This window comes from Pleurodeles waltl, chromosome 4_2 (genome assembly GCF_031143425.1).
Source record: "Pleurodeles waltl isolate 20211129_DDA chromosome 4_2, aPleWal1.hap1.20221129, whole genome shotgun sequence".
NCBI lineage: Eukaryota > Metazoa > Chordata > Amphibia > Caudata > Salamandridae > Pleurodeles > Pleurodeles waltl.
The window spans coordinates 809,041,077-810,194,509 of NC_090443.1; the positions used below are offsets into that span (position 1 = coordinate 809,041,077).

A 1,153,433-nucleotide genomic window follows, 5' to 3' on the forward strand; every position below is an offset into this window, starting at 1 on the left:
GATAAGCCTAACTGCTCGCCCACACTACCACAAAAAAAGAGCATTAAGTGGTCTGCTTTTTACCTCTGGATTCCAAGGTGGGGTTGCTTGGACTCTCTGCACATTGCACATCTTTTTCGTACACTATATAGAAAGCCAGCCTCCTACATCGTCTCACTCACCCAAATAGCCACTCATACACCCACTCACTCAGCTATACAGCTACTCACCCATCCTATCACTCACCCATACAGCCACTCACGTACCCTAACTCTCACCCATACAGCAACTCATACACCCATTCACTCACCCATACAGCTACTCACGGACCCTATAACTCACCCATACAACCACTCATGCAGTCACTCACCCATACACCCACTCATGCACTCACTGACTCACCCATATAGCTACTCATGCACCCTCTCATTCACTCATACAGCCACTCATGCACTCACTCACTCACTCATAAACCCACTCATACACTCAGTAACTAACCCATATGGCCACTCATGCACCCACTTACTCAGCAATACAGTTACTCATGCATCCACTAACTGACCCATTGAGACACTCACTCACCCATACAGCCACTGACAGACTCATTTACCCATACACCAACATATGCAGCCACGCATGCACCCTCTCAGTACGCCATACAGCCACTCATGCACCCAGTCACTCACCCATACTGCTACTTATGCACCCTATCACTCACCCATACATGCAGTCCCTCACCCGTACTGCTACTCACACACTGCCTTACTGACCCATACAGTCATGCACCCAGTCACTCACCAAAACAGCCAGTAATGCACCACATGACTCACCCATACACCCACTCATGAACTCACTCACCTGTAAGGCCACTCATGTACCCACTTACTCACCAATACAGTTACTCATGCATTTACTGACCCATACAGACACTCACTCACTGATACAGCCACTGACACACTCACTCACCCATACACCCACATATGCACCCACTCACTCAGCCGTACAACTCATGCACCCTCTCAGTCACCCATTCAGCCACTCATGCACCCAGCCACTCACCCATACAGTTACTCACGCACCCTATCACCCGTACAACCAGTCATGCATGCAGTCCCTCACCCCTACTGCTACTCACACACTGACTTACTCACCCATACAGAGAGTAATGCACCATATTACTCACCCATACAACCACTCATACACCCACTTACTCACCCATACAGCTACTTACACACACTATCACTCACCCATACATTCAGTCATGCACTCACTCACCCATACATCCACTCATGCACTTACTGACTCACCCATACAACCAGTGATGCACTCTCTCAATCACCCATACACCCACTCATGCACCCACTCACTCATCCGTATGGGCATTCATGCACCCACTTACCCACTGATACAGCTACTCATGCATCCGCTCACTCGCCCATGCAGCCACTCACACACTCATTCACATATACAGGCACTGATGCTCTCACTCACACACCCATGCATGCACCCCCAGTCACTCACCCATACAACCGTTCATGTACTCCCTTAGTCACCCATACAGCCACTCATGCATCCAATCACTCGCCCATACAGCTACTCACACACCCTATCAGTCACCCATACAGCCACTCATGCACCAGTTCACTCACCAATGCAACCACTCACACATTCACTCACACATTCCCTCACCCATACACTCACTCGTGTACCCTCTCACTCACCCATACGACCACTCATGAACCCTGTCACACACCAGTACAGCCACTCATGCACACCTCACACACCAATAAAGCCACTCATGCACCCCATCACTTACCTATACAAGCAGCCATGCACCCACTCTCTCACCCATCCAGCTACTCACACACCCAATCACTCACTGATATGGCTACTCATGCACCCATTCACTCACCCATACAGTCACTCATGCACTCACTCAACCATACAACCACTCATGCACCCAGTCACTCACACTAACCACTCACACACCCTCTCACTCACTCATAGAGCCACTCACACACCCACTCAGTCACCCATCCAACCACTCACGCATCAGCTCACTCACTGACACAGGCACTCATGCACCCACTCACTCACCCATATAGCCACTTATGCAACCCCTCACTCACCCATACAGCCTGATCATTGTATTGTATTGTATTGTAATCGTATTTATATAGCGCTTACTACCCCTGACGAGGCGTCGAAGCGCTTTTCGATGAGTAGCACGCTACTCCGGAACCCAACAAGAATTAGTGATAGATTAGTATAGTTTAATAATGAGTACAGTTTTTAGTATTATTATGAGTTAATTTGAGCCGCGGATATGAGAGTTTGTTAGTTAGATTGACTGGAGTAATGGAGGGGTGGAGGATGAAAAAAAATCCAGAAGTGTTAATTGGGAGTATATCCTTCATTTACTCAACCCAAAGGCTTGGGATGAATAAAGGGGGGCGGAGGGGGAAGAGTATGTGGAAGGGTTAGGGAGATCATAGTAGCAGGGTGAGATGAATGCAGGAGAATTTAGTAGGGTTGTGTGGGAGGTCACAGAGGTAGAGTGAGGTTTGGTGAGTTAGATGTGGAGGTGGAGGGAAGAGCTTAGGCAGATATTTAGGAGATGAAAGTGGTAGAAGGGATGAGTCAGAGTGAGAATGGAGGATAGTTTGATAGAGACATGATATAAGAGTGATGAGTAGATAAGTGTGATAGGATGAGAGCAGGAATTCATAGATATCTAGTATAACAACCCAAAAACCAGGAGCCATGCAATGATCCACGAACATGCCAAGCACAGAAACAACATATACACATACATACACACATATATATATATATATATACACACACACACACACACACACACATACAATACATAATTAGAATCATGGGTAACAAATACTTAGTCAGACAGTTTTAAAGAGTGTGTTTGTATTTTATTGTTATGACAGTAGCAATACATATTTTCCAAAGAAACTATAAATAAATAGAAATATACATATAATCTGAAAAAAATATTTATCCACATAGACATATGCAGTTCATAGTTGTTTGAAAAAGGTGGTTATGAAGGAAAGAGCCAACTCTTGAGTAGTTTTCTGAAGACAAGAAAGTTATCTGTGGCTCTTATAGTTGGGGTAATGAATTCCATAGTTTGGCTGCTTGGACGGAGAAGGATGTACCACCTATAGTCTTTTTCTTGTATGGTGGTGTTCTAAGGCGGGGTGCCAGTCTTGAGCGGAGGGTTCTTTGTTGGATGTATTTGGTAATTTTCTTTCTGATAAAAAGCGGTCCTGTTCCATGTATAGCTTTGTGGGTGATACAAAGCAGCTTGAAAGTGCATCGTCTGTCAACGGGTAACCAGTGTAGTGCTCTCAAGGCAGGGGAGATGTGGGCTTGCGGCTTTATATGTAGTAGTAGCCTGGCTGTGGAATTCTGGATACGTTGTAGTTTTTTCATAACAGATAGAGATGATCCATGGTAGAGGCTATTGGCATAATCCAGTTTGGATAGTACAAGCGAGATAGTAGCTTGCACCTTGTGTGGAAATCCGAGGTGGGGGAAGATGCGTCGTAAAGTCTTTAAGGTGATGAAGCTTGTGTGTGCTAATTTGTCTACTTGGGCATTCATAGTTAGCTTGGAATCCAGGTTTTTCACTTCCTTGGATAATTGAGGAGGTGGTCCGAGATCGTCAGGCCAGACGCACAGAGGGTCATAATTTTTCCAGTCACCACATATGAGTATTTCTGTTTTGGAGGTATTTAGTTTGAGATGGCTCCAGGTCATCCACTGATCAACGGCTCTGAGGCAACTGAAGATTTGTGAGTTTTCAATGTTTTTGGGGTCTTCTAATTTAAGTAGTATTTGTGTGTCATCTGCATAGTTGTAGCATGTGAGATGGAAATCATTGATCAGTTCTGGTACAGATATCATGTAGATGTTGAAAAGCAAAGGTGAGATGATTGACCCTTGGGGGACCCCTGCTTTTGTGAGGTAGGGTTTGGACGAGAAGGGGGGGCGAGTGGATGATATTCGCTCTTTGGCGACACTCACCTATACAGCCACGCATGCACTTAGTCACCTATACATCTGCTCATGCACTCACTAACTCACCCATGCATTCACTCATATACCCTCTTACTCACCGATACAGGCATGCACACACACACACACACTCACTCAATCACCTTTTCATACACCCACTCACTCATCCATATAGCTACTCATGCACCCAGTTACTCACCCATACAGCCACTCATGCAGACTCCCTCACCCATACAACCACTAACATATCCTCTGTCACCTATACACCCACTCATGCACCCACTCACTCTCTCATACAACCACTCATGCACCCTCTTACTCACCCCATTCATACACCCACTCACTCGCCTATACAGCTACTCATGCACCCTGTCACTCACCTATATAGTCAGTCATACCTCTAGTGTAGGAGGCTGGCTCTCTATATAGTGTACAAAAATGACATGCACTGTGCAGAGAGTCCTAGTAACTCCACTTTGGTATCCAGAGGTAAATAGCAGACCACCTAATGCTCTGTTTTTGTGGTAGTGTGGGCGAGCATTCCTGTGGGAAGGGGTCACTTCCCTAACCCTGACTGGCTATTTTCCTCCCATCCAAGACAGAGGAAAATGAAATCGAGTGGTCACCCCCGCCACACCTGGCCTGGTGGTGCAGGCTGGGGATGGCCACTCCTCCTATCCTTGCCAGTTTTCCCACCTAAACTGGAGGCAAACCATTGGGTGGCCATCTGCTGCTAGCAGCAGAGGCAGGGGTCAGATTTCAAAGGTGATAAAGCCTTTGAAGTTGACTGCTGGTGCACGGTGTCTGCCTGGGGAAGGTGGAGTAACACCTCCACACAGGAAAGGCTTTGTGTTCTGGTTCCTGAGAGCAAAAGGCTCTCACCCCAGGAGTCCAGAATGGTGTCTGGTGGTGGCAGGCTGGGTAGAAACAGTCAGCAACCATATCAGGGCTGTTTTAGCAGGGGACACTTCCAAGGTGCCCTCTGGGTACATTTTATAATAAATCCAACACTGGCAGAGTTGTAGTCAGAGAGGTTATCATGTAGCTAGGGAACTCGTAATGACCAGTGTCCAGTACATGTATTTGCCATGGCTTCCCTGTACCCTTACTATGTCCTATGGTTTTGCAAAGACACAGTAGGGACATATTTGCTCTTGCATACATATACCCTGTCATGCATTACAGTGCACCCTGTCTTAGGGCTGCAAGGGGTGACAAAGGGGTTAATTACCTATAGTGCAGTGTTAGCATGCATGGCACTCTTGGTGAGTGCCATGTTGAGTTTGCAACTTTTCCATACACTTTGTCATGCACTTGCAATGGCATGAGGCTGGTGTGGGGCCTCTGAGAGTTGCACAATTGGTGCTGCGGCTCTGTGGGAGGTGGCCCTTTAGTACCCAGGCCCTAGGTACCAGGGGTACCATTTACTAGGGACATACAAAGATGGCTGAAGTGCCAAACATAGAACAGTTTTGGGAAAAGAGATCTGGTCCTGGGGACCTATTTAGCAGGGGCCCAGAGAACTTACAGTTTGAAACCACATAATTTTCCAGGCAACAACCAGGGGGCTGTCATGTCAAAAGAAGCCCTTTCTCACAATTGCAAACTATAACATCTGATTTATTTTTCTTCATCTCCTGGATAGACCACACTCCATGATTCTCCCTTTTAAATACCCTAAATGTACAAATATCATACGTTTATAGCACCACTCACGCAGCTACTTATACAGCCATACAGGCACTCAAATACACACTGAGCAACTTATACAACCAGTCACACACCCACTCTTAAATGTTTCAGGGATGTTATAGCTAGGAAATAACATTTTAAAAAGTCTTAGAAATTCACGTTATAGTTAGTGTAGGAAGCTGGCTCTGTATATATTATCTCAGTGGTTCCCAAGTGATTTCTGTGGAACCCCACTTTAACACTAATGAAACCCTGGGACCCCCATTGAATCATCATGGGAATCCGGGGACCCCCGCCTGAATCATTACTGGAAGCTGGGGACCTAATTTGTCAATATTTGTTAATATTTTTGAATTTTCTAGGCTCTCGCGGACCCCCTGAGAAGGTTTCGTGGACACCCAGGGGCCCCCGGACCAGGTTGATAATGGCAAAATTAGATAATACTAATGCTCTATTTTATGGTAGTGTGGTCGAGCAGTAGGCTTATCAGAGGGTAGTGTTAAGCATTTGTTGTACACACACAGGCAATAAATGAGTAACACACACTCAAAGACTTAACTCCAGGCCAATAGTTTTTATATAGAAAAATATATTTTCTTAATTTATTTTAGAACCACAAGATTCAAAATTTGAAGTAAGTACATGAAATGCAAGGTACTTCACACAGGTAAGTATAGAACTTTGATTTACAACAATAGTACACACAGTTTTGTTTAAAATGGCAATAAGCTATTTTAAAAGTGGACACAGTGCAGAAATCAACAGTTCCTGGGGGAGGTAAGTTTGGTTAGGTTTCTCAGGTAAGTAAAGCACTTACATAGTCAGTCTCCTGGGCATAGGCAGCCCATTATTGTGGATTCAAAGCAAACCCAAAGTTACAGCACCAGCAACACAGGGCCGGTCAGGTGCAGAGGTCAAAGGAGGGCCCAAAACACATAGGTGCCTATGGAGAACAGGGGTGCTCCGGTTCCAGTCTGCTAGCAGGTGAGTACCTGCTTCCTCGGGGAGTAGACCAGGGGGCTTTGGTAGAGCACTGGGGGAGACACAAACAGGCACACAAAACACACCCTTAGTGGCACAGGGGCGGCCGGGTGCAGTGTGCAAAGTAGGCATCGAGTTTGCTATAGAAAGCAATGGAGGGACCCGGGGGGTCACTTAGGTGATGCAGGGGCTTCTCGGGCCATCCACCGACTAGGCTAGGATGAGGGTTGCCTCCTGGTCACTCCTGTACTGGTAGGTGGTTCCTCTCAGTCCTGAGGGCAGCAGGTGCAGTGCTTGGTCCAGGCATCGGGTTCCTTGTTACCAGGCAGTCGCGGTCAGGGGGAGCCTCTGGATCCTCTCTGCAGGCGTCATCGTATGGGTGCCGGGGGGTCGACTCAGGGTACCCACGTCGTCGTAGTCACCTGGGAGTCCTCTCTGCGATGTTACTTCTCCTGAACTCGAGCCGGGGGCGTCGGGTGCAGAGTGAGAAGTCTCACGCTTCCGGCGGAAAGAGAGATTTCTTTAAAAGTTGTTTCTTTGTTGCAAAGTTGTTGCAGGTTTTGAGCACTGTTCTTGGGAGTTTCTTGGTCCTTCGGGTTTAGGGCAGTGCCCGAGTCCTCAGAGGTCTCTGGTCCCTGTCAAATGTGTCTCTGTGCAGGTTCTTTGAGTCTGGAGACAGGCCAGTAGGGCTGGGGCCAAGTCAGCTGTTGTCTCCGTAGTCTCTGCGGGGCTTTCAGGTCAGCAGTCCTTCTTCTTGTTGTAGGTTGCAGGAATCTGATTTCCTGGGTTCAGGGTCGCCTCTAAATACTCAATTTAGGGGTGTGTTTAGGTCTGGGGGGCAGTAGCCAATGGCTACTGTCCTTGAGGGTGGCTACACCCTCCTTGTGTTACCTCCCTGAGGGGAGGGGGGCACATCCCTATTCCTATTGGGAGAATCCTCCAAAACCAAGATGGAGGATTTCTAAAGGCAGGGGTCACCTCAGCTCAGGGCACCTTAGGGGCTATCCTGACTGGTAGTTGGCTCCTCCTTGTTTTTCTCATTATCTCCTCTGGACTTGCTGCCAAAAGTGGGGGCTCTGTCCTGGGGGCGGGCATCTCCACTAGCTGGAGTGCCCTGGGGAATTGTAACACGAAGCCTGAGCCTTTGAGGCTCACTGCTAGATGTTACAGTTCCTGCAGGGGGAGGTGTTAAGCATCTACACCCAGTGCAGGCTTTGTTTCTGGCCTCAGACAGCACAAAAGCTCTCACCCCATGGGGTCAGAAACTCGTCTCAGTGGCAGGCTGGCACAGACCAGTCAGTCCTGCACTGAAGGATTGGGTAAAATACAGGGGGCATCTCTAAGATGCCCTCTGTATCCATTTTTTAATAAATCCAGCACTGGCATCAGTGTGGGTTTATTATTCTGAGAAGTTTGATACAAAACTTACCAATATTCAGTGTAGCCATTATGGAGCTGTGGAGTTCGTTCTGACAAACTCCCAGACCATATACTTAATATGACCACACTGTACTTACAATGTCTCAGAATAGACTTAGACACTGTATGGGAATATTGCTCATGCAGCTAGCCCCTGACCTGTGGTATAGTGCACCCTGCCTTAGGGCTGTAAGGCCTGCTAGAGGGGTGACTTACCTATGCTGCAGGCAGTATTTTGTGTGCATGGCTTCCTGAGGGGGATGCCATGTCGACTTTGCCTTTTTCTCCCCACCAACACACACAATCTGCAATGGCAGTGTACATGTGCTGGGCGAGGGGTCCCTTAGGGTGGCACAACACATGCTGCAACCCTTAGGGACCTCCTTCCCGGGCCACAGGGCCCTTGGTACCACTGGTAACTTTTACAAGGGACTTATCTGTGTGTCAGGGATGTGCCAATTGTGGAACAATGGTAAATTTTTAAGTGAAAGAACACTGGTGCTGGGGCCTGGTTAGCAGGGTCCCAACACACTTCGCAGTCAAGTCAGCATTAATATCAGGCAAAAAGTGGGGGGTAACTGCAACAGGGAGCCATTTCGCTACAGTTAGGAAATAGAATTTTCAGGAAAACCTTAGAAATTCACAAACAAAATCAAAGGTTGTAGGGGGGTTATATTAGGAAATAGAATAAAACTTACAAATTCACCGAAAAAACAAAGGTTACAGGAAAGTTATAGTTAGGCTCGTATGTCACTCGTCCAAAACAAGTGAAATTAAGCACTTATAGTTACCTGAACTAAATATAATTTCCACCCCCGTAATGCACTGCTTATGTCCTCACTCATTACATCACTCATGACATGGTCAGTGACATCACTCATGACATCACCGTTGACATTTCAAATGCCATCACTAATGACATCACGGATGACACCATCCACAGAACTACTTACACCCCACTGGGACCCCCATACAATCTCACACACCCACTCACACACCCACACAACCACTCACATACCCATTCTCAGACTCATACTAACACACCCACTTACTCATTCTTGCAGATAGGCACATATCCATTCTGTAACTCATACAACCACTCACACAACCGGTCATTCACCCATAAGCAACTCACTCATCTATTCACAGACCTATACAGCTACTCACACACCCAGTTACAGACCCATACTGCCATTCACACACCCACACATACAACTGCTCACGTACCCGCTTACAGACCCACACAGCCACAGACACACTCATACAACCACTTACACACACACGGACACACACACTCAGCCACACAGTCATCGACACAGCAACTCACTCACACATACAGCAACTGAGACACTCACTCATCTATACAGACACTGACTCACCCAGTCACCTACTGATACAGTCACTTACACATTCACTCACTCACTCATACAAGCACTCACATACCCGCTCACTCACCCATACAGCCACTCACACACCTACTCAGTCATCCAGGCAGCAACTCACATACCTACTCACTCATTGATACATCTACTCACATATCCACTCACTATCCCATGCAGTCACTGACACAAGCACTCACTTACGTATACAGCCACTCATACACTCAGACGCTCACCCATACACTCACTGATTCACCCACTCACTCACCGATACATTCACTTACACACCCAGACACTCACCTATAAAAGCACTGACACAAACACTCACTCACCTGTACAGCCACTCAGATACCCACTCGCACAACCAATACAGCCACTCACATAATCACTCACTCATCTATACAGCCACTTATACCCACTCAGACATCCATACAACTACTTACACTAAATAGATGATGTCATCAGTGATGTCATTTGAGATGTCACTGACCATGTGATGTGAGCCTAACTATAATGTTCCTCTAACTTTGTTTTTTTTTCAGTGAATATATATATAGATATAGATATATATATATATAAAATATTCACTTAAAAAATCAAAGGCACAATCCATTGCTACTGCGCCAGCATGGTGAGCGAGAGAGGCGATTTCGCAGGCGAGTGGCAAAGCCACTGTCAGGCTGCAGACACCACAGGTTTTCAAGTGCTGATCTAGCAAAACGTAAGATATATCTTTTAGATCACCATTGTGACACTATTTCAGGTCATGTTTACGATCTGCAGTAAGGCTGGACAAATGCACAACTTGTGTCTGTAAGCTACACTATGTACAACAAAGCAATGGGTCATCCTAGCGCATGCAGTAAAATAAACCGTGATGTGAAATAACAATGCCTGTCTGCCTCGTGAAGTGACATCTCCTGCTTCTTTTGTCGTAGTTGTACTCTTGCTCTAGGCAAGACTGCTGGTTTAAGGATGGCAGTACTTATGTTTGTAGGCGACTATGCCAATCCTACAACAAACCGCAACTGTCACCCCAACCCTTCCGGCTCACAAGCAGCACCTCACCTAAACCCCAAGTGATTAAAGGTGATTTGTGGCAGCCATTACGCATGGACTCAAAAGTGTGACATCTTGGGGAGCATTGTGGTTAAACGGAGATTACCTCTTTCTCACATTAACAATATGTCTCAATCACATACAGGCAATGGAGAAGATGCAGTAAAGTTTCAATAATATTTATTTCATCAAAACTGCAATCTGCAATAATTTTTATGGGCTGCAATGATTAGGATGATGAACAATGCAAGGAACATAATTGTAAAGACAAGAGTCATTAACACAAAGACCCTCACCATCTTGCAATATCACTCGATATCATGAAGTGTGCTATATGTCCTAATACCCTAGTCTGTAGGCCTAACCTCTAACCCAGAAGAGAGCTAGGTATGTTAAACCTCAATCTGCCAATGCCATGCCCATGAGAAGAGCCCCCAACCCTTGTTACCTTGGAATGAGGTCTCTAACTCAGACTCCGCAGAAACACGAAGACTGGGTTAGTGTCAAGGTGACGTGCCACAGCGATATCAGCGATGACATCAGGTCGGAATCCCTTTGCCTATCTGATAAAGTGAGGAGTATATATACAGATCTGCCAGGACCCCTGACGTGGGTTAGTTCCCAAAAAATAGATAACAAGACGTGCTTGGGACGGAGATTAGTATAAACAATTCCCTCGAAAGAAGGAAAGTACCTAACGCGGATACCTTCAGTTTGTTTGTATTTGTCACTTGATCTTGACGGCTTAGCACAGTGGCATTGATAAGGAAAACCAAAACATGGGCCAAAGTCAAAACATGGCAGCCATCTTAAAATAAATAATTAAATAAATGCGCTAAAACAGAGCAGGCTAAGTAGGGTAAAAGTCGCTAGGTGACGAGGGCACGAGTCTGCAAGCCAACGTCTAAGCTTACTCCTGTATCCCTATTAAAACAAACTAGGATTCACCACACTTTCTCAGCAGTGCAATACAATGTGCGTGATCTCAATCCAGCATTTGCATTAATTCCAAACTGTAGTCACAATATAATTAAATTCCTATTAACATTTAAATTTTCTCGCTTGTATATACAAAATTAATAATTTAAAAGTGGCCTGTTTTCCTTTTACAATGTTACAGAGGACCAAATTATTGTCCTCATTATTTGAATACATCACGAGACACATGCGTCTATTTGAGGATCTTTTTTGCAGTTATTTGGGGCCACAGACAGGGCCCTGAGCAGGCTTCTGTACAGGATTTAAGTACTTAATCATGAAATTGAATGTGTAGAGGATGCAAGTTTTTGGCACCTGATCCCTGAGGTTCCACCCGAATTCACTCATTTGCGAACTCAGCTTACCTGTTTAATAATCAAAGCTCATATCTCCCCATATCAGCTTTGACGATATCCCGACACTCCTGTCGCTGCTGTAATGAAATTTGTGAGCTAGCCCCTTGTCCCACAAGGTGCATCCCCCCCAACCAAAATTTATAACACGGCCAGACACAGCCCTACCCACGTTTCACATGTATTAGTCCAGGTGGACATGCATGCACACATAAGCGCTAACATCGTACTAATGGCGAATCATCGGCTGGCCCATTTTCTGCAAGGATTCTCAACTGGCTGACTGTTATCCTTGGTCAGTGCCTGCAATAGATGCCTTCCAGTTCACTCTAGTTATAATTAAAATCTAGTTACATTAGGAAAAGCGTTTTTGAGTTTGCTTTATCTTTGGTGCTGTTTGATGAATCTTCATGAAATTTTCCAAAACAGTGTCAAGTTGGGTCTAGTTGTATATGGAAAGTATCAGGGTGATCCGCGAAGTGGGGGGGCGAGAAAAAGGTGGGGGTTAAAAAAATAGTGAGATTCCCCTGTTAATTCCCATAGAGGCATTTGGCAGAAAGGTAGCTCTTGGTCCAGAAAGCTTGCTTTTTCTTTTTTGGTGTAAACTCATTCAGTAGTTTTAGAGAAATTAAAGAAAATCCAAATGTGTTTATCTAGGTGCTGGAATACTTTGCAGATTCTCCTGATCTTATGTAGAGATCTGATTGACTGCCAACTCTTCAACTAGGAAGTGTTGGCAGCCATTTTGGAACTCAGTAAAACTTTTCACCATGACAAAACTGGTCCCTGTATCCAACTTTCACTTTATCTTTGTTGGCGTTACTATTTGACTTTGACTCAGTCTAGTGCAACCACGCCAATTCCCGCTCCCGCCTCCTAGTTTCCTCTCCTCCCCCCACCTACTTAATGATGGCCACTGTGCAGCCGCACAACAAACGTGCTGAAGATGCACCTAAGGCAAGCCCGTCTGTGCCCGTCTGTGACCCGAATGCGACCAGTGCCAGGACCCCTGAAATGCACCCTCCTCACCGTTCGCTCCCTCCATAAACATGCCACCAAAATCTGGGACCTCCTTGACAGCACCACCCCGGACGTTGCTTTCCTCTCTGAGACCTGGACCAACATCACCTTAGGCCCGGACATCGCCATCCCCCAGGGATACGAGAGCTCCCAGAAAGACCAGCCTGGGGAGGGGGAAATCACCATCATCCACAGGTTTAACCTCCACCTGAACACACACTCCGAAGACTCCGAAGAATCCACAAGCCTGATGGAACACTTCCACTTCAATTTACACACCAGCCCGACATCCACCATCAGGGGAACCCTCATCTACCGACCCCTGGACTTCGTACAGCATTCGCTGACTCCATCACAGACTGCATCTCCGCACAAGCCATCCCAGCCACCAAATACATCCTGCTGGGAGACCTCAACTTCCACCTTGAAAATCTACAAGACCCCAACACCGCATCCCTCCTAGATAACCTCCACAACATAGGACTCCAACAGATCGTGACAGAGCCAACACACTCAGCAGGACACACCCTTGATCCCTTCTTCACTACAGGAACCTCTGCTACCTTCAGCCACAACACTGGAACTCCCATGGACAGATCACGATGCATCCACATCACCTTCAACACACCCACCGTCATCAGACCCCAACTCCAACCATTGCATAGAAATTGGACAAGAATAACCGATGAGCAGCTCTCCGCCACCATTGACATCACCGCCCCCACCATCGCACACAATGATGACCCAAACACTGCAGCACGCACCTTCCACAAATGGATCGCCGACCGTGCCAACACCATAGCCCCATCAAAAAGAACAACAGCACGCACGCAAAGAGAGGCAGCTGGTTCACTCCCGAACTCCGGGAATCTAGACACACTTGTTGCCACCTTGAGAAAATCTGGAGAAACACCAAATCTCAGATGCCCACAGCAACTTCAAAGCCACCTCCACCTCACACCACCAACTCATCAGAAACACCAGAAAGAAAGCTATACAAGACAGACAAGCACACAACAGCAAGGAACTCTTCAGCATCATCAGGAGTTCAAGAATCCCAACAGTGAAACAACAGACATCCCACCCTCACAGTACCTCTGTGACAGACTCAACACCTACTTCCACCACAAAATCAAGACCATCACTGACAGTTTCAGCAAGGACAACCTACGCGCAGAACCCCCTCTACCAAACCCTGACACCAACAAACCAACAATCTCCACCTGGACTGCCCTCACCACCAAATATATGCTGAAAACAATGAAGTCCATACACACCAGGGCCCCCACGGGCCCATGCCCCCATCACATCTTCAACAAAGCTGCAGACACCATCGCCGCCAAGCTCTGCCTCACCATCAACCGCTCACTGGCTGCCGCAACCTTCCCCGACAACTGGAAACACGTCTAGATCAACCCCCTCCTCAAGAAACCCTCGGCAGACCCCACCGACCACAAAAACTTCAGGCCCATCCCCCTACTTCCATTTCCTGTGAAAGTCATTGAAAAAGCAGTCAACAGCCAACTCGCCACGTTTATAGAAGACCACAACATCCTCAACATCTCCCAATTTGGATTCAGGACAAACCACACCACCAAAACAGCCCTCCTGGCCGCAACAGATGACATCTGCTCCCTACTAGACAAGGGAGAGACTGCGGCACTCATCCTACTAGCCCTCTCGGCAGCAGAGTGCCCCAGGGATCCTCCCTCAGCCCCACGCTGTTCAACGTCTACATGGCCCTGCTAGCCACCCTTGTCACAAGCTACAGAATAAACATCATCTCCTATGCCGACGACACCCAACTCATCCTCTCCCTCTCCAACGAACCCAACAAGGCCAGACACAACTTCCACAAAGGCATGGAAGCAGTCGCCAACTAGATGAGAAACAGCTGGCTTCAACTCAACACAAACAAGACAGAAGTACTCATCATGGGCCCTCAACGCAACGTATGGAATGACTCCTGGTGGCCACCCACCTTTGGAAACCCACCCACCCCCACCAGAAAAGCCAACAACCTCGGAATCATCCTGGACCCCGACCTCAGCATGAACCATCAAATCAACTCAGTCACCTCCACCTGCTTCTGCACCCTCCGCCTCCTATGCTAGTTCTTCAAGTGGATCCCACTCAAACATAGAAAGATCGTCACACACGCCCTCATCACCAGCTGACTGGACTACGGCAACACACTCTACGCCGGAATCAACAAAAAACTCACCCACAAATTGCAAAACATCCAGAACACTGCCGCCAGACTGGTCCCCGACCTACCTGGACACTGCCACATCTCGCAACACCTACATACACTGCACTGGCTCCCCATAGAGAAAAGAATCACTTTCAAGATCCTCTCCCATGCACACAAAGCCCTCCACAACACCGGACCAGCCTACCTGAACCAGCAACTCAACTTCTGCGTGCCCCACAGGGCCCTACGCTTGGCCTAGCTCTCTCTTACAGAAGTACCCCACATCAGGAAAACCAGAACAGGAGGACGCTCCTTCTCCTACCTTGCAGCCACCGTCTCGAACACTCTACCTATCCACATCAGACAAACCACCTCCCTCCTCAGCTTCACAAAGAAACTGAAGACATGGCTTTTTTAAAACACTTCACTGGAATACGCTACACTGCCCCCAAGCGCCTCAAGACCCTAATGGGTGAGTAGCTGTGCTTCACAAGCACTAATTGATTGATTGATTGATTGAATGGGGTCACAGGGTGCTGGTGTTGGTGTGCACCAGCAAACCTCCTCTCAATCTCCTGCCTGGATTGTTCCTCTCATCACAAGCAATAGTGGAATGGAATGATAGTCAAATTATACATTTAAAAAACAGAAAACACTCTTCTGCCAATGGTTTTCTTATTGTTACAAATGGACTGCACTTAAAAATAACATATGGGTTTAAGGGACCTGCTGCAGAGCTCTTAGGGGGTCTGGCCTAATACCAGTAAGATAACTCTGGTGGTCAGTGAACTTGCTGGGGAGACCTGTATTGACTTTTGCCACAATTATGACTCCTCATAAATTGTGTAGTGGGTTAATGTAACTGTTGCAGGGCATAGAGTGTAACAGTCAGAGGCAGACTACAACTTTTCTAAATGTAAACAGCTCAGCTGGTCTGCTTCTGTTGCAGAAATCCTGGTGTGATCTCTGGTCACAGATTACAATCCTTGAAATAGGGTTTAGTACATTATAAACTGCCACAACATGGAGCTGTATGCAAACTGCAACGTTTAAAACCTTACTCTTTTTTCCAAAATCTTTTGTTACTCTATGTTTTCTAAAAGGGTTTCTTTGGATAGCAGAAAATAATTATTAGTAACTGCCACCTACATGGTTATTAGTGTAATTACTCATGTAAACAGATGCATCTGACATTTCTAGTGTTAGTAAATAAAAGCTTAGAAAATTAACCCCTTCTGTGCCCAGGACGTAATGGTTACGTCCTGAGGCACAGTTCTGCTGTGCCCAGGACGTAACCATTACGTCCTGTGCACAGAGCCCAGAGGGAGCGCTAGCGCTCCCTCTGTGGGGTTCCCCCCCACCCCCCCAAGTCAGGGATGGAAGGGGAAGCCCTTCCCCTCCCACCCCCGACCCTCCCAACCCCCCCTGTGACGTCAGCGCGCGAGCGCGCGCTGATTAGTCACAGGGTCTCCCCCATCGCGCTGGAAGCAGAGCTTCCAGCGTGATTGAAAGAGAAATGCTTTTGCATTTCTTTTTCAATCCCATGGGGGAGGCCCCCGAGAGGCTTCAAAGGGAAGGAAATGTATTTCCTTCCCTTTGAAGTCTCTCACAGGTTTTAAAAGCCGGATAGCTTGCAATCCGGCTTTTGAAACCCCACTAGACACCAGGGATTTTTTTTTTTTTCAATGAAATTGGCAAAAGGGAGTGACCCCTTGGGCAAGGGTCGCTCCCAGGGGGGCCATTTTTTCAGGAAGGCCTTTTCTGCCCCCAGGGGGGGCAGAAACCTCTAGGCACCAGGGACCTTTTTTTTTTTTTTAGGTGGGGAGCGACCCCTTAGGCAAGGGTCGCTCCCCTAGGGGGCAAATTATATTTAGGCCATTTCTGCCCCCCTTGGGGGCAGATTGGCCTATTTTGATGAGGCCAATCTGCCCCCAAGGGGGGCAGAAACCATTAGACACCAGGGAATTTTGTTTTTGCGTGCGAATTTCACGCAACGGGAGCGACCCCTTGGGCAAGGGTCGCTCCCAGGGGGGGCATTTTTTTGGGAAGGCCTTTTCTGCCCCCAGGGGGGGCAGAAACCTCTAGGCACCAGGGAGTTTTTTTTTTTGTTTGTGATGTTCTCTTTTTTTTTAGGTGGGGAGCGATCCCTTAGGCAAGGCCATTTCTGCAGAAACCTCTTGTTGCCGGGGCAAATTTATTTATTTATTTATTTTTTTGTTTGTTTGTTTTTTTAGAGATGGGGAGCGACCCATCAGACAAGGGTCGCTCCCGGGGGGCAAACTGTATTTAGAGCATTTCTGCCCCCCTCGGGGGCAGAAGTGGTCGATTTTAGGTCAATCTGCCCCCAAGGGGGCAGAAACCACTAGGCACCGGGGATTTGTTTTTTGGCGCCAATGTCACGCAGGGGGAGCGACCCCGTAGGCAAGGGTCGCTCCTGGGCAGGGGGGGTTTGGTGGGGTGGGGGTCAAATTTATTTTAGGGCATTTCCCCCCCCCCCTGGGGCCGGCTGAGCTAGAGGTCAAAATCCACAGGTAGGCACTTTGCAAAAAACACCTCTGTTTTCTGTGAAAAAATATGTTGTGTCCACGTTGTGTTTTGGGCCATTTCCTTTCGTGGGCGCTAGGCCTACCCACACAAGTGAGGTACCATTTTTATGGAGAGACTTAGGGGAACGCTGGGTGGAAGGAAATTTGTGGCTCCTCTCAGATTCCAGAACTTTCTGTCACCGAAATGAGAGGAAAAAGTGTTTTTGGGCCAAATTTTTATGTTTGCAAAGGATTCTGGGTAACAGAACCTGGTCAGAGCCCTACAAATCACCCCATCTTGGATTCCCCTAGGTCTCTAGTTTTAAAAAATGGGCTGGTTTGCTAGGTTTCCCTAGGGGCCGGCTGAGCTAGAGGCCAAAATCCACAGGTAAGCACTGTTTTCTATGAAAAAAATTGATGTGTCCACGTTGTGTTTTGGGCCGTTTCCTGTCGCGAGCGCTAGGCCTACCCACACAAGTGAGGTATCATTTTTATCGGGAGACGTGGGGGAACGCTGGGTGGAAGGAAATTTGTGGCTCCTCTCAGATTCCAGAACTTTCTGCCACAGAAATGTGAGGAACATGTGTTTTTTTAGCCAAATTTTGAGGTTTGCAAAGGATTCTGGGTAACAGAACCTGGTCCGAGCCACACAAGTCACCCCATCTTGGATTCCCCTAGGTCTCTAGTTTTCAGAAATGCACAGGTTTGGTAGGTTTCCATAGGTGGCGGCTGAGCTACAGGCCAAAATCTACAGGTAGGCACTTTGCAAAAAACACCTCTGTTTTCCTTCAAAAATTTGGCTGTGTCCACGTTGCGCTTTGGGGCGTTTCCTGTCGTGGGCGCTAGGCCTACCCACACAAGTGAGGTATCATTTTTATCGGGAGACGTGGGGCAACGCTGGGTGGAAGGAAATTTGTGGCTCCTCTCAGATTCCAGAACTTTCTGCCACAGAAATGTGAGGAACATGTGTTTTTTTAGCCAAATTTTGAGGTTTGCAAAGGATTCTGGGTAACAGAACCTGGTCGGAGCCACACAAGTCACCCCATCTTGGATTCCCCTAGGTCTCTAGTTTTCAGAAATGCACAGGTTTGGTAGGTTTCCCTAGGTGGCGGCTGAGCTACAGGCCAAAATCTACAGGTAGGCACTTTGCAAAAAACACCTCTGTTTTCCTTCAAAAATTTGGCTGTGTCCACGTTGCGCTTTGGGGCGTTTCCTGTCGCGGGCGCTAGGCCTACCCACACAAGTGAGGTATCATTTTTATCGGGAGACGTGGGGGAACGCTGGGTGGAAGGAATTTTGTGGCTCCTCTCAGATTCCAGAACTTTCTGCTACAGAAATGTGAGGAACATGTGTTTTTTTAGCCAAATTTTGAGGTTTGCAAAGGATTCTGGGTAACAGAACCTGGTCCGAGCCACACAAGTCACCCCATCTTGGATTCCCCTAGGTCTCTAGTTTTCAGAAATGCACAGGTTTGGTAGGTTTCCCTAGGTGGCGGCTGAGCTACAGGCCAAAATCTACAGGTAGGCACTTTGCAAAAAACACCTCTGTTTTCCTTCAAAAATGTGGCTGTGTCCACGTTGCGCTTTGGGGCGTTTCCTGTCGCGGGCGCTAGGCCTACCCACACAAGTGAGGTATCATTTTTATCGGGAGACGTGGGGGAACGCTGGGTGGAAAGAAATTTGTGGCTCCTCTCAGATTCCAGATCTTTCTGCCACAGAAATGTGAGGAACATGTGGTTTTTTAGCCAAATTTTGAGGTTTGCAAAGGATTCTGGGTAACAGAACCTGGTCCGAGCCACACAAGTCACCCCATCTTGGATTCCCCTAGGTCTCTAGTTTTCAGAAATGCACAGGTTTGGTAGGTTTCCCTAGGTGGCGGCTGAGCTACAGGCCAAAATCTACAGGTAGGCACTTTGCAAAAAACACCTCTGTTTTCCTTCAAAAATTTGGCTGTGTGCACGTTGCGCTTTGGGGCGTTTCCTGTCGCGGGCGCTAGGCCTACCCACACAAGTGAGGTATCATTTTTATCGGGAGACGTGGGGGAACGCTGGGTGGAAGGAATTTTGTGGCTCCTCTCAGATTCCAGAACTTTCTGCCACAGAAATGTGAGGAACATGCGTTTTTTTTAGCCAAATTTTGAGGTTTGCAAAGGATTCTGGGTAACAGAACCTGGTCCGAGCCACACAAGTCACCCCATCTTGGATTCCCCTAGGTCTCTAGTTTTCAGAAATGCACAGGTTTGGTAGGTTTCCCTAGGTGGCGGCTGAGCTACAGGCCAAAATCTACAGGTAGGCACTTTGCAAAAAACACCTCTGTTTTCCTTCAAAACTTTGGCTGTGTCCACGTTGCGCTTTGGGGCCTTTCCTGTCGCTGGCGCTAGGCCTACCCACACAAGTGAGGTATCATTTTTATCGGGAGACGTGGGGGAACGCTGGGTGGAAGGACATTTGTGGCTCCTCTCAGATTCCAGAACTTTCTGCCACAGAAATGTGAGGAACATGTGGTTTTTTAGCCAAATTTTGAGGTTTGCAAAGGATTCTGGGTAACAGAACCTGGTCCGAGCCACACAAGTCACCCCATCTTGGATTCCCCTAGGTCTCTAGTTTTCAGAAATGCACAGGTTTGGTAGGTTTCCCTAGGTGGCGGCTGAGCTACAGGCCAAAATCTACAGGTAGGCACTTTGCAAAAAACACCTCTGTTTTCCTTCAAAAATGTGGCTGTGTGCACGTTGCGCTTTGGGGCGTTTCCTGTCGCGGGCGCTAGGCCTACCCACACAAGTGAGGTAGCATTTTTATCGGGAGACGTGGGGGAACGCCGGGTGGAAGGAAATTTGTGGCTCCTCTCAGATTCCAGAACTTTCTGCCACAGAAATGTGAGGAACATGTGTTTTTCTAGCCACATTTTGAGTTTTGCAAAGGATTCTGGGTAACAGAACCTGGTCCGAGCCACACAAGTCACCCCATCTTGGATTCCCCTAGGTCTCTAGTTTTCAGAAATGCACAGGTTTGGTAGGTTTCCCTAGGTGGCGGCTGAGCTAGAGGCCAAAATCTACAGGTAGTCACTTTGCTAAAAACAGCTCTTTTTTCTGTGATGTGTCCACGTTGTGTTTTGGGGCATATCCTGTTGCGGGCGCTAGGCCTACCCACACAAGTGAGGTATCATTTTTATCGGGAGACTTGGGGGAACATAGAATAGCAAAACAAGTGTTATTGCCCCTTGTTTTTCTTTACATTTTTCCCTTCCAAATGTAAGACAGTGTGTAAAAAAGACGTCTATTTGAGAAATGCCCTGTAATTCACATGCTAGTATGGGCACCCCGGAATTCAGAGATGTGCAAATAACCACTGCTTCTCAACACCTTATCTTGTGCCCATTTTGGAAATACAAAGGTTTTCTTGATAGCTATTTTTTAGTCTTTATATTTCAGCAAATGAATTGCTGTATACCCGGCATAGAATGAAAATCCACTGCAGGGTGCAGGTCATTTATTGGCTCTGGGTACCTAGAGTTCTTGATGAACCTACAAGCCCTATATGTCCCCGCAAACAGAAGAGTCCAGCAGACGTAACGGTATATTGCTTTCAAATATCCGACATTGCAGGAAAAAGTTACAGAGTAAAACGTAGAGAAAAATTGATGTTTTTTTCACCTCAATTTCAATATTTTTCTTTTTCAGTTGTTATTTTCTGTAGGAAACCCTTGTAGGATCTTCACAAATTACCCCTTGCTGAATTCTGAATTTTGTCTACTTTTCAGAAATGTTGCGGTTTCTGGGATCCAGCGTTGATTTCATGCCCATTTCTGTCACTGACTGGAAGGAGGCTGAAAGCACAAAAAATCGTAAAAATGGGGTATGTCCCAGTCAAATGCCAAAATTGTGTTGAAAAATTGGGTTTTCTGATTCAAGTCTGCCTGTTCCTGAAAGCTGGGAAGCTGGTGATTTTAGCACTGCAAACCCTTTGTTGATACACTTTTCAGGGGAAAAACCACAAGCCTTCTTCTGCAGCCCATTTTTCCCATTTTTTAAAAAAAAAAGAAATTTTCACTGTTTTTTGGCTAATTTCTTGGCCTCCTTCTGGGGAACCCACAAAGTCTGGGTACCTCTAGAATCCCTAGGATGTTGGAAAAAAAGGACACAAATTTGGCATGGGTAGCTCATGTGAACAAAAAGTTATGAGGGCCTAAGCGCGAACTGCTCCATATAGCCAAAAAAAGGCTCGGCACAGGAGGGGGAAAAGGCCTGGCAGCGAAGGGGTTAAAAACATAACTGCATCGAAATCATAGTTTATAACTTGAGCACTTGCAAAGTGTCAAGCTTGTTGTTTTTGTTTCCTGGCATCAAGATGTTAGGCTTCAGCTAGCTGCTAGCAAGGAAAAGACTTAAGTAGAAAGAGTGCTAATGGCTCTTTAAGGAGGCATATTTGTGATAGACCCAAATAGAAGTGATATTGAGAGGCCTCCCATGTGCTGCGGGTTGATTTACTCTGTAAAATGCACAATTTTCGCCATCGTTATTTTCAAAACAATTCTTCAGGAGAGACACCTTTGCCTAAGCCAACTTTCTCTGATAGGGCTCATTTGCAACACTCACTTGCTACGTGCAATAGAAGGGCTGATCAAATAAAATTTGCCAAGGCAGTTTTTGGTTCCGAGTCCAGGCTGGGCACCCAGGGAAAACTACCAAACCCAGATATTTCTGAAAACTAGACACCTAAAAGAGTGTAAGGTGCTGTGACTTGCAGACTTTCCAACTCACATGGAGCCACTGTGTGTCACACGATATCGGCTACCATCACACAGTCGACAAGTGAGGAGTCAATATCACATGGGGTACTGACAATTTAGCCAGAAAACCCTACAAAGGGCAGATTTCCAGCTCACTGTTTGAAAGTTATGCACAGCTGAAATCCATTACAGGGTGTGAAACCTCCCCAGGATATAGGACTCTCAGAATCTTTGTTTTTTGGTGTTGGTGGGGTGATAAATTTAAAGTGCCTCTGGCTGTGCTCGGCACTAACAGCACTAAGCCTTGATCCTTTCAGCCTTTCCCCCGCCCCCCAACAGTGATTTTTTTTTACGTTGGCAGGCCTGGACTTGCATGGATTTCAAGGGTTTTTTTTTACAGAGAAGACCTTGCAAACCACAAATTTTGGCTAAAACGCACTCTGTGGGACACGCATCTAAGGACAGGTTTCAGGGTATCAACTTTCATCAACCAGGCCAGCTTGAATCTGGTGGCATAGCAAGCACGGGACCCTCGTCTGGGCATACCCTTCACACTTAGGGCAACAAATGCAAAAAGAACAGATGATGGATGGAATGCAGAACAAATCAAGCATTCACCCCCCAGTCACAGATCTGGGTTTAATCCATCAGTTTTTTTTTGCTTGCCATGCCATTCTAGTTTGGACCCAGCCATATGCAAATCAGTCTTGACCTAGCTTCCCATGGGAACAAACTTTGGCTAAAACACACATTGTCCTCACATTTCTGTGAGAGGAACTTCTGGAATCTGCAGTAATAAACAAATGTCCTACCAGTATTCTCACGTGCCCCCTGGTAAAAATTATGCACCACTTGTATGGGTAGGCATAGTGCCGGCGACAGGAAAGTCCCCAAAAGGCAACATGGACAGTTCAATCTGACCCTTTCTTTTGTAATGTAGGTGACTGTGGTATTTGGGCCCTGGCTCAGCTGGAACCAAGGAACATCTACCAAACCCAGATATTTCTGGAAACTAGACACATGGGAGAGTTGTGGGTGGTGTGGCTTGCATGGATCCCATGAGGTTAATTTTGTCCTTAGCAAAGAATCCCCTGTAAACATCAAACCTTGGCTGAAAACACACATGTTCCTCACATTTCTATTCTGAAAAGTTATGGATTCTGAGGAGTTCCACATATTTCCTACCACCCACCATTTCCACAAGTATCCCAATAAATATGGCAACCCCACTTGTGTGTGTAGGAAAGGGTTCAAACAGCAACATGAACAGATCATATTTTTCCACTCAAATCAACCTTTTTTGCAATGTGGGTAGCTGTGCAATGTCAAGCCTAGCTCCACCAGCACCTAGGAAAACCTAATAAATCCAAACATTTCTGAAAACTAGACCTCTGGGGTACTCCAGGGTGCTATTCTTTGTGTGAACTCCACAAGCTTTTCTTACCCACAGTACTCTGCAAACCTCATACTTTGTCTAAAATCACACATTTTCCTTGCATTTCTGTGACATAAACTTCCAGAATCTGCAGGGACTCACAAAATTCCTACCACCGAGCACTCCCCCACTTGTCCTGTTAAAACCGCTACCCTTCTTGTATGGCTTTTGCTAGTGCCTGTGACAGAAACAAATCAAACTAGGGACAGCAGGAGTCTAATGTGGACATGCTTTGCATTTTCCACATTTAGTGATACTGGTAGGTGGCTGGAGCCAACTCTCACTCCTTCTTTTGTTAGGATAGCTGTGTACCAACATATTCCCTAGTTGTTTGTACTTGTGAAATGTTATATAGCAGGGTGTATTGTAAGTTCCTTGCCAATTAAAATATCTGCTGTTAGACTTTTCCACTGTTTAGAAACTATTCTTCTGATCATGCTTGACTGCCTACTGAATGTTGTTATGAATTTCACACCACAGGAGTCTTTTTTTTCTTTTCCTTTAGGGCTACTGGGTAATAGTTTTGTTCTACTCTTTAATTTAACTTTCTGTTCTGCTAGTAGGAGAGCCTTAGTAGTGTTACCCCTACATTTGGGATTAGCATGCGCTCATTTTTCAGACAGCATGTTGATATGCCATAGTTTGTTTACTAGGTTGAATACATCTTGTTATATGGAATAAAAATTAAACAATAATTTACTGATGAATGCAATGTGAATGCTTTATTGTACAACACCATTTTGAATTACCACGAGGCTTGTGCTAGTCTGTTTTTCATGTCCAGACATTAGCCACTTTATTTTCTAGAGGGGAATGCATAAATATGTTGCTGTTGTCAAAGGCATTAGCTTTGGTTAAATAAACATACATAGAGAGCTTCGAGTGCCTGCATTCTTTCTTTACTAAAAGCAACTTTGGATGTCACATATAGGGCTTATATCTTGTGCACTGGCACCAGAGGTGGATGTACCATTGTTTGTAGGTAATGTATTGCACTGGTGCCAAAATCCAGGAAATCCAGGCTGAGGAGCCAGTAATAATGTTCACAAACCGAAAAAGTAATCCAAGGCACTCCTCATGGTATTTGAGGATGTCAATTTGGTCATTTGAAAACGACAGGTCAAATAATTTCTTTTGTTTTGTCATCTTGGGGGAGTTTGCGAACTGTAATCCGGGTTTGTGAACTGTTAGGAACTGTTAGGGACATCTGGGCGCTCCTTGCAGGTTTAGCAAACCTAGATCCTGGTCCATGCTTGCTTGCAATATTGTTAACACAAAGCAGACATCATGTTGTAGTGGCAACTGCAACAAACGATACTCTGTTGTGACCAACCAAACAAACCCTTTTGGGACTGTGGACCCAAAATGGAAAACTCAAGCAAAGAGCTTTCTTATACAATGAGGGGATGTTTATGTTTTAAATGTAGGTCTGCAGACAGTCTATGAACTCAGGAAGAACATTGCTGTCTGTGGACTAGCCTTCCAGAAATGTATACCTTTTAATTTTTTCATGCCCACCTGTCACATTTTTGTAATGCTAATTTAGCAAAAACTGCTAAATAGATTTACACTTGTACAAGCCACGGCACTTCCATGAGTGAGATCCTAGTTTCAAGTCAAGTTTTATGTGGCATCATTTTGTATTTTTTCTGTAGCAGAGAGCAAAGATTTCTATGGGAATGAAAATAGAAAATGCTGCTTTTTTGAACCCCTCAATTAAGTCCTCTTCCCCAGTGGATTTACATGAGACTCAACATATCAAAAAATAGCTCATCGTGATGTCTGTCAAGTGTTGTGCCACCAAAGTTATTAAACACATTTTCACGCCCCCCACACACACTTTTCACTTTGCACCCTTGATCGATCTGAACAAAATGTGCCATATCCAAAGAAGCCTAACCAAATTCCCTTTTTGCCAGATTTCACGAGAATTTATCAAGTGATGTCACACTTTTTAACAAAGGAACACTTTTTGGATCTACCAATTTTTATTTGTCTTCCCTTAGGAAACCTACATAAATTTACACATGGAAAGAGTAAACTAACCTTGTTTACCATCTGCCAAGTTTTGTGCAGATTTATCAAACAGCGCTAAAATAGTCAGCAAATAAGAAAAAAATCAAATGTGAAGATATCTTAAACTTTTTATTCCTTTCAAGAACACTCACACATTTTAGCACTAATTTCTCTAGATCTACTGACTGGATTTACACCAAACAAAGCAAATGTCATGGGGATGACATCTGGATGGATTCTTAAGACTGAATTCAGTTCTGGACGGTCTGATCTTCACTAACTTGGTCTCCTTGAGGTAAGGGTGACCTCTTTCAGAAGACATGATGCTGCCGACAGGTGTATGTCAAGCAGGTAGTGCCTTCAGGTAGGAGACCCAAGGAGGAAATAGCCATGAAGGCAAAATACCTGTTGTTCATGGAGACAGGCCTCTGGATGCTTGAAACACAGTGATGAGGAATCCAACAGCGCCTGCAATGGAGAAGAACCGAACCCAGAGCTTGGCATACTGCAGAAGGAGAACTGGCAGTTAAGAAAAGGGGTACAGGAATCCAGAGGCTACACGGGGGGAACAAGGAATGATGAAACTAGCACAAATTATGGAGAAACAAAAAACAAGGATAAGAGCCAGGAGCGAGGAACATGACAAAATCAATTCAAGTGGATTTTCACCGTTTATAGGGTAAAAGCAGGATGTTACATCAAAATTCCATTCCTCCATCCGGATTGGGAGAAAGGACATAGGAATGAATTATGAATGGTGGCCATCCTCGAACAGGTCTAAGTCCAAGAATGCCTTGTGACAGCAAGAAGATCAATGATGCCAAGTTTGCTCTACTTACACTAAAGAAGCTGTTACATTTTGGTTGCATTATTTGCAGTTGCTGTGTGTTCAAAGACAGAAGTCAAATATCTGGCAAACTGTTTTGAAAACATGGTGCTTATTCTTCTAACATGGAGACTGGTCTTTTCTATAACTGCAAGGAGAGGAACATTTGTAATGTGAACCAAGTGGTACTCTTGATTATGTACAGGGAGAAATGAATGGCTGTAGGATGCCAAATGTTCCTTAATACACAAAAATGTAAACAGTTGCAAATTAACTATACACATGTATCAAAATACATCAACAGTAAGAACATTGCAAAAAGGCATTTTTTGGTAATCTTGAAACGTGATGAAACAAAGATTTTAATAGGATCAAAACAAATCTAACACTATACTTGTGTGATGTTTGGCTGATGCACCAAAGCTATTTCCACATGTTATTATTTGTGCATCATATTCGTTTAGTAGTAAAACTGTAGATCTGATGCTAATTTATTGACCATTTGAAGTAGCCATATCAAAGGAAAATGTACTCTTTGTAAATGGCAGTACGTTGCCATACCATGCTTTAGCCGTATATTTGGGTTCCGAAATGCACCACTGGATGCATCCTGCTCTCCTGCTGAATATGCGTGGCTTAATGCGCTACACTTGTCATGTGTAATCCCTTTTTCACTACTCCTGAGACTTCAGTGATGTATCATTGATGGTCGTTCTTCCACTCTTAAAATTGTTCCAGCACCAGTGCTCATAAGTGCAACAGAGTATTATAGTCACCTTCTGGGATAGTGATATTGGAAAGCATGCTCTATTGATCAATTAAAGGACCACTGACTAAAACTTCGAAAGAAATATCCATTGGTACACCTATGCATATACATGTTACAACAAATCTCTTTCGTAAACTCATTTTACTTTCTCACTTAAATACAGAAACCAGTACTAGAATAAATATTTAGGAAACCTTCTATTTACCTCACACCACATAGAATAGACGCCTAGTTTGCATGTTTCCAACATGGTTTGTATTTTCAAATGAATGCCAGTAAGAAAATGAAAACGAACAAAGTGTGTTTTTCAACATTTTAATACAAACTTAAAACAAGAATAAATCACTTTTAAAGTATTTCCAAGCTATCAAAAATATCCCTAAATCAGTGGTTGAAGTGGGCAGGATCGGAGGGGCACGGCATGCCCATACTTTTATGATTTATGAAACACCATTCCCCTACTTTTTGTAAAAAGACAACTATCCTTTGACAGTTAATTCCAACAGTTTAAATGTCTCAGCTGAAGACTCATTCAGTGAGTCTCCTGTACGGTGAAACCGAAGTTAGGAAGACAGCTAAACAAGCCTTCCTGCCAGGGTGTCTGCTTGCCTGAAAGAAATGCAAATGTGCGCACAGCATTAATCTGCAAATGTAAAGGATCCTTTGAAGCCAGTACTGGCTTCAATTGACCTAATCACTCGAAGTTTTGTGATGACAAAGATTTATTCTTTTAGAGTGATAATGCAAAGAATTAACAACTGGACTGTGAAGTGCTTGCTTTTAATTGTAATTGGATTTATATGATGCTTTCTTCAACTGGAGGTGTTAAAGGGACAGTAATGTGAACAAATTGCATTATGTACACTCTGGGTATTACTAAAATCTATGTTTTGAAAGAACCATTTTATGTTAAACATTTTGTGGCAGTCTATTTTATACAGTATGTAATGTACTATAGTTCAATTCCCAATGAGTAACAACTTTTTTTAATTTATGTTTCATTTAAGCTGCATGTTATTTAATACTTAGATACCTGATGGTGAAAGACCAGAAAAACGTACAGAATATTTTATTTTTGAGCCACACCATTGACACTGCACCCACGCTCACTTACCAGTTGTGGCTGGTAACTCTGCAAAGTGGCGGGGTGGGGGAAAGCAAAACAAAAATACAAATATATACTTACCTAGTTGCTGCGTTGTTGCCACGTTGCCGCACTCCAGGCACAGGCTCCCAGCCTGCCCTGAGCCAATCATGACGCTGCTCAGAGCAGCATTATGATTGGCTGCAGTGCCATGGCTGGGTGCTCCAACACAGACTGGGGGCCTAGGCCGGCTCTCTCCAACTCGGCTACACAGTGCTAGGTTGAAGAGAGCCCTTGTGCGCATGTGTGTTAGGTCGACCCAAGATGGCCGGCCAAACATACATGCGCACTGAGAGGAGTGCTTTGTGCACTCCCCTCACTGCTCGTCACCCACAAAACCCACCCTGCTGCTGCTGGAGGGGTGGGGGAGAACGCTCCTCTGCCCTAACGGAGGAGCCGACCCTGTCACTTACCCTGCCCCACTGCATACAGCATCACAGTTCCCATACTTTTTTAATGCACTTCAACCTCTGCCCTAAATGATTATTATTATAGCAAACTGTGGCAGACTTGACATGCTAAAATGAATACAATAGTTTTTTACACAAATTCTTATTGAACTAATAACTCCTGCGCACACCAGAATCCCAAAAATAAACAAATGTCCGGTATTTCTTCTTTCCAAAAGTTGTCCACACACATTTTCAACAGTATAAACAATCGAACGATGGTACTGACTGTTCTGAAAGAAAAGACAGCCGAGAAATTCCTCTAGTGCAGTAATAATATACTTATGTTAACGACATAAGTCAACAAAACGTTAAATGTGGTAGTTTGTCAACAAGCTCTTCTAAACGCAGTTCACAACAAACCAACACAAAACATAACAAACGAGCGGACAAGCGTACCAGGCACCACTGTTCTGTGCATTTCTTTTAGCCTTATCGCGTCCCATTTAGGGTAGAAACTTGGGGTGCTATTTTCTAAGTTTACACTTAATTCATGGACGAAATCAAGGAGATACTGAACCTAACCCCATTTGGCATCAAAGACAGAATATTCACAATGGCTAACCCACGTAAACCCAGGCACGCCTCGGCTATACAATGATAACAACAACAATGGGAGCTGACAAGTTACAATTGACATGAAGCGTTCCTCTTACACTGCCGTCCCGTCTGCAGCAAAGAAACACTGATAATGAACTCTTTCTTATCTACCCTCCGCGGATGAAACCGGTCGTACCCGCCTTTTGAAAAAGCAAGCGATCCCGTCGACTACAAGAGATATTTAAACATTACAAGGAAAAAATACGCGTTTTAAAAGTCACTCATACACGTTAAAACACTACAATCATCCATTTCTTGTGACAATGTAATATTTCTGTATACAGCCAAGATATACTGTGTAATATTGTTAACATTTTGTAATTCAGAAAAACACAGAATATTTTCGAAATCATGAATTCCGCTGAAAACTTATAAAGACATTGGTAAATGTAACTTCGGCTGGGTATATTTTATTGCATCCCAGCGTATTCGACTATAAAGTATCCCGCTGTCCTTTCAGACATGGCCGATACACAGAATTGGGAGTCGAAGCTGCCAAGTTTGAGCTGCGTGGCACCCTCCCTCTGCCCTCCCAGGGCAAGCACTGCGCACGCGCGGCACTCATTACATTCCCGAGGCCATGGCGGAAGTTCGCAGACGTCAGCATGAGCTTGTTAAAGGTGAAGACGCCGCCAAATCCTCAGCATACAGGGATGAGGGTTTGGGGATGGCGGCCGAAACGGTGACCTTATTTCTGAAGCTCTTTGCAGCCGTTTTTTACGGCATTAGTTCTTTCCTGATCGTTATGGTGAACAAGAGCGTGCTGACCAGCTACAGGTGAGTCTCGAGCCAGGGATGTTGCACAACAGTAGGAGTGCAGTCAGCGCTGCACTTTGAGCTCCTATTGGGAAAGTTGAGCGCCTGCAGCGGTAGAGAATAAAGTGATGCTTGCCTGGAAGCATGCCAGTCTGCAACCCGAGCATCTCACCGCCGACAGGACTAACCCATTCCTAGCGCTAGGGATACTGTGACTGACTAGCTCTGGGAGCTTTTGGACCCCAGCTGGCGACGTGCGACGCCCATGAAATTACTCTGGGGAATAGCGTTCTTTCAGCTCACTTATTCTTCACCAGCTCTGCTGCGTGCATTAGAGTTATGTGCATGGATCTTGCAATCACTAAAACAATATTTTATTGTTGGCAGGTTTCTGCATTTTAATTACCACTGTACCCCGGCCAGCGGGAGTTTACAACGTGAAGTTTATTAGTGTTGTAGACACTTTTACAAAAGTGCTCTGTATGCCTCTGCTCTGTGCAGAAGTTTCCATAAATACACATTTTCAATAGAATATATAAATCGGTCGTACTTTTTTCATCTGCGTTAAGCTGACTTAATGAAACATTTTAAACCCACTGGAGCCTGAATTTTTCTGAGAATCACTCATGGTTTCTATGAGCATTCTGAGACTTTTAGGATTAAACCTCTAACCTCCCTTTGTTGTCTACTCGAGAATCTCGTAACCCACTAATGGAAATGCGCTTTCATTCTTCAAATCATCTTTTCATCTGTTTAATTTAGGAACGCACCAGATGTATTTGGCAATGATGTAGCAAATATATCTTGAAAACTATGGATGCTTCCACTTATTGCACGGAACTTTGGATGTCTGGGTTCTCTTTCACTTTATCTTTGTTTTTGAAGTTACCTAAATTGTTTAGCACATATAAACAAATGGTTAACTTACTTAACATTATCTCGGAATAGTTGCAGGCATAGTAAGCAGTCTCTTTATTTCTGTGTATTTTTGAATGTGAAATTTCAGTAGTTTTTCGACACAGTGACTTCTCTGGAGGTGATTTTGTTTCCTTCTTTTTATGGTGATCAGAGCTGTGTGGTGGGGCCACCAACAACTGGCAATCATGGAGATTGTATATTAAATATATTTATACACAAATAAAATCACGTAGTCATTTTAACTAGACCAGGAATTAAAAATTACTGATGTGTATATAGAAGGAGTAGTCGTCTTCAGATTCTCAGTTCCTTCACATCGACTCGGTCACTTCACAGCATTTTCTTCTCCAGTCTCTCGATCTGAAACTTAGCTCCTTTTTCTCAAGGTGTCTTTCTCAGTCTTCCATCTGCATATCTCACACCAGATCTAGCTCCTCTTGATCACTCTCTTCTGCAAATAAGTCCTTGCAGCTACTCCCCCTTGCTTCCCCCACACACAACTCACCCACTAACTTGTAAGTACTCTTTAAAAAAAAAAAAAAAAAAAAAAAAAATGCTGTGTCTTTATTTCAGCAGCTGCACCAATTATTCACGACCTTTCACTTAGAATCACATTTACAATTGGCACCCATGACCATTGTGCCATGCCTTTTGCAGAGGCGCCAAGAATTGGATCAGCATTTATTCTGTTACCCTTTATGACCCACAGACGTGCACTGTGAGAAGTGCACACTGAGACCTAGTACAAACATTTAGAGATGACTCTTTTCACAGTACACACTAAACATGAAAAAAAAAATTGCATGGAAAAAAATACAGAAAGTCACCCTGGAAAAATTAAACACTCTTATGGAAATTATTGAGAAAATAAAATGTATAATGCAGAGAGGAAGAACTTCGCTCTATCCAGGTTGAGAGGGCAGAGTAAGTCTTTTTGCCTGCTGAAGCTGTTGCCCAGTTGTGCTGCACATGGGGGTGAGAGGCAGGGCAATTACAGATAAGGCACTGGCCCCTCCCCTAGCACAGCCAACAGACTCAGTCATTATTTATAAAGAACTATGTCAGAGGCTGCTTTTAGGTCTAATAATATGAGCACAGCCTTATGCCCCGCATCTAGAGTTTCTTTAATTAGCTCTGTAACCTCAGGTAGGGAAGTCTCAGTACTAAAATTGGACCTGAAGCCCGACTGGCTGGGATGTACGAGGTTGGTAATCTCTTGATAGTTTGAAAGTCGCTGATTGAAGAATTTCGGCAGGAGCATAGACAGCCCAGGCAGCAGAGAGATGGGCCACTAATAAGCCGGCGAGATGGAGTCTGCTAGTGGCTTTTTTAACAAAGGGAGAATTTTTGCCTGTTTCCAGGTTGATGAAACAACGTCGCTGGAAAGAGGCATTCAGCAGTTCGTTAACCGTAGGGTTGGGAGCTTGAGCTCCTAGGGCTTGAGGCCAAGAATGGCCAACTTAGTGTACTCCACAGAAATGGGACCAAGAGAAAGTAGAGAGCCTCTTATTAATATAGTTGCTCCAGTAAAGATATTCGGGCTTGGGTCATGGAGCACTGTTATGTTCAGATTAGCTTGATTGTCCTGAATTTTGTTATAAAAGGAGGAGGACAGTTGTTGGCACTATTCAGCCGAAGGCTTCTTCCTTCCAACATCGCCCTTTGGTGAGACAACATTTTTCACTATTTTAAAAATGTCTATAGGCTTGTTGCCTGCTTCATCTGTCCTACCTTCTTATTAGCATTTTTTTTTTTTTACAATTTTGACCGAGGCCGGGTATTTCTTGAGGGTAGACCTATAAATGGCTTTAAGCTCCTTTTTACAGTCGTTTGCGCCATTTCTTTCAGCGTTTTAAAAAAATTTTTTTTTTTTTTTTTTCTTCTTCCCTCCCTCCTTAGCATTTCCGTGAACCAGGGTTACTAAGTAAAATGAACTTGCTCATAATGTAAATCATAATGTTGCTATTCCAATGCTGGGTATGTTTTTTGGAACTGAGTGAGGTTCCCAAAGTATGTCCAGGAGAGCCGGCCCATGCCCGAAGTGCAGGTAACCACTGATTGAAAATACTCTATTTGGATGCACTGTGTGATAGTAAATCCTTTATTGATACTCCCAAAAAAATCCAGAACATATATGGCTTCCTGTTTTAGAATATGTGGCGTGTCTACTACGTAAAAGCACTGAGCCCATTAATTCTAGACCCCTGAAGAGAACGACGTGGCTGTATAGTGTATGAAACAGTCTAATGCGTGATGTGTTTAGATAACTAAACATGTCTAGAATTCACAAAATGCAGCTCATAATCTTGCTTTATTCTCCTTTCTACAGATTTCCTTCCTCACTATGTGTTGGACTAGGCCAGGTAAGCTTTTGAATGGAAGTTTTTTTTTCCCCCCTTTTTAGGTCGAGCGCTCTGGCTTGTTATTATAATCTATCTGTGGGATTTTACCCACGCCCATCACTTTCACTCATTCAGGAGCTTGCCTTTCAAAAGTCCTTTGTTATCATTGGTAAATGCTTTATGTTTGTCCCTCCTTGGGGCAGTTTTCTTACGGCCTTGGTATTTGACCCTGTTACGTGGTAATTATATGTTTGACTGCAAGCAAACTTCTTTTTCCTTTTGTCTCTCCTTCGCGCTCATGGCAGCAGTGGCGCTTTGAATGGACTTGCTTATGTCAACTGTTATACTTTTCATTTTCAAGTTAAGCGGCAATAAAAGTCCAGTTAAAAATTTACAACGCTAATGGCTCTAACTTGAGCAACTGCGAGACTCCTTGCGTTGCAAATTCTTGTTTTACCTTGTTAACCAACTGTAGCGTGGTAAATCAGTGCAATATCCTATTTGTCTCTCTCTGTAGATGGTGGCTACTGTGGTTGTGCTCTGGGTGTCAAAGATGCTCCGTTTAATACACTTTCCAGACCTTGATAGGAGTATACCTAAGAAGGTAAATCTGTGATTTATGGTATTTGAAGTCATAGTTTCACAATTAGGTGCATGCTAATAACATGATAGGTTCATGTTGGATTAATTCCACCTTTTACACGCTTAATGGTTCTGTTTCAAAGTTGCACAGTATTATGAGTAAATAGTTGTATCCTTCAACTGCTTAGAATCAGGAAACAACTTTTTCTTTCAGCACTCTATTGGAGTGCATGTGTTTCTTCTGTGTCTCTCCCTTCTTTGCTTCTCCCCTCTCCCCTTCATGACATCTTCTCACACGCACACATGATTCAAGCACATCGGAAATCTCATGGAAATCTGTCACATGTTTGTTGCAAAAATAGCATTGCAATAGTAAAATATTCCAACTTCCAACAAACCAGCGCTGTTGTATCAGTTGGACCATGTAATGCTAAATTCTTTACAATTCCACTGTTTTTTTATACACTTTTTCACAATGAAAGAGCAGAGAACATGACATGATTAATAATAACTCTAAATAGGTACCTGTGAGCAGGTGCTGGGCTCTTGTGGGAATAATATGAGAAGACCTTGTGGGGGAAATGCAACAAGCTATGACAAAAGGCTGTCTTCACTCATTTTGCAGTTCTCACTTTGTTGTGCCAACTTTAGGGCAAGGCTATGCTGGTTTGAACAGTTGGACTGAATGTGCAGTGTACAGCATTGAATAACAAGATGGCAATGCATGTAAAATACATATAAATGTGCAATAATATAAAGGCTCTGGTGTGCTTTTAGCTATAAAAACACATAATGGTTATTACAAAAATGTATCCAAAATTACATCTTCAATTATTAGAAAACACATTTAGTGATGGCCACCCATGCCTCTTCATTCATTGTCATGCTGTGGTAGCTATCTTGGAATTACTGTGTATCATTGTAGAGAACCACTGACCAAGCTGGAATCATGGCATTTCAAGTGTGAAAATGCTTTGCCGATGTTTGAGTAGAGGATGTGCATTCAGTGCCTTGAGACTCTGTGGGTGATTAGCTGCGCTTTACAAATCCATGATTGATTGACACCAACAAGGGCAAACTAGTAGCAATGTTATGTTAAAATATGTACTATACAGGGGACTATTTAAAGTTGGTTAATAAGAGAGATACTGCCCTTAAAACGCCTTGTTGTCTTTATGGTGTCAATGAGATCTGTTGTCAGTGCAGACGGCACTTTGATTAAGTGGATCAATCTATTGATATCTTGTACTTCCATTTCCGTGGACGGCCTTTGGTTAAGTATAGATCAGGAGCAGTATCACTAAGCCTAACAAAGAAGATACATCTTCTGGGTGATTTGAAGTTGTATGTTGAGGAAAAGCCTTCAGAATATTTTTGACCTGGATAAAATGAATCAACAGAAAATTGGCAGGGAAACCCAGTTTATCTAGTTCATGGTAGTCTTAAACTTGGCATAAAGAGAGATGTACGAGTGAGCTCGTTACATCTTAAGTTACACATTTTAGTAAGGTAATGAACTTATCAGCATCTGAGTGAAGCACAGTCTAAGGAACAGTAGGAGTCAGAAGTTTGATTGCATACATTGGTGACCATATTTGTATGATTAATGGCTCAAACAATTAATTGAATATCTATTTGCCATGTTTTAGCAAACATTGCTTCCAAAAAATTCCAAACCACAAAACAGCACAGCTTTCTGATCTCATGAAAATTACAGGGAACTGCTTTTATATAAAACTACTCCAAAATAAGTTAGTGTTTGCTAAGGTGATATATGAACACCTTGAGTTTACATCATTTAAAAAATGCTGGATGGAACTTTGGCCCAGATTTATACTTTTTGACACAAAACTGCATTTGCGCAGTTTTGCGTCAAAGCATAGCGCAGGCTTTCGCCATTCCAGGATGCCAGCCGGGCGCCAGATTTATGAAATGGTGCAATCTGGTGCAAAGGGTGGGCTAACGCCATATAAAATGACGTTAGCCTGGTGGGAGTGGTGGTATGGGAGAATGGTGTTTTGCACCAAAAAAATGACTTTAGGCTGATTAGAGTTAAAAAAAAAAAAAAAAAATGACGACTCTAACCAGCCTAGTGTCATTTCTTGACACAAAACCATCCATACGACATGACTCCTGTCTTAAAGACAAGAGTCATGCTCACCACCCCAATGGCCAGCATAGGGGACCCGGGACATGGCCATTGCACTCAGTGCCATGTAGGGGGGGTGATTTGAGGGCCTCAAATGGCACTTTAAAAAAAAAAAAAAAAAAAAAAATGTAAATACTTACCTGGGATGGGGTCCCCCATCCATTGGTGTCCCTCTGGTGTGGGTGGGGGGTGTTCCTGGGGTTTGGTGAGGGCACCTGTGTTCTCTTTCCATGATGTTTGAGCATGGAAATGGGTCCACAGGTCCCCTAATACCTGCCCAGACCCAGGCGTTAAATCATGGCACTAAGCAGGGTTAGTGCCATTATTTAGGCCCGCCTCCCTCCTGTGCTCCAGGTTTGCACAGGAGAATAAATAAGGTGCTAGGGCCTTAGTCATTTTTTGGATGGGAACACCTACTTTGCATAACATTGACGTAAGGTGTGTTCACACATCCCAAAAATGACTAACTCCAATATTTTGACTTTAGACTCGTCTAGCGTCAAAATAGGAGTATAAAGTTAAGTTTGCGCAGAATTAGTGTTAAAAAAAAAAAAAGACTCCAATTCAGCGCAACCAGAGTATAAATTTGGGCCTTAGTGTAATGAGAATCTAAGAAGTGCGCTAGTCTTTAGGACGGCCTCAGGCTGTCTTGGGATACATTGTTCTTACACTATTGACTCAGTTTAGTTCGGACACTAACATAGATGCTGTACAGTGTACGTTAAGCACTCGAAGTGCAGATGTTGAGTAATGGAAATCTTTTATGTCATAATGTGACGTTTTCGAAAGTTAGTATGTGGTACATGTCGCCCTCTCTATATATTGCTCTCCATTTATAATTGCAGGTTTTTCCACTACCTCTGCTGTATTTTGGGAACCAAATCACAGGACTGTTTAGCACAAAAAAACTAAAGTATGTTCACTTCGATTTTCGTTTTCATCTGAATGGGTACATTGTTTGTAAAGCTGTTTGAACGGGAGGCAGTGGCCACGGTAGCCCCTGGTGAATATTGTTTTTGGCTCGGTAGGGATCTGAGAAATATCATTGCATTTCAGTGTCTAAGGGAAACTTTCTATTCGTCTGAAAGGGAATTTAAATAATTTGAGAATTTGTGCCACATATCCCTGTTAATTTGCACACAATCTTGACTTTTTTTTCAGAAGCCATGAAAAGAGACTTCGGTGTTGTCTGATTTCTGGGATATAGGTTATTTTTGTGGAGGGTTGTCCTCGAACTCGCCAGGAGTTTGGAAACCATAACCGTTTGGACCCCTACGGATTTAGGGCTTGGAATAACATTTAATTTGATATGCCAAAAATATAATCAAAGAAGCGTGTATCAGTCTGGCAGAACTGCCGCTTTCAGGAAACGCTACTAAACTCGCACAAAACATAACTAGTGGCTTGGCTTGTTTACAAAGATTTTTCAGGTGCGATACACACATAACAAAACTATGGAAATCTGCCATGCAATAATGTAGCATTAAGGCGGTTGATGTCATGTTTGAGGAAAGTTTATAGTTTCCGGATCAAAAAGCATGTTTCTTTTATAGCTATCTACCCCCATGTTATGATTACGCCTAGCTTTTCAGTTTATCGCAGTCAGTTGCGAACAGTGGAAAGATGCCTGCAGTTAGACACTAACAAATGCACTCTCAAAAACTTTACCTTCATAACCCCTTAAATGAAATCTGTCGCACTGCTCATTTTATCACTCAGCCTGGAAGAGTCGGGAACGTTTGACAGTTAAACTAGACAATGCCCAAGTTGTGCATGGGCCTACTAAACTATTTTTTTAAGTTATTTATGCTTCATGTACGCATGTTGTGGCTAACAGTATGTGCATGTTGCTGTAGAGCATTGTGGTGGCATCATACTGCGATACCACTGGCGACGTGGTAAAGCACTTGGGTGACTTGCATCTATTTTAACTCATTTTTGCAGGTTTAGGAATCCCCCAAATATTAGTACCCTATTATTATTATTTATTTTTATTTTTTATTTCACTGCTCACTTCATTAACACCTAAAGTGGGGTCAATTCTCTCATCTAAATCAAAATGAACATGTATGTTGGACATGTGCAATGTTGCAAAAGTGCTAGCCATACACTCGTCAGCTGCACATAATACAGACATTAAGATCTTTTCCAGGCTTAAGTGTGTATGTAGACGCAGCCCTGGCTTTTTTTTATTTTTTTTATTATTTATTTTTTTACTGCATAGAGCTCTAGCACTCTATTGGAAGAATTGCATCGACGTTCACTTGCTGAGGATTTATTTGCCACTCCATGGTGATTTATTTTCTAACATCATGGCATGCCTTCCCATAGAGCAGTGCGTTAGTTCTGTTAGGCCCTTTTCTCCAGATCCTAGGGCAGTCTGCAGCTACTGGAATATTTTTAGTGAGTAACTGTTGTTCATAAGTGGGTGTCCTAGGATCTTTGGTGCATTGGGCCAGTGGTTTTGATGTTATTCTTGTATGGGTTTGGAAGCTTCAAAGTGGTTTGTGGACAGAGTTAAGGCTTCCTCTATGATGGGACGAAGGTGTAGTGTTGAATTGCATTTAATACAAGAAGCAAAATTATGATTCAGCCTCTATTACATCTTTAATAGTTATATATGAAAGTGAAGTGTAGAATATTAAACATGCAGGTTGACCCATAAAACCAGAAACTTTTTTTTAAGGCTGTTTATGAGGAGGCTCTTCAATATAAACAGTATTGCAGTTTATAGACAATAGATTGTAATTCCAGGACATTCTGCTGGTCTAAGGTCTCTATATCATGAAAATGTTCATAACCAGTTTAGGTGGCAGATAAAATATTAGAAATTACCCCATGTGCTTCGATATGTCTGGTGTTTGTCCAAGTTTTTCATCTGCCCCGGTTGCACCAGGGGGGAGAACTCGGTGAGTTCAAGTAGCTGAGTACTGAATTGGGCGGGCCAGAATGCACACCCGAGGGTGAGAATGTTTGCCGTCTACCCATGAGCGTCTTCCATACCAATGGGTTATTTAGTGCACGTTGGCAAAACTGGGTGCACACATTCTTGCTATATAAATAAGTATTAGAAAATGCGTTGCTTGTCTACTTCATTGTGTCTTTGAGCATTAAAATGCTACTTTCAACTTACTTGCTGCCAATTTTACAATAGTTAATTTTTACAACTTAATGAACAAAGTGTATCTTTGTATTGCCTGTCGTTATTTTTCTAACTTTGTCAATTATCTTGCAGCCTGCCAATGTTTACAGTCCTCAGACGGTTTTCTATTCTGTTTACAATGTTTGCAGAATTATATTTACTCAAGTAAGCAATGTTTTCCTCTTTGCTTCTTTCAAGTCTGATGCGGAATATGTGAGGTGCATTCAAATCGTTTCACACCTGATGTTACTCTGTCTGAACCGTACACAGTTTCCAAGTAGTTATTCAGACCCTAAGATGTTGGGTGGGATATTTAATTCCCCTTTTGGAAGTGTCATCTTCCCACCCTTACTCCATTTAACAGGAGCTATCGCAATATTTTCAACCGTACAAAAGTCCAGCCTTAAAGAGTGAAATGCATGTTCTGAGCGCGTTCCTATTTCAAGGTCAAGAAAGTGGTTTATGCCAGGTACACTAGAACTATTTACATCATGTTGATTCATCTTCTTACACAGTATGAATGCCTTTTGTATTCTTGATTTTACCAAGGGTACAGGGCTGAGCAATATGGGGGTAATTATGCAAGATCTTGCTAGTGGTTGTAGATACGTTGATAAATACTTACCCACGATACAATTGCTAAACGTTGGTGAATTTCCGCCCCTAATAGAACCAAAAACGGTACCTCCTTTTTACATTGGTAAATCGCTTTGAAGGGACTCCAGTTTATTTTCTTTGCATCTGTAACCTTTTATTGAGCTGCTAATGTATCATTGTTTTGTGCAAAAAGTTTAGTAAGGAGATAAACTATGCGATTATGTGGTAGTGCCTACCCAGTATAAATGCCTATTACTTCTTATAACACTTAACAGACATCTTTTTGTCTGTTTCTGCGTAATACAAAGTTTAACAGACAAGGAAATGGGCACAGTTGGATTAAGTTGTTTGCCCAGAACAAGCCGGGTCTACACTCCTAGCTTTCTGCTTCCACAGCTAACAAGTTAGCAACTAAATCACCTGAGTGCTATACCTAGGGATACAAAACATTCCCCTAATAATTCCAGTTGAAACGGAAGCATTACAAACCCTAGTCTCTCAACATCATTTTGTAGTATTTCTTGCTCCCTGGCTTGCTCTCCACAGCATCTTGCAACACTTGCTTCACCCCTAACGATAGACAAATGGTTTAGATGAGTTAACACTGCTTTCGAATACATTTCAGCCTGAGGTAGGGATGTTCACATGGTAACATGCCTTTTCTGATTACAGAAAAAAGTTTTCTCGTGGAATCCAGATGACAGTGTTTGCAATGATACTTGGTGCATTCATAGCTGCCAGGTAAGGGTTGCAGTTTATTACGAGGTGCTCTTTATGATTGTCCCTGTGGCGTAACCTCTCAGACAATGATAGTAAATGAAACCTCAGTACAAGGGGTTGTGACCCAACAGCACACATTAAGAGCCAAGTATGTGGTGCGAGCCTTGAATCGCCACGGATTCAGAACTGCAGTCCTCCTAAAGTAAGAATGTTAATCTGTGTCATCACCTTGAAACAAAGGCCTAAACCAATGTGTTACTTATCTTTTTTCGTTTTAAGGTTAGTGCTGTCTTTTTGATTGTAGGGTTGATCTTTGTGCAGGCTAAAACCCAACCAAAATCGAAACGAATTGGAAGAAGATGCATTTACCTAGGTTTTGGGAATACTATTGTTTTCTTAGCTGCTACCTTGCATCATAGTTTTGTTTTCCCAAGATTTTGCTGTTAGTGAACTTTTGTGACCTTTTTCTTCTACCTTTTGCTGTGCTGCAGTAGTATATGGAACATAAGATAACAGCGCTGCCCAGACGAGAGGTAAACACTACGCAGCAATAAATTGGAGGCCCATTTAAACTACTCAAAAAGTGAATATCACGGGACACGCCGAGGATCGGTAGGATCTCCGATGAGCGGGCCGCAGGGCCTTGGCCCCGATTTGACAACCGAACAGAAGTCCTACATGGAGAACGGAGCTGCTCCTTAAACCATGGCCATTCCGGAACACGAGAGGGAATAGCGGATGAAGGAAGAAGGCACAGGGGCGCCTCAACTGGAAGAAGGGAGTAGCCCAGAGCTCGAGCTGTCTTCCCCCACCATCGGGAACTGGCTTCCCCAGCGGTGCCTAAGATTTCTGGGACAGCAGGTTAATGAAAAGCGGCAAAGATGAGGAACCCCGGAGGTCCCCCAATTCTCTCTCGGAACGAGACCACTGGATAAACAGATCAGAGGTGAATCACCCGGGGGCTCTTGATGACCAGGAGGAATTGATAGTAGTGGTGCGTCAGAAGATGGGTAAGACTGGTTGGAAAAAGGACGCAGAACAGAAAAAAGGGACATCCGCGGAGGCAATGGTAGGCCCGCGGGGAACCAAGAATACCCTTCCTGACGAAAAGAACAGAGACCCCACCCTTCAAGATATGCTACAGGCCATAACTGCTTCCCGCGAAGCCCTGGAGGGGAAAATCGACACCCTGGCCTCAGACTTCACAGTACTCAGGGATGACCACAGACGCCTGGCCGAGAGGGTAGCCACAACTGACCAACAGATTAAAGAACTCTTGCCAGAGGTTAAGGACACAACCAAGGTAACGCAACAGATGGAAAAGCGAATCCGAGATCTGGAACTGCGAACCAAGGGCGCATAAAACAGGTCACGGTGAAATAATATCCAAGTGATCGGTCTGCCTGAATGCATTGAAAAGACTGATCTGGTGGAGTTCCTTGAAAACTGGCTTAAAAAGGAAGTGGCAGGTGACGGACTCTCCTTCTTTTTTTTTTTTTTTTTTTTTTTTTTGCGATTGAAAGAGCACATAGGGTGCGAGCACGCCTCCCACCGCCGGGGGCTCCCCCAAGACCGATAGTGGCTCGGCTGCTGCATTTCAGGGACAGGGACAATTTGTTGAACCAAAGCAGGAAAAATGGAGATCACATGCTGGACAATCGCACGATTCTTATCTTTCCCGACTTTTCTCGGGAGGTACAGAAACAAAGAGCCACTTTCCAAGAAGCAAAGACTACGCCAATCGGGGTTTCAATATGGGATGTTGTACCCCGCAAAACTAAGAGTGGTGACTAAAGAGGGCACACAGTTTTTTACCAATGCAGAAGACGTGTGGCAATGGATTGACAAACAGGCACCTTCTGAGAGAGAACATCAGGCAAGAGGACTGCTCACAAGACAGCGAAGGGGAAGTAGGCATATCAGGAACCATGAATTGGGGAGTCCTTCCCACACAGAGATGCAAAAAGAATGGCAAAAAGCTATGGAAGCAGCGGCATCCCTAAGCAGCTGAGATCCTGGCCCTCATATAAGGATTAGTGAGGACCTAGAGCAGTCCAGCTCTGACCAGGAATCAGAAATGTCACATACATCAAACGGGTCTGGTCCGTAGGTGACCCCAGGGACATCAGACTGCAGCATCTGACAGCCGCAATTCTGGGCTCACACGGAATATCTGGAATGAATAAGGGTGACGGTCGCAACTGGTACGGCAATGATCGGTGCCCCTGCAGAGATGACCGGCTTGGGCAGCACAGGATCACGCCAATCAGAAGGAGGCTGGGCCCACAAACCCCCATGAGTCCTGCAGTCCGGGAGTGGGGATTGGCTTTATGGCACACTCCTTACAAGAACTAGGAGTTCCCCCAGTTTTGATAAACTAGTTGAACTAATTACTAGGTTTGGATGAGAGACGTTCACACTTTTGTCCTGGGGAAGGGAAGTTGTGAAGTTATTCGTTGGGGTCAATTTATTGGGCTAAGTGAGTCACAGGAAGCAACAACAGTGGAGCTGGATCAGCAACGTGGGTTAACAGGGAATTTACTTATAGAAGGTGGTGCAGTATGGAGCACGACAATAGTAGTGAGTGACGCACTGATATGGCTAAGTTAGACTCATATAAATTCCTCTTGTGGAATATAAGGAGCAGACATACGATGGTCAAGAGGTATAAGGTTTTCTCTTACTTACACAGGAGGGGGATTTAGATTGCAGTGCTCCAGGAAACACACTTAACACAAGCAGAGGAGAAAGCTACACAGAAACGATGGAGAGGCCAAATATACTACACAACTTACTCTGCATTCACCAGGGGAACCTTGATCTGGATAAGGGCTGGAGTCCTATTCCAAGTGTTGGATAGTTTTACGGATCCGGACGGGCGTTTTGTAGCAATTCGAGGGCGATTAGAGGGCAGAGAATTAGCACTGATTAACGTCTATGCACCAAACTCAGAAATCAAGGTGAATTCCTCACACGTGTGTCAGGTTTACTAGCTATATACCTACAGTGTCCCCTGATACTGGAGGGGGACTTTAACTGCGTAGCGGACACTGCCATGGATCGCTCGCACCCCCGCTACATGACTCTGTTAGTTAGGGTGGTGCAGCAGTTTTCGGCCCGGCAGGCAAATTGGGGATTAGTGGATGGTTGGTGCCGAATGAACCCCTGATGTTAGGGACTATTTGTATTTCTCCAATTTACATGAGCTGCTTGTCAGGCTGGAACTGTTCTTTTGCACGCCAGATGTTTTTCCTCATAGTATGAGCTAAGTATTCCTCATTATAACTATCTCAGATCATAACCCCATCTTGCTCTTTCTAAGGTGGGGCCTTCCCCCTTCTCGCATTCCCACCTGGAGACTGAAACCAGAGTCATTAGAAGACGTGCACTTTCAGGGGGAGTTGAAACAACACATTACTCAATTCTTTACAGATAATGAGGCCACGTCCAGTAGCCCCCTGATTAAATGGGATGCATTTAAGGTGGTGATTAGGGGGAGATGCATAGCTTGAGCGGTGGGGGTCCGCAGGACACTTCTTAGGGACACTGAGATGGCAGAGGGCAAACTGAGAGAGGCAGAAAAAGGTAGGCCGGAAAATTCAAATTTACAACACACCGTGCTGGAGCTTAGGGCAACAGTAGCAGAATGTGTAGAATGTCTTCGTTGCTTCTATTATAAGAACTACATTACAAGGACGCATGGGGAAAGGGATAAGGTGGGCCGGATGCTGTCTTGGGTGGTATCCCAGACTCAGAGGCTTGATTATACTGGACATGTCAACAGAACAAGGAGACCATATATATATATATATGTACAGGAAAAAATTAACTCGCACTTCATGACCTACTACGAACGACTATATAAAAGTAACCTCCGATATGACAGGGACTACAAGGAGAGTTATTTAACCCAATTACAACTCAGGACATTAACACCCGAGTTAGCGGGGCAGCTGGGAGAAGCTATCACCCAGCCTGAACTCAAGGGGGCCATCAAGGATCTAGCTAGGGGGGAAGACACCGGGGACGGACTGTTTCCCTGTTGAGTTTTATGCAATGTACATAGACATACTGGCCCCTAAATTGGAGGCTCTTTATGGGTTCGCCAAAGAGTGTTGAATATTGTCGGCTTTGGCACGGGAAGCGATTGTAGTACCCCTGCTAAAGCCTGGTAAAAATCCTATGGAGACTGGTGCATACAGACCAAAAGCCATGTTGAACCTAGACTATAAGATCCTCAGTAAGACCCTGGCCACGAGACTCCTTCCACACATGCCAACGCTAATACACCCGGATCAAGCGGGGTTTGTCCCTGGCCGAAACAGCGGGATATTTGCAGCTTGTTAGCAGTCATGAGGGATCAAAATTTAGATGGTACAGTACCCGGGGTACTCGCAGTAGACATAGAAGAAGCCTTTGACAGTCTAGAGTGGGATTTCCTCTATGCGGTAATGTCCAGGTTGAGGTTGGGTCCTGAATACATTGCATGGGTGAGACTGTCCTACAGCTAGAGTGCGTACTGGGCAGACAATATCGAGAAGCTATGCAGTGGAACGTGGTACTAGGCAGGGATGCCCTTTGTCGCCGCTGCTCTTTGCATTGTCGTTGGAGCCATTGGCGGACACAGCACGCGGCGGAGGAAGGGGTCCAGGAGTAAGGGCAGGAGGCAAGAGACATCAGATTGCCTTATATGCTGATGATTTACCGATTATTATTGTTTTCTGGAGGATATACACTGAGACCTACCCAGGGCACAACTGATGCTTTCTCGGTTAAGTAGGCACTCTGGACTGGGAGTGAACTGGGATAAAACCAGGCTGTTCCCTCTGAGACCCTCGATAGCGCCCCCGTTGGGGCTACGAATGGTTAAGTGAGAGCCAAGCTGCCTTTCCCCTTTGGGAGTTAAGGTCTACCACGACCCACAAGATATCTTAGAGGGCAATGTTGTGGGTTCCCCGAGATCCATCAGATCTAGTAGGGCTTTTTGCAAACATTGCCACTGTCAGTAGCAGGTAGAGTAGCGATTCTTAAAATGATAGTCTTACCAAGATTTTAAATACCATTTTACAGTACTGCCGATATGGCTACCTAGAGCTATATTTAAAGAATTGGAATCATAGGTCATTGTATTTCTGTGGGGTAATGGATGGAAGAGAGTGGCTCTGACCAACTCCAGGGTCAATCCACAGATGGAGGGTTAGCAGTTCAGTGGTTTGCGCAATGGATCGCATGCAGAATGGACCCAGGGGCAAAGGTGAAACCTTTCACCCCTCCAGGAAATCGGTTACACGAGGTGTTGCTGGGGTGCCCTGGTGGGGGTGCGAGGGACTCACCAGAATTCAAAATTTTGATCCAATGCTGGAAAAGCTATCTGCGCAAAATTAAGATAAAGACACCCTACTCTCCGGAGCTCCCTCTGATGTTTTTGCGAGCCTTACCACATCGGAGTGACTGGGACAGACTCCAGACTTGGGTAGATGCCGGCATACAGACATTGGGAACACTGTTTACAGAAGGGATACTGATACCCTTTGAGACCCTCAGTGGAATTTGGCTTACCAAGGGGACATTTTCTGCTATATGGCTCCCTCACAGCCAGCATTCGACAGCATTGGCAGAAAGGACTGGGAGAACCTCCAGCGCAACCAACCTGTACATATCTAGTGACTTCCATCAGCAAATATAAAGCAGTGTCAAATTTATATAGCAGGATTCGGGCTGATAAGACCCTCCCCTTGTCCCAACTTAAATTAACCTGGGAGAGAGACATAGGCATTGAAATTGCTGATAGGGACTGGGAGCGCCTTTTAGAGGGGGTCCCCAAAATGACTCGGAATGCTAGACTTAAACTTATTAACGTCTATGTACTGCATCTGGCATATCTTACCCCTGGTCGGATCAACAGATATTTCGGGACGGAGGGAGGGGGCTGCTCGAGATGCGGGCTGTTGGGTGTGGGATTTAAGCATATGTTTTGGGACTGCCCTCAGCTAAAGACATATTGGGAAGCGGTGAATCTGACCGTGGCTAGAGCTATAGGTAAAGAGATTCCCTGTACAATGGGTCACTGCTTGCTGGGATGGTTTCCTCATTCATCCAAGAACAAAGTAACTAGCAGGTTCCAGGACTTGACCTATGCCTTGGCTAAGAGGGAAATTGCGATGACCTGAAAGAACCCGACAGGACTGAGGGTATCCCAATGGGTAAGAGAAGTGACTAAATGGGCTAGATGTGAGAGGAATATTCTTCATAGGGAGACCATGAGAGGAATGAGGCCACCGGAAGTAGCGCAAGGCTGGGGATACAGTGTTAGATACTTTTGGAGAAGAGCCAGGCAGAACCCGCCCCCCCGACTGAATGATCGCCAGACAGACTAGATGGACCCAGTTAAGACCCACCTACAGACGGTCCACCATATGATTAGGGATCAATGAGGGATACACCACCACATACTGAGAGAGAATGGGGTCATTCCCTTCCCCGGTGCACCAAGTTCCACTGGCACCATAGCAATATATTAAAGGACTCACCGGGGGGGGGGGGAGGTGAAGTTGGGGTGGATGAAGGGAGTGTGATGGGAGGGTGATGGGGGGGGAGTTATAAGGGTGTCGGCTATCCAAGGAATCTGGATTGTATGGATCGGGTAGAATACATGCACTGAATTACATGATTACTATCTATTGTACTGTAATATGACTACATGTTAAAAGGATGACTGAAACTGCTAAAAAATATGTTTTAAAAAAACTCTCTGAAGATTAAAAAAAAAATCAAGCATGATTAAGACTAAGTACTCCAGTTTTTATAAAATTAAATTTTAATGTGTCTGGATCAAAAGCTGATCCCAATGCTTGCTTTCAGATTTGTACTATAGTAATTGATAGATTTATTGTATTTCTTTTGTGCTCACTACAGCAGGGTGGATGGGGGCTGGTAAAAGGGTTAAACTGGCTGATGCACATAAACTAATGAAATATAAATTGCTGGTTTCTTTCTACTAGTGGTATGTAAGCTAATACCTGCCATCATTCATTGTTGCAGTATCGCATTAGGGGATTCCCCTCTACCAAGTCCTTATGGGTGGGGTTAACATTTAAGTTACTCTTAACCTACTTGAAATGCGACTTAACATGTCTTGGGTCCTGTGTCAACACAACTTTTCAGTTTTAAGGGTGATTTGGTAGCTTTGGTGTATTCTCCTTTCTAAAGTGAATGCCTGATAGGTTCGGCGTGCCGTAAAAAAGAGAGATGTGTTGAAAGCAATCAAAGTGGACCACTTCTTGTAATTCGTGTATCCATCTCTTTCCACACCAGAGTGAATAACCTCCAATGGTAGGGTAGCATGTAAATCTCCTGAGATGTCATGAATACGTTCTTAGCATGTAGTGTATTGAACCCTGTTGAGGGGAAATGCAATGATCCTGTAATCTAGCAGAACAGTGATTCCCCTGCTGTGGAGATTCATTTGGGCGCTCTGCCTCTCTGAGCCAATAGGCGTGCAGCAGAAAAAAAGAATGTATCCAAAGAAGAGGCAAGTGATTTAATATGGGAAAACCTATTCAGTTCCAATCACTGAAAAGCTTGAAAGTTTGCTCTTTTTGATACTTCTTCTAAGGAAGCGGTGTCTGTTAGATGCGGTTTACTGTTGATTGGCAATTGTAGAACAGGAATGCAAAGTGCTCTGAGGGTTTCGTTTTTCACTGTAGGATTGTGCACTTAGAACTTCAGTCAGAATGCTCTGCAGAATCAACCTCATAAATTTGACAAATTTTGTTTTTTTCACAATTGTACTTTTATGGATTTTATTGGGTGGCTAATTTGGAAAGTTGCAGACAGACCTTGGCCTAGGAGAAGTCTGATGTAGTTCTCATGTTTTCATGTACTTCATTCTTTCACTAAACTAATGGCTCCTTAAATAACCTCTCTTCAGGCTTGAAGTGGAATGAAAGAAGACTCTACTCTTCCCTTGTTTTAGGCTAAATTAGTTGTCCACTGCATGGCCATTGTACCCATTTGGCTTAAGTCGGATAGTTCTGATTGAAGGTAAATCTTTATACTTCACTTTAACCTCTAACCTGATTTCCAGTACCCCGTTTGTTAGAAAAACTCTTTATAATCACTGGAGAGGTTGTTTTCTTTCACTTGTTGGAAAATTTGGGATTTGGCTGTTTTGTGTGACTGATGGCAGGATGGTTCCTTACCCTTTCTTGCCCGGGTAGGCTCATGTACCTGGTTCATTTAAAATCTTTGAAATAATGTAATTAGTGTCTTTCTTTCAAATTTTTTTCTTTTTACAGCAGTTTGCATTATTGGGTCTCTCAGATGTGCCTGTTGAACTGTTTATTTATGTTGTTTTGTGAACCACTTTGCCTCTTGCCCGGATAATCTTTGCCTCTTGTGTGGATAGTCTTTGCCTCTTGCAGGGATAATCTTTGAGTCCAGCAAGGCATATATTACTAATTTACAGAGTATTATAGAGCACACAAAAAAAGAAAGTTAAAATGTCCACAGCAAGGCCAGTCAAAATAAAAATGTATCCTGAAATCCAAACTAGCATTGTCAAACTAAACCTGAAAATAGATTCCACTGTTTATAATGCCTCATTGCAACATCATGTAACTAGTGTGGGTAAGACTGAGACCAGGATGGGTAGTGGTTTGATCAGAATTTGTCTTTTTCCAAATAAGGAGTCCCTGACTGTTTTGGTAGGTATGGAGAATGTCTTAATCAAAACCGGCACAGTCTAATAATGGTATCTTGCCCCAGTTGAAAGACTATGGTTTGAGAGAAGAAAGATCTAACTGTAGGGTTTTTATTCACTTTTTTTCCTTTGTGTTTTAGATTTAGACAAAGTAATGTGGACATTTTCATCCCACTGGTCTCAGTAGCTAAGTAGAGGCAGAATGAGTTGATAGAGCTAATGGTTTTTCTTAACTCCATAATTTACTTGGAAACAGTGGGATTGCTTCTGCCCCGTTCTTGGTAATAATGTCTATAATTAGGGCCGATGGAGGGTTAGTTACTACTTTTCCCATATTAATATCACCTTTTAATTAACAGTTCTATCCAAATATAAGCAGTATTTAATATATTATACTTTTTTATTATGGCCTAAATGTGAGATCTGGAGTTGTCTTTTTCAGATGTAATTATGTGTTTTTTTCTTTTTCTTTCTCTCTTTCTCTCATATCTTATTTTTCTTTTTGAGTCTATACAATAATATTTTACACAGCACGCTATGACATGGTTACTACGTGGTGGAAAACTTTCAGTTTAAAGATTATTTAGGCCTAGGAATTAACAAGTGAATCTCTTATTGGTGGTGGAGAGAGGATCTGTGCACATGCTACCCAACCCAGTTGGTTCTAGGTTAATAACGTTTGTGTTAGATTGGATCTGTAAATAAAGGTGCTCATCTAAGCTGTCCAACTATTCAAAGTACATTGCAGGTTAGATTTCCCACATATTCTCAAATATATTTGATTGGCAAACATTTAGTCTAGACTTCTGAAATTAGGGATATAATTATGTTGGCTGTCTTGCCAGTTAGAGCTGTAATTAAATTGCAGGTTTCCATACTAGACCATAATCTTGTATCTGGACTTTATCTGATCAAATATAGTAAGCATGTGCAAATGGAGAGAGGATGGGAGACCAGGCTAGCCGTTTTCCCCCTATCCAGCTCCTCACAATGCTGTAATTTCTAATCTGTCTAACCTTCCCTTTCATATGTTATTGTTTCATAACTATCATACCTGTCACCATTGTTTAATGGTGTAACAAAGTCAATTTCATTAGGGGTTATGAAGAAGTTTTTAGTCTTTTTAATTTTCTTTTACTACAGGGCATGTCTCATAGTTACAGTCCTTATGACATTTGACTCTGTCCCTTTGTCTATTTTTCTAATTAATGGTGAGCAGGTAACATGATGACTCAAACCAGAGTCTACTCCACATGTAGATTTAGATCTAACAAATTGAACTATGGCACAAAAAAAAAAATGTTTTGGTCTCTTCACTGAGGCTTTGAAAAAACTTCCCACATAACTATCTTTGCTCCTTTACGTACAAGAGTTTATGAACCTAAGGTATTCTGATAGCCCAGGTTTTTTTATGGTAATGCAGCCTTTCAGTGTAATTCTTATGCCATCTATTGTGTGTCACGTTTTGTGTATAACCTCAAACATTCTGCAGACCCACCAGGTCAGCCTCGTAGCTTCAAACCTCCCATTCTTAAGTTATTAGTCTGGGACTTAACTACTGTCCTCCAAACCCTTCTTTGCATAAGGAGGAAGGTGATATTTGGGTTCCACCCCACTAATGTGGTCACATTTCCAATACCTTCACTATACCCCGAGATGGCATGAGACCAGACACACCATAGTTTCTGCTGAGTGATTCATGGAGGGATGCATTGTCTGAACCCAATTCATATTTTAGTCTGAGTGTACACTATCCAGGTGAATCCCTAATGTAGTGAGGAAACAAAGTTGTCATCTCTCTTAAAATTAGAGCCTTACCCACTTAGTGTCTTATGGCTTGCAACATCAGCTAAACTTTAAGAGGAATGGAGTGGATCGAGCATCCCATTTCTCTAAAAGATCACCCATCATATCATATTTAAGATCATGTGTTCCAACTCGCTGCTTCCTCAGCTCTTCGGTGTTCTGAATTGGCCAACAGACACCCTCTTCCAAGGGTGTCTTCATCACCAGTGACCCAAAGGGAAATTAAGTAGGTCTGTGCTCAGCCCATGGAGGGATGTCTTTCAAGGTGGTACCTCGGGGGCCATTTAAGGCTGAAATGTATTTATTTTCCCATGGTGGTGATCTGCCCAACTCTGCAGTTCAGCTCTAACTAGTTTAGACTCTCATAAAACGCACTTGTATAGGCTCCTTGAGACTGGCCAGTTATTATGAATGACCACACTTCTATTCTTCAGCAGATCAGTGACCTCACGTTGCCAGTGAGTGTGATGGTTGCAGGTTCATGCTTATTCTGATCAGTTGTTCCTTTTTGTTAGTCTTTCATAAGCCCACAGTAGCCGTGGGGGAAATCTAGTGGTCACCAAAACGAATCTTCACAAGATAAGCCCGCATTATGTTGTGCTTACAGAGTGATGAGTCTATCATTGGTCCATTTGTAGAATAAACGCCACTAGTTCATATAAATAAGCACTTCGCCTTCTTTCATTGCACTGTAGACTACAGGGGGGGAAGGCTTTAGATCATGAATTATACCGCTGATCAGTGATATGGAGTTAGCTGCTTCACCCTTACAAATTTAGGAATTGGTCAGAGAGCTTTATGGAGCAGCCTTCACCCTTACAGATGAAGGCTGCCATGTGGTAGCAGTGCTGCCGCCAGGACTATGTCCTTTCTATGCTCTCTAATCGCCCCACACATTCTCTGCTGCTTGGCAGGTTTGCTGTTTGGTGTGTTGCTGTTGTACTGCAACAAGTTGGATCATAAACAGATGACAGTTCGGGTGCTGTCTTGGACAGCTGAAATACTGTAATGCTCTTCCCTCATGCAGGCTTGGGATCCAGGCCTACGAAGAGGGAGTGTTTCCATGAGGATTGCAGTAACTAAATGGTAATACAATGGCTGCACGATATGCTTAAGTGCTTCCTCTCGATCGAACAGCAAGGTAGAACCATCACTAGACACATACCTGACTTCTAAGATTTCCACTTCAGGAGCTAGAGCTATTGGTCAGATATAAGTAAGTGGGAGAGGGCTTAACTGAAAGGGGGGGGTCTATATTTGTAGTGAACTCAGTGGGCTAGTGTTTGTGTTACTTTCCAAGTTGGTGTGCTGGTTGAACAACCATGCTTCAGGTGAAGGGGTTTCAGCAAACGTTATGATGTTGCAGTTTTGTTTCTGGTAAAATGAAAATTAATTTGTTAGAGTAAAGGTAATCATTTTGTGAGGAAACTGGGCTGATTGCATTGTGACCTAGGTACTGCTAAACAGTCCCAGGGCCTGTGCTCTGATTTGAAAATGGTGTATGCAAATTAGACCGAATTATAACGGTCATGGACAACCTAATTATAAGTCCCTAGTATATGGTAGGGCATGTATGTTTAGGGACCTCAGTATAGTTTGTGCACCCATAGGTGCACTGCTGTAGTGTCCAGTGTCATTTTAAAGGCTGCCTGGCTGGCTCGTTTTAAGTCAAATTAAAGCCCAAAGTCGACTTTATAATTAAAAGTACTTCCAAAGTCCTAAACAACCTTATTTTTACGTATGTCACCCCCAAGGTCTGCCCTAAGTGCCCCAAGGGTTGGGTGCAGTGTAAATATAAGCAGGGACGTTATAAAAGATGTTTTATAAGCCCTGGTGAGGGGAAAACAGCCAAAGTGGTTTTTCCCCATTATAGTGAATTGGCTCCACAGGCTAACATGGGGAGACTTTATTTAAAGGGTCTCATTTCCCCTAAAAAAGAGCTAAATCCATCAAGTCTGGTATCAAATTAAGTTATAATGCATCCAACAACTTACCCAAGGTTAGATTTATTATAACTATTACAAAGAAAGAGCTTTAGAACTCTTTCTGAATGTTACCAAAATCAGCCCTGTAGTGCCATTTCCTGATTGGTCATCCTCTGGCAGCCTGAGCCAAGCTGCCTTCATGAGGTGTGAATTGGCCTGGCTGAAACAAAGGAAGCATCCTGTGGGAGGAGAGCTGCTGCAGCAGATGGTAGAGCAGGATTGGGGGTGGGGGGGTATAGGACGGTGTGTGCATGTGGGGGGGTGGGTAGTGGGCAAACTAGTTTTCAAAGGAGGGAAAGTCACCTGGGTCAGAAACTGGACCTCTCCCCATTTCCTATTTCCCCATTCAGATGGGAGCCCCAATAATTAGATTAGGAGAGGGATTGAAGGGTGTGTGCTAGGAGAAGTTTGACCACACCAGTTTGTGGGCTCAGCCAGATGTAACCTCCAAGGAGTGAATTTCTCCATGTTGGATTTTTAAAGAATGTTGTGTTCTGGGATTGATTTGTGCCACACTTTCTAGGAAGCGGTCACCCCAGAGGGTGGCACCCTGCACACTATTGGCCAGTGGTGCCCCCTCCTTACCAAACTAGGAGCAAGGATAAATATGGCAGAGCTGCCCAGCTATTCAGATCCCGCCTGGATGTAGGTACTGGAGAAAATTACTTACCTGCTGAATCCCTGGTCTGCACTTGAAGAACAACACTCACAAGGGCTGCTCCAGATGCATAATTTGGGTTTTGCCACGAAAAGGACTTTGCCCTGCTTTTGCAACTTCAGGAGTGGACTCCCTGTAAGCTGCAGCTACAAAGGAGCTGACCAGAGGCCCCTGCAAGGAGAGTCCAGTGAGAAGAGTCCAGCTGACCAGTGTCCAGTGACTGTTTTGAGGATTCTGCATTCTGGGAATTGTAGTCCCAACTCCAAAGGGGGAAATCAGAGCTTCTGGAACCTTAGATCTAGTTTCCGGACACTTGAAGGACCCAAAAAGGACCTTCGGAAAAAGATCCGGAAGTTTGGAGCAACAGTTGTAAAAGGCTCCATAAATTGCAAAGTTGCATTGTAGGTGCCCAAGAGGCAATCCAGAGCCTCTGAACCTTTGGCTGGTGCTGTGCACCACTTTCCTGAATTGAGAAACACTTCTGAAAGTAAGTGGTACATGGTAAGTGGCCTGAACTCTGGACTTTGTCCCTGCCCTGTGCGACCTTTTTTAACCTTTTTAAGTACTGTGTGCTTCGAAGCGCTAGTTTTACTTTTAAACTCTGGCTCCCTACATTGGATTTTTGTCATTTTGGTCTTGTTTTAAAGATACAAATATTTCCTATTTTTATTAATTGGTGTTGGATGTTTTTATTGTGTGGTGTTTTACGTATTTACTGTTTTTTGTTGACATTAAGTGCTTTACACACCTGTCTCCTAAATTAAGCTTAACTGCTCGTGGGCCAAGCTACTGAAGGTTGAGCAAGGATTAATTTACTGAGACCTTGACTGGACCTAGTGGGGGATTGCGGCCTATTGCTGAGTGTAGGTTCCTACCTGCTGTTTCCAATAACCCACCTTCCAACACATTTTAACAACGTTTTTTTTGTGGTGAACCTTTTTAATGGTCTAATGCACAGCAAGCTGTGTACACAGGGTTAGTTTTTGGGTGATCCCTATATGCAGCTTCCAAGTAAAATAAATACATTCATTAAAATCCTGGCCACCTAGTCACAAACTGCAATTTATTGTACTATAGAAGTATTAGACAAAGCTACATGTGGAGACTGCCTCTCTTGTCTTTTAAGGTCTCGCCTGCGTCGGTGCATGCACTGATTACACATGCACTCTTGCTTGCAAGACTATTCACAAAAAGAGGCTTGCAGATCGCCCATTGCTTACCATTCGTTGGCTTCTTTGTAAGTCTACTTTGTTGCCCCCTAATTAGCATGCGCAGGCTAAGCTTCACTTCATTTCTCTCTTCTTGTGGAGCATGGACCAAGCAAAGTTTCATTCAACTTGATCACTGTCTGTCCGTTGTTTGTGCTGTGAATTAAGTATTAGTCTCCACCACTTGTTTTTCCATCCCTCCATTGTGTGTGTTGCATCCCCACGCACATGCACCCACCCTCTGTGTGGCCTCCCATCGTCCTATCCTGTCAGGAATTTTAAAATAGCACTATGACTGTTCCAGTGGTGGTCGTGAGCGCTTTGTATAAAAATTTTTTTTTTTTAAAGTGTCATGTACCGCAAGCTGCTGTGCAACATGGCTGAATGTTAAAAAATAAAACTGTGACTCAGCATTGCATGTATTAGCGCTTTTTAAAATCATTTTAAGACATATTACACAGCAACTGCTGTATAGCATGGCTGAAATGTAAAGGAAAAAAAAAAAAGCAATGATGCGCCAGCATTGACCGCACCATAGCTCTCTTCCTTTCTTTACTTTCAGGCATGTTTCACAGCGGCTGCATTGTTGAGTACTATACCTAAAAAACATTGCCAGAGCCAATAGATCTCACATAGGCAAGATCTATTGCCTTTCCTAGGTTTCCTTCTGTGTGGAGATTTCCACACATTTGGTTATACATTTCAGTAGTAAATGTGGGAGGACAAGGGTGAGTGGGTGCAGAATGGAGCATACTTCTAAATGGGGGAGGTTTAGTTGCTGACATACTAATACAAACACACTCACAGGCTAATACAAACACCCACCCACAAAAGAGTAAGACCACTGGTATTCGGCACTACACTTCCAAGGTGACTAACACCCTAAGGGTGTCAAAACAGGTGTAAATGTATCCCAGCCCGTCCACTTAGTAAGTCAAACACCAGACAATGGGTACTCTTATATACTGCAACACACTCCCATGGAAAAAGTAGAGGAGAGGAAGTAAAATAACACCTCATAGGAGCTGTTAAAATCAATTGTCCAAGCTGTCACACTTTAACGTTCTCGTTTGTAAATAGGTGTTTTGGTACTAGCATTGGTGGAATTGGCATGGACAACGGGTGGTGCACGCTGCAGTTGCCTCTTGAGATGAGCCCTGGCACTTAATAATAATATATTTTTTTAAATAAATTAAGTACTTGGGTCGTGACATGCAAGTCCACACCTATGTGAACATAATCCCAGCAAAATTGTGCAAGGGTGGAAATAAATCATTGACTTACGTAGAACTGCAATTAATAATGGAATGTGGAAAAATTATGCAGCACTCGCACTCAGTTTAAATAATGCAAATAAATTGCATTTAACTTGTTTTCATACGTAATTAAGTTCCACATATTCTTATCAAGGGGAGAGTGTCTTACCTAGCCTGATCCCAAAACTCTGCCTACCGCTTTTCTCCTTCCTAAGTCAAACTTTTGTCTCTTGCTATCACAGCAGATACCCTCCACCTCTGAAATAGGAACTCAGGCTTTCAGTGGACTTGGCGGTCCTATTGACGATTTTTTGCTGCTGGATGTTTTGTGCTAGTTCTGAAATGAGTTGGTTCATCCAAAGCATATCCCTTTTAATGCCTACATCGCTTAACCTAATTCAGACAACACACCAGTTTTGTTGCAGAACACTGGATCAGGATCCATTCATGGACAAAGAGACCCAAAACGAATCCACCTTCAAAGGGGCCTAGTCTATAGTGAGATTTCATTCTCTTCTCAGCTGTGTATCTTAAGTTACTCGGAATTACCGCATTGTTATTCTTGGCACTCTGCCTTCACTCTTGACATTCAAACCAGTCACCCGGCGTTCTACTCCTCCATGCTCAGTCGTTCTCACCAGTCATTCATAAAAGCCCAAACATTTATTTCAGTCACTCTTAACCTCCTTTTAATCTAAAACGCTCACTTTATGTTGTATTCCTGTATGTTCAACACCCCATTTACTCTTAACTGAAATCACCTGTAGTCCTGCAAATCTGAGGTGTTGCACTTTTCAGAAAGGACGAATTTTAGATGCTAATAAGAGTGCAAGAATTGCTGCATTTTCGATTTAGTCATTCATACCTTGTCTCTCTTTTTATGTGCTGGATTGAAAATGATGTTTAAATGTACATTCAGCAGAAAGACTGGTACCAATAATGGCCCAAGACACCTTGTCAACACACTGACCGCATTTTAGAATTGTGACAACCTCCGTGTCTATGTAGCCAAGGTAGGTGATTGCCCGCTAATTTGATTAATGTAGCCAGTTATCATGGGTCACCTGTGCTGAAATTCGTGAAGCCACATTCCGCCAGATGTCTTTTCCTTTTCTGGAGATGCTCATCCGACGACCGCCTCGAGAGTGGTTTGGTATTTTCTTTGGAATGTAGCACGTGCTAAGGCATGTTACAGTATTCTAGTTAGCCACTCTCCAGATGGAGTTTGTTCTCACTTTAGACCCTGAAAAGTCATGCTAACCAAATTCTGTAGGTATGAACTGTTTGAAACTTTCCAGTCCATTCATCCCACTGACTATCACAACTTGTCAAAATCCTTTCGGCTCTGTTGCAATTTAATTGTTACCCCCTTCCATTGCCCTATGTAGCTTTGCATTGACTAAATGTGTTTTTTTTTTTTTTGTTGGTTTTTTTAAACTTTTACTTCTATTTTACCAAAGTCTCTGTAGGAAGTTGGCTCTGTATGTGCTATTTCAAAGTAAGGAATAGCATGCACAGAGTCCAAGGGTTCCCCTTAGAGGTAAAATAGTGGTAAAAATAGATAATACTAATTCTCTATTTTGTGGTAGTGTGGTCGAGCAGTAGGCTTATCCAAGGAGTAGTGTTAAGCACTTGCTGCACATACACATAGACAATAAATGAGGTACACACACTCAGAGACAAATCCAGCCAATAGGTTTTGTTATAGAAAAATATCTTTTCTTAGTTTATTTTAAGAACCACAGGTTCAAATTTAACATGTAATATCTTGTTTGAAAGGTATTGCAGGTAAGTACGTTAGGAACTTTGAATCATTTCAATTGCATGTATACTTTTCAAGTTATTGCCAAATAGCTATTTCAAAAGTGGACACTTAGTGCAATTTTCACAGTTCCTGGGGGAGGTAAGTTTTTGTTAGTTTTACCAGGTAAGTAAGACACTTACAGGGTTCAGTTCTTGGTCCAAGGTAGCCCACCGTTGGGGGTTCAGAGCAACCCCAAAGTTACCACACCAGCAGCTCAGGGCCGGTCAGGTGCAGAGTTCAAAGTGGTGCCCAAAACGCATAGGCTAGAATGGAGAGAAGGGGGTGCCCCGGTTCCGGTCTGCTTGCAGGTAAGTACCCGCGTCTTCGGAGGGCAGACCAGGGGGGTTTTGTAGGGCACCGGGGGGGACACAAGCCCACACAGAAATTTCACCCTCAGCAGCGCGGGGGCGGCCGGGTGCAGTGTAGAAACAAGCGTCGGGTTCGCAATGTTAGTCAATGAGAGATCAAGGGATCTCTTCAGCGCTGCAGGCAGACAAGGGGGGGGGTTCCTCGGGGAAACCTCCACTTGGGCAAGGGAGAGGGACTCCTGGGGGTCACTTCTGCAGTGAAAGTTCGGTCCTTCAGGTCCTGGGGGCTGCGGGTGCAGGGTCTTTTCCAGGCGTCGGGACTTAGGTCTCAGAGAGTCGCGGTCAGGGGGAGCCTCGGGATTCCCTCTGCAGGCGGCGCTGTGGGGGCTCAGGGGGGACAGGTTTTGGTACTCACAGTCGTAGAGTAGTCCGGGGGTCCTCCCTGAGGTGTTGGTTCTCCACCAGCCGAGTCGGGGTCGCCGGGTGCAGTGTTGCAAGTCTCACGCCTCTTGCGGGGAGATTGCAGGGTCTTTAAAGCTGCTCCTTGAAACAAAGTTGCAGTCTTTTTGGAGCAGGTCCGCTGTCCTCGGGAGTTTCTTGTCTTTTTCGAAGCAGGGCAGTCCTCAGAGGAGTCAGAGGTCGCTGGTCCCTTGGAAGGCGTCGCTGGAGCAGAGTTCTTTGGAAGGCAGGAGACAGGCCGGTGAGTTTCTGGAGCCAAGGCAGTTGGTGTCTTCTGGTCTTCCTCTGCAGGGGTTTTCAGCTAGGCAGTCCTTCTTCTTGTAGTTGCAGGAATCTAATTTTCTAGGGTTCAGGGTAGCCCTTAAATACTAAATTTAAGGGCGTGTTTAGGTCTGGGGGGTTAGTAGCCAATGGCTACTAGCCCTGAGAGTGGGTACACCCTCTTTGTGCCTCCTCCCAAGGGGAGGGGGTCACAATCCTAACCCTATTGGGGGAATCCTCCATCTGCAAGATGGAGGATTTCTAAAAGTTAGTCACCTCAGCTCAGGACACCTTAGGGGCTGTCCTGACTGGCCAGTGACTCCTCCTTGTTGCTTTCTTTGTTCCCTCCAGCCTTGCCGCCAAAAGTGGGGGCCGTGGCCGGAGGGGGCAGGCAACTCCACTAAGCTGGAGTGCCCTGCTGGGCTGTGACAAAGGGGTGAGCCTTTGAGGCTCACCGCCAGGTGTTACAGCTCCTGCCTGGGGGAGGTGTTAGCATCTCCACCCAGTGCAGGCTTTGTTACTGGCCTCAGAGTGACAAAGGCACTCTCCCCATGGGGCCAGCAACATGTCTCTAGTGTGGCAGGCTGCTGGAACTAGTCAGCCTACACAGACAGTCGGTTAAGTTTCAGGGGGCACCTCTAAGGTGCCCTCTGGGGTGTATTTTGCAATAAAATGTACACTGGCATCAGTGTGCATTTATTGTGCTGAGAAGTTTGATACCAAACTTCCCAGTTTGCAGTGTAGCCATTATGGTGCTGTGGAGTTCGTGTTTGACACACTCCCAGACCATATACTCTTATGGCTACCCTGCACTTACAATGTCTAAGGTTTTGTTTAGACACTGTAGGGGTACCATGCTCATGCACTGGTACCCTCACCTATGGTATAGTGCACCCTGCCTTAGGGCTGTAAGGCCTGCTAGAGGGGTGTCTTACCTATACTGCATAGGCAGTGAGAGGCTGGCATGGCACCCTGAGGGGAGTGCCATGTCGACTTACTCATTTTGTTCTCACTAGCACACACAAGCTGGTAAGCAGTGTGTCTGTGCTGAGTGAGGGGTCTCTAGGGTGGCATAATACATGCTGCAGCCCTTAGAGACCTTCCTTGGCATCAGGGCCCTTGGTACTAGAAGTACCAGTTACAAGGGACTTATCTGGATGCCAGGGTCTGCCAATTGTGGATACAAAAGTACAGGTTAGGGAAAGAACACTGGTGCTGGGGCCTGGTTAGCAGGCCTCAGCACACTTTCAATTGTAAACATAGCATCAGCAAAGGCAAAAAGTTAGGGGGCAACCATGCCAAGGAGGCATTTCCTTACACAACCCCCCCCCCCCCCCCAAACGAAAGAGGATGAGACTAACCTTTCCCAAGAGAGTCTTCATTTTCTAAGTGGAAGAACCTGGAAAGGCCATCTGCATTGGCATGGGCAGTCCCAGGTATGTGTTCCACTATAAAGTCCATTCCCTGTAGGGAGATGGACCACCTCAACAGTTTAGGATTTTCACCTTTCATTTGCATCAGCCATTTGAGAGGTCTGTGGTCAGTTTAAACTAGGAAGTGAGTCCCAAAGAGGTATGGTCTCAGCTTCTTCAGGGACCAAACCACAGCAAAGGCCTCCCTCTCAATGGCACTCCAACGCTGCTCCCTGGGGAGTAACCTCCTGCTAATGAAAGCAACAGGCTGGTCAAGGCCATCATCATTTGTTTGGGACAAAACTGCCCCTATCCCATGTTCAGAGGCATCTGTCTGCACAATGAACTGCTTAGAATAATCTGGAGCTTTTAGAACTGGTGCTGAGCACATTGCCTGTTTCAGGGTGTCAAAGGCCTGTTGGCATTCCACAGTCCAGTTCACTTTCTTGGGCATTTTCTTGGAGGTGAGTTCAGTGAGGGCTGTCACAATGGATCCATATCCCTTCACAAACCTCCTGTAATACCCAGTCAAGCCAAGGAATGCCCTGACTTGAGTCTGGGTTTTTGGAGCTACCCAGTCCAGAATAGTCTGGATCTTGGGTTGGAGTGGCTGAACTTGGCCTCCACCTACAAGGTGGCCCAAGTAAACCACAGTTCCCTGCCCTATCTGGCATTTGGATGCCTTGATAGAGAGGCCTGCAGATTGCAGAGCCTTCAAAACCTTCTTCAGGTGGACCAGGTGATCCTGCCAGGTGGAGCTAAAGACAGCAATATCATCAAGATAAGCTGTGCTAAAGGACTCCAAGCCAGCAAGGACTTGATTCACCAACCTTTGGAAGGTGGCAGGGGCATTCTTTAAACCAAAGGGCATAACAGTAAACTGATAGTGCCCATCAGGTGTGGAGAATGCTGTTTTCTCTTTTGCTCCAGGTGCCATTTTTATTTGCCAGTACCCTGCTGTCAAGTCAAAGGTACTTAAGAATTTGGCAGCACCTAAATTATCTATGAGCTCATCAGCTCTAGGAATTGGATGAGCATCTGTCTTGGTGACAGAATTGAGCCCTCTGTAGTCCACACAAAACCTCATCTCTTTCTTTCCATCTTTGGTGTGAGGTTTGGGGACTAAGACCACTGGGCTAGCCCAGGGGCTGTCAGAGCGCTCAATTACTCCCAATTCTAGCATCTTGTGGACTTCCACCTTAATGCTTTCCTTAACATGGTCAGACTGCCTAAAAAATTTTTTTTTGACAGGCATGCTGTCTCCTGTGTCCACATCATGGGTACACAGGTGTGTCTGACCAGGGGTTAGGGAGAAGAGTTCAGGAAACTGTTGTAGGACTCTCCTACAATCAGCTTGCTGTTGGCCAGAGAGGGTGTCTGAGTAGATCAAGATGGTAAAGATACCAATGAGGGCCTTGGCTACTGCAGGGGCAGTAGTCGACCTAAGGGGAATAGCTTCAGGATACCTAGTAGCATGATCCACTACTACTAGGATGTACATATTTCCTGAGGCTGTGGGAGGTTCCAGTGGACCAACTATGTCCACACCCACTCTTTCAAAGGGGACCCCCACCACTGGAAGTGGAATGAGGGGGGCCTTTGGGTGCCCACCTGTCTTACCACTGGATTGACAGGTGGGGCAGGAGAGGCAAAACTCCTTAACCTTCTGGGACATATTGGGCCAGTAGAAGTGGTTGACTAACCTCTCCCACGTCTTGGTTTGTCCCAAATGCCCAGCAAGGGGAATATCATGGGCTAAGGTCAGAATAAACTCTCTGAACGACTGAGGCACTACCACTCTCCTAGTGGCACCAGGTTTGGGGTCTCTGGCCTCAGTGTACAGGAGTCCATCTTCCCAATAGACCCTATGTGTTCCATTTTTCTTGCCCTTGGACTCTTCAGCAGCTTGCTGCCTAAGGCCTTCAAGAGAGGGACAGGTTTCTTGTCCCTTAGACAGCTCCTCCCTTGAGGGTCCCCCTGGGCCTAAGAGCTCAACCTGATAAGGTTCAAGCTCCAAAGGCTCAGTTCCCTCAGAGGGCAGAACTTCTTCCTGGGAAGAGAGGTTCTCTTTTTCTGACTGTGTTGCAGTTGGTTTCCCAACTGACTTTCCTTTTCTCTTGGTAGGCTGGGCCATTTTTCCAGACTCCAGCTCTACTTTTTCACCCTGTGCCTTGCATTGTGCTCTTGTTTTTACACACACCAGTTCAGGGATACCCAGCATGGCTGCATGGGTTTTTAGTTCTACCTCAGCCCATGCTGAGGACTCCAGGTCATTTCCAAGCAGACAGTCTACTGGGATGTTTGAGGAGACCACCACCTGTTTCAGGCCATTGACCCCTCCCCATTCTAAAGTTACCATTGCCATGGGATGTGCTTTAGTTTGATTGTCAGCGTTGGTGACTGTATAGGTTTTTCCAGTCAGGTATTGGCCAGGGGAAACCAGTTTCTCTGTCACCATGGTGACACTGGCACCTGTATCCCTCAGGCCCTCTACACTTGTCCCATTAATAAAGAGCTGCTGCCTGTATTTTTGCATGTTAGGAGGCCAGGCAGCTAGTGTGGCTAAATCCACCCCACCCTCAGAGACTAGAGTAGCTTCAGTGTGGACCCTGATTTGCTCTGGGCACACTGTTGATCCCACTTGGAGACTAGCCATTCCAGTGTTACCTGGATTGGAGTTTGGAGTGGAACCTTTCTTGGGACAGGCCTTGTCTCCAGTTTGGTGTCCAGACTGACTACAGTTTCGACACCAGGCCTTTTTGGGATCAAAGTTTTTACCCTTGTACCCAGGATTGTTTTGTGAAGAGGCTCTGGGCCCACCCTCCTGTGCAGGTTTTTGGGGGCCTGTAGAAGACTCTTTACTATTTTTATTTTTGGCTGTCTCACCACCTTTCCCCTGGGGAGGTTTTGTGACCCCTTTCTTTTGGTCACCCCCTGTGGAAGTTTTGGACACCCTAGTCTTGACCCAATGGTCCGCCTTCTTTCCCAATTCTTGGGGAGAAATTGGTCCTAGGTCTACCAGATGCTGATGCAGTTTGTCATTGAAACAATTACTTAACAGGTGTTCTTTCACAAATAAATTGTACAGCCCATCATAATTACTTACACCACTGCCTTGAATCCAACCATCTAGTGTTTTTACTGAGTAGTCTACAAAGTCAACCCAGGTCTGGCTCGAGGATTTTTGAGCCCCCCTGAATCTAATCCTATACTCCTCAGTGGAGAATCCAAAGCCCTCAATCAGGGTACCCTTCATGAGGTCATAAGATTCTGCATCTTTTCCAGAGAGTGTGAGGAGTCTATCCCTACACTTTCCTGTGAACATTTCCCAAAGGAGAGCACCCCAGTGAGATCTGTTCACTTTTCTGGTTACACAAGCCCTCTCAAAAGCTGTGAACCATTTGGTGATGTCATCACCATCTTCATATTTAGTTACAATCCCTTTAGGGATTTTCAACATGTCAGGAGAATCTCTGACCCTATTTATGTTGCTGCCACCATTGATGGGTCCTAGGCCCATCTCTCGTCTTTCCCTCTCTATGGCTAGGATCTGTCTTTCCAAAGCCAATCTTTTGGCCATCCTGGCTAACTGGATGTCCTCTTCACTGGAGTTTTCCTCAGTGATTTCAGAGTTGTTGGTCCCTCCTGTGAGGGAACCAGCATCTCTGACTATTATTTGTGGAGTCAGGGCTTGAGAAGCCCTGCTCTCCCTAAGTAGGACTGGAGGGGGGGAATTTCCCTCCAAGTCACCATCTTCATCCTCTGAGTTGCCATCCTCAGAGGGGTTGGCCTTTTCAAACTCTGCCAAAAGCTCCTGGAGCTGTACTTTGGTAGGTTTGGGGCCCATTGCTATTTTCTTTAGTTTACAGAGGGACCTTAGCTCTCTCATCTGTAGATGGAGGTAAGGTGTGGTGTCGAGTTCCACCACAGTCACATCTGTGCTAGACATTATGCTTCTAAAAGTTGGAATACTTTTTAAGAAACTAAAACTAGTTCTAGAATCTAATTCAAACTTTTACAAACTTTTAAACTCTAAAAAGAAATGCTAAACAGGATCTAACACAAGGCCCTAGCAGGTCTTTTAAGAATTTAGAAAACTTTTCAAATTGCAAAAATCAATTTCTAATGACCATTTTGGAATTTGTCGTGTGATCAGGTATTGGCTGAGTAGTCCAGCAAATGCAAAGTCTTGTACCCCACCGCTGATCCACCAATGTAGGAAGTTGGCTCTGTATGTGCTATTTCAAAGTAAGGAATAGCATGCACAGAGTCCAAGGGTTCCCCTTAGAGGTAAAATAGTGGTAAAAATAGATAATACTAATGCTCTATTTTGTGGTAGTGTGGTCGAGCAGTAGGCTTATCCAAGGAGTAGTGTTAAGCACTTGCTGCACATACACATAGACAATAAATGAGGTACACACACTCAGAGACAAATCCAGCCAATAGGTTTTGTTATAGAAAAATATCTTTTCTTAGTTTATTTTAAGAACCACAGGTTCAAATTTAACATGTAATATCTTGTTTGAAAGGTATTGCAGGTAAGTACATTAGGAACTTTGAATCATTTCAATTGCATGTATACTTTTCAAGTTATTGCCAAATAGCTATTTCAAAAGTGGACACTTAGTGCAATTTTCACAGTTCCTGGGGGAGGTAAGTTTTTGTTAGTTTTACCAGGTAAGTAAGACACTTACAGGGTTCAGTTCTTGGTCCAAGGTAGCCCACCGTTGGGGGTTCAGAGCAACCCCAAAGTTACCACACCAGCAGCTCAGGGCCGGTCAGGTGCAGAGTTCAAAGTGGTGCCCAAAACGCATAGGCTAGAATGGAGAGAAGGGGGTGCCCCGGTTCCAGTCTGCTTGCCGGTAAGTACCCGCGTCTTCGGAGGGCAGACCAGGGGGGTTTTGTAGGGCACCGGGGGGGACACAAGCCCACACAGAAATTTCACCCTCAGCGGCGTGGGGGCGGCCGGGTGCAGTGTAGAAACAAGCGTCGGGTTCGCAATGTTAGTCAATGAGAGATCAAGGGATCTCTTCAGCGCTGCAGGCAGACAAGGGGGGGGTTCCTCGGGGAAACCTCCACTTGGGCAAGGGAGAGGGACTCCTGGGGGTCACTTCTGCAGTGAAAGTTCGGTCCTTCAGGTCCTGGGGGCTGCGGGTGCAGGGTCTTTTCCAGGCGTCGGGACTTAGGTCTCAGAGAGTCGCGGTCAGGGGGAGCCTCGGGATTCCCTCTGCAGGCGGCGCTGTGGGGGCTCAGGGGGGACAGGTTTTGGTACTCACAGTCGTAGAGTAGTCCGGGGGTCCTCCCTGAGGTGTTGGTTCTCCACCAGCCGAGTCGGGGTCGCCGGGTGCAGTGTTGCAAGTCTCACGCCTCTTGCGGGGAGATTGCAGGGTCTTTAAAGCTGCTCCTTGAAACAAAGTTGCAGTCTTTTTGGAGCAGGTCCGCTGTCCTCGGGAGTTTCTTGTCTTTTTCGAAGCAGGGCAGTCCTCAGAGGAGTCAGAGGTCGCTGGTCCCTTGGAAGGCGTCGCTGGAGCAGAGTTCTTTGGAAGGCAGGAGACAGGCCGGTGAGTTTCTGGAGCCAAGGCAGTTGGTGTCTTCTGGTCTTCCTCTGCAGGGGTTTTCAGCTAGGCAGTCCTTCTTCTTGTAGTTGCAGGAATCTAATTTTCTAGGGTTCAGGGTAGCCCTTAAATACTAAATTTAAGGGCGTGTTTAGGTCTGGGGGGTTAGTAGCCAATTGCTACTAGCCCTGAGAGTGGGTACACCCTCTTTGTGCCTCCTCCCAAGGGGAGGGGGTCACAATCCTAACCCTATTGGGGGAATCCTCCATCTGCAAGATGGAGGATTTCTAAAAGTTAGAGTCACCTCAGCTCAGGACACCTTAGGGGCTGTCCTGACTGGCCAGTGACTCCTCCTTGTTGCTTTCTTTGTTCCCTCCAGCCTTGCCGCCAAAAGTGGGGGCCGTGGCCGGAGGGGGCAGGCAACTCCACTAAGCTGGAGTGCCCTGCTGGGCTGTGACAAAGGGGTGAGCCTTTGAGGCTCACCGCCAGGTGTTACAGCTCCTGCCTGGGGGAGGTGTTAGCATCTCCACCCAGTGCAGGCTTTGTTACTGGCCTCAGAGTGACAAAGGCACTCTCCCCATGGGGCCAGCAACATGTCTCTAGTGTGGCAGGCTGCTGGAACTAGTCAGCCTACACAGACAGTCGGTTAAGTTTCAGGGGGCACCTCTAAGGTGCCCTCTGGGGTGTATTTTGCAATAAAATGTACACTGGCATCAGTGTGCATTTATTGTGCTGAGAAGTTTGATACCAAACTTCCCAGTTTTCAGTGTAGCCATTATGGTGCTGTGGAGTTCGTGTTTGACAGACTCCCAGACCATATACTCTTATGGCTACCCTGCACTTACAATGTCTAAGGTTTTGTTTAGGCACTGTAGGGGTACCATGCTCATGCACTGGTACCCTCACCTATGGTATAGTGCACCCTGCCTTAGGGCTGTAAGGCCTGCTAGAGGGGTGTCTTACCTATACTGCATAGGCAGTGAGAGGCTGGCATGGCACCCTGAGGGGAGTGCCATGTCGACTTACTCATTTTGTTCTCACTAGCACACACAAGCTGGTAAGCAGTGTGTCTGTGCTGAGTGAGGGGTCTCTAGGGTGGCATAATACATGCTGCAGCCCTTAGAGACCTTCCTTGGCATCAGGGCCCTTGGTACTAGAAGTACCAGTTACAAGGGACTTATCTGGATGCCAGGGTCTGCCAATTGTGGATACAAAAGTACAGGTTAGGGAAAGAACACTGGTGCTGGGGCCTGGTTAGCAGGCCTCAGCACACTTTCAATTGTAAACATAGCATCAGCAAAGGCAAAAAGTCAGGGGGCAACCATGCCAAGGAGGCATTTCCTTACAGTCTCTCAACACGAGATAGCAGGGTAGGGCAACTTTGATACCTTAGCAACATACCCCAATGAAACCCATCTCATGTATACACAAATAATGGCATAAAATCAACTGTACAGTGGAACCACAATACCCTGAAACTGCCTAATTGTATCACCAATAGAACTGTGCCTTGCTCACGTTTTGACAATCCTCCATCATAGTAAGTGTCCCAGAACATTGATGAAGTGTCGTAAGCAGCAAGAGCCTGTGTAAAAGGAGCGCAAGTTTGGGTGAGTGGGTGTGGGGTGGTGGGGGGGTAACCTAAGGAGGGTGGAAAATGTGGGTACACTAAAGAGTTTGGGAAGGTGCAAGGGGTATGTGCCTAGTTGGGATAAGAAACCTGGGTGATAATCTGCAGAGTATCCAGAGGGTCTGGATACTTCTTAGTAATACCCCCTTGAGCCCTAGAACTCGCCTCCTTTTCGTGGGCTATTGAACATTCCACCAGCAACCGAAGTCTAAGTCCACTTGGGATATTGTCTTAAATGTAGGAAAGCAAGGCAAATACCAACAGGGCACTAACTTTAGATTCCCTCTGCTGCAGCACCTCAGATTTGTTCAGGGGCTCTCAGTGATTTCTTCTATTGCCCCACCAGCTACACGAGTTGTTCAGGGTATCCCACCATGTCTTCGAGACACATGTTTGTCACTTTCACAATGTGGTTTACACGGTCGTAATCCTGAACCTGCTGCTCTAGGTACTGTTTATGCTTGCAATTTCTAACATCAAGTGGTTTGTTGTCCTGACTCCTACATTTGAGCTTTGCTCCGCATGTGAAAGAAGCTAAGTAGAATATCAGTGTAGGGTTACCCCATGCATATAGTCAAGTCGACCTTCATTGGTTTACAGGGCTTAAATTGATAATCCCAAATGCCTTCTTTGTGGTAGAGTAGGTGAGCAGTTCAGACTTATCAGTGGTTAGTATTAAGCATGAACACATGGAGTCATCATATATAACTTTATTTCGGCTATAAGCCATAAAAGTAAACAATACAAGACATAACATGATTAAGAAGCATAGCACTTTAAAAATTTTAAGAATGTATAGACAACGTTATTTTTAAACATTTTCTGTTTTTACGAAATCTCAAAGACATATAAAAGTATTAGGTTGTTAAAATTTAACTTCAATTAATTAAAATTTTATCAAACTAATTAAATATAATCTCAAATCAGGACATTAGAAGCACATGATTATCAGAATTCTAGTTCGTGTCACCTGTGTATTTTACAAGAACCTTGCCGCTGAGTGACTAATTTTAACATTTGTCTCTGTTATCCGAGATAAAAGAAGAAAATTGCATAATTTACTTTTTTTTTATTTTTTTATTTTATTTTTAAGAACCCTAAATAAATAATGAGGTCATATATTTATAAAACATACAAATCGTCATTATTCTTTAAACTAAAATCCAGACCGTTTAGGTTTTAGGTTCATCCGGTTAAAAACTGATGTATTAAGTGAATATGGTCTAGAACCAATGTATTAAAATTACACATTTATAATAGTTCTTTTGTTCTTAGTAACCATGCACTTCGCAGATATCCCACCACAGAAAAAACTATTTTATCATTTGTATCAGTTGTTAGGAGTCGTAATGCCGTATTCCATTCCCTTATCCCAATAGCCCTACATAGTGGAGCAATCCACTTTTTCCTAGGTACCAAATATCTAGGGCAGAAAAACATAAAGTGCGCGAGTGACTCTTTTGTCTTTTGACAATGATGGCAGTATATTGAATTGCAGTCCTCCGGTCTCCATTGCGCTGTAAATGACTTAAGCGGAAGAGTCCCTAGTCTAAATTTAATAAATAGTGTTTTGGTATATGGAGGATTTACATTATCCATATAGGCCTCGAACTTGGGACTACATTTATGGTCTAAGAACTGCAAAGTCAGACTACCATGATTTTTTAACCAAATTTGGGTCAGAATGCTCTCCCAGTAACACCTTTGTTCGATGGCATCTGTCGCTGTAGATACACATGGTATGCATGAGCTCGCCATCTGGTGTTGGGTCGGAGTGTTACAAGTTGTTTTTCTTCGAAGAAGTGTTTTCGAGTCACGGGACCGAGTGACTCCACCTTCTGTGCTCATTGCGCATGGGCGTCGACTCCATCTTCGATTGTTTTCTTTCCGCCATCGGGTTCGGACGTGTTCCTGTCGCTCCGAGTTTCGGAACGGAAAGATAGCTGAAGACGGAAGATTTTCGACGGTATCGTTGCGATCCGGTTAGAGATAGACACATACGACGACGCGTTCAACATCGAAGCGCCTCGGTGCCCTTCGGGGTAGATTTCGGCACCCCGTCGGGGCCTAGTCGGCCCGACCGCGTGGAGGACAACGCCGATGGATCGGACCCCGTTTCGATTCTGCCCCGAATGCCACAACAAATATCCTTATACGGACCTACACTCGGTCTGTAATCTGTGCCTGTCACCCGAGCACAGCGAAGAATCCTGTGAGGCCTGTCGGGCGTTCCGGTCCCGAAAAACTCTGCGCGACCGTCGAGCGAGAAGACTCCAGATGGCGTCCACGCCAAAAGAGCGTCCACAGTTCGAGACAGAAGAGGAACAGGAGGAATCCTTTTCCATCCAGGACTCAGACTCCGACGAGCTACACTCTACAAGAACTGTGAGTAAGACGTCGAGATCAAACCTTAAAAAAGGAAAGAAGGCCCAGGGGACGCCACTGCCAACCGGCCATGGCTCCACCCAAATTCTCGGTGACCAACAATCGGCACCGAAAAAGGCCCATTCAGTGTCGAGATCGTCCGACTTCGGTCGAGACACCGGCACGCAGCCTCCTCGGGACCGAGAGAGTGCTAAACAGAAGCATCGACACCGAGAGTTCGGTGTCGACACGGATCGACGCCGAGACAGTGGCGCCGAAGACCATAGAGGCCAGGAATTTTCGGCACAGAAAAAGAGGAAGGTTACCTCGGAGCCGAAAAAACAATCGACTGGGTTTTCGGAGCCGAAAAAAGCGACATCAGACCCTGTTTCTGGCTCCTACACTGAAGAGCATTCTATGTCTTCTCAAATGAAGAAACATAGATTTGAACAAGAACTGCAATCCACTGACGTGGATCACACGCAAAAGCGTATCTTTATTCAGCAGGGGACTGGGAAGATCAGTACCCTTCCACCTGTCAAACGAAAGAGAACGCTTCAGTTTACTCCTCAGCAACAAACAGCACAAAAGGTAACACCTCCTCCCTCGCCTCCACCTGTAACTCCGGCTTCGCCAACTTACACCCCGTCACATTCGCCAGCTCACACCGCCATGAGCCACGATGACCAAGATCAGGATGCGTGGGACTTGTATGACGCACCAGTGTCTGATAACAGCCCAGACACATACCCAACTAGGCCATCACCACCGGAAGACAGCACAGCCTACTCACAAGTGGTGGCTAGAGCAGCATTATTCCATAATGTGGAACTACACTCGGAACAAGTAGAGGATGATTTTTTATTTAACACCCTCTCCTCAACCCACAGCTCCTACCAAAGCCTGCCGATGCTCCCAGGCATGCTACGCCATGCAAAGGACATTTTCAAGGAGCCAGTTAAAAGTAGGGCAGTGACGCCTAGGGTGGACAAAAAGTATAAGGCGCCTCCTACGGACCCTGTATTCATCACCTCTCAGCTGCCACCAGACTCTGTGGTGGTAGGGGCTGCCAGAAAACGGGCAAACTCACACACTTCTGGGGATGCACCTCCCCCAGATAAAGAAAGTAGGAAGTTCGATGCAGCCGGGAAGAGGGTTGCTGTCCAAGCAGCAAACCAGTGGCGCATCGCAAATTCACAAGCGCTGCTAGCGCGATACGACAGAGCCCACTGGGATGAGATGCAGCATCTCATTGAACATCTCCCAAAAGATCTGCAAAAAAGAGCAAAACAGGTTGTTGAGGAGGGTCAAAACATTTCCAACAATCAAATACGCTCCTCCATGGATGCAGCAGACACGGCCGCAAGAACCATTAATACGTCGGTTACCATCCGTAGGCACGCATGGCTCAGAACGTCTGGATTCAAGCCAGAAATTCAGCAGGCAGTGCTTAACATGCCAGTAAACGAGAAACTTCTGTTCGGTCCGGAGGTCGACACAGCCATAGAAAAGCTCAAGAAGGACACTGACACTGCCAAGGCCATGGGCGCACTCTACTCCCCGCAGAGCAGAGGATCTTATAACACCTTCCGCAAAACACCTTTTAGAGGAGGGTTTCGGGGTCAGGCCACACAAGCTAGCACCTCACAGTCCGCACCGCCCACCTACCAGGGACAGTACAGGGGAGGTTTTCGGGGCCAGTATAGAGGGGGGCAATTTCCTAGAAATAGAGGAAGATTTCAAAGCCCCAAAACCACTACCAACAAGCAGTGACTCACACGTCACTCACCCCTCCCACACAACACCAGTGGGGGGGAGGATACATCAATATTACGAAGCATGGGACAAAATAACTACAGACACATGGGTCCTAGCAATTATCCAACATGGTTATTGCATAGAATTCATGCAATTCCCTCCAGACATACCACCAAAATCACAAAATTTATCAAAATACCATTCACAGCTTCTAGAGATAGAAGTTCAAGCACTACTGCAAAAAAAAATGCAATAGAATTAGTACCAAGCACACAAATAAACACAGGAGTTTATTCACTGTACTTCTTGATACCAAAAAAGGACGAAACACTGAGACCAATTCTAGACCTCAGGGTAGTAAACACATTCATCAAATCAGACCACTTTCACATGGTCACACTACAAGAAGTGTTACCATTGCTCAGAAAACACGACTACATGACAACCCTAGACCTCAAGGACGCATATTTCCATATACCAATACATCAATCACACAGGAAATATCTAAGGTTTGTATTCAAAGGAATACATTACCAATTCAAAGTATTGCCTTTTGGTTTAACAACCGCTCCAAGAGTATTCACAAAATGCCTAGCAGTAGTCGCTGCACACATCAGAAGGCAGCAAATACATGTGTTCCCGTATCTAGACGACTGGCTAATCAAAACCAGTTCGCTCACACAATGCTCAAACCACACAAATCAAGTCATACAAACCCTCTACAATCTAGGGTTCACCGTCAACTTTGCAAAATCAAACATTCTGCCAAGCAAAGTACAGCAATATCTAGGAGCCATAATAGACACGACAAAAGGAGTAGCAACGCCAACTCCACAAAGGATCCACAATTTCAACAGGGTCATTCAACACATGTCTCCAAACCAAACAATACAAGCAAGAACAATACTACAGCTCCTAGGCATGATGTCCTCATGCATAGCCATTGTCCCAAACGCAAGACTGCACATGAGGCCCTTACAACAGTGCCTAGCCTCACAGTGGTCTCAAGCACAGGGTCACCTTCTAGATCTGGTGTTGCTAGACCGCCAAACTTACCTATCGCTTCTATGGTGGAACAGTATAAATTTAAACAGAGGGCGGCCTTTCCAAGACCCAGTGCCACAGTACGTAATAACAACAGATGCTTCCATGACAGGGTGGGGAGCACATCTCAATCAACACAACATAAGAGGACAATGGAACATACATCAAACAAAACTGCATATAAATCATCTAGAATTATTAGCAGTTTTTCAAGCACTAAAAGCTTTCCAACCAATCATAACCCACAAATACATCCTTGTCAAAACAGACAACATGACAACGATGTATTATCTAAACAAACAAGGAGGAACACATTCAACGCAGTTAAGCTTGTTAGCTCAAAAAATATGGAAGTGGGCAATCCACCATCAAATTGGTCTAATAGCACAGTTTATTCCGGGGATCCAGAATCAGCTGGCAGACAATCTCTCTCGAGATCACCAGCAAGTCCACGAATGGGAAATCCACCCACAAATTCTGAACACCTACTTCACACTCTGGGGAACACCACAAATAGACTTATTTGCAACAAAAGAGAACGCAAAATGCCAAAACTTCGCGTCCAGATACCCACACAAGCAATCCCAAGGCAATGCCCTATGGATGAACTGGTCAGGAATATTTGCTTACGCTTTTCCTCCTCTCCCTCTCCTTCCTTACCTAGTAAACAAATTGAGTCAAAACAAACTCAAACTCATTTTAATAGCACCAACGTGGGCAAGACAACCCTGGTACACAACACTGCTAGATCTGTCTGTAGTACCACACATCAAACTGCCCAACAAACCAGATCTGTTAACGCAACACAACCAACAGATCAGACACCCGGACCCAGCATCGCTGAATCTAGCAATCTGGCTCCTGAAATCCTAGAATTCGGACACTTACAACTTAGCCAAGAGTGTATGGAAGTCATAAAGCAGGCCAGAAGGCCATCCACTAGACACTGCTACGCAAGTAAGTGGAAAAGATTTGTTTGGTACTGCCATCATAATCAGATACAACCACTAGAGGCAACTCCAAAACATATAGTAAATTACTTGCTCCATTTACAAAAAGCAAAGCTAGCCTTCTCTTCTATTAAAATACACCTTGCAGCAATATCTGCATACCTGCAAACTACATATTCAACTTCCTTGTATAGGATACCAGTTATCAAAGCATTCATAGAAGGGCTTAAAAGAATTATACCACCAAGAACACCACCTGTTCCTTCATGGAACCTAAACGTGGTTCTAACAAGACTCATGGGCCCACCTTTCGAACCCATGCACTCTTGCGGAATACAATTCCTCACCTGGAAAGTTGCCTTTCTCATCGCCATTACATCTCTAAGAAGAGTAAGTGAAATTCAAGCGTTCACAACACAAGAACCTTTTATACAAATACATCAAAATAAGGTCGTCCTACGACCTAATCCAAAATTTTTACCAAAAGTTATTTCTCCATTCCATCTAAATCAAACGGTAGAACTACCAGTATTCTTCCCACAGCCAGATTCTGTGGCTGAAAGAGCACTACATACATTAGATGTCAAAAGAGCATTAATGTACTACATTGACAGAACGAAGAACATCAGAAAAACTAAACAGCTATTTATTGCATTCCAAAAACCTCATGCAGGTAACCCAATATCAAAACAAGGTATAGCCAGATGGATAGTTAAATGCATCCAAATCTGCTACCTTAAAGCAAAAAGACAACTGCCCATTACTCCCAGGGCACATTCAACAAGGAAAAAAGGTGCTTCAATGGCCTTTTTAGGAAACATCCCAATGCAAGAAATTTGTAAGGCAGCCACTTGGTCTACGCCTCACACATTCACCAAACACTACTGTATAGATGTGCTATCCGCACAACAAGCTACAGTAGGTCAAGCTGTATTAAGAACTCTATTTCAGACAACTTCTACTCCTACAGGCTAAACCACCGCTTATGGGGAACTAACTGCTTACTAGTCTATGCATACCATGTGTATCTACAGCGACAGATGCCATCGAACTGAAAATGTCACTTACCCAGTGTACATCTGTTCGTGGCATCAGTCGCTGAGATTCACATGGACCCACCCACCTCCCCGGAAGCCTGTAGCAGTTCAGAAGTTACCTTCAATTTTGTACATTTGTATATATATTACTTAATCCTTTAATAGGTACATACTTACATTTTTCATTGCGCGGGCACTATTACTATAGTACAACTCCTACCTCACCCTCTGCGGGGAAAACAATCGAAGATGGAGTCGACGCCCATGCGCAATGAGCACAGAAGGTGGAGTCACTCGGTCCCGTGACTCGAAAACACTTCTTCGAAGAAAAACAACTTGTAACACTCCGACCCAACACCAGATGGCGAGCTCATGCATACCATGTGAATCTCAGCGACTGATGCCACGAACAGATGTACACTGGGTAAGTGACATTTTCATTACACGTTCCTTTGTTCCCTTTGCCAAATTGTGGGGAGCACTCCACACCTCCTCCATTTTAAGGAATTTACACATATCTCTGATGTATCTGAACCAAGGGATCTTTAATACGCTGTCATTTGCAAGAAATTCATCTAGTGCTTTATGGAGAATGGACCGGTCCTCTGAGGACCAAAGATTAGTCCAATACATTAGGGGTCTTAATGCAATTTCATTGTGTATTTCATTTAGGGCTAAATCAAATCTTAGTGGAGTGAGAGGGGTGCTCATCGGCAACTTTAGGAAATTTCGAATAAACCGGTTTTCTACAGTGGTCAGACACCTAGAGTTGGTATGACCCCAAAGCTCGGCACCATAAATTGAGGCCGCTACTGCCACTGATTTGTAAACGGTGATGGCAGGTGTTATCTCCCCTTCACAAGTATTAGCTATTTTCTTAGCTATCACTATAGACCTTTGCCTAAGTGTTGTCAGACTCTTCTTAATCTGTGCCGACCAACGTTGGTCGTCACTTAACCTAATCCCCAAATAATCAAATTGTCTGACTCTCTCCACTGGTTGGCCTGCTATCATCATTTTCCCCCTAAATAGTTTGTGTGGGTTATAGGCCATAAACTTAGATTTTGTTGAATTAATTTCAAGTCCTCTGTTAGAGCAAAAATTATAAAAAGTGTCCAATTCATTTTGCAAGCCCATAGGTGTTCTTGAAATTAGTAAGGTGTCATCGGCGAACATTAAAATAGGGACTGGGGTTCCAGCTAATCTAGGGGCATCATGATTACAGTGTAGCAATTGGTCCACAGCACCGTTTATGTAGAGGTTAAATAGTGTTGGTGCCAAGATGCAGCCCTGCCTAACCCCTCTATTGACGGGTATGGCTTCCGTTAGGTCGCCACTATCTGACCAACGTACATGAGCGTAAGTCCCTTCATGGAGATATCTAATCAGTCTTAGTAGTTCGCTATTGGGTTGATAACTCTCCATAACTTCCCATAATGTATCCCGAGGTACCATGTCAAAAGCAGCTTTTAAGTCGATAAAAGCTACATACAGTTGACTTTTGTTGAATGACAGGTATTTCCAGCAGAGGAGGTTAAACCTAAATACCTGGTCTATTGTACTCACTCCTCTTCTGAAGCCTCCCTGGGATTCTGAGAGAATTTGGGCATCATCTATCCATGTCTGTAATCTGTTCAGCACTTGCTTAGCGAAGATTTTTTGGCTAACATCAATAAGACTGATAGGTCTATAGTTGTTAGGTTGTTCCCTTGGCCCTTTCTTATAAATAGGGACTATAACTGCTCCTTGCCATGTAGTAGGGAGTCCTCCCCCCCTCAGTATTTCGTTACTAAGTGCGTTTAGATACAATGACCACGTTGTCAGACGAGAAAGATATAAATCTCCTGGGATACCATCAAGACCAGGGGCCTTTCCCTTGCGTGTGGATTGGAGAGCCTCTGTTGTTTCTTTTATGGAGAATAAGTCCAGGTCAAATTTGGGTGGTGTTGTACTCCCCCACGTTAGGGTATTGCCAACAGGATCATTAGGTTTTAGTAGGGGTGTAATAGTGCTATTGGTATGTGGTTTTCTGTATATATTTGAAAAGTGCGTCATCCAAATTTCTGGCTGGATGACAGGGTAACTTTCCATTTCTTGAGGGCTACTCTTATCTGACACTAGTTTCCAGAATAGGTTAAGATCTTTCTCCTGGAGCGCCACAACCATCTTGTTCCAATTCCTATTCGCCCATTCTTTTTTTGCATTTTTAAGTACATCTTTGTATACAGTCCTGCTCTTCCTTATCTCTCTTAAATTCCCTTCCTTAAGTGCTCCCAGTAAGTGTATCTTAGCTTGACGGCAGGAGTTGGAGAACCACCTAGAGGTTTTAATCACAGTCTCTGTCCGCCTCCTTACCGTCTGAAAGTGTGGTTTTAGTCGGATGGCCAAGATATTATGAAGATAGACCAAATCAACCAATTTGATATTTGTATGTTTCAGGGGGGAAAGTGTTGTTGCAACTGTTCTATAGATCGCTAGCTGGAAATTTACATCACTTTCAACCCGATCCCATTTCACATTTTTACGGTCATTGGTCCTAATGAGGGCACTATTTGAAGTCCACGTTGATAGTGTCTTGGAACTAAATAAGATAGTGGAAAAGGAGGTACTTAAGGCTAGATGGTCACTATCAATGCGCGGGAGAACTATCATGTCAGTTAGGGATTTCCAGAGGGCGTCATTTACTAAGACATAATCCAGGTGGCTAGTATATACACCTCTCCTATATGTAGGTGACGCCGGATTGTCTGATCTGGTATTCCCATTTACTATTCTTAATCCCTTTATTTTTTATTAGGTCTTCCAGTAGGTCTAAGGCTCCTCCTTCTTTCTTAGATGTAATTTGCACCGGCCCTGATCTATCCCATGAGTCTGTGAACTGGGATCCCTCTTGCTGATTGCCATCTCCGCGGTTCAATTGCATATTGAAGTCGCCCGCAACCATTATACCCCGCCCAATAGGTAAGCAGTTAAGAAATTCTACTATTGAACTCATCTGGATGGTCTGGGTCCTTTGGGTGCCAGGTCTAATATATAAATTTACAATTATTATGTTAACAAGACCTTTAACAGTACTAATTTCAACTGCAACGGCTAATAAATCCCTCAAAGGGGATACTATCTCTTTAACTTTTGGGAACAAGTCGTGTTTTAACCAAATTATCAGGCCGCCTGAAGCCCTACCTGATGGTGATGGTAATGCAGCCTTCTGGAAGGTCCAATAGCCTTCTCTATTTACTACAGATGGCGCCCAGGTCTCCTGTAATAAAATGATGTGGTGTTGATCTATAAGTCTGCACCAGTCAGGATTAGCTATTTTCTGAGTCAGGCCTGCCACATTCCAGGATAGAATCTTAATCGGTGGGTCATGGTCATGCCCATTTTCTGGTAGATTTTCCCTAGTCTCATGTGTACAAAATATTTCTTGCTAGGACTTTCCCTTTAGCGAGCCACTACAATAAGTTTTAGGCTCTGCTCCCAGGATATTAGGTAAGTCATTTTTTGTAGTATAAGAGTCGGGATTGGGTATGCCATTGCTTCCAACTTCAACGGCAGGAACTTCAACGGCAGAGACCTCGCGTCAATCTATGTCTGAAGTATGGGTTTGCTTTCGATCCCTTCTCTGCGGGCAAGAATATTGGGCCATGATAGTACTATTTATCTCTTGTGGAGACCGGTTTGTCAATGATTGCGAAAGTTTGTGAACAAGTGTCATTTGGGAGGAGGTGCCCGGTCTCATTCTTTCCTCAAGTGCCAAAAGGCCCTTAACTAGATTCTGACTGGTCAATTTTATCCCTATGAGATCTGATGTTAAACCTATTTTTATAAGTCTCTGTGCAATGACTATATCGTCCCTTATAATGGATCTACACTTCTTTGTCCTTCTTATCCAATGTATAACTTTATTTTTAAGGGAATCCCCTTGCTCAAATTGATCTTTACTTAGCTTCGGGACGTTTGTTATGTAAATATCATAGACGTTATGTCTAGTCTGGCATTGGAGGTTATTTCCCAAGGGGCATTTGGAGCTTGTATCTAGGTGTCTTTCTCTGTGCACCTTCCAATTATTCCCTGTGTCCAAGGGTGGATTGTAGTTATTACGAACACACGCTGCAGGAGGTGCGCTATTGCCCTCCTGAGTAGTCTGTGTTACCATTTCGACCCTTTGACGCCTACGCCTCTGTGGGATGGGTGTTTCCGGTATTTCAACTGACTTTGGTAAGGAATTAAGGTCTAATTTTTGTGGTATCTTCCTTATATCCCCAATTACTGCAGATATGCCGTCCAGCTTCTCATATATCATATGAGTAAAAGATGTAAGATACTCTCTAAGGCTTAAAATTTCATCTCTTATCTGTACTAGCTGGAAGACAGCTAGATGTTCATCTTGAGTGGCTATGACTGGGACTGGTTTCTCAATTTCCCTTGAGATGGTTCTCTCTAATTCAGCTGGCGATGGTAGGACAAGGGGTAAGAAACGGTTATTGCAGTTTGGCAGGGGGGATACACCATCTTGCTGGTTAGGCAAATTTAAGTTGGGGCTCTCTGTTGGATTCTTTAAAATTTCTAACTTCCTAAGTTCTGTGCTGGTGCCTTGGGGTATAGATATCTGCGAATCTCTGTGTACAGGAGCGAAGAAAGATTTTATGACATTAGAGGAGGAAGAAGCATCTTTCCTACGAGATTTTGAGGGTTTCGTGGCTAGCAAACTCTCCACTTCCTCTATAAGATCGTCAATTTGGGTGAGCGTACAATTTTCGGCCGCGTGTCGAGGTGCTCTTTTTGCCCTTCCCTGCTCAGTAGGATTACTGGTAGCTTTCCTTTTCCCCATCTTGGTAAGCTATTTGCCTCAAAGACGTTTATAACTAGTGCGCGAAGGGGGAGTTATGAATACCTTGGGTAATAAATTCCAGAAGCCGATAGGCCCTAATTGGGAGGTAGTGCGATATGGGTAAGATTGTTTGTACTTAAATAGACCCAGGCGCACTGCTTTTAAGGGGCATCACATTTGAGCCTACCTCGTTCAAATTATTAGGGGGGTGGCCCTGCCCTGGCTCTTCCTGGCAATGACGGGCAAGGACGGGCCCGCCCTTGGCCCGGGCGCCGCCCGCGCGCGTCCCGCGCAGCGGGAGCGCGACAATGTTTTTAAAGGGCTCCTTGCCCTGACGTGTGGCGGCTGGCCCCTCCTCCTGCTCACAATTGCGCTACCCGCGGCAGCGGGAGCGCGACAATGTTTTTAAAGGGCTCCTTGCCCTGACGTGTGGCGGCTGGCCCCTCCTCCTGCTCACAATTGCGCTACCCGCGGCAGCGGGAGCGCGACAATGTTTTTAAAGGGCTCCTTGCCCTGACGTGTGGCGGCTGGCCCCTCCTCCTGCTCACAATTGCGCTACACATGGAGTCAATAAATGAGAGGCACTCAAAGAATCTCGAGACAAATTTAGAAAATGAATTTCGATTTTTATATTGATTTAAACACCAGGAGCTACTGAATTTGGGAAGTACTTTTTGAGTTATTGGTTTTCAGAAACAAAGAAAATACGGCTGTCAGATTTGAGGCATGAGCCTCAAACACGGTAATGTTATCCTATGGGGAAAATATACACTGAATATGGTCACTTGCAAAATTTTTACAGATGTGCTCTTCTGAACTTAAAGTAAATATGGACCAAAGTCTTTAGAACTACCACCAGTTTCGGGTTACCTGCCCTGGTGTGTCCGTATGCAGAGGTGCTGGTTGGAAGGGTAGTCTCGAACGCTACCACTGAAGTCAATGGAGAAACCTGTAAACAGAAAAATGCTGCAAGTGGGGACTTGGGGACAAGCCCTTTGAAACCCAAAGGGGGGCTCTGTCCTTTAGGGTCTCTGGAGCAAGGGATCACAGTCTGTAGGATCAGACTTGGGCTTTGGGGCTCAGGTGCAGAGGTGTTTTATCCAGCGGGTCGCCTGTGTTGGAGGCTTTCACTTTTTAGGTCGACCTGGAGACAAAACGGAACACAAGGGCCACTCTCGATGTTTGCCTCAGTGATGCTGATGTCTCACATCAGTAGGTCTGTCTTGGTGGTGTTGGTGTTCGGCTGGACACCTAACCAGCCTTGGTGCTTGAATCTGGCAGTGGTATGTCGGGTATTGGTGCAGCGAGGTTACGGGCAGGCTGGGTGTCTTGAGGACTGGATGGGTTATCGGGGCTGCACCCCTAGACACTCTGGATCCTCTTCCTGGGGAGTTGTTCACTCTGTGGACCTGATGGTCCGCAAACTGAGGAACCGGGCAGTTGCAGCTGGTGCCTGCAGATGAAGGGAAGTGGCTCCTCCACTCCAAGGGAGTGCTGGCTGGTTGGTTAAGTGCTGGTAGGCCTCCAGAACTGTGGGAGGATGCACAGCTGCAGGATGGGTGAGGGCTTTGCAATTGTCAGGACAGGAGCAAGTAGGCAGGGTTTGTTGCCAAAGTCCCTAGCTAGTCTACAGTTCTTGCACTTCTTCTTATAGTCAGACAAATCTGTTTTCCTGGTGTCTGGGGACCACCTAAATATCAACTTTAGGGGAGCATAGGGTTGTAGCCAATGGGCTACATACCCCTGGGGTGTCTACACACTCTATATGACCACTTCCTATAGAGAATGGGTATAGCTCTGTTCCAGAGTTCCTAGTTCAGCCAAAAACAAGATGGTGGAACCCTTCTTTCGTAGGGCACATCAGGCAGCCCACCTTAGGGGTGTGACTAGCCTGGTAGTGCAACCAGCGCTTAATTTACCCCGGTGCTTAGCCCTGGCACTTAATCACAATTGCAAAAAAGATTGGCTACATTCAACCCTAAAGTGTGTTAATCAAACATAGATAAGCCTAAAATTACTTTTTATGACCTGCTATAACCTGCATATTATAAAATACAAACTTAAGTTTTAAAATGGTAATTTTAAGGTGCTGATTCGTTACAATTGTGAAAATGTTGTGCGGTCAGTCAATTAAAATTAACTCCGTATATTAGACTAGAGTTGTTGGTGAATTTTTTGGCACAGTGGCTCCCTACTCTCAGATTCTGGTCTTAGATCTGTGTTGGTGATAACTTTGCATGTGCCTGTGCAATGTGTTGCCAAGCGTGTGCTGGCAAGAGACTAGTCAATAAGTCTTTGGATTTAGATTGGGACCAGGATCACCTTCCCTTACTGTTAGGGCGCATTTTGGAGGAGATTATTTACTGTGGTGATACATTTTACTCCTCGGCACACCAGTGATATTGATGTGCCGGCAGCCAGGTAATAACAGCTTTCCTACAAGTCTGTATGTTCAACTCCAAGAAGGCTGGTTTAATTAGTAACTTCCTGTGATTCAAGTTTGTAGCCGCCTAAGCAACAGTTTGGCTTTGTCTTCTCGCCTTCCATGATGGGAGAAGGTCCTTGAAGTCTAAGAAGCCAAATCGGAAGAGCATGAATCGCTGTTTTGTGGTTTGATGGAAGTACTTGGCAATGTATGTTTGAGGGTTCACGCTGGTATAAGAGTTCAGCACAGCCCATGCATGCCGCCACTTTGCAAGGATGTTCCTAAATATAATGAATGACTGCTTGTTTGAGAGGTTGCCAGCCTGATAAATGTGGCACTTCCCATCTTGCTGACCCACATCTTGTAGCTTACGTTCTGTCGGAGCTTTCTCAAGGTAGGCCGTCCACGAGTTGGTTTTTTTTTTTTTGCTTCATTTGGGCTTTTTATTCGAGCCACCATAAACTGTTCAAGGTTCCACTTACAGCTGCACAAAGTTGCCAACACCGTTTCACAAGAAGTTTAATCGCTGGACTTTTTGGTGTTGGAGGCTGAATTCCAAACCTACCAGTGCAGGGGAAGCTGCTTTGGGGAGGCAAAAAACTGCTTTGTATACCTTTTTGTTTCAAGCTGATTCAAAGTGGCAATTTCCTTGCCATGCCATAGTTCGAGACCGTTTGTCAGAAGATAGGAATTGAGCCGCCATCACTTATAATAAATGACTATGGGCCATATGTACGAACACTCTTTCCCATAGACACAGAATGGGTCAAAACCTTTGCTACATCTGGCCCTATATGATGAACCTTTCTTTTTCAGAAGCTTGAAGGCAAATGTTAAAGACTGAGCTTTCACAAGTAGAGATGTGTGGTGGTTGGCAAACAACAGTTGTTGGCCCACAATGACTCGCAGATATTTATATGAATGGGAGACTTGAACTTCTGGCCTTAAATAAACCACTGGTGTGCCTTGTATTTGAAGTCCATTAGCTGCACTACCTTTGTTTTCTGCAAGTTCAGCTCTAATCCTTGCTGCTCTATATAATTTGTGAGGGCATTGATTAGTCTTTGTAGGCCGATTGGAGTTTGACTTATTATGACTGTCGTCCGCAAATTTCAGGCACCCTCTTCATATTTTTTTTTTTTTTTTTTTTTTTTTTTTTTTTTTTTGCAGTGGTCCATATAACTTTATCGGTTGTTTCCAACCATAAAGTGCATAGATAAAACATAACAATCCTCATTTTTCCTACCATAAAGTGAATACATTTAAACCTAAACACCTTAAAAGTCTTGATTGCGAAAAGAGGCACTTATTCTAAACGCTGCCACTTATTTATGATACTCCACCACCTGGTGCTCTGTCTATTATTGAGCAGAGCCCATCAACAAAAGTGTTCAATATACTTTAAAAATTTTAAACCAGCTGTTCATGCTAACAGTTTGATATGACATGGAATTCTCCGATATGGCACACATATGTGTTATGGTTAGTATTTGGCAATGCTGGCAGTCAGTGGGTAACCACGGTGTCCTTATAAGAAGTGCCTCGGGCCCTTGCACTTACATTTTTTTACAAATCAAGCACTGAGTGCAACAGGCCTACTTGCATAGCTAATTTTCCACCTGCTGTGGTGCCAAATGAGCCTCAGGAAAGGGGGTGGCATGTCCCCGGTCTGTGGGAAGCCAGGTAGCATATCAAAAGCAGCAGTGTCTTTGGCCTTGGTATGCAGGTTCACTAGCCGTCCTGCTGGCGGAGGTGTGAAAACCTTCCTCTGGAGCAAGCATTGTTTCTGGCCTCAGAGTGGGGACTCTCACTTCTGGGGGAGTCAGAAACTCACCTATGTTGGCAAGCTATTCAATACCAGTCAGCCAGCACACTAGAGGACTGGTAGATTTTCAAGGGCCTCCTCTAAGGTGGCTTCTGGTTGCTTGTCACAATACATCTGGTACTGGCATCAGTATGTATTTATTGAAATTAGGTGTTTGATACCAAACACCATTATTTTCCATGCAGCCATCATGTAGCTGGGAAACTCATGGTGACCAATGCCAAGTACACGTCCTTAAGATGGCTGCACAGTTACTTGTAATATCCACTAAATGAACTAGACGTCACAGGAGCTTATCTGCTCGTGCAGATCTGTCCTCACATAAAATATAATGCACCTTGCCTTAGGGCTTCAAGGCCTGAGGTGATCACCTTTGACCAGTTTTCTTTAAAGGCCCCTCCATAGATTGCCTGTATTTTATTAAAAATATTTTTTTGTGTTTATGTATGAGCAATTGTTGGTGGTCCAGAGGACATGTCTCTCAGAGTTTGTTTAATCTCCTGGCTTTGCTCAGTCTCCAGTCTTTGTGCCCATTCCCTGCAGTCACATCAACACCTCAGATATTTAATTTCACCACTACAAGTTCTATGTCTTTAAGTATTTACTTCTTGGCATATTCACTGAGCCCCTACCACTGATGGAGCCTTAGACAAATCTGCTCACAAAGCAAACCATCTTTCCTCAAGTGCATCTTGCCATACTGGTGCTCGGCTGATGCATATTAACTTCATGCTTCTTCTGGCCTCCTAGCGTCTCACTGTCATATGGTTTGGCGAGACTGTATAAAGGCTACAACTCCTCCACGTTAGTCCACCTGTGCCTTCTCAAGTTCCACAAAGTTCCCTGCCTCGCTCCTGTCACCCTTCACTTTCTGCAGCACTTGGGTAGAAGGTGATCACTCTAGTTAGCAGCAGAACAGAAACTGAACACAAGAGCTTTGTAAAGAAATGCAAAGGGGATGCATGAGCATTCTCTGATTTTAATAAATACCACTAAACTAATTCTTCTCTCCCTCCCCATGTTGTAATTTAATGTTGTACCGAAATATAGTTTTGGAAATGCTCTTTCACAAACGACCGCAACCTAATGCAGTTGATGCAGTCCATTGTAAGAAGGTCCACCGGACACCAAGCAGAACAAGCTATTTATTTACTCAGATGTAAAAGGCAATATTACCTCCTCATCGTCCTTCCTCGTCCCCTTCCGAACGCATGCGGTGAAGTGCCCTCTTCGCTTTATGGGTCGCTTATATCCTTTTTACTTCTTTTTCTCAGGTTCACACTTTGAACCCTTTAATTTCTAACCTTGTGGGTAAGCCTTCTTTACTTTCTGAGGAAGTGGCTTTGTCTGATCCTGTTGATAAGAAGGTCAAGGCTGCTCTCAAAAGATCTCACGCTGGTCTTAATCTATGGGGTCTATACTTCTTAGTCCCTTGTTAAGGATTTACAGTCCCTTCCCTCTGCTATTCAGAAGGGTGAAGATATCTCTGATTTGCTGACCTGTATGGAAGTTCAAGCTAAGTTTCTTTCAGATATTGCTTTTGGCTCTCTTAAGGCTTCTGCTATGGCCATTGCTGGTTCTGCTCCTGCTCGCCGTCATCTCCATCTCCAGGACTGGAGGGTTGATTCCTCCCAGAAGAATTGTTAATTGCGCATGCCCTTTGGTGGTTCTAAACTCTTTGGGGATGAACTGGAGGAGGTCCTTAGGAAATTCTTAAAGTGTCAAACATGTTGAGCCTTTCCGTCCAAGACCTAAGGTTTGGCATGGCGGCAGGAGGGAGGGGGGGGGGGGATCAGTTTCGGAAACACCAGCCCAATTCCCTGTCTCTCTGCTTCCGGTTCCAGCGTAGGGGTCCTTCTTCAGGGGGGTGCCGCTCGTCAGCCTTGTGGTAGGGATGGTTAGAAGCCTCCTTCCTGACTCGGCCGGCCCCTCCGTTTCTCCCGTCTGGGGGCGCCAGGCTATGTTCTTTCCGGTTTGGGCTGCCTCCATCCCAGATGCCTGGGTTCTTCAGGTGGCTTCATAGGGTGCTTTCCTGGACATTTCTCCATAGTTTCTGGATCCTCACTTCCTTCAGACGGCTTGGCCTCTTGATCTGGTGAAGCAATCAACTCTTGCCAACAGTATCTCCTCCTTGGTCCTGAAATGTGCCCTTTGGCTGGTTCCTCCACGGGAGAGGGAGTATGGATGCTATTCCCGTGTCTTCATGGTCACGAAAGTCATGGGGGGCTTTCATCTGATCATCGACCTGAGGTTTCTGAACCGCTTTGTCCTGACATTGCATTTCCATATCTCCACTTAGCGTCATGTGATTCCCTTGGTCTCTCCAGGGAACTTAATGACCAAGATCGATCTTCAGGACGCCTATCTACATGTTCCGATGGCCCCCGCCTCTCAGGAGTTTCTGAGGTTTACAGTGGGCTCCCAACATTGGCAATTCCAGGTGCTCCCTTTTGGACTCGATTCCTCCCCACCTCTGGCAATTCCAGGTGCTCCCTTTTGGACTCAATTCCTCCTCACCCCCGAATTTCACCAAGGTTCTAACCCCAGGGATGGGTCTTCTGCATTCTGAGGGTGTTCTGGTCCACCCGTACTAGACAACCTTCTGATCCATGCACCCTCTCTGAACCAATCTCTGACATGTCCTCCACTGTCTCCCTGTTGGGGGATTTCAGTTTCCTGGTACATCCCTCCAAGTCTCCTCTGAGTCTCTCTCAGCTTCTGGAGAATATTGGTGCCTTTTTCGATGACCAGGCTGGGATGGTGTCTTTCCTGCTTCGAGGTGTGCCCAACTCAGTCATTTTCTTCTGTGCCTCCTACAGGTTCAGTCTACTTCTGCGAGAGAGTGGCTGTGTCTTCAAGGTCTGATGGTAAATTGGGCTTGTTTCCTGAGTTTCTCCCCCTTCCTTACCATTGTCTTGCTTGTCCAAGTTGTTGGATGTTTTGGTGCTACCTCTTTTTTTCTTCTATTATTTCCAGGCGGCGACTTTGGATGTTGTCCGGTGGGCTCACCTTCATTTGGGCCCGGTGGTTCACCATATCGTGTTTCATTGGACTCCGGTCGGCGGCAACTTGGAGGCTCTCATTCCTGTTTCAGCTCCTATTCGTCAGATCTCCTTTGGTGGTTCAATCTTCTGTCCCTAGCCGTGGTTTTCCTCTTCGGTCTCTGACACCTCTGGTCCTCACGACTGATGCCTGGGCTGGGGGGCGGTATTGGGAGTCCTCACTGCCCAGGGTGTCTGGTCTCTGGTGGAGGCTTCGATTTCCTCCAATTGGAGGGTGCTTCAAGGGGACTGGTATGCCTTCCAGTTCTTTGCTGCTCCTGGTTGGGGTCACTTGGTGGTGTTCAGGGTGGACATCTGAGTGGCTATGTCATACATCAATCATCAGTTCGGCTCCCTCAATATCCTTGCTCGCCACATCGTATCCTGGGCGGAGTCCCATCTCCTTGGGTTACAGGGAGTTCACATTTGGGGTGTCCTGAATCGTCAGGCGGATCTCCTGAGTCTGGTGTTCCCGTCCTCCCTAGAGTTCGTCCTGGCTCCTTCGGTGTTTTCCCAGATTTGCAGTCTGTGCGGTGTCCCTGTAGTGGATCTCTTTGCTACCCCCCTTGAATGCCAAGTTTCCCCTCTACTTCACCCCAGTGCACCCTCTCTCCGGGTGCACTGGAGACCGATGCCTGTCCAGCCCGTGGCCTCTGGGTCTTCTCATCAGGTCCTGAACTCACCCCTCACGACCGCAGCACCAACCTGCTGCCTTCTGCCTCTGCCCCACGACCACGCTGCCGTCTGCGTGTTCGAGGCCCTCCTCCACCCGCAGGCATCCTCCTGCGCCTCATCCCTGGTGGCTAGTGGGCTCACTTGACCCGAGTGCCGCTTCCGCCGTCCCGTAAGTTTGTTTTTCAGCTTTTTTCCGCTTTTCTGCGCCTCGCCGCCGGCGCTTTTTGCCCCATTGTGCCCCCCTGATTGCTGTCTCCCCGATCGTATTTAGTCCCAGTATTGTGTCCATATTGTGTTTTTTCCTGCATTTGTGACTGTTTTTGCCCGATTTCTGTGCCTTTCGCCCCTTGTGCGCTCCTCGACCCCAGCCGCTGCTTCCCTGCGGCCCCGCCCCCCTCGCGCCCCCATTTGCCGCTCCCTCCCGCCTCCCAGCTGCTCCTCCCTCCCCCCTCCCCCCTCCCTTCTTAATGACTGGCGCTGCGCGTAGCCAGTGAGCGAATTCGGACCTGGTTCAGGTCCTGAACTCGCCCCTCACGACCGCAGCACCAACCTGCTGCCTTCTGCCTCTGCCCCACGACCACGCTGCCGTCTGTGTGTTCGAGGCCCTCCTCCACCCGCAGGCATCCTCCTGCGCCTCATCCCTGGTGGCTAGTGGGCTCACTTGACCCGAGTGCCGCTTCCGCCGTCCCGTAAGTTTGTTTTTCAGCTTTTTTCCGCTTTTCTGCGCCTCGCCGCCGGCGCTTTTTGCCCCATTGTGCCCCCCTGATTGCTGTCTCCCCGATCGTATTTAGTCCCAGTATTGTGTCCATATTGTGTTTTTTCCTGCATTTGTGACTGTTTTTGCCCGATTTCTGTGCCTTTCGCCCCTTGTGCGCTCCTCGACCCCAGCCGCTGCTTCCCTGCGGCCCCGCCCCCCTCGCGCCCCCATTTGCCGCTCCCTCCCGCCTCCCAGCTGCTCCTCCCTACCCCCTCCCTTCTTAATGGCTGGCGCTGCGCGTCCGCGCAGCGGGCGCGCCAGAGGCAAGCCCGTCTGCGCCCGTCCGCGCCTGTACCGCGCCCAGCGCCACCCCCCCTGGTCCTCGCGCCTCCCGCGCCCACTTCTCGGCCGAAGAGCTCCGCGCCCTCAACCCCGGGCCCTCCACTGAATGCTTCCGGGCATCCCCGAAGCTCCTCAAGACCTGGCTCTTCGACCGCTAAACAGCCTCTCCACCCCCCACCCCCCACCTCAGCGCCTCGAAACCCTAACGGGTACATAGCGCGCTTTATAAATACTATGATTGATTGATTGATTGATCTACGCCTTTCCCCCAGTTTTCCCTGATCCAGCGGTTCCTGTCTTGCCTGCTCCAGGAGGTGGTGGAAGTAGTTATGGTTCTCCCCCTTTGGCCACGGAGACCTTGGTCCTCTCTTCTCTGTCTCCTGGTGGTGAGGCTGGAGTGGTGTCTTCCTCTGACCTCTTCCCCTCTGTCAATCCTGCTTCTCCCTCTGCAGACTCTGGCGTGTTTGCATCTCACGGTCTGGAGGTTGCGAGGGAGGGCCTTATGAAGCCGGGGCTCTCTTTGCAGGTTTCCCAGTCACTCCAGTCTTCTCAACACGGTTCCACTAAAAAGGATTACACGCATCATTGTGGTTCTTTTGATGCTTGGTGCAGGACTCGCCCTTTGTCTCCTGTTTCAGCCCCTTCCTCTTCGATGTTTGTTTCTTCAGGAGAGTTTTGATAAGGGTCTCTCTGTCGCTACTCTGAAACTCCAGTGGTGCTCTATCAAAACTTTTTGCGCTCCATGGGATGATTTGTCCACTTTTTCTAGCGTAGCCTCTATATTGTTCCGGGGTTTCGGCCTTCTACGTCCTCCCCCTCAGAACACTTTTCCCTCCTGGGACCTTCCTGTGGTGCTTTCACACCTGAAGAACCCTCTGTATGAGCCATTGGCATTTGTTTCCCTTAAGTTCCTGACTTTTAAGTGTTTTTTTTCTGGTGGCCATTACTACTGCCAGGTGTTTGGGGGTGCTTAATAACTTGGTTTGTCGCCCTCCATTCCTACGTATTTTTGAGGACCGGGTCAAACTTTCCTTGGATCATAAGTTCCTCCCTAAGGTGACCAGGATATTGTTCTCCCTCAGGCGGCTTTGGACTCTGACCCTTCCATGTCCCTTCTGGATGTTGTCCATGCTTTGAAAATCTCTCCAGGTCTTCTGATTTTCATCTTTCTGACCACCTTTTTGTCAGTTTTGGGCCTGTACGGAAGGGCGGCCTCCCTTCTTCTTCCACCTTGTCCTGTTGGATTATGTCTGTTATCTTTTCTGCTTACCAGGCCCAGGGCAGAGAGGTCCGGGTGGGGTCAAGGCTCATTCCACTCGTGGAATGGCCACTTCCTGGGCTGAATGGTCTGGTATTTCACTCCGGAATATTTGCGATGCTGCCTCCTGGTCTTCTCTTTCCACTTTCATTACCCATTACAGATTGCACGTTGTTCAGGGTTCTGAATTGTCTTTTGGCTCGAAGGTTTTGGTCACGGCTGCTTCCTCCTCCTGAGTTGGCTCCTTGTTGTTGGACTCTTCAGGTATCTTGCATGTAGCCCATGGTGTTTCTCTGTTTTTTTGTATGCTGCATTAAATTTTGCACTGCACTAATTGTGTTTTCTTTTGATTCTTTCGTTTGGCTGCTGAAAGTGGCTTGGGCATTCCTCCATACGTTCAGAAGGGGACGAGGAAGGACAATGAGGAGGTAGTGCTCGGATTACTTACCGATAATCTTCATTACTTAGATTCTTCCTTCCTCGCCTCCCTCCGTATGTCCGTCCCTCCCTCCCTCCTTTCTTTCTTTCTTCCCTCCCTCTCCCTGTTCTTTCATCAGCCGTTCTGGTGGTGCTTGGTGATATACAGGTAGTTCCGGGCAAGAGTAGGGGGTATATGCACATGTCCTTCTTCCCTTTCATAGAAATGAAAGAAGTAGCTTTGAAAAGGTGACATGAGGAGTGAAGAGGACACTTCACTCCATGCGTTCGGAAGGGGTCGAGGAAGGAAGAATCGGAGTAATGAAGATTACTGGTAAGTAATCCGAGTATTATGCCATTCCCCTCCATTACAATTCATTTCAAATATTTTTCATTTTGCACATGTAAATTTCTGCTTCCTTTTGGAGGTGTTACTGTGCAACGAATTATGTGTTGCAAAACTCACGTTGAGGCTGTTCTAGCGGTCTTCTGTAGTATTTGCATTGGCTCTTTTGGGTTGAGGTCCTGATGATGGATCCTGCCAACACTTGTCTTCGAGAGAGAAATATGGCCAAACTTGTATGTGACTGCTTTAATGAATGCAAAAGTGGGACAGTTGTAGGGATGCAGCGTGCAAGAGTAACAAGCATACGCTAGACTGACCAATCGGCGTCTTTCGGATTTCCTATACAAAAATTTCACTAGAATGAAACTTCATTTGAAGCCAAGGGGTGTGTTTTTTTTTTTTTTTTTTTTTTATGTGTAATAGGTAGGCTAGTACCGCAGACATAATCGTACATGGGCGATGCTCATGGGTCTTCTTTGCTGGGATCTGAACTAGCTTTGGTTAAGGCTTACAGGCCTTTTAGGGATGTGAATAATACATTGGCATTCCATTTAACCCATTACTTAATTTGAGCACGATGGATGCCGGTGAGCCCCATCAGCCCTCTTTTTTTTTTTTTTTTTTTTTTTTTTTTTGGTGGCGGGGACTGACACACATTTTTTTAATTATCCGACTATGTCCCAGAGCAGGAAGAAGAAAGGCAGAAAAGCGAGAAAGGAAGAGAAAGATTGAATGGGGGAGAGTGTGTGTGTGTGTGTCTGTCTGTCAAAAATAAACCCGCAATAGGATATGAATGTGCGGGGATTATCTGGTTGTGGATAAAAGAGGCATGAGGTGTTAAGTAGGTAATAGCCGTGGTGTCCGGCAACCCCTGACACGATAGTGTCATTGGCGGGTTTGTAAAACAAATTTGGTCCCTGGTATTTACGCATTTACAAATTAAGTTCTACCCTTTATTGTTTGATTAAATATAAACTCTAAAACAAAACTAGAGGCAAAATGTTTCCGTTGCTAATCTACTGGCCTTGTGCATTCTCTCGGTTGATCGCAGCTCGCAGCCACGGTCTAGGAATGCCACCATGTGGTATTTATAAAGCGCACACTGTGGCAGGCACGTGCACTTCTGGGCGCTGCCTGAAGGCCTGCAGTCTATTACTGGAGCACAGCTGCTGAAGGGCATGTTGCAAGTCCCGCAGGAAGTGTTCCTCCCAGCTCAAACTAATTTTTCGTCCCCTGCCTTCTCCCTTGGCCACCCCTATTTCTGTTGTGAGTATACTCTGCCATCTGCAGTAGCAAATATTTCCAAATCTCTTAAGTTCAGTGGAACATAAAGTGGATTGTGAACTTCCTTGTGAAGGAGACCTATTTCGGACCTCACACAATAATCCTTTTTTTAAGATGTAAAGGCTTGTTTTTGTTGATTAGCTAATAATTCCTGTGCACATTATTCTGCCTTGAACATTTATCTAGAGAAATGCGTCATTCTGTGAATGGTGTTAGAATAGATCTCAAAGCCGCAGCTGACAAAATTCTGCGATATATTATCACTGACCAAAAACCTACAAGTACTTTACAAATTATTTTCTGTAAAAATGACTGAGACCGTGTAGCACGTACAGCCCGATAATATATTTTCCGGCTATGTTTGGTTTGCTTTCATGTAGACATATTTTAGATCACTAAGGCTAGCTTCTAAATATGTTTCTAAATCATGTTTATAATTTCAATTTCAGTACTGACTTGGCATTTGACCTAGAGGGATATGTTTTTATCCTGGTTAATGATGTCTTGACAGCTGCAAATGGTGCATATGTGAAACAGAAGCTCGATTCTAAGGTAGGTGGTGCTCCTTAAATCTTAGTTTTTTTATTGAGTCTGGATCAGTTGCAGCTTCTTAGAGCAATGTTTGGTGGTTATGATTTACTTTCAAATATGTCATTTTCTGTATCCTGCTTTTGTCCATGTGTTGGCGATTGGGAGTATTGTTTAAACTTACAAAAATGCTGTAGGTTTTAGTTATGAGGCAAATATAATTTTGTGGGAATTCTGGTTTAAACCATAGCACTTATTTCTTTGGGAATTCTGTACATAAAATGTTTTAAAATTTACAAAGAGATTAATGTATGTGAGTCAGCAACTCTTCAATTTATTTTTCCAGTTATCGATGTGGGATATGGTACACGCTGTGCTCTGTGTATGACTGTAGTACAGAATTTAAACGGGACAAACTCCTGTATTGGTGTCCTCTAGTCGGGGGTACACAGCTTTAGAAGATGTCGGCTATTCCGTCTGAGCCGCACTTGCTCCTTGCATATTTGGCAAGATTCAACCTTTCCATCCAGGGCTATTTGCAAACAAATCAGGAGTTATTACTCTTTCATTGGCTTGAACTGAGGTGTGACTGTTTTTTCTGGTGGGAGTAGAGTTGTTTTACTCAGTTGCTAGCTTTCTAAAAATGAGTAAGAGTCCTTCATTAACGTGTGGAGGATGCTGGTACACTATAGCTGCAGTCTAAAGCAGCCACAAAATCCTCTGCATCAGGAATGTTGCAATCCTCTGAATGGCAGTGAATGCGGGGATCATAGCCCGCAGGGAAAATTCGGTCGCCATCCCAACTCATAAAATAGGTTTCGTAGTGTGTGTGTGTGTGTGTGTGTGGTGTGTGTTTTTTTTATATTTTTTATTTTTTTATTATTATTATTATTATATAGTGTCTTGTGGTCGCAAAGCCTGGCTCACCGGCTTTGGGAAGGCAAACCACTTTAGTGCTTGAGGCTGTTGGTGCTTTATCTAGGTAAGCGCACTGCAGAATAAAATATTCAACAGCCAATAGAGGCAGTATTGAGTAATGAAGGAAAAGCCTAGTAGTAGGTGAACAATGAAATATCAGTCCAACATAATACCACTATTGAGAGATGTCTACTCAGATGCTTCTTTAATGTTTATATAAAGTCGTTTTCTTACTTGGACTGTACTTGGTCCCCTCTCCAACAAACATGTGGGATTTTGAGAGTTAGTTGGTTAGTTGACCGAGGTTGTTTGGCTGTTCACCTGCTTCCACATGGTGCCGCTGTAGGAGGTAAGTAGTCTGCAGTACTATTAGTCCTGCACCGTCTGTCAACATTGGTTTGTACTGTAAGTTATGTCAAATGTCTATTGCAAGTTCTGGGAGTTTTTCGTTGTTATCTTTGCATTTGGTAGCCTAAAGTTAAGTTTTAAGTGAAATAACTGTTCTTTAATGTAACTTTTTATTGTAGGAACTGGGAAAATACGGCCTGTTGTACTACAATGCCCTTTTTATGATTCTTCCGACGATGTTCATAGCCTATTACACTGGAGATGTGGAAAAGGTAGGAAGGCACTTGAAGTGGAGGCTGTGAGCTGTATTTGAAAACACATTTGTACATTGTTTCATGTGAGATATATATTGGTATTCATGGGACGGGCACTGCGTGTTTGTGTTGTGTTTACAAGAGTTAAAAAATCCACATTTGTAGTTTTCACACAAATTACTCTTTGTTGCTGTCCATATTTTAAACTTTGGCTGCTATGAGCAATCTCTGCTCAAGTTGATGTCTTGCTTTCCATTATCGATGGTCATTCTTCCTTTCACCTTGCACGCACCCCCAGCGTAGCGTGGAAAAAATAAAAATATTTCTCTCAAACTCATTTAATTGGATGGTTAAGGCTCAATAACTGAGTTAGTTGAAGTTGTTTAACATCTTTTCCTCATGAATCAAAAAGCTTGAGACATGTTCTGCTTCCACAAAGCATGAAGCAAAATAAACGTGTACACCAGAAAACATGAATTTACTAAGTCCGATAGCTCCAGAAATTGTGTAATTTGCTGCATGTGCAAGGAACCCTTGCGTGTACTTGTTAAATGCTCATGAATGGTGTAGGAAGTTGGCTCTGTATGTGCTATTTCAAAGTAAGGAATAGCATGCACAGAGTCCAAGGGTTCCCCTTAGAGGTAAGATAGTGGCAAAAAAGAGATAATACTAATGCTCTATTTTGTGGTAGTGTGGTCGAGCAGTAGGCTTATCCAAGGAGTAGTGTTAAGCATTTGTTGTACATACACAAGACAATAAATGAGGTACACACACTCAGAGACAAATCCAGCCAATAGGTTTTTATATAGAAAAATATCTTTTCTTAGTTTATTTTAAGAACCACAGGTTCAATTTCTACATGTAATATCTCATTCGAAAGGTATTGCAGGTAAGTACTTTAGGAACTTCAAATCATCAAAATTGCATGTATACTTTTCAAGTTATTGACAAATAGCTGTTTTAAAAGTGGACACTTAGTGCAATTTTCACAGTTCCTGGGGGAGGTAAGTTTTTGTTAGTTTTACCAGGTAAGTAGGACACTTACAGGGTTCAGTTCTTGGTCCAAGGTAGCCCACCGTTGGGGGTTCAGAGCAACCCCAAAGTCACCACACCAGCAGCTCAGGGCCGGTCAGGTGCAGAGTTCCAAGTGGTGCCCAAAACACATAGGCTAGAATGGAGAGAAGGGGGTGCCCCGGTTCCGGTCTGCTTGCAGGTAAGTACCCGCGTCTTCGGAGGGCAGACCAGGGGGGTTTTGTAGGGCACCGGGGGGGACACAAGTCCACACAGAAATTTCACCCTCAGCGGCGCGGGGGCGGCCGGGTGCAGTGTAGAAACAAGCGTCGGGTTCGCAATGTTAGTCTATGAGAGATCTCGGGATCTCTTCAGCGCTGCAGGCAGGCAAGGGGGGGATTCCTCGGGGAAACCTCCACTTGGGCAAGGGAGAGGGACTCCTGGGGGTCACTTCTCCGGTGAAAGTCCGGTCCTTCAGGTCCTGGGGGCTGCGGGTGCAGGGTCTCTCCCAGGCGTCGGGACTTTAGGTTCAAAGAGTCGCGGTCAGGGGAAGCCTCGGGATTCCCTCTGCAGGCGGCGCTGTGGGGGCTCAGGGGGGACAGGTTTTGGTACTCACAGTATCAGAGTAGTCCTGGGGTCCCTCCTGAGGTGTTGGATCGCCACCAGCCGAGTCGGGGTCGCCGGGTGCAGTGTTGCAAGTCTCACGCTTCTTGCGGGGAGCTTGCAGGGTTCTTTATAGCTGCTGGAAACAAAGTTGCAGCTTTTCTTGGAGCAGGTCCGCTGTCCTCGGGAGTTTCTTGTCTTTTCGAAGCAGGGGCAGTCCTCAGAGGATGTCGAGGTCGCTGGTCCCTTTGGAAGGCGTCGCTGGAGCAGGATCTTTGGAAGGCAGGAGACAGGCCGGTGAGTTTCTGGAGCCAAGGCAGTTGTCGTCTTCTGGTCTTCCTCTGCAGGGGTTTTCAGCTAGGCAGTCCTTCTTCTTGTAGTTGCAGGAATCTAATTTTCTAGGGTTCAGGGTAGCCCTTAAATACTAAATTTAAGGGCGTGTTTAGGTCTGGGGGGTTAGTAGCCAATGGCTACTAGCCCTGAGGGTGGGTACACCCTCTTTGTGCCTCCTCCCAAGGGGAGGGGGTCACAATCCTAACCCTATTGGGGGAATCCTCCATCTGCAAGATGGAGGATTTCTAAAAGTTAGAGTCACTTCAGCTCAGGACACCTTAGGGGCTGTCCTGACTGGCCAGTGACTCCTCCTTGTTTTTCTCATTATTTTCTCCGGCCTTGCCGCCAAAAGTGGGGCCTGGCCGGAGGGGGCGGGCAACTCCACTAGCTGGAGTGTCCTGCTGGGTTGGCACAAAGGAGGTGAGCCTTTGAGGCTCACCGCCAGGTGTGACAATTCCTGCCTGGGGGAGGTGTTAGCATCTCCACCCAGTGCAGGCTTTGTTACTGGCCTCAGAGTGACAAAGGCACTCTCCCCATGGGGCCAGCAACATGTCTCGGTTTGTGGCAGGCTGCTAAAACTAGTCAGCCTACACAGACAGTCGGTTAAGTTTCAGGGGGCACCTCTAAGGTGCCCTCTGTGGTGTATTTTACAATAAAATGTACACTGGCATCAGTGTGCATTTATTGTGCTGAGAAGTTTGATACCAAACTTCCCAGTTTTCAGTGTAGCCATTATGGTGCTGTGGAGTTCGTGTTTGACAAACTCCCAGACCATATACTCTTATGGCTACCCTGCACTTACAATGTCTAAGGTTTTGTTTAGACACTGTAGGGGTACCATGCTCATGCACTGGTACCCTCACCTATGGTATAGTGCACCCTGCCTTAGGGCTGTAAGGCCTGCTAGAGGGGTGTCTGACCTATACTTGCATAGGCAGTGAGAGGCTGGCATGGCACCCTGAGGGGAGTGCCATGTCGACTTACTCGTTTTGTTCTCACTAGCACACACAAGCTGGCAAGCAGTGTGTCTGTGCTGAGTGAGAGGTCTCCAGGGTGGCATAAGACATGCTGCAGCCCTTAGAGACCTTCCTTGGCATCAGGGCCCTTGGTACTAGAAGTACCAGTTACAAGGGACTTATCTGGATGCCAGGGTCTGCCAATTGTGGATACAAAAGTACAGGTTAGGGAAAGAACACTGGTGCTGGGGCCTGGTTAGCAGGCCTCAGCACACTTTCAATTGTAAACATAGCATCAGCAAAGGCAAAAAGTCAGGGGGCAACCATGCCAAGGAGGCATTTCCTTACACAACCCCCCCCCAAACGAAAGAGGATGAGACTAACCTTTCCCAAGAGAGTCTTCATTTTCTAAGTGGAAGAACCTGGAAAGGCCATCTGCATTGGCATGGGCAGTCCCAGGTCTGTGTTCCACTATAAAGTCCATTCCCTGTAGGGAGATGGACCACCTCAACAGTTTAGGATTTTCACCTTTCATTTGCATCAGCCATTTGAGAGGTCTGTGGTCAGTTTGAACTAGGAAGTGAGTCCCAAAGAGGTATGGTCTCAGCTTCTTCAGGGACCAAACCACAGCAAAGGCCTCCCTCTCAATGGCACTCCAACGCTGCTCCCTGGGGAGTAACCTCCTGCTAATGAAAGCAACAGGCTGGTCAAGGCCATCATCATTTGTTTGGGACAAAACTGCCCCTATCCCATGTTCAGAGGCATCAGTCTGCACAATGAACTGCTTAGAATAATCTGGAGCTTTTAGAACTGGTGCTGAGCACATTGCCTGTTTCAGGGTGTCAAAGGCCTGTTGGCACTCCACAGTCCAGTTTACTTTCTTGGGCATTTTCTTGGAGGTGAGTTCAGTGAGGGCTGTCACAATGGATCCATATCCCTTCACAAACCTCCTGTAATACCCAGTCAAGCCAAGGAATGCCCTGACTTGAGTCTGGGTTTTTGGAGCTACCCAGTCCAGAATAGTCTGGATCTTGGGTTGGAGTGGCTGAACTTGGCCTCCACCTACAAGGTGTCCCAGGTAAACCACAGTTCCCTGCCCTATCTGGCATTTGGATGCCTTGATAGAGAGGCCTGCAGATTGCAGAGCCTTCAAAACCTTCCTCAGGTGGACCAGGTGATCCTGCCAGGTGGAGCTAAAGACAGCAATATCATCAAGATAAGCTGTGCTAAAGGACTCCAAGCCAGCAAGGACTTGATTCACCAACCTTTGGAAGGTGGCAGGGGCATTCTTTAAACCAAAGGGCATAACAGTAAACTGATAATGCCCATCAGGTGTGGAGAATGCTGTCTTTTCTTTTGCTCCAGGTGCCATTTTTATTTGCCAGTACCCTGCTGTCAAGTCAAAGGTACTTAGAAATTTGGCAGCACCTAATTTATCAATGAGCTCATCAGCTCTTGGAATTGGATGGGCATCTGTCTTGGTGACAGAATTGAGCCCTCTGTAGTCCACACAAAACCTCATCTCTTTCTTTCCATCTTTGGTGTGAGGTTTGGGGACTAAGACCACTGGGCTAGCCCAGGGGCTGTCAGAGCGCTCAATTACTCCCAATTCCAGCATCTTGTGGACTTCCACCTTGATGCTTTCCTTAACATGGTCAGACTGTCTAAAGATTTTGTTCTTGACAGGCATGCTGTCTCCTGTGTCCACATCATGGGTACACAGGTGTGTCTGACCAGGGGTTAAGGAGAAGAGTTCAGGAAACTGTTGTAGGACTCTCCTACAATCAGCTTGCTGTTGGCCAGAGAGGGTGTCTGAGTAGATCACTCCATCTACTGTACCATCTTTTGGGTCTGATGACAGAAGATCAGGGAGAGGTTCACTCTCTGCCTCCTGATCCTCATCTGTTACCATCAACAGATTGACATCAGCCCTGTCGTGGAAGAGCTTAAGGCGGTTTACATGGATCACCCTCTTGGGGCTCCTGCTTGTGCCCAGGTCCACCAAGTAGGTGACCTGACTCTTCCTCTCTAGTACTGGGTAAGGGCCACTCCATTTGTCCTGGAGTGCCCTGGGAGCCACAGGCTCCAGAACCCAGACTTTCTGCCCTGGTTGGAACTCAACCAGTGCAGCCTTTTGGTCATACCAAAACTTCTGGAGCTGTTGGCTGGCCTCAAGGTTTTTGGTTGCCTTTTCCATGTACTCTGCCATTCTAGAGCGAAGGCCAAGTACATAGTCCACTATGTCTTGTTTTGGCTCATGGAGAGGTCTCTCCCAGCCTTCTTTAACAAGAGCAAGTGGTCCCCTTACAGGATGACCAAACAGAAGTTCAAAGGGTGAGAATCCTACTCCCTTCTGTGGCACCTGTCTGTAAGCGAAAAGCAGACATGGCAAGAGGACATCCCATCTCCTTTTGAGCTTTTCTGGGAGCCCCATGATCATGCCTTTTAATGTCTTGTTGAATCTCTCAACCAAGCCATTAGTTTGTGGATGGTATGGTGTAGTGAATTTATAAGTCACTCTACACTCATTCCACATGTGCTTTAGGTATGCTGACATGAAGTTGGTACCTCTGTCAGACACCACCTCCTTAGGGAAACCCACTCTGGTAAAGATACCAATGAGGGCCTTGGCTACTGCAGGGGCAGTAGTCGACCTAAGGGGAATAGCTTCAGGATATCTGGTAGCATGATCCACTACTACCAGGATATACATATTTCCTGAGGCTGTGGGAGGTTCCAGTGGACCAACTATGTCCACACCCACTCTTTCAAAGGGAACCCCCACCACTGGAAGTGGAATGAGGGGGGCCTTTGGATGCCCACCTGTCTTACCACTGGCTTGACAGGTGGGGCAGGAGAGGCAAAACTCCTTAACCATGTTGGACATATTGGGCCAGTAGAAGTGGTTGACTAACCTCTCCCACGTCTTGGTTTGTCCCAAATGTCCAGCAAGGGGAATGTCATGGGCCAATGTTAGGATGAACTTCCTGAACAGCTGAGGCACTACCACTCTCCTAGTGGCACCAGGTTTGGGGTCTCTGGCCTCAGTGTACAGGAGTCCATCTTCCCAATAGACCCTATGTGTTCCATTTTTCTTGCCTTTGGACTCTTCAGCAGCTTGCTGCCTAAGGCCTTCAAGAGAGGGACAGGTTTCTTGTCCCTTACACAGCTCCTCCCTTGAGGGTCCCCCTGGGCCTAAGAGCTCAACCTGATAAGGTTCCAGCTCCAAAGGCTCAGTTCCCTCAGAGGGCAGAACTTCTTCCTGAGAAGAGAGGTTCCCTTTCTTTTGCTGTGTTGCAGTTGGTTTCCCAACTGACTTTCCTGTTCTCTTGGTAGGCTGGGCCATTCTTCCAGACTCCAGCTCTACTTGTTCACCCTGTGCCTTGCACTGTGCTCTTGTTTTCACACACACCAGTTCAGGGATACCCAGCATTGCTGCATGGGTTTTTAGTTCTACCTCAGCCCATGCTGAGGACTCCAGGTCATTTCCAAGCAGACAGTCCACTGGGATATTTGAGGAGACCACCACCTGCTTCAGGCCATTGACCCCTCCCCATTCTAAAGTAACCATTGCCATGGGATGTACTTTTCTCTGATTGTCAGCGTTGGTGAATGTGTAAGTTTTTCCAGTCAGGTATTGGCCAGGGGAAACCAGTTTCTCTGTCACCATGGTGACACTGGCACCTGTATCCCTCAGGCCCTCTATTCTAGTCCCATTAATTAAGAGTTGCTGTCTGTATTTTTGCATGTTAGGCGGCCAGACAGCTAGTGTGGCTAAATCCACCCCACCCTCAGAAACTAGAGTAGCTTCAGTGTGGACCCTGATTTGCTCTGGGCACACTGTTGATCCCACTTGGAGACTAGCCATACCAGTGTTACCTGGATGGGAGTTTGGAGTGGAACCTTTCTTGGGACAGGCCTTGTCTCCAGTTTGGTGTCCATGCTGTTTACAGCTATGACACCAGGCCTTTTTGGGATCAAAGTTTTTACCCTTGTACCCATTGTTTTGTGAAGAGGCTCTGGGCCCACCCTCCTGTGCAGGTTTTTGGGGGCCTGTAGAAGACTCTTTACTATTTTTAGTTTTGGTTGTCTCATCACCCTTCCCCTGGGGAGTCTTTGTGACCCCTTTCTTTTGGTCACCCCCTGTTGAAGTCTTGGACACCCTTGTCTTGACCCAATGGTCCGCCTTCTTTCCCAATTCTTGGGGAGAAATTGGTCCTAGGTCTACCAGATGCTGATGCAGTTTATCATTGAAACAATTACTTAACAGGTGTTCTTTCACAAATAAATTGTACAGCCCATCATAATTACTTACACCACTGCCTTGAATCCAACCGTCTAGTGTTTTCACTGAGTAGTCAACAAAGTCAACCCAGGTCTGGCTCGAGGATTTTTGAGCCCCCCTGAACCTAATCCTGTACTCCTCAGTGGAGAATCCAAAGCCCTCAATCAGGGTACCCTTCATGAGGTCATAAGATTCTGCATCTTGTCCAGAGAGTGTGAGGAGTCTATCCCTACACTTTCCTGTGAACATTTCCCAAAGGAGAGCACCCCAGTGAGATCTGTTCACTTTTCTGGTTACACAAGCCCTCTCAAAAGCTGTGAACCATTTGGTGATGTCATCACCATCTTCATATTTAGTTACAATCCCTTTAGGGATTTTCAACATGTCAGGAGAATCTCTGACCCTATTTATGTTGCTGCCACCATTGATGGGTCCTAGGCCCATCTCTTGTCTTTCCCTCTCTATGGCTAGGATCTGTCTTTCCAAAGCCAATCTTTTGGCCATCCTGGCTAACTGGATGTCCTCTTCACTGGGGCTATCCTCAGTGATTTCAGAGGTGTTGGTCTCTCCTGTGAGGGAACCAGCATCTCTGACTATTATTTTTGGAGTCAGGGTTTGAGGGACCCTGTTCTCCCTAGATAGGATTGGTAGGGGGGAATTGTCCTCCAAGTCACTATCCTCTTCCTCTGAGTTGCCACCCTCAGAGGGGTTGGCCTTTTCAAACTCTGCCAAAAGCTCCTGGAGCTGTATTTTGGTAGGTTTGGGGCCCATTGTTATTTTCTTTATTTTACAGAGTGACCTTAGCTCCCTCATCTTAAGATGGAGGTAAGGTGTGGTGTCGAGTTCCACCACAGTCACATCTGTGCTAGACATTTTGCTTCTAAAAGTTGGAATACTTTTTAAGAATCTACAACTGGTTCTAGAATCTAATTCAAACTTTTACAAACTTTTAAACTCTAAAAGAAATGCTAAACAGGATCTAACACAAGGCCCTAGCAGGTCTTTTAAGAATTTAGAAAAACTTTTCAAATTGCAAAAATCAATTTCTAATGACAATTTTGGAATTTGTCGTGTGATCAGGTATTGGCTGAGTAGTCCAGCAAATGCAAAGTCTTGTACCCCACCGCTGATCCACCAATGTAGGAAGTTGGCTCTGTATGTGCTATTTCAAAGTAAGGAATAGCATGCACAGAGTCCAAGGGTTCCCCTTAGAGGTAAGATAGTGGCAAAAAAGAGATAATACTAATGCTCTATTTTGTGGTAGTGTGGTCGAGCAGTAGGCTTATCCAAGGAGTAGTGTTAAGCATTTGTTGTACATACACAAGACAATAAATGAGGTACACACACTCAGAGACAAATCCAGCCAATAGGTTTTTATATAGAAAAATATCTTTTCTTAGTTTATTTTAAGAACCACAGGTTCAATTTCTACATGTAATATCTCATTCGAAAGGTATTGCAGGTAAGTACTTTAGGAACTTCAAATCATCAAAATTGCATGTATACTTTTCAAGTTATTGACAAATAGCTGTTTTAAAAGTGGACACTTAGTGCAATTTTCACAGTTCCTGGGGGAGGTAAGTTTTTGTTAGTTTTACCAGGTAAGTAGGACACTTACAGGGTTCAGTTCTTGGTCCAAGGTAGCCCACCGTTGGGGGTTCAGAGCAACCCCAAAGTCACCACACCAGCAGCTCAGGGCCGGTCAGGTGCAGAGTTCCAAGTGGTGCCCAAAACACATAGGCTAGAATGGAGAGAAGGGGGTGCCCCGGTTCCGGTCTGCTTGCAGGTAAGTACCCGCGTCTTCGGAGGGCAGACCAGGGGGGTTTTGTAGGGCACCGGGGGGGACACAAGTCCACACAGAAATTTCACCCTCAGCGGCGCGGGGGCGGCCGGGTGCAGTGTAGAAACAAGCGTCGGGTTCGCAATGTTAGTCTATGAGAGATCTCGGGATCTCTTCAGCGCTGCAGGCAGGCAAGGGGGGGATTCCTCGGGGAAACCTCCACTTGGGCAAGGGAGAGGGACTCCTGGGGGTCACTTCTCCGGTGAAAGTCCGGTCCTTCAGGTCCTGGGGGCTGCGGGTGCAGGGTCTCTCCCAGGCGTCGGGACTTTAGGTTCAAAGAGTCGCGGTCAGGGGAAGCCTCGGGATTCCCTCTGCAGGCGGCGCTGTGGGGGCTCAGGGGGGACAGGTTTTGGTACTCACAGTATCAGAGTAGTCCTGGGGTCCCTCCTGAGGTGTTGGATCGCCACCAGCCGAGTCGGGGTCGCCGGGTGCAGTGTTGCAAGTCTCACGCTTCTTGCGGGGAGCTTGCAGGGTTCTTTATAGCTGCTGGAAACAAAGTTGCAGCTTTTCTTGGAGCAGGTCCGCTGTCCTCGGGAGTTTCTTGTCTTTTCGAAGCAGGGGCAGTCCTCAGAGGATGTCGAGGTCGCTGGTCCCTTTGGAAGGCGTCGCTGGAGCAGGATCTTTGGAAGGCAGGAGACAGGCCGGTGAGTTTCTGGAGCCAAGGCAGTTGTCGTCTTCTGGTCTTCCTCTGCAGGGGTTTTCAGCTAGGCAGTCCTTCTTCTTGTAGTTGCAGGAATCTAATTTTCTAGGGTTCAGGGTAGCCCTTAAATACTAAATTTAAGGGCGTGTTTAGGTCTGGGGGGTTAGTAGCCAATGGCTACTAGCCCTGAGGGTGGGTACACCCTCTTTGTGCCTCCTCCCAAGGGGAGGGGGTCACAATCCTAACCCTATTGGGGGAATCCTCCATCTGCAAGATGGAGGATTTCTAAAAGTTAGAGTCACTTCAGCTCAGGACACCTTAGGGGCTGTCCTGACTGGCCAGTGACTCCTCCTTGTTTTTCTCATTATTTTCTCCGGCCTTGCCGCCAAAAGTGGGGCCTGGCCGGAGGGGGCGGGCAACTCCACTAGCTGGAGTGTCCTGCTGGGTTGGCACAAAGGAGGTGAGCCTTTGAGGCTCACCGCCAGGTGTGACAATTCCTGCCTGGGGGAGGTGTTAGCATCTCCACCCAGTGCAGGCTTTGTTACTGGCCTCAGAGTGACAAAGGCACTCTCCCCATGGGGCCAGCAACATGTCTCGGTTTGTGGCAGGCTGCTAAAACTAGTCAGCCTACACAGACAGTCGGTTAAGTTTCAGGGGGCACCTCTAAGGTGCCCTCTGTGGTGTATTTTACAATAAAATGTACACTGGCATCAGTGTGCATTTATTGTGCTGAGAAGTTTGATACCAAACTTCCCAGTTTTCAGTGTAGCCATTATGGTGCTGTGGAGTTCGTGTTTGACAAACTCCCAGACCATATACTCTTATGGCTACCCTGCACTTACAATGTCTAAGGTTTTGTTTAGACACTGTAGGGGTACCATGCTCATGCACTGGTACCCTCACCTATGGTATAGTGCACCCTGCCTTAGGGCTGTAAGGCCTGCTAGAGGGGTGTCTGACCTATACTTGCATAGGCAGTGAGAGGCTGGCATGGCACCCTGAGGGGAGTGCCATGTCGACTTACTCGTTTTGTTCTCACTAGCACACACAAGCTGGCAAGCAGTGTGTCTGTGCTGAGTGAGAGGTCTCCAGGGTGGCATAAGACATGCTGCAGCCCTTAGAGACCTTCCTTGGCATCAGGGCCCTTGGTACTAGAAGTACCAGTTACAAGGGACTTATCTGGATGCCAGGGTCTGCCAATTGTGGATACAAAAGTACAGGTTAGGGAAAGAACACTGGTGCTGGGGCCTGGTTAGCAGGCCTCAGCACACTTTCAATTGTAAACATAGCATCAGCAAAGGCAAAAAGTCAGGGGGCAACCATGCCAAGGAGGCATTTCCTTACAAATGGGTAGATTTTATGGTAATATGAATCAAATGGCCATTGCACAGGACAAACTTGAAAATATATGTATCACATTTAGCGACTTCTTGTGCCCATACTTGTAGAAAACGAAATAAAATAAATCTTTGTCAGTTAAGTGCTTTATTTTTTTTTTATTTTTTTTTTTTTTTAATAAATTCGATCTCAAACCCCAACAGATAGGCTGCTGGTGCGGGCAGTTGGCTTTTAATTCTTTTTAATAATTAGTGAGTCTGCAAACCTTCAACTAGGATGTGCTCCTTTGTGGTTGATTTCATCACTTCCAGATCTGGGGAATTCGTCACTAAGCGCATTTTGTTTTCTCCCATTCCAAGGAAAGACGACACTCGCAGACTGGAAACTTTCACCCATTTATTGCTGTAGGCACAACCGGACAAGAACGGGTTTCGGCGTCTGTGTTTCATCCTCCTAAATCACTAGGTATGGTTGGCAGTGGTAAAGTGCACAGAGTCTTAAAACCAGCAAAAAGGAGATCAGAAGGAGGAAGGCAAAACGTTTGGGGGTGACCCTGCAGAAAGGCCATTCCCAACAGTATTCAAAGTGAAACCTATTGATTGTGGCTTTGATGGACTTCTGCAGGATTTTATTTGGAAACCAGCATAACGATCATGTTCACTGATGATAAAAATTGTGTAATCAATGCAATATAGACATCTGTGATAAATAATTTTGGGCACAGAAAAACACATTAGTTAAAAGGAGCCTATTAGGACAACACTGAACTTTAGATGTTTAACAGCGACAAGAAATGTCACTGCTGCACGCACTGAAGCAATGAATTTTGAAAGATCGGAGTGCTTGTTGAAGGCTGACTGTTCCTGTCATGAACACCGTTCACTGCCAGCGGAAATATGGAAGTATTGTCTGTTTAGCACGTGGGAGTCATACAGATAGCATATAAGTATACAAAATGGCGCACTTTCAGGATGAGAGCGGCTGCATAGATCCGAAACCTGTTCCTGTCCGGCTGTGCTTACAGCAGTAAATGGGTGAAAGCTTCAATTCTGCGAGTGCAGTCTTTCCTTGGAATGGGGGAAAGCTTGTGAAGGCTTCAAATAAGGAGATAGCGCCTAAACGTTTGCGCACCAGCGTTCAGGTGCAAGCCGCTATAACTGCATCTAGTTTGAAGTGTGTGTGTGTATGTATATGTGTGTGTGTGTGTGTATATATATATATATATATATATATATATTCTCTTCTCTCAACACCCATTTCATTAAACCTTTCTGCATCTTGCATGTCTTCAAGTTGTGCACATGTAGCTTAAATTGCTCCTACAAAAAAAAAAAAAGACATTGAAATTCTGCGAACCTGCTATGTAAACTTGCTTTTCACATACTCCCAAACCTCCCTGGCTGGGTTCCGTGGAATGGAAAATGATTTATGTTTTTTATGCTCGGCATCCAGTAGAAGTGGAATAAAATGTGGCCCTTGTGCTGTTGATCTGTAGCTGCAGTGTATTCGGAGAGGATAGGAATATCTGGCTCACAGTCCTTAAGCAAACCTTTGTGCGCCCCAGCAGGACTGCTGCAACATAGAAGAGTAATGAAAGTGTGAGCCTGCATGGTGACCGTTTCAGTCTGTACCCTTTTGGGGCTTGTTTTTAAACAGTAGGTTACAGGAAGACTTTTTGCCATTTATTGCGTTATGTAGTATGGGAGGCCAAATGTGGTTTTTAATGTATTTGTATTTTTTTTTTTTTTTTTTTTTTTTTTTTGTAAAGTTTACTTTGCTCAAAGAAAGCCTTCACAGCCTTTTTATATTTGTGCATGAATTGTACACTGTTAGGTGCCCATGTTCTATAAAACCTAGTCAAACTGGTGAAGATCATTGGAAGTGTTTTGCTGGAAATGTGCAAACTTACTCCAGAGATTATTCGTATTCAGTTTCTCCTTATGTATTTTTCTTTGGTCGTGCAGCACAGCTTTTTAATTTTAAAATTATAACTTTGGGAGGTAGGGATACTGCCTCCTTCCCTGTGTAAATGTCCTGGGCACTCAATTAGCTCAGTGTTTTATTAGGTGTAAATCTTGAGGGGCTCGGCAGTGTGGCATGCTGTACAAATCATACATACTAAATCTATGCTCTGTAAATTGCCCAGATCACTTTTTGTGTCTTTAGTTTTAAGACCTGTGCAATAATAAGGCTGGTTGTCACCTTGTACTGGCATTGAATACTTGTGAATTGTAATCATTGCCAACCCTGAGTAAGACTAAAACCCTCACATTACTGGGTGTTCTGGACCCCCAGGCCACTAAGCTAATTTTATGAATTCTGCACATTAATTTCTTTGGCTTTAATATCCTGGAAGTGAATGTGCCAGGTGAGTTAACAAGATCTGTCCACTATTCTGTTGAAGTGTACAGCGAAGCCAACTCAATTGATGTCGGGGGAGTTTGGCCCAGATGGCAGAAGTGGTGCTAAGTGGAGCTCGGTTGTAGCTATTCCTCGGCAAAATATCATTTGAAGGCCAACAAGAGGGTCGACGATGTCCTCTTTCTTCATCGGCGAAAGATCTGTGGTTCTGGGAGATTTAGGAAGATAAGCTGGTGTACACTTCCACAACCCAAAAGGGTTGAAAAAGTAACTGATTCAAGTGGGCTGCTCTTCTTGAGGAAGCAAGCAGCCCCAGTGTTAGACTGCTGAAGATGTGGCTGTTTGATTAGGTCTGGGTTTTGAGAGTGCAAGGTTACCTGCTTACAGGTATGGAGCTTTGGCCCACCCTTTCAACCAATGGTTTTCTCAAATACGTTTTCAGCCATTGGCTTGAAACATTATCAGTCATACCTTGGCTCAGCCCAGTCCAGTATTCATCTCTAACCTAATGCATTTGACGGTCTGAGTGTGTCCTTCCGCCTCCGCTGTTTTGATTTGTGCTGCATGTGTCCGTGTTCTATAAAACTACCTTTAGAACTGTAGTTTTATGTGAAATGAAAGCAAAAACATAACTATATCTAAATCGAAGAAGCCTCCATTACGGTCTGTTTTTCGTTTCTTGACTAAATTTCATACGATTATGCAACATGTGTTAGTACACAAAACCCAGACCTGTTGGTTTTGCCAGTGCATTATTCTCATTACCTTTGGAGTGCAGTTAGGGCCGGGGTATTTGTGTTGTGTTGTGTGCTTGAAACTCCAGTGGAATCGCCTGGACACTCACAATTTATTTATTTAGATATTTCGGCTTTTTGGGGGAGGCATGAGAGGGGGGGGGTCACTTGCTGGGAAATTTTGGTACACTTAAATGGGTACCCTAAGTTACTTTAAAACCTAGTCGGGTAGCTAGCTAGTTCCAAGTGTCGTGAAGGAGGCAGGCGCAAATCGTGTTAAAACGTGGAGATTCATCAGGTGTGTGGCTGTGAGCCTGTGTCGCTCAGGAGGCTGATGGGTCACCCGCAGAGTTCTGTGAAGATGTTCGCAGGGCGGCGTCCGGTGGGGCCTTCAGCTTTTCATGACAGTATTGGGTACTCCAGGGCACTGTGGTATCTGCAAATGGCTTATTTGTACTGTTGTTGTAGCGAACACAAGCTGCTGCCTGAGCAGACAGCTCTTCAAAGTCAAGCGAGTGGGATAGGAAGCGCTATATTAAAAACAGTTGAAATTATGTCCTTAGCTGCTGCTCTCCGATATTGATGGTGGAGCCGGTTTTTGCCCTGGAACTGCTTCCGTATTATTTTCTGCTTCAAAGACGATGCACTCCGCTGGTACGAGTGTATTTCTCTTTCGCGGGCTTTTACTGCCCACCTGGCTCTTACATTGTATATGCGTTCTTAGTTAAGGATTTCGGAAGAGTTACCGTCCACCTCAGAATGCGAACCCCGGAAAAAACAGGTAATCCTGACATTTCCACGTAGTTGAGGCGACCTTTGCTGGCTGGGTTCACTGTAATTTGGCGACACTCGAAATGCAGCACTCACTGTAAGTGCATTTGTTGAAACGAACAAGATGTTTTGTGCTTTAATAATTATATATGTGCGGCTGCTAAGACCCGGGACTGAAGGCACAACGGTTAATTAGATTAGTCTTGGACAAGCAGACTCCAGGATTCGTATCCGTGAAATAAGCCCGCACGTGTTTCCTTGTCCTGCCAGCTTAAAAAATAGCTCTGGCCCCAAGTCCAGGAATTTAGCTATGCAACACTATACTTAAAGCCAAGAGGAATGCTCTTCCATGTATTGACTTTGCACCCCGAGGGCGCCACCGAGACCCACTCTTTGAAGTCTGCGGTGCCAAGGGAGCAATTGTTCCCACATGGTGACATCTAGTGCAGTGTGTCACTTTGACGTATGACACAAACTCTAAAGCGCTTATTGCACTCATTTATAGACTTTTCTGTACGTGACCCTCCACCACAACCCGGGCACCTTGTGTTTATTAAGAAAGCTGCTTCGTCTCTTGGGTTGTCGGCTCGGACTCCTTGTGTGGAGCGTCCTCTCGTTTTCATGTATTTATTTTTTGGAGGAGGTTTGTAAATCTCTGCTCATCGCTTCATATGTACGTGGATGTGTTAACACTAAAGTCCAAGTGCCTAAACCTGGGTTGGCGACACTTGCTCATACTGCAGCTATAAAAGGTGCAGGAGGAAGTCTACCTTCAAGGTGACCCCAAGCAAGCGCTGTAAAGCCCTGATGGAGCTTGAGTCCTGACTAGGCAGTCATGGGCCTAGGAAGATTATCTACATGCCAAGTAGGAGATGCTACTTTTTAAAGATTTTCTGAATTTGAGGTAGTAGTCTCCCCATCTCATGAAGGAAGGGAGAATTTCAAATTTACCATCTTATCACCTATATACTGAACGGGCGAGTCGAACCTGTGGCTTCTGATTCTTTGGGTAGTAGCAAACAGTTTACAAGGTAGTTTACTGCACAGCCATTTAGTACCTTGTGTAAAACGTAACACGTTTAAAGGCACACTTTCTTTCACCGGAAGCCAATGGAGGCATTTTCGGGCAGAGATGATGTGTGTGTGGTTCTGCTGTTTCATGCCAAACACCAGGTTTGTACTGATCATGTTTTAGTAATGTGTGCAAATGCATATTTGCTCTGAAGCTTTGTAATCTAATTGTGTTACTAAATGTCCTACTGAATTTAATACAGTCACAGAGCGGGGATTTTATGCCCTGTTTTATCCAATGTCTGTAGCCTTTAATATGGGACCATATAATTATAAATCTTATTGTTATTGCTAGTGTAGAAACTTTTCAGATGTTTGAGACACTTACAAAATGTAATGTTAAAATATGACTCCCTTTCCAAAGCATGATATGTACTCCATAATGCACTGACCGTACATCATACAAAATCGTTTAATTTCAAACTATGGATTAGCACTAGTGTGATTGCTAAGAACAGGCCTCCTAGTCTCTAGAGGATAGACTGTTGCAGCCACAGCTATCCTAAATCTTACATCTTTTGAAAGAGCATGTGTTACGGTACACTGTTCCCAGTGCAAGGGTTTTCAAGGTTGTCTGAAAGTTGGGCTATCTCCTACTGAGGGGCTGTCAAGAGAAGCATCATTGCCTCTGTAGTCCAATCGGAGACTGAAATGGTTTATTAGTGGGCCCAAGACCTACTGTTTTAATTTCGAACAGGGTTCAGTGCAGCACTGTGGAGCAGAATTTCGGTCGAGTAATGAACCTTTGCGCGGGGGCACGGAGCATAACTGCCCCTCATGCATAGTTTCATCTGTGGGCACAGGAAGAAGCTTCCAGTTCAAGAGCCTATGGCATGTCCATTTGTTTTTGTGTTAGAGTAAACACCATGCAGTTTCTGCCAGAATCCCTTCTGGGCCATGAACCCATGTAACTCTCAACACTGTGAGGAGCAGCTCATCACAAGCTTCTTTAAGCTTGTAGGTTGAGCTGCCAAAAGCCACGATGTTCAAGGTGTGTTGGCTTGATTCATTGAAGCCGTAGACCACCTGCAATTAATAACACACTCCCAGGCAACCGAGAGATGTAAACTGAAACCTCAAAATGCCACAACCAGTAGAAGGTCGGCTAAAGACGAACAAAGTAATTTTGGATTCTCAAAACCATTGAGTAAATCTTTTGCAATGCTAGTAAAACAAAAGCTACTCCAGATTATTTTGATATTGCCAAACAATACCTGCTCTAGATAGTAATCGTGTATACATTCTCTGTGGAATGTTCTTGGTATTATTTGGCATAGTGAAGCCAGGTGGAAGTTAAATAAAGTGATGGAGATTGTTGCCAGCAGGTCCATATTTTAATCAGAATCTCCATTAAAAGTTCAAAGGGAAAAGCATGGCATGGGGTATGCCTGGCGATTTTGTTTTAAAGAATTTGCATGCGTTTGGAAAACTGATAACAACTCCCAGGGGATAGGGAGCAATATACCAGCAAGTGCCAGGGAAGTACATTTTAGAGATGGGTATGCTATTTATGATGACCTTTTTTATTTTTTCGCCGAATATGAAGTGGGTACAAGCATTGCCACCTTGTAATGTAAGGTGGAAGAGGGACAGTACTGCTACTGAAACAGTGAAAAGCTTCAGACCTTGGTAAGGCTCCAGTGAACCTTTTGTCGGGAATATCTACCAACCCGAACTGTTGCTTTACATCTAGAGTGGTGGTCTCTATCACAAACCCCAACTCGTTAGCTATCTACAATCTCAGCCCTGTTCCTCTGTCTGCCACAGTTCAAAAGAACACTGGGGAGGGCTGCTTCGGATATTCCCACTTTTATCAGGATTCCTCAATTTTTAGTGCCTTCTCGTCACGCAGGGCATATTTTGTAATAGCAAGCATCTCAGCCCTGTTACTTTTTTTTCCACAGTTCAGAAGGGTGCAGGGAAGAGCTGCTTTTGATGTTCTCACTTTTTTATCGGGATTCCACAATTTGTGGTGCTTTCTCATCCTGTAAGGCATATTTTCTGTTACTTTTACTTTTCTTAAAAATAAACCTTCCCATGCATTCTCCATGTAAAGACAGCAAGGTTCCAGCCAGCATCTAAAGACCCATTGTAGACGACCCCAATTGTTAGGCTCCACCTAAATCTGAAGTAAAGTAATTTTTGTAATCTTGAAGTCACACTTTCTTTCACCGGAAGTCATTATTTTCTGCATTTTCCCAGGCTACTGAGCAGTTGTCTTTTGTTTACACATCCAGGGTGTCAAACTGTGTTATTCCCTATGTCTATATGGTTTCAGGGTTCTTTTCAAATCGGCATCTTTTCCTTTATTTGTATGGATGCTGAAAGAGAATATCCGGGGAGATACACTGAGTAGACTATAGGTTGCTTCTTGTGCCCAGCAGATAAATTGACTGGTCCTACTTTTCTTCCTCGAAGTTTTCCTCTGATGTGTTTGCAACAAAGGACAATTACCAGGGCCCCGCATTCCCTTGTCATCTGAAATCGGCAACATTTACTTGGGGTTGTCTTACGTTTTGATTGGGGAAATTCCAGTATGCATTTCTACTAACTCCTCTGCTTCACATGACCCTACAGAAACTTGTGTGCAACAACCAAGAGATGATCCACTTTGCTCAGTTTTGACAAACCTGAATTTGGTGTTGGTGCCGCACTGCACATCTTTTTTTGGTAAACTTATGGAGTTTCCTAAATTTCAGAATGTTTAGTAAAGCTGAAAAGGGCCGATTGTCCACCCCGCCTATCTTTGCAGAACTTATGACTCCGGTTCCTGTGAAAACTAATGCTTTCTACAATGAGCAACCGTCTTTGCTGTTAGCAGTATAAGAACACATGGCTTTGTAAATATCCTAAATTCATTGCTGGCCTAACTAGTTAGTGTTCTAATACTTATGATGAATCCAGTGTGTTTGAAAATCTTAATGGACATGTTTTGGTTTGATTTTGCTGCCTCTCATAATGGCTGTGCAGACGTTTTCTAGGTTGGAAAAGAGGTACTTTGATGGTTTTCTCCATTTGCCTATTGGTATTAGGTAACCACTATGCTACTTGGTGATGAGAGAGCTCTGACCATAATTTCAATGCTATTTTCACAAATGTATTTTGTGCTCTTAACGAATATTTTTGTAGGTACTTTGCCCATCAGGAAAGCATCTGTAAGACTTCCATTTGTTCAGTTGTGGGGGGGTTTGGGGATAGTGGTAAATACGTTTGTGTATCCACAAGGGATGCAATGTAAAGTAACTCCTTTCTTTATGTTAAAGCTCCTTTAGCATCTAATGTGTAAAACATTTTGCCAATCTGCTAAGTATTTTGACCGTATGCTGCTGCTTAAGGGATTGAAAGAGTATCAATGTGATCAACTTTAAATGGATTTTTTCTTTGTTTACCTGTTGTAGTTAGAATGTTTCATTCTTCAATCTAGCCTTTATTTTGTTTCACGTTTCTTCCCTATTTGACTGATTATCAGACAGAAACCTTTTCATGGGTGAGTAAACCTGTTTGTGTTTTTTTTTTTTTTTTTTTTTTTTTTTTTTTAGGCTCTGGAATACAAAGGTTGGATAGACATGTTTTTTGTAGTGCAGTTCACATTGTCCTGTATCATGGGGTAAGTGTGACCCTTTATCCTATATTCACTACTAAGAGTTTTCCTCTCTTCTTTCTAATGGTTCAGTCTCTGTTAATCAAACCTTTCATGCAATTCTTACATATGTATACATTGCATTCGTTTTTTTTGGAAAGCGGTTGCAAGCCATACATAAAAAAGTAGCAGATCAGCAACCATCGAGCTAAACTCAAATTTGACGAGTTCGACCTGGAAAGCTTGGTGAAAACTTAATTCTTTGCACAGTAGTGGTAAATTACACAGTCTAGGGAGCTGTAAATCTTGCAAAAGTACATGTTTGGGACACGGACTACATACTGTGAAATTGCTCAAGTTAAACTGGGTGTTGCATTTAACATTTTGAAAGGTTTAGAGGTCAGAAGTTCAAGTCTTTCACAGATTGTGTTAATATGACAGTACAGTACCAAGCTATAAACAGTAGGTGCAGATTTCATGGAGGGACATAAAGTTAATAGATGATGATCACCCTCCTAATTAGTAAAGAACAGTATATTAGTGAAGTGTACACTTGTTCTCAAAGTTTTCATTTTCATACTTCACCTACATTTCATAGGATGTTTTCTTAGCTTACCAAACACATTTCAATTACTTAGTCTTTTAAGATATGTCCAGAAAACTGCATCATATTCCCAGGGATTCTCTTTTGAAAATAAATCATCATAGTTTTCTGTTCTAACATTGAAATCTGTAAATACTTTGAAATAAATGTAGGAAGCATTTGTGATCTTTGGGGTTCTCTGAGACTTGCTAACTACATTCCTCAAAGGTGAGACCATCTAATTTTCTTCCAGACTCTGGTTTGACAGTGACACGTCTGTTTCAGTTTCCATACTGAAACAGACATAATTAATCCAACAAGGGTCCAAAAATGAACCCAGCAATGAAGACACTAAAACAAAGCTGTAGGGAATTTGGTGAAAGGCGACATGAAGTCCAAGAAATAAAGAGCTCTATTTTTAGTCTCTTCACAAGGGTCCCTAAGGGTGTGATGGCTAGTACGTTTAGACTGGGTTTCTTTGATTTGACTATACAGTGAAGACATTTGTGTCTCTTCACCAATTTTCCATTCTACTTTGGAACATTGGCAAAAGCAATTACCGAAGATCAATTTATAAAGGTATTGAGTTCGGAGAAAAAGAATAAAAGAGGATAATACTTTGGTTATTCTCTCTTTGAAACACTTTTCAGAGGTTGTTCAATCTTAATGAATATTTTGGAATTCTACTGGGTTACAGACTGAACTGCTAAGAGCTTGACTCTGCCAGAAATGTTCTAAGGTCTAATTTGGGGCGTTGGAAATGGGGCAGATACGGCACGAATTGAGGCGCATTGTAGTGATCTTTCAAATAGATAAGTGTTTGCTAATCATAAAGTCAAAACTCAGGCCCTGCCTTTAAGAGAAATAAAACTGTAACATGCAGCATTGCAAGCAGCTCTACATACATGCTATGAAAGTTGTCAATTATATGGACTGGACATTGAATAACTTGGCAGAACACCTTTTCGTGGAAAGCAAAGGCATGCTCTTTTGGGAAAATGAATATTTCTGTCAGGAAAAAAAATCTTAATTAAAGCAACTTCACAATATATCATTCAGGTAATACCTTTTCCCAGCAAGGATATTGGGCATGGACAAACCCACCCCTCCTATGGTGCACATCCTGAAGAATTAATTTTAGATTTGAAATTGCAGCCAAGGAAGAAACTTTTCGACCGGCATTACCCAGACTGTAAAGTGGTGGTATACTTTTTTTTTTTTAAAGAATGGCATCTGCTCAGTTACCTTCCTATATCTATTAGGTGCGTCTCTCAACACTATGGAGAACTGCAAAGGAACTTAACTTGTTAAAATAATTTATTGTAATGGACTAAAGTATGTGGTCTCTTTGCTGAGAACTGCAGGACTATAAATATTAAATTAGATCACTCTTGCAGCCTTCTTTCTGTTGGGTTTATTCATCCAAGGTTCAACGCACTCATACATTCTCCTCCTTTTTTTACAGGTTTATTTTAATGTATGCAACAGTTCTTTGCACTCATTATAATTCAGCTCTTACAACCACAATAGTTGGCTGCATTAAAGTAAGTGGGTTTATGTTTATCTTTAAAGTCATGTTAATACTTGTTTAATTCTGAACAAACCTTGTGTTTAATTTTTTTTTTTTTTTTTTTGTGTGTGTGGGTATCCAACAATGCAAGAGTTCCATCAAATATATCTGTGCTAAGACATTGAATCCCATCCTGCATCCCTATAGAAGCCGGTGGTGTGGCACATTTTGTATGAAAACAATTATACACCACCAATAGCCTGGGGCACCAGCATGTTTCCCCTTTTGTTGGGAGCCATGAGAGGAGTCTATTCAGGCAGCTGCTGAGCTGAGAGGAGCGGAGCTGAGCTGAGCGTGAGCCAGCACTTGCTTTTGCCTCCTGCCAGACAGGAGCAGCTTCTCCTCCGGGATCCAGCTCGCAGCAGGAACAAAACAGTGTCCCCTTCAAGCATGGATGTAAGAGGCTGGCAACATTTACAGGTAGATCGTAGAACGGGAGTCAGGCAGTGCACCTGGCCACGTGGCTGCCACTGCTGTGACTACTTTTGTTGTCACGAGGGATGGGGTCTCCATGACATTATTGTCCTGTGGATGGGGTCCTCGGGGGCCAAAAGTTGGCCTGAGGCGGGGGCCCCTACACACACCATCTCCCCATTTAAATAATGAAGATGTTTATGTCCACCCCTGTACCATGGTTCACCCCAGGGGTAGTTGTTGAAGCATGCGGCAGAGCAGTATGCTTCCATTTTTTTTCCATGTATTTTTTCAAGAAAGGGCAAATCTTTGAAGCTGCGTATCTCTTTCCCCGATGGGCCAATCTTGGGCTCGTTTTGTTTCTGATGGCCAAGCCTACCCAACAGAAGCGTTTTCGTCAGGTCTCCTGACTGTAAAGGGGCACAATTTGCAAGAGTTGGATTTTCTGGCTCCTTGCACCAGCCTTTTCCATTGCCTGGCATCTGGTGCTCCACTCCTGCTGGTGGGGTAGGGCATCTTGCGCAGTCCCTCTGCAAGCATCCATCAGAACACCCTCTTGACCCTATAGGGAGCAGAAGAGCCCGGATCTCCCCTCCTGAAACCCCCTCCAGCCCCATATAACTGGTCCTGATCCACATGGGGCATTAGGGGGCAGTGCTACTGGCCTGGAGAGACTCATCCTAGTCCTGGGGGTCAGATGAAATCGAAGCCTCTAGTCCATCCTCACAGTGCATCAAGTTGCTTCTCCTTCCAGCAGGGCATCCTGTCCGCCACCATCGCCTCCCAAGTCAGGGTCTTCAGCTCTTTCCCTTGTGCAGGGTTTTTAAAGTGGGCGTTGGAATGTTTAGGGGTCTGGCACCCCTGGCCCGTCCCACAATGCCACATCATTCCTCCACCCCTGTCCCAACCATCCGGCATAGCATAGTATTCTGGGACAATCTAAATTGGTGACCTCAAGGTGTTTCTCTGGAAAGAGCTCCTCTAAAGGCCTCAGCTCCATCCATGGGCTGCCATCACTGCCCAATCCCTTATCGCCAAAACCTAGAAGGCTAGACACTTCTGTGTTATCTCCATATGTCTAGGATCCCTCCTTTGTTCTAGAGGGTTTGACAAGCTAATTATCAGGTGCAGATTACCCTCCTCCCACACACCCCCAAACACCTCCCTTCCGTGCCCAGGAACTGAGTCAATCACTGATTGCTTCTTTTGTGTGAGGAGGCATTTATTTCCTCTGCTTGGGAGCAGAGTAATTAACTTTGTCCAGTCTGGAGGGCACAGGCCTAGAATCGGATTATAACCTGCCCCAGAAAAATATAACAAATATTGAAGTCCCATACAAATTCTAAATCTCTTTTGCCCCAGTTTGAAATCTCTCTGTACTGTAGGGCAGATTAATAAATATATATAGTGAAAACACCACAGATTTTCCAGTAAGCACTACAGACAAACACTATAAATTCCCACTCATATTATAAGGCCTATACCAGGTCACTACCAATCCTTGCAGAGTCCCTTCTGCAACACCTTCTGTGCACATATAGTGAGCTGCGAATGATGGTGTTCTCACATGAGAATCCCACATACATGCAGACGTGTATGTACGTGTGTTCATTTGTGAGCAGCCCAGTCCTTCTCTTACTGTAACTTCTCAGCAGTGATCTTATCTTAAAAGTTGAACACTGGTGGTTACCACAGCGAGCCCAAATAGTGTGAATTTATCGTGAGTGAGATTCTGGTAGTGAGACTCACTCACAGTAGAAGTCCCCCCCAAAAAAAACACAGACAATCCATGACTGGTGGACTAAATGTGCTGCTATAAGCTTACTTCATATCTGTGTGCTGGCTCCCCCCGGTACTTCTTCCCCCTGCATATCTTTATCTCCCTTGGCCACGTTGCTTAACCCCCTCCTTCATCCATGTTGCTTGCCTCTGTCATCCATCCCTCCCTCCTTCCATTGTAGTGTGTGTTGTTACAAATCCCAATTCTGGGCAGCAGATAAACGAACCACACCTTCCCCTCCCCCTGTCCACAAATAAATTCTTGCAACTGATGTGCACGTTACAAACAGCTACTGCTCGAGGGTACACTGCAAAAGCCTATCAAACATAAACATTAATGTAATAGTGGGCCAACAAAAAGCATTGAATGTGAGAGAGTTCTGCTAAGCTGTAGATTTTTCCATATCTTATTTATTCCATTTAAAAAAGTAGTTAAAACTTCATCACATAACATCAAAGATACACAGTCAACATGTTTCGTTCACTCCATAAACTTTTTCAGGGTCTCAAAATTCTTGTAAATCGAAACCGTTAATGTTTACACAAAGATGTGTCATTCCGTTTTCTGAAATGATCATTAATATTTGAGGCCCACTCATTACGCAACTCGTTGTCCCACAGCAGACACCCAAAGCCGTGTCGGAATGTTAAGCTCTTAGCACCAGCACCACACCAATCGGGGGGGGGGACTGTTGTTGTTGCTTCCCCTCACCCTCCTCCACTTCTTCCCGCTTTCCGTCGCTGGCTGTGTTGTTGTTTGCTCCTGCCCCTTCTTTCCAACCTTCGTTGTCTGTTTTGCACCGACTTGCCCTTCCTTTGTGTTGCCATCCGGCACTTTCCATGTTGCCTCCCACTTCTCCTCGAAATAACCAAACAAAAAAATCACTATGATACATCATAATGGCTTTTTTGTTCTTGTTTTTTCCTTTGTTTTAAATGTCAGTCATGCTGCACAGCAGCTACACTGCTGTACACCTGACTTAAAAAAAAAAAAAACCTTTGACAAAGCGATTAGCTCGCTCGTAGGCGGGACCTGCTAGCTTTGCTAATGTTTTTTTCTTTATAGTTCATTTTAATTTTCCTTTGTACAACAGATACCTTTTTAACAAAACAATTTAAGTTAGTACTACAAAATGACTTCAATTTGCATTAAATCTGCATTTTTAAATTGCAAGGCCTCTATCCAAACATTCTTCAAAACTATTTATCATTTTTGCCCCGTTTTCCCAAACTATAGAAGTGGTATAAGAAGGCTTTCTGGGTTTCTAGAGTTTAATTTTCTATTGCGATATCTTTGTTGAAAGGAAGAGCACAAAGCGTGAGACTGTATATTTAGCAGTTTTAAATTAAGACTTATTTAGGTATTGCCTACATGACAGCACAAGCTGTCAGGTTGTGAAAGGTCAGTTGTGGGGTCATAAAAAACTTACCTGTGGGCTTAAAGCCTACCCATTGCTTACCATTGGTTGACTTTTTTTGTCCCTCTCATGTTCTTGCTTGCTTGTCCTATGAGTTGCTGTCCTTTTCTTATGCTTGTTCCTCCATTGGTGCATAGCCTCCTTTCTGTACTTTGGTTGGCTTCCTTTTATCCTTCTACTGCTCAGTCAGAGACTTACTTTTGCCTTTTACTTTTTGAACTCCTTGAGAGTGCATGTGGTTTCTTGCTTACTTCCGTTTGTGTACTTTTTTGTCCACTTTTTCTGCTGTCTGTGTTCATTATGCATTGTATAACTTCTTGTTTGCTACCCAGCTGACTACAGTTTTATGGCTGGTCCGGTATTTACATGTAAAAAGCATTTGAGGTGACTTGTAAAAGTTTTTCTTCAGCTTCATTAAGTTAACACTGTGAGTCTTATTTAGATAGTAGTTAACAAACCAATTTTTCGCAACTTCACTCTCCAAACTATGTTTATTTCACCCTTTATGACACCTATGTCTTTCCCATCACTTACACCCCTTTGCGTTTATTTATGAAGCTTCTTTGTTGCTTTTCTCTTCCTTCCTTGACTGTTTTTAGGTCTGGTGTTGACCAAGACTTTTTGATTTGACTTAAATTATCTGTGCAGTGTTAAAGCCAGCTTTCTTCATTTATTGGTCTGTCCTTCATAGTTTACTTCCACCCATTACACCCTAGAGCGTGGGGCAATGGGTCAGCCTCTTGCTAACTTCACTTTAACAGCATTTTGCTGTTTCTTCTTGTGCTGTTTTAAATTCCTTTTGGAGTGGCCTCTGACTGCTGCTGTTCCACGAAACGATTGTGCCCACGTGAGACTGTTCTTTATAAAGTAATCCTCTTTTTAGTATGCACATAATGAAGTGTATGTCATGCTGTTGTGTGTTAAATTGAGGACTAAAGTTATACCTGTAAGGCAATTTAGTCTTTGTCCTGCTTGTATGGCTTTCTAGTTTGCTCTGTGCTCATGTATGTGATACTTATACAAACATACTTATACGAATACTGACATTTTTCTTCTAAACTACGAATAGAAACTGTAGCATTTATTCCATCTTACAGTCCTCTCCACTTCTGTCTTTGCAAATCTATCTTCACAACTGCATCTATCACTCTGTCTTTCTGTGTCTGTCTTTGCAACCTTAGTTATCTTTGAAAACTTACCTATCTGGCTATCAACCTGGTTATTTGTATCTACCTGTCTGCCTATCAACCTTCTCTAATTACTTGCCTAACACTCTATATCTATTTCTCTCGATCTCAGTTTCTACCTACCTGTCGCTGTCTATTTCTATTTATGTAGGCAGCCTTCTCCATGTTTGCAAATCACTCTATCTAGACAGCCCTCGTTATGCATGTAACCCTGTCTATATTACTATCTAGGCAGACGTCTCTATGTATGCATCGGTCTATCTTTGCAAAACTGCCTTTCTACTTTGCAAGACTCTCTATAAATCTGTCTTTTCTGCCATCTCTATATGTTGTAATAAAGATTTACAAAAAACATTAGCAAAGACAAGAGGCTGGTATTCAACACCAGACAAATTGACATTTTAGATGTGGTTTTAGCCCAGACCTTTTGATTTTACTAAAATGAAACCTGGTTACTCAAAGAGGTTTTCAGCCAGACTTCATCTATTTGTCTGTCATTCACATTTTTCTTCCACCAACTCGAGCATGCATCGTGGGGCTGTAGGTCAGCCCACTTCAGCCATTGACTGGCTTTCTCCGCGAGCACATCCACACCAGAAGTAGTTCCCTTCAGGGCCAGGGACTATTATAGTAATACATACTTTTTTAAAACTAAAATAGTTTATTTGCCTTTAACCACTGTTTTTTAAAATGTATTTATTTATTTAGATTGAGGGCCCAGCAGCTTCCATCAACTATATTTTTTTGCAAAAACCATGACCGCTCAGACCAAGAATTATCAAAGCGAAAAGACGGGCTGCCATTGCCAGACATATCGGTTTTGCCAGTGCTTGTTTTGAGTTAGCCTGTTTGCGTTTTACAGCTAAAACAAAGCTGCTTTTGATGTTGATTCCTGGTGCAAGAGCTCCCTTCTTTTTAGTGTGGGCCTCAGTGTGGTATTTTGTAGGCTGCAAAAAAGCTTTGTTCTCCCTGCCAGTCAATATGTTATAATTTTTGACTAAAAGATTGAACCAATCTGGGCGCATAAAAGTGATACATCTCGCTTTTATTGCTTAGCACAGGCACATTTCCCTTCAGTGGGAAGAGATTACTCAACACCCATTTTCAAAGCCACAGAGCCTAAGACATAGCCTCAGGGAGCAAAAAAAAAAAAAAAAGGTCCTGGCTTGGTGTGATAATTTACGCATTCTGCGTAGATGATGTATGTTGAGGGGCCCTGTTTGTGCATGTCACTTTGTGCTCTTTGAAGTGTGGCATAGCAAACTCTTAAGGGTGTTTTTTGGGGGGTTTGCAGAGACTGCAGAGGAGTTGGATTGAAGTACAAAACCAAAACAGTGCTTGGAAGTCTTCTGATTTGCATTCAAAACTGTTGTCTTTCCATCTCTAACACCGGTTTCTTATTTAAACCATAGAGCTTTACCAATTACTTTCCCGCCCCCTGCATTTTCAGTTGTGTTAGTTCTGTAAAGTAGCAGCTACTGTTTCAGAACAATACATAGTATGTCATATTGCTGAGGACGCGAAGGGTATTAACAGTGGATGGGAATAATGCACATTTTTGTTTTGCAGAAAAGCACTCTTCCCCCTCAGTTTCAATATGATCATGTACTGTTGCTTGTCAGTGGGATATGTAGAAAGTACACAGGGGATACGTTTCTCAAGAGACCGAGCTAAATGCAGGATCCTGTTTTTTAGGTTTTGCCTGTAAGCCACAGTGCTTGCACTGTGCTTGTGAAATGTCTAATACATTTAAAAAAAAAAAAAGCTTACATTGGCTTAGAGCCCACCCGTTACTTACCATTGGTTGGCTTTCACGTCATTCTTATTTCCTCGCTTCTGATTGGTAAGCATCTCCAGCTACTTCCTGGTTCCTCTAGGCCTTCCAGTGTCTGTCCTAGCCATGGAACACTAGCCATGGAACATGAGCCTAGTACAGCTTCCTGATGGCATCCATTGCCTTTACTTTGACCGCAGACAGGCCAGGTACCTTTCTATTTTTTGGTGGTGGGGCTTTTTAACATGCACTCTCCAACAAGAGTGCATGTGTGCCATCCGTCTCCCACACCTCCATCCTTCCTGCCCCTCCACCTCCCACTTGTTGACCCCCCTCCACCCCCACACTGCCTGTTGTTTGGGCTCCTGCCCTCCTCTCACTGTGCCTCTTTCGTGATGTTTTGGATTTGTTTGTATTTGTATATAGCGTAGACTCTATCCTAAGGTATTATTGGAGCACTGTGACACAATTTGTTTCTTTTTCTTGTTCAGTAATGTTTTTAAATTCCCACCACTCTCTAGCCCTTATGATGCATGTTTGCAATTATATAGTTTTGCTTAAAGTTCTTCTTACATATTACAGTGCTGCAGCACTGTAAGTAACAATGCCGTTCGTATACTGTGCTGTTTCACAAGATTTCACATCTACTATATTCACCTTCTTGTAACATAAGCAAGTACAATGTGGTCTAAGTGTCCAACCATTCTTATCCCACCCTGCCTTCCCCGCACCAACACATAAAAATAAGAGTGCATTAACCGGTGTCTTCCCATCTGGCAGCAAGGTGCCAGGCCCCAGCAGGCACACACTAAAACCTTTACTGCACAGCATGGCTGCAGGCTTTGTGGAACAGGATTGCTATTGTGGGGATATTCTGTTGCCTCGTCATTAGATTTCCTGCAGTCACTATTTTTCACTTTCTGGGCTTTTCCGCTACAAACCCTTGTGCTCAGTAAACTAAGACTACGACTCTCAGTATGCATTAGGTGGTCAAATTAAATTAAAGGTCTGGGAACCTGTCATCCTAATGATGTGGAACAAGGTGGCAACCCTCCCAAGGATGAGCGCCCCAATGGGTATATCAGAGATGTTCTATATTAGATTCTAGCAGGCTTTCCTTTCTTTGTGGACCAGGGCCCTGCAGCCACCATTCTTTGCATCAGACTTGTTTTTCAGGGTTGCAGTCCAGGAAAGGTCTAAAAATTCCCTCTTCACACTCTTCTACCGCATAAAAATGACAGGACAGTATTAGCTCCATGGATTCAATCTAAGCAAGCAGAGATTACAGGTCTCAGAATGCACTTATTTATAAAGGATATTACAAAGCTTAAGTAAGTGATGTTCTGACATACCCGTATATCGACCCTACCTCTACACTAATCTGAGCTCTTAACACACACTCCTGGACCGTGCAAGGAGTGCAGAAAGTGTACTAGTTATTCCTATATTTTATGGCTAAAAAGGATTGTGATGCGGTCAACGCTGGCCGTGTCACAAAAGCTTTTTAGTTTTGGTGTCAGCCAAGACCTTTTGATTTTACTAAAATTTTGTACAATAAGCTTGCATATAAGGACTCTCAGCAACTTCTCGTCATCCATTGGTCTTTTGTTGTCAAACACATTTTGCTTCCGCCCACCACAGCATATAGCATGGGGCAGTAGATCAGCCTACTTAAACCACTGGTTAACATAACTTTGGGTGACTGCATTTTGCCCTTTCATAAGGAGCACATCCACACACAAGCTAGTTCGCTTCAGTACCAGTATTTTTACTTTTACTTTATAATGACTTTAGTGTTGCCTTTGTGTTTGGAGACTGATGTGATAGCAAGACACCTCTGATCCAAATACCATCCTTATCAGATCCCACCTCTGGCCAATGCTGTTTTTAGTTTCTTTTAGAGTGTTTCACTTTTTAGACTGCTGCTGTTTCACAGCATACCAAATTGTGTTAATTTTGAAAATATTCTGTATTAATCTATCCTCTTTTCTATCCTCTTTTCTTCTTTCCTTCTTTCTATACTTCTTTCTTTCATTTTTACCATTCAATCTGTTCTTCTCTTTCTTATCTTTCATTCTTTCCTTATCTTTCTCTTTTCTTTCTTCCTTTGTTCCTTTAGTTCTTCCTTTCTTTTCCTTTCCCTCATTTGCTTTTCTTTTTTTGCTTCTTCAGCTTTTCTTTCTTGGTTTAGCTCTTCTTTCTTCCGCTTTTCTTTAGCTTTACTCCTTCTTTTTTTCCCCTTTCTTTGTTTTGCTTTCTTTTCTTTTTTCATTCTTTCACGTTGTCTTTTCTTAAAGGGAAGAGGCTTGCAGCCAATGCCAGATTCATTAACTTCTTCAGTATTTCCCGTCAGTGCTAGGGTGTAGCATGGTAGAGTTTTTTTTTTTTTTTTTTTTTTTTTTTTTTCCTAAGATCAAAAAACCTTTTTACCTGTAACAAATTATTATTATTATTTTAAAGACTGGGGGCCCAGCTTATCCCAGACAATAAAATTTAGCAAAACCCAGAACAAGAATTGCATTGCCAAAAGACTGAAGGCCAATGCCAGACCTATTGTCTTTGTCAATGCTTGTTTTCATTGACACTAAACCATTGTGTACAGCAGATTGTGCTGCGGCTCAACGTGTCTTACAAAAACAGATGCAGTAAATGAAAGTAGGATGAAATATTGGATGCTGTAAGTACAATGTAAGACTTGTACAAATAGCTTGTTTATGCTGTGCCTTTCCCAAAGTGTCCGTTTTTAAGTGGTATTGTGGTACCTCTGAAAATTAAAAACAAAAGAATAGGAGATTCCACTCTCTCTCAGTGAGTTTTTACCAACTATTTTCTGAGCCATGAGGTTTTGGGAAATACATCCAAAATCTGTGTTATACATGCTCTGAAACAGTTTGTATATGAAGCATAATGATGACAGCTACACACAATACATTAACTCACTTCCTGCATTGCACAGTAATACATCCATCTTAAGGCTGGTTGCTTCAGATAATTCCCAAACATAGTGTTGTCCTTGATGGCTTGATAAACTCCTTATACATAGGTTTCTGCACATCCATACCTATTTTCAAAAGAATAGTTCATGGATCTGCCACACTACGATTTCAGTGTATTAAATGATAACCTATCACTTATGAGCAACTTGTCTGCCTTGGACTGCATATTAACACAACCAGAAGTTTGAGATTGTATACTAGTTATGTTCATGGTAGAAGACCTAGACATTACAAATGTCACCCATAATCTCAATCTGTTTCCAAACCATTACCATACTCCCCACCCTCTCATCCAGACACTCGCACTACACTCATCCACTAATTCCCACTTATTCAGACGCACAAATACTGTTATTCTCTTACAAATTATTTGATGTATACATGTACATGCTTAGTTACATATTCACTCATCCTAGCTCTAAGTAATACATATTTACTCATCCTAGCTCTAAGTAATACAATTACCAGAACAATTATGTGCTCTCTTACTGATCCATTAACAATTTCAAAAGAAAAAAATATTGTTTAATTGAAAAGGAAACTTCAAAATAAACAGAGCATTTGATTGTATTAATTGTCTTATGGTGTGGACCATAATGATGGAGTGTCCTTACATTTACAGAGGGACTAACGTAAATAAATCCTTGACAAACAATTTGTGGTAATTTTCTGTTGCATAAGTTTATCTACTGTCTTTAAGGTTGGAAGATTTACTCTTGAGACCTAAATTTGAAACTTTTCTTAAAGATCTATTATGTTTCTCTGAATTTGTGACCGCCTTAAATGAAAAATGTCTTTACATCTTTCTCTTTCAGAATATACTAATTACTTATATCGGAATGTTTTTTGGTGGTGACTACATCTTCTCGTGGACCAATTTTCTTGGTTTAAATATCAGGTGAGAACTTTGATCAGCACGTTAGTTCAAAAAGTAACTGCAATGTTGGCGGGGTATCGCAGCGTGGTTCTTGAATCCAGGATTTCCTGTCCATTTCTGAAATCGGGGGCATATTTCATTTTTTTACACATCTATTTAATAGTTCCTAGTGTAGCACTAATGAGTCTGAAAGCACAGATTAGCAAAAAAGCATGCTGTGGTTTGTCAACAAGGACCCCGTTTATTTTCAGTTTGGTTCCTGCAGTTGGTCACTATTTTTGGAACTTTAGTTTTACACATTTAGGTCTTCTTTCCATTGCAAATTTTAATATTTAGTTCATATAAAAACATGTTATAGACCTCCATGCAATATTGAAGAAGTGGTGGCTTTAATGAATGAAAATGCTGAATGGTTTTGTCTGCTGGCCATTTCCAGTTGCGTAAGAGTGAGAGATGGGAAAAATAGGGCCTGCCTTCTAGTATGATTATGGGTTCTCATTTGATGTAAACTAATGTGTTATGGGTTTTTTAAAATACACGATTCAGCGATTGCCTTTTATAACTTGTTGAACATGCCCAACTTACATTTTTTGCGCAATACTTCTTTCTAGCATTGCTGGAAGCCTTGTGTATTCATACATCACTTTCACAGAGGATCAGCTGAGCAAAACAACCGAGCCCACTACTAAGGGCAAAATTGCAGTTTGATCAGACAGTGAAGAAAGATCCTGGATTTTTTTTTTTAACCAATGTTACTGATCGTGTACAGCAGTAAACCGTATCTACTATTTTTCTCTTTTTTTTGTAAGAAATATATCACTTTGCACAATTAAGAAAGATGCATTTCTAGAGAATATTTTTAAAATGAATTTTGTAAACTGTGCTTAGAAAATAGCATTGTCCTATGGTTCAAAGCTGTTGCAATTATTTTAAATACATGTAATATATAACTGTTTAATGATGTTTAAAATGTGCGTTGGGTTGCACAGTGCAACAGTGAGCGCGATTTCTATTTTAAACTCCTGTTTCATACTAACCTCTCATACTGTGAAAAACAAACAGATGTGCTCTTGGCTTGTAATAATCTGCTTCTATATTGAGTAACAGGAAAATGTTGATTCCTTGTTTTAGGTACTTATTTCTACTGGACCTGTGTGATAAAGTAGAATTGTCACTGCCTTTTTCTGTTTTCCTGAAGAAATGTGTTTAAAAATTAATTGGTTTACTGACCACAAAGGTTTTTATATATATATATCACTTTTACAGGTGTCGGTTCACTATGCATTACCTCCATGCAGACCTATAATTATTACAGGTGTATCTGCTTCAGAATTAACATTGTCTTTTTATGCCAGAGTCCAAGAACCATAGAAGTGGACTGCTGGACCCTATAACAATTAATGGCAAGCAGTACCGATCAACAAAGAACAAAATACACTACCCCGTGTACACATAGTTTTGATGACCTTGTAAAGCCAGTCTTAAGCGAAGTAAAGAATAAAAAGTAAACTCCACATGTTCCCAGTTTAGCCCAAAAAAATGTTTTATCACAAATTATCAATAACGAGATAAATGTTCAAAGTAGCAGTCAGGGTAGAAATAATGTCATTGAGAATTTGTATGGGTCAAATACATTTCCTTAGATTATTGTAGGTCATGAAAATGCATTGAAACCCAGCGCTTTCAAACAATCAGTCGCAGTATTCAACAAGCAAGCTTCTGTTTGCGTCCCCACAGCAGAATATCTTCCATGAGGAGGAGTAACTATACTTGAATGTGATAAGGACTCCATACCTTTTCCTCAATAAGTTATTCAGGATCCCGTCTGATATGTAAAATTGGGTTAGCAGAAAAATGTGTACTGCTGTGGATAGTGCTTTTTAAGCTTCCTGTTTGGTGTGTGTGTGTGTGTGTGTGTGTGTGTGTGTGTGTGTATATACACACAACAACTTGATCGAATTAGTTTTTCCAAGAATAAGAATATTCTAATAGACCTGTTTTAAGGGCAAATACAGAAAGGGAAGGAATCGTGTTTTGTTACTTGATATTTAGTATAATTGTCTTTGAGAGTTGAAACTATGCGGTCAAAGATAATTTGGGGTAAATTCATAATCTGGCAATTGTTATATAGCTCTGCTGTTTAATTGTTACAGAAAGCTGCAAATCCAGCAGGGAAACGTGCACTGGTCGTGTTTTTGTGTGGAAATAAATGTAAAATCATGCCTGGATTTTCTGGGATGCAACAGCTGTTTACTTTTACATGATGTTACAGAAATTGATATTTACTGTGTCATTTTTTAATCTCACAATTCATAGACTTTAAATCACCATGTGATATGTAAGAGTCTGACCCTCGCCTTACTTACATATAAGGCTGTTAATTATAGCTTTACACATGTTTTTACTTACTGACAAACATTTCTGTTTGCAATGCTGGAATCTAGGTCAGTGACCAAGTACCCAGATGAGTATGGAGCTAGAGTGATAAAGCACCAATTCACATAAAGGTGTGGCATTTTCATTACAATCCAATCCTACTTTCCATTAATGCCAGACAGAAAGCAATAAGCACCCCTCATGTTCCGTGGAATATGTATCCTGTAAATTGCAGCACAAACATCTATTTATTGCATCCACGAATTTCAGATAAAGGATGCACGTATTTATTTGTGCAATTTCAGCAATGTGACCACAGTGAAACTGTCGGGCCTTTACCCCGGTGTTTTGTATTGTTAGTCTAAACCTATGCTGATCTGTGTTCTTGGATGTGTCACCATTTAGCCTAATTTCTGTTTTGGTTTACGTTCTCATTGATACACATTGATCTTTGTTCATAACAAAAAGTGGCATGATCTCTATGGATTCGAACTATGCATCCAGTTTGAGGTGCTATCAGTATAAACGCAACTGTATCATTGAGTTACCGTATTCTTTGGCGGTTATGCACACGTGTGTTAAATTTACAGATTGTTGTCGGTTCTTGCAAATGTATTTTATACAGCAAGCTTTTTTTCCGAAAACATTTACTGACATAACACACTCACGTCTGTTCTCCGATAGATTAAACCATTCTTCTGTGAAGAATATCAAGTCTCCTCCCCACTTTTTGTGGGTATCTTTATTCCATCACATACTTGTTATCTTATTTTTTCTGTATTCCGATAATTTTGCAAGAATTAACCCACTTTGATAGATAAATGAAGTCGATTGCCCATCTTTGGGCCTACAGATTGTGTGTAATGATCTTGTAAAATAATTGCATTTTGGTGTTTAAATGCTGGATCATGCTTTCAGTGAAAAGACAAAATACTCTGTAAAATGGCTTAATTGACATTATGTTGGCATTTTTTTTACTTCATTATACTCTGAAATTGTCTAAAAGTATGATTGTGTGTCTAACGATAAGAAATAAATTGTACAGCAAAGGAGGGTTTCTGCTGTATTTCATCCAGTTTCAGCGCAAATCCTTAGTCTGGATTTAATGCGTTTGTATTAATGATCAGATAGCATAGGTAACGTTTATGCAACATTTCAGATCAAAATGTGTTACATTTTGTTCCAATGCTGGCCATATAAACTAATATAATTTATTTTATACATTGGTGTGAAAACGAAGAGAAATAACTAAATAAACGGATATTCTACCACCTAATTTGTGACTTTTCTTTGCAAGTTGCTGGGGAACAGTCAGCTTTGTACACATGGGTTATGGCTACTAGAATACCTTTTTGTTGCCTTTGTACATGAATGTGGGTATTTATGGCAGAAGCGCCTGATTCAACCCCGGCTTGGCACTGCTCCACTGATATATAGCTTACAACTCCAAATGTACGTGACTTGCCCAGCTTTATTCTTGGACAATAAAACCACCCAGTCATACGGTAGTGCTTCACCCTAAGCACTGTATTGTACATTCTAACATAGAAAGTACTGCAATTATTCATACCCATTGGCCATCTTCATTACCAAGGTATTCTTTCCTGTTACATTTTTCCCGCCCCTGAATTATTGAAGCTTCACATTGCATCCGGTTGGACGAGCTTATCCTTCCACCATGATTTGAGGGGATAGCAAAAAATAAACAGCTATATTTCAGCACTCCATAGGAGTGCATGTTTTTCCTGTCTCTTTGCCTGTCTGCGTGTTCACCCGTGCATCTCTTTTCTGATCCCCTCACAGCTCGGCTCTCTTTTTAGCTTCACTTCTCATCACCAACCCCTGCTTATCCATTGCTGCCACACCCTCATCTCTTACATTTTGTTATAATTATATTCCCTCCAGTACCCAGGACCATGTACCCTTTCTAGCTTATTTCCTCTTACCCATCCGGCTCTCTTACTTTTCTTTCTGAATATCCAACAGCTGCAGTGTGTCACTAGTCTGACCGCTTTTTTCTATTTATGGCACTTTCACTTTAATGTGCTCTTTACCTTTAATTTTCCATCCCAAGATAACTGCCAGCCATCTTGAATTGCTAAATTAAAAATGACAAAGATGGCCGCAAATGCATCCAGATGAATATGCTTGCAGAAAAACAGTAGCCCTCTTTGAATAGTGTTTAAAAAAGAAAAAAAATACATTCCAGGATGGGTGCCATATGTTCTTATATTCTGAAGGCAGCAATGGTCATTTCGCCATTTTGAAATTAATGTTCCAACATGACCAATGCATTTTTGAGTGGTAACTTAAAAATTCAACAAAGTGCATTGGAGCGCCTTTGCCAAACAAGTATTGACAAAACCAATAATGAGGCCCTCACATATTAACCCCTTCGCTGCCAGGCATTTTCCCCTCCTGTGCTGAGCCTTTTTTTGGCTATTTGGGGCAGATCGCATTTAGGCCCTCATACCTTTTGTTCACATAAGCTACCCATGCGAAATTTGCGTCCTTTTTTTTCCAACATCCTAGGGATTCTAGAGGTACCCAGACTTTGTGGTCTCCCCTGAAGGAGACCAATGAATTAGCCAAAACACAGCAAAAAAAATTGGAAAAAAGGGCTGCAGAAGAAGGCTCGTGGTATTTTTCCCTGAAAATGGCATCAACAAAAGGTTTGCGGTGGTAAAATCACCATCTTCCCAGCATTCAGGAACAGGCAGACTTGAATTAGAAAACCCCTTTTTTCAACACAATTTTGACATTTTACTGGGACATACCCCATTTTTACTTATTTATTTTTGTGCTTTCAGCCTTCTTACAGTTAGTGACCGAAATGGGCGAGAAAGTAATGCTGGATCCCAGGCAGCTAAACAGTTCTGAAAAGTAGACACAATTCTGAATTCAGCAAGGGGTCATTTGTGTAGATCATACAAGTGTTTCCTACAGAAAATAACAGCTGAAATAAAATATTGAAATTGAGGTGAAAAAACAGCAATTTTTCTCCGTTTTACTCTTTAATTTTTTTTCCTGAGGTGTCAGATTTTTTTAAAGCAATATACCGTTACATCAGCTGGACACTTCTGTTGCGGGGATATATAGGGCTTGTAGGTTCATCAAGAACCCTAGGTACCCAGAGCCAATAAATGAGCTGCACCTTGTAATGGGTTTTCATTCTATACGGGGTATACAGCAATTCATTGGCTGAAATATAAAAAGTGAAAAATAGGTATCAAGAAAACCTTTGTATTTTCAAAATGGACATAAGATAAATTGTTGAAGCAGTGGTTATTTGCACATCTCTGAATTCCGGGGTGCCCATACTAGCATGTGAATTACAGGGCATTTCTCAAATAGACGTCTTTTTTTTACACACTGCCTTACATTTCGAAGGAAAAAATGTAGAGAAAGACAAGGGGCAATAACACTTGTTTTGCTATTCTGTGTTCCCCCAAGTCTCCCGATAAAAATGGCACCTCACTTGCGTGGGTAGGCCTGGCGCCCGCGACAAGAAATGCCCCAAAACACAACGTGGACACATCACATTTGCACACAAAAAACAGAGCTATTTTTTGCAAACTGCCTACCTGTGGATTTTGGCCTCTAGCTCAGCCGGCACCTAGGAAAACTTAGCAAACCTGCACAGTTTTGAAAACTAGACACCAAGGGAAATCCTTGATGGGGTGACTGGTGCGGCTCTGACCAGGTTCTGTTACCCAGAATCCTTTGCAAACCTCAAAATATGGCCAAAAAACCCACTTTTTCCTCTCATTTCGCTGACAGAAATTTCTGGAATCCGAGAGGAGGCACAAATATCCTTCCACCCAGCGTTCCCCCCCTTCCCCCCCCCCCCCCCCCCAAGTCTCCCGATAAAAATGGTACCTCACTTTTGTGGGTAGGCCTACTGCCCGCGAAAGGAAATGCCCCAAAACACTATCTGGACACATCAAAATTATCAAATACAAAACTACCTGTTTTTGCGGGGTGCACATGCGTTTTTGGTCCTGGGCTCAACAGCCATCTACTGAAACCTACTAAACCCAGACATTTCTGAAAACTAGACACCCAAGGGAGTCCAGGGAGGTGTGACTTGCGTGGATCCCCCAATGTTTTCTTACTCAGAATCCTCAGCAAACCTCAAATTTAGCTAAAAAATCAAATTTTCCCAACATTTCTGTGTGGGATCACTGCACTGGGACACATTTCATACCACTCAACGTTCCCCTCAGTCTCTGTAAAAATGATACCTCATTTGTGTAGGTGGGCCAAGTGCTTGTGAAAGGGAAGAGCCAAAAACATGTCGATATTGAGGGGGAACCAAAGAGGGTCCAAAAGGGCAGTTTGCAAAAAACATTATTAGGCTGACAAGTGCAGCAGAATTTTTATCGGTATAGATGAGACAATGCTGGGTGGTAGGAATTTTGTGGATGCCTGCAGATTCCGGAAGGTTCCATCACAAAAACGTGGAGAAAAATGAGTGATTTCCAGCCAAGTTGGAGGTTTGCAGGGCATTGTGGGTACGAAAATGGTGCGGGTGCATGTGAAACACACCACCCTGGAATCGCCCAGATGTTTTGTTTTCAGATGTTTCTAGGTCTTGTGGATTTTTCTACATGGGAGCGTGATTTTGAGAGTTAGCCAAGCTCTCATGGCCCAAATGTAAAACTAAAACCCCAAATAATCAAATGTGTGGGGGAGAGCTGAAAGACTGTTATCCCCTTCAGTTGGGGTGGGGGCATAACCAGGCCCATACTGGTTGATGGTAGCCACCACCCCAATATTTTTTGTTTATTTTTTAATTGTTTATTTTTTAATTCTGTGGCATCTAGTAGACTTTCTGCCACCCCCCCAGGGTGTGGATCCGGGTTAATTGCCCCATCTGCCCACTGGTGGGCAGAACAACTTTGGCCCCATTTATTTGGAGCTGGGTTATGGCCATACCCCCACCCTCTTATTTTGGGAAAAAAACTTCCCTGGTTTCGGGATGGGCTTTCTGCCCTCCCTTGGGGGGGGGGGGGGGGTAGATGGGCCTTCCAAAAATAGGCCAGTCTGCCCCCAAGGGGCAGATATGGCCAACAGTAATGTGCACCCATGGGGAGCGACCCTTACCCAAGGGGCTGCCCCCTAAAGAAAACACACACACACACACCAATCCCTGGTGCCTAAGTGGTTTATGCCCCCCCCCCCTTGGGGGCAGATCTGCCAATTTTTGTTAGGCCAATTTGTCACCCAGGGGAACGACCCTTGCATACTGGGTCGCTCCCCTCCTCTAAAACACAAAACAATGTTATCCCTGGCACCCAGAGGTTTCTGCCCCCTGGGGGCAGAGGCAGAAATGGCCTAAAATGAATTTTCTCCGCCTGGGGAGCGACCCTTGCCTAAGGGGTTGCTCCCCTTGAGTGAAATTGGTGCAAAAAAACAAACAAAAAAAAAACCCCGGTGCCTAGTGGTTTCTGCCCCCCTTGGGGCAGATTGGCCTAATGTTATTAGGCCGATTGGCCTAACAAAAATCGGCTGATCTGCCCCCAAGTGGGCTTAAATGGCCTAAATAAATTTGCCCCAAGGGAGCGACCCTTGCCCAAGGGGTCACTCCCCAACTCTTTTAAAAAAACAAAACAATTTTTTTTATCCCTGGCGCCTAGTGGTTTCTGCCCTCCCTGGGGGCAGATCGGCCTAACAACAATAGAAAAGGCCTTGAAAAATATTGCCCCCCTGGGGAGCGACCCTTGCCCAAGGGGTTGCTCCCCTCATACTATTTTCCTTTACAACAATAAATCCCTGGAGTCTTGTGGGCATTTCAGAAGCCGGATCGCTTTACCATCCGGCTTCTGAAATGCTCTGAGAGACTTCAAAGGGAAGGACATTCCTTTCCTTTGAAACCTCTCAGGCCCCATCACATGATCGGAAAAGAAATGCAAAGCGCGATGGGGAAGTGGCGTCTGATGAGGTCAGCGCGCTGACATCATCAGACTTCACATGGGGGTGGAAGGGAAGCCCACAGAGGGAGGGCTAAGTGCCGAGGACGTAATGGTTACGTCCTCTGCACATGAGCACTGTGCCGTTGGATGTAGCCATTCCGTCTACTGCACAGAAGGGGTTAAAGCAAGCTCTATTGGCTTGGCCAGTGCTTGTTTATTTGAACTGCTGTTGGTACACAAAGCAAGCTGAATTAAACCAATAAGATGGCATTGATATTAGCTATTACTAAAACTTCATTGTCTTAGATCACATTGAGTGTTGCTGCTGACAAAAAGTATTCCTTGGCAGTATGAACTGCAATGTTTCTTTTGGAGCACGATCATGACTGGTTATTAAATGGCTCGTCTGTGCCCAACATAGTGAATAAAAACAAAAAGCATCCAGAACTGCCAATGGCTGTGATTAATTCAAGCACTCCTTGCATCACATTGTTTGTCACTATTCATGCCCTAACTGCAGTGGTTATCACAATAATCACAGGACTGGTGCATGGGTATAGAGGACTAAAGCTGTAACTCCATGATCAGGCCTAGGTAGGCTAAAAGCAGTCTGTAGATGCTTGTGCTTTTGTCTAGAGGGAGGGGGAATCAACCTGTTACTCTTGGATCAGACTGTTCCTGTAACAATATTTTGTCATGCCATTTGCTTATAGTAGCTAAAGGAGCAAAAGGCAAATAATGTTTGTTTTGTCAGAATTATCCCTTTTCAATTAATCAGCACAGGATGTTTTCTTCTGTGGAAAAGGCGTATCAGAAAGATGTGTATGTAAATACTGTGGCGAAATAACCCTTGACCCAAAGTTTTTATCCGGTTTAAATTTAGAATACTTGCCCTTAACTATTTTTTCCCCATTCTTCTGTAACATCTCTCCTCCTTTACCTGAGGAGGATTAGCACTAACATGGAGACAATGGGAGTCTAAGATCCAAAACGTTTAGGCTTTCTTGACCCTCGAACTACCACCATAGATTTCCCTTTGATTTGTCACTAATCAAACAAATAGCAAATATAAATTAATGTAACACCATTATTTGTCAATAATAATTTTATAATGTCCTATTGTTAACTACCAGCAGGATGTAATTCAAGGAACATGATATACCTGTTCCAGATAGGTTATATTGTGGAACTAGTTAGGGATGTCCCCTTTCACCTTTGTTTTTATTCATCATAGAAACTCTACTTCACAATTTTAGTGGTAATGATTTTCAGGATGTTGAAATTAATGATACTTGTGAGGAAACTGGGTGTGTTACGTGGTGTGGTTGTGCAACCTCACTGTGTAATATGCTTACTAACCCCTTTACAACAAGGCGGTTTCATTTATAAATCCTTTGCTCAGAGCCACAGCTACCTAGGGTTGAGAAAGTCCTGCTTACACAAAGAAACAAATGTAAAGCATTTAAACAGTACCAAAACAATTGAATAAGAAATATGAGAAACTCAAAACACACTAATTTACAAAAACATACTATTTTTAGACACTAACACGAAAAAAAATCCACTGGAGGATTCTGGAGATAATGCACTTACAAAGTACAGTAAATATGCACTTTTTCGCTTCACCACAATCAAGTATTGGCAAATTTGAAAAAGATTTTTATGTACCAGTGCGGTTACTTGAGGTCACTTTAAGCAACCAACTCTGGCAGGGAGCCGGTTGGACTTCAGCAAGAAGAAACAGTTACCTTGAAGGAAGAAACAGTCCTCAGTGAGTTCTGAGCACTTTTATCTCCTTGCCGTAGACTCTTATGGCAGTGGCCTTGATGCAAGGGATACAAGATGCTGAGGATGATCAAGAATGCTGTGTAACTGATGCAACTACTCCGAACCTTGCCACAGGCGTTAACGTCCCTTAAAGTTCTCTTGGTCCTGGTAGAATTTCAGTCGCCCAGTATCGTGGCTAAAGCCAAGTCCTCTCCCAGGCAATAGATTGCCTTCTGGGCGACCAAGCTGCACTTCAACAACTCTCCTTGGTGCAGTAGATACAGATGTAACTTTGAGCATCTGGTCCTGTCCTCTTGTTCTGCATGGTGACAAGTGGTGGTGAGGCAAAGATCTGGGCAATCTTTTTGCCCCAGCAGTCTTCTTCAGCTGTTGTGGCCCAGTGCTGCGAACAGGAGGTCAGCCAACTGACCTCCGAGTCTCTTGTTTTGGCTGGGCTTGGGAAACAAATTTCTTCACAAGCGGGACACAGTAGTTACAGTCCTTTCTCCTTTGATAGACACCAAGTTTAGCAGGTGCAGTCTGCGACGGTACAGCCTCTGTTCGTTGGGTCCTTGTTGCAGCAGGGGCAGTCCTTAGTTACTTCTTTCAGTCCAGTAGACATCGGAGTGCCAGCAGTGCCTTTTTCATGGTCTGAAAATGCCATCTGGGTAGGATGCTGTTTGGGGCCAATGGAGTAACTAAGGGTCCCTCACGCCTGAAGACCACTTCCTACGACGTGTAGCTTCTGGCTGTCCCAGGATGCACCATTGCACACAATATCAAGATGGCAGGACCCCTCTCTATGCATACAGAGCTTCCTAGCCCAACCCAGAGGTGTGGCTACCAAGGGGGCTACACGTCCCTGAAAAACTAGTTTGGCAGGAGTGAAGAAACCAGTTGCCAGAGTGCCAGCCTGTCTATTTAAACAATAGGGCAGCACCTGTCTCAAGTGATCTTCATTTGTTCTTCAATGAAGGCTTCACCTTTGAAGCTCACCTCTTGGACCAAAAACTGTGTGACTTCCTGCCAGGGAGAGGTCACGCGTACTTCATGCATTGGCTGCTATTATCTTCTTTCCTGGGAGTTGTTTGCACGTCTCCCCAGAAGGGCAGAAAGCGATCTCTGGGACAAAACCCGTGTGCAACAATGGATGAGCACTGTGGATTTAGGGCAACAAAGTGGCAACTTTTGTTTAAGTTTCACAGTTTGGGCTCCAAGTCAGGCTTAATGTTCCAAGTTGTTTGATAACTTGCAGCATCAACTTTAGTGGAGTCAGAAGGTGGAAGGACTACTGTCAGCCTGCAACTCTAGACTCGACAATGGGACTAATAGCCGTTTCCACAGTAAAAACAACCAATACTGGTAATTACTGTTGGGACATGTAAAGCCAGGTGTTTAACTTCTTAAAATATAACACCCTGCCTTAGAGCTCATTAGACCTATCGTAGGGGCGACTTACACATATTAAAAGAGAGGACTTTGCTTTGCCAGTGCGTTTAAATGGCAAAGTTCAGTTAAAAGTTTCCATATAGAACCTTGTTAGAAGTTGGGTTTCTGGTTGGCCAAGTTATGCATTCTGTCCATGCAGGAACCACAGTCGTAGTCAGGGACACAAACACTCTAAGGTAACCTGTACTCACCCTCTGGTATCTTGGCACAGAGCTGTCAGGCTTGACTTCAGAGGTAATATGGAAAGTATTTGTGCAACACTTCAAACAAACAATGAAAACACCACACGAAAATAATCCACACCAGGTTAGAACATTAGAGCCTAATTTAATAAATAAAACAAGACCAAAACAACAAAAATACAATAAGTAGAAGTCGAGATATGAATTTTTAAAGAATAAAAGTGAAATAGTGATTAGAATCAATAAGCGCTTAAATGGGAGATCTGGCCGCGCTACACTGGGACAAAGTAAAAAATTCAGGCCCAGCACAATGAAGCTCAGGCCGGACACAGCGGGGCCCATTTGGGCCTGCTAAAGCAAAGTACCTTGATCCCGAATGCGTCGTCGACGAAGATGCATGGTGCAGCTGAACTGATGCGTCGGTGTTGAGCCATGCAGTGGACATGATGCATCGATTTTTCTCCATGCAACTGCAGGGGGTCCAAATGCGATGCACAGCTGCTCATCCAGCATTTGGTGATGCACCGATTCCGAGTGCGATGTGCCAGGTCCACTCCCCACAATAACTAGTGTGTGCCAGTTCCCACTCACACAAAGGTGGTGATGCACCGCTTTCTTTGAGGATGCATGGGTTCTGGTTGAAGCAGCAATATATACCCACATCCCAGGGCCCAGAGCTGGTTTGGCACCACTTGGTAGGGCAGGACCTACAGCAAGCAAAGTCCAGGTGCTGTAGCAGGGTAAGCTGAAGTCTTTTGTGTTCCTGAGACTGCAGAAAACAGGAGACCAGTTAGCTGGCCCTTGAAGTCCCTCTGGTTCCTGGGTTGTAGAGGTGTAGGACCAGTCCTTCTCACTCCCAGGCAAGAGGGCAGCAGACCAGCATAGCTAAGCAGACTAACAACAAAGATTGGCAATCGTTGTATGTTAGAAATGGGGTCTGTAGTTGACAGAGACCTTTGTTCAAATAGGGATTACAATCCTACTCAGTGTAATTCACACACAATCCAAATTATCCTGTGCTCACCCTTTGGTAGATTTGCACTGAGCAGTCAGGCTTAACTTAGAAGGCAATGTGTAAAGTACTTGTGCAATAAATCATGCAATAACACAGTGAGAACACCACAAAGAGATACCATATAGGTTTAGAAAAATGTAACATATTCATCAGATTAAATTAAGGTCAAAACGATCAAGATTTTCTAATCACAAGTTGAAATATCACTTTTGTACTGATAAGAAGAGTCTTTTATTTCTTAAAAGCAACAATTGTCTCTTGCAAGCACAAAGTACCTTGTTTGCATCAAAATTACATTCACGAGGACCGCAGAGGAGGAGATGCTTGGAAAAGGTAGGTGTGCGTTGGATTTCTGGGCACACAGAGACAATGCGTTGATTATTTTCCAAGTGGGAAGGGCTTTGTGGCGAATTGCGGTACACAGGCTTGAATCATCTTTTGCGATGCTGGGTCTTTTGACGCCCAGGGACGATGCATGGAAATCTTGGGCATGCAGGGGAAAGTCCACAGATGCTACGTCGATCTGGTGGGCGATGCGTCAAAATTTCTGTCGCACAGCAGGCGAGGCATCAATTCTTCTTGCAGAAAGTCTGGATGCGTCATTCTGGCTCGCGATGCGTTGATCCAGTGGGCTGTGCGCCGAAGTTCTGGTCGCAACGCTGGTGCTGCATCGATCTCCACTCAGGGAGCTGGGTTGCGTCGTTCCGGTTTGGCAATGTAGTGATTATTTCACCGCTAGGCAGGCTGCACGTCGATTTTCATTGCACAATGAGTTTCTTTGCAGAGATGAAGTCTTATTGGCCCTGAGACTTCAGGAAACAGGAGGCAAGCTCAATCCATGCCCTTGGGGAGCACTTCTCAGCAGAGCCAGAGGCCAGCAAGGCACCAGGGCAACAGTAAGGCAGCAGTCCTTTACAGCAAGGCACTCCAGGTGAGTCCTTTGGGCAGACAGACAGCTTCTCTTTGTAGGTTGCAGGTTCTGGTGCAGAGTGTTTGTATCAAGAAGTGTCTACGTTGGTAGGGTCAGGGACCCAGTTGATATACCCAAAAGTGCCTTTGAAGTGGGGGAGACTTCAAAGAGTGGTTTTGAAGGGCACAAGGTCCCCTTCTAGTACAGTCCTGTCTGTCAGGGGTCCCAATAGGGGGTTTGGCAGTCCTTTGTGTGAGGGCAGGCCACTGTCCTTTGAAATGTAAGTGTTAGGCCCTCCTCCCTTCCAGCCCAGGAAGACCCAGTCAGTATGCAGATGTGTGCAGGTATGACTAAGCATCTTGTGTCTGTGGTTGTCTGGGAGAAATGCACAAGAGAGCTGTCGCCCAGCCCAGCCTAGACGTGGATTGGAGACGGGCTGTAAGGCACAGAAGGATTTTAAGTGCAGAGAAATGCTTACTTTCTGAAAGTGGCATTTCTAAAATAGTATATAAAATCCAACCTCACCAGTCAGCAGACTTTTGTATTACAATTCTTGCCATACTAAATATGACCTGTCTACTCCTTTCTGATCAGAATCTACCACTCAAACAGTATATGAGGGTAGCCCTAATGTTAGCCTATGAAAGGAGCAGGCCTCCTAGCACTGGAAAGCGAATTTAGTATTTTTCCACTGCAAGGACATATAAGGACGTATGTCCTGCCTTTTACCTACACAGCACCCTGCCCTATGGGTTACATAGGGCCTACCTTAGGGGTGACTTATGTGAAGAAAAAGGGGAGTTTACGGCTTGGCAAATACTCTTAAATGTCAAGTTGAAGTAGCAGTACAACTGCACACACAGACCTTACAATGGCAGGCCTGAGTCATGGGTAAGTGCTACTTATGTGGGTGGAACAATCAGTGCTGCAGGCCCACTAGTAGCATTTAAGTTACAGGCCCTGGGCATATGTAGTGCACTTTACTAGGGACTTACAAGTAATTCAAATATGCCAATTGGGTGTGAGACAATGTCACCATGCTCGAAGGGAGAGAGCATATGCACTTTAGCACTGGTTAGCAGTGGTAAAGTGTGCAGAGTCCTAAAACCAGCAAAAACTGTCAAAGTGGAGGGATGCAGGCAAAAAGTTGGGGGTGACCACCCTAAGGCTCTTAGGTCTAACATTGTAGCAGCAGAGCAATCCTCCTTCCTGGCAGAGAATCCACGGTTCCAGAAGTGTACTAAGTTGATGGTGTCAGAGGTCCAGCACTTGTACCAAGTTGTGCCTTTGAGTGGGGGAAAATTCAAAGGCCTTTAAAGAGCACAGCGATCCTGCTATCCTGCCCTGGCTCCATACTCACCATGAGGAGGGTATGCAGCCCTTTGTGTGGGGCAGGACACTGAATTCAGGTGTCAGCCCATCCTATCCTGCCTAGGATGGCCAACAGGCCGTGGATGGCCCACCAGTCACACCTAAGCTTCCTTTGTGTGTGGCTGTGTAGAGGGACTGCACAAGCTTGGCTGCCACTCCACCTGCAGCGTGTATTGGAGATTGGTAGTAGGCACCAAAATGGCTAAAGTAAGAAAATGCCATCTTTCTGAAAGTGGCATTTTCAAAACTGCAATTTAAAATCAGACTTCACCGTAAGCAGTGATTTTACATTGTGAATCCTGAGACACCAAACGTATTTTTTCAGATTGTGAATTACACTTCTAAGATGTACTAAGGTAATTCGAATGTTGTCCTATAAGAGAGTGTGGCCTTGTAGTAGTGAAAAGCAAATGTGTACGTTTTTCAATACCAGGTCATGTAAAACTTAAAAATACATGTCCTGCTTTTTTAGTACATTGCATCCTGCCCTGTGGTTCACATAGGGCCTATCGTAGGGGTGACATATGTTTAAATAGGGAAGGTTTAGGGCTGGCAAGAGGTTTATCTTGCCAGATCGAACTTGCAGTGTAAACTGCACAGACATGCTCTACAATGGCAGGCATGAGGCATGGTTAAGGGGCTACTTAAGTGGGTGGCGGGCCAACTTGAGCATTTAATTTACAGGCCCAGGGCACATGTAATGCATTTTACTAAGGACTTATTAGTAAATTAAATATGCCAATTGTGTATGAGCCAATATTACCATGTTTTGGGGAAGAGGGCCCAAGAACTTTAACACTGATTAGCAGTGGTAACGTGTGCAGAGTCCTACACCAGCAAAAACAAGGTTATAAAATGGAAGGAGGCATGATAAAGTTGGGGGGGGGGGGGGACCACTCTAAAGCTCTCGGGTCTCACAAACCTCATTTAATGATTCCCTCCTTTTGATTGGGTTTGGGCACAAATACCAGTGTGCTGCTCCATGGGCTTCTAGAGTGCTTTATCACCCCCCAACTCCAAAATCTTGATGACCTCAGCCTGCATGCTGGCCATGGCCTGATCAGATAAACTGTATATTTTGCCTTTGACCGAAAAGCTGTCACTGATCTCTACAGCATAGTACACCATGGTGTTAGACCTGGGGCCAAGAGAACAGTCCCACAAACTGCTCCAGCAGTTGATAGCAGTTTCTTTGCTGCTGGTCTGTCAATATGGAGGATTCTACTCCTTCCACAGTTCCATCTTGTGCATTAGAGGGTAAAAAGTGGGAAAGGTGCACTTTCCTCTTCCTGTTTGTCACCATCGTCATGGTGATGTCTGTCCTGTCATGATGTGGCTTGAGCCTGTTCACATTGATGACCTCATAGGAGTTCCTGGGGGTTACTCAAGTCTACCAAGCAGGTGAATTCCCCCTTTATTTCTAGGATGGGGTATGGCCTAAGTCACTTATCTTGTTCTGGGTGCCACAGGCTCTAGGACCCACACCAACTGTCCTGGCTGGTATTCTACCATTGAGGACTTTAATTCATACCAGTGCTTCAAAAGCTTCTGGCTGGTCATCAAATTCCTATTTGCCTCAATGTACTTTGTTATTCTGGAGTGAAGGCCAAGGACTTAGTCTACTATGTCCTGCTTTGGTTCCTTGAGGGTCTCTCCCAACCCTCTACAACCAAGCTTAATGGTCCTCTTACAAGATGTCCAAATAGTATCACGAGGGGACTAAAGCCAACTCAGTTTTGAGGAACCTCCCTGTAGGCGAATAGCAGGAATGGGAGAAGGACATCCCATCTCCTGCTGATTTTTCCAGACAACCTCAGGAACATGCCTTTCATGGTCTTTTTGAATCTATCAACTAGACCATTCCCTTGGTGAAGGTTGTTGTGTAACTTACAAGTTCAACACCCTATCTCATCTCACATGACTTTCAGATAGTCAAACATGAAATGCGTGCCTCTATCTGAGATCACCTCCTTTGGGAACCCAACCTTGGTGAAGATTCCAAGGAGGGCTCTAGCTACTGCAGGGGCTTCCTCAGAAAATAGCTTCAGGTTATCTGGTGGTGTGGACCACCACCAGGATAAATCTACTATCACCATCTTGAGTGTGAGCAGAATGGTGTATCCTGGGATAGCCAAGTGCCACACTTTGCCACACTTTGCAGGAAATGTACCCATAAAGTTTACTGGGAGGAGGGACTTCTGTACAGGGACCTCAAACCAGGGACATCCAGAAGACCAGTGGTCTCTCAGCAATAAAGAGTTTCATCTTAACCTGGGGTGTGATATCCCTGTAGCTGGACACCTGGAGCAGACCAAGACCTGAAACAGGTTGTCCAATCACTTAGAACTCCTCTCTTGGTGTATAGAGCTTCTAAGGAAAACCCAGAGATGTGGCTACCAAGGGGGTATGAACACCTCTGGAACATTAGTTTGGAAACTGTTTTCCCCTCTCCTGTCAAAGTTCCAGCCTTTCTAACTGAACAATAGGGAAGCCACTCTCCCAAGTGTTCCCCATTTGCTCCTCTGAGCTGGCTTCTCCTTTGAAGCTTGTGTTGACACGGAGAAACCCAAGCTACATAGTGGATTTCACCACTAGGTCGATGAACCAAACCAAATCTGTTTTAGGAATAATCTCATTCAAAATACGCCATCGACATCTCATATAACACATGATAATCAACTTCAATAACCACACCAGTTTATTAAGAAGTTACTGATTTATTTCCTTATATTAAAAACACTAAAGTCATAAAAATAATTCTCAAACACAAATGATACATGTAGAGAAACAATAGACGCTGATTCGAACGCCAGATATATCCAAGTTTAATCAATGCAAAAAGATAAATTATCTCAATGGTTATTACACAAAACCATAGCAACAGAATCTGAGCAAGAGCAATTGAATAAATCTGATAATCAATAAGTCACAGGTAGCAATGATTATTCACAAGCATGTGAGTAACACCTCACTAACCACTAATTAGCATCAACATGTTGGGTTACATGTAAATGTTTTAGTAACACAAATTTAGAAAACATCTAGCTATGGCGCTATCAAAAATATGCAGCAGTAAAAAACATTTACAGTTGGGGCCTAAAAGACAAATAACAATTCACAGCTCATACATTTACCAACTCACTACAGTAGTCAACAACAACGTCTACTTTGTCAGTGGGACAGCAACATCAGGCACCAACACCAGGACAGGAACAGGTATAAGGGTAGGGATAATGGTTTAGAAGTTGGACTGTAAGATGCACTATACTATCTAGACATAAGTTCAGTATTGAACAGACATAAACTAATAAAGTACCAGAATGTCAATAAACTATCTGGAATACATGAAGTGTCAAAGTGACAGATCATAAAGTAAGTCTCAGGAACCTGGAACATGGACAAAGAGCATCTGCCCAAGGAATGCTTGAATGATCACAGTGACTGAACATTAAAATAAAATTGTTAAATGAAAATGATTAGATAAAGTATGAGGTGAGAAAGCTATGACCAATCAGAACTTTAACAGATATCGAAATTAGACGATTTGTTCACTCTAAGCTCTTCCATTTGCAGTTATTCCATTGACAAAATCTAAACTAATACATTTGTATCCTGTATTTCCTCTTCTCCAGTTTCATCTTTGGATCCTTTGTTTTCATTCCACCGAAGTACAAAGTCACAGGAAAATGATTACAAGATATGTTACCACACCATTTTGTTTTCACTTGGGGAAAGAAATACAAGTTAGAAACATAACTGCAAAGAAAGTCAGGCTACGGAACACACTTGAAACATTTTATATAGCTTGCATTACACAATAACCTTGCATCTGCTTCTACTTCAGTGCAGCAGAGGCCACTAAATACACGTTTAATTCTGACATTTATTTTAGTTAAGAGACACACTCTTTTGTAAATACAGAATAATTTCATCAGTTAAAGCATGAAAAACAAAATATAGGCCTTACACTTAGTGGTGGCCATTCAGTTAGTCACAATTCTTGTAAACACAGTATTATTATTAAATTAATTCACACATTAATATGCAGGTATAATTACGTAAAGACTAAACAAATTATCAAGAAAATCTGAGCTCACAATCCCTACTCTGATGACTCTAAATGTCATCACACAAAAACCCAAAATAAATGTATTTCATCTCATAATTCAGAATCTTGATTCAGTCACCTTTTTATACATTTTCTTTCTCCTTGAGTTTCTCCCATAAAATATTTCCATTTGAGCATCTACCCTCCTCTGTTTCCTTTCAAATCTTCTTTTAACCATTTGAAATATTTTATATATCCCCAAATTCCAATTAGACCAAACACAATAATCGAAATCCATTTGATTAATTTTAATATGATGCCTTCTCCTAAATTGCGAAGGCAATTTCTCACTGAAGAAATTCCTTTGCCAACTTTTTCCCAAATAGTACTTTCAGTTCATTCTTTTAGTTCTGTTTTATCTTTTGTTAAATTGTTAATCAAACCTCTAACTAATTTACTATTGTCCGGTATGTATGAACAACATTGACGCGGACCCAGTAATTTGCAAACTCCGCCCTTGTTTGCGAAAAGAATTTCTTAACGCAAGGCAGTTCTGAAGAGCCATAGCTCTTGTAGCAGCCATTTCAGTATCTAAAAGGAGCATAGCTCCTTAATAATCTGTTAACACGTTATCCACAACTGTAGACAACTTCTGTATTTTTATTTAATTCAGAACAATTCCCACTGAAGGAATTATTGCTCCACATATGTCTCCCACAATGCTAGAAACTGATTCTTGCTTGTGTCTCGTTTGAATTTCAGTAAATTTAGAAAACTTACTTAAGTCCTCCAACTGGTACATTTTTGGAAAGACTATTCTCAAATAACATGTCATACCATTCTCTAGGAAGACGACGATAAGCATTCTTCCCACAAATATAATATACTCCAGGCGCTGGAGGATCCTGACCATTTAACATGAAATTCCATTTACTCTGAAACAAAAACACACGTCTACATTCACTCATACCCACATATATTCTATCAAAGTAACTGTGTGGCCTATACATGCAAAGCTTTCCTACATGTTGTGCATCTAATGCTAACTTTCTTTGTTTAGTGATGTCAGTGTAAGCATGATCAATCCCAGGTCTATGCTGAACTACTCCCTTATCTATTTTAGCTTTGATTGCTCTTCTCCTATGTTCTGTGTCATCTAGAAACATCTTTTCTACAGGTGAAAGTAAACAGGTAAGGTTATTGTGATGCGCAAATGCTGTTCCAATGGTTAATGTTGGTTTAAAGAAACCCCTTACTAAAACTATGTCATTATCCTTTTCTACTCTACTTAAATGTCTAATTATAGGTACAAAAGGAAATACTACATCATAGTTTGAAAATAAATATTGAATATATTCCTGGTTATAGAATCATGTTAGTAAAAGACTACAACTTAAAGCATAAGTAAGCTGTAAACTATGATAAGCAGTTCCCTCCTCAACAGAGGCTGGAATCTGCGTATAGACATAACAATCTTTTGTTTCCATTACATCAACATACTTGCACAATAAGCAATAGAAGACTTCATAAGAAAGTTCTTTCTCTTCATGTAAGTATTTATCATCTATTTTAAACCTATCTATTGCTGAAAGAGTAGTAGTAACCTCTAAAGGACTATCATTTCTGAGTGTTTCTATAGTATAGTTTGGCTCCATTCGTCTAAAAAACAATCACAATCACACTCACAAACAATAACAATTTCTAAAGTTTCCCATGGTCTGTAAAGAATCAAAAAGTAGAAGTAAACAAAATTATGACCATGCAGAAAAAATCAAAAACAAAACAAAAGGCAAAAATTTCAAATATCTTCACTTTTCAATCTTTAACCCCTCCTAATTTTTGTGTTTTGTTTTTTCAACAGTTCATTCACACTATCAGGAGTCTTTATCAAAATTCTGTAAAAATTTGTCAAATCAGTTTAGCAGCTTGTCAAGTCAGGTTATCAAAGTCTCTTTAGGTACGACTTCATCAAAGTCTTTTCCTTTTCAAAAATTCAGCATCAGTCTTTTCTTTTTCTCTTCACATACCAAAATATAAACTCAGAATGTCTCTGTCAAAACAAAAATTATTCTTGCCATTCATTTGTAGTTAGTCTGGTCCCAAATAGGCATATGTAGCTTTGATTTGCAACTCTTCCTTTTCACTCTTCGACTTCTACTAGCTTATTCTTCACTGAATCCTCTCATTCATTTAACTTGTTTTCTTCTTGAATTTGTAGAACCATGGTTATCTCTTCTGCTTCTGAGCTTTTCTCTGGCCAGTTGTCACCTTTCAAAGGTCTTCTTGTTAACACTCTTTTCAGAATTGAACTTGAACTCTTCTCCTTTGACGTTCCCACAACCGGTTCAGGAGGAGTCAAACCCTTTTGGCTTGGATCTGTCTCAACTCCCTTTCCATTGGGGTCAGTCACTTGTTCAGTCTCATTTGTCAGACCACCTGCTGCTGGGGACATGTTCTTCTAAGCAGTGTTTCTCTCGACCGGTACTCTCTCTTGTTCTCCTTGGACAGGTTCTTTTACTACTTCATCCGATAATTCACCCTCCTCTTCCAGGATGCTCTCCCCTTTGTCTGATACAGGATTGGGTAAATCGATTGGAACTCTTTCAGGTACGGTCTCCAGTTCCTCTCTTTCTCTCTCTTGCCCTGGAATACGTGTAGCTGCAGGTAATCTCAACAGCTCTTCTTATTCTGTTGGATTGTTCACTTTCTTACTTTGGCTTACATGCACCTAGTTCGCCAGTCCTGCACATTTCACTGCTGTAGTTGTGATTAATATCACCTGGTATGGTCCTTTCCACCTTGGCTCCAAGCATGACTTCCTCATATGCTTATGAATGACAAACCAATCACCAGCCTTCAGGGTGTGTCCTTGGCCTTGAGACTGTTGAAGTGTGGTTGCTTCCACCTGATGAGAAAAAGATCAAACCACATCAGATAGACCTTTGCAGTAGTCTAACACCATGTCATCTGTAATATTTATAAGGGCATTTGCAGGTACTGCTGGTAGTCTCATAGCTCTACCCATGAGGATTTCTTGGGGCAACAATCCTGTTTTCCTGTCAGGGATACTTTTCATTGACATTAGAGCCAACGGCAAAACATCTGGCCTTTTCAAGTTCGTGGATGCACACATCTTTGCCAGTGTGGACTTTAGAGTTCCATTCATCTGCTTTACGAGCTCTGATGCTTCTCGATGGTAACTACAATGGAGTTTCTGCTTAATGTTTAAAGCTGAACATAGCAACTTAATCACTTCATTGTTGAAGTGGCTTCCTCTATCTGATTCCAAAGAGACCGGGAAACCGAAATGTAGAATTAACTCTCTAAGCAGTAATTTTGGTACGGTGAGACTATCATTTCTCCTTGTAGGGTAAGCCTCAATCCAGTGATTGAAAGTGCACACACTCACCAACACATACTTCAAAGCAGCACATGTAGGCATCTCAATGAAATCCATTTGCGTTCTGCTAAATGGTCCTCCTGCCATGTCAATATTTCTATATTGACCACCGCCCCTTTGCCAACGTTCATTTGTTGAAAAACGATGCACTGCTTTTGGCAACTTGTTTAAACTTTGGATTAAACCAGTGTTGCTTAAACATTGAACCATTGCATCTCTCCCTATTTGTGCTTGACCATAATAGTATCTAGCCATCTGAGTCAGTAGACTATTTGGTAGGACTACCTTCCTTTCTCCTGTCACCCAGACATCATCCTCCCTCTGTACACATTTAAGCTTGATCCAATCTTTGCGCTCTTCTTTAGATACATTATCTTGTAGCGCCTTCAACTCTTTCAAAGTATCAATAATTTACATAGTAAAACGTGTATATACTTCATCATTTTCAGGTAAGAATTCCCAATTTCCTTTGAAAGATCTGCAATTCAAGGCACAGAATTTTGCAACCTGATCTGCATTTGCATTTCCCAATGACATGTAATCTTGTGATCTCTGATGTGGACTGCATTTTACCACAGCAATTTTCTCCGGCTTTTGAACAGTTTGTAACAACCCATGAAGTTTCTCACCATTTCTTACTGGTAAACCAGAAGAAGTTAAGAAACCTCTCTGTCACCATATTTGGCCAAAGTCATGCACAATGCCGAATCCATATTGACTATCTGCATAGATTGTCACTTTCATCTGACTCGAAATATGGCATTTTCTAGTAAAAGCCACCAATTCTGCTACTTGTGCAGAAAACACTCCCTGAAGCCATGAAGCTTCCAGTATGCCAGTGATGCTATACACTGCATATCCTCCTCCAAAGTGCCCACATTATCTCTCAACCAGGAACCATCTACAAAAATAATTTGATCATTGTCTTCCAGGCAAGTGTCTCTAATATTTGCTCTGCGGTTCATGCATAACTCTGTAATTTCCAAATAATCATGTTCAGTATCATCCAATTTATCTCAACCAACATTTTCAATTGGAAGTAAAGTTGCTGGGTTAAGCACTGTACATCTCTTGATCATTATATTTGGAGATCCCAAGATTGCAGTCTGATGTCTGGTCAGTCTAGAACTGGTCAGATACTGAGTCTTTGAACGAGTCAGTAAGATCTCTATTGAATGGGGAACCATCACAGTAAGAGAGTAACCCATCACAATATTCTCACTTTGAGCAATGCTGTGCTCTTCTGCTGCAACAGAACGCAAGTATCCTGGTAAAACTGCTGCAACCGGATCCAGGGTAGCTGAAAAATATGCTACTGTTCGATTGACACCACCATATGTCTGAGTCAAAACAGACAAAGAACATGCATCACGTTCATGACAAAACAACAGGAAACTCTTTGTGTAGTAAGGCATACCTAAAGCTGGAGCTTGACACAAACTCTTTCAGATCAGTGAACGCTTTCATACAAGTTGCATCCAATATTAAAGGATCGGAAACATCTTTATGTGTCAGTCTCTGCAATGGCTTTGAAAGAACTGAAATATTCAGAATCCACTGGCGACAATAACCAACCAATCTTGAAAACATCCTCACATCCTTTTGGGTACTTGGTACTTTCATTTGCATAATTGTCACTATTGGCTCTCGAAATTCTCCTAGTTCCTTTCTCAATTAGATGACCCAAATATTTCACCACTCTCTGACAATACTGTAATTTAGTAGGGGACACTTTATGACCATTGTCTCCCAAGAAATTCAGCAATGCAATTGTATCATATTTACACCTTTCCTTTGTCTTTGACGCAATCAATAGATCATCAGTGTATTGCACCTATGCTGATTGGTAAGACATTACCAATGACTCTAGATTCTTTTTCAAGATCTGGTTGAAAATAGATGGTGATTCTGAAAACCCCTGTGGAATTCTACACCAACATTAGACTTTGCTCAAAAAGTTTAAACAAAAGAGATAGCTATAATCATCATGAAGAGACAGAGAGAAAAATGCTTGACACAGGTCTAACACATTAAATCTAACACAGTAAACCATTCAGCATCACATTGAATCTGAAACATAATCACAGCTGGATTTGGCACACCTGGACAACACTTAATCACAATGTCATTTATTTTCCTCAGAGCCTGTACAAGACGAATTTTCCCACATGGTTTCCTCAAACCCATAATTGGTGAATTACATGGGCTACTCAATACCTCTTTCAAAATTCCTTTCTCCACAAACTGCTCTATCAAAGGTCTCACACTCTCAATTACTTCAATTGTCATCGGATATTGTGGAGTCTGAGGGAAAACTACATTTAGTTTCACTGCAACACTGACTGACAAATCAACCAGAATATCTTTTATTTCAAAAACTGGAAAGAAACTAATCAAAGGTACTTCAACCTCTGGCTCATTGAAACTAATAAAAGGAAATTCCTCAGATACTGAGTGTTATACTTTTCATCCTTGGCGTGGTCTCCCTTAACTTTTTTGCCTCTGTTCCCCAGGTTGTTGATGTGTGCTGCACTCTGATTTTGCTGTTTTTGTTACTCTGGGCACTTTACCACTGCTAACCAGTGTTAAAGTGCAAGTGCTCCTTTACAAAATGTGTATGTAATTGGCGTATCCATCATTGGAATATTTGATTTACTAGTAAGTCCCTAGGAAAGTGCACTGGAGGTGCCAGGGCATGCAAATCCAATGCAACTAGTGGGCCTGCAGCACGGGTTGTGCCACCCACATTAGTAGCTCTGTAATCATGTCTCAGACCTGCCACTGCAGTGTCTGTGTGTGCAGTTTTAACTGTAAACCTTGATTTTCTTCCATGTCAGACACCCCTAAGGTAGGCCCTAGGTAGCCCCAAGGGCAGGTGCAGTATATGGTTAAGGTAGGACATATAATAATGTGTTTTGTATGTCCTGACAGTGAAATATTGCTAAATTTGTTTTTCACTGTTGCAAGGCCTGTCCCTCTCATAGGTTAACATGGGGGCTACCTTTAAATCTGATTAAAGTGTAGATTCCCTTTGGGAGCGGATGGATATGCAGAGTTTGGGGTCTCTGGACTCACAATTTAAAAATACATCTTTTAGTAAAGTTGATTTTGAGATTGTGTGTTTGAAAATGGCACTTTTGGAAAGTGAGCATTTTCCTGCTTATACCATTTCTGTGACTCTGCCTGTTTGTGGATTCCCTGTCTGGGTCAGTTTGACGGTTGGGCTGGTTGCACCTCACACTAGACATGGACACAAAGGGAGCTTGTATTTCCTGATGAGTCATCTGTGCTAGGAGGGGTGGAGGAGTGGACACTCACACCAGAAAGGGCTGTGCCTGCCCTCATACAAAGCAGTCTCCAACCCCCCGGTGAGTGTCTGGGGCCTGGCCTGGGAAAGGAAGGGTTTCACATTCAAAAGAGACTTCACTTTGAAGCAGGCCTACTTCAAAGGAGAAATTGGGTATAAGAAGGGCACCCAAAACCACAGATTTTAGAAAGCTTCTGGAAACAAGAGGAACTCCTGCCTGGAGAAGAGCTGAAGAGCTGAGGAAGAAGAGCTACCCTGCCTGTGACTGTGCTTTGTAGAGCTATCCTGCAGTTGCTGCTTCTGCTAGAGTAAGAGGGCAAAGACTGGACTTTGTTTGCCTTCCATCTTGAGAAAAAATCTCCAAGGGCTTGATTTAGAGCTTGCCTCCTGTTGTTTGACGTCTCAGGGACAGCAAAGACTTCTCTCTGCCAGCACCTGGAGTCTCTAGAGAGACTCCCACTCTGCCCTTTGGTGCCCATCCAGTTGCTGGGACCCTGAAAGGAGAAGCTAGCAGCCTAAAGACAAAGAAATCCAAGCACAGAGCGCCGTGCGGGGAAAAGATCAATGCAATTCCGATCTGCGGCTGAAGAAACGATGCGAAGACCGAAGGCTCCGCAGCTGAGACTCAATGCTCGCAGGAAATGCGACAGAAGAATCGACACACGGAGCGGGAAAACGGTGCGCAGCATTGCTGATGGAGGCTGGGAGATCACAACCCGTGCTGTGGGGTTTTCGGATCATCGTGCGGCTGGATTTCTGACTCAAGTACTGCTGGGTGTAGGAAAACAACGCTAGGCCTGCCCAGACCCGAGACTGCTGACCGGATTGATGCATCCCTCTCCTGCGGAGAGAAGAAACGATGCGCCTGACCCAGCAAAAGGAGAAACAACGTAAGGTCCGGCTCGTGAGTGGAATCAACGCATCGCAAGCCCTTTTTGACCTGCACTCGCCCGTGCTGGGTTATTTTTGACGCACTCAAGGTACTTTTTCATGCTAACAGCGTTAGTGTGTGTTTGAAACTACTTAAAGACTCTTTTTGTATTTTATTAATAACTTGACTTGTGTATTGTGGATTTTTATTGTTTTGGTCTTGTTTTGTTTAGATAAATATTTCCTATTTTTCTAAACTGGTGTTATGTCATTTTGTAGTGTTTTCATTAAGTTACTGTGTGTGTTGATACAAATTCTTTACACCTAGCACTCTGAAGTTAAGCCTACTGCTCTGCCAAGCTACCAAGGGGGTAAGCAGGGGTTAACTGAGGGTGATTCTCTTTTACCCTTACTAGAGTGAGGGTCCTTGCTTGAACAGGGGGTAACCTGACTGTCAACCAAAGACCCCATTTCTAACATTGGTGATCAGCGGTTGGGATTTGGACTTGTATTTGTACTTGACATACAGTAATTAATTGTACACTACTGTTTTGAGTGCAGACCACTACGTGACCACATACTACTTGTTTGGTGATCTTTGATTTTTCTCTTTTGCTTGGATTTTTCCCTACATCCATTTTTATGGTAATCTTTGATTGACGTCTGGACTTCATTTGAGAACTTTTCTGCTTTTTGGAACTTTTCATCATGTCCCAATCTGGAGAAGCAGCAGTTGGAGCTACTTTTGACCTGGAGAAATTGGATAGCTATAACAAGGCTCGGTTAAAAGAGTTCTGTAAAAGCTTTCACTGTCCCATTCAGAGCTCATCCAAGAAGGAGGAGCTGCAAAAGGTGCTGAGGTGACAGCCAAGAGCACTGGAGGGCACACAGAGGATGAGGAGAAGGAAGTGCAATCCATACACAATGGTATTGTGGGTTGGCCTGTTATGTCCAGGGAGAGGGTCTCCGGGGCAGGTAGCAGTGTCTCATCTAGGGGTCTTATCCCTGAAGAATTGCAGGACAGACAGGCAGAGAGGGAGCACCAGAGGGAGTTGGAGAAAATGAGGATGGTCCTAGAAGAGAAAAAGATTTTGTTGGCTCATGAGCGTAGCTTGAGAGAGCTGGATCAGAGGAGCCAGTCAAGTAGGGATGGTGGCAGCCACATCACAGTGCAGCCTGAAAGGAGGGTGCACATTCCTAAAGATCTTGTGAAGGATTATAAAAGGGAGGATGACATATACTTGTGGTTTAAGGGGTATGAGTCTGCTCTCCATATGAATCTGGCCCCTGAAGCTCATTGGGGGGTGGGGGGGGAGGCTGTGGAAGCACTTTGAGGTAGAGGGGAGGGATACACTGACAGCCTTAGGGGATGCTCAGAATCTCACCTACTCTAGCATGAAGGATGCCTTGCTTACAAGGTATGGTCTTACCCCTGAGCAGTACAAGGATAAGTTTAGATCCTACAAGCAGAAGGAATCCAAAACATGGTTGGAATGTGTTGATTCTTATTGCAGGTCACTGGATGGTTGGGTGAAGGGCAGTAAAGTAACTACATATGAGGGGCTTTACAATCTGATTGCTTGGGATCACTTGTACAGTTTATGTTTTCCAGAGCTGCGCCAGCACCTGATTGATAGCAAGCTGACTGACCGTAGGAAGCTTGCGCAGGAAGCGGACCGCTGGGAGAAAACCAGGGTCCAGATGAGGTATGGGGGAGACCACGTCAATGGTGGGCAGGGTCCCTCTCAGAAGAAAGGGGGGGTAAGGGTATATAGGGGGAGTTCTCTAAAGGGCCCCAAACCGATTCCCAGGGTAAGAATTACAAACCCCCAGTGAGAAGAAGCCATGGTTCCCCTAAGGGAAGCCAGTGGCAGGTGGTCCCCCTCGTAAGTGCTATGCATGTGTCCAGGTGGGTCATGTGAGGGGGGACCCCAAATGCCCCAAAAGTACACCGACACCCACTGGTGCGCCATCCCAGGGTTTGGCCAGTGTAGCGCTTGGGGAGGAGTTGGTTTCAGGTGGGTGGGAACCAGCTGACATGACCCTTGTCTCACTAGGGAACAGTGAGATGGTCCAGAGAACCCTAGTGCCTGAAAACACTAAGAAGTACAGGCAGTGGGTGACCATCAATGGACAGAGGGTGGAGGCTCTGAGAGACCCAGGAGCCAGTGTGACTACAGTGAGGAGTCAGCTGGTGTCTGAAGAGCAGATAGATCCCCCGGTACTTCACCAAGTAGTTGCAGTGGACAACTCAGAGCGCCTGTGCAGAGTGGCACAGGTTCCCTTTGAATGGGGGGGGGTCTCAGGTTCCTTGAAGGTAGCTGTGAGTCCAACCATGCCTGTGATTGTTTGCTAGGCAATGACCTGGAGGATTCCCCTTGGAAGGAGGTGGAATACAGGTCTCACTTGGAGATGTTGGGTCTGCCTGGGTGGGTATGCGTATCCACCCAGTCAATGGCAGCCTGTCAGGGTAATCAAGAGCCCATGGAGCCTGAAACAGTGGCCCAGGGGACTCCCAAAAAGAGGAAGGGCAGGGGGCGCAGGAAACCAGCCCCAGAAGTTCCCACGGTCTGGGAGGAGGTGGAGCTTGAGAGTAACACCCCAGAGCCTACAGGGGAACAGGTGGCTGAACTGGGGGAGGTCCCTGAGCTGTCGCAGTGGCAGCAGGAAGGGGGGCCCACCAGGGAAGCATTCTGTGCAGCACCGAAGTCATGCCCTAATTTGGAGGGTTTGCGGCAGCAGGCTGCAGACCAGGCAGCTAGCAAGGAGCCAGGATCACACCTGATTTATTGGGAGGATGACCTCCTGTATAGCGAGCCTAATGTTCCTGAGTCTGGGTCAGCCTGTGTGCTGGTGGTACCCCAGTGCTTAAGGGCCTTCCTACTGGGGTTGGCTCATGATGTGCCTTTAGCTGGACATTTGGGGCAGGACAAGACCTCTGAGAGGCTTGTCACCCACTTACTGGCCCCTAATGCGCAGGCACTCAGATGCACATTGCAGGTCTTGACAGACTTGTCAGGCAAGTGGCAAGAGTGAGAGGAAATGTAAGGCTCCCCTCCAGCCTTTGCCTATTGTCAGTACTCCCTTTGAGAGGGTAGGCATTGACATTGTGGGGCCTCTGGATCCCAAGACAGCCATGGGCAACAGGTTTATCCTGGTCTTGGTAGACCATGCCAGCCGGTACCCAGAAGCCATTCCGTTGAGATCAATCACTTCCCCTGTGGTGGGTCGTGCTTTGATGGGGGTTTTTACCCACATGGGATTCCCCAAGGAAGTGGTCAGATCTACGTATATGAAGTCTCTGTGGAAGGAGTGTGGGGTAACCTACAAGTTCATCACCCCTTACCACCCCCAAAGTAATGGTCTGGTTGAGAGATTCAACCGCACCTTGAAAGGCATGATCATGGGCCTGCCAGAGCCCTTGAGGCAGAAGTGGGACGTCCTCTTGCCATGCCTTCTGTTGGCCTACAGGGAGGTGCCTCAAAAGGGACTTGAGTTTGTTCCCTTGAGCTGATTTATGGCCACCCTGTGAGGGGACCTTTGAGTCTGGTTAAGGAAGCTTTGGAGAAAGCTCCTAGTAAACCCCCCAAGATTGTATTCAGTTACATGCTGGCTTTGAGAAACCAGACTGCTGCTTCAGGCGTCTCGCTCAGGAGAACCTTGAAGCAAGCCAGGAGGACATGAAACGCTGGTATGACCAGAATGCCAATCTGGTCGAGTTTGAACCTGGAAAAAAGTGTGGGTGATGGCACCTGTGGAGCCTAGGGCACTCCAGGATAAGTGGACTGGGCCATTTTAGGTGGTGGAGCGCAAGAGTGAAGTCACCTACCTGGTGGACCTGGTTAAGGGTCCTGCATGTCAACTGCCTCAAGCCACACTTTGAGCAGACTGAGCTGACAATGCTCCTTGCAACAGAAGATGGGGTAAAGGAGGAGAGCGAGCCTCTTCCTGACCTGTCTGCAGGAGAAAAAGATGGATCAGTGGAGGAAGTGATCCTCTCCCCCTCCCTGACTGAGGAGCAGGAAGGTGACTGTTGCCCCGTGTTGGGATAGTTTTCCTCACTGTTTTCCCTGATCCCAGGAGTCACACACTTGTGCACACATGATGTGGACACTGGGGACAGTACAACTATTAAACAGAAGGTTTACAGGGTGACTGACAGGGTCAGGGCATGCATTGAGGATGAGGTGTCCAAAATGCTTTCCCTAGGGGTTATTGAGCACTCCAGCAGTCTTTGGGCCAGCCCAGTGGTATTGGTCCCAAAGGCTGCTGCACCTGGTGCAACTCCAGAACTCAGGTTCTGTGTGGACTACCGGGGACTCAATGCGGTCATCAAGGCTGACGCACACCCTATCCCTGAGCTGATGAGCTCATTGATAAGATGGGAGCTGCCAAGTACCTCAGTACGTTTGATTTAACATCTTGGTACTGGCAGATTGCCTTAACTGAGGGGGGCAAGGAGAGGTCAGCATTCTCTACCCCAGATGGACACTTTCAATTTAAAGTGATGCCACTTGGGATGAAGAATGCCCCTGCCACCTTTCAGAGGTTGGTCAAACAGGTGTTGGCCAGGCTGGATGAGTTCAGTGCCGCCTACCTGGATGACATTGCTGTGTTTAGTTCCACATGGGAGGAACACCTGCAACACCTCTGGAGAGTGTTAGAGGCCCTGAAGAAGGCAGGCCTCACTATTAAGGCGAGCAAGTGCCAAATAGAGGTGGGATCTGTGGTGTACTTAGGACACCAGGTAGGAAGTGGCCAGGTGGCACCCCTACAGCCTAAGACTGACACGATTCTGGCTTGGGAGCCTCCCAAGACCCAGACTGAAGTGAGAGCCTTTTTAGGTCTCACAGGATATTACAGGAGGTTTGTTCAGGGATATGGTACCATTGTTACCCCCTTTACTGAGTTGATTTCTAAGAAGCAACCCAGGAAAGTGATCTGGACAGAGGCTTGCCAGAACGCTTTTGATGCCCTGAAGGCTGCCATGTGCACAGCACCTGTGCTGAAGGCACCTGACTACTCCAAGGAGTTTGTTGTGCAAACAGACGCCTCAGAGCATGGTATTGGAGCAGTACTCTCACAGCGTAATGAAGAGAGCCTAGATCAACCCGTAGCCTTCATTAGCAGGTGGTTACTACCCAGGGAACGTAGGTGGAGTGCCATAGAACGTGAAGCGTTTGCTGTAGTCTGGGCACTGAAGAAGCTAAGACCCTACTTGTTTGGGACTCACTTCCGAGTTCAGACTGACCACAGGCACCTCCGATGGTTAATGCATATGAGGGGTGAGAATCCAAAACTGTTGAGGTGGTCCATTTCCCTACAGGGGATGGACTTTATGGTGGAACACCATCCTGGTACAGAGCACGTCAATGCTGATGGTCTGCCCAGGTTCTTCCGCCTTAGTGATGAGAACTCCCATTTGGTTGGGTAGTTGCTCCCCACCTTCAGCTGGGGGGACATGTGTTAGACTTTTCATCCTTGGCGTGGTCTCCCTTAACTTTTTTGCCTTTGTTCCCCAGGTTGTTGCTGTGTTTGTTACTCTGGGCACTTTAACACTGCTAACCAGTGCTAAAGTGCAAGTGCTCCTTTACAAAATGTGTATGTAACTGGCTTATCCATGATTGGCGTATTTGATTTACTAGTAAGTCTGTAGTAAAGTGCACTGGAGGTGCCAGGGCCTGCAAATCAAATGCTATTAGTGGGCCAGAAGCATTGGTTGTGCCACCCACGTAAGTAGCTCTGTAATTATGTCTCAGACCTGCCACTGCAGTGTCTGTGTGTGCAGTTTTAACTGTACATTCGACTTGGCAAGTGTACCCACTTGCCAGGCCTAAACCTTCCCTTTTCTTCCATGTCAGGCACCCCTAAGTTAGGCCCTAGGTAGCCCCAAGGGCAGGGTGCAGTGTATGGTTAAGGTAGGACATATAGGGGGTTATTCCAACTTTGGAGGAAGTGGTAATCCGTCCCAAAAGTGACGGTAAAGTGACGGATATACCACCAGCCGTATTACGAGTCCATTATATCCTATGGAACTCGTAATACGGCTGGTGGTAAATCCGTCACATTTGGGACGGATTACCACCTCCTCCAAAGTTGGAATAACCCCCATAGTAATGTGTTGTATATGTCCTGACAGTGAAATATTGCTAAATTCGTTTTTCACTGTCCCTCTCATAGGTTAATATGGGGGCTACCTTTAAATGTAGATTCCCTTTGGGAGTGGATGGATATGTGGAGTTTGGGGTCTTGGGTTCACAATTTAAAAATACATCTTTTAGTAAAGTTGATTTTGAGATTGTGCGTTTGAAAATGCCACTTTTAGATAGTGAGCATTTTCTTGCTTATACCATTTCTGTGACTGCCTGTTTGTGGATTCCCTGTCTGGGTCAGTTTGACATTTGGGCTTGTTGCACCTCACACTAGACAGTGACACAAAGGGAGCTGGGTTGTAGTCTGCATTTCCTGATGAGCCATCTGTGCTAGGAGAATCCCTGTCTGTGCAGCTTTAATCTGCATCACCATCGCTTTCTGTTTCAACTTTGTTTCAATTCAATCTCATCACTACAGTATTTTGCCTACTGCAACACCTCATCAATCGGTTTTGCTTGCCAACAAATCAAATGACTCTTAATCATCTGGCTATTCTCTAGTTTCAATCCTTAGACAAACCTGAACACAAAATGAATCCTGTCTTTCGGCTCAATTGTTTTGTACCACTGTAATGTTTAAACGCTTTTAGCAACCTTTCATAGTACGCATGAATCGATTCTTTCCCTTCTTGAGCTGTTCGATCTATTCGTTGCCAAACAATGTTTTTTGGCAAAATTCTCATCTTCAGGAACTCAGTTATCTCATAGTAATATTTCATTACTTCAGGAGATGGTGCACCTGTGTTCTGATCCCTTTGCAGTTCACTTGGTGGCCAATATACACTCCTTTTAGACTCAACCCACAAATCTGCTGGAACAACAATCTCAAAAAGAGTACTCAAGTCCTCCCACAGGCATTTCGCAAGTTTAACAAACCTACCTGTCTGCTGATACCATTCCACTAGTTTCTCCCTCAACCTTGGGTAATCCTTTGTAGATGACAAAATGTTACTTCTGTTCCAAGGTACATGTACAAAATTCCCTCCTGGAGTCTCTCTCATTGGCAACATTTTTACTGGTTCTTTTGTTTGCATTGCATCTACAAGAGAAGTATCTAAACCTTTTCAGGAGCTCCCTGTGTAATTCATCAACACAAAATTCTCAACTGAGCTTCAGTATATGATTCAAGTCTATTTACTCCCATTGTCCCTTTAAGAAGTTCACCTGCTTCCAATGACAATCTCATTTTGTTTAAAACTTAATTTCCCTTATTTTGATTCTCTGGGACTTTTGAAACTCAAATCTTCTAACCATTTTATTATTTCCTGTGCAGTCAGACCCTTTAATAAAACCTTATCAGTCTGAACACTCGATAACTGATGCTGCATTGGACTCATACATTGGGGAGATAATAATCTCATCTCCCGACCACTGCATGATCCAGTTATTTCAGAATTTCTAACAGGAGTCAAATCTATTAAAGATCTTGACTTGTTTAAAGTCTGGCCTATACATGACATTAACCCAATGTTTCCATTCAGATTTTTAACTCCTTGATTCGCTACACCCCTGTTGCCCTGAACATAAAAAAGGTGTAAGTAGACCAAATGTAATTGGTACTGAAATTGCATCTGGGTTCCTGGTTTCTACATTATGAGACTGTATTATTCCTGTATTCTGCATTTGTGGTCATTATATCGAAGTAGGCTCTTTCTGAATCAATCTCAGCTCCTGTGGAATCTGGCCTGAAGATAATACTAAATTATTAGTTGTTTTCACAATCGGAACATCTGGATCTCATTAATCTCTGATAGCTGTCTATTGTCTGTCGGCTGATTAAAGCTACTCTCCATCGGTATTTGTATTAAAGGACTAGTCTGCCCTGAGCTCTGTGAACTCTGTCCTGAACTCTGATTCACATTAGGATTAACCCATACCGAACTCTCAGTTGTGTTCTGGTCACTCTGAACTGAACTCTGTGTCTCTACAGCTGGTATTGGTGCAGTAGGATTTATAGAACTTATACTTGAACCTTCTTGAGCCACATATGGTGGTGGACGATTTCTCAAAATCTGTGTAATAAACTCCTCATCGTCTGATTCATCATCATTAAACAAAACCCTTTTAGGCTCTTTTGATTTCTGTTCTCCGACTGCTAAAAAACTCTTTTAAAACTTTTTTGAAAACCTGTTTGCCTATTTTTCATTGTCTTTTGATATTGCCAGAAACAGTCAAATACCTTGTAAGGTATCAAGTTTCCACTGTCTCTGCTCACTGTCCCATCTAGCTTTTACTAGTGACTTTTCTGCCCTTCTTATTCTTCCCTCAAATTTCAAAGACTGGTGCTGTCTAGATACTAGCTCCAAGAGCGCAAAGGCTTCGAACTGAGCTGGTCTTGGTGGAGGTGTCAGACCGTACATCTCCTGTCTCAAATTCTCCACAATTCTCAAATTAAATGTACAATTTTCAGGAAAAGCTAAACAACCTTCCTTCTTTCTGATCCTAATCCAGGGTTTTAACCTAAGACCTGCTCCGGTGCCTTTCTCCTCAATCACAATATATGCTGGAATACCTTCTGGTGGACAGATTTCTCCTTCCCTTGCCGGAATACTCATCTCCTCTAAGAGCACTTTTAAAGCTTTGAAAAACTTCATTTTCCACAATTTTATTTAAAAAATCGACAATCAGGAAATGACTACAATCCCACAATCCTCTTCAACTCCCTTCTCATCCAATTACGTTTCACGATTGTCCACCAATCCATGCGCGACCCTTCTAACTAACTAACTAACCAACCTATCCTAGCGCAGCACAAAACTGATGTCACACAGTGGCTGACGAAGTCTTGAGGCTTGTCCTCCTAAACTCAAACACTCAAACCTAATGCAAAAATAATTAATCGTGAGCACTGCTTCAAAACCTAGGAAAAAAATGTGTCTATTTAATAAAGGTAGGGTAACACAATTGCTTCAGGAACCTTCTAAATTTTACTGTCGGCTTACACTCTTGCAGTTATTCTTTTTTCTTAGTTCCACAGATTTGCAAGTAAAATTCGACCTGCAAATTTCACTCTCAACTGATCAATAGAGGCACATAGAACTCGTCAAATCTCAGTTGAAAAATTCCCAAACACTCAATTTAACTCGCAAACTCAACTTACCAACCACTCCAGATTGGTCTACTAAATAGACATATTAAACGAAAATACCAAGTGTCTCATTACACTTTTCATTGTACTCCGGAGTCTTAGACCTCTCCTGTTAGGTCCGTGTTATCAACAACCATGTGGACAATTTTCCTGAGCACCAAGCGCCACACACATGTGAAGTTCGCTGACCTCCCTACTCACATACTTCAGAGTACCCCAACTCCATTTTTTAACATTATTTCTTCTTCTGGAGTACTCTAACTCCCCTAAAACTCACAAACAACTCAATCAACTGCAAATTAGCTAAAGCTATGCAAGTGTTTAGCGCATATTCTACTAACTCAATCTAACAACAGAATGCTGAGAACATTCCCTATCAACCTAAGAAACCTCCACGAACCGGGGAAAGTCACTTTAGGCATTTAGCAATTCATTTTATCAATTTTGAACAACATTAAAAAGAAAAAAAATCAAAACACAGCAATTAATTTTCACAACTTATGACACAAGCAAAGACTTCATCTAAAAAGATAAGTAACCGAACCATCCTCTGCAACCAAAACTGTTGGTGCAGAGAAAACCCTAGCTATATTTTAGACAATGGATTTCACACACTAGGTCGATGAACCGAACCAAATCTGTTTTAGGAATAATGTCATTCGAAATACATCATAGACATCACATATAACATAATCAATTCAACTTCAATAACCACACCAGTTTATTAAGAAGTTAATGCCTTATTTCCCTATATTAACAACGCTAAAGCCACGAAAATAATTCTCAAACACTAATGATACATATAGAGAAACAATAGAGGCTGATTCTAACGCCGGATATATCTAATTTTAATCAATGCAAAAAGATAAATTATCTCAATGGTTATTACACAAAACCATAGCGACAGAATCTGAGCAAGAGAAATTTAGGGGCATATTTATACTCCGTTTGTGCCGAATTAGCATCGTTTTTTTCGACGCAAATTCGGCGCTAAACTAACGCCATATTTATACTTTGGCGCTAGACGTGTCTAGCGCCAAAGTATGAGTAAAGAGTGTCATTTTTTAGCGTGAACGCCTTCCTTGCGTTAATGAGATGCAAGGTAGGAGTTCCCGTCCCAAAAAATTACTGCGACGCAAATGCGTCGTATTTATACTCCCGGGCAAAAATCACGCCCGGGAGTTGGCGGGGCAGAAAACCCCGCATTTGCGCCACTTTTTAACGCCTGGGTCAGGGCAGGCGTTAAGGGACCTGTGGGCTCAAAATGAGCCCACAGCTGCCCTCCCATGCCCCCAGGGACCCCCCCTGCCACCCTTGCCCACCCCAGGAGGACAACCAAGGATGGAGGGACCCATCCCAGGGACATTCAGGTAAGTTCAGGTAAGTATACATTTTTTTTTTTTGGCATAGGGGGGCCTGATTTTTGCCCCCCTACATGCCACAATGCCCAATGACCATGCCCAGGGGACAGAAGTCCCCTGGGCATGGCCATTGGGCAAGGGGGCATGACTCCTGTCTTTACTAAGACAGGAGTCATGTAAATGGCGTCTGGGCGTCGTTTAAAATGGCGCAAATCGGGTTAAGATGTTTTTTTTGCGTCAACCTGACTTGCGCCATTTTTAAGACGCCCTAACGCCATTTTTCCCTACGCCGGCGCTGCCTGGTGTACGTGGTTTTTTTCCACGCACACCAGGCAGCGGCGGTCTGCTTGCGCCGGCTAACGCCATTCAATAAATACGGCGCCCGCATGGCGCTTCAGAATGGCGTTAGCCGGCGCAAAATTTTTTGACGCTAAACTGCGTTAGCGCAGTTTAGCGTCAAAAAGTATAAATACGGGCCTTAATACATCTGATAATCAATAAGTCACAAGTATCAATGATTATTCACAAGCATGCGAGTAGCACCTCACTAACCGCTAATTAGCATCAACATGTTGGGCTTCAGGAAAAAGTTTTAGTAACACAAATTTAGGAAACATTTAGCTATGGCGCTTTCAAAAATATGCAGCAGTAATAAACATTTACAGCTGGTACGTGAAAAACAAAAGACAAATAACAATTCACAGCTCATACATTTACCAAATCACTACAGTAGTCAGCAACAACATCTACTTTGTCAGTGGGACAGCAACATCAGGACAGGAACAGGTATAAGGGTAGGGATAATGGTTTAGAATTTGGACTTTAAAATACACTACACCATCTAGACATAAGTTCAGTATTGAACAGACATAAATTAATAAAGTACCAGAATGTCAATAGCCTATCTGGAATACAAGAAGTATCAAAGTGACAGATCATAAAGTAAGTCTCAGGAACCTGGAACATGGACAAAGAGCATGTGCCCAAGGAATGTGCCCAAGGAATGCTTGAATGATCACAGTGACTGAACATTAAATTAAACTTGTTAAATGAAAATGATTGGATAAATTATGAGGTAAGAAAGTTATGACCAATCAGAACATTAACAGATATCAAAACGATACAATTTGTTTACTCTAAGCTCTTCTATTTGCTGTTATTCCATAGATGAAATCTAAACTAATATATTTGTATCCTGTATTTCCTCTTCTCCAGTTTCATCCTTGGATCCTTTGTTTTCACTCCACCGGAATACGAAGTCACAGGAAAACAATTACAAAATATGTGACCACACCATTTTCCTTTTCCTTGAGGAAAGACATACAAGTTAGAAACATGACTACAAACAATGAAGTCAATCAGACTACGGAACACACTAGAAACATTTTATACAACTTGCATTACAAAATGACCTTGCATCTGCTTCTACTTCAGTCCAGCAGAGGCCATTAAATACACGTTTAATTCTGACATTTATTTTAGTTAAGAGGCACACTCTTTTATAAAGACAGAATAATTTCATCAGCTTAAGTTAGCATGAAAAACAAAATATAGGCCTTATACTTGATGGTGGCCATTCAGTTAGTCACGATTCTCGTAAACACAGTACTATTATTAAATTAATTCACACATTAATCTGTAAGTATAATTACATAGAGACTGAACAAATTATCAAGAAAATATCAGCTCTCACACTTGCCTTTTGGGCCTACAACTGTGTCTTCCTTCCACAGAGAGGAACCACCACTCTCCAGCACGGGCTGCTAATGCCTTCTTTCCTAGGAGTTTTTTGCATGTCTTCTCAGGAGAGCAGAAAGCTGTCTCTGGGTCAGACCCCGTGTGCCATCATGGACAGCCACAGGGGATTTAGGACAACTAAGGGGCAATTTTGTAAAACCTATACTCTGCAACCAGTTAAAATAATTTCTACTTGAGCACCAAGTTGGGCTTAGTGTAACAAGTTGTGTAATAACTTACAGTACCAACTTTAGTAGTCCCAATCAGACATTGACAGGGCTGCTGGGGAGTTATGTTTTACCTTGGCACACCCATAGTGGCACAACCAATGCTGCGATCCCTGGGGTGGCCCAATAACTTACAGGCTCTGGGTACTTTTGTTACCATGTACTAGGGACTTACAAGTAAGTTTGCTTATGCCAATTTTGATATAAGCCAATCAAACATACACACTTTTAAGGTCAAGACACAGGCACTGAGGTCTGATTGGCTAACCTCAGTGTACTTGGAGTAAAACAATAAAACAGCAGCATCATTCTGAAAGCTTGGGGTTACCATATAAAAAGAGGCATTTCGTTATAGGTGTCTTTTACCCAGAAACATTGGTCAAAGCAGGACACAATTTTAATATCATTGTACAGTGGCTCTAGGGGATAACTCACTAGGAATGATTTGAAAAATGTGTGCATTTCTGTAAGAACATGCCTGCAAAGTCTCCCTTTAGAAGGTCTTTTTACTCAATAAGGCAGGGTGCATCGTTTTTAAAAATGGGAGAGGTACCGTTTAATGTAAAACATGGCCTTACAGCGAAAAGGCTCCAAAAGCTATTTTCCCTGAAGCAGGGTTAGCTGTTCCATAAAAGAGCATTGGGAGTCAATATTAAAGTTACATAATGTTACCCAACCCTAAGAAAGTTAATTCTTTGGCATTTAGAAATATTTATTACAAACCCAATTCATTGGTAAAGTTGGATTTGTAATAAACTTTTAAACAAAAGGTACTGTTAAAAGTCACCTTTATCCGTAGCTTCCAGCTGTCATTCAGGAGTTGAATGACTCCTTGATGAGGTGTGAACGTACTCCCAGAGCTGAGACAAAGACCTTGAGTGTGGAGAGGTGTTTTGCTCTTTTAATTGGATGACCATATGGGCTGTGCCCAGGAACCTATTTAACTTCAGAGGCCTACCCTGTCACAGACAGATATAGCGAACACCTGGGCCTGCTCCTTCCTACCACCCCCTGTGCCCCTCCCCAATTAGTCCCCCCTAGTCAGTCCCAGTGGGAAAGCCCTCAGAACGGGGTTTGAGTGACCAAAGAGGAGGGGTTGCTCATTTACCTGGTCGCAATTCCAGGTTAGGTACACAAGCTCTGCACATGGGGGAGGGTTTGCCAAGTTGGATATAGGTAGAGGATAGCACTGTGAGATTGTTTGCAGGACGGCACACAGGAACTGCTGCAAATCTGGGTAGGTATAGCCAGGAACCTTGTCCCTATTGGTGAGGGAGGGACCAGGAGTCACCCTCACCCACACGCTAGTATCTGGCAAAATGTGGTACTCGTGGGCGGACCACCCCCCCAGCCTTCTTACGATTTTGCAAATCACAATTTTCCTGCAGAATTGGCTGACTCTCACAATGCCCGAAATTTTAAGAAAGCGTGCCGCAAAAAAAAAAGAAAACAGGCTCCAGTGTGCTGTTTATTTATTTTCCGTGCTTCCGTATATCATAAAAATGTTGTCTGGACACACAAGAGAGTGAGAAAAGTAAATAAATGCCACAGGGAGACTCATCCTTCCGTTTTTTTTTTGTTTTGTTTTTTTAATTGGCCTGGAGCAAGCATATATTCCAATTCTGCTCCCTTCCCTTTGGACTCTCACCTACCCTGGACGTTCTGTCTGACACAAATTACCAGAGTAGGTATTGTCACGGGGCTGGCAAGGATGACATGGCCTGAAATGCCCTCTCATTTACCCCTTTCCCCACTGCTGGCTCCACTTTGTGAAATGGTGAAAGACTCGGACCTTGAAGCCTGTCTTTTTGTTTTTAATCCCTACGATAAATCTTGTGACTGGGCAAGTTAAAATGCACAGGTAGAATACAAGCAATAATTAATTGTTAGTTTGTGAAAGCGAGGTGATGTGGCCTAACTTTTGAACTGGGAAATAAGATTTGAGTCCCAGCATCAGTTCACTGTCTTGTAAGTCTGGCTAAATCAATTAGGCCCACATTATGTCATTTGTGGTAAAAACCACCTACCACCACAGTGACGGCCGCCAAAATACCGTCACTGCAGCTACCATCTGTCCACCATACTCTGATCACTGCTGGACTTCCGCCACAAGAAGGGCGGAAATCCGGGAATGATCATACTGGCGGATGGTGGTAAGCTGGCGCTGCTTACAGCACTGCTGCGCCAGTTGAACACCGCCAGCCATATCATGACCTGTGATACGGCCTGGTGGTGTTCTGCTGGTGGTAGCAGAGCCCCTTCCCGTTCCCTTCCGGAAGACCACCTGGAAGAAGGTAAGCTGGGCTTCTGACGGGGGAGGGTGTGTGTTTGTGTGTGTGGTTGTGTGCATGAATGTGTGAGTGTGTGCGTCGGTGTGTGTAGTGTTGTTTGCGTGGGTGTATGCATGTGTGTGAAAGCGTATAAGAATGGTAATGTGAGTGCATGTCTGCTTGTCAGTGTGAATCTGTGTACGAATGTGTGCGAGCATGACTGGATGTTTGTGTGTATGAATGCGTGTATGCCAGTTTGAGTGTGTGGGTGTATGCGTGGTGTGTGTCTGCGGATGTGTGCAAGTATGGGGGGGTGAGAGGATCGGAAGGTGGGGAGTTTGGATGGGGGTGTCAGGTGAGTGTGGAGGGGTGTGGGGGAACCGCCTACCGGTGACAGGGAAAGAGTTCCCTGTCACCGGGAGGGCCTACCGCCATGGTTTAGTGGCATTGCTAACGCCATGAAAACCATGATGGTAGACAGGCTCAAAATGCCGCCAGCATTACTATGCCGGCTGCAGGGCTGGAAATTAACATCTCGGGCCGGGCGGTTGCTACCGCCTTGGTGGTCTGATTGGAGAAGTGGCGGATTGGCTGAGGTATGTACCACCAGCCTGTTTGCAGTACGGCCGCCACATTACCACTTACCGCCGGGGTCGTAATGACCCCCTTAATCTCTCTGTGCCTAGAAAAAAAAATCTGACAACGTGTAATATTATCTTGTGCTCATGTGACACGCTCTAATGTACTTGGGGCAATGTTGCGCTATATAGAATTGGAGTGGATGTCTTCTGGTGTTCATCCTCAGTTATGGCCCAGAGAAGGAGCACTGAGTTTCAGACTGGCACAGTGAAGCAAGTTTGGCAAAGCTAATAGGTTTAGCCTTTGTTTTTTCTTTTGCATTCTATCTTACTAACTTGATTATAAACCTTAGTGAAATGCTATAATACTGTTTGTTTTAAATTCGATACACTGTTAATAGTTGTTTATGTTGTGATGTATATTGAATTAATATCCCAGGGTTCCAAACTTGTAATGTGTGCCTTATTTAATATAGCATTGCATCATAGTCTAGCAATGTGTAGTTAGTAAAGTGCTACTGCACCTGGTGTACCATTCAAATCATGCCCCTTTTCACTGCAAGGTAACCACAATTGCAACTGTCTATTTACTAGTAAAATATAGCAATATTTGGTGTTTAGAGGAGCTATGACAACTTTTGGCCATGGTGCCACTGCACCCACTGCACTATTCAAATCATGACCTTAATGCCTGCAAGATAACTGCACTTGTGACTGCCTGTTTAGAAGTAAAATGTATTAATAATTTGTGTTTAGTGGGGTTCCTAGAGGTTTTGGGCACAGTGCCTCTGCTGCACCATTCAAATCATGACCCTACCACCTGCAAGGTAACTGCACTTGTGACTGCCTGTTTAGCAGTGAAATATAGCAATATCTGGAGTTTAGAGGAGTTCTGACATCTTTTGGTACTGGTGCCACTGCACCTGCTCCACCATTCAAATCACGACACTAGTGCCTGCAAGATAACTGCACTTGTGACTGCCTGTTAATAAGTCACTGAGAGAATAAAAATGGAAACAAAATGTCGCCCAATTATACAAGTTACTTTTCTTTAAAAATTACTGAGTGATAATTTAAGAACGAACAAAAATACTTTTAATGTTTACAACTGTTATTCATCAGAAAAGTCATTATTAGATAATGAAAAACACAACATAATGAGCTCCCTCACTCCTTGCTTTACATCTGCGCTTGATATTCCATTGCAAGATGGTAGATATGTTTACACGCATTTCAACGCAAATTGACATGCTTTCAGTTCATCTTTTCGCATACAAACACTAACAAGTAACCAATCGCCAAAAAACAGAAAGTGTACTTCGGCTACACTCAGTACGATGGCAAAAGCAGAACAGAAAGCAGAAGAGCAGGATGTGACATGCTAGGCAATAAACAGCAGGTAAATTCAAGCGACTTTGGAGTGGCGTTTGAAAGAACAAATGGGAATTTCAGGTAAGTAAGGGGGGGGGTTTTAGTCACTCTAAAGATTTTTTTTTTTGTAACATAAGATTTTGCAAGCGCTGCACTTGCAAAATCTAAAAAGGGGGATCTCAGCCAGATGAGCTAAGGACCACCCTGCGTGCTTGCCATCTGTGAATGTGCACAACGGTCGGAGAGGAATGAAGAACTCCACCAACCCGCACAAGTGTTGGAGAGACAGGAAACGGAGTTGGTGAAAGAATAACACACACACTGGAATCAAGACCAAACGTGGCCCTGAGCGTTAAAGCACCCAACAACAGAACCAGACCATGAAACCGTAAGGGGCGGAAGATTAAGAACATTTGGAAGTGCGATCTCCTAATTGCGATTTAATGCGAATCGCAATAAGGAAATCGCAATTTCAAATGTAAAAAATTCTATTGAGTTTCTTTTGTGATTCCCGGCGGGTCACAATTTGCAACCCATTGGTAATCGCAAAAATCATAGGGATGGTGGCCTGCCGGGCTCAGCAGGCCACCATGTCTGTGATTGCGTCTAAATAAAGCAATCTTTTAAAAATCTTTTTAAAGGAAAAGAGGCTGTCTTTAAAAACAAAAAATGAAACATTTCAGTTTCATTTTTTAAGAGTAAGCAGTGGTCCGTGGGACACCTGCCTGCCCTTAAGAAGACGTTTTCACATGCATTCACAAAGGGGAATGGGCTATCAGCAATTTGAAACTGGTGCCAACTGTGATTGTGATGAGATCGCATTCACGATCACAAAACAATGTTACATACCATTCTGATTCAGTTCTAGGAAGGGACGATCTGAACACGCCACATCCCGATACTGATTGAAAAAAAAACAAATTGCAATTCAGTAACAAGTTGCCACATCACAATTTGGGCTTTGTACATCCCAAAATGCATTTTCCTATTCTCAAACGGGCCGTTATGACTAGAACAATGCTTTGTACAGTTGGCCCTAAATCCTCTGCCTAGAATCACAGTGAGCAGAGTCAAGATTCGAGCCTGGCTTCCCAAGTGGCAGCTGTAGCTGCTAGACCCCAACTCCCACCCGCATTTTCACTTACCTGTCCATTTTCTTCATCATGCTAAGCAGTGGCATCAATTACATGTCCTGTATTGATCTGTGATTCTACAAATGTACACAGCATCATGCAGGTAAAATATGTGATCCGCAAGGTATACACCACCACCAGTCACAATGGTTGGTCCTGGCTGACAGCCCTTGCCCTGCTTTTCTGACACTTTAGCTGTACCTGGACCAGGAATCTAGAGAAACTTTAGCACCACAGAGGTGGGCGAGCCAACAACCTGACCGGGTGAGCAGACCTTGGGAACTGGCTCGGCTGTATGAGTTATTTCATAAGTAGCGCGATATTTCACATGTAAATCACGCAGTACACTTCATGTAAAAATATACTAACGCCTGTTCGAAATTTTAAAAAATGTATTTCTTTCACATGCAGAAGAATTAAATCTTCAGGAATAAAATTATACCACTGCTTTAACAAGAATGTATTAAAAATTATACACCCATATTTATACTTTTTTTAGCGCCGCATTTGCGGCATTTTCTGAGGCAAAAGCGGCGCAAACTTACCAAATACAATTGTATTTTGTAAGTTTGCGCCGCTTTTGCGTTAAAAAGCGGCGCAAATGCAGCGCTAAAAAAAGTATAAATATGGAGTTTTTAAACATGAACTTAGAAACGGTGCAGCCTCCGCGCCCTGTTGACAATGCCATTAGTGAGCTAAGAAGCAGACGGAAACACATTATAAGCTATTAAATCAAGCGGGCGACTGTTTTTTTATGCAGCGCATATCCTGCATTTACATACTATAAGTTGTTCTCATGTGTGATAATGAAGAAAAATTGTGTTCTTTGAAGGGAAAATATTTGCCCAGGATCACACAGTTTGGGCAAGCAGGGTAACTGAGATTGATCAAAGGTTTTCAGGTTTCACACTGTGCAATTCAGCCAGTAGGTGTGTATCTCTTACTCATATCAAAGGTTAATGCTCTCTCTTTATTTCTTGACATATGAGGTTAGAGTGTGGGTGGCACACAGAAGACACATTTGTTTTGCAGTTATTCATAGGATGAACTTTTCCCAAGGACATAAGAGCACTTCACAAAAGACCCTGACTACTGTATGCATTTTCAGCAAAGGGGAGATTTGGGCCCGTATTTATACTTTTTGACGCTAAACTGCGCTAACGCAGTTTAGCGTCAAAAAGTTTTGCGCCGGCTAACGCCATTCTGAAGCACCATGCGGGCGCCGTATTTATTGAATGGCGTTAGCCGGCGCTAGCAGACCGGCGCTGCCTGGTGTGCGTGGAAAAAAACCACGTACACCTGGCAGCGCCGGCGTAGGGAAAAATGGCGTTAGGGCGTCTTAAAAATGGTGCAAGTCAGGTTGACGCCAAAAAATCGCCTTCACCCGATTTGCGCCATTTTTTACGACGCCCAGACGCCATTTACATGACTCCTGTCTTAGTAAAGACAGGAGTCATGCCCCCTTGCCCAATGGCCATGCCCATGGGACTTATGTCACCTGGGCATGGTCATTGGGCATTGAGGCATGTAGGGGGGCACAAATCAGGCCCCCCTATGCCCCAAAAAAATATTAAAAAAATAAATATTTATACTTACCTGAACTTACCTGAATGTCCCTGGGATGGGTCCCTCCATCCTTGGGTGTCCTCCTGGGGTGGGCAAGGGTGGCAGGGGGTGTCCCTGGGGGCATGGGAGGGCAGCTGTGGGCTCATTTTGAGCCCACAGGTCCCTTAACGCCTGCCCTGACCCAGGCGCTAAAATCCGGCGCAAATGCGGGGTTTTTTGGCCCGCCCACTCCCAGGCGTGATTTTTGCCCGGGAGTATAAATACGACGCATTTGCGGCGCAGTCATTTTTTTAGACGGGAACGCCTACCTTGCATCTCATTAACGCAAGGAAGGCGTTCACGCAAAAAAATGACGCTCTTTCCTCATACTTTGGCGCTAGACGCGTCTAACGCCAAAGTATAAATATGGCGTTAGTTTTGCGCCAAATTTGCGTCGAAAAAAACGACGCAAATTTTGCGCAAACGGAGTATAAATATGCCCCATAGTGACTTTCCATTTATTCACAGGATGTTAATTGAGCAAGGCTAGATTTCGAACCTGGTTCCCAACATAGCTGGTTCAGCAGCACTGACTGCTAGGCCACATCTCCTTCAGGGAACACTTGGCTAATTTTGGGCTTGAAGTTCCAAAAAAACATTGAGCTGAGCCAGCACCAGGCATCTTGTTTAAGCTTACAGTTACATACCCAGCTCTAGAATGCTATGCTTGTTGTTTTGTTATTCTTATATACACGACATATCTCTGCCGCACTGGTATAGGCTACACAGATAAAATGCCAGTCCAGCCTTTGTTAATTAGCTCAGCTGCACCCCAGATTCTGTGAGCAGACATGAACTTTGTACCAATGTGTTTTTTTTGTTTTATTTGCACTGTACTCCAATCCTCCAACATGGGTCATATTTTTTTTATTTCCCAGCCTGAGCCTCCAAACTGCATTTTCTCCCCAGCTCGCAGTGAGACTCTGAACTGTTTCTGAAAAGTGCCTGAAGAAGGTGTTTAGCACAGTGTTTGTCAGAAGGGATCTAGGACTGATATAGTCCTTTAATCCTCATCTTGGTACTTCACATTCTTATCCTGAAGGAAGGCCATCAACAACGCCTCAGCACAAACTAAAATTCTCTATATCTTCAATTGAGAACAAATTGTTATGGGATAACCAGGTTGTAGGAAGCTGGTCTGGTGTGTGGTGGACACCTATGGTGTTGTCACCTTATCCTAGGTCCAGGTATCCCCTAATAGTGAAGTGTAGGCAGTGTCTAGGAAGCCAGGGCTCTCTAGAGGTAGCTTTGGATGAGCAGCCAAGACTTATGTAGGAGACATGCAAAGCTTATGCAATACCACTACAGTCACACAGCAACTTATCACACATGAAAGAATCACACAGTGTTACAAAAATAAAGGTACTTTATTATAGTAACGCAACACTAGAACGTTTCTAGGCAGCTCTCCCAAACTGGAGGTAAGTACACATTAATTATATACACAATAGGAATCAGCAATTAGCATAGAAACAACAAGCATTGGCAATACTTAGTAAAAATAGAGAGGTCCCTGGGGAAGGGCAAAACCATATACTAAGAAAGTGGAATGCGAGATACAGTCCCCCACCCAAGGATGTGGAGTTGTTAGAGGAGAAGTGGGAGAACCAGGAACCCCAAGAGACGAGTACCTGAGTGACAATGCCAGGACCACTCACCTGAAATCCAGGTATCCGCGGGAGTGAAGATGTAACCCACACCCCTATGAATTATTCTCTCAAAGCCAAGAATAACAGCTACTGAGGGAATAACTCCCAGTGGGGAGGAGTAGTGATAGGGAAGAGATAAACTGGTATCAGAAGCTCCCATGACATCCAATCCAAAGAAACACGCCTCTTTTATAGTATATCGCAATGCCTATGTGAGAGACAATGAACAAAAATAAGTATAGCCCTTTAGTGTGTGGAAAACAATGTAACATAAACCAAACACACATTCACACACCGTAGTCAATGCTGGCAATGAGTGCTGACAGGTAAAATTAAAGTTGCATTAATGTTCACTTCTTTTCATTGACGTAAGCAATATTGTCTTTCCATTTCTCTCTATTGTTTCAACAGAATTTCAGGATCCTTTATAAGTTACCAACAAACGGAGCAGGTAAAAAATATTGACTTTTACTGCATAGTCAATTCAAAAACGTGTCCTGATTAACCTTTACCATAATGTTTCAAAGTTCAAAAAATAAAAGACAGCAGTTTCTTTGAAATAAATGTTCACCTTTATAAACAGTCTTTACCTGAGAAAGTCGCATTCATTTCTCTCTTTTTGGCTGTAAAAGAAATCTGATAACACTGACCTTGAAGCACCCAGGGGCACGGGGGCAGGATAAGAATCTTACTGGTAAAGTTGGTGGGCTTTGCCTTTTCCTGATTGAAAGAAGAGATGAACCATAATCCCTTTTTTGCAGGAAATCTGCTCACTCACACAAAGACTTCAAGGATCCTCACAGGAACACTCTGACACAGAAGCCAGAACTCTCCAAGCCAAGCAAAGAAATGATGATTGATTTGGCTTAAATAGCTTTTTACTCACGTTGTTAGACACGGGAGCCAAGCAGGTGGAAACACATGTGCCAAGGATGATGAGTCACCAGTATCACGTTTGAAGACTTTGTTTGTGGGGAACAATTTAGCATGGTTTGTGCACTGAGAAAGAATCAGCATACTTTTTGTATAATCAGCAACACAAACACTCACACCAAAACAATAATAAAGAAGTATTCTGTTTACTCGAGGGGGTGTACTAGAAGGGACAAGTCCTAACCATAAGAACTGTACAACATCCTATATTTTCCTACACCTTTTGATGGAGGGCTTTGTACAAAGGGAGGCAGACAACGCACAGTGAGCGCTTCCTAACATTGAGTGACCCCCAGCGACCAGGAGAGCAGAGCTAAGTACCTGGTCTCTCAAAGGTCTAACAGGATGACTTGGAAGAAGGATTGTACAAGAACAGGACCAGACAAGAAAAAACAAAGGTGGATTCCAGTAGAAGAGGACTTGCTAAAGAAGGAGACAGAGACCAGTCCACAATGGAGTGCCCATTGGGGACAGGAGCCACTACCCACCCTTCTGTGGATGCAGAACCAGGCCGACAAGGGGAGAAGACCAGCTGTGGAGCCCAGGAGCTGAAGAGGAGTCCTTAGACAGTGCAGATGGTGTCCCACATTGATTGTCGGTTCGCAGATGGTGAGTGGTGCAGGAGAGCAACCAACAAGCCTTAGCAAATGCAAAAGGAGCAAAAGAAGGCTTGCAAGGCCAAAGAGGACCAGCAAGGTCCAGGGGACTCAACCCTTAGAGGGGAGGAGTCTGAGGTGATTTACAGCAGTTGAGAGAGCCAAAAGAAGCAGTTGCAGCCCCAGCAGGCAACTCACTGGCAGGAGGCACAGTAAGTCGCAGTGAGGCTCAGTCAGCACACCTGAAGAGGAGTCGCTGGAGCAGCAGAGAGGAGACTGTGCTTGGCAGGAAGAAGTGCTGGGGTCCAGGGCTACTTGGAGCCTAAAGATCCCTTAGAGCAGGAGCAAACAAGCCTTGGTGTCTGCAGGAGTCACAGTGCACGGTGGTACTCTCCTACAAGGACAGGCATGTGCTTACTCCCAAGTTCAACAGCTGGCAGAGAGGACCAAGGGGACCACTCCAGACCACCTGTGATGCAGGATCCACACAGTTCCAGAGGAGAGCAGATCCACGGAGCCGGATGTCATTGCAGTTGATTCCTGCAGATGCAGGGAGTGACTTCTTCACTCCAAACTAAACTAAACTTTGCACTTGTATAGCGCACTACTCACTGCACTGTACACATACCGCTGTGGAACCCCTCCTGGCTTTTCCCTGTGAGGCACCCACTCCTGGTCATTCCCCACGGTGAAGCCAGGCATCCAAGCGCTCTCAGGGCCGTTGTGAAGATTAAGCAAGCTATTGCCCAAGGTTACAGAGTGGGACCCATTAATTAGATTAGGCACCGAGGCGAGAATTATCTGGTCCAAGGGAATTGAGCCCAAGACCCACTGAGGCGGGAATTGAACCCTGGTTCATGGCCAGATCCCTGCATCAGGGTCTGCAGCTCTAACCATTGCGCTACACCTCTCCAAATGAGATTCCTTCTTGGTGCAGGCTGAAGTCTCGTACCTCAGAGGATGCACAGCCGGGGAAATGTTGCAGTTGCTAGAAGGAGCCGGAAAAACAATGTTGCAAAGTGAAATAATTGCCGGGGTTGCAGCTTGTCTGTTCCTGAAGAATCCAGTTGTTCCAGTGGCCAGAAGATTAAGTAAACAATGCAAAGGAGTCCTGGCGGAATCTTGTCATCTAGCAAGGTGACCAACTATCAGGAGGGGTCTGGAATGTTACCTGCCTGACCTGGCCACTCAGATGCTCCCTGGGGCCTCTGCACATCTTGGTTTCAAGATGACAGAATCAAGTAGCCACCTGGAGGAGCTCTGGGCACCGCCCCTGCGGTGGTGATGGATAAGTGAGTGTTCATTCCCCTTTCCTCTGTCCAGTTTCATGCCAGAGCATGGACCGGGGGTTCCTCGACTGGTGCAAACTGGTTTATGCAAGGAGGGCACCAAATTTGCCCTTCAAATCAAACCGGTGGCTTGGTGAGGCTACCCTTCCCAACCCTTATAACACCTATTTCCAAGGGAGATGGTGGTGCCTCCCTCTCCCACCGGAAATCCTTTGTTCTGCCTTCCCCTTCCTGAGCTGGCCAAGCAGCAGGAGGGCAGAAACCTGTCTGAGGGGGGCAGTAGCGCAGGCTGTCCAGAAAACTCCAGGAGCACTACTGTGGTTCCTCTAAAGAGCCTCAGAGTGCATTGAATCATACCACCAATACTAGCAACAGTATTGGGGTATGATTCCAACATGTTTGATACCAAACATGCCCAGGTTCGGAGTAACCATTATGTAGCTGGACACAGTACTCAGGTGAAATGGCTTCCCTGCATTTACGAAGTCCAGTGCAATGGAGCTTGAGTTTGTAGGGGCACCTCTGCTCATGCAGGGGTGCCCTCAAACAAAGGGACCTGCACCCTGCCCTCTGGGCTAGGAGAGCCTTCCACAGGGGTGACATACTGACTTGGTGTAGTGACCTGTGGTGAAAGGGTGCATGCACCTTTTCAAGCAAGCTGCCATGGCAGGCCCGCAGACACATTTTGCATGGGTGGCACAATACATGCTGCAGCCTATGGGGAACCCCTTGTGCCCCAATGCCCTGGGTACCTAAGTACCATTTACTAGGGACTAATAAGGGGGCCCCAGTATGCCAATTGTGGGGTGTGCAAAGTCCTAGGCAACCAAATTTAGAGGGAGAGAGCACAATCACTGGGGTCCTGGTTGGCAGGATCTCAGTGAAACCAGTCTAAGCATACTGATAGCAGGCAAAAAAGTGGGAGTAACCATGCCAAAAAGAGTGGCTTTCCTACACAGGGTCACTAAAATTATGTGATTTCGCAGCCACATTGTTTTGTGACTATTTATGGATTTGCTGCATTTTTCACATTATCCATCATCTGGTGCATCATTTGCAGATTTTGACAAAAAAAATGTTTCTAACTCAATCAGATCAAAAGTTACTAAAATGTGGTGAAGCATGCTGATGTTCAGGGGAAGACATTTTGCTAAGGTTGACTGTCACCTTTCAGTTGCATATTGCTGTATTTGGGTGTTAAACTAGTACTAATGAGGTGAAACCATTGCCCAGACAGTGTTAATATGTTTAAAGGTGATATAATATTGAACTGATACTACCATAGAACATGCTGCATAATTTACATGTTTGTGCCGCATTATTAAGTAAACTCTGCCAGTTAATTTGGTCCTCGCTTGCGGCATTATTCCAGTGGTCCTCGGTATAAATTGTTTTGTTTTAAAATGAGCTTGCAGGCTCAAGTGTATGGGTAACGCTCCTATTTTAGGACTTCAGAATGTTTATTTGGTAATATTTGTTCTTGCTTCAACTCAGTCTTGGCTTGATGTTGCTGCTGTCTGCTTCTGTTGTCCAAACCCTTCGTTCACGGCTTCTCTACATTCAGAACATGAAGCCTGCAGCAGTGGATATGACTCCAGCATTTAGATTACAGTTCTGGCTAGTAATTTGTTTATATAGTGTTACATATTGCACAAATGCCACCTCAAAGCGTATGTGAGAAACTGCAAAGCAATATGAATAGCTAATGTGTAGTAGGGGGCTAGTCTATTGATCAGTAAAGTACAGTATCTTCAGGTGTGAACTCAGCAAGAGTTTGCAAAATCCACTTCTCACAATCATTTCAGTCTTCATGTGACTAAAAAGACTGTGTAATTTTGAAACACAAAGTGCTTGTTTAAATAGCAAGTACCAACTGAAGGTGTCCTAAAGATCACGTGGCAGATATTTAGAGTGACAACCATTGGCTAAACCTAAATCACAACTCTTAAATCTGAATAACATACGGTTGCAAAAAAATAAGATGTTGCAAAAATCACAATAGTGTGCTGCAAAATGTATATTTTTGAGCCACAAAATTTCCAAATCTCTGCAGCAGTATCCTGCGGGGGTCTGTCTGGACACCTGGACTGGACTACTGGACAGCAGAACACCAAAAAAGGCCTGCACCTGCTGTCGAGGCCTGGAAGGAGAACCCTGAAAGGATGGACCTCCTCCTACCTGAACCCAAGACAAAGAAGCAGACTCCAAGGCTGATTTCTTGTTAACCTTCAGAAAATCAAAAGCTGCAAGGAGCCCACTTTCCTGAAAAAACCCAGCTTTTCAGTTCCAACTTGATCTGCTCTGGACACTGCTGGTGGGTTCTGTTGGCGAGAGTCCTGAAAGTGCTGTTCCTGAGGTCCTGGGATTCTTGACAAGTGTCAGAGTGTTCTCCTTCTTCAAAATCCTAAAAGCTAGGCTTAGAAATATTGAGACTTTTTGCCTGGAAAACCACTGTGAGATTAGGACCAACCTATCTGCTGAGGGTGCATTTCCTTTCAGCCTGACTTCCTTCACAGTTCCTGCTATGTTCTTCACCGCAACAGCAAATGTGATGCAGTGCACCTGACGCTGATCAGTTTCTAACAACAGTGACCCTCTGTGGTTGCAACCTGTAGTCTGGCGCCACTGAAAGAATCAGCCTTCCAGAAAACAGTTTGTCTGAAGGTAAATATCTTTAGTAGGCATGATGCTAAGCAGCATCTCATCAACATCGACGACTTCTTGGGCACAAAATCCATACTTTTTGGAGCTTTCTCTGCCTTTGACAACCGATTCACCAAGACCTCAATCTTCATCATTGCCAGTCGTCAATGAGTCTGTCTTTGGATTTAGTCTGCAGCCTTGCAATGCTAAGGACTCCAGCTTCTCAGAAAAGTCTAAATATATCTCTGATGGGGACCAACCTTGTGCTTGTATCCGAGCCGTACTCCATCTCAGTTGGCCTTAAACCTTACCCGTGTCCAAGTGCAGCGCAACTAGGGGTCTGTGGTTGGCACATTGTGCTTGTTGGTGCTATTTTTACTCAAAACTTTAAAAACTCATATCTCTGGTTCCTCCTATAGGATTTTTAACATTTTGATTTAATGTTGTTCATTAATACATTCCCTGTTTTTATAAATTGGAGTGTGACTATTACTGGGTTGCATTTTCAGCTTTTAACTATTTTGTTAGTTCTAAATGTTTTATAGTTTTTCTTAAGCCTGCCTGCTCTGTGTCACAGCTACCAGGGACTGAGTTTAGGTTTCAAATACTGAAATCTTTACTGGGCCTGACAAGAATAGTGGCATCATTACTTGTGGTGGACTACCATCTACCCCAATTACTAATCCACTTTTCACAATTTCCAAGTACATTTTTCAAGGGGTATGAATTAAAATTGGATGGGTTGTATTTGCAGTTATAACCACTTGCACACTCAATGATAGGCATTCAGACATGAGCATTGCACCTCAATGTGACAACCAGACAGTGCTGCAAAGATTACTCTTGGATGTTGTAGGGAGGCCTTGATGGGATAGCCAACAGATGGCAAGATAACCAAAGTAGTATTAGTATGTTTTGAAATGGTGTGCAGTGCGCATTGGAAGGCTGTGGTTTTGCTATGGACTGCTTGTTACACCTCCATCTTTAGTATAAGTAAGATCTCCTGGGGGTACAGCCCACCCCTTGTTTGAGAGCCCCGGCCCAAAGACTCTAGCAGTGTGTGGCCATGCCACCGAATGGTTTCCACTCAGTTCTGGGATGCCTTTGTCTCCTAGGGGTCCCAGTATCTCACTTCATCCTTGGATGTAGCACAATAAAATATTAAAGAAGGCCAAATCAACCAAGGAAAGTAAAAGTCCTGTTCTCCTTTGCTGGCAGCAGACTTAATGTATAGAATGTCTCATGGTGGATCCCCATTCAATAGCTTCCAAACCTTGCCAGTGCAAAAAACGCACATATTGGAAATTGGAACTCCTAGAAGCCCCCATTTTTGCTCCATGACTGCAAAAACCACATTTGCCTAAAGTGAGGCATGGAAAATATGTACTTGGTGAACTCAGGATGGATGAGTGAGAAGACCTGAGTTACATGGCATGACTCAGGATTCATGATATCACGCAGCTCATAAGCGGCAGAGGCTAATATTACTACAGCATCTTACCACCAAATCAGGGTAGTACCAACACATCTCAGCAGGGCTAGAATACCTTCAAAATTATAGGACAAGAATTTCTGAACAGGGCTGTTACACTATTCAGGAACAGCACCAACACTTCTCAAGAAAGCTATCATACATGTACCCCAGAATCAATATGTTGCACCACTGCAAAGTCACCTAAAGAATCACAATCCGGCATAAAGTATTGATATATTTAATTTCCAAGGCACAACTTGTTTTGCATTTGGAAAGTTAACCTAAAGTAATGCAAAGTAGCACTTTGTATCAATAGGGCATCCCATGAGTGCCACATAGGCTTTCCCACGCCACCACCCATGGATCTTGCCTCATCTACTAACTATAGCATACAGGACTTAGCACCAAAAACTGATGCCACTTTAATGCTGACAGAAAGTGGGAGAAGTTTATTTCTCTCCAAACTTTGCATTTGTGCTACACTCTAAAAAACAAATACAAATGTACAAAAGTGTGTGCGTGATGCTAGGCAGCCTGATTATACACTTGTGAAGAGAGAAGAATGCCGAATTTGGTTTCTGCGCTTAATTGGATTGCATGAAATAATAGTGCATTTGTCCCTGCTTTTCATGGCTGCTATATCTTTACTGAAACGTATCAAGAATGGACTGGCATAATTTAAATAGGGCAGTGTCATCACTTCTTTCCACAGTTCATTCAAGCACCACTACTTCCCAGAAGAGCTACCATATTTTTATTCAGCAGTTCCAACTATTCCCAGAAGAGTAGGGTATTCTAATAATAATATATGTTTTTATATAGTGCCTCTTACCACAATTTTGTGTTTCTAAGTGCTATGTAATTATTACCTAATTTAATGGCATTTGGTTTACCAAATTTGGAAGGCTGAATTGACATTGTTGGGATTCAAATTTATGGCCCACTGGTTAGTGCCAAGTGTTTTTTTCCCTTAGCCATCTTACGAGCTACGTTTTTTGGAGCCTACCAACTCTTTACAAGAGGGCTCAAATACATTCCCCTGATGTACTTTGGCTAACATGTCCCAACAATTAAGATTCTTATTGAAGGTTCCCCTAATGGCTTGAGGCCAATTGGCTGATGTGGGGGAAAAGTTACAAGATTACTGCTAGATTAACAGGATCCACGCATTGAACTCAATCTATCAGGTCCTCCTTTGTATTAAGTGGACTGCCTGCACTAGAGTTGGGTGAGCCAAGCAAAGCTGGAGCCTAGCTTGAGACAAATATCTGTCTCTAAACCTGTGCTCTGAGGACTAGCATGCCCAAACGGTGCTAATCCAAGAAAGTCACTCACTTCCCCTATAGTTCCCCAATGCAATGCAGTTTTTATAAGACGAAAGGTTCAGAAATACAGAACAGTTGAACATGGTAAAAAGATTTAAAGTTGTGGTTTTTTGCTTGGCATTTTCTAAATAAAATGGAGATCAAAGACAGTGACAGAACTTGTCTACAGCCATGCCGCACTTTGGGCCGTATTTATACTCCGTTTGCGCCGAATTTGCGTCGTTTTTTTCGACGCAAATTCGACGCAGAACTAACGCCAACTAACGCCATATTTATACTCTGGCATTAGACGCTTCGGGCGCCAAAGTGCCCGGAATGTGCGTCATTTTTTAGCGTGAACCCCTTCCTTGCGTTAATGATATGCAAGGGAGGCGTTCCCGTCTTAAAAAATGACTCCCAGGCCTTTACGTGGTATTTATACTCCCGGGCAAAAATGACGCCCGGGAGTGGGCGTGGCCAAAAACGGCGCTTTTGCGCCGCTTTTTAACGCCTGGGTCAGGGATGGCGTTAAGGGACAAGTGGGCTCAAAATGAGCCCAGAGTGCCCTCCCCTGCCCCCAGGGACCCCCCCTGCCACCCTTGCCCACCCCAGGAGGACACCCAAGGACGGAGGGACCCATCCCATGGACATTAAGGTAAGTTCAGGTAAGTATATATATTTTTTTTTTTTGTGGCATAGGGGGGCCTGATTTGTGCCCCCCTACATGCCACTATGCCCAATGACCATGCCCAGGGGACAGAAGTCCCCTGGGCATGGCCATTGGGCAAGGGGGCATGACTCCTATCTTTACAATGATAGGAGTCATGTTGATGGGGGATGGGCGTCGAAAATAAATGGCGCAAGTCGGGTTACGATGATTTTTTCGACGTAACCTGACTTGCCCCATTTTAAGACGCCCATGCGCCATTTTCCCCCTACGCCGGCGCTGCCTGGTGTACGTGGTTTTTCTCGCGCACACCAGGCAGCGCCGGTCTGCTTGCGCCGGCTAACGCCATTCAATAAATACGGCGCCCGCATGGCGCTTCAGAATGGCGTTAGCCGGCGCAAAACTTTTTGACGCTAAACTGCGTTAGCGCAGTTTAGCGTCAAAAAGTATAAATATGGGCCTTTGTATGCATGTCCTTGTAGAGCTGTAACCTTGTCAAACATAGCCAAAAGGCAGTGGACGTGGTCAAAGTTGAACAAAAAGTCAACGAGTGGTAGGAGAGATAGCAGGGTTCTGAGAGCAAAAGTATAAAGTTCGTGTATTGTGATGTAATGCTCTTTAAAGAGGTGCATCGTCAACTGTTTTGTAAATTGGAGCAGCGCTGGCATGTTCCTGATAGGCACAGGATGCTGTTCCAGATCCTTGGGACTTTGTAAATGATGCAGCTAGTTTTTTGAAAACTGTAGGCTGGCAAAGGGAGCCAAGGAGGTTCCATTCGGATGGGGTGATGTAGGGGTGTGGTGTGGCCCCTCAGCATTGGTGCTCCCGATCTCCCAGAGCTTCTGTGGAAGATTGCAACAAACGTTTCTCTTCAAGATCGGTTTGGTGGTGGCAGGGTGACGTTTTGCAACCCAGTCTAGATCTCTGTTATATCTTAACTGCATTACAATGACGTTTCTCATTAAAGCCCACTGTGGCCACCAATTTGTGGGCATTCTTTTCACGACGCAAATTTGCACTCTTTAATTAAGGTGAAGGACGCAAGAAAGATTTAATGAATGCACCTAGGAAGCACGCTAAGGAGCTTTTGGAAGAGGGTTCATTCCATCCAAATCATTAAAAAACATTAGTGGTTATAACCTTCACATTTCAAATCGCTCTATGACACAGGTGGAAGGATTTAGAAAAATATGTTAAAGACAATTCAAGAAGGAGGGTTCGTTTTAATTTCTGCCCTTGCAAATCATACATCCTTCTAATTACAATTGTCTCTCTTTTTCTGCACTAATTATAATTTACATATTGGCCGAAAATAAAAATAGCAAACACTTGGCTGCACGACTTGGATAGGGAGGACAAAGCAATTAGAAATTGTCACAAAAGCTCTGCTGACCGACGTGATACTATTTCAGGCACAAAACAGGATAATAAGAAATCATCTATTCCTAAATCATGTGCCTCCTCTATTTTGGCCTCCAGTACTTGCAAAGAAATTTCAGAAAGTGGAACTAAGTGACAAAATGTAAGATCCAACATCACCTGAATCCCTGAAGGAGCAAAAGGTTCTTATTTGGTTTCTTTTGTTAAAGGTAATATCCACAAATTTGTTGGTTTACTGGATGGCTCTGCTGCGCTGCCCTATGGCAAAAGAAAAGGGCAGGAATGTGCCGCATCTATGAACTAAGGTGCATTCCTGTCCTTTTCCCCTGCGCTAGTGCACAATGGGCTGCCATGTTCCAAAGCAGGGGTGTGTGCGTTGCAGAGATGATTGGTTTTGTGCAGGAAGGAAAGCCTTCCTGCACAAAAACAATCACAAGAGGCATTTTCCTCTTTCTATGTGTGCTACAGAATACAGCACACAGAGAAAAAGGAAAAAGGGGGAAAAATAAAGGTATTTCTCCTTGTTGAGCCTCCCTTATGCCTCCCTTGGGAAGGCGTAGGCTTTGGACGCCTTCCCAGGTTTAAGAAATCTCGTAAATCTGGGAATGTGCCAAATATCATGGATGTTACATGGGAACACTTACTGTAACGCCCATAGCACACCTCCCAATCATGGGGGGGGGGGGGGGGGGTCAGTGCAGTAACTTGCGGTGTGTTGCCTCAGTTCATATCTACAAGGCCATGAAACAAGCATGTACGGTGGCGTTACGTGGCCTTGTAGATATAGCCCTGCAGTTTGCTCCGCCGGACCATCACTAAAAGTGACGTTCAGGGTACGCACAGGGGCATGTAAATAGGCCTCTAAGTGTGCATCAAATGGCTTGTTAAGACCTGAAGGTATTGTTAGAATTTACCCTTTTTTCAGGGGTATCCCCAACCCTTTTGCCCCTGACTTCCTATTTTTGACTGTGTGCTGCATTTCGTTTTTGCTGGTTTTAGGACTCTGGGCACTTTACGATTGCTGACCAGTGCTAAAGTGCAAGTGCTCTCTGTCTAAATGATATTAGTTATTGGTTTATCAATGATTGGCATATTTGGTTTACCAGTAAGTCCCTAGTATAGTGCACCAGGTGTGCCCAGGGCCCGTAAATAAAATACTACTAGTGGGCCTGCAGCACTGATTGTGGCACCCACATGAGTAGCCCTGTGAGTATGTCTCAGACTTGCCCTTGCAGTGTCAGTGTGTGCAGTTTTGAACTGCTTTTTCGACCTGGCAAGTGCACCCACTTGCCAGGCCTAAACCTTTTCTTTTACTACATGTATTTAATCCCTAGGGTAGGTCCAAGGCAACCCCATGGGCATGGTGCACTGTTTTTAAAAGGTAGGATATAGTGGTGTGTTTTACATGTCCTGATAGTGAAATACTGCTGAACTCGGACTATCTCTCCCATGGAGTAACATGGGGCTTGCCTTGAAATATATTTTAAGTGTAATTTCCCATTGGGAGCTAATAGAGATGTGGAGTTTAGGGTCTCTGAACTCACAATTTAAAAATACATATTTTAGTGAAGTTGTTTTTTTAAATGGTAAGTTTGAAAATGCCACTTTTAGAAAGTGACCATTTTTTTTGCTTAACCACTCTGTGCCCCTGCCTGTCTGTGGAGTACACTTCTGGGTCAGGATAGCAGTTGGGCTGTTCGGGAATTCACTCTAGACAGTCACACAAAGGGGGCTGAGGTGTACGCTCCATATTCTGATGGGTCTTCCTGAACTAGAATGGTGGGAGGAGTTGGCATTTGTACCTGAATAGGGCTGTACCTGGAGTGTGTCTGGGGCCAGGGCAGGAAAGGCAGGGTCTTGTGCACTACAAAGACTTCCCCTTGCAGCTCGCCTACTTCAAAGGCAGAAATTAGTAAAAGTATTGGACCTCTGAGACCACAACTTTAGAACCCTTTTGGACTGAGGACAGTCTGCCAGGAAGAAGAGCTAGATGCTGTACGAGGGACTGCCAATCTGCCTGTTGCTTTGTTGTGCTGTCCTTCTGCTTGCTGCTTCTGTCCTGGGTGTGAAAGGACTGGACTTTGCTTTCTACATCCTGCTTTCCAAGGTTCTCGCAGGACTTGAACTGACCTTGCCTCCTACTAAGAAGTCTCAGGGACATCAAAGACTTCATCTGCCAGTGCTTGGGCTCTTCTGCTGAAAGTCCTGACTTGCTAAGTGGTGCCAACTCCAGTCCCTTGGCCCGTGGAAGTGTAAGCTATTGACCTGAAGGAGAATATCCATGCACTGACGCGCTGCAGCAAAAAAACTGACACAGTGCCTGTCCCACAGCTTGAGAAACGGTACAGCGCCTGTCTTGCAGCTGCAGAATCAATGCATCACCTGTTTCCCTGGGGCTCCATCAACACAGCGTGCCTGGATTTTCCATGCATCGTCCCCGGTTGTCTATTTTTGAACTACTCCGCACCGCAGTAAGGAACCGAGGCTGAATGTCTGGAATTCAATGCACCTCCTTCCCTATGAGGAAAGAATTGACGCATCATGTCCCCGGCCAGTAAGGAACCAACGCATCATCTTTCCTGCGAGGAAAGACTCTTCGCATTACCTCACCCACTCAGTAAGTAACCAACACATCGCTTTTCAGCACCTCAACTCCCCTGCGGCCTGCATCCTCTTTGTTTTTGATGTATCTCAGGTACTTTGTGCTAAAAGATACAACCATTGATTCCTATAGATTAAGACTCACTGAAACCTTTAAAAAGTGATATCTTGACCTGTGAATGTTGGATTTCTGTTGCTTTGTTCTTGTTTTACTCAGATAAATATTGCCTATTATTGTACACTGGTGTGGAGTACTTTTGTGGTATTTTCGTTGTGTTACTGTGCGTGTCTACAAATACTTTGCACATTGCCTCTGAGATAAGCCTGACTGCTCGTGCCATGCCACGGGTGAGTAGGGGTTATTTTAGCTGTGTGACACTGCCTAGAGTGAGGGTCCCTACTTGGACAGGGAGCAAACCGCTGCCAACTAGAAACCCTATTTCTAACAGGTATTGTTGTTCTCTGTCCATTATATACTGATTTGACGACAGTTCTCTCAGCAGCAAAAACCAAGGAAGCAAATGCTTTTGTTTGGACAAAAGATATTTTTTTACTCAGGATGTTGCAAGAGCAATGGTAAGCAGATGGAAAGATTTTCTTGAAATGAGTCCAATTCTAAGATCCATTTATGCCAGATTTGGCTTTCCCCACCCTCGTTTATTCAAAGTGACCTTGAAAGACAAAACCATCATTTTTCAAACTCCTCATCAATTAAAGGAATGTATTCCCTTTCGTTAATAACAACATAAGGTATTGATACAAAGAATATGACAAACAGGCATGTCTTTGGGTAGCTCATGGCAATGTAGGTAGGGCATGGTATTCTTGAATGTTTTATGTTTAAAAAATATTTAAATAATTGTCAAGCAATTCAGCGATGTAATCTTTATCTTATAAAAGAGTCTTTAGCATATTTGTTTCATCACACTTGTTTAATTTACATGCAGAATCTTTTCATGGCACAGCTCGAGCTTTCACTCTTACAGCCAAGCCAGATACTTGGCTTAGCTGTGTCTCTGCTTTCTCTTTAAATTTGCTAGCTTGCACACCTTCATTCTGCACTAAACTCACTGTGCTCAGATGGTGCTGCGGTTCAGTGCAAAAGGACCACAAATGTAATGACTGAGGGAGATTCACACTGTGAAAGAAGAACTGGATAAGCAGATATGTGCAAACCAGCAGTCCTTAGCACTGTCATTTCACTTTCTATTCCCAAAAGAATAAAGAGTGTGTGGTACACCATCTTTCAATTGTATGCTTAATTGGTGGCAAGGGCATTTGAAACATTGTGTTGTTTAGTTGGGATCATGGTCTTGCTATGTCTGATGTCAGTGGTTTCCAGATGCTCATGGTCTGTCATTCTAAGAGGCCTCTGTCTCCTTGGCCTAGTTCTTATTGCAATTCCATTAGTATCCCAGTGTCAGAGTCAGTGTCCCTGTAGCAGGGACACTGTGGTTCCCGTATTGCCTCATTTCAGGGCCAGTCTCCCAATGTCCATGTCCTTTGGACGATACCCCCATTTCAATGTTTCACTGTTAGTGTCAGTGTCCCTCTAGGGGTGCTTGTTTGCCCATGCCAGCCTTCCCATGTCCCAATGGCATTTCCCTGTGTCATTGTACGTCCATCAGCCTGTTTGTGTCAGTTTCTGCATCCCTATGTATGTATAGCGTTACTTTGCTATACTTTAGGCAACTTTCCACCACAAATCCTGATATGCGTTGGAAGGTATATCCCTCAACAATTTGTACCAGGTTTGCATCACTTAGGCACTTTTTCTGGCAGAAAGCGTTAGTACATCTGGGTTTCAATGTCTTAAAGACTATGGGGGTCATTCTGACCTCGGCGGTAAAAGGCCCTTACCGCCGGTCAGAAGTCCGCCATTCTACCGCCGCGGCCGCGGTAAACCGCCACGGTCATTCTGACCACCAACTGTGAAACCGCCAAAAATCCGACATCCAAGGAAGGCCGCCTCATCAGCGGGCCGCGGAAAACTGGAGATGACCAAACCTCCACCGTCACGCCAACACAAACACGCCCATGCCATTCTGACCCACGAATCCACGCGGCGGTCTTTCAACCGCGGTATTCCATTGGCGGTACACACCGCCGCGCTCAAAATACACACACAGCTCCAAAACACAGCCACATTGGACAATTTGAAATACGCACACCTGAGACACATACAAACAACACTCCCACACATCCAATCAACTATAAAACACACACCCACAAACCGCCACTAGTTGGAAATCGGAGCAAAGGCGAGAGCGAGAGAGATAGAGATAGAGAGAGCGAGCACAGCAATAGAAAACCCCAACACACACAGGAACCCAACTTCATCACCCACACCACATCTATGCACACATCACCACATATCACTACGCACATCACCACAAACACCACCCCACACCTCATCCACACCACCCCATGGCACCCCAAAGACACCCAAGGTTTTCGGACCAAGAACTCCGGGTCATGGTGGAGGAAATCATGAGGGTTGAGCCCCAGCTCTTCGGCACACAGGTGCAGCACACCACCATAGCAAGGAAGGCTGAGCTATGGCAAAGGATCGTAGACAGGGTCAACGCTGTGGGACAGCATCCCAGAAATCGGGAAGATATCAGAAAGCGATGGAACGACCTACGGGGGAAGGTGCGCTCGATGATCTCCAGGCACAACATCGCTGTGCAGAAGACTGGCGGCGGACCCCCACCCACTCCACCCCAATTCACAGCATGGGAGCAAGAGGTGGTAAACATCCTGCATCCTGATGGCCTCGCTGGAGTACACGGAGGAATGGACTCTGGTAAGTCGAATCTCAACTACTTCACCCCCCCCAACCACCAGCATGCCAACCCCCCCCCATCACCCCCAATCTCAACCCCCCAGCACACAACCTCCCTGCCAATGTCTCACCAGCACAACCCACCCTAAACAACACCAACCCCTGAATGCCAACGCAAACCATAGACAGCCACCACCAAAGCATGACCATTGCACATACCCATACACCCCCCCCCCAAACCCTCACAACACCTCCCACAAGGGAATGCCAGCACTGGGGGACAAGGGCACTCAAAATGCACGCCATGGCACACACAGAAACAATAACCATACTCCTTTACCCCTGCAGGGCCCGAACGCCAACACACCGCCACGGAGGGTCCAGATTTGTCCATCCCACCCCCAGAACAGGCCCCCAGCGAGGACAGCAGCTCTGTCGACCTAGAACCTGACGACCAGCCCAGACCATCGGGGACCTCTGGACAGTCGGTTCCCCACACACAGACACAGGCCACAGCAGACCCAAACCCCTCTGGGAACACCAGCACAGCTCCCACCCAGCGGGCCCATGCCTCTGTCTCGCGGACGCGTCAATCAGTGGTGTGTCCGCCACTACAGGGCACCCAGGCTGACCCAACACCCCAACAACAACAGGGACCTGGGGGCAGTGGTAGTGGGCACACCGTCCAGGGGACAGAGGCCCGGGGAAACAGGGCAACTGGGAGGGCTGCTCTGCGACAGGGGGGGGAGGACAGGCCCAGGGAACCGACTCTCCAAGAGACCCTCACCACCATCATGGGAGCATATCATCACTCCCAGGAGACGATGGCGACGGTACTGGCCAGGTTCACCGAGATCCAGGCACAGCAGGAGGAACGGTACATGGGGTTCAGCAATGAACTCAGGAACATCGCTACCGCTATGGGGACCATAGTCCAGGCCCTCAACCGGATAGAAACCACATTGCGGGACCATGTGGCACCGCAAAGGGCCCCTGTCACTAGCCAGGAACAGCCTACCACCTCCGCCGGCGCTAGTGGTCAGGAGGCCCCCACAGAACGACGGGCCACCAGAACCCCACCTCCTGCTGAAGAACAACCACCCCGCAAGAGGAACCTGAGATCTCAAAGGAAGACAGAGTAGGATGCCAAGACCCCCGCCAGCCTAATATCCCCCCGGATGTCATTCCACTGTCCCACAGTGTCACCCTGTCCAACCTTGAACTGCCCCTGCTCCATCCTTCCACAGGCATATGGACAATGCACCTGTGCGACCGAGAACTGGACTCTGCCATGGACATAACTCCACCCTCACCCATCACCGTTTTAATATCATGTACCAATATCTAGCACTAAAAATAAATCACTCATTGCACTGAAATCATTCTGGAGTCAGCCTGTATTATTTACAAATGTATAACACATTACTTATCAATAATGTTCTGTTATTTAAGTGATGACAACATACCGATGTCAATAAGCATTAGTCCATGGGCTAACCAAGCAGAAGTCACGCAGTGGGTCATACAGCACTGAAAAGGGAAGGGAAAATCAAACATCAGTTTAAAAGAACTGGGGGGAAATACACAAAGTAAAGATGCAGGGGGCTTTCAGTAAATGTTAAATGGCGTGGGTGATTCCTACCTGTGTGCTACTGAAAATACTGTTGGATAACTCTGTCCCTGTTGTCTGGGTCGTCCTCTTCGTCTTCCTCCTCTTCACTCTCCGCAGGCTCCACAGCTGCTTCAACACCACCATCTGGACCATCCTCCTGCAGGAAAGGCACCTGACGTCGCAATGCCAGATTGTGAAGCATACAGCAGGCCACGATGATCTGGCACACCTTCTTTGGTGAGTACATCAGGGATCCCCCTGTCATATGCAGGCACCTAAACCTGGCCTTCAGGAGGCCAAAGGTTCTTTCAATGATCCTCCTAGTTCGCCCATGGGCCTCATTGTACCGTTCCTCTGCCCTGGTCCGGGGATTCCTCACTGGGGTCAATAGCCAAGGCAGGTTGGGGTAACCAGAGTCACCAATTAGCCACACACGTTGTCTCTGTAGCTGTTCCATCACATAAGGGATGCTGCTATTTCGCATCACATACGCGTCATGCACTGACCCAGGGAACATGGCATTCACATGGGAGATGTACTGGTCAGCCAAACAGACCACCTGGACGTTCATCGAATGGTAACTTTTCCTGTTTCTGTACACCTGCTCATCGTCTTTTGGGGGTACTAAAGCCACATGGGTCCCATCAATGGCACCAATTATGTTGGGGATATGTCCAAGGGCATAAAAATCACCCTTCACAGTGGCCAAATCAACCTCCTCAGGGAATACAATGTAGCGCCGCATGTGTTTCGTCAGGGCAGACAACACTCTAGACAAGATTTTTGAAAACATAGGCTGAGACATTCCAGATGACATGGCCACTGTTGTCTGGAATGAGCCACTTGCCAAAAAATGGAGGACTGACAGAACCTGCACTAGAGGGGGAATTCCTGTGGGTTGGTGGATGGGGGACATCAGGGCTGGCTCCAGCTGGGCACACAGTTCATGTATAGTGGCTCGGTCAAGTCGGTATCGTAGTATGATATGGCGTTCTTCCATTGTCGACAGGTCCACCAGCGGTCGGTACACGCAAGGATTCATCCTTCTCCTCGCAAGTCCTAGCGGACGGTGCCTAGGAAGGACAACATGGTGCACAGAGTCAAACAAATCACAGGTACGTTCACCACTGCATGCATAGCACACGATTATCTATGTATTGAAAGGCGTGTATGTGTGGCAATGCAAGGCCTAGGCCTGTGTGACGTAGTACAAATTATGCCATGTGGGCCCTTGAAATGGCGGCTGCCTGACCTGTGAAGTGGGACAATGGGATGTGAGGTCAATGCGCTGGCGTGGCACACCGTGGCGGTAGGCGGTCGAAGACCGCTATACGAAGCCGCATTGGCTAACATTGAGGCCTATGGGTTTCAGGATCCAATGACGAGGTGCGCCGGCGGTCGCGGTACGCACCGCCGCGGTACGCACCGCCGCGGGCGTGACCGCCATTTTCTATCTGCTTAATCACTCGAGACCTGATCATCCACAGGAGAGGACCTATACTGCAAGTGCTGCTGTGACCTCGGTCTGGAAGTGACAATGGCTGCTGCGACTGGGGAAAGGGCCCCTTCCTTCACGTCTGAGGAGTTGGAGAAACTTGTGGATGGGGTCCTCCCCCATTATGCGTTACTCTACGGTCCTCCAGACCAACAAGTAAGTACACTGGGTGCACATTGAATGGGCTATGCCTGGGTGGAGTGGGGTGGATGTAAGTTGGTGGGGTGGGGTGCGAATGAGGAGTGCAACGCACGACAGATGAGAGCATGTGCCATATGGCAAGGTTGGGGAGGGGGGGCCAATCGCATCTAACATGCAGAAAATTGATGATTTTTCCTTCCCACCCTGTACATGTCAAATAGGTCAGCGCCCATCAGAAAGTGGACATTTGGTGTGCCATCGCCAAGGAAGTCCGGGCCCTGGGGGTCCACGTCAGACGGGGCACCTACTGCCGCAAGAGGTGGGAGGACATCCCCCGCGGGACCAGGAAGACCGCTGAGTCACTGCTGGGGATGGCCTCCCAACCTAGGAGGGGTGCCAGTCATACCCTGACCCCCCTGATGTCCCGGATCCTGGCGGTGGCCTACCCCGATTTGGATGGGCGCTTGAGGACATCACAGCAGACACAAGGGGGTGAGTATCAGCACATTCTGCTATCTCTCTGCGCAGTGGAGGTGTCTGGGTGGGGGAGGAGGGTTGTGGGTGACATTAGGCCAGGGCGCTTTCTGTAGTGTAGTCCTCTCCTTTAGGCATGGCCCTGTGCTCCAGGCCCCCACCTCTGTAGGGTGACAAGTACAGCTATCGATGGTCCAGCATCACACATGTGCGCCTTTGTCGTCTCTAGACCTGTTGTCCTAGTCAGAAGTACTGAGTAGTGTACCCCGAATGCGCGGCTTAGTGCATGAGGCTCCTGTGTCTGTCCTCTCCGCCAACGGTGTTGACATTGCATGCACTCAACCTGGTCTTCGTTTTTCTCCCCCCACCCTTCTTCTTCATCTTCTTGTGCATGTGTGCATTAGCATCATCAGGCGGAGGAGAATTGGCATCGGAGCACGAGGGAGCTGCAAGTCACAAGGCCCCGGTGGGACCAGGAACAGACACAGAGGGCACCAGTGATCCAGAGGGCGAGGGGAGCACCACAACGGGGACCGGTGGTGACACCAGCGACAGCGACACGTCCTCGGATGGGAGCTCCCTAGCGGTGGCGGCAACATCCGGGCCCCCCGCCTCTACAGGTACAGCCGCCACCCAGTGCACCTGCCCCGCCCTCCCAGCAGCCCCTCAGCCTACGCTCCGTGCCCGCTCGCCCAGGAAGGCGGGCGTCTCCTTCGCCCCAGGCACCTCAGCCCCTGCCCCTGTTACCCCTGCTGCCCTCAGTGAGGAGGTCATTGACCTCCTGAGGACCATCATTGTTGGGCAGACTACCCTTTTGAATGCCATCCAGGGGGTAGAAAGGGAGGTGCATCGGAGCAATGCCTACCTGGAGGGCATTCATTCGGGTCAGGCTGCCCATCAACGATCGTTCAATGCTCTGGCCTCAGCACTGACGGCAGCCATTGTCCCTGTTTCCAGCCTCCCTCTTCTGACTGCCTCCAGCCTGTCTCTGTCTCCTGTTCCTCAGCCTATCCCATCCACACCATCAGACCAGCCTGCACACACCTCAACACCCAAGGGTAGCTCATCCAGACACAAGCACCACAGAACCCACAAGCATTCACGCAAGCAACACCCAGATGCAGACATTCCAACAGTCACTACCACCTCTGTGTCCCCCTCCTCCTCGTCTCCCTCCTCCCTCCCTGTGACGTCTACACTCACACCTGCATGCACACAACCATCAGCCAGTGCTTCCATCACCAGCACACCCTCCAGTCTAGTCCGCACACGTGCAGTCACCACCCCCACTACCATTTACACGTCCCCTGTGTCCTCTCCCACTGTGTCTGTCACCCCCTCTTCCAAGACACACAAACGCAGGCAGACACCCACCCAACAGCCATCCACCTCACGACAGCCTCCAGCACAAGCACCTGCACCCAAAGACAGCACACCTGACTCTCCTACAACCACATCCTCTTCCTCCACTCCCATCACCACTTCTCCTACCTTTTACCTTGGTCCTAAGAAAGTTTTCCTCGCTAATCTTGACCTCTTTCCCTCAAGCCCCATCCCGGGTGTTAGGAAGAACACCAAAGGGCCCAGGACTCCGTCACCGAAGGGTCCAGCAACAGCACGGTCGGAGGGCGACTGAGCAGGGAGTCCAGGCCAGGTCTGGCTCCCTTGACCTACTGGACGAGCACCGCTGAACAGGGCCCCGCCGTGCAGAAGAGCACCGCTGAAGAGGGCCTCACCGTGCAGAAGAGCACCGCTGAAGAGGGCCCCGCCGTGCAGAAGAGCACCGCTGAACAGGGCCCCGCCGTGCAGAAGAGCACCACTGAACAGGGCCCCGCCGTGCAGAAGAGCACCGCTGAACAGGGCCCCGCCGTGCAGAAGAGCACCGCTGAACAGGGCCCCGCCGTGCAGAAGAGCACCGCTGAACAGGGCCCCGCCGTGCAGAAGAGCACCGCTGAACAGGGCCCCGCCGTGCAGAGGAGCACCGCTCCGCTGGGCCCCGCCGTCTCAAGCACCGCTCCGCTGGGCCCCGCCGTCTCAAGCACCGCTCCGCTGGGCCCCGCCGTCTCAAGCACCGCTCCGCTGGGCCCTTCCTGTCAAGCACTGCACCGCTGGGCCCCGCCGTCTCAAGCACCGCTCCGCTGGGCCCTTCCTGTCAAGCACCGCTCCGCTGGGCCCCGCCGTCTCAAGCACCGCTCCGCTGGGCCCCGCCGTCTCAAGCACCGCTCCGCTGGGCCCTTCCTGTCAAGCACCGCTCCGCTGGGCCCCGCCGTCTCAAGCACCGCTCCGCTGGGCCCCGCCGTTTCAAGCACCACTGGCACAATGACAGTGCCGGATCTGTCTCGAGCTACTGTTCACTGTTCACTGTGCCCACCATGCCTCCTCCTTGACCGGTGGAGACTGTTATCCACCTGATGGACTGTGGCTTTGCACTCCCCAGGATGGCAGAGTGGGCAAGCCACCCACTGTAGAGACTTGAGAGACTGTGGCTTTGCACTCCCCAGGATGGCACAGTGGGCAAGCCACCCACTGTAGAGACTTGAGAGACTGTGGCTTTGCACTCCCCAGGATGGCCGAGTGGGCAAGCCACCCACTGTAGAGACTTGAGAGACTGTGGCTTTGCACTCCCCAGGATGGCACAGTGGGCATGGTGGCCCCTTCGTGGATCTGGCGTCGTGGACTCATGTGGCTGTGGTGCCCCCCCCCTTCCCCCTGAGGTGCCTGTAGTTTTTTCATCAGATGCCCCTGCAGTGTTCTCTCCAAAGGACTCAGGTCTCCTGTGTGGGCTTTGCCCTTGTGTTGATACACTTTGGCCCACGGACACTTGGAATATCGTTAGATGTGCAGGACTTATTGCCTCGGTTTATCGTATGCACTGGATATTGAATTGGTTTTTTTTAATTGTTATTGCTATTTGACCGTGACTTATCAGTGATTTTTATTTCCCATAAATTTCGAGTCACAATTTAATTATGTCCTTGCTTTTTTTACGGGGGTTTGGGTGGTGTCACTGTGACTTGTCGCTCTGCATTGGTGTTTACATGGTTTGGGGGGGTGGGTGTATCGCGTATGTGTGTGCACGTAACCTTTCGTCCTCCCCCCTCCCCTGTGTCGTAGGTGCAGTACTCACCGTTGTCGTCTGCGCCAGCGTTCGTACTCGTGGTAGATGAGCAGGTAGACGAGAGCAGGTAGGATGTTTAATTCGGGTTCCATGCTGTCCTCCTTCCTCGTGGAGTGCGTAGAGGTGCGCGTTTTCCCGTTCGTAGTCTGTTTCCGCCGTGTTTTTATCGGCGGTGCTCCTGCCCCGGAAAAGGTGGCGGATTGGCCGGTCATAATAGTGTGGGCGGTACATTGTCTACCGCCTGTCTGTTGGCGGTGACCGCCGCGCTGTTTCTCGGTCCCGCCGTGGCGGTCGGAGTGTTAATGTGGCGGGCTGTGTTGGCGGTTCCCGCCAGGGTCAGAATTCAATTTTTTGGACCGCCGGCCTGTTGGCGGGTTGGCCGCCGCTTTATCACCGACCGCCAGGGTTAGAATCACCCCCTATATCTGAAAAGGGATTCATGGGGTTGGATGCATGTTGGGGAAGCCATGGATATCTGGTATACAAAGCTCATAGTAAGACAAAACTGTGTTCATACACAAGCCAGATGGCGTTGGATCTCTTAATCAGAAACAGACATCTAGTATGCAAAGCTGCGATTGGAACTTTGATGCCAAACAAGACTGATCCAGATATGTATTCAGCTACACATTCTGCTTAATAAAATCTTTCACAGGCGGAGTTTGCATTTTTCTGGAGGTTCATACTATAATGGGTCTTAGTCACCAACAGAGCCTAGCGAGGGCTCCATGAGGGCTGACTTTCCCCACCCTACTCTAGGGACACCAGAACCACAGCCTTAAAATCCCTTTAGGCCAGGGTGCATGGTTTAAAACATTAGAAATGTACTAAGTTTTACATGTCCTGGTAATGAAAAACTCTCAAAATCAGCTTTAACTACTGTGAGGCCTACCACTCCCATAGGATAACATTGGGTTGCCTTATTACATTTAATAACAGATTATTTTTGTTTAGGAGCAGGTTGAAATATCATGTTTGGTGTCTAATAAATTATAATTTTAAATCATCTTTAATGGTGAGTTTGGATTTTCAGTCACCATTCTGTAAATAACACTTTTAGAAAGTTATTATTTTCTTGTCCTAACCTTATGGTGTCTGCAGCCTGTTTCCTGAGTCACATTACTAGGTGTAGCTGGCAGTTGTGTATTCCTCTCAGACAGCCACACAGACAGGTACAGTAGGTGTTGGAAAGGGGGGGGGAGACGTAGCTGTGCACACCCCACTTGCACATCAAAGCAGCTGCTTCAGTTCATACACAAAGAACTTCACTTCAGCCTTTTGTGACTTCATACTTCCGGGGATCAAGGCAGAGAGGCAGGAATTTCCAGACACTCCTGTTGGAATAAAACTCCAGAAGTTTCTACCACTTCCAAGGTGGCACTGGCTATACAATCGGACCCTTAGGCCCACTCTTCAGTTGACTTCTGGACCTGCGGAAGACTCTGTGGACTGCCCTGATGCTTGTAGCCTGATGTCTACTGCAGAGGGCTGCCCTGCCACACCAAGAGGACTGCAATGCTGCCTGAAACCTGCCTTGTGCCCCAGGAGGACAACCTTGCTGCTTGAGACCTGCTTTTTCGACTGAACCCAGGACTTCCAGAGTGCCGCCAAGTGTTAGTTGGCTGGCCTTCTGGTCTGAGTCTCAGGGACAGAAAAAGCTCCAACCATGTTAAACTCACACCTAGACCCAGAATGATTGCATCCTGACTGTCTAATTGGTGCCTCTATAGTTCTGGACCGTTGGAAGTGGAGTTAAAGGTGTCCAGATAGCTCAAATCCAATGCTCCGGACTTGAAATAATTTCAGCTGAAAAGTGTTCTCACAACTAAAAGGAGACTGGGACTCACCTGCTCTCCAATCCGTCAAAGATGCATCCCTAGTCAGCCTGATGTTACAGTAGTTCCTGCTACAATCTTCTCTGTAGTAGTAAACTGTAGGAAACTGGCTCTTTATGTGGTATATCAATAACTAGATACACAGTGTAAAGAGTCCAGGGGTTCCCCAATGAGTGAACAGGGCTTGCTATGGAATTCCAAAGGGCTCTGTTTGGAGGTAGTGTGGTTGAGCAGCCTTAGGCTTAACACAAAGGAGTGCAAGACATCCACAAATACACACAATGGCCAATAAATGAGACACACAACTCAAAAAGGAGATCCACACCAATTTATAAAAATAGCAAGTATCTTTATATATGTTTAGTCATTAGATAAAAATCGGTCAAGTAAGTATGTTTTTAAATATAAATTCTTTTCACTTTCAAAAGTGGGCACAGTGCAGTTTCTGAGTTCTGCAAAGTTATCCTATAGGAAGAAGAACAAGTTCTACAAACAGGTAGAGTACAGTGACTTATAAGACCAATCACAGGAGTTACGGTGAGTGGCATGTAAGATCCAAGGCACCACCAGCAGTACATCACCAGTGGCACAGAGGCGGCTGGGTGCAGGGTTCATAACAGTGTTGGGTGCCTAATGAGTTTCAATGGAGATCAGTCACTGCGGAAAGAGACTGCAGGGTCTGTCTAGGAAGCCAGTCGGGCTGAACGAACAGGGGAGTCTATAGCTCAGGGGGCGACAGGTGCAGAGGTGTCTTCAGGTGTTGGGTTTTCCTTACCAGAGTGGGCGCCGTAGAGAGGGGCTGCGTGCAGAGACTGCAGGTGGCATCGGGGAGTCAAGGAGGGGTGAAACCACGATGGACTAGAACTCTGGAGGGCTGGGGAACCTTGTTGGTGCTGGTGGTCTACTTCAACTCGAGTCGGAGATGGTGAATGCAGTGGTGACTTCAGGTGTCGCGTTTTGGCAGATCTGGAGGCATCAGAGTCCCTTCTTTGGAGTTTGCTGTAGAACAGGCACGCATTTCATGGGCACTATTGAGTCTTTTTCAAAGGTAGGTAGTCCTCCTGGGTTTCTGGAGACATACCTGAAAGACAAGTCGTCTTTGGTGCAAATTCTGATGATGGATGCAGACAGGCCAACGGGGTTGATACCAGGTCAGCTACTCCTTTTCTCCTCTTCTGCTTTCACAGCTTTTCGGTGTCCTTGGTCTTCTTATGTCATCAAGGTCTGCTTCTCTGGTGCCAGAGGCTCCCCTAAATACTGAATTTAGGGGCATTTTGGGGAGTGTAGGGTAGTAGCCAATGGGCTATTACCCGTGGGGTCACAATGCCCCTTATATGACCACTTCAAATGAGAAGTGGGCAAAACCCTGTCCCAGAATTCCTAAATCTGCCAAAACCAAGATGGCAGATTCTGAAATGACATCAGACAGCTCACCTTAGGGCTGGGACTGACGTGAGGGGTGGGCACTCTGCTCTGAATATGAAATGTCCCACTTGTCCAGGTGTCAAATGGACCCTGGGGCAGGGGGGTTGGCGTTTCCCTTGTGAGGGAAGACAGATCTGCATACCAAGGGCAGTGGGCTACTTTGAAGCGTCCCACCTTGGAAGGTGGATTTGCAGGTCATCCTGTTGGATGGGGATGTGCATCACCCCTCGAACAGCAGGCTTTGCCTTTCACTGCCCAGGAGCATAGGCTTTCAACTTAGGGGGATCACACTTGTGTCTGGTGGTGGTAGGCTGGCTCAAACTAGTCAGCGAGCACACCAGATAAATCCATCACTGGGATCAGTGTGGGCTTGTCAATACAAGATGTTTGATACTAAACATCCTTAACTTCAGTGAAGCCATCATGTAGCTGGATAACTCATATTGACCAGTGCCCAGCACGTATATTTAAAATGGCTTCCCTGTCCTCTTACTATGTCTAAGAATCAATAAAAACACAGCAGGGACATATCTGCTCTTGCAGATATGCCCTCACATGTAATAAAATGCACCATGTCTTAGGGCTGTTAGGCCTGCTGTAGGGGTGACTTACATATATTGCATGCAGTGTTAGGGGACATGTCACACTGGCTTTGTGCCATGTTGTGTTTTCACTTTCATCTGTACTAAGACACCCAGCCTGCAAAGGTAGTCTGTCATGTGCTTGGTGAGGGGTCCCTTAGGGTGGCACAATTCTGCTGCAACCCTTAGGGACCCTCTTTTGTACCTCAGGCACTAGGTACCAGGGGCAGCATTTACTAAGGATTTACAGAGGGTGCTAAAGGGTTTGCCAATTAGGGGAACAATTGCACATTTTCGGTAAAGAGATCTGGCACTGGGGACCTGGTTAGCAGGAATACAGTGCACCTTCAGTCAAGATCACATCAGGTACCAGGCAAACAGTGGTGGGTAACCATGTCAAAAAGAGGTACTTTCCTACAAGACGCCCTTCCAAATGAAATAGGACGAAACTTACCTTTCTCAAGAGAGTCTTCATTTTCTAAGTAGAGGAACCTGGAAAGCAATCTGCATTGGCATGGTCAGTCCCAGGTATGTGTTCCACTGTAAAGTCCATTTGCTGTAGGGAGATGGACCACCTCAACAGTTTGGGGTTTTCACCTTTCATCTGCATGAGCCATCTGAGAGGCCTGTTGTCAGTATGACAGAGGAAGTGAGAGACAAACACGTGTGGCCTCAACGTCTTCAGGGACCAAACCACAGCAAAGGCTTGCCTCTCAATGGCACTCCAATGACAGCTCTCTGGGGAGTAACCTCCTGCTCCTGCTAATGAAAGCAACAGGTTAGCCATGGCCATCATCATTGGTTTGGGATAGGACTGCTCCTATCCCAAGTTCAGAGGCATCTGTCTGCCCAATGAACTGCTTTGTGTAATCTGGATCTTTGTGAATGGGTGCTGAGCACCTTGCTTTTTTCATGGTGTCAAAGGCCGCTTGACAGCTCACTGTCTAGTTCACTTTCTTTGGCATCTTCTTGGAGGTCCGTTCTGTGAGGGGTGCCACAATGGTGTCATAGCCCTTCACAAACTTCCTGTAGTACCAGACAAGCCAAGGAATGCCCTGAGTTGAGTCTGGGTGGTTGGAGCTTCCCAGTCCATAATGGTCTGGACCTTGGATTTTAGTGTTGAACTTGGCCTCCACCTACAAGGTGTTCCAAGTACACAACCGTGCCCTGCCCTATCTGGTGTTTGCTTGCCTTGATAGTGAGGCCTGCACTTTTCAGAGCCTCCAGGACCTTCCCCATGTGGGTCAGGTGATCCTGCCACGTGGAGCTGAAGGCAGCAATAGCAGCAAGATATGCTGCACTAACGTCTTCCAACCCAGCCAGGACTTTGCTCACCAACCTCAGGAGGGTGGCTGGGGCATTCTTTAATCCAAAAGGCATAACTTTAAATGGAGAAACTGTCAATGCCCATGAGGAGGGGAGAATTCTGATTTTACTTTTGCTCCAGGGGCCAGACCTTTTTGCCAGTACCCTGATGTGAGATCAAAAGTACTGAGATATTTGGCTGCCCCAACCCATCAAATAGTTCATCAGCCCTAGGAAATGGGTATGCATCTGTTTCTGTTACAGCATTGAGGCCCCTATTGTCCACATAAAACCTCATTTCTCTCTTTCCACCATGAGAATGAGGCATCAGGACTAAGACAACTGGACTGGCCCAGGGACTCTCATAGAGAATATTCAAGAACTCCCAATTCCAGCATTTTGCTTAATTCAGCCTTGATGCTCTTTGGCTTGATCAGATTGTTTGTAGATATTATTTCTGACAGGTAATCTGTCCCCAGTGTCCCCATCATGTGTACACCAGGTAGTCCAACCAAGGGTCAAAGAGAAGAGTTCAGCATACTGATACAAGACTTGCCTGCAGTCAGTCTACTGTTGGTCAGTGAGGGTGTCTGAAAAGACCACTCCTTCAACTGAGCCATCGCTCTCAGCTTCCTGTCCCTCGTTATTGACCATGAGCATGGTCACCTCAGCTCAATCATGATAAGGTTTGAGGGGACTGACATGGATAACCCTTTTGGGATTCCTGCAATAGCCAAAGTCCACCAGGTAGGTGACTTCCCCTTTTCTTTTTTAGAATAGGGTAGGGTCCACTCCATCTGTCCTGGAGAGCCCTAGGATCCACAGGCTCCAAAACCCACGTCTTCTGCCTTGGTTGTAACCACCAGTGCAGCCTTTCGGTCATAACAGAGCTTTTGGAGCTCCTGGCTGGATTCACTGGTATAAAATGCCCCCCACAACCCATGCAGGGGGTACCCTGAGCTCGAGGGTACCCCTCAACACAGTACTCTGGCCTCCAAGCTCTTGAGTGAGCCTGGGGGGGGGGGGTGCCTCCATATACCTTGCAGGGGGCCTACTCAATTTTTGTTACGCCAGTGGCTGGCCTCAAGGTTTTTGGATTTTGGATGCTTTTTCCATGTACTCAAACATTCAAGAGCGAAGGCCAAGTACATAGTCCACAATATCCTGTTTAGGTACTCTGAGAAGCCTCTCCCATCCCTCCTTCTCAAGAAAAAGTGGTCCCCCCCACATGATGCCCAAATAGAAGTTCAAAGGGTGAAAAATGCACTCCTTCTGTGGCACTTCCCTGTTAGTGAAAAGCAGGCATGGAATCAATACATCCCATCTCCTTCTGAGTTTTTCAGGGAGTCCACTAATCATACCTTTCAATGTTTTGTCAAATCTTTCAACAAGGCCATTGGTCTGTGGGTGATATGGGGTTGTAAGCTTGTAGGTCCCAACACATTCAGCCCACATGTGTTTAAGATAGCCAGCCTCCGTCTGACACCACCTCCTTTGGAAAGCCCTCTCTGGTAAAGATAACTATGAGGGCCCTAGCTACTGCAGTGGCAGTAGTAGTCCTCAGGGGATTTTTCTCAGGATACCTTGTTCAATGATCCACTACAACTGGTATAAAGCAGTTTCCTACTGCTGCTGGAGGGTCTAGTGGACCAAATATGTCAATCCCTACCCTCTCAAAGGGACTCCAACCACTGTTTTTTAAATTTAGGGGGCCTTTGGGTGGCTATCTGTGTTACCACTGGCTTGACAGATGGCAGAATAGTTACAAAACTCCTTCACCTTCTGGGACATACCTGGCCAGTAGAAGTGATTCACCAACCCACTCTAAGTTTTAGCCTGGCCAAGATGCCCAGCTACGGGGATGTCATGGACCAATGTGAGGAGAAACTCTCTTAACTGCTGAGGTACTACCACTCTCTTAGTGGCACCAGGGTTCGGTCTCTTTCCTCAGTTACAAAGGAGTCCCTCCTCCCAGTAGATCCTGTCGGAGCCACTGACATTTCCCTTTTACTCTTTTCCTGACCAGCAGCTTGCTGTCTCAGGCCTTCAAGAGTGGGACAGGTCCTCTGCCCCTGGCACAAATCTTCCATAGAGGGTCCCCCTGGGCCCAAGAGCTCTGCTGTGTAAGGCCCAAATTCCTGGGGCTCAGTTCTCTCTGGGGCTGACAGGTCTTCTTCCTGAGAAGAGGGGATTTGTTTAGAAGCTGGTTTCCCAGACTTCTTGTCCTTGTAGCTTGGGCTATTATTCCAGACTCCAACTCTTAGGGACCCTCTTTTGTACCTCAGGCACTAGGTACCAGGGGCAGCATTTACTAAGGATTTACAGAGGGTGCTAAAGGGTTTGCCAATTAGGGGAACAATTGCACATTTTCGGTAAAGAGATCTGGCACTGGGGACCTGGTTAGCAGGAATACAGTGCACCTTCAGTCAAGATCACACCAGGTACACTGGGCTTTGCACTTGCTCTTGTTTTCTACACACTCATTCAGGTTAACCCAGCATAGCTGCATGGTTCTTTCTTTCGACCTCAGTCCATGCTGAGGACTCTAGATCATTGTCTAGCAGACATTGTAGAGGAATTGCAGGAGATGCCACCACTTGGCCAGTAACCCCTCCCCATTCTAAGGACACCATTGCTTTGAGATGCACCTTAGCCTGATTATCATCGTTGAGGACTGTATATGTCTCACCAGTCAAGTATTGATCTTAGACACCAGTTGCTCAGTCACCATGGTGACACTGGCACCAGTGTCTCTCAGGTCTTCAACTCTATCCCCATTAATATGTGGTTGTTTTCTGTATTTCTCTAGGTTACTGGGCCAGACAGCCAGGGCAGCTACTTCCACCTCACCCTCAGAAACTAGAGTTACCTTAGTGGGCTCACTTATATGGTCAGGACCCACCTAGAATACCATCTGGAGACTTACCACCGCATTTACTGCACGTGCACTAGAGGGACTCTTTTTGTGGGGACAGGTAGGGTCTTCACTTCGGTGTCCAAGAGCTTTGCAATCATGACACCAAAATGTTTGGGAACCCAGTTCTTACCTTTGTACCAACCTTTCGATTGGGAAGAGTCTTGGGGCCCACGCTCCTGAGCATGTTTTTGGGAGCGTTTAGAATGCTCATTGTTTTTATCTTTTGTTTGATCACCATCTTTCCCTTGGTGGGGGGGGGGGTTTATGGCCTATTTCGTATGGTCACCCCAACCACTGGTAGTTTTGGTCACCCTTGTTTTGACCAAGTGGTCTGCCTTCTTTCCCAACTCTTGAGAAGAAAGTGGACCTAGGTCTACTATTTACTGATGTAACTCTTCTTGACAGATAATTTTTCATAATCAAATTATAAAGCCCATCATAATCATGCACAATGAGGGTCATGTAGAAAAGTGCCTCTTTTTGACATGGTTACCCCCTGCGCCCCTTTTTTGCCTGGTACATGATGTGATTTCGACTGAAAGGGCACTGGGCTCCTGCTCCTTTCCCAAAACTGTGCAATTGTTCCACCAATTGGCAAACCCTTTAGCACCCTCTGTAAGTCCCTAGTAAATGGTACCCCTGGTATCTAGGGCCTGAGGTACTAAAGATGGACCCCAAGGGCTACATCAGAATTTGTTCTACCCTAATGGACCCCTCACCAAGCACATGACAGGCTGCCATTGCAGGCTGCATGTCTTGGTGCAGACAAAAGTAAAAACATGACATGGCACACAGCCAGTGTGCCATGTCCTCTAACACTGCATGCAATAAATGGAAGTCAGCCCTACACCAGGCCTTACAGCCCTGAGGCATGGTGCATTATATTACATGTGAGGGCATATCTGCAAGAGTGGCATTTCCCTGCTATGTCTTTGTTGATTCTTAGACAAATTAAGTGGACAGGGAAGCCATTTTAAATATAAGTGCTGGGCACTGGTCAATATGAATTCCCCACTTACATGATGGCTTCACTGCAGTTAGGGGTGTTTGGTATCAAACATCTTGTACTGATCCCAATGATGGATTTATCAATGCATGCACCCAGAGGGTACCTTGGAGGTGCTCCCTGAAAATCTACCTGCCTTTGGTGTGCCCGCTGACTAGTTTGAGCCAGCCCACCACCATAAGACACAAGTCTGACCCCCTCTTATGTGAAAGCCTATGCTCTCGGTGGTCAAACACAAAACCTGACTTGGGAACGGTGTTGTACACCCCACCCAACAGGGTAACCTGCAAATCTACATTCCAAGATGGGAAGCGTCAAAGAAGCCACCGCCCTTGGTATGCAGCTCTGGCTTCACTCACAAGGGACATGCCAACCCCCTAGTCTAGGACCTATTAGGGACCTGGACAGGTGGAAAATGTAGTATTATGAGAGGTGTGTCCACCCCTCAGGTCAGTCCCAACCCTATGGTGAGCTGCCTGATGTAGACACTAAATTTCAGAAATCTGCCATCTTGGTATTCGTAGATTTAGGAACTCTGGGATGTGGTTATGCCCACTTTCCACATGAAGTAGTCGTAGTGACTCCAAGGATAAGTAGCCCATTGGCTACTACCCTACACACCCCAAAACAACTCTAAATTCAGTATTTAGCAGAGGCACATGGCATGTGTGGTGGGTAAATGTGTTGTTGGTGCATGCATGCAAGCAAGGTGAATGGTATGTGTAAATAAAAAGAAAAAAACACTTATCTTGCTTGTTGCATGATGTCCGACATCCTGTCAGCACCAGTCTACTCAGGCTCCAGTAAATTCCCTTAAGCAATCCTGGCACTTCTCTCATGCTGTCAACCAGCATGAGAGAAGTGCCAGGATTGGAGGAAGCAGTCTCTCTCTGCGCTTGCAAGTGCACTGGATGCCTGTGCTTTCCCAACCCAGCTGTCTTAAGAGAGCTGGGTTAGAGAAGTTTAAAATGTACGTCAGGCTTGCCGTCGCAAGACAGCGAGCTAAAAAGACATGCACACTTTAAACTATATACAGCTCACTGCAGCTACTCAGCAGCAGTGGCCCTGCCCCGTTCTGACACTCGGTTCAGGATGGGAGGATGGAACATAAAATGGTAATAAATTAATTTTATTACCATTTTATTTTTCATACTTGGGGGGCCATTTTAGGCAGCGGGGCGACGCTCCTCTGTCCTAATAGAGAAACCGCTTGTGGTATTTAGGAGAGCCCCTGGCACCAGAGAAGCAGATCCTGACAACCTAAGAAGACCAAAGACACAGAAGAGCTGTGAAAGCAGAAGAGGAGAAAAAAAGCAGCTGACCTTGTACCAACATCGCCGGCCTATCTGCATCCCTCGTCGAAATCTGCACTAGAGCTGACTTGTCCTGCAGCCGTGTCTCCAGAAACTCAGGAGGACTGTCTGCTTTCGAAAAAGACTCAAGCCCTCCCATGAACAGATGACCTGTTCTTCAGCAAACTCAAAAGAACGGACTCTGATGCCTCAGGAACAGCCAAGACCCAACACCTGAAGTCACCACTGCACACGCAGTCTCCTACTCAAATTGAAGTGGACCACCAGTGCCAACAAGGTTCCCCAACCCTCCACAGTCCGAGTCCATTCTGGTTTCACCTCTCCTGGACTCCCTGATGAGGCCTGCAGCCTCTACACGCAGCCCCCCTCTACTGCAATCGCTCCGAAAAGGAAAACCTGGCACCTGAAGACACCTCTGCACCTGTTGCCCCTGAGCTGTAGAGAAGTGGACTAAAGGTGCCTCCCTGTGCCCGAGCATCGTGAGGCCTGAGCACTGCTGTTGGTGCAGCCCAACTGGCATCCTGGCCTCTTTTTGCAGTGACCAATCTCCATTGAAACCCATTGGGCCCCCATCTCTGTTTTGCACCCTACACCTGGCTGCCCCCCAGTGCTGCACTGCTGGTGCTGCTTAGGACCTTGCCCACCACTCACTTCAAATGCTGGTGATTGGTCTTGTGAGTCGCTATACTCTACCTGTTTGCAGAACTTGTTTTTCCTCCCATTTCAGAACTCAGAAATTGCAGGGTCCACTTTTGAAAGTGAAAAAAATGTATACTTAAAAATGTACTTACCTGAATTATTTTTTTCTAATGCCTAAACAGATACAAAGATACTTGCTATTTTTATAAATTGGTGTGGCTCTCCTCTCTGAGTCATGTATATCATTTATTGACCATTGTGTGTATTTGTGAATGCCTTGCACTCCTCTGTGTTAAACCTAAGGCTGCTTAACCACACTACCTCCAAACAGAGCACTTTGGGATTGCATAGCAAGCCCTGTCCACTCATTCGGGAACCCCTGGACTCTTTACACCGTGAATCTAGTTATTGACATACCACGTAAGAAGACAATGTCCTACACAAATCCTGTTCAGTGGCTTCTCGCAGGAGGGGTATCTGGCCTCCTGAAGCCCTTGTCAGCTACAGCCTCTAGCTTCGTTCCATTGGATATTTTCAACATATAAAAAAGAGACTAAGCCTGAATGAAGAAACCTTCACCACAACCTGGCTCAGCGGCTCCCCAATGATGACGTCTCCTCCTCAAACACTGCCAGCTTTCTTGCCATGCTGAACTTTACCTTCTAAGACCATTTTTTCTCAAGCATTCTTCAAAGTCAGAAGGTAAGCAGAGACTGAGCCCAATCCACTTTTTTCAAGCATATTTTATTAGTATTTGTCTGAAAATAATAGATGCATATTCACTATGCACATTGGTTTACAAGAAAGGCATGTTCTGTATTACTCAAGGACATAGGCCCTGTATATAAGATGGCCCTCTTTACATGGTTTAAGCATTAAATAAGAATGTTAACATTATATTTGTATTGTACACCACATCAGAACACTTATCTACTCCAGCAACTGCTAAAGTATCGATTCAACTTGCAAAACACTTTAACATTCAGTTATCCCCCCCCCCCTTGCCTCGTCCAATAGGAACCCAAAAGTCATAGATGCGGCAGATCTTGGTAGCATGTCCGCCCGCTGTGAAGTGAAACCTTGGAGTGTTGTGAGGGGGGAGGTTGTTCACTCATGTCCTAGGTTGCTGATTTAGATGGGCGTGTATTCAAATATAAATGAGAGCGACAATTGCATGTTCAGCTTCTTGGTGTCCCGATGAATGAGCTGGGCAATTTCCTACTTAGCCACCCTCTTCTAATTGCAGTTTATCTAGTAGACCCTCCCATGCCCCAGCTGCATCTAATGAACTCCTCAGTCTCTTGGCATCCTTTATGAAGTTAATGCTCTCATATTCCACCCAGCGAACTAGTTTGCTGTCCCATTTCGCTATTTGAGGCCCTCTAGTGTTTTTCCAGTTGAGCGTTATGTGTCGCTTGGCTAGTATTAAAGCAAGGTTGATAAAGTCAGTAGCCACTTTATGTTTAGCAGGTGGTTAGGCAAAGAGCCCCAGAAAGCACGAAGAGGGTAAAATCTTTATCTTATGATCTGTTACTTTGTTGGTTAGTGTTACCACGCCCGCCAAATATTTAGTAAGGTATGCACCATATGTAACAGACAGGGCCCAATCCACTTAGCATAGCCAAACCACTTTGCATTCCAGTCGGCCATAACTTTCAGTTTTGTCCTGTTATTGTGCGACTAGATGTCAGCGTCTTGTGCACTGATCTTTTAGGTGCTGTTTTTCATTCTAACCTTTAAAAATGCATCACTCCAGATGCTCCAGAGGAGGTCTGCAGCAGGGCTTCCTGTAAAAAAGAAAGCAGTGCCTGATTTCCTAAAATATTGCCACATCAAAATCTTTAAAATCAAAATATGAGGTTTCAGAAAACATCATACTGGTCAATCAGTCACATGGCTGATTTAACTTTAACCACACACTCTTTTTGAAACATAAATCATTTATGCATTCATTCACTCACTCATCCCCAAGTCCATGTATTGTTCAAAGTAACTGCAACTCTATTGATATAGTTTTGGGGATTTTTGTTGGAAGCCGCAATATTATTTGTACTGATTTTTGCAATTTAATTATGCTCATTTACATGAGTAGTTAGAAGGTATACCTTCTGCCATCATGCAAAAAAGTGACAGTTGCCTTGCCCACGGAAGTGATGTCACTTCTGTTACCAGAACTTCTGGACCCCTGGGGCTCTCCCCTGGCAGTGACGTCACTTCCAGGGGGTCACTTAAACGTGTTGGTTAATGTGTGTTGTAACATCACCCCGGTCATGTGCTAGTCATGTGATCATGGTCCTAAAACGTAGTTAGGATGCTGTCATAACAGGTCCAAGCCCCCATTGCCCTGTATCCAACACTTTGTCACAGGCAACAATTCAATACTCTTAGGGTGCACAATATGTGCGTCTCTAGCAAGGCAAACCAGCTTCAGTCATGAAATCTTAATGAGACAACTGGAGGGTTCCCCCAGTGAGAGGCTCGAGCAAATACATACAGCGAACCCCCAAGGCCCCACTGTCTTCCTAAGCCCATCTGTCTTATCTTGGATGGTGCATATTTGACTTTAAAAAAGTATTTTGTTAAAAATGCCTAGACAAATTCATAACTGAATCAAGACTGCTATGAAATGCAACACATACATAGATGGCTGGTACTCCTCAGACCCCCAAAGTGCCCCATCTCATAATTAGCAAGCTCTACTAAGCATAAAATGTCGTCCCAAGGCAGCACACACACACACACTCAGAAGTATTCAATTGCTATGAATGGAGTAGATGGCTGGGACTTCTCAACTCCCCAAAGTGGACCCATGAATAATTAGCAAGCTCTACTAAGTATAGAATGCCTTCCCAAAGACCATACACACACACACACACAAAGAAAAAGCAAACTGCTATGAAATGGAACCCATAAGCAGATGGCTGGTACTCCTCAACTCCCCAGCGCCACACACACACAGTCAGAAGCAGCAGGGAAACACTGGGTTTAAGTCTGTGGACTGAGGGTCCCCAAGCAAAATGGAGCAAAGCTTTGAACTGAATCGCGGAGAGCAACCAGGCGATACAGGACAACTCCTGTTGCAGGTAAAAACAATAATAGCATATATCTTTTAAATGATTTTTTTCCATTTTATGTGTTGCATAGGGAAGCCCGGTTTCTGTTTTTCCTGGTCTGAAAAATGTCTGCTTCTTTTATGGTTTGGAAAAAAACTGTGTGTTAGCTTAACCTCATAGTGGCTTAGCTTAGCATGCTGCAGGTCACATGGAAATCAGCATTTACAAAACAAAATGTACAAATAAAATCCAATGTTTAAACCAAGGGTTTGCCATGGGGCTAAAGGTCAGCAACATGTTTGAATATGTTTTCAAAAGCCCTGAGAAGCAGGTCCTGGGGGCAGGAGGTACAGAAAGAAACACTGTATGTGTTTATTGCAAGCTTTGATTAGTAGTTATTTCTAATATGATTTCAGTACGTTTTGACAAGGCAGCCCTCGGTAGCAACCTGTAATTAAGATAATGTAAGTATGAAATAGGGGTTGTCAGAGGGACAGCTGTTTCTTTTAATGGCGAGCGCTCAAGGGCCTCGGCTGCTGTTTAGGGAAAGGTCACTGACGCATGTCGCTTGTTTCATTGTGTTGCATCTGCTTCAGAAGCTGCAGGCCATGTGGAAATAAAATATGTTGTTTAAAGCATGGTTTGCTAAGGGTGTTTGCACAGAATACTCTAGCTCTTGAATATTTACTTGTAAATGTTTAATGTTCTGTGTAATAGCACAAATTGCTCTGATGTAAAATGTGTGTTGATTTTCTAATATGCTTTGAGTAAAAGTGTAAACATTTGACAAGGCACTCCTTGAGGGCACGGTAGCTGAACCATATAGTTTGTTTCATTGTGTTCCATTGCTTACCTGAAAATCTGTGTTTTACAATAATGTGGAAAAAATCCATTGTTTAAAACATGGGTTTGCCAGAAGTTAAAGGTCAGCAACATGAATGTGTTTCCAAAGGCCCTGAGCAGCAGGCCCTGGGGGCAGGAGGTGTAGAAAGAAAAACTGTATGTGTTTGATGCAAGCTTTGTTTAGGAGTTATTTCAAATATGCTTGGGGCAATTCTGTAACGTTGGAGTTAAGGATCTAGCGCAGCCCCTGTGCTTACATGCCAGAAGTGTTTAGCAAGCCCCTGCCTTAATTAGCCCTTTGTGCTGCAAAGTTCGATAAGAATGCCGGTTCCAGCAACTTTACAACATTTATTATATTGTGAAACAAATATCTAGAATATTTTTTTTAATGAACTATGTATGACATGTTCTGTTTGTTAGAGTTGTTTTTAAAGCAATTCTATCTGCTTTGCACACATGATCTCCCAGAATTAATATGGAACCATGAGGATACGGTTGTATTTCAGCAAGGTACAGATATTTAGAGTGCTATAATTCTGAGGCTGTTGCTAACCTTATTGTTTCAACACTGGAGATTTTTTATGAAGAATCTATTCTTATATGTGTGTTTTTACAGGTAATGAGGTGGAAGTGCAGATAGCAATTGAAATACTAAAACAAATCTCAGAGTCTAACAACAGCGTACTGCATAGTCATTCTATTAGAGATGAATATGGGGTGAGCTTGTATAACTGATGTGTCAAGATTACCCTGTGAGCCCCAGTAGTGGGGACAGTTTTGTACATTCCAAAACCCCCCAAGACTTCTTTGTGTCCTCTGAGAGTGTGCTAAAGTGGTGTATTGGAAATGTGACAGTGATTCATTTTGTCTTCACAGTGCTCCTGAAAGCTCACAACCATGCCAAACCTCAGCAAAAAGTACACCATCAAGCAAAAGTGTTGGTCGGAGCCTCTGTGAGTCCTGGAAAGTTTGCGACATTGTTCAAGAAAAGGAAGTCTTTGGGGCCTATAGACAGACATGCCAAAAAGAATAAAGGGGGAAAGCAGGTGTGTTTTACAAATTGTAGTGCCAAAAGAACCCTAATTTATTTTTCTCTCAACCATCATGCTCCTCTAGTTAGTTAGACAGGGGGTTACAATCATAAGGTTGTAAAGAGTTGTTTAGTTTTTTTTTTCCGAATGTGTATTTATTTTTTGTCTCAATTGTAGAACCAACATAAAAGATCCACGCTGGAGTACATGAAAGGTTAAGCATATGTTGATGCCGCTAAAGAAGATCACAAAGATCTGTCAAAACAACCCAATGCCAACAACTGGTGGGAGACGTCAAGTGCGTCATAACAAACCATGTGCGGACTCTGCAAACACAGGCCTTTAGAGACACTTGTTACTCTAACCACTACACTGCTTTATCAGCAAAACCCACAACCAGTACAGCAAACATGCATACAGGAAGGCCACTTTTGGCTAGGGGTGTAGACCTCAAAGGGTGCACACTTTCAGCTGCAGACATACAACAGCCAGGGTCATGTCAAAACCAGGAGGTAGATCTCGCACTTAACAAACCAAAATTGAGTCGTCTTTCCTTAAAGAAGAAGAAGAAAGCCACGGTCCCGGACCTACAAACCGTCCCTTTAACTATATCCTTAAACAAACTCACTTACAGGGCAGCCAGGTCCCATAACCTTCATCCAGGTAAATGTTCAACAGCTGTAAGGGTGAATGTCGATGTTCTTTCCAGAGGGTGCCCAAAACTCACTATAACTATCTCACCTAACCTTTGGGACGAAGGGCTTGAAAACGATCATCCGGTCCTGGACCAGGAATTCTGCATGTATAGGGCTTCTCAGGGGTCTAACTAGGAAGCCACAACTGCATATAAAAATCTCACAAACCCTAGTCGATGAATAGCTTCAAAACAATCAGTCCCAAATAGATGCACCTTATATAGGTACAGGGTTACTCAAGGGTCTGACAGGGGAGCCAGCAGAGTTCTGAAACACCAGCTGGAGCTGCAGCCGTTCACAGTGTTCCTTCTAATGTAGACCCTGATGGGCAGCATCCACTTGTTCTCAGCCCCAGCGTTTTCTACTCCTCTACCTTGCAGAGCGATTTTGACCAACATTTAAATTCACCATATCCTATTTCACCGGTTGCACCTCCCTTCTCAACATACCCCAGCAGTAGTACAGGATGGAGCAGATATCATAATCAGCGATTTGAAACAGAGTATAATGGCAAGGCATCCTCAGGAGCCGCGGTCAGATCCCCCTCTGGGTGTTCGGATTGGGAACTGCTTCCTCCCCACCACCCACCCCCCCCCCCCAATTCAAGACCTTCACAGTGGTGTTAGTGGTAGTAGCCCAAGAGTGGTGCTCAGGGAGATTCAGGGTAGCATACACCCCACCCCTACTGTCACAGATAATGCCCCGGAATAAGGGGTTTTAGCCCAAAAAGCTATACTAGGGTCATATGTGAAAGACATGCACCAGGTTGTCAGAAAACTAAATTCCAATCTGAACTCTAAGGTAGTTAAACTACATTCAGAAAACTGATCCTGGAGGGATGTACAGAGGGAGATATTCCAGAGGGTACAGAGGTGTAGAAGAGAGGTGTTACAATCTTGCGAATCAGCTGTGTGCAGACACAGAGTTTATTTCCTCTTGACGAGGTCTGTGGCACTCCCTAAACAGCAGGGGTTTCAGCTTTATTAATAGCTCAGTCCAAAGTTCCAAATATAAAAAGAAGGTACAAGACATCCTTACTAAAGTGCGATGGTTCTTATTAGTCTGCATGGCCAAAAAGAAGTTGGAACCCCACCAAAAGGACCTAAAATACCATGACAGTGCATCCTAAATGGCATGGACTGGACCCCCAAAAACAAATTTATAAGAGACTTGTAGGCGCTCCAGGCATTTCAAGTGTTCACGGGTCAAAGCTGTGAGACACGGATACACTGAACACAAAGATGGTCTTGAGGTAAAGGCTGTCGCCGGGGACTCGGGAGGGCATCTTTATCAAATACACTTGAGACCATTCGAACCGGCTCCGGTTGGCTGTCTAAAAAGGGTTGGGCGAGTAGGAAACAAAAGTGGGCAAATAGCACTAAGCAACGTAGGCTTATAATCAGTAAATTAAAGGAAGCCAGAATTTGTGCTACAAGTTGGCTTAAAAATACACTGCCTCAGAATCCGAGTCTGCCTCCCCCAAAATGATTCACCGGAGAGCTTGAAATCCAATGCATACGCCCCAGTGTGAGTATTCAGACATGGTGTTTTTAGAGAGCGTTAGAAGGTACTGGCGAAATGTAGAGAGATTAAATGCTACAGAGAATTGCAAATAATTCAGTTTTTTTAACTTAAAACTCATACACTCATCTGGTCATGGGCTCTAATCACCAGGCCACACATGACATGGGGCCTAATGATTTCTTTCAGCTCAGTTTCCACGGGCAGGGTATTGACTGCCCCTTGTTCACTAGATGAACGCCCTGTGATGTGTTTGCCACTATGGAATTTTTAGAAAAACTCTCGAAACCTTTACAAAGTAAAGCAGAAAAGGCATTTGGGACCTTCAGAATAGTCAATCTCATTGTTCAGGGTTGTGAGGGGGACGTTTAAAAACCTTAAAGAGTATCTTCTACAGTAAAGTCATTGAAACATACAGCAGTGGTTACTCAAATTTAACACCGACGCTACTAACACGTGTCTGGTGGCTAGCATCGCTAGGGTTACTAATGGATGGCAGCACTACTGATGTGTTCATCCTGTCTGGAGTGGTTGAAGCCAATGCTGCGCTTGAAATACCTCCTGACAGACTGGTAGGCTTTGGAGAACTGGGTGCTTTTGAGAACTATTTTGGCGTCATGGTAAATGTTCTTTACTGCAGCGTATTGTGGAAGTACTTCACATCCGGACAGCCTCTTAAAATTAAGATGGTTTACATTCTCCATCATGAAAATCCCTTTTATGGTATCTTGAACCTGAAGGGAGCCAAGTGTGTGAGCACCCACTGCGATCACATCCTCAACACACAGACAGTTCATCAGTGTGCAATGCATTGTAAAATGTGTCCTAGGGACAGCTGCATCGTAGTCACTGATCAGAAGGTGAAATGTCCTAGATGTAATCTATTCTGTTGCTTGCAAAACTGCTTGAGCATACACACTGGGTTTATTCAGTGCATCCATAAAACAGACTGTGTGGGCACTACACAACTGCTGATCACGAACACAAAGGCATAAAATGCCCCCGGTGTAAGGTGTCTTTTCCTTCGGGAACAGAATGTATCTGTTATATCACTAAAGGCTTGCCACAGACCAAAACAGAAGACTTCATAGTGTTCGATACAGAGAGTACCAAAGAGACCGGAGTGTGCCACCCTAACTATATTTTCACGCACCATCTAACTTCCGATGAAAACTGGGAGTTTGAAGGCCCTTCTTGTGTGAACGAATTCCTTAACACATTCATTCAGACAAAATTCATAGGATATGCCCTGATGACCCAGAACTCAAAAGCGTATGATTTGTTCTTTATTTTGCAAAATATGAGTTGTGAAAAGATGCCTGTAGAATTCATCACCCAGGGCTCCAAAATGATGCTGCTAATGCCTTTACATATAACGTTCATAGTTATTTTGGATTGCCTGCCCATGAAATTGAGCAAGTTGCCAAAATCCTTTGGTTTTACAGGTTGCAAAGGTTATTTTCCCCCCTTTTTTAACACCTGGGTGAATCAGAAATATGAGGGTCCCGTGCCTCTTCCTGACAGCTGTGCTGTTGAGTATATGATGCCTGAGGAGAAAGAGAGTTTTCTACAGAGGTATGGTGAAAACTGCAAAAATAAGTTTCATTTTCAAACCGAGTTGAAAGCTTACTGTCAGGCAGATGTAATGATCATTGTTGTAGAGATGACAAAACAAGAAAGGTTCCGAAACCCAATGCAGCCAAGATGACAAATCCATAGAGCACATCAACTCTTTTCAACACGTCTTATTGGCTTCCATGTGTATTTCTATCTACAAGCACATGTTTTTACAACCTGAACGCATATCTCTAGTGCGCCCGACCTCTATAATGGTAAACAGAAGTATTATTCTACCCCTTCTATTCAATGGCTCATATACGTCTCTGACAAAGAAAACATCTTCATCCAACACGCCTTACAGGGTGGTGAATACTGTGTGGGCCTTTATTTCCTAGATGGGTATGCTGTAATTAATGGCGTGCCAATAGTCTTTGAAAACAACAATTGCTTTTTACCACGGTTATCCTCACTGCTACAAACCCCACGACTTTAATAAGCTGTTGGGTACCACATTTGAACATTTGCACAGGGGTACTCTGTTAAAGTCACAATATATTGAAAACTGCGGTTTTGTTATGAGTTCCCTCTGGGAGCATGAGTGGCGAGATAAGTTAACATCAGATGCAGAACTCTACTCCTTTGTTAGGAGCAATGAGATACCCGAACCTTTGGAGCCCTGTAAAGCCTTATTTGGGGGTCGTACAAATGCTATACAGTTGTACAGGGCCATGGGAGAGGGTGAGAAAATGCATTACTATGATTTCACGAGTCTATATCCATTTGTGAACAAGATGAAGTTATACCCCATAGGTCACCTCTGCATCATATATAAGAACTTTAAAGCCCTAGATGAATACTTTTGGTTGGTAAAATGTCAAGTCTACCACCCTGGAGGCTTTACTTTCCTGTACTACTGTACAGAGTCGGTAATAAGCTAATGCTCCCCCTGAGGCAAACATGCGCCGAAAGTAAAGAGGCTAGCAATTGCAGACACACTGAGGGACAAAGGGGGCTCACCGGGACATGGTGTAGCATTGAGGTACAGGTGGCACTAGAGACTTGGAAAAATACACAAAACTTGGCAGTTTGAGAGGGCTACAACTCAACTTTTTTCTGAGTATATTAACTTATTTCTCAGAGACAAGCAGGGGGCATTGGGGTTTCCAGAATGGTGCATTAACGAGGCCTCAAAGCAAAAATACATTGATGATAACTGCGCTCACAAGGGTATATGCTTGAGATCCGAGTTCATCGAAGTCAACCCTGCCAGACGACAGTTAGCCAAGCTGTGTCTCAATTCCACACAGCGTACAAACTTGTCAAACACAACCATCATCACACATACTGACAAACTGTTTAAATATCTTTTTGAGCCGTGTTACGAAATGTCCAGCTGCAAGTTTATTGATGATGAAACCACAGCGCTGCGTTGGAAATACACAAAGGAGTACCCCAAAAGCTGTAACAATATAAACATCTTCATAGCCTGTTTCACAACCGCTCATGCTCATTTAAAGCTTTACAGTGTATTGTATAAACGTCAGGAATTGTGTGGGTATCACATTACCGACTGTCATTTTTTAGAGCAAATTAAGGAATGAAGATTCCCAACGCAGTGATTATCTAGGCAATTTGATCAGTGAACTAGAAAAGGATGAGTACGTAGTCCAGTTCACCTCTTCTGGGCCCAAGACCTATTCTTACAGAATTTCTAAGAATGCAGTATATAGGAAAGTTGAAGGCATCACCTGAAATGTAAACAACAGTGTCAAAATCAATTTTGACAGGCCAAAGGATCTGTTGATGAATACTCTACCTCGAGTGACTATGAAAAATATAAAACAATCAATGTAAAACAATCTAGCATAGTCTGGTCCAAAAAACTGTGGGAAATTACAACCCAGCCATTGCATAGAACCTTCACTAGTGTGTGATAAAAGGGTCCTGACTGAAGACTACAAAACCCTACTGTAGGTCATTGAGGGTGCATTAGAGTCTTCCAACCCTTGCAGCACCCATTCTCCTGCGTTTTAACACCCCCTCAAATTGCGGTAAAAGCTAATTTGTAAAGAAACTATTAGAAAATGCCCCCAGTGTTTTATCCCAAACCCCTAACAATATTGTTTGGCTTTATTTGTGCTAGCAATATCTTTATACAGAGCTATCCATATGGTTCCCACACATCAAATTTACAGAAGGCATACCAAATAATCTCAACAATCAAGCATTGCTACCTACAGGTCTTGTAAACATGGTGATTGTAGATGACCTTATGAGCGAAGGTGTGGATCACCCTGAGATAGAGACAGCTTTTACTCAATATTCACACCATTGCAATCTAAGCATATGTTACATCATGCAGAACTTGTTTTACAAGGGTAAGAGCAATCATTCTATAGCTCCCAAAGCCTCATACATGAATTTATTTACAAATCCCAGAGAAAAACAACAGATATGCATTATAGCTAAACAGATGTACCCCGGAAAAACCCAGTTTTTCTTGGAAGCCTTTAACGACACTACTGAGAAACCCCATGGTTACTTACTGGTACACTTAAACCCCAGTACTCTTGAAGACTATAGACTGCGTGCTGGTTTTTTCCCACACAATCTCAACCCTCATTTACACACTTAATATCAAGCCCAAAGACTATAAAAAGAATCATTAAAGAGACTTTCATAACATTTACACTGTAGACCTAAAATACCCGGTATTGACCATGACCATGTCATCGCCTCTATGCCATAATCTTGCCCTCCCAAAAATGCTAGTCCCAGCTAATGCTCAGCAAAGAAAGGCCATCCTGTGTGCAGCTTTGGATGATTTAGTGGCTGCCATTTCAGAAATTGCCCTAAACACCCTAAAAGGTAATGTCCCCATATCAGAGCGCTAGTTCCATGTTTTGAAGAAGAAGCACCTTCTTATCAATAAGCTCAGTAATAAAAGGGCTAAGGTCATCTTTAATAAGAAACTGGTAAAGCAGTCGAGAGGTTTTATACGTTCTTTTTAGGGCATACCAACCTCCTAACTGGGAACTAATGGACCATTGGTACCACGACAGCAGCTGGAACAGTTCTGGACGTCTACAGGCGACACCTGGGATATTCGGAGAAATGAGATGCAGACCTGCATTAAAGACATTTTTTTTTTTTTTTTTTTGTCCTCATATTCATCCCCCCTGCTTTGGTTAAGTAAAAAAGGCAATGGCACAACAAACGACAACATGCCACCAAACCTCAGTAGACCATCCCCTCTAATCTACTGATTGTACTTTCTCGTACGGGAGTCATTGATCAAAAGTTGTCACTTTCAATCGTAGCCAAAGCAGCACCTCCAGGGAGCGAGGGGGAGATCTTAATCATTGGACTTTATTTTTTTTTAAAGTATACGGAGTTTATATGACAAAAAAAAAAAAATATGTTATTGATACACATTTTCGGAATATAACCAAAAATTATCTTTTCTAGACAAGGGGCCCCATTGTTCCAATGTACAGATTCGATTTACAGCTATCTGCCAATCCAACACCTGAGGAGGCAGAGGATCAATCCATTTACGACAAATTTCTCGCCTAGCTAGAAGAATTAATATGAACAGCAAATGCTCCTGCTGAACTGACAATTTCTGATAATTTGTATCCTGATCCCACACCCCAAACACCACCAATGCTGGATTTACAACTAAGTTTACATAAAAAATTACTTTAAAAATACTCTCTATGTCCCCCCAATAATTCAACAACTTAGTGCAATGCCAAAACATATGGATATCATCCGCCTTATCATCCCCTCACCTTGGACAATTTTTCTGAGATTTCCCAATAGCTGTTAATTTGGCCGGAGTCCAGTAAACCCTATGGAGTGTGAACAAATGATTTTTCTTCAGCCCTGCAGGACTAGTAGTAAGCCACAGTGTTGAACAAGACTTTTGCCACAGTGTTTTAACATCTAAAGTTGGAAAAGTTGCTCCCCACTTCGACAAGGGGAGGGAAGCGCTATCATCTGATGATTCTAACAGAGCGTGGTACCACAATGCAACCTCTTTGTTGATAGCTCTCTGATTTAGCTTCCCTTCCCATATACTCCTCCCTATTTCTCCAATTCGACGGGACTTTACCCAACTAGATATTTGAAGATACTTAAATCTAGAAACTGTCCCACCAGTACCTTCCTGGAATGTGCCCCAGCTTAACACTTCATCTCCTTCCATCAACCGGCCCCATCTTTCCACCCCACTTGTTCTCAAAGGAGTTGATAGTTTGTCTATGAGGCATTCCGGAGTGCCAGGGGAATCCCAAATGGGAGCTGAGCTACAAAAATAAGGTATCTCTAACGCCCTCCGAAAATGCATCCAAACATTACATGCATGTCTGGGGAGTTTCAAGCGAACTTTCTTGAAGTAACTGGGGTGTCCAAATTTATATAAAAAGTGATCTGTTCCTTCTTCAAGGTGAGCCGTTAATGCTCCCCAGACTGAATCGTGCTCAGTCCTTTTATTCAATAAAACTCTAATATTTTTGACGTGAAAAGCCAAATAGTACTTAAAAAGGTCTGGAGACGCAATACCTCCCCATTCCCTTTTTCTACTCAACTTCTTCCAAGCTATCCTAACTCCCTTGGAAGCCCATACAAATGAGGATAGCTCCCCTTGTAGTTTTTTAAACCAACTCTTCTCAAACTCTAATGGGATAGTGTTGAACAAAAAAGTAAATTTTGGAAGGATACACATCTTCAAAATATTAGATCTCCCAATTATCGTAAGAGGAAGAGCAGCCCACGCTTTTAACAGTTTTTTGGTTTCCCTATATACTATATCGAAGTTCAATTTAGCTACCTCGTTAAGAGCAGCTGTTAACCGAATACCCAAATATCTGATCTCTTGTTTGACTAAAGGGGAAGCATACATCAAATTCCAACACATTATTTCTGTCTTTTCTGCGTTTATGCTGTACCCAGAAAGTCTTCCAAATTGTACCATCAAAGCAATGACCTTAGGTAGAGTAGAGTTAACATCACTCGTATATCATCAAATCATCTGCGTATAAAGCTAGTTTTTTTTCCCATCCCCCAGTTCGAAATGGGATAATCTCTTTAGAAGACCGGAGTAAAGTTGCCAAGGGTTCAATGTATAAATTAAAAAGCAAAGGAGATAGGGGGCATCCCTGTCTCGTACCTCGCCAAATCCTAAATTCTTGTGTTAAATGGCCATTGACCAGAATTCTCGCTAGAGGACATCTATACAGTTCTCCTATTGCCCTGATAAAAGGGATTCCCAAGCCCGCTTTTTCCAGAACCGCCTTTAGAAACAACCAATTAACACGGTCAAAGGCCTTGGCCGCATCAAAAGACAAGATCGCCAGAGGCGCCTTCTCGTGAACCGCCAAATCAATTGCAGCAAATAACTCGTGAGTTATCTCGTGAAGCTGCCTCCCCTTCATAAAGCCCTTTTGGTCCGAATGGATTAGATTGCCAACAACTCTCCCCAGTCTCTTGGCTAAAAGTCCTGAGTAAAGTTTATAGTCTACATTCAGCAAAGAGATGGGCCTATAGGAGGAACAAGACGTGGAATCCTTACCCGGCTTTAGCAATAAGCAAATTATCGCCTCTCTCCAGGAATTGGGAATTTGGGTCCCTTCTATCAACATAGAGTTGAATAACTCTAATAAAAAAGGGATAAGTTCCTCCCCCAAAGCCCTATATAATTCGTTAGGGAGACTATCTGGCCCCGCTGCCTTACCTTTTTTTAGTGCCTTTAGACCTTCCGCCAACTCAGCCTCATTTAACTTATCATTCAGTAGGAGCATCTTCGACTTCTCTAAAACTGGGAGATCTACATTATCTAAGAATTCTCTTACCGGCTCTTCTAAGTTAACCGAACTTTCTGAATATATCTCCTGAAAGAAAGATACGAATGCCCCCTCAATCTCCTCTTGCTCCGTACAGACCTGATTCGTAGGCTCTGATTTGACTGATAAAATGTGCCTTTTGGAAAGGTCTGACTTAACCTTCCACGCTAACAGTTTACTGCAGCCTTCTCCATAATCAAAATGAGCATATTGACTACTTTCCCATTTTAACCTACAGCGGTTTTCCAAAAAAGCATCTAGATTAGACCGGACCTTTTCCTCTTGACAAGACAGCTCCATTACTAAATCCGTTTTCCCTTCTAACTGCGCATTATACCTTGCAACCTGCAAGGTTTTCAATGACAACTCCATGTTTCCCAACTTTTCCCTCTCTTCACGATACTTATAAGCTGCAAGGTTAACTAGCCTCCCTCTTATAAAAGCCTTGAACGCATCCCAAACACACCCCAAACTTGCTGTTCCTTGATTCAACTGAAAAAATTCTCTAGTATCTTTTTTTAACACTTCTACTGATGCGTCGTCTAAAAATAGAGCACGATTGATTGTGCTCCTAATTGTCCTGTTACTAACCCTAATATCTAAATGTAGTATTACTGCAGAATGGTCTGACATGTGCTGTGTTGTGAGGTACCCTTCTTACCTCCGGGCATAAACTTTTATGAATTAAAAAAAAATCTATTCTAGATCTATGCCCATATTTTTTATTGTGGAATGTATATCTATCTCCTTCACCCCTTCTCCAGTGCCAGACATGTACCAAGCCTAAATCCTGCATTGCTTGCTTCACTACTGCCCTTGTTTTAGGTGAATTAGCCGTACCCCGAGGGGTTGACTTATCCTGTACAGGGTCTAGCAGTATATTAAAATCCCCACCCAACACCACTGGGTACCTAGTTGAGAGTAGAATATTAAATAAGTCTTGAAATGGCGATGGGTCGTCAATATTCGGCCCGTAGTAACCCGACACTGTAATCCAATGACCACCTACACACAGCTCTACCACTACCCACCTCCCTCTAGGATCAGCATGTACTATTCCTACCCTGAACCTCATGGATTTCTTAATCAAAACTGCCACACCTTTTATTGTACTAGTTTGAGAAGAGCATACGCTAAACGCAACCCAATTCAGCTGTTTAAGCCAGGTCTCCCATTCAGTTTGGTGAAGATGGGTTTCCTGCAATATAATAATCTCCTCCTCAACCAAACGTAAGTACTCAAAGATCTTCCTCCTCCTACCAGACACCCTTAACCCATTCACATTCCATGAGATAAATCTCAACTTTTCAATACCCTCGATGCTCATTCATAGCGAGAAGGAAAACAAAGGGAGAACAGCAACCCCCCCGACCTATATTAGCAACATATGAGGACTTTCTTATTTTATCCCTTTCAACCCACCAAACCCAAAACAAACCCCGACTCCCCGTGTCACCCACCCCTACACCCACCACCACCAACGTGCCTCCCAAACCCCATTCCCCCCCCAGAGGAACCCTCCCTTTTTCTACTGGGATAACCATCCTGTTATCCTATCTTCGAACCCCACGCCGGACGGGGGCTTTCCACTAGATCTTATTGAGACGCCTTAATCTGCTCTATAAATATACTGACCTCCCCAGGGTCTCTCATATTGTACATTTTATTCTTCCACATTATACGGAGAGCTGCCGGGAACCTTAGTTGGACCGTCGCCCCTAGCTCACGGAGCTCCCGCATAAAACTTCCCAGCTCCCACTGCCTATCTAACGTTGCCTTAGACACATCAGATCTTATCCTAAGAGACCATTCCCCTTTGGGAAAAGCCCCAACCTTGAGAGCTTCGGACAAGATTCTTTCCTTAATAGAGTATGTGTTGAAATTTATCAAAATCCTCCTGGGGTTTTTCCTTCCTGGATTTTTCTTGAAAGGATCACGATGGACTCTCTGAATGTCATCCTCCAGATTGATCCCTACCATACTGGGGAGGACTTCCCTAATCAGCGAGATCACATAGCTCTTAATATTTTCCCCTTCCAAACCCTCTGGAACTCCCAAGAGCCTTATATTGTTTCTCCTCATATTATTTTCCAACATTTCCAATCTGTCCTGCAACATCTTTTCTCCCCGTTTCAATTGTGAAATGTCCTTAGCTTGAGCTAACACTCGTTCCTCGTGGGCCTCCACCACAGCCTCTAGTTTCCCCAGCCGGTCTGATAACAGGTTGATTTTACTTTCCAAGACCTCACAGGCTTCCCGGATCCTAGTTTGATTAGTTTCTGAAATTTCAAATTTCCCTCTAATTTCTTTAGTGAGAGAAATTAGCAGAGCCTGTACATCCAAGTCATGCGTTATTGATCCACTGGAAAAATTACCATCGACTTCCGGCAAGGGTAGTATCTTAAAAGGGCCCTCTCTCACTGTAGCTGGTTCCATATCTAACAATTCTTGTGCTGGGCCGACAACTGAACCACCTTCAACTAGCTTAGAAGCCCCTAACTTGTCTAAGGCCGGTTTAACGTTTGCCATATCCTGTGGTGGAGGAATTGCGGTCTGAAAGTACCTTGTGATCAACGAATCACTCCTCCCCTGGATCTCAATTTGACTCTCTTCCCGGAGGGGTAAAGGATGATCCACTAATAGTGTTGTGTGGGGTGGCCCTTCACCATAGATTTTAGGATCTAAGTCCGCTATACCTGTTGTTATAGTTCCAGAGACCTGAGTCCGAAGATTAGCACTTGTACCACGGGTACCGGGCTTACTTTTCCTGGCCACAATCACATCGTTGACTTCTGCCTGGGCACCCCTGGGGCGTCGCTTGATTAATGACATGCACAGCGGGGTTCCAACACTCTCACACTCCTTTCTTGCCCCCTTCCCACTTAAGTTGGATCTGGTGTGGCACCCCGGGGACTCCGGGAGGCTCCCACGGAGAGAGCAGCGGGAGGTATAAGATCTCCCACGTCGCACACCCTTTACCGCTTCTGCCCAAATACTGGAGTTTAGAGCCTGCTTCCAAGGCACCCCGCCACCCCTCCCTGTAGTTAATGACCCCCCCTTCTTGTTCGCCGTTTTTCCTCCCTAGTTTTCCCGACAAAAGTTGGAAAAAGGAAAACACTATAGAGAGGAGGAATGAAATTAACAAGGCGCAATAACAAAAAGTATTCTTCTCGCCCCCTCTCTTTCTCTTTTTAACGCCTAGAAATCCAGGGGAAAAACAGCACAAGAAGTGGAGGGCCAAGTACCCCCACCCGACAGGGAACCTATCTAAGCGATGTCCCACCTCCTTTCTCAAGACCCTTAAACCTGAGGAGCTCTCAATTGGAAAAACAATTTACACTCTCAGTCCTTCCAGGAAACGGCAAAGCACCATGAATACAAAAGCGTTTTGAGTTTTGGCGTCCCTCTGAGTCTCACTACCCTTCTGTATAAAGCAGCAAGTTTGCACAGAATTTGTGATTATAAAATGACAAGCGCTGAAACGTAACAATCCCTAGCGAATATGCAGCTGTAAAACTCAATATTTAGGCTTGGAGTTCCTCTAATACAAACTTCTAGTAGAAGACTCCCGCATCTGGTTATTTTTGCAATAGGCACCACTTTCACAGGTATACATGTTTTCCTTAAGCTCCCCAATACTCCTGGGAGGGCAGCATCGATAATGATAACAGTCTCTGCCTGCTGGAGACAAGCTATAGTCAGGCAATAATCATAGGACTAGTCACCCAGGCTCCCCCCCACTCCACCAGAAATACCCTATCACCGTCTTTCCTGCTCCTTGCTCCGCTAGCGCAGCTCCAGGGGCTTCCCTCAAGAAACGCTGAAACAGGAGATCCGAGGCTCACGCTCCCAGGCTCCCAATCCGTTGCACGAAGGCGAGAGGAGAGAATCCTCACCCTTGCCTCCTTGTCGTTCAAGCTGTCACCCGGGTGGGGGCCGAGGGCACAAACACACGCGGATCCGGCAGGGAAAGCTACCGCAGCTTTCCCGAGTCTCACGCGCCCAGACTCCCAAACCGGAGCGCGAAGGCGAGATGAGGAAAATCCTCACCCTCGCCCCTTTATCCTTCAAGCCGTCGCCCAGTGGGGGGGCCGGGGGGGACAAACAGACGTGGATCCGACGGGAAGAAACCTCTGCCGCTTTCCCGAGCAGAGACCGAGGGAGGTCTGCTCACAATGCAAGACGCGCGGTTTCGGCGTCACATCCGTCCGACGGGAGTTCACGGCAGCTCGTTAGCTGACCGTCATGTTCCTCTCTGCATTAAAGACATTTTGAACCGTACTGATTTAAAACCTTATGACAAAGCAGGTCTTTACTCCACCGCTCTTCAAAACATTTTAGAATATTACAGGCAATTGAATGCTGAAAAAAACAGGTTGACTTTATATACCCCTGATTCTGAACAGCCTCCACAGCCCCCTTCAACACCTCAAGAACTACCACCACCATCCTCTGACACTGTTGTTGAAGAACCTTAAACAAATATAAGTCAAAGGTACAGAGGGGCCACGCAAATGTTGCTAAGGAAACTATCAGTTTATAAAGACCTGACTTCATGGAATGAGAGAGGGGAATTCCTCTACAAATGTCAGCTGGTTGTTGGATACCACAGGCAGGATCTAGTCAAAGGTCTTACACACTCCAAAACACTATCACTCCAGCACGCACCTAGAGGTAGGAAGCAGTTTCTGTGAGCCTCTGTGTAACTCAACAGTCCTTCGACGACCATGGATAATGCTGAACACAGATGACACCTTGAAAGTTTGAAAGATCCGACTAACATTTCCCAAGTACTCCAACACCTGCATCCTCTTTCTTTCCCGGCTATCCCCCTGTTGGAGCACAGCCGCTCTGTCTTCTTGAACCCTAAAAGACATTGCCCAAAATGAGCACATAGTTAAACGTTTGATATTTGTTCTGACTTTTGAACTTATGTATGTGTGTGCCTTGTATGTGTGTGCCTGTGTTTGTGTGTATAGTTTTGTATTGTTAATATTTTGACGTTTTTCTTCTTTTATTTCTTTAGTAAGTTTATCAGTGTGAAGCTTGTCCTATGAAAAAATTGTTTTGTAAATAACTTTTTAAACTTTTTTTTTTTTACCCCTTCGCTGCCAGGGCTTTTCCCCTCCTGTGCCGAGCCTTTTTTTGGCTATTTGGGGCAGTTCGCGCTTTGGCCCTCATAACTTTTTGTTCAAATAAGCTACCCACTCCAAATTGCATCCTTTTTCTCCAACATCCTAGGGATTCTAGAGGTGCCCAGACTTTGTGGGTTCCCCTGAAGGAGACAAAGAAATTAGCCAAAATACAGTTAAAACTTCATTTTTTTCAAAAAAATGGGAATAAAGAGCTGCAGAAGAAGGCTTGTGGTTTTGTCCCTGAAACTGACATCAACAAAGGGTTTGTGGTGGTAAGATCACCATCTTCCCATCTTTTAGGAACAGGCAGACTTGAATTAGAAAAACCAATTTTTCAACACAATTTTGACATTTTACTTGGACATACCACATTTTTACTATTTTTTTGTGCTTTCAGCCTCCTTCCAGTTATTGACCGAAATGGGTGAGAAACCAATGCTGGATCCCAGAAAGATAAACATTTCTGAAAAGTAGACACAATTCTGAACTCAGCAAGGGGTCATTTGTGTAGATCCTACAAGTGTTTCCTACACAAAATAAAAGCTTACATAAAATCATTTTGAAATTGAGGTAAAAAAACAGCCATTTTTCTCCACGTTTCACTCTGTAACTTTTTCCTGCGATGTCAGATGTCTGAAAGCAATATACAGTTACGTCAGCTGGATTCTTCTGGTTGTGAGGATATATAGGGCTTGTAGGTTCATCAAGAACCCTAGGTGCCCAGAGCCAATAAATGAGCCGCACCTTGCAATGGGATTTCATTCTATACCGGGTATACAGCAATTCATTTGCTGAAATATAAAAAGTGAAAAATAGGTATCAAGAAAACCTTTATATTTCCAAAATGGTCACAAGATAAGGTGTTGAGAGGCAGTGGTTATTTGCACATCTCTGAATTCTGGGGTTCCCATGCTAGCATGTGAATTACAGGGCATTTCTCAAATAGACTCCTTTTTTACACACTGTCTTACATTTGTAAGGAAAAAATGAAGAGAAAGACAAGGGGCAATAACACTTGTTTTGCTATTCTGTGTTCCCCCAAGTCTCCCGATAAAAATGGTACCTCATTTGCATCGGTAGGCCTAGCGCCCACGACAGGAAATGCCCCAAAACACAACATGGACACATCACATTTTCCCAAAGAAAACAGAGCTGTTTTTTGCAAAGTGCCTAGCTGTGCATTTTGGCCTCTAGCTCAGCCGGCACCTAGGGAAACCTAGCAAACCTGTGCAGTTTCGAAAACTAGACACCTAGGGGAATCCAAGGTGGGGTAACTTGTGGGGCTCTGTTACCCAGAATCCTTTACAAACCTCAACATTTGGCCAAAAAAAGACTTTTTTCTCTCATTTCGATGACAGAAAGTTCTGGAATCAGAGAGGAGCCACAAATTTCCTCCCACCCAGCATTCCCCCATATCTCCCGATAAAAATGGTACCTCACTTGTGAGGGTAGGCCTAGCACCCGCGACAGGAAATGTCCCAAAACACAACGTGGACACATCACATTTTCACAAAGAAAACAGAGCTGTTTTTTGGAAAGTGTCTAGCTGTGGATTTTGGCCTCTAGCTCAGCCGGCACCTAGGGAAACCTAGAAAACCTGCGCAGTTTTGAAAACTAGACACCTAGGGGAATCCAAGTTGGGGTGACTTTTGGGGCTCTGTTACCCAGAATCCTTTGCAAAACTCAAAATGTGGCCGAAAAACACTTTTTCCTCTCATTTCAGTGACAGAAAGTTCTGGAATCAGAGAGGAGCCACAACTTTACTTCCACCCAGCATTCCCCCAAGTCTCCCGATAAAAATGGTACCTCACTTGTGGGGGTAGGCCTACCGTCTGCGGCAGGATATGCCCCTAAGCACAACGTGGACACATCACATTTTCACAAAGAAAACAGCTGGGTTTTTTTACAAAGTGCCTAGCTGTGGATTTTGGCCTCTAACTCAGCTGGCACCTAGGGAAACCTACCAAACCTGCACAGTTTTGAAAACTAGACACCTAGGGGAATCCAAGATGGGGTGACTTGTGGGGCTCTGACCAGGTTCTGTTACCCAGAACCCTGTGCAAACCTCAAAATGTGGCCCAAAAAAGACTTTTCCCTCTCATTTTGGTGACAGAAAGTTCTGGAACCAGAGAGGAGCCACACATTTACTCCCACCCAGCATTCCCCCAAGTCTCCCGATAAAAATGGTACCTCACTTTTGTGGGTAGGCCTACTGCCCGTGAAAGGAAATGCTCCAAAACACTATCTGGACACATCAAAATTATCAAATACAAAACTATCAGTTTTTGCCGGGGGGAGCACCTGCGTTTTTGGTACTGGGCTCAGCAGCCATCTAGGGAAACCTACCAAACCCAGACATTTCTGAAAACTAGACACCCGAGGGAGTCCAGGGAGGTGTGCCTTGCATGGATCCCCCAATGTTTTCTTACCCAGAATCCTCAGCAAACCTCAAATTTAGCTAAAAAATCAAATTTTTCCAACATTTCTGTGTGGGATCACTGCACTGGGACAAATTTCATAACTCCCAACGTTCCCCTCAGTCTCCCGGTAAAAGTGATACCTCATTTGTGTAGGTGGGCCAAGTGCTTGTGAAAGGGAAGAGACGAAAACATGTCGATATTGAGGGGGAACCAAAGAGGGTCCAAAAGGGCAGTTTGCAAAAAAACATTTTTAGGCTGACAAGTGCAGCAGAATTTGCATCACTATAGATGAGACAGTGCTGGGTGGTAGGAATTTTGTGGATTCCTGCAGATTCCGGAAGGTTCCATCACAAAAACATGGAAAAAATGTGTGATTTCCAGCTAAGTTGGAGGTTTGCAGGGCATTTTGGGTACGAAAATGGTGTGGGTGCATGTGAAACACACCACCCTGGAATCACCCAGATGTTTAGTTTTCAGGTGTGTCTAGGTCATGTGGAATTTTTCTACATGGTAGCATCCCAAAGTCCATAAAGGCCAGCCCTCACCATTACGAGTGGGACGATTTTGAGAGTTAGCCAAGCTCTTGTGGCCCAAATGTAAAACCAAAACCCAAAATAATCAAATGTCTTCTTGCTTGCTGTGGGATAAGATGTTCTAGAGTGTGGGGGAGAGCTGAAAGACTGTTACCCCCTTCAGTTGGGGTGGGGGCAGAACCAGGCCCATACTGGTTGGTAGCCACCACCCCAATATATATATATTTTTTTAATTCCCTGGCATCTAGTAGACTTTCTGCCCCCCCCAGGGTGTCAATCAGGGGTGATTGCCCCATCTGCCCACTGGTGGGCAGAACAACTTTGGTCCCATTTATTTGGGGTGGAGGTATGGCCATATCCCCACTCTCTTATTTTGGAGAAGAAAAAAAACTTCCCTGGTCTCTGATTGGCTTTCTGCCCCCCCTTGGAGGCAGATTGGCCTTCCAAAAATAGGCCCATCTGCCCGAAGGGGGACAGATATGGCCAACAGTAATGTGACCATATGGGGCGCGACCCTTACCCAAGGGGCTGCCCCCCTAAAGAAAACAAGCACATACACACACACCAATCCCTGGTGCCTAAGTGATTTCTCTCCCCCGGGGGCAGATTGGCCTAGTAGAAATATGCCGCTCTTCCCCCAAGGGGAGCAGAAAAGGCCAAAAATAAATCCCCCCACCTCCAGGGGAGCGACCCTTGCATAAGGGGTCGCTCCCCACCTCTAAAATACAAAACAAAAAAAACAACAAAAAAAAGGCACCTAGAGGTTTCTGCCCACTGTAGACAGATCGGCCTAATAACAGGCTGATCTGCCCCCAGGGGGGCAGAAATGGCCTAAAATAAATCCCCCCCGGTGAGTAACACTTGCCTAAGGGGTTGCTCCCCTTGCGTAAAATTGGCGCAATAAAAAGATCCCCGGTGCCTAGTGGTTTCTGCCCCCCTTGGTGGCAGATTGGCTTAACAAAAATCGGCCAATCTGCCCCCAGGAGGGGTCAGAAATGGCCTAAATATAATGTGCCCCCTAGGGAGCGACCCTTGCCTAAGTAATGGTTATGTCCTCGGCACATGAGCACTGTGCTGGTGGGCGTAACCATTACGTCCCTGGCACAGAAGGGGTTAAACTTATTTCTGCCCTCTTTTAAAAACATTTTTAAAGTGTGTCCTTGCGTCTTAATAAAGATACTGAGTCCACATTCAGATTTTTATTCATCTATTTTAGGCAGTAACCATTACACATAATCGGTGTTACACTACCATACACCTTTGACAAACTGCGCATTCTTTTTTAACAATGTTTTGATGTAGACCTAGAGATTTCTCATAACAATACTGTCATTGTTAACTAGGTTTTTCGAAAATTCTAAACATCATACCCTCAGACATTTAACTAATTAAATATATACAATGCTTGCCGCATGTGCCGGCGAGCGAATCCTGCACCTATAGTTTGTTATACCCCCAACCTCGCAGCAACTTTCTTTGCACACTTGAATATATGTTTGTGTAAATGCTATGCTCAGGGAACACCGCTGCACTGTCAACAAACTGTAACTTTGTCTTTATCTAAAAAAGGGCCACCCAGCGAGTTCTTTCCATGAAGTGCAGATCCGTGGTAAAGACAAGAGTGCCGGGTCTTTCGGACCCTATGTCACCAAGTAGAGTGTCACTTGGGAAAACACCTAAAAAGTATCTCTTAGCGTATTTATGATGGCTTAAGAAATACCAGATCTGAACAGTGTCCATTTTACAATATTTTAAAGATAGTCAAACAAAATCTGGCAGGTGTGGTTGATCTGAATGACATTGTCGAATACAGAGAATACAACCATGTTCACGTTTGTAGACAAGGACTGACTAAAATGTATTTTTGCTTTTACATTTCCAATTTTTGATCAAGCTGTAGTTGTCGCTGTCTTCCGTGTCAGGGGTCGAAAGTGAACAGTGAGTAGCCCATCCCACATCCTTCTCTTGACACGACGACTCCAGAGTCATGCAGGTGCTTCCCAATTGTCGAAACCAAGCCCAGATATTCCCTGATAGAATTAGCATCTCCAAAGCTGGGTGTGTACAGTTTTGCAGGAATCACAGCCTCCTCATAGAACAGTGCTATAGTGGTTGAAAATGAAAGGGTTTGAGGTATAGAAAACCACTAAAAACCATGTTGTCGACAAATCCCATAATAATAAGTTTCGGTAGTTACTCCAAATGTTTTTTTTCCTGCTGTGTTAATCTGATACCGGCTGCAATGCTGAATGTCTTCAGACCTACTCTTTCAATAGTGTGCTTGCCGTTAGATGGCTGTAAGGTTTTGGCGTGAGCCAGTCTGACATTTGGGGACACTTTCATTCTCTTTACAAACAAACTAGCAGACAGTATGATCAGTTTATACTGTTCCACATCCTCACTGATGAGACACAATGAGTCCTTGTTGCGGTTAAGTTTGACCTTAAGATCAATATTATTGATGAGCAGTTTATCTTGGAACAAAAGCTCTTAATGTATACGCCTCAGGATGTCAAACTGTCTACTGCTGGCTGCAAAACATGCTCTTTTTACAAAACCTTAATTGGCACAGTCCAGCTCCTTGTCTTCAGAATGTGCATAAGTATCCTTGTAGAAGAGCCCTGCTGAAAGCCGCGTTTCCAGGGCCTCGCAGCTGTAATTTAGAATACTCTCGATTAAGCTATTTAGGCATACATGTTATCACTTTGCGTGATGGGTCAAACACCGAGGGTAATGGCCACCTGATTAAATATAGTTGCGATGGAGTAAGCAATCGTCACCACTTTAGAGGCAGCCAGAATGTTGGCACCGTCCGCTTCTATGATTTTCCATTGACCCTGACACAAAAAACTCTATTGCCACCAACGGCATCAAAGCCTCTAGAGGTGATACTTCCATGAAAAAACTGTTTTCGATATTGGTCTGAGTAGGTTTTAGAGAAAACAAGTCTAACTTTGATTTGGCGCATTCTCCCAATGCGCACTATACAAATGCCATGTTTCAGGTTGTTACGTTTCACTATCATTTGTTCTCTTATATTGGAGGCTCTCTTCCATCCTATGGATCTTCTTTTGTGGGAGCTTTTTGAAGGGAGTAGGCAGACCCCTATGCCTCGAAGACCTTTGCTTCCTTTTAATATACGTGCTTGACCTGTACACAAATCCATCTCCTTCTTGGGGTTGTTTGTTCATGCGCTTGGTGACAACAGAAGTCACAGTTCCCACCACATCCTGGGCAATATTTGAGGCCGCTGCTTTAACGTGGGATTTTGCAATTCCGTAGCCTCTTCACAAGAAAGGCATTACTCTTCTAAACAAACTACACAAAAAACCTCCAAATCCCGCCCTGTACATAACAGGGGCCACATACAGAGCAGGGTCACCGTATGTTTTCATGATCACCATGATGACTTCTTAATATTCGAGGTTGCAGTCTTAAATGAAGCTTAACAATAACCGTATTTAAAGGACACGGGCTCAGACTGATAGTTGAAGTTCATGATCGACATAGTGACAAAATGGTTTTTAGAAATTGCTACGTAGTCGGGTTTGATATATTGAACATTAATCACCGTGTATTTTCCCCCTTCACCTGGACCCATCTTAACAGTGGTGCATAACTATCCCTTGTAGTGTAGCCATTTTTAATATAGCTTCATGCACGGTAGTTTAACATACTAGGCCGCTGTGCACTTTGCCCTAGATATATTTTATTCAACTTCGCACTGTTATTTTACAATAACAAGTTTTTACGGTCTTGTTTTAATTTCTTCTATCACACTGTTTAGCTTAGTTCAGCACTGTGTTCTCAAATAATGCATTCTTGATCGCCGTGTGCTTCAGTCAAGGCTACAGTCTGGTACATTGCCGGTAAACGTGGTAGAAGTTTAGTCTCCAGTATTTGTAGAAAATACACATCCTTATGTAGGGACATTTTCTTAGAACATCTGCGTGTTAGTTATCAAAACACTTCCTAGTCCTAGTACACGTCAAGAGGGAGATTCCAGACAGGGCTCTACAACTAGATGCTGAATGCCCCGTTGCAGATGCTGATACAGATTACAGGCCTTTGCTCAGGTATGAGGGTTGATGTCCTCCCGGGGGAACCTGAAAGGCAGGCTTAGAGCTTCACATGCTGTGCTCAAAATATAACTTAGAGAGAAAATAATCTAGCGGCACTATGATAGCCTTATACTTGTGCTTCACTCTCATCGTTACTATTTTAATCTTACTGTGTTGTATAGTTCTGGTTATTGCAGCTCACGCTTTGCTATCTAAAATGCAGTAGTTTTATTAAACCAATCTTTAAAACTTAAACTGCCTTTGTCATTTATATAGGAGATCGTACTGTGTATGAGAGAACTTGTTGTGACCCGAGTGACCACGACTTCCCTGAGAAGTACTAAGATGTCATGCCCTCGGCTGCCCAATTGTCTCTTCCATTTGGGAGAGATGAGGCACTGCTAGTTAGCCAGAGCAAAACCCGGATTTAGAGTGACAAGTATCATCCACCGTGGGTCAGACTCAGTCCCCCACACTGTGAACAATCTTGACGCTCAAAATCCAGTAGTCTCATTAGAATAATGAGAGCCTACGCGACACCCTGACCCTGTGTGGATCTATAATGACACTATTCACATAGAGGCCCATATTTATACTTTTTGATGCAAAGCTGCGCCAACGCAGTTTTGCGTAAAAAATATTACAGACTGGCTAACACCATTTCTGTGCGCTGTGCTGGCATCAAATTTATACTTTGACGCACAGCGCCGCAAACCACAGGTGTGAGCCATTTTCTTTGACGCACACCACAGTGTCACATCGTAAAGAAAAACTATATTAACGCGGCGGAAATGACTGTGAGCCGATTTACGACACCGCAAACCGGATATGCACCGTATTTTGACGCAATACCGCCAAAACTCGACGCAAACACAGCAATTTGTGCAGAGGAGAGCCAAAATGAATCCCAGATGCTTGCACAGACCCCAGGAAGATGACAACAGACCAGGAACCAGCCAGGAGGACCCACACAAGACCCAGGACAGGGAGAAGAAGAAAAAAAGTGATGCTTCAGTGCAGAGGAGCAGGAAATTCTGGTTAAAGAGGTGACGGAACACCAGCACCAACTGTTTGTCACCTCAAAGTTGCTAATCAGTAGGAGAGAGGCAATATGGCAACAAATTGTTGACCAGATTAACAGTGTGGCAGAAGTGTGCAGAACAGTCATCGAGTGCAAGAAACGCTGGCATGACTGCAAGCGCAGGACAAAGGAAAAGATGGCCAGGAACAGGAAGGCAGCACTGCAGACTGGAGGTGGGAGTCCAGGACACTAGGAGGCCATGGACCACATGGAGGAGATGGTCGCAGCCGTCATCCCTGACAACGCACATGCAGGGTAAGTCGCATGGGGAATTAAAATGTACAAATGTTAACTGCCAGCGGGGGTAATACTTACTACACAATGCATGTAAGTCATTATATTCAGGGAGTAAAGGGGCACGGCACCAGACCATGGCCCGTTTAGAGGAAACCTGGGGCACACCACTACACAACACCAGCAACCTTTCCATGGGTGTGTGCTGCCATGCCAACGATGTTGCAAAGGTAAAGCCAGGCCAGGAGGGAAGGGCACAACGTCAAACTGGCATCCCGTCACACGTCAGCCACTATACTCCTTACAATAACTAGGGCCCAATTAACAACCTCTAGCCATACAACTGGAATGTAACATTGACAACAGTTGCCACTACCACCTCCGCTGTGTGTGCTGGTCAAGTAGCTAATGGCAGTAACGTCCCCATGGATCAAACACACCCAAACTAGAGGCTTTAGGATGACAACGTTAACAATCCCTTGAAACAAGACAAATGTTCCAGTCCTGTCAAATGTGAATTTCCATAGTTGCCGCAAACATCAGCCAATGTCATCCACATTAGGAGGTACACAGCACTAATGTCATACCCAGGCTGCTATGTCAGGGTCCACCCTGTGCCTGGGTCACAATGCAACATCCCAAATGTCATACTGCTCAGACAACAGCATTGAGGGGGAGGACACATGTAACTGGTCACTGAAATACACCTGCACAGTCAGAGGAGGAAATAGGACACTGCTACAACTATCAGGGCAATCCAATGTACCACACATTCCCCAACATCAGCAGTTCACATTACCAATGCTGACATCCATATTGTGCCATAACAATGCTATACATAGTATACACTACATTTCAACTACATATAGGTGGATGTGAAAGATCCGAGACTGGGGCAGGTCCAGATTGTTCAGTATGGTGCTAGTGCCATCATAGGACCCACAGCCAGTGAAAGGCCTCACCATGAGAATGGAAGTAGACGGAGGGTTGAGTAGGACAAGAAGGTGGCAAATCACTATTTGGCCAGAAACAACACCTAGAGGAGATGATGCTGACGAGTCCACAAACTGATCACAATACATGTGACATGCAGGTGGGGCATAGGCCTGGGAGAATGCCCATCTGAAAGACAGAAGCAATGAACAGGAACCAAGATCACAATGTGAAAATCATCACAAGGCAGGCATGTCACATTACAAAGCCCACAACACAGACACGCTAATTGTACCGTATTTCATTGCAGAGGACGATGGATCTCCTGCGAATATGCCTGTCCAGGACTACCCTGATGACATGGATGACGAGCTGAGAAACATTAGCCAGCAGACCCTCCAAGAGGTCCTTGGAACCCTCCAGACCCCAACTTCAGTCACAAGGAGGAGCACAGATACAGCAGCCATCACAGAGGACCCACCCACCACGCCAATTGTACGACTGGCCAGCTCCAATAAAGCTGAGGACTCTGACGTCACTGGCACCTGTTTTGAGAGAACTGTAGTCGGAGTATAGCGGGAGCTGGCCAAAGAGGTGCGGGTGGTTATGCAAAGTATGGCAGCCAGCCTAGAGGGGGTGCGTTCGTGCATGATGTCAACTGAAGAACAGGCAGCAGCTACGCAAAGGCGAACAACTATCTTGCAAGAAGTAGAAAAAAGGCTGAAGGAAATCAGCACAGCTGTAATACAGTTGACCCAACACCTACAACAGCAATCCTGTCAACGCGTGCATGAATGCAACATTGAACCCCTCAGGGCCGACCTGGCTGCCTACCATTGTGATGTGGCTGCTATTCTTGAGAACCAGCAGATCCTCCTTGCAGCAGTACTGCCCTTCAGACCCCCACAGGTAGCAGCTACTGGGATGTCTGATTCCACGTCTACACACACTGAGGTGTGTGTTGCCCCTTCACAACCACCACCACCAAGGGCAGAGGCAGCAACACACACATCAGAAGATGAAGACCAGGAACAGATCACCTTCACATGTATGAGTACCCGGTAGCACTAGTCCCTGCCACATGGCCACCTATTACCAAGGTCCTGCACTTTGTAACATGCCAGTCTTGCCACAACTGTACTCAAGCACTGTTCTGCAAACCACTGTTTATCTTGTCAGCCTGCCCTGTGACTGTCTCTCACTAACTCATTGGCATGTCCTGTCCCTCTGCACTGTCTGACACTTCACCCCAGCATGTCCAATGACTTGTCCTTTTGCACTTGTGTAGGATCACAATGCAAGACGTCACTATAATGGACTCACAATCACGGACAATGTACATATAGCACTACAGCACTTTTCAATAAATAGCACTTACATAACCACTTTGTCTCTGTGTAATGTGATATCATAGATTGTCAATACAACTGTCCTGAAATAATGTAGGCTGATAACTATGCACAGTGGCCTGGATTCTACCATACTCTGCCCTTCCTGAGGGTTATTTCTGATAAAAATAGAAACTATACACCATAATGCTGTGTTGGACAGAAGAACGCTTCCTCAAGGGATGTCAAATCCAGAAAATAGTGCCTTCAAATTGTTGCTTCAATGCAAAACTAACGTATGTGACATTTCCCACAAATTTAAGCTAACACACACCAAACTGCATGAATGGATGTCTATGAGTTTACATCCAAATAAGTAATCATGCTGAACAGTGTAACAAATGATCTATGTGAGTTATGTACACTATACTATAAGAGAGCTTACTACCACTCACCTTCTAAGGATTTCCTTGGACATAAGACTGCAGTCAGACTTAACACAGTGTCCCCAATACTAAATCTGGAAGCACAGTATGTGACATGGAAAACATACATCATGAAAACACCACACTTTGGGATCCATAGTAACCGTGATTGGTGGTTGCAATGAATGGCTCAATCTTAGCTAAGTAGCTTTGGGGTTAGCTGCCAATGTTACAGCTCAGTTGGGATTTGTTTGCAGCATAGGACACAAAATGTAATACAAAAGAGACACTGCTCACTCATGCCAAGGCCATGATCTACAAGCATTTGACACATACTGTAAAGGGTTACCTAGATATTTATTAAACAGTAAAACCAGAAGTGAAAACTCGGGGAAAGACCTTACCTAACCTAATCTACTCTTACTACTCATTACCTACAACTGTCCCTAACTAACCTAAGCTAAACTTACTTATCACATTTAACGAAACAATCTAAACATCAACCTCCCACCCCCCTTATGAGACGGGACACATGGAAGACAACAGATACAAACCCAAACACATACTATCCTATACTAAACAAATATATATATTTTTTGTATTTTGTTTTGAATTTTTTAAATACACCAGTTGGCTATGCACGTAGGACTTTCACACAGCATCGCCGCGGGCGGCTCACCAATCTTCAGATAGCACAGAGTTGCATGTTGTATTTCAGCTATTCTTTCTTTAAGCAACACATAAACCAATCTGGCAATACGTATGTATCCTGGATGTAACTCGAAAGCATCTTGCCCACCAACATTCAGATGTGTGGCCTAAAAATGAGTAAGAATGTAATGTTAAATAATACTATAATGACATGATACTGAGGGACTCATCATTTTAAAACAGTTTTATGGGGATAAAGATCAGATTAATCTATTTTTATATTAAAAATCACACATACATCTTTCTATAGCCCTTTCTGCCATCCTTCTAACAAAATACGTACCAAACCATGCATACAACTGAATATTGAGCATGGCTCACTCGAACATCAGATCTCTTTGAGCGTGGTTGACAAGACCTTAATCATAAAAGGGTAGAATTTTTTTTTTCCTCCGACAAACTATACACCAACCATAACAGTTTATATATTTTGGCCCAGATTTACGAAAAAGTGGCGCATCAGCTCTGATGTGCCACTTTTTCTGCGTCACCCTATTCGCACCTAACAACACCATGGTTGCACAGTATTTACATATGGCACACCATGGCGGTAGTTAGAACAATAGCATCAAAAAAAATTATGCTTTTGTGACGCTTTGCTATACTAGAGTCAAAAAATTTGATGCTAGTGTAGGAAAGTGCAAGGAGGCCCATTTATTTAAATGGGTGCATCATTTTAATGCCTGCTGTAAGCAGGCATTAAAAATGACAGAAAAAAATAGCAAGTGAAATCCGGTAAATTTCACTGCGCCATTTTTTCGGGCCCCCTGGTGCCGGAAAGCCCCCCTTGCATACATTACGCCTGACGCAGGCATAATGTGGCACAAGGGGTTACAAAGTGTCCCAATGTATGCATTGTGTCACTTTGTAAATATGGAACAGGGAAATGCCACCTAAGTGCAACATTTGTGAAAAACAATGATGAAAATGTGGCACAAGGTGGCACTAGGGGCGTCTTAAATCTGGCCCTTTGTTCGGGTCTAGCAAGCTACATATGTGACGGATTGTTCTTGAATAGTCGTATAGATACTTTTGAGCCTCCTGCTGAGGATCATTAATTGGCCTTTATGGAGGTTATAATAGTCAGGTTTGACACACGCGCTCACAACAATTACAGCAAAAACTTTAACAGGCCATATGGCGCCGTAGGGTATGCCTTGAGTTTCCTTTTCAAAATCTTTGATATTATGGGTACAAACATATTTCTTCTGCTGCTCTTTGTTTTGGATTGTGAAACTTTCAGTCTGTTTTGAACAGCAGAAGCAGTAAACATTTACAGCGTTAACCTTTGGCAACATCCCCTCTATCACGGCTCTTTTTGCTGATGCTTTCTACAGTAAAAATAAAAAAAAGACAGACTATTAGTTAAAAATAAAATATAGCCATATATACAGTATAAGTAAGTGTCTATACTGATTTTTACTAACTTTGTCATTTTTTGTGGGACTCAGCTGTGGCTCTGAAATCTTGAGAGTCACTGAGGTCCATGTAGGCTCAACCGGCGTCAGAGTTTGAGCGCCGCTGTTGCACGACGATAGCCTCTGGAGTCAGTCCCTACCGAAACCCCATATTTTCATAGACCGGTGAGTTAGGAGCTCTTATGGATTCTTCACCATCTTCCATGTCGATTAAATTGTTTCCAGCATTTGCTTCATTACTAGAGGCTATGCTGCCGCTACTGGAGCCCTTAACAGGGGATATCAGTTGTGGCAAATCCTTGAGGCTGAGCTTTTCAATCTGCCAGCAGAGCTCCTCGTCAAAACCGGTGACGTTGTGACCACCCTTGTTAAAGTCGCTCTGCTGTGCACTCTGCTCCATTGCCGCCGGTGCCAGGCTACGATAATATTTATCGATAGTATTCAAAACACCATCAGAGGGGGTCTTTTTAATGAAGTGGCTGTATCTCTTCATAATGACTGAGCAATCTCTTTCTGGAGGGCGGCTCCTTGGTTTGGCTTAGGCTGATTAGGAGCTCCTTATATGTAATCCTAGTAATAAAAACAAATGGGGTGTACTCCTCTACAACGCATCATGGTCACCTGATCTCCAGGGGCTTTGGTTTGTTGAGGGCTGCCGCATAGCCCTAACCACGTGGAAGAACCATGAGCACGTAACTAGCACGTGACCAGGGTGATGTCACAACACACGTGACCCAACATGGTCACAGGACCCCCCAAAAAAGTGAGGTCACTGTCGGGGGAGATGTCCCGGTAATAAAAGCAACGTCACTTCCGGGGGCGTAACAACTGTCACTTTTTGCATGATAGAAGAAGGTATCCCTTCTTACTACTTACAAGTTAAGCATAGCCCCACATAACTTGATACATTAAATCTGAAGCATCCTGCAAAGAAAATGTTCAAGGTGTCAAATCTAATCTATTCTCATCATCCCTGAAATTGTGTGTAATATACTGTCACCAATTGAAACACTTTGATAAAAGTGCAACATGTGATGTTCAGTGACACGTCACTCTGGCGTCTTAGAATAACGAGTAAACTCCACACTGACCCTTTTAAAACGATACCCTCTTAAATCCACAAGGATAAATACCTGTGTTTGAGGAGTTGTGAGCACCACAGTACCCAATTTTCGAGTTGTGGAAATCTGCAGGGTCAAATTATGTAAGAGGAAGTTCAAAGATACGGATTATTTAAACAAGCTTTATGATCTCCACTTGGAATACATAAGGTCATATTTTATAGCCTCGTTAAACCCTGAACTAAATTGTCGAAGATGTTTATATTCACACCAATGTTTGTCCTAAAGGGACTTGTAAGATGAAGAAATGTAGTTTTACATTTATTTAAACAGGGTCAAAGTCTGCTCAAAAGTTAACAATAAGCAACTCTGAAGCCAATTGTTTAAGATTTTTTTATTGTAAGTAGAAATGCACAGTTTAGTGATGCAATAGAGTTCGAAGAATATGATCGCTATAATGTGGTGAAAATCGACTACGTGAGCGAGGCATACTTTGTTGAAAATGTATTTATCGGGATGTATTTCTGTAGTGCATCTCTTTACTTGAGGGGTCTGTATATTAAAACACATTGCCCCAAATGTATTAAACCTTTTGCTGGTGAAAAGGGATGCAGTGTGTTCTATGGGTGCTTACTATCCAGAGCAAGAGGCATTCTGTATCCCAAAATCCCATTTGAGCAGCTTTGAGTTCCAAGGGATTTCTGGGGCTTTACAGGGGCGGATTATTCCTGACTTGAAACACAGGCCTACTGCTATGGGAGCCAGACTGGGTTTTGAATTAAAACACATGCATGAAGCAGGTTTTAAAAAGTTGAAATATTATTATTTCTAAAAAACAAAAACACACATGGCACATGTATCGCAGTGCACAGTATGCATCAAGCGCATTGGGTCCTTCTCAGATTTTCTAGCCACAGGAACAATCAGTGGCAGCTGGCTTCCTTTTACAGTGGTGGGTCAGGGGGTACAATAAAAAAAACATGGTTTTAGGGTTACTGTTGTGATTTGTACCAGGGTTGGGATTCCTAATGGTCTGAGGTTTTAGGATTAGTGTTGTGATTGGTAGCCAGGATAACCGGTGTGATTGGTTAATAGGACTAAGTCTCCCCTTGGCTCTAGGGTTTAGGGTTACAAATTTGATTGGTTAGGGTTAGGACTAGGTTTCTATTGGCCAATGGGGCTATTTAAGCCTAGGGCTCAGGGCATTTCGGCGAGGGCCAGAGATACTGCCCAATTTTCCATTTACCAGAAAGGACCTTATTCCCTACACATCCTCCAACTTCCAAACACATCAGCAAAGGCATCCAACTCATGCACCACAAAATGATTGAATACAAAATTGTAATGTCTCATCAACCAGCACAAAACCCCACATACCACACCTATACACATATCCACCACAACTGCAACATTATGACACTTTCATTCTCACACCAAACACAACTCTGCACATTACCACTAACACATCCTGCCATCCTCCCACAACACTAAACCACATTATACATTACTTTCAGCCATCCAGACACATACTCCATGTTCATACAGCACTATCCTCTATGTCCTCCTGCTAGACCCCCTTTTATTGTGACAATACCTAAACCCAGCCTTCCAAGACATCATCCACAAACAGCCTCCCCACTCTTCACCAATTATACACAACCATATAATCCTTACACTCCACTCCACCACACATATTACCTCTTCCAGTGATCAAAACTAACACAGACACACCTCTAACTCTTGTCCATCCCCTCTTGCAGACCTCATACACTCTTCTCCAAAACAGATCAACAACCCCTGTAATATTCAAATACCACTCACCAGCACTAACTCACATACTAATCCTTCACAGAAAACCACTACATCAATATCTCCTCTCACTATTTCGCAAGAACAAAACAAACCACACAATAGCCCATCAAAATAACAAACTTTCATGCTTTCCGTCACACCCACTCCCACCCTCAGGAATACACAAATAATACAAATCCTGACCAATCTTTACTCCTACATCTTCACTCTTCACAAACATCTACCACAAGCACCCCAACACAGTTACGTTCTTTCACCCGCCTCTCATGCATTGCACAATTTAGAGCCTTACATTATGACCCACATACTCCTCCACCACCCCTAACCCATACTCTTTCCACACTAAACAGACACAAACAAAATAAACAACACACCACACTTCGCATCCCCTTATCTATTACACAATAAGGCTACTCTAAAAACAAAACTACACTCATCATGTTACGCTCAGCCACCAAGTCCACCACCAACACACAGAGACCCAACAAAATGCCTCCTAAGCCTGCTGGACGAGGAACACTATATAGAAAAAGAGGTCTGATATGACCCTCATACAGTTAACAACACATCTGCTACAAGGTCAAAATATACTGCTCACCCTTCTCCAAAACAAAATGACACAGCCACAAACACACATTTTCTAAACTGCCTGCTCATACGTGCACTATCACTCTCAAAAACAAGGACCACATCTACGACCTGCTCACTGGCACACAACCTGACTTCCTATTCATTACAGAATCATGGTTGGGAGATGACACTGCCCTAGTGTTGCATGAAGCCATTCCTCCAGACTATCAAACTATCACACAAAACCATATAAGTAAAAGAGATGGTGGACTAGCTATTATATTTAAACAAGCAATAAATCTCAGTAAAACAGACATTTCCATACAAGGTTGTGAGGCCCTCCTCACCAGATGCAACCCAACAACAACTTCCTCCTGTAACTTTCTCCTCCTTTATTGGCCTCCACTTAACAATTCAAGATTCCCAGACAATTTTCTAAACACAATCTCAAATCTTATTACATTATACTCAACCCTATGCATTCTTGGGGACCTAGACATTTGGTTTGACAAACCCAATATGCCCCATTCAAAAGCTATCACCACTGGCCTAGTCACATTGAACCTACATCAGATTGTGCACAATCCCACAAACATCGCTGGACACATCCTATATGTCATTTTTGCAAACCCTGATCTAGTTACCATTCAAAGCATCACGACAATCACATGGTCAGACCACCATTTGGTAACTTTCCAACATAAAATACCACAAATCAACACACCCAATAGCACCTTACATACATACATGTATCGATCATGCAGCAAACTCAATTTTGAAGACTTAGAAACACAACTAACAGCCAACACAGATTGGACACAATAAATTCTGTTCCACAACTTTATGATTGGCTGCAGGAAGCTTTTGCTATCCTAATACCACTCAGACAAACTAAACCGGACAAAAGAAAACCCACACCTTGGAGAAACACAGAACTTAAAAAGATAAAGCAACAAATCGGAAGGCTGCAACGAACCTGGCACAAAACAAACAACATTCAAGACAAACGTCCGCTACACAAACGTAACAGAATATACAAATCATCAATCAAAAAAGCTAAAAAATTTACTACTCAGACAGAATTCTTAATGCTGAATCTAGTACTAAAGAATTCTATAAAATTCTCAATGAATTTTGAAAACCTAAATGCATGGAAGGAAGTCATCCCACTACTCAAGATTTCACAAACAAACTGGTAATTCATTACACAGCCAAGGCAGACACATTGGACTCCTATCTAAAACAGAAGAAAACCATCAGCACCAACCTGTTTCCTAAAATCCCCTCCAAGAGTAAACCAACTCAGCTTTTGCACTCCTTCAAACATATATCACAAGGTGAATTTATGGATTTGGTCAAAACAAGAAGGCCTTCAAGCTTCCCTTCTGACCCTTGTCCACCACACATCTATCTTCAAGAACATTCTTTTATCTATTTCTGCTACCAACTGTAAGAACAATAATCAGTAACTCTTTAATTACAGGAATTTTCCTGAAGACCTGAAAAAGGCATACAAATGTCCGTTATTAAAGAAAACAAACCTAGAAAATAAACCTAGGCCCGCATGACCCCAACAACTACAGACCAATGACAAATGGACCTTTTCTGGGCAAACTGATAGAAAGTGCAGCAGTCTACCAGATGTCACAATTAACTGAAGGCAATTCTATGCTTTCAGACTGCCAATCTGGATTCCACCCAGGAAAAGGCACTGAATCGCACTCATTGCAATCTGGGATGATCTTAAAAACAGTTGACTGCAACGGAATTGCTGCACTACTTCTCTTAGACTTCTTAGCTGCCTTTGATACTGTTGACTATGACACCCTAATTCAAAGACTCCATGAAGCCGGCATAGAAGGGACTGCTCTCGACTAGATTACATCCTACCTTCAAAACAGAACTAATATTATCTATTCTTCCCCCTTCTAATCAAAATCATACCTTACAAAAGCAGGGGTCCTCCAAGGATCAATCATCTCACCTATGCTTTTCAAAATCTACATGATGTCATTACCAGAAATGATCAATGATTTTCAACTCATATGCTAGAAGTATGCAGATGACACAAATACTACTTAAATTGCAATGCCCCAAAGACATTGAAAACTCACAAATCTTCAGTTGCCTCAGAGCCGTTGATTAGTGGATGTCTTGCAGCCATCTCAAACTGAATGCTTCCAAAATGGAAATACTCCTATTTGGCTACTGGAAAAATTATAGCCCACTGTGCACCTGGCCTGACGATCTGGGACCACCTCCTCAAGTACCCATGGAAGATAAAAACCATGGAATTACCAATGACTCCAAGTTAACAATGAACCCCCAAGTGGGCAAATTAGCACAATCAAGCTTCATCACCTTGAAGACTCATCTTCCTCCACCTCATATTTCCACACAAGGTGCAGGCTACTATCTCTCTTGTACTATCTAAACCTGATTACGCTAATGGCCTTTACCATGGATCATCTCTATCTATTATGAAAAAACTACACAGATTCAAAACTTAGCTGTCATGTGAAGCCACAAGCCCACATCTCCCCTGCCTTGAGAGCACTACACTGGTTGTGGGTTGCCAGAAGATCCACCTTCAAGCTGCTTTGTATCACCCACAAAGCTATAAATGGAACAGGACCGCTTTTCATCCGAAAACAAAATAACCAACTACATTCAACAAAGAAACCTCCGTCAAGATTGGCACCCCGCCTTAAAACACCACCATACAAAAAAAAGACAATAGGTGGTACATCCTTCTCTGTTCAAGCAGCCAAACTATGAAATTCATTACCCCCAAGTATAAGCTCTACGGATAACTATCCTGTCTTCAGAAAACTACTCAAGAGTTGGCTCTTCCTTCATTTTATTTTCTTCATAAATCTGTTTATTGCATTTTACTTTATCTTGACAACTGAACACAGATTACTTGCATAGAAGAAAGCGAGGGTATGCATTTACATTACCACTAAATTACCCATCAGAATGCAAAAAGCAAGATAGAAGATTCAGGCTACATGACAAAACCATTATTTAGTCTCTAGCTCTTCCGTTAGCCCACGTACAGACTAAGCACGATCTGAGAGTTATTGTCGAGGTAGCCACATTAATACAAATGAGATTGCTTACATGCTTGCCCTCAAATAAGGAGCATCAGCGATAGAGCATTGACTAAAGGCATTGCATAACAAGACAAATGGTTGTACTGTGTTATCTCCAAGCTCACTGTAGCGTGAGTGCGGTTGGTTGGCAAACTAATGTTGTAAACAGATAACAAACAAGCAACACGAACAATAATGAGCGCTAGGTATTACACATATTTACAACAAATTGCCATATGAGCACTCCTTGGGTGGGCCGGGTGCCAATCTATTGCGGTCCGGCGCACCGGCAGGAGTTGGGAGTCCACCGTCACTTCCTATCTCCCACACCGCGCCAAGCTCCTACACTATGACAGACACCGTCAACAAGCACAAACAGTGTTCTGGTCAAGAGCATCACACGCTGAGCGAACACTCATCCATTCTTGGCCAAATTCTCCGCCTCCGGAGATCCACTCATGCTTCGCAGCCGCGACATTAACTCCTCCCAACTAGCTGATAATGGAAACTGATGCAGCCCCAACACCTCTTCCCTCTTCAGCGCCGCTCCTTCAGCCCCGGCCCACACCTCAAAGGAGCGTCTCCAAGCCTGTATTGGTGGGGGGTCAGATGACTTCCACCTATGGGTCACCAACCTCTTTGCCGTGATTAACCCCAGATCCATGAAATGCAGCGCAGCCCTCTGCTCCTTGCCTCTGGGAAACAATCCCAGCATACACACCTCCCAAGTAAAAGCAACCCGTCGGGCCGTACATTCCGACAGACAGGCGACCACCGCCATCCAGTAGGCGCACAAAGAAGGGCAAGACCACAACATGTGTAGTAAGTCCACACCCACCGCACAACAGTGGGGACAAGCCGCTTCCTGGCGCTCAAAATATTTATTCACTCGAGCCGGTGTGAGGTAGGCCCTATGGACAATGTAGTACTGACTTAAGGGGAATCTGGAATTACGGGGTACATCGCAGTGACTAGAAAGGGCTGACCTCCACTGTGTTTCCGAAATTAAAATGCCCGCGTCCTCTTCCCAGGTCACTCGCAACGCTTCACACTTCAGAGCGGTATGCGCTCCCAACGAGTCTGCAAACCAGGCTCTTTGCTTTATAACCACCATATCAAAACAGCAATGGACTACATATGCTTGTGTTGATAAGTATTTATAATCTGATTATGTGTATATTTTGGATATGTATAGTTATTTAAGAAATATGTATAGCTACTATTTCATAACAATAAATTATACACATACTCCTTAAGCCTGTTTAACAAATGTATATTTACTCACAGTTAAATATATATATATATTTGTGTGTATGTTTATGTGTGCATATGTATATGTGTATGAATATACATTTATATCTGTATATTATTCTATGCTTAACATGTTCACAGGTCATTACAGAATCCCTGCTTTCTTTTTTATATCACAATGAGCAAATGTTATCTTAACTATGACTCATCCCAAACCCATTCTACTACTTTGAACACCAAAATAACCCTGCCTACACTCTTCCCTTCTCTACCATTCCTGGCTCACCACACACCTCAATTTACTACTATGATCTCCCAAACAGCCCTACTAAATTCACCCTACCTCATTATCTCACCTTTGATTCATCCAAAACCCCTTCTGCTGATATGATCTCAATAACCCCTTTCCAAAGACTCCTACCTCCTCCATCTCTCCTTTACTCATCCCAAGCCTCGTCCTATTACTATAAACTCCCAATTAACACTTCTGGATTCTTCCCTCTGCTATCCCTCCATTATTCTTGTCAATCCAACTAACAAACTCACATATCCTTCACTCAAATGAACTCATACTAATACTAATACTGTACTCATATTTCCCTGTACTAATCTACCACTTATTCCTCTTGGGGTCCGGAGTATCGTGCTTCTCACCAAAAAGCGCTTTGATGACTCGTCAGGGGTAGTAAGCGCTATATGAATATAATTACAATTTTAACAGAGAGATGAATAAATGAGAGAGCAGAGGCGGAGAGTGTGGTAGAAAACAAATGGTGAGGTAAATTGAGAGGTTCAGTAGCGAAAGATGTGTGGAAGAGAAAAGGAAAACCCATTACCATGCAGTCTTTAACACACATTACAACTACAACTTAATCACTGCATTGCACATCATTACCACGGATGTCATTACCACGCATATACCTTTAATACGGATGCTTTTACTATGCGTGCCTTTATCATGCAATTTTGGTTAATAAATGCATTATTGGGTACGTGTACAGATAAGGATAGAGATAAATATAACATATATGTAGAGGGAGAGAGAGAGAGAGAGAGATAGTATTTACTAACAATATTATTATTTAAAATATTTCAAACACTGTTACACAAACCTTTAAGGACGGGATGCAAGGCATATAGGGGTATTTGGTGTGGCAGTGTATTAACACTCAGGTAATCAGTTTAATACCTGAGTATTTATGTTTAAACTTCAAAATAAAGAATATTTAATAAAAGTATTTATAATTTAAAGTATTTTAAAGACTGCAACCTAAAGATTTACAGACGGGGCACCAGAGATATAGAGGTATTGGGCAGTGAAGTGTATTAATACTCAGGTATTAATTCTAATACCTGAGTATCAATGTTTAAACATTAAAATGTAGGACATTTAATAACAGTAATAATTATTTAAAATATTTTAAAGAGTGGAACACAAACCCTTAAGGATGGGATGTAAGGGATATAGGGGTATTGGGTGGGGAAGTGTATTACTACTCAGGCACTGATTTTAATACTTTAGTATTAATGTTTAAACATTTAATATCATTAATACTTACTTTCAAAAAATTTAAAGGCTGCAACAAAAACCTTTAAGGACAGGATGCAGGGGATATAGGGGCATTCGGTGCGGAAAGTACATTAATACTCTGGTATTAATTGTAATACCTGAGTATCGATTTTTAAACATTAAAGTGTAGGACACCTTATTATATTAATTATTTTAATAAGTAGAGTTAAGTTTTAAAGTATGTAAAATGTAAAATAATTTAACATAAAAAATAGTGTACAAATAGATTTTTTTTATAATTATAATATAAAAAAAATTACACTAGGTTTATTATTCAAAATATTTATTTAAATAATTTTAAAAAGAACAGTTGCGGCGGTCCAACAGGCACCGCAAGGCTGGCAGTCCTAGGACATAATGAGGCCATTTGTTCTTTCTTCAAACTTTCCAGGAAATGGTAAATGTTAGGGTGAGATCTTCCAATTTTGGTAAATGGATTGTGCCATCCCTCTATGGCATTGTTATTTTTAACCTCCCTATAAGCAGGTTGAGTAACATTTCCACCAGTCGATGGGAAACCTTGGCTTCCTCCTGTGGCCCGACCTGGTTAGGTGGCCAATCCATGTGTGTTCGAAGTAATTTAGAAGTGGTGCCAATTTTTTCTTGTTTGGTGTAAAATATTGTGATTATGTAATTGATATGTAAAATTAATCCACACACTCTGAAGGTGCAAAACACAAAGCGTTTAGTTTTTTAAATAGAACTGTAGTTTATTGCTTGACATGTAATCCTCAGCTAAGAATATTTTTGATTTTTTTTCCAATATGCTTGAGTGTCAGGGTAGATATTTGGAATAGTATTAATCATTTGTGATTCAAAATCAATTATAATTTTCCTAGGAGTTTTATTCAAAGGTTTGCTTTTTACTACTGATAACAATTCAGTGTATGTTGAGATTGCTTGTCAGGGAGTAAGCTGTACACTAATAATGTTATGTTCTTTATGTCAGCATGAATAGTGTAAATGTGGGTGAATGGATGGGGTGTAACTGAAAAGTTTCATCCATCATCCAAATGACAGTATTCTCAAGGTTTACTAAGTTATGAGCGGTGCTAAAGATTAGTATTAATTTGAGAGGGTTTTCCCTATCATATAGTAGGAAAGGTTCATTAGTATAGGAAACTGTAAGTTCAAGGGGGATGTTGAAGTCAGAGTAGGATTGTGGTGCTGCTCTTTGGGGATTATTCAACTGTTTTTGCCTCTGAACCATCCTCCTTAAATTTGGTATTGCGGGCATAGTACTAGCAACATGAATGGGGATGTTTTGGGCTATCTCCCTTAAACAGAGCCACATGGTTCATTGGAGGTGGATGCTGGTAGTTTGATTTGCTGGATGTTCTCTCTAATTTTGATCTCCATTGCCGAGGCAAAGTGGTCATTGTAGTGTCTTGTGAGTTAGCAATGGGGGGGCCCTTTTGATTCCTGTTGGACTCCATAGAACTGTGACGTAAGTGGTAAGGTGTGGTAAACAGATTTCATGTTTAGAAGGTTGAGTTTGCACTTTGACACAAAAGAATAAAGCTGTGTAACACCAAATGTGTGTGTGGCATATTCATTTACGAGTACCCAGGCTGGGGAGGATGCTACAACTGGCGATAAGATAGGGGATATGTAACACGAAGAACCAACAGTGCTCTCCCAGAGAAATTGCCGTGGTCCAGCAAACTGCTTGTGTGTGCCACACATGCCTCAGTCAAAGTGAAGATTGACATTTTGTGTATGTGAACTGAAAGCACCACTCCAGCCAATGCCAAGTTTTTGAAGAAGACAATAGCCCTACAGAATAATTTGTGTATCAATAGCCAGAAATCTGCTGGTGAAACTGTGAAAGAGGTACCACGCCACAACAGAACACAGAATTATAAGATATATGGATTGATAAAGCTAAAGGCAGTGATCACCAGGTACAGAGAAGTGTTAGAAGCTGTGATAGTTGAGTGCAAGGAAACGCTAAAAGCAGTAACAATCAGATACATAAAACACAATGAGCAGTGACTGACAGGTGCAAGAGAATACTGTGAGTGGAAGCAGATAAATGCAGAGAAACATTAATGGTGATTATTATGAGATATATAGAAAATACAATCACGCTTACCAGAACTGGAGTAAGAGAGCCATCCGACCTCAGCACCAGGCACCGAAACCCAAGTGAAAGCATGGGGTTGTGCTTCCAGAGTAGATAATCTTTCAGGAGGCACACCACCAAAGTTGCTGGGTGAGACTCAGTACAGTTCAATAAGTGTTTAAGAAGTTGAAGGATTCTAATGGCTGCGAAGAAAGAGCCTACAAGTCTTTAAATTGTCCACGGAGACCCTGATGCCAGCACGTTGCAGGGTGAATGAAGCAGGTCCCAGTGGACAGCTGACAGTGCTGGAGAGAACCCCACTTTCAACGTCAGTAAGTTTCATCATTGTTTACAACGCTGCTTCCTTTTAAAAAAACACTGCTTCCATTCAATACCATCAAGAAGCAAATTATTGGTGACAGATGGACTGCATGGATAGAAACTTTTTAATTATTGAATCGATGTACTGGAAGAAACAGATAATAAAACAATTGTTAAATACCTCAAGAATCTTGTCAGTAAAGGAGTAAAAGAAGTAATAGAGAAAATACTGCATGCTGATGAAGTATCATGCTGTAAAATCAAAGAAGCACTAAATATTAGGTTCAATCCAGTGCAGAATGTCAATTACAAAAGATACATTTTCAGTCAGGAAAGACAAAAAGCTGGTGAAACAATCAATTAGTTTGTTGAGAGATTTGATGTGTTAATCAAAGGTTGTAAGTTTGATGGATTCAATGATGAAGAAGCCATATGTTTCAGAGATCTAGATGGTTGTTTGTCAGATTCAGTCAGACGATGAATGTTGAGAGAGACGCTTAATCTGGAACGAGTACTCATGGCTACCAGAGCTGAGGAATATGCAGATCACATGTTCCTGACATGGAGTCTGGAGCTATCAACAGTAGGTCAGTCATGAACGTGAAACTAAGCAAAAACACAAGACAGAAGGACACAAAGTAATGCCTCCAAAGAAAAAGAAACTGTGCTTCAGATGCTGATTTTCATTTCTACATAACGGTAAATGTCCCACCATTGGACAAATACGCAAGAGCAGCGGGAAAAAGAGCCATTTTGTAACGGTTTGAAAGGTGAAAGAAAAACTAAGCGTGTCACACCACAATACAAAATGGATGCTCAAACGTTCCAGAAGCAATGTTCTACGTGCACCCACAAGGCAAAAGCACAACATCAGCTGAGGCAAATTGACACGAACAAAAAGTTGATCGTCATCTAATTCTTTGTCCAAGAGTTTTTAAGTTTCAGTGTGTAGAGACAGTGAGAAAGATGGATGTGCAATGTTAATGGTTACTTCACAAAGTGTTTGCAAGTCAGACTGGCCGCATGTGAAGAGAAGTATGTGTTGAAAAAAAGGCAATGACAAAAATCAAAAAAGTAATTCAAACACTGTCCGAAAATTACACTAAAGGTAATTGGCTGCTCCTTACCTTTTACTATTGACAGTGGTGCATTGCTAAAACATTATGGTTCAGGAGAAATACAATAAGCTATCTCAATTGCCTGGTCTCACACTATTGAAGACCAGAGTGTGTACAGGGGCTGCATCTATACCATTAAAGAGTCAAGGTTCATTCGTAGCAATTATCACATACAAAAAGACAAAGGTACAAGAACCCATACACGTATTCAAGGTACTGCAACAAGTGCCTGTGTGCTCAGTTTCAAGACTGCTGCTGAAATGAGACTGATACCTGTGAAATACAACATGAATGCTCATCACAACATAGTAAGTCAATTCCATTCATTGTTTCATGGATTAGGAAAGCTTAAGACCATGATAGTGAAACTGCATATTAATGAGGACATTTGTTCTGTTGTTCAAAGACATAGACAAATTGCATTTCATTTAGATGAAGCTGTTGAGAAAGAGCTTGAAACATTACTAAAGCCTGGTATCTACTGGTCCAACTCTGTGGGTGTCACCCATAGTGTTAGTAACCAAAAAGGACAGTGAATGAGCTCTACATATCTGTGTTGATATACATCAAGCTAAAAAGGTAATTGAAAGAGAATGACATCCCGGTCCGCACATTACCAACATGATCACACAGTTAAATGGTGCCAAAGTCTTCTCTCACCTTGATCTGAACAAAGGGTATCATCATTTGGAACTTGAAGAAAATTGCATTTACATTACTATTTTTTCAAGTTACATTGGTTTATTCAGATAAAAAAGATTTTGGTGTGTCATCAGCTGCAGAACGTTTTCAATATGTCATTCGATGTAAAATACAGCCTATCACAAATGCTTTCAACTACAGTGATGAAATATTAGTCTTTGGGGCCACACGAAAAGAACATGATAAAGTCCTTAAACAAGTTTGTCAACTAGTTGCTGGCAAAGGTCTAAGCTTGAATGCAGAGAAGTGTGAGTTCCACAAAACAAAACTCAAATTCTTTGGCCATATCTTTCATGAAGGGGGTATGACGGCAGACCCAGCTACAACACAAGCCTTGTCAGCCACCAATCCTCCACAAGATGCTACCATGTTACGTTCATTACTTGGCATGGCCAGTGTTGGGCATGCAAACCTGGATGTGCTTCAGTAAAGAACTCTTAAGCCAATCATCTGCCTTTGCAGGGACCAATGTTTTTTGTAATCCCTTAAGAATGTGTTACAGATACCAATGCTTGTTCACAAACACCAATTCTTGTTGGAACCAATGCTTGTTTAGGACATGAAGAGATCGAGAGAATTGACTAATAAAAAGGCGGTAACGCACTGCCGTGCTCGAAAAGCATTTATTTGTGAAAACTTGACACTTGCTGACTTGATATTCAAAATTCTGATGTTTCGGAGCACGATGTGCCTAAAAAGGCACATAATTGGCGTTTATGGTCACTGGAATGCTCACCAATAGTCGCATAGTAACGTTTATCGTTATTGCTTGCTATATATCGCAGAAAATAAATTATTTTGTGCAAATATCATAACTACGATGTAATAATGGCCTGAAAGTTTCATTGCTATGCTCAACTTAAGCTATGATGTAACAGTGATAAAACCAATTGCTTGTTCTATTGATATTAACGCTGTGTTCCCAGAATGTTACAAATATTGCACTGTAATCTTTTGGTATTAACCCTATGTTTCCAGAATGACGCAAACTTTGCATCATAATCTTTGATATTCACCCTATGTTTTCAGTGTGATAAAAAGACACTGAATATGTGTTCCTTGGAATTATAAGTACAGTGTGTAAATTAACCCATGAATGTCTGCAAATCTAACTACCCTATGTTTTCAGTGTGATAAAAAGACACTGAATGTGTGTTCCTTAGAATTCTAAGTACAGTGCGTAAATTAACCCATGAATGGCTGCGAATCTAATTACCTAAGAAGTTGTTGTCATTATTTGTTACCTAGTTAAATGTCTATGGAGCGTGATGAGTCAGCAAGGTCTTCAAACAAGATATCCACGGAACTTCAAGTACTTTTAAGTAGGCAAAAATTAAGATGATGAGAGATCAATCCAGGGTCACAGTGGGAGTAGTCATAGATATTATTTATAGGCGGTTCAAGGTTCTTATTTAATTACAGGTAATCCACCTCATTTATCGAACATTCCTAGAGGAAAAGGGAACCTAACAGGTACACCTAGCTTGGACATAGTAGTCAGAGACTAGTATATACATGGTTACGAGTTATGAGCTGTTGAACTGATATGTAATTTGTCATAGGAAATCCCTGCTCTTCAAGGACCATCACCAGTCGCTCAGATCCAGACCTGTGGCTCCAGTGTCTCTCTCTCTTTCATCCATCCCCTTTCCCCAGGGGTGTTCCGATGTCAATCATGTGCACTTAAGGGGGAGGCACATAACGTCTAGGAAGAATTGGGAATAAGCAGCTTGGTCAGAATTGTGTCTCCATGGGACAAACAGGTTAGTGTTGAAAGCCAGATACTGTTCTAGATACATATGTGGCTTTGCCCCAGTAAGTGCTCCCCTAAGAGACTTAACAAAAAGAAATGTTCCATTTTACTGGTCACATAACTGTGAACTAAGTTTTAAGAAAATCAAACAAGCAATTGAGAGCACCAATGAAATGGCCTACTTTGATCTGAAGCTACATACAGAGGTTGTTGGTTACACAAGACTAGTCGGGTTGGGCACAATCCTTGCCCAACATAATGGACCCCAAATGCTTGACGGCATATTGTGGCATATGCAAACAGAAGTTTGTCATAAAATGAACATGTCTAATCACAACCTGAAAAAGAAAGTGTAGCAGTAGTGTGGGCGTGTGAATGTCTCAACAAGTTCTTTATATGGAAAACCTTTCACTCTTGTAACTGATCATCACGCATTGCTTACCATATTTGGCAATCCAAAAGCCAAGGTGCCTCCCAGAATTGAATGTTGGCAATCCAAAAGCCAAGGTGTCTCCCAGAATTGAATGTTGGGGTTTGCAACTAAAGGAATATGACTTCACTATTGTGCACCACCAAGGGAAAGATAAAAACCCTGCAGACTACTTTTCACAAGTGCCAGTACAGTGTCATGGTACCCCTTCTAAAGAGGCTGATGCATACATTAACTTAATTGTCAAGTCAAACACCCCTGCCGCTATTTCTTTGTAACAACTTATTATTGCAAAAAGCAAAGATAGTGACATGCTGATATTGAAGGACAGTATTGCACATCAGTCCTGGAAACAACACACATGGCAGCAAATATCAGAGGTTCAACAATGTAAAAGATGAACTGTCTGTTACTCAAGAAGGTATTGTCTGATTAGGTTAATGAACTGTCATACCAGAGAGCCTGCGACCACAAGTATTTGAAGTAGTCCATGAAGGACATCATGAAATTGTTGCCACTAAATGAGCTCTCTGAGACCCAGTTTCGTTTCATCACCTTGATGGGAGAGTTGACAAAGAATTAAAAACCTGACATTTATGCAATTGTTTTATCTCTTAAAATCACTCAGCATACCTTTGAACATGTTAGATTCACCAAAACGTATGGGAGAGAATTGCTATTATAATCTTTGGCACCTTGACAATGGACATCACCTGATAGTGATTATGGATGAATTCTCCCGTTTTAAAGGTAGAAGATCTTGCATCCATTACTCAAGCAAAAGTCATGCGAGATTAGATGGCATTTGTGCAATATTGGTTTTACTTCAATTCTAAAGTCTGACAAAGGTCCACCTTTCAACGGTCAAGAATTCCTAGACTTTCTTTCTCATCTCAATATGAAGCATCAAAAAATGACACCTTTTTGGCCACAAATAAATTGTGTTGTTGAATGCTTTATGAACACACTTAAAGAGAATGGTCAGTGTACTAAGTTGTAGAAGCTTAATCTAAAGTCAGCTCTCCATACTACTCTTTGAGCTTATCAGTCAATTCCTCATTGAACAACAGTGTCCTGCCACACTGATATTTTGGAGAGCCATGATGACCAAATTACCACGATGGACCTACAGGAGATCTACAACAGATGGTGTACTTCATCGAAAAGACTTGGGTCATAAACAAAAGATGAAAGCATATGCTGACAAACGTTGATATGCCAAGAACATTCCTTTCAATAAAGGAGATCAAGCACTTGTGCAACGACAGAGAAAACGTAAATCTGATGGTCCATTTGATGCTGAAACCTTTGAAGTTGTGACTACCATAGGGCACATGGTGACTGCTCACTGCCCTGGAACGTCCATTAAGAAAGATTGTTCACACTTCAGGCATATGCCTTATCATTAGTTACTTCCTAGTGTCAGAGATGAGACTGGTTCGATTTTGACTGTTGAGTACCCTCTGACTGCATGCATGACCAATATCAGTCATGGACACTTCTCTTTTTTCTTCCCAGCATCAGAGGACATGATCTGATTGTTTAGTCAGAGCTTCAAGAAAGCTTATTGAGTAACTGTAAAATATATATATATATTACATATGTAATGTATAACATATATATTAATTTATATATTATATTATATTATATTAATATATATATACACACATCTCCAAAATGATTCACTGCACTCCATGAGCAAGACTCGCAAGAGTTGAAAGACGTTGGTGGTTGATGTGAAAGTCATTAAAAATATTATGAATTGGAATCTTTATTTTTTTATTTAACAAGGGAGAGATGTGCCGTCTTGTGATTTGGCAATTAAAGGACCCTTTTGGTTCCTGTAGAACTCTGTAGAAACGTGGCGTACATGGTAAGGTGTGGTGATAGATTTCATGATTAGAATGTTCAGTTCATGTTTTCACGCAGAAGAATAAAGATGCGTAAGGCTACGCTCCCTGTGTGGTGTATTCATTTAAGAGTGCCCAGGCTAGGGAGGACGCTACAGTTATGTTATGTGGTCCTTTCAATGGTGTCACCCTGAGTTACCACTTTTCCTTTGCAATGGGATGAAAAATATTGCACACACCTTCAATGATTCCTGGGCTCAATTAATCTCTCCTTAAATAAATACAGCCACTATACTTCAGTAGTCTGTTTCCTTGCCATGATAGGATATAGTCTGTTTTCAGTGTCCCATGTTTCAGAGCTCCGTAGAGAAAAAAAGATAATTTTGTGAATGCCATAGTCTATAACTGTGATTTTTTTTATTTTGTGGACAATCTGTCTGCTAAGGGGAAAAGATGTGCATGGTTATTTGAGACAACCTGTTGAAGGAGTTAAAAAAAGGTATTTTGTCCTGTAGAAAATGAGAAAAGGCTAACTGGTATTGGTTGTAGTCTGTGGGAAGAAAGTTGTTAGTTTTGCCAATTTATATTTTTTCAACAAGGATATTACCTGCTGTTGGTTTCTCTCTATTTCAATGTGGCTTTCCAAATCCTGAAGTAAATTATTGTGGTTTCCTGGTGTGTAGGAGTGTTTCTGTCTAGGTTTTCTGTTTTAATTTAGAAAAAAAGGTGAAACAATTTCTGTTTTGATTTATTACTGCTTTCTTTGCTTTTTGTCTTTTAAAAAAAATAACTAACCTGTGCCCTGTTGGATTTTTTTTCTCAAAGATGGAATGTGATTTTGCACTGTTTTGGTTTCCTTCTACTCTTCAATGTCTTCGTGGAGTGCAACGTCTGTGGGAAAAAACAAGATAAGTGTTAGGCATTGATAGAATAGTGATTTTGACCCCCCTAGTCACTGTTCAGCACCTTCCCTGGGATAAGTATCTAGCGAAGTCAAAATAGTAATTTTGTCTCCAGTCAGTGTCCAGCGCCCTCCCTGAGGTTAGTACCCAGCAGAGTTAGAATAGTACGTTTGACACCCAGTCACCGACCAGCACCTTCCCTGAGGTAAGAACCAAGGGGAGTTAGAATAGTAATTTTGACCCCCCAGTCACTCTCCAGCACCTTCCCTGAGGTAAGTACCCAGCAGTACCACACAGAGTTAGAATAATAGTTTTAACCCCCAGCCAATGATCAGCATCGTCTCTGAGGTGAGTATCCAGCCGAGTGAGAATAGTAATTTGGACTACAGTCACTCTCCAGCACCTTCCCTGAGGTAAGTACCTGGCAGAGTTAGAATTGTAAGCTTGACCCCCAGTCACTGACCAGCACCTTCCCTGAGGTAAGTACTTAGTGGAGTTAAAATAGTCATTTTGACCCCGAGCCACTGTCCAACACCTTCCCTGAGGTAAGTACCAGGCAGAGTTAGAATATTAATTTTAACTACCAGTCACTGTCCACAACCTTCCCTGCGGTAAGTACCTGGTGGAGTTAGAATAGTAGTCTTGACCCCTAGTCATTGACCAGCACCTTCCCTGAGGTTAGTAACCTGCAGAGCTACAGATAGTAGTTTTAATCCCCAGTCACTGTCCAGGACCCTCCCTGAAGTAAGTACCTGGCAGAGTTAGAATAGTAAATTTGACTAATTTGGGGCAAGGGACATATAACATGTGGAAGAGAAAGAAGGGCTATATTTGTCTAAAATGTCATACTGTTTCTTAAACTGTTTTCGGTAGGTATAAGTATGTTTTTTACTGTTCATCATTTACAGGAAATGTAAAGCAAATTACAATGCTGCCTTGTTTTGCTTTATGTTCCATTGTTTTCTAATAACTTTTTAGAGATTTGTGCAGTGTTGGGTTTTAGGCATATTACTTGGCAGTGTGGGATTTTGTTTAAAGATGCACCACGTAGGAGGGCGCCAGAGGGCTGGCAAGCAAGATGGCCGCACATCTGTGAGGTTCGGGTAGTCCGGGGGCACTATCCTCCATCATCTAACCTTTTTTTACATTGTCAGGGGTATAAAACCTCCTAATTGAATATCCTGCGCTCCTTTTTTGTTTAATGTCTTCCCTGGCATTTTATATGCAGAATGTGCATTGTGCAGCCTGTGCCATGAGGCTAAAATGGCTCATCGGCATGGTACTGTGCAGCTGGTTTCAGTGGCACAGCTATGGGCACTTGGCCCCTGCTGTGGTGTCAGGAAGAGAGGACTACAGTCACTTGGGCTGGTGGCAGTGCGCTGGGCTAGGCCATCTGTGGGCGCTGCTGGGACTGTTAGCAGCTGCTGGAGGATCTGGTGGTGTCGCACCTGGCAGAATGGCTGAACAGGCCTATGTGACTCCTGCTGCGGGCCTGGCAGCCGCTGGGCCCCAGAACAAACTCCAAGTACTGACTGGTCAGTGCGTAGCTCAGGCCAGGTTTCCCCCGCTCCATTTTGACAAGCCTCAGGGCCAAATATTAATGATTAGACTGGGCAATTGATGATTTCAACCTGCTATCAGCTCTAACTAGCCTGTGCAACATCAGCGGTGCTTTACAATTTCTGGCTGTATGTATTGCTAGTGATAACGAACTTGAGCCTTCTGACGCTGATCCCATACATAACTCAGTGACTGCCTTTGCTGCAAACTGATTCAGGTCTTCTGTCCATATGTGCCACACTGAAGGAGGTGTAGGGATTCAAGCTTGTTTCTAGGCCACAACATCCCCATTATATCAGACTACGTCAGAACGAATGATTCCTTCTCACAAGCCTCATGTGCACAATGTGATTAGGTGCTAACAATATTGTGACATAGTAGGAGCCTGAAGTATTGAGGGGACTTTTATTGCAACACTAACCAAGGGATTTCACACACATAATTCTACAGAACATGAGAGATACCTGAGTCTGCTCATAGCCTCCCATAGTTGTGTAGCGGGGGTGAGGCAGGACCAAGCTGCTGGTTAACCACATGCAATAGTCTTCAACAGGTCCCTTGACATACCTGATACAACGTAGCTGTACACTGCTGCGACATGCAAGCACACCACCTCCACCTCTTCATTACGTGAGTCAATAGATCCATTGCACCCCTAAGAAAACATACTAGTGATCCTCTCTAGAAGGGAGTCCAATCCTGCACTGGTCTGTCACAGTGCTGCCTCTACTGTCCTGTGAAGCACACTCTCACCACAACCTCCCTTGTGCTGAGGTACTGGCACACTGGATGACACCGGAGCTCTGCCAAGTGTGTGCTACATATAGGACGCCTCTCTGAACTGCTAAACTCTGGTTCTGGCTAACCCAAGCACCAAATCCTCCTGAACAATATGGGCAAATCTGAAAGCCGACAGGCCAAGCTGCACTTTGACTCCTGTCATGCAGTACGAGAACCTGACAATGGGCATGAGCAGACTACTACCGGGAGCTCCACTTGGAAAAAGCACACGGATTCATAGACATGAAAAAGCTACTGGTAGCAATGCAGCAAAGCTTGGCATCCATCAATTCCAAAATGGCACCATGTATAACAGATTGGACTCTATCACACAAATGATTGAAAAGCATGGCAGGTGACTAGAAGAAGCAGAACAACGCCCCTGTACTGTAGAAGATACTATATCGGCTCAGGCTACAAACCGCGCAACATGGAAAAAAATCCTGAAGCTCACAGCAGCGAAAAATGAGGCCCTCAGGGTGAGACCTCGCCACAATCACTTACGTATTTTAGGGGTTTCAGAATCCATAAACACAGGCAAGATGGAGGACTACATTGAGGGACTGCTCACAACCTTATTTGGCACAGATTCTTGCTCCAAACTACTTGTAGTCAAATGAGTTCACCGTGCCCTACTCGCCCACCCTCTGCCTGGGGCCTCGGCTTGACCAATTACAGCCAGACTCCTTCTTTATAGGGACTGCAGCGCTCCGCTATGCCTCTCTACCCATCTCTACCCATTTAATTAGGAGGATAGACTCCGCTGCTACTAATAGCCTGCTGGGGTCTCAAAAACCAGGGCATGCCCAACTCTCACCCTCTTGAATCTTGGGCTAAGCAATACAAATGCAAACAACATTGGGGGTCATTCTGACCTCGGCGGTAAAAGCCGCTTACCGCCGGTCAGAAGGCCGCCACAATACCGCCGCGGCCAGCCGCCACGGACATTCTGACCCACAACTGCAAAACCTCCAAAAATCCGCCCTCCACTGCAGTCCGCCACATCAGCGGCCAGCGGTAAACTGGAGAAGAACAAACCTCCACCGCCACGCCAACAGAAATACGCCCATCCCATTATGACCCGCAAATCCACGCGGCGGTCATTCAACCGCGGTATTCCATTGGCGGTACACACCGCCGCGGTCAAAATACACACACCTTTACAAACCCCTACCACATTGGACAATTTGAAAGGCACACACCTGAAACACATACACACACCACTCCCACACATCCAATACCATATAAAACACACACCCACATCACCCACAAACCCCTACCAACAAAAACCAGAGACGAAGGAGAGAGAGACACATCAGAGAATAGATAGCCAGACACACAGAGGCACACCACAACATCACACACACCACATAGAAGCACAAAGCACCACACACCAACACACACATCATCACATACACCACCCCACACCTCATACACACCACCCCATGGCACCACAAAGGCACCCACGCTTTTCGGACCAAGAACTCCGGGTCATGGTGGAGGAAATCATAAGAGTGGAACCCCAGCTCTTCGGCTCACAGGTTCAGCACACCACCATAGCAAGGAAGGCGGAGCTCTGGCAGCGGAACGTGGACAGGGTCAACGCGGTGGGACAGCATCCCAGAAATAGGGACGACATCCGCAAACGATGGAACGACCTACGGGGAAGGTGCGATCGATGGTCTCGCGACACAACATCGCAGTGCAGAAGACTGGCGGGGGACCCCCACCCACTCCACCCGAATTCACAGCATGGGAGCAAGAGGTACTAAACATCCTGCATCCTGATGGCCTCGCTGGAGTACACAGAGGAATGGACTCTGGTAAGTACAAGGCCAACCACTTCACCCCCCCCCCAGCATGCTAACCCCCACCCTCACCCCCAACCCCCCAGCACACATCCTCCCTGAGAATGTCTCTCCAGCACAACCCACCCAACACCAACCCCTGCATGCCATCCCCAAACTATGGACACCCATCACCTAAGCATGACCACTGCACATACCCATCCCCCCCCCCCACAAAACACCCTCACAACACCTCCCCCAAGGGAATGCCAGCACTGGGGGACAAGGGCACCCATAAAACGCAAGCTAATGCACACACAGAAACAATAACCATACCCTCTTACCCCATGCAGGACCCGAACGATAACACACCGGTCAGGAGGGACCAGAAATGTCCATCCCACCCCCGGAACAGGCCCCTAGTGATGACAGCAGCTCTGTCGACCTGGACCCTGATGACCAGCCCGGACCATCGGGGACCTCTGGGCAGTCGGTTCCCCTCACCCAGACACAGGCCACTGCAGACCCAACCCCCTCTGGGAACAACAGCACAGCTCCCACCCAGCGGGCCCATGCCTCTGTCTCTAGGACAGGTCAAGCAGCGGTGTGTCTACCACTACAGGGCCCCCAGGGTAACCCACCAACCCAACAACAACAGGGACCTGGGGGCAGTGGGAGTGGGCACACCGTCCAGGGGACAGAGGCCCAGGGAAACAGGGCAACTCGGAGGGCTGCTGTGCGACAGGGGGGGGAGGAGAGGCCCAGGGAACCCACTCTCCAAGAGGCCCTCACCACCATCATGGCAGCCTACCACCACTCACAAGAGACGATGGCGACGGTACTGCCCAGGTTCCAGGAGATCCAGGCACAGCAGGAGCAACGCTACATGGGGTTCAGCGACCAACTCACCAACATCTCAACCGCTATGGGGAGCATAGTCCAGGCCCTGAACCGTATAGAGGACACGTTTCGGGACCATGTGGCATCACACAGGGCCCCTGTCACTAGCCAGGAACAGGAACAGCCTACCACCTCCGCCGGCGCTAGTGGACAGGAGGCCCCACCACAACGACAGCCCACCAGAACCCCACCTCCTGCTGAACAACAACCACCCCGCAAAAGGAGCCTGAGATAAAAAAAAACGACAGAGTAGGATGTCAAGACCCCCGCCAGCATCACATACCCCCTGAAGTCCTCCCACTGTTCAACATTGCCACCCTGTCAAACCTTGAACTGCCCCTGCTCCATCCTGCCACAGGCATATGGACAATGCACCTGTGAGACTGAGAACTGGACTCTGCCATGGACATTACTCCACCCCCACCCATCACTGTTTCACTATCATGTACCAATATCTATGCACTAATAATAAATCACACATTGCACTGAAATCAATCAGGACTCAGCCTGTCTTATTTACAAATGTATGACACATTACATATCAATTACGTATTTTTAACATTGTGAATTACACATACCGAGGTAACTTAGCATTAGTCCATGGGCCAACCAAGCCGAGGTCACGCAGTGGCTCATACAGCACAGAAAAGGGAAGGGAAAATCAAACATCATGTTTATAGTTCTGGGGGGAAATCGACAAAGTTGAGATGCAGGAGGCTTTCAGGAAATGTAAAATGGCATGGGTGATTATTACCTGTGTGCTACTGGCAATACTGTTCTATTACTCTGTCCCTGTTGTCTGTGTCGTCCTCTGAGTCTTCCTCCTCTTCACTCTCCGCAGGCTCCACAGCTGCTTCAACACCACCATCTGCACCATCCTCCTGCAGGAAAGGAACCTGACGTCGCAATGCCAGATTGTGAAGCATACAGCAGGCCACGATGATATGGCACACCTTCTTTGGTGAGTACATCAGGGATCCCCCTGTCATATGCAGGCACCTAAACCTGGCCTTCAGGAGGCCAAAGGTCCTTTCGATGAACCTCCTAGTTCGCCCATGGGCCTCATTGTACCGTTCCTCTGCCCTGGTCCGGGGATTCCTCACTGGGGTCAGTAGCCAAGGCAGGTTGGGGTAACCAGAGTCACCTATTAGCCACACACGTTGTCTCTGTAGCTGCTCCATCACATAGGGGATGCTGCTATTTCGCATAACATACGCGTCATGCACTGACCCTGGGAACTTGGCATTTACATGGGAGATGTACTGGTCAGCCAAACAGACCACCTGGACATTCATCGAATGATAACTTTTTCTGTTTCTGTACACCTGCTCATCGTCTTTTGGGGGTACCAAAGCCACATGGGTCCCATCAATGGCACCAATGATGTTGGGGATATGTCCAAGGGCATAGAAATCACCCTTCACTGTAGGCAAGTCACCCTCCTCTGGGAAAATGATGTAGCTCCGCATGAGTTTCATCAGGGCAGACAACACTCTGCTCAAAATCTTTGAAAACATAGGCTGAGACATTCCAGATGACATGGCCACTGTTGTCTGGAATGACCCACTTGCCAAAAAATGGAGGACTGACAAAACCTGCACCAGAGGGGGAATCCCTGTGGGTTGGCGGATGGGGGACATCAGGGCTGGCTCCAGCTGGGCACACAGTTCATGGATAGTGGCACGGTCAAGTCTGTATCGAAGTATTATATGGCGTTCTTCCATTGTCGACAGGTCCACCAGCGGTCGGTACACGCGAGGATTCGTCCTTCTCCTCGCAAGTCCCAGCGGACGGTGCCTAGGAAGGACAACATGGAGCACAGAGTCAGGCAAACCACAGGTACGTACAGACAGCTTGCACAGTTAAAGAATGGCAATGGGTTGAAAGGCGTGTATGTGTGGCAATGCAAGGCCTAGGCCTGTGTGTCGCAGTCAAAATTAAGCCATGTAGGCCCTTGAAATGGCGGCTGCCTGACCTGTGAAGTGGGACAATGGGATGTGAGGTCAATGCGCTGGCGGGGCACACCGTGGCGGTAGGCGGTCGAAGACCGCGGCGCAAAGGCGCATTGGTTAACATTGAACCCTATGGGTTTCAGGAGCCAATGACGATGTGCGCCGGCGGTCGCGGTGCGCACCGCCGCGGTACGCACCGCCGCGGGCGTGACCGCCATTTCCTAGCTGATTGATCACTCGAGACCTGATCATCCACAGGAGAGGACCTATACTGCAAGTGCTGCTGTGACCTCGGTCTGGAAGTGACAATGGCTGCTGCGACTGGGGAAAGGGCCCCTGCCTTCACGTCTGAAGAGTTGGAGAAGCTCGTGGATGGGGTCCTCCCCCAGTATGCGCTACTCTACGGTCCTCCAGACCAACAAGTGAGTACACCGGGTGCACATGGAATGGGCTATGCCTTTGTGGATTGGGGTGGATGTAAGTTGGTGGGGGGCGAATGAGGAGTGCAACGCACGACAGATGAGAGCATGTGCCATATGGCAAAGTTGGTGGGGGGGGGGCCAATCACATCTAACATGCAGGTCATTGATGATTTCCTCCTTTCCACCCTGTACATGTCAAATAGGTCAGCGCCCATCAGAAGTTCGAGATTTGGCGTGCCATCGCCAAGGAAGTCCGGAACTTGGGGGTCCACAACAGACGGGGCACCCACTGCCGCAAGAGGTGGGAGGACATCCGCCGCGGAACAAGGAAGACCGCAGAAACACTGCTGGGGATGGCCTCCCAACCTAGGAGGGGTGCCAGTCGCACCATGACCCCCCTGATGTCCCGGATCCTGGCGGTGGCCTACCCTGAATTGGATGGGCGCTTTAAGACATCACAGCAGACACAAGGGGGTGAGTATCAGCACATTCTCCTATCTTTCTGCGCAGTGGAGGCGTCTGGGTGGGGGAGGAGGGCTGTGGGTGACATTAGGCCAGGGCGCTTTCTGTAGTGTAGTCCTCTCCCTTAGGCATGGCCCTGTGCCCCCGGCCCCCACCTCTGTAGGGTGACAAGTACAGCCATTGATGGTCCAGCATCAGCCATGTGCGCGTTTGACGTCTCTTGGCCTGTTGTCCTAGTCAGTAGTACTGAGTAGTGTACCCCGAATGCGTGGCTTAGTGCATGAGGCTCCTGTGTCTGTCCTCTCCGCCAACGGTGTTGACATTGCATGCACTCAACCTGGTCTTCTTTTTTCTCCCCCCACCCTTTCTCTTCATCTTCTTGTGCATGTGTGCATTAGCATCATCAGGCGGAGGAGATTTGGCATTGGAGCACGACGGAGCTGCAGGACACAAGGCCCCGGTGGGCCCAGGAACAGACACTGAGGGCACCAGTGATCCGGAGGGCGAGGGGAGCACCACAACGGGGACCGGTGGTGACACCAGCGACTCAGACACATCCTCGGATGGGAGCTCCCTAGCGGTGGCGGCAACATCCGGGCCCCCCGCCTCTACAGGTACAGCCACCACCCAGCGCACCAGCACCGCCCTCCCAGCAGCCCCTCAGCCTACGCTCCGTGCCCGCTCGCCCAGGAAGGCGCGCGTCTCCTTCGCCCCAGGCACCTCAGCCCCTGCCCCTGTTGCCCCTGCTGCCCTCAGTGCGGAGCTCATTGACCTGGTGAGGACGCTCATTGTTGGGCAGACGACCCTTTTGAATGCCATCCAGGGTGTGCAAAGGGAGGTGCAACAGAGCAATGCGTACCTGGAGGGCATTCATTCGGGTCAGGCTGCCCATCAACGAGCGTTCACTGCTCTGGCCTCAGCACTGACGGCAGCCATTGTCCCTGTTTCCAGCCTCCCTCTTCTTACTGCCTCCAGCCTGTCTCTGTCTCCTGTTCCTCAGCCTATCCCATCCACACCATCAGACCAGCCTGCACACACCTCAACACCCAAGAGCAGCTCATCCAGACACAAGCACCACAGATCCCACAAACACTCACCCAAGCAACACACAGATGCAGACATTCCAGCAGTCACAACCACCTCTGTGTCCCCCTCCTCCTCGTCTCCCTCCTCCCTCCCTGTGACGTCTACACTCACACCTGCATGCACCCCAACATCAGCCAGTGCTTCCATCACCACCTCACCCTCCAGTACAGTCCACACTCGTGCAGTCACCACCCCCACTGCCATTTACACGTCCCCTGTGTCCTCTCCCACTGTGTCTGTCACCCCCTCTTCCAAGACACACAAACGCAGGCAGACACCCACCCAACAGCCATCCACCTCACGTCAGCCTACAGCACCAGCACCTTCACCCAATGACAGCACACCTGACTCTCCTACAACCACATCCTCTTCCTCCACTCCCATCACCACTTCTCCTACCCTTTACCTTGGACCTAAAAAGCTTTTCCTGGCTAATCTTGACCTCTTTCCGTCCGATGAGCTCCCCCCTCCATCTGCAAAGAGTCCCAAGAGCACCGCAGCCACCACCAGCCCAGCTTCGAGTGTCACTGTTGTGCATGGGTTCTGGAGTCCACCCTTTGCCAGCAGTGACACATCGATCAGCAGCAAGGACACATCCACCCCCCCCCCCCGGCAAGAGGACCCGCAAAAACAAGGGCCGCCGTGCGAGGACTGACAGGGCTGCCCCCAAGGAGCAATGTGCGGCCACTTCACCAGCCACACCATCTAGGGGAGGCAAGGGCCCGAGAGCCCCATCAAAGGAGCGGAAGGGCAGCAGGAGCGCGGAGAAGGTGGACCCCACATGTCACATCCCAGCTGGGAAGGAGGACACTAAAGAGGCCAGGAGTCCGTCCCCGAAGGGTCCAGAAACGTCACGGTCCGAGGGCGACTGAGCAGGGAGTCCAGGCCAGGTCTGGCTCCCTTGACCTGCTGGATGAGCACCGCTGAACAGGGCCCCGCCGTGAAGATAGGCACCGCTGAACAGGGCCCGCGCTGCAGAAGAGCACCGCTGAAGAGGGCCCGCGGTGCAGAAGAGCACCGCTGAACAGGGCCTGCGGTGCAGAAGAGCACCGCTGAACAGGGCCCCGCCGTGAAGATAGGCACCGCTGAAGAGGGCCCGCCGTGCAGAAGAGCACCGCTGAAGAGGGCCCGCCGTGCAGAAGAGCACCGCTGAAGAGGGCCCGCCGTGAAGATAGGCACCGCTGAAGAGGGCCCCGCCGTGAAGATAGGCACCGCTGAAGAGGGCCCGCGGTGCAGAAGAGCACCGCTGAAGAGGGCCCCGCCGTGCAGAAGAGCACCGCTGAAGAGGGCCCCGCCGTGAAGATAGGCACCGCTGAAGAGGGCCCGCGGTGCAGAAGAGCACCGCTGAACAGGGCCCGCGGTGCAGAAGAGCACCGCTGAACAGGGCCCCGCCGTGCAGATAGGTACCGCTGAAGAGGGCCCCGCCGTGAAGATAGGCACCGCTGAAGAGGGCCCCACCGTGAAGATAGGCACCGCTGAAGAGGGCCCCGCCGTGAAGATAGGCACCGCTGAAGAGGGCCAGCCGTGCAGAAGAGCACAGCTGAAGAGGGCCCCGCCGTGCAGAAGAGCACCGCTGAAGAGGGCCCCGCCGTGAAGATAGGCACCGCTGAAGAGGGCCCGCGGTGCAGAAGAGCACCGCTGAACAGGGCCCGCGGTGCAGAAGAGCACCGCTGAACAGGGCCCCGCCGTGAAGATAGGCACCGCTGAACAGGGCCCGCCATGCAGAAGAGCACCGCTGAAGAGGGCCCGCCGTGCAGAAGAGCACCGCTGAAGAGGGCCCGCCGTGCAGAAGAGCACCGCTGAAGAGGGCCCCGCCGTGCAGAAGAGCACCGCTGAAGAGGGCCCCGCCGTGAAGATAGGCACCGCTGAAGAGGGCCCGCGGTGCAGAAGAGCACCGCTGAACAGGGCCCCGTCGTGAAGATAGGCACCGCTGAAGAGGGCCCCGCCATCTCAAGGACCGCTCCGCTGGGCCCTTCTTCTCAAGCACCGCTCCGCTGGGCCCTTCATCTCAAGCACCGCTCCTCTGGGCCCTTCTTCTCAAGCACCGCTCCGCTGGGCCCTTCATCTCAAGCACCGCTCCGCTGGGCACCGCTGTCTCAAGCACCGCTCCGCTGGGCACCGCCGTCTCAAGCACCGCTCCGCTGGGCCCTTCATCTCAAGCACCGCTCCGCTGGGCACCGCCGTCTCAAGCACCGCTCCGCTGGGCACCGCCGTCTCAAGCACCGCTCCGCTGGGCCCTTCATCTCAAGCACCGCTCCGCTGGGCACCGCCGTCTCAAGCACCGCTCCGCTGGGCCCTTCATCTCAAGCACCGCTCCGCTGGGCCCTTCATCTCAAGCACCGCTCCGCTGGGCACCGCCGTCTCAAGCACCGCTCCGCTGGGCACCGCCGTCTCAAGCACCGCTCCGCTGGGCCCTTCATCTCAAGCACCGCTCCGCTGGGCCCTTCATCTCAAGCACCGCTCCGCTGGGCACCGCCGTCTCAAGCACCGCTCCGCTGGGCCCTTCATCTCAAGCACCACTCCGCTGGGCCCTTCATCTCAAGCACCGCTCCGCTGGGCACCGCCGTCTCAAGCACCGCTCCGCTGGGCCCTTCTTCTCAAGCACCGCTCCGCTGGGCACCGCCGTCTCAAGCACTGTTTATGGTTCACTGTGCCCACCATGCCTCCTCCTTGACCAGTGGAGACTGTCATCCACCTGATGGACTGTGGCTTTGCACTCCCCAAGATGGTACAGTGGGCAGCCCACCCACTGTAGAGACATTGAGAGACTGTGGCTTGGCACTCCCCAGGATGGTACAGTGGGCAGCCCACCCACTGTAGAGACATTGAGAGACTGTGGCTTTGCACTCCCCAGGATGGTACAGTGGGCAGCCCACCCACTGTAGAGACATTGAGAGACTGTGGCTTTGCACTCCCCAGGATGGTACAGTGGGCATGGCGGCTCCTCGTGGATCTGGCGTCGTGGACTCATGTGGCTGTGGTGCCCCCCCCTTCCCTTCCCCCTGAGGTGCCTGTAGTTTTTACATCTGATGCCCCTGCAGTGTTCTCTCCAAAGGACTCAGGTCTCCTGTGTGGGCTTTGCCCTTGTTTCTCAAAACTTTGGCCCACGGACATGATGAATTCGTAGGATGTGCAGGACTTGTTACTTCAGTTAGACACTGATGTGTATATCATTTGTTTTCTTGTAAATATCTTTCATGGTTGTACGATAATTTTCAGGAGCTTTTTGGTACATAAATATTTATTCCAAATTTGATTATGTCATAGCATTTTTCAGGGGTGTTTGGGTGGTGTCACTGTGACTTGTTGCTCTGCATTGGTGTGTACATAGTTGGGGGGGGGGGAGTCGCATATGTGTGTGGCCGTAACCTTTCGTCCTCCCCCTCCCGTGTGTCGTAGGTGCAGTACTCACCGTTGTCGTCTGCGCCGGACTTCGTACTCGTGGTAGATGAGAAGGTAGACGAGAGCAGGTAGGATGTTTAATTCGGGTTCCATGCTGTCCTCCTTCCTCCTGGAGTGCGTAGTGGTGTGCGTTTTCCCGTTCGTAGTCTGTTTCCGCCGTGTTTTTATCGGCGGTGCTCCCGCCCCGGAAAAGGTGGCGGATTGGTGAGTTGTGATAGTGTGGGCGGTACATTGTCTGCCGCCTGGCTGTTGGCGGTGACCGCCACGCTGTTTGTTTGTACCGCCGTGGCGGTCGGAGTGTTAAAGTGGCTGTCTGTGTTGGCGGTTCCCGCCAGGGTCAGAATTCCATTTTTTTGACCGCCAGCCTGTTGGCGGGTTGGCCGCCGCTTTAACACCGACCGCCAGGGTTAGAATCACCCCCATTGACTCTTGAGGGATAAATCCAAATAAAATTTACTCTACAAACAATAATATATAAATTCCTTTTGATTATAGGAAGAAATCCACAATTTAATATATACATATGTGTCCACCCACAATCATATAAAAATCTAATACAGAAACAAATCACCATATTGCCTCCTGTATATTGTCCCTATATGGAATTATTTAGCACATGACGCCCATAAGGCAAAGCATTCAATTTACACCAATTTTCTAAAGTCTTCAAACATTGCAGAATATGTACTCCACAATTGAACATATACATATGCGTCCACCCACAATCATATAAAAATCTAATACAGCAATAAATCATACACCTTATTGCCTTCAGTACATTGTCCCTATATGGAATTATTTGCACTTAGTGCCCATAATGCAAACCATTCTTAAATCTTGGTCTATCATTTTGGGTAGTCCATATTAGGGAGACTAAGCCCCAAGCTCCAAATATACAATCCTGGTGTTAAAGACTTCCATCTGATGATCTCCTTTTACTGTTTTAATTTCTTTAATTTTTCAAGGAATACTCATGAAACAATGTGTCGACACATTTTGGCCTCCGAATTCAGGCCTCTTCAGGACTATATAAGGACCCAGTATCAGAGTTGCGTTACATCCTAAACGGGGACCTCAAATGACAGGCAAGTAAAGTCACTTGAAACTTTCTCATGCCTTGCTTGAAAACAGTGTACTCATCCGTTAGCAAATCACAAGTCATCATGCCTCTCGTATCTGCATTCCCTGCATCCGCTGAGAGCGTATCATAGCCGGCCGGTCACTTAATTTGCTGTGTCCTTGCTACCGAGGGGTCGCTACTGCCCTCCCAATGTTTTGGAGGTCCTGTGCTTAGATTAGACCCCGCTACTGATCCCTAGATACCCTCGTTTTCATACGGATGACCCCTGCTGACTCTCTGGACTGCCTCCGCAGGTTACCCCTGATTAAGCTTGTTGAGGAGTTCTCTTTATGTTAGCTGATTTTGTTTTGCCATTGTTTACCTTTTTTTTGGTTTAGTGTACCCTTGAAGTATCTACCAGCATTCAGCCATGACTGGTTTGAAGTTTGAAGTTTTAAAAGTGCATGCTTGGGAGGGGGATGCATTCCTGACAGGTTTGAGCCATCTTTGTGGGTTGGGGTGGACGGGGACTGGGTATGTTTTTGGTTACACACTGTACAGAACAATGTATGACAGTGCTATGGCAGTGTTGCTGCCCACCAACTATCAAATTAGTCTAAATTACTTCAGATCCATTCACTCGCCTTAGCACACCCACTTTGACTAGGACTCATAGTACACCACTTCACACATCATATAAATGCATCACATGGAATATCAGAGACCTCGAGAACCCACACAAATGTAGGCATATTTTGTCTTACCTGGATCAACGTGGCATTGACAGCCCTTTTACAAAAAACCCATCTACTGGAATTCACTGGTACAATCTTTGCGGCTCGATGGGCCTCACAAAGTAAATTTTCAACATACTTCTCCTATGTGAGAGGGACAATAAAGCTCATCCGCAAGGTAGTACCGTACATTTCACATGGGGCATTGAGTGATACACAAGCCCGCTACTCGGCTATGTGGGGCAGATTGAACCCTAATGATATCACAATAATGAACGGCTATGGCCCCAATACAGACAATCCCGTTTTTTTTTATCACCTCAGGTCGCAGATATAGGTCTGACTTTAGTACTCTGGGGGTGATTTTAATATAACCTTAAATACAACACTTGATCAATCTCCTACTCCTTCCACTTATTGCAGCATTGTGACTCGCCATCTTAGGGAAATCATGATGAAACATAATGTAGTCGATGAAGGAGAACTATCTACCCCTTAGATAGAGAAGGCGCATTTTATTCAGTGGTACATACCAGCTGGTCATGACTGGATTACTGGCTTATTTCCTGGGGAATGAGACCGTGAGTACAGGAGGCTACCACTGACAAATCAGAGCAGCAAAGAGGGAGGCCCTGACCTTTCAGATTGACACTAGCACCAACTGAACCAATGAACTCTTCACCATTGTCAGAGAATTTGCCCGCCCCGCAGCAACCAAAAATGCAATCCTCTCATCACAGAAGTTTTGCGATGCCCTCACCGACCATTTCCACAACAAAATAGAAAGCATCTACAAGAACTACAACCCCCAATCCTCCAACACCCCCAACCAGCCACCACTACTGACCACCCACTCAATGCATGGAAACAACTCCGCAACACAAACACAACTGCACTTATGGGCTCCATCCACTCCAGAGCACCCACCGACCCCTGCCCTCAGCGACTCTTCAACCTTAGAGGGAACGAGATCAGCCTCCAACTCACCACAATCACCAACCCCTCACGGGCCATGGTCACCTTTCCCCCCTCAAGAAACCCACGACTGACCCGAACGAGCTACAAAACTACCAACCCATCTCATTGCTCCCTTTCCCTGCCAAAGTCCAGAAAAAGGCCATCAACCTCCAACTCACTGAACACTTGGAGAGAAACAACCTACTAGACCCATCTCAATTAGGTTTCAGAAGCAACCACAGCACTAAGACAGCTCTGATTGCTGTCTCTGATGATATCTGAGCCAAACTTGACAAAGGAGAAGCTGTCGCTCTTATACTGCTCGACCTATTAACCGCCTTCGACACAGTCTCCCATCACACACCCATCCACTGCCTACGCCAGATGGGAATCACCAATAACACACTTAATTGTATGGCATCCTTCCTCACAGCATGCACCTAGAAAGTCTGCTTCCCGCTTCACATCGCAAGTCAAGCATAACATCTGTGGTGTTCCCCAGGGCTTGTCCCTCAGCTCCACACTCTTCAACATCTACATAACTCCACTCATGCACAAAGTCAGATCACACATCAACATTATCTCTTATGCTGACCACACTCAGCTCATCCTATCACTCTCCGCTGACCCCAACACTACCAAGACAAATTTCCAAAACTGCATGAAGAACATCGCAACACGGATGAAGGACAACTGCTTAAAGCTGAATACAGACAAGACGGAAGATCTCAAATTTGGCAAAAACACAGCCCTCTGGAACGGCTCCTGGTGACCGTCGGAGATCAGCCCTACGCCATGGTGAAAGATCACGCCCGCAACCTCAGCATCATCCTAGATAACAAGCTCTCCATGAGAGATCAGGTCAACTCTGTTGCCTCAGCCTGCTTTGACACGCTACACATACTCCGGAAAGTTTTTAAGTGGCTCCCCATCAACACAAGAAAGACAGTCACTCATGCCCTCATCACAGCCGTCTTGACTATGACAACACACTCTATGCAGGCACCACCACCGAACTTATGCAAAGACTCCAATCAATACAGAATGCCACCACCAGACTGATTCTCAACCTGCCCAAGAGACCCACATCTCCCAGCACCTGAAAGACCTCCACTCGCTCTCGATCCAGAAGAGATGCCACTTCAAGCTCCTTACTCATGCCAACAAAGCCCTCCACAACCAGAGACCTGCTGTCCTGAACCAATGTCTGATTTCCCCTCTCCCCCCGCAGGAACCTCTGCTCCGCATACCTGGCTCTCACACAGATCCCCTTCACTCACCACTGCCATACCGGATGACACTCCTCTCACCTACAAGGACTGAAACACTCATCACCTCTGTATCTTCCCTTACTGACGAGTTCAGAAAAGGGCTCAAGACCTGGCTTTTCAAGTGAAGACCTGATCTTAGTGCCTGGATACCCACATGGGTGACATGCCACGATTTACAAATGATGAATTGATTGATTGAGGTCTCCCACCTTGCACAAACATTTCAGGAGATAGTTGAGAGAGAAAGCCTATATCGAGGCAAATATGCCACAGCTGGGGCATATGGGAAGGGTGTAAACCCAGGACATACCCTTGCACCCATGATCCAGAAACCACCATCTGCTAATGATGTGCTAGAGATTCAGGATGACAAAGGCCACTGCATAGAAATACCCCAGAGATTTTTCATACCTTCTCCTCATTCTATGGTTCTCCCCATCTCCATAACACCTGGAGGCCGAGACCCGTTGATGAAGACTCTGGCGGATGTGGCGTTGGAGTGGTTAACTGATGCCCAAAGACACTTTCTAGCCAAAGATATTATAGTCGATGAGATCAGAGAAGTGATTATGCAATTGCAGGCTGATAAATCCCCAGGACCAGATGTCCTACTGGCAGATTTTTACAAGACTTATGTAGACCTTTTAGTGCCTGTGTTAGGCTCTGTCTTCTCTGAAGCAAAGGAGGAAGGCCAACTGCCCCCCTCTATGCGAGAGTCTATGATAATTGCCCCTGTTTAAACCGGGAAAACCACCTCATAACTGCCAGTCTTATAGACCATTATCTCTAATTAATCGTGATCTTAAAATTTTAATTTAACCTTAAATACAACACTTGATCGATCTCCTACCCCTTCCTCGCCAATCGGCTAACGTTTCTTATGACATTTCTGGTTTGCCCTTACCAAACAGGGTTTATCCCTGGGCGATCCACATCACTTAACCTAAGAGCATTGTTTGCAGTTCTGCAAGAGATATATCCAAACCTGGCTGAGGTAGCAGTGTTTTCTGGATGCCACCAAAGCATTTGACTCACTCAAATGGGATTTTTAAATGACAGTACTGCGTAGAATGGGGCTTTCTAATTCCTTTTTGGCATGGGTGGCCCTTTTATACTCACAACTGATTGCCAGAGTCAGGAATAATGGAGCCATCTCCTCTCCAATTGCTAACACCAGAGGCACGTGCCAGGGTTGCCCGCTCTCACCATTACTTTTCGCACTGGCGCTAGAGCTACTAGCCACAAAGCTGAGACAATGTGACCACGACTATGCGCTTTGCTACTCATCCAGGCATCTTTTGATCTCCCTCTATGTAGAGGACATGACCCTATAGCTGTGCAAACCTCAAAAGTAGTCTAAATGATGTCCTCCACGAAGGTATCCACTTTGTTGGCGTATCAGGGGGACAGATTAACTGGAAAATATCACAAATATTCCCGCTCACAGAAACTACCAAGCCAGTAGTCCCAGACTTCCCACTTCAGTGGTGCCAGTCTGAACTTAAATATCTGGGGATCATTGCTGTAAATTGGCCCTCTCTGAAGGGCCACCCCAAACTTTTTGCCTTCCTCCTCCTCTTTTTCTGACCTTGTTTTTGTTGCCTTTAGGACTCTGGCCACAATACCACTGCTAACAGTGCTAAAGCGCATGTGCTCTCTCCCTAAAAACATGGTAACTTTGGCTCATACCCAATTTGTATATATAATTCACTGGTAAGTCCCTCGTAAAGTGCACTACATGTGCCCAGGGCCTGTAAATTAAATGCTACTAGTGGGCCTGCAGCACTGATTGTGCCACCCACATGAGTATTCCCTTAACTACGTCTCAGGCCTGCCTTTGCAAGGCCTGTGTGTGCAGTTTCACTGCCACTTTGACTTGACATTTAAAACTACTTGCCAAGCCTTAAAACCCCCCATTTTCTACATATAATTCACCCCTAAGGTAGGCCCTAGGTAACCCATAGGGCAGGGTGCTATGTAAGTAAAAGGCAAGACATGTAAATATGTGTTTTATAAGTTCTCTTATTAAAGAAACTCACAAATTCGTTTTTCACTACTGTGAGGCCTGCTCGTCTCATAGGCCAGCATTAGAACTGCCCTTATATACTTTTAAGTAGTATATTCTGATCTGAAAGGAGTAGCCCTGTCATGTTTAGTATGCACTCACTGTCTTATGTACCTTACAGCCTCTCCAATCCACTTCTGAGCTGTGCTGGGTGACAGCTCTCCTTGTGCTTTCCACCCAGGCAACTATAAACACAGAACACTCAGCCACATCTGCATTCATCTGTATACTGAATGGGTCTCCCTGCTCGGTAAGGGTGAAAAAGCTCTCACTTGCACTTTAAAGGCCAGTGTCCTGATCCCACACAATGGACTGATAACGCCCCCTTCACCCAATAGGGATCCTGGCAGACAGGGCTGGGTTTAAAGAGGAATTTGTGCACTACAAAACCACTCTTTGATGTTTCCCCACTTCAAAGGCATTTTGGGCATATATACTGGGTCTGTGACCCTCCAAAATCAGATACTTCTGGATCTACTACTGGACTCTGTCAGAGGGACTGCCTGGCTGCCCAAAGAACTCATCTGGACTGCTTTGCTGGAAGGGCTGCAGCCCTGCTTGTTGCCCTGCTGGCCCCTTACTCTAATGGAAGGACTCTGCCTTCCTCCACAAGTGCTTTCCAAGGGCATGGATTGAGCTTGTTCTGAAGTCTCAGGGCTAACAAAGACTTCATCTACTAGCTCCCAGCTATTTCACTGACTTCAGTGACTCCGGAACTAACGCCGCTGTCTGACGCTGCACCGCTGTCTGTTCCAGCTCCATGGTCCTTGCTGAACGCAACAATGGCGGCCTGCAACATAAGTCTGGTGTTACCACGATGCCGCTGAAGGAAACCAACATGTCGCCACCGCTGCTGCATCAACTCCCCTGCAACCGGATGGAACTAGTGCTTTGCCTCCCATGCTTTGCAATAAGGAACCAACACCTCACCTCCCCGGTAGCCATAAAGGAAACCAACGCTGCACCGGCTCCAGTGACGCTTACCCTGCCCGACTCCATGCAGTGTCTGTTTCATCATTTTCAAAAGTACTGTACCTGAGGGTCCGTGCGACTCCGTGACCAGCGCCGCACTCCCTCGCAAGTGGCATCTGACTGTTAGGAATGATTCTATCAAAGACATTGTGATAACCCCAGTTGGAGCTACCGCATTTTTATGCACTCTATCAGGATTTCATGTTTAAAAATCTGCATATTTGCTTGTGTACATTGGATTCTTGACATTTAGGTCTTTTATTCTGATAAATATTATCTATTTTCCTAAACTGGTGTGGAGTATTTTTTGTGCTGTTTCCACTGTGTTACCCTATGGGTTATTGCACAAATACTTTACATGTTGCCTTCTAAGTTAAGCCTGCCTACTCTGTGCCAAGCTACCAGAGGGTGACAAAAGCAAACACTCACAAATGATTGATGGAATGGAGAACCAATCAAACAATCACCCCAGTAACAGATCTGGGTTTAATCCATCAATTCTTTTCCTCACCTTGCCACCCCAGTTTGGGCCCAGCCAGTTGCAAATCAGTCTTGACCCTGTGCCCCATGTGAACAATCCAACCCAAACTGCCAGGCCAGGTCCTCCATGGACCGTAAACAAGCATAGTGAGCCTGGGTGTTACCCTGAAACCGGTCCCAGGATACTTGTTTCAGGTCTCTCTCTTCTACCGCACGGAGCAAGCTGAGATTGCTTGCACTAAAGGTCCAGCACATACACAATGGGAACTAAACATAGAGACTCCCCTTACTGGAGACCAATAGAGATTCTGCTGCATACAAACTGGGTGGATTGTCCCTAGCAGTCCACTCTGCATTATACATTATAAGTTCCTACACAGAATATACTACATCCCATCTAGGCTTGATCAAAATCATCTCCATCCAGATGAGAGATGCTCCAGGTGCGCAGTGACTGTGGAAGATTTTCTCCATCTTGCATGGGTGTATGTGCTGATACAAGCAGAGTGGCAAGAGGTTTTCGCAGCACTCAGCACCACCATAAGACAGACATGGACGCCTATCCCCTTCTGGCCCTTTTGGGACACACAGAAGAGATTGACGCTGGCTCCTGAAACTATGTGGCTCTTGCACTTCTATTAGCAAAGCGCAAGGTCTCCTGTCGATGGGGCCGTGGAAGAGCACTGGAATTTAAGGATGGGCTGTCAGATCCCTATATGTTGAATTGTTGCCTCCCCATTGGACTGGGGAGGCAACAATTCACCTAGTGACATTTGGGATCCCCTAGGTAGCTATCTACTATTACAAGATCAGACATGTGACGTTGAGGTAGATGTAGTGGATTGAGTTACACACACATATCCTGGGTGGACTGTCAATTAGCCTCCCCTATCGTCTTCTTTTGAGTTGAATATGTTGAATGTACTCCAGCATTGCATGAACTCAACCAATGGTACGTGATGTTCCTGCATTGAATTGCATAATGTAATATCAATGAGGGTTTGTGTCCCCGTGATGATGAGAACTGTGGAGGGTTTTTCTCTCTTGAAATGCTGTGTAATAGTCTGTTATTTGGGTTTCTTATACTCAGGGTGTTTGAATGAGCGGGAAAGATGGTAGTGGGATGATTACTCTTCATGTGATAAACTTCCAGCGGAAATAATGTTGTGATTTCTGTGTAATTGTTACTGTTGATTAATTAAAATCAATAAAGACATTTGTTAAAAAATGCACCATGTAAGATTGGTTTTCTATACAGATTTGTGTGCATATTTCAGTATCTGTCGTCACAGTTATTTCATTTTAATATGTATTTTTATAACCATTTTTGTGGGATATTTACTGACAGTTGCTTGTACATACAAAAATGTTGTGTAAACATTAGCAAAGTAGTGGTATGGGTGGTAAAGGTGTGAGTAGTAATTGTACTTTCAAGGTACTGCTATGTATGTTCTGGCAGTGACGTGCGTAATAAAGACGTGTGTGGTTGTGGTAGATGTGGGGTAAAGGCATGCTTTGTTCCATCATGCGACCGGTAGAGAATATTGAGGTAATGTGAGAGCTATGAAGTACAGAAGAGAGGTGGGGTAGAGAGTACTAAGTAATGTAGAGAGGGATGCAGACAGAGAGAAGAAGAGATAAGTTGTGGTAAAAAGATCACTTGGACGAGGATAGACACCAGGAGGTGCGAGTAAGAGCAGTAAATCGAGAGGTAAAGGTGTTGAGGTAGGTAAAGAGGCGGATGAAGGTGGGGTAAAGAGAGGCATATTGAGAGAGCGGTGAGAGAAAGTAGTGATAGAGAGAAAGTAGGTACATATTAATATCCAGATAAATAAAGAACGGGTATTTGGTAAAGTAGAGATTTGAGACAGAAATATAATTGCTATCAGCTGCTTGAGAGTTCAAGTCCAGCATGTAATTGGGAGAACCACTCTATATTGCGCATGTTTCCACAATTTTTCAGCCATTATATGAGTGCATTCTAATACATATTTTTTAGAAATGGGGTCTTTGGTTGACAGTCAGGTTACCCCCTGTTCAAGCAAGGACCCTCACTCTAGTCAGGGTAAAAGAGTATCACCCTCAGCTAACCCCTGCTTACCCCCTTGGTAGCTTGGCAGAGCAGTAGGCTTAACTTCAGAGCGCTAGGTGTAAAGTATTTGTACCAACACACACAGCAACTTCATGAAAACACTACAAAATGACACAACACCAGGTTAGAAAAATAGGAAATATTTATCTAAACAGAACAAGACCAAAACAACAAAAATCCGACATACACAAGTCAAGTTAGGAATTTTTAGAGATTAAACTCAAAAATAGCGCTTAGAAACAAAAATGCTTCAATGAGATGTTAACACGGCGTCGTGATGGAGTCGTTCCCAACGAGCCAACACCAGCGGCGCCGGGCACGGAGTCGTGTAGACCCCCAAGTACAGTACCTTTGGTGAAGAGTGAAAACAAGCCGATGCGCGAAGTCAGGAATCGCGGCGTCTGTGCGAAATGTTGAATCCGTGCACTTCGAGCGGCGTCGGTCACGACGTGGTGCGGCGACTTCCACAGAGTCGCGGACTTCAGTGGGGCTGCAGCGGCGTCGGGCCTGTGCAGAGCGTCGCGTTCCAGCGAAGATCATGGCGTCAGGTGCAGGCGGCGTTACCGGATTCAGCAGCGGCGGCGGTCCGGAGTCGTCCGAAGTCGATTTTCTTGGATTTCCACCAGCTTTTCTTTCAAGGGCCCAGGGACTGGATCAGGCAACACTTGTTAGAGCAGGAGTCTCTCCAGAGACTCCAGGTGCTGGCAGAGAGAAGTCTTTGCTGTCCCTGAGACTTCAAACAACAGGAGGCAAGCTCTAACTCAAGCCCTTGGAGATTTCTTCACAAGATGGAAGGCACACAAAGTCCAGTCTTTGCCCTCTTACTCTGGCAGAAGCAGCACTGCAGGAAAGCTCCACAAAGCACAGTGACAGGCAGGGCAGCACTTCTTCCTCAGCTATAAGCTCTTCTCCAGGCAGAGGTTCCTCTTGGTTCCAGAAGTGTTTCTCCAGTCTGTAGATTTGGGTGCCCTTCTTATACCCATTTTAGTCTTTGAAGTCACCTTTCTTCAAAGGGGACTCACACCTACTTGTGAAATCCTGCCTTGCCCAGGCAAGGCATCAGACACACAGCAGGGGGTTGGAGCCGGCATTGTCAGAGGCAGACACAGTCCTTTCAGATGAGAGTGACCACTCCACCCCTCCCTCCTAGTAGAGATGGCTAATCAGGAAATGCAGGTTACACCCCAGCCCCCTTTGTGTCACTGTCTAGTGCGAGGTGAAAAACAACCCAACTGTCAAACTGACCCAGACAGGGAATCCACAAACAAGGCAGAGTCACAGAATGGTTTAAGCAAGAAAATGCACACTTTCTAAAAGTGGCATTTTCAAACGCACAATCTTAAAATCAACTTAACTAAAAGATGTATTTTTTAATTGTGAGTTCAGGGACCCCAAACTCCACATGTCCATCTACTCTCTAGGGGAATCTACACATTAATCATATTTAAAGGTAGCCCCCCCATGTTATCCTATGAGAGAGACAGGCCTTGCAACAGTGAAAAACTAAATTGGCAGTATTTCACCGTCAGGACATATAAACCACATTACTATATGTCCTACCTTATCCATACACTGCACCCTGCCATTGGGGCTACCTAGGGCCTACCTTAGGGGTGCCTTGCATGTAAGAAAAGGGAAGGTTTAGGCCTGGCAAGTGGGTACACTTGCCAAGTCAAATTTATAGTGTAAAAATACACTTACAGACACTGCAGTGGCAGGTCTGAGACATGATTACAGGGTTACTTGTGTGGGTGGCACAACCAGTGCTGCAGGCCCACTAGTAACATTTGATTTACAGGCCCTGGGCACCTCTAGTGCACTTTACTAGGGACTTAACAGTAAAACAAATATGCCAATCATGGAGAACCAATTACGTACACATTTTAAACAGGAGCACTTGCACTTTAGCACTGGTTAGCATTGGTAAAGTGCCCAGAGTAACAAAAACAGTAAAATCAGCGTCCAGCACACATCAGCAACCTGGGGAACCGAGGCAAAAAGTTAAGGGAGACCGCGCCAAGGATGAAAAGTCTAACACGTGTCCCCCCCAGCTAAAAGTGGGGAGCAACTACCCAACCTCATGGGAGTTCTCATCACTAAGGCGGAAGAACCTGGACAGACCATCAGCATTGGCGTGCTCTGTACCAGGACGATGTTCCACCGTAAAGTCCTTCCCCTGTAGGGAAATGGACCACCTCAACAGTTTTGGATTCTCACCCCTTATCTGCATTAACCATCTGAGGGACCTGTGGTCGGTCTGAACTCGGAAGTGAGTCCCAAACAGGTAGGGTCTTAGCTTCTTCAGTGCCCAGACCACAGCAAACGCTTCACGTTCTATGGCACTCTGCCTACGTTCCCTGGGTAGTAACCTCCTGCTAATGAAGGCTACGGGTTGATCTAGGCCCTCTTCATTAAGCTGTGAGAGTACTGCTCCAATACCATGCTCTGAGGCGTCTGTTCGCACAACAAACTCCTTGGAGTAGTCAGGTGCCTGCAGCACAGGTGCTGTGCACATGGCAGCCTTCAGGGCATCAAAAGCGTTCTGGCAAGCCTCTGTCCAGATCACTTTCTTGGGTTGCTTCTTAGAAGTCAACTCAGTTAATTGGGTAACAATGGTACCATATCCCTTAACAAACCTCCAGTAATATCCTATGAGACCTAAAAAGGCTCTCACTTCAGTCTGGGTCTTGGGAGGCTCCCAAGCCAGAATCGTGTCAATCTTAGGCTGTAGGGGTGCCACCTGGCCACTCCCCACCTGGTGTCCTAAGTACACCACAGAACCCTGCCCTATTTGGCACTTGCTCGCCTTAACAGTGAGGCCTGCCTTCTGCAGGGCCTCTAACACTCTCCAGAGGTGTTGCAGGTGTTCCTCCCATGTGGAACTAAACACAGCAATGTCATCCAGGTGGGCAGCACTGAACTCATCCAGTCCTGCCAACACCTGGTTGACCAACCTCTGAAAGGTGGCAGGGGCGTTCTTCATCCCAAAGGGCATCACATTGAAGTGGAAGTGCCCATCTGGGGTAGAGAATGCTGACCTCTCCTTTGCCCCCTCAGTTAAGGCAATCTGCCAGTACCCAGATGTTAAATCAAACGTACTGAGGTACTTGGCAGCTCCTAACCGATCAATGAGCTCATCAGCTCAGGGGATGGGGTGTGCGTCAGTCTTGCTGACCGCATTGAGACCCCGGTAGTCCACACAGAACCTAAGTTCTGGAGTGGCACCAGGAGCAGCAGCCTTCGGGACCAAGACCACTGGGCTGGCCCAAGGACTGCTGGAGTGCTCAATAACCCCTAGGGTTAACATTTTGGAGACTTCCTCCTTAATGCAAGCCCTGACCCTGTCAGTCACCCTGTAAACCTTATGTTTAACAGGTGTACTGTCCCCAGTGTCCACATCATTTGTGCACAGGTGTGTGACTCCTGGGATCAGGGAAAACAGCGAGGCGAACTGTCCCAGCATGTGGCGACAGTCCCTCTGCTGTTCCTCAGTCAGGGAGGGGGAGAGGATCACTCCCTCCACAGACCCATCTTTCTCTCCTGCAGACAGGAGGTCAGGAAGAGGCTCACTCTCTTCCTCCACCCTGTCATCTGTCGCTAGGAGCATGGATAGCTCAGTTCGCTCAAAGTGTGGTTTGAGGCGGTTGACATGTAGGACCCTCAAAGGGTTCCTGGGGGATTGCAAGTCTACCAGATAGGTGACCTCGCTCTTTCTTTCCACCACCTCAAAAGGCCCAGTCCACTTATCTTGGAGAGCCCTAGGCTCCACTGGTGCCATGACCCACACTTTTTGTCCAGGCTGAAACTCAACCAGAGTGGCATTCTGGTCGTACCACCGTTTCATATCCTCCTGGCTTGCCTCTAGGTTCTCCTGAGCGAGACTCCTGAAGCGGGCAGTCTGGTTTCTTAGTGCCAGCATGTAGCTAAATACATCCTGGGGTGGTTTACTAGGAGCTTTCTCCAAAGCCTCCTTCACCAGACTGAGCGGTCCCCTCACAGGGTGGCCATAGATGAGCTCAAAGGGGCTAAAGCCAAGTCCCTTTTGAGGCACCTCCCTGTAAGCGAACAGAAGGCATGGCAAGAGGACGTCCCACTTACGCCTCAAGGGCTCTGACAGGCCCTGAATCATGCCTTTCAAGGTGCGGTTGAATCTCTCAACCAGATCGTTACTTTGGGGGTGGTAAGGTGTGGTGAACTTGTACGTTACACCACACACCTTCCACAGAGACTTCATATAAGTGGATATGAAGTTTGTACCTCTATCAGATACCACTTCCTTGGGGAACCCCATGCGGGTAAAAACTCCCATCAAGGCACGTCCCACCACGGGGGCAGTGACCGTCCTTAGAGGAATGGCTTCTGGGTACTGTGTGGCATGGTCCACCAAGACCAGGATAAACCTGTTGCCCATGGCCGTCTTGGGATCCAGAGGCCCCACAATGTCAATTCCTACCCTTTCAAAGGGAGTACTGACTACAGGTAAAGGTTGGAGGAAAGCTTTGCATTTCCCCCAACTCTTGCCACTTGCCTGACAAGTCTGACAAGACCTACAATAAGCATCTGACTGCTTGTGCATCAAGGGCCAGTAAAAGTGGGAGACAAGCCTCTTATAGGTCTTGTCCTGCCCTAGATGTCCTGCCAACGGCACATCATGAGCCAAACCCAGTAGGAAGGCCCTGAAGCACTGGGGTACCACCAGCATACGAGCTGACCCAGGCTCAGGAACCTTAGGCACACTATACAGGAGGCCATCCTCCCAATAAATCAGGTGAGTACCTGGCGCCTCGCCAGCCGCCTGGGCTGCAGCCTGCTGCCGTAGCCCCTCAAGAGTAGGGCACTCCTTCTGCGCTGTGCAGAATGCTTCCCTGGTGGGTCCCCCTTCCTGCTGCCACTGCGACAGCTCAGGGAACTCCCCCAGTTCAGCCACCTGTTCCCCTGTAGGCTCCGGGGCATCACCCTCAGGCTCTGCCTCCTCCCGGACCGTGGGAACTTCTGGGGCCGGTTTCCCGTGCCCCCTGCCCTTCTTCTTCTTGGCGGTCCCCTGGGCCACTGTTTCAGGCTCCAGGGGCTCTTGACTACCCTGATTGGCTGCCATAGACCGGGTGGATACGCATACCCACCCAGGCAGACCCAACATCTCCAAGTGAGACCTGTGTTCCACCTCCTTCCAAGGGGAATCCTCCAGGTCGTTACCTAGCAAACAATCAACAGGCATGGTTGGACTCACAGCTACTTTCCAGGAACCTGAGACCCCCCCCATTCAAAGGGAACCTGCGCCACTCTGCAGAGGCGCTCAGAGTTGTCTACCACAACTACTTGGTGAAGTACCCGGGGATCAATCTGCTCTTCAGACACCAGGTGACTCCTCACTGTAGTCACACTGGCTCCTGTGTCTCTCAGAGCCTCCACCCTCTGTCCATTGATGGTCACCCATTGCCTGTATTTCTTAGTGTTATCAGGCACTAGGTTTCTCTGGACCATCTCACTGTCCCCTAGTGAGACAAGGGTCATTTCTGCTGGTTCCCACCCACCTGAAACCAACTCCTCCCCAAGCGCTACACTGGCCAAACCCTGGGACGGTGCACCAGTGGGTGCCAGTGTACTTTTGGGGCATTTGGGTTCCCCCCTCACATGACCCACCTGGTCACATGCATAGCACTTACGTGGGGGACCACCTGCCACTGGCTTCCCTTTGGAAAACCATGGCTTCTTTTCACTGGGGGTTGGGAATCCTTACCCTGGGAATCAGTTTGGGGCCCTTTAGAGAACTCCCCCTGTTTGCCCTTACCCCCCCTTTCTTCTGAGAGGGACCCTGCCCACCCTTGGCGTGGTCTCCCCCATACCTCTTTTGGACCCTGGTGCTCTCCCAGCGGTCCGCTTCCTGCGCAAGCTTCCTGGGGTCAGTCAGCTTGCTGTCAATGAGGTGCTGGTGCAGCTCTGGAAAACATGAACTGTACAAGTGCTCCCAAGCAATTAAATTGTAAAGCCCCTCATACGTGTTTACCTTACTGCCCTTCACTCAACCATCCAGTGACCTGCAAAAAGAATCAACACATTCCAACCATGTTTGGGATTCCTTTCTCTTGTAGGATCTAAACTTCTCCTTGTACTGCTCAGGGGTGAGACCATACCTGGTGAGTAAGGCCTCCTTCATGACAGGGTAGGTGAGACTCTGAGCATCCCCTAAGGCCGTCAGTGTGTCCCTCCCCTCTGCCTCAAAATGCTTCCACAGGGCTGCCCCCCAATGAGCTTCAGGGACCAGGTTCATGTGGAGAGCTGACTCATAACCCTTGAACCACAAGTAGATATCATCCTCCCTCTTATAATCCCTCACAAGGTCTTTTGGGATGTGTACCCTTCTCTCTGGCTGCACTGTAGGATTGCTGCCACCATCCCTACTGGACAGGCTCCTCTGATCTAACTCCTTTAAGTTAAGCTCATGAGCCAGCTGCATCTTCCTTTCCTCAAGGACTGCTCTTCTCTCATCTCTTTCTTTCTCCAGATTGAGCGTCTGCAGCTCCAATTGGTATGCCCTCTCTGCCTGTCTGTCCTGCAACTCCTCAGGTGTCAGACCCTTGGATGAGACACTGCTACCTGCCCTGGAGACCTTCTCCCTGGACATAACAGGCCCACCCACAATACCATTGTGTACTGAACACTCTTCCTCATCCTCCTCATCTCCCTCATCCTCTGTGTGCCCTTCAGTGCTCTTGGCTGTCACCCAGGCCCTCAGCGCCTTTTGCAGCTCCTCCTTCCTGGATGAGCTCTTAATGGGACAGTCAAAACTTTTACAGAACTGCTTCAACTGAGCTTTGGTATAACTCTCCAATTTCTCAAGGTCAAAGTCAGCTCCAACTGATGAATCTCCAAGTAGAGACATGATGAAAGGTAAAAAGAGTGCAAAGTTCCAAATGCAGAAACAAGTTCCCAAATGAAGTTCAAAGTCAATCAAGGATCAGCGGAAAAAAACAAAGTGGACGTAGGGAAAAATCCACAAAAAGAGAAAAAGCAAAAATCTCAAGACAAGCAGTATGTGGTCACGTAGTGGTCTGAACTCAAACAGTAGTGTACACTTAGGGGGTCATTCTGACCTCGGCGGTAAAAGCCGCTTACCGCCGGTCAGAAGGCCGCCACAATACCGCCGCGGCCAGCCGCCACGGACATTCTGACCCACAACTGCAAAACCTCCAAAAATCCACCCTCCACTGCAGTCCGCCACATCAGCGGCCAGCGGTAAACTGGAGAAGACCAAACCTCCACCGCCACGCCAACAGAAATACGCCCATCCCATTATGACCCGCAAATCCACGCGGCGGTCATTCAACCGCGGTATTCCATTGGCGGTACACACCGCCGCGGTCAAAATACACACACCTTTACAAACCCCTACCACATTGGACAATTTGAAAGGCACACACCTGAAACACATACACACACCACTCCCACACATCCAATACCATATAAAACACACACCCACATCACCCACAAACCCCTACCAACAAAAACCAGAGACGAAGGAGAGAGAGACACATCAGAGAATAGATAGCCAGACACACAGAGGCACACCACAACATCACACACACCACATAGAAGCACAAAGCACCACACACCAACACACACATCATCACATACACCACCCCACACCTCATACACACCACCCCATGGCACCACAAAGGCACCCACGCTTTTCGGACCAAGAACTCCGGGTCATGGTGGAGGAAATCATAAGAGTGGAACCCCAGCTCTTCGGCTCACAGGTTCAGCACACCACCATAGCAAGGAAGGCGGAGCTCTGGCAGCGGATCGTGGACAGGGTCAACGCGGTGGGACAGCATCCCAGAAATAGGGACGACATCCGCAAACGATGGAACGACCTACGGGGGAAGGTGCGCTCGATGGTCTCGCGACACAACATCGCAGTGCAGAAGACTGGCGGGGGACCCCCACCCACTCCACCCGAATTCACAGCATGGGAGCAAGAGGTACTAAACATCCAGCATCCTGATGGCCTCGCTGGAGTACACGGAGGAATGGACTCTGGTAAGTACAAGGCCAACCACTTCACCCCCCCCCCAGCATGCTAACCCCCACCCTCACCCCCAACCCCCCAGCACACATCCTCCCTGAGAATGTCTCTCCAGCACAACCCACCCAACACCAACCCCTGCATGCCATCCCCAAACTATGGACACCCATCACCTAAGCATGACCACTGCACATACCCATCCCCCCCCCCCACAAAACACCCTCACAACACCTCCCCCAAGGGAATGCCAGCACTGGGGGACAAGGGCACCCATAAAACGCAAGCTAATGCACACACAGAAACAATAACCATACCCTCTTACCCCATGCAGGACCCGAACGACAACACACCGGTCAGGAGGGACCAGAAATGTCCATCCCACCCCCGGAACAGGCCCCTAGTGATGACAGCAGCTCTGTCGACCTGGACCTTGATGACCAGCCCGGACCATCGGGGACCTCTGGGCAGTCGGTTCCCCTCACCCAGACACAGGCCACTGCAGACCCAACCCCCTCTGGGAACAACAGCACAGCTCCCACCCAGCGGGCCCATGCCTCTGTCTCTAGGACAGGTCAAGCAGCGGTGTGTCTACCACTACAGGGCCCCCAGGGTAACCCACCAACCCAACAACAACAGGGACCTGGGGGCAGTGGGAGTGGGCACACCGTCCAGGGGACAGAGGCCCAGGGAAACAGGGCAACTCGGAGGGCTGCTGTGCGACAGGGGGGGGAGGAGAGGCCCAGGGAACCCACTCTCCAAGAGGCCCTCACCACCATCATGGCAGCCTACCACCACTCACAAGAGACGATGGCGACGGTACTGGCCAGGTTCCAGGAGATCCAGGCACAGCAGGAGCAACGCTACATGGGGTTCAGCGACCAACTCACCAACATCTCAACCGCTATGGGGAGCATAGTCCAGGCCCTGAACCGTATAGAGGACACGTTTCGGGACCATGTGGCATCACACAGGGCCCCTGTCACTAGCCAGGAACAGGGACAGCCTACCACCTCCGCCGGCGCTAGTGGACAGGAGGCCCCACCACAACGACAGCCCACCAGAACCCCACCTCCTGCTGAACAACAACCACCCCGCAAAAGGAGCCTGAGATCAAAAAAACCGACAGAGTAGGATGTCAAGACCCCCGCCAGCATCACATACCCCCTGAAGTCCTCCCACTGTTCCACATTGCCACCCTGTCAAACCTTGAACTGCCCCTGCTCCATCCTGCCACAGGCATATGGACAATGCACCTGTGAGACTGAGAACTGGACTCTGCCATGGACATTACTCCACCCCCACCCATCACTGTTTCACTATCATGTACCAATATCTATGCACTAATAATAAATCACACATTGCACTGAAATCAATCAGGACTCAGCCTGTCTTATTTATAAATGTATGACACATTACATATCAATTACGTATTTTTAACATTGTGAATTACACATACCGAGGTAACTTAGCATTAGTCCATGGGCCAACCAAGCCGAGGTCACGCAGTGGCTCATACAGCACAGAAAAGGGAAGGGAAAATCAAACATCATGTTTATAGTTCTGGGGGGAAATCGACAAGGTTGAGATGCAGGAGGCTTTCAGGAAATGTAAAATGGCATGGGTGATTATTACCTGTGTGCTACTGGAAATACTGTTCTATTACTCTGTCCCTGTTGTCTGTGTCGGCCTCTGAGTCTTCCTCCCCTTCACTCTCCGCAGGCTCCACAGCTGCTTCAACACCACCATCTGCACCATCCTCCTGCAGGAAAGGAACCTGACGTCGAAATGCCAGATTGTGAAGCATACAGCAGGCCACGATGATATGGCACACCTTCTTTGGTGAGTACATCAGGGATCCCCCTGTCATATGCAGGCACCTAAACCTGGCCTTCAGGAGGCCAAAGGTCCTTTCGATGATCCTCCTAGTTCGCCCATGGGCCTCATTGTACCGTTCCTCTGCCCTGGTCCGGGGATTCCTCACTGGGGTCAGTAGCCAAGGCAGGTTGGGGTAACCAGAGTCACCTATTAGCCACACACGTTGTCTCTGTAGCTGCTCCATCACATAGGGGATGCTGCTATTTCGCATAACATACGCGTCATGCACTGACCCTGGGAACTTGGCATTTACATGGGAGATGTACTGGTCAGCCAAACAGACCACCTGGACATTCATCGAATGATAACTTTTTCTGTTTCTGTACACCTGCTCATCGTCTTTTGGGGGTACCAAAGCCACATGGGTCCCATCAATGGCACCAATGATGTTGGGGATATGTCCAAGGGCATAGAAATCACCCTTCACTGTAGGCAAGTCACCCTCCTCTGGGAAAATGATGTAGCTCCGCATGAGTTTCATCAGGGCAGACAACACTCTGCTCAAAATCTTTGAAAACATAGGCTGAGACATTCCAGATGACATGGCCACTGTTGTCTGGAAGGACCCACTTGCCAAAAAATGGAGGACTGACAAAACCTGCACCAGAGGGGGAATCCCTGTGGGTTGGCGGATGGGGGACATCAGGGCTGGCTCCAGCTGGGCACACAGTTCATGGATAGTGGCACGGTCAAGTCTGTATCGAAGTATTATATGGCGTTCTTCCATTGTCGACAGGTCCACCAGCGGTCGGTACACGCGAGGATTCGTCCTTCTCCTCGCAAGTCCCAGCGGACGGTGCCTAGGAAGGACAACATGGAGCACAGAGTCAGGCAAACCACAGGTACGTACAGACAGCTTGCACAGTTAAAGAATGGCAATGCGTTGAAAGGCGTGTATGTGTGGCAATGCAAGGCCTAGGCCTGTGTGTCGCAGTCAAAATTAAGCCATGTAGGCCCTTGAAATGGCGGCTGCCTGACCTGTGAAGTGGGACAATGGGATGTGAGGTCAATGCGCTGGTGGGGCACACCGTGGCGGTAGGCGGTCGAAGACCGCGGCGCAAAGCCGCATTGGTTAACATTGAACCCTATGGGTTTCAGGAGCCAATGACGATGTGCGCCGGCGGTCGCGGTACGCACCGCCGCGGTACGCACCGCCGCGGGCGTGACCGCCATTTCCTAGCTGATTGATCACTCGAGACCTGATCATCCACAGGAGAGGACCTATACTGCAAGTGATGCTGTGACCTCGGTCTGGAAGTGACAATGGCTGCTGCGACTGGGGAAAGGGCCCCTGCCTTCACGTCTGAAGAGTTGGAGAAGCTCGTGGATGGGGTCCTCCCCCAGTATGCGCTACTCTGCGGTCCTCCAGACCAACAAGTGAGTACACCGGGTGCACATGGAATGGGCTATGCCTGTGTGGATTGGGGTGGATGTAAGTTGGTGGGGTGGGGGGCGAATGAGGAGTGCAACGCACGACAGATGAGAGCATGTGCCATATGGCAAAGTTGGTGGGGGGGGGCCAATCACATCTAACATGCAGGTCATTGATGATTTCCTCCTTTCCACCCTGTACATGTCAAATAGGTCAGCGCCCATCAGAAGATCGAGATTTGGCGTGCCATCGCCAAGGAAGTCCGGAACTTGGGGGTCCACAACAAAGGGGGACCCACTGCCGCAAGAGGTGGGAGGACATCCGCCGCGGAACAAGGAAGACCGCCGAAACACTGCTGGGGATGGCCTCCCAACCTAGGAGGGGTGCCAGTCGCACCATGACCCCCCTGATGTCCCGGATCCTGGCGGTGGCCTACCCTGAATTGGATGGGCGCTTTAAGACATCACAGCAGACACAAGGGGGTGAGTATCAGCACATTCTCCTATCTTTCTGCGCAGTGGAGGCGTCTGGGTGGGGGAGGAGGGCTGTGGGTGACATTAGGCCAGGGCGCTTTCTGTAGTGTAGTCCTCTCCCTTAGGCATGGCCCTGTGCCCCCGGCCCCCACCTCTGTAGGGTGACAAGTACAGCCATTGATGGTCCAGCATCACCCATGTGCGAGTTTGACGTCTCTTGGCCTGTTGTCCTAGTCAGTAGTACTGAGTAGTGTACCCCGAATGCGCGGCTTAGTGCATGAGGCTCCTGTGTCTGTCCTCTCCGCCAACGGTGTTGACATTGCATGCACTCAACCTGGTCTTCTTTTTTCTCCCCCCCCCTTTCTCTTCATCTTCTTGTGCATGTGTGCATTAGCATCATCAGGCGGAGGAGATTTGGCATCGGAGCACGAGGGAGCTGCAGGACACAAGGCCCCGGTGGGCCCAGGAACAGACACCGAGGGCACCAGTGATCCGGAGGGCGAGGGGAGCACCACGACGGGGACCGCTGGTGAGAGCAGCGACAGCGACACGTCCTCGGATGGGAGCTCCCTAGCGGTGGCGGCAACATCCGGGCCCCCCGCCTCTACAGGTACAGCCGCCACCCAGCGCACCAGCACCGCCCTCCCAGCAGCCCCTCAGCCTACGCTCCGTGCCCGCTCGCCCAGGAAGGCGCGCGTCTCCTTCGCCCCAGGCACCTCAGCCCCTGCCCCTGTTGCCCCTGCTGCCCTCAGTGCGGAGCTCATTGACCTGGTGAGGACGCTCATTGTTGGGCAGACGACCCTTTTGAATGCCATCCAGGGTGTGCAAAGGGAGGTGCAACAGAGCAATGCGTACCTGGAGGGCATTCATTCGGGTCAGGCTGCCCATCAACGATCGTTCACTGCTCTGGCCTCAGCACTGACGGCAGCCATTGTCCCTGTTTCCAGCCTCCCTCTTCTTACTGCCTCCAGCCTGTCTCTGTCTCCTGTTCCTCAGCCTATCCCATCCACACCATCAGACCAGCCTGCACACACCTCAACACCCAAGAGCAGCTCATCCAGACACAAGCACCACAGATCCCACAAACACTCACCCAAGCAACACCCAGATGCAGACATTCCAGCAGTCACAACCACCTCTGTGTCCCCCTCCTCCTCGTCTCCCTCCTCCCTCCCTGTGACGTCTACACTCACACCTGCATGCACCCCAACATCAGCCAGTGCTTCCATCACCATCTCACCCTCCAGTACAGTCCACACTCGTGCAGTCACCACCCCCACTGCCATTTACACGTCCCCTGTGTCCTCTCCCACTGTGTCTGTCACCCCCTCTTCCAAGACACACAAACGCAGGCAGACACCCACCCAACAGCCATCCACCTCACGTCAGCCTACAGCACCAGCACCTTCACCCAATGACAGCACACCTGACTCTCCTACAACCACATCCTCTTCCTCCACTCCCATCACCACTTCTCCTACCCTTTACCTTGGACCTAAAAAGTTTTTCCTGGCTAATCTTGACCTCTTTCCCTCCGATGAGCTCCCCCCTCCATCTGCAAAGAGTCCCAAGAGCACCGCAGCCACCACCAGCCCAGCTTCGAGTGTCACTGTTGTGCATGGGTTCTGGAGTCCACCCTTTGCCAGCAGTGACACATCGATCAGCAGCAAGGACACGTCCAGCCCCCCCCCCCCCCGGCAAGAGGACCCGCAAAAACAAGGGCCGCCGTGAGAGGACTGACAGGGCTGCCCCCAATGAGCAATGTGCGGCCACTTCACCAGCCACACCATCTAGGGGAGGCAAGGGCCCGAGAGCCCCATCAAAGGAGCGGAAGGGCAGCAGGAGCGCGGAGAAGGTGGACCCCACATGTCACATCCCAGCTGGGAAGGAGGACACTAAAGAGGCCAGGAGTCCGTCCCCGAAGGGTCCAGAAACGTCACGGTGCGAGGGCGACTGAGTAGGGAGTCCAGGCCAGGTCTGGCTCCCTTGACCTGCTGGATGAGCACCGCTGAACAGGGCCCGCGGTGCAGAAGAGCACCGCTGAACAGGGCCCGCCGTGGAGAAGAGCACCGCTGAACAGGGCCCGCCGTGGAGAAGAGCACCGCTGAACAGGGCCCGCCGTGGAGAAGAGCACCGCTGAACAGGGCCCGCCGTGAAGATAGGCACCGCTGAACAGGGCCCGCCGTGCAGAAGAGCACCGCTGAAGAGGGCCCCGCCGTGAAGATAGGCACCGCTGAAGAGGGCCCGCGGTGCAGAAGAGCACCGCTGAACAGGGCCCGCGGTGCAGAAGAGCACCGCCGAAGAGGGCCCCGCCGTGAAGATAGGCACCGCTGAACAGGGCCCGCGGTGCAGAAGAGCACCGCTGAACAGGGCCCCGCCGTGAAGATAGGCACCGCTGAACAGGGCCCGCCGTGCAGAAGAGCACCGCTGAAGAGGGCCCCGCCGTGAAGATAGGCACCGCTGAAGAGGGACCGCAGTGCAGAAGAGCACCGCTGAACAGGGCCCGCGGTGCAGAAGAGCACCGCTGAACAGGGCCCCGCCGTGAAGATAGGCACCGCTGAACAGGGCCCGCCGTGCAGAAGAGCACCGCTGAAGAGGGCCCCGCCGTGAAGATAGGCACCGCTGAAGAGGGCCCGCGGTGCAGAAGAGCACCGCTGAACAGGGCCAGCGGTGCAGAAGAGCACCGCTGAAGAGGGCCCCGCCGTGAAGATAGGCACCGCTGAAGAGGGCCCGCGGTGCAGAAGAGCACCGCTGAACAGGGCCCGCCGTGGAGAAGAGCACCGCTGAACAGGGCCCGCCGTGGAGAAGAGCACCGCTGAACAGGGCCCGCCGTGGAGAAGAGCACCGCTGAACAGGGCCCGCCGTGAAGATAGGCACCGCTGAACAGGGCCCGCCGTGCAGAAGAGCACCGCTGAAGAGGGCCCCGCCGTGAAGATAGGCACCGCTGAAGAGGGCCCGCGGTGCAGAAGAGCACCGCTGAACAGGGCCCGCGGTGCAGAAGAGCACCGCCGAAGAGGGCCCCGCCGTGAAGATAGGCACCGCTGAACAGGGCCCGCGGTGCAGAAGAGCACCGCTGAACAGGGCCCCGCCGTGAAGATAGGCACCGCTGAACAGGGCCCGCCGTGCAGAAGAGCACCGCTGAAGAGGGCCCCGCCGTGAAGATAGGCACCGCTGAAGAGGGACCGCAGTGCAGAAGAGCACCGCTGAACAGGGCCCGCGGTGCAGAAGAGCACCGCTGAACAGGGCCCCGCCGTGAAGATAGGCACCGCTGAACAGGGCCCGCCGTGCAGAAGAGCACCGCTGAAGAGGGCCCCGCCGTGAAGATAGGCACCGCTGAAGAGGGCCCGCGGTGCAGAAGAGCACCGCTGAACAGGGCCAGCGGTGCAGAAGAGCACCGCTGAAGAGGGCCCCGCCGTGAAGATAGGCACCGCTGAAGAGGGCCCGCGGTGCAGAAGAGCACCGCTGAACAGGGCCCGCCGTGCAGAAGAGCACCGCTGAACAGGGCCCCGCCGTGGAGAAGAGCACCGCTGAACAGGGCCCGCGGTGCAGAAGAGCACCGCTGAACAGGGCCCGCCGTGAAGATAGGCACCGCTGAACAGGGCCCGCCGTGCAGAAGAGCACCGCTGAAGAGGGCCCCGCCGTGAAGATAGGCACCGCTGAAGAGGGCCCACGGTGCAGAAGAGCACCGCTGAACAGGGCCCGCGGTGCAGAAGAGCACCGCTAAAGAGGGCCCCGCCGTGAAGATAGGCACCGCTGAAGAGGGCCCGCGGTGCAGAAGAGCACTGCTGAACAGGGCCAGCCGTGCAGAAGAGCACCGCTGAACAGGGCCCCGCCGTGGAGAAGAGCACCGCTGAACAGGGCCCGCGGTGCAGAAGAGCACCGCTGAACAGGGCCCCGCCGTGAAGATAGGCACCGCTGAACAGGGCCCACCGTGCAGAAGAGCACCGCTGAAGAGGGCCCCGCCGTGAAGATAGGCACCGCTGAAGAGGGCCCGCGGTGCAGAAGAGCACCGCTGACCAGGGCCCGCGGTGCAGAAGAGCACCGCTGAACAGGGCCCCGCCGTGAAGATAGGCACCGCTTAACAGGGCCCGCCATGCAGAAGAGCACCGCTGAAGAGGGCCCGCCGTGCAGAAGAGCACCGCTGAAGAGGGCCCCGCCGTGAAGATAGGCACCGCTGAAGAGGGCCCCGCCGTGAAGATAGGCACCGCTGAAGAGGGCCCCGCCATCTCAAGGACCGCTCCGCTGGGCCCTTCTTCTCAAGCACCGCTCCGCTGGGCCCTTCATCTCAAGCACCGCTCCGCTGGGCCCTTCTTCTCAAGCACCGCTCCGCTGGGCCCTTCATCTCAAGCACCGCTCCGCTGGGCACCGCCGTGTCAAGCAGCGCTCCGCTGGGCCCTTCATCTCAAGCACCGCTCCGCTGGGCACCGCCGTGTCAAGCACCGCTCCGCTGGGCCCTTCATCTCAAGCACCGCTCCGCTGGGCCCTTCATCTCAAGCACCGCTCCGCTGGGCACCGCCGTCTCAAGCACCGCTCCGCTGGGCCCTTCTTCTCAAGCACCGCTCCGCTGGGACCTTCATCTCAAGCACCGCTCCGCTGGGCACCGCCGTCTCAAGCACCGCTCCGCTGGGCCCTTCATCTCAAGCACCGCTCCGCTGGGCCCTTCATCTCAAGCACCGCTCCGCCGGGCACCGCCGTCTCAAGCACCGCTCCGCTGGGCCCTTCATCTCAAGCACCGCTCCGCTGGGCCCTTCATCTCAAGCACCGCTCCGCCGGGCACCGCCGTCTCAAGCACCGCTCCGCTGGGCCCTTCTTCTCAAGCACCGCTCCGCTGGGCCCTTCATCTCAAGCACCGCTCCGCCGGGCACCGCCGTCTCAAGCACCGCTCCGCTGGGCCCTTCATCTCAAGCACCGCTCCGCTGGGCACTTCATCTCAAGCACCGCTCCGCTGGGCACCGCCGTCTCAAGCACCGCTCCGCTGGGCCCTTCATCTCAAGCACCGCTCCGCTGGGCCCTTCATCTCAAGCACCGCTCCGCTGGGCACCGCCGTCTCAAGCACCGCTCCGCTGGGCCCTTCTTCTCAAGCACCGCTCCGCTGGGCCCTTCATCTCAAGCACCGCTCCGCTGGGCACCGCCGTCTCAAGCACCGCTCCGCTGGGCCCTTCATCTCAAGCACCGCTCCTCTGGGCCCTTCATCTCAAGCACCGCTCCGCTTGGCACCGCCGTCTCAAGCACCGCTCCGCTGGGCCCTTCATCTCAAGCACCGCTCCGCTGGGCCCTTCATCTCAAGCACCGCTCCGCTGGGCACCGCCGTCTCAAGCACCGCTCCGCTGGGCCCTTCATCTCAAGCACCGCTCCGCTGGGCCCTTCATCTCAAGCACCGCTCCGCTGGGCACCGCTGTCTCAAGCACCGCTCCGCTGGGCCCTTCTTCTCAAGCACCGCTCCGCTGGGCACCGCCGTCTCAAGCACTGTTTATGGTTCACTGTGCCCACCATGCCTCCTCCTTGACCAGTGGAGACTGTCATCCACCTGATGGACTGTGGCTTTGCACTCCCCAGGATGGTACAGTGGGCAGCCCACCCACTGTAGAGACATTGAGAGACTGTGGCTTGGCACTCCCCAGGACGGTACAGTGGGCAGCCCACCCACTGTAGAGACATTGAGAGACTGTGGCTTTGCACTCCCCAGGACGGTACAGTGGGCAGCCCACCCACTGTAGAGACATTGAGAGACTGTGGCTTGGCACTCCCCAGGACGGTACAGTGGGCAGCCCACCCACTGTAGAGACATTGAGAGACTGTGGCTTTGCACTCCCCAGGACGGTACAGTGGGCAGCCCACCCACTGTAGAGACATTGAGAGACTGTGGCTTGGCACTCCCCAGGACGGTACAGTGGGCAGCCCACCCACTGTAGAGACATTGAGAGACTGTGGCTTTGCACCCCCCAGGATGGTACAGTGGGCATGGTGGCTCCTCGTGGATCTGGCGTCGTGGACTCATGTGGATGTGGTGCCCCCCCTTCCCTTCCCCCTGAGGTGCCTGTAGTTTTTACATCTGATGCCCCTGCAGTGTTCTCTCCAAAGGACTCAGGTCTCCTGTGTGGGCTTTGCCCTTGTTTCTCAAAACTTTGGCCCACGGACATGATGAATTCGTAGGATGTGCAGGACTTGTTACTTCAGTTATACACTGATGTGTATATCATTTGTTTTCTTGTAAATATCTTTCATGGTTGTACGATAATTTTCAGGAGCTTTTTGGTACATAAATATTTATTCCAAATTTGATTATGTCATAGCATTTTTCAGGGGTGTTTGGGTGGTGTCACTGTGACTTGTTGCTCTGCATTGGTGTGTACATAGTTGGGGGGGGGGTCGCATATGTGTGTGGCCGTAACCTTTCGTCCTCCCCCTCCCGTGTGTCGTAGGTGCAGTACTCACCGTTGTCGTCTGCGCCGGACTTCGTACTCGTGGTAGATGAGAAGGTAGACAAGAGCAGGTAGGTTGTTTAATTCGGGTTCCATGCTGTCCTCCTTCCTCCTGGAGTGCGTAGTGGTGTGCGTTTTCCCGTTCGTAGTCTGTTTCCGCCGTGTTTTTATCGGCGGTGCTCCCGCCCCCGAAAAGGTGGCGGATTGGTGAGTTGTGATAGTGTGGGCGGTACATTGTCTGCCGCCTGGCTGTTGGCGGTGACCGCCGCGCGGTCTGTTTGTACCGCCGTGGCGGTCGGAGTGTTAAAGTGGCTGTCTGTGTTGGCGGTTCCCGCCAGGGTCAGAATTCCATTTTTTGGACCGCCAGCCTGTTGGCGGGTTGGCCGCCGCTTTAACACCGACCGCCAGGGTTAGAATCACCCCCTTAATTACTGCATGTCAAGTACAAATACAAGTCCAAATCCCAACCGCTGATCACCAATGTTAGAAATGGGGTCTTTGGTTGACAGTCAGGTTACCCCCTGTTCAAGCAAGGACCCTCACTCTAGTCAGGGTAAAAGAGAATCACCCTCAGCTAACCCCTGCTTACCCCTTGGTAGCTTGGCAGAGCAGTAGGCTTAACTTCAGAGCGCTAGGTGTAAAGTATTTGTACCAACACACACAGCAACTTCATGAAAACACTACAAAATGACACAACACCAGTTTAGAAAAATAGGAAATATTCATCTAAACAAAACAAGACCAAAACAACAAAAATCCGACATACACAAGTCAAGTTATGAATTTTTAGAGATTAAAATCAAAAATAGCGCTTAGAAACAAAAATGCTTCAATGAGATGTTAACACGGCGTCATGACGGAGTCATTCCCAACGAGCCAACACCAGCGGCGCCGGACACGGAGTCGTGTAGACCCCCAAGTACAGGACCTTTGGTGAAGAGTGAAAACAAGCCGATGCGCGAAGTCGGGAATCGCGGCGTCTGTGCGAAACGTTGAATCTGTGCACTTCGAGCGGCGTCGGTCACGACGTGGTGCGCCGACTTCCACGGAGTCGCAGACTTCAGCGGGGCTGTAGCGGCGTCGGGCCTGCAAAGAGCATCGCGTTCCAGCGAAGGACACGGCGTCAGGTGCAGGCGGCGTTACCGGATTCAGCAGCGGCGTCGTGTCCAGAGTCGTCCGAACTCGATTTTCTTGGATTTCCACCAGCTTTTCTTTCAAGGGCCCAGGGACTGGATCGGGCACCACTTGTTAGAGCAGGAGTCTCTCCAGAGACTCCAGGTGCTGGCAGAGAGAAGTCTTTGCTGTCCCTGAGACTTCAAACAACAGGAGGCAAGCTCTAACTCAAGCCCTTGGAGATTTCTTCACAAGATGGAAGGCACACAAAGTCCAGTCTTTGCCCTCTTACTCTGGCAGAAGCAGCACTGCAGGAAAGCTCCACAAAGCACAGTCACAGGCAGGGCAGCACTTCTTCCTCAGCTATCAGCTCTTCTCCAGGCAGAGGTTCCTCTTGGTTACAGAAGTGTTTCTCCAGTCTGTAGATTTGGGTGCCCTTCTTATACCCATTTTAGTCTTTGAAGTCACCTTTCTTCAAAGGGGACTCACACCTACTTGTGAAATCCTGCCTTGCCCAGGCAAGGCATCAGACACACAGCAGGGGGTTGGAGCCGGCATTGTCAGAGGCAGGCACAGTCCTTTCAGATGAGAGTGACCACTCCACCCCTCCCTCCTAGCAGAGATGGCTAATCAGGAAATGCAGGTTACACCCCAGCCCCCTTTGTGTCACTGTCTAGTGCGAGGTGAAAAACAACCCAACTGTCAAACTGACCCAGACAGGGAATCCACAAACAAGGCAGAGTCACAGAATGGTTTAAGCAAGAAAATGCTCACTTTCTAAAAGTGGCATTTTCAAACGCAAAATCTTAAAATCAACTTTACTAAAAGATGTATTTTTTAATTGTGAGTTCAGGGACCCCAAACTCCACATGTCCATCTACTCTCTAGGGGAATCTACACTTTAATCATATTTAAAGGTAGCCCCCATGTTATCCTATGAGAGAGACAGGCCTTGCAACAGTGAAAAACGAAATTGGCAGTATTTCACTGTCAGGACATATAAACCACATTACTATATGTCCTACCCTATCCATACACTGCACCCTGCCCTTGGGGCTACCTAGGGCCTACCTTAGGGGTGCCTTACATGTAAGAAAAGGGAAGGTTTAGGCCTGGCAAGTGGGTACACTTGCCAAGTCGAATTTATAGTGTAAAAATACACTTACAGACACTGCAGTGGCAGGTCTGAGACATGATTACAGGGTTACTTGTGTGGGTGGCACAACCAGTGCTGCAGGCCCACTAGTAACATTTGATTTACAGGCCCTGGGCACCTCTAGTGCACTTTACTAGGGACTTAACAGTAAAACAAATATGCCAATTATGGAGAACCAATTATGTACACATTTTAAACAGGAGCACTTGCACTTTAGCACTGGTTAGCAGTGGTAAAGTGCCCAGAGTAACAAAAACAGTAAAATCAGCGTCCAGCACACATCAACAACCTGGGGAACAGAGGCAAAAAGTTAAGGGAGGCCACGCCAAGGATGAAAAGTCTAACAATATTCAACTTAGGTTGTGGTCCAATGTAAAAAAAAAGAAGGTATTCACCACACATCTAGTTTCCTTTTTTCAAACTCTTGATTATTTCCTAAACCAGACAATGAAATCCAGCCAGCCAAAACATTTCAATTCTAAAGACATTTTCAAGGCACCATTAATACAGTCGGGCTGTACAGCATATGGTTCTAACCCAGGGTAACCTAAAGGGTGCCAACGCTTACTACAGAGCAATATTCCTGCAGGATATTGCTGCAAGATTCCAAAAAATTCAGGATTCACAAATCTTCAACTTCATATTCAAGATGCTCTTTGGCCACGAGAGGGGGAGAAGGAAAGTTGATGAAATTGATCTGACACATACAGCTTGAACTGTGAAACATGGAAGATAGGATACAAGGGTAACTGCATTTGGAACATAACTAGATTATGGAAAATAGACCAGGATAACAGGCTGTTAACGAACAGGAAGCTGATGGATAGGCGAAAACCAGTAAGGTAACCAGACTTTGTCTCCTGGTTGCAATTCAAGTATAGGTTTTCTGTGAATATCAAGTTTGGGTTTTAATGTTTGTTTGCCTTGCTATATGTTCATAGTGATGGATTGTCTTTTACCTGCTCCTCCGAGGTTGCAGGGAACAAGGGATTTATCCAGGTTGAAGAAGGAAATGTTTGAGAATTAAATCCTTTACGACAGAAAAACTGTTAGAAATGAAGAGTGCCTTATAGAAATTGTAGGCTTTTGTAGTCTAGAACGCATTTAAGAGAAAACTCCGTTCCATGCACATATGCCGGATTGCTGAAAGATCACACTCCAGAACAGAGTAGTTTTGCTCACAGGCTGCCAGAACATGGAATAATCAAAGCACAGGAACTTCCAGGCTGTCATTTGAGCGTACCTTTACTAAAACTGAACCCATAGCTCTCCAGATGCACCATTTCCCACAATGAACTGTTTCATGGGGTCTGGATGTCTCAGAATAAATGCCTGAGTGCTCGCCTTTCTTAAATTGGGGATAGAATTTCACCAGACCAAAGAAACAATGAACCTTTTTTGTAGAAGTTGGAGAAGGCCAATCTAGTGTGGTAGGTATCTTCTTGGGGTCCAAAAAAAGCTCTTGGGCACACAGGTGATAATATTCTGTATGTTCAAATTGTTTTTCTCAAGTTCACACGTTTCTGGTTTACAAAGTAAACAATGCACTTGGAGTTCAGTAAAAACAGAACGGGTGTGTTTTTATTGCTCTTCAGTACTCATGAATAAAACAGAATGTCAATGTAGAAAATCTGCCTTTTCTGTGTGGTCACCCCAGATCTTTCATCTTTTTTCGCACACTATTTTGGCTGGACTTAGAACTCTGGGCACTTGTATCCATACACATGAGTAATGCGTCTGTGGTCCCCACTTTAACTTGCCTACAAATCCCTAGCATATGCTATAAAAAGTGCACCCTGGAATTGGAAGTTAAATTACACCTGTTGACTGCATCACCAATTGTGCTATCCATACAGCGTGCCTGGAAACATGCCTTCAGACCTACTATCTGGAGCTTGTCAGCAGCAGCTCGAACCTTGCTGCAGAGACCTGTCGAAATCATCCTTTTGACAGGCAGGAAAGACCGATTTTAAGTAGTAAATAATTCACCCCTAAGCACACATCTTGCTGCTCACAAGGTAGGGTGCATAATTTGTCGAACATATGTGACATTAGAAATGACATGTTCTCCCAGTGACTAGGTCCAAAACGACACTGTCACTGGTCAGGTTGTCATTGGCATATAGTAAAAGTCAAAGTATAGATTATACATTTAAACCTATCATTTCTGATCTGTACCAGCTTCACGCTTCATTCAAAGACTTGTTTTTTTTATATATAATGAAAATTCAATCTAATGGAAAATGTGGGTAATGTACCTTTTAAAAAGTTACCTTTACACTACATCAAGGTGCCAGAGGTTACGGTGCATTAGTTCTCCAGCCACTGCCTAGAATGTACATGGCCTGAATGATGTGTGAAAAAAGGTGTGAAAAATGCTACCAGAGCACGAGTACTAGTCTGGGAGTGGGGAGGTGCCTTCCTCTTGTCCTTGACTTCAAAGGGGCCTGCCTTGTCACAAGTAAATGCCAACTGACCCTTGAAAGGCTTCATCCTTTGCCCTCCTATTCAGGTTGCCACCAAATACAGTGGGATGAACGCTACCCCCAGAACCAAGTTTGAGTGACCACAGAGTGGGGGCTGCTCAGTATTCTAGCCATGCCTTTGCACGAGGTGAAAAGGGTTTCCCCCATCTTGTATTTTGAGAGAGAGGTGTATTGTGGGATGCTTGGCAGTATAGCAAACGAGAAATGCAGCAAACGTGGGTAGGGTTGTCCTTGGGAACTTTTACTCCATTGGTTAGGGAAGAGCCAGGAGTCACCCCCAACCACTAATTGGTGCCAGGCATAAAGGTGGCACCCTTCTTAGAACAATTGTTAGACCTGCGGAAGATCATCAGAGGACTAGGCCTCCTGTCTGTGACCTGAAAGGAGCACATAAAGACTGATCCAGCTTCGCTGTGAACTCAGGTCAAAGAAACTGACTTCAACAGTCAGTTGGCTGACCTCCTTTGTGGTCACAGGATGACAATGAGCTGCAAAAAGCAGTGGCATCTGCCACTGAACGGAGGTGCCGTCTGGGAGCACACAGGCTCCCAGACTCCCCTCAGCCAATCACAAAGCTGCTGTAACCATCATGACAGTGGCTCTGTGATTGGTTTGAGCTCCCTGCCTCAGCGCTCACAGAGGGAGTGTTACCCTGTGCACTTTCTCCTCCTGGCTGTTCAATACAGGCGGGTGTAGAAATGCAAAGCATGCATGTCTGTTTGACCGGCCGAACATGGCCGGCCAAACAGATATGAGCACTTAAGGTGCACAGAACACTCCTCCCTCTAGCCCCCTTCAGCCCTGCCCCACCCTATCCTGCTGCCTCAGCTAAAAATAAATTGATAATAACAATCCGTTATTAGAATTTTACTTTTCTTCTGCCGAAAGCAGCAGGGTGACACTCCTCCGCCTTATTGGAGGAGCCTCCCCTGGCAAAAAGCCTTTTCTCTGAAGTGCCCAGATGACCAGTGCCAACTAGACCTCAACTGGACTTTGCTGCTGGCCTCTGTCTAACAACCGGAGAGTCTCTAAGGAGCATATTTACAATGAATTGGTATAGGGCAGGGCTGCAGTTCTTTCTAGTGCCCTGCCCCATGCCAATTCGAAAAGGCAGGAATTCACTGTATTTAGAAGATATGGTGCACTCCTTTCAGCCAGCGCCAGTTCACAATTTGGTGCCTAGTGACAATGCAGGCACCCTTGCACCATGGTGCAAGGCTGTCTGCGTTGTTGGCATGATTGTTTTTGTGCAGGAAGACACAAAAACAATCCATGGAGGCTATTTCCTCTTTCTATGTATGCTGCAGAACGCAACACACATGGAAAGAGGAAACAATGTGGAGAAATAAAGATAGTTCTCTTCGTTACACCTCCCTGGGGAGGGGTACAGTTTTGACACATTCCCAGGTGTAAAGATCCTTGTAAATTTGGGAATGCATCAAAACGCATGGATCTTGTGTGGGAAAACCCAACGCAATGTCCATGGAATTCCCCCCAATTCAGTGCAAGGCAGCACAGCGACTTGTGGTACGTTGCATTACACCATATGTACGTGGCCAAAGCCACACAAAGTGGTTTTGCCTGGCCTCGAAGATATGGGTCTGCACTCTGCGCCGTTTTGACTTTATTACTGTTTTGGTACTCCATAAATACTTACCGTTAAGTTAAGCCTGTCTGCTCTGTGCCATAGCTATCAGGAGATTGAGCACAGGTTAATTTAGAGATTTGGAGGGTTTACCCTGACAAAAGTGCTATTACTAATTGAGGTGGGCAGTCAGTCACCCACCCCAAATAATAATCCATTTTCTTACAGTCATCCATGTAATTGATTCAGAACATCAGTGAAGTTATGGTCCATAACTCTTTGAAATTTGGCTAGGCCACTATTTGACCTGAATGGTGTGACACGGTAGTCATAATTACCAGAGGAAATATGAAAATGTGTCTTCCACTTCTTACTTTGTTTGCTATGAAGAAGGCGAAACATGCTACAAGATCCATCTTCGTGAAAATGGTAGCTCTCTGAACGTGCACAAGTATGTATTTATTAAACGGCAATGGGTAACATTGCACTATGGCAGTGGCTAGGGGACTAGCATCAGACTTTTTTACACTAGTTCAGCGCTTTGCAAGATTAGCATAAACATTTTTTACACTAATCCTGCAAAGCACCCATGGGCCCATTATAACCAATAGAAGCCTCCTTCTAACGCCTCCTCTGAGCAGGCATTAAAAGTGCGGGGAAAAAAATGACACAAAAAATCTCTTAGATTTATTTGAGCCATTTTTTTGGCACCCCTGATGGGGGAACACCCCCTTTGCATACATTATGCCTGGAGCAGGCATAATGTTGCACAAAGGGTTACAAAGTGGTGCAATGCATGCATTGCACCACTTTGTAAATACAGGGAGTGCAGAATTATTAGGCAAGTTGTATTTTTGAGGATTAATTTTATTATTGAACAACAACCATGTTCTCAATGAACCCAAAAAACTCATTAATATCAAAGCTGAATATTTTTGGAAGTAGTTTTCAGTTTGTTTTTAGTTTTAGCTATGTTAGGGGGATATCTGTGTGTGCAGGTGACTATTACTGTGCATAATTATTAGGCAACTTAACAAAAAAAAAATGTACCCATTTCAATTATTTATTATTACCAGTGAAACCAATATAACATCTCAACATTCACAAATATACATTTCTGACATTCAAAAACAAAACAAAAACAAATCAGTGACCAATATAGCCACCTTTCTTTGCAAGGACACTCAAAAGCCTGCCATCCATGGATTCTGTCAGTGTTTTGATCTGTTCACCATCAACATTGCGTGCAGCAGCAACCACAGCCTCCCAGACACTGTTCAGAGAGGTGTACTGTTTTCCCTCCTTGTAAATCTCACATTTGATGATGGACCACAGGTTCTCAATGGGGTTCAGATCAGGTGAACAAGGAGGCCATGTCATTAGATTTCCTTCTTTTATACCCTTTCTTGCCAGCCACGCTGTGGAGTACTTGGACGCGTGTGATGGAGCATTGTCCTGCATGAAAATCATGTTTTTCTTGAAGGATGCAGACTTCTTCCTGTACCACTGCTTGAAGAAGGTGTCTTCCAGGAACTGGCAGTAGGACTGGGAGTTGAGCTTGACTCCATCCTCAACCCGAAAAGGCCCCACAAGCTCATCTTTGATGATACCAGCCCAAACCAGTACTCCACCTCCACCTTGCTGGCGTCTGAGTCGGACTGGAGCTCTCTGCCCTTTACCAATCCAGCCACGGGCCCATCCATCTGGCCCATCAAGACTCACTCTCATTTCATTAGTCCATAAAACCTTAGAAAAATCAGTCTTGAGATATTTCTTGGCCCAGTCTTGACGTTTCAGCTTGTGTGTCTTGTTCAGTGGTGGTCGTCTTTCAGCCTTTCTTACCTTGGCCATGTCTCTGAGTATTGCACACCTTGTGCTTTTGGGCACTCCAGTGATGTTGCAGCTCTGAAATATGGCCAAACTGGTGGCAAGTGGCATCGTGGCAGCTGCACGCTTGACTTTTCTCAGTTCATGGGCAGTTATTTTGCGCCTTGGTTTTTCCACACGCTTCTTGCGACCCTGTTGACTATTTTGAATGAAACGCTTGATTGTTCGATGATCACGCTTCAGAAGCTTTGCAATTTTAAGAGTGCTGCATCCCTCTGCAAGATATCTCACTATTTTTGACTTTTCTGAGCCTGTCAAGTCCTTCTTTTGACCCATTTTGCCAAAGGAAAGGAAGTTGCCTAATAATTATGCACACCTGATATAGGGTGTTGATGTCATTAGACAACACCCCTTCTCATTACAGAGATGCACATCACCTAATATGCTTAATTGGTAGTAGGCTTTCGAGCCTATACAGCTTGGAGTAAGACAACATGCATAAAGAGGATGATGTGGTCAAAATACTCATTTGCCTAATAATTCTGCACTCCCTGTATGGTGCTGGGTGTTTGGCTTTCTAACGCCACATTAGCGTGAAAAAAACTATGCTAATGTGGCGTTTGAATGGATCTAGGGGCTCTTAAATATGCCCCTTACTGTTTTATCATAATATGGTCCGTTTCTGTCACCAGGAAGTCACATAAACATACCTATACATTTTGTCTACTTCATACTTCCTTAGAAAGACTTACAGAGAAACATTTCATTCACAGAGACATTCTGATAGAGGCGCAGCACAGGTTCCCACAGAGAGACTTGTAACATTTGTATGAAAACAAAGCAGAGGCTATGCTGATTAAAGCCACCCTGATACATATATCACTTTGTGAGTGGATGAAATATTGAAGGCCAAAGCTGCTCAATACAAATTTTGTTCGGTGCCGCATTTATTTCTCTGACGAACATTGTGCCGCCTGTACTGCAGCGCCTAATTAAACAGCATTGCAGTTAGATGTGGCGAAATGCTGTAGGGAGTAGTCAGGGGCATGATGCCCCCGACCCCTCATTAAAAAAAAAGTGGGAGTTACTGTAGGGCAACATTTGGCGTTGAGAGTGTTTCGGTGTTTTCTCTAGCGGTGAAATGTCCAGAACCACATTACACTTTTTTTTGGCCAGGATCCTGAACATTATGTAAGGAAATCAAAATATGATCATGGGACTAGCCATACTGATCTCTTAAATTCTCCAAAAACCTTCCGATATTTACACGTTAGAAAAAGCTGTCTATCGAGCCTCCACCTTAAAGTATTACATGCGTCGAGTATTTTCCGAATTACACATAGATTAAACACACAAAAAATCATATACACCAATTACTCTGACTTTATGGTGGATCCCAGTATATTGCGAACTTTTATGGAGTGCAATTCACTTAACTATAACATATTTAATGACACACCATGCATTACCGTGTCTGAAATGTTCTTTAAAAGGTTTTTAATAACACTTACAGCTTTATAGGCTGTTCGCAATCCTCCATCATAAAGCTGTCTTGGCTGTAAAAGTCTGGCAATACCTTATAAACCCCTGCATGACGGTTTGTCATAAGGTGCACAACTTCCTCCTTCGCTTCTCGGAGGAACAAAAATAGTACGAAATAGAATGTTGTTTAACCGCAAACATTTCACGTCATGAGTGCAACGAAAGCGCAACTGTTGTGCACATAAATGCGCGTTCTCCAGGTTTTGTGCCATTGAGGAGGCAATAGGAAGGCCGGCGACTGACTTTTGTCGTGTGACTAGCCATTGCTCAGTCTCCTGTGCTTTATTGAGCATGGTGTATGTCTGCTTTGTAGGGACAGAGAATGGCAGAAAGCTGTCCACATTTAGCACCAAACAATCAATGGAGGTCTCAGCACTAGCAGTGATATCGAACAGGTTAATTAACTGCTCTTCGGAAGGACAAAGGACATTTCACTTTTCTTTTAATATACAATAACTGCTACTAAGCTAAAGTATCTGATGTGCTGGACACAAGTCTACATTTTGAATCGTGTAGTGTAGCTAGGGCTTATACATTTTGTTACTGTCATTGTGGTTTTGGGTGCCCTTCTTATACCCATTTTGCCCTTTGAAGTAGACCTACTTCAAATAAAAGTCTCTCTTGTTTGTGAAATCCTGCCTTGCCCAGGCAGGCCCCAGACACACCAGGGAGCTGGAGACTGCATTGTGTGAGGACAGGCACAGCCTTTTCAGGTGCGAGTGACCACTCCTCCCCCCCCTCCTAGCACAGATGGCTCATCAGGAAATGCAGGCTACACCCCAGCTCCCTTTGTGTCACTGTCTAGTGAGCGGTGCAACCAGCCCAACTTTCAAACTGACCCAGACAAAGAATCCACAAACAGGCAGTCACAGAAATGGTTTAAGCAAGGAAATGCTCACTTTCTAAAAGTGGCATTTTCAAACACACAATCTCAAAATCAACTTTACTAAAAGTATTTTTAAATTGTGAGCTAAGAGACCCCAAACTCCAGATGTCTATCCGCTCCCAAAGGGAATCTACACTTTAATCATATTTAAAGGTAGCCCCCATGTTAACCTATGAGAGGGACAGGCCTGGCAACAGTGAAAAATGAATTTAGCAGTATTTCATTGTCAGGACATATAAAACACATTATTATATGTCCTACCTTAAACATACACTGCACCCTGCCCTTGGGGCTACCTAGGGCCTACCTTAGGGCTGTCTTACATGTAAGAAAAGGGAAGGTTTAGGCCTGGCAAGTGGGTACACTTGCCAAGTCGAATTTACAGTTTAAAACTCCATACACAGACTCTGCAGTGGCAGGTCTGAGGCATGATTACAGAGCTACTTATGTGGATGGAACAACCAGTGCTGCAGGCCCACTAGTAGCATTCGATTTACAGGCCCTGGGCACCTTTAGTGCTCTGTACTATGGACTTATCAGTAAATCAAATATGCCAATCATGAATTAACCAATTACAAACACATTTTGTATAGGAGGACTTGCACTTTAGCACTGGTTAGCAGTGGTAAAGTGCCCAGAGTAACAAAAACAGAGTCCAGCACACATCAACAACCTGGGAAACAGAGGCAAAAAGTTAAGGGAGACCATGCCAAGGATGAAAAGTCTAACACATGCCATTATGCGGGTATCTAAGTACACAATCACACTGAGGCCAGGTGATGCATAAAGTATATGCTGTCTGTTATTCACATTGTTCTTGCGCCATGCTTCAGGGTATCATCTGATTGAGAATTAACTCTGGTTGGACTGATTGTGCCATGATAGTTGTTAGTTCTGACATCCTTGGCATAGTATTCACCCAAAGGTTTTGCCTTTACCGTTCTATTTTGCTGAAGTCGTATTTGTTGGCTTCTGAACTCTGTGCCCTTTACCACTGCTAACCACAGTTAAAGGGCTTGTGCTGTTTCCCTAAAACATGGTAAAATTGACTTACACCTGATTGGCACATTTAATTTACTTTACTACTCCTAGGGTCGGTTTTCAATGCCTGCCCGCACAGCTAAAAGCTTCTTGAAACCAATGGCGAGTGGCTCAAGGCCTCGCAAAGCAACACCACACAGAACTCACACCAGGAACATAAGGTACAACTACCAGTGGGTAAAACGTGGTCCTATTCCCAGCTTGCACTCAATTGCACTCAATTGCAGTGGGCCTTGTGACTTTATCTTGGGTTCAGCGCGACCAGATACCCACAGTTGGCGCTTTCTGCTTGTTAGTGCTATTTTTATTTAAACTTAAAAAAAACAATATCTCTGATTTTACTGATTGGAGTTTTGTAATTCTGGTGTAATTTTATTTATAAATTTGAATCAGTTTTTCTAAATTCGTTTGGGGATTTTTCTTATGTTGTGTTGTCACTTTATTATTGTTTGTGTGCTACATGAATTCTTTACACATTACCTCTAAGTTAAACCTGACTTCTTGTGTGCCAAGTTGCTAGAGGGTTGAGCACAGGTAAACTTAGTGACTTTTGTGGTTCACCATGACAAGGATTGTGGTTGTTGCCTTAGTGAGGCTCTCACATCTACTCTTCTCAACCATTAACCCAATTTCTTACAACAGTGTGCTCCATATTTCCCCACAGCTTTTCAAAAGCTGTTAGTAGTAACACTGGAACATAGGACATGTTGATTAGTGACCGTTAACTCTTCAGGCTGGAGAAGGAGCTGCATTTCAGCACAGTTTCTGCTTCTCTTCAAAGTTACCCAGATTCAGAACTTTGTCATGATTTGTGTGCGGAATAGAGTGGATTAAATGGAAATTATGATTTAATACATAGCCAGTGTTGTGAGGGCAGAGTAGGAGGGCTATGTTCCTTACATCATGGGTGGTGGAGGAGACTTGCTCCAACGCTCTAAAACAGCGGTCTCCAACCTTTTCTGTGGTGACAGCTATTTCTGATTAGTGAAAATCATTGGGCGCTACTGAAAGATAAGCAACTCGTTACCAGACACCCCCATGGCCGGCTTCACTGACTTTAAGCCTAATGTCAATAGAAGCAGATACTATGGTTTGAACAAAATACTTTGTCCAGTGGCACTATGATAGGGCTGCCATGTGTGTCAATGAGAGCACAGTCTTTAAGTCTTTATGAACGTGTGTGCATATGAATGAGATACAAGTGTATGGGTAACTGAGAGCCTGTGTTGTATGTAGTTGTGGCACAAGACATAACTTTTGCCATATGTGCACCATTCCATGTATAACACAAACACACAACAATTTTTTTTAAATGGGAGAAAGTTAAAGTTAAGGAAAATGTTCTGCACGAATGTTAATAATATGGAACATTTTTTCTGCACTTTAAATTTATCCCACTTAAAATAATGGCTGTTTTTGTCAGTTATAAATATGTCAATGTGTCTACCAGCCACTGGCAGCAAGTTTCCTACGTTGTGAAAAGGTGACATTTTGAAATTGGAGAAAATTAAACTGAAGAGTTAACTTTATGTTTATATGGATTCCATAAAACTCATCATTTAAATGTCCTCCCATTTCAAAGTGTCACATTTACAAGCAGCAGGCATCTTATTCCCAGTAGCCTGAAAACACGGTGACATATTTAAAAGAGAAAAATACAGCCACTTGTTTAAATTAAACGACTTTAAAGTGAAGAAACATGCCTAAAAAATATTAAGATGTAATTGGCTTAAATGAAAGTGGAGAAAGACATTAAGACTTAGGCCCTCATTATGACATTGTCGGTCCTTACCAAAGACCGCCGGGGTGACAACTGCCAAAAGACCACTGGGGAGGTGACACTCTGCCTGCCAGATCATGACTCACAAACACAAAACTACCAAAAAGAAGCCAGAAGTACAGTCCCGCCAGACACAACAAAGGCGTGAAAGAGTCGGTCCCACCACCCTCCCCCGCCACGCCTACAACACACCGTCCTCTAAATAAAGACCAACGAATCCCGATAGCGGTCACTAAACAGCAGTTACCCATTGGCGGTGCGGATCGCCGCAGTCGATTTTGCCACTCCACACCAACAGAAGCCAACATTGGCCAGGTTGAAAAACCCACACTTGACATACAAACACACACCGTACACACCCACCAACAGCACTAAAAAACAACCCCCCCACAATTTTTGCAAAGGCCAAAATCTAGCAACACGTTGCCAGCCGACACATTTCCAGAACTGCACACACAAACCACAACCACCTATACACCCTTCATGCATCACACACCATACCTCTACTCCTAACACACACAACAACACTGGACACAATCTCTACTTCACATCATCCCACATAGTCACACACCTTTCACCCTGACCAAACATTCCACCCTCTGCACAACACCCACAACACCCACTACACAATTGGCATGTCCCCACAAAAGAACCCCCGTTTCATTGATGATGAGTTGCGGGTCATGGTAGACAAAATTGTGAGGGTAGAGCCACAGCTGTTTGGTGCACAGGTCCAGCAGATATCCATTGCCAGGAAGATGGAGCTATGGCAGAGAATCGTGGACAAGGTGAACTCCGTGGTAACCTATCCACGCACAAGGGACAACATTAGAAAGAGGTGGAACCACCTACGGGGGAAGGTGCATGCAGCAGCATTCAGGCACCACATTGCCACCATGAAGACTAGCGGTTGACTTCCACCTCCTCCCCTACAGTTGACAACATGGGAGGAGAAAGTCTTGGCTATCCTGCATCCCGAGGGCCTCACTGGAATCACTGGAGAGCTGGACACTGGTAAGTCACCATTACTTCCCCACCACTACAAACACCTGCATGGCAAGTTGCCCCGTCACCCTAGCTCCCTTCACCCCACTCCATCCCAAACAGAGAACCACCCCCATAACCACCCTCAACAATTTACCCCTGCATTCCCTACCCACTGCAAACACACCTCTCCAAGGACAGCCTTCACATACATCAGTAATGTATGGGCAGCATGTAGCGCTACCAATCACACAATGCATCACCATACACAAACCAAAGGTGGAAAAACAACACCCATACCATAGGGAAATCCAGAAATGCTGACTATGTATCTGAGAATGAATGTAACAAATATCATTCATTGTCCACAGGTACTCCAGCCAATGTCAGCTGGCAGCATGTGCCACGTCAACCCAGTCCTTTACCAGAAGAAGGCCACAGTGATGACAGCAACTCTGGATGTCTGGATCTGGAAAATGTCCCTGTCCCATCTGGTACCCAGTCCACTCCAGAGCACCCCACATTGGAATCCACCACCACAGAAGCCATCCAACATCCCCAAACCTCTGTCCCCAGGACACGTCAATCAACAGTGTACCCACCTGTACAGAGACCTAAGTCAACACCTCACAGGCAAGACGAAGAAGGTCCTGGTGTCAGTGAGAGTGGGCACACAGTTCAGGGGACACAGGCACGGGGACAGGGCTAGTGGGAGGATAGCTGTGCACCAAGGGGTGGCCTAGCCCAGGGAACCGACTGCTCAGGAGGCACTGTCACATGTCCTGGGAGCATACCAGAATTCCCAGGACAGGATGGGCAGGTACTTACCATCTTGCAGGAGAACCAGAGGCTGCAGGTGGAACACCATCAGGCGGTCATACAGTAGTTGCAGGCCTTCAATGCCACCATGGCCTCCATTGTAGGGGTACTAGCCAGTGTACTGACCAGCCCTCCACATCTGCTGCAGTTAGTGTGCAGGAGGACCTGCCACAGGACTCACAGACCACCAGCACCCCTCCCTCTGCAGCAGAAGAACCTCCCCACAAACGTTCCCTGTGACCCAGACAGCCACCAGAGACTGTAGCCAAGACCAAAACCACTGCCAGGAAGTGAACCTCTCCTGCATGTCTCCCTTGTGTGCCACTGAGACACCTTGTTTACCTTGGACTGCCATTGCTCTTTTTACTATGGCCCCATGCATACTGGACCTGTGCTACAAACTAACGGGACAACTACACTTAAGATTTCGTCCATCATCACCCCCACTCTATTGCACTATCCCTTTCTTTTTGTCAATTCAATAAACACACTTAAACACATATGAAGGTTTTATGCCTTTAGTACAATATGCAATGTCTTGACCTTTATTGTCCTGTGCAAATGTAACATAAAGCATGCATCCATCCAATGGACAGTCAGTTTGGGGTACACATAACCAGTGTGAGAGCTTGCCACAAGTCACCATCCACCAAACCATGTGAAAGCAGTCTATAGGCATCACATGGCTTCACAGTAGTGACCACACCAGCATCTGCAAACAAGGGAAACCATGAGTGATATTCAAATGAGAAGTAAAGGAAATAGAACAACATGAGCCCCTGTAACATAAAATCCTACATTCAGCCAGTCCCTTCAACTCAGAAATTTGCACAGCAATTGACTACAAACACCAGACGTGAGGAGAAGCAACTCATTTCAGGTACTCCCCAAAGATACTGCAGCATTAGCTATGCCATGTTGTCAGTATGTCAATCCCTCCCCTGGACCACCTAGTCTAGGCCAAATTGTCAGGGACAATAAAGTCACAGAGTGGTTGTGTAAGCACATTGTAACTCACATAACATTCCCAGCAACAAATGCTAAGTACTGTATGGAATGAGGACACAGTTTGATGTGGGTATGTATTTGTAAATGCAAAATAGCTGATACATTGCATGGGCTGAATAAGCTTTATCACTATCATCATAACACTGGTACGAATGACCACAGACGGAACAGTGTCAGGTTACATAATGCACACATTTGTGCTTGGTAGATCATAGCTGCCACACAGCTCTTAATTGTAATGGTCGTGTGAACAGAAGTACAGTCTTACCAGAGTGTCATTGGAAGTACAGCTGTATCAGATGTGTCCTGTTGTCCACGTCCTCCTCCTCTTCATCACTGTCTCCAGTGTCCTCTGCTGCCACATGTGCATTGTCTCCCCATCCTCCTGCAGGAATGGTACATGCCGTCTTAGGGCTAAATTGTGAAGCATGCAGCAGGCCACCACTATCTGGCAGACCTTTCCAGGGGCAAAGAGAAGGGATCCACCAGAAATATTGAGGCAACTGAACCTGGCTTTCAGTAGCACAAAAGTTCTTTCAATGACTCTTCTGGTCCGTCCATGTGCCTCATTATATCTATTTGTTGCCCCTGTCCTCGGATTCCTCACTGGTGTTAACAGCCAGGATAGGTTTGGGTAACCGGAGTCACCTGGAAATAGTGAGAAATACACAGTACTTATGTACAATAGCACACAGGACAACTCCAGGTGGCATACAGTGACATACATAGCGTGAAACATAATGCGCACCAATTGTCCAAACTCTCTACCTCTTTAGTTGTGCCATCATCTGTGGGACACTGCTGTTCCTCAATACGTAGGCATCATGCACAGATCCTGGAAACATTGCAGTAATGTGGGAAATATACTGATCAGCAAGACACTCCATCTGCACATTTATAGTATGGTAATTCTTCCTATTTCTGTACACATTCTCATTTGTCCTGGGAGGGACCAAAGCAATATGGGTCCCGTCAATGGCCCCAATCACGTGTGCCCAGAGTCACCTGAAATAATCCACTGGCCAGGAAGTGGAGCACTGACAGCACCTGTACTGTAGGAGGTATAGCAGTAGGACTACTAATAGCAGGATGAGATCTGGCTCCAATTGTGCACACAAATGATTGTGGCCCTGTCCAGATGATAGTGTAGTGTGGTCATTTTTATGTATTCTTTGCGCGTTTGCTTCAGGCATTAGGCCTTTGTGCACTTTGCCCTGGATGTATTTTATTCCTTTGCTTGCAGCATAGAGCCTCTGTGCACTTTGCTCTAAATGCATTTTATTCAGCTTCGTACTGTTATTTTTCAAATAGCCAGTTCTACGGTCTTGTTTTATTTTTTATATCACACTGTTTAGCCTACTTCAGCACTGGAGTTCTCAATAACACATTCTTGCTCACTCTGGGCTCCAGTCAAGGATAAAGTCTGGTACATTGCCGATAGACGTGGTAGGAGTTTAGTCTTTGGATACGTTCTTGCGTAGGGACGTTTTGTGATCACACTGACATGTTAGTTATAAAAACACTTCCTTGTCCTAATACACGCAAGAGGGAGATTCCGACCAGGGAACCACAACTAGACGCTGACTGCCCTGTTGCAGATGCTGAACCAGATCACAGGCCTTTGCTCAGGTATGAGGGTTGATGGATTCCCGGGGGATCTGAAAGGCAAGTTAGTAGCTTAACATGCTGTGCTCGAAATATAACTTATTGAGAGAGAATAGAATCTATTAACACCATGATAGCGTTGTTTTTATGTTTCACTCTCATCGTGACTATTTCAATCCTACTGTGTTGTATGGTTCTGGTTATTGCGGCTCACTCCTTATTATCTAAAATGCAGTCGTTTTATTAAAAACAATCTATAAAACTTAAACTGCCTTTGTCATTTGTATATGAGATCATACTGTAAATGAGAGAGCTGGTTGGGACCTGAGTGACCACGACTTCCCTGAGAAGTTCTAAAGATGTCATGCGCTCGGCTGCCCAATCATCTCTCCCCATTGGGAGAGATGAGGCACTGCTAGTTAGCCGGAGCAAAATCAGATTTAAGGTGACAGAGGTCCTTCCAAGTGGGTAAGACTCAGTCCCCCACACCAGGAACAACCCTGCTACCTAGAAATCCAGTAGTCTCATTTAGGAGAATGAGAGCCCACGCGACATGGCGCCCAACGTGGGGCATTTTATTATTATTTTTAGTTTTGATTGGAACCACTTACTACCGACAAGGGAAGGGTGTAGTGTGTTTATTTTTATGTATTCTTTGCGCATTTGCTTCAGGCGTTAGGCCTTTGTTCACTTTGCCCTGGATGTATTTTATTCCTTTGCTTGCAGCATAGAGCCTCTGTGCACTTTGCTCTAAATGCATTTTATTCAGCTTCGTACTGTTATTTTCCAAATAGCCAGTTCTACAGTCTTGTTTTATTTTTTATATCATACTGTTTAGCCTACTTCAGCACTGGAGTTCTCAATAACACATTCTTGCTCACTCTGGGCTCCAGTCAAGGATACAGTCTGGTACATTGCCGATAGATGTGGTAGGAGTTTAGTCTTTGGATACATTCTTGCGTAGGGACATTTTGTGATCACACTGACATGTTAGTTATAAAAACACTTCCTTGTCCTAATACACGCAAGAGGGAGATTCCGACCAGGGAACCACAACTAGACGCTGGCTGCCCTGTTGCAGATGCTGAACCAGATCACAGGCCTTTGCTCAGGTATGAGGGTTGATGGCTTCCCGGGGGATCTGAAAGGCAAGTTAGTAGCTTAACATGCTGTGCTCGAAATATAACTTATTGAGAGAGAATAGAATCTATTAACACCATGATAGCGTTGTTTTTATGTTTCACTCTCATCCTGACTATTTCAATCCTACTGTGTTGTATGGTTCTGGTTATTGCGGCTCACGCTTATTATCTAAAATGCAGTCGTTTTATTAAAAACAATCTATAAAACTTAAACTGCCTTTGTCATTTGTATATGAGATCATACTGTAAATGAGAGAGCTGGTTGGGACCTGAGTGACCACGACTTCCCTGAGAAGTTCTAAAGATGTCATGCGCTCGGCTGCCCAATCATCTCTCCCCCTTGGGAGAGATGAGGCACTGCTAGTTAGCCGGAGCAAAACCGGATTTAAGGTGACAGAGGTCCTTCCAAGTGGGTAAGACTCAGTCCCCCACACCAGGAACAACCCTGCTACCTAGAAATCCAGTAGTCGAATTTAGGAGATTGCGAGCCCACGCGACAATAGATGAGTATAATATGGTATTCCTCCAGTGTAGCCAAGTCGACTAGGGTTCTGTACACTGGTGCATTCCTCCTCCTCCTCTGCAGTGGTTGGTATCTAAGCAACCTCATTGGTTAACATTGAAGTTTGGAGCACAAGAGCCAACGATGATCACCGCCAGTGGTGACGGTGTTTTCCGGCGTGGACGTGACCACCATTTTCAGTAGCCCATGTCACTTGACTCCTGACTCTCACCCTATCAACACCTCCACTGTGTGTGCTGCTGTGTCCTGTGTCTGGAACCTACAATGGCCTGTGCTACAGGGGATAGGGCCCTAGCCTTCACAACTGAAGAACTGGAGAAGCTTGTGGAGGGGTCCTACCCTTGTATGGACAACTCTATGGGCCTCCAGATCATCAGGTGAGCACCTTGTGGGTATTTTGGATGCAACATGACTGTATGTAGATGTATGTGTGTGCAGGCAGTGTGTCCTTTAGGGAGTGCGCTTTTTGCTGCATACGAGTTATGTGTGAGATGAATGTGGGATCAATGCAGTATGTAGTACTTTGCTGTAACAGAATGTAGTGTGTAGTTAATAGTGTCCTTGTGTCTGTGTTTCCTATTCAGGTCAGCGCCCATCAGAAGAAAGGGTTATGGCGTGCCATCGCCAAGGACATGTGGACCCTGGGGGTCCATAGCCAGCAGAGCACCCACTGCAGAAAGAGGTGGGAGGACCTGAGACACTGGGCCGGAAGACCGCAGAGGTCCAGCTGGGGACATCCTCCCAAAAAGCAAGGGGTGCCCGTCGGACCCTGCCCCCCCCCCCCTTATGGCCCGCATACTGGCGGTGGCCAACCCAGACTTGGATGGGCGCTTGAGGGCAGCAGGGCAGCCACAAGGGGGTGAGTACACACTGTGTTAAATTCATTCCTGATGCCTGGCATGGTGTTTGGATGCAAGGTAATAGTTAGTGTACGCCTCAATATGCCCCTGTAGATAATGTTGTCAAGTTCAGCATAGCTATAGTGAGTGGTATGTACAATTGGTATTGGTAATTTGCTGATATTCCAGTTCAGTAAGGGCCTACATCCTGACTCACCGGTGTTGGAGTGATGCTCTGATGTCCACTGCCTAAGTGGTGTGGCCTGGCTATTGCACGTTGTGCAGTCATTTTGTCAGAGTAGTGTAGCTGTGCCTTTGTCAACATGCAGACATGGATTAGTGAGTCTCAGTAGGTGTGCAGATGGTTGTGTCTGCTGAGTTCATTTCAGCTGTTGTTCCCATGTAATGGTGTGGTACTGTGGTTGTGACTGCATAGTGTGATTACCAGTGAGTCATTGTGATGTGTATGCTATATGTGCTGTTATTGCTTTAATTGAACCTTTGCTCCATTTCTGTCCCCCCCCACCCTTCCTCCTTTCTTCTCCTGTCCTTGTGTGCATTAGCATCATCTGGCGAAGGAGCAGGGTCATTGGGGACTGGGGGAGCTGCAGCCCACGTGACCCAGGAGGCAGTGTCCACTGACGCCAAGGGGAATAGTGGGTTGGTGGGCGAGGGGAGCACAATGGGGGAGACAATAGCTACAACAACAGACTCTGATTCTTACTCCGATGGAAGCTCCCTGATGGTGGCGGACCCCTCTGGGACCACGCCAGCAAAGTCATCTACCTCCACCCCCGTACCAGCACTGCCCTCCCAGTAGCCCCCCACCCAGTTGCCCATGCCCGCTCACCCAGGAGAGTGGGCATCTCCTTTGCCGAATGGCACCTCATCCCCTGCCCTAGTCATCCCTGCTGCCCTCACTGAGGAGGCACCTCAGCCCCTGCCCTAGTCAGCCCTGCTGCCCTCATTGACCTCATGACATCCATCTCTGTAGGGCAGTCAACCATAGTGAATGCCATCCAGGGGCTGGCATCCCAGATGCAGCAATATAATGCCTACCTGTAGGGCATTCATGTTGGCTTGGCTGGCCTACAGAGATCGTTTCAGGCTCTAGCCTCCTCTTTGACAGCAGCCAGTATCCATAGTTGTTCCGTCCCACCTCCAACTACCTGTACCCAGTCCCAGAGCCCTCTCCCCCACCCATCCCAAGCACACAGTCAGATGAGCATGCACCCAAGTCCACAGATAAGACAAGCACAAGCCCAACAGATCACTCCACAAGCATACACACAGCCAACATACAGAAACACACACAACAGCCACTGTCTCCACTGTCTCCTCCTCCACCTTCTCCCTCACAGTCACATCAGCACTCACACCTGAAAGCACTGCATCCTCTACCCCAGATCCTACCACCTGTTCAGCCTTGCCCTCAGTCACCACAACAGCAGACACGCAGACTGGCACCCCATTCACCACATGCGCAGTCACCACCACCATCACAACCACATGCAGCACACCCACCTCACTTGCAGGCACCACCCCAACATACATACACACAACCTGTTTGTCCTCTCCCTCCCTCTCTGACCCTCCTCCTCCCAAAACACATAAACACTCCCACTCAGACACTCAACAGCCATCCACCTTACACACGCACACTTTACATGCACCTACAACCCAGTCCAGCACACCTACACCTCCTACAACCACTCCCTCTACCTCCACTCCCAAACCTCCTCCCACACTCTGCCCACTTCCAAGAAAAAAACACCTCCACCCCCCCCATCCCCATCCCCCTGCCCTCTGAGGTACATGTCCTCCACATCAATGTCCCTGCCCAGTGGAGTAACTTTGGCTGCCAGGAGTCAAGTTGGGCCTCTCACGTTGCCATGTGCAGTGGCATGGACACTTTTGGACTGGCCAATGGCCCTTTGTGTAAATAATTAATTGATTTAATGTGGTCACTATTCCCACCGGAATACAGTGGTTGAATCAAAGGTATTTGTCCTGGCTTTCTTTACTTCTGTCTTCTATTGTTGTTGTACATTTCAGTGGATTGTTCTCCATGTATGGTGTGTGTTGTGCATGTGGATGTGACACTCTCCCCTCCCTTCCTTGTGTGCTAAGCGGCTGTACTTACCGTCGTCGTCTTCATCAGCGTTGCTGCTCCTGGAATCGCATCACGTGGTACAACATCGGCAGGACTTCCAGTTCGGGTTCTATGGCGGCCGCAGACTCCTCCGTGTCCCTGGAGGGGAGTGTCTCCTTTTAAATGGGTCGTTTCCTCCAGGCTCTTCGTGGCGGTAGTCCCTCCCCGGGAATCCTGGCGGTCTGCTATGTCAGAATATGGTGGGCGGTGAATGGTGTTCCACCGGCCTGAAGATGGCAACCGCCGTGGTCAGTGGCGGAACCGCACTAGTGGTTCAGGCGGTCCATTGGCTGTATATGGGAGGGATCACCGCCATGGTCATAATATGGCAGTCTTCACCGCCAGTCTGACGGCAGTTCTTCTGCCATCGCCGGCGTGGAAGTCAGCTGACCGCCAATGTCATAATGAGGGCATTAATTTTTTCTAGAATTATTTTTCTTCACTTTAAACTTCTGCCATTTAAAAAAAATGACTGCATTTTTCGGGTATAAATACGGCACAGTGTCTAATGGCCATTGGACGCAAGAGGCCTGCTATTTGTAAAATGTGAGACTGAAAAGGGAGAAAATTAAAACTTAATCATCTTATATCATTTTTGTTTTTCCCATTTAATAGCATTCAGAAACCTAATTTCTGAATGTTCCAATATTGAGTTAACAAGGACTTTTATTTCAGAGTTAAATACCTCAGTGCCTCATCTCTGTGCCCCATCCCAGGTCATAAATCTGACTGAGCACTGCTCATTATCATGACCTGCTGTCTGCAGTCTGATGATAATAATGTAAACATAAGCACAGCCCTCCCTTAATTTAAAAAGGAAATTGTGACCACATGCTTATTTAAAAATAAACTCAAAGCTGCAAGCTACTCTTAATGTATCTGCCAGCTACCGGTAGCCCGCGATTCACTGATTGAGTACACCTGCTCTAAAAGGAATGGAGTCATCATTATAGGTTCATATAGTGGCCTATCTACACCTGTCTATGGCTCACATCAATCAGATGTTGCTAGGGAATGATTGGATTGGTGAACTGAGCATTACACTTATCAGGCATGATGAGTTATGTTACATTGGGCTACCCTGCAATGTGTACTAGAAGCAGTAGCATCATGGATTAATATACATCAATAAAGCTCCTCGACTCACTGTTGGAGAGAAGGACTGCATCCCTGGGAGTGTGCTAGGAAGGAGTTAGGGTATATCTGCTTTACATTGCCTCACTGTATTAATGGAGAATGTTCTGAATTCACAAACACATAATTGTGTGTCAATCACCGCTGTCTCACTATTATGGTATTGACCATGCTCAAATAAAAATGTGTGTCATCAACAATTGTGAAGTTGAGTTGTGTTGTGTTCACACTTTTGCTGGATGGCTAATTCGGGTCGACCATCATTACCATTGCCAGAGTTATACTTTGCAGCCTTGGCTTATTGTGACACCAATAAAGACATAATTGAGTGATGTTTTCACATCTTAAAATCGAGGTTCACAGGGCGTGGCCACGGACGTCAAGATGGCGGTCGCACTCTAAGAGTGCTTAGGACCCCTCCATCATCCATCTGGAACCGGCCACCTCAACTTACCCAGCGAGCCCCCGCCCGTGGTGTGGGGACCACCTGGGTGCTTCCCGGCTCCCGTGGGTCCGACTTCGGGGCTCGGGGAGGCCGTAACTACGCTGGAGGAGAGGCGACCCCGGGCGCCGGATCACGCCTCGGAAGATCGGACTAGATCGGAGCTCCTGCGGCTGCGGAGGCCGCGGAGGGAGGTGCCTCCCCCTCGGTGCGCCTGGGGAAACTGCGGCTGTTTGCGACCGCACTGGAATAAGAGGTGCCCACTCGGCGGGGGGCGCTACTAGACCGGCGCCTGAAAGATAGAGCGCCTAGATCCGGCCCATCACTACGAGGCATGCAAATATAAAGATCTACCTACACACATGAAAGAGGAAGGAAGTAAGGAGTGACAGGGAGGTTGGACTGTTCGACGATTAAGAAGGATACTGCCCCAGCCCGACTACAGTGAGAATACTGGTGAGGAGCGGGGAAGCGCAGGAGACCGAGGTGACGGGGACCAGGGCACTGGAGGGGGCTGCATAGTGACTTACGCCCAATGAAGCACCGGCTACCCCGGACGCACCCTGAGGCTGTTCCCACCAAGGGGTGCAGGAATAATATTAAGGGCACCTAAGGAGTGATGCACCTGAGAGGCCCAACGGCTCACCAACCCACCCTGACCTGCGGCCCGAGGGGGGGACCGCCCTGGTCTTGGAACCGCCGCATGGTAGCGTAATCAACCCCAAGCCTTTCGCAGTCTGGCTGGACACCCTGGTGCCCCCCCCCCCGGGGTGAGCAACTATACTCGGAGCTGCCTCTGACAGAAGAGACGCAAGATCCTAGCCAAGAGCGGGCCTCACCCTCGCAGGGGCGTAGCTGTACCTGCTCTGCAACGCTGACAACATGGGAAAGGACAGAGCCCCCAAACAAACTCAACCATCCCAGCAGCAAAAAATTGACCAGTTCACCACCCCGGCGGCCCCCCGAACCGGAGGCGATGCCCCACCCACTGATCAGGCCGCAGAGGGGGTCAGCACTATCCTGCTTGCAATTCAAACCTCACAACGTGCAGTGGAATCCAAAATCGGAGAGGTGAGAGAAGAGATGGGCCTAGTGAGGCAAGACCTCAGAAATGCGGTGGGCCGAATCACAGAGGTGGAAATCTGTGTCTCGCAAACTGAGGATGACCTAGCCGATCTAAGATCCAAGGTGGCCCAGCTGCAAACGAGGACCGGAGAACTCCATCGTAGAGCTGAGGATGCTGAGAACCGCTCCAGGCGCAATAACCTGCGCATCGTTGGCGTGCCGGAGGGAGCTGAGGATGGCAAGGCCGCTGAATTCTTGGAAAATTGGATTAAATCCTGGATGCCGGAGAACTCTCTCTCACCGTGGTTTGCGATAGAGCGAGCGCACAGGGCCCTGGCCCCGAGGCCCCCACCGGGGGGGCCCCCGGCAACCCCTGATTGCGCGCTTCCTTAACTTTAGGGACCGAGATGCCATCCTCAGGGAAGCCAGGCGCTCCCCCAACCTCCTTTGGGATAGTCAGAAAGTCTTGATTTTCCCAGACTACACGCGTGAAGTCCAAACTAAACGTCGATCGTACGAACAAGTGAAACAGAAGCTGAGAGCAATGCAACTCTCATATATGCTCCTCTTCCCGGCTCGCCTGAAGGTGATCCTCGCTGATAAAGTGCATTTCTTCGAATCGCCCGAAGAGGCATGGGACTGGCTAACGGAAGAAGGTCTGGGAAACCGCAAAGGCCCGACCGGTCCGCTCAAGGACTCCAGGGGGACACGTCCGAGTGTGCAAGTGGACGCGAGAAGAGGTCGGAAGCGTACTAGATCCAGACGTGGAAGACCCAGAAGTCCCAGCATCCGAACAGAAGGGGAAGCCCGCGCGACCCAGGATCCCCCACCGGGGGGGGGTCCGATCGACTGCCTGCGAGACCGGGCCACGAGAGAGAAGACTGATGATCGTCTGAGTCAGTCCCCAGTCCTTGGTTGATGGAGACCCCAAGCACACTGAACCCCAGCTCACTGAGGCCTGCCGACGGTGCCGGGTGGCGCCCCGCCCCGTGCCGGTAGGACAGAGGTATGCAGGGGTCGCTACTCTGTTGTGCACCCCCGTGACTTTATTAAGGGTGGGGGTTTCCTGCTAATTTAATTGCAATTGATCCGACACACAGGAAGGGTCCACCACTCCACTCAGTGGCAGCCTACACGGCTGTATTGCCCCGGTTGGGCTTTAGGGCGACAGATGCTTCAAGGGTAGAAGTATGGGGTGGGGGATGGTTGGGATGTTTAAAGCTCACGTTAGGGCTTAGTGTAGTGGTTAGGATAAATTACCGTAACAGCACCGACACATATCGTCTAGACCCTTCTCAACTAGTATGTCCATTACTGGATCACAGATCGAGTCCTTGTTCCCCAACGCATAGATATGGCACGCGTGGATTCCCCACTGACACAGATTCTATCTTGGAATGTTAATGGCCTCCTAGATAAAATCAAAAGATCCGCAGTGTTTAGCACGCTGAGCAGATACGCCCCTGCAGTGGTCCTTCTGCAGGAGACCTACCTAGTTGGAACCAAATGCCCCATCCTGGCTCGTGGAGGTTGTGACAAGGTTTTTCACGCAGGCTTCGCAAGGGGTTCTAGGGGGGTGGCCATCCTATTTCACCGCTCACTGCCAATAGTAGTTGCCTCTACCACTTCGGACCCGCAGGGTAGATTCGTAACAGTGACCGGTACGTTACATGGTTCAACGGTTAACTTTGTATGTGCATATGCCCCTCCAACCGGCTTCGACGCCCTCTTACAAAATCTACGCCGGACGCTCATTGCCCTCCCACAGGGACTCACACTCATAGGGGGAGATTTTAACTCGGTCTTAGACCCCAAACTAGACGTGTCCGGACTTGTCTCCTCCGCCCGAGCGGGAAGAGCGTCCGTGTTAAGCGGGTGGATGATAAAGTTGGGATTGTGTGAGGTGTGGAGGACATGGCACCCCAGGACAAGACAGTACACCCATACCTCAGCGGCCCACCACTCACAGGCAAGAATTGACCTGGTGTTTATGCCTGCTTTGGATATCTCCAGAGTCACCTGCGCTGAGATATTGGCCCGAGGAGTCTCAGACCACTCTCCAATACGCATCCGACTGGGGAGTGTGACCCCCAATCAGCGGCCTATGTGGCGCATGAATGCATGGTACTTACAGGACAATAATTACACCCGGGAAATAAGAGACCACCTAACCCAATATTTTTACAATAACCTGGGGTCAGTACAGTCCCCGGGCACGATCTGGGCAGCATGTAAGGCCACGCTTAGAGGCTACGCAAAGCATCGCATTCACGCCCGAGAGAGAGCCCGGGACCGACAGGTGACAGCCCTCGAGGCCAGAGCCCTTGTACTGGAGCGCTCTATGACCACTGCTGCATCAGCTTCAGCTCTGAGACGCCTAACGGTAATTAGAGAGGAAATAAAACAACTGGTACTCGAGGCCGCAAAGCATGCTTGGAGGGCATCGGCAGCTCGAGTGTACGGATGGGGTGACAAAAACGGCAAACTCCTTCACTGGTTGGCCACGCGCCCACTAGCTAACAGAGTTATCCCCGAGGTCGTGGATGAGGCAGGCCGGGTCGTGAGATCCCCCAGTGGAATTGCGGGGAGCTTTGCTTCCTACTACGCTCATTTATACGCTGTGCATCACCGCCCGCTAGCTGAAAGGGAGTCCCCCCTCCTGAACGACATTACACTCCCTGGCATCCCACACACGACTAGGGAGTCCCTGGACGAGGCCATAGACCTGACCGAAATTACAGCAGCCATAGCTGAACTGACGTCAGGAAAAACACCCGGACCGGACGGGTTTCCAGCTGAGCTCTACAAAAGATGTGGGGACATCTTAGGCCCCCACCTACTTAGCATGTTCAACGAGGCAAAGAGATCCGGACGCTTCCCCGCTGGGATAGACCAAGCCACAATAGTGGTAATCCCAAAGACTCAGCCACCCTCACGCGATCTTTCGGCCTATAGACCAATCTCCCTGCTGAACGTGGAGATTAAGGTGCTATCAACGCTTCTTGCAACCAGACTGAGAGCGGTGCTCCCCACACTGGTACACCCAGATCAATGTGGCTTTATGCCCTCCCGCAGCACCAGGCACTGTATTAGGAGACTGCAGGTCGCACTGGCTCAGCGAGACACTCTGACGGAATCCCCCCTCACTCTACTCTTAATAGATTTTGAAAAAGCCTTCGACACAGTGGACTGGTCATATCTAGAACAAGTCTTAAGAGGGAACGGATTTGGACCCAGGTTTCGGGGCCTTGTAAAATTGCTCTACTCCAATCCAACCGCCCGTATCCAGGTAAACGGGGTGACCTCCGATCCGTTCCCTATCTGTCGCGGGACTCGCCAGGGATATCCGCTGTCGCCGCTCCTCTTCGCCCTCGTGATTGAGCCGCTGGCCAAACAACTGAGAGAGGACCCGTTGGTAACGGGCTGGGTGTGGCCCTCGGGCCCAGAAGACCGAGTAGCGTTGTACGCAGATGACGTCCTCCTTTACCTTTCCAACCCAGCGAGAAGTGGGCCCCGTGCCTTAGAACTCCTGGACCTCTTCTTGCAGGCTTCGGGTCTAACCCTAAACCCCAGTAAATCCCTACTGATTCCCCTACATCCCTCTAGAGGTTGCATAAACTGGCAGGAAAACATCCCAATCCATCGTAACAGTTTTAAATATCTAGGAGTCCACATAACTCTACTCCCTGAACTGACATGGGAACTCAACATCACGCCATTGCTTAGGAAGGCTAAAAAAGACCTTCAGCGCTGACGAGACTTACCACTCAACACACTGGGTAGAGTTGCACTATACAAGATGATGATACTCCCCAGCTTCCTATACCAGTTGCAAAATTTCCCACACCCTATTCCCCGGAAGTGGTTTAACGAAATCGAGTCAACTGCACGCAAATTTCTGTGGCACGGCTCCCGATCCAAGCTATCCCTTGCTATGTGTCAAAGGGACATGAGTGAAGGGGGCATGGGAATGTCCAATATTTATTTCAACTATCTGGCCATGCGCCTACAGGTGATTAACGACTGGCTGTCGGGAGGCTGGACGGACCCCGTGTACAGACTGGAGCTCCAGTCGCTGGGATACAACGGGGTTTTCGATGCTCTGTACGGGGGAGTGATTCCACAGACCATCCCTGAGATTACTAGGCTGGTATTGACGGGTTGGCGAGCGGTGCAGAAGACCACGGGGTGGTGGCCTCGACTAACTCAACAGACTCCTCTTTGGCAGGGGAGATGGCTGAGGGAGGTCTCCACGCTAGAAGGGTTCCGAAAATGGGACATTATAGGAATATCCACACTGGGTGATATTTGGGGGGAATCACAAATCCGGTCATTTGAGGAGCTTCAGAAAACACACTCTTTAAATAAGACCCAATTTCATAAGTACTTGCAACTTAGGCATGCCTTATTAGTACACCTACATCCCGGGGTTAGCATCCCAAAACACAGCCCACTTGAGGCGAAGGTCATGATGGGACACCTAAATAAAGGAGGGATCTCCCAGATCTACCGTACTATCCTTTCAAATACAACCCCACCCCTTGAGAAACTTCGCCAGAAATGGGAGGGCTGGGTGGGCCCCATAGAAGACCTAGATTGGAGAGAAGCACTAACAGCCCTCAGGAATCTGGCCATATCTACACGATTTCAGCTCCTACAAACCCTCTACTTACACTCAGCCTACTTCACCCCTAAAAGGCTCCACCAAGCTAACCTCCGCCCCACAGACGAATGCCCCCATTGCTTTCAACCAGGAGCTGACTTCTTCCATATGATTTGGTCCTGCCCAATTATAGAGTCATACTGGGGGGCAGTCCTGAAGGAGGTCTCTGAGGTCCTACAAACTGAGATAGAGATTTCCCCGATTCCAATTTTGTTAGGAGCCATGGGAGAGACGGGGCTAAGCAGAGCAAATCGAACCTTCCTGGGGGTGGCCTGCTTGGTGGCGAAGAGAGACATCATGTCAGACTGGAAGGACGTAAAAGCTCCGACCCTCGCTAAATGGAGACGAGGATTGGATTGGTGTGCAAGATGTGAAAAACTTGTATACGAGGTGAGGGGATGCCCGGACAAGTACAACAGAGTATGGGGGAACTAGGACAGTTTATTGGCCACTTGATTAACCTATGAGTACAGATCTCTTCAGAAACCCTCAGAAGACACCCCATGGCTGGTGGGGGGTAGTGTAACTAGCCGTAATCTCCGTTTGTGATGAGGGAGGGACCAAGCCCACTGGGGGCGGTGTGAAGACGAAGCCGAACTTTGTTAACCAATGGGGCGGTGGGAGCTGCAGAGCCTGGGCTCTGGAGATGGGATCATGCCCAGACTCTAACCCCAATCCCAATTACACGGATCTCATGAGGGCCTTCAAGATCAATAGGACGAGATATGAACAAATTGGATGTGACAGGAGTCATATCCCAAAGATGGCGTCGGGTTGTCGGTATTTGTCGGTATTTGTCGGTATTTGTATTTGTATTTACTGTTATAATGTGTTCTTATTGTTCCTCTTAACCAAAATCAATAAAAAATCGTTATAAAAAAAAAAAAATCGAGGTTCAGACGTTCATGGGAGGAAAATTCATCTATGGTCCATCAAGGGTGTCTCAGATGGTAGGTGCATGCTGTGTACTACATAGAATTGCGGTACATAGTGGAATGCCTCTGGTAAACATTTCTTCATACATGGATGGAAGTATGCAGGAAGAAGGTGATGTACCTCCTGTTCCTGAGGATTAGTCACAAGAGGATATCTTCATTTAATATTTATAGTTGTTCATAGGCTGTGCATTTTCTAGCACACACTTTTGTATGATGCCTCTTGTCTGACATAATTCTGGGATGTCAAACAATATGGCTTAATGTGCCCACGTTCAGAAATCAACACAGGAGTGGTGGTGGAGGCTGTACCACCAGCATATCAGTCCCACACAGGACATAGCATGCCATAGCCAACTGCTACGTGACCATCACTCCATCCTCAGACCAACTATCAAACACCTGTGCCTTTTAAACAGATGTTAAAAATGGTGGCATAATAGGTCCAAAGTGGTGCACCCATCATCATGGTACAATTCACAATGCTGACTACATGTCATAACTGTACACTTCACATTGTGCCTTAAATCAACATTTTTCCTGGCCATTCATGCATCTGGCCTACTGGTGATCAACAGAACTGACTTCACTCAACATGTATATGTAAGACCATGTCAGATCATTTAAAGGCACAACAAAGACAGACAAATCATGGAGCACTCCTACGATATCAGATATGGAGCAACAAAATAGAGGGCCATATTTACAAGAAATGACGCATTGCTGCGTTGCGTCAGTGATGCATTAAAATAACGTGCTCCAGTATGACAGAATTCTAAGCCATGGATGCGGCGTGTTTACAATATGGCGCACCAGTGCATAAGGATCCTGCCTGTGTAAACAAAATGACACATCTGTGTGCACCATGTTGTAAAGAATTCTGATGCTTCTGCTGCAAAAAAAATTGCACACTTCACAGAAGGCACCCATGAAGCAGGCAGAAGAAGCAAGGAAATCAACCCCAGCACCAGCTAGGATGTCCAGACAGACTCCCAGGGGAAGAAGTGCAACTTCAATGAGGTGGAGAATGACATCTTGATCTCTGAGGTGACAGAGCCCCAACATAAGCTAATCACCTTGAAATTGCCAATAGGAAGGAAAAGGCCATTTGGCACTCCACAGTGCAGAAGGTCAACAGTGCGGGATAAGAGAAGAGGACCATCACTGACTGCAAGAAGCACTGGCGTGATTATAAGCACCAGGCAAATGAGAAACTGACCAACAACCTGAAAACAGCAATGCAGACCGGAGGAGGGAGCTTTGTGCCCCAGGAGGAGCGGGTGGCAGCTGTCATTCCAGACAAGTTGATGGCTGGGGTCTCAGAACACAACAGTGCACCACACGAGCAACAACTACAGGAACAGAGTAAATATTAACAAGGGGTAATATGGGCAAAAACTTCATGTTGTGCAGTGCAGCTAGCTATGTCCCAGTGCTCCACTGTGCTGTCAGCAGGGCAAAGGGCAGGAATCTGGATCATGTCCTGATAAATGTCACACTGCCAAGTTACATGTTGCACAGCTCAATCAGGCTCCATCACCTTTATCCATTACATGTGTGAAGTGCAGCACCAGTCCAGGTTCTCCTTTGTATATTGGCATGTGTAGTGGAATGTACAACGAGTCACTAGAACTACAAGTCCCACAATTCAAAGTAAAAGTACATTAGGGCCCAATCACAAGGTAAGTGGTGAAGGGCAGCTAGTCACCTTGTTGCGCTGTGCCGCATGGAAAGGGGAGGAATGGGCTGTACCTGGCACACACTGAGCTGCCTAACGGCAACACAAGCATCCTTGCACCATGTTGCAAGGATGCCTGCGTCACAGACAGGATTGTTCTTGTGCAGGAAGAAGTACCTTCCTGCACAAAAACAATCATGTCAGGATTTGTCCACTTACTATGTGTGCTACAGAATACAGCACACATAGAAAGAGGAGAAAACAAAGATTAAAAAAACATTACTTCTTGGTACGGCTCTCCTGGTGAGGTGTAAGAATTTGATGCATTCCCTGGTTCAGAGATCCTTGTAAATCAGGAAATGCAACACAAAACCAATGGTTTTTGCATATGAAAATCCACCACAGCTCCTATGGTATGACCCCCGACGCAGAGTAAGGCTACGCGGCAACTCATGCTGCCTTGCCTCACTACCTTTCTACAAGGCCAGTAAAAGCCATACAAGCTGGCTTTGTGTGGCCTTGTAGTTATGGGTCTGCAGTGTGCTCCTTTGGTGTGTCACAAAAAGTGACATACCTGCGGCGAAAGCTGCCTGAAAATCTCCCCCACGGACTGGAACAATACATCATGCATCGACACCTGAACCCTATATAACCCGACTGTAACAATGCAGGCCACCTTGCACCACAAGACTTTAGACTAATGGCCTATGTTCTCTATTGGCAATTTGTTAATTCTCTTCAATACTGAAACACTTCTTTCCTTCACATGTCCCATGCAGTGTATCACCCAAGGACTGTCTGGAAATTCAATGGCTCAAATAAACTTTTGGGGTTGTTGCCATAATAACTGTGCCTGTGATCCTACAAATTGTTCCACATGTAAATAAATGTTCAACCTATGTGTTGTATTTCTGTTGTAAACCATGGTAGAGAAAGACACCAACTACTCCCCAAAGGGACATGTGTGTAATGGAGCCATGGGCAAAGCTACACATGCTGAGGGAGATACATTTGGTGAAATCTATGTGTATGCAGACTAGCAAGTAGGTCCACAAGGTCACAAGCATGAAGTGCAATAAGTAACATGCAATCAATGGTAATGGTGAATGAAGGTCCAGCAATAAGAGGAGTATATCTATGGATACCAGCCAGCAAACAACACTGATGTAACAAGCAAATGATGCAAGGGTGTGTGTGTAAGGGACTGTTGTCAGTGTGTGATTCCAGAACTTCTTGATTAGTGACAATAGTTTGACATCAACATCCCTCCAATGCCTGTTGCATGACTTACACACACAGAGCAACAGAATGTGAATACCTGTTTTGGCCTATTATTCATTCACATCAAGAGCGTGACTTACAGTGGACAACGATGTTTGTCAATCCCTTATGTGATTCCATGTTCAACTGACAGATTCCTCTTCATAAGTCTTTCACCTAATCACACATGTCTAGCAAAGCTAACTGCATGTAATAATCATTACCTAGGCAGATATGCTAATGCCTACATAGTAAATCATGTGGTAGGCTTGTATGTAGAAAACAATTATATTTAATGTAATTATAAAACTTATCCTACCTAAAACTACCTAACCTACACTACCTTTCCTATCTAACGTAAACTAAACCACACTACCTAAACTACGCTATCTTATCCTAAAAACATCTAAAACTACCTTATCTTAAGTTAGGTTACTCTACTCATATGACATGGTAAACATCAATCATCCACCCCACTTAATACACATCTTAATACAAAAACACCAAAAACTATACCTATGCACAAACTACCTAAACATATAAACTTAAACAGATATATTATTTGTATTTTTTTTTTTTATGTTTTATTTTTTTCTCTTTTTTTGGAACAAATATCCTTAACATCAACCCCCCACCCACTAAATAACCTACACACCTCAGACCCAAATAATTAACCCACCCCACCTAATATATCAAAACTAGTATAACTACCCTATTCCTACACTAACTATGCCTAAACTATGCTATGCAAACAGCGAAATAAAAACAAAACCTAAAACATGCGGAGGAGCAGAAAGAATCCCTGTGGCCTACAATTGTTCAGCAATCCTGTCCACAGCCTGCTGTAAAGTTTGCAATAAGTGAATTGCAGTTCAAGGTCTGTCACCCAGAGTTTTAGGTCAGACATTTCTTCATCATTATTAGTTTGAAGGTTGAACCATGTCCTGTGGTCTGGGACTGGGGCACTGCTGGTCCTGTTGGCTGGCTAGTGGATGTGCTTTGCATGGGTTCAGAGGCACCTCTCTGGTCTGCTGCAACATCATGACTTAGGCCTGGCTGGGCAGGTTTGACTGGACCCTGGAGTGTGAAGCGACAAGTTCTGGCTGCCCTCTCCGCCACAATTTGTTTGGCCATTCTCCGATCTGCCTTTTCAGGGAGGTATAAGTACCAGTAACATTTTACACGGATCAGGTGGGCCTTCTTCTGTTATCTATCAGACAAAGAGTAACTAGGAACTGTGTCAATCATCATAATGCTTAATTTAGCATCAAACATCACATGTGGCATCGCTAAAACCCCAAACTCATCTGTAAGCATAAAGTGACTATCAATCTACAAATACATTTTCAGCTCCAAATTTAATGAGGTCAAAGAACAAAGGCGTTGTAAAGGTTGGATTTTGTAATTCCATTGTCTGGCCAAATCTATGTATAATCAAGTAAATTCAGAAAATGCTTATGAACAAAGCTGTTGTGTACGCATGGTATGGTACACATGTCCAAAGAAATTGATCATTTGTGCCCCTTCTGCAGCCTTCAATAACCTTGATTCCATGGCCATTAACCAAGGTAAGATGAACAATGTCTGCCAAGTACATGTATTGTGTCTCCACATTGTGTACCTGATATAGCAAGGACACATCTCCGGACACATTGCTACACAGACTTACCATCTCCCTGGTTTCGAAAATATAAATGGAGGCTGGCTACCCAACTCACATCAAACTGAGATGTTGGATACATCTCCAATTTTGACTAATGTAAATCCTTGGTGGACCATGCCATGGCTCATCGCATGCATGCAAAGTAATAGCATGTGTCCCTCTACATAGCATAGTGTCTGTCCCTATATGCCAGCTATTAATGTCACCTTACTGCACATCATCACTTAGCTTATCCATGTGACGGGTGTGTGCATATATGCTGTACATTTCATACGCACATGTATGTTGTGATGTAAGTGGCAAGTGTTAACCAAAGTGTAAGCCTGGGTAACAATTGTTTTGCAAGCTGTCATGGGTAACATTACCAGAAGGTAGATTGTGTAGTGGACTGCCAGATGACTATGCTGTGCAGACATGCCTCTGGTAAAACACACCTTGGCATTTCTGTGCAGAGGTATGTCTATGTATCCAATATTGAATATGGGGCATTAGATGACTTGAGTGAGACCTTCAACTGCATTACCATGTGTGGAATGCTGAAATCTGGGCCTGCTACATAAGTGTGAATCCTCACATCCTGTGTGGACTAGCCATAAGGCATCTACAACATCATCTGCAGCGGACCCCAGGGCTCCTCCTCTTCAAGGCCTAAAGGACCCCCTTAGCTGAAGTTGCACGTACCCTTGAACTCAACATTATCTCCTAAGCCGACAACACACAGATAATCATCTCTCTCAATGACAACAGCGCCTGTACACTCTCCGAATTCCAAAACCACATGACTGTCATCGTCGCCTGGATGAAGACCAACTGCCTCAAGCTGAACTCGGACAAAACAGAGATCCTCATATTCTAAAACAAGCCATCCCCCTGGGACAACTCGTGGCGGCCCACCGCCCTCAGCCCCCCTCCACACCCTCCAGCCATGCACGCAACCTCAGAATAATCCTGGACACCCGACATCTCCTCTGCCTGGTTCAACACACTCCACATGCTCCCCAAGATCTTCCACTGGATTCCCCTCTCCACCAGGAAAACAGTCACTCACGCACAGGCCCTCATATCCAGCTGCCTCGACTACGGTAATGCACTCTATGCTGGAACCACAAACAGATCACTAAATCACCTCCAGACCAACCAAAACATTGTGGCAAGACTCGTCCTCAACCTCCACAGAAGAACCAGCATCTCCACACATCAGGCCCTCCACTGCCTCCCTGTACAGCACATATGTTTCTTCAAGCTCCTCACCAATGCTTCCAAGGCCCTCCACAACGCTGGAAACACCTATCTCAACTACTGCTTAATCTTCCACCAACCTAACAGAGAACTCCGATCATCTGCCCTGGCCCTTGCATTGGCCCACGTTCCCCGTATCTGCTGCAAACGACTCAGAGAGCGATCCTTCTTCTACCTCGCCACCAAGTCCTGGAACGACCTCCCCCTTCGCCTATGCACATCCCCTTCGCTGGAGAACTTCAGGAAGCAGCTCAAGACCTGGCTTTTCAACTGCCATCTCGAACCGGGACTGACCCACAGCGCCTGGAGACCCCATGGGGTGACATGCCCATGCTCTACAAGAACCACCTGATTGATTGATACAAAATGTACATAGAATGCAATGTGGACGACTACAGTATCAAGGTGCAGTTGACATTCATTTGGAAGGTTAACCATCCCCAGCCATGTTCACCTATAAATCCGCTGCCACATACTTTAACAGACTATGGCATTTTGGTCATGGCTGTTTGTCAGCCAATCTATCATGTGGGCTTGCAGAGATTGACAATGCATTCACCTTGACATTAGTCAGAAGCTAATGCACATATAACTTTGACATTTTAATTATGATGTATCATGTTGGGAACATATTATTCAATTAGAATTGGGATGCCCATTCAACATGGCATTTCAAACATTATCCAACATCACACACAATCCTTGCATGACAAATTAACCATTCAGGTGACACTCACTGATAGCATTTCAATCTTTTGCGCTCTCCATCTCACCCTTTGTGTATGGGTCTGGTCCACCTACAAGATATAACATGGTACATTGTGAATGTGAATGTAGAGCACATACACTGTGGACATGAGAAGCACAGTACATTGATTAGCAATTGGCTATGTAACTATGCACATTGATCATGAAGCATATGCCACAGTTGACATGGCTTAATGACACATATAAGTAGGGCAGGTTGAAGTGTACACAGATATGATGTGCCTAATCATACATTTGGTGTCTAGATTGCAGAACAAAAATAAATACATCACTACTTGCAAAATGGCACAATGGTGCCTGCCTGTGAACCTAATGATTTAACATACCACACTCTGCAAGGTATTACATTAGCCGTGATTTTCTCATATCTTTACATGTCCATGACAATGCTCTACACATCAGACAGTAGCCAGGCTTGTTACTTGCCTTCACTGAGCTCAATACCTGTCAATGCTGCACAGTAAATAGTCATTGCCCATCCATGCCCTGAACTGTACAGGCACAATGCAGAATTCTGAACATCTGAACACCAACATGTATTAGAGATTCAGATGTGGCCCACAGAGCCTGGCAGCCATTTGGAGATAATTACATGTGAGTGGGTTCACCTGTAACATACATTGGGCCTTATTTACAAGAGGCCTGCACTGCTAGAGCATCACTTTTCTTATGCTCTTGTAGCGCAGCCCTCTCAATCATATCTGTATGTGTTTTTGCAAAGCCATCCTGAATGGCTTGGCTTCATAGATATGGAGTAAGGTAAGGCAAGGCAGTGCAAAGCACTGTGTAGCCGTAATCTACGTCAAGGGGGCATTACATGTGCGTTGCCGTCGCTTTTCACAAGCAACACCCATGGGCTATGACACCTTCCCAGATTCTCAAGAATATGTAAACCTGGGAAGGCATCATTACTGCGTGCCCACCCCAGGGGAGGTGCTACGAGGAGGAACATCCTTATTTATCTTTCTATTTTCTGCATTGTATGTGTGCTTTATTCTGCAGCACACATAGACTACCCTGAGCTCCTGGATACCCCTGTGGTGATAAGCCGTGCTGTACAAATACTATGATTGATTGATAGAAAATGGAAAACACCTACATTGTTTTTTTTGTGCAGGAAGGTATGCCTTCCTGCACAAAAACAATTGTGGCAACAATGCAGACACCCTTGCACCATGGTGCAAGCGTGTATGTGTTCGCGAAAAGCACCAGTTTGGGCACCTATGCAGGAAGAAATGGCAGTAGTGTCTCGTATGCCATTGATACAGTCCAGTCCTGCCCTTTCCTTTTGATGCAGGGCAGCATAGCAAGAAGCCTTGTTGAACTACCCTGAGCCATAAGTTTGGAAATAAGAGCCACAGAGCTTGGCACACACATTTGTGTGTTAGTAATGTCTTGGAATTCCCGGTGCCAACACTACCTACACAATGTTGGTGGGGCAAGAAGCACCACTGAGGCTGGCATGTACTACCTGGTCTTTGTGGGCTAATGCCAGCAGTGTTAAAATGCCTCTGTGGCAAACTTCTTCTTTACAACATAGTTGGGCGGAGCATGGCCTTTTACCCCTAAAACATATGTGACCAGCAGAGTCATTGGATACAATTCATATATTAGCAAAAGAGACACAGTGAAGAACTCACAGCATATGTGTACTTACTAACAGCGCCACCCACTCTGGATCCAAGGTGACCAAGGAGATCAGCCTCCTGGCTGGCCACATCTGCCCAGTGATGCTTTTGTTGATGCATTGTCCACTCTACCTTGAAGAGTCGACACGTGCTGCCACACCTTCTTCTACCACGTCTTCCTCTCCTGGGTTGAGTAGCCTTGGATGACCTGGGCACCCCTGGCAATCATATTTGGGAGGTAGTGGGTTATCAGCCACAGGAACCCCCCGAACTCCTCATTGGGCATGTTGTGCCTCCTGCCCCTTCCAAACATGTCCCTCCCCAAACAAAAAATAACCCCAAATAACATTAAACTATCCTAAGAACCTAAAACTACCCCTAACAATACAAAACCCCATAAAGACACCCGCCAATACAATGGACTAAACAATACAAACAACGATTACAATGTACAAATAAAACTTTAGAGATACAACAGGGACAGTACAGACTCCAACAAGACCAAAATACATCTATACACTCTCTAGCAACTACAAGACACAACTTCCAGCAAGCACAGACAGAAAGACTGTGAGGGAAAGTGAAAGTAACTTCACACTTACTGGTATGCAGCAGGGCAGAGCCATTGCATCATTCCCTGGGTGGATGCGTCACGTTTTCACCAAATGAGTAGGTTTTTTTTACGCTTCCATGGAAAAATAGGCAGCACCTGATTTTCACACACGGCACGACAAGACAATGCTGTATTCCTGATGCAACGGCTGGGTTGCATGACATCTGGCTGACACGATGGGTGCAAAAACTCACGTATTACACTAAAGCGCCTTTTTTAATTGATGCAGTGGTCCAAATGCGTGTTTTACAGAGCAGTGTGTGGTGCAATGCATGTAAACAATTACAAGGATCATTGTATTGCTAGTGAATATTTGAGGGGACATGCTTGATGTATCTGAATGTATTGTATGTGTATGTTGACACTGCACATATGTGTGACGTCTTGCATTAGTGGTACCCAATTACTTATAGGGCGCACTTCCTCTTTTTGCATAACAGCACACCATAGAAGCACAAATTGAGAAAGTGTACCCTATTAAATAGAATGCGCTTTCCCCAGAACTGATGAAAACTTGCATTGCCCTGGTGGCAGCACATTCAAGTGTAAAACGGAGTGCTTTTGGTATAGCTGCTTTGTGTTGCACAGTGCATGCAACGACCTGTCTGCAATTTAAAGGGGGATCACAGATCCCCTTGCAGGTGAGTGCAGTGAGTGACTCCACTCACTTGCAAGGGAATGTCTGGGTGGGGTCAGAGGAAACCCTTTCACTCCTCCAGAGGACTGCCATCAGGGGTCGCACTGTCAGTGCACCTCCTGACATCTACTTTGCTTCTGCGTCTGTGTCTTTGATACAGTGCAGCTGCAGAGGTAAAGTGATTCCCTCATTTGCATGGGGCCACGCCCCCCTGCAAAAGAGGGGTCACCCTCTGGTGATAGCCTAGGGCTCTATTAGTGGGCCATCCTATTGCGTTTTCACAAAGGGCCACACAAGCATCTGCAGCCCCTTCTGGCATTTAAGTCTGCAGGGGTTAATAAAGTAGGTGCAAATGCCTGTTGAGCCCCATCATACTTCTCCCATGGTGTGAATACTGAGGTACCCAAAGTAGCATTTTCAGGTTTACTGGCATGTGAAGGGGCCTATTGACTAATCATTGATGTAATGCAGGGCAGCAAGCCAAGTTGTTGTGTTGTGGTGTGTCAAAGGGCAGACCTGCCTCATATATAAGCATTTCTTCTGTCTCCTTGTGCTGATACACTGGAGGCACCATGGTGCATGGATGTTGGCATTGCATAGAAAATATTTTTGTGCAGGAAGGGATACATTCCTGCACGAATCCAAGCTCTTGAGGCATTTATCTCTTTCTGTGTGTGCTGCAGAATCCAGCACACATAGCTAGAAGAAATGACAAGGTTACAGAAATCTTTCTCTCATGGTTACACCATCCTCCGTGATGTGTAGAGAAATCATGCAATACTTGGGGTACAAACCTTGTGAAATCTGAGATTGCTTGAAATCCGTGGGTGGATGCATGGGAGAGCCCATGTTCCCCCCATGGAATGCCTTCCAGAATGTAATGTTACGCAATGCAGCACAAGCCGCTGACTTGCATTACCTTATTTTCTGGCCCACACAAGGCATGACAGATTGCCCCTTGCTGGCTTTTTAATTCTCTACTGGCATTTTGTGTCATGGGTGTGCAATAACAGTGATGCAGAGATGACACAAAATGGTATGAAATCTAGCCAGGAGTGTTCTTGAGTGGTTGACATTAGGGGGCTCATATACAAGGGTCCTGCCTCACAGGAGGCTCACCTTTTTCTAAATTGGGGGGCGCAGGACTCTCACTCATACTCATGATGCAATGTAAAGCCACCATGCATACTTATCTGTGACCTTATAATCACTGCATAAGGCAAGGCAGCGTAAAGCATGGTATTGTTTGACTCTGCTTGAAGAAGATGTTGCATATGCCTTTGAGTGGATGTTCACAAGCAACACCCATGGGGTTTGACATTGACCCAGGTTCAAACTGGGGGGCATATTTATACTCTGTTTGCGCCGGATTTGCGTCGTTTTTTTTATGCAAATCCGACGCAAAGCTAACTCCATATTTATACTTTGGCGTTAGACCCATCTAGCGCCAAAGATCTTGGAGTTTGCGTCATTTTTTAGCGTGGACACCTACCTTGCGTTAATTATATGCAAGGTAGGCGTTCCCTTCTAAAAAATGACTCTAAGGCATGTGCGCCTTATTTAAACTCCCGTGCAAAAATGACGCACGGGAGTGGGCGGGCCTTAAAAAATGACGTCCAGCCGCTTTTGCGTCATTTTTTAATGCCTGGTCAGGACAGGCGTTAAGGGACCTGTGGGCTCGGAAGGAGCCCAGAGGTGCCCTCCCATGCCCCCAGGGACACCCCCTGACACCCTTGCCCACCCCAGGAGGACGCCCAAGGATGGAGGGACCCATCCCAGGGAACTTAAGGTAAGTTCAGGTAAGTATTTTTTTCGTAATTTTTTTGTTGCATAGGGGGGGCTGATTTGTGCCCCCCTACATGCCACTATGCCCAATGACCATGCCCAGGGGACATAAGTCCCCTGGGCATGGCCATTGGGCAAGGGGGCATGCCTCCTGTCTTTGCTAAGACAGGAGTCATTTCAATGGGGGTTGGGCGTAAAAAAAAATGGCTCAAATCGGGTTGCCTCAGACCTGACTTGCCCCATTTTTTGACGCCCAAGCTCCATTTTCCCCTACGCCGGCGCTGTCTGGTGTGAGTAATTTTTTTTGACGCACACCAGTCAGCTGCGCCGGCTAACGTCATTCAATAAATAAGGCGCCCGCATGGCGCTTTGGAATGGCGTTAGCCGACGTTAAAATTTTTGACGCACAACTGCGTTGGCGCAGTTGTGCGTCAAAAAGTATAAATATGGCCCTGGGTAACTCACGTAAACCTCACGTCATCAAACTCACGTAAACCTGGTGCAGCCCAAAAAAGTTACACATCCCTAGAAGAGGCATGACAACAAGAAATGTTTAACATTATCCTTGGCTTTTCCATTTTCGTGTGTGCTGCATCCTGCAGCACACATAGAACATGGCAAACAAGTCCGTGGGCGGTTTATGTGCAGTAACCCCCCACCACCCACATGGCCCCTGCAACGCACCCATGACACAGAGTTAATCAAGGCAACCTATTAAGGTGCCTTCATTTACTACATTGCTCTGAGGCCAGGATGAGCCACACAGGGTGATTTAGCATGGCCCAGTGGATATGGTTGAGAGGCTTTGCCACCTCAGGTCCAAGACTAGTGAGACACGAGCGGCACAAGCTTGTGGTACATAGACCCATATCTGTATACATTGCTATACTATGATGTCTTGTGGATGCATTACCTACTCAGGGAGTGACATACACTGACTAATCCAGCCAGTCTACAGTATATGTGGCATCCAGAGGACATATTGACAGTCTAGATTTGCAATTAATGTGTTAGGCAGACATGATACATTGATAATGTGCATAATAACAGTTAGCAGAGAGTCATATCAAACAACCACCATGTCATGTTGTGGTACACACACATCTGCTGCATGGGGTTGGAAGGATAGGTGTTGCAAGTGCGCAGTGCCAATACACAGTAGTGTTTGCCTCATTCTCTGTATTTTGGTGAACCACAAGGCCAGGTTGGATAGCCAAAATGAGCCTGATTTATTCCAAGAGGTATCTGTTTGCTATTGACAAGCATCACAATATGATGCTATATTTAGTGGTTACTTGTACTTACGATGTGGGTATGCATTTACACAAGATGGTCACCTGGGCATTTATTGTCACATTCTGCCATTATGACCTGGAATGCATCAGTGCATAGTACCTTGGCTGGATTCACCTTGCATTTAGTCATTGCTTCTGGACAAATATTTCATATTCTGATGTTGGTATTGTGTTTTTACAATCACGCATAAAATGTAGTCGTATAAGCGTACCCATTGTTTGTATCTGAGTGCAACCCACCAACATAGGAGAATATATTCCTGCTTGGTCCAATTGCATATTACTCTAGCGGGGCAAGTGTGGCAGCATTTGTACTAGGTAGCCAACCTTGCACTGGCACAGTTGAGTATTTTGCATATATATGGGTGTTTTGAGATATCACAATGAATTTAAGATGCGCCTGCAGACATTGATGTAGCATATGTAGACTGTATGGGTTGGACTGTGTTCCCATGCACCTACTATGTGCTTCGGCTCACAGTCATCAGACTATGAGTTAAGTCTACTATCCTCCATGTTGGAAATGGCCCTTTTTGCATGGTTATCCCCAAACGTTTTGCCTCTGACCTCCTGTTTTTGACTGTGTGCTGCTTTTGATTTTTTGCTCGTATTAGGACTCTGGGCATTTTACCACTGCTGACCAGTACTAATGTGCAAGTGCTCTCTGTGTAAATTGTATTGGTAATTGGTTTATTCATGATTGGTATATTTGATTTACTACTAACTCCCTACTATAGTGCACCAGGTGTGTCCAGGGCCTGCAAATCAAATTCTACTAGTGGGTCTGCAGCACTGATTGTACCACCCACATGAGTAGTCCTGCAAACATCTCAGGCCTGCAATTGCAGTGCTTGTGTGTGCTGTTTTACACTGCCATTTTGACCTGGCAAGTGCCCCCACTTGCTAGGCCCAAACTTTCCCTTTTACTACATGTAAGACACCCCTAAGGTAGGTCAAAGGCAGCCCCATGGGCATGGTGCTGTGTATTTAAAAGATAGGACACGTACTGGTGTGTTTTACATAGTGAAATACTGCTAAATTCATTTTCACTATTGCAAGGCCTATCTCTCCCATTGGGTAACATGGGATTGCCTTGGAATATCTTTTAAGTGTGATTTCTCATTGGGAGCAGAGAGAGATTGGGAGTTTGGGTCTCTGAACTCATAATTAAAAAATACATCTTTTGATGATGTTGGTTTTTGAATTGTACGTTTGAAAATGCCACTTTTGGAAAATGGGCATTTTATTGCGTAACCATTCTCTCTCTCTCTCGGGCTGTGGAATACTCTTCTGGGTCAGGATAGCAGTTGGGCTGTTTGTGAATTCACTCTAGACAGTCACACAAAGGGGGCTGAGGTGTACCCTCCATATCCTGATTGGTCTTCCTGAGGTAGGGTGGTGGGAGGAGCAGACACTTGCAACTGAATAGGGCTGTGTCTGTCCTTACCCAAAGCAATCTCCAACTCCCTGGAGTGTGTCTGGGGCCAGGGCAGGAAAGGCAGGGCACTACAAAGACTCCTCTTTGAAGTTTGCCTACTTCAAAGAAAGGAATGGGTATAAGTACTGGACCCCTGACTCCACAATGTTAGAGGACTTCGGAACCGAGGAAATTCTGTCAGGAAGAAGAGCTGGATGCTGTTGTAGGGACTGCCACTCTGCCTGTTGCTTTGTTGTGCCTGCTGCTTCTATCCAGGGAATGAAAGGACTGGACTTTGCTTTCTACATCCTGCTTCCAAAGGTTCTCCAAGGGCATGGACTGAACTTTCTTCTTGTTAAGAAATCTCAGGATCATCAAAAACGTCTTTTGCCAGCACCTGGGCTCTCTTGCTGAGAGTCCTGAAATGCCAAGTGGTGACATAGCCACTGCCTGGGCACTTTGGAAGTGAGTTCTGGTGCAACCAATAAGAAACAAAGCACTTTGGGGCATATTTATACTCTGTTTGTGCCGGAATTGCGTCGTTTTTTTTTACGCAAAACTAAGGGATACCTTCCTGCACAAGAACAAACAATGGAGGCTTTTTTCCTCTTTGTATGTGTGCAGCAGAATGCAGCACACATAGAAACGGTAAATGACAAGGAGAAATTATGTTATTTCTCCTTGTCACACCTCCCCTGGGGAGGCACTCATTTTTCACACATTTCCAGTTTTCCAGGTCCTTGTAATTCTTGGAATGCCTCAAATCCCATTGGTGTTCCATTGGGAAACCAACAGAAGGCTAGTGGGATGCATCCTTGATGTGAAGTAAGGCAACGCAGCACTTTTCATTTCCTTGCCTGAGTTCATATCTATGAAGCCATGCAAGAGCACGCAGGTGACTTTGCGTTGCCTCATAAATATGATTGAGAGACCTGCTCCACCAGAATGTCAGGGAAATGTAATGCTCCAGCAGTACATGCCTCTTGAACATGAGGCCCACTGTGGCTTAATAGGTCTTAATACAGTATGTCTGACTTGGAGGGTTGAAGTGCACATATGGCATGTAGTTTGATACAAGTATGAGGCTCACACTGTCTTATTCACCCAACACAAATATGGCTTTATTTACCAACATGATTTACTGTCAAGAAGTTAGTCATGTGCTTGAGTTGTACTTACCAACCAGTAGGCCATTCCCATATCTCCCATTCTGGAAGCGCTCGTTTATGATGGAGTGCCTGAAGATGTATGCATCATGAACACCCCCAGGGTACATTGCCAGCACATTGATGAACATCCCCAGATGGTCCACTATTGCTTGCACATTCATGGAATATGTGTGCTTCAGTACAGGTGGGATGTAGCAGCCGGAGGCACCAGTTGCATCTGAGTGCAGCCCATTGCCCCCAACACATCTGGAAATCTAGTAATGACATAGAAGCCCTGCTTGTTTTCAAGTTGTTTCTGCTGTTTGTTGGGGAACATGAGGTACCGGGGTGTGAGGCCTATAATGGTATCGAGAATGGAGGGGAGGGATGTGCAAAATGATGGCTGCGATATTCCTGCCATTCTGGCTGTGGTGGTCCCTGCCATCATGAGGGTAGTCCTATGCCGGTATGATGGCTCCCTTGCCCTGCACTACCTCCATGGTAGTGGCAATGGTGGGATGGGTGGTGGTGGTGGATGCTTCTCCTTGGTGCTCCTAGCAGCTGGATAAGTAGCTCCATGAAGTAGTTGAGCTTGCCAAAGTGTTTTGGGTATTTTCTGCTTATGTACCAGTGTCAATGTGTCATTTTTACACCTGGGTTGCCGATGCACAGTAATATTTATGTATTTTGGACTGTGCAGGTCATTTGCCAATGATGTGTCACTTTCCCAAAAATGTGTAGATATGAATGTGTCAGTGCTGAGTAAGATTTTAAGGGGGAATACCTACCTTGCATATGATTAATGTTCCCTGATGCAGCTGGTTGTAGCACAGGTAAAAACTGATGCAGGGCAGGGAAAGGTGATGCAATGTGCCTAATGCGTCACTTTGTAAATATGGAGCAGTGAATGCACCACCATTGCATCAAACAAAACGATGCAGTGGCAATGCAAGCTCCTTTTAAATATGCCCCAGAGTGTCCACCTCATGCACCAAGTACATTATTTAGGCAGGAAATCGCATTGTGCATAGGACGAATTGGGTACAGGAATAAAATTGAAGCAGGTTTGTATTCTAATAGCCAGGCAAACATGGTTATGCTGAGTGGTATCCTGAAATACTTCAACAACTGATTTACACATGTACAGGTCTACATGAGGCACAAACGTATACGAGTGCTCTTGTAGACCTACGAGGTAAGTGGCGCTAGACATGGAGAATCAGTGGGAGGCGTAGATATTGCCACATGTATGCAAACACATATAAGTCAAACCAGATACAGATGTCAAACTGTGATGGATGTATACAACAATTGCAGCAGTTTGCAGCACAGTGGACTTAAGGAATCAATGCCTCTCCCTAGTCACCTTTGACCCAATCGGACAAATAGCAACCACACACACATTAAGTGAAACATTATGCACCATAATTACCAGCTCTGAAACAATAACTAAGCGCATCATAACATCTGCAACATCTGCAGCAGTGTAAGTCCACGAAGTCTGCTTGATCAAGGAAGTGAGAGTTCTTAGATATTGTAATGCACAAAAGCCGTGTCCTACACATCTATAACTTTCGCCTGACTCTCACAACACAACCCATCCCAATGCTTTTCTCAATATTCAGTCCTTCACTCCAATACTGCATCAATTTTTTAACCTTGATCAAACATCACCTTCCATCAAAACTGCTTTATGACCAATGGTTGTGCAATGTGAAATAATTCAATAAATATCTATAACCTAATATCTCACTCAATATTTGACCACCACTAACACTTGGTTATGAGATGACAAATATATAGCCAACATGGAAAACTGTAAATGCAGAAAACAATTGCACCCATTCACAAAACTTGACTGGTTATCTTTCAGTTGCTTATTACTGTATTTAGTGGCTCAGCTGGTACTAACAAGTTGAAATTTCTGCCCAGACAATGTCACTGTGAGTAAAATAAATAACAAAATAATGAAGTAATTGTATCACAAAATGTGCCACATTAAGCCCCGTAATTTGCCTTTTCTTGCCACATAATTTAGTCAAACTTGCCACATAATTTGATCCACCTCCTGCTGCATAATTCCAGTGACACTGGCTATAGCCACAAATTCACCCTTCCCCACTCGAGTACTGCCTAGTCTCTGAGTTAAGGCAGATATAACAGCCCGATGCTCCACTACGAAGAATGTAGATTCTCCAAGTTTGTGTAGAGAGAATCTGGATGTCATTAAAGACACTGAGGCTAGTATTATGCATAAGTATTTTGTTGCCACTTCTTTGCAGCACTTCAAAGAAAAGAATAACCACACTTCCAGAACAAGAATGTCACCAGAGCCTATATAAACCTCAACCCAGCCGCCATCTTTCTCTTTTAAGATGTTCCTTCACAACTTGAAACATCTTTAAAAAAAAACAATCAAACATAGAATACCTTCACAACTTTTTCTGCACCAATACTCTTCACTTACGGTGTGCATCTGAGAAATAATATAGAACAAATATAAACCGTCTGCTGAAACAACAATCACAATTCAAATCCAACAAACAATTATTATAAAATTCTTTGTATCCACTCCATCTTCAAAAATATTCTTACCTGGGAAGGGAGGGAGGGATTCAGGGATAATGCTAGCTTCCATATCTTTAATCCAGATTCTCTCTAAACAAACTTGGAGAATCTACATTTCATGTCAAGATTGGAGGATAGCATTATGTATGTTCAAAGCTCTGACAAGACAACAGATGAAACATGTTCCATTGATTTTAAATTAAACCTTGCAAACACATCCACATTAGACCTTTCAGCTGCTTTTAATACCTCCTGCTATCGACCACCTCATGAGAAACATTTATTCGCCATTGCAGCTCTGACTGAATGTGCACCAAACCTCTGCTTGTCTGCTCCAGTCTCAAGCATACAGACCCTCACCTAATGTGCTATTGTTGCAGAATTCACTGGATTACAAGGTCTCAATAAGAAATCAACAACTGATTTACCCCATCTTTTCGAAACTCTTTCATTATACTATCATACTCATTCAAACAATGAACCACACATAACTTTGGATGCTCGTCAAATTTTGGATAAAATATAGAAGAAGTCATAGCCTTCATGCGTTTCCTAGTTTGAAACAGTACTCCATCTGGATGATAAAATCGATTACTGACCTCCAAACCTTTCACACCTGATACTCTCCTGAAAGAGATTAAGCATAACAAAGTTGCCATTTTACAAGATAGCTGTCGTAAAGATAAATATTTATATGTGGTCCATCTTTCCAACATTTGAAAAATCAAATTCACATCCCACAAATTTATCCCTAGACCTCGCTGGTCTCTGTAACTTGATAATTTCATCCACTTCCTCTGCCTGAGGATCTGGCCTCCAACTGTAATACAGGGGTAACAAAGGTCAATCTTGAGGACCTCACACTTGGAGAATTCTCTGGAATAAATGACCATTCAGTATCCAATCGTTGTAGTCCCTCAGATACCTCGAATTCCAATCCCCCACTGTATTGGATAGCCTGGAAAATATTCCACTTGTAATCCTATTTTATGCTCCAGACAACAGTTTGCTTCACAGTCTGGGTCTGATTCCTCGACTTGCTGACACCCAATTGGTTTATATATTGAAACACCGAAACAGTGTTTATTTTCAGCAAGACATTGAAACACCTTCCCAAAAACTCTGCAAAGCAAAAAACCCTGATCTAATTTCCAAACTATTTATGTGCTCAACACCTTCTTCCTGGGTCCATCTGCCACCTATCTCCTGTTGACCTGGACAAGCATCCCAGCCAAAATGGCTTGCATCTGTCTTTAGCACATAATCTGGACATACTCCAAATATAGCCCGGCCATTCGAGGCATCTAAATTGTCCTACCTCCAAACCAATTCCTCCTGTGCTTCCACTGAAATTTGAATCTGGACCCATACCATAGTCCTCTCCTCAAACCTTCCACCTTCAGTCTTTGCAGAGCTCTGTATTGAAGCCTTCCAGGAAGAACCGGGTGAATAGAGGATGAAAATAACCCTATTACTCTTGCCAAAGACTTCAGTGTTACATACTGTTTCTTTAAAATCTGTCTGACCTTTGTGTTCATCACTTTCTTTTCCGGCAAACTCAATGTTACATGCTCTGCATTCACCTGAAACCCTAGGAAATAGCTTATGGCAGGGTTCCAACACTGATTTTTCCATATTGATTACGAATCCCAGAGATCCCAGAAGACCAACTACTAAGTGAAGGTGTTCCTTCAACTCTCCCTGGTCTCGAGACATGATTAAAAGAAATGTCTAGATACATTATTATACCAACTCCTCTTTCTCTGAGGAACGCGCTACTGGCCTCAACACCTTTGTGAAACACCAAGGAGCCAACGCCCGTTGAAAGTCAGGCAAGTAAACTGATAAAGGTCTCCTAACCACCTGAACTGAAGAAACCTGTGACTCTCCTTCGCTATTGGAATGGTGAAATAGGCATCCTTCAAATCTAACTTTACCATCCAGTCATTTCTCTGCAACATATCTCCAAACAGATGGATACCTTCCATCTTGAAATGTCTGTAAACTAAATACCAGTTTAGATTTCTCAAATGTATGATGGTTGTCAGTCCTTTTCCTTTTTCTTGACAAAAACATTGTGCTCACAAAAGTCACTTCCTCTTCCGACGCTCAAGTGCTCTTTTTTTCAATGTTACCTTTGCCAAAACCAACTTCTGTTTATCTTCCTGAAACACAATTTTTCTTGGTTCCAACATCTGTACGGGACGTTCCCCGAACCCTATTGTGTAACCTTGCCCTGTATCCAAAACCCAATAATCTTTTCTTAAAATTCTACAATTGTTTACATACTCCTTTAACCCTCTCCTTATCGTTTTTGTGGAAACACCAAAAACTGTCCTCATACTTACCTTGGGGTCTTTGAGAAAACTGTGCCCTTCCTGTGGCCTGGTGATTTCTGACACCTTTTACTCTTTGTGGGTAAAATGCAGTCATGGATTGAAACCCCTTAAAGGAACCTCACCCTTGCAAACAATATTGGGACTTTGACACTGATTGGCCAGAGAAACGTCCCCTTGCTCCAACCCGATCAAAAACACGGGCCCCACTGTCCTCAGCGAGGAATCAGCCTTAGGAAGGCTGGTGAACGTGGAAACATACTTCCTCCCGCCCTTCACCAAACTATCCACAAATAGATACCCTTTAGGATCTTCAGCAGGCTGTTTCTTAGCAAAATCTCCAAGTATCGGAGTGATGCACATTAAAATAGCTTTCCTTCTTTCTGCCCTCAATGCAGCATTAATGTTTTCTAAAAAACATATCACCCTTTGTGACCAGTCATGCAAAAAATCAATATCCTCCTGAACTGATTTAGCCTCTTCAGCCACATCTAAAAGTCTGGCTAAAAGCAGCCTATCCTGGCACTGCTTCAGCGTCCTCTCTAGCCCTTTCCTTGGGTCACGTTCTAATGTATATAAGAAACTTGTAAGGTCTGGATTCAAGTCAGGTGTCACACAAGCCTTGTTCTCTACCACTGGACAAGTACACAGCTCTCATCATAGACCTAGATTCCTTCTCCAACAGTCTTTCTATCCAGAGCTCTGAAAAATCAGCCACATGTGGCATCGGCCACCAATCTGCGCTTCTGGGGTGTGTGATTCTGTCAGGACTGAACATGTCCCTTCCCTAAGGATACTTTACAATCCCTTTTACTTTACTTTCTTTTGCATTTTGATCATCATCCATGTCCCAACCATCATTGTCGTAACCATCCAAAATAAACTCATCCTACTCATCATCCCCATGGTCACGGGCATGAATATCATTGTGTCTAGCCTGAATCTTAATTGTGCCACCAAGGGCACCTTCTTTCATGCCGCGTTGGACTCCCTCCTCCTCTGTGGTGCTTAAACTACCTCTTTCCCAAGACAAAAACGTGTCATCCAACTCAATGTTCTACTTTTTCATCTTTCTTTTTCCATATTTTCCATCTTTACTCCCCTTGTCCTCATCCAAGGACCAAGACTCTTCTTCTGAAACTTCAAAAGCATAGTTCTTCCTCCTGAATACTGATTCAAACTCCTCTTTAACGGAGGCCCTTCCCTCCTCCTGCACCATCTACTTTAATGAAGCTTCACCACTCCTATCAGATGTCTCTTCTCTTCTGACATATTTCCTTCCAGCTACTCCCCGAATTACAACTATCCTTTCCTCTAAAACTCATCTACTCCGTGACCCTAACACACTAAAACCTACTGTCTTCAACATGTTTTTTCTTAATTTTAATTTCCTCTTTTTTTCAATATTGTAAAATGAAATATCCCCAAGCGCATTGAGGAATATCTGTTAGAGCATTAAAACTGTAACTGTGCACAGAGCCCATGCTAAACTGTATAAATATGGCAAAAAAAGACTGCAATTTCATAAATACTATGGGTTTGTAGGCCAAAAATGGACAAAAAGTCTCAGCTGGCATGCCTCCTCAGCAAGAGTGCGGCTGGAAAATGCCTCGCGCTGAGACTGTTACTGATGCGCCTCCTCCACCGATCAAAATACACGGTGAGACGCGCCGAAACAAATAATTAATAATCAGGGCATGAAGGTGTTAACATTCAATAATTCCCTAAAATTCCAATAAATTGGGACACCTAAAAATGTACCTTAACAGCAACAAATCATTGTAGTAGTACCAAATAAAACCAAACATTGTAAATAAAACGTAAATAGAATACACATCATGTAATATCCATTACAACATAAAATTAACAAATAAACTCAAGGCCTGAACTTAAAAAAAAAAAAACAGACATAGATACTTGGCTGTCAAGGAGCAGCAAATAAAAGAGGAAGCTGGATGCTGGGTTGAGGTTTATATAGACTCTGGTGACATTCTTTAATTTTAAGTGTGGTTATTGCTTTCTTTGAAGTGCTACAAAGGAGTGGCAATAAAAGACTTGTGCCTCATGCTATCCTCCAGTCTTGACAAAAAATCTGACTATTGCTTGTAGGGTTATCAACGTTCTGATATGTCAAGGCAGTGTAACTATAAGAATCTATGAGAATCCAGGTCATTTATCTTTGGGCTCTATCAAGGAAGCACATGAACCTGAATTGCAGCTTACCAATGCTGTCTGACAATTTGCAAAATAAACTTTATTATGAATCCTCCAATAAGCAGTCCAACCTTCATTCCCTACTCCATTTTTTCCCCATAAACACAGTGCTTAATTTGAGCTGGCAGTTGTTCAAATTCTTCCTTTGTGGAACAGTGTACCTTGTATATTTCAGTTGCCAGTGAGGCCCAAGTCACCGGCACTTATTTTCCCTCATCAGACATTTCCCGAGGGCAGGAGAGTGAAAATACATAAACGGAGGGAAAAGGAAGAAGGGAAAAAGGCTGCAAAGTGAGAAAACAGCGACCTGCAGGAGAGAGATAAATGGACAGGCACAGTCTAGCACTGCATTAGGGAGGCCCGAGATGGATTTCAGCTATTAGCCTTGCTATTCCCCCCCAACATAGAATAGAGCTGTCCGCAGGCTTCTGCGCAGCGCTTTGTGCATCAGCACTCATTTCCCAAATTAATCACTGCATACACCTTTCCCCTGTCTGCCTGTATTCCTCAATGAGTCATGAGTTCAGAGATGGGAAAAAGCCAAAGAGGGGAGTGCAGGTTTCACATTGCTCCTATATACTGGGACACAACCATGAATTGAGGTTATTGTCACTACTTTCTATGTAATTGTATTTATATAGCACTTACTACCCCCGACTAGGCGTTGAAATGCTTTTTGGCGAGTAGCACACTACTCCGGAACCCAAGAGGAATTAGTGGTGGATTAATGTAGGTTAATAGGAGTACAGTATTAGTATAAGTTAATTTGAGCGGAGGATATGTTAGTTGGATTGACCTAAGTAATGGAGGGATAGAGGAGGGAAGAACCCAGAAGTGTTAATTGGGAGTTTACAGTAATAGGTTGAGGCTTGTGATTAGTAAAGGAGAGATGGAGAAGGGAAGAGTCTGTGGAAAGGCGTTAGTAAGATCATGGTAGTAGAAGGAGTTTTGGATGAGTCAAAGATGAGATAAATGAGGGAGAATTTAGTAGGGTTTTTTGGGAGATCATAGTAGTGAACTGAGGTTTTGGGTGAGCTAGATGGGGTAGAGGAGGAAAGAGCTGAGGCAGGGTTATTTTGGAGAACAAAGTAGTAGAATGGGTTTGGACAGAGTAAAGCTTACGAGAGAGTATATTTTATTTTAATAATTTGTTTTTTTAATTAATGAATTTATTTTTTAATTTTATTTAGTTAATTCTTGGGTAATAAATAGATATGTAAATACATAGTAAGGAAATATATGTGTAAGGAATATAATAATGGATATAATAATATGAGATATAAAGTTGTATTGTATAAACACAGAATTTCAAGATTTGCAATATTTGATGTTAAATTTATAAGTGTACTTTTCTAACATTCATTTATCTTTCAGCAATTTTTCACTAGTGAAATGCTTACTGTTAAAAAGGTTAAGATAACATTTGGTCACTGTGATATAAAAAAGAAAGCAGGGATTCATAAATATCTAGTATAACAACTTATCTAGGAGCTATGCAATGACCTATGAGCATGTTAAGCATAGAATAATATACACATATGTATATACACACATATACACACATGCACACACGCATACACACATATATACATTTAATCGTGAGTAAAATACATTTGTTAAACAGACTTAAAGAGTATGTGCATATTTTATTGTTATGAATAAGTAACTATACATATATCTGAAAGAACTATACATATCTAGAATATGCACATAATCAGATTATAAATATGTATCAACACAGGCATATGCAGTCCATTGTTGTTTGGATGTGGTGGTTATGATGGAAAGAGCCAACTCTTGAGTAGTCCTCTGAAGACAAGATAGTTATCCGTTGATCTTATATTCGGGGGTAATGAATTCCATAGTTTGGCTGCTTGAATGGAGAAGTATGTACCACCTATTGTCTTTTTCTTGTATGGTGGTGTTTTAAGGCAGGGTGCCAATCTTGAGAGGAGGTTTCTTTGTTGAATGTATTTGGTTATTTTGTTTCTGATGAAAAGCGGTCCTGTTCCATGTATAGCTTTGTGGGTGATGCACAGCAGCTTGAAGGTGGATCTTCCGGCATCCGGTAACCAATGTGGTGGTCTCAAAGCAGGGGAGATGTGGGTTTGTGGCTGTACATGTAATAGCTGACTTCTGAATACGTTGTTTTTTCATAGTATATAAAGATGATTCATGGTAGAGGCCATTGGCGTAATCTGTTTATATAGTACAAGACAGATATTAGCCTGCACCTTTTGTGGAAATCTGAGGTGGGGGAAGATGTGTCGCAGAGTCTTCAAGGTGATAAAGCTTGATCATGCTAATTTGTCCACTTGGACATTCACTGTTAACTTGGAGTCCATGGTAGTTCCAAGGTTTTTAACTTCCTTAAATACTTGAGGAGATAGTCCCAGATCGTCAGGTCAGGCGTACAGTGGGTCATAATTTTTCCAGTTGCCACACATGAGTATTTCCGTTTTGGAAGCATTCAGTTTGAGATGGCTCCAAGTCATCCACCGATCAACGGCTCTGATGCAACTGAAGATTTGTGAGTTTTCAATGTCTTTGGGTCATTGCAATTCAAGGAGTATTTGTGTGTCATCTGCATAGTTGTAGCATGTGGATTGAAAATCATTGATCAGTTCTGCATATCTAAATGACAAAGGCAGTTTGAGTTTTAAAGATTGGTTTAATAAAACAACTGCATTTTAGATAACAAAGCGTGAGCTGCAACAACCAGAACTATACAACACTGTAGGATTGAAATAGTAACAAGGAGAGTGAAACATAAGAATAAAGCTATCATATTGCAACTGAATTATGTTCTCTCTAAGGTATATTTTGAGCACAGCATGTGAAGCTCTAAGCCTGCCTTTCAGGTTCCCCCGGGAGGACATCAACCCTCATACCTCAGCAAAAGCCTGTGATCTGGATCAGCATCTGCAACAGGGCAGTCAGCATCTAGTTGTGGGTTCCTGGTCGGAATCTCCCTCTTACGTGTACCAGGACTAGAAAGTGTTATTATAACTAACACGCCGATGTTCTAAGAAACGTCCCTACGTAAGGATGTGTACTTTCTATGAACCATAAAGACTAAACTTCTACCACGTCTATTGGCAATGTACCAGACTGTATCCTTGACTGAAGCACAGAGCGAGCAAGAATGTATTGTTTGAGAACACAGTGCAAAAGTAAGCTAAACAGTGTGATAGAATGAAATGAAAACAAGACCGTGAAACTGGTTATTGTAAAATAACAGTGCGAGGTTAAATAAAATGCATCTAGGGCAAAGTGCACAGAGGCCTAATACGTTAAGCAAACGCGCAGAAAGCTACATTAAAAATGGCTACACTACACCCTCCCCTTGAGGTAGAAAGTGGTTTAAGCCGAAGCTAAAAGTGCCCTAAGCTAAAAGATGATTAAAACCCTACCAAATTTCAACAAGTTAAGAGGACACCAAAGCATATTAATCCTCAACTTAAAAAATGAGCATGCGGCAAAATGCCGAATTCATATGACAATGTCAATTTAGAACAAATTCAATTCAAACAGTGGTCATGGAAAGCAGGAGATTCTCCATTTCGGCAGATGACAAAACCAGAAAATCCACGCCAAAGACCATCAGGGAGCAGGTGTGTTCCAAAGCCCCAGTGTCAACCAAGGCAGCATCCCGTGCAGAGCCTGTGAACGAGTTAATATCAACTTCCTCCAGGAAGGGTATCTTGTAATCAGCCTCTCGAAGCAAACGCAGCCACAGTGCGCATGTCTGGTAATGAGCCCTCATCGGGAACATCAACAGAGCAGCATCAACCACTGGGGGGCGCTGCTGTGAGAGACAGACGTCTAGTGCATGTTCAAAAGAGCACCAATGGCACCCAAATACGGGCTGCGCACAAATACGGCATGAATGACAAAGACCAGTCACACTGGTAGTGACATCATGTAGTTGCTGAAAAGCATAGTTGAGATGACTGATCCTTGAGGGACCCCTGCTTTTGTGAGGTAGGGCTTGGATAAGAATGGGGAAGAATAGATTATATTAGTTCTGTTTTGAAATTAGGATGTAATCCAGTCAAGAGCAGTCCCTTCCATGCCGACTTTGTGGAGTCTTTGAATTGGGGCGTCATGCTTAACAGCATCAAAGCAGCTGAGAGGTCCAAGAGAAGTTAGTGCTGCAACTCCATTGCAAGCGACTGTGTTTTTAAGATCATCCCAGATTGCTATCAGTGCAGATTCAGTGCCTCTTCCTGGGTGGATTCCAGTTTGGTAGTCTGAAAGTACAGAGTTGTCTTCAATGAACTGTGACATCTGGGCGAATGCAGCTCTTTCTATCAGTTTATCCAGGAAAGGTCCATTTGTAATTGGCATGTAGTTGTTGGGGTCAAGGAGGTCCAGGTTTGTTTTCTTTAACAACAGGAATATGCATGCTTTTTTCAGGTCTTCTGGAAAAGTTCCCGTAGATTGATGATTCTACTTACAAGTGTGGCAGCAGAAGTAGATAAAAAATATTTCTTGAAGGTGTGTGGTGTTCAAGGGTCAGAAAGGCCTGCTTGCTTTGACCAAATCCATAAATTGACCTTGTGATATTTGTTTGAAGGAGTGTAAAGGCTGGGTTGGACTACTCATGGAGGGAGTTGAACAGGCTTGTGCTGATGGTTTGCTTTTGTTTTAAATAGGAGTCTAACGTGTCTGCCTTGGTTGTGTAATAAATTGCCAGTTTGTGAAATCTTGAGTAGTGGGATGACTTCTTCCAAGTCCTGGTCCTGTTGCTGGTGCTAGCTACACCCACGCAAGTGGGGTACTGTTGTATTGATAAAAGTGTGGGAACTCTTGGAGGTCAGAATTGTGTGAATCTCTGCAGATTCTACACATGTGAGGAAAATACAGGCTTTAAGCCAAAGTTTGACCTGAATAAGAAAACGTAAGCTTGTCCTGAATAGGAAAACATTGTAAGGTTTGTACAAATCACACAACCTTGAATTACTCTGGATGCCTAGTTTTCAGAAATATCTGGGTTTATTATGTCATTAATGCACCTTTAGCACACCCATTGTACTAAATCCAACTCCTTCCATTATGTGGAAGTAAGTTGGTGGTGTTGTGGGTACTCTGTGGCTCATTTCTCTGAGAGCATATTCATATCTACATCTGTGTCAAAATGTGGAGGATATTCCATCTACTGTTATGTGCAATTGAATTTAGCACACTTGTAATACTGTGGATGCAACATCTGGCACATTTTGATGGTGGATGAGAGAGAAAGCAGGAAACAAGTATGACCTATGTGCATAGTAGTGGGTGCAGTGATCTGGGGGTCACTCACAACTTAACCATTAGGTCACACTAAAGACCAAGATGTACTGTTTCTCTAAATTAATCTTTCTCTAACACTATAAATCTGAAGAGTTTTTTTTTTGATGATGATACTTCTGTGGTACAGAACCAGCAGAAAGATTTTCAAAATTAGGTGAAAAAGTTAGTTTGAAAGGCTGTTTAGCTAGTTAAGATATGAGTCTTGGAAAGTATGTATCTGTGTACAGCCACTTGGAGTCACACACTGATTAGTGATCTGGCACCCCCACTTTAGTCAATTTCCTAGAACTTCACTTTGGTGTGGTACTAAGTGGAGAAAGTTAGAAATATAAGTCTGGCTCAGATGGGCACCGGGGCCAGTAATACTGACTCAGATGCTTCATTCGTTGCCGAGCCCAAACTAAACTCTGCATCATTGCTACGGATTACTTTGTTTCTCTGTTGGAGGAATGCGGTCAGCAAAGTTCCTATCCTACAGCCTTGCATCACCCTCCACAACAGATGAAATATCTGCTAGTGTTGAAATAGCTAAAAGTCAAGGAAGAACATCAGCCCCCCAGTGGCCGTCTGACAACAGGCAACATATTGTACTGTATGTTACCAACTGGATCAGGTGGTTAGCTAACCTCTTATACCAAGTGCAAATTTTAGGACTCACATTATATGGTTGAAACACCTGGTGATTTTTATCAGAACCACCCATCTACTTATAATCAAGTATAAAGTTTGGCTTGTGCACTTCTGCAAACGGACTCCAAACCATGACTAAGACATGCTCTTGTGAATTTTAGTTAGCACATATACTTCTTGTTTATTTGAGAATGTATAGCAAGCAGATTGTTGCAATGAAAAACATCTTACCCTGGAGAGAGAATCCATTGCCCTGGCGGCATTATTTGCTCCTCAAGCCACAGGGCTAGCTTTGCACAATAAGCTGAACAGCTGGATTCCTCTAGAGAAGCTGTCTAAATAAAGGTTATAGCTTTTTATCAAGGAGTGATTATTCCCATATAATAACCTCCCTAATTCCTAACATGGAAGGGAAACATTCAGGATTTATAGTGGACTACTACTCAGGCTATCTATATAAAACAAGTGGTGGTCTCATACAACATGTACTGCTTGAGCCTGTAAAAAGCTCTTTTGCTTGGTATATACTGCCTGAATAGTAGCTTCATTTTGTACATAACCAAAGACTAATCTTTTGCAATATTCGTTCCAGGAATATGGACCTCTGGAAATTTGGTAGACAAATGCTTCATAACGGCCAGAAATTTGAACAATCTGTAATGGTCTGAATGGTGCAGAGGATATGCTGCAGAATTATCACTGAAACACAGCATGTGCTGCAGAATCAAAAACCTGTCTCTAGTCCAGACTCATACGAAGCTCTGTGTTACCAAACTGTACAAGTAGACCAGTAAAACTATACTGTAAGGTTGTGCACTAGACGCAAGTTCAGTGCAAGGCCCAGAATTTTTTTTTAACTCCACGTGAAATGGGAGTCCACAGATGCGCTCAAAAATAAGGCACCAGAGTCTACATGCTTTCTCACAATCTGTTCAGCATGAAAATATGTTTGGAGTACAATCTCCTCAAGAAAGACATCAAACAGATGGAATCAGTTCATAGGTAAACAAATTACATCAAACACCTGCAGTAAATAGGGTAATTTGTAGTTGAGCTCTATTAGAGTGCTGCCAAGTAAGCACTCTCCCTGTGCTCAACACAGTACTGCCTGCGCTCTGTATCAGGCTATGTTAACATTGTCTCGCAGCTGCACGGATTATGCTTGCGAACGGACATCATGACCGGAGTGACCACATTCTTCAAAATACCTCGATGGAAGACTTGTTGTCATTGGCTGCAACTTCACTGATTGAAAAATTACTTCCAGATCCATCATCCTTTTCCTCAGATGATGTCACAGTAGCATCCCTTGCCTGAGAGCTCTCTTCCATTATTTCAGTTAGGACTTCTGCAGCAGTTATTCATTCATACAGAAGCCATCTCAGTTAACTATCTAAAACAGCAGTCCTTAACCACTGAGCTGTCGGGCACCAGGAGTCCGCAACACATTCTCAAGGTCAGCAATAATATTTACTCAAAATAAAATGATCCAGGTCCATGAGAACGGTAATGTTTACATTTCTCATTTTTACTTAATTTACTTTCCTAAGAGTATTTGTTTTTTCCCAGCACATTATTTTTCTGCATTTGATTTGATACTGCATCCTAATCTTGTATTAGCCTTACTGTGACTAGGTCACTCGTAGGTGTCTCTGAGCTCAGAGTGGGGGTGAGTGTTTTTAAAGGGGCCACAATCGAAAGGTTTGGAGTTGAGCCTGAAGAGAGCATGAATTTCTCGCCGCGCCTCGAGTGGGTCATTAAGGTGTTCTACTACTACGGGAACATCCAATCCTTGGCCACTCTGCAGAGTAAACAGAGAAATTGTGGCATCTGCCAATCGTAATGGTTATTATCAGCGAAAGTACGTGAATAAGGTGCAAATCTGCTGCAATGTTGGCATGAACAAAGTGTTTAAAGTCGAATGAGTGTGTTCTTTTCTCTTGTGTGGGTGTGAATAGAGTGAGACACAAGGAAGTGCCTGCAGAAAGAGAGAGTGAAAAAGGGTGCAGACGAAGACAGTGATGATGTGTGAAACGTGAAAATTGGGGATTTTAGAATGATGTGGGAAGAAGACGACTCGGGTGTAACTCATTTCCACTATTAATTTAGTAGTGGTGCCCAGAAATCAAAAGATTAGAAACCATTGATCTAAAATGTTCGTCCTCAACTACTGTGTGCTAGATAGAATGTAGAGATACTTGTAGAAATGTTAATGAACTGAGAATGATGTGTGTGATATGAGCTGCAAGTGGGAATGCAATGCAATGCCGCACAAGTGAGTGTACTACAAGTCACAGCGACAAGAAAAACAATTGACAATGACATTTAAAAAAAAGAACTTACCTTTTGTTACTCAGCAGTGTGAAAAAGTTCCCCAGAAACAATAAAAGTAATTGGCTCAATAAAAAGAGGTACTTAACTTTTACAACTCTATTTAGCGAAGAATTTATCTGAGGAAGCTGAAAGAGAACAAAATGCATATATTAATTCAACTTTCAACACACATAGTAAGGCAAACTAAAATGCAAGCCTTTATTTTCAAAAGCACACATTGTCAAAGTAGTCCCTGGCAATGAAAGCAACTACTTTGTCTGAGAATGTGCTTTTTGTGAAAAAGCAGAATGATCTCACTCATAGTGAAGGTAGGAAAAGCCTGAAATGGCCTGACCCACTACTGCAAGATGTGTGCTAATGTAGCCGGAATACAAACGTGACTTGAACAAAGAAAGTACAATGAAAGAAGAGAGCTGACAAAGCCTCTAGCCCTCAACCAAAATGAAGGTAGCCAATTGCTGAAGTAGACGGACACTATGTTCCATGCTGTATGTTGAAGTGGCCCAAAGGCAAATGTGAATGACAATTCAGGTAATGATGATGAGGGCTGGCTAAAAGCTCTTTGCCATTAGCCACAGTGAAGTTAACCAGTAGCTGAAGTGATCTGACACATTATCCAATGCCAAAATGTAAAGTTAGCCCTCCTGGAAGAAGGATTGTCCCACATTGCTGACTCCCTAACTTGCCTGTCCCTCGATACTGTCTTGCTGGCCTAGAGGGATTCCTTCTGGGTATCACGGTACTAGGCTCAATCATCCATACCAAAGGGGCACGAATGGATGGGGTGGGTGGGCTTAGGGGAGACTCCCCCTTTTCCAAAAGTGCACTTCATGTCAGAATTACTGCCCAGGGACAGCAGAAAACCCATGGGTAGGAGCGACCAAAAACAAACTGGCTGCCCTATCTGAAGCTATCTACTATGAAATGCTATCTGAACTATGAAGTGCTTAGCCTCTGGCACACCCCACCTGGGTCCAATTAAAGACATGGCCATAGTAACGCAAGGGATGCCGGATCCTTATGATGCTGAGCACAACACCAAACCACTCTGAACCTTTTCTCACGCTCTGCACACACTGCAAGTCCAACTGTTTACAGGGTCTCATCATACATATTAGGCCCCCAAAAATCCACTTTCACTCTCCTCAACGTGTTTGACCAAACTGCAGAAATCAAATATCACATGTCCCAGTGGCCTAAGTGGAAATAATCCTTCGCCCTTCATCACCACACTTTCCTCCCCAACTATGAGTTCATTTAAACATTGAGTAAATATCCAATACCCAACTCCATACAACTCTTTCTCTCCTTGTTTCATCCTAATGAACTGACAAGCTTTCAAACCTCATCGGCAGAAACCCACTCCACGTTGGTGAATGCTCCTTGACATTCTCGCTCCCCATCCTGGGTCCGTGCCGCCACTTCACAATCCAAGCGATCATTCTGCTCACCACCCCTTGGATGCAGCCTAGACAAACCATCTCCGTTAGTAGTAACACAAGGGTGTGTAGATTCCATGCTTAAATTGTTGTTGGAGTTCTCTGCCAGACTATTAGAAATGTGGTCTTTGGATGGCAGTCAGGTTAGGTTACCCCCCTGTCCAAGCAAGGACCCTCACTCTAGTCAGGGTTAAGTCACATACAATCAAAATTATCCTGTGCCCACCCTCTGGTAGCTTGGCACTGAGCAGTCAGGCTTAATTTAGAAGGCAATGTGTAAAGTATTTGAGCAATAAATCACACAATAACACAACATAGCAATACAAAAATACACCACACAGTGTTTAGAAAAATATATAATATTTATCTGGATAAATGTAGGTCAAAACGATTAAAGATGCAATAAGTAAATGTTGAGATATCACTGAAAAGTTATATAAAGTGTCTTAAGTCTTTTAAAAGCAAACAAAGTCTCTGTCAAGCACAAAGTGCCTGGTTTGCATGAAAAAACTCTGCAAAGAACTGCAGAGGAGGAAAAGCATGGAAATAAAGGGGTGTGCGTCGATTTCTCGGGCCCCACATGGCAATGCGTTGTTTAGTTTTCACACAGGGACTGCTGTGCATCGATTTCTGACGCTCGGTCGTGCATCCTCTTCAGGTTGCGGGGTTTTCAGACGCCCCGGGGACGATTCGTGGATTTCCTGCGCTGGCAGGACGAAGTCACAGGAGCTGCGTCGATCTGGTGGTTGTTGCGCCAAATTTTCTACTGTACGGCAGGTGCTGCGTCGATTCCTCTCTGGAAGTAGGGCTGTGTCGTTCTGGCTCGGCTGTGCATCGATCTACTGGTCTGTGCGTTGAACTTCCGGTCGCTACGCTGGTGCTTCATCGATCTTCTCATTGCGAAGTCAGGCTGCGTCATTCCGGTTCGGCGTGCAATTACATTTTCACCACGGTGCAGGTGGGCGTCGTTTCTGGCAGGCTGTGCGTCTAATTTTGCCACACAAGGAGTCCTTCTTGTAGACATGACATCTTTTTAGGTCCTGAGGTTTCAGGGAACAGGAGGCAAGCTGTATCCAAGCCCTTGAAGTGCACCTCTTCACCACAGCCAGAGAGCAGCAAGGCAGCAGGGCAACAGCGAGGCAGCAGTCCTTCACAGAAAGTAGACAAGTGAGTCCTTTGGGCAGCCAGGCAGTTCTTCTTGGCAGGATGCAGGTTCTGGTTCAAGTTTCTTCTCCAGGAAGTGTCTGGGTTGGTAGGGGCAGAGGCCCTGTTTATATACCCAAATGTGCCTTGGAAGTGGCAGAGACTTCAAAGAGTGGCACCAGGTCCCCTTTCAGTTCAATCCTGTCTGCCAGGGTGCCAGTAGGGGGTGTGTCAGTCCTTTGTGTGAGGACAGGCCCTCCACCCTCCCAGCCCAGGAAGACCCATTCAAAATGCAGATTTATGCAAGTGAGGCTGAGTATCCTGAGTTTGGGGTGTGTCTGAGTGAGTGCACAAGGAGCTGCCAACTAAACCCAGCCAGACGTGGATTGTAAGGCACAGAAAGATTTAAGTCCATAGAAATGCTCACTTTCTAAAAGTGGCATTTCTAAAATAGTAATATTAAATCCAACTTGACCAGTCAACAGGATTTTGTATCATCATTCTGGCCATACTAAATATGACCTTCCTACTCCTTTCAGATCAGCAGCTACCACTCAAACAATGTACGAGGGCAGCCCCAATGTTAGCCACGAAGGGAGCAGGCCTCACAGCAGTGTAAAAACGAATTTAGGAGTTTTACACTACCAGGACATGTAAACTACACAGGTACAGGTCCTGCCTTTTGCCTACACAGCACCCTGCCCTATGGGTTAGCTAGGGCATACCTTAGGGGTGTCTTATATGTAGAATAAAGGGAGTTTTAGGCTTGGCAAGTACTTTTAAATGCCAAGTTGAATTGACAGTGAAACTGCACACACACAGGCCTTGCAATGGCAGGCCTGAGACAAGGTTAAGGGGCTCCTGAAGTGGGTGGCACAATCAGTGCTGCAGACCCACTAGTAGCATTTAATCAACAGGCCCTAGGCACATATAGTGCAACTTACTAGGGACTTATAAGTAAATTGAATAGTCCAATTGGGTATGATCCAATGTTACCATGTTTAAAGGGAGAAAGCATATGCACTTTAGCACTGGTGAGCAGTCTTAAAACCAGCAAAAACAGTCTCTAAAAAGTGGAGGGAGGCAGGCAAAAAGTTAGGGGTGACCACTCTAAGGCTGTCCGGTCTAACATGTGTCCCCCCAGCTGAAAGTGGGGAGAGCTACCCACCCTCCTGGGAGCTCTCATTGCTAAGGCAGACGTATCTGGAGAGACCATGAGCGTTGGCGTGGTCAATCCCCAGGCAATGTTCCACTGTAAAGTCCATCCCCTGTAGAGAAATGGACCATCTCAAGAGTTTAGGATTCTCACCCCTCATCTGCATGAGCCATCTGAAGGGCCTATGGTCTGTCTCAACCCGGAAGTGAGTCCCACACAGGTATGGTCTCAGCTTCTTCAGCACCCAGATGACAGCAAATGCTTCTCTTTCAAGAGCACTCCACCTCTGTTCCAGTGGTAATAGTCTTCTGCTAATAAAGACTACTGGTTGGTCTGAGCCCTCCTCAGTTAGCTATGATAGAACAACCCCTATGCCATGCTCTGAAGCGTCTGTTTGCAAAATAAATTCCTGGGAGTAGTCAGGGGCCTTGAGCACGGCACCGTGCACATGGCTTCCTTCAGGGTATCAAAGGCTTTCTGACAAGCCTCTGTCCAATTCACCAACCTAGGTTGCTTTTTGGAAGTGAGTTCTGTCAAGGGTGACACAGTGGTATCATAGCCCTTGACAAACCTCTGGTAGTATCCAGTGAGGCCTAAGAAGGCTCTCACTTCGGTCTGTGTTCTAGGTGGTTGCCAGGCCTTGATAGTTTCAATCTTGGCCTGGAGTGGCTGCATCTTGCCACCACCTACTAGGTGTCCCAAGTACACCACGGAACCCTGCCCAATCTGGCACTTACTAGCCCTGATGGTCAGGCCTGCCTGTTGCAGAGCCTCAAGCACCTCCTTGAGGTGGAGCAGGTGTTCCTTCCAGCTGGAACTATAGACAGCTATGTCATCTAGGTAGGCTTCGCAGTAGGCATCCTTGCCAGCTAGTACCCCGTTAACCAACCATTGGAAGGTACCGGGGGCATTTTTGCACCCCAAGGGCATCACCTGGAACTGGTAATGGCCATCAGGTGTGGAAAATGCAGATCTCTCTTTAGCCCCCTCAGTCAGGGTGAGCTGCCAGTATCCTGATGTAAGAACAAAAGTACTCAGGAACTTGGCAGTACCTAGCCTGTCAACGAGCTCATCAGCTCGGGGGATGGGGTGAGCGTGTGACTGAGTTGAGACCCCGGTAGTCCACACAGAACCGGAGTTCTGGCTTTGCACCGGGGGCAGCAGCTTTAGGTACCAGCACCACAGGACTGGCCCAGGGGCTACTGGTCTTCTCAATAACCCCTATAGTCAACATCTTGGAGACCTCCTCCTTGATGCTGGCCTTCACCTTACCCGACAACCTGTAAATTTTGTTCTTCACAGTGGGACTGTCTCCCATGTCAATGTCATGGACAAATAGGCCCATATTTATACTTTCTTCGCGCCGCATTTGCGCCGCTTTTTAATGCAAAAACGGCGCAGACTTACAAATACAATTGTATTTTGCAAGTTTGCGCCACTTTTCCGTCAAAAAAGTATGCAAATGCGGCGCAAAAAAAGTATAAATATGGGCCCAAGATGGATAAGTCCAGGCGTAAGGGAAAACAGGGAAGAGAACTGCTCTAACAACTCATACTAGTCTCCTCTCTGATCTAGAGTCAGGGAGTCGGAGAGAATGACACCATCCACTGACCCATCACCTTTACTTTGGCAGAGGTTCACTCTCCTCTTCTATGCCCTCATTTGTGACTAGGAGCATACTGACCTCAGACCTCTCAAAGTGAGGTTTGAGTCTGTTGTGATGGAGAACCCTTAGGGGGTACCTAAGGGTCTTGAAGTCCACTAGGTAAGTGGCCTCCCCCTTTCGCTCCTTAATCTCAAATGGGCCAGACCAGCGGTCCTGGAGAGCCCTAGGCTCTACTGGCTCCATCACCCAAACCTTGCCTCCAGGTGAGAACTCAACCAGAGTGGCCTTCCGGTCATACCACTCCTTTATCACTTCTTGACTGGCCTCAAGGTTACTCTTGGCCTGCTTCCAGAAGCGTTGAGCTTGGTTACTGAGGGCCAGCATGTAGCTGACCACATCCTGGGGAGGTGACTTGGGAGCTTTCTCCCAGCCCTCTTTAACTATGCTTAGTGGTCCCCTGACAGGGTGACCATAGAGAAGTTCAAAGGGGCTGAACCCCACCCCTTTCTGGGGCACCTCCCTATAAGCAAACAGCAGGCATGGCAAGAGGATGTCCCACTTACGCCTCATGGCTTCAGTCAGGCCAATGATCATGCCTTTAAGGGTTTGTTGAATCTCTCAATAAACCCATTGGTTTGAGGATGATAAGGGGTGGCAAACCGGTAGGTCACCCCACACTCATCCCACATGGACTTCATGTATGCAGACATGAAGTATGTGCCTCTGTCAGACACAACTTCCTTAGGGAATCCCACACGGGTAAATATTCACAGCAGGGCTCTGGTCACCACCGGTGCAGTCACTGTTCTCAGAGGGATTGCCTCTGGATAGCGGGTGGCATGGTCCACCAAAACCAGGATAAACCTGTTGCCCAAGGCCATTTTGGGGTCCAGGGGCACAACAATGTCGATGCACACCCTTTCAAAGGGGGTGCCACAAATGGGGAGTGGGATCAGGGGGTCTTTAAGCTTTTTCCCAGTCTTCTCACTAGCCTGGCAGGTGGGGCAGGCTCTGCAGAAATTATCTGAGGCCACACTCATTCTAGGCTAATGGAAGTGGGTGACAAGCCTGCCAAAGGTCTTGTCTTGGCCCAGATGTCCTGGCAGGGGAATGTTGTGAGCCAGACCCAGTAGGAAGGTCCGGTAGCACTGGGGGACCACCAGCACACGTGCTGCCCCAGAGCCCATAACCTTAGGCTCACTGTAAAGGAGATCATTCTCCCAGTAAATATGGTGAGTGCCAGAGGCTTCACCAGCTGCTTGGGCTGCGGCCTGTCACCTCAGTCCCTCAAGGGCGGGGCATTCTTTCTGCACCTTGCAGAATTCTGCCCTGGTTGGCCCACCCTGTACTTGCCAGCCTGCAAGTTCAGGTAGGTTGCCCAGGTCAGCTATGTCCTCTCCAGTTGGCTCAGGGGCCTCCTCCTCAGGGGCCCCATCCACCCCTGTGGGAACATCTGAAGCAGGTTTCCCACGCCTCTTGCCCTTCCTCTTTGCAGCTGTCTGGGCCATTGTTCCAGGCTCCAGACGCCCTTGACTCCCTTCCCGGGCAGCCATGGTCATGCAGACCCACTCAGGCAAATCTAACATCTCCAGGTGGGATCTGAGCTCTACCTCCTTTCAGGCAGTATGCTCAAGATCATTGCCTAACAGACAATCTACAGGCATGGCAGGACTCAGCTTTTTTCAGAGCACCAGAGACCCCTCCCACTCAAAGAGAACCAGAACCACCGGTAGGTGACTCTCACGATTGTCAGCGACTATGACCTGGTGGAATGTATTAGGGACTATCTGCTCTGCTGACACCAGCTGACTCTTGCCAGTAGTCATACTGGCTTCTGTGTTTCACGCAGAGCCTCCACCCTTTGCCCATCAATGGTGACCCACTGCCTATACTTTGAAGTATTTGCAGGCATGTGAGCTTTAGGCACCATCTCTCTATCTCCTAGGGACACTAGGGAAACCTCTGTCTCCCCCCCGAGCGCTACACTAGCCAACCCAGGTGTCTGTCCAATGGTGGACTGTGCTCTCTTGGAACACTGGGAGGCGCCCTTAGAGTGTCCATGCTGGTAGCAATCTAGGCATTTGGGGAAGAACTTCCCTAACTTTATGTCAAAGAACCCTGGTTTCTTCCCAAATGTAGAAGAGGAATGTTACCACCTGCCCCCCACCCCCTTGGGAAATGTTTTGGGGGCCTTTAGAGAACTCCTTACCTTTAAGTGTATCTCCCCCCCCTCTTTCTTCTGTTGAGAACCCTGACCACCTTTGTGGGTGTCCCACCCAGATGCCTTTTTGGACACTCAGGTGCTAACCCAGAGGTCTGTCTCCTCAGCAAGCTTCCTGGGATCAGTTTGCTTGCTATCTACTAAATGATTGCGCAACTCTGTAAAAGAAATACTGAGCATATGCTCTTTCAGAATCAAGTCATATACCCTTTGTAATCATTTACTTTGCTGCCCGCACCCATCCATCCAGTGCCATATTGGAGAAATCATAACAATCTACCCAGGTTTGTGTGGAAAGTTGGGTGTTGTCCCTAAACCTCTGAGGGTATTTCTCAGGGGTCAGCCCAAACTTGGCCAGTAAAGGGACTTTCATGTGTGCATAGACATTTCTATCCTGTGGAGATAGTGTAAGGTGTGTGTCCCTCCCCACTGCTGGTACATAAAAACCACAAGGCCGCCCCCCAGTGCTCCTCAGGAGTCCCATGGGTCATCTCCCACAACAAAACATAGCACTACATTCTTGGGTATACAAACCTTTTTATCCCCAACAGGTCCTGCATGTATGCTGCCACCATCACTGCTGGACTCAGACTGTCTCGCCTTGTTCTCCAGCTCCTTGAGACTCAGTTCATGAGCCAACAAAAGTTTTTTCTCAGCCAAGGCTCTCTCATCTGCAGCTTCAGCTCTCTCAGCTTCAATCTGTTTGGATGCTCTTTCAGCCTCAGCTTGCTTGGCTTCTCTCTCTGCTCTCCTTTCCTCCTGTTGAGCCTCCATTTTCAACCTGGCCATCTGCAATTGAAACTCTCTCTCCTCTGCGATCAGGCCTTGATCAGAGACAATTCTCCCTGGTTTGGCAGGGGGCACAACTGCAGTGGTAACATCATCCACTGATGGCAAAAAATCCTCTGAGGGGCCATCCAATGGACCCTCCTCCTCAGCATCCTCATCTGAATGGGCTTCTGCCCAGGCTCTCAGCGCCATTTGAAATTCCTCCTTTCTGGAGGCACCTTGGGTGGGTACTCCCATATCCCTGCAGAACCCTTTCAGCTGTTTGACAGTATATGTCTCCAACAGGGCCAGGTCAAAATCTCCTGCTTGAGACCCAGCCTGAGACATGTTGAGTGACGATTTTACACAACAATTGTCAGGAAAAATTTAAATTGCAAAAAGAGATCAAAAAATCAAGTTGACCTTCAACTGTGGGTAGGTAGTGAAATACTTAACTACTGTATGTCACTGCACAAATACAAGTCCTATCCTCACCGCTGATCACCAATGTTAGAAATGGGGTCTTTGGTTGGCAGTCAGGTTACCCCCTGTCCAAGCAAGGACCCTCACTCTAGTCAGGGTAAGTCACACACAATCCAAATTATCCTGTGCCCACCCTCTGGAAGCTTGGCACTGAGCAGTCAGGCTTAACTTAGAAGGCAATGTGTAAAGTATTTGCGCAATAAACCATACAATAACACAATATAGCAATACAAAAATACACCACACGGTGTTTAGAAAAATATATAATATTTATCTGGATAAATGCAGGTCAAAATGATTAAAGATGCAATAAGTAAATGTTGAGATATCACTGAAAAGTGATATAAAGTGTCCTAAGTCATTTAAAAGCAAACAAAGTCTCTTTCAAGCACAAAGTACCTGGTTTGCGTGAAAAATCTCTGCAAAGAACTGCAGAGGAGGAGAAGCATGGAAATAAAGGGGTGTGCGTCGATTTCTTGGGCCACACACGGTGATGCGTTGTTTAGTTTTCATACAGGGACGGATGTGGTCGATTTCTGACGCTAGGTCGTGCATCCTCTTCAGGTTGCAGGGTTTTCAGACACCCCGGGGATGATGCGTGGATTTCCTGCGCTGGCAGGATGAAGTCACAGGAGCTGTGTCGATCTGGTGTTTGTTGCGTAGAATTTTCTACCGCACGGCAGGCACTGTGTCGATTCCTCTCTGAAAGTAGGGCTGCGTCGTTCCGGCTCGGTTGTGCATCGATCTAGTGGGCCGTGCGCCGAATTTCCGGTCGCTACACTGGCGCTGCAAGGATCTTCCCATTGCGAAGTCAGGCTGTGTCGTTCCGGGTCTGCGTGTGATGAAGTTTTCACTGCGGTGCAGGCTGTGCGTCGAATTTCACCACTCAAGGAGTCCTTCTTATAGAGATGACATCTTTTTGGTCCTGAGGCTTCAGGGAACAGGAGGCAAACTCTATCCAAGCCCTTGGAGAGCACCGCTTCACTACAGCCAGAGAGCAGCAAGGCAGTAGGGCAACAGCAAGGCAGCAGTCCATCACAGAAAGCAGACAGGTGAGTCCTTTGGGCAGCCAGGCAGTCCTTCTTGGCAGGATGCAGGTTCTGGTTCAAGTTTCCTCTCCAGGAAGTGTAGTTGGGAGGGGCAGAGGCCCTGTTTATATACCCAAATGTGCCTTTGAAGTGGCAGAGACTTCAAAGAGTGGCTTAGAAGTGCACCAGTTCCCCTTTCAGTTCAATCCTGTCTGCCAGGGTCCCAGTAGGGTGTGTGGCAGTCCTTTGTGTGAGGGCAGGCCCTCCACCCTCCGAGCCCAGGAAGACCCATTCAAAATGCAGATGTATGCAAGTGAGGCTAAGTATCCTGTGTTTGGGGCGTGTCTGAGTGAGTGCACAAGGGAGCTGTCAACTAAACCCAGCCAGACGTGGATTGTAAGGCACAGAAGGATTTAAGTGCAGAGATATGCTTACTTTCTAAAAGTGGCATTTCTAAAATAGTACTATTAAATCCAACTTGACCAGTCAGCAGGATTTTGTATCACCATTCTGGCCATACTAAATATGACCTTCCTACTCCTTTCAGATCAGCAGCTACCACTCAATGTATGAGGGCAGCCCCAATGTTAGCCTATGAAGGGAGCAGGCCTCACAGCAGTGTAAAAATGAATTTAGGAGTTTTACACTACCAGGACATGTAAACTACACAGGTACAGGTCCTGCCTTTTCCCTACACAGCACCGTGCTCTATGGGTTAACTAGGGCATACCTTAGGGGTGTCTTATATGTAGAAAAAAGGAAGTTTTAGGCTTGTCAAGTACTTTTAAATGCCAAGTCGAATTGACAGTGAAACTGCACACACATAGGCCTTGCAATGGCAGGCCTGAGACAAGGTTATTAAATAGTCCAATTGGGTATGATCTAATGTTACCATGTTTAAAGGGAGAGAGCATATGCAGTTTAGCACTGGTGAGCAGTGGTAAAGCGCGCAGAGCTTTAAAACCTGCAAAAACAGTATGTAAAAAGTGGAGGGAGGAAGGCAAAATGTTAGGAGTGACCTCCCTAAGGCTGTCAGGTCTAACACAGACTAATTGACACCATCATGCTGTTAGCTTTCAAATCCTTCAACAAAGACAGTCTCCAATACATATTTTTCTCGGGCTGCATAGATCCTGTCGCTTGTAGTCAGCCAGCAGCACAAAGGCAACAGTTCTCCCTCACCCACTGAGGAATTGTGACAAGATAGCGTCAACCCCACTCCTTCGTATCAACAGTATTGCATGTCTTATTTTTAAGGTCAAAAAGAGGTGAGAAACTTTGCCTCTGATGGAAAATTTCACTTACCCAGTGTACATCTGTTCGTGGCATGAGACGCTGCAGATTCACATGCTGTGCATTATCCTGCCATCTAGTGTTGGGCTCGGAGTGTTACAAGTTGTTTTTCTTCGAAGAAGTCTTTTCGAGTCAAGGGACCGAGTGACTCCTCCCTTTCGGCTCCATTGTGCATGGGCGTCGACTCCATCTTAGATTGTTTTCCCCGCAAAGGGTGAGGTAGGAGTTGTGAGTATACTAGAGGTGCCCATGCAATGGAGTAGTAATGTATGTATACAAGGGTAGTGGCGGTGAAGGTGCCGCACCTCCGTAATGTAACAATTCGTATTCAGCAACAAAGTCAAGGAGTTAAGAAACTGGTGCCAAGATGGTCGAGTGCCCAACTACCCTGTGGGCACTGAAAGTTGTGTACCGAGATACACAATAATAAATAGTGCAAGATGACCAAGGCACACAGCGAGGCACACCGGTACATCTGAAGCGTTTCTTCGGATGTACCGATGTGCCTCGCTGCTCTAACCAGGACCATTTTGGAGGCTTATCAGGGCCTTACCGTCTCTACTTTTGATTACTGGACCATCAATTATTGTCCTTGCCAAACTTAGCACACAACTACTACTTATACCGGTTATTGTTACATTTTCCTTGGCCGGACGGGCCCAGCCTTGATAAAGTCACTTGTGTGACGAAACACGTGTTGGCTGTTTTTCTGCAAGACGAATCTTACCTACGACAAACTCTGTCTGTGAATAAACGACACTGTTCAACACCAACTTGGAATCAGCGCTTATTTCTCCGCTTCTGGATTCACACTACCAGGGATACCCTTTTCCTACAAACTTTGCACCTCTGTGTGCCTTGGTCATCTTGCACTAGTAATGTATGTACATAGTGTGTATTCAAATAATATTTATTTACATATTTACAATTTTCATGCAACTAAAAACGGCTACAGGCTCCCGGGGAGATGGGAGGGCGCATGTGAATCTGCAGCGTCTCATGCCACGAACAGATGTACACTGGGTAAGTGACATTTTCCGTTCGGTGGCATGTGTAGCTGCAGATACGCATGCTGTGCATAGACTATAAAGCAGTAATCTGCCCAAAAGCGGTGGTTAGCCTGTAGGAGTTGAAGTTGTCTGAAATAATGTTCTTAATACAGCTTGTCCTACTGTGGCTTGTTGTGTTGCTAACACATCTACACAGTAATGCTTAGTAAATGTATGAGGTGTAGACCAGGTGACTGTCTTACAAATGTCTGTCATTCTGTCATTGGTATATTTCCAAGAAAAGCCATTGTGGCGCCCTTTTTTCTAGTGGAATGTGCTCTTGGTGTAATGGGTAATTCTCTTTTTGCTTTAAGGTAACAGATTTGAATGCATTTAAATATCCATCTGGCAATACCTTGTTTGGATATAGGGTTGCCTGCATGAGGTTTTTGGAAAGCTACAAACAATTGTTTTGTTTTACGAAATTGTTTCGTTCTGTCAATGTAATACATTAGTGCTCTCTTTATGTCTAATGTATGCAAGGCCCTTTCAGCTACTGAGTCTGGTTGTGGAAAGAAGACTGGGAGTTCCTCAGTTTGGGTTAGATGGAATGATGATATGACCTTTGGTAAGAATTATGGATTTGTACGGAGAACCACTTTATGTTTATGTATTTGTATAAAGGGTTCTTGAATAGTAAATGTTTGTATTTCACTCACTCTTCTAAGTGATGAGATAGCTATTAGAAAGGCTACTTTCCAAGTCAGATATTGGATTTGACAAGAATGCATGGGTTCGAATGGTGGGCCGTTGAGTCGTGTTAATACAATATTAAGGTTCCACGAAGGTACTGGTGGCGTAATTGGGGGTATGATTCTTTTTAGTCCTTCCATAAATGCTTTAATGACTGGGATTCTAAAAAGTGATTTTGTATGTGTAATTTGCAGCTAGGCAGATATTGCAGTGAGATGGATTTTAATGGAAGAGAATGCTAGATTAGACTTTTGTAAGTGTAATAAATAGCTTACAATGTCCTTTGTGGAGGCATGAAGTGGTTGAATTTGATTAGTGTGGCAGTAGCAAACAAATCTTTTCCATTTGTTAACAATGCGTAACAATGTCTTGTTGTAGGTTTTCTCGCTTATTTAATGACCTCCATACACTCTTGTGGAAGATTTAAATGTCCGAATTCTAAGACTTCAGGAGCCAGATTGCTAGATTGAGCGATGCTGAATTCGGGTGTCTGATCTGTTGTTTGTGTTGTGTTAACAGATCTGGTCTGTTTGGTAGTTTGATGTGGGGTACTACTGATAAGTCCAACAGTGTTGTGTACCACGGTTGGCGAGCCCAGGTTGGTGCTATGAGTATTAGTTTGAGTTTGTTTTGACTCAGTTTGTTGACCAGATAAGGAATAAGTGGGAGAGGGGGAAAAGCGTAAGCAAATATCCCTGACCAGCTGATCCATAGAGCATTGCCCCTGGACTGAGGGTGTGGGTACCTGGACGCGAAGTTTTGGCATTTTGCGTTTTCTTTTGCTGCAAATAGGTCTATGTTTGGTGTTCCCCAGAGGTGGAAGTGAACCTGTAGGATCTGGGAATGTATTTCCCATTTGTGAGTTTGCTGGTGATCTCGACTGAGATTGTCGGCTAACTGATTCTGAATGCCTGGTATGTATTGTGCTATTAGGCGAATGTGGTTGTGAATTGCCCAATGCCAAATCCTCTGTGCTAAGAGACACAGTTGTGACAAGTGTGTCCCCCCCTTGTTTGTTGAGATAGTACAATTGTTGTCATGTTTTCTGTCTTGACAAGAATGTGTTTGTGGGCTATTAGTGGTTGAAACGCTTTTAATGCTAGAAATACCGCTAGCAGTTCCAAGTGATTTATGTGAAGTAGTTTTTGTTGATTGTCCCATTGACCCTGTATGCTGTGATTGTTGAGGTGTGCTCCCCACCCAACCATGGAAGCATCTGTCATGATAATAGCTTGAGGCACTGGGTCTTGGAATGGCCGCCCTTTGTTTAAATTTATAGGGTTCCACCATTGAAGCGAAGAGTGTGTTTGGCGGTCTATCAACACTAGATCTTGAAGTTGACCCTGTGCTTGTGTCCATTGTTTTGCTAGGCACTGTTGTAAGGGCCGCATGTGTAATCTTGCGTTTGGGACAATGGCTATGCCTGAGGACATCATGCCTATTAGTTTCATTACAAACTTTACTATGTAGTGTTGTTTGGTTGTATGCTTGATCCTACATTTTGGAACGATTGGACTCTTTGTGGACTTGGAGTGGCAATTGCCTTTTGTGTGTTGAGTGTTGCTCCCAAGTATTGTTGTATTTGGGATGGTTGCAGATGTGATTTTTGGTAATTTATAGAGAACCCTAGTTTGTGTAGAGTTTCTATGACGTATTGCGTGTGAAATTGACATTGTTGTTGAGTGTTGCCTTTTATTAGCCAGTCGTCCAAATATGGTAATACGTGCATGTGCGGTCTCCTTATGTGAGCGGGTACTACTGCTAGGCATTTTGTGAATACTCTGGGGGCTGTTGTTATTCCGAACGGTAGCACTTTGAATCGATAGTGTTTGCCTTGCATTACAAACCTTAGGTATTTTCTGTGAGAAGGATGGATGGGTATGTGGAAATACGCATCCTTGACATCCAATGTTGTCATGTATTCCTCCCTTTTTAGCAAGGGAACTACGTCTTGAAGTGTTACCATGTGGAAATGATCTGATTTGATGAAGAGATTCAGGGTTCTGAGATCTAAGATAGGTCTTAACGTTTTTTCCTTTTTTGGAATGAGGAAATATAGTGAGTAGACACCTGTTCCTTTTTGGTGATTGGGTACGAGCTCTATTGCTTGTTTTTGTAACAGTGCTTGGACCTCTATATGTAATAGGTCTAAGTGTTGTTGAGACAGTCTGTGTGTTTTTGGTGGCACATCTGGAGAAAATGCTGTGAATTCTAGGCAATAACCATGTTGGATAATTGATAGGACCCATGTGTTTGTTGTAATGTGTGTCCAGTTTTGGTAGTATGTGGATAGCCTACCCCCCACTGGTGTCAAGTATTGGGGTGTTGTGACATTGAAGTCACTGTTTGCTAGGGCTTGGTTTGGCGGGTTGGAATTTTCCCCTTCCTTTTGGGAATTGCCCTCTATATGAACCACAAAACCCCCCCTCTGGTATTGTGATTGATAGGTGGGTCTGGTTTGGGAGGTGGTAGGTTCAGGTGTTTGTTGCCAAACCCCCCCCCTTTAAATTGTGGTTTTCTAAAGGTGCCTCTGACTTGTGGGGAATAGAGCGCACCCATGGCTTTGGCCGTGTCCGTGTCTTTTTTCATTTTTTCAATGGCAGTATCGACTTCCGGCCCAAACAACTGTTGTTGATTAAACTGCATATTTAACACCGCTTGTTGAATCTCTGGCTTGAATCCAGAACTCCGCAGCCATACATGCCTGCAAATGGTTACAGCCGTGTTGACAGTCCGTGCTGCCGTATCTGCTGAGTCTGGTGCGGACTTTATCTGGTTGTTAGATATGGCCTGTCCCTCTTCAACTACTTGCTGGGCACGTTTTTGGTGTTCCTTGCGCAAGGGCTGTATGATGTCTTGCATCTCGTCCCAGTGTGCCCTGTCGTAGCGTGCAAGTAGGGCTTGTTAATTCGCAATTCGCCATTGATTGACTGCTTGTGATGCCACTCGCTTGCCTGCAGCGTTTAATTTCCGACTTTCTTTGTCAGGTGGTGGAGCATCTCCTGACGATTGAGAGTTTGCTCTTTTCCTTGCTGCCCCTACAACCACTGAGTCCGGTGTGAGCTGCTGTGTTATGAACAGTGGATCTGTTGGGGGTGGTTTGTACTTCTTTTCAACTCTAGGCATGATAGCTCTTCCCTTTACAGGCTCCAGGAAGCCCTGTTGCACGTGCTTGAGCATACCAGGGAGCATTGGCAGGCTTTGATATGATGTGTGGGTGGATGCCAGAGTGTTAAAAAGGAAGTCATCCTCCACTGGCTCTGTGTGCATTTCTACGTTGTGGAACGTAGCTGCCCTGGATAGTACCTGCATATATGCAGTACTGTCTTCTGGTGGTGACTGCTTGGTTGGATAACATTCTGGTTATCCAATACTGGTGGATCATATAAATCCCATGCATCCGCATCATCTTGGGTCATCCCAGTATGTGTGGGTGACTGCATTATAGGTGTTCCCACTGGTGAAAATTGTGGTGAGTGCATTGGGGATGGTTGTGGTGAGACCTTTGGTGGTGGTGATTTGTCTCTAACCACTTTGGCCTTTGGTTGCATTTCTGTTTCCTGAAACGCAAGCTTCCTTTTCGATTTGAGTGGAGGAAAAGTCTGAATCTTGCCAGTCTCGTTTTGGATATGTAACCTCTGTTGTGTATGGTCAGGTTCTTCCATACCTAACTCTTGCTCAAATCGATGTATTTCCTTGAGTTCTATATAAGAGCTTCTTTTCGGCTCCGAGGCCGCTTTTTTCGGTACCGAAGTTTCTGCTGGTATAGTCTTTTTCAGTTCCGAGGAGCTTTTTCGGGGTTTGGTCGATTCGATTACTCGGTGTCGAAATCGTTCGGTGCCGGATTCTCGACCGGAGTCGGAAGTCCTCAGCAACTCCTTGGCCTTTTTCGGTGCCGATGTTTGGTCACCTTCCTTTCGGTGGGTTGAGCCATGGCCTGCTGGCAGTGGCGTCCCCATTGCCTTAATTTTCTTGGCGTGACCCTGAGTTTGGGACGGGGCAAGTTTACTCACGGTTTGTTGCACCGTCGAGGGTCGTTCACTGTCGGATTCATCCGATTCCATCTCTTGGATGGAGATTCTTTCCTCCTCCTCGACGTCGAGCTGCTCTTTTGATCTCAAAGCCATTTGCAGTCTTCTTGCTCGTCGATCTCTCAAGGTCTTCTTTGATCGAAACGCCCGGCAAGCTTCACAAGTATCCTCTCTGTGTTCGGTTGACAAACACAGATTACAGACCCGGTGCTGGTCTGCATAAGGATACTTTGAGTGACACTTAGGACAGAAATGGAAGGGGGTCCGGTCCATTAGCCTGGGACGATGGGTGTGGTCGGGCCGACCAGGCCTCGTGAAGAGTGGAAGTCCCAAAGGGCCGCCGAAGCGGTCTTGATGTCGGTGCCGATACACTAACACTAACCCGGTACCGAGCGCTAACAATACAGTCGAATTTTCGATACTTTAGCTAACTTTCCCGATTCGAAATACGGAGCGAAGAGGAACTCGTCTGAACTCGATGGCGGAAAGAAAACAATCTAAGATGGAGTAGACGCCCATGCGCGATGGAGCCGAAAGGGAGGAGTCACTCGTCCCGTGACTCGAAAAGACTTCTTTGAAGAAAAACAACTTGTAACACTCCGAGCCCAACACTAGATGGCAGGATAATGCACAGCATGTGTATCTGCAGCTACACATGCCACCGAATATATATATATATTTTTTAACACTTTCGAAGACTCTCATGTAAAGCTGACCACAGAAAGGTCTTACTCTTGCACAATGGCATTGTCAAAGGCTTTTCAGCTAAGTGCCGTACGAATGTTGAGTGGTAATCAACTGGGCCCATGTATGATCGCACCTGACCTTTAACTGCAGAGCAGGCGCCCCTCCAATTGTCTTCACCAGATCAGACTTCTAACGCACACACTGAGCTAAGATGGTGTGTGCAATGTACTCAATTTCCAGTTCCATGCAGCTACAGTTATCCTTTCCCAAGTTTAGGCCTCAAAGTACAACCTCCCTGTAGGAAAGCACCCTTTTTGGCATGGTTAGCACCCCACTTTTTGCCTGGTACCTGAGGTAATTTCGACTGTCAGTGCACTGGGTCCCTGCTAACCAGGTCCCCAGTGCCAGAGCTCCTTCCCAAAACTGCACAGTAGTTTTGCACAATTGGCACACTCTTTAGCACCCAATGTAAGTCCCTAGTAAATGGTACCCCAGGTACTTAGGGTCTGGGGGTACTAAGAAGGGGTCTCCAAGGGCTGCGGCACCAGTTGTGCCACCCCAGGAACCCCTCACCAAACTCACACAGTGCTGTCACTGCAGACAGCGTGTATTGGTGCAGGTCAAAACTAAAAACACGACCTGTCACAAACCCATGTGTGCCAGGTCCCCTACCCCTGCATGTGCCAGGTATAAGTCACCCCTAAGGCAGGGTGCATCCTGACACATGGCAGGGCATATGTGCCCGAGTACATATGCCCCTGCTATGTCTCTGTCGATTCTTAGACCTAGTAGGTGACCAGGGAGGGCATTTTAAATGTGTCTGCTGGACAATGGTCACTATGAGTTTCCCAGCTACATGAAGGCTTCTTTGAATATAGTGATGTTTGGTATATAACATCTAAGATTAATAAACCCTCACTGATTCCAGTGGGGGATTTATTTATAACTGCACCCAGAGGGCACCTTAGAGGTGCCCCCTGAAAACCTACCAGCTACTAGTGTGTTGACTGACTGGTCCTGACCAGTTCAGCCACCTTAGACACGTTTCTAAAGGTCCCTCCCCCCAAGGTCAGAGCTTTCCCTCTCGAGGGCCAGAGACAAAAGCCTGGGGTGGGGTATTAGCACCTCACTGAGGCAGGATGGACATTCCAGGGTGGGAAGCTTGAAAGGCCGAGCCGCCTTTGTAATGTGACTCAGGTCTCTCCAGATGGCAGAGGCCACCGACCCCACCTGTCCTGCCCCCACTTTTAGCAGCAGAAGAGGCGGGAAAATTAGGCTGATCAGGAGGTGTACCCACTTCATGCCAGTCCCACCCCTAAGGTGGAAGAATTGAAGTGGACACCTGTTTTTAAATTCCCCCTTCTTTGTTTGAAAGGAATTAGGCCACTAGGGTTATGCCCACTTCCTAGCGCAAGTGGTTGTAGAAAGGGTGTAGTCATCCAAAAGGGGGCAATCCTTTGGCTGTACCTGGCACTCCCTGTAAAGCCCCTAAATTGAGTATTTAGGTGGCTCCCCTGAACCTTAGCACTCAGATCCTGATGATCTACAAAGAAAAAGAGACAGACGAGTCACACCTTCCAAAGAGGAAAAGAAGCAGCAGCTGACCTGGAACCAGCCCCACTGGTTTGCCTTCTGACCTCTACGGACTATGCCCAAAACTGCGACTCGTCCTGCAGCTGAACCTCCAGAAACCCAGGAGAACTGCCTGCCTTGCACAAAGACTCAGACTCCTGTGAGCAGCAGATCTGCTCTGCAACAGTCTCAATGGACTCTGCACCCTCCAGAACAACAAAGACCCGACATGCTAAGTGACCACTGCACCCAACATCCACAACCCGAGGTGAAGCAAACCAATGGTACCAGCAAGATTGGAGTCTACCCAGGTTTCACCTCTCTTGGGCTCACCCAAGTTACCTGCAGTCTCTGCATGCAGGCCCCCAATGCCGCAGCCTGGTAGTGAGAGAAAACCAGACACCTACAGCAACCACTGCACCCGTCGCCCCTGACCCAATCTGAGGTGGGTCACTGGTGCCAACAACATCCCCCATCTCCCCTGAGCTTGTGTCCACCCCGGTTTCACAACTGCTGGACTTCTCAACGGCACCTGCAGCCTCAACATACAAGACCCCCTTACCGTGAGTGCTCCCAGTCAGAGAAACCCAATGCCTTAGCACACCCCTGCATCCATTGCCCCATGGCCCCTGAGAAAAGGACTAAAGGTGCACCTACTTCACCGAGCGCCCGACATTTACAACCTACCTGTTTGCTGTCCCCGACTGGCTTCCTAGTCAGAGCCTGCAGCCTGTTTTCACGAGGACCAATTCCCATTGAAAACCATTTGGCACCTGACATCTTACTGCACCCGGCAGTCCCAGTGCTGCCCGGAATGACCTGCTGGTGCGGTTCTAATCAGTGCCCAGTAGTTGCCTCTCGGAGATTGGCCTTGTAAGTCCTTGTTAACTGTGATTGCTGAACAGTGTTTTCCTCCATAGGTTAACGTTGAAGAACTCTGAAATTTCACTGTCGATTTTTTAAACTAAAAAGTATTTATGCTTGCAAATGTACTTACATTATGACAAAGTTCTTGGGTTTAAAGTATATATAAACAAAAGTATTATTTTTCTAAATTGGTCTTGGACTTATTCTTTGAGTGTGACTCATTTATTGCCTCTGAGTTCAAAAGAGGCTTAGCACTGCCCTCTGACAAGCCTGACTGCTCGCTCACACTACCACAAAATAGAGCATTAGTCCTATCTATTTTTGGCCTCTTCCTTATAAATATGACTAATCATTTTCTGAAACACGCTGACAGTGGAGGTTAGTCTAAAAGATAAGCATGTGAACTGGAAGACCTCATGTGACCCGATGAAGGCAGTCAGAGGCTTATTGTGCAACCTAATCATGTGGTAGGCACTTGTCAAATCTAACCATTAAAAGCACATACTACTATTCATCATCATCATCATAACACTAATATTTGGCAGCAGGATGTTTGCCATGAGAATGTTTTGGTTAAGGATGACACAGAATCTCAACTTCCTGTCAGCCTTCTTCATGATGACTAAAAGCAAATCCCATAGAGCTGCCTCTATGTGTTCAATGACCCATCCATAACCATGTCATCCAACACACGTTGGACCTCCTCCTTTGCCATGGATATTCTTCTTGCTCCATGCCTAACCGGTATATTAACTTCTTTAAAAATCTTGTGCACTTATCCTTTAACCTTGCTCAATGCAGTCCATTGAACCTTTGGCCTTGTAAAAGAACAATCTGCCTAGTGACCACTAGACAGCAGTATTTCTCTCAGATGAACAAGTTACCTTCAGTAAAGCTATTTTGGTAGCTAGCTGCAGATAACTCACCTTTTGAATATTCCCCAGACATCAGACTGGATGTGGAACCTTTTTGGCAGTACCTCTTCATGCTGGAAAGTAGTGCTGTGTAGCTCCACACTGACGCTATTCTGCTCTGGAAATGAAGTGTGGAGCCTATATAAGATTCACTCCCATGTGATAACATCAGTTGCTTTCGAGAATGTCTGTTCCTTAAGACAGAGCCGCAAAAGCAAATTGGTGTGTGCAGAGTCCAGTAACTTGTTTTTGTGAGAGAGGCTTCCAGCTGCAGATTCCTCACCTTTTAAATAGATACCAAAGCAGTACCTATTTGGAGGTGGGTCTGTGGCTTGACTCAAACTAAACTCCTGCAGGACTGAGCAAGCAAAATTCCCATCTTGGTGAATGCTATTGTCTAGACAATAGCACTTTGTGAACGTATGGACGTCCATTTAGCCTCCTCGCAAATGTCCAGAAAAGGACTCTGCATGCTAATACAGTGGTAGCAGCTTTGGCCCTGGTAGAGTTAGCATGCAGGCATTCCGGAGACTGCCTTTTAGCCAATGTGTACCAGATCTTAATGCAGAGGACAATCCAGCTGGAGATGGTTCTCTTATGCACAGCTTTGCCTTATTTCGCTCAGAACCCCACAAAGAGCTGTTCATCTACCTGGTGTTCTTTGGTACAATCTATGTAAAAGCTCAGCACAGTTTTGAGGTCCAAGCCATGGAGTATTTCTTCTCCTCTTTAGAGGGGTGAAGCAGAGTATAGAACACCAGAAATTTGATGTTTTGACCAATGTGGAACAGCATCATAATTTTAGGCAAGAAAGATGCCCATGTAGACAAAATCAGCTTGACTGGGAAGGTGGTGGTGTATGGTGGGTTCAGATTGAAGCTCACTCACACATCATGCCCAGGTTATGTCAACGAGGAACACAGTCTTAAGGGTGAGAAGCTGCAAGGAGCAGCTCTGAAGCAGCTCAAAGAGAGTGCGCATCAGAAATGTAGGGACCAACTTAAGGTCCCACTGTGGAAAGGGAGGAAACCAATGCTGTAAACCCTTCAAAAAACAGTATAACAACTGGAGATTTAAACAATGAGGACTGATCTAGCAGCTGCAAAAAAGCTGAGCCTTTAACTTTGACAAGAGCAAAGCTTTGCCAAACTAGGGGCAAACAAAAATAACAAAATGTCAGATAACTTTGCCTGGAAGGGTGAGAGGGGGGGGTTTACCTGCTGAGTAGAGCACCATGCTACACATTTGTCCCAACAATAGGCGTACACAGTTTTTGTTGAGGGAGGCCTGGCTGCAAAGATGACCTCAATCACCTCCAAAGGAAGGTCAAATGTGTTCAGCTGTCAATGCTCAAACTTCAAGTATGAAGGTGGAGATTGCAAAGGTATGGGTGCTGAACCCTGCCCGGCAACTGCAGATGGGAGGGAGGGACAGCCTGAGGACAGGTGCTCAAACCCAGGACTATTGGACACCATACTCTATGTCCCCGATCGTGACCCACGAAAGTGACTTGGGCCCTGTCTGTCCTGATATTCTTGAGAACTCAGGACAGGAGTTGTATGGGTGGGAAGGACTCGAGGTGGAATGCCTAGCTGAGCGAGAGATGCCTTGGAAACTCCAACATGCAAAAGTGGTGACATTTCCTATTCTGGCGGTGGTGAACAGACTGAGCCAAGGTTCTCTCCATTAGTGGAATAGATCCTGTGCCACTGCCCACTACTGATCTGCTAGGCTCCAATGGTTGAGCTTGTCTGCCTTAGCTCTCAATCATCCTGCCAGGTGGTTTCCCAATATAAAAATGTATTGGTAGTCCAGCCATTTCCAGAGGCACAGGGCCTCCTGGCACTCTGTTCATGACCCCACCCCACCGCTCTTGTTGCAGTACCACATGAATGTGGTTTGTGAGCCCCTTACCAGTCTCCCCAATGATGGATGAAAGGATGGCTTTCAACACCAAGCGGATGGGCCGCAGATCCAGAAGGTTGATACAAAGCAGGACTCCATTGGAGATTAGATGCTTGTGATATTTCTTTCCCAGATGGCCACCCTAACCCAGAAGTAATGCATTAGTCACCACTGTCAGCTCTGGGTAGTGAAGAGAAGGATCTGCCACTGACCCAATCACAGTCCAGCAAGCACCACTGCTGATCCTTCATAGTCTCCTCCGATATCTAAACGTGGTCAGAGAGATCCCCTTGATGTTGGGCCCACTGAGAAATCAGATCCCACATACGCTACTTGGCAGGCTCGACTGGCAGAATGCAAGAGGCCATTAGTTCCAGCAGTCTCAGAGTCCACCTCATAGAAATCCAGGACTAAGGCTGAAAGATTGGGATCATAGCCTGAATATCCTGGGTTCTCTTTCCTGTTAAAAAAGGCTTGAAACCGAATCATATCCAACATGGCTCTGCTGAAAGGGAGCATCTGAGGAGTCAGGTGTGACTTTGGCATGTTGATAGTGAACCTTAAAGATTACAGCTGGCTCGTAATAGCCTGGAGGTGGTTAACAACTGCCTGGGGCAAGCCTGCCTTCAACAATCAGTTGTTGAGGTAAGAGACCACTGGCACTCCCCACCTCTGAAAGTGTGCTGCCATCACCATTATCACTTTTGTGAACAGCTGAGAGGCACTGGTGAGACCAATGGGGCACGCATTGAGCTGAAAATGCTCCTGTTTCACCACGAACCACAGGTAGCACTGATGGGCCTGCAGGACGGGTATATGGAAATATGTGTCCTGCAGGTCCAACACCAGAATCCAGTATCCAGGGTCAAGAGCAGACAAGACCTGGGCATTGTGAGCGTTGTGAATTTCCCCTTCTGAAGGAAGGTGTTGAGAGAGACCAAGTCTAAAATAGGACTGCGTACTTCTTAGGCACCAGAAAAAGAAATCTGGAACGACGGACTACTTCTGTTGTGGGAACCTTCTCAATAGGTCCTTTGCCTAAAATGGGTTGGCATAGGCCTTCTGAACAGGACCACCAGGTGGCCGTGTGCCACTAAGGGAATGCTAAAGTGCTTTGGCAGGTAGGACTGGTGGGTGGGTGGGGGATTAATGGAATGGGCAGTCTGTTGACCTTGACCGTGGGGGTGATGGGCACCTGGTTGGGATTGGATAGACTGGTGGTATGGAGTACCTCTGCCGAAGCCGCAAAAGGAGCAGTAAGGCTGATGCGGCTGGCTAGGTGGGGAAGATAAGCCCAGGGAGCATGCTGTGGCCAAGCTCGAGAGTGGGGTCTTCCTTGTCCCCAAACAGGAGGTCTGCCTTGGCATGTCAAACAGCACCTTCATGTGGGAAGAGTGGGCATCACCTACAAAACTGTTTGACTGCAGCCAATCGTTGCAGTGAATGGCAACACTACTGCCAGAAGCCCGTCCGATGGAATTTGTGGTGTCCAAGGCATAATGAGTGTCTGCTGACTCAACTACCATTTTGAGCTATGGCAAAACCCAAACTGCCTTTCGTGTGTGAGTCACCTCTACAGCAGGCCTATGTAGTCCAAAGGCAGGATGCAGCATATTAGCAACGTAGAAGATGTTCTCTATCAGCAAAAACCTGCAACTGTTGTTTTTACTGGGAGCGAGATTGGTAGCCCCATTGGCAAGTACAGATTTACACGCGGACAACTCAGCTGTGCTAACTTCTGAATGGGACTACCAAAGTTGGTACATCAAGGAATCAAACAACTTGTTACATTAAATACCATTTAGAAAGATTGCTACTCTTGTTGCTCAGGTCTTCCAGAGGAAATCTACTATTGCAGGTCGTGAAACAGTTTTATGCCCTCCTGGGGAGACGTGTGAATGACTCCCAGGAAAGGTAACAATAGAGGTCTGCTACTGGAAGATGTGTTAACTCTTCCTGGCTTGACGCCACACAAGGTGATTGCCCAAAAGGCAAGCTTCAAAGGGAACTATTGTATAAGTAGAAATTCTTACAGCAGGGCAGAGGGGAAATGTTTGCCAAGCTGGTTTTCCTGTGTGTGAGTAGCCCAGTAGTTGTCATACCCTTATACTGAGCTGCAAAGCTCTTGAGACAGAGAAAGGGGCTCTGCTATCTTGAGAGTGGCCAGAAAGAGCACTCTGGGATAACTAGATGCCACAATTCAAAGGAAGTTGTCATCAGGCAGGAATGAACCAAGTAGCCCATTGGCTAGTGACTGCCACCTGCTTTGAGGGCACTTTCTGAGCATAAAAGGGGCAACCTTGTAACCCAGAACTATGATATTGATTGACTGGAAGTACAGGACTGAAGGAGGGTCAAACTGATGACTGGAACTGGGAAGTAAGAGCCTGCTCCAAAGTTGGACTGTACCTGCTGCTCCTTGGGCTAGCAAAGGAAAGGACTGTGCATGCTATTTCATGCTCAGGAAAAAGTGGTCTCTCGAGCCGAGCTTGAAGCTGAAGTCCCAAGAATCAGCTGGCTGACATCCGGTTAGCAGCACAGGGCCACAAAAGCTGCAGAAGCCTCCTGGAGGTGAATTGGCAGCACAGATCGCCAGATCCTCGCCGCTTTGCAACCCAGGAGACCAGGACTCGATGCTCAAAAGTTTAACCTGAGTCTCATGGACCTAGGTGAGTCATCGGAGTGCAGCTTGGTCACCTGGAAAGAGAGTTATCACCAAAAAAACGCTGTGCTGGGTGACTGGACTACTGCTGACATGAGGAAGACTTCCTCCGAAGTCAACCACTGTGGCTGGAATCACCTCACCAGGACCGTGGACAGAGGAGTATCCCCAGGAAAATCCCCTGTTGACCGCACAGGATCATCAGCATCCTGTATCCCTTTTGTTAGGATCACTAACTACATAGAAGTCATTGGCAAGGAGCCACTGATGCTTGAACTAGACTAAAGACTGCTTTTCCGAAGGCGATAACGGTTCTGTTGAACCTTGCTGGTCCCCCTGACTGGCTCCCTGTCAGAGTTAGTCTCACAACGCAAGTCCAAGTAACTGCATTCCACTCTAAGAATGGATTTCTTGACAAAGTGGCTAAATGTCAAATTTTACGAATTTGACATGCTTGTTCGCAGTTAAGTGAAAGTCTTGATTTACTGTTCCTTGTAAAAGCTATATCTCTAGAAGCCTCCAATGGATCTTTTTCATTTTGGAGTCCATGAATTCATAAAAATATACTATTTTTATAAATTGATTAGATTTTTTAAGTGTTCAGTTTCTTTTTGTTTGAGCACATCTCACTGCTGTGCCAAACAGGGAATGCAGGGAGTGCGTTCATCTTTGTGAAGGCAGAACTAGTGGAGCTTCTATGGTGGCCACGGTCAAGTGGACTTGGTATCAGAGGACGCTTGAAGCCTCATCTTCCAGCGTAAATGTAGTTGCCATTAGAGTCCTAGAACCATGAACTGCTATGGCACTGGAGGCAGGGTCGGGACTGGAGCTGTAGGCAGCCCCTTGTGGGCTCAGAGGGTTCAGCTGGTGCAGAGGGCAAACTCACCGGCAGGAATCCAGGTGGTGAATCTCTACGCTCTGCAGGGCCTGAGGCCAGCCAGAGGGAGTCGCCAATGATTCAGAGCATGACTTTGCAGACCTATTCAATCTGCTTAAGAGTGGTGGACTGCCCCGGAAACTCTGGCTGCACTGGAACAAGTTGTAGTTCAACTTTGGGAGCGAGATAGAGATGAAAGGTGCCGCTCTGCGCCTTCACAAGAGAGTGTGAATGGCAGGGGCACGTCATGCTTAGATTTGTGTTTTTTCTATGACTTACTTGGGGACTTTAATCTAGATGAACAACCTCTAAAATGACTCCTGCAACTTCTGGATATCGACCTGGACCGAACTTTCGATTTAGACCGGAATAGTTGTGGAGTCTTCTAGTGCTTGGTGATGTCGAGTTTTGCCTTGCGGTCGTGTGGCCTTCGAGATCATCGATGCACAGTCACTGCAGGCCTTTGAGTCATGACTTGACCTCAGGCACCACAAGCAAATCTGATGAGAATCTGTCACAAACATTTGTTTGCGACAGTCCTTACATGGGACTTGGAAAATGACATGTCACTTTCCATGCCCCATCCAAGGGACATGTCCCATGCATGTTAAAAAATGTTTTTTTATTTTTCTGATAGTGGTGAGTTCTCAAAGAGATAATAAAGTATCTCCAGATCTGCATCTGGAGGTGCGTAAAGAAAGGAACTGACATCAGCGCACAAGAATGGCACCTATGTAGGCTTTAAACATTACTTTTTAGAGTAGAATGGCATCAGTGCAGAGATACTGTTAAAAAGCTTCCGGAACCAGTTTGAAACTTGGGGAATTGGATATTTGTCCAGTTTCATGCCAGAGCAAGGACTGGGGTATGTTCGAGGGCTGTTCCCTGGAAGGGCACCCAATGTGCCCTTCGAAGTACACCGGTGGCTTGGGGAGGAAATCATTTGCTTTGCCTTCCTCTGCCTGAGCTGGCCAAGCAGTAGGAGGGCAGAAACCTGTGAGGGGTGGCAGTACCGCAGGCTGCCTGGAAAAACCCAGAAGACTAGTAGGAGCAATGCTGGGGGTCCTCTAAGGAGCCCTCAGAGTACATGGAATCATACAACCAATACTGGCAACAGTTGTGGGGTATGATTCTGACATGTTTGACACCAAACATGACCAGGTTCAGAGTTGCTATTATGTAGCTGGACACAGTGACCTGTGTCCTGTACACAGGTAAAATGGCTTCCCTGCACTTACAAAGTCCAGTGTAATGGAACTGGAGTTCGTAGGGGCACCTCTGCTCATGCAGGGGGGGCCCTCACACACAGGTACCTGCACCCTGCCCTCTGGGGTAAGAGGGCCTACCACTGGGGTGACATAACAGTGACCTGGTACAATGACCTGTAGTGAAAGTGACCTGTAGAGAAAGGGTGCATGCACCTGGTGTTCCAGCCAAGTCCAGAGGCACACAGCATTTTGACAAAGGGTCCACGACCCCACTTTGCCCCACTTGTTGCAGTACCACATGGCGGTGGTGTTGTCTGTGAACACCTGCACTACTTTTCCTTTGAGGAAGGGAAGGAATGGTTTAAATGCAAGGCTAATCGCCCAGAGCTACAAAAGGTTGATGTGTAGCCTGGACTCCACCAGAGACTGCGGCTTCCATGTGGAGAAGTGCCAAATGATTCTCCGTCATCCCATCATAGGATGGTGGCATGGCCAGAGGGGTAGTCTTGAAGGGGAGGGAGTAGTCCCTTCGGACTATTTGCAAAACCCACCTGTCCATCATGATGGATTCCCAGTGGGGCAGGTGATGGCGAATCCTGCCTCCAACTGGTCTGGGATAGTGTAACTAAGAGGGTTTGGAGGCTGCAGCAGGAGTGGGGCTGGACGAGGCAGACCTCTGGTTCTCTGACCCACGAGCCCTTGAGATTCTGCATCTTTGACCACGCAATGGCTGTGCAGCATGAGCGGGTCAGTGGCTAGCAGGGAAAGGACACAGGAGGGAGCCCCTTCCGATGGCACAAAAGGGGCGAAAGCCATAGCCCGGGACTTCTTGAAACGCTCATCTGCTTGGTCTCAGAAGAGACAGGTGCCATCAAAGGGCATGTCCGTGAGAGTCTGTTGGACATTACCTGAAGAGCCAGATGTCCTCAACCGGGCGTGGCACTGTAAGGCCACCGTCGACGCAATCGATCTGCCCAGTGAGTCGGTCGTCTCCAGCTCAAAACTTATAATAACTGTCCCATCAGCAACGTCTTGGGAGATGATGGCCTGGGCCTCCTCCAGGACCTGTGACGGCACCTGCACAACCGTATCCCATACGGAATGGGTGTAGCGGCCCAAGCGGCATGCAGTGTTCACATACTACGTTGTCAGACTAGAGGAAGAAAACATCTTCTTCCCATGCTGATCCAGTGTTTTTGATTTCCGATCCAGAGGGGCGAATGGGAATGCACCAGAAGAGGATGAAGCCTGGATAACAAGGCTCTCAGACGTAGGGTGTTGGGACAGGAATTTGGGGTCGTTCGGCACAGGCCAACAGCGGCGGGAGATTGCCCTATTCACAGAAGCCCCTGTGCTGGGTCTGGACCAGGTACCTAGAAGGACATCCGTAAGGGCTTCACTGAAAGGTAACAGGGGTTTCTAGGTGGAAGCCCCAGGCTGAAACACCAGTCAGGAGGTTAGTCCTGACCTCTATAGAAGGCGGCTCGAAGCCGAGGACCTCATCCACCTGACTGACCACCATGGAATAGGACGCTCTCTTCTCTGTAGCCACAGTAGGGGAGAAAGCATGCCAGCGTTTGGAGAATTATCCAGATCGCTCGGCTCACCCAATTCCTGTGCCCACTCCAAATCAGGATTCCCGAGACCTAAATGTCCAGAGGACTTAGAGAGGGAGGACGAAGAGTGGTGGTGACTGCGTGGGCGGTCTAGTGACTTTCCCCTCGAACAAGACCGGGAGTGATGCAGAGTCGAGCACCGGGCCGCCATGAGCTTCAGGGACTGCTCCCTCAAAGCCTTTGGGTTTATGGCCCAGCCATCAGAGCTCGACTTTGGGTCGTGGTCGCACTCCAGGCACTAAAACCACACGAGGTGCAGATCTGTCACCGACATCATTCTGTGACAGGAGTCACACAGTTTAAGCCTGGTCTTCCGTGACATCCTCAACATACCAAGGGAGTCAAAAATTTCAACAAAATGGTCGAAGTTAGTAAAAAATTAATAAGGGTAGCTCTCTCTGGATCTGCATGTAGGCTGGTGCGGAAAGAAAAGAACTGACATCAGCATGCTGGGGAGGCGTCTATATACAACTGCAACATCATCACAGTGACCGTGACTAATGGCGAGTCGACCGACGCCACCGGACGGCGTACATGGTACAGCTTGAAGAAAAATCTCTGGATCCAGTCTGACGCCTGGGGAAATTCTAAGGCAAGTAATCTGCAACTAGAAGTCTATCAGATATGGCATTTTTACACACTTGGATGGAAAACACACGCATTGACCTCCCTACCCATGAACCAACCCTCCTTTTTAGAAAATGTCTAGATTTCTTGCAAAGGTACAAAGTAAAGTTCTTGATGCATGAATAAAATTGACAGAACATTTTGTCGACAAAGACCAGTTTTTTTCTTAAAAAATATTTTAATACGTTTCCAAGATTTGCAGACAAGAATTAGGCAGGGACATTTCAGGAAATACCAACAGTGCAAAACGATGCTTGAAAAAGACATATAAAATCCGATTCGTAACCACTGTTTATTTAAATGCTAATTCGACTTTAATAGAAAGATGTGCAAAGCATTTATAAACAGGTTACTGAATTCTTTAAAACCCAGTCTAAATTTTAAGAAAGCACTTCATGAAACAGGACAAGTTTGACATGGAGAGACCATGATTAAGTTGGATGAAATGCAGAGTTCCAAGAAGAAAGCAGTGGCTGTGTATTTGTGAGCCGTTTACATCAACTCATTTTAAAGTGTATTAAATACTGAATGTTTTACTAAAATACCAAAGCTATATTAACAGAAATTCAAATATTACTAGTAGTGCAATGACTTAAGATCGGGTGGCTTCATTGTGAACAATGACAAACCACATATTGCGTACAACACATGTAAACAAAATGCTAGTTACAATTAAATATTCATAAGCGATAGACAATAATTGCATTGTTGTAGAAATTAATGGAATGTGTACAGTCTTCTTTTGATTTTAATTTCCTAGAGTACATGAAAAGGCATTTTTTTTTATATTCGAGCAACATTTCTAAAACATGTACCATGCTCTAGTCTGCAAAGAAACCTGAGAATGTTTTCTTAAAATAAGTTCCTATAAAATGTGCCAGTAAGCAGACGACCACCTCACAAAATGCATTAAAATAAATTCAAAATATACTTATCTTACTACAAGTTGCAAAAGGTTTAAAAACACTAAACATTCTGTTAAGAAACAATTTCGAAAGACCATCTTTGATATAAGGCTACCATACTTTGGATCTTAAAAAGAGGACAAGTAAAATTATAAATAGAATGTTCATAAAGCAATGCTACTTTGGTAGATTAATGAAAGCTATATCACAGAATGAAGAAAGAATAAGTAGTTATTCTTAATTACTTTAAAAACAGAAAATTAACATTGCCAAGTGAAAAGGTCAAATGGAGCGTGGAACTATTTTGGTATGAAACCACAAAAACAAAGATGTAATATGGAGGAAAATAACTGCAGGTTTAGACAATTTGCAAATACATAATCCTTTTCCTTTGATTGGTGCTTAAAATTGAAACGAAGAAGAAAATCTGTAGCTATGTTTCAGTGGTACTCATATACTGTTTGAACTAACCAAACTAAGTAAGAATCAGGAAGCAATATCTAGAAGCTGTAATGTATAAACAAATACATTAATAAAATTCTTGTAGACATTATAAATATCTGGATGCAGTCATATTTAAATACTGCCCTTTGCTGAGGGTCTAAATAGCTTTTAATTATCAACATTGATATTCTGTACTAGAGGACATATAATTTCGGGAAAGGACAGGTAAAAGCCAAGTTAGCCCTCAGCATATGAGCCATTAATCACCATACTGCAATTTCACCCCCTTATATGTGTGGCCGTATACATATGTTCATGTCCCTCCTCTGTAATTCCACTGAACTTAAAATGCAGGACAACCACATTCATTAATTCCTGTATTTTAAGCCGAATGGTGGCTGCACTAAGCGCAGCCTTCCATACAGGGTGTTAGAATGTGTCATTGATCTAAACTTGTATACAGAATGTTGCTATTTCTGTATGCAAGGCCTTTGTGTTTCAGAAAACCCTATAAAACCCTATAATATTGCCCAAATCAATGGCAAAGCAAGAATCTCTACCGTACACAAACATATCACTACAATTAGACTAAAGGAAAATTTCAAGAGCTGAAATTGTAAACTGTGAACTATTGAGTTATTAATATTCTGTGTACACTTTTCTTGCCAAGTATATTTATTATGTGGATACATGTTACTATTAATGTAGACTAAGTACCCAAATTAGGTTCGTAAAATAAGAGCTTTTGGTTACCACTGTAATCCAACCACTCAAAACAATTGTAGTCTTCCATTTAGGTTAAGAAAGGGTCATCTGAAATGCATTATCTTTTTGATATACAAGTGCAAAGGTGAAAAGTAACTGACACTTAACCAATCAATTTTAAACTCAAATACCAACTGGTAAGAGGGTTGATTAGTTGCACTGTCCTAGTTTTCATCACATCTTTGAGAAAAGAAACACAAGAAATGTGGTTCTCAGATGACTGCTAAAAAGAGGAAAGCAAAGAAAACACTGATGTTTCTAAACAAGATTTTTTGTAATGACAAAAATGTTTTTCAATAATAAATTGGCAGAATGTCGTCTTATAATAAAAAGATTACCAAATATACACTTTAAAAAAACAAGTATACAGGCTTTGTTTTAAGAAAGGACAGCTGAATCAAGACAAAGTACTGTAAAAAAAATCTTTCAAAGGCTACAAAGAAATCTGGAAAAATACTGAATGTATTTCTTAAGCCCAGATAGGAATATGGAAAGACATCATTGATGTCAACAATTTACATATACAAACCTGACTTGGTTTATTTTTTTAAATTCTATATATAAAAATGAGGCCAATATAACTTTCAGGATTCATGGGATTTCCTTAATTTTACACTAAATCTATATTAGAAGAAAATGTGCTTAAAGCTCATTATTATGCAAGACTTAAACAGAGTGCTACACTGATTAAATACATATCCAAATATAAAGGAACCCAAAACAAACTGCAATGTTTAACACAATGTCATGGTTACATCTTTAGAACTCTATGATTAAAATGGGAATGCTGTCAAATAAATAGTTTTGCTTTATGCAGCTTTTAATTCAAGAACACCGCCACTAACTTGTTACACAAATACCTTTAACAACTAAAACCTGTATATAAAATTTGACAAATGTAAAGTCATTGAATAGTGTTAAGGTCGCCCATCAACCCTGAAAATTTTCTAATTTCCCAGAATCTCTCCATGGAATTAAAAAGTCATTTAAAGTTCAACCATCTAAAGTATCCAATTCTTCACATGTTCTGTGTGAAATTGCTCCATGGAAAAACTCCAGAGAGTTTGGGCTTCCTTTACCATTGCTGTCAATTCTTGGTCTCTTTGCAGATCTGTCATTTGACTCTTCAAAATCATTTTCATTTCTTGAATTCAGATGAACTTTTATTTGGTCACTGGTATTTCCACTGTCATGACCATTGGTATTAGCATTTGCATTAAGATGTTCCTTTTTACCACACGTGGGGCCATTTGAGTGCAATCCTTCCATGTTCATTTCATCTTTATTCGACAATTCCAGCAGACCATTGGAAGAGAGACCTAATAAATGAAAAATCAGTCTGTACATCAGTACAAATGTTCAGATAAAGACATTCCTAAAATACATATAAGCCACTAAGATAAATTGATAAGGAAGATTAAAAGTTGTGAAAACAGTTAAAACAAAAAAATCACGTCCTGCATGTACTGTTGGACAAGTTACTTACCTTTGGTAACGCCTTATCTGGTAAAGACAATATCTAGTTGCAGATTCCTCATCTTGGATTTTCCCTAGGCGTCAGTCTGGATCTGGAGATTTTTCTTGAGCAGTACCCCAGTGTGCTGTTAGGTGGTGTTGATCTGCTCCGTGTCTGTCGCAGGTCCTAAATAGGCTTGTTCATACCCAAGTGCGCTGATGTCGGTTTCTTTTCACAACTTTTCACACCAGAAGCGCAGAGCCATGAAGAACTGACCACTCATTCCTCAAAACCAGGGCCCAGAAATGGGAGTCCCTGTCACTAGAAATCAGTTCGCAGAGCGGGGAGGATGGGTGGGTCGGTAAAGAGTTTGCAACTAGATATTGTCTCTACCAGATAAGGCTTTACTGAAGGTAAGTAACTTGCTCATCTCATAGAGACATCTAGTTGCAGATTCCATACCTTAGAATAGATACCCAAAAAATACCATCCCCGGAGGTGGGTCTACAAACTAAGGTCATAGTAGAAAGTTCTGCAGGAGCGAACGGACAGAGGGCCGTCCCTTCGGACCGGACGGTCCAGGCAGTAGTGATTAGTAAACGTGTGCAGAGATGGCTACATTGCTGCCTGACAGATGTCAAGGACTGGTACTCTGTGTAAACACAGTGGTCGCAGCTTTTGCTCGGGTAGAATGAGCATACAAACCTTCCGGCAGCTGCTTTTTGGCTATTGCGTACCAGATCTTAATGTAGAGGACGACCCATCTGGACATAGTCCGCTTCTTCTTTGGAGCCACTTAACCGAGAAAGAGTTGATCATCCACCCGAACTCTTTTGTATGATCAACCTAGAACGCCAATGCTCTTTTTGGGTTCAGGCGGTGGAGTCTCTCCTCTTTCTTAGCAAGATGTTAGGATGCGTAAAAAGTAGGCAGGGTGATGGATAGGCCTACATGAAAGGGCGTGACCACTTTTAGCAAAAAGGAAGCCTTAGTGCAAAGCACCACTGTCAGGACAGATGGAAAGGTAAGGGGATTTAGAAGACAATGCCTGCGGGCAGAGGTAATGGCCACAAGAAAGGCTGTTTTCAAAGTGAGAAGACTGAGAGGACAATTGTGGAGAGGCTGGAAAGGTGCACATATCAGAAATGTCAAAACCAAATTCACATCCCATTGGGACATACTGAGGGGGAAAGAGAAGACGTGATCTTTGAGGAACCTATTTAAAATAGGAGACTTCAGCAAAGAAGGTTGATCAGGCAATCTTAAACTTGTGTAGAGTTGAGTGCTGGGCTGCCATCAGCTTCAGGGACGATCCTCAAAGCCTTTGGATGCATGGCCTGACACTAGGAGCATGACATTGGGTTATAGTCACGCTCCAGGCACCAAAAACACAAGGTGCGAATCCATCACGGATATTGCCCAATGACAGGATCTGCAGGGATTGGATCCAGTCTTCCTCAATTACATCCTCGCCGCATCAGGAGTTAAACAACTCGAAAAAAACTTTGATAAAAAGTTAAGAAAAAAGTCAAAAATTGACTGAGGGTTAGCTCTCTTCAGATCAGTGCTGGCTGGGGTGGAAAGAAAAGAACTGATGTTAGAGCTTCAGGGTGGCGCATATACAGGACCCATGGCATAATATCCAGCATGTACGTCGCCGACGACTGACGCAGAGCCGATCGATGGCGCTTAGGGGTACTGCTCAAGAAGTACCTCCGGATCCAGACAGACACCTGGGGGACATTATAAGGTAAGGAATCTGCAACTAGATGTCTCTAACAGATGCATTAGATTAGGACAATGAAACCACAAATTTTAATTCTGTATAATTTTATTTACACAAATCAGGATTAGTGGTTACCAATCAGTTTTAACCTACCAACCTATTTCACTCTTGAACCTTACTTTAAAAGTCACTGTCCTCCACCTCTTAGCACAGACCTTCCCCCACACTGTTAAATCAATCTTTAAATTTGGGAGCACAAGACTCATCAAAGTGTCCTAAATTCCTAGTCCATTCCTGGCAAACTATGGTTTGATCTTCATTCTAACAGGTACATGTTCCTCACCATAGACATGGGAGAATGGAAGTTACTTTACAGTCGGAATGTTATGAGATGGTGCATCAGGAGATTCATAAGTGGAGACAACATGGAGCTCTAGATCCGCAGCATTGGCAGAATGGCCCATATCTGGTCATTTCATTTTTGCATTACCATTGCATTGGTGATGATGCTTCTACTGTGTATGTTACAAGATCCAGTAGAAAACATACTCTTGGTAACCAGGCATAATAAAGTATTGAACTGACAGCCTTGTTCATGACAACTGGTCTTTAACATGGTAGAGAGGGAGCCAATAGAGTTCACTGAATGTAGATGTGATTCAATGGTACTTTATAAGAACTTTCATCTGACAGGCAACAGTATGGAGGGCATTCTTCCAGAGGGTCAGGTGTGTCTCAAGGGTACCAACCAGCAATGTGTTACCTCTTTTTAAGAGCAAATAGCTTCTTACCTGTAGGCATAGCCTTGCACATTGAAGAATCTTCTGGATTCACATGCGGTGCATTATACCGCCATCTAGTGGTTGGGTCCAATATTCTCCAAACTTTTGCAGTCCTTCTCTTTTCTTGTTGTTGGGTGTTGACGGATCTGCCCATTTGGTGCTTTCTGTGACCTCGTACCCTCTCCTCCAGAAGCTCCAACCTTTGGCTGCAATCTTCAAATTTCTTTTCCTTTCCATCTTCTTGGTAGAGGTATATGGGTCACTTGTGAATCCAGAAAATCCTTCAAGCTGCAAAAACTACACTTACAGGTAAGGAACTGTTGAAACTATTAATTGTTCTGCATGAATCTTTTTTGGATTCGCATGCTGTGCATCAATTTTGTAGTGGACTTGTTAGATTTGGGGTGGTTGGGTTGAAGATGTTGTTAAATTTGAAAACAGATATTTTAACATCTTTTGTCCCACCTGAGCTTCCATGTTCATTTGAATGTCTAGGCAATAGTGTTTTGTGGATGTGTGAAGATAACCATGTTGGTGCCCTACATGTATTTGTTAGAAAGGCAATGGTAGCTCCTTTCTTCCTTCTTTAGTGTGCCTGTGAGGTTTAGATTCTCCTCAGCACCTGTGTGGCATAGTTGTATAGTTTTTGAGATCCATCTGGTAACTGTGCCCTTAGTTACAGGTTATCTCATATTGTTTTCTGCAAAGGAGACAAATAGTTTTATTTTCCTGCTTGGCTTTCTTCTTTCAATGTTGTACATTATGCTACATCTTGCGTCCAGTGTGTGTAAGGCTCTCTACTTTCTTTTGGTTTTTGGAAATAAACTTGGTATTTCTATTGTTTGATTTATGTGAACGTGTGAAACTATTTTAGGTAAAAACTGCGCATCTGTCTTTCTGAATCTACAAATATGGTCCTTGAATTGTGAGTGCTGGTATTTCTGCGAAGAGATGACATGACTACCAGGAATGCTGTTTCTAGTGTTAGCATCTTTAATGTGGGTTTGTGCAAAGGCTTAAAGGGTGTCTTCATTAACTGAGTCAGTACCACATTTAGGTTCCATGCGGGTGCAGGTACATTCCTTGGGGGAGAGATTCTCTCTGGCCCCTCTTCTTGTTTTATTACCAGAGCTGTGAAGAAGCTTCTTTCTATGTGTCCTCTTGTGTAAGCCACTATTGCCACCAAGTGTTGTACTTTCAATTAAGTATATGTTAGGTTGCAGTCTAGTAGGAGTGTTAAATATTTTAGTACAGTTGAATCCTTAGCGTTTTTCATGAATAAGCCCCTTTTTACACACCATCCAGGGAGTATTGTTTCCATTTTGCAACGTAGCACTTTCTTTTGTTGGCATTTTTGCCTCTCTAAGAACAGCTATTATCTTTTCTGGTAGTTTCAGATGACCAAATTATAAGTCTTCAGGAGCTAGGCTCAAAGACCCTGGTTCTGGGTGTAGTACTCTTCTTTTTTCCACTGACAACAGGTCATGTTGTATTGGCAGTTTTTGAATAGTCCCCCAAGCCATTTGTATCAATTCTGGAAACCATGTCTGCCTTGCCCACTGATGGGCAATTAGAATCATTTTGCTTTTCGTGCATTTGCTGATCACTCTGTGTAACAGTATTTTGTGTTCACTGGAGTTGGTGAAAAGATCTTTTGTTGGTGTTCCCCACTTCAAAAAGATCCTTTAGAGTACCCTTTGATTTAGTTCCCATTCGCCTGCTTCTGTATTGTCTTTACCCAGGAGGTGTACAGCTGTTAATTCTAACGTAAGGGATTGCGTTCCTCCCTGCTTGTTGACTTACAGCACTGTAGTTGTGTTGTCTTTTGGATCAATATTGTTTTGCCTAACAGCTGCTTCTGAAAGGCTTTTTTCAGGCTAGGAACACTTCAATGCTAGGATGTTGATGTGTTGCACTGCATTTTGTTCCTTTCAGACTCCTCTCACCTTAAGTGAGCATATGTGAGCTCCCCAACCCGTTTGTGAGACATCTGTTGACAGTCATAATTGGGGGGGAATGTCTGACAACGTTCAGCAATCCATCCATCATCTTTTTGTGTTCATGAAATGTCATGCCTTGAGTTTTATTTGTTCTGGTCCACCACACTTTTTCCTCCTGTACCTTTTGTGTGTCACCACTAGATCTTCCCAACTCCCTGTTGCTTGTGACCATTGGGTTTGTAACCATTCCTATATTGGTCTCATGCGAAGCCTTGCATATGGGATTAAAAGGATGCATGCTGTCATGTTCTCTAATAGTTTTCCTACTGTCAGGGCCTGTTTTTGCCCCTTTCCTACAGTTTAGCTTCCATCAACACTGATTGAGTTCTCTTTTCTTCGGGAAACACTTTCCCTTGGATTGAGTTGATCCTTGCCCCCAGAAATACCTTCTCTTGTTCTGGAGATGACTTCTCTATGTTTTTTGAGATCCGCAATGTGAACAGAGTTCTCATTACCTGTTGTATATGTTCTCTGCACTTGCTGTAGGAGTTTGCTCTTACTAACCAGTCATCCACGTAAGAACAGACATGTATGCCTGTCTCCTTGAGTTTGCTGCTTCTGGTGCTAGACACCTTGTAAACACTCTTGGTGCTGATTTCAGCCCATATGCTAGTACTGTGAACTGGTAGTGAATCTTGATTACCACGAATCCTAGGAATTATTTTGTGTTGAACCTTCATTTGGATGTGTAAGTATGCATCCTTTGAGTCTACAGTAATCCCATGTAATCCCCTTTTTGCAACTGTGGAATGACCTCTTGCAATGTTATCATCTTGAAATCTTGCTTATAAACCGGAGTTCTAGAATTAACTATAGGGAACCGTCTACTTTGAGGATTAGGAAATATGTTGAGTAATATCCCTTGTCGATTTCTTGTATTGGTACTCTTTGTATTGTTTCTTTCTCCAGCAATTCCTCCACCTCCCCTTGAGGAGATGATGTTTTTCTTTTTTGGAATGTACCTTCTTTCTTGATCCCCTTGCTGGTGGAATCTTTTGTAATTCTATGCAATACCCGAATTGTATTATGTTCAGTATCCATTTGTCTGAAGTTAGCTTCCTCTGCCTCCTACTGGTGTTGTGTGTAGGAGTCCTTAGCTCCTTGTCCAGGTCTGAGGGTGATCGCGAAAGCTCGCCGGTCTACGGCAAGTCACTTATTCATGGGGGCTGAGCCTCCTCTGTGCGGCTGACCACTTCCTCTGCTTTCTCCCTGAAAGACTGTAATCCTTCCTGTTGGTATTTGCAGCTCTGCTGTGTTGAGGTCCACTGGTTGCCTCCCTGGGAGCTCTGGAGGGATGTTCCTACCTAGAAACTTCCTCTCCCTGTAGGTCTGTGCAATTATACTGTCCCTCTACTCATTCCTCCACGAAAGAAACTGCAAGACTCCTCTGATTTTGACACTTCACTGTCCCTTTTCAATTGGTTGAGTGTGTCATCAACAATGCTCCCAAACAACTGTTACCAATTGAATGGAGTGTTAAGAATGTTGGCAACACAAAAGGATTATGGGCGGAGTGCTGAAACTTTTCAAACACTCACCCCCAGTCACAGACCTGGGTTAAAATCCATTGTTCTTTTGCACACCATGCTACCCCAGTTTGAAGTCAGCCATATGCAAATCAGTCTGGACCCTGCTCCCCATGGGAACAGTCCATTTGCATATGGCTGGGTCCAAACTGGGGGTGATGTGGCGAGCAAAATAATGATGGATTAAACCCAGATCTGTGACTGGGTGTGAGTGTTTGAAGAATTTCAACACTCCATCCATAATTTTATTGTGTGGGTTGCCATGTGCGTCTTAAGTGGGTAGGATGTGCCCAGACATGTGTCCCTTGCTCACTGCACCACTGGATTCAAGTTAGCTTGGCTGATGAGGGGTGATACCCCAAAACCGGTCACAGGATACTTGTTTCTGATCCACAGAGGACCTGGCTTGGCAGTACGGGCTGGACTGTTCCGATGAGGAGCAAAGTCAAGACTGATTTGCATATGGCTGGGTCCAAAGTGGGGTGATGTGGGGAGCAAAAAAAACGATGGATAAAACCCAGATCTGTGACTGGGGGGTGAGTGTTTAAAAAGTTATCATTCCGTCCATCAATTTATTTTGTGGTGTTGCTGTGCTAAGAATGTTGGCCTACACTTCTGGCTTGAAGCATGAAATTCTCAGCCAAGAATGGCGTCAGAGGGTGATGCCTATCATTTGTCAGCTTTGTGTGTCCGCTGCATCCAATGCGGATTTCAAGCAATGTTCTTGCCACTTTCGACTAAGTGTGCCACCCTTTTCCTGTATTGTTCACGGAGGAGTCTCATCAGTTTTTCCCTCTCCTCCAAGTGTTGGTGGGCATGACGGTTAAGTAAAGCATTAGAATTTGCAAAGTGCCACTGTTTAGCTGTTGACCAGAACCTCCTTCCTGACGTTCATTCTTTTGCTCTCTTTGTCTGGAGGCGGCCCTGATGTAGATGGAATGCTGGCCCTCTTCCTTGCTGTTGACACTATAATGGAATCAGTAGGCAAAGTGCCTGGATCCTTAAAAAAAAAAAACCTCCACTTTTTCTCTGGCCTTGGAGTCACAGCTCGACAAGTGTCAGGTTCCTTTAGGGATTCTCTTCCCTGGTCTATGACGCTGGACATTATGGGAATTGATACTTGGTCTGGGTTGATACAAGTGTCTCCAGTAGGAAGCAAGATTTGGGTCTTTCTTCCTCTAAATGGGCTCCTTACTTGTCTGTAGCCTGTTTTATGACCTGGCTGCATGTGCCAATGTCATCTGGAGGTGAAGACCTTGAGGGATAACTGTCCACTCCTTCAGGGGAGTCTGTCTCTAGGTCTTGCCACTGTGGTTCTGTATATTCAGATTCCTCAGAACCTTGATACATTCCTGCCATCTGTTCATCTTCCTCATCATAGAAAAGTTCCTCTTCCTTTTCATGGGGCTCAGGATTTGAGCAAGGCTTGATTTCCTTGACCTCATTCTCTCTCTGATCCTTTGCTGTTGAAATCTTTGGTGATATACGAAAACCCTTTAGTCTGTTGTCGAAGGCTTTCATTTTCTGTATGAGAGTGGCCATCGTGGCCTTGGGACGCCTCTTCTTCTCGATCTCTGCTGCTCTTTCTTCAGCGTTGAAGAGTCTTTTGAGACTGTTTCGGTCTTTGAACTATGATGTTCTTCTTATGACTTGTCTGATTTCAACATTGAAACGTCCTTTACACTTTTGTTTTTTGACGATTTGGATCTTTCGGTTCCCCTTGTGGTGTCTCTTTCAAGGAATCCGAGGGGCTCTTAGTCTTGGGGCATGCCTGCGGTCAGCAAATACTTCAACACTGAGGCTCCCTTTGATACCCTCAAGTCAAGTTTTCGTGACTCAGGCACTATCTTTGAGAACAATGGTTTTCTTACCTCAAGTCTCCTTATTTTTTAGCTGCCTGGCCTACAACGTTGACGATCTGCAGATCTGCGTCAGATGTGTCACGCTCTGCTTCTTCACCAACTTTTTATTACTTTTCATTTGAGAGAGCCAGGCCACTTAGGGAGAAAGTAATCCGTTGCTCCTGTATGTTTTGATGGGCTTGCCGTTGTCTCTTGTTCGCCCTCAGCGTCTTCGACAAACATTGTGTCGGCGTTGCAGTCTTCGCTTTGGTGTTCGACAAGAAGGCACAGGTTGCAGACCAGGTGTTTGTCCTTTTGTGAGAGCTTGTGGTAGCAGTTCTTGCAAAACTGGAACAATGTCTTCTCCATCAGGACGTGAGCATTCTCAAAAACCATCAGGGAAATCCCCCTCCTTCTCTCGAATGCTCCTTCAGTACCTTTTTGTTGGTGATGTTATTAAATTTCAGTGAACTTTTTGGCAAATATCTTGCGAAATTCTTCCTCATACTGGAAAACCTTCAGAAAGCATCCAGGCCCAATTGTGGAGAAAAAAAAGATTCTGAAGTTGGCTACCAAAGGTGGGAACTTCCGAAGGAGGGGGCACAAGATCATAGGAAGCACCAAATGGGCAGATCCATTGATGCCCAAACAAAAAATATACACAAATCACACAAAAAAATCCAAAACACAGAGGAACGACTGCAAAAAGTTGGAGGATTCCGGACCCAACCACTAGATGGCGGGATAATGCGCAGCATGTGATTCCAAAAAAGATTTACGCTGCAAAAAAGATAGTGATCAATGTTTGCATAACATTCCAATGTTTCACAAAAAGGCCTTTAATTTATGCATCAGGCATTGTTAGTGTCATGGAATTTAAGTGGTTGCTGATCCTCTGGATGAAGACTGGTGTTGCTACCGGGCAGGAGGTTGAGAAGCAAATCTGAGGGTCAGGTGTGGGCCACCTTTCAGATAATATGACATTTAACATCTGTGCTTGAATTGGGGCGAGGCAATCCTCCAGAAACTAATCTGTTGCCTAGAGGAGACCTTCAAGCAGAGTGTAGTGAAACACACAATGACCTAAATAAATACTGGACAAGTCAAATAGTCTTGCTTGATGTGCTAACACATGCAAACAGAATCTGTGCATGTCTGTGTTTGCACAGATTATCACATTAGAACCAGACCTACTAGCTTTGCCAATGCTTTTATCCATGAGTGTGGTGGCACTGCACAGAATTTAAGATTAGTGACATTTTGTTGTTTCGAAAGTGAAAGCAATGCTTCCACAGTTTAAGAAGGCATCGGATTTCACACAATCAAGTCCATACATCTCTTGAAAAGTTGGAAGTGTTGCTGACATGGATCAGAACTGCAAAGGCGGAAAACGCCAGTAGTTAGATGATAGTATAATATAGGTAGTGTAACCTCACAGGGTACAAATCCTTTATGAGCTCCTTAAATCTTAGGCCTAGCTGCTTACACCTTTCTCTAGTCAGGAAGGGTGCCTTACTGAGGAGATACTTAAGTCATCTGACTACGGTGACAGCCAAACATATGGCAATACTAGAATTCTGTTTTCACGCCTGAGCTTCTTAACCCAGTGCAGCCATCGGCCAATGGCCCACATTCTCCCCAGCACATCTGTCGCCCATCAATGGACACTGGGGAGGGCTATAAAGGACCTTTTAGATTTTCTTTTCTTCTGTTTGTTTTTGCTTGGGTTGCCCAGGAAGAGCTGCCCGAGCAGGCGGAGCTTTTTTGCTGTTTGTAAGATGTTCAGCACTAACATCATTACATTCAAAAGTGAAAGTAAAACGACCTGAAGGGCTAGTTTCACATTCACTGCATCATTATCTCAGTCCATCAAGCACTGAATATCTTGGGAGAGGTATCATTGGAAAGAATGGGAGAAACTCCCCTTTCCATGGTATCTTCGCTCAGTGGGTGCTTGCTTGCTGATCGTCACACGAGAGGGATCCCTAAACAGGGATCCACCTACTAGACACCAAAGAGTTGGGGGAGCGATGCCTTAGGCAATGACTTATACTCCACCATTCCACCAAAAATGTAAGTCTTCCACCCCCTCCCACCCAGGGAAAGTTGGGGTGATTACCCCGAATCTGCCCCCTGGGGGCAGAAAGCCCACAAGACACCAGGAAAAATATTGCGAAAAAAATATTGGAGTGGAAGCTGCCAACCATGGTCATGGTCATTGTCCCATGCCAAACAGAACTCAACAGTCTTTCTTTTACCCCAAAGGCAAAATCGCTGGTGTCCGGTAGACTTTCTAGCCCTCTGGGGGCAAGTTGGGGCAACCTCCCCAATTAGGACAAGCCACCTATCTGCCATCATAAGGGCACGAAGACACTATTGCCCCTTCTGGGGGAAGGGTATGGCACAATACAAGGGTAGGCCGCACCCTCTTTTCCGCATCACCCTAGCTCCAATCCAGAGAGGGGTTTGCTGCCAATTTGCCCTTGAGGAGGGCAGAAAGTTCACTACACACCAGGAAATTAAATAGGGCGCCAAGACAAACAAAAGGAGGGTGTGGCATACCCTGGCATTGAGCCATACCCCCACCCCGAGGGCGCAGAAACTTGGGTTGTGCCTGAACCAATTGCGAGATCTACTCTGATCCCTGGAGTAAGATCAAGCGCCATGGTGCCAGCCCCATATCTTCTCAGGTATACGCGAATGGCGAGTAGGAGCCAAGTCCCAGTTACATTTTTTAAAAATATTTCTTCATCGCCTTACCCAACAACTTAGATCTTGACAAAGATCAACCTCTGGAACAGCTTCATCAAATCTTGGAGGAAGAACGGGATTGAACCTTCGACTTGGACCAGTGTTATCGTGGAGTCTTTTTGTATTTGGTGATGTGGAGTTTTGCCTCGCGGTCCTGAATGGCCTTTAGGTTAATTGACGCTCAGTTACTGTAGGACTTAGTTGTGGACTCAACCACAAGCACACCTGATGGGGATCTGTCACAGACATAAGTTTGGGACACTGTCTACAGAGTTTAAAACCTGGTGTTTTTGGGGACATTCTCTTGCATAATAGGCAATTTAAACAACATTTCTGAGGTAAGAATCGCTGACAGAGAAGATAGAGAGCTCCAAATCTGTGTCTGTCGGAGCGGAAGGAAAGGAACAGTCGAAAGGCAGTAGTGGCACCTATATGGGCTGTGCACGTCATTTCCAGAGCGGAATGGCATCATTTCTGAGCTGCACAGTGCCACCTTCTGACACTCAGAGGTACTGCTGAAGAATTTCCAGATCCAGTCAGGTGCCGGGGGATAATTTAAAAGGTGAGGAATCGACAGCCTCCTTCAGAAATTAAACCCATTCGAAGACTGATGCTGACAACAGGACAAGGAGTAGAATCTCTGATGAACATCAAATAATTCTATTACAATACATGAATAAAAACTCATATGAATGTCATAGAAATCTCCTTTATAAATGATATCATAATGTTATGTACACAGGTGAAAACAAGTTACTGCTGTTCAAAGGTGGCTTCTACTTAGTGCTGACAGGAACTGTGTGGTTCCTATTCTTCAAGCTAGTTGGCCCATGCCAAGAGTTAAAGCATCAATCTTCTCACTATAGCGTCCACCCCACAAAAACACAAAAGGCATGACAAACAAGCCTATACTGCTACAGATTTGCACGCCCAGCATACTTTTGCTATCCGGTCTTGGACACTTGCAAGTTGTTTTTCTTTAAAAAAAAAAAAAAAAAATCTTTCAAGTCACGCTATGCACTGGAACAATGCTCATGGTAACCAATCCATCTTAGATTGTTTTGAAAACAGCAGGTGAGAATGCAAATGAAGTTTGAAATAAGTGTAACATAATAAACCATGCTTACTGTGCAGTGTGAACTAGGTAATAGAAGAAAATATCTTCAATCAATCCAAGATTCTGGGTGGGAGAGTGGGAGTATGTGACTATATAAACAGTACACGCTATGAACAGATGTTCACAGTTGAAATAACATTTTCCATATGTAGCATGTGTAGATAAATATTCAGTATAGACCTTAAAGCAGTACCCTCCATAAGAAGGGGAAACAGTGTCTTCAGTACTACTGAGTCAACCATAGCCTGCTGGCAGTCCGGAATGACCACACATTAGAGCTTGGTACAGGTGTGTGGTGCTGACCAGATGGCCTATTTGCAGACTTCAGGTGGAAGGATGTTATCTAAGAAAGCCACAGTTGTCCCTTTTTTATGGGTGGAGTGTGCCCAGCACAGACAGGGCTCTCTTGACTATCCATCTTGCTATACCTGCTTTAATAATGGTGTGGTCTTTCTGAGGCTTCACAAAGGTACAAAATGCTTTTCAGACTTTCAAAAGGGCTTGGTCATCTCCATGTGAGACATAATATCTCATTTGATATCTAATGTTTGTAGAGCTGTTTCCGCAACTAAATCTGGTTGTCGAAAGAAGACTGAGCGCTCTATGGTATGGTTAAGGTAGAAGGGTGATAAGCACTGTTCTAGCTGTGAGGTGACAAATGGGCTGAAAAAGAGGCAGCAGCTGGGGAAATGGCAACACTTTTTGTTGGTTGGGATAGGCTTTCTCTGTAACAGTGTTCATCATGGACCCCAGGATGAACTGGATCCACTCTAGATGGGACTTGCTGGTGTTAATTTATATCCCAAGCTGTGGATCAAGGAAATTGCTGCTTACGTGTGGGCTAGTCATTGCTGTCTGCTTCCTCTCTTGATTAGTCAATCATTTTTGTAGCAGGCAGGTGTGAGTGCCCCCCTCGCACTTCGTGAACACCGTTGGAGCAGTGGCGACCCAGAAAAGAAGTAGTTTCAATTGATAGTGATGTCAACTTCCCACAAAGTGAAGATACCAGCAATAAGCAGGGTGGATGGGTATGTGAAAGTAAGCATCCTTGAGGTCGATTGCGGTCATATAATTACCATGTTGGAGCAGGGGGTTGCCGTTCTGCAGGGCAGTCATACAGAAATGATCTGACAGGATGTACTTGTTCACAAGCCTGAGGTCCAGGATTGGCCCTGAGGGAGCTATCCTACTAGTTATAACAAAGTAAATTGTCATTCCAAAGGGAAGAGCCACAAACTTCAAGTGTTCTCTGACCACAATGAATCTGATAAAACCCTGATCATCGCGCCTTATCGTAATGCTAAAGAAGCCACCTGGAAGATTTATTAAATCGATCCAGTCATTCATAACACATACTAGATAATCTGTAAGAAAGTCAATATTGTGTTTCTGGATTTGTAGAAAACTGGACTTCTTTACAGATGCAAAGCTGACTTGTCCTGCAGCTGCTCTGCCCCTAAAAGCCTGAGAGGGCTGCTAGCAATTCAAGGAACCACCAGAATCTCCTGTGGGGTAGCGGAGGTACTCCCCTGTACCCTGCAGGCACCCAAGAACCACCCTGAGTGCCCCGGACTCAGTTCAACCAGACACAACAAGCATTTGCAATGCAACAGGTCTCGCATTTGCTTGAGTTAGAGACTTTGGCATTGTAAATTCATTATTGGACTTCTCTTGCCACATAAATTGGTCAACCCTGCCTCATACTTCCATATTTTCCTGTCATATAATTCCAGGGGGAACATCCGGAACGATGACTCTGGAACCATGACGTCGTTAACACAAGCGGAACCACACTTGCGTTAACAACAACTTTTCCTCTGCCTTAACCACGCATGTGCACATGCGTGGTTAAGGGAGAGAATAAGGGAGTCACCATCGGGAGAGAACGTGGTCAAGTAAGTGGGGCTGGGGTAGGGTTGGGGGGTCGTTTTTAGGGGTGGGGGTGGATTAAGGGCTTCGGGCAGGGGAGATCGGGGTAGTTTGTTTTTTTAGGGGTGGGGGATCGGGGTAGTTCTGGTTTTTAGGGGCAGGGGATCGGGGTAGTTCTGGTTTTTAGGGGCGGATGGGGGTACTTTTGTTTTTGGGGTGGGGGAATCGAGGTAGTTTTTTGTGGGGGTTCGAGGAAGTTAGTTTTTTGGGGTAGGGGTAGTTTGGTTTTGGGGGTAGGGGTAGTTTGGAGGTGGGGGTCAGGCGGGGTAGTTCGTTTTTGGGGGTGGGGTAGTTTGGTTTTTAGGGCTATGGGATCAGAGTAGTTTGGTTTTTGAGGGTGGGGTTTTGGGGTAGTTTGGGTTTTTGGGGGTGGAGGTAGTTTCCAAGGTGAGGGATCAGGGTAGTTTCATTTTTGGGGGTCAGGGTAGTTAGTGTTTTTGGGAGTCAGGGTCGAGGTAGTTTGGTTTTTAGGGGTGGAGGGGATCGGGTTAGTTTGGTTTTTAGGGGTGGGAGATCGGGGTAGTTTGGGTTTTGGGGGTGGGGTAATTTGGTTTTTGGGGGTCGGTTGTTTTCAGGGCGGGTGGGGGGTATTGGGGTAGTTGTATTTTTATATGGCATGCGAAAAACACACATGCCGTTCGACACATGCCTTTATTAGGTATGCCTTTACAATGAAAAATCGTTGTAAAGGCATGTGTGGTAAAGGCATTCGTGGAAACAACGCGGTCGGTGTTCCAACCGCGTTGTTCAGGCATGGGTAGTTGGCGCATGCGCTCTTCCATCATACATTCGGCCAGTGGAACATCGATTCCAGAACCATGATGTCATTGTTAACACAAGCGGAACCACGCTTGCGTGAACAACTCCCCCCTTTTTCTCCGCTTTAAGCACGCATGTGCTGAATAACGCACATACACTCTTAAGGCGGACAAAAAGGGGGGAGTCAGCATCGGGAGAGAACGCAGTCAGGTAAGTGGGGCTGGGGCAGGGTTGGTGGTAGTTTTTAGGGGTGGGGAGTGGATTAAGGGCTTGGTAGCTGGAGGGATTGGGGAAGTTCTGGTTTCTAAGGGCAGGGGAATCGGGGATGTTCTGTTTTTAGGGACAGTCGTTGGGGGTCGGGATAGTTTTGTTTTAGGGGTGGTTGGGGAACTTTTATTTTTGGGGGCAGGGTGGGGGATGGGGATAGTTTGTTTTTTGGGGGGTAGGGGATCGTGTAGTTTTTTGGGGGCGTGGGGTTTTTGGGGTGGGGTGGGGGGTCGAGGGAGTTTGTTTTTTTGGGGGGTTGGGTTAGTTTGGTTTTTAGGGGTGGAGGATTGGGTTAGTTTGGTTTTTGGGGGTGGGTAGTTTGGTTTCTGGGGGTGTAGGATCGGGGTTGTTTAGTTTTTGAGGGTGGGGGATCAGGGTAGTTTGATTTTTGGGGGTGGGGGATTGGGGTAGTTTGTTTTTGGGGGTGGGGGTTGTTTGGTTTTTGTGGGTGGGGGGGTCAGGTAGATGGTTTTTTTGGGGTGAGGTAGGGGTAGTTTTGTTTTTGGGGTGGATCGTTGGTTTTTGGGTGTGGGGGCAATTTCGTTTTTAGGGGCCGGGTAGTTTTATTTTTGGGGGTGGGGTCAGTTGTTTTTAGGGTGGGTAGGGTTTGGGGTAGGTGTTAGGGCTCAGGGTGGGCAGAGGAGTATCTTGGTAGTTGTATTTTTAGGGCGGGTAGGGGGATGGCATGCGAAAACCACATATGCTTTTACAACGAAAAATCGTTGTTAAGGCATGCATGGTAAGGGCATTCGTGGAACCAACGCGGTCGTTGCTTGTACTGCATTGTTAAGGCATGGGTGGTTGGCACAAGCGTTGTTCCATCATACATTAAATTCCAGTGGCCCTTCATATAACTAAAGCACTTCCATTTACCTTTTTCCTCTATCTGCAGCAAAAAATGAAAATGTTGCCATTTAGCATCCTAATTTAAATGCTAGTTCCAATAGAATACGACTTTCGCCACCCCACCATCAGAGTTGCTGGCTGGCTAACACAATTCCCTGACAAAATGACACAAGACAGCCACAGAGGAGAAATAAACTAGAAGCGTCACCCAAACATATCAAGAGTGTTCAAACAGTCATAGTGTAATAAGGATGTTAAGTTGGCCTGAATCATGGCCATAACTGTAATAAGTAGAGATTACTGATACATATACAATTATCATATAAACCTTTATCAGAAATAAACTTTTGGCATTAGACTTTAATGCTCAAAACAGTCCCTAGAGGGCACCATAACAATAATATAATTTGTAAGAAACATGGTCGTGTAACCATATTGCCAACCCCTAGAGAACATAGCCTCATGAAAAAATAGGAGAAAGCAATGCAGTGTGTTTTTTTGTTAGCTAGCAGGCCTACTGCAATGACACTACAAACAAGGCCTTTGAAGCGAAAACTTCTCCAAGCTGTAAAACAAAAGTTCTAGCCAAGCTTAAAAGACACTGAATGGTGGGAGGGGTTATTATTTTGGGGTCCCCACTAACCTAGTGTGGGGACCCAGAGATGACCTAGACAGAAAGAGTGTGTTGTGCTGAACGTTTCGGTGGTGGTCCCATTGTCCTAGAACCACCACTAGGCTGAGTTATGAGCAAAAATGTTTTGTAAAAGTAATGCCCTGGAAAGCATGGGGGCGAGTTACCAGAGTGCAGTCAATATTTTAATCCCACTGTGCCGGAGAGCCGCTTTCGCTTTGAGGATTTCTATTTTACTTAAAGCATTTACCAATTTCAAGTGTTTTAAGGGGAGAGCCACAAGAAATCACTCTGATTGGGTAACTGTGAACAATGTGACCAGCGCCCAAATAACGCTGATCGAGTTCATGCTGTTATGCCTGTTCGTGCTGTGAGCGTCATAGCCACCATGCAGCACGAAGGGGAGACACAAAAGGAAAAAATAGTTCGCACCTGCTGAATTATATTGGCAATCGTGCAATAATCCATGTAACAGGCTCAGTCTGCAAGGCATGACAAAAACAGCCTCAGGTGGGACAAATGTAAAGCATTTACCAATGACACCAAGTGATTTTTAAAGGCAAGCCCAGGAACAAATGAAACTGATGGGCATAGTTAAAAGCCCACAATACTTACACAAGGTCAAAGCACTTGCATGCTCGACCTAAAAAACTACCACTGCACCTGAGCCCCCCAGATCTGAACCCCCAACTTGGGTGTGGCCCGACTGGTCCCCCAATTGCTGCCTCTTTTGTGCAGGAACCAAGAACCGCGAGGAGTCTTCATGTCACAACCCCGCCAGACAAAGAACCACTGTACACAAGCCAGCTGAAGTTTCTCTGGACCGACGGTGGCCCTGTGTGCCCAGGACCCTTGAGACCTGGACCCCCTCACACCCTTTGGGCTAAGCCGAACTGGTCACTCAGTCCCCACTTGCCCCAGGATGGTTTCCCAGTAATAGGACACCGGGCACTGTAAAGCACCTCTGCACCTGGACTACTAAGAGCCTCCCAAAGTGACCTGTTGCTGCCGCCTTAGACCCTTCCCAATTCTTACCTTAACTCCGGAAGACCAGTCCTCAAAGTTGTTGGCAAGTACCCATATGCAGTATAAGCTTCTTTTCCAATAGGATAACATTACTGCCAAACACCTATAGGCCTGCAGAATTTAATTTCTTAGTTCCTTTGATGAATATACATTAGCTAACCATCTTGAGCTTAACATAAAAAAACTAAGATCATGACTATTGAAGCATCTCCATTTAGATTACGGCCCTGGGACTCAAAAGAAAAACCAATTGAAGTAGTTTAAAGTTACAAGTAGCTGGGCATCTTCTTAGACAAAGTTTCCTTCAGAGGCCTATTTGTTTTACTCAAGGTTAAAGCTTCCACTAACATCTGTGCCTTTGAGGCTCTTCCTGATAAACTGACGTCCTTCTTATGGCCACCTCTTAAATGTATTGTCAGCAAAATGTATCCCTGCCCTAACTTACTTGTTTTTTTTTTGCAGGAAAGACGCTAAATTATTGGGCTTATTACAGGTTAAAGCAGAAAAATCAGTCTATAAGATTCCAACATACATTGGCCAGGCACAAATTTGACTAGACAAGGGAAACAAACTGTGGCTGTGTATAAGGGGTGCGCACTTCCAAAATATACGCTAAAAGTTGAATCCAAAGTATTTGACTATCCAAGTCCAAGTAATGTTCGAGAGAGTGCACAGGCGGTCCTACACCCAGCCACAGGGTGTGATAGCTGTGAGCCAAAACAGTACACAGTTGATTAGACTGGTGTCTTTTAATCCTCAATGATAAGTCAGATAGACGATCAACCAAACGTGTCCCCGGCAAGTAGGTTGCTGAGAAAGATGTCATCAAGCCAAGACAGTTCTTGTATTCACAAACATCAACAACCATAGACAATGCAATGAGTCTTATAACAACTTGAATTAATAACAATAAATGAAGCATAAATTACATACAAAGAGAATAAAACATCCTGTTGTTAAACAAAGGAATGTCTGTCACAAACAAATAATCTACTATACTTTACATATGATATGTAGGTGATGCATATATAATTTCTTTATTTGGACCTTCTATAGTGCCCTAGGAATTTTAGTAAAATCTGTATTAGGTGCGAAAAACGCACAGTAATGTGATGGCAGGCGAACTGGGTAAGATCTAGACTCTATCTGAAAGGAAAAAGTCAGGAAAGTAATAATGTGTAAAAATCATGGTAACTACAAGAAAACATGTAGATCCTTATCAGTGTTAAGGCCCTCCTCTACTGCCCGTAGCTTGATGATCCACCTGCTTTCTAACTGTCTAAGCTGGAGGGTCTTATTGCCACCCCTCGGACATCCGCCCAGGGTGGCAATGCCATGTGTTTTGATATGCAACATTTCTCTGTGAGGATGTTCCAAATTATAATGTACAGCAAATGGGTAATCATTATTGTTGTTTTTTATGGCCCTAATATGTTCTTGTAATCTCTCTTTGAAGGATCTGATGGTGCTTCCTATGTAGACTCGTTTGCATGTGCAGACGAGACAGTATAGGACAAACCTCGTATTGCAGTTGATGAATTGTTTGATGTGATGTGTTATACCTGTGTTATAACAAAAGGATTTTGTTTTGTCTATGGTATATTCACATATGTTGCAGCGTCCACATTTATAAAAACCCTGGGGATGTTTTGGGATCCAACTGTCATTCGTGATCGTTGGTATAAAACTGTGACACAGTTGGTCTCTCAAAGTGCGTCCCATGCTGTATATGATATCATGTGTTCTTGAGGCTGTTTCTTAAGATTTCATCAGATAGTAGAATGTGCCAGTTATTTTTTAGGATTTTGTAAATGTCAGAGCTGGCAGTGCTGTATGGTGTAATGAATGATAAGCCAGCCCTCTTTTCAGGCTTCCTGGGAGTTGAGTCAGATAATAAAGATGATCTATTGACTGTCTGTATTCTTCTATAGGTATTATTCCACAGTGTTCTGGAATAACCCCGATTACGGAATCATTGTTCCAATATTTCCAGTTGCTGTAAGAATTTCTGATTGTCAAAGCAATTGCGTCTAATTCTAACTGCCTCACCGTAAGGGATAGCTTTGATTTGTGAATGAGGATGGGCACTGGTAGCGTGTAAGATGGAGTTAGAAGCAGTAGGTTTTCTAAACAGTCTGGTATGAATTTGGTTGCCATTGATGTAAAGAGACAAGTCTAGGAAGTCAACAGAGGTTGTGCTGGAACAACTGGTAAAGAAAATATTGTAGCTGTTCGTGTTGAGGTGATTCACAAAAAGATCTAGAGTAGCAGAATCACCTGACCAGAACAGAAGTACATCATTGATGTAACGGCCCCAATATATAATGTGCTGGGTGAGTTCTGGTGGACATTTTAACCAGATATGTTGTTGTTCATAGTAAGCCCATATAAAGGTTTGCGAAGGAAGGTGAAAACTTAGCCCCCATCGCAACCCCGTGTTTGTCTATACCAGATACCCTCATGTAAAAATACATTGTTGTCCATGACAAGATGTATAAGATCTATTAGCATGTAAGAATGTTGTAATAATGTAGCGTCTTCTTTTGTCCAAAAAGTGTTGAATGGCAACAATGCCCTTTTCTTTAGGTATGCAGGTGTATAGAGAGGTTACATCCAGAGCAGCTAAGATGTTTCCTTCTGTCCATTCATAATCTGCGATCAAGCAAAGAAGATGTTTGGTGTCCCTGATGTATGAACGGAGATTATGCACAAAGGGTTGTAAGTACAGGTCAATAAATTCTGAGAGTTTCTCAGTAGGGGGATTGATGCCCGAAATTATGGGTCTGCCTGGGGGGAAATCTGCTGTTTTATGTACCTTGGGAAGAGTATAGATACACGGAAAACTAGGTGTTGGGTGAAAAAGGTACTTGAATTCTGAGTCTGACATCACATTGTGCAATCACCTCACCTACTATTTCTTTGGCCTTTGGGTTTGTAAATATGTCACACCTCCATTAATAGACGCAACACCATTCGTTAGACTGTTGGAATAATATAACTGATGTATTCCATGTATGTAACATTGTGTTCACAGCCTTGAGAAAGTCATTACTGACGAAACACGTGTCGGCTGTCGATGTTTGTGAATACAAGAACTGTCTTGGCTTGATGACATCTTTCTCAGCAACCTACTTGCTGGGGACACGTTTGGTTGATCGTCTATCTGACTTATCATGGAGGATTAAAAGACACCAGTATGAAACTGTGATGTTTCATACTGTGTGTCCTCCGCCTGCTTCCTCACTCTCCGCATGCTCCGCAAGATCTTCCGCTGGATCCCCGCCGACACCAGAAAAACCGTGACCCACGCCCTTGTCACGAGTCGCCTGGACTACGGCAACACCCTCTACGCCGGGACCACCGCCAAACTCCAAAACCGCCTGCAACGCATCCAAAACGCCTCGGCCCGCCTCATCCTCGACGTACCCCGCAACAGCCACATCTCCGCACACCTGAGACACCTGCATTGGCTCCCAGTCAGCAAAAGGATCACCTTCCGTCTTCTCACCCACGCACACAAAGCCCTCCACAACAAGGGACCGGAATACCTCAACAGACGCCTCAGCTTCTACGTCCCCACCCGCCCCCTCCGCTCCGCTGGCCTCGCACTTGCTGCCGTCCCTCGCACCCGCCGCTCCACGGCGGGTGGGAGATCCTTCTCCTTCCTGGCGGCCAAGACCTGGAACTCCCTCCCCACCAGCCTCAGGACCACCCAGGACCACTCCGCTTTCCGGAGACTCCTAAAGACTTGGCTGTTCGAGCAGCGATAACCCCCCCTTTCCCCCCTAGCGCCTTGAGACCCGCACGGGTGAGTAGCGCGCTTTATAAATGTTAATGATTTGATTTGATTTGATTTGATGTGCCGTGGTTTTTCTGTTATTGTCCAATCAACTGTGGACTGTTTTGGCTCACAGGTATCACACCCTGTGGCTGGGTGTAGAACCGCCTGTGCACTCTCTCGAACATTACTTGGACTTAGATAGTCAAATACTTTGGATTCAACTTTTAGTGTATATTTTGAAGTGCGCACCACTTATACACAGCCAGTTTGTTTCCCTTGTAAATGTATATTTTGTGTACGGGAACGCACTCCTAGCTAAAAATTGTGGATTACATGCTTTGTTTTGTTTTGAATCTTGCTGTGTCTTTTTTTGCTTTTCCAACATGTCTAATTTTGATGACAACAGAGAGGCATTACTTGAAGAACTTTTCAATACGAAGGCATGTGCAGAACCTTCTAACAGCAACAATAGTACTAAAAAGGAAGGGCTCAGAATGAAATTTGTAAAATTGGAACAATTAAAAAAAGCAGGAATTGTCCAGATGGTGGGACTTCACCATTTTACAAAAGGATCTACAGATGAAACAAATCCCTAGGGGTCTTCGAGTGGTACTTTTTCCGTCTTTAGGGGACCTCAACCCACTACTTCTGCAAGAATGAGAACAATTGCTAATAACGTCTTCATACGGCATCATGGATATCCTTATTAGAGATGCCATGAAAAAAAGGGACAAACTACTTCTTGATATCAGTATCTTAGAAAAGGAAATTCAAGACACTAACCTTTCTGAAGCAATAGAGAAGAACTATGGCATTTTGAAGGAGGTACTCCGTAAACACCAAGAGTATGTCAAGGATAAGAAAATGCGTAAACTAAAACGAGATGCTAACGACTATACCACAGGGAGGGTTTTTACTTACTCCCGTAAGTTTGATAACACAAATGTGGAAAGACAAAGATATAGAACATTTAGACAACAATCTCTTGCACTACTTAAAGCCACAACCAGTGACACAGATCTGTCCAGCTGTTCTAGCCTCACTAGTGAAGAGGCTGGTAGCTCTATACAAGAGAACAGAAACACCACTAATATTAAGTCGACTTTTTTGTTGGAACTGGTAAGGTTCCGCAAGGGTCAAAAACAAAACAGAATGGGGCAGGCTACTCACCAAAGAGAACTAGAAGAGGGAAGAGAAAAAACACTAGAAACAGGAGTAGGCAAGACAGGTGTGACCACAAGATCAGTAACACGCAGTATGAAGAGCTAGGCCCTAATGAACAGAACTCTGTATCTCATGAGAATGATGTCTGTGTTATAAATTTGTCCAATAAAGTACTTGACAATAACCAACTGAGTGTTCTCAATAAAGGATTGGGACTTGTAGCCACATCACTACCTGACTTCAGAGAGACACACATCAATATTTTCAAATTTGTGCATAAATGCAAATTACTCAAACACTTTAAGGCAAAACAACATTCGACCTCTCTCAAACCCGATGATACAATGTCTTGTGAGTTGTCTATTGGAGACATAAAAGATATCCAGACCTTACTATCCTTAGAGGATACCACTAATACTACACCAATACCTTCATGTGAGGACATTTTATCCAACCTGGGCATAGGGACGACTGAGACTTGCAATTGTGGCTTAAAACCTCCATCTAGATTCATGCCAACTTTGCCAACAGACAAAACAATAGATATCTTTTACAAATTGGTGACCAATGACCTATACCATCTAGAAAAACGACACTTGACTAGACGTAGGACGATCCCCCGCAACATCAATGCATGTGAGCGTAATGTACTACGGACCCTTGCTGATGCCAAAGACATAGTGATTAAAGAGGCGGACAATGGGGGGGGAACATCGTGGTAATGAATCAAAAGGCTATATCAGGGAGACTGATAGACAACTACTAGATAATGTGGCTTACTGCACACTTACCAACAATCCCATTGGTAGAATCACCAAGGATATAGAAACAAAATTGTATATGTGGAGGGACAGGGGTCTATTCTCAGACTCAGAATTTAAGTACCTTTTCAACCCAACGCCTAGTTTTCCGTGCATCTATACTCTTCCCAAGGCACATAAAAACAGCAGCTTTCCCCCCAGGCAGACCCATAATTTCGGGCATCAATTCCCCTACTGAGAAACTCTCAGAATGTATTGACCTGTACTTACAACCCTTTGTGCATAATCTCCCTTCATACATCAGGGACACCAAACATCATCTTTGCTTGATCGCAGATTATGAATGGACAGAAGGACACATCTTAGCTACTCTGGATGTAACTTCTCTATACACCTGCATACCTAAAGAAAAGGGCATTGTTGCCATTCAAAATTTTTTGGACAAAAGAGACGCTACATTATTACAACATTCCAACATGCTAATAGATCTTATACATCTTGTCATGGACAACAATGTATTTTTACATGAGGGTATCTGGTATAGACAAACACAGGGGGTTGCGATGGGGGCTACGTTTTCACCTTCCTTCGCAAACCTTTATATGGGCTACTATGAACAACATATCTGGTTAAAATGCCCACCAGAACTCACCCAGCACATTATATATTGGGGCCGTTACATCGATGATGTACTTCTGTTCTAGTTTGGCGATTCTGATACTCTAGATCTTTTTGTGAATCACCTCAACACGAACAGCTACAATATTTTCTTTACCAGCTGTTCCAGCACAACCTCTGTTGACTTCCTAGACTTGTCTCTTTACATCAATGGCAACCAAATTCATACCAGACTGTTTAGAAAACCTACTGCTTCTAACTCCATCTTACACGCTACCAGTGCCCATCCTCATTCACAAATCAAAGTTATCCCTTATGGCAGTGGTTCCCAAACTTTTTCACTCCCCGGCTCCTTTGACCTATGGGCCATGTTGGCCACGGCTCCCCATTATGTTATTTTTTTTTGGCAGTTGGGGAATGTAATCCCAGCCTCGGGAGTACTTCCATTTTTAGCCTGGAAAATAATTGGGATGAAACTGATGAAGGTATTATATTCATAGATGTAACAAAATAAAAATATAACAGTTGTTTAATAAAAAAACTTTAATTGGTTAAGTGAGAAACAATAGAAGGGAAACTCTGAAAACTGGTGTCTGCATATGGAATCATGGGTGTCCAAATTACTAAAGAAATTCCACTGGTGGATTCATCTTTAGATTAGCACTTGCTTCATAAATCAAGAGATTCTTCTTTACCATCTACCACTAAATTAGGGCCTAGACTGCTGGACTGTGAGGGAACTATGCTAGTGTGTGTGATACACTATCCATCCTTCCCTGGAGACACCCTCTCTCCTTCCTTAAGTCTTCACTTTGCCATTTAGTTTTCTATATGTTCTTTGGCTCCCTGGCCTAGAATGTTGCTTCTCATTCTACTCTCTTTCAGTTTACTAATCCATTGCTCTCTCCCTCTTCTCCATTCATTCTTTCTCCATTCTTTCATTTTGCCTTGCCTTCATCAATCTGCTTCTCTAGCTTTGCTTTCCTTTATTCTGTGCTCTTTCTTCTTTTCCATATGTCGCCTCTCTCTCTCTTCTTTCCTCTTCCCATCTCGTCATGACAGTGTGTGTGGCAGTATGATGATGAAGTACTAGTTTAATTGCAGTGCACTTCACTGTTGCCTGTTGCCCAAGCCACTCCGAGTTGGAAATTTTTAAATCCCAAATGAAAAGCCATTAATGAGCCAGAGCTGCATTGATATTTACAATGCATCTTCCTTCCTAGGAGTGAAGACACATTTTTCTTTCATTTCTGCTTCTTTATTGTTTGAATCAGAAGTGTTATACAAACTCCTTCAATAAATGAAATTGTCGTCCTGTCATGCTTGAATCGATCTCACTATAGGTCTCACAAGAGTTAAATTGACTTTACTCTGGAAAGTGAAGTCCAATTGTTTTTTTAGAATCAATTGGACACAGTTTACTATCTCACAGTCAACAATAAAGTAAATCCCTTCTGTTGAGGTTACTATTGAGATCGCTGGAGTGTACAGTGACTTTACAAACTTCATAAAGGTGGATTCTGTGACACAAATGGGCATGGTCTGGTACAAGGAGATCAACTGTGGGAATGCTTGCAAATTGAAGAGTTTATATGGTTGCATGGATGTCACCAAATTTCAGGACCTACCATTATAAACTTAAAATTGCATTTATGTACTAAAGATGCTGGATAAAAAACTATTTAACTTGCTCTAAGTGCTCTACGAATACCAATCCAACCACATCAGTAAACAGTAGTTTCTGTGCAAAATTCCCCAAAGGAGACTGTTTGCTTAAAAAATATTACATCATTACAGACAACAATCATGAATCAGACCCTCACATATTCACCAACTACCCTGTTCTTCAAAGGTCTCTGGTCACAAAAGGCAGAGCCTTGCTTACATTCCGTAGTTTTTTTTAAAGCTCCCAGTGCAGAAGATCTTCCCACACTGATTCTTCCTCCCATGAAAATGCTTAGCATGCTTCAGGACTTCCTGCACACGCCAGAACCGGTCCTGGCCTCTTCTCGGTATCCAACCTGCACAAACTAAGGAACACCATGCTTGGGTCGGCAGTGACTACCTGTCAACAACTTCTTTAACCACTTGAGGGCGCTCTAGGACAAAATTAAAGATCTGCTACAACTGCGTTTTCTAATTGTTTAGTTTTATTTTGTCCGAACTGGCCCAAGGGCAATGGATAGCTCAGTGATTCCCAAACTGTGTGCGGCGCCCCTGGCTCGTTTTGACAGTGCACCAGGGAGCCACGGCGCACAGATTGGGAATCACTGCCTTATGGTGAGCTAGTTAGAATTAGATGCAATTGCTTTGACAATCAGGAATTCTTACAGCAACTGGAAATATTGGAACAACGATTCCGTAATCGGGGTTATTCCAGAACACTGTGGAATAATACCTATAGAAGAATACAGACAGTCAATAGATCGTCTTTATTATCTGACTCAACTCCCAGGAAGCCTGAAAAGAGGGCTGGCTTATCATTCACTACACAATACAGCACTGCCAGCTCTGACATTTACAAAATACTAAAAAAGAACTGGCACATTCTACTATCTGATGAAATCTTAAGAAACAGCCTCAAGAACAGACCAGATATCATATACAGCAGGGGACGTACTATGAGAGACCAACTGTGTCACAGTTTTCTACCAATGATCACGAATGACAGTTGGATCCCAAAACATCCCCAGGGTTTTTATAAATGTGGACGCTGCAACATATGTGAATATACCATGGACAAAACAAAATCCTTTTGTTATAACACAGGTATAACACATCACATCAAACAATTCATCAATTGCAATACAAGGTTTGTCCTATACTGTCTCGTCTGCACATGCAAACAAATCTACATAGGAAGCACCATCAGATCCTTCAAAGAGAGATTACAAGAACATATTAGGGCCATAAAAAACAATAATGATTACCCATTTGCTGTACATTATAATTTGGAACATCCTCATAGAGAAATGTTGGATATCAAAACACATGGCATTGCCACCCTGGGCGGATGTCCGAGGGGTGGCAATAAGACCCTCCGGCTTAGACAGTTAGAAAGCAGGTGGATCATCAAGCTACAGGCGGTAGAGGAGGGCCTTAACACTGATAAGGACCTACATGTTTTCTTGTAGTTACCATGATTTTTACACATTATTACTTTCCTGACCTTTTCCTTTCAGATAGAGTCTAGATCTTACCCAGTTCGCCTGCCATCACATTACTGTGCGTTTTTCGCACCTAATACAGATTTTACTAAAATTCCTAGGGCACTATAGATGGTCCAAATAGAGATATTATATATGCATCACCTACACATCATATGTAAAGTATAGTAGATTATTTTTTTGTGACAGACATTCCTTTGTTTGACAACAGGATGTTTTATTCTCTTTGTATGTAATTTATGCTTCATTTATTGTTATTAACCTCTTAGCTGTTGGCCCCCCCTGAGCCATTTTTTGGCTATTTGGGGTAGTTTGCGCTTAGGCCTCATAACGTTTTGTCCACATAAGCTATCCACGCCAAATTTGCGTCCTTTTTTCCCCAACATCCTAGGGATTCTAATGGTACCCAGAGTTTGTGGTTTCCCATGGAGGAGACCAATAAATTAGCCAAAATACAGTGACAATTTTTTTTTTTTTTTTTTTAAATGGGAAAAAAGGGCTGCCGAAGAAGGCTTGTGGTTTTTTTGCCCCCTGAAAATGGCATCAACAAAGGGTTTCTGGTGCTAAAATCACCATCTTCCCACCTTTCAGGAACGGGCAGACTTGAATCAGAAAACCAAATTTTTCAATACAATTTTGGCATTTTACTGGGACATACCCCATTTTTACAATTTTTGGTGATTTTCAGCCTCCTTCCAGTTAGTGACAGGAATGGGTGTGAAACCAATGCTGGATCCTGGAAAGCTGCCTACCTGTAAATCTTGGCCTCTAGCTCAGCCGGCACCTAGGGAAACCTACCAAACCTGTGCATTTTATAAAACTAGAGACCTAGCGGAATCCAAGATGGGGTGACTTGTGGGGCTCTGACCAGGTTCTGTTACCCAGAATCCTTTGCAAACCTCAAAATCTGGCAAAAAAAAAAAAAAAAATTTTCCTTACATTTCGGTGGCAGAAAGATCTGGACTCTGAGAGGAGCCACAAATTTCCTTCCACCCAGCGTTCCCCCAAGTCTCCCGATAAAAATGCTACCTCACTTGTGTGGGTAGGCCTGGTGCCCGAGACAGGAATAGATCACACAACGGTCAATGTTGGTCCTTACGAGGCAGCTGTTGACCCTGGGGTGATCCATCCCGGACGCAGGCACTAGGTGTAGGCACTAGGTGTAGGCACTCAAGTGGGGTAGTGTTTTTATCAGGACAGGTGAGGAATCACTGGGTGGTAGGAATTTTGTGGATACCAGCATATTCCTGTAGTTTGTGTAACAAATGCGAGAAAAATAGAGTTTTTATTCAACATTTCAGCTTTGCAGGGTATTCTGGGTAAGAAAACTTTGGGGAATCCACACAAGTCACACCTCTGTGGACTCCCACGAATGTCTAGTTTCCAGAAATGTTTGGGTTTAGTGTGTTTCTCTATATGGCCGCCGAACCCAGGACCAAAAACACAGGTGCCTGCCTTACAAAACCAGTTTGTTTTGCAATAGATAATTTTGACGTCTCCACAATACGATTTGGGCGGTGGAATTTGGGGCTGAACTAAATTGGGGAGCTCCCAAGAGAGTACTCTCTCTCTGCTGGCTGCCGCATTCACCTGCTCTCTGGGTTGGGCTAACCCACTATTACCCCGTTGCACAGACTGCTTGCGAAGGGACAGCAGGACTGTCCTCATCACCTCCCTCATAATTTACTGGAAGAGGAGTTATCGAATGGGACTCCTCCGACTGAAAAATCACCCCCAGAGTCTGCGCCATTGTCCTACCCCTCAGATGCTGTCTCAGTATCTGATGTCTCAGTCTCTGATCCTAAGTCAGAGCTGTCCTCTATAACCCGAGTGACGGCAGCAGTCATTCATCAAGATGCCATCTCTGCTATTGGCTAAACTGTTGCTCTAAAACACTAGCCTACGTAGACAGTCACAAAATCCATGGTGTGTGTGAGATACGTGCAACAGTAGAGGCCACCTTACCTGCGCTTCTTCCCTCAATCAGCACGTTCTTTCAAGACACTCAAAAAACACCTTGTCACAGTCTTTAGCACCTCCTGCGCCAAGCCAACAATCATTATTAGTGCTCCCACTCCCTCCTCGGATTCCCTCATTACCACCCAGCAAACGTGCCCTTCATCTCTCCATAGAAGCCCTCCACCCCGCACATACATTTCATTTGTATTATAGCGCAGGTAATGGCTGACTTTACTAATGTACTCAGCTATTTACATAAAATACAGATCTGCTCTTTGCAGTAGGCATATTCACGCTTCTTTATGGCACTAAAACTGCCACTAGACAAGTCTGACCCTTTTGTAGCAGAAACTTAATCACAATACTTACTTGACTTTTTTATTGCTGCCTAAAAGCTACAGTTGAAAAGCGTCAGTTGAAGTATGTGCATTGCTTTAAAGACGCAAGCTGCAACACAACTGGTGGCAAATCTATATATATATATATATGTAAGGAAATGCCTCCTTGGCATGGTTACCCCCTGATTTTTTGCCTTTGCTGATGCTATGTTTTGAATTGAAAGTGTGCTGAGGCCTGCTAACTAGGCCCCAGCACCAGTGTTCTTTCCCTAACCTGTACTTTTGATTCCACAATTGGCCCACCCTGGCATCCAGGTAAGTCCCTTGTAACTGGTACCCCTGGTACCAAGGGCCCTGATGCCAGGGAAGGTCTCTAAGGGCTGCAGCATATCTTATGCCACCCTAGGGACCCCTCACTCAGCACAGACACACTGCTTGCCAGCTTGTGTGTGCTGGTGAGAACAAAACGAGTAAGTCGACATGGCACTCCCCTCAGGGTGCCATGCCAACCTCACACTGCCTATGCAGTATAGATAAGTCACCCCTCTAGTAGGCCTTACAGCCCTAAGGCAGGGTGCACTATACCATAGGTGAGGGCACCAGTGCATGAGCACTGTGCCCCTACAGTGTCTAAGCCAAACCTTAGACATTGTAAGTGCAGGGTAGCCATAAGAGTATATGGTCTGGGAGTCTGTCAAACACGGACTCCACAGCACCATAATGGCTACACTGAAAACTGAGAAGTTTGGTATCAAACTTCTCAGCACAATAAATGCACACTGATGCCAGTGTACATTTTATTGTAAAATACACCCCAGAGGGCACCTTAGAGGTGCCCCCTGAAACCTAATCCAACTACCCGTGTAGGCTGACTGGTTCTAGCAGCCTGCCACACTCGAGACATGTTGCTGGCCACATGGGGAGAGTGCCTTTGTCACTCTGTGGCCTGTAACAAAGCCTGCACTGGGTGGAGATGTTATCACCTCCCCCAGGCAGGAGCTGTAAAACCTGGCGGTGAGCCTCAAAGGCTTACCCCCTTTGTTCCAGCACCGCAGGGCACTCCAGCTAGTGGAGTTGCCCGCCCCCTCCGACCACAGCCCCACTTTTGGCAGCAGGCCGGAGGAGATAATGAGAATAACAAGGAGGAGTCACTGGCCAGTCAGGACAGCCCCTAAGGTGTCCTGAGCTGAAGTGACTAACCTTTAGCAATCCTCCATCTTGCAGATAGAGGATTCCCCCAATAGGGATAGGAATGTGACCCCCTCCCCTTGGGAGGAGGCACAAAGAGGGTGTACCCACCCTCAGGGCTAGTAGCCATTGGCTACTAACCCCCCAGACCTAAACACGCCCTTAAATTTAGTATTTAAGGGCTCCCCTGAACCTAAGAATTTAGATTCCTGCAACTTACTGAAGAAGAAGACTGCTGAGCTGAAAACCCCTGCAGAAGAAGAAAGAAGACACCAACTGCTTTGGCCCCAGTCCTACCGGCCTGTCTCCTGCCTTCTAAAGAAACCTGCTCCAGCGACGCTTTCCCAAGGACCAGCGACCTCTGAATCCTCAGAGGACTGCCCTGCTTCAAGAGGAACAAGAAACTCCCGAGGACAGCGGACCTGCTCCAAAAAGACTGCAACTTTGTTACAAAGGAGCAGATTTAAAGACCCCTGCAATCCCCGCAAGAAGCGTGAGACTTGCAACACTGCACCTGGCGACCCCGACTCGACTGGTGGAGAAACAACACCTCAGGGAGGACCCTCCGGCGACTCGGAGACTGTGAGTAACCAAAGTTGTCCCCCCTGAGCCCCTACAGCGACGCCTGCAGAGGGAATCCCGAGGCTCCCCCTGACCGCGACTGCCCGACTCTAAAATCCAGACGGCTGGAAAAGACCCTGCACCCGCAGCCCCCAGCACCTGAAGGATCGGAACTTCAGTGCAGGAGTGACCCCCAGGAGGCCCTCTCCCTTGCCCAGGTGGTGGCTACCCCGAGGAGCCCCCCCCCATGCCTGCCTGCACCGCTGAAGAGACCCCTTGGTCTCCCATTGATTTACATTGCGAACCAGACGCTTGTTTGCACACTGCACCAGGCCGCCCCGCGCTGCTGAGGGTGTACTTTCTGTGTGGACTTGTGTCCCCCCCGGTGCCCTACAAAACCACACTGCACCCACAGCCCCCAGGACCTGAAGGAACCGAACTCCAGTGCAGGATCGACCCCCAGGCAACCCTCTGCCTAGCCCAGGTGGTGGCTACCCTGAGGAGCTTCCCCTGTGCCTGCCTGCATCGTTGAAGAGACCCCCGGGTCTCCCCATTGATTCCTATTGAAAACCTGATGCCTGTTTGTACTCTGCACCTGGCCTCCCCTGTGCCGCTGAGGGTGTACTTTCTGTGCCTGCTTGCGTCCCCCCCAATGCCCTACAAAACCCCCCTGGTCTGCCCTCCGAAGACGCGGGTACTTACCTGCTGGCAGACCGGAACCGGGGCACCCCCTTCTCTCCATTGAAGCCTATGCGTTTTGGGCACCACTTTGAACTCTGCACCTGACCGGCCCTGAGCTGCTGGTGTGGTGACTTTGGGGTTTCTCTGAACCCCCAACGGTGGGCTACCTTGGACCCCAATCTTAACCTCGTAGATGGTTTACTTACCTGCAAAAACTAACATTACTTTACCTTCCCCAGGAACTGTGAAAATTGCACTGTGTCCACTTTTAAAACAGCTTATTGTGTTTTATGTAAAAAGTATATATGCTACTGTGATTAATCAAAGTTCCTAAAGTACTTACCTGCAATACCTTTCAAATGAGATATTACATGTAGAATTTGAACCTGTGGTTCTTAAAATAAACTAAGAAAATATATTTTTCTATAACAAAACCTATTGGCCTGGAATTGTCTCTGAATGTGTGTTCCTCATTTATTGCCTGTGTGTATGTACAACAAATGCTTAACACTACTCCTTTGATAAGCCTACTGCTCGACCACACTACCACAAAATAGAGCATTAGTATTATCTCTTTTTGCCACTATCTTACCTCTAAGGGGAACCCTTGGACTCTGTGCATACTATTCCTTACTTTGAAATAGTACATACAGAGCCAACTTCCTACAATATATATCACTTTTATATGTGGGTCTGGTTTTCCTGGGGGCCGATTGCAGTCCCCAGGGAAACCACACACGTATTTTACTCAGTGTCTAAGAACAGTCAGTGTATGGCAAAAGGGTATCCATTAGTTATGATAAGGAAAAAGGAAGCAGTATTATAAAGTCAAATAGGGTAAAACAAGGCTCATCTATAGTGCGCCCAGAAAGAGGAAGCCTACCTTTGTAAAAAATAAATAAAATATATGCCCCCTTTGCCGGCCCGTTTTCTGAGGGGGCCGACCCCGCACCCCCCAAGTGAAATCCCTGGTGTCTAGTGGTGTTTCCTGGCCCCCGATCGCAGCTTCTCCCCTTTCTTACGAGGCCTGCGATCGGGGCCAGGAAACACTTTCAGGAAGACCTCGTAAGAAAGGGGAGAGACTCCCCTTTCTAACAAGGCCTTCCCGAACGTGGGAAAGACCGTTTGTGGCCATCTTCTCCATTGGAACAGGAAGCGGCCGCAAGGCCGCTTCCTGCTCCGATGGGGAAATCCACAAAGTGACGCGCTGACATCACAAAGGGGCGGGGGAGACACGGAAGAGCTTCTGTGTCTCCCGGGGAACAAAAAAATAATAATAATCTTCGAGTGCGATGCACCCGAGGATTTATTAACCCCTTCCCTGGTGTCACCCACTGGTCGTGACCCGCACCAGGGAGGTAGTGCGGGTAATCCAAGGGGTTAATTCATGTTGTTATAAGACTCATTGCATTGTCTATGGTTGTTGATGTTTGTAAATACAAGAACTGTCTTGGCTTGATGACATTTTTCTCAGCAACCTACCTGCTGGGGACATGTTTGGTTGATCTTTTATCTGATTTATCATGGAGGATTACTATTATTTACATATTTGTTTATAACTAGATGTGTCTGTTACAGCACACTGGGAATTTTTAATCACCAAATCAAGACCACAATATAGGATTTGTGTTCTGGGCTTTACTATTTCTAGCTTTCTTTTGTCTTTCCCTACATTCATATACGGTACCGTAATGCGCTTCATCCATTTCATGTGTTTTTTTTTTTTTATCCCTTTCCAATATGGCTGACACGCGGTGATATTTCACTGCAAGTCCTCTTTTCATTTCTATTTCCTCGTGCTCAGTATATCAGCAGTCACACAGTATGGCACACGCCGTGACACAGATGCTGCTCCGTTAGGACTCGAATGTTATCAACTCCCGGGTAAGATTCCACCTCTTCTACACTTTAATAGCTACGCATTGGTACACAGCACTCGGCTGCTCATTTATGACTATTGGCAGTTTTTTGCGTTCTCTTACATCTTCTTCGGCATTTAGCAGAGACAATGCACGGCCTTTTGGACTGTGCAGTCCCCCTTTATTTACATTCGTTTTGTTTTCGTATTGTTTACAACACTTGCCGCCCGCATGGCTTCCTCTTTCTGGGCGCACTATAGATGAGCCTTGTTTTACCCTATTTGACTTTATAATACTGCTTCCTTTTTCCTTATCATAACTAATGGATACCCTTTTGCCATACACTGACTGTTCTTAGACACTGAGTAAAATTCCACCTCTTCTACACTTTAATAGCTACGCTTTGGTACATTGCACTCAGCTGCTCATTTATGACTATTGGCAGTTTTTTTGCGTTCTTTTACATCTTTTTCGGCATTTAGCAGAGACAATGTGCGGCCTTTTAGACTGTATAGACCTCCTCTATTTACATTAGTTTTGTTTTCGCATTGTTTATCACACGTGCCGCCTGCATGGATTCCTCTTTCTGGGCGCACTATAGATGAGCCTTTTTTTTCCTCTATTTGACTTTCTTTAAAAATACTGCTTCCTTTCCCCTTATCGTAACTAATGGATACCTTTTTGCCATACACTGACTGTTCTTAGACATTGATCATCACTTCACCCCTTTCCTTTTTTCAGACTTATCATGGTCCTTTTGAAGTCTTTCGGCCAATACTTTATCATACTCCTAGAGTCTTTGGGAGTTTTGCAAATACATAATAAAGAGGGACATTGATCAACGTATAAATTGACGTTTTTTTAGTCTAACTTCAATATACCATTCATTCAATCTACGCATTATAGGTATGATTGACATATCTGTTTCATTTTTCGATCTCAATATATGATATCTTTTTCACTTTACTATCTTCTCGCTCTGTTCTTTTGGGCTTTGGGAGCACCAATAATCTGTGACTCGTTTTGCACCTTTATATTTGGGGTACATTATCACTGTTTGTTGCATGGAAACAGCACCATGCACAAATAATAGACATAGTGGTGTCAGTGTACATGTGTCGTTAGTTTGAATTTTACATATGTATAGCGGGGTGCTCACATTGTCTCCTCACCTCCTATTTCTTCAGCCTTTGGGTTTGTTAATATGTCACGGCTCCATTAATAGACGCAACACCATTCGTTAGACTGTTGGAATCATATAACTGATATAGTCCATATATGTAACATTGTGTTCACAGCCTTGAGAAAGTCATTACTGACAAAACACGTGTCGGCTGTCGATGTTTGTGAATACAACAACTGTCTTGGCTTGATGACATCTTTCTCAGCAACCTACTTGCTGGGGACACTTTTGGTTGATTGTCTATCTGACTTATCATTGAGGATTAAAAGACACCAGTATGAAAATGTGATGTGCAGTGGTTTTTGTCTTATTGATGAATTCGACTAGAGTTTGACCTTCAAAGACAGGATCTAGCTCGCCAAGCAGTATATCAGAGATACTCCCAATCTCCGACTTCATCGGAAACTGGAACTCTTGCAAACATGCTGGTTAGCAATTACTAACTTTGCACGTACTAGTCCATGGTGGACTTACATGCATGATTCTCTCCAAGCCTTACGCTTGAAGGATCAATGGCCTGTTGAAGGATTCATGGCATGCTTTAATAGCTCTGTGTATCGGTCAATTACATTATTTTTGTTTCAGTTGGACAAAGAAGCTATAACAGTAAAAAAGCATGCTTGGACAGATATTATTTCATATGAAACTTTGGGCAGACAACCATATCTGATCTTCCACTTTCCTTCTTATATGCAAGACTATTTTCTGAGGCTCAGACCTGGTGTTTTTTCAACCAAAGTGGGTACCTCGCTATGGTCAAATGTTTGACCAAACAACAAATGCAGGCTGTGAACAGTGAGGCAACACTACTTCATATAGTGTGTATTTGTCCAGTTTTACTAAACTTACGCAAAATCATGCTGAGACTCTACTATTTGGAAGCAGATTTAAGACTGTGCCGTCAAGCTCTGATTTTATGCTTATCTGGCAATTCAAACTCTTATTTGCCAATTTGCTAAGTTTTTGGCTGAGGCCAAGAAAATATTGTCAGCTTCAGAGCCACGGCAGTAAATGCTTTGTTCTATAGGACAACATGCCCGTTATGTTCTTCTATTTTCAGCTGAATGTTTGAGCTACTACAGTGTTGAAAAAGGAAAATTACTAACCAGCATTCACCTTGGCGCTTTTGCACAGGTTTTGTCAATGTTTTCGTTTTCACTGTTAATCAATGCCTGGTTAGATATTCAATGGCCTTAGAAACCTGGATTTATGAATTTACTTGGTTATATAAATTTCAACAAATTGATATGTCATTAGCATTAAATCTTGGTATTAAAATATGTCTAGTTATACCCGTTCATTCATAAGCAATTGCACTTTTGAAACTTAGATCTATTTTATGCACAAATCAATTCTGTGTTTTAAAACTGTTTACTGTAAACATTCTTATTTCATACCTCAAACTGCTTTTTAACTAAGGTCTTTGATGTTTAATGGTTGACAGTATGCACCACAGTGCAATTGCACAGGTTTTGAACATACTTTTGCTGCTAAATTATGTTTGGCCACACACGTTGTGCTTTGTAGAACTTTACATTAAGCAACTTATCTGGCCATACGCACTGCAATAAGCCTCTATAAATTACTAGTTATTTCATAACGCATGTTGCTAGGAAAGGTTCAGTTATGCCTGTTTATTCATGTGCACTACAGTATTGTAAATCTGTTTTACTCATGGGTTGAAATCACAAGAAATTGCAATTTGTCTTTTATAGATTCTTACTCTGAAAACAGTACTTCTGGGTAAGTTTTAAATTATATTGTTTTATTGACGTATTTGTAATGATTTTAATAATCAAACAAAATAAATCATCACTTAATCATCACCCTGATTTGGGGCCTAAAAATAACAAGCGCGTCGCGTCATCTGTCCGCAATCTAAAGGCAGGACTCTCTATGTTGCTCAATCATGCAGCACAAAACGTAGTTGCCCTCTCAGAGAGAAAGTGTGTATTACAGAGAGAACGTGAATATGAGGGATAGAATATGTGAGTAAGTGTGTCTATGTGAATATAAAAGCAGGTCTGAAGAACACTTTCAAAGAGTCATGGTTTTTCCAGGCTGGGCGAATATTATAAACCTTAATTAACAGAGAAAGAAAAAAGCAGAGAAAGAGGGGTCTGGGAGAGGTAAGATGTCTATAATAGAAATTACTTTTTTATCAGAAATTTTCTAAATTAATGTGAATACGGCAAATAATAAATGCCTGAAAACGTACTCATCATCACGAAGCAACAGCACAATTGCGGAACATTTCATAAAACATGTTTTTCCTGCTAAAGGTTTGACACCCAGGGCTGTTCCTGTGCATAAAAGAGTGCTCCAAAATTAGCTTTCCACATGTGACAAATAATCATACTTTAAAACAAATCCTAGTCTGTTTCACCTTCTATCTTCGTGAGGTAGAGTGGAAAACAAGCAGTATCAAAATATGTAAAACACTGTTAGTAAAATGGTTTGCAACTTTCATATATAAACATGAACCTATAAGCAACAACATTTAGATTTGTCAACATCAACTAAAGTTTTCCAAGCTTGATGTAGCATAGTGGTTTTCCTTGACAGGGCAAGGAAATAAAAAATAAAAAAAATGTAAGCATCTGCTTACCATTGCCATGTGTGCTGTCCTGTCTCTCAGATTGACTAGTGCTGTTGTTGTTAGCGGCTGGTGGTGGTGGTGAAGGCGCCCGACTAGATGCAGCACTTTCACTTTCATCCAAGAGACGGTCCATGTAATCCCTTGGAGTAATTAAAAAAGATTATGTTCACCTATTTTAAATCTGCTGAAATTAGACTTCATAAGGTACGATTTGAACACAGGCTTGAGTGAAAGACTAATCATAACCAGCAGTTAGGCCATCACTGAACCCCCCCCCCCAGAGCCGCAGAGGTTTAGAAAGGCTTTGTCCCCTTAGCCCTCAGCTGTCAAGTGGCTATTTTTACCTCAGTCTATCACTCCATAACTGTGGCATAAAGAACAAGAGTGAAGATGTCCAGATCCATGTGGAAGAAGGGGGACGGAGGTGAAGCAGTATTAGCTGATACACCCAGACTCTTTTTTCCAAAACTTAAACCATGATACCATTTTTATTGTTCAAATCTGCGTTTATGGTAGCATGACACTATGAAAAACAAGCAAACAATGAAGGCTTTACGGCACTAGTGATAGTCAAGAACACACAATGCAACATAGTTTTAACGTTCTCAACCACCCTTCTACCCTCGGAGTTCTCACTGCCAATGAACACGAAAAACAAGGCATTAATCGGTAGGTACGGGAGTTATCTCTGTGGTTCCCCCACTAGCTGTGGTGCGTGCTGTATGCCAAGCTCTATAGCACAACCCATCCCATTCTTTGAATGTCAATTGCCTACCAAGTTTGAGCTCCTAGCATTTCCGCCCTGGGGTCTTTGTGGGGGGAGAAGCGTGTAATAAGATGCTATACAATTCTGTGACCATGCGTATCTGCGTGGTTTTCGCAGTCATTTCTCAGACGTAGTCAGGGGGAGTTGTGCCACGCCCCATATGGTAGGGTGCCATAGCTAGTGTCTGAATTGTATGTAATGAAGTGTCACCATTTCTGGGAGCGCACAGTCCACCTGAAGCTGTTCAAAGTTGAGAGGGTCACCCTCACTGAAGAAGTGGCTGATAGATCTCCATCCGACCCAATTACCCACAATCAGTGTCAGTGGCAAGGGGAATGTAGACAGCCCCTTACACAACACTTCCCTGTCGCAGACCTTCAAACAGATTTGGTAATAGGTGAGGGGTAGAGGCCCATGGCCCTCTGCAGACTGGTCCGAAACTTGTCTTTCCACAGTTGGTCTCCTGCGACTGCCCGATCCATAAACTGCCAATGTTTCTCGGATTCATCCCAGGACCATTCCACCATATAGCGGAGTTGGGCCGCTTGGTAGTATTGTAAAATAACTGACAGCCCTACACCTCCCTCAGCTGGAGACCTGTAGCTCTGATCCCAGCTCATGGACAGTCATCCCTCTGCCCACACAAAGCAGTGCATCTCCCTTTGCTGAGACTATATTGTCTCAATAGGAGGTTCGATCAGGAGTGTCTGAAAGAAGAAGAGAATTTTCAGAAAGGCCGTCATCTTAATGCCGATGCCCAACCAAGCCAGGATAGGCGGTACAACTGCCATTGGGCCAGATCCCTTTGTCAGAGAAAGGTCTGATAGTTTAGGGCTGCTGTCTCCGTCACTGTCTGGGCTAGCTGTATACCCAGGTAAGGGACAGAGGTAGACGATCACTATCAGTGGGTTAACTGAGCCTTCGTTTCCAGAAGGACCAGTAGGTTAAGAGCTATGATTTGCGGGTAGTTAACTGAAAATCAGCCGCTCAAGCAAAAACCTCCACCTCATCCAGAAACGGCAGGAGGGCTACGATAGGGGTTGTCCAATGCCACAATAACCTTGTCCGCGTAGTGACTAATTGTATGTTACTCCATGACAAAACAGACGCCGGTGATGTCTGGGTTGATTTTGACCCATCGAGCGAAGGGCTCCCTGTGTAATGCGAACAGCAAGGGCAACAAGGGGCACCCTTGCTGTGTTCCCCTGCAAATGGGGAATGGTGTTGAGGCATGGCCATTGACTAACAGTCGCTCTTGGATGGGCGTAATGGCTCAGAATCCAGTCTCAAATTGGGTGCATCAAACAGTGTTTTCAATAAATTTGAAGATGAAGACAATGATGAAGCTCCCCAAAAAAGAAAACTAGTTCCTCCGGATTATGGAGAAGATGAAAAAGGAGCAGCCGCCAAGGGGAATGTGAACACTGAAGAAAAATGGATACACATAAAGAGCCTTATTGAAAAGATTCTAACCGCCAAACTTGAGCTGGTTGCATATCTCTTGACTGGTCCATTGTTGACACGGTGAGCACCTTGGAAGTTAACATGTATGTTTTTTTAAGCATGTGAAAGTGGGAGGTTTGAGCATCCATTTTTAAGCCAGAACTTTACGTTAGAAACCGGGTAATGCTTTAGGTAACAGTTAATTACTGGAATGTCCATAGAAATGAACATTGTTTTTTTTTTTAAAGGGCTTTATTAAAGGCAAGTTAAATATTCTACAAATTCATATACAAAATAATGTCTAGTAGTTCTGGGCCAATACTACATTAGTGTGCTGAACTCGCTCCTAAGTTTGACTTTTAGCTCTGTAGTAAGTGAGATTGTATGGAAGGCCTTTCGGTTGTACCGCGATCAATGGAGGAGAGCCAAAGAGTGATTCTAAGTTGAAATAGTGTGAATTTTACATCCTGCTATTGTTAGGCAGTGGCTGAGATTGCAGGTAAATAATGAGCAAAACATTACTCTGCAGTGCTCCTTTTTGCAGCCATTCCATCCTAGAAACCAAAAAGCACCCTCCAGAGAAATGAAAGGCCCACCCAACAGAAATAGTTTTGACACTGTGTCCGATAATAATTTGAGAAATTTTGGAACTGTGGTGTGAAACATAAAGCACTTAGCTGGGTGGCCTCTTTTCTGCATGGGGTGCAACTTTTAGGAGTCGCAAAAACCTTACTAGTCAAATGTGCTCCCATTGAAGCAAGGAGTGACGCAGTGCTCCTCCTTCGGTCCAGCTTTGTTTAATGTGTACATGCGACCACTGGTGGAACTCAAAGAACACTATGGGTTTACCATTGTCTTATATGTGGACAGCATGCAGCTCATCACACTGTCACAGAATTCTTCCACATGGCCTCTTTATGCCTCCACCTTGCAGAGAGTGCTAGGTGGGTGGATTTGAAACGCCTCAAGCTCAATGCTGGGAAGAACTGACTTTCTGATATTGAGCAATCATTTGAACATCTGGTCCACTGCATGGTGGCCTAAGGCCCCACTACCTGATCCCAAGGTCAATAATCTTGGCTTTTGGTTTGATGAAAAACTGCCTGACAGGCAAACAACTGCAGTGGCAGGAAAATGCTTTAGACTGCTCAAGATGGTGAGGAAAACTTTGGTTCTTGCCAGGCTGAAACAAATACACAGTAGTTCAGGACCTGTTGTCTCTAAGATTGGCTATTGCAATGTTTTGTACCTTGGCATCACACAGGGTAGGATTAAGAGACTCCAAAGAGTGCAGAATGTTACAGCACACCTCTTATCGAACCTGCCAAAGTGTGTCTCAATTGGGGCCATGCTTAACAAGCTTCATTGGCTTCCGGTTATTGTCACAAAGCATTTGCTAACAAAGGTCGATCGGACCCTCAATCTTTTGCTACACCATGTGTACCATTGAGGAATTTGAGCTTGACAGAGGAGATGTTGGCGATTATTCCTAAAATAAAGATAGTGCCCAGAGGTCGAAGGTCCTTCAGCTATTTAGTGCCAAAATTGTTGAATACTGCGCCCCTGACACCTCGTCAGGCCCGGTCGGAATGTCTCTTCAGAAAAATACTAAAAACTTGTGTTTTTAGCTCAGGGTTTATGGAGGGCTTAACAGCTGCACCTGATAATCATCTAGTTGCAGATCCCTTACCTTAGAAATTCCCTAGGTGTTAGTCTGGAGACAGAGATTTTTCTCAAGCTTTACCCTTGCACGTCGCTAGGTGGCATTGATTGGCTTTGCGTCCGTCATTGGAAGCGATGTCAGTGGTCCTATCTAGGCACCACCCCGGCGCTCTGATGTCAGTTCTTTACTTTCCACGCCAGCCTTTGCTGTTTCAAAGGAGAAGTTCAAAATGCTTGCTCTAGCTTGGGTGTTATCTGCCTGGGACCCAGGAGACTGGATGGTAGCGTTGGACTTGTTAGGACGCTTACTTTCATATTCCCTGCCTGCCCACAGATGCTACTTGTGGTTCATGGTAGGCCACAAGCCCTTTCAGTTCACTGTGCTCCCTTTTGGTCTTACCAGCGCTCCTCTGGTGTTCACCAAAGTGATGGTTATGGTCGCAGCTCATTTGATCGATGAAGACTGTTGCAGACGGGCTTCCCCAGGCTATTGTTTCCCACCTCTAGACTAATGCAGACCCTCCTGCATTGGCTGGGGTTCACTATCAATGTGCTAAAGTCACACCGACTCCTTCTTGGTTGCTCCCTTTCATTGGAGCTGTTCCGAAAACTGTGCAGTTTTGGGCTTATCCTCCTGAGCGGTGAATTCAGGATATTCAGGCTATGATACAGATGTTTCACCCTCTATCCTGGATTTCGGTAAGAGTGACTGAGGCTGCTGGGCCTCATGGCCTCCTGTTGGTGACACATGCCAGATGGTATATGTGAGCTCTGCATTGGGACCTGAAATTTCAGTTGGGGCAGCATCAGGGGAATCTCTGCGACCGGGTCCAGATCTTGGAGGGAACTGAACGAGTTTTACAGTGGTGGTTAACAAACCACGATTGGCCCAGAGGCAGAGCCCTCTCCCTTCTTCAACCAGATCTCGCAGTAGTAATAGATGTCAAGCCTAGGACTGTGAGGTCCTCTTGGAGAGGTGGAGATCAGAGGCGTCTGGTCTCCACATCAACTTGTTGGAACTCCAGGCTGGCATTGAAAGCATTTCTTCCCCCTATCAAAGGGACAGTAATGCAGGTGTTCATACAGCACCACCTCCATGTGGTACTGCCATGGTCGGGATGGGGTCGCGGACCCTTTGTAAAGAGGCTGTGCATCTCTGGACATAGCTGGAACAAGGCATTTCCCTGGTGGATCAGCATCTGCAGACTCTCTAAGCATTGATTGATAGTTTGACTGCTCTGATTTTCAGTCAATCACAAATGACATCTCCATCTGGTGGCACAAGGTCTTTCAGCAGTGGGAAGAGTCTTGGTTAGATCAGTTTGTCTCCACTCAGGCTCCGCTGCTTCCTTAATGTCCATACATTCTGGTTGTAAGTTAAGATAACCAAACCCTAAGTCCTCAAAATGGAGGGAGAGGTGGAAACGCATTAACGAGTATCCCTGACCAACTCATCCGTACTGGATTGCCCTTGCATAATGGTTATGGGAACCTGGAGGCGAAGCTTGGTCATTTTGTGTTTTCTGCTATGGTGAAAAGGTCTATTTGAGGGACTACCCACCTTTGGAAGTATGGGAGGACGACTTGTGGTTGGAGTTCCCATTCGTGGACTTGTTGCTGCATCCTGTTGAGGTCTGCAGAGTTGTTGTCTGTTCCTGGAAGGTATTCTGCTAACTAGCAAATATTGTGGTGTAAAGCCCAATTCCAGATGGTCCGAGACAAGTGTGTTGACTGTGGAGACCATAAACACACACCCCAAGTTTGCAGTCATTGTTCATTCGGATTGACACAACCTTGTGAGTGAGGTGAAAATGTTTTCAATGCTAAGTGGAGACTGAAGCTCTAGGTAGTTAAGTGGAGAGTTTGGTGCTTGGTCTCCAGAAGGCTCTGCACCTTTAGGTCTTGTAGGTGCACACCATCCTGTCGATGATACCTCTGTTGTAAGTGATATGGTGGACAGAGACAAGAAAAGGCCACCCTTTCAACAGGTTGGTGATGTTCCACTGTTGCAAAGAGCGGTGAGTGTCAATACTAGATCCTCCAACTGACCCCGTGACTGAGACCATTGTCGATCTAGACATTCCTGTAACAGATGCATGTTTATTTGTGTGTGGGGAAGCATGGCAATGCAGGAAGCTATTGTCCCAAAAAGATGATTGACCATCCTCACTGTGAGTTGCTGGTTTGTCTGAAAATGGGCAAAATTGTCTGAAAGTTTTGGATTCTCGTGGGATCAGGGTAAACTAATCCTAGTTGTGTTGTAAGGAAATGCCTCCTTGGCATGGTTACCCCCTGACTTTTTGCCTTTGCTGATGCCAAGTTATGATTTGAAAGTGTGCTGGGACCCTGCTAACCAGGCCCCAGCACCAGTGTTCTTTCCCTAAACTGTACCTTTGTCTCCACAATTGGCACAACCCTGGCACCCAGGTAAGTCCCTTATAACTGGTACCCCTGGCACTAAGGGCCCTGGTGCCAGGGAAGGTCTCTAAGGGCTGCATCATGTCTTATGCCACCCTGGGGACCTCTCACTCAGCTTGTGTTTGCTGGTGGGGAGAAAACGACTAAGTCGACATGGCACTCCCCTCAGAGCGCCATGCCAACCTCACACTGCCTATGGCATAGATAAGTCACCCCTCTAGCAGGCCTTACAGCCCTAAGGCAGGGTGCAATATACCACAGGTGAGGGCATAGGTGCATGAGCACTATGCCCCTACAATGTCTAAGCAAAACCTTAGACATTGTAAGTGTAGGGTAGCCATAAGAGTATATGGTCTGGTAGTCTTTCATACACGAACTCCACAGCACCATATTGGCTACACTGAAAACTGTGAAGTTTGGTATCAAACTTCTCAGCACAATAAATGCACACTGATGCCAGTGTGCACTTTATTGTAAAAATACACGCAGAGGGCATCTTAGAGATGCCCCCTGAAAACATATCCGACTCCAGTGTGGGCTGACTAGTTTTTTCCAGCCTGCCACACACCAGACATGTTGCTGGCCACATGGGGAGAGTGCCTTTGTCACTCTGTGGCCAGGAACAAAGCCTGTACTGGGTGGAGGTGCTTCTCACCTTCGCCTGCAGGAACTGTAACACCTGGCGGTGAGCCTCAAAGGCTCACCCCCTTTGTTACAGCGCCACAGGGTCCCAGCTAGTGTAGATGCCCGCCCCTCCGGCCACTGCCCTCACTTTTGGCGGCAAGGCTGGAGGAGATAATGAGAAAAACAAGGAGGAGTCACTCCCCAGTCAGGACAGCCCCTAAGGTGTCCTGAGCTGAGGTGACTCTCACTTTTAGAAATCCTTCATCTTGCAGATGGAGTATTCCCCCAATAGGATAAGGGATGTGCCCCCCCTCCCCACAGGGAGGAGGCACAAAAAGGGTGTAGTCACCCTCAGGGCCAGTAGCCATTGGCTACTGCTCTCCCAGAACTAAACACACCCCTAAATTGAGTATTTGGGGGCTCCCAGAACCGAGGAAGATAGATTCCTGCAACCTAAAGAAGAAGAAGGCCTGCTGACCTGAAGCCCTGCAGTGAAGACGGAGACGACAACTGATTTGGCTCCAGCCCCACAGGCCTGTCTCCCTACGTTGAAGAAAACTGCAACAGTGACGCATCCAACAGGGTCCAGCGACCTCTGAAGCCTCGGAGGACTACCCTGCATCTAAAGGACCAAGAAACTCCAGAGAACAGCGGCCCTGTTCAAGAAACTGCAACTCTTTGCAACAAAGAAACAACCTTTAAAGACCACACGTTTCCCGCCAGAAGCGTGAGACTTTCCACTCTGCACCCGACGCCCCCGGCTCGACCTGCGGAAAACTAACACTACAGGGAGGACTCCCCGGCGACTGCGAGCCCATGAGTAGCCAGAGTTGACCCCTCTGAGCCCCCACAGTGATGCCTGCAGAGGAAATCCAGAGGGTCCCCCTGACCGCGACTGCCTGCTTCAAGGAACCCGACGCCTGGAAACCACACTGCACCCACAGCCCCCAGGACCTGAAGGAACCGAACTCCAGTGCAGGATCGACCCCGAGGCAACCCTCTGCCTAGCCCAGGTGGTGGCTACCCTGAGGAGCTTCCCCTGTGCCTGCCTGCATCGTTGAAGAGACCCCCGGGTCTCCCCATTGATTCCTATTGAAAACCCGATGCCTGTTTGTACTCTGCACCTGGCCTCCCCTGTGCCGCTGAGGGTGTACTTTCTGTGCCTGCTTGCGTCCCCCCCGATGCCCTACAAAACCCCCCTGGTCTGCCCTCCGAAGTCGCAGGTACTTACCTGCTGGCAGACTGGAACCGGGGCACCCCTATTTCCATTGAGGCCTATGTGTTTTGGGCACCACTTTGACCTCTGCACCTGACCGGCCCTGAGCTGCTGGTGTGGTAACTTTGGGGTTGCCTTGAACCCCCAACGGTGGGCTACCTTGGACCCAGCCTTGAACCCTGTAAGTGTTTTACTTACCTGTGAACTTAACATTTACTTACCTCCCCCAGGAACTGTTGATTTTTGCACTGTGTCCACTTTTAAAATAGCTTATTGCCATTTTTGTCAAAACTGTACATGCTATTGTGATAATTCAAAGTTCCCAGAATACCTGAGTGAAATACCTTTCATTTAAAGTATTGTCTGTAAATCTTGAACCTGTGGTTCTTAAAATAACCTAAGAAAATATATTTTTCTATATAAAAACCTGTTGGCCTGGAATTGTCTTTGAGTGTGTGTTCCTCATTTATTGCCTGTGTGTGTACAACAAATGCTTAACACTACCCTCTGATAAGCCTACTGCTCGACCACACTACCACAAAATAGAGCATTAGAATTATCTCTTTTTGCCACTGTCTTACCTCTAAGGGGAACCCTTGACTGAATCTGCAACGGATGCAGGTGAGACTTGGGAATGTTGATTGTAAGTCCTAAGCTGTGGAGAAGATCTATTGATATCTGAGTGTGTTGCTGACACTGACTGTTGGATTTGATAAGCCAGTCTTCCAGATAAAGGAATAAGTGAATATTTTGCCTGCGTAGAGGAGGTGCTACCACTGCTAGGCATTTGGTGAACACTCAGGGTGCGATAGATGGGAGAACTTTGAATTGGTAAATTAGTAAAATGACAAACCTTAAGTACTTGCGATGAACTGGGTATATTGGTATGTGGAAATGAGAGCTGTTTAGGTCTTGCATTTCCACAAAGTCGACCTGTTTAAAAAGTGGAATGACATCCTGTAAGGTGACCATGTAGAAGTGCTCTGATAGAATGTATTTGTTTAAAGGTCTGCGGTCTAAGACTGGCCTTAAAGACCCGTCCTTCTTGGGGATTAGGAAGTACAAAGATTTTACCCCTTTGCCCTGATTTTGAAGAGGAACGGGTTCTATAGCTCCTTGACCTTCTTGCTTGAGTAATGTCTGATGTTCTCGCATTAGACTGTGAGCGTGAGGTGGAATGTTGGGGGGTGGTGGTAATGAGCTCCAGACAAAAGAAATGTTGAATAATGGCTAATACACACTTGTCTGTTGTGAAGGAAAGCCAGTTTTGAATGAAATGCTGTAGTCTGCCCACAACAGGTGTTGTGATCGAGGGATAGGATCGGGTAACCATTCCTTGGCAGAGGGTGTGGTTCCACGGAGGTGAGGCACTCTTCCCTTTAACTTTGGTGTTAATGCCTCTAAAGAAGCCATGGCAGTAGCCCTTTGAGTAGGAACCTTCAGTGTGTTCTTGTTGGGAGGAGGATGCCTCTTAGGACGTAGATTTTTAGGCTCCACGGTAAGCTGGGCAACGAAAAGTGCCACAGGAAGCAGGCACTTTGAAACGCTTCCATGGCTTTCGTCGTCTTTGTCCTTTATTTTCTCTAGTGGAGTCCACCCGAGTACCGAAAAGGTGTCCCTTGTCTAATAGCATGTTTAATACAGCCTGCTGAACCTCAGTATCTGATAGAGACATCTAGTTACAGATTCCTTACCTTAGAATTTCCCACCCAGGCGTCAGACTAGATCCAGAGATTTTTTCTTCGAGCAATACCCTTGCGCGTCGGTAGGTGGCATTGGTCGACTCCGCAGGCATCGTAGGCGGTGTGGTCACCGTGATAACGTTGGGAGTAGTACATAGACGCCACCCTCGCACAGTGAAGTCAGTGGTTTTCTTTCTGCGCCACGCGCTGATCCGAGAGAGAGATACCCTCGGCTATTTTTTGGCCAAATTCAACCGTTTTGTCGATATTTTTTGCTGCGACCTTTGGTGCGTCGAGTATGTCCCCGAAGACCTGGTTCAAGCCGTGCGAGGACTGCCACCGCATGATGTCGGTGACGGACCCTCATCGTGTCTGCCTGTGGTGCCTCGAGCGCGACCACGACCTGAAGTCGGGCTCCGAGTGGCGGGCAACGCATACAAAGTCTTTGAGAGAGCGGTCCCTAAAGCTAATAGCGGCACTCCCGACATTGGTAGTGCCCACTATCGACGTCGACCCGATTCTCATTCCCGACGACTTGGAGTCGGAGCAGCGTCGGCTGACGCCATCGGATTCGTGAGCCCCATTCGCCCAAGGTCGTATTCTGACCCATTTTCCTATGGGTACGAATATGTGGAGGAATTGGAGGGGTCCCTGGACCCTTATGAATACCAGGAAGACCCTACTATGGGCTGGGCACAGGACTTGGGCGAAGGCAGTGGTCCTGATACTTCTCCTGACTCTGGCATGCTGTCTCCTCCTACCGTTGCTACGGTGGTGGGAGGTAGTAGGGCGGCTGAGGTCCTTGGCCTTGAGCTACCTACTGTCGAAGTCAGGTCTAACCTCCTGACGGAGGTGCTTCAGCCTGGGCTTCTAAATCTGAACCCCTTCTCCCATTTAACAAAGCCCTCAATGACGTCCTTTTGGATACATGGTCCAAACCCAACACAGGGGCTCCTGTGAACAGGACGATCGCTCGCCGCCATCGGCCTGCGCCGAACGACCTGAAGTTCCTGCCCCAACATCCTACGCCTGAGAGTCTTGTTATCCAGGCGCCCTCTTCTTCTGGCGCGTTCCCTTCCGCACCCCCGGATAGGGAATCCAAAAGGCTGAAACAATTTGGTAAGAAGTTATTTTCTTCCTCCAGCCTCGCGCTGCGGTCCGTGAACGCCTTTTGGGCCATTATTCCCACTCGCTGTGGGATACGGTTGCGCAAGTCCTGCCGCAGATACCGGAGGAGGCCCGTGCTATTGTCTCACAATCAGTCAAATATGGGAGAGACGCGGCGAAGTTCACAATCCGTTGTGGGCTGGATACGACCGACTATCTGGGCAGATCGGCTGCTACGACAGTGGCCTTATGGCGCCATGCCTGGTTACGCACTTCTGGTTTCTCGGGGGTTGTCCAACAGTCACTCATGGACATGCCCTTTGATGGCACCCGTCTCTTCGGAGACAAAGCAGACTTGGCCTTGGAGAGGTTCAAGGAGTCCAGGGCTACGGCTCGGACCCTTGGCCTTTCTGCCGCCACACGCCCCCCCCAGTCCGCTTTTCGTCCCTTTTGTGGCCACGGAAGGGGCGCCCTGTCGCGTCCTCAACCCAACCACCGGGCCATGCATGCTGGACAGTCTATGCGTTGCCGGGGGCGCGGAATCCCATGTGGTCGTGGGACAGGGAACCAGAGGTCTGTCCAGTCCACCCCTGCCCCCGCAGAAGCCTCCAAACCTTCCTAGTCCGTCCCCTCACTCCCGCCCAGTAGGTGGCAGAATCCGCCATCACCTGCCCCACTGGGCACATATCACCACGGACAGGTGGGTTTTGCAAATAATTTGGAAGGGCTACTCCCTCCCTTTCGAATCCGCACCACCACACATGCCACCATCCTTCCATCCCCTTTTGGAGGATCATTTGTTGCTTCTCCACCAGGAAGTCGCGGCTCTCTTGGCTAAGGGAGCTATAGAAAGGGTCCCTGTGCCAGAAGTAGGTCGTGGTTGTTATTCCCACTACTTTCTGATACCAAAGAAGGACAAAGGCTTGCGCCCTATCCTAGATCTTCGGGACCTGAACTACTTCCTCAAGAAGGAGAAGTTCAAAATGCTCACCCTGGCTCAGGTTCTGTCTGCCTTAGACCCGGAAGACTGGATGGTAGCGTTGGACTTGCAGGACGCTTATTTCCACATCCCCATCCTGCCTGCCCACAGACGTTACACCTATGATTCGTGGTAGGTCACGAGCACTTTCAGTTTACCGTGCTCCCTTTCGGCCTTGCCAGTGCCTCTCGGGTGTTCACGAAAGTGATGGCGGTGGTTGCAGCTCATCTGGGCAGGTTAGGGGTCTCAGTCTTCCCCTACTTAGACGACTGGCTGTTGAAGGCGCCTTCGCACCAGACAGTGGTCTCACACCTCCAGACTACAGCAAACCTCCTGCACCAGCTGGGGTTCACTATCAACATGCCGAAGTCACACCTGACTCCCTCTCAGAGGCTCCCTTTCATCGAGGCAGTTCTGGACACAATGTGGTTTCGGGCTTATCCTCCCCAAAAGAAAGTCCAAGACATTCAGGCTATGATTTCGATCTTTCAGCCTTGGTCTTGGGTTTCGGTGAGACAGACTCTGAGGCTGCTGGGCCTCTTGGCCTCCGGCATCCTGCTAGTAACACATGCCAGGTGGCATATCCGGGCTCTGCAGTGGGACTTGAAGTTCCAGTGGGCGCAGCATCAGGGAAATCTCTTGGACATGGTCCAGATCTCAGAGGGGACTGCGAAAGACCTGCAATGGTGGCTTTCGAATCCCAATTGGGTCAATGGCAGATCCCTCTCCCTTCCCCAACCAGATCTCTCAATAGTGACAGATGAGTCGCTTCTGGGTTGGGGCGGCCCCACATGGGAGAGGCTGAGATTATAGGCCTCTGCGGAGATCATAGGCCTCTGGTCTCCGGCGGAGTCGGGACTCCACATAAACATGCTGGAGCTCCGAGCGATCAGACTCGCGTTGAAAGCATTTCTTCCCTTTCTCAAAGGGAAAGTGGTGCAGGTGTTCACGGACAACACTACCGCCATGTGGTACTCCAAGAAACAAGGCGGGGTAGGGTCCTGGACCCTATGTCAGGAAGCACTACACCTCTGGACCTGGCTGGAACATCAGGGCATTACCCTGATGGTTCAACATCTGGCGGGCTCCCTCAACGCCAGAGCAGACAAACTCAGCCGCTGACGCACTGTCGATCACGAATGGCGTCTCCATCCGGAGGTGGCGCAAGGTCTCTTTCTCAAGTGGGGAGAGCCTTGGTTAGATCTGTTCGCCTCCGCAGAGAACGCGCAATGTCAGCTATTTTGCGCGTTGGAGTTTCCAAGGCAGCACTCGCTCTGAGACGTTTTTCATCTCGGGTGGAACTCCGGCATCCTTTACGCCTATCCCTCTTCTACCCAGAGTTCTCAAGAAGATCAAGAGCGACTGGGCCCAAGTTATCTTGGTGGCTCCGGACTGGGCTCGAAGAGTGTGGTATCCAGAGCTACTGAGCATGTCCATCGATCCTCCACTCAGACTGCCTCTTCGGGTGGATCTTCTGTCGCAGCAACAGGGGACGGTCCTCCACCCGAACCTGTCCAACCTCCGCCTTCATGCATGGCGACTGAGCGGCAACAGTTGACGGCATTTGCCCTTCCGCCCAAAGTCTGCAATGTTATCTTGGCAGCCAGGCGTCCCTCAACCTAAACTGTATACGCCTGTCGTTGGAATAAATTTGTGGCATGTTGCACCAACAAATCTGTTGACTCCCTATCTGCCCCTCTTTCAGAGGTTCTTCTATTCATTCTTTCATTAGCCCAGCAGGGATCTGCATTGGGCACCCTTAAGGGGTATCTGTCTGCCATTTCCGCCTTTCTTAGGCTTCCTGATCAGCCCTCACTCTTTAAATCTCCTCTTGTGAGTAGGTTCTTAAAGGGGCTCACCCACTTATTTCCTCCCTTCATCCCACTCCCTTCATCATGCCTGAGTGGGATCTAAATCTTGTGCTTACTTTCTTGATGTGTACTCCCTTTGAGCCTATGCATAATTTTCCCTTACGGCTCCTCACATTCAAAACTGTCTTTCTTATCGGCATCACCTCTGCTCGCAAGATGAGTGAGCTTCAGGCCCTTTCGTCAAAGCCTTTGTACTTTTCCGTGTTACGCACTAGAGCTTCCTTCCTTCCTAAGGTGGTTACACCGTTTCATGTAGGCCAGTCCATCACTTTGCCTACCTTCTACGCACCGCCACATCCTTCCCATGAGGAGGAGAGACTCCACTGTCTGGACCCAAAAAGAGCGTTGGCGTTCTATCTCAATCGTACTAAAGACTTCCGGGTGGACGATCAACTCTTTGCTGGCTATGTGGGTGCGAAGAAAGAGAAGGCGGTGCAGAAACGTACCATCTCTCGATGGGTGCTTCTTTGCATCAAAATGTCCTCCTGACGGCTTGCGGGCTCATTCTACCAGGGCCACTGCTGCATTCACTGCGTTAGCACGCAGAGTTCCTGTCCTGGATATCTGTCAGGCAGCTACGTGGGCGTCTCCGCACACATTTACTAAGCATTACTGCCTGGTCCGTCGGGACGGCTACTTTGGTCGTTCGGTCCTGCAGGACTTTCTAGAATGATCTTAGTTTGCAGCCCACCACCGAGGATGGCAATGCTTGGGTATCTATTCTAAGGTAAGTAATCTGCAACTAGAAGTCTCTATCAGATCTACAAGTTACGTACCTTTGGTAACAAAATATCTGGTAGAGACATATTTTAGTTGCAGATTCCTTACCACCCACCCATCCTCCCCGCTTGCGAACTGATTTTTAGGGACAGGGATTCCCCCCTTTCAGGTCCTTAGCTCTGGCGCACCAATATCAGTGTTCCTAGCGGCTCTGCGCTCTGTCGTGGAAAGTCGTTAAAAGAAACTGACGTCACTGCCCGAGGGCGGCGTCTATGTACTACTCCCGGCGTCATCATGGCGCCTACAGAGTCGACCGATGCCACCTACCGACGCGCAAACGTATTGCTCGAAGAAAAAATCTCCGGATCCAATCTGACGCCTGGGGGAAATTCTAAGGTAAGGAATCTCTAACAGATATTTCATTACCGAAGGTAAGTAACTTGTACTTTAAAACCAGAGATCCTGAGCCAGGCCTGTCCTCTAAGTAAAATACGGGCATTTCCTCCTCTTGCTGTAGTGTCTGCCACATCTAGAGCACAATGTATGGAAGTATTTGAGATAATTTGTCTCTCTGAAACCAACTGCTGACCATGTTTTCTATGTTCCTCTGGCAGATGCTAGAGCAGTTCTTCCATTTCGTTCCAGTGTGTGCGATCAGTGTGCTAGGAGAGCTCTGTCTGGACGCGGTGTCTGGAACTGCTGCACCTGTAAACGTAACTGTTCTTGAGGACCTTGCTGGTCCCTCTGACAAGCTTCCTCCCAGAGTTGGTCATCCCTAGTACGTCTAACCGACTACAGTGACACAAACCTAAGTTTTCCTTGAAACAGTTTGTGTCCCCAATTCATGGCTGAGTCAAATTGCATTGTTTTATTATTGCTTGTAAAATCTGTATCTCCGGAACCTTCAGGTTGATCTTTTTTATTCTACTGTTTAAAGTCTTATAAAAATATTTTTGTGAACTGATATTGGATTTTATATGTCGTGTTAATTTCATCTTCAATTGTTTTGGTGCCGTTTAAGTGCTTAAAACTTGTTCCTCTGCGTAGGCCTTGCTGCTTAGTGCCACAGCTACCCAAAGTTGTGCTGAAGATTTTGCAGACGAAACCTATTTGACCTAAAGGGTTATTACATGTAGTACATGGTGAGGTTGCACAACTACACCTTATAAAACATTCAATTTCCTCACACTACTGCTGTAACTGTCCCATCCATGATCAGACACCAGGATCCCCAAGCCCCCTAGAGACAACTCCCCCCCCCCCCCCCAATACACCCACCCCATCCCCACAGGTATGATTCTAGGAATAGTAACTAATAATATATAATAATCTGATTTCTAAAGCGCATACCTACCTTATGTGAGGTGTCCCAGTGCTAGGTACAGGTATCTGCAAGCCTAAATGGACTGGTTACTTACCTTCTATAACAACTTATCTGGTAGGGACAATATCTAGTTACAGATTCCTTACCTTAGAATTTCCCCAGGTGTCAGTCTGGATCTGGACATTTTTCTCTGTCATTAGGTGGCATTGATCGGCGTCATCCGTGCCGGAAGTGACGTCCTGGGTCCTATAGAGGCCTCACCCTGGTGAGCTGATATCCACAGAGCAGAAGGCTCGCACCTTAGGAGGTCAGAAAAGTGTCTTGGGTGGCAGAAACCAGTCAGCAAGCACACCAGAGGCTGCCATTTGCGTACATTTATTGATAAATTAATCACTGGAACTAGTGTGGGTATATCAATACAAGATCTTTGATACCAAACATCCCTATTTTCAGTGAAGCCATCATGTAGCTGAGGAACTCGTTTTCACCAGTGTCAAGTACATGGTTTGAAATAGCTTCTATTGTCACTCTAACTGGCAGTAATGGAACTAACCAGCGCAGGATCATATCTGCTCATGCAGGTATGCCCTCACAATTAATATTAAGCACCCTGCCTTTGGGCTGTCAGCCCTGCTGTAGGGGTGACTTTCAATTATTACATGCACTGGCAGGGGACGTGGAACATAGCGATGTGACATGTTGTGTTTTCACTTTTAGATAAGCCAAGAGATGCAGCCTGCAATGGCAGCATGACATGTGCTTGGTGGGGGGTACCTTAGGGTGGCACAATTTGTGTTGCAGCCTGTATGGACCCTTTTTAGTACCTCAGGCATTAGGTTATCGTTTACCAGGATGTGTCAATTGGAGAACCAATTGTACAGTTTTGGGAAAGAAAAACATGATCTCACCTTTGACTCATCCAAAACCCCTTCTATGACTATGATCTCCCTAACCCCTTTTCAAAGACTCTTCCCTCCTCCATCTCTCTTTTACTCAACGAAAACCTCATTCTATTACTATAAACTCCCAATTAACACTTCTGGATTCTTCCCTCCTCTATCCCTCCATTATTCTCGTCAATCCAACTAACAAACTAACATATACTCTGCTCAAATTTACTCGTACTAATACTGTGCTCATATTTCAATATACTAATCCAACACAAATTCCTTTCGGGTTCCAGAGTAGCGTGCTACACACCGAAAAGTGCTTCAATGGCTAGCCAGGGGTAGTAAGCGCTATATAAATACAATTACAATACAATACAATGTGTGGAACCGTGCTCTGAAGCCAAAGTGGGTGAGAGTCGCTGCTAAATATGGCCAGTGGACGCGGTCAAACGCATTCTCAGCGTCTATAGTCAGAAGCATAATTTCCCGTCTGGAGCACTTGGTTTTATATATCAGGTATCCTCTTAGTGTTGTCACTACATTGCCTTTGTGGGACAAACCCTGTCTGGTCCAGAGAAATCAGTCCTGGCATAAGGGGATTCAGCCGAGCGGCCATGATGCTAGTGAACAGCTTAGCAACCACATTGAGGAGGTAAATATGGTTGCAGGACCCACACTGCTTTTTGTCCTTCCCCAGCCTGGGGATGACCACTGTAAATGTTTCCATCATTGATGGTGGCACTGTGTCGGGACTGGTGATTGAGCTGAAAAGCCAAGTCAATATTGAGCAAGTGTAGTGCAGTGCCGGAAAACCATTATCCAGACTCTTTGAGCAGTTTTTGACAGGCAATGGCAGAGATAACTTCCTCTATTCAGCCTGGGGGATCCAGTTCAGGCACCTGGTCTTTTGTCAGATGTGGTGTACGACTGCCCTGGAGGTCTGGGTTAACTGGTGATAGGGACAGTTCCGAATATAGGTTCTCATAAAAATCACAGAACTTAGTTTCCAACGATCTCAGTGGCATCCTCAGCTAGTAGGGGCACTACCCCTGTGGCCTGTCGCTGTGCCTGTAGTCAACTGGCCAGTAAGTGCCAGCATCTGTTGCCCACTACAGAGAAGGAGTGTTTGAGTCGAAGTAAGGAGTATTCAGCCTTGTCGAGGCCCAGCTCCGCAAACTATGTTCTGGCTGACTCCAACTGTTGCCAAACCTGAGTTGCGCCCCTACGCTTATGTATGTGTTCCAGCTTGTCCCAACACAACCTACTGTCTGCTGTCAAAATTGCCAATACATTCCCCCCGAATGACTCCCCTTAAGGTCAACCATGCAAGTGAAATAGAGGTGTCAGCTGAATCATTTATGGTGAGGTAAGTAGTTTTCGCCTGTGTGGCCTGTTTAACCACTTTAAGACTCTGCAGGAGGGCTTCCCTCAAACGCCATGGCCGAGGAGTACATCCCGCTAGAGGGAATACAAAGTCTAGAGATACCACAGTATGATCTGAGAACAAGCACAGCTCGATCTTTATGGAGGTATCAAGGGCCTGAAGCTCGTTAGTCCCTAGGAATTAGCCAAGCCTGGCAGAGATGTTGTGGGCATGGGAATAGAACAAATAATCTTAAATCAGAGTATGACCCTCCATCAACAAGTCTTGCAATCCCATCTCTTACAGTCATTGACCGCCTTCTTGGTACACAGTACAGTACAGTACACACGGCGCCCCCAAGCCTATGTGCTGAACGGTCCAGGTGGCTATGAAATACTAAACTGAGATCTCCCCAATCAGCACGAGTGTCTTGTGAGGACATAATATCTGCCACTGTTCTGGGAAGGAAACGTTCCTGACCATTGTTGGGAGCGTACAAAGAGCCTCAAACGTATGTGGTCTCCCACGTTACATCAAACGCTAGTAACCGGTCGTTAATCTCTGTAAGTTTAGCCCCAAACTTCTCCTGGAAAGAGTGGGACAGCAAAATGGTCACACCCGCCAACTTCGAGGCTGCTGAAGAGAAGAATTGTCAGTAGGCATGGGTCATAAGCCTATGCCAATTGCCCGGGAGAAAGCGGATCTCCTGTAGGAGGCATAGATCACCCTTGCCTGCTCTAAATTCGATATGATGGCTTGTCTTTTAATAGGGTTAAGCCCTTTCACATTAAGGGGATACAATCCTCAGTTTATCATGGGGAACATGCAGGAGTAGTAATCTCCCTTGTCTCCCACTATGTGCCAGGCTGTTGCTTTTGAGAGATAGAGAACCCTCTTGGTAGTCTCTGTGGTGGTGGAAACCTATAGTGTAATGCACCAGCATGATGTATGAGCCCCCCGGCCCCCAAAAAGAAAAAGAACAATGTCCCTGCTAATTCAAAACTGCTGGCCATAGCCAGTGATGTCCCAGTGAAAATGTGGGAACAGGCGTTTGTGACAAGGCTCAAGCCCTTCTTCATGCCATCTCGCCCCCACCTTCCCACCCCAGTACCCCTTCTCCCAGAGCCAGTTGAAGCAGAGAACCAGCAGCCTCAGTTTGTCTCTTGCCCATCGAGTCATCAGTTAGTGTCTCTAGCACCGCTGGTCTCTTAATCGCAATAGTTTCAAGATCAGGTCTTAATCCTTTAGATGGAGCTGTGCCTCTCTGCCATCTGGAGCGTTTCTTGGCCTTCCGTTCCTTGGGACTGAACCTGCAGCAGATGTCAATGCCATCCTCGATCTTAAGCACTCTGCCAGCTTCTTTCAATGACTGGAGCTGGTAAAGTTTCCCTTCCCAGCGGAGGATATTGCAAAACTGATGTTCCCTAGGAGTAAGTGATACCGTTGTCTCGGACATAGGTGGTAACTGGGCAGAAGTCTCACCTCTTTTGAGGCGTTATGGCTGCAAGGTCCTGGCAGAGCACCAGTGTGTGGGGCAGTACGTCTCTGGCCTTGCAAAGTACCTGCTCTATAAGTTGAAAATTGTGGACTCATACTGGAATGGCAGAAGGATGCAAGTTTTCTGGGTGCGGAAGACCTACTCTGTGCACCCTATCCAGCTGTATGTCCCAGTCTGGAGAGGTTTCCAAGATCTGGGCAAAGAGGGCTCTCACATGTGACGTTATGTTGTCTTCTGCTTTGGTTGGGCTTCTCTTATTCATTGGTTATTGCGTCTTGACCTGTTTTTCAGGTCTTCCATGTGTGCTTGTAGATCAATCTGCTGTTCCCTAAGATGATGACTTCCTGCTTAAGTTGCTCAATCTCTTCATCTCAGCTGTGTTGAACACCCTATCCCCTATCTCAGCCAGATCCTTGCAAACTCTCTTTAAGCCTTAGGAGAGGTCTTTTTTGACATTCTGAGAATCGTTCCATAAAGATGCAAACAGGGCTTCTAAGAAGGATCGAGTCATTGGGCCCTCAACATCTCCTTCTGACTGCAGGTCTAGGCTAGTGGAAGGGGGATGTTCTCCTGCTGAGCTCACCGTTTGTTTATCAGCACCTCCTTGAGGGATCAATATTTCTTTGCTTGCGCTGTCACCATGTCCTATCTCAGTGTTGAACAGTCCTCTTCACAGGAGGAATCACGGGGGTCACCCCATCAAAGTCCCAGCTTGGGGGGCTCACTCACCACCCAAATGCTGCCTGAAGAATCTGTCGGAGCAGCAGACCTCACCCCATCTCAGCCTGCAACGTCGCAGCGTGTAAGGGTGGCTCGCTCATGCCAATCTTCGGCTGCCCCGCAGGGATCAGAGTATTTGGATGCTGGGCGTTTCCCCCAGAGGGCCGCAGTCCAGTGGGTGACTGCTACAGGTACGAGGCACCCGAAATGCAGCTGTTTGGATGCCTGAGGCTGTGTGACTCAGGACTCTTCTATGCTAGTGCAACCGCCGCCAACTTAAAGTCCGCAAGGCGGTCCGGCAGCAACTCTGGTCTAGCTCTGTGTGGCCCTGCTACTGATTGATCCAGCAAGCCTCCTGGTGCTCAACAGGTCTCCGATCAGAAGCGGGGCGAGTGGGAGGGCATTAAGGGGCTCTTCCTGGCTGTAGACCAGGGGGATGTGACAGGGATAACCAGCGGCAGGGATAGATGGACAGTAAGACGCGACCTATCCGCCCACCATCATAGCCACAACTCCCTGGTAACACTATTAAAAGTGGAATCAGTCAAATAAAACTGGATTTACATTAGAAGTTCTTCAAAAGTGCCAAATTGAGCAACCAATCTTATGCTCAAACCCAATTGGTAAAGTTTGCAAAAGAACGTCCAACATTAAAATATTTGTCCTACTTTATCATATGAAATACAAAATTGTCATAAGTTACCTTGGCTCTTATTTCATAAATATGGAAGATGGCAGGAGATATGCTGGCCTTTGATGAGCAGACCAGATTTCACAATACCACCCATCAAGCAAGGGGATTCTGGAGAAGATTCACAATAGGCCACCAGTAGCCTATAAGAGAAATACATGACTTGAGTGAAGTCAAAATATAATTTGAGAGGGGATCAGTGGAAATCAAGAGTATGAGCAGAGATCCCCAACTTCAATGTAGGGATTAGACAAGGGGAGTGGATGAAAGTTCTCCTGAATCTTGTGAACACTAACATGGACCTCCAAAACAACTTTGCATTTAAAAAAACATCACATCGTTTTCATAAAAGGGGCATGCAATGCACCCATGCTAACAGTAGAGGTTAACTCAACAAAAGGAGTAGTTTTCCAAGTCACCAATTTAAGGTCACTGGTAGACATGTGTTTGTGTTTACAAGCCAACAGAAAAAACATAAGCTCAAGTCCTGAGCCAGATTGTGATTTAACTTGAGTAATTGCTGTTAATTTCTTTGGTCTCACTACTTGCCCACAAAGGGTCAGGAGCAGAATCAAAACTATAGTTGAAGTGATTTATGATCGATGGTGCCTGTGGGCATCATAAGCCTAAGGACAAGTTACCTACCTTTGATTAAGTCTCATCTGGTAGAGACTATATTTAGCTGCAGATTCCTTACATGTGAATTCTCCCCAGGCGTCAGACTAGATCCGGAAGATTTTTCGTGAGCAGTACCCCTGCGCACCAGTAGGTGGTGCTGATCAGCTCCACATCTGCCGTCGGCATCATCAACGGCGGAAATAACATTGTGGTACCTATATAGGCACAACCCAGGTGTGCAGACATCAGTTTCTTTTCACAACTTTCCACGCCAGAAGCGCAGAGCCATGAAGAACACAGACCACTGGTGTGTCAAAACTAGGGCCCTGAAATGGAAGTACCTTCCATAGAAATTCGATCACAGAGCGGGGAGGATGGGTGGTTCAGTAGGGAATCTGCAGCTAGATATAATCTCTACCACATAAGGCATTACCGAACGTAAGTAACTTGTCCAACTGAGAGACATCCAAACTGCAGACTCCTTACCTGTGAATAGATATCCAAGCAATACCATCCTCAGAGGTGGGTCTACGGACCAATTTCAAACAAGGAAATCCTGTAGGACCGAACAGGCAAAAAGCCCATCACGACAGACCTGACTGTCCAGGCAGTAGTGTTTGGTAAACATGTGCAGGGAGGCCCACACTGCTGCCTGGCAGATATCCAGGACTGGAACTCAGCATGCTAATGCAGTGGTCACGGCGTTGGTTCTAGTGCAATGAGCAGGAAAGCCTTCAGGAGCTTGCTTTTTGTCCAGTGCATAGCAGATCTTGATACAGAGCACAACTCAACAAGAGATGATTAGCTTCTGCACCGCCAACCTTTCTTCGCACCCGCATACCCCATGAAGAGTTTGTCATCCACCTGGAACTCACAGGAACTATCAAGGTAGAACGCCAATGCTTTTTTTGGGTCCAGGTAGTAGAGTCTTACCTCTTACTTAGAAGGATATGGGAGTGCGTTAAATGTAGTCAAAGTGATTGACTGGCCTACAAGAAAAGGCATGACCATTTTTGGCAGAAAAAAGGCCCTTCTGGGGCATGACACCACTTTGTCAGGATACATAGAGAGGTAGGGTGCTTACATGATAAGATCTGCAGATCACTCACTCTGCGGGCAGATGTAATTGCCACAATGAAGCCTGTTTTCAATGTGAGGAGCCTGAAGGGGCAATTGTGGAAGGGCTTGAGAGGAGCACACATCAAAAAGGAGACTTAAACCAGAATGGTTGATCAGGCAACCACAAGAAAGCAGAAATGGCAGATAAATAGCCCTTAAGAGTGCCCAAAGCAGATCCCTGTTCGACAAGGGAAAGAATGAAAAGTGAAACCTTAGAGAGAGGGGCCAAAAGGGGAATCAACAGACTGTCTGTGTACCATACCACAAATTTCTTCCGACAGGCGTATACCGTTTTGCTGGAGGGATGCATGGATGCCAAGATGATGTTACAGACTTAGGGAGGAAGGTGTAGGAAGTTGGCTCTGTATGCACTATTTCAAAGTAAGGAATAGTATGCACAGAGTCCAAGGTTTCCCCTTAGAGGTAAGATAGTGGCAAAAAGAGATAATACTAATGCTCTATTTTGTGGTAGTGTGGTCGAGCAGTAGGCTTATCAAAGGAGTAGTGTTAAGCATTTGTTGTACATACACACAGGCAATAAATGAGGAACACACACTCAGAGACAATTCCAGGCCAATAGGTTTTTGTATAGAAAAATATCTTTTCTTAGTTTATTTTAAGAACCACAGGTTCAGATTCTACATGTAATACTTTGCACGAAAGGTATTGCAGGTAAGTACTTTAGGAACTTTTAATAATCACAATAGCATATATACTTTTCAAATAAAACACATACAGCTATTTTAAAACTAGACAGTGCAATTTTCAACAGTTCCTGGGGGAGGTAAGTATTTGTTAGTTTTTGTAGGTAAGTAAACCACCTACGGGGTTCAAGTTTGGGTCCAAGGTGGCCCACAGTTGGGGGTTAGAGCAACCCCAAAGTTACCACACCAGCAGCTCAGGGCCGGTCTGGTGCAGAGTTCAAAGTGGTGCCCAAAACGCATAGGCTTCAATGGAGAAGGGGGTGCCCCGGTTCCAGTCTGCCAGCAGGTAAGTACCCGCGTCTTCGGAGGGCAGACCAGGGGGGTTTTGTAGGGCACTGGGGGGGGGGGGGGGGGGGGAGAAGAGGGAACACAAGTTAGCACAGAATGTACACCCTCAGCAGCACGGGGGCGGCCGGGTGCAAACACACGTCGGGTTTCCAATGTAAATCAATGGGAGACCAAGGGGTCTCTTCAGCGATGCAGGCAGGCAAGGGGGGGGGGCTCCTCGGGGTAGCCACCACCTGGGCAAGGGAGAGGGCCTCCTGGGGTTCACTCCTGCACTGGAGTTCCGATCCTTCAGGTCCTGGGGGCTGCGGGTGCAGGGTTTTTTTCCAGGTGTCGGGATCTGGGAGTCAGGCAGTCGCGGTCAGGGGGAGCCTCGGGATTCCCTCTGCAGGCGTCGCTGTGGGGGCTCAGGGGGGACAACTTTGGTTACTCACAGTCTCGGAGTCGCCGGAGGGTCCTCCCTGAAGTGTTGTTTCTCCACCAGTCGAGTCGGAGTCGCCGGGTGCAGGGTTGCAAGTCTCACGCTTCTGGTGGGAAACGCTGTTGCCTTTAAGTTGCTCCTTTGGAAACAAAGTTGCAGTCTTGGGTGAACAGGGCCGCTGTTCTCAGGAGTTTCTTGGTCCTTTTAGAGCAGGGCAGTCCTCTGAGGATTCAGAGGTCGCTGGTCCTGGGGAAAGCGTCGCTGGAGCAGTTTTCTTCCGAAGGGGGGAGACAGGCCGGTAGAGCTGGGGTCAAAGCAGTTGGTGTCTCCGTCTTCTCAGCAGGGTTTGTCAGCTTAGCAGTCCTCTTCTTAGGTTGCAGGAATCTGAGTTCCTAGGTTCAGGGAAGCCCTTAAATACTAAATTTAAGGGCGTGTTTAGGTCTGGGGGGTTAGTAGCCAATGGCTACTAGCCCTGAGGGTGGGTACACCCTCTTTGTGCCTCCTCCCAAGGGGAGGGGGTCACATTCCTATCCCTATTGGGGGAATCCTCCATCTGCAAGATGGAGGATTTCTAAAAGTTAGAGTCACCTCAGCTCAGGACACCTTAGGGGCTGTCCTGACTGGCCAGTGACGACTCCTTGTTATTCTCATTATTTCCTCCGGCCTTGCCGCCAAAAGTGGGGCCGTGGCCGGAGGGGACGGGCATCTCCACTAGCTGGAGTGCCCTGTGGTGCTGGAACAAAGGGGCTGAGCCTTTGAGGCTCACCGCCAGGTGTTACAGCTCCTGCCTGGGGAAGGTGATAGCATCTCCACCCAGTGCAGGCTTTGTTACTAGCCACAGAGTGACAAAGGCACTCTCCCCATGTGGCCAGCAACATGTCTCGAGTGTGGCAGGCTGCTAAAACCAGTCAGCCAACACGGGTAGTTGGTTAAGGTTTCAGGGGGCACCTCTAAGATGCCCTCTGGGGTGTATTTTACAATAAAATGTACACTGGCATCAGTGTGCATTTATTGTGCTGAGAAGTTTGATACCAAACTTCCCAGTTTTCAGTGTAGCCATTATGGTGCTGTGGAGTCCGTGTTTGACAGACTCCCAGACCATATACTCTTATGGCTACCCTGCACTTACAATGTCTAAGGTTTTGCTTAGACACTGTAGGGGCACAGTGCTCATGCACTGGTGCCCTCACCTATGGTATAGTGCACCCTGCCTTAGGGCTGTAAGGCCTGCTAGAGGGGTGACTTATCTATACTGCATAGGCAGTGTGAGGTTGGCATGGCACCCTGAGGGGAGTGCCATGTCGACTTAGTCATTTTGTCCTCACCAGCACACACAAGCTGGCAAGCAGTGTGTCTGTGCTGAGTGAGGGGTCTCCAGGGTGGCATAAGACATGCTGCAGCCCTTAGAGACCTTTCCTGGCATCAGGGCCCTTGGTACCAGGGGTACCAGTTACAAGGGACTTACCTGGGTGCCAGGGTGTGCCAATTGTGTAAACAAAGGTACAGGTTAGGGAAAGAACACTGGTACTGGGGCCTGGTTAGCAGGCCTCAGCACACTTTCAAATCAAAACATAGCATCAGCAAAGGCAAAAAGTCAGGGGGTAACCATGCCAAGGAGGCATTTCCTTACAGAAGGGCAAAAGCTGTAAAATGCCGCTGCTCAATCTCCATGCAAGAAGGTTGAGAGTGGACAGGCTAGTGTGAAGAACCCTCCCCTCCTGCTGCGAGAGAAGATCTTATCGGAGGGGCAGTCTGATCAGAGGATCAATAGACATGCTCAATAGTTTGGGATACCAGGCTCTCCGTGCCCAGTCTGGAGCCACAAGGATTGCTTGGGCTCAGTCATTCCTGATCTTCTTGAGAACTCTGGGCAGGAGTAGTATGGGTGGAAACGCATATAGGAGGCCTGAATTCCACTCCAGACAAAAAGCGTTTCTGAGTGAGAGCCGTCTTAGACTGCACTTCTCAGTGGAGGCAAATAGAGCTAACGAACCTCACTGCTGAAGGAGATCTTGCGCTCCCTCCGGGTGGAGATGCCAGTCGTGATCTGCTAGGCATCTTCAGCTCAGTTTGTCTGCTCTGGTGTTCAGAGAACAAACCAGGTGCTGAACCACCAGGGATATGCCCTGCTGTTCCAGCCATGTCCAGAGGCGCAGAGTCTATTGACAAAGGTTTCACAACTCCCCCAACCCTGTTTGTTGCAGTACCACATGGCGGTGCTGTTGTCAATGAACACCTGCACTAGCCTTCACTTGATGGAGGGTAGAAAGCCTTTCAATGCCAGTCGGATCGCCCAGAGGTCGGGCAGATTGATGTGGAGTCCGGATTCCGGCACAGAACAGTCCTCTGATCACCACCACTCCCAGATGGCCGCTCCATCCCAGTACTGATGAATCTGTCACTACTGTCAGGTACGGTTAAGGAAGGGAGAGGGATCTGCCCTTGACCCTATTGTGGTTCGCTAACCACCACTGCAGATCTTTCTCTGTTACCTTTGACATCTGGACCACGTCAGAGAGATTCTCCTGATGCTTCGTCCACTGGAACTTCAGATCCCACTGCAGAGCCCGCATATGCCATTTGGCATATGTTATCAGCAGGATGCAGGAGGCCATGAGTCCCAACAGCCTCAGAGTCAGTATCACCAAAATCCAGGACAGAGGTTGGAACGCCAGTATCATAGCCCGAATATCCTGGACTATCCACTAGTGAGACTAAGTCCGAAACTGCAACATGTCCAGTAAAGCTCAAATGAAAGGGAGCGTCTGAGAGGGAGTCAGGTGTGCCTTCAGCATGTTTAAAATGAAACCCAGTGAATGCAGGAGGTTCACCATAGTCTAGAGGTCGGAGACAACAGCCTGGGATGGGCTCACCTTCAACAGTTAGTCATCAAGGTAGGGAAAGACTGACACCCCTGATCCCCGCAGATGAGCTATAACCACAGCCATCACCTTGGTGAACATCTGAGGAATGCTGGTAAGGTCAAAGGGATGCACAGTGAACAAAAAAAGTGCTTGTGGTTTACTATGAACTTCAGGTAAAATCTATGACCAGGCAGTAAAGGGAAGTGGAAATAAGAGTCCAGCAATTCCAACACTATCATCCAGTCTCCTGGGTCCAGGGCAGACAAGACCTGAGCCAATGTGAGCATTTTGAACTTCTTCTTGAGGAAGAGATTGAGGACTCATAGCTCTAAAATAGGGTGAAGGCTTGTTCTTTTTGGGAACCAGAAAGTAGCAAGAATACCAACCACAGCCTACTCCTGGCACAGGAACCCTCTCTATGGCTTCCTTGGCCAAGAGAACAGTGACTTCCTCGTGGAGAAGGGACAGATGATCCTCCTTCCTCCAGTCATGAGATGGCGGCATAGAGAGCGGGGTAGTCTCGAAAGGGAGGGAGTAGCCCTTTCAGATCTGCAAAACCCACCTGTCCGAAGTTATCGACTGGCAGGGGGGCAGGTGATGGAAAATCCTGCTGCCAACTGGGTGCCCATGGTGGTAAAGAGGCAGACTAGAAGGGTTTAAAGGCTGCTGCAGATGGAGGGAGAGGAGCGGGGTGGACCGACCAGACAGCTGGCCACCTGACCCATGAGGTCAGTGGGTATTGCACCCTCATACACACAGAGGCTGGGCAAAACATGCAACACTGTGGCTGGCCGAGAACTGGTGCAGTTGGAAGCCCCTTCTGTAGCTACAGAAGGAGTGAAAGGCCTATTGGAGGGCTCAAGGGACCGCTTGGCACAAGGACATGGCTGCAGCCTGAGAATCCTTGAGGCATTCTAGCGCTGAACCTGCCTTGTCGCCAAAGAGGCTGGTGGTATCGAAGGACATGTCCATAAGGGAAGCTTGGACATCCCTCGGAAAGCCAGGCGTCCTCAGCCAGGCATGGCTCCTCAGGGCCATTGCTGTGGAAACTGCTCTGCCTGGCGAGTTGGTTGTGTCTAATTCACGACGATTTGTGAACTTAGCTAGATTTCTTCCATTGGCAACAGCCTGAGAGAGAGTACAGCCCAGACCACCTCCGGGACCTGTGGCAGCACTTGTGCAACTGAATAATAGCCCAAAAGGCATGTGGTGTTCACAGATTGCAATGCCATACTGGCAGGAGAAAACATCTTCTTTCCGAATTAGTCCAGCCCCTTGGATTTCCTATCCCGGGGGAGAGGTGGGGAACGTGCCGGGAGAAGCAGTGGTTTGGGCCACCAAGCTCTCAGGGGTGGGGTGTTGGGTGAGGAAGGTTGGGTCCCTAGGTGTGGGGTGATGGCGGACCCTTGTAGGCAAGTGCCACTTTTTGACACAGTCAACCCCACTTTTTGACAAAGTGCATTGGTTTCCTGCTAATCAGGTCCCCAGTGCCAGATCTCTTTCCCTAAAACTGTAGAATTGTTCCCCAATTAGCATTTTATTTGGTTCCTGTGTAAGTCCCTAGTAAATGGTACCCCAGATATATAGGGCATGGGTACCAAAAAGGGTCCCCAAGGGCTCCAGCATGTACTGTGTCACCCTCAGGGACCTCTCACCTAGCTCATGCAGACTGCCATTTCAGGCTGCGTGGCAATGTGCTCTCTAAAAGTGTAAACATGAAATGGTACACAGCCTGTGTGAAATGTCCCCTAAACACTGTATGTAATACTTTTAAGTCACCTCTAAAGCAGGTCTTGCAGCCCTAAGGCAGGGCGCATTATATTACAGTGTGGTCATATTTGCATATCGTCAGCGTATGATATAATTTTTGCCCCAAGGGCTTTCACAAGCTGGGCCAAAGGAGTAAAATACATATTAAATAAGGTAGGACTTAAAGCCGGGCCATGGGGAACTCGTACTGATAATTCAAATGGTTTAGAAGCAAAAAGCAGGATCCAAATTTGTTAACTTCGACCTGCAAAAAAGGAAGCAAGTCCAACCCAAGGCTAGTCCTGTTACACCAAAGAGCTTGGAGATGCGCAAGGAGTCTTGAGTGGGGAACTTTGTCAAAGGCGGTCGACAAATCTAACATTACCAGCATCGCTTTTATCCTCCCCATCTAAAATGCTTTTGATATATATCGCAACCTCCACCAGCGCAGTCTCTGTGGGTAAAAAAGGGCCTGGAGCCTGACTGGCTACGGTGGAGTAGATTACTGACTTCCAAGTAGCCTTATAGCTGATGTTTCACATGCTTTTCTAGGATCTTAGAAAATGTTGGATGCAGTGGAGTAGGCCTATAGTTTAAAGGAGTGCTGGGATCTGCTGAAGATTTTAAGGTTTTTAGATTTTTAATTAGAGGCAAAATCTTTGCTTGCTTCCAGGAGGAAGGTACCACCACAGTTGCTAATGATATCTTAAGCACCCTAGAGGAATGACGATAGAAGTCCCCTCTGCTAATAATTTAGGTGGGCCTGGATCAGAGGGTGAGCTCGATTTCAATGTGCACAATGTTTGCAGCAACCTCGCCAACATTATCAGCTCTAAGCTAGACTGAGCCACATTAGCTGGATGGATCTATTTGGCCAGTAGTTTGTCAAGTGTTTCTGCATCTGCTCTTATTCCAGTCATCGTGAAGAATAAACCTGAACTGAATAAAAAAAAAAAACTAGGATCCAATTCACTCACTGTATCCACAAGACAAGCATTACTTATTTAGATGTTCATCTTGAACTCAGGTCATTTGGATTCTCTGCCACAGTATTTAAAAAGCTAACTGACCGGAACAACATGCTATTATTCAGCAGTTTTCATCCGCCATCACTGAAGTAGTGCTTGCCTTTTCCACAATTCATACGTGTCAAACAGATTTTTATATGTAGGTAAAACAGAGAGGTGTATTATGATACACATTATGGAGCACAAGAGCATGATTAGAAGCAAAAATAGAAACTCGTCTCTTGTAGCACACTGGAATGCCCATAACATTGCTCAATTACTATTCACAGTGTTGGAAAGTATTTTGATTAACCTGGAGACCAATATTCAGAAACGGCTATCACAATGTGAAACGTAGTGGATCAAGAGGTTGAACAGACTCATTCCCACAGGCCTGAATGATAAATTAGAAATTATGTGTTTTTGGGTAATTGTGGTCAAGGGTTAGTACATGTTCAGTGTCATTTAATACAACACAGGTTTAGGTAGCTTAAACAGATCTACACCTGCACATATCCTGTAACAGGTAGGGCCAATGTGCTTCACATTCTGTGCTTACACCATGTATATTGATTCATTATCTTCAGTAGCAATCTCCCAATAGATACAATGTATTGTGTAAATCTTGGACTTTTATATTCATTATTATCAGTATATGCTCAGAGGTGTGGAATTCCTATAACCCGACGCCCAGGACATATTGTTTGAGGTCAAGGACAACGAGATTTCATGTTTACTTTGTCCTTAGGACAAGTAGGTCCAACTCCCTGCAACACAAACCCTTTTGGCAGCCAGTTTGTGAAATGCAAATATGTACAGAAGCTTAAAGGCAAGATGGAGGAATCTTTGTTTTCAAAATAAAATGTTCACAAAAACATGTAGCTAGGAAAAAATGTTTTGCTAAACTACTGTGAAATGTTTGGTACCATTTCTTTGAAGCATCATTTAGTAAAATCTATGTATGCTAGCATTTCCCAAAAATATTCATAATGGAAAATCAGCTTAACCAGTTTCAACAAGAATATGGGAAACATAAAAATAAACCAGTATTGGCAAAGCCAATAGGTACAACACTGGTGGTCAGTCTTTTAGTTTTGTCAGTGAGTGTCTGTTTTTAACATGGATTTTGTAAAACTTTATAAGCTGTCGCACCTTCACCATTGTAACAAACATTGGCAAAGAGCAAAAATATTATTTGGTCTCAAAAAGCACACATTAACACAGTAGTTCCTGGCACTGAACAAAATTACTTTGTGTGCCGATATGCTCCTTGTGAATGAGCAGATTGCGATCACTAACAATGAACCCAGCCAGCACATGGACAGAGAGAATTTTAATAAAAACAAAAGGTCTTGGTTAACGCCAGGCCTACTTAGGGGCCCAATTCATACAGAAAGTCACAAAGGTGCATCCATGACATGTCTTTGCATTAGTGTAGGTTAACATATTCCATTAACTCACAAGAATTTGCAGATGTAGACCAGAAATTGTAATCCTAGAAAATTTGTGAACTGTATTTTACCACAGACAAAAATGCATGGGTAGATTTACTCATGTGAAAACCTGTTGAGCATTTACAAGTTCATCTTCCCTCCATCCACTTTTTTTCCAACTTCAGATGAAGCTTTAATCTGCCCTTGCCAGGATAAATTTCCAAACATACAAGTTAGTAAGTTCACAGAGAATCAAAAAGGCATTCCAACCTTGCAGCTATTGCTTACCGCTACCTTAAACCAGAGGTTGTAGATCTGCGGAAAAGTGGAAAAATGAGGAAACTGCTAGTATTAAAGCCCTGCTATAGTATTAGCCCTGGCATAATCTGAGAGGCTTTTATCAGAGCTCTTATATAATGACATAGCTGTCATTATTTGTCGCTGCACTACCCGGCAGCAAAGGGACAAGTAGGTTATTTTTTTTCTACAGGACAAGAAGATTTATGAAGCAACTTGTCCCATGCACAAGTAGATATTTTAGTAAATTCCACACCCCTGAATGCTGATGTCGTCATGAATCTGAGTGTTGTGTTTGTAAGCATGTTTATTATGTGCCCATTGTTCAGGTCAATAAGAGCATAGTACGCACTTTAGTCATGTGGCCCTTTTTGTCTCCTTCATCATGCATTTTAGTTTCACTTTGGGTTGTTTGACTCGTTTGGTACGAGGCCTTTGCGTGGAACAAGCACTGTTTATTTATTTTCTTATTTTTATTTTTCACCAGTCGTTTTCTGCACCTGTTGTAAGTTCCATAATTGACAGATTGCCGTTTTGAAGCAGTCTGTCAACTATTTTCCTTCATGTGGGTGTGCCTATCATGTGGGTTGCTCGTTTCTCATATTCCCAGCATTCTTCCTGGGACACACATTTCCTTTGATGGAGCAGTGTTTGCACATGAGGGTTTTGCCGTTCTTCTTGATCTGCCGGTAACATTCACACTGTTTTTTCACTGCATGTCTGTATTTTACATTTTTATTTCCATTTGGAATGGTTTGTCACAACCTGTGCATCGCGTTTGGTCTTTGGTTCTCACATTTTTTTGGAACACCAGGCTGTTGCTTTTAGGTATTTCTCATATAGTTTTTATGGTCAAGGTGAGGGGAGTTATCTTTGGGCTTTTTCTGTTTGGCATTTGATTAATCTTCGAGATCTGTTTTTCACGTTGCAAGTGCCGCGTATTCACCACCTGAGAGGCAACATTCGAATGACTTGCATTTCTTTTTAGATTGCCGGGCAGTTTACTGCAGAGGGATACTTCGGAAGTGGGGTACTTTGCTCTGTCACTATGTTTCAGTTTTTCACACTGCTCACCTGAGCACTTGCGTTTTTGGAGTGATGACTGACACATGCTACTTGTTGCTAGAATGGGTTTATAACGAATGGCAAGTGCTTGTCCATAATAGTGCTATTTAGGGTGCGTTTTTTTGCAGCGCCTCCTCATGTCACAATTTCGCTTCCTGAATTTGAGTGGGGGAGGGGAGCCTATAAAGCATGGGCACATGTGTTGTTTGGGAGACCTTCAGGTTTGCTGACTTCTTATTATGTCTGTTATTGAATCTGCAATGCTTTTCATTTATTCTTTTTGATTGGTTCAATTTGCGATTCACAGTTGCCGCTGATTAAGGGTATGTTCACCTGAAATGCATTGGGTCTTGTTTTGCAACCATGAAAAATTATTTGAAGTTCGAAATGTCAGCTTAATGTAGTTTTTAAGTGTGGTACTCGTACAATATGACTGACCTACAAGCAGTTATATTCTTTTGGACTACTACAACTCTTGTCTCAAATTGTTGTTGCCTTATGTTTATAAGTTGCTGATCATTTGATTAAGTTTTGATTGCTTTTGTTTACTCTGAAGCCTGTTTTGGCATCAGCTCTGCGTGCTGAACCTAGTACATCTTATTGTTCCAGTCCATTCTAAGTTGTTTCACGATCTTAGGCAGGGCTTGTTTCAGCACTGCACGCTAAGTTTTTTTTTCAATGCTTTAGTAAGAATAATAGATTTGTTAACACTGTGTAACTCGTGTGCACTGCGACCACTGTCAGATAAGATAAACCCCTTTGCCAGGTCAAATCCTTCCTTTTTAACATTAGTAAGCCACCCCTGAGGAAGGCAGGCAGGGTGCTTAATAGTAGAAAGAAGGGCATGTTCCTTTTTGTGCTTCACATGTCCTGACAGCGAAAACATGGAACTGTAAGTTTGGCTATAGCAAGGCCATTAGTCCCATTGGCGAACATGGAGTTTCACTAGCCACCACACTAACTGCTAATGTCCACTTGGGACCATCAAAGATAATAATCGAAGGTATCAAATTAATCGTTACATTGAATCAGACTCACTGCCAAGATAGGATTTAAGTTTTTTTTCCTTTTAACCAGAAAGGTGAATTTACAAAGTCACCACTTTGTTGCTGAAAACTTCAGTAGCTTTTCCTATTTATCTGCGGTAGTTGTCATAGAGTGGCACCTGGACCTGCACTGAACTCCTCCTGCTGCAACATGGACATCAAGACCTGAGGCCGGAGACGATCCCTGAAGTTTGCAGACCGTAGGGTGGCCACAGGAAAACTCACCGCACCTCTTCAGCATCTCAGAATCCGTCACTCCTTTAAAACGGTCTAACCAAGAAGTGGGCCTGATGCTGGGGATGAAGTACACGGAGTACATTTCTGTTGTTTTCGTGTCTAACCTCGTGTCGGAATTTTATTGTATCTCTTACTCATTAACTGTTTTGGTACTTGTTCCTTTAATGCCTGACTGTTCTGTGCCACAGGTACCCAGGACTGAGATAAAGGTTTTTGTAGAGAACCTAACTGGAACTGGTAGAGATTGTGACATAATTGCATGGTGAGGCCACATGTCATAATAATCCACTTTCCACCATAGTCCAAGTCTAATTAAATACTCCTCAATGAGTTGGTATTTCCTTGTTTGCAAACATTGTTGGTGAGCTACCGTTTGAGTAACTATGAATCTCAACAATTACTACTACGCCAACCAATCTCTACCACTTGCTAATCTCTTTGCAAAGTCAAGACTGTACTATAACCCAGATGAATGACCTACAACGTGGAGAAAATGGAGTAATGCAACAGTCTCATCAGAAGTCTTTCTCGCTATTACAATCCGTTATAACATCCCAATGTTGCAAATGTTTCCATTCAACCTTTTTAGAGCAACTTCCACCTCCAACACCATAAAGGCTGTTTCACTCTTTACAACAAGTCTCACTAATACTTCTCAACCCAATATTCAAATTAGTTGATTGCCTTTTCCCAAATATCTACTTTGCACAAGACAAATTTTCACTGACCAGCTGGCATCCCCAACAGACATACGCTCCTCACCCACTCTAGTACCCTCTTCCTTTTGAGCTTCTTTGCGACTCAAGGTATTAAAACATCCATTCTTCCAAAATGTTGATTGCATTTCTCCTTAAGTCTTTCACAACATCTTGATCCATGGTTGACTTGCCTTGCATAAAGTGAATCATAAAAATACACTGGACCCTAATGTAAAATGTTTACTGTAACTGATGTAATCATTTGGTAAATTCTCCCACACCATTCACTCTCTGAATCTGAAGTTTTAGGTTACCCACTACGAAATTCCTATGTAGCCTCTTAAGACCACTTCATACAGCGGTAAATACAGTAGCAGTATATGAAAAAGCCAATAACATTACTTACGTGACTCCAGGGTGCAGGTTGTACTTCTTTTTTGCAAATCGAGTTTGCTGTGCGAAGAAGTCATAACGTTCAGATTTCTTCCACATGTAATAAAATGCAACACATTCTCCAACAGATCTCGTTCGGACCTATAAAAATAAAAACATGGTAGAAAAAGCTATGTGCACATAATTTACACTGGTGTGCTTACTACAAAAAAGTTTATGACTTTTGTTATGAGGAAGCGTATCACTATTTCTTAGTGTCTTAAGAAGTCTATCAGCTGATGTTGGATAGTTCTAGTTTCTGAAACATTTGTCACACTCTGGCTGCAGCTCTTGGTATTGGAGCTAGAATATAAAATGTGGGCTTCACTTTTCCAATTAAAAAAAAATAAAAATCTTTGCTGATAGATTAAACAATTTCGCCAAATTCAACAATTCCAATTTCCACTCTCCAATAGACATACTGTCGGGCTTATTAAACTTTTGACTGCTGTGAAGCCACTGACAAAGCTTTCTTTTTGCCTTGCCATACGTGGGCTCTTTGTCCTCTTTAGGAAGTTGTATTTTCATTTTTGTCCTCACTAAAACTGAGATTTTACCTATTTTCACTGGGTCACATAACTATGCCTTAACATTCAGGGTGTCCCTCTATGTCAACTTTTACATCAGTCTATAACTTGCTAGCATCAAGGCCAACTATTTAAAAGGACAAGTTACTTATCTTCTGTAACGCCTTATTGGATAGAGATTATATCTAGCTGCTTTACCTTTGAATAGATACCTTTGAGTTCTCCATCTGATAGAGACTACTAGCTGCAGATTTCTTACCGCTGAATAGGTACCCAAGCAATGGTACAGACAGAAACAAGGGGTCGCCATGGGGGCTAAATTTTCACCTTCTTTTGCCAACTTATATATGGGACACTATGAACATCACCACATGTGGACCAAAGGCCCACCAGAGCTCACGCAGTACATCCTGTATTGGGGTCGGTACATTGATGATGTCCTACTTTTTTGGTCAGGCGATTCCATTTCTTTAGATTTGTTTATCAAGTATCTAAATGCTAATCACTATAAAAAATACACTTTACCAGCTATTCTAGTTCAGTGAGTGTTGACTTTCTAGACTTGACACTGTACGCCGAAGGAAATCACATTTGTTCAAAGCTATTCAGAAAGTCAACAGCTTCAAATTAAATTTTACATGCCAGCAGTGCACACCCATATTCCCAAATCAAAGCTATCCCCTTTGGGGAAGCTAGGAGGATCAGACGCAATTGCCAAGAAGACCTAGAATTTTCCAAACAGTTGAAATCACTAGAGTATCGTTTTCTAAACAGAGGCTACTCCAAGAAATTGCTGAGCAACACACGTGAAAGGATTTCAAAGATCAATAGAGCATCCCTATTTTACAAGAAACCATGCAAACAGGCTGATAAAAAGAAGGCCCCAGCTTTCATAACAACGTATACCTGTGCCAGTGCAGAAGTATTTAAGATTCTTAAGAACAACTGGCACATATTATTATCAGATGAGCCGCTTAAGAAAGGTCTCAAAAACAGGCCAGACATGATCCATCGCAGGGGCCGTACTTTGAGGGAGCAATTGTGTCAGTTTTCTACCAATGGTCATGAATGACAGCCCATTACCCTCCCCACCATTGGGTTTTTAAAAATGTTTTCATTACAGTGTGTGCGAATTTGCCTTGGACAAAACGAAGAATTTCTGTTATAACACAAATATGACACATACCATCAAACAATTCATGAATTGTAACACCAAGTTCACTGTATACTGCATTATCTGTATATGTAAAAAAGTCTATGTCGGTAGTACCATCAGACCGTTTAAAGAAAGACTACAAGAATCTATCCGGGCGATCAAAATCAATAACAATGACTACCCCTTTGCAGTTCATTATAATTTAGAACACCCATTCCAAGAGAGACTAGGCATACAGACACATGGCATTGCCACTCTGGGTAAGTGTCCAAGGGGAGGCAACAAAACTCTCCGGCTGAGACAACTTGAGAGTAGATGGATAATTAGATTACGCACAGTGGAGGAGGGTCTTAATTCTGACAAAGACCTACATGTTTTTCTGTAGTCCATCTACCATTAACCAGTGAATTGGGTCCAGAATTGTCACCTTTATGATGATATTTGTCACATGTATGATTTGGGATTTTTTACCAAAACAATGTGTCACGCGCCATACCTGGTGACATCCAAATACTGTTATTCATGTCCCAGTTCTATCTGTTTTTATAGATGTGACTGTTTTTGAGCTTTATTCCAGTAACCATGAAATAAGACTGTTCAATTTGTATATCTTATGTAACCGTGTCTTCTTGTTTAAACATGATTGTTCTCATCTTTCCTAGCAATCTTGACAACGAGTTTCGAATGCATATATGTTAACTTGTGCATTTGCATGCTCTTTGGGGCATATGTTCTTTCTTTCTTGATATGTTGCTTTACTGTACATTTGCACGACATTGTCTCCATGCTTGTTCCCACATGCACCATCTCTTTACTTATATTTTCACTTTTGGTTCCACCCTTGCAAGAGGGTGGACACCACAATTGGACGTGTTGAGTCCGTTTTCCATGTCTAGCCTTTCGAACTTAAAAAGCAGCTGTGCACCGGCGCGCGTTTTAGATGCGACGCCGCTCACAGACTGACTAAACATCAGGCCTCATGAAGGTAAGAGGGCTCTTGCCTATACTTTTTCCAGACCCCTTTTGGAGACACGCTTTTATAATTACAGCGGTCTCCATGGACATGGTGAGTCAGCACATGAACGTACAAGCGGCTGGGTGCTTGTTTTTCCTGTGGTTTTCACTTGTCCTTGTGGTTATCGCGTATTCGCGCTGCATCAATTTTTCGTAGAGCACTAAGTTCCAAATCATAGTGTGGCAATGGCTTTTAGCCTTATAGAGCAGGCCGTTTCTTTCTCTTTTTCTCTGTTCGCCTTACTTAATTAATTATACAATATCCTTCTCATTTTTTATACACACTTGTGTTATATGGTCTTTCTTGCTTATATGACATCTATCTGCATGATAGCTGGAGCTGGCAGTGCAATTGCATGTTATTTGTTTTTCATGGCCAGCTGTAGTATCGATAACAGGGCAACATAAATTATTTTTAAGGGAGATGGTTAACACCTGTCCCTCTCGCTATGAGCAAGTAGAATAACTTTTTGACATCATTAAATTGTTCCCGACTTTGAAAATTTACTTTTAGAGCCATGTTCATCAATTATTCAGTATCACCCTCTTGGCATGGCTCTTTTTCCTTTTCTCCTTTTGTCTTATTTTCTCTTTTATATTTCAGACTTACCATGGTCTTTGGACTCTCCTATAATTCATGCTAAGATATATATATTTTTTATCATCATTGAGAATTGGAGCCTTTTAATACATCTGAAAACGTCCATAATTTTGGAGGTATGTCTGTTTTCCCTCTTTTTCGTACATACATTTGTGCCTTGATTCTGGACACAATTTGTTTGCACATACTACTATATCTCCACACATAATGCGGGTGACCTCTGCTAATTTTTGGGCACCAACTATGGTATCTCTTTTCTGGTTTTATGCAATTTTTACGGCTTTCTGTCTATTTACATATTTGTCCTCACACTTGCACTGGCATTCTTATTGCCAACACAACATGTTTTTACTATCACTGGAATGTTTTTACCTTTTACGGGCAGTATAGTAGGGCATGTTTCTTTTCGTGGCACATCTATAGCACACTATTAACTTGCAGTACCGGGCCTCTCTTTTTAACTCACAATAATTGGGTTTATCTCCAGCTCACAATAGAATTTAATCTTTTATTATTTTTTTATTTTATCAACAATTTTTGTGACTGACGCATTCCATCTGTATATGTTCACAGCCTTGAAAAAGTCAATTTTGATGAAACACGTGTCGGCTGTTTCCTTTCATTCATGAGAACTGTATTGGGTATCAGACATCATGCCTAGTGTGTTTTACTGCATCAGGTGACTTGTTTCCTGAGACACCACAGAGGAATAAATGGATTTCACTACGATCCTGCGATGTGCCGTGGTTTTTCTTCTTTTCAGGTACCCAAGCAATACAATCCCCTGAGGTGGGTCCAAACCAAGTTCTCCCCAGGCGTCAGACTGGATCCGTAAGATTTTCGTGAGCAGTACCCCTGTGCGTCAATAGGTGGCACTGATCAGCTCTGCATCCGGCATCATCCATGCCAGCAATGGCGTCGCAGTCCCTACATAGGTGCCAACCAGGCCCCCAGACATCAGTTTCTTTGCATGACTTTCCACACCAGAAGTACAGAGCCATGAAGAACACGGACTACTGGTATGTCAAAACTAAGGCCCTGAAAGGGGAGTCCCTGCTCCTTGAAGGAGGGAGGATGGGTGGGTCAGTAGGCAATCTGTAGCTACATACAGTCTCTACCAGATGAGGCATTAACAAAGGTAAGTAACTTCTCCATCTGATCGAGACTTCTAGCTGCAGATTTCTTACCGCTGAATAGGTACCCATGCAATACCATCCCCTGAGGTGGGTTTGCAAACCAAGTTCAAAGAAAGTCCTGCAGGACCGAACAGGCAAAGTGTCCGTCCCTATGAACCTGACTGTCCAGGCAGTAGTGTTTGGGCAGAGATGCCCATGTCACAGTCTGACAGATCTCCAGGACTGGAACACCACGTACTAATGCAGTGGTCACAGCTTTAGCTCGGGTATAATGAGTGTGCAAACCCTCAGGAGGTTGCTTTAGGCCAGAGCGTAGCAGATGTTAATGCAAAGCATTACCCATCTGGGGATGGTTCGCTTCTGCACTGCCTGGTCTTTCTTCACAACCACATACCCTACAAAGAGTTGTACCCACCCAGAACTCTTTTTACGATCAAGGTAGAGCGCCAATGCTCTTTTTGGGTCCAGGTGGTGTAGTCTTTCCTCTTCCTAAGAAGGAAGTGGGGGTGCATAAAAAGTGGGCAAGATGATGGGTTTGCCTACATGAAAGGGCATGACCACTTTCTGCAGAAAAAAGGCCCTTCTGCGAAGCACCACTTTGTCAGGATATATAGAAGTAGGGTGGTTTAGATGGTAAGGCCTGCAACTCACTCACTCTGCGGGCAGATGTAAATGCCACAAGGAAGGCAGTTTTCAATGTGAGAAGCATGAGGGGACAATTGTGGAGGGGCTCGAAAGGAGTGCACATCAAGAAAGTCAGAACCAAATTCAGATCCCAGTAGGGTGTAATGAATGGACATATGAGACCCTTGAGGAACCTATGTACAACAGGAGACTCAAACAAGGTAGGGTTGATCAGGCAACCGCAGAAAAAAGCAGAAATAGCAGACACATCTCTAAAGAGTGGTCAAATCAGAGCCGTGCTGGGCAAGGGAAAAAATGAATAGGACCTCAGAAAGAGGGGCAGAAAGGGGATCAACTGACTGGTCTCTGAACCATGCCATAAATTTCTTCCAACAACAGTCGTATACCATTTTGGTGGAGGGGCGTCTGGCTTCCAAGATTACGTTACAAACTTTGGGCAGAAAGTCAAAAGCTGTCAGCTGCCGCCGCTCAATCTCCAAGCAAGAAGACGGAGAGCAGACATTGGGTGAAGAAATCTCCCCTACTGCTGCGACCGAAGATCCTCCTGAAGGAGTTAGTAAGATGAGGTTTTTGATACCAAACCCCACAGGTTTCAGTGAAGTCATTATGTAGCTGGGGAACTTGTAATAACGAGTGTCCAATGCATTCCTTAATTTGGCTTCCCTGTTCACTTGCAATATCCAGTAATCGAACTATACATCACAGGGGCATATCTGCTCATGCATAAATGCCCTCACATCAAATATAATGCACCCTGCCTTGGGGCTCCAAGGCCTGCTGTAGGGATGAATTACATTCATTTGGGAGCTGTGAGCTGGGCATGGCACACAAGAGGTATTTCATGTTGTGTTTTCATCCTGGCTTGCACCAGGATAAGAAGTCTGCAATGAAAGCTGGGTGCAACTTGATTTAAGGAGGTCCATGGGGGTGGTAAAATGCATGTCCAACGCTCACATCCAGTCTCTTGAATCCAGGGCAGGCAAGACCTGACTCAACGTGAGCATCTTGAACTTCTTCTAAAGATAGAGATTGAGGACTGGTAGGTCTAGGATAGGGCGAAGGCCCTTATCCTTCCTGGGAATCAGAAACCTACTTCTTGCACTTGAACCCTATGGCTCCTTTGGCCCGGAGAGACATAACCTCCTCACAGAGAAGGGACAAATTAATCCTCAGCCTCCGCAAGGCCCAAGGACCTGGCCGTAGCATGAGAATTCTTGAAGTGCATTAGTGCGAGGCTACCTTGTTTCTGAAAAGACGGGTGCCATAGAAGGACATGTACATCAAAGAAGCCTGGACATTCCACGAAAAGCCAGACAACCTCAGCCAAGCATGGTGCCTCTTGCCCACTGTAGTTGAAACCGCTCTGCCTAGCGAGTTGGTTTGGTCAAGTCTGGAACGAATTGTGAACTTTGCTGCATCTCTCCCGTCGGCAACAGCCTAAGAGAGTACAGCCCGGGCCTCCTTCAGGACCTGTGGAAGCACAACGGTATTCCACAGCATGTGGGAACAATGGCCCTAAAGGCAGTGCTCACTGGCCACAATGCAAGGCTGGCGGAAGAAAACATCTTCTTCCCAAATGAATGCAAACTCTTGGATTCCGAATCCCGGTAAGCAGCAGGGATCGCTCTTTGGGAGGTAAAGGCTTGGGACCACCAAGCTCTCAGGGGTGGGATGTTGCATCAGGAAACTTGGGTCACCAGTTGCGGGGTGATGGCGGTGAACAATCATCCTGTTCACAGGAGCCCCTGTGCTGGGTTTGGACCAATACCAAGTAGGAGGTCAGTGAGGACATCGATGAATGGGAGCAGGGGTTCTGAGGTGGAAGCTCCTGGTTGCAGCACCTGTCGGGAGATTAGTCTTGATGGCCACCAAGAGCAGTTGGAAGTCCAGGACCTCAGCTGCCCTCCTCACCTCCACTGCATAAAAAGCTCCCTCCTCCGTAGCCATGGTAGGGAAAGAAAGCATGCCAGTATCTGAAGATGTGTCCAGTCCACTTGCTTCACTAAAATCCATATGCCAGTCCATTACAGTCTCATAGGGCTGGTATTCTAAAGGGTCAAGAAGCACCTCTCATTCTTCCCCAAAGCCTAGCCCCATGAAATAGGGCTCAGGATCCGAATGAGGGGGCAAAGCCCCTGCCAGAGTTGGCGTTGGGGGCGATGCCCATTTGGCTCCGTGTTGGAGATGACAATGGGGATGGTGTCGCCTGGAGCATTGGCATCAGGACCAGCGCCAGGGAAGGTTGAGGTGGCAGGACCGGTGATGGTCCAGATCCAGGACTGGGTCCCTGGGATCCCATCAATGCCAAGGCTGAAGCTGCTGGTGCGGAACCTGATGGGGCCCTCTCTGACTCAGCCAGGGCCAAAGGCGCACCAGTGGAGTTGCATTGCCCACAAATGAGGCTCCTGGCCTTATAGAACTCTTTGATTTAAGAAGGGGTCACTCCGGCTAGCAGATACTAGGGGAGGCTTGGAGTCGGCCCAGGCACAGTTCTGCAGAAAGATGCCCAGAATGTCAATGCTCCCTCGTCATGTCAACTGACAGACAAGAAGAAGTTGAACATTGCTTCAACTTCTTGGCTTTCTTCTTGTGCCTAGATTTACTTGATCACCCCCAAGGACTATATAGGGTCCGCAATGTCATTTCTGGCACGGACTGTGCTGATGGCAGATGTGAATCCTATCCACCTACTGGTGCGCAAGGCTACTGCTCACAAAAAGTCTTCCAGATACAGTCTGACGCCTGGGCAGAATTCAAAGGAATCTATTCAAAGGTAAAAATCTGCAGTTAGAAGGCGCTATTAGATTTCCTTGTTTGCTTGTGCCTTACCAAAGAGTAATTCACCCCAATATCATCTATATTAAGGTATTTAAATAGAATGCCACTATTTCCATTCACCTATACATTCTGCAATACCACTCTATGTGATGCCATTGTTTTGACCACTTTGCCACCTTCAGACGAGAACTAGCAATATGCAAATCGGCCTTCATCCTGCTCCCATGGGAACAGTCCAGCCCAACCTACCAGACCAGCTTCCATCATAATGGGAACACTCAGCCTATAGGGGCAGAGTCAGTAAGGTGCATCTTGAGTACAAAGTCAAAGTGAGCACTGGTACCACTTACCAGCTGTAATTAAGGTGCTGCACAGAGACAATCAAAAAAGTGATAGATGGTTTGCTTGAATTATTTCAGCCATGGGTAATTAATCTGGGCAGCAAACTAGTAGTCCACCATGCTCCGGTAAACAGGAATTAATTGTATGGATGGACTGGAATGTGGTCCAGAGTAATCACCACTGACTGAAGTTAAATTAGGCAATGCACCCATTGTGTTCTTATTTTACTCAGTGTGACACTATTATCTCTATAGCACAATTACATAGCAATTCTAGTCCATTCAAAGCATTTTAATGTTATCAGGTTTGGGGATCCCTGTAATACGTGCTGGTACAGTGTGGTAGCAGCAAATCTGTACCCTATGCTTTGTTATATAGCATAACTGTAAGGAAATGCCTCCTTGGCATGGTTGCCCCCTGACTTTTTGCCTTTGCTGATGCTATGTTTACAATTGAAAGTGTGCTGAGGCCTGCTAACCAGGCCCCAGCACCAGTGTTCTTTCCCTAACCTGTACTTTTGTATCCACAATTGGCAGACCCTGGCATCCAGATAAGTCCCTTGTAACTGGTACTTCTAGTACCAAGGGCCCTGATGCCAAGGAAGGTCTCTAAGGGCTGCAGCATGTCTTATGCCACCCTGGAGACCTCTCACTCAGCACAGACACACTGCTTGCCAGCTTGTGTGTGCTAGTGAGGACAAAACGAGTAAGTCGACATGGCACTCCCCTCAGGGTGCCATGCCAGCCTCTCACTGCCTATGCAGTATAGGTAAGACACCCCTCTAGCAGGCCTTACAGCCCTAAGGCAGGGTGCACTATACCATAGGTGAGGGTACCAGTGCATGAGCATGGTACCCCTACAGTGTCTAAACAAAACCTTAGACATTGTAAGTGCAGGGTAGCCATAAGAGTATATGGTCTGGGAGTTTGTCAAACACGAACTCCACAGCACCATAATGGCTACACTGAAAACTGGGAAGTTTGGTATCAAACTTCTCAGCACAATAAATGCACACTGATGCCAGTGTGCATTTTATTGTAAAATACACCACAGAGGGCACCTTAGAGGTGCCCCCTGAAACTTAACCGACTATCTGTGTAGGCTGACTAGTTTTAGCAGCCTGCCACAAACCGAGACATGTTGCTGGCCCCATGGGGAGAGTGCCTTTGTCACTCTGAGGCCAGTAACAAAGCCTGCACTGGGTGGAGATGCTAACACCTCTCCCAGGCAGGAATTGTCACACCTGGCGGTGAGCCTCAAAGGCTCACCTCCTTTGTGCCAACCCAGCAGGACACTCCAGCTAGTGGAGTTGCCCGCCCCCTCCGACCAGGCCCCACTTTTGGCGGCAAGGCCGGAGAAAATAATGAGAAAAACAAGGAGGAGTCACTGGCCAGTCAGGACAGCCCCTAAGGTGTCCTGAGCTGAGGTGACTCTGACTTTTAGAAATCCTCCATCTTGCAGATGGAGGATTCCCCCAATAGGGTTAGGATTGTGACCCCCTCCCCTTGGGAGGAGGCACAAAGAGGGTGTACCCACCCTCAGGGCTAGTAGCCATTGGCTACTAACCCCCCAGACCTAAACACGCCCTTAAATTTAGTATTTAAGGGCTCCCCTGAACCCTAGAAAATTAGATTCCTGCAACTACAAGAAGAAGGACTGCCTAGCTGAAAACCCCTGCAGAGGAAGACCAGAAGACGACAACTGCCTTGGCTCCAGAAACTCACCGGCCTGTCTCCTGCCTTCCAAAGATCCTGCTCCAGCGACGCCTTCCAAAGGGACCAGCGACCTCGACATCCTCTGAGGACTGCCCCTGCTTCGAAAAGACAAGAAACTCCCGAGGACAGCGGACCTGCTCCAAGAAAAGCTGCAACTTTGTTTCCAGCAGCTTTAAAGATCCCTGCAAGCTCCCCGCAAGAAGCGTGAGACTTGCAACACTGCACCCGGCGACTCCGACTCGGCTGGTGGCGATCCAACACCTCAGGAGGGACCCCAGGACTACTCTAAGACTGTGAGTACAAAAACCTGTCCCCCCTGAGCCCCCACAGCGCCGCCTGCAGAGGGAATCCCGAGGCTTCCCCTGACCGCGACTCTTTGAATCCTAAGTCCCGACACCTGGGAGAGACCCTGCACCCGCAGCCCCCAGGACCTGAAGGACCGGACTTTCACTGGAGGAGTGACCCCCAGGAGTCCCTCTCCCTTGACCAAGTGGAGGTTTCCCTGAGGAACCCCCCCCTTGCCTGCCTGCAGCGCTGAAGAGATCCCTAGATCTCCCATTGACTTCCATTACAAACCCGACGCTTGTTTCTACACTGCACCCGGCCGCCCCCGCGCTGCTGAGGGTGAAATTTCTGTGTGGACTTGTGTCCCCCCCGGTGCCCTACAAAACCCCCCTGGTCTGCCCTCCGAAGACGCGGATACTTACCTGCAAGCAGACCGGAACCGGGGCACCCCCTTCTCTCCATTCTAGCCTATGTGTTTTGGGCACCACTTTGAACTCTGCACCTGACCGGCCCTGAGCTACTGGTGTGGTGACTTTGGGGTTGCTCTGAACCCCCAACGGTGGGCTACCTTGGACCAAGAACTGAACCCTGTAAGTGTCTTACTTACCTGGTACAACTAACCAAAACTTACCTCCCCTAGGAACTGTGAAAATTGCACTAAGTGTCCACTTTTAAAACAGCTATTTGTCAATAACTTGAAAAGTATACATGCAATTTTTATGACTTAGAGTTCCTAAAGTACTTACCTGCAATACCTTTCAAATGAGCTATTACATGTAGAATTTGAACCTGTGGTTCTTAAAATAAACTAAGAAAAGATATTTTTCTATATAAAAACCTATTGGCTGGATTTGTCTCTGAGTGTGTGTACCTCATTTATTGTCTATGTGTATGTACAACAAATGCTTAACACTACTCCTTGGATAAGCCTACTGCTCGACCACACTACCACAAAATAGAGCATTAGTATTATCTATTTTTACCACTATTTTACCTCTAAGGGGAACCCTTGGACTCTGTGCATGCTATTCCTTACTTTGAAATAGCACATACAGAGCCAACTTCCTACAATAACTATATAAGTGAAATGCAAATTTGTGGAATAACATGTTAGGCGTTTTGGGGGTTTACAAGGACTTGCTCTTAGGGGAGTTTTAAAATGTGCTTTAGCTTAAGAACACCCACAAAGAAGCCCTCACAGATGATCTGCAACCTAAACCAACTTGAGAACACTGTAACTGATACTGTCAATTTCTTCTAAACTGAGAATTTTCTATTACCAAGCTATGTTTTGCTTGCGCTGCCTACCAATTACATGTACTTTAAGATTAGAACATATTCATATCAATAACAAGAGTTTGTAATGATGTGTTAACAAAAAATACATCTATACTACAAAGCACAAAATAAGTTTTAAGTCATATTTGGCAATTTATTTCCTTTCAGCTTTGGTAAGGATCTCAAATTAAGCTGACAAATTCACAACAGGTAAAAGTGAAAACGCTTCTTCATAGTTAGGCTTTGAAGCATCACACAGAAATATCTGTAGGGCAAAATGTGCACATTTAAGACATGTTCAGATTGTACCATAATTCAGTAACACTATCTAAGTTCGGGTTTACAATATCACATTGCAACCATCAGGGCAAGCATAGATTTACATCAACACTTCCCTGTGGAACGACTCCTGGTGGCCTACTGAACTACGACCAGCATCCACTCCGACAGACCATGCTCCCAAACTTGGCAGCATCCTGGACAGCAAGCGAACCATGAAAAACCAGATCAACACAGTCTCTTCCTTATGCTTCCTCACTCTTTGCATGCTCTGTAACATATTTTAATAGCACCCTGTCAACAACAGACAAACCGTCACTCAAGCCCTCGTCACCAGCCGGCTGGACTACGGAAAAGCACTGTACATAGGAATCACCACGAACCTCCTGAAGAGACTACAGACCATACAGAATTTGAGGCCAGATTCATCCTCAATCTCCCCAAACAGACCCACACCATCCTCCATATGGTTTTGTCCACCTCTGGTAGTTTAATAGAGGTCTCTAGCATTTCTAGGGGAGGAAGTGAGGGAGTGGACAATGTGCCGTTGGTTAACGAAACCACAACCGACTTGACATCTTCCTCTTTTTTTAGTAGAGTTAGAGAGATACAGAAAAGGAACACTTTTAGACTACAACAAACCCAACACAAATGCCAGATAACACAAGAGGTAAGAAAGGTGGCAAAAAGCAACCCAAGGGAAAGGATGGTTACCAGGTTTTTATGCCGAAATCAAAAGAATTGAATGCAACCTTGCTTGCCTCTACATGTCATGCCAACCCCTTTGATGAAAATGATGTACAGGTTGTCAATCTTGCTAATCTGCCTTTATCTGTTGATCAAATAAATGTATTACGCATGGGATTGGGTTTTCGTCCTACTGTGAATCCTGACTATGCTCAATTACAAATTGACCTGTTCAAGTTTGTATGCAGTCTGAAACAGAGAAAATATTTTAAAGAAAAACCTGCTTTTGTTGGCCCATCTGTACTTCCATCGGCAGAGTGTAACAGAACTATTAGGGCTATTCAGTTCCTTGTAATGAAACATGACAATTCTCCACCACCTCCTATGGAGAACCTGCTCAAACATCTGGACATGACACCTAATCATGCCTGGACTGAGGGCTCAAACCTAAAGCCACATTTACACCCAACACACCTACTGACAATCACAATGTTGTTTTCTATAGGGCTGTCACACAAGAGATCTATAAATTGGAAGATAAAAATGTCTCCAATCAAACGTTTGGTTGATAATTTAAATGCCAGGGAACGGGCAGCATTGGAGGAACTCGAGAATAACACTGGCATGGTCATCAAGGAGGCAGATAAAAGAGGCAATGTTGTTGTTATAAACAGGTCGAACTATATTGATGAAATCAACAGACAACTTTCGGATGACCCTTTTGACAGGAATCACCCAGGTTATTGAAAGGATTCAACCATTGGAGAGACCTCTGTCTCATTACAGATTATAAGTTAAAACATACCATGTGCCCCATGCCTATACATACTCCCTAAAATACATAAACCTGGTTCTTTTCCACCAGGCATGCCCATAATCTTGGGTACTGGCTTCACAATGGAACAAAACTCAGAGTACATTGACATTTTCTTTCAGCCGCTTTGGTTCAAAACTTACCTTCTTTTTTTATGCAACTCCTAAGATCGGTTATGTTGATTGGAAGGCACAAAATGGACAGAGGACTGCTGTTTTGTTACCCTTGACATCAACTTCCTTTACATGTGTATAGGAAAGTGCTTCTTTTGACATTGTCACACCCCACACACTTTATGCCTTGTTTCTGGTGCAGTTTCGACTGAAAGTGCAATGGGTCCCTATGAAACCGGTCCCCAGTGCCAGACCTCCTTCCCTAAAACTGCATAGTCATTTTTCCCAATTGGCAAAGCTTTAGCTACCACTGTAAGCCCATAGTACATGGTACTCCTGGTACCTAGGGCATGGGGCGATAAAGGATGGACCCTGAGGGTTGCAGCACGAATTGTGCCACCCTCCCAGACCACTGCATTAAGTGCGCACATCATTTTTTTCACAGGCTGTGTCTTGGTGCAGAACTAAAATGAAACCATGACATGGCACACAGCCTGTGTGCCATGTCCCCTTTACACTGCATACAATATATGCAAGTCACCACTCTAGCAGGCCTTCCAGCCTTAAAGGCAGGTGCATTATATTGCATGTGAGGGCATACCTGCATGAGCAGATATGCCTCTGCTATGACTCTGTCAATTCTCAAGCATAGTCAGTGAACAGTGAAGCCATTTTAAGTATATGTGTTGGACACTTGTCAATATGAGTTTCCCTGCTACGTGACGTCTTCACTGACAACCGGGATGTTTGGTATCAAACATCTCTAATTAATAAACCTTCACTGAACTCAGTGATGGATTTATTAATACATGCACTAAGAGGGCACTTTAGAGGTGCCCTCCTGAAAAACCTACCAACTCCTAGCGTGGGCACTAACTTGTCAAAACCAATACAGCCACCTTAGGATTCTCGCCCCCTGAGGTGAGAGCCAGTGCTCTGTGCAGAGGTGTGACCTCCTCTCCCAGTCAGGATGGACATTCCAGGGCTGGGAGCTCCAAAGGCCTTGCCACCGTTGAAATGCGATGAGGCCTCTCCAAATGGTAGAGAAGGCCAACCCCCAGTTCCTAACCCCAGTTCTGGCTGAAGGACTGGAGGGAGAATTGGTTAAATTAGGAGGAGTGCCCACTCCATGCCAGACCCACCTCTAGGGTGGACGAGCTGAAGTTGGCACTTCTTTTTAAATTCCTCCATCTTGATTGGAAGGAATTAGGCCACCAGGGTTAGGGCTATGCCCACTTCCAAAAGGAAGTGATCATAGGAAGGGTGTAGTCACCCTAAAGGTGAGTTGCCCACTGACTACCACCTGGCAAGCCCTGTAACACCGCAAAAGTCAATATTTAAGTGCCCTAAACCCCTCCCCCCACACCTGGACCCTAGAACTCAGATTCCTGTCGGCCTAAGGACTAGACAACAAAAAAGTTGCCCCAGCAAAGAAGACAAAGGACGATTTGTCCTGCAGCCTCCAAAGCCGTGGGAGGACTGCCTGCCTTTGATAAAGACCAAAAACTCCAGTGGACAGCAGACCTGTCCAAAAGAAACCATCATCAAAGAAGAAGTAGTCTGCCTTAGGCAGTGGCGTAGCGTGGGGGGTGCAGGGGGGGCCGGCCGCACCGGGCGCAACATCTTGGAAGAGACTAAATCCACGGGTTAGGGGGCACAAATTACTTGCCTTGCCCCAGGTTAGGGGGCGCAAATTACTTGCCTTGCCCCGGGTGCTGACAACCCACGCTACGCCACTGGCCTTAGGAACTGCTAAACCACCTCCGCACCCGATGCCCACAGCCCGAGTCCAAGTGGCCCACCAAACCGGTGAAGGTTCCTCAGCGCTTGACCCCTGCTGGACTCCTCAGCGACACCTGCAGCCTAAATCCGAGGACTCCCTCTGACCGCGACATGCCCTGTAAGCTGTTTCCGATGCCAAAAGAAACCCCTGCACCCGGAGCCCCTGGGCCTTGGGGAGCTGGGCTGTCAGTGTCCCTACGACCCCAGCTGTGTCCTCACCTGGCCTCCTGGCCAGAGCCTGTTTCTGAACCGGATCTCCTCCACTGAATAACATTAAGTGCCCGACGCTGTGTTGGCACTCTGCACCTGACCGCCCCTGTGCTGCTGAGAGTGTAAGTTTGGTGATGCCTTGGGGTCCCCCTTGTTCTTACCTCAACTCCAGGAGATCGACCCCCGACTCTGTTTTACTCACCTGTAAGCAGCACTTCAGTGGAGGCCACCTGTCTCCATTGGATAGCACTGGGCACCCGATGCTATGTTGGCCCTCTGCAACCAGCCGCCCCTGTGCTGCTGATGGTGTAAGTTTGGTGCTGCCTTGTATGCCCCTTGGTGATTGCCTCAACCCCTGGAAAGCAACCGCTGACACCGCTTGTTCTTACCTGGGAGCAGCACATCTTCATTCTCCCTCCAGTCTCCACTGATTAACACTGGGCACCCAACTCCGACTCTGACCTCTGCACCCCCCACCCCTGTGCCTCTGTGGGTGCACTCTTGGTACCAATCTGAACCTTGCCCTGTGCTAGTCTAAAACCCTGATGACTGGGATTCTAAGTCGTATACATACCTGCTGACCACATTACTGTTTTCCTCCCACAGGTTAACAAGACTCTGAAAATTGAAATTTTTGAAACAGCCAAGTATTTTTATTTTAAAAACTGATTACCTTATAACAAAGTTCTTTGGTTCAAAGCATATATAAAAGCAACTGTGATTTTTCTAAGTTGGTCTCGGACTTATTCTTTGAGTGAGTGTCTCATGTATTGCCTCTGTGAGTACAACAAATGCTTAACAAGATTCCTTGATAAGCCTAACTGCTTGCCCACACTACCACAAAAGAGCACTAGAACTATCTATTTCTGCAAGCCTTTGGGGATCCACTGGACTCTCATTAGACAGCATAATTCATTTTAGTGCACTACATAGAGAGCCATCTTCCTACAGCATTCTAAACCAGCAGTCAAAGAGATTATAAAAGCTCTACCCCTCACCCCCCCAACTAGAAAAAACACAGGGGTAGAAAAAGTGGGTGCAAATGTTCTATGTCAGACCTCACTTTATAAGTCTGCATCTGTACAGCTTACAGAAATCAAGCTCAGTTCCATATTAAAGAAATTTCTTTAAAGATGAAAGTCAAACTATTTCTCAATAAGCACAACTCACCTGCTCGGAGTAGCATTCCTTTTTTCCCTTCAAAATATAGTACGGTCGTGATTTAAGGTTGGCTTGAATGTTCCCAAAGCATAGCACTGTCCAAAAGAGTTTTACAACTGGCTTGAAATACCCAAACATTTTACAATAATTTGTGAGTTCTGATGGAGGATTGGACTTAGAAATCTATATCATTTGATTGAGTCACTTTTCTCTGTCACTTCTAGATTCAACAAGCTTCCAGTTGGTTTTTTTGGCTGAAAATGCTTGAAACAATCTTTCCTATTTTCTCTATCAACTGCCGCAATACATTGTTCAATTTTCCATAGCCTAACAACAAGATTATGGCAACTTCTTGTACCTGGATTTCCTAAACTTTAACTTATAGAGCACACACTGCCCATTAAAGTGCTGGGACTCCATTTCCAGTAAATAGGCAAAAGCTTCACTGACTTGCAATTCTTGAAAACACGGTCTTTAAATGTCTTTCCATTTGCAATAAACCCCTACATTATCTGGGTCCCATGTTGCTTCAATCACGCTTTTGATTCAACATCTTCATTCTGCTTCTGAGAAACTTCTGATGGTCCCTTTTGTCTGGCATGCTCGCCTGCTGGTATTGTTCTTGTCTACTCAATTCCGAACAGTGGTAATCACTGCCCCAATCATTTCAGATGTGAGTCATATTTTCTTTCATTCTGGAAAGAACCCTAAGACCAGACGGCTCACATTTTCTATTTCTCTATAGGTGACCATGTTCGTGCCCATGGCCACTGCTGCACTATTCAAAATGTTATATTCATTACTAGTTGGTTCTCCATTTTTAGTGGACCCCAAACATTTTTCAATGGAATCCCAGGTCAAAGGCAAGCCATTGCACATCTAAACTATTTTCTAGCTCAAACTTCTGATTGCATGATAAAGCAAATAGTAATGTTTCTGTGAAGGGATATCAAACTGGTGCATGATGTCAAATTGTACATACTCTGAGCACATATGGTCTAAATGTGTGTGCATCAAAAGAACATGGGGTGTGAAGAAGGTATTCAAGTTCTAAAAAGGGCTAAAACTGTAAAGAAGACAAGCACTACTGTATCTAAAATCCCATGGGGAGCAGAGACAAGACTGATTTGCATATAGCTGGATCAAAACTGGGGTGGCGTGGTGGACAAAAAAACAATAGATTAAACCCAGATTTCTGTGACTGAGGGTGAATGTTTGCATTGTTCGGCATTCCATCTATCATCTATTCTTTTTGTTTTTGTCACCCTAAGTGTGAAGGGTATGCCCAGACATGGGTCCTGTGCTCACTGCGCCACTGGATTCAAGCTAGCCTGGCTGATGACGGGTGATAACCTGAAACTGGTGCCAAGATGCTGGTTTCTGGTCTAGGGTGGCCCTGGCTGCCACAATGATAACTACCACCGAAAGAAGGCTGAAGTTATTTCAGCTGTCAATCTGCATGCATGAAGGTGAAAGTTGAGGATGATGAAGAAGAGAACCTGCCCCCCTGCTGTGATTGTGGAGCCTCCTGGAGCAACAGCCTGATAGAGCGATAGAGAGAGCTGTAGCCCTACTCTGCTTGAAACTTTCAAGGGCTGAGTCAGCCTTGCCCCGAACAAACAAGTTCCACCGAATAGCATGTCCATCTGCATGTCCATCTGCGAGGACTGGATGTCACTCAAGAGCACAATAGAGAAGTCGCCACACATGGCAACACTGGTGCCAAAAGCCAACCTAATTGAGACTGGTGTCCAACCCATAACAAATCATGAACTTAGCTGTGTCCCAGCCATCCTTAATAGCCTGAGAAAGAACAGGACGAAGGTCTTCAAGAAGACCATGGAGGACTTGTACCACCAAGTCCCAGAGAGCATGAGAGTAACGACCCAACAAACAAGAGATGTTAATTGAAAGCAGGGGACAAAGGGCTCAGAAGAGGCACTTTCCAAATGTCTCCACTCTTGTTGACTACCTGTCAAGCAGAGCGAAAGGGAAGTTGTTGGGGGGTGATTTGGTTAATAGAAGCTTATGCCACAAGGCTCCTTGGAGAGGGGTGTCGTAACCAGAAGGCTGGCTCACCTGGAGCATGGCAGTGGCATCTGCCTATTTGTTGGTTAACAGGAGGGAAAGTACAAGGTTTAGCCCAAGCTTCTAGGAGGGTATCTGTCAGGCCTCATTAAAAGGGAGAAGAGGCTCAGAAGCAGTCTGGACAGGCTGCAAGACTTCAGACAAGATGTTCTATTTTACCCCCATGGTAGAGAGGTTAAGGTAAAGACCTTCAGCAACCCTGTGCATGAGCTTGACGGAGGCAGATTCTTCGGTGAAAGGACCAGAAGAAGAGAAACCGTCTGTTTGAGGAAGTTCCCAGCCCACTCACCTCTTTCAAGTTCTCATACCAAATGTCACACATTGGGCTGAACAAACTCAACACCCTTGTCACATTGGTTATCGATTTCGTTCGGAAAAGGCAGTGTAAGGAATGATGTGTGCCTGTGGTAAAGTGAGAGCTAAAACCTTGATCAGATTTGGTGTGAAGTCGTTTGAAACCAGACTGATGTTGAGTCAGAGAGAACAATCAAGGCCACCTGTTGAGGCAGCGAAATTAGTGACTCACGGACTGGTATGGTTGTTGGTCCCTGGAGTGTGGTGGGTGCTGGAGTCAAGGGCAGAAGTGGATCAGTGGGTTCAGTAATCCAGAAGGAAAGGTTCTTGGCTCTATGTGTGCCACAAAGCCATCCAGAGAGAGTCAGTAAAAATCCAAAGAGGTGGAGCATAGCTGTGTGGAATTCTTCAATGTGGTGCAGCAAATTCAGATTGTGCAGTACCCAGTAGCGGAATCAGCTCCGAAGACATCAGACTTTACGTATGGGACTGTTGGTGCCACACATGCAATTCGTCAGGGGAATAGAAATGGAGAACCTACACTTTGACTTCTTATGTTTTTTGTGCTTACAGGAGACTTTGAGCGCAATGATGACCAGCCTCTACAGAGGTTCAGTGGACTTGGGGAGCGGGATCAAGCCTTCGACTTAGAGCTGTCCCGGTTCTGCATCTTCTTGTGCTTGGCAACAAAAAATTCACCTTGCATTCTGTGATGGCTCATAGACATGCATTTTCTTAAGGTCGTGGGAGTTGTGGCGGGACCCTAGACACCACAGGCAAATCTGATGGTGATCTGTCACAGACAGCTGCTAGCGGCTGTCCTTACAGGGCCTAGAACCTGTCATCTTAGGAAGTGACATCCCTTGTATACAGTAGCATTTTGAAGGCACCCCCCCCCCCAAAGAGGTTGTCTCTGAGAGAAGCTGCAGATGTCGTCTGGAGGTACAGAAAGGAAGGAACTGACGTCAGCTCGCAGGAGTGGTGCCTATACAGATCCTGCACACTATTTACGGAGCAGAAAGGTGTCAGTGCAGAGGGGCAATTTGATCATTTCAGGCACACGTAAGCATTGCCGACAAGTTTCTAGATCCAGTCTGGTGCTTGAGGGAATGTTCAAAAGGTGAAGAATCTGCAGCTAGAAGTCTTTAACAGAAACAAAGTATTCACAGAAAGAATTTCAGATGTTTCTAATTCTACTGTATACTGTGTAATCGGTCCTACAAGAGGCCCTCCAAATACAGAAACATATAGATGTCACCTAATCTAATGTTACACTGCTATTGCATATCCTTAGGCTCCTTCAGATAGATTCTGTCTGATCCTTAGGCCACCCAGTTGTTTTGTCACTAACTGTAAAAGAAACACAAGACACCCACATGTCTTTTTGGGCTGAGCACTGTCACTTGAACTGAACTGCTTTGAATAAGATGTATAGGTCACTAATCAAGAACCTTCAATGCATATGTGCTGACTCAGTAAAATGTATTACATATGAAAAAGCAACTCCACATCTAAATTAAAGTTCACAGATTATGAGTTACACTAAATTTCTTTGAGCAATCAGATATACAGACTTGTCTGCCAAAACCTCACGCCTTCAAGCCTCTTGGGTGGCCAAAGCTTTAACTTTTTACAGCTATGGTGGTCCCATTATCTTTAAATATCTTATTGTCCAACCATTCCGGTCTAACACAGTGTATGCCCCCATTTCACAGCCCCAAGATTACCTGAATACATACTCACATTAGTGATGCATCCTTTAATCAACATCAAATACTTTTTCTATAGCCTTAAAACTAAAAGTTTCTACTGACTGTAAACACTCGGCCAGCAGACCTTTTGCGCCTAAGTGATGATGGCAGTGCAACTTTGAAATTGATATCATCAAATCAATATTGTTTTGGGTGTCTATTTTATAACCCGCAGGACAGTATCAAAAATATCCTTGATCTGACTAATAATGGAAATTAAATGGGCATCAATGTAAACTACAGATGTAGAAGTGGTTTTCATACATAAAACTCAGCTCTGAGAAGATTAAGCTAAACCTGTTAAAGGCAATTCATGTCTTTTGGCTCTCTCATTGGATATTCACTTAGAGATGAGTAGCTGTGGTATTTCAAATTCGCAGACTGTTTAAATGCCTACTGCATGGACGTATATTGTCAAGTCATAATAATGCATAAAAAGAAACAGGTGACCTGTTTCACCTTTGACCAGACATTGAATGTGCCAATCTCTTCAGATTAAATACAATAGTTTGGGTATTTGCTGACGCATTAACAACCTTCATGAAATACATACAGAACACATTGATTTACACATAATCCCCATGAAGGTGGTATTTATTTATTCAAAAAGTTTTAACCCCTTTCCTGCCAGGCCTTTTCCACCTCAGGTGCAAGGCCTTTTGTTGGCTATTTGGGCAGTTCGCGCTTAGGCCCTCATAACTTTTTGTCCACATAAGCTACCCACGCCACTTTTGCATTCTTTTTTTCCAACAGCATAGTGATTCTAGAGGTACCCAGAGTCTGTGGGTTCCCCTAGAGGAGACAAAGAAATTAGCCAAAATACAGCAAATATTTTTAGCCCTGATGCAAGTGGCACGCAGCGGAGGAGAAATACAGTAAGGTAATCACGTCTGCTATCTCCCTTCTGCTCAAATTCAGTAACTTTAAACACAGCGATCACTTTGGGTAATATAAATTAATGTTTTAAACTGTATTTTAAGGAACGCTCGGACGATAAAAGCCTATTTTGCACAATCTGTATACAATTGATCAGAGTCTGCATATAATTGTTCAGAGACTTTTTTTTTCCCTATCAGCCCGCACCTAGGTCTGTGTTTAGAGGCCAGGTGTTGGGTATCTACAGAACGTAGTTAGCTCACGCCATTTCTTCCCTTCTTAAAAAAGGGACTGCTGCGACCGCCATTTTGGGCCAGTTAGCGGTATAGCCTTTCTCGGCATCCAGGCTATTTTTAGCCTCGATGCAAGTGGTGCGCAGCGGGCGCGCCAAAGGCAAGCCCGTTTTTGCCCGTCCGCGCCAGAACGAGCCCAGAGCTCAGTCGTGCTGCTCAGGATATCGCCAAAGAAGCCAGAATTAAATATGAGTCGGATATTCTCTATCACTTAAATACTGCTACCCAGAGTCTCTGTATCAACACTATAGATCCCAGGAGCATGGGACATCAATGTTCTTTCTGCCATTGGTCCCCAAAACTGACGCTAGTTAAGTCAGCAGCCTTAGAAGTTAACAAAGGTTTAATTATTTTAGATAACTGTCTTTCTTTGGTGGCACATAAACTTGATATTCATCTTTTTTTAGAGCAGACTAAACATATGATCCTTTTCTTGACAGAAACCTGGTTACATGAAGGCTCAGCACCTGATGTTGCACTGGCACTACCCAATGGATATCTATTAAGTAGACTCAATAGAGTCAATACCAGAGGTGGAGGCATTGCACTAATCTATAGGAACACCTTCTCGGTTAATTCATATCCACTACAGATTATAGGGTGTGAAAGTATGTTCTTTTCTATCAACCTGAACCCTCAATTTTCCTTTTCAGGTGTCCTGGTCTATCGTCCTCCGGGTCCTACCGAAAACTTTCTGCATTCCTTGGCAGAGAATATTTCGGAGTTAGTATGTACTAAATCTAACTTTACTCTATTAGGCGATTTTAACATTCATGTGGAAGAGGTAAATAGTTCAATAACTAAACTACTAATGGCAGATATGAATGCCCTTGATTTGATACAATTGATTATGGGCCCAGCACACAATAAAGGCCATACGATTGATCTGTTGTTTTCAAATATTAACGTATTAAGACCTATGACATATCCTTTGGCATGGTCGGACCATTTTCTGATAAGATTGGAATTAACTGTGCCTAGACATAAGAAAATGACTCTTAATACACGTCCACTGTCCAGGCGTTGGTACAAGCTAAATGCGGAGGCATGGACCAACACACTGGAAAAGAATAAGATAATCAGTCAAAACAGTGTTACGGACCTGTCAAAGTCCTTCAACAACTGGATCTCCAGTAGTTTAAATAAACTCTTACCACTTTCCGATATAGGGAAAGGTTGTTGCAGGCGGAACTCTCCTTGGTTTACCCTGCATCTACTTCAATATAAAAGAGATTGCAGGAAATCAGAAAGGAGATGGGAGTAAGTTACAGGATGAAATTTCAAAACAAGATTATAAAAAAGCGATTTGGTTACATCATACCGAAATTAAAGCTGCCCAAACTAGATACTATACTGTAAAGATTGAACAGGCGGCTAATTCTCCCAAAGAGATCTTCCGGGTCCTCAATGAAATCACTCAGTCTCAAGAGGACATGGCACCCCTGGATGTATCTCAAGAGCATGTTAAGAATCTGGCACTATATTTTCAACAAAACGTTTTAGATGTCTATTCGTCTTTTCCCTGTGCTTTGAACACTGCACAGAAGGCTTCCAAACAAAAGTCGATGGATCATATGATCCTGTCAGACTTTCCTCCGATACAGGTAGATGTCGTGAAGAGACACCTAGCAACTATTAAATCAGGATCTCCTCTCAACCCAGCCCCTCCTCGGACCTTAGGCCTAGGTGCTCAAGTGACGGTCCCTGTGATTACAAAGCTTATTAATTCTTTAATGGCCTCTGGTGTAGTGCAAGAACAATGGAAGCACGCTATTATAAAACCACTTTTGAAGAAACCCAATCTCGATCCTAGACTTTTTAGCAACTATATGCTCATCTCCTTGCTGCCTGCCCTGTCTAAAATAGCTGGAAAATATGTCCATTCCCAACTCTCTCTTTTTTTGGAGGGTAATAAGGTTCTTCATTGTACTCAGACGGGCTTCAGACCAATACATGGTACTGAGACCGCACTGATCGATGTAATCGAAGGAGCCAAAACGCGCTTAGATAGGTGGATGGAAACAGCTATTATTCTTCTGGATCTCAGTGCCGCTTTTTATACAGTAGGTCTGGACATACTGGTGAATAGGATACAAGAGATCGGAATATCTGGGCTAGCCTTAGATTGGATTACCTTATTTATTAAAGATAGATCATACCAGGTATTAGATCTTATTTATCAAATTGTATCATCAGTAGATGTGGAGTCCCACAGTGGTCTTCCCTTAGTCCCATTTTATTTAATATCTATATGTTGCCACCTGCTGAAATAGTCCACCCCTTTGGGCTGGACTTGGTGTATTATTGTATCCTTTTCACGGGATTCCTGCTCTATAGAGGCAGCACTTGGTCCATGTCTCCAAGCAGTTGCCGCATGGATGACAAAAAGTAAACTAAAACTTAATAATAACAAAACGGAGGTGTTGTTCCTTGGGCAACCGACAAGGCCCAACCTGATCCCTTTTTTGATTGATGGTATAGATACTATACCCCCACCTAAAGAGCTCATAAAAAGTCTTGAAGTCTGGCTTGATCCTCAATTGTCAATGGCCCATCATGCCAATAAAATAGCTGCTACTGCCTTTGGCCTTCTTAAAATGTTAAGGCGGGTTTTTTTCATTCTACCCTTTATAGCCACAAGATTGATCATATAGGCACTGATTGGGGGTTCTAGAATTGATTACGGAAATGCCTTGTTTATTGGCTCACCTGGCTACGTGCTCAAAAGACTTCAGAGAGTTCAGAATGCCTCTGCACATCTTTTGCTGAATGTCCCCAAGCAAGAATCTATAAAAGCTGGAATCATCTCGCTACACTGGCTTCCGGTAGCAAAGAGAATATAATTTAAGACATTGTGTCATGTGCATAGAGCTCTGCATAATCATGGTCCAGAGATGCTTAGGTCTTTAGCTTTTTTCTACTCACCTAATAAGTTACTTAGAGCTTCCCCAGCATTTTTAGCAGTGATCCCTAAAGTGAAGAAAGCCAGATGGGGCGGAAGAACCCTGGCATACCAGGGAGCGAAGCTTTGGAATTCCTTGCCTTTCAGTATTCGAGCAATGAATCACAAATTATCTTTTCGAAAGGCTTTGAAGACCTGGCTATTTAAGGCCTAATTTTTAATATACCTAATTTCTAATATACCATTCTGTGATGTTACTGTTTTAAGTATAAGCGCTATGAGGCCTTTTGGTAGTTATGCGCTATATAAATCCATGTAACATAACATTGTATACTGGGTATACAGCAATTCTTTTGGTGAACTATAAAGAGTGAAAAATAGGGAACAAGGAAACCTGAGTATTTCCAAAATGGGCACAAGGTAAGGTGATGAGAAGCAGTGGTTATTTGCACAGCTCTAAATTCTGGGGTACCCATACTAGCATGTGAATTACAGGGCATTTCTCAAATAGACGTCTTTTTTACACACTGTCTTACATTTGGAAGGAAAAAATATAGAGAAAGACCAGGGGCCATAATACTTGTTCTGCTATTCTGTGTTCCCCCAAATCTCCGGATAAAAATGGTACCTCACTTGTGTGGGTAGGCCTAGTGGCCGCGAAAGGAACGCAACATGGACACATCACATTTTTACATTGAAATCCAACGATTTTTTTGCAAAGTGCCTAGCTCTGGATTTTGGCCTCTAGCTCAGCCGGCACCTAGGGAAACCTACCAAACCTGTGCATTTTTTTTTTTTTTTTTTTTAAACGGATCATCCAGGGGAATCCATGATGGGGTGACTTGTGGAGCTCTCACCAGGTTCTGTTACCCAGAAACCTTTGCAAACCTCTAAATTTGACCAAAAAAAGAACTTTCCTCATATTTCGGTGACAGACAGTTCTGGAATCTGAGAGGAGCCACAAATTTCCTTCCACCCAGCATTCCCCCAGGCATCCTGATAAAAATGGTACCTCATCTTGTGTGGGTAGGTCTAGTGCCCGCGACAGGAAACGCAACAGGACACATTACATTTTTACATTGAAATCCGACGCGTTTTTTTGCAAAGTGCCTAGCTCTGGATTTTGGCCTCTAGCTCAGCCGGCAGCTAGGAAAACCTACCAAACCTGTGAATTTTTGAAAACTAGACACCTGGGGAAAGCCAGGATGGGTTAACTTGGGGTGCTCTCACCAGGTTCTGTTACCCAGAATCCTTGGCAAACCTCAAATTTTGGCAACAAAAACAAATTTTCTCCTCACATTTCGGTGCTGCAAAGTTCTGGAATCTGAGTGGAGCCACAAACTTCTGTCTACCCAGCATTTCCCCAGGTGTCCTGATAAAAATGGTACCCAACTTGTGTGGGTAGGCCTAGTGACCGCAACAAGAAATGCCCCAAAACACTATGTGGACACATCAAAATTATAAAATACAAAACTACCTGTTTTTGTGGGGGCACCTGTGTGTTTGGTCCTGGGCTCAGCAGCCATTTAGGGAAACCTACCAAACCCAAACATTTCAGAAAACTAGACACCCGAGAGAGTCCAGGGAGAGGTGACATGCATGGATTCCCCATTGTTTTCTTACCCAGAATCCTCCACAAACCTCAAATTTAATTATAAAAAAAAAAAACATTTTCCCACATTTCTGTGTGGGATCACCACACTGGCAAATTTCCTACCACCCAACGTTCCACTCAGTCTCCCGATAAAAAGTATACCTCACTTGTGTAGGTGGGCCAAGTGCCTGTGACAGGGAGGAGCCAAAAACTTGTCAAAAATGAGGGGGGACCAAAGCGGATCCAAAAGGGCGGTTTGAAAAAAAATTTGGCTGACAAGTCGGGCAGAATTTTTATCAGTATAGATGCAACAATGCTGGGCAGAAGGAATTTTGTGGATTCCTGTAGATTCCGGAGGGTTCCACCACAAAAGTGAGGGAAAAATTTGTGATTTTAAGCAAAGTTGAAGGTTTGCAGGGCATTGTGGGTAAGAAAATGGTGCGGGGTGCATGTAACGCACACAACCCTGGACTCACCCAGATGTTTAGTTTTCGATGTGTCTAGGTCTCGTAGATCTTTCTACATGGTAGCATCCCGAAGTCTAAAAAATGCAGCCCTCACCATTCCAAGTGGGACGATTTTGAGAGTTAGCCAAGCTCTCATGGCCCAAATGTAAAACCAGAACCCAAAATAATCAAACGTCCTCTTGCTTGCCGAGGGATAAGATGTTTTAGTGTGCGGGGGACAGCTGAAAGACTGTTACCCCCTTCAGTTGGTGTGGGGGCATAACCATGCCCATACTGGTTGGTAGCCACCACCCCACTATTTCTTTTAATTCCCGGGGAGTGGATCGGGTGCAAATCTGCCCACCGGTGGGCAGAACAATTCTGTCCCCATTTATTTATAGTGGGGTTATGGCTATAGCCCCAACCTATTTTTTTTTTTTTTTTAAACAGATCTTCTCTGGTGGGCTTTCTGGGGGGCAGAAATGGCCAACAGTAATGTGCCCCCATGGGGAGACACGCCTACTTGTTTCTGCCCCCTTGGGGGCAGATCGGCCTAATTAAAATAAGCCGATCTGCTCCCAAGGGGGCAGAAATAGCCTAAGATAAATTTGCCCCTCAGGGGAGCGACCATTGCCTAAGGGGTCGCTCCCCTTGCCTAAAACGGACGTTTAGTGTTTCTGCCCCCCTTTGGGGCAGACTGACCTAAGAAAAATAGGCCAATCTGCCCCCAGGGTGGGTAGAAATAGCCTAAAATAAAATTGCCCCCAGGGAAGCTACCCTTGCCAAAGGGGTCGCTCCCAGTTTATAAAAAAAGAAAGAAAAAACAATCCTGCCTAGTGTTTTCTGGGCCGGTGCAGGACGAGCCGGTCTCGTCCTCGGCACATGGCAACCATGGCCGAGGATGAGACCAGCTTGTACCAGGCGCCCAAGGGGTTAAATGGTTTATATTGCCCGACATCTGTCAACAGCACAGTATACCTTAAATGGGGGCATGGCACTAACAGATTAACATTCTGTGCGTATGTATGAAAAATCTGATTTACCATCATTAATGAAAGTATGGTGTTTACCTGTCCAAGTCTGTAGGCATTCTAAGTAGCAGAATGAAAATGTCACTTACCCAGTGTACATCTGTTCGTGGCATCAGTCGCTGTAGATTCGCATGTTTTGCAATAGCTCGCCATCTGGTGTTGGGCCGGAGTGTTACAAGTTGTTTTTCTTCGAAGAAGTCTTTCGAGTCACGGGACCGAGTGACTCCTCCTTTTGTGTCCATTGCGCATGGGCGTCGACTCTATCCTCGATTGTTTTTCCCCGCAGAGGGTGAGGTAGGAGTTGTATTGTAGTAATAGTGCCCATGCAATGGAGTGACTAAGTATGTACCTATATAAGGTTGAAATGATATATATACAAATAGTTGAAGGTAACTTCCGAACTGCTACAGGCTCCCGGGGAGGCGGGTGGGCACATGCGAATCTACAGCGACTGATGCCACGAACAGATGTACACTGGGTAAGTGACATTTTCAGTTCGATGGCATCTGTCGCTGTAGATACGCATGTTTTGCATAGACTAGTAAGCAGTTATCTCCCCAAAAGCGGTGGCTCAGCCTGTAGGAGTGGAAGTAGTCTGAAACAATGTTCTTAATACGGCTTGCCCTACTGTGGCTTGTTGTGCGGATAACACGTCTACACAGTAGTGCTTGGTGAATGTGTGAGGCGTAGACCATGTGGCTGCCTTACATATTTCTTGCATTGGGATGTTTCCTAGAAAGGCCATGGTAGCACCTTTCTTTCTGGTTGAGTGTGCTCTTGGTGTAATGGGCAGCTGTCGTTTAGCTTTAAGGTAGCAGATTTGGATGCATTTAACTATCCATCTGGCTATACCTTGTTTTGATATTGGGTTTCCTGCATGAGGTTTTTGGAATGCAATAAATAGTTGTTTAGTCTTTCTGATGTTTTTAGTTCTGTCAATGTAATACATTAATGCTCTTTTGACATCTAATGTATGTAGTGCCCTCTCAGCTACGGAATCTGGCTGTGGGAAGAACACTGGAAGTTCCACTGTTTGATTTAGATGGAACGGTGAAATACCCTTTGGTAAAAATTTAGGATTAGTCCTTAGGACGACCTTATTCTTGTGTAGTTGTATAAAAGGTTCTTGTATTGTAAACGCCTGAATCTCGCTTACTCTTCTTAGGGAAGTAATGGCGATGAGGAATGCAACCTTCCAGGTTAGGAACTGTATTTCGCAGGAGTGCATGGGTTCAAAAGGTGGACCCATAAGTCTAGTTAGGACAACATTTAGGTTCCATGAAGGAACAGGTGGTGTTCTTGATGGAATAATTCTTTTAAGGCCCTCCATGAATGCTTTAATGACTGGTATCCTATAAAGGGAAGTTGAATAGGTAGTCTGCAGGTATGCAGATATTGCTGCAAGGTGTATTTTAATGGAAGAGAAAGCTAGGTTAGATTTTTGTAAGTGAAGCAAGTAACCCACTACATCTTTTGGAGTTGCGTGTAATGGTTGGATTTGATTAATATGGCAGTAGCAAACAAACCTCTTCCATTTACTTGCATAGCAGTGCCTGGTGGATGGCCTTCTGGCTTGCTTTATGACTTCCATACACTCTTGTGTAAGTTGTAAGTGTCCGAATTCTAGGATTTCAGGAGCCAGATTGCTAGATTCAGCGATGCTGGATCTGGGTGCCTGATCTGTTGGTTGTGTTGAGTTAACAGATCCGGTCTGTTGGGCAGTTTGATGTGTGGTACTACTGATAGGTCTAGCAGCGTTGTGTACCAGGGTTGCCTTGCCCAAGTTGGTGCTATTAATATGAGTTTGAGTTTGTTTTGACTGAGTTTGTTTACCAGATAAGGAAGGAGAGGGAGAGGAGGAAAAGCGTAGGCAAATATCCCTGACCAGTTCATCCATAGGGCATTGCCCTGGGACTGCCTGTGTGGGTATCTGGATGCGAAGTTTTGGCATTTTGCGTTCTCTATTGTCGCAAACAAGTCTATCTGAGGTGTTCCCCAGAGCTTGAAGTAAGTGTTCAGAGTTTGGGGGTGAATTTCCCATTTGTGGACCTGTTGGTGATCTCGAGAGAGATTGTCTGCGAGTTGATTCTGAATCCCTGGGATAAACTGCGCTATTAGGCGAATTTGGTTTTGAATTGCCCAATGCCATATCTTTTGTGCTAACCGGCTCAACTGCGTTGAGTGTGTCCCCCCTTGCTTGTTTAGATAATACATTGTTGTCATGTTGTCTGTTTTGACGAGAATGTATTTGTGAACTATTATTGGTTGGAAAGCCTTTAGTGCTTGAAAAACTGCTAGCAGTTCTAGGTGATTTATATGCAGTTTTGTTTGATGTACGTTCCATTGTCCTTGTATGCTGTGTTGATCGAGGTGTGCTCCCCACCCTGCCATGGAAGCATCTGTTGTTATTACGTATTGTGGCACTGGGTCTTGGAAAGGCCGCCCTTTGTTTAAATTTATATTGTCCCACCATAGAAGCGAGAGGTAAGTTTGGCGGTCTATTAACACCAGATCTAGAAGGTGACCCTGTGCTTGTGACCATTGTGATGCTAGGCACTGTTGTAAGGGCCTCATGTGCAGTCTTGCGTTCGGGACAATGGCTATGCATGAAGACATCATGCCTAGGAGTTGTAATATCATCTTTGCTTGTATCTTTTGTGTTGGATACATGCGTTGTATGATGTTGTTGAAGTTTTGAATTCTTTGTGGACTTGGAGTGGCTACTCCTTTTGTTGTGTTTATTATGGCTCCTAGGTACTGTTGTACTTTGCACGGCAGGATGTTTGATTTTGCGAAGTTGACGGTGAACCCCAGTTTGTAGAGGGTTTGTATGATTTGATTTGTGTGGTGTGAGCACTTTGATAACGAATGGGTCTTGATTAGCCAGTCGTCTAGATACGGGAATACATGTATTTGCTGCCTTCTGATGTGTGCAGCGACTACTGCTAGACATTTTGTAAAGACTCTTGGTGCTGTTGTTAAGCCGAAAGGCAATACTTTGAATTGGTAATGTATTCCTTTGAATACAAACCTTAGGTATTTCCTGTGCGATGGATGTATTGGTATATGGAAATACGCATCTTTGAGGTCTAAGGTTGTCATGTAGTCGTGTAGTTTGAGCAATGGTAGCACTTCTTGTAGTGTGACCATGTGAAAGTGGTCTGATTTGATGTATGTGTTTACTATCCTGAGGTCTAGGATTGGTCTTAGCGTCTTGTCCTTCTTTGGTATTAAGAAGTACAGTGAATAAACTCCTATGTTTATTTGTGTGTTTGGTACTAATTCGATTGCATTCTTTTGCAACAGTGCTTGAACTTCTGTCTCCAGGAGCTCGGAATGATGTTGTGATAAATTTTGTGCTCTTGGTGGTATGTTTGGAGGGAATTGTAGAAATTCTATGCAATAACCATGTTGGATAATTGCTAGAACCCAAGTGTCTGTAGTGATTTCCTGCCATGCTTTGTAATAATGACCTATTCTTCCCCCCACTGGTGTTGTGTGGAGGGGATGAGTGACATGTGAGTCACTGCTTAGTTGCAGGGGTTTTGGGGCTTTGAAATTTTCCCCTATTCCTAGGGAATTGCCCTCCTCTGTATTGGCCCCGAAAGCCTCCCCTGTACTGTCCCTGGTAACTGGACGGTGTTGCCTGTGAGGTGCTGGCTTGTGTGGCCTGACCCCGAAACCCCCCTCTAAAGGGTGTCTTGCGGAAGGTGCCGTAGTTTCCTCTGCTCTGCGGGGAGTAGAGTGCGCCCATTGCTTTAGCAGTGTCCTTTTTAAGTTTTTCTATCGCTGTGTCCACTTCTGGACCGAACAGTTCTTTTTCATTGAAAGGCATATTGAGAACTGCCTGCTGTATCTCTGGTTTAAACCCAGACGTTCGTAGCCATGCATGCCTTCTGATAGTCACGGATGTATTAATTGTCCTTGCAGCTGTGTCTGCTGCGTCCATGGAGGAGCGTTTCTGGTTGTTTGAAATGTTTTGACCTTCCTCAACCACTTGCTTTGCCCTTTTTTGTAGGTCTTTGGGTAGATGTTCAATGAGGTGTTGCATCTCATCCCAATGGGCTCTGTCATAGAGCGCAAGTAGTGCTTGAGAGTTGGCGATGCGCCACTGGTTTGCAGCCTGTGCTGCGACTCTCTTTCCAGCTGCATCGAACTTGCGGCTTTCCTTATCCGGGGGTGGTGCATCCCCAGATGTGTGGGAGTTGGCCCTTTTCCTAGCCGCTCCTACAACGACGGAATCTGGTGGCAGCTGTGCAGTGATGAAAACAGGGTCTGTAGGGGGCGCCTTATACTTTTTTTCCACTCTTGGTGTGATTGCCCTACTTTTGACCGGCTCCTTAAAAATTTCTTTTGCGTGCCAGAGCATACCAGGGAGCATAGGCAGGCTTTGGTAGGAGCTGTGGGTGGAGGAGAGGGTGTTGAATAAAAAGTCATCCTCGACCTGTTCTGAGTGGAGGCTTACATTGTGAAATTGTGCTGCTCTAGCCACCACTTGAGAATACGCAGTGCTGTCTTCTGGTGGAGATGGCTTCGTAGGGTATGCCTCCGGGCTGTTATCTGACACTGGGGCGTCGTATAAGTCCCATGCATCCTGATCCTGGTCACCCTGGCTCATGGTGGTGTGAGCTGGGGAATGTGATGGAGTTTGTGCTGGTGAGACGTCAATTACAGGTGGAGGAGAGGGTGGTGGAGTAACCTTTTTCACCACCTTTGTTTGTGGTGTTTGTTCAGTTTGGAACTCCAGTCTTCTCTTTCTTCTAATAGGGGGAAGGGTGCTTATTTTCCCTGTTCCCTCCTGTATGAAGATACGCTTTTGCGTATGGTCTACATCGGTAGATTGCAGCTCTTCCTCGAACCTATGCTTTCGCATTTGGGAGGTTAGTGAATGCTCCTCTGTATAAGAGCCTGAAACTGGGTCGGTTGCAGGTTGTTTTGGCACCGAAACCCTGTCTGCATCTTTTTTCGGCTCCGAGCTGACTTTTCTTTTTTTCGGGGCCGAAACCTCTCGGCGTCGATCTTCGTCGGTGCCGCTGTCTCGGCGTCGAGCCGTGTCTACACCGCTATCTCGGTGTCGATGCTTGTCTCCAGCACTTTCTCGGTCCCGAGAAGGCTGCGTACCGGTGTCTCGACCGGAGTCGGACTCTCAGCACTGTTTGGGCCTTTTTCGGTGCCGACGGTCGGTCACCGAATTTATGGGTCGAGCCATGGCCTGGTGGCAGTGGCGTCCCCTGGGCCTTGTCAATCTTCTTATGTGTTGTTTTCGACGTCTTACTCACGGTTGGTGGGTCATCGAATTCCTCGGAGTCCGATTCGTGGATCGAGAAGGTACCTTCCTCTTCTTGTTCCTCGAACTCTCGGTGGGCTGTCGGCGCGGACGCCATTTGAAGTCTTCTGGCTCGACGGTCTCGGAGTGTTTTTCGGGACCGGAACGCACGACAGGCCTTGCAGGTGTCTTCACTGTGCTCAGGTGACAGGCACAGGTTACAGACCAAGTGTTGGTCTGTATAGGGGTACTTGTTGTGGCATTTGTGACAGAAACGGAACGGGGTCCGTTCCATCGGCGTTCTTCAGCACGCGGTCGGGCCGACCAGGCCCCGACGGGGGATCGAAAAACTACCCCGAAGGGCACCGGAGCTCTTCGATCTTCGATGCGGTGTTGAATCTAACTACGCCGATCCCGAACGCAACAATACGACGAAAATCTTCCGAATTTAGCTATCTTTCCGTTCCGAAACTCGGAGCGACAGGAACACGTCCGAACCCGATGGCGGAAAAAAAACAATCGAGGATAGAGTCGACGCCCATGCGCAATGGACACAAAAGGAGGAGTCACTCGGTCCCGTGACTCGAAAGACTTCTTCGAAGAAAAACAACTTGTAACACTCCGGCCCAACACCAGATGGCGAGCTATTGCAAAACATGCGTATCTACAGCGACAGATGCCATCGAACTTATGGTTACATTTATAACTTTATAAAACTCTATGAAGGAGCATGCTCTTCTAAGTGCATGATTCTGCGATTTAAAACAAATCACATGACTAATTCGCAAGTGAAGTGTTGTTGGTATTGAGGGAGAAAGGGTGTGCAAATGTCACATCTTAGCACTTGTATAACCAGCTTATATAGGCATACTGCCTCGATTATAAAGTAAGGGAAATATAATGTGCAACCATTATGATTGACCAGTAGAGGTCTAAGATTAAAGTCTTGGAAAAATTAGACTATGGACCAAAGGATAGTCAAAAGGGCACTAGGAGTGTGATTTTCACAGATATGTAATTTATAATGCAGAACTGCTTTAGGTCCAAGACGTGAGAGTTCCTCAGGACTAACTGACCCACAAGCTTCCATCTCCGTTTCCAAAGTTATTGGACACTCTTAGGTCCACTCTATGCCATATTATTTCATATTTAACTCACCTTATTACCCTGAATCAAATGGAAATCTTTCCCATATGCTTTTAGTCCTTGTTCAAAATTCCTACACTCTTCTTCTGTCCACACTGATAGTTCCTCTGAAAGAGATGCAAGAGAAAACAACACTTAAAATTACTGCCGCACACATCCATTAAAACTCAAGGACCTGCAGTCCAATACTTCAAAACAAAAGCATCTTGTTATAAAACTGTACATGCTTCTTGAATGGTTAAGGACCTTTACTTTATCTATTATTTCAAAACACAAGCTACTATTATTAAACCTCAAAAAAGATTTCAAAATATCCCCCTTAGATGCCTCTTCCTAACAAAGAATCAATTTATTAGAACGATTTTACCGTCTAGGACTCATTCTTAAATTTGAAGTATTTTTATAGGATGCATTTTACACACTACCAACTGTTAGAAGACAGGCTAATAAATAAAATCCAACCATGTTAAGGGGTCTTGTACTGATTGCAACAACATGAATAGGTCAGCTGATGATTATGCCAAATGAAACACTGGATTTATTCAATGTTCTGGATAAGACTACTTGTAGAGCATTAACACTGAAAAAAGTTACAATGTTGCATTCTGAGTATATTTAAACAGGTACATATTTACAAGAATTTGAGTCAGGGACTTTTTAATTGCTGATGTTAGGACTATATGGCATTTGTATAGCATAGATGACCAGTGGACTGCTTTAAGAGTACTCCTGTGTTGGGTAGGTGGGTGTGTGAGCACTGATGAATTAAAAGAAGAAGAATAAACAAACCATGTTTAGAATCTACTTGGGAAGGTGTTCCAAAACACATCGCAATTAGTACGTACAAAGCAACAAAGACTCTTAAAACATTTTTGTAATTTGATATGAAACTTTTCGAAGCCAAATCTTTTCCTGTGATAAAGTGGGAAAGCAAGTAAGAGTATTTCAATCAAGCAATCAATCGGTATTTGTAGATCGAGGCTTGTCACCCTGACGGATATCGATGTGCTGCTGGGTGCCATTAGGTGCTGGCGGTCTCTCCTTGATGAAGAACCAGGTCTTGAGCTCCTTCCTGAAATTGGGAGGATGTGGCTCGGAGATGGAGGTCATTCCCGGTCTTGACAGCAAGGTATGTGAAGGAGTGGCCTTTGCTGCAGCTTCAGCAGACTCGTGGGACATGTGCGAGGGAGGATGAACGGTGTTCTCTGGTGGGTTGGTGGAAAGTCAGACGGTGGTTGATGCGTTTGGGTCCGATGTTGTGGAGGGCTTTGAAGGCAAGGGTGAATTTGCATCTCTTTTGCACGGGCAGCCAGTGTAGGCTTCCGAGGTGCTGGGTGATGCTAGTGCGTCTGGGAAGATCTAGGATGAGTGTTGCTGCGGAGTTCTGCATAGTTTGGAAGTGGCTGAGGAGTTGGGTGGTGAATGACAGAGAGCGTTTCCGTAGTCCAGTCTGCTGGTAATGAGAGCCTGGGTCACCGTTCTTCTGCCGTCTACGGGGATCCATCTGAAAATCTTTCACTGCATGCAGAGAATGAGGAAGCAGGCAGCGGCAACTGTGTTTATCTGATGCTTGAAGGTGAGTTCATTGTCGATGCCAAGGTTGCGGTCATGGTTTGTCAGGTGAGATTGTCTGGCTGCCAGGTGTTGTCCCAGAGGAATGCGTTGTTTCCCAACATGATCACTCCGGTCTTGTCTGTGTCCTGTTTCAGGCAGTTGGATCTCGTTCATTCTGCAACGTTGGTCATGGGGTATGGGGTTGCTGAAATGGGCTCTAGCAGTGGCATGGTCTTCAGAAAGTGAGGAGGAGGAGTTGTGTATTGTCAGCGTATGAGATGATTTTCAGTCTGTGGCTGCGTATGATATCTGACAATGGTGTCCTGTAGGTGTTGAAGGGGGGGGGGGGCTGAGAGAGGACCAACAGGGAATGCCGCAGATGATGTTCTTGGGTTTAAAGGTATAGGGCAGCAGGCAGACTATTTGGGTGCCTACTGTGAGGAAGACGAGGATCCATTTGAGGGCGCTGCTCCAAATTCCAAGGTGGTGGAGTCTTGTGAGGAGGGTGTGGGGGGAGACTGTCGAAAGCTGCTGAGAGGCCCAGAAGGATTAAGGGTGCTTTCACTCCACGTTCGAGGTGGGCTCTGATGTCGTCTGTTGCAGCGATCAGGAAGGTCTCAGTGCTGTGGTTGGTGCAGAAACCTACTTTGGAGGCGTCCAGTAGATTACGTTCTTCTAGGTGTTTGGAGAGCTGTCGATTGGTGGCTCTTTCTAGTACTTTGGTGGGGAAAGGTAGGAGCGAGATCGGGCGGTAGTTCTTGAGTTTGCTGGGGTCGGAGGACAGTTTTTACAGGAGTGGTTTTACATCTGCGTGCTTCCAGGCGTCTGAAATGATGGCCGTCGTGATGGAGGCGCTGAGGGTTGAGGGCGCTACTGATCACACACTTTCACATATGAAGAGTAGGCAAAGGAATTTGATAAAACAATTCCCAATTGCAATTGTGTTTTTATTTAAGCACCAGAACTTGAGATGTAGCACATCCATCCCCAGAAATGTTTATAACATTTATTCACCATATCGAATAGGAGCAGTGGAGAATATGGTAGCTAATAGAACATTTCAAACTACCTTCATGCCAAGGCAGGTGCATAAAGTATACTGGATGTAGGATGCAGAAAACTTCTTTCTGATCTTCTGTGTTCTAGCTTTGGCATAGTACACCAATATGCATAAATATGACGGATTACCTGCAGCCTAAAATGAAAAGGTACTTCATGCCACGGCAGTTAAAAAGACCAATTCAGCAGGGCGCAAAAGTGGATTATTAGTTTGGGTGGAAGGGAGTCCACCACAAGTAGCAATGTCACTATCTTGTTAGGCCCAGTAAACGTTTTAGTATAAACCTGAGCTCAACCCCTATTATCCATGGCACAGGGCTTAAGTTAGGAAAATAATAAACCATTTAGAAGTATCATCAAAGTTAAAAGTTAAAAACAACACAATAAAAATGCCACTCCAATTTTTTTTTAAAAAAGGAATCATCTAATGACAAAATGACACCAAACCTTGGGACTAAACTATTTTTTGGGGAAGTCACTGTCCTTCAGTGAGACAAGGCAGCAGGCAGTATCAAAGAAAAGTTCCAAACGTCATATAGGTACTGGAAATGGTCCCAGTGAAGCAGCTGGTTTAGGCAAGAAAAGCTCAGAGTGGGAAGACTCATAAATCACACCTAGGGAAGTCCTTTTGATGGCCTGTCACTTATGATGCCTGGGTAAACTCTGTCCCATATACAAAGGGATTATAGGTAAGTTAAATATGCCACTAAGGTATAGAACCAATTTCGAAAAGTTTTAGAGGTCAGACACGTGCACTGGGTCCTAGGTAGCAGAGTCCTAGTGCGCAAAGTTAAAAACAAAACAAAAATGGGTCCACCAAAAATGGGGGTGACCCAGCACTTTAAAAAAAAAAAAGAAAAAAAAGAACTCCTCTTTTTGTGATTAGGGGTGCTGCACTCTTTTGTTTTGTTATCATTGGATCTCATTTTGGATCAGAACATACAACATGTGGCTATCACTGCCTCAGTCCATATACTGAACTATAATAGAGAGCTTTGCAAGGATGGCGAAACAATATCAACATCAGTGTGTGACTGTAGGAAGTTGGCTCTGAATGTGCTATTTCAAAGTAAGGAATAGCATGCACAGAGTCCAAGGGTTCCCCTTAGAGGTAAAATAGTGGTAAAAAGAGATAATACTAATGCTCTATTTTGTGGTAGTGTGGTCGAGCAGTAGGCTTATCCAAGGAGTAGTGTTAAGCATTTGTTGTACATACACATAGACAATAAATGAGGTACACACACTCAGAGACAAATCCAGCCAATAGGTTTTGTATAGAAAAATATCTTTTCTTAGTTTATTTTAAGAACCACAGGTTCAAATTTAACATGTAATATCTTGTTTGAAAGGTATTGCAGGTAAGTACATTAGGAACTTTGAATCATTTCAATTGCATGTATACTTTTCAAGTTATTCACAAATAGCTATTTTAAAAGTGGACACAGTGCAATTTTCACAGTTCCTGGGGGAGGTAAGTTTTTGTTAGTTTTACCAGGTAAGTAAGACACTTACAGGGTTCAGTTCTTGGTCCAAGGTAGCCCACCGTTGGGGGTTCAGAGCAACCCCAAAGTTACCACACCAGCAGCTCAGGGCCGGTCAGGTGCAGAGTTCAAAGTGGTGCCCAAAACGCATAGGCTTCAATGGAGAGAAGGGGGTGCCCCGGTTCCGGTCTGCTTGCAGGTAAGTACCCGCGTCTTCGGAGGGCAGACCAGGGGGGTTTTGTAGGGCACCGGGGGGGACAAGCCCACACAGAACTTTCACCCTCAGCGGCGCGGGGGCGGCCGGGTGCAGTGTTAGAACAGGCGTCGGGTTCGCAATGTAAGTCAATGAGAGATCAAGGGATCTCTTCAGCGCTGCAGGCAGGCAAGGGGGGGCTTCCTCGGGGAAACCTCCACTTGGGCAAGGGAGAGGGACTCCTGGGGGTCACTTCTGCAGTGAAAGTCCGGTCCTTCAGGTCCTGGGAGCTGCGGGTGCAGGGTCTTTTCCAGGCGTCGGGACTTAGGTTTCAGAGAGTCGCGGTCAGGGGAAGCCTCGGGATTCCCTCTGCAGGCGGCGCTGTGGGGGCTCAGGGGGGACAGGTTTTGGTACTCACAGTCGTAGAGTAGTCCGGGGGTCCTCCCTGAGGTGTTGGTTCTCCACCAGCCGAGTCGGGGTCGCCGGGTCCAGTGTTGCAAGTCTCACGCTTCTTGCGGGGAGTTGCAGGGTTCTTTAAAGCTGCTTCTTGAAACAAAGTTGCAGTCTTTTTGGAGCAGGTCCGCTGTCCTCGGGAGTTTCTTGTCGTCGTCGAAGCAGGGCAGTCCTCAGAGGATGCAGAGGTCGCTGGTCCCTTTGGAAGGCGTCGCTGGAGCAGAGTTCTTTGGAAGGCAGGAGACAGGCCGGTGAGTTTCTGGAGCCAAGGCAGTTGTTGTCTTCTGGTCTTCCTCTGCAGGGGTTTTCAGCTAGGCAGTCCTTCTTCTTGTTGTTGCAGGAATCTAATTTTCTAGGGTTCAGGGTAGCCCTTAAATACTAATTTTAAGGGCGTGTTTAGGTCTGGGGGGTTAGTAGCCAATGGCTACTAGCCCTGAGGGTGGGTACACCCTCTTTGTGCCTCCTCCCAAGGGGAGGGGGTCACAATCCTAACCCTATTGGGGGAATCCTCCATCTGCAAGATGGAGGATTTCTAAAAGTTAGAGTCACCTCAGCTCAGGACACCTTAGGGGCTGTCCTGACTGGCCAGTGACTCCTCCTTGTTGCTTTCTTTGTTCCCTCCAGCCTTGCCGCCAAAAGTGGGGGCAGTGGCCGGAGGGGGCGGGCAACTCCACTAAGCTGGAGTGCCCTGCTGGGCTGTGACAAAGGGGTGAGCCTTTGAGGCTCACCGCCAGGTGTTACAGCTCCTGCCTGGGGGAGGTGTTAGCATCTCCACCCAGTGCAGGCTTTGTTACTGGCCTCAGAGTGACAAAGGCACTCTCCCCATGGGGCCAGCAACATGTCTCTAGTGTGGCAGGCTGCTGGAACTAGTCAGCCTACACAGACAGTCGGTTAAGTTTCAGGGGGCACCTCTAAGGTGCCCTCTGGGGTGTATTTTGCAATAAAATGTACACTGGCATCAGTGTGCATTTATTGTGCTGAGAAGTTTGATACCAAACTTCCCAGTTTTCAGTGTAGCCATTATGGTGCTGTGGAGTTCGTGTTTGACAAACTCCCAGACCATATACTCTTATGGCTACCCTGCACTTACAATGTCTAAGGTTTTGTTTAGACACTGTAGGGGTACTATGCTCATGCACTGGTACCCTCACCTATGGTATAGTGCACCCTGCCTTAGGGCTGTAAGGCCTGCTAGAGGGGTGACTGACCTATACTTGCATAGGCAGTGAGAGGCTGGCATGGCACCCTGAGGGGAGTGCCATGTCGACTTACTCGTTTGGTTCTCACTAGCACACACAAGCTGGCAAGCAGTGTGTCTGTGCTGAGTGAGAGGTCTCCAGGGTGGCATAAGACATGCTGCAGCCCTTAGAGACCTTCCTTGGCATCAGGGCCCTTGGTACTAGAAGTACCAGTTACAAGGGACTTATCTGGATGCCAGGGTCTGCCAATTGTGGATACAAAAGTACAGGTTAGGGAAAGAACACTGGTGCTGGGGCCTGGTTAGCAGGCCTCAGCACACTTTCAATTGTAAACATAGCATCAGAAAAGGCAAAAAGTCAGGGGGCAACCATGCCAAGGAGGCATTTCCTTACAGTGACATACTTTAATAAAAGGCATTCAACAATATTGCAGTATTTGCCATCTCTAAGAGTCTAGTCTGTAAATTCCAGCAGTGGTTTAACTACAGATCCATGGAAGGCAAAAATGTCACTTTATTTAGGTGCTTAAATAGTCTCCTGAAAATGGTGTTCTGTTTCTCACTAGACCCTTACACACAATTTGCTTTATCATTCAAACAATTTTGTGGAAGAGGACTCGCCTTTGCCAGTCACACATTGTACAGAGCAAAGGTATAAGTGGCACAAATGCACTCGAAATTAGATCACATCAAGATCAGTTATCCTTGATTAAAGGGGCATAAGGTAATGTGCAAGACAGGAAAATATGTCCCACAAAATACACGCGATTCTTCAGACGAGTGCCGATTGACACCCCTCTTTAAAATATTAACTCAGCTGGTTATGTTTTTGTTCTGTCTTTTGCACCAACGTTTTGCTGATAAACACCCAAAATCCACTACTGATAAATTACATGGGTTTATAGACAAAACTATTTATCTTCTTTTCACAAAATCCTTTTACCTCTTTTGAAGCTCAGTCTTGTATTACTACATAAAAAAAGAGTATTAAAAGGGTTACTTACAAGTACCATTAGATTTTCAGTTTTAAGAATTTTCTGGATTCACATACTCTGCATTATTCTGTCATCTGCTACTAGGGTCAGAAATATCCACAGCTTTCCCCTTTTGTATTTTGTTATTGATCAGTAGGTAAAAAGAGCATTTCCCTATGACATTAGACATACACTCAATTTTGCAGTGCAGTTTTTGCTGCTAGGTTTTAGCATGCCTGTGTGGTTTTCACAATTCATCCTGTGTCGCTTCCTTTTGTGACCTGAAACCCACTGTTTGCCATCGCTAATACAATTAAGAATTGATATCCTTTCCTACGGTGTTTTGTTTCTTGCGGTTGGTACACCAGTGCTCTCCTGGCATTAAAGTGGCTGCAGCATTCTGCCTGCGTTTTTGCTTGCTGAAAAAGGCTGCTAGTTTTACTGATCAGGTAACATGGAAACAGGAACAATTTTGGGATAAACTGAGGGGTAATACTCATGTGAACCCTGGTCCTATGTTTCTGTAGATACAGTTCATCTAATGTGACTGCTTACCATTCACTTATTGTTCTTAAGGAGGTGATAGCAGGAGTGTGGTCTACATTGTCAGGTATCTAAGCTCTGCTCTGTGTACAGGCTTAAATGGGGCCTTTATTAGTTGTGGTTAGATTCCACATGAGTGAGGGCCCCAATTTTGCCTGCGCAGTCTTTTAATAGCCCTTCTGGATTAGGTCACCCTTTAGGCCTCACGTTAGCATTTCTTCCTCACAAAGTCTGCATCATGTTGTCAGGGGTAAAGCATCAGTCCAGCCTTTTCTTTTTGGGGGTTGAGGTGTAATTTCCCTTTGACTTTTTCTTTTCTTCAATCTCGATCCCCGTTCAGCATCAAGTCAGAGTTGGAAAGTCTCCAGTGTCTTTACGCTTTGACGTGTGGGGCTCCTTTGATCTTACTTTCCCTCAGACTGACAGTGGCATCAGCATTTAGGGTGGTTTAGTGGATTTAAGAGTCTGAAATTTTCAGCTCTGCCCTTTGTGAACTGTGGCGTCATGGCCATATATTCCTTTCTTTGGCCTGTGCTAAGGTTCTTCGGGGTCTTTCTCTGCACCACTTCCTTTCCAAACTCAACATACATTACTTGTTCTACTTTGGACACATTTCACTGTGCTACCTCAATTTCTTCATCACTTGACAATCCTAGGTGCTTAAAGGACTCCTGTTTGTACTGCATAATCATACAGTGTGCCCACCTTCGTTTCGCCAGGTCTTTAAGAGGTCTATTTAGGGATTCCTCACACTCCTTACACCCTTCGGAATCATGGTCCCTGGGTAGGCACAAATTGCTAACCATAAACTTGTTTTTTAAGATGATATGCAATGGTATTTTGGACAAAATCTAAAAAGGTTGTAGCCCAATTCAAAAACCTACGTCTTCAGTGTGTTTTGTCTTCTTTGACATTTGATATATTTGATATCTGTCCTTTTGGGTAATTTTCAGTCCTTTTCAGCATTGCCTCCTGTATCTTCAGTGTTCTGTGACCCACAGCTGTGAACTGTGCATCCAAACACAACGGCAGAAAAAAATATATACAGATGGCAATTAAGACATGGGGAATTGTCTGTGAATATTTGGCATCATATGGGATTAGCACTACCATATACTGGTAGACACTCAAAAGGTGGGAAAAAAAGTGGGGTGGGGGCAGGGAAAGAGAGGAACATTTCTTGATCCAACCACAAGATGAACGGATTATACACACCATGTGAATCTAGAAAAGATTTACACCGCAATACCGTGCCTCACTCACAGGGAAGACTGCAGTAGTACAAAGTAGGGACCGTTACTTACCCTGTAAGCATCTGTTCGTGGCATGTAGTGCTGTAGATTCACATGCTCTGCATACTCCTGCCCTCTAGGATTGGGTCCAGAGTTGTGCTTGTTGTTTTTCTTTGAAGAAGTCTTTCGAGTAACGAGGTAGTGTGACTCCTCCTCTCAGTGATAATGCGCATGGGCCTCATCTCCATTGTTAAGACTGTTCTCCCGCAGGTGGGTGAAAAAGGAGTGTAGAGTAAGTAAGTAATGAGAGGACCATGTTAAATTTATATAGTGAAATAGAAAAGTGAAACTGCAATGGCCACAGGCTTCTGGGGAGTAGAGTTGGGGACATGTGAATCTACAGCTTTACCTGAAATGAATAGATGCTTAGGGAAGTAACATATTCCGTTCAAGGCATGTGTGGCTGTAGATACATATTATCTGCATAAACTGTAAAGCAGTCCTTCTCGGAGGCAGAGGCAAGCCTGCGGGTGTTGCAGTTGTTTGAAAAAGAGCACATAGCACTGCCTAACCTACATTGGCTAGCTGGCATGCTAAAACATTCACACACAGATGTTTGGTGAAGGTGTGTGGGGTGGACCATGAGGCTGCTTTACATGTGTCAGCTATGGGGATGTTTCCTAAAAAGGCCACAGACGCTTCCTTTTTTCAAGTAGTGTGCTCTAGGAGGAACAGGCAAAGGTCTTTTAGCCTTAGCATAACACGACTGAATGCATTTTACTATCCATCTGGCTATGCCTGATTTAGATAGGTTGCATTTGTGTGGAGATGAAAAAGCAACAAGAAGTTGTTTAGACTTTCTGAAAGTTTTAGTTCTATCAAGATAGAACATAAGTGCTCTTACATTTAATGCATGAAGAGCCCTTTCTACAACAGGATCTAGTAGAGGGGGGAAAAAATGGGCAATTCAATCGATTGATTGAGGTCAACTGGAGACACCACTTTAGGGAGAAATGTAGGCTTAGTGCAAAGAACCACTCTGTCTATGCAGTTGCAAGAAAGGTTCTTCCAACTTTAAAGCCTGGAACTCACTAACACCTAAGTGAAGTGACATCGACTAAAAATGCCACCTGCCAACAAAAACTGAAGGAGGCATGAGTGTAGGGGTTGAAATGGAAATCCCATGAGTCTTGAGAAGATGATAGTGAGGTTACAGGAAGGTGCAGGTTGAATCCGTGGTGGAATAACTCGTTTGAGCTCCTCCACGAAGGCTTTAATTACTGGGACCTTGAACAGAGAAAGGTGCTGTTTATTTTGGAGATAGGCAGCCACTGCAGTGAGATGTAACCGTATAGGTGCGAACCCAGCCTTTTGTAAGTGAAGTAGGTAGCAGACACAGTCTTGTACTGTGGCTTTGAAGGGGTCAATTTGGTTTGAGTGACAAAACGTTTCCAAGCTCTAGTGGTGGGCCTATGTGCTTCCTAAGAATGTTCATACATTCTGGTTGCAAGTTAAGGTAACCAAACTATGACCTCTGGAGCCAAATTGCTTGGTTCAGAGTTTTGGGATCTGGGTGCCTGGTTTGATGATGGTTCTGACTGAGAAGATCCAGCATGTCGGGGAGTTTCTCGTGGGGAACTACAGAGAGGTCCAGTAGTGTTGTGAACCAGGGTTGACGAGGCCAGGTGGGAGCTACCCAGAGTATTGTAAAAGAACTTTACCTAAGCTTCCGAAACAGAAATGGAAGGAGAGGGAGAGGTGAAAAAGTGTAGACAAATATCCCTAACAAACTCATGCATATGCATTGCCCTTGGATAGTGTGTGTGGGAACCTGGAGGTGAAGTCTGGGCATTTTCCATTTTCTGCTACGGTGAAAAGGTCTATGTGAGGGAACTCCCAGCTCCTGAAGTATGGGAGGAGGACCTGTGGGTGGATTTTCTATTTGTGAACTTGTTGATGCATCCTGCTGAGCAAGTCTGCAAAGTTGTTGTCTGTACTCTGAAGATATTCTGCTAACAGGTGAATGCTGTGATGTAGAGCCCTCTTCCAGATAGTCTGATACAGTTGAGACAGTTGTGGAGACCATGCCCCCCCCGCCAGCACCTTTTCTGCAGGTGATACATGGCTGTCATATTATTCGCCCGGGCTAGTTCAACCTTGCAAGTGAGGTGAGGTAGGAATGTTTTCAATGCTAGGTGAACAGCTTGAAGCACTAGGTAGTTGATGTGGAGACTCTGGGTGCTTAGCATCCCAGAGACTCTGCACTGTGAGATAGTTTAAGAGTGCACCCCATACCATCTGTGATGAGTCCGTTGTGACAGTGAAGCACAGAATAGGGGTGAGAAGAAAAAAAACACCCTTTCAAGAAGCTGGTGAAATTCCGCCATTGCAGAGAGTGGTCAGTGTGGAGGTCTAGCAAACACTACACCCTCTAACTGATCCTGGGACTGAAAACACTATGAACTAAACATTCCTTAATTGATGCTTGTGTAGACGTGCATAGGGTACTGTAGCAATGCAGGAAGCCATCACCCCTAGAAGACGCATGACTGTCCTCATTGTGAGTTGTTTGAAACTGGGGCAATATTGCCTGAAAGTTCTGGATTCTTGCAGGATTGGGGTAGGCTAATCCTATTTGTGTATGACCTAAAGTGAACCACAGGCAGCGCCTGTGGGCCTGCAGGGCAAGCACATGAATAACTCTGGATCTATGGCAAACAGAAACTCTGCCAGTGTGAGCATCTTGAATGTGCCCTTTCACATAAATGTATTTAAAGGACGAAGATCCATAATAGCATGAAGGCCTCCATCCTTCTTTGGCACTAAGAAGAAGAGAGAATAACATCCATTCCCCATTGTTGATGCCAGCACTTGCTCTACGGTCTCTATGGCCAAAAGAGTGTGCGCTTCCCAACACAAAACAAACACGTAGTCCTCTGGAAGCTGGTCGGATGTAAGTGGAAGGTGTAGCAGGTCAAAAAGGAATGGCCTTTGGAGGAATTAGAGGGCCACTTTTTGGGACGTGATGTTCTGCCACCCCTAGAATGATTAGATGAACCTGCCTCCTACAGGATAGCCATGTGCCACTGAGTGTACTAAAGAGATTTTTGAGATTTCTGCTGTAAGGGCAGGGGACAGATGTGCGCTGTTTCTGATGGCCTGAAAATTGCCAACTGGGTCCATGGCCACGTACTCGTAAAAGAGCTGGGAGCTCAATTGAGTGGGCGGCAGAGTCTGAAGATATCCTTATGCCAACCCTCTAGCATTTTTCCAAAATATGCAAAACATTTGGGGAGATTGTAGAACTGGTGCCAAAAGGAGTATGATGTAGATCGGCTATCCATAAAATGCTCCAGGGCCGAGTCCTTTATTTGCCAAACAGAAAGGAGCCATCAGAAGGCATGTGCATAAGATATGTCTGGATGTTCCCAAGAAGCCTGTTGTCCATATCCATGATGGCGCCAAAGTACAACTCTTGTACCAATTACCTCTCCTAAACAATCAGTGGTGCTTGGGTCTGATCAGATGACAAACTTGGCTACATCCCTACCATTCTGAATGGTCTGCACCAATGGAAGTCCATAAATCTTCTGGGACCGTTGGTAAGTTCTCACCCACCATGCCTCAAAGTGCATGGGTGCAAGTCCCAGGGAGCAGCTAGCGATGATCGACTTCAGGCAAGACTAGCTGACAAAAATATTATTTTCCAAAATGTATCCATACGTTTGGACTCTGTCTGGAAGAGTAGTTAGAAAGCACGTGCCAACTAGGTGGAGGGTTAGAACATGGCTTAGCTCAAGTGCCTAACAGCATGTCAGTGAGAGCCTCGTTGAAGGGCAGAAGCGGTTCTGTCACTTTCTGGCCAGCCTGAAAAACCTCAATAAAGACACTTGTTTATATCACCTTTTGCAGCTCTTCTGATGACCATGGCAAATGGCACAGTTTCATCAGCTGCTTACCTAGGTAGAGAAACCAACCCAGTATTGGCTGAGGTATCCAGTCCACTGGCATCTTGCAGGTCCACAAACCAGTTTTCATCACCATAGTGTGGGGGCAAACTTGTTCCCATCACACCCATTAGCAGCTCCATAAGGCTGACTCTGGTCAGAGTCCAAGTCAAAACGTTGGTGCAGTGTCTACACCTAATGGTACTGATGGTGCCTTAGTTAGAAGGATTAAGTGTTGACTGAGCCACATCAGGATTAGTGTGTGGTGTTTAAGAGAGACAAATTCTGCTTGGATTTAGACACCCCAGTAGGTTGTGGTTCCTTCTCTGGTGCCAGTTCCGTAGGTGCTACCATTGAAGGGACCGGTTTAGATTTTGGTGCTTCAACCAAATTGGGCACTCATGCCAGTGGGGAACCTTAAGTAGGTTGGAGAAGCAAATATGATAAATCTGCCCATGGTAGCATGACTGGAGGTCCTTGCAGATCCCTGGCTCCAGAGCCACGCCAGAGGGAGCCAGAAGCATGCTGAAGATGTGCAGCATGGCCTCCCTAGAAGCTTCAATGAACTGTGATGACGCTGATGGACCTGGAAAGCCAGAGTGAAACCAGACCAAGTCTGGAAATCAGCTCTTTTCAGGAAGGGAAGTGAGAGAGTGGCCTGGTGACCTCCTCGCACCTAAAAGATTGAGAGTGGCAGGAAGGGGCAGAGTCCCGCCTTGGTCTTCTTAAAGAAATTTCTTGGAGCTGGACTTATCTGAATACTCTGGCCGCAATCAAGACCTAATGCATGAACTACTTCGGGAGTGAGTCTGCACTCTAGACTTCGCATGGGGCCAACTGAGGTTTGCTGTGTTCTGCCATGAAAAGCTTCACCTTGCGTCCTTGGAGGGCCTTGAGATTCACTTGGACGCAGTTCTTGGATTCGGGAACCAAACCCAAATACCAGAAGTCTTCCTCATGGTGATCTTCCACAGACATGCCTGTAACAGTCCGTATAAGTGTTAAAGACGATTTAAGCAGTGAAATGTTCCCCTGCACACTGGAAGGTATGGAGAAAAGATAGTCAAGAAAAAATGTGTTCAAGGGATAAAGGAAAACAGTGGAACTTCGTATCCAAAGTAAGTGACATCAGCACGCAAAGGTAGCACTTATATGCAGCTCTGTTTGTCACTTCTGGGATGGAACAAGGGTGGCACAGTGTCAAACTGCGCAACCTACTGGCATGCAGGAGCACTGGTTTTCGAGTTTCACAAGGTGTGAAATCTGTAGTTAGAAGTATACATCAGAAACACACATGTGCCTACTATGCTAAAATGTATGGAATTACTGGTAACTGCAGTTGTTGACTGTGAAAACTTGTTAATGTTTTCTGTTATATACAGACACATTTTCCATTTTGAAATTTATTTGGACTGAGAAGCAGAAAGTACATAAAGAATAAGGAATATCCAGAGTAAATAAGATAGCACTGACTTCTAAATTGCATATCACAGTCACATAACTGCTAAGCTAACATAACCAAATGGCAGCCAAATGTCTTAATAACGACACTGTCAAAGACACTATTCAGAAATGGATGTTTAATCGCAATCTCACATATACAAGTAGTATTTCTGAATCCACTGTGATATAATGAAAGAAGCCACCACTAACTCAGCAAGAGCAAATGTTTATCTTCCTCAAACTGAAACCTATTACAGAAGCCCACACTGGATATTCAGAAGCCGCTTGTCTCCACAACCAATATTATGCATGATTTTTGGGTAGTGGAAAGAAGCATGTTTTTTCTCAAGCTGCTCAGTACAGGCAGTCAACAAGCAGAAATGTAGAACGACCAAGGAGGGTATAACAACCCCTAAAGGAAGGGATTCAAAAGGGCTCATCTACCTTTATAGGGGACATCAGCGCCTGATCAATCTGAGGGTGGCTTTGTTTGGAAACAGGAGCAATCTTTATTGAACAATCTTGATGGGACTTCATGTAACCCTTCCTACTTACCTGAGTACTAGCAAGCATAAATCCTCAGAGAATTTACATCTTAAAGAGGCACGATCACAAGTAAATACATAAGTCTCCTACAGGTATCTCATGTATTTTAAAATATTCAATGAGGTTCACAGAGAGTGAAATATTACATACCTGGATTCATGTGGAGAAATATAACATTTGGTAACAATGCTACTGGTAGAGAATATAGCTTCTTAAAAATTCTTCACCTTATGAATATTCCCTCTGTAACATACTAAACACAGTAAACATGTCACCAGTAGAGCCACACTGCTTCAGGCACTGCATGCTTCGCCTGCCTCGGATGTGATGAATGTACATACTGTGATGATTGGCACATTGGTGTCAGTTCCAATTATTTTTTTCCGCGTCCCAGGATATGCACAGAAGAACGAGAGTGCCTTAGGACAGCAAGAAACACAGCAGATGATATAATGCATACCTTAGGATCTTATTAAGCACACTAATTTAACAGGGGAGGAGAAAGGATAGTGGGGAGTTTGTTGTAAGATATATTATACAACAGAAGAAATATGTTTTTACCCTGAAAGCATATGTTTGAAGCTTGTAGTCCTGTAGATTCACATGCTTGCATACTCCTGCCATCTAATGTTTCGCTCAGATGTTGCAAGTTGTTTTTGTTCAAAATGGTGACCATGCAAATACAATGATATAAATACGTAAGGGTACACAATGTGCAAACAACACAGGGACTCCAGGGGAGCGAGTCGGTGCATGCCAATCTACAGCATTACAAGCTATGAATGGATGCTAAAAGGGTAAAAAACATGTTCAGTTTGTCGCATGCATGGCTGTAGATACACATGCTCTTCACAGACTGTAAAGCAGTACTCCATCTAGTGGTGGCTAGTCAGTCGTTAGTGCAGATAGTTGAAACAGAGTTCTTAATACTGTTTTGCCAGCTGCTTAAAGTATAAAGAACATTTTCCGTTCCTAGCATGTGTGGCTGTACTTGCACATGCTCCTCACAAGCTGCAAAACTGTACTCTACGCAGTGGTCGCTAGTCAGTGGTTAGTGCAGAAAGCTGAAACAAAGTTCTTAATACTGTTTGACCAACGTTAGCCTGTTGACTGACAAGACTATCTGCACAATACACTTTGTAGATTTGAGCTATGAAAATAGTCCCTAGAAATGCCATGGTTGCTCCCTTCTTCCTGGTAGAGGATGGCATAGGGGAGTGAGGTGAACAGTTTTGGCTTTAAGGTAACATGTTTGGATCACTAAATGTATCCAGCTGTGCCAACCTTTGTTACTGAGTGACCTTTATGAGGTTAAGCAAAAGCGACAACGCTACTGAGTTTTCCAAAAAGGCTTGGCTCTGTCTAGGTAGTACATTAATGCTTTTTTATAATTTAGAGAATGAAGAGCCCTTTCTGCTGCACAGCCCAAGCAAGCAAAAAGGACTGGTATCTCAACTCTTTGATTAAGGTGTAAAGGAGAGAACTGAGTCCATTCTAAGAAATCAGTATGATAAAAGAATCTTGCAACCCGAGGACTTGTAGCTCACCAATGTATGTTAGTGAGGTGATGGCTATGAGGAAATCCACTATCCCAGAGAGAAACTGAAAAGGGCAGGAATGTAATAACTCAAAAAGGGGACCCATGAGTCTTGTGAATACTGCATGGAGGTACCAAAGAGGAACAGGAGGTATTCTAAGTGGAATCACTCTTATAAAACCTTCCATAAATTCTTAATGATAGGAATTCAGGAGAGAGAAGAAAGCCCTCTATTTCGCATACAAGCAGCCATGGTTTCAAGATCAAGTCATATGGAAGTACATGCTAGTGCTGTTTCTGTAGGTGAAGCAAATAGCATATTGTTAGAAATGGGGTCTTTGGTTGGCAATCAGGTTACCTCCTGTCCAAGCAAGGACCCTCACACTAATCAGGGTAAAAGAGAATCACCCTCAGCTAACCCGTTTACCCCCTTGGTAGCTTGGCACGAGCAGTAGGCTTAACTTCAGAGTGCTAGGTGTAAAGTATTTGTACCAACACACACAGTAACTCAGTGAAAACACAAACATGAAACACAGGTTTAGAAAAATAGAAAATATTTATCTTAACAAAACAAGACCAAAACGACATAAATCCACAATACACAAGTCAAGCTATCACTAAAAATGCAAAAAGTCTTCATGTAATTTTAAACACAACGCTAACGCCGTTAGCGTGAAAATGTACCTTGGGTGCGTAAAAAATAACCCCGCACGGGCGACTGAGTTAAAAAGGGCTTGCGATGCGTCAATTTCACTCACGAACAAGACCTCGTGTCATTTCTCCTTTTGTCGGGTCAGCGTGTGTCATTTCTTCTCTCCACAGGAGAGCGATGCGTCGATCCGGTCAGCACTTGCGTCGTTTTTATACGCCCAGTGGTGTTTGCGTCAGAAACCCAGCTGCACGATGATCCGAAAACCACGCAGCGTGGGTTGCTATCTCACCAGCCTCCATCAGCAATGCTGTGCATCGTTTCTCCAGCTCTGGGCTTTGATCTTCCGATCGCGCTGCAGGCAAGCATCGATTTTCAGCCACGAAGCCAGCAGTGCATCGATATTTTCAGCCGTAGATCAGAGTCACGTCAATCTTTTCCCGGCACGGCGGTCGGTGAGTGGATGTCTCACTCTTGGGCTGCCAGCTTCTCTTCTCAGGGTCCCAGGAACTGGATGGGCACCCCTTTGCAGAGAAGGCTTCTCAGCAGAGGCTCCAGGTGCTGGCAGAGAGAAATCTTTGCTGACCCTGATACTTCAAACAACAGAAGGCAAGCTCTAAATCAAGCCCTTGGAGAGTTCTTCACAAGAAGAAAGGCAACACAAAGTCCAGTCTTTGTCCTCTAGCACAGGCAGAAACAGCAACTGCAGGAGGGCTCCACAAAGCACAGTCACAGGCAGGGCAACTCTTCTTCCACAGCTCTTCAGCTCTTCTAAAAGAAGAGGTTCCTCTTGGTTTCCAGAAGTGTTCTAAAGTCTGTGGTTTTAGGTGCCCTTCTTATACCCATTTTGCCCTTTGAAGTAGGCTTACTTCAAAGGAAAGTTTCTCTTGATTGTGAAATCCTGCCTTGCCCAGGCCAGGCCCCAGACACACCAGGGGGTTGGAGACTGCATTGTGTGAGGGCAGGCACAGCCCTGTCAGGTGTGAGTGACCACTCTTCCCCTCCCTCCTAGCACAGATGGCAGGAAGTGCAGACTACACCCCAGCTTTGTGCCACTGTCTAGTGAGAGGTTCAACCAGCCAACTGTCAAACTGACCCATCAGGGAATCCACAACCAGGCAGAGTCATAGAAATGGTATAAGCAACAAAATGCTCACTTTCTAAAAGTGGCATTTTTCGAACACACAATCTCAAAATCAACTTTACTATAAGATGTATTTTTAAATTGTGAACTCAGAGATCCCAAATTCCACATGTCTATCCGCTCCCAAAGGGAGTCTACACTTTAATCAGATTTAAAGGTAGCCTCCATGTTAACCTATGAGAGGGACAGGACTTGTAACAGTGAAAAACGAATTTAGCAATATTTCACTGTCAGGACATATAAAACACATTACTATATGTCCTACATTAACCACAAACTGCACCCTGCCCTTGGGGCTACCTAGGGCCTACCTTAGGGGTGTCTTACATGTAAGAAAAGGGAAGGTTTAGGCCTGGCAAGTGGGTACACTTGTCAAGTTGAATTTACAGTTGAAACTGCACACACAGACACTGCAGTGGCAGGTCTGAGACATGATTACAGGGCTACTTATGTGGGTGGCACAACCAGTGCTGCAGGGCCACTAGTAGCATTTGATCTACAGGCCATGGGCACCTCTAGTGCACTTTACTAGGGACTTACTAGTAAGTCAAATATGCCAATCATGGATAAGCCAATTACATACACATTTTGTATAGGAGCACTTGCACTTTCGCACTGGTAAAGTGCCCAGAGTAACAAAAACAGAGTCCAGCACACATCAAAAACCTGGGAAACAGAGGCAAAACGTTAAGGGAGACCACAGCAAGGATGAAAAGTCTAACACATACTATGTCTTGGACTGCCAATTAAAGGTGGCCTGTGTTCTTGGAGTTACAATAGTGGACACATCTTTTCCACTTTGCTGCGTAGCTGGCCCTGGTAGTAGGTCTGCAAGCTCCTTTAGGCTGTCCATGCACTCCTGTAGGAGACTTAGGCAACCCAAGTCTAAGACCTCAGGTGCCAAACTGCTGACTGAATTGCCAGGGGTCTGGATCTCTAACTGTGCCCTGTTCCTGCATGAGAAGGCCCAGACATCTTGAGGGTTGAGAACCAGTTGTCTAGCCCACATTGGGACCATCAGGATGAGGGTAAGGGATATATCTTGTAGCTTCATTACCATGTATGGAAGAAGCATGAGAGGAGCAAAAGCATAGAAAATATACCTGATAAGTCCATTCTTGGGGGATTCTGGGGGTGGAAACCTGGACCGTAGTTTTGGCATTTTAGGTTTTTGTGGGTGGCAAATAGATCTATTTGTGGAAACATCCATCATTGGGAGTAGGACAAGTTGGTGGAGTTCCCGCTTGTGGACTGTAGGAAGTTGGCTCTGTATGTGCTATTTCAAAGTAAGGAATAGCATGCACAGAGTCCAAGGGTTCCCCTTAGAGGTAAAAATAGTGGTAAAAATAGATAATACTAATGCTCTATTTTGTGGTAGTGTGGTCGAGCAGTAGGCTTATCCAAGGAGTAGTGTTAAGCACTTGTTGTACATACACATAGACAATAAATGAGGTACACACACTCAGAGACAAATCCAGCCAATAGGTTTTTATATAGAAAAATATCCTTTCTTAGTTTATTTTAAGAACCACAGGTTCAAATTCTACATGTAATAGCTCATTCGAAAGGTATTGCAGGTAAGTACTTTAGGAACTTCAAATCATCAAAATTGCATGTATACTTTTCAAGTTATTCACAAATAGCTGTTTTAAAAGTGGACACTTAGTGCAATTTTCACAGTTCCTAGGGGAGGTAAGTATTTGTTAGTTTTACCAGGTAAGTAGGACACTTACAGGGTTCAGTTCTTGGTCCAAGGTAGCCCACCGTTGGGGGTTCAGAGCAACCCCAAAGTCACCACACCAGCAGCTCAGGGCCGGTCAGGTGCAGAGTTCAAAGTGGTGCCCAAAACACATAGGCTAGAATGGAGAGAAGGGGGTGCCCCGGTTCCGGTCTGCTTGCAGGTAAGTACCCGCGTCTTCGGAGGGCAGACCAGGGGGGTTTTGTAGGGCACCGGGGGGGACACAAGTCCACACAGAAATTTCACCCTCAGCAGCGCGGGGGCGGCCGGGTGCAGTGTAGAAGCAAGCGTCGGGTTTTCAATGTTAGTCTATGAGAGATCTCGGGATCTCTTCAGCGCTGCAGGCAGGCAAGGGGGGGATTCCTCGGGGAAACCTCCACTTGGGCAAGGGAGAGGGACTCCTGGGGGTCACTTCTCCAGTGAAAGTCCGGTCCTTCAGGTCCTGGGGGCTGCGGGTGCAGGGTCTCTCCCAGGCGTCGGGACTTTAGGTTCAAAGAGTCGCGGTCAGGGGAAGCCTCGGGATTCCCTCTGCAGGCGGCGCTGTGGGGGCTCAGGGGGGACAGGTTTTTGTACTCACAGTCTTAGAGTAGTCCTGGGGTCCCTCCTGAGGTGTTGGATCGCCACCAGCCGAGTCGGGGTCGCCGGGTGCAGTGTTGCAAGTCTCACGCTTCTTGCGGGGAGCTTGCAGGGTTCTTTAAAGCTGCTGGAAACAAAGTTGCAGCTTTTCTTGGAGCAGGTCCGCTGTCCTCGGGAGTTTCTTGTCTTTTCGAAGCAGGGGCAGTCCTCAGAGGATGTCGAGGTCGCTGGTCCCTTTGGAAGGCGTCGCTGGAGCAGGATCTTTGGAAGGCAGGAGACAGGCCGGTGAGTTTCTGGAGCCAAGGCAGTTGTCGTCTTCTGGTCTTCCTCTGCAGGGGTTTTTCAGCTAGGCAGTCCTTCTTCTTGTAGTTGCAGGAATCTAATTTTCTAGGGTTCAGGGTAGCCCTTAAATACTAAATTTAAGGGCGTGTTTAGGTCTGGGGGGTTAGTAGCCAATGGCTACTAGCCCTGAGGGTGGGTACACCCTCTTTGTGCCTCCTCCCAAGGGGAGGGGGTCACAATCCTAACCCTATTGGGGGAATCCTCCATCTGCAAGATGGAGGATTTCTAAAAGTTAGAGTCACCTCAGCTCAGGACACCTTAGGGGCTGTCCTGACTGGCCAGTGACTCCTCCTTGTTATTCTCATTATTTTCTCCGGCCTTGCCGCCAAAAGTGGGGGCCGGGCCGGAGGGGGCGGGCAACTCCACTAGCTGGAGTGTCCTGCTGGGTTGGCACAAAGGAGGTGAGCCTTTGAGGCTCACCGCCAGGTGTGACAATTCCTGCCTGGGAGAGGTGTTAGCATCTCCACCCAGTGCAGGCTTTGTTACTGGCCTCAGAGTGACAAAGGCACTCTCCCCATGGGGCCAGCAACATGTCTCGGTTTGTGGCAGGCTGCTAAAACTAGTCAGCCTACACAGATAGTCGGTTAAGTTTCAGGGGGCACCTCTAAGGTGCCCTCTGGGGTGTATTTTACAATAAAATGTACACTGGCATCAGTGTGCATTTATTGTGCTGAGAAGTTTGATACCAAACTTCCCAGTTTTCAGTGTAGCCATTATGGTGCTGTGGAGTTCGTGTTTGACAGACTCCCAGACCATATACTCTTATGGCTACCCTGCACTTACAATGTCTAAGGTTTTGTTTAGACACTGTAGGGGTACCCTGCTCATGCACTGGTACCCTCACCTATGGTATAGTGCACCCTGCCTTAGGGCTGTAAGGCCTGCTAGAGGGGTGTCTTACCTATACTGCATAGGCAGTGAGAGGCTGGCATGGCACCCTGAGGGGAGTGCCATGTCGACTTACTCGTTTTGTCCTCACTAGCACACACAAGCTGGCAAGCAGTGTGTCTGTGCTGAGTGAGAGGTCTCCAGGGTGGCATAAGACATGCTGCAGCCCTTAGAGACCTTCCTTGGCATCAGGGCCCTTGGTACTAGAAGTACCAGTTACAAGGGACTTATCTGGATGCCAGGGTCTGCCAATTGTGGATACAAAAGTACAGGTTAGGGAAAGAACACTGGTGCTGGGGCCTGGTTAGCAGGCCTCAGCACACTTTCAATTGTAAACATAGCATCAGCAAAGGCAAAAAGTCAGGGGGCAACCATGCCAAGGAGGCATTTCCTTACACAACCCCCCCCCAAACGAAAGAGGATGAGACTAACCTTTCCCAAGAGAGTCTTCATTTTCTAAGTGGAAGAACCTGGAAAGGCCATCTGCATTGGCATGGGCAGTCCCAGGTCTGTGTTCCACTATAAAGTCCATTCCCTGTAGGGAGATGGACCACCTCAACAGTTTAGGATTTTCACCTTTCATTTGCATCAGCCATTTGAGAGGTCTGTGGTCGGTTTGAACTAGGAAGTGAGTCCCAAAGAGGTATGGTCTCAGCTTCTTCAGGGACCAAACCACAGCAAAGGCCTCCCTCTCAATGGCACTCCAACGCTGCTCCCTGGGGAGTAACCTCCTGCTAATGAAAGCAACAGGCTGGTCAAGGCCATCATCATTTGTTTGGGACAAAACTGCCCCTATCCCATGTTCAGAGGCATCAGTCTGCACAATGAACTGCTTAGAATAATCTGGAGCTTTGAGAACTGGTGCTGAGCACATTGCCTGTTTCAGGGTGTCAAAGGCCTGTTGGCATTCCACAGTCCAGTTCACTTTCTTGGGCATTTTCTTGGAGGTGAGTTCAGTGAGGGCTGTCACAATGGATCCATATCCCTTCACAAACCTCCTGTAATACCCAGTCAAGCCAAGGAATGCCCTGACTTGAGTCTGGGTTTTTGGAGCTACCCAGTCCAGAATAGTCTGGATCTTGGGTTGGAGTGGCTGAACTTGGCCTCCACCTACAAGGTGTCCCAAGTAAACCACAGTTCCCTGCCCTATCTGGCATTTGGATGCCTTGATAGAGAGGCCTGCAGATTGCAGAGCCTTCAAAACCTTCCTCAGGTGGACCAGGTGATCCTGCCAGGTGGAGCTAAAGACAGCAATATCATCAAGATAAGCTGTGCTAAAGGACTCCAAGCCAGCAAGGACTTGATTCACCAACCTTTGGAAGGTGGCAGGGGCATTCTTTAAACCAAAGGGCATAACAGTAAACTGATAATGCCCATCAGGTGTGGAGAATGCTGTCTTTTCTTTTGCTCCAGGTGCCATTTTTATTTGCCAGTACCCTGCTGTCAAGTCAAAGGTACTTAGAAATTTGGCAGCACCTAATTTATCAATGAGCTCATCAGCTCTTGGAATTGGATGAGCATCTGTCTTGGTGACAGAATTGAGCCCTCTGTAGTCCACACAAAACCTCATCTCTTTCTTTCCATCTGTGGTGTGAGGTTTGGGGACTAAGACCACTGGGCTAGCCCAGGGGCTGTCAGAGCGCTCAATGACTCCCAATTCCAGCATCTTGTGGACTTCCACCTTGATGCTTTCCTTAACATGGTCAGACTGTCTGAAGATTTTGTTCTTGACAGGCATGCTGTCTCCTGTGTCCACATCATGGGTACACAGGTGTGTCTGACCAGGGGTTAGGGAGAAAAGCTCAGGAAACTGTTGTAGGACTCTCCTACAATCAGCCTGCTGTTGGCTAGAGAGGGTGTCTGAGTAGATCACTCCATCTACTGTGCCATCTTTTGGGTCTGATGACAGAAGATCAGGGAGAGGTTCACTCTCTGCCTCCTGATCCTCATCTGTTACCATTAACAGATTCACATCAGCCCTGTCATGGAAGAGCTTAAGGCGGTTCACATGGATCACCCTCTTGGGGCTCCTGCTTGTGCCCAGGTCCACCAGGTAGGTGACCTGACTCTTCCTCTCTAGCACTGGGTAAGGGCCACTCCATTTGTCCTGGAGTGCCCTGGGAGCCACAGGCTCCAGAACCCAGACTTTCTGCCCTGGTTGGAACTCAACCAGTGCAGCCTTTTGGTCATACCAAAACTTCTGGAGTTGTTGGCTGGCCTCAAGGTTTTTGGTTGCCTTTTCCATGTACTCTGCCATTCTAGAGCGAAGGCCAAGTACATAGTCCACTATGTCCTGTTTAGGCTCATGGAGAGGTCTCTCCCAGCCTTCTTTAACAAGGGCAAGTGGTCCCCTTACAGGATGACCAAACAGAAGTTCAAAGGGTGAGAACCCTACTCCCTTCTGTGGTACCTCCCTGTAAGCGAAAAGCAGACATGGCAGGAGGACATCCCATCTCCTTTTGAGTTTTTCTGGGAGCCCCATGATCATGCCCTTTAATGTCTTGTTGAATCTCTCAACTAAGCCATTAGTTTGTGGATGGTAAGGTGTAGTGAATTTATAAGTCACTCCACACTCATTCCACATGTGCTTTAGGTATGCTGACATGAAGTTGGTACCTCTGTCAGACACCACCTCCTTAGGGAAACCCACTCTGGTAAAGATACCAATGAGGGCCTTGGCTACTGCAGGGGCAGTAGTCGACCTAAGGGGAATAGCTTCAGGATACCTGGTAGCATGATCCACTACTACCAGGATATACATATTTCCTGAGGCTGTGGGAGGTTCCAGTGGACCAACTATGTCCACACCCACTCTTTCAAAGGGCACCCCCACCACAGGAAGTGGAATGAGGGGGGCCTTTGGATGCCCACCTGTCTTACCACTGGCTTGACAGGTGGGGCAGGAGAGGCAAAACTCCTTAACCATGCTGGACATATTGGGCCAGTAGAAGTGGTTGACTAACCTCTCCCACGTCTTGGTTTGTCCCAAATGTCCAGCAAGGGGAATGTCATGGGCCAATGTTAGGATGAACTCTCTGAACAGCTGAGGCACTACCACTCTCCTAGTGGCACCAGGTTTGGGGTCTCTGGCCTCAGTGTACAGGAGCCCATCTTCCCAATAGACCCTATGTGTTCCATTTTTCTTGCCTTTGGACTCTTCAGCAGCTTGCTGCCTAAGGCCTTCAAGAGAGGGACAGGTTTCTTGTCCCTTACACAGCTCCTCCCTTGAGGGTCCCCCTGGGCCTAAGAGCTCAACCTGATAAGGTTCAAGCTCCAAAGGCTCAGTTCCCTCAGAGGGCAGAACTTCTTCCTGAGAAGAGAGGTTCCCTTTCTTTTGCTGTGTTGCAGTTGGTTTCCCAACTGACTTTCCTGTTCTCTTGGTAGGCTGGGCCATTTTTCCAGACTCCAGCTCTACTTTTTCACCCTGTGCCTTGCACTGTGCTCTTGTTTTCACACACACCAGTTCAGGGATACCCAGCATTGCTGCATGGGTTTTTAGTTCTACCTCAGCCCATGCTGAGGACTCCAGGTCATTTCCAAGCAGACAGTCCACTGGGATATTTGAGGAGACCACCACCTGTTTCAGGCCATTGACCCCTCCCCATTCTAAAGTAACCATTGCCATGGGATGTACTTTTCTCTGATTGTCAGCGTTGGTGACTGTGTAAGTTTTTCCAGTCAGGTATTGGCCGGGGGAAACCAGTTTCTCTGTCACCATGGTGACACTGGCACCTGTATCCCTCAGGCCCTCTATTCTAGTCCCATTAATTAAGAGTTGCTGTCTGTATTTTTGCATGTTAGGCGGCCAGACAGCTAGTGTGGCTACATCCACCCCACCCTCAGAAACTAGAGTAGCTTCAGTGTGGACCCTGATTTGCTCTGGGCACACTGTTGATCCCACTTGGAGACTAGCCATACCAGTGTTACCTGGATGGGAGTTTGGAGTGGAACCTTTCTTGGGACAGGCCTTGTCTCCAGTTTGGTGTCCATGCTGTTTACAGCTATGACACCAGGCCTTTTTGGGATCAAAGTTTTTACCCTTGTACCCATTGTTTTGTGAAGAGGCTCTGGGCCCACCCTCCTGTGCAGGTTTTTGGGGGCCTGTAGAAGACTCTTTACTATTTTTAGTTTTGGTTGTCTCATCACCCTTCCCCTGGGGAGTCTTTGTGACCCCTTTCTTTTGGTCACCCCCTGTTGAAGTCTTGGACACCCTTGTCTTGACCCAATGGTCCGCCTTCTTTCCCAATTCTTGGGGAGAAATTGGTCCTAGGTCTACCAGATGCTGATGCAGTTTATCATTGAAACAATTACTTAACAGGTGTTCTTTCACAAATAAATTGTACAGCCCATCATAATTACTTACACCACTGCCTTGAATCCAACCATCTAGTGTTTTCACTGAGTAGTCAACAAAGTCAACCCAGGTCTGGCTCGAGGATTTTTGAGCCCCCCTGAACCTAATCCTGTACTCCTCAGTGGAGAATCCAAAGCCCTCAATCAGGGTACCCTTCATGAGGTCATAAGATTCTGCATCTTGTCCAGAGAGTGTGAGGAGTCTATCCCTACACTTTCCTGTGAACATTTCCCAAAGGAGAGCACCCCAGTGAGATCTGTTCACTTTTCTGGTTACACAAGCCCTCTCAAAAGCTGTGAACCATTTGGTGATGTCATCACCATCTTCATATTTAGTTACAATCCCTTTGGGGATTTTCAACATGTCAGGAGAATCTCTGACCCTATTTATGTTGCTGCCACCATTGATGGGTCCTAGGCCCATCTCTTGTCTTTCCCTCTCTATGGCTAGGATCTGTCTTTCCAAAGCCAATCTTTTGGCCATCCTGGCTAACTGGATGTCCTCTTCACTGGAGTTATCCTCAGTGATTTCAGAGTTGTTGGTCCCTCCTGTGAGGGAACCAGCATCTCTGACTATTATTTGTGGAGTCAGGGCTTGAGAAGCCCTGCTCTCCCTAAGTAGGACTGGAGGGGGGGAATTTCCCTCCAAGTCACTATCTTCATCCTCTGAGTTGCCATCCTCAGAGGGGTTGGCCTTTTCAAACTCTGCCAAAAGCTCCTGGAGCTGTACTTTGGTAGGTTTGGGGCCCATTGCTATTTTCTTTAGTTTACAGAGTGACCTTAGCTCTCTCATCTGTAGATGGAGGTAAGGTGTGGTGTCGAGTTCCACCATATTCACATCTGTGCTAGACATTATGCTTCTAAAAGTTGGAATACTTTTTAAGAAACTAAAACTGGTTCTAGAATCTAATTCAAACTTTTAACAAACTTTTAAACTCTAAAAGAAATGCTAAACAGGATCTAACACAAGGCCCTAGCAGTTCTTTTAAGAATTTAGAAAACTTTTCAAATTGCAAAAATCAATTTCTAATGACAATTTTGGAATTTGTCGTGTGATCAGGTATTGGCTGAGTAGTCCAGCAAATGCAAAGTCTTGTACCCCACCGCTGATCCACCAATGTAGGAAGTTGGCTCTGTATGTGCTATTTCAAAGTAAGGAATAGCATGCACAGAGTCCAAGGGTTCCCCTTAGAGGTAAAAATAGTGGTAAAAATAGATAATACTAATGCTCTATTTTGTGGTAGTGTGGTCGAGCAGTAGGCTTATCCAAGGAGTAGTGTTAAGCACTTGTTGTACATACACATAGACAATAAATGAGGTACACACACTCAGAGACAAATCCAGCCAATAGGTTTTTATATAGAAAAATATCCTTTCTTAGTTTATTTTAAGAACCACAGGTTCAAATTCTACATGTAATAGCTCATTCGAAAGGTATTGCAGGTAAGTACTTTAGGAACTTCAAATCATCAAAATTGCATGTATACTTTTCAAGTTATTCACAAATAGCTGTTTTAAAAGTGGACACTTAGTGCAATTTTCACAGTTCCTAGGGGAGGTAAGTATTTGTTAGTTTTACCAGGTAAGTAGGACACTTACAGGGTTCAGTTCTTGGTCCAAGGTAGCCCACCGTTGGGGGTTCAGAGCAACCCCAAAGTCACCACACCAGCAGCTCAGGGCCGGTCAGGTGCAGAGTTCAAAGTGGTGCCCAAAACACATAGGCTAGAATGGAGAGAAGGGGGTGCCCCGGTTCCGGTCTGCTTGCAGGTAAGTACCCGCGTCTTCGGAGGGCAGACCAGGGGGGTTTTGTAGGGCACCGGGGGGGACACAAGTCCACACAGAAATTTCACCCTCAGCAGCGCGGGGGCGGCCGGGTGCAGTGTAGAAGCAAGCGTCGGGTTTTCAATGTTAGTCTATGAGAGATCTCGGGATCTCTTCAGCGCTGCAGGCAGGCAAGGGGGGGATTCCTCGGGGAAACCTCCACTTGGGCAAGGGAGAGGGACTCCTGGGGGTCACTTCTCCAGTGAAAGTCCGGTCCTTCAGGTCCTGGGGGCTGCGGGTGCAGGGTCTCTCCCAGGCGTCGGGACTTTAGGTTCAAAGAGTCGCGGTCAGGGGAAGCCTCGGGATTCCCTCTGCAGGCGGCGCTGTGGGGGCTCAGGGGGGACAGGTTTTTGTACTCACAGTCTTAGAGTAGTCCTGGGGTCCCTCCTGAGGTGTTGGATCGCCACCAGCCGAGTCGGGGTCGCCGGGTGCAGTGTTGCAAGTCTCACGCTTCTTGCGGGGAGCTTGCAGGGTTCTTTAAAGCTGCTGGAAACAAAGTTGCAGCTTTTCTTGGAGCAGGTCCGCTGTCCTCGGGAGTTTCTTGTCTTTTCGAAGCAGGGGCAGTCCTCAGAGGATGTCGAGGTCGCTGGTCCCTTTGGAAGGCGTCGCTGGAGCAGGATCTTTGGAAGGCAGGAGACAGGCCGGTGAGTTTCTGGAGCCAAGGCAGTTGTCGTCTTCTGGTCTTCCTCTGCAGGGGTTTTTCAGCTAGGCAGTCCTTCTTCTTGTAGTTGCAGGAATCTAATTTTCTAGGGTTCAGGGTAGCCCTTAAATACTAAATTTAAGGGCGTGTTTAGGTCTGGGGGGTTAGTAGCCAATGGCTACTAGCCCTGAGGGTGGGTACACCCTCTTTGTGCCTCCTCCCAAGGGGAGGGGGTCACAATCCTAACCCTATTGGGGGAATCCTCCATCTGCAAGATGGAGGATTTCTAAAAGTTAGAGTCACCTCAGCTCAGGACACCTTAGGGGCTGTCCTGACTGGCCAGTGACTCCTCCTTGTTATTCTCATTATTTTCTCCGGCCTTGCCGCCAAAAGTGGGGGCCGGGCCGGAGGGGGCGGGCAACTCCACTAGCTGGAGTGTCCTGCTGGGTTGGCACAAAGGAGGTGAGCCTTTGAGGCTCACCGCCAGGTGTGACAATTCCTGCCTGGGAGAGGTGTTAGCATCTCCACCCAGTGCAGGCTTTGTTACTGGCCTCAGAGTGACAAAGGCACTCTCCCCATGGGGCCAGCAACATGTCTCGGTTTGTGGCAGGCTGCTAAAACTAGTCAGCCTACACAGATAGTCGGTTAAGTTTCAGGGGGCACCTCTAAGGTGCCCTCTGGGGTGTATTTTACAATAAAATGTACACTGGCATCAGTGTGCATTTATTGTGCTGAGAAGTTTGATACCAAACTTCCCAGTTTTCAGTGTAGCCATTATGGTGCTGTGGAGTTCGTGTTTGACAGACTCCCAGACCATATACTCTTATGGCTACCCTGCACTTACAATGTCTAAGGTTTTGTTTAGACACTGTAGGGGTACCCTGCTCATGCACTGGTACCCTCACCTATGGTATAGTGCACCCTGCCTTAGGGCTGTAAGGCCTGCTAGAGGGGTGTCTTACCTATACTGCATAGGCAGTGAGAGGCTGGCATGGCACCCTGAGGGGAGTGCCATGTCGACTTACTCGTTTTGTCCTCACTAGCACACACAAGCTGGCAAGCAGTGTGTCTGTGCTGAGTGAGAGGTCTCCAGGGTGGCATAAGACATGCTGCAGCCCTTAGAGACCTTCCTTGGCATCAGGGCCCTTGGTACTAGAAGTACCAGTTACAAGGGACTTATCTGGATGCCAGGGTCTGCCAATTGTGGATACAAAAGTACAGGTTAGGGAAAGAACACTGGTGCTGGGGCCTGGTTAGCAGGCCTCAGCACACTTTCAATTGTAAACATAGCATCAGCAAAGGCAAAAAGTCAGGGGGCAACCATGCCAAGGAGGCATTTCCTTACATGGACTTATTGATGCGTCCTGCTGAGCAGGTCTGGAAAGTTGTCATCTACCCCTGGAAGGTACTCCACCAGGAAGTATCTGCTAGTGAATCACTCAATGGCACATATTTTGAGCCAGTGCTGACCGCTGTTGCAAGTGAATGCCACCCTGTTTCTGTAGGGAGGAGTCATGTCAGTTATTATCAATAACTCCTTGCTCTGAATTTTCTGAAAGAAAGCTCTGGAAGGCAAGATGCTTGAGTTAGTTGATGTGAAACCCTTGCTTTTGAGGTGACCAGAGACCCTGAACTGTCATGATGTGGAAATGTGCTCCCCCAGCCAGAAAGAGAAAAGTCTGTGGTGATGGTCACCTGTAGAATGGGATCTGCAAAGGGCCTGCCTGGCAACAGATTGTTGCTATCCCACCAAAGCAGAGAGCCCTTACGAACATTGGATCATGTAGATGACCCTCCACTTGTGGCCTCTGTGCCGGGAGGCACTCCTGCAATGGGCGCACATACAACCTGGCATGGGTAACTATGGCTATGCACAAAGCCATCGTTCCTTAGAAATGCATAGCTGTTCTGACAAAGGGGACAATTTGGCTGAAATAAGGCAGCAGCTGCTAATAAGCTAGTACTCTGAAGATTGGATTAAGCATTGCCTGTAACAGCACTGAGGATTGACCCTAGAAAGCACTGAAACTGTAGGGGCCGACGGTGGGACTTGATAGCATTTATTGTGAATCCCAATCTGTATAGTAGGGAGATGGCATCATAGGCATTGCTGGCTGCCCACACTCTTGATAAGTCAATCACTGAGAGAGGAAGACATTTGCCTCACTCCTCCGGAGGTGGGCAGATATGACCACTAGGTGTTTTGTAAATACTTTTGGGGTTGTGGTAACCCTGAAGGGTAACACCGTCAATTAGTAGTGTAAACCACTTATAATGAAGTAAAGGTAGTGCTTATGAGCAGGATGCATTGGGATGTTAAAGGAGGCACCCTTCAGATCTCGAACATTCATAAGGTTTCCTTGCTACAGCAGGGGAACATCCTGTAGGGTTGTCATATGGAAATGTTCTAAGAGGATGTATCTGTTAAGGGGTCAAGGTTGAAGATCAGTCTGCTGGAGCCGTCTTTTCTGCGGAGTAGAAAAGTACAGAGAGTACAATCCTTTGACTTGGTTTTGGAGGAGCACTAGGTCTATGGCCCCTTTGAGCATAAGCTTGTGCACTTCTTCTTGAAGAAAGAGGAGCTGATCTACGCTTAAAGCGCATGCATGGGGTTGAATGTTTGGTGGGGTGGAAAAGCATTCCAGCGAATAACCCTACAGTATTATAAGATTAACCTATGAGAATCCGAACCAGTAGTGGATGGCGGTCTCTGGGATGATGGTATTTGATAACGACTATGCCGTTGGGCAGACAACCCAAATGAGGTACTGACACCGATGAGTCTTTCGGCTTCAAGGGTTGCTTTGGCTTATCAATGCCGGGAGGCCGATGGGGTACAAGGTATTTGGTCCAGTCTAGATTTGGGTCTGATGTCTTGCCTCTATGCCAACTGGAGCCGAAAGACTGGAGAGACACTGGAGGTGGCACTCTGCCTACTCTAGACCCTCAGCATTGATTGGGTTTGAGGCCTGGTGGTAGACTTGGAGGGAACACCTTCTTGCTCAAGTTAACTAATATATCATAACAACTCCCTCATTATTTAAGGTGGCTTCAACACTGATATTACCTTACCAGGGTGGGATGTGGTAACCAATGATGAAGCATGCAACGTTACATGTGTGAGATCACCTCATCCAAATATATTTGGCAAGTGAACCTGCACCGAAGATAAATAACTAGGGATAAGGAGATTCCAGTTTTGAGATAACATGGCATTTTATTTCAGTTCAGGCTGGACTGTTCCTACTAGAGCAGGACAAAATCTGATTTGCATTTGGCTCAGTGTAATCTGAAGTGGCACAGTGAACAAAAAAAGATGGACTTGAATGCTTCCCCAAGCGATTGCCAGTGGTTAGACCCTCTGCAAGCATGCCTCATCGCTTTGTGTGTATCCTATTTAATGCCTTCAGTGGGCAAGGATATACCTAGACTTGGGTCCTACGTTCACTCTGCTACTGAAACAAAGCTAAACCCGACTTAAAGGCCCAACTAGGACTCAAATGGTCTTGGGTAACTTGTGCTCTGGTTCAGAGGGGACCTGGATTCAATGACCGGGCTGGACCAAAGTGGATTTGCTCATGGCTGGGTCTAATCTGAGACGGCACATTGGGCAAAAATAAACGATGATGAGTTGGAATGCTACCCCATGCAACTGTCAGTGGTCAGGCTATTTACAAATTTCTCCCAACACTTTTCCTGCTTCTGACTGCCAAAACCACCTATTACTCACCACAACGACTGTCATGGTCCATTGCTTACTAAATACATTAGGCATGAACAAACTCTTTATGTTTTTTACACAAAAGCCTAAGAGTGAGTTTCTAAACTTCTGCAACCCCCCCCAGTAAACATGTTCTTTAATTAATAAATGTTATAAAGGGTATCACTGGGATTTGCAAACAGAGGACAAGCAGTTAAACCATAGAACCAGAAACAAAAAACATCTAAAAAGCCAACGTTCAGAGCTTGTGAAAAGTCATTCCTGTGCTTACCTCTAGCTGCCTTCACATTAAATCTTAATCGTCTCAGGGCTTCTTCTGTATCAAAATTACACTTGACCAATTCATACAATGCCTAAAAATGTAAAAATAAAATAAGCACCTTAGGCCATTTTATTTTAACTTATTTTTTAAAGAAGGATGACTAGCTCAAGTCAAACATTCTAGGTCGCCACCAAGGTTTTAGTAAACTCTAATTTCAAATGATTGTAACTCAAACATAAATACGTAACAGAAAGGAAAAAAAATAAATAAAAAATAAATAAATATATATATATATATATACACACACACACAACACATACAACAATAAATACATATGTGCTCATACTAGCATGTATTTACAGTTTGGTCAGCTGAACGCCAAAGTCTTCAGCTCACTGGCCCAGCTCTTTTTGTTCTCAGCACCTCACTGCCCCAACAAGTTTATCAACTCACCCCAACGACAAGCGCTCACACCATGCTTACACTGGAAAAACTGAAAGAACAGGATACAGCAAACAGCTGTGCACATCTAAGGCGATGGTTTGGCACATCTAATGACATTGCCGTCTCCATCCCTCACACACATAGGAAACTGAATTTTCACAAAGACCTTACTAATACTAGCAACACACATTGCTAGTCTGATAGTGTACCTCAATTTTGTGCAGCACATTTCCAGTGGAAATCCAAGAGAGAGTCCTCTCAGCTCTATACTCCTGAGTCAACCTACCATGTAAGTTTACATGTGCTCCATCCATGCACACGGAATGCAGTGCAATACTGGGTTCCATACGACTTGGCAAAATGTTTCTACTGAAGACACTAGTAGGCTGCTCAAATTCCCACAAGCAACATGTTAAAACAGGTCTGGAGTTGGACGCCTGCCTTCTGACAATTTTTGTTTGGTTACGGTTTTTGCAAAACACTGTTTGTATGCCGGGCTCTCGCCAATCTTAAAGAAATCATAATAAGTTGCTACAGGCAAAAACGTTTTTGGGCTTTAAAAAAACACACCCAAAAAAAAAACACACAGTACCATAGCCCCCCCTAGCATGTAAGAGAACTACTTAAAAGTCAATTAGCCTGGCACTGGTTGTAAACCTCGAGAGAGATCCCGTCAGAGACGGGAAGGGAAAAGAGAATTAAATGGAAAATAAAAGAGAAAGAGGGAAACAGAGAGAGCTGCACTCCTGTATGGGCTGCACAGGGCAAGCGCAGATGGTCTGCGCTTGCGCTGTGCAGCCCATTACTGGACTGCAGTGCGCACTGGAGCAGAGGAGGGAGGCAGCCGCTGAAGAGGACTAGTCATCGTCAGACGACGTGGAGGACCCAAGTCCTCGCCTCTTTCTTTGCTTTGTCATTGTTTGTGCAAAATAGGGCACAAACAAGGACTGAAACAGCAGCTTTCGCTACCTACAGCCCTGGCCTGAATTCAGACCAGGGCGTTGGCAGTGAAAGCTGCCATTTGAGGCCTCTAGTGTACCGGCTACCCCCTAAGAGAGAGCACCTTGGAATTACTAGTGCAAGCCCCTGTCCACTTATATAGGAACCCTTGGACTCTCTGTATGGTATATCTCATTTTTGTATGACATATAAAGAGCCAGCTTCCTACACTTAGCATAGCAAGTATGGATATGCTTGACTATCCATCTGGCTATGCCTGATTTAGATATAGGGTTTCTTTTGTGTGGTGTTAAAAGGAGACAAAGTTCCTTAGACTTTCTGAAAGTGTTAATTCCATCAATGTAGAACATAAGTGCTCTTTTGACATCTAATGTATGAAAAGCTCTTTCCACAACAGAATCTGGCTGAAGTGAAAAAAAAGGTAACTCAATTGACTGGTGAGGTGAAATTGACACTATCTTAGGTAGGAATTTAGGATTGGTGCTGAGAACCATCTTGTGCCTGTGTATTTGGAGGAAAGGTTCTTGTAGAGTTAAAGCCTGGATTTCACTAACACGCTTACGTTACGTGATGGCGACTAAAAATGCATTCTTGAAGAAAGGAATTGAAGAGGGCACAAGTGTAGGGGGTTCAAATGGGGGACCCATGAGTCTTGTGAGTGCTACATTAAAGTTCGAGGAAGGTGCAGGAGGAACCCTTGGTGGAAAAAATCAAATCCTTCCATGAAGGCTTTTGATTACCAGAATTTTGAACAGAGAAAGGTGCTGTCTGTTTTGGAGATAGACAGCCAGTGCAGCGAGATGTAACCGTATAGAAGTGAAGGCTAATCCAGCCTTTTGTAAGTGAAGTAGGTAGCAGACAATGTCTTGCACAGTGGCTTTGAAAGGGTCAATTTGTTTTGGGTTGTAGTAGCACACAAAATGTTTCCATTTTGCTGCATAGCAGGCTCTAGTGAACGGACCACACGCTTATTCACAAATATCCACACATCCCGGTGCTAAGATGAGGTACCCAAAATCTATGACCTCAGGAACCAAATTGCTAGGCTGAGGGTTTTGGGATCTGAATATCTGATTTGTGTGTGGTTTTGCGTAAGAAGGTCTGACCTGTTGGGGAGTTTCTCGTGTGGGACTACAGAGTGGTATAGTAGTGTTGTGAACGAAGGTTGACGAGCCCAGGTGAGATTTTAAGTATTTGCAATGAACTGGTTGTATTGGTATGTGGAAGTAGGCACCCTTTAGGTCTAGTGTTTCCATAAATTTGCCCTGTCGAAGAAGTGCAATGATGTCCTGTACGGTGACCATGGTGAAGTGCTCTGATAGGATGTATTTGTTTAAAGGCCTGAGGTCTAACATTGACCTTAGAGACCCATCTTTTTGAGGGATTATGAAGTACAGAGAGCATAACCTGAGCCACGTTGGATTAGAATGTTACAGTCTGCTCCCGACAGGTGTTGTGTGATCGGGGGGGGCGGTGTAGGATAGGGTAGACACTGCTTAGTAGAGGGTGTGGCTCCAGAAGGGGAGGTACCTTTACATCTACCCTTGTTGTTATGGTCTCTAAATGAGCCACAGTAGTAGCTCTTGGTAAAGGAGCCTTGGGGAGGTAGACTTATAGGCTTCACAGCAGGTTGTGTGAAGGAAAGTCCCCAGAGGAGCAGGTGTCTGTAGCACTCCCATGGCCTTAGCGGTCTCTGTACCTTTTTTAATCTTTTCCAAAGTAGAGTCTACTTGGGGGCAGAGAAAATGCTTTTTGTCAAAAGGAATGTTCAAGACATCCTGTTGAACCACAGGTTTGAACCTAGAAATGCTTTGCTAGGCATGACGCCTTAGGAGAATATTGGTGTTAATTCTCTTTGCTGCAGTGTCTGCTGCATCTAGCGCACACCATATGGTGGTGTTCATAATGGTTTGTCCCTCCGCTAGCAACTGCTGACCCTGCTTTCTATACTCCTTGGGGAGATACTGCAGTAACTCCTCTATCTCATCAAGGTGAGTGCAATTCTAACGTACCAGGAGAGGCAGGGAATTGGCAATATGACAGTGGTTAGCAACCTGTGCTGCAACCCTTTTCCCTGCAGCGTTTTACGTCTGCTCTCTCTATCTGGAGGCAGTGTGGCCCTTTTGCGTGCTGTGGTGGCAACTAGAGAGTCTGGTGGCAGTTGACCTCTGATGAAGATGGGGTAAGATGGTGCAAGCTTATATTTTTTGTCCACCACAGGTGTTACAACCCAGCATTAAAAGGGTCCTTAAAACTCATCAGTATGTTGCATCATACCCTTTAACATTGACAAATACTGTGTGCCTATGTGTGTGGTGAATAGTGTCAAGAAGGAACTTATCCTGTAGAGGCTCCCTGTGAAACTTCACATTGTGGAAAGCTGCTGCTATTGCTATGACTCCTGATAAGAGGTTGTGTCCTCAGGGGAAGAAGAGCGAGCTGGGAAAAGTCAGGATTATTGTCTAACTTGAGATCTGTATCATACAGGTTCCATGGATCATCCCTTTGTGGCCCCCTGTGCCCACCAATGTCTTTATGTGGTGACTCCCGAGGTGATAGGTCTAAGAGGTCTTCAGGGGGAGATGGTGATGGAGGAGAGTGAGGTAATGGTGGAGGTGGTGGTGGTATGGAGGGATGTGGAAAAAAGGCAGGGCTGATATCCTTGTCCATACATTTCTTCTCAGGAGGAAGTGGCAGTTCCAGTGCTTTCTCAAAAGTCAGCTTCCTCTTGAGTAGTGGAGGAAAGGAAGGCTTTTCAAGTATGTGGCCAGTCCCCAACTGTCTGTGCATTTTCTTTTGTCGAATGTCCAGGTTTTCAAAAATGGGTTCAACAGGTGAAGTAGTGATTGAGGAAGTCTTAGCACGTTTTGGCTCTGAGGGTTTCGGTCCCGAAGCTTTGGACTTCGAGGAGAGAGAAACACTGTCTGCATCGAGGTGTTGGAAGTCGACTACTGGGCCGGCACCGAAATTAGGGCCTCACCGAAGTTAGATTTGGCGCCAAAGTCTGGTCTCTGCCCAAAGAGGTTGATGCTGAAGGTTTTAGCTTGGCATGTACTTTCAGAGCTGGGCCCGAGGGCAGGATGTCTCAAGCAGTTTTCTGGATCTGACAATGGCCAGATAGCAGTGGTGGAATGGTGACCTCTGATTTTGCGACCACAGAAGCCGAAGGTCTTTTGGTCGGCTTGGGTTGGAGGGGCTGTAGTATCCACTGGGTGAGCAGATGGAAGTTCCTGTATTCTAAAATCTACCTCGAGGACGGAATTGGAGCTTTCGTCAAGAGAGAAGGTTTCCACTTTGCGTCTGGTAGCTCCTGGGCATGCTCCTCACTGAAAACATTGGGAGTGCTGTCAGTAGCCTTGTGAGACATCTTGAGGCAACGAGTCCTGTGGTCCCCCAAGTGTTTTCTTTGACCTGAAGGATCTGCACGTGTCGCAGTCGGATTTCCTTGGGGTCTGGAGATAGACACAAGTTGCACACTGAATGTTTGTCTATGTGTTTGTACTGCGCATGACAACATGGATAAATTCGAAAGGGCGTATGTTTAATTTCCAGTGGAGCATTTTCGGGAAGACTGGTAACAGCAAAGGTAGGCCCCAAAAGTCAGTGCCATAAAGAGACATCAGTTGAACGGAGTCGAACCAGCGGAGTTTTCCGAAAAGGCATAGATGTAGAAAGCAGAAATGATAACAATAACTTTGAAGGAGACCGATAAGAAAAACGAAAGTCAAACCGAAACAGAGTCAAAACACGTACCGGAGGCACACACGTCCTAATCAGACAGCAGAAAAAAAACAATCTAACAATGGGTTGATGCCCACGTGCATTATCATTGAGAGGATTCACCACTCAACTTCATGACGTAAAAGCCATGGACTAACACCCTAATTCAGGAATGAAAGGAGACAATACCATCAGAGTGGCCACCAGCAATCCTAGGTCTCTTGTAGGATCATGCCTTAATGGTAATAGGCACAACCGGTACTGAAAAAGATCAATTATATCACATCGCTATCCAAAAGGACAGACAACCTTGTTGAGTAGAGAGGCAAAGGACACATTTTCCATCTGACTTTCCAGCATGTTTATGATATTTACCGTATTTCTACGTCATGCCTTTTGGCTGCCAGTGCAGATCTATTCGCTTTGTGTTATACTACAGTGGTCCAGAGTGATGACATGCGAATGCGTAATCAGGCATGTGCGCATACAGTGCGGCGCACCTGTGTGCCTGTGGAGTGGTACAGGGACTTGTGAAGACTTGGACAGCATTTCAGCAACACCAGATGACTTTTCTCTGCTCTCTACTACTATTGCTCTGTACTGAGAAAGGGCTAAACCCAGAAACACATGTCTAGAGATAACAGCACTACCTGCACCAACTTGGTGAAAAACTACAGCGACTTTGAAGTAAGCGTGCTGCATTTATCAGAATGCAATGGGGTGAACTTTTCTGGGATGAGAGGCAGCGTGCTCCCTCCCCTTGTGTTTATAAAAGGCTCCATGGGAGCCAACGAGCTGACAAGTTCACCTTGGATGCACCTGTGTGCCTGTGGAGTAGTATTGTGACCTGTGAATACTTGGGCATTATTTCAGAAGCACAGAAAGACTTGGATAACATTTCAGCAACACCAGATGACATTCCTCTGCTTTCTACTACTTCTGCTGATGAAGGGCTACACCCAGAAACGCATATTTAGAGATAACAGCACTACCTGCACCAACTTTGGTGAAAAACAGCAACTTTGAAGAAAGCGTACTGCATTTACCAGAATGCAATGTGGTGCACTGTCCTGGGATGACGTATGCATACAGCAAGCCAGGGCAGGCTCTGCGAAATCTACTCGCTATGGCGAGTCGGTTTTATCAGGTCGAGCTATATTTAGGACCTACTCACTTGTTCTGGAAGTTGACAAAGAACAGGTGTTCCATTCACTCAAAGTGAAGGAGCAATAATGATGCCTTTACATCTAGTTTTTATCTTGTCACATGTGGTCTGTGTTCACAGATAGCGTACAGAAGTCAGTTTACTTCTCTAGCGGCAACGTTCCAGGATTCTGTAAAGAGAAGTGTCTGATTTGCTGTACAAGTAAGGTGAAATAAAAGGTTGTACGGTGTCAGATTTTTCCTAGCACACAACATTTAAATAGCCTATAAGTCAACTGTACGAGCATTTCAAAATATATTTCAGGAGTTGTGAAAGCCCGTTTTTAGGCTGAGCTTTTGAGATTTACTTCTTTGTGGGCTTACAACCCTCCTACTGCTTTTTGTTTGTTTGTTTGAATGTCCTTTAAAATTCCAAGTACTATCCTTAGGCTCTGGCTGTTTATCTGTTTTGTGGGATTATTTTTCATTTTGATTACTGCTGCCTTCCCCATGCCCTCCCCTGACTTCACGGACGCCGTGCTTCATCTTTAAGCATGGCGGCCACACGCCCTTCTTTTGTTTTTGCATGGCACCCACTTGTTTATATATACACTGGAATAGCCTGAGCTGTAGAAACGGTCAGCATTTGATCATTGCAGCACCTGCTTCACTGCCACAATGCTTCATCTATAAGCATGGCAGCCGCTTTGGGAGGCTGCGCACCTTTCTTTCGTTTCTGCACAGCGCCCGAAGTAGCATTGCCTTGACTGAAGAAAGCTTCAAGAAATAAAAAGACACCCAGATGTGAAGAGATTGTACCAGCTGTAAAGCGCAGGTCCATCTATCGCCGAGCAGGGAGCGCATTTAACATCAGTGTGCAATTGTGTGCCCTGCCCTAAAAACTATGTTAATTTCCAATGGGAAGCCTCTAGTGTATCATTTGATTGTGATAATGAATCACTGCCCAAGAACATGCAGATTAAAGTTGTCAGTGTTCTGCCATCCCCTAATTTGATGGCAGTTGCTGCTTTGCACCCTGCTTGCATCGTTTCTCACTCCACAGAAAGAGCATCCAGCTCTAGCAGACGCAGATCTACTCACTGTTTTCTTATCTTTCGTACCATGTGTCGAACTCCACACGTTTGCCCTCCCACGCATGATTTCATAGCATAGTACGCTATGCACACCGTGGAATGCAGGAACATATGTAAAACAAGGAGAATCAAAACATTTTCAAAAAACAAACGGATGTCTTGTTTTTTTCTCTCTCTAATACGCTAAAGGCCTCTCGTACAGAGTTCTTTAGCAATTCTTTTGTCAACTTTATGAAACATGGTTGCATCTTAAGAGACACTTTCTAGCACATATGCCTTTCAATGCGACAAATGTCTACAACTATAGCTGCAGAGTCATTAGTTTTCCTTGTGGTAAATCCATTTTAGTTCCCCTTCGGGGCACAGGAGTCAGCTTAGCCATCGGCTTGCAGGCCTGTTACCCTTTTTACCTAGTGATCTTATACCCACTTAGCATGCTCTGTTTCAGTCCATTTATTTTATTATTTCTTTTAGCACTTTGCAGCTGCCAATATTTTATAAGAAATGTTTTGCTTTTGCTTAGCAGTGCCATTCTGAGAAGGCGTCATTCTCAGTGACGTACGTAGGTACCGTCACATCATGTCCCTTTCTCACTTACGTTTGACAGGAACATAATGCGCACTTGTTAGGGATTGTATATGTAATTGCAGACACAAGTCTGCCACATTATAGTTGTTTAGGAACATACCTGCGTCAGGAGTCCTACATGAGCCATATAGATACACCACACACAGACAAGGTCATTAGAGGGGTTCCTTCCAGAAGCCATCTATGCTACACGTCCTCTTGCTGCAGAACTCAGCCTTTGTGTCTTTTCACAGAGTCTGATCTAGCGACCTCATTCGAAGGTAACGAGGGAGGGAGGGAGCTTCTCATGAACATGGTTTTAGCAGATTATGGTTTATCACACCTAGCTCTCATTAGGGTAGAGATTAGGCATTCTTTCTTAAGAATTTCCTATCTTATGTTTATTGCAATATGGTGAGGGTTTTCATATTCAAAATTCATCTTCACAATTTAGCTTTTATTATTGTTCATTTTCCTAATCATTGCAATTCATGCATTTTACCGTAGATTGCGGTCTTTTCAATAAATATATTGAAAACTCTCCTGCGTCCCCTTCATTGCCTATGTGTCTATGAGACTTATTTCCAACAAGAGAAAAGGGTAACTTTCCTTACACCACGACTCCCATGAGAAATCGCATCTAGAATCCAAGCGTAAGGCTGCCAGAAATCACGTTTACTGTCTGAGTTTTGGTGAGGTACTACTTGTGAGCCAAGAAGGTTGGGCCAACAGTTGCTACTTGTTGTAGGAGTGACTCAGTCACCTACAAACAAACGTGCTGTCACCCCTAAGCCAACAGTCTCGCTAAGGAATGAGACGTCCTTATGTGTGACTTCAGGTTTTTAGTTCAGGTTATGGGTGACATTTCAGTACACTGTGTGATATTTTGAATGACACAATATTGCAGGTTGAGCAAAGCAACAGTGTGAGAAATACCCCCCTTTTTCTCGGGGAGATAATCTAGACATGGCCTGACAGCAGCTGTAATGTCTCTAAAATGTTCGAGCAAGGATACTAACCAATATCTTTGAATGCAAAGTGGTTTTCAATAACAAGTGCAGACTGGCTGAAGGGGTAATTTAACCAAAACAAAGCCAATGTTCAGCTCACTACGATTAAAGTTGGTTTCCCAACAACATGCAATTATATATACACTCACTGGTGAGGAATGGTCTTTAGGTTTCATTATGATGAACGATCGAAAGATGTTTCCCAATCTCTGAAGGAATATTAAATATTGAGAAATGTATTGTTTACTTTAATATTTTTTATAATAAAAGTTTAGGCATTCCAAATAAATACACCATATCTCACAAGCCATGATGATAAGGGACAGCTAACCTCTTCGTTTTAGGGAACAGCCAGATCTATTTTTTTTTTTTTTTTTTTTAATTCCCAGTGATTGCTTATTATCCATTTTTCTGTATGTTGAGTCAAAGCTTCCAATTCTGTGTAGCATACCTGAATGTTTAGTGTGACACACAACACCATGCAATTCACTGCCATACAATTCAACACTTCCCAACATAATTACAATCCACATAATACCACTCAACGCAACATGACTCAACTCCACATAATTACACTACTCAATACCACATAAATGCACCCCCAAAAAAACACTTTATGTTACTTGGCAACGATCCACATAGATCCAGACCATGCCACGTAATTACAATCAGTATAATTCAACGCCACAGTTTCATGCCACCATTCTACTCCACACATTTTCAATTCCACACCACATATTTCAACACCAAACCACCTAATTCAACTCAGTTACACAATACATCACATAAATCCAATCCACACCACATAATTCCACATTGTGCCACAAAGTTCAAACCACAACATATAAACTTCACTACATACCACCCCACAACACAAAATATCATTCCACATAATTACACTCCATGAAACACAATCCCATTCCACATAATTACAGTACACTCAATACCACATAATTCCTCTGCACACCATGACACATAATTCCACTACACAAATCCACTCCACACCACACATTTCCATGCTACACAGTTCCACAACTAACAACTGCAATCCACATAATTCCACTCCACACAATATACATCCACTCCATAACACATGGGTAGAAGACACTGTCTACTTGCAATGGCAATAGCTCCAATCCTTGCGAAAGTGAGACCTATTGGCTTTGCCAATGCTTGTTGTACTTGTGTGATGAAAAATATTTGAATCTGATGAAAACAAATCAAAACACTTTTCTTGGTGATGTGCAAATAATTAATATGATTTCTGAAATGCAGTTTTCTCAGATTATTGTTTATACACTATATCGTTTCATCAGTAAAGCTGCAAGTTAGTAAGAAAGGTTATGGCATTTCAATGGGAAATTTACTGTCTGTAAATGACAGTGCGCTACCACCTCATGCTTTAGTAATTTATTTATTAAAACTGAGAGTTTAAACATTGACTGAGAAACACTCCGACCCCTAACCTGATGGCAATGCTATAAGTCAGTGGCTCCCAACCTTTTGACTTCTGTGGACCCCCATTTTATCATTACTGGGACCCCCACTGAATCATTATTGGAATCCGGGTGCCCCCCTTCCCCCACCCCCCTCCACCGAGTCCTTATTGAAAGCTAGGGGCCTAATCTGTTAATATTATTTATTTTTCTGAGCAGTCGCAGACCCTGTGAGGTGGCTCCGGGGACCCCCAGGGGTCCCCGGAACATAGGTGGGGAACCACTGCTATAAGTAAACTAAGAGGCAAGTCAGGAATCATGTGTACCCTATATGTGGGTTAGAGTCTTTTACATGGAGCAAACGATTCGTAGAGTTTTTTGTACAGCAGAAATTCTGAAATCATATATCTGATTGTGCACTCATATGTGACAATGAGGAAAAAGGTGGCTTTGTAAAATAAAATATTCACCTAAGATCACACAATTTGAGACCAGTTTAAGGGTCAAGTACATTTCTATTAGGCCAAGTAAATCATTGAAGTTACTAGACCTGCAGGTCTAGTAACATTTTAATGGTTTTTTGAGGCCTGCATAGCCACCAATTCATTTTGTTTACTGTTCCAACTTGGTGCAACCCAATCTTGGACCAGTAAATAAAAGAATGAATGCAAAGGTGTACAAAAGCACTCTAAAAAAAAAAAAAGGACAGCTCAGCAGCCAGTTACAACCTCCCAAAACATGTCTAAAAACTCTTAAAAGAAAAAGACGGCCAAAGAAGGGTGGGGGAGCCACAAAGGGTGTGAATGGGGGAGAAGTCAATACAGAGGGAGCAACAGGGAGTGGGGATCAGAGGAACAAACAAAAGCCTGGGGCAGATCAGTGGGAGAACTTTAAAAAACAAAAAGAAGAAGAAGGAGAAAACAGGCAGAGAAGGGTGGAGGAAGCACAGGGCGAGCTATGCAAGGAAACAGGAGCACTTTGGGGCAGGTATAAGGTTTAGTAGCACATGAAGAGAGAGCAAGATTACACATGCACTAACATGGAGTGTTGGGAAAAAAAGAAAAGAAAAAAAAAGGCTCTCTTAATGTCAGAAAAGGAAGGATGCAAGTCACCCAGTGAAAAAGATGGAAAACAAGCTATGTACAAGGGGAAGGAACACATGTAGGAAGAAAATTAATCACAGAAGCAAATGAGATTGACAAGAGAGCAAATCAACATTAGCTGTGGGCTGGCCCAAAGCCCAACTTTAGTATTTGTATTTCCTGCAATAGGTATTCAACAACAACCAGCTTAAAGCAGCCTGTAGGCAAGACCTAAAACAGCCATTGCTGTTTGCAAACTGGAAAACAGTGCACGAGGAAGAAAAACAGATTATTCTATGTAAATGATAGATCTAAACTGTCAAATACATACTTCTAAAGGAAAAAGGACAAGCTCTGAAGAAAAAGTGAGCTAAAGCTGTTCTAGAATCTTCTGACAATGAGTGGAAAACAGAATTGAGATGGCTGCTAGAGAGCAAGGTGTTATGACAGGCTAATGCCTCTCAACCTTAAGAGGATACAATAGGACTTTCTATAAAATTAATTTGTATTCTAAGAACATTTTTAATGAAACTGAGGGATTCTGGTGAACTTTCAGCCAAAGTCTAACAATTTAAATAATAATGAAGATCCATTAACAGATATGTAGAGGATTCACCGTCTGTTTAGGCCTTCAGAAAAACAGTTCCAGATATTCTTAATTTGCAATGCAATGGCAGGGAGACCATGTAAAACACTACTGATAGAACCTTTATGTCTAAGAGTTTGTACAGCAATCGACCCGATAGCCATACAAAACAAGTGTTGGACAGTGTTCCACTTATCATACCTGAGTAACAAGACACATTAACCACTCAAACTGCATTTCCCAATTGAAGGCAGCTACTGAACTGTATTAGAGAAGTGTAAATGGCAACAATCCCAAATGCAAACCTTGCCCTCCAATGCCAAATGAGTAAATGAAAATGTGCATGCACTCCTACAATTCCCCAGTCTCTGATTCACCAACATAATTATAGGGAACTAATTTATCAAGCATGACAATTTTAAATGTACATTTTAATACATTATTTGGATGCTAAAAGGAAAGCAATCTATTGCTACATATGTGGCCATGTCAAACGAATACTTGCAATATTTATCAGAGTCTGCTTAATGATGGGGTGTTTGTTACTGAGTATTTGAACAACAATTATGAGGCCTGCAGAAAGACTCCAAAGAATGCGGCCATGCATAGTTCAGTTCGTTGTTTTTCTGACTTACAAACTCTCATACCTTGACTTTGCATGCTACTTTCTATGTGAACTGAGACATAATTTCAAAATTCTTACTGTATCTGAAGGCAAAGGGGATTGAGACTGCAACAGACAATTGTTTTAATTGTTTTTAATATAATGAATCATATATCAAACAAGTGGCTGCAGATAAAGTGGGTGCTCTCTTTACTTGTATAGATTACTCGGTTACACATTTAGGACATCTGCAATACAAAGAGTGTGCTTCAATTTGAGAAAAAAAAGAACAAGTGATGGACGGAATGCTGAACAAAGTCAAACATTCACCCCCTAGTACAGAGATGTGGGACTAAATCCATTTTTTTTTTGTCAATTTCAAACATGCCTGGCCGTATTACCCACACACAGGCATGAGCAGAGGGCTATCAGGGGCATACAAACTCTGTCATGGAGGGGCTATGACCATTCTGGTTTCCTTTTGGGATGGGGTTATGGACGTGGATGGTCGCATGAGCTCAGAATTTCCATAGCCTTCTTTCTCCCCCCAGTGAACAACAGTCGAAAACTACTCACCCTTGAGAGTCTGGTATTTTTCAAAAACATGGTGTGCATGCCAATGCAGAACTGAACTGAAGACGCAAACTTGTTAGGGTTCCACAGTGTACTCTAGCTGCTGAATGGGGTTTTGAAAGCTCCACAAGAAATGGTGTAGCCTGTGACTGGTGCCCCCCCGTCATAGGGTCTGCAAGGTCTCCTCTCAAGTGCAGGGGCAGATTAACCAGGAGCAGCAGTGTTAACTGCCACACAATATTTCTCTGTTGCACTCTCTCCAGCACTTGTTCTAAAGACCAGAAACTACAGGGGTACTAGGAGATCTTCAAATGGAAAACATCTCAATTTACAAAACAACTGTATACCTGTTCGTTGTCCTTAATATGGTATCCTTCAGGAATTGTATCAAGACCCTTCTCTTCCCCTGTACGTCTAGAAGCTTCACTAAGAAATTCGTTGACTTGCTCGTCTGACACAAAATCAGGATTCCACAAAAGCTGGTCATCATTTTCATACACTGTGAACAAAAACAAAACATTAAACATGAAATATTCTAAACTGTCCAATATTGCTGATAAATAATTGGGTTTTGAAAATGGTTTGAGTGCTATTATGTCTTAACAACTATAATCAACAAAATATCTTATGGATAACTGTGGTATGAGAAAAATGAGCACTATGTCATAGTAAACATAGGGGACACAAACACCAATAAGTGAAAAATTGCTGAATACATAAACAATAAATATTACAAAATAAAGTCACTTTGAAAATATTTTCATGAACTTTTGACATGTTCCGCTGTGAAAATAGAGGCTTGAAGACACTAAACTAAAACTATTGCTCTACAGGCGCATAGAAACATTTGCTTTAAGTCAAATGCCTTGTATAGTTATACAGATTTTTGTCTGCACATGCACAGCATTCATAGAATAGAATCTAAGCAGCTGGAGGACGGCTTGTAGGAGGCTGGCCCTTTATATGTTATATCAAAATGAGAATTATCGTTTAAAGAGTCCAGGGGCTCCCTTACTAGTGGACAAGGGCTTGCTGTAGCAATCCCAAGGTACTCTTTTTTAGGGGTATTGTGGTCAAGCAGCCTTAGGCTTATCAGAGAGGAGCGTTAGACATCTTCAAAAACACACAACTCAATGAATGAGACACGTGACGCAATAAGGAGAGCCACACAAATTTACTAAAATAACAAGTATCTTTATATATGTGTAGGCACCAGAATCAATCCGATCAGGTAAGTACGTTTTGCAAGAAGAATCTTTAAAGGTTTGAAAAGTCAACAGAGCAATTCTGAACAGCTGCAATGTTATCCTATGGAGGAAAAACAAATATGGTATACTGCAGTCACTGGACCAATCTCCTCCACGGAAGGTCAGTATTGGGAAAGGGTCAGGTTTACACCAACAGGTCACACCGGGCAGCACAGTGGTGGCAGGATGCAGAGGTGTACTACGGCGTTGGGTGTCCAGTGTTAGTCAACAGGGATAGGTCCGGTTGAAAAGAGGCTGCAGGTTTAGACAGGGAGTCCAGTCGAGGAGAACCAGCAAGTTGGTTCAAGTCCAGAGATGCTCAGGAGATGGAGGGACACCTTTGGTCCTCATCTCCAAGGCCAACGGGTGCAGTGGTGTCCTGGGGTGTTGGGTTTTCTCCACTAGGAGCACTCACAGTTTAGGGAGACTGCGGCCAGAGGCTGTTTGCTGTGTCGGTGACTCTACAGTGGACAAGTCCAAGGTGGGCTTTGTCTCTGGAGGGTTTGGGGGACCATGTTGGCACTGTTGTGTAGCCATTTTAGTTATAGCTTCATACACGTTATTTTAGCAAACTAGGCCTTGTCACAATTTTAAACCGGTCATGCTTCATCGTCCTAGTTATTTCAGTAGATGCTTTATTATCTAAGATGCAGTTATTTCAATAAAATCTTACTGAATTTTATTCTGCATCTGATTGTCCTTGTATATGTGAGATTAATGTAACTGAGAGAAATGGATGTGATCTGAGTGACCACGAGTTCCCTGAGGAGTCAACTGTGTCATGCACTCAGCTGCCCAATCATCCCTGCTCTTGGGTGGAGATGAGGCACTGCTAGTTAGCCGGAACAAAACCCAGATTAAGCCAGCAGGTGTCACCTGTAGTGTGTTCAGACTCATTCTCTCACAGTGCAAGTGATTCTGCTGCCAAAATCCAGTAGTCTCATTAGGATAATGAGAGCCTACGCAACAGCACCGTTGGCCCAATGCAACTCCGGCTAGGCAGCTCAGGTGCAGTAGTGCTTTCCAATGTCTGGTTTTTGCAGTCCAGTGTCCTCCTAGGTCTCGTGGGGTGCCTGCAAGATGCATGGAAGCAGCTCTGCTGCTCCATGGGAGCCCCTGAGTATTTGTTGAAAGCAGGCAATGCTCCAAAGCTTTTGGAGGTATAGAAGCTTGCAGGAAGAGTGCACTTTGGTGTAAATTGGTGGGAACAGCAGACAGTTTGGCACGGCTGGGGCCAAGTCATGTGTTTCTTCCTCTGGCTTGGCTTTTGCAGCTCTTGATTGTCCATCTTTGCAGGCCAGAAGGAATCTGATTTCCTGGTGCCAGGGGCTCCTCTAAACACTGAATTTAAAGACGTTTAGAGGCATGTATGGCTGTAGCCAATGGGTTACATACCCCTGGGGTCACTTTGCCCCCCCATACGACCACTTCGTGTGGGAAGTGAGCATAATCCTGTCCCAGAGATTCTACTTCTGCCAACACCTTGATGGCAGACTTCTAAATGTTGTGTTCACATCAGCCAGCACACCTTAGGGGTGGGACTGACCTGAGGGGTGGACACACCTCTCAGAACACTAAACTTCTTGCCTGTCTAGGTGCCAAATGAGCCCTAGGGCAGGGGGGTCGACATCTCTCCTTTGAGTGAAGCCAGATCTGCATACCAAGGGATGTGGGCATCTTTGAAGCCCACTGCCTTGAAATGCATAGTTGCAGGTCATTCTGTTGGGTGAGGGGTATAACCACCTCTCCCAGAGCTGGCTTTGTTTTTGACCACCCAGGAGCAAAGGCTCTCACCCTGGGGGGCCAGCATCAAGTCTGGTGGATGCAGGCTGGCTAAAACTAGTCAGTCGGCACACTGGTAGTCGGTAGGTTTGGGTGCATGTATTCATAAATCCATCACTGGCATCAATGAGGGTTCATTAATACAAGATGTTTGATACCAAACATCCCTATTTTTAGTGAAGCCATCATATAGCTAGTGAACTCATATTGACCAGTGTCCAACTCATGTACTTAAAATGGCTTCCCTGTTCACCAACTATGTCTAAGAATCGACATAGCCTGTAATATAATGCACCCACCCTTAGGGCTGTAAGGGTGACATATGTATTGCACGCAGTTTCAGGGGACAGGGAACACAGGCTGTGTGCCTTGTTGTGTTTTCACTTTTAGCTGCGCCAAGACACGCAGGCTGCAATGGCAGTTTGCATGTGCTAGGTGTGGGGTCCCTGAGGGTGGCACAATACATGCTGCAACCCTTGGGGACCCTCTTTGGTACCTGTGCCCTAGGTCCCAGGGGTAATATTTACTAGGGACTTGCCGGGGTCAGGGTGCAAAGAATTGCCAACTGGGGAACAATTCCACAGTTTTAGGGAAAGAGATCTGGCACTGGTTAGCAGGAAACGGGTGCACTTTGAGACAAAATTGCATCAATTACCAGGCAAAAAGTGTGGATGAACATGTGGCACTTTCCTACAGGCCTCATGACTAAATGTCCTCATAATTATTTACTAAAACAGTGCAATTTTGCACATCTGGTTTAGTGGTTCCACAGAGAGGTACTTTTACCTCTGGGAGTCCAGCTGTGGTAGCCGAGGGCTCCCTTGGTACAGGTTCCACCCCAGGAGAAGTTTCTCCCACCACACAGGAATGGTATCCTTAGTGGTAGGGTCGGGAAGGGATACTTTGATACCCTTTTTACCTGTTGGTGGGTAGGGATCCTGAGATTTCAGGCCTTTTTCTCTCGTTTGCTTTTTCATTTTACCTGAAATGAGAGGAAGCAATTCCTCGGGGATACCCAGCATGGATCCTAAACTCTACCTCAGCCCAACCTGAGGCCTCTAGGTCATTACCTAAGAGACAATCTACAGGTAAGTTAGGTGATACCACCACCTGCTTTGGGCCAGTAACTCCACCCCAACTACGTTTAACTACAGCTAAAGGGAGAGACTGAGTGGATTTGTTGACATTAGTAACCTGATACTTCTGTCCAAGTAGGTGTTGTGCAGGTGACACCAAGTTTTCAGTCACCAAAGTGATACTGGCACCTGTGTCCCTGTAGCCCTGGGCCTCAACACATTTATTAAAATTGACTGCTTGTACTTGTCCATGTTAAGGGGACAAGCAGCCAAGGTGGCAAGGCCAATGCCACCGGATGTGACAGAAACTGTCTTGGGAGTGTCTATGATGGACCCAAAAGTGAACCCAACTACACCCTTTGTTTGACTATTGCCAGTAGTCTCACCACTATTACCACTACTGCTAGGAGCACTAGAGTTTGATGTATTAGTGGTGGTAGGCTCAGGGGCTTTACCTGGGCAGGACTTATCCCCTGGCCTACGGCCATTACCTCTGCACACATAGCACCAGGGCTTTGTATTGTGTGCAGAGTGATAAGAAGAGGAAGATGATTTATCCCCACCCTCAGACGAGTGTTGTGGACCTGAAGAACGATCTTTGTGCTTACTTTTATCCCCATGCTTATCTTGAGATTTTTCCCCATCTTTCTTCTTTTCTTTGTTATCACCTGTATGAGCTTGTCTGCTCACCCTTGTTCTGACCCATCTGTTTGCCTTCTTTCCCAGTTCTTGGGGAGAGGTCAGATCTGAATCCACAAGATACTGGTGTAACACGTCAGACACACAGCTATTCAATAGATAGATGCTCTCTCAAAATCAGATTATACAGCCCCTGGTAATACTGCCATTTAACCAACCCTCTAAAGCTTTCACAGAACAGTCCACAAAGTCAACCCAATCTGGTGAAGATTCTTTCTTGGTTTCCATAAACTTGATTCTGTATTGCTCTGTGATTAGGCCAAAACCATCAATGAATGCATTCTTTACAATGTTGTAGTTGTCTGCATCCTCCTTCCCTAACAGTGAGGAGTCTATCCCTCCCTTTGTCAGAGAAGGAAAACCAAAGTATAGCAGCCCACTGCTTTTGAGGAACTATACAGGCTCTCTCAAGTGCAGCAAACCGCTTTTGAATATCATTCCCCACCTTGTATGGGAGAACAATTTTGTGTAAGTTTCTGGAGCTAATGGTGTCCTCCCTGACCTCATGAGTCCTGAAGCTTTCAATGCTGCTGCCACCATGGGGAACTAACCCCAACCCCTGCTTTTCCCCTTCTACAGCTAAGCCTTCCCTATCTAGGGCCAGCTATTGCTGTTTCAGCCTCAGTATTGCCTCCTCCAATCTCAATCTTCTGAGTTCCCTATCTAGGGAGTCATCCTCAGGGTGGGAGATGTGAAACCCTTCAGAGACTGAGGTGATGTGAGAATAGGCAGAAGTAGATCTCTCCCTAACTGGTGTAACCCTAGTGACCTGGCCTCCAAGTGCAAAGGGTGCTCTACTTATGTGAGACCCCTTTCCACTACCAGCTACACTATGTGGTTTGTTAAGGGAAAGATCTGTGGAAGGACCTTCCCCTGGATCGTCAGGACCCTCTCCTGAATCTACATGGTCAGAATCTACCTCTACCTCCTCCTCTGGCTGTACATGACACTCAAGTATGCTTCTGGTCACTTTGTAAGAGGAGATTCAAGAGGAAATCCTTGTTAGGGTTCTTCGCAATCCCTAGTCTTCTTTCTAACCAGAGACCCCTCAGACTTTTGAAATTACGTTTTTCATACGTGGTCTGGACAACCCTGGGGGTAGCCTATATAAAAGACATAGTCAGAGAAAAAGTTAGAGAGAAGAGTAAGAAGAAACTATTTCACCTAACTTTTTTAGAGGAAAAGAAAAACTTTTCAGTCTGAAAGGACTTTATGAAAGTGGAAAAATGACTGTTATGTGTAATTGAACGATGGATTAAACCCAGATCTGTGACTGGGGGTGAGTGTTTGACAATGTTCAGCATTCAGTCCATCACTTGTTGTTTTTACTTTGTCGCCCTAAGTGGGAAGGGTATGCCCAGACGTGGGTCCCGTGCTTCCCATGCCACTGGATTCAAGCTAGCCTGGCTGATGAGGGGTGAAACCCCGAAACCGGTCCCAGGATGCTTGTTTCCGGTCCAGTGAGGACCTGGCTTGGCAGTTCCGGCTGGACTGTTCCCATGAGGAACAGGGTCAAGACTGATTTGCATATGGCTGGGTCCAAACTGGAGTGGCATGGTGAGCAAAAGAATGATGGATTAAACCCAGATCTGTGACTGGGGGTGAGTGTTTGACAATGTTCAGCATTCCGTCCATCACTTGTTGTTTTTGCTTTGTCGCCCTAAGTGGGAAGGGTATGCCCAGACGTGGGTCCCGTGCTTCCCATGCCACTGGATTCAAGCTAGCCTGGCTGATGAGGGGTGAAACCCCGAAACCGGTCCCAGGATGCTTGTTTCTGGTCCAGTGAGGACCTGGCTTGGCAGTTCGGGCTGGACTGTTCCCACGAGGAACAGGGTCAAGACTGATTTGCATATGGCTGGGTCCAAACTGGGGTGGCATGGTGAGCAAAAGAGCGATGGATTAAACCCAGATCTGTGACTGGGGGTGAGTGTTTGACAATGTTCAGCATTCCGTCCATCACTTGTTTTTGTAATTGTATGTAGCTCTAAGTATTGGAGTACACTTTTCTTGTGAAAAGCACCAGTAACAAAGTAGTAAAGCAATTGCAAGTATTTATCCAACCGCTGCCACCAATATAACGTCGACTTGTTGGATGCAGGCTGTTTGCGTCGCTGGATTCCGCCAACAAGCCTTGGTTCAAGCAAGTACGCAGTGTGGGTCAAAAAGGAGCTGCCTGGACCCAGGAGGGTCCTGGGGGTCTCCACTCAGACTGAGGAGACAGAGGGGGCTTTCAGCACTTCAGAGAACCCTCAGAAGACCAGGCAGCACCCACAGGAGTCCCAAAACACGGGGACAAAGAAGATGTAAAGTGCGGTCATCGCAGCACTACACTGGAAGGTCCCACGCCGCCAGAGAACAACTCAGGGAGCTGTGCGTCGCGGGATGGAGTGCTGGGGGCCTGGGCTACGCTGTGCACAAAGAACTTTTAGAAGAAGTGCACAGAAGACCAATGAGCTGCAGAAGACGCAGTGCACAGGGGTACTGACGCAGCACAGGTAGACAAGCTCTTACCTTCATCAGATTTAGATAGCTGGACCTTTGGGCAGTCTTGGGGCACTTTGGTCCACCAACTGTGTTCCAGGGAGCACGCTCGTCCTCAGGAAAGGAGTCCCAGAGTACTGGTTGTCGTCGCAGAAGGGTGCCTGCTGAAGCAGGGAAGTGACTCCGTCACACCACAGGAGATTCCTTCGGTTCTTCTGGTGCAGGGTGAAGACAGGCAGTCCTCCGAGCATGCACACCTTGGAGCATGTTTGCAAATGCTGGCTGGAGTTGAAGTTGCAGGTCACAGGAGTTGTCCTGGATACTTTGTTGCAGAGGTTCCTGAGCAATCTGAAGTTGAAGCAGAGGATGCAGAGGAGTCCTGGAGGAATCTTGCAAACCAAATCTGAGGAAACACCCGGACGAGAGACCCTAAATAGCCCTGAGAGGGGGATTGGCTTCCTACCCAGGTATGCACCTATCAGGAGGGGTCTTTGACATCACCTGCTGGCAATGGCCACTCAGAAGTCTCCTGAGGGTCCCCACACCTTGGAATCCAGGATGGCTAATGTCAGGGACACTCTGGAGGAACTCTGGGCACCACCCATGGGGTGGTGATGGACAGAGAAGTGGTCACTCCCCTTCCCTCTGTCCAGTTTCGCGCTAGAGCCGGGATTGGGGGTCCCTGAACCGGTGTAGACTGGATTATGCAAGGAGGGCACAGTCTGTCAAAGCATTTCCAGAGGCTCTGGGAGGATACTCCTCCCATGCCAGTAACACCTACAGGGAGTGCAGAATTATTAGGCAAATGAGTATTTTGACCACATCATCCTCTTTGTGCATGTTGTCTTACTCCAAGCTGTATAGGCTCGAAAGCCTACTACCAATTAAGCATATTAGGTGATGTGCATCTCTGTAATGAGAATGGGTGTGGTCTAATGACATCAACACCCTATATCAGGTGTGCATAATTATTAGGCAACTTCCTTTCCTTTGGCAAAATGGGTCAAAAGAAGGACTTGACAGGCTCAGAAAAGTCAAAAATAGTGAGATATCTTGCAGAGGGATGCAGCACTCTTAAAATTGCAAAGCTTCTGAAGCGTGATCATCGAACAATCAAGCGTTTCATTCAAAATAGTCAACAGGGTCGCAAGAAGCGTGTGGAAAAACCAAGGCGCAAAATAACTGCCCATGAACTGAGAAAAGTCAAGCGTGCAGCTGCCACGATGCCACTTGCCACCAGTTTGGCCATATTTCAGAGCTGCAACATCACTGGAGTGCCCAAAAGCACAAGGTGTGCAATACTCAGAGACATGGCCAAGGTAAGAAAGGCTGAAAGACGACCACCACTGAACAAGACACACAAGCTGAAACGTCAAGACTGGGCCAAGAAATATCTCAAGACTGATTTTTCTAAGGTTTTATGGACTGATGAAATGAGAATGAGTCTTGATGGGCCAGATGGATGGGCCCGTGGCTGGATTGGTAAAGGGCAGCGAGCTCCAGTCCGACTCAGACGCCAGCAAGGTGGAGGTGGAGTACTGGTTTGGGCTGGTATCATCAAAGATGAGCTTGTGGGGCCTTTTCGGGTTGAGGATGGAGTCAAGCTCAACTCCCAGTCCTACTGGCAGTTCCTGGAAGACACCTTCTTCAAGCAGTGGTACAAAAAGAAGTCTGCATCCTTCAAGAAAAACATGATTTTCATGCAGGACAATGCTCCATCACACGCGTCCAAGTACTCCACAGCGTGGCTGGCAAGAAAGGGTATAAAAGAAGGAAATCTAATGACATGGCCTCCTTGTTCACCTGATCTGAACCCCATTGAGAACCAGTGGTCCATCATCAAATGTGAGATTTACAAGGAGGGAAAACAGTACACCTCTCTAAACAGTGTCTGGGAGGCTGTGGTTGCTGCTGCACGCAATGTTGATGGTGAACAGATCAAAACACTGACAGAATCCATGGATGGCAGGCTTTTGAGTGTCCTTGCAAAGAAAGGTGGCTATATTGGTCACTGATTTGTTTTTGTTTTGTTTTTGAATGTCAGAAATGTATATTTGTGAATGTTGAGATGTTATATTGGTTTCACTGGTAATAATAAATAATTTAAATGGGTATATATTTTTTTTTGTTAAGTTGCCTAATAATTATGCACAGTGATAGTCACCTGCACACACAGATATCCCCCTACATAGCTAAAACTAAAAACAAACTAAAAACTACTTCCAAAAATATTCAGCTTTGATATAAATGAGTTTTTTGGGTTCATTGAGAACATGGTTGTTGTTCAATAATAAAATTAATCCTCAAAAATACAACTTGCCTAATAATTCTGCACTCCCTGTATTTCCAATGGGAGAGAGTGTAACACCCCTCTCCTAAAGGAAATGCATTGTTCTGCCTTCCTGGGATTGAGCTGAAACCTATCTGTAAGGTAGACGCAGCTGGGGCTGCAGTGGAAACCTCAGAGAGCTGGTTTGGCAATACTGGGGGTCCATGGTGGGGCCTCCAGGGTGCATGGGTTTGCCCCTCCACCCCACCAAATACCAGATTTAGATTGGGGGACAATTCCATGATCTTAGACACACATGGTCATATTCGGAGTTACCATTGTGAAGCTACATATATGTATTAACATGTAGTGCACGTATATAATGCTGTCCCCGCACTCATGAAGTCCGGGGAATTGGCCCTGGACAACTTGGGGGCACCTTTGCTAGTGTGGTGCCCCCACACAGTAACTTTGTACCTAGCCTTCAGTAAATTAAGGTTAGACATATAAGTGACTTATAAGTTACTTAGTGCAGTGAAAAATGGCTGTGAAATAGTGTGTGCACTACTTCACTCAGGCTGCAGTGGCAGTCCTGATGAAAGGTTTGTATGAGCTCCTTATGGGTGGCAAAAGGAATGCTGCAGCCCATAATGATCTCCTGGAACCCCAATGCCTTGGGTGCCTAGGTACCATATACTAGGGACTTATAGGGGGCGGGAGGGGGGTCCAGTGTGCCAATCAGAATTGGAATATGGAGTCACTAAACTATAGTGACAAATTTGGTAAGTAGAGAGAGCATAAGCACTGGAGTTCTGGTTAGCGGAACTTCAGTGACACAGTCAAGCATACTGACAACACACATAGGCCACAAACTATGAGCCCTGGGGATCTGGCTAGCAGGATCCCAGTGAGACAGGCCAAACACACTGACACTCACAAACAGGCCAAAAATGGGGCTAACCATGCCAAAAAGAGGCTACTTTCTCACAAGGACCTATTAAATTATACATTACGTATGAAGACCAGTAGTAATGAGTTTCCAACTTGCTCACAAGGAAGGCAATTCCGCTTGTTAACCAAACGGAAGGCACAATTTTATAGCATGTGAAAATTCAGTGGCAGGCTATGGGGGAGAAAACATTTGTAACTTGTGACCAGCTTACTGAACAACAATGCAGTCAAATAAAGAAATGAGTAGATCAAGAAAAAAAAAGAACAAATGTTGAATGAAAAGCAAGAACAAGTAAAATGTTTCAGGGGCTAAACTTTATTAAAATAAACAAAAACAGTAACTATTCGTCTCCATGATTGTTGCACTAAAAGGTTTCTTCTTGAAGGTGCTTCAGAGCTGGTCCCAGAGACCTCAATCTTTTTTAATTCAGTTGTCAGGGGATTTCCACAATTATTATAGGTCTTCACTTTTCACCTAGCAGCACACAAGTTAAGATTAACAGGAATTATTTTAAATTGTAAGAAGCCACCTTTGGTTCTGGATCTCCCCCATCTTCCTGAATATCTGGGTCACCAAAGGCAACTTTTTCCACTTAATCTGTACATGGCGCCAGCCTGGGACGCTCATTCGGTTTCCAGATTGTATCTTACGATGACGACACTCAGTTGATTATTCCTATTGCTCACAACTGGGAGGAATCAAGAGAGAAATACCGACTTTGTAGGTCAGCGATTAATAACTGGATGGCTAGTAATTGGCTTAAACTCAATGGTGATAAGACCGAAATTATCGGCTTCGGTCGCAATAACATTCCCTGGGATGGTAGTTGGTGGCCAGAAGCTTGGGAGGGATGCCACTTCCCCGCCCCTCAGCCAAAAATCTTGACATTATATTTGATACATCCCTTTCCTTTGAGCCACAGATTAATCAAACTACTAAAGTTTGCTTTTGGACCCTGAAAACCCTCAGAAAAATCATGCATCTTTTGGAGGATGATCTGAGAATTCCTGTTGTATTGGAATTAGTCACTTCAAGATTAGATTATTGCAACGCTCTTCTGTTAAATGCTAACAAAACCTCCCTTCACAAACTTCAGATTATTCAGAACATTGCAGCTCGTCTTATTCTGAATCTTCCACAATCCTCCTCTGCCAGTAGCAGCCTTAAACTGCTTCATTGGCTAACAATCAATAAAAGGATTACATTCAAATCTCTTTGTTTAACTTACAAAGTTCTTCACACAGAGGGTTGTGAATATTTGAAGTCTACCCTTCGATATTACCAACCTACTAAAAACCTTAGATCCTCTTTTAAACATCTGATTGCTGTTCCCCGCCGTCATAAGGCTAGATGGAGGGGGGTCGAGCTTTCACTGTGGAAGCTGCAAGGTTATGGAATGCTCTACCTTTTGCTCTTCGTCCAACAGCAACTTACACTATTTTTAGAAAAAATCTTAAAACCTGGCTTTTTTCTCAATAGGTGCGCTTTCTCATTTGATTAGGGAGCTCTTGGTTTTCCGTTGACTTGCTCAGTTTAGCGCTTCGATGCGTCCTGCCGGAATGCGTTTTAAAAATAACCCAATACAATACAATACAATACAATACAATAGGCAGGCGATGGTACCAAGCACGTTGGTCCAAAAACTTTTGAGAAGCAACTGGCTCACTCAGTTCTTCAAATATGTCTGATATGTAAGAATACCGACAGAGGTGTTAACTGTTCCTACAGTGTCTTCTAGCAGGCAGGCTAAAATTCAGTCTGGAGGAAAGAAAACCATGCTACTTCTTGCTCCAGGATGGCTCTAGCGCAAGTGGACCAAGCATAGGTGTACGAAAGAATTAGCACGCCATTTGTAAGCTATGCTGTACAGTTTTGTACCACACTATAATTCTGTATTGTGCTACAGAATTTTTGGTAACATCACACAAAATAACCTAGAAGAGTTCATTTTCACAAAGGCCCATCACATCCTTCTTGGTGCTCATATTTCCAGGCACTTTCTTCCCCTCTTTAACACCCATCTCTAGCTCCATAGCCTGAAAAATGTTTTTCTTTTTAAAGAGTGATATACGATACAATACAGTGAGCTCACGAAAGCAGGATTCATAATACTTTACAATGCACTTTGTTGCTTTGGTCATCAAAAGAGAGCTAAAGGGAGGTTCCTGGTCTGGGGACACTAGTGTGAAAGCAACAGTGGAAAGAAAATCAATACTTGAGCAAAAGTCTTCTATGTTTGCAGATTTCTGTTTTGCAATAGCTGCTATCTTTTGGTAAAGGTGGCACAGGGATTTCCGCATTACATTCAAATAGCACCTTACGTACCCTTAACTGAAGTACCCCTTCCTTTTCTGCAGTGCTTATATTCGCAGCAGTTGAAAGACTAATTTGTCTATTGCCTTAACATAAGTGAGGCTTGTAGAAAACAGGACTTCTTTGCAGATGCCCCTCGCTTTCTGCCCCTTTAGAACTACTGGATGCTGGCTTTAGACTCTGACAGTACATTACTAATCAGACCTCAGTGACAGTGCTCTATCCTTTTAAACAAGGTCTAATTGTAGCACAACTGGCAAAGGACTTTAGCAACTGTGTAAGTCCCTAGTAAATGGTACTAAAGAGGGTCCCTAAAGGCTGCAGCCTATCTTATGCCACCCCTAAGGGACCTACACACAAATTGCACAGTCTGCTATTGCAGAGTGTGTGTCAGGGTGCAAACCCTGAGTGAAAACACAATATGGCACACTGGGTGTGCCATGCCAAGGTCACGGCATGTATTATATGCACGTCAACCTACAGCAGACATTAAGAGCCCTAAGGCAGGGTGCATTATAATCCATGTGAGGGCATGCCAGCATGAGAAGATGTGCCCCTGTGTTGTCTAGTTCTAGATATTGCAAGTGACCGGGCGGCCATCTTAGAACACGAACTGGACATCACAGATGACCCAGCTATATGATAATGAGAACACGCTTCTGATTCAAAATGTTCAAGTTCTCTTTGCTGTAAACACTTCTTTATTAACTCACACCATTCTCCCCCCAAATCTGAATCTGCACTTCTTGTAATCTTCTCCAGGTACACACAGCAGCATTCTGGAATACCAGCAAATTCAGAACCAAAGTGTCTATATAACTCATTCATCCTTATGCCTCTTGTATAATTGCACAACTCTGTTTTTTTTTCTCCTTTCTTGCGCCTTCTATTCTAGCTTAATATTGCATGTTTTAAATATTTTTGAGCTTATTGGATTTCTTGTTTACATAGTACAATAATACAAAAATGGCAAATAACGGGAAACCGCAACGGATCCCTGAGTACCACATCAGTGACAAAACCAGATTGCATCTCTCTGGAAGCAGGCAGAAAGTCCACTTTTTTTAAAATACAATTAAGCCTTACTGCATAGCCAATATAGGAAAGTACCCTCTTTTTCACATGGTTACCCCCACTTTTTGCGTGCTGTCAGTGTGTTTTTGACTGCGTTCACTTGGATCCTGCTAACCAGGAGCCCAGTGACTGTGCTCTCTCTCTCTAAATTTGGTTGTCCCTGACTTTGTACACCCCACAACTGGCATAATGGTGCCCCCATGCAAGCCCCTAGTATATGGAACCCAGGGCATTGGGGCACCAGGGGTTCCCCATGGGCTGCAGCATGTATCATGCCACCCATGGGAGCCCATGCAAAATGTGTCTGCAGGTCTATTTCAGCCTGCATAAAAAGGTGCATGTACCCTTTCACTACAGCTCACTGCACCAGGTCACTGTAAGTTCACTCTATGGCAGGCCCTTCTAGCCCAAAGGGCAGGGTGCAAGTACGTCTGAGCAGAGGTGCCCCCACAACTCCAGCTCCATTTTCCTGTACTTCGTGAGTGTGGGGAAGCCATTTTAGCCATGTACTGGACATAGACCACTACCTATATCCAGCTACAAAATGGTAACTCCGAACCTAGGCATGTTTGGTATCAATCATGTCGGAATCATATCCCAATACTGTTACCAGTATTGGTTGTATGATTACATGCACTCTGGGGGCTCCTTAGAGGACCTCCAGCTTTGCTCCTACCAGTTTGCAAGTTTTTCCGCGCAGCCCGTGCTGCTGCCATCCTACAGATAGGTTTCTGCCCTCCTGCTGCTTGAACAGCTCAAGGCCAAGAAGGCAGAACAAAGAATTTCCTTTGAGAGAGGGAGGCTACACCCTCTCCCTTTGGAAATAGGTGTTAGATGGTTTGGGAGGGGTAGCCCCCCCAAGCCACTGGTATGCTTTGAAGGGCACATTTGGTGCCCTCCTTGCATAAACCAGTTTGCACCAGTCCAGGGACCCTCGGTCTCTGCTCCGGGGCGAAACTGGACAACGGAAAGGGAAGTTACCACTCCCCTGTCCATCACCACCCCAGGGGTGGTGCCCAGAGCTCCTCCAGGTGGCCACCTGATTCTGCCATCTTGAATCCAAGATGGGCAGAGGCCTCTGGGAGCATTTGAGTGGTCAGGTTAGGCAGGTGACATCACAGCCCCCCTCCTGATATGTGTTCACCCTTCTAGGTGACCAATCCCCCTTTTAGGGCTATACAGGGTCTCCCTCTTGGGTGGGTCCTCAGAATCGACAAGCAAGATTGCAGCAGAACTCCTTTGCAACCTTTACTTCGACTTCTGGCCACTGGACTTCACAGGAACCTACAATCTGCAGCTCTAGCAAATACTCCAATCTGCAACATTGTTTCTCCAGCTCCTTCTAGCAACTGCAACTTTTACCGGCTGTGTATCCTCTGAGGGTGGCAAGTCTTCAGTTTGCACAAGAAGCAAGAACGAATCTCCTTTGGGGTGAAGGAGTCACTCCTCTGCACCCGCAGGCACCAACTGCATCGACCACCAGACGCATGGATCCTCTCTCCAGCAACTCTGCGTGGATGTTGCAACAAAGGTGGTGGTCTGGAGTGGTTCCCTCGGGTCCCTCTACCAGCTACCCAACTTGGGAAGTGGTGAGTCTTTGACCCTCCTTGCAGGACAGTACCCCTGTGCACCGCGACTCTTGCAGCTATCAAGGCTTGTTGACTCCTCTTCCTAGGGATCTTCAGGCTCCGTGTAGCCCCGGCCTCCAGCACTCTTCCCTGTGAAGCACAGTCTCCTGCCTGCTGCTCCAGCGACGTGGGACTCCTCTTCAGGTGTGCTGAGTGGGCCTCACTGTGACTCCGGTCCCTTCTGCCTGTGAGTTGCCTGTGGGGGCTGCATCTTCGACTTTTGGATCTCCTCGCTGCAGGGGTTGCCTGGGACTCCCCTTCTTGGGTTGAGTCCCTTCGGACCTTCCTGGTCCCCAGCAGCTCTGCAACTTTTGCCTTTGCCCAGGCTTGTTGGTAGTTTTTCCACACCACTGACAGACTGCAACTCTTCTCTTCCGACATGGGACATCGACTGCATCACTCCTGGAACGCTTCTTCTGCTCCTGTGCTGCATAGCCAACTCCTGGTCTTCTCCGTCGACCTGGCCATGCATCTCCAGAAGGGTGGGTAGTGGCTCTGCCGAACTGGACACTTCAATTGGAACTGGACTTGGTCCCCTTAATTTGGAGGTCCTCTTCTGTCAGTTTCCATCTTCTGTTTCTTCCAGTCTTTCCCAGTCCTTTTACAAAGTTTAACTGCGGGTTTGGAAAAAAACAGGTACTTACCTCTTCTCTCCTGGTCGCTGGGGGGGGCACTCTGGTACTTACCTTTTGGGGTTCCTATTTCCTCCAGCTCCCCTCTACAAATTCTACTTACCTGGATGGGGGGTCTGCCTTTCGCATTCCATTTTTTTTAGTATATGGTTTGGTTCCCCCTAGGGTCTCTATTGTTTATTGTCATTTCACTGGTTTCTATTGTTTTCTATGCCCATTCCTGATTACTAAGGTATATAATATAGTGTGTTTACTCACCTGCTAGTAGAGTATTGCCTATACAGAATTTTGGTATTTGTGTTACCCTAATAAAGTACCTTTATTTTTGTAAAACTGTGTGGTTCTTTCATGTGTGCAAGTGCTGTGTGACTACAAGTAGTATGGCATAAGCTTTGCATGTCTCCTAGATAAGTCTTGTCTGCTCATCCACAGCTACCTCTAGAGATCCTGGCTTCTTAGACACTGACTACACCTCACTAATAGGGAATACTTGCACCTGGTATAAGGTGATAACACCATAGGTGCTCACCAAACACCAAGCCAGCTTCCTATAGTCACGACCTCAATATATTATCAATCGCATTTTCTGCAGCAAACCTTTGTCCTCCTGCAGGATGCATGCAGTCCATGCCACTATGTCTTAGGTTAGTGGTTGTGGAAGCACTGAAGAATGGTGCACATCTTGTGCTGCAAAGCACCCCCCCCCCTTAGACTGTAAGTTTAATGATGTTATCATTACAATGCACAGTTGCTTGCAACCATATGTACAGAAGAGCTATACAAGCATATATATTACTAACTTGCTTTCAGTCCATCAATAAATTTGGATAGTAACTGTTGTGCCTCTGTTACCCATCTATAACAAGGCAAGAGTACAAGACTACACAGTTTAGGAGACAATCGAATATATCTGTGAGCCCAGTGTTAACATATGATATGTATATATATGTATATATCTCAATTCACAGACTACTTAATTCTCCAAGTTAAAACTTACCTTTTTCTGTCTCTCTGTATTTGCACATACCAACTGGGATTTCAGCTTGAAACATAGAGCCCACCATGATTTCCTGGTGCCGACATACAAAAAGGGCAACATTTTAGAAAGCAGTGGTTACTTTTGGAAAGTTTTATACGTTTTGAATTTTCTCAACGTACCATGCTAAACAGCAATATGAAACAATGAAAACATTTTTAATATCTAGCTCATATGTTCTATACCAGGTCATGGCCAGGAAGGAAAGCCAAAAAGAAAAGGCTCATGTTAAGGGGCATTGGCAATATTACTTACTTTCTCTAGAAAGAGGATCACCATTATACATCTTACATTAGGCCACAGAGATCACTCAGACACAAATAAGGGGCACAGGAATTCTTGTTTTGTGCATGGTCTATACAGAAACAAATTTAGATCCTCAGAGCCATTAATGAGGCATGTTTCATAAATCATTACACTGCTGTAGGAAAGTAGATTATTATTTGGGATGAACAAGTGTCCATCTCAAAGGATAAGGCCCCCACCTGCTAGTTGTCACCCCAATAAAATAAACCTGTGCTCAGTCCCCGATAATGTGGCACAAACCATTCAGGCTTAAATCAAAAGCAATGTATAAAGTATTTAAGCGGCGCATCCACAGTAGGAACCTGATTTTAAATTAAAAAGAAAAACTGAGTAAAACAAGACCAAAAGACATAAATCCAAAGTTAAACCGAATTTATGGATTTTTGAAGCTTTACATGAAAATAGCGCCAAGAAAAATAAAGCACCCAATGTAAGTCAAGGGGTGCAGTAGGCCAGGATGTAGGTGCAATTTCAGGCCGACTGTGTTAGAACCCAGGTCACATACACCAAGTGGATTGGTTCAGATTAAATTCTGGAAGTCAAAAAGTTGAAAGCGTGTCTAAGTCCCAGCGCACTGTTTGAGAGTGAAAGCTCTCCCTGAGCAGGTCGCAGATGAAATTACAGCTGCTGTTCATGGACCTCAAGACTGGATACTTGAAGCAGGTTGACCCTGCTAGAGTTCTGGAGATTTCTTGCTAAAATGACCCAGTGCAGAATGATGCTGGGAGCCTTGACACGAACAAAGCAGAAATTCAAACTGACACTATGGAACTGCCGGTCAGACACTTTCCACAGGAGCTACAGAAGAAAAGCTCCTTCTAAGACAACCCCCCACCCGACCCCCTGCTCATCCCCAAAGGGCCTCAGGGGAGAGTGTTTAGAGACTCTCAGGGTGTCAGGGACAGGCCACCAGTAAAGTTGAGTCCATGTCTTGTTGCCTCCTGTTGTTATGTTCCTGTAGCCACACAGGGGTTAGCCAACTAACCATTGGTGCCACACATCTTTGTCAAAAGGGAGTAGGTCCAGCCCTTCAGGGGTCCTCTCAGGTGAAAGACATCAGGTTTTGTCCTTTTGTATTTGTTCTGAGATGGTCCAGCTTTGTAGGATTCACCAGCCTACGGTAGGGGACACCCTATGATACTCCTCGCTGACCAATGGAGTAGATGTTGTCAGACACTGGGTGACTTTTTTTTAGTAGTTTCTGTTTGGCTTCATAAAACAGGCCTAAAATGCAATGTGTCAGGACAAATCCAAGTTGGTCAAAGTCCTCAGGCACACTAAACTTGGGCTGGATGGTGTATGGAAGTGCCATAGGGAAATCCCACTAAAATCCAGTTTGAAGAACACCCTTGGTCACACAAAACAGACAGAGTCTGGTAAAAACAAAAGCTGAACCCTACAGCAGTCAGACCAGGGATACACAATGTAGGAAAGGATCAGTTTTGGGAGTGATGCTGCTGTGTTTTTGACTCTGTAGTGCACTGGGCACAGTTGTCCAGAACCCAGTGCAGGTGCTCCAACTTCTCAAGTAGGTATACAGTTGATCATTTAACATACTTAGAAGTCCTAATATAAGGTACAAGAGGTATATTGGGCAAGTAAGTTAAGTGTCACTAGTGGACTGCAGCACTTTATTGTGCCACCATTTCTGTGATGGGGTGAAACGTGACTCTGGGCCTGCTACTACAGCCCAGTCGTTCAGCTTTAAACGCGCCAACTTGATGTGGCACAATAAGCCCTTTAGTGAGGTCAATACCTTCCTTTTTAATATCACTAAGCCACCCTTAGGGAAGGCCTTGGTCAGCCACCAGGCAGGTGCTTCGTAAGAAAAAGGACATATATGTTTTGTGTTTAACATGCCCTGAAAGTGAAAACCCCAAACTGCTGTTTTCATTGTACCAAGCCAAGTGGTCCCATTGGCTATCATGGGGTTTCCCCAGCCACTGTGCTAAGTGCTAACTTCCATTTGGGACTACCAAAGATATTACTTTAAGGTATCAGATTAATCATGACATTAAATCGGACTCATCACTGAGATCAGATTTAAAGTAACATTTAATAGGAAGGTGACTTTAGAAAAATCACCACTTTTGGTAGACTTTCCTGTCTTTCTGCAGCACCAGAGACAACGTGCTGCCCCCTCCTTTGAAGTGTTTCCAGGAACAGGGAACAAACAACTACTGAAGGAAGGAGGCGTGAACTCCTCCAGCAGGATGACTAATGAGTGGTGGCCACTGATGGCCAAGCTACAAACAGGCTACCACCTTAGAGAAGCAAATCAAGAACACATCTTTGCCTGCTCACTCTTCTATGTAGGCAGACAGGCTGGCTGAACTCCTGGGACTCGCAAAGAGGACTATCCCTGCAGTGTCCACTTATGGAGAAAGAATCCACTTTTGCCAGGTCAGAAAAAGTGACTCAAAGATCTAGGTAGCTAGTTCACTGTTCAGCATCAGGTACACAAAAGCTGAAGGAAGCCAGCACCAGTAAGAGCCCAGCTGCTGAGTATGGAGTGCCCTCTGCTGTATGTTAATGCACCTGTTGGTGACCGAGGTGTCCCCAATTCTCTGGAACCAGTGGCTGTCATTGAATAGGACCCTAGACTCACCAGTGGGCAACTGCAGAAGACCACTAACTGGAGACCAGTGGCAATTGAACCTGCATTTGACTCCACTGGTCCATCATGGGAGATAGGATCCTAAAACCAGATACGGCCTCTGAAGTTCACAGACCTCAGAGCAGCCCCAGGAATACTCCCCACATCTCTTCCACAGGTCGAGCATCCTCTGCATATTCACAGCATTCTTATCATTCTATATCCCAATCATCAGGGACACTCTGATGGAAACGCGATCCAGGATTATTCGTCTTTGAGGACCCTGAGACTAACTGTCTCCCTGGACCTAAGAGGTCCGCGACTCACTCCCAACCCGTTGTGTCCAGTACAAGAGAGGATTTGTAGTAGTAATAGCCATTGGCTCAGGAACCGCAACACTGATTACAAAGATTTATTGGAACTTAAAAGAATGTACTTCTTTTTAAAAAAAACTTCTCTATTCCTCTCCAAAGATTTTTGAATTTTTACTGTCTAATTTAAGATGAAAATACATTCTATTTTTTATAAATTGGTTTAGAACCTTATTGTGCTGTGTTTCATACTTACCTGCTGCTGTGCTGCTTAAAATAGCTCTGTACTTGTTCCTGTGTCTAAGCCGGACTGCTCCGTGCCACAGCTACCCAGGACTGAGCTAAAGGTTTTGTTAAAGAAAGGTAAGAGGACCTGATAGGGATTGTAACATTATTACATGGTGATTTCATACAACCCCACCATACAATAATACACTTTGCTACACAAAAGAAGTATGTTCCAGTCCTGTTTAATTCGTTTCAAAGGCAAACACCTTCTTACATTTGTGCCTCAGACAGGATTTGACACTGTTGTGCCAACAGCATGGCCACACCCCCAGGCTGAATGTTCTAATGAGCTCAGAGAATTCATCCCTGCCAATCAGATTGACATGTCCATCAAACTGAACCAAAGTTTAGCACTTTGAAGGAATCTCACACCATACTTACACCTTATTCTGGTGAATTACAGTCTGGTCAGCTGTAAGAGGGTACTGTTGGTTAGTCTCTTGAAGGCTCAGGCAGGGAAAAGAGAACTTTCTAAAAGTTACTTTCCTTTAATATTTATTAGAAATCAGACTACCACTGAACAGGATTTTTAAAACTATTAAAAATAGTAACTTGATTAGTTTTTCATTTCCGGGATAGCAGTATTACCATTTTAATATGCACTCTGTTTTTCTGCATAGGACAGCTAGGTCTGCCACAGTGAAAATAGATTTTAGGGATTTGTCACTGTAAGGAAAAGACAATCTATTTTCAACATATCCCGCTTTTAAATACCTTGCTACCATGCACCCTGTCTTACGGGTACAGGTCTACATAGGGGTGACTTGCTACTATGTAAAAGAGACCTGCTGAGTCATGTTTTCAGTGCCACTGTAGTGGATGGCACAATAGGTGCTGCACTCCATATGGCATTTAACTTTCTATGACCTAGGTGTATTTCTTCACCATACACTATGGCCTTTTAAGAAGGTTAAATGCTCCAATCAGCGTTTAAGCCAATTTCAACCTGCTTTAGGGGTCAGAGGACATATATGGGCACTAGACATCAGTGGTAAGTTCAGGATTGGCAGCAGGCAAGTCCAAAACAGAAGTGAAAAACTGGGAATGGCCACCCAAAAAAATTGTCACTTTGCAACAACTGCAATATAAAACTATTTTGAGAAATGTGAATTTACAATGCTGTGGTCTATTTAAACGGTGAAGGTGTTAAATTACCTTTTTCCAGTCTTCAGAAGGAATATATTCATCATCTTCATCAGATTCATCGTCCATTTCATGATCTAGAAAACAGGTTTATTATCAAATTAGGCAAGAGCAGGATCAAAGAATACTTTTGATTCCTCAAAGTGTTCATGCCCTTGCTTGCAGTTTCCAGAACTGTTTGGGTCGCACCTCAAAAAAATATGCTTTTTTCACTCAGTGTTCAGCTGGTACTACTTTTAACATTTAGTTTAAGTCAACAACTTGCCTCTTTGCCATCTCATTTTACACATGAAAAGAACCAGAGGAAAACCCAAAGCACTAACCCACTGCACAGAAATGTCAGCTAGAAAAACATTTGCAAAACACAAGCAAGTCTTTGTGGCAAGAACACATACAAAGGGAGCTATTGAGTATTGCCATGTGGCCTACTGAAAACTCTTCTGACACAAACTTCTGCCTTATGTAATCTTTGACGAGGATCTACTACGACAGGGTGAAATGGTACTTCAAGGGGGGGCTATGAGTCTTCCACAGACAAAGCGGAAATAACCATGTTTTTAGCCATTTATGAAATTTCAGATCCAACATTTTTCAACAAACATTTAAGGGAATAAGAGTTCCATATTACAACATATCATAACCACTTCATTCCTTGAACTTGAATTTGGAGACAAGGAAGCCTTTTCAGATATCACAACACCATCTTGGAGACATATGTAAAGTTTTTTTCTTCAAACTCCTGTGACTTGTAGATGCAATGCATCTTGCAACACTACGCACTTTTAACATTATATCAAGAAAAAATAGGGTGATCATGGACCCTGGCCAAACTCACTCTCCATTAAATCTATGAAGCGAACAAAAGAACAATATCCTCAACAGCAGTTACAATGCAAGCAAAAGTAACAAGCTGTGGTCAGAGCTTCGTTTTTTAATTAGTTCAAGTTGTGGCACGGTGCCCGCCTTATTCGGGTAAAGATATTAAAAATGAAGATGCCTTTAAAGTTACAATGCTCAAAAGTTGTTGCACTCATTTTTGGTGAAATTATCTGGACCATGTCCCTCCACCTTGATGCCAAGAAACCTTATGATGCTGTTTAATGATTACAGCGTGCATCACTAACATCTGTACGTGACACAAATAATCAAAATTCTCTGAGCCAACACTGACTGGAGCAAGATTCGTACAGCAATATGTATAGCCTCTAAGAAAGACTTCATGGCCTGGGCTACAGCACTTGTGAAATATGAACAGTTACATTTCAACCTATATTTGTATTGTATCCAATTCAACAAACATTAAAGTATGTGTCAAAAGCACTGCAACCATTTTTATACTCAGATGCCTCCTTCACAATTTCATTTACTTGTCAATTAGTCTGACAGATCAGCACAATCCTTCACAGAAGGCACAAATGAAAAAACATCCACCATATTTGTAATCAGACACACTACAGGAGTCATCAAACAACAATATCAACTTAAATCATACATGGCAACAAGACGAAAAGCTAATTATCACCACAAATGAATACTAAATGGTCACGCAACAGTAGATCTTCTAAAACAGACTGCAACATCTAACATAATTCAAATTAAATTGAATTACATGCAGGTAACAAGCCTAGATGCAAGCCTTTCAGCACACTTGAATTAGTTGGAATGTAATATACCCTTAGCTAAATAAAAAATGTAAATATAGCATGTTGTGAAACACCTGACTAATATGATACACATTTTTTTTACATCAAACACTGCATACTTGGATCAAAATACTTGCATCGCCGGGGTCGGATCAATTGAGGTGCATCACGGGGAACTACAGGCTGAGCACGGTCATCGTTGGAGGACTGTGCTTCATCCTCTTGTCCAGATGAATCTTTTATATTTTCCCCCTGTAATGTAACCATTTACACACACTCAGGAATTAAATAACTAATTTACCTCCAAAACGTACACAAACATGTCTGGGAAAAGCAATAGCATATTTTCTATTCAGATCAGTACATTAGACCTCATTTGTCAACTTAGGAAAAGTGAAGCTATTCACCAGTACAAAAATACCTATCATACTAAAGTGACTTAGCTATGCTGCATTATATTGTCCATCGTTAAAGTGAGAGAAAAGTGATTTAAAATGAACGTAATTCTTAGAATTTGTCACTGAAAAAGGATGAAAAAAAATAAACATGTTTTTACAGTAGTATTCGATTTCAAAAAGCAGTGCTGTGAAAATTTAGGGAGGATAATCTGATTGGGCTTTGTTGGAGGCAAAACCATCCTCACCCAACAGTTTCTCTCATTTCATATATATATTCCATTTCTTCTTTGTAAAACGCAAAACAAATCAATGCGGTGTTTATCTACTGTAATGATTAACGCAAAATGTTTACTTTTGGTTCAATAGCAATTTTCCATTCCCTCAGCTTAGAAACACTGGCCACAATCTGTAACTGGATCCGAGTTAAATTATAAATAAATAAATTCCAGACATAATGTAGCTCACCACAAGAGTCTGTTTATGACCAATTCTAATATTCAATGTAGTAGTACCATCAACTGTTGTTTTATTTGTGTGTTGCTTGGGCTATCTAATATAAACAACATGGGCAACAACTAGTGTACACTATGAGAGCTATTAGAAGTGTGACGTTCTCGGACTGGAATTGCTTTTCTCCTTTTAACATGTATAGTCTCTCTGGTTATGTTGCTTCAACAACTACAGTTGAGAAAAGGCTAGGTTCCTACGCATTAATTGTTTAACATAGGCTGTTTTGTCTTTTCTTGAATCTTTTGTACACACAACTGACCTTCAATAACCCTTCCTCTAAATAGACCTCATCATTTCCTAAAAATGCTTATTTTAATCTTTTATCATTTTATAGGTTCAAATATTTTTCAACTATTCTTTGTCTAAAACTGTGCAATAAGCTAAACACAAATTAACTTCATTCAATTCTACTACTCTTTTAAATAATTGTGATCAAAATTTATTTTTTTAGAATTTTGAAACCACATCTCCATGCTTGAAAATCTGGCATGAGTCTTTTATTCAATTTCAAAACGTTCATCCTCTGATATTAATTTATATGGTACACATATATTGCTATAATGAATACTGTTAGTTATTCTTCTTGGGTGAAAGTTGGTGTGTTCCAAACATGCTTTTTTGTCTATTTTCTACAGACAGCATTTGTAATTTCCTTTCTCTTATTTTAAGTTTAATATCTACATAACCTCTTTTAGACTTCATATGTTATAAATTGAAGGAATTGATTGAGTGTCCCCACAGATAAAAAAAACATTCCGAAAGGGGTGTATTCAGGCAAGGAACACGATTTGTGTTTTGAGAATTTATAATTGAACAGAGAAAAGTGTGTGAATCCTTTGAGTGCTTTCCTTTGGGGAGCATTCTGGGGCCAGTCAAATATGCCAAACTGGTTGGGTCCACCATGGAACGATTAGGATAGAGCTAAATGAGAGCTATGCTAGTTCGATAAAAAGAGGAGCTATGATCTCAGCTGAAGACCCAAAAGAGCTGCACACCAGTCCTGAAAAGCCATCTTTTGGATGTGGTCAGTGGTTAGTTCTTTCATTGGAGAGTCCTACCTTGGGATCTTTAAGGTCATTGGAGAGATACCTGGTTCCCGTACTTAAACAAATGTGGTCGATCCACTCAAATTAATGTGGCGCTGTGTGGCATGATACGGACTCTGTGATCTAAGAATGACTGTCACCTATTAGGATTCAGACTGAAGCACCACTAATGACATTTATCATCATGACACTGACACGATCAACCAGACGTTAGAATGAAAAAATGAGATACAGCTGTGAGGTGAAAGGTATGCTCACTGAGTGTAGCTTACAATTAAAGTACCATAATTGAGAGGGCTAGCTAGCATGTAGAAAGCGTTTTACCAAGTGAAACCTCGAGAAAGGTGAAAATGGAAAGACGGTGGAAGTGCTGGCTAATGGGACAATTTGACATCGAAACTACAACAAGTGTATATCTACATGTATGGTCTTCACAGTATGGTGCATGATTCCCAGAAAAAAAGCTCAGTGCAACATATGCTTTGAAACCTGAGAAGATGAGTTCCTCTCTCAAGTGTCAACTATAGTGGTATACACACACATGTATACAGACACATAGCTGGTAACTGTACTATGGTCCTGTGTTGCCATCAAGGGGGTCTAGTGACATCATAAATTGAGTGGTTGAGCGCTTTGTAAATGACTGAAATGCCAGCAGGTTACCTGTGTGAAAAAGGTGTTTTTCTGAAACACAGAAAAATTGTATGTGGAATGCTGAACTAGTCTTTGACAGTCTGCAGTGAAAAGAACAGAACTTAATTATGTAGTTAAGAACACAGAGGTTTAGGAAAAAACACGAGTTCTGTTAAAAAAAACATATTCTGACTGTAGGCGGAAGAGACAGATTTATGAAACTTCCTTTCAAGGTGCAACTATCAAATAGGTGCTGATTGGAATTAAAATTAACCTCATATTTCACAGGGATCCCGGAAATATTTTTCATACTTCAGGAATTCCCTGTGAAATATGGGTTTTACCATTGTGGCTCGCGGGGATTCCTGGGGGCTGGGTGGCACGGGGACCATTAATAACATTTAAAAAAATAAAATTAAAATTTTTTTTACTTCCACTCCTCTGCTGCACGCAAGCATAGGCTCCCAGCCTGCCCTGCGGCCAATCCTGACACTGCTCAAAGCCAGGAAGCTCCCAGGCAGACTGGGAGCTAGTGCAGGCTCTCTCCAGCCCAGCAACTTGTTGGCTGGATAGAGCCCTCTGCGCATGTGTATTTGGCCGGCCCAAGACTGCCGGCCAAACACAAATGCGCTCTGAGGGGAGTGCACTGTGCACTCCCCTCTGCTCGTCTCCACCAATGCCCCACCCCTTTCACAAGGAAAGGATAATAAACTCAGTTTATTATTCTTTCCTTGTGAAAGGATTTGCGGCAGTTGCTGCTGGCGGGGTGGAAGGGGCGACGCTCCTCCGCCCTTATGGAGGAGCTGCCCCTGGATTCAAATCACTCCGCTTTGTGCAATGAAGGTAAACACAGAGATGAACACCAGTTTCTGATACAACGTTGTAATCCTAGAAGGAAGTGCTTCTGGTTTCTTCCAGTAAATCACCTCAACACACAATTGTGGGTGAGCAATTAAACTGTGGAATTTCAACCAAGAATGCTTAGAGTGATTTTCTGAGCAAATCAGTACACTTCAAGATGGTTTCCTTAAACAAGCAAGATTTATTTCTTGAAATACAGCCACGCTTGGTCCCTTAAGCCACCAAGGCCCTAATGACCCCAAGGCTTTCTGAAAGCTGAGGACAATACAATTAACTAAATGCAGTCAATGGCAGTGACGTAATTCCATAGTAGTTAGAGACCACTGGGCACATAACACTCTAGACAGAGTTTCTTACCTATCGGTGTAGTTTTAGAGCTTGACGAATGTTCCGGATTAACATGCTGTGCATTATTCTGCCATTTAGTGGTTGGGTCCGGAATTGTCTCCAAAAACTTTTGTCCCTTCTATTTTTATGTTGGTTATTGTTGGACTTCGACGTACCTCCATTTGGGGTCCCCTGTGACGTTGTCACACTTCCTCAGGAAGTTCCCACCTTTGGTCACCATCTTCAGATTAATTTTTTTTCCCTCTCATCTTCTTGGCAGGGGTGGGTGGGCCGCTTGTGAATCTAAAAAATTCTTCAAGCTGCAAAACTACACTGGTAGGTAGGAAACTTTACGTTTTGCAGCATGAATCTTTTCTGGATTCACATGCTCTGCGTTAACTCTATAAAGGTTTGTTCTTATTGAGGGGGTTGGGTTGAAGATGAAAATTGATTACTAAACAGATGTTGTAAAACGTTTTGTCCCACTTGTGCTTCTTTATTCATTTGTACTTCTATGCAGTAGTGTCTAGTGAAAGTGTGAACTGATGACCATGCTGCAACCATACAAATGTCTGGTAAAGGTGTATTTGCTAGGAAGACAATAGTTGCTCCTTTTTTCCTCGTTGAGTGAGCTCCTGCAGTTGACTGAAATGATTTTCCTGCATTCTCGTGACATAGTTGAATTCTTTGTGCTATCCATCTTGCAAATTAATTCTTGGTTACTGGTCTTCCTAGAAAAATGTAAAGGAAAAAAAGAGTTGTTTTGTTTTCCTGAAGGGCTTTGTTTTCTCAATAAAAAAATTACTTCCTGTCTTGCATCTAGTGTGTGCAATTTTTTTTCGTTTTTATTTTTTATTTTGAAAGAAACTTGGTATTTGTATATTTTGGTTTAAGTGGAATTGTGAAATTTAGGTAAGAACTGAGGATCAGTTCTGAGCACAATTCTGTACTTTTGGATTTGAAAATATGTCCCCTGTAAGGTGAGCTCCTACACTTTGCTTACCCTACATAGGGAAGAAATAGCCACTAGAAAGGCAGACTTTAGAAGTGAGCATTTGTAGATCTGCTTTATGTAAAGGTTCAAAGGGACTCTTTATTAACTTGTGAGAACCACATTTAAGTTCCAAATAGGAGTTGGTGCCCTCTTTGGTGGGGCAATCTTCTTTGCTCCTTCCAAAAACATTTCCACTACTGGTGTTGTGAAAAAACTTCTATGTGTCCTCTTGCGTAAGCTGCTATGGCTGCTAAACGTACCTTTAAAGAAGTATAGCTTAAATTGCATTCAAGAAGATGTGTTAGATATTTTAACACAGTCTTTTCTTTTGTATTCTTTTTTAGAAGTCCTTGTTTATAAAACCACAGTGTGCATCTCCTCTGTTTAGAGGTATATCATTTTCTAGTTGTACGTTTCCTTGCTTCTCTAAAAATAGCCATTGCTTTTTTCTGGCAGCTTTAGGTATCCAAACTAAGTCCTCAGGAGCCATGCTGCCAGTTTCAAAGATTTTGGCTCCGAGTGTAGAACCCTTCCTTTTTCCAATCGAAAATAGGTCTTGTATTACTGGTAGTTTTATTATTTTCCCTATGCCAATTCGATCAGCTCTAGGAACATTGTTTGTCTTACCCATTGTGATGCAATTAGAATTAATATTATTTTGCTGATCTTGCATTTTCTGATCATCCTATGTATCAGCAGTATTGGGGAGGAAAAGCATACGCAAATCTCCCTAACCAGTTTATCGAAAGTGCATTCCCCCGGAAATGGTGGTATGGCAGTCTGTAGGTGAAGCTTTGGCATTTTGTGTTCAAAGGTGTCCCAAATAGATCTATTTCTGGAGTTCCCCATTCCTGAAACATCCTCTGAAAAACTGACTGGTTGAGTTCCCATTCATGAGAGCCTGAAGCGTGTCTGCTCAATATTTGCACCTCAAGGTTGTTCTTTCCTGGTAGATGCACTGTTAACAGTGCCATCTTTCTTTGGACTGTCCATCTCCAAATTTCTTGTGCTAATTTGGATAGAGGTAGGGATTGTGTTCCCTCCTATCTGTTGATATACAACATGGATATTGTATTGTCAGTTTGGATCAAAATTGTCTTTCCCCAAAGCCCTTTCTGAAATGCTTTTGAGGCTATGAACACTGTTTTTACTTCCAAAATGTTGATATGTTGAAACACTTCCTGAACTTTCCACACTCCTCGTACTCAGAGACTGCCCATGTTTGTACCCATCCCATATGTGAAGCGTCTGTTCTGATGGTCACTGTAAGAGTTGTTTGTAGAAATGTTTTCCCTTGAATTATCTTTGCTCCGTTCCACCAAGCCATCTCTTCCTCCAACATCTGCGTGACAACCACTAGATCTTCCCAACTCTATTGCCTGTGACCATTGATTTTGCAGCCAGTCCTGTAATGGTCTCATGTGAAGTCTTCCATGTGGGATCAAAGGGCTACAGAAAGCAATCATTCCCAGTAACTTCCCCACCGCCTTTACTGTCAGACCTTGCCCCTTCTGGTAGTGCTGAGATCTGTTCAATAGGGTCTTGATTCTCTTCTCGCTGGGGTACACCTTCCCTTGGAGAATCCCTAGGTGAATAGTGTTTATCATTTGTGGTGCATGTTCCTTGCATTTTGTACAGGAGTTTGCTCTTATTAGCCAGTCGTCCAGATAAGATAAGGATGCCTTGCCACTGCCGCACTTTGTGAACACCCTGAGGGCTGATTTTATTCCAAAGGCTAGGACTTTGAATTGGTAATGTTTTTTGCCTACCACGAATTTTGAGATATTTCTTGTGTTTTGCATTCACTGGGATATGCAAATAAGCATCATTTAAGTCTACTGTTGCCATAAAATCACAAATTTGTAGTTGTGGTAGAACTTCTTACAATGTTGTCATTTTTATGAATTTGTTTCTAGATCTCAGGTCTAAAATAGGCTGTAGAGATTCATCTGCTTTTGTGATTAAAAAATAAGTTGAATAGTTTCCTTTTTTGTTTGCTAATCTTGGACCCCGATCTATAGCATCTTTCTCCAGCAACTCCTCCACCTTCTTGAGTAGCCTGACTGTTTCTTCCTTTGAAAGAGCTCTCGTCTTCGGTCTTTTTGGTGGCAGTGTTCTTAACGGTTCTATGCAATATCTGTATTGTATTACGTTTAGAATCCATTTATCCTATGTGATCTTTCTCCCCTCCTGAACAAAGTTTTTTATTCTTCCTCCTACAGGTGTTTTGAGTAGGAGGATGTTCTTTGCTTTCCTTCCTCAGTGATGTTGTTTGAGGGAGTGCTTGAAGGGCTGACAAGTCACTTATTTGAGGGTGTTACCCCCTCCTCTTTGTGAAAGTTCTCTTCCACGTGTCCGCCTTAAAAAGGCTGCCTGCCCTGATTGTACTGCCATCTTTGTCTTGGTTGTGTCGATTGACTTCCTCCTTGGAATGATTGGTGCAAAGTAATTGATTGGAAGCTAGCCCTTCCTGACTGGCTTCTTAAAGGAACTGTGCCTCTTTACATGATCCCTTTGAACTGAAGAGCTCCCATGAACTTGGTAGTTTTATTCAGTTGATTTAGAGTCTCATCAACTGCATTTCCAAATAGCTTTACGCTGCTGAAAGGGCATTAAGAATTTTCACCTGCACCTCTGGTTTGAACCCTGATATTTTAAGCCATGAGAAGTGACATAGTGCAAAAGTCATCATCATTTGTCTGCTGGATGGGCCTGCCGCGTCTAGTACAGAATTTAGGCAGGTGTTGGCAATGTTTTTGCCCCCCTTCTGCCAAGTGTGCTGCCTCTTCCTGTATTGTTGCCGTAGATGTTTCATTAACTCCACTATCTCATCCCGATTTTCGTATGCATAGCGGTTTAGCAGAGCGTTTGAATTAGCGATGTGCCATTGATTTGCAGCGCTTCATAAGAATTTCGGGCCCATGAGGCCCATCCGCTTGCTCTCCATGTCTGGAAAAGGACCTGATGTTGATGTGATGCTGGCCCTTTCCCTGGCTGAAGCTCTAGTGATTGAATCAGCTGTCACCGAACCCCTTATATATGCAGGATCTTTGGATGAGGACTCATAGTTCTTTTCTGCCCTCAGGGTGATTGCTCTGCATGAGGCTGGTTCAATGAAGGCCTCTCTTCCTTGGTCTGACACTATTGGTAGCATGGACAGATAATGATTCCTGGATTGACAGGGTAAAAGAGTCTCTAATAAGAAATATGCCTGTGGTTTCTCCTCCTCTTTTTGTACCCCAGGGTGTTATTTTTATCACCTGGTTGTACATGCCTATGTCATATAGTGGTGATGGTTTGTAGGGTAACTATCCACTCCTTCCTTAGATAATCCCATTTCTAAACCCTGCAAGTCAGTCTCGGAGTGAACTCTCAGAACCTCGATACAGAAACTGTGGAAAATTGATTTCTTAACTTGGCGTGAGGGCTCCATTTTGTCTAACATTTCAGTTCCATTTGTTCTGTTCTACAAACAAAATTGTATGCCTTCATCACCGGTTTAATTTCATTTCTTGCAGATGTGCTGGTTTCTTGGAGTTGCTTTCAAAACTTTGCAAATGGGTTAAACCGCCCTATGTTCTAGAAATGTTATCTCTGTGTTTGAACATCCTGTTCTTGTGGTTCAAAGGTGTTACAAGAACTGTTTGTTTAAACGTGTTTGGAAATTATGACACATGTATAGTGTGGTAATGTGTTTTTTTTTTTTTTTTTGCAATAAAAGACAAAGGCTGAGGGAAAGGTCAGCTGCTTTGGACAAACTGTGTCCTTTTTGACATTCTTTGGAAGGGACCCACTGCAGTGAATAAAATGCTATCTTGAAGCATAATCCGAATCCTTGTATTATATCTGGTAGAAAATCAGCCTCTTACAAGAAGAGACTTGTAAATTTATTTCACAAACTTGGTGGTCCGTACAGGGACTCATGGAGAGAAATTTGACAGACTAAAAGGCTGGGACAAAGGAAGGAGACTGGAGACTGTGGATTGTGGGGGGGCCCTGCTAAAAGACAGGTTTCTTGCAGCTACCATCTAACGTCCCCAACTTCCATTCCCGGTAAAGAATTTCTCCCACTGTGACCCAGTAGTATGCTGAGAAGACATTTGACCTCAAGATTATGAGGATCCGGACCCGACCTAATTGGTGAGACTATTCTATGTCACTTGTAACTTGTATCCTGGTATTGACATCATATTCATCTTGGTAATTGATCTTGGGACTTGTTTGGGACCTTTTCATAGGTGAATTCCGCATTTAGGACAACCATGAGTAAGTTCAAGAAATGCATTTCTAAATGATGTTCTGGTTTCTGGACTCTTCACCATGACGGGTCTATACCCGTGCCAACCGAAAGTAGTCCAGCCTGGATAGTAATGAAAAAGATATGGTGCGGGCCCGACCCCCTGGGGTCCAATTTGGCACAAGTATACGAAGAAAGGGGGAGACAGACAGTGGCCATTAAATGGAGCCTTTGACAATGACAAATTCAATTTTTTACAACAGACATTATTTAAGAAAAATGTTAGACAGACAATGTGGGACAGTTATTAGACCTTGGAAAAAGAGACTAGAAAAAGGGCCATAAGAAAGGCCAGGAATATGAAAAATAAAAATTAAAAATAATAAAAAACAGTCAGCCTTGAAACTGAAAGAATGTAGTGATGTTAAAAGAGGAAGACAGGGAACTTAGAATGACTACAAATAAAATGTATCGGTCAGAAAATGACATACGACTAGGGACTACACAGGACGAATTGTTGGAGAATATTTTCGACAGTACTCCGCCTTATGTTCCCATCCAGCCCAATGCTCCAGTGCAAAATGTTAACGTTAATATCCCTAATCCCTTTCCTCTTGTTACTATTCTTCCTCCCCCCCTGGATCTGCCCCTAATGTCCCCAATGTTGGCCATCAGGTTCTTGGTCCTCAAATATTTAACCCAGCCCAGACTATAAATATTCCTCCCAGCCCAGTCCCCACACAAATTACACAAAATGCTGCTATACTAAACACTACAATGGGAGGAATACCTCAATTGAATAGTACTCAAAGTATAATGGTGACTCCACAGATTCATTCTAACATGCAACAAGGAACTATTTCTTATACTCCACAACAGTCACCATACATTAGTAACAGTTTTAAATATAAGAAATACAAGAAGGGACACAGGCCCCCCTCTGTGGGACACACTTCAGACACCACTGCATGTATTGTTCTGAAGGACCCCACGGTAAGGTTTTCTTGCATTAGTTTGCAAAATGGTCTCCTCTCTGAAGGAGAAAGAATAAGTAGATCTCGAACAAATGGAGTGGCCTTGCCGGTCACTGAAACAGGTGAATGACGGATGCTCCATTTATAAATTCAGCCATCATTTTACATGAATTTCAAAAGTATAATGATTTTTAGCAACATTGTCTTTTGGACTTGATGTCTAAATGGATCAAGGGGGAATGTTTAATATGGCCCCTATTGACGGAATAAAGGCAGATGAGGAGCAGACTGGCCAACAAATATTTGCAGATAAATTCATTAATAACATGCAAAAGGACCTCTGTGATTATTTAAAATACTGAAAATACATGACCAACTAAGAGCCAGTCAGAACTCCTAGTTATGGCCACATGTTATGAAAATGTGTTCAAAAACAAGAAAGAGGTTTGTGATAAGAAAAAAAAGGATTTGAAAACAAAATCATTAATGCCACAGGCTTCCTTAATCAGGCCCAAGGTACAGGACAGATGAAGAGGGCAAGAGGACGTGGACAGTGGGTTGGCAGAGGACAAACAAATACTCCTGCGCAACAGGGAATGAGAGTCATGGGATATAATACCTGTGCATATTGTAAACAAGAAGGGCATTGGAAAGATACTTGCCCAGAACTACAAAATTCTGGCCAAGGAATGCAGAGAGGAATGGGAAATAGGAGAAAACAGGGAGGAAGAGGTGAACGATCTAAACAAGATTTTGATGCACATTCTCAACAACAGATGCGCTCTAATCACTTTGATAAAACACACATGGACAGATCATATGTGGTAGATGACCAAACATGCAATATGGACTAGGGATGCCCATGAGAGGGAGAAGGGAGATTGGCAATTCCAGTAGGTCAGCGGGGACCGTATGTAGACATGCAGTTGTGTGGTGAAGAGCAGCCTTTTTGTTAGACACTGGAGTTACCAGCACCTCTGCCATCCACAGCCATTTTCCTGGGGCTCCCCTCTCTGGGTCTATTAATACTTCACTTGAATTTGCTGCAATGCCCGTACGAAGCCCCATATCAAAGCCTTTGGATGTTACTATTGGACCTTACAGTTTTCCCCATTCACTGATTTTTCACTGAAGCCTGTGACAAACGTTTGTTAGGGTTGGGTTTGTTAAAGAAAGTGCATGCTCATATTTATTGTTCCCCTGATGGAGTATCTGTGAGAATTGTTAATACTTCCATTTCAAAGAGTTACCTTGTCCTTTTCGCATCTAATTTACCCAACAGTTGTCACAAATAAAGCCGTCTCTCTGAGCTACAGGAAAAAAAAAAGATTAGGGATTCATAAACATGGAACAAGTCAGGATACGCGTTAAAGAAGGCGTATCCTTACCCCTCATACCACAATACACATTATTCCCTGATGCTGAGGAAGGACTTTTTTCCATAGTACAGGACCTCCTTGATAAGGGTACTGTGAAGGAGAGTTATGGTAGTCTCTGTAATAGTTCCATACTTCCAGTCATCAAGAAAAGTCCCACTGGACAACAGACAGAATATAGATTAGTTATTGACCTGCAAGTTATTAACAAGATAGTAGTACCACAATACCCAGTTGTACACCAGATATCACTACACTGTTCACATAATTTCACCCACTGCCAACTTTTTCCCCTGTAAAATATTTAAATGATGTTTATGTAGTACATCCATTGCGCTCTAAAAAGACAATTGGACACTTTCAAATTCCCAGATGGCAATGTTCTTTTACAATACATTGATGGGCTCCTCATTGCACCTGACATACTTGAACAATGTGAACAGGCCACATCAGAATTGCTGTCACATTTAGCCACACATGGAAAAAAAAAAAAAGGGTCTCCCTATCCAAGTTGCAATATTGTCAACAGGAGGTGTTTTATTTAAGGCACCTCCTGTCGCAGGGGGGGAAGAAGGCTAGACTTACAAAGAATATAAATAATTAGCAATTTACAACACCCACAAACACAGAAAGATGTTTGAGGTTTTATATGTATTACCTCATATTGCAGACAATGGATACCTAATTATTTCCTCATAGCGAAACCTTCGGTTGCCCTCACTCTCAAAGATGCACATGTACCAAACACTTGGAATGATGAATATGAAAGAGCCTTCTGTGAATTGAAAAAGGCTTTGTATAATGCATCTGTGTTAGCCACCCCAGATTATCAGAAACCATTTACCCTAGTTGGACATGAAAAAGAAGGTTGCAGTCTTGCATTATTGACACAATCACACGGAGACAAAAACAGACCATGTGCTTATTTTTCGTCCAGTTTAGACCCAGTAGCACGACCACTGCCACGTTTTCTCAGGACTGTAGCAGTAGTGGTGACAGCAGTAAAACTGAGTGATGTATATGTACTTGGACATCCATTAACAGTGATGGTACCGCATGCTGTAGATGTCCTACTGAATAAAACACAGACAACATTTGACAAATGCTAGGTTGACAGGCTACGAACTCACTTTGTTTTCTCTGCATATCTCAATATGGAGACGTAATGTTTTGAACCCGGCAACTATGTTACTTTTACTTAATGAAGAGTTACCAGAAGAAATACATGACTGTACTATCAGAACAATAGACCAAATGTAGAGTGCACCTCACTGACTGCCCATTGGAAGAGAGGGATGGCAAATTGTATGTCGATGGTTCCTACTCAAAATTGGAACACAAATACATCATGATGAATTCACTGTAAGGTTATTAAATGCTTGAACGTTACCGGATAAATTGGCTGTGGTAAAATGTTCAGTTCACAAGAAAATTGAGAATGATGTAAGCAAAGGAAATGCATTTGCAGACAGGACAGCGAAAAATACTGCACAAGCTGAGTACAGTATCATCTATTTGACAGGGACAGTTAGATGGTTACCAGAAGTTGACATGATGAACCAGACAATAGATTGTGTAAAGTGTATGCAGTACGCACCTACTTCGGAGGAAATATAGTGAAGGATGATGGATAGATAAAGAAAAGGAGCTGGATGTTACCTAATGCTTATGTGAATGCCATAGTTTCCTCAGCACATGTACATGCACACGTTAGCTCGCAAGGAATTGTGAATACATTGGTATTGTCTTGTTATGCCATACTTGATCCCAAGTATGCACATTCTCATGTACAAAGATGCATCATATGCCAGACATACAATGTAGGAAAAGGTACTCTTGTCCCTAAAGGAAATTTTGTATCACTGGACTTGCCATTCGAAGTCCTGTGAATGGATTTTGTAGAAATGGAACCAGTGAACAAGAAAAGGTATATGCTGGTGGTAATATGTACCTTGTGTAGTTAACTGAACAATTGGGTTCTATCCATGAAAAGGTCAAAGAGGCACAGCTCAGGAGACTTGAGGGCTCTGGACACTTCATCAAGCCAGGAGATTGGATCTTTGTAAGGAATTTCCAAAAAAGGAGCCTTGAACCCAGGTGGAAGGGGCCCCTGCAAGTTCTCCTGCCCACCCAGAATGCTATGAAATGTGATGGGAAGAAGAACTGGATTCATGCATCACATTTAAAAAAAAAAAGAAAAAAAAAAAAACCTTTGCCTTTACCTTGTGACCAGTGGGTATCAGACAATTGTCCAGATACCGAGACTGAGCACATTCCGTACCAAGTTCCTTTTGGGAATGGTGAAGTGATTTTAAATGGTGAAATGAAGACACCAGCTGAAAATTCTTCTTCTCCCCTTGAATCTTTTGATTCTGAGATATATAGACATAGATACGATTTGAGGAACAGGGTATGGTTGAACTATAAAGAGACTTAAAGGAAGAAACCATCCCAGGAGGGACTGCACCCCAAGCCCGAGGTCTACACCGCCAGCGTCCGGACCAGTACATAAGCTTGCCAGTGACGCTTGGAAGTAAAGGACACCGGGGATTATTATATCTTTTGTCTGTTAGAGTAGATAGGGAAAATGGCTAGGTATCACAATATCTCTGTGGAGAAAAAGGTGATAAACAAAGAAAGGACGGGGTATCATACTATTTGCTGCACTGATTTTTATTTGTTTACTCATATTGGCGACGTTTCTATAACGTGAATGGTACAAAATGTTCACCTCACGGCAAAAAGGGCGGTTTGCGTAAAATGGATTAGCTTGGCGTGAGGGCTCCATTTTGTCTAACATTTCAGTTCCATTTGTTCTGTGCTACGAACAAAATTGTATGCCTTCATCACCTGTTTAATTTCATTTCTTGCAGATGTGTTGGTTTCTTAGAGTTGCTCTTGAAACTTTGCAAATGGGTTAAACCGCCCTATGTTCTAGAAATGTTATCTCTGTGTTTGAACACCCTGTTCTTGTGGTTCAAAGGTGTTACGGGAACTGTTTGCTTGAACGTGTTTGGAAATGATGACGCATGTATAGTGTGGTAAAGTGGGGGGAGGGGGAGATTGCAATAAAATACATCAAAGTCTGAGGGAAAGGTCAGTTGCTTTGGCCAAACTGTGATCTTTTTGACACTCTATGGAAGTGACCCACTGCAATGAATAAAATGCTATCTAGAAGCATAATCCGAATCCTTGTATTCTATCTTGTAGAAAATCAGCCTCTTACAAGAAGAGACTTGTGAATTTATTTCACAAAACATATTTCTCTTCCTCTTCATAAAAGATTTCTTCTTCTTCTTCTTCTTCCAGGTGTGGCACTGGTGGCTCGATTTCTTTGACACCTAACTTTCCCTGCTCCTTTGTCGTCAAGGGAACTTTGAAATTCCAAACTCTTTCAGACTTTCGGCAAATTCTTTGCGTTTCCATAAAAGAATCTCCATTTTGGCCTCAAGCTTTTTCTTCTTCTCTTTACTCAGCCGCCCGTTGTTCGGTGTTGAGATTGTCAGCAGAAATTCTCTTCGATGTTGAAAACCTCATTCAATTATTAAAAATTATTTAACATTCATCAGTCCATGTCATTCTAATACTACCACCATGTGCAACTGCATCTTCTCATCTTAAGTGTCCAATGTGATCCAAAATGCCAGTGCAAAACAATAGCATTGTAAGTCGTCTGACACCTGGGCCAAAAACCAATAACGTTAGGAAATTGTGTTGCGTGCTGGTAGGAAAGGATGATAAGCTACTTCATGGTATTTAAAAGCGTAAGCATGGAGTAATAGATATGCTGGATTAAGTAATTAAACTGCAGAAATACAAGACATCTTGATCCTGACATGTGACACCCAGCAAAAGAACATTATGTGATTGTCCCTCTTAAAGAGCATAGACCTGTCTTTATTTACAGGGGGATCGAGTAAGTGGGGCATCATGTGTTAAATACACCATCAGAATGGCTAATCCATGAAAATAGCTTGTAGAAAAATGAGCGTTCAATGGCAATATGAAAGTGTCAAACTGTCACAAAAATCATGCTTATTCAGGAAGGGATCAAGAAAGTTGGGAACAGAAAAGGGAGTGTGAAACAATCGGCAGTTTTTCAATGTTGCTGGCTGCAGTTAGTAGAGCACTCAAGCCTGATATAAGCAGCTAAACCGTGGTGAAAGTTTCAAAGGGGTGGGGGTCATTAAAAAGCAAGGGGAACTATAGATTTTGTTTTAATTGTATAAGGAAAATTAAGGAGGGATGAAATAAAAGATGAGGAGAGAAAAGTCCTTCTGAATTCTCTGGCTAAATGATAAATGTATCAGTATCAGTCCTTGTCTAAATGTCCCAGGAGGATGGTGGTGGTTGGAAATTGGGTCACAAACTTCATAAAGAAGAAACTTCAATATCAATTTTATTGAAAGTATTTAGCTAATTAAAAGCATCACATGCAACAAATAAAATTAGATACACAGTACACATTAAAAAAAATATTCAGCTTCACACATTGTTTAATTATAAAAAAAACTCTGATCACAAATGAGCTTGGGTTATATTAAAGCAATTAACTTATTGGGGCCCTTAAAAAAACATATGAATTTGATAAGATAAGGTGCAGATGTTAATAAAGTGCACTGAGGAGGGTGCTGTGTGGGACCAAAGCTACAGTATTACAGTAATCACACATTGCGGTTCAATGAGAAACAGTTCAAGTGTTAATAAACTACATGGGAAGAGAGGGGGCTGACAGATTACCATTTCTCAAAAGGGAACTTTGTAGGATCAAAACATCATATTAGAGTAATCACACGTTCTTATTCATGTGATGTTCCAACACCTTCCGATTGTTTGTTCATCCACAAACAGGAGCCTGACTGTCACATAGGATAAAGTGCAGATGTTGATAAAGTGAATTCTGGGCTGCTACAGCACAGATCTCTAAAGGGCATTTTGTGGGACCAAAACACTGTTACAATAATCACAGACCCTTATTCATGTGAAGTTGGACAACTTTCAAATGTCTGCAGATCTTACATCCTGACAGTACTTATTGTATAAAGCAACGTAGATCCTTTAATTTGGCTTAAAAAATTGCCAGAAATTTCACAAACCGTAGGTTTCATTGGATGTTTTCTGGGTTTAGTGATGCAATGAGGGCTTGCCAGCAGGTTCAGACGGTTCCTTAATTGACTGGCTCTCGTAGCATGGTTCTAAGGGCTGTTAACATAGCTGGGCTGACACAACGTATATGGATCATAGCCACTTTTGTTGAACCACAGTCTGCATGCTGCAAATTTTGGGGTTCTTTTTAGCCATTTTGTCTAGCCTTGGTTGATCACCAAACAGGTAATGCAAAAATGTGTGTTTGATGTAGTTTGAATAACCTATATCAAGGTAAGATTGAGGTTTCAAGCCTGTGTAGCTGTTCATAACTTGCCAGGTGTGGACACACTTGGCAAACATCGCTTTGTCTCCATCAAGGTCAGACTTCTAGCCACTTTTTACACAAGCCTTTTGAACTCATTGGCTGACACTGGAGTTTTCCAGAGGTCACCACCTTCCAGGGCCTGTAAGGATTCAGCCTAAAAAACATCTGAAGGGTGACTCAGCATGCAGGGTGCTCATTTCTAGCCAGGTGCAATGGGCCAGAGGATTGGGTTTAGCTGCAACCATACGTGATGGTCAAGAGAAGCTTCGCCATTATTGCTACCAATTGCGAGCCAAGTATTGGGCCCTGTAAAAGTCTGGGCAGTATAAAATCCTGAGACAAGGAGGCTGCCTTTGATTTCCTTACCTCAATGTGGGCTGCAAAGCTGCTCCTGGAGCAAAGTATCATGTCAAGATATTTATGTTGTGTTTCAGTTACAAGGCAACATCCTTTAATGTGCCATTCATCAGGGATTTGTTTGTTGAATTTCATTGCTTTAGTTTTTTTTAAGTCAATCTCCAATTTGTTCTGCGATGTAAAAATGTAAGGAGCATGAAGGAGTTTCTAGTCTCTCACACTTGTCGTACTTGTTAAGAGCAAAGAACCGGAATATAGTATGTTTGACAGCAAAAAGCTTCCGAGTTAGGATGGATGTGCACTTACCATGTCAAGCTCTGACAAGTCTCAAATACAGAGACTGAAAAGCAAGGGGACGAAAAACCCACACTTGCTTTAGACCGGATGACATATACATTTTTTGCATGAGCTTATTACCATCTCCTATTTTCACTCGTAACCATATATCAGTGTCATTTTGCCCCTATATTAACTACTGGATGCTAGTTTTCGACTTTGACAGTGCACTGAAACCCGCTAACCAGAGTCCAGTGCCAGTGTTCTTTCCCCTAAAAACAAAATACTCAAATGTAACACAATTTGCAGAAACTTTAGCACCCCTGAAGGTCCCTAGTAAATAGTACCCATGGTACCTAGTGCATGGGTACTAAAGAAGGTCCCTGGGAGTTACCCAGCTACATAATAGTTTCATTGAAACCTATGGTGTTTGGTATCAAACATCTTATCTTAATAAATCCATATTGATGCCAGTATTAGATTTATTATGACAAGCACCCAGAGGGCACCTTAGAAATGCCCCCTGAAACCCACTAATCCTCTAGTGTGCTGAGAGACTGGTATCAACCAGCCTACCACCATAGACACGTTTCTGACTCCCACAACACCCCTGCAACCCACATTTCCCCCAGACCTGCGAAATGCCACCCCCTGCCCTAAGGCCCATTTGGCACTAGGACAGGCGGGAAATTAGCTATGCAAGTAGTGTTGCACTACCAGGCTATTCACACACCTATGATCGGCTGCCTGATGTGCTCCACAAATAAAGGGCTCCACCATTTTTTGGGGGGTGGAATTAGGAACTCTGGGACAGAGTTATGCCCACTCCACACAGAAAGTGGTCATATAGGGGGTATAGTCAACCTAGGGCTAAGTAGCCCATTGGCTACTACCCTACACTCCCCTAAACGTCCCTAAATTGAGTATTTAGGTGGCCCCCTGACACCAGGAACTCCGATTCGACTGACTAAAGAAGAAGGATAGCAAAGAGCCGAGCTGCCCAAGAACTGTGGACCAGCTGAGGACTTCAGCGCCAAACACAGACTACCTGCTCCAGTCCCGGTAATTGCAAAGACCAGGCTCATTCTGCAGCTGTGCATCCTCCAAAAGCCTTGGAGGCCTGTCAATACTTAACCAACCAGCCTGCATCTTGCTTGGAGTGGAGTAGTCACTTCCCTGCACCAGCAGGCACCAACCGTGACAGACTGGTTCTGCATTTTGCTATCTGGTCCACCGAGGGACCAACTCGCCAGGAAGAGGATCCCGTACACCCAGAAGTGCAGCCCCATCGACCTAGCCTATTTTTGAGATGCAGAGCCTGCCCAGAGCCTCCCTGCACAACTCCCGGTGTACCCCAAGCCAACTGCAAGCACAATGACTTATTTAGTGTCCAGTCTAGAGACCAAGACCCACCTAACGACAAGGGAAGTCAGCATCATTAAGGCCAGCACCAGGAGTGGTCCTACTGTCTTGTTTACCGCCCCCTGCACCAATCTCCAGGTCAACCCCAAGAAGTGAGAACCTATAACACCAGTGACCAGCTGGAAAAACCACCTCTGCCCCCGAGCTCTCCAACCCAGTCTCAAGAGAATCAATTTCTCTCTGTGGTCCTGAGACCCTCGTGAGCAGAGACCCTGTTGGGTTCTGCCGGACTGGTAACCCAGTTCACACCTGCAGCCTTCTTTCTACAGGTACTGTTCCCCAATGACTTTGACGGGTGCATTTGAGGATACTCTTGCAACCGGCACACCTCTGCACCTGGAAACACCAGGGCAGGAAACCCAAAACTGGTGGTGATTCTACGGACCTTGACCACTACTTACCTTAAGTCCAGACGATCACACATGAAAGTCGTTTGGAAGTGACCCTATGAGGTGTATGTTTTCTCCACAGGATAACACTGCCACGTTTGAGGTTCATGTACTTTCTGCATTTCTAACCATCACTATCCCGAAAAGCAGGTACCTGATCTTGAAGATCTTGGTGTCTAAATTAATATATATAAAAAACAAAAAAAATCTATGTTATTTTTCTAAATTGGTCTCGAGTTGCTTCTTGAGTGTGTCTCATTTATTGACTCAGAGTGTACAACAAATGCTTAGCACTACCCCCTGAAAAGCCTAAACTGCTCGTCCACACTACCATAAACAGAACATTTTGGATTATTAATTTAAGACCTGTAAGCCAATCAGGGTCGACTGGACTATCTGCATGGTATACCCTTACACTGATACACTACATAGATAGCCAGCTTCCTACATATCCCATAAGTGGTTACTTTCGGCCACAGCATTTCCAGAGGTACACCACTGAACGCCACTTAAAATGACAAAACAGGTAAAGTGTGTCATTTTTGCACTAAAGGCAATTTCTATACATAGGGCTAGAGCAGCAAGATTTGAAAGGCAGACTAGGCCTTGAAAAAAACCTATTTGATTCCAGGGAATTAGTCCCACGTTAGCTGCCCAAGCTTGAAAGTCCTGCAGGATGAGCCTAGCATAATACTTGGCCTCTATATCCAGGAGGGCAACCAGTCAGTAATTGGCTGGTTGCTTTGGTCACTACCATAAAGATGGGGTGAAACACTCATCACCTCCATGAATCAGGGATATCTCGTAGTGACCATCTGGACACCTATAGCTTAATTAGATGTTCTGGCAATAAGGCTGGGCTGGCTTTAAAATAATGCTCCTGGAAAACCATTTTGTCCTGGTGCCTGATCAGCTCTGCTTTTCTTTATAATTGCTTATAGACTTCATGTTCTGCTGTATGATTCCTGGCCAATTTCCTTGGCCTTGTTTGAATAAAACTGTTACCGCAGCTCATTCCATTGTGTTGGCGGCTGAAAAATGGTTGTGACCCTCTGATAGAGGGCTGAAGGGTGTAGAACCACAGGTCTGTGGTATTTAATGAACAATGTTCCTGTGGGGTGATATGAGAACTTTTTTCTCAAATAGTTGCCCAAGTTATTTGTTTATGTTTGCATTGAGTGCTTTAGTGGGGCCCTTGTCTATTTCATTATCTTTCAAATGGTTTTTGAGATTTTTTTTTTAGCTTACAGGAGTAAGGGATTTTTGACCAACTGGTTGTTTTGAGATATACTGGCTATCCTGGCTATTCAGGTTGCTTTTTTGCAAGTCTGTTGCATTGCTATGACCCTGGTCTGATGATCATCAGGAGTATAGTCAGTTTTAAATTGTCGATTTTCTCTACTTATGTGACTCTTTGGGGTGTCAAAATGTTTTTACATCCATTGAGGCTTTTTAGCTCGATAAGTCATTTGTTTACAAGGAAGGTTCTTTCTCATGTGGGAGGAAAGAAGTGTCTTGCAGAACCATTCTCAAGTCATTGTCATTATAGCATTATGTGAGCTGAGTGTTTTTTTTCTTTCAGCATGTTTGTGCATTTGTTAATATTTCCTCCTGTATCTGTTCTTGCCATCTTGGCCTCCAAGTTATCAGAGATAGTGTTTGAAATTACAAGGTGCACTCATATACAACATCAATGGCTTGGTTTCCCCTTTTGTGACGGTGTGGACATTTTCTACTTCAAGAAACAAAGCGCTTGTTCATTTTGAAGGTACTCTTGAAAGTGTTTCATGAGAGGTGAGTTTTGTACTTACTATGCAGGGTTCGCCACAAGGGGAGTACCCAACATATACCACAAAGGTTCAGTGTCCTTAGTAAATATAACGTCTGATGCTGGACCTATGGTTCTTTGGTTTTGTGAGGAGCAATTTGCAAACCATGGACTGTAGACGGGTGAAAAACCATTTTGCTCTAATGATATATAAAGTGCCTGCTGTAGTTTGTGCTTTCCGCTTTGAACTCTGAAGGGCTTTGCTGGACCTGGCCCTTTTTGCAGGGTCATTCCGAAAGTTTTTGCCTTCCTATTTTTCTGACGTCTTTTTGTTGGCTCTAGGACTCTGGGCACTTAGCACTGCCGATCAGTGCTAAAGTGCGTGTGCTCTACCTTCAAAACTTGGTATGATTGGCTTACACCTGATTGACTTATTTAATTTACCTGTGTAGGAAAGTAGTCTCTTTCTAGCTCAGTTACCCTCACTTTTGGCCTGTTTGCCAGTGTGTTTGACTGTGTTCACCGGGATACTGCTAACTCGGACCTCAGTGACTGTGCTCTCTCCTCTAAATTTGGTTGTTGGTAACTTCTTATCCCAACAATTGGCATACTGGTGCTCCCATAGAAGTCCCTAGTATATGGGACTTAGGTAGGGAGCCCATGCAAAGAGTTCTGCAGGCCTGCCATTGCAGTCTGCGTGACCTGGTTGCACGCACCAGTGTTCACTACAGGTCACTGTAAGTCACCTCCTATAGTAGGCCCTCTCAGCCCAGAGGGCAGGGTGCAGGTACCTGTGTGTGAGGGCACCCCTGAACTAGCAGAGGTGCCCCCACGAACTCCAGCCCCATTTTACTGGACTTCTTAAGTACGGGGACGCTATTTTATATGTGCACTGGATATAAGTCCAGCATTGCTACCACCAGTCATACAGGGTTTTCTGGGCAGCCCAGCTGCTGCTACCCCTCAGACAGGTTTCTGCCCTCCTGCTGCTTGATCTGATCAAGCCCAGGAAGGCAGAACAAAGGATTTCCCTTGAGAGAGGGAGGTAACACCCTTTCCCTTTGACAATAGGTGTGACTTCGCGGGGTGGGAAGATTGGTGGGATGGGTGTTGGTGGAAGCCTCCCCAAGTCACTGGTTTGCTTTGAAGGACATAAACCAGTCCACACCTGCTCTGGGACCCCCCAGTCCCTGCTCTGGCATGAAACTGGACAATGGAAAGGGGAGTGAACTCTGGGCGCATCTGAGTGGTCAGGCCAGGCAGGTGACAGGGACACCCAGAGACACCCTCCGATAGGTAGTTACCGGGTTAGGTGACCAAGCCCCCTCTTTGGGCTATATAGCGTCTTCCTCTGTGCTGGGTCCTCAGATTCGGCTTGGCTCCTCTGCTTAAACTTCTGGCCACCAGAACCGCGACTGGACCCTCCAGGAACCTACAAGCTGCAGATCCACGAGGAAGACTCTTCTGCAACAGTGTATCCAGAATTCCTGCCAGCTTTGCAACATTTCCCCAGCCGTGCATCCTCAGAAGACTGCAGATCTTCAGCCTGCACAAGAAGAAGAAGGAATCTCCTTTGGGGTGAAGGCATCACTCTCCTGTAACTACAGGTACCTGGCTGCAATGACGGACCGGCTGTGTGGATCTCCCCTTATCCCAAGTGGCGTGGGCACTGCATCACAGGTGGTGGTCTGGAAAATCTCCCTTGCTCCCCTCTAACAGCTGTCGCACTTTGGTGGTGGTAAGTCCTTTCCACTCCACATAAGACAGCACCCGTGCATTGCGTCCTTTGCAGCTGCCAAGGCTTGTTTGCTTCACCTCCAAGGGGAACTTCAGGCAATGTTTAGCTCAAGCCCCCAGCACTCCCTACTGCAACTCCTGGGCCTCTGCGTGGTCCTCCAACGGCATGGGAGCAACATCTGTGGTGCTGCGTGGGCTGCTTCAGCGACCTCTGTCCCCCTGTCCTGTGGGACATCTCTGGGTGGTGCCTCTGCTCCTGTTGGTTTTCTGCGATGCAGAAGGTCCCCTGTGACTCCCCCTCCTGAGTAGAGCCCCCATGACCTTACTAGTCCACAGCAGCACCTCTTTTCCTCCAACAGCGAATTTGCCTTTGCCAAGATTTGTTGGTGGAAATCATTTGCCAACACCCATCTGCAATCCAGCTTCCAGTGGGGGACACCTTTTGCACACATAAACACTTCTCCAGCTTCAGTGCTGCAGTGCTGACCGGTCTTTCTTCCTTCCTTTCTTTGTCAACCAACTCCAAAAGGTACCTCTGGGTGGGTAGTAACTCTTAAACCCCCTGGACTCCACAGACACTTCTGGACTTGGTCCTCTATCTCCACAGGTCTCCATCTTCAGTAATACACTTCTGGTTCCTTGCAGGCTGTTCTGGGTGTCTTCTGTTTCTTCTTTTCATCCTTTGGGGTGGTCTGCGGGAAATTCAGTGTTTTGCTCCGGCATTCCTGATCACGGGGGGGAAGTGGGGGGTACTGCATTACTTACCTGTGTGGTTTCGTAGTTCTCTCCGCTCCCCTCTGCACAATTTAATTACCTAGGTGGGGCCCTGTCTTAATATATGGTTTGGGCTCCCCATAGGGCTCCTATTTCTTACTGATATTTTACACTGTTTTCCAACCTTTTTATGCCTCTTACTGTTTATTAGTGTATATGTATATAGTGTATGTACTTACCTCCTATTGGAGGGTTGCCTCTAGTATTTGCTGATACTGTGTTTCAAAAATAAAGTACCTTTATTTTTGTACAACCAGGTGTTTTCTTTCTTGTGTGTAAGTACTGTGTGACTGTAGTGGTACTGCATGAGCTTTGCATGTCTCCTAGATAAGCCTTAGCTGCTTATCCACAGCTACCTCTAGAGCAGAGGTCTTCAAACTGGGGGCGGGCGCCCCTTGGGGGGCCTCAAGTGATCCCAGGGGGGCGCCAAACTCTAGCCAAAAGTAATATTATACAGATAACATGCCTTTGTTTTAAGCAGAAACATGTTATTGCAGTTTTAAAAAGGTAACAGTACTTAACTGCAATGTTTAAATACGTTTAGACCTATTTAAACATTGCCATCTTTCTAAAATCATTGTGAAAAATTCTGAGGGGGGGGGGGCAATGATTTTTATTTTTCAACTGGGGGGGGGGGGGCGGCATTAAAAAGTTTGAAGACCACTGCTCTAGAGAGTCTGGCTTCTAGACACTGCATACAATTCACTCAGGGTGGATACCTGGACCGGGTATAAGGTGTCAATACCACAGGTACCCACCACACACAAGGCCAGCTTCCTAAAACCTGAAACTCCCTTGTACAGTGATATCCCTTATAACCAGGGCCTGTAAATTAAATGCTACTAGTGGGCCTTTAGCGCAGCTTGCGCCACCCACAGGAGTAGCCTTTCTAACCTGTCTCAGACCTGCTACCACAGGGCCTGCGTGCGCATTTTACTGCCACAGGGGCCTGGCATCTAACTTTACTTGCCAGGCCTGGAACTCCCCTTTCACTACATCTAAGTCACCCATAAGGTAGGCCCTAGCTAGCTAGCCCTATGGGCAGGGTGCTATATAAGTAAGAGGTAGGACATGTGCCTTTTTGTGTGGCCTTTCCTAGTAGTGACAAACAGCCTATTTGGTTTCTCATTGGTGAGTGTTGCCTCTCACAGGACTCCATTGGAAATGCCCTTTCATATGGCTAAGTGGTATTGGCTGATTTATGAGGGGTGGCGTAGGCATGGTTGGAGTGCTACAGTTACACAAAAGGTAGTAGTGGCATGAGAGGGTGCTCATCCTCATAAGTAACGGAAAGTAAATGTCAGAAACAAGTGTTCAAAACTAATATTGGAGAAATGGTGCAGAACTGTGATATATACCCCACTACCAACAGGCATAATGTTGTGGCCACAAGGGTTGCATTGCACTCGCATATATAAAAAAAAAAAAAATGCAGCACACACAGCAAAGTCAACAATGTAATCGCATCCACAAAATGTCCATGGAAGATTGTAAGGTTGATGCCATTTATTGGTGTGCGAAATCAGATCTTAAGTAAACAAAACAATGTAGAAGTATCCACAGCAAGAGCAAACACATGTTTCATCACCTGCGTGACTTTTTCAAGGCTGAGAAGTAGGCAAAATTTGCAAGGATTACATCATTGAACAAACAATGAGGATTTCAACAGGGATGCAAACTCTAAGTGCATTCGTCACATGCAAGAAATGAGCTCCTGTGAATACAAAACAAAAGAACCATTGGTCCTTACAGTACTCACAAACTGAACCATGTAAAGTACATCAAAAGTAAGAATGTTGAAAGTAGTGGAATAGCTGTCCCACAGACTAGTAAGCCTTACAAAAGCAAGTTAGGAGACCAGGGAATGGTTGGAATGGTAGTGAGAAATACTGCTTATTGGTATAGGCGGATTTTTTTTTGTATTACCATTGTAGAAATGCCACTTTTAGAAAGTGGGCTTTACTCTGTGCTTATAACTCTGGTACTTTTGCAACTTAACTCCAATCCACATCTGGGATAGAGCGACAGCTGGGCTTTGTGAATACTTTTCAGGCAGCCATCACACAGAGAGGGTGGAGGTGTAGTAGGAGTACATCTGCATACTGAGTGGTCTTCCTCGGCGGGGAGAGGTAAAGGCAGGGCACACATGCATCTGTAAAGGCTGTGCCCTGCCCTTACACAAAGGGCTTGTTTAACCCCTACTGATATCTGAAGCCAGTGGTGGAGGAGACCAGGACATTCTTGGAACCGGTTAGTGCTGGTTGGAACACTATTTGTGGACGTTGCGCAAAATGAGTATAAGTAGAGGGGACTGTCCCAACATTTGGAGACACTGATAGACTAGACTCTAGATACTGGAAGGACTCGCCAGGGACCTCCTTGGGATTGCCCTGCTGTTGTGCTGACCTGCTAGGTCACTAGGACTGTCACTGCTCTAAACCCTTATGCTGACCTTCTTGCTTGGGCCTTGCAGCCCTGTGTCCCCTCGCTGTCTCCAGGGGCTGGGTGGATTCCCCAATTTCCCCCTTGCATTCTCTTTCCCAAAGTGCAAGGGAAGCACTGCGTTTATGTGCATGAGCGTGGAGAGCACCTGCACGTTTACTCTCAGAGTGTGATGAGCATTCTGTGCCTTATTCTCAAAGTGCAAGGGAAGCGTTGTGTTTGAGCAGGGGGGTGTGAGGAGAGTGCCCCTGCTAACCCTATAGTCGGGGCCCCGGGTGTGCCTGCTTCCCACACCCCTTTCTGTCTTTGGAAGAGAAGACTCAACGGAGCCACCGCCAGTCCCAAGAGAGCACCGACGAGGCACACACTCCGTAGTACCCCGGGGGCACAAGCAGAACCCCAACTTGAGATCACCGCCGCCACCCAGGTCAAAAGAAGGAGGAGCTGGGATGTGGCAGGAGGATTCCTCCAGACAGCGCTGCCTCTCATGTAAGGAAAATAGCAGTCGGGGAGACCCTGAGGGCCCGGACGCACCACCGAGGCAAGGCAGCGTTATGGAGGACGTCAACCACACCGGCAGCCTGTCTTCGGCACGTGTTCGGTCCTGCACGGGGGACCGGGAGAGGCATCTCTGTTACTTAGGAGGGCCACGTACGCCCCCATACATGTGCTCACTGTTTTTTTTTATTTTTTATCGCATGGTGATACAACTACACTGATGTTGGTAGCAGGCCGGGGTGGCGATGCTTGACGGAGGTCCCCAGTCCTTCCCGTATTATTTTTACATTACTGCAGGATCTATACTCAGAGCGCAGGAGCTCCTAGATTGGGACACGTACATCCCAGATTGCCACATTACCCCTAAGAGAAGCACAGGAGCTACTGGATGCTGACAAGTGTGTCCCTGGTTGCCCTCATTATTTTTCTTTTTGCACTGTTCCTCCTGACCTGATTTTACTGAATGTAATGCTTTCTAAGTAGGGGTAGGGTGTATAACTTTCAGGAGGGGCATTGCAGAATGATTATCTGGATGGTAATAATGACCTGCCATCTGAGAATGTTCCATTCTATGTACATTTATTTTTGATAATATGTTCACCGGACTACTGCTGTTTACAGAGTACTAATAACTGCAGTGATAATTTGACAACTGCTTGTGTAGCAAGTACTACTGATACAGTTTATTTTTGTATAACTTGCTGTGGAGTTTTCTTTGTGGTGTATTTATTGTGTCACTAGTATTGTGGGTGTTTTGCAAACACTTTACATTTTGCCGCTGGGATAAGCCAGACTGCTTGTGCCAAGCTGCCAAGGGGGTGAGAGCAGGGGTTATCTTGGGTGTGTACTTGACTAAAGTGGTGGTCCCTGCTTGGCTGAGGTGCCTACCCTAGCCAACCAGGAACTCCATTTCTAACCGGCTTGCTAAATATCTTACATTGTAAGCTCTTTTAAAATGTAAATGCACGTGTAGAAAAAATCTGATTGGTTAGTCATTGTATCACAGCAAAGAAAAGTCATTTTGAATTCTATGGTCCAGGGTGTGGGAGTGCTTCTGTAAAAGTGGTAATTAATCTTTTTTGTTTGGCTATTTTAATGGTTCACAGTGCAAATTCACACCAATTTGTTGCAGTTGTTCACCTATGAACTTAGAATTACTATCTTGCACCTCTGTGTAAAGCGTTCAAATGTTTCTTGGTCTTTTTGTGGAACCTTGCTGACACACAGCCATTTAGTCGAACTCACAGAAACTCTCCATTTCAAATTTCTTAATCAAATGTTGCAGATGGCCATTCTTTGCATTAAGGATTAAATTCTAAGCTGAAGGCTTGAAAAATACTTGCGATTGGAGTACGCCATACTTAATATAAAGGTTTAAATTAACAAAATTAATGTGGCTGACAGCATTCATAATTTATTTAATAATGTAACACAAGATGTAACAGTCAGTACAGAGAGGAGTAGGATAATTTCAGAAGCAGTCAAACTTCACAGGTTCAGCTAAAGAGGGCACCAGGGAGTACATACAATTAATTCATATTTAATATATCTACACACTAATGACAGAAATCGGGTCAGGTTCCGCAGCGGAGGGCAGCAGGCAGTAAAGTAGTTCATGTCTACTATTATCACCCATTAATGATAGAAATCAGCTGCTCGTACTATTATGCCAAGTACAACACTGAAGCCAATTAGTATTCCCTGGTAAAAACATCTACAAGCAATAAGAGTACTTTATGTGCGTCCTATAGCAATGTAATAGGCTGCCACGAACTGTCATCAGATGGCTGTAGGATATACGCCCAGATGTCTTGACTGGCTTGGCATAAGTTCCCAGTAGGCATAAAGTCGCTGTAACACCTAATTTTGGTTGCACCATCATACGTTACAGAAGTGACATCATAATGTAATGTGCAATACATAAATCGTGTGGTTTAACGTTACTAATGTAAAGCGGAGCAGCTAATTTGTATTACTGAAGGTGCATTTACAGTAGATAATTAGAAATTCATCTATATGCGTGTTCTTATGTTTGATTTTAACATGCTAATATGTAGTACTAAAGCACATTTATGTGTGTGTACTCGGATTAAGAGATTATGGTGAAACTGCTTGTAATCACGCTCCATTATAATTCTTGTTTCCATTTATAATTGCAAGATGCATTTATAATCATCTGTTTCGAATGTGCATTCAATGCCTTATTACGTTAGCATAACCAAAAGCCTGGAACTTTTGATTTCTTGTGTTTAACCTTCATCGTGGAATTTTGCTTGCATTGCAATACTCTTCTTTGCAGGTGCGTTTGTGTGAGTCTACAGTTAATGAAAGGCATGTGTGTGAAGTGATGATCGTGGTGATTTGGGGATACTTTGGCACGGACAAAGGATCGCTAACAAACTGAGAAGAAAAGACTACTATTTGTGTACCAGACACAAAGAGACATTCAAGACTTCCTGATGTCCACTTCATGGGATGTGAAGTTCGATGGGAGTTGCCAACCTCAACTGCTCAGGGAAGGTGGAAAACTACTGGTGTGGATGACATAGCCTTCTCAAAGGTTCTGCAGGTTTAATTGATATTCACCTCCTTGAGGGTTGGAGGGGTACAGACCAGTCCAGTTTTGCAAAGAAAAGTGTCAGCATAGTAGAAACCTCAGTAGAAGGTCTGATAGAGAGGTGATGCGTATCACAAAGCCATACTAAGAAATAAGGAGTAATCCATTCTCTTTATTCCTTTGTATGGCTTTCTGATATGCATCTCCACTCCCTCACAACTTCTACTGAGGTTTCTGCTATGCTGACACTTTCCTACATTTTCTGAGACTTGATAGGGATTTCACTATAAGTCAGGGCCACTGGAATTATGCGATTGTGAGGTCCGGAAATGTTTGCATGATTATGGATTTGCTGCATTTGCCACATAATCTATCATCTGCCACATAAAATGCAGATTTTAACAAAAAATGTGTTTCTAGCTCAAAAAGTTCAAAAGTTACAAAAAAATGAAGCAACATGTTGCATGACAGGCCCTTTGCAAAACTAGACTGGTCACCTTTCTGTTGCTTATTGCTATATTTACATGTTAAATTGGTACTAATTAGGTGCTACCAATGCCCAGACAGTGTTGACCAAGTTTAAAAATTACTAAATAATGAAGTAATACTATTAGAAAATGTGCTGTATTATGCAGCATAAATCGTGCAGTGCTCCATAATCTGCTCGACCATGTCGCATAATTTGGCCCTTTCCTGCTGCATAATTCCAGTGGCCCTGTCTATAGCTTAATAATTTAAGGTATTTAGATTAATTTAGATTCTCCAATGATTAGGCAAGAGGACTGCAATTTATATACAGATTATCAAACTCTGTATCTCATCTTTGGTATTGCTTCAACTGAAATTCACATATGCCTTTTGCTTGTACGATTTAACCTCATTTGACGCTTTACTTCACCTTTGGTGATCTTTGGCTTATATAGCATGTTCATGAGCTTCATATACATTAGTTTAGCTCTTAATTTGTAATAAAAACTTGAAACTTTATCCTTCACCTCCCGGATTTAATGTGTGACCAAATAGGCTAAACTGCCAATTAAACCGAAAAGTTGATTTTGACTCTCCTTTATTTCTTAGCATCCTAAAATGGTCTGGCGGAAGGAGAGATATAAAATTATGGGTCCGAGCATCAGCTGTTGTTCAAAACAGTAAGTGAATTCATGTAGCTAATCTTTTATAGTGGTGTTGGGGCCCTGTGTTCAATGGATAGCCATCTTCCTCTTTGCCATGACCAACACCACGACAGTACGTTTCTGAACCCCAGTATGAATTTCTTTCATCTGCCAAGCAACCCTATAGGCAGCATTGCAGGGACGTCAAATCCAGTCATTTCAGATATCAAATGTATTACCCATGTGCAAAAATTGGCTATGGGCATAGTCATACCAAGTGGAGAAAGTTCGCTTTTAGGTTTCGGAAATTGGGACATTTAGCATCATCTCTAAAGCATAACCTATGCAAGGCCTCATGCAAATAGTAGTCTATATCGGAATTGTATATGTATCAATCTCAATTTATAATTGGGTGAGAGGTTGCCTTTTTGGGTTCAGCAAAATGTCCAATTATCAGTGTGAGATGGATCTATATCCACAAGCCAATTGGATTTGGCATTGGAATCCTTAGATCACACTCTGACGTCTCACCCTTTTCTACCCTTTATTAGGTGTCCACAGCTTTGAGTGGAGTACCCCATCTCTCAGTACCCTTTGTTACACGTAGTCAACTTGTGTCCTAATAACTTACACAAGCACTATATTATTCAAAAACACTCTAAAGATCTCAATTTTTTTCCCAGGTATTAAAGGTACAGACGGTTTGATAATTTAGCCTTTCTCAGAGGTAATGCAGCATGGTCTTCTATTATTTCCTATGCTTGCTTGACATCCACAGTCTACATATAACTCATTATTTCTCATACAGCGAGGGCATCTATGATGTAATTTGAGATGTCATCAGTGAGGTAATGTCTGAGGTAATGAGCAGTGCATGGTGAGGTTATGAGATAGGATTTGCATAGCTAGCAGTCAAGGAAGAATTATAGTTAAAAAACAGTTATTGGTTAGCTATGCAACCAGAATTCACGTCCCTGCCATGCAAATCATAACCCACTCCCCAAATACAGTACTGATTATCTTATCCATGTTGAGTCAGGCGGCATCCCTGGTGACATTACAATTCTCCCTAATATTGGCATGACTAATGATATCATTGCAGATTTGTACAATTTCTTTTGCACTTGTGTTATTTAATGATTATGTATGCCAGGTTCTGTTGATTGGGATGAAACTGCGAGGCTACGACCACTGCATTAATATCCCTTCATTGTAGGGTATCTGCCTCGCACACTACCCTAGGGTGAGAGGAGAGAAGGAAAGGCAAAGCAATCGACAGGAACCATACCTTGCCTCCTACATCACCTGGTCTAAGGAACCAGGAGTAAGACAGTCTTTAATCTGAACGCACTGTTTGTCTGGGTGCGGAGTAACAAAACAAATAGAAACTATAAAGGTAATTAAGTAAATTACAATGAAGAAAACAAACTCTGCATAACAATTACAATGGATTATGTGAAAAAGTTGAGAATATAGCGCGTGGAATGAATATCATCCAAGAGCTGTTTAATTTCAACTGTGTTGAATATAATATAAATGGTGAAAGACAGCAAAAAGTACTTTTGGGGTTTGGGCGCCCCTTACTGTTTAAGGAGAACTTTAATGTAGAGGACGGAAGAAAATTGTAAGAAAATTCATTTAAATGAAAAAAATAGCCACTACAGGGTAGCAGTGCTCCAAATCCATTTATTGACTGGCTGACTGATAAACAACAAGCATTGGCAAAACCAATAGGTCTCGCATACGTGAGAGCAGTTGGCTTTGTGCATATTTTTAGTCCGCAAATAAGAGTGGCAACGAAGCCAACAAAAGGTAAGCAATGGTTGGGCTCCAAGCCCCTTACCGTATATAATACCCCTAACAGCGACATGCCATTGGCTGTCGGCAGGAAAACCAGTATAATGAGCAGCTGCTATCAGACACTGGTCTTGAGGTAACTGTTGTATACAAGATGATAATAACAAGGCATGATCACCAAGAAATCGACGTAATTCAGAATCTCCTTAGAGGCAAATCCTTGCTATCCAAATGTCCCCGAAACAGATGTAAATGTGAAGAAAGAGCTATGCATTCTGGAGATGTAAGTACAATATTTTAATTTTACAGTATTTCATAGTGCAAGCTTGGCCCAAGAGGTAGTGGAACACTTTGAGCTCCATTATCATTAGATATGGTCATTATTTTTTTTTTTTTTTTATGAAATAGCACATGGAGTTAAGGGCCGGCTAGAGAAATCTGCATTGAATCCGACAGTCACAAGTGTAGTTACCTGTGCATAAAACCTTACTTTACCGAAGCTGCGGAGATAAGTGTGTTTCTTTTTTGCCGTTTTTTTTTTTTGGGGGGGGGGGGGGGGGGGGGGAACGGAGCAGCCCTCCGATGTGATGTGAGTCCATATATACGTTGAAGAGAAAGTGCTCCTCGCCTATTGTGGCACAAATAACATGGGGCCTAAAAGCAAAGGTCACAAGTTTATTCGCATTAGCAATGGTTCTGGATTTAAAATCTCTCTTGATCTACTGAATTATGTAATATCAAAACACAACACTAACAGGCTTTTCTGTGCACTACACAAGTTCAGTATCATATATGCCCGAACTTCCTCTGATTACCAGCCCCCTCTTCAGCACTGCAGCCTCCAGCAACCTCAAAGTCCTCGGGGTGGGTGGTGGGGGCCCCTTCTCACTGCATCCCACTTTAGAGCTCTCTTCAATAACAACATGGTCCCAGGCCTGCTTAAAACAGGCTCAATGGTCTTATTAGAGGCTTGTGGTTAGAAGTACGCATTTTTTTTTAAAAAATAAAACAGTTGTGGTCTCAGACGGAGAGAGAAAGTTGAGAAAGGGCAGGGGGAAGAGGAAAGAATGAGTTAAGCGAGAGAGAAGAGGGGAGAGGGAACGGAAAAACCTGAGTGACAGGTTGCACATAAAAGGTTCACCCCTCATCCACTAAGAAAGAGACCCATTTGCTGCAATTAAACCAGTATAGGAAATCAAAATAACCTGGTGAATTCTCCTGAAAATCCAGGTTGCAGCAACCGTCTTGTGGCATGACCCGGTTCAAGCTCCTTGCTGCACTCAGTGTGATCCTGAACAAGCCACAGTCTTCATCTCTGATATGTGCAATAAGTCAGTTCACCAAAGCAGTGGCACGTATCTTGGACCGCGACTTGTACCATCTGACCCCTTCCCCCAATGAGATAGCAGCTGAGAACAGAGCTTCAAAGTATGTATTAAGAGTTTTGAAGTACTAGCTCGCATCTAGCCTGGACCCTCCTTACCATATATCTTTACCACCAGCTTCTAGGCAGACTAAGAGTGCTAAAGACTATTGGAAGTGCATGCAAGATCTCTGTACCCCGAGACAAGCTCCTGCTCGAAGGCCATGCTGCACAATCTGTTTCTAGGTGGATACTGGAAGGAGGGCTCTGCTGAGTGATGCCTGGGCCAGGACGGTGGGTAAAACCTGATATCAAGTGCCCAGTTACTTCAGAGAAAACACACCAGAACTACAACACCCAGAGTCAATAAAGATGGGATGTCGCTGCAAGCCTTGTTCTTATCATGTAAATAGCCAGTTATTTTTTCCATGTTGTTTTATGTGATGTACAGCACCCGGTCCCATCGCACGGAACGAAGAACGGTTTCAACTTATCACCACTTGCACATTGATCCACTGGAGACAAGCCAATAACATGGAAAACAGACCGCTCCTAAGATCCCCTGTGATAGTGACCCAGAGCTCACAGGAAGCATGAAGCCATACTGAAAAAGGGAGATGATGTCAACAGTTAAGTGAGGTTACTACAAAGAAACGATTTGCATGTGACGATCCAGGCAAATGATTAGGATACGTTTTAATTTCCAGACAAAAATATGCTTAAACTAGTCTACAAATAAATTAAAGTAAATAAATGTAAATTTTATTTTATGTTATTAAAAGAAAGGCAGCACTGGACAAAAACACTGAAATAATGTGTCAATATACGCGACATTTTTAAACAGTGTACACTGCTTTCATTACAGTTTCAACTCACTTCTGCTAGCAGTAAACGCAACCAGTGGCATTCTATCACCACTCCACTTTTCACGTTCAGGGCGTCAAAGCACACGTTTGTAGTGGGAGCTGGAATGATGGGAGGTGGGAGAAAGGGCAAAACCAGGCGGTGATGAGCATTGGATGTCTGCTGTCCTGTGCATTAAAAACAGTATACGACCAACAACCATTACTGGGGGACAAGAAAAGCTGTTAAAGTCAGCGAGGAGACCGAAACATATCCAATCTAGAAGAATGAAATCACATGCAATATAAACTTGTAAGTGAAGTACCTCAAAAGTCAAAAAACCGGAAGAGGAGTGTAAAGGGGAGAACCGGCCAGTTTGGACATCAGTAGGTTTCTGGACAGGGTGGGGTTTGCAACACCAAAGCAGGCCTGGAAACGTTGGCCCCATACAGGCCTTACATTTTATTTACTCTGTGTCTGTGCCAGACATATTGTCATTAACAGGCATTACGGGTCCATCGGACTGACCGGAGCCCAGTCCTACTAGCCTGTGACAGCTATAGTCTTGTCCATGTGACTGAAGATGCCCCAGCCTTAGTGGTAGAGCCACTGGTCTGTACATGTGGCTGACTTTGCTCCAGCCCTTCCAGTAATACATGAGTGCGGGACTTTTCCCCGTCTCAGAATCCACCATCATCATCATGTCTCTCTGTTGAAAACGTCTTAATTGGCTTTACAAGGTTGGCTAGTTACGATGGCTGCATACCCTAGTGTAAACACTGAAATAAAATATTTTCTAATCGGCGTCTTTTCAGAAAAACTCCATCATGTGCTTCTTAAAATAAACAGCTGTTAGAGTGTTTTAATGTAAAGTGCTGTAAAAATCTAAGCGCTTTCATTGACTAATTTAAGTTTGAACAATGGCCTTAAAAATAACATGATTATGCGGCTGTCATGCATTTTACACAGCAGCACTTGTGGCAGCTTCACAGAACTGCAGATTATGGGAGTCACTGTCATCCAATAAACTGTTTTTACCGACCTTGAAAAGATTTTGTATTTTAACTTCTTGTAAAACTCCAGTGTTTTCAGCAATATCTTAGTCCGCTCACCCGAAGAGAGGCCTTAAAAATAATGCACAGAGTTACGGCGCTGTGAATTTTTTCTTCTAAATGTGTTTCGGTTTTACTGAGAAAAAAAAAAACGTGTTGTTTTTGCTTCCAGCAAGAGTTTGTCGCTGTTCTACAAATACATATAACATATTCAGCTCCTCTTTGTAATCAGGCGAGACAGTCTTTAAGGGAAGTAGGTGGTAATTAGCCCCGAAGAAATTTCTAACTTTGTTGCTTCTCACTATATATTACAAGTGTAAACGTGACCGCACTTTCCTTTAACAATCCGTCTGCAAATTAAAACAATGAACAGAAACGGTAGTTCCAGCCCTGAGAAAAAGCACATTTAGCGGATGATGTGTCAAGCATATAAACAACCCGTGCATACAGGAGTGTACACTAATAAATTAAAAGTATGGCAGTCTCACTTGATCTAGTTATTCTTCAGCTCTGCAGCACCCACGAACCTACCTTTTTTTTTTTTTTTTTAAATTACAAGTTGATGTTGGAGTTGACTGAAATAGTAGTTCATTTTCAGGTTCATTAAGATTTGTTTTAGCTGAATTAGGCCCCTCATACTGGAAGTGGGTTAAGTCAACCCCCCTCAATGAAATTATAAGGTCAGAAGACGACGAAAGAAATAAGCAAAAGTGGGGGGTTTGGGGAGTGTAGGAAAGAGACATCTTTCTAGCATAGTTACCCCACACTTTTTGCCTGTCGTCAGTTTGTTTAGACTGTAGTTCACTGGGATCCTGCTAATCAGGACCCCAGTGGCTGTGCTCTCTCCTCTAAATTTGGTTGTTGGCAAACTTTTTACACCCACAACTGGCATACTGATGCACCTATGTAAGTCCCTAGTATATGGTACTTCAGTACCCAGGGCATTGGTACACCAGAGGTCCCCCATGGGCTGCAGTACATATTGTGCCACCCATGGGCGGCCCATGAAAACTCTGTCTGCAGGCCTGCCATTGCAGCCTGCGTGAAATGGTGCATGATCCTTTCACCACAGATATAAGGCTTGCCTTATATCCTAGTCACTGCACTTAGACACTGAGTCACCCCTTTGATAGGCCCTTCAGCCCAAGGGCAGGGTGCATACCCTTAAGTGTGAGGGTACCCTAACATGAGCAGGGTACCCCTAAAGGCCCCAGGCACCATTTCCTGGACTCTAAGTGCGAGGAAGCCATCTTAGGGTATGTAGTGGACACTGGTCAACACGAGTGGACCAATTACTTAATGGATGGTATCAAACATGTTGGAATCACACAACTACACCGATTCCAGTGTGCTAACTGCATGATATCATGTACACTGGGGATTCCTTAGAGGATCCCCCAGTTCTGCCTGTGCAGCCTTACTGGGTCTAGCTGCCAGCCCACTCTTCTGCTGACCCCAGAGACTCTTCTCTGCCTTTCTGCTTGCGAGCCTAGCTCAGGCCAGAGAGGAAGAAAAAAAGGATTTCTTGCAATGAAGAGGTGTGACCACCTCCCCCTGTGTAGTAGGTGTCTGGGGTGGGGTGACATCTGAGCGCCACCAGACTCCTTTGAAGGGCACATTTGCTGCCTTCCTTGCATAATCCGGTTTGCAGCAGTTCAAGATCCCACTCTGGCACGAAACTGCAAAAAGGACAGGGGAGTGACCACCCCCTTGTCCAGCTCCTTTCCTAGGGAGGTGCACAGAGTTCTGCCCCGTGGCCACTTTGATTCTGCCATCTTGAAAACAAGAGCGGCAGAGGCCCCTCAGAGCATCTATCTGCTTAGGCCACATAGATGACGTCCCTGACCCCCTCTGATAGGTGGGTCACTTCAGATAGTGACCAACTCCCTTTTAGGGTTACTTAAGGGCCATGGATGGGTCCGCAGATTCGTCGAGAAAGAGTCTACAAGGAACTCTCTGCAAGACATGTTCTGCTCCTGGCCTCTGGAACCACTGCTGGTCTGCTCTGGAACGAAAACACATCTGCTTCTGGTTGGAAGGCTCCCATTGCAACACTGTTTCTCCAAATCCTGCAAGAATTCTGCAACATTAAGGATGTGCATCCTCCAGGGTCACAAGGACTCTGTTTGCACCTGGAAGCACGAAGCAATCTCCCTTGGAGTGAAGGAGTCACTCCCCTGCACCCGCAAGCACCTCAACATCATCGACCGGCTGGTGGGGTCTGCTGTTCCATGGACATCAAAAGGCTCTGCAACACACATGGAGGGTCTGTGGCCTCATCTGGGTCCTGCTTATCTTCTGACCAACTTGGGAGACTGTGGGCCCCTGCTCCTGCCACTGAACCAGAACCCCGGTGCAACACAATTGCTTCTCTTGCCAAGGCTTGTTGAGTTTCTCAGAAAAATCTTGAAGTGCCAAGAAGCCCCGGCCTCCGGCAACTACTGCGACGTGGGACTTCTATTCTGTTGTGCTGCTGAGGCCTCTTTGTGATTTCCCTATATCCATTGCCGTGTTGGTCACTCGTGGTGGGGCTCCAAAGACTTCTGGCCTTTGTGCGTGCTGAACACCAAACCTAACTCCCCCTCCAGGGTAGTGTCTCCTGAACCTTGCTGCTCCCCAGAACTCTGCCAATGCCTCTTCAGCTCCTGCTTGCGTTTGCCAGTGCTTGTTGGTGACCTGGCTGGTGGACAGCACATAGGCAACTCCTGGGAACTTCTGCAGCGCCAGGACCCCGCAGCTTCCTCCACCGACTTGCAGGAACTTCACCTCTTGGAGGGTGGGCATTGGCCATTGACACCTGCACCACCTAGGCACCTCCAAGGGTGCTGGGCTCTGCCATCTTCCTTTCCACGTCCTCCACGTCCAGAATCCATCCCTGCGTTTCACTGGCCTGGTCCACAAGTCATGATAGCTGCTGGACAATCTGAGGCTTTCAATGACTTCAGAGAGTCCCTTCTTCCCTCTGCATCCGGTTCCCCTGGTGTAGGTACTCCTGCCTTCTGGGTATCCTCGGTGGGGGCACTCTCCAACCTTCCTTTTGCCTGTTGGTTTCCTCAGGGTCCACAGGGAAAGGTCCTGAATCACACAAACCCCCACCACTACTCCCTGTGTAAGTCTATGGGACGACTGGGCAGGTAACTACCTTGTACCTGGTTGCTGGGGCACTTACCGTACTTACCTCTGGTGTTTTCATCTACCCCTAGCTAACTACCACACTTACCATGGTTGGATTCACTAGTTTGAATTCCACTTTCTTAGTATATGATTTATTCTCTCCGTCCCCCTAGGGCCCGGTGTATTTTATGCTATTTCTGCTGGTTATTTTGTGTATATGTTGTGTGTACATATCTACAAAGGGAGATATACCAATGCTAGTCTAGTAATTAGTGTTGTAATAAAGAATCCTTTATTTTTGCAACACATGTGGTTCTTACTGGTGAGTTACTGTCTGACTACTGTAGTACTACAAGTGCTTTACATTCCTCCTGGATAAGCTTCAACTGCTCGTCCTAGCTACCCGTAGAGAGCTTTTGCTATCTGGACACATATTCACTAACACTAAGGGTTATCTGGACTCAGTATAAGGTTTACAGGATACACCATAAATCGAGCTAGCCTCCTACAGGAAGGACCAGGTGCAACATGTAATGGAGCGGAAGGGAGAGGCGGGATGGAGAGAAAACAAGCACCTCAAGGCGAGCACGACCAAGTGGAAGGACACAAATGAATGCATCATTCAGTACTTGGTCCATGCACTCTATCAAGGGACAACACTAAGAAGAAAGTGAAACTGGATGCGATGCCTTCAGGCAATGACCAATCAGTAAGTCATGAAATGAGAGTGATCATGAAGCGAACAAATACTAAGTAATGGGTGGGCTCTAAGCCCCCCCCCTTTTTTTTTTTTTAAGGATACAACAGATCGTCACCAAGCAACAGCGTGCATGTGCTCCCTGCAGACTCGACCTAAAAATAGTATTCAGAGGTTGTGGTGAATGGGGTGAAGTAAGTTACTTTGGTTGACATGTACAATTTGTCTGTGTTGCTGGTACATGCTTTCCAGTGTGGAGGTTAAATCTTGATGACAGTATCCAACAAACCGAGCCCACTTGAACACAAGCTCAAGCAGAATACTAGTTGGCAAGTTACTGCAGTCTACGGCCAAGGGATTCAAACAGAATACGTTCTTGTAGACTACAGACTACTCCTGTTGTCAAGCTCAGAATCAACCGCCACATCAGGTTGCAAACAAGAGTCTTCATTGAACTTTCGAGCGAGTTATCAGTGAAGCAGGTATATTGCTTCTCTCTCATTTAGGCTTATAATGTGAGTTTGTGACTTCATAATGGGGTAATAAATAAGCTAAAACATCTTCTTTTAGAATGCCTGAGCCAAACTAGAGCTGTTTCTCATGCACCTCACTTCCACTTCTCCTTCATTTCAAGCGGATGTACTCGTAAGCCGAAGGACTACATTCATCGTCAATGAACTCTCACAGTCTATATCATGTCCAAAATCAAATGACAGAGGCTTCTCTTCCAAGGCAACTCAAAGGTGCCAATAATCCCTCCTCTTTGAATTTATTTAAAGTTAATTTACACTTCCCCAGGAAGACAACAGACCAGCTATGTGATTTGCAGAGATACAGTAGAAACAGCTCCCCTGAGAGCAAAGTGTCCTCCTCGTAGCCCTCTAAAGGGCGGGAATTCCTCCCAGGCCATGAAAAACATAGGGTTCCAAGCACAGCCCGTCTAGTTTCAATAACATGCTGTCTGTAGCCCAGATGTACATTAGCCTTTTATTCTTGCTGAATTAAACTGGAAGATGTTAAAGTCTCATAACAAAATGGTTACTTACGAGTAGGAGTAGTTTTGCAGCATAAAAAGCTTTCAGGATTCACATGCTGTGCCTCTATCCCGCCATCTAGTGGCTGGATTCATATGTGACCCTCCTGCCTCCCAGAAATGGGGGAAAAGCAAACAGGCAAGGGGAACAGCAACTTGAGACAAGAGAAAGTTCATAGAACACCATATGCAAGAAATAAAACAAAAGTAAAGAAAGAAAAAAGGAGCGAGGGAGAGGAAAACAATTCTGAAAATGGTAGTGATGCATAGGAACACGATTCCGGACCCAACCACTAGATGGCGGTATAGAGGCACAGCATGTGAATCCAGAAAAGGAATCATGCTGCAAAACTACTGATCAAACTACAAACAGATTCCCAATTCTATAGACCTTCCGAATATCAGAATACTGGCTGCCACCAATGCAGAAATCGTACTTTATGAACCATTAATTACAGAGTGAAATTCAGCTGAAGGCAAAAACCCCATAGCTGGTTGCACACTCAAAGCCATGAGCCACAGCTGGGCATGGGCGGAATTTTTTTGCACATTTCCCAGTTTGTATTATTCCACAGACACACACAAACAGGGGTGGGCCATCCACTCCAAAAGCCAGTGTACATTGTATTGGTTGGCAATGTAGAACACCTCCTGCTGTCAGTCTAGCAACCTCTCAAAATATCACACCAGGCCCATGATATCAGTGGACTGTTCTGGAAGAGGATGAAATGCCACATTAAAGAGCATACATGAGCGAAGGAATTCTGAGAAGGACCCTGGGCCAAGTATATTTAAATTTCCTAAAGAACCAAAAAACAAACTTTTGAGGATTCACTTTGGGCAGAAAGGATTGCAACTGCTATCCTTACAAAATTGAAGGGAATCTCGTTTGCCCTGGAAAAGCTGACTTCGGTCAGAATTCACATAGAGCTATCACAGTACCAACTGAAATGACAGCAAGAGAAAAGACATTTAAGGAGAAAATATCCCACTTGATTAAGCCCTGACAATTTAGCTAAATGATCTTATACCGCTCTTGTACTTTTCAAAAAAGCTAACTGTGGGGAATAACCTATGCTTTAATAAGGTAACTTAAAGTGCCTGGATTTGTAAGGAAATCCTTGTAATTGAGAGGGTGAGATGAGATGAAGGCAAGTGCAGAGATTTATTTCAGCAGTGCATGGCTCACACTGCCTCAAAGGGAAAAAAGTGTTTCAACCTCTCGATACCGGGCAATTTAGCTAACAAAGACTCAGCTGAACCTATCATTTGGTTTCTCAGCTACCTCGAAAACTGGGTTTGGATGAGCAAAAACGTCTTTAAACTTATTGGAGACAAAACGGAGTTAAATGTAGCAGGAGAATAAATACACTCAAGCATGGCCACATACGTTGTGGTCATAACTGCTGGGTAACCACCTGCTCAATCAGCCTACGTAAAAATCCTGGGGACTCCCACTGATCGGGATTATGCCTTATAAATCACAATATACACTGTATCAAATAAACAAAATCATTCCAGTTTATTCTAAAGTCTACTGATGTCAGATCCATCCTGGCCTATTGTATCTAAAATGTAAGGCTTTAATAACCTCTCTGTGGGTTTACCCGATCATGCATTGAATAAACGTAATCAATACAAAACTTTGCAGTAAGGAAAGCCATGTGACTAAGCAAATATGACCATATCACTTTAACTAGACAGGCACTCCATTGGTCAACAGTCAAAGAGTGCATCATTTTTAAAACGATCTGATTCACACAGTCTACTAAAACCAACATGGCCACTGTTTGAACAATAATTATTTTAAGTACAACAAAGTCTTCACTCTGCTCACCTTCTCAAGATTCTTAAAGTCAACTGCTCCTGTTTCAATGGGTGATCTATTAGCTACTTCAGCTGCCGCATCTGGAATTTGTTGCCAATCTCCTCTCGGCTTACATCAAGTCATACATCTTTTAGGAAATACCTCAACACTCAACTATTTCATTCATTTTTAGATTTCTTTTCTACAACTTTCTTTAGGTTCTTGGGGCTTAGCACCAAGAAGGTCTACTAGAACGATAGTTTTTACTTCACAGAAATGAAAAAACAAAGCAATGCAATTAGCGAAATAGAAAGGAATTCAACATAAATTATTTTATATTGGCAACATCGACTGGCCTACCATGAAAAACGAATTTAAACAAGACAGAAAAGTAAATAACAAAAAGTAGACCACATACGTAGTAGAGCAAAATATATACCTTGTTTTCACCACTACAGCCACTATTCTCATCAGGATCAATATTGTCCTCAATGTCATCTTCTTCATCTTCCTCCTCCTCCTCCTCCTCCTCCTCTTCCTCCTCCTCCTCTTCTTCTTCGCCTGGTAGAGGAACTGTGCTGCCATAGCCATAAAGGCTAAGTAGTTCGTGAATAGGCATCTCACCCTCCTGAGTAGTATGAAAAAAATATACACATTTCAAACTGTCCAAGAGCTTAATATGCTAAAGCACCAGAACACGTCAATTGCAATTTCAGTTCAAATGCAATGTTCCAAAATTGGGCGCAGCCCCCCCTCCAATTCTTTACATTCCATAAAAGTGAATGTTGATTATGGGGCACTTCCAGAACAAACAGCATGGTGAGCAGTCATGCAGAATGGCCATAATTAGCCAAGAGATCGAATAAACCAGGCATCCTGTGGGATGTGGCATATTGAACAACACTAATCACAATAGGAAAACTCAAATGCATACATATACTCTACAAACGTATTTCATGGATAAATAGGATTGATAGTTCCAGAACAATAACAAGCTCTTTAGAAAATTACTGAACACAGATAAAACATCAACAGTATTAATTAAACAGTGAAGGAGCAGATTTCAGGCTGTAAACAAACACGACCTACAGTCCAGGATTCGGCACAAAGCACTCACACACAGAGTGCATGAGCAAAATGTCAGAATGTATTATTCCAGTGTTAGAAATATGTCAGAAATAAAGTCACAAAAGTCTTAACTGGATGCTCGTTATCCACCTTCATGCGGAAACCAACAATTAAAGCATGCATACAGTAATAGGCAGTTGTTAGCAAAAATTACAATAAAAAAAAAAGAAATTAAATCTAATAGATCAAAGAATAAAACTGGTTCTGCTAAAGGGAGCACCATTATGCTGAACTCTCAATGAGACTGCAATAAAAAGAAGGTTGTGCTTCAAACCGAAGTTCACATCACAATGCTGCATATTCTTCTGTGAACAAAAACATTTCTGGTGCATGCTGGTCAAGGGTTAGACAATGGCTATTTGGATACAAAAGATGGCTAATTTACGAAGGACTGCTTGTTTCATTTCATAAAGAAGGAAACTACAGCAATCCCGCCTCTGTATTTTGATTAAGATATAATTTCAATACTTTACATCAAGCATTTGCCAACCATTTGAGGAATACTGTCTTGTCACAAGGTTCTGGCAGTATTCTGGTAAAAAACAAAACACTTGCACAGCCACAGTTCTTTATTTTTGCACTATGGGCAGAGGCTTTCACAGTATTGTGCTGTCCAGGAATAGTTTTTCCTTGCTACAGGTACTAACCATAACCGTGTGGTGCGTTTTGAGGCTTTTGTGCCTACAGAAGGATTGACACAAAATGAGTTAGAGACTTGGATAAACAGTGTTTGATAATTGTTAGTGAGACATGTGAACTGCTGCCTCTACATATTAAAAAGTGAGGTAGGGTGTTAAATAACAGCACTTTAATAATTGCTTTTCTTAAACAGTAAACATTTTTGGTGGAGTAAAAGATTTTGAATTAGGTATCAAAATGAGCTGTCAAGAAAAATTAAAAAGCAGATCCTGTGCTTGGTTACAGAGTTGGGATTAATCGTACAAATGATGAAGACAGAGAAGACGTGAACTGTAACACATATGGCATTCAGCAGAATTGTACATGCCATAGAACTTCACTAAGCATACTTGATATATGTGCCGCCTGAAGCAGACTTTGTACCCCACAGCACCCTTCATGCACACGTAAGCATCCAAAGAGGTATACAGTGATTCAGTGGTCTAAAGTAATACCTGGTTACAGTGCTTCCAATAAAGGATCGTATCATAAGGATTTATTCACTGCCCTGGAGTTAAGCATGGCCTCAAGAACTGATGTGTCAACCGCCCTAAAATGTTAGTCCAAGCAACTTTCTCTTTGGGAACTTTCATTACGAACAAGGGATGTTGTTGATGAGCTGAGATGGTTTGAAAAAATACACAAATGAAGGTATTTGTGATAAATGAAAAGGCCCTCCAGGGCTTTGGCGTTACACGTGCTTCCTCACAAGCCAAATTATGAAACATAAGTGATATGGTCACTGTCAGCGAGACAAAGGAAACACAAGGGGAAGGAAAATAAGTGTTGTGCATTTAGGAAAGATAACTGATGAACTAAAGGAATGGGATGGTACAGGGATTTAAGAGAAAATGGCACACCAAAACATTATCTCTTTGCAACAAACCAAGACTATGCTGAACAAACAAGACTGCGTTAAAAGAAATCTATGGTAAACTTGCACAACAAGAATGGCATGAGGAAAATGTGTAGCTAAAAGGTAGAAAAGGTTTTACATATAGCAAACAAGCCAACCATATACGCTATCCCCTGCACACCTAGACATGAGATGTGTGTTCACACTAGAAGAACAAAACCTACTAGCAACAAACCCCCAAAACAAGAAAATGGGACGATCCAAACATTAATGTCTGTACCAAAGTGCCCGGTTAAAGACCTCTAACAAGTACTGTACTATGAAGAATGAAACAAAACAGTATAAGGTTAGAAGCTCAATACGAAGATAAGATTAATTCAAGAAGACCACCAAGTCGGTGTGCTACTGCTAATTCACAGTGATAACCTAACGTGTCATTACATCCAATGGTTAGTATTCATTTACATTGCTAGCAAGATAATAAATTAGTATTTTAATGTATCTTAACACATATACATGTGTTTAGATATATGTATGTTAGAAATGGTTATAAAATGTAGTTAACATTAACTTAAACTGATGATAATATTAATTCATTTACAAAGGAAAGAATGAATCAGAACAGTGGTTCTTAACCTTCTGACTTCTGTGGACCCCCACTTTATCATTACTGGGAGCTTAGGGCACCCACTGAATCATTATTGGAATCCAGGGACCTCCCACTGACTAATTACTGGAAGCCAGTCTATACAGTGTCGCTGATTTGAACCGCAAAGCGATACACAAAAAATAGAGAAACAAGCATTGCAGCAAACACATACACAAATGATAACATTTTATTTACTTTATTTAATTTGCAAACAGATCTAAATAAAAAATAATTTTAATAGGAAGGTTGGAGCTTTTCTAAATTCAACTGAAGCCATGCATCGTCCATGCTATATTCTGTCTGATGCACCTGCACTGCTCCCATGAATCAGAGGATTCTAATTTAATTTTTAGCCTCCAATTTCAAATTCTTTGACACTGACTAAGTTACAACATTTTTAACTGTACATTTAGCCACTTTATTTATACACTTTATTAATCTGTTCATATTATTTAATTTTCTAAGCAGTTGCAGACATCCTTAGGAGGCTTCGTGGCCTCCCCAGGCATCCCCAGACCACATGCTGGCAACTACCGGATTAGAACATTTAGATGTAAATTAAATGTAATCTGTAAAATAATTGATAATATTAAAAACTAAAATAATGTAATTAATTTCAAGGTAAATGTATAAGCTAGTTAGTAAATGCATCACTAAACATATTACGTACATCTTAAACGTTTGTCTATCTAGATATGTAGAAGAACTTATTAAAAATGTATATTTTTATATCAGGAACAAATATTCTGTTGGGTGGGAGTGGGGTTAACCACCATAAATATACTTTTTTTTGATTTATGAAAGATGGTGTCAGGGAACTTGCCCCCCAATTGCACGCAATAATACATCTGAATATACACACACCCAAATTAATTATCTATATAGCTATATGCCAAAGCATCTAGATATGCTCATGTAACATCATCACAAGTACTTGTCAACGTAAACACTTTAATAATGAGCTGACCTCCTTTCTGAAATTAGCACATGGTAGGTATGCAAGATTCCTGATCTGGACTTTTTCCACAGCATAAGCAGCCTCCGACATTGATTTCACCCTACTTCACATCTCAAAGTTTAGTATCTGCAAAAACTATGAGTTGCTAAAAGAAGGGAAAATGGACACAATCCCCAATTGACCTCTCTAAAATATTTTGATTTCTGCTTTCAATTCCATTTTTGGTGAATAAGTTAACAGCTGTGAGTGAACAGCAACAAAATAGTATGGAACTGTAACTTACCAGATAAACTACTGTAATTGGACATAAACCAGAGGCTGATCAAAGAACTAGGGGAATTAAAAAAAAATCTAACATTCATGACCAAATTTGGACCGAGACCCGGGGAAAAAAGAAAAATGTGGTTTGATCATCTGTCAATTTCGAACTGCAGATCAAGGACCACTGCTCCCAGGAACGTGAGAGCCCACTGTTCCATCTGTGGAATTTCTAGTTTGAAAAGAACAATTGGAGGTCCATGAGACACCTACTCATTGGCACGCAAAGTTCAGAGTGCACTAATTGCACCAAGGGTCTTAAAACAGCACACAAACTCCATCAAGAGTATCAAAATTAGCAAACTCGACAAAAGATGGACTGTTCTTCACAAGGGTGTTGTGAGAAATAACGCAAAACAAGTTTGCCATATAATTGGGACTGAACTCCTTCCGATAGGCCTGAAACTGATCACTACTCTCCCTTCGAAACTTAGGAAAATCACCTAAAGACACTTATCTAGCCAAACCTCCCCATTGATTAACTTAATTTCATATGTTCACAAGGGCATGGACATTTCAGAGAAGGAGATAGCATCAATAATAACTCAATGCAGGAATTCTTGAGCTCCTGGTCCCAAAGAGATCCCGCTAGCTATGATGAAGCACGATCCATTATTGTGGAGCCGGATATTGAAGCCCGTTTTCAACCATGTCATGTCCCAGTTTCTTGGCAAGGGTCCATAATTCATCCTCTTCACACAAAAAGGACCCAGAAGCGATCCAGCCAACTTCCACCTTCTAGCCCTTTTAGATTCCAAAGGGGAAATATTTGCAAAATACTTATTGTCTCTTCTAATATACTGTACAACTATTAACAATCTCTTACAACATATTTCAAACAGGCTTCATAACCGGATGTGCAACAACAGATAACACAAGCAACTGCTATGCAATAGGTCTCTCATTTGCTTGAGTTAGGGCTATTGGCGTTGTCAATCTATAGCTGGACTTTTCTTGTCCCAAAAAAATTGGACAACACTGCCTCATAATTTGGTATCTTCCTGCCACGTAATTCCAGTGGCCCTGCATATAACTAAAGCACTTTCAATTACCTTACTCCTGTATACACAGCCAAAAATGAAAATGTTGCCATTTAGAATCCTAATTTAAATCCGGCATGCTAATTCCAATAGAATACCACTTTCACCACCCCACCAGAGTTGCTGGCTGGCTAACACAATTCCCAAAAAAAGACACAAGACGGCCATGGAGGAGTAACAACAGAAATAAACTAAAAGGGTCACCCAGACATTAGTGTTCAAACAGTCACAGTGGAATAAGGATGTTACATTGCCCCGAAGCGTGGTCATAATTGCAATAAGGAGAGATTAATAGAACATATATAATCATCATGTAAACCCTATAAAAACCGTTATCAGAAATAAAATGTTGGTATTATACTGTGATGCTCAGAACAGTCCCAAGAGGACACCACAATGAAAATAGCATCTGTAAGAAACATGGTCATGTAATCATAAGGTTAGCCCCTAGAGGGCACAACCACATGAAAAGAAAATAACAGAAAGTAATGCACTGTACCATATATTTAGCCCCTAGAGGGCCAAGTGCCTTACACATTTTCTGAGCTAACAGGCCTACCGCAATGATCTAACATACAGGGCCCTTAAAATACAAACTATTCCCAACTGTAAAACAAAAGTTCCAGCTATGAAAAAGCTTAAAAAGACAATGGTGAGAGGGACTATTATTTTGGGGTCCCTCACTAACCTAGTGTGGGGACCGAGAGATGATGTAGACAGAAAGAGCACAGTGTTCTGAACGTTTTGGTGGTGGTCCCATTGTCTTGGGACCGCCACGGGCTGTGTTATGTTTTCTAAAACTAATGGCCTGAAAAGCATTATGGGTCGAGTTTCCCCGAGTGCAGTGAATATTGAAGTATTGTCTCTCCCGCTGTGTCAGGAGAGCCGGCTTATGAGGATTTCTGAGTTTTTTTTTTTTGGGGGGGGGGGGGGGGGTAATAGCATTTATCAATTACAAGTGTTTTTGTGAAAGCTATGGAGGGTGAAGTGGAGAGCCAAAAGAAATGACTGATTAGGTAACAGTGTGAAAAATGTAAACAGCACTTCAATGCCACCAATAGAGTTTTGAAGTGTTCTGCGCCTTGAGCGCCATGGAGAGAGACAAAAAAAAAAAAAAAAAAAAGTTTGCCTACGCTGAAGTATATCGGCAATCGTTCAATAATCCATGTAGCAGGGTCAGTCTGCAAGATGGTTACAAAACCGCCCAAGGTGGGACAAACAAAGCATTCACACATGACATCAAGGGATTTTTGAAAGGCAAGCCCACGAACAAGTGAAAGTGATGGGCGTGAGATGGGAATGGTTAAAAGCCCATAGAATACTTAGGACAGGTCGAAAAGCGCTTGTGCGCTCGTCCTAATAATAACACTAACTCTTCCTATAGCCAAGTTGTTACACCATAGAGGATCACCACACGTCTGCTTTGCAGATTACTCTGCCGTGTCAGACAAATAATTAACCGAAATCTCCTATGGTCCAAACTCATGGGGCTTGGCATGGACAGTGCTGTGTTACATCTGATAATGTTGTTTCACTCCAAAACCTGGCTGCAAGTTAAATTGTCAGGCAAATCAGCAATTTCTCCCACGGTCACATAGAAAACTAGCTTAAACAAGGTTGTGTTCTAGCCCTACTTCTTTTTTCCTATTTATATTTCAGACATAGGTTCTCCTATCCATAAACACAACTTTCTTCCTGCAAAACATGGAAATCATCTGATCTGCTATTTAGCACATGCTGATGACCTTGCTATTTTCTCAGTAAGCCCTCAGAGTCAGCTCACAACCCTGACAAACAAAGAGAACATATTCTATGTGAATGCCCTGGCTTGAGTGATATGCGAAGCAAATATCTGCTGCCAACTTTCAAGAAATTCTCGCCTCAAACAATAAAAATAGCCACAAGGGCATGTTGCTCCTCCACAAACTAATGGCCTTATTGGGAAATTGACCAAGTTCTTGGACATAGCTCAATAAAGACTTAAATCTGTAGTTGGTCATAACCAGGAAGTCAGAGTTACAACCAACTAGATCTCTACAGTTGAACTTTACAAGAATTTTAACATTCTACCCATGGTCTTTCTCTTCTTGGCCCATGACCTGCAGCTAGTTTTTATATATTTTTTTTCATGAATTTAAACTACAAAATACAGTATTATGCTGCTACTACTATTCATATAGCTATCAAATAGTTGTGTGGAATAACTTTCTGATTAAAAAAAATATGAAATCATTTCTCTAACACTTTTATAAAATGTAATATTTGGAATTCAAACTAAATGAAACAATAAAATAAATAATAATGTATTCTGAAAAAATTTAATGACTTTAAAATCAATTTTAAACAAACATTTTTGTGGATTCCTTCCTTTACGTCATGTCCAAGAAGAGGCAACATTGGTAGCAGAAGTGTGCACTGCAGACATCAAATACTAGAATCATACTGAATGTATTGGTAACTCTCTGTAAAACCTCAAGAGAATATTTAACCCCTTCGCTGCTAGGGCTTCACCAATCCCAATGCGCTGAGCCCTTTTTCGTTTATTTGAGGTAGTTCACACTTAGGCATCCATAACTTAGCCACACCAAATTTGTGTTCTTTTTTTCTAGCATCCTGGGTATGCTAAAGGTGCCCAGGGGTTGTAGAGTCCGCTTGAGGGGGTTGGGAAAATAGGCAAAATATAGCACCTTTTGGTTTTTTTTGAGAAAAACCAGGAAAAAGTGCCCCAAATAAAAGCCTTTTTTACCCTACAAGTGGCATCCACAAACGGTTTGCTGTACTAAAGTCCCCTTCTTCCCAGCTTTCAGGAACACGCAAAGCTGAATCAAAAAAACAAATTTTGTACCATAGCTTTAGAATTTACTTTATGAGGTAGCCTAATGTCCCTATTTTTTATGCCCTCAACCTACTTCCAGTTTGTGGTGGAAACCAGTGTGAAACCCCAGAAAAGCTATAGAATTCTGAAAAGTAGAAAAAATTCCAAATTCAGCTAGTGGTTATATATGTAGATCCCTCAAGGTTTTCCCCAAGGAAAATAACTGTTGAAAAAAAAGGAATATTGAAAATGAGCAGGGAATAACAGGCATTTGTGACAGCATTTTTATCTGTAACTCTGTCACAATGGTAGATTGACAAAAGAAATATACTATTACGTCCGCTAGACCTTTCTTGTTGCAGGGATATATAAAGTTTGTAGGTTCTCCAAGAACCCAAGGTACCCAGAGCAAATAACTGAGCTGCACCGTACAATGGTTTTTCATTGAGAACCATGTTTAGATCAATTCTTATAGCAAAACGGGTACAGCCAACAAGCATTGGCAAAGCCAATAGGTTTCACCTACGCGAAATTTATGTGTCTTTGTCAATGTTTTTTTACATGATGGACATTAAGTCACTTACTGAATTAGTGAATCAAGTGATTGCGATTTAGTATCTGACTGAAAAAGTGAAGGTGTGCGAGTTAGTGTGAGTGAGGGGAAAAGACTGAATGAGAGAGGGAATAAGACTGAATGAGAGAGGGAATAAGAATGAGTGAGAGAGGGAATAAGAATGAGTGAGGAGAGTAAGCGTGTGTTTGTTGGCATTTCTTATATTTATGAATCTGCCGTTGGCATGGCATACTCAATATAATTCTGGGCTTATGGCACTACCCCAGGGTAACAAGGTGCCACTGACATATTGGAGGGTATTCTTGGCATAAGGAAAGGCACCCAAGGCAAAACGCAGGTCCGGGCATACTAGAAGCAATTCCTGAAATGGGCTCCTGTGGAAAAATTCTGGCAACTGCAATCTGGAGGAAATTCTTGGCATGGGGCACCCGTGGCACAATGCTGGCGCTGGGACACTGGAGGTAATTCATGGCATAAAGGAAAGCACACAAGACAAAAATGCAGACCCTGAAATAATGTAACTAATACTTGACATAAAGGGGAGCACATATGGGAAAAAGCTGGTGCTGGCATTCTAGAGGTAATCGTTTGCCTCAGAGAGGTCAGCCACGGCATACTGGGGCTGAGGGGAGCAAGCCATGATAAAATGCTGGCCCTGAAATATCAGAGGTAACTTTTGACATATGGGCCAACCATGAGTAGTTTCAAATGCAAACTTCTGGTACTAGAATATTGTAGTAATTCTTGGCATAAATGGGGGGGCTTTACCATAAGAAAATGTTGGTATGGGCACAATGAGGGTAATTTTTAACATATGGGGAATTGTCAAGGTACATTATTAAAAAACTAAAAAGAATTCCTGGCAAATAGACACCCCAAACACAAAAGGTGATGGGAGGTGTCTTGGTTGGCAAAAGATCGATGGATTGGAATGCTACCCGGGTGATGGCCAGCATTTAGACTTATTGCAAGTGTATCTTTCATCACCTTTTGTGTGTTTGATGTACTGACCTAAGATGCAAGAGTATGCCTAGACATGGGCCCCGTTCTCACTGTGCCACTAGAGCAGAGACGTTTTAAAGGCACACAAAGTGGGCTCTAGCCCAGGGCCCCAGCCTTTGTGGTAGGGGGTTTGAGGGGGGGGGGGAACTGATAGAGCCAGCTCTGTTCTGCAGAGTCTTTCCCTGATGACCTTGAATAATTCTTAAACAAATTGTCTTAAATAAGGTTTCCTTTGTTTTTAATGTGGGTGATGTGTGAGAGTCTATTATAGACATTTTGCAGAGAAACGCAGTGTTTATGTTTCATAAGAATTTTTTTCTTTTAGATCAAAACAGGACCGCACATATGAGAATTGGAAAGGTGTCACAGATATTATTTTCAGTACTATCAGTGAGCTGTTGCTGAGTTACAATATGGAAAAAATGTCACTATCCCCAATTATTAGATGTAAACTCATTTAGAATTGTGTATGCCTGTGCACTGCCAGTGACCTGGCCAAAGAGGGCATGAAAGAGCTGAAATTGGATCATAAATTTAAAGCTGTTCTGAACAGGGACCCCCAAAATATGCTTGGCCCAGAGCCTTCAAAATCCTTAAGATGTCCCTTCACTAGAGTCAAGCTACACCAGACTATTTAGCCCCAATCATGGTAAAAATCTGTTTTCAGTCGCTTGTGTTCTGGGCACCGAGTTGTGTGTGTCACCTAGGAATAGAGCCCTATAGTGTTAATGTCCGATCATCAGGGCACAGACTTCTGTGTGGCAGATGTTTGGTCCCCTGGGCAAACTCCTTGGGGATCTGGGCAAGTCTTTGGGGCACGATGACCCTGCATGTTAGAGGGTGGTTCACTAGTACAGAATTCCAGACCTTAAGGGCAGTGCCCAGGTCCCTTGGCAAATGCCCGTGTGCACAGAGTCATGCGGTCTCCAGGAAGGGGGAGTCCTGGGCACAGTGAAGGAGGATATCTGTTGCCTATTGAGTCCTGTGATCTCAAAGGGGTGGGAGTCCTGGCACATAGTATGCAATCTCAGGAGGAGAGTTCCCTGGGGGTATGGGCTTCTCTGGTGTATCAAAGGATTCAGAGCCCAGGGCACGTAGGTCCTCCTGTTGGGAAGGGACACAGTTTATGGCTGTGTGCCCATTCTTTCAACAGCCTCTGGAGCTGGGGTAGTGTAGTTGCCTGTGGCCTTGGTTTTGTGCTGTGAGAATGGGAAGCCCGCAGGGAAGTTTGTAGAGAAGACTAAGGAAACCACATTTTTAGAACTAAAAACAGGGACAGTGCTAGACAAGAAGTAGGGCTAAACATTGCTATCTACCATAGACGCTTATGTATCACTATGACAACATCGAAATGTGGGGTTACATAGGCATAATCTACAAATATATTAAAAAGGCTATACATTATTAAAAAAAAAAAACACTAATGTTGCTAACAGGGCTGCAGGCTGCTGTCTATTAGCAGCAATGCATGGGGCGGCAGCGTGCACTGATGCATCAAGTGCTTTAACTGTTCTCTGTGTCGATCTGAGATCGCCACCTCTCAGGGTCTTTTGAGAAAGAGGGAGGAGCTAAGATGAGCCAAGAGTGACCAACTGAGCAGCACAGGGTGTCAAACGAACGGGACATCCACCTTCACCTGTCCCCAGGGCACTTATGTCCAATCATAGTGCCTAGAATCCTGCTGTGTTCAAGAGTAGTGACCCCAGTGCATTCCTCTAAATAACTGTGCTCTGCTTCACTGCCCGGCTGTGACAAAACCGATAACCATGTAAAAAGAGGTGCTGCAGCATTGTGGACAAATTATGAGAGCATCTTAAGTGACATACACACTCCAGATGCCTTGGTGAAACCACAGAAAACCTTCAAGACCCCTCCATCCAAACCCCAAAAAGAGGTTACATCAGAATTCCTGGCTGGTAAGCCTCTGGTAAATGGTACTTTGGAGCAGTAGCAATTCGAAGCCATACACAAACAAGCCCTGTGGACGTCATTCTTAGCTGACACGCTGTTGCAGCTTAGTTTCCGCCATTTCAATACACATTGCACCAGTCTGCACTCTCACTGTGTGTTTGTGTTATGTGTTTTGTTGACTAGTGCACATTGCTGTGTAAACTATCAGAGCTCTGCAGCTGCCCCATGACTCGTAAATAAATAAAAATAAAAAAAAAGTACTTGCAGAGTCAAGTACCCAATAGCCAGTGGCCAGAAGATGTACTTGGTCCAAGCTCCACGCGACAGCATAGATAGCAAAAGCAGAGCAGGAAGTGAAAGCAGGCGATGTGCTGGCCACAGGAACTGATCAAACTAAAGACAATGGGAGCCCTTGGTTGGAGACTTCTACTGACCTCAGTTGGATCCGTTCCTGTCACTGGCACTAGGCTTAGCCACACAAGAGTTTTTATTGGCACAAGTGGTGCAATGCTGGGTGGTAGGAATTTAGTGGATTCTTGCAGATTCCGGACGTTTACATCACAGAAATGTAAGGAAAATGTGTGACAGCAAAGTTTGAGGTTTGCAGGGCACTGTGGGTAATAAAATGGTGTAGGATGCATGTGACACACACCACCCTGGACTACCCCAGATGTCAAGTTTTCAGAAGTATGTGGGTCAGGTGGGTTTTTCCAGGTGGCAGCTTACCCAAGCCCAAAGAGTGCAGCCGTTCACAATTGCAAGTATGTAAAATCAAAATCCAAAAGAGTCAAATGTCCTCTTGCTTGCCATTGGGATGAAATGCTTTAGTTCGCAGAAGGAGCAGAAAGACTGTTGTCTTTTGTGATTTTAAATTACCTGGCGCCTACTGGTCAACCCTCCCCCGAAAGACTTTGCCCCCATTTGTGGTGGGGGCAAGGCCATGCCAATTCTGGACAATTCTGGGCAACCCCAACCCTTACACTAACAAAAAAATAGCCCCTGGTGTCTAGTAGGCTTTCTGCCCCAAGTGAGGGCAGAAAGACTGTACCATTTTGTGGGAGGGGGTGGGGACAATGCAAGGGGGGGGCTCTTGTTGCTACTATTCAATTCAGCAAGCAAGTTACCCGTTAAGTTCTCTGCAGCATCCTTTTAGAGGATAAATTAAACTAAAACTGAATGAATCCAGAAATCTAAGGACAAATTCATCATCTTATGCAACTACTGCCACTCACAATTCATCAAAAAGCAAGCAGATAACATTATCAGAGATTTCAGGAGGGATGCATTTTCCCTACCCCACCATCTATTTACCTTACCAGATAATTTTTTGCCACAGTAAATTGGAAAGCTGCAAGGGCAAACTGTTAGGATGAACTAGCATCAACATTTTCAAATGATCTGACAGACGTACAAGTAGCACTGAAAATTCAATATGCAGATGAAGTGCATAAAAAGTACTTATGCAAATGTGTGCCATTTAAACTACAAATAAGCTCATACATAAGAATACATTGACATGTTTATTGCCAAATTCCTTCAATTAGACTTTCTTTCAGATGTGTCTGATTTATGAAATATGTCACTATGAGCATTAAAGCAGTCCTAGACCTAGAAAATCTGTTTATAAATCAGCTTAGTGATAAGAATGCTAATCCTTTTTACACTTTTTTAATTATATAATTGTCTGCAAGTCAAGCCCACATCTCTACAGGACGGGGTATCTGAAGTTCTTTAAAACGGAAAACAAGCAACAAAAACTTCTGATACAGAATTTGAATCTGCAAAAATTTTAAATTGGGCTCTGCAGCACATAATACTGTACACACAAAACATACCTGTTTTGTACTTTTGTCATGTTTGAAGCACCATCAGATATGATTTGTAACATTTAACCAAATGGCAACTATAATGAAATTAACATATTTTACTTGTATGAATTTCTACTTACCCTTGCAAGATCTTCAATTTCTGAGGTAAAATTGATTTCTCCTTCAATCAATTCTTCCTCTTCTAAAGTCCGCTCATCATCAAAGTCATGGACCAGCATGTCAGCTGATGGGTCAAACTCATTATCATCAGATTCCGTTGAACCTCCTAGAATCGCATATATATGAAAGGAAATATCACTGGCATTAGAGAGTAAACAAGTAAAAAACTACAATGAAACAAAACATTCAAAAACCTAAAGAGTGCAGGAAAAGGTGGCATAAAAAAATGGAGTCACAATGTGCAAAAGGGCAGTATAAGCACCTGGCGCTGTGCTACGATACACTCCCAGTAATAACTGCAAGAAGCAATGGTTAACAAGCATGTGCACTATCTTCATTGAGGTTAATGGACAAGCAGGCAGTAAGACAAAATTGCTGGTGTGAGCTGAAGTTCTGCAAAACATTCTTCTCACTGATAAGACACACTGGTTTCTCCAGTCAGGAAAAGACCTTTAAGAAATGTGCGTAATTAGGAAGGTAAACCCTGGACTCAGTGTTGTGCCACAGACATCTGTGTTGGGGAACTGGATACAGTTAACATTGTTAACTTAAAAACTGCCCTTATACAAAATGTCCTTTGATAACGACATGAATCATGATCTTCCTTGTTTTTTGTACACTACATTCATGAAGTGATTTAAAAACATGGTTCTTTTCCCTTTAAGCACTGGAAGAGAAGGGAAGTTTGGGTATCAGTTTTGACTGTTCAATGTTTTAAGACATGGGAAAATGCAAGATTGCATAGGAGACCAAATCTAAGGAACAAGGAAACATCAGTGTCAATGTGAAAGGCTAAAGAAGCATAAGCCATTTCTGCTTTGTAACTGACTTCAGAAAAATTATTTTTTTATTGGGTCCCAACCTCAGTGGTGTGGGTTGTTTCCCCACTGATCTCTTGGGGTCCCTTGTACTACGGCTCTGGAAACGTGGCCACATAGAACCTTCTCTGCACTTGACTATCAGGGTAGTGAGGGTGAGCAGCAAAAGAGCCATAAACTCAATAGTAAATGAACAGACAACAATGTGGAGAATCTAATGGTTATATACTGCTTGTAGATGCATAGTTAAGTGACAGGCGCAGACGAGTTTACTTTTACCCCCACTGGTATGATGTGCAACTGAAGTCTTATTACAATTCGTAACAGGAATGCACAGTGACTGGGAGACCCCCCTCATGACACAAGGCAGTGCTGTCTTCCCTCAATAAAGCAGTCACTTTCTTTGGGTGTTCCTAATACTGACAAAAATTGGTTCTTCTCCTCCTGCAGAGTGTTTTCTCCTGTTTAGTCAGATGCTCTCCCTTCTCTCTTATCAGGTAGGCTAAGCACACTCATCAAAACAAATCAGATTTCGGTTGTGTCCCCTTACTACTGGCAGACTGGCTATCCTGCAGACACTACTGTCATTTGAGTACTCTGGAATACCCTCTGCCTTGATCAGAAAGAACGTGGAACTGGAACAAATTAGGTTTGTTAGCATCCAACTTTTATATTCATTTTTCAGACAGGGAATATGGTTTTCAGTACTGGTTTTGGTTGATCTAGCAAATGTGATTTTACAGGCTGCTGTCCAGACACAGCCTTTGTGCAAAATGGTGGTTCTCATAGCAGTTGGCAATGTGGCAGGCTTCAATCACGAATATCCAAAATATTGGAACAATGAAGTGTAAGCTTGTTGCTCCAGGTGGCCATCACCTTCCTGAAGACAGTAATCTGAGACAGACAAAACAGCAGGCACTGCCTAGAAGCTTTCTCACTTTGAAGAACAGAAACTACAGTCCCATTTTTCACCCCTACCATCTACCAAACGGCAGTGCCCTGAAACAACTAACCAACAGTGCTACATAAAAAAATAAAAAAAATAAAAGCAGTCTTGGAATTTACACAACAGACGACAGCAGACTGAGCCCTCATAGACAGAGAGAAAAAGATCTTGTTTAACTACAAATTTACACAGTACTGTACGCTGCTGCCACAATCACTTAATGGGTTACACCCAAGGCATGGACAGTAGTCCACTATTACGAGGGCATGCTGGGTGCGCTCCCCCAGGCAAAAGGACAGGTCCTTGACCTTGCTTTACTGCAAACAGACCAAAACAAAAGTCAGGATACCAGTTTTACATGCAGTAGGGCAAGAGAACACATCCATTTACCAAGCAGGGAATATTCCTTTCCCAACAACTCAAAGTTTGATTTTGGCTTCAATTATGACTCGTATAACTGTTGATTGACCTGTTTTACCAACTTTAAGAGTTGATTATTACTGCACAGTGTTAAAACCCACAGATATGTATATTGTTACATGAAATCTCACAAATTATGCTAGATTGTTACTGCACCATATTAAAGTCTAAAAAAAATTATTTTAATACATGAAATCTCACAAATTACCTTTGTAGGCAAGGATGCTGGTACTGATTACCTCCTTTTATAAACTCTGGTAGACTATTTTTGCTGCAATAATTCTTGCTTGAATTATTTTAGAAAACCTGACAGATTTAGTCGGCCAACAGGATTGTATCATCAACACCATTCATTGATTATATGCAAGTGTATAAGCACACACACAGAAGGGCGTTGGGTCAGCAGTCTTCTGCCACTGGTCTGTATGAGCATCACTTACATTCTGCTTCCATTCATGATAGCAAATGGCACGGGCAATGGATTAGCCTTCTTCAGCCATCTGTCTGATCAAGTGCACATCAGCCTGAAAATTGGAGTGCTTCAGTGCCAAGGCCAGGGCTGGTGAGCGAGTCCTCTAGTTTTCCAACTTCTCCTTTCAAAGTTCACCTTTCATCCCTTTCTTTTTCTTCACTGCGTTTTCATTTTTACAGCATTCTACAGCTCCTCAGACATTGCTAACCTACTGCTTACTCGCTGCTCCTTTTCTCTGCAAAGAGCCACACTTTACGTGGCCACTTCCTTTAAATCAGGCGATACTCAAAGATAACCAACATCTTGATTCTAAACAGGACACTAGTGCTGGAACTTTAAAACCATGGGTGGATGAAAGGACGCAGGAGTGCAAGCATGAGTGATGTGTGATGACTTACTGAGTGCCTAACTCCATCAATCACTGAAGACGCACCTTCATTTATAACCCGGAACTATTGTCATTGCTGATACTCGTTTATGAATTGGCAAAGTGTTACATCTTGGGGATATGGCACATTCAAACTTCAGCTTTCTGTCCAAATCTTTTCGTTAAAAAGGGTCAAAACAGTTTTAAGAGGGTGGCTGAGCTCCAGGTCATGTCAGTTTCTGTGACTGGATGGGTCTTTGGCTAATCTCTGCGTGAGGCTGGGTAGTGTCAAATCTGGTGTTTGCTGGTATGAATTTAGTATCTGTAGGACCAGGATTCTGAGAGAACTTTATGGTCAAAATGATCTTCCTTTTAAAGGTAAGCTACACTTCCAGGAAGACAGATGAAGAGGAGTACTAGCCTCAAACGTATTATCTTCTTTTCAAGACTGAACCTTTCATATCTGCTTACTTGTTGATTTGGAGGTCATACTTCAACTATATCAGGGTTTGTGTCTAGATGCCTGCTTTCAGTTTGTGGTGAATGTATGTATCTGAATGGTGATAGGGCTGAAACCTGAAGCTGTCTCTAGGCCAATGATAAAGCTTTTTTTTTTTTTTTTTTTTTTAATTTAAAGGTTGCCGCTGTATTTGTAAGATGTTTTGTGACTCTCTCAAATAGGTCAATGGGTCTGATCTTCCATATTCAGGGCTAAAACGCATGGAAGATTCTTTATAAAAAATCACAATGGATCCTTGGTTTTCAAGGACTCCATCAGGTGACTAGGGATCCTCGTGCAAATGAGATAATGAGAAGCTCTTCTTATTTCACTGATTCCCTGCACAGAAAAGCTGCCACACCCCAACGCCTAAAGATATCACCATACCTGAGCAAACAATGTTTACAGACCATTCAGAGGTTTGTCCAAGGAAAGCTCGTATTTTGCAGAGGACAAAGTTTAAAGAGGATATGCTCAGGACCTATTCACTCTTGGTTCAGGTTATACAACATTTTTATATGACCTGAATCTGTATAATGCTGGAACCACTTCTAAAATTGTATTCTTCCTGATCAGAGTTGAAATCATGCATACTGGTGCTGAAAACAAAGGATGCATACATAAACCAAGTCATAAAAGATTTAAAAAAAAAAAAAAAAAAACACCCGTGATAATTCTGGCCCAAAACTAGGAGAGAGTGTTTAACATGTGCACATGCAACAAACAATGAAAAATTAGAAATGAAAACAAAAAACACCAGAACACAGCATCGAATTGTGATAATAGCTACAATATTTAAAGAACCTTTAGCAAGCTGACCCATTATTTATCTTAAAATCAGCAAACTCTCACAGCAGACAACACTTGAGGCCAATGTATATTAAATGTTATGGACACAGCCACTATATGACTGTACCTAGTTTGGTATTAAGAGGGCCACTGGAACTCAGCGATTTTGCAGATGCTTTTCCGCATAATCATGGATTTGATTAATTTGCCACCTAATCCATCATCCGCCGCATAATTTGCAGACTTTGCACAATCTTGTTCACATTGATCAAAGTTACTAAAAAGCTGCAAGGTATTGCAATGCAGAGAGACAGTCCTTAGCCAAAGAAGTTGACTGGTCACCTTTCAATTTCATATTGCTGTATTCACGTGTTATACTGTTGGTAACGGACTGCAACCTTCCCCCACATATGTTAAAACAAAAAATTAAAAAAACAGAAATAATGCTGTAATACTTTCATAAAATGTGAGACAATACATAGCTTTGCTGCTTAATTTAGTCAACTCTGTCGCATAATTTGATCCTCTCCTGTTGCATAGTTCTAATGGCCATGGGTATTACATAAAAACACAATGGAGTGTATGTACAACATGGTGTGAGCTATAAATAAGTGGATTGTTCTTACAGGACCACCTGGAGGGCCCAGTTCTGATGTAGTCCTGCATCCTTTTACCTTCCGCCAGCCCTATCTCACAGTGACAATGTTTGACTCAAATACAACTCAATGTTTTAAAACAAAACGAGCCTGTACCTGGAGCCAGTCATTTTCCAACGTGGAAAAGATTGTCAGCAAGAAAAAAACACATGGCTCAAAGAATAGGCCTTAAGTCCACCTCCGCAATACCAAATTGAACTCTTTGCAAAAACAGAGGAAAAAGCGGAGCCACCTGTGATCTATGAATACAGGCTGCAGCCTTCTCCTTATTTGTGTGGAAACACAGAAGTGGTTTATCAAATGTCACAACATAAACCTCAAGTGTTTTCAAATAAATTATTTCAAGTCCTAGATGCATAGAATACAACACTATGGTTTATTTACATTCCCTAACATTTTAAGTTTACTTTTAATTGGCATTACATTTCACTTCTGTAAAACATGCATACAGTAAACCAAATTAGGTTTACCTGAGTTTGGAGTCCCAACAGGAGGCTACAAAAGCAAAAAGAAATAATTTTAATGTTCAGTTAACATAGAATGGTACATACTGCAACAAAGTCTACTAAAAGGATAAATGGGGTGCGCAGCCATACAAATAAAATATTATAAAGTAGGAATGTGATGCCGATTTTAAGTGAATAATTGAGGCCTGTTAAAACAACGTACGTAGCTTGTAAAATCACATGGGGTTTACACAACATGTAACTCATCTGCAATGACAGACTTATTGAACCTCAAACGAACACTCAGTCAAAATTTACATTTTCATAAATCCTAATCTGGTTTACTGCCTAAATAGACCTTTAACAAAATAGGAACTACAGTGTTACTTCTTTACTTTTGTTTAATTAAAATTGCTAATGTGTATAGGTGACGTGTTTGGTGCTGTGTTATGTCCTAATTTGAGAACCTCAGGTATTTTCGATTAAGTACCAGAGTTGCTAGTGACATTATTCCTCAATGTGTCATAACTGCGAGTCCTGCGACAGTGACATGTTGGTCACCCACAAACTATCCAGTAAAATGAAGTCGTCTGGAAGTAGTCTGGATAATTATTCAGTAAGGAAGTGTTATTTTCTAAATGGACATGCCCCAAAATAAATAAAAATAATAGCCCCTGAATGGTGATTAAAAGTTAAAATGCAATGCGGTGCACGAAGACGAGAAACGCATGCACTTGTATGGAGTGCTTGTTCAGAAATTTTTAAAAAAGGACCGTCTGAGTGAGTAGCCAGTGGAATTACCCTGGCTCGCAGCCAGTGACAAGAAGCTGTGTTTGGGCCAAGCTCCACCTCACTGCATGGACGGCAAAGCAGAGCAAGAAGTGAAAGCAGAGGAGGTGCTGGCCAATCAGAAGCATGTAAATTAGAGCGATGTTGAAATCAACGAATGGTAAGTTCAGAAGTATTGGGCGGGTTATAAGCCCCTTTTAATATATATATATTTTTTAATACAAGAGATTTCACAAGCACAGCACAAGTGCTATGGAGGCGAAACCTAAAAAGAGTGGTGCAGAGAAATAAGGTGTGAGAAGTATAATGCTAAAGAAAGGCGAGAGGAGGAAAAGCAAACAATTATATGTAAGTTTTCTATTTAAAGCCTTATCAGCGAAAAGTTGAGGACTGATGATTAGTCATGGAGACTTAACTCCCCATCACCCCCAGAACTTGGTTTATGAAAAAGAGAAGAGTACTGTGACAAACAGGACTGGTGTGTAGGCTGAGCTGCCAACTCTCATGGGTAAGGTGAGGAGCTCCACTGGTGGTTTCCTAATTCTACAATCACAAACCCAGTTTGTCAGTTTGTCTGTGCTCTTTTTATGTTTCGGTAGAATGGTCAGCATATGCATTTGGTCACAAATTATTTATTCTATAATAATTCAAGAACAAGGGTCTTCATTTTTGTTAAACAGCAATTTGCATCAAACAATATTAGTGCATCATCCTTACACATGCACACTACAATGTAATGTGCAGCAAATGTAAGGGTGCATTTAGAATCTGTTCTAACTTACTGCAGTTGTTTCTACTTCTCCTTTAATAAAAAGGAGTTGTATTCATCTACTGTCATTAAAGGAAAACAACCCTAACCCTCACCATATGGAAAGAGGTGCCTTTTTGGAGGTAGGCAACCCGTGCTTGAACTTGTAGCCCAGTACAAATTTCAGATGTAGTGCCTTTTCCTTGTTTTAAAGGTTTTATCGTTCCCTTATAGCAATTAAAGAATTGGCAGATGCAATAAAAACCAATGTGACCTCTGGTATTAGAGACATATTAGGCAGGTAAGAAGTCCTTACTGCATGAAAGAGACAGAATGTACAGTTTTTTTTACTTTCACGGAAATATAGTTCCAATACCTTTAAACCTGCAAATGTCTTTCTAGGTATGGTGAAGACGTGGGGCTTCACTACTGCACACCACAAGAACGTCTTTAAAAGAACTTTGCAAATTTCACAAAGGTGAAGTGCTTCACCCATGCCCATTTCCCAGCCAAATCAGGGCAAAAATACTCATCTTCCGTGGGACAGAAGATGTAATATAAGATCTACAAAGTAGAAAATAAAGGACTTTGACTGAATGTTTACTTGGTTTTGCCCAAATAAGGATTATGGGGATGATTCTTCTAACAAAATATGAAGTCAGGTCTAGCAGGCACTGGCCATGAATCAGACATTCTCAAGTGAAAGAAACAAGAAGTAATCTTTCGATCTGCTGTAAATCCATGTCTTTGGCAAAGAAATATGCGATTTTCATGGTTACTGCGTACTTCGGAAGAAGGGAAAGGCACAGGAAGTTGGGGCAAATTTGTTCCAATTATTTCTTGGTGGTGACACAAGCCAAGTGAGATGGGGTAACGAAGGGCAGAGATTAACACTGAATACTGGGCTCTGAAGTCATTAACATTTGTACACTGCATTCAAGTTCACTGTTTCCGCTACGGACATCGTTTATGTGTTCACTTATCAATTTGCAGCAGGGTGACGCATTGGTTCACTGCTGCCCACAGGGATGTTATAGTTAAGTTCAGACTTTACATCCACGAAACCATAGATATTCAGCGATTATAATTAGGGCACAAGTTATAGTTACTTGAACCAAATCTTAGGTAACTATAACTTGCGCCCTCGCCATGCAAAGTTTTCTCATCAATATTTTACTGCAAATGTTAGAGTGATCAATGATGACATAGAAGATGTCACAGAGAATGTAATATCTGGGGTAATTAACAGTGCATGGGGAGGGCACATGTTATAGTTACTTAAAATAACTAACTATAACAGCTGAATTTCACTGGTTTTGTGTGTGTAAAAGATGAGCCCCACTATAACGTCTCCATAACCTTTGGTTTTTAGTGAATTTCTAAGTTTTTATTTTTTATTTTCATTCCTCACTATAATGTCCTTGAAACTCTTTGCTTTTTTCCAGTGACTTGCTAGGGTTTTCTTGACGGTAAGCAAAATGCCCACCACAATGCATTGGGTGTGAAGGAGGGGGTGGGGGGGTAGTGGTTAACTGCAGGGCCTGACCTGGCATTGTGCTGCCCCCACCCAAGCTTGTTGTTCCGGCGCCCCCTCCTCCTTGACATCCATTGTCGAAGTCCATGCCCCTCCTCCCTCATTACAGTCCTATGTGACAGTTGTTCTACAATTGCCCTTCCAGTCTGCCTTTAAAAGTTAACTTGCTGCCCCATACACCTCCTCACTTCCCTCTGTTGTCCGAGTCCATGCATCAGCCCCCTTCCCTCCTGCCCTGCATGGTCCAATGTGCTGCCAATGCCCTCCATTTAACTTGATATCCCTGCCCACTCCTCCTGCCCTCCATTGCCCAATTCTATGCCCCACCATTGCCCTCCTTCTTTGACTCTGTGCTTAGCTTGCTGCCCCTATCCTCCTTCCCCCTGCCCTCCGTTGTATGTGCGCTTGTCCTAACTACCTCCTTTTTGATCACCATGTTCCATGGCCCTGCCACTGTCCCTCCCCTCTACTCTGAGTGTTCTGTTGAGCTGCCACTGCCCCTTTCATCTGCCTAGCATGGTCAGATGACTGCTGCCTGTCCCTGCCACCTCCTCCTTGCCTGTCCAAGTCCCATGCCCCTACCCCCTCCCTTCTTTCCTCCATGGTCCATTTTGCTGCACTTCCTTCTGCCCTCCATGCTCTGTTGTGCTGCAACTGCTCCTCCTGCCTACATTCCGTGGTCTGCTCCATCCCTGCCCTCTCTTGCCTGAGTCCAGCATCTACCCATCCCTTCTGTCATTTATGGTCCTTTGTGCATGCATGCCCCTGCCCCCTCCCTCTTGACCACCCTGGCGGATGTGCTGAGACTAACTCTCCCACTTGCCATGAATGGCACTCTGTGCAGTCACAGCCCCTCCCACCTGCCTTGAGTGGTCAGTTTACTGCCCCTGATCCCCTCCCACCTTCCCTCCATTGTCTGTGTGTATGCCACTATAGTTTCACTGTTGCCCTACGAGGTGTGTTGTGATTCCATCCTGTTTGGCCTAGATGAACACCTTGCTGCTCCAGCCTTGCCCCCTCCCTCATGTGCAGGCCCCTATCTTGATTGGTTGGTTGTCGTGATCCTGCCCCTTCCTGCCCTCCATGGTCTGTCATCCTGCAATTGTCCCTCCTGTCTGTCTAGTAGGGTGAGCTTGCGGCTCTTGCCTCTTTCCCCTATGGTCACAGTAATTCATGTACATGGTCCTGTCCTTTCCTTATTGCTTTCCGTGGTCCATTGTGCTGCACTGCTGCCCCACTTGCCTTGTGTGATTTATTGTGCTGCCTCAACCCAGAACACCTACACATCTCCCTCCTGCCCTCTGTTATCAGAGTCCATGTCCCTATCCCATTCTTCCTGCCCTCAGCGATCCAATGTACCATACTTGCCAACATTTTGAACTTAGTAAGAAAGAGATTTTTGGGAAAAAACTGGGGAATTTATTTCCCCCATATACTTACATCGAAAAAGAAGATTTTAGGCAGGAGGCAGATAAAATAAAGCCCCTTTGGGCTTAAAAACATCAGGAGTCTCCTCCCTCCTGAAGCGCGTCTGTTGGCATATATTGTTGTTGTACTACTGCCTTTTCCTTCTGCCCTCAATGGTCTGTTATACTGCCTGTTGTGTATGGTTGGTTTGCTGCACCTGCCCCCCCCCCCCTTACTCTGCCCTCCATGGTCCGTTGTGCTGCCACTGCCCCTTCCGCCTGCCCAGCGTGGTCAACTTGTTGCCTCTGCACCCTCTTCTCCGCCCTCAATTATCCAAGACCGTGCCTCTGACATCTGCCTCCCCACAGTATTCTAATGAACAACTAGACTGCCAACATTCTATATTTATTACAAAAGTGTGGCACGCCGGACGTCAAGTTGATGTAATCAAAACTAATACTGAAAGCATAAAAATGAGAGGGTCTTATTCCCATGGAAATTATGGTTAGTGCTCCAAACAACTAAAATGAGGACATAATTTCTGAGTTCACAAATGGCAACAAAGCACTTTTAAATTATTTGCTATCTTGATTTTTTTTAATCCAGTTGATCACTTGATTATATGTTGCACTTAGGGGAGAGAATGTGGTGTTACACCAGAGCTGCAGACTTTGCCAACCAGGTTTGAGTTTCAGCATCAGCTCGACATCCTGTGTTTCAAGGCAAATCACTTACTCTCCTCATGCCTAAAACTCAAAAAGAATGTGTTCTTGTGTAAAGTAACTGATGCCCAAGTAAAGCACTCCAATATGTCCAGGTCAAGTATGCGCTATATAAAAATAAATTAAATTTTTTTTAAAAAAAGAAGGTTGCAGGGACGTGACAGCCTCACATTTTAAACGTACAAAACCATAAAAATTCACTGGTTATAGTTAGTTTTCTCAAGTAACTAACTCGTGCACTAAGGTAACTATAACTCACCCCAACCACGCACAGCTTTTACATCAAAAATGTTACTGCAGATATTATCATTTATAATATCAATGTGTTATCAAAGATGTCATGAGTGCCGTAATTTGTGGGGCAGTTAGCTTTGCAAGGCGATGGTGCGGGATATAGTTACCATAGGGCACGAGTTATACTTACTTAAGATAACTCCAACTATAACAGGTGAATTTCTATGGTTTAGTATGTTTAAAATGTGAGCCAACTAGAACGTCCCTGTCTTTAGGTTTTTTTTCAATTAATTTCTACTGGTTTTTTTAACGTATAGTAATGTGCATTACTATATGTTAATCCAACCCCCACTGCACATGGCTATAAGCACCCAACCTTGCGCCGTACACAGCCTTGGGCCAACCACCCAACCCTACGCAAGGCCCTTAAGCCGTGTGTGGCGGGAGCTGGCGTGGCCTGTCTCTCTGGGTTTGAGAAGGTGTATCTGGGGGTGAGAGTGTCTGTCTGGCTGTGAGAGCAGGTGCATCAGTGTCTTATGGGTGCAGCAGTGTGGGTATGTGAGTGGGTGCGCGAGGGTTTCAGTGGGTCTGTGAGTGGGTGTGAGAGTGGGTGGGTGAGCCAGTGTCTGAATGGGTCTGTGAGCGAGTGCACAAGGGTCTGACTGGGTCTATGAGTGGGTGCGTGAGTGACTGAGTAGGTCTGTTAGTGGGTGCACAAGGGTCCAAGTGAGTGAGGGAGTGAGAAAGTAGGCTTTGATGAATGATACACTTAGAATGAGATATTTCTGGACAAATTGAAAAGAAAAAATATTATTTGTCAATTAAAAAGAGTGAGTTGACCTTTCAGTATGAACCTTAAACTTCTGAAGTTTAAAATAAATTAAGAAGGAAAACGGCTAGGGACACACCTAGAGTAGAACCCTCAATTGTCAGTGAAAGGGTCTGACCTTAACCTTTACGCCATAGGCGATTCCTTACTGTGATGATTCAAGACATACCTATGACAGTCAACCCACGCATGTGATTTGAAAGAAACAGTCAAAACACCAGTAAATAAACAAACATACTGCCCAATGATACTAGAATTTGAACCTTCAGCCTACTGTGACAGCACAAGACCTTGACCATTCACCCAGAAGTGACTCTGTTCTGCATCCCAAAATATGTATAACAGTGGTACCAAACATTGTGTGTGTCAGTGAGAGAGGAGAGAAATTGCAGAGGAAGACTGAAGGCTTCCTGAACTAGCCGGCTTCCCACGTCTGCGGGAGCCGGCACTGCTCCCACAAGCAGGTAGCTGGCTTTAAAAAGCAGCTCCCTGCTTCTGGGTGCAATGTTGCCATTTGTTTCCCTCTACTTGTGTAGGGCAGGGAAATAGATGAAAACTCAGCTTTCTGTCAGCAGGAGTTGTTTGACAACTCCCCCGTCAGAAAGTGGAGTTTGCTTTTGCTTGGTGGGAGCTGTTAGCTCCCACCAAGCGAAAGGAAACAGCTATGCCCATGTGGTGAGCCCACTGGGACATAGTAGGAGCTAGCCCTAGGGCAGTGGTGGTCCCCAGGGCCATTAATGGCTCCACACAGAGGTTCCATTCCTGGTGCTGTAGTGCCTTGCCCTACATTGGTGTACAGGCCTTTGTGTTCAAATGGCAACAATGTTTGATCCACTACAAGATAAGGAGTTGTCTACTTATACCAATGAGGTTCTTCACTCACAGCAGAAGAAACATTCCCTGGACAAAAGGAACAACTAGAAGCGCCCGACCAATCAGCTAGCACTAGTTTTGGACCATGTTTGGAGAATAACATATGTGCAGGCTGGCACATCCGAGGTCACAGCAAGCACTCCCAAAGGAAATCATCTGTACACATCGGATTAGGATCAGCGCAATGGCCATTATAGCGATCTTGAATAATATATTGTGATTGCAATAAATGTACCAAGTAGTGGTACATTACGGAATAAAACTAGAGCATACAGTTACTCATTTCTGATTTTTTTATGTTCTTTTGTATTGTTTCTTACAACTTTACTATTTATTGCATATTTTTAAGGTACTATCAAAACCTTCTTTACACTGAGCAATGTTGCATGGTTTTGCAATTAGAGTATCAACAGTAAAGTACACTTTTTGACAGGCCTCACGGTAACCATACTCTATACCTAGAAAAGTTTTCCCACATATATAGGCATGCATATTATTGGTATTGCATTTTAGTATTTCCATTGAAGAGCAACAGTAGACCCCTTTCTTTTTAGTTCTGGTGCTAGCTACGACCTTTCAATTTTAGTAAAACTGTCTATATATTTACTTACATGGGCTTTCAGTCAGCCTTCATCATTTATTGTCTGTTGTTGCACCATTCGTGCTCACTACAGCACGCAGCATAGGGAAAAGGGTCAGCCCACTCCACCCACTGACTAACTTCACTGTGAGTGATGGCATTCTTCCCTTTCACAAGAAGCACATACGCAAACAAAGTAGTTCCTTTTAGTGCCAGTGTCTATTATAGAAATGTAAACTAAGACTGCAAAAATATTTTTACTTTTTTATTGGCTTTTTTTTTTTTTTTTTTATAAGGAACAGGGTCCAGCAGTTTCTGTATTGTTTTATTAAATCAAAAAAATTAAAAAAACATACATGGCAAAACAAGGATTGACAAGGCCAAAAGGCTGCCAGCCAACACTAGACCGACTGGCTTTGCCAATGCTTTTTTTATTCACCAATACTGGTCAATGGTGTGTCACAAATCACACTTGGTCGTAGTACTTGATATATGGAGGCCAGAAGACCACAGGTTAACCAATATTTGGAAGCACTGACAGTAAGTAGTTTTGACTTGTGCACAGTGCAAAGGTTTTTAACAAGCTTAACTAAAACATAATGCACAGAAACAAAACGGGCCATAACAGTGTAAGCGTCCCTCACATGAAAAGAGCAGGGACCAAAACTGCACACACATGTACAACTACTTGTATACATGCAATGAATACAGTAATATGCATGCATAACAACATATAATGGATGGTCCTGATGTGATAAACGTTAACCCCATCTGTGCTAAACACCTTGGAGCCATCCTCGGCCACAATGGGAATGTGTTGAAGAAGACTCCAAGCAGTGCTAGCATCCACCCACAGGGAAGCAATGTTGCTCCACATGTGCCCCCCCACCCTCCAACAACATGCTCCACCAGGGAAGGCAGCTGAAGAGCTTCTACTGCCACCCTGACGATCTGCGCTGACATCAGCGCACACACCACACACAGACATAATCAAAACACACCAGGACACGTGGGAAGCCATTTTCTTCGAGTATGTCGATGAAAGAGGTAGAATTTCTCTTTCCTGGGAGAATTCGAGAGGGCAGAGAGGCACCATATTTTGGTCACTTCTGCCCCCTCAGGGGCAGATCAGGCATATTTTTAGGCTAACCTGCCCAAGGGGGCAGAGAGCCACTAGACACCATGGATAGTTATATATCTGTATGTGCATGTCGGGGAGCAGCACACTTTGGGCAAGGGTCACGTCCCATTTTTGGGGGCATCTATTTTGGCCATTTTCTGCTCTCCAGTGGCAGATAGGCCAATCTGCCCCTTTGGAGGTGGGGCGGTATGGGTGGGGAAATGCACCAGACACAAGGGAAATTTGTATGTGCATGTCTAAGAGCAGCACCTTGGACAAGCGTTGCTCCCTATTATTAGGGCAGTTTTCTTACACCCCTCACTTGCTCATTTTTGGGGGCACTTATTTTGCCAGTTTTCTATCCCTTCCCCAGGGATGTGGAATTCCTATCGCCCGACGCCCGGGACATCTTGTTTGGGGTCAAGGGCAACAAGTTTTTATGTTTACTTTGTCCTTGGGACAAGTAGGCCCAACCCTCTGCAGCACAAACCCTTTGGCTGCCAGTTTACAGAGAGTGGAACTCTCTGCAGTTGAGGTAATGTGTTTCCAAAGGATAATGCTGTTCAGACTTGTATTTATGGTTCATTATTTGAAAGCCTTCATTATTAGGGTGAGTGCTGTAAATAAATGTTTTAAGGTCACACTTCACTACTGACGTTGGTTCCAGTACAAAAAAAACAAACGTGTATACACATGTTTGAAAAGTTTAGGCTATGAGGCTAAGTATAATGCTCCCAGAATGCTCTCTGATTAGATGCAAATGAAGTGTCATTTAGTAAAATGTGTTGATGCATGCAAGTATTTCCCAAAAATATTTCTAATGGAAAATCAGTGTAACCATTTTCAACACGATTATGGGAAGCATGAAAATAAACAAACACTGACAAAGCCAACTGATCTGACATATTTTTATAAGTCTTTTAGTTTCATCAATGTGTGTCTTGTTTTGACATGGCTTTTGTAACACTTTATTGTTGTGGGACCTACCAGGCCCTCAACATTGTAACAAACACTGGCAAAACCCCCCCAAAAAGTTTTTGAACTCTAAAAGCACACGTTGCCACCAGTGGCATAACAAAGGCCCCGCAGCCGCCCTCCAGGGGGCCCTTTCAGCACAGCACCTGCCCCGAGTGAGTCTGGAGAGGGGGCTCCTCCATGTTCTTTGCAAAGGGGCACTCTCCAGTTTCGTTACGTCACTGATTGCCACTGTAGTTCCTGACACTGAACAAAACTACTTTGTGTGCCAATATGCTCCTTGTGGAAGAGCAGAATGCGATCACTCACAGTAAAGCCAGCCGAAAGAGAGAGGAATAGAAGTTTAATAAAAACAAAATGTCTTTGTTAACACCAGACCTAATTAGGGACCAAGACCCACATGTAGGTAGCTTTTTAACCTGGTTACCGAATCGCAAAACGGGTTTGCGACTCGCAATTATCAATGTAGGATTGTTTTGTGACCGCGAACGCGGGCGCAAACCAATCGCAGTTTGCACCCATTTCAAATGGGTGCTAACACTTTCGCAAAAGTGAATGTCACTGTAAACATGTCCTGTGGACCACTGCCTGCTCTGAAAAAATGAAACAAAAACGTTTCATTTTTCGTTTTTGTAATGCATCTCGTTTTCCTTTAAGGAAAACGGGCTGCAATACAAAAAAAAAAAAAAATGCTTTATTGAAAAGCAGTCACAGACATGGTGGTCTGCTGTCTCCAGCAGGCCACCATCCCTGTGAGGGCCGCCATTCGCAAGGGGGTCGCAAATTGCGACCCACCTCATGATTATTCATGAGGTGGGCATTTGCGAAGCCCTTGCGAATCACAGATAGTGTCAGGAACACCATCCTACATTCGGATTTGCGACTCGCAAATCTGAACCTACCTACATGTGGCCCCAAATTCTTAAAGAAAGTCACAAAAGTGCACCCATGGTATATGTCGTACCCCTATAAAATATTTGTGAACTGTATTTTAGCATGGGTAAATACGATGTGTAGATTTGCTCATGTGAAAATCTATTGAGCATTTGCAAGTTCATTTTCCCTCCAGCCACTTTCTTTCCAACCCTGAAAGAAGTTCTAATTCTGCCATTGTCAGGAGTAAATGTCCAACCTTTCTTATTATGGGAAAATATTAGAGAGAAGCTGGTGAAAATCTTCAAAACATGCATGTTAGTAGGTTTGCAGACTCAAAGGCATTCCAGCCCTGGAACTATTGCTTACTGCTTCCTCCAGCCCCAGTATGCAGATCTGCAGAAAGGTGGCAAAATAAGGAAATTGCTTCAGTGGGGATTGAAACTGCAAGTATTCAAGCCCTACTATGGTAGTAGCCCTGGCATAATCAGAGAGGCTATTATCAGAGCTCTTACATAATGAAATTGCTGCCATAATTTGTCGACACACTACATGGCACCAAAGGGACAAGTAGATCTTTTTACAGGACAAGTAGATTTGAGAAGCAACCTGTCCCCTGGACAAGTAGATATTTTAATAAATTCCACACCCCTGCTTCCCCAAGGGGCAGAAACTCAATAGACTCCAGAAATTAATGCAAGGGACACTCCCAATTATTGGGGCAATATTTTGGTCATTTTTGCCCCCCCCTCCTCCCATGGGGCAGGCTGGACATATTTTTAGGCCCCAAAGGGGGTCAGAAAACTATTAGATACCAGGGATTAAGTTTGAGTGTATGTGAACTGGAGTTTGACTAACAGTCTGTGTGTACGGTTTTGTAGGTGGTGTGTGTATGGACTAGCTTCTGGTTGGCAATGTGTGCGATTGGATTGGGGGGGTTGAAGTGGTGTTTGGCTGGGATAGGGTTCACTTCTTCAAGTGGATATTTTGCCCTTGCTTTTGCCCCTTCCTCCAATTGGGGGCAGATCAGACATTTGTGATGCTGAGCTGCCCCCATGAAAATCATTGCCCTGCAGGTATTCAGTTTTTTAGTGGTGTTATAATTGCAGTATATTTAGCTTCTGTTTTTTTGTGTCAAATTTTCTTTGAATTTGTGCATGATGTGTATTGTGTTGTCTTAGGTGTAATGTTCTTCTGTTTTTCTTCCTTTCTAATGGGATATCGCTGGTGCTTGCTGTGTCTGTGCATAGTAGGTGCTGGCGATTCTCAGTCTAGCAGTCTCTGGCAAGTGAGCGGGATCGTTTTTGAGTATATAGGTCTTTGTGTGCTTTGTACTGATTAACGTTTCTTTCCAGATTACAATATGCCAGTAGTTTTACATTCTGTCTGATAAAGCCACACGTTATTACTTATTTTACACAGTGTTGGTTATTGACAACGTATTTGTTGTGTTACTTTTATTAGTAATGATTATGGCTCACCACAGGATTACCGCTCAGCTGGTTGTTGGTTTGCTTTTCCAATCTTTCTCTGACCATGGTTCTGAGACAGATCAAATGTGGTAATTTTCACAAATCATTCAATATAACGAACAAACAGAGATTGGCCTTAAAGGAACTGGGGAGTAATCAAAACATAGTGATCAAGGAGGCAGACAAGGGGGGAAACATTGTGATTCTAGACAGAGTAAACTATGTTCAAGAAATAGATAGACAACTAGCTGATAGTAACGCATATCTTAAACTGCAATGTAATCCCATTAAAATGATTGTTGACAAACTTGAGAAATTGTTACTCTTATGGTGCAATCAGAGTTTAATTTCTGATTTGGAATTCAAATATATTTTCAATCCTTATCCGACATCACCATGTATATATATATGTTACCCAAACTGCATAAAAGTACCATCTCACCGCCAGGTAGACCCATAATATCGGGAATAGGAGCACCTACGGAAAGACTTTCCGACTTCATTGACAGCTATCTGCAGCCTGTTGTGAAAAACATCCCTTCATATTTACAAGACACGAAGGATGTCCTTCGTAAGCTGGAGGACGTTGATTGGACTCCAGATATGATGTTGGTCACTTTAGATGTATCTTCTCTATATACATGTATTCCCAAAGATAAGGGTTTACAAGCAGTGCGAAATATTTTGTCTCGAAGATCCGCATCTCATATGGAACATACTGAAATGATATTGTGTATGATCGACTTTACATTGGAAAATAATGTGTTTTTACATGAGGGACAATGGTTTAAGCAAACACAGGGAGTAGCCATGGGCTCACGGTTCTCTCCATCGTATGCGAATCTATACATGTTTTTTTTTAAGCAATGCATGTTTGGAAAAAGGGCCCCTCTGCATTTACTGATAATATCTTCTTCTGGGGAAGGTATATTGATGATGTTTTAATGATCTGGACTGGATCTGAACAACTATTAATGGAATTCTATGAGTATATCAATTGTAACATCTTTAACATTGAATGACGTATGAATTCAGTAAGAACAATGTTTGTTTTTTGGATCTAGAGATATCCATTATAGACAATAAGATCCACACAAAAGTCCATCGCAAACCAACATCCTGAAACTCTGTATTACATGCGGAAAGTGCTCACCCTAAAAGTCAAATCTTAGCCATTCCATTTGGGGAAATGACCAGACTAAAAAGAAATTGTAGCGATCCCAATGTATGTGACATAGAATTAAACAAATTGGAACACAGGTTTGCACAGAGAGGTTATTCTAAACGTATCATTAAAACATCAAGAAAAAAGATTGATCAAGTATGTAGAACTACTCTATTGGGTCAAGATACGAAAATGCGAGACAGCTCATCATACAGAGCAATAAATTTCTGTACGGCGTATAGCCAGAACAGTCATAATATATACCGCATTCTATGTAAACATTGGAATGTATTGCAGACAGATGATACACTTGCTGCTCTACTTCCCAAAAAAACAAGAATAATCCACAAAAGAGGCAAAACCATTAGAAACGAAGTTTGTAAAAGCTTTCTACCACCTATAACGGAAAGCAAAGTAACATGACTTTCTAAAAAAAAACTGTTGGTTTTTATAGATGTGGAAATTGCAATATGTGCAATATGGCACTGCACAAAACTTCTGAATTTAGCTATAATGGCAGTGACAAATATAAAATATCCACTTTTATTAACTGTAATACAAAATTTGTGGTATATATATTGGAATGTATATGTGGCCAGATATATGTGGGCAGTACAATCAGGCCCCTGAAGGAACGAATTCAGGAACATATCAGAGCCCTAAGAAATCATGACACAGCGTCGCCAGTAGTACGACACGTTAATGATAAACATCCAGAAATTGAGGTCCCATTAGTAAAATATATGGGTATAAATCACATCCCGATGAACGTTAGGGGTGGCAATAGAACATTGGATTTGCAGAAAAATTACGCGAAATGGATCATCAAACTAAGAACGATTGAAATGGGCATGAATTTGGATGATGAATTGCATCATTTTCTTTGAATGTATCTATTTGGTATACTATTGATGTGAATAACATGTATATAACATGAGCAACTGTACTTTGGTGACATACACTTTACACTTTAATCCTCTATATATTGGGGGGACCTTTCATCTTCTCACCCCAATTATTTATATACTGGGGGGAGTTTTCACTTTCTCACTCTGCATGACATCCTATATATGTTTGGGGCACAAATCACGTTGCCACTAAGAAATTTGATAGCTGAAAGTAATGGGAAAATATATTCCTTTTGTTGATAATAGATCTAATTGGCATACTTTTATAAAGTTTGAAGTATATTGCCGACTTATTTGCAACATGGACTTTTGGGGGTAATATGATTTGACTATTCTGAGTAGTGCCCAATGTTGAAAAGGCTATATTGAAAAAGCTATTATAACTTACCGATAGACAGACATGACTGGTGGATTATATCCAGTACAGTCGCGTTATATTTTAAATGAAGGTATAATTCTTCTCTGTGTGATGTAACATCTGAGTTAAGAGTAAGAAAATTGTAATTGGTTATGAGAATTTTGTCCTTACTATATTTTAGTATGTTTTAATAGAGAGAAATCTGATTAGGGGTATGTCTTTTTGCCAGGTCTTAAATGGGTTGTTGATACAGTCTGTGTACTAGCTGAATAGAAACAACATATTACAATCACCATTTCAAAATGGCCGCCGTAGTTATATGTGATAGGCGGAAGTCCGCCCTCGCTGTTTGCTAGCCGTTTTCTAACACAAACCACTTCAAAATGGCCGCCGTTGTTATAATGGATAGGCAGAAGTTCATCTGTGCACTAGCTGAAAGAAACGACATATTACAATCACCATTTCAAAATGGCCGCCGTAGTTACATGTGATAGGCGGAAGTCCGCCCTCGTTGTTTGCTAGTCTTTTTTTCCAATACAAACCATTTCAAAATTGCCGCCGTTGTTATAATGAATAGGCGGAAGTCTGTCTTCTTTGTTAATTACCTCTTTCTCAACACGAACGCAGCATTTAAGGATGCCGGTAAGAGGCTCGCATTCACTGTGAGAAAGCCGGAAGAGACACACGAGGGACAGAATTTCTCGTACTTCACACCGAAATATTCTAGCAAATACGACTGGGGTGAACCTAAAAGAATAGACAGATGGATGGATAGGTAAGTTAATAGTGCTAGTTTGGGAAGTATATTCAAATGGAAGCAATGGAAAAATAGAGCGTTATTCAAGTGTCTGCTCCATTGCTGGAAACCGGTTATATACTGGCAAAAAATCTCATTATATGGGCAGACAGTGACCCCATAGCAATCATAGAAATTGGGATTTTCATAGAGGGGCCATTAGAGTTATTCCAATTGTTTGTGTTCCAGTTGGTTTCGCAATACATGAGAGAGACCTGTGATGCCCAGCGCTTAGACTGTTTTTGAAGAGGCAAAAAGAGGTGATTGTCTGTGGTTAAAAACAGGTCAGTAAGGGCATTACAATAAATTAAATTCACATACTTAAGGAATATATTTGAGGAGCGAAAGGAGGATAATGAAATTGTCACTTTTCTCCTTTTTAGTGCATGTTAGATGGGATATGAGCGTAACGGACATGTAAATGATCAAAGGTATATACTTATCGGATATCTTTTTCTCCTCACCATTGCATAAGGTGGGGTTATTTTTGGACATGAAGTAATCTACTGTCCATAAAAGAGAAAATTCTGCATACTTGGGTTTGCATGTGGCATGTGTAATCATTGCGGTGGTTCTTATTTATTTATGTTTGGAGACATGGGGAGTTCCTTTGATGTTATATTTTTTTTTTGGGCCACTATACAACACTTTGGCACAAAAGGATATGTGGTGATGGTTCTCTTCTTTTCTTTGGCAGTTTCCTGTCTAGTTTTAAATTGAGTTACATTTCAAACAGGATGTTGATATAATATTGTGGATATTTAACTGACCAAATAACTTTTGTGTATCTATCTTAGAAAATGAAAGGAAAAATTAATGTTAGATATATATATATTCTATTTTTGTGTAAAATTGTACATATATGTTTGTTGTGTATTGACTGTTGTTTGTTGTGATTTTCTCAGCCTTGAAGAAGTCCAGTCAGGACGAAACACGTGTCGGCTGATTGCTTTCCATTCTTTTTCTATATGTTTTGTGTATATATGTATATATTTATATGTATAAGAAAATGTATTCTTTTTGTATTGAAAACTTCTATTTGTATGAATATATCTTTCGTTTGGATAGTAATATTTTTGTGTATGTCTCCTCTTTTGGTCAGTTTTTTGATTATTCATACTATTTAAGAAAAGGAGAGGACTAAAATAGCATTGTAGTTAAACTTATTGTGATCCTTTAACTTACCTCATTAAGATATTACATTATCTTTAAAGTATAGATATAGATTTGTTGGTGTGCCCCACTGGTTTGTTTCATGGTTCTGAGACTGCCTGCATCGGAGGCAGTCCAAGATTCTGGCAGTGAATTTTCTGTCACAGAAAAATTGTCTAATAATGATGCCACTCTCAGTGCGGTGGAAGTGCCTCTAAGAGAAGGACACTGATATGCTGTTAGTGCAGCAACAGGAATCTGGATTGCAGCCTGGGACTAAAAGGCTTTCCATTGGAAGTGCTAACTTTGGGTTGCCCAGAGCATGCGTCCGCCTGTGTTGCCTGCCTTTAGTGGTGTGGCAGGGAGCAGAGTCAATACTGAAAATATTTTGCCTACAAATTTATTTCAGTTGTTTATCAACGATGTATTTCTGGACAAGACTGTTGACTAGACTAATATGTACGCTGAACAGTATTTGTGGGACAACAGTGCCAGACTTGAGTCTCACCTATGAACTCCCACAAATCTTTATGAGTTGAAGTTCTTGGGGTTAACTTTTTTGATGGGCTCGATAAGGAAACGGGAAGCCGTCGCTGTCTTCATATTGGTCTACTAGTCCCTTGATAGCAACTGCTATATTTCCTGCAACCATGAGTCGTGATCAGTATTTGCTTCTGCTTCAGATGCTGCATTTTGTTGATAATAGAGCAGCATAGCCACAGGATCACCCAGATTGTGATCATCTCTTCAAGATACAGCCTGTCCTTGATCATTTTGTAGATCGCTTTTCAGAGATCTATGTTCCAGTGAAAGAAATAGCTGTAGATGAGTCTCTGGTCCTGTTCAAGGGCCGTTTTGGTTTTTAGGCCGTACAGTCCTAGCAAGAGGGCATATTATAGAATTAAGACGTGTTTTGCTGTCTGAGACTAGTACTGGATAGGTCTATAATTTCAGGGTGTACAATGGTAGGGATTGTTCTATTGATCTCCTCGTTGTCTCTCCACTTTTGTAGTATGTGAGAGAATTGTGTTGGAACTCGGTAGAGGAATTTTAAACAGAGTTATCCATTTGTACGTAGATTACTTCTATTGGTGTGCAACTTTTCAGGGAATTATACAAAGTGGCCATGGTTGCTTGTGGCACAATCTGCCCTAACCGTAAAGGTTACCCTAAAGCGCCTGTAGGTAATTAGCTTCAGGGGAGACCGTGCAATGCCTTGCGTACTGATGAACTTCTAGTTGTGAAATTTTCAGACAGAAGAGATGTCCACAGGCTGACAGACATTCATGATGAAGGTACTTCACCTGTGACGGTTAGGGATGAGGTTGCTGAAGTGTGCAAACCTTTGTGCATTTCAGGCTACAATAAGCACATGAGTGGTGTGGATAGAGTAGCTCAGAGGCTGGAGCCTTACACTGCTATTAAGAAGTTATATATTGGGTATAAGAAGCTCACTGTCCATTTGTTTCATTTAGCAACCTTCAATTATTTTGTTGTATTCAAGGACTGTTCACGAAATTCAAAGATGCCTTATGCTCAGTTTCAGCAGTCTGCGATAGGCAGCCTTGTAGCAGTGGAGAAGGCAAGTGTTCCTAGATCTGGAGTGGCGGAGGATGTGGATTGACTGAAAGAGCACCACTTTCCTGATTAGATTCTTCCCACACCCAAAATAAAACTTTCCCTGAAGGAGCTTTAAGGTCTGTGTCCGAACAGGCGTATCTACTGCCCTAATTGTCCTTCTAATCCTGGGCTATGGGGGCACACAAGTTTTAAATTATGCCACATGCAACAGAATTCTTGGGAGCAAGTGTGAGCATAAAAGTGAACTGACTGGTCAGTGCCATTTTTTATACTTCTTGTTCAGTTTCACGGGTGGCAGTGTCTGTAGTCATAGTTGGTTTTTCATCTCCTAAAAAATTGATTTGTGTTTTCTTTTTTGTAAAAAAAAATAATAATAATAAAATGATGGCAGTGAGTGTGGACTGGTGCTTGGCTGGAGGTGTGTGTGTGTAGTGACTTGCTGCTGGTCACTACACACACATTGCCAGCCAAACAACAGTCCACACGCTCAGTCAGCTGCCAGGTGGTGTGATTACTGTGTTAGTCATGTGGGCGTATGAAAGTGATGGCCCATGAATGGCACTGTCTGTTGATGTGAGTGTTGTAATGTGCTAGGCCCACAACTGGCGGTGTCAATGGTTGTGTGTGCAGGGGTGGAAATTAATAAAACATCTACTTGTCCATGGGACAGGTTGCTTCATAAATCTACTTGTCCTGTAAAAAAAAAAAAAAATCTACTTGTCCGTTAGGGGTCATATAGTGCAGCGACAAATTATGGAGGTAATCTAATCATATAAGATCTCTGACAATAGCCTCTCTGATTATGCTAGAGCTAAAACTATAGTAGGGCTTGAATACTAACAATTTCCTTATTTTGCCACCTTTCCGCAGTTCTACATTCTGGGGCTGGAGGTAGCATAAGCAGTAGTTCAAGGGCTGGATGCCCTTTTGAGTCTGTGCAAATCAACTAACTTGCATGTTTTAAGGGTTTTCATCAGGCCTTCCCATATTATTTCCCATACTGTGAAAGGTTGGAAAATTACTCCTGACAAGTGTCAGAAGCAAAACTTCTTCCAGGCCTGGGAAACACGCAGTTAAAGGGAAAGTGAGCTTCTAAACGCTCAACAAATTTTCACACGAGCAAATCTACACCTGCATATTTGCACTTGCTAAAATACAGTTCACAAATATTTTCTCGGAGTATTATTTCTTGTACTACTTCTGTGAATTCTTGTGAATTCATGAAATATGCAAATGTGCACTCACGCAAACATATACCACAGGTGCACTTTTGTGACTTTAAGAATTGGGCCCCCTAATTGGGTCTGGCATTAACCAAGACCCTTTGATTTATTCAAATCTATTTTTCTATCTATCCATCTGTCGGCTGGTTTCACTGTGACTGATTCTACTTGCAGAACCCACTCCAACCCTCAAACTGGTAACACCAAGTTCCAATTAGGAATATTTTTTCAAAAAAGTGTTACCTAAAATTTCTCACGTTAGCAGAACGTTTTTTCCTAGATCCATTTTTTATGAACATTCTATTTTCAAATTAAAAAAAATCATCAATCTTGCTTTCAAGCTTCTGCACATATTTGCATTTAATCAGAGAGCATTTGGGGAGCATGATACGTAGCCTCATATTTTTATATTTTGCAAACGTGTGTAGATATTTGTTTTTTTTACTGGAACCACTGTGAGTAGTGCAGTTCAAGCTTACAACATTTATTTGGAATACCCACTAACAAAAAATACTTTTCATTAATGAACCATAAATACAAGTTCAAACAGCATTAACAAATGGACACAAATATTACCTCAAATGCAGACAATTTCCTTCCCTTCTATGTAATGTGGTACCATAAATTGGCAACTAAAAGGTTTGTTCTGCAGGGGTTTGGGCCTACTTGTTCCAAAGACAATATACACCTGAAAACTTGCTGGCCTTGTCCCCAAACAATTTGTCCTGGTTGTCGGGCTGTAGGAATTCTCCAGACCCCTGTGTATGTCACGCATGAAAGGTGTGTAAATGGCCTGTAAAGCAGCTGGTGCCTTCTTGTAGCTTTACAGCTCACAAGCTGTGAGTCACTAGTTCCATTTTTGAACTTTTAATTAACAGTGTATTTCATTTTTGTGAAATTTCTTCTCAATTAAATTTACTTTTTGAACCTTTCACAAACCCTCGTGCAAAAGGCATCCGGTATGTGTGTGTATTTGAGAAGATGATTGTGCAGTAATATTTGCCTTTTCTGTCTTTCTCTGCCAGGTTGTACATTGTCTCTATGGAAAAACGTACCAACTCTAGATATTGTCGTAAACTAGACATGAGGGGGGCTCCATGGTGGCTCGCATGGATCCCACAAGATGCTGGAATCTGCTTCAAACTTCCTGCCACCCAGAGTTCCCACACATCTCCTGATAAAAATGGTACCTCTTGAGTCTGGGTGGGCCTAGTGCCCGCAAGAGTACGGGGGTCCAAGGCGCATTATTTCAACAGCAACAAAAAGGGTAGCTTCAGTTTTTGGGCCTGGGTTTAGAGGCCAGCCTGGAAAATCTACCAAACCCAAGCATTTCTGAAAACTAGATACCATGGGGAGTACACAGTGGTGTGCCTCTTGTGGATAAGGTTTTTTTACCCACAATGCCCTGCAAATCTCAAAATGTTAATAAAATCACAAATTTGCCTTGCAGTTCTGTGGCATATTCTTCCACAATCAGAAAGAGTCCACAAAATTCCTTCCACCCATCATTTCCCTACTTGTCCCAATAAAAATGTTGCCTCACTTGTGTGGCTGGGCCAAGTGCCAGTGAAAGGAAAGGGTCAAACTATGATCAGGGGGAGCCCTCGCAAAGGGACCCTCACTAGCCTTGGTTTGTTCTGTTGCAGACACTAAGTACACAAGCAAGGTACAATTTTTAATCAGAACCCTCCGGGGAAGGCTGGGTAGAAGGAAGTTTGTGGCTCCCCACAGAATTCAGAACTTCCCATCACAGAAATGTGAAGAAAAATATGTTTTTTTTATTCTAAGTTTGAGGTTTACAAGGGATTCTGGGTAACACAATCTGGTGAGAGCCACAATGTGGTGAGAGCGAAAATTGAGGTACCATTTTTATCAGAAGACTTGGGTGGAAAGGAGTTTGAGGATCCCCACACATTCCAGAACTTTCCATCACAGAAATGTGTGAAAATGTGTTTAGTCACATGTTGAGGTTTGCTGGGTAACACAGCCTGGTGAGAACAAACCAAGTCTCCCCATCCTGTATTCCTCTAGGTGTCTAGTTTCAATGCAAATCAGAGTATGCAAAAAAAATATACTTCATGGTACACATGTTTACAAATAACTAGTGAACAAAAACATACACTGATGAAACACTTCTATATAATTTCTTAAACGTACACAATCACAACATACAAATTGCAAACGTAAGTGGAAAAATAATCAACTTCCATCCAGAACCACAAATCAAAAGATTCTCTAAAACCACCCCGCAAAAGTAGTGGTGGGTTAGTTTCTGTAACAGTTTATAATTATCCCAAATATATGCAGTGAAGGGTGGGAACAGCAAATTAGGGTCCAATTTCCTCTATGCCAGTGGTTTCCAACCTTTTGGCTTCCGTGAACCCCCACTTTATCATTACTGGAACCAGGGGTCCCACACTGAATAATCAACGGAATCTGGGGGCCTCCTACCAAGTCAGAACTGGAAATCGGGGACCCTGGCCTAAACACGGTAAATGATTTGAAACGCAAAACAATACACAAAAGACTACAGAATCAAGCATTCAGCAAACACATACACAAAATATAACATTTTATTTGCAAACAAATATAGATGAAAAAAATTAAAAACAGTAGTTTTAAAAAGAAAGTTGGAGCTTTTCTAAATTCCACTGAAGACATACATTGGCCATATTATGTTCTGTCTGATGCATCTCGACTGCTCCCACGAATCACTAAGGATACCAGTTTAATTTTTAACCTTCAATTTCAAATTGACTTTACATTACTTTTCAATTGTACATTTAGACACTTAATTCATATACACTGTATTAATCTATTAATATTATTCAGTTATCGGAGCAGTCGCGGACCCCCAGTGGAGACTTTGCGCCCCCCCGGGGGTCCCTGGACCACAGGCTGAGAAACGCTGCTCTATGCCACTGTCCTTTGCTTTTCCACAAGGCCTTTGTTGAATGCCTTTTATTATAAATTACGGAAAGGCCTCTCACGCCCAAAATTGATGACGCGTTTCAACCTCAGATGTAAAGGAGGTCATCTGGGACCAGATTTAAAGGAGGTCATCATTATTGTCATCTGGACACACTGAATGGATGAAAATAAGGAAAACAATCTGCATGTATAAAGGCAACAATTTATCTCATTAAGAGGTATTTTGGAGTAGATTATAGGCTATACCAACATTGGCATAACGGAAACACCAAGGTGACTTGAATAAACAACACAAAATGGAAAGGTGGAATTATAAACCTAATAAGGACTATATAGTTAAAAGTACCCACAGCTAACTCCTTTTGGGGAGGGTGTGTTTTGCCTCCTAAACACAAACTCAGGACTACAGAAGTGCTTAAAACCTGCAGTGGTGTGCTAGCTACTCATTCTTGCAGAAAGGCTCAAAGGCCACACCCTGGGGGACAATCACTAGAGTGATTCAAAAGAGAGCGGTATGAAAAGCTCACAGCAGAGCCTCCATCCTGGTTTTTGCAGTGAGCCTTTAAAAAGAGCAAAAACACAAATGGGAAACCGAACTGACCATGAGAAAACTTAAGGACTAACCCAGAGATTAGGGACTATCACAGTACCTGCTCACAGAGTTTTGTGGAGCCTTAGAAGTCGACTCTAGCGAAATATTGCATACTGGGAGACTTAGTTTCCCATGTGTTGGGGGCAAAAAAAAATAGTGGTGTTTATGAAATAACAAGTGATTACCACACACACAATAACGTACTTGGGCAGCCTCCAAAAACAGAAACAAACAACAAACAAGGGTCTCAAAGAATTGACCTTGTGTCTCTAGAATATGTTTGTAGTTATGAGCTAATTGAAATGAGTAAGTGATTACCCAAAGGAATGGCCCGGTCTCCAGAGTTAAGCAACTACCTGTAGCAGAATATTGCACACTGGGAGGGATGTAGTTTCCCATGAAAAGCGGGGACTTGATCACCAATCAAGACTACTTACAGGATTAATGGGCTGTTTTGTGTACATCTTTGAGGAAGCACAATTTATAGCCAGTGGGAGTTAATGTTTTGGTTGTTTGTTTCACACTTGATCCCACTCTCGCCCAGGCTTTATAGGATCAAACCCCACTGTGCATGTAGGTTTCACTAGGCACCAGCTGAGCAAGGGCTCAAAATCCACAACTACGCACAATGCAAAACAAGCTTTGCAATGCACCGGGTCTCGCATTTGCTCGAGTTAGAGCTATTAGGGTTGAAATTTTCAACTGGACTTTTTTTGCCACATCAACTGAAAATGAAAAGTAAAACAGCTGACACAAGCAAGCCAATTCAAAGCGTCACGGCCGCCAGGAGCGTGAAGGAGAGACACAAAAGGAAATAAAAGTTTGCTCGCAGTCAAACGTATTAGTAAAAGTGCAATTATTCATTTGACAGGGTTGATGGCCAAGGCGGTAAAAAAACAAATGTAAAGCATTTACCAATGATAAAGGATTTTTGAAAGGAAAGCCCATGAACGAGTGACAGTGATGGGTGTGTGGTAGACATGGTTAAAAGCCCACAGACAGATTACAACAGGATAGAGCACTTCGCGCTTGACATAAAAAGGGGTCCATTTTCAGTGGAAAAATATGATATGCCCAAGTTGCGCTTTGGGCCGTTTCCTGTTGTGGGCACTAGGCCTACCCACACAAGTGAGGTACCATTTTTATCAGATTTGGGGGAATGCTGGGTGTCAGGACATTTGTGGTCCCCTGCAGATCCTGGAACTTTCCATCACAGAAATGTGAGGAAAATGTGCTTTTTTAGTCAAAGTGGGAGGTTTGCAAGAGATTCTGAGTAAAAACCTGGTGAAAGCCATCACAGGTCACCTCATCTCGAATTCCTTTAGGTGTCTAGTTTTCAAAAATGTACAGGCTTGCTAGGTTTCCCTATGCTCTGGCTGAGCTAGGGTTCAAAATCCACAGCTATGCAGACTACAAAAAAAAGGATGAGTGTTCAGTGGAAGAATGTGATGTGTCCATATTGCATTTTGGGCCCTTTCTTATAGACCACTAGGTGCACCTATACAAGTATGGTACCATTTTTATCAGGAGATCTAGGGGAGCACAGAATAATAGAACAAGTGTTATTACCAATTGTATTTCTCTGCATTTGTACATTCCAAACGTAATACAGTCTGAAAGGAAGAAGACATTTTAAGAAATGCCATCTAATTCACATGCTAATATGGGTACCCACAAATACAGAGTTGTGCAAATAACCATTGCTTCTAAACTCCATATGTTGTGCACATTTTGAAAATACATAGGTTTCTTTAACCCGTTCTGTGCCTTGGACGAGGTCACAGTGCCTTGGCTACAGTTCCCGTGTGCCTTGGACGAGGTCACCTCGTCCAAGGCATGGGAACGGGGGGGAGCGCTAGCGCGCCCCCCCCCTGTGCACCCTACCCACCCAAGGCGGGGATGGAAGGGGAAGCCCTTCCCCTTCCACACAGAGCCCCCCCATGCCCCCCTGTGACATCAGTGCGCGAGCGCACGCTGATTAGTCACAGGGTCTCCCCCATGAAATGCTCAGCATTTCCCTTTCAATCACGTGGGGGAGGCCCGGAGAGGCTTCAAAGGGAAGAAAATGTATTTCCTTCCCTTTGAAGTCTCTCCCAGGGTTTCAAAAGCCGGATTGCTTGCAATCCGGCTTTTGAAACCCCACTAGACACCAGGGATTTATTTTTTTGTTTGAAATAGACATAAGGCAAGGGTCGCTCCCAGGGGGGGCATTTTTTTGGGAAGGCCTTTTCTGCCCCCCCTGGGGGCAGAAACCTCTAGGGCACCAGGGATCTTTTTTTTTTTTTTTTTTTTTAGTTGGGGAGCGACCTCTTAGGCAAGGGTCGCTCCCCTAGGGGGCAAATTATATTTAGGCCATTTCTGCCCCCGGGGGGGGGGCAGAAACCTCTAGGCGCCAGGGCAATTTTTTTTTGTGTGGTTTTTTTTTGTTTTTTTTTATTTATTTTTTTAGAGATGGGGAGCGACCCATTAGGCAAGGGTCACTCCCCTGGGGGGCAAATTGTATTTAGACCATTTCTGCCCCCCTTGGGGGCAGATTGGCCGATTTTAGGTCAATCTGCCCCCAAGAGAGCAGAAACCACTAGGCACCGGGGATTTTTTTTTTGGCGCCAATGTCACGCAGGGGGAGCAACCCCGTAGGCAAGGGTCGCTCCCAGGGGGGGGGGTATTGGGGGGCAAATTTATTTTAGGCCATTTCTGCCCCCGGGGGGGGCAGAAACCTCTAGGCGCCAGGGCAATTTTTTTGTGTGTTTTTTTTGTGTGTGTCCACGTTGTGTTTTGGGCCATTTCCTTTCGTGGGCGCTAGTCCTACCCACACAAGTGAGGTATAATTTTTATCAGGAGACTTGGGGGAACATAGATTAGCAAAACAAGTGTTATTGCCCATTGTCTTTCTCTACATTTTTTCCTTCCAAATATAGGAGAGTGTGTAAAAAAGACATCTATTTGAGAAATGCCCAGTAATTCACATGCTAGTATGGTCACCCCGGAATTCAGAGATGTGCAAATAACCACTGCTCCTCAACACCTTATCTTGTGCCCTTTTTGGAAATGCAAAGGTTTTCTTGATAGCAATTTTTTACTCTTTATATTTCAACAAATGAATTGCTGTATACCCGGTATAGAATGAAAACGCACTGCAGGGTGCAGCTCATTTATTGGCTCTGGGTACCTAGGGTTCTTGATGAACCTACAAGCCCTATATATCCCTGCAACCAGAGGAGTCCAGCAGACGTAACGGTATATTGCTTTCGAAAATCTGACATTGCAGGAAAAAGTTACAGAGTAAACGTAGAGAAAAATTGATGTTTTTTTACCTCAATTTCAATATTTTTCTTTTTCAGTGGTTATTTTCTGTAGGAAACCCTTGTACGATCTACACAAATGACTCCTTGCTGAATTCAGAATTTTGTCTGCCTTTCAGAAATGTTTAGGTTTCTGGGATCCAGCATTGGTTTCATGCCCATTTCTGTCACTGACTGGAAGGAGGCTGAAAGCACAAAAAAATTAAAAAATGGGGTATGTCCCAGTAAAATGCCAAATTTGTGTTGAAAAATTGGGTTTTCTGATTCAAGTCTGCCTTTTCCTGAAAGCTGGGAAGCTGGTGAGTTTAGCACCGCAAACCCTTTGTTGATGCCATTTTCAGGGGGAAAACCACAAGCCTTCTTCTGCAGCCACTTTTTCCCATTTTTTTTTTAAAAACGAAATTGTCACTGTATTTTGGCTCATTTCTTGGCCTCCTTCAGGGGAACCCACAAAGTCTAGGTACCTCTAGAATCCCTAGGATGTTGGAAAAAAAGGACGCAAATTTGGCTTGGTTAGCTTATGTGGACAAAAAGTTATGAGGGCCTAAGCACGAACTGCCCCAAATAGGCAAAAAAAGGCCTGGCACAGGAGGGGGAAAAGGCCTGGCAGCGAAGGGTTTAATACCTATTTTTCACTATTTATATTTTACAATATGAATTGCACTATACCCGTTACACAATGAAACAACACTGCAAGGTGCAGCTCAGTAATCAGATATGGGTACATTGAGTTCTTGGAAACCCCACAAACCCTGTATATCCCAGCAACCAGAGGGATCTAGCAGATGTAATGGTATATTACTTTTGTAAATCAGCTATACTGATGAGAAGCTGAAAGCAGGAAAAATAGGAAACAGGGCTATCTCCCAGGAAAATGCCAACACTGTGGTAAAAAACAATGTCTTCTGAATCTAAGCTGACTGTTCCTGATAACTGGTAAGATAATTTTAACACTACAAACCTTTCATTGCTGCCTTTGCAGGTAAAAAACAGACACTTTCTTCTGCAGCAATTTTTTCTCATTTTTCAAAATCAAAAAACAATTACCTGTATGTTGGCTAATTTCTCAGTCCTCTCCAGGGGAATCCACAAACCCTGGGTACCTTTAGAATCCCCAAGATATTGGGGAACAAAAGACACAATGTTGGCATGTATAGCTTATGCGGATAAAAGGTTATTGAGGCATAAGTGCAAAACTACCCCAAGTAGCCAAAAAAGGTTTAGGGGTTGGTTATGGAGGTGGGGGGATGGGGAGCTACCAGCAAAAGGGTTAAAGTTGACCTGTGTTTTAAATTTCTTATTCCCTTTTTAGGGTCGAGCCTGCGTTGCATGCGTATCGCAGCGAGACGCTTTAGTTATTAGAAAAGGGCTCGGAGCCCTGTTGACGTCACGTCAGTGTGTTTCCTTGGTTCGTGGGCTTGCCTAGTAAAATCTGCTTGCTTTCATTAGTGGAAGGCATGCACACGTCATGCCTTTTCCGGTGGTTAGCCCTCCTCGAGCGCAGCGACCAAGTTGACTGACTCCATTGACACGACAAGTGGACACATGTGAAGTCTGGCATGGGGAACTATGGTGATACTAGACACCATCATACCCAAAAGATGCATAATGGTCCTGACTGTGTAAGTATGGTTCTCTTGAAATTGAGGTAGTAGAGTCAGAAAACTCTGGACATCAGCAGAGCTGGGGTATTCTAACCATAGCGCCGCATTCAGCATAGCCCCTGAAGCAGCTGAAGATGAGACTTGGAGAAGCCAAGAGTGAAACCCAGTGAGTGAAAGAGGTTCACTGTCATCTGAGTGTGTTGTTGGCACTGTCATAAGGTGCTGGCTTTGATGAGCCAGTCGTGGAGCTAGGGAAACATGAATGCTTTGCCTTCTGAGTTGTGCAGCATCTACTGCTAAACAGTTTGTGAAGGCTCTGGGAACAACAGTGACAACGAAAGGAAGGACCTTGAAGTGGTAGTGTTTGCCTGCAATGACGAACCTCAAGCATTTTTGATCTGCCAGGTGAAAATAGGTGTCTTTTAGATCTAGGGCTGTAAAATTCACCTTGCTGTAGAAGTGAAATAACACCCTGAAGGGTAACCATGTGAAAAAGTTCTGACAAGATATATTTGTTTAATGGTCTGAGATCCAGAATAGGCCTTAGAGAACAATCATTTTTGGGAATCAAGAAGTATAGAGAGCATACTCATTTGTTGTAGTGGAATTACGTTTAAGAAAGGTTATGTGTTCTTGAGATAGCCTGTGATTGTGGAGGGAAATATTGGGAGGAGTGGTGGTAAGCTCCAGACAATAACCATGTTGGCTAATGGAGAGGACCCTCTGGCCCATGGTAATGGTGTACCACTGTGAATAAAAGAGTCAAAGCCTTCCCCCAGACAGATGTAGGATGAGCAGGGGTTAGTCGCTGCTTGCCAGTGGAGGAGGAGTTGCGTGAGGTAGAGCTTTTTCTTCCTCCTTTGTTAGTGTTACTTCTACAGGAGCCTCTGTAGAAGCCCAGAGAATAGGCGGATTGAGGCTGCCTAGGGTAGCATGTGGATGCCTCAGAGGTGGAGGGCTTGTAAGAGCCTGTGAACCCGGGCGATGAAAAGAGCTTCATTGCATAAGGGACTGAAGGGCATCCATAGCTTTTGCTGTATTTGTGTTTTTTTTAACCTTCAAGAGTGGTATCAAAGTGAGGTCCAAAAAGATGCTCCTTGTTGAAGGGCATTTTAAGAATGCCTGCTGGACCTCTGGTATAAAACCAGAGCAACGCAGCCAAGTGTGCCTTTAAAGAAGGATGCTGGTGTTGATGCCGCATGCTGCATGAGCGGTGTCCAGGGCACAGCGCATTGAATTACTGGAAGTTACCTGCCCCTCTGCAACTGTTACCCTCTTTTTCACTGCTCATCTTGTAAGAACTGGAGGAGCACCTCCATTTCATCCCAGGGAGCCCGGTCATACTGAGCCAACAAGGCTTGCGAATTAGCGATACGCCAGTGATTTGTGGCCTGTGCCACAACTCTTTTGCCAGCAGAGTTGATCTTCTTCCTCACCTTCTCAGGGGCGAGGAGAGTCCCAAGTGGCCTGGTTATTGGCTTGTTTCCAATAGTGGTGGCTAAAATAAAGTTAGATGGAACCTGAGACCTAATGTAGAGAGGATCAGAAGGGGCCAATTTATATTTCTTATCTACCCTGGGTGTGATAATGCTAGAGCGGACCGGCTCCTTAATGATCTCGTCTGCATGACGAAGCATAGGAAGATACTGAATCTCCCTATAAGTGGAAGTGTGGTGAATCTATTTTGCTTCTTAACTGTTAAGAATAATTGTTGCCATTTTGTTAAATAGAAATTCCAATATCTATTCGTTACCTTGCAGAATATCTTAGCGGTCAGCGTTACCGAACGGCGTATATGCAAGTGATCAGAATCGCAACAATTAATTTTAGTATCTCCTAAAGCCTTGATGAAGTCAATGCGAGTACTGTTCGCACGACAACACACGGGTTGGCTGGACATTCTGGAATGTCAAGAACATACTGAATAAAAAAAAAGAGGACCTGTTGTATTGTTTTATCTCAATTGAGATTCTGTGGAGGAGCGAGGTGGGTCCTTCCAAGAGCACCGTAGGGATATTTCTTTTGAAGAGACTAGGGGTGGAATAGTTGTGAGCGCCATTCCTACAAACACACCCTTTTTGGATTGTTCCAATCTAACAAAGGAGTCTATGCTCATGTGCAATATCAGAGAAGAGTAGGGGGTCACTCGATCCTCTTGCACCCCTCCCGACCCAACACTAGATGGCAGGAGTATGCACAGCATGTGTATCTGCAGCCACACAAGCCATCAAATAGATTGTTTTGGGAGGTTTTGGGGCAGGATTCAGGCCAAACGACCCACTGGCAGGAACTCAAGAACCATGCTTTCTTTAGGTTTTTTTGTGTCTCCAAGGCAAAACGTATTTTGAGGGCCCTTTTCGAGCACACCTTTAAATGTATTGCCCATTTTCTGTAATTCATTCACCAGTAATTTGAAACAATATTTAAAGATATGCTAAAATTTCATTAAAGGAATCAGGATAAAAAACAAACATTCAAAAGCGTTTGCTACTTGGTTTCCTCCAGCAAAAGAGTACGAAAGGAATTTGTTGGCAAGCACTGACAAAGCCATTTTTGCATTTGGACAGAAATGTTATCTAGCAACAACATTTCAAGTAGAATTCAATGTCTATTTTTTTCCTACAATCGTATGTGGGTGATTTTGTTGCAGCGGTTGATTAGTGGACCAGTGCAAAATATAAAAGGACATGCACACAGACCTTCAAAATTGCAGCTTTAATTAGTTAATATGTATCAATAAAGCACCAATCACAACTAACATGCTCACTGCAACAGTGAATATCAAAGCACTGCTATTAGGATTTTCACTATTTCATCAGTGAAATCCGAACATTTTCTCCTTAATTCTCTCTCCCTCCACTCCTCTTTTCCATCTACCTACCCTTCTGTGACTAGATAGTGACCTCTCACTGCGTTGAGTGAGAGAAATAGGAGGGGTGGAAAACATCAGAAAGAGCGGTAAAAAGAATGGTATAGTGGTAGGGTAGCGAGAACTGTAGATGAGCTAGGAAGTGACATAAGATAAAGAAAGAAACATGAAGTAGCCAAAAAGGAAGCTACAGAAAGGTTGAAAGAGAGGCAGAGATAAAGGATGAAGTTTTAGGATAAAGCAGATAAAACTAGAGAGAAGCAGATGGAATGGTACAGAGAGGGAGGCAGTTCGAGAGGGATGGGGGGGGACAGGTAGTGAGGTGACTTAATGAGCGAAAAAAGGCTGATGCAGTAGGGGGGGCAAAATAAGAAGTGGTAGAGAAAGATGTTCGAATAAAGAGAGTAACAAAGCAAAAAGTAAAGTAGAGAGAAAGGGGTAAAGGGCAGAAAGAGGACGTGAAATAGGTGAGATAGAGGAAGGGGTACGCTTAATAAATCGAGAGAAAGTTGTGGTTTACAGACTGAGTTAAAACAGAGTTCAGTTGCAGAGAGTGGAGAAACGAAAGTTATTGACAGGCATAGCAAGAAGTGGGTAAAGTAATGAGAGGGGTGAAGTAGTGGGAACAAAGGTAGAAGAAGGGTAGAAGTGGAGAAAGGAGTTGCAGAAGTGAAGTAGTGAACAGTGAGAAACAAAGCTCAGAGGTGGACGTTAGGTAGAGAGATGGTGCAGAGTGGTGAGCTAGAGAGAGGTGATTTAAGAGATAAGTTAAGTATCTGGGGGGCAATAGACAAAATGGAAACAGTAGTGTGGAAGAATTATACCCATCAGTTAAGAAGCAAAGATGAAGTAGAGTACTCAGTGTGTTCGAGAGGTGTGGTAGAGAGGTGAGATAGATAAAGTTGTTGTACAGAGGTAAATGGGGTGGGACAGGAGATGTAAATACAAAGAAGCAGTAGCGAAGAGAGGGCAAGGTCGACAAATTGAGATGAAGTAAGAAGAGAGACAAACATCACTGTGTATTGTAATTGCCACTAACAGTCTGACAGCATGAGAATTAAGGTGGGACAAACAGGGCATGCCCTGCTGTCAAATTTAAAGAATCAAGACACTGTGGGGGGTATCTCATTAACCATTGTATCCATGGGGTAATAGCCACCATGACATAATGTTAGGAACTGATGCTCCTCCATGTGTTAAATGAGTTGGCACACAGGAAGTGATGGAAGTGTGTCCTATATAAGGCGACTTGATTGGGGGATTATATTGTTGGATTGATATGTATAACCACTTTTGGGATAAATAGACTCTAAAAATAATGGACTGACAGGCTAAATGAATGTTTTATGTAATGTTTTTGAGTATATATGTGTATTGTGTAAGATATGTTGTTTATATATTATTTTTAAAGTGGAAGAAGTTAGCCCCACATATCTACGAATTCCAAATATAAATAAATGTAAATCTGAATGCAAAGATTATGAGTGCTGAGCTTGATATTGGAGAAAATTATTTTAGATTTTTTGTGCTTTTTACAATTAAGTTGTGTTCCAACTCACTTATAGGTGTTTGTAGAGGAAAGTGTTTTTAAATAATTAGCCATGCTTCTTGATTTTTGTACGTAATGGTCAAATTTAAAGAGCATGTTTTTGTATACATCTTTATCACTTTACCAGGTGCAGCCATGGAAAACGGGGGGCCTGCGCAATTGTTCACTTTGCTCATTCCTTAAAACCTTTCTACTTATGAGTCAGTGTAGGAATAGAAATGTTTCTTGCACGGTAACAGACGTGTACCCCTAGCCTGAGTGCCCCAGGAGATGTGATATCTGGAGCCTTGGTAATGAATCTTGGTCATAAGCAAACAGTGAATGCGTATGTGCTACGACCTAGGCCCGTCTAATGGACTGCAGTCTACTTAGGCCGGAAGGGGTGCCTAAAATGGTACCCTCATGAGGTGTAAGGATATAGCCTTCAGCTACAGTTAAGTATTACAAGTGCTTTGGTGGAAGTATACCGTGTTTTAGTGGTCTATAGAGTGAACAGGTCCTGTTTCCCTACCGTCCTTTGTCATGTTTTAGTGGTCTGTAGAGGGAACAGATCCTGTTCTCCCTCACTGTCCTTTAAATAAAATACTTTCATTTTTTTGGACCGTGGCAGCTTTCCCATGCCTGACACAAAAGAGAGCTTTTGTGTGCCTTTGTTGCTCCTTCCCCTGTGATGACTCCCTGCCCGCTTATACACAGATCCCATACCACCGTGGATCTTATTTATTTATTTTTTTGGACGGCCCAGTAGCTATCATTTGCTGCTGGGACACTCATGTCTAAAACTGCTTTCGCACAGATACAATATTTTTTTTGTTTACCGATTCACTTTGTGTTCACTATCTTGGATCAGTAAATGAAGTAAATGGTGCAGTTGTCATTCTGTAGGTGTGTGCAGGCGCAGCGACACATGCGCGCCTACGGAATGATGCAACTGCAAGAGCAGCTGGGTCATCACGTCTTTTTCCTTTTTTTGTTTGTACTTCAGAGCATCAGAAAAATGTATTATTAGCAAAGCCAATAGATAAAGAAGGGGAAAACTGTGGTGTTGCCAATGCTTGTTTTCGAATTGTTCCTTTGCATTTTATACTTCTATCACGAAAGTGTGAAACTAAAATATCACAAATGTATTCTAATATGTTTGTGTAATGTACATCAGCAGACAATCATGGAAAAAACTACTTTACACATAAAACGTCAAACGAATGGAAATGTACATGAAAGCAAATCATGCTTTTTTAGAGCATCAAACCTCTATTACTATGACGAGTGCCTGTCTATGCATTCAAGATTCCATCGCGCAATACTCGCTTGTTGAATGAAAATGAAAAACATGCTACGATGCCATATATACAACGCTTTGCAACTATAACCTCTATTAGGAAAATCACAGATAAGCATGACATGTTAAAAAATAGGATATATCTTTCAAGCCTCCCCCTTCCCCTTAGGAAAGGACATTCAAAAGCTTCTCAGCAAATTATGGGTACAAAATACGCTTTGTTTACAAATATACTACAGAATAGCAAAGTCGTGTGTCAAAACAATCAACGTGTTTTGGAAAAACTGAAACAAAGTCAATTAAAAAAAAATAAACAATGGTAAAGAGTTTACTGTACTAACACTCAAATTGAAATTAATGGTCTCCCGTGCTTTTTGAGAGGGGGTGGGGTTCAAAAAGGTCACTATAGTTGCCGACAAGCCTTCCTACTGAAAGACATCAAGGATCGCCCCTGCAACACTAGTAAACAAGGGGGGGGGTGAAAGAGAAAATGAAAGGCGCCCAGCAGCTGTCATCATCACAGAGCCCGCTGGCTCAGACGGAGCACAGCGTAGGGAGGAAAAACGCGCGCACTTCGTTTAGGCTGAGAATCCGTCGAGAAGCCGCGTTAACTGCGCACCTCACTGATGCAGGAAGCAGGCTTATGCGGCGTTAGATCACAGGTCAGGCCGCCCAACCCAAACTCTCGCCACTCAGGGCAAACTCAGCATCAGAAGTTTAAAACATACGGTCCACGGCCCAGAGACAGACTATCTTTGATAAGCAGGCGAAAGAAAATGCGTGCTGCAGTGTGAGGTGCTGAACTGCAACGAGAAGCATTAGAAAGGAAAGTGTGTGAAAATCATGAAAGCGAGCGGGATGCAAAGGGATAGATCGATACAGTGGAACAGGTGAAAAATGTGGATAGACTCACGAATGTCAGATATGTAGGAGCAAAGATTTGGCACATAACAGGTAACTACGAATTTCCCTTACCATGTTTGCTCTTGATCAGACCGTTGTTATGGCATGTATGAACGTTACACAAAACTGGGGCTTAGAGGGTCCCCAGATGTAACTCTGCAAGGGTGCCAACTCTTAATGCTGGCGGATGAAGGCGGAGATTGGCGAGGGGCTTGTACAGACACAAAGTAGCTGTCACAGCCCTCACTGAAAGGCGGAAGAGGGTGTCATTGGGCTGCGGCAGAGAATAAATAAGGCAGGTAGACACGCTCTCGGCACACTAGGGGCTAGGCATTAAGGATTAGCAAGGAGTACTATTAAATCCCTCTACACCGTAGGCAAAACGGGTGGGGCTCGATCGGCATTCGCACATCTGCACAGAAACAGACTGCTTTCCCTCCGCAGTGGCTCCTGTGCGCGCGTTGCAGCAGATGGGCGGGGCAGCGATGCTGCTCTTGCTTGTGCCGGGTTACAAAATGATAAAGTTGTGCTCTAGAAGCAACAAGTTACCGGGCTAGCTACGAGTGCTGTAATTAAGGATTCTCGGGCCTCCCTACCCTGCCCTCCACCGGCCGCTGCCGGGACAGCTTGCGCACTGAAAAAGACACGCACACCCTGCCCATTGCTAGATTTGGACTTTCTGCCTTACCTCCGCCATATTTGTCGTACCGAGGGTCACATTGCGGGTCACCGGGAGAGCCCGGATGCACAGAAAACAGCACAACAGAAACAGCGTGAGTGACTGCGAAAGCGGGAACCAGGCCCGAGTCGTCGGGGGCCCTTCACAGCCAATCGGAACTTGCCAAAGGCAGACCGAAACATCCTCACAACCAATGGTACCGCGAAAGGGGACGGAGCAAATTTAGTCGGAGCCAATGGGAGCACCGAACAGGATGTAGAAAACAGCTGGGCCAATAGAAGCAGGGATACAAATATGCCACAGCCAATAGCACAGCCGAAAAGAAACGACAACAGAAGCAGAGAATTTGAATGGGAATAAAATGAGCCACCATGGCTAATATAAATGCACTTCAAGGAGATGATTTTAATTTCCCTTCCGTAGTACACGTCCAATTCGCGATCGTTCTGCACAGGTAGTATTTTGCGAGAGCCGGTACAGACTACCAGACCTACACATGTACATATGTCAGTACTTCATTCCCAAGTTGCCTAACTAATCAATTTAAACGGAAACTGCTATCTGCTAAGTCTGTGCGTTTTAATATGTTGCCCTACTGTGCTCCTTACATCCGTTAAGCGCTTGATTAGTTTAGTTGTTATAACGATAGGCCGTGGAAAGTACGGAATAAATCATGTGAAGAAGCGTAAATAATCATTATTTTGTGTAAACCCCAGCAGTATGACATTTTAAATTTCAATAATTAAACGTCATTTTAACATCTCAATGCTGAAAGAATTATACGTGTGGGTTACCGAAACCTAGTTTTTAAGACTGCATATGGACAACTAGTTCATTTTGATAGGTGTTTGCTTGCCATCACCTCTTATAGTTATGATATGACAATATGTGCAGCATTCGTACCTCACCATCGGCTGTGGACGAGGTGTCATCATAGTTTTAGTGACATTTTATAATACCAAATAGGTCTGTTTTCTGCCGTGACCATTCACATCATTCAAATAAAGAGGGCACCCCCATCTGAAATGTATTGTGTACAGTGCGGCACAACGTTTATTGGTGCTCGTTACTAGAGTCACTTAAAAAAAACTTACTAGGGCTAGGAGAGCTATATTAATCCACAAAATACATGAATATGCATCGAAATATATCAATAGCGGACTACATTTTAAATGCAAGTTCTTCAGCTTTCAGGTATTTTATGAACTCCTTTCTATTAAAAATCTGGTTCAACTTTAAGATTCAGGTGACTTAACTGATTTAAATAAAGCATTATTTTTTGCTTTAGGATAACAGTATTTTTGAAATACAAATCATATAAAAGGGTGGTTGGACTCATACTGGCAGCTGAAAGTGATCACCCATAAAGTATTTTTTTCCGTAACTAACTCATTCTAGCCACATCACAAGCTTAGTTTTAAGAGATTCTGTTTTGCCTTCTTTTTCAAGTGGGGTGAGGTTATAAAAGCCATTTCACCTGAAAATCGTATTCATCCCACTCCTATTTACCATTATATCAAATAACATATAGCAACGCAATCACCACTTTTAAACTGCTTCTTATCCTTCCAGATATATTGCTTCTAATTTCTAAAATCCCTCTCAAACTTTCAAAGTGAGGTGGTTAAAATAAACGAAATTTAATTCTTGTGAGTGTGCCTAAATCTCACAAAATGTCCAGTTTAGTTTTTATTTGTATGTACCAACATGGCCATGAAAAATGAAAGTATTGTCACCACCCTCTAATTAGTTCAACGTTTCCAATTATCTCATCTTTAATATCTGAAATGGTTTGCTTCGGCCAGGGCAGTGCTTAATTTGTAAATCAATACGTGCCGGTGCCCAAAGCCCTCCTTTTAAACACGCGGTTACTGCATTTAAATGTGCGAGCATAGAATACTGAGGCGGCGTAATCCTGAAGCCATGTCGGCCTCTTCAATCCATTTAAAGCCACTCTCTGCCCCTTCAGCTCACTCTTTCAGCTCTCTGCTTTCTACCTTTGTGACGCTTTTTCGGTTTTTTTTTCCTCCATCTTTCCCATATGTGTCTTTTGGTCGCTGTAAATGCTTGAGGCAGAAGAATAAGCCCTGGCCCTCAAAAATAAGTGTGGTGCTCAGCACCGGAAACAACAAGCACAAATTAAGCACTGGGCCAGGGTACATGACTTATTGTGTGAAAAAGCCCATGCATGTCGTCGGTCTTTCTTTAGCAGACCGCAGAATAGTTATTTTTTAAGATTAGGTGTGAAGGAGAGGCTTAGTTTAATGAGCAGAGAGCAGACAATAACATCACACTGTTTTTGAAGGACAGGTACTTTTTTCTTCTTTGTGGAATTAGCAAAAACAGAGGGCGTGATTTAGAGTTTGGCAGAGAGGATGACTCCGTCACCAAGGAGACGGATATCTCTCTCCGCAGTATTACAATTCTATCATAGTCTATGGAGCTTGTAATATGGCGAATGGGATATCGTCACGTTTGTGACAAAGTAACCCTTCCGCCAAACTTCAGGCCCAGAATCATTTTCCTGTGTCACACTCCTCTAAAGAAGGCCTTAAACAAGGGAATTCAGGTTGCCTCTAGTCTGATAGCATAGTTTGGCTGGGCTTTGCTTTTGTTGGAGATAAACATTTCATGATTAGCTGGTTTAAATAAAACAGAAAGCACACCACCTCCATGTTCACTATGACCCAATATTTACTACAGTATTGAACATTTCGGACTAAAATGGTTCCTTCAAGGGAGTACTGGGATCATTTACTAGCCAAGATCAATTTAATTTGATGTGCCATCACATGTATTTTATCGTTTTTTGTGGCTACGCATTATTTGCCATTTACGATAAACCACCCAAAGTTGGATTTGTATGAATGAACCAGGACATAATGTGCGCACAATTTCACTAAACAACACAGAATTATGTCTCAGTCTAATATCACGTTTCCGTGGCCACGTAAACGATATTCCTCGTAAGCTTACGACCATGCAGATAATTTAGAGATGAGACCTATACTTTGTAAGCCTTTTCTACTGTTCAGGATCAGATAGTATTTTATAGTTGTCTTATTTTTCCTATAAGCACATCACGCATGCACACGCAGTTACCTCCTGGCTTTCTTCATCTTCTGGCAATTTGGAAAGCTGTGCTTTGCCAATTGTTGTCACTTTGCTTTTTCTTCGAAAAGTTCTTTTAGGAACAATTCTTGCTTTGTTGTCCAAATATTCTTTATGACGTCTTTTGGTTGAGCCTATGAAAAGAAATGTGTTTTCACATCCAATTAAATGATTTTAGAAAATGACAGCTTAACTTGGGCATTTTATTTTTGATTATGCTGTAGACTGCACACAATGTAGGCAGAGAAAAGTAGGGGAAAGAAAACAGAAGAGGAGAGAAAATCACAATAAGAGAGCAACAATATTCAAAGAAGTCAAAAGAATAGTAATCTTTTCATAAATCTGCAAAAGCCAGTAATAGTTACTCCTGTCTGATTATCCGAGAGAGCACATTTTGAGAACTGAGAACCTCTTGAAGGTTTTTACTTCAGGTTGTCTTGTCAGGTTGCCAGAAATTGAGTGTGTTTGGGTGATAAACTAGCTCCAACCCATTAAAGTATTTAATTAGAATTCACTCTGGTGTTGACATAAGGTCACTTTCATGATCTCTTATGTTCAGAAATATGATTAAATGTCTTCAGAGTGAAAATCAGATAAACAGCCACATTCCGAAGACCATTTATGGAGGTAAACCAGCACAAACAGCACATCTTTTGGCCGAGTTTTGAGTTTATCAATTCTCGTACCACTACCTTGCACATGCTGTGTGACAAGAAGGTTAATACTCTGGTTGCTCACAAACAATTAGCCACCTACCTTTGAAAACATTACTTGTTTCCTCGGAATTTAAGTTCCAATCAAATCCAAGGTTTTAGACCTTATCCATAAGGTTGGTGGAAGGCCAGTAGTTGACTCAGTGGTTGCGGTAGGTCAAACTATACTTGGAATTAAACCTCAGTAGTAGCCACATTCAATTTCAAGTTGCCTTTTCCTAAACATTCAACAATCTTGAAGAAGCTTGAGTCCATGTTGGCAAACATGTCCATTGACACTGAAATAAATTTATGAGCCACTGGCATATGAATGGAAATTGAGCCCTTCTGCTCTCATAAATTCTAAGAGAGGCCTAATGAAAATATTAAAGGTGTCACAGATGAACTAAAAGGGCCATGCTTAGCTTGTTGTTAACAAATAATGTCTCTCTTAGAAGGAAGGAAGCCAGTAGGATGCTCAGAAGTTCCCACTGCTACTGCCCTACGATGTGTTGTGAGTAGACCATGGTCAACCATACTGAAGGCTAAAGTCATGGTCACTACATACAATTATTTGTGTGACATATTTGATGCTGTCTCACCAATGTAACAGTCTAGGCATTTCCAGTTTTTAAATGGCCTCTGCCAGATGAGGACAACATGGAATTAGAAGTCAACCAGGTATTCACATACTTAGTAGCAGTGACACAGAATTAGCAAACTAAACTTAAATGTTTATAAACATGGATTTTATATATCAAGCAGTGCCCAGAATGCATTTTACCATAGTGAATATGTGCAGCAGACCCTCTCCTATGTAGAGCATGCATGACATGAGGCAAGTACATAGTTTCATTGTTTTCAATAAATGTCACTAACCACTCTTTATTTGTTAATGTTTGAACTATCATTTTTAAGTGTGAACATAATGGTTGTGTTTTTAAAAATATACCTTTAAGTCACTACATAACAGTCATTGATCTATACATTGTTACATTTAGAAAACTGCAGTCTCAATTTTCACTGAAAAAAACAGACTGACTTGAATGGGCAGAGATGACTCCTCTGAACATAACAGAATACGTAGTGTGGGGCTGTGAGCCTCCTTGTTGACATTAGTGTCACATCCTTCTTGAATGTGAAATCCTGCTTGACAGAACCACTGGGTGTGGACTTGAAAGGAAATTGTTGGAAATTAGGTTTCTGGATGGCAGAGGTATGCACCCTGTCCAAGTAGGAACCTCAATCCTAGTCAGGGTAAGTCAGATACACACTAAAAGTAACCTGGGCTTAACCTTTGGTAGCTTGGCTCATAGCAGTCAGGCTTAACTTAAAAGCCAATGTGTAAGGTATTTGTGCAACACTTCAAACAGTAACACAGTGAAGACACCACAAAAAGAGTCCACACCAAGTTAGAAAAATAGATTATAGTTTAATAAATAAAACAAGACCAACTCGACAAAAATCCAATAATTCAAAGTCAAGACATGAATTTTAAAGGAATAATTGTGAAAACAGTTCTTAGAAGCACCAAGCGTCTATTGGGGTATCTGGTTGCGCTGAACCAGGACGAAGTCAAGCGTTCAGGCCCCCTGCAATGGAATGCAGGCCAGCTACAGGACTCACGCAGGGCCCGCTGAGCAAAAGTACTTTAATCCTTGTCACACCACAAGATGCGTCGATGATCCCCACGCAGTTGTGGTGTTGGACCGGATTTCTCCATATAACTGCGGTGATGCATTGGTTTTGAGTGCGATACATTGGTTTTTGAGTGCAACAGTTCAGAATGCGATGCGCCGGGTTAATCCATGCTAGAGGGGCAATGTGTCAATCTTCTTCACACAGTGGTGGTGATGCGTTGGTTCCAAAGCAGTGGTTTTGAAGGCAATTCAGCAGTTTCGAGGGCGATGCGCCAACCCAGTCCCTGCAGCAGCGGTAATGCATCGATCCCAATCTTACAGCAAGCAATCCATCAGTTCCGATCGTCGGGACAGCGTAGATATGCATGTTCCAACAGGGGGAGCATTTTATACTCACATCCAAGTGCCCTGAACTGAATTGGCACCCTTTGGCAGTACAAGACTTGTAGTAAGCAACGTCCAGATGCTGTTTGTAGATAGGAGAGAAGTCTTTGATGTTCCTGAGAGTTCAGAACAGGAGGCAAGCCTGTAAGCCCTTGAAGTCACTTTGGTTCTGGGAGGTAGAGATGCAGGTCCAGTCCTTCTCACTCTCAGGTAAGAGGGGAGCAGGTTAGCTCAGCAAAGCAGGAGCCCAGCAGAGTAGCAGCTCAGCAGAGTGGTAGTCCTTGTAGCAGCACAGCAGTCCTTCTTCCTGACAGAGTGTCCACGGGTCCAGAAGTGTACTTTGTTGGTGGTGTTAGAGGTCTAGTACTTATACCCAGTTGTGCCTTCAAACTGACTTCAAAGAAAGGTCTTTAATGTGCACAGAGGCCCTCCCTTCCCGCCCTGGCTCCAGACCCACTACTAGGGGTTATGCAGCTCTTTCTGTGTGGCAGGACACTGCCATTTCAGGTGTAAGTGTCAGCTCCTTCTACCCATCCTGCTCAGGATGTTGATGGCATATCAATCACACTTAAGGTCCCTTTGTGTATGGCTGTCTAGAGGGAATGCACAAACCCAGCTGTCACCAAACCACAGACGTATGTTGGAGACAGACAGTAGGCACCAAATGGCCACAGTAAGAAAATGTCAACTTTCTAAAAGTGGCATTTTTAGAACTGCAATTTAAAATCCTATTTCACCATAAGCTGTGATTTTACGTTGTCATTTCAGAGACACCAAACTTGACAAACCTATCTCTTCCAGAATGGGAATTACACTTATAAGATGTAATAAGATGATCCCAACGTTATCCTATGGGAGAGATTGTTTTGCAGTGGTGAAAAACAAATTTGGGAGTTTTCACTACCAGGGCATGTAAAAGCGAAAATACATGCTCTGCCTTTTACCTACATTGCACTCTTCCCTGGGGGTTATATAGGGCCTACCTTAGGGGTGGCATATATAAAAAGGAAAGGTTTACGTCTGGCAAAAGGTTTGACTATCGGGGACGCTGCCAGGCGGGTAGGTTTAATAACCTACGAGTGACGTGAAAACTAATGTCAGCTCCAGTACCTGGCATGCGAGTCCTAGGAGCTCTATCCTGATACCGGGGATGGGCGACCTTATTTGACATAGCAAGTAGATAAAAGTAAGTGACTGTTTTGTATTTCTCTCCCAAGTAGGGTCAGTATTATTTTATTTTGGAGAAGTTGTAAAAGCATTTTTGGTCCTGATGAAGCGTCAATGGATCCAGCTGGACCACCAGACGGGAAACATGTAGACCTGAAGACTAGAGGCACCATAATTGGTTTAATCCTCTTGCATAATTGCTGAGAGCACGTGAGCATTACCACTCACCCTTCGACTCTCGTTTTTTAATCTTGGTCTCCATCTTACTAGCACTGATTAAAACTTATGATTAATACTATATGATGGATAACCAATTTTATTATTTCATTCTCTCCACTGTTGCTTGAGTACCTGAATTTTGTTACTCCTTCATATGATCTAATTCCATCTATCCGAGCAATACGGTTAAGAGCCCCCCTCGGGGCGCCCGTTAGGCATTGCAGCACCGGCTTAACGAGGAGCTTTCCCAATGATGAAACTAGTCATCCAGTGAGATGCTTGAGGGTTCTCGCTCCTGTCATATTAGGTCTCCCTCCTCTTTTTCTTCTTGATTGGAACAGTGTACCTCTTTTTCTTTAGAAAAGGTTTAACTTGCCAGGTCGACATGGCAGTTTAAAACTGCACACACATGCTCTGCAATGGCAGGCCTGAGACATGGCGAATGGGCTGCTTAAGTGGCTGGCACAATCAGTGCTGGCCGCCCACTAGCAGCTTTTAAATTACAGGTCCTGGGCACATGTAGTACACTTTACTAGGGGGTTATAAGTAAATTAAATTTGCCAGTTGGTTATGAGCCAATTTTATCATGTTTTAGGGGAGAGGCAACAAGTTTTTAGCGCTAGTTATCAGTGGTAAGGTGCACAGAGTCCTAATGCCTGTGAAAACGAGGTCAGCAATTGGAGGGAGGAAGGCAAAAAGTGGAGGGGAAGGCTACCCTAAGGCTGTCAGGTCTAACAGAAAGGAAACAGGATGGAAAAATATTTATTGGGTAGCACTATCTGGTTGCTGGAAAACCCTACTTTTTCTACCATACTTCTGTTGCTGGTAAAGTAATGTAAGGTAAAATGTATTGTTTAGTTACTTAAAACCATAACAATATAAAGAACAAATATCAGTCAAATACATTACTTTATCAACACTTCAAAAAAGCCCCCCACTAGCATATCATGAAAATGTGCAAGAAAACCTACATTTGATTTGCGTCCTTGAAAATTTCAAAAACACACGATACACACACACACACCCACACATAGATATATAAGGAGGCTTAATAGAGCCACTAAATCATTAATTTCTTAAGGGCACGATTACATCATACTAACCAAACACTTTAATCTAAAAAATCTTTTTTTTTTTAAATTAAAAATTTACCTAATCTTTCAAATGAGCCCAAACTACACACTTAAGGTAAAACATAATAAATATTGTCTCTTTGTTACATTCAATGTAAACATTACACTCCTCTTTATTAAACAGGCCTCAATGCATAACACTGGTCGCTCCCACTATATTCTGACAACCAAAGAAGTATTATTAAAGTGCAGTTCTGTTGCTGGCTTTATTGTGGGTACAGTGAATGCCTCAAGCTGGATGTTAGTGTAACTGTATAAGGACACTGGGTTTACCATAGTATGCTCCCTACACCCACACACACCCAGCCCTCAGAGCACAAGATTAGTACAGCTGAAGACTTCCGCCATCTTGAAAGTGCCCAAAGAGAATAAGGGTGGCCCAGGAACTTTCACCTCATTGGTTAGGGCAAGCCCTGAAGTTATTCACTATCTGTCGAGAGAGTTGAAGGACTAGACCTGCTCTCTCTTATTCCCAGGACAAAGAAGTGTACTCCAGGGGTCACAATGTTGACCTCTTGTTCAAGGGTTAGCTACAACAAGCTAGCATACACATTTCTGTGCAATTGCTCAGCTGTCTAGTGCACCGGGACCTGGACTGGATCTGGTGTTTGGCCTCTGTCTTACATCCTGTGAGTCTCTAAGTGCATCCAAGATTGTAGGGGCTTTAGAAGTGTACTTGTGTGGTGGACTGGGACTTAAAGGACTGAAGCCAGAAGGTAAAATCATTGACGAGGATGTACCAGTTTGGTCTAGCAGACCTGCACTCCATCACAGTCAGCCTTAAACTGCACCTAGGTCCCAGTCTACCGCTCCATTGATTATCGTTGGCACTTCATGCTTCTTGGCACTATTCCTACTTAACACTTTAAACATTCATATCTCCATCCCCCTTAAAGGATTTTAGAATTTTGTTTATTACATTGTACTCTTTTTCTAATTTGGTTCACAATTTTTATTTTTTTACATTTAAATTTTCGGTACAGTTTTGGTACACCATAATACTTTACAAATTGTCCTAGGTTAAGTCTGTCTGCCTGCTCTGTGCCACAGTTACCAGGGATTGAGCTCAGGTTAATTTAGTGGTTTTGAGGATTAACTCCGCCATGGGTTGTGGTTATTCCCTGAGGTAGGTAGTCAGCCACTCCAAAAAATAATTCAATTCCTTACAGTAGCCATCTTTCTATTGTTCACCAGTGAGTCCCTTCTAGTCCTCCTCAGCCACTCCACCTCCCACATCCAGCTGAGCTAGAGAAAAAAATCCTAACGCAAGTTTTTGCAGTCCTAACTGAAGTAAGTTTTTAAAGTTTTTACTGTTAAGCTACAGGGACCTAACCAGGGCCTAACAGTACTTTTAGGAATTTGGAAAAATGCCCAATTAAAAAATGCAACTTATCTAAAGGCAATTCTTGGATTTACTCAAGTAGTCACTTATTGACCAAGTGGTATCAGCAAATGCAAAGTCGCAGGCCCCACCCCTGTTCCACCAATGTAGGAAGCTGGCTATCTATATGGTGCACTGAAATGAAGTACACTGTGCAGAGAGTCCGGTGGATCCCCAAAGGTTTGCAGAGGCAGAAATAGATAAGTCTAATGCTCTATTTATGAGCGAGCAGTTAGACTTATCAAGGAGTCATGTAAAGTATTTGTTGTACTCACAGAGGCAATACATGAGACACACACTCAAAGAATAAATCCGAGACCAATTTGGAAAAATACCAGTTGCTTTTATATATGCTTTGAATCAAAGAACTTCGTTATAAGGTAAGCATTTTTTAAATTAAAAATACATTTCAGTTTCAAAAAATTTCAGGATCTTCAATGTTAACCTATGGGAGGAAAACAAGAATGCAGTTTTGCAGGTAAGTACACAACTTACAAATTCAGTCTTCAGGGTTTTAGGTCAACACCAGGCAAGGTTCAAATCTGCACCAAGAGTGCAACCCCAGCATCACAGGGGCAGCCGGGTGCACAGGTTGAATTCAGAGTCGGGTGTCCGATGTTAACCAATGCGGATTCGGGGTGAATGAAGATGCGTTGCTCACAGATAAGTAAGAGCGATGTCAGAGGTTGGTCTCCTGGGGTTGGAGGAAGCACCGGGGGGAGGGGTACGGGCACAAGGCAGCACCAAACTTACACCCTCAGAAGCACAGGGACGGCCGGGTGCAGAGTGCCAACACAGCATTGGAGACAGGGGGTAACCAATGAAGCGCCGCCTACAGGTAGGTAAAGCAGGGTCAGGGGTCGATCTCCTGGAGTTGAGGTAAGAACAAGGGGGCCACAAGGCAGCACCAAAGTACACCATCAGCAGCACTGGTGTGGCTGGGTGCAGAGTTCCAACACAACGTCGGGTGTCCAATGTTATCCAATGGAGGTGATCAGTTTCAGAAACGGGCTGCAGGCTCTGGCCAGGAGGCATGACGAGGACAACCCACAGCTGCCCAGGTAAGTAGAGATGCCAGGGGTTGTAGGGATGCCAGGGGTCCAGCTCCCCAAGGCCCAGGGGCTCTGGATGCAGGGGTGTCTTTTGGCATCGGAAACAGCTTGCTGGGCAGGTCACGGTCCGGGGGAGTCCTCGGATTGAGGCTGCAGATGTCACTGTGGAGTCAGGCAGGGGTCAGCCCACGGTGGACTCTTGTTCAGAAGTGCTAGGGGGGGCATTCCCAGGCCAGTGGGCCACTTGGACTCGGCCTGTAGACATCGGTTGCAGAGGTGGACCCAGCGGCTGTTTTGCGGTTCCTCAGGAAGACAACTTCTTCTTTGAAATTGGTTTCTTTTGGATTGGTCCATTGTCCACAGGAGTTCTTGGTCTTTATCAAAGACAGGCAGTCGTCCCAAGGCTTTGGCGGTCGCTGGGCTGCAGGACAAGTCATATTTTTGGGTGCAGGTTCTTCGATGGCTGCAGACAGGCCGGGAGTGCTGGGGCAAAGTCTGTTGGTGTCTTCAGTCTTCTCTGCTGGTGCGAATTCTCTGGTGTCAGGCTGTTCTTAGGGCAACAGGAATTTGAGTTCTATGATTCAGGAGTGCTCCCTAAATACTGAATTTGGGGGCATTACAGGGAGTTCCAGGTGGTAGCCAATGGGCTACTCACCTTTAGGGTGACCACACCCTTCTTATGACCTCTTCCTTTGGGAAGTGGGCATACCCCTAATCCTATTGGCCCAATTCCTTCCACACAAGACGGAAGAATTTAAAACGTAGTGTCCACTACATCTCGTCCACCTTTGGGGTGAGACTGGCATGAAGTGGGCACTCATCCTAATTTAACAAATTTTAATGGCAGTCCTGCCACCAAAAGTGGGGTCAGGAACTGGAGGTCAGTCCTGGCATTCTCTACCAAATCAGCAAATCAAACATCCTGAAAGGAAGGGGTTAACTACTAATGAATGGATTTGTTATTTGGTCAATAAATGTCTGACTGGGAGAGTTGACAAGTGCTTCCGTATGTGAGAAGTGAGCTGGGAGAGGAAGGTGCTCATAAATGTATTGACCATTTGCTGCGAACAACAGCATTAATGGATCTTTATTACCCTTTCCCTCACTATGTACCTTCATCTTTTAATTTTGGGATGGGCAATTAAAAGCTTGTTATGCTCCAGGCAATAATGCTTAAAGGACTAGGCTAAAACAAACTAATAGCTTGCCTGTGAGACAATTGTTTTCTTATGAACATTTACAACAATGCTGATTTTTTAATTCACTGTACTGCACAGAAGGAACAATAAATATTTAACTCACTCTGATTATGAGCACTCTTTAAGTGAGAATAAATCCTCTGTCTTCGTGATAAAATCTGACCACAGATTAGGCACTGGAACTTTAATTTTCCGTCACTGTCTTGTTTGGTGCAGTAATATTCTTCCTTTGTCATTTTCTAAATCCTATAAAAGGCAACAGCCTCAGGAAAAAAAGAAAAACAATGTTACATTTTTCAAAATCAGTTTTAGCAATCCAGGCATATCATTTCAATTTCCCAGCCACTAGCCGAGCATACAAGTGTGTATCATTCAGACTTTATCGGCAACCAGGATGAGTTTGCCTTATCTTTTAAACAAGTTTGACAAATTAAATTGTGCCTTCCGGCAACAATAGGCCACTATGGTTAGTGAGGTCCTTTTAAAACTACTTTCTTTTTCAGACAAAATGGGGCACTATAATTAAACTGTAAAAAATTGCATAATTTAACTTTGCATTTGTGCTTTTGGCTCTCCCTCCTTTCCCAAGGCTTGTTCAGACAGACAAAATAGGGGTGAACAGCATTTCATATAGACAGGTTTCCCCCTTTACAACACATTCCTGCCACTCGACTCCCTTAGTCAGGCCCTTTTCCTCTAACTCATTTGGTGGCTGCATCTGTAAGCTCCTTTAATAAAGACAATTTTTATAACTTGCTTTTTAGATCACTTCATACTCAACGTCAGTATCAACTATCTCACCATGCTTTCCACATCTTTCTTTCATGAGCCAAGGAAGAAGAGAAAGACAAAGGAACAGGCTCATGTGGAACCATGCACTTGAGAGATTATCTCTTACTGATCTGGCCTTTCCACCCTCTCGCTCCTCCTACAGTCGAAGTATTGAATAGAGCAGGGAGTTGATGTGCTGTGTTGGACATCTGCCATATTGTCATAACACAGTGAGACAGGCAGAACAAATACCTTTTTTGCAAAAAGAGAGTCTACCAGTGGGAGTAAACAAAGTATACAATTTTATTATAATTGTGGAACACAATCCTACCATTTGTAAAGTACCATAACATTCAGAATCTGAGCTACTTCTCCATATGGTTTGGGGATTTTCATTAACTGGGTTGGTGCACTTTGTCTATTTTTTTGGTTAGTTTAAACTGGAAAGGCAAGGCACTAAGCACATGTGAGAATGAGAACAGAGATAAATAAGGAGAGAGAGGTGAGAAGAGAAAAATGGATGATCATGAAGGCAGAGGGAAAGTGTGAAGCAGAAGGAAGGCAGAAGAGGAGAGGGCAATTATGAGGAGATAGAAGAGAATGGTAATAGGATAGGGAAATGGTGGGTGAAGTTAGATGAGACAGAAAGAAGCCAAGGAATAGAGGAGGATAAAACAAAATCTGAGGAGACAAAGAAAGGAGCCGGGTGAGGTGAAAAACAAATATGCAAGAAAAATGAGGAATGGGAGAAAGGACGATTTGCACCATAGGAGGTGAAGGTATAGTAGAAAGGTGACCAGAGAATGTAGATGAAGGATTGGGCCAAGGGAGAAAAAAAGGAAATGAAAGAGTGAAAAGAGACAAGAGAGCACGGAAAAAGATAAGTAGGGAGGAAAGATGAGAGGAAAAAGAACAAAGAAAGGAGAAGATAAATGGCTATCAAGTGCATGGTTGCTTGAGAAAAAAATCCACATCCCTCGCAATGAGTTGCTGTACCCAATGAAACAATCATGTAAATACATTTCAACAACCATAAACGTTAAGATTGATTTGTGAGATATAATAATCCCTATGAATCCTACCACAGATGTTTCTCAGACACACTGCGGCCACACAGTTGGTTCCACAGGTTGAGCTGAATCCCACACAAAAGTTGCAAGCTTTTGGGAAGAGAAGTGTAGAAATGCTCAATGGCCACTGAGCCAGAGAACTCCTGTGAATTCCCATGGGTAAAAGCAACTAAACTGCAGCAAATTGAGGGAGGATTGTGTCTGCATGTTGATTGTGACAGTCTTTCATTGTGATTTTTGAGCCTGCTGTGTGACCTGATTGATGGGGCTCAGAGAAGACAAAGAGGAGAGACGGGTGATGGCCGGTGTCTCGTGACCAGCCAAATTCAGCATCCTGCCTGGTTAGGGATGAAGGACCTGATTTAGGTCTTCGTGGAGGGAATACTCCATCACAAATGGGATGGATATCCTGACCACAATATTACGATCCCCATAGGAGCTAATGGGGTCGTATTACACCAGACTGGCTATCCGTCATGTTTGTGACAAAGTATTTCCCTCTGCCAAAACTAAGCCAGGCCCCTAAGTCTAGACATAATGAATTAGGAACAAGTGGTGCCCAGCACATGCCTTCCTCCCTCATAAAAATGGATCTGAATAGGAGCAAGCACGTTTAGGTTAATCTAAATCCCATAAACAGGAAAAGTCGACTTGCCTAATTGAAACATTTTTACTTGTGGATAAATAGTACAGCTTAGATGCTAGCTTACTATATCTTCACTGTAAACAAATAAAAAATAACTGTTGCTTTGAACATGGCATTGTGATCCAGGAAAGTTTGGTCTTTAAACGCTTGGGTGAAAATCATCAACATGCATATCCTGCCTAACAAAGTTATAGATTTATGAATGTACCAGAGAATATTCCTAAATACCCGATATGTAAAATTAGGTTGACAGTTTTGGCTGTGTAAGAGATTTTAACAACTGTGATTGTTAGAGCACCTCTCCTTACAATGCATTCACTTAAATATGATGGTTTGTCTTTTTCCTATACAGAACATTTTTGATATCTCTTACAGCTGCTCAATATTTCAGCAAATAAAGAATAAAGTTGCTGATTTACTTTTATTGGACATTGATAAAATTGTGTAGCCACTGAATAATAAACATCTAGGTCTGATTAATGGAACACATCCGAATAAGAACATCTCATAGTAAGCTAATGGGAACTTATTGGAATCCCAGAAAGAAAGACACCTGCATATAACATGATTCAGATATTAAGCTATTATTTATTTGCTGAAAGAGGACCACAGTAAAATAGCACTCTGAACGTGTTTGTAATTGTAAAGATATAAATGCATTTCTGCATTTACAGAATAAAGCAATATGCTTTATTCTTTGTTCAACTAGGGCACTCTGCAGAAATTAAAATATAATAGTAGATTAAAAAAACTCAGCCAACACATGTGTCACTCAGGAATGGTGGTCCTTGAGCTTTCTCAGGGCAAAACATGTTGCAAAGTTACAAAGATGAAGAAAATGTCAAGATGAACCAAACAAGAAACACAAATGGATATAATGAGATGGGGACCAATGCCAAATATGAAGTTTTTAGCTAAACAGTCGGACGTGCCCTGTTTGGTAGCACATCACTGAATTTTATTTTGCTGACATTAGTTTGTCTGGGTGACCATTATGCTTGACCAAAATGTGTCAACTGAATCCTTGAACTATACCAACGTCACATTCAAAGGAACACCTTCATTGAATGACAAATAAAGCAAACTTTTCCATTAAATTATTGCCATTTCAATAATTTGCTACTGAATTCTGTATTTTACACAAAGAAGATAATTTGCCCGCTGAAGTATTTGGGGTGCTTTTAGAGCATGATTAAAAGTTATTAACCTGGTTTCTTTCTTTCCTAGAAACACCAAAATATTGGAAAATCTCGTATTATACAACCAAATCTAAAGCATCACTGAATGAACTTCTTAAAGCTAGGATGACATATTCTAAGAAATCTAGCAAAAGTGCATATGCTTTTTTACTAAAGGTCAATGTACAGTATTATGGTGGACAAATTAAATCAGGGAAATGATTACATAATTGTTAGGAAATGCCTCTTTTTGAATGATCACCAACATGTTTTGGACTGATGCTACTGGTTTTTCAACTCTGAGAGAGCACTGAGGCCAGCTAATCAAACCTCGGTAGCAGTGCCCTCACCTTAACAGTGGTCTATTGAATTGGCTTGTGAGCAATTGACATTAGCTAACCTATTTATCAGTTCCTGTGTATGGCACCCAGGTTATCCAGGGCCTGCAAGTTAGAGGGTCACCCCACGGGTTGTGCCACATAAAACATGTCTCCCAGTCTACCACTGCAGACTGGAAGAGCAATACAACACGGCCGACCTAACATAGCCATTTAAAAGTCTGACAAACCCTAACGTCCCTTTTTAATGTGCGTCTGTCACCCCTATGTCAGGCCTAGTGAGCCCTAAGGAAGGGTGAAACATATTTTAAAAGTAGAACATGTATTTAACATGTTCTAGCACTAAAAACACTAAATTATAATTTTTACTATGGAGACTTGGTCGCCCCATTGGCGAGTACAGGGTTGTAAGCCTGTAGAGTACATGGTTGTGACCCTTCAGCAGGAAGCCACACAGGTGTTGGCCCAAAAACCTAGCTTCAAAGATGAAATCACCTTTGAAGAGCAAATGGAGAGCACTTGGGAGAGGGGTTACCCTATTGTTTACGTAGACAGACTTGTTAGGAATGTAAAAACCAGTTGCCAAACTTGTTTTCCATGGTTGTGTAGTTCCCTTGGTAGCCATATCTCTGGATTGGGCTAGGGCACTCTGGATGCCAAGGGAGGGGTTCTGCCATGTTGGAAATGGGCAAGCCCGATGCCACACTTTGCCGGAAGTGGTTATCAGGTGTGAGGGAACCTGGTACTCCACTGGCCACTAACTTCATCGACCCCTGTGGGTATTTTCTGAAGATAAATAGGGCACCCAGAATGCAGATCACAACTGGACTGGAAGAAGGACTGCCCTTCTGCACCAAAGGCCCCGCAAAGATTGGTTGCACCAACTTGGATGGCATCTGCTGAACCTGGTGGCTATCAAAGGAGAAGGGACTGTGCCTACTATGTCCTGCTCATGGAGAGGTCTTCTTCGGAGCCCAGCCAAAGCAAGAGACTCTAAGGCTCAGGTTGTTGCCCTCCTGTTTGTAGTACAGGGTCACAACAGCTGAATAAGCTTACAGTCAAGTTGGTAGCCCAGATCTCCGCATTGTCGCCAACTGCCACCATAGAGTACCAGAGACTAGGACCTAATGCTGAAAGTCCGACCTGAGTCTGTTGGATGCAGGAGAGCCATCCGAGTTCAGCTTGGTCACCCAGAAGATTAGTTATCGCCCAGGGAATGATTTGGCTGTGACCACAATACCGGGTGACTGGACTTCTACCATGACCAAAAGGACTTCGAGGGACGTTGACCCCATCCGTGGACTGAGGAGTAGCTGCAGGAAGACCCCCATCGACCACACCACATCCACAGCATCCTTAAACACCTTCAGCATCCTATATCGCTTGCATCAGGACCACTTCCATTGGAACCTATAGCAAAGAGATAAAAGTGCCTGGAGCTAACTAAAAACTGCTTCTCCCACCAAGGTAACTGTTTCTGAGGAACTTATTGGCCTGAGTTGGCTGCCAAAACTAACTCTAACCGACAACAATTAGTTAAAGCTTGTCATTAAAAAGTTTTTGTGTCAAATTCGTTGAAATTGACGATGCTTGTTCATAGTTGAGTAAAAAGTGCATATTTACTATAAGTTGCAAAATGTATCTCAGTGGCGTAACAAAGTCACCTGCGGTGCCGGGGAGACCGAGCTCCAGGAGTACCCCTCAGCACAGTACAATGGCCTGAGACCTCCTGAGTGAGTCTGGAGATGGGCCCCCTTCATGTACTGTGTAGGGGGCCCCCTCAAGTTTTGTTACACCACTGCTGTATCTCTGGAACCCTCAGGTAGATCTTTTTAATTTTTGTGTCTAAAAATACAGTTTGTTTTTATTAATTGGTGTCAGTTTTCTTAAGTGTCTTGAGTATTTCTTCTCAATTGTTTTGATGCTGTTGGAATGCTTTCACTTATTGCTTTATGCAAACCTTGCTGCTCAGAGCCACAGCTACCTAGCTTTGAGCTAGAATATTTAACAAATGAAACCTACTTGTCCTAAAGGGGTTGGTAAGTGTATTACATGGTGAGGTCACACAACCACTCCATGTAATACACCCTCTTTGCTCACTCTAAACAAAGAAAAAAAGGAATAATATACTTTTACATCAATTAGTGCAGCTAACAGTAGAGTTGCACACTCAGATTCTCATGTTTTTGATTGTTTTGTTCAATTTCACCAAAATCTTTAATACTTTGACAACAACCAGATGTCAATATTAAAAACGGCAGACCATATAATCCTAACATATCCATTTTAGATTAAGATATTTCAAAACACCTGTAATATATTTGCTATGATTAAAAAGAATACAACTCCTGTGCTGGCCAATTTCTCAATAGGATTTTAATTATGTTTGTCCACGATTTGAATTCCTATATTGTGTAGGTTATATGAATACATTTATTACAATAAGTCAGATGGCACTTTTTGAAAGCTTTGTGTTTAATGCCTGAAATTGACAAGGATATTACAAGTTTTAATGATTGCAGAATGTGAATCAACTTGGAGTGCAAAATTATTGCCAAAATATTAGCTCTATGAGTAGGCACATACCTCCTTAGTTTGCAAGGATTAGAGCAAACTGGTTTTGTGGAGGGTAGACTCGTTACAAACAACAGAATTATCAAGTAAGAGAGAGAATGCACTTCAACGAATGTCGGTTGTCTTCCAACGTGTCCTAGAGGGACATCCCTTGTTGTTTTAAAAGGACTCTCAGCCATAAGGGTTCTTAGGCCAGATGTACAAATTATTTTTCTGCTTGCGACCAGAAAAATGCTTTTTGGTATGTACAAAGCCCTATTTACTATTCGGTAACCTATTACTGAATCGCAAATTGGATTTGAGATTTGGTATTAAGAAGGGGCATGTTTAGGACATCCGTTTTTAATACCAAATTGCAGTGGTATGTGTGAATGTTTTGCGAGCGAAATGCACTCACAAAACATTCTCATTTTACCACCAACCTCAACCCATTCGCAAATGGGAAGGGGTTCCCAAGGGCCCCTTTCCCATTTGCAAATGTTTAACATTTTGTAAGAGCAGGCAGTGGTCCCACAGACCACTGTCTACTCTTAAAATCCTGTTGTCCTTTAAGGAACACAGGCTGCATTTCAAAGAAAAAAAAGATTGCTTTATTTAAAAACAATCACAGACATGGTGGTCTGCTGACCCCAGCAGGCCACCATCTCTGTGAGATTAGCAATTCCCAATGGGTCACAAAGCGAAACCTCCATCAATAATTTTCATAAGGTAGGTCTATTTGCGACCCACTGGGACTCGCACACAAACATTCGTACATGGGCATTTGCAATTACCAAATAGCGAATCCCAAAAAATTTGCTATTTGATCATTGCAAACTATTCCCTGTGTATATCTTGCCCTTAGTGACACGCTTCATCATTGAGCCCTTGCACAGATATCTTCTGCATCTGGGAGGGCTCAACCTGAACTATCAAGGATGCCCTTGTTATGGTAGCGAGGGATCTATCCATAAAACTGACAGGAGGATTCTTAATTATTACCAGAGCATTTATTCTGGGGTCCACTGGCAAGAATAAAAACAACAAGTGAAAGAAATTAGTTAGCACTAGCATCTCATGGTCTAATTGTTTCAGCCAAAATAATATTCCTGATTGGCTTTGTCAAGATCAGACTTAGATCTTCACACTAACCCTATTGGGTTAAATATTGCCTGGGTCCATACACAGTTTGTGTGAATAGTACAGTTCACTCATTCATACATGCCACACATACAAACCACCATGAGTCATTTCCACAGTTCTGTATCTATGGGTCAAAAAAGAGAGACAATAATAATAACATCCACAGCTAGTATTGGATGCTATGACACTCTGTGAGCTCTGCATATATCTATTTATTTATAGTGGAGAGGAAGTACACATTCAACATCATTTATCACCATTACTCTTCTTTCTTATTTCTAGCGAGCCTGACATGAGCTCTAGTGAATGTACTGGTTTGTTTATTCATGCATATAAGGTGGATTGTGATCAATGCCATGCTTGGTAGGTGTGCTCATCATGCCCCATAGGGTATTAGAGCCAGGCAGAGTCACACACTAAAGTGGGGGGGGTGGGTGGGAGATTCCTCTCAGCATCACATGGTGCGCATATGCCTGTGCAGTGACATTGTACGCTGCACCATGTGGAAGATAGCTGACAGAATATACTCAGTAACTATTTGTCAACATTGAAGGTAAAGGAAGGGCCGAACAACTGTCCCAGGTTATCTGGGATCTCATCCTGTTTGACATTATGATTACATACATCAAGCAATGAAGGGTACCCAATGAAACTATTTGACGTTTAGAAAGTTACAAGTATAGTCAGAAGGGCAGATGGTTATTTTTGATTTGTATTCCCATATTAGTTTTACCGGTGAGAAAGTGGCTAGGTGATATTGAAGTTACAAATGCCATGATGTTTTGGTACTCGATGCACTTCTAGTTTATAGATAAGATTCCCAATAGGTACTCTCCATTGCAGTGGTCTGGAAAGTCCTGATGTGTATGTGTTATTAAATGAAGTCCACCAGATATCATAGTTCCTCCCATCCCTCTGGGTCTATAAATCCAGCATTGCACTTTAGCAAACAGCACGTTTTCAAGTTTTTTGTCATGCAATCAAGTTGTCCAATCACAACCCATTTCAAGTTTTCTACTGTATGGTGATGTTCTGTTCGCACTACAGGTTAGTACAATGATCGGAGATTCAGAGAGAGAGAGAGATTTATTGTTTAGTTACTTAAAACCATAACACAAAAAATAAAAATAGATAAGCACTTAATAAAAAGGTTAAAAAAAAAATAATTGTTAGTAATTTCTGTTCGGCTCCATAGGAGCTCACTTTAAATGATGGTTAAGTGTTGCTATTTAAAAGTTTTGCATTGCTCCAGTGTGTGCTTAATGCCATTGTAGTCCATTGTCAGGCATTAAGCCTGTCCGCCTCTTTTAGATCGTCAGGAGGGCAGTGCTGCTTGTTTAACTCCTGCTTTTGTGACACCTGCAGAAGAAACTTTACCAAGGCAGAATTCAACTGTAGGTCACCAGGTGCAAAGCACGCCATTACTGCTTGTCTCTGTGTCCGTATGCCTTTTTCATTAAATTTGCTCTTCAGTAGGGCTTTTCGTTCTAGTGCAAGATGATTTATGAACAAAGGACGTGGAGAAGATCTTCCGTGTCCTCACCGCACAGGCGGCAGATAGAGTTGGTTACGTCCCTCAACCAGGGGGCTGCATATAAGGCAAGTGGTAGGAGACCAAGTTGGTACTTTAAGAAGTCGACCTTTGTTCGTTTCAAGAAGCCCTGGCCTACGTATGGCTGTGGTGTCAAAGACGTGTAGGTGTGCAGGGTCATCCAGGCGTGAGACCTCAGTGAGAAGGCTGCTTTGTACTCCAGTAGTGACTGGAGCCTAAGTGTTTTCCTAGCTGCTTTCTTAAAGGCATTGTGTGAGATTGAGGTCCTTCACAAGTCCGTTAGTCCGGTCTTCTTAAGAGAGTCATCTAAGTGAATTCTGAATGGGGAGGTGTTCTTACATTCAAGCTCTTGCGACAAATGATAGTTGAGAGTGGCAGGGGAGGCACCGCGGGCTTTGCTCCAAAAGGTTATGTAGGCGAAAGGTCGAGCCAGAGATTGGTTCAGCAGACCAAACTCCAATCTCATTTGGGCAGGGGAGGTGAATCTGGGGATGTTAAAGATCGTCCGGTAAGCTTTGCTCCCTGAACGATTTAAGATATCAGAGTCCCTGCCTTTTTGTGCTTCCCTCCTGTATGTTATAGTGGGGAGGAGCTTGGCCTTTAGCACTTTTAAGAGGGGGGTGTATGAGGGCCCATTCAGAAGGGTTTTTAGTCTTTTTAGTGAGAGTGCTATGGCTAGACTTTTTCCCATTAAGCTTTTCCTTTGATGCACAAAGCTCCCCGATTTGTCAACAGTGACTCCAAGATATTTGTAATTATCGGTGTGGACCAGTCGTGTCTCACCCCACAAACAGGCTCTCGCGGATGGCTTTGACAGTGTGCGTGTTTTGCCAAAGTTTGTTATCAAGGCATTCGTAGCTGTGTAGAGCTGAGTGGCGTTGAGTAGTCTCTGAAGGCCTACCTCCATGTGGCTGAGTAGTACGAGATCTTCGGCGCACATGAGGCATGGTAGCTCGAGTTCCCCAATTTTGGAGGGTGCGAGTTTGTAAGGGTGAGTGCACCCGCTAAGTCTGCTAGATATAGATTGAACAGTGTGGATGCCAGAACGCAGCCCTGTTTTAGGCCTTTGGTGGTAGGGATCCGCCTTGAGAGATAAGTGCCTGTGCCTAATTTTATCTGGATCCATGTGTCTGGGTGGAAGCTATTATTAGGCGTAGAAGGGGATGGGGAAGCCCCCAGGTTTCAAGCTTCTTCCACAACCAGTTCCTGGTCGAATGCCGCTTTGAAGTCAACAAAGCATAGGTGGAGCTGACGTTTCAGTGTTTTTGCTTTGTCACTTAAGAGGGCAATGGCCGTGATGTTCGTGATGGTGCCAGTATGTTTGGAGAATCGTAGGGATTATTTCCTTTTCGGTAGCCCATGCCAGCAGATGATCCAGTAACAGGCCTGCAAAGTACTTTGCGTCGTTGTCAATTAGGGCAATCAGACTATAGTTATTGGGAAGCGACCTGTCCCCTGTTTTATAGATGGGGGAGATTATGGACCCCTCCCAGGACTGCAGGATAGTTCCTGTCAGACCTATTTCCAGGTAGAGGGGTTCAAGAATCTTTTCCCAGAAGGGTCTATTGTGCTTGAAGACTGCAGGCAGGAGGCCATTAGGTCCCGGGGTGCCATCTTTCCAGCCCTTGGGCAGCTGCTTATGTATAGTGACAGAATCAGTGAGTAATGAATGCGTAGTCTTTGGTGCAGGCCTGTGTAGAGGAAGACTTACTGGTGTAATCATGCTTTGTGTGACCATGCTAACTGATATTGGTCCATTGAAATGCAGTCCGAGATATTTGGCCCAGACAGTTTCAAGTATATGCGATGTAATGGCACCATGGTATGGGCGTGTGAGGTTACATATTGTGCGCCAGAAGCATACGCTGTTGTTACTCCTTGCATCCGAATGTAGCCTGGCCCACAAGTCTTCATTGCAGCTCCTAAAGATAGCCCATTTTAGCTTTTCCAGTTCCTGTTTGTGGTGCCTTAGGTATGTCAGAAATTCTGGATTACCCGGGCTACCATGGAGTCGCCTTATGCTGGAGTTGATTTTTCTCTTTGCATCTCGCAGTGCTGTCCTGTGGGCTTGCGCCAGGTGAGTTGCTGCTGCTGTTTGTAATTGGTACCGCAAACATTCCGCAAAGCCTCGTTGGGAGTTGTTCCCATTTCTGCACTTCGCTATCGTTAGTTGTTTCTAGTTCGAGTGCGAGATCCGTTGCTGTTTTGATGAGTTGGTCAATGTTTGATTGCCCACATTTGACACGCTTGCAATTTGTGATAAAAGTGGTGATTTGTGCAATGTTCGTTTTCTCCATTTTGGCTATCCCCAGTTTGATGGATACTTCCTGTGGCCATTGGTCACTCTTGCATCTGTTGCCTAGCTGAAAAGAGGCTACGTGCTTGAATAGTGGAAGAGAAACGAATGTGTAGTCAATTGTGGTGGATGCTATTGTTGAAACATGCCAGAGGCAAGTCTTCAGTAAATCTGCCATTCAGTGCTCTTGGCTGTAACAGTTCTAAGCCATTGAGCAGCATCCTGCTGATCTTTGTTGGACGGCTATGTTTGTTAGCCCCTTGTGTGGGGAGGTCCCAGGCGCTTGAAAGAGCAGTTGTAACTTCATCTATTAAGGATCCTAGTAGGTGTAGATTGAAGTCGCCTGAGACGATGATGTCGGCCGCATCAGCTATGACACCGCTGCGTATGAAGTTCTCGAGGAGAGCCACTAAATTATTGGCTTCACTGAGTTTAGTTTTAGGGTGAAGGTAGGTGTTTACAAGAAATATCTCTGCTGCGGATGCACTTGTTGTAGCAGCAATTGACACCGTATTGATGGAGTAGCAGGTGGAATGCAAAGGGGTGACTCTAGCCGATAGTGCTAAGGAGACATAGGTGGCCAAGGCCACCTTGCAGATGCCCATACTTCGCTATCCTGATTGCAGGGGTAATGAAACACATATAGCCCTGCAAGTGAAATGGTTCCTCCAGCCAGGTTTCCTGCATTAATATGATGTCAAAGGTGCTGATGTATTGAATAAAATCAGAGGGGGTCATTCCGACCTCGGCGGTCTTTTCAATAGACCGCCGAGGGACCACCGTACGGAAGACCGCCAGTGCTGGCGGTCTTCCGCATGGGCCATTCTGACTGTTGGCAGCGCTCCGCCCGTTTCCGGACGAAGAGCCGCCAACAGCCATACTGGCGGCAGGCGGGGAAGTGGAGGTAGCTCCACCTCCACGCCAACAGAACACCGCCCAGCGAATCACGACCTGTGATTCGCTGTGGCGGTGTTCTGTTGGCGTGGCGGTGTCGGCGGAGCTGCCCGTTCCCTCCCGGAGGATCACCAGGAACAGGTAAGGTGATCGTCCGCTAGGGAAGGGGGGTGGGGGGATGTTGTGAGTTGTGTGCGTGCATGGCAGTGTGCGTATATTGAGGGGGAGTGTGAATGCGTGCATGAATGCGGGGGGGTGTGTGTATGTGCATGAATGCGTGCATGAATGCGGGGGGGTGTGTGTATGTGCATGAATGCGTGCATGAATGCGGGGGGTGTGTGTATGTGCATGAATGCGTGCCTGTATGTGTGTATGTGTGTGTATATGTTGGGGATCGGGGTGGGGGACGGGGGTCCTGCAACCTTTTGGGGGTGGCAGGGGTGGTGGGGGGGGTAGGGGAGGGAGTCTGGGTGGGGGAGACCCCTATCAGTGCCAGGGAAGGGATTCCCTGGCACTGATAGTGCTTACCGCCATGGTTTGCATGGCGGTCCCCAACCGCATGAAATCCATGGCGGTAAGCCGGGGTCAGGCGGGTTGGAATACCGCCGGCGGTATGTGACGACCGCCGGGCTGGAGACCCAGGTCTCCAGCCCGGCGGTCGTTACCGCCGTGGCGGTCGGAACGGTGAAGCGGCGGCTGACCATGGCGGTAACCGCCATGGTCAGAATACATGAAAAAAGACCGCCAGCCTGTTGGCGGTCTTACCGCCGCTTCACCGCCGACAGCCAGGGTCAGAATGACCCCCAGAGTCCTGTACTTTGGAGAGGAGGCTGTTGACATTCCATGAGCACATATAGAGGGTCTCCTTTATAGATGTAAAGCCCATCTTTTTATCTAAGGTTTGTCACCCTTGCCTATTGCAGTTGTTGATTGTTTTTGAAAACCACCTTAAGTCTTCATTGTCTGAGAAGAGGTTGACTGAGGTGATGGATTTTTTGGGGCCAAGATTCCCCTCTAGCAGTCCTGGGGGAACTTGAGTTTACCGGAGATTAGCCCGAGCACTCCTGGGTACGGAGCATGTTTCCCGGCTCTGGGGGCCTGGTTCTAAAATGGGATCCGGTGATAGCAGGGGAGTTTGGTAGCCAACCTCACAGTACGTGGTAATACTGATACCCCAGCGTTCGAAGGTTGTACTTTCTCCTAGGATTGTTTGGGCAATAAGGCTTGTCTTCCATGTGGCTTTAGTGGGTTCGGGAGCGGTGGTGTTAGTTGGATGGAGAAATTCAACTGCTAGAAGATCAGCTGAATTGAGGCCGCTTGTGTAGGGGATATGTGAGAGTACCCGAAGAATGTTCCCCCTGTTCAGAATGTCGCCAGATCTTTTGGATTTATAATGAGGGTGAAAAATTAATGAGTTGGTGGTGGCCGAATCTGGTGAAGTCTTGAATTTCTGCAGAGGATGCCGAAGGGACCCTGGGGCGGGGTCTTCTCCCTGGTTCCAACAACTGTTAGTCCTGCTGATTGTAAAGTTTTCTGCTTGTGTGTGATATGTGAGGCTAGGAAGCGTAATAGATGCTCTCGGGCCTGAGGACGAGGAGCCGTTGGCTGGGCCAGAGAGGGGATGTGGAAGTTACTTATGTGGAGGAAGTTACTTGTGTGGATTGACCGTGACTTCCAGAAGGTGCAGTCAGACTTCCCCGGTGTTGCCCGTCCCTCCTACGGACCAGGGGTGGTTGTTTTTGGCAGCGTTCTTCTGCTTTGTGGCCAAGTTCAAGGATGGGACCGCCAAGATTATTGTTAGGGCAGGTGACCTAGAGAACATAACTTCTTCGGAGGCCCAGATGTCAGGTATTGTTAGTTTAGGTGCTGCATCTGGGATTGCTCCGATCCCTGCGATACACTTCTTGCGGCCTTTCCTCTGTTGAGTGCATCTCTGCTTGGCGTTGAGTTTCATCGTGGCATTGCTGTCCCTAGGGCTGCCAGATAAGAGTATGTCCCTTGAAGGTGACGGTGTGGTTACTGTTGGAGTTTGCGATCACTGGAGTCTCCTGGAAGGGACCTTTTGCTCTGTCATCGCTTTTTGATCCCAGGCCGATGGGTGTGGTCTCGAGTGAGTCCAAGTGAGTCTTTCCCTCGAGTAGAATGTTTGGGCTAGGAGAGAGATGCAAGTGTGGATGCTGGTTGGAGACTCCCTTTTTTAGAGATGCACAGAGGTTGGTCAATTATGGGGCCACATAGGCAGCTTGTAGAGAAGTTTGTGGAGTTTTCTTGTGGTTGCATAAAGAGGGGCGCCTAAATTCTCGTCAATACCTGCTATGAATACAGCCAAGGTGTTGAGTAGGGTTACCTGAATGTCCATTTTGTCCGATTGGTAGTGGAGTGCTTCGACTAGGAGCTGCAAGGTGTTGAGCAGGGAGGCCCAGGTGCCATCCATGTGCGGATTGAGACGGTTTGAGGCAGGGTCCTGTCAAGTTGTTGATGTGGCGCTAGTGTTCATGCTTGCTCTGATCCTTGCACCGTCATTGGGAGACGGTTGGCTTGGAAGTGGAACGGCCTGGTTGTTCATTGGCTGGCTAGGCTCTGGGGTGAGTCTAGTGACAGAAGGGGAGTCTTGAGAATATGCAACAAGCATATCTTCCCACTCCTGTGTGTTTAGGTAAGATAGGGTTTCTGCATCCGCTCCCGTGTGGAGCCCCTCTGATATCATTTTTACTGAGGGAGGTGAAGGGGAGGGGCCCGGAGGTCCATCTTTTGATGTACTTTCCAGGCAGTTATCGTCAGAGGCCTTCAGAGGAAAGGCCAAAACATCTGTAGACAGCTGTCCCACCTTCTTCTCAAAGTCAGGCTGTGCCGCTTTCAGTCCATGTAGCGCCAGGTGAATTTGGTGGGCCGCACATTGTTGGGGGGGGAAGTCCACCATGGCTTTGCTGGAGTCCGTCTGGGCTCCTTGTGCACATCTGCCCTGGCGAGTATGGCAGATTGCCCCAGAGGTGTCGAGATTGTGCTAGCTGCGCGAGATTGAGCAGAGATTGGGCTTGAGAAATCCCTCGTTGTGACAGAGTTGTTTCTTGATAGGATGGTTTCTGCTGTATGAGTGAAAATCGATGGAATTAGTGGTGACTGTAGCCCCTGTGTGTCGTTGCTATTGGAGACCAGGCCAGGTCTGCTGTTTTTAAAAATGAGAATTTGGTGTAGATTTTCAGTTGGAAATTGGTGACGCAACGTTTTTTGGATTGTTCCAGACTGTATCTCGGTTCCAGACTATGCCCAGCATGAGGTTGCTCTTCTGGACCTCCTTGGAATGGGTCTGACTCAATCTCAATCAGGGGTGAGACAATCTGGGCCTCATGGTCGCAGTCCTGAGCTTGTGTTCTCCTCTTCCTTTTTCCCATAGCGATTTTGTTGGGGAGTGTCTTCCTTGTTTTGCCGGACCACATGGTCATGTGATTTCTTCCCAACACTTCCTTCCCTTTTTTGCCTCCTATAACACCCTTAATTTCCCGCTAGTGGGGTGATTGTGGTAATGGAAGTGAGAGTGGAGGCTTGGGGAAGTTGTCAGTTGGCTGTTATGCTGTCACTCATGAGAGCACCTGACTCCGCTGAGGTAGAGTCAGAAGAAGGCTGAAGAGTATGGAGATCTCGACGCTTGTGCTGCTGCTGATGATGTTGCTGAATGACAAGTGGGGCTCACCAGCCGTCCGCAAGCCGCACCCACCCTAAGGGGGGCGCTTCCGCAGATGCTGGGGCACGCCCTTTGCTGTGACTGGGTGCAGTCACCGAACTTGCCTAGTGCCATACGTAGAGGGGCTCGACCAGCCCTCCTCCCTCTGCCAGGCCCTGCTTGTTTGTCGGTGCTGCTAGGGGCCTGGCCAGGGTGGGGGAGGGGGACTCAGGAGGATCAGGGAGGATCAGGGAGGATCAAGGAGGTCAGATACTGAGGGCCGAGGACTCTAGGGCACGAGGGGCACTGTCAGCGACAAGGCAGAGTCCCAAAGCAGGTGCAGTTTTAACTTTTCTGCAAGTCATCCCTATGTCTCAGACTTTGCAGGGGCAGGTAATCATGTATATCACCTGTGCTGAATTGCAATTGATGTGTATTCTCCAGATCCATCGCGTTTTAAGCCCCAAATCCAATCTCATTATGGGTTGTTAGATTGCATACACTGCAGTGTCCACATGCAAATGGCCTGTTACGTTTGGGAGGCCTAACAGACTAGGGGGGTCATTCTGACCCTGGCGTCCGGTGGCCGCCAGGGCCACCGACCACGGGAGCACCGCCAACAGCCTGGCGGTGCCCCTTAGGGCATTCTGACCGCGGCGCTTTGGCCGCGGTCAGTGCAGGAAAACCGGCGGTCTCCCGCCGGTTTTCCGCTGCCCGTCAGAATCCTCCAAGGCGGCGCAGCATGCTGCGCCGCCTTGGGGATTCTGACACCCCCTACCGCCATCCTGTTCCTGGCGGTTCGGCCGCCAGGAACAGGATGGCGGTAGGGGGTGTCGCGGGGCCCCTGGGGGCCCCTGCAGTGCCCATGCCAATGGCATGGGCACTGCAGGGGCCCCCATAAGAGGGCCCGCTTGTATTTCACTGTCTGCATAGCAGACAGTGAAATACGCGACGGGTGCAGTAGCACCCGTCGCACCTTCCCACTCCGCCGGCTCGATTACGAGCCGGCTTCATGGTGGGAAGGTCGTTTTCCCCTGGGCTGGCGGGCGGCCTTTTGAAGGCCGCCCGCCAGCCCAGGGGAAAACTCAAAATACCCGCCGCGGTCTTCCGACCGCGGTACGGTATTTTGGCGGCTCCCGCCGGGCGCACAGTGACCGCGCCCGGCGGGAGTCAGAATGACCCCCATGGTGTCAAGATTGTTTTCATTTTATGTCCTCGTCCTTGGAATGTACTAAGGTGTCAGTGAGCTATCCCCTCTTGTGTGTGAACACTGTTTGTTGAAAGAACGAAATTCCCATGTTCAAGATATGCCAGTTCTTATTCTTGATCTGGTTGGTTGGATGCTGTATTATACGTAGTGACACAGATCAATCTCTGTCCTGCTCCTCCCTGGGTATGGCTTCCAAGAGGCCGTCCGTATTTAGCTTCTTGCTCTTTTCTTTGTCCTTTGAATAATTTTATCTGGATAATCTTGTTCATGAGTATTGCAGAGAGTAGCTCTGCCTGCTGTCACTTGAAGTCCTCAATCTTCGTACAGTTTCTTCTCAGCTGCAAGAACTGTCTATACAGAAGATTTTCCCTCAACGGTATGCGATAGAAACTGCCAAACTTTAATAAATTGTTCTTTTCCATTGGCTTATGATACATATCTGAACACAAACCTCCTTGTTCTGGGAAAATTGTCACATCAAAGAAGAGGAATACCTTGTTGACTTCAGATGTGAGTCACAGTTATTCGGACATGGAAAGAAAGGGGTTTTCAATTCCTGGTCACCTTCCCATATTACGAGCACATCATCTATGTACCTCTTCCAGAGTTTTATGGGGGCTCTAAATGGATTGGAGTTGCACATAATGAAGTTTCTCTTAAAATGATGTACATATAGGCCCACTATACTTGAGGATAAGGCACTCCCCATGAATGTACCATAAGCTTGGACTTTCAGGGAGTCATCAAATTAAAAAACTTTCTTTGTTAATGTTAACCTAGCACATTTCAAGATAAAGGGGGTTATTCTAACTTTGGAGGAGGTGTTAATCCGTCCCAAAAGTGATGGAAAAGTGACGGATTTACCACCAGCCGTATTACGAGTCCATTATATCCTATGGAACTCGTAATACGGCTGGTGGTATATCCGTCACTTTACCGTCACTTTTGGGACGGATTAACACTCCTCCAAAGTTAGAATAACCCCCAAAGTGTCTGTGGGCTACATATTCTCAGTTTTCAAGACATAGGACACTAACGTTCTTGAATTTCATTAACCAGACTGACAATTATCAGGTTAATGAGGGAGGGGAAAAACCGTCCAGATTTTTATACACCTTAATTAGCTTTTTTGTTTAAAGCAAACATGGGTTTGTGTTTCTTAGGAGGACACCCAAATAAACCCTAGTTGGGCTAATATATAAAAGGAGATTATTTCCCCTTTGTCTCGTTTCATATATGGCTCACAGACCACATTGTCGCTCATCTTAAATGAACATGTTTTGTATTTTGATTTTTCAAGGATGTCAGAAAACCAGAAAGTTTTAGATTGACTTATTTGGCATGATAAAAATAAATATAATAAGTATAAAATTGGTCCAACTGGAGAGCAAAGGTAGTTCTGTGGGTCAATCAAATTGTCAAAAATAGTACTTTGTCGTTCTTTCATTTTCATGTAGAACATTAATCTATTTCTTTTTGGAGCAATATGCTGAATTGATCTCCACTATTGATGTCGTTCTTGATCACACTGCATATGTGAAAAGTAAGGGCATAGTATATTCCGTGCTTTTGTTCAAAGTGGTGCTGTTCCAAGAGTATCTTTTATTTATAAGACTCAGAGGTTTACAGGTGTCCGTACGGACAAATCCAAAATAGGGATCATGTGGGGCAATTAAATGAATGTAAATTGGTCCATACAACTTTGGAATAGGATTTGGTCTAGCTTTATTGTATATAAAGATCAGCCAGTACTACTCAAACTGTTGTCGATATCTTTATATAGACTGGATTGTTATTTTACACCTCACATACTGTTCAACATGGAATGATTGAATACCTTATTCTGGATGTGATGCTTCTTTCGGTCATATGCTTTTTTTAAATTTATTTTTTTATTTATTTTTTACACAGACAGGGCCAAAGTGCAAACAATAACTTGCAAAGTCAATGGAAAAATCAAAGAAAACTTCGCCATGTAACAGCTTTTAATTGCTTTCAGCAGAAGTTGAAAGCATAAATATTACACGTAGTTTTTTAATCCATTATATGTATTCAGGTTAATTGTTCTTCAGAATGTTTACTGAAATGTCTTTTTAAACTGTTGTATTTGAGCTGATGTAAGAAATGCAGTGTTGTCTTTTGTTGTACGAGTGTCTTACAAGTAAAAGTTTTTGGCATTGATGTAATAGTTAAATAAACAAACAAACAAATAAATAAATAAGCAAGCAAGAAACCCGCCTAATCGAATTTGCGGTGGCTGGAATATGCGGGGGCATGTTTAAAGTCCAAAGTTAGATGAAGTATGGCTTCTTTTTTCCTCTTTGTTTTTCCCTCAAATGACGATCGTATTCCACACCAAAATATTTATTTTTAGACACATTTGTGCATCTAAATTATCTTGTTTTCGTCTTCCTTTACCTTCCGCAAAGATCTGAGGTCAAATGCCAAATAAAACTTTGACTGCTCAAAAAGGTCACTCTGAAGGCCTCAGCGGAAACGAAGTCCCAGTTTGTTCTTGTGTAAGGAGTACAAGTATAGAAATAACTCGAAATTCTGAAAAGAGCAGAGTTTAGGGAAGAATAGTGTCAGATTAATGTGAACTGCCCAACCCACCACTTAATTAATGTAATTTATGACAGCCTTGAATGTTTTCTTAGTAATGCTAAGATCTGTTAACACGTATTTCTGCTATTGTAGCCGAAGTGAGGAGCACTGATATTTAAATCTGTTTTGCTCATAGAAACGTCGTCCATATTTTAATACTTCTGAACACAGATTGCTCTCGGTCTCTCTTGCTCCCATGAGCTCATCCCTGCACCTACTCACTAGAAACGAACAAGCACGTGACGGATTCTAGAAATGTCTTAAATTGGGTTTGAAAATATATGTTCTGCCTACCGTCGGGGATCCTCTGCTCAGTGTTCTTGTGATTCACAGCTTTTAATAAACACACGCACAGACTCAAGAAAAAGCTGAACGCTGAGGTTTTATTCAACAATCTTGGTATTTTATCTGAGAATCACAACAACCTGACTGGGAGTGACAGCTGGTGTTGGACTGGAGCTGCAGTTCGAGTGAAGGTCGACCAAAGGAAAGACAGAGTTTTCTTTGTAATTATTGGTATAAATTATGATCTTTTTCATTACTATACTTGTTTGGGACAAATACATCAGTTAGATAATAAAGTCATGGGAAATACTGGGTAGGGACAGGTTGGGTCTGTGGTATTAGAAGATACAGAGTGACAAACTCCAAAGGAAGAGCACAGGGAGGTCTAGGAGATGGGCACCCTCCCTGAGTGATTATGTCAACAGTGATGGCACCTTTAATGATCTACCAAATGCACTACTACCATTGAAACAGTAACCAGGCCCCCCAAGAGATGAGGGAAAGGTTAGAGTTCATGCATCATGGTGCCAATCCGATCTTTCCAGTACATCAAAATAGTTCCCTAAGATCAGAGAAAAACCTCATCAGTTTACAGAGCAACTACAGCCAATCTTTGAGTACTATAGTCTCAAACGGATTGATATCAACCAGTTATTGAGAGTTATACTTTCCAATGAGGACTTAAGATGACTCCCATCCAAAGCTAGTTGGCAGCAGCAGACCACTAGATATGCTGCCACGTTAGTAACAGTCAGGGAAAGGTGACTCATTAACATAGGTGTGCTCCAATAAAATATATTAGATGAAAATTAACAAATGTAAATAAAATATAGGAGAATCCCCAGCAGATTATTTGGATCACTTAAAAGACATCGTTGACCATTCTGGTATTATAAATGCTACTGGTACTTCCACCGAGGATAGGTGTGCTGCTTTTGATGGGGATTATTGCCAAAAGTAAAAGAACAATTGCAAAATATTTGTGAGGGGTGAGAGAATAAAAACCTGTCAGAATTGGCCTCACAGACTAATCATTGCATAGTAGCTCAGAGAAAGAAAGACTCACCAAAAACGAAATTAATTTCTATCCAGATGGAATCATTTCAGCAGGCAGCTAGCATGAGATTCAGAGGAGGACAATGAGGTGAGAAGGGCCAGGGATTTGGTAGGGGAGAGTTCATCCTACCAGGAAATTGTGCCTATTTAAACTCTGGTCAATAAGGGCATTGAAATAGGGACTCTCTGAAGCACCTTGAGATATTCCATGAGGAACATTAACAGCCCAGTTTCCCACCTCCACTCCTCCTACATCATCACAAAACCAATGTCCTACCTATTAAGACAGCCCAAGAGGAGCCAGCTGTCATGGCCACATCAGTTTAGACTTTCCAGAAGCCCAAATGGAAATAGTGGACCTCAGAATTAGGATTATGGAGGGGGAAGCTGGCTGCAATGTACTCATGCTTAGCAACTGAATGAACGTTTATTGCTCAGGTTTAAGGAAATGCTATTGATAATAACGGGAGTGGCAGTGTTGCCATTCAGGCTCATGACAAGATAACGAGACACAAAAGAATGCAATCTCAACGACCATCTTGAGAACTGGGGTTATATAAACCAGACCCAGATTATGACGGTCTTGCTAGTGAGAAATTAGAAGTACGTGTTTTCGTGCCTTACTGCCTTTACATGTATTACTAAATGTGAATATATATGCATGCCTTAACATGTACTGATACTTGTTATTACTGAATTATGTGGTTTTTCTGACAGCCTGCAGACCACTAAAATCCTAGTATGTTTGTTAAGTTACATGTATTTCCTGTGTACTCAAGTCATTTTATTTAGTGTTGTACAATTGCACATCTACTGCACTCTGTATTAATCATAGTTTCTTTCTAAGTCTTGGCACCACCAAGCGAGAATTCTAGAAACCATGAAGTCGGGGCTGCTTTGTGCTTTCAGTATCTGTTCTTCAAGAGCTTCTCACATTATTTCTCAAGAGGAAATCTTGACACCTGCTCATTATTTAGTATCAGTTAGTTGCAGCATTGATCAAATGCTAGTCTCTCCATTCACTTGTATTGAGAAAAAAACAGTATAAAATGAGCACTGAATGTGTGGAATTGAGCATCATATGTTCCATATTGGCTATTTATGCATTAAACACATCTTAGACTTTTTAGGCTTTCCCAAGGGTTGTGTTTTCTTTTACAGTCTGGTGCATTGTATACTGGAAACTGTCTATGTTAGGTAAACAGAAGAGCCTTAGAGTCGGACTCCGCATAAAGAACCAATGTGCCAGAGGTAAGTGATACGTTTCTACAAGGAGATGAGGGGGGAGCACGGCCCAGCACTAGACCGGGCGATTCTGCCACACAGCATAAGCAAATGAAACCAAATTTAGCTAATGTTTAACCACACTCATCATGGCCTGAATTGTTTTGTGTTTGTCAGAAATCTGTGGAATTTTAACAAAAGGGTGTTGTCTGGGTAGGAGATGAGGAGATAATAAATTGGTTGGGTAGGTAGGAATGGAAAGAGCCCATCGACAGAAAATGTGTGTGGGAGTCCATACTTTAGGGAAAGTGGGAAGATAAGCAGGAGCTTTGGGACCCGAAGCACAGACCCCTGAAGGATGACTCTGTGACAGAACGAGACCCTATGACCTAGCCACCCCTGCCCCTTCAATAGCCCCTCTGGGCGTTCAACATAAGCTTATCCAAATGCAAGGAGATCTTTGGGTGTGAGTGTATGATACCTCCCCCTCCTCCATGAAATCAGTTAGAAAAATAACTGAGGGATACCTTACTCTGTTTCCCATTTCCTGTAAACCCCCTCCATGGGATAAGCTGCTGGCAGACCCTTCTTGTTCCTCGCATGAACAACAGGAAATCATAATGGGAGCCAGAAATCCTAAACCTCATGCGCACCCACCAAAAGGGATTCCTGCCCATACTATGCACCACAAGACTGACCAAGCCACGTGCAGGTATTCAAAAGAGTGGGTGAGACTCACTTTGGGGAATGTACAGAGTTTCCTGAATAAGGTAGTGAGATTAGGGAATTTACAGAAAAAAATAAAGGATCCTAAAAATAGGATAGACCTGGAGCAATGGCCACTGTCTTTGAAATAGAATGGGGGGGGTCCATAAACGAAAACATGAATCTCAAGTCCGTGGTATGAAAAGTACACTGAAGCTGCTTCGCCTCCTCCTTATCTATTCCCCCAGATCTCTGAACTGCAAGAGAAGCTGAAAAAGACAGAGGATTTGAGGCAAGAGGGTTTTCTGGACAATGAGGCCAGGGATGCAGCTGCAAAGGCACCAGGCAATGAAACAGTGCCTGCTGGACCAGTGGCGAATGCAGCACACGGAGGCAACATGCATGCAAGCGCTGCAATGCGACTGACAGTAAACTCACTATGAAGAGATGGGAGTGACACAATGATGCCGATTCCACTACTGTAGATCACCCGCAGCATGAGTTTGATATGTTCCCGTGGGGCTTAGAATCCTCTGAAGGAGCACCCCACAATTACTAGAGAAAGCCTAAGACAGACAGCAGACACTTTCCCTCTTCAATCTAATGATGCTGGTGATGAGGATCCCTCCCCATTTGACACTGACACTCTCCTTCCACTAACGGGTAGCATGAAGAAGCAGTCCCCTTACATTAGGAAATACCAAATTATTGAGAACTACAAAGCACATTTGAAGTGTGCAAATTCAATAGGGCAGATGCAAATCAACTGATGAGGTTGGTGTTGCCCAGCGAAGTATTAGATCAGTTAGTGAAAACTGAGTGGCAATAATGAATGTTTTAATGCTGCAAAGCATGCACTGTTGAATGTGGTTGCTAATGTGTGCCCAGTGAAAATAAATTGGAATAAGGTCTTGAATTTTAAGAGGAATAAAGGCAACATTCCAGCAGATTACTTAGACAGGCTTGAGGAAGTGTTTGAAAAGACGCTCACGGATTGCCTGGCTGACGGAGATGAGTCCGGGAGCCATAGGTGCTGCTATTGTGCAGGGATTGTTACTGAATGTTGCTGAAATTACAAACTATGCAGTAGTTGGTAACAGGAAGGCGGGGGGGTTGGAGTCCCTTAACAGGGGAGCACAAGGAGGAGGCGAAGGGAGGAAAGCGCAGGATAGTGGAAATGGAAAATGGTTGAGGTAATGATGAAGCCCCAGGAGTGGAAGACTCTTGTTTTGCTTTTGGCCAACTGGGACAATGGATGAGGAATTTCTCCAATATGATGTCAAATATGGCAGGATTTGCTGACTCACCAGAATTTAATCAATTTACTCAAAATTCCAAAGGCGGACTCGATCTACCCCTCCTCAAATTGACTAAAAAGTGACACAATGCTTCAAAGGAGAAACTACAGTTGTGTCTGCCCTATTACAGTACCTTGTCATGAAATTCCTGCCAACAAATGCCATCCCTCGCCCAAACCTGTTAAAGCCATTCGTAAGTTGCCCCAACCCATGACTGCTTCCCAGGTACATACCTTTCTAGGTATGGCTGGATACTCTAGCTTTTTGGCTACACCGCAAAAGAAAAGTCTATGCAAGATCATTCCAGACCCCTTACAGTTGTCAAAAGACACCAAAAATGCTTTTGCACAAATAAAACAAGTTCTGACTTATTCACAGGCATTAGGGTCCCTGATTATGCACAAACAAAGCTGCATTGTCTGAAAGGCACTTTAAAAGCTGTTGGAAAAGTCAATGTTGCAATGTATATTGCACATCCTGATTTATTCATTTGCGTTCTCTGAAAGATTTCACTCTGTTACAGGTGCAAGACTCTGAAAGTGTGAAAGAGTTTTGGATCACATAGAAATGTGAAAGGCACTCTGGGGAGCATGGAGAGACAGCACTGGGTATGTGGTTGCACTGAATTTTCCACTCCTCAAACTTGCACAGTTATATGATGGAGCAGCCCATGATGATATGGATGGGGTGTTACATGGCACAGCAATCCACTGGTATGCACCCTTCTTTCTTCTGTGGCCCAAAATCATTGTCACTTGTGTGTCACCTGTAGACCTGTTATGCTGGAAAGACCACTCCAAGCTGCTCTACCCTCTACCTTGGGGCCCCTTTGCGCATCTGCAGATGGATTGTATCCGGATGCTGAGATAAGCACAATACTAATATGTCCTGGTGATAGTCTGCATGATTTCAGGGTGGGTGGAAGCTGAACCATGTGCAAGATCAGACACCATGACAGTTGCAAAGCACTTACAGAGGGACTTGAATCTCCATTTTGGGATCCCAAATTGATTATCAAGTGACAAGGAACACACTTCATCTCAAATGTAATGCAGAAGATTTGCAGAGCTTTAGTGATAGATCAGCACTTCCATTGCGTATATCACCAAGAATCAACTGGTAAAGTAGAGAGGAATAAAGGCATCCTCAAGACAATTATGGCAAAGCTATGTTTTAAAACCCAGCTGGAGTAACCTGATAATCAGCCCCTTACTGTGTGGTCTACTGGAGTCATACATGCTTTAATAAGTTAAGCTCTCTAATAACATACCTCTCCCACCAGGAAAGGGAACAAAAGAGGCTGTGGGACCTCCTTCCCTTGGATCCCTTAGTTTTGAAACACTGGGATACACAAAGGCAAAAGTTGTGTGAACTGTGGGATCAACTAGAGACATACACTAAACATACAGTGCAGAGATGTTGGTATCTAGAGCAGTGGTTCCCAACTTGTGGTCCGGTGACCCCTGGGGGTCCGCAATCGCTTCTCAGGGGGTATGTGACTTCTTAAATAATTAAATATTATGACCAGATTAGGGCCCCAGCTTTCAGTAATGACTCAGTGGGGGGTCCCTGGATTCCAGTAATTATTCGGTGGGGGTCCCCGGGCTCCTCTAATGATAAAGTGGGGGTCCACAGAAGTCAAGAGCTAGAGGGAGATAAGACAGGTGGAATGCTAGTGCACCTAATTAAGACTGAATCACACCATTGCCAATACTCATATAAGGGACCCAGGGGGGGAGGGGCAGAGGTCCACCCGGCATTTGAGGTACACCTGCGGGAAGTATACAGAGCCCCACACCGCGATGAACAGACACAGGTTCTGGCCCCCTACCTAGAGAACCTCCCATTGCAGTGCTTGGAAATGGGGGAAAGGGAGACGTTGGAGGCCCTGATCACCAATTAGGAGTTACTTTGGACAGTAAAGGCTTTAAAGCCAGCTAAGTCACCGGGAAGTGACGGACACCCAGCTGTGTTTTATAGAGGTTTTCCTCAACCCTTGTCAGACAGGTTATTGGAGGTATATGCTAAGGTACTTGATAAAGGCGAGCGCCCGAGGTCGATGAGTGAAGCTTTAATAACGGAGATCCTGAAACCCCACAAGGACCCCTGGAGTTGGGTTCTTATAGGCCCATCTCCATGTTGAATGTTGACCTTAACATTATTAGCCATGTCTTGGCACAGCCCCTACTGATGTAAATGCCCAGATTGATCCATAATGATCACTCTGGTTTTATCCCACACAGTAATACTCTGTGCAACCTGCTACGTTTAGCGCATGTCCTACATTCACCAGGACTGCAGGAAAATCTGTACGCCTTGGCTTTTTTAGACATTGAACAAGCATTTATTTCTGTACGGTTTGGAATATAAATGGCGATGATGGCCTGACCAGGATTTGGACCGCACTACATTAGATGGGTTAAAATACTCTATACAAACCTGCATGCAAGAGTCCGGACAGGACAATACGTCTCAGAGGTGATTTTCTTGCAACAGGGTATGAGACCCTGTCCCTCCTGATCTTTACTATGGCAATAGAGCCATCAGCATGTAGACTCCAGCAGACTCTCCAGGGTTGGGGAATGAAGGTGACAAACATGGAGCATATTGTCTCACTATATACCGATGATGCTGGAGCCGGTGCAGCGTTGGTTCCTCACTGCTATCGGGGAGGTGAGGCGCTGGTTCCTTAATACTAGGCAGGGGAGGTGAGGCGTCTGTTCCTTACGGTTGCAGGGGAGATGATGCGGCATCGGTGGCAAGGCGTCAGTTCCTTATGACAATGCAGGGTCGATGAATTCAGCAAGTCAAGACATGAGGCATCAACTTTGTGCTCTTACGATCACACCACAGGCCACAAGAGCTGCAGCAGAGTCGGGTGTCACAGATGTCAATGCCACAGCACTCTGGACTAATGCTGTGGCATAACTTCGGAGGCGCTGCAACAGCGTTGGGCCTGTGGCATCCAACGATGCACTCAGTGGGGACCACGGCTCCGGTACAGGCAACGGCACAGAGTCAGAGAGCTGCTCCAGATCCGAAGTCGCTCTGGAGTCGATGTGCTTGTTTCTTCTTGGTCACACCAGAACTCACGTCCAAGGGTCCAGGAACTGAATTTGGCACCACTTGGCAAGTCAGTACTCCCAGCAAGAGAACCCAGGTGCTGACAGATGAAGTCTTTGATGTCCCTGAGACTTCTTAACAAGAGGCAAGCTCAGTCCAAGTCCTTGGAGAACCTTTGGAAGCAGGATGTATAAAGCAAAGTCCAGTCCTTTCACTTCCAGGACAGAAGCTGCAAGCAGCAGGCCAGCACAGCAAAGCAACATGCAGAGTGGCAGTCCCTCCTACAGCATCCAGCTCTTCTTCTTCCTAGCAGAATGTCCTCAGTCCAGAAGGATTCTAACTTTGTGGGGTCAGAGGTCCAGTACTTATACCAATTTCTGCCTTTGAAGTAGGCAAACTTCAAAGGAAAGTCTTTGTAGTGCACACAACCCTACCTTTCCTGCTCTGGCCAAAGACACACTCCAGGGGGTTGGAAACTGCTTTGTTAAGGACAGGCACAGCCGTGTTCAGATGCAAATGTCAGCTCCTCCCACCACTCTAGCTTCGGAAGACCCATCAAGATATGCAGGGCAAGCCTCAGCTCCCTTTGTGTGACTGTCTAGAGAGAATACACCAACAGCCCTACTGTTATCCTGACGCAGACATGTATTCAGGCAGAGGCACAGAATGGTTAAGCAAGAAAATGCACACTTTCTAAAAGTGGCTATTTTTGCAGTGAAACACATGTTAGATTTTATATGTTATCCCAAGTGTTTAGTTTTATTTTACACTAGGCAGTCATGGCTCAACATACTAGAAGCGCTGCTTTCCCATGCCTGGTGACAACACTCACCTTGGAAGACTTGGGTTCCTATTTTCAGCAAGCATCGACACTGTAGCAGTGAGTACCTAATGAATAAAGACATAAGAAGACATATTGCATCAGCATCTGAAGTTTAGTACGCACTTGATACAGACCATTTGACACTTCTGATAAAAAAAGCGCAGTAACCGGTTGACTAGAGTGCTAAGCTTCAACTAACATACATAAAGACTATAATGGCATGTGATGAAATAGTTTATAGGAGTTTGTGAAGGTACACCTAGATAGGTATTTCAGCTTTGATCAGGTATACAGAAACAATTGCAACTCAACATATGTAACTTAGTAATGAGTGTGCACAGACACAAGACTAACAATGTGAAACTGTGTTGTAGTGTGCAGAGGACCCTAAAGAGGTTCTCTAGAAGACAACTAGTGTAAACAGAACATAACAAATGTAGGTTTCTTGAAACAAGCGTATATATAAACATATTCCTGTAGTACGAAAGCTTCAGTGAGAAATTTGTTAAAGTGTTATCCTTCTGAGCGTGATTAACACACGAAGCTCAGGTAGTATCTACTGTGGATAAGGAAAGATATCTACAAGCTGCTCCAACCCATAGAGGACAAGATGGTTTTCTGTACCATGATCATACCTTGTTTATACTCAATATCAACTATATTCCTCAAATCCTGCCTGAGAAGGATTATGTCCAAACTCAGTTCTCGTATGTTCGCCTCCACTGACGGTTGTGGCTCCTTGATAGCCAACAGTATTGAGACCGTGGGATCGGGGCCCATCTTCCACTAATGCTTACATCATGGTCGACTCCTGCCTGCTCGGGGTGGTTCTCGGTTTTGTGAACTGTCAATTTTCCCCTGTAAGGGTGGTGGTGTCTGCTTGTCTTTACCCTTTAGTTTGCTTGTGAAAAGTGTGTAGTAGGACACAGAATACTGGTGCAGCAATGCACCAACCCATTTCTCCAGCAATGAATACTGTCCTGTGCTGCCTGTAAAATAGAGGGGACAAAAAGCATCTGCCAGGTTAATGCGCTGCCCGCTAATGCATCCCCAATGCTGTGACACCACTCAGCAGCACCCATGATGGGGCCCACTTCTCCTGCTAGATACACTGAGAGTAGTAAAGCACTCACCCATAGCTAGGACTTGCAGCGTCCTACAGTGTTCCTCCACTAGCACTGATCAATGCCCCTGTATGACTGCAAAGAGAGCAGCAGTGCTGCCACTATCTGCTTTAGGTATGGTTGGTGTCTTCTAGCACATTCTGAGCCTTCCCATGTCCAACCTGGAGGACATAGTGCCCTATGCAAGGGGTTTTTCTGCCTCGGATCAGTGTTAGCTCTCCTATGTTATGTACACACTCGGAGACCACAGCAGTGTTCCCTGGGACATGGCAGCCTGCCTCCACCTCCATGACCACTCCAATCCCTTTCCTTCTGCTATCACACAGCCTCCAGAAAGCGTCAGGACTCCCAGCCTCTCCTCGCAGACCGTGACTTCACATGGTGCCCCAGCCACCATCCCCTTAGACCAGCAGCATTGCGTTCCTAGGCTGCAGTAGTCTCCTCCACTGGGCCATTCTCTCTTGGGTGGGGCTGCCTCAAGTGATGTCCCACTGGCAGTCAGACCCATCGGATGTAGCCCAGGTGCTACCCATCTTGCCAAAGACTCCCGAGTGGCTGTGCCGAAGTGTCTTTCCTATGGCCTCTGTCTCTCATTGCCTCATTAGTCCCTGCGCCTCTGAAGCCCCAGAGTCTCTGGCTGCTCTGCTGTAGGTGAATGCCGACTCCAGGGGCTGTCCAATATCCTTCACAATATCAGGTGTCCCATAAACTTATAGATAAAGTCAGATGAAACAGGGATGGCAGTGGAGATCAAGTAAGAGCGTTGCCATTGTCCAGCTTTACTGAATTTTTACATGTTTCCTGTTGTGACTTTAAATTACTGCAAAAACCTAATTACCTGCATCCTCTACATCTGTTATCAGGTTCAAGAAGAGCTGCTGACCAGCCGATTTGAGGCCTGGCACAACCTGCTGACTGGGTTAATGGCAAGGTGCAACTAAGAAATGTGTCGCTTCAGTCCAGATAGTCACTCCAGATCAAGATGAGCTTATCAAAAACACTGCTTTAAAGTACAGATAAATCATATTGCAAGCAGACTACAGAAACAAACAAGATGGAAAAATTCCCATCTTCACAGGCAGACAACAGAGAAGCAGCAAAGATGCAGCAGTTTCTTGCCCACAGATATGGCTTGACACTCCTGCAGTGGGAAACGCCCAGAGACCTCATCCTTCGATGAGTTTGACCGACTGTTTATGCAGCAAGTTTGTTTGTTTAATTGCACTGCTGGATCACCAAGAAATGGCAGGCAGTGGACTGGAATAAATCAGTGGAATATGCCTACCACCCTTCCTAGATGTAAACAATCGGTCTACAAGGAGAATGCTTTTCATCATTGTAGGAGGCTGGCCTCACTAGGCACACTGTACAGGGAGTCCAGGCATGCACACGTTGGTTTACAAAGGTAAAAACTAGACCACCTAATGATCACATTTTTATGGTAGCTTGGTCAAGCAGTTAGGCTAATCTTGGAGAAGTGCAAAGCATTTGTTGTACTCACAGTATCAATAGATAAGGCCACACACTCAAAAGAACTCGAGACCAATTTACAAAAATACCTCAGATTTTTATCACATTTTTAAGACCAAGATCATCAAAATCAGGTAAGTACATTTAAAGTTATCAATTTTTAAAGTTTAATAAAGTTAGTCTTTTGTGCTTAATTACACACCATAGAAATCAATGGAGAAATACTTAGATAATTCAGAGTAAATCAGGCAATGCGTGTACCAATGTCTTCTTTTGCAGGTATGTCGAGGTCGTCGATGGGTACCCTGGACTAGCTGGAGAAGTTCGGGCGACTCCCGGCTCTGACGGGAGCAGCAGCAGAAAGTCAAAGGAGCTGATGCCAGGCCACTGCGGGGGAACACTTGGAAAAGCAGTGCACAGGCGGCCTTAAAGGTAAGTCCGATGGGTCCCCTGGGGGTGTCGAGGTCGCAAGGGGTGGGAGACCCTTAGGGCACAGCTGGATCTTCAGTGCAGCGCACAGGGCAGCCCAGTGGCAGAGCGAATTAGTGAGCCAGCAGCTGTGCACAAAGGAGCCCTTGGAGGCAGGTACCTTGGAGGGCTGCTTGCAGGTCAGCAGGGGCACTCTGGTGGGATGTCCGGGTCGTTCCTGAAGTCCCTTGAATGAGGCTTTCTTCTTGTTCTTTTTCAGCCTAGAATGGACTGTCCTTCTGGGTATCCGACGTGAGGTGACCAGTACCTAGAGCTATTGCAGGGTCTGGCCACTGGAGGGTCCAGTGCCACCAAACTTGGCACACTGGCAGGGTTTGTCCTCACGGTCTGATAGGTGAAGTTTGATCTGGTTGCGGCGTCCAGTTCCTTGGTCAGCAGCCGGTCAGTTAAGAGGCCTTCACTGGGTCTTTGGTTCCTTGGTGTTGCAAAGTGATGCCTTCACTCTGGGGGGATATCTTTGGCGATTTCTGAAGAGTGGAGGTCCACTGAGGGTTTGTCAAGTATGTCCATGCAACCCCTCAGCAGCAATTGTTGGGTCCTGGGTGCAGCAGGCAGGGTTTGTTGGCTTGGTGCAGCAGGACTTCGGCCCTCGAGCCTTGGGTCTTCTTTGTTGCTGGTCTTCTTTTGTCCGTGGTAGGAGGCCGGCCTGGTTTGTAGTGGGTACCTATGGTACTTACACCTTATACCAGGTCCAGTTATCCCTTATTAGTGAAATGTAGGCAGTGTCCAGAAGCCAGGCTCTCTAGAGGTAGGTGTGGATGAGCAGCCAAGGCTTATCTAGGAGACATGCAAAGCTCATGCAATACCACTGTAGTCACACAGTACTTACATACATGAAAGAAAACACTCAGTGTTACAAAAATAAAGGTACTTTATTTTGGTGACACAAATGCCAAACATACCAAGGATACTATACTCCCTTAGGAGGTGAATAATGCACAAATTATATACACTAGTATGCAGAAATATACATAAAACAGTTAGAAAACAGTGCAATTAGTGAAAATCACAATAGTTAGAAATGGGCCTGGGGGAACACAAATCATATACTAAGAAAGTGGAATGCGAATGTCGGTTTCCCACCTAGGCAAGTGTAGTGTGTAAAGGGGAGTTGGGAGTACTAGAAAACCCCAAAGGTAAGTACTAGAACACCCCCCTGTGCCCAGGAAAACAGGACTAAAACAGTAACTTTCCCAGAACACACAAGAAGACTAGAAAGAAGATTATGCAAGAACCGGAAGAGACTGCAAGACACCAACGATGGATTCCTGGACCTGAGGACCTGTGGAAGAATGGGACCAAGTCCAAGAAGCACAGAAGAGTCCAGAGAGAACAGGAGCCCCTGCTAAACCAGATCAAAGTGAAAACGAAGAACCACAGGTGAAGAAGAAGTCAGTATTGTACCCAAAAAGATAGAGTCGGGTTCCTGGTTGGTGCAAGTGATGTCCCACGCTGGATGGAGGATTGCAGTATGGTTTGCGTCACTGGAGTCCGCCAAGAAGCCTTGGCACACGCAAAGTTCGCAGTTAGCGGAAAATGGCGCTGCCCGGGACCAGGAAGGACCAGGTGGACTCTACCCAGGAAGGGAAGTCAGAGGGCGCTCTCAGCAACTCGGAAAGCCACAGAAGACCAGGCATCACGCACAGGAGTCCTACAGTACGGGGACAAACGAAGTGCAAGAAGAGGACCACGCAGCACTAGGACAAAGGCTCCCACGCTGCCGCAGAACCACTCGGGAAGCTGTGCGTTGCAGGATAGAGTGCTGGGGGCCGGAGCTGCAAGATGCACAAAGAACATTGTGGAAGGACATCAGCAAGCCTTGGCACCTGCAAAACACGCAGTGGACGGGGGTACTGTCTTGCGTGGGAAGGCAAGCTCTTACCTCCACCAAAGTTGGACAGGGGGACATCAGGACCGTCGGGACCACTCCAGTCCACCACCTGTAATGCAAGATCCACGCACCTTAGCAGGAGAAGGGATCCACGCAGCAGGTCGTTGTTGCTGTAGGTGCCTGCTGAAGCAGGGGAGTGCCTCCTACACCCCAAGTGAGATTCCTTCCCTCTTCTGGTGCAGGCTGAAGACAGGCTGTCCTCAGAGGATGCACAACCGTGAAACAGTTGCAGTTGTTGAAGATACAATGTTGCAGAAGGTGTCTTGCTTCTTTGTTGCAATTTGTAGAGCTCCTGGAGGGTCCAGATGCAGTTTCTTTGGTGAGAAGTTGAAGTGGATGATGCAGAGGATTCCTGCTGGATTCTTGCAATCCGAATCTGAAGAACCACCCAAAGGAGAGACCCTAAATAGCCCTGAAATGTAGATTGGTTAGCTAACCAGGCAAGCACCTATCAGGGGAGAGCTATGATGTCACCTGCTGGCACTGGCCACTGAGATGCTCCCAGAGTTCCCTGACAACTTGGAATCAAAGATGGCCAAACCCAGGGATCCTCTGGAGGAGCTCTGAGCACCGCCCCTGGGGTGGTGATGGACAGGGGAGTGGTCACTCCCCTTTCCTTGGTCCGGTTTAGCGCCAGAGCAGGGACTGGAGGGTCCCTGAACCGGTGTAGACTGGATTATGCAAGGAGGGCACCAAATGTGCCCTTCAAAGCATTTCCAGTGGCTTCGGGAGGCTACCCTTCCCAAGTCTGTAACACCTATTTCCAAAGGGAGAGAGTGTAACTGCGCCTCCCAACTGAAATCCTTTGTTCTGCCTTCCTGGGCTTGAGCTTTTCAAGCAACAGGAGGTCAGAAACCTGTCTGTGAGGTGGCAGCAGCTGGGGCTGCCTAGAAAACCTCAAAAGGCTGTAGTGGCAGTACTGGGGGTCCTCTAAGGAGCCCCCACAGTGCATGGAATCATACAGCCAATGCTTGCAAAAGCATGGGGTTATAATTCCTACATGTTTGATACCGAACATGCCTATGTTCAGAGTTACCATTATGTAGCTGGACATAGGTAGTGACCTATGGCCTGTACACGTGTAAAATGACATCCCCGCACTCACGAAGTCCGGGAAAATGATGATGAATCGCACTTAGATCTTTACGACTAGCATAGCGAGAAACATGTTGACCTTTCTATGACAGGCAGTGAAGGGACTTCCAACTCTGCCTTCTACAAACCAACCCCTAGACAAAAGCGTACTTGACACATTACACCATATTTGAATAGGGAAACATAGGCATTACCCTTACTTTCCCCTCACCTTCTTTGTTTTTAACCTTGACAGAGGTTCACATTCTCAATAAAGATTAATTATATGGTTCCTCTAGTCAATTATAACACTTTAATTCCACCAATCCCACATTACTGCATTCACTACCGGCAAAGATTTCTAAAAGATCTCTGGCAAAGAGCCCCCTTGAGGGGCCCGTCAGGCATTGCAGTGCCGGCCTTCCGAGGAGCAAAACCTGATGATGAAGCATGTCACGAATGGTGAAAGAGGGCTCTTGTTCCCAATGTTGAACACTCACAGGGACCTATTGATTCCTCCCCGTCTTGGTAGAGATGAATCACCTTCACTGTGCATCCGTGTTTTTGTGACTTATAAGTGACCTGGTGCAGGGTAAATGGCAGTGAAAGGGTGCATGCACCCTTTCAAGCAGGCTGCAATGGCTGTCCTGCAGAAGTCTTTGCATGGGCTACCTATGGGTGGCAGAATATATGCTGCAGCCCATAGGGATCCCCTGGAACCCTAATGCCCTGGGTACCTAGGTACCATATACCAGGGTCTTATAAAGGGGCACCAGTATGCCAATTGTGGGTGAAATACTGTGTTAACAGCATCCTACAACCAATTTCAGAAGGAGAGAGCATAACTACTGGGGTCTGGATTAGCAGGATCCCAGCAGACACAGTCAAACACACTGACAAACAGGCCAAAAGTGGGGATAAGCTACAAAGAGGCTACTTTCCTACATCTATGGAATCTGATTTCTTGGTCTAGGGATGCCCACCAAATACTGTATTTAATAGGCGTTTTAGGAGGTACCTAGTAGTGACCAATGGGTCCACTATCTATGGTGGCTACACCCACTAAGTGACCACTTTCTGCAAGCACAGGTCACTTGCCTACCCCTGATTGGCTATTTTCCTTCCATCCAAGATGGGGGGAAATGAAATGGAGAGGTCACCTCGCATGCAACACCTTTAGGGTGTGCAAGCTGGGGGTGACCACTCCTCCTACCCTTTGTCTGTATTCCTGCCGTTGCTTCTGCCAAATGTCAGGGTTTGCAACAGGGGCAGCCATCTGCTGCTAACAGCAGGCCTGGGGGTTGAGTTTCGAGTGCGGTATGCCCTTTGGAGCTCACCAGTAGGGCAGTACACATTCCTGAGGGAGGGGGTGTTAGCACCCCCACCCAGGAAGGGCTTTGTTCTGAATCCCAGAGAGCAGGATCTCTCACCCCAAGGATTCAGAATCTTGTCTGGTGGTGGCAGGCTGGTTGTGACTGGCCACCAACCATGCCAGAGTAGTTAGCTTTTGCCTTTTGCAGGGGGCACCTCTAATAACTGGTACCAGTTTGGATTTATCATTCTGAGTTGTTTGAAACCAAACAACCCAGGGTTCAGGGTAGCCATCATGTAGCTGTGAAACTCGAACTGACCAGTGTCCGGCACATGCTTTAAAATGGTTGCCCTGTTCACTTACTATGTCCCAGGTTTAGCAAGGACACAGTAGAGGCATATTGCTCATGCATCTATGCCCACACATACCATATAGTGCACCCTGCCTTAGGACCGGAAGGCCTGCCAAAGAGGTGACTTACCTACAGTACTTCAGTGTATAGTAGACAGGGCACACAGGCTGTGTGCCATGTCGAGTTTGTCTTTTAGGATTACATCAGAACACTCAGCCAGCAATGGCAGTGCTGGCTGCTTCTGGATGCCTGGTGCTAGAGAGTGGCACAATCTGTGCTGCTGCCCTCCTGGGCCTACCATTAGTACCCCATGCCCAGGCTTCCCAAGTAACATTTACTAAGGAATGATGGTGGCAGCTAAATTTGTTGCCAATGGTGCATCACAACAGTTTTAGGGAAAGAGATCTGACCCAAGGAACATGGTTAGCAGGAGCCCTGGGAGCTAACAACTTTGGGGCTATATAATATACCAGGCAAAAAGTGGGGGGCTAACCATGACAGAAGAGGCCTTTTCTCACAATCATGTCACCAGTGTACAACTTATCTGTTTTTTGTACCATTGAAAGTCACTTTGGCTGACTAAAGACAACAGCTCCCAGAATGGAATGATTGGTATCTGAAAGATCAGGATGACAATTTCCCAATGCCCTTCTGGTAACTTAGCACATATGTGTTCTTATTTTCCCTACTCTTTAATTCTCTACCACATCCTTTCTCTCCATGACTTTCTGTCCTCCTTGAGCATAGCAACCCTTTGACAGCAAGAAAGATTGCTGCTGACACAGCACTGCAACCTATTAATTGTTATCGGCCAGACTATGAACCGAAAGCAGAACAGGCAACATTTTTTATACCAACCTGCAGTTTGCAAGGAGTGCTGCAATGACGGTTCATGGCTCCCTCCCACACCCCTCAAGAAATCTTTGTTTTTTTTTTAAATGCTGGATAACGCTGCATTTGAAACACATCCTTATTTATATACTGCAGATTTCCTTGTCTTTTTCTCACACTGGTGCTGTGGTACAGGGTTTCACAGTATTGAGACACCTGGGCTGCTGTTAGGGCCACTGCCTCTGTCCTGTTGTACCTGCCGTGCCCATTGAAAGCTCTGCCTGCATGGACTTAAATTCTTGAATGTAGCAACTTAACTGCAGTTGCCATGGATAATCTACATGTACCCCATCCTGACCAGAATGTACACACTCCTGCTGTCTATCTAGCTACAAATTGTAAGAGAGGCATTTTTCTTGGCTTCAACAAAATGTGCACCAGCGAATAAACCCAAATTCATCTCTTTTTTTGTCAATTTTTTTGTCAAATTGGCTTCACAAAGACAGTTGTTCCTTATGGTGTTTTGTTCACCGGATGTAGTATGAATAAACGACCAGAAACATATTACATCTGTGGCACAGAGCCTACAAGTGGCTAAACAATGTCTGGCTCAGGTTTTTCCTGGCTACATAGTGTCAGCCATAAGTCACTTAACTACGTAACTTATGGAAGAGTAGGAAAAAAGACATTAAAAAAACCACAAGATTCTTTCCAAATCTGTTTCCAAACTATGGGATGAGCCTATCAATAAAAGAAATAGGAAGACTGATTAGGATGCTAGGGAAAATGGTCAGCTAAACTGCTAATGCTCGTGAAAAGATAAATACTCGAACGATTGTCCAAAGAGCTGTTATTTTGAAAAAATAAAAAAGGCTCTTGATCTTGCCTTTTCTGCAAAAGGTGGCATGTGGGTTTTTGTAGGAGGTACGTGTTGCATATCCCTGATAACTCTTCAGAAATTAAAGTGAGCAGATTGCTAATATCTGAGATAAAGTTATGTATTGGCATTCTTAGAGTGATGAGACCTCTGGTCCAGATTGAAATGCCTGTTTGGAGATTGATGAATAAAAACACGAAAGTTGTTTTTGCAATTCTTATTGCATATTTTTATCAATGACAATGAAGATGATTTGCAGGACAGAGCTGACGGTGAAGGACAAGAGGTTTTTCCTTTGATGAATACTGAATTCTGTACAGATATCTTGGGCTGTGCTGTAGATGGTGCAATTGCCAGGTACATTTAAACTGCTCAGCCTAACTTTTAATGAATACCTATAATGGTCATGTTTTGTTGACAATGCTGAAACATGTTAACTTAAAATTCCTGTCTCGTAGGTGAGCCAAGGACTACTCCGGCATCTGGAACTGTGATTTTCGCCAGTTTCTGTACTTGTAGAAATGACATGCCTATGTTCAAATTTTTCAAGTTTGTGTGCTCTCAGCCTGACTCACTACCATGAGCTCATGTCTGGAGTCTTGTTAGAAGAGTGAAACTTATGAATATTGATTGATTCTGAAGACTTGAAATTGGGTCTTTTCTTAAATACATTTTGACTTGCATTTTGCAGATAACAACAACACTCCACGTCACAAGAGCCATAACAGTTACAAATAAGTAGTTGAATTCAGAGTATTCCATTTGAATGGGCACCATACAATATTAGCAGGGTCACTGCTAAATTTGCAAAAACAAAGTGCCATGGCCTTTGTCAGGAGGTCCTTGCACCCCCCATTGCTCCTGCCAGTGCTGCTAATGACAGTACCAACACAACTACTAACCTTCACACTGCTACAAGAGGGCCAATTCAGACTATTCCAGGCCCCCCAAGGTATAAAAATGGTTTGGGTGGCAGGTATTAGTCATTTTAATGTATACTGAATTAGTAAACAACTGTTGTTGTTCTCAAATCTAAATTAGCCAAGAAGCGCCATCATGTGGCAGAATGTCATAAGTGTTGACAATTAAGTGCCAGTGCCCAGGACCGGAAAACACCAGCTCAAATTAAGCACTGAGCAGCGTACATATTAGTAAGTGCTATGCCCCATTTCAAAGATTATCTATCAATGTACCCTTAAGGGGAAGGAATTAGTTCCCAAGAAAGTTACCCAACTGTATTCTGAACTGCAAAAGAAGAGAGAAAAAGGAAAAAAGACTTAACTCCTATTCACAACATAACTGACACAGACGTTCATCTTCCCGGCGAGGAGCATATCAAAGGTAGTAAATTCCAAGAAGACGTCACTACAGTAGGAATGCCCAGGGCAAAAGTCTACTGTGTAGCACAGTAGACTGGGCCAATACTATAAATGTACCCTTACAGACCACAGTTTTGTAATGAGCACTCTTCAAATGCATTAGCTGATTGGACCCAGGGTCTAGAGCAGGTGGGTATCACCTTTACCATGTTTTCTAAAGCCTTAAAGGATCACATTCTAGTATGTTGCCAAGGGTGTTTTTCTCAGACCCCATATTTAGGTTGAGTCTAGGCAGCACGCAGTGCGGTCTGCAAGACATTCTGTATTCAATCTATGGGCTTTAACCACGCCCACTCTTGCCATTCGTTCTTTGTTGTGCTTGTCTTAAATGCTTCCTTTTTATTGGTGCATTTTTCTAAATGTCCCTCCTTTGTATGCTTAGTTCCCTAGTTCCCTCTCAGGTGATTTCACTAAGAACATCTTTGTTGGCCATTACACTACATTTACGTGCGTTCACGCTTCCTCCTGTTACAGCGTGTGAGGACACCTCCTCCCTCCTTCCGTCTGAGCATTGCAGCCTTAGTGTTCTTTTGGTTGTCCATAGCAATGTGTTCACACTTTGCGCTTCAGGTGGCAACAGCAGTCCACATGAGCATCAGCAGAGCTCTGCATTTAAGTTTAAAAACAAATGGCATGGACGCAAGCCAAGAGGGATTTCAGCATTTTGAAAACACCCTGAAGACTGGGCCTATGCACCCCATAAAACACAATAGCCCAAAGCACAAAGCAGCTGAATGGCTTCACAAATGCCAGGGCAAAATCTGACTTCTCAGCCACAATGGAAGGTTCAACTTGAAGAAAGCGTAAGTGCTGACACCCCCTCCTCTGCATCTTGTGACCAGAAGAGGCCTTGCAATCTGCAGACATGCACAGGTTTGGAAGATGTCAGCTAGATGGAATTGTTAAAATAAATAACGGAATACTATAAATCATACTATTTATTGTGTGATGTTTATTATTTAGCAACCCATCTCATTGACCTCACCAAATGAATCTTTTATTTACTAGTTATAATGCTTTGAACCACCCCGTGTGCATGTCTTGAGCAGCATAACATTCTGTACAAACCATCGTAAAATTCGAAGCTTTCTTTTTATGAAGACCCGACATGACTTACTGAATATTTTATACGTATTGTGATAAATCTTTCTTAATAAACACTTTATTTCTTCACCAATATTTTGGTGATACCCTGAAATGGGCTGCAAGCTGCAATAATCATTCCAAATACCAGTGAGTAATAAAAACACTGACTGGCTCCCTGTCATCCAGCTTGGAAGGTTATGTTACTAAAGAGTTATGTTAATGGTGATACTGCTCGTGTATTTTTTGTAATTTGAGCAGGAAGGAAAGTGTTGAACGCCACTGATGGTGAGAGTGTGGCACAATACTCAGTGGCGTATGGTGCAGGAATGCAAGACCTCACAAGACATTACAAAGTGATGAATGTCGCAGTTACAGCTAGTGTTTCTATAGCACACAAATCACAAGATATAGAAGCACTTGCAACGTCAGACGATGCAGCTGAACGTCACTTAGAAGCAAACCCATAAGTATGCGAAATTTCTATTATTTCACATTAATAAACAGTGGCATGTTTTAAAATCTAGCATCTCCCACATGAGGTCTGACAGCTTGTGCTGCAAAATGAATCACATTGTTTTCGGCAGATACTATTTACCTTTTTTCATGAAACATAACTATGATAAACTGTAAAGCGATGCATGGAGTGAAAACTGAACTCGTCATGGTGACAAAACGCAGTATATGATCCAAAATATAAGGAAGACCACAATAACAAGCACGTAACTTCTTTAACACATTTGTTAGGATGTTTATGAATCAAAGGACAAAGCAGGTCTATGTATGAGTGCATGGCTAGACCAATGCAGACTATAAACCAATTCAATACAGAGTCTCACAGTTCAGTTTCGAAAGCAGAGGAGACGATTATCAAACTCTCACCTGAGAAGGTGAGTGGCACATAAATATAGCAAAACAGGAAAATCAGTAGAGATCCAGTGCTCGCTGGAGGGAAGTGGGTGGCAGAGCCTAAAGGCATAGCATTAAAGTAATTAATGCAATGCCAATAGCTCTAACTCTCACAAACTGGAGACCTATTGCATTGCAAATGCTTGTTCTTCCCTGCAGAAAACTGTGCCTTCTGCCTGTGCCCTCCATTATGCGACTGATGAAGGCAAAGGGGATTTCAATCTCATTGCCACTGCTCATTTGGCTAAGACCAATGACAAATCTATGAATCTCATCATGATTTTTTGGTTTTGGGCCAGGGATATAACTCCAGGAGATAGTATTGTACAGTGGAAACCTCCATTTGTTCTGTGGGGGGAGATAGATAGTATTAAGTCCCAGAATGTATGCACCTCCCTACAAGCCCAGAACATGCGAAGCATATTGGCCAGTGATAAGTTGACAACGGGGGCATGCATCTGTGGCTGATGAATATATGAGGTGTAACTTCTGAGGGGGGGATAGACATGCTCTGTGCAAGATATGAAATTGGATGCATTTGAAGCAGGTATTCCTGGAAAGCTTGCAGTGATACTCCAGGACCCTCAGCGTGCTGAATAATTGAGAATTTGCCCTAGTGGGTTTTATTTTAAATTGGACACGGGCCACCAGAGGATCCTGTTCAAATGCCCTGTACAGCCACATGACCAAGTGTCAGCCATACCCTATGGTGTGTAGTGTATGTAGGAGGGGGTTGGTGGCAGGTTTCAGACTTCTAATATCCCAGTGCCTGGTCAGTGCTCAACTATTAGTGCCATGGGTCAGAAAGGTTCCTACTTGAAATCCATTCTGTTCCTGTAGCTTTGAGAAGCTCAGAGGGACTCCGCCTAACTACAGATCCTCAAATGTAGCAATCCCAGCCATCTCCCATGTAGCTAGTGGACTACTTATGGCAGCCCCATGAGTGTTAGCACTGAGGAATATTGGCACAGGGTTATGATGCGCAAAAATGCATGGAGGTGTGTGTCAGGAGCGGATAGGGACCACAACTAACAGCACCAGAGAATAGAAGGCTGTGAAGATGAATCTCTCTCAACTGTGCATGTGTGAGTCTTGTTTACCGCTGATGATGGGCAGCTAACCAAAGTGCTACCCACTCGAGTTGTGCTGTTAGGTCAGATTGGTAAATATCTGGTGCTCCTATTCAGCCTCCTGTGGCTGAGTAGTAGCTTTGGCAGTGCTACTCTTCTCCTCCCCCCCCCATATCATTTCCACTAGGAGGGAATCCAATTCACAGAACATCTGGGGGGGGGGTAGGGGTCAAGGATCGGGAGGTTAGAAAAAAAAAAGAAACGGGGTGATATAATATATATAATATTACCATTTTCGGCAGGGCTATGTGGTCCATCATGGACAATGGAAGGGTAGCCCAGAAGGAGATCTTAGAGCACAGGGACTTAACGGCCTTCCCCAGGTTGCCATCAAGAGGTTCTGCATGGTATATCTAAATACCAAGGTACTTAAAAGTGTACGGGGCCCATGGTAGGATACCAGTGGTGGCTGGTAATATCCATAAGTGGAGGGGCAGAAAAGAAAACATTTTGACCCACTGACAGGCACTATGGGAAATCAGCAATGCCTTTAGAGTCAATGCCAAAGCTCTCAATCATGGGTCATTATAAACAGTGTTTATAATGAACCACGACTGACAGCTCTGGACTTGAGACTAAAGGCAATGCAATTTTCTCACAGAGCCTGTCAGTGGGACATAACCATAAAATTAGCAAGCATTTGCAATGCCAATAGGTTTAGCCTATGCTAAATCTATTGCTTCATCATTTTTTTTTTTCTTTCTTTTTTTTTTTTTTTTTACATATTGCACAGCACTCATAATGGAGAGCAGGGAAAGGGCAGGGGTGGCTGAAAAATAACACCAGCTGACATGTACAGCACTAATTAAAGAGATGCCAAAACACAATAAATAAAAGGAGTCAAATTAAGGTAAGTATTTAATATTGACCTTGGAAAGGGAAAATTTGAACTTGCCCACAGTGGACTGGGGAGTTATCCAAGCCCGCCTTCTGCAATTTGCATACAATGCTGCAATGTAACTACCCGCTCAGCTATACATGCCTTCTTTAATATAAATTTTGCAAAGCTAACATTTCAGTCTGTGTTTTTAATCGGGTTAGATAGTGAAAAAAGACTCAATGTAGATAGCTACTGCCTTCTCAACGTCCCCCAGAGGTCTGGAAAAACAGATGCTGTTACCCAGTTATAGACATCTGTAAAAACATTGTGTTGCGATGGGCACAGCGCTTCCGCTCAGATGGTATAGTGGGAGCCAAGAAGCTGAGATGCTGGCAGCAATATATTCATGTACAGACACACACACACAGTGAACTCTGATTCACGTGCCCTACCTTATATACTGCCACACCGGCACATGTGCAACCAAGATGCACTCCAATTGCTGCCATGCCAATGCCGGGATCAAAGCCCATCACACTGGCACATACAGTGAAATAAAGAAAGGACACATCTTGTAGAAGAAGCTCTGAATGCCGGATGGGCGGTGGCCTTTGCATTTTTTTCCCCGATTCATGTCAGTCATGAGTAGCAAATAATGGGTAGCTACAACTTCACAAATGATTTGCAGACACAATCAATAATACAAACACACTTTTTACAGTTTAATTTTTTTAATTTTGTCTACTAATGGATAAAATAAAGTATCTTTCTGTCACTATAAATGAAGTCATGTAAGTATGTCAAATGTACCATAAAACATCTGCAAAGTACCAGTTGAGTTTATGACCAGATAGTAATAGTAGGGAAATAGATGTACTTTTTAGGCTGTAATTACTTCTTTTCACAACTAATCCAAGCAGACAACAAAAACGTGGCTAACCGCAAGTCAGGAGTTGCAACTTTAATAGCATGAAATGACCATAGACATAGAAAAAGACCATTGTTGCAGTACTTGGTAATATAATCTCACAAGGACTGCCCTCTAGGTGAAAAATGATTTTGGTGGCTTCACGTCATCAGTGTAGACAAAATGTTTTCATTATCCTTCAAGACATCAAAATGAACGAAATGTTCCCACTGCGCATACTAAGGAAGAACAACACCTAAGTACAGCTTCCGTTACTACACTTTGTAGTCATAAAAAAACAGTATTGTAAAATATCCCCATACTACGCAGTGACTTTAATGAGATCAAAAGCCTGTTATCACATTTCCCATCGAAATATGGCCACAGTGTAGGCCAGAGACGGAAGAGATATGGATTGTTACTAGTTTGCTAGTCTGTTGTTTGTCATTCGTTTCCTGAGCCCGGAGAAGATATGGATTGTTGCTAGTCTGTTGTTTGTGTCATTTGTTTCCTGAGCCTAACTGAAGTGCAGTAATTGTGAGTGTAGGGTCAGTAAAGCTTGGTCTGTTGCTCCTTTGTTGTTTCCTCGCTGGGAGTTGTCAGGTGTTAGATTGTAAAGGTGAGCGGGTCTGTGCTGCTTCCTCTGTATAGACAAGGATGCATTCTGTAGAGTCACACATTAACTGAACAGGAGTCTTATCCTGCAGTGCACAGCGAATGAAGAAGTTTGGACTGTAGCCCAGTTCCTAATCCTATATTGAAGTGACCTTTTCATAAAAAGCACTGTTACATGCAGGACTAGGATTTTACATATGTATACATATATACCGTAAAATACAGATATACAAAACCGCTTGTTTGTCTACAACTGGGTATCACAGAAACAACAATAAAGTGGCATGCTTGATCGCAAAGAAAACAAGCATTTACAATGCAACTGGTCTCACGTTTGCTCATGTTAGAGCTGATCGTGTTGTAAACTCCTAACCTGACTTTTCACCTATCAGGCAAAAGTGCATTTATGTACACAACCCGAAAAAGTGAAATTAACTATGTAAAGCGCTCGACTTCTGCCAAGCGAGATCGCGCTCGTAAATTAGAGAAAAAGAAGTCCACGAGCCCGATGGAAAACAGCGAGCCTCGCATGTTTTCTGTACTTGGTCGCTGTGCTCGAGGAGGGCTAGCCACCGGAAAAGGCATGACATATGCTTGTCTTCGACTAATGAAAGCAAGCAGATGTTATTAGGCAAGCCCACGAACCAATAAAAAACACTGATGTGAAGTTGACAGGGCTCCGAGCCCTTTTCTAAATACAAAAGCGCCTCGCTGCGATACGCATGCGCGAGCGCATGCAACGCAGGCTCGACCCTAAAAAGGGTACCTACAGAGTGAAGTAGCCAGTGGAAAAACACTGGTCAGTAGCCAGTGATCAGAAGGTGTACTTGGTCCAAGCTCCAGTAACAGCAAAAGCAGAGCAGGAAGTGAAAGCAGACAACATGCTGGCCAATGAAAAGCAAGTAAATTAGAATGACGCTGGGATCAACCAATGGTAACTACCGGTAAGCAAGGGGGAGGGTTTTAAGCCCCTTTTAAGATTTTTTTTTAAAAAATACAACAGACTTCACAAGCACAGCTAAATTGCCGTACAGGCGAAACCTAAAAATAAAATGAATACTTACTTATTGGCTCATCTCCTCCGGTCCTCTGTGTGCTACCAGTCCATGTGAGCTCATGGCTTCAGAGCCAACGCCTCTCTATCAATCCTGACACTGCTCCCATGCTACTGATAAAGTTAAGTAGCATGAGAATAGTGCCAGGATTGGCTGGAGTGGGCTGGCTCGACTCTCGCTCAGGTAAAGCGGGCCTGTGCCTCCTCTCCACCCAGCTGTCTAAGACAGCTTGGGCAGCAGAGGCTTAAAGTGCACATCCGGGAGGCTGTTGCAAGACAGCCGGCCAAAGTGACATGCGCACTTTAAACAGGACTGGGCACCACCACCCCCCCCCCCCTACTGCCAGTAAGCAGCAATGAATCCTGCCCTGCCATTACGCTAGTCTTGGCTCCGGCTGGGAGCAGTGAAAAATAAAATGGTAATAAATTAATTTTATTACCATTTTATTTTTCAGCTTTGGTGCGATTTCAGCAGTGGGACAATGCTCCTCCGCCCCAATAGAGGAGTCGCAGCTGACCAGCACCCATGTGAACAGCTCGCTCTGAGAGATTATCTCTGAAGGGGAAGACAAGGGATTTATTATAATTGACTTTAAGCCCATAGAGTCTGACAAATTCCTCTAGTATAGATGTCAAAGGGCTTAGATTATCATGAATGTCTTGAAGATAGATATTCACTTTATCCACATAAAAGGAGATGGCATGTGTCTGGTCTCCTATGGGGAATCCCCAAATTCTGGCTTCACTCATGTATTGTAGCTGCCAGCAGCTCAAGCACTAGAGCAAATAGTAAAGGCGATAACTGGCACCCCAGCAAGTGCCCCTGGCCTCCGGGTAGGGGCTTGATAATTGTCACCACGTTATGACTCTTTCCAAGGGGTTGGAGTAAAGTAGTTGGATACAGCCGAAAAGATGCGGACCAAGTCTAAAGTGCTGCAGGACTTTGAAGATTTAATCCGAATTTTAGTGAGTCCAAATCCTTCTCCAGGTCAAGTAACTAGCACGCCGCATGGGGCCACTTAAGAGGCACCTCCTTCATGATTGAGTAGATATGTTTTATGTTAAAGGATGTTTTTTGGATGGGATAAAGCTATTCTGTTTTGGGTGAACCAGGTTTGGCAGGAGAGGCAGAATGCGCTTCTCTATTGTTTTACTAAGGATTTTGTATTTAGTTAAGAGGCGAGTAGAATGAAAGGTATGGGGAAAACCTCTCGCACCATGTCCAACCCCAGTCTGATTAAAGACCTTTCAAGGTCTTTCAGCTGCAAGTCAAGGAAATGGCAGACAACAGTCACAGTTTTATTACAAACCCCATTTGTTCCAACTTCAAAGGCCTCCCTCTCCATACTGGGGGTAGAGCCCATGTTTGCATTATCAATGAAGTGATTGATAACTGTATTTTAAATGGAGGGTTTGAAAGCGGAAGCCTTCACATCAGGAATGGGGTGGGTATTTTACCCCAGATTATAGGGTCATTAAGGGTTTGTGATCCAACAGGGTATTGCCTAGACGAGAGGTATGTTCAATAAAAATAAGGTGCTCAGTGCAACACACCATATGGTCAAGCCGGTCAAGAAGCCCATGTGGAGGGGGAAAGAAGGAATATTCTCTAAATTTGGGATTTTTAGCACTTCATATATCCAAATTGGGGCCATTTACTTGTCTAGTCATAAAGGTCCTCCGGTGTGCCTGGTAGTGGAGGGAGCAATCTATCTAAAGTGGTGTCTAACACACTATTGAAGTCTCCACCCGGTATCCATGGAGTAGAGGGCTATCCAGCAAGGTTCCTTGACAAGGACACCAAAACCTGGGGATAGTTGAAATTTAGCACGTATATGCAACCCAAAACCAGTAGAGGTCCATCCAGATGCCGTTTTATGTTTAGCAAGACAGAGCGACCGTCCGAGTCCACTGTTGACTCCTCACTCCCAAGGGAAATCCAGACGATTCCAGACTGCTGCTCTTCTTGACAAAGGATGATTAGGAAGTGCTACACAGTTGGTCCCTCTATCTGTGCCATAGACAATCCATCTCCTGACCTCTGAGATGTGTTTCCTGGAAATGAATTATGTGGGCCCCAATACTCTTCAACTGTGAGTAAATTCTATATCAGTTATTAGCTGATCCCATGCCTCTGGCATTCCATGTTAAAAGCAAATAACTACCTGTTGCTGTTGTGTGCTTGTGTGGCGTAAGTATAGTGAAATAACCCTGCAGCTCAGGGGACATCTACGCTGGGCTGTCTCTAAGACCAGAAAAGAGTATGCTCAAGTGGAAGGAGGTGAGAGTCATATAAAATTATGAAAACTGTTCTAACAACCACAAAGGCCAGTGGCCAACGGGATTTCCGACCAGACAACAGGAGAAAACCAATAAGGTTCTCCACAGACAACAGCATACATGTGTGGCAGTCGCAAGGGGTAGCAACTGACCCAGGGATCAGCTAAAATAGCAATAATCCAGCGCAGCAATTTATCAAGAAAGAAGCTAGGTCTACCACGAAAGAGGAGAGCCCCCTCAAGTAGCTATAAAATTAACAAAAGCAGAAGAGGCCATGCAACCCATTACTACACCTCTCGGGTAGGGTACCTCCAAAGGAGCACTTCATTGTGTAGCAGGCCATGAGCGATTAGTCCCAACACCAAACAAATATGTACACTTTTAGGATGTCAAAAGAGAGAGGGGGGTGGCAATTTGAAATGTAAAAACAGGGGATTTATGGCTATCAGCTAGAGGAGCTCTTCTGCCCTCTTGAGCATCACCCGAGGGTCTCCCTGGGGAGTGGCATCACCCGAGGGTCTTCCCAAGGAGCCACTGCTAAATCAGAGTATGAGGTTGTGGCAACATATCCTTTGCTAGTAGGGACACTGCTGGATCTCTTGTGCAGCTGATTAGTAGGGCCGCCGTATGGCCAGCAGATGCTTGATTAGATGTAGAGGCCGTATTCACTGGCCACATCCGCAGGCCCAGGTGGCACCGACCGGAGCACCCGTGGGGCAAGGCAGACCCAGGAAAGGCCAACTGCAGCAGCGATCCCACCTGGCGGTAGCGTTGGTCAATCCACACACGAGTCCTTAGGCTACTCAAATCCTCAAAAAAATGTATTTGGTCAACTGCCATCACTCGCAGGGAAGACAAAGGCATATTTGAGGCCTAAATCTCAGAGTGTTTTTTTCACATTCAGGAATATCGCTCTGCATCATTGAACTGTGAGGGTAAAGTCAAGGAATAGTCTACTGAAATAGGACCATCTGTTCTTCATTTTTGCAAAATATAGTCATGGTCCAGGAAGTTCAGCAGCCTGGCAACTATCAGCTACAGTGGTGCTCCTGTAGGCAGGTGCCTGGCCGGGACATGGTGGCCACATTCCACGGCCAACATTGCTAATAAACTGTCTGGGACAACATCCCCTTGCTTTCTTACCTTACCAGGAGGACATACATTTTGCAGATTGCTCCTCCGAGCCATTCTATCTACATTCTCTGCTCGCTCCTCCAGAAGGGGGGACTCTGTCAGTCAGTTCAGCTAATTGAGGTGTGTGCCCCTCAGGAATTGGGCTGAGGTATTTTAACGCAGATTCATTGTTTTGCACTTTTTCTTATGCTGGTCCTCCCTCAGCAGTCAAAGGCCAAGGGTCACAGTGTTGATTTTTAGATTTAGAGCAGATCATGAGTGCCTTATTTGTGTAAGAATCAGGTTGAGTTTATCTGGAGTCTCAATGACAGACCTGTGGTCTGGGAGGATACAGTGAAATCCCTAGAGGACCCATCCAGGGCCACAATTTCCTTGAGTGCATGTCGGCACAGGGCCGCAGCAGTCGTGGTCTGAGTTCTGCCCATTATGGAGAACATGCATGAATGTTGAGAGGCATGTATATTCAGTGGTGTGTACAATATGTCCACAGAAAGCATGTCAGCCTCCAGCACCATTCCAGTTCCCTGGAAGGAGGCCTGCCGCACCTCAACGTAAGTCCAACACAGTGGAAAACGGGCACCCCAGGCCTCAAGAAGTCACCCCCAGGGTTTTTCTCCAAGCCGCATTGATCCCTCCTCATTGGCTTCACACTGCACCAGACCATCTTCATGTGGCCACATGAGAATGGAAAGGTCTCTCACAGATGACTACACAGTAGTGACAACTGCCTCTTTTCCCAGTTGCTGCAGCCAGGTATCTCTCTGGGCAGATGTGCGACCACAGACAGGTTGGGAACCGGAGTTTCACCAATTCACAGCCGCAATCTTGGGCGGCTAGCCGCACCCCCCTTGAAGTTGGGTACACATATGTCCACTGCTGCTTGAAAATTGGCTGATGCTGGTGGACATCCTGCTCCATTTTCCTTTTATTCACAGCTTTTACAGATTCAGTTGGAAACTGAATTCTGATGTTTTCGACAATAGAACACTGAGTTTGGGCAGAGAGTCAGAAATTCACAAACAGGATAAGCAGCCCCCAGAATGGCTTCATACCAAAGTGGCTTTTTATAACGAAAGAACACCTTACATCTACATTACGATATTAAATACCTACACAGAGACTCAATGTGTGAGACCTCAGGTGCAAACTCCAACTTCACTATTTACAGAAATCTACCCATAAAAATATACAAATCAGTTGGCAACCATGTGGTTGCATGACTCAAAGAGCATGAGATTCTGAATTACTGTAAAACAACAGACAATTGGCATGGAAGTGTTTCAGACTACATCCATTCATATAACTCTATAGTATGTGTTTATACGTTCCATGCTTTGTACAAAAGTGAAATATTTACAGAGAGCAATCCATATCTTTGATCATGCTGAGGCTGGATTTAAAATAGAGCTACAATCAAGCCACTGAAGGATGGGCAGCTGTATAATCATAGGCCAGTGTGGGTGTCTGGGCATAATAAAGTCAAAAGTTTATAGATTTCAATTTATTAAATCAATTAAAGTTAGGAGTACCCTGAAACTCCTATGAATTTTCTCTGTGGAAAATAAAGGTCTGTCTTCCTCCAAGACAAATCCTTTTAGTAACTTCTCATCCTCCCAGACCCCACAACCCACTTACAAATAAAAAGAAAACGGTGTTAAGATGTGTCTGCTTTCATCCGTGACTAACCCCAGGTTGATTTCATAGTTCTCCTTTAAAAACAATCCTCAAGCAGGTCTTGGGATAGACAGGTCAGAGTCCCCCCTCCCAAACAAGTCTTCAAAGTTGACTACCATCCATTCCTATTTGGTAACTGCTGCCCCACATCCCCTGTCCCTCTTATCTCCTCCAGAGACCTTGCCATTAGGTAAGTGTAATGAGGTTACAATTCTCGGACTGTCCTCTTCATGACCATTTGATGGGTGGGCTGCTCTAGTATCCATCCTAAATCCACAGGAACAGTGTTAATCAACACCATGTGAGGGACTCAATCCTAGCAGATGGGTTAGGCTAAGTGCTTAATTTGAGACCGTGGTTTCCAGTGCTCAGCAGCGGTACTGAATTGTCAACACTGGCACCTATGGCAGTCTGTCTGTCTAATATAGAGATTAGCAAAACAACACAAGTTTAATCATTCAATTTACATTAGAAATAACTATTACTGGACGCCCAAGTCATTGTTATCGCTTTGAAGGTCTGGAATAGTATGGATTTTCACACTTCTAGGGGTGAGCTGGTTAGTAGTTGTGTTGGTAGTGTCATTAGCAGTGGACTTCAGACAAGGGCCCTGGCACTTTTTCCGATTTTGCTACTTACTTTGAAAGCGTTATTTTCAATTCTCAAAAAATTACATGGCAGCAAAAAGTAGGCACTCAGAAAATAATCTAAAGATCAGCATTGATTGTTCTACAGTTATGAAATCAAATAGTATGGAAACTAGGGTTGCAGCATTCGTGTCCATAGGAAATACTAGGTCAAATGTTATCCTGTGGCAATCACAATTAGCAAACAGCAGAATGTCAGACCAAGGTGGTTCAGCATCATGGAAAGAGATTTTTATTTCATTGTTATTAAGTCTTCTTGCAATGTTATCCTGAGTCTGAAGCTCATGATCAGGGTGAGAAAGTAGAATCACTTGTTTCCGTGCCTTTAACACTTAATTTTATTGTGAAAATGCTAATGCACATGTATTCTTTAAAAATGTACTAATACATTTTATTACTGAATTGTAATGTTATTTTATATTAACCTTAAGATCACTGAAACCCTAGTATTCCTAGTAACGTGCATTTTCAAATGTACCAAAGTCAATTTTTTCAGTGTTATACAATTGCACATTTCTTGCACTGTGTAGTAAGCGTCATCCCAGACTGAGGATTGACAAAGCAAGAATTTTAGAAAACAGTGGACTTAGCACTTTTTTGTACATTCGGTGTTTGTTTTTCAAGGACTTCTCACATTCTTTCTTCTGAGAAGATCCTGCCGCCTGCTCATAATTTATTATCAGTTAGTTACACTTGCATTGACAAAAAAAGTGTATTAAAAGGGTCGATGAAATTTGGGCCAACATATTAAAGGCAGGTGCTTGAGTTGCTGAAATGGCAAATGAAATATCGTTTTGCTTACATATTGTCTTCTGAGCATTAAACATGTGTTAGACTTATAGGCTATCCTCAGTGTTGTGTTTTCTTTTATAAGGTGAAAAAACATCTGTGAGTTTGTGAGGGCCAGCCTGTTGGGGTAAAGCCAGCTGTATTCTCACATGGAAGATTCACCACACTTGGGTGCAACAATGATTTTGTGGTGCAGGTGAGAGTAATTATGTCTAACAGCAGTAGCACTGTCTGCTAGCCTGGAACTTTTGGTGGTCACAGTACTCCTTCTGTTTGTTTACTGGTATGGCTGTCTCTCACTGAATGATCCAGCTTCACTTTGATTCTGGAGCTCAGCAGACCATAAAGTGACAAAACTGTATTCTGGTGGTGGGCCTGCTTTTCACTGAGCTGGTCATGACTCAAAGCAAGAAAGCAGACAGAAGCAGCCTCCAGAGCTTCATGATGAACATGATGGCCATATGTACCAGTAGGTACCATGCTGGTTTCATTTTTGAATGTCTTACTGGGTCGAGGGCGGATTTCATAACAGAGATGGGATCACAGTGCAAATCAAATCACAATATAATGCATTCTTTTCCAACATGCTCAGTGTTTTCTTAGTGTAAATGTATGTGCATTCGGAGAAGATGCCCAGGATCTTCCAGACAAAGAAAACTAACTACACATATGGTCAGGTCTGGCTTAACATTTTCCTTGGTAAGGAGAGTTTAATGCACATATGGCTCCCTTCAGGAGAGTGGGCTACTTACCCACACAAACACACCAATATCCTACAAAGTGATTTAATGCACACAATAAGCTAGGCAAGCAAGCTCCCAAGAATGGAAACAAACCTAGCTGGCAAAGAACTAGGGTTTCCTCTTATGCACATAATGAATTGTCACTGTGTGCTTCTGGAGGAGCACAGTTCACAAGATCAGGGTCAGAAACGGCAGAGAAAAAAGGGAAACATTGACAAGATCAAAGAGAAGATCAGAGAGGACCGTTAGCATCCTAACAGCCTAGAGCTTTTGGTTCAGGGCAATATTTGGACCATGTGTGTGGAGCACATAGCCTCCTGTAATGATTTATTTTTACCAGTCTGATGCGTTTAACACAATCCACTATCTTTCATTACAAACCATGTTTGATTCATGTGTGTTGTACACACAATACACAACCTATGGCCAAACACTGTCTATGCCACTGAGGTGAACCATGGCCAAAAGTCTTCATTTTCACAATGCTCGAATGCTTGACAAAATTCACTTACATCAAATGAACAAACGTCATCAATGCATCAATTTCACCTATTGTCTTTGAAGTTGTAGAAACAACAGAAATTAGAGTCAGGAGACAGGTAAATCCAATACATAAATCAGTTTTATTCCAGGAAGAGAAACTCCACCCACTCTGCAAATACTCATGTGTTGCCCTCTGACTCAAAAAGTTTCCTATTTCAATACACAACATTCCAATTGGATCATATCGTCATTACACTGAAAAGGCTGCAGAGAGAAGAAACCAACTATATACACACAAGGGAGGGTAATGCAGAGGATTATACCATAATATACAAAATAAATGCAAAATAGCACAGCAAAAGGTAGCAAAGATGACAAAGGATAAATTCTACAACACATATGCCACTACAACAATACACACTTAACAAACAAAACAGCATAATAAATTCAGAAGAATGGGAATTGGTAAAGACCTAAGAATCAAGATCACTCCATGTTTGCCACAATTTTCCTTTCCAGAACAATCATATTGAAAATCCATATCCACCCATCCTCCAACTTTACTGCTCCCCTTAAGACGTTGATCATCCTGAGATGTTTCCTAAACTTAGAAACACCACCTTCTGAGTGCCTTGGTACTGTAACCCTAACATTAACATTCAGCGCTTTGACAGGTTTGTGAATATCATAGGAGTTATTTCCTCCTCACCTGTAACTCGATTTCCCTTGACCTAGTCATTCTTTCTAGTTCGTCCACATTAAAAAGGTATTTAAGATGAACTCCTGTCCAAGGAGGACACATCATCATACATGCTTTCTTTTTCTGAAAAACTCGAAAGGAATCTCCCCCACCATGTACATGTGGAGTAAACCTGTATTCTTAAACTCGGCACTTCACCATCTCCTTCCTACTAATTTAATTGAACTTATATATATGGATGCTTTCCTGTAATGTCTTATTAAACTTATTAACCATTTCATTTGTTTGGGGATAAAAGAATGAACACTTCTAGTGCAAAATAACCCTTTGTTCAAAGAACTCTTCCATCATCTTGGACATTAATTACACCCCCTTGTCAGTCAGTAAACAATTATGATTACATTGTCTCGGAAAATATATAGGACAAGATCTTTATGGTAACTTCATAAACAATCCCCACCTCTGGCCACCTGGAAAACATATCAATCAGAACAAGTAAGTATACAGAGGCGCTCCACCATATCAGGCCATAGGTGCTGTCCAAACTTTCACAGAATGGTATCACTTGCTTTGAAATCCATACAATCTCTCACTAATCTTTTAGTCTGGATATATATTCCTGGCCACTAGTACACACTCTTCAACCGTTCCTTAGTCTTACAAATACCTTGATGTCCTTAATGTGGTAGGTTCATCAAATGATCTTTTACTCCTAATGGAGGCAACAAGCTTGATGCTCTGATCAAAAGTCTTTTATTAACAGAAAGTTCACTCATTACATTAGAAAATCACAAATGTGTTGCAACAACGAGATGATCAAGTCTTCCAGTGACAATTTCCCTATGAACATCTTTCAACACCATCTTTTTCTAGTGCACTCAACCATTCTTTTTACAGATACACTCCCTATAGTTGGAGTGCACAACCTAACATCACCTTCTTTCCATCAAACACCATCATCCCCTTCATATTTCAGAATGGAAAGATAACCACTGTCTTATTTTCCACTGTGGGGATGTAGTTGACCTCAAACCGATATTCCTTAAGAGCAAATATCCATTTACATAACAGAGAAAAAACACAGCCAAAAGCCTTTCTCCCCCCAAACACTTCATGAAGAGATTTATGATCAGTTTGAACTTTGAGCGTAACACTCCATAGGAACTGCTTAAACTTCCTTATCACCCAATACACCACCAAAGCCTCCTTTTCGATAATAAAATACCTGATCTCTGCATTTCAAAAAGTCGTGGATGCAAATGCCACAGTTACCTCTTCATCATTCTACTTTCGTTTCAAACCTGTCCCGAGTCCTTTATGATTGGCACCAGTGACCAAACAGAAGAGCAAATCTGAAATAAAGCTTTTGAGAATCTGTGTATTGGAACGACTGCTCTTAATATCCTAGAATTTCCTTTGACATTCATCATTCTACTAAAACTGTACTCCTTTTCTGAATAGTTTACAAAAAACATTGAATCGGCTAGCAAAATTGAGAATGAACCTTGCATAAAATTCTTCCATTTCCAGGAAGGCTTGCACTTCTTTCTTGGTGTGACTGGGAAAATCCAAAATTTATCTTACCAATTCGTCTTTAGGATGCACACCATCAGTTGTTATAACATGACCCAAATAAATTAACTCAGGACAGCAGATGCTACAATTTTTGGCCTTTAGAGTTATACCTCTTGCACTTAAAATCCTTAACACTTCTTTGACTTCTTTTAATGTGTGATTCCATGGTGTCAATTAAAATCTAACACCAGCTAACATGCTAGCTATCTCAGTAATGTTTGGGAATGGACATTTATCCTCTAAGACCTATGCAACGTCTGATCTCTGTTGAGGTCCTAGTGGCTACTACACCAGACGGAGCTCATTTTGATGCTTTAATCATACCTTCAGCACACAACCATTCTAATTCTTTCACAGCATTGTGTACACTAAAAGGTATGTTTCCCACCCCACATGCTAATGGCTTAGCTCCAACTTTCAATTTTATGCTATAACCGTACCCTTTCCATCACCTACATATCCGGAAAACACATCTGGAAATGCTTTAAATAACATGTTGGCAACAGAATCAACTGCTCTCACATGAACTTGGGGATTGGAATTGGGGTTTAATGAAATGCCCAAGAGTTTCTGATATGCCCAACTCAAAACAGTGTCACTCTTCACTGGTACATAAATGTTAACATAAGCCATGTTATTGAAAGAAAAGAAGGTGATGTGGTGGTATAACAGATATCAGGGCCTTTAGTGGATAGATAGATCCAAACATACACGCATTCTCTTGTGCATTACATCTTATGACACCACCCAATTAACCTCTACCCCAGAACTACATATTGTAGAAGACCTCTGGTTTGAACATTTTTTCATTGCTTTATGCTACTGCACCTATCCAGATATGGGGGCACTCATCATGCAGTAGTAGGTGAATTTATGCAGCTTGAACCGTTGTCATTAAAGAAATTTATAAAGGCACTCAATAGGCAAAGAATGGACAAAGCATCTGGCCCGGGTAAAATTCCAGGGATCTATATACATGAAATCCTGTGCTATGGGGAAAATACATTACATGCAGCGAAGCACTTATTCATTCAACCTGGCTCAGTGCAGAAATAATGCCCCTATTTAAGAAAAGAAACAGAATCGGTATGGATAATTATTACCTGATAATATTTTTTTAAAAAAATCATGTGTTCTACTCCAGAGAATAGTAAACAGAGCAGAGACTAAGAGCTTGTCTGACTATAAAGTTAGTTTTAGTAGGAAAACAAGTAAGCTAGACCTGGTATTTAGGTTTTACTTACACTTCATGAAATATTTATTCCTGGGGTATTCGTAGAACTGCGCTCCACTTTTGATAATCTCCAGGAACCTCTTTGGGTCATCATTACATACCCAGGGCATACCATTAAGGTTGTTACAAATCCTGGTTATAATCCATGATAGAAATACTGCAAGAGTACAGAGGGTGAAACTACAGGCCCATTTTATGTTAACAAAGGCATGTCAGATTTGTTAAATGGTTTTCCTTATATTAATCGGGTAAGAAAGACTCTTGAAGTATATATGAACCTCTGACCTGAAATAGGAAGATCTGTGATTGCTATACTCTGATTTCAGATGCTGCCCTACTGGTAACCTAGATGTCCAGACATCTGGAAAATGTATTGGACAAGCTTGGAGATTTCTGTATAACAAATATGTTGGCCATTAAAACATTGAAAATAAAGCTATTGATGTTTTGCCCCCATAAAGGGGCTTAAAATAATTTTAGCTGGATACCTCCAGTCTTGAGCAGGTGCAAGAGTTCTCTTATTTTTTGAATACATCTGACACATGATGTAAAATTGAAAAGACATATAACAAGGAGCAGCAGCCCTTTTGTCCTGCATGCAGGGGAAAACATGCAGTTTGCCTGGGAACAAGGCAGATATCTAATTTTCCCTGCTGTCGAACTTTTCAGGCTATAAGGTCAGAATGCAGTGTTGTATGGAGAAGAAATATTGGGTTACTCTAATGTATCAGACCCGGTTTGTTATAAGAAATATTTCCTTAAACACCTATTAAGTTTACCCCAAACTCCCAAATGGTACAGCTGCTTTTGGATCTCAGAATCTTCTTTAGTTAGGACTTGTTTTATATTGGGTTCGGGTGTAGGGTACACCCAAGCTACAACACTATAGCAGGGTGGTAAGAGATATCATAGCACTTAAGGCGGCTCTTCTCTTGGCTGGTTTAGACATGTTTGTGCTCATCATCCTTTTGAATACTACTAACCATGTATTATCTACTAATTAATTCTGCCATAACTCTGTGACCTATTCACCAACTAACATACTTCATTTTTGAACCAGACTCCAGTGTAACCCATTTGCAGTAACAACTTGTGACTACTTGTGTCAGCGAATCATATTATATACTGTGACAAAGAATATACTGAATAATAAATTAGCCAATCAAAATGTAACTATACCCGGAGGTCATTTAGTTCAAACCTTTGGTCTAACCCTGAGCTCATTACATGAGGGCTTGCTAGTTAGGTTAAACTCACTCCTGGATATGCTGCTCTCTAAATCATCTCAGGAGAATCTTACTAAGGTCTTCCTCATTAGGAAATGTTCACCAAAATTTGAGAGCTAGTATGATGAGATGTAACCCGTTTCTGCCAAAGTTGGGTATATTAAATAATAATTGTTATGCAAATTATTTTACTTGTGCTGGGGAGAGGATTATGGGAAAACAAGATTTTGCTACAACTGTCTAGAATGTCATTTTGCCCTATGTATACCCACCTAAGAGTATAATAGTTTAAGCATTTCTTTTTTTATAAATGTGTGACTTTATAATGTAGGTATGGCTATGCTTCCGCGGGACTGGGGAACCAAAAGCAGCCCTCGAAAAAATCTCAAACCAGCCCATTTCCCGTCATCTCCTTGCTCTATCTCACACTTTCCATCCATTCTCTTTATCATTCTCCCTCTCTGATCTCTTTCTCCCACTCAATCTTTCTCTCTTGAAGCTTCCTCATGCCTGCTGCCAACCTTGGGGGCTGTGAAAGTGACAGAGGCACCAGGAGCAACCCCCTGTCCTAAGAGATGGCCTCCACACGCTCCAGCCCACCAGGGATATTCCCAGAGGAATAAAAGGTCTGTCTGGCCCTTCATCTGATTAAGACTGATAGGCCAATGCCTGTGGTGTTTACAGTCTCCCGTCTTTTTATTTATCATCTAGGAAATCACATTACAGTTTGTAAATGACAAACAATAATGGTGCTGTCCCAACCACTGGCTAGAAAAGATTATCTCTGTGATTGTTACTGTGTGTTCTTTAATTAGGATATCTGCTATAACTTAATTTTACTATGTGTATACTTGTTTGTTAGTAGATGTAATCAAAAATGCACGATGGGACTTGGAACTACTTTCCTTATTGTGTTACTTTTATGAGCACTGTCTCGAAAAACAATTTATTATGATGAGGAGGAGTGATTCAGCCTTAGTACACAGTTATTTTGTTCATGTTTTAATGTATAGTTTCAGTCAGTATTACTCTAATTTAGCTTAATGTAAGGTTAGGTTTGGCATTGGGGTTAGAGTCTATTTATGTGTCAGATGATTATTGTAAATTGAATCTGTGGTAGCAATTAGGAAAAGCATTTTTCTTAGAAAAAATATTATTTTGTAGTTAATTAATTGAGATCATTCTTCCTGAGAAACAACCTTCGTCGTGGGCTTAAAGGACCATGGAAAAATAACGTAACCACTTAAAAAATATGGTTGAACAAAGAAATAATTGAAAACATCTTTGGCTAAAATGTAGTACATTCGAAAACTGGTGGCACTGTCTTACTGTCGATTTAATCGTTCTTTCTGCGCATTTTAAGTGAGCTTAACTTCTTGTGTGAGCTTTCTTTCAAGATGAAATGTCGTACTTTCCTCTTCACCCTCGCACAATCTCTGAAGGTGATTTGATTCAGCCAGAAAAAACCTTCGTGAGGCAAGAGAATGCAGAATACGCCCTGCCTAAAACTTTGATTAATAATAGACCCTTACATCTAAAATATTGTTTAAAAAGCATAAACATGCACAGGCACCTCTCTGAAGAATGAGGATAAATGGTTTTGATATTCAGAAGCAATTCGTTGTGACAGTCCTTCCCCCGATAATCACGAACACAAAGAGCCCAGGAGCATCGGCCGCCAAAGAGACCCGATAGTCACGAAGCTAGATTGAAGGCCAAAGACAGAGAAGAAGGACTAGCTGACGGGGTTAGGTAAATAAAGGAACCGCAATGAAATAGGAGCTCACCCAGCAAACAGAAAGGTAAATGCTTTTAGAAGAAAATACCAGTGGACTTACACTCCCAAAGTTTAACCAAATACTTTAATCGATCCCAAAAATATTTTTGTCACGGTGGCAATGGTTAACTGGTTGTAGATCACATTACTTTATAACTGTTGCAACCGAGGTGTTTCCTGATTTATGCTTTCAAAAAACATAAAGCAAATAAGAATAAAATACTTTGTTTTTTGGCAAAATATATGCAATTTGACCGAGCCTGTCGTGTGAAAGTGCGGCACGTGTGCGTGGAACTGCAAGGATGGACACGCAATACCTCGGGAGGGAGAATGCGGCATCCCTGGTTTAGCAAACAGCGCTAACTACAAATAGGACGCGTGCGCAGCCGGCCAACCAATCACACGACTCCTCGGTAGTAGGGAGGCAGGATCTGTGGCTGCCATGGAGATGGTAAACAACTATCAGCTGGCCACTAACTGATCAGCTATAGGACGGATTGCTAGTTTCGTTCCTTATTTATTTTAGTTTTTGTTAGCTGAGAGAGTTGTGTCTCACCATGTCCGGCGGTCCGACAACCATGGTGGCGAAAAGCAAGAAACCGAGTATCCTGGTGTCCGTGTAAGTGGGCAGGGCAGGGGTGGCACCCGTACAGGTCGCAGGGTGGTGGGAAAGTGGTATAAATGTGACAAATAACTCGAGAACTACTTGGGTACCCAGGGCGAACGTCAGCTGTTGTAGCAGTGTCCCGGCGTGCCACAGTCTTTAATCTGTAATTGTGTAATTGGTGTCTAGCGTGCTTCTGTGAAGCCGCATTGTAGGAAGAATTGTCGGCTTTACCACTGCTTCAGTTATTTTAGATACTTAGTTTGTCACTTTTCATTCCGATCTCAGAAATACTATAACATGTAGTGACATCATCCCCGTGAGTATGCTACAATATAACAGCTGTGCTACCCCGCCCCAGATACAAAACTGCTTCACAACGTGTCAGGCATTGTTTCCGCTAGCGCAATTCAAAGGTTGCCTGTCACAATGTAATCGGGTTCGCTCGACATTTTCAAGTTACAATGTTTCCAAGTTAGTATTTGACAAGCGTTGTTGCCACCGCACCGGCAACACTGTTGCTGCCGGCACACAATAGGCTCGAATGATGTGAATTACTTCCCATACTGAAAAACAATGTAAGTAAATAGTTGACAGAGGGGTCTGGCAGGATCCATACTATTTGCGTTTTTGAATTTTGAGCCGAATAACGGACACAAAGTAGTCATAGTGGATTTATAGGAGTCCCAGTTTTTGGCACAAGGATTGGAGAGATGAGCTTTGAATTTCTTTCAGTTTAAAATACGCCTCTCTTTATATCTCACGCCCTTCGAACTAGGGTGTGTTTTTCTCCTCTTTTTCTTCTCCCCAAGTTCAATTTACTGTTTAGAATCACTCACTTTGATTTCGACCACTACAAGAATAACACTAGTTACATATATGCCCTTATTTCCATCTAACCAATTCATTGGGTGTATTTACAACTTGAGACGTGCAGCATGAGCTCACTATTTCAGTGCTTCCCAATAATAATGTGGCCAAAATAGTATTTATGTACCTGCACTGGTCAACAAAATGTCTTGTTCTATATTGTCTAGAGATATCTCTTTTTTATATTGCACAAAAAATCAATAAACATTTTGGAAAAAAATACTTTAAAGACCCCAAATCTGGAAAGTACATTTTAATTATAATAAATCTATGGTTGTTTTTCTTTTCTCAACTCATCTTTTTGGAGAGTTTATGCTTTTATTGGACAAACAAAATTACTAGGAGAGGAGTCACTTAGACTGACATTTGCAAGGAATAATTATCCGTACGGGTCGCTATATCCAGAAAATACTGGAATAACAGAACACAGGGGACAATAATGTATTTTATACAAATGATGTAAATGTTTTATTTACATTTCATACAATTATACTTTTTTGAAAAAAAAGTTAATGAGGACGGAGACGCACATTGACCATCAGCGAAGTCTACACCCAATAACCAAAACAGCACATAAGAAGCAATAAAAACAAAAAGAGTCTTTACAACGGCACTGCAAATACACTGCATATGACATGCCCAATCAGTCTGTATTAATCACCACGTCTTCAAAATAAGTTGACCATGACCATCTTCAGGACTGAGGTACTGATTGAATCACGATGTCCTATTGCTACAAAACATAAGTATTAATAGAGGAACTGTTAAAGGCTCCATTATATTATACACAGATATAGCAATTCAATTGAAAGCATGACAATAGTATACAATTATAAACATTATTTCAATTATAAAATACAATCATTCTTCACTTCATCAAACAATTTATTACAATAATCAACTGTTTAATAGGTCTCACTTCAATAAAGCCTTACAGTGCATAGGCTCAAAAACTGTATAATGTAAAACCTATTCTAACTACCAAAAGTAACTAGAAAGATATTAATACCTATCACACCCAATAAGTCAAAAACTCATATTTCAAAAAGAGGAGAAAAATAAACCATACATGTCTTATCATTGTGAATCCCACAGTACCTTCCAAGTTTTGCTTACATTATATGTGAATGCCTTAAAATAAAGCATCAGTTTTGCCATTCCTTCTCTACACCATCATCATTTAAAATACTATTAAGTCAATATCAACACACACACTTGGGCAAAACTTCACGATTTATTATCTCCTAATTAAGGAGCGTCAATTCCGCAATAGTTTTGTTAACCATTAACCACCTAAAATACTTCACAGTCAAACCAGTCTCCCAACTTAAGCCTTCACCAAATCACTACACACTTTCAGCAGTCCGTATGATATACAATGAAAAAGATTATATTGAGCAATAAATACTTTAATCATCTCTAATTTAATGATACCCACAGGTCTAGTTCAAAATCCCATTGTTAATCACTAAGCTTATAAGCTGCTAATAGAAGCCAACAGATAATCAGGTGTTAACACTTAGACTGTATACTGAACGGAGTCTTTCAGTGCATTGTTGACAAAGAGTTGCTCACACCAATCTTCACAATGCAGCCTAAGACCAAAGACTGAAACAGCCTAAACCCATACTCCTTCTTTTTTTTTTTTTTTTTTTTTTTTTAGCAATTAGTGCATTCCATTTATTAAAATTGATGAAGGGTGAATACTATTCATTGGGCTTATCACCCGCCACCGGATGTCACCATGGAATTACCTACCAAATTCCTAATACCAGTGAGGATGAGGGCTAAATCTATATAAACAAAGGTAAAGCAACCATATGATCAATGAAAACTAGTACAGTAACCTTGAAATTCTTCTTCTTTTCTATTGGACAGCGTCTCTTCCATTGAAAACAATCAGTACATTAAATGACTTCCCTTCTCTATGCAACCATCAGTCAGCAATATATTATTTTACAGTACTTGCTTTTAAGCTAATTCTGATCTAAGTTAAGTTTATTGTACAAAAATGTCCAGCACATTATTATGTCAAAGACACTTTGCAAGCACATATGCATTACAAAACAGTGACAGTAAAATAAAGAAAGAACCAAAACTCCAAAAGCAAGTCCGTGCAATCCACATCCCAGATTACTAGAGCTGTAAGTATTCATGCTATGATGACCGATTGTGGCCATTTTGTATAGCCATTCATTTCTTTTAAAAAGATAACCTTACCTATGTTCGCCCTGTTTTTTTATTTTATTCTTGGACAGTGTTGATCACAAACAAAAGAATGTCAACATTCTTACCATTTCATTGATTTGAAGTTCTCAACTAATGGAGCATTTAGAACTCTACCTCTGATCTGTGATTGAGAATGATGGATGAAGTGACAAGCCTCTTGGACAGTTTTGCCAAAATGCCTCAAGCCACAAGGATATTCCATGCAGTAAATTACTTCCTTAATACTACATGATATGTACTGTATGCAGATAAAATCAAACCCTTATGTTGGCCAAAAATGTTTAAATTGCTAGTAATATTGCAAACCATTCAGTGACCATGCTCAAAGTGACTTCTAACTAGTTCCATACCCCAGGTGTCTGAAATACCAACGTTTTTAATCCGTTCAACATAGGCTTTCAAAGAGGATCATGCAAATTAGAATATCATTGCACAAAGTGACTTCTAATGAGTTCCATACCTCAGGTGTCTGCAATACCAAAGTTTCTAATCCGTTCAACATAGGCTTTCAAAGAGGATCATGCAAATTAGAATATCTTTTTAATTCAAACATAGGTTATTCAACACAAAAATCACCTGACTTGAAAAAATGGCAACCTTTTATTTAAGTTTTTACAGATCATTACCCTAAAGTAGTGAATCGCACTAATCTGGAATCCAATTTTTTTTTCCTATACTGTAAATAATTTCTTCTGATCATTTTGGCAATCTCTTTTTATGGTGTGATTTACTAATAATCTCTGGTAACCCCTTGCAACTAGGTGAAGCTAAGGGGAGACAGCCTTTTCAACACCGTCTTTACAATGGTATGCCTTTACCACACATCCTATACCACGCAATGCCTTTACCCTGAAAAGGCCTTTACCACGCGTGCCTTAACAACTATAGGTAAGTGTGTGATATATGTACACTCTCCTGCACTTTGCGTAAGAAAAGACTCTGTACGCCCAATTTCAGTGGAAAATTCAAGTGCTTTATTGACAGTATGTGGTGAATGGCAAGCCGCCACTGACCTACGCATTTTGGCTCTGACAAACAAGCCTTGTCCATGGATCTCTCTCTCTCTCTCTCTCTTTTTTTTTTTTTTTGACCATGTGCAAAACAACATAAATGAAGGGCTTCTCATATCACAGTCTTTTTTCCATAGTCATCTCAATCTTAAACATATAAGTTATATTAACATGTTCCTTTAAAGTATGCATTTGACAAAATAATTCTGGGTTTATAATTGGGAAGAGATATCCTGGCATGAAATTCATTTCCTTTTTAAAACCGACCACATGCAAAACAACGCAAATAAAAGACTCTTCGTACATAATATAGGGGGTCATTAGGACCTTGGCGGGTGGCATCAGCTGCCCGCCAAGATCTGACCGCCATGCGGCCGCACCCCCACCCCCACCGCAGCCATTTGGAGATCCCCGCTGGGCCGGCGGGCAGAAACCTGGTTTCCACCCGCCAGCCCAGCGGGGATCACGGCCGCAACATAGGAGCCGGCTCCAAATGGAGCCGGCGGTGTTGTGGCCGTGCGACGGGTGCAGTTGCACCCGTCGCGCTTTTCACTGTCTGCTTAGCAGACAGTGAAAAGCTGCATGGGGCCCTGTCAGGGGGCTCCTGCACTGCCCATGCCAGTGGCATGGGCAGTGCAGGGGCCCCCAGGGGCCCCACGACTCCCCGTTCCGCCAGCCTTTTCCTGGCGGTGCAAACCGCCAGAAAAAGGCTGGCGGTCGGTGACTCGTAATCCCCTGGGCAGCGCTGCAAGCAGCGCTGCCAAGGCGGATTATCACCGCCGGGGCAAAAGTGGCGGAATACCGCCGGCCCCGGCGGTGCAACTGCGGTGCTTCCGCCGCTGTCGTAATACGCCTGGAAGCACGTCCAGCCTGTTGGCGGCGCTTCTGTCGTTTTAGCCCTGGCGGTCCCGTACCGCCAGGGTCAAAATGACCCCCATAGTCTTTTCTCCAACAATCATTTACATTTTACACATGTAATTTATGTAGGTATACAAATAAATTCCGCATTGTTAACGGAATAATTTCTGCATCCATGGTTGGGAAGGGAAAACCTGGCATGAAATTCATGCTATAAGGACAACAATACTACAACATACAGTATAGGGGGTCATTGCCGCCCGCCAAGATCTGACCACCATGCGGCTGCCAATGCGGTCGCACCCCGCCGCGGCCATTTGGAGATCCCCGCTTGGCAGGCGGGCGGAAACCTGGTTTCCGCCCGCCAGCCCAGCGGGGATCACGGGCGCAACATAGGAGCCGGCTCCAAATGGAGCCGGCGGTGTTGCGGCCGTGCGAAGGGTGCAGTTGCACCGGTCTCGCTTTTCACTGTCTGCATAGCAGAGAGTGAAAAGCTGCATGGGGCCCTGTCAGGGGGCCCCTGCACTGCCCATGCCCGTTGCATGGGCAGAGCAGGGGCCCCCAGGCGCCCCACGATTCCCCGTTCCGCCAGCCTTTTCCTGGCGGTGCAAACAGCCAGAAAAAGGCTGGCGGTCGGGGACTCGTAATCTCCTGGGCAGCGATGCCCAGGTGGATTATCACAGCTGGGGCAAAAGTGGCGGAATACCGCCGACCGCGGCGCTTGCGCCGCGGTCGTAATACGCCTGGAAGCACCGCCAGCCTGTTGGCGGTGCTTCTGTTGTTTTAGCCCTGGCGGTCCCGTACCGCCAGGGTCAAAATGACCCCCAAAGTCATTATAAAAGAGCAAATCTAGCCCAAGTGGGCAAATGCACATTCATGAAATAAAGTTCAATTATTGTTCATGAATTGATTAAAAATCATATAATTGTACAAATACTTGTTCCATTGAGAAAACCTAATATAAACCTTTTGCCAATTCTCTCCACATTCAATCTCCCCCTAGTGGGCTATACTTCTCAGCCCTCAAGTCCCATAGTGCAATGCAGTCTCCCCATGGACATCTTTAAATTACTTCTGTGATTACTACCATGCATGTTATATGCCCTTTGTGCCTTTTTGTCCAAACAAATTTATATATGAATCTATTGTGATGTGCAGTGTTGCCAAATCCACTATTGCAACATGAGTGTAGAAGAAAACGTTGCCATCATTCTAATATGTCAGAATGGGACTGGTATTTCCTGCAGTTTTCTTGGTTAGAAGGAGTGTCTGTGATAGTATTTCTAGTTGATATGCTTTCTAATTTAGTGAATCATCTACTCCCATAGAATGTGTCTCTGCACAGGGCAATAGAGTGTATTGCCATTGGCACTGTCATCGTTTACAGATAAGGCGCTATTATGTCTGGGACATTGAACTGGGATAATTGTTTTGTGCATTTTTGCCTTTTAAGGGGATTTGAGGTGGTGTAGGGAAATGAGTGTCTGTGAATCATTGGGTTGACTTGATTTATTTGCATGTTCCCCCCCCCCCTTCTTTTTTTTTTTTTTGCGATCTTCCTAGTATTTGGGACTTCCCCTGAATCCTTATCTTGCTCCTTCTTCACGTTCGGCCCTGCCGGGCCCAGTCCACCTTGGCCGCCCCCTTTGGCCCTGCGAGGCCAAGTTGGCCCCGGTTGACTCCTGTTGGCCCCTGTTTGAGCTGCGGCTCAGGAGTGACACCAGCGGGCGCCAGAAGGACGAATGTATGATGAAACAACGCATGCGGAAACCACACATGCCTTAACAATGCGATCAGAACAATAACCGTGTTGTTTCCATGCATGCCTCTATCAGGCATGCCCTTACAATGATTTTTCGTTGTAAAAGTATGCCTAGTAAAAGCATGTGTGGGAACTGCATGCGTGTTTCTATCATGCCACTCAGCCACCCTCCCTAAGGCTCAAAAGTACCCCACCCCTAACACTTAAACTACCCTGACCCCCCCACCCACCCTAAAAACAAAACTATCCCGACCTCCCCGCCCCTAAAAACAAAATTACCCTTACCACCCCTAATAATAAACTACCCTGACCCCCACCCTGCCCCTAAAAACAAAATTAGCCCAACCCGCCCCTAAAAATGGAACTACCCCGAAACCCCACACCCACCATGAGCCCTAAAACCTTCCCCGACCCCACCTTCCTGCCCTTTAAAAAAGCTACACCCGCCCTCAAAACAAAACAACCCCACCCCTAAAAACAAAACTACCCTGATCCCCGCCCCTAAAAACTGAACTAGCCCGACACCCACCCTGAGCCCTAAAACCTTCCACGACCCCTCCACCCACCCTAAAAACAAAATTAGCCCAACCCCCACCCCAAGCCCTTAATCCAGCCCCACTTACCTGACCGCGCCCTCTCCTGATCCACTTAAAAAAAAAAAATGCAAGCCCTTTATCCACCCCACTGATCCCAGCTAACCCAGCATCCAGCATGATCTGGCTGATCGAGTCAGTCAGGACAACCGACTATAGAATGCCAGAAGCATCGGGGCATAGGAGCCCCCTGACTGCAGGCCCATGGACCAGGACGAGGACTCAGGACTGAGGACTCAGGATCTAGGTCTCGAGACCCAGACTCAGACCAGATCCAGGCCCAGCAGAAGTGGTAAGAGAGACAGAAGCAGCAGTTTGGTGGCAGCCGAGATACACCAGGTGGGCTGGTTAAGCACAGCGGGTGTAGCCAGCCGCTGCTGAGTGAGAGCCCGGGAGGGTGGTTCACAGAAGCGTGCCAGCTAGGTCTGGGTGCGGCTTGTGGATCCCCTTGCGAGACCCACTCACACCCCACATGAGTGCCCCCCCCCCCCCCCCAAGATCTCCCTCCTCTATGTCTTCAAGACTCTCCTTGGGCAGAATCCACTAGCCATCATTCACCAATTTATTAAATAATTAATTTCATCACCACCAGCAGCACACCAGAGCAGCACAGACTGAAGGGAAGGCACCCTTCATTTCCTGTGGGCACAAGCAATCACTTCCATCATTTTTAGGAGCAGAATAGAAGAACTTTAACCACCATATAAGTGTCATCCTTCCTGCAATTTTCTTAAACATCTCTTAAAATGTCAAACTAATCAGACAAGTGCAATGCAATCTGGCAAATTCGGTGAGTTTCCAAATGGGGGAGGAAAGGGCTGCCAAAAAGAACAAGTCAAAGCTCCCCTGTGATATAATCGACATTAGGCTCTGACAATTTACTAAATGACGAAAAACATCTCATGGGAGTACAGGAATTCATTTCTGAAGTACCGTCAGTGCCACTTTTTAACTTCCCGGTATCAAAGACCACAGGCAGTAACAAGCGCATTGACAAAGGAGAATTCCAAGCAAGCCCCCCTTGGGACTCCTCCTTCCAACCCTCAAACTTTCAAACCACAAAAACTTGAAAGATTAGATTCCAGCTGCAATCAAAAGACTCAATCCTTCGCCATGTTTGGGAGTAAGAAGGCCAAACTCATCAGAGCAGACTCCTTGGAGTCCATCTTATCTTTGGACTTCAGCAGCTGGGAAGACCAATCTCCAAGTCCACGAATGAGGAACAGCCCAGTTGGACCTTGCCAACACCCATGACCAACCTGTTAGAAATGGGGTCTTTGGTTGGCAGTCAGGTTACCACCTGTCCAAGCAAGGACCCTCGCTCTAGTCAGGATAAAGGAGAATCACCCTTTAACCCCCGCTCACACCCTTGGTAGCTTGGCACAAGCAGGCAGGCTTAACTTCAGAAGCAAGGTGTAAAGTATTTGTACCAACACACACAGTAAGTCACTGAAAACACTACAAAATGACACAACACAGGTTTAGAAAAATAGACAATATCTATCTAAACAAAACAAGACCAAACCGATAAATATCTGACATACGAAAGTCAAGTTATGAATTTAAAAAGGAAAAAGAGTCCTAAATCCTTTAGAAAACAGTGAGAACGCTGTTAGCGCACAAAAGTACCTGGGTAGCGTCCAAATAAAGCTGCTCGGGCGAGTGTGCGTTGGAAAAGGACAGTGATGCGTCAATTCGTTACCCGCAAGCGAGACCATGCATCGTTCCTCCTCTGGTCGGGTAGGTGTGAATCCTTTCTTCTCTCCTGCAAGAGGGCGATGCGTCAATCGGAATGGGCACCTGGAATCAGGACAGGCTTTGCGTTGATTTTCCGCACCCAGTGATGTTGCATTGAAATCCGGTCTCACGATGTCAAGAAACCGTGCTGCTTGGGCCCTGCGTCATTAACACCAGCCATTGTGGGTCTTGTGTGTCGTTTCTGCAGCCGTGTTGCATCGATCTCCCATCCGCGATGCAGGTGGAGCATCTATTTTAGCCACGAGGCCAGCGGCGCATTGTTACTCAGCTGTGAGGTGGGTGGTGCGTTGAAAGTTTCCCTGCATGGCAGTCTTTGCGAGGATGTCTGTCCTTTTACACCAGCTGCAATTTACAAAGACCCAGAGAAAGGTTAGGGCACCACTTGGCAGGCAGGACTCTCAGCAGAAGGCCCAAATGCTGTTGTCCCTGAGACTTCAACAACAGAAGGCAAGCTCAGTTCAAGCCCTTGGAGATTCTTCACCAGTGATAAGTCACACAAAAGTCCGTCTTTATCCTCTCTCAGGCAGAAGCAGCTACTGCAGGCCAACCTAGAAAAGCACAGTCATAGGCAAAGAAGCAGTACTCCTCCTCCAGCTCTTCTTCTTGGCAGAGGTTCCTCTTGGTTACAGAATTAATCTGATTTTCAGGGGTTTGGGGTGCTCTTCTTATCCCCTATCTGCCTTTGAAGTAGCCTACTTTAAAGAGAAGTCTCTGTTGTTTTCAAGATCCTGCCTTGCCCAGGCCAGGCCCTAGACACACACCAAGGGGTTGGAGACTGGATTGTGTTATGGCAGGCACAGCCCTTTCAGATGTAAGTGACCACTCTTCCCCCTCCCCTCATCCCAGATGGCCCATCAGGATAAACAGGCTACACCCCAGCTCCCTTTGTGTCACTGTCAAGAAGAGAGGTGCAAACAGCCCAACTGTCAAACTGACCCAGACAAGGAACCCACAAACAAGCAGAGTCACAGAATGGTTTAAGCAAGAAAATGCCTACTTTCTAAAAGTGGAATTTTCAAACACACAATCTAAAAACCAACCTCCTTAAAAGATGTAAATTGTGAGTTCAGAGACCCCAAACTCCAAATGTCTATCTGCTCCCAAAGGGAATCTGCACTTTAATCATATTTAAAGGCGGCCCCCATGTTAAACTATGAGATAGATAGGCCTTGCAACAGTGAAAAATGAATTTGCCAATAATTCACTGTCAGGACATTAGTAAATGTCCCACCTTTAACATAAACTGCACCCTGCCCATAGGGGTACCTAGGTCCTTCCTTAGGGGTACCTTACATGTCTGAAAAGGGAAAGTTTAGGCATGGCAAGTGGGTACACTTGCTGAGTCAAATTGGCAGTTTAAAACTGCACTCACAGACACTGCAGTGGCAGGTCTGAGCCATGTTTAGAGGGCTACTAATGTGGGTGGCACAACCAGTGCTGCAGGCCCACTAGTGGCATTTGATTTACAGGCCCTGAGCACTTCTAGTGCACTTTACTAGGGACTTGCCAGTAAATCAAATATGCCAATCATGGATCAGCCAATGTACATATATAATTTATAGAGGGAATACTTACACCTTAGCAGTGGTCAGCAGTAGTAAAGTGTCCAGAGCAAACAAAACAGTAAAAACAAAGTCCAGCACACAGAAACAACCTGGGAATTAGAGGCAAAAAGTTAGGGGAGACCATGCCAATGATGCTAAGTCTAACACAACCCCTAATAGAACTCTTTGACATGGACTAACAAACGTCGCAATCGCCCTAAGCCCCTTCAGGACCATATGCAAGATTCTCAGTTACAATCAGAAGTACCCGCCACCATGTGGGGCTCGTTTTTATCGACGCTTGACGTTATGTCAGCTGCAATAAAGCACCAGGCTGATAAACAAGCGATCCAAGTTGATTTACTTGACATCATGGCCAATTACATTGTTGGAATTGATTCAAAGTTACAAGCCCTTAATGACCTGATTCATAGAGGCCAAAAACATAATTACGTACAGCAAGCTACATGCAATTGCACTGCCTCAGGGAACAATCCCCGGGTCATTGCTTCCATTCTGAACAAAATACTCATGGAAGTCAGGGCTCAGGCCTTAAGCACAAGGGAAAGTTCCAGGTGTTAGAATTAGAATGGAAAGAAAAGGCTACGATTAAGGAAGCCTCGCCAATGGAGCTATCCATGATAACTCCCTCGCAGGAGACAGGGCACATAAGCTGTTGACAGGAAAGGGTCCACAACACTGGGGAAAATCGTAAGAGCATAACTATAACAGATAAGGACACCCCCCATAGTGCCTCAGAAAGCCCAATGTCACCAAAATCAAAAGGGAAAATCAGAAGCCAAGAAAAGTAAGGAAAAAAGAAAGAACCGCCCAGCAGAAAAAGCTATGGCAATACTTTGCACAGCGGAAACAACCACCTTTGCCAAACTCCAGTAAAGATGTTATGGACCCACCTTTAACACCAGATCAAAATCAAATCCTAACAACTGAGCTTAAGCTCTCAAAGATCAATCCCCCCTGCTGTAGATAGGAGCCAGCAAAACGAGGAACAAAGCAACATTTTGGGTGCACCCATAAAGGGAAAAGATAAAAAGGCTAAAGAGGTCAATTTGACCTGTAAGCTGGGCAGCAGAAAGTCAGCGTACACTGAAAACGCACCAGCGTGTCCCTCCACAAGATCAGAGTCACACTCTTCACCAGAACATCCAGCCTACAACAACAAGGAGCCTGAGGAGTAGCCATGGCCCAAAGAGGGGAAGAGAGGAGCAAATTCAGTGTCTGCTCATCGTTAAGCTATCAGCCTCAATGCCGACAAGAACCTGGTTTTAAGGGAGCTCCAGTGAATGAATGCAAGGAAAGAAAAACAGTGGTATAGCCAGCAGTCATGCCCCCACAGGCGAATAAATTACTCTTTATTCCACATTTCAAGTCAGAAGGGAGCTTTGATATTCTCAACAGAGGAAACATCTTAAAATCGATTGGTGAAATAAGAGAACTCTCCCAGGTCTCATCAGCGGATTTACTTTCTGTCAAATTTAAACCCCATCCAATAAGGAACAACCAAGAAGCCACTCTCACCACATGGTCCACATGAGGCTTAGTACACCAACTAGTCTCCCATTGTGACATCTTTGACTCATGGGGCATAGAGTTACGACAGGTAGAACACCATCGCTATCCAGGTCCAACTCAGTGCTGAGAGGAGTGACAGGAGCAGTAACAAATCCATTGGACATGGAAAAACTAATGATCATAAAGCACATAGGAGAAATGGGCATCGGCCACATTTATCGAGCCCTCCAGGAACACCAGCCCACTAACCCACAAAAACATTCCTGACAAAAGCATAATGGCCAGGGACCAGGGTCCTGTGAGACCAAATGTCAACATCTGCTCATGGAATATGCACCGTATTGATTCAATATTACAAGACCCGGAAGCGCTGTCCTTTCTCCAGGAGTATGACATAATCCTACTTCACGAAACCTGGAGCTTGGGGATGATCGATGTGTCCAGCTATAAAGCTTTATATATTCAAACAAAGTAGATACATTCATGCAAAAGGGTGCCTGGCAACCCTTATTTCCACAGCATTAATTGGACACATAGCTACAATCAGCACAGGGTCAAACTGGATGCAGACAACCAAGGTCATACTAGGCAAGCCCCACAACAGTCGTATTGCGCTGATCTTTCTAAATATGTACATCCACCCAAAAAAAAGCACGTAAGAGGGGCAAATTGGAAGGTTTGACTGAATTAATTAAGGTCTTACAATGACAATACCATTAGAATATATTTATTTTTTCCGGCGATTTCAATCTCAACCTAATGGCCACAAAGGGGGAGCCACAAAGAACCGAATTGCAAGTACACACCGGAAACAACTGGAAAATTTTGGTTTAACTTTGTTAAATGGAATTAGTGAGAAGGAGACCCCAGGATCTATAACCTTTGCAAGCGGCAAAACCTGCTCAACCATTAACTATACATTTATAAACAACTTGGAGGTACCTCTGGTTCAGAATTGCCAAATCAAAAAATGAAATGCAGAGCAGAGAACAATCACTTCCCACAGACATTGGAATTGGCACTTAAAATATAAATGCTTCAAACTTCGAATAATTTATTCACCACCCCAGTCATGTACAATCTCAAAATAATAAAATGACATCAACAAGGTATAGGGGGTTTTAATGAATGAAGTGTATCGCATCGCAGGGCCCCTAGAAGTGAGACAGGCTTTCGACTCAAAGAAGGGCTGAGCCCAGCAGCCCTAGTTTAACAAGGCACTGCGCACTCAGAAAACACAAATTGTGCAGCAGTCCAGGAAACTGGCAAAAGCGACACTCCAGGGCGAGTATGGAGAAAAACATTCCCTGTGGGCCATGGAAAAAAAAAAAAGTATTGCATTGACTGCTGGACAGAAAAGAACAACCTTCTTAGAAAAGGCATGGTCTGATATACTTTGGGCAAGCAAAAGACCAAACAGTAAACACTTCTGGGGCCTTGTGAATGAGCTGGCACTTGGCAAAAACAGACATCACCGTTCCCGAAACGATTCAGCTTCCTGGGAAGGCCACATCTGTGGCCGGTATGGCCTAACAGCTGGTGGAAACATGCCAGTTAAGCCTTTAGCCAAAGAGGGGGGTGTTCACTTGTACATACGAAACAACCAGCCCCCATATCAACAAGCAGAGGGGAAGCTTCTGTCCACCCCGGAGAAGGTAACCTATGATCAAGTCTGAGAGCCAGAACAATTAGTCGTTCGGATCAACAAAATGAAGTCAGACAAGGATGCTGGACCCAAAGGGCTAGTGAACGCAATCTTTAAACAGCATTTTGCGCCACTTTTTAACACCATCACTCACCAAACAGATCCCGGAATTATGGAGAGACATCATTGTGCAAACAAGCTACAAAAGTGGTAACCCAGCTCTGCCCTCGAATTACAGGCTAATAGCTCTGATTGATGTGGAAGCCAAGTTGTATGTATCCTGCCTGTTACAGCATCTCCAGACCTGGGCAGATAAAAATGAGCTACTCCCGAGATTTCAAACAGGCTTCAGGGCAGGCATGAGCACATCAACAAATCTAATCACTCTCTCCCTTATTTTGGAAAACGCTGGACATAGAAAGTTGAGCCTTTATGCTTGCTTCATTGATCTTAAGTCAGCCTTTGACCAGGTCCCAAGGGGAAGGCTCTGGTCCAAGCTGGCCAAATGGGGGATTCCGAACAACTTGCTATGCGCCATTATCGACATTTACACCGACACTTGGGTATAGGTTAAAACTGGAGATGACACCAGACTAACAAAGAAAATACCTACAGAAATCAGCCTAAAGCAAGGCTGTGTTTTGGCTCCATTACTGTTTAATTTATACCTGGCAGATCTTGATGGTGCGCTAACACAAGGAAACATCCTTCCTCCAACCTTAGGCTCAGAGAAAGTCAGCTGCCTCCAATACGCAGATGACATCCTATTATTGAGTAATACTCCACGTGGCCTGGAACAGAGTCTTACAGCACTCATGTCCTTTATGGACCAGAAAGGACCAGAAATAAACATGACCAAAACAAAACTGATGCGCTTCCTCAGAACAGAATATAATTCTTTTAATTGGTTCCTGGGAGGAAAAAATGTTGAGGTGGTGCAGTCATACAAATACCTAGGAGTACACCTTGATCCCCGATTGAAATGGAAGCGCCATTTGCTCTTGATCAAGGCGAAGGTTCACTCTCTAATATACAGCTTCAAGCTACTTAAGAAGTTAGATTGCCCAAATCTCTCTCACCTCTTAAAAGTCATGTCAGCCCAGCTTCTTCCAGCTATTTCCTGTGGGGCAAAAGTTCTGCAGGGCCAGGATATCTCGATTTTAAATTCCAGCCAAATAAAAGTATATAAGACTGTTTTTAACATTCCAAAAAGTGCCTCCCTGGCCCAGAACACACTGGAGATGGGCCTAAAAAATCAGGTCTTTCAGCGAAAGAGAGCCTTTCTCAAACCATCCTGGAGACTACGATCCGCGGAGAACATCTCCATAACCCACTCCTGTTGGCAAGAAGAGCAGGTGCAACAAAACAACAACAGAAAAGGAACTTGGGGCAGCTACTTAAACCAGGTCACCAAAGCTTGGGCATGGAAGAAGCATGGAAGCGTGACATGGGCAAGCCTGCCTTTTTATAGAGTAGTTATTAGCTCTGTCTGCTCATTAATACTCATCACAGATATGGCCTTGTTGGCCAAAAGACAGCGTGTGCAGTTTTGGGGTCCTTTTCAGCTTTGTCCCCACAAGGATATTTAGCCGAACATTTTTCCACTCAATTAAAACATCAGTTCTTGCTATATCGACTAGGGTTCTTTGGCACCAAAGATGCTCGTCCTTCTTGGAAAGATCAGCTTCCTGATTAACTTTGCCGCCTTTGTAACTACAAACAAGAATCCTTGCTTCACGCATTCTGCACTTGCTCGTCACTGGGTCTGGAAAGAAGAAAGCTACTAAAACAGCAGTTCTTAACGTAAATTGGCTGTAATAACTTGGCTCCAGGGTGAGTCAATTCCATTTTGTTGCAGGGGGTTGAAGCTCTTACAACAGTTCCACAAGAAACTGACCAAGATCAACTAGGGATAACTGCTTGATAAGTCGAGCGTTGATAATTTGTAAATGACAGCTAATATGGCTTATCATCTCCTTAGGAAAATAGTTTTCTAAACCTGTGCAGGTAACCACCTGCTTCCTCTTGGATCTAGGTAACATTGCTAAACATTGCATAAGAGTCTGTTGGTCAGACATTCACAGGGTCGAGATTGATTACTTGTATCTGACGGCCCACATGCTGTCATTCTTTCAGGAATTCAGCTTTTTTATGATATTGCAGATAATCGTTTTCTCTCTGAACATGTAGTTTTAATTATGATTATAATGAATCTGATCAGGTTGGCCCTCCATTGACTATAATCAGCTTTTGACAATTTTTTCTTGCCCCTATTGTTATACCAATTTAAGATTTTAGCTTTTGTATCTGGTAATTTCTTTAAATTTAGCGTTGTCTAAAATTGGCATTTTATTTTGTATTGTATTGCAATTAATTGAGCAATAAAGTATAACATGCTATTTAACGGTCCATGTGGACACCTTCGAACACTTCATCATTGCAATGGAAGTAAAGTTTGTTACTTTAGAGGTACATCATATTGACTTAAAGTGACTAATTCTTTTAAAATATACATAGTGGAGTATTTCTCTCTCACCTAATGCTGGTTGGCGTATTATTCTAGGAACTGTTTCTATTGGTATGCATGAAGGACTGTTTTACATTTGAAAAGTAGACTTATTCATCCCACTGTGTTTCACATTTAGTTCTTTATCTCCTATGGATATTCCATATGTAAATAAATTCTTTTTACACCTTTTTTCTACTGTTAGCAAAGCCAAATGAGCTGGGCATCATATACTAAACACACAAACATCATTTGTGAATGCTTGTGTTACATGCATTGGCATAATAATGCCAGACCTATTGGCTTTTGCCAATACTTGATAATCTTGTCTAGTATCTGCATGAGCTTTTTGATGTTGTTTGGTGTCAGTTTGTCTTTGATTAGGTTAAATTGGCCCTGGTGTATCTCGTAGGCATGATGTGCCCAACTCTGATGGCTAGGATTTTGACAAAACTTCATGTTCAGATTTAATAGTGCAACAGGTGTTTATTTGATTGATGTGTTGAAAGTTACTTACCAGGATTTTCAAGATTGATATTACAGCCTTGGATATTTTGGATATGGTGGGAGCAGCCTTTCTGTATTTGGAAATTAGTTAAGTAGATTTAAGTGCCTTTAGCATGTTGGGGATGAGGTGTCTGTACAGCAGGCCATATGATCGCTGTGGAGTGGTGCTTGATTTTAGCTTTTTATTGCCTTGAGGTTTTCTTTGTTCGTGACAGGATTTCTAGAATATTGTTGTTTGTTCTTCATCCTAGTTAAGCTCAGCTACCCTTCTTGTCATACTCTGGTATGGAAATTGGCACCAAATGTAATTTCGCTTTCCTTTTGTAATGGTAAATTGTATGTCTTATTTATTCTCTTTCACAGACCAGTCTATGTCCTTAGCCGCGAATCCACAATCATCAGCACCTCATAATTTTTTCTCTTCCCCATAGAGTATTTATTTTAATTTCATTAACCGCTTAGGTGCGGGCGTCGGCCACTGGCCGACGCCCACACACCCTCCCTGGTGCGGGTCACGACCAGTGGCCGACACCAGGAAGGGCATTAATAAATCCTCGGGTGCGTCGCACCCGAGGATTTATTTTTTATTTTTTTTCCCCCCCCGGGAGACACGGAAGCTACCGTGTCTCCCCCCGCCCCCCACCCGCCCCTTTGTGACGTCAGCGCGCCGCGAGGCGCGCTGACGTTGCAAAGGTGTTTTCCCCATGAAAGCAGGAAGCAGCCTTGCGGCCGCTTCCTGCTTTCATGGGGAAAACGGCCTTTTTCACGTTCGGGAAGGCCTCGTAAGAAAGGGGAGACAGCTGTGCTGCGATCGGGGGCCAGGAAACCGTTTCAGAAGGCCTCATAAGAAAGGGGAGACTCTCCCCTTTCTTACGAGGCCTTCTGAAACTGTTTCTGGCCCCCGATCGCAGCACAGCTGCGATCGGGGGCCAGAAACAGTTTCAGAAGGCCTCGTAAGAAAGGGGAGAGTCTCCCCTTTCTTACGAGGCCTTTTCAAAATGTTTCCTGACCCCCCCGATCGCAGCTGTGCTGCGATCGGGGGAGCCAGGAAACCTGAAAGTGTTTCCTAGCCCCCGATCGCAGCTGTGCTGCGATCGGGGGCCAGGAAACACTTTCAGGAAGGCCTCGTAAGAAAGGGGAGACACTCCCCTTTCTTACGAGGCCTTCCTGAAAGTGTTTCCTGGCCCCCGGTCGCAGCTGTGCTGCGATCGGGGGCTAGGAAACACTTTCAGGTTTCCTGGCTCCCCCGATCGCAGCACAGCTGCGATCGGGGGGGTCAGGAAACATTTTGAAAAGGCCTCGTAAGAAAGGGGAGACTCTCCCCTTTCTTACGAGGCCTTCTGAAACTGTTTCTGGCCCCCGATCGCAGCTGTGCTGCGATCGGGGGCCAGAAACAGTTTCAGAAGGCCTCGTAAGAAAGGGGAGAGTCTCCCCTTTCTTATGAGGCCTTCTGAAACGGTTTCCTGGCCCCCGATCGCAGCACAGCTGCGATCGGGGGCCAGGAAACCCCACTAGACACCAGGGATTTCACTTTTGGGGGGCAGCCCCCCCCCCCCGGAAAACGGGCCGCCCCCCCCCCCCCGGATAATTTTCCGAAAAAAATAAAAAGGTAGGTGCCCCCTGGGGAGGGGGGGGGCGCGATCGCGCCCCCCCCCCCAGGGGATTTAAAAAAAAAAAATAATAATAAATCAAATAAAAAAAAAAATGAAATGACAGGGGGTCGCCCGTGGCAATTTTTTTTTTAGATGTTGTAGGGTTTCCCTGGGGGCCATTTTGGCCCCCAAGGAAACCATACAACAACTAAAAAAAAATATATGTATATATCTATATATATATATCTATGTAGATAGATATATCTAGGTACATGGATATATCTATAGATATATCTATGTAGATATATATTTATATATATATATATATTGGTAGATCTGTATCAAAGAGATTTATAAAGCGCGCTACTCACCTGTGAGGGTCTCAAGGCGCTGGGGGGGGACGGGGGGGAGGGAAAGGGGCTAGGAGGTTCACTGTTCAAAAAGCCAGGTTTTGAGGCCCTTCCTGAAAAGAAGTAGGTTTTGGGTCTTGCGAATGTGGGTTGTGAGTGCGTTCCATGTTTTGGGTGCAATGTAGGAGAAGGATCTGCCCCCGGTGGTGGTGTGTTTGATGCGGGGGTCAGAGGCGAGAGAGAGGTCAGCTGAACGGACGTTTCGTGTGGGGGTGTGGAAGGTGACTCTCGTTGAGGTAGGCAGGGCCTGTGTTGTGGAGTGATTTGTGTGTGAGGATGAGGATCTTGAAGGTGATCCTTTTGTCAATGGGGAGCCAGTGGAGGGATTTGAGGTGTGGAGAGATGTGTTCGTGTCGGTGGAGGTCGAGGATGAGTCGTGCTGCTGAGTTCTGGATGCGTGTAGTTTGCACTTGAGTTTTAGAGTGGTGCCGGCGTAGAGGGCGTTTCTGTAATCAAGCCTGCTGCTGATGAGTGCGTGAGTGACAGTTTTTCTGGTCTCTGTGGGGATCCATTTGAATGTTTTTCAGTATACGGAGTTTGTTGAAGCATGAGGAGGTAAGAGCGTTGATTTGTTGGGTCATAGAGAGGGAGGAGTCTAGGATGATGCTGAGGTTGCGTGCGTAGTTGGCGGGGGTGGGTGCAGGGCCTTGCGTGGTGGGCCACCATGGGGGGTCCCAGGTTTTTTTGGTGAGGGCCAAAGAGGATTATTTCGGTTTTGCTTGAGTTGAGTTTCAGGTGGTTGGCTGTCATATATACATCACTTTTGTCAATATGTGTGTGGTTTCCCTGGGGGGAAAAGGGTCCGACTTGTCTAGTGGCAGTTTTAGTGCCATAAAGAAGCGCAGAAGGTTTATATGCCTACTGCAAAGAGCACATCTGTATTTTATGTAAATAGCTGAGTACATTAGTAAAGTCTATGGAGAGATGAAGGGCACTTTTGCTGGGTGGTAATGAGGGAATCCGAGGAGGAGGGAGTGGGAGCACCAATAATGATTGTTGGACTGGGCGCAGGAGGTGCTAAAGACTGTGACGAATGGTATGTGACAAGGTGTTTTTTGAGTGTCTTGAAAGTACGTGCTGATTGAGGGAAGAAGCGCAGGTAAGGTGGCCTCTACTGTTGCACGTATCTCACACACACCATCGATTTTGTGACTGTCTACGTAGGCTAGTGTTTTAGAGCAACAGTTTAGCCAATAGCAGAGATGGCATCTTGATGGATGACTGCTGCCTGCACTCGGGTTATAGAGGACCGCTCTGACATAGGATCAGAGACTGAGACATCAGATACTGAGACAGCATCTGAGGGATAGGACAATGGCGCAGACTCTGGGAGTGATTTTTCAGTCAGAGGAGTCCCATTCGAAAACTCCTCTTCCAGTACATTATGAGGGAGGTGATGAGGACAGTCCTGCTGTCCCTTCGCAAGCTGTTCGTGCAACTGGGTAATAGTGGGTTAGGCCAACCCAGAGAGCAGGTGAATGCGGCGGCAAGCAGAGAGAGAGTGCTCTCTTGGGAGCTCACCAATTTAGTTCAGCCCCAAATTCCACCACCCAAATCATATTGTGGAGACATCAAAATTGTCTATGGCAAAACAAACTGGTTTTGTAAGGCAGGCACCTGTGTTTTTGGTCCTGGATTCGGCGGCCATATAGAGAAACACACTAAACCCAAACATTTCTGGAAACTAGACATTCGGGGGAGTCCACAGAGGTGTGACTTGTGTGGATTCCCCAAAGTTTTCTTACCCAGAATACCCTGCAAAGCTGAAATGTTGAGAAAAAACTCTATTTTTCTCGCATTTCTGTCACACAAACTACAGGAATATGCTGGGATCCACAACATTCCTACCACCCAGTGACTCCTCACCTGTCCTGATAAAAACACTACCCCACTTGAGTGCCTACACCTAGTGCCTGTGTCAGGAATGGATCACCCCAGGGTCAACAGCTGCCTCACGTAAGGACCAACATTGACCGTTGTGTGATCTATTCCTGTCGCAGGCACCAGGCCTAACCACACAAGTGAGGTATCATATTTATCGGGAGACTTGGGGGAACGCTGGGTGGAAGGAAATTTGTGGCTCCCCTCAGATTCCAGAACTTTCTGTCACCGAAATGTGTGGAAAACGTGGTATTTTAGCCACATTTTGAGGTTTGCAAAGGATTCTGGGTAACAGAACCTGGTCCGAGCCCCACAAGTCACCTCATCTTGGATTCCCCTGGGTTTCTAGTTTACAAAAATGTGCTGGTTTGCTAGGTTTCCCCAGGTGCCGGCTGAGCTAGAGGCCAAAATCCACAGGTAGGCACTGTTTTCTATGAAAAAATGTGATGTGTCCACGTTCTGTTTTGGGGCATTTCCTGTCGCGGGCGCTAGGCCTACCCACACAAGTGAGGTATCATTTTTATCGGGAGACTTAGGGGAACGCCGGGTGGAAGGAAATTTGTGGCTCCTCTCAGATTCCAGAACTTTCTGTCACCGAAATGTGAGGAAAACTTGTTTTTTTAGCCACTTTTTAAGGTTTGCAAAGGATTGTGGGTAACAGAACCTGGTCCGAGCCCCGCGAGTCACCCCTCCTTGTATTGCCCTAGGTCTCTAGTTTTCAGAAATGCACAGGTTTGGTAGGTTTCCCTAGGTGCCGGCTGAGCTAGAGGCCAAAATCTACAGGTAGGCACTTCTCAAAAAACACCTCTGTTTTCTTCCAAAAATTTTGATGTGTCCACGTTGCGCTTTGGGGCGTTTCCTGTCGCGGGCGCTAGGCCTACCCACACAAGTGAGGTATCATTTTTATCAGGAGACTTGGGGGAACGCCGGGTGGAAGGAAATTTGTGGCTCCTCTCAGATTCCAGAACTTTCTGTCACCGAAATGTGAGGAAAACTTGTTTTTTTAGCCACTTTTTGAGGTTTGCAAAGGATTCTGGGTAACAGAACCTGGTCCGAGCCCCGCGAGTCACCCCTCCTTGGATTGCCCTAGGTCTCTAGTTTTCAGAAATGCACAGGTTTGGTAGGTTTCCCTAGGTGCCGGCTGAGCTACAGGCCAAAATCTACAGGTAGGCACTTCTAAAAAAACACCTCTGTTTTCTTCCAAAAATTTTGATGTGTCCACGTTGCGCTTTGGGGCGTTTCCTGTCGCGGGCGCTAGGCCTACCCACACAAGTGAGGTATCATTTTTATCAGGAGACTTGGGGGAACGCCGGGTGGAAGGAAATTTGTGGCTCCTCTCAGATTCCAGAACTTTCTGTCACCGAAATGTGAGGAAAACTTGTTTTTTTAGCCACTTTTTGAGGTTTGCAAAGGATTCTGGGTAACAGAACCTGGTCCGAGCCCCGCGAGTCACCCCTCCTTGGATTGCCCTAGGTCTCTAGTTTTCAGAAATGCACAGGTTTGGTAGGTTTCCCTAGGTGCCGGCTGAGCTAGAGGCCAAAATCTACAGGTAGGCACTTCTCAAAAAACACCTCTGTTTTCTTCCAAAAATTTTGATGTGTCCACGTTGCGCTTTGGGGCGTTTCCTGTCGCGGGCGCTAGGCCTACCCACACAAGTGAGGTATCATTTTTATCGGGAGACTTGGGGGAACACCGGGTGGAAGGAAATTTGTGGCTCCTCTCAGATTCCAGAACTTTCTGTCACCGAAATGTGAGGAAAACTTGTTTTTTTTAGCCACTTTTTGAGGTTTGCAAAGGATTCTGGGTAACAGAACCTGGTCCGAGCCCCGCAAGTCACCCCTCCTTGGATTCCCCTAGGTCTCTAGTTTTCAGAAATGCACAGGTTTGTTAGGTTTCCCTATGTGCCGGCTGAGCTAGAGGCCAAAATCTACAGGTAGGCACTTTGGAAAAAACAGCTGTGTTTTCTATAAAAAAAATAGGATGTGTCCATGTTGTGTTTTGGGGCATTTCCTGTCGCGGGCACTAGGCCTACCCACACAAGTGAGGTATCATTTTTATCGGGAGACTTGGGGGAACACAGAATAGCAAAACAAGTGTTATTGCCCCTTATCTTTCTCTACATTTTTTCCTTCCAAATATAAGAGAGTGTGTAAAAAAGACGTCTATTTGAGAAATGCCCTGCAATTCACATGCTAGTATGGGCACCTCGGAATTCAGCGATGTGCAAATAACCACTGCTCCTCAAAACCTTATCTTGATCCCATTTTGGAAATGCAAAGGTTTTCTTGATACCTCTTTTTCACTCTTCATATTTCAGCAAATGAATTGCTGTATACCCAGTATAGAATGAAAACCAACTGCAGGGTGCAGCTTATTTATTGGCTCTGGGTACCTAGGGTTCTTGATGAACCTACAAGCCCTTTATATCCCCGCAACCAGAAGAGTCCAGCAGACAAAACAGTATATTGCTTTCAGAAATCTGACATCGCAGGAAAAAGTTACAGAGTAAAACATAAAGAAAAATGGCTGTTGTTTTCAGCTCAATTTCAATATTTTTTTATTTCAGCTGTTATTTTCTGTAGGAAAACCTTGTAGGATCTACACAAATGACCCCTTGCTGAATTCAGAATTTTGTCTAGTTTTCAGAAATGTTTAGCATTCCGGGATCCAGCATTGGTTTCACACCCATTCCTGTCACTAACTGGAAGGAGGCTGAAAGCACCAAATATAGTAGAAATGGGGTATGTCCCAGTAAAATGCCAAATTTGTGTTGAAAAATTCGGTTTTCTGATTCAAGTCTGCCCGTTCCTGAAAGGTGGGAAGATAGTGATTTCAGCACCAGAAACCCTTGGTTGATGGCATTTTCAGGGGAAAAACCACAAGCCTTCTTCGGCAGCCCTTTTTTCCCATTTTTTTGGAAAAAACAAAATTTTCACTGTATTTTGGCTATTTTCTTGGTCTCCTCCAGGGTAAACCACAAACTCTGGGTACCATTAGAATCCCTAGGATGTTGGAAAAAAAGGACGCAAATTTGGCGTGGTTAGCTTATGTGGACAAAAAGTTATGAAGCCCTAAGCGCGAACTACCCCAAATAGCCAAAAAAGGGCTCAGCACTGGGGGGGAAAAGGCCCAGCAGCTAAGGGGTTAACAGGAGTTCTGTCTCCTGCAGTAGTATTAGTTTGAATTGGGCTCCTAATGCTCCTATGTTAGACCTTTAGTTTGTGGATGCGTTTTTTCTGATGTCTTTCTGCCTTAGTTAGTTTTTCATGTGTTTGATTGTGGAGAACAGCCCAGAACGTTTCTTTCCTGCCTGTTGATCATTTTTAGTAGGCCTTGTTTAACCTGTTTTTTATTGTTAGTTTTACCTACTGTTAATTTAGTATCACATTATTCATGATTCAGGCCTTCTCTTTGGCTTGATTATTTTGATTTTGATTATGTTATGTTATGTAAGTGCCTCTCTGTTTTCTAACTCATTGAAGAGTGGGGGGGAGGGGGCTTGCAGGGGCCTTTGATACAGCACTGGATTTTAGACTTGTGTATGAAGAGAGGAGTTATCTGCCCAGCCCCTGACACAGTTCTGTGGAACAGCCTGTAAATAGGTGTACTTCATAAAAGCATTAGTTGATAAGTACAGCAACATCTACATGCTCCACCAATCCCAATATCTATTTTGGGCTGTGTCAATCCCTTTTCACTAGCTTGCACTGGGTGTCTCATCTCTCTAATGTTATTTTGCTGGATGGTACATGAGTAGGAATTCAACACCATGTCACAGAATCACTGGTCAGATTGGCAGTTTTTCTCCCATCTGGCAGACTACTGACACCTACATATGCTTTCAGGCCATTGTGATTGCAAAAAAATACCTCCAACAGTAATGCAGGAATATCTGCGGCCTGAGTCTCGAACATCTCTTCTTGAGAGAGAAAAGCAATTGGATAACAGCTTCAGGAAGTTGATGTAGTGCACTACCTCCACCCTCTCACCTCTTTTATCCCTATCATCATCTTGAAAACTGATTGTCTTGAAAGGGGGAAGATGTATACTTCAATTGGCATACCAAGAAGCTTGTCTTTGTTTGAGCTAGGACCTCTGTAAACAGAGATATGGGCTCATCTTTAGTAAAAGAGAAAGGATGGCATGTTCCTGAGTTTATGGAGATGGAACAAGTGACAATGCAGAGTTCAGGTTCATATTTTTTATTATCACACTGAGAAACCAAATGCAAAGCAGTGCCCCCAAAGAAAGTATCCATAGTCAACTCTGTATGTTTGTACTTCTGTAATCACCTCTGTCTGTACTCCCTCTATCTACCCAAACTACCAATTCAGCAAACAAATAGGGATACATCTCAACCAGTAATGGTGCTAAATCATTTAGTGCTACTTTGTTAGAGTCTTTCATCATCAACTAGGCCCCTAATTTCTTTGTCAAGCTTAGGAGTCAATCCTATTGCGGATCGGAGCTGTCAAACTAAAGATATGTCCCTGTGGGTAGTCTCTCCAAACAGTCCCTGATCCTCATTAACATTTCCAATGTCTGTCCCACTGATTTGGGAATCATGTTTGTTGGGACCAATGATTTATTATTTAATGGAAACAAAATCTCAAGAGACTGTAATTCTAGCAATTAAAAATGAGGGACTAACGGTGCGAAGAATTATATATCAAAGTGATGAACATTGGTATTACTTATGCAAGACAGTTTAAAAAAATCCTGGCCGCTAGTATTAACTATCTCAGAGGGATCAAATCACTTTGGCTGATGTGGAAAGGTCAGCCCCCCTTGAATTTCCTGTAGAACCATGGCCAGCCTCTTTTGATGTACCTATTACAGTTCAGGAGGAAACAGTGTAGGCTGAGGATGCCAGTGAGTGAACAACAGTTACTGGTCCTCCACATCCCCTGACCACCATCACATGGCCCGGCCATCTTGAGCTTGGCACTTTCTATACACACTCCTCTCACCACCAATTCAAGATCACACTGCCATCATGTCCACATTGTGTAAGGCATCTTGGTACTTTTAGTTGCCAGTGTCTGGTTCAAAGTATTGGGCCTGGAGCTGTTACTCTTAGACCACTTCAATGCACACAACAGTATCGGGGAATGGGGCACAGAAGGAAAATGAGACATAATGTAGCCGTATTTGAAATAGCAATGCTTTTCAGTAGGAAAGATCTGTGCAGTAGAGTAGTCTAATATAGCAATATATGTGTGATTCATTTCAGCGCCTCACCAGGATATGAACACATTTATAATACAGCAGATTTGCATAGTACTATACTGACAACCCACAATGCCAGATGAAGTGCCTGCATTCTGATGAGGTCATATTCATGAATTCTTCCATTGTTTACTTTAATCATAAATCAGTGAGTATGCATTGAACAAGAATGGTTATCTTCCAATGCAGGGCTTCCAAGACTATGAAGAAAACCTCCATGGTTTCAGGGTCCAACCAAAGCAGACTCAGCTTCAGTGTCCCAAGCCGCAGCCTGTTCGGAGCATCCAGCAGAAAGAGTATAACTCTGCACGCAGATAGCAGAATCATGGACAAGGTTTCTCTCCATGGTGTCAAACAAACTGTAAAGGTATGGAAATCAAGACACTGTGCTATTTTGTGGTATTTACTAAATGACAAAGTTTGTATAGGTTTTTATTGAATCACAATAGCATTGCATTGATATTATGTATTATTATGAGGACATTCTAGAAATCGTTTACAAATCCCTTAGGCTGTGTCGAGGAAAGCTTCAGAATTTAATGTTTTGGTTACGTTTGCAGAATGATTTATTTATATGTGTGATCACAAAAATCGGGCAAGGCACCCCCTGCCCTGTCAGCAATGAGAAGAGCTTCAAGAGGTGTTGCATCACGAAGTCGTTATTAGATGTTTCTAGAATCAAGTCACATTGTTAAGTTTTAGATTCTTTAATTTGTAGGTGCAAGGATGAGTTCATGAGAAGCAGCAAAACTGAGATTGAGTATCTTTCATTAGTGTCTAACACAAGAGCTTGGTGCCTTCTTATTTTATGTACACAACAAAATTCAGAAAATCACACTTCGGGTGTTAAGTACAAACTATGCCTCTGCAAGGCAAGGGATAATGCATTAACATAGCTTAATAAAATGGATATAGTAGGCTGCATGGCCAGATAAATGAAATAGTTTGCTAATTGCATTTGGCTGTATGAGATTCATTTTGAACCAAAATGGCACTTCACAAACTGTCAACCAGATTGTATGAGCGCAGGATACAATTTCGTTCTAAGTACTTATTTGTATCTGGAACATGAGTGGTTTTCGGAGCACATCAGAATATAGAAAGAAAGTCAAACTATAAACCCAAACGACAAAGAATGATCAAAATAGTGGAAGTTGTTGAGTCTGCATATTTTTATGTTGTAGCTCAAGTCAGGCTTCAAGGTGTTAGGTGAATGCCATTTGAGAATTTATATTCAATGACAGGACAACATCCACAGTGGCATCTGTGCTCTGAGAGCAGTTCTCGTTGTCATACATTAACAAAACAATTGTCAACTTGTATATTTAATTTGAAACCATTCATAAAATCTACAAGCCGACAACTGCGATGCTGTCAAACCTTGAAATGTTTAATTCTATTTATCAACTATGCTATGTGTTTATTTTCTGTGAGCATAGTAGGTCTGCATAGTGTAGCCGTGACTGCATACAGTCATACTCTAAATAATCTCTTACCTCAAAATCTGTTTGTGATTTAGGCTAAAAGCCTTTTTGTTCCATGTTATGTTTGTAAGTCTATTTTTAAGCTAACTCCCCGGATGTCTGGCAGAAAGAAAACACTTCACAAACCCCTTAGCACCAATGGCAAATCCGGAAAATTTAGTTATTTTTAGGTCTGGCTGGCCAGCTTTAGTTGTTTGCTAGACATCTTTTAAACAATGCATTGAGAGTGAGCTTTAGTTGGCCTCTTCAACTATTGTCTTCTTTGGGTCATTCACCATCAGCCATTGCTTTAAGGCAATGTCAATAATTTCTTAGACCAGGCAGGAGGACTATTTCTGTCTTTATGCCATTATAATAGCTGTCAGGTGTGTCTGTCCTCATAGGGAGTGCTTCTACTAGAATGTATGAGGTGCACTGTTTTCTGCATCTGGCATGGACTAATTGGTGAATTAAAAGCAACCCATAATACCAAATTCTTTATAATTTGCTTTGAAGGGCACGTTTGGTGCCCTCCTTGCATAAGCCAGTTTGCACCAGTCCATGGACCCCCGGTCCCTGCTCTGGTGCAAAACTGCACAAAGGAAAGGGAAATGACCACTCCCCTGTCCATCACCACCCCACGGTGGTCTGCTACTGAATTCGTGGCGGGTTAAACCTTAAGAATGCACCTGTCTTAGACTACCATAAATATTAAAACTCTGTGAACTATATTGTCACCCAATATCTATGGCTATACCTGTGCACAAATCACTGCACCTGCCAACAAAGGGGCAATCCTGAAAGGATTACATACAAAAAGATATGGATAGCGCACCACTGCGCAAAGTCAGTAAAGTCCAGTAACACAACGTTGTCTTTTAAACATCTTCATTTTTTATTATTGCTTTTTCTTGAACAAACGAGCAATCAGCCAACGCGTTTCGTCCTACACAAAAGGACTTCTTCAGGGCTTATATTTGCATGGTCTTTAAATTGATTGTCTTTCCATATTATTGTAATTAAATGTCCAACCTATTATTACCCATAAAGTAAGGGATCAACCATGTCCGTCCCGGTCGGCAAAGGAAGTAAAAGGTGGTACCCAGAGCTCCTCCAGGTGGCCATATGATTCTGCCATCTTGAAAACACGATGGGCAGAGCATCTGACTGGTCAGGTTATGCAGATGACATCATTGACCCTCTCTGATAGGTGGTCACCTTGCAGAGTGACCAAGCCCCTTGTTGGGCTATTTAGGGACTGCCCTTCAGGTAGGTCCCCAAATTCGGCATGCAAAACTCCACCAGGACTCCTCTGCAATGACCTCTTCTGCTCCTGGACACCGGAACCGCTGCTGGACTTCGCAGGAACTGAACAAGACTGCAACACAGAGACAACCTCTCCTTTCAACATTGTTTCTGGGGCTCCTGTCAGTACCCTGCAACATTTCTACAGCTGTGCATCCTCTGGGGTTGGTAAGACTTCAGCTGCACCAAAGAAGCAAGAGCAAGAAGGAATCTCCCTTTGATTGAAGGAGTCACTCCCTGCATCTGCAGGCACCTAAGGCAACAACATCCGGCTGTTGTAGATATTCTGTCCTCTGGACCTGCAAAGATTCCCCAACACAGGTGGTGGTTCTGAGGGGTCCCCTGTGTCCTCCATGCCTTCTATCCAATTTGGGAGACGGTGAGTCCTTGCCTCTTCCTCCAAACAGAACCTCTGTGCACTCTGACTGTTGCAGCAACCAAGACTTTTTGACTCCTGCTCCAAGGGATCTTCAAACTCCAAGTAGCCCCGGCCCCCACAATCTACCTCCACAAGGACAGTCTCCTCTCTGCTGCTTCAGTGAAGTGGGACTCCTCTTCAGGTGTGCAGCCTGGGCCTCACTGTGACTTACTGTGCCTGCTGCCAGTGGGTTGCTCGTGGGCCCCAACTGCTTCTTCTGGCTCGCCTGTCTTCTGAGGGTCAGCCCAGACTCCCCTCCAAGGGCCTGGTCCACAGGACCTTGCTGGTCCTCTACAGCTCTGCAAAACTCCAACAGCTCCAGTTGCATTTTCCTGTGCTTATTGGTGGTCCTCCTGACCACTGACCCATCTGCAATCCGGCGACCACTGAGGGACAGTTTCTAGGTGACTTCAGGGACTCCTCTGCAGCTCCTGGACCTTATGTCCCACCTGGACACTCGTGAGTGGACTGGACTCTGTCCCTTCTTTTGCAGATACTCTTCTTCCAAAATCCACAGTTGGGTTCCACTGGCCTAGTCCTGCTTTTGCAATATTCCATTTCAGGCCTCAAAAAATCATAAAAATGTTACTAGATCTGCAGGTCGAGTAACTTGAATAATCTACTCAACCATAACTGCAATGTACTTGACCTGTGAACGGGTCTCAAATGTTGTGATCCTAGTTAAATATTTTAGTTTACAGAGTTGCCTTTTTCTTCATTGTCACATATGAGTTCACCTTCAAATATGTGAGCTCAGCATTTCTGCTGTACATAAAACCTCTTTGTTTGATTAAATAGGTTCAATGTTTGCTCCATGTATCAAAATAATCCATCCCACATTTAGGGAATACATGATCCATTACTTGCCTCTTAGTTTACTAATAGCATTGCCATCAGGGCAGGAGTGTTTCCTCAATTTATGTTTAAACACTCACTTCTAATAAATATATTACTAAATAATTATGTGATTGCACACTGTCATTTACAGACAGAACATTTCCAAGAAATGTCCAAAAACCTTCCCACTAACTTGCAGCTTTACTGATAAAACTATGTCAGAAAATTACCCATTAAATCAAACTTTCACAGGAGTAGATGCCTTTTACCCAACTCCCTCCAACAGATGCGTGCTCAAACTTAAACAGATTATCTGAACCCTGCATCCGCTGGGGGAAAGGGGAATGGGAATGGGAATAGAAAAAGAGACCACATCCAGATCCAGTTCCAGCCTATGTTTCCCACTTGAAGATAGGATATTCAGTGTGTGTCTCTGAAAACCTGCACCGTTCTCGTTGTTGGGATTTCTTGAAAGGAAGGACCTGCAGTAAGAGCATAGATAAGTACATTCCTACTGCGCATTCGACTGTTCAGCCATTCGTATTCACCCGTTTCTATCGATCTCCTAACCTGGATCTTTTGAGAGACTAGCCTCTCCATAAGAGAACAAAGTTAACTTAATATCTTCTTTCCAGGAGTCAGAGGTTTCCAAGATTCTCTGGAGAACAGTCCAAAAGTTCAAATATATACAAACTACTAATGTATTTTACAGGAAACAAAAACTCCTTCTCAAAGTTAAGTTTTCTCATTCACAGTCTCTAGGAATACGTCTGAGCACTGAGGTTTGTTTCTAAGACTGACAAGTCTGCAAAGCAAAGAGTTATTGAATATATATGTACATACATAGATATTGGCAAGTATGGAAGTCATACAAAAAGATTCCTTACTGCAGTTGCTTGAAGTTCCTATTAAGCCAAAAATAATTCTCCTCAGAAAGCTGCTAGCCAGTTGTTGGAAGAAGGGAAAAAAAATCAGCTTCTCCAAAAGGGAAAAGAATAGCTGGTGTGCACACTGTAACAAGAAAAATTATTAATTACTCAAAACTGGAAGAATTCTCTATGAAACAAAGCACACTGCTCATTCTCCTCCAGGTGACAGTTGAAGTGCAGGGCTCCCAGAGAGAAACAGCTGGAGGTAAGCTTCAGCACAAGACTAAGGTAGAAACACTAGAGCGCTGACCTCACAAGGATTTGCAGCCACCATCTTGAGTGGCAGTTAAACCTGAAGAAGCTAGTTCTAAGAAAAGCCTCTGCAAGAGTCACCGGGAGTGAGGACACCACTGCAACCAACGTGGGTACAAGGAAAAGGGAAATCGTTTTTGCTGAGGGAAGAACTTAACAACGCTAGCAATAATTTTCCTGACAAACTACATAATGTATTAGCAATCTGTGAAAATCGAGTCTCAGAAAACATATTTATTCTTTACACATAACCAAGTAAAGTGTTCTGATTTGTCTTCATCCTATTAAGATATTTATTTTCATCCACAGAAGTACAAACAATGGGCTTTCACAGCTACTGAAATATATTCTGGAAATGTTGGTACAGTTGACTTAGCTATTTAAATGTTGTGTGTTGAGAAAAACCTGAAAAATCCTGGAACTCTGCAGTGAGAAGGAAAATTAATTGTAAGACAAACTGACTTTTGACCTCTGTCACTGAACATAGAGCTAAAAGAGGAAGATTTAAAGGCTTCTTTATTGCTCCTCCAATTTCTGATAATTTGACTGAACGGAACACCTGTTCTTTGTCAACCTGCCAGAAGGGGCGGTAGGTCCAAAACTAGCTCGACCTGATAAATTATAACTCACCATGGCGAGTGGTTGAGTGGGATTTTTCGAGGCCTGCATTTACGAGTCCTCATGTTAGCCGGGGTGACCAGCTGACTTACCGCTGCACTCCTGGTCACTGGCTAAATACTCCATATCCTCTGGTGGGGGACCCATTCTCGTATTCCACTCTTTTAGCATATGGTTTGCCCCCCCCCCCATAGGGCCCATGCTATTTTGTGCTATTTCCTAATGACCTGTGTATATTTTGTGTGTAGTTACCTCCAGAAGGGTGTTTGCCTGTAGTAATCTAGTTTGGTGTTCCTGTAATAAAGTACCTTTTATTTTTGCAACACTGTGTGGTTCCTTTTCAGGTGTAATAAGTTACTGTGTGACTACTGTGGCATTGCAAGTGCTTCACGCTTCTCCTAGATAAGTCTTGGCTGCTCACCACAGATACCATTAAAGAACCCTGGCTACCTAGACACTAACACTATCTAACAAGGATTGCCTAGACCCAGTATAAGATATAACACCATAGGTGTCCACCACACACTGGGCCAGTCTTCTCCACCCTCCCAGTGGCCCCCATGAGATAACGCCTGTAAGAATGTCAGAGGGATCTCTTGAGAGTACGGGGTGCAAGTCTTAATTTTCTGCAGGCATCTCTTCCAGCAGTTATGGAGAACTCCGAATTCTGCTGTTTTGCCACTCTCCCATGTCCTACCTAGTCTCAGCATCACTTCCAGTAATCTCGTCAATGAGTGGGTGAAGGTGCGTATTGTCCTATTCTGGGCTTGCCTACTCGCTAGCCACAGGGCATACCAATGGAGTTGTGCAACTAAATAATAAGATTCAAACTCTGGCACCTCAAGCCCACCGTCTGCCGCTGCAGTTTAGTCAGAGCTACCAGTCTCAGGCCCGATCCCCAGAGTAATGTTAGTATTAGGGTATCCAATTCTCTGAAGATTGAACGGGCAGCCATATGGGGTGCACCATGAAAGAATATAGTAGGCATGGCAGTACTATAATTTTTTTAGGCTGGTGACCCTCCCTGCCAACAAAGGGAGCGTTCGACAAAAGGTCATGGCAGATCATGTGGTTCGGATTGTCCGTTCAATATTATCGGCTAGTACGTCCTGCTTATCATGATAGATTTGAGTTCCTAAGCATTATAAGCAATTCTGTTCCCATATCAGAGCCCCGAAGTCTTCCGGTGGGTTCTCGCGAGCCTTCAAAGGGAAAAGGTGAGTGTTCTGCCAGTTGAGCTGCAGGCCCAATAGGGTGCCGAAGTCTGCCAACATGGTTCTGGCTCCCTCCAGGTCCTGCTGCACGTTGCTTAAACATATCATCCGCATATAAGGCGATATGTTAATACAGGTCACCTATTCATATTCCCTGGTATCTGCGCTCTTCTCTAGCCAAGCTTGCCAGGGGTTCCATGGCCAGTGTAATCACTAAAGGTGACAAAAGACAGCCCTCCCTAGTCCTTCTCTCTACTGTGTAACTTCCTGATATTGTCTGGTCTGGTCTTCCCCTATTCCCATTCTGGTCATAACGGATTAGAGGAACTCCCATTCAAGACTATCGAACGCCTTTTCTGTATCCACCGCTAAAATAGCTGCTCCAGTTTTGTCATAAGAGGCGTCATCTAGTATTGCTAGCAATCGGCATATGGTTATTGCAGTATTGCGACCTTGTATAAACCTGGCTTGATCAGAGTGGACTAGGTGAGGCATATGTGGGAGGAGCCGTGTGGCCAAGATCTTACAGTGTAAGTTAAACATTAACAGGGGTCAACAAGCACCACAGTCAGTTGCCCGTTTCCCAGGTTTTAACATCAGCACCACTATTGCTTCCCTGGTGGTAATTGGTAGTATTCCTTCTTCTTTGGCAGCCTTGTATGGATCCACAAGCTTAGGGGCCAGTGCATCTACATACCCAGCATAAAACTAGACTGGGAACCCGTCTGTCCCAAGTGCCTTACCACGTGCCAATCCCTTAATCACCCCTCCCCTGCCCAAGGCCTCTGCTTCTTCTGGTGTATGAGTGGGAAGGGGCAGTGGGGCCAACAATGTCCTAACTGCTTCTACATCATAGTGGATAGTGCTCTCATAAGGTCAGGCTTAGTAACTCATAAAATGCTTGCTTATTTCATCCTTTAGAGTCTTTGGTTGGTCTGCCAACCAGGCTAATAAGGATCCAGTCTTGTCTGGTTCTGCATGGGTCCGAGGCATGTACCTTTTATAATCAAAACAGTGGAGCTTTTCAAGCTGTCCGGCGAGAGCCTTCTTGGCCTCCAGTAATTTATTTTGTAAGTCTGGATGCCCCGGTCTCCATTTTTCTTCTGTCCTCGGTGTGTCCTGAGCTGCTGAGAACTCCCTAAGCAGTGTACGTCTCACCCCCACTGATTCTGCGAGACATCTCCCACTAATCAATGCTTTAAAGGCGTCCCATTCCACGAAAGGGTTACCAGCCATGCCATTGTTCTCTGAGAAATAATGTCCTATATGTGTTATCACCGCTTCTAGATATTGTGGGTCCTCCAGGGATTCAGGTTTCAGTTTCAGTTTCCAAGTGGGAATACACGCTTTAACGCACCCCCATTTCAAGTGGAGTCATATAGGGTTGTGATCTGAAACCATGCAAGCTTGATATTTTACATCATATACCAAGCTGTGTATGTCAGGAGTGCTAGGAATGTATCAAGGTGCAGATGTAAGCCATGGAGACTCAGAAAATAGGAATAGTCTTGCGTCGTAGGATCTAGTTGACTGCACGTGTTGATAAGCCCCCATTGAGTTTGCCAGACTTTAAACTGCCGGGCTACCCATGTTATTGGCGATTCACAGAATGGTGGATGCGAGTGGTTTGAGGGTCCAGTACACAATTAATATCTCACCCCAACAGGATCGTCAGGAATGAACCCTGTTCTGTTCTATGTTAGGTGCATAAATGCTAAGCAGGGTTATGTCACGCCCTTCCAATCTGCCTGTCACTACAACATATCTACCCTCAGGGTCATTGACATATCGCATGTGCTGGAAGGGGACCCCAGCCCTGATCCATGTTAGGGTTCCTCTTGCATGGGCAGAGAAGATGGTCTAATATGCCTGCATAGCTACTTGAATGCCTCTTCTGATTAAGTGTGAAAAGACCTTATATCGTTTTGTCTTTGTATTCATTTCTCTTACGTTCTAAGAGAGGAACTTATAGGTCTCCAGGGCAGTCATCTCATTGGTGTCTGTTTCTCCCACACCTCCCACAACGCCTCCCTCCTTCATTGCAATTTCCATCTCAAGTATATTGACCCATCCTGTATGAATGTTTACCTCCCAAATGGTGAAAAACTCAAGTTCTACATTACTAAATACCCAACAACTAACTGTCAAACTCTCGCTCCCCAAGACAAGCAGGCTAAAAACCCCCATCCAAACAGTCATCTTTAGAACTATTCTCGCAGAAGTTTCTGCGTGCAACCATCTAATGAGGGAACAACATTTTTGGTGCCCCTGCATGGTTCTTTGCTCCCAGGTTTAACTCCTCTGTGCTTATCTAGTCACAAGGGACCACCCCTTAAATGGTGTTACTTTGACTTTGGTCCATATTGGCAAGCTGTCTCCATCACATAATGTTACCAGACATCCCCAGTGTCACCACCAGCACTGCAGTTTCGGAGTCCTATAAAGCACCTGAGTCTCGGTCTGATTCGGAGTGCCCCCACTTTCTCATCATCCAACAGCCGGGAGGGACTTTGCTTACCACTGCCCAGGGATGCCACAGCACTCATCACCTTCTCACGTTCTTGTTGGGCCTCCTCCCTGGAAGGGGCCACGAGCCTGTTGGCGGGGGGTCTGTGCCACCGCTTTGGACAGTGCAGGGAGCTTCTATGGGAGCTTTGACTTGATCTATTCGATGCATTCAGGTCAATCCAGTTCTAGACCTCCTTAGGAGTTTGGAAGAATTGAGCCCCTTCCACCGTCGTCACTCGAAGCCAGGCTGGGAACACCATGCCATATTTTAGACCCATCTGACTGAGTTTTGTGTTGGCCTCCTGAAATGTGGATCTCTGCTTCTGTGTTTCCTGTGTCCATGAACACCTTAATGATTTCCCTTCATCTTTTGAATATCAATTCACATTCTCCCTCTTCCCCCCCCCCCTGCACTTCTTGTAAGCATCTCCAGTGCAAATATTGTCAAAGCCAGGGGCTCTGGCTTTATTGTGCTAACACAAACATGTATGCATATTTGTGTTTGCATGAGTTGGCACATTAAGCCATACCTATTGGCTTTGCCAAAGCTTGTTCATTTGTGAAGGAGCAGGCAGTATGATGGGATGCTCCCATGCTTTAGAAAGCATTTCATAGTAGCAAGGCATCCATGTGCTGTCTATGAAGCCAAGTGCTCAGCTATGCACCAAGTTTATAACGGGTATCTCTAATAAGTAGCCCGCGAGCTACTGACAGCTCTCCGGCTACCTACAAGTAGCTCTCATGTGAGCAGTCCACCCTATTAGATCAGAAGCTTTTGCTTTGTTGTATTAATATATGTTAATCAACATTTGAAAGTGTGTATTTGAGACAAAAAAATTGTGCATTTTCAGAACTTATAAGTTGATGTTTGGATGAAAATGGTAGACTTTCCCAAATATATATAAAGCTAATATTTCAGTTTTAAATCATGCTGTGTTGGGGAAACATATCACTAATAACTAACTTATTACTGCCAGGGACGTTGCACATATAACTGTTTAGAGGCATTTCGCATTGACAAAACCTTTTTTAAATTATGTCTGGCAATGGCACCCAATAAACTAAGGTGATCACTGCTGGTAATGTTGCATTTGGTAGCCACCAATGTAATCTTGTCTGATGTGGTCAGTGTTACTTCACTAATAATATTAGTAGTTTAGGATGATTTCACTTAGCCTAAGTAACTATTATCGCACAAAAAGGTTGAAGACCTGTGCTTTACAACAACTAGGGATAAGAAGTAAAACTCGGGATGCTTCACCATGTCTGAGTATGGTGATGTGGCTGCTCTCTACTCAGAGGAGGTGGGTGGGGGTAAAACTTTGTGAACTTATCTTTACAGAACCAAGGACCTCTCATAGGAACTGACTAAAATATGCTAGACATAACGAAATGTGAAGAGAAAAGGGTGACCCGATAATAATCCCTTGCAAGGTTGGGCATACACTATATTGAGAAGTAAACGGCTAACAAGGGAATCAATTGTAAAGAGGGAATATTTTTCAATCCTTTACTACAATTATCTGTCCCCATGGGTGACAGCATAGAATAAATCAAAACCCTATCTTGCATATATTCCATAAAAGAACAAACCTTAAGCAAGGGGTGCACGCTAATTTTAAACTTAGAATTACTCAATTGTATTTGATATGAATGATATAGCGGTACAAATCATGAAATTCCACAACATTAATCTTGCAAAGCAAATCAAACTGGTGAAAACAGAAATTGATATCTGTAAATTCCACCTTGATTAATATCACCGTTCCACAAAAGATGAACCAATTCAGTGGTGAAGGTCCAATAGTTACACTTGAAATAAATCAGCTCATGTGGTGGCTCACAAGTGTGGATTGAATCATGTTTGATTCAATCCACATGCGCAAGACGCTGCACAAGCTGATATATTCAGTAGAGCTTCACAAATTGCCCTCTCATTTTTGATGATTTATCCAGTTTTTTTTACCAATGATGTATGTAGTTTATAGATATTCCAAGTCCCTCTATTTCATTGTCAACGTTATCTTGATTTGTCCTTAGCAATTTATGTGTGGTAATCGTTGCATTTCCAATATAATCTGGTTCTCCTGAGAATGGTCTCACTGACTATGTACAAAAGAGACCGAAACATCAACGCCAAGTCCAGCTCCTTCCAAATGTAACTACTGGACCTTCACCACTGAATTGTTTAATCTTTGTGGAACATTGATATTAATCAGAGTGGACTTTACAGACCTTAATCTCTGACTTCATTAGATTGATTTGCTTTACAATATTAATGTTGTTGTGGAATTTCATGATTTGTTCCCCTAAATCACTCATAATAAATTAATGGAGTTATTCTAAGCTTAAAATTAGTGTACGCCTCGTTTTTAAGATTTGTTCTTTAATGAAATACATGCAAGATTGTGTTTTGATTTATTGTATGCTGTCACCCATTAGGACAGAGGTCTGCCAGAGAGAGGTGGGAGAAGGTCTCATGGAGGCAGCATGTGTTAGCGTTTCTAACAACTATCGGTGGACATGGTTGATAGGATGATGTCTGGGAAAATGCACACAAGTAATGGGCGAATGGTGTAAAATTTTCATTGGGTGGCATAGAATCTAGAAATGCTCTCCTGATGTTAGGATGTAGTCCTACATTTTTTAAACCTATTAAGAAGTTTTGTTTCAATTTATAGTATACACAGAAATGGAATTCTTGTCTTTCCCTTGCTGTCTCTTGATCGTCCCAGCTATCGAACTTGACTGAGACTACAGAGAGAAATGGAAAGGGCAAGCAACTAATCTGGATGAGGGCGACTAAACAAAGTGAAGCATTGTTAATTTAGCACGTGCTTCATCGTACGACATTGAACTTGGATTTGATTGAAATGGGTATTTGGAAGTTCTTCATGTTATGATCTTATGGGTGTTGTCAAACAAACCAATTACACATTAAGAGGGGTCACATCAAGATATGACCAGAACTTAAACACCCTTGCCCTAAAAAAGGCAAACTGGGAGAGAACCTATGTGTGTTTACTAATTTTAGGCTTCAAATGTGCTTTGCTTGGCATGTAACCATCATCTAAAGATCACAAAATGTTGTCAACTATCGTCATTCATTACCTGCTACTTAGGGGCCTGGAATTTACTACTTACCAAAATCAATTTTGTTCTGGGCCATTGTCTGTTCTGGGCAGGACCAAAGCATCTTCTGTTTTGGGATACTTTGAGCAACGCATTGGTGGCCTATCTTCTAATAATCTTTAGTAACTTCTTTGAAATCTCCATGGCAGTGTGCAGTTTGTTGTCCATCTGGATAATATAACAAAGCATTATCCCATGAAGAAAAATCCATTGAGAATAATTATAGGCCGAATCATTTTCAAAGAGGAGTAATTGCCTTGGAAGAATTTTCATTTTTTTTTATAGAGTACATTCTCATGAGCCAGGTTCTTGTGTGTGTCCCCTTGTTGTTGAGAATTTAAAACGCATAACTAAGGAGATCCCTTATATCTGAAAAGGATTGATTACTGCTAAGTTCTATCAGCCAAGATATTTCATTTATTTTTTTCCGCTGGTGGAGGAGGTGGATTAAAAAATATTTTCCCCTCCTCTCTTCTTCATGTATGGCAAACTGTAGAACAAAAACATGGATCCATTCACTTCCAAATATGCCAATCAACGACACCTATTAAGATATTTTCTCACTAACTCTAAAGTGCTGATCCCCCATATGTAGTAGACCCTTTTCAGCAGTGACTTCCATCTACTGACAGCCTTTTCTCCAGTGCTTAATTTGTGAAAAAATAGGTGCCGGTGATAAACGTTTTCTCAGAAGCCAGTATTCGGTGATCCGGAAAGATCAGGGTGTGCGATGCCAATGATGTATAGTTTTTATTACACCTCATCCTCTTTGTATCTACTACCAGACACACCTGTTCCTTTATTTTACTTTTGCAGGTTCTCTTTCATCTCTGCGTTCTCCGTTTGGCACAGTTTTTTTGGGATTTTGCTTCTTTCTTTTTCCCTCTTTTTTGTGTTTTTCTCTAGCTTGATGTGGGTCAAAGACTGTTGAGAAAAAAGATAAGTGCCAGTTCCCAAACATGAGTATGTTGTAATACTGGACTTGTTCAACACCATTCTTTCCCACATAAAAACTCATGTGTGAATTTAGGAGTTTACTGAGTAAAGAATTGTTAAGATTTTATTGCAGGATGCTGAAGTATGATTGTGTATGTTAGAGAAACATAAAGCAGGGCACTTACCTTGTTTGACAGAGATCCTCTTTAATGTAATTATTCATAATTGTGGAGAAAAAGTTAATGCTAAACAGTATGTAAGTATCTCCAAATACACTCTTTTATCTGTGCACCAAATAACTAGTTTTTATTCACATTTTGTAATAAAAAAAATCAGTTTCCCTTTTTATATGAAATAAAAATGTCTTGTCTGTTTTACAGGTTTTTGATGACCAAGGGTTCGATGTTACGCCACGTCCACTTTTTCTGCCGGAACCAGGATTTTCTCAAACTAAACAAAGTAAAATATTTGCCTCAACGGATACTTCTGGAGTAGCATCATCTGATATCCTATCCACAATCTCTCTTCAGACAGGCATCACTGCTAGTTTTATGGGGCCATTTACCAGGTATGTTTGGGATTATGTACAAAGTGTAATCTGGTTCTTTTCAAACATGTCAAATCCAAGTTCCATTTGTGTATGAGTATTGACATTTTTAACATAAAAACCCTGGGGCTATCACGATGTCTTGACCGAGTTGTCTCCATGAGCGTAATACTTGTGTATATATAGTAACATCACATATTGAGCATCAAACTGCCAACAGTAGTAGATGGGACATTAGCCCAATCCATTCCAGAGCCAGTAGCTTCTATGAGTCACCACAAAAATATTTTTACGCTAAAGACCTGTACTAGACGTAGGTTGTATTATCCAAAAATATATTAGCTGCAGGGGAAATTATTATTTTTTCGAGTTGGTCTTTATTAAATTCCGTAAAAAGAAATGTAATGGTATGGTCACTGTGTATTGCAAATGAAGTAGAAGAGAACATCTGCCCAGGATTGTGGCCCACAACACAGTGCTTGGCGCCATTATCAATAGCCAGTATTCGGGACACTGGAAAGCAATTATATTTAAGAGGAAAAAAACTGTAAGGAAATCAATTCTTCATTCAAACAAGCTGGCTTGGAATAAAACATATAAAGTCCATATTCGAAATGTGCACCGATAGAGTAGCTCTGTGTTTATTAGTATGATTGGTAACAAACTCGAACAGGTAGTGGGATGGGGGGGCATGAGCAAGGAGGAGTGATTTTTATAGGACGAATGCAAAAAACATGCATAGAATGTTTTGCTTAGGAATATTGCATAATAACAGTTTAGACGTAAGTTGTGGCTTCCAACAAAGTCACATTAGTTCAGTTCCAATGAGGTAAACCTGTTTTTGTGAGGAATGGGCATCTTACCATTTGTGGTTTTTCATAAGCTGCCATGCCTTTGAGACGATTGCACGTAGTATATGTACAACAACACCAACATTACAGGTAAGAAATATGTCACAAACCCCAAACCAATTTGTTTAAAAGACAAAATATATTGATTAGGGCTAGCACTGGCTTGCACCGTGTCCAAGTAGGGGGCCCTCACTCTAGCCAGAGTAAGGAAGTCACACAACTAAGATAGCCCCTGATCACCCCTTTGGTAGTTTGGCTCAAGCAGTCAGGCTTATCTTGGAGGCAATGTGTAAAGTATTTGCACACACACACACAGTCAAACACCACAAAAGTACTCCACACCAATTTAATCAAATAGCCAATTAAAACAATACTACAATGACAAAAATCCAACATACACAAGCAAGATACAATTTTTTAAAGATTGTATCTTAGAATAGCACTTAGAAATGCAATAGCACCAACTGGGGCTATCACAATGACTTCTATGGAGTAGTCTCCAACAGTCCAACCCCACCCAAGAGGAAGTGCGGGCGGTCAGGGAGTCGCACAGACCCAGAGTGCAGTACCTTGGAAAATGATGAGGAAACAGATGCTGCATGGAGTCGGAGAAGTGAGGTGTTGCTGGAGCCGGTGCAGTGTTGGTTCCTCACTTCCACTGTGGAGGTGAGGCATCTGTTTCCTATGGCTTGGCAGGAGGGGGGGGTGAGGCATCGGTTCCTTACGGTTGCAGGGGAGGGGATGCAGCATTGGCAGGGAGACTTTTGTTTCTTACAACAAGGCGAGGTCAATTAATCCAGCAGGTCAAGATGTGAGGTGTTGACTTCATGGTGTTGCGATCAGTTAACAGGGCCACCAGTGCTGCAGCAGAGTCGGGAGCTACGGACGTCTATGACATGGCGCTCTGGACTAACACACTTCAGAGGTGCTGTGGTGAGCCTGCAGCATTGGTCGCAGTTGTTACCCTCAGTGGGGACCACAGCTCCGGTGCAGGCGGCGGAACAGAGTCAGAGAGTGGCACCGGATCCAAAGTCGTTTTGGAGGTTGATGGACTTGTTTCTTTCTTGTTACACCAGAATTCACTCCCAAGGGCCAAGGAACTGTATTTAGCACTACTTGGCAAGTCGGGACTCTCAGGAAGCTACCCCAGGTGCTGGTAGGTGAAGTCTTTGATGTCCCCCAAGACTTCTTAACAGGAGGCAAGCTCAGTCCAAGCCCTTGGAGAACCTTTGCAAGCAGGATATAGAAAGCAAAGTCCAGTCCTTTCACTCCCAGGACAGAAGCAGCAAGCAAGAGGCCAGCACAGCAATGCAACAAGCAGAGTGGCAGTCCCTCCTTCATCATCCAGCTATTCATCCTGGCAGAATGTCCTCAGTCCAGAAGGATTCTAACTATGTGGTGTTGGAGGTCCAGTACTTATACCAATTTCTGTCTCTGAAGTAGGCAAACTTCAAAGAGATGTCCTTGTAGTGCACACAACCCTGCCTTTCCTTGCTCTGGCCCCAGACACACTCCAGGGGGTTGGAGACTGCTTTGTGTGAGGACAGGCACAGCCCTATTAGGGTGCAAGTGTCAGCTCCTCCTACCACTTTAGCGCAGGAAGACCAATCAGCCTGGTGATGGGCCATTAGGATTGGGGCACACCTCAGATCCCTTTGTGTGACTGTCTAGAGTGAATGCGCAAACAGACCAACTGTCATCCTCACCCAGACATGTATTTAACAGACAGGCAGAGGCACATAATGGTTAAACAAGAAAATGCCCACTTTCTAAAAGTGGCATTTTCTAACTTACAATTCAAAAAACAACTTTACCAAAATATGTATTTTTAATTGTGAGTTCAGAGAACCCAGACTCCATATCTCTATCTGCTCCCAATGGGAAATTACATTTAAAAAGACATTTCAAGGCAATTCCAATGTGAACCTACAGAGATAAGCCTTGCAATAGTGAAAAATGAATTTAGCAGTATTTCACTATCGGGACATGTAAAACACACTAGCACTTTCCCTACCCTTTAAGTACATTGCACCCTGCACATAGGGCTGCCTTGGGCCTACTTTAAGGGTGACTTACATGTAGTAAAATGGAAGGTTTGGGCCTGGCTAGTGGGTGCACTTGCAAGTTCAAAATGGCAGCTTAAGACTGCACACACAGACACTGCAGTGGCAGGTCTGAAACATGTTCACAGAGCTGCTCCTGGGGATGGCACAAGCAGTGCTGCAGGCCCACTAGTAGCATTTGATTTACAGGCAATGGGCACACATAGTGCACTTTACTAGGAATGTACTAGTAAATCAAATATGCCAATCAGACAGAAACCAATCACCAATACTATTTACATGTGGAGCGCTTGCACTTTAGCACTGGTCAGCAGTGGTAAAGTGCCCAGAGTCCTAAACCCAGCAAAAACGAGATTCAGCACAGGAGCAAAAACAGGAGGTGAGAAGCAAAAAGAAAGGGAAAACTACGTCAAGAGCTGACAGGTGTAACAATTAGGATGGGGCTTAGTGAAGAACATAGGATGTAGAGATCAGGAGTAATTAAAAAAATGTATTGTATGATCCAAAGGGAAGTAAAAAATAATCTAAGTCAAAGGGACACTGTTGTTCCCCTTCTCACACTAACTGTTGATGGATTGAGGGCAGAAACAGGTTGGTCGTTTAACATAGTCAAATGTTATGGAGGTCTGAAATGTAGGCCTCTTTTGTAGCCAACTAGTGAAACAGCAAGATTTGGCAAGGGCTGGTAATTTGCCCTTATCAAAAGGTTTAACGGCACACTTAAAAATGTTTCAACAGGGCAAGGCTGGAAGCTGTAACTGGAGAGCAGTTCACAAGGCTGGATGTAAGATTTTGGCCATACTCTGAACAAGCATGGAAAATGTAGTCGCCACAATAACTAGCTTTGTGAATAAGGCCCCAGTTATTTTCTACTTAAAATGGTTCTAGAAAGCAATCAGTGCAGCATTATGGAGTGTTATTTTATTTTTTTTGAGTCCTTTACATTTACTGTGGCAATAACTTGGAAGTTGATCTTTATACTACAGTAAAAACTCTATGAATGAGCATTTAATTAAGCTCTAAGTCAAGATGTTATTGGGCCACCTCTATTTTACTGGTGTGGCATAAATCCATTTATACGTAATTCATTTCTGTATGTTTTTTTTATATACATTATTTATAGTAGGAAACCCTCAAAAGCTTGCTTCTTTTTCTTTTCTTTTTTTCATTTCAAGTATTTATCCTTACTTTTGTATTCTATATTTACACCACTTCATTACCATAAGCATATGTATGTACATACACACACACGTGCATGTGTATAATATCATATGCAAACATTTTTTAGAGGTGCCTGAAACGGCGTTAGCATATTTTGACATAAGCACAATAATAAAGTAATTTAATCATTATTATCCAAGAGGCCAAAGAAAAGGGCACGTTCAGGGAGGTATATGTGTTAATGTGTGTACAGTATCACACGCATACAGGTTGTGGAGGAGCCTGAAACAACATGAATAGATTTTGATATGCGTCCAGTGATAAAAGTAGTTGTTTAAGTAATATTATCCAAGAGGGAGGGCACTTCCAAGGAAGCATTGATGGCGGTGGAGTCGAAGGATCCTGAGGCGAATCGGAGGGCCCTACTCCACATTGGTCAATGCCTACTTGGTAGTTCCCTCCCCTATGGATAATATTGTTATTGTAAATCGGACCTTTAAAATTTGGTGTGAAATTCACAAAATTGTTTGTTAGATGGAGTGGTGTAATGGGACTGTTTAGCTTGATTGTTTTTGGTGATAAGGCTCCAACTTTTTTGTATCATCGAAATGCATTTTAATGAAAGCCTGGTTTTGAGGTTTACAAAAAAGTGCACATAGAAAGAGAGAAAGGAAAGTTTAGTCACAATGCAAATCACTTAGGTGGTTATGTTTATGTTTTAAGAACTGCTGTTAGTGCTCAGATGATTTTAGCGGCCGAAAAATGGTGACCCTCTTTTGAGATTGCTGAATCGCGTGTGAGAGGAAATTGGGTTCTTACTTGATTTACTTATGGAAATATGGTAAGTGCTCTAGAATCGATTTTTTTTTTTAACATTCTCTTTATGGATTTTATGAAGAAATGGGGGGGGGGAGGTGGGAAAAGGAAAGGATTACATGCAAGCATCACCTAAATTAATATCCTTGATAGTAGGTCTTGGAGTATACAGTTTTGCGTGAGAGATCTGAGACACTGAATTTGTTACAGTAAGGGTGGGAAAAAGAAAATAATTACATATAGATACAAACAGTAACCGCGCCCAGGTAACAATAGGGGGAGAAGGATACCACAGCAATGGCAGGTAGTGTTATGGAGTAGTGAGGTGCAGGACCTCCCGCATGGACTAGATGGTATATGGCAAGGGGGACGTTGTGTTGGGGTAAGGTTAGCCAACAGAGAGGCTGGAAAGCCAATGGATTAATGTTGGGAAGGAGGTCACAGGGGCATGTTGTGTGCCGTCGGGGGTGTAAGGTGGTTAATTTCTGCAACCATAGTGTCCCATGCTGGGGATATTGGTCATCAGCCAATCCGCCAGGCCTCTTCCTGGCGGAGTGCAGCGCCTTCTGCCGCCCCCACTTTCACATTGCCCCGAGTCCGCCCTCCAGTGTAGTGTTAGCATGCGTTGAGGTTAGTGAGTTCTGTGATCTCGCATAGGGTGTCATGGACTGCGCGCCAGAAGGCTGATAATGCTGGGCATGCCCACAGCATGTGGCGAAGGTCGGCATCTACAGCGACAGTAGGGACAGGCCAGGTTTGTTGAGTCGTGAAGGAGTGGGATATGCTCTATGGGGTTTATGGAACTGTACATTTTTAAAGCAGGTGTTCCTAGAAACGGTATGTGGAAATTCCAGCAGCCTGGTTCATTCCTTGTTGTGAAAAATCCATCCCACTTCGTCTTCCCACAAAAGCACGGAAAGGAGAGAGTGATATATTAGTTTGGCTCCAAAGGCCTTTGTAGAGCCACGTAATGAGGCAGCGTCTATTCCCCATGGTTAGCAGAGTGTGCAGTACTGCATGCGTGCGTGGGTGGCTTTTCATCTCTGGTTCCCCATAGACAAAAAGCAGTGTGGTGTAGAGGGTGACAAGTGAGAAATTGGCCTAGAGGCAGGTTATAATTGGTCTGAAGTTGTGTGAATGGGAGGAGATGGCCATCTGAAAACAAGTCCCTGACTGTAGTGATCGAGCTACTGTGCCAGTGCTCTAAGACAATGTTAGTGTAAGTGCCTGAGTAGCTTGGGAGGCCCACCAGGGGAACCTAGTGGTGTATTGGGGAAGCGTTTCATGAAGGAGGAGAGGCGACGGATATATCTGTGGGTCACATTTACTTGCAGGGAGCAAGGCAGGCTTGTAGGGGTGCATGGAAGAAGGAGGTGCCTGATGAAGGTGGGTTTCATGGGAGGGGAGTGATGGTCTGTCTCTCCAAGGTTGCTGCTGGCAAGCCACCTAGTCACCCATTGGAGTTGGGCAGCTAGAAAATGCACTTTGAAATAGGGTACACTCAACCCACCCTACTGGTTGGTAGCTGTAGCTTTTTCAGAGTGACCCTCTGTTGTCCTCTACCCCAAATAAGTTCAATGATTAAGAAATCTAGCTCCTTGAAGAACGACTTGGGAGGGGTCACCAGGAGGTTAGTGAAGATGTAGAGGAGACTAGGCAGCATTATCATTTTGGATAGTGCAATGTGACCCGTGGTTGCCAGGGGCAGTTTAATCTAGAAGGAGACCTGGGATTAGAGCAAAGCTAGCACTGGCTGTAGGTTTCCCTCGTATTAAATTTGTGGGGGAGTGATATAGGCCGATGCCCAAATAGGGTACCAGAAGCAGTCCAGGGAAGGGGGGTGCTATCTATGGTCAGGTCTATTGGAGGAAGGGTAGCATGGAGTGGATAAACCGATGATTTGCTCTCCAGAATCTAAAATGACAAAACAGTTTCCATAAATTCACAAATATCTAGCCATGAGAGGAAAATGTTTGACATGGTAAGTAAAACCCACACTTCCCACAGGTTCAGCAGGCTGTCTTATTGTTCTACAGCAGATTTTCCGTGGAGTTCCATGAAGAACAGGAGCACTAAGATTCTATGTTCATCACAAAAGTGTGGCACAAATGAACAACATGTTGCAGGAATCGGAGTTGTAAAACTGAAATATTTTCCTATAGAGGTGACCGCAGTAAATGAACAAAATTATGGGTTTCATTTTGTCATAGAAATGATGGTTATCATTCTTGAATTCTAAAATAAGATATTTTCTTTAAATTCTGAAATATCTTTCTCGCTCATGCCAGAAACAAGTCTGGCATGCTTAGTGAAACATGTACTTTCAACAGAAGCAGCAGTCTGTCACATGATTCCCCAGTGGTCTACAGTAGCTTCACCACAGATTTCTAATAAACAGCTAGATGACAAAATGGGCGTGGTGATCTTTAACAGGAGATGTTCTGTTAACAACATTTCCTATAAAGCATGCTTAACTAAATGGTGTTAATTCAGATATTGAACCAGCTGGTTAACTTTTGCCGACATCTTTTTGAGTTGTTTTTTTTCTCCTGGTGTGGCAGAGATGTCATCGCATAAGGCCTGCTTCAAGTCATGTGGCGCTTGTCATTGATTGGTGACGGACCTACACCCTGTGTGCCTCTGGTGTCTCAAACATGAGCTGAAGGCCTGCGCCAATTGTCATGCCATGAACTCGAAGGCCTTGAGGGAGCGATGCCTTAAGCTCCTGGCGGCTCGACGTGCGACACCACAACAATCCAGATCCTGGTCAACAGGAAGGTCCCGGGAGTGGTCTCTGAGCCTGAGATCTTCGGCACACGTGACATCCTCGGGTCACTAGGATAAGTCTCACCACAAAAAGAAGAAAACATTGAAGAGATCTTTGACTTCACCTTGTCCATAGGCCAATGAGACAATAGAATGTTACCGTTTGAGGCCTGGTCCGAGGTATGGCCAGCACCTGGGCTGTCTCCAAGCAGCTGAGAAATGGGGGGAGGGTCACTGGACACAGAGGAATACCAGCCTTACAACTATATTATGGACTGGTCAGAGGATGTGGATGAGGCTAGTGGGCTGGGCACTTCTCTAGATACTGGTATGCTTTCTCCACCTCTCATGGCTACAGATGAGGGAGAGTACTTTGCAATGGTGGTTGCGGAGGGCAGCTGAGGTCCTCGACCTTCAGTTGCCCTCAGTGGCAGTCAAGATTAATGTCTTGACAGAGGTGTTACAACCTGGAATGTTCCCTTCAGAAAGGCTACTACCATTCCACAAAGCCCTCACGGACGTCCTGCTTGGGACCTGGCCATTGCCAGCACAGAGGCTTCTATGAACACGACGATTACCCACCACCACCCCCCAGAGGAGCCAAACTTCCTTGCTCAAAACCCTTGCTCAGAGACCTATGTAGTCCAAGCCTCTAATCCCATGTAAATCCTGGCTCATTCCCTACCACACCCCCATGTAGGGAATCCAAGAGACTGGACACATTAAGGAAGAAGATTTTTATTCCATCAGCCTTGCACAGCGGGCGTAAACACCTCTTGCCTTTTTGGCTGCTATTCCCATGCACTGTGGGATACAGTTGTGGAGGGGCTGCCATCTGTCCCGGAGGAGGCCTGAGTCATACTCTCTCAGGCTGTTGCTTATGGGGAGGGATGCTGCTAAATTCACAATAGGATTACAATGCTGACTGGGCACTACCGACTAGGCAGGGCAGTTTCTTTGACTAGTCTTACAATGCTATGCCTGGTTAAGGGCGAATGGCTTTTCTGGAGATGTCCAGGCATAACTTACGGACATGCCCTTTGATGTCAGTTGTCTCTTTGGCCAGAACCTTGGGCCTTTAACTGGCCCCTAGTCACCCACAAACCACCTTTCACTCCTTTCATGGCCACAGAGCAGCTTCCAACCACACCTCTACCATCCCAGCCACTGCATCATGCATGCTTCACAGCCTCTGTGTGGCCAAGGTTGCAGTACCGAAAGATCACGTGGGTTGGAAAGCCAGCAACCTGGCTAGTCCCCCACCCCTGCAGCTTCCAAACAATTCTAATCTTCACTCTTACCATCATAGGCACCTAGTTGGCAACAGGATTCACGATCAGCTGCTCTTACTGCCTGTCCATAACATCAGACAGGTGGGTTTTTCAAATCATTAGAAGGGATTACTCCCTTCTCTTCATGACTATCCCTCCCCCCTCATGCCACCAAGTTACAACAGGCTGAGGGAGGATCACCTATCCCTTTTCTGCCAGGCAGTGATGGCTCTCTTTGCCAAGGGAGCCTTAGAGAGGGTGCTGATGCAAGAAGTGGGTTGTGGCACTGAGATCAGCATTTTTAGGTTTTTTTTTCTCAAACATTTTCTGTGGAATTTTGTGACAACCACTTAATTTGACAATTTGCATCTCTCCTTGACTTTTTCTGCTTTTTTCTGACAGAAAAGTGAGGTACTTTTGTCAAAAAAGATAGCATTTTATTTGACAGTGTCCTGCCTCTGGGAGAAGGAAAGCCAAATCAGACCCTAATGAAGTTTGCATCATCTGCCTTCCAGCAAGTCATCTTCCTGATTCTTGTCATCAATGCAAGAACTTTTCAAGGTGTACCCTGAGGGAAAGGGGGAACATTTGCCTCCATAGCACTGAGGGAAGATGCAGGCAGCGGGCACAATCTGAAAGTGGTACCACAGAGCGAGGAGAGGGTCAGTCCTCTACCAGGACTCTGACATCTACCACTGAAGGATGTGGAAAGTCCAAAAAGGACATTGGTCCTAGTTGACGTCAAAAGGGTCAATGTCAAGACAAGGTATGGCTCCCACCAGTTTGCCGTCAAGGGCTGGATTGACATCAAGGAAGAGACGTAGATCACCACAAGGGGGGGGTTGACGTCAAAGACCCATACACTGTTGATGCATATACCGAGATCAACGTTGAGCAGTGTGTCAACCTCAGGAAGGAGTGGATCGACATTGAGGCACCAATGGAGGTTGATGTTGAGGAGCAAATCAAGGTTGAGGCATCGAAGAAGGTCGACATTGAAGTCTTTCACGTCAAGGATGCAACAGGACACAATGAAGAAGAGGTGCTGCATTTACTCATCCCCAGATTCTGAATATTCAGGGATATACTCTTTTATCCATTGTAGTACGGAACTCTCCTCCACCATCATCTTCTCCTCTTCCTCCTGCACCACCACCACCAGCACCTCCTGCTCCACCACCTCCAGTACCCTTTCCACTGGCGCCAATTCTGCCACCTGTGGAGGCTCCTCTTCCAAGATATAGATTGCATTCCAGAATGAGCCATCGTTCATGCCATCACTGACGCCACAGTTCCAGACACTTATCACCATCTTCAAAGTGCTCTCACAATCGCTATCATTCATACCGATCATTGTCAAGATACAGTTCATACACAAGATCTCGACATTGTTCCAGCTATACTTCTTCCACTTTCAATGGGAGGATACTCACCGACACTGTGAGTCACCACCATCTTGCATCTCTTCGGTGGATGATAGTACCTTCCAGGAGGTCATGGTAAGAGGAGCTGTAAAGCTCAATATTAACAAAGCAACACATCCCACAAGGCCTACATTTCTTCTGTTACAATACTCGATATGGTTTGAGCAATGTTTGATAGCTAACATTCAAGATAATTAAAGGTACAAAAATGATTTTTATAAACACATTTCCAATTTGTTTATATTTATTTTATTTCATATATCAATGATATATATACAGTACCGAAGTCATTGTTTCATAGCTCGGCCATACATTAGTTTTCTTATCCTAAAAACATAAAATATTGCAGTATATCATGACATTGGCAAATACAATGTAAATCTGTAACCCTCGTTCTTCAGCACTCTCTCACTCCCCAAACATGACCTTATGCATACACACGATCACGCACTTTCCAATTCCAGCCACAACTTGCATACACCAATAGACAACAGGTATAGACCTTCTCCTTTACAGCCGTTGTAGTGTTGCGAACTCGGAACACATAAAAATAGTTGACACATGTTTCACTGTGTAAAAATGATTCCAAAACACCCTCTTCAGGACCAAACTATGTTGAAATTTTCTCAGGAAAACCAATGGGAAGGTACATCTAAGAAATAAATCATGAATAGTCCGAGATCACACCTCATTAACATGACATTTCCTTATAAAGACAAATCTGCCATTGTGCGAGCCAATTGCATTACTATCACAGCATCTCTCTTACCCAGAACAGACAAATTCAGTTCTAATGTATTCATGAGAATAAAAGTGACACATACCACCTGCAGTGTATGTTGCAAGGTTGTAAAGTGCCTCAGAAAGTTTTCTTATCACCCAGAGCACCACTATTTTGAATTGTAATCCACGGTGCACCAAACCAAGACACCCATACAGTGTGATCCCACAGATGAAGATGAAAAAAAGAAGAAACGACAAGGAAACCTCAGGCCCTCACATGCGCATGCTGGGGAATTGTGTGTTGATTTATCTTTCACCAATTAACTTCAATATACAAACCTTCACTCAATCTAATCTCAGGTGTCTGCTCATCCTTAATTCTTACATCTCCATAGTAGTAACTTCCACATCTGCAAAGGCATCTATACACTTTCCCAGTGACTAAGAGCGATATGCTCCAATTAGACAGAAAAAGCAATTCCATCGGGTGACGGGTTACCTTTCCTTGTTCTTTTAAGGACTGATCTCATAGAGTTCCTTTTTACTTCTAAGGTGCCTACCTCTCCTCATAATGTCACCCATCACACAATTTCTTTTATTTTATCCTGGGAAAGCCTCAGTGTCTAATATATCTTTCAGACAATGTTTTAAGCTGGAGGTAACCTAATAAAGTAAGAGAACAGCCTTTTAAGATACTCCTATGACCATTATCATTTTATATTTATAAGGTTACAAGGAGCTCTTATCATACACATATGCTTTGTTTTCAGGAGCATACTCAAATATGTCCAGAGGTTATCTGACATTAAGCTCTGCCAATTGTTGGCCTTAGACAATAAGCTCCTTCCCAGCAATATACTCTTTACCAGCAGGAGCACCTTGAAGCACATTGCCTTAACTATATATCTTGTCCAACTTGTTGGTAGGGGAAACCCAATGTCTATTTGCTGTGAATCTCAACGTACAGATGTTGGTACCTGCTCCTTCAACATTTGTGATATTTGAGAAACTTCACGACCGGTCAGCATCAAGACTACTACTGCCGCTGGTGCCAGGCCTCCTAGAGCCAGTCACAGAAATATTTTTTTTACCCTGACCTCAGTTAAAGCTGCTCCAACGATGCTACAGAAATATAAGTGGCCTCCTGAGGAGGATCCTCTCTCCCTCAGGTCTGACCCACCTCCGTACTCCGTGGTCATCTTAGAGGCCAAAAAACACCATGCCACTACTCCTGCTTCATCTGTCCCACCTGGTAAGGAGAGCAAAAAAACAGGACTCTGTAGGCTGAAAAGTCTTTAGCTTAGCTGCAACCACCATCAAGGCAACCAGTGCAGCTGCTCTCCTCAGCAGGTATGATAGAGCCCTATGAGACTCTCCAACAGTTTGCCGAGCTTATTTCCAGACACAAGTGGGAGGATTTCATGGAGATTGTCAACGAGGGCTTGATGGTGTCCAATCAGGTCATAAATTCAGCATCAGATTCTTCAATATAGTGGCACATGAATAATGCCACGGCATAGCCTTGCAAAGGCATTTTTGTCTCTATTTAACATCTCTCGAACTGTCGCCTCAGCAAAGAATCCTTAACCTCCCAATCTCAGGGTCCTCTCTCTTCAGCAGCCACATGGACGACAAAATAACTCGCTGAAAAACGGAAACGGATACCCTTAAGGCAGTTGGTCTAGAAAGGCCAAAAGAGCAAAGAAGATCTTTCAAGCCCTACCAGCACTGTTTTTACCCTGAGAGGGTTCAAACCCCTCAATGGTATCACGATCGCCAGCAACCACAACACCAACAACCTTACCAGCAGCAGCAACAAAAACAGACTAGAGGAAGATCCACCCAACAGCCTGCCCAAGGTGGTAAACAGACATCAGGCTCCAAGCCATGAATGTTTCCTTCCCCTTCTTCCATTACCCACTTGGGTAGGGAGATGCATTTCTCATTTTCTTGCAGAGTGGCAAAAGAACCACGCATGACACCTGGGTGCTGAATATTGTTCAAAATGGTTATTGTCCCAGATTCACAAGTCCCCCACGGACCATACCAACAAAACTGTCCAACTGCCATTTGCAATGGCTATAGTCGGAAGTCAACATCCTGCTACAGAAATAGGTGGTGGAGACTGTTCCTCACAGACAACTGGGAGCAGGCATTTATTCTAGATACTTTCTGGTGAAGAAGAAAGGCAAGAACAAATTCAGACCCATTCTCGACCTGAAAGTAGCCAACAAATGGATTTGCGAGAAACGTTTTGTTTGCTGGTGTTAAATCAGATTTATCCCCAGTTACAACAGAAAGACTGTCCCTTCTCCATAGACCTTCAAGATGCATACTTTCATGTACGCTACTGGGGCTGCTTTGACAACATTTTCCAGGGCTGCTTTGGGTCCCCGTCCTGCTATGCTCCTTTATTCCAACAGTGGTCACTATATTTAATGTAGGCCAATGCATCATGTTGCTTACCTTTTACGCTCCGTCATATCCCTCTAAGGAAGAGGAGCGACTCCACCATCTGGACCCAAAAAGAGCATTTTTGTTCTCCCTTGACTGCACATAAGAGTTCCAGATAGACAACCAACTCTTTGTGGGGTATGTCAGAGTGAAGAAAGGACAAGCCAAGTAGAAGCAGACAATCTCCTTATGGATCATACACTGTATAAAGATCTGCCTGCATTGGTCAAGAAGGAACCCCTTATGGGCATGCAAGCTCATTCCACCAGAGCTAAAGCTGCTACCACTGCATTAGTAAGCAGAGTTCCAGACTTAGACACCTGTCAGGCAGCAACATGGGTCTCATTGCACAAGTGTACAAAATACTACTGCCTAAACAGTGAGGTCCATCAGGATGGGCATTTTACCCATTTGGTTCTGTAGGACTTCCTCAAATGAAATTGAAGTAATTTACCTTTAATAATGCCTTATCTGGTAGAGACTATGGGCCTCATTACAACCCTGGTGGTCAAAGACCGCCAGGGTTGTTTTGGCGATTGTACCACCAACAGGCTGGCAGTACAATTTACCATATTATAACTGCGGCGGTAGAGCCGCGGTCGCACCTGAGGTTTCCCGCCATCGTTATCCCAGCGGTTATAATCCGCCAGGGCAGCGCTGCCCTGGGGATTATGACTCCCCTTCCCGCCAGCCTGTCCATGGCGGTAGAGACCGCCATGGAAAGGCTGGTGGGAAGGGGCGTCGTGGGGCCCCTGGGGGCCCCTGCACTGTCCATGCACTTGGCATGGGCAGTGCAGGGGCTCCCAGGCACAGCCCCACCCTGCTTTTCACTGTCTGCACAGCAGACAGTGAAAACCACAACGGGTGCAGCTGCACCCGTCGCGCTTTTCACTGTCTGCACAGCAGACAGTGAAAACCACAACGGGTGCAGCTGCACCCGTCGCACGGCCACAACACCGCCGGCTCCATTAGGAGCCAGCTCCAATGTTACAGCCGACATCCCCGCCGGCCCAGCAGGGATGTTGTAATGCGGCCGGGGGGATTGCTGCCGCATAGGCGGCCGCTCGGTGGTCCAACCTTGGCCGCCCGCCAAGGTTGTAATGAGGGCCTATATCTAGCCACAGATTCCTTATCAACCCACCCATCCTCCCTACTCTGCAAATGGATTTCTAGGGGCAACTGTATCCCTTTCAGGGCCCTGGTTTTCAACACCTTTGGCCAGTGTTCTTTGTGGCGCCACGCTCCTCCAATGGAAGGTCACGAAAAGAAACTGAGCTCAGTGTGCCTGGGTGGCTCCTATATCGGAGTTCAGAACCTCACTTCCAGCGCAGAAGATGCTGATGATGCCACTTGGATCCAAACCCTGCCACCTAATGGCGCGCAGGAGTACTGCTCATGCAAAAATTTCAGGATCCAGTCAGATGCCAGGGGATCATTCTAAGGTAAGGAATTTGTAGCTAGATGTAGTCTCTACCGGGTAAGACTTTACTGAAGATAAGTAACTTGTTTGTTAAAGGGCTAAAAATAGTTAATGTCAGAGCCTCCACCTCAAGTCCATCATCTCCTTCCACGTTTCTTGAGGCTATCCATCTTCTTTCTTGCTTAATACCTTAAAAGTGTAACTTTCTGGTAGTCATAGAAGATTTTATAATCCTCCATTAAACAATGCAGCAGTAGATTTTCAGAGTCCTACGGGTAGTAACACACTTCAAATAAGTTGCCGTTTGGGCATGTAACTTTTCCCCACATCAGTTGTTGCATCTCCCTGCATAAGTGTGCACTGGCTTTCAAAATTACTTGTATTGCAAGTTAAATATATAAAATTTAACAAATTTTAAAAATATATATTATATAGAATCTTTCACTGTATAACCTACTAATGATTACATATAGATTTAATTAAAATATATAAAAACAAGTAACAATGTAAATTAGGCAGAATGTTGACGCAGCCTTTTTTTAAAAATCATTACTGTCATGGACTATACAAGACTTGGAATACTTTCCTAATATAATGCCAACAAAATGGAATAATGTTTTCGGGGACTCATTTATTTCAGAAATCTGTAATATCTGAGATAAGAACCTTTTTCATGTACATATCCAGCCTTCTGAACAGGAAAGTGAATGATTTGAAAGCAGTCTTATCCAGCTGCATGTCTCTCAGTGTAGCCACATTTTGTGAGCTAGGTGGACATTCTAGGTCTTTATTAGAACACTGAGTTTCACAGGAAGCTGGTGTGGGAATAAGGCATAGTGATATGTGGACTAATACTGTAATGAGGTTTGACTCAAGTACTAGCTATTAATCTCCTGGGTAGATATCAATCAGCTACCAGTATTTTTGTTAGTGTACATCTGTCTTATTCACAATCAATTTTATTGGCTTCTTATAACTTCTTCTCATATTTCAAAGGCAACCTTTTGTGTAATCAAATATAAATCAATGTAGAACAATGAAAATATGTCAAACAAAGCCAATAAAAGTTTTAGAATCAAAGGCTGCTTTCTCGGTGCAGCTTAGTATTCAAGTAACTGTACCATGTGCAATGTCATCAGTGATGCCATTTCAGATGTTGTATTCATGTTATCAAAAATGTGAAAGACTACTCTATGAGTGATTTAATATGCGAGCTGTTAAGCAGTGAATTGTGAGGGTGTGAGTTATAGTTACTTGAAAAAACTATAACTGGTGAATTTCAGCGGTACCCCTACCATACCCTCTCATACCTTCTTTTTTTTTTTTTTTTCTTTCCAAGAAACGGGGACTAAGTCTCACTGTCCTGAATGGTGGCCACAACATTTCTCATCATGTTGAAGCCAGCCAATCACAGCGTGAGCTACCGTGGGACTTGGGGTAGCCTCTCACTCCTGTGGGAGTGAGACAGCGGAGAGGGGAAAAGCCCTCAGATGATTAATGGTGCGTGCTTACGGGGCTCCCCTGAGAGTCCCATGAACCCAAATGCCCAAAGGTACATAAATTTGGAATATTAACTACTGAACAGATTTACACCAAATCACAAAAAACATGATTTATGGGTAAAGATCTAAATTTAATATAATTCCGTTCAGTCGTTGGGCTGTAAGAGCTGGTCAAAAATCTCTATGAAAATTGCATTAGAAAATTGCAGTTTGGGACCTCCCTTTTTTCTCAGCCCCCGCTTGATGGCTCACCCTGAAACTTACAGAGAAGGAGCTGAGGTTGTTCTTTTTTTGTTTTGGAACGTTTTGTGACGATTTGTCTAACAGGGCCAAAATTATTGGCAGACCAAAAAACACTCTTCTTATGGTAATAAGCACTAACTATGACTACACAGCGGCGAATGTCACAAAATACCACAAGGTGGTAAAAGTGGACAATTAACAACAACTTAAAGAATGTGAAAAACGTTTCTATAGATTGTATTATGTGCAAAAACCTTGATACTGTCATTCATTGTGATCAATATATGTTCCAAAAGTGCACAGCAACTCAAGGGTCTTTGGCTCCGAATATGGGCCAACTGTGCTCTTTTGGATATGCCAAGACATTTAATTATTTCAAAGTGGTTGAATCCCATTGAAAGCCATTACCTGCTGACAAGGATCCAATTATGATATCAACACAAGTACAATGAGTCCAAGCGGCACAACATCGAAAACACAGTGTTTTGCTCTGTTCCAGAATAATTTCTTCCTATTAAAACAGGCTGATCTGCGACTGTATTTTATTATGTTATTATCTTTTCAAAAAGGCACATAATCAGTGTAGATAATTCAGGAGAGTGCATGTGCAGTTAGGGATTCTTCAGCAGTTTCCAGTTACCCCCAGAGGTTAAAATACCCAGGTATTCATGAAACGAAAATGGGGAAACCACAAAAGAAACTTAATACAGAATGTGGATGCACACAGTGTCCTCATTTGAATAATTTGGGTATTTTTTGTCCTTTGTATTTTGCCATAGTATGGTATACATGTAGATTCATTCTTGTTGAGATTTTAGTGTGCTGGTTTTAATACTTTTAATATGTTTAGTATTACATACTGACATTGAAAATGTGAAGCATCAAACCTAATGAAACATCCATAGATAGCTATTGTTTGTACATTTTGCTACAAAAAAAATAAGAAGTTTCAGTATACTATTTTAAATTTGTTTTGAAGATCGACATTTGGAGGAAGCATGGCTTCTAAATCAAGCAGATCTGCTGAATCCATTTCAGATGAAATAGAAGAGCACAGTGCGCGAAGGGATACAGCTGTTAGTCTATCAGGTAAATGCTGAATACAGAATGAACGAATGACTATCTAATTAGTGAATGATTGATTTATAGTGCACCACATTCCTCACACTTGCCCTTGCCCTTCGGGGTCAGTGTCACACTTCATATATGTTATTTTGTTTCATAAGTGAATTGATAATGTATATTTGAAAAATAAATTAATATTTTAATGAATTTAAACATATTTGATTGAAAATTGTGCACAACTTAAAGTGAATTCAAAATGTCATTTACCCTCATCAGGTACTTCCACCTAGTGAGGCCTTCCAGAACTGGAGGCATTTGTAGCATCAGTAAGAGATGTTCAGCCGTTGTTAAAGAGGAGACTGGCTGAATTGTGATTGAAGATAGAATTAACTTGTTCATGGCCCTTAAAACAAGAGATCTTGTCTCGAAGATAATGCATTGTTGCATTGGTAACCCATGCATTATCTACACGCAAGCTTATTGTGTTCGGGGAGTGTGTGTGCACTTTTTAAAAACTAGAGGTTAAGTAAGAAACATGATGCAGGTAGATACAAACGCATTAGTCAATACTGACTATCAAAATTGCATTCACATTTACCTTTATTCTTAGGTATTATATGTGAATTGTTTTCAAAGGTTGGACGTGTTGCAAACAGGAATACTGCATTAGTGAGTTGTTTTCATATACTAACCTAGGAATTAAGGGCCAGATGTACCAAAGGGTTTTTTCCCATTCTGTGTCAATGGGAAAATGTGTTCGTACATATGGCCCTAATTGACTTTCCTATGGGGCAAAGACATTATGCTTTTTATCACATTCCATTCGACAGGTTACATGAGGTGATTTTCACTAAGGCAAAGACCTATTTTTTATGTTGGGTAGCCTTAATATGTCGGTCTCCATTTAATATCCTTAATTCATTAAAATGCATGGAGCCTCTTCGTATTAACAGCAAACATATGGAAGGGGGCATGGTGATAGTCATTTATTTATTTAGGCAAGATGTGTGGAGCTGTGTGAGACAACAACCTGCATTAGTTTCCAATATTAAAAATACGGCTACAGTCCTACCTTTTAATCCTGTTTGTTAGGTTAATCCTATGTTAGTGACAGACTCCTTAACTTTCGCTTAGTTAAACTGAAAAGCTATGGTTGCCTCTAAATAAAACAAGCATTTGCAAAGCAATAGGTCTCGCATTTACTTGAGTTGGAGCTATTGGCATTGTAAATGCATAACTGAACTTTTTGCCTCATTAATTGGTCAACCCTGCCTCATATTTTGTTCCTTTCTGCCACATGATTCCAGTGGCCCTGTATGTAATTAAAGCTAACAGGGTACTTACGTGTTGAACTAACATAAAAAACGAACGTCTTAAAAACAAACAAAAAACACGAACACTGAAATTCACATTCAGTTCGAGTTACTGAGCAACTATCTCTAACTTGCGCCACGTGCATGCACTGCCCCAGAGTCCAGTCACAGTGTTCCGCTATACTCTCGTTTTAACCCCTTCAAGCACCTCTTTAAATGGGGATTTCTCAAACAATTGGATAGATTTGCACCAAATCATAAAAGCCATGCTTTCAGAGTGAAGTACTAACTTATGACAGATTTGGACTAATTTCCCTCAGTCGTCTTTTCTGCATCAAAGATCATTTTTTAAAAAAATGGGAGTTAACATGAGAAATCATCGTGTTGGGAGCAGCCCCCTTTTTCTTTGCCCTGGTTTGACGGATTGCCAAAAAGGCGTGCACTGAGGAGCTGAGGTGTATTAACTTTGTTTTTTAATGTTTCGTCCAGGTTTACCAAATTTCACTAAGGTTGGTTATTAGCACAGCAAAAATGGCTCTTCCAATGGAAACTTCACCGCCACTGTGTAAAATGGACATAAATATATAAAACACGCGCACACACAGGTAGGGGATTTCAGTGAAACAAACCGCCATCATCTATCTTACCGAGCCCTGAAGGAGGAAGAGGACATGAGGGGGCTGGACCTGGAATATGGGTGGGGGGCAAAAATGATCTTTCCCTAGTGTACAGGCAATTCTTGGTAAAATCTGCATAAACCCCTCCCTGGCCTTTCTGCATAGGCAGCTTTTGTGGAAACGAGGACGACACGCTGTTGCTGGAAATGTGAAAAGGTCTACATTTTCTACTCAGCAAGATGGCTCTACGCGTTGCACCCTCGACCCTGTCCTCTGCTTTAACAGGAAGGCCAGGACGTCAGGGAAGGCCAACCTAGCCTTCCATCCTCCCGAGGTCGGCATGTCGAATACTATCTGATTTACCATGCGAGCACTTAGAACAGCAGGCTGAGGGTGGTAAAACACTACTTGAAAAGTTATTAAGTTTGTTCAGGGAGACCGCACACTGCGCACCGTGAGCTGCATTCTTCCAACCGAGGCGGGTAACAGAGGTACTTCTTCCTACACAACACCTGGGGTACGCATTCTCTCACACAGTGGCTTGGCTCGGAGTGTGCCCGCTGGAATGTGGTGGGCACTTCTGAGGCCAGCACGGTTTCACTTACCCACCCACTGGAAGTACGTTCACAAGTGACCTACCAGGGCCTTTTCTTTCAAACTCCCTGAGCTTCAAAGAACAGCGCATTGTTTGGGCTCGAACCACAGTGACCTTATGAAAACAGGCTGCCCACCAGCGGCTAAACTTGGGCCATAATGCTCAGCTTATCCGTTTACCTGCAGAAGTGTAGGGTACTCCATTTTAGAATACAATGCTGCGCACTATTGGAAGCACAATGTGTTCTGTCACATGAACACAAAGAGGCTGTGCTGGCTCTCAAGAGGCGTGTGGAAAGCCAACGAAATACCTGATGTAAACATAGAAAACAAGCAGCTGTGAAGGAGAAGACAGCCTCGTCATGATGTCAGTAACGTCATCGCGCATGATGTGTGGCGGACATCTTAAATTGGGTGAATATATATTAAATATTGTAACAGTAGCGATTTTCTCTCCGCATCGGCAGCACGTAAGAAAATCGATAAAAATGTAGTCATGATTGTCTTTGCACTGTGGGGGCAGGGGTCGGAAACAGGCGCCCTCATAAACAGCCTCTAACATTTGACCTCCCTTTGAATGCTCGGTACATGTAACCAGAGAAGAACATCATTTAGAGCCCTGCTAACAGAAACGAACTGGAGCCACTGGAAACCTACAGCTCTCTGGTCAAATACTATTAGCCTCAGAAAAAAGTAGTCCCTAAGCACATGCTACATTGCCACAAGTGGAAAGGTACAAGTACTGACTGGGGCCATGCTCCAGGGGAGTGTACAGCTGTGGAAAAGGTGGGACAAAGAGGAAGGATTGACCACTAGCAAGCAAAGATTTTTTAAGGGCACTGAAACAAACCAGTGAAAAAGCAGAGAGCTCACAAAGAAGTATGTACTAAAGCATGGGTACTCACAAACTTTTTCTCTGGGCCAAAATTGCAGTATGGTTTGCGGCCGAGGGCCGCACTGAAGTGACAGCGGGGGTGGGTGGGCGGGGCTTATAGGGGGCACAACCACCCCGCCCCCTTTTTCAAAACATTGCTCCCCCAGTAACACACACAGCGCCATACACACACAGCGCCATCTGCACACAGCGCCATCTGCTCTCAGCCCTACCCCAGTAACACACACAGCGCCATCTGCTCTCACCCCTACCCCAGTATCACACACAGTGCCATCTGCTCTCACCCCTACCCCAGTAACACACACAGCGCCATACACACACAGCGCCATCTGCACACAGCGCCATCTGCACACAGCGTCATCTGCACACAGCGCCATCTGCACACAGCACCATCTGCTCTCACCCCTACCTCAGTAACACACACAGCGCCATACACACACAGCGCCATCTGCTCTCACCCCTACCCCAGTATCACACACAGCGCCATCTGCTGTCAGCCCTACCCCAGTAACACACACAGCGCCATCTGCACACAGCGCCATCTGCTCTCACCCCTACCCCAGTATCACACACAGCGCCATCTGCTCTCACCCCTACCCCAGTGACACACACAGCGCCATACACACATAGCGCCATCTGCACAAAGCACAATCTGCTCTCACCCCTACCCCAGTAACACACACAGCGCCATACACACACAGCGCCATCTGCTCTCACCCCTACCCCAGTGTCACACACAGCACCATCTGCTCTCACCCCTACCCCAGTAACACACACAGCGCCATATACACACAGCGCCATCTGCTCTCACCCCTACCCCAGTATCACACACAGCGCCATCTGCTCTCACCTCTACCCCAGTATCTCACACAGCGCCATCTGCTCTCACCTCTACCCCAGTATCTCACACAGCGCCATCTGCTCTCACCCCTACCGCAGTAACACACACACACAGCGCCATCTGCTCTCACCCCTACCCCAGTAACACACACACAGTGCACACACACAGCGCCATCTGCTCTCACCCCTACCCTGGTAACACACACACACAGCGCACACACACAGCGCAATCTGCTTTCACCCCAACCCCAGTAACACACACACTACATTAAAAACAAATAAATAAATAACCAAAGAGCCTTACCTGCCTCAATAAAGCACTGTAAAGATGCCACAAATGTAGAACGGCAGGCAGGCAGGCGGGTGGCAGACGTGGAGCCGGTGACAGGAAGCAGACGAAAAAGCCCCGTAAAAGTTAGCTGCAAGCGCTGACTTTTAAGGGGCTTTGGCTTCCAGGATCGTCATGGAAATGCCATAAATAATGGCCGCCGTACGTAAACATAGAGGAGGGCCGCGGGAGCATGCGCAAAGAAGCCACTATTGCGCATGCTCCCACGGCCCTCTTCTATGTTTATATACTGCGGCCATTATTATCTGGCGTTTCTTGGATGTGTCCGCGGGCCGCCAAGGTAGGTCCGTAGGTACGTGGGCCGTACTTTGAGTAACGTCGTACTAAAGTATATACAAGAGGTCTCAACTGCTCTGCCTAAAAATATACAACATACAAACAACTACAGATTTAGTCAGTATATTTTGCAAATTTCTTTATGTTCCTTTGAGACATTTAGGGTGAAAACCTAACTTTGGAACCCCAACATTAACTGTAAAGTATTGAATGCAAGGATAGAGCAGCTCTGCTTTTTCAACTGAAGGCTGTGTCAATAGGAAAAGTGGAATTCTGGAGTAGACGCCCCTCTTTCCAGGCATGTTGGGTGGTAATGCAAATTAAATGAGAACAAGAGTTGATTGTTCCAATACTACCTTTATTTGTGTCACATGCTTTCTTGCCGATAGGATAATATTTTGCTGCATCCTAATGATTCTCAGTGATACAACTACAATTAGCTTACAGTACTATGACTATGGAAAAAATAAAACTAGATTAATTTCACATTACCAGCTACAAAACGTTATGATGCAATTAATGCTACAGTGACTGTTAGCACTCAAATTAATCAACTAACTTTGCGGTGTCACCAATCTAATGGTGGTTAGGGCTTTTTTAAAGAAAGAAGTCCACTAATTGATAATTGCCACATCTAGAAAATGCTTGCTGATTATCAGGCATAAATATTTTCAACTCTGTACAGCGGCCTACATAACTGTCAACCATCAGGCTTCTAAAACCCTATCCACCTGCATTTGGCCCAGTGAACAGTCCTAAAATGAATTTCCACATTCATGCATTATTTCACCCAAATGGAATCCCTAGATCCCATAACTGTCAGTCACCTGCGGTGTCCCAAGGTTCTAGCTCTGCCATACTTTTCAGTCTTTAAATGGAACCCCTGGAAGCCATGATGTTTACCATAAACCTGGCATCTTCCAATTTGTTAATGAAATTCAGCTCTATCTAGAGGTATTGAACGTCAATAGCAGTGCCGGAAAACCCAAACCATGTGCAAAGCGCATCTACCGCCCAATCTAAAACATTTCTACCAAGAATCAACTTTCCACACTGCCCTGTCCTGATATACTTGCACGAATATTCTAGTCCTGCTCTTCTCGACGACACCTTCAGATCCTCAAAAGCATCCTTTAAAATTACTGTCCTTGCTGCTGCACACTTTATCAAAGAGCAATCTAAATTTGAGTACATTGGCCTCAACCAGATTGAACTGCACCTTTGCCCTTCACATCTGTGTCTTCCTCAAGCTGGAAACATCCCCCAAGAGGCAACGATCGCCAACTTGTCACTCTGTGTAGCAGAGATACTGCCTTCCTGTGGTGGACTGTGCTGCTCAAAAAGCCACCAACCCTCCAGACTGAACTATAACATTGCAAATGGTAGAAAAGCCGAATACCTTTTCCTATATTCACAGACTGTTAACTTACTCCTCTCCGAGTCATAATGGCAGATATTTCTTTCAATTCGGAAAAGGAGGCAATGGGCAGCATCTATTACACTGCCAGCCATTTAATACTCTATAACGGAGCACGGAAAATGCCCAAGACATTCAGACGCTTCCACTATCCTCTCTATCAGCTACATCTGTAACTATTTTGTAATTTATAGTTGCCAAAGAATATGTTTGACACTCCCCATCTTGATGCACACAGTATATGTATGTATGTATATGTATGTGGTAAACATGCTCACACATGCCACACAAGATTGACTGTAAAAGTAGTGAAGGTACAAAGATAACCAGCGCTAATTCACTGCCGCAGGCAGAATGCTCTGTGCACAAAATGTGATTTATCAGTACCTTGAAACAAACTGATGGGGATTTTCACATATAAGTTCATAGATGAAATGAGGAATGGCAAAAGGACAGCATTACCTTGAAGGGTCATTTGGTATGAGGATATCCCGGTGACACAAGCACACTCTGAATGTGTTGCCCTGCGCAGCATACATCTTCCCTAACAAAGCAGAAACGTTTTAACATCCATCTTGACCACCGCTCATGACTCTGGGCTGGATTCCAGCACATCATTCTTTTGCACACGCTGCCATTACAGAGTGAGACCAATCTTATGCACATGGAACTTTGTCATGTGCCAGTGCAAACCGCCCAGCTTGATCTGCCAGACCATGACACCTCTGTGAGGGAACAAGAGCAAAACCACTTTTAGCCTTGTTGGTCCTCCACAGTGAGGCACAGTGCGAGTCCTGTGGTGCAGGGAGCATGGACCCATGTCTGGATCCACCTGTCACATATGCTCTTTACTGAGTAAAAGCATAACATTGATGGAATGAATTCTTGAGCCAACTTAAGCCGATGTAAATGCACCTTTTGGAAAACCTCTCAGTGCACATTTAAATGTAACTTTGGTCAGAGAGCACTTAGATTACCATTATTCGTTTGGATTGCTGTGTTTTCTCTTAGCAATTTAACTTCACACTGAGTAAAATAAGCTTTTCCAGTAGTAATGTAATGGTGCCTTTCTGCCTGTAACCATCTTTATGATGTAAACTGCCGGCCTCCATTCATTGTTCAGAGCCGGTCAATGGCAGATGTTTTTTAATCAAATTCTGAAGAAAAAAAAGTTCTTGTGCCTGGCACTTTCTTAGGGTGTACATTATATGTCTCATCCTGGTGTTAAATGTGTGATTGTTAGCCTAGAAACATCAGTCTGAGCCCAGGCAACACTATGTAGCTGGCACTATATGAATGACAACAGGAGGTAATGCCATGAAATTAAGCTCCTCTCCACTGTTGTGAGAAGCAGTAATAGTCATGCATGTTACCCCCAAATCCTCAACCACATACTGTTTTGATCCCAAATAATGCGCTATCTCTATGCACTTGTCTTCATGGAGTCCTAGTTTCACTTCAAATGAAAGCTACTTTTTTTTTCCTCTGCGTGATGTTCCCAACTATTCCTGCTCTAGATGTATACTGCAGAAAGAAACCACTTTGCTTGCAAAGGATTGTCACTAGTAGTGCTTCTTGTGGCAACACTGGTCACCGCTGTCTTCCAGAGTGAAAACTAATCCCAAACATGCGCTGTCTACTATCACAAATCAATTTCCCCACTTAATTCACAAGCCTTTAGTGTCTTCCATGTCACTGGCCTTATCAAAAGTAGCCCACAGTGTTTATCTAAAAAGAGTTCAGTTTGTCTGCCATTGCTTTCTCATAGCTTTTGGCTTTCAGATATTCCATCACATTCATAAATGTTCCATTAAATTTCACACCACTGACATCAGAGCTATTTCCCTGATCACACTTCAGTGGATGTTACTACACAACTCCTCTCCAGTCCTCGAATGAGCATTCACACAAGGTTGGTCTGCCAATTAATTGTAATAAGTTCCTTTCAGCCTGGCATTACCCTCCAAACATAGCAGGAGAGGGCACAGAGCAGTGTGGGAAGTCCTTTTTCTTTTGTTGTTTTTCTGTGAGCAGCAGCCAGCCTCCACCTCAGATTCACCATTCACACAAAAATGTTGGAGACCATCTCAGGATAACTCTAAAGAAAGATGTACTAAATGTGATTCTGAGCAGGCTTTAGCTGTACTCGTCCTGATGGGTGGAATCTTTAATGCAAAACCAATGTAAGTACTGTTAACATATATTCATGGTCATTTAAAGAAAAATGGGGTCCATTTACTTGTGGTCACTAACTTAATTTATATGAGGACCAGTAAGCAATACCCTTGCATCAGGCTAGTTTTGCATAAATTAGATTATGAGTTTACCTGCTTAAGATTATGGGTTGCAGAGACCTGTTTGGTATCCTCTGTCCTAGTGCACACCGTGGGAGTTGCTTCGGAGTGTTGGTTTTGCAGTTATGGGGTTTCTTGGCATATGTAACCCTCAAAAAGAAAAAAACACACACAGAGAACTTTGAAGGCCTAGTTAAGAGTGAAATGAGGCTGGTGATACTTTCCGACCAGGAGAGTAATCTTGGCAATGCCCTATTCCCATTTGATTGATAAATCTGATCTATTTTGTTTTACATTTGGAGCCAAATAATCGAAGTGGATAAGAACTCTGACAGTAATTCTCTTGCACTAGTTATGTAGCTTCATAGTGAAGTGTCTTTCTTAGTATTTCCATCCCTAAGTACTTCTGTTTCCAAAATTAAGATCAGTAGTGCCTTTTTTGTTTTTTTGCAGATATACAAATTCGGAGAGATGAAATCCGGGAACAGGTGACCGAACAAGATCTTAATAAGGTTGTGGATGTATTCTTAACAGAAACAGACACAATATGGTTTTTGGATATGCCTGCTTTGTTGGTATCAGTGGACTCTGAAGAAGCTGAAAAAATCAAGTATGTTTATTTTAAAACGTAATACTGTTCTGTTTACTTCAGAAGGTAGCATCGGTGCATAATAACCGTGTCCATATACATGTAGCTGTTCTGTTTCGACTTGTAAAATGAATTACCTGACAGTGGGTCCTAGTCAGAGAAAAAGATCTTGAAAAATATGGGCACAACTTTGTGCTTCGGACTACGCATGCTTTTCTATTTTGTTTCTATTCACAAACATTTCCAGAAGTTCGCATGGAAAGCTGTGCCAAGTCTATGTTTCAAGGCATCCTTCTGCAAATGTCATGTGACTGTTGGTGAAGACTTCTATGTGCCATGTGTGGAAAACTCCATACGATGCAAATGGAGTTTCCTCTGCAAATGCATTTTCTTGAGAAAAATACATGTACTCAGTGGAGAAAGCACTTTCCCTATACCTTCACAAATCCTGGAGAATCTTATTCCCCTTCCCTTCCGTAAGCAGAAGTTACTTTAGTCCTTGGTGCTGATCATTTCTAGGGAGAGAAGAGTTCATGTTAGGGTTTAGGAATTGCCACAAACAAATGTGGGCGCTCTCAAACTTTGCAGCAAACCACACCTTAGAACAATCACTTCCATCCCATGATTGGTGTTTACTTCTGAAGATCTCACCACCCTATGGAGAAAAAAGCTGCAGTAGTAAATGTATATATGCCTGCCAGTGACCCCTTTGTGAATTCCTGGCACACAAAAGAAAGGTAAATTTGGTTGTAAACTTAAGTTTACGACTGAATTTCCCTTTGTGACTGGAACCCAGTATGTTTTGTTAACTGATATTTCTTTTGTTCATAGATCTGTCAGAGACATAGGGGGTCATTCTGACCCCGGCGGGCGGCGGGAGCCGCCCGCCTGGAGGGAACCGCCAGAATACCGCTGCGCGGTCAAAAGACCGCCGCAGCTATTCTGGGTTTCCCACTGGGCTGGCGGGCGACTGCCAAAAGGCCGCCCTCCAGCCCAGTGGGAAACACCCCTCCATGAGGATGCCGGCTCCGAATGGAGCCGGCGGAGTGGAGGATGTGCGACGGGTGCAGTAGCACCCGTCGCGAATTTCAGTGTCTGCTGAGCAGACACTGAAATTCAAAGTGGGGCCCTCTTACGGGGGCCCCTGCAGTGCCCATGCCATTGGCATGGGCACTGCAGGGGCCGCCAGGGGCCCCACGACACCCCTCACCGCCATCCTGTTCCTGGCAGTCGGAACCGCCAGGAACAGGATGGCGGTGAGGGGGTCGGAATCCCCATGGCGGCGCAGCAAGCTGTGCCGCCATGGCGGATTCCCATGGGCAGCGGAAAGTCGGCGGTACACCGCCAACTTTCCGTTTCTGGCCGCGGCTGTACCGCCGCGGTCAGAATGCCCGGCGGAGCACCGCCAGCCTGTTGGCGGTGCTACCGCCGGCCCCGGCGGTCCTTGACCGCCGGGGTCGGAATGACCCCCATAATTCTTTAAGCTTAGACAACAGTATACTTTGTATTTATTTATTCAATAATAATTTGTAACACATTGAGGCCTTTGAATGGCCACTCAAAACAGTGGCGTAGCGTGGGGGGTGCAGGGGGGGCCGGCCGCACCGGGCTCAACATCTGGGGGGGGGCGCGCTCGCACTCGCGAGTGCTAAAATCCACGGGTTAGGGGGCGCAAATTACTTGCCTTGCCCCGGGTGCTGACAACCCACGCTACGCCACTGACTCAAAAGCATTCATCGATTAGGAATTGAAGGAATGGAAACGAGCAGTGGCAAACCCAATAGGTCTGGTGTTGACTGCCCTACTGTTCGCTTTATCAGTGCTTGTTCGGCATCATATGATCATGAATGTAGAATATTCCCATCAGCATGTGGGCATCTTGGAAACACTTCTCTTTATTTAGTTAACAAATGCAACTCTCACTGGAAGTTGACCCTTCATAAAATTCTAAATGTATGTACCTCCTCCAGGAGAAGGATGCTGCAGACCTGCACTCTTCATGTGTGGTTGTTTATCAACTACCCACCCATATTTTAAACTACGAATTCTGTAAAAAAAAAATGACAAGAAGAATGCTCATGGAAAGAGCAGCGATCTGCCTGAGGGAATAGTTGGAAGACCTAAAGGTTGAAGAGGAGATAAGGAATTAGCAAAAGCCAGATGGAGAGACTGAATCTTCCAGATAGTGCTCTGGAGAAGTGAAATTCAGGGATCAAAAGGAGGCACAGATACCATTGTCATCATTCCAGAAATCCCAACAGTCACTAGAACTTTGGTCAATTTCAAGACCAGTCTCATCACAGACATGTTCAGCATCAAAGCACTCAAGATCGCCTTTGTGGAGCCAAGGCATCATAAAAAATACATGCTGTTGAGAAGCTTTACACTAATGTACTCTCCTTTGACCCTCTATTTAAGATCTCCTCCTGGGCCAATATCAAATTTGCCTCCTAAAATGCTTAGGGCAAGAAAGTGGAGTATTAGTTGAGGATGGTGAGAACCTACCTCTAATAATCACCATCCTTGTGATGGTGAACCACAAAAGTTCAATAAACCTCAGGTTAGTCTTCTGGTCTGGACGCTTGGCACACAGCAGTCAACCTTACACTTTACAAGTAGAGGTAATATGGAACGTATTTATGCAGTACTTAAACAGTAATAAAATGAAAACACAACATAACAAAAATCCCACACCAATTCGTAAAAATAGAGAATATTTGAGTAAATAAAATGACACCAAAACAATAAAAATCCAATAAATAGAACCCGATATTTGAATTTTTAAAGTTTGGATGAAAAATAGCACCACATAGCACAGGGCGCCAACTTCGGTTATCTGGATGCACTAGAGCAGTGGTTCCCAACCTTTTGACTCCTAAGGACCTCCACTGAATAACTACTGGAAGCTGGGAAATCCCAAACAATGTGTATGATTTAAATTTCACACTTTAAAACAGCAATTTGCAAAACAATACACAAACATGTACACACCAAACAGATTCTCGAATTGCTAAAGGTACCATTATTTTATATTTAAAAAAATGCTTACATTGAAAATGTTAATTGGAAGATTGGCGATGCATCTGGGCAACTAACTTTTCAATGTTTAGTTTTATTTAGGAAAGCTGAATCCTTAGATCATGTTCTACATTTTCCAAGCTATTTCTGTTTTTTATTTTTTAGGTACTTGAGATCTGAGAAAGTTTTTTTCACATAAATATGTGGTGGGGGAAAGGAAGTAAAACCTTCTCATCTCTCTTTAGCCTCTGTCACATGTAATTCATTTGCCTAATAGCACCTCTCATAGAAGTGTAGGGTGTCAGAGCACTTTAGAGGGCACTATAAGGTGTAGGATTCACATGTCATCCACACTGGTAGGCTTTCTAAGAGTGCTTGATCTGGAGACACACAAACTCAGGATTCAGAACAAAACACACTGGTTAGCATTGACTTTAATAATAAGAATGTATTTCTATGCAAGCAAAACTTTTTATAGCGGCAGAAGGAAAATGAAAGACTGGGGGAAAAAACAGAAATTTCTAATTTGTGCCATGCAGTTTGCATGCAGCTCTTTGATGGCAGTTCATAGCTCTCTGTGCTAGATTATGATTTTAACTTAACAGCACAGTAACAAAAGAATCTCTGTGACAAAAGCAGTACTCCATTGTGCTATGTACATAAAATACTGTTCTTTGCATGATACACTTTCTTTGCAGAAGGCATATTAACCATCAGCACTACCTTAGATGAGTTAAAACTGCAACCAGATAAAAATCCCATCTCTGCAGGAGGTACATTAATCACTCAAGTTACCTTGACACTTTTTTTTTTTGCCTGGAACCTTCTGGATGTACAAGGAACCTTACAGTGCTTTTAAAGATGCTGCACAAAGGAAGTAATAAATATAAAAACACGCATGGGTTGCTGTCAAAGGCCCCAGCTGGAGAAGTGACTTCCTGCCAGCCCAGGCCTGCAAACCCCCTGGAAATGTATCACGGACCTCTGGGGGGCTGCGTACTACAGGTTGGGAACCACTGCACTAGACTACGTTTGAGCATGGGTCACATATAGGGGCTAGGCTTGTCCTGGTGCAAGGTGTACATTCTGACTTACAAACTTTTATAGAGAAGAAGTGATCAACAGCCGAACAAGTTGTAAACTAAGTGAAGCGGGTCTTGATGATGGCAGATTGCTATAGATCAAGGTCCCAGTGCAGTTGTCGATGAAGGTGGGAAAGCTTCAAGCGGGCCAAGCCTGAAGTGCATGCTGCAAAGGTCTTGAAATGGATCGGATGCTACTCGGCGTTATTCTTGATGCAACCCTCTACTTTCAAAGCTAGACAGTTTTCTGAAAGTCATACCTCCTTCAGCGGGGCAAATCAGCACATTGAGGCCGACTGACTACTGGATGTCAATAGCTGTGGCTTTGGCGTCATTAACACAAGCCAGAGGTCCAGGACCTGGGAGGCACCACTTGGTGGTTAGGACTCACTCCAACAGAGGCCAGCAGCAGGGTCTGGGGCAAGTCTAGTTGGATCTGCTAAGCTGGGCAGTTGCGGGAAGACGCGCCTCTGGAAGTTTGTTGTGTCCCTGTAGCTCAAACAGGATGAATGCCAACTGCGCCACTTCTGGGGTCCTAGGTTCAAAGCAAGTAGGTCCAGTCTTCCTTCAGTTTCCTTAGACAGCAGAGCAGTCCTATTTCAGACTCCCCACTGGTCTAGGAGTGTTCTGAGGAGATGTCTGTGGGGTCCCCTTTTATTTCTAGTGTCAGCCTGTGGATGGAGAGCAAGCCTTTGCCCACCCCCTAAACCCATTCTTGCCCATTACTTCCCTCCCATTGGATTTGGTGTCAGCCTGACTAGAGAGACAAAGGAGAGGCAGGCCTAGGAGTGAACTCCATATGCTAGTTATAAGGGATGTAGCCTTTGAGGCTCTGGAAGAGGCTGGTCAGAGCCCCTAAGCCATTCTTGTAATGGGAGAAGTCTCCCTCTCCCCACCCAGTGTCCTTTGTCCACTGTCAGGTAGCAATACACATCTCACCAAAGGAGAGCCTTAAGACGTCAGGTGGCAGCTGGACACTGGAAGAAAAGCATTTTAGATTTAGGCAGAAAAAGAAAACCACTTTCTAAAAATATGGATTTCCAAAACAGTCATATAAAATAAGACTTGATCATTATGTTGGATTATAAATTACTAATAAATTTAGTACTTGAACCATTTTGCTATCTATTTCCAATCTGAATGTATTCCTTATTAAAGGGAATAGTGTAAACCAGTGTTTTCCTATGGAAGAACCAGCCTTGACCAGTAGTAAATGGCTTTGGCCAAAAAACATTAATATACATGTCCTACTTTTTAAATATTATGGGTGCTGCCTTATGAGCTTTTAAGCCCTAGCTTACGTGCAATTTATAAGCATTAAAAAGAAAGGTTTAGGCCTGGCAAATGGTTTATTCCCATGTTGAAATGGTAGTGTGAAACTGCACACACAGGCTGCAGTGACAGGCCTAGAGCCCTGCTTTACAGGGCTACTGAGATGGTGGCACACGTGCTGCAGCCCACTGGTTGCATTTATTTTACAGGCTCTGGGTGCATGTAGTATGATATGAGGGGCTTTGAAGTAAATTAAAGGTTCCACTCAGGGTTATACCAATTTCACAATCCTTAAAGAAGGATGCATAAGCGCGTTGCCTCTGGTTAGCAGGGGTAAAGTGCGCAGAGTTCTACAGCCAGGGTTCAATAAAAAGGTGAAGAAAAAAAAAAGGTACCCTTCTGGCTACCCTGCTGGAAGACTAAATGTCCAACAACTAGAATGACCATTCTGCCCACCGATTCATTTCAATTACCTCCACTACACCTGAAATTACGAATAAATCCTGTAATAGTGTTGTACCAACTGTTGGCCTATCTCACCAGCATCCCCAAAGATAGATGAAGAAGGTGGTCACCTTCTCTATCGTCTTCAAGGAATGCCTCCGGTAATTCCTTCTCAACATATACTCTTACGCCATCAATAGGTTCACCACTACGCTCCTGTGATGGATGATATCATCATTTTTCTGTAAGTACTTATTAGAGGAGCTAATAAGTGGAACACTTAGGGTATGATTCAGAGTTTGGTGGATGGGGCTACTCTGTCACCAACTTGATGGATATCCCATCCAACATATTACAATTCCATTTTATCCTTTGGAAATCATAATACGGCAGACGGGATATAAGATTATGGTCCCCAGAATTTCAGAGCTAGTAGAAGAGTTAACTGGCTTTAACTAAGACACTGTTTTATGCTTTTTCCTTCCAGTTGGCTAGAGGTCAGCATGGTGATATATAACGTTGCCCCATAAATCAACTCTTTTGCAACCTACTCTCGACTTTTGGTGTTTTGGGGAGGAGAACCCTTTCGATAACCATAAGTGTCACCCTGGGTTGTATTTTCTGAAAGATACTTTTAGATACCATGGTCCCTTGTGTGAGGTAAATGACCTGTACAAGGACCTTAATGTTCTGAGTCTTGGCTCTGACAAGAGGGTTGATTTTACTAACAGCCTGGAGGATGTAGTAAACCCTAGGCTTTTTTCAAAGGGTTGTGTTCTTTGATAGGGTCTCTTACAATTTAAGAAGCTGTTCCTTTCTGTACCTTGGGTTGGGTTGTGTAGGTTTCTTGGCTTGGCAGCGTTGGGGCAGCCTTGTCAATTGCCTTGCCCTTTTGAGGTCTGGCTGTGTCAGCTGGGCTGATTCTCTTGGAATCTTCATGAGTTTGCTCTTGGTTGCAGGTCAAAGGTTCCGCGAGGAACACAGAGCTGGGTTCAAGCCACATTTTCTCTGTATTGCTTTGATAATGCTGTAACTTAATTCAGACTCTTAATTGAAAATCTAGATTCTTTCCTTTTAGGCCAGATATTTCTTTGGGAATCTACTTACTTTTTTGTCTATTTCTGTTGTAACATTCCAGCTCCATTGTAGTGAGATTACTACTTGTTCTTTTCTTCCTGTCCCATGTCAACTAGACCTGAGAGTATAAAATGGGACTCTTGTTTAACCCTGTTTACCTTCAGACTACATGTATATATGTACATCGGACAGAAACACGGTTGGCACTGATTAATAGTAATTGTTCTGGAATCGCATCAGCCTGGGCTACCTCTTTAGTCTCAGAATCCAGTTCTCTGCTTAACAATTACACACCCTTCTTAAGCACCTTTAAAGAAATGTTTGCCACAGAAGACCAGTGGTGTAGGGTGCATGAAGATCTACTGGAACAAATGGTGTAGAGTTCAAGAAAATATACTGGAATTTCAACATGGGTTTTGCAGACTTGCATAACTCTGTTCAAAGCTCTTGCAGCAGATGGGAAATTGACAGATTCAACTTTGTTACCTTCATGTAGAAAGGTTTAAAGGTGAAGATCAGGTAAATTAGCCAACATAGCAAGACAAGGTTTCTTCAGTGTGCCACCATTTCCACTCTTCACCTAGTTACCATACTGGACTTAAAAGTGGACGCGGGAGGCAGCAAGCCTTGTCTTCAACCTAAAAGGTGCCACGAAGAAGGTCTCAGAAGATGTGCTTGACACTTAATATACACTCAGTTCTTCACTGTCAATCAGTGCTCTTCCATCAAGCCATGAATCAATCGATCAGTTTGCATTGTTTTGGATCTTTTCAGCTCACATATGGCAAATGCCGGTAGACAAATATCAAAAGTGTTCGCAAAATTCACTGTTGCCTTTCTAAATCCTGCAAGGCGTATCGTCTTGTAGTTTTCGTCTAGAAAAGGTAAGATATTCTTGGTAAGTTGGGATTTGTAGTGATTTTCTAGCATCTCCAAGATTTTTCTCTTTACTGGTGGCTTCCATCATTGTTGCCAAAAGTTGTGGACTCACAGTATTCTCTGGCCTTATAATTTAATTGGAATTAAGACTTCAACAGTGAGTTACAAGATCAACATTTAGGCCCATTTTAACACCACACTGCTCTCTGACATGCCTACTATACAGTCCCCTATCCTCATAGAGCTTTTGTTCTCCATTTCCGCTTGCAGGGTTATCTGCATGCTCTCCGCATTCATCTAAAAATCTAGATGGTACATTGCATCATTACAACCGGTACTCTTGTTATTCCGTCACACCGTTACTCCCTGGTTTGGCTTCTTTCCCTCCAAGGCCCGGTGTCCATCAGGTCTGTCTGGGAGTACCCCGTGGAGCACTATTTCAAAGGTATCTGGTACATGGTCTGGAGGAGTCGATCTGTGGCGGCTAGAGCATCACTCCCTCTCTCAGGCCAGTGCTGAGGACCGGTGGGCCGAAAAGAAAGTGAAGGCTGGGAGTAGTACTGGAGTGCCTGCGGGCAATGGAAGAACGTTGAGGTGAGGTTGGGTTGCCATTAGCACAGTTTCACCACCGTGAGCCTCATGGTTGCGCTACCAGGGCGCACGAGCCACCTTCGCGGGTCACCTCCGCTAGCAGAAGGAAGTGTGATAGCTTGGTCTTCGTATCTGTGCGCCGCTGCTAGCAATGGAAGTGATAGCCCATCGGAGGACCCGTTTAATTGAATATCCTAATACAAATGGGGACAGTTGCTGCTATAACGTTGGCAGTTTTTGCCAGATCACAAGGATCCATGTCATATTCCTGATCACCATATGCCCAGGGCTGCCATGCCTTAGAGCAGTGGTCTTCAAACTTTTTAATGCCGCGCCCCCCCCAGTTGAAAAATAAAAATCATTAGGCCCCCCTCATAAATTTTCACAATTATTTTAGAAGGATGGCAATGTTTAAATAGGTCTAGACCTATTTAAACATTGCAGTTAAGTACTGTTACCTTTTTAAAACTGCAATAACATGCTTCTGCTTCAAACAAAGGCATGTTATCTGTATAATATTTCTTTTGGCCAGAGTTTGGCGCCCCCCCTGGGATCACTTGAGGCCCCCCAAGGGGGGCTCGCCCCCCAGTTTGAAGACCTCTGCCTTAGAGCATGTCGTTCTTGACTAATTGTTCACGCCGGTGTCATGGTTTTGCACACCCCCATGTCATGCTTGCACTAACATAATAGTGATAGTTCTTTAATCATATGAGCATTGTTTGCACAACGGTGTGAATACTGGTGTGATGCTTGCACTGACATAATGGGTGTAATTCTTGCTATTTAATACGAGTACCACTTCTTTCATTTCAGACGTTTTCATTTATTTTTAGAAATATAATACATCGTATAAGGCAATGTAAGTTCTGCAGAGCGCACATGTTACATATATTGTACGCGTGGAGGAGAATCGATATCCGCATTCCAAACTTACTAGGTGTGTTATCGGATAGTTACTTTTATCCATAGAAACGCAGTAAATAACCTGGTGAGTGTAGTTAGCACATTGTCGTTTGAGTGATATGTTTACCAAAAGAAGAACATGAAATCGAGAGAAAGAAACACAATTGGTAGCTAGGAAGGAGGAATAGTGAAAGAGAGAGAGCCGAGTACACAAGCATGGTAGGTGGAGGGAACGTGGGAGGGGGGAGAAGCCGAGGTTCAAGAAGTTCCATAGTTAATATCGGTACGATGCAATAGGGGTCGGGTGGGGGGAGGCGTTCTAGAGGATAAATAAGATGAACACTTCCGATTTTAATTCGACATTCCAGTTATTCATCCATCCACCCATCCATGATCTTGATGCAAGTACCCAAACTTGCAAATTAATGAAGGAATTATTTAACTCACGGGCCTTTTTTCCACCATGCGTGTTTGTTGTGGGTCTTTTTCTTCCAACACGTTTAATGTGCGCATATCTGTAATACTACGCCCAGTAAAACCACCAGAGGGCGCCCGAGACAGTGAATGTATAAAAGCTGATATTTACTGGCACAGCTACGTATGTGCTTATTTAATTACTGAAAGAATGCTTCTGTTTGTAAAGGCAGATGGGTATAGTTTGAGACCCCGTGGCCACGTTTCTAGTTCATATGGCTCTCTTATCTGGCATGGCGAGACGCAGTAAAGACAGTGAATAAAGATTACATTATATAAGGATTAACTTTTTAAAATTAACATTACAGCCGTTTCTTACTAAAATGAAATTACCCTGTCATACTAGCTGCACGACCTACCCACACCCAGCTTCACTCATGGAATTGTTCCTGGATGATCCGCAAATTCAGTAATTCCTTTGAATAACTCATCATTCCATTTTATGCCATTAATCAAAATTAATTTGCTGGCCACGACAAAACTAGCCAGTGACCAATTTGAAATGCCATTTTCTGATCAATTAAACACACTTGTCACATCAGCAAGACCTTTGAAAAACTAGTTTATGTTCCACTCCAGGCTCACATCAATGACAACTTTGTCCTACATGACTGCTAGTCTGAGTTCAAATCGCACTGCAGCATGGGCATGGCTAACTCGCACATCGTAGATGATGCCCTCCTGACCACAGATGGAGATGACCCCTGCTTCCTGATATTGCTTGACCTCTCAGCTGCCTGCGGCAGTGCCCTTCACTGGTTCTCTTCCTACCTTCCTAACAAACACCAGTTTTTCACACGGGTACCACTAGGTCCCAAAAGATTCCCATCAACTGCGAAGCCCCCGGGGTCCCATACTGCCCCCTGTCACATTCAACTCTACATGGAGCCACTTAGGCCTCTTCTCACATTTAACAGCATTAGGATTCCCCAATATGCCAATGATAGGCAACTTTACTTGAAAATAGGAGTGGGCGGATCTTGTGGAGCTTCACTCCGTGGAATTCTGCTCAGTTACATAAATGTTCCACGAGATTCAGTGGAGTTCTGCCAAAGGGGTGAAAGATACACGTGTTGGGCTGCTTACGCAGTTTAGTGCCAGTAGCACTAGCAGCACTGAAAAATCAGCACAAACGGCACCATGCGCTGCGTAAGAGTTGATTTTGCTGCTGCTTGAGTAGAAACTCTACTTGAGTGGCAGCAAATCTACTTGAGAAGCAGCCCTCTGATCACGACTGACCGTGTTAGAAAATCGTGGTAGGGGCTCCCGAATCTTGCTCATGGTCACATTTCTGTAGCCTAATGGGAAAAAAATTCCACAATGCGTTGACTGGCAGAATTTGGCAGGAATTATGCTTTACAAGCATGACCAAATTTCACCAATTCTGTGGATGGAATTAAACATTCCGCTCACTCCTGCTTGAAGGTCTGTGCTTCAGACATTCCTCACCCCAATCACTGCCTGCACATTATCCAGACTTGTTTGCCCAGTGACTATTTAAAGCTCAACCCAACCAAGACAGAATTCTTGTTACGCACCAAGAACAACAAACCAGAAACAATCCAAACCTGGCTCAACAGCATGAACCTTGATGGCTTTGAAACCCAACTTTTACCGAATTCCAAGACATTTGTATTCAGTTTGCATATCAAACTCACCCTCAAGGAACACATTGCCAAAAAACAAACACAACCAGGCACCACTTGTCTTTTCTAAGGAAAGTGAAACTATTTCTTCCAGAAGATGACTTCAGAGCTGCTGTTCAAACCCTCATACTCTCACATTTAGATGCTAGTGACACCCTCCTCCATGGCCTCCCACACTCCACTCTGGCACCACTTAAGGGCACCCTACACACTGCAGCACATGTCATCCAGGGCCTGAAGAAATATGATTACATCACCCCTATTCTGATGGAGCTCAGTTGGAGTCCCTTCCCAGTATACACCATCTTGGAAACCAGCTGCCTCACTTACAGAGCCATTGTAACCACCAATCCTACTGATTTTACAGACAGACACACAATCTCTGGTGGTTCCCGGCACATTCACAGCTAGGACACCATCATATTGCAGACTAAGAAGTGTAAAAAAAAGAAAAACAACAAGCTGGCACTCCCTTTTCATCGTTGCATCCAGGATCTGGAACAACATCCCTGTAGCCATGAGGACTGCCCTAACGCTGGTCCAGTTTAAAAAATAGTAGAAGACTCACCTCTTCAAAGCGCACAACATCATAATTCATTAACCGTCCAGAACCCAGCTATATTTCCCATCAATCATTGACCTTATGTTTGTCTTTGATCTTCTACAGTGCTCCACTGCTTTGTGGTTAGATTTGTGCTATAGAAATACCATGTACATACATACATAAATACTTGTCAGGACCCTGTAAGGGGGAGTACCTGTGATTCCATTGAGTGAGGATCATGCTAAGTCTTAAGAATATTAAAGGGCAATCCCTGGAATCCCCTCACTTGTAGTGAGGTGACCCACGGTACAACGGTGATAACACTTCTGTCCATTCCTTAGGGCACAGGGAATCCCCAGGAGATTTCCAGGATGCTGCCCATGACTGGAAGGATTCCTGGGTACTCCTTCAGCCTAGGGGAGGACCACACCATCAGCCAACTAATATCCAGCCTTAGTTCCTGGCTATGTCAGAATCGAGCAGGGAGTAAGTATGTTACCCCATTCTGATACAACAGACATTTATCAGACCACTGATAGGGTGTGGAGGGATCTGAGCAACCAATTGATGGGCTTCCATCTCCAGGTGCTGACTTTTGAGACCTTGGTGATGTAGGGCTCAAAGAATGTTTTACACTGCCAAGGTTTACAATAATAGCAAATGGTATTTGTGGACCAAATTGCTTACTCAGATGACGCACAAGCATGTTTAGAACATCAGGACTATCAGATAATGTAAGATCTCTGAGAGCAGGTTGCTCTGGCATACATGAAATGGCAGCAGGCATGAAAACTGCATTAAACCACAACCAGTCCGTTAAAAAAAGGTACCGTAAGACCTGCAAATGCAATGGTGATGTGATCACATCCCTTCAAGACCCATACTAGCCACACCTCAGCATTTTACACATTCCAGAAGCCTGTGTTTGAAACATGGTATTAATTTATGCATTACATATTTCTATTGGGTCCAAAAAGGACAAACCCAATTTCATGATGTTTTCTACTTCTGTGATTTGGAAAAAGACATAACTACCACATCAAACAAGGTTTTTTTGCACAAAAGAAAAAAAAGGAGGAATATGATTTTGAAACCATTGTGAACACTTACACTAGATTAACACTTATGACATTCTAGCCATGCTGCTGCTTTCTTTTTTTGCTACTAGCAGTGTGATAAAATATGAAAAAAAATGATTTTGCCACACACTTAGTCCCATCTTCCATACATAAATACACAGAGAATATATTCCCCTTTTCTCAATTTCTTAAACAATTAATAGGCAGTGTCAAATCGGTTTGCGCCATGTTTTGTGATGGTACATATGTCAGTTTGGAGAAATTACCAGGGGTAGACGGAATTTTAATTTCACCAGCAGAATTGGAGTCATTTGGAATTTCCGCATTACTCATGTAACGCGGAATTACTAATCAATTGTTCCATTCCACTGGCAGAATTAAATTAGTACTGTCATGGTTTTTAAACAGGTCTGGAAGAGGGAGCAGTCCCTCTATGTTTACAAACCACTGCCGAATAAAGCTTAATCTGCAGTGATTTGTAAACATGGATGGACTGCTACCTTTTCCAGCCCTGTAAATTGTCACTGCAGTGCTTAACCCAGGGAGTGATGTGCACTGGAGTGGATAGATACCCCTCGGTGCACTTGCATAACTATGCAAGGGCACTGAGGGGTATACACTGCACTGGAGTGCATATCCCTCAGTGACCTTACATAAATATGTTCGAGCACTGAGGGAAATGCACTGGAGTGGATACCCCTTGGCTCCTTGACATACTTATGTAAGGGCACCGAGGAGTATGCACTGAACATTGTGGTGCCCACTTTGCCCCTCTGCGTAATTCTGCAGGAGTATAATGTAATTCAGCGGAATTAAACTCCACCAGTTCCACCCATCCTAAGAAAATATATTTAGCTTTTGTCCATATTACCCCCAATATGTAACAAATGTCAAGTGGGACTTAAGTCGGGGCTTTTAACCAATCAGTCGGTAAGCCTTGCAGCATTATTCAGTCAGTTACTTCTAATTATATATCAAAGTGATACTACATTCTCATAAGTGTGTGGATAATTGAAATACATCCAATGTAGACAATAATCAAATCAGAGCGCTGGACACGTAATTCAATTTCATCATATGTATATAATAAATGATCATATATCATGGTACAATACCCCGAGTTCTAAGTGTGAGAAAGTGAATCAGTAGTGCAGACAACGTAGTCCATATATATATATATATATATATATATATATATATATAGACAAAACATTACAATAATACACTCTATGTTCCCCAGTGGTGTTATCGAAGTGACAAATATGAAGGGTAGCAATTTTATGTAGGCCATTACCTTTTTCTCAAAAATAGCCCATGACCATCTGGGAAAATATTGTTGACGTTTTGTTCCCGAATAACTAATGGGGTCTCCTCAGGACGCCGTTGTCCACCTCTCACACCTAGAGAATCAAATGGAACGGAATTAGATTCATACCTAGCACTGTCTAAGCCTTGTGGGGTTAGCTACCAGGTTAGACCCATCCGTTACTCAATATTGAATTTATCTCCTCACAGAGATGTGCCATAATCCGCAGTGTAATTTCATGTGCTCCTCGCAATTACTCTAGGCGGTGACCAGGGTGAACTGACTCACAACTGTATCACCTCAGTTCAAACTATTGGAAAGTAAGACCTGTAATATATCAGGCCACTGCATCCTAGCACGAAAAAACAATACTCCCAGTGTCACGCCAAATGGACACCTTTTCTGAGTGCGGGAAGGCACTACTCATCCTTCTATATAATCACCAATGTCCCAGTTCTGTACTGATTCAGCACCATCTCAGTGTGTGGAAAGGCATTACTAATCCCCTACACCACAAACGCATGTGTGCCTTCTAATACCCTACCCATGAGATCACCAGTGGGCCCCTATTTTCAACTGTAGGGCCACCCAGAATCAATCAGCTGTATAATGTTACAACATAATGTTAGAAGACCACCACCAACATGTGTATGAAACTCTAGTATGTGACCCCATGCACCACTTACATGTATTCCATTTACCATAGAGAACAGCAAGATGTTGATGTTACCAGGATTAAATCCCTGAAAGTACGTAAATTATTATTGTTTATTGGTCCTCACTCCATGTGGAAACCTGTGCATTCACTACTTATTGCTCTTATAACTTACATAAAAGCCGGTGTGCTGTGACTTCTGTCAATCAACCAGCCCGTGAATAAAATTATGCTTGCCCGCTGTCCAAGTCCACCTTCATGCAGGCCTCCCTTGCGTAAGTGAAACGTTTGGGAAGACCGGGGTTGCCATCTTGGGGTGATGCCTAGCTATTCCAGTGAAAAGAACACTGAAAGGATCACCCTTAACAAAAGGAAGATGAGCTCCCTTTGCCTACCTGCCACTTTTCAAACAGGCTGGATCTCTGGTTGCCATCACAAAGATCACAAAGTACATCACTGAAAAATAAACCTAATAGGCATTTTGGGGCCATGCTTTGAGGGCCTATGTTCCATATGCATCTCACCTGCAATCATTGCAATCACACCTATCCCGTGGGCGTATTGGGTGGTCCTTGTTGTCTATAATACATGTCCGTATTACAACAGCAGTGAGAATGATGCTATTTCTTTTTTCGGGGCAGCGGAAGAGCAGTTTCTGTAGTACCATTTTAGATCTTACTAAAGATTGCCCCACTGTCCCCACACCTGGTGAAAGAAAAGTAAGCATGTTTTTTATGAGTCACATTTGCCTGAAGCAGTTTTAGCTATGGCAGCAATTTGGGGAACTTTTTGAAATGTAGAATAACACCAAGGATTTTAACTAGGTGGCAGTGAGTAGGTAAGTCCTACCTTATTCATCAAATGACATTACAGAAATTCATAACTAGCCATGACCCTTGAATGTTCATTTTGCTGCTGTCCTGACCTTGACTGCGACTCTCTCGTGGACTTTACCTTTGACAAAATGACCCTTTTTGTGTGGTCACCCCATTTTTTGCTGAATTGTCTTGCTGGTTTTTAGACTCTGCACATTAAGGCACTGGTGTCCAGTGTATCTATTCTGACCCCTAAAACATGTAGAAACCTGTTAATCCATGACTGGCATATTTAATACTCCCATTAGGTGTAGAACATGGCACTGGTTACCAATTTCTTTTACCTGTGGCTTCTTGACCTATTGCCCTTTTGGCCATTGGCCACGTCTCCCCATTTTGTTACCTTTCTTTGGTGGGTGGGGGGGATGTAAGCCCTGTCTCAGGAGTACTTCATTTTTTCTCCCTGAAAATAATTGGGATGAAACCGATGACGGTATTACAATCATAGACGTAACAAACTAAAAATATAGCGTTTATTTAATAAAAAAAACTTTAATTTGTTAAATCAGAAACAATACTCTTCAGCACTGGGGTCTGCATATGGAATTTTTTTAAACCTATCTTTTTTTTTTTTTTTTTTTAAATGCCTCTAGCATGTTGGAAGAGAAGACACGTTTTTCTGTTGTTGGTAATTGGAGTGAGGGAAAAGGGCATGTTACATTTTCCAGAAGTGCCCAGTCTTATGGGTATTACCATGTGTAAATGTACTGATTGGTAAAATCTTAGAATGGCAGAATGGTGAGTGATCTTCTGAGGATTTAGACATATAGGGGGTGATTCTGACCCCGGCGGTACTAAACCGCCGGGGCCAGGGTCGGCAGGAGCACCGCTAACAGGCTGGCGGTGCCCCGCAGGGCATTCTGACCGCGGCGGTTCAGCCGCGGTCAGAAGAGGAAAACCGGCGGTCTCCCGCCGGTTTTCCGCTGCCCTTCTGAATCCTCCATGGCGGCGCAGCTCAGCCATCAGACACCCCATACCGCCATCCTGTTCCTGGCGGTTCGCCCGCCAGGAACAGGATGGCGGTATGGGGTGTCGTGGGGCCCCTGGGGGCCCCTGCAGTGCCCATGCCAATGGCATGGGCACTGCAGGGGCCCCCGTAAGCGGGCCCCACTTTGAATTTCACTGTCTGCATTGCAGACAGTGAAATTCGCGACGGGTGCAACTGCACCCGTCGCACCTTCCCACTCCGCCGGCTCAATTCTGAGCCGGCGTCCTCGTGGGAAGGGTTTTTGCACTGGGCTGGCGGGCGGCCTTTTGGCGGTCGCCCGCCAGCCCAGTGCAAAAGCCAAAATACCCTCAGCGGTCTTGCGACCGCGGAGCGGTATTTTGGAGGGGGAAAGTCTGGCGGGCGGCCTCCGCCACCCGCCAGACTTAGAATGACCCCCATAATCTGCAAATTATTTTAAGATATCTACAACAATTTAAGCCTCTGAGCTACCTTAATAGTATACTTTCTTGAGAAAGTGTTATTAGCGGGGTACAACTCTGCAGCAGGCACTGTGGCATTCAAGCTATCCAGTAAGCATTAAAACATGATTGTGGTAAACCAAATCCTGTAGAAGGCACACTAATAGATAAGACAGTCATGCAGCTTCCCTTTGAAAGTGAACATAGTGCTTGAATCCTTGATAACTAGCGCTGAGGTAGTGTGCTCTTCTTTGCTCCACGTCAGTAGGACAGGGGACATCATATGGTCTATTTTAGGGGTGTCATCTGCCATTTAGTGGGGTAATTCATAACAGAATCTTATAAACTCAGTACAATACAACTGTTATCCAGTACAGAAGTAACCACAATCTAACAATAATGTGAGCACTCCCATTCAACCTGCCATACTCGCCTGTAGCAAATCTAAAACAAAACGTTTTCTAATTCCAAATAGACTAAAGATGCAGCACAACCTTCTTCCTAGGCTTTTGGACCTTGAAGCTAGACCTATTTCAGAAAGGTGTGTGTGCGTGCGGAGGTCGAGTTTGTGATTAAAACTTTAAAGTACTTTCAGTTCTCTTAAAGCCGTAGACACGGTCTGTTTACAGAGGAAGGTGATAAATTGGCCTTTTTACTTTTTACTTTTTACTTCGCTAAATATAGACACGCATTTGCAATGTAATGGGTCTCGCATTTGCTCAAGTTAGAGCTATTGGCGGTGTAAACTCCTAACCAGACTTTTCTTGCCACGTAAATTGAAAATGAAAAGTAAAACAGTTTCACATAAGCGAGCCGAAGGCCGCCATGAGCGTGAATGTAAAGGAGACACATAAAAGGAAAAAGAAGTTCGCTCGCAGCCAAACATATCAGCAAACGTGCAATTATCCATGTAACAGGGGCAATGGCCAAGGCGGTAACCAAACCACCCCAAGGAGGGACAAACGTAAAGCATTTGCCAATGATAACAAAGGATTTTTGAAAGGCAAGCCCACGAACGAGTGAATGTGAAGGGTGTGAGGTGGGCCCAAATAGATAACTACAAGTTGGGAAAAGCAGCGCTTGTGTGCTGCTGTGCTCGACCTGGAAAACAAGCAACAAGGCTATTCCATCTATGCATCCAGTCTCTGGAACAATATCCCCGTATCTATCAGTACTGCTCTAAAACAGATCCCATTAAGGAAAGAGTTGCAGATGTACGACTTTAAAGGACACTGGTTCACAGTGCAATAACATTCTCCACAAACCAGGTACCAATCCGATTGTTAGTTTAATTTATAGTTGTCTTTCACCACATACATCTCTCTGTGCCTTTTGGCTAGGTTCGTGCAATAGAAATACTTCGTACATACATGGCCGTCAGCTGATGTCATCAGTCTCCCATCCATGCAACTATGTCGCCCTTGAAAGAATCAGTTACATGAATAGCTCTCTATTTGGCCTGTGTGTATTAATGCACTAATTACATTTCTACCATCATCTAAGGCGATGAAATATAATTTTGTACTCCATGGTGGTGAAGTATAAACTGAAATAGCAGCACATTTTCAGCCTACAGATAGTCATTGTGTGAACCTGTGCACACAATGCACATTTTCTACAAACGTGGAGGAGACGTGTTGTGAAACTCCAGCATAAGTGGCAATATCCGAATAATTCCATATGTTTAGTTTAATTCTGTTATGTGGTTCTTATATACAGAAGACGCTTTTGCTACACACAGAAGCACAAACCACATAATGGGGCACATTTATACTCCGTTTGCGCCGAATTTGCGTCGTTTTTTCCGACGCAAATTCGACGCAAAACTAACTCCATATATATACTTTGGCGTTAGACGCGTCTAGCGCCAAAGTTCATGGAGTTAGCGTCATTTTTTTGCGTGAACACCTTCCTTGCGTTAATGATATATGCAAGGTAGGCGTTCCCGTCTTAAAAAATGACTGCGATGCATATGCGTCGTATTTATACTCCCGGGCAAAAATGACGCCCGGGAGTGGGCGGGTCTAAAAAACCCGTATTTGCGCCGGATTTTAGCACCTGGGTCAGGGCAGGCGTTAAGGGACCTGTGGGCTCAGAATGAGCCCAGAGGTGCCCTCCCCTGCCCCCAGGGACACCCCCTGCCACCCTTGCCCACCCCAGGAGGACACCCAAGGATGGAGGGACCCACCCCAGGGACATTAAGGTAAGTCCAGGTAAGTATTTTTATTGTATTTTTTTTTGTGGCATAGGGGGGCCTGATTTGTGCCCTCCTACATGCCACTATGCCCAATGACCATGCCCAGGGGACAGAAGTCCCCTGGGCATGGCCATTGGGAAAGGGGGCATGACTCCTGTCTTTGCTAAGACAGGAGTCATTTCAATGGGGGATGGGCATCGTAAAAAAATGGCGCAAATCGGGTTGTGGCGATTTTTTTGCCTCAGCCTGACTTGCACCATTTCTGGACGCCCATACGCCATTTTCCCCCTACGCCGGCGCTGCCTGGTGTACGTCGTTTTTTTTAACGCACACCAGACAGCGCCTGTGGCTAACGCCGGCTAACGTCATTGAATAAATACGGCGCCCGCATGGTGCTTCAGAATGGCGTTAGCCGGCGCTAATTTTTTTGACGCAATACTGCGTTGGCGCAGTTTTGCGTCAAAAAGTATAAATATGGGCCTATATGTGAAGCAACATAAGAAAGTAAAAAAAAAAAAAAAAAAAAAAAAAACAGTAAATACTGGATTGGGATCTCAGTGAGAAAAGTACCAATTGATCCTAACTTGTGCTAACCTGATCAGAGGCGTCATTCAAATGAATAACTTGCACAGAAATGATATGGTAACAAGTGTGAACACAACAAGCACCTTAAGAGACCAATACACGTCGCAGCAAGGCAAATGTGAAAACAATGTAGAAACTGGCAGTGTTTGATTTGTAAATACATGAGTGCTGGTGCCCAAAGCTCTGCTCAGATGCCCGCGGTCAGTGTAATTAAATGTCAGCGCACCAAATGGCAATGCTGCGCAGTGTTCACTACACCTCACGCCTCTTTAATCCACCACCAGACACCCCCTCCCCGCTATTGCACTCTTCCAGATTCCTGTTTTCTCCTTTGGAGATGTTTTTTCCGGCTTTCTTATCCTCGTCTTTCCTCTTAGTGTGTTTTTCCTTCTCTTGCTATAGGCAAATTTCTTGTGAAGAAAAACAAGTGCTGGTCCCCAAACGTAAGTGCTGGTGTCCCCCGCGGCACAAATTAAGCACTGAAAACTGAAAACTAAAACATGCATCTTAATGCACAGCTAGTTATCGAAACAGGCACTGCTTTGACGGTAAGATCATTTATTAGTGGCGATGTCATCATGCCAGCCGGATACTGCCTTTTATTTAATTTGGGCGAAATTCACCATAAACACTTCCATACTGCCAGATAGTGGATTTCCAAAACAATTCAGGCATTTGAGGAAAAGCAAACTCTAAAAGTGCTTTGAACTACACACTGGTGCACACATTATATTTATCTAGCTTAGATTGTTAGATTGAGAGCTGAAGAAGAGACTTCGATGGACAGACAGAAGAGCACAAACGGACAGACAGATAAATGAGGTACAGACAGAAACACTGACACACAGTAATGTGACAAAAAGACAAAAGGAGAGACAGATGGACTGACAGACACTGACATTAATGCACGGACATAGAAAAATGGAAACTGAGACATAAATGAACAGACAAAGAGAAATTAGTTAGAGCTATTAGCGTTGTAAACTCCTAACCAGACTTTTCTTGCCACATTAATTGAAAAAATAAAAATTTGCGTGATCGCGCTGTGTAAAACCCAGTGCGATCACGCTGCAAAATAAGGAGAAAAAGTAGCCCAGAAACCGCACAGAAAACATCGAGCCTTTTATGTTTTCAGTAGCTGGTCGGTGCGCTCGAGGAGGGCTAAACACCGGAAAAGGCATGACGTATGCATGTCTTTCACTAATGAAAGAATGCGGATTTTGAAAGGCAAGCCCTCAAACCAATGTAAGGGATTGATGTGACATGGGCGTGGTTAGAAGCCCAAAGAGAGATTACAACAGGGACGGAGCGCTTTGCTCTCGACCATAAAAAAAGCACTGGTGATGCAGATAACTAACAATTCTAAGATGAGTTCATCCTCCCAACCGATCTCTTAGATTCCATCTTATTCCCAATTATTCTCCTTACTCACTTGTGCTTAATGCTCTCCTGATCCTATATTTCGTAACAAGGTGGCCTAATTTCTCATGCTTTATGCTTTCATTTTTATTCCTCTGTCCACCTGACATTATCTGGGTATTTCTCATTGTGATGCTTGTCCCCATGATTCTCCCATATGCTCTCATCATCCTTCCTCTCTCAATTCTGCTGCCGTTCCTTCTTTTTTGGTGTCCCTGAATTCCTTGTTTGCCTTACTGACACATGCATATGCCATAGAGAGGTGTACCCCGTACTGGAATATGTGCATAGCGGGACAATGTGCACCTCTTTGTGACTTGAATGTTTGTGAAGTGAAACCTCCTGTTCATGTTTGTGAAGGTGTTGTAATAATGACAGGTTTAATTCTAGCCTTCGGAGAGTTAGTAGAGAGGAATTCCAAGGAAGCACATCAGGTCTCACCGTGCTGATAACCTACCTTGTTTTTGAGTCGACCTCTGTTGCTTTAGACTCAGTTCCAGCTGCTCTATACCCCAGCCATCCTCCAAGCGCAACGGTTCATCCCTGTGTTAATTACAAAAGAAACAGAAGCACGATAGGGAAAGTGGTGAATGGGAAGTGAATGCGTGGTTAGCATCTGTTTGCAGCGCCCCTGGCTAGTTTTGATGGCACTCCAGGGTATTGCATGTCACAGATTGGGAACCGCTGGTATATGGTTTAAAAATTGCACCCATTACATAGAAAATTAAATATTACCTGTGGCCAGTAGCAGTAACCATGTCTTCAAGTCTCCCATTGACTGCACCAGTTTAAACCTGCAGTGTGATCTGTTGAAATAATCCTTTCTAACTGGTAAAAACCTTCTTGTTAAATATTAGTAAGTTACTCTATGTAAGTGTAGCCACAAAGTACGGTGCACATTATTAAACAGTGAAACATAGAAAATTAATGTTACCATGTCCCCACAGTGACAAAGCCCTAACAACAGTTTTCATTATTGCAAGCCTAGCTGTCCCATGTAGTGTAAAATATGAATACTGTATCGGAAGAATTGACCAGCTTGAAAAATAATCGCAACACTATTTCCAATAATTATTGTGAGAAGTTGGATTGTTGGTTGACTGGGCTGTGAGCCTTGGTGAAGCAGCACCCACAACCCTTGTCAGGGTAAGGCACAGGAAAACCCCAAATTAACCTCTGCACATCCTTTGGTAGCTTAGCACAATGCAGTCAGGCTTAACTTGAAAACAATGTGTAAAGTTTTTGTGCAACACTTCAAGCTGTAAAACTGTGAAAACACTACTCAAAAAGGATCCCACACTAAGGGCCATATGTACCAACGAATTTTCCCATAGACACAGAATGGGTAAAACCCTTTGCTACATCTGGCCCCAAGTTAGTAAAATAGAAGTTAATGTAATACAATTTTAGGCCAGTTTGCAATAAAGGAAATGGTAACTGCTGAAAAAGTAGATAGGTCAGGGTATGGAAACCTTTACTCCATTGGGTTAAAAGGGTTGAGGAGTGTCTTAGAGCATCCCCCAACCACAGGCCAGTTACCCTACGAAGCACGGCCATCAGCTAGCCTCCCTCAGAACACTGCTGCACTTGCAAAAAGGAATCTAGGTGGATTGAACCTGCTGCTCTTGGCCTCTGTGGCCTGTGAGAAGGACCTGAGGCAGATTGGCCCCTTTCTACTTGTAATTCAAGAACAGAGCGATCTGCAAGGATCATAAGACTGATCTACTAGGTGGCTTTAGGAACAAAAAAAATCTGAAAAGGATATTTATGTGAATAACCCCCACTGACCAGTGGCATCTGTACCTGGACTGAATTTTGCTGTTGTCCTCTGCCTGACACCTGGAGAGTTTCTAAGTTTTCCCCTTAGGTCCTAGTGGGCTTGGTAGTATACACCAGTAGCTGTTTGGACACCAAAAGAACTTTGGGAACTTATTCAAAACTTTTGCTCCAGAGCTTTCAAGAGGATCGACTATGAAAGGTATCCAACAGGCAGTTCTATGCAGTCGGGTAGAATTTCCAGTCTGTCCCACATGGAGGAGAATTTTTACTTAAAAAAACACAGGAAAGTCCCTGTTCAGATCTGGACTTAGAAACTTTTTTGAACTTCCCTATTTCCAGACCCTAGTGGGGGGCCAATCTGCTTCATGTATCCAACCGGCCCTCTCTCTCTCTCTCTCTCTGTTGGCCTCAAATGATGTGTAGGTTCTGGTCCACTGACACCCTTGACTACCATTGCCACTTAATATTTTCACTTAAATTTAAAAAAAATCATGTCTCTGTTTCCCCATATTGGATTTTTGTTGTTTTGGTGTCATTTTGTTCATTACATTTTACTTTATTTTTATACAACCGAGTGATATTTTTATTGTGTTGTGTTTTCGACTTTTTAATTGTTTTGGTACTTCTAAATGATTTCCACATATTTTTTTAAGGTAAGCTTTTCTGCTCTGTGCGATAACTACCAGGGTTGAGCTCAGGTTTAAATTACTGAAACATTTGATTTGACCTAACAAGTCAGTGACCATGTTAGTTGTGGTGGACTACAATTTCACTTTCTCACATCACTTTTACTGGAATATACCTTGTATCACTATTTGGGGGTGTTCTCCCTCCATACACAGACATTTTGGGTTAATTTAGGCAATGATCACTGCTACAAGTCAGAATAAGGGTTTGGTGTAGTGTATGTCCGTAAACCTGTATCGTAATGCAAACCCCTCAACTGTACCTTTCTAGCAATCTTGTCAAGACATACTTTGAGCTGCTCTTCCCTACAATCATCCTCAGGTTTCAGAAATCTTACTTACACGCATGTAGACCTGGCACAGGTGGCAGCAAGTATGTGCTCTGCTACTGCCTGTGCTATACATCCTTTCATTGATGGAAGGCTGCTCTGCTGCTGTTCATGCTCAGTGCGTGTGAAGAAAGCACAACTCAAAAATGCGAATGATTGTCCCATGGCACTGCTATCAATCTAAGAGGCATAGACCCGCCTAATCTGTAATGGGAAACAGCACTAATAACGCGGTCAATGCAACAATATACATTGACCACGCTACCGTTACCACTCATATGCGTTTACTACGCATGCGTTTACCACGCATATGTGTGGTAAGGGTAGAGAGAGCAGTCGGCGGAAGGAAGGAAGCAAGCAGGAAGGAGCAGCGACCAGAGGAGAGAGGTAAGTGGGGTCTGGGGGAAGAGGTAGTTTTTAGGACAGGGTGGGGAGGACAGAACGGGCTAGGTTTTAGGACAGGACAGGGGAAGGGTAGGGTTTAGGGTGAAGGCGGGAGTTGGGTAGTTTTTAGGACAGGGTGGGGTAGGTTCTAAGATTCAGGGTGGGGTGGGGAAGGGGTAGTTTTTAGGACAGGATGGGGTAGGTTTTAGGACAGAGTAGGTAGTTTTTAGGACAGAGTGGGGTAGGTTTTAGGACAGGGTAGTGTAGAGTTTAGGGTGGGGTGGTTTTTAGGACAGGACAGTGTAGGTTTTAGGGTAGGGGGCAGGTAGTTTTTAGGACAGGCTGGGGTAAATTTTAGGACAGGGTTGGTTTGAGGGATATACGGCGGGGGGCCGGGGTAATTTTTAGGACAGTGCAGGGTAGGTTTTAGGGTGAAGGCGGGATTGGGGTATTTTTTTAGGACAGGGTGGGGTAGGTTGTAGGACAGAGTAGGTTTTAGGGTTTAGAGCAGGGTTGGGTAGTTTTTAGGACAGAGCGGGGTAGGTTTTAGGACAGGGGAGGGTAGGTTTTAGGGTTTAGGGTGGGGAGGGGGATCGGAGTAGTTTTTAGGACAGGGTGGGATAGGTTTTAGGATTCAGGGTGGGGCAGGGTAGCGGAGTCATTTTTAGGACAGGGAGGGTTAGGTTTTTATCACAGGGTAGGTTTTAGGGTTTCGGTCGCGTAATTTGTAGGACAAGGCAGAGTATGTTTTAGGGTTCAGGGTAGGGCAGGGGTGGGGTCGTTTTTAGGACAGGACAGTGTAGGTTTTAGGGTTAAGGGCAGGGGGTCGGGTAGTTTTTAGGACAGGGCAGGGTAGGTTTAGGACAGGGTAGGTTTTAGGGTTTAGGGCAGGGGGTCAGGGTAGTTTTTAGGGCAGAGCGGGGTAGGTTTTAGGACAGAAGTAGGCGGGGGTTGGGGTAGTTCTTAGGACAAGGTGGGGCAGGTTTTAGGACAGGGTAGGTTTTAGAGTTTAGGGCGGGGTTTGGGTAGTTTTTAGGACAGGGCAGGGTAGGTTTTGGGGTGGGGTTGGGGTCGTTTTTGGGACAAGACAGTGTAGGTTTTAGATTAGGGGCTTGGGTTGTTTTTAGGACAGGGCGGGGTAGGTTTTGGGGCAGGGCAAGGTAGCTTTTAGGGTTTAGGGTGAAGGCAGGGGGTTGGGGGTAGTTTTCAGGGTAGGTTTTAGGGTGAAGGATGGGGGGATCCATAGACTTCTGCATGTAAAGCGACACTGACAATCATGTAGTTAACTGTGCCACAGCCCTATTTGGTGAAAGATTTTGCCTCAGCCCTACCGGTTTCCTAGTGATACAACTGAGGCATTTGTACTATTCTTTCTCATGTCTTTAATTGCATTTGTACACAGATGCTACCAACATGGGGGACTGATAACTGTGCTTAGGCTGTGCTCCAGCTCAATCAGCTTTCCTGAGGCACTGATCCTACATGACTGATTCTATCCAAGCCCTGTAGATGTTCCATAGGCCAGAGGCGTTGGCATGACATGTAACTGTGAGAAAACAGGGCTGATTGCAGAGGCCCCCTAACTTTTTGCCCCCATTTTCCACTTTTTGCTGGTGTTTTCCTGACTTTGATGGTGCCCTGGGTACTGCTAACCAGTCCCAGGGCCTGTGCTCTGTGTAAAATGGATATGCAAATTAGGCTAAATATAATTGGCTAAGTTAACCTACCTATAAGTCCCTAGTATATGGTAGGGCATGTAGGTTTAGGGACCACAGCATAGGTGGTGCACCCATGGGTGCACTGCTGAGGTGCCAAGTGTCATTTTAAAGGCAGGCCTGCCTTGCTGGCTGCTTTTAAATTAAAGTTCTATGCAAATTCGACTTTGGAATTAAAAGTAGTTCCAAAGTCTTAAACTACCTTATTTTTACATATAAATCACCCCTAAGGTGTGAAGGTAAACTTTTAACCAAGGCCTCCCGCGGCCTGTAGCCGAGCAGGGCTCCATCGCGGTCGGCCTTAAACTTTGACTTTGCCCCGGTCGAGTTGCAATCAGATGACCCGATTGGCGCTTTTTTTTTCTAGGCGCTAAAAAAATAATTATTTATAAATTCATATCTCCGGTTCCCCTTATCCGATTTTATTCGTTTTGGTGTCATTTTAAAGATAAAAATATAATCTATTTTTATAAATTGTTTTTGAATTTTTAAACTGTTTCTTGTGTTTTATTTAATTACTGTTTTGTGATATTTGAATGCTTTACACTCTGTCTCCTAAGTTAAGCCTTGACGCTCGTTGCCAAGCTACCAAGGGTTGAGCTGGGGTTAATTTACTGAGACCTAACTGAACCTTAGTGGAGGTTAGTGGCCTATTGCTAAGTGTAGGTACCTACCTGCCCTTACCAATAACCCATTTTCCAACAGTGACTGAATGGTCATTTGCCCCGGGGATCTCTCCGAGACATCCACATGTAATTCTATCTCCGATACAGAATGAATAGCCTCTCGGAGACACCTACAAGACAAACTAATGTCTATGTACCATCCCGCCCAACATCGCAAAATTAAACTACTTTCTCCATACCTCGTGCCTGGAACGTGACGAATCTGTGAAAGAGAGTTTTACAAAGTGTAACATTCAACCAGGCCTGGCTGTAATTCCTCAACACAATATACAGACATAAAACTTGTCCAGCAGAAACAATATATTTCTAAGCCTCATTTGTGCACTGTTTGTAGGACTGAAATCGTTTTTGTAAACGCTTGCAAATAAATCACTTAACTTAATTAAGCTATCAATCGTTACTTTCATCAGATGAATTTGATTTATCTTTGCTTCTCTTTGACATATAAGGCGCAGAACCTGAACGATATACATTAAATTGTCCAACAATGCTATTAAGTCGTTGTGGTGACATCATAAACTAAAAGGGTGAGTGATTTGTGATGTTACCAGAATCTGAAGTTTTCAATTTCGAAACACGTTACAAAGGTTACCTCCTATGTGTTTTTATATCACATCTTTATTTTATTGTTTGGGTCGATTTAGCATGTCACAAATTAAATGAAAATGTTCATCATATTTTCACAACTAGTATGCACCGGAGTTCAGCTGCTGTGTTGAAAGTTTTGGGGTGATTTGTCAAGGGGGGGGCTCAGAAAAAGGAAGTGGGGACCCAAAACTCATTTTCCCCATTCAACTTCCCACAGGAATTTTAGACACAACTACAGCCCAAACCGCTAGATGGAATTACACCAAATTTGGCAGAAAGCTAGCTCTTGTTCCAGAAAGAGCTTTTTTGGTGATTTGGTGTGAATCCGTTAGTAGCGTACAACTTGAGAGAAAACACATTTGTATATCTAGGAATGTGAGTCCTCTACAGATCAAACAGATCTCATACTGAGATCTGATTGGTTGCCAGCACTTCAACCAGGAAGGTTTAGCAGCCATTTTGGGACTCGTACTCCACCAAGTCCCCCCAAAAGGTGAAAACGAAAATAAAAGGGGAAGGGTAGGAATACCATGACCCCCTAGGCCTGGTGGTGGGGGTCCCCAAGCGGACCTTGCCTGGAAAAAAATGCATTTTCTTAGGGATGAGTACGCAAGTGCTCTGACCCCTGTTGTAATCTCTTTGTAGGCTTTTAACCACGCCCATGTCACGCCTGTCACTTTCATTTGTTCATGGGCTTGCCTATTTAAAATTTCCTTGATTTCATTAGTGAAAGGCATAGGTCATGCCTTTTCTGGTGTTTAGCCCTCCTCAAGAGCACCAGTAAACTACTGAAAACATACAAGTCTCCATGTTTTTCGCGTGACTTCTGTACTATTTTTTATTTTTATTTCCTTCGCAGTGCGATCTCGTTGGTCAGTAGTCGAGCGCTTTGCATGACATCGACCATGTTGGATAATTGCATAACTGCCGATATGTTCAACTGCGAGCAGACTTCTGTTTCTTTTTGTGTGCTCCTTCACGCTCATGGTCGTCGTGTCACATTAATCAGCTCATTATATTAGACGCTGTGTTTTCTTGCCCATGGTATCTCCGGAACTGCCCTTCCTCCATCCCAGTGAGACAAGCGAGTTGAATCGACTCAACCGCTTGGAACAGACTATATTCATTTCAGTAGGTTCATCGAGCAGTACACCGGCGACGTGCAGCAGCAGGTATGAGCGCGTCTCCCGATGCTTTGATGAACTCGCTCTCTCATGGTGAGGTGTGACGTTTGAACTTCAAAGTGTTTAATCCAGCATAGCATGAAATCCAGTAAAAATTGGGCCTGGTAGTACTGTTAGAAAAACAAACGTACAGGGTTTTTTACTGATTAAACCTGTCCAATGTATTTATTTCTGTCTCGCGTTTTGTACAGGACATGACTGTAAAACCTCTCTGTGTGCATTCAAATTAAAATTCACATCAGACTCCCAATTCACAAGTAAAGGTGACTCGAAGTATGTCAAAAGTGAAAGTTTCAGTTAAAATTTAGGCACTTTTGTTGAAGTGATTTCCTTCTCCGAAGAAAAGCATAAAGCATTGCCTCTAGTGATGTTTTTGGAATAATACAAGTCAACCGAGTCAGTCCTAAAAGTTGAGCAGCTTGTTTTATTCTTCTCACTGTCAACCTGACCGCTGACAAATCTGATTTACCATCTTTTCTGATAATTGCCTCTCATTTGAAGTAGGAAATATACCGTTTGTATGCGACTAATCCCATAACTTCAGATTAATTCTAGGCATCTCACTGAGTGGCAATTGGCAGAGAAACTTCATTAACTCATTACGGGTAGATTTTGGACTGCTTTATGTAAATCTTTTGGTGAGAAACGACCTGACAAAACCACGCCATAGTTTTAGAAACCTCTCCTCCTGTGCCCCCTCTGAGTTTGAAGGTGATCCGCTCCCCTTCAGTGCCAGGAAGGGAGGGTCATCTACCGTTTTGTGGGAGTAAAACTCTGGCCGTGTCCAGGGTGGGAAAGGGTCAGTTTGTAACATTTCACAAATTTACAAAGGAATCACTGCCTTATTCCGAACACTACCCAACTTGCACGGTTTTACGACCATTTGTGTACATCTAAAATCCTTCTGTGGGTTCCTGGCAGGACTAAAATAAGTCAGTATCATCCTTAAACATATATTTATGTTCGGAATGCCTTTGGGAATTGGGCCCGATGTATTTTTGGTTTTGACAGTTTATCGAGGTTGTCTTTAGCCAGATATACTAACAGTGCCTTAACAGGTGAATGCTATCTGTGGCTAACCGGTTACATATATAAGCTTGATATAGTCTGTTCAGATACTATACACTTTTGTTAATCAGATGTGTAAAATACGACCTTAACGTTTGCCTAATTTTAAACACATTTAATCCATAATGTAGATTTTCCTAGTAATTTATGAAGGAAAGTCTTAATTTTATTAAAGACTCAGAGGCAAGTATTATTCATTTCTTTTCTTGTTGTATTCAATAGCAGCAGTCAAGACAAAAGAACTACAAATCCCAGAAGGCAAATGAAACATGGCCAATGGGAGAAAACGAGTAGTCCAAGTATATGCACCAATCACAGCACAGTGTTCCCCTAAATACTCATCTTGACTGTGAACAGCTCTCTTTTCTTGTGCGAGGGTTTAGAAAGTAAAAAACAAAGGAAAAATGGCACAAACAATGCAAATTGCCATAACTAAAGCTAAGAGGTCTTGAACAAAGTTCAGCAACGGAGACTTGGAACTGGCGAAAAGAAAGTCATCCGGGTGCAGAAGGCAATGTTGAGAAACTGGGGGTGCAGGAAGAGACCACCGTAGGCTCATCGGAATAAGATGATCAGGATGATGCTTATGAAGGAGTAGAAGATGCTGAAAGGGAGGGAAAAACAAAATATCAAGATATGTTGAGGTGGGATAGTACTCGCCTCCAAGTCATTAATAAAATTAAGACTTTGCTTCATAAATTACTAGTAAAATCTACATTTTATGACAAGACGCTAGTTTAAAGAGAATTAATCACAGTTAACGAGGCATGTTGAACTGGCTTACAATAACATACTTTAAACACATTATCATTAGACCAGTCAGCTGATTTGAGAATGTCTTCCAAAAAAGAGCCAGCCCAAAAGGCTTTAGAGGCCATAGCACCTCTGGCAGAATGGGCCCCAAAAACACAAATGTCAACCCCCCTCCAGGAACGTAACCCACTTAACCCAACGGGCCAAAGTTGGGGAGGAAACAGGCTTGAAAGGTTTCTTGAAGGAAATCAGGAGTTGGGAAGCAGAAGAAGATCTCAAATCGGCTGTCTTTTGCTCATATATTTTTAAGCATTGACCTACACAGAGTTTAGGCTGGTCAGGAAAATAAGGATAAAAGACTGTTGACAAATTGGTTTTAATACGTCTATGAACATTAAACAATGCACCGAAGGAGTAAAATGGCAATCAGTAACAGCCAGCGCTTTAACATCTGAAAGGCATTTTATAGTAACATATCCAGTTTAGCCGATAACGTTTTCAAAGAGAGCATAATATTTTCTGGCCAAGATAAAAAGAAATTGAAAACAGCATTAACATCCCACAGGGAACTGTACTTTGGAGTAGGAGGATTGGAAAACCTTACTCTCTTCAGCAAATGACAGACCAGAGGGTGTTCGCCAACTGATCTTCCATTGATGTAAGGATGGGCAGAGGAAATAGCCGACCTATACAAATTGATAGTACGATAGGACCTAGCTTTGCTTGCTTCAGCCGCGAGGAAATTAACAATAAAAGTTACATCCACTGAAAGGGGATTGATACGTTTTCCCATACACCAGCTATGCCAAAATGACCAGGCTGATTTGTAAGCTTTCTTAGTACCTGAGGCCCATGAATGTTCGATGAAGACTGAAGTCTCTGCCAAAATAGAAGGGGTTGTTTGGGAATCCCCGACAATTTCCATGCTGAGAGGGTGAGAAAATTCTCTATAATCAAGTTGTGGTGAAGACCAAGGGGATTGGAGAGGAGGTCTGGAAGGGACGGAAGCAGACAAGGGAAATCTGTTGCTAACTCCAGTAGGGAAGGAAACCACACTTGGGATTACCAAAAGGGGGCTACGAGAACCACCACAGCCTGTTGACGTCTGGCCTGAGCTAGAAATCTGCTTATCATAATAAACGGTGGGAAAGCGTAATTGAGGGAGGTTGACCAATCCTGAGGAAAAAACATTGAATGCTAGAGCTAAGGGATCTGGACGCCAACTGAAGAAAAGGGGTAGTTCAGCATTGAGTTGAGACGGAAATAAATCTATGTGGAAAGGGCCCCATTTGCGAGAAATAGCCTTGCAAATCGTGGGATGAAGTCTCCAATCGCTTGAATCTAGGAGATATCGGGAATGCCAATCCGTCACTGTATTTAGGTTGCCCGGCAAATACTCTGCCTGAACCGAAATCCTGTTTCGGAGGCAAAGTTCCCAAAACCCTTTCGCTAATTCCGCTAAAGGTTTGGATTTTGTGCCTCCCAAATGGTTGATATAACGGACCGCTGAGATGTTGTCCATTCTGAGAAAAACTGAGCAACAAAACCTGTCTCTGGCTAGGCTTTTTATTGCAAAGGAGCCGGCAAGCATCTGTAAACAGTTAATGTTCAACTTTGACTCCTGTAGAGACCATGTGCCTCCAGTCCAGATTGGTCCACACCAGGCTCCCCATCTGGAACAGCTTGCATCGGATTCTAATACTAGATCTGGGGCTGATGCAAAGATTGTCCTGCCGTTCCGGGCATTTAAATGGTCTATCCATCATTGCAGTTCTGCGTGAGATTCTTGATCTAAAAGAACGTTGTCTGAATAAGAGAGACCTTTTTGCAGATTACGTATTTTGATTCTTTGAAGAGCTCTGTAATGGAGTGGACCTGGAAAGATGGCCTGAATCGAAGAAGAAAGAAGACCTACTATCCTTGCTAGGGTTCTTATAGATATAGTAGATTTGCATAAGGTTTGAAGAATGTCACATTTTTATGGATTTTACTTTTGTGGAAGGAAGATGCAGGGTGGCTGAGACAGTCAACTAGATACACTAAGAATTCTAAACGTTGTACCGGAACCAGAGAAGACTTCTCGATGTTTATGAGAAACCCGAGGTTCGACAGAAGGGAACGGGCTAACTGGAGATGAGATTGAAGAGACGAAACACTCTGATTCATGATGAGGATGTCGTCCAGATAGATAATTAACCTGACTCCTTGGGCTCTGAGAAAAGCTACTACCTGTCTCATGAGTTTTGTGAAACACCAGGGAGCTGAAGACAGGCCAAAAGGAAGAAAGGAAAAATTATATGTTGGGTTTAACCATTCGAATTGTAAGAATTTTCTTGACCCTGGATGCATGGGAATGGTAAGGTGTGCATCCTGGAGGTCTAAACGAACCATCCAATCGTTCTGTAGAAGAGAATCTCTGAGGTGGAGAATAGTTTCCATTTTGAAATGTCGATAGACGACAAAACGGTTGAAGAGTTTTAAGTTGTTTTGTTTAAGTTCTTGTTTTTCTTTTGAACCAGGAAAACCGAACTGATGAAACCTGTAGGGTTTAACTGGCAAGGGACGATTGCGTGCTTTTGCAGAAGAGATTAGATCGCTGTAGAAATTAGATTTGCCATTTCTACAGAGAACTTGGACGGGTGAGGACACACCCGTTGAACAGGCGTTGAGTAAAGCTCGTTAGAATAACCCTGTACAGTGTTTAATACCCATGGATCTGCGGTAATCGACTGCCATTTCTGAAGAAACAATGAAAGAAGACCTCCTACGATAAGAAGGCCAGAAAAAGGACTTACCGGTTTGGGGTGAGAACCTGGAAGCTCTGTTGCCTTTGTTGCGGAAACCGCAACCTATCTGCGGGTAGAATTGAGGTCTGTATTCTTGGTAGGAGGAATTGAAGGCACCACGGGAACCCTGGTTGTTGTAGGAGCGGCTGGCAAAGCAGTTCCTGCCTCTGACGACCCTGGCAAAAACCTGATTGGTACACATCTTCTTAAGGGACTGCTGGGCCTTATCCAACGAAGCAAAAGTTGCCACATACTTACTTAACTCCTTTATGAAGGAAACCCCAAAAAGGAGCCCTTGCGCCTTGATGCCTGGATCTGAGGCCGCCAGGTTGACAAGTTTGAGGTCAAGCTTTAGAAGTAGACCTTTCCTGCGTTCATGAGTGATTGCAGCTTTGGCATTCCCCAAAAGACACAAGGATCTTTGAACCCATAAGGACACATCAACAAGGTTAATAGACAAATTGTCCAGTCGAGCTGCTTCCGCCATATCAAATATGCGAGTCAACGGACCCACGACGTCCAAGAGTTTGTCCTGGCATGTGGACCATGCCTTATCAACCCCTTTGCGGCGATCCTTACCGAACTTGGTAAAATATTTCTGTAGGGAAGGATCAATAGTCGGAGTAGAAGTTATTTTGGATTGCAGAGAAAGACGCGGACATTCAGAACGAAGTTTTGCTGTAGAATGTTTGTCTAGGGCAGTGCTCAGTCTGGAAGCGACGTAATCCCCAACATGATCTGCCGGAAACCATTCCGTGGAGTGCGGACAGTGTATGTCATTTGTGTCAAACATAGGAACACCTTCTGAGTCGGTAATTAACTGAGGTTCAGTAGCCTCTTGCGCCGAAAACCGTGCTTTTTTTAGGAGGAGAACAAACAGTATACCCATCACCATTATCAGATTTGTCTGCATCTGAAACCACATCTGGAATTTCATCATCACTATCCAAGATACTGGAAATGACAATAGGAGCAGTAATATGCTTGGATTTTTTGGAACATTTTACAGACAATTTATTTTTGTTTGAAAACCCCTCCCTTAAGGGAGGCCTGTGAGGAGCTGTGTCCTCTGCCTTTTGTGAGAAAACCTCACCAACCAATGCCGCTTTAGGAGTATTTTTGAAAAGTAGGCGTTTTCTGCTATCCGCTGCAGACTGGGCCAAAATTGACTTAGATACCAAGCTCAGAACCGAATTCTCCAAATTTTTTGACAGTTTATAGAGGCTCAAACAGCCTGTTCAACAGAAAGTTGGATAAAGACCATTTCCTCCTCTTCATTTATTGTTTTATCAAGAGGGGAACTATCTACATCCATAATGATAGCAAGAAAAAACTGTGGAGAAAGCAGTGGATAAGAAAGGGTTAATAGTTTCCTCAACCAGAGGAAAAACCAACTCGGCTCCGCCTCTGGGCAGGGAAAAAGGGGAGGTCCAGGAAGGAGAAACACAGAGGAGACGAGGCAGACCGAACCGGAGGCAGAAAAACCCCAAGCGGTAAGGAGAAATACCAAAATTATTATTTGAGGAAGACGGGAGGTCACCGGAATGATGTTTCTCTCAACTGTTCACCCCAAAATGGCGGCGCATTGAGAGAAACGCCAAACACTCGAAGGAGAGCGTGAAGGAGAGCGCGTGCTGGAAAAGAGGCGCATTTGTGTGTGTGTGGCTGAAAGCCGAACTGAGCAGAACATGAGTTAGACAAAGCGCGATCAAAGTAAATAAGTAAATAGTGAAAGACATCATTTTTGCAATACTTATCTTGACTGCAAGCAGCCAGAAAAGAGGGCTGTTAACAGTCTAGATGAGTATTTAGGGGAACACTGTGCTGTGATTGGTGCATATACTTGGACTACTCGTTTTCTCCTATTGGCCATGTTTCATTTGCCTTCTGCGATTTGTAGTTCTTTTGTCTTGATTGCTGCTATTGAATAAAACAAGAAAAGAAATGTATAATAGGAACCCTCCGGTCTTGCCATAAAACTCAGTTTTTAAACAGACATGCATGCCTTCACTTACAGAATCTGAAATGAATTTAGTTACAACAATACAATACTTCCAATGCTGTTGAAAAGGAGACATAAGTTTTTATTTGAATGTTGAAAGGAAGAAAATATTAATCTAGCAATGTGAGCGCAATGGGTGGAGGCTAGGCAGCTGGGGTTGAACACATGAGTAGATGGCCCTATATGCAGATGCCTTATCGACCTATTGTTTGCACACTGGCCTCAGCCTGCTGGTAGGCCCTGTGCCCAGACACCCTTGCGTCCGTACGTATTCGGGGTTGGACTCAGAGCCTCGCCTTCAGCCAGTGCCTGCACACAACTATGTGTGTACTAGTTGGACATAGGGCTAAAATGCTACCACAGCAACAACGTTTTCTGACCCTTATAGCCTATTAGTAGCTTCCTTTGTTTGAGTTCCTTTAAAACAAATCCAAAACTTCTGTGGTTCGATTTTCTGAAATTTGTGGAATTCAGACTAACATGTTTCTTTTCACGGTGTGTGCACTCATTCCAGCATGAAACATGGTAAAATACCCAGTAATTGTCACCATGCAAAATGTTTTTTTTCTTCTTTATTTTATGAAGGCATTTTCCAGACCTTTGAGCTACCCACGTCCGTCCGTGGCACAAAAATGGTCAGCATACCTGCCGCTATCATTGTGATTGTTTTTATTATGTCGAGCATTGCATGCTGCTTTTCAAACGTCTTGGTATCTATTTGGGCTTTTAACAACACGCCCATCACTATCGCTTGTTCATGGGCTTGCCTTTCAAAAATCCTTTGTTATCATTGGTAAATGCTCTAAGTTTGTCCCTTCTTGGGGCGGTTTTGTTATAGCTTTGGAGACTGACCCTGTTACATGGATAATTGCACGTTTACCGATATGTTTGACTGCAAGCAAACTTATTTTTCCTGTTGTGTCACTCCTTCATGAACACGCTCTTGGCAGCCATGGCGCTTTGAATCAGCTCACCTATGTCAACTGTTGTACTTTTCATTTTTACTTTCATTTTCAATGTATGTAGCAAGAAAAGTCCAGTTAGGAATTTACTACGCTAACTCGAGCAAACGCAAGACCCATTGCATTGTAAATGCTTGTTTTATTTTTGATGTGATAATTGTGGAGAATCCGCAAATTTTGGTAAAAATGAAATAAGAAACATCCCTCCCTTTTTATTTTTGGCACCTCCAGGAGGACCAGGTCCTGGAGAATGTCATTAGGGTTGAGCCTGCGTTGCATGCGTTTAGCAGGGAGACTCTTTTGTATTTAGAAAAGGGCTCGGAGCCCTGTCAACTTCACATCAGTGTTTTTTATTGGTTCGTGGGCTTCCCTAATAAAATCTGCTTGCTTTCATTAGTGGAAGGCACACATATGTCATGCCTTTTCCGGTGGCTAGCCCTCCTCCGCAGAAGTACAGAAAACATGCGAGGCTCGCTGTTTTCCATCGGGCTCGTGGACTTTTTTTTTCTCTAATTTACGAGCGCGATCTCGCTTGGCAGAAGTCGAGCGCTTTACATACTTGATTTCACTTTTTCGGGTTATGTACATAAATGCACTTTTGCCCGATAGGTGAAAAGTCGGGTTAGGAGTTTACAACGCGATCAGCTCTAACATGAGCAAACGCGAGACCCGATGCATTGTAAATGCTTGTTCTTATATTGCGGAGCCCCGGGTGGGGGCGCGCATGGGCTGCGCTCGAGCCTTCACTGGTCCAGCCCGGATTAACTAAAAGATTCCTTTTAAGACTGCTTATTTTGCAGTTAAGTGATATTACACGCTTAGTAACTGCTATAAAGGGCTCCTTTAGAGGACTTGCCATGGGGAAGGGGTTGGAAGGGATCGGAATTTTAAATTTTAGAATTTAAATGTAAAACTAACCTGGGAGGACGGCGTATGCATCTGATCTAAGAAACACGATTTGGCCGGCGTCTCCCCTAGCGTAAACAATTTACGAGCGACCATGTGCTGAAAAATATACATTATTTTGTCTAAAATGTTCCCCGAGTTCCACCAGCAGCTGTCAACAGTGAGGGATTTTTACAAATATAATTATTTTCGAAGCACGTCGAATTAACCGATAGTTATTATTTAAGGCCAGATAGAACTAGACATTTCACCTGTTTTACAAGAGTCGAAGGATTCGTGCCTGGTTCACCTGTGCCCCGGGGGTCGCATTGGGAGCACAGTTGCGCAATCCGAGGCGCTGCGGGGTGGGGGTCAGCAGTGCACCACACCCCGAGGGGGTCCCGGGGCCAGGAAAGGGACAGGGTCTTCTGTGAAGGGGGCGGGGTCTTCTGGATTTCTTGGGGGCAGGAGGGAGAGCTCATGTGGGTGCAGAGCCCACGGGTGGGAGATGGTCTGGGAGTGGAATGCAGCGATCTACCCCACGCTACTCCAAAAGATGATCGCCTGGCACCCCTTTTTTCTCTTCCCCCGTCCCTCATCTTCCTTTCACTGCTGACCCTCACATGTTCTGCCCTTTCCTCTTTCTTCTATTATCTCAGCCTCTCACATTCCCTATCCGCCTTCCTTCTCCACTGTCTTTTCTCTGTTTTTTTTTAAATTTCCTCCAGTTTCTCTTTGTCTGCTTTCCTTTCAGTCTCTCCTGTCAGTGCCTGTCCTCTCACCTTCTATTCTTTCCTCTCAGTGTCCCCTCTTAGTCTTTTCCATTTCCTTCAGTTTCTTTCTCAGCGTATCACCTCTCATTCTCTACCCTTTCCTCGCAGTGCCTCCTCTCAGTGCCCCTTTCAGTTTCTATCCTTTCCTTTTCTCTCCTTCTCCTCAGTTTCTATCCTTACCATTTCACCTCCCAGTTTCTTCCCTTCCGCCATTTTCTTGCATTTCTTTCCACTTTGGTTCCTCTCAAGTCTTTTTCCACATTTTATACCAAATTCTCACATTTCTTACACGTTTATATTGGTATTTAATTTCCTCTCTTTCATTGTCTTCTGTTTTTTTTAACATTTCACCTCATCTTTTCTATTTGCTTCTCTTTTTCCTTTCAGCATTACCTCATTTTCTCTTGGTTGTGGGCTGCAGTTATAACCAGTGGTTACCCAAAACTTTCCCAGTACCCTGCCCGAAGTGTCTCTACACTAGGCCACCCCTCATGTCCTTAGTACGGACAACCCATGGCCTGCGGACAAGCCACCTGCCCTGTACAAATAAATGTCCGTAGAGCTCACGGGGCACAGGAGCTGGCTATTTCCACCCACAGCATTGCTACACTGGGCCATGGCCTGTGCCCTGTCCCCAGCCCACATTAGCTGCTTGGTATGGTTTCTAGTCACGCCCAGCTGTCAGTGGTCGCAGAGCATGGATCTTTTGTGTCATCGCTGCAGTGCCCCTGTGTGCAGGACACACAGGACGCCCAGGGCGTAGTCTGACAGTGGTCTTTGCCCAGTGTGTCTTCACCCTACATATTTTTTTTAAACTTTATTTCCGCAGCCCTGTCTGTGGACTTCTGCATTTATCAGCACCCAAGAGTATGAAAGTGCCCAAAATATGAACCACAAGACTGAAAAGTGTGTTATTTTTTTTTAAGGGGCATTCCACCCTCCCCAACTTGGGTGAAGTGTGAGGGCTGTGGTTTATGTGCAAGATCCCTTTGGGAAAAGTAACTTTCTTGACGCGTTATTAACTTCTCTTGACCAGTCGGCACCAAAGTTTCCAAGGTCGAATCTAGGTGGAAATCTATTTTTCCGAATGTTTCATTGAAATGAATCAAATGTGGTCAAAGATAGAATCTATTCATCTCAGTAGTGGTGGAAATGGAAGCTGCCCTGTGACTGGAGAGCCACCAGTGCTCTTGCACAATCTATATACAGATGTGAGCGGTAACTGCATGCTACACTCTTTATAACATGTTAGACTGAACGTCATGCACCCAAATGAGGAAAACATATCAACTTCTAGTCAAAACATCACACATGTGAAATTGTTTCTTGTTCTAGCCCAGCCACTCTTTGTGTCTACGTTTTTTAGTGTGTTTATGTTGAATTTGGTATTTCTACAGCACAAACCTAGCCAAAAGGCAGCAGAGCCCTCTAGGTGGTCAACAACACAGTCAACGAGCACTTGGAGTAGTATCTGGTTTGCTACTGCGGTATGATGTAGTGTTCTTTAAAGTCTTCAAGTTTTCCATAAACTGCAGCTGAGTTGGGGGGGTGGTCCTAGTGGCTATGTGGATGCCATTCTAGATCTTAGGTGCAAACATGGAGAAGGCCTGGTACCGTGTATTTTTCTAAGTGTGCTTTCAACCTCTAGGGCCACTTTATGAGCAGTGCCATGCTGCTTGTAAAGCCTGCATTATTTTTAGCTTTACTGCACCACATTAAGAGTGAGGCATGGATGATTTTAAAGTTGGTTCTGTCATCTGCAGGTTGTCTTGGCTTGTCTCTCTTGCATAGGACAACCCAGCTAATACTAGTCTTACTTGGCATAACACCCAACATCCTGCAGCACAACCCAGGCATCTCCCACCACACCCACCTATACAACCAGCCACTCTGAATATAGTAGACAGACCGTACAGACTCCCACACATAGAGTCACCCAGCTGAACGTAAAAGGACCAAGTTCTTTAGAGCGCCATTCCGTACACAAAGTACAGCACAGAGATCCTTACCCTGGGCCCAAATCATTTTACTTCCATCTTAGCCAGTGAGAACCTTACTTAACATATTTATTTAACATATTTACTTAACATCACTTAACATATTTACTTAGCATTTGTTTGTGTTACCCAAACACAGCAAAACCGCCACACACAACCAGTCAGTGCAAATACCAGAACTGTATGGAATAGAAAGAGCTTCCAGATCAAGACATTACTATGACGCCATGTCAAACCTTCTTATTTGGAGCAACCAGTCATCTAGAAGGTTTCAAGGTGCTATGGAGGGCAACAGGCAGCATTTCAAACCAACAGACATGCAATTAAAAAAATATGCACATCACACAATGGAACAATATAACACATTTGTTTTTTTCCTAAAGAAAACGAGGTTAGCCAGGCATCTGAGTTTTAGGATAAGGAACTTTCAAAATGAGGGGGCTAGAACCGAAAAGGGTCTCTCCCCCGTTTTAGGGTTTGGAATACAAAGGCCCATCAGACCACAGATATTAGCTGACCTCAGGTTTGTCCCAGGGGGTCTACCAGGCCAGCTGCTTCTGTGATCCTCCATGTAATACAGAGTTTTAAAAGTAACTCTTTCCTCAGCATCACCAGCAAAGGCGAGGCTCCAATAATCATGAGCACCATAGCAGCGGTCTGGCTGCGTTGTTCTAGGACGTTCAGATCTAGATTGTTCAGATACTGTGTTAGCAGAAGAGAAGATAAATATTCATCCGAAGAAAACAAAGAATCCACATGTCACTTAGGCTATCAAAGTGATGTATTTGCTTGCTTTAATGAAACAAGTTCACTTCTTCAGGCACTAAATAAATACGCTTTAAAACAAACTCAAACCAAGGCGGGAAGACTGACATCATTCATTAACATCATTTTTAGGTGGTGAGATTGAAGAAATTTCTTTTGGCTAACAAAACGTCGTGCATGTAGCGTAGCCAGTGTGTCAAGGACCCTAGTGTAAGGAAGGACATGGCCCCACCCCTGGCTGCTTCTTGAAATATATAATACAGCTATCATATGGGTTCTCTGGGCTCTGGAGCCATGCACCTGTTGAATCATTTGACACTATAAGCCCAGTTTCAGTCAAAGCTTATTTAAAGAAATGAACTTGTTTAAGAGAGCTAGCAAATACATCACTTTATTAGCCTAACAAAGGTATCAATTTGTGTTTGTGTGTGTATATATATTTATATACACACACACACACACATATATATATATATATATACGTGTTTGTGTATGTATAGGTCACTGAAAAAAAGGTTATAGGGATTTTATAGTTAGGCTAAGATTTTACAGACACAAAACCGTAACAATTTAGCAGTTATAGTTACCTGAGCTAACTATAACTTACACCCCTGCAGTACACTGTGTATGACCTTACATATTACATCACTCATGACTTGGTCAGTGACCACTGATGACCTCTCAAGTGATATCACTAATATCATTCAGTGAGTGTGTTTCGTAAATGTTTCTGAGATTTAAAGATATATATACTAAGCTACTGCATAAGTTAACAGCTAATGAGTGACACTATTTGTAACATATATCACCTGATCTATAATCCAGTTTTTAAAGTAGGTGTACTTTTATCACTATACTAGCCTCTACACTGACACATGTTTCCTACTAATGTATGTGTATGGTAGCGCTTTGCAACAGTCTAAGCTGTTCATTCAGACTTCACTTCACAGTGATGGCTGACTATTGCTGTATTTTACGACATACTGACCAGTTTCTTAGACTTCTCTTTTTTGTGATGAATGACTGTAGGAGTAAACAGCAATAAAGTCATCTGTTCACTGAGACATTCTCTAGTGTTGATGGGTTATTGTAATACAGTTACAACAGAGTGACCTCTCTGCTCACACCTTTCTCCAGCATAAAGAATAATTTTACTAGTGGTTTGTAACACAGGGGCCTGTCCGCTAAGACCTCTCTACTGGCTATATGTTGCAGTGGTTTGGGTAAATCTGACATTTGCTCTCAAACGTCTTTCCAGGTGCATGAATGGTGTTGTTGTGGTTTCCAGTAGACTAGACTATACGTTTTACTTTGGACATTAGTGTTTAGAGTAGTGGTTCAGAAGTGACAGGACTCTCGGCCGAGAACTGTTTCTTAGGTGATAAGTGAATGTAGTAGTTCATAAGGTTACAGTGAGTTCTGAGCTGTACATCTCCTGCCTGTGTGGTCATCTTATTTTTGAAGCATTTAAAACGTATTTTATGTAGTATATTGATGTTTAATTTGCTGGATGATGTAATCAGTGATGTCATTTGAGGTGCCATCAGTGATGTCATCCGTGATGTCACTGGCCATGTTATGAGTGATGTAATATGTGAGGGCATAAGCAGTACATTGTGGGGTCATACGTTATAGTTAGCTCAGGTAACTATAACTACTGAGTTTTGTGTGTGTAAAATCTGAGCCTAACTGTAATGTCCCTGTAACATTTAATTTTATAGTGAATATATATATATATATATATATATATATATATATATATATATATAGTTAATTTAGGGCACGAGTTACAGTTATTCGAGATCACTATAATTGGTGAATTTGAGTGGTCTTGTTAGTTTATAATGGTATTTTTTTAACTCAAATTTTCGTATACCCACAACCTTTGTTTTTTATTCACTGAAGTTCTAAGGTTTTTTTTTTTTTTAAAGTAAAGTAAATATTATTACAATTCGAAATATTATGTCACTAACTTGTTTTTTTCATTGAAATAAGTGAAAATCTTTGTACTCATGCACACGCACAGAGCTACAGAGGTCAGTATGCATGGAGATCGGGAGGGTTTGTGTTTTGAATAGCAATGCTGACATCAGTATAAGTGTATAAGTCTTACCTAGTGATTTGTTTTCTTCTAGGTTAAAGAATGATGTATATTCCGAGCTTTGTAAAAATAGAGCTGGAAATGACAGATATATAGAAAGAATGACACAGACCTTTAATGGAGCACCAAAGAGTAAAGAAGTACAGAGTGATAAAATCCATATGACAGACGCAGGTAACTGTTTAATTCATATGGATTAAGTTAACTATTTCAGATTAAGGTAATTGTTTCAGACAATTCAGAAGAGGAGATTAGCAGAATGCATCTCATATATTCAAGGCAGTAGGCGTTTCCCAAGAATGTTTTCTCATTGATGTAATATTTTTTATATGTGACGTTTTCATTCTCGTTCTTCAGTCAATGTTATTTGATTAAAAAAACTGTAAATGAAGATGTTGCTGATATATTATCTAACATTTGTTTAGCAGACTATTTGTGCTAGTGTTGCATTGCATCACTCTAATTGTTGTGCAGCAATAACGGATGGACATGTCTGTTTGGTTGAAGAGGTGTGTGGTTCTTATCTGACCTATGTGAGAAGAGTTGGATAAGGCAACTAAGGTTTTGTCAAGTGGTCTTGAGTTGTTGTGGCAAACCTAAATGCTGCTGGTATATTTGCTCATTTCTACATTTTCTGCTACACTCCCACCCCCTTTTCTATTTCATTGGAGCAAATATCCAATATTTTTAAATGCAGAAATATTCCTGTTTACCATGGTGTAATCACTGTAGTATCTCACTATTTTCAGGTCAAAACATTGCCAATGAATCTATGAAGTTACAGGTCACGAAATGTACCTGGGAATGGCATGGGCTTACACCAATTAACTGATACTAAGAAAAATATAAGCAATGACCGCATCAGGCTGCGCCAATAGTGGCTCACTACTGCGGCCTCAGACAGTTAGAGGAGAGAGATACTGCCCTTGTTGCGAAGCATAACTTCACATCACCCTCTCAAGTTCTGAGGAACAAAACCTCAAGTGACAAATGCCTATCGTCAGCTGAATCACAGCTTCTGGGATTCCCACCCAAAGGCATAGGGCAGCATCACTGAATTGGATCATCACACAGCCCTGGTGTTGTCACTAAGCAATGGGCCCCCCCAGCAGAAGCAATAAAATGTGAAACATTCTCATTAATTCTGTGAAGGATTTGTGCATGCCTCCTATTTGTTGGACTGCCTGTCCTGCTCAATAATTAATATAAACAACGGTACCAATAGCACTTACTTTTGTGTGTCCCACTGGTGTTCACTTTGTTAGACTGGCTACTGATTCCATCACAAACTGCCCCAACATTCCCTCTAAGGGATCTGTACTCTCAACCTTCTCATATTCACTGCTACCACTTTCTCACCTTTCTTCCATTTCTACCATCAGTTAATACGCCCTGAACTCAAGGATATTTAGGAGTCTCAACATTTCATGGAGATATATTCCTGCAAAATAGCATGGAACTTCATAACTGCTGATTCTGAGAAGACTTTGTATCCGCGTGTGACTCTAAGCTCCGTTACCTTGCCTAAAATATACACGGAATGTATGCTACATATGAACAAAAACACTAGAATTGTAAATCCTAAATTGTTGAAAATATTCTTGTGGCAACCAGTGGTCTTACTTATGACTGTGTTCTGTGAGCCACTATCTTCGTCTGTAAATATGAGCGACTCTGTCAGGTGGACCATGTGTATGGGTGCCTGTAGGTCTGCATGCACGGGTGCTTATTTGTCTCCTGGTCCTTTGTGCGTGGATGGCTGTACATGTGTATGTCTAAGTGCATCTGGAAAACTTTAGGCATCTTGCTCTGTCTGCATATTTGAACGTCTTATCTATGTCTACTGTGGTAAGTAACAGAACAAAACGTGTTTGTAATATTTCACTTTCCAGATGTGGTAGTTTATTTCTTATTAACGAAGAGATTTTGAAAGCTGTCTCATGTGACAAGGAATTGGGAAGATCAGTCATTTTGCTCTTTTTGTATTTACTAGTATAAATAAGTATGGCACGTGCCTCTGCAATGCATTAATTTGTTTATACATTTTGTTAGCTATAATGGCCACTACCTGGGACCTGTATGATTCCATGAATAATTTGGCAAGTGAGTTATCCTCAAAAGCACCAACCAAAAGTAGCAAGTCATCTGCAAGTATTGGAAGCAGTAAATCGAATGTAAGCAAAACTGTTGAAGGAAGCACATTGATAAGTAGAACAGGTGAGTGAATTTCTGATTGCTTTACTGTCTGTTCGCTCAGGTTTCCTTGTAAATTTGATCTTCCTGGGCAAAGAACATCTTGCTTGCCACAAACGATATAATTTAGGTAACACTGCACATGTCAAGTCCAAAGTAAAAAAGTAGGTGGGGTTTAGGAGAAAAAAAAGTTATTCCCCAGGATATAAACTGAGCTCCCCACATGCAGAGGCCAGACTATTGTCCGCAGGAGATCAGATCTATAACTCCAGGCAAGAATGTGCATCAAAGTGTCATCATCCCCTGTTTAGGATAATCATCTTACATTAAACAGTGCTGAGAATCACTCAGGACCACCCAATTTACCCAAGTTTGCCATCATTTTTGTATATTTTTTGCACTAGAGCGACAAAAGTCTAACTTACACATTTGTGTTACTGCATATACCCATTCTAATCGAGTAGGTGAAATGGGGGATATCCAATATCTACATACCTCCCGCTTACCCAACAATATCGGGTAAAACAGTAGGTTTCTGTTAGGGCTAGGCAGGTTTTGTAACTCTGAAGAGCAACCACTAATGCAGGGGTAACCCTAAACTGTAACTGTAACACATTAGCCATGACTTCAAAAATCTCGAACCAAAAACTCGAAATCCGAGGGCAAGAGACAAACATATGAATATCATCAGCTCCGTGTAGGCCACATTTCCTACAAGGTACCTGTGCATTTAAATTAAGTTTTGTTCATTTCTTTGGGGCGTAATATGCCATATGTAAGACGAAGAGGTGATTTTCCCTAAGAAACGCCAGTTTTACCATCCGATAAAGAAGCTGCCAAGAACATGTCCATAATTTATTAATCTCCTCACTGTTAGCCAAATCATCCCATAAGGAACCAGGAAAATTCTGTTCACGATCTAAGCTATCTAAAAATAACCTATAATAAGTTGCGACTTCCTTCCTACCGGGTGGACCCTTACTCAATAACTCCTCTAACTCATTAGTATCATCTCCTCTTGCCTGTAGGGACTGGGCCCAGTTTGTAATTGGTAGTATTTAAACCTAGATAGTGAACCCTGTGTCTCAGTTACAAGCATATCCCAGGATTTTAAAACCCCTTCTTGAAATCCCTGTCCCCACTCCACAATACCAGCTTTTTTCAAAGGTCGAGATAGGGCATCCTGAAGACATTCTGGAGTTCCCGGGGAGCCCCAGATAGCAGCATAAACGCTATAGTAAGATAATTTTGTGTTCTTCCTTATTTGCGCCCACAAAAAAGTGGCAGCTTGTAATATTTTCAGTCTTACTTTTTTTATAAAACATCGGGAGTCCAAATTTATAAATACATTTTTGTTCGCCCTTCCACTCCCCTTTCAACATAACTTTCCTCTAATGGGGAACGACCTCTCCTGCTAATAAATCTTTTACGTTCTTCAACTGAAAGGACCATGCATATAATTGGATGTTGGGGAGGGCAATCCCTCCTTTATCATATTTCCTTTGAAGTTTTTTCCTTGCAATCCCTACCCCCCTTAGAGGCCCAAATAAAACTATCTATTCTTGCTTGAAGTTTTTGTATCCCCTTTTTCTTAAAGCCTAACCGAATCATGTTAAAAAGGAAAGTAAGCTTGGGAAGAATGGATATCTTTACTAGATTTACCCTCCCATATAAAGTCAAAGGTAGATGTGCCCAACTTAACAGAAGTTTATCTACTTCTTGTGCCACCAATTTCAGATTTGCTAGAGGAATATCCTCCAGCTTATTGCAAATCTTAACACCTACATATTTTATCTCCTCTTTTATTAACCTATGTTTCGTATTTATATTCCATATCATTATCTCTGTTTTTGCCACATTGACTGCATACCCAGACACCTGTCTGAAATCCCTTGTTAACACCTCAAGTCTTCTCAACACCAAAGGCAGATTTTCGTAAAAATCATGACATCACCCGCGTATAGAGAACTTTTTTTTCCCCAACCCTTATAGGCAAACAGCTTAATCAGGTGATCCTTTTTAATCATTAGGGCCAATGGCTCTATATGTAGGTCAAACAGTAGTGGGGAGAGTGGACAGCCCTGCCTGGTCCCTCTAGTAATAGAGAAAGAATTAGTTAAGTTCCCATTTAACAATAATCTAGCAGATGGGGCATTGTAGATGCATTTTCAAATCCCAAATAATTTTTGTCTGAAATTTAGATGTGTTAAAATTAAATTTAGGTAATTCCAGTTTACTCGAACAAACGCTTTCGTGGCATCCAAAGTTATGACTGCCAGGGGTAGTTCATATGCACTTGCCAAATCAATTGCCCCAATCAATTCATGGGACAGTTGATGCATATGTCTTCCCTTTAAGGAACCCTTCTGGTCATCCTGAATCAGTGCCCCCATAATCTTACCCAACCTGTTAGCCAAAATGCTAGTAAATATTTTATAGTCATTATTTAACAAAGAAATTGGCCTGCATGATTCATAAAGTAGGGGGTCCTTACCAGGTTTCAAAATAAGGATAATTACTGCTTCATTTCAAGATGTTGGGAGAGAGGACTTTCCCCTAAGAATAAGGTCAAAGAGATTTTTGAGAACTGGGGTTAAGACTCCTTGCAATTTTGCATAGAATTCAGACGGTAAACCATCGGGTCCTGCTGCCTTTCCCTTATTACCTTTAGAGATAGCCTGGGCTACCTCATCCTCTAAAAACTCTTCCTCCAATAGTGTCTTCCCTTCATCATCAAAGTTTTGCATCTTTAAGTCTTCTTCTCCTGGCAGCCTGGCCCCATGGCCCCTGCTATATTCAATGAGTCTTCTGTATGCAAAACTTTTAAAAAAATTCACAAATGCTTTCTGGACCTCTGAGGCACCCCTTAAGATCGCCCCTGTGGTGGAGTCTCTTATCTCTGACACCTCGTTCCTAACAAGATCTGATTTGGCTTTCCATGCCAACAACTTTCCCGCACTCTCACCATACTCAAAGTGTGCGAGTTTACTTGCCTCCCACCTTTTCCTTACTCTTGCTTCTATTACTGCTAGCAACAAGGCCCGTTTGGACAGCAGATGGAGTAGAGTTGGTTCATTGTTTTTCCCCTCCAGCTGTAATTTCCCTAACTTTCCTTCTAAGCTAACTAAATCGTTCTCAAGTTTCTGTATTTCTTTCCTGTAATCTCTGTTTCTCTGGGCAGAAACACTAATCGGAATCCCCCTAATGTAAGCTTTGTAGGAATCCCACACCATATGGGGGGATGCAGAGTTCGTATTAAACAAAAAAAAGACTTGGTATCACTTAGTAACGGCTCCACGACCTTAGTGTCATTTAGAAGGGATCGATCCAAAATCCATCTTCTTGAAGGAATGAAGGAAGTGGCGCTGCACCCTCCAGTGTCAAAATTACCGTAGCATGGTCTGACAGATGGGCTGGAATATGTTGAATGTCCACCACCGTCTTCCTGAGTGACTTAGCTAATAGGAAGTAATCTATCCTCGAGTGGTGTTTGTATTTCTTGTTATGATAAGTAAAGCCACGGGAACGCCCATGAGACTCTCTCCAGATGTCCACCAGCGCAAAATGTTTCATCATTACCTTAATATATGCTAACGACTTCTGACATTCGGACGATCTGCTCCCAGTGAACTTATCCAGTAAGTGATCCAGCACTACATTAAAGTCACCTGCCATTATAATTGTGTTCATTACATAAATCCTGTAGCAGTGTTGTGTCGTCCAGGTTTGGGCCATAATAGGATACTAAGGCGTAAACTATTTTGTTGAACATAATATCAGCCATGACCCATCTACCTTTCACGTCCACCTAATAATGCAGAATAGAAACATTGGAGCCGCTTTTCACTAAAATCAGTACCCCCTTGGAATGTAACATATTTCCAGAGCAAACCATTTGCTTAACTCATTTCTGAGATTTAAAGATGTTGTGAGACTCTACAGCCGCAAGGTGAGACTCTTGCAGCATTACAATCTTAGCTGAGGAGTCCCTGGTATACTGGAGAATATATAATTCCTCCTGTACTTAATCCGCAAATCATTCACTTTCCAGGAGAGAATCTGAAGCCTACTTCCAACCATGTCCTCTGTCTTTATTAAGTATTACGGACTCCGTTATGAAAAATATTGCCAACTGGGCCTCCTTTAAAATGAGGTACACTTTTTTTCTTTTCCTGACCCTCTTTCCTCCCTGCCACACACTCCCCCTCCTCTATCCCAAATTCCCTTGACCCCCCCCCCCCGGGGAATACCCCCATCCTATCCTTACCGGCTATTAAGCCATTTGGCGCCGTTAAGCCACTTCATCATATTATCAGAACTCCGAGAAATAGAGAGTAGAGAGAGAAGTGAACAGGCACAGAGCTAGCTCTAGGTTAGCCATCTATAAATTTGTCCAATAGGGTGTCCGCTTCCTGGACATCTCTTAAATTATACATTTTGTTATTTCACATCACTCTCAGGGTTGCCGGGAATTTTAATTGAGCCGTGGCTCCTAGTTTCTTGAAATCTTCCATCCTCTTGCCTAACTCCCACTGTCTATTTGAAGTAATACGGGAAACATCGGATCTAACTTCAAAAAAATAATCTTTTATAGATAGCGTTCCCATTTTTAAGGCTTTTAGCAGGATCTTCTCTTTAACTGCACAAGTGAGGATGTTCACCAGTATCCTCCTAGGTTTTATACTGTTTGGTGGTTTCCGGAAAGGATCCCTGTGGAAAAGTTGCATATTTCTACTTAAAACTTCCTCGGGCCCTTCCCATGCCCCACAAATGCCTTGATATCTTCTCCTTCACTCCCTTCCGGAACATTCATTAATTTAATATTATTCCTTCTTGCATTATTCTCTAGAGCTTCCAGTCTCTAAGAACCCTGATTACTCTTAGCTTTCAGTTCGTCAATTTCTCTGGTATGCTTCCCTACAGCTTCATTTAACTGATCCACTTGATTTTCCAAAGCCTGGGTTCTTTGAGTCAGTAAGTCCATCTTGTTCGCCAGGGCCTCACACACTTCTTGAGTTCCCTTCTGATTTGTCTGAAAAACCAAGAAATCCTGCCTGACTTCCTTTGTTAGAGAGTAAAGTAAGGATTCCAAAGAGCCTGGCTGAGAGGACAGTGAGTTTGTTTTCATCAGATGGCCCTCGCTGAGGTTCGACTGACTCTGCTGTTAACTCTCCTGAGATAAAATTCTCCTAAGAGGGACCAATTTCTTCCACCATATAAACCGGAGGCTGTACCAAGCCTCCCGAAGCTGATGCCCCTGACACCATTATCCCCAGGGAGGTAAAAGACTGAGACGTAGGACTCGACTGAGGCAAGTTTGTTTGCCCACCCTCTTCCAGCTCATTCTGCAAAACTTTATTTAAAGCCACAGCTGGAGGGAAGGAAAGTGGGGAGGAAGTAGCCATGGAGGCAACTACATTTTTGGCTTTAAAATAAGACTTTAGAGAAGGCGTAATTCTCCGCTGTCGGGGGGGTGGGGGGGGAGTCTGCCTTTTTCTCCCCCCTGTTTTTTTTGAGTGAAACAATTTATTTCCTTCCGTAAAGTAAGTGCAGTATCTTTAGAGATTTCTTCGGGAGAGACCTCCAAGCTATCTCCCTGAGATCCAGAAATGCGTCCCTCATAAGAGAGCCCCCCTCCTTTTCCAAAATTTGATAAGGACAGGTCCCTCGCCTTGAGCCACCCAGTGTAGAAAAATGTGAGGTACCCCCCCTCCTTCTGGTACCTGAAAGATGGTGTTTAAACTGTGCTAGGAATCAGGCTCCCCCAATGCTCGAGGAAAGGGTAAAGGCTCTTTCCCCTTTCTAGATGGCAGCTACTCCCTCCGTGTACTCCTTGTTGCTCCACGACTTGTGCTGCCTCATCCTGGAATGCCCCCGGCTGCGCCTCTCAGCGCTACCCTCGAGGTTAGGGTCCTGACTCTCCTCGCCTCAAGAGCGGCTCTTTCCCAGTTGCCGCCGCTCTCCCTCGCCGCCTCCGATGCAGGCATTCCGACCCACGTTGGGACACGGTCTCGCGGACGGGTTCGCGGCGGCATGTACCGCCACCAAGGTAAGCCTGAGGGAGGGGAGGGGGTCTCCCGTCCACCGTCCTCTACTCCACCTCGTAGTCGTTGGGCAAAAACAGCACCGCGACTAGCTTAGCAGCGTCTCTGCTGCTGATCACTGGCCACCATATTCCCCCGAAATCTGCATGTCCACAATGTATGTTTTTGTAAAGTTACTTTTCTATTACAATTATCCAAATTGTAATTTTACCATGACATAATTTTTTTAAACAAATATTCTTATTACAAGGCAGGCAGAGCAGAATTACATAATGGAATTCTGTTTTGACTGACAACGAATGACTTGGTGATTGGGAAATCTAGATGTAGGAACGCTAGACCCAATTTTACTGGCTGGTAGTTCCAGACAATACAAGTGTACAAGGCTTTGACTGCAACAGCAGACAAGTCTTGGCCCCCTGTCGAGGAAAACCTCTGTTAATCTGCCCCTTTAATTCCCTTAGCAGTAGCATAGCAACAGCACAGCACACAGAATCATAAGGGAAGCAAACCACCCAGGAAAAATGAGGCGACAACAACAAACATGTTGCCCTTTCTTACACTGCATGTCTGAATTTGATCAGAAGAGAAGTCTGTATTGCTGGAACTGTTCCTGAGAATAATTGACTAACAGCTTTGTTGGATCAGAATCTCTTATAGTTAAGAGTAAAATGTTGGTTGTTCATTTGCCATTTAAAAAAATGTAATCATCTCATGCCCTACCAAAGAGCTAGCTTAATTTGACACAGATACTAGTTTATGTCGAGAACCTTTCCATATAAGAACATGGTTATGGCATGATTGGTGCTGGTTGCAATTACACTGAAAGTGAATCATTTAGTCACAAGGAATGGTGGAACCTGTTCATAGAAATCTATGTAAATGAAAGATGTATTGCTAAGGAGAGATGGACATGTCAGGCTTAGCACCAAGTATATGCTGGTAGAAAAATAATTTGTAACACTTAGAACTAAATTCGAATATCAGATGTTCTGTAATTACTTACATATGTGGGTTTTTGAAGGTGTAACGTTTACTGCTCGTTTGCAATTTTTCTTCCTATATGTCCCTGTTTTTACAACCTTTTTGTTTTTCGCCTGTTTTATATGGCTTTAGCTTTGCTACTGTAAGGCATCAAGTCTTTGAACCCCACATAAAATAATATTCAAATAATAATTAACAGATACAGGAAGTCGACCTCAGTGGTTCACCTGTTCAGAGTTAATCCGATAACCAAATTAATTCTTTACTGCGTGTGACTTGTGAAGCATGTTCTGAAAGTCTTGCATCTCCTTTTCCAAACTGAACATTAACCCTGATTTCTTTTAAAGTAAGAAATCAGTTTCAAGGATCGCACCTTTTTTAAAGCCTCAGTTTTAATACTAATATTTGTTTGTGTCGCTTATTTATTTAAATGACTTGTTTTATAGCGATGTCACCAGTTATTTGCATACATATTTGAATCCGTTATATTTTTCTCTGTCAATGACATTATCTACCTGAGTTCTTCCTTGTCATTCACTCTTTTTACACACCAAAAGTCTTCGGTATTTTCGTCATTTGTGCTAACTGCTATGAAAACAGTGAAAGGCGAAAGAAAATATTTTTTTCTGCAGGCGTCACACGATTTGTTTTCAAAAGCCTTAATGGTTTATGAGCTTAGTAACCAGAGAAAGTGCCCTGGAGGTGCAACGGGCATGTGCACTCGCTTTGTGTGCCCTTGGGGCACTTTAGTATTACAAAGGAGCTGCAGACGCTTGTGTGGTCCCTTCTGTAATACAGATAGCACTGACAAACATGTAGTGCCAACGCTATTTCAAGAGAGCATCTTTTTTTCTGTGCCCGCACTGTATTATGGATGTGGCTGCAAAGACAAAGGTGGTGCACTGTTATTGCCCCCCGATAGCTGAGCTCTTAAAGGGTGTTCCATGTACCCTCCAGACATTTCCGTACAAGCTGGTGCAGTCACTCACTGCGCTCACCTGCAAACCCCACTTGTAAAGCAAAAATCTTTTGTAAAGTTTACAAAACTTTAATATTAAAAATATTTGAAAATGTCCCAAAACTTTGCACTTCTAGTGTCTACCGCCACCTGTTATGAGATGGTTAGTAGTATCACGTTTTGAGAAACTATACACCTTGGGTGTGACCGGAGTTGGTATGTGAGTAAGTTCTCTCTATGTTGTTGAGGCCCTGCATCTCTAATTCCAACATAAGTATTTTTACATTTGTATCAGTAAATATTTACTCAAGATAACCGTACTATAAATAATACCAGTTTAAACTCTTTCATTGAAAATTTTTTTTTGGATCCTATGCATGCTGTGGTAGATCTTAGCCATTTTAACACAATAATGTATATGAATGTATTTTTTATTTTTCAGATAGCAGTACCAGTAGTTCTATAATGGATGTCGAAAATATTATTCTTGCTCGAATTCCTGAAGAGACGCCAAATGCTGCAGATGAAATATTGCATTCAGCAAAATTTCAGGCTGATTTGTTTTTCATGGAAAGAATTCTAGTGGAGAATAATTTTCAGCCCAAACTTGCAACATATCGTCAGCTACCTATTCTTACAGGTAAATGTCCATTTCATGATAATCGTTGTGAAAGTAATTTCCTTTCTCTTGAATACTCCTTTAATTGCTTAAATTTCAATCATGCAATATTTCTTCAGTTGTGTTTGTATATTTCCTGATACCATATGGACATTTTCTGGCCCCAAATCCCTCACTTATGTAACTTCTGCATATAAAGGTTAAAGCAATCAATAAGTTAATCGCTCATGTACATGCAATTGTTTGGGTGATAGCCAAGTTTTAGCAATGTTTACAATGTGCAGGGCCACTCCTCGCCTTATTTGTGACATTTGGCTCTGGGGGGATGAGGTCTGCTGGACCTATAATGGCTTTGGGATGAGGGGCGGTGTTGCGACCTCTTTTGTTAATGCATTTGGTCCTGGGGGATGAGGTCCCAGGACCTTTTTGGCAAGGGATGGAAGCTGCATACCTCCACCCCTTTACTAAGACATCGGCCCAGGAGAATGGGGTTCCCAGAGACTCTTAGAGGTTTGGAGAGAGGCGCCACCCCTAGGGCCCTCCTAAATACCTATTTTGCTGGGTCCCAGGCTCTGACCCACCCCAGGGGGTATTTTTCTGAAATTCACAGAAGCCCACACTTATTTAACATTTTACCATGAATTCCCACCACCAGCCATAGGGGGTCAAGTTATCCCTACCCTGCCCCTTATATATTTTTTTGTACTTTTTTCTTAGGACTTGGGACTCAGTCCCAAGTCCAATGATGGCTGCCGTCACATCCTTGTTAATGGGGTGGCAGCCAGTCAAAACTCACCATGAGATCAGTCATGTCCACAGAGCCTCCGTGGAGTGGTGTTTGCAACATTTTTTAGCATTAATTACTCAAAAACAACAAATCACAAAAAGCACTCACATCAAGATCTAGCTTTCAGCCAAATTTGGTGTAAATCTATACAGTGGTGTGGGTTGGAGCTGTGTCTAAACTTCCTATGGAAAAATGAATGTGGAAAACGCATTTTGGGACTCTCCTTTTTTCTTAGCCCCTGCTTAACTGATCACCCTGAAACGTCCTATGTGCATACTAGACAATAACGAGCACTTTCTTTTTTTAGAAAGTGTGTAGGAAAATGCCGCTGTTAGCATAGTTGCCCCCCCCCCCACACTTTTTGCCTAGTGTTGATGCCAGCTTTGATTGGAAGTGTGCTGGGACCCTGCTAACCAGGCCCCAGCACCAGTGTTCTTTGCCAAAACTGTACATTTGTTTCCACAGTTGGCACTCGGAAGACTATAGCTGTTGAGTCTGTCTGTAGATTGCATCCTAAGCAGTGAGCCGGCAGAGACAGAGTAGATGCCTGTAAGCATGAACACCAAGGTTGCAGTGCAGAAAAACTATGAGAATACTCATTCCATGGTTGAAATTCATGGATGCAAGCGAATATTAAACAGGAGAAGGCAGGTGTGACTCCAGGTTCTGAGAACAGTGGGCTTGGGGCTGCCTACATTAATGGAGGAGGAGCCTGAGACTTACAGTGGAGGGATCACTTCCAACCTGTACTACTCACTGTGCTGCCTGAACGACAGATGACAGGAGAACTAACTAGGATAGAGCCCTGCATGGTACATACTGAGAATGCCACCTTTCATGGTTTGGCTATGTACCAACCTGAGACATCCTAGACTCCCAGGACAGTAGTTAGTTTAAGGTTCCAGAACCTGAGTTCAATTACCAGTAGCAGAATGCAACCTTTAGAAAGTGGAGGTGATGGAGGAAGCATGTTACCTGTATCTTGCGGCTGTAGGCCCTGTTATGTTATTTATGTTTTGACCACTGACTCCACGTTGCACTTACCCTAGCAGCACACCATCACATTAGTGACCACCAGCTTAATTTTGCCTATTGACTTCATTTTAGCATTGGCTACTGCCACGTTAAAAGCTGCAAGTAGTTTTCCATGTTGTCATGTTTTTATTTTTCGTGTTCTTTCCCACCAAAGGCTTAGGCTGATAAGAATGTACTAAGACGGCAGGGAACGGTCTTGTTTTGAATTGGCACCTTGGGATTGTGGCTATTGAATAAATTAACTTCTGCAGTGAGAGGGTGGTTCTAGAATTTTCCTCTCTTGTTTCATCAAAGTATGAGAGGCAGAGACCAGATGGACCGGGGACTGAGAGCGTTTGCAGATCTCAGGCATAACCAGGACGCTGGAGTGTTCATCCTTCCTGTGAGGATAATTGATCGCTCTCCTCAATCGATTCTGGGATCTGGCAATCTCATGCTGAATAGGAGAGAGATGAAGCAGTTTTGCCCTTGCCTCATGCTGATGCATATTTTTTTAATTCATTATTGGCTTTGCATTATAATATAGATACATATATTTGCTGTTTATATTGCAGTGGAGGATCATTTGTACATGTTTTCATTTCATTGCTGTGACCATTTTTAAATGTGTGCTTTCAGCATGCTAATCTCCTTTTAGGACCCTGCGACATGAAAAAATAAATGTCTTCTTTGGACTAAGAAGCAGATTCCAGAGATGTTTGTCAGTGCATGAGTGTTTCAGCTCGGTCATTAGTGAAGCAAAACATTTTGCCGTAGTCGGACAGTCTAAAGGGAGATTGGGAAATTAAAGTGTACGATTTAAAAGTGAAAATATGTTTTTATTCAGAGAGTTAAAGGAAGAACCGCAAACCATGTCTGAAAATGCATGTAAAGTTAAAATGCCTTTGATGTCTTGGCAAATGTCTTTTCTTGTATATCAGGACTTTCTAAATTTTGGGATGGATACTTGGATAAAACAGAATTCATAACTGTACTTATATGTTTAAAAAAGGTGCTTTTTGAATGGAATGATGACCCTTTTGTTCTTGACAGGAGAGTTTGGATACTTTTTTCTGCTTACACAAAAATGCATGAGAGATGTAAACAGTTAGATTATCAAAATCAGAATTTAAAGACAGAACTTGACACACAAAATACTGTAACTATGCTGTCTTGTCAGAATAAGTTATTTCAAGATAAGGCTGATATCTACCAAGCCGTCGCAGGGAAATCGGATTTTTCAGATTCCAGTAATGAGGAGGTTAAAAAAGGTGGGGGCCAGTGTGAGCTACGTGAGCAGAACGTAGTCCGTACACAGCCAATATTTAGACGAAAAATACAGAGTAGCCCAAAGCTTTGGGTAAGAGTTGAAATGCATTCTTTAAAAGATTACACCCAGCAAGATGTTAACGATATATTCACAGAGCTTTTGCAGAGTAAAATGTGGCCAGGACATTGAGAGATGTTGCTACTAGTAAAACAAAAGATTTTGGAGTTTACTACTTCTCACACTAAGCAAGAGACACAGCGATTCATGGGATTGTTTGATTTTCGGAAAACTCATGACCCTCCTCTAAGTAAAATCTTAACTCTTTGGTACAAAGTGACAAGAAAAAAACATGAGTTTGAATGGTGTGAAGAGCAGCAGTGTGCTTTTGATTTGGCAAAAGAAATAATTCAACAGGCTTTAGACTTGTGGACAGTGCAGGAAGGAGACATTGTGTTGCATGTAACTATACAGGGACAATATGTAGATTTAAGCAGGTGGCAAAAGCATAGAAGAACAGGCGTGTCCCTGGGGTTTTGGACTAAAAAATTATCTGATGGGACTTTGTAAAACTGGAGAGAGCATTTAACTGAAGCCCTCCAGATTATGAATACCAGACCATTACAAAATGTTGAAACTCTCTTGACACAACCAAATGTGGCCACCAACACCATTGTGTACTTGGAAATAAAACCTAGAGTTTAAGCTCCTTACAGAGCCACACTAGAATCTGTAAGTCTTGACCTACATGCTCACAAAATTGCCCAACTTGTCATAAGACAAGACTGATGCCAGGTATAAATATTGGAACTCTATAGACACTCATCAGAATACTCCTGGACCTGTGGAAGTTACAGAAGAAGGACTGCTTTGCTGCTCCAGGACTGTCCTACTGCTTGCAGGGCTGCCTTGCTGTCTGATAAGGAAGACTGGACCTACTTGCCTTCATTCCACGTTACCCAGAGTGAATTCAAGGGTCCGTTGGCTGACCTCCTGAGTGAGTGACAGGGATTCAACAAGCTTCATAGGCCTCCCTGCAACTGCCCAGCTGACATGCTGCAACTGGATGTGCTTGAGCCCTGCTGCTGGCTTCTGCAGGAGTGGGTCCTCTCCAAGAAGTGCCCCCCACCCCTCTCCGGTCCTGGAACCAAGGCTAGTATCGGAGAGAGCTCCTTTCCTAACTAAAGGTTCCATGAAAAACAGCACAGAGCGCTGTGAAACCCCGCAAATCCTAGCCACACAGCTGAGCGCTTCATCGGAACCAATGCCAAGCGACACAAAGCTTTGCCGCACAGGTGAAAGCTTCATTGGAACTGATGCCCAGCGACGCAAAGTCCTGCAAAGCATCGCTGCACAGCTGAGCTGCATCGGAACTGATGCTGAGCAGTACAAAGCCCTGCTGCACACATGAAAGCTTCATTGGAATCATCGCCAAGTGATATTACGCCTCACCGCACAGCTCAGAAATTCATCCAAACTGACGCAAAGCGACTCGAAGCTTTGCACAGCTTCGCCGCACACCTGAAATTAGCTTCTGTGTGGCTTTTGTCTGTGTGTTTTGTTTTGTCTTGTCTTAGCACCTATTCATCATGTCTCTTAGATAATTCCATTGTCACAGAGGCAGCACTTTGCGGCTTCATCCTACCCCTTCCAGTGGGACTACAGAGACTAGTCTGCTATTTACACCTGGGCTCTGGACTACTGCAAGCCCAAGGCTTTTACACTACTGTAAACTCTTTAGTGGACTATTTAACCGCGTAATAAAGGAAGGCCTCCTTGAGGCACATTACTGTATCTAGAACCTATCATTCATCCATTTGCTACACTAGCTTCAAGACCACCGATTGGGTGTTAGTATTGCTTAAAAAAGGCTTACTTTTTGGCGTTTTGATTTTTGGACTTTGGACATCTGGTATTTTGAATTCTGGGAAGTTGGGCCTGCTAAACTGCTTCAAACAGCACACGCCATTCTGTAAAAATTAAAAACGTTTTGTATTTAAATTGATTGATAATTCCCTTTGGTAACTTAGCAGTAATGTGAACAAAGATAGTGTTAAGTGTACAAAGGTCAAATTTCAGTTCTTACCCCGCAGAAGCTCATTTTTACCATTTAAGTCTGGAGCAGCAACACAGGGGCACATCAAAGCTTGTATTTAAAAATAAAAAGTAAAAACCTTCTTTGAAAATAAAATGCCCAATCTACCACAAATATACAGCAGCTTAAATGAGAAATGAGCATTAAGTATGATGTATCACTGCTCAATGTGCAAATCTGAATGAATTGTAAAATGTTTACGTATGTGAGTTCTCACTCACATCAGGAAAGTCGAAATTCTGTGGAATTAAATTAAAACTATTTTAAATATACACAAGAGAGAAGCAGATGGGTGGTTGCTGAAATAAAAACCTTTTTAAAGATGAAAGTGTTAATATACTGTAGTGCTCCAGTATAGATGATCGGATTCGCTATTGTGATCATGTAAACTATGTTGCACAGCAGGAGGAGGCCTCTGTGAATTTTCCCTTGCCATCAATAAATCCTTCATTATTTTTCCAATGGATCAATTGTTCCATATCGAACATTGGGCAAGTTTGGGGGGAAAAAAGACACAGACATAAAAGGCAGAGAAACGGGCCAGTGCATTTTTGTGCGTTCCTTTGTTTGCATTCCTAAGCACATTAAAGTCAGATTAGGCTTTGGGGGTGACGAGCAGAGGGGAGTGCACTGTGCACTCCCCTCCGAGCACGTGTGTTTGGCCGGCCGTCTCAGGCCGGCCAGACACATATGCGCACAGGGCTCTCTCCAGCCCAGCAACACAGTTGCTGGGCTGGAGAGAGCCTGCACAGGCTCCCAGTCTGCCTAGGAGCGCCCTGGCTGGGCGCTCCCAGCCAATCTTGATGCTGCTTTGAGCAGTGTCAGGATTGGCCGCAGAGCAGCCTGGGAGGGGGAAACGGCCGGAACAACGACTCCGGCACTACGAATACATTGTTAACGCAAGTGGAGCCACGCTTGTATTAACAATGACTCCCTTTTTCTCTGCTTTAACCACGCTTGTGCTGAACAACGCACATGCGTGGTTAAGGCGGAGAAAAAGGGAGAGTGCATCAAGAGAGTACGCGGTCAGGTAAGTGGGACTGGGGCAGGGATGGGGATAGTTTTCAGGGGTGGGGGTGGATTAAGGGTTTGGGGGTGGGGATATTTTTTGTCTTGTGGGGTGGGGGATCGGGGTAGTTCTGTTTTTAGGGGTGGGGGGTCGGGGTAGTTCTGTTTTGGAGTGGGGGGTCGGGGTACTTTTGTTTTTAGGGGTGGGGGTGGTGTAGTTTGTTTTTTGGGGGTGGGGGATCGGGGTAGTTCGTTTTTTGGGGGTGGGGGATCGGGGTAGTTAGTTTTTTGGGGGTGGGGGATCGGGGTAGTTTGGTTTTTAGGGGCGGGATGGGGTTGGATGTTTTTAGGGTGGGTGGGGGGTCGGGGTACTTTTAGAATTAGGGGTGGGGTACTTATGGGCCTTAGGGCAGGTGGGGGTCGCATGCTAGAACCACGCATGCTGTTTCCACACATGCGTTTACTAGGCATGCTTTTACAATGAAAAATTGTTGTAAAGGCATGCGTGGTAAAGGCATTTGTGGTAACAATGTAGTCCTTGTTCCGACCACATTGTTCAGGCATGCCTGGTTCCAGCATTTGTTGTTCCATCATACATTTGGCTGGGAGCCTGTGCCTGCATGCAGTAGAGGGGCGGAGCGGGAGCAGAGGTAAGTTATTTTTTTTTTTTTTTTTTATGTTAATTTACTCCCCCACGTGCTGCCCCACCCCCAGGAATCCCCACGAGGCGGGACTGTCTGTTTGGCACTCTAAAGGATTTTAATATTTTAATTTAGATGATGCTTAGGTTTTGAAAATAAGCATGCCGTGTCCTCTTATGAAATGGTTATTTCTAGCATACATCTATTCATTGTTGATAGAAACTGGGTAGATTCCATGACAATTATGTAAGATTGCAGAAACTGTTGTCGGATCATGCCGCAAGAGTTCCTTAGCGATTAGCCAAACACAATGACTGGATGACACAGTATTCAGATCTACAGAATACTTTGCTCTGAATTTGTCTTTGTCAAGATCAGCAAGACTTGTATTAGAGGCTGCATTTCAAATATTAAACGCAGAAATCAAAAGTAGAGCAACCTGCAAGTTTGGGATTTTTTGTCGAACAGAAACACTGCATTAAATTTTCAGGGCCGCCGCTCCCCCATACTCACAACCATTAGGTTCACTACAGTGGAGCCGCAGCTGATTGTACCAGCAGAACAGGGGAGTAGCCAGAAAATTAAAATATTCCCCACTTGGACCAAACATTTATTGACAAACAACACAGGAAGCAAGTTGACCCTCCTTAGAAGAGTTCTCTTCACCCCTTCATCCTTATATCCATCTATAAATCCATTCTGTCGCCCTTCCGTTTGTTAAATTCATCTATCCATCTGTCCATCCCTTCAACTTTCCATCAACCCAACCATGATTTCCTGCATTCTGACATCCAACCATTTATCCGTTTATGCTCTCATGTTCATCCATGCTTGCACTGATCCACTGACTATCATACCCATGAATCAATCCAGCCATCCTTCCTACCTTTCACTCTTCCCTCCTATCTGCCCGTTCTTCCATCCATCCATCCCTTCATTCACGCTTCATTTAAATCATTCTTACTATCTTCACTCCTTTACCCTTCCATTATGGACTTCATCTTCTCTCCCTACTCTACCTTTCATGTTCCTTCCTCCCACCCTTCCCTCCTGCTCCTGTTCTTTCTCTTATGTATCTAGCCATTCTTTTCTGTCACGCATATTTGTCCTTTCTTACTTTTCATTATTCATATTTCTTTGCTTCCTTGATTGTGGATATCTCCCCTCACCAGACACCCGGGTCATCTGTCATGTTATTCTCGAACAGTGATTATGAGCGCTGCAGACAGAGGAGCCCATATTCATATATTTTTAAGTGGAGCCCAGTCAGGGGAGTAGCATAGTTTATGAGATTTTGAAGAGGGTCTTGGGACGGTGGGGGTGGTGGGTGACAATCTCAAATTTTCCAACTAAATGAACAGTGGGACGCAAGGTGAATCGCTGAAATGACCATGTTTTGGGATGACCGTTCCCATGAGGAGCAGTGCCAGCTCTGATTTGCATTTGGTGAGCCTCTGGGGATGATTAGAGTTTCCCAGACATGGCACTCCTTTGTTGCGGCGACAGAGTATTTTATCTGCCAAACTCAGGGTCCGCCTGCCTCATTAGTCAACGGCTCACAAGTTTTATGCCTATAGAGTAAAGTTTACTCAGTCAGTAAAACATCCTCTGACATCCCAACTGAGAAGGAGCATCTGAGGTAAGCCTTCTGAATGTTCACCCTATTTAGAGTGGAGAAAAATGACCCCTACACAATTGGAATTAACTCCCATTGTGTGGGGCCACAGAGTCATTGGATTGTTTTATTTTCAAAAACAAAGTCCCACTTTAGGAGTTTTTACTGAAAAATAAAACAATTTGGAAAAGCTCAACAGCTTGCTATCATTCTTAACTGATTAACTGTTTGGCAAACCTTTCGTAAACTAACCATGACTGAGGTTCATGCCAATGTATAGAAATGTCTGTGGGGTTGGTGTGCATCTCAAATTTGTGCAGACAGAGTAAAGGCAGGGTGACTGATGTAAAGTCCTACCCCAACCTGTGTGCATTTACTCTGTTCACCACACCCTAACTCAGGCTGGTTGTCTGTCTGGTGTGGAACAGTGGGCACAAAACAATGATTGGAATGCTACCCTGAGTGACTGCCAGTGGTTAGACTATGTGCAGGCCTTCATCTCATCACTTTTTGGTATTTTGACAATAGTGAACCTGGAGACCTGAGAGTGGTGAAACTTTCGAAGCCTGCTACTGCCAATGTTTATGAATTCCAAAATATAATAAATTTGCATCTTTTCAAGGAATACTTACATGGGTGCAGAGTTACTACTTTTTTGGTAGACTGGTCACTAAATGTAATTATGTTTCTGGTCTAAAAAATTCAATAGGTGGTTTTAACTTGTTCAATCAGGATAGTGATAAAAAAACAGCAAATACATAGGAGACCTGTCTCAGAACCCGGAGAGCAAACTGCCAAGCCAACAGTGCCCCTTCTCCCCCCCCCAAAACACACACACTTCCTCCAAAATTATGCCACTGGGCCCTTCACAAGTTCACAAGGTCATCATGTCTGAAGGTAGACCCCACTTAAGCTGATAAAGTGGGGATTCATTGTGCCACTGCATCAGAACTCTGACTGGTGGAAACCGTGCCACAGGGCCAAAGGAGCATCAACATAGGACTGCCCACCACACTTAGGTTTTTTTCTGCTTGTGCCTGCCATTTCAAATCCATGAAGGAAAAAAACCTCTAATGGGAGATAAGCTACAAATAGAATCAGGGTCAGACTGGGACAGAAAATAATCTGGGAACAACCCCCCCCCCCCCTTGAGGTTTGCAAATCGAGATATTAGGAATTTGTAAAGACAGGCTGTATAGGTGATTTGTGGAGTACTGTACTTGTTGCACGCAGTGTGGTAAGAGAGAACCTGACGCCCAAGAGAGGTACAACAAGCCCACACACAGCCAAAACCCAACCCACAACCTGATCTGTCAAACTAGCCATTCTGGCAGGCATTGACATATTGTCACACAGGCCAGTCCGACCTTGTTTAAAATACAGTGGTTTGCCTTGGTGCCTAGCCATAATAGGCACACATCACAACAAATGTAGGTCTGCACCAAGGAATTACACTGTTGCGTGCACAGAAAGCAATGCCACCTGCACAAAGTTGATATTTTCGGTATTTTTGACAAACACCCTATGCACGTGAGGAATCATTAACACATTAACATTATTTAAATGGTCTCATTCCTTGCCATGGACTGTAGTTTTTTTTATTGTTTTTTTTTACTTAAGAGTTTTTAATATGTTTACACACAGGTACAAGTACTTAACACAATATATTCAGGTCAGAGCTCAGAAGGCTGCAGGGTGACTAGTAGACATGAAAACACATATACAAATAACACAACTCTGGCAGTGTGGAAGGAGCCCTCCCTCCAGGGTAATCATAGACGTGGGAACAGGACTGGGCCAGTATTCACGAACCGTAAACAAGCCCATATTTGTTCAGGCCAACGTTTATTTACCATTGCCCTGCAAACCAATTAAAGGAAAACCTATATTTATATTGGACAACTATGTGTTGCATAGTTGCTTGCTTAGTGATCCCAGTTACTTAAAAACAAGAAAAATAAATTAATTTTAGAAAATACATTTTCAATGGGAACGATATTTACAGTCGGTGATGTCTAAGTGTTGTAAAAGATAAATGGCCAGATGTAGGAAATACCTGCATTGCGACTCGCAAATTGCGAGTCTGAGCGACTTGCAATTTGCAAGTCTCAATGCAGGATGCAGGATGGTGTCCCTGACACCATCTGCGAGTCGCAAGGGGGTCGCAAAGGCCCACCTCATTAATATTAATGAGGTGGGTCGCAATTTGCGACCACCTTGCGAGTCGCAGCACTCACAGGGATGGTGGCCTGCTGGAGACAGCAGACCACCATGTCTGTGACTGCTTTTAAATAAAGCATTTCTTTTTATTGTAATGCAGCCCGTTTTCCTTAAAGGAAAACGAGATGCATTACAAAATGAAAAAATGAAACGTGTCAGTTTCATTTTTTCAGAGCAGGCAGTGGTCCATAGGACCACTGTTTGCTCTGAAAAAATGTTTTCAAGGCCATTCACAAAGGGGATTTGCGAATGGGTTACCACCAGTGTGACACTGGTGGTAACTGTGATTGCTTTGCGACTGCATTCGCGGTCACAAAGCAATCTTACATCGCGCTGCGACTCGCAAATAGGAAGGGGAACAGGGTTACCGACTCGCAAAATGGGAATGGGCATCGCGATGTGGGTGTTGCGCCTCGCAAACAGCAATTTTCGCTGTTTGCAACGCGTAAAAGCTTTGCTACATCTGGCCCAAAGTTTCAAAAATATGAAATTGTGTAAGGTACCAAATAGGATGCTCATTACAACACTACAATCAACTGCAATCAAGAAGCACACAAATACTGCCTTAACTTCCCTTACTAATTAACCCCACAAATAACACAAAAATCTATCTATTAAATGTATTACAGATGCCGAGTTAAACTTGTATTTGTTCATTTAGCAGTTTTATACGTTTTCATTTTACGTGCTTTGTACGGTATATATATATAGTTCTTTGAAGATTCAAGAGAGACCCTACATTGTCTTTTTCGTCCACATGTTGGTTGTGTTTCAGTGGGTTTGGAAGAAATTCAATTCGAAAATGCTCTGATGACGAATACACTTCTATTGAGTCAAGCAATTTGCAGTTCTCTCACTCACACCCGCCACAGCAGACCCCAAAATAATTTTCTAAAGCTGAATTCCTATGACTCCACCTGCCCTACCCCAGTAGGTGGCGTGTATGTGAAAGGAGTTATAGAGAGCCAACCTACGCAATGCAAAGGTAGGGATGAAGAGAAGAAACACAGAGGCAATGGATAAAGGAGTGGCATGCAGCTAGGACATGTGTGCGTACCAAAGAGGGTCCATCATCCAAAATGGTATGTGAATGAGGTCTTTTGAAAAAGATGGTACTCCATTCCTTCAAAAGTGCGATAGTGTGGGAGTTTGCCTAGTCTGGTTGAGGAGGGAGTGCCAGAGTGCCAGATCCTAGGAGCCTAGCAAGAGAATGCCTGGCATCTTGTATTTTCATTGCTGCATTTTTTGCATAATGATGTTACTTCAGTGTTATGTGGTCCACAGGAGACCTTACTGTTTCTTGAAAAGTACCATGCAGTGCTTGTGTTTACTGTTGTGTAAGTGATAAAGCAAAATTTGCCTGTGATGTGGGTTGGAAGAGTGCATCAGTAGAATACTAATCGCATTTCTTTGCCCCTGTCCTTTAGACCCCGACCTTAGTTATGGAATTGAAGTGAAAGATGTGTGCCCTGACACTGTGACGCTGAGCCTCAATCGATTATGGTCCTTCGCATGTGAGTTGACAAAAGGTTGCAATGTAAGCAGCACAGCTTGGAATAAAAAGAACCCGGTAAGTTGCTACATACATATGCTCTACTACTTCACCTTTTCATCCTCATATTGAGAATATTGAGCTCTATCAAATTCAATTTCAAGTAGGTTGTATGTGGGAATGAATCACACTGTTCTGTCTAAACAAAGCCAAGCATTTGTAAAGCAAGAGTACACGGGTGTCCATAACAGAGAAATCGAAGGAAACAGCTGTTAAATAGGTTATGATTTGTCGCTTTTTGTGTTTACGTCTGGCGGAAAGCCAGTTTTATTGATAGTGGTTAGGTTTGCAACTTATACCATCTGGTTACTGTGCCTTCTAGAAGCGTTGTAAGCAGATCCTGTCGATTAGTCCATGTTGTCCCCTTTTGGTGAATACATATGTCATTGTCTTTTTCAGTTTTTCTTATGCTTTTGAAGTGGTCAATGTAAGACATTGGGCGATAGCCCCCTTCAAGGAATAATCACAACTTTTGTCAGGGTGAACCCTGAAAGTTGCTAAAACTAACCTGAGCTCAACCCACTGGCAGCTATGGCACAGACCAAACAGGTTTAGCTTAGGGCAATGTGTAAAGTATTTATGCAGTACCAGAACAGTAATCAAGTTATAATGCACAACAATAAAAAAACCAAACTGAATTAGCAAATTAGACTTAAAATGTAATAAACAAAACAACACTACAGTAACAAAAATCCAAGAAGGGGAACCGTGGATATGAATCTTTAAAGTTTTAAGTAAAAGGAATGCTAAGAAGCACAAAGAACCACTGGTAGCCAATAGTTGCTGTAGACCTGGACCCAGGCATTATTTGAGGACAACAGCGATGGAGCACGGGTTGGATACACCAACCAGGTTTGTCCTGGTCATAGATTTTAACTTCTGACTTAGTCACAACAACCACAGGAGTACACCTGTAAAGCCCTCCATGACATCAGGGGGAGGCCCTTAGAGACTCACATGATGTCAGGCAAAGTCCAGCAGTCGGGTTCAGCCCAGGTCCAGTTTCCACTAGTCAGCTGAGTACTTTCAGTAAAAGACCTATTGCAGTTTATCTCCCTGTGAAAAGGAGGTCATTCAACTCTCCCATGGAGTCCGCTCATTTGTCATAGTTGCAAAAGGAAGCAGGTCCAGTTCTTCAGGGCTCCTCTCAGGTCACTGACAACAGGCCCAGTCCTCTTCTGATCTTCCGTAAATCCAGAAAGTGGGGGTGCCAGGGGATGCCACATTTATGTTTGGCACTAGCTAGTGAGTGGGGGTAACTCCTGGTCCCTCCCTAATCAATGGAGTAGAAGATCCCAGGGGGTAACCCTACCCACTTTTGCAGCAGTGTGTTTGCCCTACTGTAAATAAGCTCAAGATGCCATGTGTCAGGGCATTTTCAAGATGGCAAATGTCTTCGGCCACACTAAACTTGGGCACAGAAGCAAACACTGTACCTGCAGCAAACCCAGAGACAGACGTCTGATAGGACAAAAGCAAAGGCCTTTAGCAACCAGATATAGAATCCACAAAAATTGGCTTGGCATCCTCTTCTCTCCCTTTCAAGTGTGCCCCAAGCATTATATATTACTCACAAACCTGTCGAGCAGGATTTGACATTGTGGTCTCAACAGGATGAGTGCGGCACCTGCCCTTCTTCTGAGCTGAAAGGAGTCATCCCTGCCCATTCAGGTCAACCTGTCAGTCACAGTGGCCTATTGTCTTGGTCCCAGGAGGAAATTCACACCTTATTTAGACCAATTACAGGCTGGCAGAAGCCAGAGAATTAATTCAAATTAGCCTCTGGGAGCCTCAGACAGAGAAAAGGTAGCTTTCTAAAAGTTACTTTTCTTTAATATTTATTAGAAAATCTGAATTCACGACTGAATTGCATTTTTAATAACTAATAAAGTAGTTTAATTATTGTTCTAGCTGGTCCAGTTCCTGAGATACAGTATTTGTATTTTAATCCATTCTCTGGTTTTCGCCATAGGACATATAGGTCGATCACAGTGAAAATAGCTGTTTAGGCCTTTTCACTGTAGGGACATGGCAACATTAATTTTCTACATGTCCCACTGTTAAACACCGCACACCCTACTTTGTGGGCTACAGGGCCTACATAGGGGTGACTTACTAATAGTTAAAAGGAAAGTTTTTACCTGCCAAAAAATCTCTTTAACCAGGTTGCATGACAAGGTTTACACATCCACAGTCAGGTTACACAGGGCAGGCCTTAAGCCATGTTTGCATTGGCACTGTAGTGAATAGCAGTGCTGCAGTCTACTATTGGCATTTAGGTTCCAGGCCTTGGGTACACTTTCTACACCATATTCTAGGGACTTATAGGAAGGGTAAATATATAAACTAGGAAAAAGCCAATTTAATCATCATTAAATGGGGAGCACATGGACTTTACTGCTTGTTAGCAGGGGTAAAGTGCACACAGTTATAAAGCCAGCAAAAAAATAAAGTAAGGCAAAGAGTAGAAAAATGCAGTGTGACCACGCAGAATAGGCAGATTTCCCACAGTCATGTTTTCTGTTTGAGTTGTGTTACATTTGCTATCAAAGATCCTGAAAGGGGCTGCACCAGCTTTAAGTAGGTTTACCCCTAATGGTAAGAGAGATAGTAAAAAAAAATACTTTTCCAGATCCCTGACACTTCAAACTTTACTCATCGATTCTTTATCAACAATGCATTTTCTTTCGTCAAAGTTTAATGTATTTATAATTTTATTTGCATCATTTAAGTGGTAATGATGTTTTTGTATTCTGTATGCAGATCCCACACACTACTGTGTTGTTATAGTTTGTTTCCAGCGTGGGGTCCTGCTCATTTATTCAACAAACATACAAGAGATATTCTTTCACTTATTTTACTCTCTTTCCTTACCAGAAGTTCTCTAGGTGGAGTTCATCAATATTTTCTAAACTGTGAAACTGTATCCAAAACTATGCATATTTGTATACAAACAATCTATCATGTTGTTATTGAGTCTTTCTTCTTTTCAGGATCTGTTGGCAGTTGGCTATGGAGAATTTGGTTTTAAGAAGCAGAAGGGTGGATTAGCATGTTGCTGGTCACTAAAGAACACTACGGTAAATACCTCAACAGTTAAATGATGTGTGATTTTTCAGTGTCTTTGGTCAAGGTTGTGCTATTTATTTGCTGTTTATTTCTAAATATATTGATACTCGGTGTAATGTTACTTTTTCTAGCATTGGCCTTTCTTGTAATATATTATATTTCTTATGCACTCAATAATTTGCATAGTCCTTTTATAATGTAACATGGTAAAATATTCGAGGGTGGGTAAAGGAGTATGCATATTGTTCTTTTATATGCATATTTATGAATATTTATAAATCATGAATGTATCTGCTAAGCAGCAGGGCGATGTAACAGTGGATCATACAAGGCACTACAGAAGCACAATTGCTAGAGGTACGGAACTAGCATTGGGAATTCTGCTGATTAGGTAAGATGGCCAAGTTCTTGCTCTTACCTGTGACCAGAGACGTCAGAGTGCAATTCAGGTAAGCTAGCCAAACCATCACCTGCTCCCCATCCCCAGAGGCTTGAAGCACCCGTTTTCCAGTTTAAAAAAACAGCATCTATAAGCACAGCTTGCATACGTCAAAGCTCTGCTGCAATAAATGCATATAGATAAGAAAAATACCAAAGGTAATGGCATACAAATGTTCATTCTACCATGTATTTGACAGAGTAGAATCTGAGATGCAAGTAATTCCCTGGCTACCCTCCCTCCGCCCCCACTTAGTTACAACATCCTCATCTTTATTAACTATAATAGACCAGACAGGACATACATTCAAAATATACAATATTGCTCCTTTTATTCCTATTGTTCTTGGCAAGGATATGCACTTTTACTACTGTATCTGTGAACTCTTTGCATGTGCCACTTTGGTTGATGAAAGCATTTTTGCAGCAACAGTCAGAAGAGTGTTGGGGTAGCTGCTCCCCCTCTCCATCCTCACATATTCACCACCCTCTGTCCCGGCCTCTTGGCTCCATCTGCTCTGTGTAAACCAGTGAGGTGATGTGATTTGGAGTGGTTATTCCTAGCAAGACTGTGCACTTTTACTGCTGAGCCTGTGAATTGTCACTGTGAAGTCAATCAGTCAACCATAAGTTTATTTTACACCTTTGTCTTTATAAACATTTATACAATAAAACTCATTACATCAATTATCTATTGTTAGACTTGGCATCCTTGGCATGGTCTCCCCTAATTTTTTGCCTCTGTTTCCCAGGTTGTTGATGTGTGCTGGACTCTGTTTTTGTTACTCTGGGCACTTTACCACAGCTATCCAGTGCTAAAGTGCAAGTGCTGCCATGTAAAATGTATGTGTGATTGGCTTTTCGTGATTGGCATATTTGATTTACTAGTAAGTCCCTAGTACAGTGCACTAGAGGTGCCCAGAGCCTGTACATCAAAAGCTACTAGTAGGCCTGCAGCACTGATTGTGCCAACCACATAAGTAGCCCTGTAAACATGTCTCCGACCTGCCACTGCAGAGTCTGTGTGTGTGCAGTTTTAAACTGCCAATTTGACTTGGCAAGTGTACTCACTTACGAGGCCTAACCCTTCCCTTTTTATACATGTAAGGCACCCCTAAGGTAGGCCCTAGGTAGCCCCATGAACAGGGTGCAGTGTATTTTAAAGGTGGGACATGTACTTATGTGTTTTACATGTCCTGACAATGAAATACTGCCACATTTGTTTTTCACTGTTGCAAGGCCTATCTCTCATAGGTTAGCATGGGGCTGCATTTAAATGTTATTAAAGTGCAGATTCCCATTGGGAGCAGATAGAAATAAGAAGTTCAGGGTCTCTGAGCTCACAATTTAAAAATACATTTTTAGTTAAGTTGGTCTTTAGATTGTGCGTTTGAAGATGCCACTTTTAGAAAGTGGGCATTGTCTTGCTTAAACCATTCTGTGACTCTGTCTGATTGTAGATTCCCCGTCTGGGTCATTTTGACAGTTGGGCTGGTTGCACCTCTTTCTAGACAGTGACACAAAGGGGGCTGGGGTGTAGCCCGCATATCCTGATGAGCCATCTGTGCTGGAAGGGAGAGGAGGGGAGGAGTGGTCACTCACACATGAATGGGCTGTGCCTGCCCTCACACAATGCAGTCTTCAAACCCCCTGGTGTGTGGCTGGGGCCTGGCCTGGGCAAGGAAGGATCTTACAAATACTTGAGACTTTGCTTTGCAGTTTGCCAGCTTGAAAGGCAGAAATGGGTATAAGTATTGGACCCAAAACCCCAGACTTCAGATCACTTCAAGGATTCAAGAGGAGCAACCCTTGACCCTGCATTAGCAGGCAGGTCGATCCCCGCTCTGCCGCCCAGCGCCAGCACCTCACCATTCCGTTCTGTTCCCTTTGTCTCTGCTTGCTCCGTTCCAGCTTCCCCAGCCGCTGCGTCCCCTGCGGCCCCTACCGCCTCCCTCCTCCACCTCACCGTTCCGTTCCCTTTGTCTCTGCTTGCTCCGTTCCAGCTTCCCCAGCCGCTGCGTCCCCTGCGGCCCCTCCCGCCTCCTCACCTCCGTTTCTTTCTTTTTTCCCGCCGCTGCCATTCCCTGTGGCCCCACCCCCCAGCCTTCCCATTCGTCCAGCCCTCTCTCCTCCCAGCTGCCACTCCCTCCCCCCATTTGGTTACTGAGAACACTCTGACAACAGTAAGAGGAGTGGAAGACGTCCACAGAGTTTGTGTTTTAGAGGGTGCTTTCCTTCCCTTAGCCATGATTTGTTCGATGCCTTCATGCAATATGTTTGGGGGCTAGAAGCTGTTCTAATGTAAAGTGTATGCTTGCATTTTGACAGCTTACCAGTTCACTAGTGAAGCACTGATTGATGCTATTTGAAATAAGACTGAGGAAAGAAATGCTTCTGATATAAAATACATATCATTTATAATGTTATATGGTGCATGCTGAAAGAGATTAGTGTTGTTGCATCCATGTGAGATAATGTCACTTTTAAACTAATTATATACGAACATGGGCAATTCATCAGACTATACTAACAATAAGTGAGTACACTAGATGTGTGACATTAAGGTTTGTTGTTACAGTTTTGTTTGGCTATATTTCAAGGTTGAATAAAATGGAATGACAACATTTCAGGTATAAGGCTTCATTTGTGTTTTTCTCATATTCACCTTTGGTGATTAAGGCAGTGTTAAATGTCTGTCACCTTTGCCCTCTAGCAGAACTTTGATGGTGTCTGTTGTTATTGGTAAGTTTTGCTAAGGGTTAGACTTCTTTGTTGTCTGCCATACCTACTTTTGACAATTCTATTTTATCTTGGGACGAGTAAAATTGTTGATGGTATTCATTGCCATGGCATTAATAGTGCACTGCTGCCACTAATGTGACCAGAAGTGCTGTTACCTCCCCCTCGGTAGCATGCAAGTGTATGAATGTAGGTGAGGAGAGTGTTAGTTGCAAAGTTCTGGAGTGGTGCTCCAGCTGTACTGTTAAGAGGAATAGCAATGCATGTGGTGAAAGAAGTGTAATGAGGATGTGCCGCGATGACTGGTGAGCAGAGGTAGTGCAAAGAAACGCATGATGCCTATATGCAGGAGTGATAGATGTGTTGCATGTGCATTCAGGTGTTGTGCGTGAGGATCAATGATATTCTCTGGTTGTGACACAGCGAGCTGTAAGAAGATCAGTGTATTCACCAAGAGTCTAGTCGATTCCTTCATGTGTTCTTACTATGGGGACCAAGCGGGAGAGGAGCCACGTTTTCCAACTGGTAGTCCACTACATAATTGAGATGGCCAAACATACTGTAATGGTCGTGCTGTGTGACCTAGACGTATATATAAAGCAAGGATGCAAAGATTTCAGTTCTTTGCAAAGGGCTAATGAGTGGTGAATATTTCTTCTTTGAGAAAAGAGCATGTTCCAAAATGTTGCTGTCCAGACAGAGAAGTCCGCTGCTTGGTTTTTTGTCCATTAGAGTTTTGATTCTGTTGTATATCTTAAAGTGCCGACTTCATAGGAAGTGATGCATAACAAATTTCCCCTGGCAGAAGCAAGCTCCTATTCCTTATAAAGCATGTAGGGTAATGCAGATGACTTTGAAGAATGCTCCATTTCAACAAGAAGCCAGTGTAAGGCACCTAGGGCTGGGCTAATGTGATCTGCTTGCAGATGCAAGATTAGTATTCTGTATCCATTTTAGAGTGCAAAGCAAATTCTCAGGTACATTCAGTTACAAGACCAGAAAGGGGAAGATGCTCCTGAAGGTTTTTTGTTTATGGAAGGAAGTCATTACGACTATTGATCTGGTGTCCAAGGCTGAGGTCAGTGTTAAGGTTACCCCAGCTGTTATTACTATGGGTGCTAGTGAGGGCAGATGCTTATTTCTAGAGCCACCAGTCGAAAGGCTTTGTGTTAGCCACCACTCTGCAAGATCTGATTTTCATTTGCCTTTTTGTACCAATTATGGTAAAGTATACAATGAGATAGGGAAATGAGCTGTGATTGATGAGGAACAAGAATGGAGCAGGCAAAGGGCCTTATTTTAAACTGAAGTTAATTTCACAATGAGACCAGGTGAAAGGTAGAATCACAATGATTTGTATACACTTCGAGAGAAAGAAGGTCCAGCCTACTGCTTTCTCCTTGAGCCCAGAGTTGTGAAAATGCATGAGGAGAATCAGGTGATGAACCGTATCAAAGGTTGCTAAGAGGTCCAGAAATATAATGACAGTAAATTTGAGAGTGAGAGGAGCTTCTTGAAAATGGCTGGCAGGCAGAGTTCCCCTGGCATGTTGATGTGTGGGTGGAGGCGATATATTTCAGGAAGTGTCTGTGAATTGAGAGGGAAATATAGCTGAAGGAGATGGAAATTGTCCTGGCTCATCAGTATTTTCATGAGTGGAGATTCGAGATTAGTAGATTTCTTGCCAGTGCATGAAATATCATTGGTTCAGCTGTACTTGCTTCTCAGTTGGAAAATTCTGGCAGGTTCTTAAAAACTCTTTAGAAAGGCAGTCGAACTCCAGTCGTACTAAAATGTTTGTTTCCAGCACACTTCAGAATACATTTGCACAGTTAGGGGAATTTACATTTTGTTGTGTGCTAGAAAACACACTTTCCTTTAATCCCCCTTCCCCCACCCCCACCAGGTTGTCAGATAAATCCTTTAACTTTGATGTCATAGAAAGAAAAGCAAGCATGAAGCTCACTTGGTGGGCAAAGCCTGACATTTAACCTTTGTCTTTGCTTGCACATCAAATGTGACAAGATAAGAACAAAATGTAAAAGCCTGTTTCCAGAAAGCGAGCACTCATTGAAGAATACAGTAAACCGGCTATGCTTCATGGGAGGGAAAGTCATGTTGGACAGTCTAAAAGAAATAAGGCATTCCTAGGTCAGCTTTCAGAATGTCCACAAGAAGTCTTTAGCAACCAGAGAGTTGTGCTGTCTGGTAGGCTTTTATCTAAGAACCAGCCAGTCCCACCATGATCCATTGTTGTCTGCTAACGCTATGGACAGGAACCAATCTGAAGTGAGTCATAATGCAGGATAGCCCCTCCCCTCAAAACATCACCCTTTTGTTGATATTTGGATTTAATTGGCATAGTGGTTCAGGATAAGTCAACATTTACTGTAAGGAACTGTGGCAGTGTGAAGGAAAGGTGCTACATTTGGAGCCTGTTCACATACAGTACAAACTTAATTTTGGTAAATTAGTTTTATTAATATTAATGCTATTTCTCACACTTCATTATTCCCATCTCTTTTTTCCTGAGCTTTTATTTTTTAAATGAGCTACCCCCACCCAATGCGACCCCTGCCTTTTGCAAGCCATAGCAATTGTGACACGCTGCACTAGCAGCAGAATATGAAGGGTGAAGCACAAAGTTGCACCTTCTCTTTATACAAAAATGTTGTTTTTCATTGTAACATATCTTACTCTGTTTTTCCACCAGCAATCGAAAGAGAAGACAAAATATGGAAATGATTGATACAATAAAACACTTGACTTAAAACTGTTTCTAAAATTCGGTATTTACACCATTTCAGTGGCCAGAACGAATTGTTCATTGTGAAGCGGGTGTTACAGCAGTGGACTTCTCTGCATCAAATCCAAACCTTCTAGCAGTCGGGATGTACAATGGCACTGTGGCAATCTACAACGTGCAGAACAATAACTCTATCCCAGTGATGGACAGCAAGTAGGTTTCAATTCTAAATATTTTGTTGGGCCAAAGATGCCTAACATACATTAAAGTTAGAAAATGTATACTTTGTTACCTGGAACCTGCAGCAATTTAAAATGTATTCTCAATTTCAGGAGCTCCTCATCCCTCTCAAATAATGAAAAGACTACCAAACCAAGGTGATTTCCCTAGCCCTATTTGTAGTATGGTGATACTACCTTACACAGAACATTTAGAATTCAAGCAATACCACTTTATCTTTCATCCCAGTACGTTGGCCCTAACTCCCCTCTGTAACCACTACAGGTAGTCACCACGTGTTCACTACATTAAGATTAGATGACTCCTTCTCTGCATGCGATAATTACAATCTTTTATCCCTGAATTCCTTGACGAGTCTGGGCTGGCTCCAAGGCCAGACTGTCAACAAGAACTCTTATTATATTCTGTTATGTTACTTTAATGAATTAATTTAGCACAACAAATATCTTGGTGTCCTAGTGCTGTATGAGAGGTAGGAAAAAGGAGAAAGAGGAAGGGAGATTGGAAAAAACGTGAGAAGGAAAATCAGAAGGAAATTATCGGAAAAGATGAGCTTTAAGGTACTTTGTGAACTTTGAGGGGCAGACGGTGGATTTGAGTAATAGAGGCAGGTTGTTGCAGAGTTTGGAGGCCAGGTCAGAAAAAGAGTGGCCCTTGGTCGGGGGATTGAATACGCAAGGGATCATCAATCGTTTATCTCAGGCATACCAGAGAGGATGAAAGGGACGATACAAGAATAAAGGTATGAAGTAAATGTATTCATTTAGTAAATTGGACCTATGTTTGTTGATCACTTTTTGGACCATGCACAGGGCGTTAAATATCTAGTGCTTGCTTTTTAATGGCCAACCAGTATAAGGAATTAAGATGGGATGACACTGGGGTGGTAGGAGAAAGCCCTAAAATCAGTCTAACGACTGAATTCTGGATAATTGTAGATGGTGGAAAAGATAGACTGGAATCCCTAGGTAAATATAGCTTAGTGGTATTTAATGAATGAGTGATAGTTTTAAGGGGTATCGAGAGGGAAACATGGGCCAATCATTCTAGGACATTTAAGGAGCATGTAGGATGTTCTAGATACCTGATTGATTTGTGTCCCAAGGGTGAGTTTGATGGCATTAATAATGCCCAGATCTATAGCTGAGCAGGTAAAGATGGATTGAGAGCCAAAGTCAGTAGGCCACCAGGAAGTGATCAAAACCAGAGATTTGTCATTGTAAAAAAAAAAAATCTGTTGTGTCTCTGTTAAGTTTGAGGCAGTTATTCTGCGCCCAACATGCTCTGTACAAGAGATGAGGACTTGAGTACACATGGCAAGATGTTAAATCCAAAAGAGCAGATGAATTGAGCTTCCGATGCAAGTCAGCCTGTACTTCACATGAATGAGGTGTAACTGAGGTGCGAACACCTTCCCAAGAGCCACACAATAGGTTGTTATACTGATTTCTATAGCGCACTAATCACCCAAGAGAGTATCTAGGTGCTTGGGAATGTGTGTAGGTTTGTGGTCCCCAAGGTGCTTCTATGAATAGCCAAGTCTGCAGCTTCTTGCAGAACTCAAGAAGTGAGTCTCTGAAGTGTAAAGGATTTTCGGTGTCTTGGGTGCGATGTAAGAGAATGAGCGACCTCCAGCTTTTGTTTTGCAGATGCAGGGAATGTGTGCGATTGAGGCAGAACATAGGTGGCTGGTGAGTGTATGCAGCTGTTCAGGTATCCTAGTCCTGTGTTGTGTAGGGCTTCGTGTGTGTGAGTGAGAAGTTTGGATTGGGGAGCCAGTGAAGCTTCCATGTGGGTGCAGCGTGGAAGGTCAAGTATGAGTCTTGCAGTGGTGTTCTGGATGGTCTGGAGTCTGTGTAGGAGTTGTTTGGTGATTTTGGCGCAAAGTGTTGCCGTAGTCCAGCATGCTGGTGATGAGTGCTTACTTGATGGTCCGTCTGGCAACCATTTGAAGATTTTTTGCAGCTTGCGAAGTATTTGGAAGCAGGAGGTGGAACTGCATCTACTTGAGCTGTCATGTTGAGCTTGTCGTCCAGGATGATACCTAGATTTCTTGCATGGTATGTTGGTGTTGGTCCTAACTGATGGCCACCAGGTGGAGTTCCATGGGGAGATCTTGGTGCTGAAGGCCAGTACTTCCATTTTGTCAGAGTTGAGCTGCAGGCAGTTGATTAGCATCCATTGTCATGCAGTTGATGAAGCTGGTTCTGGCTGTGGTTGTTTTGTCTGTGAGTTGGGTGAAATGTACGTAGGAGATGACGGTGATGCCTTGAGATCGGATAATGTTGTCAAGCGCCGACATTTCCACAGTGTCTGAATTCATTTTTGCTGAATCCCACTGAAGGATCCTTGCACCTCCAAAAAAATGATTAAGTATAATTCTGCGTTTGGACTTTAGAACATTTTCAGCAAGAAATCTTCAGAGCCCCAGAGCTCCAACGTGGACTTCTGTTCTGTAGTGCCAGCTACAATTTCAGCAGTGGGTGAAATTATTCTTCTTATAAAGTGGCAAGTGTTATTCTGCACTTGGAGTTAGAAGAAGACAGTTCAATGCCTTTGTTTAAAAAATGCGAAAAAGTCCCTTTCTGAAGTGTGGCTTAAAAACTTTTTCAAATTTAGTTCCAGACTTTCACCGGGACTGATCCAGTTGATTTATATGCCATGGCTACATCAAGATCAGGCTCAAATCATCCCTATCTCCCAGTCTACCATGACCATTGACTGTTATTGGCGCTTTCTGTTTTATTGGTGCTATTTTCTCTTAAAATAAAAATCAAAATGTCCCTGGTTCTTCTTAATAGATTTTTGTCATTTTAGTCTTAGTTTACTCATAAAACGTTCTTGTTGTTTTGAAATTGTTGTTGGGTGTTATTGTGTTTTGTGTGACCTTTTCTACTCTATATTCCCTGCTTAAATACGCTTTACACATTACCTTTAAACATGTGTCATATTACAAGGGATTGAGCACAGGTTTATTTGATATGTGTGACATTTAGCAGGTGGTGGCCTTATCGCTTGATGTGGATGCTTGTCTATCCCAAACAATAATCCAGTTTCCTATAATTAGTTTGTCTTTACCGCCTTCTTCCAGAACGTACAGGAAGTACACGGATAGCAGCAGTAATGACTACTGCCATTATACCTCAGTACTGGCATATTTATTTAGCATTTGGAAATGTAGTAAATATCTTGAGACTTTCGCAAGTGAATATGTAAATATATGTATTGAAGCCACACCCTATGTATGATCTGCATGTTCAAAAGTGTGGTCTGTTTTTCCATTGTTCTCTTCCACTTTCAAAAAAAAGATGTTCAAGGTAGTCATATCTTTTCATAATTCTCTTATTTTCTGAAATTGAAGGTGCAGTGGTGAGGGCCTATAGAACATCTAGCAGCAACTTAATATACTGCAGCATGGTACAGAAAGTTTTAGCGTCTGACTCAAGAGCAATATCTAGTGACCGCTTGTGGTATTACACCTTTGTGAAAGAATCATCAATGATGTGTCTGAGACAAAAGAAACATCTAGTAACAGCATCTGGTACTGCATCTTTGAGAAAGAATCTTAAAGGACCTCTGCCTGACTCAATAGAGGAATTTAGTAATGGCTTGCATTACTGCTCTGCACTAATTTAAAGTCATCCAGTTTACTAATTCTGGAAAAAAACATCAGCAGTAATAAGATGCATGAACTGAAGAAAGGTGGGCTGTGCTCTCCTTATGTACAATGTAACACATTTTCTTAAATTTCAAAGAGTATCTGAGATTTAGGATCATAGCACACTCTTACTTGTCTTGAAACATTTCTGTGGGTCATCATAATTTACTCATGTGAAGTATGTGTTGCTGGTAAGTTGCTATTAAGTACTGGATTGCAGGGTGCCTAACAAAGAACACAAGAAAGAGACAAAATATTACAAGCTCTAAAACAGCCAGGTCTTAAGCTGTTTCCTGAAAGTGATGTGTTTTGTATTTCTGTGAAGGTTTACCAGACATTTGCTCCACAGACTAGACCCCAAACAATGGAAAGTGTTACCTCTTTGCCTAATTAACTTAAACTGCGACATAGTTGACAGGTTAAGCTCAGATGATCCCAGACATCTAGCGGGATGAACCAGAATTCTTAAGAACGTGATAAGTATCACACACACCTTAAATTGAATGTGCTTCACCAGAGTGAGCCAGTGCAGAGATGGTAGCTGATTGGAGACTGAATGAGAACTAGACAGGTGACATAGCCTAGCATCAGCATTCAGGATACTTTGCAATCTATCCCTAGCATACTTGGGGGTGCTAAAACACTAGATGTTGCAATAGTCTAAGCATGAGATGATCAGACTCTGAGCAATCATTCTCTGAATCAAACGGAAAAAAATCCACATGATTTTCTTCATGCTTCTAAGCAAACTGAAACAGGGAGAAGTTACCACTTTAATTTGAGGTTCAAATGAAAGCTTATCATCGAAGCAGATTCCCAGTCTCTTCACAGCAGGTTTAAGAACCTGGGGTTGTACCTCAGGCCACCAGTGAGATGCGCAACTCAAAAAAGGTTTGTCAGTAGTAAGAACCTCCATTTTATTGGATTTCAGTTTTAGGCAAGTCATTAATCCATTGCACCGCTCAGGTCATATAGAGCACCCCTCCACCACCAAGGACTGCAACAAAATCAGTACTGTATCATCTGCATATGAAACCAGAGGGCGCCCAAAAGTTTCTTCAATGTCCACTGAAGGGTAGGCATAGATGTTAAAAAGAGTGGGACTTGTCGCAGATCTCGGAGGAATCCCCAGACTCAAGCTGATGATTCATGGAGGAGAATCGTGGAACTATCACTTGGAATGAATGTCCTTCCACAAAACAACATGCACCAAGCTTGTGCCTTGTCATGAATCTCACAATCACTCAGTCTTTTTATCAGAACCTTATGGGATATGTTAACACGTCTGACCTTAATAAGTAAACTTACAAGGGGACGCAAATAGGTTGATGAACCTTTTGACTCGCAGTTAAGATGTTCCTACCATAGCTCCAGTACATGCAGATCAAAAATCAATAATCAATACACAATATCAATAATCAGCAACAATCAATAACAGTAATAATCAATGGAGTCAGTAATTGTCACGCACCATGACCTTTCAGTCATGAATAACCACACCTCTTAGTAAAAGTTTGAATATTTATTTCCCTATATTAACAATGCTAAGGTCATGTAGGTTAATCTCAAAATCAAATGAAACACATTTCGCCAAAGCGGCGAAAGAAACTTAATCTAATCAAGGCTTGAACAACACATTCTAAGGTTATTGTACAAATTAATAACAAAGTCAACTGTGTCAAAGTGATTACATACATCTGAAATCAGCAGAGAAATTCATCAAGCATTATTCCCCATTAGCATAATTTTGTTAGTGAGGATCCTTAACTAACACCAGATTCGCATTAGCATGTTGGACTTCATGCAAAACAATTTAGTAACACAAATTTGGAAAAACATCTAACTATGGCTCTATCAAAACAGTGCAGTGGATACCTAGAAAGGAAAAGCAAATACACACGATAGTCAACAGCCTAATTCATAATACCTATCCTCAATGTTGATCAGCAAGCCGAGTCATTCCTCGTCCTCAGGACATCAGTCGATCAGCAAGGCATCAGGATTCAGCATCAAAGTTCAGAAATGCAAAGTCTTTGAGCATTAAAGTTAAGCACGTCTCTTGTCAGGACGCACAAGAAAATACTGACCTTTCGGCCAGCAAGAAAATGGGCAATGACGGTGTCGTCTCTCAGTGCAGTTCTGTTAAAATAAAACTACTAAAACTATATCCCAAATCCCTATTGGTCAGTTAATCGCATGTTCACACTTTGTCCAATAAAACTAAAACTCCAAATCTATGAATTCTACCATTACTCCATTCACATGTCATTGATTGGTTGTCCTGCAATGTCCTCATCATCCGGCTTGCCAGGTAACAATATTGTTGCAGCTTCCACTCCAGTCAGTATCTCCATTGTTCTCCTCCTGAGAAAGTCAGTCTCATACACAATACACATAAAATGTTACATTAGCAAGAATATCCTCTTCTAGCAGTCGTTTCTCATGGGAAAAGATTCTCAGCTACAAGCACATTTAAACAATGCATAATTTAAAATCACAGTTTATCTCTCTAGGAAAGCCATTTATTAAACGTTAAGAAAGACAGCTTTGACATGAGGCCTGGCAACTAGGCAAAGACTTCCGCTAAGTCAAGGCCTACTATTAATAAAGCTAAAACATAACACATAACCTTTACTATGACATATTACTACTTTAGTCAAACATATATTCAACATTTCACAATATTAACTACTAGTAAGTACACTTTGTGAACATTGGCGGCCACTCATCGTAATCACATTTTCAAACGTGTGCATTATTTTTCTACGTTATGATATTTTCTACACAAACCCCTTATTCAGAATACATGAACACTCGTATTAATAAAAAAATTACTACTACCTGGGCTAGCAGATACAGTGTCCAAAGCAGTGCTTGGATCCAGCAGAATCAAAGCAACTGTACCTCTTTTATCCACAAAGCTCAACTGTAACCCTGAGCAGAGCGGTTTCAGTACTGTGAGCCTGCAGAAGGCCAATTTGCAGTGTGCCAGTTAAGCAAGAGTTTATTTTATGTGCTTCAAGAATAGATGATCTTTAACATGCACTACTTATGCATGTTTTTGAACTAAATTGCCAGTATCATGGGAAGCACTTCCTTTCCTACTGAAGCAGTCAAGTGGATAAGCGATTCAGATGATAACTTGACCTGCTATTCCTGGTGCTCCTTTTGAGACATGTTTCCAGTGCTCTAGTGGTACCAAGTAAATTTCCCCATCCTCATGGAAAGTACCCTGAGGCGAAGCCTGATTATCAAACTGCTGTTCCCTACTTTCTTGAGCCCCACCTTCCTCTCACTGTAGTTTTTAGGAGTTGATGCCTGGCAGACCTCGTCTCTGCTGTGGGAGTATTCAAACCTCTGTTTGATACTCAACAAGTTTGTATTTTCTAAAGTGTGGTTCAGCCTTCATTGTTGAGGGCACAATGCCATACCAGAATGGTGACCTTCTTGGCAGCCTGTTCTCTAATTTCCATCTCTCACTCCAGCGAGCGGTCCAGAGCCTGTCCCTCCCTTTTACTGCAGAAATGGTAGCTCTGGTGAGATGATCTGCTCAGGGTGTCCAGGCTCTACAGACACGCTCTAGTGGATGTGACTGATAATATGGAGTCAGTACCATGTATGGGTAAATTAAGCACACGAGCCTGGAAATCATGGATGTGTTGCTAGGCACAGGCTCCAGATCAGGCCACATCAGCCCTACAGTCTTCAGTGATCTAACACCACCAGAAGGCAATTATGAATGTATAATGGTACAGTGTCCTTAGGAGTACTGCTGTAATATGTAGTGCTATGCAGACGGCAACAGCAATATTAGTGTATTACTGAAAGTCAGATTTGCTGTAGCATGCAGGCGTGTTTCTCTGTCCCTTATTAAGAAACCCTACCTGTTGCTGAAGCTGTTGCATCTCTTCCTCTTCCTGAGAAGTCCTCCAGAAGCAAACAATTACCTCCTTCTCTTATGGCACATTACTGACATGCGTTTATCTTTTTGCACCTTATTACAACACCCCAAAGAAAATGGGCTAATGTCCTCATTCCTCTGCTGAATTCAGGGACGTCTCTCTTTCCTAAAGACACTCTACATGGTGCACCTCTCTTCTTTTTACTGAGATATATGACTCAAGTAAGCTCATCTGGGTTTCCTTCATCAGGTCACTTGTTACTCATTATTACAATACCTTCTCTTCGCTTTATCTCATGCCCTTCTAGTGGGGCAGATTTATTCTTTGGAGTGTTTAGATAGCTCTCCTTTTTGGACAATTAAGGTGCCCAACAGAAGCAGCAGCATCTCCTTTCACGTTATTAACATGCCTCACTTGGTTAATCGCTCTCCAGAATGTTTAAACATCTTAAATGCTAAAAGTCCTCTTTTTCTCGACATTATTCAGATGCCCAGTTACAGCAGGACACTTCTTACATTGTCAGACAGCCCTGATGAAAGTGGGTAGGTTGATGTTCATATTAATATGACCCTTAGTAAAAGGAGCATCTTCTCCACTCAGTGTTGAGTCATCCATATATAGTCCACACTTCTCTCCTCACATTGATACTTGACCTTTTGGTGAGTTGGTGCATCATCTGTTCTTGCCTATTTGCGATGGGCACTAGTCCTTCCTCCCAACAATGCCCGCTGCGTGCAAAAGAACCTAGGCACTCTAATTCTGCCTTTGCTTAGTGAAGGATTTATTTAATGGTAGTGGCAAAAATATTTCTTGCTGGGCACCAGCCAGGATTTATGACAAACATTTAGCCTGACTAGTTACACATGCCACATAGACTTCTTGATGGACATTTGTGACCACTAAGTATGGCGTGCACCGCTCATTCTGGCAACAATGTGAATTTTACTACTGTTAGACGTTTCATGGGTTGATGATATGTACTGCTCTACTTCAGGATCCAGGTTCTTTTCAAGAGCCAACATCTGTGAATCAATCTAGATCCAAAGTGCTTTTGATCTCCGCTGTGGTCTGGAAACAGATATTGTTTGTGGAGTGGTTGTGAGACTTTGGAAAACGTACCATGTAAATGCATGGTCATAACACTGTGACTCTGGTATCATGATTTATCTGGCATCCATCCTCTATCTGTGAGCATTCCTTTGCACTACCAAGGTTGGTTGGCTCTGGGTAAAAGCAGTCCTATTCCCTCTCTCAGATGGAGACTGCTTAGTGTTGTATCTGGAGATGTGGTGTGTGGAACATTTCTGAACATCTGGTAGTGGCAACTAGTTACTCCAGAATCCTGTTCAGAAGAGCCCCACTGCAACTACATATGTTTCCACTACTCTGCTTCCCCATCTACATTAGAGAGGGTAAATTGTGGTTGTCTCTAATGGCTCCTTGTTTTGAGGGTCTTTTGCCCACACTTAGGCGGTCCGAATCTTCCAGAAAGCTAAACTTGTCTATTGGTGCTTCTCTTTGACTGGATGGGAATAGGTAGGTCTTTAGACCGTCTACTGATCCTGGGAAAATTATCCCATATATTGGCCCTCAGGCATGAGATGTCTTATCCTGATCTGATAGCTGCACCAACCTTTACAAGACATGTTGTTGCTTATAAAAGTTGGAATCACCAGTGTGCCTAAAGTCCAGTCACTGCTTATTTCCAGACAGGCCTAAAATGTTTAAGCAATACTATTGAATTGAGCCAGATGCAGGATTTTTTGTCCTTAAACTCTTAAAACCCAATTCTTCCACTTTGCCTTACTAGTGATGAGCTGTCCCCCAGTTTACCAGTAGTTTTAATACAGAGTATAAGGGTCACATGGTTCACATGTAGAATTGTTTATGTAGTCACTGATGTGGCATGAGGTACAGTGCTAGTTTCAATTGCCCCTCCAGGATAGTGGGTTTTTATAATGAGTAGACATCATGTACATACACTATAATGGATCCCCAGGCTTATGGCAGTGTTCAGTAAATATGGGTCCTGGGCATGTGGATTCTGCCCACGACTCTTAGGCCCTTATTCCAAGTGACATGTGACTTTTGATGTGGTAATACTCAACAAGGCGCTTCCGATACTATGAGGTGTGTAAGTGTGGTATTTCCGCACTATTCCAAGTTCCCTCCTGGGGAATGGGAAGTTACAGCAGAAATCAGTGTTTATGCACAGATTTGCACATGCAGTTCCCACATTCTGGGCCATTTTCCTTGGATATATACCTCCAGGTTTTAGCAAAAATGTGAAACTAGCACATCTTAAAAACCTAATTTGACAATAACTGCATTATCTGCTAAATATGGATTTCCAAAAACTTAGAATAGGCGTCTTGTTGTATGAACAAGGCCATTAATAATAAAACTGAATTCAGTTATTATATGCTTTTCGGTCATTGTTGTTCATTTCAGGGGCAAATGGGTATGTGTCCTGATAGACAACCTGACACCCAAGGTCCTAAATTTTCTCAAACTGGGCTCTCACTGCAACAATCTGATAAAACTGGCATGGCCTTTACGTCTATGGGCAGTCTCAAAGCACTTCAACCAGTAAAACCATAAATATATTGAAAGAATTCTGTAAATTCGATGTAACTTATGATTGTGCTAAATTATGTTGAACACACTAAAAGCATGTGCTTTTTGTTCAGTTTTAAAGATTAACAGGCTTCACAAACTACACAGTTGACACTAGTTGCCTCCTCTCAATTTATTTTAGTCAAAGCCCCGGCAAACATACAAGTCCTGTTTGGCAGCTGAAGTGGCTGGACCAGGACAGATGCACTCTCGGAGAAGACAAGGGCGAAATGCTGATCTCTGTCTCTGCAGATGGCAGAATAACGAGGTGGTACATGAGGAAAGGATTAGACTCCACTGGTAAGTCCGCCTTTGACGGTATTGTAAAAAGTGTATCTATCTCTGGCTGTCTGTCGAGTTGTATGTCTAGCTGTATCTCTCGGTCTGTCTGCTTAGTTGTCTGTCTGCCTAGTTATCTGTCTGTTTGCCTAGTTGTCTGTCTGCCAAGTCGTTTGCCTAGTTGTCTGTCTGTCTAGCTGTTTTTTCTGTCTGCCTAGATGTCTGTCTGTCTAGCTGTTTGTCTGCCTAGTTGTCTGTCTGTCTAGATGTCTCTGTTTCGCTGTCAGCTGTCGGTCTATCTATTTCAAGAGAGAAAATAGTGAATACATCGTGGATAACCATGTAATATAGTACAATATTGTCATTGAGGCGTACTGGGGATACCCATCTTAAACCAGAAAGCCAAAGGGTAGTAGTTTCTAATGCCCACCAGAAGCCAGAAATGGCAAAATAGGACAATTATTACACAAGGGACAGTATATGCACTTTTTATACTGCTTGTTTATTTTTGGTTCGTTAGCTTGAAAAATGTTTTCTTCATAGTGCAGCTAACAATAGGCACTGATAGCAATTAGAAAATGTAGGTTTTGATAACATTTCATGAACAAATTGTTAAGGAGTGGTCAATGGTGAGGGTCATGGATTAAAATAGTACTGTCCGAAAATGTGCTACATAACTTACATTTCAACAGCATAATTTAGATAACCTTTAGATAACCTCGCTAGATGAGTTTGTCCTCCATGCCATATAATTCCAGTAGCCGCAACAATAGTTAAGTTCTACAGCGTGGTTAAGGATCTGTCATTATGTATACTTCCCAAGGAACTGTGAAATATTTACCATATTTCACAGAACTCTCTGCTATATACATATTGCTATACCACTGCATTACGTGCAATTAAAACACCCAAACATGTAATATATGCTATTTTTCTAAGGTATATTGTAGTATCTATATAATAAAGATGATAATTTTCCTCAGCCCACCGTCATTGTGCGTGAATTATTCTGTACAGTTCCATATTCACACTTATGTTAACAATATTCTTGGGTGTGAATATAGTTGAACAAGTCTCATGCGAAATATCTTCATGTTTAGCATTCATGTCTGATTTATCTACATTTTTGCTCGTAAGTCAAAACCTCTTGCATCTGATCTAAACACAGGTTTAGAGGGAAGGCCTTCTTCACAAAGCTATTTGCACTTGTAATTTTAATTTACAAGTAAGTAAAACCAGTTATGTAATTTGCAAATGTTGGTTTTACACTCGTATCACTTATTCATACAAATATATTTGTGTGAGTAAATTACTATATGTGAGGAGTGGGAGTTTCCAGGGGGCAATGCCCAGAAGGTTTCTGCACATCTACGTTTCTTATTCATTCCCATCAGGAAAACAGTTAACATTTACTCCAGTCAGTGATCGGAGTAAATCTATTTCCAGGGTGAGCATGAAAAGGGAACACCCCAGAAAACCTGGTGGAGCTGACAGGGGAAGAGTTTCACAGGGGAAGAAATATTTTCCTGGTGGAGGAAAAAAGAATAAACAAAACAAGCATTGGTTATACCAATAGGTTTGGCTTTGAAATGATGAAGCATGGCAATGGAATATTTAACACTTAGATCGTGACTTAGGACAAATGGATGTGTGGGTTGGGGGTTTCAGAGGGCTGTATCAGCATTTAAAGTTGCACGATGTGACCCCAATAAATGCATCAATCCCTGAAGGATGACTCCCTGAGTTGTACATGCTAGGATATGAGATTGCAAACTGATGTCTGAAACGCCTTATGCTGAGACCACCGAGGTGGTAGGTTTGTGAGAGGAACTTAATCCGATCCTTCTATGTGCCTCTACCTGTTATGTTGATCTGTATCGCCAATTCAGGTAGTTTAATCTGTGAGTGTTTGGTGTGTGCAGAGAGGGTCTAATAGGCCTTAATTCCTCCAATACATGTGCCTGGCCCGTTTATTTATAATAATCAGGAACTGATTCCATGTGTTTCCTATTAAATTAGAATGTTCTATAGAGTTAAGATCACCAAGATTCCTTCGATAAGTTGCACAATTATGTCCTATAACGCTGTGCGATGTGCTTGCTCTTGGGCTTGAAGAAGCAATCAAGATGTGAGCTTATATGTTCATGTTCAGCCTTAAAATGTAATTCAAACAAGTGTTTCTATATCTTTAGTAAAGACTACACAGTCATTTGTTTCTCTGGCAGCTTGCCAGGGTAAGAGAAGGAAATGTAAATCGAAATCAGTAGTTTCTTCCTTAAAAGAATAAGGGGAAACGTGATGAAGCTGCTCCTCTTAAAAACAAAAACTAAATCAGAAATCCTTCCCACCGTGGCCTAACTTCATTTTAGCAAGTGTAACAGAAGTTGTCCTAAATTACAAACTAAAATGACAAAACACAAACAAGCGTCAGCCTGGAGAAACTAAAATTGGCACTTCAGGTTTAGCAAGTCAATCTTCGTTGAGAATAAAATATATATAAATATACTCCAATAACAATACAAAAAAGCATCTGTACACATTGTTGTCATTTGCGGATCTATCATGCACGCTTCCGCGTCTGGTTCCTCTATTAGCATACCGAAGAAACATTCAATCATTTCTTTATAGAAAAGTTTCTGAATATCTGAAGGGCAATAGAGCAAGTTCTACCTGAAACCTAAAGTATGGAAAAGCAACTAGATGCAAAAGGACCAGAGGCCAATTCGCCTCAATTATTTTTACAAATTGTATGAGTAGAAAAGTCAACAGACTTGTAAAAACGTTAAACATGCAGATTTGGGATATCATGCTCTCTTGCAGATCTGGTTGAAAATCAAATGGCCACAAGTTTGCCTAAATTGATTCATCAATTTTTACAGTGAGGTATCTTCCCAGAGAGTCTAAAAACGTGATCTTAACATTGCTCCGATTTTGACTGGCAAGCCTAGTGCAATGTATTATCTCAGGAAACAAGAAGCAGTGAGTTATCTACTCCCTTGCTAAGATACTATAGCCATTCAGAGCAGTAACCGGGGTAGGTACATTGGGCTATGAGCACTATACCCAGCAGGGAAAGAGCATTAGATGCTGCAAGCAAATCATGAATGGGAGCAGCACCAAAACGCATCTGTGTCCAAGATGAGAGGCTATCTTTTTTGCTCAAACAAATTGCAAGCCAATTCCTCAAGAATATGTTCACGATTCTGTGGAATCCAGCCTCCATTATGTGTGTCCACTAACATTTTTGAGTAAAGCAGTTCTTCTGAGAATCAGACTTCACAAGGCCAAAGTTTCTTAGTAATCCTGGACTAGGCAGGGAGATGAGACTGTGGTATCCTGGTCTGTTTCAGTTGGTGCAAGATTCTTCTTGGCACCTCTCAAGTGAGAAGTAGATTCTGGTCCAGAACACAGAGTTGTTTCATATAAATCTGAAATCACTAAACCTCCAGGCATGGCTCTTGAACAGTTAACCCTAGCCAAGTTAATTTTGGATGCATAATAGATGATGAACTTGCTAGCAAGTAACTATCCATTAGGAACATTTACTCCAGTAGATGGTCAACCTTTGAATCATGGTTTAAGGCCAGCTCCTGAGATCCTTTTGAAGGTGATGTTAATGCTATCCTTCGATTTGCTTTGGATTTCGCAGTTTGTGAGTGCCTCTATATGGGTTTTCTGCTTTTGCCCCTAGACATGTCACACACAAACAACACATAATACAGATAAGGCAGATCTATTGGCTTGTACATGCCTTTTGCTGTGTCATATAAATGAATAACATGATTTTGATTTAAATAATTAGAAGAATTGCATTTATTTCTGTTCTGAACATGTAACACCCAGAAACTGAACTCACTCAGACACCTGGGGGGCAACTAAGTTGAAAATATGCACCACAAAAGAGATCTCTGTTGCATGAAAAAACTACAAAAGTACAACCACAAAAGCAAATATTCCTAAGGTCTGTGTAGTGACTCCAAGTAATCTACTGCAGGGAAGCAAGATAGAACAGCCGTAGGGTGGTGTGAGATACCAGTTTATTTCCACATAACTCCAAGGAAAGAAAACTTCATCCACCATCAAGATACACTGCATCCTTCACTCAGATCCTGCCAGTCTCTTAACATTTCACATTCCGGAGATACTAAGCAGAACAGAGACAGAGGGGAGAGAAAAGGGAGCATACCAACTAATTCATGGGAAATACAATGAGTGCAGCAAAAGCTACAACTTAAGATAAACATTGAGAAAATAACAACAATGAATATATACAACACACTACAGACTGCAAGATGAAGTAAGACATGTGAAATGTAAATAGAGATTGCATCGCTACCACGGAAGAACAAGGGTTTTTACAGTCCTCATTGTTGAGAAATCATTCAGTAGTTTTGCCAGTAAAATGAAGGACAGGAGTATAGACCCCGACAGGGATCCATTTTAAAGTCGTTTTTATTTTACTATCAGGTCTGAGACCCAGAAGTACCTGCCCTACTTAAAGCCCTCTTCAAAAGGGTTATTTAGACCTCTATGTAAAGGGCAGAGACAGCCTTTTATTGATTTTTAGAAATTGCTCCCACTAGGCGCTCATCACAAATTGACCTTCTGCATAGGCAGTTTGTATTCTTTTAGCTGGTGATAACACATATGCAAAACAGTGCAAGGAGTAAAAACACGAGCAAAATAGATGCAAAAAAATGCTTACATTATTTACCACGAAGATCATAATCAGGAGCAAAAACACACCAGATATCTGGCGTAAATATTATTTTCACCTGAGTGTTTTGGATCTGTTAATACATAATTGGTGCAAATTATCTAAAAATATTTTTTTATTATCCTTGTATTGGATTGATTTTTAAAATTATCAAATATATTGTAATGTTTAGCTAGTGCGCCTAGTATAAATACAAGTCACTTTCAAGCATTTTGATAAGAGTTTCCTTGGATGCTAGAATAGGTTCTTAAAGAAGTACTGGGAAGAAAGATGAATTAAAAAAGGCAACGAAACAACTTTATGGCTGATTTAGAATTGGTAAATGCTGGCCTGGCCAAAATGGTGGACGGGTGAAATGCTTTCTCCTGTCTCTCCATTCCTGCTGATCTTTAGCGACCTGTAGCACCCTTCTCGCCTTTTCTGCTCAGATTCCCCAACCGCCTGACATCTCCGCTCCTACACTGATGTGTCTGATCCTGTCAGCTGCCACAGCAACCCTGAATTGGCACCTGCACCCAAGATCTGAAGAACTTCGAGGCCGCACCGAGCGCTAAGATGGCTGATGCTGCGGAGAGGGGATCATCAGCAGCTCAGCCGGGCCCATCCTGACCTGATAGACCAGGTGAATCGCGCCTGGGGCCTCCTGTGCAGCCCCTGGCCAGGGCGAAAGGCTCCTCTGCAGGGCTGATTTTTTGAGCAGTCATGACTTCCACGGGGCATCCAAGGCAAGAAGAGAACCGGCCTCAGGCCTGCTACTGTGACTGGAGTAGATGATAGGTGTGTGGCGACACCTGGGGCCTCTTCTGCCAGCTGAGGGGGGGAGGGGGAGAGGACAGTGCTCTTCCCTTCACTTCTGCCCCTCCTGCCCCTGGTCTGGTATTACCTACATAGTCTTGCACCACCAAGGAAGAAGTAAAACTTCCCCCTGGCCTGCCAAACCAGGGGGGCAGAGTACAGCTCCAAGGAGACCGGAGCCACATCAGCCACTGACTCTTGATGCTACATTGGAGCACCATAGTCCATCAGCTCGCTCACTGTCCTGCACCAGCCTCTGACTTGCTTCCCCTGGGTGGGGGTGTGTGGGGGAGGCTGGTATTGCATTGAGCACCCTACCCGGGGGCTAACATCCTGCACCCTGTTAACCCCCCCAATGTGCAATCAATTTGGCTCTTTCCACTTGGCTGTAGAAGCTTAGCCAGACAGTGACTGTCACTTCAGAAACGAAACCTAGTTACTCATCTGCACATTACTAGCTGCAACAAACACCCCTAAGGGCAAGGAGCCGTGGAGGTGCCCCCTTGTTATTTACACTCAGTCCTGTCCTGTAGGACCAGCGGGTCTCGCGGGGTACTACTATACATATCTTTGTCAATAATGCTGGTCACCCTCTCGCAAACACCCCACGCAGGATACAGACCACTACTACGAGACAAAGGAAGGGCCGGTGACAAGGTCCTTCTTGGAGGCCGTTTTCACATCTCCCCCCAAGATGACCTACATCCAGTGAAAAGGGTCCTCTCTGCAGACCTGCGAGAAGTACGACGTAACATGGAGGAGGTTGGCGATAGAGTCTCTGCTATGGAGGAGCGTAAGACTGGAATGGCTACATCAAGAAGTCCTGCGCATGAAGGAACAACATGTCGAACTCCAAACCACGCTGAAGACCCAGAAAATCACTCACAGAGGAACAGTGTCTGTATTAGGGGAGTCCCGATGCACGCAGAAAGATCTGACCTCAGAGAATATATGGGTGCCCTGTTCTGACACTTTTGGGAGTCCTGGGGGACACAGACCTCACACTTGACCACGTCCACCATGTGTCCCCCCCCACCCCCGAGTCCAGACTGAGCCCCCTGCTGATATTTTGACATATTTCGTTTGAACAGGAAAGTGCTCCAAGTCTGATCGATCAAAGAGGCTTGCAACATACTTGGCTTTGTGGAACTTGATGCAAATGTCATTCATGACAGATCCTCAGATAACAAGAAGCACTAGACATTCAGTTGGCAGCGCACCAAAGGCCCTCCTAATGGTGTCAATCCTGATCCTGCAACTATGGCCAAAGAGAGACAATGAGTGCTTCAGACACTATTGGGGGGCACTCAGAGACCTGGAAGGCCCTGATACAGAGTGAATACCTTCACTATGATTTAATTGTCTCAGACGGGGAGGGCATCATGGGTGTGGGGATGGGGGGCAGGACACCTCACACAGTAAAACAAATTTAGATCCTCCACTTGGTGGATAGGTGCGTCCGTTGGCGCGTCCGACTATGTTGACTATCATCCTAGATGGACTCTTTCAACTTGTTGTCTCTAATATGATTTTATCTTTATTTTATTGTTGTTGGGGTTGTTATTTCTTCACTCAGAACAGTGGTACAGATTCATGTCGGACAGGGAGTGTTATTAGTTTGATTGCAAGGTCCACCATACGGTAACCCTGCTCCCTCTCCCAACTTCTGACTGGAGCACTCATCGCACCCCTTTGACTGACATCCCTGGAAGTTAAAATTACGAGCCTCAACGTCAGAGGCCTTAACAACCCTACCAAATGGAAAGCAATCATCTCTCTCATAGAGCGCTCAGGCAGTGACATATGCCCACTCCAGGAAACTCATTTATTATCTAAAGATGTATCCTGCATGCAATCACGCTGGTTCCAGCGACAGCTGTGTTCCACCAATTCCTCAAAAAGAGGAGGGGTATCTATTTTGTTATCTGCTCGATTTTGGGGCAACATAATTTCCAAGGTGAGTGAGATACAGGGTTGATTCCTTGCATACAAACTTCGGCTAGAGACCCTCCAATTCACCCTAGCAAGTATATACACCCAAATGACTGACAAGAGATATTAATCCTGAACACCCTCACACCATTATTTTAAACCCCAGATAAGGTTAAACTGATTGGGGGAAACACCCTTAATCACTCTACCCAGCGTTCAGACCAAATAAGGGCGCTCTTGCCCCAAGGTCTTTGCTGGCTGAGAGTTTGTGGGCTTCTAGACATCTGGTGTGCAAATCATCCTGACACCAGAGACTTCACTCACTACTTAGCAGCGCACAAAACCTATGCCCAGATATTTGCTGGCAACTCCTGCCATTCAGACCCTAATTAGCGACTCCGCCATATCTCCTAGATTACTGTCGGACCATGCACCCTTACCCTCACTGTACGCATGAGCCCCACATGGACGAACACTCTGCAATGGCGCCTGAGAGACTCGCTACTCCAGCCCCCCTCGACTGTCAAATCAAAACTGAAGACAATAGCTGACTACCTACAGACTAATGACAATGATCAGATCGTGCTATCTTCCCTTTGGGAAGCATTGAAACTGGTAGTCAGAGAGGAATTTATTACCATATCTGCCTCAGAAAACGCTCTCTGGAAGGAGAAGCAGAAGACTCTCGAACTGAAAGTCCTAGAGTTCCATAAATGAACTGGGGCCCTGTGGGTCTGGAGAGAGCTTGAGTGAATACGCTCACACCTCAAGTGCTTAGATTTAGACAGAGATGAGTATGCAGAAGCTTGCCTGAACTTCTACCTTGGAGCAACCACCCTGGAAGAATGCTGGCTCACTGCCTACTAGTCAAGGTGCATTCTGGGTCCATCTGTGTAATCTGCCCCACTCCTGCTATGGAGGTACATTCAGATGCACAGATTGGCAATGCTTTCCATAACTTTTACAAATCGTCATATGCAGACCCACAAGGGACTCCTGAGGACTCCTCTGACTATCTTGCATCTCACCCCTAACCCTACACCCACCGCAAATAGCCGATTCCCTAGATAATCCTATACTTATCGAGGAAGTAATTTCTGCCATTGCCCGTCTTAAGCGCATGAAGTCCCCAGGTCCCAATGGCTTCTCCCCTAATTTCTACAAAACCTTCTGCCACAAATTAGCTCCAGTTCTTACGTAGCTATTTAATTATTTTGCAACCACGGGATCCCTTACAGATTCCATACTGGAAGCTTCCATATCGGTCATCCCTAAGCCGGGCAAGGATCCATCACTATGTGGGTCCTGTAGGCCTATATCCCTCCTCAATGTTCATGCCAAATTATTTACTAGCTCACCGACTTAACCCAATCATGCCGGTACTGATCTCTTGAGAACGCACCTACATAATCAACTCCTCTGCTGGCCAACATGCGAGGGTGGCCTTGCTGTGCCTTCCCTTTTGAGATACTACCATGCCTCGCAATTGTGGTTCTTGGTAGAATGGGGTAGACTGCTCACTGAGAAGCACTTGGGTTTCATGGACCAGGGTCATGGACCACATCTGGAAAGAACCCTGGCTTCCTAAAAGGCACAGGGCATGGGCAATCTACTCCCCCATAACAAGTTCCATCTTTTGTGTATGGGACACAGTGGCAGTTAAAGCAGGCCTGATGACCTTTCCTTCCCCAATGACACAAATTCTTAACAACCCAGAGTTCACTCCTGGGCTTCACCCTGACTGGTTCAGGCGGTGGCATGAGGGGGGGCTGTAAATGGATCGGATCCTGTTTGACCTTCAAGGGATAATTCCCTTTGATCATCTCAAAACTGATAATGGCTTGGAGGAAGCGGACCGGGTACAATACCTCTAAGTCCGCCATTTGGTGCTACAGCCTTCCTTCACCCACATGCGGGGAGATCCTTGATGCATCTTGAAAAATGGCTAGTCCAGAAGGACAACAATAAGCTTCCGATCTCTGAACTGTACACCATCTTTAGCAGGAATGATCCCATCCCTGCTCCCCAGGGCAGAAATGATGGAAGGAGGAGATTGGCAGGCCTCTCTCAGATACGGAGTGGGTAGCCATCTACCGTAGATCACGGCATATGGTATACAACATCTCAAGCACAGAGACAGCATATAAGCTTGTGTCTTACTGGTACTTTACCCCAGCCAGAATTGGCGCTTGGAATCGCAGGCACTCTAATAAGTGCTGGAGGGACTATGGAGCGACTGGGTCGATACTCCACCTTCTTTGGCACTGCTCCAAACTCACTAGCTTCTGGGAGCAGGTGCTAGATGACATTGACAGAGCATTTGAGACCACCATCCCTAGGTTCCCCGCTTACACGATCCTTGGGCTCCCCAACCCCCTGACGCTTCCCCTCTACTCACACCAAGGAAAACATATGGTGCTGGCAATAGGTGTGGCACACAAGGTTCTTCTCACTCTCTGGGGAATGGATAAAAGCCCTCCATATATGACCAGGCTACATAAGTTGTGGTTTATTCTTGGCATAGAGAAAATTTTGCTTACACTAGATCAGAGGTTAGAATGCTTCCCCACAGATTGGGCCCCCTTCATCCGCATCTTATCTACAGAACTTGAGTATTTGACCTGCCCTACCTACCTGAAACTCCTATGGTTGCTGCCCTTTCCTGGTTCCCCGACAGCCTATGCCCCCTCTCAGCCAATCTGAGATACCGCTTCTGCCACCAGTTAACCTTAGACATGACTGACCACACTGCCCACCTGTTACCTACATAGTTAGAAGGAATAGGGGATGAGGGAGATTTGTTTATCTTTTTGGGGGTGGTTAAACCTTGCTGCTGAAACCTTGGTCGTGGGCATAAGATGTGTACATCTTCTTACCTAATGGCATTACGCTGCCAGCCCCTCAGGGTTGTAGGCTTTTATCTGTGTACCATCCTTCGTGTTTTGTGACTCTAATAATAAAAATAATTGATATGTGGAATTGCTACATAGTATTATATCTAAAAAACATGAATACATATTTTGTTATCATTTATATGTGGAAAACCTTTTGTCAATCCACTCGCACAATGACATGTTCAATATGTAATAGTGACAATGTCTTTGTATGGTTAGATCTGATGAAGATAAAGCGGACAGGACCAGAGAAGTCCAAGAAATCCACTCAAGAAAGAGACAAGAAAACTGAAGCCTTCATTTTCCGGCGGGCACCTGGAATGTGTTTTGATTTTCATCCTAAGGCAAGCTAAGAATGTTTCTTTTGTAATTACCCGTCAATGCGTAATTCACTATTATCTTTCAATTTCAGCTTATTCCACTGTAAGCTAGTACTGCGTGTTGTTTCTGTTGTACACCCAGGCAGGATAACTAAAACCAGGAGCTCTTTGTAGTTTGCAGACAGCTGGTTATGTTTATGCTAACATGGAACATGTGTGTCAATAGTTTGAATCCTGTTTTGTTGACGGAAAATTAATGTGTACATTGTGCAGCTGCACCTCAAGATGGAATAGCTATTTAGCATTAGCACTTAGTTCATAGTCTAAGGTGAACTTTACAAAAGGCCTGGAGTGGTATCCCTTTTGCTGTGGGATAATCACTCCGGATCATTGTAATCTACCCTGTGTGTCTGTTTTTAGAATTACTGGGTCCGAAGACAGTGGATCCCGGTACATTCTGGGCTAGAAGACATCCGACCAAGAGCCTTGTGGCAGCTACAGTGTCCAGCCCCCTCCCATCTTCTTTTTGCACCGTGGGAGAGATCAACAAATGAAGCTCCCCTTAGGTCTCTTCAAACCTGTTCTCCCCCACCCAATCCCCCCCCTACACACGAACCACACCACAGAACTCCACAAAGAGCCACTCCCATTTACCACCTTTTCTAAACCGTGGGTAAATGGGTGCAACTTTGGGCCTATTATTTCACCCGGAAGGGGTAAACAGAAAATGTGGTTTCCGTATTCCTGGACAAGTATGTTATTCCCCATTTCAAGGGAAATAACTGGTAATTTCTGCTTTAAGTGTGGGGATACTGGCAAGAGTTAGTGATTCCACCCCCTTATTCATTTTGGTGTCTCTGCTGCTAAATCTGAGACAGACGCAATGAGCTCCTTAGTCACCCACTTACATTATGAGGGGGATTCATATCTGGCAAACAGACATCATACCCTGTCACATTAAAGAAAATCTTCATGTAGAAGTCCTTTTTGCAATTATGCAGTATCACAAATGTTGATAAAAGACCAAATGGGGGAAGGCATCTTTGATCAGGAAGATCAGGACTGAGTTTAATGAAGATCTCGGGTACACAATTATAGTATCTGCTTCTGCAGGTAGGTCGCTCCCCGCTCCGCCATCCGCGCCACCACCAATCCGTCTTTCCTCTCCTGTTTTCCCGCCGCTGCGCCCCCTGTGGCCCCTCCCGCCTCCCCCCTTGTTCTCACTGTCCTCTGTGCCTTAGTTTCCGGCCGCTGCGTCCCCTGCGGCCCCACACCCCCAGCCCTCTCATTCGTTGAGCCCTCTCTCTTCCCAGCTGCCACTCCCACCCTCCCCTCCTCTTATGGCAGCCGCAGCGCTGTAGCAGGGAGCAACCTTTGACCCTGCTTCTGCAGGTAGGTCGGTCCCCACTCCGCCATCTGCGCCACCACCAATCCGTCTTTCTTCTCCTGTTTTCCCGCCGCTGCGCCCCCTGTGGCCCCTCCCGCCTCCCCCCTTGTTCTCACCGTCCTCTGTGCCTTAGTTTCCCGCTGCTGCATCCCCTTCGGCACCACCCCCCCCAGCCCTCTCATTCGTTGAGCCCTCCCTCCTCCCAGCTGCCACTCCCACCCTCCCCTCCTCTTATGGCAGCCGCGGCGCAGCCGCGCCGCTGGTGCGCCAAAGGCAAGCCTGTCTGCACCTGTCCGCGCCAAGACCGCACCCAGCGCCAGTCCCCCGTCCCCCTCAGACACACCTATTCCCCCTCACCCTCCACTCTCTCAACCCAGGCCCCTGTCCCAGATGCACCCCATCTAGCCCCACACACACTCATGGCCCTTTCACCTGCCACACCTGTCACTTCTCCTGCTCCTCATCCCTCACACCACACACCAACCATAGCGACCCCACCTTCATCAAACACAACCCCCCAACACAAGTCTCACCCACCCTGCCCCCACCAACCAACCCCGCAGCACACCAGCCCACAACCAGAACACACCCCACAACAACACCCCCATGCACCACAACCACCTCAACTGCCTGCTCCTAAACATCCGCTCCCTTCACAAACATGCCATAGAACTCTGGGACCTCATCACATCACACTCACCTGACATCGCCTTCCTCACTGAAACCTGGACCAACCCCTCCTCAGAACCCGACATAGCCATAGCCACCCCCAAGGGATACAAACTCCAACACAAAGATCGCCCCAACAGGCCAGGCGGTGGCATCGCCATCCTACACAGAGACACCATCAAAGTCGCCACCAGCTCCCAAGACACTATCAACAACACTGAACACATGCACTTCCTCATCCACATTAACAACAACTCCACCCTCAGAGGTACACTGATCTACAGACCACCCGGACCATGCCCCACCTTCTCCGACACCATCGCCGACAGCATCAGCTCGCACGCCCTCACCTCCACTGACTACATCATCCTCAGTGATTTCAAATTTCACTTAGAAAACCTACAAGACCACAACACTACCTGCCTCATAGACAACCTCACCAACCTTGGACTCAAACAACTGGTCACCGCACCCACCCACTCAGCAGGTCACACGCTTGACGCAATTTTCACCGCAAGCCAACGCATAGCCTACACCCACACCACCGAACTCCTCTGGACTGACCACCACTTCCTCCACTTCTCCTTCACCAAACCCCCCACACACTACCATCAACACACCACACCCTACCGCATGTGGGACAAGATTTCCACAGAACGACTAAACTCCCAACTGGCCCATAACCCCCCCCCCACACCAGCGACCCCCAATACAGGGGCACACAACCTCTCCAAATGGATCACTACCTGCGCAGACACACTAGCCCCCCTCAGAAAACACATCACCACCCGCAACATCAAAAACGCCCCATGGTTCACCCCTGAACTCCAAGACTCCAAGCGCAAATGCCGCCAAGCTGAGAAAGTATGGCGAGTAGAACCTTCCACAACCAACTTCTCCACCCTCAAAACCACCATTCGCACCCATCACCAAGTCATACGCACCGCCAAAAGAGATCACTACAAGTCAAGCCTTGACGACAACTCTCAAAACAGCAAAGAACTCTTCACCATCATCAATGAACTTGCCAAACCCAAAGCCAGCAACATAGACCCCACACACACACAGCCCCTATGTGACACCCTTTCCAACCACTTCCTCCACAAAATCCTGGACATCCACAACAGCTTCATACCACACACACCCACCGCATACACCCTTCACTCACTCAACCCAACCCCCACTCACGACCCCCCCACCACACTCTCCACATGGACCGCCACCACATACGAAGAAACCATGAACTCCATCCACTCCGACTCCCCCTCCGACCCCTGCCCACACCGCATCTACAACAAAGCTAGCCCAACCATCGCCCCCATACTCTACAACATAATCAACTACTCTTTCAACTCTGCCACCTACCCAGATCCCTGGAAGCACACGGAAATCACTGCTCTCCTAAAAAAAAAAACAAGCCGACCTGGAGATCCTCTCCAACTACCGCCCCATCTCCCTCCTCCCTTTCCCCGCCAAGGTTGCAGAGAAATTAGTCAACGCCCACCTATCCCTCTTCCTCGAAGCAAACAACACTCTTGACCCCTCACAATCCGGGTTTCGCAAAAACCACAGCACGGAAACTGCCCTCATCACATGCACTGGCGACATCAGGACCAAAGTCGACAAAGGTGAGACCGTCGCACTCATCCTCCTAGACCTCTCCGCAGCCTTTGACATCGTCTGCCACCACACACTCCGCACACGCCTCCACAACATAGGAATTCGCCACAAAGCCTTAGACTGGCTCACCTCCTTCCTCACTGACCGGACCCAGAGAGTCCGCCTTCCACCCTTCCACTCCAGCCAAGATCACCTGCGGAGTCCCCCAAGGGTCCTCTCTCAGCCCCACACTCTTCAACATCTACATGATCCCCCTAGCCAACATCCCCCGAGCACACGGAATCATTCTCCTCTCCTATGCAGATGACACCCAACTCATCCTCTCCCTCACCCGCAACCCTACCACCGCCAAAACCAACCGACACGGCGCTCTCCTCGACACTGCCAACTGGATGACCACTAACCACCTCAAGCTCAACTCAAACAAAACCGAGATCATCATCTTCGGCCCCAACAAAACCACATGGGATGACTCCTGGTGGCCCACCACCCTAGGCCCCACACCCACACCCGCAAACCACGTACGCAACCTCAGCATCATCCTTGACCCCTCCCTCTCCATGACACAGCAAATCAATGTTCTAACCTCCTCCTGCTTCCACACACTCCGCACTCTAAAAAAAAAATCCTTCAAATGGATTCCCCAGAAACCAGAAAGACAGTCACCCACGCACTCATCAGCAGCAGATTGGACTACGGCAATGCCCTCCACGCCGGCACCACAGTCAAACTCAAACGCAAACTCCAGAGAATCCAGAACACAGCTGCACGCATCGTCCTTGGTCTCCCCCACCACGAACGTATCTCACCACACCTCAAAACCCTTCACTGGTTCCCCATAGACAAGAGAATCACATTCAAGATCTTCATCCACGCACACAAATCACTCCACAACACCGGCCCAACCTACCTCAACGAAAGAGTCAACTTCCACACTCCCACACGCAACCTCCAATCAGCCGATCTCGCCCTAGCCACAGTCACCCGCATCCAACGCACCACCACAGGAGGCAGGTCTTTCTCCTACCTCGCGCCCAAAACCTGGAACTCCCTCGCCACCGACCTTCGCAAAACCAAAGACCTCCTGGTCTTCAGAAAGAACCTCAAGACATGGTTGTTCGATCAGTGACCATCCCTGCTCCCCCCCGTCTTCCATTCACCCCCCCTGCGCCTTGAGACCCGCACGGGTGAGTAGCGCGCTCTACAAATATTTTTGATTGATTGATAGTATTGTCAATTCTCCCTATACCCCCTCTTAGCTCTTACAAGCTTTTGACCTACAATCCTAAGTAATCTTAAGGAAGCCAAGTTACTGTCTGATGAACCACCAAATAAATGGCCATAGAAGGCTTCCCCCTTAAACTCATATCTTGAGATGATAAAACCGTTACACCTTAGGAGGATAGTGTCATCAGTAAGTGTTGCATTTGGGAAAAGACCAGAAGACCCAAAGCCACCAACTGCTGGGACAAGAGGGCACACCAGCAGTTACATAGCCGCCTGCCCCAAGTTAGGCCCACACAGGAGGTGGGGGTGACCTTTCAATGAATGCCTCATCAATCAAGACCATGTGTGGCCCCAGACAGTGGCCCACATCAAACTAAATCCCATCAAAAGATGACTAAACAACAAAGTACAACCAAACAAATCTGGGACATGATGTTAAAACCCAGTACAGATTTGCTGCATAATAAATACAAAATATCAAAATTTCAACAGAGTACAACCTTTCTCTGCTCGTTACCTCAGGATGGTGCCACATTTCAAACCACAGTCCAGCCTCAGAATAGCACACTTTGAAGACAAGACCAAAAGATACAGTTTCTAACTGCCACAACGAATCTGTGGGGGAAGACCACTGTTCTCCTCGTTGATAACCCCCGGAAAGCCAGCCACGGCAAAATGAAAACCGATACCAGCCAGGAAACATTCCCTGCAGCAAGCCCAATTGAATAGAACCTAGAGGTAAAGTAATATCCAGCGCTTTAAATGGGCCAGTACTCAGCATTACAGAGTACCGGCACTTTTTAATTTTCTTCCTTTGAGCAATGGCACTTCTCCTCGGACAATGAGAGGGCCGGTACTCAGTAAGGGGCATGCCTTGATGCTTGTGGTGTTTCTCCATTTTCTCTTAACTTCTCATAACTTTCCACATGAGCCGCACCTGGTTCACAGCTGAAGCCTTGGCTGAGCTAGCACAAGAGCACCAGAACAGCAGCTTTTGTCACCAGGACACAACAATCCTGTGGTGCTTCTCTGCAAGTCGTCAGAGCAGGGGTGTGGCGGTAGGATGCTTGATTTACCCTTTGATCTTGCACAGTGGGGATTGAGAGGTGACTGTAGAAGCTAATGAGCTGGGGTATGAGGCGCATTCTTCAGGGCAGTACAGATTTTTAGCATGCCCATTGTTTCAAATGAATGAAAACCTTTGCTCATCAGCAATTTAAATGAAACTTTTTACTTGAGAGTAAATCCCTGCCCTCTCCACCAATTTTATCATTAACCTCAAATTAAAAAACCCCTAAAAGGCAAAATTTCTTTCCTTTTTCAGAGTGGTTTGGTGCATTCAAAATCTGCAACTTCCTGTTTCATACAAGAAATCTTTCATAAACCAAATGTGACAGGAGGCTCCATGGAATGTATGGCACTGTCAGTCAGTTCTGGATTTTAACTGGCGATGCTTTTGCATTTTGGGATTTGTAGTTTCCTTTTCTCAAGTTAAGTTAGGATTTTTAGAAATTCCATTGTGTAATGCTTTTATGGTTCAAAATTCTTTATTGAGGTTTTAATATGAAAAAACAAGGGGTGATGCAGCATCCAGCAAACATGAGTGCAAAGCTTTTATAGCAAAAATAAGAGACTGTTTAAACATTCATGCCACATAATGTGAAGTCACTTGAGAGCTACCAAATCCCTGTCAAAATATTTTTTGTATATGTACACACATTATCTATATAACCAAATAGCAATGACCATAGTTTTGGCTTTTTTATAGTGAATATGGATTTTTTTCAGTGCACTGCTTCTGGCATAAGCTCTATCCATTCATCTATGTTGGCCATGAATCCTTGTATCTCTTGGCATCTGTTTAGATAACGAATAAGGTTCATTCTTGCAGAGTATGCATCCTCCACATGAGAATCCCTACTGATACCTGAAGTAGGAATATTATGCACGAGGTGGTTAATGCACTCGCTGGTAAGATCTGAGTCAATTCTAATCAAAGGTTCAACTCACCATAAAATTGGCTTGGTGGTCGATTTGCTTTTTGGAAAGCGCAGCATGCAACAGATTTCTTTTTATCTAGATAGCTCAGTTGGTTATAGTTTGCGTTGTAGAGGTCCTTGTATTGCCTTCAGGTCAGAAGTTAAAATCCTTGTAGTTAGACCTGACAGCCTTAGGGCGGTCACCCCTCAACTTTTTGCCTGCCTGCCTCCCTCCATTTTACTGACCCTGTTTTTGCTGGTTTTAGGACTCTGCGCACTTTACCACTGCTGTCAGACCTAAAGTGCATATGCTCTCTCCCCTAAACATGGTAACATGAGATCCTACCTGATTGGCATATTTAATTTGCCTGTAAGTCCCTAGTGAAGTGCACTACATGTGCCCAGGGCCTGTAAATTAAATGTTACTAGTGAGCCTGCAGCACTGAGTGTGCCACCCACTTAAGTAGCCCTTAGCCATGTCCCAGGCCTGCCATTGCAAGGCCTGTGTGTGCAGTATCACTGCCACTTCGACTTGGCATTTAAAACTTCTTGCCAAGCCTTAAACTCCCCTTTTTCTACATATAAGTCACCCCTAAGGTAGGCCCTAGGTAACCCTATGTAGGTAAAAGGCAGGACATGTACTTATGTGTTTTACATGTCCTGGTAGTGAAAAACTCATACATTTGCTTTCCACTACTGTGAGGCCTGCTACTCTCATAGACTAACATTAGAACAGTCCTCGTATACTCCTAAGTGGTAGATTCTAATCTGGAAGGAGTAGCCATGTCTTGTTTGGTATTGCCAGACTGGTAATAGAAAACCCTTCTTACTGGTAAAGTTGGATTTAATATTACTATTTTAGAAATGGCACTTTTAGAAAGTGGGCATTTCTCTGCACTTACTGCCTGTCTCCAATCCACGTCTGGTCTGTGCTGGTTGACAGCTCCCCGTGTGCATTTCACCCAGACAACCATAAACACAGGACACTCAGTTACATCTGCATTAATCTACATACTGAATGGGTCTTCTTGGGCAAGAAGGGTGGAGGGGCTCACACTTATATTTTAAAGGCAATTGTCCTGACCTCACACAAAGGACTGATAACCCCCCATAGGGATACTGGCAGACAGGACTGGGCTCAAAGGGGAACTTGTGCACTTCAAAACCACTCTTTGAAGTTTCCCCCACTTCAAAAGCATTTTTGGGTATATAAACTGGGTTTCTGACTCCACCAAATCAGACACTTCCGGACCGACACCTGCACCCTGTCAGAGGAACTGCCTGGCTGCCCAAAGGACTCATCTAGACTGCTTTGCTGAGAAGGACTGTTGCCCTGCTGGCCTCTGACTCTTTTGGAAGGAGTGCACTGCAAGGGCTTGGATTGAGCTTGCCTCCTGTTTCTGAAGTCTCAGGGCCAACAAGGACTTTGCCTCTTCAAGAAAATCCTCGGGTGATGAAAATGGACGCATCGCCTGCAGAAATCAATGCAAAGCCTGCATTGCGGCTGACAAATCGCCACACTACTGACTGGAACGATGCAGCACCAACTTCCCAACTGGAAATTCAATGCAGCGCCTGCCTTCGATGGAAAATTTGACACATCGCCTACTGGATCGACTCAGCACCTGCTCCTTCTTCCAGCGCATCAAGGATTTTCAATGCATTGTCCCTGGGCGTCAAAATATCCTCGCATCGCAGTGAGGAACCAAGACTGCGTGCCTGAAAAACGATGCAACCCCTTGCAGCGTAGAAAGAAACATCACATTGTCTGTGCTGCGCCAGAAAATCCGATGCAGCACCTTATTTTTCCATGCATCTTCTCAGCAGTCTCCGTGTGTCGTTTTGTTTTGGTGCATCCCAGGTACTGTATGTAACAAAGAAACAACTGTTGATTTCTAAGGATTAAAACTTTTTGAAACCTTTTAAAAGTGATATTTCAACTGGTGCTTTTTGGATCTTTGTCATTTTGATCTTATTTTATTCAGATAAATCTTATCTATTTTTGTAAACCTGTGTGCTGTATTTTTGTGGTGTTTTCACTGTGTTATTGTATGATTTACTGCACAGATTCTTCACACATTGCCTTCTAAGATAAGCCAGACTGCTCAGTGCCAAGCTAACAGAGGGTGGGCACAGGTTAATTTGGATTGTGTTGTTACTTACCCTGACTAGGATTGTAGTCCCTATTTAGACAAGGGTGTATACCTCTGCCAACTAGAGACCCCATTTGTAACATTGGTGATCAGCGGTGAGGATAGGACTGGTGTTTGTGCAATGCCATACAACAACTACGTGTACACTACCTATCCATAGTTAAAGGGCAATGGGATCTGTTTTCTTTTTGCTACAATTTCCCTGCTTGACATTCTTTAATTAATCCTATACACCATGTCTCCAGCTCAATTCACGAGTGGAGCTGGGCAGTTTGACTGGGCTAAGCTGGAGGGATACTCCGTTAACCAGCTAAAGGGCTTTTGCAAGGGGATGAGGGTACCTACCTGTGGAGCCTCCAAGAAGGAGGAGTACCAAACGGTGCAGAGGGCCTGGGCAGACGCCCGCTCAAAAGAGTAGGATGAGTTGGGAGAGCAAGGGAATGGATTTCCCGAGTAGCTGCCAACAGCAGTGGGGGATGACACCACTGAATTTGTGCTCCCTGCTAAACCAAGGAGCAGTTTTTCAAATCACGGCCTGACAGCAGAGGAAAGGAGGAGGGGGGAAGAGAATTCCAGCTGCAGTTGGCAAGATTACAAAGAGAGGCAGAGGACAGGAGAGCTGAAAGGCAGACTGAGAAAAAACTTATCTTGGCTCATAAACTGAGTCTATAAGAACTGGAGCTCAAGTCTAGGCAGTCTGACTTCATCAGTGATGGTGGCAGCATATGTACAGTGCCTGATGGAGACAAGAAGGTTGTATACCCAAAGATGTGGTGCCAAGTTATGTGGTGGGAGATGACATTGACAAGTGGTTTTCTACTTATGAAGTTGCACTGCAGACACATGGGGTTCCTGAAGAGCACTGGGGTGGGTCTGTAGAAATACATGCCAACACTTGGGAGGGACACACTTCTAACAGAGGTTGGGGACCAGACCAAGTACACTCCTATGGAAGCCATTGTAGCTTGCCAAATTTGGACTTACCCCTGAGAAGTATTGCCAAATATTCAGGGACAGTAACAAGCTCCCCAACGAAACCTGGGTATACTTTATGGATTTTTCCACAAAGGCACTGATTGGCTGGGTGTGGGACAGCAAAGTCAGTGATTATGTTAGGTTGTACAATTTGAGCCTGAGAGAGCATATGCTCAATATTTGCTTTACAGAGTTGCACCAGCACCTAGTTGACAATAAGCTGACTGATCCAGTACGCTTGCTGAGGAGGCAGACCTCTGGGCTAGCACCGGAGTGTCCAAAAAAGTACCTGGGGAGGACACCCACAAAGGTGGACAGGGTTCCCAATAGAAGAAAGAGGGGGGAGAAAAACTTAAAAATAAGGAATTTTTTAAAGGCCCCCAAAATAAATCCCAAGGGAATAGTGGTAACCAGTCCCAGTCTGATCCTAAGAAGAAAGGGTTCTTTGATCATAAGATGGGGAGGTGTGTACCCCAATGTACAGAGTGCTCCAAGCATGGTCACTCTAAGGGTGACTCTAAATGCCCAAAGATGGCACAGCCTCCCACTGGTGGGCAGACAGCTGGGTTGGCTAGTGTAGCGCTCAGGGAGGAGGTAGTCCTAGTTAGTTTTGGGGAGCAGACCGAGGTAACCCTAGTGTCCCTGGGGGATGCAGATATGGTGCCAAAGGCCCACATGCCTGCCGATACTTCCAAGTAAAGGCAGTGGGTCACCATTAATGGGCAACAGGTGGAGGCTCTGCGTGACACAGGAGCCAGCATGACTACTGTCAGGGGTCAGTTGGTGTCAGCAGAGCAGGTCCTACCAAACACATTCCACCAAGTCATAGACGCTGACAATTGAGAGTGCCATCTACTGGTGACTCTGGTTCTCTTTGAGTGGAGGGGGGTGTCTGGTAGTCTGAAAGTAGCTGCAAGTCCTGCCATGCCTGTAGATTGTTAGGCAATGACCTAGAGCACACTACCTGGAGGGAGGTAGAGCTAAGGTTTCACTTGGAGATGATGGGGTTGCATGAGTGGATCTGCATGACCATACAGTCCATGGCTGCCCGGTAGGGAAGTCGAGGGCGTCTGGAGCCTGGAAGAATGGCCCAGACAGCTGCCAAGGAGAGGGGCAAGGGACGCGAGAAACTGGTCCCAGAAGTTCCCATGGTGGAGGTGGACTTGGTCCCTGAGGAGGAGGCCCCTGGGCCAACCTGGGAGGACGTTGCAGCTCTTGGTGGCTTACCTGAGCTTGCTGACTGACAAGTTGAGAATGGGTCCAACAGGGAGGAATTCTGCAAGGCGCAGAAAGAGTGTCCCACCCTTGAGGGCTTGAGGCAACAGGCCTCAGCCCATGTAGCAGGTGAAGCCTCTAGGGATCACCTAATCTACTGGGAGAATGATCTCCTATATAGTGACCCTAAGGCTCAGGGTACTAGGGCAGCATGTGTGCTGGTGGTCCCCCAGTGTTACCTGGCCTTTCTACTGGGTTTGGCTCATGACAAACCCTCTGGCAGGATGTTTAGGGCAAAACAAGACCCTTGCCAGGCTTGTCACCCACTTTTATTGGCCCAGAATGAGGACAGCCTCAGATACATTTTGAAGGGCCTTTCCCACCTGCCAGGTCAGTGGGAAGTCAGGGAAAAAGCTGAAGGCTCCCCTGGTCCCAATTCCCGTTGTTGGCACCCCCTTTGAAAGGGTGGGCATTGATGTCATTGGTCCATTGGACCCCAAGACCGCCTTAGGCAACAGGTTCATCTTGGTCTTGGTGAACCATGTCACCTACTACCCAGAGGCAATCCCTCTGACAATGGTGACTGCACCAGTGGTGACCTGAACCTTGATGGGGAACTTTACCTGTGTGGGGTTCCCCAAAGAGACAGTGTCTGTCAGAGGCACTAACTTCATGTCTGCGTATATGAAGTCCATGTGGGATGTGTGTGGTGTAACCTACAGGTTCACCACACCCTATCACCCTCAATCCAATGGTCTTGTTGAGAGGTTCAACTAGACCTTGAAGGGCATGATTGCAGGCCTACCTGAGGCCATGAGATGTAAGTGGGATGTCCTCTTGCTATGCCTTCTCTTTGCTTACAGAGAGGTGCCCCAGAACGGGTTAGGGTTTAGTCTTTTTGAGCTTCTTCATGGCTACCTTGTCAAGGAGGGATGGGAGAAAGCTCCCAGGAAACCCCACCAGGATGTGGTCAGCTACATGTTGACCCTCAGCAGCCAGATGCACTGCTTCTGGAGGAAGGCCAAGCACAACCTTGAGGCCAGTCAAGAGGTAATAAAACACTGGTATGACCAAAAGGCCACTCTGGTAGAGTTTCAACCTGGAGAAAAAGTATGGGTCATGGAAGCAGTAGAGCTCAGAGCTCTCCGGGATCGCCTAACTGGGCCATACAGAATAAAGGAGGGTAAGGGGGAGTCAACTTACTTGGTGGACCTCCAGACCCCTTGCGACCCCCTATGGGTGGTCCATGTAAACAGACTAAAGTCTCACTTTGAGAGGTCTGAAGTCAGCATGCTACTTTGGACCGCTGAGGGAGTGGAGGAGGAGAGTGAACCTCTCCCAGACCTCCTCTCTGCACCAGAGAGTGATGGGTCAGTGGAGGGTGTCAGCCTCTCTGGCTCCCTGACCCTAGACCAGTGAGGTGACTCCTACTAGTTACTAGAGCAGTACTCCTCTCTGTTTTCTCTCACCCTTGGACTCACACATCTGTGTGTCCACGATACTGACATGGGAGACAGTCCCTCTGTAAAGAACAACATGTACAGGTTGTCAGACAGGGTGAGGACAGCATCAAGGAAGAAGTTGCCAAAATGCTAGCTTTAGAGGTGATTGAAACCGCTAACAGTCCTTGGTCCAGCTCAGTGGTGCTGGTACCCAAGGCTGCCCCACCAGGCACCAAACCAGAACTTCAGTTCTGTGTAGACTATTGAGGTCTCAACTCTGTCACTAAAACTGGCGCACACCCCATCACCAAGCTGATGAGCTCATTGACAGGCTAGATGCTGACAAATTCCTCAGTACCCCTTGAGGGACATTACCAGTTCTGGGTAATGCCCTTTGGCTTGAAGAATGCCCCTTCTACCTTCCAAAGGTTGGTTAACAGGGTCCTGGCTGGTAAGGAGGTGTTTTGTGCCATTTACCTATTATTTCCGTCTACAGTGCCAGCTGGGAGAAACACTTGCTTCACCTCCAAAAAGTGATCCAGGCCCTGGAACTCTTGTCATATAGTTAGTGAGTGATGACCATGCAAATAAAAATCCTCCAGCTGTTTACACAGGCTCTCAGCCTTAGGGAGTCTCAGATGGTAGCTTCTCCAGAGGGGGTTTCAGACAGTTCCCTGAAAGAGATAGAAGACCTTAGAACCCAAACATTCATACTCATTACACTCCACAGTGGACGTCTCCTATGCAAAGGAAGCAATGCCTGAAACATCTTCCACTCACTTGAGCTCTCTCAGTACTCCTCTGCAGTTCTCCCACTCTGCAGTTAAATCTAATTAATCGTACATAGATTAATAAGGAACAGAAATAAACTATTTGCAGTGCAAGAGATCAAAAGGCAGACCTCCTCCCAAAAATCCAGCCCCATCAAGTCTCCGTCTGCCTCAGAAAAATATCTGAGGCATCAAAGTCTGCAACTTTGTCACTGAGGAAAATTCCAGAAGAAGAGACTCCAGGCAGTCAGGTGAAAATGAATTAGATCCAGAACTACCAGCCCTGTCAGCTGAAGGAGAATCCATTATGGAGGTTGTATAAGAGTCCGCAAACGAGCACATAAAGGATCCTGATGTAATATCCCATAAAGGTAGGCATAGATCTGGTTTATAAACTTTCTCACTACTTTAGAAAGACTTGGTACTGAAGGTCCAAAATCCAAGCTAAGAAAATAGCTTGCCTTACAGAATTGTCTGAGATTGGGTTGATCATCAGAATGAAGAACAAGACCAAGGATACTAAGGGCTTGATTTAGAGTTTGGAATACAGGCGACTCCATCACAAAAGTGACACATATCCCATCCACCATATTAGGATTCCCATAGGATATAATGGGATTGTAATATGGTGGATAGGATATCGGTCACATTTGTGACAGAGTTACCCCATCCGCCAAACCCTAAATTGGGCCCTAAGTGTGCTCCATGTTGATCCCCTAGCACAAAAACATGTATCTCTCATTCCACGAGTAGCACTATGCAGACACCTAGAACCCAGTTTGAACATGAAAACTGAGCTTTGAGGAGGATAACATCTCCCTCCCGATTTCCAAGGACTTCCCCATTGCTTTCCCCATCCATCCACAGGGACAAGATGGCAGAAACAGTGAAGAAGTCATTCCTATGCTACAGTAGCCTCTGTAAATATCAGGAGCCTTCGATGAGAAGGCTGCCTTTGTTTCTGAAACCACTGAAGGCTAATGAAACCAGATTTTTCCCCTAAAAGCTCTGACCTTCAAGATTTGAAATGTTATAAGGACATGCTAATGACTAAAAATAGAAGGAGAATAAAACAAAATGAAAGCAAATGAACCCTGGAAGTCCTTTTAGGGACAAGAGTCTGGCCTGGCTAGGACAAAAATCTGTGCCCAGGAATGAGCATTCCTATCGATGGATACTGAGAAGGGCTTGCATTGAACATTGTATCTGCTCAAGTGACTATTATTTATCCTTGTGGCCTTAGTAACCATCCTGACACCCTCAGAAGATGGAAGCTAAGCAGCTCCTCATCAGAGATCCAAATAGTCATTTAATTGTAAAATTATTGCTTTACTAAGTGATATTTTTTTTACATACCACCCCTTCTCATTTTCTACTGGATATTTCAATGTTTGATGTGTATAGAAAGAATGAAGACATTTTCCTTTCCCTCCAGTTTCCTCAGCTTTACCTCATTTGCTTTTTTCCTTGCGGGCCAATACCTGTTTTCATATACTTTTATTGTTTGTAATATTCTATGTGTTTTTTGGAATTAATTTTGTCTGAGATTTGTTTCTGATGCGCCAAAGGCCAGAGAGGCCAAATGTGTTTTAAGAAAACGTGCACCTGTAAAGGGAAACAATTAGGGCTCTTTACCCCATTGATATTGGTTTTATTATAACTCTAGGGAAATCCTATGATCATTTAATTGGTTGTAGCGTGGAACATAGTCCAGGCACTTCAATGTTAATAAAGGAATGTGTTGGACCTAGACCTTTTTGCAGGGTTATCCCCAAACTCTTTGCCTTCTCCCCTTCTATTTTTTCTGACCTATTTTTTTTAACTTTAGGACTCCGGGCACTTTACCACTGCTAACCAGTGCTAAAGTACATATGCTGTCTGTCTAAATTGTGTTGGTTATTGGTTTCTCCATGATTGGCTTATTTTATATACTAGTAAGCCTCTTGTATAGTGCACCAGGTGTGCCCAGAGTCTGTAAATCAAATGCGACCAGTGGGCCTGCACCAGATTGCGCCACCCACATGAATAGCCCTGTAATCGTGTCTCTGGCCTGCCACTGCAGTGCCTGTGTGTGCAGTTTTAAATTGCAGTTTCGACTTGTAAAGTGCACCCACTTTTCCATGCCCAACCCTTCCCTTTTACTACATATATGTTACCTCTACAGTAGGCCCAGGGCTACTCCGTGGCAGGATGCAGCGTATTTAAAAGGTATGACATGTACTGGAGTGTTTTTCATGTTCTGATAATGAAATACTGCTAAATTTTGTTTTTCACTATTGCAAGACCTATCTCTTCCATAGGGTAACATGAGGTTTGCCTTGAAATATCTTTTTAGTGTAATTTCCCATTGGGAGCAGATAGAGATCTGGAGTTTGGGGTCTCTGAACTCCGAATTTAAAAATACAACTTTTGAAGTTTTTTAAATTATAGGTTTCAAAATGCCACTTTCAGAAAGTGGACATTTTCTTGCTTAACCATTCTGTGCGTATGCCTTTCTGTGGAAAACATGTCTGGGTCAGAATGACAGTTGGGCCTATTGTATATTCATTCTAGATAGTCACACAACGGGAGCTGAGGTGTGTCCTGCATATCCTGAGGGCACACCACCAGGCTGATGGGTCTTCCTGAGCTAGAGTGGTGGGAGGAGCTGACACTTGCACCTGAATAGGGCTATGCCTGTCCTCACACAAAGTAGTCTCCAAACCGCTGGAGTGTGTCTGGGGCCAAAGCCGGGAAATGCAGGCTCTTGTGCACTACAAAGACTTCTCCTTGAAGTTGGCTTCCTTCAAGACAGAAATGGGCGTAAATATTGGACCTTTGAACCCACATAGTTGGACTGAGGAATTTCTGCCAGGAAGAAGATCTGGATGCTGTAGGAGGGGCTGTCACTCTGCCTGCTGCTTTGTTGTCATGGCTTGCTGATTGCTGCTTCTGCCCTTAGAAGTGTAAGGACTGGATTTTGCTTTCTACATTCTGCTTTCCAAGGTTCTCCAACAGCTTGAACTGAGCTTTGCCTCCTGATACGAAGTCTCCGGGCGATCAAGGACTTCACCTGCCAGCGCCTGGGCTCTCTTGCTGAGAGTCCTGACTTGCCAAGTGGTGCCAAATCCAGTGCACCAGTGCATGGGCCCTTGGAAGTGAGCTCTGGTGCATCTAAGAATAAGCCAAGCACATAGACTCCAGAGCTACTTCGGAACTGGTGCTGCTGTCTGACTCCACAGCGCTGCCTGCTTTGGAGCCATGGACCCTGCTGAGTGCCACAACCACAATCTGCAACACCAGCTAAATGTCTTCACAGCTCCTCTGAAGTCCTGCCACAGCGTGAGTTCTGAGTGCCATATCACCGACGTCCGTGACACCTGACTCAGCCGCAGCACCTGTGGCCCAGTGGTGTGATCATGACATTGCAAAGTCGCATCTTGTCCTGCTGAATGGATCCACCCTGCCTTGTCATAAGAAACTGACGCCTCACCACTGATGCTGTATCGCTTCCCCTGCCTAGCAGTAAAGAATCAATGTCTCACTTCCCCAGTAGCAGTAAGGAACTGACGCTGCACCAGCTCCAGCGACTCCTCACCTCCCCGACTCCATGCAATGTCTTTGTTTCCTCATCGCTTTCCAAGGTACTGTACCTGGGGTCCATGCAACTCCATGACCAGGTGACACTCCTTCGCAAATGGTGTTGAACTGTTGTTGTCATGACACCATGATATACCCAGTTGGGGCTATTGTGTTTGTAGGCACTATACTAAGAAAAAATCTTTGAAAATTCGTAACTTTACTTGTCCATGATGGATGTTTGATATTTGGATCTTGTTTTACTGAGATATATGTTGCTATTTTTCTAAACTGGTGTGGAGTACCTTTGTAGTGTTTTCACTGTCTTAATGTGTGTGTGGGTATAAATACTTTACACATTTCCTCTGAGATAAGCCTGATTGCTTGAGCCAAGCTACGAAGGTGGTGAAAATCTTAGCTGTGTGGCTCCCATCCCCTGTCTAGAGTGAGGGTCCCTACTTGGACAGGGTGCAAACCACTGCCAACTAGAGACCCCATTTCTAACAGAATACCAAAATATGAATGTATGAACCTCCTTCAGAGGGCCACAGTGCAAGCATGAGTTACTGTGCTCAACCAAGAGGGTTGAGGCCTTTTACTCCAGATGTCCTGGGGCGCGAACTACTATGGATACTGAGCAACTGGCCAAGTATCCCTTCAGCACTTGACTCAGTGTTAGCGTGGGTCAAGCAATCCAAGGCTTCTCAAGAGGCAGGTACATACAAGGGAGAGAACAATGGCTCATAACTCAAGGTATGTTCAATAGCAGCAATAATTGATTGTCCAGTCAAATACAGTCTTTTATGACATAGTATTTATATACAAACACAAAGGGAAATACGGCAAACACAAACAATACTCGCAACCTCAGTGCTCTACTGTTCAAAAGGCAGGCCTGACACCCATTTCCCTCTCACTAGTGGTTATTCCCCATTCACTATAGGCAACATTCAGCTTAGGCCCCACTAGCAGTCTGAGTCTTAAATGTCCCACTCCGACTCTGTTATAAAAGTCAGTGTTTTAGTGTGGAAGTGCTTTCTGGCATACAAGTGCCACTGGGGCTTTCCAGCCCTTTGATCATGTCTTACCCACACCAGCAGATGCCATCTGACTGGAGTCTCTGACTGTCTCTCATGGGCAAGGTGGCTGCAGCAGCTGTCTTTAATGAGCATCAACCATAGTTGGATGTCCTTTGACACATCTCCAATAAGACAATAAGTTTCCTTTGGTCTTCCCCACAGTGGGGGTCAACAGCTTTTTTTTCCCCTGGTTCTCGGTCCTCCTTGCGGCAATGGCATCAACAGGTCCTTGGCACCACTCCTGCTCTGCGCTAGGGCAACAGCCTGATTGGTACAACAGCAGGTTCCTCTTCATGGCAGCCCCCTCTGGCATACAGGGTTGCCATCATACACACCACTCACAAGCAACAGCCCGATTGGCATGGGTAAATTCACAGCGGGCCCCCGTTGGCATATGGCGTCACTGACTTAAACACCACACGTGGCCGACTGCCCGATCAGCACAGCTGTTATGCTGACATTGACTAACTTCATGGCCCCTCTGGCATACTGGGTCGCTGACTCGAACCTGCATATTGGCAACAAACTGACTGTTGAAGTAACCATCAACTTACTCCTCACTACAGGAATGTATTCACAAGGATCCCCCACTGGACCTTGCTCCCTCCAGCACTCTCTTCTTTCTCACAGGGCTTAATGGTCTTGGCAAGCAAGGATATTTCAGGGGCAGGTAATCTTGAATGTCTCGGGATGATATATCCTCACTCAGATGGGAGACTGGCAGACATAAGCCTCCAGTCCTGATCACAGGCAGAAGTTGTGCAGAGCTTCTTCTCCTTGCACAGAGCTCCCCCTTCTTCCAGACACCAAATGTGAGACCTAGTCCACCTCTATCTGATTCTCTTATTAGCCCCATTCCTTTCCAGTGAGTGGTCTCTGAATCAAAGAGCACTCTTTGAAGTATATCCAAGAGCCTGGTTCTCTCTTACTCCAGTGTGTCCCCATCTGGGTCACAAGAATGCAGCAGTATACAAATCTGTCTGGTGAGATTCCTCTACCGCCTAATGCTCCTTCAGTCAGTCCTGTGTTTCCCAAAATGGAACCTAGAATCTGCCATGTATGGCACTATTCACATGCACACAAGCGCCCAGTATACAACATACAAGCACTGCGCAGCACTACATCCTAACTTCATGTAAGCCAAGGGCCAGTTAAGCACACAGCAGTGGAACTTTACATGAGTGAGTCTGGAGGCCTCACTCCAGTGACACAAGTAGAAAGGCCTGTTCACTTCTGATGATCACTACATGGTGTGCTGCCACCACTGTGCTCATGTTGCTTAACTTCTGGTAAAGGCAGTAGCCTTTCGAGCTATGAGGGTAGAGGTTTGGACTCCCCTTCCAGTCCAACAAGACCGCAATCTGTGAGACAGGTCTATGTCATGGCACATATACATGATCTGTGTTCACCCATGAGAACAAAAAATCCAAACCAGGGACCCAGACATTGTTGCATTGGGCACTCAGGGCACAATGCAACAAAGTCCCAACAGTGAACAAAGACAATAGAATGTATTTGACTCCTCAATATACTTAAATAACATTCATGTTCTCATGCTTACTTATTCACTGTGGAAGTTTTACTTGGATTATTAGATAATTGGATTTCAGGGAAGCTGGTGAATAGTGGGCAAAAATAACTATTTTTATATTTTATGTTTTGCTGAAGAACATGTAAACTTTATATGGAAGCAGTCTAGTGCAGTCAGGAAAATGTAGATTTCCCCAGCTTTGATGGACAGAAAATCCACAAAATGAAAAGTATTACTCCCAGTGTCCAAAATACATTTATTTTCCCAAGACATCCAAATAACTGTGTCTCTAGAGTAATCCAACCTCCATCTACCTTCTTCTCATTGTTGCACTCGAGCTGTATGAAAAATAAAAAATAAATGCATTGACTATGGGCTAGGTAAAAGGGAGGGATACTATTAGCCTCTGTGACTTTAATAAAATCCAGATTTTCTGTCCATCAAAGATGGGGAAAATCTATTTTTATGGAAAGACCGGAGGCTAACATTGTGGCAAGTTTAAAGTGTTTCCACAAAGCATTATATTGCATTCAATACAGCTTTAAAGTAAAACTTTCTAAAAATAGCATCATTTGACCAATCTGTACATCTTAAGATATCATGCATAGCACCCCCCAACATAAAAGCTTTTGAAGCTGAAGCACCTCACACAGAATGTGCACCAAACAGACTTACATCCACGCCAGCATTCCTCATCACTTCTTTCACCTAACGAGAAAGAGTAGGTACAGAAACTGCTTTTTGTGGATGTCTGAAAGATAGAAAAACAACAAATGTTCAGACACCTGGATTAACTGTAACATTCTTTTGTTCATATATATATATATAACTTCGGATGTTCATCAAAATAAGGATAGAAAATAGTTTCTGAATTTGTTTTAGTTCTTCTACACAAATAAAGACACTCCATCAAGACTAAAAACCCTGCTGCTAACATCCAAAGTTCTTTTATCTGAAACTCGTCTGAGATAGAACTTTCAAACTCAGATCTGCATTATTTCCCAATCCTTCAAGATATGTAGGAACTTTGGCAACATCCGACACTGAATTATATCTTGAAACATGGGGTTTGTAACTTCTTATACTCCTAAACAAATGGTTTACTAAAACATTCTGACCTACCAAAACCCCATCCTGTAATCTATGCTCTGCAGTAGCTGATCTGTGCACATTGATTATCTTACAGACTGACTCAAACAAAGGCCACAAATAATTAACCACTTCTACCACATCCACTGAAACAGGATCAAAATCACTCTCCACACATCAGCAAATTCATTTTTCCATGCCAATCTACACATTTTTCTTGTGCCTGAAGCCCAGGATTCTTTAATAAGATTTGATGTTTCACTTGAAACTCCTGGCATCTCCCAGACACGCCTGAAATTTTCTAGGCTACCAGCCTCAACTGATCTGACCTTACTAACTCATGTATTTCTGTCAATGGACCCAACAGGATTTTTTGAAATATAGGCAAGAGAATAGAAAAATCTACAGACATCTGCGACTTACAAAGAGGTGTTAATAACACCACTGTCTCTTTTCATTTGCGCACCATTAAAGTCACACAAGTGATCATCGAAGATTGTGGAAACTCATATGGTTTGAGACCTCTCCAATCCTGCCAGAAAGCATCTATCCTTGCTGACTCCGGATCCGGACACCAACTAAAATAAGTGTGTATTTGGGTATTCAGTCTGTTCGCAAACAGATCCACCTGACACAGTCCCCAAATCTCCATCAAATGCTGAAAAACATTTCTGTCCGAAGTCGAATTGCTGGAGTCCATGTAATTCCTTGAGTACCAATTGGCCTCCCCATTACCAAAACCTGGAATGTCTACTGCCTGCACTAGAATATTCTGCTGTAAACAATATTCCCAAAAAACCTTTGCCAAATCCGCCAACTTGTCTTGATCTTGGACCTCCCAACTTGTTTACATATTTCACCACTGACAAATTGTCCATTCTCAGCAACACTGAACACTGGGCCTTGTTCTTCATCAAACTCTTCATTGGAAAAGATCCTGCCATGAGTCCCAGACATTTATATGAAGCCTGCTTTCCTCTTCTGACCATACACCACCTATCGAGACTGGATCACAATGTGCTCCCCAACCTGGCAAACTTGCATCTGATTCTATAATCAATTTGGGATTCTCCCCAAAGATAGCTTTCCCATTCCAGGCCTCGATATTCTTTAACCACCAGCAAAGTTCTCCTTTTGCTTCCTCTGTAAGTACAATCTCTTCTGAATACTTCAACCCATTCCTCAAGTGTTTGTGTTCAATCTCTGAAGTGCTCTAATGTTTAATAACCGAGGAAAATATTCTGAATCATAGAAGATAGAAGTCCTACTATTCTTGCTAACATTCTTAAATATTTTCTTTCCATAATCAACACCTTCTGAATCTCCCTTCAAATACTCTTTAACTGCTCTCTCGGCAATTGCAATTGACACTGTACTATGTTCACTAAAAAGATTAAAAAGTGAACTTCCTGTATTGGAATAAACACTAATTTGTGCTTGTTCACTACAAATTCTAGGTCCTCCAACAGTGACACAGCCATCTTCGTGTGATCCTCTACCTTTACCCTGTCCTGTTCCATAATGAAAATGTCATCCAAATAAATTATTAGACACAGTCCCAGTTCTCTTAAGAATGCCACAACAGTGCGAAGAACCTTTGTAAAACACTAAGGGGCAGAAGAAAGAGCAAGGGGAAGACACAAACATTTCCACATTTTCCTGCCCACCTGAACTGAAGGTACTTCGGATGTTGTTCCTAAATTGGAATCGTCAGATAAGCATCCTTTAAATCCAACTGTGTCACCCAATCCCTGGTCTGTAATACATCTCTTAGTATATGCAATGCCTCCATTTTGAAATGGTAGTATTTCACCCAATTGTTCAAGTGTCAAAGGTTAATTACCCGTCTCAATCCTCCTAGAGAAGTCTTTACTTACACAATCACATCCTTCTTTTCCAATTCATGTACTTCTTTGCTTACCGATTCTGAAAGATCCAAACTGAACCTTATTCTTTCTGGAAGACGGTCCTGCACTGGCTCCCCTATGAAATCTATGTGATAACCTAACACTATCTCCAGTACCCAAGGATCTTTTGTTATACATTCCCAATTGTGAAAATTTGAGCATGTCTGCTGCCCAATTTTAACAGTATAACAGAAAGCTCTAACCTTACCTGACCCTTGAGATCAATGGTCTCCTGGACCACCTCTAGATCCTGTCCTCAACTTTTTGGGTATAGAAGGTCCCTGGCTGATACAGGTTCTGGTATTGCAAGGTTCTAAAGCCTCTGGAGAATGAAGCTCTCAATATACACTGTCCACAGCTGGGGAACCGTTCCGTTGTTCACCCAGACCCACCAATAACACGGCGATCAAAAGCTTTTTGATTTATCGATGTGACTTTTGTCACAAACTGAAAGCCCCCACATATTCAGACATTTCCTTTATGAAGGCATCTCCAAAATGCCAACCATTGGCCTCCGGACCTGCCTCACTATTGGCCAATTCAACTAGTTTAGAATCTATTTTAATAAAATACTCTTTCTACTCTCCACAACTATGGCTGTGTTTGCATTCCCTAGCAAACACACAGCTCTTTGGATCCATTTTCTCATTTCTTCAACATCCACAGGCTTTTATAGATATATGCATTTTCAGTCATATCAAATAGTTTTGCATGTGGACCCGTAAGATCCAGCAATCTGTCTTGGCACATTCTTAGATCTTTGTCTAAACCTTTTCTGGGGTCTCGACCCCCACCCCCCACGCCTTGCTGATAAATGCAAGTATCTTAGCATCCATTTCTAGAGTCGAAGAAATCTTGTTTGCTAAATTTGGTCTAGGACATTCTGACCGTGATCTCATTCTGACCTCTTTAGGAATCTGCTTCAGCAGCCACATCTCAATAACTTTGCCACATGAGGTGCAGGAGCCCACTCTGGGGAAAGTGGGTGTTTCAAAAGTATAGGGTTAAACATAAAATTGCCTTAAAAGTCCAGCAAAGACTCAGCATCTCCACTCCTAACACCCTATAACTGTTCTGATGACTCAAAAGTCCCAACATCACCTTTATCTGAATCAAAAGCTGAGTAACAGCTCCACTCCACCTCACCACTGCCAGAACAGTCATCACATAAGACCGTAGCATGTTTGGGATCTCTTTTAGACCTCTTCACTGCTTTCACTGGACCCTTAGACTGGTCCCCTTGTGTGTCCTCGACACTTCCATGTTTAACGTGAACACCAAATCCCATATTTGTCTCAGTAGAATTATTTTTCTTTGCTTTGACCATAACAGACTCCAGATGTTTACATTTTCTGCTAACTTTACCGCCTTTCCCTTTTACAGACCCTTCACCAGCCAACCAAACCCCCTCTTCTTGGATAGACAAGCCCCCTGATTCTAGCAAATCCTCAAATTTATTTTACATTTTCTCATTCAAATATTCCAAAGATATATTTAGCATATTGCTGATTTTTTTCCTCCAGAGAAATTTCAATAGTCTCTGAAACATCAGCTTCAGACATATTTAAAAATAGCTCCTCTCGGTAAATGGACAGATTAACCCAAATACCTCCCCTATTAAACAACCCATTTATCAAGATCAAAATTAAAATAAATATTTACAGTCTGACTGAGTAAAGAAATAAAACTCCTCAGTCACTACCCAGTTCCTAGATAAATGTCCTAGATAAATGTCTCTAGAAACGCTATGAAAAACATATATTGCCCCAGCAGTGTAACCACTAGAACCGTCACCAAGGCAACCTATATGGCAATCAAAGAAAATGATCCAAACTTAAAAAGATGGCAGCCAGTGCGACGTAGCTCTGACGTCCGAGTGAACAGCAGTTTTATAGTCTGTTTACGCTTTCGAGATGATGACGATGCAATTCGCTTCAAAAAACAAAAATAAGCTCCTAAAGAATCCACCAAAATGGCATTATTTTAAGATATTTATTATTTAAAGTACTCTATGTATGGAGGACTCGTACCGATGCAAATCCTCCACAGTTGTCCCGTCCACGAGTGAGTCTATAACAGTTCTTACATAGACTTGCTCGCTCAGCAACGTGCTCGAGCTCCGGGTGCAATTTCAAACATAACATTTAAAATAAAACATGGAGGTAAACGTCCCCTAAAGTAAACTTTCCTACTTTAGTTTAATTATAATAAACATCCTAAAACTATCCTCTTCATAAACAAAGAATTCAAAATCATGATATTTAATTTGTCCAATTAAATTTGAATATCTACGTACAGACGTACAACTAAATTCAATACACTTCCTATACTTACAAATAATGCCCTCAAAACTAATAAATGGAAAAACGACAAATATTAAAACATTTAGAAAGACTCAAACCCAGGCGAATATTTCCAAATGAAACATAAGAAAATGTACGGATCTTTGTGAGCAGCAGCAAAAAAGGATGATGGCTGAGTGTTCTGGACTTTTATTATGTTGGAATTTTTTGTTAAGATGCTATGTTCTTTAAAGGGGCTGCTGTGACCATAGCAATAAAGAAGATTATAATAATGTTAGCCTCAGTCTTGCCATTATATTATTCTGCCAATGAAAAATTTATAGATCAACACAGACTGTTGGGGTGCCCACAATTATCTGACCCTCCATTCGAAAGACTCCCACTCCATCAATCTGTCCATTACATCAAGCCTGGCCATTAACTTGACTTGCTTCTGCTACCCAACTGCTAGCTTGATCGAGTAGTCAGATGCCTCACCGGGATTGGGAAAAGGTTGTCCATTACTTGGCCTTCTTATTTTTAAAAAATGGGAGACACCAACAAAATAACTTAAGTTCAATAATCAATCAGTCATTTTTCTTGCTTCGTTTATGTTCTCTTTTCCTCTCACTCTTTCTTCAAGTTATCATCCCCTTTTGACGCATCTCAGAGTACCTTGCCTGGCATACTGTTGGTCGGCCCGCCTCATTTAGAGATGGGTGAAACATAAGGATTCTGTGTATGGAACCCCTGTCAGTTCTGCCAATGAAAAGCTACCTTTGACAGTGTGAAGGAGTAGGGGAGTCAGAGGAAGGACATTGCACCACCCTCCCCGTTGAAGGATGAAGGTGTAATGTCCTTTTTTTCTGTCTGTCACAACCAGGTAAAGGGACAGAAAAAACAAATAATGACCCCCACGCATTTGGGGTCATTAACTCCCAGGTTACAGACAGGTCATTAGGGTTTTTTTCAGAAACAAACTTCTGCTTTGGGAGTTTGTTACTGAAAAACAAAAAAGTTTAAAAGATTGGTGATTGGCTATCAAAACCGCCGCCAGCTACCCACCAAATCTTTTGTACCCTGAACGGAACCACCATGATGGTAGATCATTTCAAAGTGCAAAGATGACCACTGGCTTGGCGGTCATCTCTAAATTAGGTGGATAGTAGGTCATCAGGGTGGGGCAGGAAATGACAAATTGAGTATTTTCTGCAAAATCTAAATCAAACCCTAAATCGCCAAAAGCTGTGCTGTCACTGCTACAATATTTCCAAAACAATTAAATTGTTGTCAAGAAAAATAAGAGAAACGAGGCAGAATGAGAAATATTAATCTTAAAAATGTTTTCATTATCTTTGCAGGATCAAAATATTTACTTGACTGGCACAGAAGAAGGTCATATCCACAAGTGCTCCTGTTCCTACAACGAGCAGTTCCTTGACACATACAGAGGCCACAAGGTGGGTTTAATTGTGCATGTGGTGTACGATTGTTTAATTGTCCCCATTCTGGTTCTTACACAGTTAACAAAAACAATAGCTGATATCAATAAAAAACTCTTTCAAATGAGAATTGTATATGGTCGGAAACTTGGGTGTCAATTCATTAAAATACTAGGAGTAACGGAAGTGACAGCACATAACCCCTTTTTGGCATCACATAATCTTTGACAGTGAATCTCCCTAGCTAGTAATGTAATACCTTAATCCTGGTGACGTCACAATAATGCGCATAGCTTAAATTAAGAGCCTCATAAACGCTCAATTATATAATAACACAACAGTTGCTAACACTGATAAATATCCATTTTATCTACCACATACATTTTAAACAGGGTCATGACATGATAGGGACATAATACATTTCTCTTTTTTAATTCATGGAAACGTATATATTTGTTGGAAAAGGAGAATATGTAGTGCCAGAAAAAACATAAAAGTACACTGAGGAGCCATATTACTAATACCACAAACAGTCATGATTTAATGATTTTCCTAGTGTATATCTCAAACATAAAACGTACAAGACGAAATTAAGGATTTAAAAACAATAGGGCTCTTGCCATTGTATATTCCTTCTTGAAAAACAACATTTAATTGAAACTATCTTACTGACATAACTAATTTCTTCAGCAGTGTAAAACTTGTTTTTATTAGCACAGGTTTTAAGGCATTATCACTTACTAAAGCACAAAGGTGAGGTTTTTATTCAAACACATCATTTTCCATGTGTTTGCAATGATGGAAGTTTGCAACATCTTGTTTAAAAATGTAAATATCTTTCACTTTCATTTCTTTATTTTATTCGGGAGAGTTTTCTTTGAACTTATGTATGTGTATTTTGCAGAGATGAGAGTTTAATGCCTGATGTCACAATCTGAACTGCAGAAAGTAACAGTGCACATCACAGCATCCTTTAGCTTCTGTTCTTGGCCTTGTCTTTGCCACCACTGAGGTCAAGAGTCGCAAAGGCGGTGCTTGGGGTCGCAAGTGGCTAGGCAGGGGTCGCATATGTGACCCCTAAATGACAACCATTGTCTGAAATGAATACGCAGAGCTTGCCACACGTCATATATCTTAGGCTCGAGTACCACTTCTATTTCAATATTACCTACAGATTCCTAAGAAAGTATGCGATTTAAATTGGTGTAGATGTAAGCCTATGTCTGCCTGTGTTTTTTAATTCTTAGAACTAGAAGGTATGCCCGTGGGAAAATTAGAATTTTGTGAGTTGCCTGACATACTTTCGTTTGTGCCTGCAGACCGTTTGCAGAGCAGGTAATCTGCAGACATAGCAAATGTACGACTGCATTTTCCCTTTTTCTTTTGTTGGAAAACAATTTAGCATTTTAAAATAATCTTTTCACTCCACCTGCTAAAATATCATGGTGTGTCTTGTGCACATCTTGCTCTCATTTTACTGCCTGTGCCTAGCTAAAATACACACCAATTCAGAAGAGCAATGTTATGATTGTGCACAAAGTTACTAATCTGGGAGTGGTCACCACCTTGGCAGTGGGGAAGAAGTTAGAATGTACTGATTGGATACACTAGCATGGTATAAAAACACCCTACTAAACTGTCATTTGGCAGTGCTACCTCTTGAGGCACTCCCATCTGAACACTCTCTCCGTCCTCCAGTTCACAATTATGACTGGATAATCAAGGAAACTAGAAGATTTAGGGCAATAGTATGAGCTATTTATGCCAACAAAAATTAATACCTATAGAAGTTCACTAAGGGAAAATGCACATGCGCAAATAGAATGAGAATGCACAAATAGACTTGTGATTACAGTAAGTAACTGTTTGTATCATACCCCTGTACGTGTTTTCATTCCTGGGCATGGCAGAGGGTGTGAAAGGTCCAGATTCCAATGCACCCCTCTTTCACTGAGAGATGCACTGGGATCTTTGCCTTCGACATTTTCCTTCCAGTATATTTGTCTGTATCTAGTGCTATTTTGCCACAGGAAATTGGCAAAGCAGCCAGGACTGCATCATGAATGGATGCGCTGGTTCAATGAAGAGACCTGTGTCTTTATGCCCCGGCTGTGTCCAAACTTAATTTGTTTATCTAATATTGTACGGAGTTAGAGCTTGATTTGCAGACAGCACAGCTTGGAAACAGTGAGTGAGGTTTGCCTCTTCTGTTTTTGCGTTGTGCTGCCTAAACCAGTGGTTCCCAACCTTTTGACTTCTGTGGATCCCCAATTTATCATTACTGGAACCCGTGGAACCCCACTGAATCATTATTGGAAGCCGAGGACCCCGGCCTAAACAATGTCAATGATTTGAAACGCAAAACAATACACAAAAAAATACAAAAACAAGCAGGCATCAAATGCATACACAAAATATAACCCATTTTATTTAATTTGCAAACAAATATAAATAAAAAAATCATTTCAATAGGTAGGTTGGAGCTTTTCTAATTTTAATTGAATCCATACATCTTCAATACAGTATTCTGTTTGATGCACCTGCAGTGCTCTCACAAATCAATCTGAGGATACTAATTTGATTTTTAGCCTGTATTTTCACATTCGTGAATATTTGCAGTAAGTTTTAAACTTTTCAATTGCACATTTAGCCACTTTATATACACTTTATACATCTGTTAATATTATTTAATTTTCTAAGCAGTCGCAGACCCATTAAGGAGGCTTCACGGACCCCCACGGGAATCACTGGTCTAAACTAATGCACTAACAGAGACATATTGAGTTAAATTAAAGCACTTTATGTGTATTTAAAGTGCATTATCATCCATGAGGGAGATGGTGTGCTTCACAGTGTAGGAGCATAAAAATAGGAGCTCAATTGTGCACAGTGAGCCAGTATACATGTTTGTGATACAGGCCTAAGAGACACAAATTGCCTTTAGCTGCCTTACAAACCCATACTCCACTGTGGATGGAATTCATGGTTTACAGTTCCACCCCTAGGTTAGTGGTGGTCTTTAAATGCTATTTACAGTTCTTCGATATTTCCTTCTGAGTGGGCTACATTGGTTACCAGCAAACACCACAGACCACTTTCTAACGTGTAGACCTTGTACAGATCACACAAACATACCAATTTATGTTGCATTCTGTGCAACTGAAGTCATTAAATCCCTTTGTAAATTTAAAATGTCAATTGTTTAAAAATAGGTTCTCCCAGATTTCAGCAGTAGGCACTTAGGGCCAGATGTAGGAAAGGAATTGCAACTCGTAAACGGCAAAAACTGCCGTTTGCGAGTTGCAAATCACATTTTCCTATGCAGAAATGCATTCTGCGAGTCGGACCGACTCGCAAAATGCATTTCAGAATCGCAAATAGGAAGGGGTGTTCCCTTCCTATTTGCGATTCCTAGTGGTATGCAATACCATTTGCGACCGCATATGCGGTCGCAAATGGTGTTGCAGTTACCATCCACTTCAAGTGGATGGTAACCCACTCGCAAATTGGAAGGGGTCCCCATGGGACCCCTTCCAGTTTGTGACTGGTCCCAAAAACATTTTTTCAGGGCAGGGAGTGGTCCAATGGACCACTCCCTGCCCTGAAAAAATACCGAAACTAAAGGTCTCGTTTTTTTTTTAAGTGCAGCTCGTTTTCCTTTAAGGAAAACGGGCTACACTTAAAAAAAAAAAAAACTGCTTTATTTAAAGCAGTCACGAACACGGAGGTCTGCTGACTACAGCAGGCCTCCATGTTTGCGAGTGCCCATAGTCGGTATGGGGCCGCAATTTGCGACCCACCTCATGAATATTCATGAGGTGGGTCATTGCGACCCCATACCGACTTGCAGACGGTGTCTGAGACACCGTTCTGCATAACATTTTGCGACTTGCAAACAGCGAGTCGCAATGACTCGCTATTTGCAAGTCGCAAAATGTTATTTTGCTACATCTGGCCCTTATTTCAGTATCTATCAGTCAGATTGAACAAAGCTCCACCTTTATATATGAGATCAACATAACCTACTAGTCCTCAGAAAATATCCCAAGACATAAACCCCTCTTCCCCACTCAGGTCTGAGCATAGCATACTGAGGACACATGTGGAGAAAGCAAACAGACTATAGGACCAGCCTGAGGGGAGCCAGATACTACTAAGATTCCACTACTGACTGGCCATGGTAGATACGCTGAAGGATGAGGTGAAGTGCAGTAGCAGAAAGTTTCTGAAAAGTGTGAATGGTAGAGATGGTGACATTAGAGGCACAGCCATGCTCAGTAACCCAAGCTGTTGTAGCTGTGAGACAGGAACTTAGAACATCACACAAAAAACAGACACTTATTTTAGCTGGAATGTAAGATGTCTCTAACTCAGAGTAGAAGCAACTTACTAAAGGTCATTTAGCATTATAGCCTGTATCAGTTGTTAAAGACCCTCAACTGGAGTGATAGGCCCATCTCCTTTAACCACAAAGTGTAATTTAGGTCCCTTTTATCCTGAACCTGTGAGTCTCCCTAAAGGTTCTTCTTCAGCCTGCTCCCATGTAGTGTGCTACCTTCTCTTTGGTTTTCATTCTATAGCCTTGTATGTCCCGTTTCTCTGGGAACCAGTCTGCTCTCCTGGCAGCCCCAGCACATTTCTCTTGGCTCCTGCTTTTCATCTGAGTCACTATTGTATCTCTGTTCCAGCACTCTTTCCCCTCCTGCTCATACCCCAGACTTGTCTTCTCTGGCACTATTCTTCCTCAAACAAGTTCCCCTTTCATTAACCCCTACTGAATTTTGCCCAAGGCTTAGTTGAAGGTTATTGCTGTTGCTCAAAGTATATTAGGGCTTATGATTACTCGTAGCTTATTTTTGTAATTTGGTGACACATTTGGAAACAACCAAGGACCTTTTCCTCTCCTGTTTTGAAGTAAACTATAATGGACAAACTGCACAAAATAAAATACATAAATAATTTCAGGCTGGTGTCTGCAGTGCATTGTATTTTAGCATGGGGATACCAGTCTTGATGGAATTGGAACTCACTTGTTGGGACGGAAATGCCCCCGGATTGGTATATGGTTGTGTACCCCTGGCCAGAGTGCCCTAATGCATATGCACCTAGGATCCTGACTATTTTTGGGCCCTGGCACCTCACTGCAGAAAATAGGAATCATAAAAGGAAGCAAAGTATGTGATGATAGCACTGGACTTTGAGAACAAAAAAAAAGCCTCTCTGTGTAAAAGAGTATAACCAGTTCAGAATCACAACTGTGCATTTAATTCCAGGAACCATTTGGATAGAAGCCTTAATAATGAAGGGAAACTATAAAACTGAAAGCATATGGATGAAATACCAAACCAGAGAGAAAGGCAATTGAAGGTGAACACATTAAGTCTTAGTAGCAAAGTTGAATACTGCATGCTTTTTTAATTGCATCAGAGGCTCAATACTTCCATTTTCCTTGCGCAAATAGAAATGATAAATGTAGAAAAATAGTAGTCTCTGAGGTGATATGAAGGATCCTGGGGTTAGAGAATAGATACCAGCATCCCTCTTTTACTTGGGCCAACTAGGCTGCTTTAGACCGCACAGATTTTCCTAATCTCCGGTCTCTCATCCTCCTCCTCAGCTTTCAGACATTTCCTTCTTCTCAAGCTGGACATCCTGGATCTAGCTGCCTGTGAGAGTAGGTGACAGTCAATAGTGATAAAAACCCCTGGGGTTAAATAAGAGAGTTGGGGAGGCTAGGGATCAAGTTCCTTTCGAAAGTTGGTCTGTCATGAGCTTATTGCTTTCCTCTGCTTTGCAACACTTCTGTTTTTCAGGGTTTGGCTTTTAGAAGATGTCTCAATATTCCCTGTGAGTCTCAACCAAACAAACAGATCACAAATATGCAACTGTGCTCAAGATATTGCACTGATGGGCCATGTAGGGCACCCCTAAGCTTGCATCTTGAAGACATAAAGTGTGGTGGAAGTGGATAGACATTTAGGTGGTCATTTTGACTTTGGAGGTCTTTTACACAGACCATCGAAGCCGTGGGTGCCAGAACAAGGGCAGTACTGAACAATTTCCACCACAATTTGGGTGGAAATCCTTTAGCGGTCATGCTGGCGGTCAGCGGCGCAGAGGCGGTTCCACAGCCGTCACCACCACGCCACAAGGATTCCGTCCACCGTATTACGAGCAGTAATACACCATGCCAGTGTCCTGATGGCAGGGTGGTGCCGGCAGTGGAAGCGCCTGTTCCTGTTCCCTGGCGGACAACCTCCTCGCCAGACAATGTAAGTCGATCGTCCTACAGGGTAGGGGGTTGGGAGGTATTGTGTATGCGTGTGTAAATGTAACTGTGTATGCATGTGTGAATGTAAGTGTGTATGCGTGTATGTATGCATGTATGCAGGGTGCCTGTCGGTTGGGTGGGTGGGTGTGTGTGTGTGTGCGTGTATGTGGGGAGGGGGTGCTCTGTTGGAAGGGGAGGGGGTGCAGTGTTAGAAGGGGAGGGGGTGCAGTGTTAGAAGGGGGGTGGGGTGGGGGTTGCTTTGTTGGAAAGGGGAGGGAGTGCTGTGTTGGAAGAGAGGGTGGGGGAGGGATGCTGTGTTGGAAGAGGGGTGGGGGGAGTCGTCTGCCAGCGAAAGGAAAGGGATTTCCTTTTGCTGGCAGCCTTTCCGGCAAGGTTTTCGTGGATGTGCTACTGCCGCGGAAACCCTGGCAGACAGGTGACTCCTAATACCACCGGTGGTCTTCAGTGGACAGCCGGCCCAGAGATGCAGTCCTCCAGCCCCGCTGTCCTACTACCCTGGCGGTAACAGCAGGGTTGTGGCGTTTGGCAGAGGTCAAACTGCCACACTCGTGATGTGGCTGTCTTCACCGCCGGCCTGTCGGCGGTGGGACCGCCACTGCAGCCCTGGCTGTCTTCAGACCGCCAGGATCGAAATGACCACCTTAGTCTTTGGAATCGCCTCTTGGCTGCTCCACACTGGGTCTTCAGGCCAAATTGTAAGCAGGGTTGATTAAACATGTTGTTACATAGCACTTTCCCCATGCCCCTGGACAGATTTTATATCTCTTTCAAACAATGAGTAGTATTAAGCTTTGCGGGCCTTCTGTAATCACTCTCTCAGATTCAACGAGATCAGGAAAAGAAGCAACAAAGGTAGAAGCAACTGGCAAAGGGAAAAGAAAGTATAAAAAAAAAATTAGCAGGCCATCAACTAGGCATACTACATGCAACGTGAAATAGCAACCATGACTACATGCAACAAGCTTAAAACCGAAGCAAGGAGGTTGCGGTAAAAGTGGGGAAAAGAGTGTATATTTCGAACAGTACCCCCTCATCAGAGCAAATATGCAATGATGGCCAGAGAGATAAGCACCTGAACTCTTCCCCCTTTTATCTACTTTCAAAGGAGCTTTAACAACACAGGTAAGAGACTGAGCAGCACCTAAATGACAGTTTAGTAGGGTGTTTTTATACCATGCTAGTGTATCAAATCAGTACATTCTAACTTCTTCCCCACCCCACAACTAAGACCTTACAACCTCACTGCCTCTTTTGCCATATATGCAACACAAGACCGTCAACTAGGGAACCGGAGTAGCATACAAAATGATGCCCCTATGGCAGGGGAATATCTGACAGCCTGCTGTTCACCCTTCTCATCATACCCTTCTCACCACACTGCTTCCACTATCCCACTGTAGCACTAGGGAATACTACAGTTCAACAAGCCTCAATGCCCAGGTGCCAGCAGGGCTCAAGGATGCCCAGCCTGCATGCTGACAAACTTAATTAAGAGCTGCGTGCAGGTAGAGCCCGGGGGCAAGCACATATATATGCCAATCTCCATCATCTTATGCAGCCTGAGCTACTATAGTATTGAATTTAAAAAATAATCCTCCACATGGCAAAGGGGAAAAGCAATTTAAATATGTTTAATGACCGAACTTCATGGTGGCTGAGTGTAACACATTACCGTTCCTACACCTCTTCTACCTTTGAGGTTCCCTGCATGTCATGTGACAGTTGTGATTTGGGTCAGGAGGAAACCTTGTGTGGCATTTTGAGTCGTTGCTATGGTGCAGGGGTGCAGATAGTAGAGTCTGAGTTAAACAGGATAGGCAAAATGTCTTCAATTTTAGTGTCATTTATTGTAGTACAGTTTATAGCGAAGGTCCCTCCTCAGAGGCAGTTTTTCCCAAAATTGGCAACATAAATATGCAGCACTGCCAAATTCAACTTCAAAATGTACTGATATAAATCTTAGTAAACTGAATTTTCATGAAAACCTTTCAAAGGTGCTCAAGCCATCACAAAGTGTTCTACAGAGGAGATGGAGGCAAATCAAACAAAAAACAGTAAGGACTGGTTCTGAAATGTTTAACATCCTCTACCACACTGCACAGCAAGACCTGTTCAACCTGGTCCTAAGATTTATCACTGCCCTCTGATTTTAAGGAAGTGTATTGGTCCTCTCAAAAACAGGTGGTTACTCATTGGAACCCATCGGAACCAATGTTTGTTTTTACTGACGTCTGATATGGGAGTTGGGGGGGTTTAATCCTATACACAGTATCAAATGAAAGTAATCAACACTTTACAAGGGCAGGCAAATTGCTGTGTTTGCATGCATTTGTACTGATCCAAAATCTACATCTGTATACATTAATCATTTACTGAACTGTTTTCAGATCATTATTGTAATAAGGTTCATCCTTCCTTTTTTAAGGGTCCCGTTTACAGAATTGCATGGTCTCCATTCTGTCCTGATGTATTTTTAAGCTGTTCAGCTGACTGGAGCATTAGTCTATGGCGACAAGATGTACTACAACCCATTTTGAGCTTTTCTTCTACCACTACTGCGGTCTATGACATCATGTGGTCTCCATACTCCGCTGTAGTTTTTGGAGCAGTAAATGAAAACCGAGTGGAAATTTGGGACCTTAACATCAGCACGTAAGTAGTGCCTAAATCATACTTCACAAATTGGCTGGTGGAACTTGTTATAACCATTTGATGAAGCCCATCCACCCCAAAAAAGAGACAATGGACACAAGTTTAGGGTGTGTGTTATTATACTCTACAAAATGCAGGTAAAGGAGAGAGAATAAATACCCAAGCCATCATGATAGTCAAAGCATCTGCTCGGACTTGCAAGCAAACATAGAGTGACCTTACAGGGCTAGGTTTGGATCTTCCACCTCTTCCTAGGATCCCCAAAGTGCAGCACCCCAGACAAATCTTTGAGAAGGAAATGATTTGCCCAAAAAAAAAATATGATGCAACATCATCTCTTTTATGATCTTGATCAGGTGTCAGGTGCACAAGATGATCAGCAGGAAGACCTCACTGAAGGCAAAAAATGCCACATTAATACTTTGCACCCTTTCTGTTCCAGAGTGCAAACTTCCTGTACTATCATTTGTGTTTTGCCTTGCTTGAGTCCGATGGTGTAGTTGAACTTGCCAGTGGATCCTTCCCTCCTCTGATGTTCTCTGCATGTGCCTTGCCCTGCTATCTTTGTCTGAGGAGGTCTCAACCTATTACCCAGTTCCAACCAATTCAATATCTCTCCTGGGTTGGAAAAAAATGACCTGCCATCGTGGAAATTAGGATTTTGCTGAAAACATAGCTAAGTATTTTAATGTTCATGATTCAGATTTTTTTTTTTTTAACTGAGTGGAAGGATTTCATGAACTTTTGCACTTGTTTAGTGTAGTCCAGAAATATCCTGATAATCTGCTCTTTCCTTCTTCCTTCCTTCCTGGAATGTTGAAGGATAGTATCTCTAGCTTGATATTTAAGTATTTTTGCTAAAATGCCCTGGACAAGAGGGCACCCCGAGGGCAATGGGGGTTACGGAGTTAGTGGTCTATATGCTCTGTCTACATTAAAGCGAGCTAAGAGACTCTCAAGTTTCAAAGTCTCTGTGATCCACCATTCTAGAAAACATTCTGACATCAGGACTTCTGCCCGCTTTGGAAATCCCAAAAATCAGAAATTATTCCATTGTGATCTGACTCAGCATCCTCCAGTCTGTGATCTAAAAGGTTAGTAAGTTCTTTGAGGGTTCTCATTGTTGTTTTAAAGGTGCATACTTATGTTTTCAGGTCATCAACCTTGTCTAGTGGCCTTTCGCTGACTTTGTATAGGTCTACTCTAAGAAGAGTTACCTCTATCGATATAGATCCTATTTTGTGTTCTAGACTAGTTAGGTCCCATATTGTGGCTCACTATGATTGGAGGCCATCACAGGCATGGTGGCCTGCTGAGTTAATCATCCAATCATGTCTGTGACTGCATTTTGTTAAACCAAAAATTGTATTTAATGCAACCAGTTTTTTTGTTGAAAAAATAAAATGTGACTTTTTTATGTTTGCTTAAGAGTTGACAGTAGTACCCTACTCCACTGCCTACTCTTCAACAAACCTTTTTTTTCATTCACAAAGGGGAAGGGACCATGGGACAACTTCCCTTTTGAAAATGCGTTTTAATTTCTTTTGAGGTGTCTGTAAAATATCAATGTTTTACGACCGACTTTCAGTCGGAGAACACTGATACATAAGAAACCAATTTCGTATTTGGAAGGGAGATCTACAACACAACCCTTCCAGCTACTGAATCGGCATCCATTTGGAATCCCATTTTACGAGTCTGAAAAGTTTTTACAACACCTAAAATGTGATCGAATATTAGAAAACACATTTTAACAGTCACAAACACTGAGGGCCTGATTTAGATGTCGGTGGACGGGTTACTCCGTCACAGCGGTGACAGATATCCCAGCCTCCGAAATATAGATCCCATAGGAAATAATGGTATTTATATTTCGGCAGACAGGACACCGTCACCGTTGTGACAAAGTAACTCACCTGCCAACATCTAATTTAGGCCCTGAACTGGAGAGTTTGCAGCCATTAAAAACCTTAGTACATCATCTAGCCCTTGATAGTAACACATCATTAGGTCTGTCTTTCTTTTCTATGGGAAAAAGCAATTTGTCCTGGGTAAAGTAAAACACCAATCATACTTAATGGACTTTCTAACCAGCCTTCTTATAGCTGTGGTTTGCTGAGATTAGTTGGTGAAGAGGGAGTGTCCTAAAAGTGTGCCAATTCTCTAAAGCAGAGGATGAGGTTCAATATGATGAAAGAAGCGCCAGTGAGCATGGTAAAGAAACAGAGGAGCCATTTGATTTATTGTTTCATGCTGAAAAATGCAAGCATTGTTGAGATATTGTCTATGTTTTTGTGCATAGGTTGGAACCTGTGATTGTGAATGTCCCCAACCCTGGAGTCGTGTTCACAACTATATTGTTTGCTAAGACAACAAACTGCGTTCTCATTGGTGACAGTGATGGGCATGTCAGTGTGTACGAGATGAGAAATATTTGTGCAACTAAAACATCTCAGGTATGTAATTTCTGGCATGAAGTTTGTAGCTGTGCACAAAAGCAGTTTCCTGAAGTAAATGTCAGAAACCACTAACCAAATAGTCTGGAACCGATGGGAGTAATGCATTTTTCCATACTCCTCTATATCCACAGTTACCCACACACAAAGTAGCAATATGTTGATTAATCGGGGGAAATGGGTAAGACAGACCGTAGAGACATTTTGACTCTGCATTCTGACGTCTGACTCTGACATTTACGAAGTGGTTTTTCTAAAGACAAGATGAATATCTTTAGTACCCGCTCACCATATTAAACCATCGATCACTTTTTATCACAATGCTATAACTTTGGAGTATCTCTGTCTCAAACCCTTAATAGAAATTCTGATAATCCTGAAACTAGAGCACACATTTTTATTTGTATAACTGTAATTCAATTCAACCTTTTCAGGTAACCCTCATACTCTCTTTGCTGGCAGGGTAACTATCTTCAGTTTTGCGCTTGGTGGTGGTGATATAGGTTTAAGACTATCTTTTCATAAGCTGTAAAATAAACTTGAATCACAAATATATCAGAATTATACAGCTCACACTGAAACCTCTTAAACACTTCCCTAGCACTCATCACACCCTCACTATAACATATGCTTGGTGAATATAAAAATAGAATGCATAAAGGGTCTTGTCCATTTCCTTGTGCACTTAAGATCTGAAAACACGGAACAAATTATATCTGTCCATGGAACAAAATATATCTGACCATGTGTACTAACCTAGTTTCAGTCCCAAACACTGATTTGAAAAATCTGAATGAGAACACAAATTGGTTTTCTGAATGTACAAATCACACTTTAGGAGTTGGTAAACATTTGCCTTTTTTTTACTCCTAAAGTAGGATTCTGAATGGTTGTAGAATCACAATTTGGAAGGGATGTGTTTTGGGCATCTATTCCAAATTGTGATCCAGTAACATGTATATTCACTGAAAAAACAAAGGTTACAGGGACGTTATAGTTAGGTTCTGAATTTACTCATACAAAAATATAGAAATTGAGCAATTATAGTTAGAGTTCTTTCAAATAACTAAAACTCGCGCCCTAAGGTAACTAGAACGCATCCACTTGCCAAGCACAGTTGTCTCATCAATAGGTTTATTGTAAATGTTGCATTGAGAGTATGAAAGATGGCATAGAATATGCCATCAATTATATAACACGTAGCTGTACATAGTGAAGGCATGAGTTATAGTTACCTTGGAGGGTGGCGGTCCCCAGGGCCATCAGTGGCTCCAAGAGGGGGCCCCCCCTCCAATGTAGGCATAGCCCTGGTAGCGATGGTCCAGAGGGTGTGGGACCCCCTTTCTCTTTTTTACACTTTGCCCCAGGCGGTGGTGGTCCCTGGGGCGCAGGGTGGGGGAGGGTGGGGGGGGGGGGGTGGACACGGGCCCCTGCATGTATTTAATTAGAAGCCCCGGGTGGTGGTGTTCTCCGGGGTGTGGGGTCGCGGGCCCCCCCAATATTATAAATAAAGCAGCCCTGGGGAGGTAGTGGTCCCGGGCCCCCCTGCATATACATTTTTAATGCCCCCGGGTCCTGGCTCACACGGGTGCCTATTAATTTTTTTTTTTCTTTAAACAAGCTTGGTAGCCTGCTTTTTTTTTTTCTTTTTTTCTTCATTTTTTTGCCGCAAACTCATCCATCTATACCTTGAATGCCTCTTATACAGAGCAGGACAGGAAGTGGGCTGTGACCAGGAAATGGAATATGTGCTATGTTCAATTGGCTAAACTCCTAAAAGGTTTATCCAATTAGACTACGGTTTTCAACACTACAGAATCTTAGGGAAAATGGATGGCCTAACTCTGTCCACGAATCATTCCAAACCCAAAGGAAATCATCATGCTCATAAATGAGCATCTCTTTCCCACTTGGTGTCTGTGAGTTACATGCTCTCAGTCAACAAGAGAACATCACGCCTCCCATGACCTCTGACCCCCAAGCCAAAAAGCACAGTGTGGCAGTGAACCACCAACAGAGACATTTGGCATGCAGGTAAGAAAACACTGCAACATGACCCTTTGGCCTGTATCCTTGCTGTATGTGAGTCAGGACTCCAAGGTTTGTCACACTGCATAAAGGGAAGTATTCCAGGGGAAGAGTGAGTTGAATGATAGGTTGCAAGGGAACCTGCACAATGTTGAGTGGTTGACCCCTTCTATTAAACAAGCATTGAAAAATCCCAACAATAGTGTCTTGCTTATTTTTTTAACAAGCACTTGCAAAGACAATAGGTCTGGTTTATAAATGAAAATGCAAGCCAACACTATTAGCTCTGGCAATGCTTGTTCGGATTACATGACTGGTCCCACTAATTTTTGTTTTCATACTCTGTACCTGCCAGAGACACAAGATTTATGTAGGCAAATAATACACAAACAATCCCTAAGCCAAATGTTGAATTTGCATGCCATCATATGTTGAATGTGCATGCCATCAGAGTTCCGTAAAGCTGTATTTGGCTCTTTCCTTCTATAAGCGACAGTACTTTAGACCATTTCTAAAGGTCCGTAGAGAACAGGTGGTTTGTCAGTAGGGGTGTTTGGGTGGTGTTGGGTCCCTTCTGAGCCATCCCATAATTGCCTTAACCTCTATACTACTGTTTTTCCAATTTAGCAGTATTTATGAAAACAAGAGTTTGTGTTTTATCAAGCCTTGCCATTGTGCAGATCAGCACCCTGGCCGTCTCTAGGCTCCTGATGACAAGAGGAGGAAGGTGCTGAGGCAGGATCCATTTACAAAGTGCTGTTTAAAAACATAGCACTCTGTAGGTGGATGATTGCATGTGCTTCCACCCTAGAAGAAGCAAGTAGAGTGCTTGATAGGGGGCTTCCCAGTGTTAATCCTGACCATGTTTGTAAAGTCTGATTTCTCATTTATAGGAATCACATATTGCTGGCTCTTATGCCCAGCACTGAATGCCTTTCTTACGGCTTCCATGGAGGAGTCATCAGCAGAGAAAGCAGGGTAATTAAAAAAAATAAAAAGTAAAGTGCCGTTGCTCTGTGTGAGTGAGTGAGTGTGTGTGTGATTGTATGTGTGAGTGTGCTTGTGAGTGAATGAGACGAAGTACAAATCATTGGTGGTCTGAGTGAGTTGAGTATGTTTGTAAATGTGTGTATCTGTGGTGGTGAAAGGGATTGAATATGAGGGAGGGCGAATATGAGTGAAGTGAGGCAAGAATGAAAGTCTGTATGTGTGTGCTGTAAGTAAGTGAGAGTGGGAATCACTGAGTGAGAGTGAGCAGGGGAATGTGATTGAGAGACCGTGAGTGAAAAATAATGGGGCGGAGGAGCTGGGCACATCCTCACTTACATCTGAATAGTCAGTGTCTTGTACCCACACAAAGGGCTGCATAACCTGCCAGGAAGAAGGGCTGCTGTGCTGCTGTAGGACTGCTACTCTGCTAAACTCCTGCCCTGTTGTGCTGCCCTGCTGCTTGCTGTTCCCCTGCCTGGGTGAGAAGGACTGGGCCTGCATCACTTGAACCCTGAGGCTAGCTGGCCTTCTGATCTGATTCTCACAGACATATAAAACTTCCACCCCCCTGCTTCTGCACCTGGACACTGCCTTCTGTGTATCTGCCATGGCAGGTGGTGCACCCCAGTACTTGACCCATGAAGGTGGGATAAGGTGTTTGCTCCAGCGGAACCCATGCATCGTCCACTGTGGGAGCAGAACCGATGCATCACGATGGATCATGGAGCAGTACGGTACGTCATCACTACTGTGTGGAGCAGTACCGATGCATGACCACTCCTGCATGTGTCGGAACAGATGCAACAGAATCACATCACCGCATCTTGGGACCGGCGCATTGCCTTCAGAACTGCCACTGAGCGGCACATGCCAGTTCCTTGCACACCCTTCAACGGGGCAGCCTCACTGACAATGCTGAAACTCCACATAACAGCTTCACCGGGCATTAGAGATGGCACATCGCCCCAACTGCACAACTGTTTTCACAGTTTTACTATTTGAGGTGCTGCGCAAATACTAAACACACTGCCTATTAGTTAAGCCTGGCTGCTCTGTGCCAAGCTGCCAGTGGGAGAGCACAGGTTAATTTAGGGTTTGCCTAACCCTTACCCTGACTAGGATTGTGGTTGCTGCTTCACCAAGGCTTATACCACAGTCCACCAACAGCCCAATTTCCAACAACATTCCTTCAGGCCATAGCACACAGGGCTGAAGTGAAATGGACTTATATCACAGCCATAATCAAGAGGGAGACATTTGATACTAATACACACTGAAGGCTCTTAAATAAATGAAGTAGAGACTGTGAAGACCATTTGGTGTTGAAATGGGTTTACAAATGGTTAAGCATTAGAAAACAATAATTGTAAGAGCATTCCCCTTTGACATTGGCCAACTGTTACTTATTGATGAGCTAGCTGGTATTTTGTTGAGATCAGGGTTATCTAAATGAATGGGAGTTGCGGAGGCTGAGGTGATAGCGGTAGAAGAGTCATCATAGTTTACAAGTAAGCAGGAGCGGCTCACTGCGCTTTGTAAGTGCGTGGAATTTTTAAAAAAAACACATACCTTTTTTTGCCCCCACCGCTCCTCTGCTGCAGCTGCAGGCACAGGCTCCCAGCCTGTCCTGTGGCCAACCCAAACGCTGCTGTCATGCTGCTGGCAGCATGACGGCAGTGTTAGGATTGGCCGGAATAGCCAGCCTGGGAGCTCCCAAGCAGAATGGGGGCCTGTGCCTGCTCTCTCCAGTCCGGCAATGCAGTGCCGGGTTGGCGAGAGCCCAGTGTGCATGAGTGTCTGGCCAGCCCCAGATGGCCGGCCAAACATACATGCGCACTGAGGGGGAACGCTGAGCACTCCCCCTTCATTCCCGTCATAGCTTGTGGCCCGACCCCTTTCGCTATAAAACAATAATAAACATAGGGGCATATTTATACTCCGTTTGTGCCGAAATTGCGTCGTTTTTTTTTTACGCAAAACTAACTCCATATTTATACTTTGGCGTTAGACGCGTCTAGCGCCAAAGTCCATGGAGTTAGCGTCATTTTTTAGCGTGGACACCTACTTTGCGTTAATTATATGCAAGGTAGGCGTTCCCGTCTAAAAAATCGACTCCGAGGCATGTGCGTGGGATTTATACTCCCGGGCAAAAATCACGCCCGGGAGTGGGCGGGTCAAAAAAAATGACGTACGGCCGCTTTTGTGCCGTTTTTTAGCACCTGCAAAAGGCAGGCGTTAAGGGACCTGTGGGCTCTGAAGGAGCCCAGAGGTGCCCCCCCATACCCCCAGAGACACCCCCTGTCACCCATGCCCACCCCAGGAGGACACCCAAGGCAGGAGGGACCCATCCCAGGGACATTAAGGTAAGTTCAGGTAAGTGTTTTTAAAAAAAAAAAAAAATTGGCATAGGGGGGCCTGATTTGTGCCCCCCTACATGCCACTATGCCCAATGACCATGCCCAGGGGACAGAAGTCCCCTGGGCATGGCCATTGGGCAAGGGGCCATGACTCCTGTCTTTGCTAAGACAGGAGTCATTTCTATGGGGGTTGGGAGTGAAAAAAAAATGGCGCAAATCGGGTTGAGGCGATTTTTTTGCCTCAGCCTGACTTGCACCATTTGTGGACGCCCATACGCCATTTTCCCCCTACGCCGGCGCTGCCTGGTGTACGTCGTTTTTTTTAACGCACACCAGACAGCGCCGGCGGCTAACGCCGGCTAACACCATTCAATAAATACGGCGCCCGCATGGCGCTTCAGAATGGCGTTAGCCGGCGCTAATTTTTTTGACGCAAAACTGCGTTGGCGCAGTTTTGCGTCAAAAAGTATAAATATGGCCCATAGTTTATCATCGTTTTATAGTAAAAGGTTTGCAGCTACTGGTGGGGGGGCCGGGCCTGCAAGTAAGTTGTTTATATCAGCATGAGAGAGATAAGGGTTGGAGCTTCTTCAGACCTGAGCACCAGGAATAAGCAGGAATCAGAAGAGAGAACAGAGAGAGAGTTTGAAAGAGTCGAGAACATAGGTAGGACACATCATGTAGCAGGACAAAATTAGAGCTGAGGAGATGCTGTTTGTGTTAGAGGGAATTCTGAACTATCAAGTAGAGCCTGTTGTGTTGTTATCTAGTGTGTTCTATGTTGGAAGGTGGTTGTCGTTAACAGCAGTTAACACTGGAAAACTGGAACCCACTGTGATATGTAGCGTTCATGGTTACAGATTGTTCAATTGGTTCATGTTCTAGAATTGGTTCAAGGTTTTAATTGGTAGTGGTGTTTGGTATAGCTAAGGAGCTGGAGACCGGGAAAGATGGTAAAAGTGAGGGTGAGGGTGAGGGTGCGCTGAGTGTGATTGGTGTTTGGAAGTGTTAAGATAAACGAGGTGATGGGAGTGCTTGTGGGTCTAGTTGGGGAATAGTAAGACAAAGGAGGAGTATATTAGGGGATCATGAGGAAGTGGTGTGGGGCGAGATCAGGAAGGGGGAGTAGGCTTGGGGGCACTTTGTGGGGAATGACTGGAGCTTTGCATCATAAGTGGGACTTAGAAGTGAATGAGGAGCACATGTGTGTGTGTGCGTGTATGTCTTATATGGGCTAAACATAATTAGTTATGACTTATCAATTTTGTGTGTGGGGTCAAGTGAGGTACAGGGGTGCAATGTTCTCCAGGTGAGCCTTTGGTATGCAAATATAATTCTCCTTATGTGGTTGATCAAAGGGGAGGGCTGTAGGGCAGCATGGGCAGGGAATTCATCAGCACATATCAGAGTGGGGAGAGTGTGGCATCCGGTTGTGAGAATAGAGACTGGAAGTTACTGCAGGTGGTCCAATGAGGGCTGTTTGGGAACATGGCAAGTTCTGAAACATCCCAAGTTTGGCCGGGGGAGATAAATTGTTAGTTTAGGTAGCTGTCATTTGGGCTGGTAAGTTAAGGAGCAGGATCCCGTCTGGAGTAGGATTTGTTGTCCCTGATTAATTTAGTCGTGGAAGGTGTAGGAGATCATCAAGGAGGTCAGGTAATAGGGTTTAGGTAGCTGAGTGATTCTGATCCATGATTGTATAGTACATAGGCCTTCCTGAGTCAACAGATTGTTTGATCCTTCAATCTGGTGTACTGCAGTGAAGGGAGCAGTTGTATGAAAGGGTATGTAAATGTTTCAGGGTAGGAGTGGGGGCAATTGTTTTTGGAGGTTTGTAAGTAGGAGGCAAGTAGTGCATGCAGGGCTTCGGCAGAGAAGTCTCTCCTTAAGACGTTCAGAAGGACTAGGAATAGGTGATCAAATAATGAGTCATCTATCCATACACTGAATAACAATTTTTTCATTATGCTATATGGAACTGATGTTTGATCCATCAAACAGAGAGGAGGAAGATATTATTTAGCTTGTGGCCATAAGGAATGTCACTGCAAAGTGTCAGTCCAAGACGTGATGTTTTGGATGAAGGAGATGGTGCTTTGAGCTAGTGATAATGACCACTGTGGTGTTGGTCGGTGATGAAAGTGTCAGGAATTTCCTCCAGAGTTCGAAATGTGTTAGAAATTTTTGCCAACGCTTTGGAAGGATTCAAAGAGTAGAGTACCTTGAATGAGTTTGCTTCCACTTTCTCAATCTTGATCAACATGGTTTAATAGTATGCTGTGGTTTTGGGTGTTGTAGCAGAGTATCAGTGATTGGTTGCACGAGAGGACTGAGGAAGAGTTCAAAGTTACACTCAAGGGAAGCTCAACCAAGATCTGCCTTACAGGCATTCACAACAGCATGCCACAGAGTTTACAGGAGGAGGATGTTCATTGTAAAGGCTCCATAGTGCAGGAGATGCCAAGACAGAGGATGGCACCTCTGTAGGTCGTGGTTTTGGGCAGAGGCAGTGGTGGCCTAGGAATCCACCAGAAACAGACCAGTAGACAGGAAAGTCACCACAACAGTGGTCGGAGTCACAGACAGTAATACTATCTCACCATCACATTGGATCCTGCAGATGCAGAGGTGAGTAAATAGCCTCTCCAACCAAATCAAGCCGGCCCAATCTTCAAAAATTCATAGGTGGGAGAGAGAGCAGCAAAGCCGTCAGAAACCTGGGTGGATGGGCATCAGTAGATTAGAACTGAGACAGATGGAATGTTATTCCTTGTTATCATATCAAAAGGCTAAAGCTCAGATATAAGTTTGAAGTGCCACAGGGAGAAGTAAAGTGTTTTTTATGCTGGGCATAAGTTCAGGCAAAGACAATCAGTTGTCGTCCTTTCACAGTGTCACCTAATGAGCCTCTTAGCCCCTCCTGTATTTCCCTAAGTGAGCTTCTCAGTTCTTTTTCGATTTCCCTGAATGCATGACAACCAACATATATGCTGCGATAGTGAATCAAAACAAAAGATATATTCAGTTATAGCCTTTTGTCCATATTACTTAACGAAATGTTTTAGTATGTCCTCACTTTCCCTGAAAGAAAGACAGCCAAAAGGTCTACCAACATAGGGATGAATGTAGGAAGCTGGCCTGGTGTGTGGTGAGCACCCATGGTGTTAGCACCTTATATCAGGTATCCCCTATTAGTGAAGTGTAGGCAGTGCCTAGGAAGCCAGGGCTCTCTAGAGGTAGCTGTGGATGAGCACCTAAGGCTTATCTAGGGGACATGCAAAGGTTATGCAATAGCATAGTCACACCGCACTATCACACATGAAAGAACCACACAGTGTTATAAAAATAAAGGTACTTTATTATGGTAACACAAATACTAAAATACTATACAGGCAATACCCCAACTGGAGGTAAGTAAACACACTATTAAATACACACTAGCAATCCGAAAATAGCATAGAAAGCAAAAGGGATTGGTAAAAGCAATAGCAAATAGTGAAGTCCCTAGGGGAGGGCAAAACCATACACTAAAAAAGTGGAATGTAAAAGGTAGTCCTCCAGCCAAGGAAGTAGAATCAGTAGAGGTGAGCTGGAGGAACTAGAAATCCCAAGGGGTAAGCACCAGTATGCCCCCCAGCAACCAGGAGAGAAGAGGTAAGTACCTGGTTTTCCCCAAAACCAACAGGAGGACTTTGGAAAAGGACTGTGCAAGACCCAGGCAAGACTGGAAGAAACCAAAGGTGGATCCTGACAGAAGAGGACCTGCAAAAAAATGGGAGCAAGTCCAGTTTGAGTTGGAGTGCCCGGCTGTGGCAGGAGCCACTACTTACCCTTTTGTCGATGGAGGACCAGGTCGATAGTGGATGAAGAAAGTCAGCAGTGCAGCACAGGAGCAGAAGAGGAGTTCCAGAAGTGATGCAAGTAATGTCCCACGTCGGCGATTGTGATGCAGTCGGTCAGTGGTGCTGGAAAACCACCAACCAGCCTTGGCAAATGCAAGAGTCGGAGAAAAAGGTTTTGCAAGGCTGAGGACCAGCAAGGTGCAGGGGACTCGACCCTAGGACGGGAGTCCGAGGTGACCCTCAGCAACTGGGAGAGTCGCAAGAAGAGGAGGCAACCCCCACGGGAGACCCACGGGCAGCAAGCACAGGAGCCACAGTGACACCCACCCAGCACACCTGAAGAGGAGTCCCGTGACGCTGGAACAGCAGGCAGGAGACTGCTTTGTAGGAGGGAGTGCTAGGGCCTGAGGATTCCTTGGAGGAGGAAGATACAAGCCTTGGTAGTTGCAACAGCTGTGATGTACAGGGGCACTGTCCTGCAAGGAGAGGCAAGGATTTACCATCTCCCCAGTTGGACAGCTGATAGAGAGGACCAAGGAAACCACTCCAGACCACCACCTGTAAGGCAGGATCCACACTGTTCCGGAGGAGAGAGAATCCTCGCAGCCGGTCATCGTTGCAGCTGGTGCCTGTGGATGCAGGGGAGTGACTCCTTCACTCCAAGAGAGATTCCTTCTTACTTCTCGTGCTGGCTGAAGACTCATTGCCCTCAGAGGATGCACAGCCAAGGAAATGTTTCAGATGCTGGAATAGCCGGAGAAACAATGTTGCAAAACAAAGTCATAGCAGGATTTGCATATTGTCAGTTCCTGGAGGGTCCAGTTGCAGTCCCGGTGGCCAGAAGATGAAGATGCAGAGGAGCCCTGCTGGAATCTTGCACATTGAATCTGAAGATCCAAAAAAGAGGGAAACCCTAAATAGCCAAGGAAGGGGGATTGGTCACCTAGCAGGGTGACCACCTATCAGGAGGGGGCTGTCACGGAACCTGCCTGACCTGGCCACTCAGATGCTACCAGGGGCCTCTACCCACCTTGGATTCAAGATGGCAGAATCAAGTGGCCACCTGGAGGAGCTCCTGGCACCACCCCTGGAGTGGTGATGGACAGGGGAGTGGTCACTTCCCTTTCCATTGTCCAGTTTTGTGCCAGCGCAGGGACCAGGGGTCCCTGTACTGGTGCAAACAGGTTTATGGAAAAAGGCCAAGTGTGCCCTTCAAAGCATACCGGTAGCTTGTGGAGGCTACCCCTCCCAAGCCATATAACACCTATTTCTAAGGCAGAGGGTGCTACCTCCCTCTCCCACAGGAAATCCTTTGTTCCTCCTTCCTCTGCCTGAGCTGTTCAAGCAGCAGGAGGGCAGAAACCTGTTGGAGGGATGCTGCAGCACGAGCTGCCCGGAAAACCCCAGAAGACTAGTAGGGGCAATGCTGGGTGTCCTCTAAGGAGCCCCCAGAGTGCATGGAATCATACAATCAATCCTGGCAACAGTATTGGGGTATGATTCTGACATGTTTGATACCAAACATGCCCAGGTTTGGAGTTACCATTATGTACCTAGATGCAGTGTCCAGTACATGGCTAAAATGGCTTCCCTGCACTTACGAAGTCCAGTGTAATGGAGCTGGAGCTCATAGTTGCACCTCTGTTCATGCAGGGGTGCCCTCACACACAAATTCCAGCACCATGCCCTCTGGGCTAGGAGGGCATGCTATAGTGGTGGCTTAACCTGGTGCAGTGACCTGTAGTGAAAGGGTGCATGCACCTTTTCACGTAGGCTGCAGTGGCAGGTCTGCAGACACATTTTTCATGGACTCCCATGGGTGGCACAATACATGCTGCAGCCCATTGCCCTGGGGACCGAAGTACCATATACTCAGGACTTATATATGTCACCAGTATGCCAACTGTGGGGGGGTGCTAAGTCCTAAGCAACCAAATTTAAAGGGAGACAGCACAGTCACTGGGGCAGTGCTTAATTTGTAAATACAAAGGTGCCGGTGCTCAAAGCTCTCCTCTTAAACAAGCGGCTGCTGCAATTAAAAGTGCGAGCACACAATACTGAGGCAGCATAATCCTGAAGCCACCTCGGGCCTCTTCATTCCATTTACAGCCACCCCCTACCGTTTCAGCTCACTCCTGCTATTCCCCTTTCTGACGCTTTTTTGTTTTTCTCTTCCGCTGTCTTTCCCACATGTCTTTTGCTCGTAGTAAATGCTTGAAACAGAAAACTAAGCCCCGGCCCTCAGAAATAAGTGCCGGTGCTCCCCACCAAAAACAACAAGCACAAATTAAGCACTGCACTGGGGTCCTGGTTAGCAGGATCCCATTGAACACAGTCAAAACACACTGACAACTGGCAAAAAGTGGGGGAAATCATGCCAAAAAGAGGGTACTTTCCTACAATGAAAACAAAAGAAGAGCAGATAAAAAGGAAGGCCAATTATAGCCAGTTTTCCTCACCTTAGACATGTTTGTTTGGCTGGAGGGGTACCTGTAGCAGGCAAAGAATGTCTCTTGTTTAATTTTCACTCTGGCTGGAACACCAGGGTGAGGACAGTAGTTGAAGCAGCTCTGAGAGGTTATGGTCCCCAATACTACAATCTTAATAGAGGTAAGTAGGGGAGAGGGTCAAAACACCTCTAGAGTGCCTCCAGGCTCGCTAGAGGTGTTGGGGGCATGGTTGGTGTCCTTTGGGGCGATGGGCAAGCATATCCAGAATTTTCACTCAATAGTGCCCAAAGCCCAGGAGCTCACACATAGCCGTCCATCCAAGGGAGGGGGCACCATCTTGAATATCTTGGATAGCAATATCTTGAATAGGAAGTGGGGGCTGAGGACCTGTGCATAAAAGAAAAATAATGAAAAAAAATAATCTTAAAGCGTGTATGTGAACGTCTTTTTAAAAAGTTCACATCAGTGAGATTCCATGGGTCGATGCCAGTTCTGATGGACCAACCCTAAAGCCAGTGCCTAAAGCCAGTTGAACCACAGTGGCCAGCGGCTGAAAGGGACTGTCCAAAAGCCCATTTTTGTGTCTACATATATAATTATATGTATGTTGTGTGGTTTATGTTGTGTGATGACGTGAGCTCTCTCCAGACAGGTATAGCTGTCTGTAGGCAAGACTTAAAAAGCCAAAAAGTACCATACTGCCTTAGGGAGCATTTAAGGCAAGGAACCACAGGTAAGAAACATTCTAGTTAAATGCAGAGTTCTGTGAAACTGTTATCAGGACATAGGGTAATGGTGAATGGAAACCAGAATAATCACTATTTACAAGGCCCCGCAGTCTAAACCATGTATAAGGACGCTCGGAAATGGATTTGCATCTTGGCGCCATCATTTGCACAGGCGGGTAAATAAATTCACATATAAATTGATGAATGTAATGACCCTTTTAGAAGTTAACATTAATAGGATAAATACTGAGAGTGTTGTACACAAAATACTTATTTCTAATTTGTTTGTTTTTTAGTATGATCACGATATGACGCTATATTCTCAAGCACGGATATTCGCTGTTTTTTCTAAAGAGGATGGCTTTGTCTTTGGAAAAACATACACTGCTCTTAACTGTTTCAAGCCCAAAGTTTCATTTGATGTTGTCTGTACATTTTGCTATGTGTAATGTGGAACTCAACTGCTGTTTACCTGCCATCAAAACCTTTTAGGTTATGCAATGTGTCCTAAAGTGTTCCATGGAATACTCTTGTTTACGACAATCTGTGTTTGCTATAATCGTACTCGCTACCTTTTAGCAGTTATACGCACCGTCTGACCCACTCATTACTTTAAAAGGCTGCTTCACACGTGAATTACCGCACTCTAACGGCGTGTTTTTCCTTACAGGTGGATCAGTTATATGACATAATTACCACCACGTTAGCCAGTCAGCTGTAGTTAATTGACATGAACACGAAACAGACGATGTTACCGGGAAGCGTTTACTCTATCTGTAAATTAAATGTATTAAAATGTGTAATGAAAAAATATTCTTAATAAATTATATTTCTCAAATTGTTGCAGTGTAAATTACACCATTTTTGTATTTTACACTATTTGTGCATATTTGTACACGGTTTAAACGTTTAGGTACCTCCTCACAAAAGCAGAGATTTCATAAAATATGTAAAGTGTACTTAAGCCCGCCCATTTGTATGATTTTTTCCTGTTTTCAGGCTCTCGTACAGCCCCTTTCTATTAATAAATTATGCATATCTTGTATTCAGCCACATTGCTGAATTGTACCCAATTTCCTTTTGCCGATGTTGTACGCAGTATGTACTTTATTCATGCAAAAGTCAGTGACATGTAAAATTCTGTTAGTTTCTTAGTCTACATTTTTACTGCTGTACACATGGTTTCACTACATACTGCACCTTTTCATACAGAGGTTAGTGTGTCTTTCTCCCCCTTGCTACACCACTTACGCCATATATATTTGTGTATGCCAGCGGTTCGGATGGGTGTGAAAAATGCATCCCCATATATTGGCCGTTATAAAAAAAAAAAAAAAATTCCCCTCTCCCATTTTCCTGATTATTTGAAGTCTAGTCTAGACCCACATAAAAAAAAAAAAAATCTACCATGAGCATTAAGTATTTACAAATTATCCCGCCATCACCGATCTTCAATTTTGTAGCCAGGTTCAAGGGCCACTGTCTGTAGTGAAAGTGAAGTCGTCTTCCAGACTGGTTGCTGGACTCAGGTGTGCTACATGCTTCTGTGGTTATGGTTGCTTATTGAGATAGTTTTTTGTAACTTTCTCCAGGTGTAAAACACTGTTGGTCTTGGGTCACTTTCAGTACATAGTAAGGAGCATGGTGGTATTTGAAGGCAGAATTCCATGCAATTCTACAATATTTTACATTTCTAGGGTGGGCAGAAGATACATCTAGACCATCCTTGTTCATTCTGGTGCCTCCTCAGAGCCTATTTTTGAAACCGCGCTTCCCAGCTGGCACCTAGAATGTTAAGGATCAGGTGGACAGCTAAAGGACCTCCACACATTTGTGAGCAAGTGCCACATGGCTATATATGGCTCTGTGTGTGCAGGCCTCTCAGAAGCATTTAGAACCTGTCCATCCTCAGGGCCCAGCACTGCCTCAGGCTTAACATCACCAAACGTGAGTCCCTGCTTATTTCAGGAAGTTCTTCCTCAGCTACCTCTTTAATCCTGGGTCATCAATGTTGCTTGAGAGTGCGTGGCCCCAATCATGACTGCCCTAGAGAGCACCATGAGTTTGATCAAGGGCTCGATGTGACTACAAAGTCTCATGTCTGCGCTATGGAGAGGTTAGAAACAGTGGAGTAACGAAACTTGATCCTCCCTCCCACCCAATTACATAGAGGGGCCCCCTTCCAAACCCACTCAGGAGCTTTCATGCCAGGGTACTGAGCTGAGACGGCACCCTGGAGCTCGGGGTCCCCGGGGCTGCGGAGTCTGCGGGGGACTTTGTTACACCAATGGTTAGAAATCAATGGTTTTGATTAGATTACGGCTTTTGACCTGCTTGATTTCTCAGCTGGACGTGAGATATACAGTACCACATTCTGGTCCCTTCTGGTGGTGCATGCTGTCACTTGGCTCGTTCCCGTGGCCCAATGGTAGAATTATGACACCACCGTACTTTACAGTCTGCACTACATCACTTCTGTGGGTTTTGGGTTGATATGTCTTGGTTTTAAGCATTTTCACTGTGTGCCACCCCTTTAGCTAGCTCAAATACAGTGCATTTCACTAGACAAATGCTCTGTTTATATTGGAAAAATTAAGTTAAGACAAACAAACCCTCAACCCGTACCTCACATGGCTGTCAAATAAGATGTGTCAGCGTTGTTGCACCTCGAACAGCCTCTCTACTTCTTCCAGAAACGATCGAAAATGTTGCTGTTTGCCAGGGATTTCGATTCGTGGGTTTCCTTTTTCTATTTTTTTTTTTTAATTGGATGAGGTTTTTTTTAGGTTTCTCATTTTTCTTGATTTCATTACATTGGGTGTGTTACCGCTTCAGCATATGAATGTATTTCAATGCCATTTAGTAAGCTGTAATAAAGTAGCAATAAGTCGGCATCTTTCCTGAAAACACAGGAGTGGGCAGTCGAGAGGTGTGCTGATCCAGTAGGTCAACCAACCGCACTGGGGCTTCGTTGCTCCTTGTCAAACAGACAACTGTAAGAAGGAGCCCTCAGCTTTTTTTTAGGTCTGGCCTAGAAGACAGCAATAGTTTTCCCCCCAAAAAATCACACGAAATATACATACTGCCAAACCACCTTTGGGGGGCCATAGAACAGGTTGGGGCCTCTGAACCCCAAAATGTGTGGTTCAGTTCATGTACCACTGGTGTCTTGGGCTCTGTTCTACTATGGTTGTGCAAATTGGACCAAGTACAACGCTTTCTGCTTTGACTCCCAGTAGTCACTGGGAGGTAGTGTGAGGGAAACAGCTTAGACCTCAATAGCCACCCAACAGATATAATAAACTATTGCCTTTCAAATAAAGTAAGGAACTTTAATCAGACAGCATCACTAAAATCTACACATTCCAAAGATGGCTCAGATACAGGGTTCTATTCTCCCTTTGGGATCAAATGAAATGCAGATATTCCAGTGGTGGCCACTTCCTCGCATTTTATTTCTTGTGTCACTCAGGGAAAGGTATAGGCATAGACAAAGGCTAGGCACAGGTGCAAATCACTTTATCACCCCAAAGGTTGGTTGATGCGTTAATTCAATTGTCTTTTGGCCCAACAAGTCCTTGCCAGCAGAGGTTAAAATTAGCAGCAATAATTTTCTTTGCTCGAGTTCAGGCCCAATCTCTTAGTTCATATAGCCATAATACCTCACTATCTGCTCAGACATTTTGGTGAGACCGGGGTGCAGGCAACAGCGATCAGCGTTTTTACACTCTATAGTTGACATTTCGGTGGGAAACCACTGATGACAACATAGCCCCCTTCAGCATGACAGACACTGAGCAACATGTTAGGTGGGTTTGTTGATGGCCGCAGCCTTTGGGCCAGACAGGCTGATGTTCATCCTTGGGCCAGTGCAGGCATTTTCTCATCTTCTTCACTTTTGGCCTTGAAGGCCAATGCAACTACACACATGCATGCCATTTTTTTTTACTAAGATGCACATCTACAACGACATCTTTAAAATATACACAATAATACATAATTAATATATATGTATAAAACTTTTAAAATTAAAAAGGTAAATATTTTACAACACATTTCATTCATTGGATTAAATAATAAATGCAATGCTTCTTTTGATGATTGAACACCATTTTTCACAAATAAGTTTCAATTCACTGCCACACATAAGACGCAAGGTGGGGCAAACGGAGTACATACTCTAAAGTTTGTATGGAGAAGACCTAGCTTCAATCTCAAATCTGTTCTCTGCAGCCACCCCAGACATGGGGTGCGATACAGGTGGATGCCCGTCTTTGGCAGTTCTGGCCCACAAGGTCGATGCAGTCAGATGCTAGTCTTTGACAGTTGTGGTCTTGGCAGCCAGTGCAGCAGTTTCTTTCGAGTGGGCACCTCAGATAGCATTTGGCCCTTCAGGTTGACGGTATGAATGGCGGTCCATATCGAGATACCAATGGAAGATACAAGTGAACACAGGAGGACCCTGTGGACTTCAGCTGAGAACCGACTTTGCTTCCTCTCATCAGTCAGCTACTTCCGTCTGCCTCATACCCTGAAAACAAATAGGGTTTCTCTATCTGTACAGCCTCTCATGCTGCAGGGGCAGGCACATTCCTCTAGGCACTTAGATTCTCAGATTCTCCAGCAAGCTGAAGACTTCAGGTGATGTCACCTTCCCTCTGGGATACTGGCTGTCATGCTGACACCAGCCATCGTCATGCAGGAGTCCTCAGGGTACTTTGGGGAGCACTTCCATCAAGGACCTCGAACTAGAAACAAGTGGAGTGGTTTGAACCCAATCTTTATATATATTTTCCATATAGGGGATGTAAACCCACTGCCCTGGGCTTCAGAACTGGCATGAGTCACTTCTCTTCCAAATGTCAATAACAGAAATATATCTTAGCAATGTCCATCTAGTTTACAGGAAGGAAATCTTACATTTAAAAAAGGCGTGGGGAGGTTTTATAAAATATGGCATATTGTATGCATATTACAAACATGAGGGCTTTACCTTGTGCTTTGATTATACAGGGCTATTTCAATGAATTTGAAGTATTACTGATTATTTCTGTTTTTGAATTTATATTGAATATCGAATTCAGATCGAAATTAAGAATGATCATATGTAAATACTCGCCACAATGGTGAAGCTATTAGGAAAGCCCATCTTCAGTTAGGATGATGGGGGCTGGAAGTAGGCTGCTCACCTCCATGATGGGAGCGGGGCTAGTCTACTCAACCCCAAGAAAAACAGAATGTCAAATGGTGCTTTTTTAGTACTATTTTGAATTACGTTGGCAAAAAGCAACAGATTTTACACCCAGCTCTAAAGGGGCATGCAAACAATGCCAGCCCTTCGGGAGCAGGTCCCCCAAGATGTTTTGGGAAAATATGGCCAGTCTATATTACAGTCAAATTACCTCCAAAAATGCTTTAAACATAGGTTTTACAGACAGTTCATTTTGATATAGTGTATCATATTTACATCTATAGATAGCATTTTTCCTCACTCCTCCCTTCCACTGCCTTTCAGATTTCCTATCTTGCCTCTTCAAACAACAATCTGCTTAAAATTGGAAAGGTGGAAAAATAAAAAAGACACACATGGCTACAGAAAACATATTTATGTCTTATACACGTTTACATACACTGAAATCAGAAAAAAATATTCGAATATTTTTTTATTGAAAAACATATCAATGTAGATGGTAAAATGACCTTACCACTAGTCAGACTCTCTTATTCGGTCCTCCAGTCTCTCCTTCTCGGGTTTCTCAGTCACTTGTTGTCTCCTGGATGGTCAAACGCCATAGGTGCCCCCACATTTAGCCAGCATTAATGCCCTCCAAGTAAAGCTGAGGTGTCCTTTGCCTTTCACGTTCATGCCACCCTCTCAAAAGTGTAGGATGATCTAAGATGTAGGCTCCAAGGGAAATAAATATGCTTGTCCTTTTGGATTTTTTTGCTGCATTTAACTCCTTATATTGGCAGCTTCATATGTTAAATATTAGTTTTCAATTGTAGCTGCCTAGTGTTGGAGGCACAATAGTAGAAACGGGACTCACTTCTGGCTTGGCTGAACCTGATACAGTTAATACAGAACACACCTGTCGGAATAGCGTATCGTTTAAGAAAAAGGACCTTAGATCCTACTTAGAGTTTGGTGAATGGGACACTCTATTACAAACGTGATAGATATCCTGTCTTCCACATTACAAATGCCTTCTGGCCTATGGCACTTGTAATGCAGCAGATGGAGTATCCCCCATGTTAGAAATGGGGTTTTTGGTTGACAGTCAGGTTGCCCTCTGTCCAAGCAAGAACCCTCACTCTAGTCAGGGTAAGTCACACACAATCCAAAATCAGCCTGTGCCCACCCTCCGGTAGCTTGGCACGAGCAGTCAGACTTAACTTAGAAGGCAATGTGTAAAGCATTTGTGCAATAATTCATACAATACCATAATATAACACCACAAAAATACACCACACAGTGTTTAGAAAAATATGTAATATTTATCTGGATAATTGCAGGTCAAAACGATCAAAGTTGCAATATGAATTTGTAAAGATATCACTGAAAAGTGATATAAAGTGTCTTAAGTCTTTAAAAAGCATACAAAGTCTCTTTCAAGCACAAAGTACCTGGTTTCTGGTGGAAAATCTCCTCAGAGTGCCACAGGAAAAGAGATACGTGAAAAACTGGTGTGTGCATCGATTTCTCCCCAGCACACACGGACTTGCGTTGTTATTTTTCACACGGGGAAGTCGTGCGTCGTTTTCCGGCACGCGGACAGTCTCTTTCTGTGGATCGCGGGGATTACCAGATGTCCCGGGTCTGTGCGTGGATTTTCCTGCTTGTTTTCCGGCTGCGCGTCATTCTGCGGGGCTGCGCGTCAAAGTTTCGATCTCACGGCAGGCGTCGCGTCGATTTCTCCTTGGAAGTCGGGCGGCGTTGTCCTTGCGAAGCCGTGCGTCAAAATTTCGATCTCACGGCAGGCGTTGCGTCGAATTCTCCTTGGAAGTCGGGCGGCGTTGTCCTTGCGAGGCCGTGCGTCAAAATTTCGATCTCACGGCAGGCGTCGCGTCGATTTCTCCTTGGAAGTCGGGCGGCGTTGTCCTTGCGAGGCCGTGCGTCAAAGTTTCGATCGTCCCGAAGGCGTCGCGTCGATCAGCGTCGGTGTGCGGCGTTTTTCTTGCCGCGGAACAAGCTGTGCGTCGAAAATTTCGGCGCACGGAGCGTCCAAGTGAAAAAGAGAAGTCTTTTTGGTCCTGAGACTTCAGGGAACAGGAGGCAAGCTCTATCCAAGCCCTTGGAGAGCACGTTCACAGCCAGACAAGAGTTCAGCAAGGCAGCAGGGCAACAGCCAGGCAGCAGTCCTTTGTAGAAAAGCAGACAGGTGAGTCCTTTAAGCAGCCAGGCAGTTCTTCTTGGCATGATGTAGTTTCTGGTTCAGGTTTCTTCTCCAGCAAGTGTCTGATGAGGTAGGGCAGAGGCCCTGTTTTATACTAAGTTGTGCATTTGAAGTGGGGGTGACTTCAAAGAGTGTCTAAGAAATGCACCAAGCCCCCTTTCAGTTCAATCCTGTCTGCCAGAGTCCCAGTAGGGGGTGTGGCAGTCCTTTGTGTGAGGGCAGGCCCTCCACCCTCCCAGCCCAGGAAGACCCATTCAAAATGCAGATGTATGCAAGTGAGTCTGAGTACCCTGTGTTTGGGGTGTGTCTGAGTGAATGCACAAGGAGCTGTCAACTAAACCTAGCCAGACGTGGATTGAAGGGCACAACAAGATTTAGTGCAAAGAAATGCTCACTTTCTAAAAGTGGCATTTCTAGAATAGTAATATTAAATCCGACTTCACCAGTCAGCAGGATTTTATATTACCATTCTGGCCATACTAAATATGACCTTCCTGCTCCTTTCAGATCAGCAGCTGCCACTTCAACAATGTATGAGGGCAGCCCCAATGTTAGCCTATGAAGGGAGCAGGTCTCACAGTAGTGTAAAAACGAATTTAGGAGTTTTACACTACCAGGACATATAACAACACAAGTACGTGTCCTGCCTTTTACCCACACAGCACCCTGCTCTAGGGGTTACCTAGGGCACACATTAGGGGTGACTTATATGTAGAAAAAGGGGAGTTCTAGGCTTGGCAAGTACCTTTAAATGCCAAGTCGAAGTGGCAGTGAAACTGCACACACAGGCCTTGCAATGCCAGGCCTGAGACAAGGTTAAGGGGCTACTGAAGTGGGTGGCACAACCAGTGATGCAGGCCCACTAGTAGCATTTAATCTACATGCCCTAGGCACATGTAGTGCACTCTACTAGGGACTTACAAGTAAATTAAATAGTCAATCATGGATAAACCAATCAATAGTACAATTTACACAGAGAGCATATGCACTTTAGCTCTGGTTAGCAGTGGTAAAGTGCCCAGAGGTCAAAAGCCAACAACACAGGTCAGAAAAAATAGGAGGAAGGAGGCAAGAAGTTTGGGGATGACACTGTCAAAAAGCCAGGTACAACATCCCACATTTGACTGTTTATCCCATCTGCTAAACTCTAAATAAGGCCTTACGTGTCCCCAGTCTGAGAAGCACTTCACGGGGTGTCCGGTTAGGATGAAGGCACATTTTAAAGTGCTCAATTGTTGCCTGCAAATATCAAAACCTCGCAGCACCAATTTTGTTAAAAAATAGACCCATCTGCGTCTTTTAAAATGATTAAATCTGCTAATCTGAAACCTCCTGTCTGTGCGGCAAAGGGGATTAAACCCATTTTTACCTACTCAAAAAGAGCCTCATGCATTGTAATTCAATTTCCATGAGAAAGTAAAGTGAGGTAGCTCAGTGAACTAAAGCTCGCTGGTGATACCTGCTGTGATCTGGAGGGCACAAGTTCGAATCCAAGCAAAGTCATCTTCCTCTTCCACACTTTGGAAATCAGCAAATTATTCTCTGTTCAATTAGGTGTTAGTCACACCTGTTATTTATAATTTAGAAATAAAAAAAATCTGCAATGAAGCACTAGATTGCTGATAAAAGCAAACATAGGAGAAGGATTATTGATCGCTTTCAGCATACATAATTGAACAGGATGCTGAATCTACATAATAGTGGATTGGGAAATACAAGAGAGTAAAGTCCAAGAACAGTGAATACAAGAGCACATCAAAAAGAACATGAACATGTCTGGAAGTTGCACATGGTCAGCATATGTCTCAGCTCCAATGGGGATTCATCAGTCGATCGCAAAAAAGGGCCAAAAGTACACAATAGTGTCATCAATTCATTGCAGTAGCAAAAGTCTTAAAATGATTGGATATCTGCAGGACAGTGGTTGCATGACTTTCAGTTGTCTGGTGCACAATTACACAATAGCAAAAATGTAAGAGTGCTTGTCCTACACGAAATGAATAAAAAAAATATAAACAATGTATAATCCACTTATCTAACATGAGGTTTCTAAACAATATATTTAGCTAGATTAACATTCGCCAGTAAATTGCCAACTGTATTCAAGCTTTAAAAAGGTATTGAAGGAGGTTTACAGTTCGATTTGAAAGAACCTAAAATTTCCGTCCTCATCAAGAAAATCCATTCCCACTAAGCAATAATTCACAGAGCATTAGTGTTTTTCAGTGATTTGTAATTGATCTGACAGCTCAGGAACTCGAGAAATCAAACAATTTCATATTTATGTAGGGCAAGGGAACGTCGAAACCAGTAGATTTACACAAAATAAGCTATTAGATATAGGGATATTTACACTGAAAATTGTTGAGGTTTCATCCCAAACATCAAACTATAATTTATAAACTATTGGGCAGTCAGATAGTAAGTGATTTAATGCACCAGTTTTCTTACTGCGGTGCCAACAATCTCACTTCTCAATTAATTTTGCTTTAATTCATTTCAAAGAGGACCAGTAGCAGTTTTCAAAAAAATAATGACTTGGTCCGACACAAAGAATATGGTAGCCAACTTGAAATTCTCTATAACAATACCTTTTCCATTGTTGAATGGTTAATTTTTGGATGCCATAGAGTCACTGTGACTACCATACTGTGAATATTAAGGAAAAGTGCTAAGACTAAACATTTTGCATGTAGAATACAAGTGTTATATGTATTTATTATAACATTACACACTAGTACGTATGTGTGTTATTCAGAAGAGGATATATGAATTCAGAAGAGGATATATGAAAATTAGTTTGTATATCTAAAAAAGAAAAAACTATTGCATTAATAAATATCTTGGATATACAATACTCCAGTTGTATTCCAAGCTTCTCAATAGGAAATTCACCTGTTTAATTTAATTATGGGATTATACCAAAATGGACCTACATACGAAGATGTCATTTTACTAGGTAAGTTAATTGTCTACCTTAATTAAAACTCAGTACTGTAAAAAACAAAATCAATTACAATATTACAGTCTTCTAAAAGCAACACTCTTATACACTGTATACAAATGCCAATTCATTAAGTGGCAGCATTCATCAATTGTCTGATGGCCATAAAACTTTATCATGATTTGGCTGTTGTTAACAGTTTAATTCGTCATGCAGGAGGCCACAAGTGAAATAAATTTTATTGAGCAGTCAATAATGTTTGTTGCACTGGAGCAGCACATCAATGGAGCATCTGTGATTGTTTTCATGCTGCTTTAATGAAAAAAGTGTTTTTAAATACTTGTGCATTACATCCAATAGTAATGGACATAAATATAAAATGTGTTCCATTGTTTCCAAGGATGTATTATGCAGATTACATTTCCTATCCATGTTTAGAGGATTTGACAAGGAACCTTCAAAATGGTATTATGGAATGAATAGCAATCTAAATCTATTTTTTTTGTTTATGCAAAGGTCTACGTTAGAATATAGATAGACGTGCATTTAATTGTATATGAATTCAGCATACAATTTGAATTCCTATACTTATCTATACATTCCTTATCAGTGCCATGGAAGTCAGATGTAATATTTCTCTTAGTTAAGAGCTTCCTTACCAGCTTCACCAGTGCTGCCAAGACAGATATTGAAGAAAGTTTCTGTTTTGTAATCGGCTGTTTAACTCATCTTCTGCTGCCACAATTCTGTTTCTTGAGTGTACTTTTAAATCTTCTTGTATTAGTCCCTTCAATGTGGTCAAGCTGCTTTAAGACAATCATACAAATAATTATATACATTGATTTTTGTAAATGCTTGAGACCCAGTTCTAATCTGATCCTGAAATAAGTTGTTGATGGACTTATACCGAAAGATTGTCAAGCAATTTTAAGAAATGTATTTATAAGGTATATTCTTTTTAAAAAAAAATTATCACTACATATAGAGCACCAGGATACATTTTGATAGTGAGAACAGTACGTGTTATGCCAACTGCATGCAATAGCTCGAGATGTTATAATTTATCTATTTATGATTTATTTTGTGTAATGACCAACTTAACTTTGAATCAATGTAGGTCCAAGAAAAGTATATTGTTACTTGATCTATTTCCTTATCCAATTCCAGGCATAAGTGAATTTGTAACTTCCGAATGACAAGAACTTTGTTTTATTATAATTTATAAACTATCATTTTTTTCTGTTGTATACTCCTAAGCTATTTACTTGTTGGAGACTGTTCTTAATAGGGGATATTAAACCTTAATTGTCATCACAGACTAAGTGAGAAATTCTCCATTGTCCAAACTTTGGTGGCACACTATAATTTTAGTTGCAAATGTGAGTAAGGTCAGCATTTAAAGTGCAATACAAAGAAGGGCATAAATAAATCCCTGTTTAAGATGGTTCTTGGTCACAATTCTTGAAGTGAAGCGTTTACCATTGGTTAGTTTAACTTGAACCCAGGCAGTTGTATGGAGCTCAGTTAGGTGGTATAAAGCATAGTCTATTGCCCCGTCCTGTAAATTCTGCCTGAGCTTGTGCCTAATAACCTTCTCAAAGGCAGAGGCATTGTCCACAAAGCATAGGAATAGTCTATAACTTTCACTTTAGCTGTTGGCCATTTTTACTAATCTGAATGTTATCTACAATGGAAAAAAATAGTCTAAAGCTGGTATGGTTGAATGAAATTACTTGTCTCCGCTGATCCTGCATGTCAAAAGATGTTTTCAAATGTACCATCTAAATCCAATAAGATAATGATGATGATGATGATGAGGACATCTGATTTGCTTTGTTTTTGGGCCCTTTTTATAAAGGGGTTTAATTCAAGATCCTTTCCAAAAGAGTAGGATCTGGACATAAAAGTTTATAGAATTAAAAAAGGAGGAAAGGATATTGCTCCAATTTTTAGTAGCAGGTTTAATCATGCTTTTTGGGATGCCATTAGGGCTTGATGTGCAGGTATTTAAGCTGGTTTTTATTAAGAGTTCTTGTCCCTTGGAGAAATTTGTGTATTTTTCGAGACCATTATCGTAAACAAGCTTCTTTGAATTTTGGACCTCCATATATGTTAATTGTTAGACCTGTCAACTCTTGGTGTGATTTCCCCTGTCTTTTTGTTTCTGACCTCCTGTCTTTGATGCTGTGCTGAATTTAGTTTTTTGCTGTCTTTAGGACTCTGGGCAGTTTACCACTGCTGACCAGTGCTAAAGTGCTCTCTGTCGAAATGGTATTGGTGATTGCTTTATCCATGATTGGCATATTTGATTTACTAGTAAGTTCCTGTACAGTCCACAGTGTGTGCCCAGGGCCTGTAAATCAAATGGTGCTAGTGTGCTTGCAGCACTGATTCTGCTACCCACATGAATAGCCCTGTAAACATGACTCAGATCTCCAACTGCAGAGTTGGTGTGTGCAGTTTTAAATGCCACTTTACCCTGGCAAGTGCACCCACTTGCCAAGCCCAAACCTTCTCTTTTGCTACATGTACGCCACTCTCTAAGATAGGCCCATGGCAGCACCATGGGCACATTACAGTGTATTTAAAAGGTAGGACATGTACTGGTGTAGTTTACAAGTCCTTATAGTGAAATACTGCTGAATTCATGTTTCACTATTACAAGGCCTATCTCTCCCATAGGTTAATATGGGGATTGCCTTGAAATGTCTTTCAAGTGTAATTTCCTATTGGGAGCACATAGAGATATGGGGTTTGGTGTCTCTGAACTCACAATTTAAAAATACATGTTCTGGTGAAGTTGGCTTTTAAATTGTAAGTTTGAAAATGCCACTTTTAGAAAGTGGGTATTTCCTTGCTTAACCATTCTGTGCCTCTGCCTGGCTGTGGAAATCACGTCTGGATCAGGATAACACTTGAACTGTTTGTGAATTTACTCTAGACAGCCATACAAAGGCAGATCAGGTGTGCCCTGCACATCCTTGTGGGTCTTTCTGGGCTAGTGTGGTCAGAGGAGCTGACACTTGCACCTGAATAGGGCTGTGCCTGTCCTTAGATAAAGTAGTCTCCAACCCCCAGGAGTGTGTCTGGGCCCAAGGCAGGAAAGGCAGGGTCTTGTGCACTACAAAGACTTTACTTTGAAGTTTGCCTACTTAAAAGGCAGAAAGGAGTATCAGTACTGGACCTCTGAGACCACAACTTTAGCATTCTTCTGGACTGAGGACATTCAGCCAGGAAGAGGAGCTGGATGCTGTAGGAGGGACTGCCACTCTGCTTGCCATTTGCTGTGCTGGCCTGCTGCTTGCTGCTTCTGTCCTGGGAGTGAAAGGACTGGACTTTGCTTTCTACATTCTGCTTCCAGAGGTTCTCTAAGGGCCTCGGACTGGACTTGCTTCCTTTTCAGAAGTCTCAGGGACATCAAAGACTTCATCTGCCAGCACCTGGGTTATCTTGCTGAGAGTTCTGACTTGCCAAGCGGTGTGAAATCCAGTTCATGGGCCTTTGGGAGTGAGTTCTGGTGCAACCAGGAAGAAACCAAGTACATTGACTCCAGAGTGGCTTCGGAACTGGTGCCGCTGTTCAACTCTGTCGTAGCACCTATGACCCCTTTGGTGTGATCTCGACACCATGAAGTCAACGTCTCACATCTTGACCTGCTGGATTCATCGACCCCGCTGCGTCATAAGGAACTGTCGCCTCTCAACCGATGCTGTCTCACTTCCCCTGCAACCGCAAGGAACTGATGCCTCACCTCACCAACCTAGCAGTAAGGAACCAACGCCTCACCTCCTCGGTGAAAGCAAGGAACTGACGCTGCACTAGCTCCAGCATCGCCTCACCTCCCCGAATCTGTGTAACGTCTTTGTTTCCTGTTTTCCAAGGTACTGTACCTTGGGTCTGTGCTACTCCATGACTTGCCCACACTCCCTCATGAGTGGTGTTGGACTATTTGCTAAATAATGGCAGTTATGCTCTCTGGTTCACTCAATCAAAAACAAACATCACAATTGCAGAAAACTGTAATATTCAAATATAACTGTCCAATAGGTGCCTTCCTGGTGTGTACACCCAACCACCAAGGGTGTGATTGCCAGACTGTAAAAATCTACATGAGGCTATGAATTCTATAAGAATACCAGGGCACATTGTAGAAGTCCAAAGAATTCTGCTTTGCCCCAGTTTTCAAGACGTATAGGTGAAACTTGTAGATTATTCTTCAGAAGAACGAAGATGTCCAGTATATAGTTTGGACTATTGGGAATGACTTTATCAAGATGCCGTGATAGGCCCTGTTGGAGCAATTGTTTCTAAGCACTATACTAAGATTTAGTCTTTGAAAATTCGTATCATTGTGTGTTTATGTTGGATTTTTGTCATTTTGGTCTTGTTTTACTCTGATAAATAATGGCCATTTTGTCTAATCTGAGGTGGAGTGTGTGGGTGTGTGTGTGTGTGTGTGTGTATACAAATACTTTACACATTGCCTCTGAGATAAGCATGACTGTTCATGCCAAGCTACCAAGGAGGTGAGCAGGGGTTACCTTAGCTGTGTGGTTCCCTTTCCCTGACTAGAGTGACGGTCCCTACTTGGACAGGATGCAAACCACTGCCAATTAGAGACGCCATTTTTAAACACTGGTGATTAGCGGTGAGGATAGGACTTGCATCTGTACTTTTGATACAGTGATTGGTGTACACTACTTCCATATTGTTACACCCAAACATATTGGTTTGGTTCTTCTCTTTTTGCAACTTTTGAGTTTGATTCGTGATCATGTCTCAGTCTGGTGAGCCATCAGTTGGAGCTGCAGAGTGGGTGTTTGAACAGGAGAGCTTGGAGACCTATTCTGTGCCTCAGCTCAAAAAGTTGCAGGCACTAGGGGTGGCGAGTGTAGCGCTTGAGGAGGGGTTGACCCCATTTAGTAGTGGGGAGCCAGATGACTTGACCCTAGTCTCCCTGGGTGAGGGTGAAGTGGTCCAGAGAACCCTTGTGCCTGACAACACTAAAAAGTACAGGAACTCAGTGACCATCAATGGGAGGTGGGTGGAGGCTTCGAAAGACACAGGAGCCAGTATGACAACTGTCCAATGTCATCTTGTGTCTCAGGAGCAGGTAACCCATAATGTGGTACACAAGGTTGTAGCAGCAGAGAGCAGTGAGCGCCAATGTCTGGTAGCTCGGGTTCCCTTTGAATGGGGGGGAGGTCTCAGGTTCCTTGAGGGTAGCTGTGGGTCCATCCAGGTCTACTGACTGTCTGCTAGGGAACGACCTGGAGCATGCCGCCTGGAAGGAGGTGGAGCTCAGGTGACACTTTGAAATTTTAAGATTGCCAGAGTGAGCGTGCATGACCACACGGTCCATGGCCATCAGAGAGGGTGATCAGAAGGACATGGTGCCTGAAACAGTGGCCTAGGTGCCTGCTAGGAGGAGGAGGGGCACGGGGTGCAGGAAACCCGCTCTGGAGATTTCCATGGTCCGGGAGGATGCTAAACCTGAGAAGGATGCCCCGGAACCTACAGGGGGAGAAGTGGCCGAACTGGGGGACCTTCCCAAGCTGACCCATTGGCAGGAGGAAGGAGACCCCACCAGGGAGGAGTTCTGAGCAGCGCAGCAAGTGTGCTCCACTTTTGATGGTCTTCGGAGACAGGCCGAGGCCCAGGTAGCTGGTGACACCTCTAGATCTTACCTGATTGACTGGAAGACTGTTCTCCTGTAGAGTGAGCCTAAGGTTGCTGAGCCTGGGGCAGCCCGTGTGCTGGTGATACCCCAGTGTTTCTGAGCCTTACTAAAGGGTCTGGCTCAGATGCGTTCTGCAGGGCTTGTCAAACCTGGCAGGTGAGTGGCAAATCTGGGAAGAGGTGCAAGGCTCCTCTTCAACCATTTTCTGTTTTGAGCACCCCTGTTGAAGTGGTAGGGATCAATATTGTGGGGCATCTGGATCCCAAGACAGCCATGGACAACAGGTTTATCCTGGTCTTGGTGGACCATGCCACCTGGTATCCGGAAGCTATCCCTGTGATTACAGTGACTGCGCCCACTGTAGCCAGGGCACTTATGGGAATCTTTACCCGTGTGAGTTTGCCCAAGGAGGTGGTATCTGGCTAAGGTACCAATTTCATGTTGTTGTACATGAAAGCCATGTGGAAGGCATGTGGTGTTACCTATAAGTTCACCACGCCTTATCATCCCCAAAGCAATTGGTTGGTTGAAAGGTTCAATCATACCCTGAAGGGCATGATTATGGGTCTCTCAGAACCCATGAGGCGTATGTGGGACATTTTGTTACCATGCCTGTTGTTCACCAACAAGGAGGTACCGCAGAAAGGTGTTGGCTTCAGCCCTTTTGAACTTCTGTTTGGGCACCATGTGAGAGGGCCTGTCAGTTTGGGGAAGGAGGGCTGGGAGCAAGCTCCCAAAAAGCCACCCCAGGATGTTTTCAGTTACATGAAGCCTTCAGGAACCAGACACCCCACTTCCAGAAGTTCGCCCAAGAGAATCTGAAAGCTAGCCAGGAGGATATGAAATCCTAGTATGTCCAGAATACCACTCTGGTTGAGTTTCAGCCTGACCAGAAGGTGTGGGTGATGGCCCCGGTAGAGCCCCATACTGTTCAAGACCATTGGTCTGGGCCATTTGAGGTGAAGGAGCGCAAGAGTAATGTCACCTACCGGGTGGACATACAGACTCCTAGGATCCCTTGAAGGGTCCTGCAAGTGAACCGCCTAAAGCTGCAGTTCGAGAGGTTTGAGTTGATCATGCTCAGGGCCCCTGATGATGGGTGGAAGAGGAGAGTGAACCTCTTCCCAACCTCCTGTTTTCCAAAGAGCAGGGTGGGTTGGTAGAGGTTGTGAGCCTCTCCCCTACTGTGACCCTAGAGCAGCAGAGCGACTGTCACCAGTTACTAGGATAGTTCGTCTTCATGTCCTCACTCACCTCTTGAGTCACCCGATGGTGTACTCATGACATTGAAACTGGGGACAGCCTAACCGTTAAGCACAAGTCTTACAAGGTGATTGATAGAATGAGAAACAGCATCAAAGAGGAAGTCTCAAAGATGCTGAGGTTCTGTGTTGACTACCGGGGGCTCAATGCCATCACTAAGACTGACGCGCACACTGATGAGCTCATCGACCATTTAGAAGCTGCCAAGTTTCTCAGCACGTTTGATGTAATGCCTGTATACTGGCAGATTGCTTTAAAGAATGGGGCAAAGGAGAGGTCCGCGTTCTCAAAGCCAGAGGGGCATTACCCATTCCATTTTCTGCCCATTGGGTTGAAGAACACCACTACCACCTTCCAGAGACTGGTCAACCAAATCCTGGCTGGGTTGGAGAACCACAGCCCGCCTACCTGGATGACATTGCTGTCTTCAGTCCTCGCTGGGAGGACCACTTGTACCACCTACAGGAAGTAGGAACTATGTTGTGGTGTGAAGAAGAACCCTGTGATGAAGAATGCCATTTATTAGCGGGTTAAGGTTCTCATCCTAAAAATGAACCATTCCCCTCACATCTCAGGTTACATGTCAGTTTATTAGGTCACTTCCCAGATCCGGGTATTTCAGTGTGTTTTTCAAAATATGAGGTCTCCAGGTAACGCATTCGGTCGTATTGTGTTACAGGGGCTAGGCCCAGTGACACTAGTGAGGTGCCATTTTTATCAGGCAAATTGTAATTGTATTTATTTAGAACTTACTACTGATGATGTGTTGAAGCGCTTTTCATAGCACGCTACTTTGGAATCCAAAGAGAATTAGTGGAGTGAAATGTAAGTTGTTAATTGGGAGTGTGGACATATGAGTCTGTCAGTTGGAGTGAATAGGATAAAGGAGTGATAGAGGAGGGAACAGCATATAAAGTGTTATTTGAGAACTCATAGTAAAATGAGGCTTTGGATGAGACAAAGGAGGGATAGAAGAGGGAAGAGTCTAGAAAGTGTTATTTAGCAGATTATAGTAGTAAAATGAGATTTGGGATGAGTCAGAGAGTGGAGGTATAATAATTGAGATTTCATGTACTTCAAACAAATAATTAGTTAATTCAATAATAGACAAAAAGGAGAAATGACTCAAAATATCCAATATGTATGTTATCCAAAATGTATATTTAAATTCTTTTCGCAAGCCTCGTCCACGTGAAAAAGTGCTACTCTCCAACAGAAGAGTGTAAGATAAAAGCTCTGCAATCAATTTATCGGAAACTCAATACAGTAATAAATGCAATGAACTACAACAATCAACAATCAAGAATCAAGGAAATTAACCCTTAGCCTTAGTAAGCCAAATACATTAAGACATACCAGCCATATATCCAATGCTCTATCGCATAATTGTGGGAAACGTGTACTGTTTCCATAATCACAAAATTTGACCAAAATGGAGTCTAAAGTAAATGCAGATCAGGAACCATATACTCAAGTCCTATTTACAAGGAAGAAACCTTAATTGTCCGTGTTAGAAATGGGGTCTTTGGTGGACAGTTAGGTTACCCCCTGTTCAAGCAAGGACCCTCACTCTAGTCAGGGTAAAAGAGAATCACCCTCAGCTAACCCCTGCTTACCCCCTTGGTAGCTTGGCAGAGCAGTAGGCTTTACTTCAGAGTGCTAGGTGTAAAGTATTTGTACCAACACACAGAGTAACTTAATGAAACCACTACAAAATGACACAACACAGGTTTAGAAAAATAGAAAATATCTATCTAAACAAAACAAGACCAAAACGACAAAACTCCACAATACACAAGTCAAGTTATCAATTAAAAAGCAAAAAGAGTCTTTATGTGATTTAAAACACAAACTATCACTGTTAGCGTGAAAAGGTACCTTGGGTGCGCCAAAAATAACCCCGCACGGGCGACTGTGCGTCAAAAAGGGCTTGCGATGTGTAGATTCCAGTCAAGAGCGGGACCTTGCATTGTTTCTCCTTTCGTCGGGTCAGGGCGCGTTGGAGAGCGATGCGTCGATCCAGTCAGCACACTCAGGTCCGGGCAGGCCTTGCGTTGTTTGTGCATGCCCAGCAGTACTTGCGTCGGAAATCCAGCCACATGATGATCCGAAAACCACGCAGCGCGGGTTGCGATCTCCCAGACTCCATCACTGATGCTGCGCGTCATTTCTCCTGCTCCATGCGCCGATTCTTCTCTCGTGTTTCCGGCGAGTGTTAATTTTCAGTTCCGGAGCTGGCGGTGCGTTGTTTCTTCAGCCGCAGATCGGAGTTGCGTCGATCTTTTCCCCGCACAGCGCTCAGTGTGTGGAATTCCTCCTCTTAGGCTGCCAGCTTCTCCTTTCAGGGTCTCAGGAACTGGATGGGCACCACAAGTCAGTGTAAGAGTCTCTCCGGAGACTCCAGGTGCTGGCAGAGACAAGTCTTTGCTGTCCCTGAGACTTCAAACAACAGGAGGCAAGCTCTAAATCAAGCTTTGGAGAGTTCTTCTAAAGATGGAAGGCACACAAAGTCCAGTCTTTGCCCTCTTACTCTGGCAGAAGCAGCAACTGCAGGATAGCTCCACAAAGCACAGTCACAGGCAGGGCAGCTCTTCTTCCTCAGCTCTTCTGCAGGCAGATATTCCTCTTGGTTCCAGAAGTGTTCTAAAGTCTGTGGTTTTGGGTTCCCTTCTTATACCCAATTTCTCCTTTGAAGTAGGCCTACTTCAAAGTAAAGTCTCTTTGAATGTGAAATCCTGCCTTGCCTAGGCCAGGCCGCAGACACACACCAGGGGGTTGGAGACTGCGTTGTGTGAGGGCAGGCACAGCCCTTTCAGGTGTGAGTGACCTCTCCTCCCCTCCCTCCTAACACAGATGGCTCATCGGGATATGCAGGCTACACCCTAGCTCCCTTTGTGTCACTGTCTAGTGTGAGGTGCAACCAGCCCAACTGTCAAACTGACTCAGACAGGGAATCCACAAACAGGCAGAGTCACAGAAATGGTATAAGCAAGAAAATGCTCTCTTTCTGAAAGTGGCATTTTCAAACACACAATCTTAAAACCAACTTTACTAAAATATGTATTTTCAAATTGTGAGCTCAGAGACCCCAATCTCCACATGTCCATCTGCTCCCAAAAGGAATCTACACTTTAATCAGATTTAAAGGTAGCCCCCATGTTAACCTATGAGAGGGACAGGCCTTGCAAAAATGAAAAACAAATTTTGCAATGTTTCACTGTCAGGAAATATAAAACACATTACTATATGTTCTACCTTAACCACTGCACCCTGCCCTTGGGGCTAGCTAGGGCCTACCTTAGGGGTGTCTGACATGTAAGAAAAGGGAAGGTTTAGGCCTGGCAAGTTGTTATACTTGCCAAGTCGAATTTACAGTTAAAAACTGCAATGGCAGGTCTGAGACATGATTACAGAGCTACTTATGTGGGTGGCACAACCAGTGCAGCAGGCCCACTGGTAGCCTTTGATTTACAGGCCCTGGGCACCTCTAGTGCACTGAACTAGGGACATACTAATAAATCAAATATGCCAATCATGGATAAGCCAACTACATACACATTTTGTAAACGAGCACTTGCACTTTAGCACTGGTTAGCAGTGGTAAAGTACCCAGAGTAACAAAAACAGCAAAACCAGAGTCCAGCACACATCAACCACCTGGGGAACAGAAGCACAAAGTTAAGGGAGACCACGCCAAAGATGAAATGTCTAACATGTGTGTCCCCCCCAGCTGACAGTCGGAACACCATGTTTTATGTCGAATGGAAGTCATAGTCACGTTATTTGACGTAAAATGATTAACATATCGCATCATTTCAGAGAAAGCTTCTACAATATATGTACTTCTAATTCTTCGTCCTTATGCTGACCTGTGGGATGTTTGATCTGTACATCCAGGATATACCTAGATTCCAATTGTCTCAACTGATTGGTGTTATTGCCACCGCATATGTTCCTGTAGGCTGACAAATGCATTGTTTATACAAAATGTGGGAAATTGGCTAAGTACTTAGCTCCCCTCTTCAATCTCATCTACGATCAAAACATCATGCCAACATTTTGGAAAGAGAGTATCTTCCACCCAATATATAAAAACAGAAGTTATAAATCACCAGCCAGTTACAGGCTAATTGCCCTAATAGATGTGGAAGCTAAAATCTATGCTGCTTGCATTTTACAAGACCTCCTAGCTTGGTCAGAGGAGAAACATCTGATACTGAAAACCCAAACAGAGTTTAGGCCTGGCATGGGAACATCAACCAATCCAGCAACCCCGGGGATTCTAACAGAAAATGCAATAAGGATGAAATCCAGGCTATTCGCTTGTTTTATAGACCTCAAGTCAGCATTTGACTGAGTGCTGTACGAAAGCTTACGGGCAAAATTGGAAGGATGGAGTATGACAGGGAACATGCTTAAGGCAATCACAGCCTTATATACACTGATGGGCCCAGGTGGAAATTGGAGATGGCAGTAGATTGACATAAAAAATAATCACTAGTAAGGGCCTGAAATTTAACTTGTACTTAGCTGACATGAACAGTCATGTGAAAGAAGTCAATGGCCACTCTCCAGTCTTGGCAAAGGAAGCAATTGTATGTCTACAATACACAGATAACGTAGTTATTCTAAGCCAAACACCAATCAGTCTGCAAAGATTGATCAATCCTCTGGCAAACTATATTGAGCCACAAGGTTTAGAGCTGAATCAGTGGACTGAAATCACTAGGCATACAAGTGATTCATCAAAGGTGAGCAGGTGGAGTCGGTCCAGTTGTACAAATATTTGGGTGTCACCTTTCATGCGTAAACTACTTTGCAATTATGCAAGCAAAAGCCCGTACCCTGACATTTGTCTTCAAGCTCTTGAAAAAGAATCTGAATGCGGCTTCATACACTCCTTTATTAACCGTAATGGCTGCTCAATTGTTACCTTCACTGACATATGGCTTGGAAATATGGCACACAAGGAAATAACCATTTCAAATCAACTACAATCAAAGGGCTATAAAGCTGTTTTTAGTCTCCCAAAAGCCACTTTACTGGCCGAGGTCTATCTGGAATTTGGCCTTCAAAATCAGTGAACCTGTGTTGGTGACTTCGAGCCTCGGAGCAGGGAACTCTAAGTAGCCTTTGTTGGCTAGAAGTAAAAGCCTGGTTAGTGCAAAAATGTGTCAAGTCGTGGGGCTTACATCTAAAAAAAAGCTCTAATAGTACTAGAGGTACAAGAAGCATGGGGCAGTTATTTGGGTTAAGCGGGTTTTGCAGAGCTATGTAATTTTTCATCAAAGACACCATCTTTTATGCAAGACACAATCACAATCACAAAGCGAAAGCACACCTGGGCCTTGATAAACTCCTATACCAACCTGAAACCACAATTATATGTGATAGCGCACTTTCATCATGAAGTCAAACAGAGCTTTATGCTCTTTCATTTTTTGCTTTTTCGAATCCAAGAATCTCCTACCAGAATGGAGGGACGTGATGTCAGACCCAAGATGTCGCTTATGTGGTTACCAAATGGAAACAGTAAGCCATCTCATCTGCATGTGCCCAAAGGTCATGAATCAAAGGAAGGTGACGCTCAAGCAAATGTTCCTGGAACTGGACATACATACTAACCAAAGCACAGTCATGAGCTGGCTGGAGGGTTCATTGATCCCTTTAGTATGCAGAGAAGTAAAATTCAGGTCCTTTGTAAACAAGCTTTTGCAAAACGTGGCCTGATACCCAATTGGCATACGACTTGGGGGCCCAATCCAGGTTCATTCTTGTGGTTTATCTCTGGGCTTTGGTGGAGGGGTGGGGTGGACACTCCCGAGCACACTGAAGCACCTTAGGGTTGGGAAGTAATGGTCACATGTAGCTTTTTATATCATGCAGGGATGAGGTTAATAGATAGAACTTAGTTTAAAGGCATGGAATGGCACCACCTTTCTTGTATTTTTCCATTATATGAGGTTAATTGTATTGTAGAAGCTGGCAACACACTTCAAAACAATGTAAATATAGGGTTAATACGCCACACTCTGGTTTTGTGCAGTCGCAGACCTGCCTGCTGTGTGGAAGAACTGTTTGGTACTGTAAACTAAATTTTAGAGACACATTTGATTCTTTTTTTTTTTAATAAATATGCACGGTTTTAATTACCCACCATTTTGTGTAGCTAATTGCTTAGTGGAAGCAGGCTCTCATGCGTGCAAAAGTCATAAGCACAGGGTCAAATTCCCACATCCGGGGCTCAGTTTAGTAGCAGCACCGCTGGTGGTGCACAGATCTGTCTTTGTATTGTAAATCATGCTTGACAAATGTTCTTCTTTTTATAACAGTGTAATGGTTTTAATTAACCACACATTTGATCGATAAAATTGAAACTTGAGCCTGCATGTCTCCATTTTTGCTCTGTTGCCCTTAGGTCAATACATCTGATTGGCATATTTAATCTACTTGTAAGTCCCTTGTCGAGTGGTATACCATAAACCCAGGGCCTGTAAATTAAATGCTACCAGTGGGCCTGCAGCACTTATTGTGCAAACCAAACCACTCAAATAGTACTTCAAAACATGTCTCACTGGTATATAAAACCCCTTGCCAAGCCCTAAACTCTCCTGTTCTTATATACAAGTCACCCCTCAGGTAGGCCATAGGCAGCCCATAGGACAGAGTGCTGTGTAATTAAAAGGTAGGACATATACGTTTATGTTTTACAGGTCCTAGTAGTGTAAACCCCCCACAGTAGTGAGGCCTACCTCTCAATTAGATAACATTGAGGATTCCTTATTACATTTAATAAGCTGTAATTCCAAAAAGAGAGGAGGTAGATATGGCATGTTTGGTATATATGAACTTGTGATGACAAACCCTCTTTAATGTTAAAGTCGAATCTATCATTACAAGGTTGAAAATGGCACTTTTAGAAGGTGGCATTTTCCTGCCCTTAGCCCTCTTTGCCTGCAGCTTGCCTTAGGTCAGATGACTGGGTGTAACTGATAGTTGAGACTTTATGAATTTACCCCAGGCAGTCACACAATTGTGGGATTAGCAGAGCCTGAATGGCCTTTCACTAGCAGGATGAGGGGGGCGGAGTTGAGCACAGTCCCACTTGTACCTGAATAGGTTGTGCTCTGCCACCACACAATAGGCTTAACAACCCTGTATTGTCAGTGTAGCCAGCTGGGAACCAGCGCAGGGGAGCCATGAAACTCCTGGAATTTCAAAGAACCTTTCTGGAAACTTCTCCCACCTTCTACAAACAGGGCACCAGGGTATAAAAATAGGACTCTCAGACTCACTTTTAAGTTCACTACTGGACCTGCAGAAGTACTCTCAGAGGACTGCCTGCTGCTGTGATCTGCTGTGCACTCTGCCAGAGTCCTGCTGTACCTGGAAGGACCGCTTTGCTGTCTGGAGCCTGCCTTGATTTTTCAGAGGTCAGCCCTGATGTTGAGTCCTACATCTTCATCTGCACCCAGGATTTTCAGAAGTGATTCCAAGGGCTAATTTGCTGGCTTCCTGGTCAGAGCCACAGGGACATAACAGGCTCTCTCCATCTTGAATCCTCACCTGGACCCAGGAGTGAGTTCTGAACCCCCAAGTTTTCTCCATCCACTCCGGACCCATGGTTGTGGTTCTAAAGGTGCTCAGATGGCTAATTTCCACAACTGAGGAAAATCTGGTTAAAAACTGCTTTTAGAACCAGGAGGAGACTGGGACCAACCTGCTTGCCTAACTACCCAAGGTGAATCGCCGGTCTGATTGAACTTGTAGCTTCTATTGCTACATTTCTCCTCACCAGAAGCAAATCCATTTCAGCGGCCTTTGTGAAAGGGGTATCCAATCTTGTGAAACTGTCTTTGGCTACAGCCTTCTGCTTTGTCCCACTGGAGATTTTTTACTTCCCTCTCTATGACTAAGTCTGAAGATAAAAAATCTTTACTGCAGCTTTGCTCCACGGCTAACTGGCAACAACGCTCCCTCCTCGGACACTCTTGTAGCCTTGCCCCGCTGAACTTCTACCATCTTAGAGACATTTTCTTCAGATATTTTTTAAGTCTTAAGGGAAGCGCTTACTGGGCCCCATCCACATCATGTATCCGAAGTGCGCTCCATCGCGGTCGGCCTTACCTTTTGACTTTGCTCTGGTCTAGCATAACCAGATGTCAGCGGTTGGCACTTTTTGCTTTTAAGAGCTATTTTGAAACTTAAACTTCAAAAGTTCATAATTCTTGTTCTCCTAATTGGAGTTTGATGGCTTTGGTGTCAAATTATAAAAAATGTACTCTATTTTTCTAAATTGGTTTGGGATTTTTATTGTATTGTTTTTTCACTTTAATACTGTGTGTGCTGCATAAATACTGCCTCCATGCTATGTCTGACTGTTTTTTGTGCCAAGTTACCCAGGGTTAAGCACAGGTTTATTTTGTATTTCACCCTGCAAGAGATTGTGGCTGTTGCTTGGCCAGGGCTCACAGACGAATCAGCCAACAATCCAATTTCTCAGAGAGGCTTAGAGCTCCTTTGGAATGTTTCGGAACAGTGATGTTGAGTGATCTTTATTTTTGCCTAGAGGATTTTCTACTTGTCCAGTGGCTCCCTCTGTGCCGTATACTTAGCCATGACACCATGTACTGTCACAGTACTTCTGGTGATGTCACAGAGGTCCAAGGTTGTCTCTTATAACTCAGCTCCCTCAGAGAAACTGGGAAGTTGGTCCTTCCCAGTCTCTCCATTCCCCAGACAACCACCTTAAGGTCCATGCGTGCAGCCTCTGTCTTGCACCCCTGCTACAGAACTCTGGACCGGAGGACAGGCTGCTCATCCCGGAACGTAGTCACCACTCCCTGGTCTGCGGTCGCCCAATGTTGCTATCGTAGGAGGCAGGCTACGGAGAGGCACGAGCCAAGCAAGCAACCAGCAGTGACCCAGCTGAGTGTAAGGCAGAGCAACTCCAACTGCAAAGCAGTCCATTTTACCATAGTGCCTCACACTCGGTGTGATCTGCCTTCTTACATTCCTTCATCACAATGGCTGACACTGACACAGTCCCGTATTACAGGTCTTGTTTATCATTACACAATACAATAACTAAATTCCTCACACTAATCCGCTGCAATTACAGTGCTCCAGCACTCAGTGTGACGTGCAGTGCAGTGCTTTGATACTCATGTGCTGGGTGGGATTGCGCCAAAGCTCTGGAGCATACTTAAATTAGGATATTTATAGGATGTTTTATTGACTTGGCTCTATCCCAGGATTAGAGGTTGATGTAATTATCTTGGGAACAATTGAATTGCCCCCCCTTCCTGAGCTTTAAATGCTGCTAGAATATTGCCCAATGTACTGCAAACTAATATTACAGAGAAGTCTGAATTGCATGTTCACGACACGATAGTAGATCTACATCCCTTGAGCAAGTCTCTGAGGATGGCAATGAGGTGGGTGTGGGCTTGGTATCTCCTGTCTGTGGGCATCACACAATGCTTCCTATGGCATCCTGTGCATTCTTCTCCCCGAGAAAGGTCTCGGTATCAACTGGGAGTGCTCCGGTGGGAGACTGAAGTGTGTCTCTCCACAAAAACGTTTCCTGCTGCCAAACTGTACCTGAGGATGGCACATGTGCTATAACTACTAGTTACTGCTTTCAGGACATGCATAACACAAACACCATATTCCACAATTTTTCAGATGTAATTTTTTTTTTTTTTTTTTTTAAAGAAAACGGAAATGATTGTTGTTTTAGATTGTAAATACAAATATGTATTATTCAATGAGAACTGCAAAAGATGTTAAATATATTGCCATACTTTGGCCAAATAATAAAAGGTTACATTGTATGTTAAGTACTTCAATTGATTATCTTATTCTTTCAAGGTTCTTTGATGTTTCATGTGCTTCACTTCATAAGTACAACGGGCAGTGGTTTGTGGCTTTAAAAGTTTGGGAGACTCATTAAAACATGCCAAATGTTGTGTTAACTTCATAGCCTGACAAATAACCGACCATACAAGTTTGTGAAAAATCCTACAAAGCAATCTGATGAAGCCGTGTTTGTAGAGTACATCCTTAACCCACTGCAGACGCTACATCTGAGTTGAGTGATTCTTAAGGAGAGGAAACTTCAAGTAGGAATTAACCTTCACTTAGTGTGCATAAAGGGTTCTGGTTTTGAGCTGGCTGTAGTGGCTTCCAGAGCCTACAATGCAGCTCGGTGGTGTTAAGGCAGTTTAAATCTACAGTGGAGCGGTCTACTACTAACTCGTTAAAGGAAGAATCTTAATTAGAGCCTGAATTATCTTTTATGACCAGGAAGGATGGTCCGAGCTGAATGTGTTTAAGTTATCATAAGTACCAACTCTTTTGCCTGTAAATCTTTAGAAGTCTTTGAAAGGGCTGCATGCCAAGCAGAGGGTTAGTACCTTGCACTGTTTAGGATGTTGTGGAAAGAGGATCTCTTGTAAAGATGTCATGAGCGGAGGATCTTCTGCAGGGCTGGCTTTAGCATGTGGTGGGCTTCATGCGACAATATTTTGGTGCCCTCTTCCCCAAGTGACCTCCTCCTCAGATTCCCTCACTAGTACCTGGCAAAATTTCCCCTCTTTCACATACCTTTCGTTTGTTTTAAAGCACTGGTAAAGGCTGGGTTTATTAATCCATCCAGCTATCCACATAAAATACAGATCTGTTCTTTGCAGCAGGCATGTTAACCTTCTGTGCTACTTTATGGCAAGTGAAAACTGCCACTATAAAAAACTCAATATCTCTGTCTAACAGGAACATTATTCACAAGATTTATCTTGACATTGTTATTGTTGCCGAAAGCCGGTAGCAGAAGGAACTCTTCAGCAGGTGCTCTCAAATCGTAAGTTATTACTCAACACAGTGCCCCCACTTAAAGTCAGTGCTGTCCCTCCAGGTCAGCGTTCAATGAGGCCGCACCAGTCGAACTGCCCTAACACCGGCTCTTATCTCTTGTATAGAGGGAATTAGAGCTTTTACCTACGGGCCAATAGAAAGTTAGAAAAACCATAGTTTTACAGAACTTTTTTTTTTTTTTTTTACTGCAGCTGGTTCATGAAATCAATTTATCAATTCATAATGAGGTGGTTTGCTTCTTTTACTCACCACAAAAATGGGTGCAGGGATAAATGTATTTTGTCATTCTTGTTAGGCTTGCGAAGCCACTGGAACATCTGATGGAATTGATATTTCTCTCCTAAAGTTACCAACATGGGTGGGGACAACTTTAAAAATGGTGATGAAGATGTTACAGCAGCCCAGGACTCAAGGAGTGGTTCAGTGAACTGTTCGATATGGTGGTTGTACTCAATGGAACAAAGTTATCCTGAGGTTCTATGACTAAAGTGAGTGGTTCCCCTACCCGAGCTTTAATTATTATCTTCACAAGAGTGGGTGTCCCTATAGAGGTTCTTTCTCATAAAAAAGTACAAACTTCTTATCACTTCTCCACTGCTTTTCAGTGCAGATCAAGCAGTTCCAGAGATGGAGGACAGCCCTGAAAGGCATATTTGGAAGGCTGGAAGAGCCCTTGACAGGAAAATGCTAACACTGGTAGAGTTTTTCACAATATGTACCACACAGCTGACAGATGGATTGGAGCATGGCATTTTTCAGTCAACCATGAGAAACTACTCTCCCAAGGATGTTTTCATTGCAGAGAGTGAGTGAGCAGCATATACAGTTCTTCCAGGAAAGCCTCACACTTAATACCAGCAAAGCAAACATCTATGATACAGCAGAATTTCCAGACATTCCAGGGTCAAATGACAAAACTCATGCACATTAGGTGGCATCACATAGATGAGAACAAATAAGCTGCATCCGTAAATTGAACTACACTATTTAATGTGCAAATGCTGTGTGATGTGGATCTGTGTATACTGAACTACTGTGCTGGATAACTTGGTTCAAACCACAAAGCCATGATCTTGCTGAGAAGCAACATTCAGTCATGCAGTGGTAACACATCACCCTCAAAGTTCTGGGCAGACAAAGCAACCCTTCGTCATCAAGACTGCATTAGGATGTACGTGTTATGGTCCAACTATCCTCATACATGTCAAAAGTACAATTATAGAGTTGTTAACCTCTATAGCAGCGCATAAATGGATCAATGTGTATGCCTGTAACAAAGGTTAATTTTCACAAAAATGATAATTCTCAGTAGTCAACTTTTTAACAAGCATATGTACTTCCATTGCAGTTCTTATATCTTGTACCATGGGTTCCTCTGGACTTGAGACCTTCTTTAATGTCTTCCATGTTCAGCAAGATGGAGCACCTTAGCCAGGCATGGTGTCTTACCAGCTTCTTTGCCAGGACTTTCATCTCAAGATCCTTAAACCTGTATTTACTTTCCCTGCTAGCGTTCATGGTGGAAAATTTTGGAGGTTTGTGCTTGTAATGACTGAGTGGTATCAGATGATGGCAATGAATACTGTTTGGATTATTTTAAGGGTCTTTGTCCTAACAAAATGAATGTGTGCGCACTCGCACACAGGAAAGAGTTGTTGATGTGCTTTTGGGATATCATGAGGTACATCTGTATGTTGCTCTGGCTGTTTCTGCTCTCTAGGGACTCATATTTTCACTCTAGGATCTTCCAATGACTTCAAAAGGGCATTCCCTGATGTTTTGTGAGTGTGTAATTATACTGATGTGGTATTTACCACATGCAGTAAATCACAGACAATCGGTATTTGACAAATCTGGTAAATATTATTCAGCAGCACAAGGTAAAAACACATAATCCGTGTTATTAACACGTGTGTTTTGGCTGAACCCTGTGGAATCAGTATTTACATTTATACCACCAAACTCGTAATTAAGGCCATTTGTCAGAGAAGCTAGCATGGTGCAATCTGATCCAAAATTGATGCTTTTTGCTTTATAGAAAACAATCTTTAAACATCAAAATTCCTGCCACTGTATGCAAATCATTTTCTGAAACAGAGTACCGCAATATGGAAATCTTTATCTTGGCAGGTTGGGAGTAAACCTGCCTCTAATAACTTCAGGTACTGCCACAAAATTAATCTTGTCCATCTCTACCCTGTTTCATTAAAACAGCATCTATGTCCCGCTTTCAGTACTATGGCATCATAAAGCCTAGCACTGAATTACCTATTGGGTTATTGCACTGTGCAGTTTTTGTAAACATACACTTAAATGTATCAGTGACTCTAGCAAACAGAAAGAGAAGGTGTTAGGAATATTCCACATGCCAACATTTAGTGAAGCCATAATCATCATCTTATTATTGCTATGTTGTCAATGCACTGTAAGAGACAGTCAAGGCATAATATACCATACCAAAGATTCTTCAGCAGTCATGCAAGGCTATTTACATACACACTTGAACTGGGTACCTTTTGCTCATCATTCTTTGATAGCTTTGCCGATCCATCACCAAAGTGCGCCAGTGCAAAGAGAGAGCTGAACTGCACCATATCTTTGTACATGTATATATATATATATATATATATATGTATATATATATATATATACCCTAGTTCCAGAAATGTTTTAAGGCATGGGCAAAGTGGGCTCTGGCTCAGGGCCCCCCTGATATACCAAGCTGTCTTCTACACAGTCTTGCCTTGATGAGGTTGGGTAATTCATACATAGCTTTTTTTTTTTTTAAATATGTTTTCCTTTTGTGTATTTTTAATGTGGATGATATGTGAAAGTCTATTACAAATATTTTGCAGAGAAATGTGTCTATGTTTCAAGCAACAACCGTAAGTAAGAGTTCTATTTTTCTAACCAGGTATGACATCTTTTTGTGTGGTGTTTTCACTGTTTTATTTTTTGAAGTGTTGCATAAATACTTTACGCATTGCCTCTTAAGTTAAGCCTCCCTGCTCTGTGCCAAGCTACCAGAGGGTGTACACAGGTTAATTTATGGTGTGTTTGTGACTTACCCTGACTAAGATTGTGGTTTCTGCTTGATCAGGGTGCATACCTCTGTCAACCAGAAACCACATCTCTAACAGCAAGCATATATATCACCCTCCTTAAGGCTTGAATTTTTAATTTCTTATCTTGTAGGGATACACCATAATCACCCCTTTTCAACTAACTCTCTTCCTATTGGTATCACATTCCTCATTACCTTCAATAGCCGCAGGTTTCTATCCATCCTCGAGTTTCTCAGCCCAGCAGCAATGCTTTCGAGCCTTGATTTGTGTTTAATGTTTTTCAATATTCTTGCCGGATTTGGCTCAGTTCATATTGTGGCCAGTCTAAGTCTTATTAGAGACAGCAGAGGTGCCAAATAAGCAGTTTAAGAAACATTTTCTATGAAAATCGTGCTTTTTACAATCTGATCTCTGAAGAGAAAAAATTGTCACCCATCAAAAACGCCAATTACAAGAGCCACTATTTCACATATCCTCAAATGAAGAGGGGATTGTCGTAGTTGGACTCTTGCTCTAGGCAAGACTACTGTTTTAGGGGTGACAGCACTATTATTGGTAGGTGAGTAGGCCAATCCTACAACAAGTCTCAAATGTCGGCCCAACCCTCCCGGCTCACAAGCAGTATCTCACCAAAAACCCACAATGTAAAAGGTGATTTGTAGCAGTCAAAAAATACAAAAAGTTATGGGGTTCACTTATGAGGAGCTGTACCCAAAGGAGATTTTCCTGGAGCTCCTTGACCACACTGGGTGTATGAATGAAGTGTAAGTGCTGTGAAGTGGTGATGGGGAGGTGTTTCCTTTACGGACTAGGTGGTCTCACACACTATATAGTGTCATGCTTCATCATTTGACCACCTAGCCCCACCCAGGTAGGACAGTGCCACCTGGGCGGACTCAACCTCACAGTTAAAAGAATGGGAGGGAGTGCGTAAATTATTATTTTCTGGAATTTAGTGGGATTAAGCTAAGCTAAGGAAAGATATAAAAACACCCAAGCAGTTACCAGGGTGCAATCTACACTTTTAATAGTGGTGTCTGCTGGTGTGTTTAAAAACAAGGATGGGACACCTTAGTGAGAACAAGGACTCACTGGGTCACCTATCTAAAAATGGCTGACATGTTTCTGCCGTCTACAAAGAGCCAAGGAAGGTCTGGGGGCAGTCTTCAGGGCCTTGGATCCCTTAAAGTCATGCATTGCAGAGACAGACATCCAACACTCAATAAGAGAGTGGGTACAATAAAGTGAGAAAAGATGAGGCCTACCTGAAGCGAGAAACTACCTAGCGTAGGCCTAAGGAGACAAAGTGTAATTAACGTTTTGTGGCACACAGCACAGCAAAACATACACAGGGGTGACACAGCAAGCCAAAGTCATGCAATGTAATAAGGTGTAACATGTATCTACAAAGAACATAACATCTTACCCGAAGTCTAAAGGCTACTTGCCCCCAGACTCTAGGAGGGGGAGTGTCCCCTTATAGTCACACTCTAAGTGAAGGGAAAAGAAGCAGGCCAGGAAGGTAGTCAATAAAAACAAAATAATCAAAATAATCACAATTCTGAGGAGGAGTGAAAAGCAAATGATCAGATGCTACACTCCATAAGGATTAATTCAGAGGAATACCTCTGTAAGATAGCGAGATGGAAAGAGAGCTTGTGTCAAAAATAGGTGCAGTTTAATGGATACCTGCAGAAGGAGAGAGGTAGGCAATATGCTCGAATCAAGATAAAGATGGCAAGCAAACAGTCAAATCCCATAATCCTTACATACTTAAATGCCTAACCGTCTGTGCCCCGGGTTGGGGAAACGGGCGTTGGGTAAGATAATGTGCAAACATTATAACAAGCAAACACACAGCCAGACAATAAGGTGCTTATCTGTAGTGTGGCAGAAGATCTCTGAGGAAGGAGAGGAGAAGGTGCTCCGGCACTCACTGTGTCAAAGGAGACGCTCGCTATGCGCCTAATTTGTCCCCTCACTGGACCGCTTGAGGTGCGTGGTGGTGGCTTAAGTAATAGGGCCAATTAAGACTTAATGAGGTACGCCCAGCGCGTCCTCGTCCAAGCCAGCCCCGGCCGGTTTGCCTGCTCGGCACTCCGCGATCGCGTGTGGAGTGCACGCGACACGACGGAGCGCTCGGGAAGCTGGGAAATGCAGTTTCCAGCCTCCGAAGATGGGGAATACTTCCTTTCGCGATCGCACGTGACGCGACGGAGCGCTCGGGAGGCTGGGAAATGTAGTTCCCAGTCTCAGAGGGCAAGAAATGACTCCTTTTGCGGAGCGAGGAAGGAAAGAAGGCAGAAGGGAAGGAAGGCGGCACAGGGGGGTTGGGAAGGGGTGTTTTGTGGGGGGTGAAAGAAGAAGAGATGGGGAGAGGAAGAAAAAGGGGAAGGGGAAGGGGGAGGGGGAGGGGGAGGAGGGTTGGTTCGGTTATAGGGGAAAAAAGGAGAAGGGGCAGGAACGAGGGGGGGGGAGAACAAATGGGGGAGGGGGAACAAGAAAAGAGAAATAGCAATAGAGAGAAGGCCAAGAAGAAAAAGAGGAAAAAGAAGAAGATGGGGAGAAACCTGGAGGAACCAAGGGAAGTAAAGGGATAAGGGAGGAGGAAAGAAAAAAGGGAGAAAAACTAGAAAAATAGAAAAAAAGAAAGAAAAAAGGAGGAAATAGAAAAAAAAAAATAAGGGGGAGGGAGGGAGTAAGGGGACAGGGGAAAAGAGAAAAAGACCAAAAGGTACCCGGACGGAGGTAATGGTACTTTACCCACGGATACCCAGATCAAGATGCTACATTGCTAGTATATGTTGCAAGGGTATGGTCATTTGTTAACTGAAGGCCACGGTATGTCGTCTTTAAGTCCTTTGGTGTCTGTGCGTAGTCTCCAGACCCAGCGTTGTTCATAGTAAAGTAACTTCTGTGACATGTTGTTGGTTGTGGGTGGCAATTGCTCTAAAATAGTCCATCTCAAATCGTCTGGGGAATGATTTTTTGTGGCATAATGGCTGGTAAGTTTTGTGACGTCACGTTTGCACCTTATGGTGCTCCTGTGTTCACAGATGCGGGTGCTGACCTTTCTTGTTGTCATTCCGATATATTTCAGCTGGCAGGGGCACTTAATCATGTAGATGACATTATTGCTGTTGCAGTTCATAAGTGCCTTGAGCACCCATGGTGTTTTTAGACTGAGCTCCACCGTGGTGGATTTCTGTGTGAACTTACACACACTAAAGTTGCCACACGGATGGTGGCCGACTTGGGGAGGTAGGTGCCAGAGAGTCAGCTGTTTGTTAGGAGGTTACATGGTAGGTCTAGTATGGACCACCATATCGTGTATATTGGTGGCTCTTTTGAAGGCGTGTAATGGTTGTTGGAACGGGAGACCACCAGATGTTAAAATCTTCCAATCGTCTCTGATAATCCTCTGGATCTTATTAGATAGTGGATTGAACTAGGTTACACACACTGTCTGCTCCGTCTTGGGTTTGTTGGCCCCGGTTTGTAACAACTGATCTCTATTGTTTTTCTGTGCTCTTTTATATGCTCTCCTAACAAGGTGTGCAGGATAATCTTTCTTGTAGTTTGATGGACAGATTGTTAGCGTGTTTATTATAGTCTGAGAGATTTGAACAGTTCCGTCGTAGGCGTAGGAACTGACCCACGGGGAGGTTCTCCCTCAGGGATCTTGGGTGGTAGCTCTTAAATTGTAACAAATTGTTCCAATCCGTAGGTTTGCGATAGACCTCTGTTACCAGCGTCCCATTGCTTTCGTGAATTAGAAGGTCCAAGAACGGTAGTTGGTTCTCGCCGATAGTCATAGTGAATTTAAGAAACGGGTTTGCTGTGTTGAGCCAGGCTGAAAAGGTGTAAGCTTCATCTCTGGAGCCTGTCCAGATGAGCAGAATGTCATCAATATACCGCTTCCAAAGTTTAATCTGCTCCAGGTAGGGGTTATCCTCCTGTAGTACCACCTGTCTTTCAAAGTTGTCTACGTACAGACAGGCCAGACTAGGGGCGGAGGTGCTGCCCATGGATGTCCCCTGTATCTGTAGATAGAATTGGTTCTCAAATTCGAAGTAGTTCCTTGTCAATGCAAGGTGTGCCAGATCTAGTACGAACTCTGGGGGTGTCGGTGACTCACTCCTGTTTGCTTCCAGGAGCTCGCATATGACCCCCAGGGTTGCTTCCTGGGGGATGTTGGTGTAAAGTGATTTGACGTCCAATGTGATCAGGAGTTCTGAGTTTTTGTCAAAGGGCATTGAGTCTAGGAGAACCAAGACATCTGTAGTGTCTTGCAGGTAAGTGGGGATCTGCTTCACTAGTGGTTGAAGGAAGAAGTCGCAGAACTGGGAGAGTGGTTTAAGAACAGAGCCAATTCCGGACACTATGGGCCTTCCAGGAGGGGGGATCTTCCCTTTGTGAATTTTAGGAAGGATGTAAAAATAGGGTATTTTGGGATTAGATTGTGTCAGGAAGGCTTCTTTGTGTCTGGTCAGCCAGTCGTTCTCGACTCCTCTGTTCACTAGGAAGGAACTTTCTTCCTAGATGTCTGGCGTAGGATCTCTGGATAGACGTTTATAATGTTGTGCATTGTCTATTAGGCACTGGCACTCTTCTTTATACATTGTCAGTGGTAAAATTTCTGTTGCCCAACCTTTGTCAGCTGTTTTAATGATGATGGAGGGGTCAGAAGTTAGATGCTTTAATGCTGCCAGTTCGTCTGAGCTCATGTTGTGGAATGTGTCGCCCGTGCTCTCTGCGAGACCGTTGATTTTGCGGGATACCGATTTCTCGAAGGCTAGTACTTCGGGAGGCATTTGTCCAGTTGTTGGACAAATGGTGGATTTAGGACGTAGGCCTGTGTTTCGCTCTGGTTCAACAAAATTTATTTCTAAGAAAAAAGTTTTGAGTCGGATTTTGCGAAACAACTCTGCAATTTCTGTTCTAGTCTTGAAGAGGTCTATTTCGGGGGTGGGGAGAAAATTGAGGCCTTTGTTTAGTGCCTTAGACTCAAGGTTGTCAATAGTTCGATTGCTTAAGTTTACAATATTGTCACTCTCACCTGTCATCTCAGAGGTTGCTACGTTTTGCTTGTCCCCGGGGTGCTCTCTCGTTGAGTCTCGAGTGACTCGTCTCTTGATCTCCAATGTACCCCATCTCCTTTTCCCTTTTCCCCTCCCTTGGCCTCTGTCTAAAAAAGGTGGAGGTTGATCAGGGAAAGGCCATTGTGTCGGGTTTTGGTAAAAGGGGGGCTGATAGTTAGTTGGGGGTCCATATTGAGTAGGCCAACCCCATTGTTGGTTATTAAGAGGGTGGCACTGTCCTACCTGGGTGGAGCTAGGTGGTCAAATGATGAAGCATGACACTATATAGTGTATGAGACCACTTAGTCCGTAAAGGAAACACCCCCCCATCACCACTTCACAGCACTTACACTTCATTCATACACCCAGTGTGCTCAAGGAGCTCCAGGAAAATCTCCTTTGTGTACAGCTCCTCATTATAAATGAACCCCATACCTTTTTGTATTTTTTGGCTTTATATGTAGGGAGTTAGTATGGGTTGATTCCTTTAAACTTGTTAAAAATGGTTTAGTTCCAATCTCCCTGACTCTCTATTTGTGTTTCAATTTGTAGCAGCCTTCATGCATGGACTCAAGAGTGTGACATCTTAGAGGAGTCGTGGTTAAACTGAGATTATCCTTTTCTCACATGAGCAACAAGTCTGTCATGCACAGGCAATGAAGGAGATGCAGTAAAGTTTTTAATAGGTTTTATTAACAAGACTTCAATCTACTGTGAAATGCATGGCTGCAATGATTAGGATAATGAACAATGCAAGAAGTAGAATTGTAAAAACAAGAATCATGAATATAAAGACCCCCACCATCTTGCAATAACATAAAATGGTAAATAGGCCCTAATCCCCTAGCATGATGAACCTAATCTCTAACCTAAAGAGAGCAAGGTATGTTAAACCTAATCTGCCAGTACCAGGTCCATGAGAAGAGCCCCCCAACCCTTGTTACCTTGGAATGAGGTCTCGAGATCAGACTCCGTGGGGACACAAAGGCTGGGTCTGCATCAAGGCAACGTGTAGCATAGATAGCGTTGATGGCATCTGGTAGGAATCCCTCTGATAACCCTATCTGCGTGAGATGTATTTATACAGATCTTTTAGGACCTCTGACACAGGTATGTTACCAAACAATAGATAGGAAAGGCATGCTTGGAGCGGCAATTATATAAATAATTCCCTGAAAAGGTACATTATGTTACTTTCACACGTAAGTGGGTAAGTACATGATGTGAATATCTACGTATATCACTTATCTTTGATGCTGAGAGTGACACCTTCACAGCGTAGCACTGATAACATGAAATTAAAACATCTTCTCAACTAGAAACATAGCAGCCATCTTGGAAGAAATAATTAAATAAATGGGCTAAAACAGAGCATGCTAAGTAGGTTAGAAGTCACTAGGTGACGGGGGCACAGGTCTGAAAGCCAGAAAGCTAAAATAAGCTCCTAATTCCCAATAAAACTAAATAGGATCCACTACAGTATAAGACTTCAATATTCCAAGAACTCCCAGTTGACAAAAAAGAAAGAAGTCTGATTAATTACTTACTAAACTGCCATCATACAACCAGTTCCAGTCCTTAAGAAGCATGGACCCCACCCTTGTGCAGACACCATTTTGTATCCATCTCTGAACAGCAAAGGATATTCAGAGCAGTATAGCTGAATATCTTTAAAATGACAATGTCCTAGGGTGTGGCTAAGATGGTGGCCGAGTAGGACGTGCCTCTCGACCGCTCTGTCCCCGCCACTTCAAAGAAGACATCAAGGGCACTACTGGCCCGGCGTTCCATCCTGCCTGAGAAAAGCCAGCTGCAGCCCTGCCTGGACCGTGCCACTTGCGGCGGTGACCTCCCCTAACCACGAGGCCCTACAGCATGGTGACCGTGCGGTGTTGAAGGTGGGAGTGCAGCAGCTGTTGACGCTCAGGGATTGAGTGCCCATGCTGGCTCGATTTCCTCCCCTGCCCCACCACCCCCCCCACTCCAGACCGCTGTCACAGTTGTGGTGGGATTGCCATCCCCTGTCTGACGCTGCCACACTGCAACGGCAACCATGCACCGCCACTTGCACCTGGGGCTGCGGAGGGGAGAGCACGAGGACCCTCAATGTCGGGGAGCACCGGGCCTCAACAGGGCCATGTCTCAGGGTGAACGTTTATCAGCAGCAGGACCAGGGCCATTTCATAGATGCTTCGGCCCCTGCCTAGGGTCCTCACCGGGGCTAGTGCCTCCCCGACCGGGCACCCGCACCCAAGGCTGTGGAGAGGAGAAAGCATAGGCCTTCGTCGAAAAGCACCAGGCCATGCCTCCGGGAGTACAGCTGACAGCGGCGGGACTAGGGCCACTCCAAGGACTCATCAGCCACCGCACCTGAAGTCCTCACTGAGGCCGGCGCTTCTTTGACCAGTTGTAAATCCGCGTGGCTAGGTAAGGGGCACAAGTCAAGCACACATACTTACAGTGCCTGCTGCCAGCTTGAGGGTCCTCCATGGGACCCCAGCCAGCGGCCACATCCTCTGCCTGGCTGCTCCGCTCGTCTGGTCATGCACAATTGACTGCGGAGGGTGACGCGCTGGGTCATCGACAATGGCTCAATGGAGGCGCTGTGGGCGCCTTGTGAGGTGGTGGCACAGCTGTTTGGCCTGCAGTGTCACAGTGGGTGGCATCAGTACTCACACTCCCGCACGCTGTATCAGCCTACCCGCCCGGTGAATTAGGGCGGACACCACCCCCCATCGGCCACCAGGGATTTGGAACACCACGCATAATTTCTGGGGTCTGGATCCCCCAACCGGTCACCAGACCCGGTACACCAGCAGACGGCAGCAGTGGGCCCCCGTCCCACCGAATTGGCATGCCACGGGCCGCAACAGCAATAGAGGGGCGTGGTCCTTAGCACGCCCAGGAAAGCCCCGGACACCGGCTCCTTCAGAAGCAGGAGAGACTGGGAGACAGGACCCACACCCCAGATCGCTAGCATAATGAGCGCACCCTCTTCAGTGCAGTATCGTCCTTGACCCACCCGCCGGTTCAGAACTGAATTTGCAATCGCACAGGGGCACACTCCTCTAATGGCGGCTGCCAAGTCCAAAAAGGAACGCACCCTGAAAGAAATGCTGACACGGCGTACAGGTCCCTCTTGCAAGGGTAGGCCCCCATCATGCAGTGCGGACTCCCCCCCCCGACCGCAGAAGATCAGAAGGGACCGGTTACCCGGTCCTTCATGGAGACCCTTTTCTCCTCTCTACGTGATGACATTCAGACAGTAAAGACAGACCTTTCAGCAGGCCTAAAGGACATGTGGCGCAACTTGGAAGAACTCAGCGATAAGGTGTCTGCCATGGAAGACCACAAAGCTGAGTGTGAGGAGGAGGCTGAGTGGCTCCACCAGGAGGCCCTCCGCTTAGAGGAGCAGCACATTGAACTCCAGGCCCACGCAGAGGTGAAACAATGTGAGAATCAGAGGGGGTCCCTTCACGTGCCAAGGGAACACGTGGGAGCCCTATTTCGCCATATCCTGAGATCCTCAGGTGACGAAGACATCCAGCTGGACCGTGTACACAGGGTGGGCCCCGCTAGACCGGATAACTCCCCACCCACCGATATCCTGACATGTGTGCACGACTTCCAACTGAAAGAAACCACAAGGCCAGAGAAGCCCATCTGTTGCAATTTAGAGGACACTCCCCTGTGCTGTACAAGGACTTAGTGGCCATAACCCTGCAAACATGGCAAGAGTTCTGCCCTGTCACAGATCATCTCTGGCAGACAGGGATCTCAAACTCCTGGGGCCGTCCCTTTCGCCTCATCTTCCGGCACAACGGCAATCTGATGCAACTTCTCTCCCTCGCTGAGGCCTGCAGCCTCTTGGGTATTGCTGGGACTGCACTCAAGGGCAACCCTGAACATCTGCTGGATCAGAAGAACCATTGCACTGGTGACGGGTGAAAGGGACCACAGCCTGCAACTAGCTGAATCCCGCAATGATGGCCAGGGGACATCAATCGGTGCTCCAAACCCTGGGGGAGGATGTTTCTTGGCTGTGGTCCTGGCCTAAGAGGGGTCCCCCTTCTCCTGGTCTGGCTCTGGTCACAGACAATGGGGCACAGACGGGGTGGGGATGGAGGGTATCTCACTCCGGAGAAGTGATACACCCTTCTCCCACGGCGTTGACGAAGCCAATGCCCACCCTAATGACTTGCCTACGCCAGATAGAAACTAGTGATGACGGACATTTCTCAAACTGTTTTTTAATGTTTGTTGTTACTCATTTTTCAATGTTTCATGGGCACTACTCCTCCACTATACACGGGGACACTCTTCAATCTCTGGACTTGGAGGGAGGCGGCCAATTTGAGGCCTCAATACCCTAGACAAGCATGCTCACAGTCTAAGCCCGGTTATGCTTTCACACCACCAAAGGAACATGATCTTACACCTAAAAATCCTGAGCCTCAATGTTAGAGGCCCCAACAACCCAGTAAAACGACGGGCAGTGCTGTTCCTGTTAGAACACTCAGAAAGCAATATTTGCTTCCACCAGGAGATGCATCTACTGCCCAGGGACACCCCCCCACATGCGCTCCCCCAGGTTTCCCAGGCAGCTGTGGTCCTCCGGTCTCTTCAAGAAAGGTGAAGTTGCCATACTACTCTCCTTCTGCTTTCGGGGAGACATAGGCCCTCACTACAACCCTGGCGGTAAATCCCGCTGACCGCCGTGCCGACGGGCGCCAACATACTGTGTCCATGGTGGAAATCCGCAACGGGTATTATGACCCACACTGAGAATTCCGCCACTATACAGACATCCACACAAGTCTGCCAGACCAAAGGTCAGTGATAAACTGGCGATAGCAAAACCCACCCGTTACGCCAACAGGAATACGCCCACAGTATCACGACCCACGAATCAATGCGGCGGTCATTCAACCGCGGTAAACCATTGGCGGTACACACCGCCGCGCTCAAAATACACACACACTTACAAAACTACACCACATTGGATAATTCAAAATACACACACCTGACACACATACACACACCCACACACCCAATCCAATATAAAACACACACCCACATTACCCACAACCCCTTACACCAAAAACTTTTGAAGAAGCAGAGAGAGAGAAAAGCAAAGACCACACCAGCATCCAGAGGCACACAACAACATCACTCATACACCATCCACGCACAACACACCACACATCATATCAACCATCACCTCACACATCACTCACACCACATCATGGCACCTCAAAGACACCCCAGGTTTTCTGAGGAGGAGCTCAAGGACATGGTGGAGGAAATCATCTGGGTAGAGCCACAGCTATTCGGATCACAGGTGCAGCAGACATCCATTGCAAGGAAGATGGAGCTATGGCAGAAATTGTCGACAGGGTCAACACAGTGGGACAGCATCCAAGAACAAGGGATGACATCAGGAAGAGGTGGAATGACCTACGGGGGAAGGTGCGTTCCGTGGTATCCAGGTAGCCGTGCAGAGGACTGGCGGTGGACCCCGCCTCCTCCCCCACAACTAACAACCTGGGAGGAGCAAGTCTTTGCAATCATGCATCCTGAGGGCCTCGCAGGAGTAGCAGGAGGACTGGACTCCGGTAAGTCATATCTTTACTATTATACCCCCCCCTACCTGCATGCCATCGCATACTCCCACCCTCACCCTCACTCCCATGACTCCACCATCTCCCACACACCCCACCATCACGCCCCACCACTCCCACAACCAAGCCCTGCATGCAACAACAATGCATGGACACCCATCACAGACATGCATGGACACCCATCACCAAAGCATGTCCATTAGAAAGACTCACCCAGGGCACACAATCACCACTCACAAAAGGGCCAAGGCGATAGTGCAAGCACAGTAATAGAGGGAAACACACCCATTGCACAAGATGGCACACACAGAAACAATAACAATGCATTTATACCCCAACAGGACCCCTACCCAATGTCACCGGACAGGAGGTGCCAGCCATTTCCAGTCCCCCTACAGAAGAGGCCCACAGTGACAACAGCATCTCTGCATGTCTGGATCAAGATGACCAGCCTGACCGATCAGGGACCTCTGGACAGCCGGTTCCCCTGCCACAGTCCCAAGCCACCATAGAACCTCCCCCCTCAGGAAACACCACCACAACACCCACCCAGCGGGCCCATGCCACTGTCCCCAGGACACGTCAATCAGCAGTATGTCCACCACTACAGGGACCCCAGGCAACCCCACTAACACAGGACGATCAGGGACCTGGGGTCAGTGGCAGTGGGTACACGGTTCAGGGGACGGAGGCACAGGACAACAGGGAAGCTGGCAGGACTGCTGTGCGACAGGGGGAGGACAGGCCCAGGGATCCGACCCTCCACGAGGCACTATCAAACATCATGGGAGCATACCACCATTCCCAGGATACCATGGGCACGGTACTGGCCAAGTTTCAGGAGACCCAGCGGCTGCAGAAGGGACAATACATGGGGATCAGGGAGGACCTCCCCATCATCTACACCATCCTGGTCACCATAGCAGGGGGGCTGGCTGACATAGGCAAGACCATGAGGGAGGCAGTGGCACAACAAAGGGCCCCTGACACTAGCCAAATCGAGGAACAGCCCTCCACCTCCGCCGGCGCTAGTGAACAGGAGGCCACAGGAACAACAGCCCACCAGCACCCCACCCCCTGCAGAAGGAGAACCATCCCACAAACGGTCCCTACGATCCAGGCAGAAGACAGAGAACATTGCCAAGACCCCGCCAGGAAATAGGACCCTCCTGATTGTCACCCTTCTGTCCCACTATGTCACCCTGTCCACCTTGAACTGCCATTTCTCCCCTTCCCATGCCCCAATGGACAATGCACCTGTGATACCAAGAGACTGGACTCTGCTATGGACCTTCCTCCACCATCACCCCAGCCCCTTCCACATACCCCTATACACATTAGCCCCTAAATAAACACCCTTGAATCACAAACCAATCTGGAGTCAGTCTGTTCTTTCACAAATGCATTATGACAACATCACCAGCAAATATCAATGTAAATGTTCATTTGCTTATACCAATGTATGACAGTTGTTGGGCAGCAGTACATATAGCAGAAGGCAGAATGAGGTACCCAGATCTGAAAAATTGAAAGCCAAAGTGAACTGTCAGTGTCCATAGACAGAGGTGAAGAAGCTGACTTATACAATGTCCTTCAGTATTCAGAAATGTGAGGAGCAGTGACAGTCACTTACCTGTGTTTCACTGGAAGTACTGCATGATGATGTTCGTTCGGTTGTCAATACCTTCTTCCTCTGCCTCCTCTTCCTCACTGTCTACAGGCTCCACCGCCCCCACAAGACCATCATCAGGCCCATCCTCCTGCAGAAAAGGCACCTGGAGTCGCAATGCCAGGTTGTGCAACATGCAGCACGATTATCTGGCACACCTTTTTTGGTGAGTAGTATAGGGAGCCACCTGTTAGATGGAGGCACCGGAATCTGGCCTTCACGAGGCCGAACGTCCTCTCAATAATATGCCTATTTCGCCCATGTGCCTCATTGTAGCATTCCTCTGCCCTTGTCCTGGCAATCCTGACTGGGGTCAGTAGCCATGAGAGGTTGGGGTAACCAGAGTCACCTGCAAATGTCGAGGGATAACTGTTAGACACACACTAACCCTTAGGGACTACCCCATACCCAGACACCTACTCATACTGTGTGGGGACCTTGGGCTCACCTATTAGCCACACACAGTGCCTCTGGAGTTGGCCCATCACATAAGGGATACTGCTATTCCTCAAAATGTAGGCTTCATACTTCACATGAGAGATGTACTGGTCCGCCAAACACACCATCTGCACATTCATCGAATGGTAGTTTTTTCGATTTCTGTACACTTGTTCATTTCTGCAGGGAAGACAAATACCACATGTGTACCATCAATGGCACCAATGATGTTGGGGATATGACCCAGGGCATAAAAGTCAGCTTTCATAATGGGCAAATCCTCCAACTCGGGAAACACAATGTAGCTGCGCATGTGTTTCAGCAGGGCAGACAACACTCTGGTCGACACGTTAGAAAACATTTGGCTGAGACATCCCAGATGCCATGGCCACTGTAGTTTGAAAGGAGCAACTTGCCAGGAAATGGAGCACTGACAGGACCTGCACTAGACGGGGGATTCCTATGGGATGGCAGATAGCTGACATCATGTCTGGCTCCAATTGGGCACACAGGTCTTGGATTGTGGCCCAATCAAGTCTGTCTTCCATTGTCGACAGGTCCACCAGCGGTCTGTACACCGGAGGATAACGCCATCTCATCATTTGCCCCAGCAGATGTGCCCTATGGAGGAGAATGGTGAGCAGAGGGTCATGTACCACATAGGTTGCACAAGTGTGTTTGCAGTAATGTGAGTAAATCCGTGTGTGGCGTAGTTTGTCTGTATATCCGCCAAATTGTGCTGTGACGCAGTAAGGTGCCATGCCATGTGCCCCCCTGAAATTGCGGCTGCCTGACTTGTGAGGAGGGACAAGGGGAAATGAGGTAACTGCTCTGGCGTTGTGCAGCGTCGCAGTAGGTGGTTCAAGACAACTGCGCAATTCAGCATTGGTTATCATTGGGCCCTATGGGTTCCAGGAGCCAATGACGATGTACGCCGGTGGTGACGGTACGCACCGTCGCGGACTGCCAGTTTCTATCTGTTCACTCACTTGATACCTGACCTTCAACAGGAGAGGACCTACACTGCAAGTGCTGCTGTGACCTGAGTCTGGAAGCGACAATGGCTCGAGTGTCTGGGGAAAGGGTCTCTGCCTTCACTGCAGAGGAGTTGGACAAACTCGTGGATGAGGTCTTCCCACAGTACATGCTACTCTATGGTCCTCCAGACAAACAGGTTAGTACACTGTGAGCATGATGCGTGGGCAATGAATGTTTGGAGTGGTGTGGATGGAAGATACATGTGGGGGGGGCTGAGGCCTGCATGTGAGGATGGTGAGTGTATGTGCATCAGGGCATGGGTGGGAACAGGTGGGCAATGAGTATGACGGTCTGGACGGGTGAGTAATTTCCTTCCCTCCTGTAACTTTCCTCTAGGTCAGCACCCACCAGAAGAAGGGTATTTGGCGTGCCATTGCCAAGGAAGTGCGGACCCTGGGGGTCTATCATAGACCGAGCACCCACTGCCGCAAAAGATGGGAGGACCTGCGCGGCTGGAGCAAGAAGACAGCGGAGGCCCAGCTGGGGCTGGCCTCCCAACGTGGAAGGTGCGACCGTCACACCATGACCCCCCTGATGTTCCGGATCCTGGCGGTGGCATATCCGGAGTTGGATGGGCGCTTGAGGCCATCACATCAGCCACAAGGGGGTGAGTACAGTGTCATTAAGCTGACTCTGCGTGCTTTACGAAGTGTCTGGGTGGGGGATGTGGGCTGTGGGTTCCCCTAGGCCAGGGCAAACTTGGTAAGGTAGGTCCCTTGTTGGGCAGGCTCTGAGGCACTCCAACCCCAATATTTTTAGTGGGCATCTACAACTGGGCAGGCTCCTGGGGGTTCCAGGTGTGCAGCAAATGGTGTTAGGCATAGTACCCCATGGCCTGGTGAATTTCCTACTAACTGCTAGTGCATGGCCTAGTGCGTAGGGCTGCTCCCTGTGTGTTGTGTCCGCCAACAGTAGTGGTGTTGCTGGCATTGACCATGTGTGTTTTCTGTCTTCCTCCCCTTCTTGTTTTGTCACCCTGTCCTTGTGTGCATTAGCATCATCTGGCGGAGGATCAGAGGCACCGCCGACGGAGGGAGCTGCATCCCACATGGACCTGGAGGGTGAATCTACAGAGTGTGAAGGCACCAGTGGGACGGAGGGTGAGGGGAGCTCCACGACTAGGACAGGAGGGGATACCAGCGGCAGCGACTCCTCCTCTGATGGAAGCTCCCTGGCGGTGGCAAACACCTCTGTGCCCACCCCAACAACAGGTACAGCTGCCAGCCCCCCTACCAGCACTGCCCTCCCAGCAGCCCCTCAGCGTGTTTCCCATGCTCGCTCACCCAGGAGAGTGGGCATCTCCTTTGCCCCAGGCACCTCAGGCCTGCCCCAGTCAGCCCTGCTTCCCTCAGTGAGGAGGCTATTGACCTGCTGAGATCCCTCACTGTTGGGCAGTCAACCATTCTGAATGCCACCCAGAGTGTCGAGAGGCATTTGCAGCAAACAAATGCATACCTGGAGGGCATTCATTCTGGCGTGGCGGCCCAACAGAGAGCATTTCAAGCTCTGGCCTCAGCACTGATGGCAGCCATTGTCCCTGTGCCCAGCCTCCCCCTCCAACTTCTACTACCCAGACTCAATCCCCTCTACATCAGCCTATCCCAAGCACAGCATCAGACCAGCATGCACACACATCAACACATAAAAGTGGCTCAGGCAATCATAAGCACCACACATCCCACAGGCACTCACACAAGCACCATACCCATGCACACATGCCAGCATCCACTTCCTCCACTGTGTCCCCATCCTCCACGTCCTCCACCTCCCTCCCAGTCTCGTCTCCACTCACACCGGCATGCACTACATCATCAGCCACTGCCTCCATCACCAGCACGCCCATCACTACACACCGCTCACGTGCAATCACCATCCCCAGTACCATTCACACGTCCCCTGTGTCCTCTCCAAGTGTGTCTGTATGCCCTCCTCCCAAAGTACACAAACGCAGGTACACACCCACTCAACAGCCATCCACCTCACAACAGCCTCCAACCCATGCACCTTCACCCAAACTCAGTAGACGTACACCTCCTACAACCACTACCTGTTCCTCCACTCCCACACCCCCTCCATCTTCCCATCTGTGTGTTAAAAAAACGTTTCCTAGCTAACATTAACCTCTTCCTTAAACTTCCCCCCGTCCTTCCCCTAGTGCCAGGATGTCTAGATCCCAGCCGAGCACCTCAGCCACCAAATCTGCATCTGCTGTGGTCCCTGCTACTCCAGTATGGTCTAAGGGGGCACCCGTCAGAGCTGCCAGTGTGCCACTGACAGAAAAGAAGGACCACCCTATTCCACCACCTGCAAAGGTCAAAAAGGGTCCGGCTTCCAGCAGGGGACAGTCACACCACCCACCCAGCAAGGCCTCGCCCACACACCGAGTGGAAAGTGCCAAATTCCCTGCAGCAACTGTCAAGATGGGGAAGGGCCACAAGCCAAAGGCACATCACCTCTGGGCACGATGTCTCCTGGTGAGGGGCTGGTGACCACCATATCATCAGGGATGGCCGCCACATGCACCACAGTCACCAACGTCGCTCCGACCGCCACCTGCTCCTCCACCTGCACCACCACCTGCACCGCTGCTGCCACAACGTCAGTCTGCAGCATCCTGCCCAAGGATCAGCCATCCGAGGCTGCCTGAGACGGTATGGTGTCTCCATCCACCACAACAGTCACTTGCACCACGGCCAGCACGGGCAGCATCTCCGCCGCAGACACCGCCACCTGCACCACTATCAGCACCGCCACATGCACAGCCGATGCCACTCTGTCGGAGGTCAGCCCCATCCCCAGTGTGCAGCCATCAGAGTCTGCATTTGATGTCCTGAACACACCACTTGAGACACCACCTCCAGCACTGACATGAACCAGCAATTGGCAGCCTAAGTCGCCGCAGAATGGCGTGTGGCTCTGCCTCCATGGAGTATCATGCTACCTGTTCCAGGTACATCGCGTGGCTGAGACACCCAGGTGAGACAAATTCAACTGTCACACCCCAGGTGAAGCATCACTGGGCACAAAGCCCCCTCCAGAACCAGTGGAGAAAGGCATCCATTTGGGAGACTGTGGCTTTGCACTCCCCAGGACCAAGCAGTGGGCAAACCACCCACTTGAGAGACTTGAGGGACTGTGGCTTTGCACTCCCCAGGACCAAGCAGTGGGCAAACCACCCACTTGAGAGACTTGAGGGACTGTGGCTTTGCACTCCCCAGGACCAAGCAGTGACTTGTGAGACTGTGGCTTTGCACTCCCCAGGACCAGGCAGTGGGCATGAATCCCCCTCAAGGAGCAGTGGCGTCGTACCATCATCCAGCGGAGGTGCCCTCCTCCCCTTCCCCCTGAGGTGCCTGTTTTTTTTTCGACCTGATGCCCCTGCAGTGTTCTCTCCGTTTTGAGGCAGGTGTCATGTGTGGGCTTCGCCCATGCTTTTTGGGACCACTGGTCCACGGACATTTCATGGGACAGTGTACGGAGTTGTGTACTTGCTGTAAATATTTGTGTATACTGATTATTTGCTGTTCTCTATCTGATTGTTCGAATATTACACTAGTTAAACTAATTTTGTTTGGTCCTTGCGTTCTTCCGGGGGGGACGGGGTGTATCTGTGATGTTATTGGATATGTGTGTATGTATGTTGTTGTGGGTGAGGGATGGGGGTGTTGCGTGTCGCGTGTGTGTGTCACTCTCTTTTCCCTCCTCCCCTCCACTGTATGCTAGGTGCAGTACTTACCGTTGTCGTCGTTTACTTCTTTCCACTTCGTGGTGTATGAATAGATACAGCAACATGGGTAGGATCTGCAATTCGGGCTCCATGGCGTCCTAGTTCTTCCTTGGGTGTCGAGAGGTGCGTGGTTTCCCTTCTGCGTACTGTTTCTGCCGTGCTTTTGATGGCGTTGGTACCGCCCTGGAAATGCTGGCGGATTGGTGCCTTGTAATAGTGTGAGCGGTACATTGTCTTCCGTCTGGCTGTTGGAGGTTACCGCTGCGGTGTTTGTTGCTACCGCCGTGGCGGTCAGATTGTTAAAGTGGCTGTCTGTGTTGGCGGTTTCCGCCATGGGCGTGATCCCATTTTTTTTACCGCCGGCCTGTTGGCAGTATTACCGCCACTTTAACACCGACCACCAGGGTTGTAATGAGGGCCTTAATCTCTAAGCAGGTGAAGATCAAGGGACGCATCCTGGCTTATTGTCTTGAACTAGGGTCTCTCCACTTCACATTGGCCTGCATCTATGCTTCAAATGAAAGCACTCCTCCAGACACCAGATTCGACCATACTAATAGGCGGGGACCTGAATTTAGTGGTAGACAATGCCATGGAATGCACTGCCTAACGCTCAGACCAAATAGGTGCTTTATCCCCACAAGGGGCAACTTGGCTTTCCGACTGTGACCTCATGGATATTTGGGGCACACACCACCCCAACACAAGGGACTTCACACACTATTCGGCGGACCACAAAACCTTTGTTCATATTGACTGTTTCCTCACCACTTCTGCCCTTCGCCAAATGATCACGGACTCCACCACTGAGCCTAGATCACTTTCAGACCACGCCCCCCTTAGCCTTACCTTACAGTTAAAATTCCCCCACACTCCCCCACCTGCCTGGTGCCTCAGAGACTTGTTTCTCCAGCATCCCACAACGGTTACCGCCATTTGGAAAACTATCACTTCCAAGGAATCAATGTTTCTGGGCAGGTCGCCTTGACATCCATATGGGAGGCCATGAAAATGGTGGTCAGAGAGGAGTTCATCACACTCTCCGTTTACAAGAACCACCTCCGGAAGGAGAAGCAATCAGAACTTGAGCAAAAAGTCTCAGCGCTTGAGATGATTCGTAAATGCACCGGGGCTCCCCACATATGGAGTGAGCTCGAACACACCCAAGCAGTCCTTAATCATCTAGACTTGGATAGGGCAGAATACACCATTGTCCACCTCATGCACAAGTACTTTATGGGTGGCAACCACAGCGGTAAACTGCTAGCCCATAGTCTGCGGACTACAATTCAGTCACTGGCCATCCGATCCATACGACCCACTCTCCAAACAGACTCACAGATTGCCGAAGCCTTTCATAACTTTTACAAAGCACTCTACTCTGAAAACTCCTGACACACCGTACAATGCAGCAGACTATTTATCCTCATGTGGAATTACTTCTCTCCCCACACACTGTGCAGACTCCCTACACTCTCCTATCCACATTGAAGAAGTCATTTCTGCAATCGCCTGTCTTAAGCCCTTGAAATCCCCCGGCCCAGGTGGCTTCTCCCCCACATTCTCTAAGACATTCTGCCACAAACTGGCCCCGGTCCTCACATGCCTATTCAACCTCTTTGTGACCTCCAGAACACTTGCAGACTCCATGCTCGAGGCTTCAGTCTCGATCATCCCCAAGCCTGGTAAGGATCCCACTCTTTTTGGATCCTATAGACCCATATCTACTCAATGTGAATGTTAACATTTTCACAGGCATTTTGACCCAGCGGCTGAACAAGCTCATGCCAGGTTTGATATCGCCTGACCAAGCTGGCTTCATACCAGAACGACAGTGTGGAGATATCACGATCCCTGAAGGAGGCTCTCTTCCTTTCCATAGAAGCAGAGAAGGCCTTCAAAAGGGTCCAATGGGACTATCTGCACCAGACCATTGAACTCTTCAGCTTCGGCCTCCGGTGCCGCAGCTGGATACATAGCATCTACAGCTCCCCTAGGGCTACCATGAGGGTGAATGGGCTCTCCTCCATGCACTTCCTCATCGGCAGGGGTACATGCCAAGGGTGCCCCCCCCCTTCTTTTCGTGCTTTAAATGGAGCCTTTGATCCAACACATCCGCACGCACCCTGATATCACCGGCATTCCATTTGGAGATGAACAACACACAGCCTCTATGCCGATGACATCGTAATAGCCCCCACCAACCCATTAACCTTGCTTCCTGCCCTGGTCTCCGAGGTCAAAGCCTTCGGCATTCATTCCGGCTTCAAGGTCAATATGCAGAAATCACTTATACTGAACCTTTCCATGCCATCCCAGACAGAGGCCACTATACGATCTCTTTTCCCATTCGAATGGGCCTCAACACATATACCCTACCTAGAGATTCAACTGGCCAGCTCCCACCCCTCCACAATCTCTCACATCTATAGCACCCTGGCTCAGCAAGTCAAAGCAGATATCGATTCCTGGGAGCTTCTCTGGCTTTCCTGGTTTGGTTAGATCGTGGCCATCAATGTGACTACCCTGCCACATATTCTCTATCTCTTCCAAGCCATACCGCCATCCCCACCTGGGAAGGCTCTATAATCCATTCAGGCTGATATCAATAGATTCATTTGGGGAGGGTAGGAAGCTACGTCTTCAGCGATCCGTGACATACCGCTCCATGCGAGATGGAGGTCTATCAATGCCTTCCCTGCAGCAATATTATCAGACCTCTCAACTCTGGTTCCTAGTCGAATGGAATAGGCCCCTCACAGAGAAACACTGGTGCTTTATGGACCAGGCAGTGGCTGGCTTTCAAATTTGGAAAGAGCCATGGCTCCCCAAAAAACACAGAGCATGGGGGCTGTACTCCTCCCCGGTCACAAATGGCATCTTCCAGGTGTGGGACCCAGTAGCGATGAGGGCGGGTCTCACAACCTTCCCCTCCCCAATGATTACGATCCTCAGAAACCCAGACTTTACCCGGGACAGATTTGCGGAAACCCAGACTTTACCCTGGACAGATTCGAGAAGTGGCGGGAAGGAAGTTGCAAGCAAATAGGGTGCCATTTTGACCGCCAGGGGATAATCCCCTTTGAACAGATCAGGAACGACTGTGAATTGGGAGAGTCAGTGAGAATCCGGTACCTCCAGGTTCACCACTGGGTCCTCCATCCGTCAGTGTGTCCATATGCGGAGAGAGCACTGATACCCTTTGAGAAATGGCTAATCCAAAAGACATCCAACAGATGCCTCATTTCGGAGATTTACACCTTCCTATCCAACGCTATGCCCCCATCCCATACCCCTGGTCAAAAAGGTTGGGAAACAAAACTGGGTCAGGTTTTAACTGATGCAGATTGGTCTGATAATCTATTACAGGGCGCAACACTCTGCCCACAACACTTCCAGCACTGAGACTGCAGATACGATTTTATCTTACTGGTACTTAAACCCGTCCCGACTTGGTGCTTGGGACCCCAAGCGCTCCATTGAGTGCTGGCGAGGCTGTGGCACCACAGGCACCCTTCTACACCTGCTGTGGCACTTCCCCAAGTTCTCATGCTTTTGGGCTCAAGTGCTGGACTATATTGACACAGACTTTGACACCTCCATCCCATGGTTCTCGGCCTATACGATCCTGGGTCTGCCCAATCCCCTGACGCTCCCATAGGGGCAACCAAACGGCTCTGGCGTTAGGAGCTGCAGACCACGTGATATTGGCCCCTATGGGGCACTGGTAGAACCCCCCAATAAGGCGTCTGGCATGGAATGCCTCTTGATGGCCCTAGACCAACAATTAGATAGTTATGCCTCAGACTTATCCTTCGTATCTCAAACTACTATGCTTAATCCCCTCACCTAGAAAATATCAACTACACTAGTGTGCAGTGACAGACTGCCTATTCTCCCCTCCACCACCGCCAGTGGGGTCAGAGTCTGGCGAGTTCATCAAATTCCCTACTTAAGTATGCTTCACAGGGGGGTTCTTGGTAACTTTCTGGTTTTGTTTCACTCACAGTTAATGAACAGTTAAATCTTGTCCACTGACTACGCTGCCTGCCTACAGGTTGTAGGCGAACAGCTGTGTATACCGGTATCTTGTTTCAATCAACGCTGCCGGCCCGTGAGGTTGTAGGCATCCAGCTGTGTATGATCCTAATTTACGGTGAATTTAATAAATAGAATTAATCCATAAAATTACAATGTCTTAGTAACAAAGCCAACAAAACCAATGGACACCAGGCTCTGATTCACAGCCTTCAAGAAAAACATTGCACTTTGTGCAGCTAAATTTTGCAATGGGACCACAGTAGTTGTTATTCATTGGGTACCACAGGGAAGATGATGCATCTGTGAGCAATTCGTCACAATAGAGAGAAGAAGAGGAAAAGGAATTAGAAAGTGAACTTGCTTAAATCCTGCAAGCACAGGAAGAAAAGACTACTCCTAGACTGAGGATGTACTGCACAAAGATTAAAACAATATATACTTGGGTGAAGATAAAGGGAGAGTAAACTCTTCTCTTTTGGGCTGTCTTCATAAATAGTATTACAAGAGGTTCTTTTGTTAGCCTTATGGAGGAATATATCATTACAGCAATTTACAAAACAAAGTTACAAAAATGTTAATTTGTCATAAAAACAATAAAAAAAGTAATACATTATACAAACATTGTAGGAAAGTGCCACTATTGGTATGTTTACGCCCCACTTTTTGCCTAGTGTTGATGACAACCTTGATTGAAAGTGTGCTGGGACTCTGCTAACCAGGCCGAGCACCGGTGTTCTTTCCCTAAAACTGTACCTTTGTTCCGACAATTGGCACAGCCCTGGCACACAATTAAGTCCTTTGTAAAAGGTACCTATGGTACCAAGGGCCCTGTGTCCAGGGAACGTTTTTGAAGGCTGCAGCATGTATTATGCCTCCCTAGTGGACCCCTCACTCAGCACATGCACACTGCCTTGCAGTCTGTGTGTGCTAGTGGGGAGAAAAAGCCAAAGTCGACATAGCACCCTTCTCAGTGTGCCACTGGATTCAAGCTAGCCTGGCTGATGAAGGGTGAAACCCGGAAACCAGTCCCAGGATGCTTGTTTCCGGTCCAGTGTGGACCTGGCTAGGCAGTTCGGGCTGGACTGTTCCCATGAGGAAATGGGTCAAGACTGATTTGCATTTGGCTGGGTCCAAACTGGGGTGGCATGGTGAGCAAAAGAACAATGGATTAAACCCAGATCTGTGACTGCGTGTGAGTGTTTGCATTGTTCAGCACTCCGTCCATAATCCTTTTGTGTTGCTAAAGTTACCCCTCTCAGGGTGCCATGCCCACAAACCATTGAGTTGTGGCATGGGTACGTCACCCCTCTAGCAGGCCTTGCAGCCCTGAGACAGGGTACACTATACCACAGGTGAGGCCATAGCTGCATGAGCAATATGCCCCTACAGTGTCTAAGTCCATTCTTAGACATTGTGAGTGCAGTATAGCCATATTGAGTATATCGTCTGGGAGTTTGTCATTACAAACTCCACAGCTCCATAATGGCTTCACTGAATGCTGGGAAGTTTGGTTTCAAACTTCTCAGCACAATAAACCCACACTGATGCCAGTGTGGGATTTATTGAAAAATGCACACAGAGGATATCTTAGATATGCCCCATGTATGTTAGCCAAAGTGCTAGTGTAGGACTGACCGGTCTGTGCCACCCTGCCACTTTCAGACAAGTTTCAGACCACCTGGAGTGAGTGCCTTTGTGCACTCTGTGGCCAGAAACAAAGCCTGTCCTGGGTGAAGGTGCTTCATACTCTCCCATACAGGAACTGTAACACCTGGCGGTGAGCCTCAAAGGCTCAAGCCTCGGGTTACAGTGCCCTAGGGCACTCCAGCTAGTGGAGATGCCCGCCTCCTGGACAAAGACCACTTTTGGCAGCAAGTCCAGTGGGAAACTTAGGGAAAACAGGGAGGAGTGACCACCCCATCCAGGACCACCTGTAAGGTGTCCAGAGCTAAGGTGACCCCCCCCTCCCTGCAGAATCCTCCATCTTGGTTTGGAAGACAGGGATCAATAGGGATAGGAATGTGCCCCCTCTGCAAAGGGAGTGGGCACAAGGAGTGTGTAGCCACCCTCAGGGATAGTAGCCATTGCCCTCTGATCACTAAAACACCCCTAAATCTAGGATTTAAGGGCCTCCCTGAACCCAGCTCACCAGATTCCTGTAAAACCTACAAGAAGAAGAAGGACTTCTAAGCTGAAACCCCATGAGAGAAAAAGGAAGACAACTGCTTTAGCCCCAGCCCTACCTGCCTGTCTCCTGCTTTAAAGAACCTGCAAAAAGATCAGCGACGGGTCCAGCGGGACCAGCAACCTCTGCCAACTCCAGAGGACTACGCTGCACCCAAAAGGACCAAGAACTCCCAAGGACAGCGGCTCTGTCTAAAGAAAACCTACATCCAAGGACTCTCACCTCACTCCAGATGCGTCAGTGTTAACCCCTGTGCACCCGACACCCACGGCCTGTGTCTAGGTGGTCCAACCAGCAAGAGAGGGTCCCCAGGCGATTGTGAGCAAGTGCCCACCTTGGGTTGATCTCTCTACCCCTCCATGACGATGCCTGTATAGGGAATCCCAAGGACCCCCTTACCACAAAGCTCCAGATGAAGATATCCAATGCCTAAGAACACACTGCACCCGCAGCCCCCAGGTCTTTGAGAAACCGACCCCTGGTGCCTCAATGCCTAGCAGGCAGCCCTTCTCCCTGTCCAACCGGTGGTGTGCCCGAGACATCCCCCTGGACTTCACCTGTAGCCTCTGAGTGACCCCCAGGGTCTCCTTATAGACCAGCATTGGAAACCCGACGTCCTGTTTGCACTCTGCACCTGGCCGCCCATATGCCACTGAGGGTGTGTGTTTGGTGCCTACTTGTGACCCCTACAGTGCTCTTATAATCCCCCCCCTGGTCTGCCCTCCGAGTTGCAGGTATTTACCTGCAGGCAGGCCTGATTCCAAGTACCCCTTATCTCCATAGGAGCCCACATTAAATTTGCTCAGATTTTACCTCTGCACCCGACAAGCCCCCATGTTGCTGGTGGTGGGTGTTTGGGGTTAACTTGAACCCCAACCGGTAGACTTCCCAAAACCCAGAGACTGAAACTGTAAGTGTTGTACTTACCTGTAAACCGACCTAACATTTCTTTCCCCCAGGAGCTGTTTCTGAAAATTGCAGTGTTCATTTTTAAAACAGATTATTGCCAATATTTAAAGAACTGTGTTACTTACCTAGCTGAAACAAAGTACTGTTGATACCTGTGTGAAATACGAAACTTTTAAGGTACTTACCTACTACTTGAATCTTGTGGTTCTAAAAATAAACTATGAAAATATATTTTTGCTAAATAAAAACCATTAATCTGGAGTTAAGTCTTTGAGTGTGTGCTTCTTCTATTTCCTGGGCGTGTACAAAAAAATGCTTTGCACTACCCTCTGATAAGCCTAACTGCTCGACCACACTACCACAAAAGAGTATTAGTATTATCTACTTTAGCCTCTGTTAAACCTCTGGGGAACTCCTGGACTCTGTGCACACTATATCTAACTTTGATATAGTATATACAGAGCCAGCTTCCTACATACATTATTTTTAATAATGCTCATTTTCTGAGCGTAGAAAAAAAGACTCAGTTTTTAAGAAAACTAAGCATATAACTATGTGCATGATGATTTGGCTGGCACAGCAAGCTGAGCACAGGAAATGGGCAGGAGGATAGGCTCTGAGACCAATTCTTTCTGTGCACAGTCAGAGGCTGTGGAAGGTTAGGGATACCCATGATAGGTGGGGTGCAGGGCTTTGCAGAAGCCAACCCAAGCTGTGCAAAGCCATCTGCAATGACCAGTGGGGGTTGACCACTTGAATGTAGTTGGGCACAGGTCAGGGTCTCACTTCAGCACAGGCCAGCACGGCTGAGGCAGGTCCAGTTGCAGTTCCAGACAGGTCCAGTGCAGCAGGTCAGCTGGACAGTTGCAGGGAGGCCGCAGAAGCTTGTTGTTTCCTTGTAGCTCAGGCAGGAGGTCAACCAACTGACCCTTGCAGTCACTCATTCACCCTGGGATGAAGATAGCAGGTTCTGTCTTCTTTCTCAGAGAGAAAGCCAGTCCTCAAGCAGCAAGGCAGCCCTCTGGAGGTCAAGGCAGTCTGCAGTAGCAGGGCAGTCCTCTTGGGAACTGGCAGTCTTTCTTCTGCAATGTCCACAGGCCCAGAAGGGAACTGAAGAGTGGCTCAGAAGGTCAAATATTTATTCCGGGTGGCAGCATTTGAAGTGAGTGGGTTCCCTATACTACCCCCACATCTGGTTCCGGAAAAATCTTCCCTTGATCTGCCATGCGTCCAAGAAGTCAGGAGTGACCAAAGACTAGTGTCTGGTTCCTTTGTGTGTGCTGGAGGCAAATCCCTTTGAAATGTAAGTGGGGTTCAATACAGCTCCTCCCCCAGCCATCCAGGCAAGATGGCCCCCACCTGCTTATGCCCAGTCCCCTTGGTTTAACTGTCTGGCAGGAATACACAGACCCCAACAGTACAGCCATTCACAATCATGTGATCCAGGATGCTGTCAGAAAGCACATATGGCAAGAAAATGTTAACTTTGTAAAAGTAACATTGTCAGAACTGCAACTTAAAATGAAGAGAATAAAGAAAATGAAGAGATTTTTAAATTACAATTAATTGGGCCTAAACTGTATATCTCTATCTAGTTCCAATCAAACGTTATCACTTATTAAATAGAATGAGGTATCCACATTTTGGGGCATATTTATACTCTGATTGCGCCGAATGTGCTTCAAACGTTTTGACGCACATTCGGCGCAAACCGTGCCCCATATTTATACTTTGGCGCCCGACCCCGCGGACGTCAAAATTCCATCATGTGCGTCATTTTTTGGAAGCGGGAAACTGCCTTGCGTTAATGATATGCAAGGTAGGCGTTCCCTTCGAAAAATGACTTTAAGGCCTGTGCGCCTTATTTATCCCCCAGCGTCATTTTGACGCACAGGAGGGGGTGAGCCTTAAAAAACGGCGCACAGCCTGATGTGCTCCGTTTTTTAACGCCTGGGTCAGGGCAGGCGTTAAGGTATCTGTGGGCTCGGAAGGAGTCCAGAGGTGCCCTCCCCTGCCCCCAGGGACACCCCCTGCCACCCTCGCCCACCCCTGGAGGACACCTATGGATGGGGGGACCCATCCCAGGGAAGTAGAGGTAAGTTCAGGTACGTATTTTTTTATGTTTTTTTAAAGTGGCATAGGGGGGGTCTGATTTGGGCCCCCCTACATGCCACTATGCCCTATTACCATGCCCAGGGAACATAAGTACCCTGGGCATGACCATTGGGCAAGGGAGCATGACTCCTGTCTCTGCTATGACAGGAGTCATGTCAATGGGGATTGTGCGTCAAAACAAATGGCGCAAGTACGGTTTGAGGCCTGATTTTAGCCTCAGACCTGACTTGCACCATTTTTTGACGCACAACCCCCATTTTCCCATACGCTGGCGCTGCCTGTTTTGAGTCATTTTTTTTCAGACCAGTCCGCAGCGCTGGCTAATGTCATTCCATAAACAAGGCGCCCGCATGGCGCGTTGGAATGGCGTTAGCCGGCGGTGAACTTTTTGACGCACAACTGCATTGGCGCAGTTGTGCGTCAAAAAGTATAAATATGGCCCTTTATTCATTGTGAGAGACAGGCCCTATAGTAGCAAAAAATCACTTTAGGAAGTTTTACTACCAAGGCATGCAAAACTTAAATCCACATGTCCTACGTTTTAAGAACAAGGCACCATGCCCTATGAGCCCTTAGGGCCTATCTTAGGGGCGGCTTATATTATTAAAAAGGAAGGTTTAGGCCTGGCAAAAGGTTTATTTTGCCAGGTCGAAATCACAGTGTAAAACTGCAGAACAGTATGCAGTGGCAGGCCTGAGCATGTTTTAAAGGGCTACTTTAGTGAGTGGCACAGTGGGTGCTGCTGGCCCACTAGTAGCATTTAATTTACATGAAGTACCATTTACTAAGGGCTTACTAGTAAATGAAATCACAAGCATTTTAGCACTGGTTAGCAGCGGTAAAGTGTGCAGTAGCCAACAAAAACAAATTTAGAAAACAGGAGTGAAGGCAAAGCATTTAGGGGAATACTACACCAAGGATGTCAGGTCTAACAGTATTAATGTAGATAGCCCAATGCAAAACCAAGAGGCCTGCCCTATATACTGATGTGGTGACCCCTTGAGAAAGACAGTAAGCCTACCTCATATAAAATGACTCCTCTCTATATAGCGATGTTGCTATAGTTGGGGGTTAATGTAATTATGAGGTTCAGGACCCACTAGAGGTCAAATGTAATTTGAGGGTGCCTCCAGAGGGATTTTTATCTACCATAATGTGTAGTATTTAATAGTATGTGTGAGTATTAAAAGTATTTTCCTTTTGCATACGAAAGAGCATTGACTGCACAATGATTTCTGCAAGATGGGAAAATCCATTTAAAAGAAAGTGGGGTGTGGTGGGTGTCCGTTGGAGTTGGCTGCCACTGGGTGATGGCTGAAGGACCTGGTCTCAGGCTGTGGGGTGATTTGCATAGTTAGGAATGCTAATAAAGCCTTACTCAGGGGTAAAACCGCCTAGAAATTCACTGAAGAAACAAAGGTTAAAGTGATGTTATAGTTAGGTTTGATATCTTACTTTACTTTAAAAAAAACTCTAGAAATGTATTGAACAAACAAAGGTTAAATACACTTTATATGTAGGTGAAAATGGCAGTTAAAACTTAAAATTTTACACTCATAGAACCATTGAAATTCACCAGTTTACTGACTGAAGTAGAACTTGTACCTCCACCATGCACTGCTTATGACCTCATACATTCCATCATTCATGACATGTTCAATGTCATCATTGATTACATCATTGATGACTTTGTGAATTGCATCATTCATGAGAACACTGCGCATGGTGGGGATGTAAGTTCTAGTTAGGTCAGTAAACTGCAACTGGAGGGTTTCAGATTTCTTTTTTTACGTTTAAAATGTTACGTTTTCTCCTAACTATAACATCACTTTAAGATGTGTTGTTCTCAAGATGTGTTGTTCTCAGTATGTGTATATATATATATATATATATATCTACACACAAACATACACACACACACATTTATGTTCACTGTAAAATGCAAAGGTTAATGTGATGTTGTCATTAGGCTTTGTATTGAGATTAAGAACTAACCCATAGAAAAACAAAAAAAATACCTCACATATTAAATTAACAATGACATGTTAAATTACGTTATTGTTGACAACACTGCAGTGATGACATCTCAAATTAAATCATTGATGACATGACTAATGACAGAATCCAGTCACTGTGACATCTTCTTATAAGGTTTGCATCCAGTCACTGTGACATCTTCTTATAGGGTTTGTGGACTTTCAACATGCAACACCTGTACCCAACTTACTATCGTAAGTCAAGTGATAGTGGACATAATATTTAACTACATGCTGGTCTTCCTCTTTCTATATGTACTGAAGAATGCAGCACACATAGGAAAAAGGGAAAATGAGGAGAAAAAAAGTTATTTCTCCTCATTGTACCTCCGTTATGTCTCTCCTGGGGAGGCATATGCTTTTGACAATTCCCAGCATTAAGAAATTTCGTAAATATGGGAATGTGTTAAATGCCATCAGTATTATGTGGGAACACCCACCGTAACGCCCATGGCACGCCTCCCTGTCATGGGGTGAGGCAACGCAGTGGCTTGTACTGTGTTTCCTCAGTCCATATTTACAAGGCCATGAAAACCCATGCCAGGTGGCTTTACATGGCCTTGTAAATATGGCCCTACAGTGTGCGCTGCTGGACCGTCACTAAAAGTGATGCTTTGAGGGCACACAAGGGCTTGTAGAAAGCCCCTAAGATCTTATTACTATACCTCACATTATGTCATTTTAACCTTTTTTTTTTTGTGAATTTATATATTTTTTTATAATATTCAAAGGTAAGCAGAGGCTCAACCTCCTCAGGCACATTCCCCTAATGCCCCTGCTATCAATGACATTTGACGGGAGCGTGGCTTGGCCGGCCAAGAAGGCGGGTGCGAGATAGTGGAGCTCCACAGCGAGGCCCCAATTCCAGCCTCCTGATCGGCATCGGGCAGGGGATGGGTCACCGCATCCCAGCGTGCGGGCATGCGGAACCCAGAGGGAGCCGGCAGCGCTGAGCAGGCGGCGGCAGGAGACACAGGGAGCCACGCTGGAGCCAATGAGGCCTACACAACATGGTGCATGCGGTGATAGGCGGGCCGACCCGGGAGACCTACGCACAGGCAGTTAGGTCCGAGCGGACCCAGCGAGGGCCTGATGACCGGCAAAAAGAAGGGGAGTGACAGCTGGTATTGATTTGCCCGCACAGCGGTGAGATCTTACCGGAGCATGATGTGAGGAGACGGCTTGCATGTGGTGGCCAGGGTGCGTTGGTAGCCACCAGACTTTCCCCGCGCTGCCACCGCCGGTAAAGAAGGAGCTCAGAGGGCCACCAGCGCTGGGTCTGAGGTGGAAATAGAGGGGCCCACGCTTCTGTCTGTCTCCTCCCTCTTCCTCATAGTTACCTGGACTAGTTGCAGGACAATCAGAGAACTTGCACCCATGTGACGCTGGCGCTCTGGGCCGCCGGCCCTGATGTGGATACTGACTGCGTTGGAAGGGCCGCACTAGAGGTGCGCTTGAGGAAGGTTCTCGGGCAGTTCCTGGAGCAGCAACTGAAATTGGAATCACGCAACAGAACAGTGTGGTAAGCTGCTGCCCTAGTTGGGGCCTCTCTTCACCTTGCAGAGGGACGCTCGTGCTGCTGAGCACTGTGACCCGCACATAGCGCATGCAATTGGGTGCCCCTGCGTTCCTGGCTGCTGGAACATTACGCCCTGGCAGCCGCTGTGGCCTGAGGCGGCTGAGTCAATGAGCCTAAGCCCCCAGGATCCCAAAGCTGAAGAGACAGGCCACCTATGCTCTGGAACGGGGAACAAGCAGCCAGCACTGAGGACTGGGGGCTTGGACTCTGATGGCCACAAACTAGATGTGGGTCTGGCAACAGTGAAATGCATCGGAACCTCGCTGGACCAGGCCCGAACCTCGCTGGAGAGCAAGATCGACAAGGGGGCCAGTGACCTCACCTTGCTTCACACTGACCATCATAAACTAGCGGAAAAAACTGTTCCCTGGAGGGCCGACTAGATGAACTGGCTTCCAAGACAAATCAACCAGACACCACCATCCAAGCCGTATTGGGCAGGCTGGTGACTCTGGTGCGCCGTGCGGGGGAAGCTGAAGGGTGCTCCAGAAGAAACAACATCCGTGTCGTGGGCCTTCCAGAGGGCGTGGAGGGCCCAGACGCAGTCATCTATGCCACAAACTGGCTTTGAGAGCTAGCCTCAACGGGATCACTAACACCTTTTTTCTCCGTTAAATGCGCCCACAGAGTCCTGACAAGGGCCAGACCGCTGGACGCTGGCCCACGCCCTTTCCTGATCCGCCTGCTACACTTTGCGGATAGGGACATTATTTTACGGGAGGTGAGATCGCTCCCGGCACTTCAAGTTGACAATCCTCAGGTTATGATATTTCCGGACTACACCATCTCCCTACAAAAACAGCAGACCTCCTTCCTGTCAGTGAAATGCAAACTCTGTGCCCTCAACCTAACATACTCCCTCCTCTTCCCCGTTAGGCTGCGAGTAGTGGCCTGTGATAAGGTTAATTTCTTTAACACCCCAGAAGAAACATGGGAGTGGCTGGAATCAGTAATGTTGATCAGCCAAAAAGAGGCAACGGCAGAGGGGACAACACTAAGGAACCCCCAACTCCACAGACTGAACAACCGCAAATGATGCAAGGCACTCCCCCTGGATGCAGGCCATGCTCCGGATCTGGAAAAGATCATACAGGACCGACGGCAGGCGTTGCAGAACGCAGTGGCTATCAGTGAACAACTGGCCACTTCCGACGCAGAACCAGACCCAGTTGACTCTGATGTTGAGAACAGCTCTTTTGTTGATATGCTTTCTGACACTGGCTCCTCTGCCCCCCCTGCGGTGACTCCCCAGACATCAGACACTATCATCTGAGCTTCTATAGCCATCAAATGTAAACCCTTTCAGTCCATAACTTGGTGCGCAATGTTGTTATATGAGATGACTTAAGGGCCGTGCTGCACTATATGTTGTCCCTGTCTTCCCATAGACTGGTTGGCTCATCTCTTATGTGCAGCGTTGCACTGCATTGCTCCCACACTTCGGCTGGCAGGCCAAGACTGATCCCTGCCTAAATAGTTAGGCCCTGCATTAGGTGCTCGCTACGTACCCATCTGCTGCCCATAACTGTAATGCGTCAGGGGCCTCCGCCCCAAAGCTTTCTGACCAACACCCCAAGCTCCCCCTCCACCCTGTTGTTTGTGGGTCCTTCCTTCCTGCATTGTTAGCACCAGATAGGAAGTTACATAGTTTGGGCAGATACCAGTTGTCCCTCTGCTCTGATGGTATTCTACAGCATTGTTGCTATGGCAGCAGTTAGTTTCAAGCTGCATACGTTTGGTTTTGATTGGAGCTCGAGCTCCTCCCGCCCTTCCCCCTCCCTCAGTGCCCCACCCAGCAGCTGTATAGGGTTGGCCCCTCCCAAGACCGGGACTATGGGAAGAATTCATCCACTGACAAGTATGACTTCTACCAACATCCTTACATGGAATGTGCAAGGCATACATACGCCATGATCGCAACTCACCTTCCCTGCCTTTATGAAGAGACACTGGAGAATGCAACCCTGCCTGCATCACAGAGAGAGGCGCTGTTAGTATCCTGACGCAAGCCTGGTAGAGACCCAACGGCACTGGGCTCCTACAGACCTCTTGCGATGCTCATTACAGACTATAAAATCCTGGCCAATAATTCTGGTGATGCGACTGGCGCCCTTGGTGCCCCAACTGGTCCACCCCGACCAGAACGGATGTGTGCTGGACAGCAGCACATCCCAGAACATTAGGTGCCTATTAAGGGTCATGAGATGCTCAACACAGTACTGGCCTCGAGCAGGCTGCCTGATGCTCGATCTGGAAAAAGCATTTGACTCCCTGGAGTGGCCCTACCTGTTTGAGGCACTGCGATGATTCGGACTGGGCCCCTGCTTCCTACGGCTGGTGAAACAGTTATACACCCGACCTCAACTTAGGGTTGAGACTGGCGCAATCACTTTTGACCCAATTCAGATGGGCAGGGGAACCTGACAGGGTTGCCCTCTCTTCCTATTGCTATTCTCATTCGCCTTGGAACCCTTGGCGGTCGAGCTCCACCGGAGGAGGGAGTTCTGGAATATCCCATTAGGGGATGGCCTCCTTTTATACCTTAGGGATATTGACAATATCCCAACCGGAATTGCGGATATACTGCAAAAATTCACCGAGCTTTCTGGGCTATGGGTCAATTGGACAAAATCATGCTTCTTCCCTTTCAACCCTGACCTGCCAGACCTGGTTTTTCCAGGTACACATTCCCTGGCAGCCTAGAATGTTACGCTACCTCGGCATCCATATATTCCACACAGAAGAGGATCTTTATGATAACAACCTAAAACGCGGGTGGTGACCTCCATCCGAGCCCAGATGAATTTCTGCAAACCTTACCGCTCTTGGTGATGGGGACAGTTGCCCTCCTGAAAATGGTGGTTCTTCCTCGCCTGCTCTACTGTTTCTCCAATATCTCCTACTATGTTCCGGCCAAATTGTTTAGGGAGCTGGAAATCAAAATCAGGGAATTCCTCTAGAACAAGGGCCGCTGTAGAGTAGCGCTGAAGAAATTGTACCTGCCTCTGGATCAGGGTGGTCCCGAATATGGAGCAGTACTATCTGGCCTCCCAGCTCCAGTGGGTGGCGAGGTGGCTCTGTGGTCACCAGTTGTCAGACACTGCCACATAAAAACACCACCCTGGGCAATACCTGAGATACTACACCTCTTCCATCCACTTGCAAGGCCTCCCAGCTCCAGTGGGTGGCGAGGTGGCTCTGTGGTCGCCTGTTGTCAGACACGGCCACAAAAAAAACGCCCTGGGCAATCCCTGAGATACTACACCTCTTCCATCCACTTGCAAAGCCGAGCAGGCCTGAGGTGCCCCTGGTGGGTGTGGTGCACCGCTGGTACTGCAGAAGCTTGCGCCTCACACATGCAACCCTTCCCTATGCGCTTGCCTGACACTGCCAGGCACGCCACGAGGCTTGCAGCTCATGAGCAACGCTGAGTTGAGACCCTAGCATGCAGCAGTACTACATACCCTTAGGGATCTATACTTTGGGGGCACACTCATCCCATTTGCCACATTAGCGACAGAGAAAGACTTGCCCTCAAGGCAGTTCTTATTATATAATTCTCTGATAGCGACACCATCAAGACACTGGGGAGACACAACAGCTGAGCTGCCGACGCACTTATTGTTACAATATATGCAGGTCATGGGGCAAGGCAGACAATGGTACATTGGCTCATTGACGCCCTGCGAATACACATGGTCCACAATTGCGCTGCGCTCCAGCTGGAAAGTAAATCTTTCTCCTGACAAAGAATGGGCCTTAGCATTCTCTAGCCACACTAACATTCCGCGCAATTCTAGGTTTTGCCTCATTCAGTTTTACATCCTTTATAGGGCCTATCTCATGCCGGCTAAACTCAACAAATATTTCCACCGAACACATGCCGCCTGCCCCTGCTGTATGCTGGTAGGGGCAGACTTACTCCATATGCTATGGTCCTGCCTCTCTCTAAATACTTACTGGCGCTGCGTAACGGCATGACTATCGGAATGCACATTGCGTCCTCTCCTGTCCACGTGGGAAGCCTGCTTCCTGGTTCTCTTCCTCAGAGCCAAGAAGCACCACGTTTCGTCGAGGTTCCTAGATCTTGCTCTCCTGACGGCCAAATGCCTAATTACCAGGCGATGGAAAGCCATGGAGTCACCCACAACAGTGGCTTGAGAGAATTCTTTTGTGGTGTGGGCGGAGGCCGAGGGGGTGGCGCTGTGCAGGGCAGACAACCTGGGCCTACAAAAATACCCCCTGGCCGCTGGTTGGGATGAGATGCTGGATAGATTGTGGGTCATGGGGCCACGGGTGGACACGGGAACTACCGTCATTGATGACGCATCATTGATGACTAGATGAGCTACCTGTGTGCATGAATTGGCTGCTATACCTCTCGTGTTGTACATATGCCGTCTACGTCCCTCCTTGCAGGGGATGGCTCTCTGGTGGATTGGAGGGGAGACAGCACCTGTGGTTACGTGGGAGAGAACTTCATGGGTGGGGAATGTGGAGCCTGTGGGGTTGGGAGGGCGGGCGGGTGCTTGATTTGGCCTCCAAGTTGTTAACTGATTTTGATGTTGTGTTGTTTCACATACTATGTCCGCAGGCACTGACTTCTGGCCTGCACCCAACCCTGCATTGGGTCCCAAACCCCCACTTTACACTGCATTCAGCAGTGGGCAGTTGGTCCTGCCCCCAACCAACTGCAGATGGCAAACCTCCATTGCACACAGCCTGTGGCCCTGCAAAATAGCAGTTGCCTACAGGGTGTGGAGTGGGATTGATGTTTTCCTTTTTTTTGGGTACCACGGAAGGAAAAGCTTCCTTGGAAAATCAAAATGGCCTATTGTTTAAATGTTTTGGTTCCGCTGGAGTCCCCCTGGAATGTGTAGGACCAAACATCCAGATATACCTAACTTTTTTCTGAGAGTTAATCCTTTCATGCCCACCCTGAGCCATTATTTAACCAATAATTTCTCAAAAACGGCCGAATAGATTTTCACCAAATGCAAAAGCACAGTTTCTATCTAAAGTTCTAATTGTTTTGCTAAATTGTGTGTAATTCTGGTCTGCCATTTTTGTTCTGTACTATGTAGTAAAGGTTTCTATGAGAATTATCATGGGAAATAGCACTTTGGGACCCTAACCCCTTTTTCGTAGCCTTAACTTGACAGATGGGCACAAAACAGTGAAAAACTGTAAGCTCAAAAAAGATTAATTCAACACAGTACAAACAAAGTGTTACAAAATGAAGAGGACTAAGTAACATGGAAGAACTGCTTATCTCTCCGTTTAGTGTTTTTGGGCCCATTCAATGTGAATTGGTGGTTCATACTGGCTCTGGGTCAGTGGTTTTACACTTAGGTGGGTTAGGTTTCCTCATGAAGGAGGCAGATGGCCATTTTAATAATGGAAATAAAGAGAATGTATGCATACAGGACAACGGGTATGCAGTGGGATTACTCAGTGTCTATTTGAACTAAATAGTGCAAAGGCCAATTGAGTGCTAGATCTCCCCCAGGAAGTTTCGGGGTCGAAGATGTTCAAAAAACAATCAACGAGTGGCTCGGGTATGGAGTATCCTCGCCAGGCAGGGTCTCCATGCAAAGTACCTGTATTTGAAGGTTTGGTTTCTTGAGGCAGCCATCTTCTGAACTCTGATGAGGAGAAGAGAGGGTTTTAAGTGTTGTGCCCGGTGCATCTGGATTCTTTATGCGACCAGTGGACTGCTTGAAAAGCAAGTCCGTCAGCAGTTGAGCTGAAACCGAACTTCGGCAGGTTCTCCAGGCTTGTTACCAGCCAGAGGAATTAGGCATACTCAGACCCACATTTTAAACACCATAAAGGGGTCCATGGCGGTTTGTTTAATAAAGCTCTTTTTTTAATGTCAAAACAGAGCTACAGCTCATATGCCCAGTATCATTCTAGTTTGAAAACACTATGAACCAAGGCCCATATTTAACGGAAAATGATGGAGCGCAATGCTAAGCCAAAATTGGCAGCGCCGCACTCCATCATTATCCCAACGCAGGGATGCGCCATATTTAATTGAATACGGTGCACCCCTGTGCTGTCCCCTGCGCTGGTGCTAAACTTAGCTGTCAGTGCCATCGCAAGCATCCTTGCACCACCTTGCAAGGATGTCTGCGTTGAGGGGTTTGATTGTTTATGTGTGGGAAGGTGTCCCTTCCTGTACATAAACAATCGCTAATGGTGATTTGGCACTTCTGTGTGTGCTGCAGAATGCAGCACACACAGAAGTGCCAAATCATCATTTTGAAATGTGCAGGAAGGGACACCTTCTCACACATAAACAATCATGTCTGGCATTTTGGTCTTTCTATGCGTTATGCAGAATGCAGCACACATAGAAAAAGCAAAAAACCAGGAGGAATAAAAGTATTCCTCCTCGTTGCGCCTTGCTAACGCCACCCCTATGGGTAGGTAAATCTCAGGCAGCGTCAAAATGCAATGGGTGTTGCTGTGGCACACCCACAGCAACACACATTGCATGCCCCTTCCATGCAAAGGGCTGCGTGTGAAGGGGTCGTATTTACAAGGTGGCGTTAAGCCACAAAAAGTGGCTTAACGCCACCTTGTAAACACAGCGCAGGGCACAGCGCCACTGGAGCGCCATGAAAAGTGGTGCTCCGGTTGCGCTATGGGCTCATAAATATGCCCCCAAATGTGGGAGGAATGTTCCTTCTCCTAGCAGTTTCTGGATAGAAATTCCAATGCTGCTCTCCCAGAATGCAGCGTGGAGGCCAAAACCATTGTAACAATGGCAGTGAATAACACAAGGGGCACAATCTTGCAGGAAACTAAGTAATTCCCTCAGACAGGTCCCATAGGGAAGGGAAGCAGGAAGGGAAGAAGAGGGAAATTACAAAATGTAGGCCCTGATTTGGGAAAAGTGGTGCTGCACCTAGTGCAGCGCCACTTTTCCTGTGCCTCTTTTTTCATGTGCCTCTTAGCACCCCTCTAATGCCACCATATGTGCACCGTATCTAAGATATGGTGCACCATGGCGGTAGTTAGGGAACTATCGTCGACATTTTTTTACGCTAGTTCAGAGCTTTGCAGGATTAGCATAAAAAATGTTGACCCAAAAAATGTTGACCCTAATCCTGCAAAGCCCATTAAGGCCCATTATGAATAATGGTGTCCCTCCTTTTAACACCTGCTCTAAAGCCACCTTAGCGTCAAAAAAATTATGCTAAGGCGGTGCTAAAGTGGCAGTAGGCCCTCTTAAATCAGGGCCTTAGTTGCCCTATTTATATTCCATTGGGCACAAACCATCCTCTGCCTTACACTCAGTTTCATACAAGAAGATGTTCATGAACATCCAAGAATGACACTAACAGTGGATGCATGAACGACTGTAAACAAACTAAAGAATTCAATAAACCAGTATCTATTGTTTGTCTATTACTTTACATGTGTAGCAATAACAGTCAGTTAAATCTGTACAACGGCCACAACACGGAATGCAAGTTATAGAGCTCTTAAAAGAACACTGGGCCTCATTTACAAGAAACTGACCCATCGGCCAAATGCGTCCGATTTCTTGAGCTGCCTTATGATTCCCTAGCAATGCAATGGATGCACTGTATTTACTATACAGAGCTCCATGGCACACATTTCCACAGAAGTGTCAGAAATTCTGACACATCTGTTGCGTTAAACTGACGCATTGCTGGACTAGCGTAAAAAAAAGTGACTCTACTCCAGCAATGCGTGGAAGGCTCCCGAACGAAAAGGTCCTGTGTCAGTTTAACACCTGCTCTGAGCAAGCATTAAACCAGTGGTTCCCAACCTGTGGGCCGGGTCCCCCTGGGGTTCCGCGAAGCCTCCTCAGGGGGTCCGCGGCTGCTTAAAAGATTTAATAATATTAGGTCCCTGCTATCAGTAATGACTCCTTGGGGGTCCCCGTGTTCCAATAATGATTCAGTGGGGGTCTCCGGGCTCCAGTATTGATAAAATGGGGGTCCACAGAAGTCAAAAGGTTGGGAACCACTGCATTAAACTATTGTCAATTTCATTGTGTCGGTTCTGTGTGGCTTTTTGCCCGGGAATGCCTACTTTGCATACATTATACCTGGCGCAGGTATAATGTGACGCAAGGCTTTACAAACTGATGTATTGCGCCCAATGCATCAGTTTGTAGGTATGGATCAGTGTAAAGCACTGCTTAGCGCCACCACTGTGTCAAAAAAAATGATGCAACGGTAATGCAAAGGCCTTGTAAATGAGGCCCACTGATTGTTCATATGTGTTCAAAAATCAATAATTAAGTAAATTATCTTGTTTCTCTACATCAAAGACTTCCCTGAAACCCAGTCCTCCACAAAGGAACTTGCTTTAGCCACACTTAAAGGTCTAACCACCAAAAATGTCTGGCCGAAACCACCACACAATAAACTGAAATATAATGCACTAAGTGCTACCGATCAGCTTTAAGTTAAGTCAAGTAATCCACTTCATTTGATTCAACCCTTCACTCCAAAGAGGTGACTTTACAGTTATAAAACATACCACAAATGCACCCTAGAGGCCAGATTTATCAAGGTTTTGTGTCTCCCTTGCGCCATGCAAGGGAGGTGCAGGGGCAACACAAAACGTAATGGAGATTTATCAAGCCATGCAAGGTGGAAATCGCTGCCCTGCGGTACTCTGCAGCAGGGAGGCATTCTGGGTGGGGGGGTGGTGGGGGGGAGAGTGTGGGTTTTCCCATGCACCCACCCATAGATTTTGGCACATTCCCAGAATTACCATTAGGGGCAGACTGGGGAATGCGTCAAAAAGCTGCCCCTCCCCAGGTGAGGTGTAACTAGGAGAAATATCTTTTTTTTTCATTTTTCCTCTTTCTGCGCGTGCTGCAGATTGTGTATAAAAAGGGGTCCCTTCCTGCACAAAAATAATTAGCTGCAATGCAGGCACCTTCGCACCATGACGCAAGGGTGTCCACATTGACACTAGGCAGCCAAAAGTGCGCCAGCGCGGGGAAAGGGCAGGAATGCGTAGTACAATGGTAAATTCGACACATTTCTGCCCTTTCCCTTTCACCTAGAGTACTGCAGCATAGTGGCCTGCTGCCTTGCGCTGCGTGAAAAAATCATAAATCTAGCCCTAGGTATCAATAGCATGAGAAACAAATGTGATGCCACCATTTTAACCGGTTTGATAGTTAAAGTGTTATCTACTCTGCGTACTGGAACGGAATACGAGTTGACTATTTTATCTCTTCTTGCTGTCACATGTTACGTCCGTTATAATGCTGTTTGTTACATTTAACTGAAGTGAGTGACACGTTATAGACTCGTAGTCCTGAATAACCTTTCTGTAATAAAATGATGTGCACGAAAGATGCATGTCTGCAAGACCGCACAACGTAAAGCGAAAAGGAAAATGGCCACTGTCGAGTGTTTGCACTGTGCTCGTAATGTCATGTTTACACCATTTGTGGGAGCGTAATTCTCCTAAATAGTGTTTTAATGGATGTTTTACTGGACTGATGTGCAGTAGGAAATGCTAAATCATATAATTGGTTACCAGAAGTGCCCCACGCACCGCCCACCGCGCAAAAGGTAACATCATCAGGACATCTGTCATCATCCAATGACCGGATGGAACAATCAGTATAAATTGGGAGCAGCTCCCAACCACGTTAGATCTTTATCTTGCTTGCTTCCATCTGCACCGAATCAAGCTAATTTTGCAAACTACACTTGCAAATTTCATACGCAAGATGAAGGCCTCACTTCTGTGTCTATTTCTAGTTTCTTTGCTCGTGGCAAACTCTCAGGTAAAAGGCGACGGCCCATCGGTGAAGCTGTGTGGCAGAGAGTTCATCCGAGCGGTTATCTACACTTGTGGAGGATCCAGGTGGAGGCGACATCTGACTGGATCGCCTCAAGGTCTTCCAGGTAGGACACAATTATTTTATTGCTTGGGCTAGGGTTGGTTTTCTTTCTTTCAGCCCTGCACTCCCTGAGAATGTCCCTATGGATGCCAGTAACGTAATATTGAAACTGTGCATGATGTCATCATAAGGTGTCAACCTGAGATTGCTGTAGGTCTTAGGGCCTATAGTAAATATATTTATGGGAAATATCTGCATTGGCTCATCTGCCCCTTATTGAAAACACAAAGATCAGAGAACTCCGAGTTTCCTGATTAATAAAGAACATGTTGACAGGGTATTTTGTTGATCACTATAGATTGTCGGGGGACATAATGTGGTGTTTTAGGGTTCATTTTGCCACGGCTGCTGGTGAGGTGCCTAAAATAAGTCTCTACCTAACACCCGGGTCTTTCCAATACCTTTTGACTCTTTCTAACATGTATCACCTTGAATCTGTACATATGATCGATAGACTCTAGCTGTTGATTGCCATACTGCTGCTGCTTGACTGCTGGCAATCAACCTTGGATTCAATCTTTCATCTCTCATCTATGTAACTCAAAGCACCCTGAGGATACATGATGGTGGTTTGGAGCACTTTACAAAAACATCAAAATAAATAACATTAATATTTAATACAGGTATTTTGTTCACCGTCCCTTTCAGCAGTGGGTTTATTCATTCACTGTTCAGGTATTTCTCCAGGCGCCTTCTGTTCGAACGTAGTATTGATTCCATTTTTGAAGTCTTTAATTCCAACGTTGTGTTCAAATGTATTTCATTTTACCAATTTGCTTTAGCAAGAAGGTATCTCCAAGGGGTGACAGAAGCTCAACACGAGGTTCTGCACCCAGATTGCCAGCTGTATGGTATCTGCTTGGAACAAGGTACAGAAATCTGGATTATGGTTGACAGAATGGAGCACAGGTGGGAGCTAATAATTGAGACAATCCTAAAAAACTATACAACATACAGTACATGTGATTTTTTTTTTTTAGATATATGCGATACATACTTTTATTCTTTGCATTCTCAGGGGATTAAACGATTCGCCTAGAATCACACCATCACTGGTATGCAGGTTCCAAGTTCAGCATTTTAGTCATCCAGGGTCCACAGAAAGCATTCGCCAATGAGAAAAAATCATGAATTGAATATTAAACTCTTGTTACAGACAGTGCCACAGATGGCCCTGCCACACATTACCTGTTAGGTTGCGCATGGCTGGTATGCTTCTAGTCAAAGTGTTCATAGCAGAATTCCAGATGAGTTGGAAGAGAATGATTCGTGTTTTACAAAGGAGAGTTACATAGAGTGTAGCAACTACAACTGAATGCACAGGTGTGAAATGTTACACCTTGAAGGTGCTTACAGGTCTACTCATAGGATGTATGTAATGGGAGGCAGCTAATTAATACCCAGCAGTTGAAGTCATTGATTTTATTATTCCTCAGGTCTTTAAATAGATAACCCTGAGTGGAAAGTCCCCTGGGGATATTATTGTGCGCATAAAATACAACCAGCAGGAAATGGAGTTCACTACATGATGCTTCTGTGTGAATCATTGTGTTGAAACCACTTGGGGGCATATTTATACTCCGTTTGCGCCGAATTAGCGTTGTTTTTTTCGACGCAAATTCGGCGCAAAACTAACGCCATATTTATACTTTGGCGTTAGACGCGTCTAGCGCCAAAGTATGGGCAAATAGCGTAATTTTTTTGCGTGAACGCCTTCCTTGCGTTAATGAGATGCAAGGAAGGCGTTCCCGTCTAAAAAAATGACGGCGACGCAAATGCGTTGTATTTATACTCCCGGGCAAAAATCACGCCCGGGAGTGGTCGGGTCAAAAAACCCCGCATTTGCACCACTTTTTAACGCCTGGGTCAGGGTAGGCGTTAAGGGGCCTGTGGGCTCAAAATGAGCCCACAGGTGCCCTCCCCTGCCCCCAGGGACCCCCCCTGCCACCCTTGCCCACCCCAGGAGGACACCCAAGGATGGAGGGACCCATCCCAGGGACATTCAGGTAAGTTCAGGTAAGTTTTTTTGGGTTTTTTTTTTTTTTGGGTGGCATAGGGGGGCCTTATTTGTGCCCCCCTACATGCCACTATGCCCACTGGGCATGGCCATTGGGCAAGGGGGCATGACTCCTGTCTTTACTAAGACAGGAGTCATGTAAATGGCGTCTGGGCGTCGTTAAAAATGGCGCAAATCGGGTGGAGGCGATTTTTTGCGTCAACCTGACTTGCACCATTTTTAAGACGCCCTAGCGCCACTTTTCCCAATGCCGGCGCTGCCTGGTGTACGTGGTTTTTTTCCACGCACACCAGGCAGCGCCGGTCTGCTTGCGCCGGCTAACGCCATTCAATAAATACGGCGCCCGCATGGCGCTTCAGAATGACGTTAGCCGGCGCAAAATTTTTCGACGCTAAACTGCGTTAGCGTCAAAAAGTATAAATACGGGCCTTGGTGTACCCTTAACAACAGACTGGTTGCAATCTGTGGCGGCCGCTTCAGAGGGGAGTTTTGGGTGGAGAACCACCAGGAGACTCAGATGCACTTTGAGTGTCCATGCGAGGCAGAATGGAGGGCTGAGCAGGGTTGGGTTGGCCTAAAAGGAAGTCTAGCAGTGCCAGAAGGGCTGGTAAGACAGGTTAGTGCGCGGGCCACTTTTTCGGTTGTTTGTGGATCTGATCGGTGTGATTTCCCTGATATTACCACAAACATTGCTTGCAGCAAACACAAATGCAAGCAGCTTCCATACCTTTCAAGCGGCAATACATGTCTTTACAAGTACGAAACTGCCACACTTTACAAATGTGGCCACTTTTAGCCACCAGGGCCCACATTACATATATGGCGCTCTTTCCCTCTTTGCGCCATGGCACACCTTTAAATAGGTGCACCATGCGGAAAAGGGAAAGTGTGCCCTATTACCGTGAATTTGCTGTCCCCAAGCAAGTCACAAACTCACATGAAATTCGGAGCGACTGCTTCAAAGCCAATCTGTGTTTCACTGTGAAAGTGGCAAACCTCCTGCACTTTAAAGAGAGGAGAGCGATCCTCTTGCAGGCGGGTGCACTGACTGACTGCATCTGCCTGTGAGGGATGTCTGGGGGTCCATGGGACCCTCCTTCTCTCCTCCAGAGGGATGCCTTTAGAAGGCACACTGAAAGTGCGCCACCTTTTTGTGGCGCACTTTGTGTGCCTCCTAAAAGCATGCTTGCCTTTGAACCCACATCCATGATATGGCGCAGGTGCAGTGGCAAAGTGATTCCCTCATTTTCATGGGTCCAGGACCCCATGCAAATGAGGGGACACCATCTAATGATAGCACTGGCGCTACATGTGAGCTGCTGCTATATGTGTGCCAGCATTACCTGTATTACAAAAGGGGCCGCACAAGTGTCTGTGGCCCCTTCAGTAATAACAAAGAGCCAGAGGGCGCACATGCCTTTGCGCCCCCAGGGCATTCGCTTTAACACAGCCCCTGATTCGTTAATGGGGGGCACTTTTATTTTGGTGCTCTGACCTATTTTCGGTCCAAGTCTGACCTTGGGACCCCTTGCCGAGACTAGCAGGTTCACCTATGGAATTGCCTTGCCCTGAGCTTTGACAGGAATTCAGATAATCAGCATATCTTTAAATTATTCTCTCATTTGAAAAGCTCACAAGTCTCAGCCAATCAAAGAAGACGAGGAACAAGTTCAGACAATGAGTGTGCATGGCAGCCATTGCTGCCTGCGTCTGTCTCTAGCGCTCCACTCGCCTCTGATTGGCATGGTACCCCACCACATCTCCTGCCGCCTCACTGCCCAGGAACTAGTGCTCAGGACTCTCATGGGCTCAGGGGGCAGACTTGCAGACTGCCATAGGACACAAACCTTTTCAGTTTTCCACATGGTGCAAACATGGCCCAGCATTTAACATGAAACCCAGATTTCCTTACACGTTTTTTAGCCGTGAGGAGGTTACATGATTAGCCCAGAATCATAGGTTGTTGAGCCGATACTGGGACTCGAACGTGCAAAATTAGATGTTCTGGCTGTTTGACAACATCTCCTCCTCTCTCTGTTCTTTCATAACTCACATCAACATATTACATTATCTACATTGAGGCAACTGTTCATGACGTCATTACTGCTTCTGTATGAGACATGCACCTTTTAGACTGTTGTAACCTAAGGCTTATGCCTTTTGTCTAATCCAAGTCCGATTTCCATGTAGATTCGTAGTCATAATACACAACTGAGAATCTACATGGAATTAACAGAATGGAAACATGAAAGGATGTGAAAGGTATTAGTGTAACACGTGACATAGATCCTGAAAAATCATATGAACTCCTTGTAAAACCTATAGCCCTTTAGTTTTAGATTGACGCATAAATTACCGGCTAATCCTATACATGTAGGCATGATGTGAATGATAATATATGCTTAGGAGTAGTTACCAGTGGGAGTAACTCTTTCACAAGCCCAGAATATTTTCCTTTCTCATGAAAGGAGGTGCCTAATGTTACATCAGCATGAAGGATTATGCTGACCTCATTGCTGGCTGCCTCTCACTGACCCCCTTCTGTTGGGCAGGGATGTAGAGAATGTCATTGCACATTTCCCACGTTAGAGGCGAGATACATGTTTCATTCCCAATAGAAATGTCGTGCACAATATGTAGATTTATGTGGGTTAATTTATGTGCACAATTAAATATTGTGTAAGGACTTGTAAATGTGTGAATCATAGTGGCACCATCACTGCTTTTTAGTGCAATAAAATGTAAGGCTTTTTTCTAGAATGGGATTGGCCCCCTTGAGGTTGGCTAAATGGATGACTGTCCACCTTCAAATGGTAATTTACAAATCCTAGTCACACAAACAGGCAATATCAGGGTCATTTACCGAGTTTACAAATATTAGGCTATTAACTTCCCTTCCGCTCATGCATAAAGTATGCATGTCATACCATATGAATATTTATGTATGTCAGTTATGTATACGAGTGAGTAATGCCCATCTTACTCTTTGTATTTGGTGTATTCAGTGCATGATATGCACAAGTTGTGACAATTCCATGCGTTTGTTAAACTTTGGGCCGTATTTATACTCCGTTTGCGCCGAATTTGCGTCGTTTTTTTCGACGCAAATTCGACGCTAAACTAACGCCAACTAACGCCATATTTATACTATGGCGTTAGAGGCGTCTAGCGCCAAAGTTCCCGGAATGTGCGTCATTTTTTAGCGTGAACCCCTTCCTTGCGTTAATGATATGCAAGGGAGGCGTTCCCGTCTAAAAAATGACTCCCAGGCCTTTGCGTGGTATTTATACTCCCGGGCAAAAGAGACGCCCGGGAGTGGGCGTGGCTAAAAACGGCGCATTTGCGCCGCTTTTTAACGCCTGGGTCAGGCATGGCGTTAAGGGACAAGTGGGCTCAAAATGAGCCCAGAGTGCCCTCCCCTGCCCCCAGGGACCCCCCCTGCCACCCTTGGCCACCCCAGGAGGACACCCAAGGCTGGAGGGACCCACCCCAGGGACATTCAGGTAAGTTCAGGTAAGTATTTTTTTTATTTTTTTTTAATAATTTTTTTTGGCATAGGGGGGCCTGATTTGTGCCCCCCTACATGCCACTATGCCCAATGACCATGCCCAGGGGACAGAAGTCCCCTGGGCATGGCCATTGGGCAAGGGGGCATGACTCCTATCTTTACAATGATAGGAGTCATGTTGATGGGGGATGGGCGTCGTTAAAAAATGGCGCAAGTCGGGTTAAGACGATTTTTTTGCCTCAACCTGACTTGCCCCATTTTAAGACGCCCTAACGTCATTTTTGCCCAACGCCGGCGCTGCCTGGTGTACGTGGTTTTTTTCCACGCACACCAGGCAGCGCCGGTCTGCTTGCGCCGGCTAACGCCATTCCATAAATACGGCGCCCGCATGGCGCTTCAGAATGGCGTTAGACGGCACAAATTTTTTTGACGCTAAACTGCGTTAGCGCAGTTTAGCGTCAAAAAGTATAAATATGGGCCTTTGTACTTATTGATTTCAATAATACTTTTAACCTTTAAATACACATCACATAAAGCATCACAATAAGGTACACCTTCCTGCCCCACTTTCCGCATCACTTATAACCTTTGTAGTCGGAGTCTCGTCATGTAAGTGGAGGGGGGGGTAGTGTATTCCTTAATACTTGCTAATACCTCAATGTACCTGCTTTGTGGGATGGAACCAAATTTGCATTCCAAATGCCACTGCCGCCTAAGCGCAAGCCCACACCCCTGCAGCAGAGTGACTGGAGGTGCAAATATAAATAAATTTTGTATCACACCTCACAGATTTAAGATTATCTATAGCACCATACTTGCTCTCGGCAAATTTTTCGAAGGATGGGGTGCCGGGACTGAATTTCCCTGCCCCTATCTCATAGCAGACACAGTCAGGGAAAATGTGGAATGGCCCCCACAAGCAGGGAGTACATTTCCTGCACATCAGGCCTAAAACTTTGTTGAGTGGGTGTTCGAAACAGGCCCCCCCCCCACAGCAAACCTGCAGTGTGGTGAGGGAATCTAAAGATATTTAGGATCTCTTCACAACATATAGATCTCATTGAGAAGGCAGGATCTCTAAATAGGGCAGATATTCAACCTCCACAGAGGCAAATGCCATGGCCTCTGCCCCTCCTGAACCGGCGAATCGGTCACCGGGGTCTAAATGGATCCCTATAACCCCTTATTAATTTGTTCCCCTACTAAAGATGCTGGATTACGTCAACTGGTGTACTTGGCTTGAGAATGCAAAGAGAGCTATTTTTCCCCATACGGACAGCGAGTCACAACCTACATTATGTGTGAATGTGGTCAGGGGAGGATAGATCGAAACTGGGTCTGGTACAGGAAGGCCAAGTAGAGCACAAAGGCAGCAGATGCATGCCTTTGTGAATGAGGAATGCACCTTCCACACTCCTTCCACACTTTTGACACATCCCTCACACAAGCATTGCACATAATCCATATACCCACAATTGCACAACGTTAGTTTCATAACCACACTGTAAATTGTGAAAAGTACAATTTATGAAATAACAATGCATAAAATCTGCCTTTTTAAAATTAAATTGTGTATTTTGCATCAATGGCATGCATTGAACCTTTTAAAGTCTGGCATAGTGACTATGATGGATGTGAATATTGACTAGAGGAATGGCACTTGCTACCTTTCCGCCACCTCAGTGAATGAATCTAGGAGATGGAGAATGTTAATGCATGGAAAAAATAAAGGAGGTCAGAGTAAAATCAAAATAGGTGTAGGAAAATAATTATACATGTAATTATATGCCATTTGTATATTTTCTTCCAGAAATAAGAAGTCCTTTCTACGTCCCAGCTGGAAACCAGGATTCAACAGAATCCCTTGAGATTGCCTTGCAAAGGGTGGAAATTCAAAACGAAGCCTTCAAGAACTCAGAGCCTCAGTCTGTGGGTCAACTGTGGCAGAGCCATGAGAACTCAGTCCAGGAAAAGCGTGACCTCAACCAGCTGCTAACTACTGCCTGCTGCATAAGTGGATGCAATAAAAAAGACTTGAGCTCACTCTGCTAGACAGTGTCCAATAATTTGGATGGGCCGTGCTTTCATTCAAGCGTCAGAGCATGCCTATGGCAAAGTCACACTTACTTAACATCAACTCAGGCTGCCATGCCAAAATAAAAATCGTTCCTACAAAGATCTTTAAAACTGAAAAGGTGTAACTGCAAAAAAAGCAAACGTGTTTAAATGTGGATGTGCTTCTTGTGAAAACTTGTTCTTCATTTTTTTAATGTTCTGCTCGTCAATGTAACAGGCTGTAAAAATAAACGATTCACCGTTTAAACACTTTCCTGTCTTTTATATCTATGTGCACCCGGGAGAAAAGCTTGGCTCCGCAATCAGACAAGCTACCAGGAATTAAAGGGGGTAGGGGGGATACGGGGAGAGAAGTGCCCCTGGAAAGAGACAGCTAACTAAGGACAGTTGGCACTAGCAGCCTGTGCATCAGCCATCAGAAGACATCATCTCGCACGTGGACCCTTTGCCAGGGGGCTTTTTTTCTTCACCATGGGCCTTTGTACAGTCTATCCTTCAGCCTCACCCCAGTGAAGTGTTTTTTAATATTTAGAAACTTTGTTAAACATAATAAACAAAAACGTGTTACTAATAAACAAGAGGATTAAAATACAGATACACATAATATATGTAGATTGTAAAACGGTAAATCAATATGAATAGTTGTATTATGTGTCATAATGTGAACATCAAATATAAGGAGATCAGGGTATCTTAAAAAGTGTATAAGGGAAAGGAAACACCGGGTGGCAGGGTGAGCTATATGGGAGAGCAATGGTGTGCTACTCAATATAAATAAAAATCTCTCTACTCATAAATACATTTATAAAACATTATTTATCAGAATATATAAAGCTATCATATCAATATAGAAAAAGACTAACAACACAAGTAAAAACTAAATAAAAACTCAAGTTTGATTGAGAACTTCAATATATTGTGCCATATGAACATAACAGGGTTAAAACACATTAGATAAAATTTTAAGAGGTACCATAACATATCTTGTAAGGGAGTTACGAGCCAAATCGGGATTAACATGGAATGCGGGAAAACTGCATACATATTTGGATATTTCACCAGTTAAAAGCAGAAAGCAGTTAAAAATTGTGAATTTCCATAGGAATTGGGAGCAATAGCTCACATTTCCGCATTAATTCTTCACGTATAAGGACCTCTTCAGTATCAAAGTAGTATTATAATCGTTTTTCAACTTCCTGAAATTACTGATACTCAACTATTGGTAATGTAAGGAGCTGAAATACAACATTGATATTTACTATCCTCTTGGAATGGGGTCGTATGAGTTAAAAGCCATTTCAGTATAGCTCAAGAAAATAACTACATTAATCTTTACAGTTCTCTCTGTTCTCTCTGTTGAATTTTTGACCAAATACTATTCCAAGTTTGAATACAGCAAGTAACATTTATATCATTTTTCCAGTGTAACTCAACCTGGATTTTCCCCAGTGTCCATATGTTGAGGCTCAATCAGTACAAATACAGGAAGCTTTATCGATTTCATCATATTTATTGGCAATTTTCAGAGCTTTTTTTTATCATTATGTAAAGTAACATCTGGAAGGTTAAGTGAATGCTTAAGAAATAAATCATTCACCATTTCACAGCCATTTACACTGCACCAGGTCATGTATAGGTCACCTATATAGCAAAAACAACAAGTGATGGACGGAATGCTGAACATTGTCAAACATTCATCCCCAGTACAGTGATCTGGGCCTAAATCCATCGTTTTTTTGCTGCCCATGCCATTCCAGTTTGGACCCAGCCATATGCAAATCAGTCTTGACCCTGTTCCCCATAGGAACAGTCCAGCCCGAACTGCTAGGCCAGGTCTTCCCTGGACTGGAAACAAGCATCCTGGGACCGGTTTCAGGGTTTCACCCCTCATCAGCCAGGCTAGCTTGAATCCAGTGGCATGGGAAGCACAGGACCCACGTCCATACCCTTCCCACTTAGGACGACAAAGCAAAAACAACAAGTGATGGACGGAATGCTGAACATTGTCAAACATTCACCCCCAGTACAGTGATCTGGGCCTAAATCCATCGTTTTTTTGCTGCCCATGCCATTCCAGCTTGGACCCAGCCATATGCAAATCAGTCTTGACCCTGTTCCCCATAGGAACAGTCCAGCCCGAACTGCTAGGCCAGGTCTTCCCTGGACTGGAAACAAGCATCCTGGGACCGGTTTCGGGGTTTCACCCTTCATCAGCCAGGCTAGCTTGAATCCAGTGGCATGGGAAGCACGGGACCCACGTCTGGGCATACCCTTCCCACTTAGGGCGACAAAGCAAAAACAACAAGTGATGGACGGAATGCTGAACATTGTCAAACATTCACCCCCAGTACAGTGATCTGGGCCTAAATCCATCGTTTTTTTGCTGGCCATGCCATTCCAGTTTGGACCCAGCCATATGCAAATCAGTCTTGACCCTGTTCCCCATAGGAACAGTCCAGCCCGAACTGCTAGGCCTGGTCTTCCCTGGACTGGAAACAAGCATCCTGGGACCGGTTTCGGGGTTTCACCCCTCATCAGCCAGGCTAGCTTGAATCCAGTGGCATGGGAAGCACGGGACCCACGTCTGGGCATACCCTTCCCGCTTAGGGCGACAAAGCAAAAACAACAAGTGATGGACGGAATGCTGAACATTGTCAAACATTCACCCCCAGTACAGTGATCTGGGCCTAAATCCATCTTTTTTTTGCTGCCCATGCCATTCCAGTTTGGACCCAGCCATATGTAAATCAGTCTTGACCCTGTTCCCAATAGGAACAGTCCAGCCCGAACTGCTAGGCCAGGTCTTCCCTGGACTGGAAACAAGCATCCTGGGACCGGTTTCGGGGTGTCACCCCTCATCAGCCAGGCTAGCTTGAATCCAGTGGCATGGGAAGCACGGGACCCACGTCTGGGCATACCCTTCCCACTTAGGTCGACAAAGCAAAAACAACAAGTGATGGACGGAATGCTTAACATTGTCAAACATTCACCCCCAGTACAGTGATCTGGGCCTAAATCCATCGTTTTTTTGCTGCCCATGCCATTTCAGTTTGGACCCAGCCATATGCAAATCAGTCTTGACCCTGTTCCCCATAGGAACAGTCCAGCCCGAACTGCTAGGCCAGGTCTTCCCTGGACTGGAAACAAGCATCCTGGGACCGGTTTCGGGGTTTCACCCCTCATCAGCCAGGCTAGCTTGAATCCAGTGGCATGGGAAGCACAGGACCCACGTCTGGGCATACCCTTCCCACTTAGGGCAACAAAGCAAAAACAACAAGTGATGGACGGAATGCTGAACATTGTCAAACATTCACCCCCAGTACAGTGATCTGGGCCTAAATCCATCGTTTTTTTGCTGCCCATGCCATTCCAGTTTGGACCCAGCCATATGCAAATCAGTCTTGACCCTGTTCCCCATAGGAACAGTCCAGCCCGAACTGCTAGGCCAGGTCTTCCCTGGACTGGAAACAAGCATCCTGGGACCGGTTTGGGGTTTCACCCCTCATCAGCCAGGCTAGCTTGAATCCAGTGGCATGGGAAGCACGGGACCCACGTCTGGGCATACCCTTCCCACTTAGGGCGACAAAGCAAAAACAACAAGTGATGGACGGAATGCTGAACATTGTCAAACATTCACCCCCAGTACAGTGATCTGGGCCTAAATCCATCGTTTTTTTGCTGCCCATGCCATTCCAGTTTGGACCCAGCCATATGCAAATCAGTCTTGACCCTGTTCCCCATAGGAGCTGACCAATCCCCTTTCAGGGCTATTTAGGGTCTCTCTTCTGGGTGTTTCCTCAGATTCGGATTGCAAGACTCCAGCAGGAATCCTCTGCATCCTTTACTTCACCTCCCACCAACAAAACCGCATCTGGACCCTCCAGGAACTCCACAAACTGCAACAAATAAGCAAAGACGACTTCTGCAACATTGTATCTTCAGCTCCTGCCAGCAACTGCAACTGTTTCCAGGCCGTGCATCCTCCGAGGACTGCCTGTCTTCAGCCTACACCAGAAGAACGAAGGAATCTCCCTTGAAGTGAAGGAGTCACTTCCCTGCTTCAGCAGGCACCCCTCTGCAGTGACGACCGGTGACGTGGGTCCCATCTCCTGATGAAGTGCCTGGATCCAGCAACACGGGTGGAGGACTGAAATTGTCCTGACAGTCCGAAGGTCCAGCTGTCCAACTTTGGTGGAGGTAAGAGCTTGCCTCCCCATGCAAAACAGTACCCCGTGCACTGCGTCATTTTGTAGTTGCTAAGGCTTGTATGTGACCTTCCGTGAACGTCTTCGTGCACCGCACAGCTCCGGCCCCCAGCACTCCTTCCTGTGACACACAGCTTCTCGAGCGGTTCTCCAGCACTGTGGGATCCCTTTGTGTCGTGATGCGTGGGCCTCCATTTGCAACTTCTTTGTCCCTGTGCTGTGGGACTCCTCTGTGCGCTACCTGGTCTTCTGAGGGCTCTCTGAGTTGCTGAGAGCCCCCTCTGTCTGTCCCTCCTGGTCCCGGGCAGTGCAATTTTCCACTAATCGCGAGCCTTGCGTGTGCCAAGGCTTGTTGGCAGAATCCAGTGGCGCAAACCAGACTGCAACCATCCATCCGGCGTGGGACATCATCTGCACCAACCAAGAACCCGCATCCGTCTTCTTGGGTGCAGTACTGACTGTTCTACTTCACCGGTGGTTCTTCTTTTGCTCCTTCATTCGGGTTAGCAGGGCCTCCTGTTCTCCCTGGAGTCTTCAGTGCTTCTTGGACTTGGTCCCCTTCTTCCACAGGTCTTCAGGTCCAGGAATTCATCATTGGTGTCTTGCAGTCTCTTCTGGTTCTTGCATTATCTTCTATCATGTGTTCTTGTGTGTTCTAGAAAACCTACTGTGATTTACTCCTGCTTTCCTGGGCTCTGGGGTGGGTTCTATTACTTATCTTTTGGGTTCTTTTGGGTTCTTTTGTGTATCTTTTGTGTTTTCTTATACTCCCAGTGCCCCTCTACACATTACTCTTGCCTAGGCGGGAAACTGACTTTTGCATTCCACTATTTTAGTATATGGTTTGTGTTCCCCATAGGCCCATTGCAACCTATTGTGACTTTCACTATTTGCACTGTTTTCTAACTGTTTTTACAGCTATTTCTGCATTCTAGTGTATATACTGTGTATATTACTTACCTCCTAAGGCAGTATAATCTCTAAGGTATTTTTGACATTGTGTCACTAAAAATAAAGTACATTTATTTTTGTAACACTGAGAATTTTCTTTCATTTGTGTAAGAACTGTGTGACTACAGTGGTATTGCATGAGCTTTGCGTGTCTCCTAGATAAGCCTTGGCTGCTCAGCTACAACTACCCCTAGGCAGCCTGGCTTCTAGACACTGACTACCTTTCACTAATAAGGGATAACTGGACCTGGTATAAGGTGTAAGTACCTTTGGTACCCACTACAAACCATGCCAGCCTCCTACAGTAATGACCTTGGATACCCACTACATGAAGAGAAGTTTACTAGCAGCAATATTATTTGTTTTTTCTTTTTAGCAACTGTGATCACTTGCATGAAGCCAGTTTATTCAAGACAATCATAATAAATTGGCAATCTTTTGAGTCTTTACCAAATGAAAAACTTTGTGGCAACACATGAAGTTCTCTCAGGAGTACTCATTGGATATTTAGACTAGACACTAAGAATAATTTTTATGAATTCCATCTGGGTTATCAACTTCATTGCTTTCTGGTTAACCAACATTTTTTAGATTGTTTCAATAGTTCCTTATTTCAAAATCTTCAGTCTGCCTTCTTACAGTGATATCATGGATATCATTGACTCGTTGATCCATCTCAGAAACTCATTTTTACATTACAGACCACTAACTGCTATATCAGTTTTGAATTGATTTCTTCCATAAAATGCCTCAAAGTGTTTATCTCGGTCATGGTTCTTTCAGATGTGGGTTTAACACCTGTTAAAGGATCCTTTTTAGGTCTTCTATGATTAGTTGAATTTTTAAGAGTAGAATCCATATTATTGTCAAGCTGTTAGATGAAAATGAAGATTTAGTTATACTGTAAGCTTGAATACATTGTGTAGGACGAGATTGAGGTGCACTTCCCATGTTTGTTGCATCAGAAATTGCAGTGTCATAATGCTATACACTTTGGGGCAGATTTAAGAGCCCCTTGCGCCATCTAACGACGCACTAGCATCATTTTTTTATGCTAATGTTGCGTTGGATGGCCAAAAACGCCGTTCTAGGTTTACAAAGTGGCGCAATGCATGCATTGTGCCACTTTGTAACCCTTTGCACTACATCATGCATGCACCATGCATAATGTACGGAAAGGGGGTGTTCCCCTGCTAGGAGGGGGGTCAGCAAAAAAATGGAGCAGAGAAATCTAAGAGATTTCTTTGAGTCCTTTTTTTTCGGTACTTTTAATGCCTGCTACGAGCAGTCGTTAAAAGGAGGCACACCATTATTCATAATGGTCCTCAATGGGTTTTGCAGGATTAGCGTCAACATTTTTTATGCTAATTCTGCAAAGCTCCGAACTAGCGTGAAAAATTTTGACGCTAGTTCTCTAACTGCCGCCATGGTGCACCGTATCTAAGATACGGCGTACACATGGTGGTTTTATGGAGGCGCTAAGGGTCACAAGAAAAGTTACGCTGCACTGGGTGCAGCACCACTTTTCTTAAATCTGGCCCCTTGTTGTTACAACAGGTGAAGAGGCAGACTAACATTAAAAAGTGGCGAAAAGCCAAAGTCAAAAGACTATCAAAATGTTTCCCCCAAAATATAAATATAATGTAGAGTAAAATAATAACAAGATGAAAGATCTTCACATAGTGGAGCAAGAAACATCTTAAGGAAAGGAAGAAAACATCTTGTTACTTCCATATTAAAAAGCAGCCAATTGTTCCACAAATTCTCTTCCCACTGAAGTGACTTTTCCATCATGAAATCTACAGTTGGGGGTAAAATTCCTGACTGCCTCTAATGCCTGCCTCTATTCTACCGATTGCACGGAGAGTTTTCCACATAGTAATAGCTATTTCTCTATTTCCTTACAGGCATGCTTCACTCTATGTGTTCCGAGGAAATTATTTTGACAAATTGTAGATCTAAATTGAATACACCTGCCTCTGTGACCTTTAATATAGGCACTAAGGGGAATTGCGTCGTTTTTTTTTACGCAATTCCGACGCAAAACTAACTCCATATTTATACTTTGGCGTTAGACGCGTCTAGCGCCAAAGTCCATGGAGTTTGCGTCATTTTTTAGCGTGGACCCCTACTTTGCGTTAATGAGATGCAAGGTAGGCGTTCCCGTCTAAAAAATTGACTCCGAGGCATGTGCGCCGTATTTACACTCCCGGGCAAAATTCACGCCCGGGTGTGGGCGGGTCAAAAAAATGACATACGGCCGCTTTTGCGCCGTTTTTTAGCGCCTGGAAAAGGCAGGCGTTAAGGGACATGTGGGCTCTGAAGGAGCCAAGAGGTGCCCTCCCATGCCCCCAGGGACACCCCCTGTCACCCTTGCCCACCCCAGGAGGACACACAAGGCTGGAGGGACCCATCCCAGGGACATTAAGGTAAGTTCAGGTAAGTGTTTTAAAAAAAAAAAAATTGTGGCATAGGGGGGCCTCATTTGTGCCCCCCTACATGCCACTATGCACAATGACCATGCCCAGGGGACAGAAGTCCCCTGGGCATGGCCATTGGGCAAGGGGGCATGACTCCTGTCTTTGCTAAGACAGGAGTCATTTCTATGGGGGTTGGGAGTCGAAAAAAATGGCGCAAATTGGGTTGAGGCGAAAATTTTGCCTCAGCCTGACTTGCCCCATTTTTTGGCGCCCAAGCTCCATATCCCCCTACGCCGGCGCTGTCGTTTTTTTCCACGCACACCAGGCAGCGCCGGCGGCTAACGCCGGCTAACGTCATTGATTAGATATGGCGCCCGCATGGTGCTTCAGAATGGCGTTAGCCGGCGCTAATTTTTTTGACGCAAAACTGCGTTAGCGCAGTTTTGCATCAAAAAGTATAAATATGGCCCTAATTGATGCCTGGTTTATGTTACTATGTTTTTCTTGTGGAATTAAATATGTGAAGGGTTGGAAATAGACCAATAATTCACCAAAATCTAACAATTTTAACCAGCCAAATAGATTAAATTATAAAGCCCAAAATATAGGAGGAGAGAGCACTTGCCTATGTGCAGCCAATAAAGTAAGAATTCAGACAAAATAATCAAAAGGGCATCAAGAATTACATAAATCAGAAGATCAGATCTGTCACACACATCTAGAATATAGATGTCTGACACAAAACAAGTAGGAGTACATTAAAAAGTGTGAAAAGAATTTCAGTCCAATCAAAGGAAAAAATTATATTCTTCTGGAAATTATTCTGAAAAATCAGTGATAATGCAGAGTTACAACCTATGCTTGTGATGCAGAGAAACAGATGACACAGAGGTAGATATATGTGCAATTCTATTCCTTATTACCTCTACCCTCTCTGATGCATCATGCCTTTAATTCTGGGGGAGCTTGTCACCCACTATGCTGTCCATGTGCTCTCTTAGCCTGGAGTCCCTCTTTTCCCGCCGTTTTGTTTCTAGTCCTTGGAACAAGAATTGGTATCTGGTGTTTTACCTGCAGACCTGGGAGAATTCGATGCAGCAGGACTCTCTAGCCCCCATCACAGAACATCACATCCCTCCTCTATTTCTTGTTTTATACAAATATTTTATTGAATTTTAGGAACAAATCAAACAAAATTACTGTATAATTCAGATAGTTAAAAATAGTGACCAAAACCCCAGTTATACGATGGGATGTCCAATAGTCTTTTCAGTCTCTAACAGATATATTCTTTAACGTCTTCTGTCTCCTGTTTCCCCCTCCTCCACCTTCTTAAAGAAAGGGATATGACATTCCCCCACCAATGGTGTAACAAACTTTGAGGGTAACCCCCTGCCAAGTACCTGGATCCCAACTCCGCAGACTAAGTCATGAGCTCACAGGCCAGGGTACTGTGCTGAGGGGGCTCTCTGGAGCTCAGGGACTCCCCCACCATTGGGGCAGTGGGGCTAATGTTACGCCACTGTCCACCGCTCCCTTAACGAACGGGGCTCTTATTTCAACATATGATAGATATTTATTTAGGTGTCAGTAAATGGAGAGCTCATTTAAAAATTGTTCCAGTTGATAGAAATATCAAGGAATGAGGGATACCTGGTGGACAAGAATGGCACCAAGATATAACATGGTTTTTATATTAAGCAATGATTAATAATTAAATATATGAAATGCAAAGGTGCAGCAATATTTTATTCACTTCTAAATATACAACCTTTTCTAAGAAAAAAACACCTGACCTTACAGATGGATTAAACATGGGCTTCCACATGATAAACACAATCGACCTGATTCTCAAAGGTAAACTTACACTTCCTAATAAGCTTACCACTTTTCATTATTTACAAACTACGTGCAGAGTTTTACAACTCTGCACTTCCTACACATATGTGTACAAAGTTCTCTGAACCAGGAGACTCCACAGTTAGGGAGTAGAACCCTGCACACATGAATATAGGGAGTGTGAAGTCGTAAAACTCTGTACATGGTTTGTAAATTGCATTTTATAGCACGTACTACTACAGAATTTACTGTTAATGCAGTTTGTGAATCAGTCCCCGTGCCAATCATGGCCAGATAACATAGTAGAGATAAGATCAAATTTGCAGCATAAGTAAAAAATGCTAATTAAAAGAGGAGAAAGACAAGGTTGGTTTTGAGCCCCATATCCTAATGCAACGCCTCATCAGGGGTGAATGCCATATATAAATGCAATTCATTCTATTCATCCTTCAATTAGATAGTTACTTTATAGACACTGAGGCTAATGCCCACAAAGATGAGAATGTAATACTCACTGTTAGATAATTTAGCAGTATTTTCTGTAATAAAAATTGAATTTGTAGAATTGTCAATTCAGACTTACTGTGATGAAAAGCCTGAAAACTACGCCAAGAGTAGAAACTTTATGATACCAGGACAAAGTAAAATGCCCATGTTTAAACACTAAGCTTAACATATGCAATAAGAGTGTGTTATTTTATTCACATTGGATGACCCAGAATAAAAAGAGATCCGACTCATCATAGACACCACAGAAAAGCAAGTTTGTCATAGGAAACACAGGATGGAACACACCTTGTGCCTGCAGCTCTTCATCTGCATTAAATGAGAACAGTTTCCGAACGGATAAGACATTAGTCTTAGTGAAATCAATTTTGAAATAAAGTATTACATGTATTCAGACCAGGTCTACCCCTACCCACAGAATGGAGTTGGGGACCAACAGGATAAAGAAAATGTAGAACTAATCACTCTAAATATTGCATAATGTTCTGGACTTCTCTAGATCATGATCATAGTTTGCTTGTTAAAAAATTATTAGACTTAGAGGAAGTTAAGATTCTGCCAAGTGAAAAATGGTGAATGGGAAAAGAGAGAGAAAGAGATGTACTGCATATCATCACATGTCTAGCTGCACAACTGGAATTGTTCTGTGCTACAGAAGTGTTGGCATCTAAACTGTAACGGAGAGCTTTAATTTACATATACTCCGAACACTGAGATTTTTACTTGAAGCATTATCTATCATACAACTGTTGACATTCTCCGTATTTCCACTCTCTATTAAAAGGTAAAACACAATCTTTCTTTGAGCTGAAGTACAATTAGATTTCGATATAGTAATTGAACAGCAATCAAGATTACATTATGTTTGCTTGCTAATGAGAACTACCTTCAATGTTAACAAATAATTATTTGTGCTTGTTTTGCATTCAAGGAGAGAAGTTGACAAATATAACATGAAAAGCATACCTTAATATTTCATGTTTAGTTCCACCTTTGTTCATATATATGTATTCACTATCTTTAATGCCAGCTCTACTATACTACAATATGTCTGCTCTAGTACAAATCCATTGAAGTTTGCAAATAGTCGTAACTCGCACAGGTAATACCTTGTCCAGTAAACAACTCATAAGAGTTCATAATACTAAAATGAATCTTGTGAAACAAGTGCAATAGCGTTCATAATTTCTTTTGTTGGCTCATTGTGAAACAAACAAGTGCAATAGATTGTGTGGCTCCTAGGTATGATTCCTTCTGAAACGACAAGTGTTACACAGCTTGTAGACCCTTTGCATCACGTCTTGTGAAAACAACAACTGTATTTCAAGATACTTCTCTAACTTCAACATGCTATTTTGTTGACTTCACAGAAGAAGAGAGATTCCAACAAGTTCCGGCTGCAGCAACCATGTACCATGATTCCCTAGCAAAGAAGCTATGGACCATAAGGAAGTTTTACTGTATGATTTCAGGATGGCTGCCACCATTGTCTGGTGAGAGTCCTGTGGGCACACAGAACATGTAGACCTTCTATATTACTCAAGTATTTCACAAAAATCTTCTTTCTGAGACACAAGACCTCTGTCCTGGCAGCATCCACACTGTGCACTTTCTTCATCCTCCTTGGCTCCTAAAGGCATGCTCATTCATGAACTTTGAGTAGCACACCGTTTGGGACCAGCATGCAATGGTAAGAGTGTCTTACACTGCATGCTGATACCAGAGAAGTTTCAAACCAAAGCATTTCTTCATCACAGTTCTTCACATAATAATGAACTAGAGTAAGGATGACGTTTAGGGGGTCAGAGGGCTGGATATAATGCAGAGTTTAGGAATAATTACTGACTATACAAATTAGTTTCATTTAGATTAATTATATGTAAATATGCCTTAGCTTGCCTGAACAATTATCATGGGTCTGGCCTTCTTGGACCTACATTTGATAACTAGACATAGAGATAATTCTCACTAAGATAATGCCAGCCCTTACAGTTTTCGAATCAGCTTTGAAAATCCTTGGGGCAACATGAAACAGTAGTAATGTCAGTACAAAAACACTGAGGGCTCGATGGGTGACCATTAAAGATTGTGACTCGCAATTTCCATTTTTTTGTATTTTTTTGCGAGTTGCAATCTGTAATGTACAACAATGTCTGAGACACTGTTAGCGATTCTAAAATGGGCCACAAAGGACCTGCCTCATTAATATTCATGAGGCAGGTCACGATTTATGACCCATTTGGTAGGCTGCACTCACATGAATGGTAGCCTGCTGGGGTCAGCAGACCACCATGTCTGTGACTAAAGCAGTGTTTTTTTAATTCAGTCCGTTTTCCTTAAAGGAAAATGGGATACATTTTAAAAATAAAAATGAAAAGTTTTCAGAGCAACATAGACCCCAAGGACCACTGCCTGCTCTGAAAAAAACAATTTCGCTACCATTCACAAATTAAATTCCCATTTGAAAAGGGGTTAACACCAATTTGAAATTGGTGTTAACTAGGATTGTTTTGAGACCACATTCACAGTCACAAAACAATCATACATGGGCCCTGGGAAAGCACCTTCCAAGCGAGTTGCAATCCCTATTTTGCGAGTCGTTAGCAGGATACTAACTCTCAAAATAGGGATGGTAAATTGTACAAGGCCATTTTGCAGTCACAAACAGCGAAATTTGCCTTTTGCAACCGCAAAATTGCTTTGTACTGCGGGCCCTGACTGTAGTGTTAACTTGCACGCTTAAAGTAAAATATATCATTTTAGTAAGAAAAATGAATCTCCATTTTCCACAGAATACGTCAGGACACCCAGCTTAATGGAAACAGGGCCTGAAGCCAAACTGACATGCAGTAACTTTTCAACATTACAAAATAGGACCCAGGAATTAAATGTAGTCCTCATATGTGCATGTTTTTAGTTCTAATTAGGAAAACAAGCTATGAAGTTTTGCCAAAAGATCTGTTTCAGAGTGGGCAAGAGACAATGAAGTTACTTAGTCCACTGTGCTCCCTTACTCCCCAACAATAGGCATCCTCGCATCTTTTGATGGGCCCAAAAACTATGTTGCAAACCTCTTCATCAAAGTGGCACACAACAAATATAATGCATTAATGTCAGATGTTACTTTGCAGGCTATTTTATAAGGAGCCATTACAATGTGGTCATTATATTGGAAGAACCTTTACATTGCATGTTATTGGGTAGTTATAGTTAGGGCCACGTTTCCATAGGAAAAGCATTTTTTGGTTTGCTTATAACTTCTTCACTAATGTTTCCCAAAAAAGTTTCATCCACATGAATTCCTTCTTGGAAAGATTAGAGGTGATCCGTAAAGTGGAGGCCAAGAAAAAGGCGTGGGCCCAAAACTAGTTTTCCTCATTCACTTCTCTGTAGAAAATATATGCACAGCTATGGCCCAAATGGCTGAACGGATATACATCAAATTTGGCACAAAGCTAGATCTTGATCCAGAATGTGTGCTTTTTGTGATTTGGTGTAAATCTGTTCACTAGCTTTTGAAAAATTAAACCTCAAAATTCATAGATATTTCACACCACAGAGGATCCGCAGGCCAGCAGACCTCGAGACAAGATCTGATTGACTGCCACCACATCAACAATGATGTGGCCACAGCCATTGTAGATATCAGGGCTCAGATCCTTGCCCTGTAAAAAGCATTAAAACGATATAAGGGGGAAGGTATACCCTGCCCCTTTGGCAGGCCTAAACCCTCATTTTAAATGTTTGTCACCGCTAAATAGACCTTACTGCCCATCAAGAAATATTGCATGGTATTTATGAACTGGGCATGTAAACGTTTAATGTTAAACATGTCATCACAGTGAAAATGCCCAAAAGGCTATTCTCAATGCAGCAGAGTTAGCTGCTCCTTATGTAAGCACTGTGGTACAATACCAAATTTAGGGGCATATTTATACTCTGTTTGCGCCAAATGTGGGTCAAAAATGTTGACGCAAATTCAGCACAAACCATACACCATATTTATACTATGACGCCCGACCCCGCGAACGTCAAAATTCATCTGTGCGCGTCATTTTCTGGATGCGGGAAACCTCCTTGCGTTAATGACATGCAAGGTAGGCGTTCCCATCCAAAAATGACTTTAACCCCTTCGCTGCCAGGCCTTTTCCCCCTCCTGTGCCGGGCCTTTTTTTGCCTATTTGGGGCAGTTCGCGCTTAGGCCCTCATAACTTTTTGTCCACATAAGCTAACCAAGCCAAATTTGCGTCCTTTTTTTCCAACATCCTAGGGATTCTAGAGGTACCCAGACTTTGTGGGTTCCCTTGAAGGAGGCCAAGAAATTGGCCAAAATACAGTGAAAATTTCGTTTTTTTCAAAAAAATTGGAAAAAGTGGCTGCAGAAGAAGGCTTGTGGTTTTTCCCCTGAAAATGGCATCAACAAAGGGTTTGCGGTGCTAAACTCAGCAGCTTCCCAGCTTTCAGGAACAGGCAGACTTGAATCAGAAAACCCAATTTTTCAACACAATTTTGGCATTTTACTGGGGCATACCCCATTTGTGCAATTTTTTGTGCTTTCAGCCTCCTTCCAGTCAGTGACAGGAATGGTCATGAAACCAATGCTGGATCCCAGAAACCTAAACATTTCTGAAAAGTAGACAAAATTCTGAATTCAGCAAGGGGTCATTTGTGTAGATCCTACAAGGGTTTCCTACAGAAAATAACAGCTGAAAAAGAAAAATATTGAAATTGAGGTGAAAAAACCATCAATTTTTCTCTACGTTTTACTCTGTAACTTTTCCCTGCAATGTCAGATTATCGAAAGCAATATACCGTTACGTCTGCTGGACTCCTCTGGTTGCGGGGATATATAGGGCTTGTAGGTTCATCAAGAACCCGAGGAACCCAGAGCCAATAAATGAGCTGCACCCTGCAGTGCGTTTTCATTCTATACCGGGTATACAGCAATTCATTTGCTGAAATATAAGGAGTAAAAAATTGCTATCAAGAAAACCTTTGCATTTCCAAAAAGGGCACAAGATAAGGTGTTGAGGAGCAGTGGTTATTTGCACATCTCTGAATTCCGGGGTGACCATAGTAGCACGTGAATTACAGGGAATTTCTCAAATAGATGTCTTTTTTACACACACTCCTATATTTGGAAGGAAAAAATGTAGAGAAAGACAAGGGGCAATAGTACTTGTTTTGCTAATCTATGTTCCCCCAAGTCTCCCGATAAAAATGGTACCTCACTTGTGTGGGTAGGCCTAGCACCCGCGACAGGATATGCCCCAAAACACAACATGGACACATCACAGAAAACAGAGCTGTTTTTAGCAAAGTGACTACCTGTAGATTTTGGCCTCTAGCTCAGCCGCCACCTAGGGAAACCTACCAAACCTGTGCATTTCTGAAAACTAGAGACCTAGGGGAATCCAAGGAGGGGTGACTTGTGTGGCTCGGACCAGGTTCTGTTACCCAGAATCCTTTGCAAACCTCAAAATTTGGCTAAAAAAACACATGTTCCTCACATTTCTGTGGCAGAAAGTTATGGAATCTGAGAGGAGCCACAAATTTCCTTCCACCCAGCGTTCCCCCACGTCTCCCGATAAAAATGATACCTCACTTGTGTGGGTAGGCTTAGCACCCGCGACAGGATATGCCCCAAAACACAACGTGGACACATCACAGAAAACAGAGCTGTTTTTAGCAAAGTGACTACCTGTAGATTTTGGCCTCTAGCTCAGCCGCCACCTAGGGAAACCTACCAAACCTGTGCATTTCTGAAAACTAGAGACCTAGGGGAATCCAAGGAGGGGTGACTTGTGTGGCTCGGACCAGGTTCTGTTACCCAGAATCCTTTGCAAACCTCAAAATTTGGCTAAAAAAACACATGTTCCTCACATTTCTGTGGCAGAAAGTTCTGGAATCTGAGAGGAGCCACACATTTCCTTCCACCCAGCGTTCCCCCACGTCTTCCGATAAAAATGATACCTCACTTGTGTGGGTAGGCCTAGCGCCCGCGACAGGATATACCCCAAAACACAACGTGGACATATCACAGAAAACAGAGCTGTTTTTAGCAAAGTGACTACCTGTAGATTTTGGCCTCTAGCTCAGCCGCCACCTAGGGAAACCTACCAAACCTGTGCATTTCTGAAAACTAGAGACCTAGGGGAATCCAAGGAGGGGTGACTTGCGGGGCTCGGACCAGGTTCTGTTACCCAGAATCCTTTGCAAACCTCAAAATTTCGCTAAAAAAACACATGTTCCTCACATTTCTGTGGCAGAAAGTTCTGGAATCTGAGAGGAGCCACAAATTTCCTTCCACCCAGCGTTCCCCCACGTCTCCCGATAAAAATGATACCTCACTTGTGTGGGTAGGCCTAGCGCCCGCGACAGGATATGCCCCAAAACACAACGTGGACATATCACAGAAAACAGAGCTGTTTTTAGCAAAGTGACTACCTGTAGATTTTGGCCTCTAGCTCAGCCGCCACCTAGGGAAACCTACCAAACCTGTGCATTTCTGAAAACTAGAGACCTAGGGGAATCCAAGGAGGGGTGACTTGCGGGGCTCGGACCAGGTTCTGTTACCCAGAATCCTTTGCAAACCTCAAAATTTCGCTAAAAAAACACATGTTCCTCACATTTCTGTGGCAGAAAGTTCTGGAATCTGAGAGGAGCCACAAATTTCCTTCCACCCAGCGTTCCCCCACGTCTCCCGATAAAAATGATACCTCACTTGTGTGGGTAGGCCTAGCGCCCGCGACAGGATATGCCCCAAAACACAACGTGGACATATCACAGAAAACAGAGCTGTTTTTAGCAAAGTGACTACCTGTAGATTTTGGCCTCTAGCTCAGCCGCCACCTAGGGAAACCTACCAAACCTGTGCATTTCTGAAAACTAGAGACCTAGGGGAATCCAAGGAGGGGTGACTTGCGGGGCTCGGACCAGGTTCTGTTACCCAGAATCCTTTGCAAATCTCAAAATTTGGCTAAAAAAACACATGTTCCTCACATTTCTGTGGCAGAAAGTTCTGGAATCTGAGAGGAGCCACAAATTTCCTTCCACCCAGCGTTCCCCCACGTCTCCCGATAAAAATGATACCTCACTTGTGTGGGTAGGCCTAGCGCCCGCGACAGGATATGCCCCAAAACACAACGTGGACATATCACAGAAAACAGAGCTGTTTTTAGCAAAGTGACTATCTGTAGATTTTGGCCTCTAGCTCAGCCGCCACCTAGGGAAACCTACCAAACCTGTGCATTTCTGAAAACTAGAGACCTAGGGGAATCCAAGGAGGGGTGACTTGCGGGGCTCGGACCAGGTTCTGTTACCCAGAATCCTTTGCAAACCTAAAAATTTGGCTAAAAAAACACATGTTCCTCACATTTCTGTGGCAGAAAGTTCTGGAATCTGAGAGGAGCCACAAATTTCCTTCCACCCAGCGTTCCCCCACGTCTCCCGATAAAAATGATACCTCACTTGTGTGGGTAGGCCTAGCGCCCGCGACAGGATATGCCCCAAAACACAACGTGGACATATCACAGAAAACAGAGCTGTTTTTAGCAAAGTGACTACCTGTAGATTTTTGGCCTCTAGCTCAGCCGCCACCTAGGGAAACCTACCAAACCTGTGCATTTCTGAAAACTAGAGACCTAGGGGAATCCAAGGAGGGGTGACTTGCGGGGCTCGGACCAGGTTCTGTTACCCAGAATCCTTTGCAAATCTCAAAATTTGGCTAAAAAAACACATGTTCCTCACATTTCTGTGGCAGAAAGTTCTGGAATCTGAGAGGAGCCACAAATTTCCTTCCACCCAGCGTTCCCCCACGTCTCCCGATAAAAATGATACCTCACTTGTGTGGGTAGGCCTAGCGCCCGCGACAGGATATGCCCCAAAACACAACGTGGACATATCACAGAAAACAGAGCTGTTTTTAGCAAAGTGACTACCTGTAGGTTTTGGCCTCTAGCTCAGCCGGCACCTAGGGAAACCTACCAAACCTGTACATTTCTGAAAACTAGAGACCTAGGGGAATCCAAGGAGGGGTGACTTGTGTGGCTCGGACCAGGTTCTGTTACCCAGAATCCTTTGCAAACCTCAAAATTTGGCTAAAAAAACACATGTCCCTCACATTTCTGTGGCAGAAAGTTCTGGAATCTGAGAGGAGCTACAAATTTCCTTCCACCCAGCGTTCCCCCAAGTCTCCCGATAAAAATGATACCTCACTTGCGTGGGTAGGCCTAGCGCCGGCGACAGGAAATACCCCAAAGCGCAACGTGGACACATCCTAAATTTTGGAAAAAAACAGAGGTGTTTTTTGCAAAGTGCCTACCTGTAGATTTTGGCCTCTAGCTCAGCCGGCACCTAGGGAAACCTACCAAACCTGTGCATTTCTGAAAACTAGAGACCTAGGGGAATCCAAGGAGGGGTGACTTGCGGGGCTCGGACCAGGTTCTGTTACCCAGAATCCTTTGCAAACCTCAAAATTTGGCTAAAAATACACATGTTACTCACATTTCTGTGGCAGAAAGTTCTGGAATCTGAGAGGAGCCACAAATTTCCTTCTACCCAGCGTTCCCCCAAGTCTCCCGATAAAAATGATACCTCACTTGTGTGGGTAGGCCTAGCGCCCGCGACAGGATATGCCCCAAAACACAACGTGGACATATCACAGAAAACAGAGCTGTTTTTAGCAAAGTGACTACCTGTAGATTTTGGCCTCTAGCTCAGCCGCCACCTAGGGAAACCTACCAAACCTGTGCATTTCTGAAAACTAGAGACCTAGGGGAATCCAAGGAGGGGTGACTTGTGGGGCTCGGACCAGGTTCTGTTACCCAGAATCCTTTGCAAACCTCAAAATTTGGCTAAAAAAACACATGTTCCTCACATTTCTGTGGCAGAAAGTTCTGGAATCTGAGAGGAGCCACAAATTTCCTTCCACCCAGCGTTCCCCCACGTCTCCCGATAAAAATGATACCTCACTTGTGTGGGTAGGCCTAGCGCCCGCGACAGGATATGCCCCAAAACACAACGTGGACACATCACAGAAAACAGAGCTGTTTTTAGCAAAGTGACTACCTGGAGATTTTGGCCTCTAGCTCAGCCGCCACCTAGGGAAACCTACCAAACCTGTACATTTCTGAAAACTAGAGACCTAGGGGAATCCAAGGAGGGGTGACTTGTGTGGCTCGGACCAGGTTCTGTTACCCAGAATCCTTTGCAAACCTCAAAATTTGGCTAAAAAAACACATGTCCCTCACATTTCTGTGGCAGAAAGTTCTGGAATCTGAGAGGAGCTACAAATTTCCTTCCACCCAGCGTTCCCCCCAAGTCTCCCGATAAAAATGATACCTCACTTGCGTGGGTAGGCCTAGCGCCGGCGACAGGAAACACCCCAAAGCGCAACATGGACACATCCTAAATTTTGGAAAAAAACAGAGGTGTTTTTTGCAAAGTGCCTACCTGTAGATTTTGGCCTCTAGCTCAGCCGGCACCTAGGGAAACCTACCAAACCTGTGCATTTCTGAAAACTAGAGACCTAGGGGAATCCAAGGAGGGGTGACTTGCGGGGCTCGGACCAGGTTCTGTTACCCAGAATCCTTTGCAAACCTCAAAATTTGGCTAAAAATACACATGTTACTCACATTTCTGTGGCAGAAAGTTCTGGAATCTGAGAGGAGCCACAAATTTCCTTCTACCCAGCGTTCCCCCCAAGTCTCCCGATAAAAATGATACCTCACTTGTGTGGGTAGGCCTAGCGCCCGCGACAGGATATGCCCCAAAACACAACGTGGACATATCACAGAAAACAGAGCTGTTTTTAGCAAAGTGACTACCTGTAGATTTTGGCCTCTAGCTCAGCCGCCACCTAGGGAAACCTACCAAACCTGTGCATTTCTGAAAACTAGAGACCTAGGGGAATCCAAGGAGGGGTGACTTGTGGGGCTCGGACCAGGTTCTGTTACCCAGAATCCTTTGCAAACCTCAAAATTTGGCTAAAAAAACACATGTTCCTCACATTTCTGTGGCAGAAAGTTCTGGAATCTGAGAGGAGCCACAAATTTCCTTCCACCCAGCGTTCCCCCACGTCTCCCGATAAAAATGATACCTCACTTGTGTGGGTAGGCCTAGCGCCCGCGACAGGATATGCCCCAAAACACAACGTGGACACATCACAGAAAACAGAGCTGTTTTTAGCAAAGTGACTACCTGGAGATTTTGGCCTCTAGCTCAGCCGCCACCTAGGGAAACCTACCAAACCTGTACATTTCTGAAAACTAGAGACCTAGGGGAATCCAAGGAGGGGTGACTTGTGTGGCTCGGACCAGGTTCTGTTACCCAGAATCCTTTGCAAACCTCAAAATTTGGCTAAAAAAACACATGTCCCTCACATTTCTGTGGCAGAAAGTTCTGGAATCTGAGAGGAGCTACAAATTTCCTTCCACCCAGCGTTCCCCCAAGTCTCCCGATAAAAATGATACCTCACTTGCGTGGGTAGGCCTAGCGCCGGCGACAGGAAACACCCCAAAGCGCAACATGGACACATCCTAAATTTTGGAAAAAAACAGAGGTGTTTTTTGCAAAGTGCCTACCTGTAGATTTTGGCCTCTAGCTCAGCCGGCACCTAGGGAAACCTACCAAACCTGTGCATTTCTGAAAACTAGAGACCTAGGGGAATCCAAGGAGGGGTGACTTGCGGGGCTCGGACCAGGTTCTGTTACCCAGAATCCTTTGCAAACCTCAAAATTTGGCTAAAAATACACATGTTACTCACATTTCTGTGGCAGAAAGTTCTGGAATCTGAGAGGAGCCACAAATTTCCTTCTACCCAGCGTTCCCCCAAGTCTCCCGATAAAAATGATACCTCACTTGCGTGGGTAGGCCTAGCGCCGGCGACAGGAAACACCCCAAAGCGCAACGTGGACACATCCTAAATTTTGGAAAAAAACAGAGGTGTTTTTTGCGAAGTGCCTACCTGTAGATTTTGGCCTCTAGCTCAGCCGGCACCTAGGGAAACCTACCAAACCTGTGCATTTCTGAAAACTAGAGACCTAGGGGAATCCAAGGAGGGGTGACTTGCGGGGCTCGGACCAGGTTCTGTTACCCAGAATCCTTTGCAAACCTCAAAATTTGGCTAAAAATACACATGTTACTCACATTTCTGTGGCAGAAAGTTCTGGAATCTGAGAGGAGCCACAAATTTCCTTCTACCCAGCGTTCCCCCAAGTCTCCCGATAAAAATGATACCTCACTTGTGTGGGTAGGACTAGCGCCCACGAAAGGAAAGGGCCCAAAACACAACGTGGACACATCACATTTTTTTATAAAAAGCAGTGCCTACCTGTGGATTTTGGCCTGTAGCTCAGCCGACACCTGAGGAAACCTAGCAAACCAGTGCATTTTTGAAAACTAGAAACCCAGGGGAATCCAAGATGGGGTGACTTGCGGGGCTCTGACCAGGTTATGTTACCCAGAATCCTTTGCAAACATAAAAATTTGGCCCAAAAAAACACTTTTTCCTCTCATTTCGGTGACAGAAAGTTCTGGAATCTGAGAGCAGCCACAAATTTCCTTCCACCCAGCGTTCCCCTAAGTCTCTCGATAAAAATAGTACATCACTTCTGTGGGTAGGCCTAGCGCCCACAAAAGGAAATGGCCCAAAACACAACGTGGACACAACATATTTTTTCACAGAAAACAGAGGTGTTTTTTGCAAGGTGCCTACCTGTGGTGTTTGGCCTGTAGCTCAGCCGGCCCCAGGGGGGGGGGGCAGAAATGCCCTAAAATAAATTTGCCCCCCCAACCCCCACCCTCCCCCGCCGGGAGTGACCCTTGCCTACGGGGTCGCTCCCCCTGCGTGACATTGGCACCAAAAAACAAATCCCCGGTGCCTAGTGGTTTCTGCCCCCTTGGGGGCAGGTTGACCTAAACTCAGCCAATCTGCCCCCAAGGGGGGCAGAAATGGCCTAAATACAATTTGTCCCCCAGGGGAGCGACTTTTGCCTGATGGGTCGCTCCCCATCTCTAAAAAAAAAAAAACAAAGAAAAAAAAAAAGAAAAAAAAGAAAAATTACCCTGGCGCCTAGAGGTTTCTGCCCCCCCCCCCCCCCGGGGGCAGTTTGGCCTAATAATAGGCCGATCTGTCCCCCGGGGGGGGCAGAAATGGCCTAAAATAAATTTGCCCCCCAACCCCCCACCACCCCCCCGGGAGCGACCCTTGCCTACGGGGTCGCTCCCCCTGCGTGACATTGGCGCCAAAAAACAAATCCCCGGTGCCTAGTGGTTTCTGCCCCCTTGGGGGCAGATTGACCTAAAATTTGCCAATCTGCCCCCAGGGGGGCAGAAATGGTCTAAATACAATTTGCCCCCCCAGGGGAGCGACCCTTGCCTGATGGGTCGCTCCCCATCTCTAAAAAAAAGAAACAAAAAAAAAAAAAAAAAAAAAAAAAAAAATTGCCCTGGTGCCTAGAGTGTTCTGCCCCCCCCCCCCAGGGGCAGTTCGGCCTAATAATAGGCCGATCTGTCCCCCGGGGGGGCAGAAATGGCCTAAAATAAATTTGCCCCCCCAACCCCCATCCCCCCCCGGGAGCGACCCTTGCCTACGGGGTCGCTCCCCCTGCGTGACATTGGCGCCAAAAAACAAATCCCCGGTGCCTAGTGGTTTCTGCCCCCTTGGGGGCAGATTGACCTAAAATTGGCCAATCTGCCCCCAGGGGGGCAGAAATGGTCTAAATACAATTTGCCCCCCCAGGGGAGCGACCCTTGCCTGATGGGTCGCTCCCCATCTCTAAAAAAAGAAACAACAAAAAAAAAAAAACACAAAAAAAAAATTGCCCCTGGCGCCTAGAGTGTTCTACCCCCCCCCCCGGGGGCAGTTCGGCCTAATAATAGGCCGATCTGTCCCCCGGGGGGGGCAGAAATGGCCTAAAATAAATTTGCCCCCCAACCCCCACCCCCCCCCCCGGGAGCGACCCTTGCCTACGGGGTCGCTCCCCCTGCGTGACATGGCGCCAAAAAACAAATCCCCGGTGCCTAGTGGTTTCTGCCCCCTTGGGGGCAGATTGACCTAAAATTGGCCAATCTGCCCCCAGGGGGGCAGAAATGGTCTAAATACAATTTGCCCCCCCAGGGGAGCGACCCTTGCCTGATGGGTCGCTCCCCATCTCTAAAAAAAAGAAACAACAAAAAAAAAAAACACACAAAAAAAAAATTGCCCTGGTGCCTAGAGTGTTCTGCCCCCCCCGGGGGGCAGTTCGGCCTAATAATAGGCCGATCTGTCCCCCGGGGGGGCAGAAATGGCCTAAAATAAATTTGACCCCCCACCCCCCCCCCCCGGGAGCGACCCTTGCCTACGGGGTCGCTCCCCCTGCGTGACATTGGCGATAAAAAACACATCCCCGGTGCCTAGTGGTTTCTGCCCCCTTGGGGGCAGATTGACCTAAAATTGGCCAATCTGCCCCCAGGGGGGCAGAAATGGTCTAAATACAATTTGCCCCCCCAGGGGAGCGGACCCCTTGCCTGATGGGTCGCTCCCCATCTCTAAAAAAAGAAACAACAAAAAAAAAAAAACACAAAAAAAAATTGCCCTGGCGCCTAGAGTGTTCTGCCCCCCCCCGGGGGCAGTTCGGCCTAATAATAGGCCGATCTGTCCCCCGGGGGGGCAGAAATGGCCTAAAATAAATTTGCCCCCCCAACCCCCACCCCCCCCCCCGGGAGCGACCCTTGCCTACGGGGTCGCTCCCCCTGCGTGACATTGGCGCCAAAAAACAAATCCCCGGTGCCTTGTGGTTTCTGCCCCCTTGGGGGCAGATTGACCTAAAATTGGCCAATCTGCCCCCAGGGGGGCAGAAATGGTCTAAATACAATTTGCCCCCCCAGGGGAGCGACCCTTGCCTGATGGGTCGCTCCCCATCTCTAAAAAAAGAAACAACAAAAAAAAAAAACACACAAAAAAAAAATTGCCCTGGTGCCTAGAGTGTTCAGCCCCCCCCGGGGGGCAGTTCGTCCTAATAATAGGCCGATCTGTCCCCCGGGGGGGCAGAAATGGCCTAAAATAAATTTGCCCCCCCAACCCCCACCCCCCCCCCTCCCCCCGGAGCGACCCTTGCCTACGGGGTCGCTCCCCCTGCGTGACATTGGCGCTAAAAAACAAATCCCCGGTGCCTAGTGGTTTCTGCCCCCTTGGGGGCAGATTGACCTAAAATTGGCCAATCTGCCCCCAGGGGGGCAGAAATGGTCTAAATACAATTTGCCCCCCCAGGGGAGCGACCCTTGCCTGATGGGTCGCTCCCCATCTCTAAAAAAAGAAACAAGAAAAAAAAAAACACAAAAAAAAAATTGCCCTGGCGCCTAGAGTGTTCTGCCCCCCCCCCCCCGGGGGCAGTTCGGCCTAATAATAGGCCGATCTGTCCCCCGGGGGGGCAGAAATGGCCTAAAATAAATTTGCCCCCCCCAACCCCCACCGCCCCCCCCGGGAGCGACCCTTGCCTACGGGGTCGCTCCCCCTGCGTGACATTGGCGCCAAAAAACAAATCCCCGGTGCCTAGTGGTTTCTGCCCCCTTGGGGGCAGATTGACCTAAAATTGGCCAATCTGCCCCCAAGGGGGCAGAAATGGTCTAAATACAATTTGCCCCCCCAGGGGAGCGACCCTTGCCTGATGGGTCGCTCCCCATCTCTAAAAAAAAGAAACAACAACAAAAAAAAACACAAACAAAAAATTGCCCTGGCGCCTAGAGTGTTCTGCCCCCCCCCCCCGGGGGCAGTTCGGCCTAATAATAGGCCGATCTGTCCCCCGGGGGGGGCAGAAATGGCCTAAAATAAATTTGCCCCCCCAACCTCCACCCCCCCCCCGGGAGCGACCCTTGCCTACGGGGTCGCTCCCCCTGCGTGACATTGGCGCCAAAAAACAAATCCCCGGTGCCTAGTGGTTTCTGCCCCCTAGGGGGCAGATTGACCTAAAAATTGGCCAATCTGCCCCAGGGGGGCAGAAATGGTCTAAATACAATTTGCCCCCCCAGGGGAGCGACCCTTGCCTGATGGGTCGCTCCCCATCTCTAAAAAAAGAAACAACAAAAAAAAAAAACACACAAAAAAAAAATTGCCCTGGCGCCTAGAGTGTTCTGCCCCCCCCCGGGGGCAGTTCGGCCTAAAAATAGGCCGATCTGTCCCCCGGGGAGGCAGAAATGGCCTAAAATAAATTTGCCCCCCCAACCCCCACACCCCCCCCCCGGAGCGACCCTTGCCTACGGGGTCGCTCCCCCTGCGTGACATTGGCGCCAAAAAACAAATCCCCGGTGCCTTGTGGTTTCTGCCCCCTTGGGGGCAGATTGACCCAAAATTGGCCAATCTGCCCCCAGGGGGGCAGAAATGGTCTAAATACAATTTGCCCCCCCAGGGGAGCGACCCTTGCCTGATGGGTCGCTCCCCATCTCTAAAAAAAGAAACAACAAAAAAAAAAAACACAAAAAAAAAATATTGCCCTGGCGCCTAGAGTGTTCTGCCCCCCCCCCCGGGGGCAGTTCGGCCTAATAATAGGCCGATCTGTCCCCCGGGGGGGCAGAAATGGCCTAAAATAAATTTGCCCCCCCAACCCCCACACCCCCCCCCGGGAGCGACCCTTGCCTACGGGGTCGCTCCCCCTGCGTGACATTGGCGCCAAAAAAACAAATCCCCGGTGCCTAGTGGTTTCTGCCCCCTAGGGGGCAGATTGACCTAAAATTGGCCAATCTGCCCCCAGGGGGGCAGAAATGGTCTAAATACAATTTGCCCCCCCAGGGGAGCGACCCTTGCCTGATGGGTCGCTCCCCATCTCTAAAAAAAGAAACAACAAAAAAAAAAAAACACCAAAAACAAATTGCCCTGGCGCCTAGAGTGTCTCTGCCCCCCCCGGGGGCAGTTCGGCCCTAAAAATAGGCCGATCTGTCCCCCGGGGGGGCAGAAATGGCCTAAAATAAATTTGCCCCCCCCAACCGGCACACCCCCCCCCCCCGGGAGCGACCCTTGCCTACGGGGTCGCTCCCCCTGCGTGACATTGGCGCCAAAAAACAAATCCCCGGTGCCTTGTGGTTTCTGCCCCCTTGGGGGCAGATTGACCTAAAATTGGCCAATCTGCCCCCAGGGGGGCAGAAATGGTCTAAATACAATTTGCCCCCCCAGGGGAGCGACCCTTGCCTGATGGGTCGCTCCCCATCTCTAAAAAAAGAAACAACAAAAAAAAAAAACACAAAAAAAAAATTGCCCTGGCGCCTAGAGTGTTCTGCCCCCCCCTGGGGGCAGTTCGGCCTAATAATAGGCCGATCTGTCCCCCGGGGGGGCAGAAATGGCCTAAAATAAATTTGCCCCCCCCACCCCCCCCCCCGGAGCGACCCTTGCCTACGGGGTCGCTCCCCCTGCGTGACATTGGCGCCAAAAAACAAATCCTCGGTGCCTAGTGGTTTCTGCCCCCTTGGGGGCAGATTGACCTAAAATCGGCCAATCTGCCCCCAGGGGGGCAGAAATGGTCTAAATACAATTTGCCCCCCAGGGGAGCGACCCTTGCCTGATGGGTCGCTCCCCATCTCTAAAAAAAAAAAAAAGAAAAAAAAAAAAAACACAAAAAAAAAATGTGCCCTGGCGCCTAGAGGTTTCTTCCCCCCCTGGGGGCAGATCGGCCTAATAATAGGCCGATCTGCCCCCAGGGGGGGCAGAAAAGGCCTTCCCAAAAAATTGCCCCCCCTGGGAGCGACCCTTGCCAAAGGGGTCGCGTGACATTCGCGCGCAAAAACAAACTCCCTGGTGTCTAATGGTTTCTGCCCCCCTTGGGGGCAGATTGGCCTTATCAAAATAGGCCAATCTGCCCCCAAGGGGGGCAGAAATGGCCTAAATATATATTGCCCCGTAGGGGAGCGACCCTTGCCTAAGGGATCGCTCCCCACCTAAAAAAAAAGAATTCATCACAAAAAAAAAAAAAATGGTCCCTGGTGCCTAGAGGTTTCTGCCCCCCCTGGGGGCAGATCGGCCTAATAATAGGCCAATCTGCCCCCAGGGGGGGGCAGAAAAGGCCTTCCTAAAAAAATGCCCCCCTGGGAGCGACCCTTGCCCAAGGGGTCGCTCCCTTTTGCCAATTTCAAGAAAAAAAAAAAAATCCCTGGTGTCTAGTGGGGTTTCAAAAGCCGGATTGCAAGCAATCCAGCTTTTGAAACCTGTGAGAGACTTCAAAGGGAAGGAAATACATTTCCTTCCCTTTGTAGCCTCTCGGGGCCTCCCTCATGGGATTGAAAAAGAAATGCAAAAGCGATGGGGGAGACCCTGTGACTAATCAGCGCGCGCTCGCGCGCTGACGTTACAGGGGGGGTTGGGGGGGGGTCGGGGGTGGGAGGGGAAGGGCTTCCCCTTCCATCCCTGACCTTGGGGGGGTGGGGGGGAACCCCACAGAGGGAGCGAGAGCGCTCCCTCTGGGCTGTGTGCCGAGGACGTAGTGGTTACGTCCTCGGCACAGCAGCACTGTGCCGCAGGACGTAACCACTACGTCCGCGGCACAGAAGGGGTTAAGGCCTGTGCGCCTTATTTATACTTCTGCATCATTTTGACGCACAGAAGGGGGCGCGCCTTAAAAAACAGCACCCAGTCTGATGTGCGCCGTTTTTTAACGCCTGGGTGGGGGCAGGCGTTAAGGGACCTGTGGGCTCATTTCCATGGTCTCTGACCATGGAAGCAGTCCACAGATGCCCTTCCCTGGCCCTAGGGACACCCCCAGCAGCCCCCTCCCACCCCTGGAGGACACCCATGGATGGGGGGGACCCATCCCAGGTAAGTACAGGTAAGTTGAGATTGAGACAAGAGTCCCCTGGGCATGGTCATTGGGCAGGGGGGCATGACTCCTGTCTTTGCTAAGACAGGAGTCATTTCAATGGGGATTGTGCGTCAAAAAATGGCGCAAGTCCGGTTAGAGGCATGATTTTGTACTCTAACCTGACTTGCACCATTTTTTTACGCACAACCCCCATTTTTCCCTACGCCGGCTAGCGTCAATCCATAAATAAGGCGCCCACCTGGCGTGTTGGAATGGCGTTAGCCGGCAGTAAATTATTTGACGCAAACCAGCACCGGCGCTGGTTTGCGTCAAAAAGTATAAATATGGGCCTTAATATTGCTATCACCACTTAGGAAACACCTAATAGGGTTATCCTTGGACATTATAAAACATTTATTATAAACTGAATTCGTTGGTAGGGGTGGATTTATGTTACATGTTTCAGAACAGATTCTTTTAAAAAGTTATCCGTTATCTGCCTAGAGCCTCCAGAAGCCCATTTGAATGAGTGTCACCGGGTAGTATAATACCTCCCATAATGAAGTGTGCACATACTCCCAGTGGAGAAAAAGGCCCTAGGTATGGGGAGGTATTTTGTTTTTCTGGTAGGCTGACCATGTGGACTGTGCCCAGGAACTCATTAACTTCGAAGGGGCCTACCTTGACATAGGCTGATGTAGCCAATATCTGGGCCCCAGACCAGGTTTTGAGTGACCACAGAGAAGGGGTAGTTCATTTCCCTGGGCACACCTTTTGGGGTGGGCTGAGGAGCTCTACACAGGGAAACAACAGTTCTGTCATGTTGATTTTGGGCAAAGAGGGCCAACTTAGGATTGTTTGCAGTAAAATACACAGGAACCACTGCACAGGGGAACAGGAGCTCCACAGAGGGGAAAGAAGGTTTTGACCTGTTGGTTTTGGGCAGAGAGGGACACTGCAGGATTGTTTGCAGTAAAACACACAGGAACCAGGGCAAAACTGGGGAAAGTCACCCCTGCAAACTTTTACCACATAGGTTCGGGAGAGGCTTGGTGTTTCCTCTACCCACAGGCTGGCACTTGGCATAAATGTGGCACGCAGAAGGCCCTCTATAGAAAACATGTGGCTCTGTAGAAGAACAGAAGAGTATTAGACCTGCTGTCTGTGACCTGAGAAGAGCCCTAAAGACTGGACCTGCTTTCCCTTTTTTACACAGGACAAAAACGTGGATCCAAGGGTCAAAAGGCTGACCTCCTGTTTGGACTACAGGGTCACAAGATGTTTCAAAAGACCTTTTTCTGCATTCCCAGCTGGCCAGGTCCAATTGGACCTGTCCTAGACCCTGCTGCTGCCCTTTGTTTGAGTGAGTCTTGACTGCCAAGTGCTGTATCCAAAGTCCTAGATCCTTGGCTGGTGTCAAGGTGTACTCCTCCTAACAAATTCTGAAACCTGGGACTTAAAACCTTTTGCTGACTTTTTGCCTGATAACCAGAGGAGAACCGAGACTAGTCTGCCAAGATGATCCGATGAAGGTACATTGTCAATGGGCCAAAGATTCAAGATGCTCCTGCTACGTTCTTCTCTGCAGTAGCAAATTCTCTGCAGTAGTAAATCAGGTTCAGTTGCCCTGGCGGAGAAGGTATCTGGCTTTGAGTAATCGTCCTCAGCTAAAGCCAGCAGCCGTGCCCCGCTGTAAGAATCCAAGCTCCAATAAGGTTGCTAAGTCCACAGGTAGAAACCTTCACTGGATGAAGACTCTAAAAGTATTTGGCTGGCAAGGAACTTTCTCTCTGCATGAAATTCTATTTTTTCTTGCTCAGAGCTTTTCCTCTAAAAGTCAACAGCTTCACCAAGAACTCGTCGAGGAGATGTCCAGCGACATAGAGCCCTCTTCGGCCTCAGCCTGATGCCTTGCTCCAGTAAAGATTTTTGACTACCATTTTAGAGAACTGAATGTAAAACTTCTGACTAGGTCAAACTTGGCTTATGTACTGGGCTCACGCTCCATAGCATATGTCTCGTCCCTGTCAAGCGCAACCAGATGACCACAGTTGGCACTTAATGCTTTCTGTGTTATTCTGAACCTTAAACTTTAAAAAATCATAACTACAGCTCTACTGATTCTATTTTTTGTTTTGGTGTCATTCTATTTATTAAAATGTACTCCAGTTTTCTAAATGGGTTTAGAAATTTTCATGTGTTGTGCTTTGGCTTTATTACTGTTTGAGTTCTGCATAAATACTTTGCACGTTGCTTCTAAGTTAAGCCTGTCTGCTCTGTTCAATAGGTACCAGTGGGTGGAGCTCAGGTCAATTTGGTGACATTAGGGGTTCATCCTGACAGGGAGCGTAAATATTACTTGAGAGATGTATCTAGCCCCCTCAACTAATAAGAAAATTAAAATGTAATTGACATTACTATTGTAAATAAAAAAACAGAACCTTTACAACGTGTGTGTGTGCACGCGCCGCACATACATGTCATGATTGATGTGATATATAAGGTCCTAAACTGTGCATGGTAGTGCACAAGTTATAGCTAGCTCATTGAAATATAACTGTTGAAAATTAGTGTTTTTTGTTGTTGAGTGTTTTATGTGTTAGGGCCTGATTTAGATGTTGGCAGAATCGGTCCAGCTGCCAGCTTTCCATCGGATTTCCCACCCACTCCTTGGCGGTCCACCCACTGTATTCAGATGTTAGCAGTCCCATAGATGAAAGTCTGCCCGCTCCCGCCGACTCTGTCAGAAATCTCCACTCGCGACGATGGTGCTATTGGATAGGGTGGCTGGCGGAGGGACTCCAGCCACTGTTCCCACTGAGCCAGTTACGATGTGCCTTGCAGCCAAGGCAACTGTGGTGAAGTTACCTTCACACCTGAGTTGGCAGTTTGGAAGGGAAATGAGGGAAAAACCTACCTCTTTTACCTTTTCCACTTCCAATTTCAACTGAACCTGACTGGACGAGTCCTGCCGTTGCTGCTGCCACTGAACCACAAAAAAAGCAGAACCCTGTCATCGCCGGACTCTGAGGTAAGCATTACATATTACTACTGAATGTTGTTGTGTCGCTTAACATTACCTTAGAACCAGTGAGTTAACCTACATGCCACATCAATGTTTAAAAACAACACATGTCTGTAAAGCATCTGTGTCAAGCATTAATGAAGACACATCTGTATCAAACATAAGATGATGACATACACAATTTTTATTTTGGTGTAAGTATTCAGTACGAAATTAATGCTTGCACCAAAATAATAAAACCATCACAATTGTAAACAATGTCAATGTGTGCACTTTGCAATGGGATCTGTTAGTGAAATGCTGTTCTTCCAGTTGTGAATGTAAGTCATGTATCTCACTGAAACATCAATTCCATTTACTATAACACAATGAGTTGTACTGGAATACACTGTGTGGGACACGCTGTGTGAAAGTTCTTCAGACATGTACTCCTAGTCTCATGTACTTTATTTTGGCAATGTAACACATATGTGATTGTGAACAATGTTTGGATGCTACAATTGCCCCTGACTCTGTTGCCCTTAACATGTATTCTGCCTATAGTCCAGATAGGGCTGGAGTGGTTGATGTGATTGTGTCTGTATGTGTGACACGCATGTGGGTCCAATGTTTGTTGTGTATGTTTGGTTGTGTGATGTTTTGTTGTGTGCAACATGCAGGTGAGTGTGGTTGCATGGTTGTGGTTGTTGTGATGTGTATAAGTGTGCTTTTGTGTGAGTGTGTTCTGTGTAGATGAGTGTGTCATTGTGTTGGGAGTTGTGGTTTTGTTGCATGTGGATATAGTATCAATAATGTGTGTGTTTTGTGCATGTACATGCTGTGTTGTGATAGAATGGCAAAGGAGCATGGTGTGATTGGAAGTGTTGTGTAGTGTGGTATGCAGGTGGACACAGATGGCTAAAGTACATGGGTGTTTGCTACTGGCATAATTTCCACAGCCACTGCCATTGTGTATTGTACATTGCTTGCTGCAATGGTCTCCCTCCCTCAGGAATCTGCTGCCAGAACAACACCTGAGGAACTGTAACATCTAAATATGGTCGGCGGGACGCACCAGATTGACGGTGACGGAGTATACTCCATCAAGGCGGTCAGCAGTTCAGTCGTAATACATCTAAATACGGCAGTCGGACCTCCGTCGGCTTGAAGGAGTACTTGAGACCACCCCTGCGGGGGACGGCAGTAGTCCTGTCAAGATCTAAATCAGGCCCTTAGGTTTTAACTCATATGAACACTAATTTTAACATTACTTTAATCTTTGTTTTTTTTTAATGCAAGCTAAGATCGTATTATCTTACCAACTGTGATGTCACTTTATCCAATGTTTTTTTCAGTGCATTTATATTTTTTAACGCTAGAGAAAATCATATTACCATACCTGATCATAACATCTAGTTAACATTTGTTTTTTTCTTGAACTGCCTAGGGCCTTTTGAACGTATTCAGTCAGCACATCCACTGTGCACAGCCTTCAAAAATTTGCAACATAGTATCAGCACAGGCCCATCTCCTACTAGTGGCTAACTCACTACTGCCTGCATCCATGGTCAGCTTACTGTCCCTGTACCTGCTCCCCTCCTGCCTGCCCTGCATTCTCTATATGCATGCCGTTGCCCCGATCCCTTGCCCTCCATGATGCAATGCAATGAATCAATGCAAAAACCAAAGGTTTAAGATTAGTTACAGTTAGGAAAACGTAATTTATTATTTTTATGCAAGCCAGCCTAAACTACACAACATTAGAAATTCAAAAGGTATAGCTATCACTTAAAGTTATAATTTATGCCCCATCCAAAATGTACTGCAACTGCTCACCCCTGTACAGAGTGTTGTCAACTCTCTTGCCAGACGAAATTAACTATAATGATAAATGATGTAATTTGAGATGGCATGAGTTTTGTGATGAACGCTATGATTTAACATGCTATAAGTGATGTAATTTGATACAGTATACTCAGTGCATAGGGAATGCAAGAGTTAGAGATAATTTTGTGTGGACGGCAAGTTGTCAATACTCTGTACGAGTACCAATCTGTAATTAAGATATACATAATATACTGCAGTTATGGTTAGGATTCCAAGAGAAAGGATTTCTGCAGATTTCTGCTTGTTAATAACTTCCTCATCATTGGATGAATCTCAAGGAAACTTTGCAGACCTATTCTTTTGTCTAGATTGGCTGATGATGCAAAGTTTTGTGGTTATTAGTTAATGGGGTGCAAAGAAAAAAAGTTGAGTCCCATAACATGTTTTTCCACCATTGCATTTTTCATTGACTTTTTAACCAGACAGCGACAAAATGGCTTAACGATTTTACATGAAGTTTGGAGGAAAATAGTTCCTGGTAGGTAAAGGGTCCTTTTTGTCACTTGATCTGAATTTGTTCAGTTATTTTTAAGTAATAAGGTACAAAAACGTAGTGGCATATTGGGTTGTGGTATACCACAGTGCTGTCGAAGTTTACTGTGGTACATGACTACGCCAGAGTCCATCTAACCCAATCAGGCAGAAATGCAAATATTTTTTATCCTTAATTTCTCAAAACCTACATTAATCTATTTATACTAAATCACAAAAAGCATACTTTCTGGGCCAAAGTATAGCTTCCTGTCAAATTTAGAGTAATTCTGTTAGCAGTTTGCACTAGTGCTATTCAAAACAGTCTATGGAAAATGCATGGGATTTTTTGTTGTGGGGCTCTCTATTGTAGATGTCATCGGTGATGTCATAAATGGTGTCATAGAACATGTCATTTAATATGTAATATATGAGGTCATAAGCTGTGCATGGCGGGGCACATTTTATAGTTAGCGTTGCAAACTTTAACACTGGTGAATTTCTGTGTTGAGTTCAAAATGTTACTGTTGTCACTGACATAGTCGCCTAAGTATAACATTATGTTATCCTCTGTTTTCAGTGGATATATATATAAATATATACGTGTATATATATATATATATATTCACAGGAAAACAAAGGTTATAGGGTTGTTACAGTTACACTCACAAAAACATAGAAATTCAGATAATTAGGGTTATTTCAAGTAAATATATTTTGTGCCCTAAGGTAACTATTACTCGTGCCCCCGCCATGAACAGTTTTCTCATCAACAATGTTATTGTAACTATTGAGGTGATAATATCAATGGTGGCATAGAAGTTGTCATGAATGATGTAATATGTGTTGTAAGTAGCAGTATATGGCAAGGGCGCAAGTTATAGTTACCTTAAGGCACGAGTTATAGTTACTTCAAATATCTAACAGCTGAATTTCTATGGTTTTGTGCGTGTAAATTCAAAACCAAACTATAACGTCCCTGTAACCTTGGTTTTTTTCAATGAAATCTTAAGGTTTTTTTAAATGCTAATTCCTAACTATAACATCCCTGTAACCCTTGGGTTTCTTCAATGAATTTCCATGTTTTTTTAAAGAAAGTGGGGGGTTGGCCACAGGGCCTGTGCTGCGGCCAGCCCCTGCAGCCAAACCCCAGTAAGCATTCAACCCCGTGCCATGCAGGATCTTCGGCCAAATGAGTGGAGATTAGAGGTCACTTTGGGCATTCAAATACTTGTAGTAATTAAAAGGATAAATGATGGACTCATCAGGAGAGGTCCAAAAGAAAGATACAATTTATCCCAGTCACTACAGAACAGATTGGACTCCAACAGAGGAAGGATGCATTCACTGCCATAGAGAATTTCAGATTGTATTTTCAAAGTGGAATTGCAGAGAAAACACTCTTGCTTTGCCTTGAATTAGCTCAAGAAGTTGAGAGGATGGGTCCTTTACCGATGCAGAGCTTCAACTGAGGCACCTGCCATGTCTATATTTGTAAGTGCTTCCCGTTGAGGTTTAATTTCTGTGAAATGAGCATTGCTGCCAAAATGGATCTTCACCAGCTTATTTATCCAAAAAGAGCCCACAGTTTGGCGCAAAATGTCTATCTAACTGGAGTACTTTCTACTGGCTAATTAGTAAGTGCTACAGTAATGGGAAAATATATAGTGCACATTCTACACTACCACTGTGTAAAGGACCATGAGGTAATGTCTTATGTGACCATGTGTGGCATAATTTTGGCAATGTGATTGTCCCTTGAGTACCTTCAAACTGAAATCTGTGCCAACCTGAATCTTCTAATTCACAAGACAATAAGACTACAAAGAGTTGAATATTCACCAACCAAAGCTACTTCCTCTTAATTATATGATGTAAGTGCTTCTTTGTTTGGTGAAGATGCAATCATAGTCCATTGAGGATGGCGAGGGGATCCTCAATGCCCCTGTGGTTCCTGCCAGCTCCCTACCTCCTGTGGGTGCTGGCGGTCACCACTAGGTAGTTATAACTAAGATCTAGTTTCTATAGTAAAATCATTTTTGTTTTAATAATAACTAGGTAATATATATATATATATATATAGTGCAATTAAAAATCCTCTTTAATAGTAGAGTTGGATTTTAAGTTAGAATTTTGTATATACCACTTTTAGAAAGTTGGCATTTTCTGCCCTATTTGGTGCCTGCACCTATATCTGGATGACATGACTGGGTGTAGTTGGCCGTTAGACTCTATTTCTACTTCCCAAATAGCCACAGAATATAGGGATTAGGGGTGTCTTTATTGGTCATTAACTGGCTGGATGGAGACAGAGGGGTGGACTTGGGAACAGCCCCACTTGCAACTGAATATGCTGTATCCTGCCTTCACACAAAGAACTTGTCACTATTGCGTTGTTCCTTCAGCCGACTTTATTACTGTTTGAGGTACTGCATAAATACTTTACACATTACCTCTAAGTTAGGTCTGATGCTATGTGCCAAGCTACTAGAGGTTTAAGCACAGGTTATTTTGGGGTTAGCTTGTGACTTCAACCTGACAGATATTGTGGCTGCTCCTTGAGTAGGATTTCACCCCCTTAACCAGTAACTCGGTTTCCAATAATGGTCTTCGGATGGTTTGTCACAGTCCTGTTTTGGTTCTTAGTGACTCCGCCTTAGGGATGACATTCCCTCGATCGATTGGACTCTCAATCAGAGTCATCTGAGGAATAGGAGTCCGTATTCAGTCAAATTCATGAATAGGAAAAAGTAAAGTCACAGTAGGTGAAAGCCCACTAGGACCTATCATTTTCCCAGAATTCACATCCCATTGGCAGATATGAATAAGGTGTTTCAAATTGGAGGGGATCGCCTTATGTGTGAGGCTTTCTTGTCTCTAATGGAGCCTGGTCTGCACCTGAGGAGTGTGTCAGAGCTGGACCACTCTGTGAACCCTGGGGGGTCTTGGAGGGAGTGTTGAGTATTTGTTTAAGAGCATTGTCCATACAGACTCAAAAGAACAGTAGATCACTTTATCATTCATGTGGGCGAGCTCTGGGTATTTGGAATAGAACTCTAGGTCTGTGTCCTGGCAGATGTAACCATGATCCTCTGCCATTAGGCTTAATGATATAAAAGAAATGATGTAGCAGAAATGTTAGTATTGTCCCTCATGTCACATTGATCATCTGTATGTGACAGTTTATGCCTTTTGGTAATCACAGTACTAATAGTTTAGATGTAAAGTGGGGCACTGAAAAGCTATATTGATGTGCGTTCACTCTAGGGCAATAATAAGATGCATTAAATCATCATTATGTTATAAATAATGCTAACATAATGACAAAAGAATTCTTTAAACATGAAATTCGAATGTTACACCACATGCATCGTATTATTGCCCTAGAGTGAATGCACATCAATACGGCTTTTCGGTGCACCACTTTACAGCTAAGCTATTATGATGAAAACTAATAATGTGCATTAAAACGATAATAGATTTTACATGAGAAGTCTTTTTAAAATGATGTGCAAACGTAGAAAATGCAGTAATGCATTGTAGCTACATGAAAGGGTTCATTGAATCTTTTTGTTTTGAATGCATGGTAACACAACTTAGAATGTTAAATGTGTATTAAATGCATAAATGAATGTGAAGTTTAAATTAATTGCATTAGCCTAAGTGAGGCCTGCAATGCCCAGCTTCATGACTGTGGAGAAAATGTTTAGTCATTCTTGTTAACAAGAACCTTTCTCTCAGCTTTCATTCTCATGAGAAAGCTAGCTTACTATTAGATGCCTTATTGTTTTATGCATAGAGAATTGTGATTTGGCCTTGAATCCAGAACATTAATAACTATGTACTTGCAACACACAGAAATGTATCAAAGTCGCCTGGATGAGACCTCATGGAATATTTCCTACCTGTTAGTAATAAGAATTCATGGCAATGTTGCAGTCTGTGTCGCATGATCGACTTCTATTGGATATTACATCTTCTATGTCATGTGGAGTGATGGACTGACTAATCATCTTGCCATATGAACCATAGTATACTGTTTCCCAAATGGATTAGCAGCACTCCTTGCTTTCTCCCTGAGAGACATTTTCATCCTATTCTGATTGCAGAATCCCTTGGACTCTGAGAGGTATAGTCCTCTCTGAAGTTTGCCCCTTTGAATGCTCTGATGAGATTTAGAGATTTCTCTCTTGACCTAAAGAAGACTCTTGACCAAGCTTGTGAGATGCTGACACTTTCCTTTTTTACCTATTATTTGCCCACTTTAGTAAGTAACCTGTTACCCCAGATTTCCTTTTTCCAAATTGTTCTTGTACGTTTTGCCCAGCACGTTAATCCCTGATTGGCTAATCCTTAAGGTTTTTCTTTGCCTAAATGACCTTAATTTAGATTACTTTAAATTGTCTTGATGCTTACAATAAATGTACAGTACTTCTTTCTGCAATCAGGTGGTTCTTCTGATGTGCTCTATTGTTTTTGTTGAATGTTAGTTTGTTTGAATCTTTATCATTGTCTAGGTCAGCCCTTGGTGATTCTGTCTCTTTAGAACTTTGTCTTGTGAATTTTTTTAATGACTTTGTAATAAAATCCCTTAACCTTATTTCAGATTAGAGTTTTTCTTCTGTGGCCACATTGGACATACTGTTCATATAAATATGATTTACTGTGAAATTTAATGACATTTCTCCACACCCTTATGCTGGGTCCAAGGATCCATTGACTCCGTTAAGCATTATCCTGTGAAGGAGAAATGCTCTGGCAGAAATGAATCACTGGTTATGTCTATCAAACTACACACTAGTGGTTAAATTGGTGAGCAGACTAAGGGGGTGATTCTCACCCTGGCGGGCGGCGGAGGCCGCCCGCCAGAGTTCCCCCCTCCAAAATACCGCTCTGCGGTCGAAAGGTATTTTGGGTTTTGCACTGGGCTGGCCGGCGACCGCCAAAAGGCCGCCCGCCAGCCCAGTGCAAAACACCCTTCCCACGAGGACGCCGGCTCAGAATTGAGCCGGCGGAGTGGGAAGTTGCGACGGGTGCAGTTGCAGTTGCAAAGCAGACACTGAAATTCTTCTTGGGGCCCTCTTACGGGGGCCCCTGCAGTGCCCATGCCATTGGCATGGGCACTGCAGGGGCCCCCAGGGGCCCCAAGACACCCCATACCGCCATCCTGTTCCTGGCGGGAGAACCGCCAGGAACAGGATGGCGGTATGGGGTGTCAGAATCCTCCATGGCGGCGCAGCTTGCTGCGCCGCCATGGAGGATTCATTTGGGCAGTGGAAAACCGGCGGGAGACCGCCGGTTTTCCACTTCTGACCGCGGCCGAACCGCCGCGGTCAGAATGCCCAGCCGGGGCACCGCCAGCCTGTTGGCGGTGCCCCCGTCATGTTAGCCCTGGCGGTCTTGGACCGCCAGGGTTAGAATGACCCCCAAAGGGCCTCATTATGAGTTTGGCGGTCCTTGGCAGTTGGACAGCCAGGAGACCGACACTTCTTCCGGGTTCAAGGATCTCAACAGGTTGGTGGCAGTCAAAGTCATGGCCAGCCATGGCGGTGCTGAGTTCGGCACTGCCGTAATGATCACAAGTTTGCTTTCCACCAGCCTTTTCATGGTGGGGTCCCTGTCATGAAAAGGCTGTGGCAAAGGCAGTGGTGGGGGCCACTATGTCGTGGGCAGTGCAGGGGCCCCCCGTCAGCACCCTCGGAATGCGTACTCTCTGCGATGGCAGACAGTGCACAAGCCGAGAGTGCTGTGTGGGATGGCATTGGTATCAGCCACCTGAGGGAGCCGAGGCCAATGCCGTTGCACTGTTTCCACCGGGCTGACCGGCTGACACGTCATAATGGGATGTTTCCGCCGGTCAGCCCGGTGGAAACATTGTAATATGATAGTGGTGAGGCTGCCGGCTTGACGGCCACCTCACCATCGCAGTATTGAAGTTGTGGTGGTTCAACTACCCAACTCATAATCAGGCCCTCACTGATTAATCCCCACTGGCAGAAAATCCCAGTAATGTAAGCAGAATGTCGCTACGAAAAAGTATTTTGAAATGCCAGCTTTGGTTAGAAATACCTCAACTGGAGGGCACAACGGCCGAAATGAGGAAAAAATGGCTTCTGGGCTCTCACCCGGATTGTCCACCGAAGCAGAGAGAGGACTGGTCACTCAGGGAGAGAGCTCAAAGCTTACTGCGCCGTCGAAGGGATCGGCAGGCACACCCAAAGTTCAAGAGGCTGTGCTCCTCCTGACTGGAATACACCAACCGAGGAGAGCAGCACGGGTGGAGCTCTGCGGGCCGCAGGAAAGTGCGGCAATTCACACGAGCCAGCCGTGAACTGCTACACAAACTACTATATAATCTATCCCCACATAGAATACTTTATGCCTGAATATCCTTCCATTATGTTTGTTTGTTACTATTTTAAGGTTTTTAGTTTTTATTTCTCCTGAAAAATAATCTGGAGCCAAAGAAATAGACTATATAAATTTACAAAAATGTGAGACCATGTAACATATGTTTCTTCACAAAGACATTTTCCGTAAAACCTTAATAGTGAAGGATCAGGTACCATCTTCTGCTGGAATATGTATACATTTCTTAAGCAAAGAAAGGTAAAATATTAGCAGCACCAGACCTGTACATCTTAGCTATGTAATTCTATCTGAGCCATATGATTAAACAATGCTGAAAGCTTCATAAAACAAATGGTCCATTGAGAGAGGAAGACATTAACCAGCATAACGACAAAACATCCGATAGAATATTGCAGAAGCCTGGCCTGCAAATCACAATATGGCCTCTCAACAGGAGAGCAGAGGCATAATGACAAGCTCGTTAATATTATTTGCTAATTCACCACACACTGTTCTACATTTGCAGTAACGAATCAGTCATCAAGCCATTAAAAAAGCATAACTCAAACCAACCTGGACTGGTGCAATCACGGTGTACAATTTTATGTGGCAGAGACAAATATCTGATAGCACCCCTCAGATCTCAATGTGCTGAACACCGTAATGGCACATAAAGTCGTATTTGTTGAACAGCAGTTCCTGCTTCCGAGGCGCCAAGATGTTTACATGCGTATCCGTAGTAATCATCTGTATCTGGGAGGAAATGAGAAACCATTTTGTCCTGGGTCCAGTATGAATTCTTACCTTTCGTGTTTGTATTCTTGAGAAGAATACTTGCACAGGTGCGGGGTGTCCTTACCGGCCTGCTTGGAGGACGTCAATAATAACAGTCTAATGGTGTCCCCCAACTTCCCAACACATCCCTGTGATTTCAGGTCCATGTTTTAGGAAGCTGCCAATATAAATATATACACAAATGAAATAATTTGGAAATGCACTGGCACAAATCAATTAATAATTGGTTTTATGATAAAATGTGATTTTATTTTTACATAATTTTGTGTTAAATTTAGAGCCTTCATAATGAAACATATCGAAGAAATATTGCGAATCACATCTGACTGAGTGAATTAAAAGAAACATAAACGGATGTTTTGAAGATGTGGCGGGGTGATTGTCTGGAGCCATGCTGGCAGGCAATGTATATCTTGGGGTGAGGAGGATGACTGAAACAACGATATGGAATTCTTCCAATCAGGAAAAGCAAGCAGATAATGCCGCATGCGGATTGGGCAGGAACTGTGGTCCCGTGCGCAGCGTGGGGCCACCCAACCCTCTTCTATGGCAGACAGTGGGGTATGAAAAACTATTCCCCAACAGTCAACATCCTGGCCTGTCCCAAGCACTATCTTAACTACCCTCCCTAGTTATAACTGACGTAGGCCCCATGACTGTATTTGCCACCTGCTCAGAGCAGATGTAAATGGCAGCAAAACGGTCATTGGAATTGGGAAACCATGATGGAATGGGGAATCCATATGCACGATGGGAGCCAGTAATTCAGAATCTGTAGGTAATTCCCCAATCTAGAGACAATGGGCCAGATGTATTAAAAAGTTTAGCACTCGCAAATGGTGCGAATCGGTAAATTTGGCCGTTTGCGAGTGCAAAACCGCTAAAATAGCGATTTCTTGCGTTGCGACCTGGAAATTGCGAGTCGCAATTTGCGATTCCCAATTTCCAGGTCGCAAGGCTATTCTGGAAAAAATAGCAAATTGCGATTTTTCCAAAAATGGCATTTTGCACTTGCAAAATACCATGCTTTGCAACCACGTGGTAACCTGGTGCACAATTTTAAAATGCAATTAAACTGCATTTTTAAATTAAATATGTAAAGCACACATGCCCTTTTGGCATGTGTGTACCTTACATGTTGAAAAAAAAGTTTTTGGGGTGCAGGAGAGGGGGCCTTAGGCCCCCAGCACTCTGGCATTTTGCATTTCCAAAATTGCAATTTCTGGTTCAGAAATCACAATTTTGGAAATGCAAAATATTCGCAGCTATGGGCCAACAGGCCCATAGCTGCGAATGGGGCTGGTATCGCAATTTGCGATTCGGTGATAGCATTTGCGATTTTTAAGAAATCGCTATTACTGATTCTCAAATGTGATACATGGCCCTTTGCGAGTCGGTAATAGCGATTTCTTAAACATCGCTATTACCGAATCGCAATGGGCCGTGATGGTACATCTGGCCCAATAACTCGGAGTAGGCGGTTTTCATTGTGGAGCTACTGATCATCTGGTGTCTCAGTGCCTAACTCGTGATAGGAACCAAAATATTAGCAGGTTTGCCTGTTGACATGTGCCTGGAAACTACTAAAGGGATGCAGACTTTGTCCCACCTGATGATCACTGGGTGCAGTAAACTCAGCACAAACCATAATTTTCAACCCTTGCTCAACCAGTGGTTTGCTCAGAGGTAAGAATTCTCCATCCCAACTGAAATATAGCCTTATTGCCTGCTGCTGAAGGCTATGCCAGTTATTAAAGGCCCTGAACCCAAGTTATAGGTCCGAGCTCCAGCTAAGGGCCTATAATGAGAGAGGGCCTTTAACAACCAGTATGTCCTGAGGTAGAAGGGCTAAAAGATTAGAATGTTGAAATGCTGAGCGTTCCATTGGAGACAATGAAGTAGCTAAGGCCTTCAAATGGCTGATCAAAGCCCAGAGCCTCAAAATTACAATGTTTTTTGTTCACAGCAGCAGATATGAACAAAGGCCTCACGGAGCCTGAGGTGATTTCAGCCCCCCTCGGCTCAGTGAGACCTTTGATTTATTTATTAGAACATTCTGCTCTCTAGGAGTGGAATGTTCTAATATCCTTATAGCCCTTGGTAGCGGGCTATACTGCCCATTAAAGGCCTCCTCCCTTGTTAAGGACCTTCATCTTCAGCTCGGGCCTTTAACCCTGGAGTGGACCTTTAATGGGCAGTATAGCCTGCTACGGCGGGCTATAAGGCTATATTAGAATATTCCACTCACTAAGGGTCGAATGTTCTAAATTAAAAACGGAGAAACAGAGAGATAAACATTGGAATGCTGGAGCAGAAAGTTTTGAGAGTGTGCAGCTTATATACTTAGATATTAATATAAAATGTTTATGAAGTAATGTATAATAATGCCACATAGAAAATGTATTAATGTATTTTGCTAAACGTGCGCTTGAAATGTGCCCACGGGGAGTGGCCGCCAATATATACAATGACTAATAAAAATGATTAATAATGATGAAATGTTATGTTAAAGTATGATTATGCACTAATAATAAAAGGTTATGTATTAAAGTTCTACTAGTAAATCATTAGGCCTTAGTTAGCATGAGTCGAGGCCTGGCTGCCCGGTTTCATATTAAATGTGTTTTTCTAACGTACAGTGTGCTGACTTGCTGAAGGACATGCACTCATATTTTTCCAAAGCTAGAAGATTAATGTAACTGTAGTAGATCCGTTCTCATGAAATTCGACTTGCTTAGTGAAACATTCTTGCTGAATGCAACAGTGTAGACTAGTCGCAGGTACAAAGTTGCCTGAACCGGTACAGACAATGGAACCACTGACTGAAGATGCAAAGAGGACCACAAGAGTATGAAATCATACCGGACATTCTACCTGCTGGAGACGTCAATCATAAGGACCAATACACTACGTGAGAACTGTTATGGGGTGACAAATTTAATGAAGTCATTGAAACCCTATTGGAGGGAGATAGTGGGGTGTCAACCCCAACCAATTAAAATTTAGGGGACTACACAACAGAAAAGGGATAAAAACCCTTGACACAAGGAAGTAAATTAGACTAGGAGACTAGGTGATAGGAGAGAGGGGAGATGCCATTTGGAATTTTACTATGACCCAGACACTTTGTCACTCTGCATAGAGACTTTGCTGTTTGGTTCTTCAAATCAACTTTGTCCTTACCTTGCCCGTTTGTACTTTACCTCCTTATGAGGGGAGTACCTTTTACCCTGCCCTACCATACTTTGCTGAATTCCTGGCTGATGGCGAATCAACTGATGTCCTGACGACGAAGACTGAATCTGTATGCTGACCCAATACGGAGGGTAACTATATGACAATGAAATTGTAATTGTCTGTTTGCTTTTCCTTTCTAGGTACCAACTGCTTTCTTTGACAGAGACCATAGTTAGATGTTTTCGAAATTGGTGTTGCTAAGTTGTTTTGCATGAAGCCCAACATGTCAATGCCAATTCGAGGTTAGATGAGGGGTACACTAACAGACGCAAATAGACAAATGACTGAATCTATGCTTTGTTGAATAATGTGATAATGACACTCTGCTAAGGATAACCTATGTTGACGTCGTGCTATATTATAATATTCGTGATTCTTGCTTTGATGAAATCTTATCAGAGTTGCCATTTTGTGACTATGCTAATGTGTTACTTGGGTTTGAGACTAATAAACTTACTAGTAGAATTGTAATCAATAGGGAATAAACTTCATTTAATAGTACTAAACTGGTGTGGTTATTCATGACTGCAAGGTCATGGTGGTTTCTGAGTTTTATTAATGTCTTTGACTAATCTGAATTGTCTTATTATGGTAAACATTGATGACGTTATTGAAATTTTGATTGACATGTTGATTAGTTATCTCGGCCTAAGGTGTCTTCAGTCAGGGTCAAAAGATTCATTGGCCTAAAATGAGTCCCAGAGTGAGTAAATTAGTCATAAAGGGACGCGTTAACAGCTCTGGTAGCAGAGCAACGGTTTCGGCCCTTTGGGGCCCTAGGACGAAGGACCATTGTTTAAAAGTGTTTTTTTAAGATAATGCAAATTGGAGGTATGATGCGTTTCTTAATTCCCCATGACTTTTCCCAGAATCTCGGAGCTTGCCTAAGTGAGTTGGGTATGTTCTCGGCGTTCTAGCATGTGTGGTGTAGAATTTGCACTTGCTCAGCTTATGCATATTGCAGGTGATTTGTGAAGTTTGTGTGGATTTAGGTCAGGTAATGTTGTTTCAGTAGGAGTGGGCGTACTCCACAGTATGAGAGTAGGGAAGTCGGCGAACTTCATGTGAGTGTGGCGCTTTGTGCTAAAAAATTATCCACGTGGTTGTAGGTGATATACGGACCCGTCGTGGTCTAAGACTCCGGAGTATATTGACAAGTGAAGGAGACACTTGGGTTTATGTTGTAATTTGTGCAGTTTTAATAGGTCAATCGGGCGTGGTTGACAAGTCGAGTTTGAGTCAAATTGTGTGAGTGAAACCTTCAATGGAGATTTGGCAAGTTCTAAAGTGCACTAGAACAAACCATTGACAAGTCGAGAGTAGGATTTGCAGGTCGAATTCTGCTTGCGAGTGCGGGAGCTGAGAAGGAGAGAGTAGCGGCTGAGGCTTCAATTGAAATCTCTGTAAAGTTCTGAAGCGATTGTGTTACCTTTCCTGTAGTAAACCGGCAAATTTGGATTTTTGTTGTTAAAGGTGCTCGCAATATTTTGCATTAAGTTTTGTGTGAGGAGGACAAGTCGCAAGACTTTGTCAGCTGCAGTGTGTGTGAGTATGACGTCATTTGAGCCACGCTGGGATAGGTCAGTTGCTGAGAGGGGTCGCACACGGATTGGCAGCCATCCGTGAGAGGCAATTGGTTGAGAAAGGTGGGTGAAGAGTGTTCTGGGAATTAAAGTCACTTCCTGATTAGATTCTAAAACAAAACAAAAGACACAAAAAAGAAGTTTTTCAAGGCTCTGAGGAGTGCTTTGAGAGGAGATACATACATGACAGCGAGTGTGGGGGAGCATACACCGCCTGAGGGTACTCCAGCTTATATTGTAAAGGGAGAAGGGAGTTGCGCCATGTCTTTGGTTAAAACAGTGGTGCAAATTGACAGAGAAGGAGGGATGTTTGGCGTTTCCAGAACACGGAACATTTAATGTAAGAATTTTGGAAAATTTGCGAATGATGTTAAGTGTACAAAAACCACCTCCGAGACCAGCTCAGTATGAAGCATTATCAATCTGGGATTTGATGGCCATACGACAGAGACAGCAGAAATTTGAAAGGAGAATGAAAAAAGCAGAAAAGACTAGCTGAGGCTAGATGGGATAATGAGACCAAGATGTGGAGAAGGGGAATAGTTGACGGACTTAAAATGTTTCCGGCAATAACACAAGATGATGAGACACAGGGAAAGAAAGCCACTTGTAAGACAGACAAGGGCTCTAGTAAGCCAAAGGAGACTCAGAGGTCCTGGGTAGACGCAGATGATTCAGACGATGAAAAGTTTCTAAGTCAGTTGTTACATGATTGCCCGCCACCATATGCCATAAATGATAACATACAGAGCACTAGTGTGAGTTCTGAAGACCCGGCACAAAGTAAGGGAATCTCAAATACAGTGCAGACAAGTGATACAGTTTTGATACAGAATGGTGTCAGTGTACCCACTGTGCCAGACACACAGATACAGTTGCAGCCACCACAGATTCAGAGGCTTTATCCTGATGTTCCAGTATTAGAAACAACTACGAGTCTGATGGTGCCGCCTGATCCGGTATACACGAGATCAAAGTTAGTGCAGATTGAGCCAAGTCCGCAATTGTTGCCCCAGCCGCAGCAATAGGTGGTTCCGAGTTACACTTCAGTTGCAGGACCGCAGTCAGTAGCTACAGCACCAATGACGAATCAAGCTATGGGAGTTAATGCTCCACAGGGTTTGGGACTTGGTCAGACACCAGCTGCTATATCATTGCCAATTACTGTTGGTCCACCAGTACAGCTGTATGCACAAGGTAAGCCTGGCGTATGTGATCAGGGAGTAATGACCTAAGAGGCAATAAGAGGGTCCACAGGACACTTGCAGGGAGAACAGACAGTCGAAAGGTCTAGATCCTTGTTAGACTTTAGTCCGATTGGGGTTCCTTTGGAGACAATGAGGCAAGCAGGGTTGGAAACACTAACCCCACAGGTAATGAGTACAAATACGACGCAGACACCAATGGTGCAGTCTGGAAATATTTTGTTGCAAGGCTTAACAGCGCAACAATTGAACGAGTGGTTAGACAAACTCAACACTCCGCAGACTACTACAGTGACTGCAGAGAGGTCCGAAAGGGAAGAATACCTTAATTTTGTGAGACTGGGTGTAGAAGCCATGGAAGTAGTGGAAAGAACAATGGGGGTGAACAGACTAGAGTCATACATGGAAGCAGAATTCAGGTATCTGTGCCCCAACTAACTAAAGAAGTGAGCAAGGTGCATCAGTGGTTGGCAAACCTGGCAGATAAATACGGCATAGACATCGAAAGTACTAAACATTTGAAAAGAAGCTACAGATTAGACTTTGAGCCTAAAGATTTTGATCACATGAGATCTACCGGAATGAAAGCACATCTTAAATAAATACTGCAGAGTGCTCAAATTTGGGGAGCCTTAGAGAAATGGGAAGGCAGATGGGCAAAGAAGAGAGATGAAGAGAAAGGCGATGGTCCGGAACCAAAGCAGGCTAAAGCCGCACCGGACACGGGGACAATAAAAATTTTACCAATGAGAGAAACAGCCGTAGGGGTTCTAGTCCATGTACCGTGATCTAGGGGTGACCTCCTGTCATTCACGAATGACTATCCCAGGTTGAGGGAAAAGCCAATAGATTGGTACCAGCAGACAGACAGATTTGCGAAGCTTGCGAAATGTCTCTGGGAGGACTTGAATACCCTGTTTGAAATTATAGTTCCACCTGACTTATGGCTTGAATGCAAAAGGGACGTGGATTGGCCAACAGAAGAGCGGGCCAGGGATAAGGTTACTGCAGCACCGTCTGCAGAAGTGATGAGGTATTATCATAAAGTGATTGAGTTTTTGAAGCAGAAAGTGTCGCCGAAAGTAACGGATTGGCAGAAAATTGATTGAACATCACAGGAGGCCAAAGAGTCGATTCATGCTTACTATAAAAGATTGTTGAAAGCATTCAAACACTACAGTGGCACTGAGGTCATTGAGCCAAAAGACATGAATCATCTTGTGTTCAGGTTTGTTGAAGGGTTGAGACCAGAAATTAGCCAGATGATTAAGAATCATTTGATCTGTTGGCAAGTGAAGCTGATTGATGAGGTGTTGCAGTATGCGAAATACTGTAGTGACAAGATTGAATTAAAGCAGAGAAAGTTGAAAGAGAAGGTGATGCAGATTAAGGCAGCGCAAGCAGGGATGCAGGGAAATGGAATACAGCAGATGGTACAGCAACAGCAAAAGCAGAGGAATGGAATGTTTCAGGCACTACCAAGAGGTCGAGGACGTGGAGGTTTTGTGAACCGTGGTCCAGATATGAATACTGTCGTGGTTCAAAATGATGTGCAGGGAATGAAAAAGGTGTCACCATGTCACGCGTGCGGGGGCGTGGGGCACTGGAAGCGGGAATGCCCAATGGTGGTGCAGGATGGTGTTGTTCAACAAAGCAATGATGTCGGTACATTTCAAAATGTGAGGGGTCCAAATATGATGGGTCAAAATCCAAATTTTCAGAATAACATGGTGCAGATGCAGGGTCTCCAACCTGTGCAACAGATGCAAATGCCACGTGTTCAACCAGCACAAATGCAGCAGGCACAACAGCAGATTCCCATGGTACCTAGACAGCAAATGCAGATACCATTAGCTCCAATAGGACAGCAACAGGTGATGCTTCCTCAACAGGTCACAGGTCAAACAATGAGTCAAAATAACACAGTACAACAGTTCCCATTGCGTGGTGAGGATGGAATAAACAATGAATGGTCGGATGATTGTTCAGAAAGTGAGGAGTGCAGGCTTGCAGCGTCCCTAGAAGTAGACCAGACGGGACCCTATGTAGAGGGAAAGGTAATGGGTCAAAAGGTTTCGTTCCTAGTTGATACAGGAGCTAAACGCTCTACAGTCAGAAGTGCAGAGGTTCCAAAATTACCACTTTCGGGGCGTACCATAAGGGTGGTAGGAGTAGCAAATCAGTTCCTGACAAATCCGATTACAGATCCGGTCCAAGTTGAGATTGGTAACTTCCAGGGATTACACAAATTTGTAGTCTGTGACTCTAGTCCCGTATCCTTACTGGGAAGAGACTTACTGTGCAAAACAAGGTGTTCAATTACTTGTTCCAGTGAAGGGATTGAGGTGCAGACAAACAGTGATGATGAAGGGGACGATGGTCAGTTTCCAAAGTTAGAGGCGGAGACCGCAAATGAGGAATACCCTTTGATAACCCTATTCCCAATGCTTACAGTGACTGACTTACAACCTGAGTTGCAGGGAACAGTGACAGAGAAAGTGTGGGACCTGACAGGAAAGGAAATGGGACTAATAAAAGGAGTAGAACCGGTTAAAGTAGAGGTAAAGCCAAATGCAGTGTTTCCCCAGGTACCGCAGTACCACATGGCACAAGACGTCCTCATTCAAGTAGCACAGATAATTGCGGACTTTGTGAAGCAAGGGGTTCTGAAAGAAGTGCTGAGTAGCCTGTGTAATTCACCAATAATGGGTCTGAAAAAGCCTTGTGGGAAGGTTCGAATTGTGCAAGATTTGAGGAAAATAAACGAGATTGTAGTAAAATGTTGCCCCATAGTGCCAAATCCAGCTGTGATTATGTTTCAAGTTCTGTGTGATGCAGAGTGGTTCACAGTTGTGTACTTGTCTCAAGTATTCTTTTCGGTGCCTCATCATGAGGATAGCCAATTTCTCTTCAGTTTCAAATTCCTGGATAAGGTTTACAGTTGGTGCAGAATTCCTCAAGGGTTTTATGAGTCGCCTTCCATCTTCAATCAGATATTAAAGAAGGATTTGGAATCGTTAGAATTGCCTTTCAGTTCGACTTTAGTACAATACATTGATGATTTGTTGATTGCGTCCAGAACAAAAGATGACTGTAGGTATGACACAATTGCCTTACTGAACCATTTGGGAAAGAACGGACATAAAGTGTCCCTAAAGAAGCTGCAATATTGTCAGAAAGAGGTGAAATACTTAGGTCACCTGATTGAGAAAGGGTCGAGAAAAATATCCAAGGAAAGGGTGACAGCCATACTGCAGATGAATCCCTCAACAACAAAAAGAGACATTAGCATGTTTTTGGGAATGGTGGGCTACTGTCGTCAGTGGATCCCCAACTTCTCGATTATCTCTAAACCATTGGTGAGACTGACTGTCAAAGAAGTTCAGGATGGCACGGGTGCCATAACCATGTCTGAGAAAGAGATGAAGGCATTCATGGAATTGAGGGAAAGTATGTGCAGGGCACCAGCTTTTGGTATGCCTGATTACACAAAGCTTTTTGTACTGTTTTGTCATGAATGTGATGCTTGTTCTTTGTCTGTCCTGACACAGGTCCATGGAGGTGCAAACCGCCCAGTAGCATATTTTTCAGCTACTTTGGATCCAGTCGCAGCAGCCTTACCGGGTTGTTTGCGTGCAGTTGCCGCAGTTGGTCAAAGCCTCACACAGTGTGAAGGAATAGTGATGGGACATCCTTTAACAGTAATGGTCCCCCATTCAGTTGAAATCTTGTTAACCCGAACCAAGACGCAGCACATGACAAATGTGAGATTGACAAAATACGAAACAATTATACTGGGGTCACCTAATGTATCCCTTAAAAGATGTACTGTATTGAACCCGGCAACTTTACTTCCTATTGAAAATGCAGACATTGATGATGCCGAGGAGATAGAACATGATTGTCTTGAGGTAACAGATCTGTGCACCAAACCAAGACCTGATATTAAAGATACCCAACTGGAAGAAAATGATGACATTATTTTTGTTGATGATTCATGCCTGAGAGAAGCAGTAGGAGTACTGAGAGCTGGGTATGCTGTGTGTACAATCACTGGTATCTTAGAAGCTTCCTGGCTCGAAAGAGTGGACTCTGCTCAAGTGGCTGAATTAATTGCTCTTACTAGGGCATGCCACGCAGCTGAAAACCTAAAAGTCACTATCTATACTGACAGCAGATACAGATTTGGAATTGTACATGATTTTGGCCAGTTATGGTCACAGAGGGGTTTCATGACCTCTTCTGGTTCTCCAGTGAAAAATGGCGAAAAGATTAAGGATTTGTTGCACGCGATTCAGTTACCTCTTGAAATTGCCGTGGTGAAATGCAATGCTCATGTTAAGTCACAAGATTTTGTGTCAATGGGAAACGGATATACAGATCAAGTCACAAGGTTTTGTGCATTGAACTGTATATTGTTTCGAGATCAGTGGGAATTGTTACCTGAAACTGAAAATGAAACATGCACAGGGTATGCATTAAGGGTGGTTGACACATTAGATGAGCTAAAATCCTTGCAGGGACGTGCCAGCAAAGAGGAGAAACGTTCCTGGTAGAGAAGGCAATGCGTACAGAGATCTGATGACTTATGGGTTTCAGAGGAGGGAAAAATGGTTTTGCCAAACAGTCTTTTGTCACAATTTGCAAGGTTTTACCATGGTCAAGCACATGTTGGAAGAGACGCAATGATCAGGGTATTCAAAATCGATTGGTTCAATCCAAAATTCAGACAAGCTGCAGAGGTCATCTGTCACAGGTGTATCATCTGTCAGCAGATGAATGCAGGAAAAGGGACTGTGGTGAATTTGAGCCACGTTGGGAGAGCAGGAGGTCCATTTAGCAGAATGCAGATGGATTTTATTGAAATGCCTGTGTGTGGAAGATTGAGGTACGTCTTGGTGACTGTGTGCATTTTTAGCCACTGGATTGAAGCTTACCCTACACGTAGGAATGACTGTCTCACAGTAGCAAAGCTGCTGCTTAGGGAGTTAATACCACGTTTCGGGTTCCCGATCTCTTTAGAATCAGATAGGGGCAGACACTTCGACAATGAGGTGATTAAGCTCTTGTGTGCTGTATTGAACATTGAATAGAAGTTACATTATAGCTATCGCCCTGAAGCATCAGGACTAGTGGAGCAGATGAATGGTACCTTGAAGTCGAGAATGGCAAAAATGTGCTCAGCTACCAATTTTAAGTGGCCAGATGCATTGCCCTTAGTGCTGATGTCAATGAGAAACACACCTGACAAGAAAACAGGACTGTCTCCTCATGAAATTCCCATGGGCTGAGCTATGAGATTATGAGATTGCCCGCAATGCCTGCAAATGGCCTTGTGAATGTCACGGATGATATGGTGTTGGACTACTGCAAGGGTCTGGCTGACGTGGTCCGCTCTTTCTCTCACCAGGTGGAGACTACCACATTGCCACTGATAAGTGATCCAGGTCACACCCTGAAAGCCGGCGACTGAGTGGTTGTCAAGAAACATGTGAGGAAGTCGTGTTTGGAGCCACATTGAAAGGGGCCGTATCAAGTAATATTGACAACTACTAGTGCTGTGAAATGTGCAGGTCTTCCCAATTGGTTACATGCCAGTCACACAAAGAAGGTGACGTGTCCAACTGATGAGGAACTTGAAGAGTACAAAACAACAGCTGCAGAGAAGGAAGTCTCAGGGCCGGAGAGTATTTAAAGGGGAACTGAGACTGAAGGAGAGCCCGCTGAGGACAGCTCAGTCACTCAAGCAGCAAACGAGTTCCAGAGGGGTGACGGTGAGCCTATCTCTGCTGAGGTAACAGGGGAACCGACACAAAGAGAGGTTCTCCCAGAAGCAGATGGATACAGGTTTGAAATTGAGCGCATAACAGACCCTGAAGGCGAAGAAGGTGAAATGGTAGGGGGTCAAAGTGTTCTGACTCCTCCTGAGCCACTTGAAGATCCATCAAGAGAAAACACCATAGCACAAGAGGAGGGCGCTGTTCAACGTCCTGAAAGGCCAAGCAGAAAGAAAACACTTAAAGGAGATAATTGGCCGGAGCCACAAGCTGCAGGAGAGAAAGTGATCCCTAATGAAACAATAGAGGAAGAAGTTGATACAACCAGGAAAGAAGATCTTAGTGAAGGAGAGCTGCAGGGTGATCGCAAACTGAAAAGAAAGAGAGTTGCAAACATAAGGTACGCAGGTCCTGAATGGGCATATGCAACATCAGCTGAATGGCAACAAGAATTCTTGGCGTTCTGTTTTGATCAAGAGGTTCCAGGTCCATATTACGGCACCTGAATTAAACTTTAGAAAGAGACTGTGTTAAATTGAAATTGAAATTGAAAGCTGAAAAGCGGAGAAAAGAGACTGATAAATTACCAGATGTGACACTGTTAACCTGAATTGACTCTGAAAAACCGATTATGACAAGTTGCTAACCTGATATGACAAAGGGGTCCTGGAGTGAGTGAAACACTGTAAATACTCGCAGAGAAAGAGAGAGACTTTGCACAGAAAAGAAAAAAAGAAAAAAAAAGGGGGAGCTTTTATATCGTCCTCAAGTTGATTGTTTGCTTTGTATTATTCTGCTTTCTGATTCTTTACAGATCATGAGTTACACTAGAGATAATAGTAATAGGGGTAGGACACATGCATGTTTGGTTGTTGGTGCGGGAATTGTGTGTGCGGTAGTGAAAATAGCTGTGATTGTGGGAATGCCATTGGTGGATAAGAAAGTGACTAACAATGCTTCAAATCCTGAGACTGCTACACTAACACCATGGGAGAAGTTTGAGCAGGATACGAAATACTTGCATGAGGGAACTCATTCAAAAGGGGAACTATCTACAAATGTCTTCTCTCGCTTGCTGAATGAGTATGTTGACACAATGGATGCGAAGAATTGCTATGTGTGCACAAAGATTCCTTCATCAGTACAAGAAGGGGTTACTTATCATAGTCTGCCACTTACCTACGGGATAAGCTGTAGTTTGCTGTTAACAAGATTTTATGATCAAGAACATGTTCAATACCTCTATTCTAACTTAGATGTAGTGTTTTCCTTTGTGCCTGTGATTTTGTTTCTAAATAAATTAGCTAAAGAACACAGCATAAAATTAGTTAGGGGTTTCTTTGAGCCGACACTGACATTTGGGACAGTTTATGCGCACCGCAATAATCTAACCTGCTTACTAACACCTGTAGAAAAGAGCTTCTTAGATCACACTGATGATAGATGGAAAGCATTAAAGGAAAGGCTAAAAAAGGGATTAGAAAAGCGCACGCTTGCAAATGATTATGCTTACACTGCAATAAAGACACAGGACAAATTAGCTATAGATGCATTACACGCAGGAAGGCTTTGTACATATGGGCCGAAATCTGAGCATAACACTTTATTTGTGGGAACGAGTAAATGCAGGCATGTGTTTTTGTTTCAGAGTAAATGGACGTTCATGTTAAATGGACAGGATACAGCGATCCCTGGGATCTATTATATATGTGGACTTAATGCTTATTACCGTCTTCCAAAGGGATGGTATGGGACATGTTATTTGGGAATAGTTTTTCCCAAGATCTACTAGATTGATGACTTAAAGCAGATTCCTAAAATGTCTGAATTACAGCATACTAAACAAAAGAGAGAGACAGCGGCTGCTGTCGTTGGTGACATATTTGGAGCCATAATTCCTTCAGTAGGGGTTATCTTAAACTTTATAAAGATTTGAAAGTTGTCTACTATTGTGGATAACATGCTGACAAACTTCACAGGAGCTATACTCCAGATGGATACTGAACTTGCTGCGGAGAGGGCTATGACTCTTCAAAACCGGCTTGCTTTAGACATTCTTTTAGCAAAGAGTGGCGGAGTCTGTAAGATGCTTAATGAGCGCCATTGTTGTGCATTCATTTCTGATAATAGTAAAAAGATTAGAGGTATGCTTACTAACCTAACAAGAGATAGTGCAGATTTGAAGGAGCTGAAGGAACCTGGAGTTTGGGAAAAAGTTGGGAAAGGAATTACTAAAGTAGGGAATTGGTTTAGTAGTATTTGGAATGGGGTTCTTGCAAAAATAATAGGGGGTATATTGATTGTCCTGACTTGTTTATTCGGACTATGGTTATCATGCAAAATTAGTAAAAGAATTAAAAGAGATTTGGCAAAACACAATAAAAGAAAAGAAGAAAAGCAAAAGGAGAAAATGTTCCAAGAAATTTGGGAAAAATCACACAGGGGGAAGAGGTTGAAATGCGTGTATTAAGAAAAATGAAAGGTTGTGAAGGGAAAGGTTTTGTGTGTCATCAGAGGAGGGACTGAGAGAGCGCAGCTTATATACTTAGAAATGAATATCAAATGTTTATGAACTAATGTATAATAATGCCGCATGGAAAATGTATTAATGTATTTTGATAAACGTGCGCTTGAAATGTGCCCACGGGGAGTGGCCTCCAATATATACACTGTCTAATGAAACTGATTAATAATGATGAAATGTCATGTTAAAGTATGATTTTGCACTAATAATAAAAGGTTATATGTTAAAGTTCTGCTAATAAATCATTTGGCCTTAGTTAGCATGAGTCGAGGCCTGGCTGCCCGGTTTCATATTAAATGTGTTTTTCTAACGTACAGTGTGGTGACTTGCTGAAGGACATGAACTCGTATTTTTCCAAAGCTAGAAGATGAATGTAACTGTAGTAGATCCGTTCTCATGAAATTCAACTTGCTTAGTGAAACATTCTTGCTGAATGTAACAGTGTAGACTAGTCGCAGGTACAAGGTCGCCTGAACCAGTACAGACAATGGAACCACTGACTGAAGATGCAAAGAGGACCACGAGAGTATGAAATCATACCGGGCATTCTACCCGCTGGAGACGTCAATCATAAGGACCAATAAACTACGTGAGAACTGTTATGGGGTGACAAATTTAATGAAGTCATTGAAACCCTATTGGAGGGAGAAAGTGGGGTGTCAACCCCAACCAATTAAAATTTAGGGGACTATACAACAGAAAAGGGATAAAAACCCTTGAAACAAGGAAGTAAATTAGACTAGGAGACCAGGGGATAGGAGAGAGGGGAGATGCCATTTGCAAATTTTACTATGACCCAGACACTTTGTCACTCTGCATAAAGACTTTGCTGTTTGGTTCTTCAAATCAACTTTGTCCTTACCTTGCCCGTTTGTACTTTACCTCCTTATGAGGGGAGTACCTTTTACCCTGCCCTACCGAACTTAGCTGCATTCCTGGCTGATGTTCTGAGGACGAAGACTGAATCTGTATGCTGACCCAATACAGAGGGTAACTATATGACAATGAAATTGTAATTGTCTGTTTGCTTTTCCTTTCTAGGTACCAACTGCTTCCTTTGACAGAGACCATAGTTAGATGTTTTCTAAATTGGTGTTGCTAAATTGTTTTGCATGAAGCCCACCATGCCAATGCTAATTCGAGGTTAGATGAGGGGTACACTAACAGACGCAAATAGACAAATGACTGAATCTATGCTTTGTTGAATAATGTGATAATGACACTCTGCTAAGGATAACCTATGTTGACGTTGTGCTATATTATAATATTCGTGATTCTTGCTTTGATGAAATCTTATCAGAGTTGCCATATTGTGACTATGCTAATGTGTTACTTGGTTTTGAGACTAAGGGCCAGATGTAGCAATATACCAAATTGCGACTTGCAATTTGCGAGTCCCTGCGACTCGCAAATTGCAAGTCGCAATTTGGTATGCAGAAAGGTGTCTCAGACACCTTCTGCGAGTCGCTATGGGGTCAAAATACCCACCTCATTAATATTAACGACATGGGTCGCAATTTGCGCCCCCATAGCGACTCTGGGCACTCACGGGGAAAGGAAAACGAGCTGCACTTAGGAAAAAAAAAACGAAACCTTTTGTTTCGGATTTTTTCAGGGCAGGCAGTGGTCCCTCGGACCACTGCCTGCTCTGAAAAAATATTTGTGGGTCCAGTCACAAAGGGGAAGGGGTCCCATGGGGACCCCTTCCCGTTTGCGAGTGGGTTACCATCCACTTCAAGTGGATGGTAACTGCGACTCCATTTGCGACCGCGTACGCGGTCGCAAATGGAATTGCATACCACTGGGACTCGCAAATAGGAAGGGAACACCCCTTCCTATTTGCGACTCGGAAATGCATTTTGCGAGTCGGTTCCGACTCGCAAAATGCATTTCTGCATAGCAAACACGCATTTGCGAGTCGCAAACAGTTTGCTACATCTGGCCCTAATAAACTTACTAGTAGAATTGTAATCAATAGGGAATAAACTTCATATAATAGTAGTAAACTGGTGTGGTTATTCATGACTGCAAGGTCATGGTGGTTTCTGAGTTTTATTAATGTCTTTGACTAATCTGAATTGTCTTATTATGGTAAGCATTGATGACGTTATTGAAATATTGATTGACATGTTGATTAGTTATCTCGGCCTAAGGTGTCTTCAATCAGGATCAAAAGATTCATTGTCCTAAAAGGAGTCCCAGAGTGAGTAAATTAGTCATAAAGGGACGCGTTAACAGTTCATACCAACTATTATTAGCCTTGAGCCACTTCATTGTCTTCAGTGGAGCTCCCAGCATTCCAATGTTCTAATTATGTGCATATTTCATATGAGATTGGTCCAACTCACTGAGCAGAGCAGCTGTACCCAATCAAAATCTAAAAGCATTGGTCTCATTGATATTTGTCAAATAGATATCCAAGAGGTGTTTATACTTAAACTTACAGGGACTTGTAGTTCAGAACCCATATTACCAGGGCTACTGGAAAATTACAGAATAAGCACCTGCATCTTTTCCTCTGTAAATATGACTTACCCAACTGGCACATATTCCACCCTCTTTTGTATGATATGCAGATTTCAACAAAAGAATCTCTGGGCCAGATATACAAATTTTTTAAATTGCGACTTACAATTACTGGAAGTATAGAAATCGATATTTGCAAGTCGCAAATTGGCGATGTACGTATGAAGCGATTCCTTATTTGCGATTTCTAAATGGAAGAAATCGCAAATGAGAAATTGGTAATTAAGAAATTGCTAAAAAATTTCTTATTAAGAAATCTCAATTTTAGAAATCTAGGCCTAAATGCAGATGGAGGCTCCGATTGAAGTAATTAAAAGGGTGTGGGCCACACCCTGATCCCTAACTCAGCTACAGGGAGCAGGGAGAGGCCCAGACACACTGCTGCAGACACAAGGAAGGGGTAAAACACCACAGCATAGCTGCAGAGGAGATCAGGGATTCTGGAGGCAGCAGGAAATGAAAAATCACATTTTCAGAGTGGGAGCTGGAGGTCCTACTGAGAAATGCGTGGCCAACACTGTCAGGATTTTTGAAAAAGCTTCTTTTTATGTCCCTGAATCCCAGAAAAACAAAAACTAGAAGGACATTCAGGAGAAAGTGAATGCACTGGGAGTCACACTGAGAACCATCCCAGAACCGCGCAAGAGGTGCTATGACCTGCGCTCCAGGGCAAAGGAGAGGCTGACCAGCAGGATGGCTGAGGGATGTGCGACAGGAGGGTGACCATCCACCCAACCCCCATTGACGGCCATGGAGCACCTTATTGAGGGCACATTGGAACTTGCCAGTGTCTCAGCAGTTGGAGAGATAGACACCTCACTCCCAGCAGCCACCAGCCAGTGTAAGTAGCATACCTAAATGTTGTTTGTAGACCACACTATTAGGCAAACCACAGCAGAGATCCCAAAGATTGGACTACTCCAGTCAGTCAAGTCAGTCAGTCAAAATAACTTTATTCGGCGTTTTGCCATAAAAGTACACATGCATACATAAAAGTCATCATAAAATACAGTACTTATTGCATACATCAAAAGCAAATCTATTAAATCTAAGCTTACCGCCCAAGCTTACTAAAACAGTATAAGATAATAAATACTTATAAAAGCATATATAATAATAAGACAATATAATAATAAGACAATGCCTAGTTTCTCTTAATCAATAGTCACATTACCAGTTCATATCGGTTTCTAATGGTGATAGCAGATTTAATAAAACTAAGAATAGAAATGCACATTTGTTTGGATGAGAGGCTTTGGATGCCAGTCAATCCTTCTTTGTAGGAAGAAGTGTGCAAGTTACGCAAAATGGGTAATAGAAAGGATTTCCTGGGAACTGAGTAAAGTTTACAGAATAAAATAAAGTGGCAAGTACTTTGTTTCGAAAAGTTATCGCAAGGGCATGGCGGTAGTGTTTTTTCCCCACACGCATTTTATCGGGAACGCCACTCTAAAATGGATCATATTAAATCTAAAAAGTACGAGTAAAGAGTATAAAGAAGGGGTCGGGAACCAAACAAAATAAGGTTCTAACAAGTCTGATGATAGAATTTGTATGTATGAATTAAAATAACTCAATTTCTCTGCCACTTGGTATCTAAGATTCATAACATGCTCTTTATGTCGAAGTTTAACAATTTCTTTCGCATTGGCTGGCAGGAGCTCTGGTTTAAAATACATATACTCCAAGTCCAAGTTTCGGAAGCCATTGTGAACAAAATGTAGCCATGGAATTTTGTTACAGTTTGTTAATGAAATACAGTCTTTTACGCAATCGTGTGTTAAAGTAGCCGCCGGGTTTGACCATACTTTTATCCATAGCAAAAGTGGGGCAATATCTATCAAATCTGTAATGTAGCGGATTCCCAGTTCCTCATTGCATAAAATGTTTGCTATGTTCTTAGGTCCCATAAGTAACCGATGAAGGAATTTATTCTCTGCAAGCTGTAGAATGCTTGGACTGGTATATCCCCAAAGGCCACCCCCGTAAATCGCCGCCGAAACACATTTAGAGTTGTAGAGCGTGATGATCTGGTGGACCGGTCTATGCCCTAATCTGCGGGCAAAACGAATCCAGTCAGTTTTTTCAACCACTCAATCAATGCATCTTTGGAGTTGTAGTGCACTCCATCCCTATGTTGTATTGTATGCCAATGGCCACACGAAAGATTCTGCCACAACTCCTACGGCACAAACACACTGATCACAATGTCACAACATTGTTGTGTTCAAAACAGTAACTTTTATACATACTAAATGTGTGATGCATATGTGTCCAACAGATCCCAGCCCTGATGATACAGACACTGCAGCAGCTACAGATCAACAGATAGAGCCAACAGTAACAGCGTCTCCTGGCCCATCCACTTCCACACCAGCAACAGTGAGACGTAAGACCACACCACTGCCCAGCTTCCAGGACAGTGAGGGAGAGCACTCTTCTGCATCTGATAATGCAAGAGCTGACCAATGTCCAGGCAGCACGGCCACTGTGTCCACTCCATCAGCTGCAGCAAATACAGCCACATATGGTGGTTCGGAGAGGGCAATTTTCAGAACTCAGCGCTTGCAATATAGAAAAATCAGTGGTGTGATCAGGGAGCAGCAGCACCTCACAAAAACAGCTGAGAAGGGGCAGGAGCGCTGGACCAGTGCAATGGAGAGGGAGCACAGGCAGCGGCACCTGCGTCATAGACTATTAATGGCTAGATTTGAGGCCCACACCTGTGCAATGAGTGGGCTAACTAATGCCACCTCCAGCCTGGCCAGGCGTACAACTAACATTCAGGCAGAAATGTCACATTGCTGCCAGGATGTTGCCAGGGGCCTTGTGCAGGTGACAACGGCTCTTGCAACTCCCCAGACCCACATTTTTGCCCTGCCAGCCAACCCCTGGGAGCGAGGATGGGTCAAGCATAAGTGGGGTGTCTGCCCTGCACACCTGTGCCACCATGAATGTTTTTCAACAACAATCAGAAACTGATACATCTGCAGCCCTTTTGCGCATTGCGACTGGGAAGAGGAGTACAGAAAGAGGAAGCTAGAAATAGGCAGACGTGGCACATTTCATGTTGTTGAATTTTTGCATGCATGCAATTCTTTTCTTTGTACATATTTTTTTTGTTACAACGTTGACCCCTGAATTAAAGGTGGTAATCAATTTGTGCGCCAAGAACTAAGCCCAGTGTGAGTTATCTCATTGACAACATGACATGTCATGCCGTACCTCAGAAGCAGTTGTTGGTGATATCTGTGCGTCAAGCCCGTCCCTCAGCTGCATGGTTGCCGTCCTGTTGTCCCTGTAGTGGCTGCTGTTCATCATCTGCATCATCGCCTGATTCAGGTTCAAGGATGACATTCTATAGTCCCCTCCGCATTGCTATGTTGTGCAACATGGCACAAGATGCTATTATCTTACAGCATGTTTGCTGCATGTATAGTAGTGCTCCTTCTGTCTTATGAATGATCCTGAAGCAGAAATTCAAGATACCAAGGGGCATATTTATACTCTGTTTGCGCCGGAATTGCGTCGGTTTTTTTAACGCAAATCCGACGCAAAACTAACTCCATATTTATACTTTGGCGTTAGACCCGTCTAGCGCCAAAGATCTTGGAGTTTGCGTCATTTTTTAGCGTGAACACCTTCCTTGCGTTAATGATATGCAAGTTAAGGGTTCCCGTCTAAAAAATGACTCTGAGGCATGTGCGCCGTATTTATACTCCCGGGCAAAAATGACACCCGGGAGTGGGCGGGTCAAAAAAAATGACGTCCAGCCGCTTTAGCGTCATTTTTTAGCGCCTGGTCAGGGCAGGCGTTAAGGGACCTGTGGGCTCGGAAGGAGCCCAGAGGTGCCCTCCCATGCCCCCAGGGACACCCCCTGCCATCCTTGCCCACCCCAGGAGGACGCCCAAGGATGGAGGGACCCATCCCAGGGAACTTAAGGTAAGTTCAGGTAAGTTTTTTTTTTTTCTTTTTTTTGTGGCATAGGGGGGCCTGATTTGTGCCCCCCTACATGCCACTATGCCCAATGACCATGCCCAGGGGACAGAAGTCCCCTGGCCATGGCCATTGGGCAAGGGGGCATGACTCCTGTCTTTGCTAAGACAGGAGTCATGTCAATGGAGGGTGGGAGTAAAAAAAAAATGGTGCAAATCGGGTTGAGGCAGATTTTTTGCTCAGACGGACTTGCCCCATTCTTTGACGCCCAAGCTCCATTTTCCCCTACGCCGGCGCTGCCTGGTGTGGGTCATTTTTTTTGACACACACCAGTCAGCTCCGCCGGCTAACGTCATTCCATAAATAAGGCGCCCGCATGGCGCTTTGGAATGGCGTTAGCCGGCGTTAAATTTTTTGACGCACAACTGCCCCAAAGGTCTTCACAATGACTGACTCTCTCAAGTAGTTGTAGGCAACATAGGCCCTGATTCTGACCCCGGCGGTCTGAGACCGCCGGGGCCAGGGTCGGCGGGAGCACCGCCGACAGGCCGGCGGTGCCCCGCAGGGCATTCTGACCGCGGCGCTTTGGCCGCGGTCAGATTTGGAAAACCGGCGGTCTCCCGCCGGTTTTCCGCTGCCCTTGAGAATCCTCTATGGCGGCGGAGCGTGCTCCGCCGCCATGGGGATTCTGACACCCCCTACCGCCATCCTGTTCCTGCCGGGTCTCCCGCCAGGAACAGGATGGCGGTAGGGGGTGCCGCGGGGCCCCTGGGGGCCCCTGCAGTGCCCATGCCAATGGCATGGGCACTGCAGGGGCCCCCGTAAGAGGGCCCCACTCTGTATTTCAGTGTCTGCTTTGCAGACACTGAAATACGCGACGGGTGCCACTGCACCCGTCGCACCTTCCCACTCCGCCGGCTCAATTCTGAGCCGGCGTCCTCGTGGGAAGGTTGATTTGCCCTGGGCTGGCGGCGGCCTTTTGGCGGTCGCCCGCCAGCCCAGGGCAAATCCCAAAATACCCTCAGCGGTCTTTCGACCGCGGAGCGGTATTTTGGTGGGGGAAGTCTGGCAGGCGGCCTCCGCCGCCCGCCAGACTTAGAATGACCCCCATAATACCTGCACGTTGGGACGTATGGGGTTGTTATGCATTGTAGAGGCCTGTAACTGGGGCTGTATAACAGCTATCAAGTCAAGTATGAGTCTATATCTGTCTATTATCTCCTCCTCTGTCATATTAAATAGGGTAACTCTCACCCTAAAAATCCTCTCTGTCTCCTCGTCTTCCTGTCCATCAGGGCCTGGATCCTCCTCCACCTTGCTAGGACGTATGATGCTGCCAGCTGGATGAGCCAGATGCATTTTGGGGCTCTTTGTATAGTTTGTACATAGTTACCACCTGCTTCAGGTTGATGGTAATTGCATTTTTACATGGGCTTTTTTTGCTCAGTTGCTAATTGCGATTTTTAATACATTTCTTAGCCATTCGCAAATAGGAAAAGGTAATACAGATTTCCTATTTTTGCGATTTCTTAACTGTGATTCCTACAGCATAGAAATTGCATTTAGCGACTGTCTTTTAGGCATTCGTACAAACCGAATGCAGATTTTGCATTTCTTAACAGACCAAAATAGCAAGAAGGTCCATAAAGAAATGCAAAATAGTTTCGTATATCTGGCCCTCTGTTTCTAGCTCAAACGTTAGGATCAAATGCTACGGATGACTGTGAAGGGATTTCATCCTTGCATTGGATAAATCATGACAAGTTTAAATTAAAGCTTTAAAAGGTAGAAATAACGATACCTCCTTTGTCATGAAAATATTTTGCTTCATTATTAGTGGAAATTTATGTTGCCTGACAGACACTGTCGCTATGTCAATAGGGCAATCACAGAAAAAAAAAACTAGAATTTTGCATCTCTTTTTCACGTTTCATGTTTTGTCTCCAAAAATGCCACTTTGAGAAATTCTTACCTTATGCACAAGAAATTTAAAATTCTGTTCTGTAAGCCTGTTTCTCAATGGCTATTTCTAGAGGACTATAGTGTGGAGTAAAATGGAAACTGGAGGTCAGGTCTAAAATATAACTGGTCAACAGTATTATGATAATAATAGAATAAAAAAGCCACATCTTTACAGCATCCATTTTAGGAAATCCTCATTCCTCACTCCTCATCCCTACTTCTCATCCCTGCTTCTCATCCATCATCCCTACTTCTCATCCATCATCCCTACTTCTCATCCATCATATATTATCCCTACTTCTCATCCATCATCCCTACTTCTCTTCCATCATCCCTACTTCTCATCCCTGCGTCTCATCCCTGCTTCTTATCCATCATCCCTACTTCTCATCCATCATCCCTGCTTCTCCTCCATCATCCCTATTTCTATTCCATCATCCCTACTTCTCATCCATCATCCCTACTTCTCATCCATCATATATCATCCCTACTTCTCATCCATCATCCTTACTTCTCATCCATTATACATCATCCTTACTTCTCATCAATCACCCCTACTTCTCATCCATCATCCCTGCTTCTCTTCCATCATCCCTACTTCTCATCCATCATCCCTGCTTCTCATCCATCATCCCTACTCCTCTTCCCTCATCCCTGCTTCTCATCCATCATACATCATCCCTACTTCTCACTTCTCATCCATCATCCCTACTCCTCATCCATCATACATCATCCTTACTTCGCATCCATCATCCCTGCTTCTCTTCCCTCATCCCTACTCCTCATCCCTGCTTCTCATCCCTACTTCTCCTCCATCATCCCTACTTCTCATCCTTATCCCTGCTTCTCATCCCTACTTCTCATCCATCATTCCTACTTCTCATGCCTCAGCCATCATCCCTACTCCTCATCCATCATCCCTACTCCTCATTCCTCATCCCTCAGTCATACCAAGACATTTTCAATTTTGTGAAACACACCACACACTGATTTCTGGGAACAGCCAATTAGAGTTATGAGAGAGAGAGCTGCATTCTATTTCAATGAAAAACAGCCTCCTCATTGCACATGGTGGGTGAAGAGGGAGGAGAGGAAATGCAACTGTGTGTATGTTTCCAGTGAATTCAAGGCTGCACAATATTTCATTTGATTCAACTCAGTGATTTTCTGTTTGCACAGGCGTCTGCAGAAATCTCTGCTGGTTTGGGAAATACAAGGAGTGCACAGCCTGGGCCATAAATCAGCTCTTGGAGAAAAGGTTATATAGGTCATGTATAGTTCAACTGAAAACCTTTCTGGTTTCAGTTTCATATGTAGAAACAAAGGTGGTCATTCCAACCTCGGCGGTAAAAGGCGCTTACCGCCAGACAGAAGACCGCCATAACACCGCCGCGGTTGCAGTAAACCGCCACGGTCATTCTGACCCACACTAGGCAAACCGCTAAAATACCGCCATCCACAAAAGTCCGCCACACCAAAGGTCAGCGATAAACTGGCGATGACCAAACCTCCACCGTCACACCAACAGAAATACACCCATGCCATTACGACCCACGAATCCACGCGGCGGTCTTTCAACCGCGGTATTCTATTGGCGGTACACACCGCCGCGGTCGAAATACACATACACCTACAAAACACTACCACATTGGACAATTCGAAATACACACACCTGATACACATACACACACCACTCCCACACACCCAATACATTATAAAACACACACCCACATCACCCACAAACCCTTACGACCAGAAATTTCGAACGAAGACCAGAGAGAGACACCACAATCTACAAACAAGCATCCACAGGCACACAATACCAATACCCACAGAACTTCCACGCACCTCACACAACACACCACTAAATAGCACCCCACCTATCACTACACACTCCACCCCACACATCATCCACACCACCCCATGGCACCTCAAAGACACCCCAGGTTCTCAGATGCTGAACTCAGGGTCATGGTGGAGGAAATCCTACGAGTAAAGCCCCAGCTGTTCGGGACACAGGTGCAGCACACCACCATTGCCAGGAAGATGGAGCTATGGCAAAGAATAGTGGACAGGGTCAACGCTGTGGGACAGCACCCAAGAAATCGGGATGACATCAGGAAGAGGTGGAACGACCCACGGGGGAAGGTGCGTTCCATGGTATCAAGGCACAACATCGCGGTACAGAGGACTGGTGGCGGACCCCCACCTCCTCCCCCCGAATTTACAACATGGGAGGAGCAAGTCTTGAACATCCTGCATCCTGAGGGCCTCACTGGAGTAGGCAGAGGAATGGACTCTGGTAAGTCTCATCTTCACTACTTCATCCCCCCCACCCCAGCTGCATGCCAACTCATACCCCCACCCTCACTCCCTTCACAACTACCCCTTGCAAATGTCTCACCATCACAACCCACCCATCCCAAAACTTAGCCCTGCATGCGGCCCCAAAGCATGGACACCCATCACCAAAGCATGCCCAATGCACGTACCCATCACCCCCCCCCAAACACCGTCACAACAGCCCCCACAAAGGAATGCCAGCACTGGGGTACACGGGCACCCAACCATTGCACGCCATTGGCACACACAGAAGCAATAACCATACTTTTATACCCCTGCAGGACCCGAACGCCAGGTCACCGCGCAGGAGGGTCCACAAATGTCCCCTCCACCCCCAGAAGAGGCCCACAGTGATGACAGCAGCTCTGTCTCCCTGGATCTAGATGACCAGCCCGGTCCATCGGGGACCTCAGGACAGTCGGTTCCCCTCAGACAGGCACAGGCCACAGCAGACCTTCCCCCCTCTGGGAACACCAGGACAGCACACACCCAGCGGGCCCATACCTCTGTCCCCAGGACACGTCAATCAGCGGTGTGTCCACCACTACAGGGAACCCAGGGTAACCCACCACCCCAACAACAACAGGGACCTGGGGGCAGTGGTAGTGGGCACACGGTCCAGGGGACGGAGGCCCAAGGAAACAGGGGAACTGGGAGGGCAGCTGTGCGACAGGGGGGGGACAGGCCTAGGGAGCCCACTCTCCACGAGGCCCTCTCCTCCATCATGGGAGCATACCACCACTCCCAGGAGACGATGGCGACGGTCCTGGCCAGGTTTCAGGAAATCCAGATTCTGCAGGAACAACAGTATATGGGGTTCAGGGAGGAACTGAGAAACATCAGTACCGCCATGGGTACCATCGTAGTGGCCCTGAATGAGTTAATCTCCACATTGCGGACCACTCTGGCACCTCAAAGGGCCCCTGACACTAGCATGGACCAAGAACTGGCTACCACCTCCGCCAGCGCTAGTGGACAGGAGGCCCTGACAGAAGACCAACAGGCCACCAGAACCCCACCCCCTGCAGAAGGAGAACCACCCCGCAAGCGGGCCCTGAGATCCAGGAAGAAGACAGAGTAACATGTCAAGACCCCCGCCAGCAAAGGATACCGCCCTGATTGTCATCCCACTGTCCCACATTGTCACCTTGTCCAACCTTAAACTGCCCCTGCTCCACTTCCCACAGGCATTTGGACAATGCACCTGTGAACCTGATAGTCTGGACTCTGCCATGGACAATCCTCCACCATCACCCCTCACCGATTTGCAACCACCCATCCAAATTAGAGCACTTGAATAAACACACTTATTGCACATAAACAATCTGGAGTCTGTCTGTGATTTTAACAAATGTATTAGACATGACAGTGCCAAAATTGTTATTCACATAGTGATGCCAAAAAACCGCTGTCACACAGCTGTAGTCCATGGGGAAACTAAGCAGATGTCACGCAGTGGGGTCCACAGCTCTGAAAACGGAAGGGAAAGTCACAACACAGTTACCATACACTGGGGGGAAAAGTCAGACAGTAGAGAGGTAGGAGTCTTTAAGTAAATGTAATATGCCGGTGTGTACTCTTACCTGTGTGTCACTGAAAGTATTGCTCTATTACTGTGTTCCTGTTGTCTATGTCGTCCTCTTCGGCTTCCTCTTCTTCACTCTCCACAGGCTCCACAGCTGCTACAACACCACCATCTGGACAATCCTCCGGCAGAAAAGGCACCTGGCGGCGCAAAGCCAGGTTGTGAAGCATACAGCAGGCCACGATGATCTGGCACACCTTCTTTGGTGAGTACATTAGAGATCCACCTGTCATATGGAGGCACCTGAACCTGGCCTTCAGGAGGCCAAAGGTGCGTTTGATCACCCTCCTAGTCCGCCCATGGGCCTCATTGTAGCGTTCCTCTGCCCTGGTCCTGGGATTCCTCACTGGGGTCAGCAGCCATGACAGGTTGGGGTAACCAGAGTCCCCTAAAAGCCACACACGGTGCCTCTGGAGTTGCCCCATCACATACGGGATGCTACTATTGCGCAGGATGTAGGCGTCATGCACAGAGCCAGGGAACTTGGCATTAACATGGGAGATGTACTGGTCTGCCAAACAGACCATCTGTACGTTCATCGAATGATAACTTTTCCTGTTCCTGTACACCTGTTCACTTTCTCTGGGGGGTACCAAAGCCACATGGGTCCCATCAATGGCACCTATGATGTTGGGGATATGTCCAAGGGCATAGAAGTCACCCTTCACTGTAGGAAAATCCCCCACCTCAGGGAAAACGATGTAGCTCCGCATGTGTTTGAGCAGGGCAGACAACACTCTGGACAACACCTTGGAAAACATAGGTTGAGACATCCCTGATGATATGGCCACTGTTGTTTGAAATTACCCACTTGCTAAGAAATGGAGTACTGATAGCACCTGCACTAGAGGGGGGATCCCTGTGGGTTGGCGGATGGGTGACATCAGGTCTGCTTCCAGCTGGGCACACAGTTCATGTATAGTGGCTCAGTCAAGCCTGTATGTCAGAATGACATGTCGTTCCTCCATTGTCGACAGGTCACCAGCGGTCTGTACACGGGAAGATTCCTCCATCTCCTCGCATTGCCAAGCGGACGGTGCCTAGGAAGGACAACAGCGAGCACAGAGTCAATCAACCCACAGGTACGTTCCCACAGCTTGCACACAACACGATTCACTATGCATTGAATGGTGTGTATGAGTGTTGAGGAAAGGCCTAGGTATGTGTGACGCAGTAGAAATTAAGCCATGTGGGCCCTTGAAATGGCGGCTGCCTGACCTGTGAAGTGTGACAATGGGATGTGAGGTCAATGCGCTGGCGTGGCACACCGTGGCGGTAGGCGGTCGAAGACCGCGGCGCAAGGCCGCATTGGTTCACATTGAATCCTATGGGTTTCAGGAGCCAATGACGATGTGCGCCGGCGGTCGCGGTACGCACCGCCGCGGTACGCACCGCCGCAGGTGTGACCGCCATTTTCTATCAGCTTAATCCCTCGATACCTGATCTTCCACCGGAGAGGACCTACACTGCAAGTGCTGCTGTGACCTCGTTCTGGAAGAGACAATGGCTGCTGCGACTGGGGAAAGGGCCCCTGCCTTCACTTCTGAAGAATTGGAGAAACTCGTGGATGGGGTCCTCCCCCAGTATGCGCTACTCTACGGTCCTCCAGACCAACAGGTAAGTACACTGGGACCATGCTTTGTGGGCAATGCCTGGGTTGAGTCGGGTGGATGAAAGATGGTGGGGAGGGGAGCGATTGAGGCATGCATCAGACGACAGATGAGAGCATGTGCCACATGGCAAGGGTGGGGATGGGGGGCCACTCACATTGAGCATGCAGAAGGTGATGACAATTTTTCTCTCCCTGTACATGTCACATAGGTCAGTGCCCACCAGAAAATCGCGATTTGACGTGCCATCGCCAAGGACGTCCGGACCCTGGGGGTCCACAACAGACGGGGCACCCACTGCCGGAAGAGGTGGGAGGACATCCGCCGCGGGAACAGGAAGACGGCGGAGGCTCTGCTGGGGATGGCCTCCCAACGTAGGAGGCGTGCCAGTCGTCAATTGACCCCCCTGATGTCCCGGATCCTGGCGGTGGCCTACCCCGATTTGGATGAGCACGTGAGGACATCACAGCAGACACAAGGGGGTGAGTACAGTCTCATTCTGGTGACTTTGCGCGCAGGGGAGGTGTCTGGGTGGGGGAGGAGGGCTGTGGGTCTCCCTAGGCCAGGGCGAATTCTGTAGGCTAGGCCCCTCCGTAAGGCATGGCCCTGTGCCCCCGCCCCCCACCTCTGTAGGGTGCCAAGTTCAGGTATCCATGGCCCTGTCTCATCTATGTGTGCAGTTGTCGTCGATAGGCTTGTAGGCCATGTCCCACGGATTGCGTAGTGGACCCCAAGTGCGCGGCGTAGTGCAGGGGGCTTCTGTGTCTGTCTTGTCCGCCAACGGTAGCGGTAATCCATGCACTCAACATGTCTTCATTTCTCCCCCCCCCTCTTTTGTGGTCTTCCTGTTCATGTGTGCATCAGCATCATCAGGCGGAGGAGAAGTGGCATCGGAGCACGAGGGAGCTGCATCTCACATGGCCATGGCGGGCCATGCAACTGAGTCGGATTTCACCAGTGAGACGGAGGGCGAGGGGAGCTCCACAGCGGGGACTCGTGCTGATGTCAGTGGCAGCGACTCGTCCTCTGAAGGGAGCTCCCTTGTGGTGGCGGCAACATCCGTGCCCCCCGCAACAACAGGTACAGCCGCCACCCAGCGCACCAGCACCGCCCTCCCAGCAGCCCCTCAGCCTTCGCCCCGTGCCCGCTCACCCAGGAAGGTGGGCATCTCCTCCGCCCCAGGCACCTCAGGCCCTGCCCCAGTCACCCCTGCTGCCCTCAGTGAGGAGGTCATTGACCTCCTGAGGACACTCATTGTTGGGCAGTCTACCCTTTTGAATGCCATCCAGGGTGTAGAAAGGGAGGTGCACCGGAGTAATGCATACCTGGAGGGCATTCATTCGGGTCAGGCTGCCCATCAGCGATCGTTCAACGCTCTGGCCTCAGCACTGATGGCAGCAATTGTCCCTGTCTCTAGCCTCCCCCCTCCAACTTCCTCCACCCAGACCCAATCCCCTGTACCTCTGCCTGTCCCAGACACACCTACAGACCAGCCTGCACACACCTCAACACCCAAGGGAAGCTCATCCAGACATAAGCACCACACATCACACAAGCATTCACACAAGCAACATCCACATGCAGACATACCAACAGCCACTGCCTCCACTGTGTCCCCCTCCTCCTCGTCTCCCTCCTCCCTCCCTGTGACGTCTCCACTCACACTTGCATGCACAACATCTTCAGCCACTACGTCCATCACCAGCACACCCACCAGAACACTCCGCACACGTGCAGTCACCACCCCCACTACCATATACACGTCCCCTGTGCCCTCTCCCAGTGTGTCTGTCACCCCCTCTTCCAAACCACACAAACGCAAGCAGCCACCCACCCAACAGCCATCCACCTCACGACAGCCTCCAGCCCAAGCACCTGCACCCAAAGACACCAGACTTCACACTCCTACAACCACATCCTCTTCCTCCACTCCCATACCCACTACACCTACCCGTCACTCTCTTTCCAAATTGCTTTTCCTTGCCAACCTTAACCTCTTTCCAACAACTCCCCCACCCCGTCCATCTCATAAGACTGCAATCAGCACCTCAGCCACCACCAAACCAGGACCTATCAGGACTGTTGTCCAAGGACTGTGGAGTCCCCCACCCTCAAGGGTAACAACTCCGGCGAGGAGCCAAGGCACGCCCAGCCCACCCCCGGAAAAGCACCCAAAAGTGAGCAGTGCCCGGCGCGAGAGGCCACGGACACCAGGGACCAAAATCCCTACCCTGGCTCCGTCTGGAAGTGGGTTGCCACCTGGCACACCGCCAAAGGGGTCAAAGGGCCACAGATGACCAGGGAAGGGTGGGAAGGGCAGCACGCCCGACAAGTCCGGAAGCAGGCCAGCTGCCCAGGAGTGCCCCACCAGCCCCCTCCCAGGTGTGCAGGAGGACACCCAGAGGCCGGGTACGGCAGCCCAGGAGGGCCCCACAAGCCAACGGACAGATGGGCAGGAAGGCCCTGCCAGCCACATGCCAGGTGACGAGTGACACCCATGCCAGAGCCGGAACCGCTGAACTGGGCCCTTTCAAACAAGCACCGCTGAACTGGGCCCTTTCAATCAAGTACCGCTGAACAGGGCACCTTCATCACAAGCACCGCGGAACAGGGCACCACCGTCTCAAGCACCGCTGAACAGGGCACCGTCGTCTCAAGCACCGCTGAACAGGGCACCGCCGTCTCAAGCACCGCTGAACAGGGCACCGCCGTCTCAAGCACCGCTGAACTGGGCCCTTTCAATCAAGCACCGCTGAACTGGGCCCTTCATCTCAAGCACCGCTGAATTGGGCCCTTCATCTCAAGCACCGCTCCGCTGGGCCCTTCATCTCAAGCACCGCTCCGCTGGGCCCTTCATCTCAAGCACCGCTCCGCTGGGCACCGCCGTCTCAAGCACCGCTGAACAGGGCACTGCCATCTCAAGCACTGATGAACAGGGCACCGCCGTCTCAAGCACCGCTGAACTGGGCCCTTTCAATCAAGCACCGCTGAACTGGGCCCTTCATCTCAAGCACCGCTGAATTGGGCCATTCATCTCAAGCACCGCTCCGCTGGGCCCTTCATCTCAAGCACCGCTCCGCTGGGCCCTTCATCTCAAGCACCGCTCCGCTGGGCACCGCCGTCTCAAGCACCGCTCCGCTGGGCCCTTCATCTCAAGCACCGCTCCGCTGGGCACCACCGTCTCAAGCACCGCTCCGCTGGGCACCGCCGTCTCAAGCACCGCTCCGCTGGGCCCTTCATCTCAAGCACCGCTCCGATGTGCCCTTCATCTCAAGCACCGCTCCGCTGGGCACTGCCGTCTCAAGCACCGCTCCGCTGGGCCCTTCATCTCAAGCACCGCTCCGCTGGGCACCGCCGTCTCAAGAACCGCTCCGCTGGGCCCTTCATCTCAAGCACCGCTCCGCTGGGCCCTTCATCTCAAGCACCCCTCCGCTGGGCACCTCCGTCTCAAGCACCGCTCCGCTGGGCCCTTCATCTCAAGCACCGCTGGCCCATTGGCGGAAGGGGCAGGCCCGCATCTGTGTCGGGCAGGGCTGCACGAAGCACTCTGGGCACTAGTCCCCCTCCAGTACCAGTGGAGACTGTTATCCACTTGAGAGACTGTGGCTTTGCACTCCCCAGGATTGGACAGTGGGCAAGCCACCCACTGTAGAGACTTGAGAGACTGTGGCTTTGCACTCCCCAGGATATGGCAGTGGGCAAGCCACCCACTGTAGAGACTTGTGAGACTGTGGCTTTGCACTCCCCAGGATGGGACAGTGGGCAAGCCACCCACTGTAGAGACTTGTGAGACTGTGGCTTTGCACTCCCCAGGATGGGACAGTGGGCAAGCCACCCACTGTAGAGACTTGTGAGACTGTGGCTTTGCACTCCCCAGGATGGGACAGTGGGCAAGCCACCCACTGTAGAGACTTGAGAGACTGTGGCTTTGCACTCCCCAGGATATGGCAGTGGGCAAGCCACCCACTGTAGAGACTTGTGACACTGTGGCTTTGCACTCCCCAGGATGAACAGTGGGCAACCCACCCGCTGTAGAGACTTGTGAGACTGTGGCTTTGCACTCCCCAGGATGGGACAGTGGCCATGGAGGCCCCTCGTGGATCTGGCGTCGTGTACTCATGTGGCTGAGGTGCCCCCACTTCCCTTCCCCCTGAGGTGCCTGTAGTTTTTCTATCTGATGCCCCTGCAGTGTTCTCTCCGTTTAGGTCAGGTATCTTGTGTGGGCCTTGCCCATGTGATTTGGGCCCAGTGGTCCACGGACAATGACAGCTAGAATTATCGGACTTTTAATATTTATGTATATATTAGTTTTAAATGTGTGATATTTTTATAAGGCAATGATCCAATATATTCGACTGTTTAAGATCTATTCCTTTTGTCTTTGCATTCTTTCGGGGGGTTTGGGGGTTGTAACAGTGATGTATTGCTATGCATTGATGTGTGTGTTGTAGTGGGTGGGGGTGGGGGTGGGTGTGTCGCGTATGTGTGTCCCCGTAATATTTTCTCCTCCCCCCTCCCCTGTGTCGTAGGTGCAGTACTCACCGTTGTCTTCTGCGCCGGCGTTCGTGCTCCTGGTAGAGGAGCAGGAATACAATAGCTGGTAGGATGTGTAATTCGGGTTCCATGCTGTCCAGATTCTTCGTGGGGTGTATGGAGGTGAGCATTTTCGGTTTGAAATGTCTGTTTCCGCCGTGTTTTTATCGGCGGGGCTACCGCCCCGGAAAAGGTGGCGGATTGGTGGGTTGTGATAGGGTGGGCGGTACATTGTCTCCCGCCTGTCTGTTGGCGGTGACCACCGCGCTGTTTGTTTGTCCCGCCGTGGCGGTCGGAGTGTTAAAGTGGCGGTCTCTGTTGGCGGTTTCCGCCAGGGTCAGAATTCAATTTTTGAACCGCCAGCCTGTTGGCGGGTTAGCCGCCGCTTTAACACCGACCGCCAGGGTTGGAATGAGGGCCTAAATGTTTTAAATTAACTCTGGTGACAGTGCAATCCAATTCATCCAAACCTTTTCTGGTTTCATTTTTATTTGTAACACATAAAGGCCCTCATTCTGACCCTGGCGGTTTGTAACCGCCAGGGCAGAGGGCAGAGGAAGCACCGCCAACAGGCTGGCGGTGCTTCCGGGGCAATTCTGACCACGGCGGTAAAGCTGCGGTCAGAAAAGGGGAACCGGTGGGTTCCCGCCGGTTTTCCCCTGCCCCAGGGAATCCTCCATGGCGGCGCTGCATGCAGCGCCGCCATGGGGATTCCGACCCCCTTCCCGCCAGCCTGTTCCTGGCGGTGAGGCTGGCGGGAACGGGTGTCGTGGGGCCCCTGGGGGCCCCTGCAGTGCCCATGCCACTGGCATGGGCACTGCAGGGGCCCCCTAACAGGGCGCCATTAAGATTTTCAGTGTCTGCAAAGCAGACACTGAAAATCGTGACGGGTGCCACTGCACCCGTCGCACCCCAGCAAATCCGCCGGCTCCATTCGGAGCCGGCTTCATCTTTACTGGGGCTTTCCCGCTGGGCCAGCGGGCGATCTGCTTGAGATCGCCCGCCGGCCCAGCGGGAAAGTTGTGATCACCGCCGCGGTCATTTGACCGCGGTGCGGTGTTTGGGCGGTTTCCGCCCGGCGGGCGGCACCCGCCGCCCGCCGGGGTCGGAATGACCCCCAAAATGTTTAGATCTGAGCCTGCTTTTTATTTGTAACAAATAACATGTTTATATCTGAGGCTGCTTCTATCTCTGAGAACTGTTTATTTTATTTTCTGAAACCAGAAAGTTTTTTCTTGAACTGTAGATGAACTGTATAACCCTTTCTCCAAGAGCTGATTTATGGCCCTAGCTGTGGGCTCCTTGTATTTCCCAAACCAGCAGAGCTGTAAGAATGCAGCTCTCTCTCATAACTCTGATTGGCTGTTCCTAACCAATCAGTGTGAAGGTGTGTTTCACAAAACTGAAAATGTGTTGGTATGACTGAGGGATGAGGAATGAGGAGTAGGGATGATGGATGAGGAGTAGGGATGATGCCTGAGGCATGAGAAGTAGGAATGATGGATGAGAAGTAGGGATGAGAAGCAGGGATGAGAGATGAGAAGTAGGGATGATGGAAGAGAAGTAGGGATGAGAAGCAGGGATGATGGATGAGAAGTAGGGATGATGGATGAGAAGTAGGGACGATGTATGATGGATGAGAAGCAGGGATGATGGATGAGAAGTAGGGATGATGGATGAGAAGTAGGGATGATGTATGATGGATTAGAAGTAGGGATGATGGATGAGAAGTGAGAAGTAGGGATGATGTATGATGGATGAGAAGCAGGGATGAGGGATGAAGAGTAGGGATGATGGATGAGAAGCAGGGATGATGGATGAGAAGTAGAGATGATGGAAGAGAAGCAGGGATGATGGATGAGAAGTAGGGGTGATGGATGAGAAGTAGGGATGATATATGATGGATGAGAAGTAGGGATGATGGATGAGAAGTATGAATGATGGAAGAGAAATAGAGATGATGGAAGAGAAGAAGGGATGATGGATGAGAAGTAGGGATGATGGATGAGAAGTAGGGATGATGGATAAGAAGCAGGGATGAGACACAGGGATGAGAAGTAGGGATGATGGAAGAGAAGTAGGGATGATGGATGAGAAGTAGGGGTGATGGATGAGAAGTAGGGATGATGTATGATGGATGAGAAGTAGGGATGATGGATGAGAAGTAGGGATGATATATGATGGATGAGAAGTAGGGATGATGGATGAGAAGTAGGAATGATGGAATAGAAATAGGGATGATGGATGAGACGTAGGGATGATGGATAAGAAGCAGGGATGAGACACAGGGATGAGAAGTAGGGATGATGGAAGAGAAGTAGGGATGATGGATGAGAAGTAGGGATAATATATGATGGATGAGAAGTAGGGATGATGGATGAGAAGTAGGGATGAGGAGTGAGGAATGAGGATGTCCTAAAATGGATGCTGTACATCTTTTATTGCATAAAACATACACTTAAGGGCATGTTTTCTGATGAGTGGGACATTGTATGTTTTACACAAACTGTCTTCCATTGAGAGAAAGAAGGTACAGATTCAATAAAATTGATTATTTTCTTAAGAAACTCTCAAAATAATCCTGATAAAGGGTGTGTTGCATAATGCCACAAACACCTCGCATACTGCCACATATTTTAGTGAACCCTGCCACTTAATGTCGCTCTCCACTACTGCATAACTTTAGTGGTCTGTGTACTACCTTTTGAGCACAGAACGTTGTGTGTATGTTGTATGTGCAGTACAAGGGCCTATATGATTATTGTTCCAACTTTTGTTCCCCATTCACTGCTGTTTCAGTGTTGCTAGCCATTATAAGGTTTACCAGATCTAGGCATGAAAAACTCATCACAAATAGAGACGTTTTAAGGCATGGGCAATATGAAAAGGGGCTCCCAGGCTCCAATATCTCAAAGATATTCAAAGGTATTGCACTGAATGGAGGGGGGGGAGAGCTGAAGGAATGAGCTCCTCTTAAAAGTTTGGGGGTCACAAAGAGAATTATCAATGATCAGACCATAGTTGCTGAGGACTTGAATGAGCTAAAAATGGATAATAAATTCAGAGCTACCCTGATCAGGGGGCCCCAAATAAGGTTGGGCCCGTGCTCCCAAAGTCGTTATGATGTCCCTGATCAGAGCATGTGTTTTTACTTTGCCCTAGTACTGGTAGTCTTAACTTTATAATAGTGAACAGGACTCCAAGTTCCAGAGTCCAATGCAAATACATTATATAGGCGAGCGACTTATGCAAGGACTTGTAAACCTGAGAGTAATCTTTCTGTTGTTTCAATGTGAATAGATTGCAATTTTCAAAATTACACATTGACATTACAGCACAAATGATCCATCTATTGGTAAGTGTGCTGCTTGATTGCTTTAAATGTGTCTTCAAATCCCCGAAAGGGTCCACTTGTTTACAAACACCATTTGGGAGTTTAAGAACAGATTTTATGGTTTGCCAGGATGAAAACTATCCAAACCTGTACCTCCACTTTTATTTCATTTATTTGTGTTGATTACGTTAATTGGCTAATAAAGGAAGAATGACTTAAGAAACTAAAAATAAAAACATTTTGGATTTCTCAGGTCATTCACTGAGTAACATAAGGAAGGTTGTATTTATACAACTAGGAGTATGTCCCTGCATTGCATCCCGAAGGTATCTACTAAAGGCACATTACTCCAAAATCATTAGATAAAAAGAAATTATCTTGCTGAGTTTGCTCCAAAAAAACCTGGAGGTACTCCATGGTTGCAAATTGTCCTTAATTCCAATTTTAAGAATATATAAACATGTATAATAGGCAACCAATCTCTTTGATACTACTATGCAAGGAAGTGTTCCTTAGCCAGTTGTTACAGGTTACCTTAAGAGACAGAAAGCAGGACATTTGGGCAGAGCCCTGGGCAGGAGAAGTGCAAGAAAGAGAATACCTACCCATCATCCCTTGTACTTAGACTAGAACAAGGCAATAAACACTACATGTGCAAGTAAACACCCCTACCAATGAAAACATAAACAGTGACCATTTATTGTTCTACCAACTAGAGGAAATACCCAGAAACCCTCAGCCAATTTCCAACCTATTCTGAAAACAAAAATTACTAAGAATGACCTCATACCCAAAAGCATGAAGAGAAGGTTTCCAGACTATACTCAATACAAATGATCTCTCAGAAATCCAAGCATGACACAGACTTGACTTTATCATCCTATACAATGTTTTCTGGAGACTCACAATTAACATTTTTAATAACAGAGCTATGGTGATTCAAGCCATTTTAAATAGCCTAATAGTCTTAAAAAATGTCTTCAGAATCACACAGCTGAGCATTGCTGAAATCATACTTCTATCAGGTTCCACACCTCCTATGACAAACCCCATACTCCTTATCTCTCACCATCGTAGACTGACGTTACCTTGTGATAATGTGTGACCATTCCTCCTCGGCACACCCCCTTTGGTTTCCACCACTGGTGCAGCTCTTCTTCACCAGTTGATTTTTCACCTACAACAATCAACTTTCATTGCCCCATTGTAGTATATTTTGCCCCCCTTCCCCTGCTCTGAGCCCATGCTTTAATGTTGCCTAATTAAACCCTCACAGCCCGGTAGCACACACTTGACATCCATGACCTCCTGTCTAAATCCAATTGCTACTTAGTTGGCCTTCCTGAGACAAAGCAACTACCACTCTTGATGATATCCTACCTCCAATTATACTGAATAACACAGAAGGTATGCAATGAATTGGATAGCATTTAAGACAACTATCCTGCACTTTGATTCCCAGTAAAACATTCTCATCTATTGAGTAAATAGTGGCTACAGTGTTCCCGCTCACCAGATGCCCTCCCCACTCAGCACTCCCCAAGCTGCACTTGATGCACCCAGATATGTAGTACCTGCTCAGAGCAGATGGTAAATATTGGAGTTGAACTCCCCCTAATAAAGAAAAACAATATCAAGAACCTGGTAATTCTGGATCCAGAGAGTTATTCTCTGTTCTGGGGAACTTAACTTATAATCACCATTAATTCATGGGGAGATACTGTTGGCATTGTTAATTCTGGTCTAGTATCTCCATGTCGAGATAATCCAGAACTCAACTGAGAAGCCCCTTCTGTAGGTCTGCCTCTCCACTATCAAAGGGTGCAGACTGGGAAGTGTAGTGTCTATGTACAGCCTCCTCACCTCAGAGGGCCGTCCTTACACTTGCCCATGCCCATCCCAGTGCAGGTGTCACCATTCAGGTGATCCCACAAATAAAAGACAGATAGACAGCCAGAGAGGTAGCTAGAGACACATGAACAGATAGACCAGGACATGGACAGACAGAGAGGTAGCTAGAATGACAGATAGGTAGAGAGGATGACGAATGTAGATAGGAATGTAGGGAGATAGACAGACAGACAGACTAGTAGATGGACAGACAGGTCAATAGGTAGACAGACAGATATACAGGGTTGGATAGAAAACTATACTAGTAGAAAGAGAGACAGACAGGTAGATAGGTAAAAAGACAGATATACAGGGTTGGAAAGAAAGCCATACAAACAGGTCATACAAACTACATTGATTTACAAGTGCAACTGCATTCCTTAATTAAAATGCATCCCTGTCTAACATAGAGTACGTTATGAATGCACTTTATTGCATGCATACTCAAAAGAGGACAACTTTATTAAAACATTTTCAAATGGACACAATCTTTTATGCTGTGAAGTCTCACACACGAACTGTAGTTTTCCTACCACATTTTACATCATCCCTTCATACACAATACTGTAACCTAACCCCCCCTTTACCAAATCTGGCCTCTACAATTCAACACATGATGGCTGTCTTAGTGTTATAAACACATGGATATAGTAGAACCATCTGCAGCTCAATACCACAAAGACATAGATTATGACCTTCAGAAAATGTAAAAATTAGCAGCCTACCACAATATGGCCTAAGGAACTTGAGGCCCCTCTAACAACATCAAGAGAAGTTAGAAACCTAGGGTTAGTCATGCATTCAGACATATTCTTGCTACCATATTAACAGTGTCACAAACGGTGCCTTCTACGCAATGAAAATTATGTGCCCCATCTTTCCATACCTTGCATACCAACAAAACCTAAAAGCCATCTTCACACTCATAATCTCCAAGCTTGAGTGTGCCAACAGCCTATTTCTTGGAGCACCCACATTCATCATGCTCAACATAAGCTCATATAAAAAGCTGTTGCAAGGCTTCACTACCTTCACCCAAGAGAATGCCAGACTCCAGTCCTGTAATCACTCCACTGGCTCAAATAAAGGTAAAGGTCAATTTTCAAGGCACTCTGCATTGTCCATACAGACTCTCAAGGAAAGACACAAAGGAGAAAGTACTGACTATAGACATTACAAAGCCTTCTGCCAGTTCAGTGGCTAATGTGTAAGTATCTAAACTGTAATAATGTGGTAAGTGCTAAAGGTTAAGGGTTTCCTAGAAACACATAGAAGTACAGTTGGTCCCATTGATACACAGGTGTGGACATGGTATTGTGTATAAGGAAATACAACTCACCTATGTTAAGCCTATTGTATAATGGCATGTGGTGATGCACATGTGACTGTGTCATATGTGTAAGCCGCTGTGTCATCCTTCCCGTCTACTGATCCATAGTCCAGATATCCTGTTGGTAAATTGTCCAGCTCTTTGGTCTCAGTCCATTCCTATTCCACTAGATCTAGCTCTATGTGCAAGTGTTGGGATTGAGTGTTGTTTGTGTTGAGATGTGTTTGTTGGTGTATTGTGTGGCTTTGTGTGCTTTGACTGTGTGCATGTTTTGTGCATGGTATGTCAGGTACGATGTTCTGTGTAAGTTGATCGGTAAGTTGTGTGGTTGTGTAATTGTGTGTATAGTTTGCCTCTTGGTGTTACTTAGTGATGTATGTGTGATATGTCCCTGGGTAGTGTCCCCTGTGGGTTCCTGACATGTGATTGGAGATGGTGCGGTTGTGTTGTGGTTGTGGTGTTGTGGGGTACTGTGTGAGTGTGGGCTTGTGCAGTGTTTCTGTGCGTACCTGTGTGTTTTTGTGATGTCTGTACGTGTGTGTTGTCCGTCGCCTGGTTGTTGCATATATGCGAGTGTGTGTGTGGCTGAATGGGAGTGTGCTTGTTCGTGTGCTGTCATGTGTGAGTGTCGCCCTCACTTCCCCCCTTTTGAATGTATATTGTGTGACTGTACAAAATAGACAATCTACAACAGTACCAGGTCAGTCTGTGTACTTATGGTTGCTGTTGTAGTTGCAGATTCCGGAGTCGTTGGGCGAGCAGGAGCAGCGGGATGACGTGTGGTTCCGGTTCCATGCCGGCTCCGTACGAGTATGGTTTCCTGAAGGTAAGTGTCTCCTTTTATGCCGTTGGTTTTCACTTGGGTTTCCATGGTGGTGCGACCACGGAGGAAACCTTGGCGGTGTGTAACCTCGTAATCTGTCTGGCGGAAACATGGTCCCTGCCGGCCTCCAGGTGGCTACCGTCTTCTGTGGCGGCCAGACCGCAGTGGCAGTGCTGGCGGTGCTTTGGCTGTGTTCTGTACTGAATGCCACCAATGTCATAATTTGGCCATCATCTCCACCAGCCTGTTGGTGGTCTGACTGCCAACATGGCGGTCCTGAGACTGTCAAACTGGTAATGAGGCCCTGTGTCTTCCATTTTTGGTGAAACAATGGGGATGGTAACCATCTGGTCAAGAGGTACGAGACCCACAGATGGCCAAGCTGCTGCTGATGATGATGATGCACCACCTTCCCTCTTTCTTATCATGTGGTGATATGCCCTTCTATTTATGGTTTCAGGTGTTCCAGATAGAGGATGTGCCATGTGAATACTTCTTTAGCATACCTCGATGCTTTTTTGCAGCATATATTGCATTGGACAAATTTTAAAAAGAACTTTCTTTTCCCCCGAAGGGATAGAGAAATAATTTCAAACAATGGATGAATTCTTTGGAGGTGTAAGTTTCCTTTTTCTTCATCCTGCTCTTCCTGTTCTCTTCTGTCTTCAGCAGAAGCCATCTTAACTTTGAAACTCTCTTCTTTCAAGGAAAGCCAAAAAACTGATCGAGCTGTGGGTGTAAGTCTGTCTCCAGAGAAATGTGAAACCAAAAAAACTGATTTAGTGTATGGTTGTCAATGTGGATGGGTGGAGACATAGGCCCTCATTCTGACCTTGGCGGGCGGCGGAGGCCGCCCGCCAAAGTCCCGCCGTCAGGTTACCGTTCCGCGGTCGAAAGACCGCGGCGGTAATTCTGACTTTCCCGCTGGGCTGGCGGGCGGTCTCCTTCAGACCGCCAGCCAGCCCAGCGGGAAAGAGGCTTCCACGATGAAGCCGGCTCGGAATCGAGCCGGCGGAGTGGAAGCTGTGCGACGGGTGCAGTTGCACCCGTCGCGTATTTCACTGTCTGCGCAGCAGACAGTGAAATACATTTAGGGGCCCTCTTACGGGGGCCCCTGCAATGCCCATGCCAGTGGCATGGGCACTGCAGGGGCCCCCAGGGGCCCCGCGACCCCCCCCTACCGCCATCCGGATCTCGGCGGTCCGACCGCCGGGATCTGGATGGCGGTAGGGGGGGTCAGAATCCCCGCGGCGGTGCAGCAAGCTGCGCCGCCGCGGAGGATTCAATGGGGCCGCGGTACACTGGCGGGACCCCGCCAGTGGTGCCGGTCCGACCGCGGCTTTACCGCCGCGGTCGGAATCCCCATTGAAGCACCGCCGGCTTGTCGGCGGTGCTCCCGCGGTCCTCCGCCCTGGCGGTCAAAGACCGCCAGGGTCAGAATGAGGGCCATAGTGTATCCAATGAAAAGTTGATGTTTGGGTGTGTTCCAGGAATTGCAGCAGATTTGTGGTGGAATCGCATCAGATCCACAGATCCATAAAATCAATACAAAAAAGAGAAATACAAGCTGTATTGTATTTAGATAAAGTTTACATAAGGTACCTTACGTTGTTTTGTTAATTGTTACTTTTAAAATGTTTAATAAGAATAAGCGTGTTAATAAAATATATTTATAAAGTTGTGAAAATATATATTGCTGAATTGAATGCATGGGTGAAATTGTGGTACACTTTATATTTAAAAAAACAGAGGTTACAAGGATGTTATAGTTAGATAACAGAATTAAAAAAACCTTAGAAATTTGCTGAAAAAAACAAGCATTACAGGGACGTTATAGTTAGGAAATAGAATTTAAAAATTCACTGAAGAAACCAAAGGTTACAGGGATGTTATAGTTGTGAAACAGAATTTTAAAAAAAGTCGAAAATAACTGAAAAAAACAATGGTGACAGGGACGTTATAGTTTGGCTTAGAGCTTACACCCACAAAACCATGGAAATTCTGCAGTTCCAGTTATCTGAGCTAACTTTAACTTATGCCCCCGCAATGCACTGCTTATAACATCATATATTATATCACCATTGACATAGTCAGTGACATCATTGATGACATCTCAAATGACATCACTGATGACATGTTTGGTGACATAATCCAGCAAAATAAACTTCAACATATTCATAAAATACCATTAAGATGTGTAGAAAATATAAAGCCAAAGGTGAGAGACGTACATCACAGAGCTTACTATAAGCTTATCAACTACTACACTTGCTTATCACCTAAGAAACAGTTCTCAGCGGATAGTCCTGTCTTCTCTGAACCACTACTTTTAACACTAATGACAAAGTAAAACATCTAACCATATAGGCTAGTCTATTGCAAAGCATAAAAACATCATTTGTGAACCTATTAGAAATGAGGTATCTGATTGGCAATCAGTTTGTACTCTGTCCAAGCAGGGACCCTCACTCTAGTCAGGGTAAAGGAGAAACACACCTGGGTAACCTCCACTCATCCCCTTGGTATCTTGGCACGAGCAGAAAGGCTTAACCCCAGAAATGTGTAAAGTATTTGTACCAATACACACAGTAATACAGTGAAAACACTACAAAATGGACACCACACCAGTTTAGAAAAATAGGTGATATTTATCTATATCAAACAAGACCAAAACGACAAAAATTCAGCATACACAAGTCAAGATATGAGTCAAAGAATAAGAGTCTTAGGGCCAAATGTAGTAAGCGTTTTGCATGGCGCAAACTGCGAAAATCGCAGTTTGTGGCATGCAAAACGCGCATCGCGATGCACATTCCCATTTTGCGAGTCAGTACTGTCTCGCAAAATGGGAATGCGACTCGCAAATAGGAAGGGGTGTTCCCTTCCTATTTGCGACTCGCACTGCGATGCAGAATTGCTTTGTGACCACGAACGCGGTCGCAAAGCAATTCGCAGTTACCACCAGTGTCACACTGGTGGTAACCCATTCGCAAAAGGGAAGGGGTCCCCATGGGACCCCTTCCCTTTTGTGAATGTCACCATTAACGTTTTTTCAGAGCAGGCAGTGGTCCAATGGACCACTGCCTACTCGGAAAAACCCAAACCAAATGGTTTCGTTATTTTTTTGTATTGCAACTCATTTTCCAGCAATACAAAAAAAAAAAAACTGCTTTATTTAAAAAGCAGTCACAGACATGGAGGTCTGCTGTCTCCAGCAGGCCACCATCCCTGTGAGTGCAGGGAATCTCATTGGGGTCGTAAAATGCGACCCACCTCATTAATATTAATGAGGTAGTTCTTTGCGACCCCATTGAGATTCGCAGACAGTGTCTGAGACACCGTTCTGCATCCGATTTTGCGAATCAGAAATTGCGAGTCGCACCGACTCGCAATTTCCGATTCGCAAAATCGGATTTTACTACTTCTAGCCCCTAATCCTTAGAAAACAGTGAGAATGCTGTTGCTGCACAAAAGTACCTAGTTTGCATAAAAAATAAAGCTGCATGGGCGAGCGTGCATCGGGAAAGTCAGCGATGCATCGATTCCTTACTCGCAAGTGAGCCCGTGTGTCGTTTCCTTCTCCGGTCGGGTCGGCAATCCATCATTTTTCTCCCTTGTAAGAGAGCGATGCGTCGATTTCCATATGGGCACCTCGGGGCTGCGCGGGCTTTGCATTGATTTTTCATGCCCAGCAATATTGTGTTTGAAATCCAGTTGCACGGTGTCAGGAAATCGCACTGCGTGTGATTTGCGTAATTTTCAGCAGCCGCTAGCGGGTGGTGTGCGTCGTTTCTCCAGCTGCAATGCATCGATCTTCCGGGCGCGATACAGGCGGAGCGTTGATTTCAGCCGTGAGGCCGGCAGCGCGTCAGTCGTCAGTCGCGTTGAGGATGGTGCATCAAAAAGTCCCCCGCACAGCGCTGTTTGCGTGGATTTCAGTCTTTTCCACTAGCTTCACCTTTTAAGGGCCTAGGGACTGGATGTGGCACCACTTGGCAGGGCAGGAGTCTCACCAGAGAGTCCAGGTGCTAGCAGAGGAAGTCTTTGATGGCCCTCAGACTTCAACAACAGGAGACAAGCTCAACTCAAGACCATTGGAGATTCTTCTCAAGCAGGAATGCACAACAAAGTCCAGTCTTTGACCCCTTTCACAGGCAGAAGCAGCAACTGCAGGATAGCCCAACAAAGCACAGTCACATGCAGGGGCAGCACTTCTCCTCAGCTCTTCAGCTCTTCAGCTCTTCTCCTTGGCAGAGGTTCCTCTTGAATCCTTGAAGAAATCTGATTTTCAGGGGTTTTGGGTCCAATACTTATACCCCTTTCTGCTTTTGAAGTTGGTAAACTTGAAAGTAAAGTCTCTGTTGTTCACAAAATCCTGCCTTGCCCAGGCCAGGCTCCAGACTCACACCAGGGGGTTGGAGACTGCATTGTGAGAGGGCAGGCATAGCCCATTCAGGTATAGGTGTCCACTCCTCCCTTCACTCTAGCACAGATGGCCCATCAGGATATGCAAGCTACTCCCCACCTCCCTTTGTCTCATTGTCTATGTCAGAGTCACCAGATCCTCGGGGTCTGCGCACATTCCCAACACATCCACCACTGAACAGCTCCAAGACTCTGATAGATAAATCACAGAGGCTAAGAGAGTTCAAGAGGGGAAGAGGAGATTAGGAAGGGAAACAGCTGGGAAGGAGACCTGTAGTAAGAAAAAGGTTAGAACAAACAACATGACAAATATATCTCCTGAAATCAATACTAGACTATGATTCTAAGCATAGTCATTCTGAAAACATGAACAATCTAAGAATTAAGTTTAAAATGATTAAGTTTCAAGATGGCCGGATACCTGTAAGGTAATCAAGATGGATTAAATGAAAACTTTCTTATTCAAGTACTTTCCTTTACATGAGAATCAGAAAAAACATTCTGACTAAATTTTAAACCAGTCATATAAATCCTTTATTGAGAATGCATACTAGGACCATACAACATTGCATCTAGAAACTCTGATCTTCTGTGTACTCCTAAAATGTTTCAACACAAATTGCGCATATTGTAGATTTATCTATATATATATATATATATATATATATAGTAAACACCATAAAAGTATTGTGCACCATGAATAACACAATATGGATTCAGGAAAACAAATCATATAACTTGTCAACTCGAATATTACATGATAAATATCTTAGAATAGTGGCATACAATAAACAACATGAATTAAACTCGAGGAGAGAATCGTACGTCTTGCCGATTCAAGTGTCACTATGTAAAATGCCAAGAAATGTTAGTACGCAATGAATATCAAAGTCAAATCATCATTAAACGAATCGCGCGTCTTGCCGGTTCGTAAACCACAATGTAAATGCCAGGAAATAACAGCTCACAATGAATAACAAGATCAAAGTACAATGAAATGAATTGCGCGTCTTTTGCCGATTCTTAAGCCACCATGTAAATGTCAAGAAATGGTAGCGCGCAATGAACAACTAAGTTAAAACACCATAAAACGAATCGCGCGTCTTGCCGATTCTTAAGCCACCAGGCAAATGTCAAGAAATGGTAGCATGCAATGAATAACAAGATTAAATTATCATGAAACGAATCACGCGTCTTGCCGATTCGTAAACCACAATGTAAATGCCAAGAAATAACAGCTCACAATGAATTTGTAAGCACATTAAAAATAAGTCTTCAGGATTGAACTCTGCAATGCAAAAGGTTAAACAACAACATATCAGCACAATGCATAAATTACATTGTTTTGAGAGTGCTGGGTTTTTGCATTCTAGTCGCCAAAAGAGCGCGCACTGCCCTGGTGTTGACAATACTCCCCTTTCCCAGACGCGCTCCAGGGCCTGGTTTGCCTGGATTAAGATGATGAAAGCGTCTCACAAGTATTGGAGCATGAACATCAGATGCAGAAACCCATGAGTTACTTTCAGGACCATAACCTTTCCATGAGATTAAGTACCATAGATTACGACCTCGTAGTTTAGAATCCAACACTTTCTTAACTTCATATTCTTCTTCTCCCTGTACTAGAACAGGAGCTGGATGTGGGTGGACCTTTTAGACTGCCCTTTTTAATAGGGAAGTGTGGAACACTGGAAGAATCCGTAAGGATCTGGGCAATTGTAGTTTATAGGTTACCGAATTGATTTGCTGAAGGACTGTGTAAGGACCTATAAATTTGGGATTAAACATGTGCTTCTTCTTGAAGTCTATATGTTTTGTGGAAAGCCACACTTTGTCACCTGGTTGATATTGCGGTCCCTCACAGTGTTTCTTGTCATACTGCCTTTTGTATTTTTGTTTGGCTTTTTCTAAATGCTGTTGAATCAGTTTCTGGGTTTGATGCAAATGCTGAATGGTTTCTGACACAGCTGGAGTAAGAGAACTTTCTTGAGGAATTGTGATGGGCAGGGTGTCAGGGTGATAGCCAAATAAACCAAAAAGGGTGTAACGCCAATAGAAGTGTGGAATGAGTTATTGTAAGCTAACTCAGCTAACCAGAGCATAGATGTCCAAGAATGAAGTGCCTTTTCAGCGTAGGCACGCATGTATTGTTTCAAAGTCTGATTTAGTCTCTCCGTTTGACCATCTGTTTGAGGATGGAGACTAGTAGATAGCGTAGATGTCACTTGGAGTGTTCTACACCATGTCTTCCAGAAATTGGAGGCAAATCGTGACCCCCGATCGGAGAGGATAACTTTTGGCAGTCCATGATAACTGTCAGACTTTGGCGTAATCATACCTCTAAACATAGTATCTCTCCTACCAAACGTTCTTGCCACACACTTTGTTCTATTAAAAAACATTCTCCTCTTTATTCATGTGGAAAAATGCATTTGTGTAATAAGAGTGCTCGGTGGTAGTTAAACTGCTCAAATCCACGATGTCTATGTTGATGGAACTACAATTCCCAGCATCCTGGAGTACACATGATTAAGGGTGTAGTTCTTTCTGGAATTTTCATGATTGAGGGCGTGGTTCTGCTATAAAAACCGACCACTCCCTTTCCCTGTGCTTACTATTTTGGACTTTGCCTGGATTGTATTTGGTTTGGTGATTCCCCTCTGGGTTTGCCCTTTTGGTCCCCTGCCGTGCAGTGGATGGTCTCTGGAGTTTCCAAGAAGCAAGAAGCAAGTGGACGGACTTGCTGTCGTAAGATAAAGACTGCACCGAAGCCGAATGTTTCATGTTTAATAACATTGTTTATTTTGCAGACAGAATCGAAGCTGAGAGTTTCATGTTTAGTAACATTGTTTATTTAGGATAGGAAACTTTTAAAAATCTGAAAAGCGAAGCAAGTGTTTGACCTTTAACAACATTGCTTTAAGAATATCCGAAGCTTTGTGTTATTTTAGTTTAAATATGCCCTGGGGATTAGTTACAATTCTAGTGCAACATATTTTTGTTTAAAATGATTCTTTTAAGTAAAACGAAGCACGGTCATTTGCAGACTTTATAAATGGTTCCAGCTGAATTGAATTATGTTATTCTGAAATGTTTAAACAGATGACACATTTACACGTGCACGCTCATGTTTTAAAAATACTTCTTATTTAAATGTTTTGTTTATTTGAAGAAAGAATCAATATAAGAGCGCATTCTATTGTGAAAGGTTAAACATTAGAATTCACTGTGTTTCTTGAGAAGAAAGATTCATAGGTATTTTTACAAAGTTTAAAAGTTACAGTTTTAGAATTCATTGTGCAATTTTGGACAAAAAGATGTTAACTAAAAGACATTGTAGATTTCATATTATTATATTTTAATTATTAGATAGACATATTTGAAGGATATTAATATTTCTTCTCAGATAGTATTTTTGTGAATACATTATTAAATATTTGCGTATTACCTGCCTTATAATAAATATTGGATAAATGCTTAAACATCCTTGTAATTGTCTTCTATGCATGTCTAAGAAACTTTTCTCTTTAGATTGCCTTTCATGCTGATCTTCTTTTTCCCTTTTGAGTATGATATTTGAAGTAATAATTGCCAACAATAAATCATAACAGAACAAAGACACAAATCCCGAGGAATCCGACTTTGACAGAATAGTAAGCCCACTAAATTTATTTTCCTCTTGGTTTGTGTTACTGTTTAAAAAATGGCCACTTTGGATACTGTTATGCAAGCTTTGAACCAATTACAAAAAGAATTGCAAGAATCAAAAAATACCACAGCAGCTCTCGTCATAAAGGTGACACAATTACAAGCCTAGGTAGATGGCGCAACAACAATGCAACAAGGAGCCACTGCCCAATCACATGTTTCTCCTTCTCCCAGTAACATTTCAGTACATGTTCCCACTCAAATTCCTCTTGATGCTCCAGAAAGATTCTCAGGAGATTCCTCCAAAGTACAAATTTTCCTCACGCAAGTGGAGTTACATTTTACATGCCGTCCAGCTGCTTTTCCGGATCCACAATCGAGAATAGCCTTCCTCTTTTCATATTTAACTGGAGATGCTGCTACATGGGCAGTACCATTAGTCCGTCAAGATAGTAGGCTATTATACAATTGGCGCATGTTTATACAAGAGTTTGAAAAAGTTTTTGATCGACGATCTGTTACCTTATCAGCTGATAAAGAACTTTTAGAGTTACGACAAGGAAATAAAGATCTTATCATCTATCTCTCTCACTTTAATCGTCTGGTTATGGAAATATCTTGGCCTGAGGAAAAAAGAGCCACAATTTTCTATCAGGGACTTAAAGACGAATTGAAAGATATTCTAGCACAAATTGATCCTTAACCTAAAACTTGCAATGATTTGATAGATCTCACTTTAAGATTAGATCATAGACTTACAGAAAGAAGAGGAGACAGAAAACGTCCTGAACGGAGTTTCTGGCGTTCTGCACAAAATCGAAATACATTTACATCCACTTCATCATCAGATAATACTGGTGAACCCATGGAAATAGGAACAATTCGTCAACCCCTAACTAAGGAAGAAAAAGAACTTCGTCGCCTCAAGGGACAATGTCTTTATTGTGGTAAGAAAGGACACTTTGTGAGAGATTGTCTATCAAAACCAAAGAATAAATTGGATTTAAATTTTAATTCAAAGAAACAAATAGCTATGCTTGAAAATTCCGAGGAAAACTAGTGGACCCAAGAATCAAGTAAGGGGATCTCTTGGGTACAAAAATGATCCCTTCTGTACATTCCAAAACTAGTCATCATATTGGACATGTACGACTTTCTATACAAATTATAGTTCAAGGAAAATGGCAGACAGTTCAAGCACTAATAGATTCAGGTGCCACTGGAAATTTTGTAGATTCTCAAACTGTTAAATCACTGAAACTCACATGTACAAAAAAACAAATACCCGAGATTGTACAAGCTGTGGACGGAACTGAATTATCTGGAGGCCCTGTTACCATGTGTACTGTACCTATTCACACAATTTGTAAAAACATTAATGGTCAAGAACATCAAGAAAGTGTTTCTTTCGATATTATCCAAGCACCCCAGTATGGTTTCATATTTGGAATGCCATGGCTAGTATTACACAATCCACATATCGACTGGAAAGAACAAACAGTTAACTTTCTTTCAGAATTCTGTCAAAAGAATTGTTTTCATAATGATCAGAAAATAGTTTCACAATGTATCGCTACTGCAGCAGAAATAGATACTAGCTTACCTCATATTTCTAAAGAATATGAAGATGTTTTTAGTGAACAAGCCGCAAGTACCTTACTCCCAAATAGAACGTACGATTGTCAAATAGATCTCATGCCAGGATCTATCATACCCAATTATAGAATCTATGCTTTATCTGAAAAGGAGAATCTTGTTTTACGCAACTATCTTGATCAATGTTTAGAAAATAATTTGATTCGTCCTTCACGTTCACTAGCTGCCTCTCCACTATTTTTTGTACCAAAGTCAAATGATGAATTACGACCATGCATAGACTATAGAGCCATGACTAAGATCACAGTAAAGAATAAATATCCATTACCATTAATCCCAGTACTATTAGATCAAGTTAAGAATGCAATAATTTATACTAAACTTGATTTACGAGGTGCTTATCATTTGGTTCGTATTCGTGAAGGTGATGAATGGAAAACAGCTTTTAAAACTCGTTATGGCCTGTTTGAATATCTGGTAATGCCTTTTGGTTTGTGTAATACTCCTGCTGCTTTTCAATATTTTCTTAATGATGTGCTAAGAGAATATCTTGATATTTTTGTAATTGTATATATTAATGACATTCTGATCTATTCTACCTCAGTGCAATTACATTAGGAACATGTAAAAAAGGTTTTACATACGTTAAGAATTCATCATTTATTTTGTGAGCTTAGTAAATGTGAATTTCACGTAACCACAGTGGAGTTTTTGGGAGTTATTTTAACACCTAAAGGAATGCAGATGACTGACAGAAAAATCCAAGCCGTAATGGAATGGCCTACGCCTAAATCTGTACGTGATGTACAATGTTTTTTAAGTTTTGCAAATTTTTACCGACGGTTTATAGATTATTTCTCCCGTAAGGTGGCACCCATCACTAGACTGTTACGTAAAAATGTTCCTTTTTGTTGGTCTGAAGAAGCTAATGCAGCATTCATCATGTTAAAACAGGCATTTACTACTGCACCTGCTTTAGCTCACCCGAGAGTCACGGACCCTTTTATTGTGGAAGCAGATGCTTCAGATGTGGCTATCGGAGCCATTTTATCACAACGTCATCCATACACTGGACAACTCCATCCTGTTGCATTCATGTCCAGAAAATGTAATGTCGCTGAACAAAACTATACTATTGCGGAGAAAGACCTTTTAGCAATAAAAGACGCTTTCAAAGAATGGAGACACTATCTATCAGGATCTAAGCATAAAATCACAGTATACTCTGATCATCGAAATCTCAAGTTTATGAGTTCCAGTCGGATATTGACTCCCAGACAATTAAGATGGATGTTGATCTTCACAGAATTCGATTTTATTGTAACCTTCCGTCCTGGCACTGAAAATAGAAAAGCAGATGCTCTCACAAGACAGGATTCTTCTCTCTCTCATGAAAAACAACAACCACAGTCTATTATAGATCCTACCAAAGTGCTCTGTTTAATAACCGCTGATGATTTTTTAGATCTTATTCTCTCTCACTTTCATATCACAGATTGGCAGAATTGGTTACAGCAAAGCAATAAACATACCATTCAACAAGGCTTACCATTATTTGAGTCTCGAGTATATTTACCAACTAAAGATTTAAGACAAACAGCCTTCCAATGGCTACATACTCATCCTACGGCAGGCATCCCAGGACCTCAAAAAACCATGGAACTTTTGAAAGGGTATTTTTGGTGGCCCACGTTTTCTGAGGATGTAAACAAATTTGTACAATCCTGTGAAATTTGTGCTCGCTGCAAGAGTACACATAGTAAACCAAAAGGATTAATAATTCCCTTACCGACTACAAACTACCCTTGGGAATACATCACAATGGATTTCATCACTGGACTCCCAGCAGTAAATCATACAAAAACAATTTTGGTAGTTGTAGACAGTCTCACAAAATACGCTAATTTCATAGCATGCAAGGGGCTTCCAACATCCAGCACTCTAGCCAATCTTATACTTCAAAATATTGTCCGTCTTTATGGACTTCCAAAGGTAATCCTTTCAGATAGAGGCACGCAATTTTCAGCTCGCTTTTGGCAAACTTGGTCTCAAGCTTTACAAATAGACTCTGCTCTATCTACTAGTTACTATCCACAAACTGATGGTCAAACCGAAAGATTGAATCAGACACTGAAACAGTATTTACGTTGTTATGTCTCTGACACCCCTACAATATGGCCAGATCTTTTATGGCTTGCTGAACTAGCATATAACAATTCTTATCATTCGTCTATCAAAGAAACCCCATTTTATGGTCTGTATGGTCGACATTCACAAATACTGCCTGTCACTTTACCAGTTACATCCCATAAAATGCCTGCGGTTCAAGACATTTTATATCATATGCAAAAGGTACATACACGATTACAAGCTAATTTACGTCAAGCCAAATACAATTATAAGTTACAATATGACAAGAAACATCAACCTGGCCCCATTTACAAAATACATGACAAAGTTTGGTTATCCACCAAGAATTTTACATTCAAAGATCACAATACATTTAATCCTAAATTCATAGGTCCTTATGAAGTCCTTCGTCAAGTTAATCCAGTAATTTACAAATTGAAATTGCCTCGCTCTCTGAAAATACATCCAGTATTTCATACGTCTTTATTAAAGCCTGCCACTTCATCAAGCACATTTCGGCCAGCTCCATTATTGGTACAAAGACACTGGGAGTATGAAGTACGAGCCATTTTAGATTCTCGATTCCGTGGTTCCTCTTTATGGTATTTAATAGCATGGAAAGGTTATGGACCAGAAGAAAATTCCTGGGAACCCGCTACGCAGGTTCATGCTCCTCGTTTGGTAACCAAGTTTCATCGTCTTCATCCAAATAAACCTGGACCTCAACCACGTCCAGGAGGGGGGTGTATTGTCAGACTTTGGCGTAATCATACCTCTAAACATAGTATCTCTCCTACCAAATGTTCTTGCCACACAGTTTGTTCTATTAAAAAACATTCTCCTCTTTATTCATTTGGAAAAAGGCATTTGTGTAATAAGAGTGCTCGGTGATGGTTAAACTGCTCAAATCCACAATGTCTATGTTGATGGAACTACAATTCCCAGCATCCTGGAGTACACATGATTAAGGGTGTAGTTCTTTCTGGAATTTTCATGACTGAGGGCGTGGTTCTGCTATAAAAACCCACCACTCCCATTTCCCTGTACTTACTATTTTGGACTTTGCCTGGATTGTATTTGGTTTGGTGATTCCCTTCTGGGTTTGCCCTTTTGGTCCCCTGCCGTGCAGTGGATGGTCTCTGGAGTTTCCAAGAAGCAAGAAGCAAGTGGACGGACTTGCTGTCATAAGAGTGTTTACTTTTCAGGAACATTTCTTTTTTGAAAGACTGCACCGAAGCCGAATGTTTCATGTTTAATAACATTATTTATTTTGCAGACACAATCGATGCTGAGAGTTTCATGTTTAGTAACATTGTTTATTTAGGATAGGAAACTGAAGTAATCGCTTGTTTAATCTTCAATATCTTTGTTTAGTTAAAAATCTGAAAAGCAAAGCCGAGTGTTTGACCTTTAACAACATTGCTTTAGGATTATCCGAAACTTTGTGTTATTTTAGTTTAAATATGCCCTGGGGATTAGTTACAATTCTAGTGCAACATATTTTTGTTTAAAATGATTCTTTTAAGTAAAATGAAGCACGGTCATTTGCAGACTTTATAAATGGTTCCAGCTGAATTGAATTATGTTATTCTGAAAAGTTTAAACAGATGACACATTTACACGTGCGCGCTCATGTTTTAAAAATACTTCTTATTTAAATGTTTTGTTTATTTGAAGAAAGAATCAATATAAGAGCGCATTCTATTGTGAAAGGTTAAACATTAGAATTCACTGTGTTTCTTGAGAAGAAAGATTCGTAGGTATTTTTACAAAGTTGAAAAGTTACAGTTTTAGAATTCATTGTGCAATTTTGGACAAAAAAGATGTTAACTAAAAGACATTGTAGATTTCATATTATATTTTAATTATTAGATAGACATATTTGAAGGATATTAATATTTCTTCTCAGATAGTATTTTTGTGAATATATTATTAAATATTTGCGGATTACTTGCCTTATAATAAATATTGGATAAATGTTTAAATATCCTTGTAATTGTCTTCTATGCATGTCTAAGAAACTTTTCTCTTTAGATTGCCTTTCATGCTGATCTTCTTTTTCCCTTTTGAGTATGATATTTGAAGTAATAATTGCCAACAATAAATCATAATAGAACAAAGACACAAATCCCGAGGAATCCGACTTTGACAATAACGAACCACTCTGTTCAGTAAAATAGTTGGCAGTTCACTAGAAGTGGGCAATTTTTTACATGCAATGAAATGTCCATATTTTGTGAGACTATCTACTACCACCAGAATTACTGAATGCTGTTGAACCACTGGCAGACCGGTAATAAAGTCTAAAGAAATGTGCTCCCATGGGCGACTTGGGGTTGGAAGTGGGTGTAACAACCCTTTTGGTTTTTGAATGACTTGTTTTAATGCGAGCACAAACTTCGCATTTGTTTACCATTGCTTTTACATCTTTTGTTAGGGTAGGCCACCAAAAATAGCGTTGGATCAGTTCAAGAGTTTTACTTCCAATATGGTGCCCGCACTAGCCCGCCCAACTATTCTATACATCTGCGGTGTAGTGACTTTAAGAACTCCATCGGGCAGCCGTACAAAAACGCTCACACGCTGCGGCAATCGACCTTAGCCAGCAGAAGGGAAACAATTGAGCATCGCTATCGGTACGTTCTCTAAATATATACCTTTTCGTTTTCCAGCTATATTGCATCCATTCTGCTTTATTGTAATATATAACCACATGATCTACGCGGTTTATAGCATATAGTGAAAGTTTTTCTTCACTTCCTGTCTATTTCCTATCACTAACGATAGTCCTGTTCACTATATCTAGATAAACATATCCTGGATTCATCCTCTATATTGTTATAATTCTAAGGATTTCCAACAACCAAATACAAGGATCTAATTTCAACAACAGCTATCAGCAGATGTACAGGTGAATTCTGGCATTTGCAAATATCAGGAACATTTATTTAGTTACACCATGGACATTTTGTCTCAATATCAACTGATATATCCATCTATTTTGTGGCTTCTGTCATTTATTTAGCCTATCTCCCGGTCTACCAATTAACATCCGCTCTATAAAGAGATAGAGACAGCTGGGATTACCCTCATTATGCAAAAAAGTTAGAAGAGATCTTTCAAGTAAGACTTTTCTGCATGAGAATTTATTATCTGTATTATTTAACACATACTATGATGCATGTATCCACCGAGGGGAATTAAAGAATGCTGGTAACACAAAGGAAGGCACTATATAGCAATGATTCACTAATCACTGGCTCTGCAAGCCATGCCCATGATGTACTATTGTCACCCACTAAAACTTTTGCCAATCCATGTCTTCTAACTAAATGTCTGTAGCATTTAGCATCTTATATTTCATACTCTACTACTAATTACACTATGTAAAGTTCATTCGGACTCTTTAGGTATTCATCTTGAGATGATAACACGTCACCTCTGATTAATATATATTTAAAAATATAGACAGGTGACTCCTAATATGCTAGCACTATCATTTACATAAATTATTATATAATTTTCTTTATTAGAATCTGTGACTACATTATCAAAGAACATACTAGAAATCCAAAATCAATTGTATCAGAAGATTTGGCTGCTAAGACTAGATCATTATTGAACAGTACCACTGGGAGCGGCCCTGAAGAAGGTGACCCATAACATCACGAAACACCGAAACACGCGTAGGCCTTTTGGTCCCTACGGTACCATTCAGATAGAACCACGTCAGCATTATTTTTGCTTTTATATATTAGATTATCAATAATGTATTAGAAGCATTTATGTTAATATATCTTCATTATTAAACATTGTTTTAGCCTCACTGTGATATTAGGATTAGCTTTATTAATGTTATGTTTCACTAGTCTGTAAGTTTTTTTCTCTTATTTACTGTGTCCAGTGTATGTGTGTGGTATGTCTGATTCAGGTATTTTTGTCTTCTTTTTTAAATGATGTATATAATTAAAAATAAAAATTTTGTATGATTGTATTAGTATTGAATGACAATAATAAAAATAAAAAACGTTTATAAAACCACATAATGGGATTACTTTATCTGTAATTAATAATAAGAACATAGCAGTCCGATATCATGTGTATACAATCAGCTTATCATACATAGTTGGTATTATCCTTAACTTTATTGTTGTTTTTGTGAAGATCATAGCATCTTCATGCGTATTTGAGTAGCTCTCATAGTAGTTTTCTCTACATTGGTTTATTCCCTGTCTGAGCTACACTCATTAGTACAGGGAATCCCCTTATAACTATTTTCTCAAGAGTTTTAGGAGTACCTGGGTGACCTGCCGTCGGTAAAACATGCAACCAGTGAAACACTATCTTGCGAAGTTTGGTAGTGGGTAAGAACAAACGAGCATCATGAAAGGGTAGTCCTTGCTTGATTGACCTTTTGAGATCTGCTTGGGCCCATGTTTGCCATTTTTCAACCGTGAAAGAATTGCGAATTTCTTCAAAGAAATGTTCAGTTTTTATGATACATAGAGCCTTGTCAGGAGCAATGATAGCTCTGGAGGCTTGAAATGCAGGCAACGTGGTAGACTCTTGATGGGACAAGGCGTCAGCTTTGCGATTATCTTTACCAGGCCGGAAGGTTACTACAAAATCAAATTCGGCAAAAAACAGCATCCAGCGTAATTGCCGAGGGGTCAAAAGTCTGGCGGAACTCATGAATTGAAGATTACGATGATCAGTATATACTGTGACAGTGTATTTGGCACCCAACAAATGATGTCTCCATTCTTCAAAGGCGTCACGAATCGCCAGAAGCTCTTTTTCAGCAATGACATAGTTCTGTTTGGCTTCGTTCAACTTCTGAGACATATAAGCTACAGGATGAAGTTGGCCAGTGTCTTTATTTCGTTGTGATAAGACGGCTCCTATTGCTACATCTGAAGCATCAGCTTCCACTATGAAAGGTCAATTCGCATCAGGATGAGTCAAGTCTGGGGCAGTGGAGAAAGCTTTCTTCAAAGTTGAGAAGGCTTGATCAGCTTCTGGGGACCATACAAACTTTTATTTCTTTCTTAGTAGCTTAGTGATTGGAGCCACTGTCTGGGAGAAATGATTTATGAATCTCCGGTAAAAATTTGCAAACCCCAGGAAACATTGTACATCACAAACAGTCTTTGGGGTGGGCCAATCAGATACGGCTTTTACTTTCTTTTCTGCCATCACCATACCTTGAGGGGTAAGAATAACCCCTAAAAACTCAACTGTGGTAACATGAAACTCACACTTGGTTAGTTTGCAATATAAATGGTGCTTTCGAAGGGCTGCAAGAATTTTCTTGACATAATGGACATGTTCATTTTCATTGTCAGAGTAGATCAAAATGTCATCGATGTAGACTATGGCAAATATGTCGAGGTACTCTCCAAGAACGTCATTCAAGAAAAATTGAAATGCTGCTGGAGCATTACACAAACCAAAAGGCATGACGGTGTATTCAAAAAGGCCATATCTTGTCTTGAACGCTGTTTTCCATTCGTCACCCTCTCTCATTCTGACCAAATGATAAGCACCTCAAAGGTCAAGCTTCGTGTAGATTTTTGCTCTCTTTACTTATTCCAATAATACCGGAATTAGGGGTAAAGGATATTTATTCTTGATGGTGACTTTGTTCAAACCCCTATAGTCGATGCAAGTTCGAAGTTCTCCATTAGCTTTCGGAACAAAAAACAAAGATGAAGCTGCAGGAGACTTTGAGGGGTGAATGAAGCCATTCTCCAAAAATTGATCTAGGTATTTTCGTAAATGTTGATTTTCATGTTCTGACAGGGCATATACACGACAGTTGGGAAGTATCTCACCTGGGGCTAGATCAATTTGACAGTCATAAGATCTATGAGGAGGTAGAGTCTCTGCTCCTTTCTCATCAAATACATCTTTGTAAGATGAATACTGTTCGGGCAGCTGAATTATTTGTTTCCGCTGCAGTAGCTATGTAAGAGTTACAAACTTTTGGTACTTCAATCTTTTGGAGACATTGTTCGTTACATAGCGCAGATGAGAACACAATTTTTCGTTCTGCCCAATTGATCTCTGGATTGTGATGAGTTAACCATGGCAAGCCGAGGATAATCTCACATTGGGGAGCATGGATCACTTCAAGAATGATTTTCTCTTTAGGTTTCTTTCTTTGATTCTTATCTTCACAAATCATCGACAAGGGGATAGTCTGAAGAGTTACTGGACCTCCAGTCAAGAGTTTTCCATCGACGGCCTGGATGATTTCTGGGGTCTTCTTTTCAATACATGGGATCCCCCATGCACGAACCAATTGGGCATCAACAAAATTCCCAGTAGCCCCAGAATCGACTAGAGATTTTTTTAAATAGATCTTTTTCTTGACCTGAACTCTTATTTCCAGTTCAAGATGTCTGCATTGTGAAGGGTCCACGGTGACACCCAAGAGCAACCCTTCTCTGCATCTTGGGTGTTCTTTTTTTCCAACTCGACTGGTGCATTTGCTGCGACCTTCTGAAATGGACCTTGCTTGTTCTTTGGTTTGATTGGACAATCCTTGGCAAAATGACCCTTCCGCCCACAATAAAGACATTGTCCATTTTTTCTGCGTAGGTCCTTTTCATCTTTGGTCAAAGGTCTTCTGATGGTTCCAATTTCCATTGGTTCCGGCATTCTCTCTTTTGGAGTTCTTGAGTCTCTGTTATCATGAACACGCCATGAATTTTTTTCAATCTTGTTGCGCGTTCCTTTACGTTCTGCTAAACGATGATCAAGCCTCAAGACAAGGTTTATTAATTCTTGACAGTCTGTAGGTTGTGGGTCGATTTGCGCTAAGATATCTTTTAGTTCCTCTTTGAGTCCCTTGTAAAACAAGACCGCTTGTTTTTCTTCAGGCCAGGAAGTCTCGGCAACCAGCTGGTTAAAGTTGGCTAAATACGACACTAGGGGGGTCATTCCGACCCTGGCGGTAGACTACCGCCAGGGCCCGGGGACCGCGGATGCACTGCCAACAGGCTGGCGGTGCATCCTTGGGCATTCTGACCGCAGTGGTACAGCCGCGGTCAGAAACGGGAAACCGGCGGTGTCCCGCCGGTTTCCCGCCGCCCTAGGGAATCCTCCATGGCGGCGCGGATTCCGACCCCCTTACCGCCAGCCTGGTTCTGGCGTTTTTGACCGCCAGAACCTGGCTGGCGGTAACGGGTGTCGTGGGGCCCCACCAAGGTTTTCAGTGTCTGCCAAGCAGACACTGAAAATCGCGACGGGTGCAACTGCACGCGTCGCACCCCTTCCACTCCGCCGGCTCCATTCGGAGCCGGCATCCTCATGGAAGGGGGTTTCCCGCTGGGCTGGAGGGCGGCCTTCTGGCGGTCGCCCACCAGCCCAGCGGGAAACTCAGAATTACCGCGGCGGTCTTTTGACCGTGCAGCGGTAATCTGACGGCTGGACTTTGGCGGGCGGCTTCTGCCGCCCGCCAAAGTCAGAATGACCGCCTAGGTCTTGATTCCCTTGGCGTAAATCTAATAATTCACGATCTGCTGGCTGTGTTAGAGTTCTACGATCAAAAACTCTCTCAAACTCACGAACAAAATTTCTCCAGTTGTACAACAAGGGACTATTTTTACACACAACAGGAATTGCCCAAGTAGCTGAATGCCCAGACAAATATGATAACAAGAAAGCTACTTTGGACTGGCCATTGGGGAAAGTATGTGGTCTGCAGGTGAAGTGTAGTCCCACTTGAACCATGAAAGATTGCGCTTTCAAAGGGTCACCTGAGAAATGTTCTGGGGGAGCTAACGGAATTGCGGAAGGAACATTTAGGGAAATGTTTGTCGGATTACTTCCAGAAGCCTGAGAAGAAGTACATGGCCAGGGCACACCTGTGTGACTTTGTTCCTTCTTCTCTACCTTATTTTGCAACTGACTCACTCTCTCAGCTAAGCTAGTTGTCAATTCTTTGGATGATACCACCTCTGCTTGGAGCTGGGTGATAGCCTTGACTAACTCGTCCAGCATGGCCATGCTGAGAACATACACAAACCAGGAGGATAATAATTTGTGGGCTCACTTTTCTGTCAGTCACCAGATCCTCGGGGTCTGAGCACGTTCCCAACACGTCCACCACTGAACAGCTCCAAGACTCTGATAGATAAATCACAGAGGCTAAGAGAGTTCAAGAGGGAAAGAGGAGATTAGGAAGGGAAACAGCTGGGAAGGAGACCTGTAGTAAGAAAAAGGTTAGAACACACAATATGAAAATTATATCTCCTGAAATCAATACTAGACTATGATTCTAAGCATAGTCATTCTGAAAACATTAACAATCTAAGAATTAAGTTTAAAATGACTAAGTTTCAAGATGGCCGGATACCTGTAAGGGAATCAAGATGGATTAAATTAAAACTTTCTTATTCAAGTACTTTCCTTTACATGAGAATCAGAAAAAACATTCTGACTAAGGGGGTCATTACGACCCTGGCGGCCGGCGGTAAGTTGGCGGTAACACCGCCAACAGGCTGGCGGTGTTCCGCCAGCAATTATGACCGTGGGGGAAAAGCCACGGCCATACTGCCGGCCCCTCCACTTTCCCACCAGGTTTCCGCCTGGCGGTCATAATCCCCAGGGCAGCGGTACAAGCACCGCTGCCCTGGGGATTATGAGTCCCCGACCGCCAGCCTGTCCGTGGCGGTAAACACGCCCATTGAAAGGCTGGCGGTAAGGGGACTTGGGGTGCCCATGGGGGCCCCTGCACTGCCCATGCAATTGGCATGGGCAGTGCAAGGGCCCCCAGGCACAGCCCCGTTGCGCATTTCACTCCCCGAATTTCGGGCAGTGAAATGCGCGACGGGTGCTACTGCACCCGCTGCACATCAGCATTGCTGCCGGCTCTATTACGAGCCGGCAGCAATGTTGATGTGACATTTCCGCTGGGCCAAAATACATGACAAAGTTTGGTTATCCACCAAGAATTTTACATTCAAAGATCACAATACATTTAATCCTAAATTCATAGGTCCTTATGAAGTCCTTCGTCAAGTTAATCCAGTAATTTACAAATTGAAATTGCCTCGCTCTCTGAAAATACATCCAGTATTTCATACGTCTTTATTAAAGCCTGCCACTTCATCAAGCACATTTCGGCCAGCTCCATTATTGGTACAAAGACACTGGGAGTATGAAGTACGAGCCATTTTAGATTCTCGATTCCGTGGTTCCTCTTTATGGTATTTAATAGCATGGAAAGGTTATGGACCAGAAGAAAATTCCTGGGAACCCGCTACGCAGGTTCATGCTCCTCGTTTGGTAACCAAGTTTCATCGTCTTCATCCAAATAAACCTGGACCTCAACCACGTCCAGGAGGGGGGTGTATTGTCAGACTTTGGCGTAATCATACCTCTAAACATAGTATCTCTCCTACCAAATGTTCTTGCCACACAGTTTGTTCTATTAAAAAACATTCTCCTCTTTATTCATTTGGAAAAATGCATTTGTTTAATAAGAGTGCTCGGTGATGGTTAAACTGCTCAAATCCACAATGTCTATGTTGATGGAACTACAATTCCCAGCATCCTGGAGTACACATGATTAAGGGTGTAGTTCTTTCTGGAATTTTCATGACTGAGGGCGTGGTTCTGCTATAAAACCCCGCCACTCCCATTTCCCTGTACTTACTATTTTGGACTTTGCCTGGATTGTATTTGGTTTGGTGATTCCCTTCTGGGTTTGCCCTTTTGGTCCCCTGTCGTGCAGTGGATGGTCTCTGGAGTTTCCAAGAAGCAAGAAGCAAGTGGACGGACTTGCTGTCATAAGAGTGTTTACTTTTCAGGAGCATTTCTTTTTTTGAAAGACTGCACCGAAGCCGAATGTTTCATGTTTAATAACATTATTTATTTTGCAGACACAATCGATGCTGAGAGTTTCATGTTTAGTAACATTGTTTATTTAGGATAGGAAACTGAAGTAATCGCTTGTTTAATCTTCAATATCTTTGTTTAGTTAAAAATCTGAAAAGCAAAGCCGAGTGTTTGACCTTTAACAACATTGCTTTAGGATTATCCGAAACTTTGTGTTATTTTAGTTTAAATATGCCCTGGGGATTAGTTACAATTCTAGTGCAACATATTTTTGTTTAAAATGATTCTTTTAAGTAAAATGAAGCACGGTCATTTGCAGACTTTATAAATGGTTCCAGCTGAATTGAATTATGTTATTCTGAAAAGTTTAAACAGATGACACATTTACACGTGCGCGCTCATGTTTTAAAAATACTTCTTATTTAAATGTTTTGTTTATTTGAAGAAAGAATCAATATAAGAGCGCATTCTATTGTGAAAGGTTAAACATTAGAATTCACTGTGTTTCTTGAGAAGAAAGATTCGTAGGTATTTTTACAAAGTTGAAAAGTTACAGTTTTAGAATTCATTGTGCAATTTTGGACAAAAAAGATGTTAACTAAAAGACATTGTAGATTTCATATTATATTTTAATTATTAGATAGACATATTTGAAGGATATTAATATTTCTTCTCAGATAGTATTTTTGTGAATATATTATTAAATATTTGCGGATTACTTGCCTTATAATAAATATTGGATAAATGTTTAAATATCCTTGTAATTGTCTTCTATGCATGTCTAAGAAACTTTTCTCTTTAGATTGCCTTTCATGCTGATCTTCTTTTTCCCTTTTGAGTATGATATTTGAAGTAATAATTGCCAACAATAAATCATAATAGAACAAAGACACAAATCCCGAGGAATCCGACTTTGACAATAACGAACCACTCTGTTCAGTAAAATAGTTGGCAGTTCACTAGAAGTGGGCAATTTTTTACATGCAATGAAATGTCCATATTTTGTGAGACTATCTACTACCACCAGAATTACTGAATGCTGTTGAACCACTGGCAGACCGGTAATAAAGTCTAAAGAAATGTGCTCCCATGGGCGACTTGGGGTTGGAAGTGGGTGTAACAACCCTTTTGGTTTTTGAATGACTTGTTTTAATGCGAGCACAAACTTCGCATTTGTTTACCATTGCTTTTACATCTTTTGTTAGGGTAGGCCACCAAAAATAGCGTTGGATCAGTTCAAGAGTTTTACTTCCAATATGGCGCCCGCACTAGCCCGCCCAACTATTCTATACATCTGCGGTGTAGTGACTTTAAGAACTCCATCGGGCAGCCGTACAAAAACGCTCACACGCTGCGGCAATCGACCTTAGCCAGCAGAAGGGAAACAATCGAGCATCTCTATCGGTACGTTCTCTAAATATATACCTTTTCGTTTTCCAGCTATATTGCATCCATTCTGCTTTATTGTAATATATAACCACATGATCTACGCGGTTTATAGCATATAGTGAAAGTTTTTCTTCACTTCCTGTCTATTTCCTATCACTAACGATAGTCCTGTTCACTATATCTAGATAAACATATCCTGGATTCATCCTCTATATTGTTATAATTCTAAGGATTTCCAACAACCAAATACAAGGATCTAATTTCAACAACAGCTATCAGCAGATGTACAGGTGAATTCTGGCATTTGCAAATATCAGGAACATTTATTTAGTTACACCATGGACATTTTGTCTCAATATCAACGGATATATCCATCTATTTTGTGGCTTCTGTCATTTATTTAGCCTATCTCCCGGTCTACCAATTAACATCCGCTCTATAAAGAGATAGAGACAGCTGGGATTACCCTCATTATGCAAAAAAGTTACAAGAGATCTTTCAAGTAAGACTTTTCTGCATGAGAATTTATTATCTGTATTGTTTAACACATACTATGATGCATGTATCCACCGAGGGGAATTAAAGAATGCTGGTAACACAAAGGAAGGCACTATATAGCAATGATTCACTAATCACTGGCTCTGCAAGCCATGCCCATGATGTACTATTGTCACCCACTAAAACGTTTGCCAATCCATGTCTTCTAACTAAATGTCTGTAGCATTTAGCATCTTATATTTCATACTCTACTACTAATTACACTATGTAAAGTTCATTCGGACTCTTTGGGTATTCATCTTGAGATGATAACATGTCACCTCTGATTAATGTATATTTAAAAATATAGACAGGTGACTCCTAATATGCTAGCACTATCATTTACATAAATTATTATATAATTTTCTTTATTAGAATCTGTGACTACATTATCAAAGAACATACTAGAAATCCAAAATCAATTGTATCAGAAGATTTGGCTGCTAAGACTAGATCATTATTGAACAGTACCACTGGGAACGGCCCTGAAGAAGGTGACCCATAACATCACGAAACACCGAAACACGCGTAGGCCTTTTGGTCCCTACGGTACCATTCAGATAGAACCACGTCAGCATTATTTTTGCTTTTATATATTAGATTATCAATAATGTATTAGAAGCATTTATGTTAATATATCTTCATTATTAAACATTGTTTTAGCCTCACTGTGATATTAGGATTAGCTTTATTAATGTTATGTTTCACTAGTCTGTAAGTTTTTTTCTCTTATTTACTGTGTCCAGTGTATGTGTGTGGTATGTCTGATTCAGGTATTTTTGTCTTCTTTTTTAAATGATGTATATAATTAAAAATAAAAATTTTGTATGATTGTATTAGTATTGAATGACAATAATGAAAATAAAAAACGTTTATAAAACCACATAATGGGATTACTTTATCTGTAATTAATAATAAGAACATAGCAGTCCGATATCATGTGTATACAATCAGCTTATCATACATAGTTGGTATTATCCTTAACTTTATTGTTGTTTTTGTGAAGATCATAGCATCTTCATGCGTATTTGAGTAGCTCTCATAGTAGTTTTCTCTACATTGGTTTATTCCCTGTCTGAGCTACACTCATTAGTACAGGGAATCCCCTTATAACTATTTTCTCAAGAGTTTTAGGAGTACCTGGGTGACCTGCCATCGGTATAACATGCAACCAGTGAAACACTATCTTGCGAAGTTTGGTAGTGGGTACGAACAAACGAGCATCATGAAAGGGTAGTCCTTGCTTGATTGACCTTTTGAGATCTGCTTGGGCCCATGTTTGCCATTTTTCAACCGTGAAAGAATTGCGAATTTCTTCAAAGAAATGTTCAGTTTTTATGATACATAGAGCCTTGTCAGGAGCAATGATAGCTCTGGAGGCTTGAAATGCAGGCAACGTGGTAGACTCTTGATGGGACAAGGCGTCAGCTTTGCGATTATCTTTACCAGGCCGGAAGGTTACTACAAAATCAAATTCGGCAAAAAACAGCATCCAGCGTAATTGCCGAGGGGTCAAAAGTCTGGCGGAACTCATGAATTGAAGATTACGATGATCAGTATATACTGTGACAGTGTATTTGGCACCCAACAAATGATGTCTCCATTCTTCAAAGGCATCACGAATCGCCAGAAGCTCTTTTTCAGCAATGACATAGTTCTGTTTGGCTTCGTTCAACTTCTGAGACATATAAGCTACAGGATGAAGTTGGCCAGTGTCTTTATTTCGTTGTGATAAGACGGCTCCTATTGCTACATCTGAAGCATCAGCTTCCACTATGAAAGGTCAATTCGCATCAGGATGAGTCAAGTCTGGGGCAGTGGAGAAAGCTTTCTTCAAAGTTGAGAAGGCTTGATCAGCTTCTGGGGACCATACAAACTTTTATTTCTTTCTTAGTAGCTTAGTGATTGGAGCCACTGTCTGGGAGAAATGATTTATGAATCTCCGGTAAAAATTTGCAAACCCCAGGAAACATTGTACATCACAAACAGTCTTTGGGGTGGGCCAATCAGATACGGCTTTTACTTTCTTTTCTGCCATCACCATACCTTGAGGGGTAAGAATAACCCCTAAAAACTCAACTGTGGTAACATGAAACTCACACTTGGTTAGTTTGCAATATAAATGGTGATTTCGAAGGGCTGCAAGAATTTTCTTGACATAATGGACATGTTCATTTTCATTGTCAGAGTAGATCAAAATGTCATCGATGTAGACTATGGCAAATATGTCGAGGTACTCTCCAAGAACGTCATTCAAGAAAAATTGAAATGCTGCTGGAGCATTACACAGACCAAAAGGCATGACGGTGTATTCAAAAAGGCCATATCTTGTCTTGAACGCTGTTTTCCATTCGTCACCCTCTCTCATTCTGACCAAATGATAAGCACCTCAAAGGTCAAGCTTCGTGTAGATTTTTGCTCTCTTTACTTGTTCCAATAATACCGGAATTAGGGGTAAAGGATATTTATTCTTGATGGTGACTTTGTTCAAACCCCTATAGTCGATGCAAGTTCGAAGTTCTCCATTAGCTTTCGGAACAAAAAACAAAGATGAAGCTGCAGGAGACTTTGAGGGGTGAATGAAGCCATTCTCCAAAAATTGATCTAGGTATTTTCGTAAATGTTGATTTTCATGTTCTGACAGGGCATATACACGACAGTTGGGAAGTATCTCACCTGGGGCTAGATCAATTTGACAGTCATAAGATCTATGAGGAGGTAGAGTCTCTGCTCCTTTCTCATCAAATACATCTTTGTAAGATGAATACTGTTTGGGCAGCTGAATTATTTGTTTCCGCTGCAGTAGCTATGTAAGAGTTACAAACTTTTGGTACTTCAATCTTTTGGAGACATTGTTCGTTACATAGCGCAGATGAGAACACAATTTTTCGTTCTGTCCAATTGATCTCTGGATTGTGATGAGTTAACCATGGCAAGCCGAGGATAATCTCACATTGGGGAGCATGGATCACTTCAAGAATGATTTTCTCTTTAGGTTTCTTTCTTTGATTCTTATCTTCACAAATCATCGACAAGGGGATAGTCTGAAGAGTTACTGGACCTCCAGTCAAGAGTTTTCCATCGACGGCCTGGATGATTTCTGGGGTCTTCTTTTCAATACATGGGATCCCCCATGCACGAACCAATTGGGCATCAACAAAATTCCCAGTAGCCCCAGAATCGACTAGAGATTTTTTTAAATAGATCTTTTTCTTGACCTGAACTCTTATTTCCAGTTCAAGATGTCTGCATTGTGAAGGGTCCACGGTGACACCCAAGAGCAACCCTTCTCTGCATCTTGGGTGTTCTTTTTTTCCAACTCGACTGGTGCATTTGCTGCGACCTTCTGAAATGGACCTTGCTTGTTCTTTGGTTTGATTGGACAATCCTTGGCAAAATGACCCTTCCGCCCACAATAAAGACATTGTCCATTTTTTCTGCGTAGGTCCTTTTCATCTTTGGTCAAAGGTCTTCTGATGGTTCCAATTTCCATTGGTTCCGGCATTCTCTCTTTTGGAGTTCTTGAGTCTCTGTTATCATGAACACGGCATGAATTTTTTTCAATCTTGTTGCGCGTTCCTTTACGTTCTGCTAAACGATGATCAAGCCTCAAGACAAGGTTTATTAATTCTTGACAGTCTGTAGGTTGTGGGTCGATTTGCGCTAAGATATCTTTTAGTTCCTCTTTGAGTCCCTTGTAAAACAAGACCGCTTGTTTTTCTTCAGGCCAGGAAGTCTCGGCAACCAGCTGGTTAAAGTTGGCTAAATACGACACTAGGGGGGTCATTCCGACCCTGGCGGTAGACTACCGCCAGGGCCCGGGGACCGCGGATGCACCGCCAACAGGCTGGCGGTGCATCCTTGGGCATTCTGACCGCAGTGGTACAGCCGCGGTCAGAAACGGGAAACCGGCAGGGTCCCGCCGGTTTCCCGCCGCCCTAGGGAATCCTCCATGGCGGCGCGGATTCCGACCCCCTTACCGCCAGCCTGGTTCTGGCGTTTTTGACCGCCAGAACCTGGCTGGCGGTAACGGGTGTCGTGGGGCCCCACCAAGGTTTTCAGTGTCTGCCAAGCAGACACTGAAAATCGCGACGGGTGCAACTGCACCCGTCGCACCCCTTCCACTCCGCCGGCTCCATTCTGAGCCGGCATCCTCATGGAAGGGGGTTTCCCGCTGGGGTGGCGGGCGGCCTTCTGGCGGTCGCCCACCAGCCCAGCGGGAAACTCAGAATTACCGCGGCGGTCTTTTGACCGTGCAGCGGTATTCTGACGGCTGGACTTTGGCGGGCGGCTTCTGCCGCCCGCCAAAGTCAGAATGACCGCCTAGGTCTTGATTCCCTTGGCGTAAATCTAATAATTCACGATCTGCTGGCTGTGTTAGAGTTCTACGATCAAAAACTCTCTCAAACTCACGAACAAAATTTCTCCAGTTGTACAACAAGGGACTATTTTTACGCACAACAGGAATTGCCCAAGTAGCTGCATGCCCAGACAAATATGATAACAAGAAAGCTACTTTGGACTGGCCATTGGGGAAAGTATGTGGTCTGCAGGTGAAGTGTAGTCCCACTTGAACCATGAAAGATTGCGCTTTCAAAGGGTCACCTGAGAAATGTTCTGGGGGAGCTAACGGAATTGCGGAGGGAACATTTAGGGAAATGTTTGTCGGATTACTTCCAGAAGCCTGAGAAGAAGTACATGGCCAGGGCACACCTGTGTGACTTTGTTCCTTCTTCTCTACCTTATTTTGCAACTGACTCACTCTCTCAGCTAAGCTAGTTGTCAATTCTTTGGATGATACCACCTCTGCTTGGAGCTGGGTGATAGCCTTGACTAACTCGTCCAGCATGGCCATGCTGAGAACATACACAAACCAGGAGGATAATAATTTGTGGGCTCACTATTCTGTCAGTCACCAGATCCTCGGGGTCTGAGCACGTTCCCAACACGTCCACCACTGAACAGCTCCAAGACTCTGATAGATAAATCACAGAGGCTAAGAGAGTTCAAGAGGGGAAGAGGAGATTAGGAAGGGAAACAGCTGGGAAGGAGACCTGTAGTAAGAAAAAGGTTAGAACACACAATATGAAAATTATATCTCCTGAAATCAATACTAGACTATGATTCTAAGCATAGTCATTCTGAAAACATTAACAATCTAAGAATTAAGTTTAAAATGACTAAGTTTCAAGATGGCCGGATACCTGTAAGGGAATCAAGATGGATTAAATGAAAACTTTCTTATTCAAGTACTTTCCTTTACATGAGAGTCAGAAAAAACATTCTGACTAAGGGGGTCATTACGACCCTGGCGGCCGGCGGTAAGTTGGCGGTAACACCGCCAACAGGCTGGCGGTGTTCCGCCAGCAATTATGACCGTGGCGGAAAAGCCACGGCCATACTGCCGGCCCCTCCACTTTCCCACCAGGTTTCCGCCTGGCGGTCATAATCCCCAGGGCAGCGGTACAAGCACCGCTGCCCTGGGGATTATGAGTCCCCGACCGCCAGCCTGTCCGTGGCGGTAAACACGCCCATTGAAAGGCTGGCGGTAAGGGGACTTAGGGTGCCCATGGGGGCCCCTGCACTGCCCATGCAATTGGCATGGGCAGTGCAAGGGCCCCCAGGCATAGCCCCGTTGCGCATTTCACTCCCCGAATTTCGGGCAGTGAAATGCGCGACGGGTGCTACTGCACCCGCTGCACATCAGCATTGCTGCCGGCTCTATTACGAGCCGGCAGCAATGTTGATGTGACATTTCCGCTGGGCCAGCGGACGGTAACACTGTTACCGTCCGCTGGCCCAGCGGAAATGTCATAATAGGGAGACAGGAATACCGCCGGCAATGGCAGTATTCTGTCTCCCGCGGCCTCGGCGGTCTTTTTGCAAGACCGCCGAGGTCGTAATGACCCCCTAAATTTTAAACCAGTCAAATAAATCATTTTTTGAGAATGCATCCTAGGACCATACAATATTGCATCTAGAAACTCTGATCTTCTGTGTACTCTTAAAATGTTTCAACACAAATTGCGCATATTGTAGATTTATATATATATATAGTAAACACCATAAAAGGATTGTGCACCATGAATAACACAATATGGATTCAGAAAAGCAAATCACATAACTTGTCAACTCGAATATTACATGATAAATATCTTAGAATAGTGGCATACAATAAACAACATGAATTAAACTCGAGGAGAGAATCGTGCATCTTGCTGATTCGAGTGTCACCATGTAAAATGCCAAGAAATGTTAGTACGCAATGAATATCAAAGTCAAATCATCATTAAACGAATCGCGTGTCTTGCCGATTCGTAAACCAAAATGTAAATGCAAAGAAATAACAGCTCACAATGAATAACAAGATCAAAGTACAATGAAACGAATTGCGCGTCTTTTGCCGATTCTTAAGCCACCATGTAAATGTCAAGAAATGGTAGCGCGCAATGAACAATAAAGTTAAAACACCATAAAACGAATCGTGCGTCTTTCCGATTCTTAAGCCACCATGCAAATGTCAAGAAATGGTAGCATGCAACGAAGAACAAGATTAAATTATCATGAAACGAATCGCGCATCTTGCCGATTCGCAAGTCACCCTGCAAATGTCACAAACACTCAAGCGCATATTTCACACGCGCAAAGTACTCTGTCAAATCATAAAAGAATTAGGCCCAAAAACATGAGAGTTCTCGATAACGGCGTCGGGAGGCCAGCCCAACCACCGTCTTATCTCCCAGAACAAGGATCTCCAAATGAAGAATGAAAGTCAGATGTCTGGAAGATCAAATAGGCCACCGGGACAGGAGCTCAGGAAATAGCTGCTGCTCTGCACCGGGACCTCTGAATAGTGAGCACTTGGAGCTGGGCTGGCTCCTTTTTATAGAGTCTTGGCCCAGCCCACAACCACACCCAGGCATGTTGCAGGGAAAGTCTCTAGAAGGCCCTGGAAAGGGACCACACCCTAACACACTCTGAAAGCCTGCAGCAATACATTGCAAATGAACAGCATTTGTAAGCACATTAAAAATAAGTCTTCAGGATTGAACTCTGCAATGCAAAAGGTTAAACAACAACATATCAGCACAATGCATAAATTACATTGTTTTGAGAGTGCTGGGTTTTTGCATTCTAGTCGCCAATAGAGCGCGCACTGCCCTGGTGTTGACAGTCTAGAGGGAAGTCATACCAGACCAGCTGTCAGTCTGACCCAGACAGGGAATTCACAAACAGGCAGTGTCACAGAATGGTTTAAGCAAGAAAATGCCCACTTTTTAAAAGTGGCATTTTTAAACTGACCATTTAAAAACTAACTTTACCAAAAGATGTATTTTAAAATTGTGAATTCAGAGACACTAAACTCCAAATTTCTATCTGCCCTCAAAAGGAATCTACACTTGAATATCATTTAAGGGTACCCCCTATGTTATCCTACGAGGGAGATAGGCCTTGCAACAGTGAAAGATTAGTTTAGCAGTATTTCACTATTAGGACATGTAAACTACACCAGTACATGTCCCACCTTTAACATAAACCGCATCCTACCCATGGGGCTACCTAGGGCCTACCTTATGGGTGTCTTACATGTAAGAAAAGGGAAGGTTTAGGTACACTTGCCAAGTCGAATTGGCAGTGCAAGACTGCACACACAGACACTGCAGTGGCAGGTCTGAGCCATGTGTAAAGGGCTACTCATGTGGGTGACACAACCAGTGCTGCAGGCCCACTAGTAGCATTTGATTTACAGGCTCTAGGCACATCTAGTGCACTTTACTAGGGACTTACCAGTAAATCCAATATGCCAAACAGGAATAAGCCAATAACACATACAATTTACACTGGACAGCAGTGGTAAAGTGCCCAGAGTCCCAAAAACAGAGTCTAGCACACAGTCAAAACATGGGAAGCAGAGGCAAAAAGACAGGGGAGACCATGCCTAGGATGCCTGGTCTAACAGAACCTGAAAAGAGGTTTTAGTGCAAGTGCCAAATTCACACAAACCACTACAACATATGATCAGTAGAGAGGTCTTAGAGGACAGACCACTGTCACAAACCATTCGTAAAATTATTCATAATCCAGGAGAAAGGTGTGAGCAGAGAGGTCAGTCTATTGTAAATGTCTACTACACTGAGCCATCACCCTAGAGAAAGGTCTTAGTGAACAGATGATGTGTTGCAATCTCCTACTACAGTCATTCATCACAAAGAAGATAGGTCTAAGGAAACTGGTCAGTACATTATAAAACAGAACTATACTGAGCCATCATTCAGTGGAATCAAGTCTCAATGAACAGCCTACACTGCCACAAAGTACTACCATATACATACATCAGCAGGGGACATGTGTCAATGTAGAGGCTACTTCACTGAAAATAGTACACCTGCTTTAAAAGTGGGATTATAGATCAGATGACATATTTTAGAAGTAATATCACTCATTGCTAGTACAGAAAGAATAGTAATTTAACTTATGCTGTAGCTTAGTATATATATATATATATATATATATATATATATATATATATATATATATATATATAAATATATCTTTAAGTCTCAGACACTTTTACGAAACACATTCACTGGATAATGTCATCAGTGATGTCATCAGTAATGTCATTTGAGACATCATCAGTGATGTCAAAACAATACCCTTTCAGGCTTAAAATGCTGCATAATTTATGCAAAAAGAAAGAAAGAAAGGAACTCTGGGTACTTCCCAAATTTAGGTGGAGAGCAACTCCTTTATAAAGCACTATGGAACACCAGTGACACGCTGAATCTGCTCACCTCAACTGTCTGTTTTTCTAAAATAGTTTTTAGGCATACCCTTAACACAGTGGCATCCACTCCAAGCTAGAAAGTGTCAAAGTCTTACATCATTTTACTGCAAAGTCTTAAAGCATAGGATTAGCTTGTGCCATCCATGCTAAGCTGAAAAATGACAGAAGCTTTTTACCACTCCAGGCAGTATTACAAATTTGGATTGGTAAAATACTAATCAAGCCAACCTGGAATGAATAGAAGCAACCCCTGACGCATGTTTATCTCATGTTATGTGCTCTTCAAAGAGGTATAGTATTGTCTAGACACAAGGGAGCACCTGGTCGAAACAATACCCTTTCAGGATTAGAGTGCCACATACATTTTGCAAAAAAGGAAGAAAGGAACTCTGGGAATTTCCCAAGTTTAGGTGGAGAGCAGCTCCTATATAGAGCACCCCGCAACACCAGAGACACTCTGAGTCTGCTCATCTCAAATGTATGTTTTTCTAGCAAAGTTTTTAGACATAGGATTAGCCCAGTGCCCTTCACACCAAGCTAGAACACAGGAAAGCATTTTGCCATTTTTACAGCAAAGTCTTTAAGCATAGGATTAGCTAGTGCCATCCAAGCCGAAACTGTGCATGGCTGGCACAACAAAACCAACTGTAACCACACTCTGTATGGAACGTTTTGAGATCAAATTAGGGCATTACATTTTCAAAACCTTTTGTATAATTCCATAAAAAATCAATCTTGGTGGGTCTGTTAGAGGAATAAAAATAATGGTTCTCTGAAATGCAGCAATCAATTAAGCCCAAGTGGGCAAATCATCCATTTTAGAAATTCATTACCCTAAAGTTTAACAATAATCAACTTAATTAATGTGCTCAAAGAATGCTTTGCACATCCCATGTTTACACTGATATACATAATAGTTTTTCCCAGAAAACCCAATCCAAAGTCTTACAATCAAGCCTGTATGGGGGCATAGTCCCAATAAGTGAAGGTTCACCTTGAAAAAAAGTAAGAAAAGTAACCAAAACTTGTGTGATTCTGTGCTAGCATCATCTTGACTTGTTGTTCCGTATCCATTAACAACTTAAAGTAAAATCTAAAAAATTTATATCTATATGTGTAATCTAAGCAAGGATGTCCAAATAAAAGATACTTCACAGTGCTGTACATTTGCACACCCTCAAAGTTTGATTTCTACAAAGGTGGACCTGCAAATCAGACCGATATGAACACACTCCTTTGTTTGTCCCTCAAAGACAGAAATGGGATAGCAGTTGTTTGTAAAACAAACACATATTGTGGATTGTTCAGATGAGGTCCTGCTTCACAAACATTACATTGATACCATCCAGTTTAATAGAAGTGATTGAAATGCACTGACAGTTGTACGACAGAAAACTAAATGTCCATTATTTTTATTGAAGCATGTTGTGTGCTCAATTCCAAATATAGGCTCTCATTTGTGTTCAACACCAAGTAAACATGTTAGGTTACAGAATAATTCTGAGCTTATTTTCTAAAAAATTTGGGGCACCAATTTATTAAACATATGAATATTTTTTCCAAATGCTTATTTGTTAACCTATAAGTTAAATGAGTGCTCTATGTTGTCTGACCCTAAAACACAAACCCATGAAATACTTGACATAACTAATAGTACTTACCAAGCAGGCCTACGTGATTGTAATTATGTTTTATTATCCATGTTAATAACCATCTCATAATAGGGGTACCACCCTTGGTGTTATGCCACTGGAGTGCCTACAGATGTGTCAAACACACTGTAGTATTTCAGCCTGTTAACACTGAAGTAAAGTGTACATTTCATAATACAGTATTGGCTAGCAAAGCATTAGTGTGGGTATTACAGTACCAATAACTTGCACCATTGTGGGCACAATGCATGTATTCAGCAGTAAATGTGTAGCAAACCACAGTGACAATGGAGTACCTGGTTATAATACATAGGATGGAGACTGGCAGTTAACTTTCTAAAGTGATGCATTGTTCTTTACTTACCCTTTATGTAAAATCACTATTTTTCTACATTTCACAGATGCCTAAATCTTTGATAGGGTGAACGTATAGCATGATTATGTAAAATTATTCATATTTGGGAACATGCCTAACCATAGGTCATTATGTGAGGTGTTGTCATTTGCCACTAACCAGCTCCCCAATGATGTAGACCCTAAGGAGAAGTCACAGATGATATATACATATTTATATAATACAAACATTCTACAGCTAATTCTATACTTACACAATCTCTCAGATTGGTGTACAAGCCCTAAACAAACCCATTTAAACAGGAGCTAAATGAAGAATAATGGAGATGCAAAAAAGGTACAATTTTAGCAGCTTTTTTGCAAGTTTATAGATCTGTGTGACTATATATCTGGCAGTGTTGTTGAGGTAATGTGTGTATTTAGGTTGCTTATAACATTACTGCATAACCCTACAGATAATATTGTATTTATAGTCATAGTGTAAGAAGGATGTTGTTGGTTGACTGAGGTGGGAGCCCTGGCCAAGCAGCAGCCACAATCCTTTTCAGGTTAAGGCACAACCAAACCCCAAATTAACCTGCGCTCAAGTCCTGGTAGATTGCACATAGCAGTAAAGCTTAACTTAGAGGCAATGTCTAAAGTATATGTGCAACACTTCAAACAGTAGCACAGTGAAAACACACCAAACAGGATCCCACTAGTTAGAATAATAGAGTAATTATTAATAAAGAAAACAAAACAAAAATGACAAAAATCCAATTAGTAGAACTGAAGATATGCAATTTTAAAGATTTCACTAAAAATAGTGCCAAAAACAGAAAGCGCCAATAGTGGATATCTGGTAGCACAGGGCAAGCAGAGTTCCACAAGTTCAGGCTGAGCACAATTGAGCATTGGTCAGCTACAGGGACCCAGTTAAGCCCGCTGAACAAAGTACCTTCAATTGTGTTTTGCGCAGTGTTGCGAGGATCCTCATCGAAGATGCATCGCAAAGACAAAGCGATGCGTCAGTTCTGAAGGGGCTGCTGAGGTGATGCAGGTCTTTGTGAGGGGTCTGATCCACGTAGCTATTGGTTCTGCTCACGGCTGCACTGCTGTAGGAGGAGTTGGTTCCACTGGGTCCACATAAGCTGGCTAAGCACCTTAGGCCCACTTACTGTGGCAGAGTATCCACACGTCCAAAAGTGTACTGAAGAGTTGGTGGCTGAGGTCCTATATTTATAACCAATTCTGCCTTTGAAGTGGAAAATAAGCTTCTAGATGCTTCCCTTTGAAGTGCAGTGGGGCCTGTCTCCCCTGCACTGTATCCAGACTATCTACACAGGGTATGCATCCCTTTGTGTGAAGACAGGGCACAGCATATTCAAGTGTGCATAGGGCTGTACCAGCACCTTCTTATCATCATTCCAGTGATGGCCTATAAAAGCACATCTACGTTCTCTATTGTATGTTGTTGTCTAAGAGGAATACACAAAGCCCACCTATCAACTATACCTAGTCAGGTGACCCAGACACAGGCTGCACACATTAAATGGCTGAGGCAAGAAAATGCCAACTTTCTAAAAGTGGCATTTTCAAAATTGGAATTTAAAATCTGACATCATCATAAATTATGATTTTTCATCGTTTTCATTACAAATCCACCACCACCAAATATGAACTGGTTGTCTGGTCCCATTTGGAAATTAGAGCATAATAAATATAATAAGGCAACTCCATTGTTATCCTATGGGAGCGGTAGGCCTTGCAGTAGTGAAAAACAAATTTAGGAGTTTTTCACTCCCAGGATATCTAAAATGTATAAGTGCATGTCCTACTTTTTAAATACATTGCATCCTGCCCTCTGGACTGTCCAGGGCCTACCCTAGTGGTGACTTACAAGTATTAACAAGCATTTGCAATGCAATAGGTCTCACATTTGCTTGAATTAGAGCTTTGGTGTTATAAATTAATACCTGGACTTTTCTTGCCACATAATCTGGTCAACCGTGCCTCATAATTTGGTCTTTTCCTGCCACATAATTCTAGTGTCTCTGCATATAACTAAAGCACCTCCATTTACCTTCTTCCTCTATCTGCAGTATGGTCGACCTAAAAAGGAATGTAATTTGCAATTGCAGGAATGTAATTACTATGTTTAATTGACAAACGTTTAATTAGAATGGCAGGCTTAGAGAATGACAGATGAGTCACATGACAAAAACAAACGTGTTCCACAAGGCTTAGGTCAGTCATAAACATAAAGAAAGTATTGCGGCATGCCTATGTAGGGATGATGGAGGTGAAACAGCCATCTTTGATGAGCTAGATTTTAATGAAATGAACACGTACCTCAGGACATCTGTCTGCAAAGATCAAAAGTGTAAAAAAAAAATCAACGTCATTGCTTGAATTCGAATTCTAAGCTGCAAGGAGGAGGAAGGGCCAGCTGCTCCAGAGCAACGTTCAGTGAGGACAGAGCGAGGTTTGGAGGGTGAGCGACTTAACACAAAGACTGCCTGCACCTGCCACCTCAGGTTGAGCAGCTACTGTCACAGTCACGTAAATCCTGGGGGAAGCAAGCCCTTACGTGCTGAGGCATGGTACAACTCAATGCACTCCTGTATTTGCTTCGCTGTGTCAGACCTGCCAAGTGTTAGAGTGCGTGATAATCTCCATCATTGCGATGTTGCTGAGAAATTGTCAAAATGCGTTCATTAATCAGGAAGGCTGCACCTGAGCTATCCCGATAGAACAACTGTTCACAGACACCCGGTGGTGTGCAGTGGCCGCATGTGCGAAGGGGAGAGGTAAGTAATCAAAGTAGTTCGCCCACAGCAAAGCATATCGGCAATCGTGCAATGGTCCATGTAAGGAGGTAGTGTGCAGGGCGGTAACAAAAGCGCCCCAAGGCGGCACAAACATAAAACATTTACCAAGTGATTTTTGTATGGCAAGCTCACCAACGAATGAAAGTGATGGGCGTTGGGAGAGTGTGGTTAAAAGCCCACATTTCTCACAACAGGTCAAAGCGCTTCCGCACTTGACCTAAAAAGGTTGAAGGCACTGAGAACGTTGGAAAAGCTACAGAAGTGTGTTATTTAAAGATGTGGAACGTGAATAGCAAGGGAGCCTAGGACAATGCTACTGTACAGCCCTTTAAAGATAACATAAAATTCCCCGATTTTCTTTACATTCTCTGAGACAGAGAATGAGGAAGAAAGAGCCAGAGACATATGAGTTGGTGTTTGAAAGTTGTGTGCATTCATGATAACCTGATGATCTGAAGTAAGAGGGCGAGGGGGTTGAGTTATCTATTGAAAGATTAAACTGTTAAAAAATGAGTGAGCTGCGTGAACCAGTGAGACGATCCAGATTTGGGAAGCTGTACGGAAAGAAAAAAATATAACATCCCCGCCCAGCACTAGCAGTGAACTGTTGTAGCTTCTGATGCTGGGAGAATCCTTGATAGTTCATTGTAGCTTATGTTACGAGCGAAAAGATTTACACCAATGTCGGTTTACACCAATGTCACGTTTAATCTTGTAGTTAATAAATTATAGAATATTTCAAACCACGAGTGCTCAGAGGAGGGAAAAACTTTTATGTTCCAAGTTAGAATGCAGAAAACATGTTACCCCGACTCTCCAAAGGACAGAAGGAGCACGAATTGAGGGACAATTTTACCGCGTGGTAGTGAGAGTTGGAAATGGAAGATTGACAGTTATCCAATCGGATTGCACATTTATGATTGAATGAGATTCTTTTCAGGGGATGGGTCAGAAAAAATATTGAAGAAAGGACAGTTTAGGCGTCAAGAGAACTGGAGTTGGACCCTGGAAGAATGACCGGAGGAAGAGAGACTTTGAGACTGGGTAGTTAAATTAAAGAGGTGTGCTGAGCAAGACTGAAGACGAGTTAAAGGGTAAATATAACCTGATCACATTTAAGGGTTAGAGTAGTGGTTCCAAACCTGTGGTCCTGGGTCCGCGAAGCCTCAGCAGGGGTTCCACAACTGCTTAGAAAATTAAATAATATTAACAGATTAGGGGGGTCATTCTGACTCCCGCCGGGCGCGGTCACCGCGCGCCCGGCGGGAGCCGCCAAAATACCGTACCGCGGTCGGAAGACCGCAGTGGGTATTTTGAGGTTTCCCCTGGGCTGGCGGGCGGCCTCCAAAAGGCCGCCCGCCAGCCCAGGGGAAACCGTCCTTCCCACGATGAAGCCGGCTCGTAATCGAGCCGGCGGAGTGGGAAGGTGCGACGGGTGCTGTTGCACCCGTCGCGTATTTCACTGTCTGCCAAGCAGACAGTGAAATACTCGTAGGGGCCCTCTTACGGGGGCCCCTGCAGTGCCCATGCCAGTGGCATGGGCACTGCAGGGGCCCCCAGGGGCCCCGCGACCCCCCCTACCGCCATCCGGTTCCCGGCGGGCGGACCGCCGGGAACTGGATGGCGGTAGGGGGGGTCGGAATCCCCTCGGCGGCGCAGCGAGCTGCGCCGCCTTGGAGGATTCAAAGGGGCGGCGGTACACTGGCGGGAGACCGCCAGTGTTGCCGGTCTGACCGCGGCTTTACCGCCGCGGTCAGAATGCCCTGTGGGGCACCGCCGGTCTGTCGGCGGTGCTCCCGCCGACCCTGGCCCCGGTCAGCTTGGAGTAATGACTCAGTGGGGGGGGGGTGCTGGATTCCAAAAATGATTCAGTAGGGGGTCCCTGGGTTCAAGTAATGATAAAGTGGGGGTCCACAGTAGTCAAAAGGTTGGGAACCACTGAGGATTCCTCTTTTAAGCGCTGGTTGTGATGTCACATTCAACATCCACACTCCTGTATATGAGGGAATGTTGCCCAAGTACTCTTTCTAGAATTGTAACCTTCTCCTTGAGGCAGCGCAACTTAATTTTATACATGGCAGCTTGGAAACCTGGTATAGAATGCATTTAATTAGCACACACAGCGTGTGCATTTGAGTGTTTTCCCAGGTTACAGATAAACACGTATAAATGAAAGAGAAACAAATGTCTTGAACACAAGCACTGCAGGCGAGATTCAATTGCTAGATTCAGTTCCTAAAGCAGAATTACGTTTTTACTGGTTTCTTGACATCAAGACATTTTGTGAAAATGCCCTTTTGATTTCAACCTAGATGTTTGCCCAGACTGTGATCTTCATGTAGAAAAGAAAACAGGCCCCACGATACATAGCGTTTGAAGTTTGAGTCTAATTGTTGAAAGTAATATGGAAACCTCTGTATTGTCGAGTTGACTGTATACTTCAATCGCATGACTATTCGTCTATGTTTTTATGTAATCTTAATTTAATTTCAAAGAGCAACCTATGCACTGTTGTTGGCTTTCTACATATAACATGTAAGCGATGATAAAAATGCCATGGGTCTCGCTTTTGTTCTACTGAGACCTATTAGCGTTGTAAAGTCCTAACCAGACTTTTCTTGTCACATAAACTGAAAATGAAAAGTAATAGTTTTACATAAGTGAGCCGATTTAAAGAACCCCGCTATAAGCGTGAAGAAGCACACAAAAGGAAACAGAAATTCGCTTGCAGTCAAATAAATCAGCAGTTATGCAATTATCTATGTAACAGGGTCAATGTCATGCAAAGCGCTCGACTACTAACCAGTGAGATCGCGCTGCGTAAGAAATAAAAAGAAAAAGTAGTCCAGAAGCCATGTGGAAAACAGGGATCCTGGTATGTTTTCAGTAGTTTACCAGTGCTCTCGAGGAAGGCTAAACACCGGAAAAGGAAAGACGTAAGCATGCCTTTCACAAATGAAATCAAGCTAATTTTAAAAGGCAAGCCCACAAACCAACAAAAGTAATGGGCCTGACATGGTCGTGGTTATAAGCCCACAGAGAGATTACAACAGGGACCAGAGCGCTTGCGCACTCGACCCTAAAAAAAAAGGTTTGGACATGACAAAAGAGTTATTTTTGCAAGTAAACCAAAGTAAACCAGACAGAGCAAAACTGATAATGGCCTGAGAACTTCAATAATAAACAAGTCCTGTTACTCCATGTTACAAATGTAGTCTTCAAAACAATGTTCTTTTTTCTAATCCGCACAGTTTATTCAAAGAAACATGTACTCAGTCGTTTGTGTGGAAAATACAAATGTTGCTTTACACTTGCGAGGAAATGTCAGTGTCATTGACAAAATCTACTCTTGAATATATTTGACGGTATAACCTAATGCATTTCTGGTGCAACACCCTTCGTCAGGGTAACTACAAAGCAAAACATATAACATGTAAAGGTGAAAAAGCTGTAACAGCAGAGAACAAAAAATAGTCAAGAAACCAGAAAAAACAAGGGTAAAAGGTGAATGAAAAACAGTGTGTCAATGTTTAACCTTAACACAAAATGAGCAATGATTTGAAGACAAACCTAAAAATGTAAAATGTAGGACATGGCCGCTAAGTATCAGAAAAAGAAACCAAAATGAAACCGTGTGCTCACCCATGCGCATGCTATTAAAATTGAATACCCAGAACACACATGATGTGATATGGGCTTGCCCATGTGCGTGTTTGGTGTACACCGCTGATCCCAGAGTGCCTGCATAAGATATAACGCAATCGTTAAGTCAGCTAGCACACCAATCTAATGATGGTCGATCTAAAACAATGGAAAATTAACGTTTTCAACAAAAGTAACCACTGGAAGCTGAGGCAATCATCACACTGTAAATTAAATTCTATTTCCTGTGAGGGAGACACAAACGTAGCTGTGTAAACGCCAGCGAACTGAGAAAAAGTGAACCCTGATAGTAATGTTGCACCAGTGGTGAGATTGTGGTGCTCCTCGCACTGCGGGTCTTGTTGGTGTAGCCCCGAAGTCACATGGGCTGGTTGAATAAAACTGCAGTCCAACGGGTGGGGTTAGTTAGACCCACCATTTGATGGAGTAACCACAAATCCTACGTGCGTGTTGTCATTGGAAAAAGGGGAGGCCGATCCAAGCCAGTGCCCATTAGTCGTCCCCACTGTACACTCTCAACGACACAACAAATTGGCGACAAGGGCAGCTGTGCCCTAAATCAATATTACAAGGTGTCTATGTGCCCAAAGGCAGCAGCCATACACTTCGCGAGGAAGCACAGCGCTCGTGCCACGCAGGCGATACTGCTGAGATGCATTGCCTGACGTAAGAACTGGCCTGCAGCCACAATTCCCCATGGTGAGGGCGCGGTGTAGCCCTACTGCCAGACCAGCCAGGGGCAGAAGCAGCGCTATGTGGGCCAGGCTTGGGAGCTGTAGAAGGAGAGAGATCCAGTGTACTAAAGTGCCCCTGGCCCTGCAAGTCCAATGGGATAGGTGTAAGCCCCCACAAAGGCCCACAGAGCAACCACTGTGCCCCAGGTCCACAAGCCCCATTGCAGGCACAAAAGTAAAACGACAGCTGGAGAAATGGAGGCCTGTCCCTGTATAGCCTCCCACAGGCACCATAGCGAGGCCTTGTAGCCAGTACTAGACTGCCAGGACCCCCTGTGCAAGACACCACCAGCAGCCAGGCCCTAGATAGGACTGCTCTGTGCAGATCAGAGCAGAGGCTCCAGATTACTATCCTCGACAACCACGCACCCAGCAACACCACAAAAGACATCCCAATGTCTTACATCCACCCCATTGAACCATTCATCATTGAAGGGGCCCTGTCAGCGTAAGCGCCCAATGAAAAGACTCGTGGAATGGGTCAATTTATACTTTGAAGCGACAGAGGTGGAAGATAAGAGAAAGAGGGCCATGATTCTTCATCTAGGAGGAAAGGCCCTAAACCAAATCTCTAAGACGCTCCCTGAAGCCAACCCAAAAATGCGCACCACCATAGTAAGAGCACTCAAGGCTTATTTTGAACCCATGGTTAGCCAGGACTATGATCTATTCATCTTCTGTCAAGCAAGGCATCAGGATGATGAGTCCATTGATGTGTTCTACACTAGGCTGAAAGCGTTAGCAAGCACCTGTGGGTTTGCCAATGAGGAGAAGAAATTTGGGGCCAAATATTCCAGGGGTGTGCATCTGCGAAACTGAGGGAATGTATCCTGGAAGAATCCGGCAAATCCCTAATGAACATTCTAACAATAGACAGGACCAAAGAACTATCTAAAGCTCACCCCTCCCATATGGCGCTGCCCTCCAAAAGACTGTCAAGCCCGAGCCAGTCAACGCTGTCACCTCCACACCGACACCCGGGAAACGTAAAGCTAGGGGGCAATCCACAAGGTCATGCGGATATTGCGGTGGCCCCACACATCGCCCAAATGACTGCTCTGCAAAAGGCAAGCAGTGCCCTGCGTGTGGGAAATATTACAATTTCGTCAAAGTATGCCGCTCGAGCAAAAAGGTAACAACACGAACTGCAGTCAACACAGCATCTGATATGCAAGAACCAAGCAAGAATATGGATGATGATGGAGGTGCAGAACACACACTGCACTCAGATTTTATGGTAGGGGCAGTGACAC

The 1,153,433-nt window shown here is 44.7% G+C and overlaps 4 protein-coding genes across 11 annotated transcripts; 3 read left to right on the plus strand and 1 right to left on the minus strand.

Annotated features, from left to right (window-relative positions):
* The first annotated feature begins 30,069 nt into the window (after window positions 1-30,069).
* SLC35D1 (solute carrier family 35 member D1) lies at window positions 30,070-129,947 on the plus strand. 2 transcript variants are annotated; one of them, XM_069232473.1, is made up of 12 exons: window positions 30,076-30,360; window positions 33,587-33,620; window positions 34,117-34,203; window positions 37,176-37,243; window positions 39,566-39,637; window positions 40,742-40,810; window positions 92,576-92,678; window positions 94,100-94,192; window positions 113,657-113,724; window positions 115,746-115,824; window positions 126,234-126,316; window positions 126,907-129,947. In XM_069232473.1, exons 1-12 carry the CDS (start codon window positions 30,164-30,166, stop codon window positions 127,001-127,003), a joined length of 1,050 nt encoding a protein of 349 aa, XP_069088574.1. In that variant the 5' UTR covers window positions 30,076-30,163; the 3' UTR covers window positions 127,004-129,947. The 2 variants fall into 2 exon arrangements, with proteins under 2 accessions (XP_069088575.1, XP_069088574.1); XM_069232474.1 differs by lacking the exons at window positions 113,657-113,724; window positions 115,746-115,824; window positions 126,234-126,316; window positions 126,907-129,947 and adding an exon at window positions 105,540-105,746 and having other exon boundaries at window positions 30,070-30,360.
* A 260,378-nt stretch (window positions 129,948-390,325) lies between these two features.
* Window positions 390,326-736,981, minus strand: MIER1 (MIER1 transcriptional regulator). Of its 7 annotated transcripts, none has more exons than XM_069232476.1 (16): window positions 736,853-736,981; window positions 705,487-705,542; window positions 677,211-677,370; window positions 668,232-668,374; window positions 630,107-630,131; window positions 624,630-624,775; window positions 611,192-611,380; window positions 569,083-569,197; window positions 567,315-567,379; window positions 562,620-562,692; window positions 545,817-545,968; window positions 532,260-532,341; window positions 499,969-500,063; window positions 465,721-465,848; window positions 430,807-430,937; window positions 390,326-393,600 (listed from the first exon to the last, which is right to left on the minus strand). In XM_069232476.1, the coding sequence occupies exons 3-16, from the start codon at window positions 677,341-677,343 to the stop codon at window positions 393,275-393,277; spliced, it is 1,803 nt and encodes a 600-aa protein (XP_069088577.1). In that variant the 5' UTR covers window positions 677,344-677,370; window positions 705,487-705,542; window positions 736,853-736,981; the 3' UTR covers window positions 390,326-393,274. The 7 variants fall into 7 exon arrangements, with proteins under 7 accessions (XP_069088577.1, XP_069088576.1, XP_069088580.1 ...); XM_069232475.1 differs by having other exon boundaries at window positions 569,065-569,197; XM_069232479.1 differs by lacking the exons at window positions 668,232-668,374; window positions 677,211-677,370; window positions 705,487-705,542; window positions 736,853-736,981 and adding an exon at window positions 665,139-665,289.
* Window positions 736,982-737,505: 524 nt separating this feature from the next.
* Window positions 737,506-952,022, plus strand: DNAI4 (dynein axonemal intermediate chain 4). The gene is made up of 17 exons (XM_069232482.1): window positions 737,506-737,675; window positions 763,777-763,954; window positions 777,580-777,767; window positions 795,420-795,529; window positions 804,554-804,710; window positions 847,620-847,759; window positions 849,638-849,802; window positions 858,207-858,404; window positions 870,458-870,600; window positions 873,576-873,662; window positions 879,636-879,787; window positions 890,133-890,290; window positions 900,827-900,951; window positions 927,172-927,270; window positions 935,970-936,196; window positions 938,499-938,652; window positions 951,718-952,022. The coding sequence occupies exons 1-17, from the start codon at window positions 737,614-737,616 to the stop codon at window positions 951,766-951,768; spliced, it is 2,394 nt and encodes a 797-aa protein (XP_069088583.1). The 5' UTR covers window positions 737,506-737,613; the 3' UTR covers window positions 951,769-952,022.
* Window positions 952,023-1,022,357: 70,335 nt separating this feature from the next.
* On the plus strand, window positions 1,022,358-1,030,465 carry INSL5 (insulin like 5). The gene is made up of 2 exons (XM_069233358.1): window positions 1,022,358-1,022,621; window positions 1,029,953-1,030,465. The coding sequence occupies exons 1-2, from the start codon at window positions 1,022,444-1,022,446 to the stop codon at window positions 1,030,192-1,030,194; spliced, it is 420 nt and encodes a 139-aa protein (XP_069089459.1). The 5' UTR covers window positions 1,022,358-1,022,443; the 3' UTR covers window positions 1,030,195-1,030,465.
* Window positions 1,030,466-1,153,433: the final 122,968 nt, after the last annotated feature.

Excerpts from the sequence above, each read along its gene's own strand:
- DNAI4 (XM_069232482.1), top strand. The coding sequence starts at position 737,614 with ATGTCCGGCGGTCCGACAACCATGGTGGCGAAAAGCAAGAAACCGAGT. Across the intron at positions 847,760-849,637 it reads AATCCATATGACAGACGCAG|CTATAATGGCCACTACCTGG; the intron begins GTAACTGTTTAA and ends ACATTTTGTTAG. Across the intron at positions 858,405-870,457 it reads TCAGCTACCTATTCTTACAG|ACCCCGACCTTAGTTATGGA; the intron begins GTAAATGTCCAT and ends CCTGTCCTTTAG.
- SLC35D1 (XM_069232473.1), top strand. The coding sequence starts at position 30,164 with ATGGCGGAAGTTCGCAGACGTCAGCATGAGCTTGTTAAAGGTGAAGAC. Across the intron at positions 33,621-34,116 it reads TATGTGTTGGACTAGGCCAG|ATGGTGGCTACTGTGGTTGT; the intron begins GTAAGCTTTTGA and ends CTCTCTCTGTAG. Across the intron at positions 37,244-39,565 it reads TTTAGCACAAAAAAACTAAA|CCTGCCAATGTTTACAGTCC; the intron begins GTATGTTCACTT and ends ATTATCTTGCAG.
- MIER1 (XM_069232475.1), bottom strand. The coding sequence starts at position 677,343 with ATGACAAAGGAAGAATATTACTGCACCAAACAAGACAGTGACGGAAAA. Across the intron at positions 611,381-624,629 it reads AAATTGAAGATCTTGCAAGG|GAGGGTGAGATGCCTATTCA; the intron begins GTAAGTAGAAAT and ends CATACTACTCAG. Across the intron at positions 562,693-567,314 it reads CTTCTGAAGACTGGAAAAAG|GAAATCATGGTGGGCTCTAT; the intron begins GTAATTTAACAC and ends TGTCGGCACCAG.
- INSL5 (XM_069233358.1), top strand. The coding sequence starts at position 1,022,444 with ATGAAGGCCTCACTTCTGTGTCTATTTCTAGTTTCTTTGCTCGTGGCA. Across the intron at positions 1,022,622-1,029,952 it reads ATCGCCTCAAGGTCTTCCAG|AAATAAGAAGTCCTTTCTAC; the intron begins GTAGGACACAAT and ends ATTTTCTTCCAG.